We start from the raw sequence: 1,143,013 nt of genomic DNA on the forward strand, positions 1-1,143,013 counted from the left end.
CCGCTGAAATTGCGTGAACGTCGAACCTTTGTTTAAAAAAAAAAAAACACTCCAGAAAAATTATGTTATTGGGCAGTAGTCACATGTGGAAACGCAGCACGCAATAGCCACCACCATCCGTAACCTTCGTCCCCCTCACACCCCCCACAATGCATCACAACACCGGTGCTACAAACTGAGCTCGGGGAACATTACATTGCATTTGCGGCAGGAAGGGTGCTTCCCATTGCTGCACGCTGCAAGGCAAACGTTTTGGCTTCAAAAATACCACATTCCGCATCATGGAATGGGCGTTCTTTTAGCAAAGTTATTCCGCCTCGAAAGCAAAACGCAACCTACCAAACTGACGTTCATCTACTACGTTACTCGCCGCGTGACCGCGTGTGCCAACAGCGACGACTAAAAACTCGATATACGTGCAATTTAATCCTACGTACGAATCCATGATTATACCGTTCGTGTTATTGGCCTTGGAAGAAGAAGAAAAAAAAACCCGCAGCCACGATGCGGCGCTACATGCAACACGGTGCGGAGAAATGATGCGAAAAAAATCGATTCTGAACCGCATTAGGAGCAGCAAATTGTCATCCCGATCGACCCGCTTGGGTCGTGACCCGGGGCTATCCAACACGAGCTTTAGGCTTCTTCTTAAAGTTGCAAAAATGTAACTAAATATCAGTTAGCCGCTATGGCAAAGCTTTTGTAGCCTCCACGCACTGATACCATAATAAGCCGTATGGGTGTGATGTGTCAGTGACATCACCAGCGTGACACCAACTCGCTTGGCTTTATCTTAAAAAACAGCATTTTGTTTTCCTCTCATCAGCCTACAAAAAAAAACCACACCTACAAGAGAAGAGCCGTTCACTACTTTTGGGCTGCGTCTTCCCTCGGAGAGAAAGCCGGACGTTATAGCGACTTTACCGTGGCCGGCTCCGTGATGGCAAGCAGCCGACAACAAGATCGCTGGAGCAACACCCGGCGTCTTTTATGAAATGCGGCACCCATCTCTGTCGTCTTAGGTGACGACAACAAAATTTGCCACGCGCGATCCGAGTTCGCGTCCTACACGCTGGACTCCTCCGTGTCCGAAATCGCCAACCAGGGACGGTGGAGCGGGCGGGCGTTTCAATCCGGTGAGACGGAGCCCTTGAAGAAAACTTAAGCGTTTCGGCAAACAGGCGCAGTAACATGCACGGTTTTCATTTCCACCCCTACAACCACCGCCACCGCCACAATGCACGCGAGAGCCCGACGGACCCCTCCTCCACCGGATAAAAAAACTAAAACTGAAGACGTCTGTGACTAAAGTCGCCGTCATCGTGAACCGCAGTCGCCACGGCAAGAATGCTGCCACCACCGCTCCGTCGCCCTTCACAAAATAAAAAATACAAAAATCAAATCGCCCAAACAGCGTCGTCGTCGAGAATGGAAAAACAAATACGGTCAGGAGACGAAACAGCAAAAGACGGAAATGCTTAAAAAAAACAACAAACGTAACATGACTCGGCAAAACGGCAGTTTAAATGTAGTTCATTAGTAACACTGCTTGTAGCGCTGTAGGGTGGTTGCATTGATCAGTATTGCTTCAATAGTAACGCTACAGCTGACATCATGATGGTCCCATACAGACGCCTACGCAACCAAAACATTAAATACTAAATGCTTCAACGTAACACTTTTTAAATCGCACAAAAACACACAGACGGCTGAAATAAATACGGGTGAAAATTACAACGATTACCCCCCCCTCACCCCAAACCCCACCACCCCCCATCAGCATGCAACCCCCCCCCCCCCCCTTAGTTCCCTGTTAAACGCCATCGAGATTTTATTTTCAAATTGAAATCTTTCCTCCTCCCAGCACTGTGCTCCATGGGAGCAGTTTCATCAGAGATTCTCTATAAACACAACGGGGGGGGGGGGGGGGGGCGGGGGCAGGGGTTACAAACACGGCCTCTACCCCGTCACGCTCCCTCTCTCTCGTTGGCCTCCGTACGAGTCTCGCGGGGCGGAGAGTAACGTGCGGTGGCATAGCTGCTGCTGCTACTGGAGCTTGCACGGCTTCGGGTTTGAACGATGCGACAGGAAACGATGCCGCTCAACAACAACGGATGACAAACGGCACCCAAGCCAAATTGGTAGCCCTAACGTATTCGTAACCGCAACCCCTGGTCAATTATTCTTCTTTAGTGTCACCTGCCTCGTTCCCGATGCATCGCACGGTGGGTACCCGAGAGAGAGCCCATGGACCGGGTACGGCACGTGGCCACATCATGGGCCGTCCCCCCCTCTTCACCAACGCGGCCACACAAACGACGGTCATCCATCACCGCACGCATTTTCGTGGGCACTAGATCGCAATCAAGCGTGGGAATATTTCCGACCGGACACGCGCACGCCGCTCATGGGTTTTAGTGCGGCGCTCATGCCGCTCCCGTCACTGCGAGGGCCTCTTTATACGTCTGTCGACAGGCACACGATTCTTTGCGCTATCGTTGTTGGATAACGCCGCCACGCGTCTGTGTGTGTGTGGTTGCCTGCCTATTCAGCTCCCCCCCGGTGGAACGAAAGAGGTTCCACTCACCCACCCCATCTCTCCCGTAAATTATCACACCGCGCCAATTGTCCACTACAAAAGAAACTTGGCTTTAGGTTGGGCAGGAAAATTCGTCCACGCGGCGGTATTTCAACACCACCATGGCCAGCCGTGCGGGAGGCGGCAACGTCCACCACAAGGCCCCTCCTAGCAGAGGTCGCAAACGGGTTTTGATTCCTTACCTGTACCCGGCCGCACCAGGGTCGCAAACAGGTACCCGTACCCGGCCATACCCTACCCCCGTACCCGGCCATACCCTACCCCCGTACCCAGCCGGGTACGGGTATCGGGTACCTGATTGCGACCTCTGGGATGAAGCCATGTTGCAGGTGCGGGTGGGTTGATTCTAGGAACTTGAATTGTGAGAAGAGACAAGACGTTGGGAAATGAGTGACAAACGGTGACTCACCAGTGACTCACGGCCTACCCGTACCCGGCCGCACCAGGGTCGCAAACGGCTACCCGTACCCGGCTGGGAACGGGTAGCCGGTTGCGACCTCTGCGTCCTAGCCTCCCCCAACACCGGCTGGCAGACACTGGGACTGGGGCTTCTTCCCCCCCCCCCTGCCCCCCCCCACCCAGGTGGACGTCGCCCTCGACTCCCCCTCCTTATGTCGCGCCAAAAATGGCATTGGCAGTCGCGGCCACACACGATTTCGATTTGCGATCGACGCTCGGCTGAGTTGGGGGCCGCGGCTGCGATCGCTAACGACATGACGACGACGATCCCGATAATAATAATAATACAAAACACGCACAAAATATATTCGTGAGCTCAAAGTGCATTTCACTGGGCGGCTTTGAAGCAGCTGTGGAAGCATTTGGAATGCGGTGGAATAAACCTCGAAAGATAAGTCTGGGTGACCTGTAGCTTAAAAAAAACAACCCACAAACACGCAAAGTGATCCCTACATCGTTTAAGGAGTGGCCCCCCACCAATTTGCTCCATCTAACTAATCCGCAGCTTCTGTGGGCAATGACTGCAGGAAATGATTCCGAAAACACAGGCGAACAGATATCGGTTCCCATTTGTCATGCTTTTGAATGAGAGGGGGGCGGGTAGACGGATCCTGATTACACCCGTCCCACTCAACCCCGCAGAAAACCGATGACCCTTGCATCGATCAGTCCCAAAACACCGTGACAACTCCCCGCCCAAAAAAACAGCCAACGCCGATGGCTGAAACCCGTCCCAAACACCCTTCCCCTCGCAAGCAGCCGTGGATAACGGCCCTTCCAAACCATCGCCACAACACCAACCACCCCCCCCCCCCCCCAAAGCCACCGTTACAGCACCCTTTCCAACCAATCAACGTAAACACCCCGTCGCTAACAGCCATCCAAAACAACACCGCCACCACACTCTCCCCCCCCGCACCACACTCCCCCCCACCCCGCACGCGCAAAACCAAATCGATCATAACAAACGTTCGCAAACATTCATCATAACCCACACGCGCGCGCACGCACGCACGCACCAATCGCCAAAGCGCTACTGGACAAGCGCCGTCTCCAAACACAGTTCGGCCGCACAGCCACCACCAACCGCAAACGACCTTCACGACACCGCCCTTCACCTGCGTAGAACACCCGTTAAAAACACCCCCCCCCCCCCCCACACCGGACGATCACCGCACCACTCGTCCCCCTCCATCCCTCCCGCATCTTCAGCGGCACCATCAACGCCGATGGCCTGTGATGGTCACAGCCCCGTGCGCTGTCCGACCAATCCCAACACCCCCTGCTGAGCCCTTACCCCCCCCCCCCCACCTCTCATGAACACGCGATCATCATCGTGGCGACCACGACAATTTTGGCTCGAGAGAGCAGCCCAAACGGCTTATTAGAAAAATTACCTGGAAATAAATTAACGCCAAAGCATGTGCGCACCACTACACACTTTACCTCCCCCCCCCATCCCCCCAACGTGTGGTGGGGTGTTCCAATGCTAGCACATGGGGGGCGAGGCGAGAAGAGAGAGTTTAGTCGTCGCCGATGACCAAAACAGGAATGATCATCACCATCACCATGCCGGCGTTAATCGGCGGGCCCTCACTGTGCCATTTGTTTTGTAACGAGCGTTTGGGCTTCATGTGGGTGGGAGGACCAGAGCCACGTTAGGCCAACACGGGGGGGGGGGGGGGGGGGGAGGAGGGGGAATTTGAAAACAGAATTAAATCTAGGCCACGCACGTCACTCGCGGTGTCGCAAGGAGAAAAATGGAGATTCCCCGTCCAAGCGCTGCCGTGGGCGCACAAAATGAAAACGGCATCACCTTTGGTTTCTTCTTCTTCCGAAATGCGACTTCCTTAAGCCGTCGCATTTTTCGCACTCAGCGTCCGCCTCCGTGCGACGCGCCGAAAAAAAGGCAAACCCCCCCCCCCCCCCCCCCCAGTGCAGTGGAATTGAGCCGTGGGCGGTGGCTCAGAGCGAGCCGGCGGAATGATTCGGCGGAGGAATGAGTCACGAGGAATGAGTCACGGAGGAGAAAGGGCAGAGTGAATATCCAACCCGAACGAGGAGGTGCGGACGAGTGCGCGCCGGTGAAACGTTTGACCTTTTTTTTCCGAGACTAATTTTAGCTGCACAATTTTTTTAAAGGCAGAGAAGATCCCCCCCCCACACCCACCCACCCCCCACGCAACCCAAACAAGCAGCTCTTTACCCTGTAGCTTACACACCCGCGCACACCGCCGTGTGCCCTCGCGCAGTCAAAAAAACAAACGAGCTACCGAGAACACGGCCTTTCAAAGTGACGTTAAGAAGCACTCCCCCCCCCCCATCGCGCTCTGCAGCAGCTCGTATGAAAATCGGGGCAAGTCCACACTGCAGCGTGAACGTCAAATAATAAAAAAGTGTCTTTGTTATTTAACTAAACGGGGCCCCCCCCCCGCCTCGGAGCCCCCATGCGTCCACGCATGCAAGAGGCAAGCCGTGTGGAGCGTTTTTGACTTGGTTCTTCATTACAAAAGAAAATATAAAACACGGAGCGGGGAAAGAAAATAAGTTAAAGTAGAAAAGCGACCGCGAGACATGGGGGGGGAGGGGCGGTGGGGGGGTAGCTAACCGTCCAATCAGAGACTGGCACCCCAAAATGCGCCGCAGCATTCGTCCGTTTGCCTAGACGGCGACCTTCGCGTACAAGTTGCGCTCGCCAATCGTCAGCCACGATCAAATCCGCTGCTGGATGACGACCTCCCCTCGAGGCGTCGCAGTCTCTCGCACGATCCTGCGCAAACACGCACACAGTACTTCGTCTCCGTGGCAGACATCGACATCGCAGGACCACAGCAACAACAATAACTGGTGAAGGCATGGGGGAGGCCTTCATCCAGCAGTGGATCCATCAGGGCCTGACGATGTTGTATTTGGGGAGAGCTGCGGAGCGTTGCGTTTGCGGCCTTAACGATGCCAACAGCAGCTGCTGCGGCTCCGCGCGTCCCATTATAAACGCATTTGTCCTCAAAAGTAATCGATGGCGGATGATAACGTTACACCTTCCGAGCCGCGCAAGGCATCGTCACAGGGAGAGGAGGCGACTTCACGGTGTGACGTCGTCGCACGGGCCGAAAGGGCCTCAAGCCCTCCTAATGACGCTTTATCTGCACTCGTGCGCAAACGGTCTTTGGGCAAACCCCTTTGGGGAAAAAAGTGGTCGGTTTTCTCCAGAGCCAGTCCCGATAAATAGCAATCCAAAACTTGGGTCTAAATTTCCGGTTAAATTATATAAATCTTTCACGAGGGTTATCGTGACCGCATTTTTACACACGGAAAGAAGGCCAAAAATGCATTCGACCTTAAGAGTTGGAAAACACTAAAAGAGACTTTAGAGTTACGGTCGGGCGGGTCATTGGCACACGAGTGACATTCCTCCCAATCGTACTTCGGCTGCTTATCTACTGGCAGGAAAGTAGTCTCCATTCGGCATGATCTCCACGACACAAAGCCATCACTGTGGTCACAGCCCCGGGTCACGCAGCCTGGGGACACACGCAAACCCTCGCACGTAGCCGCTAACCTCGCGAGCGGAGCCGGCCTTTTGACGGTAATTAACGAAACCTACGGATGCCGCCACGGCGCGACGGTCATCACGCCGGGACAACCCAGAGGAGGATCGCTGGTGCACAATCCTGAATGGGAAGTTGAAACCTTGGGACACCGAGTCTTAAATCCGCCCAATGATGCGCCACACAGCTTCTCGCCGCCCGGCAGTATAAACGGGCACGCCGCAGCCGCCACTATCGGCAAGGGGTGCGCGGGCGGTGGGGGTTCGGCGTGGGCGCTCCGGTGTGAAAGAGTAGGCCAACGGACACCGCTTGAGGAGAGGAAGGGGATCACGCTTCTAGGGGCTCCATCGAGCTGCAGGTCCCCGACACGCCAGCAGTGGCTGCGGCAGAGTGGACTCTAGCCGCTGCTTTTTTAACCGAGACCTCTTTTTATACGAGACACATTCGAATCTCGCGACCCCGGCCGGAGGGGTCAACGGCGGCGGCAGCAACGGCCATCGTGACCGCCCCCACCAGCGCATCCCCCCCCCACCCCTACAGCAACTCATAAAAATAAGCTCCGAGCCACGGGCTGCATTTAGTGATATATATATACTGTATACAGATATAACTTTTGTATATTTATATAGTTACGCACGCAACGTCACAGATTAACTCTAATGTATAAAATTAGGATTTTTTTTTCGTGTTCTCCCGCCTCTTTTTTCTTTTGCTACGACAACTTGATGCGGCGAACGTCATCCGGTGGACGCGACCGTCAGAGCGCAGAGGCTCGGCCTTTCGAAGGCTCCGTGCACCGCCCCCGCCGTAGTGTTTACAAAAAAAACAAACAAAAAGTTCAACGCGCCGAACGGTGCCGACGTCGTAACGCGCGGCGTCGTTAACGGTAGTGTTCCCATGATGGCGGGGGGGGGGGGGGGGGGGGCGGGCGGGGGGGAAGACCGGGGGGGGCGGGGGGGCCGTTGCCAGTGGGGTTTCTACCAGGGGGCACCTGGCAGGGTACGGGACCCTTGAATTAACAGCAGTGCACCCCTGCCCCCCCGACTGTCCCCACCCCCCCCCCCCCTTCATCAAGTGCCCCTCAATTCAGAGACAACTTCTTGGGATGCTTGGGAGGCACTGGAGTTCAAGTTGACGAGGTGGCGGCGACTCGCAAACGCAAAACCTCTCCCACCCCCCACACCTCCTGTATGCCGCCATCTCTTCCTTCCTTCTGACAGATTCCACCAGCGGCTGCACGGTCGACACCGGAACCCCCCCCCCCCCCCCACCAAAGCCACCCACATCCCCCCCCCCCCAACCCAGGGACCGGACCTCTCAGTCAGATCCAACTCGCCACGGTTTGCATTGAGTGTGCGGAGGGGCGTGGGAAACCCCCACTACAGTGAGATAGTCGCGCTTGCCTGCTCGGTGGCCCCCCCCCCCACCACCCCCGGCCCCCCTCCCCCATGCAGACGACCGTGTGCTAGAATCGCCACTGTGGTTGTGCGAGCGGTGGCTGTGGAAGGAGCGCGGTCGCGTCAATGGGAAAGCACGGGGTGTCGTTTTTTCTTGTCGTCGTTTTTGGAAGAACTCTTGTTGTCGCGCACGCTGCCTACCCACACGGCACAAAACCACCGTCTGCTCTGCAATTTGTCCACGCGTCAAATCGTGCCACCACCGCCGCCGCCATTTCCACAACCCTGGGGGGGATGGGGGGGGCTCAATTTCCCAGTGCCCACCGACCAGTTAAAAAAAATAACACAAAAAACACAAGTGCCGTGTAAAAGTAAAAAAAACAAAAAAATAAAAAAAACGAAAACCGAACACAGCCTCGTGCGGACAACCGTTTTCCCCGACGGGCGCCTGGGACGAACCTCCGCGGCAAATGGTGCCACGATTGCCCCACCCCCCCATACCCACCGCGCCCACCTCACCCTCAACTGTCGTCATCCCCAGGTCACCCCCGCCCCCCCCCCCCCGCCAGCTGCCCCGTCCGGCACGGCGTGGGTATTTACGGCATTCCGTGGTGTCGACGACGGGGGCGTAGATGGCAGGGTGGGTCGGTGCGGTTTGGCCGAGTGGGGGCGGGAGGGTGGGGAGGTGTGGTCGCAGGCGAGGAGCCGGCAAGATCCCGGTGTGTGCCGTGCTGCCGGGCGCCGGCTCTACTGGTTGCCGCTGGCCGAGTAGGAGAACTGGGGGAAGTGGGGTCGCCGCTCGTTGTCGAGGGACTCCATGCTGTCGTCTGCGGAGGTGGGGAGAGGGCAGGGGGGTGGTGGTGGAGGGGTTTAGAGACACATACACGGGCACGGTGGCAGTGCTGGTGGTGGTAGATGTGGTGGTGTTGTCACTCATAACAGCTGGGCAGCGTAATGTTGACGATGGTGGTGGTGGAGAAAATGGCGCCGGTGACGACGACGACGACGACGATGCCACTCACGTCGGTCTGGCGGCATGCTGGCGGCGATGACGATAGTAAAGCCCGGTGGGAATTAAGTGGCGATAATGGTGGCAATGGTGGCAATGGTGGTGATGAAGGTGCTTACTCACATCGGTCTGGCGGCGTGATAGTGATGGTCTGTGCCGTGAACTCCTCGTCGAAATACCGCGTGTCCGTTTCCGACGTCACGTGCGGCTTGAAGGGGGGCGGCAGCTACACGGGGTGAGTGGGGGGGGGGGCGACAGAGCGACACGTGCACGTGCCTTAATACGTTGGCGTACGTGCGCCGTGTGCGCGCGAGTACAATACCAAACACGAGTGTGTGTTTATGTGTGGGGAGCGGTAGCGTCGGTGTAGCACTGCGAACCTGGCCCCCCAAGTTCAACTCCCGCCGATGGCCAACGTCAGTAACAATTGTGTGAACTGGTCCTGGGCCTCCCCTAGGTCGACTCGGCCTCAAATGAGTACCTGGTGCAGTGTGTAAATATCGCCACGACAAAGACAAAAGCAGCCGGGCGTGGTGCTGGCCACCCACTCCCGTGCGCCATGCCGGCCTTAATTCGATGCTCACTAACAAGCACTTGCCCCAGGTCGTCTGTTAAAGACAATAAAAAAAGAGGGATCTTACTCTTTAAAACACGTTCCTTCGGAGTGGGCAGGTACAGCACATTCGTGCACGACAGAAAGCTCGCGGTCACGTGACGCACTTCAACCAATCCGGGAAGCGTACTACATGTTTGGGAGGGGCTATGCACGACAGACAAATAATCCCTGGTGAGCAGTGTGGAACTGTTGTTCCTACCTATAAACGGGCAGTAACCGTAACCTCTACAATATTCATCGAAGCGTTATAGTTTTCCTCGCTTCTACCGATTTCTACGCAAGTTCCACCTCGTCCGTATGCGCCAGTCTCATCCGCTTCTACACCAGACAGGCTCCCGTGTGCAGCCAACCTCCATGCCTGGCGATCAACGTCAAGAGCCGCCCCCCCCCCCCTTGGGGTGCACGGCAAATTGGGGAAACCGCCCCGGGCCCCACGCTCTGGGGGGCCCAGGCTTTTGACGTCACGGTGTCAAGATGTAATACTTCCGCAGGGCCCACGCGGTGAGATTTGCCCCGGGCCCAGCACGCTCACCCCCCCCCCCCCCACCACCCACTGGCGAAAGTGACCACAACCTGCCCTCCAGAGACATGTTAGCGACTAAGACTATACCGTAAACTAGCAACGAGTGACCCCTGTTGCCAGTCCCGGCGGTGGATTCGTGGCCTTCCCTTTGGGCCGCTGCGGATGGAGCAGCTTTGTCGTCTGGCTCGGCAAGACGAACAGACCATAAAAATAGCAATAAATCTGTACCGTACGTCTCATTTGCTCCGTCCAGTTCTGTAGCAAGAGTTTCATTTGTCCGGTCTAGCTCGTTCGAGAGGAGCAATAGGAGCGATAGCAAGCCACGATCGATGCCGACGATGACCTAACGCCCGGCCCCGACGCGACCGCACGGTTCTGGCCGCCCGCACCGACCTTGCGCTCGTAAACATCCTGCCAGTTGGTGCCGGCAAAGAAGCTGTGCCTCATGATCTCCTTGGCGTCATCGGGTCCTCCTCCGAGCCTGCGCGGCACCGCACACACGCCACACCGAGGGGGTCACCGCACCGAAAAACACCGCGAGGTCACCGCACTGAACACGCGCCGCACCGCAAAATAAAATACCGGCTACTTGTTCGAATGGCATCTACCCCATAACTATCTGGGGGCAACGGCAAGTTGTTACAAACCACACCACCCGAGTACGATTCACAACCACTGCTGACAAGATAGAAGAGTGATACCTGAACGTAGATATTACGCGGCTAAATACCGCGTACATATACATATATGTACATATATGCGGTATTTGAGAACGATTCTTTAATGCCGCTCTAGAAATTATTATGATTAAATCGGCTCCATGCCGTCTGAATTCACTCGCACACGGTCAGACGCGGGATGTCGTCCGTGTAGCGATTCGTGCTACTCGGCAGGCGGCTGTGGTGCGATTTCGCTTTGTGTGCCCACTTTTTTTTGGGAAGACATCTACTCCCGCATGGAACCTGCACCAGGAGCACCGTGCAAACAGCAGCCGAGGGCGGAGACAACTGCTCAACCAGCCGCCAGGAGGCTACACGTGGGCATGTTCGTCTCGGGTGTCAGACTCGGAATCTTCAGCAGAACACTTAGCGATAACTGGAGCAATCCTACGAGCTGTAAAAGCTCTTTTCACAGATGTCCAGTAAGGGCCGGTACAGAACGTTACCACAACAAACAATTTTAAAAAACACGATCGAGTGTAAAGTATTAGGAAAGGTAAGCAAAGCACTCATTTTTTTTTACACTAGTTTATTTTAGAAGGTAAAGCTCACCGAACTATTTGCTTCTTTATTAGAAGAGAGCTGGACATGTAAACGACAGCTCAACAAAGCGGCTCAACAATCACGTGGAGATTCATACAGCAGCTGAATAAGTCAGCCCAGCCCCTGGACGGCCTCAAACGGTGGGCACCCCCCCCATCCATGCCCTCTATGCGGCGACGACGAGGTCAGGGCCCCCCTCCCGCCTCGGCGTGCCATGGGGCCACCTCTTTTTGGGGTCCTTGAGCAGCAGGCCGGAGAGCAGGGCCTTGGCGTCGTTGGAGAGCGTCCGCGGGAAGCGGATGTCCTCCATGAGGATGAGCTCAAACAGCTTCTCGTGGTCCTGGTTGTAGAAGGGCAGGCGGCCGCACATCATCTCGTACATGACCACGCCCAGGCCCCACCAGTCCACCGCTCGCCCGTAGTCATTGTCCTCCAGCACCTGGGGGGATGAAGCAAGGCGAGTTGGGGTGGTGGTGGTGGTGGGGATTGAGGGGGGGGGGGGGGGTAAGAGATAGGAACACACACACAGCAAGGCAAGAGTGTTGAGAGGGGGGGTTAGGAAGGAGAGTTGAGGATGCACACACACAGTAAGGGGGAGAGAGGGTTAGGACTGAGGTTATAATTGGGAATAGGGTTACATGACTGGAATTAGGGTTAGGAGGTAGAGTTAGGATTCGCATGCACACCCATAACACGAGAGATAATTAGGGTTAGGGGTAGGAGCAGGGATAGGGACAGATAAATCTGGACCGAAAGACACGGGGACAGATACAGGGGAAGATAGACGCGTGGATAAACAATGCCACGGATACATGGAAACATTAATGTACGGGGGAGACAATGCCAATAGAACACTGGGGGACACCGAGACAGACAGACCTTGGGGACATGGCGACACGGAAATAAGGAAGCCCAGAGACATGGGGATGAAGATTGCTCAAGAACACGGCAACCTGATGACACAAGAGACGCATGCGGACGTGAAAAACACGGGGACACTGAGACACGGTTGCATGGTCACACGGAGACACGAGACTTGCTGGCACAGGAACACAAGTGAGCGGTGACATGGAAACTCGGGGGCAAAAATAACTCGGACAAACAGGCTGTTGGCGGGGGGGGGGGGTCCAGTGACACACCTCTGGCGCCAGGTACTCGGGTGTGCCACAGAAGGTCTTCATGGTGGCGCCGTCCGTGATGCCCTCTTTGCACAGCCCAAAGTCGGTGATCTTAATGTGTCCGTCCTTGTCCAGCATCAGATTCTCAAGCTTCAGCATCGGGGGTTGGAGGGGGGGTGAAGCGGACAGAGGAGGAGATTGTGAGCAGGTGCCCAACCGAGAAAGGAATCAAAGTTTCAGCCCCCAAACTAAAATAAAAAAAATCAAGTGGGACCGTTTCGATTTAAAGCTTTCGTGACTGCAGGGATTCTTCTTCTTGGTTCTTTCGGTAAAGTCACGTAGAATGGAAATAATAAAATAATCATTTCTCGACAGACATGTTCTCCACCTGAGGACTGCTGCTTGCGATGTGGCTTACCGAAAGATCCAAGAAGAAGATCAAGTGGGACCGGTTTTATTTGATTTCGCTGTAAAAGTAGCGTGGACCCGCGGCACTGCATCCGGTTTTACTCCGCCTGCTGCTGTGAACCGGGAAAACCTGCCCCATCGTGTCCTGGAGACACCGAGCGAGCGGACCCAGCGGCGAACACTGACGCCGGTTCGGTCTTCAAATTCCCCGCCGGCGTGCCGACACGACCTCCCTCCGCTGGCTTAACGACGCCGGAAGCGCTTTAATAAAAACGTTGCACGTGTGAGGACACCAAGGCCCTCGTGCGAATCCACTGCTAGGCGGCAGCACGGCAAACTCCACCGCTGACGAGTGTGCCCCAAACAGAGCGGTGCGCGGAGATATCCGTCCAGGAAATCGTCACGGCCCAAAAGGCCGAGGGACGAGAATGAGGTAGGTCACCTTGAGGTCCCGATAGACGACGTTCTTCTCGGTGTGGAGGTAATCGAGCGCCGATACAATCTCGGCGCCGTAGAACCGTGTGCGCTCTTCCGAGAACACGCGCTCGCGTGACAGGTGGAAGAACAGCTGTGGGGTCGGGCGGCGCAGAGCACAAAAGGCACGTAGCACACACACACACACACTGCAGGATTAGCGCTCCCACACATCACTCGTGCACTACACTGCTGCTGGGGGAATTGCCGTTACCGAACTCCTATGAAGGACAGCACGGCACACAAGGGGGTGTGGACAGCACCATGCTCGGCCACATTAGTGTCTGCCCAGTGCCGATGATTTAATACGACACCATGAGATCGTTTAAGGCCGAACCAAATCGGGAAGAGGACACAGAACCGTTTCAGATTTTCATCGCCGATATTGGCCACGGGCACGAAACGAACGAGAGTCCCCGCGCGATCGTGGCGCAGTGTGGTGGTAGCCGTGCTGCCGCTCCCCAACGGCACTCGTACATCAAGCGCACGCACACCGCGCACACCACACACACCGCAGGAGCCTCACCTCCCCGCCGTTGACGTACTCCATGACAAAGCACAGGCGGTCGTGCGTCTGGAAGGAATACTTGAGCGACTGCATGGTGAAGGGGGGGGGGGGAACCAACACACAATGAGGGCACGGATACACCGAGGCCCAGGCGCCAGGCTTTAAAAGGAGGGGGAGGTGACATTGGACAAGGTGCTGCACAGCCACCTCACCTTACCGCAGGGGTGAGGCCAGCCATGCTGTTCCACAACAGCCACACGCACACTCCAGTGGACGTCACTACCTACAGCGCGGTATTAAACACATTCCTGCGGAGGGAGCTGGTAGGAACGTTGGGTTGCTCGGTCAATGGCCAGGGTCAACGGCGGCGTGGTGTATTCCGCAAATATGGCAGACTGTGAGGGCGGGCACAAGCCGGCGTGAGTAGGTTAAACGTTGAGTTTTATAAGGGCACCACGGGGTGACCAGCCCCTCCCCACGCAATCCCCTGTGGACCGGTGTAACCAGGAGGTTCCTACCAGTAAGAAAGCACTGCAGTCGTGCGGCAGTGATATCGCTGACGGTGTGCATGGAAGTCACGCGAGCCTTTTATTCTTATCGCCGAAGTGTCACAACAGTTGTGCGGAACAAAACAGGAAACGGCCAACGTGTGTAGCTACTGGAGGAAGAGCCGTGGACTATTTTTTTAAACACTTTGCAACTGTGGGTTGAAAGAGTTCACGCATCAGCTGTCCATCCTTGTTGTAAAAGGGGGCACAATGAACGATTACTGCGCGATTGTTCACAGCGTCGTACAGGCAGCTTTAGAGAATAAAAAAAAACACAACACACATTTTAATGTTGGACGAGCCCTCGGATTCGAAAGCTGCGAGCTCCATGGTGCCAAGATGTCAACAAGCTCGCCTAATATACAGGAGGTTTTGGGTTCTATCCTGACCCCGACACCTGCTGCGCGTCTCTCTCCCCTCCCGCCCCCGCCCTGGTGAACATGGATTTTTCTCTGGGTCCTCCAGTTTTTCCCTCCACATTTAAATCAATGTGCGTTCAGTGCATTTGGCTGCTATAAATTACCACGCGATAAGCCACTTCGTTGAGCTAACAATTGTGGCCACGTCGCTTCCGAAAGAGCGCTGTATAGCTCAGCGGGCCTGATCTGGTAACAAAAAAGTTTTGCTGATCGTTTAAATGGTTTAAAGTTTCCATACCGTGAGAAATGGGTGTCGGCAGCTTTGAAGCACTCGGTTCTCCGTGAGAGTGTGCGCCACCTCGTCCTAACGAGCACCCGCACACAGGCGACACCCGTCAACCGCACGACACGGAAAACACGGAATCTACAACCGCACGACACGGAAAACATAAAGTCTACAACCGCACAACACAGAAAACACCGCGTCTACGAGGGGCCCACGCGCACCTTGGCCACGATGACTTCCTTCTTGAGGATCTTCATGGCGTAGTACTTCCCCGTCGCCTTCTCCCGCACCAGTATCACCTTGCCGAACGTGCCCTTCCCCAGCAGCTTCAGGTAGTCGAAGTCGTTCATCGTCTGCCCAACACCAACACAAGACACGCAGGAGGTCAGCATGCCAGCAGCGTGCTTCGAGCTGATGTACATTTCGGTGTGCTACCGATTGAGCTACTGAGCGAAAACGCTATAGATGGGACCATGTGCAGAAGCGTGTGTGTGTATGCGCACATGCATGTGTGTTCATGTATTTACGTGTGCCTAGGTGTGCATTCTTACGTGCGCACACTTGAGTGCGTATGAACGTGCGTGCATATTACGTCTATGTGCGCGTGCCTTCGGATACATATGCACTTGCGTGCGTGCGCTTGCGTAGGTACGTGCGTATGTATGTGTCTGCGCGCATGTGCAGTGTCGACATTCATTAAGCGCTCGTGCTGTTCCCCAATATAGTTTGCATGCACGTTGAACTTCTTTCGCACCTTACGAAGCCAACCGCGCTAAATCGGAGGTGCGAGGGAAGGACAACCAAACACAAAAAGCAGTTCTACAGAAATGAGTTTTCAATCTCGTGTATAGCTCCAGTCAGCAGATTCCTATCAATCCCCCGTAAAGGCTAAATAGGGGATCATCGTCTTTGTGCGTGTGTGCGTGTGTGCGTGTGTGCGTGTGTGCGTGTGTGCGTACCACGCGTGGCTTGGGCCGTGTGCTGCAGGTCTCCATGCCCTCGGTGCACGGGCCCTCGCTGGGTTGGCTTGCCGTCACGTCCATCCTCTCCTCCTCCTGCTGCGCCAGCCGGTCAGCCACCGTCTGTATCGCCCGCATCCACTCCTCCCTGGCGCAGCGGCGGTGGGCGGCGCGGGGTGCGGCACGCGCATGCGGAAAACGGGGCGACCGCCCACCCAGTTAGAAACACGGACCGCAAAAAAACCCCACAAATATCCGAATGCGCAAGCGAGTAAACGCGAGCGCGCGTTCGAGCCAACGAGTGAACGTTTGCGCGGGCAAGCCAACGGGCGTGCGGCCACGTGCGTCGCCTTCTCGGTGTTTCACCAAGCGAGCGACTGCGTGCGCGAGCACACACGCCACGCGACCAAGCGAGCGGGTCGCGACGCGAGGGAGTAGGCGAGCGCGTGTGCGAGTCGGCGCACATTTGGAGAGAATGAGCGGGCGGAGCGCCTACCGCTCATCTGGCGTGTCGACGTGGAACGTGCGCTCGATGACGGTCGTCCACTGCAGGCAGCGGATGATGAAGGTGTTCGGCCGCGGCCGCTCCGTCTTCATCAGCTGGCACTCTGCGAGCACACGAGCACACGGCCACACGCCGGTCAGAGGGCGCCTCTTTCCACCGGCACCACGTGCCACAACACCCGTTTCGACACACACGCCGCACCGGCAGATATCCTACGACAACTGTGAGGGAACCGATGGCCCCCCGCAACTTCGTTCAGTACAGGAACCACTCCCACACGGGAGAACCGATACTTCGAATGGCCCGTAGAAGATACCCGTCCGTCACGCGCTTCTACCTGGGACCTGCAACCCGACACGAACGCAGTAACAAAAGAAAACCCGGTGCGGGCATCGCATCGGCACGACGAAGGTGACCCCTGACGACGATTGCTCTCGTTGTCACTGCACTAAGCCCAAGTGCGTATTCGTGCACGATGCTGCAAAAGGGATTTGAAAGGGAAACCCGGATGAGGCAGTTGCCAGACACTCACGATGCACATGGGCAGGTAGGTAACCCAGGTCGCTGGCATCCAAAGTTTGCTTGGCAGTTAAAAATCAACCAATTTAATGAATCGTCACGACTTCGGGGTGTCCATTCGAGTAAGGATTTAATCTTCCGCTTCGTTTTGTCTGGACTCGCATTTGTACTCTGCGCCTCATATCAGAGGTCGCAAACGGGTACGGTCGCAATCGGGTACCCGTACCCGATTGCGACCTCTGGGATGAAGCCCTGTTGCAGGCGGGGGTGGGTTGATTCTAGGAACTTGAATTGTGAGAAGAGACAAGACGTTGGGAAATGAGTGACAAACGGCGACTCACCAGTGACTCACGGCCTACCCGTACCCGGCCACACCAGGGTCGCAAACAAGTACCCGATTGCGACCTCTGCCTCATATGCACATCTTCTCTGCGCTGGCCGTGCCGTTGCATCGATATTGCAAGGCTTCGTTTGCGCCGTGACGAATGTGTATTCACTCATCGGTGACATCTTGGGAGCAGGAGCCTCGCAGTGGTCAGGGCATTGCGCTAGGAACCTGGTGACCTGTGTTCGATTCCCGAACACGGCTGACATCCTGGGCTGTTATAAATTTCGATTTAAAGCTTTCGTGACTGCAGGGATTCATCTTCTTGGTTCTTTCGGTAAAGTCACGTGACTCATAAATTGAACGAATGTCTGGGCTGTGCAGGAGAAGGCCGATAGGGCAGCATTAACAGATAAGTTTAGAAGCAGGCAACAACCACCACCCCTTCCGTTGCGATTCCACAAATTGTCCCTATACGGTTCAAGAAAAAAGTAACTTTTTTTTAACCACACATCGCGGTGAATGAATGTCGCACCGCACTAGCGACAGCTGGAGGGGGGGCCCTGCCTGCAGTCAAGGGCACCGGCGGAAGCGATTTGGCATGTGGCGCAGTGCCGGCAACTCACTGGCCACGGAGAAGTTGTTCAAGGGGTCTTGCTGCTCCGCCACCTGAGGCTTCTCCTTGTAGCCGATGAAGGAGCCGTCTGCCTTCAGGAGGAAGTAGCGTGCGCGCCATGTCTTGATGTACTCTCCTGCACGGCGGACAGCGTGGGGAACATGCGCACGCGGCGAACACGTACACACACACACACGCGAGTCAAGCTCCAGGCTCATCCTCCCCGCATACGATATAATTTCACAATTTGATACAATATCAACTTTTGCAATATAAATGAAACTAAACTATAAAAAAAAAAATTATTTTACCAGGCGAGGCCCACTAAAGCCATGTAGCTCTTTTTCAGACGCGACCTGGCCACAAATGATACCTCATGGACAAATTTACAGAAGCCAAACACTCTAAACGTACGTTCATTGTAAAACGTGGGAGAGAAAAACCGGAGGACCCAGAAAAAAATCCACATGACCACAGGGTGGGGATCGAACCGAAGACCTTCTGTACACCAGGCGAGGTAGTTAACACCTTGCCACCACAATATCAGCTTCCAATACATTTTTAAAACACGTAGCCTTTCGTGACCGACATTACGATTTGTAACTTTTTTTGGTGCAACATCGGGTTTTGGACCCCACCTCGCCAACTCACCTCTCTTCTGCAGCCATCCCTCCTTCACGATGCCGACCTCAGTCATGGTTGGGAGGCGCCGGGCCGCGCGGCAACCGCCCCCGTCAACGCGCCGTACCGCCGATCACGCGCAAATCTACGGGTTGGTGGCGGCGCACAAGGAAACAAACGAATGCAGCTATACAACAACAACAAAAAAACAACAAAAACAACAACCGCCATTCGCCACCAAGTGGTGGGGATGTCACCACGGCGTCTGTGCACTTCAAGGCCACGTGAAGTGTCGAACGCCCGCTGGTAGGTCGTCACGGGGACAGACCCGGGCGCCGTAGATTGACCGAATGAGATAACTGGCCGATGCACCACCTGTGCCTCGCCTTCGTGCGCCTACTCGCTGCGTTTCAGCCACCCTGGGGCTCCGCTCATTGGTCGCAAGTGTCGCTCCTGTGCCCCCACACACAACCAACCATTGCATACGCACATACATGCATAGAGAGGCCATACATTTTTAAGAAGCTCACCCATGACACATGGTTATCTAGAGGCCCCTCCCATCAGCACTGCCCACTTAAAAAAACTGCACACCCACTAAACTCCCAGCCCCCACCACCCACAGTCATTGGCCTCACTGCTCGTCACAACGGTGTTCCCTAGCTGTTCAAAGGCCCCAACCCCCACTGCCCTGTATCACGCGTTCAAGCAAGAAGCCAGAAAATGTTAAATGTGGAAGAAAAAAAAATCGTGATTTTCACGATTGCTTCAGGAATAAAACGAGACAGACTTTCAAAAACTATACTGGCCAAACCAGGACCTTTGGTAGCTTTACATATATATGAATAAACACACACATAGTATATGCACACAAACATGTACATTAGGTGTGCAAAGGGGGCACAGCGGTTTGAAGGTTTTATCTTAAATCTAATATCAACCCCACTCAAGGGGGTATCACAAAATCGTACAAAAACTAAATCTAAGATAAAAATCGGGTAAAACATACAGTACAATGAAATGCACTTAAGGGAAAGCAACGAGGAAGCAAGCGAGTCTTTACATTCCCTCCGAAAACACACGGAGACACGGAGTGCACCAGCTTGTCACGGGCAAGGACAACCCGTTCAATTGCTGGCTACCACCATCACCAGTGGCAGATGATACCCAAACCTAAACCAAAGCTCAACTATTTTTATTTTACAAGGCAAGGTCTACCGAGCACTTTGAGAAGCAACCTGACCCTCACAAATTATAGCTCAACAAAGTGGCTCATCATCACGTGGAGATTGATCGGAGCAAAATAATCCAGAAACACGTTTTTAAAATGTGGATGGAAAAACCGGACCCAGAGAAAAATCCGTGTGACTACGGGGAGAGAGACACGCAAACTGCAAATATACAACGAGCATCAGGGTCTGGACTGAACCCATGACCTTTTGCATAATTAGGCGAGGAAGCTAACATCTTACCGCCGTGGCAACCGCGTTCATAGTTGGAGTTTGTGGTGTCTCTCTCCCCGTGGTCGCGTGGATTTTTCTCCGGGTCCTCCTGTTTTTCCCCTCCAAATTTAGAATCACCATCACGCGTTCTAGATTATTTAGCTGCTATACATTTTTCAGATAAGCCACTTGATTGAACTATCGTTTGTGGCCAGGTCGCTTCCGAAAAAAAAGATCATGCACCATCGGCGATGAAACACCACACCGTTAATTGAGAGCCCACGAGCAGCGCATACATCTCCCAACCTGCTGTTAATAACGATATAAATGATGGCATGTAGCTCCCAATCACTCCCAACGATCAAATATAGTTATGCACTCACCGACATTCAAGTCACCTAATAATATTACTTTCCTCGAGTGACCTTGGCCAACCTGTCAGAGAAGGCAACAGGAGACTCGGCCTTGCCCGTGTCCCTCCACGGATGTTCATTTTCTTAGTGGCAGCGTAGGAAAACCACCACCCATTCATTGCCCGCCGTTGCTCGGGATGTGTGCCCACAACAGCCTGGCAACGGTCTAAAAGGAGCAACAGCCGACCGCATAAAAAAAAACACCCGCAAACCCAACATAGGTCACATCAATGACACGGGCAAGGCTGGGTCCCCTACTGCTTTCTCTCGCAGATCTCACACCTGACGGTGAATGGAGAAGCGAGATACTCAGCAGGTGTCAACTAACATGCCGAAGATAATGGAAGGAAGACTTAGAAGGTGTGGGCTCTTGCTTTAGAACAGACAAAGAAGTAGATGCAAATAGAGGATATGGAGATCATAGAGACCCACAAACAAGAGATCCATAAACCAAAAAAAAAAATCACTGATAAACTCACACACACACAGAGACCCGTAGATTAGGACTGTGGAGATGCCACCAGGGCAGGGCAGGGAGCAGAGGGTGAGATGCAAGGATGCGGTGGAACGAGATGCGAGGGCAGTGGATGCGAGGCGGCGGCACAGAATACATGTGTGCGGAAATAAAATGTGAGCAGCTAGCCAAGAAGACGTGAAACTGGACAGCGTTCACTTTTTGTAAGGAGTGGGTTGCCAAGAAAAATGCATAAGCAAGCTAACAGCATCGCAATTGTTTTCAGTGCAAATACTGTACCGGTGACAGGACCGAGACCATCTCCTACGGCTTGAGAACCTTGTTTAAAAAAATTACTGGCAGATAAATTAAATAAAATAACACAGATTCCAACCGAGGATATCCCAGCGGTGCGAGCTCGGCGTCTCCGATGGAGACACTACGAGGACAGGAAGCCTGAGAGACACGAGAGGTGGGACTGCTGACAAGGCTCAGCTCTGGTGCAGAGTGCGTCACAGCCAACCAGTGGTCTGGCTACTGCACAACAATATATAATCATGTACGCGGTATAACATAAACTCCGGTATATTAAGGGTCCTCAGAATACCAGGCTAATTTCAGGATGCCCCGGTATACCCATATTCTTAAACGGAACTCCGTTATGATCAAATTAAGGCCAGTCACAACTTGGAATGTTACGCGTGTTCAACGATTCACATTACAACCATCAAAACAAATGGTGTAACATCATTCAAAAAAGGTATGAAGAAATATTTCGATTTAAAGCTTTCGTGACTGCAGGGATTCATCTTCTTGGTTCTTTCGGTAAAGTCACGTAGAAGGGAAATAATAAAAATAAAACATAATAAAATAATTCTCACGACGTTTCGGCCACAACGGCTGCTACTTGCGTTGTGGCCGAAACGTCGTGAGAATTATTTTATTATGTTTTATTTTTATTATTTCATTATTTCCCTTGTACGTGACTTTACCGAAAGAACCAAGAAGTATGAAGAAATGTTCTAAAAACCATAACCTAAAACTTTACCTGCAGTCGTTACGTACAGCGGTTGCAGTACTACGCTGGGGCTGCTGCCTCGGCACGCGCAGTTTCTGCGCAGTGTGGTAGCTACGAGCCAGCATCGTTCTGCAGCGTTCTGCAGCTTTGCGGGCGAGGAACTTTCAATGTTCAGGAGGGTCCCAAAAATACCTCGTTACATGCCGGGACACCACACATGTCGCGGCTATGCCGACTTAACGAGTGTCGTGGTCACACACCAACGATCTGTACCGCTGCTGTACCAATTGTCGCCAATGGCCTTTACTGATAAGGCACAACATTGCGCAATTAAAAATCGTGCACATTGGGGGGGGGGGGGGCAGAAGGATGGCGGTCATACTGTCACAAGAAAATAAACTGTTCCGATGATCATAGGAAACTAAATAATGGTCAATTTAGAGGCAAAACGATCGGAAGAACGAGCTGGTTTGAGCAAAGGGGGTTTCGACTATTCACGAAAATCGGCAAGATTATTTAAAATATAACCGAATATATATTCATGAGAGTTCTTTGTTGTTGGTAAGATCGCGTAAACATAAACGTGTCGTTAAACCCGCCGCCACACGACAACCATTTATATTTAGGCAATCTAACCCCAAAAAAACTATTATGGATACTATAGGTAGCGAAAGCCTCCTACAACATGTTAAACAGAATATAAATAATTACCATTATACTTGGCTTTAGCAGGCTACGAAAGGCATTCATTTCAGTGGAAACATGCAGTCATCCAAACTCTGGCAAACAAACCTTAAAAAATACAAGAGAATCTGAAAATCAATTCCTAAAAACCAGGATCAGCAACAGCGAAAAGGGACAGTGACACGAAAACAATGTGAGAAGATAAGTCCGACGAGGCTTTTCACTCACCAACGCTGTTTCACAGCAAAAACGGAAGACGTTTCCTTTGGAAACCGGATTGGATAAAAAGAAGGGTTTAAATGACATATGGTAACGGTATTAACCGCTGAAAATTCAAAGACAGGCATTAAAAGCGATAGTGAATGATCTTTAGAAAAAAACGATTGGAAGAACTTTAGAAGGCTTCAAAGTGAGACTTCAAATAAATCCGAGGAAAACAAAAGTCAAGTACAAGTAGATTGAACAAAAATATAATCATATTAGGGACAACTGCAAGACCTACCGGAATATTACGTATCTGGGTCGATCATCAAAGGCAGACCGTGATCAAAACGAGGAAATAACAAGGAGAGTAAGATCAGGATTGAGTATACTGGTCGCGTACGCTTTCAATAACGGACAAAGGTGCCTGACGAATAACTTTCGCAATGTGTGTGTATTGCCTATCAGGACATAGGGATCTTAAAAAACATGGACAATGACAAATGAGAAGATTTAAAAAGTGCGCCAAGCAAGCGTGGAGGGGAATGCTTGGAATTCCAAGAGAACGTTCAATGCCGAGACGGCCAAATAAAATTCCAAAAAACACAACACCGCATTTCGATTTAAAGCTTTCGTGACTGCAAGGGATTCATCTTCTTGGTTCTTTCGGTAAAGTCACGTAGAAGGGAAATAATAAAATAAAAAAAATTCAACATAATAAAATAATTCTCACGACGTTTCGGCCACAACGCAAGCAGCCGTCCTCAGGTGAAGAATGTTTAGGAAACGTAAATTGGGCAGGATACGTCGCCATAAAGGGGTTTTGTGGGCAGTAGATGCCAAGATCACCGTGCAAGTTAGTTGGTAGGGACGAGGATTGGCTCGTGTGCAGGTTGTGAGACGATGCGTCGAGGTCATCCAGCAGCAGATAAATCGTTGACGCAGCACGACCACGCAAAACGCACTCTTGCACGGCGCAGTAACAGTCGTCACACGCCACGCACGCTCACAAACAACGATTCTGATTGTAAATGGAGATTCTGTTTAACAAACCGCTACGATGGCAATGACACACAAGCACATCCTGTATACGTGCAACCGTTATAACGCACGCACGCACGCGCGCGCAGAAAAACAAGAATTAGGGTATTAGTGTTTAAGCAAGCAGAATAACCCCAACAATAACAATACAGATGACCAAACCCACCCCGGAATGTGCTCGATCTCGTCAGATACCAACAACCACATTTTTCAAAATCTTACCAGGTCCACAGAGCTATGCAGCTCTTTTTTCAGAAGTGACCTGGCCACAGATGATAGCTCAGCCAAGTGGCTTATCATGTGGAAACTTAGAGCAGGAGCCAAGTACTCTTGACGAGTCTCAATGTACTTGGAAAAAACCGGAGGAACCCGGAGAAAACTCCACGCGACCACGGGGAGAAAGACACACGCAAACTCCAAATATATACAGCAGCAGGCGTCATGGTCGGACCCACGACCTCTTGTATACCTGGCGAGGTAGTCAACATCTCGCCACAGCTTGGAAGCAAAGCAGAGGACTGCGCCTGCAAATTTCTGGGAGGGGCGACTACCACCATACACACACACAGGTTGTTATCTACAGCCTGCTGGGAGGACTAACGTTATCAACAGAGGGTAGAAAACAATCCCATTATTGTACTGCACTTACATATATGCTCCCGGCGTCTATTGCACCCCCCGGCTCCACCAGGCCCGGCTAACATCAGTGATACATGAGAACCGGTGATATGGGGTTCCTCCCTTCACTACTATACACAAACACCACTTGTATACAATACACACTAGTATACACCACATGCACTTCCATATAAACTAAACTATACACTGCTATACGCTACGCGCACTGACCAGCGTGGTGAAGTATGGTCGAAACGCCCCCCACAGGCAAGGCGGGTGGGGTGTGCCGGGAGAAGGCCTTAGTGCAGTGGATTTTGACAACACAAAGTGCCGTTCTAGAGGGTAAACAAAACGATCAATAACAACAACACCACCATCATCACAAGCGTTTAGGGTTTAGCAAAGCACAGAGGACCCCACCCACCACATCGCTCTCTCACCACCACCACACCACCCACGCCGTGGCGTGAGCCCCTCGACAGATTAGCGAGCAATTTAGAAGAAGTCACGCAGGGAGGCGAGGCTCAACGTCCCTCGCGATGTGGATATTATAAACTCCCTCTAAGCCAGAGGGCCCGGCACAAGTAGGCCTCAGGCTTATTTTGTACCGCGGGCAGTGGGAGGCTGTTTAGAGGCGAGGCCTACCGCGTCCGTCTTTGTGTCTCTCTCTCCGCTCTCTCTCTCTCTCCCCCGCAAGCTCCTAGTCGACCCGCACCGAGCGACGCAGGAGCCGAGGACGCGGGCACAGGACGACGACGACGAGAAGGTGGACGAGGTGGATGAGGTTGAGTCGGAGGTGTAACAGGAGGGCCGCCTCCGCGCCCTCGCGGAGCCGAGATCTCGCGAGACTTCGCGCCTCCTCTCGCGAGATTTATACCCCTCCCCCCTTCCCCAACGCCCGCCGTGACGGACTTATGCTAATGTTAATATTCATGCGAGCGCGTCACGCGGGCTCATTTGAATATGCTAATGATGTGCGATGATGGCGTTTGCCATGCCCGATAACTAGATTTGAAGCTTTCGTGACTGCAAGGATTCATACTCTTAAGTTTTTTTCGGTAAAGTCACGTAGGTAAAAAATAAACAAAAATAAAAACGAAAAAAAATATTCTTTTATATAAATAATAAAATTATGCATAAATAATTAAGAATTATTTGATTTCTATTTTTATTTTATTTTTTGCCTACGTGACTTTACCGAAAAAAACCTAAAAGTATTTGCCATATCGTGTTGTTCTATGTTAATGAGGAAGCAGGCTGCGTATGTTGATGTGCCTGGCTTACGTTGGATGCAAATGTGGTTAATAATGATTACTTTGAGCGATGCAGACCCTGACTCCTGCGGTATATTCAAGATATTCAAAATCAAGATTGTATATTTGGAGTTTGCGTATATCCCTCATCATCATCACGGTGGCTATGAGATATTAATTACCTCGCTTGGTATGCAAGAGGTCGTGGGTTCGATCCTGACCCAGACGTCTGCTGCTGTATATTTGGAGTTTGCGTGTCTCTCTCATCACGGTGGCTATGAGATGTTAACTACCTCGCCTGGTGTACAGGAGGTCGTAGGTTCTATCCCGACCCTGATGGCCTGCTGCTGTATATTTGGAGTTTGCGTGTCTCTCTCTCCTCGTCGCGTGGAGTATTTGGCAGCTGCAAAACATTTACACGTGATGATGATGATGACAAGCCACTTCGTTGAGCTATCATTTGTGATAGCCAGGGTCGCTTATGAAAAAGAGCTAAATAGTAGCTCTGTGGGGCCTAGACCTGGTAAAAATTTGAAAACATGTTTTAGTTAATTTGGTGACCCTGCTGTTACCGCTGCGTTGGCAGTGGTGCACAAGTGATGCTCACAAAATAAATCTATTAACCCAGCCGTCAATGCACATTTTTTTAATGTGTACTATTTTCGTTCAACTGAGCGATCCTCCGCGAGATGTAACCGAGTCATCCTGGTGCTGGGAGTGAGTTTTCGTGCGTGTGGGCATTTAAATGCGGTACGGGAGGACGTGGGGCTGAGTGGACTTGCCAATGACCGGTACCAGTGGTGTCAAGATTGGCCTCTGTGGAGGAGGAGGTTCGTGAAGGACGCTGCTGCTGCTGCTACTGGGCAGTTGGAAGCAGTCGCCCTCCAGCAACAACAGAGGGCAGAGAGGTGCGACACTCACAACAACGAGAGGAATGGCAGGCGGATAAAATACTGCAAGTTAGCAGAATAGGACGTACAGCTGGTGGTGTATCTACCGGTCATCTCAGCCAACCCGTGGCAGCTGCTGGGTCTATCTCGAAACCTTCTACACCTAGCCTGGCACAGTAGGGTGGTACAGCTGGTGGTGCATCTACCATTCATCTCAGCCAGCCCATGGCATCTGCTGGGTCTGTCCCGAGACCTCCTGCACCTAGCCTGGCACAGTAGGGGGGTACAGCTGGTGGTGCATCTACCGGTCATCTCAGCCAACCCGTGGCACCTGCTGGGTCTGTCCCGAGACCTCCTCCTGTCAGCAGCGAGCCTTCGACACTTCACGTGGCCTCAAAGTGCACCTAGCCTGGCACAGGCGCCGTGGTGACGTCACTTAGTGGCGAATGGTCGGGTATCGGTATTGTGCATTTAAATATCCAGCAGATTTCTCTGTTCCGACTTGCGAACGGGTCTCCAAGGAACGAATTGCGTTTGTAAGTCGACGACTGTGCGTACTCCACCTTACCGTCACCTGCACACAAACTGACTTTAAACAAACTCCATCTCCCAGCGTTTCCCCCCCCTCCTCCCCCCATTGGCTGTCGCTCCGTTGTTAGTCTCAACCACAGGCCACCGGCCCTTGGTAAATGCCGCGTCCCAAGGGGCCGTCTATAAATGACGTCACGCGATTTTGGACAATTTTTGACCCCCCCCCCTCGTCACACGGCGTCACAAAAAGTCAGACCCCCCCCCTCCTCAAATATGACGTCACAAAGCTCTGCCCCCCCCCCAAAAATATGCTTCAAATCGCTTTAAACTATTGTCATTGCAGTGTGTAATTAATGTGCCGCTGCACTCTGATGTTGTAGGAGGAAACATTTATTAAAAAGTCTATTTAATTAAGTAGAACGTATTGTCTATATTCATTTAAAGTTGCGCATTTTTATGTGACGTCACATTTCTCAACCCCCCCACCTCGTCACACATCGTCACAAATGTCTGACCCCCCCCCCAAAAAATATAAACATGCTTCAAATCGCTTTCAACTATTGTCATTGTAGTGCGTATTTAATGTGCCGCTGCACTCTGATGTTATAGGAGAAAGCATTTATTAAAAAGTCTATTTAATTAAGTAGAACGTGTTGTCTATATTTGTTTAAAGTTGCGCATTTTGATGTGACGTCACATTTCTGAAACCCCCCCTCTTTTTTTTCGTCACAAATGTCTGATCCCCCCCCCCTCGGTGCGTGACGTCATTTATGGACGGGCCCCCAAGCGTGCAATGCCCCCCCCCCAATCCACTCGTTCTTCTTCCCCGTCTCTCATATCAGCGCAATCGCACCACGCATTTTTTCGCTCAACTGTTCGATTTTTTTTCTTCCGATAACCAATATTGCGTTTCTGAACGCACGCCCAAATGGGATAGGAGTCATTGATACGCCAAAAAAACCCCGTCTTCTTCTGTAAGATATTAATGTCAAAATAAAGTTCCATACCGACAGTGCTGAGCAAACGTGTTACTTTGTTGAGGCACAACTGCTGTGTGGCGTTATCTTGGCGTGTTCTGGGCACCGTTTGGTTGATATCTTTGCCGCCTCGCCCAATCTTGATAAAACTCCGACTTATAACACATTCCTGCGGAGGGAGCTGGTAGGAACGTTGGGTTGCTCGGTCAATGGCCAGGGTCAACGGCGGCGTGGTGTATTCCGCAAATATGGCCGACTGTGAGGGCGGGCACAAGCCGGCGTGAGTAGGTTAAACGTTGAGTTTTATAAGGGCACCACGGGGTGACCAGCCCCTCCCCATCCAGCCCCACCCCTCCCACCCCCCAGCCCCTCCCCACCCTCCCCACCCAGCCCCTCCCCACACAGCCCCTCCCCTCCTCAACCAGCAAGCCTCACCCCACCCTCCCCTCCCCACCCAGCCCCTCCCTCCCCACCCAGCCCTTCCCTGCACGACGGACGGACACAATAATCCCTTGTGGGCTGGTGTAACCAGGAGGTTCCTACCAGTATAATTTGTCTACATTGGCCTTCAAACGAGTTAGATAGTCCGGCGGAGGACTATCTGTTTGCTTAAAACACGTTAATATTATTAATCCTTGATCGTTTCTGCGTTGATTAAATATCGGCCGTTCTATATGATTCGGGGGGGGGGGTGCGTCAGGCGTACGTACGTACGTACGCATGTGGGGGGGGCGGTGTAAAAAGTTCGTGTGCGTACAGAGGCAGGGGGGTCAAGTTTTGACAGATTTTTGCGTAACGACTAAATGGATGGCCCCAAACGCTGCCAGCGTGGTGCTGATCGACCGATTAACGAATCGCGCTTCACCCACCGGGCCCGGCTTCCGTACCTCGCCTCTATAAAGCGTGGGGTGATGGCCGCCATCATGGCGGCGCCCACCCCCCCCCCCACGCGCACGTGGCGAGCACGTGGCGTTCCGTAATAGCAGAAACCAAGACTCGAACACGGACGCCCGCCGACCTGAGTTGCACAAATAAATAAATAACAACACACCGAGGGGGGGTGGTTCCGATTGAGGGGGAAAGAGCCAGGGACATCGTCTGGATATGCCATTGGGCCTGTGAAACGCGTTCACGCGCACTCGGGGTCATGGACGCCGTGAATTTCAACGCGGAGTGGTCAAGCGAGCAGACTTATTACAAGGACGGAAAGGTGTGGTGTTGGCCGCGTGTTTGCCCCATGTGCGTTGTGTGTGTGTGTGGACATAGCCTGGCACAAGCGTGACGTCACTGCCACTTAGTGGCGAATGGCGGTTGTTGTTGTGGTTGGTTATCGCGCTGTACTCTACAATTTCCGATTACCGATCGCGGGCCAGGATCGGTGACGATTATCTGAACCGGTTCAGGGGCCTCCCCTAAGTCGATTGGACTTAAACGAGATTCCTGGTGCGGTGTGTAAAAATCGCCGCTTAGGGAGACAAAGGCGGCCGGGCGTGGACTTGAGAGAGGTGTTACTCGCGAACAGCACTTGCCCCAACACACCGGTGTTGCTGTACTAGTAATTAATTGGCACGGTTACGTGATAAACCCGTACTGATTGGCTGTGTCGGGTGGTGGCAGGTCGAACGACACACCTAACCCCCAAAAAAACCTCGTATTATGATGACACGTTCTGTTTAAGTGACAAACTTTACTGATTGGCTGTGTCGGGTGGTACCGGGTTGAACGACGCATTTACGAGATGTAACCCCTAAACAAACCTATATTATGGATGATATTCGTCGCGAAAGTCTACTACGCGTTAAACAGTTGAAGGCGATACGGGGGGAAGGGGGTCTTGGGTGGTTACGCGAGCGGTGGCGCAGTGGTTAGCGCGTGGCAGCGTGGGCGACAAATCCGAGTTCGATTCCCGCTGGCGAGGCCGACGCCGTTGTGTCGACGGTCCGGGCCCTCCCCCCTCTTCAAGGCCGACCCTCGGGCGGTAGATCTCAAGCCTGAGATGAGTTCCTGTACCTGGTCGCGATGTGTGTGGCGTTAACGGATACCACTGGGCAGACGGAGGGGCAGCACCCACCTCCCCTCCACGCGAGATGCCGTCCTCAAAGGTAGCCGCTCAACACGGATTCGTGGTGGTGGCGATGGGGGGAGAGGGATGTTTGTTTTTGTGTGCGCGTGACAGGTCGCGCGCGTGCGTGCGTTACCACGTGGGGGAGCGGTGGTGTAGCGGTTAGCGCGCTGCGTTAAGAACTTGGCGACGCGGGTTCGATTCACGCTCACGGCCAACACCGGTGGCGATTATCTGAACTGGTCGTGGGCCTCCCCTAGGTCGACTCGGCCTCAAATGAGTACCTGGTGCGGTGTGTAGTAAACATTGCCACTGGGGAGACAAAGGCGGCCGGGCGTGGTGCTGGCCACCCACACTCCTCGTGTGCCGTGCCGGCCTTCATAGGTGCTCGCTAACAGCACTTGCCCCTACAGTCTGTTACAGGCTACACGGGGGCATCTTTGATCTTTGTTACCGCGTGTGCACGAGTGGTGCACGTGCTGCAGGACTGCGGGTTCTGTGACCCCCGGTGCCCCTGACTGGACATGTGTGGGGTGGGGGGAAGAAGAGCTTTATTGCTCATCGGATTCCTCCGGTATAAATACATAATTATGAGTGTGTGTGTGCACGTCCGCGTGAATTGGCTTGCGGTCTGTGTGCAGATATGCGAGAGAAGGAAAAAAAAAACCTCCGGCGTCGTTCTACCGATGTCAAAAAATGTTACGCTTTTATTTTACTCAGTCTGTTGTCGTTGTATCTTCAAATCTTGTAACTCAATTTTAACCCACTTGTGTTGGTGACGACCACCCACCCTGACGACAGTGGTGGTGGTGGTGCTGTGATGACCGCACGCCAGCGCGCGAAGGGTCCGCCCCCCCCGTCTTGGCCACGGGAGGCAAACAAAAGAGCCCAACAAGGCAGCAGCAAGGATTGCATTGTTGCCAGCGGCAGCCAAATGCCTTCGAAAAAGGAGCTCATCGTGCCCCAAAACTCACCCCGGTGGTGGTCGGGGTCTTGCCAGCGACTACGAGAGAGAAGGAGGGAGAGAGCTCGTGGGGTGGGGGGGGGGGTCTGGTGGGAACCCTGAGAGCCGCATGCGGTTGGGGCTCTTTTAAGGGCAGAGCGGTGAGGGCACTTGAATTGCCAAGAAAAACACAACATGCTCTCTTCATGTTACTTGGGTTGCGGAACACCAGACCGTGGGAGTCCAGTTTACTATGGAAGTCCAGTTCACCGTGGGAGTCCAGTTCACCATGGGAGTCTAGTTCACCGTGGAAGTCAAGTTCACTGTGGATGTCCAGTTCACCGTGGGAGTCCAGTTCACCGTGGGAGTCTAGTTCACCGTGGAAGTCAAGTTCACTGTGGATGTCCAGTTCACCGTGGGAGTCCAGTTTACTATGGAAGTCCAGTTCACCGTGGGAGTCCAGTTCACCGTGGGAGTCCAGTTCACCGTGGGAGTCCAGTTCACCGTGGATGTCCAGTTTACCATCTAAATCCAGTTCGCCGTGGGAGTCCAGTTCACCGTGGGAGTCCAGTTCACTATGGAAGTCAAGTTTACAATGGGAGCCTAGTTCACCATGGAAGTCCAGTTCACCGTGGATGTCCAGTTTACCATGTAAATACAGTTCGCTGTGGGAATCCAGTTCATTATGGAAGTCAAGTTCACCATGGATGTCCAATTTACCATGGAAGTCCAGTTCACGATGGAAGTCAAGTTTACTATGGAAGTCCCTATTGGGCATCTGTGGAAAAAGAGGTTCATAGCAGGCACATCATACCCTACCCGGCCAGGTACGGGTAGGGTACGGGTATCGGGTACCTGATTGCGACCTCTGGGATGAAGCCATGCTGCAGGCGCGGGTGGGTTGATTCTAGGAACTTGAATTGTGAGAAGAGACAAGACGTTGGGAAATGAGTGACAAACGGTGACTCACAAGTGACTCACGGCCTACCCGTACCCGGCCGCACCAGGGTATCGGGTACCCGTTGCGACCTCTGATGTGCACGCGCGTGTGTCGTGGGTAACGGTGCGTTGTGTGCGCAGGGTCAGCGGCGCGTGGCCTTGAGGAGCGTCAGCAACGTCAGCGGCGTCGCAGCGAGGCGACGATGCCAGGACCGGAGACGGCGTCCCAAGAAGACGCAGGCACGACACTCGAACCCCCCCCCCCACACACACACACACACTAACCCTTTCCCGTTCCGATGACGTACACGGGTACGTCATAAAAACGAAACCGGAAGAAATTTTTTTTATCCGTACCGAGGCTCCCACAAGGCCATGCGCGGGAGGCCATGTTGGCACAGTTTGTGGTCGTGTAAATATTGGATCTCTGCGGTGAGTAAAATGTACTCTTTGGTTCTTTCGGCAAAGTCACGTAGATGAAAAATAAAAATAATAAAAATAATAAAATGAAAATAACTAAATTACATCATTATTTTTATTATTATTTTTATTTTTCACCTACGTGACTTTACTGAAAGAACCCAAAGAGTATGGATCCTTGCAGTCACGAAAACTTCAAGTCTTGAGTAAAATGTCTTTAGAAAAACAATGGCGCTACGCCTCCCTAATTAAAATTTTCGCCGAGCCGCTCCCGCGTTCCGAGATTCCGCGGTGAACGGGACACCCCACCCTGCAGCGTGCAGCCTCGGAACGGGAAAGGGTTAACGGCACTCGCCCCAGCAACCTTCTATCCGACTACACAGATTCAAGAGCCGAATGGCTCACAGGGCTATACCTAATAAATGAACTTGAACTTGAACCGAGGATCTTTCACGGTTTTTCCACTGCACAACCGACCCATGCCGGGGGGGCTGGGCCCAACCACCCTGGCATGGGTCAGGAGCCTCCAGGTTTTAGATTCCACTATGGAAGCCAATGAATGTGTCTTATATAGCCCCGCCCCCAGCCTGGCCCTGCTTGGCCCCCCCCCTACCGAGCCAAAGTCAGAAGTGCTACGAGGCGGACGTATTGCGGTTTGGTTTCGACTCGGCGTGGACAACGACCAACGGGATGACCCCCCCCCCCCCACCTGTTTGCCCCCCCCCCCCACCCCGGACCTTTTTTTTTCTCCATCGGCAGCTCTGCACCCCCATGGTGGGGCCTCCGTTGCAGGCCGCCAGCAGTAGCGGCGCCGGCAGCGGCGGCGGCAGCGGCGCCGCCTGCGCCTTGGACGCGGGGGCCCCGCCGGCGCCGGCACGCAAATGCAGCCGCCGCGTGTCGTCCAGCGACGCCCACTCGGCCGTGTCGCGCGACCTCCGACCCCTGCTGCCGCTGCCTACCCCTGCCGCCTCCGCGTCGTCGTCGCAAGGTGGGCGGGTGTCCGCCGCTCGCCGCTGATGAACGGCGACACCTCTCGGTGACCTCGTCGACGAGCGTGCACCGTCATCGTCCCTGTGTGTCCGTCTGCGTGTCCGTCTGTGTGTCTGTCTGTGTACGTGCGCGTGTAGGCGGTGGGAGCGACCCGCTGTCTCTCCTCGCGTGTGTGTGTGTGCGTGTGTCTGTGTGTGTGTGTGTGCGTGTGTGTGTGTCCGTCTATGTCCCAGTGTGTGGAGGCAGTGTGAGCCACCCGCTGTCTTACCGTGTGTCCGTGTGCATGTGTCCCCTTGTGTGTCTGTCCGTGTGTGCGTGTCCGTGTGTGCGCGTGTAGGTAGTGGGAGCCACCCGCTGTCTTACTGTGTGTCCGTGTGCATGTGTCCCCTTGTGTGTCTGTCCATGCGTGTGTCCGATGTGTGTGTCTGTGTGTTGTAAGGCGCTGTAAGGATGGGTGATGGTCGCGGGTTGCTGAGGAGATGGAGTCTGCCTCAGTGGCCCGCGATCACAAATCACTATTTAACTCCATCAAAAAAGTAACCTGCAGCGCCACACCTATTACCATCATTAGAGGAAAAAACGGTGATCCAATCTCCGACCCCCAGGAACAGGTTTGCAGATTTGCTGAGCATTTCTGTGAGGTCCTGGGGGAGGGAAAATCTCTCAGCCAGGAAAACATCATGGCACAAAGTGGGGATAACCCTGCTGAGGCTGCGGTGCCTCAAATATTGGAAGAGGTCACCCCCTGTGAGTGGCTGGCTGAGGTGCCAGCTGTTGAGGAAGTACTGAGGGCGATCCGGAGTCTGAGACCAGGGAAGGCACCGGGCAGAGATGATCTCCCAAGCGAAATGCTGAGGGAGGGTGGCGTTTGTGCACAGACTGCCCTATATGACATCATAACAACAGTCTGGACCACTGGACGGGTTCCGCAGGACTGGAAGGATGCCCTGGTGGTCCCCCTCTTTAAGAAGGGGGACCGTACCGACTGTTACAACTACAGGGGTATCTCACTCCTCAGTGTGCCGGGTAAGGTCCTGGCAAGGATTATTCAACATCGCCTTGCTAGGCACGCTGAGGAGAGGCTTGCGGAGCCCCAATGCGGTTTCAGGAAAGGGCGGTCCTGCACAGATGCCATATTTTCTGTCCGTCTGCTACAGCAGAGGTGTAGGGAATTCCAAAAAGACCTACATCTCTGCTTTATTGACCTGGTCAAGGCCTATGATACCATCAGTAGGACTGGGCTCTGGGTTGTTCTTCGTGCTTTCGGAGTCCCTGACCCTCTGCTCACGATCATTAAGGACCTTCATGATGGTGAGCGGGCCCGGGTAAAACTACGTGGCCGGGAGTCGGAGCCTTTCCCTGTACACCTTGGGGTGCGACAGGGATGTCCTCTGGCTCCCACATTATTTAACATCTATTTCGACTGCGTAGTTCGTGAAGCCTTCAATAGCTGTACCGGGGGAATTTCCATTTGGTACAGATATAATGGGAGGCTGATCGACGCCCGGGTGCGATCAAGGGATGGCTCCCTATTGGTCAACCACGTTATGTATGCCGATGATTTGGTAATAGCTGCTCATTCAGAAGAGGAGTTGGAGACGCTGCTGCTGAGACTGGAGCATGCCACTAAGAGGTGGGGCCTTACCATCAGCCCCACCAAAACTAAGCACCTGCCTGGGTATTTTGTACCATCGGACACTCCACCCCCACAACTCCCAATTGGTGATGGGGCAGTTGTGGAGAGAGTGGAGAGTTTCCCATACCTGGGCAGTGTGCTTATGACCGGCTCCAGTTTATCAGCAGAGGTCTCACTCCGAATCAGTCGAGCGGCAATATCTTTTCATCGGTTGCGTAACGCTTTGTGGAAGCTACCTGGTCTGTCGCTCCGCACGAAGCTTCAGGTCTTCTCGGCCACGGTCATTCCCTCCCTTCTCTACGCTTGCGAAACGTGGACCCCCCTAGTGGAGCATCTTCGCCGGTTGGAAACATTTAGGCTGGCCTGCCTACGATCCATCCTGGGTTTAACCAGGCTGGATTGTGTGAGGAGCTCACAAGTCCTTGAAAGATCTGGGCAAAGTCCCATCGGTGAGCTCTTCCGGCAGGCAAGGCTGCGTTGGCTGGGTCATGTAGCCCGCATGCCCAGCCACCGCATGCCTAAACAGCTTTTGTTCGGCCGGATCGAGGGGGCTAAACGGGCGCGGCACGGGCTAGAGAAGAGATGGAGTGATGTGGTACAGGAGGATGTGGAGCTGAGTGGACTTGCCGATGACTGATACCAGCGGTGTCAAGATCGGCCTCAGTGGAGGAGGCTCGTGGAGGACGCTACTGGGCAGTTGGAGGCAGTCGCCCTCCAACAACAACGGAGGGCGGAGGAGCGACGCTCACAACAACGAGCGGAGCGCCGGGTGGCTAAAGCACAGCAAGTTGGTACAGTAGGGGGCACAGGTGGTGCATCAGCCAGTCATCTCGGTCATCTCGGTCAGTCGACCCGTGGCACCTGGGTCTGCCCCGTGACCTCCTGCCAGCGGGCGTTCGACACTTCACGTGGCCTCAAGGTGCACTTGGCCTGGCACAAGCGTCGTGGTGACGTCACCGCCACTTAGTGGCGAATGGCGGTTGTTGTTGTCTGTGTGTCTGTGTGTGTGTGTCCGTCTGTGTCCCTGTGTGTGGAGGCAGTGTGAGCCACCCGCTGTCTTGCCGTGTGTCCGTGTGCATGTGTCCCCTTGTGTGTCTGTCCATGTGTCTGTGCGTGTGTGCGTGTGTGCGTGTGCGTGTGTGCGTGCGCGTGTGCGTGTGCGTGCGCGTGCAGGCGGTGGGAGCGACCCGCTGGCGCGCATGCAGCTGCTGACGCTCAACGACGCTCGCACGTCGCCGGGCGGGCGGCCCCAGGAGCGCGACCGGCAGCGCGAGCTGGCGCTCACGTTGCAGCAGCTGGGCATGTGCTCCGAGGCCAACTACGCCAACGATCTCTACCTCTACATGATGGTGCGCCGCGCCACCCTCGCCACGCTATCCTCAAAAAATACATCTTGTAACTCAATTTGTACACACTTCCCAATGTGCTATCGACTGCAAACTTGAAAATAGCGATGTCATACTGATGACAACACGATATTCTATCGTAAAAAAAAATCCAAAAACATTTTTTTTACTTTTTACACGCTTTTATTTAACTTACTCTGTGTGTTGTCGTATCCAAAAATGTTGTAACTCAATTCCAACCGTATCCCCAATGTCGTATCGACTGCAAACTTCGTATACGTATGTCATACTGCTGATAATACTATATTCTATCATTAAAATTTTTATATATATTTTTAAGCAATCTTTTTTATATGTTATGTTTCGGCTTGGATCTAATTGTTCACGCTCAACTCGCGTTGGCTGTAAATCACCACGGTCAACTTACGTTATGGCAAGCTTCGGGGCCACTTCCTGGAGTCGTGGAGTTCTGCCATTACTCGTACGGTGCATTTCATTAAAGCGTGTTTTTAAAAAAGTATTTTTAAATATTACTTATTTCAGAAGTGCGACCTGGCTATCGCAAACGATCATTCACCCAGGTGGCTCGTCCACGCGACCACGGGGATAGAGAGAGAGAGACATACAGACCTGGCTGTCGTCTGATGCCGGTTGTAATTACTGGTGAAACGTCGTACTTAGATTGTAAATGTTGTGGATTTGCTCTCCAACACACCGGTTAGTGCTGTACTAGTATACTACACACTACACTATACACTACACTATACACTACACACTAGTGCTGTACTAGTGACGAATTGCCACGTTCTGTTTACGTGACAAACCTTACTACAGTGGTACCCCGGAGATCGGACTTAATTCGTTCCAGAAGGCCATTCGAACACCGATTTGTTCGAACACCGAATTAATTTTCCCCATAAGAATTAATGTAAATGACATGAATTGGTTCCAGACACACGAAATCTCTCATTATAAAGCATTTTTACGCGAAGTTTACAGTAATTACATGCATAAAATCATACAAAAAAACAAGAAACAATAAATAAATGGAATAAATGAATAATTAAATAGAATAAATGAAATAAATGAACATTGAACTTCACTTTACCTGTAGTAAGGAGAGTTGATAGCTTGAGTGGAAGGTGGTGGGGAGGAGGAGGAGGTGGTAAAACCTTTGTCTGGGCAAGCATCATGCACGCTGGCCATACGCGTCTCAGCCGTACAGGTTCTTTCAAGTCGCGATTTCCCCATTCGACCTCCAAATTTCGTTCGGTTTCCGGGGCAAATTTTTTTCTAAAATATCGTTCGAACACCGATTTGTTCGAGTTCTGGTGCGTTCGATCTCCGAGGTTCTACTCTAGTTGGCTGTGTTGGGTGGTGGCGGGTTTTAACGACACATTTATATTTTTAAGCGACCTAACCCAAGAGCCACCTCACCACCATCAACACCCCCCACCCCCTCCCCCGCCAACCCCACAGCGGCGCCATCAGCACCAGCAGTTCCGCGTCTCCGACGTCCCCCAGGCGCTGACTCAGCGCATGCGAGGCCTGCTCGTCGACTGGCTCGTGCAGGTGCAGGTGAGCGCACGCGTGACGGGGGCCGGCTGACCGCTGGCGCCCTGCACAGCCGGCGCCCGTGCTGACGGCTTTTCCCGGTGGTTCACGACGCATTTGACAGCTTGCGTCCTTTGCGGGCTGGCGCACGGGGCAGGTTGTTGCGCGCGACGGCATGGCGACGCGCGAAGGCTGCCCGACCGTGTAACCGCGTGGCTGCGTGCGTGCGTGTGTAACGGTGAGCGCAGGTGTACTTTGAGATGTCGGAGGAGACACTGTACCTGGCCGTGTACCTGCTCAACGCGTACCTGCGCGTCGCAGAGCTGCATGTCCCCACGCTGCAGCTGCTGGGCATGACGTGCCTCTACGTGGCCTGCAAGGTGGAGGAGAGCTCCGTGCCAGAGGCAAGGCAAAGACCCCCCCCCCCCCCCCCCCGTGTAGCTTGCGACAGACTGTCGGGGCAAGTGCTGTTAGCGAGCAGCACTTGTGAAGGCCGGCACGGCACAAGAGGGTGGCCAACGCCACGCCCGGCCGCCTTTGTCTCCCCAGTGGCGATGTTTACACACCGCACCAGGTACTCAATTGAGGCTGAGTCGACCTAGGGGAGGCCCATGACCGTTTCAGATAATCGTCACCGGTGTTGGCCGTGAGCGGGAATCGAACCCGGGTCGCCGGGTTCGTAGCGGCTCGCGGCATGGACCCTGCGAGCTGCGACGAATCCTGCGGATAGGCGCGTCACCACTGCGGAACGCGCCGCTGACCCCCTCGGCTGACCCCTGACCCCCTCGGCTGAGCCCCCCACCGCTCCCCGTGTTGACCCCTGGCAGGTGCACATGCTGTGCTACCTGATGGAGCACACCTACCGCAAGGAGCAGCTGCTGCGCATGGAGCGCCTGCTGCTGGAGCGGCTCAAGTTCAGCCTCTACTACGTCCAGCCGCTGCACCTGCTGCAGGTGCTGCTGCATCTGTCGGACGCCTGCCAAGAGGTACGTGCTCAGGCCCAAACCCACGGACACAACGACCCCCCCGAACCCCGACGACCCCGCCTCCCCCCCCCCCCCCATCCGTCCGTCCGTCCGATCTCACGGCCAACAACCGTTGACACCACGATAATTTCCAAAACCGGTCCTGGCGCCCTCCCCTGGATCGACTCGGTGCGGTGTGTAAAAAATTAACCCGTAAAAACAAAGTTTTTCACTATAAATCCTTTATATGCGTGGCGGCTAGAGTCCTCTCGTCCTCTGGCTTGAGATGGCTGCCACCTATGGGTCAGATGATTGCCTGCCACCATTAAGCAATTGGTAATTAAATATAATTTATTTTTTCCTAAAAAGTGTAAAATTTTGGAAAAAAAATTTTCACGAAAATAAATTGTCACGCACAACGAGTCTGTGTGCAAAATGTCAGCTCGATTGGATCACGGGAAGTGGGTTAAAAAACGACTGAAAGATTTGCACGCTCGTAAGCGCGCAAGCAAGCAAGTGAACTTAATATAAAGGATTTAAAAACATCGCCTACCGGGGAGACAAAGGCGACCGGGCGCGTAGTGCTGGTCACCCACCCCCCCCCCCCCTCACGTTCCGTGCTGGCCTTCATAAGTGCTACTCGCTAACATAATCGGAATCTGTAGTTATACTGAAGGAGGAATCCCATGTCCAGTAGGGGCACGGGGTCACAACGCAAAAACAGTACAAAAACACGATAGGAGTGCAAAGTACAAGGTGAACAAACATACAGATACAACTAAACCATCCCCATCCTGCCAGGCAAAGCCCACCGAGGTGTTAACTTATTTTTCAGAAGCTGCCTGGCCACCACAAATGATAAGCTCAACAAAGTGGCCCCTATCATTTGGACATTTCTAGTGACAAAATATATCTAAATAATCTCAACAACAGCACTTGCCCCCACAGTCTGCTGAGGCTACACGGCGCCGGCTAGCAAACCGTTGTTTGTTTTCTGACGCTTGAGTGTCGGGAGTCATTTTTTTTTTCAGGAGGGGTCCTGCCAAAATGTATCTTCACGCGGCGCAGTTGCTGCTCCGTACGATCCCCCAATCGCGTCGCGCGTCGCTTTCAGATGCACTTCTGCGGCCGTCTGAAACGCTCTTTCCTTACTGTAGATGTAGATGCCACACTGGTTCTTCACGTTCTGCAAATATAGATACCACTGGTTCTTCACTACACTATACACTACTATACACTACTATACACTACACTATACACTACTATACACTACACTATACACTACGCTGTACACTACATTATACACTACTATACGCTACGCTACACACTATACACTACGCTGTACACTACGCTGTACACTACACTATACACTACTATACACTACACTATACACTACTATACACTACACATTGTGCTCTGTGGAGGCCCGTCGTTAAGCGATTAGTCGTTAACGAGGTCGTCGTCAGGAGGGTCTTATAACTGCCGACCTCTGTGACCTTGCGATTCCCACCCCTCCCGCACCCCCCACCCACTTCTGACCCCTGACCCCTGACCCCACGAGCCAGATCACCTTCCTGTCCACGTACCTGATGGAGCTGTCGCTGAGCGACGTCGACTCGGTGACGTTTGGCGCCATGCAGCTGGCGGCCGGTGCACTGTGCCTGGCGCGGCACGTGACGCTGGAGTACCGGCACGGCGTGATGGGCATCGTCGACGGGGAGACGGCGTGGAACGACACGCTCGGCTACTACTCCTCGTACAGGTGAGGGGAGAGAGAGGAACACTCGTAGAGGTGACGGGGGGGAGAGAAACACTCGTACAGGTGACGGGGGGGAGAGAAACACTCGTACAGGTGAGAGGGGAGAGAGAGAAACACTCGTAGAGGTGACGGGGAGAGAGAGAAACACTTGTAGAGGTGAGGGGAGAGAAACACTCGTAGAGGTGAGAGAGAGAGAAACACTCGTACAGGTGAGGGGGGAGAGAAACACTCGTAGAGGTGACGGGGAGAGAGAGAAACACTCGTAGAGGTGACGGGGAGAGAGAGAAACACTCGTAGAGGTGACGGGGAGAGTGAATCACTCATAGAGGCGAGGGGAGAGAAACACTCGTAGATGAGAGAGAGTGAAACACTCGTAGAGGTGAGAGAGAGAGAAACACTCGTAGATGAGCGAATGAAACACTCGTAGAGGTTTGAGACGTATATATCTGTGTGCTTGTCTATGGACACGTGTTTCTATGGCCGCGTTTACAGACGTGTCTCCGAGCGTCTTTGTGAAGCCGTGTTTATCGACCCAAGTTTACCTGTGTTCATCACCTGCGTGTGTGTGTTTATGAACACGTGTTTATATACTGTGTGTGTGTATATATATAATATATATATGTGTGTGTGTGTGTGTGCCAGTGTTTATGGATGTGTCTCCGATTGTCTCATGTCTGCGTGTGCCAGAGAGCACGTGCTGTGCTTGCTGTACCTGCTGTGCCTGCTGTGCCTGCTGTGCCTGCTGTGCCTGCTGTGCTTGCTATGCCTGCTGTGCCTGCTGTGCCTGCTGTACCTGCTGTGCCTGCTGTGCCTGCTGTGCCTGCTGTGCCTGCTGTGCCTGCTGTGCCTGCTGTGCCTGCTGTGCTTGCTGTGCCTGCTGTACCTGCTGTGCCTGCTGTGCCTGCTGTGCCTGCTGTGCCTGCTGTGCTTGCTGTGCCTGCTGTGCCTGCTGTGCCTGCTGTGCTTGCTGTGCCTGCTGTGCCTGCTGTACCTGGGTGTCGTGGACACGTCTCCAGAGAACGCCTCTATGTTTCTGTGGCCACTCGGTGACCGTGCATCATGTGACCTTCTGTGTCTCTTGCCGTGTCAGTGGTCACTATGGCCACGCCCCCGTGCATCACGTGACCTGCTGTGTCTCTCGCTGTGTCAGTGGTCACTATGGCCACGCCCCCGTGCATCACGTGACCTGCTGTGCCTGTGTCTCTCGCTGTGTCAGTGGTCACTATGGCCACGCCCCCGTGCATCACGTGACCTGCTGTGCTTGTGTCTCTCGCTGTGTCAATGGTCACTCTGGCCACGCCCCCGTGCATCACGTGACCTGCTGTGTCTCTCGCTGTGTCAGTGGTCACTATGGCCACGCCCCCGTGCATCACGTGACCTGCTGTGTCTCGCTGTGTCAATGGTCACTGGCCACGCCCCCGTGCATCATGTGACCTGTTGTACCTACTGTACCTACTGTGCCTGTCTTTCATGGACACCCCTCTGCGGAGAGTCTCTCTGCCTCCATCTCTCTCCGTCTCTCCCTCTCCGTGTGTCCGCCGTAACTCCGCCGACCCCGTGCCCCCCGCGTGACCCTGCCCCCCCCCCGCCCCCCACCCCCGTGACCAGCGAGCGCCTGCTGTACCGCTGCATGCACCGCATGTCGAGTCTCGTGCTGGGGGCGCAGTCGTCGCGCCTGCGCTCCTCCTACACCAAGTTCTCGGCGCCGGCGTGGCTCGGCGTGAGCCAGTGCCCCGCCCTGGACGCCTCGCGCTTCCTCAAGTTCTGCGCCGTCGACGTCTGCGACGGCGCCCCGCCGTGACGGGGCGGCGTGCGAGGTCTTTGCAAGCGGCGCCGGCGTTAAATGACGGACGTGGGGGGGGGGCGCAACGACGAGCGGCGGCGCAGCGGTTAGCGCGCTGCGCCACGACCCCCAGAATTTGTTTCCCCGCTCACGACCCCGACAGTAGCGGCGGCGAAACATCTAAACCTCGTCCTGGGCCCCCCCACTAGGTCGACTCGGCCTCAATTGGGTGCAGTGTGTTGGCAGCGGCGTTGGGGCGTGGTGTTGGCCACCCACTCTCGCAACCCGCTCTTGTGCCTTTCCGACTTTTGATGCTTGCCCCGACAATCTGTTAAAGGTTATATGGGGGATATTTATATTTGTGTGCGTGCGGTGTTTGCTGTGGGGTTTGCACTGTCGTATTTTTACACGCGTGGAGATGCAGTGACGATGTCTGTAGAACAGACACGTCACGCACGCACACGCGCACACATCCCAACAGACGTGCACACGTTTGTCAACACAGATCCACAAACGTAACCAACACATCGCCACCATCAAACCATCACAACATCATCGCGGTCACACCACCGTTGCCATCATCACACCATTGCAACACCATCATCATCGTCGCCATCATCACCACCAGCACCATCATTTTTGTTGCATCACCATTACACCATTGTTACGCTATTCACGAACATGCATATCGTCATCATAACACAACCACCAGGTAAGCGTTTCTTTGAAAGCGTTCTAAAGAAGGATAGAGTTGCTTGAGGAAGGCCGCTTGGCAAAACAAACGTTTGCTTTCTTTCGCAAGGTCAGCCTCCGTGCAAGAAAACAGATGCCAGCTGAAATGTCAAGGTCTTGAAGAGCAGTCTGCTAAAGAATTGTCGCACTTTCTACAAACGCAAAGTTGACGAGAATTTGCTTGACCTGGGAGAGACCTCTCGGCCCGAGGCAAGTCGGGGCGAATGTTGAGCACTTTCTCTTGGCGACGGCAAAACAAAATAACAACCCCTGGCTCTTATTTTGGTGAAGCCGGTATTTATTGTGGTTAAAGACCACAGTGGTGGTGGTGGTGGTGTCGTTGGGCCTTCCGAAGGATCTCGTCATTCGCGTCTTGAGAACGTTTTGTCCGCTTACTTGTACGCTTGGCTAATTGCCTTTATTTTGAGCGTCCCGTCGCAGTGAAAATGCTGCGTACGAGCGAAAATACGCGCACGGTGCCGCGTTTTTAATATCTGAAATGCAGCTGGGCGAGGTCACGAAGTTCAAATCGTGCCCCCCCAACCCCCCGGGGGTAAATTCGCGTGTTTCGTTGACTCGCACCGGACTGGCGATCCGCCTGCCAGCAATTGTTGCTAGAATTGACATGGCGGTGGTTCGTTTGAGGACAGACACAGGGAGGGGGTGGGGGGTGCCCACGTCACAAAGGATGTGGAATTTACAAAATAGTTTGGAGACCTGCCTAGCCCAGTTGAGGGCGAGGGTTAATGTCTTTGAAATGAGGAGGGGAAGCTTGATCCCCCCCCCCCCCCGACGAAAGTAAACGTGTGCGGAGACTTGACGAGGCTGGCCCCGTGTCTCCGACACTGCAGGGGGTGCAATAGAGAGGTAGAGATTTAAAAAAAAAAAGGACATTAACTTTATGGTAAAAAAAAACGTACGCGGTCGTCGTCCACTCCTTTGTCAGCGGGTCACATCGGTGCATCTTCTTGGTTCTTTCGGTAAAGTTACGTAGAAGGGAAGTAATCAAATTGTAAAAATAAAACATAAAATAATTCTCACGACCAGGTCTGTCGGGGAGACGGACCTGGTCCATTCAGACGCTGTCTCCCCGACAGACCTGATCTTCACCTGAGGACGACTGCTTGCGTTGTGGCCGAAACGTCGTGATAATTATTTTATTATGTTCTATTTGTATTATTTTATTACTTCCCTTCTACGTGACTTTACCGAAAGAACCAAGAAGATGACCTCTACATTTGATGGCTATGACATGTGTGTCGCCTTTAACAAAAAAATATTCCACGAGACGATGTTATTTTTGTTTTGTGTGGAGCGTCGTGGGGGTGCGCGTTGGTCAGCCACGGCTAAGATGATCAGTGACCTGGGCTTGCCTACCCCCCCCCGCCCGCCCATCCTTCATCAACCTTCACTGGCCAGCAATGGTGAAGTATGGTCAAGCAACCCCCCCCTACAACGCCAAAAGACTGCATCATTAGAAGACCGATCCAGCAGTGAATTGACAGGAGGGCTGAAAATGGATATAAAAATGAATTGTTCAAATAATTGTACTTATGATGTGAATTATGTAAAGAAAGGGGACGAGTTTTAACTGTATGTCTAAGGCACTTCTATTTAAGACTTTGGAAACTTTAGTCGAGTTCGCGTGACGTTCTGTTTATGTGCGTGTGAAGATGGGAGCGGTGGTGCAGCGGTTAGCGCCAAGCAGCGGTTAGCGCCAAGCAGCGGTTAGCGCCAAGCAGCGGTTAGCGCTACGCCGCGCTACGAACCCAGCGAGCCGAGTTAGATTCCCGCTCACGGCCAACACCGGCGACGATTCTATCTGAACCGGTCCTGGGCCTCCCCTAGGGTCGACTCGGCCTCAAACGAGTACCTGGTGCGGTGTGTAAACATCCCCACTGGGGAGACAAAGGCGGTCGGGCGTGGTTGCTGGCCACCCATCCCGCTCGTGTGCCGTGCCGGCCTTCATAGGTGCTCGCTAACAGCACTTGCCCCAACAGTCTGTAAAGGCTATACGGGGGGAGGGGGGGGATCTTTGTCTATAAAAAATGGGTAACTTTGTTTATGATGCTAATATTTTCCACGTGTTTGCTGCTCTGTCGTGGCCCACATCTCGCGTGTGTCCGTGCTGCCTTGTGTTCGTTTGTTTTGTTACGTGGTGCTGTTTAACACACAATGCGTTTAGTTGTCTTGAGATTATTTTTTTTTGAGAACGGCGAAATAAAGTGTCAACAATAGTGTCGATTTTTAATCCACCACCCACCACCACCACCACACAGTCTTCACTCGCTCGCAGAATCATAATATTTACACTGCAGGAGAAATCTGATGAGCTTTTTTTTCACAAATGTCCAGTAAGGGCACAGGGTAAGAACGTTTCCAACAACGAACAATACAATAACACGATAAATTTTGATTTAAAGCTTTCGTGACTGCAGGGATTCATATTCTTGGTTCTTTCGGTAAAGTCACGTAGAGGGGAAATAATAAAATAATAAAATGAAAAATAATACAATTTAGTTTCTTTAATTATTTTCCTTCGGCGTGACTTTACCGAAAGAACCAAGAATATAAAAACACGATATTAGTGCAAAGTACAATAAAAGGTAAACAAATCACCCAAATACAAACAAATACAATACTAAACCACCCCCATCCTACCAAGCAAAACCCACTCGGGTATTAACCTATTTTTTAGAAGCGACTTGTCTACCACAAATTATGAGCTCAACAAAGTGGCTCCCATCATTTGGACATTTATAGCGGAAAAATACTCTCAATGCATCTATTTTTTTTTAAAGCCCGGCGTTACGTTTGTCCGTCAAACTAAATTACGAGTGCCTTTCAGAAGGGCCTGGATCTAAAAGTTATAGAAAGTGGACCCCCCCCCCGACCAGATGTGAGGGTAAAAGTTGATCCAACAGGATTCCAAAATGTTGTAGGCATGTAATGGGTGCTTCAAAAAATTGTTAACACTTATATGGGACTATCGTTTTTAATGGAACGGATAATACACTGTATCAGGATCACATTCCTGCGGAGGGAGCTGGTAGGAACTTGGGTTGCTCGGTCAATGGCCAGGGTCAATGGCCAGGGTCAACGGCGGCGTGGTGTATTCCGCAAATATGCCCGACTGTGAGTGCGGGCACAAGCTTTTGTGACCAGGACTTTATGTGAAGGAATGACACGTGCACATGTTTTCTCAATAATAGGTAAACCCACTGGCTATCGACAAATATTCGTTACTGAAGCCATCCATATATATACAGACGTAGATACAATTTCAACCGAGAAGATGGGTACAAACTCGGCCATCACTGGAAGGACATTATCAACCAGTTAGTCATAACTGGCTGTAATGTTTCCATTTTAGACCTGGCAACCCTTTAATTGGTGGAAGCCCACCACCAGAACCATCACTGCCCACTACTACCATCACCACGCGCAGTAGCCCTTTAATTGGTGGAAACCCACCACCAGTACCATCACTACCCACGACTACCATCACCACTAACAGCAAACTCCACCATCAACAGCGAGTGGCAGCCCTTTAATTGGTGGAAACCCACCACGAGCTCAGTCGTGGCCCGCTACCAGTACTATCACATCAACATCAGCTGCCCCGCCCATGCTTACGTCATGGCAAGCAAAGGACAACAAAATGAACAAATGTAACCAAATTTCGATTTAAAGCTTTCGTGACTACAGGGATTCATATTCTTGGTTCTTTCGGTAAAGTCACGTAGAAGGGAAATAATAAAAATATTAAACAATCAAATTCTCACGACGTTTCGACTTTACCAAAAGAACCAAGAAATTTAACCAAGCTTTTAATTCTTGGTTCTTTTGGTAAAGTCACGTAGAAGGGAAATAATAAAATAAAAATAAAACATTAAATTCCTCTTCATATGCTAATTATTTTGTCAAGGCGCTCTTCCCCCTCCAACCCAGCTTAAATATACGCTCCAAGCCTGAGGTGTTTCATTCAGATGCTGTCTTCCCGACAGACCTGTTCTTCACCTGAGGACGGCTGCTTGCGTTGTGGCCGAAACGTCATGAGAATTATTTGATTGTTTTATTTTACTATTTCCCTTCTACGTGACTTTACCGAAAGAACCAAGAAGATGAATCCCTGCAGTCACGAAAGCTTTAAATCGAAATTTAAGCTTTTAATTGATCAGGTAATTTGCCAACAGCCCCCGCCCCAAAGCTCTGCGATCCTCGCTATACGAAGGTGTTAAAGAGTTATCAATGCGTGAGCGTTAAGAGGGTGGCGGATGGTAGTCCACGTTGATCCGATGTCTCGCATTTAAAACGTTTACGTCGTTTTAATTACAGAAATGTACAACAACGTAGTTTACGTTCGTCCGCCAGTCAACTTTGAGAATATTAAGGGCAGTTTAACACGTAAGGGCAGTTTAACACAAATGAATATTAAGGGCGCGAAGCGAATGTCGCGTAATGGGCATAGAAACGCACTTTATAATGTTGCAACAGAATTAAAGAGACTTTCAAAAGGTGAATGTATACGGTTAATGAAGTTCGTAATATAGTAATGTAATATATAGCAATACGATTTACTAGAGGCGTGAGGTGACGGGGCTTTATCGTTTCGCGCAAATTTACGAGGTCACATTTGTTCACTAATCACGAAATTAAGTTACATGAAGGAGGTTTTTTTAATAATATAGTAAAACTGTAGTCCTAATGTTCAATAAAGTGTTACTGATGACAACCTTTGCAGGGGTATGCGGCGCGCCATTAGGTACGTTATTCAAATCGTAAATAATTTATCCACGTAATTAAATATAACCTTAAAGTTGTAAATTAGAAATATACCAAATTTAAGATAAACTTGAGGATGACGGTGCAGTTTACAATCGAATATAAACGCGTTGAGTCACGTTACTGGAGCTTGCTCAGTAATTTAATAATTGCACTCGATGTACTAATTTAATAAATGGTTAATTATATAAGTTAACATTTTATCATTGTAGTCGAGTGTCGTAGTAATCTTACACCAGGTCCGTGAAGCGGTGTCGCTTCTGGATGCGCGTCGTGTTGACCTTGAATAAATGTTTTAATTGTCAAAACACGAAATACATAAAGGTAAAACGTAAAGAATTAAATCAATGTATTAATAACGAATTGGTAATAATAATTGTATTGATAACGGGTGGTAAATGTGATTTGATGATAAAGCGGCCTGCACCGTTAAAACAAATACGTAAAATACTTACTTTTAATTAATAATACAAACTAGTTTTAATTTATGTTATTTTAACAAATGTACCTAACAATGCTGTTGGTGATAGATTAAATCTGCGAGGCGTTTGTCGGTTTCTACGACGCCAGCTACTAACGTAATATAAAATATTCAGTGTGGCTTTTATATATTCCTGTACTTTAGTTTTATTAGCAATATATCGTACTATATTTTAAAACGCATAAACAACGTTTTACTTTTATCGTCAAATAAGAATAATTGTACGGCAATGAATGTTAATGTTCAGCGCGCGTTAAACAATTAGATCAATATTACACCTAGATGTATAATTATTGTACCGTGTTAAAAACTTTATATAACGTGTGTTTAAAAAAATCAAATCACAGTATACGCAATAATATTGATGTATTTTGTTTTATATATATACTGTAAGTGCTTAACGCCAAGATACAGCCTGGCGCCAACGGTAAATACATTAGTATAACAATGTTAGATTTAAGCGTGAAATTATATAGTATTAAAACACCCGTTGCAATAATCACATTTGAACGAACGTAATGATTATAGTAACACGGTGGTGGTGATGTGTCAATGCGAAGCGAAATGTCACGCGCAGTGAACGTTCAACCACACTTTAAAGTAACTTAGGCTAAGCGTTAAGTGGTTGCCAATGTTATTGTTAAACTAAGCATTAAAACAGTAATGTTTATTTAGCGTGGATCGAACCGTGTTCGATCCACTGCTGCACTAAGGCCCTCCACCAAAGTCGACCCCGCCAACTCTGACAATTCCTGCGAGATATTAAAGTCGTATGCTAGTATTTAATTTATAATTTTCTCTTTATACGTGACTTTACCGAAAGAACCAAAGAGAGATATTAAAGGGTCACTTTCTGTACATAATATAGGTTGTTTTTTTGGGTGTTAGATCGCTTAATTATAAATAAACATTACTATAAAACATTAAGTTTTTAGAGATTAAAATGTCCGGGGGGGGGGGGGGGTCACAAGACATCCGGACCATGGCGACAATATTCTTGTTTTTTTTGGTAAAGTCACGTAGGTAAAACATTTAAATAAAAATAAAATAAAAAACAAAATAAAAAATCACGACGTTTATTTACATTTTTTACCTACGTGACTTTACCGAAAAACCCCAAGAATATGAATCCTTGCAGTCACGAAAGCTTCAAATCTAGAACTCATGGCGACAATCACAGTACAGTACTTTGACTTGTGCATCTCTATGGGTCTCGAGAGATGTGCGCTTTTAAATCCAGATTTAAAACTCAACTTTACAAGTGCTTTTTATGTGTAGTTGTCCTTCCATGTTGACTACGTACGGTGCGAAACGTATCCATCTCCGAGGCTTAGTCTCTCAATGTATCTCTTTATGTGTGTCTAAAGATTTATGTCTGTCTATAGGGATGTAACTATGTGGCCCAAAGTGTGGGTTATGTGACCACTCTCGCACGCGATTGTGGCTGGCGTCTTTTATTTTCCACTCATCAAGGGAGATGTGCACATTGGCCTGGTTGATGTTGATGATGACAACGATGTTCTGATGGGGTTGGTGGTTAAAACCACCACTTCGAGATGGAGGAGGCATTGCCGGATAATTGTCGTAGCACAAGTAGCTACATATGTAGCTACGGGCCCGGCATTTGCTAAATGCTGTCAAGCTATAAATTCCGCATATTCTTAGGTTTTTTCGGTGAAGTCACGTAGGTAAAAAATTAAAATTAATACAAGTAAAATAAAATCACGACGTTTCGGAGGCAACACAAGCTTCCGTCTTCAGGTGGAACCGTCACAGCATGATAGCTGTATCAAGTAAGAGACATTCCAAGAACACAGTATTTGTATATATACTGGTTGAGGGTGGGAGGAGCCAAGGTAGGCCCTGCATATTATTTTTGTGAGGTTCGGTGCGGCTGAAGCACGCTTTTATTAATTTAATTTTTTACCTACGTGACTTTACCGAAAAAAACCTAAGAATATGAATCCTTGCAGTCACGAAAGCTTCAAATCTATAAATTCCGCTTCAGTGATTCTGCACTTGCTCTATTACTATAGTACTATACCGCCTTCAACTTTTATGAACGACCGCGTGTTTAAGGTTAGTGATTTGTCGTATTATCTGGCTGTATAGCAAACGAAAACACGCAATTACTTTACCATGCAAGTTAAACATTGGTGTTGTAATGTTTTTTTAGGGCCCCACATTAGCTTAATCCGGCACTGGGACGAGGATTGTGGGTCTCGAATGTGGGTGTTTATATCTGGACGGTCGATACGCGTTGGTTCCACCGTTTGCGAGCGATCTCCGGGCTCTGTGTGACCTTTGAGTGATGGTGACAACATGAGCGGGAGAATCGCGGTCACGAGATTTCTAGATTTGAAGCTTTCGTAACTGCAAGGATTCATACTCGTAGGTGTTTTCGGTAAAGTCACGTAGGTAAAAATAAAAGAAAATATTTTTTATAATATAATTTTTTTTATTATATATATTTTTCTATTATCATTTTTATTATTTTTGTTATTTAGTTTTATTTTTACCTACGTGACTTTACCGAAAAAACCTAAGAGTACAAGATTTGTAACTTGGGTACCGGCTTATCGGGGGTCTGGCCCGCTTTCTATTCGCTCTGGCGTCACACTCAACCCGAGGCGAATTACTGTGTATAGGGTAAGCGTACTCGCTTCACCGATGACGAGCCCAAGCGTTGTATAAAGATTTGAAGAAATGTAGAACTCTATGTGTGTGTAAATAAACAAAAAAGAGGGCATTGTTCAATGGGTCGCAATGATTGGAAATATTTGGCAGGAATCGCGTGACGTCACGTGATGACGTCACATACTATTTAAGGAAGGAAGTGACGTTTATATAATTGGTTCTTTCGGTAAAGTCACGTAGAAGGGAAATAATAAAATAATACAAATATCAAACAATCAAAATTCTCACGACGTTTCGACTGCAACACAAGCAATCGTCATCAGGTGTGAAATCCACAGCAAGAAAATGGATTTCACATCTGATGACGATTGCTTGTGTTGCAATCGAAACGTCGAGAGAATTTTGTTTAATTTTTATTATTTCCCTTCGACGTGACTTTACCTTAAGAACCAAGAATATGAATCCCTGCAGTCACGAAAGCTTTAAGCAGAAGTGAGGTTTGTCACGTAAACGAAACGTGCCCATTAGGTAATACTTCTGCACACTGGTGTGTTGGAGAGTAAATCCACACCATTTACAATTCGAATACCGTGGTGATTACAACAACAAGCTTCATCAGGCGATTAGGCAGAACTGTGAAGAAATCCTATTTCGGTCTTAAGTTTCAGTTTTCATTGATTTGGTATAACCCTGTGAGACATGCGGCTCTTGACTCGGGTGCAACCGCAACCAAAACAAAAAACATGAACAAGAAAACATCTTAAAGTGATCGCAAAAGCCGATACGTGTTAAACCGAGGCATTAGATCATGCACAAATGTCGTCGTTTTCCATTGCATCTTTAAAAGGCGTTCATTTCATACTAATAGCAGTTACAGATAATACAATATTAAGCAAGTCCATGGGAGGTCAGCTTTGACCCTTGGCCGCCAGCATTTTTATCTCACCCAGATCCGGAAGAACGCTGCTTGGCGATCAGTGGGATCAACAGGTACGTCCAGAATGAACCTAAAACCTGATTTTATTCTACCAGCGAGGACCCACTGAGCAATGTTGCTTTTTTCAGAAGCGACCTGGTTATCACAAATGATAGCTCAACGAAGTGGCTTATCATCATCACGTGGAAATGTATAGCTACCAAATACTCTAAACGCGTGATATTTATTCAAAATTTTGAGGCAGAAACTGAAGGACCCGGAGAAAAATCCACGTGACCACAGGGAGAGAGAGAGACACAAACTACAAATGTACAGCAGCAGGCGTCAGGGTCGGGATCGAATCCACGACCTCCTGCATACCAGGCGAGGTAGTTAACATCTCCTAGCCACTGCGGCAACCATGCATTTGCAGAATAAACACCTCGTTGGAGCCCCAAACAAACGTGGCACATCGCCTGCCCTTGACATTCCAAGATTCCCCACATCCACTGCGTGAATGGAAAATGAGTACGCATTGCGATTTCGGCTATGAAAACCAACTATGGGCCGCATATCAAGCCCATAGTGACAAAAACATAATACTCATCAAGAGATACAGAGACACCTGGAGATTCATAGAGACACAGAGAGCCATAGAGATACATTAAAGACAAGCCACAGTCGTGTGGTTGTGGACATGCAACCCAAACTATGGACCGCATACATATAGTAAACCTAAATGGCATTTAGTGCCTGAAAATATTGTCATAACTAAAAAATATGTGTTGTTAAAACCTTGCAATGTGCGTTCATTTTACACTGGTAGTGATGGTAACACGGCAGGAGTTGTGGTAGTTAGTGGTGGTGGTGGTAACTAATACAAACGTACTGTGTTGAAAGTGCATGGTGCCAACGTGGGTTCATGGCACATTGCAGTTGGTAGTACAGGACTGGAGTTTTCACTACAAGATTGTAGTATTCAATACATTACTGCGGTATTTAATACATTACTGTGGTATTCAGTGCAGGACTGCAGTATTCAATACATTGATGTAGTATTCAATACAGGACTGCAGTATTCAATACGTTGATGTAGTATTCAATGCATGACTGCAGTATTCAAATACATTGATGTAGTATTCAATACAGGACTGCAGTATTCAATACATTGTTGTAGTATTCAATACAGGACTGCGGTATTCAATACATGACTGTGGTATTCAATACATGACTGTGGTATTCAATACAGGACTCTGGTATTCAATACCAGACTGTGAGATTTAATACAAGACTGGAGTATTAAATACAGTATTGTATTCAATACCAGACTGGTATTCAATCCAGGACCGTAGCATTCAATACAAGACTAGTATTCAATACAGGGCCGTATTCAATACAAGATTGTGGTATTCAAAACAGGGCCGTAGTATTCAATACAGGACCGTGTTATTAAATACAGGACCGTAGGATTCGATACGGGACCGTAATATTCAATGCACAAGCATGCTCGTTTGATATTAAATCTCTTTATATTAACACGGTATTTGTTATACACATACGCTACATAAAAAAAAAACACAAGATGCGTGCAACTTCAAAGCGTTGGTGGCCACAGTAATAACACTGCAGGAGCAAGTTTTAATAGTTGTAAGTAGTAGTAAGTAGTTGTAAGCAGCAGTAGTAGTTGCAAGTAGTAGTTGGAGCAGCAGGAGTACGTAAATGTGAATAATATAACAAATATATAAACAGAGAGAGAGAAGAGGAGCTCTCGGCGTGCCAGTTAAGGATGAAGCAGCAGCAGGAGCAGCAGCAGAAGGAGGAGAAGCAGCAGCAGCAGCAGCAGCAGGAGCAGCAGCAGCAGCAGGAGAAGCAGCAGCAGCAGCAGCAGGAGAAGCAGCAGCAGCAGGAGAAGCAGCAGCAGCAGCAGCAGCAGAAGCAGCAGCAGAAGCAGCAGAAGCAGCAGCAGCAGCAGAAGCAGCAGCAGAAGCAGCAGCAGAAGCAGCAGCAGCAGGAGAAGCAGCAGCAGCAGAAGCAGCAGCAGCAGCAGAAGCAGCAGCAGAAGCAGAAGCAGCAGCAGAAGCAGCAGCAGCAGGAGAAGCAGCAGCAGCAGCAGAAGCAGCAGCAGCAGAAGCAGCAGCAGCAGAAGCAGCAGCAGCAGCAGCAGAAGCAGCAGCAGCAGCAGAAGCAGCAGCAGCAGGAGAAGCAGCAGCAGCAGCAGAAGCAGCAGCAGCAGAAGCAGCAGCAGCAGAAGCAGCAGCAGCAGAAGCAGCAGCAGCAGAAGCAGCAGCAGCAATAGGAGCAGCAGGACGAGAGGAAGCAGCAGCAGGAGAAGTGTAAGAAGGAGGAGCACAATGAGAGGAAGCAGAAGCAGCAGCAGCAGGAGAGGGAACAGCAGCAGAAGTAGGAGCAGCAGCAAGAGCAGCAGCAGAAGTGTAAGAAGAAGAAGGAGCAGCCTTAGCAGCAGCGTGGACTTTTCCAAGGCGTCGTAAGCCCGCTCTCATCACCACCAGCACCATCACCACCATCACCATCAGCACCATCACCACCACCATCAGCACCATCACCACCAGCACCATCACCACCATCATCACCATCATCATCACCATCACCACCATCAGCACCATCACCACCACCATCACCACCACCATCACCACCATCATCACCACCACCATCACCACCACCATCAGCACCATCACCACCACCACCATCACCACCACCATCAGCACCATCACCACCATCATCACCACCATCAGGATCACCACCCCAAGTAGGTGGTGAACCTCGCACACCGCGTGGCGGCGGTGCGATTCGAGAATTGTGTCATGGCCAAGTGTTGGTGATGTGTAGGTGTCACGGCATTAGCGAGTTAGCGGCGGTAATCGGAAGACTAAGAAGACTAAGAAGAATAAAACTAAATAAAGATGTGTGCATTATATAATTATTATTGTTATTATATAAGGGCGGAGCGGGCCAGTGGTCCCGCGTGACGCCACTGTACGCGACACAACATGGCGGGCGGGCGGCAGCTCTGAGCGATGAGGTGGGGGGGTAACATCATCATCGTCGTCGTCGTGATGGTCGTCGTGGTTGTCTAACACATCGTTAACATCGTCGTCTTCTTCTTCTTCGTCAGCAGCGGTTGCTTCGGCTTGGTTAGCAGCAGGAGGTGTTGTTGCGATGATGATGATGGTGGTGGTGGGTGGTTGGTGATGATCGCGGCCGAGAGGGGGGCGGGAGACACGGGGCTGGTGGCGTGGTGGTGATGTGGGGGGGTGGTGGTGGCGTGGTGGTGATGTGGGGGGGTGGTGGTGTGGGGGGGGGGTGGTGTGGGGGGGGGGTGGTGTGGTGGTGTGGGGGGGGGTGGTGTGGGGGGGGGTGGTGGTGTGGGGGGGGGTGGTGGTGGGGGGGTGGTGGTGTGGGGGGGTGGTGTGGGGGGGGGGTGGTGTGGGGGGGGGGTGGTGTGGGGGGGGGTGGTGTGGGGGGGGGTGGTGTGGGGGGGGGTGGTGGTGTGGGGGGGGGTGGTGGTGTGGGGGGGGGTGGTGGTGTGGGGGGGGGGGTGGTGGTGTGGGGGGGGGTGGTGTGGGGGGGGTGGTGGGGGGGGGTGGTGGTGGGGGGGTGGGTGGGGGGGGTGGTGGTGGGGGGGGGTGGTGGTGGTGGGGGGGGGTGGTGGTGTAGGGGGGTGGTGAGGGGTGGTGGTGTAGGGGGGGTGGTGAGGGGTGGTGGTGTAGGGGGGTGGTGAGGGGTGGTGGTGTAGGGGGGGTGTGGGGGGATGGAGGGGGACGGTGGTGACGGCTCTGCCCCAGGGCCCGGGACGAAGGCGGCTTCACCGTGACACGGGAGTCGCTCGTGGCACATGGTGTGAGTGTGGCACATGGTGTGAGTGTGGCACATGGTGTGAGTGTGGCATGGTGGTAGTGGCACATTGTGACGGCGTTGCAGCGTGTGGCACTTGTGACGCAAGATTTTGTGGACTGTCAGTCCGACAAAACGGAAAACGGCTCGCGTGAGAAGTGCCAAGGGCGTCGTCACTGACGGTGTTAGCGGCACACAGAGTGATGCCACAGTGTTGCCTGTCGATGCCACAGTGTTGCCTGTCGATGCCACAGTGTTGCCTGTCGATACCACAGTGTTGTCTGTCGATGCCACAGTGTTGCCTGTCGATGCCACAGTGTTGCCTGTCGATACCACAGTGTTGCCTGTCGATACCACAGTGTTGCCTGTCGATACCACAGTGTTGCCTGTCGATGCCACAGTGTTGCCTGTCGATACCACAGTGTTGCCTGTCGATGCCACAGTGTTGCCTGTCGATACCACAGTGTTGCCTGTCGATGCCACAGTGTTGTCTGTCGATACCACAGTGTTGCCTGTCGATACCACAGTGTTGCCTGTCGATGCCACAGTGTTGCCTGTCGATGCCACAGTGTTGCCTGTCGACACCACAGTGTTGTCTGTCGATACCACAGTGTTGCCTGTCGATACCACAGTGTTGCCTGTCGATACCACAGTGTTGCCTGTCGATGCCACAGTGTTGCCTGTCGATGCCACAGTGTTGCCTGTCGATACCACAGTGTTGCCTGTCGATACCACAGTGTTGCCTGTCGATACCACAGTGTTGCCTGTCGATACCACAGTGTTGCCTGTCGATACCACAGTGTTGCCTGTCGATGCCACAGTGTTGCCTGTCGATACCACAGTGTTGCCTGTCGATACCACAGTGTTGCCTGTCGATACCACAGTGTTGCCTGTCGATACCACAGTGTTGCCTGTCGATGCCACAGTGTTGCCTGTCGATACCACAGTGTTGCCTGTCGATGCCACAGTGTTGCCTGTCGATACCACAGTGTTGCCTGTCGATGCCACAGTGTTGTCTGTCGATACCACAGTGTTGCCTGTCGACACCACAGTGTTGCCTGTCGATGCCACAGTGTTGCCTGTCGATGCCACAGTGTTGCCTGTCGATACCACAGTGTTGCCTGTCGACACCACAGTGTTGCCTGTCGATACCACAGTGTTGCCTGTCGATACCACAGTGTTGCCTGTCGATACCACAGTGTTGCCTGTCGATGCCACAGTGTTGCCTGTCGACACCACAGTGTTGCCTGTCGATACCACAGTGTTGCCTGTCGATGCCACAGTGTTGCCTGTCGATGCCACAGTGTTGCCTGTCGATACCACAGTGTTGCCTGTCGACACCACAGTGTTGCCTGTCGACACCACAGTGTTGCCTGTCGATACCACAGTGTTGTCTGTCGATGCCACAGTGTTGCCTGTCGATGCCACAGTGTTGCCTGTCGATGCCACAGTGTTGCCTGTCGATGCCACAGTGTTGTCTGTCGATACCACAGTGTTGTCTGTCGATACCACAGTGTTGTCTGTCGATGCCACAGTGTTGTCTGTCGATGCCACAGTGTTGCCTGTCGATGCCACAGTGTTGCCTGTCGATGCCACAGTGTTGTCTGTCGATACCACAGTGTTGTCTGTCGATACCACAGTGTTGTCTGTCGATACCACAGTGTTGTCTGTCGATGCCACAGTGTTGCCTGTCGATGCCACAGTGTTGTCTGTCGATACCACAGTGTTGTCTGTCGATACCACAGTGTTGTCTGTCGATGCCACAGTGTTGTCTGTCGATGCCACAGTGTTGTCTGTCGATGCCACAGTGTTGTCTGTCGATACCACAGTGTTGCCTGTCGATGCCACAGTGTTGCCTGTCGATGCCACAGTGTTGCCTGTCGATGCCACAGTGTTGCCTGTCGATGCCACAGTGTTGCCTGTCGATGCCACAGTGTTGCCTGTCGATGCCACAAATCGTGTGTGGAGGAGAGGTAAGAGCGTGTTCCAGTGACACGGCACGTGTGGCAAGAGTATGGGGAGCGGTGGTGGTGTGGTGGTGTAAGCGGCGTTGCGAGATACGAACCCGAGATCGATACTCAGCTCGCGGTCAACATCGGCGTGGGAATATCTGAACCGGTCCTGGGCCTCCCCCCCCCCCCAGGTCTACTCGGCCTAAAGTGTGTACCCGGTGCGGTGGGTAGTTAACATCGCCACTGGGGAGACGAAGGCGGTCAGGCGTGGTGCTTGCCACCCACCCCCCCCTCGTGTGCCGTGTCGGTCTTCGTAGGTGCTGCCACTCGCTAACAGCACTTGCCCCTACAGTCTGTTGAGGCTACACGGTGGAGGAGGGGGGGTGTCTTTGTCTTTGTGGCAGAATAGTGCGAAGTGAACGAAGGCAAGCCACGTGCCGGCAGTGTTAGTGGCACAGATTGTGGGTGACACCGTTAGCCAAGCTAGAGGGGTGTGTGTGTGTGTTGTGTGTCTATCGGTGTTAGTGGCGCGGAGTTGTGGCCGGTCGTGTTGGTGACAGATAGAAATGCGGCAGAGGGTGACACTGCCAGGATCAGGAGTGTAGAGAGGGTTAGGGTGACACTCAGAGGGTGACACTCAGAGGGTGACACTCAGAGGGTGACACACAGAGGGTGACACTCAGAAGGTGACACGATACAGTCCTTGGAGGGTGACAGTTTTCAGGAGCACAGCGTTTGACGCCGTGTGTTTAATCAGAATCGTTCGAATCGGAATATTTATTCATCCTGTCGGAATCCGATGAGCTGTTAAATAGATTTTTTCACCCACACACATACACCCGTCCAGTCGTCGCACATTAGTGGCACAGAGTGTGATGCAGAGAGGGTGTCGCAGTGAGTTGGGAAAAGATCAATTGTGACACTTCCAGGATCAGGAGTGTAGAGAGGATTAGGGTGACACTCAGAGGGTGATGCTCAGAGCGTGACACTCAAGAGGGTGACACACAGAAGGTGACACGATACAGTCCTTAGAGGTTGACAGTTTTCAGGAGCACAGCGTTTGACGCCGTGTGTTAAATCAGAATTGTTCGAATCGGAATATTTATTCATCCTGTCGGAATCCGATGAGCTGTAAAATATATTTTTCACCCACACACATACACACGTCCAGTCGTCGCACATTAGTGGCACAGAGTGTGATGCAGAGAGGGTGTCGCAGTGAGTTGAGAAAAGATAAATTGTGACACCACCGATGCAAGTCGAGACGGGTTCGTTTTCGCTCAACGTGTGTGCGTGTGCGTAAATTGTGTGCGTGTGGGGAGCGTTTGTCGTGAAATAGCTGCCCGGCCGAAATTGCTGTGCCGCTAAATGATTGTTGACACGTCCCATGGCAATGCTGGGTTTGAAATTAGTTCCGATGCCTCGGTGTTAGCGGGGGGTGGGTGGTGGTTAGGGTTAGTGTCACTGGGTTTGTCAAGTTTTAGGGGTTTTATTTACCAAAGAGCGGTTGTGGTTCCTCAACTCACGCTGGCGCGAGAGAGGTCAGCCTTTCAGGATGGGTGCAGACTGCCACGGTCAGTGGGGTCTTTATTGGCACTCGGTGTTGGTGGCGGTGTTGCCACCGTCATCTGCCACTGCTGGGTGCCTCTGTGACACTTGTCGGCACCAGCAGGTTCTGCGTACTGGGTCGGTACCGGTTGAAGATCAAGCGCGGAGTGTTTTAAGGTGAAATACAGGGTGCTTTTTCCGCGTGGTAGCTGAGGCTGATTTGAGTTATGAGTACAAGGGAAATGTAAAAAGATCAGTCGTGTTGGTTCAAGCTTCAGGTGTGGGATGACTTAGGAGGCAAGTGGCCGGGTGGTAAGAAACGATTGCATGGTGTTGTAAGGTTAATGTGCATGGCGGGTTAATGGTAAGAGGCTGCAGAGTTAGTTGTGCAGGGTGTTGTAAGGTTAAAGCGCATGGTGGGTTAATGGTAAGGTGCTGCAGAGCTAGTTGTGCAGGGTGTTGTAAGGTTAAAGCGCATGGCGGGTTAATGGTAAGGTGCTGCAGAGTTAGTTGTGCAGGGTGTTTTAAGGTTAAAGTGCATGGCGGGTTAAGGGTAAGGTAATGCAGAGTTAGTTATGCAGGGTGTTGTAAGGTTAATGTGCATGGCGGGTTAATGGTAAGGTAATGCAGAGTTAGTTGTGCAGGGTGTTTTAAGGTTAAAGCGCATGGCGGGTTAATGGTAAGGTAATGCAGAGTTAGTTGTGCAGGGTGTTGTAAGGTTAAAGCGCATGGCGGGTTAATGGTAAGGTGCTGCAGAGTTAGTTGTGCAGGGTGTTTTAAGGTTAAAGTGCATGGCGGGTTAATGGTAAGGTGCTGCAGAGTTAGTTGTGCAGGGTGTTTTAAGGTTAAAGTGCATGGTGGGTTAATGGTAAGGTGCTGCAGAGTTAGTTGTGCAGGGTGTTGTAAGGTTAAAGCGCATGGTGGGTTAATGGTAAGGTGCTGCAGAGTTAGTTGTGCAGGGTGTTTTAAGGTTAAAGTGCATGGTGGGTTAATGGTAAGGTAATGCAGAGTTAGTTGTGCAGGGTGTTGTAAGGTTAAAGCGCATGGCGGGTTAATGGTAAGGTGCTGCAGAGTTAGTTGTGCAGGGTGTTTAATGATAAAATGTGAGGTGCTCAAGGTTAGAGTGCAGCGTGGTTATTTGTAAGGGTGCACTCGAAGCAAATACTGAATACTTTCAATAACGATCTGGTCGCATTTGACCCCCAAGACGAAATACGGGCACGGCCAGGTGAGAGGTGAAAACAAGAGAATCGAGAGATGTGATGGTCACGAGGCGCACCGGATGAGAGATGCGGTAATATCTTCGAGAGGTGCGAAAAGCGGGTGGATGTAGCGATACGAGAGATGCGGCATACATCTGCAAGAGACGTGGACAACGGATGGATGCAGAGAGATGCAAAAATAAGAGATGTGGACGCACGGCAAGAGGAATGGTAAAACGCCGGGTGTAGGCGAGTCATTGAGATGTAGTGATGTAGTGAGATGAGAGTAGTTGTAGGCAACAGCGTTTTCATGCGACGCGGGAGATCATAATGATCCGTTTTGATCTCGTGTCATATTCGCAGGGATGTCAAGGCGATTTACAGACGAAGGCAATAGACCGATGTGTGTGTGTGTGAAGCGGGAGAATATACAGGTGGGTTAGAGAGGTGGGATCAAAGAAGGGTCAACGTGATTTAACGATGTGACAAATTTATTTTGATGGCGTTGAAAATAGTGAGCTTATTGGAGAGTTAACCAGAAAAAAAGAATATGTTAAAAGTTGTATCCGGGTGCGATAGAAGAGAGGAACCGCTAATTATTGATGGATCTGTTGAAACAAGATTGAGTTGATGGTTGGAGATGTATCAGGATTGGAGTTTAATAGTTTATAGTTGAGTAATAGTAGATGAGATACAAGAGGAAGGTGATGGGAGATTTTCAGACAATTTTGAAGACGTTTGAATATTGATACATTAATATGAAATAAAATGTATTAGAATAGATGTATTCATATAAGAGATAGGAGAGAGATGTATTCAGAAGCAGTAGAAGATAGATGTGTTATATAAGTTGTCAAGGAGAGGAATATATTCACAATAGATCCAAAAGATGTAGGAGATAGATCTAACCAGATGAGGTAGAAGAGAATAGATATTTTAAAAAGATATGAGAGTGATGTTATCAGAGATGAGAGGTGTGTTGAGGAAAGACGGGAGAGATAGCAGATGCACAAGGAGTGAGGTGCAGAGCTAGAACCACGTGGTTACAGCACTTGCCAAATAAGAAGAATAGGTGTTTACCCTTTCTGGCAATAAAGCAGGAATTGTGTTAATATGTTCAAATACAAAGTAGTTACCTATGGCAAGCCATCAAGTCTGCATTAACCACACATGCTTGTGGCAAAAATATCCAAACAACCAGAGGTTACTCTTTGGTTCTTTCGGTAAACCCGAGGTTATTAATGCTTTGATATTTGCATTACCTTTTGGCGTTCCCTGGTCTAACACCGGTGGTGAGACAAGCCCATAAACAAGGCTGTCCCGGGTGTAGGGCAATCAATTCCAAAGACAATGCATGTATTACACTGGTCAACAACAAAAATAAAATTCTGGCCTGGACTTTTGCAGCTGTTTTAGACTTATTTCAGGGTGCTGATTCCAAATCTGATCTCAGATTTGCTCAATCACATCTCATTTTTATGCTATCGGCATACCCCATTTTCATTGCTTTTACCCGAAATTAACTCTGTCACTTATGATTGCAAGTTGTTGCGAGTCAGTGACTGCTTTAGTGTTAAAATATGGTGCTGTATTTTTAGGATAGTGTGTTTATAATATCATCATTTTATGTAGATATCCACATTTATTTAATATTTTTCTTCTGCAGTTTTTATTGAAAATGCAATATTTGATATCTCAAAAACCTGATGTGATAGACAAAAACTGATGCCAGATTTGTAATCAGCACCCCAAAATTACCTTATGCCAGAAAAAGTGTGTTGACCAGTGATATCAGATCGTGTTTGTTTGCATGTTTTGCTATGTGTGTTTAATGCAGACTTGATGCCTTACAATAGGTATCGATCGGTTGTTCGAACATCTTAACACCTATTTCATGTGCCAGAAAGGCAAAAGCCTACTCTTCTAATGTCAACATTTTGATACTGCCAAAAAACAAATGTCCCTTAGACTTGCCAGATGCTGTGCTGCTTCTAGTGAAGACGTCATCTCGAAGGCACCCTCCACTCACCTTGGAGATGACGTCAACCCGTTTGACTACAAAGACCAAAGTACTGGTCACGCAATATAACTAAGTACGCAGTATAGGTTTACATACCTGGCAAGCCATGCGGTTTACCCGTATTCGTTTACGGGGAAATTTAGTTTGCAGGTCCATACGGCGTACAGACGTTTTAATACGGGCAAAACATTCATATGTCCGTTTGTTTGATGTGACTTTGTAGAATGAACGTTGAGATTTGTAAGGGCACGGGGTGACCAATAAGGTCTGAATTGGTCTATAGTATGATAGGGCACTGATGAAGGGGTTGACTGGTATGTAGTGGTAAGTACTTGTGGTGAGTGTAGTGTTGAGTGTACTAGTGGTGAGTGTAGTAGTGGTGATTGTCTATTTGTTTGTGTTTCTCCCTTGTGATGGGGCTTTTTAGGATGAACGTTGAGATTTATAAGGGCACGGGGTGACCAATACGGTCTGAATTGGTCTGTAGTAAGGTAGGGCACTGATAAGGGGTTGACAGGTATGGGTTTGTCGCAGTAAAACATAAACAAAAACACATCCAGAATCTAATTTTGTTAGCATTCACCGTTCGGTCTTTTCCTCCCCATACATTTTGGGCCCTACCAGTGGTGGTCAACACGTGAATCTCGGGGCAAATTAGAACAAACAACAGAAGAAGAACGAACAAAGCAAGCGGTATTGAACACATTGCTGCGGAGGGAGCTGGTAGGAACGTTGGGTTGCTCGGTCATTGGCCAGGGTCAATATCCGTACCCGGCCGCACCAGGGTCGCAAACGGCTACCCGTACCCGGCCGGGTACGGGTAGCCAGGTATCGGGTAGGGTACGGGTATCGGGTACCTGGTTGCGACCTCTGATACATGGTGGCCGCCCGACACGTTCCAGTCCATCGCAAGTAGATCTGTGGCCGAGCACCTATGGGGTGTCAACGGTGGCTAGGAGATGTTAACTACCTTGCCTGGTATGCAGGTGGTCGTGGGTTCGATCCCAACCCCTGACGCCTGCTGTTGTATATTTGGAGTTTGCGTGTGTCTCTCCCCGTGGTGGTCGCGTGGGTTTTTCTCCGGGTCCTCCAGTTTTTCCCTCCACGTTTAGAATCGACGTCGCGCGTTTAGAGTAGTTGGCTGGCTGTAAATGTCCACGTGTTGATGAGCCACTTCGTTGAGCTACCATTTGTGACAGCCAGGTCACTTCTGAAAAAGAGCTACATAGCTCAGCGGGGCCTTACCGAGTAAAATAAAAAATAGTTTAATAGCATCCATGCTAGTTATTTAATTGTTCAAGTTACGATGCACCACCTCCACATGACTTGGCTCTTCCACTATTGTCCCCGGCGTTTTAGTGTTTTTTAAGCGAGGTGCACAGAAGATGTGTGGCTTGTAGAAGCTTTCTGAAGCTTCTAAGAACCAGCGCCACAAGGGACGTAACAAAAATTGTCACCGCTACGGAAGCACCATCGACCGCTCTCAGTGCACTGCTGGCACAGCCTAATCGAAAGCTTGGAACAGCGCTGACGAAACAGCGTCAGCACGAGCCCCGGTGTGCTCCAATTGACTCGCCGTATGGCAACGTACGTGCAGGGAGGCGCGTGGAGCGAGCATCCTGAGAAGTGAGCGATCCGCGTGCTCCCTTCTGTTTGGCGGGGAGGGGAAGAGTGGGTGCGGCGTTGTTTCTGCCAGCAGCAACCGTGCTCTGAAGGGCCAAAGGACAGCGCAGCCGGAGGTCCCCGGCTGGGGTAGTAGCTGCTCCCTGGGGGGGGGGGGAGTCAGTGGCTGCTCCCCGAGGGGGCAGCCGTATAATACCAAGTCGCCGTTATCACACGTTCGCGCGAACGCCCTTCACCTGTGTCCGCAAACCCCCTTGCCGGTCCTTTCAGATTCCTATGAGGCATGGCATCGCTGCAGCACTGCCCGGTCTCCATGACAACCGGCGAGACAGGCTGGGGGGGCGAGGGGCCCCCCCCTCCCCAAGGCGACGAGAGGAGCGGCGCGGCCCCGGCGGCCGCCACCTCCGTCGGCGACTACGCCCCCGGCCTGGAGTTCGCCGAGAGCTTGGCGGGGAGCGCCGCCGGCGCCGCCGCCGAGCGCGCGCACGACGCGATGCTGGGACTGGAGGCCCCGCCGTGCCGCGCGGCGCCGGCGGCCCGGCGCGCCGCGCCGCCTCGCCGCGCCCCCGCCGCCGCTACGGCCGCCTCCACGGCCTCGCCCGCGCCGGCCGCCGTTGCCGCCGCCGCCACGGCCGCCGCCGCGAGCGGGCGCGGCGCGCGGAACGCGTCCTGGCGGCCCGGGAAGACGACGGCCGTGGCCTCCACGGGCGCAGGAGGGCCTCCGAGCGAGGCGGCCCCGGAGGGCGCGGCAGCGGAACCGGGTGGCGGACGATCGGCAGGCGGCGGCGGTGGCGCCGAGGGCGACGTCCTCGTTCTCAAGCAGGGCTCCTGGGACCTCTTTCCGTGCCACTTCTACTTCGAGCCGCGCAAGCGCCGTCTGGCGAGTCTTAACGCCGAGGCGCTCGTCACCGCCCTCCTGGAGCGCGACCTGCCCAACCTGGCGGCGGCGTCGGCGTCGTCGTCGGTGAAACCGCCGGCCAAGCGCAGCCGCCGCCAGTGCAGCCTGGACGGCGCCGGCGCGGCGGGGGGCTGCGACCGCGGGGGGATGGCGCCGAAGCGGCGCGGCGCCGGCGCGGCGGGGGGCTGCGGCAACAGAACAGCTAAGAACGCCGGCGCCGCGAGTCGGCGCAAGCGCCCGCGCCGTGCCGGCGGCGCCGGCGGCCGCGAGCTCGTGCGCTCCCGCTCCGATCCGGGCCCCTCGGTCGTCGCCCCGGCGAAGCCGTGCAGGCCGGCCGGGCGGGGCGGGCGGGCGACGCGCGCCAACCCGGGTTCCGCCGGCGCCGGCAGGGCGGGCGCCGGCCACGCCGGAGAGCGGCGGCAGTCGCCGGTGCGGTTCCCGCGTCCGTCAGCGAGCGCCGCTCCGTCGTACGCGCCGTGCGAGCCCTGCCGCGAGTGGGGCTGCGGCTGCGGGTGCCGCGTCGGGGAGGAGGCCGGCGCTGGCGCGGGGCCGGTGGGGAAGGCGGCGGTCGGCAGCGCCGTGGACCCGCGGGCGGCGAGGGTCTGCCTGGTGAAGCTGCCGCATGCCGAGTCCGTCGTGTACGGCACGCGCGCCAACGGCAGCTCCGACGGCAGGCGGACGAACCACCAGCACCACCACCGCCACCGTCGGCACCAGCAGCACCACCGGCACCACCACCAGCAGCATCACCACCACCAACACAAACAGCAGCACTCGCACCCCGAGGACACCGAGGACAACGAGGAGGAGCACGGCGGCTACGGCTGCCGTGCGGCGCAAGCGCGGCACCCCAGTGCCCGCCCGGCGTCGGGTTTGCCGCGGCCGCTGGCCCTGTACCCGGCACGCTCGATCCCTGCCAGCCCCTACCCGGAGCTGCCGTCACCGGGCTGCCGGGACCACCCGGGCACCGGGCTGTTGCTCGTACCGGCCGTCGGCGGTAGTAGGGCGGGCGCCGGCCGGGGTGCGGACAAGCGGGGCTCGCACGGGGGCATGCGGGGAGCGAGGGGCGCGGCGGCGTCGGCGGCGTCGCTGGTGTGCGAGGTGGCGCTGAGCTACACGGCACGGAGGCAGACCAACGGCTGGGTGCCAGTCGGGGAGGCCTACGAGAAGGCCGTCTACGTGGCGGTACGCCTACTCGCACCTCGCACGCACCCACACGCACCCACACGCACCCACACGCACCCACACGTACCCACACGCACCCACTCGCACCTCGCACGCACCCACACGCACCCACACGCACCCACACGTACCCACGCGTACCCCACAAAACACCTCGCGCGCAACCCACACACACAACAAGAACCGCCATTCACGACTGGTGACGCCATGACAGTGTTTGTGCCATACCAGGTGCACTTTGAGGCCACATCAAGACAAGGATCCCCCAGGCCTATAACAAGTGCTATTAGCGAGTGCCGTGCCGGCCTTCATGAGGAGTTGCGTGGCCAGCACCCGCCTGGCCACCAGGTAGCGTAGCGGTTAGTGCACTCCGCTACGAACCCGGTGTCCCGAATTCGATTCCCCCTCCAGTGACGAATATTTGAACCGGTCTTGGGGCCTCCCCTAGGTCGACTCGGCCTCAAATGCGTACCTGGTGCGATGTGTAGTGAACATTGCCACTGGGGAGACAAAGGCGGCCGGGCGTGTTGCTGGCCACCCACCCCCCCTCGTGTGCCGTGCCAGCCTTCATAGGTGCTCGCTAACGGGCCTTGCCCAAACAGTCTGTTAAGGCTATACGGGGGAGCTTTGTCTATGCATCATTTACTTGCACACATGCACATTGACTGGGCTTCCGCTATGAAGAAATAACAACTCTTTCCATTAAAGTCAGTTGAGTAATTTCACATTTTTGCAAAAACAGAATTCTTTCTTGTGATCAAGCAATTAGATATTTTTTTTTGCCGAGTGCAGTGCCATCTACTCAATTACAGCATAACTAAATGCAATATCGCATACCTGTCAACCCCTTATCAGTGCCTACCTTATTACAGACCAATTCGGACCTTATTGGTCACCCCGTGCCCTTACAAATCTCAACGTTCATCCTACAAAGTCCGTATGGACATGAAAACTCAATTTCCCTGTATAAGAATACAGGGTAAAACCGTATGCGTTGGCAGCTTTCGATTTGAATAAACTTAAAAATTTCCAGCGCGTGCACGGTTCGATGCGATTCATGATCATGATCTTGGTTCACTTATAATTACGATTGGAGCAACAGATGTATTGGTCTAAATTACAATAATGTTGAAATTGCGATATGTTACGAAGGACAGCATTGTAATTGAATTCAGAACTGTTACCCACCCTCCTAGATCTTGCTTGCCTTTTAAACGCTTGGCACACCGACGGTCTGTTCTCCCATAACGCGGTATTAGTTGCACTCCTGGAGAACACCGCGCTGTGGGAAAATCTCGTTATAATAGGTGACATATAATATAGGGTAAAGCGCACGTTCCGCCATAACACGTGAGATGTGTACGCAGGCTGAACAAACACCGAGGCGCGTGGGTAGCATCTAGAAGCATCCAGCAGCATCCCACGGCCTCCCACTGCCTCGTGTGATGATGCTTCGCCGAGGCAGCCGCACAAACGCTTATTGCTACTCGTGCGACGTAGTTCCATTCACTCAATCGCGTTAGATCCAATTTGCCTCCGCGTCATAACAAAAATGCGTTCCCAAGTACATTAGTTGCGACGTTATAGGAGAACGATCTGTACTCTGCATTTCCTGAAAGTTGCCACGTCCTGCCCCTGCAAGAATATGTATGTTGAACTTCTGTCACACCGTACGTAGACGACGGTGCTAATCGGAGGTACGGGGGAAAGGACAATAAACTAAACAGAATAAGCGGTTCGTAGGAAGTGAGCTTGGCAATCTCGACGATGATTTAAAAGTGCACAGCTCCAGTGGCTCGGAAGGAAGAGCGTTCCAGATGGCCGCGGAAGCAGCGCATCTTGTTGGCGCGCGACGCGGCGACCGTCTCTGTTCGACTGCTTCGCCAAAAGCCGCCGCTGCTGCTGCTGCAGTGATGACGCGGCGTGGTCATCGGTGATGACGCGGCGTGGTCATCAGTGATGACGCGGCGTGGTCCGTGCCTCCGTTGGGGAGCAGGGCGAGCTGGAGCTGGTGCCGAGGCGCTGCTACGGCGCCGTCCGACGCGGCGGTGACGTCATCGCGGTGCGCGACTGCGTGCTGCTGAGGTCGGGGCCTCGTCGCAAGTGCCTGCCGTACGTCGCCAAGATCTCGGCGCTGTGGGACGACCCCAAAACAGGTGCGGTAGCCGTGGCTAATGGGAGTAATCCGGTGAAATAACCACGGCTTAACAGGTACTAAAGTGACTGCTAAACTGGCGCTATAGCCACGGCAAAACAACCAGGTGAGTCACAAATAAACCCACACACCATTATGTGCTTTTCTGCCCTTGAGGATTGCTCGTACGTATGGTGTGCATGTTGAAGGTCTTTCCCACCCCGACATCCGCACCCGTGCCGATCGCATCGTGCGAGGCTTTAGTGGGGGAACTGTGGTGCTGTGTGTGCAGGGGAGCTCACCATGAGCCTGCTGTGGTACTACCGCCCCGAGCACACGCAGGGTGGCAGGGTTCCTGGCCAGCACTGTGAGGTACGGCCGCCCCCCCCCCCCGCACCACCCCTACCCACCTCCCCCCACCACCTCTTCCTGTCTATGCTCTCCCTTATCTACCCTGTCTCTCTCCCTTGCACCCTCTCCTTACCTGACACTTTGTCCCACTCTCTCTTCTCTCTCTCCCTGCCTTCTGTGTCCCCCCCCCCTTGTTGGTCCTCTCTCCTCCTATCGCCGCGGTGGCTAGGAGATGTTCACTGCCTCGCCTGATGTGCAGGATGTCGTGGGTTCGATTCCGACCCTGACGACTGCTGTATATTTTGAGTTTGCGTGTCTCTCTCATCGTCACAGTGGCTAGGAGATGTTCACTGCCTCGCCTGATGTGCAGGACGTCGTGGGTTCGATTCCGACCCTGACGCCTGCTGTATATTTTGAGTTTGCGTGTCTCTCTCATCGTCACAGTGGCAAGGAGATGTTCACTGCCTCGCCTGATGTGCAGGACGTCGTGGGTTCGATTCCGACCCCTGACGCCTGCTGTATATTTTGAGTTTGCGTCTCTCTCTCTCATCATCATCACGGTGGCTAGCAGATGTTAACTACCTCGCCTGGTATACAGGAAGTCGTGGGTTCGATCGCGGCCCTGACGCCTGCTGTATATTTTGAGTTTGCGTGTCTCTCTCCCTGTGGTGGTCGCGTGGATTTTTCTCCGGGTCCTCTGGTTTTTCCCTCCACATTTAAAATGAACATCATGCGTTTCGAGTATTTTGTCTTCTATACATTGAGCTATCGTTTGTGATGACCAGGTCGCTTCTGAAAAGTAGCTACGTAGCTCAGTGGGCTTTGCCTGGTAAAATAAAAATGAAAACAATTTAGTAAATAGTTTAGTTTTCTCTCGACTTTACTTTCCCTATGTATCTTCCTCCTCTCTCCTTCCTTTCTCTCTCCACCTTCGCTCTCCCTTCCTCGCCACTCTCCCTCCACGCACTCTCCCTCCACGCACTCTCCCTCCACACCACTCTCCCTCCACGCACTCTCCCTCCACGCACTCTCCCTCCACGCACTCTCCCTCCACGCACTCTCCCTCCACGCACTCTCCCTCCACGCACTCTCCCTCCACGCACTCTCCCTCCACGCACTCTCCCTCCACGCACTCTCCCTCCACGCACTCTCCCTCCACGCACTCTCCCTCCACGCACTCTCCCTCCACGCACTCTCCCTCCACGCACTCTCCCTCCACGCACTCTCCCTCCACGCACTCTCCCTCCACGCACTCTCCCTCCACGCACTCTCCCTCCACGCACTCTCCCTCCACGCACTCTCCCTCCACGCACTCTCCCTCCACGCACTCTCCCTCCACGCACTCTCCCTCCACGCACTCTCCCTCCACGCACTCTCCCTCCACGCACTCTCCCTCCACGCACTCTCCCTCCACGCACTCTCCCTCCACGCCACTCTCCCTCCACGCACTCTCCCTCCACGCACTCTCCCTCCACGCCACTCTCCCTCCACGCCACTCTCCCTCCACGCCACTCTCCCTCCACGCCACTCTCCCTCCTCGCCACTCTCCCTCCACGCACTCTCCCTCCACGCCACTCTCCCTCCACGCCACTCTCCCTCCACGCACTCTCCCTCCACGCACTCTCCCTCCACGCACTCTCCCTCCACGCACTCTCCCTCCACGCACTCTCCCTCCACGCCACTCTCCCTCCACGCCACTCTCCCTCCACGCACTCTCCCTCCACGCACTCTCCCTCCACGCACTCTCCCTCCACGCACTCTCCCTCCACGCCACTCTCCCTCCACGCCACTCTCCCTCCACGCCACTCTCCCTCCACGCCACTCTCCCTCCTCGCCACTCTCCCTCCACGCACTCTCCCTCCACGCACTCTCCCTCCACGCCACTCTCCCTCCACGCACTCTCCCTCCACGCACTCTCCCTCCACGCACTCTCCCTCCACGCACTCTCCCTCCACGCACTCTCCCTCCACGCACTCTCCCTCCACGCACTCTCCCTCCACGCACTCTCCCTCCACGCCACTCTCCCTCCACGCACTCTCCCTCCACGCACTCTCCCTCCACGCCACTCTCCCTCCACGCCACTCTCCCTCCACGCCACTCTCCCTCCACGCACTCTCCCTCCACGCACTCTCCCTCCACGCACTCTCCCTCCACGCCACTCTCCCTCCACGCCACTCTCCCTCCTCGCCACTCTCCCTCCACGCCACTCTCCCTCCACGCACTCTCCCTCCACGCACTCTCCCTCCACGCACTCTCCCTCCACGCCACTCTCCCTCCACGCACTCTCCCTCCACGCACTCTCCCTCCACGCACTCTCCCTCCACGCCACTCTCCCTCCACGCACTCTCCCTCCACGCACTCTCCCTCCACGCACTCTCCCTCCACGCACTCTCCCTCCACGCCACTCTCCCTCCACGCCACTCTCCCTCCACGCACTCTCCCTCCACGCACTCTCCCTCCACGCACTCTCCCTCCACGCACTCTCCCTCCACGCACTCTCCCTCCACGCACTCTCCCTCCACGCCACTCTCCCTCCACGCCACTCTCCCTCCACGCCACTCTCCCTCCACGCACTCTCCCTCCACGCACTCTCCCTCCACGCACTCTCCCTCCACGCACTCTCCCTCCACGCCACTCTCCCTCCTCGCCACTCTCCCTCCACGCACTCTCCCTCCACGCACTCTCCCTCCACGCACTCTCCCTCCACGCACTCTCCCTCCACGCCACTCTCCCTCCACGCACTCTCCCTCCACGCACTCTCCCTCCACGCACTCTCCCTCCACGCACTCTCCCTCCACGCACTCTCCCTCCACGCACTCTCCCTCCACGCCACTCTCCCTCCACGCACTCTCCCTCCACGCACTCTCCCTCCTCGCCACTCTCCCTCCACGCACTCTCCCTCCACGCACTCTCCCTCCACGCACTCTCCCTCCACGCCACTCTCCCTCCACGCACTCTCCCTCCACGCACTCTCCCTCCTCGCACTCTCCCTCCACGCACTCTCCCTCCTCGCACTCTCCCTCCACGCACTCTCCCTCCACGCACTCTCCCTCCACGCACTCTCCCTCCACGCACTCTCCCTCCACGCCACTCTCCCTCCACGCACTCTCCCTCCTCGCACTCTCCCTCCACGCACTCTCCCTCCACGCACTCTCCCTCCACGCCACTCTCCCTCCACGCACTCTCCCTCCACGCACTCTCCCTCCACGCACTCTCCCTCCACGCCACTCTCCCTCCACGCACTCTCCCTCCACGCACTCTCCCTCCTCGCCACTCTCCCTCCTCGCCACTCTCCCTCCACGCACTCTCCCTCCACGCACTCTCCCTCCACGCACTCTCCCTCCACGCACTCTCCCTCCACGCACTCTCCCTCCACGCACTCGACCTTGTGCCGTTCCTCCTCCTCGCCTGCGACTTGTACAGCCGCCTTCACCGTCATGCCCCCAGTATCGCTGCCACTCCTTCCATTGTGCGCTGAGCGCGCCCAGAGACTCTCTCTCTCCCCGGGGCCCAAGTGCGGTGGAGATTGCGACGGAAGGGCCTTGTAGCGTTTCACGGCGCTGCCGTACCTACGTCTCTCTCCGTCGCGTTTTCGCGCCGCGCGGTTGTTTTGCCGTCGTCGTGACATCCCGCCCCACCCACACCGCCGCCACCACGCGCCGGGAGCTTCTCGTCACCGATCCCACCCCAGAATTCTCTTCAGTTCCCCCGAAGAAAAATCGGCCCCGGCGTGCGCGCTGTAACAACAACCCCGGGGGAAAGTTGCTCGCTCGTACGCCGCAGCCGACGCCGTGCTGTCCCCACCCACCCCCTTCCGCTTGGCCGCCCACAGAACGAGGTGTTTGCGTCGCGACACCAGGACGAGAACAGCGTGGCCTGCATCGAGGACAAGTGCTACGTGCTCACCTACCTCGAGTACTGCAGGTGGCTCTCCGCACGCCCACACAACCCTTGCCCCCACCTCGCCTGACCGTCTGGACAACGTCTGTCCCGTTTTTATCTCTCTCCCTCTCTCTCCCTCGCTCTGCGTTCCCTTCTAAGTCGGCCACGGTCGTCCATTCACTAAGTTCGGGGTACGTGTGTCGAACTTTTTTCGCGCCGTACATAATCGACCCCGTGCTAATGGGAGGTGCGGCAGAGTGCAGTGTGGTGCCGTGTGCCATATGGTGTGTTGTGTAGGGCAATACGATGTGTAGACTAGTGCGTTGTGCGGTGGAGTGCAATGCGATGTGTGGACCGGTGCGGTGCAATGAGGACAACAAACTAAACACAAAAACAAAACGTCCCACTCCTGTCGCTCAGCCCACCGACCTTCCATCCTCTCCCTTCCCCGCCACGTCTAACCACACTCGCCGTTCTCTCTCCCCCGCTCCCCAACCCCCGCTCCCTGACCCCCGCTCCCTGACCCCCGCTCCCCGACCCCCGCTCGCAGGTTCCAGGCCGAGGTTCGCCAGCGCGAGGAGTCGGGGCGGCGGGCGAGCCCGTTGGCGAGACCCTCGGCGGGCGTGGTGCCGGCGCTGCCGGCACGCGTGGCCCCCCCCCACCGCTGTTTGCCGGACCGAGCCAACCCCGGCCTCGTCTACCTGTGCCGTCGCGTCTACGACTTCCGTCTCGGACGCATCCTCAAGAACCCCATCTAGCGCCCACACCATCGCCCCGGGCACTGGCTGCCGGGCTGTAGGCCGTACTGCCGCGTTATACGCCAGGCTATACGCCGTACTGCCGGGCTGTACGCCGTACTGCCGCGTTATAGGCCGTACTGCCGGGTTATACGCCAGGCTATACGCCGTACTGCCGGGCTGTAGGCCGTACTGCCGCGTTATAGGCCGTACTGCCGGGTTATACGCCAGGCTATACGCCGTACTGCCGGGCTGTAGGCCGTACTGCCGCGTTATAGGCCGTACTGCCGCGTTATACGCCGTACTGCCAGGCTGTAGGCCGTACTGCCTTGTTATACGCCAGGCTATACACCGTACTGCCGCGTTATACGCCGTACTGCCGTGTTATACGCCGGGCTTTACACCGGGCTGTAGGCCGTACTGCCGGGGCTGTGCACCATACTTAGCGGGGCTGGGGGGGGGGTGCGGCACAGCCGCGCACCAACACGAGACCGAGAGCCGCCGACGCGGCAACGCGCGGTCGGTCGGGCGAACTCCAGGACGCTGCGTCCTGGAAGCGGCCAGAGCCGTTCCACCGATTGAGCAAAAATCCCCGCAAAGATGTATTCCGATTGCCGTCGCTCTCGCGTATTTTGTATTTTTCGATTGAACCTATTCGGTTTTGTGTTTATTATACATAGCTATTATATATATATTTTTGCGGAACTCCTTTTAGAGTCGATTGGGGGCGGGGGGGGGCAGGGGGGGGAATGCGCAGTCTGGAATGTGTTGGGTGGGGGGGGGGGCGCCTGTTAGTGCTGCGCTGACGGATTACTACGGTCCCTCGCAACCCCCCCCCCCTCCCACCCCCTACTCGCCAACCTTTAGTCCCTGCCATGGTGAAGAGAAATCAAAATTGGTATATTCGCCAAAATTCCTGCCTCAGTCCTACTTTGGCGTGGTGTGGGTGCGTGTGTGCGCGTAACTGTTGGCGTGTGTGCGTGCGTGCGGGTATGTCTGGGCGTGTGTATGTGTGTGATGCCCTAACAGTCTTGTGTGGGATGCCACCGATGGGATTTCTATGCAGTTTGCGAAAGACGCTCTTAACGTTGGCACTTAGGGGAGGGGGGGGGTGGGGCAGACAGCGGTTGGGGGAAAGTAGAAATTCGAGCACAGGCCGCGACCCAGAGAGCAGGTCGGGTGCGGTGGGGTGAGACGGAACGTTGACCGTGGCTCTGATCTTTACCTTTACTGGACCAGTACCCTACCTCTCTAAGCCAAGTGCACGCCTTGACCACAGCCCACACACTTTTGAACAATAATCTTAATTCGAACTGTAACTTTAAACCTCCCCAGCTGTTCGTTATAATACTGACCTCATCCCGAGTCATTACTTTTGTAGCCCTAACGTTTGCCCTCTATCCGACTGTAACCAAAACTGTTACTCTGACCATAACCCTGACCTTAACGCGTGACCCTTACCCCTAACCCCAACTCTAATCATAGCTCTAATGACCAATCGTAACCTGAGCTCCTAGCCCCCACAGCGCCAGCCATAACATCCCGTCTGTCCAACTGCATCCCCTCGTCCACACGTGCGTCGTCGCTTATTTGAACCCCCCCCCCCGCCCCCCCTAACGAGCATACTATTTATGACGTTTCTCACCGCTTTCGCTTTCACGTTAACTAACCGTCGGGACAGCGTTTTTTATTTTTTTTGCTGCCGCCTTTTCCGACATAGTAGGCCGCGTTAAATTTGAGAAACACATTCCTCGTTTTGAGAATTCGTCCCCCCACCCGACCACAGTCCGGCTTAACCCCCCCCCCCCCCCGCTAGCCCTGGAAGACCTCAAGTGATGCCATATTTATCCCTACAATTCTCGCCGATGCCAGTTTTCCGCCGAGCACTGTCGTGCGCAAGGAGCCAGGGGTTTTGAGGAAGGAGCGGGGGGGGGGGAGGTAGCGGACAGGTGGAGAGATCAAGGGCACAGTAGAACAGCACCATCTTCCTCAAGCGAGGCTCTTGGAGGAAGCATGGCGCCACAGTGGCGAGATGTTGACCGCCTCGCCTGGTGTACAGGAGGTCGCGGGTTCTATCCCGACCCCTGACGCCTGCTGCTGTATATTTGGAGTTTGCGTGTCTCTGTCCGTGGTCGCGTGGATTTTTCTCCGGGTCCTCCGGTTTTTCCCTCCCACATTTCGAATCAACGTGCGTTTTGGCGTATCTGGCTGCTATAAAGTTCGACACAATGATGAGCCACTTTGTTGAGCTGTCATTTGTGGCCAGGTCGCTTCTGAAAAAGAGCCGTGTCGCTCAGTGGGGCTTTACTTGGTAAAAGAGAAAAAAAAAGAGAAATGTTTTTATATATTTTTTCCACTGCACAACTGAGCCGTGCCAGGGCGACCCCGAGCCCAGCCCGGCGGCGCGGCTCAGGGAGGCGCCAGTTCGTTTTTCCACCGCAAAAGCCGAGCCGAGCCATGCCACAAAGGTCACACCGCAGTTGTGAAAATGATTAGACGACAAACCCCCCCTGGCTCCGTTTTGGCCAGGAGCCAAAATCAGACGTCCGGCCTCGGCCAGAATTTCAACGGCTTGGCTTTGTCTGTGCTGCGGCAAATAGCCAGAAGTGGATTCTGCAGTTCGTCAAATTCCTCCCAGTGCGTGGACCGATATTTGAGGCATGCCGAACTACTTGGGGTTGAACCCTGAGAACGCTCCGGAGAGCTATACTCGCGACAACGAGCAGACGCCTACGCGGCAGTCGAAGACGTGTCCGTACCGCGAGTGGCCGCACGCTGGCGTGGCTCTGATCTGATGTGCCAGTGGAAAAGGGGTTAGAAGGGACCGATGAACCGGGGGGGGGGGGGGGGGGTGAGGAAGTTTGACGGTAAAGGGGATGGGGTTTCAGACAGTGGGGGGCAGCAGAGGAGAAGGAGCAGAAACCTCCGCAGTGGTTGATGTTAACTTAGCCATAATTGTCCCCGTGCAGTGGGCAGGGCACAACAAGCAGTGGAGTAAACAATTACTGCCAGTCTTAAAAAATCCCGTTTAGCGCCAGAGGTGGCAATGGGTGTTCAAGGAGAAAAGGCAAATAACAACCCCATCAATTTATTCAAATGGATGTTTATGTTTACTATAGCTGCGTTTGAATTGATGGGGGAATTAATGTTATTTGCAGTTGACGCAAAATTCTACTGCTACGTTTTGGGGGGGGGGGGGCGGCGCGGCGTTGCGGATGCGGTCAGGACCACCGATTTACCGCTTCGCTAAATTGTCGGCAGCGGTTTTCTACGCCGTAGCAAGTGACGGAGAGAGACGGGGCGCGTGAATTCCGTTCGCCGATTCCTTTGGTTGTTCCCACGTGAGTGCTGGGTCGAGCATGAATGAATGGAGCAAGGTGGGACAGTTCAGTGAGTAGAGATGTAATGCTTTGGCGATTGAGGTGATCCGGTGTGTGGATGATAAACTGGCTGCCTGCCACTGCGGGTGTTTTTTCGGCAGATCTGATATTTTGCTAGGGCGTTTTGACCATTATTTAGACCCCTGAAACACAATACACTAACTCAAGGTTTCACAGCGCCACTGCTGAGTGATCGCACACATGACAGTGTTGCGTCTGTCCTGTGTTGCGCCGCGGTGGTGAGATGTTAACTCCCTCGCCTGGTACGCAGGAGGTCGTGGGTTCGATCTTGATCCTGACGCCTGCTGCTGCTGTATATTTGGAGTTTGCAATGTCTCTCTCACCGTGGTCACGTGGGATTTTTCCCCGGATCCGCCGGTTTTTCCCTGCACATTTAGAATCGACATCACCACGCGTTTTAGAGTATATGGCTGCTGTACATTTCCACGTGATGATAAGCCATTTCGTTGAGCTATCATTTGTGATGAGGCAGGTCGCTTCTGACAACTATATAGCCTTACCTGATAAAATAAAAAAAATTGTTTAGTTTAGTTGTAAAACCTTGGCTCTTGAAAGCTTGGGGGTGGGTGGGGGGGGCATGCCTTCACCTTGCCGATTTTTTCCCTTTCTCTCCAAAAAATAATGTCGGGACGACATGAACTTCACGTTGGCGACGCGTCGTCAAAGAGTTAATTTGCTGTACATCCACCGTCGTGCAGGAGATGGGCATTTGTATGCATCCGTATAGTACAATGGTAATCGTAACAAAACAAAAAACTTAAATAATCACAATCTTAACCACACGTTTTTATAAAATACACTTCTTTGAAAGGGGACTTTTATTTTAGGAGGGGTTGGGATGGGGTCCTTTGGTTGTTCCCGCCGGCTAAGCAAGAATGTATTACCGTATTTATCCTATTATAAGGGAGGTAGATGCCAGGTGTGTAATGTTTACACAGGGAGGACAGCCCTCGCCTCTCGACGAACCGTATTCCTTGTTATAATCTGCCGTATTGAAAAATTAATTGTTGAGGTGGCACCGTCGCGACGTTCCCACTCCTGCACTTGTGTCTCGTGCGTAAAATAGATTCTTGAAGATTTGATTTGATTCTTGAAGGCAAATTTTGGAACGAGTCGTGGACAATCGCCTCGCCGTGGCTGCGAGTCGGAATCGTCACGTGCCTGCTATAAATACATCCCCAAACGCTTCAAACTGTTTGTGAGCTTTCAATTAAAAGTCAGCTGCGTTGACAGCCGTATACGAAACTTAATGGATGTAAAAAAAAAACAACCCCCACCATCGGCCCCTTACAACGGGAAAAAAAACTAAAAATTATATTTTTCTCTTGCAAATGTGATTCCTTTTGTAAGGCAGTGTCAGTGACAGGTGGCGAGAGCTTGTTGTTGTCGTCTGCATCCTGGATGTTTCCACAACCCTAAGAATCCTAAATATGCCTTAGTTTGGCGCAGGCTGATGTTATGGATCGGGCGAGGATGGGGGGGGGGCGAGTTTGCAATGAGGGAGGAGAGGAAGAGAAAGGAGGAGGAGGAGTGGGGGAGTAGAAATGTTGGCAGCCCAATGGCTGGGTCGCGGAAGATTCACGGATGGTGGTTGGGGACGGGGGCAGGGGGTGGAGGTGGCCGCGATGTTTTCTGTCTGCGAACACCGAAACTTGAAAAGGGAACAAAACGTGAAAGAGAGGAGACTTGGCATCGCGTCAGGGGGTGGTGGGGTTTCGGGGTGGGTGGCAGAGGTCGCAAACGGATTTTGATTCCTTACCCGTACCCGGCCGCACCAGGGCCGGGTACGGGTACCCGTCCCCTACCCGTACCCTACCCGAAATGAGTGACAAACGGTTACTCACCAGTGACTCACGTCGTACCCGTACCCGGCCCCACCAGGGTCGCAAACGGCTACCCGTACCCGGCCGGGTATCGGGTAGGGTACGGGTATCGGGTACCCGATTGCGACCTCTGGCGGGTGGTTGAGAGAGGGACGCGGCTTGTCCTGCTGTGTTCGTTCGGCCTGCTCGTTTGGGCGGCGCCTCCGTTTGGTTAAGTCGCGCGCAACCTCCGACTTGGCACGGTCAGCTCCGCACGGCGCGGACCAAGTTCAGCGTACGGACGGTCCAACCCGTGTGCTCTCCCCCCCCCCCCCACCAAACCGCTCGTCGCCCCCCCCCCACCTCTCCCTGTTGATTACAACGCACGCGGCCGTTTCACTTTGATGTTGTTGGTGGCCACTTTTCGATGGAGTGGGGGGTGTTGACGGCGCTGCCGGCGCGTACCGAATGCACCGTCCCGACGGCGTCGTTGGCTTCACTTGTCGTGAAGGGGATGGGGGGGGGGGGCCTCAGCTTTGCCAGTGGGGGGGAGCCTTCTGGGTGTCCCGTTGCTTGCAGGCAGTTTAGCATTTAAACGATCCTTGCGAAGAAAATAAAATTTTCGTCAAATGAGTCGGCAGCCCAGAGGGCATCGGGCAAAGGAGCTGAGATTCGGTCGCCTAAACGTTGCGTCAGCGGCAGCGGCGTGTCTTGGGCGGACGCTAATAATGAGACGTCCGGTCCAGGCAGCGCCCTCTCTTGAGAGCGAGTCTTGAGACTCGGGCGTTTCCCAAAACACAGGGTGATCCGTGTATAAATGAATCACACGGCAGATGTGGCCGAGAAAACGTTTTGCATCAAGGGGCCTCTGAGCGTCCCGCCGATCTCGGTTCTCGGTCAAGTCGTTTTCACTCTCTCGACCGATACCACCTTTTTTGGCCCCCAACCCTCGCCAGTGTGATCTGCTTGCAAACGCGTAAGCCGAGCGGGCCGTCGATTTGTCGTGTAACTCTGTCCATTTCGATTTCACCGCCCGGCACGAGAAATAAACCGGTCGGGGTTACGTTGGGGGGAGGAGGGGAGGGGGTAATTTCGTCGGCAAACCAAAATAACAACAAGATGAGCCATTTTTGTTTCGAATTCAGTACAAAAAAAAACAACTCAATATTTCAAGAGCCGCAATTGCAACGCGAGGAACACGAGACGGGGCGGGGTCCTTTAATGAACAGCGTCACGAAGCCAAAGCACTCGCTTTAAAGAGCCCCACGCGGGCTGGGAGATCGCAGGTTGTTGACGCCCCTCTGTTCGGGAAACTCTGTAGGGGGCGGGGGGGGGTACGACCACACCAGCGTTCCACCTCTGTCCATTCATCCGTGTCTCTGGTAAGAAACCTCACGTACTGCCCGAGACCAGGGGGCGTCTTGCACGGGGATTTGCCCTGTTGATGATAGTGGCATTGTTTTTTAGCATTTGATTAAATGAGCCTTGTGGCGCCTGGTCTCGTTCATTAAGCTCATTGGCAATCCACATTGCCCTCTGGCCTTCCCACCTGATTAGCTCACAAGGGATGACGTCGCGTTTATCCCCAGCCCGTGTCTGTTTAAGACCGACACAGCAGGAGGATTTATCCACAACTCTCTCTGGCTGTAGTCTGATGAAGCTGGTTGTAATTACTGGAGAAACGTCGTACGCCGATTGTAAATGTCGTGGCTTGGCTCTCCAACACACCGGTTAGTGCTGTACTAGTAACGAATTGGCCACGTACTGTTTACATCGAAAACCTTAATTGGCTGTGTCGGGTGGTGGCGGGTTTAACGACACATTTCTATATTTACCCGATCTAACCCAAAAAAAACCTGCATTATGGATTCATGAATCTCATTGGCAATGTAGGATCGACTAAACCCCAACTCCAGACCTCCCCCCCCCCCCCCTCGTCGGTGCCACCTTTCTGAAAAGATTGCCAGAGCGACAGAAGAGTAAGCAGCTGAAACGGCCTTGAAAACAAAACGCTCCAGTAGACGGCGTGTCTAGGCGTGTGTCCCGGGCTGTGTGACGTGGATCTTACGCTTTGTTTAGTGAGAGAAAGGCCTCAAAGTTTACGGTCGTGCGTATTGGTCTCGGTACTTGCACGCGGCATTGATGCGTTCAAATGTGCGGGTGGGGGGGGGACATTGCTACAGGGCGAGCGTGAACCGTCGTACCTTGACTCTAAAAGTCCTCCCCTCGTTAACGAAGCTTCGGTCTCACGTCGGGCAACCCCGGAGGGGAACACTGCCGCGGTGTCGTTATCTACGGGACAATTGGCATTGTCATTCTGTCCGGTGGTAGTTTCGCTGCGTGCCGCCTTCCAATTCGGTTCGTCTCCTGCAACGGAAATCGTTCCCCTCCCCGCCACGTGGAATGACCACCACGGTTCTTTTCGAGAGCCGTCGTTTGTATTTGCGACGTGGGATCTCTCCACATGGACTCGTTGCACTTGAGATTGACGTTATTCTCCGGCCAAAACCCCCCTTACTAGTTACCCCACCACCACCACCCTGGTCAGACGAAATTGCTGGCGTCGGAGTTGGGGGAGGGGGGGGAGAGTGTTGGTGTGAAGCGGCCTCACGTTTCCATCGTTTTCACTACTTTCGTCGGCGCGTCACTGACCCAGTCGATGTCGGCACGGTACACGTTCACCGGATGCGGCCACATTTCAGCCATGATGTTAACGACGGTAATTTGGCGTTCTGCAATTATCGCCGCAGTTCTGTGTAAGTTATCTCCAAAGTTACAAGTGCGCTTCTGCCTTTTTAAAGATGAGTGAAATGAGGTGGGATGGTTGGTGGGACGTGGTGGGGGGGAGCGGGCGGGCGGCTATCAAGAGCAAGCAACTCACAAGGTGCGAGTTGGACCCAATGTTCCGCTCGGACGCAGACATTGACCGAGGCCACTGGCGTCGCCTCTAGCATAAAACAAAAATGCACAATCGGTGGCGGCGATGATGGTGATGATAATGTCGCAAACCTATGAGCCAGCGCCTTGGGTTGCGAGGGTTTGGTGGATTGCATTGGTTTGTAAAACTCCGCTGGGCTGCAAATGTGGCCAGGGTGGCAGTACAGAAAGTCGGTCCGTGAACCCATCTGTATGAACCTTCTGTTGAGCGTTATCCCTTTTCGATGTGCTTCGTGGGTGTTTGCCAGATACTTTGGGCTTCCTCCCACACTAAATCAAAAACGATCACAGTGATCTTTTTTTACCCAGTGAAGCTGCATCGAGTGTGAACAACTTTTGACGAGGAGGAGGAGGGGTAGGCTCCTGCGTTTGGGATATTCGGCCGACACGAATTATATTTAGTGTCGGCCTCAAAAGTACAGAAAATGGTTGTTATTATTCCCCCAAAATGTGCTTTTGTGACCAGGACACAAGCAGAGTTAATAATCCACTCCATTAATAATAACACTGTAACAAGAAAATATATGTTTTGTTCCTGGGCCGTAAAAGTGTTATTTCCTAATTGCTTATGCCTCAAAGGTACAGGAAGTGGCTATTATTCCCCACAAACTTTGCTTTTGTGACCAGGACAGTGATATTCTGAAATTTACCTATTTTCAATGACAACACGTGGTATGCATTTGCGTCTTTCCTTCACGTAAAAGTCCTGGTCACAAAAGCAAAGTTTGTGGGGAATAATATCCATTTTCTATTCTTTATAGGAATAAGCAATTAAAAAATAACGCTTTGTACCCAGGAACAAAAATTGTGTTTTACATCGTGTTATGCAAGTACGCGTTCAGCTGTGGGAGGAAACCCATGGGGGGGGGGGGTGTGAAGAACGTGTGGACGCCACGCGACAAAGGCTATCTTGCTCGAGTCCCGAATCGAACCCCCGAGGTGCTTGCTATTGGGACCCAAAGTATCACCGCTGCACCACCCAATGCTGGACATCCCGATGCAGAATCCCCCCCCTCCCCCCTTTGAAAAGAGAGAAAAAAACACACACACACATGGGAGTCTTGAGACTCGGTGATGCTTTCCATAGATAAACAAATGGCATCATTTTTCGATTTAAAGCTTTCGTGACTGCAGGGATTCATCTTCTTGGTTCTTTCGGTAAAGTCACGTAGAAGGGAAATAATAAAATAATAAGAATAAAACATAATAAAATAATTCTCACGACGTTTCGGCCACAACGCAAGCAGCCGTCCTCAGGTGAAGAACAGGTCTGTCGGGAAGACAGCGTCTGAATGAAACGTCGTGAGAATAATTTGATTTTTTATTCTTTTTATTATTTCCCTTCTACGTGACTTTACCGAAAGAACCAAGAAGAGAAATGGCATCATGATGATGATCGTCCATTGGTCCTCCCACCATCCCACCCCCATCCATCCCCATTCCTCCAGTTGGCTTTTTGCACTCAATTTGGTGGCACGGTGGCTTTAAGATGATAAACGTGTCCCAAAGTAGGGCGCACACTCACACTCACAGCCAAGAGCCCAGTTGTATACTCCCCCCCCCCCCACACACCACCACCACAATCCCCACGTGTGCTTTGTAAGCAAGCCTTTAGCCCACAGGAGGTCACCTACAGTATTTAAAACCGTATCGTCTCGGGCCAATGTGGAACGCCACTCCCGTCAAACAAGGGGTGGTCGTTCTACACTCCACATTTCCATTTTATAATAATAATAAGTCTTGTTTATGGGAGTTTGGATGACGTTTTTTTTTGTTTGCCTCGTCTTTTGAGAGTACGTGATATATGTGTCGGTAGAGGCTCCATTCTAAAATAAAATGTAATTATATTTATTAGGCGTTAAGTTAATGCGCGCGCTTGTGCGTTAATATTAAGAAAAGACAATAAATCATTACTGGCAAATGATAATGGGGGAAAAAAAACATTTAAAGTACATGTTAAGTTATAATTGAAATCTACTGTATTGTGCTCATGATACATAACCATATATAATTTTGTTTTTTTAAGAACATGATCTAAAGCAATTGTCAGTTGATGTCACGTTTTTTAGTGTAAGCAACACTTCACGCGAACACAATGACCACACTGGCACGCACACGCACACTCATTCTCAAAGACAAAGATCCCCCGTATAGCCTCAACAGACTGTTGGGGCAAGTGCTGTTAGCGACTAGCACCTATACAGGCCGGTACACGAGGGGGTGGGTGGCCAGCACCACGCCCGACCGCCTTGGTCTTCCCAGTGGTGATGTTTTTACAGGTACTTATTTAAGGCTGACTCGACCTAGGAGAGGCCCACGACCGGTTCGGATAATCGTCACCGGTGTTGGCCGTGAGCGAGAATCGAACTCGCGTCGCTGGGTTCGTAGCGCTATATTCTTAGGTTTTTTCGGTAAAAGTCACGTAGGTAAAAAAAATGTAAATTAATAAAATTAAAATAAAAAGAAATTTTTATTTTACTTTTATTATTTTACATTTTTTACCTACGTGACTTTACCGAAAAAACCTAAGCATATAAAAAGACATTTTTTTTTTACTTTTATTAATTAAAATTTTTTTACCTACGTGACTTTACCGAAAAAACCTAAGAATATGAATCCTTGCAGTCACGAAAGCTTCAAATCTGCGTAGCGCTAACCGCTGCACTACCAAAACAAAGACCCCCCGTGTAGCCTCACCAGACTGTTGGGGCAAGTGCTGTTAGCGAGCAGCACACGAGAGAGAGGGGGGGGGCAGCACCACGCCCTCCAGCACACGACCACTGATCGGGCACACTCACACGCGCGCTCGTTACACACTCATCCACGTCCACTCATCAGCGGTGTCGAGAAACTGTGTATCTACATGGGAACTCGCCGTCTAATACCCGCAGTCGGCCCACATGCCGTCATTCACACACACACACACGCGTGATCTCGTACGTGACACATGAATCAGAAGAAGACCGAGGTTCCGTGTGTGGCCTTTGAACATAATTTTTGGGGAGGGGAGAGAAAGATTATGTTGGCGAGCACACACAACGATCCCCCGTATAGCCTTAGCAGGCTGTTGGGGCAAGTGGTGTTAGCGAGCACCTATGAAGGCTAGAACGGTACACGAGGGGGTGGGTGGTCAGCACCACGCCCGACCGCCTTTGTCCTCAATGGCAATGTTCACACCGCAACAGGTACTCATTTGAGGCTGAGTCGACCTAGGGGAGGCCCAGGGGCGGTTCAAATCGTCACTGGTATTGGCCGTGAGCGGGAATCGAACTCGGGTCTCTGGGTTCATAGCGCAGCGTAGCGCTAACCGCTACACTACCGCTCCCCACGCACACACAGCCACACACCACACACACAGTCACACACATTCACACACACACACAGTCACACACCACACACACAGTCACACACATTCACACACACACAGTCACACACAGTCACACACCACACACACAGTCACACACATTCACACACGCTCATTACGCCACTACTACAGCAGTTAGCCCGGGCATTTCGCGTCTCGCCTTGCACCAATCCCCTCCCCCCCCAAGCGAGAGACCGGTGCCCCTCCAAACCGACGATGACACACGCGCAAGTTGACCCCAACGTGACCCCCCCCCCCCAAATCCCTCGACTCCACCCACCCGTGCCCAGGGCTCGGCAAACGAAATTTACAAGAATTATTTTTTTTTTTCGAATTCAGAAAAACGCGCCTGGAAACTAGACGGGCGGGATCCTTCAACGAAGAATGGTCTGAGAAGCATTTTTCGCTGAGCCGAGTGCAGTTTGCCGACCCCTGCGCGTGGCGGCACGACAACTCGTCTCGTCTCGGGGTGTCCCGCATCAGTCCACGTCGCACTAGGCCGTGTCAACATTTCGTGGTGCCAAGTTCGAGAAAGCCACCAACTCCACCCTGTCTTGTTGGCGGTTCCCAGAGGCGACGCGTTGCAGCAAGATGCATTGAGCGGGCTTGCTCAATATGGGATTATACGGAGCAATAATTATAATCACCCACCCCCCACCCCCCACCACCACGTACTGGAAGATCGATAATCTCGGTCACACTTATGGAAATGAGGCTATTCTGGGGTCTCGAGCGATTCCCCTGGTTACAACAAAATGTAAGTTTTTTCGGTAAAAGTCACGTAGGTAAAAATAATAAAATTAATAAAAGTTAAATAAAAATAAAATAAAAATCACGACGTTTCGGAGGCAACACAAGCTTCCGTCTTCAGGTGGAACCGTCACAGCACGATAGCTGTATCAAGTGAGAGAAATTCCAAGAAACAGTATTTGTATATATACTGGTTGAGGGTGGGAGGGCGGAAGCTTGTGTTGCCTCCGAAACGTCGTGATTTTTATTTTATGAAATTTTTTTTACCGAAAAAAAACCTAAGAATATTAATCCTTGCAGTCACGAAAGCTTCAAATCTAGAACAAAATTTAACTTTAAAGCGCTTTTGTAGTGGCGGTCCAAAATTCGCGTGTTCGCTACGAGACCACCACCCCGCTGCGGTCTTGCGAAGCTCCTGTCGTTCATCGGTTCGAGCCCCCATCCTCGCAGCCTACGCCTCGTCATTTGGAGTTTGAAATGAATCTATGAGCCATCATCCGAAGACAGCGCGGACATGCGCGTTGCCAAGCTGCGGGGGAGCACGTGAGCTGTTCTTGGCAATGTTTTATCGGTCGGTGGAAAGCGCACGACGCTGAACACCGCCGGGGCTGTCTCGCGCCATTGGCGAGTGATGTCTGCAAATCGACCTTGGGCAAACACCTTTCAGCCCGCATTGACCACCGTGGTGAAGTATGGTCGAGCAGCTTCCGTAGCCTACGCTGGATACAAGCGGAGGATGGTTGTCGCGCAACTTACGAAACGAAACTAAAAATACCAAATTCGCTTCTTTTGAGCAAACGCCTGGGAAACACAATTTTCATTTGCAGACTCAAAACACGTGGACTGGGCAAGGCATTTGCGATATGGAGTGGCGCCTTCCCAACCTTAGTTTCGGCGGCGTGCTGGCTGTAACAGCTTGGCACATAACCCCAGGGGGTGAAAGGACGGCAGGTATGTTTCCGTTGTGGGGGGGGGGAGGAAATACAAACATGTTGCACTACCACCTAGCTTGTTCTTGTTTTGAGTTATTTTACTGGTAGGAACCACCTGGTTCCACCAGCCCACAGGGGATTATTGTGTCCGTCGTGTATCCAAAAATGGGAGGGGTGGGGCTGGGTGGAGAGGGGAGGGTGGGGAGGGGCTGGGTTGGGGGGTGGGAGGGGTGGGACTGGGTGGGGAGGGGCTGGTCACCCCGTGGTGCCCGCCCTCACAGTCGGGCATATTTGCGGAATACACCACGCCGCCGTTGACCCTGGCCATTGACCGCGCAACCCAACGTTCCTACCAGCTCCCTCTGGATATCGGTCGCGAAAGTCTACGTGTTAAACTAATAGAATATCGTAAAGTCCACTAGCCAGCGAAGAGATACGACAACTTGGGAACACATTCCTGCGGAGGGAGCTGGTAGGAACGTTGGGTTGCTCGGTCAATGGCCAGGGTCAACGGCGGCGTGGTGTATTCCGCAAATATGGCCGACTGTGAGGGTGGGCACAAGCCGGCGTGAGTAGGTTGAACGTTGAGTTTTATAAGGGCACCACGGGGTGACCAGCCCCTCCCCACCCAGCCCCACCCCTACCACCCCCCACCCAGCCCCACCCTCCCCACCCAGCCCCTCCCCACCCTCCCCTTTCCACCCAGCACCACCCCTCCCATTTTTGGATGCACGACGGACGGACGGACACAATAATCCCCTGTGGGCTGGAGGAACCAGGTGGTTCCTACCAGTAAAAGTGTTCTCACTCCAGCAGCTGCATTACTGAGAAGACGTGGGGTCGGTTTTAAGAAGGTGTACATACACGTCTCAACAATGTCGCGTTCGCATGCCAACAGCTGTTTTCAAATCTGCACTCGGTATTAGGACCACTCGGACCTGTTCAGGAGTGGGTCCCGAGGCTACGGGAGTTTCACTTTCCACCCGAAATTTATTCCTGCCAGTCGGCTTATTCAATCCAGCTTCAATACACTCGTTATTAAAAGCCTTTCTCACTTCCTTGATACGCCTACTTTTTCTACCCTTGCGTTTTCATGCTATTTTATTTGGCGGTGTTTTCTTATCACCAGCCTGCATGTTTCTTTTTGTAATTCATTTGTTTCCTTAAATGTATTGTTTTTAGCTCTTGTCAACATTTTGTGACCTCCGGATGAAAGGCGCTTTGCGGTGTCAATGATTATTTTTCGGAATTTGAAAGAGAATATCGACTTTTTATTTATCAATAATCGTTTACCGAATCGATTCCAGAAGTCATAGAATCCATCACCCAGCAAACTCCTCTTGGGTTCGTTCCCACGTCTCCTGCTTGTCGATACCACCAAGATGTTGACTCGCTCAAGAGAATGTTCCCATTAAGGCCGTAGCCATGGAGTCAAAATTGGGGGGGGGGGCAAATGTGTTAGGGGGTCTGGGGGTCCCCCCCCCAGAAATTTTTTTAAATTTGAAAACTAATTTCCTGCCATTTCCTGCCTAAAATATTAACAAATTCACTAACACGTGAGATGGACTTTTTATTTATTGTTTACAATAATGTCTAATAGTTTATTGTATTACATTGCTGTTTTTTTATTTTTTACCTTTTCTTGTTTCATTGCATGTAATGGCAGAGATTAGGGATTCATAAAGTACAACCATAATTACAATCATATGAACAGAAATCGATGCATTGTTATATGAAGACAGGTCCTGGCCAAGGTTTAGCAATTTTTTTTGTTTTGTTTTACATAGCATCGCAATTATTATTTAAAAATATATTTTTATAGCAATAAATTGGGGGGGATATTTTGAATATAAATTATAATTACGGTCTTGGTTCCATTATCTCCGGGACTTGCATTCGCCTGTGTGGTTTTGAGCTGATCTCAGAATAACGCACCACGACAAGGACGGTTTATGGTGATGAAAAATGTCTCCTTACGCTCAAGATGCGGACAATCGTTGTTGTGTTTTTACGTTGCTTTTATGTTTAAATGAGGGGGCCACCGACTACAGATATGGGTGCTCCCAAACCTCTCCCCAACCACCACCTTCCCCCCCCACCACCACCTTCCCCCCACCACCACCACCAAAACCTTCCCCCCACCATCTCACCACGGAGAGAGAGACACACAAACTCCAAATATACAGCAGCAGGTGTCAAGGTCGGGATCGAACCCACGATCTCCTGTATACCAGGCGAGGTAGTTAACATCTCGCCACGGAGAGACACGCAAACTCCAAATATACAGCAGCAGCAGGCGTCAGAGTCGGGATCGAACCCACGACCTCCTGCATACCAGGCGAGGTAGTTAACATCTCGCCAGGGAGAGAGAGAGACACGCAAACTCCATACATACAGCAGACGTCTGGGTCGGGATCGAACCCACCACCTTGTGTTTACCACACAGGAAGGCTGCCATTTAAAGCTTTACACACAACGGCGAGGGAATCGATCCGATATGGATTTCGCGTCCAAATTAAATCGATTCCTTCACGTGAGCGAGCCGGTTCATCGCGCGTCACAATCGATTCACCTTCGCGGTTCCAGAGCATCGTATCGAATGCGGCCAGCTGGTTACCGTATTGATGCTAAACGAGGGCGCATAAAAAAAATATATAAAACATGCTTCAAATCGCTTTAAAACTATTGTCATTGAGTGGGGGGGGGGGTGAGTGGGGGGGTTGGTGGCGGGGTGGTTGGTGGCGGGGTGTGATTGGGGGGTGAGTGGGGGTGAGTGGGGGGGGGTGAGTGGGGGGGGGGTGAGTGGGGGGGGGTGAGTGGGGGGGGGGTGAGTGGGGGGGGGGGTGAGTGGGAGGGGGGTGAGTGGGAGGGGGGTGAGTGGGGGGGGTGAGTGGGGGGGGTGAGTGGGGGGTGGGTGGGGGGGGGTGAGTGGGGGGTGAGTGGGGGGGGGTGAGTGGGGGGGTGAGTGGGAGGGGGTGAGTGGGGGGGGGGTGAGTGGGAGGGGGGTGAGTGGGGGGGGGGTGAGTGGGAGGGGGGTGAGTGGGGGGGTGAGTGGGGGGGGGTGGGTGGGGGGGGTGAGTGGGGGGGTGGGTGGGGGGGGTGAGTGGGGGGTGGGTGGGGGGGGTGAGTGGGGGGTGGGTGGGGGGGGGTGAGTGGGGGGGTGGGTGGGGGGGGTGAGTGGGGGGTGGGTGGGGGGGGTGAGTGGGGGGTGGGTGGGGGGGGGTGAGTGGGGGGTGAGTGGGGGGTGAGTGGGGGGTGAGTGGGGGGTGGGGTGGGGGGGGGGTGGGGGGGGGGGTGAGTGGGGGGTGGGTGGGGGGGGGTGAGTGGGGGGGTGAGTGGGAGGGGGTGAGTGGGGGGGGGGTGAGTGGGAGGGGGGTGAGTGGGGGGGGGTGAGTGGGGGGGGTGAGTGGGAGGGGGGTGAGTGGGGGGGTGAGTGGGGGGGGTGAGTGGGGGGTGGGTGGGGGGGGTGGGTGGGGGGGGTGAGTGGGGGGTGGGGGGGGGTGAGTGGGGGGTGGGGGGGGTGAGTGGGGGGTGGGGGGGGTGAGTGGGGGGTGGGGGGGGTGAGTGGGGGGTGGGGGGGGGTGGGGGGGGTGAGTGGGGGGTGAGTGGGGGGTGAGTGGGGGGGTGAGTGGGGGGTGAGTGGGGGGTGAGTGGGGGGGTGAGTGGGGGGTGAGTGGGGGGTGAGTGGGGGGTGAGTGGGGGGGTGAGTGGGGGGTGAGTGGGGGGTGAGTGGGGGGTGAGTGGGGGGGGCAGGACGTGACCGTGAGAGAGTCTGAAACCTGGTGAACGGAAGACGTCTGAGCACCGTGAGGAAGTAGACGCGACGAGAGGGAGAGAGAGAGGCAGGAGGAGAGGCAGGAGGAGAGGGGTGAGAGAGGCAGGGAGAGAGAGAGGCAGGGAGAGAGGCAGGAGGAGAAGCACCAGAAGTCGTCGTCGTCGATTCCAGTGAAGGCGGAGTCGCTCCAGGCGACGGAGGTTGGAGGCGCAGCGCGCCCACCCCGCGCCCGCCATGGAGCACGACCAGAGCGGAGCCACCAGCAGCAGCCTGGAGCACTGCGCAGCAGGTACACACACACACACACAGGTACACACACACAGGTACACACACACAGGCACACACACACACAGGTACACACACACAGGTACACACACACAGGCACACACACACACACAGGTACACACAAACAGGCACACACACACACAGGTACACACACACACAGGTACACACACACACAGGTACACACACACACAGGTACACACACACAGGTACACACACACAGGTACACACACAGGTACACACACACAGGTACACACACACAGGTACACACACACAGATACACACACAGGTCCACACACACACGTATACACACACAGGTACACACACACACAGGTACACACACACAGGTACACACACACAGGTACACACACAACAACAACAACAACCGCCATTCGCCACTAAGTGGCGGTGACGTCACCACGACGCTTGTGCCAGGCCATGTGCACCCTGAGGCCACGTGAAGTGTCGAACGCCCGCTGGCAGGAGGTCACGGGGCAGACCCAGGTGCCACGGGTCGACTGACCGAGATGACCGAGATGACTGGCTGATGCACCACCTGTGCCCCCTACTGTGCCAACTTGCTGTGCTTTAGCCACCCGGCGCTCCGCTCGTTGTTGTGAGCGTCGCTCCTCCGCCCTCCGTTGTTGTTGGAGGGCGACTGCCTCCAACTGCCCAGTAGCGTCCTTCACGAGCCTCCTCCACTGAGGCCGATCTTGACACCGCTGGTACCAGTCATCGGCAAGTCCACTCAGCTCCACGTCCTCCTGTGCCACATCACTCCATCTCTTCTCTAGCCCGTGCCGCGCCCGTTTAGCCCCCTCGATCCGGCCGAACAAAAGCTGTTTAGGCATGCGGTGGCTGGGCATGCGGGCTACATGACCCAGCCAACGCAGCCTTGCCTGCCGGAGGAGCTCACTGATGGGACTTTGCCCAGATCTTTCAAGGACTTGTGAGCTCCTCACACAATCCAGCCTGGTTAAACCCAGGATGGATCGTAGGCAGGCCAGCCTAAATGTTTCCAACCGGCGAAGATGCTCCACTAGGGGGGTCCACGTTTCGCAAGCGTAGAGAAGGGAGGGAATGACCGTGGCCGAGAAGACCTGAAGCTTCGTGCGGAGCGACAGACCAGGTAGCTTCCACACAGCGTTACGCAACCGATGAAAAGATATTGCCGCTCGACTGATTCGGAGTGAGACCTCTGCTGATAAACTGGAGCCGGTCATAAGCACACTGCCCAGGTATGGGAAACTCTCCACTCTCTCCACAACTGCCCCATCACCGATTGAGAGTTGTGGGGGTGGAGTGCCCGATGGTACAAAATACCCAGGCAGGTGCTTAGTTTTGGTGGGGCTGATGGTAAGGCCCCACCTCTTAGTGGCACGCTCCAGTCTCAGCAGCAGCGTCTCCAACTCCTCTTCTGAATGAGCAGCTATTACCAAATTATCGGCATACATAACGTGGTTGACCAATAGGGAGCCATCCCTTGATCGCACCCGGGCGTCGATCAGCCTCCCATTATATCTGTACCAAATGGTAATTCCCCCGGTACAGCTATTGAAGGCTTCACGAACTATGCAGTCGAAATAGATGTTAAATAATGTGGGAGCCAGAGGACATCCCTGTCGCACCCCAAGGTGTACAGGGAAAGGCTCCGACTCCCGGCCACGTAGTTTTACCCGGGCCCGCTCACCATCATGAACTGGACGGGCCCACGGGGTCGCATCTCGCAGTGCCCGTCGCGCCACGTAGCCAGGGAGAGAACGTTGTATAGGGACTCTTCTACTTGCGAACTTTCAGAGATACGAACAAACCTGGTCCGTACGTCCAGTTGCCTGTTCAGACCGAGAGTCGTAAGTTCAACCCACGCGCAATAGATGGTGGTGGTGGCATCTACATCTGCAGAACGTGAAGAACCAGTGGCATCTACATCTACACAACGTGAAGAACCAGTGGCATCTACATCTGCGGAACGTGAAGAACCAGTGGCATCTACATCTGCAGAACGTGAAGAACCAGTGGCATCTACATCTGTAGAACCTGAAGAACCAATGGCATTTACATCTGCGGAACGTGAAGAACCAGTGGCATCTACATCTGCGGAACGTGAAGAACCAGTGGCATCTACATCTGTAGAACGTGAAGAACCAGTGGCATCTACATCTGTAGAACCTGAAGAACCAATGGCATTTACATCTGTAGAATGTGAAAAACCAGTGGCATCTACAACTACGGAACGTGAAGAACCAGTGGCATCTACATCTGTAGAATGTGAAAAACCAGTGGCATCTACATCTGCAGAACGCAAAGAACCAGTGGCATCTACATCTACAGGAGATTATCCAACTGTTACAGCCATTCCCCGTGTTTAGTGTACACGCCATACAACGTGTTTGGAATCGACAGGAGTGAACTTGGACTTGCGAACAAATCGACTTACGAACACACCTCTGAAACATAACTCCTTCGTAAGTACGTGCGCTCTGCGGCCTCCGCTAATCGACTCGTGAATAAGAGGTTTACTCGGAATCCCGTGGGCGTGGATCACACCGCCCGCCGCCCTCTCTGGAAATGTGACTCGAGCCGGTCACGGAGAGAGGCGGAGGTGGAGACGCTGCGAGCCGATTGCGAGCGGCGGCGGAGATGATGAGTCACGGGGCCCCAAGGAGGTTGTGGGTTTTCAGGCTTAGCACTCGGGTCAAGCTCAGAGGTCGCAACCGGGTACCCGATACCCGTACCCTACCCGATACCCGGCTACCCGTACCCGGCCGGGTGCGGGTACCCGTTTGCGACCCTGGTGCGGCCGGGTACGGGTAGGCCGTGAGTCACAGGTGAGTAACCGTTTGTCACTCATTTCGGGTAGGGTACGGGTACTGGTAGCGTACGGGTCCCAATACCCGGCCGGGTACCCATACCCGGCCGGGTACGGATACGGGTAAGGAATCAAAAGCCGTTTGCGACCTCTGGTCAAGCTCCAGCGGGGAAGGATTGGGGGGAGAGGGGGGGAGTGGTTATAGGGTTTAGTGCTATGGGTTCCACGCTTTTTTTTGGGCTAAGTGAGGTTTAGGCATCGTGTTTTAGGGGTTGTAGGTTACGGATAAGACGAAGCTTCGTCGGGGAAATGGGTGAGGCGTTGAGGCTAGCTTTGTGGTCTCGGGTTAAGGTGAGGGGGGTACCATTATGGGTTCTTAGCTCGGACATCAGGTGAGGGTTATGGCAAGCCGTCGGACTGCGAGAAGGGCTGCGTGCAGAACGAGAGAGAGCGAGAGAGAGAGCGAGAGAGTGAGCGAGAGGTGGGGGTTTAATTTCGATTTAAAGCTTTCGTGACTGCAGGGATTCATCTTCTTGGTTCTTTCGGTAAAGTCACGTAGAAGGAAAATAATAAAATAATAAAAATAAAACATAATAAAATAATTCTCACGACGTTTCGGCCACAACGCAAGCAGCCGTCTTCAGGTGGAGAACAGGTCTGTCGAGAAGACTCTGCCTTCTCTGCCTTCTCGACAGACCTGTTCTCCACCTGAAGACGGCTGCTTGCGTTGTGGCCGAAACGTCGTGAGAATTATTTTATTATGTAAAAATTTTCATTATTTTATTATTTTCCTTCTACGTGACTTTACCGAAAGAACCAAGAAGGTGGGGGTTTACATAAAGCAAAGTTTAAAAAAAATTACGAAATGATGAACGAAGCAAAGTGCCGACTATAGCGAGCATCTTCTTGTTTCCACTGATCGTAAAAAAAGAATAAAAAAAATACAAAATTAAAGAGTGATGTAGGACTTTCCTTAATGCGCCAGGTCTAAGTGCTGTGGCTACTGGCTAGAGTAATGGGCTCAGAGTATGGGTAATAGCCTGCAGCAGTAAGTGGGCTATTATTAGGAAGCGACCGTGAGCTTTGCAATGTTAAATCTACATTGAAAACTCATTTCTTTAGAACTGCTTTTGCGTGTTTAGTTTATTGTCCTTCCCCCCCCCTCCTCCCCCCGGCACCTCCGATTCGCATGGTTGGCTACGTACCGTGTGAAAGAAGTTCAACTTCCACGCGCGCATTACATTCGGGCTGGCCATGGCTATGGTGGTGGTGGTGGAAGCAGCAGAAGCAGCAGTGGAAATCGTGTGTGGTCTCTGCTGCGGGTTTCTGGTTTCTTGGAAAAAAAGGCGGTTAGAGAACCAGGAAGAGGGAGAGAGAAAGACATGCGTGCCCACACTTGCACGTGTGTGTACACGTGTGTGTGTGTGTGCGCGCGTGTGTGTGTGCGTGTGTGTGTACACGTGTGTGTGTGTACACGTGTGTGTGTGTGCAGGTGTGTGTGTGCACGTGTGTGTGTGTGTGTGCGCGCGTGTGTGTGTGCGTGTGTGTGTACACGTGTGTGTGTGTACACGTGTGTGTGTGTGCAGGTGTGTGTGTGCTAACGCGGCACGTGTACGTACGCGATGCAAAGGCAGAGCGTCTCTTTCTCGAAATCTGTAATGGCCATGTCACACACGAAGCCAGCGCCACCGGTCTATGGGTCTCTGTGTGTAAGTCTTTGGGTCTCAGTGGCCACTTTGTCTATGATGACCTGTGTATGATGACCTGTGTATGATGCCCTGTGTATGATGACCTGTGTATGATGACCTGTGTACGATGACCTGTGTACGATGACCTCTCTGTGTATGATGACCTGTGTACGATGACCTGTGTACGATGACCTGTGTACGATGACCTCTCTGTGTATGATGATGACCTCTCTGTGTATGATGACCTGTGTATGATGACCTGTGTACGGTGACCTGTGTACGATGACCTGTGTACGATGACCTCTCTGTGTATGATGATGACCTCTCTGTGTATGATGACCTGTGTACGATGACCTGTGTACGATGACCACTCTGTGTACGATGACCTCTCTGCGTGCAGTGCCGGCCAAGGCCGCGGCTCCGGCCGGGAACGGCTGCTCGTCCCCACGTCGCCCGGTGGAGTCGGACTACCGGAGCGACGCGGCCGCCACTCTGGTGAGTCCGCGCGTCACGGCGCTCCGCTGCGCCGCGCCTGGCCGGCCGGGCGGTGCAGCGGTGACGACCGCTCTCGCCTCCCGGCAACGAGGGGCCCGGGTTCGATTCCCGACCTCGGGCGCCTTTCCCCGCGGAGTATTGTCCGCTCTCTCCCGGCCTGTGCCGATAGGGCGTATGGCCCCCGGGTTCGCTGGTTTCCTACCGTGGATCAGAGGTCGCAAACGGGTTTTGATTCCTTACCCGTACCCGGCCGCACCAGGGTCGCAAATGAGTGACAAACGGTTACTCACCAGTGACTCGCGGCCTACCCGTACCCGTACCCAGCCGCACCAGGGTCGCAAACGGCTACCTGTACCCGTACCCGGCCGATACCCGTACCCTACCTGATACCCGGCCGGGTATGGGTAGCCGGGTATCGGGTAGGGTACGGGTATCGGGTACCCGGTTGCGACCTCTGGTCTGTGTGTGTGGATTGTTGCTCGCTCTGGGGGAGCGGTGGTGTAGCGGTTAGCGCTACGCTGCGCTGTGTTACCCGGCGGTCCCCGAGTTAGATTCCCGCTCACGGTCAACATCGGTGACGATTATTTGAACCGGTCCTGGGCATCCCCTAAGGTCGACGCTGGTGCGGTGTGTAAACATCGCCACTGGGGAGACAAAGTCGGCCGGGTGTGGCACTGGCCACCCACCCCCTCGTGTGCCGTTCCGGCCTTCATAGATGCTACTCGCTAACAGCACTTGCCCCAATAGAATGTAAAGGCTACGCGAGGGATCTTTGTCTTTGTTTGTATGTGTAGCAGGTGGTGACCCCCGTGCAGGAGACGGACCCAGTGCAGGGAGAGCTGGGTACGGTGACTCCGCACGGCACCACACCGCACTGCACCACACTGCACCACACCACACCACACCGCATCACACTACACCACGCCACACTGCACCACACTGCACGACACTGCATCACACTGCACCACACTGCTCCACCCCGCATCACACTGCACCACACACCACCCCACACTGCACCACACCACCCTGCACCACAGCACCCACACTGCACCACACCCCACAACACTGCACCACACTGCACCACACACCACCCCACCCCACATTGCACCACACCACACTGCACCACACTGCACCACACCACCCCGCACCGCATCACACCGCACCCCACTGCACTGCACCAAACTGCACCACACCACCCCACACTGCATCACACTGCACCACACTACACTGCACTGCACCACACCACACCAGCCCAAACAACTCTGCACTACACCGCCCCACACCGCACCACACTGCACCACCCCACCCAACCCCACATCAAATGACTCCACACTGCACTACACCACCTGTACCACCCCACACCACCCCATACCACACCAAAGCGCACCACCCCACGCCACACCACACCGCACCATGTGGCTACAGAACCGTGGCGTGCGAGAATGTGTGCTCACTGATGTTAGTCTGTAGGGAGCAGTGGGGCAGTGGTTAGCACACTGCTCTCTGAAACCATCAACCTGATTTCCATTTCCGCACCTGGCCACCTTCAGTGATGAATACCTGAACCGGTCCTGGGCCTCCCCTAGCCTTAAATTAGTACCCGGCATGGTGTAAACTTCAGAATTGGGGAGACAAAGGCGGCCGGGCATGGTGCTGGCCACCCAGTTCCACGTGTGGCGAACTGACCTTCATAGGTGCTCGCTAACAGCACTTGCTCCTCCAGTCTGTTAAGGCTACACGGGGAACCTTTTGCTTTGGAGCGGCGGAGTGTTAACGCACTGCGCTACGAACCCGGCGACATCTGAACCGGTCATGGGCCTTACCTAGGTTGCCTCGGCCTTAAACGACTTCCTTAAGTGGTGTGTAAATCATCAGCACTGGGGGAACAAAGGTGGCTGGGCGTGGTGCTGGCAACACCAGCCCCTGGCGCATCGTACCTGCCTTAATAGGTGCTCGCTAACAACAGCACTTGCCAAGACGGTCTGCGAATGCTGTATGGGCATCTTTGTCTTGTGCATGTGTGCGCTCACAGCCGCGTGTGTGCATGCGTGTACCTGGGTGTGCCCCCCTGTGTGTCGCAGTGACTGCGAATGAGAAGCTGCAGAGTCCCGGCCTGACGAAGGAGGAGACGGCCCCGTTTGTGGGTCACGCACAAACGACCTCTGACCCCTCCTCGCCTCTCCAACATGAGCACCGCTTATTGACCTACCACGCGTCACTTACCGATGAACTCATTCAACCACACACCCACCCACCCACTCACCCACTCCCTCACCCTCCCACTCACCCACCCACTCCCTCACCCACTCCCTCATTCACCCACACACCCACCCACTCACCCACTCCCTCGCCCTCCCACTCACTCACCCACTCCCTCAGCCACCCACTCATCCACTCCCTCACCCTCCCACTCACTCATTCACCCACACGCCCACCCACTCACCCACTCACCCACTCCCTCACCCTCCCACTCACTCATTCACCCACACGCCCACCCACTCATCCACTCCCTCACCCTCCCACTCACTCATTCACCCACACACCCACCCACTCATCCACTCCCTCACCCTCCCACTCACTTATTAATTCACCCACCCACTCCCACACCCACCCCCTCACCCTCCCACTCACTCATTCACCCACAAACCCACCCACTCACCCACTCCCTCGCCCTCCCACTCACTCACCCACTCCCTCAGCCACCCACTCATCCACTCCCTCACCCTCCCACTCACTCATTCACCCACATGCCCACCCATTCACCCACTTCCTCGCCCTCCCACTCACTCACCCACTCCCTCAGCCACCCACTCATTCACTCCCTCACCCTCCCACCCACTCAATCTCCCACGTGTCACTCACTCGCAAAGCCACCGAGTCACTCGCTCACGCTCCCACTCACTCACAAAGCCAACATCCACCACTGTCACCGAGTGAGCACGAAGCCAGTAGCCTCGACCTTCGTGCCTACTCAATCTCTCGCAGCGTCCTCCCCACCCCCGGCCATGTGAATGTGTAATTTCCACCGTTGCCTAAGCAGCGTAACAACTGGGAGATAACCACCGCCCCAATTTCGATTTAAAGCTTTCGTGACTGCAGGGATTCATCTTCTTGGTTCTTTTGGTAAAGTCACGTAGAAGGGAAATAATAAAATAATATAAATAAAACATAATAAAATACAATTCTCACGACGTTTCGGCTACAACGCAAGCAGCCGTCCTCAGGTGAAGAACAGGTCTGTCGGAAAGACAGCGTCTGAATGACAGCGTCTGAATGACAGCGTCTGAATGACGCTGTTTTTCCGACAGACCTGTTCTTCACCTGAGGACGGCTGCTTGCGTTGTGGCCGAAACGTCGTGAGAATTGTATTTTATAATATTTTTTTATTTTATTTTATTATTTCCCTTCTACGTGACTTTCCCGAAAGAACCAAGAAGACACCGCCCCAATGCTGCTTGAGCAGCAGGACATCGCTTTGAGAATGCTGCGCGACGAACACTCCTGGCAGGGCACAGAACATCAGGCGTGCCACAAATTTTGCTAACTGGGGTCGTGTCTGCGATTCGCACAGAAGGAGACTGGGGCCAGCATCCCCATCGCGATCCCTGGCAAACCTCCGACGGAAACCCCCACTGGAAAGGCCGCTGGAAGTCCCAACGGCAGTAGCGGCGGTGAGTCTCGGGCGCAGGAGGCAAATGTGTAGAGGTGTTACGGAGGGCAAACAACCACACTGGGCGTGGTTATGCCCGTACGCCAAGAGGTGCTTACATCCACGTCCGCACCGTTGAGCCTGGGGGGCTAACACGGCGCTGTGATCCCCCACGGCTCCACCCCTCAGTGGGGGAGTTGCTATACAAGGCGGTGAGCCGGAGGGCTCGGGGTTCAGTGTTCAGCTTTAACCAGCGAAGCAAGAAGACCGGCTAGATAGGCCCTGGGACTCCCCTGGATCGCTGTCCTTCTCAGGACCGACCAGGGAAAGCCAGTAGCGTGGCCCCAAGAGCCCAGAGCCGATGCTCTTGTAAGAGCCGGTCTGGGGACTCAGGGTGCCGTAATCCCAGCTTAACCAGAGCTGGGTTAGCTAGCCTCCCCTAGCCCTGTAGTGGAGGACCTAGGAGTAGGCTAGCCATGACATAGATGGTGTGATCTCCCTGTTAGACGGGTGAAGGGGCCGATACCCCTTCGAGTGTTGTACATCTCGGCCTGTTATGTACATTGTGGTTAATAAATAAGTGTGCCTCCAACTACGTCGTCCAAGTCTCCTGGAACCTACTACAAATGGGTAACGAGTCGAGACTTGATTTAGAATCGATTCGTGAGTTACCTGTGCGCGTGTCCATAGCCCCGTGCTGGCCTCCAAAGGTGCCGCTCGCTCAGAGAACTTGGCCCGAAAGTCGGTTAACGCTGTAGGTTAACGCTGTAGGTTAACGCTGTAGGTTAATGCTGTAAGGGTAATAATTGTCTTGTGGTGGGAAGCGACAGTGCAGTGGTTAGCGGACTGCGCTACGAACCCAGCGACCCGAGTTCAATTCCCACTCACGACCATTAACAGTGGAGAATGTTTTCATCGATCCTGGGTCTCCCTTACGTCAACTTAGCCTTAAACAAGTACCACCTGCAATGTGTAAATTCCAGTACCTGGGGAGACGTAAGTTGGCAGGCGTGGTGCTCGTCAACCAACCCCCTCATGTGCCGTGCCGCCCTCCATACATCCTCGCTAAAGACACTTGCCCCAACAGTCTGTTAAGGCTATACGGGCAATATTTGTCTTTGTGTGTCTCCGTGGCGAAATGTTAACTACCTCGCCTGGTATACACGGGGTCCTGGGTTTGATCCCGACCCTGACGCCTGCTGTATATTTGGAGTTTGCGTGTTCTTCCTGTGCTCCAGTTTTTCCCTCCACGTTTAGAAACAATGCGTTGAGAGTATTAAACTGCTATACATTATCCACGTGATAAGCCACTTCGGTGAGCTATCATTTCTGATAACCAGGTCGCTTTTGAAAAAGAGTTACATAGCTCAGTGGGCCTTACCAGGTAAAATAAAAACAGTAGTTAATTTTCTTGGTTCTTTCGGTAAAGTCACGTAGAAGGGAAATAATAAAATAATAAAAATAAAACATAATAAAATAATTCTCAAGACGTTTCGGCCACAACGCAAGCAGCCGTCTTCAGGTAGAGAACAGGTCTGTAAAGGAGACAGTCTGAATATCTCCTCGACAGACCTGTTCTCTACCTGAAGACGGCTGCTTGCGTTGTGGCCGAAACGTCGTGAGAATTATTTTATTATGTTTTATTTTTATTATTTTATTATTTCCCTTCTACGTGACTTTACCGAAAGAACCAAGAAGATGAATCCCTGCAGTCACGAAAGCTTTAAATCGAAATTTAACAGTAGTTAAGTTTAGTCAAGTGTGCCCCGTACATGTGTGTGTGTGTGTGTGTATGCAGGTCAGCCATGTCCCAACCTGCCCCTCCCCCCCGCCGTTGACCCCCTGACCTCTGCCCCCGTCTCGCTGTGCTCGAGCACCGAGCGCCCCCAGCCCACGGTGCTGGACTTCATGGACGACGCCGAGGCCTTCTACAGACTGAAGGCCAAGTTGGACCCCAGCCACAGCATCATCAAGGTGCGACGCAGTGCCACGGCGACCAATCGACTCGCGTCGTCCTTACCCCCTCCCGCCCCCGCACCTCCGATACGCACGGTTGGCTACGTATGGTGCGAAAGAAGTTCAACATACATACATAGACTAGCATCAGACCGATAGACTCGCACAGAACCTAGAGACTTACGTACACCCATAGACTAACATAGGACCCCATTGGAACCTCATTTGCCAGTAAAAAATATGATAATTGGTTTTTTACCCTTCTATCTGGCAACAAAACTGACACCTATTTTTTTACTGGCAAATGAGGTTCCAATGGTGTAAATGCTTACCCCGAGCTCTCATACTCTGATGGTGCATTGTCTTTGAGTTGTGCGCCTTTTGGCGTCATCTGGTCCAACCCATGTGAGACTAGGCTCTAAGGAAAGCTGTCTCGGGTGTGGACCAATCAACTTCAAGGACAGTGCACATTATCAGAGTTATGTTTTTTGTTTGCATTATGACTGCAGGTATTGTGGTCTATGTAAACATGACTCCTTGTAAAAAAAAGGTGTCAGTTTTGTTGCCAGATAGAAGGGTAAAAAACCAATTAACATAGGACCCGTAGACTATTATAGGATCTGCGAACTCTGGCATAGGACCCATAGACTAATGTAGACCCAGCGATGTTGCTATCGAGGTTGGCCACTGTTCAGTGCACAGTAGATAAGATCAGTCGAAAAAATCGGCACGTTTGCTTTTGCAATGCCACACGAGAGGAGAGATGGCCATCGTGTTACCCACCGACACGGCCACTGTGAAACCTATTCTTAGGTTTTTTCGGTAAAGTCACGTAGGTAAAAAAGAAAAATTAATAAAAGTAAAAAAAATTCTATTTAATTTTTATTTTACTTTTATTAATTTTAATTTTTTACCTACCTGACTTTACCGAAAAAAACAACCTAAGAATATGAATCCTTGCAGTCACGAACGCTTCAAATCACTGTGAAACCCGCTGCCGCCCGCAGAACTGGCGCCACGTGGGCTCACGCTGGGGCCTAAGCTACGACGAGCTGAGCCTGCTGGAGGAGCGGGGGAGGGGCGGCCGCAGCCCCACCGAGGAGGTGCTCCTGCGCAACGGGCACCGCCCGCTGGCGCAGCTGGTGCAGCAGTGCCGAGACCTCAACCGGATCGACGCCGTCTTGCTGCTGCAGGACTGGGTGGCGCAAACGTGGCGCCGGGGGCCACGGCAGCAGCAGGAGGAGCTCGGTCACTCGTGGCGCTAGCGGCGCCGGCGGCGAGGGCCGCGGGAGAAGCGCCCGGGCGCGGGAGATGTCGGGACGTTGTGCCGAACGACGCGTCGGCGGCGGCGGCGCCATCGCCACCGTGAAGCTTTGAGATATGGGTAGAATGGAAATGACGTGTGAATTAGAACGGGGACAATTAGTCGTTGAGGCCCGATCGATCGACGGATAATTGCGATCGACTACTTCTTACTCTTGCGACGGCGTGTGTCGCGAGAGAATTGATTGTTTTGATGCTTGTAAGTGGAATGCGGATGATGCGCTACAGATACGTTGAGGCGAAGAGAACAAACGAAACCGTACAAACACGAACTTGAGCCATAAAAATAAAAAAAATACAAAGGGCACGGTGAAAATTATACAGGAAAAAAAATTGAGCCTTAAATCGAATCGCGATACTGAACGGTGACGATTTATAGAATTTTGTTTGGTTAATGGAGCTCATGGGATCGCATGCGGTTAAGGGCGATTGGTTTGTGGTTGTACAGATGATGTGAGGACAAATCCTACGCTTTTTGGCACATTGATCAAACGTTTACACAAGTGCCCACGTGCAAATGTTTTAAGCAGACCGGCTGTGCTGGGTTCACGTTACGGTTATGTGGATGGACGCAGCGGTAGTTACGGGAAGACGCAGCCCAAACAAGTTAAGAAAAAAAAGCATACGCATGGATTCTTCAACGTTTCCAACGGGCGTTCGTCCTCGGAAGTATTTAATCAGCGGCGTGGAAACCGGGGATATATTTGGGGCATATTTGCAAATACTGTGATCCTTTTGTCTCTTGTGTTTTGTCTCCCAAGTTTCAGGCAGCACTTTGACTAACCTGGCTAGTTTTCTAGATATACTAATAGGGGTTTTCCCCTTTTTTCTGGCAACAAAACTGACACCTTTTGCAAGGAATCATGCTTACATTAACCACAATACTTGCAGTCAAATGCAAACAAAAAACAATACTCTGATAATTTATGCATTGTCCTTGAAAACTGATTGGTCCCCACCAGAGACAGCTTTCTTTAGAGCCTAGTATCATATGGTGTTCGACCAGATGACGCCAAAAGGCGCAAAGGAGGTCCCATGATGTAGTTTTCTAGAGTTCTAGAGGGCAAGTCCCTGATAATGGTAACACAACCTTAGGCCCATGCCTTCAAGTGATACAACCTGCAGCAACACGTGGCCTCCTCTCACTTCAAAACAGGTCCCCAAACAAGCATTGTTTCTTCACGACGAGCATCTTGGCCGCACTAATCGGAGGGGAATGTGTTTGACCTGGCGGGCACTAATTTAAGCACGTGCCCAGTCACTCCTGTCACTGCGAGGGCCTCGCAGAACCTTGTATAAATAGGACCCAGCATCTCGGTAGCACTAATGGGGTCCCGGAGGGCAATTTTTTCAACCTGGCGACAATAAATGCGTTTCTGATTTCGGCATGCTCGGTCGAATTCTGTCACTGCTTCTTCTTGCCCGGTCAAACACGCGCGTTTTATTTTGAAGTTTGTTATTTGGGTAGCGATAAGGGGTGTGAATGTAGTGAGGTGGCTTGCTACATGTGTGTGAGCGTCCTGTTGGGCCCTTTGTAAGGAAAAGAGGTTCCCCACTCTGGTTCTGCTCGAGTTGTTGTTCAGGATCTTTTTCTGCGTGTAATTATTCCTAGTATAATAATAGGGGTTTGCCCCCTTTTTTATGGAAACAAAACTGAAACCTTTTTACAAGGAATCATGTGTGCATTAACCACAATACTTGTGGTCAAAATGCAAAAAAGCCACACTGATAATATATGCATTGTCCTTGAAACTGATTGGTCCACACCAAAGACAGCTTTCTTTTGAGCCTCGTCTCAATTGGTGCTAGACCAGAGGACGCCAAAAGGCGTACAGCTCAAAGACAATGCACTATCAAAGTAATGAGGGCTCGGGGTGAGCATCTACATTATTAGACCTCCTTTGCCAGTACCAAAATAGAATAATAGGGTTTTTTCCCATTTTTTCTGGCAACAAAACTGAAACCTTTTTACAAGGAATCATGTCTGCATTAACCACAATACTTGTGGTCAAAATGCAAACAAAATTTACACTCTAATAAGAAATGCATTGTCCTTGAAACTGATTGGTCCACACCAGAGACGGCTTTCTTTTGAGCCTCGTCTCAATTGGTGGACCAGATGACGTAGGGTGGGTTTTAATGTGGACTGTGTAAAAGGTGTGTTTTGATGTATCTATGTTTAACACAGAGTTAACTAAGCTTGGAAAACAAAAAAACCCTACTTGGTATGCTGGCTCATACTGATGGAAAGTACAGACTTTGCACTCCGTGGTAAATGTTACGTAGATAAGAGTTTTGTTTTGGATGTTTTTTAATACGTAAATGGTGGAGCTTTATATATAAAATGTTCTGAAGTGACCTCTGCTGTATGTGTTTGTGTTATGGGATTAGACTTGCATCGCGTTTATATTCTATTGCATTATAGTGAACTTCTTTCGCACTGTACGTAACCAACCATGCTAATCGGAAGTGCATTGTTGAGTCTATGGGCAATGCTGAATCTATGGTCAGTGTTGAGTCTATGGGTAGTGCTGAATCTATGGTCAGTGTTGAGTCTATGGGTAGTGTTGAGTATATGGGTAGTGCTGAGTCAATGGGCAGTGCTGAGTCTATGGGCAGTGTTGAGTCTATGGGCAGTGTTGAGTCTATGGGCAGTGTTGAGTCTATGGGCAGTGTTGAGTCTATGGGTCGTGTTGATTCTATGGGCAGTGTTGAGTCTATGGGCAGTGTTGAGTCTATGGGCAGTGTTGAGTCTATGGGCAGTGATGGTGATGAGTCTATGGGCAGTGTTGAGTCTATGGGCAGTGATGGTGATGAGTCTATGGGCAGTGTTGAGTCTATGGGTCGTGTTGATTCTATGGGCAGTGTTGAGTCTATGGGTCGTGTTGATTCTATGGGCAGTGTTGAGTCTATGGACAGTGTTGAGTCTTTGGGTAGTGTTGAGTCTATGGGCAGTGTTGAGTCTTTGGGTAGTGTTGAGTCTTTGGGTAGTGTTGAGTCTATGGGCAGTGTTGAGTCTTTGGGTAGTGTTGAGTCTATGGGCAGTGTTGAGTCTATGGACAGTGTTGAGTCTTTGGGTAGTGTTGAGTCTATGGGCAGTGATGGTGATGAGTCTATGGGCAGTGTTGAGTCTTTGGGTAGTGTTGAGTCTATGGGCAGTGTTGAGTCTATGGACAGTGTTGAGTCTATGGGCAGTGTTGAGTCTATGGGCAGTGTTGAGTCTATGGACAGTGTTGAGTCTATGGGCAGTGTTGAGTCTATGGGCAGTGTTGAGTCTATGGACAGTGTTGAGTCTATGGACAGTGTTGAGTCTATGGACAGTGTTGAGTCTATGGACAGTGTTGAGTCTATGGGCAGTGTTGAGTCTATGGACAGTGTTGAGTGTATGGGCAGTGTTGAGTCTATGGGCAGTGATGGTGATGAGTCTATGGGCAGTGTTGAGTCTATGGGTCGTGTTGATTCTATGGGCAGTGTTGAGTCTATGGGTCGTGTTGATTCTATGGGCAGTGTTGAGTCTATGGACAGTGTTGAGTCTTTGGGTAGTGTTGAGTCTATGGGCAGTGTTGAGTCTTTGGGTAGTGTTGAGTCTTTGGGTAGTGTTGAGTCTATGGGCAGTGTTGAGTCTTTGGGTAGTGTTGAGTCTATGGGCAGTGTTGAGTCTATGGACAGTGTTGAGTCTTTGGGTAGTGTTGAGTCTATGGGCAGTGATGGTGATGAGTCTATGGGCAGTGTTGAGTCTTTGGGTAGTGTTGAGTCTATGGGCAGTGTTGAGTCTATGGACAGTGTTGAGTCTATGGGCAGTGTTGAGTCTATGGGCAGTGTTGAGTCTATGGACAGTGTTGAGTCTATGGGCAGTGTTGAGTCTATGGGCAGTGTTGAGTCTATGGACAGTGTTGAGTCTATGGACAGTGTTGAGTCTATGGACAGTGTTGAGTCTATGGACAGTGTTGAGTCTATGGGCAGTGTTGAGTCTATGGACAGTGTTGAGTGTATGGGCAGTGTTGAGTCTATGGGCAGTGTGAATACAGATTCTGACTTCTGATCTGCGCATCTCAACAGTTTAAAGTCAATGGGCAGGTGACGTGCGCAGGGGTAAAGTGTGGCCACACCGGGGTTATGAGAGTTGGAGAGTGCACGAAATGCAAACAGTGGGGCCTGATAAGAATTAAATTTGAACTCTCCACATCGATATAAATAAAGGCCTTCATCTGTACGTCTCAATAACCTCCAGGGGTACTTCCCGACAAGGTAGAAAGTTTAAATTTGGTACCCAGGTAGCTTTTAAGGCACAAACAGCAGAGGAAAAAACAAATCTGAAAATACGAAATTTTTCATTTTAAGGGCCCCAAAATCTCGATTTTGAGTTTCACATAAACATGTTTGTGCGTGGTGTCATGCAGAAACCGTTCAATTCCGTTTTTTTTTCGTTCGATAGAGCGTTACATAGCAAATACAATTAAAGCGAGAACCATTCTATCTTTTATTGTTTTTCACATATTTTGGATTCAAGCGGTTTTGAACGAAGAAAATCCGCATTTTTGATGTTCAAATCTGCATAATTCGAAAACTGTAAAAGATAGAAGCTTCCGCCTCATTGAGTATTAAGTTCATAAATGTTCTTTCTAATAAAAATAAAAACATAAACTTTAAATTGAGCGGTTTCCGATGAGTACGCCTTTAAATACAAGAAGTTGTTAAATCAAGTCGTCAACAATGTGTTTTTTTCTCAGAAAAATATTTTTTTTGGAGTAGTTGTTCGTGTCTGATCGTAGACAAAAATTTGTTAAAACATATCAAGTTCATTATTATATCTATTGGAAAACTTTGCCTGGCGAATGACCTTTATGAACCAGTAATTCAAATACACGTGTCCGTGTGTCATTTCTTAGGACACTAATTGCTCACTACGACCCCTAGTGGCGGTCGCCTCTCTCGCAGTGCATCCTCTTCCTCGTTCCTCTGTGCTTCCAATTCAACAGCAACAGCAGAAGAAGAAGCAGCAACAACAACAGCAGATTAAACAACAACAAGAACCGAAAGTAATTCCCCGTAACTTAGGCCCCGATTACCATGGAAACGATCCAGGCCCTGGAGCCTCACCGCCTGCTCAACGTGAGTAGGCCCAGACACCGAAGAGCCACCGTACCCCGAAGCCTCGGACTCGCCTGGATCGGCTGCCGGGAAAGGCGCGTGGGGACCCGGGCGTGGGGACCCGGGCGGGGGGGGGGGTGATAACGATAATTGAATACGCCACTTAAACCTGGTTGGGCTTTCAGACTGATACGGGAGCCGCTGTGATACTCGCCAATGTTACGCTTCGTGTAACAACGTAGTCTCCACGTTTTTGCCGATTCAAATGCTGGATGAAATTACATCTTCACATATCCATAATAGAGGGCTTTATCGCGTAAAATATGAATGTGTCGTTAAACCCGCCACCACCCGACACGGCCAAATAGTAAGGTTTGTCACGTAAAAAGACGTGCCCATTCGTTACTTGTAACAGTACTAACCGGTCGTGTGTTGGAGAGTAAACCCACAACAACATTTTACAATTGGAGTACGACGTTTCGCCAGTAATCACAACCAGCATCATGAGGCGGACAGCCAGAGAGAGTTGTGGTGAAATCCTGCTGCTGTGTCGGTCTTAAATAGACACGGGATGGGGAACACATTCCTGCGGAGGGAGCTGGTAGGAACGTTGGGTTGCTTGGTGAATGGCCAGGGTCAACGGCGGCGTGGTGTATTCCGCAAATATGCCCGACTGTGAGGGCGGGCACAAGCCGGCGTGAGTAGGTTAAACGTTGAGTTTTATAAGGGCACCACGGGGTGACCAGCCCCTCCCCACCCAGCCCCACCCCTCCCACCCCCCACCCAGCCCCACCCTCCCCACCCAGCAGCACCCTCCCCACCCAGCCCCACCCTCCCCACCCAGCCCCACCCTCCCCACCCAGCCCCTCCCCTCCTCACCCAGCCGATTCGCTATGAAGCTCTTTTCACAGGTGTCCAGTATGTGACCAGAGGTCGCTTGAAGAGACCTTAATAGGTAGCGCTGTGATATCCGCTTTTGCGGGCCGTTCTCTAATACGAAGACGGGTCACACTGCTAGTCCAGTATGGACGCCTGTGAAAATGAATTATCGGGAGCAGGAATGTACCAAACGTAAAACGCAGGAATACATTTTAAAGTGATGGGTTATTTTTGTGCAGTCAATGGATGGTGAGACAATACACTATCAACTTATGTACACCATTGGAACCTCATTTGCCAGGAAAAATATGATTTGTTTTTTACCCTTTTATCTGGCAAAAAAACTGACACCTTTTTACTGGCAAATGAGGTTCCAATGGTGTAAATCCTTACCCCGAGCTCTCATACTCTGATGGTGCATTGTCTTTGAGCTGTGCGCCTTTTGGCGTCATCTGGTCCAACTCCATGTGAGACTAGGCTCTAAGGAAAGCTGTCTCGGGTGTGGACCAATCAACTTCAAGGACAGTGCATACATTATCAGAGTTATGTTTTTTGTTTGCATTATGTGGTCTATGCAAACATGACTCCTCGTAAAAAAAGGTGTCAGTTTTGTTGCCAGATAAAAGGGTAAAAAAACAATTATCAGCTTATGTACAATTGTGTAATTGTTGCAAAGCGCCTTGGAATTATATTAGCTACACCTTGCAAACCCAGTTCACACTCTGGCTCTCGGCGGTGCGAGCTCCACGCTCTTACTTCAGAGGCCCCACGCGGCCACTTCTCAGACTCGTGTTCTTCGTGTGTTTGTTTCAAGGTGCCACCAACAATCTACTACGTGCCGGACTTCTTGTCGCACGGCGAGGAGGAGATGCTGCTGAGAGAGGTGACAGACACGGGGCGGCGAACGAAACTCACCTCAACTATAACTAAACTATTTTTTATTTTACAAGGTTAGGCTCAATGAGCTAGGTAGCTTTTTTTTTTACAAGCGTCCTGGCCACAAATTATAGCTCAACGAAGTGGGTTATTACGTGTAAATTTATAGCAGCCAAATAATCTTAATGCACGTTTCTAAATGTGGAGGAAAAAACCGGCGGACCCGGAGAAAAATCCACGCGACCACGGGGAGAGACACGCAAACTCCAAAAATAAAGGCATCAGGGTCGGGATCGAACCCGTAACCTCCTGTATACCAGGCGAGGTAGTTAACATCTCACCAACGTTTTGCCATTACCATCGTCACAGCTTCGTCGCAACCTCATCACTATTCCTGTTGTCGGGAAATGGCTGCGTGATTTGCAGTCCTCACTGTATGCTCTGCCTCGTCTGCAATGGATCACATCTTCATCACATCATCACAACCTCATCGGAGGCGGGTCGCGACCTCATCACGAACGGATCATAACCCTCTTCACAACCTCACTATAAATCATCGCCACCACCCTCATCACAGCCTCATTGCAATCCTCATCACAACCGCATCGTACACTCTGTACGACCCTCATTGCAATCATCATCACGACTTCATGAGCCTCGTCACAACTCGTTGTACGAGGTCATCAGAAATGGACCGCAGCCTCTGCTCGTGTTGCAGGTGTACAAAGCGCCCAAGACCAAATGGACGCAGCTGTCTGGACGTCGACTGCAGAATTGGGGTGAGCACCCTTGTCATCATCGTCGTCATCGTCACCAACATCAACATCATCAATGTTTTTTCTACTGCTGGATGGCTTCATCACCATCAGCAGCAGAACTAGTCAATCCACAATGGATGAAAGCATCTCCAAGCACTTCTCCATTCGTCCTTCCTGGTCTGGCAGGGCCACAAAATCGATCTCACTCCTGCACACAAATGATCTTTATCACCGAATAATACGTGTATGCACACGTACACACGATTATATGTGTCAGCATACAATCTGAAAATTGATCGAAAAAAATCAAGCTTCAATCTGAAACTCCTCCGCTTGTAAATACGCTTAATGCTGCTGATGATGACTACGATACTTATAATGTAGATGATGCGAATAAAAATGGTGGTGTTAATGAGTACGATGATTTTTAAAATGACAGTGTTGATGATGATGATTATTTTGATGATGCTGATATTAATATGAAGTTGATGATGTGCATAATGTTGACAACGATATTGACAATGATGCTGTAAGTGATGCTGTAAGTGATGATTATATAATAATGTTAGTGATGGTGGTTGTGACGACGATGACGATGTTGATGATGTTGATGGGGTGCAGGGGGCCTGCCGGACCCACGGGGGATGCTCGCGTCCCCTCTGCCTCCCTGGCTCGCCCGCCCGGCCTCGCGCCTCTCTTCCCTCGGCCTCTTTGATGGTCGCCAGGCCAACCACGTGCTGGTTAACGAGTACCGCCCGGGCGAGGGCATCATGGTGAGAGCCCTTTCTCTCGCGTGGGTATGTGCGCGTGTGTATGGGGAGCGGTGGCGCAACAGTTAGCGAATTGCGCTACTAAACCGGCGACCCATGTTCGATTCCCGCTCACGGCCAACACCGCGGACGATTATCTGAACTGGTCCTGGGCGTCCCCTAGATCGACTCAGCCTCAAATGAGTACCTGGTGCAGTGTGTACACATCAGCACTGGGAAGACCAAGGCGGCCGAGCGTGGTGTGCCATGCCAGCAATCGTAGGTGCTCACGAACAGCACTTGCCACAACATTCTGTTAAACGCTCCACGGGGGATCTTTTTGTCTTGTCTTTTCGCAGCCTCATGAGGACGGGCCGCTCTACTACCCCACCGTGACGACGCTCAGCCTGGGCTCCCATTCCGTGCTTGACTTTTACCCCGCCGTGCGCTCCACTCAGGTCCCCACGCACCCTAAGCAGAGGTCGCAATCGGATACCCGATACCCGTACCCTACCCGATACCCGTACCCTACCCGATACCCGGCTACCCGTACCCTGGTGCGGCCGGGTACGGGTAGGCCGTGAGTCACTGGTGAGTCACCGTTTGTCACTCATTTCGGGTAGGGTACGGGTAGGGAACGGGTACCCGTACCCGGCTGGGTACGGGTACGGGTACCCATTGGCGACCCTGGTGCGGCCGGGTACGGGTACGGGTAAGGAATCAAAACCCGTTTGCGACCTCTGACCCTAAGCCACTGCCTCCCTCCCACACCCCGCTAACTGCAGGCTGCAACATAACCTACAGCTGGGGCTGACAGCCCATTGCTTGCCCAGTCGATTACAGTATTCCCTCGTTCTTCACGAACTTGATATCTGCGATTTTGGCTGTCCGTGAATTGCATTTGGGTCTCTACACGACTGCTCCGAGAGAGGGAGAGAGAGAGAGAGAGAAAGACAATGATGAGATAAAGTGGTGAGAGAGAATGTGATGAGATAAAGTGGTGAGAGAGAATGTGATGAGATAAAGTGGTGAGAGAGAATGTGATGAGATAAAGTGGTGAGAGAGAATGTGATGAGATAAAGTGATGAGAGAGAATGTGATGAGATAAAGTGGTGAGAGAGAATGTGATGAGATAAAGTGGTGAGAGAGAATGTGATGAGATAAAGTGGTGAGAGAGAATGTGATGAGATAAAGTGGTGAGAGAGAATGTGATGAGATAAAGTGGTGAGAGAGAATGTGATGAGATAAAGTGATGAGAGAGAATGTGATCACCAGAACGTATCCCTTGCAAATAGCGAGGCAATACTGTACTAAATTGTTGCAGGCCAGGATCATGATTTAACTGAAGTATTCCCGTTTGTATTAGTATTGACTTGTAATGCTTGTCATGTTTGTGCCGTCTCATGTGTATTGTTTTGTTGTCTCGATCCGATCATCGGACTAAAGGAGACATTTGAATTTAATGTATGGCAAATGTAAACAATCGATTGTCAACACACAGCGTGATACATTTTCTTGAGCTTAAGAACTGACGTTAATCCACGAATCGATTCGTGACTCGTAACAATCGACTTAATTCAATGAAGTCATGGCTTGATTTCAGCCCGCCCAACGACATGGAAACCTTTCCACGCCTAGCACGCCACATCCAGTATACGGCTCACTATGAGTGTGCCTACTAATCACGTACCCATTCTAGCTTACTTGCCTATTAGTGACGAGTCTGATCAAGCCAACTGCCACCCGCAAAATATTCCGTGAGATAACGAACCCTGGTTCAACTGATGCATCTTCATCGCACACCTTCTTGAACCCCCATTTCTCCATTCTCACCGCCAGCCCGTCCTCCAGGAGCCCGACGGTGACCCCGACTGCCCGGCCGCTCGCTCGCCCGTGTTCAGTCTGCTGCTGGACCGCCGCAGCCTGCTGGTGCTGCGCAACTCGGCCTACACGGAACTGCTGCACGGGATTAAACCTGTCATGGCCGACGACGTCGCCACCACCGCCGCCGGCGCGGCCAACCTCGCACTGGTGCCGTGGGCAAGCGCCGGGGCCGGTGGGGAGGCGGCGGTGTGGCCGGCCCCGCGCGGCACGCGGGTATCGCTCACTATCCGTCACGTGCCTCGCACCGTGCGCGCACCCGTCGTGCTGACGGGGAGGAGGTGACGGAGGAGGCAATGGAGGAGCTGACAGAGGAGGATATGGAGGCGACGGAGCTCCACATCCTCCTGTATTGCATCTGCCCATCTCTTCTCCAGCCCGTGCCGCTCCCGTTTAGCCCCTTCTATCCGGCCAAACAGAATTCTGCTTGGCCATGCGGTGGCTGGGCATGCGGGCTACATGACCCAGCCGACGCAACCTCACCTGCCGGAGAAGTTAACCGATGGGACTGTGTCGAGGTCTTTCGAGGATCTGTGAGCTCCTGATATAATCCAACCTGGTTAAACCCAAGATGGATCGTGAGTTGGCCAGCCTGAATGTTTCAAGCTGGCACAGACGTTCCTGTAAAATTGTCCAAGCTTCTCAAGCATACAGAAGGGAGGGCATAACTGTGACAGTGAAGACCTGGACCTTCGCATAAAGCAGTAGGCCAGACAGCCTCCATGCAGCGTTATGCAGTTGATGAAAATATAATTCTGCTAAACTGATTCGAAGTTAAACATCTTGCTGAACTATCGCTGGTCATACGCATAATGCCCAGGGTGGGGCACTCCTGCACTCTGTACAACTGCCCAATCACCCATGGAGAGTTGAGGGGGGTGGAGTGTTTGACGATTTCAAATACCCAGGCCGGTGGCTTGTTTTAGTCGGGCCCGATTTTAAGGCTGGTGAACAATTTAATTAGATATCACTTTTTGCTTTTTGACAGAAGTGTTGAGATTTTGTATGGTTGGAACCACACGGAGAGTCAGAGGAACACATGGGTCAGGGAACACGCGCGCATCCTCTTGTGAAGTGGGCTTTGTCAGGACACAAGTTGGCTATGGGGGCTGACGCCCGACCGATGGGCCTGCTGACAGAGCGCCAACCAGAGGAGAGAACGCAGACCCTGGATACGGAGCGCTGAGAGCAGCTCTCATGCAAATTGGATTGCGACAATGCGGGGGGGAGTCCCTTCATCCAGCAGTGGATCAAACAGGGCTGATACGAGACTCACTTCTGCCACTGGAGAAACAGCTCGCGTGTGCAAGACTTGATCGGGAGGTTGTCTGACCGTACTTCACCATGCCGCTCGGTGTGGTTTCATGAAGTGGAGGGGTGGTGGCGGTGTCCAGGACCGGTTGAGGCATTGCTCGCCACCGACGCTCACCGTGGCCCAGAGGTCGCAACCGGGTACCCGATACCCGTACCCTACCAGATACCCGGCTACCCGTACCCGGCCGGGTACGGGTACGGGTAGCCGTTTGCGACCCTGGTGCGGCCGGGTACGGGTAGGCCGTGAGTCACTGGTGAGTAGCCGTTTGTCACTCATTTCGGGTAGGGTACGGGTACAGGTAGGGAACGGGTACCCGTACCCAGCCGGGTACGGGTACGGGTACCCATTTGCGACCCTGGTGCGGCCGGGTACGGGTACGGGTAAGGAATCAAAACCCGTTTGCGACCTCTGCCGTGGCCGGGAATCTTAACTCGGGTTGTTGAGTTCGTCGCTCGGCACACACAATCTACGCGGCGCCACTGCTCCACTCCTGTATTCTGCCAGAATAAAAGCAGCTCACCATTGTATTTTCTCCGTGTGTGCATTTCAATCGCTTGTGGCCGCGTTATGTGTGCTGTGTCGCCACTGGGACGCCCACGTGAATGGCCGGCTACGAGAACTACAGAAGTCACGCGGTTGGTTGCTCATTGTGAAATGTGTTCGCGCGAAGAGACCGACGCGGCCCATGTGACCCGGCCCTCGTCGGGTCTCGAAAGCTCAGCGGGAAATGAGCCTGGGTAGCTCTTGAGATGTAGCGATCGCCGTGAATATTGGGAAGCCACTGGAGCTATGCACTTTTAAATCTAGATTAAAAGCTAATTTCTTTACAACTGCTTTTTGTAGTGACCTCGTGGAGCCTGACCCCCCAGGTGAGATGGCCACCTGGTGCAGCAGTTCTGTGTTTGGGCATTAGGCGGTGACCATCTTACCCGGGGGTACAAGTTCAATCGGTGGAAGGCAGGGGTCGTCAACATGCGGCGTTATTTAGAAACACCGTCGGTCTCGTATTCTATTCACATATTGAGTTTCTTACCGAATTTCGAGAAAAATTGCCTCCTTTCGTAATTTGTATTGCCAGCCCCTGGTGTAAGGCCAACAGATTGGAGTCGAGATGGAGACAAAGATCCCCCGTATAGCCTTAACAGACTGTTGGGGCAAGTGCTGTTAGCGAGCAGCACCTATGAAGGCCGGAAGGGTACACGAGCTGGTGGGTGGCCAGCACCACGCCCGGCCGCCTTTGTCTTCCCAGTGGCGATGTTTACACACCGCACCAGGTACGCATTTGAGGCTGAGTCGATCTAGGGGAGGCCCAGGACCGGTTCAAATAATCGCCACTGGTGTTGTCGGGTTCGTAGCGCAGCGTAGCGCTCACCGCTACTCCACTACCGCTCCCGACAGATGGAGACGAGATGGAGACGAGTTCTTATCATCAACACACAAAGGCATTGTTAATTAACACCGAGCGCCAGGCATCCCAGAGGTGCTGGTGGTCAGACTCTACAAGGCTTAGTTATATACAATGAATCACAAGGGGTCCCAAAAGAGCATTTCCCCGGCTTGATGAGCGTCGTATTTAACGATGTGATCCCAAAGGTTTGGCAAACGATCGCCCAAGGAGCCCGGCATCGATGAGCCTGTCATTTAGAATGACCGCCGCCTTTGATCAACCCACGGTGAGCATCGTGGTGAAATATGGTCAAATAACCCCCCCGCACGGCGTGGTGAGGCCCTCATCCAGCAGTGGATTGACAAAAGGGCTGTGCCACGCACTCTGGTGTTCTCTCATACGAAGCCACAACACCAAACTCTTTGGTTCTTTCGGTAAAGTCACGTAGGTAGAAATAAAACAAAACAAATAACGACGTTTCGATCGCAACACAAGCAATCCTCACCAGGTGGGACAACCACAGCAAGAAAATGCTGAAGTCTTATTTTATTTCTACCTACGTGACTTTACCGAAAGAATCAAAGAGTATGGATTCCTGCAGTCACGAAAGCTTCAAACCACAACACCAAGTTGTGGAATTGGCCAAACATCCAAATGTAAGCAGGGCCCTCTTGAAAAAGAGGGGTTTTGAGACTCAATTACATAGCTGTCAACCCTTTATGAGTGCCCCCTACCTTGTTACCGACCAATTAAGACCCTATTGGTCACCCCGTGGCCCTTATACATCTCAACGTTCATCCTACAAAGCCCCATCACAAGACAGAAACGCAAACAAAGAGAAAAAAGTAATATTTTGCCCGTATTGGACCTGAAAACTCAATTTGCCTGTACAAGAATAAGGGACAACCCGTGTGGGTTGACACGGTATGCAATGAGGACTTGCGCTAGGCCAGAGGTTGGAAACCAAAAATAACAAGACGATTCCTTTCGATTTAAAGCTTTCGTGACTGCAGGGATTCATATTCTTGGTTCTTTCGGTAAAGTCACGTAGAAGGGAAATAATAAAATAATATGAATATAAAACAATAACAATTCTCACGACGTTTCGACTGCAACACAAGCAATCATCATCAGGTGTGAAATCCACAGAAAGAAAATTGTCTTCATCATCAGGTGTACAAATCCACAGAAAGAAAATTTTCTTTCTCTGGATTTCACACCTGATGATTGCTTGTGTTGCAGTCGAAACGTCGTGAGAATTGTTATTGTTTTATATTAATATTATTTTATTATTTCCCTTCTACGTGACTTTACCGAAAGAACCAAGAATAAGATTCCTTTCATTACAATTCGGTAAAAAAAAATCCTCAATATTACAACAGCCGAAAAGGCAATGTGGTGAATAGGAGAAGGTGGGTGCTTAATAAATACCGTCACTAAAGAGCCGACTGGCCGGCGTAGAAGAGTAGGCCAAGTATCTGACCACTGTGGAAGAGTAGGCCAAATACCCCCGTTGGAGCTTCGAATGCCCTTCCGGCGGCAGTGGTGAGAGCAAGCAATTGCAGGGCTGCGCTTACAGCGTTTTACCGTTTTGATATTAAAGGGCATCATCAACTGTTGACTTTACATGAAGTGGTGGAAATTCCACATTCCCATGACCGGATCTAGTCTCATGCAATAACAATTGGCAGCTGTTGCCTCTCCAGCGGTTCCAGGGTTGCATTCTCACAAACTGGTACTAATTTTATCCACCCTGATGATGATGATTATTGACTAAGAGATAGCGCTTTATAACGTGGGCGGCGGAGAGGGGGGTTGCGAGTGAATCCTACTCTTAAATACCACGGTGAATGTTCAACAATTTACTTAGAGAGCTGCAATTTAACTTAATTATGATGAAGTATACATTTACGTGCAATGCCGAGTGGGGACGCAGCTGACACGGCATCGCCGGCCGTCATAGGAAGGTGGCCGCGATTTTACACCAAACATTCAACAAACAATATCATAAAGAGCATCAAAACATCGGCATTATAATGTTAACATTATTATTTCGCTGTCTATAGCGAGATAATATATTTGTTTTAATTTTACGACGTTTTTTTTTTAAATGAGTCCGTTGAGTAAGAAGCCGCGGCGAGGGTGGCTCTGCCCGGCAACGAGCGCAGGGCTCCGGTAGGGCTCGCTAGGCCAGGCCGGGGACTCGGCCTACTTCTACGGACTCTCAACACATTGGATTTACGAGCTCCCGAGGTAAACAACAACAACACATTTTTTTTTAAATAACGTGTACAACTTGCGTTTCACACTCTGCGGAGTTCATTTATAATCCGTGGTTAATTGAGTTTGATTGACAGAAATGGGCTATGCCTTTTGCAATGTGTCTGTCTTGATTGCGTTATTAATATTGCAATCTGTATGTTACTCCGAATCAAAACGTTTTATATTTGACATTGCCTGTGAAAGACCATAAAGTTTTAAAAAATTATAAAATAGTACAGCTAAGGTGTTTGCGATAGGCAGTTAACTGCCTCAGATAATATTAATAGTAATGAACGCTGTGATTAATTGACTATTGCAGTATTTTGAGTGACAAAACAATGCAGTAACGTCTTGGTCATATTCTATAAACGTTGTATTTTTTGTTGTTATAACATATTTTTGTTGTTGTTGTTGTACCGCCGTGTTGCTGCTATATCACAGTTGCGCAATGGAAGTCAACAGGGACGTGGATTGTCAATTTTGATGGGTTCAAAGTCGTTGGACAAACATAATCCATCGCATCAACGAAGGCAACGGGAACGAGAAGATGATGATTAACCCCAGGAATAGTTCAGTCACGGTGGCCCTCTCTCAACAACAACAACAAGAGACATCTCCTCCTTCACGCCGTCCAAATATTGAGTTGTTTGCCACTTGTCGGCCACCCGATACACTTACACATTTGGCCTAAAGAAATCTCTATAGTAGAGTCCAGCTACCGTGATGGTTAGGAGGTGGCTAGGAGATGTTAACTACCTCGTCTGGATGCAGGAGGTCGTGGGTTCGAGGTGGCTAGGAGATGTTAACTACCTCGTCTGGATGCAGGAGGTCGTGGTTCGTTCCCGACCCTGATGCCTGCTGTATATTTGGAGTTTGCGTGTCTCTCTCTCATCATCACGGTGGCTAGGAGATGTTAACTACCTCGTCTGGTATGAAGGAGGTCGTGGGTTCGAGGTGGCTAGGAGATGTTAACTACCTCGGCTGGTGTGCAGGAGGTAGTGGGTTCGAGGTGGCTAGGAGATGTTAACTACCTCGCCTGGTATGCAGGAGGTCGTGGGTTCGAGCTGGCTAGGAGATGTTAACTACCTCGCCTGGTATGGAGGAGGTCGTGGGTTCGAGGTGGCTCGGAGATGTTAACTACTTCACCTGGTATGCAGGTGATTGTGGGTTCGATCCCGACCCTGACGCCTGGTGTATATTTGGAGTTTGCGTGTCTCTCTCTCATCATCATCATCACAATGTCTAGGAGATGTTAACTACCTCGCCTGGTATGAAGGAGCTCGTGGGTTCGATCCCTACCTTGACGCCTGCTGCTGTATATTTGGAGTTTGTGTGTCTCTCTCGCTCCCCGTGGTCGTTTGGATTGTTCTCCAGGTCCTCCGGGTTTCCCCTCCACATTTAGAATCAACGTACGTTCATAGTATTTGGCTGCTATAATTATAACTCGATAATAATAACTCAACTTCGTTGCGATATGGACAACAAATGACAACTCAACTTCCTTAAGTTATCATTTGTAGCCAGGTTGCTTCTTTAAAAGAGCTATATAGCTCAGTGGTCAAAAAAAGTAGTTTTAGTTTAAATAGTTTAAAGATTGAGTGGTTTGCCACTTGTCGGCCACATAATATCCTTTATACATTTGGCCTAAAGAAATATAGTTGAGTCGAGCTATCCGATTATATAAGTAGTGTAATTTATTACACCCATCGGTTTGATTATTATTTGACTAATCGGACAGGGGCGGTTTCTTCATTAGGGCGATTGGGCGACGCACCACCAATGTCATTCAACCACAGAGTCACGCTAGCCGTCACTGTGCCTCTGGATATAGTCCAATCAGCGTCATGCTACGTTCTGTGGAGTACCGCCTCTTTTTGGGCGATTTCCCTCCAGCTGAGAATCGCCCCGAGTGGTCCCATAGACTTACATTCAAAGATGTTTTTTTTCGAACGGGGGCGCTGCAATGCATTCTCTATGGCTTCCGGGAGGGCTCGCCCTAACGTGCTTACGTCATCATACGTGCTTACGTCATCATACGTAAGCACGTTTCATCCAACAATATAATTTGTCGCCACCTAGTGGAATCTTTAATAAAAGAAACTTGAGTGGTTTGTTTTAATAGTGAGTATAGAAACAAACAAGATGTATTGTAAGAGTCACTTTATTTTTCATTAATATTAAAGAAGTGAAGTTGCCTTTACATGCTTAAGCTGTTAATTTATCCATTGCATGGGTGGACCTTAACCTTATCAATCATCCAGACATTTGCCCCCCCTGAGAGATTTTGCATGAGCCGCCACTGTAATCGGATAACGTTAAAATAGTAGAGGGGGGGGAAGTCTGACCCCTGCTCCAACGCGTGCCACTTTCCGGGAGGTGATGGGCAGTGATGGGCATCAGAGGGCAATTCAACATTATTGATTGTTTTACTGTACTTCTGTGCTCCCCCACCAAACTGCACTGACCAGCATGGTGAGGTGTGGTCATATAACCCCCTGAACCCACACGATATGGGATGGCCCTCATCCAGCAGTGGATTGGCAAAAATGGATGTACATGTTCTGGGTGTATGTATCTATGTTGAACTTCTTTCGCACCGTACGTTGCCCATATCTCACTGTTCTATGGGGCATTTGGACAGGTGGTGTGGCATTTAAACTCTATGAATCCTCACTGTATTGTATGTTATCCCTGTATGATTTTTTTAAGAAGCCAAATTATATTATGTTTTTGTTCAGTCGTTGGTGACCAGTCCAAAACCATCAGCTCCGTTACACTTGAGTAATCACAGGTGACTGGATTCAGTGCTCGGACACAGCCATCATCAACTTCCATCCATTGAAGTCATTCGGTGACTTCCCGTTAATTTAAACATCTTTAAGAACACTCTGAGAATTTTACGTTCACAAGGGGAGGGTTATGCACCCCCCTCTCAAGGCTTTTATCACTCAAAAATACAAACCTTGACTTCCTTCCCCACATTTCCAGGAAAAGGTCCTGAGGCTCATTGACCCACAATAATGGACCCTTCAGAAATCCGCCAGGCTGAGAGTGGTAGCGTGAGAGCCTTCCGAATTTCACTGAGCCGCAATAATGGACCCTTTCATAAACAAAAAAAATAAGCTTGCTGATAACTGCAGGCCGACTCTTGCGTGTTTGTCACAGCCGCGAGTTCCATGTGGGTGTATTTTTTCACAACTGATGAATTATTAAGCTATCTGCAGTGTTAGATTTTTTTTGGGGGGGGGAGAAATTCAGTCGGTGATAAAAGCGCGATGATGCTCAGCTCAAGCCGCTGTTATCATCTCGTATTCAATTGAACTCGTTCTCTTAGAAATTCAAATGTGTCCGTGAATCGTACACATACACTCTCGACAGACATGTACAACAGCTTGTATATGAGAATCGCAACTGGAAATCATCGACGGACCGAAGAGGCAGAGGTAAGATAGCATTTCTACACCTATGGTCTTAAACCAATGTTATATGTATTTGTACATGTACATCCTCTGATGTCACTCCACTGCTGGATCACGCCGTGCGGGTTGTGGGCTTTATTGACCGTGCTTCGCCGTGCTGGTGAGCGCAGTTTGGAACATTGGGGAGCACATTGCGACAATCGCTTTTGCTACTCTGCCCTCTGCCGCTCACAACGTAGCCTCTGACAAAATCACCCTGAATGTGCCTGATCTCGTCGGATCTGTTTTAAACTAAGCAGAGTTGAGCCTGTATAGGTCTTGGATGGGTGACTGGCATGCACAACAGATGTGTCGGCTTTGGGGGTACGTGGTTGTCACTGGTATGTGTATTTGTTGCCAGCCTGTTTGCACCGGGGCTGAGAATCTGGCTATCACTTTCTGGCGAATTCATATTGAGGTTGAGATGTCAATTGAACCATCATATCTACATTGTCGATAGTATAAGTGTTGAGGTCTTTGGGTGGCTTATGATCAGGGCACTGATCCAGCACCACCGTGATTCTGGGATTGATTCCAAGTTTCTCAATTGCAGTGAGCTGATGGTCTCAGCCTGGTCTCCAGTGATTGCACACACACACACAAAAAAACCCTATAACTAAATTTGGAGTTAAATTCATGTTGCTATATTCCAGCTCTGAAAAATAAAATATCAGTTTGACTCTCATGGGCAAAGATTTCTCTGTGTGGCAGGTTATGTCCAACAGAGCGCCGCCCTGTGAATAAAACATTGGGAACTGGAGATATCACGAACAACTTCTTGTTCTGTGAGATATCACAGTTCGGTGATGTGATGTCTTCTTCCGTGGCCCGTTTTCCAACACGCCGGGTTGCACTGCTCTGTGACGGTTCCAAATAGAAACCTCATCTCGTTAACAATGCCAATTGCACAATTTTGAAAAATTAATTGGACAAGGACAAAACATACATAAGTGGTTAGTCAACAGTGATTGTCCGATGAATATACTGGTCCTTGACGTAGGAATGTGGAAAATAAGTGTTCGCTCTGGACCACCAACCGGTGGCGCAGTAGTGCGGTCTGCATGGGCTCTGATGCAAGAAGTTAAATTGGGCCCTCTATCCAATTTTTCTCCCCTTGGTAGCCTAGAGCACGTGCCCCTCCGACATTCATTGGGTTCTAGATTTGAAGCTTTCATGACTGAAAAGATTCATACTCTTTGTTTTTTTCGGTGAAGTCACGTAAGTGATTTTGGCTGTAACGGTTCCACCTGAAGACGGAAGAAGCTTGTGTTGCCTCCGAAACGTCGTGATTTAATTGAGTTGTTTTCGATTTAAAGCTTTCGTGACTGCAGGGATTCATCTTCTTGGTTCTTTCGGTAAAGTCACGTAGAAGGGAAATAGTAAAAAAGTAATAAAAATAATGTATTATATTATTATAATTTTGCATTATATTATTTTATTATATTATATTATTTTATTATGTTTTTTCCCCCCCTTCTACGTGACTTTACTGAAAGAACCAAGAAGATGAGTTGTTTTCATTTATTTTATTTTATTATATCTTTTACCTATGTGACTTTACCAAAAAAAAACAAAGAGTGTTCATTGGGTTACACCACTGTCGCTAAAGGAGAGGAATACGCACAATGTCCTGCATTTCGTTGTCATTCCAGGGCTTCTCCGTTCGCTGAACCCCTTTACAAGGAAGCATTTGTCGATCTGCAACTGAGTCGCAACAAACCGGACCTCCGATTGTCTACCACCACCGCTGCCACAATGGACATGGCGTCGTCGCCAGCAGCCACATTCCCCGTCTCCTTACAGCCGCATTCCCTGGTGGCAAAGCAGCAGCAGCAGCAGCAACAGCAGCAGCAGCAGCAGGACAGTCCCAACTCCCCTTCGGATTCATCCCCTGACCTGGGCGTGATCCTGGTGGGTGCCGACGGCGTTGGCGGCGATGGTGGCGGCGGTGGTGGCCTCGTCACGACGCCCGAGGGGCCGTGGGCCCGTCCGGCCGAGCGACGGCCCCTGCCGCGCTTCCTGAGCACGGACTCGGGCGTCGAGTCGCCGTCGTCTGACGCCGAGTCTCCCTCGCAGGTAGGGTCGCGGTGATGTCGTGACGCTCGGATACGTCGCACAATATGAGATCCACTGGTAATTGCGTCGTCCGTTTTTGCGTGATATCCTCATATGGTGATTCACGTGGCGAATTAAATGTTTGTTGTTGTTGTATGTATGGGTTTATTTTTATTTTTAAATCCTTTATACTAAGTTCACTTGCTTGCTTGCGCGCTTACGACCGTGCAAATCTTTCGGTCGTTTTTTAACCCACTTCCCGTGATCCAATCGAGCTGACATTTTGCACACAGACTCGTTGTGCGTCACAATTTATTTTCGTGAAAATTTTTTTCCAAAATTTTACACTTTTTAGGAAAAAAAAAATGAGATTTAATTACCAATTGCTTAATGGTGGCAGGCAATCATCTGACCCATAGGTGGCAGCCATCTCAAGCCAGAGGACGAGAGGACTCTAGCCGCCACGCATATAAAGGATTTATAGTGAAAAACATTGTTTTTACGGGTTAATTTATTTTACGATTTACGTATATGTTGTGCTGTACGTGCCGAGTTCATGGAAACCCTGCAGCCACAAGAGATGCAACACGCTCTGCAATGGCAAACCAATTATTGATTCTTGGATTGAATCGTGAGCTGGAATAGTGACGGTTTATGGATTAGATTTTGTGGGGCAGCGAGGTGCTTTTGAGTGGTCACCGCGACGTTTCTCTCTTGTTATAGAGGTTCGCGGTTTGGACCCCGTGGCCGCCCTGGTTAATAGGGGGGCCGCGGTCACGAGATGTTTAACTACCTCGCCCAGTTTGCAGGAGGTCGTGGTTTTCATCCCGACCCTGACGCCTGCTGCTGTATATTTGGAGTTTGCGTGTCTCTCTCTCTGTCATTATCATCACGGTGGCTAGGAGATGTTGACTACCTCGCCTGGTGTACAGGAGGTCGTGGTTTCCATCCCAACCCTGACGCCTGCTGCTGTATATTTGGAGTTTGCGTGTCTCTCTCTCTCTCATCATCATCACGGTGGCTAGGAGATGTTGACTACCTCTCCTGGTGTACAGGAGGTCGTGGTTTCCATCCCGACCCTGGCGCCTGCTGCTGTATATTTGGAGTTTGCGTGTCTCTCTGCCCATGGTCGCGTGGATTTTTTTTATCCGGGTCCTCCGCCTTTTCTATAAACGTGTGTTGAGCGTATTTGGTGACTGTTCATTTCCACTTGATAAGCCACTTAGTTGAGTTATCGTTTGTGGCCAGGTCGCATCTGAAAAAGAGCTACATAGTGCAGTGGGGCCTTACCTGGTAAAATAAAACTTAAATTGTTTTAATACTGCTGTTGATGTATTAAGGGGCCGTCCATAAATGACGTCACGCACCTGGGGGGGGGGGTTCAGACATTTGTGACGATGTGTGACGAGGGGGGGGGGGGTTGAGAAATGTGACGTCACATCAAAATGCGCAACTTTAAATAAATATAGACAACACGTTCTACTTAATTAAATAGACTTTTTTAACAAATGTTTTCTCCTACAACATCAGAGCGCAGCGCCACATTAAATACGCACTACAATGACAATAGTTTAAAGCGATTTGAAGCATGTTTTATTTTGGTAGGGGGGGGGGCAGATCTTTGTGACGTCATTTTTGGGGGGGGGGTCTGACTCTTTCTGACGCCGTGTGACGAGGGGGGGGAGGGGTCAAAAACCGTCCAAAATCGCGTGACGTCATTTTTGGACGGCCCCTAAGCATAGAAATCAAAACACACCGTCTGCTTCGCAGTGGACGTTAAAGATGCCGTGACGGTTTTTTTGGGAGAAAAGAGCCCATAAGCTACGGGCCCCGCACTCGCTTCATCTGGCACCAATGAGGAGGAGGAGGGAGGGGCATCGCTATTGGCTTCGTGGCTGTGTGCGTGCCAGTGCGCCCGCGTGCGAGCGTGTGTGTCTGGCGGTGTCTGTGCAGGAGGTGGGTGAGCGATGGCTCTTGTTGTGTAACGCGGCAGTGCCTAGCCCTAGAGGATCGTACGCATTGCAGTGGGGTTCAAAGCCATGGGGGGGCGGGGGTGGCATGGGGGGGGGGGTGTGGCATGGGGGCGGGTGGCATGAGGGGGTTCGGGGTGGCATGGGGGGGGGGGCCGGGTGGCATGGGGGGGGGGGGTGGCATGGGGGGGGGGGGCGCGGGGTGGAATGGGGGGGCGCGAGGTGGCAGCGGGCAGTTTTTTTTCGTAGCTGGCTGAGCACAGACGCAGAGGCCCCCAAGCGCCATGCGGCCAGACACAAAATAATAAAATAATTCTCACGACGTTTCGGCCACAACGCAAGCAGGACGGCTGCTTGCGTTGTGGCCGAAACGTGAGAATTATTTTATTATGTTTAATTTTTATTATTTTATTACTTCCCTTCTACGTGACTTTACCGAAAGAACCAAGAAGATGAAAATGTTTCTCGTTGCTGGGCGGGGGTGCAGAGATGATGGGAGCGGGATTCCAAATGTTGAGCAGAGCGAGGGAATGAGCGCGGCAGGGAGAAGTGCTGTGGCCTGCGGGTGTTTGGTGGTGGTTGAACACCGTGTGGATGAGACGAATCGTTCAGTCTGGTAAGGCGGTGGAGGTATGAATGAGTGAAGTTCAAGGGTAAATATCCATGGGTAGGAGCATGGGCGGGGGTTGCAGCGGGGGCATGCGGGGGGGAGGGCGGGGCGACACTCCTCCCAAACAGGAGGCATTTATTAATTTATTTTCAGTAGTTTACTATTAATATAATTATTCTTTAACTGCACCCGCGATTCATAGCGAGAGGGACAAAGCGAACCCATGTCTCCCACCCCCCCCCCCCCCAAATATCGAAGTCAAACTCCGCCGATGGGTGGTAGCAACATGAAATGAAAAGGCAAACTCGACTGAATCACTGAGTGCTGGATCATCAGTTCACGTGGCTGTTTTTCAGTGGCATTCTTGCCTGTCCTGCTTGGGTCTGCCTGCCAAAATCTATGTTGCCCTGACATTACCCCCTATTTTAGTATTGCCTATTTCCAGCCTGCACTCACCCTTTGCGTCTGATAAAGAGTTTCTCAACATTTTGCTGAAAGTGCTAGAAGTGGTTCGCAAAACCACGGCATGAATTGTTTATTTAAAAAAAAAAATTTAGGAATCGGTCAACAGTTTAGAATTGCTGTTATGAACATTCACGCTGCGAAAATTTCAAAATCAAAGTTCACGGGACCGAGTTTGGATCGCGATCCAGGTCCTCGAAGGCTTCGGAACGAGGCAACATCCTTCCAGGCCAAGGTCACCAACGAAAGCTGAGAGGATGTCCCTGGAGCCTCGAGATCTTATCTCGTATCCAAGATCAAAGGGGGGCAAAGGTTCCCAGAGGCAGATGGAAGCGGCGAGCATTGATGACTGCACCGCGCTTACTGATGCGTCCTCACGATGATGAAACCGGTCCGCAGTTGTCGTCTCTGTTTCATCGCTGCCCGTTACTGGGACGGCCACATTTTCTCAACCCTCTGGGTTGGTGGTTCCGAACGATAAAACGCATTCAGTTATTTTTGAGCTGGTGGTCTGGATGAGTCTGAGAGCGTTCGAACATGCAATGCAGACCTCTCTGTGTTGTTAAGTTGACTGGATGTACCCTGGCCTGCTTCGCCCTGCCCTGTCCACCCTCTCTATCTGCCCTGTCCACCCCCCTCCACTCTGCCCTGTCCACCCCCTCCACTCTGCCCTGTCCACCCTCTTCACGCTGTCCACCCTCTCTACCTGCCCTGTCCACCCCCTCCACCCTGCCCTGTCCACCCCCTCCACCCTGTCCACCCTCTCTACCCTGCCCTGTCCACCCTCTCCACCCTGCCATGCCCACCCTCTCCACCCTGTCCACCCTCTCTACCCTGCCCTGTCCACCCTCTCCACCCTGCCATGCCCACCCTCTCCACCCTTGCCTGCCTGTCCTGGCCCGGCCACCCCAACCCGCCCTTGCCCCCGGTGCGCTGTGTTCGGACTCGTACCGCGCGTGTCGTTTTGCGCGATGTTCGGCGTTTCGCTCCGCGTGCTGGGAGCTGGATTTCGAAACATCCCGAAACGGTCGAATTATTTGCCGATTAAATCTCCCCAGCACGTGGAGCGAAACGTCGGACGGCGTCGTGCCAAGAAGACAAGCGACGGTACGCTCCCCCCCACATCGGAGATACCGTAACAGCACAACCGCGAAAACCCACGTGGCTGCCCGCCCCTAACTCTTGTCTCGGCGTGCCCCCTTTGCCTCCCTTGCCCCTTCTCTTCCCTGCCCCTTGCTTCCCCCTATCGTGCCGCATTTCCCTGCCCTGCCCAGTTTTACCCTGCAGTCCGCGCAATCCATACTCTTGCCTTTTTTGTTGCTGGCACAGCCAGTGTCGTGCAGGGACCGAGATATAAATAGCATCGTTATTAATTGCGCCACTGTGGGCACGGTTTGTGATTTTCAATGCGTTACAGCTGTAGCACGGCGGCTTGCGCAGAGACCCCGAGTCACAACAGCAGCCACGGCCACCACACAGATGCGTCACGCAGACACAGATGCGTCACGCAGACACAGACAGGCACGCAGACGCATGCAGATACACAGAGCACGCACAACACGGACACATGCAGACAGACGGTTGATGCTCATGCGGACACATGAGCCTTGGTTACATCTCGCATGCATGCAGACAGGCATACATAGCCACACTGATACATGCAGACATGCAGACTAGCACAACCACACAGATACATGCAGACAGGCATACAGATGCATGCAGATACACAGAGCATGCACACACAAAGGCAAAAAAAACCCGTATAGCCCAACAGACTGTTGGGGCAAGTGGTGTTAGAGATCACCTATGAAGGCCAGAACGGCACACGAGGGGGTGGGTGGCCAGCACCACGCCCGGCCGCCTTTGTCTCCCCAGTGGCGATGTTTTTACGCACAGCACCAGGTTCTCATTTGAGGCCGAGTCGACCTAGGGGAGGCCCAGGACCGATTCAGATAATCGTCACACTGGTGTTGGCCGTGTGTGGGAATCGAACTCGGGTAGCGCAGACAGACAGTTGAGGCGCGTGCGGACACACAAACATAGGTACATCATGCAAACAGACATACATCATGCATGATAGACATACATAGCCACACAGATACATGCAGACAGACGTACAGACGCATGCAGACACTCAGATGCATCACGCAGACAAAGACATAGACGCAACGCACAGGCATATGATGCATGCAGAGACATGCAGACACACACACATTCATCATGCAGACAGTCACAGAAGTGTATGTACATAATCCAAGAAACACATTGCTAATCAGACACATACATCCGTGGTGGTGCTCGCTACCTGGTGGTATGTTTGTGTCCGCGCTGAACAAAAGGTACCACACATGCGACACCGTACTGGGCATACACCACAGACGGAGACACTCAACCATAGCCACATGCACACACAACAACAACCGCCATTCGCCACTAAGTGGCGGTGACGTCACCACGACGCTTGTGCCAGGCCATGTGCACCTTGAGGCCACGTGAAATGTCGAACGCCCGCTGGCAGGAGGTCACGGGGCAGACCCAGCAGGTGCCACGGGTCGACTGACCGAGATGACCGAGATGACTGGCTGATGCACCACCTGTGCCCCCTACTGTGTCAACTTGCTGTGCTTTAGCCACTCGGCGCTCCGCTCGTTGTACACACACACACGTGGACACAGCCACCCACACAGACAGTACAGTCTCGTTGGGGGTGCTGTGCGGGAGAGTGAGTGGTAGGTAACGCACCTTGGACAGGCTGATGGAGCTGAACACGTGGGGCGCGTGAGAGCGTCCTTAGTGGTTCAGGTAGCGGTGGGGGGGGGGGGTACAACGTGAACTAAACCCATTCAACTTTAGGCAAAAATGTTGCCCATCAAGTGGGCTGTATCGCACTGCATTGCCTGCCAGTTATCGTTGCATTGACGCAATATATGCGCAGACAAAAGTGGCGTGCGCTTTCACTCGCAGATGTTCCCTGTGAATAGTCAAACCAAGGGCGTTATTATAATATATATTGGGGGAGACCCCAATATTCAAATATGTTCAAAATGTCCCCCCCAAATATATTGCTATAAAATAGATTTCTGTTTATATGCTTGTGGTTATGGTTGTACTTTATGAATCCCTAATCTCTGCCATTACATACAATGAAACGAGAAAATGTAAAAAAGAATAAAACAGAGCAGTGTAATACTATTAGACATTATTGTAAAACATAAATAAAAAGTCCATCCTATGTGTTAGTGGATTTTTTTTATATTTTAGGCAGGAAATTCGTTTTTAAATTTAGATTTTTTTTTTCTGGGGGGGGGGGGGGGAGACCCCCAGACCTCCTGGAAGATGTTATCCCCCCCAATGTTGACTCCATGGCTACGGCCTTGCGTCAAACGGGTACACTTGTGGGTGGTGAGCACCTATTAAGGATGACCCCAGAGCAACGAGGCGGATGGAGCGGGCAGAACTCCATCCGGATGCATTCCCAGCCGCCTTTGTCTCTCCCAGCGCTGCTATTCACACTCTGGTACCAGGTGCTCGTGTGCGCGAGCATTGCAGCCCGAGACGTAGAAGGGAAGTAATAAATAATAAAATAATAAAAATAAAACAATAAAATAATTCTCACGACGTTTCGGCCACAACGCAAGCAGCCGTCCTCAGGTGAAGACCAGGTCTGTCGGGGAGACAGGCCCACATTAATATTACACACTCGCCTCTTGCCCGTCCAAGGACGGGTGTATTGCCGTAAATCTGAAACTTGCAAGCGAAAGGCAGACCGCCACGTGATATATTCATTGCATCAATTCGTGTGCAATTTGTAAGGCCGCGGTGATACAGACCTATTTCATTTTAAGGTTATAATCCCTTGTTCATCACGACGTCCTTTTTACTTCGATGTCTCAGCAGCGTTACGGAGACCACGTGACGTGAGGGTTCTGCCTTTGTAGTGAGGGTTGGGAGTTGACGCCGAGGAGGGGGGAGGAGGCGCCTCGCCCCCCCCCCATGTGGAGTGACGTCAGCCACTAATTATTATTAATGGAGGGGGGGTGTCCATTTGGAAGACGTCACTTCTTCATGATTATTAATGAGGGGGGCTGTTCGACGTGGAGTGACGTCACCTGCTCATGATTATTAATTAGGGGGTCTGGCCGCCGTGAAGTGACGTCACGCGCGGGACACACAGACATGTTTGGCTCAATTTAGTCGTAAATATGCAGTACCACTCGACATTTGTGTTTGCCAAATGAATTTTCTTGCCGCGCCCACACCATGGTAACGTGGAATTGCCAACATTGACGGAGGGCCACCGACGGTGATGAGCACTGCCCATTTGCTCGACTGTGCAGATATTGTATGTTGTTGACATGTGTATTGTCCGTGTGCACGAAGAGCCAGAGTTGATACTTTAGTTTGCAAGCATTGGCACCGGTTCATATTGGCCTATCCGAGGCTTAATGAACAAAGGCAGAGAGACAGGCGGGCAGCCGTGCAGAGCGGACACGCGTGGACTTGAAATTCGATCGAAGAATAAATTAGATTTTCGAATGGAACCCTTGTCAATTGGGGCTGCCCAAAGGACTCTTACGGAGGTGGACCGAAGTTGGCTTTTATTGTGAAGGGCGGGTTGCCCGCAGTGTGCAAAGCAAACAGCGGCACCCTGTTCTGCTGCATTGAAGGCCGTCGTTGCAATGCCTCCCCCGCCTCCCCACCTTGCACCCTGCAAGCCTCCCCTCCTCCATCCATCCCATCCTGCCAGCACCACTCCAATTCAAATTGCACCCCACCCCCCACCCATTCACACCACCACCACCACGCCCTGCGTCTCACTCGCTCCCTGCATCAACCCTCCCCACCACAAGGTCCATACCTCCCCACCCATCCAGCATCCTTCATTTCCATATTGCAGCCTATTTCGTGCCAGTCACATTGTGCCACACCCTGCCACACTCACTCTCTCTCTCTGCATCGCTGTCTCGATCCTCCTGGACCAGGGGGGGGGGGGGGTCATCAACCTGCTCCCCCGGAGGCCGCATGCGGTGGCTGTTTAAGGGCATCGCATGCGGCGCTCGGAAATTTTGCGTTTATTACAGAATTTAAAACAAAACAAAAATGGCTCTTCTTGTTATTTCGTTTGCCGCTCCCTGTTCTAGACCCTCCCATTCTTTCCCGCGTCTCCCACGAATCTCCCTCCATCCCTCCCATCGTGCCCCATCCCTCCAATCCACATTGCATCCCACTCCCTTCCATTGACATTGTACCACACCCTGTATCAGCATCTCCCCCCCCCCATCTCCCGAGATCCCTCCCATACCCCCCTCCCTCTCGTCTCCTTGCCTCCCAACCTGCCTGCATTCCTCCCAATTCATATTTAATGATTTTTATTTCAGCATTGTACCACACTGTCTGCCACCCTCTCTATCCCTGTACCAGTGTCTCCCCCCCCCCATCTCCCGAGATCCCTCCCATACCCCCCTCCCTCTCGTCTCCCTGCCTCCCATCCTGCCTGCATTCCTCCCAATTCATATTTAATGATTTTTATTTCAGCATTGTACCACACTCTGTCTGCGACCCTCTCTATCCCTGTACCAGTGTCTCCCTCCCCTCCTCCATCTCACGACATCCCTCCAATATTCCCTCCCTGCCTCCCTCCCACCATGTCTCCCCTCCTCTTACAACCCCTCCCCTCTCTGCATCGCTCCCTCTAAACCCTTACACCCATATTAATTTGCCTACATACATCATTTCCCTTCCCTCATACCCTGCCTACTGGTGCTAATAATGCGGGTCTTGGATTGTAACCGAACTCGGCGCAACTGGTTTCACGGCACAGTGAAGCCAGCCGCTACGCCACTACTCCCCGTAATTATTGTCCAGCAAAGTCTGGCTGAGTTTCAACATTCTTTGCGCAGGAGGAGGAGGGCCCTGCAATGGGATGTTTTTGGCCAGTGTTTTATAATGTGCACGTACAGCCCTTTGTCCACTGCTGGATAAAGGTCTCGCCACGCCGTGCGGGTCATGGGAATGTTTGTTTTGAGCCATACTTCACCGCGCTGGTCCGTGCCCAGAATCGGTTCGGATGTGACTTTGAAACTGATATGTAGCCGTGGCTGGGAATCGAACTCCGCTTTGTATGGTTCTCATAGCGCAGTACGCTCACCGCTGCGCCACCACTCTCTTACTGAGCGTTATACATCTACCACGAACGTAAAAGCCTCCTCTGATTTAAACACATTCCTGCGGAGGGAGCTGGTAGGAACGTTGGGTTGCTCGGTCAATGGCCAGGGTCAACGGCGGCGTGGTGTATTCCGCAAATATGGCCGACTGTGAGGGCGGGCACAAGCCGGCGTGAGTAGGTTAAACGTTGAGTTTTATAAGGGCACCACGGGGTGACCAGCCCCTCCCCACCCAGCCCCACCCCTCCTACCCCCTCCCCAGCCCCTCCCTCCCCACTCAGCCCCTCCCCACCAGCCCCTCCCCACCCTCCCCTCTCCACCCAGCCCCACCCTTCCCATTTTTGGATGCACGACGGACGGACGGACATAATAATCCCCTGTGGGCTGGTGTAACCAGGAGGTTACTACCAGTACCAGACAGTTTTCCTCCCACCCTCACATATTGCTTCCTGATGTCTCCCTTCCTAAGCCCCGCACCATATAGATTTTATTACTGCATCTCTCCCATCCGGGTCACCCAACTTTCACCCCACGCAATAAACCAAACCGCAATTTTGTTGTTGTAAATAATAATAATGATAATCGAAACAACGTTCAACTTGAAATACTAAACCACCGCCCTCGTAGAGAGAGAGAGAAAGACCCAGAGGTGCGGGGAGGAGGAGCCGCTGCCAAATCAACCCCTACCACCCCAAAGCTCTGTGGTCCTCTATGTATTAAGATGTTTTCATCTAATGAATTCAGTGTTTCCACTTGGGGGGGGGGGGGGTGGGGAAGTGGATCACCCGGAGAAACCCCCACGCATTCGAGGGGAGACAACACGATCCCGTACAGATGGAGGGAAAATCAGTCCACACTTTTGCCGTTCCGCCTCCCGGCAAGCCAGGCAGGGTGTTATGCAGAGGTCGCAAACGGGTTTTGATTCCTTACCCGTACCCGTACCCGGCCGCACCAGGGACGGGTACGGGTACCCGTTCCCTACCCGTACCCGTACCCTACCCGAAATGAGTGACAAACAGTTACTCACCAGTGACTCACGGCCTACCCGTACCCGTACCCGGCCGCACCAGGGTCGCAAACGGGTACCCGTACTCGTACCTGGCCGGGTACGGGTAGCCAGGTATCGGGTACGGGTATCGGGTACCCGGTTGCGACCTCTGGTGTTATGGCACCTGGCGACGCCCGTTTCGCAGCATTTGTGTGTAACCCAGCAAGCCCTCGCTGCTACCTCCACGTTGCTGGATTGCAGACGGGCCACGTGCATAGCCACCGCAGCGCGATGAGGAGTGCAGTACAACAGTGGATTGTTTCTGCGCTGCCCTCTGCCGCCCACAATGAATTGCCACAGACGCCACTGACGGTGCGTGGTGGTTATCCACCCACCCACCCGTCTGTCTGTCTATCCAGGCTTAGTCCGGCTGAGCTTGAGAGATCTGATGAGGCCATAAGCCACGTCTCTCCTCTCGCCTTGCAGCCCAGATTCCCACTCAGCCTTCTGCTCTCTCACCCTCCATGCATCCCTTTCGTCTCTAACAGCTACCCACCATCCACATATCCATCACTAAACCTCTCACTCACCCACCCTCCTTCTCTCTCACCCACCCCCTCTCTCACCCACCCACCCTCTCACCCACCCACCCTCTCACCCACCCACCCTCTCACCCACCCACCCTCTCACCCACCCACCCTATCACCCACCCACCCTCTCACCCACCCACCCTCTCACCCACCCCCTCTCTCACCCACCCACCCTCTCTCTCTCACCCTCTCTCTCTCACCCTCTCTCTCTCTCACCCACCCACCCTCTCACCCACCCACCCTCTCTCTCTCTCACCCTCTCTCTCTCTCACCCACCCACCCACCCTCTCACTCACCCACCCACCCACCCTCTCACTCACCCACCCACCCTCTCTCCCACCCACCCACCCTCTCTCCCACCCACCCACCCACCCTCCCACCCACCCACCCTCTCTCCCACCCACCCACCCACCCTCTCTCCCACCCACCCACCCACCCTCTCTCCCACCCACCCACCCTCTCTCCCACCCACCCACCCTCTCACTCACCCACCCACCCTCTCTCTCACCCACCCTCTCTTTCACCCACCCTCTCTCTCCCACCCACCCACCCTCTCTCTCACCCATCCTCTCTCCCAACCCACCCCTCTCACAATTCAACCACTCATTCTCCCTCCCCTCCCTCCCTCTCTCGTCCCTTCTCTCCCCTCCCACTTCTCCCCCCCACCTACCCAGCTCTCCCTTGCTGGGCCAGCCCTGCCTCCCCACCACCGTTCTTCCTCTGCTTTAAACGCTCCAAAGCTCTCTCTCTCTCTCCTCCCTCCGCCCACACTCTCCTTCCCACTCCCCCCCCACGCTTTTCGGGCGTCATTAGCAGCGTGGAGCCAGCGGCGGTGGCGTGCGACGACACACACGGACTGTTCGGTCGCACATTCACAGCAGCATCATCAGCAGCAGCATCATCCTCGGCTTCTCTCGCTCTGTCGCGCTGTTCCAGCTTCGCCTGCCCACTGCTGCTTGCCCGCTGCTGTTGCTGCTACTCTTAACAGCTGCAGACGCTTGTGACTTTCACGCACGCACACACGCGCATATATATAATAGCAACGCCTTTTGTCTGCTGGTTGGGCAAAGCCTTTATTAGGGCGCTACTCGGTTCTCGTTTTTTTTGTTTTCCCATCGTCTGGTCACCCGAGCCACAATGGAGAAGAAGCAGTGGTGTGGATTGAAGGGCCGTGGTACGTCATCGCCGTTGTTATTGTTGTTGTTTTTCAATGCCACCACCACCAACACCACCAACATCATCGTCGTTGTTATCGTTGTTATTGTTGTTGTCTTGCAATGCCACCACCAACATAATCCTCGTTGTTATTGTTGTTGTTGTCTTTCAATGCCACCACCACCAACAACATCATCGTCGTCGTCGTGATGGTTCAGCGATAACACCCGTGACCTTAAAAGGAGAGAAATGAATAAAATATCTAGGAGGCGACGTTTCGGGCGACAGCCCTCCACGGCTCATAGGTTTCTCTCTCTCTGTGTGTGTTTGTGCCGTGACGAAGGTCATTCGCCCAAAACGTCGCCTGTTTTTTTAAATCTTGTTTTCTCCTTTTAAGGCAACCGATGTTGTGCTTGACTAACGCGTTGAGTTGTTGTTGTTGTTTGTGCTGGTACACAACTGCCAATGCAGCAGCAGCAGCATAATCGCTGTCACCAGATGATTCCTTTAAATCGTTCCGTGATTGTTGCTGTTGTTGGCGTCTGTGTTTGTGTTAGCTCCGACGCGTATAAGGTTGTTACAATCTGTCAAAAAAAACAGGACCGTAACGGGGACGATTTTCGTCTTTGTTTCTATATTGGCAGATCGCTGTGGTCTTGTACGGTCCATTGTTTTGTTGGTAACAATGCTATTGTGTGTGTCGGTGTGTGTGTGTGATTTAGATTGTCTCTCGTCATAGTTTGTGTGTGCGTGTGTGTTTAAGGGGGGTTTGTATTTGTGTGTGTGTGCCACCAGCATGGTGTGTTTGCAAATTGTAGCGCCCACGGCCGGGCCTCCCCTAGGTCGACTCGGCCTCAAATGAGAACCTGGTGTTGTGCGTAAAAGCATCGCCACTGGGGGAGACAAAGGCGGCCGGGCGTGGTTTTGGCCACCCCACGGTTGCCGCCCTTCAAAGGCGCTGCTACTCGCTAACAGCACTTGCCCCAAACAGTCTGTGCAGGCTATAGGGGGGATCTTTGTCTTTGTATGTTTGTATTTGTGTGCACGAAGCGTGGGGCGTTGTATGCAAATTCCTGTGTGTGCGCGCAATATTTGTGATGTTGATGGTTGTGTGGGATTGATATATATATTGTTTATGCCTCGTCATGTGTGTGTGTGGCTACGTGTTCACGTGTGTGTGTACGTGTTCACGTGTGTGTGTGTACGTGTTCACGTGTGTATCGTCCGGTAGGTGTGTGTTTGTGCGTAAAAAGCTTGGGGCGTACGTCCTTCTGCAGGTTGCTTTGCGTTGTGTGCTTCTGTGATGTCGTGTTGCCTGCGTTGTGTGTTTGATTTCGTTGTGTTAGTGTCAATTGGGGTTGCGTGTGTCTGTGGGGGCGGCATGGGGGTGTGTGTGTAGCATGGGGTGTGTGTGTGTCTGTGTGTGTAGCATGGGGTGTGTGTGTGTGTCTGTGTGTGTAGCATGGGGTGTGTGTGTGTGTGTGTCTGTGTGTGTAGCATGGGGTGTGTGTGTGTGTCTGTGTGTGTAGCATGGGGTGTGTGTGTGTGTCTGTGTGTGTAGCATGGGGGGTGTGTGTGTCTGTGTGTCTGTAGCATGGGGGGTGTGTGTGTCTGTGGGTGCGGCATGGGGTGTGTGTCTGTGTGTGTAGCATGGGGGGTGTGTGTGTCTGTGGGTGCGGCATGGGGTGTGTGTCTGTGTGTGTAGCATGGGGTGTGTGTGTCTGTGTGTGTGTCTGTGGGTGCGGCATGGGGTGTGTGTGTCTGTGTGTGTGGCTGTGTGTGCAGCATGGGGTGTGTGTCTGTGTGTGTGTGTAGCATGGGTTGTGTGTGTCTGTGTGTGCAGCATGGGGTGTGTGTGTGTAGCATGGGTTGTGTGTGTCTGTGTGTGCAGCATGGGGTGTGTGTGTGTAGCATGGGGTGTGTGTGTGTCAGTGTGTGTAGCATGGTGTGTGTGTGTCTGTGTGTGTGTGTCTGGGTGCGGCATGGGGTGTGTGTGTGGCTGTGTGTGTAGCATGGGGAGTGTGTGTGTCTGGGTGCGGCATGGGGTGTGTGTGTGTCTGTGTGTGTAGCAGGGTGTGTGTGTGCGTCTGTGTGCGTGTCTGTGTGTGTAGCAAGGTGTGTGTGTCTGTGTGTGTGTCTGTGGGTGCGACATGGGTGTGTCTGTGTGTGTAGCATGGTGTGTGTGTGTCTGTGTGTGTAGCATGGGGGTGTGTGTGTGTCTGTGTGTGCAGCATGGAGTGTGTGTGTCTGTGTGTGTAGCAGGGTGTGTGTGTGTCATGGTGTGTGTGTCTGTGTGTGTAGCAGGGTGTGTGTATGTCATGGTGTGTGTGTGTCTGTGTGTGTGTCTGTGTGTGTGTCTGTGGGTGCGGCATGGGGTGTGTGTGTCTGTGTGTGTCTGTGGGTGCGGCATGGGGTGTATGTGTGTGTCTGTGTGTGTAGCATGGTGTGTGTGTCTGTGTGTGTAGCATGGGGGTGTGTGTGTGTCTGTGTGTGTGTCTGTGGGTGCGGCATGGGGTGTATGTGTGTGTCTGTGTGTGTAGCATGGGTTGTGTGTGTGTGTGTCATGGTGTGTGTGTGTCTGTGTGTGTAGCAGGGTGTGTGTATGTCATGGTGTGTGTGTCTGTGTGTGTGTCTGTGTGTGTGTCTGTGTGTGTGTGTGTCTGTGTGTGTGTCTGTGGGTGCGGCATGGGGTGTGTGTGTCTGTGTGTGTAGCATGGGGTGTGTGTGTCTGTGTGTGTCTGTGGGTGCGGCATGGGGTGTGTGTGTCTGTGTGTGTAGCATGGGGTGTGTGTGTCTGTGTGTGTCTGTGGGTGCGGCATGGGGTGTATGTGTGTGTCTGTGTGTGTAGCATGGGTTGTGTATGTCTGTGTGTGTGTGTGTGTCTGTGTGTGTAGCATGGGTTGTGTATGTCTGTCTGCAGGACGGGTTTGTGTCTGAGTAGTGCTTTGTGTGAAATGTAATCACGCTGCTGTTGTGTGTTTTATGTATCAGCCGGAGCTGTCACGTAATGTTTTTACAGTGCGTGTGTTGTGTATTTAGGGTTGTGCTTTTCGTATCTATAAGCTGTGGACTGTTGAAATCATCCTCGTGTGTGTGTGTGGCGTGTGTGTTGATGATGTTAATTATTTGGGACGATTGCAAAAATGTGTGACGTCATGTTTTCCTTTGGCTTGTGCCTTTCCATTGTTACCTGTTTTTATGTGTTTGCAATTGTGTGTGTATGTCATCCAGATTAGTTTTTTGCACAATAATTTTATATACCATATTCTCCTTTGCTTTGTGTGCATGATTTATTCTGGGTTTGAAGTTGTGGGTGATATCATCTTTTGTGCCTTGTGGCGTGCAAATCGATGAGTGCAGTCGTGTGGGTCCTTCTGTGTTGGCGTTGTGGTAATCATCCGTTTGTATTACATTATCACCTGGAGCTGTGTGTGTGCGCGTCCCTGTCAACCCCTTATCAGTGCCCCCTACCTTGTTACAGACCAACTCAGACCCTATTGGTCACCCCGTGGCCCCTTGTACATCTCAACGTTCATCCTACAAAGTTCCCATCACAAGGGAGAAACACAAACAAATAGACACAATATGTTTGTTTTGCCCGTATTGAAACGGCTGTACGCCGTATGGACCTGGAAACTCAATTCCCCTGTACGGGGTAGACCGTACGGGTTGACAGCCATGTGTGGTGTGTGTGTGGTGTGTGTATAGTGTGTGTGGTGTGGGTGTGTGTGTGTAATGTGTGTGGGGGTGTGTGTGTAATGTGTGTGGGGTGTGTGTGTGGTGTGTGTGTGCTGTGTGTGGTGTGTGTGGTGTGTGTGTGCTGTGTGTGGTGTGTGTGTGCTGTGTGTGGTGTGTGTGTGTAATGTGTGTGCTGTGTGTGGTGTGTGTGTGTAATGTGTGTGTGTGGTGTGTGTGGGGTGTGTGGGGTGTGTGTGTAATGTGTGGGGTGTGTGTGTGTGTGGTGTGGGGTGTGTGTGGTGTGTGTGTGGTGTGTGTGTGGTGTGTGTGGTGTGTGTGTGGTGTGTGTGTAATGTGTGGGGTGTGTGTGTAATGTGTGGGGTGTGTGTGGGGTGTGTGTGTAATGTGTGGGGTGTGTGTGTAATGTGTGGGGTGTGTGTGTAATGTGTGGGGTGTGTGTGTAATGTGTGGGGTGTGTGTGTAATGTGTATAGCATTGTCTCTGACATGCAGTCTGTGCGCGCTTGGCGTGTGTGTTTGTGCATGGCGTTGTGTAACACATTCCTGCGGAGGGAGCTGGTAGGAACGTTGGGTTGCTCGGTCAATGTCCAGGATCAACGGCGGCGTGGTGTATTCCGCAAAATTTGGCCGACTGAGAGGGCGGGCACAAGCCGGCGTGAGTAGGTTAAACGTTGAGTTTAATAAGGCCACCACGGGGTGACCAGCCCCTCCTACCACCCACCCAGCCCCACCCTCCCCACCCAGCCCCACCCCTCCCATTTTTGGATGCACGACGGACGGACACAATAATCCCCTGTGGGCTGATGGAAGCAGGTGGTTCCTACCAGTAATATCTTGAGTGTGTTGTGGATTACGTGATCATCTTTGTGTTTCTGTACGCTTTGGAATATTGCGTGATGTGCTACGTCATTTGATGGCGTGTTAGCGTGCGGATACTTGTGGTTCTCATGACGTTGATATTGTGTGTTCCACCTGGCGATATGTTGCCATGGTTACGTATAGGTTTTGTGTGTTTGTTCATAAACGTACGCGCGGTGTTGAGTATTTTGTGTGTTTTTTTACGAGCATATGAAGTGCTTAATATTGTCTCGTACGTACGATACAGACAGGCACGACAGCCTGATGTACATTCTAGTGATGTTCTAGAAGGGCGAGGAAACTGACATTTGACACGATGATAGTCGAGTCTACGGCTGATAATTATAACAATTTTGCGCCCTTAAATATTATCGTTCCGAGGTTGATTGGTTTCACTCTTAGGGGCTGGCTCACCATAAATTTCATATTTGCTCCACGCCGCGGCAGAGTCACTCTCATTAGTGTCCGCGATTTACTGCACACGTTATAAATTGCGCGATTACAAGGACTAAACATGCGATCTCCCATCGCTGCACCTAATACATCGCCTTCTGGGTCGTCAATCCGCCTATCTGGTCCTGGAGGTGAGCAATTGGATTGTGTATTCACGTGGTATTGATACATCGATTGTATATCATTTGAAATTGAGGCAAGGGGAGGGAGGAGGTTACGTGGGGCAGTGATGTGGTGGAGGTGATGAGGTGATGTGAGATAGGGAGGTACTGGGTTTGGGCCTTGTACCACCAGAAAACTGGTACCGCAGTGGTGATATGTTAACTACCTTGCCTGGTGTACAGGAGGTCGTGGCTTCAACCCCGACTCTGATGCCTGCTGCTGTATATTTTGAGTTGCGTGTCTCTCATCATCATCATCACGGTGCGTGCGGGTGACGTCACCGAGCTTCCTCCCGTCACCTCCCGTCCAGCGGCACGCTTGGGAACAGGGGCGAGGTCGCTTTTTGTCTGCCCCAAATATCCGATTTGAGTCGTGTAATCAATTGCGAGCATCGATCGGCTAAGTAGCCGGAGATTCCCAGCTCTCGCTCTGTCCCTGGGATTGCACTTTCCATTTCTCATCCCCCCGGAGTCGATAAATGTGTCCCCCCCCCCCCACCCCCCGGTCGATAAGAGATACTGAATTTACACTGCCAGGGTAAGTACGGCGGTCTGCTGCTTCTTTCGTACGGCTGATGTAGATGCAGAGCAACGACTAATTTTACATTCAGGCGGCCAGGCCAGACAACCGCGTAAGGAGCAGCGGAGTATCATCATTGTGATGTCTTCTTCGTATTTGTGGCACGGGGCATTGCGTCGTTACACGTCGTGTTCTGGATGGCCAGTCGCACACCGCTGCTACTGGAGAGTTCTTAATTTCTCCACTTGTGCGTCAGGTATCATCCGCATCAACTGCTATATGGTTCGTGCGGCGGATGCGGTTTAGGGTGGACCATGAGCTTCTGCGTGGGGTCTTTCACAACAAGGTGGTGTTTTTTTGGAGTTCTTTTGAACTCCACTCAGCTCTCCGAGCATCATTGGCGTTGAAATCGCACTGCTTGGGGATGGAAGGTGTTGTGGGGTTGATGTTTTGTGGGCTGCGAGGTGGCCAGGAGACGGCAACATGGGGGGGGGGAGCTTTCACTCAGCCCATCATCCTTGCGGGGGTCGATAACGTGAGTACAGTACCACTAGGCAGGGGAAGTTATCAGTGGTTGTCTTTTGATAATAATACTCTCCCCCCTCGCCATAGGAATGTGGAATTTCTACCTATGGCTCAGGGCTGTGAGCAGTGGAATTTGAGCCCAATGCTCATTGGAGCCTGGACATTGCTTTGACCCGCCGGGTTTATTTTACAGCAGCATTCTTCACCAAATTTCAGAGATGTGGGGGCGCTTTTGTTGATAAGACACATGGGTGGAAAAAACCCGATTTTCCCAGCGGCAGGCATCGGGTTTTTTCTTTAATACAATTAAACCCGATTTCGGGGAATTAAAACCTGGTTTAATGAATACGAAACTCTGATCCAAGGCTTAGGCTGCTTCCTCGTCGGTGCTGCTATCGTACTCGGGGCCGTCGGGCACGGGGTAGTCGTAGAATGCGGCGGGCAGGTTGGTCTTGATGAACACGAGCTTCTCCTCCACAATCGTGGGCGCCAGTGAGTTCCTTCGCTTGGAATGGATGAAGCCCATCGTTGAGAAGTTGGCAAAGTGCGGTTCTGCAATTAGAGCCAATTAAACCGGATTTCTCCCAATCTCAGATGATCCGGTTTAATATAAAAAGACAATAAAACCCGATTGTAAAAAACCCGACTGTGTGCCACCCTTGATAAGACATCGTGGGTTGTGAGTTCCGCCACACATTTGAAACAACATTGGGGTTTGGACAGTGGCACGACGATGATGATGATGATGAGGGGGAGGGGGGTCTGTTTTCACCATTTGTGTATTGACGAGGGAAGGCCGCACGTCAAAGGGGCCTCGCTAAAGGCCACCGGGGGCCCCGCGGGGCCTTGCAGTTGAAGAGCACTGTCCTTCCGCGGTGCTTGGGCAAGGGGGGTTCGTCTGAGAGTTGGTGGTGATTCTATATTTGAAGCTTTCGTGACTGCAAGGATTCATATTCTTAGGTTTTTTTAGGTAAAGTCACGTAGGTAAAAAATTAAAATTAATAAAAGTAAAATAAAATACAAATCACGACTTTTCGGAGGCAACACAAGCTTCCGTCTTCAGGTGGAACCGTCACAGCACGATAGCTGTATCAAGTAAATGAGAGATTCCAAGAGATACTACCCCGTATATATACTGGTTGAGGGGGGGGGATGAACCATGACAGGCCCCCTTTTTATTATTATGGTAAGGTTGGTGCGGCTTAAGACTACGGCTAGTCTACATAACAAAGGACTGAGCCTTTGTTATGTAGGCTGGCTGAGAGAGGGGGGGGTGCCAGAGTTGTTAAAGTGAAACTGCTGCTAATGAGACCATCAGCACCAGGGCACGTGGCGTCGTCCGATTCAGCTCATGAATGTGTACCTACCTGCCAAGCTGCTGCTGTGTTTTGTTTTTTAAATAACGCTCGGGTGTGTGTTTTCAGCTTCGGGTCTCGCAAATTGTGGTCGTTTACCCCTTTTTAAATGCGGGTCACGTGGTGGGAGTTGTTGTCATTGACATCTCAAATTAGGTGTTTATAACTGGTGCATGTTAAGCGATTTGCGTTGGTTCGCGCGTACGCGAACACGTGACCGCAGCCCGTCCACCACCGAAGTATGTATTTGTATTACACACTTTCATTTAACTCACTCTGTTGCCAAGTTGCTGTGTTTTATTTGTTGTCGTTGTTGTATCCTCAAATCTTGTAACTAAATTTTAACCCACTTTCCAATGTGGTATCGACTGCAAACTTGGTATACTTATGTCATACTGATGACAACACTATATTCTATCATAAAAACTATATTTTTAAACACCACGCCCGGCCGCTTTTGTCTCCCCACAGGCGATGTTTACACACCGGGCACTTATTTGAGGCCGAGTCGGCCTAGGGGATTCCCAGGATCGGGGATCGAACTCGGGTCGGCGGTTCTCGTACGAGCGCAGCGTAGCGCTAACCATTACAACCATGACAACCATGACAACTGTTTAACTGTCGCCCATCCAATCACACTGAGCAGGCTCTTAACCTGCTTAGCTTCCAAGATCTGATGAGATTGGGAGCATTGTGGGCGGACGTACTCATGCTGGATTACAATTATCACTTGCACCGCCCACACACACTCACTCTGAGCTGCTAACCTCAGCATAGCCAGATAAAGACAAAGATCCCCCGTATAGCCTTTAACAGACTTTTGGGGCAAGTGCTGTTTGCGAGCACCTCTGAAGGCCGGCACTGCACACGAGGGGGTGGGTGGTCAGCACCACGCCCGGCCGCCTTTGTCTCCCTAGTGCCGATGTTTACTACACGCCGCACCAGGTACTAATTTGAGGCTGAGTCTACCTAGGGGAGGCCCAGGACCGGTTCAGACAATCGTCACCGGTGTTGGCCGTGAGCGGGAATCGAACTCGGGACGCCGGGTTCGTAGCGCAGCGCGCTGACCACTACACTACCGCTCCCCAGACACACACACAGACACACATCCCACTTTCACCACTCGCTTCATTCGCCCTTTCACCCATATACCCAACCATTACTCACACACACGTAATTACACACGCGCGCTTTATAATCTGTGAGCACCTGTGAAGGCTAGCACAGCGCACCATGATGGGGGGTGGGTGGTGTTGGTCAGCACACACAACACACACACACACCTGTTCATACAAGACAAATACATTTTACGCATATACATAGTTACTAAGACAAAGATCCCCTGTAGGGTCTAAACAGACATTTGGGGCAGGTGCTGTTAGCGAGCGTCTATTAAGGCGGGCACAACACACAAGGGGGTGGGTGGCCAGCACCACGCCCGACCGCCTTTGTCTCCCCCACTGGCGATGTTCATTTGAGGCTGAGTCGACCTAGGGGAGGCCCATGACCGGTTCAGATAATTGTCACTGGTATTGACCGTGAGCGGGAATCGAACTCGGGTCACCAGGCTCGTAGCCGTACACGACCGCTTCCCATGCACACCACACCACCACCCACCACCCACGGACGGACACACACACACCACCCACGGACACACACACGCACACACAATCATAACCATGAACCAGCTACACACGACACGTACTTACACGAGCACACTCGCGCCCTTGTGCAGATTCTCTCATGCAAACACGCGCACTTAGCGCGCACTTAGCGCGCACACGCGCGCACCCTCCACACTCCCACCGCGAATATACTACAAAGCAGAGGTCGCAAACGGGTTTTGATTCCTTACCCGTACCCGGCCGCACCAGGGTCGCAAACGGGTACCCGAACCCGGCCGTACCCGTACCCTACCCGTACCCGGCCGGGTACGGGTAGGGTCACCGCTGTTGTATGTGTGTACGTTTAACTTCTTTCGCACCGTACGTAGCCAACCGTGCTAATCGGAGGCCGGCCTTGCGCGGGAAGCGAGGCCGGAACGTCGGGCTCGTCGCTCGGTGCCTAACCACTGCACCACCACTCGCCACTCGAACACTATCTAAAGTGGTGTCGACACACAACACGACCGACGCTTGCAAGCACTGCTGCTACGCGCATTCCTACGCGCGGTGCATGAGCATACTCACTCATGCTCACTCGTGCGCACACAGTATGATGTACAGCTCTTTGTAAATCCACTCTCTCCTGGCTGTGTTGATCGTCGGGGTTGTTTGACCATACTTCACCATGGGTTGTTGGTGACCTCTGGACCGGTTTCAGATCTGCCCCGCCACTGATGTTGGTGGCCGTGGCCGGGTATGGAACTCGGTCCGCCGGGTTCGCAGAGCACTGCGCTAACCACTGCGCCACCGCGTCACCAACGCTGGGTTTATAAATCATTGAATGGCCATGTGGCTTAGCGGGAGAGAGAATGACCTCCCACATTGAGTGAAGGTTGACTTGAGGATTTTGACAGAGGGCATTATAGTCTGTATAGTAGAGAGTGCGTGGAGGGGAGTGGAGTGAGATGGGAGGGGAGAGGCAGGAGAGTGCGTGGAGGGGAGTAGAGTGAGATGAGAGGGGAGAGGCAGGAGAGTGCGTGGAGGGGAGTAGAGTGAGATGAGAGGGGAGAGGCAGAAGAGTGCGTGGAGGGGAGTAGAGTGAGATGGGAGAGGTAGGAGAGTGCGTGGAGGGGAGTAGAGTGAGATGAGAGGCAGGAGAGTGCGTGGAGGGGAGTAGAGTGAGATGAGAGGGGAGAGGCAGGAGAGTGCGTGGAGGGGAGTAGAGTGCGATGAGAGGGGAGAGGCAGGAGAGTGCGTGGAGGGGAGTAGAGTGAGATGAGAGGGGAGAGGCAGAAGAGTGCGTGGAGGGGAGTAGAGTGAGATGGGAGAGGTAGGAGAGTGCGTGGAGGGGAGTAGAGTGAGATGAGAGGCAGGAGAGTGCGTGGAGGGGAGTAGAGTGAGATGAGAGGCAGGAGAGTGCGTGGAGGGGAGTAGAGTGAGATGAGAGGGGAGAGGCAGGAGAGTGCGTGGAGGGGAGTAGAGTGAGATGAGAGGGGAGAGGCAGGAGAGTGCGTGGAGGGGAGTAGAGTGAGATGAGAGGGGAGAGGCAGGGGAGTGCGTGGAGGGGAGTGGAGTGAGGTGAGATGGGAGAGGCAGGAGAGTGCGTGGAGGGGATTAGAGTGAGATGAGAGGGGAGAGGCAGGATAATTTGTGGAGGGGAGTAGAGTGAGGTGAGAGGGAATCGAACTCGGGTCGCCGGGTTCGGCGTGCTGTGTGCTAACCGCTATGCTACCGCTCCGCACACACACGTGCACGCACACACACACATGCATCGTGCACACACACACACATGCATCGTGCACGCACACACACACATGCATCGTGCACACACACACACACATGCATCGTGCACGCACACACACACACATGCATCGTGCACACACACACACATGCATCGTGCACGCACACACACACACATGCATCGTGCACACACACACATTCATCGTGCACGCACGCACATTGTGCACCCACGCTGTTTCTCTCGAAGCAGCGAAGCAGCTGTGAGCGTGGAGTGCGCGTCGGGGCACATTCCCACGCCACCGAAACTCCTGGGAATCCCCAAATCTCGCAGGAAATCAGAGGCCGGACTTTAAATCGTACAACTTGAACGGGTTATTTTTGGGATTTTGTGCCGAGGTTTGGACGATGACTCTTGAGGCGAGATCGGGACTTGGTCTGTCGGGGTCAAGTGATGGAGCGTTTGGTTTTATTCTGAATTTGTTTTGGTTGTGCTGAGTTGGCGAGATGTTAACTACCTCGCCTGGTATACAGGAGGCCGTGGGATCGTCCCCGACCATGATGCCTGCTGTATATTGTGAGTTTGCGTGTCTCTCTCTGTGTAGGTCACGTTGGGGTTTCTCCTGGTTCTCCGGGTTTTCCCTCCACATTTATATATAATCAACAACATCGTGCATTTAGAGTGTACGGCTGCTGTACATTTCTACGTGATAAGCCACTTCGTTGAGCTATCATTTGTGGCCAGGTCGCATCTTAAAAAGAGCCGCATAGCTCATTGGGCCTTACCTGGTAAAATAAAAAAACACATTCCTGCGGAGGGAGCTGGTAGGAACGTTGGGTTGCTCGGTCAAGGGCCAGGGTCAACGGCAGCGTGGTGTATTCCGCAAATATGCCCGACTGTGAGGGCGGGCAGAAGCCGGCGTGAGTAGGTTAAACGTTGAGTTTTATAAGGGCACCACGGGGTGACCAGCCGCTCCCCACCCAGCCCCACCCCTCCCACCCCCCCACCCTCCCCACCCAGCCCCTCCCCTCCCTCCCCACCCAGCCCCTCACTGCACGACGGACGGACACAATAATCCCCTGTGGGCTGGTGGAACCAGGAGGTTCCTACCAGTATTAACTTTATGTTTAGTTTTAGCCAATTGCTCGATGACCTCCCCATGTCTCATTCTCTCCATCCATCTGATTTCCCTATTGCTGCACTCCATTACCCACACATGAAAACCTTCATGTCTTCCTTTCTCAATTCCCAGGTTTCTGAACCCGGCCACCTGAGTTCAATTCCCGACCATGGCTATCTCGAGCCTGTCTTGCCCCCCCCCACCCGCCCCCCGGCATTCCTTGACCAGCGGGGTGAGGTATGGTCAAACAACCCCAGTGTCTGACACAGCATTTATTGGTTGACAAATGGCTGTAAAAAGATAACAATGGGTAAAGTGTTCTCGTGAAGAAATGTGAATGCCTGTGCTTGTGCAGGCTTGTGCCTGTGTTTGCACGTGGTATGCCCTCCAGCAACAACGGAGGGCAGAGGAGCGACGCTCACAACAACGAGCGGAACGCTGGGTGGCTAAAACACTGCAAGTTGGCACAATAAGGGGGCACAGCTGGTGCATCTGCCAGCCATCTGGGTCTGTCCCGTGACCTCCTGCAAGTGGGTGTTCGACACTGCACGTGGCCTTAAAGTGCACATAGCCTGGCACAAGTGCCGTGGTGACATCACCCACCATGGCGGTTGTTGCTGTATGCAGATGGAGCGTTAGTGTAGCGGTTAGCGCGCTGCGCTGTACGGAGCCGGCGACTCTGGTTTGATTCCTACTCACGGCCAACACCAGTGACGATTATCTGAACCGGCCCTAGGCCTCCCCTAGGTCGACTCAACCTCAAATGAGTACCCAGTGCGGTGTGTAAACATCGCCACTGGGGAGACAAAGGCGGCCCGGCGTGGTGCTTGCTACCCACCCCCTCGTGTGCCGTGCCGGCCTTCATAGTTGCTCGCTAACAGCACTTGCTCCAACAGTCTGTCAAAGGCTGTGCGGGTGGTGGTGAGATTGTTGTCTTTGTCTGCAGACGTGCTGTGACGTGGTACATGATTATCATGTTTGCACTGGGCTCCCAGGCGTGATCAGCGGCTCGTGAGTGAACCATCTGCCCTGTGGGAAGGTCTCTGGGAGGAAGATGTGCCAATGTTCAGGGTTTTTTGTTAAATATTCCGCCGCTCTGCAATGTCCTTGTTTCACTCGTTGAGGTAGGGGGGGTGGGGGTGTCGGCCTAAGCTTCAAGTTTATTTTGTTAAAGCCACAGGGTGAGAATTCAAAGAGACCAGGGGAGGGGGTAGGAGTCTCATTTGCTAGAGCGACCTGGGTCCCCAAAAATGACAAAAGAAGAACAATGGCAAAGGAAAACATGGCATTGCATATGTGCGTGCGTGTGCATATGTAGCCCGCATGCCCAGCCACCGCATGCCTAAACAGCTTTTGTTCGGCCGGATCGAGGGGGCTAAACGGGCACGGCACGGGCTAGAGAAGAGATGGAGTGATGTGGTACTAGGAGGACGTGGAGCTGAGTGGACTTGCCGATGACTGGTACCAGCGGTGTCAAGATCGGCCTCAGTGGAGGAGGCTCGTGAAGGACGCTACTGGGCAGTTGGAGGCAGTCGCCCTCCAACAACAACGGAGGGCGGAGGAGCGACGCTCACAATAACGAGCGGAGTGCCGGGTGGCTAAAGCACAGCAAGTTGACAGTAGGGGGCACAGGTGGTGCATCAGCCAGTCATCTCGGTCATCTTAGTCAGTCGACCCGTGGCACCTGGGTCTGCCCCGTGACCTCCTGCTAGCGGGCGTTCGACACATCACGTGGCCTCAAGGTGCACATGGCCTGGCACAAGTGTCGTGGTGACGTCACCGCCACTTAGTGGCGAATGGCGGTTGTTGTTGTTGCATATGTGAATGCGTGTCGTGACTTGTGTATACGGGCCTGGTGCTGGTCACCCCCCTCGTGTGCCGTGCCGTCCTGCATAGGTGCTCGCGAACAGCACTTGCACCTACAATCCGTTATGGCTATACGGCGGGGGATCTTTGTAGTACAGTGGTGTAGCGGTTAGCAATAAAACAAAGTTCAGCGAATAGAAATCGGAACAAATGTAGAACCTGTATCCTAACGATCTCCATCGCTTTTACAATCCCCACCCCCCATCGTCGTTAAAACAAAATGATGTTTTGACTTTGTCGGAGTGTAGAAAGTCCGTTGTTTGCCCCACATCAATCCCCGCCGATGGATTGCAGAGGTCCAGGACCGGTTTGGGTATCACTCGCCACTGATGATAGCCTTGCATGGGAATCGACCTCTGTTCTCCGGGTCCGTCGTCAACGTGCGCAAACCACTGCACCACACCGCTCCACCTGCTCCCGGTTTCCAGTATGAATGCACAGCGCGGCGTGTGTGCTGTGTTACGTATCGACATACAACGGAGCGCCGATGCTCCTCTTCAACGATGTGGCTTATCATCATGTGTACATTTATAGCAGCCGAATACTCTAAACGCATGTTGATTCTAAATGCGGAGGGAAAAACCGGAGGATCCGGAGAAAAATCGACATGACCATGGTGAGAGAGAACACGCAAACTCCAAATATACAGCAGCAGGCGGCGTCAGGCTCGGGATCGAACCCACGACCTCCTGTACACCAGGCGAGGTAGTTAACATCTCACCACCACAGCACATGGTAAATCTGCCCGCTGTGGATTGGTCTCGGCACCTCCGATTAGCACGGTTGGCTACGTACGGTGCGAAAGAAGTTCAACGATGCATACGCGTAGTGAACGTTGTGCTGCCGCGTGCGGCTTCAACCTTTCCCCGCTTGACGGACGGGAATGTTCCGCTGACTTTGTGACACTCCTGGGAGACGCCAGCGTCGTGTTCAGGCATGCCATACCAGGCCGGGCACTGTCTGCGCACACTCGTGTATGCGTGCGCACACGCGTGTATGCGTGCGCACACGCGTGTATGCGTGCGCACACGCGTGTATGCGTGCGCACACAGGTGCACAAAGATTAAAGAGGTCCCCGTTGTATTTCCACGCGACAAGCCACTTCGTTGAGCTATCATCAGTGGCCAGGTCGCTTCTGAGAAGCAGTCTTGTAGCTCTGTGGGTCTTACCTGGTCACAGTTTTAGTTTTACATTCTTGGTTCTTTCGGTAAAGTCACGTAGAAGGGAAATAGTAAAATAATAAAAATATGAAACAATTAAATTCTCACGACGTTTCGACTGCAACACAAGCAATCATCATCAGGTGTGCAATCCACAGCAAGAAAATTTGAACAAAGTTGCTGTGGATTTCACACCTGATGACGATTGCTTGTGTTGCAGTCGAAACTTCGTGAGAATTTAATTGTTTAATATTTTTATTATTTTATTATTTCCCTTCGAAATTGGGATGCGTTTTAATCGTGGACATAAACGAGCGTTTAATGTGGGTCATGCGCCTGGAGGTGTATCGGCACCGTGGCGGCAACGTCGCTGGTGCAATTCCGTTCTCGCGTGCTGTGGAAACGTGTTCGGGAGCCGAATGACAAACGTCGAGGTCTGTCGTTCGCCACCGCGAGAGGCCTTCGGGAGAGACTGCGCCAAGTTTTTTGCCGTTCCTCCCTCCCCTTCGGTGAAGGAGCCGTCGAACAAAGATGGTCGACCGCCATCGCGCTTCCGCGGCCGTCTGGAACGCTCTTCCTTCCCACGTTAGGAAGCCGCTGGGAGATTTGCACTTTTAAATGGTTTAGATTTAAAACTCATTTATTTTTTGTGTCTAGTTTGTTGTCTTTCCCCTCTGATTAGCACGGTTGGCTACGCACGATGGGAAAGACATTGAACGTACATACATGTGGGTGTGGGTCTCTGTGGGTCGCTGTGGGTCTCTGTGGGTCTCTGTGGGTCTCTGTGGGTCTCTGTGGTTCTCTGTGGGTCGCTGTGGGTCGCTGTGGGTCGCTGTGGGTCTCTGTGGGTCTCTGTGAGTCTCTCTGGGTCTAGGGTCTATGTGGGTCTCTGTGTGTCTCTGTGGGTCTCTGTGGGTCTCTCTGGGTCTCTGTGGGTCTCTCTGGGTCTCTGTGGGTCTCTATGGGAAGCCACTGGAGCTATGCACATTTAAATCATCACCCAGATTGAAAATCTCGTTTTGTGTTCAGTTTGTTTTCCTTGCCCCGCACCTCCGATTAGCACGGTTGGCTACGCACGGTGCGCAAGAACCGCACGCGACCTGCGCTGTACCCATCTTCATAGACCGCTGGCTGGACAAGAGGCGGCAGCAGTGTGGGGATTGAAGGAACTTGCGCCGTTGTTTAAAAACTGCCTCCCCTGGAGATAGAATGGAGCCGGCGATCGCTGGGTTGCTGCAGGGTCCATTGTGCTAACGATCGCACCGCAGGCACGCGTCCCATGACCCTATCTGTCATTGCAAAACTTTTTGTTGCAGGCGATGACATTGGCACTGTCACTGACATTGATGTCATCTCCACCGATGTCCTCCCCCCCCCTCCTCTCCCCCCCTCCTCTCCCCCCCTCCTCTCCCCCTCCAATCCCCCCCTCCTCTCCCCCCACTCCTCTCTCTCCTCTCCCCCCCCCCCTCCTCTCCCCCTCCTCTCCCCCCACTCCTCTCCCCCCCTCCTCCCCCCACCCCCCCCCTCTCCCTGCGTGCTCTTCCCGCCGCACAGCCGTGGAGCTCGTGTACTGGCGCGACGTGCGCAGCTCGGCCGGCGTGTTCGGCGCCACCACGGTGCTGCTGCTGGCGCTCACGCAGTTCAGCGTCGTGAGCGTCGCGTGCTACGTCTGCCTCGCCGTGCTCTCCGTCACCGTCAGCTTCCGCGTCTACAAGTCGGTGCTGCAGGCCGTGCAGAAGAGCGACAGCGGCCACCCCTTCCGGTGAGCGGTGGAGGCCGCGTGACGCACAGCAGTGAGGGTCGGTCCAAGAGCTGCTCGCTAACAGAACTTTCCCCCAACGGGCTATGCCAGGGACACATCTTCTTGGTTCTTTCGGTAAAGTCACGTAGAATGGAAATAATAAAATAATAAAAATAAAACATAAAATAATTCTCACGACGTTTCGGCCACAACGCAAGCAGCCGTCCTCAGGTGAAGAACAGGTCTGTCGAGAAGACAGCGTCTGAATGAAACAACCCCAGGCTTGGAGCATCTATTTAAGCTGGGTTGGAGGGGGGAAGAGCGCCTTGACAAAATAATTTGCATATCAAGAGGAATTTAGCATATTTATGGGAAATGCAGATATGGGATTAGTACTACTTGTGAAATGCGTAGGAGGTGGGCGGGGGGTTTAAAGTCATGCCCGTGCATTATGCAGGATTAGCAGCATCAAAGGGAGGGGATAGGGGTATCATTAATAAAGGGAACCAAGAAGATGAATCCCTGCAGTCACAAAAGCTTTAAATCGAAATATGCCAGGGAACTTTGTCTGTGGACGTGAGTGTGTGTGCAGGGCTGCCTACCTGTGTGTGTGTGTGTGGGGTAGTGGTAGTGTAGCGGCTAGCGCGCTGCGGTACGAACCCGGCGACCCGAGTTCGATTGCCGGTGATGATTATTTGAACCGGTCCTGGGCCTCCCCTAGGTCGGCTACGCCTCGAATGAGAACCTGGTGTGATGCGTAAACATCGCCACTTAGGGAGACAAAGGCGGCCGGGCGTGGTGTTGGCTACCCACCCCCTCGTGTGACGTGCCGGCCTTCATAGGTGCTCGCTAACAGCACTTGCCCCAACAGTCCGCTAAGGCTACACGGGGGATCTTTGTCTTTGCTGTGCGTGCAGGGCGTGTCTGGAGTGCGACCTGGGCGTGTCGCAGGCCACCGTAGAGACGCACCTGGACATCGCTCTGGCGCGCTTCAACGCGGTCGTGCGGGAGCTCCGGCGCCTCTTCCTGGTGGAGGACCTCGTCGACTCGCTCAAGGTGCCACACCGCACCGCACGTCACACCACACGTCACACTAGTCCACACGTCACACTACACCACACGTCACACCGCACTACACGCCACACTAGTCCACACGTCACACCACACGTCACACCACACGCCGCACTAGTCCACACGTCACACTACACCGCACGTCACACCACACGTCACACCGCACTAGACGCCACACTAGTCCACACGTCACACTAGTCCACACGTCACACTACACGCCACATTAGTCCACACGTCACACTAGTCCACACGTCACACCGCACGTCACACCACACGCCGCACTAGTCCACACGTCACACTACACCACACATCACACCAAACGTCACACCGCACTGCAGAACACACCGTATGGCACGGCACGGCATGGCACTGCACGGCACACATAGCCTGGCACAACGGCTGTGGTGACGTCAGCATCACTTAGTGGCGAATGACGGATGTTGTTGTGGTGCTTGGGGTGCAATCGTTATGTCATCTGGCCCCTACACTATTTAATATCTTGGCTGGGTCATGTAGCTCGCATATCTATGCCAGACAGCTTCTGCTTGGCCGGATAGAGGGGGCTAAATGGCAAAGGCATGTGTTAGAGAAGCGATGGAGCTGATGCAGTATGGGAGGATTTGGAGTTGTGGAGGAGGCTTGTGAAGGACGCTGCTGGGCAGTTGGGGACAGTCGCCTTCCAACAACAGCGGAGGGCAGATCGGCGACATTCACAACAACGAGCGGAGCGCCGGGCGGATAAACCGCTGTGAGGTGGCACAGTGGGGAGCACAGGTGGTTTATCCGCCAGTCATCTCGGTCAGTCAACCTATCGCGCCTGGGTCTGTCCCGTGACCTACTGCCAGCGATCCTTTGGCACTTCACGTGGCCTCGGAGTGCACCTGGCCTGGCACAAACAGCCCTGGTGATGTCAACACCGCTTAGTGGTCGAATGGCGGCTGTAGTTGTTGTTCGTAATAGTTTTTTTGGGATTAGATCGTGTAAATATATAGATGTGTCGTTAAAACCCGCCACCACCTGACACAGCCAACTAGTAAGGGTTGCCACGTAAACAGAACGTGGCCAATCCGTCACTAGTACAGCACTAACCGGTGTGTTCGAGAGCCAGGCCACAACATTTACAATCTGAGTACGACGTTTCGCCAGTAATTACAACCAGCTTCATCAGGCCTCGGCTTTGAACGACTTCCTTAAGTGGTGTATAAATCATCAGCACTGGGGGAACAATGGTGGCTGGGCATGGTGCTGGCAACACCAGCCCCTGGCGCATCGTACCTGCCTTCATAGGTGCTCGCAAACAGCATTTGCCCCAAACAGTCCGAGGCTAAATGGGGATCGTTGTCTGTGTGTGTGTGTGTGGGGAGCGATAGTGTAGCGGTTAGCGCGCTGCGCTATGAACCCGGCGACACGAGTTCGATTCCCGCTCACGGCCAACACCAGTGACGATTATCTGAACCGGTCCAGGGCCTCCCCTAGGTCGACTCGGCCTCAAATGAGTACCTGGTGCGGTGTGTAAACATTGCCACTAGGGAGACAAAGGCGGTCGGGCGTGGTGCTGGCCACCCACCCCCTCGTGTACCGTTCCAGCCTTCATAGGTGCTCGCTAACAGCACTTGCCCCTACAGTCTGTTAAAGCTATATGGGGGATCTTTGTCTTTATCTGTGTGCGCGTGCGTGCAGTTCGCTGTTCTCATGTGGCTTCTCACTTACATCGGAGCGATCTTCAACGGCCTCACCCTTCTCATCCTCGGTACGATTGCCATCTCGCCGTGGGACGTTTTCTCTCGCAGTCTGTCCAATATTCTGTCAAACTATGAACTTAGCAATTGTTTTTATTTCACCAGGAACTGTAAAGCAGCAGCCAAATACACTAAAAACATCTTTATTGAAAATGTGGCGGGAAAAACCGGGGGACCTGGAGAAAAATCCACGCAACCACGGGGAGAACACGCAAACTCTAAATATAGAGCAGGCGTCAGGGTCGGGATCGAATCCACGACCTCCTGTACACCAGGAGAGGTAGTGAACATCTCCTAGCCACCGTAGTGCCCCACATTAACTCGAGCCAGGGTGGTGTAACGGTGAGCTGGAGCTTGAGAGCATGGACGTGGGGCCATAGAAGTACATTACAACAATAGTTTTCGCTACGCCGCTATCGAAGGGAGCTCTAGACAAGCTCTCAAGAGAAGCTCGCTAGAGGATACTTGGCCTATTCTTCCACAGTGGCCAGTCTTGGAAGTGGAGTTACTCCCATTTCCCCCGCAAAGTCGTGCTCATTTTAATCGATCCCACGGGGGACGATGGGCTGAGTCAACCCCTAACAAGGAGTTGACCTGTGCATAATCAACGTTTTTGGGTTTAGATCACGTTATTTATAAATGTGTCGTAACCCTCCACCACCCGACACGGCCAATCAGTAAAAAAGTGTCACGTTGACAAAAGACAAATAGTTCACTGCTATTTGTCTTTTGTCAACGTGACACTTTTTTACTGATTGGCCGTGTCGGGTGGTGGAGGGTTACGACACATTTATAAATAACGCGATCTAAACCCAAAAACGTTGATTATGAATAACATTGGTCGCGAAAGCCTACGTGTTAAGTTGACCTGTGAACCGCTCGCTCTACCGCTGGAAGGGCACGCGACAAGTCTGCAGGCCCGACAGCCTCCAGGCCCAACCGTGTGCGGAGTGTAAACAGAGCATCTCCCTCCGTGCACTTGGAAATATCGCACGGGCGCGCCCCACCGTAATGATATCTCGCCCCATCGCACCTTAATTTAGCCAAAGCAGATGGTCTATTTAAGTAAGTGCCGTGGCATTTATAGCCATTGGCTGTGCTAGATTGCTGCCGATTTAATGTGAATCTTTTCAAATGTTGTTTTGTTAGGTGAGTGCGGCATCCTTGGTTTTTGTAGTGTATGTATGTTGAACTTCTTCTGCACCGTACCTAGGCAACCATGCTAATCGGGGGAAGGACAGAAAACGAAACACAAAAAAGCCCATTGTAGTAAAATGAGTTTTCAATTTGGGTGTAAAATTGGGTAGCTCCAGTGGCTTCCTAATATCGGAAGGAAGAACGTTCCAGACGGCCACAGAAGCGCGTCTGAAAGCGCGAGACGCAGTGACCGTCTTTGTTCGATGGTCAGCCAGAAGCCGCTGAGAGGATGACCAGAGTTGCTTTCGATCACCGGCCATGGCTAACATTGGAGGCTTAAGGGTGATATCCGAAACCGGTCCTGCCTTGCCTCCTCCACCAACGCACACTGACCAGTGTGGTGAAGTATGGTCGAACGACCCCCGTGACCGACACAGCAGTGGATTTACGAGGTTTACGATTGAACATAAAACCAAATTTTTTTTGGAATGTAACAGCTTGGGTATGTGGACAAACTTAGCAGTGGGATATTGTTAATTTCTATCAGGGTTCGGCAATTTCTCTTGCCGGCTCTGTAACTGCCGCATGGTTTCACCTGTACACGTGAAGCTGTCGCCATTCCACTGCTGAATGAAGGTCATCCCAAATGTCGTGCGGGTCTTGCGGATCCTCCTTTACCCGTACGTCACCACGCTGGTCTCGGTGTGGGTCGGTGATGAGGGCTGGGAGCCATAGCATTGCACAACGGCGGATTTTTCTGCACCGCCCTCGGACGCCCACAATGTAGCCCCCGCAGGCTATGGCACCTGCTGTATACACCGTGGTCAAGCATTAGCCGGGCGAATAACCTGCTGAGCTTCTGAGACGTTAATGTTGCTAGTTCAGCGCTCATTGGGTGCTGCGGTGGCTAGGAGATGTTAACTCCCTCGCCTGGTATACAGGAGGTCGTGGGTTCGATCCCGACCCTGACGCCTTCTGCTGCTGTATATTTGGCGTTTGCGTGTCTCTCTCCGGGTCCTCCGGGTTTTCCCTCCACATTTAGAATCAACATCACGCTTTTTGGCTGGTACATATTTCTGCGTGATAAGCTACTTTGTGGAGCTATCACTTGTGAGCGGGTTGCTTCTGACAAGTGTAGCTCAGTGGGACTTGTCTGCTGCTAAAAAAAAGAGTAGTTATTTTTTTTTGTTAAGACACGCACGTGACGAGTCATTTGAGCCACCTGTTGTCGTTTCGTGTGGATGTTCAAGTGTTTATTTGCTCCCCCTTGTGTCGCTGCAGGTGTCCTGACCCTGTTCACAGCTCCCGTCGTTTACGAGAAGTATCAGGTGACGCACGCACGCACACACACACAGATCCCCCCATAGAGCCTTAACAGGCTGTAGGGGCAAGTGCTGTTAGCGAGCACCTTTGAAGGCCGGCACTGCACTCGCGCGGGTGGGTGGCCAACACCACGCCCGGGAGCCTTTGTCTCCCCAGTGACGATGTTTACACACCTCACCAGGTACTAATTTGAGGCTGAGTCGACCTAGGGGAGGCCCAGGACCGGTGCACGTAAGCATCACTGGTGTTGACCGTGAGCGGGAATCGTAGCGCAGCGTGCTTACCGTTACACAACCGCTCCCCTACAATGTAATATATACAACAACAACCGCCATTCGTCACTAAGTGGCAGTGACGTCACCACGACGCTTGTGCCAGGCCATGTGCACCTTGAGGCCACGTGAAGTGTCGAACGCCCGCTGGCAGGAGGTCACGGGGCAGACCCAGCAGGTGCCACGGGTCGACTGACTGAGATGACCGAGATGACTGGCTGATGCACCATCTGTGCCCCCTACTGTGCCAACTTGCTGTGCTTTAGCCACACGCGTGCACACACACACACACAGATCTCTCAGTGGAGCTGTGCAGGAGGAAGACGGCGACACCGAATGGCTGAACGCTCATTGCCGCGCGTTCCGTGTTCCCTGCCTTGCCGCCCCCACTCCCCGCAGACGCAGATCGATCACTACCTGGCCCTGGCTCGCAGCAATCTCAACGGCGTCATCGCCAAGTAAGCCAACGGCCACAAAACACTTAAAAAAAAAAACTCTCTCGCACCCCCGCACTGTGACGTGGAATTTTACGCGACGTTGGAAGCGGATCGCGATATTGCACGGCCCTGCAGTATGCTTGCTCACTCCACCGCCGGCGGAATACTTTCCTTTAGAGAGAGGGTATTTGGCCTACTCTTCCACGCTGGCCAGATGTGTTTGAAGAGGTCGGAGGACCCACACGTTGCGTCACCGTACACGACCTGCCAATCCGACTGTGGTGTTTGCGAAGTCCTGCTGGCATGACGGTCAGAGATCTGGGCTTAAATTTCTCACCGAATTTTCCGGGTCGCTGGCTGACTGGAATACGGGTGGCATGGGACTAAGTAGCCACATCCATAGCGGAGAGGTATGATCGATGTGGTGTGCCAGGTAGGTACGCAAGGCTCTCGCGGAGACCCACTGGCTCGCACGGCGCTTCACTCGTAACTCGGTTGTTGGCGCTCACTTCGGATCGCTCTGTCCTTCCCTCACCCCCATCAGGGTCCAGGCCAAGATCCCCGGTGCCAAGCGCAAGGCGGAGTAGACACGGAGGCGGAAGAGAGTCCCGGGGTCCTTCCCCAACTTCCCCAAACCCCCTCGCGTCGTCCCGTCGTCACCATTGCCCTCATCATCGTTCTTATTATTATTATGACCACTTCTACTACTACGGTGGTGGTGTCTCGACGTGGTTTTCTCCAGCCCAATCTTGATTTTGGAGCTTTCGCGACTGCAGGAGTTACTCTTTGGTTCTTTCGGTAAAGTCACGTATAAAGATAAAATAATAAATTAAATAATAGCATACGACGTTTTGATTGAAACACAAGCAATCGTCATCAGGTATAAATGAAATAGCAACAAAAATCTAACCAGAAAACTATAGACAGACATATATATCTTGGTGATATCTGTCTGCTTATATGTCTGTCTATAGTTTTCTGGTTAGATTTTTGTTGCGATTTCATTTATACCTGATGATGATTGCTTGTGTTGCAATCGAAACGTCGCATGCTATTATTTAACTTATTATTTTATCTTTATACGTGACTTTACCGAAAGAACCAAAGAGTTTCTACAGCCCGTCACTTTCCTTCCCGTCCCCTATGCTCGCTGCCTCATCCCCAACCACACGGCCCCCCACCCACCCACCCCTCACCCCCCCCCCCACCGCCCTGCACAGACCGATTCCGATCGTCGGGGTGACCCCGATGACTACGCGCGTCCCAGGAGGTGTTGAGCGAAGCCGAGAGGCGGGATGTCGTGGGCATGCTGTGAGAGTATTCCCCGTGAGCAGAGATTACTGCTTCCAATTTATTTACGTGGCCAATGACCGTGAATTGTGTGATAACATTTTGACACGTTTGAGCTGTTGAACAATTGACTCGTTAGCCATGTAAATGCATTCCTATTCCTAAAGCTTTTTTCCCCCCCCCTACCTTACGCGGTACCAATGCTACTCTGGGCCCCATGGACTGCAGTATTTGTACATTCAGAGATGCGGGAGCGATGGCAACCCGTATCACCTGTTACTGAATAACACCACGGGCCGGCCGGATGTTCAGCTGCCTTCACGACGGTGTTGCCAACACAAGAGATTTTGTCACGAGATTTGAGCAACTCCCTCGCCACAAGATTTCGTCAAAGCCACTTTACGGGGATGCGAGGATATTTGTTATTGCGTTTAACGCTCGGTAAATTATCTCATAATATTTTTTGACGACTTGCGAAAGGTCGATCTCGCGACACCCGAGCGACTTTTTGTCAGATCGTTTTGGCGACTTTCTGTTTTCAGGAGTTGGCACAACCGTTTCACAATCGCCCCCCCCCCTCCATCTCGCTCGCCCCTCCTTCACACCTCTAACGATGGCGCACCCCGACATCGATTCCCTCCCCCCCCCCCCGGGTACGCCCCACAGACAAAACTATTGTCGTTACGGATTTCTTGGCATTGTGAGATCTAATTTTGGGGGTTTCATTGTGTGAAGTAAGTTAGGCTCCAGCGACTTGTAGTCCCCCCCCCCCCCCCATTATCCAGAAGACCTTTCCCCGCTACCGTTCACTGTGGGCCGTACCACTCGCGCTACTGGTCACCACCCCTCCCTCGCCCGCCTTGACCCCCCTCTGCCCCGCTGCCGTGCCAGTCCGGTCTGGATGGGCCCCCGTGTACAGCGATGGACAGGCACGGCTCTGCTTGTGCTGTTGTGTTTCTACCGCCGGCTGGCTTGGTTCCGTGTTATGGGGGCAGTGGGGGGCAGGCTTCGTTGGGATGGGAGGGTGTCCTGCGGTTTGCCGTGCCGGGTTAGGATAGCGTTAAAAGTCGCGCGAACCCGCTGTCTTGAGAAAAGGTCGTGGAGTGGTGGGCGATGGCGGCAGCGGGTTAAATAAAAATGGTAATTAAACATTTCGACGAGAGCGGTAAACACGGCCCGCGTAGGTTTTTCGCGGTTGCGTTTCGCTGCCCTCCCGTGCGGTTTTTCCCCGTTTGTACCGCGCGGCGTTCGCCATGACGTCTCGAGGTTTCGCTCCACCCGCCGGGAAACGTCCTGCCGATGTTCAGTTCCTGAAGAAGCGGACCCCAGCACCACGTTTGGCCAGTCCGGCACGGTCCGTCACCGTGGCGCCCGTTTAATTTGTGCGTTTAAGCCGCCAAAATTGGAGGACACTCCCCCATGTAATCTCAGTCTTTGGGAGATTAGAGTTCAACTGCCACTTGTGTAATTGACTGACATCTCGCTCCACGTGCTAGGGGGGGGGGGGGGCATCTTTCGTAGAACGAATTACGCTTGCCAAACAATACGCCGGTACAACGCCAAATCGTATCGGGGGGGGGGGAACGGCTAAAGCCGTGATTTTTTTTTTTCTCCGCATGAGAGATGGGGTGGGAGATAGGCAGCTGGGTTTTTGAGCGGGAGCGTTTGCGGAGGCCGGGCTGGCGTGGCGGCGGTGTCTGCCTCCGCTTGTGATCGCCGTCCGCGAGCGAGAACGTCGGCAGGGATTCAGCCCCTTCCTGCCTCGCTCCCGCCTGCACGGGGGGAACGTTCAGGTCACATCGCGCAGTATGAGAGACATATTCTTGGTTCTTTCGGTAAAGTCACGTAGAAGGGAAACAATAAAATATTAAAAATATTAAACAATAAAATTCTCACGACGTTTCGACTGCAACGCAAGCAATGATCATCAGGTGTGCAACACAAGCAATCATCATCAGGTGTGGATTTCACACCTGATGACGATTGCTTGTGTTGCAGTCGAAACGTCGTGTGAGAAATTTATTGTTTTATATTTTTATTATTTTATTGTTTCCCTTCTACGTGACTTCACCGAAAGAACCAAGAATATGAATCCCTGCAGTCACGAAAAGCTTTAAATCGAAATATGAGAGACGGTTCGCCGGTCTCGCCTTGCTCATCAAAATACACTAAAACATGAAACTCAAACAACTGGTGGCAGCGGTGGGGTTCGGGTTTCCGTTACCCGTGGTCGATGACGCTGACCCATTGGCGTCAAGAGTCCTCATGGTCGGGGGTTGCGGGGTGGCTCTATCATCGGAGTTTGGCCAAATATTGGGTTTTAATTTGGAACGGTTAAACTAATAAGGCTAGTTTGGCTGGTGTGGTAAGATTACAGCACTTGTGAATGCGCTATAAAAATTAAGGGGAGGCTTTTACGCTGCTTGAGATGGGGTTAAACTCTGGACTGGTTAGGCTTTGGGGCTGCCCGCTCACCGGATTCCCCGGTTGAGCCTCCCAGAACCGCGGTGGCCTTGCTGACGCTCTCGGCCCAAGGTAGGCACCGTACCCTGTCGGGCTGGGGTTAAGCTGCAGGTTTAACGGTGCAGATGGGTAGGGTCCTCGGGGTTGAGGAGTTAGGGTCTCCGCCCCCCCCCCCCCCCCCCGTCTCTTTTCCGGCCTCGATTCCTTGAGGCCGACACGGCACGGCTGTGACCTCGCCACGGCACGGCTGTGACCCCGCCTCACCCGCATGCGGCGTTGTCGACGAGCGTACCGGTGTCCTCGCCACTTTACACGCCCGTGGCTTCCACGACAAGCCACCCGTCCCTCCTGTGCCACCCGCGCCACCCGCGCGCCACCTGTGCCGCCTTGTGCGAGCACGAGACGCCAGTGCCTGCGCGCGCCCGGCGCAACATTGCGAGCGCTTGCGAGCACGTGGCAAAGGTTTCTCCGTTCTTCGCAACGAACAATCACAACGAACGATCCGGGGGGGCTTTGATTTTTCACTGAACGTTTGCCAGAGGTCGCAACCGGGTACCCGATACCCGTACCCTACCTGATACCCGGCTACCCGTTTGCGACCCTGGTGCGGCCGGGTACGGGTACGGGTAAGGAATCAAAACCCGTTTGCGACCTCTGACGTTTGCCGGGTCGCTGGTAGACCAGAGTAGGGTGGCACCTGGCACGGTGATAGGCCATAGCTGGCGGCATATACATAGAAACACACACATGTATACGGGATGTATGTGTACTGGATGTGGTGTGCCGGGTCGCTGACCACACGCAATACCCGGCTGAAACTAAGCCCGGAGTGTACAAAGAAAAGTGCGTTCGTCTTAACAACCCCCCCGCAAAGCAAAACGACTTCCGACTAGATTATCTTGTCATTACTACTACTACTATACGGAGCAGTGTTAAGTTATTACGGCTATCTATTCTAAATGTGTAATATATATTATTATTGTTGTTATCTACACGTGTGCGTGTTTGTATGTTCGGCGGTTTTTTCGTGGGGCGGCGTAGAGACTCGCGCGTAGTTAGCTCGCTCGCTGTTCTTCACTTTCTCGGGCGTGACACAACAACAACAATAACAACAACAACAACAACAAATCGTCGTCGTCACTCGTCAGCCAGTGGGTAGGGGGGTGGGGGACCAACATGGCAAGGAGAAAATGCGGTCGTTGCTCACATGCACGTGTCGGATAAATGGATTGAAACGTAAATACTCGTAGGTTTTTTCGGTAAAGTCACGTAGGTAAAAAATAAAAATACAAATTAATAAAAGTAATAATAGAAATAAAAGAAATTGTTTATGATAGAAAAATTTAATCTTTTATTATTTTATTTCTGTTATTACGTTTCATATTTTTGTTTATTTTTTTTCTATTATAACTTCTAGTAATTTTTTATTTACATTTTTTTACCTACGTGACTTTACCGAAAAAAACCTAAGAGTGTGAATCCTTGAAGTCACGAAAGCTTCACATCTAGAATGGATTGAAACGGTTGGGTATAATGCACGTAAAAGTTTCGTGGGTGATCAATGTGTTAACGGTAATGCGCTGAGTAACGCGTTGTCGTAATCGGATTGCAAAAGGCAGGTACGGGACATTGCCGATACACTCGTTTTACAATAAGCAATAATCGGCGATTGCTACTTCTTCACGTTCGTCGGTTGAGTTGAGATTTGTCCGTTTTTATGAATGCTTTTCATCAGCTTCATCAACATCAGCTGTGGTCAATCCACTGCTGGATGAAGGCCTGCACCAGGCCACTGTCACCACCCCCCCCCACACACACGTGCTCATTTCTTCCATAGCTCCATCTCCCCGAAATGTTCCATCCCTTGGCCATTTATTGACATGGAAAATGAACCCCCGAAATAAAATGATCTCGGAATCGATGTAAATGTGGGAAATGATAATGCCAGGAGTTGGGATTTAAGTACAGCAGAAGTAGCCAATGCATATGGAGCACATGCCTCCATAGTTAGCAATCGTGATGAACTGGACTCATTAGAGCGTGCATTGTCAAATGTTATTACTTACAGCTATAGGTATAGCATGAGCTGAAAAATCTACGTGTTGTGTTTCAATTTGCCATGATTAATCAAAAATAGAATCGCCTAAATTACATCACGATACTTTGAAAAATACCAATTTGTGTGAGTATGTTACGCATAAACATTGTGGGGGCGATCTTTGCTGTGTGTGTGATCCCACTTATTGAGTCATTTGCGGGGGGTGATGTTTCAGCATTGGGATGTTTTTTTGGCCAATGCCAGTTACACGTTGTGTTTATTTTTGTCTTCTGGGAGGGGAAACCGGGGAAGCCGGAGAAAACTCGTGCAGAATAGGGGAAGAAAATGCAAACTCCACGGCAGAAAGGCACCCGAGTCGGAAATTGGAATCCTTGTTGCTGTGATCGAATGACCTCACTGCACCGCCCCTCCACGTGTGTATGGGTGCACGTCAGGCCAGATCGGCTCGGCCTCAAGCGAGTACCCGGTGCGGTGCGTAAAAACGTCGCCACTGGGGAGACAAAGGCGGCTGGGCGTGGTGCTGGTCACCCACCACCTCGTGTGCCGTTCTGGCCTTCATAGGTGCTCGCTAACAGCACTTGCCCCAACAGTCTGTGTAGGCTATATGGGGGATCTTTGTCTTTGCACGTCAGGCCACATGGTCGCCCAGGCTTAAGACGGTCAGCGCAGTGCTCTAACCGCTGCGCCACCGCTCCACCAAAAGCCTAACGTGCAAAAGCTAGATCAAAATAACGGGACAGACGAGTTAAAATTGCACGGCAGTGAAAACTAAGTGTTGTTAAGCGCACACAACCCACAACTGCGCAGTGCCAATGTAAAAGATGCACCAAACAGAATGCAAGGTCATAGAATCTAATGCAACACGTGGATACGATCCTATCTGCTTCTGTCCGCGAACAGAAGAAGACGAAACCCACGTGGCGACGAGGGGCATGGCAGCCGGAGGGATTGAACCTTGCGTCTCGGAAAGAGAGAAGTGCGCGTGGGTGGTGTTGGCGCGCTGTGTCTGGATGACGGTTTTCCGCAATGACTGCAATCGCTGCGAATCTGTGTGATCAAACTCCGAAACCTTCCAGCCGACGTATCCAGTTCTTTGCGACAACAACAACAAAAATAACCCCCCCCACTCCCCCGCGCATGCACCTATCGCCGAACGCGGCCGCTGTCGGGAGGCACGGCTGTGAATGTTGGCCGAAGTTTGTGAAGAGCGAGAGTTGATTTGGGGGGGGGGGGGGGCGGAGAAAAAAACCGATCCGTTTTGTTTGATCCCCGATGCCGCGTTACCGAAACCATTTTCGATTGCGCCAAAAGTTTTGGCGTTAAAAAAAAAAATCGGGCTTGCTTAATACGGCAAGACGTGAGTCGCGGTGCTGTGAGTCTGCAGCCTTCTCTCTGCACCAAGGGAGCGGCACCATCACCGCTGGGCATCGCCCCCCCCCCCCTTCGTGACCGCGCCAATTTCTCTCTCCGCACTTGTCACCTGCTCACGTTAGAACCTCTCCACAGCGGCGGTGGCAGGATGGTAACTACCTCGCCTGGTGTACCGAGGAGAGCGTGGGTTCGATCCCGACCCCCAGACGCCGGTATATTTGGAGTTTGCGTGTCTCTCTCTCCCCGCGGTCGTGTGAATTATTCACATTTAGAATCGACCAACACGCGTTCAGAGTATTTGGCTGCGAAATACATTTCCGCACGGTGAGCCACTTTGTTGAGAAATAATTTGCGGTGGCCTGGTCGCTTCTGAAAGAAAAAAAATAGCTCTATAGCTCCATGTGGGGTCCTTACCTGGTCAAATCAATCAGCAGGAGTAGTCTTACTCGGTCGGTCACTCGCAACATTCTCTCTGCACCTAACAGTCAGGGCCGTGGTCTCTACCAGGACGGGTGGTGCCCCCCCCCCCACCGCTGCACATTTTATATCTGCAGCCTTCAGTCTACACCGACGTTTAGGAGGTACTTCAATGCCCCCCCCCCCCCCACGTCTTTCTAAAAGGCCCCCCAGCCTGCTCTGCCCCGGCTTTAGAGCGACACTCAGCCGTGACGCTCCAGCCACGGTCGTTTGTGTCCGTGAGAAATCGCGCGCGTTATTAATCGCATTACCACGATTATTATTAAATGAGGCGATGTCGTTTATCCTTGAAATAGCCCGGTAGGTATGTCGTGTTCTGCATGTGAGTGTCTGTTTGGCAGGGGCGGGTGGAGAGGCGTTTAAACAATTGCCGATTATGTTGTTCAATGGTTCGATAGTGCCGTTTGTGTGAGCAGATCACTCCATATTCTTGGTTCTTTCGGTAAAGTCACGTAGAAGGGAAATAAGAAAATAATATTTATATAAAACAATACATTCTCACGACGTTTCGACTGCAACACAAGCAATTATCATCAGGTGTGAAATCCACAGCAAGAAAATGTTCTAATTTTGATGATTGCTTGTGTTGCAGTCGAAACGTCGTGAGAATTTTTATTGTTTTATATTTATATTATTTTATTATTTCCCTTCTACGTGACTTTACCGAAAACCAAGAATATGAATCCCTGCAGTCACGAAAGCTTTAAATCAGATCACTCCACTTAGGATTTAACTCGGGGGGGGGAGCTCATCTTCTCTCGTGTGTGTATAAAAACGAGTTCTGCTTTGTGAGAAGTCCTCTCTGTGTTGGTTGTTCCATGGGGGGGGGGGGGGGAAAGAGAAAAACAATTAACCCGTAAAAACAAAGTTTTTCACTATAAATCCTTTATATGCGTGGCATCGGTTTTATTTTATTATTCATTTCTGTTTTTCTTGAGTAAGAGTTTCATTTTTATCACATTGGTATTTTAAATTAAATATGAAATTTTTTTTCCTAAAAAGTGGAAAATTTAGAATTGTCACGCACAACGAGTCTGTGTGCAAAATGTCAGCTCGATTGGATCACGGGAAGTGGGTTAAAAAACGACCGAAAGATTTGCACGGTCGTAAGCGCGCAAGCAAGTGAACTTAATATAAAGGATTTAAAAACTGGCATCTCTCACGAGAATGTGGAATTCTCCCCACCGGTTTAGCAGAGCCTTTAATGGAGATGAGCAACACTGGCAAGCGTGGGAGGGACGGTTTGACGTTTGGCTTTGTGTATGTAATCACGTCTCGATTGTACAAACAATGTGAACCTTGTTAACACAACCCTCACCTTCTTGTCAGTTCGGGGCACATGTGTGGTAGGTAGGCGCAAGATGTTTGAATCGACACCGGGGCTGTCCCCTGCATTCACGTCGCGCGCTCGATTTCAAACCTTTAACCGCCGTATGGCAGATCAATTAAAATCGGCGTGATGTACAAAATGGAAAGACGTTCCCCCACCCTGGCTTTAATGCTGGTCTGGTTTTACAGCGCGTCCATCCGTAATATAGATTTTTCTTTTGGGGGGGGGCGGGAGGGGTTAGATCGCGTAATTGTATAAATGTGTCGTTAAACACCGCCACCACCCGACATGGCCAATTGGCAATGTGTGTGTGTCACGTGAACAGAACGTGGCCAATTCGTTGCGAGTACAGCACGCCGGTTGGTGTGCTGGAGAGCAAATCCACAACATCTTCTTGGTTCTTTCGGTAAAGTCACGTAGAAGGGAAATAATAAAATAAAAATAAAACATAATAAAATACAATTCTCACGACGTTTCGGCCACAACGTAAGCAGCCGTCCTCAGGTGAAGAACAGGTCTGTCAGACGCTGTCTTTCCGACAGCCCTGTTCTTCACCTGAGGACGGCTGCTTGCGTTGTGGCCGAAACGTCGTGAGAATTGTATTTTATTATGTTTTATATTTTTATTATTTTATTATTTCCCTTCTACGTGACTTTACCGAAAGAACCAAGAAGATGAATCCCTGCAGTCACGAAAGCTTTAAATCAAAACCCACAACATTTGCAATCTTGAGTACGACGAGGTGGGCACTTGGTCGACTCGTTCACGGCCATTGGCTGCTACGTAAATTGATTTTGAAATTCGCGCCACCGAACGACACAACAATCATAATAAGGGGCCGTCCATAAATGACGTCACGCACCTAGGGGTGGGGGGGGGTGTCAGACATTTGTGACGATGTGTGACGAGGGGGGGGGGGTGGAGAAATGTGACGTCACATCAAAATGCGCAACTTTAAATAAATATAGACAACACGTTCTACTTAATTAAATAGACTTTTGAATACATGTTTTCTCCTACAACATCAGAGTGCAGCGCCACATTAAATACGCACTGCAATGACAATAGTTTAATGCGATTTAAGGAATGTTTTATGGGGGGGGGGTTTTGGGGGGGGGCAGAGCTTTGTGACGTCATATTTGAGGCGGGGGGGTCTGACTTTTGTGACGCCGTATGACAAGGGGGGGGGGGGAGGGTCAAAAATCGTCCAAAATCGCGTGACGTCATTTATGAACGGCCCCGAACTGCAAATACCCGAGATTACGCACAACGCACAGCACAGCGGCGGTCTTCGTTATTTTCGGCTGTAATTATCGCGATTGATTCGTGAGGGCGGTAGGAGGATAGGGGCGGTGGTGGTCGTGGTGGTCGTGTGTTGTGTAAGAGATGCGGTCGTTTTCAATGGTGTCACGTTTCGGCGTGCGTGTGTGCGTGCGCGCGCTATACCACGTGCGCTGTACCACGTGTGCACCTTGACCGACTCGTGTAAACTCACCACTCGGCGTGTAACCTGTCACGTGATTCGTGCGATTGTTGTTGATCATCACCATAGGTTGGACAATTAAACAGACGCTTCTTCGACGACACGGCAAAAGCCAAACTCGGAGCGTGTTGTGTTGTCACTCACTCTGTGTGTGTGTGGGTGCGTGGTGGGTAGCGGTAGTGTAGTGGTTAGCGCTAAGCTGCGAACCCAGCGAGCCGAGTTCGATTCACGCTTACGACAAACATCGATTACGAATATCTGAACCGGTCCTGGGCCTCCCCTAGGTCGACTCGACCTCAAAGGAGTACCTGGTGCGGTGTGTAGTAAACATCGCCACTCGGGAGACAAAGGCGGCCGGGCGTGGTGCTGGCCACCCACCCCCTCGTGTGCCACGGTGCCGGCCTTCATCGGTGCTGCTCGCTAACAGCACTTGCCCAAACAGCCTGTTAAGGCTATACGGGGGATCTTTGTCTTTGTTGCCGTCAACGTTGCCCGCCCGTTCGTCGCTTGTTGTCGACTGCAGCGGTGACCAGCCGGCGTCTCCCGAGCTCCAATGCGGCTCTTTAATCCACCGCACGCGGCTCTACGGAAGGGGGCATCACGCCGAACGCAGCACTACGAACACAATCGTGGCAAAATAAAAAATAATGATGAATGTCTCCCGTACTGTGCAAAACACATTCCTGCGGAGGGAGCTGGTAGGAGCGTTGGGTTGCTCGGTCAACGGCCAGGGTCAACGGCGGCGTGGTGAATTCCGCAAATATGGCCGACTGTGAGGGCGGGCACAAGCCGGCGTGAGTAGGTTAAACGTTGAGTTTTATAAGGGCACCACGGGGTGACCAGCCCCTGCCCACCCAGCCCCACCCTCCCCACCCAGCCCCTCTCCACCCTCCCCTCCCCACCCAGCCCCTCCCCACCCTCCCCTCCCCACCCAGCCCTACCCTCCCCACCCAGCCCCTCCCTCCCCACCCAGCCCCTCCCTGCACGACGGACGGACGGACACAATAATCCCCTGTGGGCTGGTGTAACTAGGAGGTTCCTACCAGTAAAATCTCTATATACACATTTATATGTGCACTTGACTCTTTGCAGAACTCATGGGTACGTTTTTTGGCTGTCGGTCTGTTAGAGGTTGACCACCCCTGTTGCAGAGGTTCTCGGTTCTAATCCAGCGGCCGCCCTGATCATTACTGTGCATGACGACAATACACACACGAGTTGGACGTCAAAGATCCCGTGACATCATTCGCAAGAAGCATGCCATGCAGAGTCGGAGTCAGAAAAATGTTCCAAATTCGAAACGAATGACACAATTTAGATTGTACATCGTGAATTGTAATCATTACCCCCCTCGACTGGCAGACTAATGCCCCAGGTCACTCCGTGGAAAATGAGACGCATCCTGGTATCTTGAGAAGGTACCTGCACCTGGTCAAACAAAATAAAGGAAAAACCCATTTCCATACACCTCTGCTGCCCATTGGTGACGCTTGTACTTGGACTACGGTTTCCACAAGTCCAACCTTTTCCACAAATATACCGGGTGCTTCAAAAACATGTTAACACTTATATGGGAAAATCTTGATTTGAAGCTTTCGTGACTGCAGGAATCCATACTCTTTGGTTCTTACGGTAAAGTCACGTAGGTAGAAAAATGCAATAAATCACGACGTTTTGGGCGCAACCCAAGCATCCGTCATCAGACTGTTTTAACCTTTTACAACAGTCTGCCTCAGCAGCAGACCATGCTGTCCCACCTGATGACGGACGCTTGTGTTGCGCCCGAAATCGTCGTGATTTATTTTATTTTATACCTACGTGACTTTACCGAAAGAACCAAATAGTACTCATATGGGACTATCGTTTTTAATGAAAAAATAACTGATAATACACGGTAACGTGATAACAAATGTATGTTAATAACGTCAAAAAGTCAAAGAGTCTCCACTTGGGTCGCCATCATTGTCAACACGTGTCTGGAATCTTCTCCAGGTGGTCTCCAGAGCGCGGAGGCAGCACATTTCTTGTGTTGATGGAAATTCTTAGAAGTACAACGTTTTTTTGAAGAACCCTGTATTCATAATTCAGCCGAGGTCTATTATCTGTTATTAAAAATAGCAGTAATCTATCACGAAGTTCAACACGAGACCGGAAACAGATCTGGGTACAAATCCATTCCTTCCACCCGAACATATAGAAGCCAATTCCATGGGTTAAACCCGGACAGGTGGCGATGCAAACATGGGCAACAGCTATTAAGATTAAATTTCGATTTAAAGCTTTCGTGACTGCAGGGATTCATCTTCTTGGTTCTTTCGGTAAAGTCACGTAGAAGGGCAATAATAAAATAATACATAAATAGAGCTATTAAGATTGTCTGGGATCAGATCGAGCAGACTGGTGTGTGGCTATGGGCGTCTTGGTTTGCTGATTTGGCATCATCTCGGGTTTGTGTAGCATCCTCACTGCAAATTACCGTGGAACTGCCCCATAAAACAGTGGTTCCCTCCACATTGCTGAGGGCTGCCCCCTGCCACGGTGGAGTGAGAAGGTTGATTCAACAAGATGAAGAGGCTGAGTTGATGGTCAATTGATTTGAGTGGCTTGGATACTCAAGGCGCTTTAATTCTATTGAAATGATAATTGCTCATGGGATTGAGTGACCAAGAGGATTATGCTAATGCGGTGATGACCCTGGATTACGTCGGGGGTGCGTTCCTGAAACGTGGAGACGACCGAATACCGAATCGACGCAAATCAAAGCGATTTACAGCTGGAGGTGGTGGTGCAGGCGAAGGCTGAGAGGCGACGGATACCAGAATGGACGGACGATGCCATCAGCGACGTAAGTGTGGGGTTGAGACGACGCAAATCGGGTGGTGGTGGTGTTAATAAAGTACCGACGTATTTGCGAAATGATGTTAAAGGGGGAAGAGACGTAAATCGGAGGTATTTCTGGAACTGATTTGTTGACCACACGGCAACAGGACTACCCATAATGCATTCTGCCGGCAACGTTGAATAATTTTACTTTGAATACAAAATAGTTTATGGAGTAAAACATGTGTGCAATATCGAAGGGTATGTCTGTACTTTTACTCACAGTGTAACGATTAATATGCCAATGAAATAAAACATGTTATCAGGAAAATGTTTCGAATTTAATGGTTATCAGACCCCATGGTGTAAAGCAAGTACAATCTCCAACTCTTATTAGCCACTCAATTTGTCCACAGGCCTCTCTATGGCCCATGAAGAAGGGCCATTTCCCGAAACGTCGCCTATTACAGGGACTCCTTTACTTCGGACCGAGAGTCGTAAGTTCAACCGCCATGCAGTAGATGGCAGTGGTGGCATCTACATCTGCCGAACGTGAAGAACCAGTGGCATCTACATCTGCAGAACGTGAAGAACCAGTGGCATCTACATCTGCAGAACGTGAAGAACCAGTGGCATCTACATCTGCAGAACGTGAAGAACCAGTGGCATCTACATCTGCAGAACGTGAAGAACCAGTGGCATCTACATCTGCCGAACGTGAAGAACCAGTGGCATCTACATCTGCAGAACGTGAAGAACCAGTGGCATCTACATCTGCAGAACGTGAAGAACCAGTGGCATCTACATCTGCAGAACGTGAAGAACCAGTGGCATCTACATCTGCAGAACGTGAAGAACCAGTGGCATCTACATCTGCAGAACGTGAAGAACCAGTGGCATCTACATCTGCAGAACGTGAAGAACCAGTGGCATCTACATCTGCAGAACGTGAGGAACCAGTGGCATCTACATCTACAGGAGATAATACAACTTTTGTAATCTCTAACTCATTCTTAAGGAGAGGAGTCCCTTTATATATTTATCGCATACCGTATCTTATATATTTTATGAGATATTATATCATACCTGTCAACTCCTTATCAGTGCCTACCTTATTATATACCAATTCAGACCTTATTGGTCACCACGTGCCCTTATAAATCTCAACGTTCATCCTACAAAGTCCCATCACAAGGGAGAAACACAAACAAATAGACAAAATATATGTGTTGTGTGCCCGTATTGAAACGGCTGTACGCCGTATGGACCTCAAAACTCAATTTCCCCAGTACAAGAATACGGGGTAAACCGTACTGGTTGAGGGCTATGATATTTTAGATGTTATAAAATTTTGTTATAAATTTCTCACAGTATAGGAAATAAATAAATAATAGATACGGCGCGGGGCGGGGCTGGGGCTGGGGCACGCAATCATCGGCATTGTCGACGCGCTGACGTCACCGGCACGCCGCCTTCAAGATTTGGGGAGGACGTCATCGCGTAAGTTCACGCCCGTGACGTCATCGCGCAAGTTCACGCCCCTGACGCCATCGCGCAAGTTCACGCGCGTGACGTCATCGCGTAAGTTCACGCCCGTGACGTCATCGCGTAAGTTCACGCCCGTGACGTCATCGCGCAGGGCCCGTCCAGCGCGATGACGTCACGCGGCAGCGTCACCGAAGGCGGCCTCCGCCACACAAGCCAGCAGACATGGACGTCGGAGTGGAGCTCGGCACGGAGATCAGCCGCAAGATTCGGGTAACGCGACTCCTCGCAATGGCCTCTGCCCCCCTCCTCTCTCTCTCGCTTCCCCTTCTCCTCCAGCCGTGCTGGGCCCAGGGAACTCGGGGGTACAACGGAGCGGCGCTTTGGGGGGAGACCGGCTTGCGACGGCTACGCGCGTAGCATGCCGCCGTGCGGCCTAGCGGGTTAGGATGAGGCTTCGTGGAGTCCGCGATGATCGGGGGCCTCGGTACCCCGAAACCGCGAGATTCATAAACCCCGAGACCTCTAAACCCAGAGACTTTGAGGTTTATAAACCCCAAGACCTCTAGAACTAGAGACTGTGAGATTCATAAACCCCGAGACTTCTAGAACTAGAGACTCTGAGGTTCATAAACCCCGAGACTTCTAGAACTAGAGACTGTGAGATTCATAAACCCTGAGACCTCTAAACCCAGAGACTCTGAGATTTATAAACCCCGAGACTTTTAAACCCAGAGACTCTGAGATTTATAAACCCCGAGACTTCTAGAACTAGAAACTTTGAGATTCATAAACCCCGAGACTTCTAAACCCAGAGACTCTGAGATTTATAAACCCCGAGACTTCTAGAACTAGAGACTTTGAGATTCATAAACCCCGAGACTTCTAAACCCAGAGACTCTGAGATTTATAAACCCCGAGACTTCTAGAACTAGAAACTTTGAGATTCATAAACCCCGAGACTTCTAGAACTAGAGACTGTGAGATTCATAAACCCCGAGACATCTAGAACTAGAAACTTTGAGATTCATAAACCCCGAGACTTCTAAACCCAGAGACTCTGAGATTCATAAACCCCGAAACTTCTAGAACTAGAGACTTTGAGATTCATAAACCCCGAGACTTCTAAACCCAGAGACTCTTAGATTTATAAACCCCGAGACTTCTAGAACTAGAAACTTTGAGATTCATAAACCCCGAGACTTCTAGAACTAGAGACTGAGATTCATAAACCCCGAGACTTATAAACCCAGAGACTCTGAGATTCATAAACCCCGAAACTTCTAAAACTAGAGACTCTGAGATTCATAAACCGCGAAACCTCTAAACCCAGAGACTTTGAGATTCATAAACCCCGAGACTTCTAGAACTAGAGACTTTGAGATTCATAAACCCCGAGACTTCTAGAACTAGAAACTCTGAGATTAATAAACCCCGAAACCTCTAAACCCAGAGACTTTGAGATTCATAAACCCCGAGACTTCTAGAACTAGAAACTTTTAGATTCATAAACCCCGAGACTTCTAGAACTAGAGACTCTGAGATTCATAAACCCCGAAACCTCTAAACCCAGAGACTTTGAGATTCATAAACCCCGAGACTTCTAGAACTAGAGACTTTGAGATTCATAAACCCCGAGACTTCTAGAACTAGAAACTCTGAGATTAATAAACCCCGAAACCTCTAAACCCAGAGACTTTGAGATTCATAAACCCCGAGACTTCTAGAACTAGAGACTTTTAGATTCATAAACCCCGAGACTTCTAGAACTAGAGACTCTGAGATTCATAAACCCCGAAACCTCTAAACCCAGAGACTTTGAGATTCATAAACCCAGAGACTTCTAGAACTAGAAACTCTGAGATTCATAAACCCCGATACTTCTAAACCCAGAGACTCTGAGATTTATAAACCCAGAGACTTCTAGAACTAGAAACTTTGAGATTCATAAACCCCGAGACTTCCAGAACTAGAGACTCTGAGATTCATAAACCGTGAAACCTCTAAACCCTATGACCCCTCAATCCCGAGTCTCCTAAACCCATAAGCCCAGAGACAGACCCCTAAACCCAGAAGTTCCTAAATACCAGAAACCCCTAAAAAGTATGTGTTTAGAAGGCGTGGGGGTAGGAATGATAATGGGGTTGTGTTTGATATTGTGCCCTACGTCTCGTCTTAAGGGGAGTATGGCACTGGTATTGTTAGGCTGTATGGCCAGTGTCGTGCATGGTGTATTCACCTTCACCAACCAGTACTGACCAGCGCAGTGAAGTATGGTCAACAACCCCCACGATCCGCACGGCTTGAGGAGCCCCCCCCCCCCATCTATCAATGCATTGACAAAAGGGCTGTAGATATGCATGGGGTAGTTATGGAGTGTATAACTGGCATGTTGTGTATGTAGTGTATGACACGTGATACACACAGGACAGTCTATTGCCAGTATAGCAGCTAGATTTGAAGCTTTCGTGACTGCAAGGATTCATATTCTTAGGTTTTTTCGGTAAAGTCACGTAGGTAAAAAAATTTAAATTAATAAAAGTAAAATAAAAATAAAATAAAAATCACAACGTTTCGGAGGCAACACAAGCTTCCGTCTTCAGGTGGAACCGTCACAGCACGATAGCTGTATCAAATGAGAGAGATTCCAAGAAAACAGTCCTTGTATATATACTGGTTGAGGGTGGGAGGAGCCAAGGTAGGCCCTGGATATTATTTTTGTGAGGTTCGGTGCGGCTGAAGCACCGAAAAAACCTAAGAATATAGTATAGCAGCTCTCGCTTAAAATGTAGGCGTTCGATCCGGGATTAATTTCCCACTGAACTATTGTGTGGGTCGCTGGTAGATTGTAGTAGGCACATTACTAGTAGCCGTAGCCATGGGAGGGAGGTACATTATACTGGATGCAATGTGTCGGGTGCTGACACACGCGGCTAAAATTAATCCCTGGGTGTTATTATATATTTTATTTTCGCAGGTAAGGCCCACTGAGCTATGTAGCTCCTTTTCAGAAGCGACCTGGTCATTAATGATTGCTCAACGAATTGGCTTTTGTGGAAATTTAGAGCAAGAACCAAATACTAAATGCGGAGGAGAAAACCAGAGTACCCGAAGAAAAATGTACGCGACCACAGAGAGAGAGTATGCAAACTCCAAATATATAGGTGTCAGGGTCCGAGATCGAACCTACGCACTCCCGAATATACCTAGCTACGGAATTCACATCTCGCCACCACTGCACGTGTTATCATTGGTACAGGAATACAAATATCTGCTGTGTGGGTGTTAACGTGTAATCAATTGTTCATCGTCCTGTGTTTGTGTTGTGTGTTCTTTTTCAGTCCGCTATTAAAACCAAGCTCACAGAGCTGGGGGTTTATGTTGGTAAGAAGACACCTTCAATCGCAAACACATTTGCACCATTTCATAAAACACCTTGCTGCAATCTGTAATTGCATGTAATAATTGATCTAAACGCTACGTGAACATACATTTTGATTTAAAGCTTTCGTGATTGCAGGGATTCATATTCTTGGTTATTTTGGTAAAGGCACGTAGAAGGGAAATAATAAAATAATAATAAAATAAAACTAAAAAACCAATACAAATTCTCACGACGTTTCAACTGCAACACAAGCAATCATCATCAAGTGTGAAACCCACAGCACCTGATGATGATTGCTTGTGTTGTAGTCGAGATGCGAGAATTTGTATTTAGTATTTTTATTATTTTATTATTTCCCTTCTACATGACTTTACCGAAATAACCAAGAATATGAACATACATACATGTTAATTATTGTGATTTATATTGTCATAGGGGTGGGTTATCTGATTACTTAAGTAATTGATTACTCTGCTGATTATCGGGTGACATTGCTCGACTAATGGGATCACACGAAGGTAGTTGAGGAAAAGTCTCACCGCTTCCCACGTGTGCCACTGGACGGGAGGTGATGGGCGCGGATTGGTAGTGTCATCTGAAAAACAAACAAATGAATTTCTTCGTTTAATCATTGGCTGCCCCTCGATCATTGAGTTCTTGAGTAGGTGCCCACATGACTGAAACATCGGCACGTAAACCCTTTTAAGAATAAAAGAAGCCTTCCGTCTACGTAGGCGAATAATAAACACGTTTTATAGACTAATTTCATACGTCATTGGTACCTCATTTGCCAGTAAAAAAAATATGATAATTGTTATTTTTTACTGGCAAATGAGGTACCAATGGTGTAAATGCTGGTCCCAAGCTCTCATACTCTGATGGTGCATTGTCTTTGAGTTGTGTGCCTTTTGGCGTAATCTGGTCCAACACCATGTGAGACTAGGCTCTAAGGAAAGCTGTCTCGGGTGTGGACCAATCAACTTCAAGGACAGTGCATACATTATCAGAGTTATGTTTTTTGTTTGCATTATGACTGCAGGTATTGTGGTCTATGCAAACATGACTCCTCGTAAAAAAGGTGTCAATTTTGTTGCCAGATAAAAGGGTAAAAAAACAATTATAATTTCATACGTGTTTTGCATCACCTTTGTTTCGGATTTATCCGGGCCACCCTTTCCACCCCCTTACCCCAGGCAATTGGGAGTTGACTGTCATTCATATTTCACCGGCGAATTGTCACACGGTTCTGAACTTTGAGCCCCTTGCGTTGTGCTGCTCAGACAATGAATTGCCGGACTACATCATGGTGATGGTGGCCAACAAGAAGAGCCGCGATCAGATGACTCGCGATCTGATGCTCTTTCTGGGAGACAACACCAGCAAGTTCACTGCGTGGTACGCTTTGCGCATGCACGGACATTGTGCGCTGCTCCGCGCACAACTGCGTGCGTTATTCCACTTTGCCGTTGTCAACATCACCGTTATCTTTGCCATTTTCAACGTAGTAATCACCGGGTTTTCCCTCCACGTTTAAAAACGTGTGTTTAGGGTATAAGTGGCTGTTATGAATTTGCATGTGAAAAGCCACTTCTTTGAGCTGTCATTTGTGGCCAGGTCGCTTCTGATGAAGCTATAAAGCTCTGGGCCTTACCTGGGAAAATACAAAAATTGTAATAAATTTAATCATGATAATGATAATCGTAATTCTTTGTGCGTGTTGATTTGTGTGTATGCGTATGTATGTGTATCAATGGTCACTTGTTTTAATGCTTGTGTGCGCATGCATGTTGTATGTATGTATGTTGACTTGCGTTTGCAACTTGTGTGTGCTTGCATGTGTGCTTCTCCCATTACCCTCACCCCATCGCAGGCTGCATGGCGTCCTGGACAAGCTGCGTTCCATCACTGTGGGTGAGTGCCTCTGCCCGACACACTGCGATGTACCAGCCACTGTCTTCCCGTGATAATGCAGCGTATAATTGTCCCTTGCTTTCGTCACGATCACGAAAAATGACGTTGCTGAACTGCGCATTGCAGGTCTCTCTTGAAATCATATATTTTTAAGGCTTTACTGGATAAACAAACGAACAACGTTACGTCCGCTGTGTGGCTCCCGCAGACCAGGCTCAGACGCGAGCGGACGCCCCGGTGTCCGAGAGCCGCGAAAAGAAAGACTCGAGCCACTCCATCTCCCACTCGACCGTGCCCGCTGGTCGTGCCGCCCATGAGGGGGTGCCGACGGCGGTGGCAGCGCCACCACGCGACACCAAGGGCTCCACCGGCAGCGGCGCCACGGGTGGCGGCGGTAGCGTCAGTACACGCCGCGACCGCACCTCCTCCTCCAGTAGCCGGTAAGCAGGTGACACCGACTGGGACAGGACTGCTGCGACAGCTGGTGGTGCAAAGATCAATGTTTCGTCTGGTGCCTCGTGAGGTGTATTTATATAGCACCTTCAAGTCGCTTACAAAACGGCAACAGAATAAAATGATTTATGTGGCAGGGGCGTACAGGGATTGAGGGGTGAGTGAGAGGGGTAGAGTTTATTTGGGGATCACGAAAGGGCTATAGGCGAGGGACGGGAAGGAGTGGAGGGGCGAGGGGAGGGAAAATGAAGAGAATGGGTGATAGAGAAGAGGTGAGGCTTTGAGAGAGGAACGGAAGGAGGTTAAGGAGGGAGACTACCTTAATGTACAAGGGAATGCAGTTTTGCGTCATTATTCATCTAATAGCTCACTATGCCCATCATCTCTCTCAATTCACCTGCTGTTCTATGCTGAGGCGCTTCAGCTGATGTATTTTCTGTTTTTGTTATCAGATGCTTTAATTGGTGTTTCACACGGAGCTTTGCCCTGCATTTCATCTGACGATGCACGTCTATGCATGCGTGTCCACTTGTTCCCCCATCGGACAGACACAGTGGGGAGCACCGCTCCTCGCGCACCGCGTTCAAGCACTCCCTGTCGTCGAGCGCCGACCTCCCCATGCCCTCTGACCCCATCATCGACATCACCCCGACCTTGGACGACCTCTCATACGACCTGAGCAGCGGCGCAGGGGGGTCCCGCTCGCCGCCCCCCCACCGTCCCGTTGCCGTGACGACCTCAACCTCCCCGTCCAGGAAGCGGCCCGTCTCCATGGGGAATGTGGATTCGCCTCCCAGGAAGAGGCCGATCGCCGTGGTGATGGGCTCCGGGTCCCCGCCCATCGCTGCTGCTGCCGCTTCTAGGAAGCGACCGGTCGTCGTGGAGACGATTCCATCGCCACCCAAGAGGCGTTCGGTCACCGTAGATACAGTCCCATCGCCCCCCAGGAAAAGACCTCTTCCCATAGGGACTGATTTGTTGTCCCTCAGGAGGAGGCCTGTTGCTGTGGAGACGGTACCTTCCCCTCCCAGGGGGCGTCCGGTTGCCGTGGATATTATGCCCTCTAGTCTCAGGAAACGTCCAGTCGCCGTCGCCCTGGATACCCTGCCATTGCCCGTCAGGAAGAGGCCCGGTGCCTTAGAGATGGATTCTTTGCCTCCCAAGAAGCGTTCCGTTGCCGTGGATACGGTGCCATCGCCCCCCAGGAGGAGGCCCGTTCCCGTGGTTTCGACACGGAGCAGCCACGACGGGGGCCACCAGCGCGGGGGCGAGCGACACGCGCGGGAGGTGAGGTTACGGGGGTCACAGGTCACACGGTGTCACGCAAATTTCCAGGATTTGGCGGATGTGAAAGGACCGTGCCAAATACTCGGCCGAAAACACTGTTCTGCTGAATGGTTTCTGTTCCTTAATAACTTAGGAATGGTTATACTGCTCTCCAAACTGCCTGTGTGAGCCCTGGCCATTAACGCTCAACGTTAGAATCCTGAAAGTGTTCTAAATCGCCGTCATTGGGCCTTGCTCTGCAGTTGGTATGCAGATTTTCCTCTTTTATTGTGACGCGTTCCACCCGTCCAAGTCGAGAGTTTCTCTCCACCTGTCTGAAATGGGCACCAGAAGCTTTGCCTTCTTTAGTGCCTCATCGTTCTGACCCTCACGTTCATGTCGTCACCCTAATTAAAATCAACTCTGCATTGCAGTGTAGAAAATTCACCCCATCTCTCGGGCGGCCTGACTCTGTCGACTTGTCAGAGACACAAACGGCCCTCAGCGTGCACGGGGAAGCGAGCTGGGGGTTTGAGTTTGCGAGCAGGTGAAAGAGATGATGAGAGAGAGCGCGACAGAGAGCAAGAGCGGGCGAGGCAGAGTGAGAGCAGGAGAGTGAAAGTTAGCGAGAGGCTGCTTGTAATCACCAGCGAAACGTCATGCTACTCAAATTGTAAATGTTGTGGGTTTGCTCTCCAACACACCGATGTGCTGAAGTATTCACTGATTGGCACGTTTTGTTTACGTGACAAACCTTATTAATTGGCTGTGTGGGTGGTGGTGGTGGGTTTAACGGCACATTTATATTCACGCGATCTTACCCAAAATAACCCCCTTCATTATGGAGTGCGGGCGATTGAGAGAGAACAGGTGATTGATGATAGAGAGAGAGAGAGGGGAGTGAGAGAGTGCGTGAGTGAGCGAGAGTGGGGCGATCTAGCGAATGGGCGCTTCCGACGATGACGACGATGGCGACAATGTCGTGCATGACGCGTGCAGGAGGGCGAGGGCTGGCGCAGTGGGCGGCGTGTGGGCGCCTCCAGCTCGGTGCTGCGCGTCTTCCCGCTGGAGGGCGACGACCACGATGAAGACGACGACCGAGGAGAGTGGGAGGAGGAGGGGGAGGAGGAGGAGGAGGAGGACGAGGTGGACGTCTGGCGGCGCGGGGGCGGCCCTGCCAGCAGCGTGCAGCTCCCTCCAAAACCCGAGCGCAAGTGCGTGCAGTGAGGGGCACTTGGGGATGAGGGCAGGGGGGGTAGGAGGATCCATGGAGACACATTCTTGGGAATATGGAGGGGAGAGGGGAGGTGAGGGGATGCATTGGAAGCCTTGCGGGCACGCAGGAATGTTAAGGGATACGCTGGAGTGCGCGGGGATGCACAGGGATATTGTGGAGATGAAGGGGCGTCCGCAGGGAAGTGACGGGTCAATGCAATGGGACGTGAGGGAACTAATGGGGACGTGGGGTGATGCGTTGGAAAATACTGGGGACGTACAGGAATGTACTGGCAAACGTGGGAAGGCACGAATATGCGTAGGGACATCGTGGAGATGCGGGGTTCTGCGGTGAAGCTCGGGGTTTCAGGGGGGCACATGGGAGTACACGGGTAAGCCGTAAGGGAGGGATGTACTGGAATGCAATTGGACGTGCGCCATCGCGTCCGCGTGCCCCGTGTTCATGCGTCTTCCTGTCCGCTTCTTGTGCGCGCGCACCCACGGCTGTCCGCTGACCCCCCCCCCCACCCTCCCGCCTGCCCGTCCACTAGGCCAACGCTGCCTCCCTCGAAGCAAGCGAACAAGAGCCTGCTGATGAAGGCCATCTCCGAGGCGCAGGAGTCGGTGTCCCGCACCACGAGCCGCATGCAGCGTAAGCGACGCACAACACCCTCACTGCTTCCCCTGCCGGCCATCCCATTCAAGTCCCAGCCCCGCTGAACCCCGACTATTGATTGTGAATGCTTAGCACACAACGCACTGATACGCAACGTGAAGCGAATACCTTACCACCACGTGCACTTACTAACGCCCTGTTGACTGGAGGTGCGGACTTGCGATCTCTCTGTTTCAAGGTTGAGAACAATTGCCGTAGCCCCTGATCCGCCCCCCCCCCCCCGTAGCCACTGCAACCCGCTGTGCTGCCCCTGGAATATGATGTCTAGATGAATATATTGTTATGGTTATATATTGTTATGATGTGATTAGACTCGTGCGTGATTATTCGCGTGCTGTAAATGAGGGAGAAGTGAAGGGTGTGGTGCCCTCGTCTCAGACAAGCTGGGAGATAGTCAACTCCGGTGGTTAGGGTGGGACACGTTGTGAAGAAGAGAAAAAACCTCCACTAGAAGAAGAATAAAGGCGATGAAGGGTGGGAGCATCGGAGCGGAGACCGAGAGGCAGGGCCTAGGGAAAAAAGAGGTGGTTTGAGGTGGTGAGCTAGGACATATGAAGGACTGTGGAGTGGACGTGCAGATGATGGCTCAAGACAGGAATGAGGACCAGGAAGGCAGACCCTACACGAGTTTCCAGGAATAATACGAATAGTTTATTTATCCATGGTTAGGCCGCACCTCCGATTAGCACGGTTGGCAAAAGAAGTTCAGCATACATACACAATGTCAGGGTTGATCAAAAAACTATGGTCTGGGTGTTAACGTCCTCTGCTCCTGTCCTTTGTTGCTGCCCCTCTGTTGCTACGACCTCCTCCCCTCACCTCTGTCTGGCTCCCTTGGGGGGTTTCCCCGCTCTTCTCCCACACAGCCATCCAGCAGCGGCAGACTGCCCCCGTGGCCCCCAGGGCTCGCCCTCGGGAGGACAGGGAGGGCGAGTGGGAGCCCAGGAAGTGGACGCGCGGGTCCGGGACGGTCCAGGCCGACGAGGCGGGTCGGCTGACCTACAGGGCCTCCTCCGGTCCGCGCCAGAGTGTCACCCGCTGGCCCGAGGCCCGGCCTGGCACGGCACGGCCTCTGGAGCCAAAGCACGGCCTCCTGCCACATTCGGAGCAGCGGCAGCCGGAGCAGCAGCAGCAGCGGCAGCCGGAGCAGCAGCAGCAGCGGCAGTTGGAGCAGCAGCGGCGGCAGCAGCAGCAGCAGCTACACCAGCAGCAGCAGGCAATGGAACCACAGGAAGTGGAACCGCGTGAAGTAGAGTCGAAGCGCTCCACTGTGCCACAACCACGCCGGGCCATGATCAGGAGGAACCTGGAATTGGGTCAGGGTGGTGCTCAGCCGGAACGGGAGAGCTGGCGCCCCAAGCAGACACGCACGCAACCTCAGCTGCGACCTCAGCCGCAACCGCAGCCACAACTGCAGCCGCAACCTCAGCCGGAACCTCAGCCGGAACCTCAGCCGCAATCGCAGCCGCAATCGCAGCCGCAATCGCAGCTGCAACCGCAACCGCAGCCGCAACCGCAGCTGCAGCCGCAGATAAAACCGCAAGTGCAGACGCTGCTTGTGGACTCGCGGCACGTGGAGGCGCTCGGAAATGACGCGAGGCCGCACGAGGCCAGCAGTGCTCGGCCCGGTGAGTGGCGGTCGCGGCCTAATCGGCGGAGGAATGAGGAGGGATACGAGAGTTGGATTAAAGAGTGGCGGAGAGTTTCTTACGCCTGGCACCGTTGGTTGTGTTGCCTTTTGTTCGTCATCAGTTCCGTTGTCATCAGCAGTAGTAGCAGCCGTAGCATTTTTCGATTTAAAGCTTTCGTGACTGCAGGGATTCATCTTCTTGGTTATTTCGGTAAAGTCACGTAGAAGGGAAATAATAAAATAATAAAAATAAAACATTATAAAATAATTATCAACGACGTTTCGGCCACAACGCAAGCAGCCGTCTTCAGGTGAAGAACAGGTCTGTCGGAAAGACAGCGTCTGAATGACGCTGTCTTATCTGTCAGTGCCAGCAGCAGCATCGGTGTAATAATGATCGCCAGCACCAGCAGCACTCGTGTATCACGAACTTAGCACTGTTGGCTACTTACGGTGCGAAAGAAGTTCAACGTACATACCCTTGTTATCATGAATCGGTCGATTATTGATCAGCAGCCGAGGTCTCCCCATGCTAGCCACTGCTGATGTTAGCCGCGACTGAGAATTTAACTCTGGTTGCTCGCTTTCAGGTGCCGATAATTGTGGTTTAAATTTAGTTTAATGAAAGCAAGAAAATGACATTTGCTCGCGTGTATCTCTGGTGTGCGCGTCCGTGCGTGTGGATGACAGAAACGGTCACTAATACGTCTGCGCTCGTGTGTGTGTATGTCTGCGCGCGTGCAGTGGTGGTGTTTGCCGACACGCGCTCCTTCGTGCTGACGGACGAGGAGAGGAGCCAGACGCGAGACCCCCCCAGGGAGACTGTTACGATGGCGGCAGTGGCGGCAGTGGCGAAGCCGGTGATGCCCGCCGCTCCGACCAGCAACTCGCTGGCGCATCGTCTGGGCGCTACGCCACCAGCCGTCATCGCGCCGCCACGGCTCATACGGAACCGGTAACGGCACGCCAAGGGCCAGAGGTCGCAAACGGGTTTTGATTCCTTACCCTACCCGTACCCGGCCGCACCAGGGTCGCAAACGGGTACCCGTACCCGTACCCGGCCGTACCCGTACCCTACCCGTACCCGGCCGGGTACGGGTAGGGTACGGGTATCGGGTACCTGATTGCGACCTCTGGGATGAAGCCATGTTGCAGGCGCGGGTGGGTTGATTCTAGGAACTTGAATTGTGAGAAGAGACAAGACGTTGGGAAATGAGTGACAAACGGTTACTCACCAGTGACTCACGGCCTACCCGTACCCGGCCGCACCAGGGTCGCAAACGGCTACCCGTACACGTACCCGGCTGGGTACGGGTAGCCGGGTATCGGGTAGGGTACGGGTATCGGGTAGGGTACGGGTATCGGGTACGGGTATCGGGTAGGGTACGGGTATCGGGTACCCGGTTGCGACCTCTGCCAAGGGCTCATCGGGGTTCAGGCTCTCTCCAAAGGGAGGAGGCCAAACGGGCAGCGATGGGTGGCGCCCAATGAATGGACTTTACTGCAACAGTTTATAGATCCAATCTGTCACTGCACTTCATAGAGTAAAGCCTCTGGAAGCCGGATAAGGCCTCCTGAAATAAATTAGGAACATTAACAACATACCGCTGTTGGCATGTTAATGAATCTGCGCGCTGTAGTAGGCGGCGTACGCTTGTGCGCTAGGAATTCTAATGAGATCTACATACCTATTCTTAGGTTTTTTCAGTAAAGTCACGTAGGTAAAAAATTAAAATTAATAAAATAAAAATAAAATAAAAATTACGACGTTTCGGAGGCAACACAAGCTTACTTTTATTAATTTACATTTTTTACTTACGTGACTACCGAAAAAACCTAAGAATATGAATCCTTGCAGTCACGAAAGCTTCAAATCTAGAATCTACATACCTGTTGTATGAAATCGGGTAAACCCGTGCACTTAGATGGGGCCTCTGCTCATGCGGTCTCTTCATCAGAAATACCTCCACGTGTGGCGCCGTCTCGTTATGCGTTTTTCAAAGTTGTTTGCAAATTCAATCTTTCCGGGGACAAACGCTTGTTGGAAAGCGTTACAGGGTCTGTGCATTCGCATGACATTTTCTTGTTTTCTGATTCGTATCAGTGCACAACCGCCCCACTCTAGCCCAGGGGTCGACGACCATTTTTGTTATTCTGTAAACAAAAACACTGGGTACTTGAGCCGCAATACAGTTGTGAATAACGTCACGAAGCAGTCTTCAAATAGCCGCACGCGGCTCTGGAGCCACAGGTTTGCCTACCCCTGCTGGAGCCATCGACGTTCACGCTCACGCTCATGCTTGCGCGCACGCGCCCTTTTGCAGGAACCCCGAACCGCCGCGCCGGCCCGTGAGCCCCAAATTCATCGTGACGCTGGACGGCGTCACGACGCCTCCGGCGGGGGCGGCCTCATTTGCCGGCGACGCGGACGACGATGACGTGACGATGACCGCCGTGGCGTTGGCGGTGTCGGGTGCCGAGGTGGAGGAGATGGAGCCGTGCTACTCCGAGTCCGAGGCCATGGGCGGCGGCGTCGTCGACATGGAGGAGATGGAGCTGTCGGTGCCGCTCGGGAGGCCCCACGTCTTCGTGCAGGCGCAGGACGGCAAGCTGATGCAGATCCCCAAGCTCAAGCCCGTGGCCGTGTCGCTGGGAGAGTCGGACGGTAAGACCCGGGGGGTGGGAGGGCCGTCAGATGTTGGGGGTGGGCGTCAGCTGATGAGGTGGGCGTCACTGATGGGGGTGGGCGTCAGCTGATGGGGTGGGCGTCACGTGATGGGGTGGGCGTCAGCTGATGGACGGCACTGGGAGGAGTCCGCTTACAATGTGTTGTGGAGGAAGCGTCGTTCACCGAGCTGAAATTAAAATGTCTCTCACCCGTGTCTCCCCCACATGTCCTCTTGCCCCGTGGCTGTGTCTCCATCTCCCCCCCTCCCTGCGTCTCCCCCCGCGTCTCGACGTTATCTCCTCCCGACGTCTCCCCACTTCTCATCGTCTCCCCCCCGTGCCTCCCTGCGTCTCCTCGCCTCTCCCTCCTCCCACCACCACCCCCCGCAAACCTCCGCATTTCCCCTCGGTTTCTCCTCCCCACGTGCGACCTCCGCACCCAGACGACTCGGACGAGGGCTACGTCCCCGAGGCTCAAGCGAAAGGGCGTGAGCGCTGCCGCTTCTGGCCCGGCTGCAGCAACGGGGAAGCGTGCCCCTTCCACCACCCGACGCAGTGTTGCAAGTAAGCGTTGCCCCCCCCCCCCTCCCCCAGCCCTGCCCCCCCACCTTACCCCCCTTTTCAAAAAGTTTTCATCTTTCACGTGGAGAGATGGGTGGAGCTGAGAAGGCTTTTGCTTGGCCTTCGTGTGTGTGTATGCACGTGTGCGTTGAGCTTCTTTAGCACCGTACGTACGTAGCCAACCGCGGTGATCGGAAGGTGCGGGGGGCAGGACAAACACACTGAACACAAAAAGCAGGTCTAAAGAAATACGTTTTTTTAATCTAGATTTAATAGTGCAAATCTCCGGTGACTTCCTTATATCGGAAGGAAGAGTGTTCCAGACGGCCGCAGAAACGCTTCTGAGAGCGCGCGATGCGACGGCCACCGTCTTTGTTCGACGGTTAGCCAAAAGCCGCCACTACTGCTGCTGGGAGGATGACCGGAGTACGCTTGATGGTTTATTGCTCCTTGACGAGATAACATAGCTATATAAGCAGAAGTGGGCTGTGAGCGAATCACCTCATAGGGCTTGGATGGTTGACCACCATGCGCTAACTGGTGCTCTGCACTTTCAGCAGAGGGCAGTTTCGCAAAAATCCTATGCGCTGCACTGCGCTTCCAACGTCTGTGCTCGCCGCCTTTACCATCTCCGCGCTGACCAGCGTGGTGAAGTATGCTCACGTAACCCCCCTTCGTCTAGCAGTGGGTAGACATAAGTGCCGTACATGTGCACATTCAGCGGAGACGCGGATGCTGAGAGAGGAAGACAATTGGCAACTGGAGAGTGTTGGGAGGTGGTTGTGCCATCGGATGGAGAAATTAGTTGGATGGGCCCCACGTTGGCGAGATGCTCGCTACCTCGCCTCGAACACAGGAGGCCGTGGGTTCGATGCCGACCCTAACTCCTGCTGTATATTTGGAGGTTTGCATGTTCTCCCCGTGGTCGCGTGGATTTTTCCCTCCACATTTAGAGCCATACGTTTAGAGTATTTGACAGGGGATGTGCAAGGTATTGAGGTATGAGTGACAGCGATAGAGGGGTACTTAGGGATAACGAAAAGGGTTGGGGAGGGACGGGAAGCAGTGGAGGGGTGAGGGGAGCGAAGAGGATGGAGTAGAGAGATGAGGTGAGACTTTAAGAGAGGAATGGGAGGAGGTTCAGGAGGTGAACTGCTTAATGTACAAGTGGAGGGTCGCTGTATATTTGGAGTTGCACGTTCTCCCTCTGGTCGTGTCTATATTTCTCCTAGTCCTCCGCTTTTCCCCTCCACATTTCGAATCAACGTGGTTTAGATTATTTGGTCACCATAAATTTCCACGTGATAAGCCACGTCGTTGAGCTATCATTTGTGGCCAGGTTGCTTCTGAAAGCGGGCTTTGTAGCCCAGTAGGCCTCGCCCGGTAAAGTAACGATCTGTTAGACGCACAAATGCCTATTTGCCCAGAATATGAAACCCGCATTCAAAATGTTTGTTTCCACGTCTTGGTAATGCTCTTGTTTCCGCACACACAGGACGTTCCCCAACTGCAAGTTCGGCGATCGGTGCCTTTACATCCACCCGGTGTGCCGCTTTGACGGCAAGTGCAGCAAGGTGGAGTGCCCCTTCACGCACACGGAGAAACGCCGCCCTGCGCAGCCTGCCAAGCCAGGTGAGCCGGGCTCGAGTGAGCACGCGGTGGTGTCGTGCGTACGCGTGTCTGTAAGCAACAAAGGCGGCCGGGCGTGGTGTTTGTTGGCCACCCACCCCCTCGTATGCCGTGCCGGCCTTCATAGGTGCTCGCAAACGGCACTTGCCCCAAAAGTCTGTAAAGGCTATGCGGGGGATCTTTGTTTTTGTGTATGCGTAGTGGGGAGCGGCAGTGTAGCGTTTCGCGCACTGCACTTTGAACCCGACGACCCGAGTTAGATTCCCTCTCACGGCCAACATCAGCGACGATGATCTCAACCGGTCTTGGGCGTCCCCTAGGTTGACACACTCTCAAACGAGTACCTAGTGCGATGTGTAAATATCGGCATTAGGAGAGACAAAGGCGGCCGGGCGTGGTGCTGGCCAACCCATCGCCTCGTGCGCCGTGTACGTGTGCAATGATGTTCAATGGTCACATTGGTGTCTGGCCGTGGTGCTGGCCACACCACTCCCTCGTGCAGTGGGAGGTGATCAAGGATTAGACAAATCCTTCTGATTGTCATTCTCATGTTATTGAGACACTACCCTTGTCAGTGTTTGCTCATTTCTATGGTAAGATTTGAAGCTTGCGCGTGCGCGCACACACATATAACTACGTAGTTTCTATTCTGTATATTGTGATTGATCTATTACATTTTAACTTGTCGCACACGGGCCTATCCCATGGCCTATTGGTGTGTCTTTACCAATCCACGTAGCTTTAAAAGTGTTAAAGTGTCCCCCACATTAGTACAGATACCGTGGTGACACTCGCCCAACTTGGCACTAAAATGACGGTTTGTTTTTAACTTAACACGTTGGTTTTCACAGCCAGTATTATTTCACAGCCGCAACCTTGGCCAGATCATTACGTGGCCTCAAACAAAAATTAATTATGAATGCGTCATTGTTGTCGTTGGATAGGACCGCGTCTGACCCACGCATGTGTGTGCCTGTAAGCGTGTTCAATTGGGAGCGATTGTGTAGCGGTTAGCGTGCTGCGCTACGAACCCGGCGACCCGAGTTCGATTCCTGCTCACGGCCATCACCAATGACGATTATCTCAACTCTGGTGTGGTGTGTAAACATCTACACTGGGGAGACAAAGGTGGTCGGGCATGGTGCTGGCCACCCACCCCTCGCATGCCGTGCCGGCCTTCGTCGGTGCTCGCGAACAGCACTTGCCCCAACAGTCTGTTAAGGCTTTAACGGGGGATCTTTGTCTCGTTTTAGTGGCAGCTCCGGTCGTCTCTTCTTCCGCTCAATGCCGCTTCTTCCCCGAGTGCAAGAACCTGGAATGTCCCTTCGAGCATCCAAAGGTAACAACTTCTTTAACCCGCTCCTAATGTTCATTTCTTTTCAAGCGTTTTGTCCTCAGGGGTTAAGAGATGTTGAAACGTCTTGAGATATTGTTTCGTGAGATGTCTTCTTCCTTTGGTCATCCCCCCAATAGAGGGGGGGGTCTCTGTTCACGAGCGACCGCTGGAAAATAATAAATGGGAACAAAAAGCAAAAGAATGAAATGGCATGTGACCGGATGGCTCGGGCGATGAAGAGCGCTCTAAAAAGGCAAATCATGTGACGTTAAATTTGGCGCTGCACTTAATTTGACTGAAATCGGCCTCCTTGAGAATTACAAATATTTCTTTGGCTATCGCGTGGCGAATATTACGGTGTCGGTAGGGTGGATAGGAATGAGCTTGCGCCCCAGCTGTGTGGACCGAAGGTCACTTGCGGTGATATCAGAGGTGGCTCTGTGATGTCCGCTTCCGTGGGCCAGTTGTCTAACATTGAGGTTTGCACTGCTGTGCGTGAGATCTTCACCCAAAGATTTTTGGCACCGGTCGTGTGGATTGGATAACATTGGTAAAAGATTGTTTGCATTACTAGGAAATAAGTTGTTTGCAACTCTGTATTGTTCACAATCGCATGTTTTCCGTTGATACTTTTTAGGATTAGTGTATTCAGGCAGTCATTTTACGTCTTAATTTATATTGTTTCAAGGTGAATTGATGTAAAAAAAACTCAACACATTTCTCAATAGCACTTGCCTAAGCACTGTGAAGAAGACTCATTGCCCAAAACGTCAATATTTTGGTCTTCTCTTGAAGGCCGCAACGTTATTGACGAACGCGAGTTTCTTTATCAACGAAAGTAAAAATTGTCAACGAATTTTCGTGTTTTTGTCCCCCCCCCCACCTCCGCGCCGCGTTTGTAGCCGTGCCGCTACGGGGTACGCTGCAAGCGGACCGGCTGCGTCTTCTACCACCCCTCGCCGCCCTCTCTGCCTCCCCGGCAGGCGCTCAAGTGGACCAAACCCCAGGAGGTCAAGGTGAGCAACATTTGTGTACCTGTGTGTGTGTGTGTTCTCGCTGAAAGCACTGACCCTAACAGCCTATGTAGCCTCTACCAGCGATGTTTGTGTTTGTGTGTACTTGTGTGCGGTAGTGCGGTGGTTAGTGCGCTATGCTACGAACCCGTTAAACCAGGGGTGTCCAAACTTTTTGCAAAGAGGGCCACATTTGATAAAGTGAAGATGCCCGGGGGCCAATAGTTCCTTTTGACATTGTTTTAACCATAAAAGTTACGTGGAAATACACACTGTTATAAAACAATTTTCATTGTCACAATTACCTTTATTTTTCAAATGACAATGTAACGAAATATAAGCCACTCAGGCAGACGGGAACAACTCTAAAAACGCAATTCTGCCTTTCATTCAGTCAGATAACATTGAACAAACTGTATAGAATACCTTAAATTTCCATGAGTTTTATGATATATTTATTCTGACAGAGCTGGCGAGCCATAAATAACACATTATAAGACCGAAGCTGCGGGCCGTATGAAATCTGCCCGCGGGCCGTGATTGGCCCGCCGGCCGGACTTTGGACATGCCTGCGTTAAACAGAGTTGAATTTCCGCTCACGTTCAACATCATTGACGATTTTCTGAATCGGGTCCTGGGCCTTCCTTTGGTTGACTCGGCCTCAAATGAGTACCTGGTGCGATGTGTTAAACATCATCACTCGGGAGACAAAGGCGACCGGGCGTGGTGCTGGCCACCCACCCCCTCGTGTGCCGTGCCAGCCTTCATAGGTGCTCGATAACAGAAATTGCCCCAACAGTCCGTGAAAGGCTTCACAGGGTAGAGGTTTTTTTTGGTCGCGAAAGCCTACGTGTTAAGCTTCACAGGTTGTACATCACTGATGGTCTTTTAACGATTGGAATTGTAGACTCTAATCTTTTTTTAATGTTTTTTTTTTCTTGCAGTGAGGATTCTTTATGTTGAAGAGAGGAATATACGCAAGACTTGCCCCGTCTGGCAACCTTTCATCAACACACACAAACATTTAGAAACTCATTGACACTTCACCACGAGACTGGGTGAAATCCTGTGATGGGTTATGTCTCGCCGCCGATTGTGAGCTGGAAACGTATGACAAAGTCACGATTGTAAAAATGAATACAATTTTAAATAAAAAAATATTCGAAAATATCATTATTTTTTACCCTTAATGCATCAGATCTCAGAGTTGAGATGTTTAATTGTTCCATGGGAAATCCCGTTCAGCCAGTTAACCCAGCTAGTTTTCTCGGGAGATTCATGCTGCATCGGCACGAAACAACATCAAAGGGATCCTTACGCAGGAACAGGCAACATTGGAGCAGAATGCGTCGGGAGGTGCAGGGAAAATAAAATCCATCAAGAACCAAAAAATAACAACATTAATTTAACCATGCATATTGCACCAAAAATTTAAGACCAAGTGACTAATGGTTGGAGAGGCGATAATCGCCAGGCGCAGCGAACACAATCGAGGGGATAGAACAGCCAGTCAATCCTGAGAACGCAAAAAGTAGCAGCAAGCGGGTCAGGTACGGGTGGAGCTGATCTTGCTGCTGCGCTTTCTGAGCTGGGAGTGATTTGTCAACGGTGGAGGGATCGAGAGGTAGCAGAGGGAGCCTGATCCGAAGCTTCAGAGGCGCATGGGCGTTCCGGTAACGTGGGGCAGCAACGTGGAAGGACGTGTCGCCCAACCCTACTTTTAACAGCTGGTATTTTTAGTAGAAATGGGGGGGGGGGGGCAGGCACTTCTGAGGTTGCAGCTGGGAATTTGTGAAGATAGTAGGTCCTTTTTAGATGTTTGGCAGGTTTATTTCAAAATAACTTTTAAGGATGAAGACGGCCCAGTGGCTATCTCACATTCGGATGTCCATGGGGGGACTAATTTGAGGTAATATAGAGGTTGTAATGATCTTTTGTAAAGCGGACATCAAGGGCAAAGCGGACGGCTGAGTGGTAAAATGGAACAATCCGTTTTAGATTGGTTTCGGAGGCTAGGCGGTTGATAATATCGCAATGGTCAAAGATGGGGTGGATGGCACCTTTATATCAAGACAGCCGAGGAGCCCAGATGGGTGACCGTCGTTGACACTAAGCAGGTTCCCATAGGGCTACGTGGCGAACGGCAGAGAATGGTGCAATCGAAATCAATTGTACCGTATTATACGACCACGTCTATGTTCCACACATTTACCAACGCACCACAAACCAACGTGAAGTACGGTCAAACAACCCTCACCGGCCCGCATGGCGTGAGGAGGCCCTGATCCAGCGGTGGATTGTACACGTGCCGAAAAGGCCAGTGGTATATCGCCCCGAGCCCATCGCATTCAACCCAAATGTGATCCAACACACTAGTGGCCATTGCTACAGTCATTGCCCCTCTCACTAATGCACACTGTGCTCGCACGAAGTCGCGCACCGCTCTTCACCCGTGCACACGTGTGGACACGTGCACAGGGCCCATACGGGCCAACCAACGACAGCGGCTTACACTTGTGAATGCTGTTGTGTGGCCGTCGAAGCCATTATATTTGTGAAGAACCCACCTTATTGTTTATTTTACACGCGTCTTCAGGATGCTGCCGTGGTGTGATGGTGAGCACACTGGGCCTTGCGACACAGAGGTCGCCGGTTGCGATCTCCGGGCGCGACAGTTGAAAACAATCGTGGAGTTTTATTTTAAACAAAAAAATAACCTGGCCTTGATCCGCTCGGCAGTATAAATGTGTCCACCACAGTAAATCTCGGTAGATTGCGTGCAGCGGGTTTAAAATGTGGGCAACTTCAATACATCTGGTCAGCGTGGAAGAGTAGGCCATAGACCCTCTCGAACGTCTGCTAACGGAGGCAACAGTGATGTAAATGTGTAATGCTGCACACCTGTTACCCATGTTTTCAGCCACGGTCCTGTTGGCCTTGCTTCAGGTTGGTTCGCACTCGCGTAACTCGTATCGTCGATGGGTTTGCTCGCGAATGGCTTGTTTTGTTCATCCCTCGTTTTTAAATTGAACCCCCCCCCCCTTCAGCCACTTCCCTCCCTCTCACATATGAAGTCTGCTGCTGCCGTTCACACTTGAGCAATTGGCCGATGAGACTTTTACGGAAAATGCAACGTAATCCATAAAGTGCGTCCGGCCACTTCTTCCGCCTGTCGTTTCGGAGTAGAACGTGACTGCGTTCTCTCCCTTTTTTTTTTAAATCGCGTGGGTCATAAAAACATTGGTCATCGTTTCCTTCTCATCGCGCAAGGCTATTCGTAAAGCTACTACGTTTCCCAGCCAGGTTTAGTCTGCCAGGCGCGGTGTTGGGGCGAAGTTTGCTTTGTGGTTTTACCTAATGCCTAAAGTTGGCAATGTGCAAATGATACGCAGCAGGGAGTGTTTATCATCACCGGCTGCTTGAGTGGGTAGAACGAGCGTCTCATAATAGGTCGGGGCTGTCAGTTGTTGGATGCAGAAACATTACTATGAAGCTGGCAACAGATTAAATCTTTGCCACCCCAGTGAAGCAATTTGTTAATTTACCGTTCATCGTTACGAAACCTGTGCGGTCCGGCGGCAAGTCCATCGTTCAACAAGTCGCATGAGTATGCAACCAGCCTTCACAGGTGGTTACGTCCGAAGCAAAGTGTTTGGGAAGGGAGTTTTTTTTCTCCTTGACTCTTAGCCTTCGATGATGTCTCGGACCCCCACCTGAATTTGTTTTTGCGGTTTTGTCTTCTTGCAGTAGAATCGCTGAACTTCGCGTGAACGTCACGAGCAAAACAAGAAAAATCAGCGACGACTCTTTTTACTGTTCATTTATTTTATTGTAACTTTTTTTACATTAGGGGAAGCAGCACTGTGTTGAAATTAACATGGGTCGCATGCAAGAGATGGAGATAACGCTCCTAAAATGCCGAATAATGTCACGGGAGGCCACGTCGTGAGAGACCGCTGTTGATTTCCGTTTGTAGATTTGACGTCTGTACATGGCTCTTCACTACCTTTGTCATCGTGCTTTGAAATTCGTTTTCAACAACATTCAAGGCAGTTTGACGGCCCAATAAACTTCCTAAAAGCTTGCTGTGTTGAGGATGTTCGGTCTGTCGATAATGTTGTTGAGTGGGGGCGAGTAGAATGTTATACTGGTAGGAACCTCCTGGTTACACCAGCCCACATGGGATTATTGTGTCCGTCCGTCGTGCATCAAAAAATGGGAGGGGTGGGGAGGGTGGGGATGGGTTGGATAAGGAGGGGCTGGGTGGGGAGCGTGGGGCTGGGTGGGGGGTGGGAGGGATGGGGCTGGGTGGGGAGGGGCTGGTCACCCCGTGGTGCCCTTATAAAACTCAACGTTTAACCTACTCACGCCGGCTTGTGCCTGCCCTCACAGTCGGCCATATTTGCGGAATACACCACGCCGCCGTTGACCCTGGCCATTGACCGAGCAACCCAACGTTCCTACCAGCTCCCTCCGCAGGAGGAATGTGTTACATTCACTTGTTGAGGTTGCTGGGTGGCTCCGTAGAGCTAAGAACATCTTCCAATACAGGTGTAGCGATATTCTTTGGGTCTTTCGGTAAAGTCAAGTAGGTGCCATGAAAAAAGGGCCGTTGCTTTAAACGTCCCTCGAAAGGCCCACGGTTTGTTTTCATGACAAATGAAGTTGAATTTGAATTTATAAAGCGCGTGGTGGGGGTGGAGTCACTTCTTAACCAATCACCTTCTTTGTTGCCAATTATGGGCGGACCAAGGTGTAAAGTTATTAACCAATCGCTACGAACCTTTGGCTGGGGAACAGCCAATCAGCGCCTTCCCCGTCGATTTCTGATGGGGCGGCGGGGGGGGGGCGCTCAAGCCTCGACCAATTGCGCTCGTTGGATTGCGGGTGAAGGAGGCGGGATTTCGACGGAAAATAGGGGGGGGGGGGCATTAAAGGGGCGGAGTTAAGTGTTTAACCAATCACGAGGCGTTTAGGGATCGTAGTGGTGTGGGGGGGGGGTGGCGATTCGCTCTTCGGCAAGGCCATTGGTTTAAAAGTTGGGCGTGGCCAATGTATCGACCAACCACCACAGCCTTCGGTTTGGTCGCGGGGCGTGGTTAACAGGAGACGAGGCAATGAACTGTGAAGAAGGGCCATTGCTCGAAACGTTGCTTTTGATCTGCTTTTACTATTCGGGGTTATTGGCGAATGTGTTTTTATTTATTTAATGTGCTTGTGGCACCACTGTCTGTGGGGTTTATGTAGAAATACCAAGTTTCATTCAGATTATTGTTGGGTTTGTATTGCTAAACATAGCGACTAGTAATAGTGCTTCACGATTTATATGCCAATACAAATAAAATGTTCATCGGAAAGTTTTGCATAAATTATATAATTATCATCCACCAAGGAGTAAACAAGTGCAAGGCTGGGGGGGAGGGGGTGAGTGGGCGTCTGCTCCCCAACATCCTTAATAACCAATCGCGGCCCCGCTCCGCGTTTGGGGGGGGAAGTTGGATGAGTGGGCGTGTTTACCTTCCCCCCACCCTCCCCCGACATTCTCAACCAATCGTGGCCCTGCTCGGCGTTCGGTGGGGGGGGGGTGCATGAGTGGGCGTGTTTACACCTCCCCCCCTAACATCCTCAACCAATCACGGCTTCGCTCGGCGTTCGGGGGCGGGGGGATGTGCATGAGTGGGGGTTGTCTTCCCTCCCACCCCTCCCCCCCAACATCTTCAACCAATCACGGCTTCGCTCGGTGTTCGGGGGCGGGGGGGATGTGCATAAGTGGGCGTTGTCTACCCCCACTTCTCCCCTCCAACATCTTCAACCTTATCACGGCTCCGCTCGGTTGTTCGGGGGCGGGGGGAATGTGCATGAGTGGGCGTTGTCTTCCGCCCCACCCCTCCCCCCCCCCAAGATCTTCAACCAATCGCGGCTTCGCTCGGCGTTCGGGGACGGGGGGGGAGTTGCATGAGTGGGCGTTGTCTTCCCCCTTACCCCTCCCCCCCAACATCCTCAACCAATCACGGCTTCGCTCGGCGTTCGGGGGCGGGGGGGGTGTGCATGGGGTGGCGTTGTCTTCCGCCCCCACCCCTCCCCCCCCAACATCCTCAACCAATCACGGCTTCGCTCAGCGTTCGGGGGCGGGGGAGATCTGCATGAGTGGGCGTTGTCTTCCTCCCCACCCCTCCCTTCCAACATCTTCAACCAATCACGGCTTCGCTCGGCGTTCGGGGACGGGGGGGGGGATGTGCATGAGTGGGCGTGTCTACCCCTACCCCTCCCGCCCCCCCCCCCAACCAACCAATGGCTGCGTCGCTCCCGGGCGCCTCGGCTATCTCCGTCAATTTCCGTCGATTTCCGGCGGCGGCTCCCAGAGTTCCGCGCGCTCTTTGAAAAAGAGCGGTGCGTCCGGAGCAACATGGCGGCGGCGGCCGCCGAACATCTCCTGGACGAGAGTGAGTGGAGCTCACCACCCTCTTCACCACCCTCCTCACCACCCTCACCACTCACCACCACCCTCACCACCACCCTCACCACCACCCTCACCACTCTCGCGCTCACGAGTTAGTAGCGCCCCCCCCCCAACTCCTTTTGAGGCGCTTCTCACCACCGCCTAGCAACGTTTCGTCGTCGGCACCGTCGTCTTGACGGAGAGGATGGGGAGCTGGGGGGAAGGTGGGTGTGGAGACCTTCATCTAGCAGTGGATTGACCAAGGCTCATGGTGTTGTTGATGAGTGGGGGTTGTGAGGCGAGGCGTGTGGTGGTAGCGACCCCTCGCCGTCAGCGTCGCCCCCTTTAGGTCTTTGCGGTCACGTCCGTCCCCCACCCCCCCATCACATTCAGCCCTGGGCAACTCATTTTTTGTATTTGTTTTGGTAAAACGAATCAGCGTGGAGTCAAAACGACTGCGATGAGGTATATCGGATGCGCTTGCCAAGGTCTGCTTTGCGGCGCAAGAGTTTTGAGGTTCCTGTAAATGGGCGAAATAAATTTCTTAAAAGTCACTCTGGGGCGTGACGTCACGGCCTGAAGGTTTTAATCTCGCGTTGCGTTATTTGATGATTTTTAAATGGGCCTTGGTCGGGGTTTTTTCCTTATTCTTCTTCCTCGCGAAGGAAGGATTCTCACTCGCGTGGGACGGCCTTGTGTACATATACAACACCCCTCCCCTGTTTTGTTTTTGTTAATCCCCACGACTGGATGATGGCCTCGCCACGCCGTGACGGGCGAGGTGTTGGTGTCGCCCGAATTTAACTTCACGAGGCCGGTCGGTAGGATCGGGTGAAGGCGGTTAAGCGTCGAGGTATGGTCAAGGTGCAGCCCTGCAACTGATTGCTCACGTCACTGCTAGTGGAAGGGCCTCCGATAGAGGGAGCTCTGGGGAGCCATTCTAGAGGTTAAATTTCGATTTAAAGCTTTCGTGACTGCAGGGATTCATCTTCTTGGTTTTTTCGGTAAAGTCACGTAGAAGGGAAAATTTTATTACTTCCCTTCTACGTGACTTTACCGAAAAAACCAAGAAGATTCTAGAGGTTGTTTCCAACAACAGTGTTTTACTGCGCTACCGATTGCTGGTCATCATGTTGCCCCCGCAGCCTGTAATAATCTCTCGCATGCACGGCGATCACACATCAGAGCAACCCTGCTGAGCTGATATCTTGAAGTCGGGACGCGTTCCGCGTGATTTAGTCATAGGCGCCTACAAGTTTACAGCTCGTTTTCTAGGTTACTTATGACCTGGCCGCCTGCAGCTCCGTGTCCCTGAGCCCCTAAACTCTTGAACCTAAACCGCATCTGCTCCTCACTGCCCCCGACTTGCACGCTCACCCTCCTCCCCCCCCACCAGTGACGTACGACCGGGGTTCACTCACCACCCCCTCGGCAGCTGCGAAGCCAGAGGTCACTCTCATCCCGGGCACGGCACCCGTGAGTCAATCTCCTTGAGTTTCCAACCTCCCAGTGCTCTTCTCAGTTGACCGGTTCTTGAGTCGGGAGGGGGGGGGGGGTCACTGGGTACGTGTCTGGAAAGGGACAACCCATATCCCCTTCGGTGCGATTCATAATCCTCATCAGTATCATGTTGTATCTGTGTCGCTCTTATGCGGTGGAGGCCACTGTGAGACCCACGGTCTTGATGTCTGCTTGTTCGGCTGAGAGCTCGGTGGTTGGGGCTCCATTTTCGCATGGCCCGTAACTTCATGTCACACAATCTGTGCCACTTAATATCATGCGGCCAATGGCATTATTTCATCTGTGGCCTGTGACTTCATATCATTCGTCCCGCGGTACTGGAGGGGAATTATTTTCATTGTGGGTGTAATTGTTTCTTGCTCAGTCACATATAAAGGTGAGGCCTAATTATTTGCAGCATTGGATCACAGTGTGTGTAAACAACCGAAAGTATTTGTAAGTCCTGTTTGACCCTCGGTAATTAAATTACAGTAATGAAACCTCACATCTGGCTCGGAGTAATTTCCTAAACCTGTTACAGTAGTTACAGAAATGTCACTTTAAGACTGATAAATATTATGACCTTGCAGAAGTCAAAACGACTTGCTTATTGAATAAAATGCTGATGTGCTCTGAATTTTAATTAATGTTTCCAACTGCCCTGTATGTATTTATTAATGATGTGTTACCTACACTCTCCTGCTGTGAAGCAGCGAGTCTCTTACTATACATTCACATGTTCATATTTAAGTACTATAGTAGCTAACGTGAATCCTAACTCCTGCGTTTGATTCCTGACTACGGCTAACATCATTGACAAGTGACATCTGAACTGCTGCTGGATTTCCCCTTCATCCCACACTGTGTGGTGAAGTATGGTCAAACTATTCCTATGACCAACATGATGTGAGCGAAGCCTTCATACAGCAGTGGATTGGCAAAGGGTTTCCAATATTTTAGTAACTGGCAGTGGGGTTTGCTTACTCTTGGGGTTAGTGTCACTGCAGGAGGCAGATTACTTTGTTAATTTCTGATGTAGCTCATAAGTGTTTTGCACGTAAGCAACTTTGAATTTTACACTGACCCTCCCGTTTCAGTGAAACCAATCAACTTCCGGATCAAAATATTTGAGGGCCCAGATTCATACATTGTGGTTTTTGAGCATCTATCTGTTCCACATTCTCAGCTTTATAGCTCTTGTAGAACATCATATAAGATTTTAATTTTTCACTCGCGGCATGTGCAGCCGTGTGTATTAAATGCAATTTTTTTTAAAATCTCAACCATGTTGGACAAGGGTTATTGCCCAGATTATTATCCCGCCTTATACTCTTCTACTGTAAAAATGTCAGTGACAGATGTGATGAATTTTTTATAATTAGTATCTGGCACTGCTGTTAAAAGCACCCGGTGCATGATTTATACATTTGAATTACATTTATAATTTAGATGTATGAATCGTATCTCTCCAAATACCAATAATGGCTTGGTAATAGGATTCGTATTTACAAGCAGAGGTGTAAGACATTTTACTATTGGTATCGTTTACGCTGCCGTTCCACAGATGTGGTGTTTTTTAATGCTGTGGTAGGCCAAGGCTTTTTGTAACTTGACCTTTAGCACACAGAGTATTTCAGGGAGAAGCATAATAAAGGTGAAAGGCAGGGGTAGTATTTAAATAGTGAAAACGGTTTACAGACCATGTGAGTTCTACATGTACACGGTAAATAGGATGAAAGCAAAATGAGTCGCGTTCGTGTACAGCTCATTTTGTCATACTACTGTTGGATGAGGGCCTCTCCGCGCTCTGCGGGTCATGAGTGTTATTTGATCATACTTCACTTTGCTGGTCAGTGCGGGTATGGATGTAGGTTGAACTTCTTTCACACTGTACGTAGCCTACCGTGCTAATCCGCCACGCTGGTCAGTGCGGGTTTGTATGTTAAGCTTCTTTCGCACCGTACGTAGCCAACCGTGGTAATCTACTATGCTGGTCAGTGCGGGGTATGTATGTTGATATTACGAATTTGTAAATTTGCCGACATTTGAAAAGATTTGATTCCGAAGCGCATGATTCAATGTCCGTATCAAAAGCATAACGTTTTATTGAAATCTATGTAATTATCACTAATTGTATTTTCCTTGAGCATACTACTAAACTTCTTTCTCAAAGCAGTGCTTTTTTGCAGCCCACATTATCTTGTATGGTGCCAAATTCTGTGTACCCAGACTACCAGAGTTATATGTGGTCGCTGTGCACACGTGTAATCCAGCACTGTGGAGGCAGCGAGGGTTGGCGGATCACACGCATGTTGTGAAACGCTCAGTGGGCGTCGAGGAGGTGCCGTTCCAGGAAAAGGCGATACAGCAAAACGTGGACGAATCTTCATGTGTGATGGGATAGTGTGTTTCCCCCTCGCATGTGCTTTTTTCTCCGGGTGCGCTGCTTCCCTCCAACGCGTAAACAAACACTAATTGTCTGAAAACAAATTTAATATATAGAGGACCGTAGAGCGTGGGAAATTGTTGGCACCAGCTCACCGCTTGGCTGTCTTCTCGCTTGTCTGTGGTTCCTCCTCGTGCTGCAGGCTCATTCTGCAGCATGTTACAAGTATAAATTATTATATTCTTGCAGCGGTTGTGTTTTCGGATTGTGCTGCCATCACATGGAGTGAAATGTCAGACACGGAAACAGCACGTGGTACAACCCGAAAAATACACCGGAGAGGAATTGTTAATCAAATAAAAGAACCAGAAAAAGTTATTTCTAATCCTCGTAAATTATATATTCGCTCAGTGCTGCAGGGGGTGTGTACAATATTCACAGCAGAAGCAGCTGCCTCGGTTCCTCGTGATGGCAGTAAAGCGTAAACATGAGTCATGGTAATGGAGAAATGCGCGTGGTTCTTCTTGTTTCAGGCTCTTCGGCTGAAGCATTGGTTAGCCTGAAAGGTAAGACGCACGCTCAACCTGACGGCTCTCACCACGCGGGCAATACAAAATAAGAAACGCCCCTCCCAAGATAATGATAACATGTAAGAGATGAATGGTGCACTGCTCGGATTTTTGTTTTGTTGTGGTTCACTGAGCGCAAACCAGTGGACCCGATCTGGGCATCTGTGGAATCTGTGCCGTCTTGTCTGGAGTGTGTCGTGTGTGTGTTTGTGCCCCGGGTAGGTGGGGAGTGGTATTGTCGCGGTTAGCACACTGCGCTACGAACCCGGCGACCCGTGTTCGATTCCCGCTCACGGCAAACACCAATGACGAGTATCTGAACCGGTTCTGGGGCTCCTCCCCTAGGTCGACTCAGCCTCAAATGAGTACCTGGCGCAGTGTGTAAGCATTGCCACGAGGGAGACAAAGGCCACCCACCCCCTCGTGTGCTGTGTTGGCCTTCATAGGTGCTCACTAACAGCACTTGCCCCAAAAGTCTGTTAAAGGCTACATAGGCAGATTTTTGTGTGTTTGTGCCGCATGTAGTAAGTGACGTGTGAGTGACAATGGGATTCGTGTTGTCTTGTGCGTGTGTGTGCTTGTGGATTTGTACAATACAATGAGTACTTTAAGAGCATCTAAATTTGACTGCTGTCTAAAGATGCTGTACGGGAAAGGCGTTCATATCTATTTAATGGAGAAGAAAATCTTAGCCAGTCATAAGGTCCTCTATATATAAAGGAAGTTCTTGAAACTGGACTTGAAAAATCCGTGCAAGATTTCAACAGCACAGATGTTTGGGGGAAGGGAGAGTTAGTTCCTGCACACGTTGTTTGTCGAATGGTCTTGTCAGGATTTGAGTACCGGTCAGTTTGGTGGTTTGAGTGTGGGTTGTGGAATTGAGTGGTTTATTGAAGAAACGTGTGGGTTTGGTTTTGTCGAATATTACCGAGAGCTTCTGCCGTGTCATTCCTATCCCTTAAGTTTGTGGAATGAGCTGTTGCTTTGCATTTGTGGAGTGTTTGCTCGTGACTGGATTATTGGAAGTCAGTGGCTGTGTTACATGTTTGGAGTGGCTTTGGATTTGAGACAAGTGCGGTTGTGGCTCTGTGGATGTGTCACTGCGTTTGTTAAGTGTGCAGCTGTAGGGGTGTGGAGTGTTTGTGGCGGTGTGTTTTTTGGTTAGTGGTTTCCACGTGTGCGTTTGTGTGTGTGTTTTTGTGTATGAATATACTTTGCGCTTGTGTCTACGAGTTCTAAAAAAATACATGTAAATGATATGATTATGCTACATTTAGGTGAATGAGGGAATGCTTCTTCATGAACAAAACAAATGTGAAACAAATCAGACAGTAGAAGGAAGCAATTTTTTTTACATTTGTGTGTGTGGGAGCGGTAGTGTCGTGGTTATCGCGACTGCGTGACGAATCCGGTAGTTTAAATCTTGACCACGGCTACCATCGTTGGTATTTATCTGGCTAGGTCCTAACCTAACCGTAAACAATTTTTATTTTACCATGGAAAGCCCAATGAGCTACGTAACTCTTTTTCAGAAGCGACCTGGCCACAAATGATAGCTCAACGAAGTGGCTTGTCGCGTGGAAATGTAAAGCAGCAGCCAAATACTCTAAAATCATCTTGATTCAAAATGTGGCGGGAAAACCCGGGGGGCATGGAGAAAAATCCACACAGGTGTCAGGGTCGAGATTGAATCCAAGACCTCTTGTATACCAGTCGAGAGAGTTAACATCTCGGCCATCGCGGCACCCTGGGCCTCCCTTAAGTTGGTTTGGCCTTAATTGATTATTACCCAGTGCGGTGTATTAACATCGGTTCTGGGGAGGTAAAACTGTCTGGGCCTGGTGCTGGCTACACTACCCCACTCGTGCACCATGCCATCCTTCATAGGTGTTTTTAACAGCACTTGCTCTAACAGGCTGCGTAGGCTAAAGGAGGATCTTTGCCTTATGTAGATGTATGTGTGCACATGTATTTGCGTATGTGTAAGTTGACACAGTGGGGCAGAACAGGTGGTGCATCTGCCAGTCATCTCACAAGGCAAGTTGGTTAACCCATAAGACTTGGCCCTGTCCAGGGACCTGTCAGATGAAAGGTTGCGAGTTTTCACGTGGCCCCAAAGTGCACCTAGCCTGGCACAAGCACAGGTGACTTCACCATAACCTCGTGGCGATTCGTGGCAGCAGTTGTATACATATATAGTTTTTGTTGTGTTGTTTTTGTTATGTATTTGTGTTTGCACAGAGGGTGGTCTATCAAGCCCATGGAGCCGTCGAACTCCCCCCCGCAAGGGCGCCGCGCAGCGAGACAGCGTGAGTCGTCCCACTTTCAAACAACATAAACACGACATTCGTGCAATGCTGAATAACCGGTGAACTTTCACGGTTAAGAGTCCCGCTGTGTTGGCTTCGCTTGCAATGCAGGTCAATGGTTCGATTCCCGCTCACGGCGAACACCGGTGACGATTATCTGAACCGGTCCTGGGCCTCCCTTAGGCTGACTCTGCCTCAAATGAGTACCCGGTGCGATGTGTAAACATCGCCACAGGGGAGACAAAGGCGGCCGGGCGTGGTGTTGGCCAACCACCCCCTCATGTGCCGGCCTTCATAGGTACGGCTCGCTAACAGCACTTGCAGCAACAGGCTATACGGGGAGGATCTCTGCATAACATACGGGGAGCGGTAGTGTTGTAGTGGTTAGCCCACTATGCTACTAACCGACACGAGTTCGATTCCCGACTCGTCCTTAAATAAGAACCAGCTGTAGTTTATAAACATCAACCGTAATAGGTACTCGCTAGTTCGCGAGTACCTATTATGGAAAACAACACTTGCCCCCAACGGTGTTCAAGTCCACACGGGGGGTCTTTGTCTGTGTGTGTGGGCAGCCCTCCAAGGTACGCAAGAAGACGCGACTGCACTTCAGCGAAGATGAGGATTTCCTCCCGAGCACAAAGTCTCCGCGGAAGAACGCGCGCGTTGTCATGATCCCACAGGTGAGGGCTCCCTCCCTTCCTCCCTCCTTCTTTTTCAGAAGCGACCTGGCCACAAATAATAGCTCAACGACGTGGCTTATCACGTGGAAATTTATGGTGACCAAATAATCTAAACCACGTTGATTCTAAATGTGGAGGGGAAAAGCGGAGGACTCGGAGAAATATAGACACGACCAGCGGGAGAACGTGCAACTCCAAATATACAGGGACCCTCCACTTGTACATTAAGCAGTTCACCTCCTGAACCTCCTCCCATTCCTCTCTTAAAGTCTCACCTCATCTCTCTTATGCATCCTCTTCGCTCCCCTCACCCCTCCCCTGCTTCCCGTCCCTCCCCTACCCTTTTTGTTATCCCTAAGTACCCCTCTATCGCTGTCACTCATTCCTCAATACCTCGCACATCCCCTGTCAACTACATCGTTCCATTCTGTCATCGCTTTTGGTGTTGGCCCTCTACAAATATAAATCAGTTTAGATCACCACGCGAGTTTTGTTGTGAAATCTCCCTTCCCGTGGGCGAGTGAACTGATGGCCATCTGTTTCCATCTGTACGAGGATAGAGCGTTGCCCCCCCCCCCACCTCTCGTGCGTGTCGGTTTTCTCCAGGTGCTCTGGTTTCCTGCTACACGTATAAACACACTCATCGTTAATCGGCTATAAACATCTTAAAATAAAAACCCAATGTAAGCAGGACCCTCCTGAAATAGCCCTGTCACTCAGTGTGACTTTCCTGGATACTTAAGTAATTTAAATGTGGGTTTGAGAAGGCATGGAGCATAGTTTATGAGATTTGATGATACCAGGGACTTTGTTTGGAGGTAAAAATAGATTTTAAAACGTTCTGTCTAAAAAAATATATATTTTTCCTCTTATAAATTTTTTTTGAAAACTAATTTCTTTAGAATGCTTTTTGTGTTCAGTTTTCTTATCCTTCCCCACACCTCCGATTAGCACGGTTGGCTACGTAACGGTGCAAAAGAAGCTCAACGTATATACATACAAGGCTCAATTTCAGCTTTTTTCCAGTCTCTCGGTGTTTTCCAGGCACGACATTCTAAAACACATTATCCAACTGCATGGCATTCAAAGCCTTCCGACGGCTCTCTATTTCTGCCCTGAAAAGTAGGTCCATCGCGTGGCGTTACGATGAGCCTGCCACGTGTTTCCATGCTTAGGCAGTGGTAATGGAGATGGTGGTGAAGGGAGTTTCAAACCTTTGTGCACTCCCCTCCACCCCACCCCCTTGCTCTGTTGCAGAAGTTGTCCGCGGGTCTCACCACTCCAGACAAACGCAGCGCGCAGAAGGTCGGCATCCGTCTCCGTAACCTCCTCAAGCTGCCCAAGGCCCACAAGTGGTGTATCTACGAGTGGTTTTACTCCAACATAGACAAGTAAGTGTGGCACTCTCTCTTGGACACACACACACGCCGCGCACCCTTGCAGGCGTGCACGCGTTCGAATAACGTGCGCAGGGGCGCAGTCACATAGGCTCACGTGTTAATTAATGCACGTGCTAATGCACCACGCGCATGCGTATTAATTCACATATTTTAATTATGCTGGTACACAAAGTTGCGTTGTTTACAAACAAAAGCATTACCAGATATCAGAGGTGGGACAAAGTCATTGTTATGCAAGTCCAAGTCGAGTCGCAAGTCATCAAATTCATGACTCGAGTCTGACTCGAGTCCAAGTCACATGACTCGAGTCCACATCTCATAGGTGGGACAAAGTCATTGTTATGCAAGTCCAAGTCGAGTCGCAAGTCATCAAATTCATGACTCGAGTCTGACTCGAGTCCAAGTCACATGACTCGAGTCCACACCTCTGCCAGATATTATCAGAGGATGTTTGTTTGCATGTTCGCCACAAGTACGTGTGGTTAATGCACACTTGCTTTTTTGCAAGAGGTTTTTTTTGGGGGTTTGAACATCTTAACACACCTGTTTTATTGGCAGAAAGGGTAAAACCTATTCCTATTTTTCATAGAATTAACAAATGCTCGCAAGTGTTGCATTGACAAACGTGCCGAAAAGCTATTTTAGTGGGCCTTACCTGGTAAAAAAAAAAAAAAGTGACTTATTGCTTGAAGACTTGTGTTATGGATTCTGGGCGTTGCATTTGTAGAATGCATGGCAAGTTTTGTCGCGATTGGTTTATGGGATGTGTAGTTTTTGGCCCAAACCAGTGTCCTCAAGTGGATGGGCAGACGGTCAATCCTAATATTTTCTCAGCATAGCCACAAGTGGCCTCTTGGTTCCCCTAAAATGTGACGTGAGCGCATTTAACCGTTATTGTTGCAGTATTTTTCAATTAAGTAGCACTGCCTGGAAGTTGACAGTGATTTGGCTTATCGAGATACTGACCCCTGCTGTGGCATTGTAGGATTTTCTCCACCGGCTCAGAATTGCCAATGGAGTATATAAGCAAATTATTTGGCGATGCTGTTGCATTGACAGCGGTGCTCAAGTACAAAAAAAAACCCTCCAACATTCATGAATTGCAATGTGGCCTTTAAAGGAAAAGTATATAATAGGCGATATTTTGGGAAATGGCCTTTCATTATAGCATATGAAGATGGGACATTACCCAAAATGTCAACTATTATAGACATTTTTATCCTGACTTAAAGCTTTCGTGACTGCAGGAATTCATATTCTATGGGTCTTTCGGTAAAGTCACGTAGATAGGTTGAAAGAAAATAACAAAAAAACAAAAAACGATTTTCTTTGAACCTATCTACGTGACTTTACCGAAAAACCCATAGAATGTATTTTTATCCTTTTTAGGCTTCAGAGTTATTGACGAATATGATTTTTTTCCCACAAACTGAATTGCTCACTTGCGTTCTTGACGGGGCGACTCTGTGGCGAGGTGTTAACTACCTTGCTTGGTATACAGGAGGTCGTGGGTTCGATCCCAACTCTGACGCCAGATTTCGAGTTTGCATGTTCTCTGTGTGTTCGCATTGTTTTTTCTCCGGTCCTCTGGTTAAAGTATTTGGTTGCTATACATTTCCACGTGATAAGCCACTTTGTTGAGCTATCATTTGTGATAGTCAGGTCGCTTATGAAAAAGAGCTGTTGAGCTCAGTGGGCCTTACCTGGTAAAATGGAAACTAGATTTAAAGAAAAAAATAATTAGTTACTGTTGTTGCTGGTGAAGACTTGTGTCTGAGGGTGGTGTGTGTGTCTGCCGTTTTCTCGCGGTCCTCCTTGACGCCACGCAGGCCTCTCTTCGAGGGCGACAATGACTTCTGCGTGTGCCTCAAGGAGTCGTTCCCTCAGCTGCGGACGAGACGCCTCTCCCGCGTCGAGTGGGGGAAGGTGCGGCGGCTCATGGGCAAGCCACGGCGGTACGCTCAAACGCACACCGCTAGCGCTCGCCAGCTCGTGCACACGCCAGTTCACGCATACCCCCTCGTGCGCACGCCGGCTTGTGCACACTCCTAGTGCACGCTAGCTCGTGCTGGCTCGCGCGAACGCTAGCTCACAGTCACGGTTAACGCACACAGCTAGCACACGCGAGCTCGCAGACACGGCTAGCGCACACTCGCATGTGCACACGTTAGCTTGCACACACGGTTAGTCCGCACACTCACATGTGGACGTACACTGCTTTTGCACCCTGTTGCATGCGCTGGCATTTTTGGGCCTAGCTCACAATAGCATAAACACAGACAAGAGGTTATCACACATGCTAGCACACGCGACTAGCACGCGCACGCGACTCGCACGTGGCTGGTGCACATGCGACCGCATCTTAAAATTCTGCGTGAAGAATAGTAGACGTAATTATTTTCGAAAGAGATTTCGGTCCGAGGCGAGAGGTGAGAGAGTGTAATGAGAGGGTAGAGGTAGGAGATTACATGGATGAGGGAAGTGGAGTGAGATGAGAGAGAGGGGGGAGGGGTAGGAGCGTACGCCGATGGGCGTAGAGTGAGATGAGAGGCAGAGATTCGGGAATGAGCTTGCATGGGGCAGGGAAGTCAACGGCACGGATGGCCAGGGGAGAAGGGAGGTTGTTGCAGACAATTGCGGGGGGGGCGAAGGTTGTGACTGGGTGCTTTGACCATGTGTGCCAGGTGTTCGGAGGCTTTCTTTGCGGAGGAGCGAACGGCCCTCCTCCAGAAGAGGCACAAGATCCGGCAGCTGCAGCAGCAGAAGGTGACCGACCTGAGCGCCTTCAAGGAGCTGCCCGAAGAAATCCCGCTCCCGCTTGTCATCGGCACCAAAGTCACAGGTAACACGTCGCCTCGTGCGTAGCTTGAATTAATAATGGATGATTGCGTGTTTGCGTGTGCGCAATTTGATGCATCTGTCGTGATCGTAAGAATCGATTTTAATGGAGCCGTTCTCACATGCCTACTGTATATGTGGGACGGGGTCATAGTGACTGAGAGAAAACAATTTGCTTTTGATGTTGTGCGCCAAGTGGTCTCTGAACCGAACCATGGGGTCCTCTGCTAGGTCAACTCAAAACTGACGTGATAATCTGGCATTTGTGTGGTGCAAGCGCTACGGAGACCGGTAGCGTAGTGGTTAGTGCACTGCGCTACGAACTCCAGTGAGCTGAGTTCGATTCCAGCATCACGATCAATAACAGTGTCAAATATTTGAACCTGTCCTGGGCCACTTCTAGGTCGACTCAGCTTTAAATGAGTACTCGGTGCGTTGTGCAAAACATTGTGACTGGGGAGACAAAGGCGGTCGGGCGTGGTGCTGGCCACCCACCCCCTTGTGTGCCGTTCCAGCCTGCATAGGTGCTCGCTAACAGCACTTGCACCAACAGTTTATTTTAGGCTATATGGGGGATGTTTGTCTTTGGTATCTATGTTGAAATTCTTTTGCACAGTGCGTAGCCAACCGTGCTAATCAGAGGTGCGTGGGAACAACAAACTGAACACAAAGTAGCTCTACAGAAATTACTTTTCAATCTAGATGATTTAAAAGTGCATATTTCCAGTCTCTTCCTAATATCGGAAGGAAGAGCGTTCCAGACGGCCACGAAAAAGAGCTGTATAGCTCAGTGGGGCCTTTACCTGGTAAAATAAGAAATAGTTTAATAGTTTGAGTTGTTGCATTGCGTGTGAGCAGCGCGCCTGCGGGGCCAGCACGACGGGCTCTTCACGGGGCAGATCGACGCGGTCGACACCATCAAAGCCACCTACCGCGTCACCTTCGACCGCCCGGGCCTCGGCACGCACACCATCCCCGACATCGAAGTCGTCGTACGTACAGAGCGGGGGGGTGGGTGGGTGGGTACACCGGTGGCTGACGGATGAGCAGTCGCAGACCAGCGCACAACCCTCCGTGTTAGAGAACGGTCCATTGAAGCAGATGTCGCAAAGCTACTTCTGAGATCCCTTCAAATGACCTCTGTTCAACACAGTAGGGGCAGCACTTTCCCACCAGCTCTGTCACTGAGAGTGACACGTTGATCCCACGACAGTCAAGCCGATATTTATAATTATTCGAGCTGGAATTGAATCAAATTAAGTGGCAGGTCCAACTTCAATTGGGATGGTATTTTGTTGTGTCGTCGAGCTGAGACCATCAACACTTCTGCTGCACCTTGAACCTGGTTTTTAATCATACGCGTCTGCCACGATTCAAACCCAAGATATCTGAGCAATGCCAGCTCGGCATTCTGACGTCTTAAGCAACCCGGCTCCCTCCCTCCTTTTTTTTAACTTTTTTTTAAACGATCAGACGAGAAAGATGCTCGGTCTTTCGGCACTTTACTTCGTTCATCATGTCGTTTGTTTGTATTTTTTTTGCTTATGTGCTCCCTTTTTTAATCAAAGATATAACGCGGGTTTCCCGTGTAACATTAGTCCCATTGTGTGTTACTGTGTTCATAGACACCAACAAGAAAACAAATCACCCTCAAAAACCCATCACCAGATCCCCTGCTGCTGCGCTACCAGCACCATAGCGGCGAAGGCACCTGCCTCCCCTCCCTCCCTCCCTCCCTCCCTCCCTCCCTCCCTCCCTCCCTCCCTCCCTCCCTCCCTCCCTCCCTCCCTCCCTCCCTCCCTCCCTCCCTCTTCCCAATATAGAAGAAGTAAAAAAAAATCGGTTATTCGGCACCTTGCTTCGTTCACCATGTCATTTATTTTTTGTTTTAAACATTTACCCTCCTCCCTCCCGCAGAGCAACGAGCCGCAGGACAGCATGCCCATCTCATCGTTTGCGCAAAAGCAGCGTCCCGTGAAAACCTTCAACAGCCCGCCACGCGTGCACTACAGCTCCATGGTGTTGGCCTCCCCACTCGCAGTACGATCCGCGCTTACGCACGTTTACACGCACAAGTACAAAGTTCCCTCCCGCGCCACGTAACCTGCGTAGATTATTGGGACGAGTGCTGTTTGCAAGCACCTATGAAGGCCGGCTCGGCGCTCGGGGGGGCTTCCCCACGGTGCTGAAATCGTTGACCACATCAGACCTGGAACAGAACCTTCGTCGCATAACAACAACCACCATTCGCCACTAAGTGGCGGTGACGTCACCACGGCGCTTGTCCCAGGCTTTGTGCACGTTAAGGCCATGTGAAGTGTCGAACGCCCGCTGGCAGGAGGTCACGGGGCAGACCCAGGTGCCAAGGGTCGACTGATTGAGCTGACTGGCCGATGCACCACCACCTGTGCCCTCTACTGTTCCAAATGCGTCGCATGCACACACACACACACATGCAAATGCGCACTCAGCCAAACAGACTTGAGAAGTGCTGAGGCAAGCATGGCACTTCACACTTGATATTAATTGACCACACTGGATGCTCATTTTAAGGCTGAGCAGACCTTGGGAAGGCTGCAGGACTGTTTCAAATATTTGCCACATATGTTAGCTCTGCCGGGAGTCGAACGGAGAGGTTGCGTTCGTAGCAGTGAGCTAACCACGATGCCACCTTTACACTGCTTGTGTGTATAAACAGGTTCACGTACGCACGCACTCCAATGCAGTTGCATGCGCACTGCTCTTTGAACCCTGGCTACCCAAGTTCAATTCCCGCTCACGGCCAACACCAGTGACGATTATCTGAACCGGTCGACTCGGCCTAAAATGAGGTGTGTGGTAAACATCGTGACTGGGGAGACAAAGGCGGCCAGGCATGGTGCTTGCCACCCACCCCCCTCGTGTGCCGTGCCGGCTTTCACAGGTGCTCGCTAACAGCACTTGCCCCAACAGTCTGTTAAGGCTACACAGGAGATATTTGTCTTTGTTGTGTCACCCAGGACCCGCTGCTGGGCCAAGTAGAGTGGAAATCTCGCCTCGGGGCACCCGGGCCGGACAGCAATATCCTCGGCGGCTTCCCCATCAACTTTCTCGTTCAAGTCGTGAGTTCACACACGCACGGGCGCGTGAGCGGGAGGCGGTGCTTAACGATGCCCATTTGGGCACGCAACAACAATAACCTCGACCGGCAGCTACAGCAGCAGCACAGCTTACTACTCCAGATGCCTGTTTGGAAATGATAATAATTTGATTACACGTGGGCTTTGCCCAATTTTTATAGTGGAAGGCTGTCACGAAGGCGCTGTGTTTCACAGTCAGTCGGGGACAGTGTTGCTTTGCCCAGTTCCAGTTGAGTAATTTGCGGGTACATTTTTCGAATTTTGGGCCACTGCGCCAGCACACAATGTCCCACTCCTTTTTCGAGTGACGTCAGGTGACCCCTGTATTCTCTACTCTACAACTTGCGGCGTATACTCTACGGTTGTTACACCTGCGGTAATAACAAGTGCCTACCGCTCGGGGCCACATCACTCTGAGGAACAGGAAGAGGAGGAGGAGTGCATTTATTTGCCAACAAGTGTACTTTGGGTAAATCAAATTGTTTGGGAAGAAAAGTAGTTGGGCTTGGCCAGGACACGTTATGGCTGAGATGATTGACGGAGTGGCAGCCCAAAGGAAGGAAAAGGCGCCCAAGAGTACGGTCGCAGGAGATGTATGCTCTTTGGTTTTTTCGGTAAAGTCACGTAGTTAAAACATTTAAATAAATTAAATCACGACGTTTCGGGCGCAACACAAGCGTCCTTCTTAAGCGGTTGTACTTTCGCTAAGTTGTCCCCACCTGAAGAAGGATGCTTGTGTTGCGCCAGAAACGTCGTGATTTAATTTATTTATATTTTTTACCTACGTGACTTTACCGAAAAAACCAAATAGTATGAATCTTTGCAGTCACGAAACTTCAAATCTAGGAGGAGATGTATGGTTTGGAATTATTGCACCATGCCCTGTTCCCGTCGTGACCCCTCTCCCTCTGTCCCTACCTCCGTCCCTGCTGTGCAGACACGGCTGTCCAAAATCCTGATGACGAAAAAAGATTACATCAAACAGCTCAAGGAGATGAACACGGAGGGTGAGAAGCTGGTAAGAGACCGTCGCACTAAACTATAAACTTTTATTTATTTAACTACACTTTTTATTTTACCAGGTAAGGCTCACTGAGCTATATATCTGTTTTTCAGAAGGGAGCTGGCCACTAATGATAGCTCAAACAAGTGGCTTATCAAGTGGAAATTTATAGTAGCCAAATACTCTAAATACATGTTCTAAATGTGGAAGGAAAAACCGGAGGCCCCGGATAAAAATCCGTTATCATGACCACAAGGGAGAACATGCAAACTCCAAATATACAGCAGGCGTCAGGGTTCGGATCGAACCCACGACCTCCTGCATACCAGGCGAGGTAGTTAACAACTCACCACTGGCGCCCCCCACACGACATACCGCTGTGTGTGACGTCGTTTCTGCATGAGGCCTCGTAGTCGGTTGCATTGTTGATCAGAGTCTTTATTTAGACTAGAGGATGGTTTGTGTGCAAGCGATCACGTGATCGTGTGTTGGAGCAGTTGTGTAGCTGAGGGTTTGTGTGCGCGTGTGATCATGCAGTAGAGCGAATTCGGGGTTGCGTGGATGTTAAGGATTTGTGTTTGACCGATGAGCGTGTGGTTGTTGCGAATGCACGCTCGAATGTTTATTCGAGTGCAGTCGTGCGTCAGGTTTCGTGACTGCGCGGTGAAGAGTTTGTGAGCGGTCACGTGATTGAGCGGTTGTGCGGTTGTGTTGCAGCGGTCGTATTCGGAGCCATTTGGGATCGACTTCCAGAAGCGGTACGCTACCATCGTGCTGGGCCTGGAGAACCTCAACAAGGACCTCAATCACATCCTGCTCAACGTGCAGCAGTACTGCTACCAGGTGCAGCAACTCACAGCTGTAACTCCGCGGAAATTTAGTCTCACGGTCCGGTGCATTTCCGGGATGTGTCGTTTGCCGTTCGACGCGATGTGTGACATTTCCATAATGGGGGGGGGGCGGTGTTCTTTGTGTTTGCACATGCGCTCGTACAGCTGGCCCCCCAGCAGGGCCTGCAGCCCATGGACCAGCCGACGGAGATGCGGCGCCAGTGCCTGGAGGAGGCGCAGGAGATGGTGAGAGATGTCGGCAGGTCGGGGGTGGGACGCGGCGTTGCCACGCCGACGATTGCGACGGGAGGGGGAGGAGCAGGGGAGCGAGTGGCATCCGGGGACGACACGGAGGGACTCAGGGAGCTGGTGGCACGGCTCTCGGCGCTTCTCCTGCAGATCAAGGTGCGAGGAAGCGCGCGTGCGTGCTTTGCGTAATTGACACGTTTTGTTTACGTGACTAATCTTGTGTCGGGTGGTGGCGGGTTTAACGACACATTTATATTTACGCGATTAAACCGAAAAAAATCCTCTTGTAGATAATATTGCTCTCGAAAGCCCACGTGTTAAACCCATTATTGATTCAAGTTATACGCGAAAGACGAAATGTGGTTACAGAGCAAAGCGGGTCTGAATGTCGATTTAAAGCTTTCGTGACTGCAGGGATTCATCTTCTGGGTTCTTTCGGTAAAGTCACGTAGAAGGGAAATAATAAAATAATACAAATTTAACATAATAAAATAATTCTCACGACGCTTCGGCCACAACGCAAGCAGCCGTCCTCAGGTGAAGAACAGGTCTGTCCGGAAGACAGCGTCTGAATGAATATACGCTCCAAGCCTGGGGTGTTTCATTCAGACGCTGTCTTTCCGACAGACCTGTTCTTCACCTGAGGACGGCTGCTTGCGTTGTGGCCGAAACGTCGTGAGAATTATTCTATTATGTTTTATTTTTATTATTTTATTATTTCCCTTCTACGTGACTTTACCGAAAGAACCAAGAAGACAAAGCGGTCTGATCGCTTTTCTTCCCGCCTGCCCGCTCCCCCACACAGAGGCTGGCAGAGAGTGACCTCAACTCGTTTGAGTTCAAGTCTTTGACGGACTCGCTGGACGAAATCCGCAGCTCGCTGGACCCTACCAACATCAGGTGATTCTCTCGGGCACGTGCGGGGAGGTAGTGAACTTCAGGCTGGGCCAAGTATTGATTTCAAGAGATAATTTGTCGTCGTTGTGTTTCGTCTGGTTGTCCAGAATCCGAATTAAGATTTCTACTGGGGGAATCCGATGAGCTATAAAGCTCTTTTTCAGATGTTCAGTAGGGGCAGGTAAGAACATTACAACAACAACAAAAGTACAAAAACACGATAATAGTGCAAAGTACAAGAAAGGTAAACACATCACCCAAACACAAAAAATACAACACTAAACCAAAGCCCACTGAGGTATTAATTTATTTTTCATAAGCCACCTGGCCACACATAATAGCTCAACAAAGTGGCCTTTAATTTGGACGTTTATGGCAACAAAATAATCAAAATAATCTCAATGGATGTTTCTGAATGTGGAGGGAAAAACCGGAGGACCCGGATAAAAAAAGTCCACGCGACCACAGGGAGAACACGCAAACTCCAAATATACAGCAGGTGTCGGGGTCGGGATTGAACCCACGAACTCCTGTATACCAGGCGGGGAAGATCACATCACAACATATGATGTGGCCGAGCAGTATTGCGTTTGCCCGCCCATTGCGTCTGTGAAAAGGTCTGTGTAGCTCATTGGCTTCATCCAGTATAAATAAATATTCTGATCCTGAGATGTTCACGGTTCAGAGCCCAGAGGCCACCTCTTGCCTGCGATCTAGCACAGTTGGATCCTAGCGAGCGTTGGTGGATCACACGAATCTTGTTAAAATTCCTTACCCATCGGTGTTGAGAGTGGCCTAACGTTGGCTTGCCAGGAGAATGCGATACAGCAAGTGGACTCATCTTCATCGGTTCCGGCTCCCTCCCAGTGGGCGTCGAGAAGATGCCGTAACTGTAGTTCTGCCGGGGGATGGCAGTACAGAAAAGTCCGGACTAAGCTCTGTCAGTACGGGGCAGAGGTCGCAAACGGGTTTTGATTCCTTACCCGTACCCGGCCGCACCAGGGTCGCAAATGGGTACCCGTACCCGGCCGGGTACGGGTACCCGTTCCCTACCCGTACCCTACCCGAAATGAGTGACAAACGGTGACTCACTAGTGACTCACGGCCTACCCGTACCCGGCCGCACCAGGGTCGCAAACGGGTACCCGTACCCGTACCTGGCCGGGTACGGGTAGCCGGGTATCGGGTAGGGTACGGGTATCGGGTACCCGGTTGCGACCTCTGGTACGGGAGGCAGGGGGGGGATAGAGTGCTCGAGGTGTTCTGGTTTCCTCCCGCATCTAAAGTGCATGTTAACCAAAAATGATTGCCAGTCTGCGTCACAGTTTAAACGTTAAAGGATCCTGTTACGTTATTTGAATTGGCGTAGGCAACGTGTGTGTCCGTCGTCACGGTTCCACATTTGCTGAATGTGAACCTTGTCTGCAACATCACCCTGCATCGCAAGACTACATCAGTCTATAGAACATAGCGTGTTTGTGATATAAGAATGGCGAGAAAACACAAATTGTGCTTGTTTTTATTATTAACGGACTTGCGGCACAGAATCGCATAGCATAAGGTCTTTAACATAGGCGTTATTTGGGCTGTTATAGTTTCTAAATGTTCTTACACGGCTTGTTGGTGCGATATATAAATCTAGAGCTCGTGTGACGAATCATCCTGCCGTTATTCTTGTAATTCAGCGCATCCACCCATGCTATTGTGGAAATTTCACCACTTCGTCTAGCCGACCACCATAGTTGAGAATTCCCGCTCACTTAACCGTGGAGTGACAGGGACTTGACTTTTGTTGTCTACTTTATAGCAACGGTTGCCTTGAAGTTGACCGCTCTTGCATGTACATCTACAGCCCTTTGGTCAAATCCACAGCTGGATGAGGGCCCTCCCCACCCCTTCCCCCCACCCTCCTCACGTTGTGCAGGTCAGGGGGATAGTTCACCATACTTGACCACGTCGGTAAGTGTCACTTGGTGAAGGCTGGGGGAGCGTGGATGTTGGGTTGCTTGCACTGCCCTCTGCTGACAGCATAGCCCCTCAGCAGGCCGTAAAGGCCACCTTAACCAGGCACTATCCGGGCTCAACCCGAGGTCTGACGAGGTCGGGTGCATTCTGGGGGATTTTGAGCAGAGGCGCTGATGCTTATGACATTAAAATTGACACGGGCAGCGAGCGAATCGGTGCGCGTTTGCCTAATTGGTCTATGTTGCTGCGACCGGGGGGAGGTGGCGGCCTTTAACGGAGATTTTAACTCGCGTGCGATTTGTGCTGCTCCAGTTGCTTTCAGAACAACGTGGAGATCCACGTGGCGCACATCCAGAGTGGCCTGAGCCAGATGGGAAACCTGCACGCATTCTCCTCCAACCTCACCGAGGCAGAGTGGGAGAGGCCGTGACCACGGTCCTGCCCCGTGTCGCCATGTACAACAACAACGACATTGTCACGCACACGCACCCACGCAACCGTACTCGTCCACGTAATGTCATACACACGCATGTCCACCGTACACAACCACAGAGCGACAAAGACAAAGATATCCCCCGTATAGCCTTCACAGATTGTTGGGGCAAGTGCCGTTAGTGAGCAACTATGATGGCCAGCACGGCACATAAAAGGTGGGTGGCCACTGTCTCCCCAGTGGCGAGATTTACACACTGCACCAGGTACTAATTTAAGGCTGAGTCGACCTAGGAGAGGCCCAAAACAGGTTCAGATAATCGTCACTGGTGTTTGCCGTGAGCGGGAATCAAACTCGGGTCGCTGGGTTCGTAGCGCAGCGCGCCAACCGCTACACTACCGCTCCCCACTGAGTGACACACACACACAGCATTACACATCCATGCCACCACACACATCCACGTAGCTTTCACACACCAAGGCACACATCTGGATAGCGTCTGACAAGCACACACGCCACCGCACACAATCCACCACTGCTTTCTGCACAAAAAGCACACTGCACTAATAGTCCGCATCCACGCCACATCCGGTACTCACTGACCACATCTCGTAGAAACTGACAAAGCGCCACACTTCAAAATTACCAGGCGCCCACATTACGATGCCATACATCACCACCACAGAGATCCACACGACAGCACCGCACTCAAACACAATACACATGCCACACTATGACACTGCAGATGTCAACACTCGCACATCAGACACTGACAACACTACAACACTTCAACACCTCAGACATACATATCCTCCTTTATTTAACGATGATAATGAATAATCTAATTTTATATAGCGTCATTCATACTGTTGTATCTCAAAACGCCGTACTATATTTAAGTTTTACGTTAAAAGGTGCAAAGAAATCCTAAACAGAAAGACCACTGAACAGGATTTATTAAGTACATCATGCAAATTACAAGAACTCGGCTGGGAGAGAGTCTAAAAGGTGTCTAAAAAGTTGCTTGTAGTGCGAACCAAGCTCCTCAGGCAGGCCAGGGGTAAAATCCTTAGAAGAGTGGCAGTCAAACAACTACCCGTTAAGTCGTTTAAAGACGCACACTCTCCACGACCAAGACATTCGGAGGTGAATAAAATGGGTTTTTAACCGGGATTTACACTTTGGAGTGGAATCTGACGGGTATGAAGTGGGAGTGATGCCAATGCAGACTTGAGGGAGATGAAAATGTAAACGCTCGTCCACCTGTAGTAATTTTCTTGTTGGGTGTAGTTAGCAACTCCAGGTCAGATTAGCGAAGGTCACGGGCAGTGGCGGAGGCAGAGATTAGAGGGGGAAAGAGATGAGCTAGGGAGAGTCCGTGCAAGATTTAAAACACTAAGTGTGATCCTAAATTTAATTTCAGTGTGAATGGGGGGGGGGGGGGGGGAGCCAATGAAGTGAACATAAGCTGGCCGGTGTGGGTAATGTGATGACGTTCATGGGTATGATGAAGAGCTGTTGCAGTGGTATTTTGAACATATTTGATTCAATGAATGACAAAACTTGGGATGGCCATATAAGGAGGGGATTAGAGGAACGGTCATTTACGTCCATGGATCTTGTGCGTATTATAAACTACACTTTTTCAATACAGTCATCAAACCTGGGGATGAACGAAGACACAAATGATCAGTTCAGCAGCGGTGTGAGAGGCAATTTCGAATGCAGGGGATATCTTGCGAAGATGTAAATTGGTAGTCTGACGGATGATAAATGTGTGGCGAGAATAGGTCAGCTCAGAGCCCAGGATGACCCCCGGATTGTGTGCCTGTTTTCTAAATTTCAGCTCGAGTTGAGTCGATGAACAGTAGGTGGCTGTTTGCTTATTTTATGTGGCCTATGAAGTGGGACTACTCTATTCGCTCAGGTGATTTGCCCATTTTCTTGCTTTGAGAGTTGTTCAATTGCAGATACGCTGCCAAAAGTTTATTTTGGGCAGTGTGACGTTATGTTAGTCGCACACAGGAGTGTTTTATTTTATTTTACACGTGCGGATATGGCTAAACTTACTCGACAGTCGTGACCTTTAAAATCTCTCTAGTTTTGCCATGAAGTGCTAGGAGCTTCTTGAAGAAGCTCCCAGAATGTGGTGCGAAACGTCGGACATCATGCTGAACAACAACACAAACATCTCAAAAATACATCGTAGGGCTTATCCAAACAAAAAGATTGCAACGGACCTCAAAGAATATTTGCTGTTATAAGTTGGCAGAGAGCCGTCTTTTAAAGACCCGCACACCGGTGCTGAATTGAAAAGAGATGACACCATGAACCTGAAACATGTGCTCGGATGGATAGGTTAATTACTGTGAAAGGCGCTATATAAAAAATATTGTTATGCGTGCGAGTGTGTTATGTGTGTGTGTGTACAATCCTTTGTGTTCTGAGGGTGGTGGTGTTGATAATTCTCAACACTTAGAGAGGTCTGTGCGTTATAGTATAATACTCCAGGAAGCGCTCTAAAGAATGAGTTATCTTTTTTTGTTTTGCAAACAGATTATATATAAAAAAACTAATATTGAGTATGTATTTTTAAAACAAAACAGATCAATTTTAAATGCCCTTTCGGAACGCTGTAATTTTTATTGTATTGTCAATTTCTTCTGTAGAAAGTTGTAGTGCTATACTGTCTAATGTCCCTCTAAAATGTATCTTCATGACAGCATATATATATTTAAATGTGTAAATAAAGCATCAACTTGCTGTGGGTGTGTACGTGTATTCCAAATATTCCTAGCACGATCGGCACCTCGGATTAGCACGATTGGTTATCTACGGTCAGGGGCCGTATTATTCGGTCGGGAACGCCGAAAACTAAAGGGGCCTACGAAAAAAAATGTTGACCATGTATTTTTTTGCTTGTATGATCACAAATGTAACCAAGATATCATCTTTGATAAGTCTGCGTGAAACAAGTGAGTGGCAGCGGCGGTATCAGCTGGAGAAAGTTATCACTGAAGGCCGACGAAACAAGTGCTTAGGGCCTACAAGAACCTTAATCCGGCCCTGCGTATGGTGCAAAAGAAGTTCAACATACATTGAGCCTGTGCGTGCCTTAATTTATACGACTAGGTTGCACTGTTTTTGGACGAATTCGTCTGTATCAGACGCGGCTCCAACACTGCTCACAATCTGGGTTACAGTTCGGGATTTGAATTTCAATTTTTTGCGTTTTTGATTAGTCCTATCAGTTTTCCAAAACTTTTATTGCAAATAAACGGATTCATGGGACCTCCTTTGCCAGTAAAACATATATGATAATGGATTTTTCCCCTTTTTCTGGAAAAAAAACAGGTGTTAAGATGTTAACTCCAAACTGAAACATTTTTCAATGAATCATGTCTGCAATAACCACAATGCTTGTGGTCAGAATGCAAGCAAAAACATACTCTGATATTAGAATAATGCATATATTATCAATGTTTTTTTTTTGCATAACCCGTTAGTAGACAACCCAGAAATCTCGGCTGAGTCTCCAGTATCTCGACTCCAAATATCGTTTTTTTGTTCGTTGAAGCTACAAGTCATCTCATTGACTAGGCTTCCAACGAGACGCTCAGTGTCCCCTTTTGTGGCCCACGGGGTGAAATATGAGCCCAACCCCAAATACCGGGGGGCTGTGAGCTTTGACAGGAACATGACCTTTTAAAAGTGGCTGAATATACGCGTGAAAAAGGTCAAAGCCAGGATCGGCCTCTTTCGAACGAGCAGCCACAACCAGCGGCTGAAATTCTCCTTGCAGCAGCGACGCTGGGCAACTGAATGCTGTGGGGTTTTTTTTTACCATCAGCTAAAGCTGTCGACACGAAACACGATTGCATCGTTTCGAATGCATTTGTTCACGTTAGTTATATATTTCAAATATTTTTGGTCATATACTCGACATGTGTTTTTAGCCATTTTTTTATCCACGTATTTATTTTTATTTCTAATTTTCTTGCGACTTGTTACGTATGCTATGATTGCCAGGGAACCGATGTTTTTGTTGATAAAACACGATTCAAGAGCTTTTTAGTTCACAGGGTAAAATAAACTGAACTGAAACTGTTTATCCAGATGAGAACAAAGAGTCCACGATAGTCCCATTTGCAAGAGTGACATGGGTTCCGTAAAATTACAAAGTAAAAACGTGGAAGCGAATAGAATATTGGGAGGGTAAAAAAAATACCGCGTGACAGGGATGTATCGATAATTACACTGGTCAACACACTTTTTCTGGCATAAGGTATTCCAACGTTTTGAAGGTAATTTTGGGGTGCTGATTCCAAATCTGGCATCAGTTTTCGTCTCTCATATCAGGTTTTTGAGATATCAAATATTGCATTTTCAATAAAAACTGCAGAATAAAAATATTAAATAAATGTAAAATGATATTATAAACACACTATCCTAAAAATACAGCACCATATTTTAACACTAAAGCAGTCACTGACTCGCAACAACTTGCAATCACAAGTGACAGAGTTAATTTCGGGTAAAAGCAATGAAAATGGGGTATGCCAATAGCATAAAAATGAGATGTGATAGAGCAAATCTGAGATCAGATTTGGAATCAGTACCCTGAAATTAGTCTAAAACAGCTGCAAAAGTCCAGGCCAGAAAAACATGTGTTTTTTTTTGTTGGCCAGTGTAATGGTGGGTAAAAAACATGAATCCATATTAAATGTTCTCAAATGAAAGTTGACTTTGACGTTCCTTTTAAAAATCGTTTATAGTAAGGTGCAGAAACATTCCGCCTCGGGTGGCACGTGCGAAGTTGTTTAAGCAAATCCCAAGTGGTGCCTCAACACTCAACAGTGTGGATTGGCCCTTGAGAACCTGCTAGATTTAGGCTTCAACTGGCTTGCATGAATCACAGCAATCTTTGAAAGCAACAATCACAAAAATCGCTGAACTTGCACCGCCCAGATGCTGCGTTCAAATCCAAACGGCAACTGCAGTATATTAACTAGGGCGGCCTTCCGGATGGAAAAGAAACCAACCGTGCATCTTTGCAACAAGTGGCGAATGTAATCATCGTCAGTGCCATTTAAGAGTTGAATATTGTTAAGTATTTGTTTGATTTTGTACCGTACTTAATGTTTAACGGCAACTTTGGCAGCACATTTTTACACGTGCATTGCACGTGATGTTTATACGGCGCCTGATGTAAAGGACAATTACGGCGCAGCACAAATATTGCTTTTAAAATACTTTAAATTGTTTGTGTACATCGATTGTACGAGGCAATTATTGTTGTTGTGATGCTGCATTGGCAGCGGTGCACAAGTACAACAACCAAAAACATCCCTAATTGTATATGCTGTAAAGGGCCATTGCCCGAAACGTCGCCCATTATATATTTTTTTCATTTTAAGGTAACAAAAGTGTTATTGACCAACGTGTTTCATTGTACAGACTCGTCAAATTGGTCTGCCATCTTACTACGGGAAAGCGAACTGCACTCAACAGGCGCATCATTGCGCTAAGAACCATTGCCCCCCTCCCTCCCCTAAACGTCACCCATTAATATTGTATTCCTTTCAAAGCCCCGGTGTACTTTAATTGACAATTGCGTTGAGTTTGTTTAATTGTGTGTAGGATTAAGCTCGTTATAGAATAATGTGCAACTTTGGTCCCTGAGTAAGATGGCTGCCGTGGTTACCAAGACAACGCCGAACCGGAAGTCGACACATCATGAATATTAATTATGGAAGATGACATTTAAGTCGGTCGATGAAAGTCACTGCTGTGTATCAAGAACCGTGTTGTGCGTGCGTGTGCATCTTCCCATCTCATTGCATACACACCGCTCACGCGAACCAACCCCTTGATATCCCTCATGAATATTAATTAGGCACCCACCCCCACCCCTCCCCACGCCCACCCCTCCCCACGCCCCTCCCCACGCCCACCCCCACGCCTCCCCACGCCCACCCCCACCCCTCCCCACGCCCACCCCTCCCCACGCCCACCCCCACCCCTCCCCACGCCCCTCCCCACGCCCACCCCTCCCCACGCCCCTCCCCACGCCCACCCCCACGCCTCCCCACGCCCCTCCCCACGCCCACCCCTCCCCACGCCCCTCCCCACGCCCACCCCCTCCCCACGCCCACTCCCACGCCTCCCCACGCCCCTCCCCACGCCCACCCCCCACCCCTCCCCACGCCCACCCCCACCCCTCCCCACGCCCACCCCTCCCCACACCCACCCCCACCCCCTCCCCACGCCCCTCCCCACGCCCACCCCTCCCCACGCCCCTCCCCACGCCCACCCCCACGCCTCCCCACGCCCCTCCCCACGCCCACCCCTCCCCACGTTCCTCCCCACGCCCACCCCTCCCCACGCCCACTCCCACGCCTCCCCACGCCCCTCCCCACGCCCACCCCCACCCCTCCCCACGCCCACCCCCAACCCTCCCCACGCCCACCCCTCCCCACGCCCACCCCCACCCCTCCCCACGCCCCTCCCCACGCCCACCCCCACCCCTCCCCACGCCCACCGCCCACCCCCACCCCCTCCCCACGCCCCTCCCCACGCCCACCCCCACCCCTCCCCACGCCCCTCCCCACGCCCACTCCCACGCCTCCCCACGCCCCTCCCCACGCCCACCCCCACCCCTCCCCACGCCCACCCCCAACCCTCCCCACGCCCACCCCTCCCCACGCCCACCCCCACCCCTCCCCACGCCCCTCCCCACGCCCACCCCCACCCCTCCCCACGCCCACCGCCCACCCCCACCCCTCCCCACGCCCCTCCCCACGCCCACCCCCACCCCTCCCCACGCCCACCGCCCACCCCCACCCCTCCCCACGCCCCTCCCCACGCCCACCCCCACCCCTCCCCACGCCCCTCCCCACGCCCACCCCCACCCCTCCCCACGCCCACCGCCCACCCCCCTCCCCCCCGGAAGTGGCGAACCGGAAGTGAGGTGCCCTGTACCGACGTGGCGGCTGCATGGCGGACGCGGCCGTGTCTCAGCTGGAGGTGGCCGTGGTCGGCATGGCGCTGTCTCCGAGCGAGCCCGGCCCGCGAGCCCACGACCACAACCACGACCACGACGACGACAATGCCGCCGCCGACTCGGTAGCGGCGTTGCCCGGTGCAGCCGAGGCGGCTGGAGACGGCGAGGGGACGGCCGAGACGCCGGAGGGTGCCGAGCAGAAGGGAATCGGTGATGGTGGTGATGGTGATGGTGGTGCCGCCGCGCTTGAGGAGGCTTGGGGCTTCCCTGTCGCTGAGCTCTACAGACTCGCGCTCAAGTTCTACCGCGGTGAGATGGAGGGTAGAGGAGGGGTGGTTGGTGGTGGTGGGTGACCCTTAGGCGCTTGGCTCGTAGGCCCAGTCAGGGGTGTTCACTCACCCGTTCACCTACGTACTCAGCTGACCCACCCACCCACACACCTACTCACTCACTCACACACTACTCAGCCACACACACACTACTCACCCACACACACACCTACTCACCCACACACACTACTCACACACACACCCACTCACCCACATACACACTACTCACACACACACACCCACTCACCCACACACACCTACTAACCCACACACACCTACTCACACACACTACTCACACACACCTACTAACCCACACACACACTACTCACACATCTACTCATCCATTCACACACACACTACTCCCCAACACACACCGACTCACCCATTCACCCACCTACTCACTTTCACCACTCGCCCACCTACTCAGACGCTCACCTACAGGCTCACCTACCTACTTAATTAGTAATGTTCTCACCTACCCAACCACACAACCTCATCTGACCACACTGCCGTGTCTGGGTTGATTTGGTTACTGTCACCTATCCGGGAACTAGCAAACTCTTCGTGTCTGGAGTATCATCATCATCATTGTCCGTATAGTCTTACGTCACCTATCTGGGTACCATCAATGCCTTGTCACCATTAATTATTGACACCAACTCAGGCAACGTCAACTTGGAGTTTGGGGATGTCATTAACTGAAGTCATCCAACCTGGAAAAGGACACTAGCTTTACGTTTGGGAATGAACTCACGTCACCTACTCAGACACCAACAAACTTGTGTATTGGCAGGATTAGCCTCACTCATTTGTTCAGGGACCATCATCGAAATGTCATCAGCTTCGGACACCTTCGATCCTGAATTTTCCGTCATCTTTTGTCATATACCTAGGCACCGTCAATACACTCACGATTAGCCCCATCAACTCCTATTACCAAATTGGGCATCTTAAAATACATGTCTAAATTTTGATTTGAAGCTTTCGTGACTGCAGGGATTCATATTCTTGGTTCTTTCGATACAGTCACGTAGAAGTGAAATAAAAAAAGAAGAAAAAAGATTGTTTTATATTTTTATTATTTTATTATTTCCCTTCTACGTGACTTTACCGAAAGAACCAAGAATATACATCTCCTGTTTTGTTCGACGCTAGAGTTTCTTTGGTTAACCAAGGGAGAGAACTCAACAGACCAGCATAGTCTCTAGATTTGAAGCTTTCGTGACTGCAATGATTCATACTCTTAGTTCTTTCGGTAAAGTCACGTAGGTAAAATTAATAAAAATAAAACAATAAAAATCACGACGTTTTGGAGGCAACACAAGCTTCCGTCTTCAGGATGGAAGCTTGTGTTGAAGACGGAAGCTTGTGTTGCCTCAGAAACGTCGTGATTTTTATTGTTTTATTTGTATTAATTTTACCTACGTGACTTTACCGAAAGATCTAAGAGTATAACAGCATAGTCTCATTTACAATTGTGGCCTGGAGCATTAATCGTCAGTTTGCCCAGTAGGGGGTGAGTATTGCCATGTGTGGGTAATTCGTTGTACCTCGGTGATTTAAGCTGGGCCAGGCGTGTGGTTTAGCCAACACCACGAACTGCTGACGAGCCACATTCCAGCTCGTCCGGTGGCCCAATCCAGCGATGGTTGACACCAAGTTCTGAAGGGCCCACTGGGAAAATCAAACATTGTCCTGGTGAGCTAAATCCAGGTGGTTCACTTGGGTTGGGATTCAGTTTCTAGTGTACTTTGCTTAACCAGGTTAGAACTCAAAATAACAGGATTATCTGGGCTCGATCCACACTGCATTAGGGTGCCATCATTTATATTTTCACCCCCCCCGCCTCTCAGCCCTATGACAACCAGTTTGCATGGTGGTCATCCATCCAATGCTGAACAGTGCAGGAAAATCCATTGCTGTACTTTGCTTCTAAGCGGCCACATCTATGGTTCCCACCTCCACGAACCTGCACTGACCAGCATAGTGAAGTATGGTCAAATAACCCCCTCTATCTACCCCGTACGGCCGTGGATCGACAAATGTGCTGCACATTTAGTGGTACACCGCTGTTGCGTACCACTTAGCACCATCACATTTTAGCACGGTTGGCTAACTATGGTGCGCAAAGAAGTTCAACGTACGTGCATGCAATGTACAAAAACCTTTATTGTGAATAATATTGGTGGCGAAAGCCTACGTGTGCAAACTAACATACAGTGTCACTATTCACATTCTTAGGTTTTTTTCGGTAAAGTCACGTAGGTAAAAAATTAAGATTAAAATTAATAAAAGTAAAATAAAATAAAAATCACGACGTTTCGGAGGCAACACAAGCCTCCGTCTTCAGGTGGAACTGTCACAGCACGATTGCTGTATAAAGTAAAGAGAAATTCCACCTGAAGACGGAGGCTTGTGTTGCCTCCGAAACGTCGTGATTTTTAATTTTACTTTTATTGATTTAATTTTTTTACCTACGTGACTTTACCGAAAAAACCTAAGACTATGAATCCTTGCAGTCACGAAAGCTTCAAATCTAGAATTAATACAGTGTCACTGTTAACCCCCTTCTGTCTATCCAGGCACCATCATATTTCTCTATCGACTTGAACACCACAAGTCCCTCTGCATTCACGGGCACCATCATCCCTGTGCGCCGGAATCATCAACACGTGTTCCGCCATCAGCGTTTGCTCCACCCACCATATTCTCACACCTGACTGCCTTGAACTCCTGTCACATACCTGGGGAAACATCTGTTCTTCTCCTCTTCCAAGCCTGGGCACCTTCAACATGTCATTGCTGTACCTAAGCAGCAACCCCTAATCTCATATTTAAGCCTCATTAGCTTCGGCCCTGACCGCTGGAATCCTTCTCGCACACCCAAACAGCCTTCATTTCGACCCCTTTACACTGCAGCTGCCTTTGACCGAATCGCTCAATGTGCACCTGATCTTGTCAGATGCTTCGATGAGTGACAAGCAGGGACAGCAGCTTCAGATTATTATCGACTGGTGCAGGGTTACATGGTGAACAGCACAGGGTCGTTCACAGTGACATCCATTGTACTGTACTTCCTGCTCCAATGTCTATGCTCCCTGCCTTCACCAACCCACACTGATCAGCGTGGTGAAGTATTGCCAAACAATCGGAAGGCCCAACATGGAGTGGAGAGGCCATTGTCCACTCATGGATTGGCAAATGGCTTTGACGTAAAACTTAAAACATTAAATATTAATGTCTGAATCGTGACAATTCATAGAAGTGTGCGTGGGTGATTTTAACGGTTATTAACTTTAATTTTTTACCAGGTAAGGCCCACTGCACTATATAGTAATTTTTCATAAGCGACCTGGCCATAAAAGATCACTCAAGGGAAGTGGCTTATCATGTGGACTTGTATTGCAGCGAAATACCCTTAAACGCATGTTTCTAAATACCCAGGAAAAAAATCCACATGACCACGGGGAGAACTGCAGCAAAATCCAAATATACAGGCTTCAGGGTTGGGATAAAACCCACGGCCTTCTGTATACCAAGCAAAGTAGTTAACATCTTGCTACACGCGTACCATCGACTTTGCACTGGCAAAGCAAATAACCACCATGTATGGCTGCTGTTCAGCCCCCTCATGAACTGCAGAAATAGTGACTTGACTTCCCAGTTCACACCTGCGTTCACTTACGATTATAATTGTTTAATGCGTAAGCAATTTCAACCCCATTGTAACTGTGATTGTAAGCTCAGCCACCTACGATGCTGTAATCGTAGTCTGTAACCCGTCACCAACTAAGTGTATTCTTTTCCTGGTGTCCCTTGTGCCCGGTGCTATCAGCTGTTGGGCTATAATTAAGGCAGCTTTTGCCTGAATGCCTCTGCTGTTTTTTTTTTCTTCTGAGCTGCGCCATCCTGTTCACTCACCATGGTTGAACTTATTTTTTAAATCTAAGAATAACGCTCTCCAGGCCTACGACCAGATCACCCGCGACATGTCCCACCTCGTCAGATTTCTCAAGCTAAGCAGGGTTTTTTGAGGATGGATAGTGCTTTGATGTACGGCCATTAATGCATTAAATAAATACTATCAGGCGCTGCGGGGGCTGCATTGGCAGCAGAGGGCATTGCACAAAAATCAGTTGTTGTACTCTTACTAAGCTCCCCAGCTTCTAACCTTTGCCATGCCTGAGCACCACGCACACCTGGCTTTTATACCCAAGCATCAACCTCTATCTTATACTCAAACATTGTACTCCATCCCTGTAGATTTGAGCTGCCTGTGACCAAATCACTCGGATTGCACCCAGCCTCTGCGAGATCTCAGAAGCTAGGCATGGCTGAGTCTGGACAGTTGCTTTAGCGGAGGCCTGTGTGAAAAAAATATATATATTTTCGTGTTATGATTCTATGTTCCCATGTCTATGCCCCCGGGGGCAACTGCATCACTCTGAGCTGACCAGCGTGGCGAAGTATATGGACCAATACCTGCCAAAACCCACACTGCGTGGGGAGACCCTCACCCAGCAGTGGATTGACAATTGGGCTGTACGTGCAGTGTTGAGGCTACTTAACGTGCATAGTCTATAAGAGGAATCTGGAGCAGTAAAGCAAACAATAAACACAACGAAACCCATTGTTAAAACACGAAGCGTCTATTTACCCGTAAAAGACTGAACATAAACCTTCAACGCTCGCTGTAATGCAGCTGCGATAAGGACGAGCACGATAAGGTTCGTGGAAAATACGAAATAGTGTCTTGTAACAATTTGCCCTCCACCCACTCATGATGGCATGAATTGTGATTCTGCGTTGAGAATTGATTCCGTAATTAATTATTTTGTACACGAATTCATAAACACCCATCTGTCCGTCTGAGGCGGGCGGTCACGGTAACTCTCGTGCAGATGATCTCATGTAAATAAGGCGTTATAACGATGTATTATAAAGTTAATGAGGGTTGGCCAAAATTTGGAAAAATAACTCGCCGCCGCCGATTAACACAGGCCTCTTCTTCGTCACACACCGTGACTGATGACACCACGCGCTGATGAGTCACGGGGTCATGTGAAAGGAGCAAATGTATACTCTGCTGCATAGATTAAAGGGGTGCGTTCATGGCCAGAGCTTTTTTTTTATCAAACGGCCTGTTAGCGGCTCCGCAACACGGACTTAGCGGTCAGAGGAGCGCCCTCGGTGAGCTTTAGGTCGGCATGTCAAATCAGAGGCATGCCGTAACTTCCTGCGAACTCTCACTTCATGGTTCATGGACGCAGTGCTCATTGGCTGAGCGGGTGCGTGACGTCGTGAGCTTCTCGTCCTAACAACCCCGTTCAATAAGAGCTCACGTCCGCCTTGCAGCGCCACGGCAGGGCGCTCTGCCCATTCACCCTTTCCGAGACGTCTGAAAGTTGCAGGCTGGGTGTCCCGTTCGCCGCTGAATCTCGGAACGCGCAAGTGATTCAGCGTAAATTTTATTTAGAGAGGTGTAGTAGCGCCGTTGTTTTTAAAGACGTTGTACTCACCGCAGCGAACTTTAGCGACATGACCGCCACTCTATGATGGCTTGCCCAAAACTGTGCCACACGCCCTCACGCATGGCCTTGTGGGAGACTTGGTATGTCTTCCTGTTTCACGACATACCGATGAAGTTATTTCATTTTAGTTTTTCGTCTGATTCCGTTCCGATGACGCGCACGTACGCATCATTTTTTATTTATTGTTTTATATTTATATTATTTTATTATTTCACTTCTACGTGACTTTACCGAAAGAACCAAGAATAAAACAATCTTTAGTCGATGAATGGACTTGATTGGCCATTCGTCCCAGCTCTATAATTTTCTTAGTAAGTACTTGCTCAAGAATCACAAGCAAGGACCCCTCCTAATAAATAAATTGAACCCTTGGTGAGAAGTTTGGCAGCAAAATAAATCAAATTATCTTATGTGTTGCTGTCAGAGCCTCAATTTTAAATGTAAATAAATCTCCTGCAAATCAATTTGCTAATTTAATAATCTAACTCCTTCGCCAATATGAGAACCCGGTCTTGCATTACAATGGAGATCACGAATCCTCCTGTGGCTCTCAGCCGATTGAATGTAGGCCATCGTCAGTTTGTATGCTGCACACACTGTAAATCTGAATTGTCTTTACATAGCGATAACATTCATTTGATAATAATTTTGGCCTTTTTGACCGTTCGTGAATAATCGTGGCCGTGCATCATCACAGGATCTCGTGACTTTTGCAGGGGGGGGGGGGGGTCCCCCACATTGGGGTGTTTGGCTAATTCCATGAATGTTCATCCTGGAGGAAGAAAACGCCACGGACTAAATAAAGCCCACACTTAAACGACGGATAACACTAACAGATCCACACTTACTCAGTCTACAAATACTTGAATTCTGTTGAATAATGTAGACTGAACTCAATGCGTCACTGCCATCCGCTGCCCCCCATAACTACAACATCTGACCAGCACTGGTGGTCACCCATCCTAGTACAGTACCAACTTATGGCAAACAAAAACGATTGCGTCGCATGAGAAATCGATGATATTTGCACAAACGTAAATCGGTGTCGAGTGATAAATGACCTGCAGCGCAAGCCGGCCTGGGCATAATATTTTTAGGCTGATCAAAGCGCAATTACAAAATTTTGTTCGAATAAACGTGAAACAGATACAGGGCGATGACTGGTACACAAATATGTACACTAAACAGCCCAGGATATGAGTCGAAACACAATTGCAAATTAATTTCTAAAGAATCTGCAGTTTAAAGAATCGACAGTTTGGTGTCAAAATGAGCATCAAGAGTGAATTAATGTGCGTTGTTGTTGTTGTTGTGTGTCCGCTCGAGCTCGCTAAGCGAGTCGGAGCTGCGTGTGCGGGGGGGGGGAGTGACACTCGGCTGTGGTGGAATGTGAACTCTTCGCTCAGCTTTCATCCCAGTGATTGATCCCGGCAATACAAGATCAAATACAGCCGTCAGGACCACGCTGGCAGGAGTACATACGTACAACGACCACAAACCCCGACACAACTCTTCCGCCCTGCTAGTGCTGTCATTAGCAAAACCCTGGCTCGCTTTGCGCTGTGTAGAGGCCTGTTACCCAAGATTCCAGTTCATGTCATGCGACATTTTTTTTCTCAATTTCAAACAAGGCCGTGTTTGTTCAGAGCGAGGCGGTGGTGGTTGCGAGGCTGTGTGTGCGATTGCTGCGTTGGCCGGGCAAACTTGGACAACCGACAGTGCTGCCACTTGAAGGCAGAGTGAGTGGAGCACGCAGATTAAGCCACTCAACACATTCATCAATAGCGGTGTCCTCGGTGAGGAAAACACAATCGGTGACGTTTCTCTCTGATGAAGGGGTCATTGGCCGAAATGTGACCTTTCATATGTTTCTAGATTTGAAGCTTTCGTGACTGCAAGGATTCATACTCTTAGGTTTTTTTCGGTAAAGTCACGTAGGTAAAAAATGAAATTAAATTTAAAAAAATAAAATAAAAATCACGACGTTTCGGAGGCAACACAAGTCTCCGTCATCAGGTGGGACCGTCACAGCCAGATTTGCTGCATCAAGTGAGGCAGGGATTCAAGATGCAAGTTCTTAAATACAAGTTAAGGGGGAGGAGAGGGGGGGAGGAGCTTATCAGAATGTGGTAGCCAATGAATGGAACGTATCGGGTGGGGGGGGGGGCGGGGCTAAAAGAGAGCACGAGGTGTAAGTAGGTGTCGACATGTAAGTGTTTGTGCGCAAGTCACTGTTGTTGCACATGATACGCTTATTTCCTGTTTCAAGAATAATTATTAACGAATGTGTTGGGTTGATTTTGTTGCTCATGAACCGCTGCCGACAAGGTGTGTTTTTATTTGCGCGCGAGACTCGTCACGGTTATTATTTGAACACTGACGATTTCGGCACGCCTGTTATTTGCTTGGTCACGTTTCTTAATCCGGAGGCGTAATAACTTGCTCCGTGGTGTCATTGGTTTTCCTTCTGGGATTGCTCCTCCAGTGTGAAGATGTCTCTGGTGCCAGTTCGAGTGGCATCTTGAATGGATGCCAATGTCATGTGATCAGACACGAGAAAAGCATAACCGGGGGCTAACTGGCGATAAACAATCGAACTTAGAGCGTTGCCGGGTTGGTGATGGTATGTGTGTGCGCGTGCGCGCGTGCCTGGGTGGAGTGATGGTGTAGTGGTCTGCACACTGTGCTACAAAGCTCAGTCTGGTTCGCGCTCACGGCTAACATCACTCGTGAATATCTAAACAGGCGATGGTCCTGCTCGGTTGACCCGGCTTCAAATGAGCACCTTGCGGGGTCGTGTCGACATTACACCCCTTCCTTTGTGCGCCGTGCCGGCTTCAATGGTGCTCACCAAAGAGCAACTTTCCCCAACAGTCTGTAATCGTTGCATGGGGGGCGGGGTGGAATCTTTATTTTTGTGTGCGCGCGACTGCAGAAAAGGATGGCAAGGCATTTCACCTGAGCTACGCGGACAAGCTGAAGCTTGTGGCTCTGTCGCGCCAGGTCTCCGCTGGGCCCTTCAGCCCCGACTCCAGTCCTGACGTGGGATACCTGGACGTGTTGGGGAATGACCGCAGGTACTCGCCTATCACCCCGTCCACTCACTCGCTCACTCACTCTCTCGCTCGCTGACTCACTCACTCACTTGCTCACTCACTCACTCGCTCGCTCACTCACTCACTCGCTCACTCAAGTACTCGCTCGCTCGCTTGCTCACTCGCTCGCTCACTCACTCACTCACTCGCTCGTTCGCTCGCTCGCTCACTCGCTCACTCAAGTACTCACCAACTCGCACACCCACGCTTCCACCTACCTATGCACAATACATCCACTGATAGTTACACACCCGCGTACTCGCCAAAGCACGCGCACACGTACCTACATACCCACTCACTCTGCAACACACGCACCCACGCACGTACTCACCTACTCGCTCGCTCACAAATGCACCTATTGACTTACTCTTGCACCCACTTGCCCACTTACTCGTGCGCACACCTGCTCACCCACTCATACATCCATTCGTGTAGCCGCTCACCCGCACAAGCACCGACTCACCACATCTACCACATGCATGTGCGTGTGTACATTTGCACCACGGCCTGTGCTCTCCCTCTCTCTCCCTGTCTCTCTCGCGAGCAGGCGTGAGTGGGCGGCGCTGGGCGACATGTCCAAGGAAGACGCTATGGTCGGCTTCGTGAACCTCCTCAACGGCTGCTGCCAGCTCTTCGCCCCCTACACCACCTCGCACCGCATCCAGAAGCAGGAGCAGGAGCGCATACGGTGCGTGTGTGGTGCCGCGCTCTGTGCGACGCATGCACGCGATGTGGCTTGGCTCCCCGGTCTCGTGGTTGAGTTTCGGTGGGCAGCTTGTGGTGAGCATGAGGTCAGCCTGTGGGCAGCTTGTGGGAAGCTTGTGCATCCCCGAGCCAGCTTGCCTGGGATTTTTTTATCCGCGAGTAACTTGCTGACCCTGCTCGTACCGGACATGTGCGGAAAAAAGAGCTTCACGGCTCATCGGATTCCTCCTGCAGTCGAAACAAACATTCCGACTCCTGACGAGTGCCGTACGCGTCTCTCGTGGCGGTGCAGGCGCGAGCAGGAGGAGTTGCGCCGTCAGCAAGAGGAGGAGCGGGAGCGAGCACGGCAGGAAGAGGAGAGGAGGCGCCTTGAGGAGGAGGAGCGGGAGAGGAGGGAGGAGGAGTTGCGACAGCGTGTTGACGAGGAGCGCCTGCGGCAGGAGCAGCAGAAGTGAGCGGCGCGGTGGTGGTGGTGGTGGTGGTGGTAGTGATGGTGGTGATGGTGGTGGCGGTGGTGGTGGCGGCGGTGGTGGCGGTGGTGGCGGTGGTGGTGGGGGGGGTGGTGGTGGTGGTGGTGGCGGTGGTGGTGGTGGTGGCGGTGGTGGTGGGCCACAGCTCGGCAGTCGAAACACAGCGGGAGAAACTTGTGGTGTGCGGGCTAATAAACTGACAATTTGGTGATTCTGCGAAGGCAGTGGTGGCCAAATCCAAAGAACAAAAAAACTCACTTTCATCGATAACGCTGTGGACTTAAAAACATCGCTACTGGAGAGACAAAGGTGGTTGGGCGTGGTGTTGGCCACCTACCCCATTGTGTACCTTGCCGGCTTTCATCGGTGCTACTTACTCACAGCACTTGCCCCAACAGTCTGTTGAAAGGTTATACGGGGGGGCCTTTATCTTTTTTATACGTTCACTTGTGTGTGTGCGTGTGCGCATGTATGTGTGTGTTCACTTGTGTGTGTCCGTGTGCGCGTGTGCAGGCAGCAGATAATGGCGGCACTGAACGCGCAGACCGCTGCACAGTTCCAGCATTACGCGGCGCAGCAGTACCCGGGCAGCTACGAGCAGCAGCAGGCGCTCATTGCCCAGCTGCAGGAACAGCACTACCAGCAGTACATGGCCCAACTCTACCAGATACAGATGCAGCAGCAACAGGTTATTGTTGTTGTTATTATTTATTATGATTCTACTTGTGTAACCCACGAAAGCCTCAAGACTCTTTGTCATGAAGGTCCTGTCAGGGTTTTGTGGGGGGGGGGGGGGGGGTAACAGTGCCACAAGCGATACCGAGTGAGGGATTTGCAGGAACTTTTTCCAATATTGGGATGTTTGGCCAATACCAGTTTATGTTGAATGTGTTTTTAGTTGTGGGAGGAGACCCGAGCAGAACAGGGGGAGAACGTGCTAAGTGCGTGCTCATGATGCTCGGTCGGCTACGTACGGTGCGGAAGAAGTTCAACATACATTGGAATTGTGATACGGAGGTCGCTGATTCTATTTCTCTTTGGAGCAGTTTCTTAATCACCCAGCTTCTGTCCACACGTTTGTGCTGCCTGCCGTCACCAATCCACACTGACCATTGTGGTGAAGTGTGATCAGATAACCCCCATGACCTACAGCATGGGGAGGCCTTCATCCAGCAGTGGATTAACACAAGGCCTATACATCTATATGTTTGCTAATACCCTGTATTTAAATGTGTGTGGGTGTGTGGAAAGGGCGCTATATAGATTCTAAATAGAAATAGAATCAAGTCGGGAGCGGTAGTGCAACGGTTTAGCGTGCTGCACCACAAACCTTGCAGCCCGAGTTTGATTCCTGCTCATGGCCAACACCACTGACGATTATCTGAACTGGTCCTGGGCCTCCCTTAGGTTGACTCAACCTAACCTGGTGCGGTGTGTAAACATCGCTACTGGGGAGACAAAGGCGGGCGTGCGTGGTGCTGGCCACCTACCCCCCCTCCCCGTGTGCCCTGTTGGCCTTCATAGGTGCTTGCTAACGGCACTTAATCTAAGTTGTCTTGTGGTTGTTGTTGGTTGTTTGACTTGCATCCCACTGGGATTTTTGCACAGCGTTGGTGTACGGTGATTTTTTTCTGCAATATTTTGCTGTCTTTTCTTGGATTTTCGGTTTGCACTTAGTCACATATTCACTTTAAGATGTTTTTTCGTTCATGTTTTTGTTTTTTGTTTGTTGTGGTTGCACCCGATTCAAGAGCCGAATGGCTCACAGGGCTATACCTAATAAATTAACTTGAACTTGCCCCAACAGTCTGTTTTTGTCGCTCTGCGATTGCCGTCCTTGCTGTGCCAGGCGGCGTTGCTCAGGCAGCAGCAGCACCAGCAGCAGAACGGCGACGGCGTGGCGGGGGGGGCACCCCCCCAAGAAGGCTGGGCCGGTACGGGCGACGGGGCCACCCAGCTGGAGGACGCGACGATCGGGCCCACGGATCCTGCGGCGGCGGGACTCGGGGGCCCACCGGGCGAGGCGGGGGACACGGAGACGGCCGAGGAAGGGATGGAGAACGGACCCAGCGGTAGGAATGTGCCCCCTGGGGTCACGTGTGGCACGGATGGCGTCGAGGGAGCAGTGACACCCTGAGCTTTGGAGGTGCACGGCATCCTGATGTGGGGGCTGGGGAACGTTTTCCTTACTCATGGACCAAATAACAACACTTGCCCCAACGTTTTATGTAAGCCATATGTAGAGTTTTTTGTGGTCATCGTGCATACCTGTGTGCTTACATGCCCACCAATGGATGAAGACCTCCACGTGCCATTTAAGTGTTTTTTTTAACCATATTTCACCACACCGGTTTTTGATGGTTGGTGAAGGGGTGGTCGGCTTGGGGCAGGACCGGTTATAATATCCCTGGCCACTGATCGAATTTAGACCTCCAGATTTATTGCACAGCGCGTCGACCGCCCCGCACGTGCGTACGGGGGGTGCCTTCCTCGGGTGTACGCGGACGCGTTGGCTCGTTCACAGCCGCGTTTTTTGTTGTTGCCGCGCACTTAGACCTGCGGCGGAGCATCGCGGCGCCATCCATGTGGACGCGGCCCCAGATCGCCGACTTCAAGATGAAGGTGCGGCAGGACGCGGACTCTGTGCTGACGGTGGGGCGCGGCGAGGTGCTGACGGTGCGCGTGCCCACGCACCGCGACGGCGCGTACCTCTTCTGGGAGTTTGCCACCGACCACTACGACATCGGCTTCGGGGTGCTGTTCGAGTGGAACGCCGAGCCGCCCAGCGGCGTGAGCGTGCACGTGAGCGAGTCGAGCGAGGACGACGAGGAGGAGGAGGCCGGTACGTGGGGCGACGTGCGATTGCGATTGTGGCCCTCGCCAGGCAGATGTCTGCGCGCTGCTCGTGTTCACCCTTTGCCGTTCCGATGACGTACATGTACGCCATCGCTAAAATCTAATAACTTGATTGGTGCCGAGGCTCCCACAATGCCCTGCGGGGAGGGCGTGTGGCGCAGTTTGGCGCCAGTTTTCTTAGAGCGTGGTCGTGTCGCTACGGTTCTCTGCGGTGAGTGCAGTGTCTTTACAAACAACGGCGCTACTACGTCTCTCTAAATAACATTAACGCTGGTTGCGCTTGCGCGTTCCGAGATTCAGCGGTGAACGGGACGAACCCTGCATCTTGCAGATGTCTCGGAATGGGAAAGGGTTAAAAGCCCCGCATGTACAAGTACACGGCCATCTTTGTTCATACACTATTGGATGTAAGGGTTGTGGCAGAAGAATACTTAATCAGATTGTTACTTGACCACGTGAAAAGTGGTCAAACTACCCTCGCGACTGACACGGCGGGGCGATGCCTTCATCCAGCAATGGCTTAACAAAGGGGTTTAAAACGAATGGATAGATTTGTCTTATTAGTTCAAATGTAGATAGTTGCAGCTATAACCACAGGTATTTGTCGGCGGTGGTAACTCCTGCGTTTGAATGCTGTATTTAACCGCTACCTCCCCCCCGCCCCACCTCCTCCACACTGCAGCGGAAGGCGGAAGCGTGGCTGGGTCTGGCAAAGCTGCAGGGGCCAAGGCTGGCACCCCCAAGCCCGTGCTAGGCGAGGTGGTCCCCGTGTATAGGAGGGACTGCTACACCGAGGTGTACGCCGGCAGCCACCAGTACCCGGGCACCGGCACCTACCTGCTCAAGTTCGACAACTCGTACTCGTTGTGGCGGGCCAAGACAGTCTACTACCGCGTCTACTACACCAGATAGAGCCAGCCCCCACCCCCAGAGCGCCTTGCCCTGCCTCTCTTTTACCTCTCCCAACTAGCGCCGTTCTTTCGTGGCTGTCTGTCCTCACTCTCTCCCTTTCTCTCTTTTTGTCTTGCACTGAAACGAGCACTGAGGCGTGGCAAGGAGGGGGCTACGTTGTGAATGGAAATGGCGTTGTTTGATCTACACGGCGGCAAGGCTCTGGCGTATGCTGCTCACTCTCACCAACTCGTGCTAGCTCTCCCTTGCTAGCTCTTTCTCTCAGACAGTTCACTAGTGGAGATAGTTACTTGTGGAGATGGTTTACTTGTGGAGATAGTTACGTGTGGCATGGGGGAATGATGGATGCTTCTCAGTTCTCATCTAGTGCTTTGCCCTCCGAACCAGAAATTTTCTCCGTTCGTCACCAGAGGTGTTAACTGGGAGCCTTGAGGTATCTTGGGCAACATTAATGCAAAGTGACATGATAAATCACTTCCTTTGGTGTATGTGGGAGGCACGGTTTTGAGTGGTACATCACGCGTTAATGAACAGCCTGCTAAAAAGGCCGCACCTTTATTGCGGCGTTAATGGCAGGAATGGGCCACGCATGACACGACACTATTCTAGGGTGTGACGATGCATTCTTCCATCAGCTCTAACAATCACCACGTTTTCCAACCGATTTTTTGTTGTTAGCAGCTGATTCACAAAACCAAGCACCCCCCCCCCCCCACCCCGCTTTAATTGGGCTGCTTTCTAATCAGTCCTGGTTCATTTCACATATGGAAAGCTTCCTGAAAATAATTTGCGGAGCCTGCTGTGTTTGCACCACCTAATTGATTTGACTTATCTGCCTCCCCGTCCATGCACATGTACCCACCCCGCTTGTACACGTTTGTCATCCTGTATAATACAATCTACGCCCTATGCTTAGTCCAACACCCCTCAAGCTTTTGAGTTTCGGGCTGCTTGCGTAATTTCACACCCGATTGCATCTTGTTGCACTCTTTCTTCTCTCCCCCTCACTCCCCTCCCTCTTCCCGTCCTCACTCTGCAGGGCACACACTTTTTCACGCTATTTTGTTGCGGCGAAGTTGGAGGGTCAACTTTCAGAAAACGCATTGCGTGCAGTTTTCTTTGTTATCGATTCAATCCGATAATTTTTGTGGAGTCCCCGTTTTGTTTAAATTTTGTATGATATTTGTTTGGGGGTTACCGGGCAGGGGAGGGGGGGGTAATGGAGAATGAGTTGGTGGTTCCTGTTGTGGGGAGAAGGCACTACTTTGATTTGTGCGCGTGCCTACTATGGATTTGTTTGCTTGCGGTGTATAGATAGGTTTGAGAAGCCTCGATGTTGGGACGAGGACTGGGGGAGTGGCTGAATGCAGGTGCAAGTACGGTGATGGAGCAGGGAAGGGGGGTGGGGAGTTGAGGTTTTGTATTGGTTTGGTCTTGTCTCCTTCATTACCGACCTCTTTACTTGTAAAATGCATTATAATTTAATTCGTTCTTCTCATCGCACTGATTGCTTCTTGAGTGCTAGTCGTGTGCTGGAGTGTCTGAGCCTCAATAAGGTTACCTTGGGGTTAGAGCTGGACGGCATTAAAGTGATTAAGACATGCGTCACGACGTATAGCGTTACAGCAGTGTGGTGGTGCCTATTGGTGTCGTGTATTGTGCCGATAACAGTATACGATTCTATGCTAAGATCAATCGCAAGTAGGGCTTAACGTTGCATCGATTTGGATTAACATTTTATCGCAGCGTTCTCAAAACACGAATCGCGTTGTGCCCGCGAGCATCAATTACACACCTCGTTTTCCCCCTTTAATGTAAAATGGTTCACGCGATGCCTGCTGCCACTGGAGGGCACTACATTCACCACAATCCAAAATAATGGCAGAATTGGGAACCTTGAAATCTGACAATTCATAGAATCGGGGTGGGTGGGGAAAACCATCACATGCCTAATGTACATTACGCATTCCTATTTATCTCTACCAGTACATTATGCATTCCTATTGTCTAAACCAGTGCAGTGGTCTGTAAATAAATTCGGTGATACCAGAGCAGTATTGTGATTCGTTTGAATAAAGTTAAAAGTCGTCTCCCATTATATTAAAATACAAATGTGCATTTTAGAAAGCACCTGCATCCGACTGGGAGGGGTGGTGTTGCAGTGTTTCGTGCACTGTGCCATCAACCTGTAAGCCGAATTAGATTCCCCACCACTACTATGTTCTGCCCCCCCCCACTCCTTTGCCAATCTGCACTGACCCAGCGAGTTGAAGTCGCCAGCTATGATAAAGCCACTGCTGAATGGCCTCAAGCCATCGACATATTTCACAATCCTCATGTTCAAACAGCCACCCGGAAAGATGAATTGATATTTTGTTTGCGTTCACATCAAGACAATGTACAGGAAGACTGCATTGTGAGGTAATGGTGAAGGAGGGATTTTGTTTTACAGGTGAAGACTTGACACGCAAAGATGCTTGTACACTTGAATGAGGCAGAGGGTCGAGAAACTAGATTGACAGGGACGGAGGTATCAGCAGCATACTAGGCATGGTCAGCCACCCAGTTGGTTGACTGGGCATTTTTGATCGAAGGCCTTGGTTGCTGGAGCAGCAGGCAAGTGTCAGGGATGGAGCAATAGACAACGAGCAGAGGTAATCCATAGCATTTTGGAGATGGCGTTCCTAAGGGCCGTGGCACTCTGGTTGACCCCAGAGGACACGTGCCAGGTTAAGTCTACACGGGGGCCCCAAGTAGGGGCTAGGGGTGGTCACGTGTCAGGGTCGAGATCCTGCTCGAGGCTTCTGGAAGATGGTCGTGGCGAAGGGCGGAGCCAGCCACGCCACGGAGGATATAAGCCGGGTCCCCCAGGAGGGACCGACTGCCGTTCATCCTGAAGAAACCTTCGTCTACGTTCTACATCCTACAGAGTTGTCCAACACGTGGACCGAGACCCAAGCTTGTGGTCCGGTCCGTTGTCGTTAGTTACGGTGTAATTAGTGTCGTTAGCCTGGTGGTCACCACCATAGGTTGTTATTCTGTTAAGGGGCAGTTACCCCGTGTGTTGGTTTTAAGTAATGTGTTGCCTCCAAAGAGTACGTCTGCGACTCAGTTGAACTCACTACACAATTGAGTAATTTAAATGACCACCATTTTAAAAATCAAAACAAATCTAATGGATTAATTTCATACAGCACCGTTCATTCAAATTGTAAATTGCACAATCGCCGAGGGACCACAGACTAGCTAGAAGGCTGCTAGGTGGCGATCTGGCACTAGTTGCTCTGCAGTTATCTTTAAAGAAATTCAGCCAATTAGTATTTTCTCCATGTAGGAGGAACCCAGAGCACCTGGAGAAAACCCAGCCATGCAAGGGGGCAACACTATCCCATACAGAAGGGACGTGATATATCAGTTCACACTTTGCTGTACTAAATTATGCTGGCATGTCAGGATATTGCACCTCCATACATAACGTAAGAATTCGAGCAGAGGAGTTACATTTGACTTTTTATTGCCAGACAAACCCCATGATATGGTGTGCTTATTTAAATACTGTACAATTTAATTTTAGGGTTCGTCCGCATGGTGCATTTGCAGCTTTCATTCTTTACAGTTTAACCTTTAAACTCTTGAAGACTTTTAATATATTATTCCTATTTTTAAAGTGCAACAAAATATTTTAAATACAAGGCTCGCAATCGTGCAGTTACTTAACCTTTAGTGCATTTATATTTGCACACTACAGTCACTCTTCAGCTTTCAGTTGTCCGAAAGGATATCTGCAACAATATAAAATGCGACATTGGTACAACGGTCCAACTATAGCATAAAAATACTATTAATACTGCGCTTATCCATAGACATTTTAAAATTGCATGTTAGTCGGAGGGCACGTGGTTGATAATGGCAGACGTGGGAAATGTACCGATTCGTGGTGGTTTTCGCTCGCAAGTTTGTACACTCGCATTGTTACTCATACACGCGGTAATTTGACAATATTAAAATCACGAGACTCAAAAATGTTGGGATCAGTTCAGACCATCATCCTCGGGTAGATAAAACAAGTACCACTTTATTGGGAATCAGCAGTGGTGTCCAAATGGAGGTTGACCCTGCCATAAGAATGAGGAACCTCCACCACTGGCTAATGGTCAACAAAAAAGAGGAACAATCCAAAATTGTCGTAACTGCAGACATTAACCATTACTCTGTAGTCAAATGGTGGTGTTAAGCCCATCGAGGCACCAGGCATACTTTTTTGTGGGCTCCCCTTTCAAATGTTGACATCCGAGTGAGATGACACAAGAGATATAGTGAGACCAGAGAAGAGACAAAATTTTCAGATCGAGTAAGATAAGATAAATGTAAACAAAATTAAGAGCTATATAGAGGAGAGATACAGACAAGATAGACGTCAGAGCAATCAACTTGCTTTATGTTAAATAGCTTGTTATGTATAATATGATTTAAATTTGAGCCGTGTTTCCTGGGGCCACTTGAGATTCAAGTTCATTTATTAGGTATAGTCCTGCGAGCCATTCGGCTCTTGAATCGGGTGCAACCGCAACAAACAAAAAACAAAAACATGAACAAGAAAACATCTTAATGTGACTGTGCAAACTGAAAATCCAGGAAAAAAAACCAGCAAAAATTCCAGAAAAAAAGCATCGTACACCAACGCTGTGTGTAAAAATCTCAGTGGGATGCAAGTCAAACAACAACAACAACAACCACAACAACAACCACAAGACAACTTAGATTAAGGCCATCAGTCTAACTCCATACTACAACAAACATGGCCAAACCAAAAAAACTTTTCGAAATCACCAAAATAAAACCATAAAAGCAATGTAACAGTGATCACAGGAACTGTGACCTAATTTTCACAATAAACAACATGTACCACCAAACCCTGCAGCCATAGCTGGCTGCACGAGTCAAGATACTTATGGCCCCTGGAGCTTTTGAGTTGCTTATGCCTCGCACCGCCACTTGGTGTGTGTGCACATGTCACAATCTTAAGGGTATTTTGAAGGCCTGTGCACAAGATTATTCACCCACCTCGGGGTATGCTACGTGTATCACGTGGACCACCATGTGCATGGAAACGCTTGAGTTGGCCCATCTTCTTTGTTACAAACGTCTGGCTCACGATGCAGCACAGCTCTTGAGAGCTCGGAGCCTGCATGACAAGCTGAAAAAGGCATAGCCAACAATCGTTTGCTCATCATAAATGCGGAGGGAGCTCTAGAAAGCCCTTTGCCTACTCTTCCATGCTGTCAAATATCTTGGAAGAGGTGGAAGTACCCACTTGCGGTGACCCAGTGGCTCAGTGGTATGTAATGTCGTTTCCAATTGTTACTTACCCTCTGGCCTGCCCCTGTCTGCTATGAAAGAAGGACCATTGCCTAAAACGTCACCTATTGTACAGTTTTCCTCTTTTAGGGCAGCGCGTTATGCAGTTCAGTTCATTTTGAATTACCCTGTGAGCCAAGCAGCTCTTAAAATCGTGTTTCATCAACAACAAAATAACACCGCTTCTCCGACATGCAACAAGTCACGGCAAAATAAATCGATAAATATGAATAACAGATAAGCAAAATAAAATATGGCAAATAATAATTATAATATAAAAATTGTCTTTTTTCATGAACACTCAACAAGTTGGTCTATGCTTTTCCGGTGCTATAAAATGCATGCGGGCGTGGTGTAAGGATGCAATGGGATAATAGGGTTTTTCCCCTTTTCTCTGGCAACAAAACTGAAACCTTTTTACAAGGATTCATGTCTGCATTAACCACAATACTTGCAGTCAAATGCAAACAAAAAAACACTGATAATATATGCATTGTCCTTGAAACTGATTGGTCCACACCAAGGGACGGCTTTCTTTTGAGCCTCGATCCAATTGGTGCTCGACCAGAGGACGCCAAAAGGCGTACAGCTCAAAGGGGGGGGGGGGGGGGGGGGAGAAGGGGAAAAACCCTATTATTATATTTTGGTACTGGCAAAGGAGGTCCAATGATGTAGATGCTCACCCCGAGTCCTCATTACTTTGATAGTGCCGCTGTCTTTGAGCTGTACGCCTTTTGGCGTCCTCTGGTCGAGTACCAATTGAGTCGAGGCTCAAAAGAAAGCCGTCCATTGGTGTGGACCAATCAGTTTCAAGGACAATGCTTATATTATCATAGTGTGTTTTATGTTTGCATTTGACTGCAAGTATTGTGGTTAATGCACACATGAATCCTTGTAAAAAGGTTTCAGTTTTGTTGCCAGAAAAAAAGGTGAAAAACCCTATTTTTATATTTTGGTATTGGCAAAGGAGGCCCAATGATGTAGATGCAATGGGAGTTTCAGCACCTCCTGCTCGATACCGCTCGAGCTGGAGGAGAGCGAGTCAGGCGCAATTTCTTGCGAGTTGACAGTGCCCCAAGTCTGATTAGGCTCCAGTTCACTCAAGCTCTCCTGGGCCACAGGCGACAAGTCCAGCTGCAGCCACACACACACACAATGCAGAGATATCATGAAGTGCACGGCACTCGACTCGAGTCTTCAAATCATTCTAGTTGGCGGCACTTGGCAAAAGCAAAATCTTAGAGTTGCAAGTAATTCAAGATGCCCCAGATTCAGGAAAAGAGATATATATTAATTATAATTAAACACTCGTTAGAGAACCCATTGCTATGATATGGAAAAGACAGCTGCCGTTTCCACTTCTTGTTGGGGTGGAGAAATGCCCAGCTAACAGCCAGTCAGGAAGAATTTAACCCGTAAAAACAAAGTTTTTCACTATAAATCCTTTATATGTGTGGCAGCTAGAGTCCTCTCGTCCTCTGGCTTGAGATGGCTGCCACCTATGGGTCAGATGATTGCCTGCCACCATTAAGCAATTGGTAATTAAATATATATATATTTTCCTAATAAGTGTAAAATTTTGGAAAAAAATTTCACGAAAATAAATTGTGACGCACAACGAGTCTGTGTGCAAAATGTCAGCTCGATTGGATCACGGGAAGTGGGTTAAAAAACGACCGAAATATTTGCACGGTCGTAAGCGCGCAAGCAAGCAAGTGAACTTAATATAAAGGATTTAAAAACACGGGAGCATCGATTAATCTCATTATATCGACATCAGTTATCAATATCCACATTGGCCAACCCCCCCCCCCCCCCACTGGTCGTCTCTGAACTTTACAATGTCTTAAATGTTCTACTTACAGCTAAATTGTTGATCATCTTTTGAGGTGTGCTGGTCTTTGTCTGAAAATATTTGATTGTGTGCGATACCTGCACATCAACATTTACACAAAAAGGGGAAAACGAATAATAAAAATGTTGTTAGCGACCATTGATATATGAACAAACAGTGAATATCATTGTTTATATGTTGCAGGAGTACAGCATTTTGCGGATTATTGTTTTTATTAAATGGAAAGTTAAATGTAATAACAAAGATTTAGTGCAGTTTTACTTTACTGATTTGTATGCTACAGTGCCTTGTTAGTCAGTACCGAGCATTTTCATTTTTTTTTGGTGGTGGAGTGATTTATTTATAGCGAATTACTCCCTCTGAAACTATATTTCGATTCTCAGACAAATCTTAGAATGTCAGAGGTCTCTAGTCTAAAAAAAACCAGGAAGTTAGAGGCTCTTAATTCAAGTTACACTTTAAAAAAAAGTGTCAAAAGACAGCTAAATATGCCAAACAAGTCCGTTTGTAATCAACATTAATCTTAGGAGGAAGAATTTAGAGGTCTTCAAAGCAAATCGATTCAGTCTTCTGAAGCAGAGTGACTAGATGCATGTCACCTATAAAGTAAGTAACCATTGTTATCGACAGTCTGCTAATAAGTGTCAGTGATTAAGCGGGTTGCTCATCTCCTTTTTAGCACTGAGCTAGTGGTGGAATTGACACGTTGCCTTCGTGGGATTAAGTCCATCCATTAGGAAAACCATTGATGACCTTCTTGGATCTTTCGGTAAAGTCACGTAGAAGGGAAATAATAATAAAAAATTAAACAATACAATTCTCACGACGTTTTGGCCACAACACAAGGAGCCGTCCTCAGGTGAAGAACAGAGCTGTGGGAAAGACCGCGTCCTAATGAAACACTGCTAAGCTTGGCAGCGTATTTTAAGCTGGGTGGGAAGAGCAGAGCGAACTACATATCAGAGGAAATTCATCTGTTGATATGTAAACTCCTGGCCGAAACTTCGTGAGAATTTCAGGTTTTATTTTTATTATTTTATTATTTCCCTTCTACGTGACTTTACCGACTGATCCAAGAACATTGATGACCTCTCCAAAAAGTGGTACTCATCGTCCCCGAAGGAATGATGGGTCAAGTCGACCACAACTTTACGTCTGATTGAGAACCGCTCCTTGTAGTGCAGAGCCACCATGCCAACATCCCACGTTAGTGTTGACAGCAGGGAGAATTCAAAACAGAACGATCCATATGAAAGCACAAAAGCAAGATAAGAAGACTTAAGGAGAAAAAGGGATGAAAACATACGTGTGGATAGGAACGAGCATTAAATACCTGCAAGGACTGGGATGTGACCTCGTTAGTCGGAAAGGTGCAGGCTATGGGCTGTTTGAACGAAACGTGCTTGGCGACGACAACAGAAGAGTTGGAGTTGCTCATCTCTCCTAGCGCTTCACTGCATGTTGGCTAGTAATACACCACAACCACCACGTTATTTGTTTTAGGACCATAACATTAATTCATCATCCTAGATCACGGGTTAAATTAGATGATCTGGAGAGCCACAAAGTGAAATTGGCATGTGATGACAGGTCAAGTAACATCATAGCATTCTATATAATCGGACCATGAATCTGTACCACTCATCCTCTGGTCTCTTATTGTCTCACTTTCATTTCAATAAATTGGTTTATCTTCATGTCCTGGCAAAGTGCTCTCCACAAGCCATTCCAAGGGATTTTCTGGGCTAAGTTTGGCCTGTAGGCCACCTGTTCTAGAGTAACACGACATTTTAAGCTGGGAAAGACTCACTGGATTTTATGAATGCTTGGATATTTCTTGTTTTGGGAATTTTCGTATTGTTTGGTAGATCATAGGGAGCATTTAACCTATAATGTGCACGGGTAGAACATTTAATATGCACAGGTAAAGACCGATTTGCTATTCCAAACTTAGCATGGCACCTTGTTAATTATCTGTTGGATGTTTTACAAATGCTTTATATATAACAATAAAATCGGCAATCCCACCTCAGTTGAGGACAACTATGCACGAACAAACAGCCCCATGGTCGAGCATTACTTGTATATATCTATATAATCTCCTCAGTACATCAAGCCATGGTTTTATCTGCCATTGTCATTTAACTTAAATTAATTCAATAATTCATTGGTAAAACATGAAGGCGATTGCTCAGTCTATACAAATATTGGATTGAGCGTCATTGTGCCATGAATGCATATTTTTTATTTATAGTAATTAAACTTCTAAATATAGCTGTTTTACAGTGCCTTTAATAGCAAATAATAATTTACAGCCCTTGCTCAATCCACTGATGAAGCCCTCAATGTCGTGGCTATCATGGGGGTTGTGTTTAAGACCGGTATTGGAGTGACACCCAGGGAGGTCAAACGCAACAATTGTAAGGATAGGGTGTCGACTTTGCAACTAAGATCCAAAAAGGATGAAGATATTGCGGGATCAACATAATAAACCATGGTGACCTGATCTTGAGTCAAGTATGCATGTGTTTTGCCCGCAATGGAACAGGGACAAATGTTAAAATGACTTGTATTATTATGGAAACGTAATCACAAGATGTTGTCCGAGAGTACATAAGCACCTTAGGTGTGTGTAGAGTGGCTTCGTTGTTGGTTAGATTTGTCAGAGCAGATTTCGGAGTTTTTTTCACCAAGACACTCGACGACACGTTCGGGTTTCCCAGTCTGTAAACTTTTTTCCCTGTAACAAATTTTAAATGAAATATATTTTTTGTTATTTTTCCTAACAGGTGAGGAATTTGCAAGCGCCATCTTGTGGCTTAACATAACATTTCAGAGACTGCATTGGCAAGTTGTTTTTAGCAACTTTTCAAAACGTCTTCCTTGTGATACTGCGTTGGCAGTAGTGCATTAGCACAGATAACAAAAACTGCACATTTGTCAAAACTGCCACGAAACGCTATAAAATGGTATAAGTAGGGGACTTTGAGCAATTGCCCTAATGCATACCAGGAGATGAAGATTGTAGACAGAGGCGCTTGACACAATTGCTCTTTTTCATTAGAGATTAAAAATTAAGTTGTTGAAAAAGCTACGGATGTATAGAGTGAAACATTGGGGTTCATGCCAAAACACACAGACAACCCGAAAACAAAGATGTACATGACACAACGATGCAAACCAGTGCATAATCGTTGAACTAAATCAACTCAAGCCTCCCATAAAAAAAACTGGACGTGTGGCCACCCTCACTCTTAATCTCCCCCCTCTGCTTGCGAAAACAGAAACTACGATACTCCGTGCAGCGTTGAGGCCTTTGTGTAGCGTCTTACTCCCGATCCTCATCTTTCCTGATACTTTAGTCCAATCCTTTTTTTATTTATTTTCCAATCTCGCCCGTTGTTCTTTTTCCATACATTACATGCTTTATTATATTCCCCTTTCAGTGGTTAATCGTTCTAATAATTACATGTTGTCTCGTTTAAACAAATATGCATTCTTGGTTCTTTCGGTAAAGTCGCGTAGAAGGGAAATAATAAAATACAAATAAAACATAATAAAATAAAATTCTCACGATGTTTCGGCCACAAAGACAGTGTCCTAATGTCTTTCCGACAGTTCTGTTTCTTCACCTGAGGACAGCTGCTTGCGTTGTGGCCGAAACGTCGTGAGAATTTTATTTTATGAGGTTTTATTTGTATTATTTTATTATTTCCCTTCTACGTGACTTTACCGAAAGAACCAATAATATGAATCCCTGCAGTCACGAAAGCTTTAAATCGAAATTTAACAAATATGTACCGCACAAATTATTAACCTTGCAGATCATTATGGCAATTAATGGAATGCTATGTCAATGAATAACTCCCTGACCTAGCTTTTCGAAGTAATTACACATTATTCCTCGTTTCTTCACGACTTGGTGACATTTGGACAAATTGGTCGTTTGAATAAAATGTGTAACTTGGTCAAATGTGGATTACAAATCTGGGTTGTAGTGGGGTGGGGTTAGTGGAAACTACATCACACAGTGCTGAAAAGTTAATGTTTGAATTCTCAAGTAATATTTAAAGGACATACCTGAAAAAGATGTTGAAATATGTGCAGACGATTCATTCAGCGTTGGCTTGGTCCTAATCAAAGATCTTCCCTTGCTAAAAGAAACATTCTACGATTACTGCACACCCATTGCACCAAACTTTAAAGTAAAACTACATTTTTCTTTTAAAATGACAATGGATGTTCCTGATTTACTTGACGTATATACTGTACATGGTTATTTTATAGGCAAATAGCAAAAAGAAGTGCATCGTCATTACCAATCACGATTGCACTTGACATTTTTAATCAGAATATAATTCAGTATATTCTCCCCAGATAATTTTAATTAAGAAAAATGTACACCAAGGCAGATTTAATATCACATTTATTAAAACCAAACCGACAAAGTATTGCATAATGCATTTACCCTGTGCAATCTTCGTGCACATGCTAGGTGAACTCTCCATACCTGAGACTCGTCCTTTTCACGCAAGAGGAGCGTTTTTTCTTTCTGGTCCTAGAATCTGTAATAGGCACATTTTATAACAGGCTTCATACATGTATATATTTCACGTAAGCAATCGTACGTGACACAATTATATATATATTGATTCAAATGTGCAGTCAACGATACCCTGCTCAAAAGAGCATAGTTGGTGACTATTTACTGCCCTGAGCCCGTGGTAGAAAACTCAAAAAAAGGTTTACAGCAGGATCTGCTATGAGATTGTTTCTGTATTTTAAGTTAATCAAAATCAACGAACGTTTTAAATTATATTTTGTGTTTAGTTCCTGGTTATCAGACTGCAACCATAAACTCCCAACACTTGAGAACCCACCTAGTTAAAGTGCAGGCGATTCAAACAAAAATTCGAACACTCAGCAGCACAAACTCAGCCCTGAGCCACAAGCTACCTAAGAATATAGATTTTTTTAAAATGGCAAGATAGCGTTGTTACATTTGAAAAACCGTTGAACACAGAAAAATGTATCCAGACTTGACACCAACCATATATTTCTGAAATATCCTCAGGCAGGTCCATGTTGATGGTGCCCAGTGGACAGCTGCTGTTGATCATTGTAGACTGTGCAAAGTCGAAGTCTGCTGTGTTTACACCAATTTGGTCTGCTTCAGGTTCGCCTAGGACCTCCGTCTCTGCAATGCCCTCCACATCCGCGTCATCTGTCCAAAGACAAAAATGTGTGTTTTCACCAATTTACATTGTCACGTTATCGTACAACCACAAGTTAACTTTAATACAGGGAGGAACAATGTTCCACACTGCCCACCAGGGATTATTTAGCTGTCTGTCTGTCGCGCATAAATAAATATATAATACACACAGCTCTTTGATTGGTGGAGACCTTACAAACAGCTCTTTGATTGGCGGAGACCTACTTCCGGGTACGGAGAGGGGAGGTGCCTAAGGGAGGAGGGTCAGGGGAGGGGCCTAAGGAAGGGGGGTCAGGGGAGGGGCCTGAGGATATGGGGGGGGTGGTCAGGGGAGGGACCTAAGGGAAAGGGGGTCAGGGGAGGGGCCTAAGGGGGGAGGGGCCTAAGGGAGGGGGGGGGGGCGATAGTTAAGGGGGCTGTCTGCCTGGCTACCTAAAGTCAAGTTATCTTTTATACATACAGGTAGGAACAACAGGTTCCACACTGCCCACCAGGGATTATTTGTCTGTCTGTCGTGCACGAATGCTCTGTCCAACCAAGTTCCTACCTGCCCACTCCGAAGGAACGTGTTAATATTAACCGTGTCTTTGCCGATCGTGTATTTACAAAGAAGCTCAAAATACATACATCAGTACCTGGATTGGCAAGAAAATCACTATTTTGTGGGACTGAAATTCCCCCTCCCCCACAGAGTAAAATAATGGCATTATTAAAATCAACTGGAAAGAGCTGTGTGCCACTTACGAAATATGCACTAAAGCACAAGCCCACACATACACCAGAATTATACAAGTTATTGCAACAAAGTGCAAAGCATAGTCGAGGCAACATGTTCATTCAAATAATGTAACGAAGGCAAACTAAAAACTAAAGTGGAGTGCAATGACAAGAGTGCTAATGAATGTGACAATAATCTCACGTGTGGCATGCTCTTCTTTGCGCATTGTTTCTGTGGTGGTGCAGTCTAAATCTGAGGTGTTATCCTCCCTTTGCAGTGTATCGTCCGTGGCCAGGGAGGAGCTCATCATCATGTCGCTTTGCAGCTGGTTTAAGAAGGGGGAGACCCCAGACGGCAGCGTCATATACGAGCTTAGGTACGTTTCCTCTGGTGGGGGAAAAAAACACCACAATGTACATCAAGCCACGCAGGCGCACAAGACACTTTGGAGGTTTGAGGGTTCTTGTTAAAAAACATTGCTCCCAATGGTAAATTAGGGGACTTACAGATGATTCACAAAGTTTGCTTCCTACTTTGGTGTCATGACTAAGACAAGTTTTATATTAAATTCTAGGCAACCACTGTTTGCCGACTCATTTACGTTTTGTCAAGCCGAGTTTGTGCACTCCTCCGTATTTAAAAAGGTTCCCATCATCAGCATGTCACCTTGTTGAAGGGAGAACGAATGCAAACACCATGAATTTTCAAAAAACAAAGCTCTGCACCTACACTCAAGCTGCTATATAAAAAGAGGTAGTCTAAAAAAACAAGATTAGAATAATGTAAGAGCAGCCTTAAAAAGGATAAAGAAATTAGCATAGACGTACCCATACCTATGACAGTAACTAATTCACACGATTTCCACCTTTGTTATTGTTCTAAAGGATGCCGAGTCACTCTTCATATTGTGTGTATACACTTTAAATGTCACCTTAATAACACACAAGACCCCCATTTCCTTTACTCTTTACCCACTCACACGATCGCCCCTAACACCGTCACTTGAACGTTAACGAGTCGCCATATTAGGCGTCTGTCTTAACGTCCTCAAACTGGACTGCTAGATGCATGCGGGAATGTGAACATTTGCGTTGTGCGTGTTAAGTGTGTTACAGTACATAAATACATAATTCTCAATTGGATTTAGGTCACACCTTCCAACAGACGGAGCACTCTCACGTTACTATTTTGACGTGGAGATGAGAATCTTAGAAGCGTCAAAACCACCAGACCATTAGGTAAACCGTTTGCACTGTGCAGTACTGTATAGCCAAAACACGTCTTCGATAACGTCACGTTGGGCAAGGGTTTTACCGATGTAAGGGATGTCAGGGGAAGGGTTCCCACCAAGAAGAGGTGGAGTGGGATGGTCACAGGGGAAGGGGGAAGAGCAAGCGAGGAGCTATAAGAGGGAGAACGGGAGGGAATAGGAGAGATACCAGATTTGAAGCTTTCGTGACTGCGAGGATTCATATTCTTAGGTTTTTTCGGTAAAGTCACGTAGGTACGTGACTTTACCGAAAAAACCTAAACCTAAGAAGAGATCTTGGCGGAAACGAGATTGAGAAGGCTGGGGACGAGTGTGGACTGAAGGATGGAATAAAAGACGAACCCTCTGCAACCTTGTGTTGGCTCTCCTTTACACCTGTATAAAGAGTTTTTGTATTACATATAGCAACATCAAAATGTATTTGTGAAAATAGCATGTTCGCACCATTTTAATACCCTTTCTTTATTATTAGCCCACATTTTTTTTAATTTAAAAAATATTAATCTGAGCAATTGTATTTGTCAATAGCTAAGAAGGTACCTGGCTTTGGACGGGTCTCAGTAATGAAATATTAAGAGTAATGACTTGGTATGCCATCTCTTAGAACAATTGTATTCTGCAAATTAAGTCCGTAAATGTCTATATTTTGTTTGTGTGATATTTACATGGCTTGATTGTTTAATGAGGACATCTTTTAAATGTGTTATCATTGGAGAGATTTGAGATATACAATATTGGATATCGTCATCTGGTGCCAATGTGAAAAGGTTTTTGGAATTGCCAACTCTGGAGTAACGAATAGAGTTGACCATGAGAGAAGCATGGGCTTAGCAGGTTGAGGCCAACAACTATGAATGCTTGACCCTGTGCCTTGTTGATGCTCTTTGCAAAACTGAGGTGGAAAGGGAATTGAAAGTGTTTAAATAGAAAGGACAGGTCAGAAGAAATGACTGGAATTGGCAGAATGAAGACATTGTGCCCTGCTGCATGGTCAGTCATGATGGTGGCTTCACCTACATGGGGCATTAAGTCTTCACAGCAAAATCATGTAGTATTGAAAAGTGTTGGTGGGTCTAGATTCCTGAGAAGCATGATGGGTGCGCCAATCTTGAGGTTGAGTTTGTGTGCAACCACCTGGTGTGCTTCCAGAGTTGAGAAATTATGTAGGGTAGTTGACTGCCTCAGTCAACTACCCTACAACGGCAGAAGTACAAATTCTGATGGAAGTTGTAAATCTTCGGGTGTTGTGACGATGCAGTGTGTATCCATCTGGTGCAGTCTGTCTTTCAGAAGTTGTCGTCGGAAGTGTTTAGTGCATTTGTTGTCTTTAATGCATGGTGATTTGGGATTGATGGCTCTACAGGGACCATTCATCATGTGTGTTTCGAAAGTTTTGTACAGAAGAGGATGAATGTGTGCGTCTTAGTTATGTAAACAAAGTTACATATTTTGTATTAACATAACAAACACAACTCTTATGACAATGCATATAGGGGGGTACACGTATTACCCTCTGTATTATAAGCTGGTCTCCATTCGTCAGGAGGGATAGAATTAAAGACATAACCTGTGACATTATCTATAACACTAACATGATGATCAGTCAAATCAGAGACCTCACATTTTTACAAGACAGCTAATAATAAATCCAGCCAACTGTTTTTTAAAACTATTAAAAAGGCTGATGCATGGTCTTACTTTAGTCAGTAAATTGATCAAACCACTTGCCTAACAGATAACACTATTTTTGTATGGTTGGAAGCAATTATATTTATTTTGTGTAGGTGATAAATGGATGATACAATAATTAACTATATTCTCACCGCTTTCCACAGTCTCCACGGAGCTGGCCGAATCCTTTGGGGAAAAAAAAATTATGCATAACTTTTAAAAAAGTAAACCAAAAGGTGTCAGGAGCAAAAGACAAAATGCATACAACATACATTTTATAAAGTGACACAACCGGGGCGGAACATGACAGCAATTACCTCAGGGGAGGATTGAAAACATTGCATGGTAAAAAGTGTACTTTCATACACACAGCAAAACCAGTGGAACCCACTTTTGTCAGTACTTTGTTCACTGACAATCTTCTCGTAACATAGAAAATGTTGCACTTCTGCTGTATATAGTAAAATTTAAATGTTTTGAAGTTTCATTTTTTGTGTGGAAAATATGGACACATGCATCTTCAGTGTTACCACAGTTGGGGTTTTGAAATGTCATTTGAAGGAGGTACATCCCAATATTTTGGGCAGAATGCACGTTTAAGATAGTGCTGCAACATGTCATGTCAGACCCGTGATGCTCTCCAAAGGCTATTGTAAGTTGCATTGATGAAGTGAAGTCTCCCACGAGGGAATTACACGAGTTTTGACAAGAGGCTGACAAAATATAAAAACATACAGTTGTCTTTGTTTTGGGTTCTTGCAGTGAAGACCTGCTCCTGTAAGAGAGGAGACGTTGGCTTAGAATAATACATGGAGCTTAAAAAAGATGCTTGTAACGATTCGGAATAGTTGCGGGGTTTATGGGGAGTGCGATTCCTTGGTGAATGTCGTTTTGCCACACTTTTATATATGCTACCTTTCATGCACACTTATAGGCAGAACCCCAACAAGTATTTTTTGACTAGTGTGCTCAGTATGGAGCTTAATCAAGAAAAATAAACCGTTTGTACATGTGTAATGTAGCACTCCGAGACGGTGTCTTCTTAAGTTATATATTATAAAAGTCCACCCGATTTGATGTCTCTTAAGAGAGACAGGTTGACTATATTACACTGGGCAACTAAGTAGCGGCTACATGATGTTCTCTACACAGCTGGCTGACTATATTAGGAACTGTCGATGTAGCAGCTACTGCGTAAATATATAATTAACATAAAGCAGTCAATGATTACCGTGAATTCAGCTAGGCCTAGACGTCACATACAAAGATCCCCCGTATAGCCTCAGACTGCTGGGACAAGTGTTGTTAGCGAGCACCTATTAAGGCTAGAATGGCATACGAGGGGGTGGGTGACCAGCACCATGCGCGGCCGCTTTTCTCTCCCCAGTGGCGATGTTTTTACGTACCGCACCGGGCACTCGTTTGAGGCCGAGTCGATCAAGGGGAGCCCAGGACCGATTCAGAATATCGTAACTGATGTTGGCCGTGAGCGGGAATCGAATGCTTCACATACACCAAATACCAACACCCGCCATTCGCAACTAAGTGACGGCCACGTGCACTTTAACAGAAAACAACCAATTACGTAATTACACAAAAGGAAAATAATTACGTAACGCTACAATTCTATTTACTTTAATCCTGGTGAAGCCTGCGTAAGGTCGGGTCTTACGCAAGTCGGCTGGCCGCCTTAGCGCTTGCTCCGCGGTATTCATCCGCAACCTCTCCGTGCTGCACTATTTGCACTCGCGTAACTAAACGCAAACATTTAAGTTAAGGAATATTGTGAAACGGTCAATTTAAAAGCGCACTCAAAGCACGCATCGTGCAATGTTTAGCTTACCTTACAGAGGTGCTTGTATGTGGAGCGGGTTTAAATGACTGAAGGGTTTGGTCCTCATGTATCGGTGTGAGGCTCCTATTATTTTTCCACGTGGCAAACACTGCATCACAAGACAAAAATACATTGTTCGTTAACTTTCATGGGCATTCATAAAAGCAGCGATACAAGCAGCATTTATACATTTATTTATATAGCTCAATTAGTTGAGCACACGGACTGCCTGATGGTAATCGATCCGATAGTCGGTAAAAGGAGCGTGTTACACTTGTAAAGAATGGGGCTGTAACCTGTGTGTTAGGAATTTTAGCAACAGCTGCCATCTGGTAGCATCTTAGAAGCCGATGCTACGGTCGGGGCGGGGGGGACTTGTTTGTGCCATCAGCATCATGGTCAAGAGACGGACGTAGCCAAATCGGATTTCTCGCAGAGCAGTGCAAAAAGAAATCCGAACGGATTACTCAATCCAAGCGGCAATTATAAAAATACCACAGCAGAGGGCAGCAGCATACGAGCGCAACATATACTTGCATGACAAGCAGATTCATCTTCTTGGTTCTTTCGGTAAAGTCACGTAGAAGGGAAATAATAAAATAATAAAAATAAAACAAAATAAAATAATTCTCACGACGTTTCAGCCACAACGCAAGCAGCCGTCCTCAGGTGAAGAACAGGTCTGTCGGGAAGACAGCGCTGTCGTGAGAATTATTTTATTATGTTTTATTTTTATTATTTTATTATTTCCCTTCTACGTGACTTTACCGAAAGAACCTGCAGTCACGAAAGCTTTAAATCGAAAGACAAGCAGATTATTAATACAAATCTTAAAGCTGGAATTTAGCCAATACAGCACATACAAGGTTATCTTTAAATTAACGAAGAGTAGGGGTGGGGGGTAACATTTCTGTTTAGTTCACCGAAAGGTTTGTTGAAGGAAGCGCCCAACCAATCTCGATTTGAAGTTTTCGTGACTGCAGGGATCCATACTCTTTGGTTCTTTCGGTAAAGTCACGTAGGTAGAAAATAAAATAAAACCCACACACCGTTTGCACCTTCATCTGCAGGCACAGGGGAAGTGTTGAAGATCCCCGTGTCGTCGTTGTTGGGCACAGAGAGTCGGATTTTTTTCCTCCCGTACGTGCGGCATGATTTGAGAGCGTTCATCCCAAACATCTCTAAGTTTACTGGAAATACAACAAACAACATAGTCGTCAACCCATACGGTTAACCCGTATTCTTGTACAGGGGGAAGCGAGTTCTCAGGTCAATATAGTGTACAGCGGGCAAAATATTTGTTTGTCTATTTGTTTGTGTTTCTCCCTTGTGATGGGAATTTGTAGGATTAACGTTAAGATGTTTTAAGGGGCACGGCGTGACTAAATGTCTGAATTGGTCTGTAATAAGGTAGAGCACTGATAAGGGGTTGACAAGTATTAAACAAGGCATCATCTGAAAAAAAAATCAGCACTTCAACAACTTTAAAGAGCCATTTCAGAGATGCGATTGTTTGGGGGTTATTTGAACATAATTCAGGATGAATTTCGATTTAAAGCTTTCGTGACTGCAGGGATTCATATTCTTGGTTCCTTCGGTAAAGTCACGTAGAAGAGAAATAAAAAAAATATAAACCAATAAAAATTCTCACGACGTTTCGACTGCAACACAAGCAATCATCATCAGGTGTGAAATCCACAGCAATAAAATGTGAAATAAAAATAAAAAAGTGCTGTGGATTTCACACCTGATGATGATTGCTTGTGTTGCAGTCGAAACGTCGTGAGAAATGTTTTTGTTTTATATTTTTAGTAATTTATTATTTCCCTTCTACGTGACTTTACCGAAAGAACCAAGAAAATAACTTAAAGAGCCGTTTCAGAGATGCCTCTTTAAAAAAAAAAGGCATTTGTGGTTTGAAATCGACCCCACACACACTGGCGATTACTTGGGGGTTATTTGAACACAATTCAGGATGGTTTGGTGGTGCTGGTGGTGGGGTAGTAGCATAGACATGGAAGCATTACTACAATACAACGTATCTTTCTGCACCACTCTCTGTTGCTCGCAACATAGCCCTATACAACAAAGCGAAGTGCATGGTGGCATGTTATGAAAGTGGTAGCCAGACACAAGAACTGCTTAGCTCTCTAGATCTAAAAAATACATTCTGGTCGATTTCAGCCTGGGCTATAATTATTATTATTATTTAAAAAATGAAACGAGAAACTGAAACCAATAGCTTCGTGCTAGGATGAACGTTGAGATTTAAGGGGCATGGGGTGACTAAATGTGTCTGAATTGGTCTGTAATAAGGTAGGCCACTGATAAGGGGTTTTTTACAGGTATGTAGTGGTGAGTATAGTGGCGAGTATAGTCGTGGTGATTGTCTTTGTTTTATTTTTATTATTTTATTATTTCCCTTCTACGTGACTTTACCGAAAGAACCAAGAAGATGAATCCCTGCAGTCACGAAAGCTTTAAATCGAAAGATTGCCTATTTGTTTGTGTTTTTCCCTTGTGATGGGACTTTGCAGGATGAACGTTGAGATTTATAAAGGGGCATGGGGTCACTAAATGTCTAAATTGGTCTGTAATAAGGGCACTGATAAGGGATTGACAAGTATGAAACAAGGCACCATCTGAAAAATAAATCAGCTTTACAGGAGTACCCTGAATGCACTTCAACAACTTAAAGAGACGTATTCGTGGTTACACAACCGCTTAACATTAACAAATCAACGCCAGATGCAATGATTATTTGGCAGTATTATTCGCAAGTACAAGACAAACCATATTTGTAAAGAATTTAACAGACCGTGACGTTTTGAAACGTTGGTATTTACACTCATATTTATAGCCACTAGAGTTTCATTAGGTTTTACATATTAGTGCTTACATTACAATAACTACGGCTACAAATGTAATAGTTTGTGGCAAAATAAAATTATATAATTTTCACCCGCAGAAGATTTCTCCTTAATGTTGTTAATCTCTTTAAAGGAGAATCCCATTTGGGTCAATACTTTCTCAATGGCTTTCTTCATTACATTTTATTTACAATACTGCCTTGAGGTTGTTGTTATATAAACTTGGTGTCCGTACCCTCTAGTTATTTATGGACTTAATATTTGTATACATGGAAAAAACAATAGGAATAACAACCCCTTCATGTCTTATAAAATGTTGTACCAAAAATGATACTTGCAACTTGATTTAACGCCGTAGAAAAATAGAATCGTTGCAATTTACTGTAATAACAAAACAAAAACGTTACAAATACCGTGTAATTAAATAGCAATTTTGATTTAAAGCTTTCGTGACTGCAGCGATTCATATTCTTGGTTATTTCGGTAAAGTCACGTAGAAGGTAAATAATAATATAATAAAAATATAAAACAATAAAAAACAATATTATTTTTCTTCTACGTGACTTTACCGAAAGAACCAATAATATAAATAGCAATTGTGATATGTATTTTACCCGTCTTGGTTTAACTTGCGTATATGCTCGTATCTTACCTTTTAACCGATAAAACCCATTTGCACCGTAACGTTGTTAATTTCCTCATAGTAGCGAAGGAATGAGGAAAGTTTCTAATTTATAGGGACGGTAGGGGGCGACAAATGAATGATAAATAATCTTTATAATCACGCGATTGCTTACCGCACCTGTGGTTTATCCTACCACTCACTAATCAAATGATCAAAATTATAATTATCTATGCTTGGGTCTTTCGGTAAAGCCACGTAGATAGATAAAATAATAAAAAAGAACAATATCATGATAATTACCTGGTGATAGCTTAATGAGATTATACGGTAGTCGTCACTTAAGCGTTTTAACAAAATGTATTATTCACCTGTTTCCCCCACCCCCGGCTTTATTTATAGCTCATTATTGTGAAGAGAGAAGAAAAATCACTTGCACGTGTTCACACAAAGCATGTACATTCAATCAATAGCGAAATTAAATTAAATCAATAAAATTAAATGTTAATTGGAGCCACGAAAATTTCCGAGTCGGGATATTTTTTGTGTGTTTTGTGGAAATTACGCGTTCTTTTTGTTCAACATCTTGCGCATATATAAGTTAAGTTTGCGAATGTTGTCAACGATGTATGCGCGTGTTTAGTTTGTTATAAAATGTACGGAGTTTACTACGGTTATGCACGACATGTAAAGTTACTGCATCATTAAAGTGTTCGGTTTGTGGGTGGGTATTTAGTGCTGTTTGCTGAGCATCCCCCAACACGTTAATGTAACGCTTGCGATTATGATAAAATAAAAATTAACAGCACGTGCCGGTTATTAATATTATTTTTTATTGTTTTTGAGATCGCCTCAGAGTCAGCGAAACGAGCCTCACCCGCAAGCCCAAACGTCTCTCGGTCTCTGGCGCGCGCTCGCGAATTTTCCCGCCAAAATCTCGGGCGCGCGCTCACGACTTTTCCCGCCAAAATCCCGGACACGCGCTGCTTGCCGCCAAGGCAGGCTGTCTCCCTGACAGACCTGGTCTTCACCTGAGGACGGCTGCTTGCGTTGTGGCCGAAACGTCGTGATAATTATTTTATTATGTTTTATTTTTATTATTTTATTACTTCCCTTCTACGTGACTTTACCGAAAGAACCAAGAAGATAGTGGATACAGATTGAAATAGTTTTCAAACGCTGAACCTTTTTTTTAAAAAACCAAGATTTGTCACGTAAAGTCGTGGCTTCTATATAACACTATTACCCCTCCTGTATTTTAATCCATCACGGTTTGGTGACCAAGAAACAACCTCCATTCCAAAGAGCCAATAGTCCTGCGTGTGAATCCAATAAGTGGCACAGATGGCTCCGAGGAGCATCCAATTATGGAATAGTCTCCACGTTAATGCAGTATTACTCGCTTGGCTAATTACCTAGCGCAGTTTAATTAGGTGGGCAGAGCCGAGAGATTTAGTGGGGAGAGGCAGCTCTGGCCTGTGGGAGGCAATGTTGCACCATGAGACACCAAGGCCCTTTTCAACGACGCCATTTACCACCCACCACCACCAGCACAACCAACAATCTGAACTTTATATTCCTATGTGCCTGTTAATTGTAGTATGATCCGTTTAATGTTGCGGCATTTGTCGAATGCGTAATGCAAGTTTGGTCCGATTACCACGGGTGGCTAGGTAACGGTGCGAAAGGTCAACATTAGGTCAACATTATACACGTTTAGTGTACACGGTGGTCCAGATGTTTTGTGACCCCGCCAATTAATTTACCCCTATAACCGAATATTTTTTTTCTTTGCATATTCATTGCTGTTTTAAATACACATTACTTACAAAAAAAAATATTAAGTTGTAGAGAAATAAATGGGGACAACAAGACATCTGGACCTCCCTGTACATTAATTAACCTCAGATAGAACATTTGAAAAATATGCCACATCACACAGTTATAATATTTGGTTGATATGAAAACATCGTCGAATGTTGTGTACGGTAATATCTACTTACAAAAACTATAATTGCCATGTACTGTATTTTATTATAATTAGAGCAATACAATACAAATTGTGATATGTCCCTGAACTGTATTGAGTATTTGCAAATGTAATGAATTCTTTATTAATCACATTCTCTACTCATGTAATATTGCACTCTTAAATACTGTCTCATTTACATCTTAACCAATTTCATGGCTTAGAATTATTTCCAGTACAGTATATACTACAATGATACCAGTATTGGCAATGTGCATGGTGGTCCAAATGTCTAACATTAGTTTCCTTTACATATTAATTTCTGTTTTAAATAAACCTTAATGTTTCAGATAATTTAATGGGGGTGGGGGGTCACAAGAAATCTGGACCTACACGTGCCTTGCGACTGGGCAAGAGCTCGTTGAGATTTAATATTCTTTGTCCAAGGGTCAAGTCAAAGGTCAAAGTGCCTCCGTTCTCAACTCGGCATGGGGTCGTTGCTCATCGATGTTGAGTCAGTGGTGTAAATTCAACCTTCCCATCACTTTTCACAGCACTTTACCTATTTTGTCACCCCAGATATAGTAGTTGGGATTTGGACTCGCAGTATGTACTGTATAGAGTGCTCGAGGGAGTCGTGTAAAGATGAATTGCTTTATACATTTAAAATCGGATACGTTAATTTAGGCGAATAGAGTGAGCACACCTGTACAAACTTGACATCAAATGGGAAATAATACAAGATGGTAAAAATTAGACTTTTTAATTCTTGAAATCACAGCACCACTTTAACTAACGATATATACGTAAGGAGGAGATACAGTGATTAAATCAGTTTGTGTGCGGTTTATAAGCGAATTGTTACATCGCATAAACAAGAGATGGTGACGATTTGGGGAGGCCTTATTCCAGCAGTGGTTTGATCATGGTCGATGATGATGATATCGTGTACATAAGTGAAAACCTCACCGAAACTGTACTCTCTTGAAAATTTAACATTGGAAAATGATATCTCAATTTTTTTTGCAAACATTCACAATGTAGCAGATGGCCTGCTTTGGCAATTCACCACGCAAATAATGAGGCAGCTACAGAGATCAAACTACTAAACTACAAGCAACCTGGTCGAGTGTGCTCTTGAAGCCTTATTGCTGCTTAAACACTCACTACATGAAAAAGTCAAAACTTAAAAATGCTTCACCATTGGAATCTCATTTGTCAGTAAAAAAATGATAATTGGTTTTTTACCCTTCTATCTGGCAACAAAACTGACACCTTTTTTTTACAAGGAGTCATGTTTGCATAGACCACAATACCTGCAGTCATAATGCAAACAAGAAACATAACTCTGATAATGTATGCACTGTTCTTGAAGTTGATTGGTCCACACCCGAGACAGCTTTCCTTAGAGTCTAGTCTCACATAGGTTGGATCAGATGAGGTTCCAATGGTGTAAATGCTTACCCCGAGCTCTCATACTCTGATGGTGCTTTGTCATTGAGTTGTGCGCCTTTTGGCGTCATCTGGTCGAACCCATGTGAGACTAGGCTCTAAGGAAAGCTGTCTCGGGTGTGGACCAATCAACTTCAAGGACAGTGCATACATTATCAGAGTTATGTTTTTTGTTTGCATTATGACTGCAGGTATTGTGGTCTATGCAAACATGACTCCTTGTAAAAAAAAGGTGTCAGTTTTGTTGCCAGATAGAAGGGTAAAAAAACAATTAAAAATGCTTGTTCTTTTTTTGGTTGCCCAGTGGGTTTGTTTTGTTTTACGTGGGAGATGGGGATGTTAGGTAAGGCACGATTTTGGGACGGGGTAATTCGTGGTGCATTGGAACATTCAGACCAAGAGTTGTTTTCCATTTGGCAGAAGATGTCTATTTACGACTGCATTGCCCACGAGAGCCGATGCGTTCAACCTCCATGATAAATGACCACGTCGCTGTGAGTTCATGTTGTTGGTCACGTGGACATCAATGGCTATTGAACATTGACAGCCAACCACGTTTTTGCTATACAGGAATCAAGCGTTTATCTTTAGCGTCATCATTATCGGCCATGGCAATTCCACTGCTGGATGAAGGCCTCACTATTCATCGGTACAGTACTGAAAGTCATACTATAGTGCGCTAAAAAATGATGTTGGTTTCATATATACCTCATGTGACCTCCCTTGCCAGTATAAAAATATAAGAATAAGTTTTACCGTTTTTGGTAATAAAACAGTTGTGTTAAGATGTTAAAACACCAAACTGAAACATTTTGCAAGGAATCATGTCTGCATTAATCACATATTCTTGTGGTGAGCAAAGGGTGAAACCTTCTTGTATTTTGATACTGGCAAGGGAGGTCACATGATGTGGCTGCTCACCCCCAGCTCTCAAAGTCCTCACGGTGGCATTGTCTTTGTGCTGTTTGCCTTTTGGCATCCTCTGGTCTAACACTGTTTTAGACTCGGCTCTAACGAACACATTCCTGCGGAGGGAGCTGGTAGGAACGTTGGGATGCTCGGTCAATGGCCAGGGTCAACGGCGGCGTGGTGTATTCCGCAAATATGCCCGACTGTGAGGGCGGGCACAAGCCGGCGTGAGTAGGTTAAACGTTGAGTTTTATAAGGGCACCACGGGGTGACCAGCCCCTCCCCCTCCCCACCCTTCCCCACCTCTCCCACCCCCCACCTAGCCCCACCCTCCCCACCCAGCCCTTCCCCACCATCCTCACCCAGTCCCTACCCATACCTCCACTCCATCCCCAGCCCCCACTCTCCCCACCCAGCCCCACCCTCTCCACCCAGCTTCTCCCCACCCTCCCCTCCCCACCCAGCCCTTCCCTGCACGATGGACACAATAATCCCCTGTGGGCTGGTGTAACCAGGAGGTTCCTACCAGTAAAAGTGTCTGGTGTGGACCAATCAGTTTCAAAGACGATGCATATGCTATCAGAGCATTTATTTTGTTTGCATGCTCGCCACAAGTATATGTGCTTAATGCAAACATGATTCCTTGCAAAAGGTTTCAGTTTGGTGTTTTAACATCTTAACACCTGTTTTATTGACAGAAGGGGTAAAACCTATTCTTATATTCATATATACCATTGACAAATATACAAAAAAACTTATTTTTGCACCAGTTAAGACACGTTGACATTGTTTTCCCAAATTTGAGGACCAAAATTTGGATTTATGTGCCAGACTGTGAACACGTTTCATGCTTGGCACAGTCAGTTTTCTCAATTGTGATCATTATAATTCCTGGGCTTTGTGATCTACCCTGTAATTTGTGGAAAAAACTCTAATTTCATGGAAACATACAATTATACATCGTTACAAACAAATTAGCACAATATCGCATGTGAGCATTTATCTGTAAATTCAATTACTATTTGTAACCGCAATCTGCTACTTGCTACGGAGTAGTATTGCACAAGATACATTTATTTTACTGATACTTTAATTATCAAAACGTGTGACTACAGTTTTACTGTTTCCTGTTGAAATAAATGTGTTATGAAAAAAAAAAACCCTTATGTTAGTGTTGAGAAATTAATAATGTTCTGTAATATGCACCAATGGGGTTTTTTGTTTAACAAAAATGAGCTGGTTTGGATTATTTGGTGTCATAATTGGGTGTTTCCAAGTATAATTACAGGAACGTGATGTATATACAAATTAGAACTTTATACACAACATCTGTACGCAGTTGGTAAACATATAATTCCATGTCTGCAGCGTGTACATACATGCACAATTTTCGACTAAATTTATCATTGTAAAGGTCATTATATAATCAGTTATAGGTCATCAATCAAACATTCTGCCTCATTGTCCTTAATATTTTTGTCTAGAAAATGAATCATCTTCAGAGTGCACCATTACTGATTTCGTGGCTTCTTTGAACAAAAAAAAAACACGTGCAGCTCTGAAGGAAAAAAAAATCCCATTTATTTTTTTGGTTCAAAACAGATGTCCAAAACTCAACACAATGGATACATTGTTACGTTATTGTCGATCACAGTCGGTCGACGGTAACCTACAAAATCACTTTGACCTGCACCAATACAGATCCATAATTACATTTGTGCATTTTTTTTGGGTTGCGAGACGATGGCTGAGCATCGTCAATTATAAATAACGAGACGGCTGTGTTGTTCCTGCTCGTCCGGTTTAGGAAGGTAAGATGCAGACGCAGGGAGAAGGCGAAATAAGGAACGGCTGCTAAATTAAAATGTGTGCGCCACACATCCCTGGCGTTTTGTGGAGACACGCTGCCAGGTGTGCACGTGTGAGTGTGTGACTGTGTGTGTGACTGTGTGTGTGTGACTGTGTGTGATTGTGTGTGTGTGACTGTGTGTGTGTGAGCGTGTGTAAGTGTGTGAGTGAGAGTCAGTGTGTGAGTGTGTGTGCGCGCGTGAGTGAGTGTGTGTGAGTGTGTGACTGTGTTAGTGTGTGAGTGTTTGAGTGTGAGAGTGAGTGTGTGTGTGACAGTGTGTGTGAGTGAGTGTGTGACTGTGTGAGTGTGTGTGCGCGTGTGAGTGAGTGTGTGAGTGCGTGGTGTTGGCCACCCACCCCCTCGTGTGCCGTGCTGGCCTTCATAGGTGCTGCTACTCGCTAACAGCACTTGCCCCAACAATCTGTTAAGGCTAGACGGGGGATCTTTGTCTTTGTGTCGCTAAACAGATGTTAAAAAATAGGTTGGCCATCAGCCTTGTAAATAGTAGACGCATTCCTTGAATTGTTTGTGTAACAAGGCCAGGCATGTTCTGCAATCACCTTATTATTGTTGTTTGATTTATTACAATACAGGACAGTTATGTATTTTACATTGCAATTCTATGTCAACGTGCGCAGCCTGTCAGAAAGATGGAAACTGTAGTCTGCAGCTTGCAGTATTCGCATTGCATTATGAGGCATTCATTTTAACCGATTTGCTTCAATAATTATCAGCGAAGCCGAGAAATCAGCTAAATATTGTCATCGAATACCTTGTTTGCAGTCGATTACTCCGTCGTGCAGGGAGGGGCTGGGTGGGGAGGGGGAGTGGGTGGGGAGGGGAGGGTGGGGGATGGAGGGGAGGGGGAGGGTGGGGAGGGAGGGGAGGGTGGGGAAGGGCTGGGTGGGGAGGGTGGGGAGGGTGAGGAGGGGAGGGTGAGGATGGGGGAGGGGGGAGGGGAGGGAGAGGGGAGGGAGGGGAGGGAGGTGGGGAGGGGTGGGGAGGGAGGGTGGAGGGTGGGGAGGGAGGGGAGGGAGGGGAGGGTGGGGAGGGTGGGGAAAGGCTGGGTGGGGAAGGTGGGGAGGGAGGGGAGGGTGAGGTGGTGAGGCGGAGGGGCTGGGTGGAGGGGCGGTGGTGGGAGGGGAGGTGGGGAGGGGCTGGGTGGGTCGGGGGTGGGGAGGTGTGGTGGGGAGGGGAGGGAGGCATGGGAGGGGCGGGGTGAGGAGGGGGAGGGTGGGCAAGGGAGGGTGGGGAGGGGCTGGGTGGGGAGGGTGGAGCTGGGTGGGGGGTGGGAGGGGTCGGGGCTTGGTGGGGAGGGGCTGGTCACCCCGTGGTGCCCTTATAAAACTCAACGTTTAACCTACTCACGCCGGCTTGTGCCCGCCCTCACAGTCGGGCCATATTTGCGGAATACATCACGCCGCCCTTGACCCTGGCCATTGAACGAGCAACCCAACGTTTCCTACCAGCTACCTCCACAGGATATGTTATCACAAAGCCTCACCCGTCACCTTCCAGTAAGCTGCACTTGTTGGAACAAATGTAAGACTTTTTAAGTATATTTTTTCGTGTTATCCGATTAGTATAACCACGTCAGGAGTGTATCGCTGCAATGTCTCTTGTGTGTTTTTGGATCGGGCATTGCCTCGTTTATATCGACGCAATTGTCTGCTGGCTTGACCACCTGAATGTGAAATTGTAGTTGTAGCTCTGCGTCTACATGAACTAGAGGAGATGAGTTGAACACATTCCTGCGGAGGGAGCTGGTAGGAACGTTGGGTTTGCTCGGTCAATGGCCAGGGTCAACGGCGGCGTGGTGTATTCCGCAAATATGGCCGACTGTGAGGGCGGGCACAAGCCGGCGTGAGTAGGTTAAACGTTGAGTTTTACAAGGGCACAATGGGGTGACCAGCCCCTCCCCACCTAGCTCCACCCCTCCCACCCCCCACCCTCCCCCACCCAGCCCCTCCCCACCCTCCCCTCCCCACCCCAGCCCCTCCCCACCCTCCCCACCCAGCCCCTCCCTCCCCTCCCCACCCAGCCCTTCCCCACCCTCCCCTCCCCACCCAACCCCTCCCTCCCCACCCAGCCCCTTCCTGCACGACGGACGGACGTACACAATAATTCCCTGTGGGCTGGTGTAACCAGGAGGTTCCTACCAGTAATAACGGGTTACTTCATTGCTCATTTCATCCGTGAAAATGTTACCCCTAGCGTTCGTGCCAAGTGCTTGGCTGTGGACGGTGCCAGTTGAAGGCTTGGGTACATGCAGGAGACGTTTTCTCCAGAAGTTCATTAGCCTCGGAGGGCCTTAAGAAAGGTTGAGTTAGTTAGTCGAATAGAGCTTCCAAAGGCGAGGTTGGTCTCAGCCGGATACCCTCAGAAAGTTCACTCGAGGGGTGTGGGAGCCACCAATATCCCCCAGGATGGTCTCGCTCGCAGATGGTTGCTACAATACAGAACATGGTCACCATTCCCCATCACTAGTTATGGCTCAATATCTAACTCGATATTTGCTGGAACGCTGCTGGGTACTTACGTGGCGTGATTTGATGTCACGGATATTTTGTGCGCCCTTATTAAAGACAGTTTGTCTTACGGAGAAGGATGTTAAGTGAGGCACTGTCCTCAAGGAGATCATTTAACCTTACGTGCTATTCACACATTTTTTTGGACATCACTGCACGCAAACCACACCACCGCATGAAACACCGCACCACCGCATGAACACCACACCACCGCATGAACACCACACCACCGCATGAACACCGCACCACTGCATGAACACCACACCACCGCATGAACACCGCACCACCACATGCACACCGCACACTGCTCAACCCACTGCAGTATCATGAGGACAAAATAAGGCAGTTTTCGGCTGACATGACCCACCGTGTGTGGTACTCTTTTTTGCCAGTAGTGGTTGGGCGGGTGGAAAGGTTGTTTGTGCGGTGGCTAAATTTTACACGACATGTGGTCATTAATGCGACCAATGTTGCCATTTTTGCCAAAGGATTGCACGCATAGGTCCTGTATTTTTGACTCTCCGATTTCAATTAAGATGTGTCTGCCTTTATGAGAATAAACCAAGCCACGTAGCAGTTGGTGAATACACTTATGACAGCTTAAAATAGTTTCAATATCCACTTGTCCTTTACTAATTTTAATGAATCTGCAAAACAATGTGATCGATGCAACGACTCAACGGGTCTTACTTCCTGACTAAAATGAAGCGCTTGATTTTGGAGGACCGAAAAATGGCATTCCACCAAATACATGCCCTTTCAAAATTCTGAAATGTCATCCGTGTGATATTGAAAACATTTGGGATCTTAACTATGCACAGTTGTTGCAAAACCCCCCAAAAAAACATCGTGCATACAAATGGACTCGGAAACACTCCCCGTGAGACTCGGCCTGGATTGGCAGGAACAGTGAAGGTGCTGAGAGTACGTGCCTCACTCATCTGCCCTCGATCCTTCATCCGTCGGCCCTAATAATCATGCACAAGTAAACACATTCCTGCGGAGGGAGCTGGTAGGAACGTTGGGTTGCTCGGTCAATGGCCAGGATCAACGGCGGCGTGGTGTATTCCGCAAATATGGCCGACTGTGAGGGCGGGCACAAGCCGGCGTGAGTAGGTTAAACGTTGAGGTTTATAAGGGCACCACGGGGTGACCAGCCCCTCCCCACCCAGCCCCACCCCTCCCACCACGCACCCAGCCCCACCCTCCCCACCCAGCCCCTCCCCACCCTCCCCACCCAGCCCCTCCTCACCCTCCCCTCCCCACCCTCCCCACCCAGCCCCTCCCTGCACGACGGACACAATAATCCCCTGTGGGCTGGTGTAACTAGGAGGTTCCTACCAGTATAATTGTTTTTATTATTATGATCAAGGTTGTGCATTCGTTGCTTACTCTGCGTGAGAAATACATTTTGCAGAAGAAGAAAAAAAAACATGTCGCCGATAAAATAACGGGGGCTGCCGCACGCTTTTTTGCGAGCAAATAAGCAAAGTGCATTCAGATGATCGGAGCCACCGCAGTACAAAGACATTCAATAAAATAGCTCTGTTTTGTGGTCGGCTGTGTTTTCTTGACCGTAATACATTCTTGACCGTAATACAATCTCCCCAAATGCAAAATGATGAGCACGGTGATGCCTCTGTCACTCCTTGTGTTGTCCCATTGATTTTTATTCGTCATTTGCTTATAGCCATCTGGGCTTTTCTTTTTGGCTGCCTCGAAATGGTGCTTGGGGATTAATGTTTTGCTGGTACGCTCGATACACAGACTCCTACATTCACAGTAAAATGCAATTTCCCTACCCATTTCACATTTATTTTACAACTTTTGTGTTTTTCTTTACCATTTATGTGTGTGTCTGTGTATTTATACTTTATATTCTTATAGATTAGGGCAGCGGGTTCCAATTAAGGCCGCTTTGAATATTTTAGCTGCATTTCACATGTTAGTATGCGGAGTTAAACACAACGTAAAGCTGTTTATGATCTATCGTTACGTGGCTAGCTGTAATAATAACGACAGCATTGCTACAGGCGAACATCAGTTATGTGAATATGCATACCAACCGTTCGCAAATACAACTTGAGTATTTCACTTTTTACAAAACTCATGAGATAATGTTGTGGAGCATTGTGGGCAAGCAACCAAAGGAATAGATCCACGCTCGGAGATGCGTGCATGGAATTAATTGGAGAAACCAAAAGAAGAACACATGGTTAGAGACCATACGGAGATTTAATAACATAATTAAAACTTATGAAAAGCACACAAAATTATTTTGTGATGCTGCTGCATTGGCAGTGCCATCACCGAAAACAACAACAAAACTCAACATATTCGCAATAACGCTGTGGCCTTAAAAAAAAACATAGGCTACGGGTCTTCTTCATAGCACATGGATAGAGAGGTCAGAGAGATAGAGTGGATGATAAAAACAATTTGAGTGAATAATAATTATGAAAAGTAAGCGGGCTTGGTCAGGACATGTAACTCCAAGTGCTCTCTAAAGCTGTCTCGAGCAGAGGTCCTCCACAGAGGTCGCAATCGGGTACCCGATACCCGTACCATACCCGGCTACCCGGCTACCCGTACCCGGCCGGGTACGGGTACCCGTTTGCGACTCTGGTGCGGCCGGGTACGGGTACGGGTAGGCCATTAGTCACTGGTGAGTAACCGTTTGTCACTCATTTTGGGTAGGGTACGGGTACGGGTAGGGTACGGGTACCTGTATCCGGCCGGGTACGGGTACGGGTACCCATTTGCGACCCTGGTGCGGCCGGGTATGGGTACGGGTAAGGAATCAAAACCCGTTTGCGACCTCTGGCACTCTTCCACCTGCAAGGGCAGAAGCAAAGGAATTGCAGAGCTTCACCTCGAACTGACCATTCGCACAATTAAAAATAGTTTTTTTGCCTTTATTTAAACAATGTCTCTGCGTCTCCTTGTGGTAAAATTTCAGCAAATTTGGTCTCGTTCCAACAGATAACTTTCCAGGGAGTCATTACGAACCCCATTTTCTGTGCAAAGTTCTGGGAAAAGAAACCACACAAAAAACCCCATGACCTATCCACCTTAAATATCCCTCTCAGATCTCTTGAACTTAATTACTTTTACAGGCTTTAAGTCTCCGGACTATTTAAATCAAACTCCAAATATGGATTATTCCTTTTTTAAATGTGCACTGTTAAAGATATTAGTCCTCGTACTGCACTGATAGGAGAAGTTTTACTTTCAAGTTTGGCAAAAAAAAAAACATTCGTGTATAACTATATTATACGCAAATTAATCATTCAAAAGGTCTCGTTTTAATTAGAAAGACATGCATGCACTAACACATTTGACCTGTCTTGACTCCGCAAACATCTGAACATTTTTGCATAACACTTGAATGAGTACTTTGGTCAGAGGAGCCCTGATGGGTTCTGGCAATGCCTTTTTATCGGTCCGGCAGCCACTTTTGTTGCGGTACCCTTTTCAGGCTGATAATAATTGTCGTTGATTCAGTGCGGCAATTATTTGATAAAACATTTTTGTTACAATTAAAGCTTAATGGAGCGCCAGGAACTTTTTTTTTAGGAGGGACCTGCTTCGATTTATTTCAAGTGTGAAGACACGAGAGAGTGTTTGGCAAAACGTAAGAGCCACACGGAGAATTCCACGCAGATCAGTCGTGTAATCAGCGCCACTTGTTCTTACCGTGTGCTTCAATCAGACCATGCGTTTCTTATCTCGGCATGATCCTCGAATTCTGGATTAAAGTGTTCGGTTTATTAAAAGCTTGGTTGGTGTCACTGGGTTTGTAACGATTAGCTAACTGGTGGGGGGTGGGGGGCAGGAGGGGCATAGGAGTGTCAATAAAAACATTCTGAAAGCAGCATATTTCAATGAATTTAAGATTTTAAATGGCAAAACGTATTTAAGAAAATTACTTACATTTCACACTTGGTTTAACATTTTGTAAACTTTTTAATGGTTAGTTTAAACTGTTACGGGGTTTTTTTAACAAAGAAAAATGGAAGAAAATATTCTTTTGGAACAAAGACCCAACTCAGTCCTTGACCTCTTCATAAAAAAATAGTTTTTTTTTCCCCTCCACACCTTTTGGCCATGATATTCAATGAGCAATTACCGTGTGAAACTCGTAACCTTCACCACGAACGACAATCAAATGCCAGTGTACAGCAACAACAACAACAACAACCGCCATTCGCCACTAAGTGGCGGTGACGTCACCACGACGCTTGTGCCAGGCCATGTGCACCCTGAGGCCACGTGAAGTGTCGAACGCCCGCTGGCAGGAGGTCACGGGGCAGACCCAGGTGCCACGGGTCGACTGACTGAGATGACTGCAACACGCACACACGCACGCGCTTGTCAAAGGTCCCTACCAATGATTGCTTTATTTTTGACTGACCAGTGCAAAAAAAAATAACAATCGGACCCCTAAGGGCATAACTTAACATTCTCACCCTGGCTCAGCGGCGAGCTCCTTACTGGCCTCAAACACAACATTTGTTCATTTGTTCGTTTATCAGTCCACTTGTCCTTGTGAGGGTCGAGGCGGCAGCGTGTTGAGTAGCGGCGGTCATCACCTCCCTTTCCCTGGCGACGGACTCTAGCATTACATTACTATACACTACACTATATACTACACTATACACTACTATACATTAATATACACTACACTATACACTACACTATACACTACTATACATTACTACACTTTACACTACACTATACACTACAGCAGCATGTTGAGTAGCGGCGGTCATCACCTCCCTTTCCCTGGCGACGGACTCTAGCATTACATTACTATACACTACACTGTATACTACACTATACACTACTATACATTAATATACACTACTACACTATACACTACACTATACACTACAGCAGCATGTTGAGTAGTGGCGGTCCTCACCTCCCTTTCCCTGGCGACACTCTAGCATTACATTACACTACACTATATACTACACTATACACTACTATACATTAATATACACTACTACACTATACACTACTACACTATACACTTTCCACTACTACCCATTAATATACACTACTACAATATACACTACTACACTATACACTACTATACATTATTATACACTACTACACTATACACTACTACACTATACACTTTCCACTACTACCAATTAATATACACTACTACACTATACACTATTGCACTATACACTACTATACACTACACTACTATAAACTACACTCTACACTACTACACACAGACTCCAGCTCTTCCTGGGGCAATTCCCAGGCGTTCCCAGGCCAGCCGAGCGACATCGTCCCACCGCCAGCAGCGTGTCCTGGACCCCGTAAAGTTCCAGGAGAAGTCGACTGGGGGGCATCCTTACCAGGTGCCCGAACCACACGACATTTGGCGGATGGATAATGCATTTTGATTCAATTCATTGTGCGTCGATTCAATGCATTGTGAACCAACTCGATATTTAACCACCGGTTGCAATCATCAATTGCGGCTGACATCCTCCCTCCACGCACGCGTGTTCTCGTCGGCAATGCATGTTGCATTTATACTTGTAGGAACAATGTTCCACACTGCCCACCAGGGATTATTTGTCTGTCTGACTGTCTGTCGTGCATAAATATATATATAATATAAACAGCCCTTTGATTGGTGGAGACCTACTGCCGGGTACGGAGAGGGGAGGTTCCTAAGGGAGGGGGGGTCAGCGGAGGGGCCTGAGGGAGGGGGGGGGGGGGATAAGGGGAGGGGCCTAACCAAGGGGGAGGGGCCGATAGTTAAGGGGGCTGGCTACCTGTCTGGCTGCCTGGCTACCTCAAGTCAAGTTATCTTGTATACAGGTAGGAACAACAGGTTCCACACTGCCCACCAGGGATTATTTGTCTGTCGTGCATATTTGTCTGTCGTGCACGAATGTGCTGTCCAACCAAGTTCCTACCTGCCCACTCCGAAGGAACGTGTTTTGTTGAGGTGCGAGGGGAGTTTGCGATCGTTACAATTCGTACGCCGCGGTTTTTCCCATTTCCAAGCCAACGCAGGACGTGAGCTGGTGCAAAAACAAAACTGAGTTGGATCAGCAAGGGTGAAACATGACAATGATTCGTCAATGTTAACATCGATACGTCCAATCGCGTGCGTGAATATCGATGGGTGTTTGTTTTATTTACGTTTCTAGTAGAGCAGTGGGTTCACCAATTCACCACCGCAATTTTCAAAATAATTGAATGGCAGCAAATTCAGTGAATGTCTGCGCAGGGAAGAAATTGTTCCACCTCTATGGGTTCGTCGTAAAAAATGTAACAAAATCGCATTCTCTATCATCGCCATTTTATGGGGGGAATCGGGCCACTCAACATTGCGATGCATGCCAGTGCACGCGAAGCTTAATGGACATTTTAAGATGAGATTACGATTTAAGTACAGTTGTTCGATCATTAAGCTGTGTTTAAAATGCAAGTAAAAACAAACCAGCGGTTCATTATCTTTATTGAGCACGGATATAGTAGTTATTGCACATTTTGATGTAACCAGGCAGTAGCAACAGCAATAAAATGGTTTGTGCAAAATGTTAATTCTGTGCTTTGAAATTGTGGGTGCCACCTTAGTTAGCAATGTAATTTAAACGTGATGGCAGTACAGTGCAATGGTGATAACGGGGAAATAATATCATTGCCTCATTTATTTCCTTCATTAGACTGATGCATTCATGTGGTGGGGTTTTTTTTTTAACTTAATGGTGAAATGAGTAATCAATTTCGATTTAAAGCTTTCGTGACTGCAGGGATTTATCTTCTTGGTTCTTTCGGTAAAGTCACGTAGAATGGAAATAATAAAATAATAAAAATAAAACAATAAAATAATTCTCACGACGTTTCGGCCACAACGCAAGCAGCCGTCCTCAGGTGAGAGACAGACCTGCTCAGACAGACCTGCTCTCCACCTGAGGACGGCTGCTTGCGTTGTGGCCGAAACGTCGTGAGAATTTTATTATGTTAAATTTTTATTATTTTATTATTTCCCTTCTACGTGATTTTACCGAAAGAACCAAGAAGATGAGTAATCAAGGAATAGATTTGGGTTTTAGGCTTGTCACAATCTCTCTCGTTTTGTCCTCTCCCTCGGGATTCATGGTGTGAAGATGCGAATTTGTCGAGCCATCATTGGCAAAGAATAGGTGAAAATTGTCACGGCCGCTTTTTATTTACACGTTCTGTAACAATTTTTTTTTAATTATGACACCCACCCCCCTCTCTGCTAAAATGCTGGCTTACAGAAGCGGTGGTTTAGAGGCGGGGGACACGTAGCCATCATAACAGGTAGACAAAACGCACGACATATATTTTAAACGGTTATGATTGATGTCAAATCACATCTCGCAACACGTGCGGCAAAAACAAAAAAAAATCCAATGAAGCGGAATTAACTTCGTCGAGGAATTCCACACCTACAGCACCGGAGCCTACATGACGCACGCGTGAAGGTGCTGGCCGCGATGTTGGCCATACTACGGTATGAAGACCCACGATAACATACTCCTTGGTTCTCTCGGTAAAGTCACGTAGATAGGAAATTAATAGACCATCACGACGTTTCGATCGCAATACAAGCAACCGTCATCAGGTGAAACGAACACAGCAGGAGAACTGCTGACGTAAGAGAGAGAGAGAGTTTATAGAAATTTCGATGTAAAGCTTTCGTGACTGCAGTCGGCCATATTTGCGGAATACACCACGCCGCAGTTGACCCTGGCCATTGACCGAGCAACCCAACGTTCCTACCAGCTCCCTCCGCAGGACAATGTGTTCCACAACTGGCTCAGAGTTTGTTTAAACAAGGAACGAGGGCCGGCCTCGGACCTTCATCGAGCGTGAAATGGCTTTCTAAAAATGTCACCAAAGTGACTACCGCTCCGCATTTTATTCCTTTTTAAAGTGTTCTAAAGAGCAAGCACGATCATTAAAGTGTTATAAACGAACGCTTGTTCGTTGTAGGAACGCGAATACGCGATAATTGTCATAGCATGAGTATTTATAGCGTATCGTACAAAGCGATGTTGCGTCAACAATGCTGTACACGAATGTAACGTAAATCAGATATTAGTGGTGTGCCTTTTAGATGTTGTCATTCTGCACGTGTCAGCTGTTGCGAGTTCTTGGCACTTCTACAGTGGAGGGGTAGCTTCTTGGCTCCGTAGTGCTCCTTGGATATCGTAATACAGCGTTGCTTTCAATTAAAGATTATTCTATCGTGTGCTCCCTTAAAAATCAATTGTTATCATAAAATGCGTCTCCTTCCCATACACCCCTTTTTGCTCAACGTAAAAAAACACATTAATTTTATTCTCAGAAGGCTGTGTAGCAGATGGAATGTGTAAAAAATGTATAGTTTTATTGTTTGATGCGTAGGATGAGATATGGGAAGGCAGTGTTTCATCTGCTTTTTAAAATATTTAACTATAACGACGCTAATGATTGTATCTTGTGACTCATTTTCACCTCTCCCCTCTCATCCCACTCTACTCCCCTCCACGCACCCTCCTGCCCCTCCCCTCTCATCTCACTCTACTCCCCTCCACGCTCTCTCCTGCCTCTCCCCTCTCATCTCACTCTACTCCCCTCCACGCACTCTCCTACCTCTCCCCTCTCATCTCACTCTACTCCCCTCCACGCTCTCTCCTGCCTCTCCCCTCTCATCTCACTCTACTCCCCTCCACGCACTCTCCTACCTCTCCCCTCTCATCTCACTCTACTCCCCTCCACGCTCTCTCCTGCCTTTCTCCTCTCATCTCACTCCACTCCCCTCACGCACTCTCCTGCCTCGCCCCTCTCATCTCACTCCACTCCCCTCCACGCACTCTCCTGCCTCTCCCCTCTCATCTCACTCTACTCCCCTCCACGCTCTCTCCTGCCTTTCTCCTCTCATCTCACTCCACTCCCCTCCACGCACTCTCCTGCCTCTCCCCTCTCATCTCACTCCACTCCCCTCCACGCTCTCTCCTGCCTTTCTCCTCTCATCTCACTCCACTCCCCTCCACGTACTTCTCCTACCTCTCTCATCTCACTCTATCAGCGAGAGAAGATCAAGGGTAATAGTAACCAGGGTAGCAGCGACAGAAGAGTGATCGGGAGACGACTGACCGCCGTTGAGAGCGAGTGACCGGAGCGAATTTTTTTGAAATTTGTCAGCGCACATTAATCACACAGTAGCAGTAGTGAGCGAGCGACTGGAGCCACTCGGTGAGTGAGCGATTCGGTGAGTGGGCGAGCGATTCGGTGAGTGGGCGAGCGATTCGGTGAGTGGGCGAGCGAATTGGTGAGTGGGCGAGCGATTCGGTGAGTGGGCGAGCGATTCGGTGAGTGGGCGAGCGAATCGGTGAGTGGGCGAGCGATTCGGTGGGCGAGCGAATCGGTGAGCGAGCGAATCGGTGAGCGAGTGAGCCCGGGCCCAGACTAACCGTGCTCACACCCCCATCACACTTAGGAGCAGTATTGGGGCCAATTGCAGCAGCAGTGCACTTGATTCTGAGCTCCGCAAATGCATTTTCACATCCATAATTATGGCCATCAGCTGGAAGGAAGCTCTATTTGCTCCGGGCAAACCTTTCATTTTTACCTTTATCATAAAAAAGGAAACATGAAAAAGAAAGGTCATTAAATTGCGTTAAGCCTCGAGACTAAACTGTAATATACGTGCGCATTTTTTTCGTTCTGAATTTATGCAACTCTAAATCGGCGGATCTCAGCCCGTGGGAGCACGCGAAAGCCTTTCAAGGGGGTGGTGGTGGAGGGTGGGTGCAGACGGCGGCATTGATACCGTGCCGGATAATTTCTTTCGTGAAGGCTCACGGGAGATAATAACATCGTCACGTTGCGGCGGCAAAGCACAATAATACACAACCTTGGGTGGGGGGGGGTCGAGGGGGGGAGGGGCTGTGGGGGTGGGGGGGCTATGGGGGAGGGGGAGGGGGCCACCACTGTCCTGTTGACCTGATGACTATAAATCACGAGGTTTTAAATTTTGACTCCTCGTTTCACCAACAACTTCGCCGCGCACCGATAAGTTGGTGAAACATTTCCGTCATCGGCCACGATCTATCCACTGCTCGATGAAGGCCTGCCCAAGCCGTCGCCGCCGCTCGCGATTGTCCAATGCAACGAATGTCCGAGCACGTGCACGCGAGATGATTCCATCGCTCCATCGCCCCCGGTGGACAAATTCTCGGAACGCCTTCTCTGTAGCTTGTTGTACGCCGCCAAGTCACTGGCAATATATTTTTTTATAACGTTTATTTTTTGTTGATAATTATAAAAACACCAGTTGGGGCAGTTGTGGCCCCGCAATAAACATAATGTGTCCTCCCCCCACCCACCCCGCTGCCACAATGCAAATGGCCAGCGCGCTGGACTTGCGATCCAAGGCTGGCGGCATCGGGTTTAATTCCATCGGGTTTTTCACGGTTTTAATAAAAAAACACCCGATCGTCTCAGATGGCCAAAAATCCGTTTTTATTGCCTGTTAATCCCGATAATTATAGCCCCCCGCCAAAGAAAAGACACACAACACGTTCCGCTACAAGATGATGGTGGGACGCCGATGGAGTCTCGGCTGTCCGATGGCAGCGAGTGGCCCGAAGCTGCAAAAAAATCGCCGTGGAGCTGTCGAGCGTCGCCACGTCCAGCGGCGCATCCGAGAGGAACTTCTTCTCCACCACGGCCTTCGTTCACTCCGAGCTGAGCAGGAGGATCAGCCGCCCGAGCGTGGAGTCGGCAGAGAAGGTCGTCGTCTTTAAATCATAGTTTTTTTCCGACAAAATCGGAGTTTACAAAAAATATAAAACCAATAAGCCGATAAAATTTGCACGAAAAAAAATCGGGTTTTTTCCACCCTTGTTGCGATCCCAATGGTCGTCGATTTATATTCTTGGTTCTTTCGGTAAAGTCACGTAGAAGGGAAATAATGAAATAATAAAAATATAAAACAATAAAAATTGTCACGACGTTTCGACTGCAACGCAAGCAATCATCATCAGGTGTGAAATCCACAGCAAGAAAATGTATTGTTTTATTATTTCCCTTCTACGTGACTTCAGAATCAGAAATTGTTTTATTCGCCATGAAAGTTCGCACAGACAAGGAATTTACTATGGCAGGAAGGTGCATACATTCAACATGTAGGAATCTTAAAACCTAAATAAGTGGTATACAGTCTAACTATACTAAAGTTACAAAGTCTAACTAATTCTAAGGGGCTAAAGTGTGTTTAATTTTGAATAAGTAAACAAAATAAAATGTAAATTAGCCGTAATATACAATCTTAAAATACAAAAAGGGTAACATGTTGTAAACATGGCAAGGTGTAAGAAAGAACCAAGAATGTGAATCCCTGCAGTCACGAAAGCTTTAAATCAAAATTTGGTCGTCGGTTTGATTTGATCTCCCGGTGTGGCAGTTCCCACCGATGTGGCCAGCCTCTGTCCACCCAGCAGTACAAAGGTGTAAGACCAGTCGGGCGAAATCGGCAGGTCGCGTGCAGTGGGCCAAAGCGTGGCACGTCAATTAACACGGTTGGCTACGTACGGTGCGAAAGAAGTTCAACGTACATCTCCGGCTGGTGTGGAGGCTTTGGCCAAATGGAGCTCCCTCAGGCGGAGGTCCTTTCACGAACAGCGGTGTGAGAAAGTCACATTAAAAAAAAAACTTTTATGGGTAGTGCTTTCAGGGCAAACATTCCTTTATTTGATAAATTAGTCAAGCGGAAGGGAATCGGGCCGTCTTGCTAATGAGCTGATGAATCTCTTCGGGTGATCCCTTATGCTGTTGTTGGTTACATTTTTAATAAGTATCTTTATTGCAATCACCTACGTATGCATGTGTGTGTGTGCACTCAGCGGTTAGGGCACTCTTCCACGAACCTGGAGACCCGGTTTCAATTTACCACGTAGGTAAAAAAATTGAAATTAAAATTAATTAAATAATAAAAATCACTAATTTTAATTTCATTTTTTTACCTACGTGACTTTACCGAAAAAACCTAAGAGTATGAATCCTTGCAGTCACGAAAGCTTCAAATCTGGAATGTGGTGCACAACTCGAAAACACAGCAAAAAAATAAAAAAGAATGTATTTAAAAACTAAAAGTTAAACTTATGTTTTGTTTTTGAAATAAATTTCAAATCACTGCCTTTTGCCAATATTCTCTTCACGGGACTAATTAGCGATGATGTGGATTCTGGTGCTAGTCAATTTCTATTTTCCAAGAGAGCAGATGGAGGCTTATGCAATCACTGCCTGGGTCTTGCTGGTTCTGTAAAAAAATAAAAGTCCACTCTGTGTTGCGTAACGGCTGAAATTCTCACTTGATGCCCTTTCTAGAGAATTTCATCCCCCGCCGGGCAGTGGAGGCAGTGTGGATGTTTACACAGAGGCAGTCGTGTTACAGGGCAAAAACATTTCTAGGGGCATTTTAAGTGCAGGTAATTTGGCCTTAAAAATGCCTCTTTCGTTTGCCAGCGGTCGGTTCTTTATTGAGGTGGTGCGTTTCACATGTATGGTGGTGGGGTTATCGCGTGGTTGGCAAGGGGCCCCGGTTAAACAAATGAAATGTAATAATATCACGTTCATAATAACAACGACAAACTATAATAATTTCAACTTGGAACGCGCCGCCCAGCGCACAGCTTCCACTCGCTGCCGGAGAGAGAGGGGTTGAGAGGGGGAGTGCATACTCTTTGGTTCTTTCGGTAAAGTCACGTGGGTGAAAATAAAAAAATAAAATTAAAATAAAAATAAAAATGAAAAATAAAAATAACTAAATTAAATCACGACGTTTCGGAGGCAACACAAGCTTCCGTCATCAGGTGGGACAACCACAGCAAAAAAACAGAATTACCCTAAAAAAAAACCTTTATTAATAATATTGGTCGCGACAGCCTACGTGTTAAACTACGTGACGGGACTCAAGGGATAGTGAACCATTATTATCGCTGGTTTGTTATTCTGTCCTCCCTGTTATTTTTTTAAATATTTAAATAAACGAGGCTGAATTTAACCACTGGCTCCTGCATTGTGAGCACGAATGGGAGAGGGTGGGGGGGAGAGCCTCATTACGTGATCACATTTGTTTACATGTAAATAAAACGATCATATGAAAAAAGTATCATTGACGTTGAAATGTTTATGTTATTTCTACCTACGTGACTTTACCGAAAGAACCAAAGAGTATGGATTCCTGCAGTCACGAAAGCTTCAAATCAAGGTTGAAATGCTGCTTTGTGAAATAATTGAATTTTTCTGTTGTGCCATGCCTGTACGCCTTTCTCCGTGACACAAAAAAACAATGAATTGGCGATATTTCACCGTACAGTTCTGTTTTTGTGCCTAACATCTCGAATGAAATAAATGTCCCGAACTTTCCACGCCACCATATTCCGTCTCTTTTCTTTCTTGGCTCGAGGAAAGGGCCTCTTTCCCTGCCCAATCAATTAACTGATGGCTTCCATAATTAAGGAAATGCAATACATATTAACCATAACCCTAGGCCCGTATGTCACCCAACCCCAGCACCCATCCCGTGTGTGACCGCCCCGTCACCCCCCTTTTTACACCAGAGGCGTGGGGGGTGATACTGTGAGCGACACTCACAACAACGAGCGGAGCGACGGGCGGGTAAAATACAGCGAGTTGGCACAATTTGGGGTACAGCTGGTGGTGCATCTACCGGTCATCTCAGTCAGCCGACCCATGGCACCTGCTGGATCTGTCTCGAGACCTCCTGCACCTAGCCTGGCACACACTCCCCTACACAAAGATAAAGATCCCCCATATAGCCTTAACAGACTGTAGGGGCAAGTGCTGTTAGCGAGCACCTATGAAGGCCGCAACGGTACACGAGGGGGTGGGTGACCAGCACCACGCCCGACCGCCTTTGTCTCCCTAGTGGTGATGTTTACACACCGCACCAGGTACTCATTTGAGGCTGAGTCGACCTAGGGGAGGCCCAAGACCGGTTCAGATAATCGCCACTGGTGTTGGCCGTGAGCGGGAATCGAACTCGGGTCGCCGGGTTCATAGCGCAGCGCGCTAACCGCTACACTACCGCTCCACACACACACATCCCCCTACACACACACACTCCCCTACACACTCCCCTACACACACTCCCCTACACACACACACTCCCCCCCACACACACACTCCCCTACACACACACACACACTCCCCCACACACACTCCCCTCCACACACACACCCCAACACACACACGCACGTGTTCACACCAGCCGCCAGTGATGCGAGCCGACGGCTGCGAGGGGGCATTTGCCGGTCACGCCGTTTCAAGTCGCCGCCCCTGCCCGTCTCACTGCTGCTGCGTGTGTGTGCACCCCGTGCCGAGGCACGGGTTTAAGGCGGCGAATCTTCGGTACAAAGTTTACCCCGAGGTCAGCGAAGTGGGGGAGCCAGAGACACACCCGACCGAGCCTGGGTGGGTTCGAAGCGGACAGTTCTTGATGAGCTGGTGACCTCGATAAGGCTGAGAGTTTCGTTGTTGTTGTTGTTGTACATTTACAGGCGAGGTGTTAACTACCTCGCCTGGTATACATGGGGGGACGTGGGTCCGATCTCGACCCTGACGCCTGCTGCTGTATATTTGGAGTTTGCGTGTCTCTCTCTCTCTCATCATCATAATGGCTAGGAGATGTTAACTCCCTCACCTGGTGTACAGGAGGTCGTGGGTTCGATCCCGACCCTGACGCCTGCTGCTGTATATTTGGAGTTTGCGTGTCTCTCTCTCTCCCCGTGGTCGTGTGGATTTTCCCCCTCCACATTTAGAATCAGCATCACACGTTTACGAGTATTTGGCTGCGATACATTTTGCTCCCTCCCCCTCGTGCCCAACGCGCATACGAAGGGGACAATAACACTCACTACCACCATCACCTCATCACTACCACCACCATCACCACCATCACCTCATCACTACCACCACCATCACCACCATCACCTCATCACTGCCACCACCATCACCACCGTCACCTCATCACTACCACCACCATCACCACCATCACCTCATCACTACCACCACCATCACCACCGTCATCTCATCACTACCACCACCATCACCACCGTCACCTCATCACTACCACCACCACCTCATCACTATCACCACCTCATCACTACCACCACCATCATCTCATCACTACCACCTCATCACAACCACCACCACCAGCATTACCACCACCAGCATCACCACCTTACCACCACCATCACCACCTCATCCCTCATCACCACCACCATCACCTCACGGCCTAAGCAAGCCGACAGCACCTCCACGCCCAGGCACCTGCGGCACTCCCAGGCAGTCTCTCGTCCGAGTAGGGCGACTTCACCAGGCTGAGCCACGACGAGATTGCAATCATAGTTTCCCCCCCCACTTTTTTTCTGGCAACAAAACTGAAACCTTTTTACGAGGACTCATGTTTACATTAACCACAATACCTGCGTTCAGAATGCAAACAAAAAACACGCTCTGATAATGTATGCATTGTCCTTGAAACTGATTGGTCCACACCAGAGAGAGCTTTTCTTAGAGCCAAGTCTCACATGGTGTTCGACCAGATGACGCCAAAAGGCGCACAACTCAAAGACAATGCACTCTCAGAGTATTGAGGGCTCGGGGTAAGCATTTACATCACGACAAAAATGGGCAAAACCTATTAGTACATTTTGGTACTGGCAACGGAGGCTTCATGATGTAAACGACGAGATTGGTTTAGCACGGGGCGATTTGCTCGCGTTTGAGAGTTGATGTGATCGCGAGCTCATATTGACGACGCGTCTCTCTCACGGCTCATCTCCTGCTTTTATTCCAGGACAATTTATTTTTCTCGTGCGTGCGTGTGTCTGTCAAGGTTTGTTCTCCTTGCATTGAAATCGCAATTTGCTTTCGATGGCTTTAGTGGGGGAGCGGTTAGCGCGCTACAAACCCGGCCACCCGAGTTCGATTACCGCTCGCGGCCAACAACACCGGTGACAATTATCAGAATCGGTCCTGGGCCTCCCCTAGGTCGACTCGGTCTTAAAATTAGTACGTGATGTGGTGTGTAAACATTGCCACTGGGGAGACAAAGGCGGCCGGGCGTGGTGTTGGCCACCCACCCCCTCGTGTGTCGTGCCAACCTTCGTAGGTGCTCGCTAACAGCACTTGCCCCAACAATCTGTTAAGGCTACACGGGGGTTCTTTGCCTTGTGTCTGTCATGTTTGTCCTCTTTCATTAAAATTGCAATTTGCTTTCGGTGTCTTTTTGCTGGAGAGATTTTTTCTTGTTCGTTGCAAACGTCCGAACGGGTTTGCAAAAGCAAAATGGGACAAAAAAAAATGCGGTGGCATTTGAAAAATGTTTAAGTTAATACCTCGGTGGGCTTTGCCTGGTAGGATCGGGATATAAAAAAAATTTAAATTAATAAAAGTAAAATAAAAATAAAATAAAAATCACGACGTTTCGGAGACGGTTCCACCTGAAGACGGAAGCTTGTGTTGCCTCCGAAACGTCGTGATTTTTATTTTATTTTACTTTATTAATTTAAATTTTTTTTTACCTACGTAACTTTACCGAAAAAACCCAAGAATATGAATCCTTGCAGTCACGAAAGCTTCAAATCTAGGATCGGGATGGTTTAGTGTTGACTTTGCATGTGTTTGGGTGATTTGGTTACCTTTCTTGTACTTTGCACTGTTAGAGTGTTTTTGTGATGTTTGTTGTGTATAGCGTTAATTTACCCCGTGGCCCCTCCTGTAAGTCTGTGAAAAAGAGCTTTATAGCTGATCGGATTCCTCATGCAGTATATATATATAAATATTCTGATTTTGATTCTGTTACGCGGCGTTTGCTGCGGGAGCCGTACACGATTGTAATTTTCCCAGAATCTTCCCGAACCACCCACGGAGATTATTACCCATCCTGAATAGCGGTCGACAGTCCCTCCTCTTCCCTCTCTCTCTCCTTTATGCACCCCAATCCCACGGCAGAAATTGCTCCGTAAAAAAACCCCCAGCAAGAATGCTTAAAATTGTTTCATTAAGTCATCATATTGCGTTAGTTCAAGAGGGCGTACTGGACGCATTTAGCCAGCGCACTGCAATGAGCTCCCCCACCCCACCCCCCCAATGCCTTGCCACGTGCATTCCCAGTGCGTGCCGCGCTCGTGACAATTTTGGTAATTACTGGTGACCTCTGACCCCGCGGGGGAAGATTGCCTTTCGCGATGGGCGCCACTTCATTGTTTATCTGACACAATGAGGGTAGAGGCGACGCCTCGCCGCTTGGTGCTCCCATCTCCGCTCTCCCACGTGGCGTCTGTCCGTGGGAGACGTTAAATGCCGCCCCCAGATTATAAAGCGGCGAAACTTCCCACGACGTGTGTTGTTAGGGGTCGTACTGACGACGTAGAGGTGTCGTTCGGCACGACCAGCTGACGTTTTGCTTCCACGTGCCCGCGGGGAGAGCTTCTACGGGAACCGAATTGAATGGAACGTCTTCGGAACGGTGCCCCGCCGTTTCAGCTCCGCGGGGACTGGGAGCTTCTTTCACGAATTGAATATCCAATTCCCGTTGCGGTTTCTGAAGTTGTTCCCCGGGCGCGCGTGGGGCAAAAAACGTCGGACATCGGCGCCCAAAAAATAAAAAACACGCAACGTGACAACCGTCGAACCCACGTCACTGTGGCACAACCGCGGAAACCATCGCGGCAGCGAAAACTCCGCTCATCGGCGCTTATGTAGCGGTGGGGATGGTGGGGGGGGGGCGCTTTATTGGTGGATCTCATAATTTGCAAAAAAAATAACCACAGTTTTCCTATCTTCTATGCAGACCTAAAACACGGAAGGACCAACACCTCGGCCGTGGCAGATCACTGTTATAATTCAGTGGGCTCACATGACATTGATTTCTCCAAGACAGAGGTTCTTTGCAAGCCATCTGGCTACCATGAGAGGTTCGTTCATGAGGCTATTCACATATACAAAAACAGAGACAATTTCAACCGAGAAGATGGATTCTGGCTTAGCAATCATTGGAAGGATTTGATAAACCATTTCAGGTTTTAATTGATTGTGTTCACGCTTACGGTGACTTTCAGACCGCATTCCATTTTCTGCTCCCCCCTCTTTTTTCCGAACTTAGATGGACTCGTCCATCTGGCAAACTGCCAAATCGCTGTCCGTGGTGCTGACGTCATGACAAACCGCCACTTTTTTCAAATTTTCTTGCCGTGGATTTCACACCTGATGATGATTGCTTGTGTTGCAGTCGAAACGTCGTGAGAATTTTTATTGTTTTATATTATTTTATTATTTCCCTTCTACGTGAATTTACCGAAAGAACCAAGAATATGCTTCTATGCTGTTAGGTCAGATCTCAGAGGTCGACATGTGCCTGCTGTGTAGCAGCTGTAGGGTCCGGTAGATGGCAGGAAGGATTGGCGGTGGTGGTAGCGTCGATGGCCTTGGCGCTGATGACATCTCGAGCTTCATCTACTGACACTAAGACAAAAGACTAACATCCGTGGAGGCATCGTATCGTGTGCTCATGCTGATGATATATTGTCCTTGCTGGATGCCTGTAAAATAAGAGCTTCATTGCTTATCGGATTCCTCCAGGATTAATGAAGATTCTGATTATGCCGCAGTGGTAAGACAGTCGATGGCTTTTATTCGGGCAGTGATGGATAGAGTAAGAGGCTGACTGGGGGGTAAATTTGTTTGAAATTGAATATAGGAAAGTCGAGCATTTGCAATTTTTTGGTATGACATTTCAGCTTCGAATTGTGGCTCTTGTTAAGCTGAATATTGATTATGTTTGCTGCAGATCAATGTACTGTTCATCTAAAGTTTTGCACAGTATTTGATTTGCGCTGCAGCCTTTCTCGGTGGTTAGATGTAATTAATAGAGATGTAGTGACGCATCAATTCATTGAGTAATATCGATTTTCGGCTCGAAAGATGTGCATAGAATTGCGTTCGTAAGAATCAAGGTTTTTTTGTTGCATTTAACTCGTTCACAAGAACTCTGCAGTCACCAGTTGCCGCTACACTCACCGTAATAATGACAATAAAACAATTCATTCTTGAGTTGAATCGTGGAGTGGAAGACAAAGTAGAGCGCAAGCCTGAGAGCACGTGCACATAGAGACCCATAGATTCGCACAGGGACCCATGGACTTGCACAGGGACTCATAGACACACACAGATATGCATAAACTCACACAGAGATCCATAGACACACACAGAAACCCATAGACACACACATATATCCATAGACTCACACAGAGACCCATAGACACACACAGATATGCATAAACTCACACAGAGATTCATAGACACACACAGAAACCCATAGACACACACATATATCCATAGACTCACACAGAGACCCATAGACACACACAGATATGCATAAACTCACACAGAGACCCATAGACACACACAGAGACCCATAGACACACATATATCCATAGGCTCACACAGACCCATACACTCGCACAGAGACCCATCAGCTAATGTATGTATGTTGGATTCTTAACCCCTCGTACGTAGCCAACCGTGCTAATCGGAGGTGCGGGGAAAGGAAAACAAACTCGACACAAAAAGCAGTTCTCAAGAAATGTGTTTTCAATCGAGATGATTGTTTAAAAGTGCACAGCTCCAGTGGCTTCCTAATATCGGAGGGAAGAGCGTTCCAGACGACCGCGGAAGCGCATCTGAAAGCGTCGCAACGATGCAGTGGACCAGTCTTCGTTCGATGGCTTAGCCAATAGCCACTGCGAGGATGACCGGAGTGTCACGTGATGATGGTTCACATTTCGGTCACAGTTCCTATGACCTGCACTGTTTCATTGCATTTATGGCTTTATTTTGGTGATTTTTGAAAAGTTTTTCGGTTTGCCCATGTTTGTTTGTTGTAGTACAGAGTTAGACTGATGGCCTTAATCTAAGTTGTCTTGTGGTTGTTGTTGTTTGACTTGCATCCCACTGGGATTTTTGCACACAGTGTTGGTGTACGGTGCTTTTTCTGCAATATTTAGCTGTCTTTTCTTGGATTTTCTGTTTGCATATAGTCACTTTAAGATGTTTTCTTGTTCATGTTTTTGTTTTTTTGTTTGTTGCGGTTGCACCCGATCCAAGAGCCGAATGGCTCACAGGGCTATACCTAATAAATGAAACTTGAAACTTGAAACGCTGCCTTGACGAGATCAGCGAGGCAGCGTGGTGGTTCATTTGTGACACACGCTTCGTTTGTGCGACGAGTGTGACCTCGACGGATTCGTTCTGCAACCGGGAGCCAACGCGGCTTGGCGAGCGCTGGGACTGGACACGCTTCGGATTTTGCAGGAGCCCGTCACGGCGTGATCCAGAAAGTTTTGTGCACGCACATGGCCTGGTATTGTTGTTGCCAGACGTACCGGAGAGCAAAGTGAGTTGCACTATTGGAGGTTTGTCGATACTACGCTACTCGTCCGTGCTAAAATACGCGGGCAATATGCGTTCCTTTAGCTCGGAGCGGTGCCTAAAGCACCGGACGTATTACAGGTGCCAGTTGCATTGTTACAACGCAGGGCGCAGAGAGATATAGGCGGGCTGGGCGAGACCTTCGTCCTACCACAGTGGATTGATCGTGGCTGATGGATGGCGTCTGTATTTAATTCTAGATTTGAAGCTTTCGTGACTGCAAGGATTCATACTCTTAGTTTTTTCGGTAAAGTCACGTAGGTAAAAAAGATGAAATTAAAATTGATAAAAATAAAATAATAAAAAATCACGACGTTTCGGAGGCAACACAAGTCTCCGTCATCAGGTGGGACCGTCACAGCCAGATTTGCTGTAAGTCTGGCTGTGACGGTCCCACCTGATGACGGAGACTTGTGTTGCCTCCGAAACGTCGTGATTTTTTATTATTTTATTTTTATTAATTTTAATTTCATTTTCTTACCTACGTGACTTTACCGAAAAAACTAAGAGTAAGAGGATGGCGTCCGGTCAAAGAGCGTGGAGAACTGGCGCTCATATCCTGTTGATTTCCCGCAAAGCTGTCAAGCGGTGATTATGCAATGTCGTGATTAATCTGTTGATTTAATAAACATCGGTAAACGCGGGCGCACTGCTCAAGTAGCCGGGGTCTGTGTGCGCAAATTGTTCAGCGTGTTCACTTTCCTGAACGTTAAAGACTCCGGGACCGAGGCTAATCAATGTGCGTTTGCTTGCAGGCTGTATTGTTTGCAAAACTTTAAATCCCAAGAACACATACATACTTTATGTGGTCAATATTGCAGTGGTTCCCGCGGGTGTATCCTTGAACAAGCCAAATCCTTTGCTGCTCAAACGCCCGATTTTGTTGTTTTTGTTGTTGTATATGCAGTGTAATGTTTGCACTGCTGCTGCTGTTGGTGGTGGTGTGGAATTATTCAAGGTTAGGGCTGCAGCGAGACTTTGCCCGACACCTTCACAGCGGCTTGGGGGAATCGCAGCAAACTTGCCCGAATAATCCCTGTGGCATGTTGAGAGAGAGAGGGGGGGGGGGTCTCACTTTATTTATGTATGGTACGTATGTTGAAATTATATTGCACCCGTACGTAGCCAACGGTGCTAATCGGAGGAATGTATGTGCGTTGGACTTCTTTCACACCTTACGTAGTCAACCGTGCTAATCGGAGGGATGTTGAAGATACCCTGCTAATCCCTCACGCATGTGGCTGCATGAAGGGCAACTTACAAGTCTTATGTCTTGATTAGTTATTTAGAATCAGAATATGTATTCATGCTGGAGGAATCCGAAGGGCTATGACGCTAACTCTTTTTTACACAGATGCCCAGGAAGGAAATTGCTTCCGTTGATTCGGGGTGGATTGTTTGCACCCAGTCATGTGGACGATTGCTAGACCATATTCTTAGGTTTTTTCGGTAAAGTCACGTAGGTAAAAAATTAAAATTACAATTAATAAAAGTAAAATAAAAATAAAATAAAAATCACGACGTTTCGGAGGCAACACAAGCCTCCGTCTTCAGGTGGAACCGTCACAGCACGATAGCTGTATCACGTAAGAGAAATTCCAAGAAAACAGTATTTGTACATATACTGGTTGAGGGTGGGAGGAGCCCAGGTAGGCCCTGAATATTATTATTGTGAGGTTCGGTGCGGCTGAAGCACGCTGTTAGGAATGAGCCTTTGTTGTGTAGACTGGTTGAAAAGAGTTGTTAAGGTGAGGCTGATGTAAATGTGAGTGTAAATGGGACTGAGCCTTTTGTTATGTAGAGGTGGTGAGGCTGAAACCGCTGCCAGGAATGAGTCTTTGTTGTGTAGACCATTTCACGGACAGATGAGGGTCGGCAGCTTGGCAGTTTAATGACGAAACTTGTAACGCAAGATGTTTTGTGTAGATGTAATCGGGGGGAAAGATTCTGCGATGATCGGAACACGCGTCCGGGATGGAGCAGAGTCAGGCTACCGAAACGGGCATTGGAGTAACGACCAGGGGTTTGGGGTTCGTGACCTAACGGCAAGACTTGAAGTCACCGGTGACCAGCATCTTTGTTCGATGGTCAGCCAGAAGCCGCCGCTGCTGCTACTGCGAGGATGGTCCTCTGCTAAAGGGAGCTCTAGAGAAAGAGCCACTTGGGGTACTCGGAAGAGGTGGGGGGACACACGCTTTGACCCATCACACAGGACATGTAAATGGTGCATCAATGCTTCAACTGCCACGCCAGGAGATCGAACCGGCGGCCTCTGGATGCGAGGCCAGGGTGCTGACCGTGACCCCACGACAGCATGGACGTGACATACGGAACTCGAGAGTAAATAAATCACGATGCTAATTTACAGCTCTTTGCCATATTCTTAGGTTTTTTCGGTAAAGTCACGTAGGTAAAAAATTAAAATTAATAAAAGTAAAATACAAATATTTTATTTTATTATATTATTTTATTTTTATTTTACTTTTATTAATTTTAAATTTTTACCTACGTGACTTTACCGAAAAAACCTAAGAATATGAATCCTTGCAGTCACGAAAGCTTCAAATCTAGCTCTTTGCCAATCGACTGTTGGATGGCAACCTCCCCATGCAGTGTCGGATAACGGGGAAGAGTTTGACCCGTCCTCCACTGTGCTGCTCAGCGTGTGGGTTGGTAAAGTGAGTAGAGTCGCTGTTGGCTGGGAGTTGAACCCGGGTGTTGTTATCTTCTTTTATTTTTCTTCTTGGTTCTTTCGGTAAAGTCACGTAGAAGGGAAATAATAAAATAATAAAAATAAAACATAATAAAATAATTCTCACGACGTTTCGGCCACAACGCAAGCAGCCGCTCTCAGGTGAGGAATGGCCGAAACGTCGTGAGAATTATTTTATTATGTTTAATATTTGTATTATTTTATTATTTTCCTTCTACGTGACTTTACCGAAAGAACCAAGAAGATGAATCCCTGCAGTCACGAAAGCTTTACATCGAAATTATTTTATTTTATTATACCATGTAATGGCCCCACTTAGCTATGTAACTCTCTTTCAGAAGTGGCCTGGCCACACATAATACCTCGACGAAAGTTGCCGATCGTCGTCGCGTGGAAATTTATATAGCGGCCAAAAATACTCGAAACGCGTGATGTTCATTCTAAATGTGGGGGGGGGGAAAACCGGGGACCACGGGGAGAGAGAGAGAAAGACACGCAAACTCCGAATATACAGCAGTCGTCGCCAGGGTCGGGATCGAACGCACGACCTCCTGTATACCAGGCGAGGTAGTTAACATCTCCTAGCCACCGTGATGATGATGAGAGACACGCAAACTCCAAATATACAGCAGCAGGCGTCAGGGTCGGGATCGAACCCACGACCTCCTGTACACCAGGCGAGGTAGTTAACATCTCATAGCCACCGTGGCTCCCTGGGTTCACAGTGCCACGCACGTATCCGCCGTGCCACGCTCCGGTGCTACGATAACAATGCGCACATTGGGAGGCACGTGCGCGGGCTGGCTTCGATGGGACCGTAACACTTTTTGCTTTTGGCATTCACGGGCGAATAACTTGGTAGCGTCGGTGTTTGGGTGACCCCCATGGGGGTGAGGAGTGGGGATCGGATGGGGGAGGGGGGCTCATAATGGCCACATCAGGGACATGAGCCGGCTCCACTGGATTTCTGGGTCCAAATTTGGGGCCTTCCACCAATAAATGAAGCATAACAAGTAGGATGGGTTTTTTTTTCTTGAGCCACGAAGACAAAAAATATATAAATATTCTTTTTAGATTTGAAGCTTTTGTGACTGCAAGGATTAATATTCTTAGGTTTTATCGGTAAAGTCACGTAGGTAAAAAATTTAAATTTATAAAAGTAAAATAAAAAAAAATGAAAATCACGATGTTGCCTCCGAAACGTCGTGATTTTAATTTTTTTATTTAACTTTTATTAATTTTAATTTGAAATTTTTACCTACGTGACTTTACCGGAAAAATCTAAGAATATATAAATATTCCAAAACACCGTTGTAAAAACGTGACGTTGAGAGTTGTGCGTGTAATGCTAAAGAGTCGAAGTGATTTTCCTGCTCGAATGAGCGTTCAGGCAGTTCCCGTTTGCCGTCTTTTTTTTTGTTTAACTGCCCTCGAGCCGGTGTTGGACAGAGGAAGCCGTCGGGAGCAAAGCGCTTTTAAAAAAGAAATCTACGTCGAAAAGTAATTTCGTTTAGGACTGCTTTTTGTGTTTTGTTTGTTGCCCCACCACCACCTGCACCTCCGATTAGCACGGTTGGCTACGTACCGGTGCGAAAGAAGTTCAACGTACCGGTGCGAAAAGAATATTCTTGGGAAATATTAAAATAAAAAAAATAAAAAATATAAAACAATAAAATTCTCACGGCGTTTCGACAGCAACGTACCTGTGCGAAATAATATTATTGGCTATTTCGGTAAAGTCACGTAGAAGGGAAATAATAAAATAATAAAAAATCTAAATATAAAAGAATAAAATTCTCACGACGTTTCGACTGCAACGTACCGGTGCGAAATAAGTTCAACGTGTGTGCATGTTCGCGCTGCCCTTATTGTCCGATCTCTTTTCTCTGTTGCCTTTTACCTTCCTCTTCCGTCACCCCGACCAGCACCACCGACCCCCCCCCCCCCTAAGCCCTCCCCGGCCACAGCCTCCAACCTCGCTGCCTCCACCCGAGTCACTACTCCCTCCCCACCCCTCATTTTTCCATTTTGTACCGTGGTCGGTAAGCATTGTCAAGCGCCTTGGTGACAGCCGCTTAATAAATCCTAGATATAATATAATATACATTCCACATTCATTCACATGGCGGTGGTTAAGTTCATCTCCAAAGGACAACCGTTGTCGACTTCCCAAACAAAGTTGATCAAATTATATGTTTGCAAGTGTCGCTGCCCACTGCAAGTGTGGTGCGCCGTGGCCTGGGGCCAAGCCAGAGCTCGTGGCTGGAGCAGTTGCCTCGAACTCTCTCCCCACGCTCTCCATACAGTCTTTCCCCACACTCTCCCCAAGCTCTCTCTCCCTACGCCCTCTCCATGCTATCTCTCCCCACGCTCTCCACCCTCTCTCTCCCCGCGCTCTCCCCGCGCTCTCCCCACGCTCTCCCCACGCTCTCTCCACGCTCTCTCTCCGCCCTCTCCCCACCCTCTCCCCACGCTCTCCCCACCCTCTCCCCACCCTCTCCCCACCCTCTCCCCACGCTCTCCCCACCCTCTCCCCACGCTCTCCCCACGCTCTCCCCGCCCTCTCCCCGCGCTCTCCTCACCATCTCCCCACGCTCTCCCCACCCTCTCCTCGCCCTCTCCCCGCGCTCTCCCCACCCTCTCCCCACGCTCTCCCCGCCCTCTCCCCGCCCTCTCCCCGCGCTCTCCCCACCCTCTCCCCACGCTCTCCCCACCCTCTCCCCACCCTCTCCCCGCCCTCTCCCCGCGCTCTCCCCAACCTCTCCTCACGCTCTCCCCACGCTCTCCCCACCCTCTCCCCACCCTCTCCCCACGCTCTCCCCACGCTCTCCCCACCCTCTCCCCACCCTCTCCCCACGCTCTCCCCACGCTCTCCCCACCATCTCCCCACGCTCTCCCCACCCTCTCCCCGCCCTCTCCCCGCGCTCTCCCCACCCTCTCCCCACGCTCTCCCCACGCTCTCCCCACCCTCTCCCCACCCTCTCCCCACGCTCTCCCCACCCTCTCCCCACCCTCTCCCCGCCCTCTCCCCGCGCTCTTCCCACCCTCTCCCCACGCTCTCCCCACCCTCTCCCCGCCCTCTCCCCGCGCTCTCCCCACCCTCTCCCCACGCTTTCCCCACCCTCTCCCCACCCTCTCCCCACGCTCTCCCCACCCTCTCCCCACGCTCTCCCCACGCTCTCCCCGCCCTCTCCCCGCGCTCTCCTCACCATCTCCCCACGCTCTCCCCACCCTCTCCTCGCCCTCTCCCCGCCCTCTCCCCACCCTCTCCCCACGCTCTCCCCACCATCTCCCCACGCTCTCCCCACCCTCTCCCCACGCTCTCCCCACGCTCTCCCCGCCCTCTCCCCGCGCTCTCCTCACCATCTCCCCACGCTCTCCCCACCCTCTCCTCGCCCTCTCCCCGCGCTCTCCCCACCCTCTCCCCACGCTCTCCCCACCCTCTCCCCGCCATCTCCCCGCGCTCTCCCCACCCTCTCCCCACGCTCTCCCCACCCTCTCCCCACCCTCTCCCCGCCCTCTCCCCGCGCTCTCCCCAACCTCTCCTCACGCTCTCCCCACGCTCTCCCCACCCTCTCCCCACGCTCTCCCCACCATCTCCCCACGCTCTCCCCGCCCTCTCCCCGCCCTCTCCCCGCGCTCTCCCCACCCTCTCCCCACGCTCTCCCCACGCTCTCCCCACCCTCACCCCACCCTCTCCCCACGCTCTTCCCACCCTCTCCCCGCGCTCTCCCCGCGCTCTCCCCACCCTCTCCCCACGCTCTCCCCACCCTCTCCCCACCCTCTCCCCGCCCTCTCCCCGCGCTCTCCCCAACCTCTCCTCACGCTCTCCCCACGCTCTCCCCACCCTCTCCCCGCCCTCTCCCCGAGCTCTCCCCACCCTCTCTCCACGCTCTCTCCACCCTCTCCCCGCCCTCTCCCCGCGCTCTCCCCACCCTCTCCCCACGCTCTCCCCGCCCTCTCCCCGCGCTCTCCCCACCCTCTCCCCACGCTTTCCCCACCCTCTCCCCACCCTCTCCCCGCCCTCTCCCCGCGCTCTCCCCAACCTCTCCTCACGCTCTCCCCACCCTCTCCCCGCCCTCTCCCCGAGCTCTCCCCACCCTCTCTCCACGCTCTCTCCACCCTCTCCCCGCCCTCTCCCCGCGCTCTCCCCACCATCTCCCCACGCTCTCCCCACCCTCTCCCCGCCCTCTCCCCGCGCTCTCCCCACCCTCTCCCCACGCTCTCCCCACCCTCTCCCCGCCCTCTCCCCGCGCTCTCCCCACCCTCTCCCCACGCTCTCCCCACGCTCTCCCCACCCTCTCCCCCCCCTCTCCCCGCGCTCTCCCCACCCTCTCTCCACGCTCTCTCCACCCTCTCCCCGCCCTCTCCCCGCGCTCTTCCCACCCTCTCCCCGCGCTCTCCCCACCCTCTCCCCACGCTCTCTCTTCATTCGCACTGATTCCTCGCCCGGACTCCTAATTAAGTGCTCCTGAGACATGTGTGAGCAATTTAAAAAATATATATCGAGGAACATTCGGACGCGTAGCTGTTTCATACCCATTAGCAATGTTCCGCGGACCACGAAGACAAAATTGTAACGCTAATGATGAGATTCACATCTCTGTAGTATTGCTTTGTGCAACTGTGCACACCCATTCGTCTTAACAACATAATTCAGCGATCAGGTATCGGTGGGTTAGTGGGTACGATTTCCATTACGATGAATGTACTTGTGATGCGGTATTGGTGCTTGCGAATATTGTTCAGCTCATTACTCAGGCTGCGAGAGAGACCTGGCGACATGGGAGTGCCACGGTCCGCACACACACGCGGTCGCACGGACCCACGTACGCGCTGAGCAATGCACTGATGGAACGTCCTCCCTATAATAGTGCAGACCGTTGTAGAAGCATGGGAAATGTATGCAGACTTTCAAAATTATCATTAATTTTTCGGTAAATGTGGATTGCGTAATGGGTAAAGGAACGTGCCCTAATGCTTAAAGCATACGAGAGCTCATGTTAAATGTTTTTGATAATTAGTTGTGAAATGGTATTATATATTACTTGATACAGTAAATTTAACTGTGACGGTCCCACCTGATGACGGAGACTTGTGTTGCCTCCGAAACGTCGTGATTTATTATTTTATTTCTATTATTATTTCTATTATTTTTATGATTTATTTTTACCCACGTGACTTTATTGAAAAAAACCTAAGAGTAGGTACTGAGAAGCTTTACATTCAACAACAGACACGTCATCAGAATCATAGGTTTATTTCCCACTAAGTAAAGCCCATTGGGCTAAGCTCCATTTCAAGGGCGACTTGGCCGACGGGAAACATCAAAGCATTCCACGATTACAGATTTAATAAACAAAACATATAGCAATTACGTAGTAAAATTACATTCGCAACTTAAACTTTAGTGATTTTGACGCAGTCGGTTTAAACGAGGACAGAGATGGGCCAACAACGACGAAACGAGGTGGTTCATGAAACACTTCGTGGCAGCTAGCTAACCATTAAACGCTTTTGATCCAAAAATTGCGCGTTGCGAAATCTGTGAAACCATTAATAGGCAATCGGACGCACATCGCGTATTTTTAAATCCTTTATATTAAGTTCACTTGCTTGCGCGCTTACGACCGTGCAAATCTTTCGGTCGTTTTTTAACCCACTTCCCGTGATCCAATCGAGCTGACATTTTGCACACAGACTCGTTGTGCGTGACAATTTATTTTCGTGAAAAAAATGTTTTCAAAATTTTTCCACTTTTTAGGATTTTTTTTTTCATATTTAATTTAAAATACCAATGTGATAAAAATGAAACTCTTGCTCAAGAAAAACAGAAATGAATAATAAAATAAAACCGATGCCACGCATATAAAGGATTTATATTGAAAAACTTTGTTTTTACGGGTTAATTTTTTTAGGATTGCCCATTGGTAATAACGACCACGTCGGGCAAATGGAGAGCGGCTCTTAGGACTATTGCCGTGCACACGGAGAGGGCCCTGCGGTGAGCAGAACGACAGAGGAAGCACGGAGGGTGAAAGCACTCAGCTGACTCCACCCAGCTCACGGATTTCCACCGCCCGAGTTAATAATGATAATTATAAAGCTTCTTGGTTTTTTCGGTAAAGTCAGGTAGAAGGGAAATAATAAAATAATGAAAATGTTAAACAATAAAATTATCACGACGTTTCGACTGCAACACAAGCAATCATCATCAGGTGTGAAATCCACAGCAATACATTTTGAAAAAAAAATGAAGAAAAACATAGTTCTACAATCTATGGGAATGGAAATAATAAAATAATAAAAATAAAACATAATAAAATAATTCTCACGACGTTTCGGCCACAACGCAAGCAGCCGTCCTCAGGTGAAGACCAGGTCTGTCGGGGAGACAGCGCCTGAGTAAAAACATTTGATTTTACACAGTCCTGCGGAGGGAGCTGGTAGGAACGTTGGGTTGCTCGGTCAATGGCCAGGGTCAACGGCGGCGTGGTGTATTCCGCAAATATGCCCGACTGTGAGGGCGGGCACAAGCCGGCGTGAGTAGGTTAAACGTTGCGTTTTATAAGGGCATCACGGGGTGACCAGCCCCTCCCCACCCAGCCCCACCCCTCCCACCTCCCACCCAGCCCCACCCTCCCCACCCAGCCTCTCCCCACCCTCCCCTCCTCACCCAGCCCCTCCCCACCCAGCCCCTCCCTGCACGACGAACGGACACAATAATCCCCCGTGGGCTGGTGCAACCAGGAGGTTCCTACCAGTATACATATTCTGATTCTGACTTTGGTGATGGGAGCCTTCGCGCCGCTACACCACCGCGCGGACGTTTTAATCGCGTGGCCGCCACGTGCAACCCGGACTATCTCGGGAGGTCGGGTTTCAAGCGCAAAGATGAAAGCGTTAACATGGAAGTGTTTAGTAGGTTACGTTAATCGATGGCAGCGGAACAAATCGGGCGAGGCAAATACGCGAGAAGCGGAGATGAGCGATAGAGCAGTGCCTGGATTGATACCCGTGCATCAGGCAGTGATATGCTTTTAGCGATTTACAGCAGCGCGGAGGGCTTTGCGTTCCCCGAGGACTCGCGGAAACACGAGCGGACATCACGGCGCCCATCTCGACTGGGCGGTGCGCGTGTGGCACAGAGGTCAGAGGCCCGATATGGCGCCGCTGAGATTCGGAAGTTGGTGTCCAGACAGCCACCTGTGGATAAAGCATTGTCGGGGTTTCGATTTAAAGCTTTCGTGACTGCAGGGATTCATCTTCTTGGTTCTTTCGGTAAAGTCACGTAGAATGGAAACAATAGATATAATAATTTATTATGTTTTATTTTATTATTTTTTATTGTTTCCATTCTACGTGACTTTACCGAAAGAACCCAGAAGATTTTAAATTTCGATTTAAAGCTTTCGTGACTGCAGGGATTCATCTTCTTGCCTTCTCGACAGACCTGTTCTCCACCTGAAGACGGCTGCTTGCGTTGTGGCCGAAACGTCGTGAGAATTATTTTATTACGTTTTATTTTTATTATTTTATTATTTTCCTTCTACGTGACTTTACCGAAATAACCAAGAAGAACCAAGAAGATTGTCGGAGTTGTCCAGCGTGGCTCAGAAGTCAGCGTTCACGGGTGGTTCAGTAGCGCCGTGATGTCTCCCGTCCGCAGATACGAAGGAGGCATTGCAGCGATACGCTCCTGACACGGTTGCCTGGGCTTGCCCACCTGAATGTGAAATTGTAGTTGTCGTTGCTCTGGGTCTACATCAGCCGTGCGGAACGAGAACAGGTCAGGGTCGTGAGACTGCCACCACTTGGAACCTGCGTTTCAGTCCTGGATGCTGCCTGTGATTAAACCGGGTTCTCAGGTGGCAGTGACGACACACAAACAAATCCCGGCTCCATTAAATTTGGCTCTGCACTTATCAGTTTAACACGCAGTCGGCTTTCGCGACCGATATTATCCATAATTGAGTTTTTTTGTGTGGGGTTGATCGCGTAATTATGAATGTGTCGGTAAACCTACTACCACGCAACACAGCCAATTATTAAAATTTGTCACGTCAACAAAACGTGCCCGTTCATTGCTAGTTTGGTGCACCGGTGTGTTGGAGAGTAAATGGTGAATGTTGCACGTTTACTCTCCAACACACCGGTGTGCTGAACTAGTCACTAATTGGCATGCTTCGTTGACGTGTCACAAATCTTACTCATTGGCTGTGTTGGGTGGTGGCGGGTTGAACGACGCATTTATATTTACGCGATCTAACCCAAAGAAAAACCTCTCATGATTAAATTAAATGATCAGTTTGACCGTCATAGAATGAACGTTTCGCTGATATAAAAAGTGAGTGGGAGAGTGTTGCCCTCTGCTGTATGGCCCAGAAGTCACCGTATGAGTCGTCTCAGAGGTAACTCTGTGAGATCCACTTCTGCGGACATGTTCTCGAAGTGGAAGGCTCGCAAATTGTTCTGCGAGAGAGAGAGCCGATGAGCACAATCAGGATAAAAGGAAAAAGGTGGGGTAGGGGGGAGGGGAGAAAAATGATGAAACGGCAAAACATGAAACAAATATCCACCACCGTCTGCGCGGTGTCTTAAGATGCGGTTGCGTTTAGACATCCGAGGGAACGTCTACCGGAAGAGACGGAGTGATAAAATACGCTCGGAGTGCGGTCGCTGGGCGGATTATTTCCATCGCAGGATAGCGATAGATGGCTTTGGGATGCCTTCGTCCAGGAGTGGATCGATAGTGGACGATGATTTTGAGATGGATATCTCTATATGAAGTGTATTGGTTTTGCACTCTTTGCATACTGTAACGAGTTTTGTAAAGGATATTATTACTGCGACTCTTCTTCCGCCTAATGTCGTCTGACAGTGTCATTTGACCACTTTGCTCGCTCGCACACGCGCACACACACACTCACTCCGATGGCACTTTGAACAATTATCTAACGTGCTAATTACGCTCGAACTTTCTGTGTTTGTCCTTGCGTTACGCGATGTCCTTCACTTCTTCTTTCTTGTAAAAATAAAATTCCTTCCTCCTCTACCCGTTCGCTTTCTCGTTGTGTCCCCAGTAACGTTGAACTTCTTTCGCACGGTACGTAGCCGATCATGCGAATCGGAGGTGCATTGTACCTTTTCACACCGCACAGTGCTGTGAGATGCTTTGGAATTTCAGCGCTGAACGCATGCAATTTTTTTTTATCATTAATCCAGACGCGATTAGTGTGACTAAATAAGTAGAAAATAAATTGTCTTTCCAAATAGTTTTTTTTAATCCTGATTTGCGCTATCGGCATCGCGTCACGAGACCAACAAAAACTCTTACAAATCTCTGTCAGTGCAGTGCAACCCTTTGTGTTAAATAATGGCCCACGGAAGAGGATATCGCTGAGCTACTGCTGAGATCCCGTCACGTGACCTGTGACCCACACAGTCGAGGGCAAACCGTTCCCTGCTTGCTCTGAACACGAGAGTAATGTTCGTCGTATGACGGGAAAACAACTTTCACTTCTCGGCAACTGGAGTTCAGCCAAATTAAGTGCAGAACCAACCTACATTGGAGTTCTCGATTTGAAGCTTTCTTGACTGCAAGGATTTATACTCTTAGGTTTTTCGGTAAAGTCACGTAGTTAAAAAATAAGAAATAATGTAAATAATAGAAATAAAATAATAAATCACGACGTTTCGGAGGCAACACAAGTCTCCGTCATCAGGTGGGACCGTGACAGCTAGATTTGCTGTATCAAGTGAATCTAGCTGTGACGGTCCCACCTGATGACGGAGACTTGTGTTGCCTCCGAAACGTCGTGATTTATTATTTTATTTCTATTACTTCTATTATTTATTATTATTTATTTTTTACCTACGTGACTTTACCGAAAAACCTAAGAGTACTACATTGGAGTGTATAGATCTCTCTCTGGGTCTATTGTTTTTTTTAAATGTGAATCATTGGTGTCCAGGGCTGAGATCACCATTCCGTGAGAGTCTCAAACCAAGGGCTGGGATTTGGAATCTTCGGTGGAGTTCGCCGGGACTTTTGACACCTGCAATGAAATCCCATTAAACCCTGAAATAAATAAATAAATATACCTGTCAGTGGGTAATGGCTGTTTAAAGTACGCATTAATACTCGCAGCCCATGGGCAAAGTCTGCGCACTTGCACGCGTCTCCGTCTTTGTGTGTGCATCTGCCAGTCCTCCCATTCAGTTGACCCCCTTCACATCCGCGTCTGTCCCGTGACCGCCCGCCAGCGAGCCTTCGACACTTCACGTGGTAGCCCCAAAGTGCACCTAGCCTGGCACAAGCGCTGCGGTGACGCTCAGTTGCGAATGGTCGCTGCTGCCGCTGTTGTTGTTGTTGTTGATGTGGGGGAGCGGTGGTGTTCGTGGCGAGCGCACTGCCCTAAGGATCCGGTGACCTAATCTCGACTCCCGGTCACAGCCAGGATCGGTAGCAAAACATGTCAGCCGGTCTTGGGTGATCCCTTGGTTGAGTTTGTTGACAGCCTCAAATGACTACCTGGTACAAGGAGGGTAAACATTAGCACTGGGAAGACAAAGGCGGCCGCGTGTGATGCCGTCTTTCCCCGTGTCGATGCTGTAACAGCCACTCATCTTGAGGCTGTTTTTAAGCAGCATTGCCTCGTGCGCTACGCTGGCCTTAATGGGAACTCGCGCGCCTCCGATTAGCACGCGTTGGCTACGTACGGTGCGAAAGAAGTTCAACGGAGTGCATGTCGTGCAAACGCTGCTCCGACGGCCCGTGTGAGCTAGAGAACCTGTTTCTTTAAAAAAAATCTATATAATTGCGTACAGTTTACTGATAGACAGCCAGTTTTGTTTTTATCATGTTTAGCTTCTTATTTCACACACTGGTTTCCTGCTTTAAGTTTTATCCACCCAGCAACATAGCAAGGGGATGTTTCTTCCTGACCCCTTTTTCTGCTTCTACCATCTACATAACAAAGGCTCAGTCCCATTTGCAGCAGCCGCACCTTAACAACTCTGGCACATCCCAGTTCAACCAGTCTACACAACAAAGGCTCATTCCTAGCAGCAGCCTCAGCCGCACCAAGCTCACAATAATAATACAAAACTCCGATCCAGGTGCCTACCTTGGCTCCTCCCTCCCTCAACCAGTATATATACAAGGACTGTTTTCTTGGAATTTCTCTTACTTGATACAGCTATCGTGCTGTGACGGTTCCACCTGAAGATGGAAGCCTGTGTTGCCTCCGAAACGTCGTGATTTTTATTTTACTTTTATTAATTTTAATTTTATTTTTTACCTACGTGACTTTACCGAAAAAAACCTAAGAGTATGAATCCTTGCAGTCACGAAAGCTTCAAATCTAGAAATAATTGTGGCAACACGTACGGACCCATTACACCACGTCACGTCACGTGTTCGAACTCGTCCGGTCGTAAGAAAGCGGGGACTGGGGGGGGGGGGGGGTGGCGCGGTGGGGGGGGGGGGGTAAAGAGAAGAGGGGGGGTCCCACTGGCCCCCCAAACAAGCCGAAGTGCCACTGGAATGGGTGGGAGAATGTGGTTCGATCGCAGATTGCCACCGAAGTTCGATCCAAAGTGGTGGCACCATACTCTTAGTTTTTTTAAATCCTTTATATTAAGTTCACTTGCTTGCTTGCGCACTTACGACCGTGCAAATCTTTCAGTCGTTTTTTAACCCATTTCCCGTGATCCAATCGAGCTGACATTTTGCACACAGACTCGTTGTGCGTGACAATTTCTTTTCGTGAATTTTTTTTTCTCTAAATTTTACACTTTTTAGGAAAATTTCTATTTATTTAATTACCAATTGCTTAATGGTGGCAGGCAATCATCTGACCCATAGGTGGCAGCCATCTCAAGCCAGAGGACGAGAGGACTCTAGCCGCCACGCATATAAAAGATTTATAGTGAAAAACTTTGTTTTTAAGGGTTAATTTTTTTTACGGTAAAGTCACGTCGGTAAAAAAAATGAAATTAAAAGTGCTTTGACGTCGCTTGGGGCCAGCTCGCTCGTGCACTTTGGCACCGTTGTTGTTGTTGTTGACATTTATATATGTAACAAAAATTGCCTCGAACATGAAATTCACTGTAGATTAACTATTGATGGTGTTGGGGGGGGGGGGGGAAATCAATATTATGCAATATACGATGGAATAAAGAGGCAAGCAGGAGCGTTTGGATGGAATGCTTTTTGAAAGAAAAAAAAATCTAATTTAATTGAATTTGATTGTGAAAAAGTTACGTGCCCGTGGAAAAACAAGTTGTCAATCAGTGCATATGTAAAAAAATAAAAAAAATACCCGCTATGACATATAGATCGGAAACACGGGACATTGACAACATAAAATTAAACGGGGAAAAAAATCATGATCTGAAAAGTGTGAAAAGGAGCTGGGAATTTACACTCAAGAGACAGGAAAAGCGACGCTCGGAGTAAGAGAGACCCAATGAAGTGAAATCCGTCGCACTGACTGTAAACAATGAAGTGGCTTTGCACGGAACACACCGCGAGAAGGGATGGTGGTGGATGGACTGCCGGCGATGGAATTACGTGCAAAGGAGCAGACAAGGGCCATGGTTTTCTTTCTCCTGTGCAGGAGCAGACAAGAGCCATGGTCTTCTTGCCCCTGTGCAGGAGCAGGCAAGAGCCATGGTCTTGTGGCTTCTGTGCAGGAGCAGACAAGAGCCATAGTTTTCTTGCTCCTGTGCAGGAGCAGACAGGAGCCATGGTCTTGTGGCTCCTGTGCAGGAACAGACAAGAGCCATGGTCTTGTGGCTCCGGTGCAGGAACAGACAAGAGACATGGTTTTTATGCTCCTGTGCAGGAGCAGACAAGGGCCATGGTCTTGTGGCTCCTGTGCAGGAGCAGACAAGAGCCATGGTCTTGTGGCTCCTGTGCAGGAACAGACAAGAGCCTTGGTCTTGTGGCTCCTGTGCAGGAGCAGACAAGAGCGATGGTTTTATTTTCCCTGTGCAGCAGCAGACATGAGCGATGGTCTTGTTGAAACCGCGATTGGTGGCAATGGCAGTGAAGGCCGTCATCCAGCAGTGAGTAAAACACGGCTGCTGACGATGAAATCAATTAAGGCCCTTCGTTTGCTGCCTTCCGCTAATTGTTGTTGTTAATGCACTCGCAGTAGTAGTAGGAAGTGTTTGTTATTCATGTACAACACTGCCAACGCCACGTTCGGTACGTCATTTGAATGGAACACGCGCGCTCATCAACGCTAATTACAATCGCAAGCCCTCAACACGGTTATTCGCGAATTTTCGGTTCGTTCAGCTCGTACGGTAAGTAAAAAATAAAATTAAAATTAATAAAAATAAAACAATAAAATCACGACGTTTCGGAGGCAACACAAGCTTCCGTCTTCAGGTGAAACCGTCACAGCAAAACATCTGATACAGATGTTTTACGTGACTTTACCGAAATAACTAAGAGTATGAATCCTTGCAGTCACGAAAGCTTCAAATCTAGAATTCGTACGTTAAGCTCGTAACCAACCACTCGCCAAATTTATAAATTACACGCGGGAATTCTGGAAACTGCTTTTTATTTTTAAAATAGCAGAACGGAAATTGCCAAATGCGGACGCAGTGATTTCAACGCGAAGCTGATATAACAAATGAAGGAGTTTGTGGATCGTCCGTGGCTCCCCGCGCCGTCAGCGGCAAGATTCATCACGCGGTCCCCGTTCCTCTGTGTGATCGTCCGTTTATTTGTTTCTTCTGGACGTAACCCAATTAAAAGCCTCACTTTCGTTTGTGTTAATTCCTTTAACGAGAAATTCAGCGGCGGTGCTTTCGCCTCTGTTGTGATATCGGATTTTGCATTTCCGTTAAAGCTTTTGGGGGTTTGTTTTTGTGTTGTGTGTGTGTGTCTCCCTTCGTGAGCTGACTTGGCGGAGCTTCGGCGAGGATGTTGATTTGTCGAGGTTACAGCCGGGTGGCGAGCGAGCGAGCGAGCGACCGTCGTTCTGAGTAAGCAATCCCAGCGAGAGAGACCGCCATGGCAATAATTGCTGATGTGGATGTCAGCCAGGACAGCTGAGTGGCTGTAGTTGGAGATGGGGGGGGGTCAGAGGTCGAGAAAATTCATGATGCAAGCTACTACTGGGGGGGGGGGGGGAAGATGAGGTCTGGGTTTTGTCGGAGGGAGGGAGTTGAGTTTGTGTTGTTTTACGAAGTGTGAACTCAGGAGGCCAGGATTCATCTCATTCACAAGAGTGACCTGGGGCATGTCTGGGCGATGATTGCTGCTTTCTGTGTAATCCCGAATGGGTAAATTTGCGGCGACATTTTGAGAGCCTTTTTGCAAGTTTGGACTTATTTGCGCCATGCCAGCGCACGACTGCCTCCTCTTGCGAATGACGCCAGAGGCTTCGTTGCCGTTACACCGTGACGCAGTGTAACGTCGTGGTCGATGCACACGTCGCAGCATTAACCAGGGCGGCCGCTGGAACTCGAACCGCGAACGTCTGCGACCAGCGGCGAACGCGTTGTCGCTGGGCCGTGTCACCGCCCCGAGCAAAGAGGAAGAGGGGAGGGTGAGGAGTCGGCATGTTGTGATTCACCCCCACCCCACCCCCTCCCCATGATGTGATGGAGTGTCAAGGTTTGGGGTTGCAACCCGATTAGAGTTTATTTTATTTTCGTGCGGCTAGATTTTGACTGTCACGTTAAAAATGTCAGTTCTGTCAAAAAGACACGGAATTGGTTTTTATTTTTCGACGAACAAAAAAAAGCGGGGGTTTTTTGTTTGTTTTGTTTGGTGGGTCAGGTACGTGGGCAAGTGGGTGGATCGGTGGGGATTGGTTTGGTTGGTGGGCAGTTAGGTATATTGGTAGGTTGGTGCGTGGGTAGGTCGGTCTCTGGGTAGATGGGTGATTAAGGTAGTATTGACATCTGGCCACCTTAGAACCGAGCAAGCTTGGGAGTTTCTTAAATCTGTATACAATCCACCAACTCTTGCCTCCAAAGCGCTGCACAATCAGACAACAAATACACAATGCGACGTAGCTACGTGTATAAATACATGAAGAATAAGTTACGGCAAAACAAAACGGGTACAACTAAATCACTCTACTGTGACCTGACAGGCGCACACTGCCCGAGTGTTCGTGTGGCTGGTTGTATGTAGTTCACAGCGGGTGTCCCATGCGTCTTTATACGTGTGTGTATGTGTGTCTGTGCGCGCACATGCTGTGTTTATTTCTTCCACGCAAGCATGCACGGCGCATCCATGCGTGTGCATCTGTACTTGCGTGTGCACGCGCCTGTCCATCTCAGCGCCGGCTTGAGTTCAGCCAAAGTGCACGCGGACACCAGAACCAGCATCACCAGCACCAACGACGACAATTTGTGTTTGTTTAAGGTTGCTTTCTTTACCCCGCGGGCCGAGTCGGTGTTTCTGACGCCGCTCGCCAGAGCCGCCTTGTAATTACGTCCGTCGTGTGCCCAACGTTTGCTGGCACACTTTTAACGAGTCCGTGCCACACACGCACTCACACAAACAAAATACAAAGAATCCCCCGTGTAGCCTAAACAGACTGGCGAATTGCCCGATGATGCTGGATGCAATTACCAGCGAAACGTCGTACTCAAATTGTAAATGTTGTGATTTCACGCTTCAACACACCGGTGGGCTAAAGCAGTGAACTATTTGTCTTTTGTCAACGTGACACTTTGTTACTGATTGGCCGTGTCGGGTGGTGGAGGGTTACGACACATTTATAAATAACGCGATCTAAACCCAAAAACGTTGATTATGAATAATATTGGTCGCGAAAGCCTGCCACGTGTTAAACCTAAACAGACTGTTGGGGCAAGCGATGTGAGCGATACGCATATGCAATCTGCGCACTCGAGTCACCAAACGAGGCCCTTGAGCCGAGCCGGGCAGCGCCGTGAGTAGCAGGAAGGGATTGGTGCCACGTGGTTTCAAAATTGCGAATGTGGGCACGAGGCGCAATGGTGGCGAGATGTTAACTACCTCGCCTGGTATGCAGGAGGTTGTGGGTCCGATCCCGACCCTGACGCCTGCTGCTGTATATTCGGAGTTTGCGGTGTCTCTCTCCCCGTGTTCGCGTGGATTTCTCTCCGGGTCCTCCGGTTTTCCCCTGAGAATCAACATCACACGTTTAAAGTATTTGGCTGCTTCTTCTTGGTTCTTTCGGTAAAGTCACGTAGAAGAGAAATAATAAAATAATAAAAATAAAACATAATAAAATAATTATCACGACGTTTCGGCCACAACGCAAGCAGCCGTCCTCAGGTACCGAAAGAACCAAGAAGATGAATCCCTGCAGTCACGAAAGCTTTAAATCGAAATGTATTTGGCTGCTATACATTTGCACGTGATGAGTCACTTCGTTGAGCCCTCATTGGTGGCCAGGTCAATTCTGAAGAAGAGTTACATAGTTGCTAATTGGGCCTTCCCTGGTCGTAAAAAATTACCAAACTTAGTCCTTTAAAAAAATTCTCAACTCGGGTATGAAATTTTTGCCATTTCGGTGAAAATACACCATAAATAAATGGGTAAAGTAAAAAAAAATGAACTTTCGTAATTTTCCTTGTCACTGACACAAAACCGAAGTCTTCACCGTTTAAATTTTAACAGAATAATCTTTGCAATGGACAGTTAGCCAGTCGGCCAAATAGCAATCTGCAATGATGCAGGCCAGGCAGTTGGAATAAGGATGTCCTTGTTTACTTTCCACTGATAGAAAAAGTTTTCCTATTTTACAACTTAGCCTTTCGCTATTCGTTCTCAATAAGACCATTCTTAAGTTAACATTTCCATATACAAAAAAAAACACCCGATGCAAGCTAACGGCAACAAAAAAAAGAGAGAAACATCTGGAACTTTCGCAAAGGTTTTGAGTTATACCGTTCAACGCCTGCGTGCGACGTTTGCCCGACGCTTGTTTCGAATGTGACAATCCCACTGAACGTTTTTTTTACTCTGCTAAAGCTATCCTCATTTGTTCGCTCGTGCGAACGTGTGTTGCTGCACGGACATTTCCTCGGCATAACCCCTCGTGCCGTGCCCTTTTGTAACAATGTTATGACTCTTGCCCGTGCAAAAGCGGAGACCTGAAACCGTGAGACGCGCACAATCGTCGTAAGTGCCGTCAATGGGCCGCCAAATTAATTGGATCATTAGGGGTGGGAATTGCGTGTCTGATCCCTTGACCTTGTTTCATAATTGGCTGCTCATTTCAACTACAGGAAGCGTCATCTTTTTCTATCTTTTCCCCCGACAATCCGAGCAACGCCCCGCAAAAAGACACAGATTTCGGCCGAGGCTTTTCGTGCTTTTAACGAGACTCCCACAACTCTACGCTGCTTCGCGACACGCGCTATTCCACCCCGTGTACGCAATGTCCGATGGCGGTGTTGTACGTGCACGTGTCTCCGGTCGCATCTCGATTGTGCTATCGGTGTCATGTTGCGTTTCGTCTGCATTCGGAAATGGGTCCACTGATGCAGATACCACAGTGTTACGTAATCTCGGGGCGTCGCGGTGGCGAGATGTCAACTACTTCGCCTGGTACGCAGGACGTCGTGGGTTCAAACCCGATCACCGACGCCGGTATATTCGGAGTTTGCATGCTCTCTCCGCGGTCGCGTGGATGTTTCTCCAGGTCTTCCGGTTTTCCCCTCTACAATTAGAATTAAAAAAAAAGTATTTGGCCGCTATAAATGTCCACGTGATGATAAGCCACTTCGTTGAGCTATCATTTGTGGCCAGGTACTCTTCTGAAAAAAACCTTGGCGGAACTCCACGGCGTCCGTCAGCGGTCTCCAGCTGTATGTATGTATGTATGTTGAACTTCTTTTGCACTCTACGCAGCCAACCGCGCTCATCGGTGGTGCGGAAAGCAGTTGACCCCCCTCCCCCCCCGCTTCATCGAATTCTCTCGCGCGGCGATCCCAGATTGCTTTCTGGGATCTCGGACGAGCTCGTGGAGGGTCGTGCAGGTGTTGGTGAAAGGTGGGAATCTCTGAGCAACTCCTCTGAGATCCCATCACGTGACCCCCGGTTTCGCACAACAGAGGGCATCACTTTCCTAGCCGCTCTGCATATGAGAGTAATGCTCATCACATGACACTTTAAACCAATATTTGAATTCACGTAACTGGAGTATAGCCAGATTAAGTGCATAAACACATTTTATGTCATGGGTTTTCTTTTTTTTGCGTTTGCGGTCATTGGTGACCAGGCTGAAACTATCAACTCACTGCATTTGAGAGCACGGCTTGTATGTATGTTGAACTTCTTTCGCACCGTACGTAGCAAACCGCGCTAATCGGAGGTGCGAGGGTCGAACAAACAAAACACAAAACTCAGTTCTCAAGAACTGCGTTTTTAATCTAGATGACGATTTAAAAGTGCATCGCAACCGGCGGCTTCCTAATATCAGGAGGAAGAGCGTTCCAGACGGCTGCAGCCAAAAAGCCACAGCCGGAGTTCGCGTGATGGTTTCATCACAGACAGCTGTCTGGATTCGAACCCAGGTGTGCTTAGCAGGGAGATGGCTCAGCGCTCCTGGCCACCTTGGCGCCCCCGTGCTTTTTGTTTGAATGGGGAACCGTTCGTTATTTCTCTAACGAGTCGACTGGTGGGAAATAAAAACGGCGCGGCGGGTGAAGAGGGGTTAAATGGCCGTTTAGCTCTCTGCACGTGCGCTCGGGCGCGCGCCTCGGTAACAAGCGCTGATTGGCACGTGTACTGCTTAATTAAGTGTTGGCCGTAGCCGGCAGTGGGGGCGTAATTAGTAAGTCGGAGCCACGCGCACAAATTATGCGCCTGCGTAAGCGTTTGTCGCTGTGGAATTGTTCACTTTCTCGCCGAGGTTATTTTATCGCTTCTCCGTCGACGCGTTGTCGGGGTTGTGCCGCCCAGTGTCGTTCGGCACGGCGGGAGCTGGAATTTCTTGAATAGGTTCCTGAGAAAAGGGGCTCCCTGCACGCGGAGCGAAACATCGGAACATCGTGTCTAGCTTTTACACCGTTGGACAGATACGCAGCGCGCCGGCGGAAAGAGCTACCCGCACGCCAGTCGTTGTGTTTGAAGGTATTTGCCAATCGGACGCTGTGGTGCTGTGGTTCCCATTGAGGCTTGAAGCTTGCGGCTCGGTGAGACGCGGCGAACAGTTGTTCCAAACGTGTTGAGCGCACCGTCGGGGGCTTTTGAATTTGTATGTCCTATTTGTCATCATCATCATCAACACCACCCTCACCGCTCCCCATCATCATCATCATCATCCATATGCCGAGCTTTGACCCGTGCCAGTTTTGGCCCCCCGGAGGGATTTTCTCCGGTTCAGTGCAGGGTTATGTTGAGCCAGCTGGCGTTCAGAATGTTTTACAAATAAAATACGTCCAATTATTAATCGTAATAAAAAGAATGACAACAAAAACACTCGTGAAGGTCTCGGGGGAGTCTCGAAACTTTTTTTTTTATCCCCGGAGGGAATCGTGGTCGGCCTGTTTTGGTCTTGTTACCCATGCATCGGCTGCCCCCCCCTCCCTCCCACTCCGCACAGATACATTCATCGTCCGACTTGCTGTACTGCCCCTGCAGGTCGTGGTGGTGAAGGGGGGGGGGCGGTGGTTTTTCGTGCAAATGCCCCGAGCACCATTCACGCTCCTGCTTGGAAAGTGGTGTGGTCACAGGCGTGTGCCAACACACCCAGCACAGCGAAACCCCTGTCATGCGTACCCCGATTATCCCACCCCACCTTTTATCCGCGCACAACGTGATCGATGCACGCAAACTCACGCAGATCGATGCTCCCTACTAACCGTGCTTTTTGCACAGAGGATGTGATGCGGCAGCGAGATGCGAGTGACCCAAATCTCGCGGAATGCGCTGATCTCAGATCTGCGAATCTATTATATTTTCTATTATTATTTAAAGTATTATGGTATTATTTAATTAATTTATATTACTATTAAATGTTCTATTATGCCCCATTTTATAATTATTTTATATTACTATTATATTTCCTATTATGCCCCATTATTTAATTAGTTTATAATACTATTATATTTTCTATTACCCACGTGCATTCATTTGCGCAGATAATAGCAGATCATAGCATCTGCCCCACCACCTGCCCACATCAAATGAGCTAGGATGGATGTATTATTATGATTGTTATCGTAATTATTGTGCTTGCTTACACAGGAAAGTCTAATCGAATCTCACGACTATTTTTCAGGAGGTTCCATAGTGGCTTGGAGATGTTCACTACCTCGCCGGGTGTGCAGGAGCTCGTGGGTTCGATACCGACCCTGACGCCTGCTGCTGTATATTTGGAGTTTGCGTGTCTGTCTCTCTCATCATCATCACGGTGGCTAGGAGATGTTCACTACATCGCCTGGTGTGCAGGAGCTCGTGGGTTCGATACCGACCCTGACGCCTGCTGCTGTGTATATTTGGGGCCAGGTCGCTTTTGAATAAGAGCCGCATAGCTCAGTGGACCTTACCTGGTAAAATATATTTTTATATGTGGCCGAAACGTCGTGAGAATTATTTTATTATGTTTTATTTTTATTATTTTATTATTTCCATTCTACGTGACTTTACCGAAAGAACCAAGAAGATGAATCCCTGCAGTCACGGAAGCTTTTAATAGTTAATACACAACGAAAATAGTAACTCTTTCTTGTGTATAGTGTGTTGTACTTCCCCCGCACCTCCAATTAGCACGGTTGGCTACGTACGGTGCGAAAGAAGTTCAACACACATACAAAACCAGCACCGCCACCACTGAATTCGAACCCATAAGCCTCCGCAACACGAGGTGAACATGCTGCCGATAAATCAGCACTATCCGTATACGCTACACATAAATATATTTTTACACATCACATCACCCATTTCACCAAATCGCAGGGTTATGACCTTCCCTCACATAGGCTTCCACCACCAATTTTATATATATATATATATTTTTTACCAGCGCACAGCGGTTAAAGGTAAAATTTAGGGGTAGCATTTGTGCTTTTTGAGATCTCCTAAATTGAAAGCAATTTGTTGTCTCCCTGGTTTTATTGCGAACAAGGCTCTGCCGTTCACTGTTGTGGCACGAAGTGCACAAAAACGCCGTTTGTGAAATCTCCCTAAAGCGGAAAGCTGCAATACAAAGCTCAAACTTTTTAGGAGTCGCTAGTCAGACCCTATGAATTAATCAAAATGTCACCGGTAAACAATAATAATAACAATAATGTATTCAACTCGTAACGCACCGTCGCACAACACGCGCTCACCCTCGGAGAAAGAGAGTGAGCCATAGGCACGAGGAACCACAGCTACACGATGAGCTGACGCCAGCAATTGCCCAAGCTCTGTGGCCCTCTTTTTATTAAGGTGTTCTTGGCCAAATTAATGAGTCTACACGTGGGAAAAAACCATAGAACACCCATGCATGCGAGGGGGAAACACTGTATCCCATATTTACCGTTCTGCCAGGGTACGGCAACTCCTCAATGCTTAAGGTAAGGGAGCTTCGCAACATTTGTGCGGTGTTCTACCAACCCTGGCTGCCTCCACAGGTCTGGATTACAGGCCACACGCGTGGCCACCACGGCCCGGGTAAATTGACCAAACACTAAACATAATAAACTGATTACAGGATCCTCAATACACACCTAAAACCCACAAAGTCTCGAAATCTAGCGACACGATCGCGTGAGTTGGCAACGCTGCGCCGAAAGTAGGCAATTGAGAGTCGTTGCCGTGAAGAGTTGAACATCTCACACGGAATATTCCTGGGACACGCCTGAGAGGTGCCATAATTGAGCTGTGAAAACCTAACACGCAGCACAATGCGGGTTCAATCGCGGTTCAAGGCGGCTGCTGCTGGTGGTGGTGCAGGAACTCAGGATGGAAATCCATGCCCCTCCAAAAACAATACAAATAAAGTACACATCTTCACCGCCTAATTTGCCCCCCTAAAAATGCCACGGTGTTTTTGACCTCCCATTTGAGCACGGGGTAAGTGCTCATCTTTTTTGAAAATCTATATATATAAAAGGGAAATTTGTGAATGTGTGTCTGTTCAAAATGTTTAGCGTACTTCCCGACATGCAACAAACTGGAAATTTGCCATGTGGGTACTTTCCAGACTGTACACCATGCAAACATTATGAAAATACACTTTTTTGGGGGGGGGGGGGGGAGCTCAATAATGCATTTATTTTTTGCACGGCATGTGTACTGTGACGTCAAATCCCGTCACGTGACCCACGCACGTGGAAGCGTAACGCATTGTCGTGTCGATTCCCGCTCACGGCCACCACCGCTGACGATTATTTTAACCGGTCCTGGGCCTCCCCTAGGTCGACTCAGCCTCAAACAATTAACTCGTGTGGTGTGTGAACATCGCCACTGGGGAGACAAAGGCAGCCGGGCGTGGTGCTGGCCACCTACCCCCCTCGTATTATATATAACTCTGAAGGCACTGGGTGGAAAATACCCTATCCCGAAAGCAGGGGTGAGCCTTTTCACACTTCCCCACAAAATGGAACGAGTTTTATCGACGCGGGAGGGATGATGATGACGATGATTGGAAGAGCCAAGCCCCAACCGGGATTTGAACTCGTAACCTTCCAATTGCGAGCTTCCACTCGAACCATCATTATATTAATGGGAGGGGGGGGGGAGCTGAATGACGCAAAACCACTCCTGTCTCCTCTTATCCATGTATGATCACAGACAACAGGAAGCACCAATCCATGGTTAACATAATGAATTGTACCGCGTTGTGCCAATCACCCCGCGGGTACAACCCGAAATCCCACCAGAGAGATATGCAGCAAAACCGCAACAATCTACACGCAGTTTTCGAATAAATTATAATACTAGTGATTCATTTTGACATGAGAGCCAGAAAAAGAGTCTAAGGACACACGGGGAAGGGAGCCTCCAAGGACTCTGTTTCAGGAGGGCAGTGCTACATTGTATTTGTTGTTGTTGACTTTAACATGTTTTAGTTCAACATGTTTTCAGACAAGTTGTGACGAGTGGCTTTGAATGCCGGAGGCTAGTGAAAGCAGACCACGCAATGGTTGAGGCCTTCTACAATGGATGTCTCAGAAATATCTGTGCCGTATATTGTGACCAGATTATTTTTTTACAATCGTGAATCGTACTGGAGGACCCGAAGTCCCGGGAAAATCACAAAAGGAGATACAACAAGTAAGACTGCGATGGCAAGGCCATGTGCTAAGAATGGGAACAGAAGCCACGTTCCTAATATTGCCCCGATGTGGACGCCTCTGGGCAAAGAACAAGTATAACCCGTAAAAACAAAGTTTTTCACTATAAATCCTTTATACGCGTGGCGGCTAGAGTCCTCTCGTCCTCTGGTTTGAGATGGCTGCCGCCTATGGGTCAGATGATTGCATGGCAGCATTAAGCAATTGGTAATTAAATATTCTATTTTTGTCCTAAAAAGTGTAAAATTTTGGAATTTTTTTTCACGAACATTAATTGTCACGCACAACGAGTCTGTGTGGAAAATGTCAGCTCGATTGGATCACGGAAAGTGGGTTAAAAAACGACCGAAAGATTTGCACGGTCCTAAGCAAGCAAGCAAGTGAACTTAATATAAAGGATTTAAAAACCGTTGGAGGCCAAAAACCACCTGGCGAAGAACCGACACCGAAGAACTTGGTCAGATGAACCTCTCTGGGGGGAGAGGAGGCACAGCGTGCAAGCCCAGGACAGGCAAATATGAAGAGAGCTCCTTGTAGCCTTACGTCCCATAGGGGATGAAGAGAAGTAAGTACATTCATACTGGTAGGAACCTCCTGGTTTCACCAGCCCACAGGGGATTATTCTGTCCGTCCGTCGTGCATACGAAAATGGGAGGGGTGGGGCTGGGTGGAGAGGGGAGGGTGGGGAGGGGCTGGGTGGGGAGGGTGGGGAGGGGCTGGGTGGGGAGGGTGGGGAGGGGCTGGGTGGGGAGGGTGGGGAGGGGCTGGGTGGGGAGGGGAGGGTGGGGAGGGGTTGGGTGGGGAGGGTGGGGCTGGGTGGGGGGTGGAAGGAGTGGGGCTGAGTGGGGAGTGGCTGGTCACCCCGTGGTGCCCTTATCAACATTTAACCTACTCATGCCGGCTTGTGCCCGCCCTCACAGTCGGCCATATTTAAGGAATACACCACGCCGCCGTTGACCCTGGCCATTGACCGAGCAACCCAACGTTCCTACCAGCTCCCTCCGCAGGAATGTGTTTACGCGTTGGAGGAAAGTGGCGCATCCGGAAAAATCCCCCACGTGAATTTGAAAGGCAGTTTTCGTTCAACACAATTGCTAATTATATATGCATATATATTTCCAGAATGCCACAGTAAAATTTGGATTTATGAAACTTCTGAGCACAATAGTATTCAACGATTTGTATGTTGAACTTATTTCGCACCATACATAGCCAAGCGTGCTAATCGGAGGTGTGGGGGAAGGACAACAGATTGAGACACCAAAAGCAGCTCCAAAGAAATGAGTTTTCAATCTAGATGATGATTTAAAATTACGTAACTCTCAGTGGCTTCCGAATATCGAGAGGCAGAACGTCCCAGACGGCCGCGGAAGCGCATCCGAAAGCGCCGCGTGATGCGGTGGACCACCGCCTTTGTTCGAGGTTTAGCCAAAAGCCGCTGCTGCAAGAATGACCGATGCTGAATCATTCCCAACGATAACACTGGTCAACACACTTATTCTGGCATAAGGTATTCCAACGGTTATAAGGTAATTTTTAGGGTGCCGATTCCAAATCTGGCATCAGTTTTTGTCTACCACATCAGGTTTTTGAGATATCAAATATTGCATTTTCAATAAAAACTGGAGAAGAAAATGATTAAATAAATGTGGATATCTACATAAAATTATATTATAAACACACTATCCTAAAAATACAGCACCATATTTTAACACTAAAGCAGTCACTGACTCGCAACAACTTGCAATCATAAGTGACAGAGTTAATTTCGCGTAAAATCAATGAAAATGGGGTATGCCGATAGCATAAAAATTAGACGTGATAGAGCAAATCTGAGATCAGATTTGGAATCAGCACCCTGAAATTAGTCTAAAACAGCTGCAAAGGTCCAGGCCAGAATTTATTAAAAAATTTTTGTTGACCAGTGTAATGAAACAAGGTCTTGGCGGGCAGGCAGGCGTTGTTGTAAAGCAGAGGCATTTTACAACGAGATCGGTTGACGTTGCTATTACTATGCCGGGGTGGTGTGAGTCTGTACGAGGGAGAATGACATGGGGGAGGGGGGAGGAGAGAAACAAATACGAGGCAGTAAAGCCACGTCAGGTGCAAAGCAGGGAGAGAAGTCGATCGTAAGAGGAGAAAGGGGAAGTATAGTTTTACATGAAAATAAACATCTGTGTGCACGCGTGGCACGACTGAAGGTGAGCTGTCAGATATCCTGCATGATAGGCATGTTTTATTTCGATAGATGCTTGTGTTACCATTCAGTGGTTTGTCCACTCAGTTCGCTGGCATGTTTTGAATTGTATTTTCGCTTGATGTAAAATACATTTACTTTTTTGGCAACATCTTCAAATATATATTTATCTTTCTCAAATGTTCTTCCAATGCGCTGTGCCGCGCGCCACGCCACCAGATCGAAGGGCCCGTTCGGGCTACTCTGATCAGAGCGGTGTTTCACACTGCGTTGAGAGAACGCCACCCGCGGAAGGGGATTTCACAGAGCTACTACGGAGATCCTTTCAAGCGACAATTTTACAAAAAAATCCACTCAATCGTATGAAAGAAAACTTTCCCAACCGGTTTGTTATCCACGCTGCACAAACAGGCGAACCACGCTCATTAAAAACGAGAAACCAAGCAGGTCCAAAACCACGGCGCAGTAAATAACACCGCGAGTATAAACACACCGCAGTGTTTACGCCAACTCCGGCCAGTAGCCCAGGCGGAGTTGAACAGGAGCCGGCTTTTAAGCGGCGGGGCAGAATGACAACTGGCGAAGGAGAAAGCACAAGTTAGCAACGCGAGACGACACCACGGACGGTGATCGCGACGTCGAGCGGGCAACGGCTTGCACCGCTGTGAATAATGGTGGGTCGGGTGCGGGTGTGATGTTAACTCCGTTGCCTGATGTGCGGGAGGTCGGGGGTCAGCTCCCGACCCTGACGCCTGTATTATTTGAAGTTTGCGTGTCTCTCTCCCCCGTGGTTGCGTGGATTTTTTTTTTCTCCGGCTCCTGTGGGGTTTCCTCCCCCACATTTAAAATCGACGTCGCGCGTTTAAATTTGGCGGCTGGACATTTCGACGTGATAAGCCACTTCGTTGTAGCTACCATTTGCGATGGACAGGTTTCTTTTGAAAAAGAGCTATACAGATTATTTGGGTCTTTCGGTAAAGTCACGTAGAATGGAAATAATAAAGGAATAAAAATAAAACATAATAAAAGAAGTATGTTTTATATTTATTATTTTATTATTTCCATTCTACGTGACTTTATCGAAAGAACCAAGAAGATCTTAAAGTGACTATGTGCAAACAGAAAATCCAAGAAAAAGCCACCGTACACCAACGCTGTGTGCAAAAATCCCAGTGGGATGCAAGTCAAACAACAACAACAAGAACCACAAGACAACTTAGATTAAGAAGGCGCGCACCGACGGGCAGTGTCGTCGTTTGTCCCACCCCCCCCCAGTGATCTATTTGTCGAGGACGTTCTTGGTCATGGAGGGTTTTCATTCATTCATGTCGCGGCTCACGTGGGAGGGAGTCCTCCCGTGGGCATCGACGCGACTCGTTTAATCCTGATGAAGAGATTTCGCACCTCGGGCAGGTTACTCGCCCGCCTTTAAATGATAACACATACACACGGCAACGTGTGGATTTGATTGAATTTTGATGGGATACACCCTACAGAACGAGTCACCACAGGCCGTTCCTCAATGCCTTTTTCAGTCCGCTTTTATTTTGCCCACCGTCTCTCTCCCGACACCCTTTTAATGGCGCAAGTCAAGGCACAGGCTCGGTCCTGCCAATGCCCTTTGGGGCCGTCCATAAATGACGTCACGTACCTGGGGGGGGGGGGGGTCAGACATTTGTGACGATGTGTGACGGGGGGGGGGGTAGAAATGTGACGTCACATCAAAATGCGCAACTTTAAATAATTATAGACAACACGTTCTAATTAATGAAATTAACTTTATGATAAATGTTTTCTCCTACAACACTACAATGACAATAGTTTAAAGCGATTTGAAGCATGTTTTATTTTTTTTGGGGGGGGGGGGGGGCAGAGCTTTGTGACGTCATATTTGAGGGGGGGTCTTACTTTTTATGACGCCGGACACAATAATCTCCTGTGGGCTGGTGGAACCAGGTGGTTCCTACCAGTAACAGAGCAATGTAATACAATACACTATTAGACATTATTGTAAAACATAAATAAAAAGTCCATCCTGTGTGTTAGTGAATTTTTGAATATTTTAGGCAGGAAATGAGTTTTCAAATTTAGATATTTTTCTGGGTTGGGACCCCCACACACCCTGGAAGATTTGCCCCCCCCCCCCCCCCCCAATGTTGACCCCATGGCTACGGCCTTGTCATAACAATTAAAGTGGCTGTAATGTGTTTGAGCCCTGATGGTTTAAAACAAGGCTGTGTGCGTCGTACGTGACATCACCACGAGGCTTGTTTGCCAAGGAAGGCCTCGCCGAGTCTCGTGACTTTATTTTCAGGAGGGTGCTGCCAAGAGTTCGCGGTAGGAGGCGATGGTTGAGATGCATAATGCCTATGGAGTACATTTCGGGTTGATTTTTCAAGATTGACATGCAAGGAAACTGGGGGGGGGGGGGGACTGATAATATGGTCACAATAAAGCTCACTTGATACAGCTATCGTGCTGTGACTGTTCCACCTGAAGACGGAGGCTTGTGTTGCTTCCGAAACGTCGTGATTTTTATTTTATTTGTTATTTTACTTTTATTAATTTAAATTTTTTACCTACGTGACTTTACCGAAAAAACCTAAGAATATGAATCCTTGCAGTCACGAAAGCTTCAAATCTAGAATTAACACAATAAAGCCTTTTGTCGTCTAGAAATCACAATTTGTGCATTAGTATTACCACTACTATACGTTGCCAGTATCACATATGATGAAAACTAAGAATAGGGGTTTACCCTTTCTGGCGATAAATTAGGTGTGAAGATGTTCAAACACCAAAGAGATACATTTTGCAAGGCATCGACTATACATGAACCACACATACGTGTGGCACAACATGCAAACAAACATGGCTCTGATCATTTGTGAATTGTCTTTGAAACTGATTGGCCTACACCAGAGATAGCCTGTGTAGGCCAATCAGTGAAACCTATTCTTACTTTTTAAAAATAATTTTACCATATGCTGCTTTTTCATAGGTTAATAGCTGCCAGGGCCTCTCTTCTCATGTAGACCAGGTGCTAGCATTGGCGAGACCACGGTGTTAATGTATTACCTCTTCTTGATTCTTTCGGTAAAGTCACGTAGAATGGAAATAATAAAATAATAAAAATAAAACATAATAAAATAATACAATTATTTGATGTTTTATTTTTATTATTTTATTATTTCCATTCTACGTGACTTTACCGAAAGAACCAAGAAGATGAATCCCTGCAGTCACGAAAGCTTTAAATCGAAATGTATTACTTGTTTGTATTCTAATTCTATTAATTTTTGACTAAATCACACTGAATGCGCCCAATCTCGTCTATTGGAAGCTAAGCAACGGTTGAGCCTGGCTAGTGCGTGGATGGGAGACCTCCTGGGAATGGCAGCTATCGTAGCCTTGGGCTGTGAGATGACAAAATAGAATCAATTATTTTCTTCATTTATTTGTGTGAATATTTGGAGTGTTTTTTTTTCTGTTGCCACGTATTTATTTGTGGCAGTGCCTACTCCGGTTTTCTCGCACATTAAGCCAAAGACAAATTAATGTCACTGGCCAATTATCCAAATTTAGCAGGAAACCTAAACCAAATCTTGAGGTTCAGTGGCGCTATCCTAGATAGCGAGCACAATTGTTATGATTAGAACAATTTTTTGGGCGGGAAATTATGAAATATGGGATGAAATTGAGAGAGATGGAGTCCTGGTGATAATAAAAAAAACGTTAGTCCTGGGCTCTAGGTTTGCTATTTCTAAGGTACAAAAAAACCCTGAACATATCATGGGAAGAAGAATATTTGACAATAGCAGTAGAAGGGCTGAGCTACATGTGAATGCAATTTCCTTGAGTGGGTGCCCAGTTACAAATGACGCTTAACCACGACCTTTAAATGCCCCGGAAAGGTGGCATGCCGATGTCCCAGGACAACAGCAGCAGCAGCTGGCCCCTTTGACAAGAGGACAAACGGGTACTCGTACCCGGCCGGGTACGGGTACCCGTTTGCGACCCTGGTGCGGCCGGGTACGGGTACGGGTAGGCCGTGAGTCACTGGTGAGTAACCGTTTGTCACTCATTTCCCAACGTCTTGTCTCTTCTCACAATTCAAGTTCCTAGAATCAACCCACCCGCGCCTGCAGCATGGCTTCATCCCAGAGGTGGCAATCAGGTACCCGATACCCGTACCCTACCCTTACCCGGCCGGCCGGGTACGGGTAGGGTACGGGTAGGGCCGGGTACGGGTACCCGTTTGCGACCCTGGTGCGGCCGAGTACGGGTAAGGAATCAAAACCCGTTTGCGACCTCTGCGCCTCGCCACGGCACCACGCAGCTCGCCCAGGCCTCTGTTGTTATTATGTCATTTGCTTTGTGGATGGCCGTGCCCCCCTTCCCTGCAGCAGCAGCGCTCACCTTGCCACGGTGGCTCACGGTTAATGGAGCGTGAGGCCAAGTCGCAGGCGCTGTTTATCCGTCTCCGTGCTCACGACGCCGTTTCTCTTCCTCTTCCCCCCACCCACCCACCACCTTTTGCCGTTCCGATTCACTTTACCCCGTGGAGTGTGCGGCCCGAGGATTGTTCATCTCACTATGAGACATCTCCTTTACCAGTGGCAAAATATAGTGGTATCTGGTCCAACAGCGTCATCTGGTCCAACACCAATAGAGACTAGGCTCTAAGAAAAGCTGTCTCGGGTGTGGACCAATCAACTTCAAGGACAGTGCATAGCATTATCATCATTAGAGTTGTTTATTTTTGTTTGGTTATTGCAAACATGATGCCTTGTATAAAGGTGTCAGTTTTTGTACCAGTTGAAAGGGTAAAAACCTACTACTATTGTTCATCTCGTTGGAGTGTAACTTTACAATGCTCATACACCTCGCGTTTTGTCCTCTACGCAACCTTCTTCTTGGTCAGTTCAACGACGTGGCAGGCTTTCGCGACCAATATTATTCATAAAGGTTTTTGGATTTCGATTTAAAGCTTTCGTGACTGCAGGGATTCATCTTCTTGGTTCTTTCAGTAAAGTCACGTAGAATGGAAGTAATAAAATAAGAAAAATAAAACATAATAAAATAATGTATTATTTTATTATTTCCATTCTACGTGACTTTACCGAAAGAGCCAAGAAGAAAAAAGGTTTTTGGGTTCGATCCCGTAAGTGTAAATGCGTCGTAACCCTCCACCACCCGACACAGCCAATTAGTAAGGGGTTTGTCACGTAAACAAAACGCGCAAATTAGTTACTACTTCAGCCCACCGGTGTGTTGGAGAGTAAATTCACAACATTTACAATTTGAGTAGTACGACGTTTAGCTGGTAATTACATGCAGCGTCATCGCGCGATTTGCCAGAATAGTGAAGCAATCTTCTTGGGTTTTGCTTGAGATTGCTTTTGCCAGGTGCTGTAGCTTAGCCACTAGTCCTAGAAAAATGTGTAAGTCTTCCCGGGACATCAATATTCCCCCTTTTTAAATCCTTTATATTAAGTTCACTTGCTTGCTTGCTTGCGCGCTTACGACCGTGCAAATCTTTCGGTCGTTTTTTAACCCACTTCCCGTGATCCAATCGAGCTGACATTTTGCACACAGCCTCGTTGTGCGTGACAATTTATTTTCGTGAACATTTTTTTCCAAAATGTTACACTTTTTAGGTAAATTTTTTATATATTTATTTACCAATTGCTTAATGGTGGCAGGCAATCATCTGACCCATAGGTGGCAGCCATCTCAAGCCAGAGGACGAGAGGACTCTAGCCGCCCGTTTCAAAGACCAATGTGGGCTGGGTTGTGGCCCATTGAACACGCATATAAAGGATTTATAGTGAAAAACTTTGTTTTTACGGGTAAATTTTGTTGTTGTTCAGCTCTGCACATTCATACACCAATCAAAGCGCGTAACTCGCTCGACGTCACCTCTTGTGATCTTGTTGTTGTTTGAGAGATTTATTTTTCTCAGTTTTTGTGCTACAAGAGGTTGGCAAACCGATCGGATTGGAGGCACCGGCGGCCACTGTTTGCTTTGTGTGTGACCGGAAGTTGATTTTCGTTACCAAGACCTCCGATGCTGTGGAGTCCGCTTGTATTAAAATGTTGTACTTCAGGAAAAGTATTAGACCTCTGGTTTTGAAACAATAAAAATAACACGTTCATATTATTAAAAAAAACTGTGTAGGAAGGCCCTCATCCAGCAGTGGATTGACAAAACGGCCTACACCATCCAAGTATACGACTGCAACCTCCTAAAGCAACAATGCTTTTTTGTTATAAAGTTCAATTATATTCTAGATTTGAAGCTTTCGTGACTGCAATGATTCATATTCTTAGGTTTTTTCGGTAAAGTCACGTAGGTAAAAACATTAAATAGTAAAATAAAATAAAAATCACGACGTTTCCACCTGAAGACGGAAGCTTGTGTTGCCTCCGAAACGTCGTGATTTTTATTTTTATTTTATTTTACTTTTTAATGTTTTTACCTACGTGACTTTACCGAAAAAACCGAAGAATAGTTCAGTTATAGTTCAGCGAACATTCATCACAACATTTCTCGTTACAGCACTCATTTCAGGGAACACAACTGTGAGGGAAATTGAAGATAACAGTCCCCAATTGACGAGGTCTCGACGGGAAACCCGAGTAAATGCTAATGTCTTCGCCGTGGTTAGCACAGTCTTGCTCCAGCCGCGTAAACGGCACAGCAGTTGACAGCGCGCCGTGTTCGCTCTGCATCTTAAACAGTGATTTTCACGGTGACAATGCCAGCTAATCTCACCGAGATCCCATTACAACCCACGCATACACATCTCTACCGAATCCCCAACCCTCTCGTTCTCTCTCTCTCTTTGGCTATATTCCAGACTTGTTTGTCCAACTGCTGGTCGCGAAGGCCCCAATTTAGATACAAATAACAACAACAAAACGTCTCCCCTGTAACCTCTTCGCTTTAAGATAAATTTGAAATAAGAATAGTGGCTTACGCGAGCCGCGGTTGTGGCCATGTGCAGTGAAATCCCGCTGTAGTCCGCGCTTCTTCAACGGAGGAGGAAAATCAAAACTACGCAAACTCGCTCCTGAAGCCCTCTCTCTCTCGTTGTGGCTATCAGAACCTCGAACATTATTTGGCATTTAGCTCCCGGCCATATATTCCTGCCATCATGTGCACGTTTACATCAGCCGCACCTTAACAACTCTTGGAACCTCCCAGTTCAACCAGTCTACACAACAAAGGCTCATTCCTAGCAGCGTGCTTCAGCCGAACCGTACCTCACAATAATAATATCCAGGGCCCACCTTGGCTCCTCCCACCCTCAACCAGTATATATACAAGGACTGTTTTCTTGGAATTTCTCTTACTTGATACAGCTATCGTGCTGTGACGGTTCCACCTGAAGACGGAAGCTTGTGTTGCCTCCGAAACGTCGTGATTTTTATTTTATTTTTATTTAACTTTAATTAGAAAACAGTCCTTTCTTGGAATTTCTCTTACTTGACACAGCTATCGTGCTGTGACGGTTCCACGTGAAGACGGAAGCTTGTGTTGCCTCCGAAACGTCGTGATTTTTATTTTATTTTTATTTAACTTTTATAAAATTTAATTTAAAAATTTTACCTACGTGACTTTACCGAAAAAACCCAAGAATATGAATCCTTGCAGTCACGAAAGCTTCAAATCTAGAATAGAAAACAGATAAATGGGTTGTTTAAAAAAAAATGCATATCATTTTTTGTTGGTATTTTTTGGAGTAGAGGGTTAAACGGGCCCCAAAATGTATTCCTCCTCCATCTCCGCCTCGGCGTTTGCCGGTTCACGCGGCGGCTTGATTTGCCGCCGCTGGGATAGGTCGGCTAATTCCACCGACACCGCCATGGGAAAGTTACGGCCTTGTTAGCTCTCGGTAAATTAGGTTTGGCCGGCACTGACCAGCGGCTGAACTTTCGCCTGTTTTTTCCCCCCCTTGTTGTTGTTGTTGTTAAATCCCTGGCCGCTGGCTTCCCCACCCGCGTCACCCCCACTCCCCTAATTCGATTCCCCTCCCTGCTGTGGAAGTACCGAGTCGTAAAATGCGTGGGGTGTCGGCGGTGAGGTCACACGCTATTTCTGTTCGCCCACCCTCCGAACTCCCCATCCCCTCCTCGCCGTGCCGACCGAGGCCATCGCCACGCATCGCGTTTTTCACCGACCGCCCCCACCCTCTCCCTGCAATTCTCATGCAAACCCGAGACCGCCCCCTTTCTCAGATGCTCTTAACCCCCACCCCTCCCCCCCCGTGACCTTTGGGCTGCTTTGACCCCCGTTGACCGTGACTTACCCCCCCCCCACCACCCACCCCGAGTCGCGCTACCAGTGTCTTACAGTCGGTGCTCTTTGGTGCGTGCCAACCACCGACCGACCGACCGACTCGGGCGTGTTACCCCGTGCATTTATATAATGAACTTTACCGAAAGAACCAAGAATATAAACATATTCTGCTTGTCTTCTTGGTTCTTTCGGTAAAGTCACGTAGAAGGGAAATAATAAAATAATAAAAATAAAACATAATAAAATAATTCTCACGACGTTTCGGCCACAACGCAAGCGGCCGTCCTCAGGTGAAGAACAGGTCTGTCGGAAAGACAGCGTCTGAATGAAACACCCCAGGCTTGGAGCGTATATTCATTCAGACGCTGTCTTCCCGACAGACATGTTCTTCACCTGAGGACGGCTGCTTGCGTTGTGGCCAAAACGTCGTGAGAATTATTTTATTATGTTTTATTTTTATTATTTTATTATTTCCCTTCTACGTGACTTTACCGAAAGAACCAAGAAGATGAATCCCTGCAGTCACGAAAGCTTTAAATCGAAATTTTCTGCTTGTGTTTTCCAGATGTCTCCCTTCAACAGTCGTACCCTTTTGTTCAGAGGGCGCCACGGTGGCGAGATGTTGACTACCTCGCCTGGTTTACAGAAGGTTGTGGGGTTCGATCCAGACCCTGACGCCTACTGCTGTATACTTGGAGTTTGCACGTTCTCCCCGTGGTCGTGTGGATTTTCCTTTCGAGTTTTACGGGTTTTCCCGTCCACATTTAGAATCAATATCACGCGTTCAGAGTATTTGGCTGCTATAGAGTTCGACGTGAAAAGCCACTTAGTTGAGCTATAATTTGTGGCCAGGTCGCTTATCAAAAAGAGCTACATAGCTCGGTGGGCCTTACCTGGTAAAACAAGAATACGTAGAATGGAAATAATAAAATAATAAAAATAAAACATAATAAAAGAATTCTCACGATGTTTCGGCCACAACGCAAGCAGCCGTCCTCAGGTGAAGAACAGGTCTGTCTGACGCCTACTGTTGTATATTTGGAGTTTCCGACAGACCTGTTCTTCACCTGAGGACGGCTGCTTGCGTTGTGGCCGAAACGTCGCGAGAATTATTTTATTATGTTTTATTTTTATTATTATTTTATTATTTCCCTTCTACGTGACTTTACCGAAAGAACCAAGGAGATGAATCCCTGCAGTCACGAAAGCTTTAAATCGAAAAATAAAACAAGAATAGTTTATAGTTTTAGTTCGAGAGAACTTGATGCATAGCCTCAATTTGCAAGTTCCTTAATCATTTCCTGTCGTGGTACTGCGAACTGCGCACTCCGGAAATAATAATTCTGAGCTAGATATTTTTGTTTTAATATCAATCCCCTCAAGAACTCCTCAGCACAAGTTGTAATTGTCCTAACCCGTCGGGGACATGGCAGAGATGCAGTTGAACAGTTATTTCGAGAGATGACCGCCGGATGTCACCTTGTATTTGGCGCTGCAGATGACGTCTGATTATTATTTTTAGTTTTTTTACATCAACAAAACCTGGCTCGTGTTTGCACGGTGGTGGGAATCTCCCTGCGGAGGGATAATTTAAATTTCGAATTTGCAGCATGGCGACACGGAGATCCGCTGTCACTCGTCCGTTTTTATTCAAAACGAGAGAGTGATGGCGATAGGTGTCTGTGATCTGTGCCATAGCAACTGGCCTTGCTGCGTCTCTAGTATAAATACATTTTGTGATACTTTATACATTCTGGGTAACGAGTAACATATGCAGCCATGCAGTGTTTCAGTAGGGGAGGTGGGTGGGTGAAAGACTATCAGCAGAGTTAGAGATGTGCCTGAGAGTTTTCGATTAGTCCGAAAATCAGGCCTGGATGTGGCATATCGGTTGATTTCGATTTAAAGCTTTCGTGACTGCAGGGATTCATCTTCTTGGTTCTTTCGGTAACGTCACGTAGAAGGGAAATAATAAAAATTAAACTATTGTGTTTTATAATGTTTTATTTTTATTATTTTATTATTTCCCTTCTACGTGACTTTACCGAAAGAACCAAGAAGATATCGGTTGATGCGAACTTTTGTTTGGTTGGGATTGATCGGCATACCGGAAGTGACGTCCCTTCTACGACTTCACTCCCGCGCTGTTCCCGACAAAAGTGGAGTAACGTTGCCATCCGGCGATGCCACTTTTGTTCGCACGAATCTGAATAATTAATATTTATATTTGAGGAATCCGATGAGCTACAAGGCTCTTTTTTCACAGATGTCCAAGTAGCGGTAGGTCAGAACGTCACAACAATAAATTGAACAAAAACACGATAGGAGTGCAAAGTATAGAAAAGCCAAAGCGAATCACAAAAAAACATCTACAAATAAAACTGATCATGTTGCTAATTAGGGCTGAGCTGCAGCAGGGCTGGTAATTCAGCCCCTCAGCGAATCAATGAATTGTCAACATTTTGGGGTCAACATTCAATTCGTGAATCAATTATTATTGGTCCTGTTATTTCCATATCTGGTTTTCGTGCACGTGTGTTTTTTTTAACGTGCGGTTTGTACATAGATTGTTCACCCTATTAGCATAAACGTAAACAACACGATCAAATTAGGAGAGTGAGATGAGAGGGGAGAGGCAGGAGAGTGCATGGAGGGTAGTAGAGTGAAATGAGAGGGGAGAGGCAGGAGAGTGCGTGGAGGGGAGTAGAGTGAGATGAGAGGGATGGGCAGGAGAGTGCGTGGAGGGGAGTAGAGTGAGATGAGAGAGGAGAGGCAGGAGAGTGCGTGGAGGGGAGTAGAGTGAGATGAGAGGGATGGGCAGGAGAGTGCATGGAGGGTAGTAGAGTGAAATGAGAGGGGAGAGGCAGGAGAGTGCGTGGAGGGGAGTAGAGTGAGATGAGAAGGGAGAGGCAGGGGAGTGCGTGGAGGGGGAGTAGAGTGAGATGAGAGGCGATAGGTAGGAGAGCACGGCGAGGTTGTACATTATTGGAACACCTGCCTGAAACAATTGTGGGTTCATGAACTTTTTCTGGGTTTTTGACACGGCCAACTATCCTTTCTGGGTTGATGAATCGAGTACCGCTTTCCGGGGAAGCCAACAGCGGATGCCCCGTGGAACAGACCCGCCCCCACCATAGCAATGTGGAATTTCCACCACTGGCTCTGCTTGGATGTACACAGGAGGTGAGCACCGCCGTCGTGATTTAGCCTCTGAATAACAACAGCTATTTGACTATATATTATTGTTTTTTTCGGTAAAGTCCTATAGAAAGAAAATAATAAAATAATACAGATATTAAACAATACAAATGTTCACGACGTTTCGACTGCAAAACAAGCAATCATCATCAGGTGTGAAATCCACAGGAAAAAAATTGACTCTTTTATTATATTTCTTCTTCTTCTGAACTCCGCCAGAAGTGTGTTTCTACCTGTCCCAAGCCAGAATTAAAGGAGGATGGTCGGCCTTCGGTGGCAACCGGCCGGTAAAGCCCTCAAGCCAAAACAGGGAAAGTCATTGGCAACAAATAGCCCTCAGTCCCCCGCGGCCCTTAATTGGGCAGAGCGTGCAAAGAATCCCGGGACCCGATAACTTTGCCGCTGCAGGGAGTGCAGACCCGGGCGGTGGCAGCTCCATTGTCTGCACATATCATGATGAAGGCAAGAGGAACGGCAGCAGTGGAGGTGGGGCGATGTGGTGTGATCGGACACGGCGGCCCGAGAAAGGGGGAAAGAGAGAATGGCGCAGGATGGTTTGCAAGGTCAGCGGACCCCGTGTGAGTGGGACAAACGCGTGGAAGAAAAGTCGCCTTCTTTTTCGTCGTCGTCGTCGTACCCACGAGGTGACACGCGTGGGTCCGGGGCTGCGACGCTCACACGCGGACTCGACCCCGCGCACAGACATCCTCCCTGCCCCACGCCTCCCCTCCACGAGGCACCACAGCGCTCAGCCTCGTAGCGCACTCGCTTTGCAAGCGCGCTGCAGACGCAGCGGCGCAAATTAATATCCGAGCAGCGTGAGGGCTCCATTATGGGGGGAGAGGGGGGGGTGCGCAGGATTGTGTCTGCGGGGACCAGAATTCTCAATTCCCATCTCTGGCAGAAAAGCTGTGGTACAGCCTGACATGCCTGTCAATTAATCTCATTAATAAGCCGCTTATTGGAGATGCTTTTGTGTGTGTGTGTGTTTTCTGCGAACTGCTCGTTACGAACATCCGAAGAAAACCCTCGCTGGGATTCAGCTCTCCCGGTATGCGGAGAGATAACCCCGTGAATGCAGCTGCGTCTTCAATTATTCAAACATGCTTAATTTTAGCTCTCAAATGATAGCTCTGATGGTGTGTAAACACAGTTTTATTTTTTTTAGAGCAATTTCAATTTTTCTCCTAGCCCTCTCTTTCTCCCAAAAGGTCATGCCTTCAGGTCAAAGTGTAACCCATACGAAATAGAGCGATGGTTGGTCGACTTAACCCTTTCCCGTTCCCGTGATGTATCTGTACATCATCCGTTTTTCATTCGGATTCCGTTCTGATGACGTACGTGAACGGAATCGGAATTGAATCGGACGGTAAAAAGGCCACGCGGGAGGGCGTGTGGCACAGTTTTGGCGCCAGCAATCGCAGAGTGCGGTCGTGTCGCTACAGTTATCTGCGGTGAGTACAATGTCTTTTGAAAACAGCCGCGCTACGCCTCTCTGAATGAAATGAACGCTGAGCCGCTCACGCGTTCCGAGATTCAGCGGTGAACGGGAAACCACCCACCCTGCAACTTGCAGACGTCTCGTAACGGGAAAGGGTTAAGTGGTTACAAATAAAGTGTATGAATGCATGGATGATTGGTCATCACACAGAAATCGCCGACGTGCAATGAAAAGGCCCCCCAATTAATGTGATGGTGATTGTTCATTTTTTTTGCCTGATTTTGGCCATAGAGGGTCCCAATGTATCAGTCCGTCAACCAACAATGCGCAAAATTGCCAGGGCTTCATTGCGTTTTCGACAATTCCCCCCCCCCCCCCAAAATGTAAATCTGACAACAGACATGTGGCTCTAGAGTGCTGCGCGTGTTGAGATACGCGTGTGTTGAGCAACACGTGTGTTGAGCAACACAGGGGGAAAGGTAAAGGTGCAGCTCTGCAATGTCTTGCTCATGCCATGGCCGGTGGAAAACGTCCGCCCCTGTAGAGGTTTTTGGCCCAAAAAAAATTAACCCGTAAAAAAAGTTTTTCACTATAAATCCTTTATATGCGTGGCGGCTAGAGTCCTCTCGTTCTCTGGCTTGAGATGGCTGCCACCTATGGGTCAGATGATTGCATGGCAGCATTAAGCAATTGGTAATTAAATATAATATTTTCGTCCTAAAAAGTGTAACATTTTGGATTTTTTTTTCATGAACATGCATTGTCACCCACAACGAGTCTGTGTGCAAAATGTCAGCTCGATTGGATCACGGGAAGTGGGTTAAAATACGACCGAAAGATTTGCACGGTCGTAAGCGCGCAAGCAAGCATGCAAGTGAACTTAATATAAAGGATTTAAAAAAACATCCCGATGCTGAAACATTCCCTGCAGATTACTTGGTATAGCCCTGTGAGCCATTCGGCTCTTGAATCAGGTGCAACCGCAACAAAGACCTAAAGTTAAAATACTTGGCAGGACCCTTCCTTAAAATGAGTCTTGGGACTCAGTAAAGCTTTCGTACATATGTACGTTCAACTTCTTTCGCACCGTACGTAGCCAACCGTGCTAATCGGAGGCGCAGTGTTGAGTCTATGGGCAGTGTTGAGTCTATGGGCAGTGTGTAGTCTATGGGCGGTGTTGAGTCTATGGGCAGTGTTCAGTCTATGGTGCAGTGTTGAGTCTATGGGCAGTGTTGAGTCTATGGGCAGTGTTGAGTCTATGGTGCAGTGTTGAGTCTATGGGCAGTGTTGAGTCTATGGTGCAGTGTTGAATCTATGGTGCAGTGTTGAGTCTATGGGCAGTGTTGAGTCTATGTACGTCCAACTTCTTTCGCACCGTACGTAGCCAACCTTGCTAATCGCAGCTGCGGGTTAAGCAAGCACAATGAACATAATAATATAATTTTAAAAAAAAATAATAATTCGAATGCATTCGTTGTTGGGTCAAATCGTGATTACGCTGGCATGCTCTTGGCTGAGGCGCTCATCTTAATTATCGCGACGGAGCGGTGTCAACGAAGGGAGACGTGACACACGGGCGACACTTTAGTCGATCACGGTAGCAGGCAGCGCTAACGGGAGGAGGATGAGGAGGAAGGATGCTCTGAAGAATTGATTGGTGGCTGTCAATGAATAGAGTTACCTCTGTGAGTGGCCTCTGTCAACACGTACGTGACCTCGGGGCCACTGCACCCAATTCTGGGGGCGGGTGCTAGGGAGGGTGGAGGGGTAACACTTCGGCACCGCTTGATCTTTAACTCGCTTGTTAGCTATCTTAGGGTCAGTGTTAGCTATCATAGGGTCGGTGTTTTCGTTGGGTCAGTATTGGTTATCATAGGATCAGTGTTAGTGATCATTGGGTCAGTGTGAGCTATGATTGGGTGGGTATTAGTGATCATTGGGTCAGTGTTAGTTCCAATAGGTGGGTTCAGTGGTTTGCTCCCTGCATTACGAACCCCGATGAGCTGACTTCGATTTCTACCCATGGCTGACATGAATATCTGAGCCGGCCCGGGGCTCCCCTCTTTCAGCACGGTTCATGAACAGAGCCTGGGTGAGTGAAGATATGTTCTCTCAGGAACTCATATTCTCTCCCCCGACGAGCCAAGAATCAGAGATACGGATGCATCTTTGCCGATATTTTGCGGCTTTAGTTTTTCCATACCCTCAGGTTTGGCCCTAAACTTTGTCCCAGCTAAAGAAGCGCCGAAACTGAAACCCCTAACCCCTAACCTGTGTGGGAGGAGGGGAATGTTGGATGGTGGCAGCGAATCTTTGGGGGGGGGGGGAACCAATATTCATTTACGCTCGGTCCACGTTGTTCGTGGAAGCACCTACATTTTCCCAACCCTGTCTCTTTACAAATGCAAGTCTGTTTTCCCGCAACGCGTTGTTTTTCACGGCGCCAATGGTATACAACGCGATGAGCGTATTTGGGAACGCATTTTTTTCCCCTCGTCCTAACGCGGACGCGAATTAGGTAGAACGTGATCGAGCGAACGGAACTACGTCACAGCGCGAGTAGGAACAAGCGGTCATGTGGCTGCCTCGGCATGGCATCCAACGACAAGGCGGGATGCTGCTGGATGCTTCCAGATGCTACCCCCACGCGCCTTGGTCTTTGTTCGGCCTGCGTATGCATCTCGTGCGTCATCGCGGACTGCTGCGCTTTACCCTATATAATGACATTCTCTTTTGTAACGCGATTTTCCCAGAATGCTGTGTTCTTCAGGAACGCAACTAACCACCGCATTATAGGAGAACACGACTGCAGGCTTTTCGGCCCGGTCGGAGTGGTCCCCATTTTTGCCGAGCGGTCGCGAGCCGTCGCGAGCGTTCCCGGGCGATGGCGCAAAGCGACGCAACGATCGGGGGCGAGACAGCGGGCGAGGGCCATCCCCCTTTAGTTTTGCTCTATTGTGTCATCGCAGGAGGACGTGTTGCTAAACGGGGCGCGCCTGTCTGCGCGCGACGATGTTCAGAAAGCGTGACCGATTGAGGCAGGCAGAGCGGCGCTCTTGTGTGAGCGTAAGTGGAATGAACGGAGTAAGGAGCAGTGGCTAATGAAGCTTTAAATAGAAAAATGGTTCAGAGTGCAATGCGGTGATGGGATAAATGCATTGTTTTGTTATGTAGATTAATCCTGGCGTCGGCTAATTTATTTAGAACGGCCTCAACGGTTGAGCATTAGCGGGCGCCCATACATCAGAGCGAACGCGCTGAGCAAACACGTCAGGTTTACTTTTTCAAACGTACTATTATCATAATTATTAACGATCCAATGAATTCTTTATTCGCTGCGCCGGCGGAGGAATGTTTGTATTGATCTATGGGTTGGCGGAAAGGGTGAAAGGCATCCTCGTTCTTTTTTGCCACCCGCTGCCGCTGCTGCTCCTGCTGTGCTCGTGTATTTTGCTCTCATGAGGCTGCCCGACTGGGCCCATGGTGCGTCCAAAGGAGTTAACAACAACACGAGGCCCAAACACATACGCGTGTCACCGCCGCCCTTCAGCACTGAGTCATGCTGGCTAGCAGGGCATGCGACGATGCATCAATGCATTCATTCATCGTCTTCATCATTGTCGTCGTCAGCTGTCCTCAATCTACCGCTGGATCAAGGCTTGACCAAAGCTGCTTTCGCTCCACTGCGATCCGGCGTGACGAATCCGCAGGTCATCTGCGCACGTGAACCGAATTCATAGCTGCATCGCCTCGGTCGATGGCTTCTCAGACGCGTTCCGCTACTCGACCATCAGCCACGTATGCCCCCTCCAGAGATTTGTTCCGCCCAAGGATTTAATGACTTTTCATCACAGTTATAATGGTCAGTTTAACAGGCTAGGCTTTCGCCACCAATATTATCGATAATAAAGGATTTATTTTTGGGTTAGATCGCATGAATATAACTGTGTCGTTAAACCCGCAACCACCTGCAAGCCAATTAGTAAGATTAGCATGATGTCCATTGTAATTTATATGACTACAATAATCCCCTTCTGGTCTCCGCACCTGATAGGCCCACAGTGATGACATCACCTTTAACCCCTTCTATTTAAGATCGAAATAGGATTTCTCCACAATTCTGGCTATCGCCTGATGAAGCTGGTTGTAATCACCATCGAAACGTCGTACTCGAATTGTAAATGTGGGTTTACTCGCCAACACACCCGTGTGTTGAATTTTCTTGGTTCTTTCGGTAAAGTCACGTAGAATGGAAATAATAAAATAAGAAAAATAAAACATAATAAAATAACTATCATGGCGTTTCACTGTCTTCCCGACACACCTGTTCTTCACCTGAGGACGGCTGCTTGCATTGTGGCCGAAACGTCGTGAGAATTATTTTATTATGTTTTATTTTTATTATTTTATTATTTCCCTTCTACGTGACTTTACCTAAAAAACCAAGAAGATGAATCCCTGCAGTCACGAAAGCTTTAAATCGAAATTTAGTAATTAATTGGCATGTTTTGTTTACGTGACAAACCTTACTCATTGGCTGTGTCGGGTGGTGGCGGGTTTAACGACGCATTCATATCTACGCAATCTCAACCAAGAAACCTTCATTATGGGGTTATAATGATGTTGTAAACCGGCGAGTGTTCACTAATCCGTGCGTTTCTATCAATGCACACGACAAAAGTCATTAAAACGCGATCGAGTTGTAGAGCAGAGGCTCAGAGGCCCAACTTCGCCCTCCCCTCTTGCCTGGACGACCCGGGCCATGGAGCCCGGCGGAGAATGAAGGCAAAGGAAAGGCATCTGCTTGGAATATTTTTGTAAAGTAACTCGAATTTGGCCGGAATTGTTAAGTAGGTAAATAATGTGTTACTAAAATATTATAGAATTCATGGGTCTTTCGGTAAAGTCACGGAGATAGATATTTTTTGTTTTTTTCTTTGAACCTATCTACGTGACTTTCCCGAAAGACCCAAGAATGTGAATTCCTGCAGTCACGAAAGCTTTAAGGAAAGATTTAAAATATTATAGGCCTAAGGAAAATAATAATAACAATAGTCTTTTATTATAACCCTCCCCTGCCACCCCTAAAAAAACCGAGTTCAGTTCATCTTCTTGGTTCTTTCGGTAAAGTCACGTAGAAGGGAAATAATAAAATAATAAAAATTAAACATAATAAAATAATTCTCACGACGTTTCGGCCACAACGCAAGCAGCCGTCCTCAGGTGAAGAACAGGTCTGTCGGAAAGACAGCGTCTGAAAATTATTTTATTATGTTTTATTTAATTATTTTATTATTTCCCTTCTACGTGACTTTACCGAAATAACCAGGAAGATGAATCCCTGTAGTCACGAAAGCTTTAAATCGAGTTCAGTTCAGTTTATTTTGAAGTACCCCGTGAGGTTATGAAATATCTCCATGCCATCATTTGAACGAAAAAATAACGTGTGCGATTTGGTGTTGCCATGACCACCATGTGACCACTTTGGGTCGGTGTTAGTTATCATTGGGTCACTGTTTTCGTTGGGTCAGTATTGGTCATCATCGGCTCAGTGTTAGTTGAAATTGGGTCATTGTTAGTCGTCATTGGGTCAGTGTTTTCGTTGGGTCAGTATTGGTCATCATCGGCTCAATGTTAGTTGAAATTGGGTCACTGTTAGTTCGTCATTGGGTCAGCGTTAGCTTGAGCGATACAAGCAACACGTTGCCAAATGTGCTTGCACCCAGTTTGCTTCGATTGGCAGAGCCACGCGCGACTTTCTTCCCAGCTCACGTTGAGCGGAGCAAGTTCAAGTTCATTTATTAGGTATAGCCATGTGAGCCATTCGGCTCTTGAATCGGGTGCAACCGCAACAAACAAAAAACAAAAACATGAACAAGAAAACATCTTAAAGTGAATATGTCACTTAAGTGCAAAAAGAAATCCAAGAAAAGACAGCAAAACATTGCAGGAAAAAAAATCACCGTACACCAAGCAAGGCGTGATGGCAACGTGGTGTGGTTTTTTAAAAAAATCCTTTATATTAAGTTCGCTTGCTTGCTTAGGACCGTGCAAATCTTTCGGTCGTTTTTTAACCCACTTCCCGTGATCCAATCGAGCTGACATTTTCCACACAGACTCGTTGTGCGTGACAATTAATGCTCGTGAAATTTTTTTTCTCCAAAATTTTACACTTTTTAGGACAAAAATATTATATTTAATTACCAATTGCTTAATGGTGCAATGCAATCATCTGACCCATAGGTGGCAGCCATCTCAAGCAAGAGGACGAGAGGACTCTCGCCGCCACGCATATAAAGGATTTATAGTGAAAAACTTAGTTTTTACTGGTTATTCTTATTTCAAGCAACGATGGTGCAACGGCAATTATGTCCGTTTAACTCCAACTCGAGTCGCGCTGGCAATAATGTCAAGAGTCTTGGGAGGTGATTTTTCGCAATCGGCCGTAACCGCTGCCCCCTTGTTTTTCAGGGACCCTTTTCCGACGCTCACACCGGCGTAGTGAAATGTACGAGGGGGCACAGTATAGGGGATGCATCGTTAAAAATGAAAGCGCATCTCGTAAAATAAAAAAAACCCTCGCAAGGGGGAGAGGAGAGGTATTCCCAAGTTGAATATCAGCGCGGCAAAACAATGCCGCGGCGCATAGGTAATTGACCCAATTGGTAATGTTAAGTTATGATTGATGTGTACAGTTTCGCTTGCCGCGATTGTTTTTTCACAGTCGCTCCGCATTGATATTCTTGCTGAGCTTCGCTGGCACGATCTCTCGGGGCTCGACTTTGTTGCTCGACTATTTGTTTTTATTTCGTTGCTGCTTCTGCCATGCAGCAGCTTAATTAAGGGAAACGAACACGAATTTGCTGCTGCTTCTAGGCAACACCGAGTGTTTGTTTAACTCAGGGGTTGGTTGTTAAGTCCCTGAGAGCATTGAATGTTTGGCATAATGGCCAGGTCAACCTTGGAATAAAAAAAACAACTAGATTTAACATGTTTGTTTTCATGTATAACTCCTGTAGAAGATAAAAAAAAATCAGTTAATCAGTCTTTTTTAAATACAATTATTGGAATATATATATATGAGCAGATGAACACGGGCTTGGTTTGGGTTATGCTTTTTGCATTTTTTTAATTGTTATGATGACTTGTCACGATTTGAGTTGACAATGGCTTTGTCTTCACTGAGCTTACACAGCTCTCTTTTTCCAGAAGCGACCTGGCCACAAATGATAGCTCAACGAAGTGGCTTATCACGTAGAGAAGCAGCAGCAATCATCCAAATCATTGGTTTACCTAAAAAAACCAAGATATCTTGGGGAAAACCAGGAGAGGTGACAAACCACAGCGGTTTGCGAAGCATTGAAGTGGCCCACGTATGTACACACGTGTATGTGCGTACCTATGTCCTTACGTATGTTGAACTTATTTCGCACCGTACGTAGCCGACCGCGCGGACTCCACGTATGAGTCACGTGCCCGAGGCCCTGCCGTACGCCCACCGTTAATTTGGTTTTCTGTTCCCATTGTTTTGCGCCTTTAAGACCAATAACCGTCGTGGCGGCTTTGCGCCATCGGTGTCTGAGGACCAGATGTTGTAGGCGTTTTTTTTTGTGTGTGCGTGAGTCAGTGCTTGACCGCGATTGATTTTTGTAAACTTACTTAACGTCTCGTCCACTCCTAATGAAGACCGAGGCATTGAGAAGTTGGATAATTTTGCCCCGTGTTGTCATAACCTGCATTATTTTTAATTTCCTGCTTATTTTTGTTGTAATTTCTATTGATTATTTCTTTGGCAGTGATTCCCATGAATGTTGCTGGAATCATTTTGTCACAATGCAGAACCACAAACACGTTGGGTCCTTCAATCTTCTAAAAAAAATCCAAAGGGGCTGTCTTCTGAAGTACACATTTCTATGTTTGTAATATTCTGGGATCAATTAATCAGGCAACGCAGTTCCAGAGGACCTTTTTTATATATATATAAAGTAACTTCAAAATGACTCTTCTCATTTTCCAACTATTGAGTACTAATGTTGCAATAGTGGTCATCATGATCATCGCTGTCGTCGTCATCATCATCAGCCATCTGCTGCTGGACGGAGGCCTCGCCAAATACCGTCACCACCTTCCACAATCCTGAGATGCAACAATCGACCTAGTACCTGCACAGAAACTTACTTAATTGTACCGTGCAAAATTACCATTTTTGTATAGGATACACTCCCAGAAGGCCATGTAGCCAATAGGTTGTGTAAAAAAAAAACCCCGTCATTTTGTATGTGGAGAGACATGTATGGTAAGGATGCATTCTTTATTTTGTAATTAACATTCTCGAAAACAATGCTTAAATTATGTTTGTTATTTAGTCTACAATTTCGCATTGAACTGGAACCAATTTCTTACGTGAGGGCTCCTTGCCCATTAACATCGGACAGTTCACCAGCAGTGATTGAGGCGGTGCCTGACTGCTCACGATAAGCCTCAATGTCCAGAGAACGAAAGTGCGCGGTTTGCGTTCGTCACCGAACGATGATGCCGCACAGCCATTAAGATTCGCGGAGCTCACCACCACCACCGCCACCATCACCACCACCATCACCATCACCACCACCACCACCATCACCACCACCGCCACCACCACCACCGCCACCATCACCACCACCATCACCACCACCGCCACCATCACCACCACCATCACCACCACCATCACCACCACCACCACCATCACCACCACCACCACCACCACCACCGCCACCATCACCATCACCACCAACACCACCACCACCATCACCACCACCACCACCATCACCATCACCACCATCGTCACCATCACCACCACCATTACCACCATTACCACCACCATCATCACCACCACCACCATCACCACCACCATCATCACCACCACCACCACCATCACCACCACCACCATCACCACCACCACCAGCAGTGGCACGAGCAAGTGACCGCAGGGCCGCGCCGTCACCTCGTGCTGGAGCACGCGGATGGCCACTTGATGATTACGAAGACGCCGCTGCCAAACGATAGCCTCACCTTCGTCTTGGGTGTCGTAGCCCCCCCGACAACGTGATGCGCTGCGCTGCGCCGTGCGCATTGCAGAATGACGTCGGTGTCTTTGTCTCGCGACACGACTGTGATAGCATAATTGCGGTGTAATTGGTGATGTAAAAAAAGTGAAGAAATATCTATTTATAGCTAAACCGCTATGCCCCAAATTGCAATGTCACTCGTCTGATATTGATGCATGCGTCCTGGCACTCACCACTACGTACGGACGGTGGGGGTGTTGCTTTTGGAGAAACTTTAAGACGTAAATAAACTACTGTTGTGTAGTAAAATAATATAAAATACATAAAGGTGAACACGAGAGAGACGTGGCCAAAAACCGTCGCCGTATGGATTGGTCTGGGGGCGTGATAATTATCAAGAAAGCAAATTAAACTAACACATTTCTGCGGAGGGAGCTGGTAGGAACGTTGGGTTGCTTGGTCAATGGCCAGGGTCAACGGCGGCGTGGTGTATTCCGCAAATAGGCCCGACTGTGAGGGCGGGCACAAGCCGGCGTGAGTAGGTTAAACGTTGAGTTTTATAAGGGCACCACGGGGTGCCCAGCCCCTCCCCACCCCCCACCCAGCCCACCCTCCCCACCCAGCCCCTCCCCACCTTCCCCACCCAGCCCCTCCCCACCCTCCCCTCCCCACCCAGCCCCACCCTCCCCACCCAGCCCCTCCCCACCTTCCCCACCCAGCCCCTCCCCACCCTCCCCTCCCCACCCAGCCCCACCCTCCCCACCCAGCCCTTCCCCACCCTCCCCTCCCCACCCAGCCCCTCCCTGCACGACGGATGGACGGACACAATAATCCCCTGTGGGCTGGTGTAACCAGGAGGTTCCTATAAAGGAGTAAAATACTCCTTTGTCAATCGGCTGCTGGAAGAAGGCCTGCCCATTGCCACGTCGGTGATGGAAGTCACGTGAGTTGTTTGACCAGACTTCACCAAGCAGCTTGGTGAAGACTGCATGCAGGGCCACGTTGTCTTTGTCCTGAGGGGAGCGGTGGCGCCGGTGGTTAGCACACTGTACTAATAACCCGGTGACCCGAGTTCGATTCCCGCTCACGACCAATAACACTGGTTGGGGGAATCCGAACCGGTCCTGGGCCTCCGCTAGGTCGACTCAGCCTGAAATGCATATCTGGTGCGGTGCGTAGTAAACATTGGCACCATATTTCGATGTAAAGCTTTCGTCACTGCAGGGATTCATCTTCTTGGTTCTTTCGGTAAAGTCACGTAGAAGGGAAATAATAAAATAATAAAAATAAAACATAATAAAATACAATTCTCGCGACGTTTCGGCCACAACGCAAGCAGCCGTCTTTCCGACAGGCCTGTTCTTCACCTGAGGACGGCTGCTTGCGTTGTGGCCGAAACGTCGTGAGAATTGTATTTTATTATGTTTATTTTTATTATTTTATTATTTCCCTTCTTCGTGACTTCACCGAAAGAACCAAGAAGATTGGCACCATAGCAAACACGAGTGTGCCGTGCCGGCCTTCTTCAGAATCAGAATATTTATTTATACTGTCGGAATCCGACGAGCTACAAAGCTCTTTCTTCATAGGTGCTTGCTAACAGCACTTGCCCCAACAGTCTTCAACGGCTATTGGGGGTGGGAGATCTTTGTCTTTGCCCCTATAAATGGTTAATGGCTCTTCGCTGATTCCCTTTGGGGCGTAACACGCGTGACTGAAGATTCCAGGACCGTCCTCATTAGCGGCGGAGACACGAGAGGGAGGAGGAGCAGGAGGAGGATGAGCGGCGCTCCCTCCGCCCGGGTGTCTCTTGATTCTGGAGAGGTTTTGAGGAAGCCACATCGGAGAAGACTTGAGAACTCGGCTATTCATTAAGCAACACATCAAGCAAGTGTCTCTGGGTCCCAAGATGCTCAAAGAGCCCCCCCACGTTCGTGCCAATATTAGGGCGGCATCGAACATCAACTCAATTTGAGATCGATATGAGCATAATGAGATAATGGGCATTACTGCGGATTAACCTTGTGGTCGTCTCGTGCAAATCGCGTCTCTTCTCTGGTCATCTCATTGCATTTTGGGCTCTCATCCGCAGATCGCTCTCATTTCACTGCACCTCCATCTCTTCCCTTCTTCTCTTATCCCATCGCATCTCCGTGTGTTTGTCTCGTTATCGCACCACACCTCTCCCTCGTGTCGACGCCTCTTCTGTCATCTCACGAGGCGTTTTTAATTTGAAGCGGATGCAGTGGGTGGCGTGGCCCAAAAGCATTGTTTGCTTAGGGCCCCCCCTGAATTGGCCAGCACGACCACGGGAGGGAGTTGGTGGCAGTGAGTGTGAAGAGTGCCCGCGTCCCTATCTATGTGGGGGGGGGGGGGGTGACGTGGGCTTGCGGCAGTGCAGCGGCTGCACGATGCAGACGGGGCGGCGGGATGATTGATGACTCTAGATTCGGAGGGGGGAGGGAGGGGAGAAGGGGGAGGTGCATGGGTAGCAAAGCGCCCCCCTGAATTATTCAGTGTGTACTCGGGACACGTGAAGCGGTTCCGCGGCTCGTATATCAGCGGGCAAACATGCACGGCGCTTCCAAGCCCCCCCCCCTATCACCACCACCCCCCCCCCCCCCACGTCGTCTCCAGCCTCCTCGCCTCCGCCCCCCGTCCCCATTCCTGCGTGTTGGGCTTGAGCTGCTGGCGGAACGTTGCGAGCGCACATTTGTCTCCGTTCCCAAACAGAGCCCCCCCCTCTGCTGGGCGCGCCCCGTGTTCGCTGTCACTGAGGGCTGATCGCATGAAATATTCAGCAACGTGCCCGTGGGCCTGTGATGGATTGGCATCCAGGCGGTGTCTCCATATCGCACGTGCGCGCGTGCGCGCGCGAGACTGTTGGCCCGTGGGTGACGGCTGAGAGGGGGTGAGGGGTGCTGTTTGCAGAGTGAGCGCGTCGATGGAAAGCCCTCATTGCCGGTGGCGGAGCTATCGAGGGGTGCGCTGGCGGTGCAATTGCAACCGGCACTGGTGTGCCAGAGAGGGGGGAGGTCTAGGTGTCGACTAACAAAGAGAGAGAGAGAGGGGGGGGTAATGGGACAGGGGCTCCCGTTTCATTGCTCGCATCAGGGTCCTAGAACACACACGGAAGAGGTGCACGCTTGAAATCACGGCGGGAGGCAATGAGATGACCAGAGAAGAGACGCGATATGCACACGCGTGGATTCCAAAACTTAGGCAGGTTCACGACATCGTGCGCCTTTTGGCGTCATCTGGTCCAACCCATGTGAGACTAGGCTTTAAGGAAAGCTGTCTCGGGTGTGGACCAATCAGCTTCAAGGACAGTGCACATTATCATTGTTATGTTCTTTTGTTTGTATTATGACTGCAGGTATTGCGGTCTATTCAAACATGACTCCTTGTAAAAGGTGTCAGTTTTGTTGCCAGATAGAAGGGTAAAGAACCAATTATCATATTTTTACTGGCAAATGAGGTTCCCATAGTGTAGATGCTTGCCCCGAGCTCTCATACTCTGATGGTGCATTGTCGTTGAGTTGTGCGCCTTTTGGCGTCATCTGGTCCAACCCATGTGAGACTAGGCTCTAAGGAAAGCTGTCTCGGGTGTGGACCAATCAGCTTCAAGGACAGTGCATACATCATCAGAGTTATGTTTTTTGTTTGCATTATGAATGCAGGTATTGTGGTATATGCAAACATGACTCCTTGTAAAAAAAGGTGTCAGTTTTGTTGCCAGATGGAAGGGTAAAAAACCAATTATCATCGTTCAAACTGTTAAGAGAATTAAGTGGGGCTTGGGCAGGAGGCGTCACGGCCAGAAGGAGCGATGGGGCTCGTGGTCGAGGGGACAACAACAAAGTGGTAACCGAGCAATGGAACTCGTCCGAGAGGATGAACGCAGAGGCATGAAATCGGCTCGTGTGCAGTTGCTCGTCATTTTATTATTAAACCGCAGGGAGGATCGTGAGAGGAGGTGGCGGCTTGGGAAGGTCTTTAGCGAACAGTAGATTGATCATTGGCTGAATGACGATGAGCAAATTAGTTTAACACGTAGGCTTTCGCGACCAATTACCAGCGAAACGTCGTACTCAAATTGTAAATGTTGTGGTTTCACGCTTCAACACACCGGTGGGCTAAAGCAGTGAACTATTTGTCTTTTGTCAACGTGACACTTTTTTACTGATTGGCCGTGTCGGGTGGTGGAGGGTTACGACACATTTATAAATAACGCGATCTAACACCCAAAAATCGTTGATTATGAACGATGAGCAAAGCCCATGCCAAACTTGCTTCGTTACTGCACCACGCCACCATGCCCACTGTGGTCTGACCACGTGTCTGAGAGAAGTTGATGGGGCGCGGTGCAGGGCGGGAGTGAGGGACAATGGAATGTGTAATTGCCGTAATGAATCAAGTACATTATTCAATTGGAAAAGTGAGACTGGCCTTTTGGTTGACCACCATGTAGACGCGCTGCATTTGATTATAAATATCACGCATTTAAAATTATATTTTAGGAGTTCAGCCAGCGCTCATACAAATTACCCAATAACACAGTTTTACGCACGTACAAATGTGTAATTTGACCCGTTCAGGAACTGTTTTTTTTAACCATAAAGGTGAGATTTGTTTTTTAATAAAAGTCTTTTTTAAAATATATTTGATGGACAAAAAAAATATTGCGGTATGCAAGTCCGAAGCTCCTAGCCCATCTGGAAACGTGATTAGCAACTTACTCATCCACTGGCACGCATGTAAAATATACGTAACAGTTCAAGGAGTGAGCGTGTATTTTTCAGTCTGTGTTTTTATTGAATATAACAGGGGGTTTGTCAACAAATGATATGAACTGCAAGTCATCAGCTCATGGACTTACCATATTAATATTCCAAACAAGTTTGATTTGGAATGGTCTCAACTCATCTGAATCCTATCATGAGCCTTCCATATCAATGATTCAAAAGATGTAAATTGAACTGGTCTCAAATGATCTTAAGCCTAGCATGGGCCATCCATATTAATGATTAAAATAGTTAAAATTGTAATGGTATAAGCTCATCTCATTCCTATCATGAGCCTTCCATATTAATGATTCAAGCTAGGTAACAGGGCCTGGTCTTAAGTCATCTGAATTCGATCAAAGGCCTTCCATATTAACGATTTGAACAAGTTCAACTTCGCCTGGTCTCAACTTATCCGAAACCTATCCTAGACCTCCCATGTTCATATTTGACAAAAACAAACTCGGACAAGGCACAAATGATTGGAATCCTATGGAGGTGTCGCCACTATCTGGGTGTAGCTCAAAATTTTGAAGAAGACGAAAAAAAAAGAACCCGTAAAAACAAAGTCTTTCACTATAAATCCTTTATATGCGTGGCATCGGTTTTATTTTATTATTCATTTATGTTTTTCTTGAGTAAGAGTTTCATTTTTATCACATTGGTATTTTAAATAAAATATGAAAAAAAAATTTTTCCTAAAAAGTGTCAAATTTTGGAAAACTTTTTTTCACGAAAATAAATTGTCACGCACAACGAGTCTGTGTGCAAAATGTCAGCTCGATTGGATCACTGGAAGTGGGTTGAAAAACGACCGAAAGATGTGCACCGTCGTAAGCGCGCAAGCAAGCAAGCAAGTGAACTTAATATAAAGGATTTAAAAAGCACCCGAAGTTTATGCGGAGCCCAAAATTCCTGGAGTTGCCCAAAAAAAAAAATTCGTCAAAAATGCCGCTCAAAGTTGTTCGCCCCAACTCTGCGGATGATGGTGAATATTTATCATTTGCGTTTACATTTATTCGCCAGAAGCGGCGGCGAATCGCGTATTTATTTATTTATTTATTGACACGGGTCCGCTTCATTAGGAAGCATGCAGCATCAACACCCCCCCACCGTTTCTGTGTGTTTACAAGGATAGCCCCACGCCTCCCCGCCCCCCTCCCCCCCATTTGTTGTATTGAACTCCAAGGTTAAAAAAAAAATAACCCAGGGGTGGCCTCATTAGGGCGGGCGCACGTTTGTTATGAAGATTGTCATTCCCCCCCCCCTCCGTTTTTCTTTGTTGGTGGGCGGGAGGGGGGGGGGCAGTGGGGGGGCTACTGTGACTAATAGACGTTGTGGGTGGCAGGAGTTGTTTATGGCGGCTGCAACCCGCACAATGGCCTATTTATCGGGGGCCACAAAATTATGGGGGCAATTATATATTTATATAAAAAGGTATAAATATATAAAATGCATTTAAAGCCAGCGGTGAGGATTTGGTCACGTTACTATTGCTGCAGACGTCGCGGAGTTGATGGTCAACGGCACGCCGGAACTGCAGAGTCAAAGGTCGCTGGTCAACAAAATAAAAACGTTTTTTTCCGGCCTGGATTTTTGGAGCTGTTTTAGACTAATTTCAGGGTGCTGATTCCAAATCTGATCTTAGATTTGCTCTATCACATCTCATTTTATGCTATCGGCATTCCCCATTTTCATTGATTTTACCCGAAATTAACTCTGGCACTTATGATTGCAAGTTGTTACGAGTCAGTGACTGCTTTAGTGTTAAAATATGGTGCTGTATTTTTAGGATAATGTGTTTATAATATAATTTTATGTAGATATCCACATTTATTTAATCATTTTCTTCTGCAGTTTTTATTGAAAATGCAATATTTGATATCTCAAAAACCTGATGTGATAGACAAGAACTGATGCCAGATTTGAAATCAGCACCCCAAAATTACCTTAAAACCTTTGGAATACCTTATGCCAGAAAAAGTGTGTTGACCAGTGATATCATTGTGCAAGTTTTTTATTTATTAAAATCACCCTCCCCACCACCACCACCCCCACCCCCGCTCCCAGACCACCTCCTGCCCGTCTAGAAATATAAAACTAAAAACTACGAACGAATTTTATTTTACCAGGTAAGGCCCACTGAGCTACGTAGCTCTTTTTCAGAAGCGACCTGGCCACAAATGAGAGCTCAACGAAGTGGCTTATCACGTGGACATTTATAGCAGCCAAATACTTTCTTAACGCACGTTAACAAATGTGAAGAGGACGCGGAGAAAAATCAACACGACCACGGGGACAACATGCAAACTCCAAATATACAGCAGGTGTCAGGGTCGGGATCGAACCCACGACCTCCTGCAATCCTGCATAGCAGGCGAGGGAGTTAACATCTCATAGCCACCCTGGTGCCCGATAAGATCGTCCGCTCTAGTGTCGGAGGCCCTTTCGCCGACATTGGCGTGAGGAAATAAGTGGAGGCCTGCACCTCTGTGTGCGCGCGTAATCAGCTGAGGGGGATACGGTTTTGAAGTGGCACCGCTGAAATCCTCGATTCCGATCGCGAGTTGCGGTCCATGGTGAAAATGGGGTTTTCTTTTTGTTATTCGTCGCGAGTTTATGGCTGCAGGCTGGTCCCCGTTGATTGCATGGATACAAATCTCATTAAAATGTGTGTGTGTTTCACTTTCGATTTCGTTTGGTGCAGATCAGAGAACTGAAACTTTTAAATACCTTTAAAAAAAAAGGAATTTGGATGAATGTCAGGCAACGAGCTATACAGAACTAAATAAATCACCGATTTGTGATCTCCACTTAAGTATTCGTCTTAGAGATCTTATCGCCATTAAAATTTTTAAGTCTAGGGTACAGAGAGAGGGGCGGGGGTAAGGAGAACAAAGCAAAAAAAAATTGTTACATTTTTCATTTAAAAGGGGCATTAAAAAGCATCAAAAAAACAACGAAACGATGAACGAAGCAAAGTGCCGTCTACAACGAGCATCTCATTGTTTCATCCGATCGTTACAAAACAAAAGAAAGAGCGAGAGAGAGAGTGAGCGAGAGAGTGAGTGAGCGAGAGAGTGAGAGAGTGAGCGAGAGAGTGAGCGAGAGGTGGGGGTTTTACATGAAGCAAAGTTTAAAAATTTTAATAAATAAAAATATTACGAAATGAACGAAAAAAAAAGAGAGGGGAGCGAGAGGTTTTTCGTCCTCCGCGGAGATGAAGCGATGAAAATCAGCTCGTGCGCAGGCTCCGCGCGGATCATTGCACAGCGGCGGTGTGAGCGAGATCACGATGGATTTCAGCGAGGCCTTCCTTCGGCAGTGGACTGACTACGGGTTGACGATGATGGATTCGGGTGCGACTCAGTAATCTGGCTCGGAGGCGGCTTGCGAACATCAAAGGGAGCGTATGCAATTGATGTAAAAGAATTATAATTATTTCTATGAGCAAAGTTAGAAGACAACCTTAACCTTCATTCCCGTTACCTGCTGCACAATTACTCTGTCGACGCCGCGTGCTTAATAACGTCCTTAAGAGAGTGCATCATTGTAAATGTTTTATTCACGCTGCTGCAATGCTCCGTACATTTTTCATCCGTATGAATCATTTAGCATTACAGCGATGTAAATATGCAATAGACCTTGAGAGCAGCGTTTGACCCGTGCATGCGGCAGCATTTCAATTTTATCAACTGCTCGAGTTCGCGCAATTCCTTAATACTCATTAGCGTGAACGAAATAACAAAACATACATCTGTTTGTCTCTCCAATAAAGTAATATATACGGATATTCTCCCCCCACCACCACCCATCTCTCAGCCTATAAGCCTTTTGGACGGTTGCACACCTGTGATCCAGCAGTGTGCAGGGGAGGGTTTGTGGATCATACAAATGTAATGGGTTCGAATTTAGGCGCACACAACTTCTTGGGAGGCAACACAATGTATTACTGAACACCAACAGTTAACTCTTACATTACGCGTAGGGCGGTGACCACCGACCTACTCTAGCTAACACACACTTCTCTAACTCTCAGCTACTCCAGCGTGACCCAGCCAGGTGGGCTACTGGCAGGTCCGCTCACTGGATGCTTGACTCTTCTTGGCGTCTTCACGATGCATCTTCATTCTCGGCACGGGCAGCCTCGAACCTCGTGAGGACGCTGCTTATATGGGCCTCGGCGTGCCCGGGCCCCACACCGGCCACGCCTCCCTTCGAGAACCCTCTCGAAGCCCCCCCCCTGCTGTCCACGTGCCCCCCCCCAAGGTGCCCCCTGGGCCCCCGGCCCCCACTGGGATCCGGTCACGTGTCCAGCCGGGATCATAGAGAGTGCCACGACCTCACACCACCCCCGTGGCCTCCCGAGTCCAGAACCGGCCCTGACGTCATTCCCGCCTCCAGCCGGGATGACGTCATGTGGGTGTGTGTAGACCCACGTGGTAGTGACGCTCCCCCGCATAGTGACGTCACACGTGTGCGTGTGTACACAGTAGTGATGCTACAAACATTACACAAATGTTGTGTTACCTCCCTAACTCTACCCATGCACCTCGATGTTGCCATCACTTGGCCTGACAAAATACGGCAGTACAGCAAGTGGGATGGCACTAGTTTCCATATGGATGCCATCTGTACGGGGATTTAATGTTACCCGCGTAGCCTGCGTGAAGGTTCTCCTGGTGGTCCACTTTGGTTCTATACGTACGAGTCGTTATGGAGTTGGCCAAACATTCCAATATAGGATCGCAGATCTTGGGCAACTCTTGGCATCAGTTCCGGTCTGTGGTTTCCTACGTCTCTGAATGCATTCTTTCTCCCTGAGAGTGAACTAAAAACTATAAGCGCTACTTATTCTTAATTTGTGAATCATCATCATCATCATAGGTCACGATTGATTCACTGCCGGACGAAGGCCTCCCCAATCCGTCACCATCGCTCGCGATTCTGCGGCGTGACAATCAACCGAGGCGCCTGCGCGACCGGGACGACGCGAGACCACACGCGATTCTCAGCACATCACACGGGCGAACGACGCGTTTGTATCTTGACTTGAAGCTTTCGTGACTGCGGGAATTCATATTCTCTGGGTCTTTCGATAAAGTCACGTAGATAATCTACAACGGCCGACAGCTTCGGTCCAAAGAGCGACGTCCCCAATGATGAATGTCTCGTTGCCGACGCGACCGTCGTAACCCCACCGCCACCACCCCTGGGTTTAGACCGGCCTCGAACGCAACGGGCGTGAGGGCGAGCCGTGATGACCTGTAGCACCCGCGACAAACGCGGCCACCACCACCACCAGCACCTCGCGACTGTGGGAAATCCCGAGCAGGGCCGTGAACTTCGACGGAGGCATCGAAGGCATCCGCTCAGCTGTGCAGCGAGGTTCTGCTTGAGCTATCAAATACCTGTCAAGGGACTTAGGTGTTCGCGGTTCTGTCCAAAGTGCGCAGGGGATGTGCTTCCAGGTTCCACGTGACAATGAGCGGCGCACCGGACTTGCAGTTCAGGGGTCGCCCGTTTTGAGTCGATTTACCTGGAGGAGGGGGGGGGGGGGGCGACAGTTCGTACGACGGCGCGGGTTTGTCAGATGCCACCACCGCACCCTCTCCATCATCCACGCCGCGGTGTAAACGGGTGCCGCCACAATCGGCAGGTCGCGTGCGGCGGGGTGATGAGAATCGGGGTCTTGATTTAGACTGGGGGAATTCCGAGGAGGTTGCAAGCTCTTTTTCACAAGCGTTCAGTCGGGGGAACCAGATGCTCGCGCTTCTGCGGCCGTCTGGAACGCTCTTCCTTCCGATGTTAGGAAGCACCGCTGAGGCTATGCACTTTTGAACCATCTAGATTGAACGCTCATTTCTTTAGAACTGCTTTTTGTGTTTTAGTTTGTTGGCCTTTTACCGCGCCACCGATTAGCACGGTTGGCTACGTATGTTGCGAAAGAAGTTCAATGTACCCACACGTACATAAGCACGTCTGCGTGTTATTTGACTGTAAAAGCTGTCTGGCATTTTTAAGTGTCTCGTTATGGCATAACTGGTGGCTGAATCACCCTGTACGGGGGGGCTGCCTTGAATGCTGGCAGGGTCTCGATCTTGCCAGCTGTTGCGATGGAGTTTTTGTTGTTGTTGTTGTAATTTACCCATCACACAGAGTCTGTGCAATACAATGTTCTGGAAGGGTCTGGAGGGGGGGGGGGCATCACCAGTTTCCTTGCGCGTCGCTCGTCGGCCTGCGACAACGCAGCCCCGAAAACCACGACGGAAATTCGACGAATTGCCACGGTGTGTTTGGCGGAGGGTCGACACAACGATGACACAGCGATGACACAACGACACTACGACACAACGACAAAACAAATAACAAAAACCCAACGTCGTTTTTGTCTCTCATCGACAATAATTGCGCCGTGGAATCGCAGCCCAGCGACGGTGGAAAGACAGCGGGGGCACTGGAATGTCAAGGGGGCCTCTGGTGGCTACAAAGGGGGGCGGTGGGGGGAGTGATGCGACCCCAGTGCCGTGCATACAACGATATACGAAAAGTGAAGAGTTTGTTCACAATCATGGCAAGTCGCCTGACGAAGCTGGTCGTTGCAATCGCCGGCGAAACGTCACGGTCGTCGAATCGTAAATGTTGCGGGTTTACTCTCCAACAGACACACACAGCGGTGTGCCCAAGTGGTAACTCATTGGCACGCTTTGTTTAGGTGCCAAATCTTGCGATTTGGCTGTGTCGGGTGGCGGTGGTGGCGGGTTAAGCGGTCCGTCGCCATCGCTCACGTGACAATCGTCGCTCACGTGATAATCATCGCTCACGTCACAATCATCGCTCACGTGACAATCGTCGCTCACGTGATAATCATCGCTCACGTCACAATCATCGCTCACGTCACAATCATCGCTCACGTGACAATCGTCGCTCACGTGACAATCGTCGCTCACGTGATAATCATCGCTCACGTCACAATCGTCGCTCACGTGACAATCATCGCTCACGTGACAATCATCGCTAACGCAGTTGCGTGCCGTGTATGTTACACCGAAGCCTTCAGTGCTCTCCACCCGCAATTAAACCGCCTTCAAATAACCTCACCGTGACACGAGGGCTAGAGGCTGTTGTCATTGGATGTAACCACCCCATATTCACAGTGACAGTCACCTGTATCGAGTGGAATAAAGGGATTTAACACGAGGCTCAACACCTATGAGAGTTGCAATACACTAATTGCAGAGGCATGAATACATGGTGACTGAAACCATCAAGGATGTACCGCTATTACGCAGCATGACAGGATGCTGCATCACAAATAATCAATGCCATTACCAAATATACAAGAACAAACTCACAACAACCAGTCACATTTACTCATACGACTACCAAGCAAGCAAAAATGCCGTAAAACACAAATAACACAATCAGGCTTCCCCACAGAAGAAAAAAAACAAAAAATGTGAAGCGCTACATCTAAAAGTCACGAAAGAAACTTGAAAACACATTCCTGCGGAGGGAGCTGGTAGGAACGTTGGGTTGCTCGGTCAATGGCCAGGGTCAACGGCGGCGTGGTGTACTCCGCAAATATGCCCGACTGTGAGGGCGGGCACAAGCCGGCGTGAGTAGGTTAAACGTTGAGTTGTATAAGGGCACCACGGGGTGACCAGCCCCTTCCCACCCAGACCCTGATGACGCCTGTTGTATATTTGGAGTTTGCATGTCTCTCTCTCTCCCCGTGGTCGCGTGGATTTTTCTCCAGGATCCTCCGGTTTTTCCTTCCGCATTACAAATCAACACGTGTTCAAGAGTTTTTGGTTGCTAGACATTTCCACGTAAACAAGCCGCCACTTTGTAGAAGCTATGATTTGTGGCCAGGTCGCTTCTGAAAAGAGAGAGCTACACTGTTCAGTGGGCCTTACTTTGTAAAAAAAAATAGTTAGCTTTATTAATAGTATCCATCTGCACACAAACTTCAACGCCACCCCCACCTTTTTAATTTAAATCTCACATTCAGCCCGCAGTTCACTATCAAGGCAAACGCAACGCGGCGGTCATATGATTAGATTTGGACCGAATTACCTCATGCAATTGCCCAGGGGAAACGAATTTGTCACCCCCCGCTGTCAATTATGGTGACTCCAATAAATACTTTCGGTCGTTTTTGGCACGAGTTATTTTTTTTTTTGCACGGGTCAGAGATGCCTGTGGGGTTTGTACCAGAGATTATATAACTTCGCTCGGAAGTGGTGTAATGATTGTGATCTATTCAAGGCCCTCTCGGTCCCATCGACGTGGAGCACTGGAGTGATAACCCCCGTGGGGACGGAGCGGTGACAAGATGGTATTTTGCCTCCTTCCCCCCCCCCCACTACGCAACTCAGCGCCGTGCCGGGTTTGAGTCGAGCCAGTCTGGCACAGCTCCGGGGAGGTGTCAGACGTGGACATCCCTTCATCCAGATTGAGCTCATGGCAGATTGCGGTGATTATGCTTACTTTAATACAGGTGATACTTTGGTTTGCACGAACAGGATAATGTCGTTCAGAGAAACTAAATATTATATTGAGAGACTGAGCCCAGCCATAGGAATGTGGAATTTCCACCAATAGCTCAGGCCCTCAACGTTCATCTGAGTAGGAAGATCCCTGCGACTAAACTCTCCGATGCCTTATCGTTCTATACCGCACATTGTTCGGCATGATGTCCGACGTTTCGGCTCCAATGTCCGGCAGATTTTTCAGGAACAAAAACAACAAATACAAAACACGTCTTACCACCCTGACAAAAAAAATACATCGAAGAGCTCTGGCAGCACACAGCAGGTGAAACGCTTTGACTTTTCAGAACCTCTGCTTTTCCGAGTGCAGTACTACAATGCCTGCGACACTGGCGAGATGTTAACTACCTCGCCAGGTATACAGAAGTTGTGTGCTCGAATCCGGATCCTGACGACAGGCTGTATATTTGTAGTTTGCATGTTTTCTCTCCCCGTGGTCGCGTGGATTTTTCTCCCGGTCTTCCTTGTTTCCCTCTCCACATTTAGAATCAACACGCGTTCAAGAGTATTTGGCTGCTGTACATTTTATCCACGTGACAAGCCGCAACTTGGTTGACGCTATCAATTGTGGCCAGGTCACTTCTGAGAAAGAGCTATGCGGCTGAGTGGGCCTCATCTGTTAAAGAGTATTTGGTGGCAATGCATTTCCACGTGGCAAGCTGCCACTTCGTTGAAGCTATCATCTGTGCGAGCCAGATCGCCTCCGAATAGAAAAACCCCAGGGAACTATGTAGATAATAAAATAAAAAAACTGATACCCCAAACAGAGGTGCGATGTGGAAGCCGCGCTCTAATTAAGTGCCGCTGAAATGGCGCGCCTGCTCGAGAGAGGAGTCCCACTCGAATATTATGCACGGTGCGAACGGAACGAACGGTGGAGGGCGGGCAGGGCTGTTGAGAGAGGTGGGTGGGTGGGTGGTGGGATAAGGGAGACAAGCCACACGCTGTGCGAAATGACAGCCTGCCGGATTCTCACAAAGTGATTAGTTGCAATTAGGCAGCCGCTTGTCTCTGCTCGCAATTCAGACACTAATTCTACAATGCACTTGCACAATCGTTTTTTGGTTGTCGGGGAGATTCTGAGAAAAGCTATATATATATTTTGAATGCCTTTGTCGGGGGACGCGATTAGCGTTGGTTGTGGTGGTTGTTGTGGTTGTTGGTGTATCCACCGTGGTGCTTGGGAGTTGGAGGCAGTCGCCCTCCAGCAACAACGGAGGGCGGAGGAGCGACGCTCACAACAACGAGCGGAGCACCGGGTGGGTAAAATCCAGCAAGTTGGCACAGTAGGGGGGTACAGCCGGTGGTGCATCTACCGGTCATCTCAGTCAGTCAACCCATTGGCACCTGGCTCTGTCCCGAGACCTGCTGTCAGCAAGCCTTCGACACTTCACGTGGCCTCAAAGTGCACCTGGCCTGGCACAGGCGCCGTGGTGACGCTACCGTCACTTCGTGGCGAATGGCGGGGGTTGTGGTAGTGGCATTTGTTGGTGGTAGCAGCAGCAGTTGCGCTAGACCAGCGTTAATTGTCTCTTTATAATGATGCCGCTGCTGCTGAATAATTTACGTGAATGCTCGGCCGTGAATATTGCCGGGGATATTTTTTCATGGTCACGTATCAGGTTAGCCGACCGATACCCACGTGAATGGTACGCGTTTCCTCGCAGTACCTCCTGCGCGTTCAACGCACGGCAAAAAACATCGGGCGTACGAGTTAATGAATTTGGGATACGTAATTCGACGAGTCAATATGTAATTATGCTAGATTGGTATGATTTATTCAGCCGTTGCCAACAATCATTTAATTTAGCGCACGACGCATCCTAACTCCGCGAGACTGTCCCTGATTTGTTTTCAATTTAGGAAGGGCCAGGTATTTTTTTGCTACGCGAATGTTGAGCGTGGCATAACAACGTCCAATTTGCAATTCTTGGACAGCACTGACGAATGTTGGGAATTGCAGTTCGCTAAACAGTTCAGCCACCCCCGTTACATTAAAAAGTAAAAAAAACCCTGCGGTAGATATTCACATACAGTGTATAGAACATGAATATTTAATCCCACGGTGCTTTATTCAGAAAATACATTTTCCGCTATTGTCTGCATCATTAGCTCACGTTACAAATGACGTCAGTTTAAACATCCAGGGAATGAGCTCTGAGCTACGCGCGTTATTTGGTGATGATGCTACTGCTGCCCCATTGGCAGTGAACAAACTAAACACATTCGTCAATAACGCACTGGCCTTAGAAGGGGGAAAAAACATGCTATGGGTGGAATTTTTCGTGCAATTGCCATACTCCGTGAATGTGCTACGAAGAAGGTCCATTGCCTAAAACGTCGCCTCTTGCATCTTCTTTTGCTTCTTGATCGAGTCGAAGGATTAATTGTCTTGAGGGTCTTGCAATGGAGTGTTGAGGCAGTCCCACTCACGAGTGATTACATGTTCTTCCCATGGTCGTGTGGATGTGTTTTCCCCTCCACATTCTAGAAACATGCGTTAACTACCTTGCCGCTATAAATTTCGACGCGACAAGCCACTTCGTTGCGCTATCATTTGTGGCCAGGTCGCTTCTGAAAAATAACTAAATAACTCAGTGGGCCTTACCTGGTAAAATAACATGCTCACAGTTAATTAAGACGTGGGAATACATTTGAGTCGGTAAAGGTGCAGCCCTGCAATTGCTCGCGCACGCCACTGCCGTTAGATGGGCCTCCACTATAGTGAGATCTAGAGGGCTCCTCTCGAGGGTGTTTTGGCCTACTCTTCCACGTTGGCCAGACAACTTGGAAGAGGTGGGAAGCCCATCACTTGAAACACACCGCACAAGAGTTACCAATCGACGAGCCGTACTGCACCCACGTTTATATTGCTGGGTGGACAGAGTCCGAGTGGAATTAAGAAAACAAACCCTGCCACGCCGGGAGATCGAATGGAAACCGCCGACTGCTGGATTGGCAACCCAGGAAAAAAAATTCCCCTACGTAGGAGGGGCAGCAAAGCCTCAACGCCACACCGCAGCCTCACACCTACGACACCCGGCCAGCCCTGGTGGATACCCATCCACGTAATACCCCAAATTTTGGCCCCCTGTACCGAAATTTCGTCCGGCGCCTGCTGCTGCTTCCCGCATTAGGGCTCCTCGGTATGTATGTGTCGAACTTCTTTCGCACCGTACGTAGCTCAACCGTGCTAATCGGAGGTGCGGGGGTGAGGTGGGGGGTAAGGACACACAAACTAACCACAAAAAGCAATTCTCAAGAAATGCGATTCTCTGCAATGTCGGGGTGTTCGCTGTCGGTGGGGCTGTTGTGATCATGCTGCGTCACGGATCTCCCGTGCAAAATAGCCGGGCGGCTGGACAAAACTGGACCGTCGTCACCCGAGCAACAGATCAAGTAAGCTCAACGCTCGATTTACTCTCCAGCTTCCGGCCTCTGACGAGTTTCGGGTACATTCAGGGCGATTAGATATGGTCACAAGAGTCAAGCGCGGACATTTATTTTGTGGCGATGCTGCTGCTGCTGCTGCCACTGCTACATTGGGGGAGCGTGCGTGTGCGTCATTGACCTCATTCGGACCGTACGTAGCCCCAACCGTGATAATCGTAGGCGTTTAGCCAACCATGCTAATCGGAGGCAGTTGTGCGCGAGCACACATAACAACAACAACAACAACACAATTTGACGCATTCGTCAATGATAAAACTGTGGCCTTAACGGCGACAACGGTAAAGCGTTTTCGCCCTTTAATTGCTCCGTAACAGCTGCTGCGGTGGTACAACTATTTACGCGCACGCAGCGCCCCAGTGCAATGGCAAAGTTAGAAATTAGAAATTTGTAAAATTTGAAATTTAAAGATTTGAAATTTTTAAAATGTGAAATTTAGAGATTTTAAATGTTGAAATATGAAATTCTCCCATTGCATTTGAAATTTTTAAAATGTGAAATTTAGAGATTTGAAATGTTGAAATATGAAATTTTCCCATTGCATTAATTACTGCCGAGACCTCGCCCCAAATAACGGCTGAGCCGCGGCGTAATAAAGGTTAAACGAAGCCACCCCAGGACGCGCATGCAAATGTGGAAGCAAATTGGAGTCAGTTGGTCGTGAATAAGAGGTCTGCGGGCAGTGTCGTTCGATCAAAACGGTGGCGCGCCAATCAGCCAGCGACACGTCAACACAAAGACAAAGATCCCCCGTATAGCCTGAACAGACTGTAGGGGCATGTGCTGTTAGCGAGCAGCACCTATGACGACCGGCACGGCACACGAAGGGGGTGGGTGACCAGCACCACGCCCGGCCGCCTTTGTCTCCCCTTGGCGATGTTTTACTGCACCAGGTACTCATTTGAGACTAAGTCGACCTAGGGGAGGCCCAGGACCGGCTACGAATAATTGTCACTCGTGTTGGCCGTGAGCTGGAATCGAACTGGGGTCGCCAGATTCGTAGCGCAGTGCGTTAACCGCTGCACCACCGCTCGCCATAACGTCCCCACATGTCAACACAATCGCACAAACACACGGGGGGCCGCTGCTGCTGTCACATTGCTGAGGACGGCTGCTTGCGTTGTGGCCGAAACGTCGTGAGAATTATTTTATAATGTTTTATTTGTATTATTTTATTATTTCCCTTCTACGTGACTTTACCGAAAGAACCAAGAAGATGAATCCCTGCAGTCACGAAAGCTTTACATCGAAATTTTCAGACGTGTATTACCCCGACAAATCCCAGCTGGTGTACGAGCAGAAGCAAACGCGTCACAAACTACCAGTTCCCCACGCTTTAAATACATTTTTTTTTCCACGACGTTTTCTTAAACACAATTACGTACGTTCACACTTTGCACGGTGTGATCTCGATCGTGTCCTTTTCAGTGAGTACGGAGGAGATGAAAAAAAAGTAAAATGCCCAAAGGAGACCAGGACCCACAACATGCTGAGCACCGCTTACTGCTGACCTTGAAGAACTGTCTACAAGTCACAATTACTCGATTTGTCAGCAAAGTAAAAAAAACAATCGGTCATTTGATCTCGTCACCTTCTTTATGAAAGCAGTATTGATTTCTTGAAAGGGTGTCCCGTCATTCTGCTTATACGTTAAGAACCCAAAGCAGTGCGAAAGATTCGACCGATATACAAGCGGGCGCTATTGCACCTCGTGTGAATGGTTCAGGGGTTGAATGCCAACCCTGAGGATTCAGGTCAATGATCCTGTGCGGTTCGGTCAATATATTTATTTCTTGAGCAGTTTTTCCTGAGCACAGGATCAAAGCACCGGGGGGGGGGGGGGGGGGGGGGGCAGCGACAAGATGATGGGAGGTGGGTTCCAAAGTCGAGCAGAGCTAGTAAAGAAACAGAACGTGGTGTCGTGTGTGCACGTGTGTATACGTGTCACGTGTATACGTGTGTCATGTACGTTGCGGGGAGCGGTGGTGTGGCGGTTAGCACGCTACACTACGAACCCCTTCAACTCGAGTTCGATTCTCGCTCGCGGCCAACACCGGTGACGATTATGTGAACCGGTCCTGGTCCTCCCCTAGGTTGACTCAGCCTCAAATGAGTACCTGGGTGGGGTGTGGAAACGTCGCCACTGGGAAGACAAAGGCGACTGGGCGTGGTGCTGGCCACCCACCCCCTCGTACACCGTGTCGGCCTTCATAGGTGCTCGCTAACAGCACTTGCCCCGACGGTCTGTTAAGGCTACACGGGGGGTCTTTGTCTTTGTAATGTGCGTTGAACTTCTTTCGCACCCTACATAGCCAGACGTGGCTGAACACCGTGCGGGTGAGACGAAGGGGCCGGTCGTGAATAGACGAGAGTCCTCCCTACGATGGGTGGAGGAATCAATAAGTAAAGTTTATGAGAACACAGACTGTGGTAGTAGCGATCGAAGAGTGATATAGGGAGGAGTGTAGTGGTTTTTTTCTTCATCGCTTGTATTTAGAATGAGCTGGTACTAGCTTGAATATATATTTAAATGATGCTCTTCATCATCAATGTCATAATCAGCGCTGTAGTTAACCCTAATTATCACGTTCCTGTCCTGGGGTAAGCGCAATATGCGGGTTAACATAGCTTGGCCAATTCTTCCTGGAAGACATCCAGAAGTAGACAATCTGCTAATTTCATGGCTTCTTGGCAAATTCGAAATTTTGGCCACAACACGAGCATTGGCTTACTTGCGCTGTGACAAAAATCTATTTATAAAAAAAAATACACGTGTAAAAAAATAAATTATTACCCCGAGATATTTCATGCCATCGTTACGCTCATCGCACGATCTAACGAACGCGCGCGGACGAGAACACCGCGTGGGCATTTCGCGTAACTACGAAGAGGGCGGCGATCTCATCACGTTCCTGGTCCAAATTTCGATGTAAAGCTTTCGTGACTGCAGGGATTCATCTTCTTGGTTCTTTCGGTAAAGTCACGTAGAAGGGAAACAAAAATAATAGTAAAATTAAACATAATAAAATAATTCTCACGACGTTTCGGCTACAACGCAAGCAGCCGTCTTCAGGTGAAGAATGAAACACTGACAAGCTTGGAGCGTATATATAAGCTGGGTTGGAGGTGGAAGAAGAGCGCCTTGACAAAAGAATTTGCATATCAAGAATAATTTAGCATATTTATGGAAAATGCGTAGGAGGTGGGCGGGGTAGTTTCAGAGTCATATTATGCCCATGCATTATGCAGGATTAGCAGCATCAAAGGGAGGGGGTAGGGGGTAGCATTCATTCTTCACCTGAAGACGTCTGCTTGCGTTGTAGCCGAAACGTCGTAAGAATTATTTTATTATGTTTTATTTTATTATTTTTATTGCTTCCATTCTACGTGACTTTACCGAAAGAACCAAGAAGATGAGTTCCTGGTCCAGTTTGAAATGCAGCATAGTCGCAGTGCAGCCGCTAAGAGGGAGCCGTCCCCCCCTGCGAACGCCGAACAACGCAATTGCGTTACGTTTCAGGGACACAATGTTGCCTCTCGGCGACCAGAGCAGTTGCGGTAAGGGGGAAATATTTTTTAAAAATGAAAAAAGTGACAGAAGAAAAAGGAGTCGTTTTGGCGTGCGCGTTGGAACCGCCGTAGCTTTGAAGCGAGGGGTTATGAAACTCCGCTTTAATATTTACGGACATGGTTCAAGCTTCTTCTTCTTGGTTCTTTCGGTAAAGTCACGTAGAATGGAAATAATAGAATAATAAAAATAAAACATAATAAAATAATTCTCACGACGTTTCGGCCACAACGCGAGCAGCCGTCCTCAGGTGAAGAACAGGTCTGTCGATAAGACAGAGTCTGATGAACAGGTCTGTCGATAAGACAGAGTCTGAAGTCGACAGACCTGTTCTTCACCTGAGGACGACTGCTTGCGTTGTGGCCGAAACGTCGTGAGAATTATTTTATTATGTTTTATTTGTATTATTTTATTATTTCCATTCTACGTGACTTTACCGAAAGAACCAAGAAGATGAATCCCTGCAGTCACGAAAGCTTTAAATCGAAATGGTTCAAGCTTCTTTTGTGAAGACGCTGCTGTTTGCACACAGCCGTGTCGGCCACGGGGATTTGTTTGATCGTGCCCCACCGCGCCGGTCAGCACGTGACTGGTGGACAACCCAGGAATCGGTTCATCTGTCGCTCGCCAATTACATCAGCCGTGACCGGGAATCGAACTCAGGACTTCGGTTTAATGTACGCGTAGTGCAGTGCGCGAAATTGCCGCCGACACATTTGCACAATTTTTTTTTTACCACCGGTGATATTCACTACTGATGTCCGTGTGACGTCTCGAACAAAAAAAAAATTCTTTTTGAAAATCTCGAACGTCAGCAGAGCATCACAACATGTCAGGGAGCAGCCCCCGTGGAAGATGACACTACAGAGCCACGCGTGGTGTCAGCCCACGAGGTTGCTTTACCCAATGCTAGAGACACCCTTTTCCCCGTGCCCCGTAAGGAGTGATTACCCATGCATCAATCATCCGATATTCTTTTACAAGTACATTTTAACCTTTAGACTTTTTTGTTAATTATATATCACGTGCTGTTGTGTGTGTTGTGTGTGTGGCGAGGTGCAGTCATTGACTGAGGCCATCAGCTCGCCAAACGCGAGAACGCGGTTACATTTGAGCGAACACGCTCGCACCTGAACGTGGAATCTCGTTTGCACCTCTGACGCAGGTGGCACGCCATCACAGGCGGGGATGCGAGTGGAAAAGCCGTCGCTACGGACAGAGAGAGAGAGCGGGACTCGATAGCTGGGTGCCGCTGAGCCTAAACCAACCAACATTTGCTGGGGAGACATAGCGGCAGCCCGAAACATATTGACAAGTCAGTTTCACAGTTATGTGTTTTTTTTTCTCTTCTCCACAATAATTTAGCCTCCCCCCACCCCGCTCCCCAGAAAATAATAAAAAATTACAATTTACATTTACAAGGCGCAATTCATCCAGGGATCTCAGTGCGCCGCGCACGAAGTTGGGAAATAGAAAAACTACAACTGGTCATTCGTGGGGAGTGTGGGCCTTCAAGCGGAACAGGCGTGGGTGTTTAGAGGACCTACACAGGGCGAGTGACGCCTCGCCTGTCTAACCGCCGGTGGCAGGGAATTTCGTAGTCTTGGCGCAATACACTGCGAAGGCTAGGCCAGGTAAGGCCCGCTGAGCTTATGCATCCCCTTGTCAGAAACGACCTGGCCACAAATGATATCCCAGCGGAGTGGCTTGTCGCGTGGAAATGTACAGCAGCCAAATACTCCAAACGCGCGATGTCGATTCGAAATGCGGCGGGAAAAACCGGAGGACCCCGAGAAGAATCCACGCGACCACGGGGAGAGAGAAAGAACACGCAAACTCGAAATATACAGCAGTAGGCGTCAGTATCGGGATCGAACCCACGACCTCCTGTATACCAGGCGAGGTAGTTAACATCTCGCCACGGAGAGAGAGAGACACGCAAACTCGAAATACACAGCAGTAGGCGTCAGGGTTGGGATTGAATCCACGACCTCCTGTATACCAGGCGAGGTTGTTAACATCTCCTAGCCACCGTGGCGACCCTCCTCATCCTCTCCCCATCGTGTTTATTTGTTTGAGTTGTTGGGGACGCTGCCGTGGCGTAACTACGCTCGCAATCCACAGGTCAGCCTGGTTCGGTTCGCTCCACCGCCCCCCCCCCCGCGCCACCAACTGCCTCTGTCCACCCGGCAGAATAAATGGATTCGCCGCGGCTGTTAGTCGATCGGCAGGTCGGTCATGTGTGGTTGGGTAAAGTGACGGTACTCCTACCTCTTCCAAGAGTAGGCCAAATACTCTCTCGAGGTGCCCTCTAGAGCGACCTCTAATGGAGACTCACACAGGGACCCATAGACTTACTCAGAGACCCACAGACTCACACAGAGACCCACAGACTCACACAGAGACCCACAGACTTACACAGAGACCCACATACTCACACAGAGCCCCACAGACTCACACAGAGACCCACAGACTCACACAGAGACCCACAGACTCACACAGAGACCCACAGACTCACACAGATACCCACAGACTCACACAGATACCCACAGACTCACGCAGAGACCCACAGACTCACGCAGAAACCCATGGACTCACACAGCGACCCCGAGACTCACACAGACACCCATAGACTCACACAGACACCCATATATTCACACAGAGACCCATAGACTCATACAGAGACCTACAGACTCACACAGAGACCCACAGACTCACAGAGACGCGAAGACTCACATAGAGACCCATAGACGCACATAGAGACCCATAGAATCACAGCGACCCACAGATTCACACATAGGCCGTAATACTCATATGGTTGTTGTCAGCCAGTAACATTCCACTGCCGGGCAAAGGCCCCCCTCGTTTTCTTCCATTCATTCCTTTCCACAACTGTTCAGTGGTGTCCTCCGAACCACCGCTGGCTTTTGTTGTTGCTGTTGTTGCTGTTGTTGTTGTTGTTGCTGTTGTTGTCGCATTGTCCGCAGGCTCACACAGGCATTGTGGTGGCCCTCGCCTTTCGCGCGGTGGCCACGGCGCGGGAAATGTTGTTTGGTTTGCGGTGGGTTCCATGTCAACACCCCAGTGATAGGCTGTCGATGTGCCCTGGGACGGTGTGAATTTTGAAAGGCTCTTGTAAATAAACCCGGTGCCGCTGATGGTTGCTGCTGCTGATGCTGATGATGTTCATTTTGAACTCATCCTCTCTTGTGTAAACCATGGTTTTCCAGGCATGCGCACACCAATTTCTGACACCGCATTGACTTTGAGAGAGAAAGAAAACACACACACACACAGAAAAAAAACGCACATGCCGAGTCTCGACAATAACCCTCCTTTTCCCATCGACTTGCAGAGCTAAACAAACAACAACCCCCCAAAAAAACCCCCACCCCCTCTGCTATTGATTTCCAATGGAAGACCGTAGCACGATGCTAAATATAAACGGAACGAAATTCTCACCGACACAGCCTGGCGCGCCCACGCTGGAACCCTGTGCCAAGTCCCGAGCGAGACCCAATGAATCACACGTCCGCGTGATTGCCGCTACGCAGAAGAAAAAAAACTAATAAACACTACCGGGCGCTGTAAACGACATCATTAAAGTAAATGGCATTTTTCATTATTAATCAAAACAAAGGGCCCCTTGCTTGAATGTTGTCAAACGGCGCGGTTAACCTGCGATTGATGCCGCGCTGCGCAGCGCAGCGCGTCCGTGCGCGCCGCGCGCATCGGTGGACACGCGGAGTGCCATGTGGGCGGCCTGATGGTTGTGCCGATGGTTGTGCTGATGGTTGTAGTGATGGTTGTGCCGATGGTTGTGCCGATGGCTGTATTGATGGCTGTATTGATGGTTGTACTGATGGTTGTAGTGATGGTTGTACTGATGGTTGTACTGATGGTTGTACTGATGGCTGTATTGATGGTTGTAGTGATGGCTGCACTGATGGCTGTATTGATGGCTGTACTGATGGTTGTTTCGATGGCTGTACTGATGGCTGTATTGATGGTTGTAGTGATGGCTGTATTGATGGCTGTATTGATGGCTGTACTGATGGCTGTACTGATGGCTGTATTGATGGCTGTATTGATGGCTGCACTGATGGTTGTACTTACTGATGGTTGTGCTGATGACTGTACTGATGGTTGCAGATGGCAGTATTGATGGCTGTATTGATGGCTGTACTGATGGCTGTATTAATGGCTGCACTGATGGCTGTACTGATGGCTGTATTGATAGTTGTACTGATGGTTGTACTGATGGCTGTATTGATGGCTGTACTGATGGCTGTATTGATGGTTGTCCCTGTCTGTGTTTGGCCCGGCCGATTACTTGACACCCAATCACAAAGTTTGAAAATCATATCTTCGCAAGTGCCGGTTTCACAATCCGAGTGGTTAAAGCGATTGCTTACTCGCCTAGGTATATATTTTTAAATCCTTCATATTAAGTTCGCTTGCTTGCTTACGACCGTGCAAATCTTTCGGTCGTTTTTTAACCCACTTCCCGTGATCCAATCGAGCTGACATTTTCCACACAGACTCGTTGTGCGTGACAATTAATGTTCGTGAAAAATATTTTCCAAAATGATACACTTTTTAGGATAAAAATATTATATTTAATTACCAATTGTTTAATGGTGCAATGCAATCATCTGACCCATAGGTGGCAGCCATCTCAAGCCAGAGGACGAGAGGACTCTAGCCACCACGCATATAAAGGATTTATAGTGAAAAATTTTGTTTTTACGGGTTATACTTGTTCGATGGTGTACTCTCAGGCACACCGATGGGTACGTGTACCGCCGTGCGCCGTTCGACGCGACCGACGATTCTTCGGGAACCTTCGCCGGGAACAACTGAGCTCAGTTCCTGAAGGAAGACCGTCGTTCCGAACGGCACGCGGGGTGCAACCCGTCAACACGCCGCGGAGTCTCGGCGATTCGCGGCATCGAGTTTCATTCACGAACCTCAGACGCGTCTTTTGGGGCCTCCGTAAAACGGGGACCGAAACATCGCGGCGAAATCCTGTCACGTGGGACGAGATCGATGCTGGACGATGATGGAACGCTTCCTTGAATGAAAGGGAGCGCCTGCCCGCTCGCATGAAGATACTCCTCGTGGGTCTCCACTCGCTTGCGAGCTCTGCCAAAGTGTGATGAAGGCGCTGCGTTAAAGTGCCCAAGGCAAACCCCTCCCCCTCCCCTCCCCGAAAGGTTGTTGTTTATTTTTCTCAGTTCAGCGATTCGATGGCTTACATTTTTTGGAACGGTTAAAATGCCGCGTCTCTTTGCGAGCGAGATCCGCGATGAATCGGTGTGGACACCACAACGGCGACGATAGGAACTAATTGCTGTCGTGTTCTCCCACAACGCGGTGGTTCGGTGCGTTCCTGAAGAACACCGCGTTATGGAAAAATCGCGTTGTAACAAATGTTGTGTAATGTAGTGGTGAAGCGCAGACCACGATAACACGTGATATGCGTACGCAGACTGAACAAAGACCGATGCGCGTGCGGAGCATCTAGAACAGTGGTTCTCAACCTTTCCTGCAGTATTGCACGCCTTTGATTCTGAATTGTAATGTTTTTTTTTTTAATAAACACATAGGTTTGATGAAACAAAGTAATTGCACTTACGTGACCGAACTTATTTTTGTTCGATTATTTTCCTTCGAAAAAAATCTGGCCATGTCTCGCAACCGCAAGGGGTGCGTAATCACCCCAGGTTAAGAACCACCGATCTAGAAGCATCCAGCAGCATCCCACCTTGGGCGATGCTACGCCGAGGCAGCCATGCAACCGATTATTCTCACTCACGCGGCTCCGTTCCTTTCACTCATTCGCGTTATATCCAATCGGCGTCATGGAACGAACTCTACCGTTCAAAAATCTACGGACTCGGGACGTGCTCATAATTTTCGGTGTAACCCTACAAAAATCCGACATGATCCAGCCGAGATATGAAACATTTTCGGCGATCCGGAGGTTTTTTTTGCGTGTGTTCGATTCGGATTTAACCAAAAACGCCGCTGTTGTGACGTCACTCCCACGCGGTCTTCCCTCGTCCGAAAGCTGTGGCAGTTGTCATCACGTGATTGTCACCATTGGTCACCGCTGGGGCGTTTTATATCAGCGTGCGATGCAAATGATCCTCGATTCTGAAAAAATATAAACGAATTCCCAGCGCAAACCAGCATAGTCCTCAAACAGCACTGAAAATTTGCGTATTAATGTAATTGGTCAAACATCCAAAAGGAGGATTCTCTTGTTATAAGAATTGTTCGTATAATAATAGTATGAATAACACTAATGGGGCATCATGGTGGCGAGATGTTATTTTCCTTGCCAGGTCATGGGTTCAGTCCTGACGCTTGCTGTATATTTGGAGTTAGCGTGTCTCTTTCTCTCTCATCATCATCACGGTGGCTAGGAGATGTTAACTACCTCGCCTGATATGCAGGAGGTCGTGGGTTAAATCCCGACCCTGGCACCTGCTGTATAAATTAAATGACGACGTTTCTGGCGCAAAACAAGCGTCCTTCTTCAGATGGGGACAACTTAGCGAAAGCACACCGCTTAAGCTGAAGAAGGACGCTTGTGTTGCGCCCGAAACGTCGTGATTTAATTTATTTACTTTTTTTACCTACGTGACTTTACCGAAAAAAGCAAAGAATATGAATCTTTGCAGTCACGAAAACTTCAAATCTAGAATTCAAACTCAGGTTTGCTCATTTGCAAAGTGTGAACGCGGCCGCTGGTTCACCACCGTGGCCACCTCGAATATTTTCATCGTCGTTTAGTCTTGAATTGTAATTTGTTGTTCAAGTGTCAAAATAAGTACATGTCGTTAAAATGTGCGCAGGCTAAAAAAAAAGATAATCATCGTTTTACATCAGCCGCTAAAATCGTTGCAATAATTTACGCGAAATTAAAGTTTCGTAGCTGTTGTAACGCTGCACTTGTCAGCGTTAATATTATTATTACGGCGTATTAATAATCCCCTCGTTTGGTGTGTAATAGAAACCAATTAAATTATTTTTTTTACAGATTTTCATTTTGAATTGTGGTTATTGCCCGGCGGCATATTAGAGGCACGGCATAAAAGCAAAACAAACAACCAAACCCTCCGAATCTTCTCCATGACACGAAAGGTCAAGTTTGTGAGCTGAATGTGTTTGACTTCCGCAGGTCAATTCCCGTGTTTAAAGTCCCGAGACGGCTCCTCCGTGCTTTAGAGTTCACGAACCATGTGAAGGCTTGTGAAGTCAACAATGCATGCACAACTAAAAACTCAAATAAACATTTTTATTTTATTTTACCAGGTTTGGCCCCATATTTTTCAGACGCGACCTGGTGGCTTCTTGTTCAGCGAAGTGGCTTATCGCGTGGAAACGTATAGCAGCCAAATACTATTGAACGCCTGTTGATTCTAAATGTGGAGGGGGGGGGGGGCAGGAAAACCGGGAGAAAAATCCACGCGACCACGGGGAGAGAAAACATGCAAACTCCAAATATACATTTTTCGATTTAAAGCTTTCGTGACTGCAGGGATTCATCTTCTTGGTTCTTTCGGTAAAGTCACGTAGAAGGGGAAAAATAAAATAATAAAAATAAAACATAATAAAATGAAATTCTCACGACGTTTCGGCCACAACGCAAGCAGCCGTCTTCAGGTGAAGAAAGAGGTCTGTCGGCAGTGTTCATTAAGACGCTGTCTTTCCGACAGCTCTGTTTCTTCACCTGAGGACGGCTGCTTGCGTTTTGGCCGAAACGTCGTGATAATTTCATTTTATTATGTTTTATTTTAATTATTTCCCTTCTACGTGACTTTACAAAAAGAACCAAGAATATAAGTACAAAATGTCATACACCCGGTTGGCTACGCACAGCGCGAAAGAAGCCCAACGCACACACATAGACACCACGCAGACGAAAACCCGACTACTACCCAGCAAAAATGAAAACATGAAGGAACAAGTTAAGGAATGGCAACCACAACAAAAAAGCCGGGAATTTTGTCACGGTGCGCTAAGCGCTTATGATCCCACGGCTACCAAAGATTCCTCGTGTGGCCATGAAGCACCTGTGAAGGTTAGCCAGGCGCATTAGGGGGTTACGTGGCCGGAACCACGACTGGCAATTTGGTGCCGTGGTCCAAATTATTTTGAATAACAAAAAAATGACCTGCCAATTATGAAAAAGGAATGACACAGAGCGGCAACATCGCCCCGCGAATGTGAAACTACCACAGACTATATCGTGATAGCCTTGAGTTATAAGAAAGCCGCAAATAACAAAGAGGTTTTTGGGTTAGGTCACGTAAATATAAATGTGTCGTCAAACCTGCCACCACCCGACACAGCCAACTAGTAAGGTTTGTCACGTAAACAGAACGCGCCAATTCGTTACTAGTACAGCACGCCGGTGTGTTGGAGTGTAAACCCACAACATTTACGATTCTAATGGTTTACGTTACGCAGCCTTACACATTGGCTGTGTTGGGTGGTGGCGGGTTCAACGACACATTTATATTTACGCGATCTAACCCAGAAACCTCGATTATGGATAACGTTGGTCGTGAAATCCCGCACGTTACAAATGATCATTGCTATTCATATAATTCTAATAAAAAAAGAGACCGTCGTCAATAATTCAATGTATCCACTCCCTAAAATTAAAGGAAATTGAAGTCGTAGCCCCCTTTTCGCACCGAACCTTTTTCGCTCGCTACGTACACAGCAAACCCCTATCACGGGCAACAGGTTCCATTCACGCAGCCGCATTTAGGGCCCAGTTGTTTGTACAGGGCCGAGAAACCCCCCCCCCCCCCATCATCCTACCCCGGTGCGCTCTCTCTCCCCCGCGCCCACAAACTCCAAGGCAGTCTAATGTAAATTCCACCGGCCCTTGTTAACATTCACGGCGTCCCACCGCGGTTGAAATTCGTTGCCGAGGCTTCGAGTGCATCCGTCGATTGTCTCAGCCCACCCCGTCTCAGTTCAGCTCTCTCGTGCGTGCTAGAGAAGCGCCTAACCGTTGCATGCCATCAGCCCGCGCGCACGCGGAAGCGAGTGGCATCTTGACAGCGGTTTTTAAATCCTTTATATTAAGTTCGCTTGCTTGCTTGCTTACGACTGTGCAAATCTTTCGGTCGTTTTTTAACCCACTTCCCGTGATCCAATCGAGCTGACATTTTCCACACAGACTCGTTGTGCGTGACAATTAATTTTCGTGAATTTTTTTTTCCAAACTTTTACATCGTTTAGGGAAAAATGTTTTAATATATAATTACTAATTGCTTAATGCTGGCAGACAATCATCTGACCCGTAGGTGGCAGCCATCTCAAGCCAGAGGACGAGAGGACTCTAGCCGCCACGCATATAAAGGATTTAGAGTGAAAAACTTTGTTTTTACGGGTTAATTTTATTATTCCGATTGTTCTTCTAACCCCCCCCGCCGTTTTTCCAAAGGAAAACAAAGTTTGAGGTTTACGCCACGTGCCACTTGCCCACAGCAGCGTGACGTTGAGCAGCGCGCCCGTTGGACTTGTGATCCCAGAGGGCACCGGTTGGACTCCCTGCTCCTGTCGTGGCAGTTGAAATAATGGGGTGGGGGGCAGTTTATTAGATTTCCTGCCCCCCCCCTCCCCCCCCATCTACCTCCACTGCACCGTCTCTGTCCACCCCGCAGTATCAATGGGTTGCGCTACGGTGAGGCTATTGGTGTGGCGCGGTAAAGCGTGGGTACTGCAGGTTAATTCTCGACGTCTGGCCATGAGCGATTAGCACGGTTGGCTACGTCAAGCAATCGATCATTCGAACGTTATAGTAGTAGGTTTTTACCCTTTTAAACTGGTACAAAACTGACACCTTTATACAAAGCATCATGTTTGCAATAACCACAACACAAGTAGTCAAAAAGCAAACAAAAAGAAGCAACTCTGATAATGATAATAATATGCACTGTCCTTGAAGTTGATTGGTCCACACCCGAGACGGCTTTCTTTAGAGCCTAGTCCCCATTGGTGTTGGACCAGATGACACCAGAAGGCGTACAACTCAAGCACAGTGCAATATCAGAGTATTGAGAGCTCGGGGTAAGCATTTACACTATGAGACCTCTTTTACCAGTGGCAAAATATAGTAGTAGGTTTTTACCCTTTTAAACTGGTACAAAACTGATACCTTTATGCAAGGCATCATGTTTGCAATAACCACAACACAAGTAGTCAAAAAAGCAAACAAAAAGAAGCAACTCTGACAATGATAATAATATTTTGTACCAGTTTAAAAGGGTAAAAACCTACTACTATATTTTGCCACTGGTAAAAGAGGTCTCATAGTGTAAACATTCGAACGTTATTTTACGCGCCAATATCGCCCTCGGTAGAGTAGGCATCGGTGAGTGCACATACGTACGGCGCGAAAGAAGTTCGGCATACGTACAACGTACATGCTTTGCACACGGGGTTAATCGGAATGCGTAACTGCGATGCGCTAGAAATAGTTTAAAGTGATTTCAAAATATAACAACCGTTGGATGGAACGCGTCGAAGTCCACAACGTTTCACGTGTGTCCCGGTGGGTTTGTGACGGGTGTTACGGCGTTGAATTTCCAACGTGACGTTAATACATGTCAAAGTGACATGAAATTATAAATTCAACGTATCATCAAATGCGGCTGTGTTGCTGTACGTTCAGTCAACAGGTGTCCCATCGATTTAAGCAAGCGATGCGGTTCTTCAAAATAATGGGTGTACATTTCGATTTAAAGCTTTTGTGACTGCAGGGATTCATCTTCTTGGTTCTTTCGGTAAAGTCACGTAGAATGGAAATAATAAAATAATAAAACATAACAAAATAATTCTCACGACGTTTCGGCCACAGCGTAAGCAGCCGTCCTCAGGTGAAGACCAGGTCTGTCGGGGAGACAGAGTCTGTCGGGGAGACACCTGAGGACGGCTGCTTGCGTTGTGGCCGAAACGTCGTGAGAATTATTTTATTATGTTTTATTTTATTATTTTATTATTTCCATTCTACGTGACTTTACCGAAAGAACCAAGAAAATGGGCGTACAACTCATTTTTGGAAGTCGGAATGGCTTTTCTCATTAATCTAATGCAAACAATTACGGATGTGTTTCGGGTAATCATTCCTACCCTGAGCATACAATTCACCTGTATCCCTTTTCAGAATACAAAAAACAATGTTAAAAAACGTAAATGTTCAAACGATTTCATCATAATTAATTTCAAACAAATTACAATGAACCCTTTATGGGAACTCGCCAGAAGACGTGCTTGCTGCACGTGGGACTGAGGAGTGTGAAGGCGATTGGTGGGAGGCGTTACTGCTGCACTGCAGGGGCACCGAGGCTCTGTCATGGATCGGATGATGACGCAGCCCTGCCGGGTGACTTCTTTGTTTGATTATCTCGTGGCGTGTGGCCGTCGTGAAATTTCGATCCCCCGGAAATTCGAAACGCGTCCATATATATATATTTTTATATCAATTGCGTTAACGCGAAATCGAGGGATACCTGTGATAGTTGTTTCGTCTTTACCCAGGAAGACCTCCTGAAGTCTTTACTGGTTTTATTTTATATTTTGTTGCCAGTCTTGGATTCACGGCTGGGAGCCACATGGTCAAACTGAGGCCAAAGCCTTTTAGTTCACGGCCGGTATCAAAGCCAGTGGTGAAGAATCAGTCGAGCGCCATTGTCTTTTCCTCGGCTGCCTAACGCTGTGTAGAAGCTACCTGGTCTGTCGGTCCACACGAAGCTTCGGGTCTTCTCGGCCACAGCCACGTCCTCCCTTCTCTACGCTTGTGAAACGTGGACCCCCATTGGATTGAACATCATCGCCGGTTAGAAACATTCAGGCTGGCCTGCCTACCACGCTGGATTGTGAGGAGCTCACAGATCATTGAAAGATCTAGATCAAGTCCCATCGGTGAGCTCCTTCGGCGGGCAAGGCTGCGTTGGCTGGGTCATGTAGCCCGCATGCCCGGCCACCGCATGCCTAAACAGCTTTTGTTCGGCCGGATAGAGGGGGCTAAACGGACGCGGCACGGGCTAGTGAAGAGATGGAGTGATGTGGTACAGGAGGACGTGGAGCTGAGTGGACTTGCCGATGACTGGTACCAGCGGTGTCAAGATCGGCCTCAGTGGAGGAGGCTCGTGAAGGACGCTGCTTGGGCAGTTGGAGGCAGTCGCCCTCCAACAACAACGGACCGAGACCTGGGCCTAGTCTTGAGGACTCAAGACTGCTTTTAGGAGACTGTGTATGTTGAACTTCTTTTGCACCCTACGTAGCCAACCGTGCAAGGGGAGGGGGGGTAAGGACAAAGAAACTGAACACAAAGAGCAGTTGTTAAAGAAATTAGTTTTCAATCTGGGCAGAGGGATGGCAAGGAAGGGTGGTGGTGGGGAGACAGAGAGACAGGGGCAACTCGAGGAGCAGACAGTGGCGACTCGTGACGTTTCCACTCGGCGTGGTTGTTGTGAGTGACCTCTGACAAGACGGTGTTCTAATTAAGAAAAACCGCCTCGTCTTATTGACCTTCGGGTGAAAGTGATATAACTGTAAATTTCGATTTAAAGCTTTCGTGACTGCAGGGATTCATCTTCTTGGTTCTTTCGGTAAAGGTACGTGGAAGGGAAATAATAAAATAAAAATAATAAAATACAATTTTCACGACGTTTCGGCCACAACGCATGCAGGCGTCCTCAGGTGAAGAACAGGTCTGTCGGAAAGACAATGTGTACCCATCTTCTCGGTTGAAGTTGTGTCTGTGTTTATATATCTGGATGGCTTCATGGATAAATCTTTGATGATAGCCAGTGGGTTTGCAGATTACCTCCGTCTTGAAAAAAATCTATTTCGTGTGAGCCCACTGCGTTAAAACAATGATCAGCCACGGCCGAGGTATTGGTCCTTCCGTGTTTCAGATCTGCCTTCTGTTCACGAACACGGTCCGAGACATGTCGTTTAGTTTCCCCAATGTATCTACTGCCGCAGACACAGCTTATATTTTTAACACAATAAAACAATTGATAGAAAAGTATTTTTTTTTGTATAAAAATAATTTTTAATCAACAGCTGCTTTGTGGTGAACGAACCGCGTCTGGGAGCAGAGTCAGGCACAAGTTATGCCGTTTCTGATTTTTGTTGTTATTAAACATCGAAATAATCTTTTAGATCTTAGAACAGAGACATATTTTAAATATGTAAAGGTGTAGTTCAAAGGAACGTAACGTGCACTTTGATATTTTGCGATGGGTTTCCCTTGTCACATTAAAAACCGCATCAGTGTGCAATATAATTGTTGTAAGCCACACATTGCAGGAGTAATTCCATTTCTCATCAAATTTGGTTTGCCAGATTGAACTGATTAGTGCCAATTATGTGTTAGCTTTATTTTCACAATAATTATAATTTTCGCTTATTTATTTACAGGCAAATATCCGCGGGCATTGTTCTGCAACGATATTGCCCAATATATATACACACACGCGGGCACGGTGAGCATACTTTAATTACGTTTTAAATAAAAGAATTTATTTGCATTAATCTTCCAGAATTTGCATATGAAAATCAAATGCAGTAATTGCATTAGTCCGTTGCGTGTGTGTGCCTCTTTGTTGATTTTATTCCTGAAATATTTGTGAAGATTTATGATAAATCGTGCTTGCAAATGGAGATATGCGTCGTATAAAAGGGCATCAATTAGCAGTAATTGGACCCCCCGATTTGCATATTTCAAACGGATGAACATGTTTTTATCGCCCTCCCCGCACCCCCCCCCACCACAATAACTAATTAACCGGTGATGTTTTTATTTAAGGCTTGCGCTTCAAACGAAATCTGACACGGCCATCAGTGAAGGTGACATGAAAATAATAGTACACGTTTACAATCACTGCTGATTTGTACCCACCGCTCGTTAGTCCGTATAATTTTATCCCCATTCGCAAATCAGAGGCGAGTAACACAGCCTCGACGGAAAGCCGCATCCGAAGCGACCGAGTGATCGGTCTCGCGGCCGCCAATCGCCGTTGCAGCAGCGTGAGCAGAGGTCGCAACCGGGTACCCGATATCCGTACCCTACCCGATACCCGGCTACCCGTACCCGGCCAGGTACGGGTACGGGTACCCGTTTGCGACTCTGAGCGTGTCCCGGCTTTCTGTGCGCATCTCTGCAAGTAACGAAATGGTGAATGTTTTTGTGTTGTTGCCAGATGCAAAGTATGAAAAATAAGAAGAGCTTTTAGCCTTTCTGGCAATAAAACAGAGAGGCGTAAAGATGTTCAAATACCAAGTAGAAACCTTTTTTCAAGGAACCATGTCTGCATTAACCACACGTGATTGTGGCGAACATGCTAACAAAACGTGCTCTGATCATATAAGCATTGTCCTCGAAACTCATTGTTTGTTAACTACAACTTGTGTCACGCATCGTTAAATCAACCCTGGAGAAGAGAAGTCGTGGGGGGTGGTGGGAGAGACGTCGCGTATGTATGTTGTATGTATATATGTTGTATGTATGTATGTTGAACTTCTTTCGCACAGTGCGTAGCCAACCGTGCTAATCGGGATCACGAAAGGGCTATAGGGGAGGGACGGGAAGGAGTGGAGGAACGAGGGGAGGGAGGAGGAAAGGAATGGGCGATAGAGAAGAGGCGATGCCTTGAGAGAGGAACGGAGGAAGGCTAAGGAAGGAGGACTGCTTCATGTACAGAGGCGATTGTGAGTCTATGGGCAGTGTTGAGTTTATGGGCAGTGTTGAGTCTATGGGCAGTGTTGAGTCTATGGGCAGTGTTGAGTCTATGGGTAGTGTTGAGTGTATGGGCAGTGTTGAGTCTGTGGGTAGTGTTGAGTCTATGGGCAGTGTTGAGTCTGTGGGCAGTGTTGAGTCTGTGGGCAGTGTTGAGTCTGTGGGCAGTGTTGAGTCTGTGGGCAGTGTTGAGTCTGTGGGCAGTGTTGAGTCTGTGGGCAGTGTTGAGTCTGTGGGCAGTGTTGAGTCTGTGGGCAGTGTTGAGTCTGTGGGCAGTGTTGAGTCTGTGGGCAGTGTTGAGTCTGTGGGCAGTGTTGAGTCTGTGGGCAGTGCTGAGTCTGTGGGCAGTGTTGAGTCTGTGGGCAGTGTTGAGTCTGTGGGCAGTGTTGAGTTTGTGGGCAGTGTTGAGTCTATGGGCAGTGTTGAGTTTATGGGTAGTGTTGAGTCTATGGGTAGTGTTGAGTCTATGGGTAGTGTTGAGTCTATGGGCAGTGTTGAGTCTGTGGGCAGTGTTGAGTCTGTGGGCAGTGTTGAGTCTGTGGGCAGTGTTGAGTCTGTGGGCAGTGTTGAGTCTGTGGGCAGTGTTGAGTCTGTGGGCAGTGTTGAGTCTGTGGGCAGTGTTGAGTCTGTGGGCAGTGCTGCTTTATGTAACACATTCTAAGTAGCTGCGGTGGCTTCGTTTACACGTCAACACTTTAGCTGTAGGCTGCAGAAGTTTTGTTGTTGTTGTTGTTCTAGATGTGGCAGGTCGTAAATTATTATTCTCACGAAGCTTTAGCACTGCGTAGGTGTTTTGTTGTTGTTGTTTTTGTTGTTGTTGTGTACGGCTCTCCCGAGATTTCGGTCCGGGCGTTCTACAGAAAGCCCGCTGCCCCTGCAAGCGGAGCGAAACGTCGGACATCGTGCCATGGCAGCACAAACACGCAGCAGTTGTTGTTGTTGCACCCCCCCCCCACTTCCGTTTTACGGGGTGGTCCAGATATCTTGTGACCCCCCCTATTTTATTATCTAAAGTCTAACACGTGTTCAAGTACGGTTTATTTAAAACAGAAAAGAAGATGCAAAGAAGAGAACAAAAAATTAGAGGTCAATTAATTGGGAGCACACACAAGCCTCCTTCATCAGGTGCAAAAAGGCACAGCAAAATAACTGTAGTGGGAGTTTTTTGTGATGGGACATTATTAAACAGTTATTTTGCTGTGCCTTTTCACACCTGATGAAGGAAGCTTGTGTTGCCTCTGAAACGTCGTGATTTATTGTTAAATGTAAATAGTTATTCATATATTTCTTTATTTGCATTATTTATTCATTTTTACGTACGTGACTTTACCGAAAATACCAAGAATATGAATCCTTGCAGTCACGAAAGCTTCAAATCTAGACACTAACCTGGTTGACCACGTAGTTCAAAAGACTGCTAAATCTCTCGTGTTCATCATCCGGGCTGAACATGCCAACGTAAAACAGAGGACAATGACTCGTGAATAAACACGAGGTACAATATACAGAGGAGACACACAGGGAAAGATGAGGGTTCATTGCCCATCATCCACCTGTTCAACACGCGTGTTGTGGCAGCGCTCGCCTGCGCGTCCCGGCTAACACACGAAGGTGGTGGGTATCATCACTCGCGTTAGTGGACACGCCTGGCCTCCAGCTCCCCTCCTCACAAGCACACGTGGGCCACGGTGCAAGGAAGTCTGTCTGTGTCTCCCTGTCAAACACAAGGGAAGCCCTTTGCCCTCGTACAGCCATGCGCGTCGCGTGCTGGGAAGATATTTTTTTATGCCCAGAGCGCTACGAAGTGACAGCTGTTTCCTTGTTGTTGTTGATGCAAACATGACTCCTTGTAAAAAAGGTGTCAGTTTTGTTGCCAGATAGAAGGGTAAAAAAAACAATTATCATATTTTTTACTAGCAAATGAGGTTCCAATGGTGTAAATGCTTACCCCGAGCTCTCATACTCTGATAGTGCATTGTCTTTGAGTTGTGCGCCTTTTGGCGTCATCTGGTCCAACTCCATGTGAGACTAGGCTCTAAGGAAAGCTGTCTCGGGTGTGGACCAATCAACTTCAAGGACCGTGCATACATTATCAGAGTTATGTTTTTTTTTGCATTATGGCTGCAGGTATTGTGGTCTATGCAAACATGACTCCTTGTAAAAAAGGTGTCAGTTTTGTTGCCAGATAGAAGGGTAAAATTTGTTTTATCGTTGTTGATGTTGTCGGAGGTTAGGGGCTGCCGTGATGCTTGCATGGATGGCAACCACGCACACGTTACGATGGGTGTCAGCGCAGTCTGCTCTGGTAGCGCAGGGCAGTGCGGCGAAATCCATTGTTGTACTGCACTATAGTCCAAAATCTATGCTCCCGACCTCCGCTGAGGTATGGTGGTTAGGCAGCACGTGAGGCAGTTCACTTGCATGGCGTTTCTTTTCATTCAGAGGCGTTATCGGTGCTGGATTTTGGCCTTAATCTAAGTTGTCTTGTGGTTGTTGTTGTTGTTTGACTTGCATCCACACTGGGATTTTTGCACACAGTGTTGGTGTACGGTGCTTTTTCTGCAATATTTTGCCGTCTTTTCTTGGATTTTCTGTTTGCACATAGTCACTTTGGGATGTTTTCTTGTTCATGTTTTTTGTTTGTTGCGGTTGCACCCGATTCAAGAGCCGAATGGCTCACAGGGCTATACCTAATACATGAACTTGAACTTGAACTAACATAAAAATCGCCCTAGGTGCGCTGAGCCTTGGCAGGTTTATTTTGGAAGCTAAGCAGGTTTTGGTTTTGCCTCCTCCTCCTGGTTAGCGCCTGGTAGGGTGTGGACAGCGGTGCTGGCTTTTGGCGTTGCGGGCGCGGGGATTGTCGAGGCTACCAGGAGATGGTCGACTTTGCTCAAGCCTGGCGTGCGTCGGGTTCCTCTCGCACGAAGCCGCGCACTCGTGAATGGATTTGGCCCAAACATGACAATGCTGCAATGCCCGCTGCTGGGGGAGTATTGAGACTCGGCGTGTTTTTACTGGGTGAATATCATCATTATCACGACTATACTATTACGACGACTACCCTATTTTTCGATTTTTCGATTTAAAGCTTTCGTGACTGCAGGGATTCATCTTCTTGGTTCTTTCGGTAAAGTCACGTAGAATGGAAATAAAAAAAGAAATTAAATACATTTTTATTTTATTTTATTATGTTTTATTTTTATTATTTTCAATTATTTTATTATGTTTTATTTGTATTATTAAAAATAATAAAGCATAATAAAATAATAATTTTATTTTGCTTTATTTTTATTATTTTATTATTTCCATTCTACGTGACTTTACCGAAAGAACCAAGAAGATGACTTACCCGATTGTTACGGAGATTATCGTGGGATGGGCTCTGTAAAGAACGCGATCACGGAGTGGTCGGAGAAGGTTGGCAAGCCCAGGCCTCGTCACGCCGATAATCTGCGGGCAACTGGGGCAGCAGCGCGCGCTTTTACATTCAAGCGCCCGATAACGATTAAGAGTTGGAAAACGAGAAAAAGTTGAACCCCCTTTGGAGAGCCATTCACCGTCGCCTGCGAGCGGATGGGAAGTTCCGTCGAGGTGTGAGCGCTCTGGGGCTTACTGGTGGCGCCTGCGATTTTTTTTTGTTTGCCAAAGACAGCCTGAGCCGTGATGATAAAAAAAAAACAATCCTCGTTGCAGATGCCGAGTCTCGGTTTCTTTTTTTTTCTTCCTTCTGCGGAATCGTCCGAAGCCTCCCCTCCCCACCCAAAAAAGCCTCCTTAAGTGCCTGCTAACGGGTTATGAAATTGTCAACGACACCGTCAAGGAAAGGCTTGGAGAGGAAATGTGATCTTTCTCAATCCGCCCGCAATCTATATTGATGTCCCAGTTGATTTAAGCTAATATGCCTTGCCGCTCTTCTAATTAGCGCTAATGAACTTGCAATGACCTTATTAAACATCAAAGGCAATCAATGCCTCGTTCTATATTACATTTGCCAAGACCTGACCTACTTCCGATGCAATCCTCCCGTGCACTGAGGCACGGCCCCCCCCCGCCCCTTTGTTATGAAAAGGCGCAGGCCCTGAAAGTGCTTCGCTCGTGCCACTGCTGCCAAGAGATGGCCTCCAATTCGAGGGAGCTCTGGAGAGGGGTTTTTTTTGGCCTACTCTTCCACGCGGGCCGGACATCCTGGTTAGAGATGGGAGTACATTCTGGGGAGCTCATTCACGCTGCTGGGTGGGCAGAGGCGTTGTGGGGTGGAGGAGGTGTGGGATTTAAGACCATTGGCCGTTGTTTCAATTGCCATGCCGGAAGATCTGAACCCGGTGATCTTTGGATTGCAAGTTCAGCGTTGTTGACCTTTACGCCACAGGAGCGTCAGTTGGTGGTGTGTTTACTCTTGGAACCCCATTGTAGTTTTTGTTGTTGTTAAACATGCAGCTTCTATTACGTCTTGGTCAAATACAGTTCAGAATGAGAATATTTATTTATACTGGAGGAATCCGATGAGCTATCAAGCTCTTTTTCACAAGTGTCCAGTCGGGGTGGGTAAGAACGCTACAACAACAAACAGTACACAAACACGATAGTGGTGCAAAGTACAAGAAAGGTAAACAATATTCTTGGTTCTTTCGGTAATGTCACGTAGAAGGGAAATAATAAAATAATAAACATAAAACATGATAAAAATTCTCACGACGTTTCGTGACTTTACCGAAAGAACCAAGAATATTAATTCCTGCAGTCACAAAAGCTTTAAATCGAAAGGTAAACAAATCACCCAGACACAAACAAATACAACACTAATCCATCCCCATCCTACCAGGCAAAGCCCTCCGAGGTATTAACTTATTTTTCAAAAGCGAGCTGGCCGCAAATAATAGCTCAACAAAGTGGCCCCTGATTTGGACATTTATAGCAGCAAATCATCTAAACAGTCTAAATTCATAGGCGGCGTTTGACTTATATATTTGGGGGGAGGGTAGGGGTTCGCTTTGTCTCTCACATTAGAAACCGCGGCTTCATGTAATTAATTCTTTTCAAATCTTAATTGTAAACTACTGAAAATAAATTAATAACTGTGCCCAGTTTTTTTGGGGGGGGAGGCAATGCCCCCCAAACGCTGCCCCATGGTTCTTCCCTCTTGAAGCTACGAAGAAGAGACGCGTTTAATAAATCCGCTTTGATTTTATCGGAAATACGGTCTCGTGTTGTGCGAGTAACGAATTGGCTCGGAGCTCATCAGCTGTGGTCAATTATATTAATTTAACGACTGATGGTTTTTCGTTAATTGTGCTCTCAATTGTGTTACAGGTCACGTCTAAAATTGACTTGTTTTGAAATGCCTGTGACACCAAACCGGTGATTAGCTTAATAATAATGTCAATGGTTTTTTTTGCCGTAATTTTTTGTTATTATTGTTATTATCCAGGAGCTACATTGAATTCTACGAGTCTTTTTTACGAATTTTGTTTGGCTAAATACCAAGAATGAGCATGTTAAATGGTCACTGCATCGCGCGCTTTTTCAGATGTGCTTCTGCGGCCGTCTGGAACGCTCTTCCTTCCGATATTAAGAACAACTTTTTGTGTTTAGTTTGTTGTCCTTCCTCTGCACCACCGATGTGCACGGTATACTACGTACGGTGCGAAAGAAGTTCAACATACATCAAGGCCGTAGCTATGGAGTCAACATTGGGGGGACCAAATCTTCCAGGGGGTCTGGGGGTCCCCCCCCCCCCCAGAAAAAATAGAAATTTGAAAACGAATTTCCTGCCATTTCCTGCCTAAAATATTAAAAAATCACTAACGCATCGGATAGACATTTTATTTATTTTTTAACAATAATGTCTAATAGTGTATTGTATTACATTGCTCTGTTTTTTATTTTTTACCTTTTCTTGTTTCATTGTATATAATGGCAGAGATTAGGGATTCATAAAGTACAACCATAACCACGATCATATAACAGAAATCTATTTTATAGCAATATATTGGGGGGGGGGGCATTTTGAGCATATTTGAATATTGGGAGGGATGTGTGTCCCCCCAATATATATTATAATTACGGCCTTGACATACACACATTTGGTAAGTGGGAGGAAGCTGGAGAGACTGGTGAAAACTCACAAATATGAGGAGTGAGACTCGACCCTGCCACCATAGTCACCTCGCAGCCCCAAACCTACAACACCTGGCAAGCCTTAATCTTCGTCCACTAAGCAGGCTCAAGATCTGCTCAGCTCGATGATAAATGCTACTCCTGGACTCCTCACTTGAAACTGCAGTCGAGTATAAACCACACACTCAGAGTCATTGACTTGCCCAGGTCCAATCCAATTGTTATTTACGACACATTCCACTTTCATGTTTTCAATGTCGTGCAATTTACCTCTTCAACTTTCAACTGTCCTGCAACCTACCCAGCGTCTCCCTTTAAAAAAGAAAATTACGGAAGCGAAAATGCGCGAATGGATAATTCATGTATCTCCAGTTCGCATTTAAGCCAGTGAAGCGATTACACGCATTAATTCTAGATTTGAAGCTTTCGTGACTGCAAGGATTCATACTCTTAGTTCTTTCGGTAAAGTCACGTAGGTAAAAAAAAAAGAAATTAAAATTAATAAAAAATAAAACAATAAAAATCACGTGATTTTTATTGTTTTATTTTTATTAATTTTTTATTTCATTTTTTACCTACGTGACTTTACCGAAAGAACTAAGATTACACGCATGTGTTCGCGTGCCACGTGAATATCATCTGCATTGCATTGCTGTGGCTTTGTTGCAGCATTTGGGGTCGGGGAGGTACGGGCGAGAGCTATAGTCCGGACGCCAGTCAGTCGTGGAGGCATTCTATTTAAAAATCATCGACTCCCCCCCGCCCCGTGCCTCCTGCCCCCTCGGGAGAGATTTTGTTGGAAAATCCGAGGGACGTTCCCACGACTCCCAAAACCTCCCGCGCGCGCTCTCTCTCTCCCTTGCCGAAGCGCCCGGGGCTCATATCTGCATACCGCGAGCGTCACCTTTGCAATTTCCCAAGATATTAAACCTATTTCTCTGCTCGGAAATCCATGCGCTCTGTTTGCCCGTGCGAGTGAATAAAATGTTTTCTTTCGGCTACGCCGAAATGCACTTTGTTTTTTTTGTTTTTGCCCAAGTGTGAATCTGGGGCCGTGGGGACTGAAGACGAGAGGCCGGGTCAGTGTCGGCGTTCTCTTTGCGCGCCGCGAACCTGTCACGTGCGTGCTCAGGCAAGTTGTTCGGAAAGCGTGGCTTTAGACCGCGTTCGTGAAGTTTCACAGCTCTGCGTTTGACGGCAAAGAGAGAGAGAGATTTTTACGCGGTTATGCGAGTTCGACTTCAAAGTAGACAAACTCAATGAGCGGCGGTGTTTCGGATGCGAAATGCCCTGCCAGCTATGGGGGTACAAACGATGCACCGACCGGCGGATTAATGTTGATCCCTGCAAAGTCACGTAGTAAAGGATTAAAATAAATAAAATCACGACGTTTCGGTGGGGACACTTTAGCGAAAGCACACCGCTTAAGGACTGCTTGTGTTGCGCCTGAAACGTCCTGATTTAATTTATTTAATTTTTTTACCTACGTGAATTTACCGACAAAACCAAGAGTATGAATCCTTGCAGTCACAAAAACTTATAATTTAGAATTGACCCCTGCAATCCAGAGGTCGCGAGGTTCTGATCTCACGGAGCGGCAGTTTAAACAACGGGCTCTTGAAGCATCCCACGCCTCTGTCCACCCAGCAGCAGAAATCGTTTCACAGTTCGTACGTGGGTGGGGTAATTTGGGGTTACTCTCATGTCTTCCGGGATGTCTGGCTCGCATGGAAGAGTAGGCCAAAAATATCTGCTCTCTAGATTGGCTCTCTGGGACTCTCTCGAGTGCAAGCCACCTTTTCGGCAGCAGTGGTGTGAGCGAGCAATTGCAGGGCTGCACCTTTAACCTTTTTACAGTGAAGCGTGGCGCCTTGAAAAGTGTGGAATATTAGGGACAGGGAAAAATAACCCCAGAATGAATACACTTTGGTTCCTTCGGTAAAGTCACGTAGGTATAAAATATTTTTTTATTTTAAAATAAAATAAATTAAAATTTTTATTTAAAAATGTATTTTATTTTAAAATAAAATTATTTTATTTTATTTTAAAATAAAATATTTTTTTTATTTTATTCCTACGTGACTTTTCCGAAAGAATGGATCCCTGCAGTCACGAAAACTTCAAACCCAGAGTTAATGGTAGTCGTTTTCCCCCATAACCAAATAGCTAACAAAGCCTACGTGTTTATACAACGTGTCCAGCTGTAAGTCACAATGTTATGGCGTCCGACTCCCCGTGATCAAGAATGAGATTGCTTGAAAGAAAAGCTTCAATATTTTTAGGCTGCAAGGCTTTGTTAATGACGGCGGTGACGCAGTGTTTGTCAGGCTGTGTGTTCGGTCCTCTTGCGTGAGCTCGCTATTAATGTATTTTTATTATCTGCCCTTTATCGGCGGTGATGAATTCCTTTCGAGAGTGCAAAACAATTAAGGCCGGAATGGGCAAGGATGATTGAAGGTCATTTGATGCAAATTTCACCGCAGTGCACAAATGTCGTGTTTTCACGTGACCGACGACAAATGACGGGATCATTATCACAGTCGTGTCGTGCTCTGTCATCATGATCGCTGACGATCATTCAAATTTACAGCACATCGTCAATCCACGGCTGCATGAGACGCGCGCGACTCCCAACAACATGATGATAATTGAAGGTATTTTGTTAATCTACTGCTGGATGAGAGCATCCTTGCGGGTAGTAGCGAGAGGGGACGTTAGAACGCACATCACCGCATTGATCAGTGCGGATTTGCCAAGGGGAGGCATCCATAACCGCGCTTCACCACCGATGTTAACTGCAGCTTGGGAGATGGCGACTCGAAGCCCCGCGATCATCGCTCTTGAAGAATACTTCAACACGAGGTGGCCGAGTGGCTTAGGGGCCGTCCATAAATGACGTCACGCGATTTTGGACGATTTTTGACCCCCCCCCCCCACTCCCTCTCGTCACACGGCGTCACAAAAAGTCAGACCCCCCCTAAAATATGACGTCACAAAGCTCTGCCCCCCCCCCCCGCCAAAAAACATATTTCTATTTTGAAAAAAAAACATGCTTCAAATCGCTTTGAGCTATTGTCATTGTAGTGCGTATTTAATGTGGCGCTGCACTCTGATGTTGTAGGAGAAAACATTTAATAAAAGTCTATTTAATTAAGTAGAATGTGTTGTCTGTATTTAATTAAAGTTGCGCATTTTACGTGACGTCACATTTCTCAACCCTCCCCCCCTCGTCACACATCGTCACAAATGTCTGACCCCCCCCCCAGGTGCGTGACGTCATTTATGGACGCCCCTATGCGCCAGTGTGTGCCGAGGCTTGCGACGCTCCAGGGTCTGGGTTTGAAACCAGGCAGCCGCGCCTGTGGTTGAAACTGGGTACGGCATATTCTTAGGTTTTTTCGGTAAAGTCACGTAGGTAAAAAATATAAAATTAATAAAAGTAAAATAAAAATAAAATAAAAATCACGACGTTTCGGAGGCAACACAAGCTTCCGTCTTCGAAAGCTGTATCACTTGATACAGCTATCGTGCTGTGACGGTTCCACCTGAAGACGGAAGCTTGTGTTGCCTCCGAAACGTCGTGATTTTTATTTTATTTTTTATTTTACTTTTATTAATTTAAAATTTTTACCTACGTGACTTTACCGAAAAAACCTAAGAATATGAATCCTTGCAGTCACGAAAGCTTCAAATCTGGAATTAATGGGTACGGCACTCAAGTGTGGCGATTTTATGAGCACGATGACAGCACGCCGACGGGTGACTCACACATACACCCATAGACCCACAATGAGACCCATACACCCACATAGAGGCGGATTGGTGATTAAACCAGGTTCCAAAGTGGAGTGAGTTGGTGATCTCAGCCCAGTCACCAATGAGTGATTTTTTTCTGCAATACTTTGCTGTATTTTCTTGGATTTTCTGTTTGCACTTAGTCACATATTCACTTTAAGATGTTTTTTGTTCATGTTTTTGTTTTTTGTTTGTTGCGGTTGCACCCGATTCAAGAGCCGAATGGCTCACTGGGCTATACCTAATAAATGAACTTGAACTTGGGTCACAGTAAATGTGGTTCTGTACCTAATTTGGCTAAAGTCCAGTTTCGTAGAATACATACATCGGGTTTGCCATGTGATGAGCATTATTGTCAACATGTAGGGCAGGTGAGAAAGCGGCTGCTGGCTACTCTGTGGATCAGAGGTCACTTGAGTGGAACTTAACGGTAGCTCTGTAATATCGACTTCTGTGGGCTGCTCGAACACAAAAGGGTTGCACTGCTATGTGACAGATCTGAATGGATTCTTCGTCTGAGCACACAACGACGATAACACAATTGTGATAATATTGAAGAGGGGAGGAAACCCCCCTTCCCCCACATTAAATTAACATACTTCAACACCAGTGTGTGTGGGTCAAAGTCAGTGCTGTGGTGGTTGTAAACTCAGGATTATGGAGGTGTGCAGTGAGTCCAGCTTGAACTCTGGTGATGTGAGTTTAAAAATATCTCGTTGTAGGTGACTGCCACAAAAATCTATGGTGGGTATAGATTTTATGCGTCACGGGACCAAGCATGTCCCTGTGATTCACTCCGGAATGTTTCAGTCTCGTAGCACAGAGCAATCCCAGCAGATGCCTTGAAGTAAAAAAATATTTCTGCGTGTTAGATTGGGCAAAAACAGAAATCAATCTCTTCTTTAAAAAAAAAAGACAACGCAGTTTAAATATTTATACTTATTTCAACCTTTTGAATAATTCAGGGAAAATCTTTCTCCTCGTGGAACAGCTGACGTGGGCGCTATGAAAATTAATCCTTCCCAGGTTTTGTGCCAATTGTCATTTGGATGTCAATTCAAATGACAGGGCAGGCGCGTCATTAGATTTTTGCCGTGGGGTCAGGTACCAGCCGAGGAAAGGCCTGCGCGTGAATTGACCGAACACAATCCCAGCGGTGCCTTTCCCATGGCAGGGATATTCGCTACGATGTTTGATCCTCAAGGTATATTTAATTTTCACAAATATATCACATTTAGTAATTTAACATGCACGTTTAAGTACAGGCATCCCTCGATTTATGAACTTTCGGTTTAGGAAATTGACAAATTACGGACACTTTCGACTCACGAAATCGAAAGTACGCATTCAAGAAAGTTTCACCAGGGCCATGCGCCGTGAGATCATCAAACAAGAGGGACCCAGGAGGCTGCTTCGTCATCCACCCGTGACAGCGTCACAGTGTCCCTGCAGTGCTGTGAAAAGAGCTTTATAGCTCATCGGATTGCACCAGTATAAATCCATTCTGATTCTGTGCTACAGCAGCAACACCTCCACACAACATTGCAATCATTCTAAAGTGCGTCAGATCTTTTTGGTGAGTTGCCTGACAAAAGTTAAATTATTTGTGTTTGAAATTAATTATATTTCAATCTTTTTCGATTTAAAACTTTCGTGACTGCAGGGATTCGTCTTCTTGGTTCTTTCGGTAAAGTCACGTAGAAGGGGGAATAATAAAATAATAATAAAACATAATAAAATAATTCTCACGACGTTTCGGCCACAACGCAAGCAGCCGTCCTCAGGTGAAAAACAGGTCTGTCGGAGAGACAGCGTCTTCGACAGACCTGTTCTAGGGTTATTTTGGCATTTCTTTGATTTATTTGACTGCTGGATCTCGGTGTGCGTGACTTTTTACATCAAAACAGTTCATTGTATATGTTTCTATAAATTAATCATTCCCGGGCATATGCTACTACTGTTCTTGTTTTTGAAAAAAACAAAGATATGCTGCGTTTGATAATTATCACGTGGTTTTTTTATTTTCAGAAGTTTTATAACTAATATTGTCGTTAGTTTACCACGTAGGCTTTCGCGACCAATATTTTCCAGAATAGAGTTTTTTTGGGCTAATTAGTAAGGTTTATCACGTGACCAACACGTGCCAATTCGTTACTAGAACAGCACACCGCGCTTCCAAACGTGGCCTCGTCCATTTTTTTTTTATTTTGCTTTACAAAAAAAAAACATTCACGGAGTTGGCGGCTGGACGGGGGTTCTGCTCACGTTCAACCCGTGAGGGGTGACGGGCGCGTGCATTTTAAGGTCAACAACTCACCACCCACCCACCCCGCAGTGTTAACCCGGGGCGGCCACTCGGGGCCTCCAACCGCCAATCTTTTGCAACGGGCGGCAAAAACTCGCAAACGGCTGGGGAAGGGGGAGGAGGGGGTCCGTATTGCATCGCTGCGTAATGCGGTCGCCGTTTTGATTTCTCACCGAAGGTGGTGAGAAATCAACCCTACACGGTTGCCAGAGCTGCGCGTGGCTTTAACGTAGAAATGTTAAAGGCTGCAGACGAAAGCAAAGGGTGCTTTTGCCACAAATGGCATGCTGCATGCATGATTATTTTGTATAAAAAAAAAATATTATTTATTAATGGTCCCGGCTAATGCTGTAACATTTATACCGCGCTAAAAAAAAAGACACAAGGTCCCCGCGAGGAATCGTGCAATTCCGTAGCCAGTCGTGTAGTGTCAGTAGGTAGCCGTGTAATGCCAAATGGATTCTTACAGCTGGGATTCAAGAAGTCATTTGACCCAAAAATGTCACATTTTGACACGGTAATTCACAATCGGAAGCGCATGAGTTCAAATCCCAGTGAGGATTGGGCCCCGGACCATCATCCCTCCAGGTTTGGTCAAATTTGCATTTGAATGCAGGTCACAGCTTAGTTTGCTCATTGGTCGTTGCAACACAAAATGCAGTTTGGACTTTTACTGCGTCTAAGCATCGTAACGAGTGAACACGATTTGTAATGCGCGCATATTTCTGGAATCGGACGGAATGGGGATTGATAATTGTTTTTTTACGCTTTTATCTGGCAACAAAACTGACACTTTTTTTTACAAAGAGTCATGTTTGCATTGACCACAAAACCTGCAGTCGAAATACAAACAAAAAACACAACTCTGATAATGTATGCATTGTCCTTGAAGTTGATTGGTCCACACCCGAGACAGCTTTCTTTAGAGCCTAGTCTCACATGTTGTTGGACCAGATGATGCCAAAAGGCGCACAAGTCAAGGACAATGCACCCACAGAGTATGAGAGCTCGGGGTAAGCATTTACACCATTGGAACCTCATTTTCCAGTAGCAAAATATGATAATTGTTTTTTTTACCCTTTTATCTGGGCTCTAAAGAAAGCTCTCTCGAGTGTGGACCAATCAATTTCAAGGACAGTGCATAACATTATCAGAGTTATGTTTTTTGTTTGTATTTCGACTGCAGGTATTGTGGCCAATGCAAACATGACTCCTTGTAAAAAAAGGTGTCAGTTTTGTTGCCAGATAAAAGGGTAAAAAAACAATTATCATATTTTGCTACTGGCAAATGAGGTTCCAATGGTGGAATGGGGATTGTTCTGCGGTTTAAACTCGTCCCTGCCGTAGGAATGTAGACATCCCTCACCTCCCCCCCCCATTGCACACGGGACCATGAGAGGAGATGAACGCAATCCAAAGCTTGTTCGTCGGGACGTAACGACGAATCGAATCGCCGACGAATATCGATACTTAACCTCACGGTGCGTGCGTCTAATTGCGCGTGTACGGCGGTCGATGCTTTTGTTTTTTGCCAATCGTGTACGTTGTGTGCATGTCCTGGGCCATGTGTGTGTCACCCCCTGCAGTCAACTCACTCGTGGCTGCTACGTCCACTCGGGTGTTCGAAAAGAAAATGGATTATTGGATTGGGGTTTGGAATCCCGAATGGCGACAATCCATCACGTAAAATAATCTATAATTTGTAGAGTGACGACTACAATTCAGATTCCTGGCCGCGACTGAAAAGTCAGCGGCGAGGGCATCCCACCGGACTTTTCACCGACCTGTATCGGAGGTGTTTAGTCACACCTCCGATTAGCACGGTTGGCTACGTACGGTGCGAAAGAAGTTCAACATGCAACCAAAAACAAAGATTCCAGACTGTTGGGGCAAGTGCTGTTAGCGAGCATCTATGAAGGTCGACACGGCACACGAGGGGGTTTGGTGGCAAGCACCACGCCCGGCCGCCTTTGTCTCCCTAGCGGCGATGATTTTTACACAGCGCACAAGGTAAGGCTGAGTCGACCTAGGGGGAGGCGCAGGACCGGTTCAGATAATCGTCACCGGTGTTGGCCATGAGCGGGAATCGAACTCGGGTCGCCGGGTTCGTAGCGCAGCATAACGCTAACCGCTACACCACCGCTCCCCACAACATGCATACATGCACATGGAGTCCAACAGCCATCCAGCAGCGGTAGATCGGCAAAAGATTGGAAGGCATTTTTATTGGCATACCAAGCAGACGCCAGCAGGCATAGCTCTCCCCTCGTCCTTTAGATTAACTTGTTGGCGTTCGGGATGGTTAGAGCGAGCGCCCTTCATTGATCAACGGAGCGCCCACGGAATTGCGTTCATCGTCACCGCAGTAAAATCGGCGGCGTGGTTTTTTGCACCGGCAACGCAAAATTTCCTTAACGGAAGTCCCTCCACCTGTGCGTTGCTTACTGCCCGGGCCGCTCACGAAGAGAGGCAGACGCGGTTATTTGCTCGAACGCTGATCGCACTCACTGGGCATGCGCGTGTGTCTTCTCGGTCCACACACGATGTTGTCTTCTTTGGCGTGTGGCGGTCCATTTCTATGTTATTTTCGCGCTCTTTTGGACACTGCATGAGAATTCAATCAAGATGAGATGGCTGTGTTATTGATTGATGTCGCTGTACACTCAATAAGTATTTGATTATGTGTGCAATAGATGTATTAGCGCGTGACCTAATCGCCTGCAATTGAGTCTACACACTGCTTGTATGAGCTGCAGGGTGATCAATATAGGACGGCACGGCACACTCCATCGTTGTAGTGTACCTCTATGCTCTCATATCTTATGACCCCACCCCCCACCAACCTTCACTGACCTGTATTGACCAGCGTGGGTGGTCAAATGACTCGTTGAGCCCGCATGGTCGGGTGGTGGTGGCTGTGCACATGGCGGATTAAGATAGTGCGGGGCCTGTAGCATAAGCTATTAAAGGGGCCCTAAATACAAAACAAAACCACATAAATATTAAAACACGCATTTTTTACTTGCACAGTAAAGTAATTTTATTTTTTCATTTGCTATACAGCCAGATAATACGACAAATCGCTAACCTTAAACACCCAGTCGTTCATAAAAGTTGAAGGCGGTATAGTACTATAGTAATAGAGCAAGTGCAGAATCACTGAATTGATAGCATTTGTAGCTGCTTTTGCTACTAGAATAATCCGGCACTGGTCTAATCAAGCACTGTGGAACCAGCAGCGAGGGTTGGTGAATCACCTGACAAACGACAGAATGTCGCGAGACGCCCTTTGCCGTGGCCATCGAGGAGTTTGCAATACGCGGGGCTCGCTAACCAGAATGCAGTGCAGCAAAGTGTGGACGGATATCATCTGTCACTTCCGTACGGGGATAGCGTGTTGCCCCCTCGCATGCGTGTGGTTTTCTCCGGGTGCTCCGGTTTCCTCGCACGCGTATGAATAAACACTCACTCATTGTGAAAAGCAACAGTTTGTCTTTTTTTCTTAACGATACTCATGAATTTATACAAAGGTTCATCATCCAGTCCAATGAGGTGGTTGACGCAATGCGGATTTCAGCGACACCGCCAGGATGTGCATCGATGGAGCATTCCTCGTCGACGTGCTTGGATGGTTTGGACTTCTCCACAGTCGCAGTTGGGCGATTCTTTGATCTTCCATTTACGGAACGCGTACGTGCATCCGCCGTCCGGTGTTCGAGCGCGGTTCAGCGTGGTCCAAGGTCGTCGAGGAAGAGAGAAGCCACCAATTGGCCGAAAACAACTTGATAGATATAGAACTGCAGAGCAACTGTTGGCTCCGGTTCACCACCTGATAGCCTTCCAGCTTGGTCTGTGGTTTCTCGGCGACTGAAATTTGCGTGAAAGACGCAGAATCACATACATCTTAGGTTTTTTTTAAAATACAATTTTATTACAGGGAATGGGGAGGTCTTCATCCAGCAGTGCGTTCATGAAAGGGGCTGTGCATGCACACATGTATGTATATGGAGAGATGTTACATATTGCGTAAGCAATGTCGGATGGCAAGAATGTGTCACAGTGTCAAGGTGAGCTATTGACACTGATCAATTGCAAACGTGTACAATTTACTTTTCGCTGGTTTATTAAAAATCTAATTGCGAAGGAAAGAATACAAAAATAGCATAACGCACACCCGTGAACACTTCACAAATAGCAACAAAAAAGGAAATTCGGTGCAGCAATGCGGCCGATACGCTCGACAATTCGCTTAAATCATCATCATCGTCGTCAGCGTCGTCACGAGTACCTTCGGTATTCGTGCTGTTCTCACAGCGCAAGGCTATCACAAAGGTGCTACTGTATGTCTGACAGACGAGTATAGTCTGCCAGTAGGTGGCGATGTTATCATGCGGTTTTACCCAATTCAATGATCATTAGATGCGAGTCATTTTTCGAATGCGGCAATTTTTTTTACCGTGACGCTGGCCGCGCGAGGCCTACTCTTTTCGAGTAACACCACCACCACCGGTTCGTTTAACGTCGCAACGTGAAGCAGATGGGCGCGCGGTAGAGTCGCATGGCTAACGCACCGGGGGAGTATTAACCGGGGCGGCCGCCCGAATCGAACCACGAGCATCTGCAGCGAGCGGCGAACGCGCTTGCCGCTCGGCCGCTCCGGCACAGCGCTGGGTTGCAGGTTCGTGGAGCGAAACGTCCAACAACGTGCTGAACTCCAAACAAGAAAAAACAAACACCACACGAACGCAGCTCCGGGCAGCATCGGAGTGAAGCGGTGCCGTAGACTTGCGGTGAGGGCTCTCTGCCTGGTCCTTTTCTTTCGTGAGGAGGGGGGTCTCGTTCCTAACACGCCAGGCTCAATGGGAATTCTGGAGCTATTATTTTTTGCCAGCTTTGCCCTCCCCCTGCTGCGGTCAGCGATTCCTCGCGCAGGGCACCCCGCCCCCTCCAACCCCCCCCTCCCCCCTTGAGATCTTGGAGATCAAAGAGAATTCCCAAATCCCAATGGTCATGTTTTCCCATTACCTACGGAAGCCGGTTCCTTACTGCCACGCGTACTTGTCGCGATTTGCATATACATTAGTGGCCGCTTCACATGGAAATCTGGACCGTGCAAGTTATCTCGAGGTAGGGAATCTCTCGGGGGGCAGAGATCGCCTCCCCCCACGATCCTCCCTCCCTCCCCCACCATCCTCCCCCCTCTGCCCCTGATGAGTCGTCTTGATTCTGCGGCGCCATGGTTCGATTCGATAATCGCGTCCAATGTACTTTACGTACAATCCATCCATGTACAGGTGCACGGAGGGACGAGGCCATGCTGCTCACGTGTGAATAGCTGACGCACACAGGGAGTGAAGACTCGTATACGTCGGCGAACGGACACGGGGCGGATCTTATCGTCCCCCCCCCCCCCCAAAAAAAAACCATGCTCATTTTACAGAAGATAATAATAATAGTTCAATTTATAACGCGCGCAAATTTACAGACGTAGTGGCCGCAACTCAGAGGCGCGGAGCCGAGCTCAGAGTCGCTCGAAAGCATGATTGTAGAGGTGGGTTTTTTTAAGTCTCTCTTGAAGGAGGCGATTGAGGTGATGCTGCGAATGTGCAGAGGGATGATGGCGTTCCAGACTGTTGGGGCTGCTACCGAGAAGCGGCGCGTAGACACGATGACCATCCTGGATCTTGGTATCAAGAGGAGGTCGTGAGTCGCGCTGCGCAGGCATCTGCCGTGCGCTGAGCTGCGAGTTGTCAATAATGAAGAGAGCTACGGCGGGCAGGCGGATATGAAGGCATTGTGGCAGAGGCAGGCGATCTTGTATGTGACCCTACTGGCGATGGGTAGCCAGTTGAGAATACGGAGACAAGCTAGTGAGTCGAGACGGGGATGAGTGTAGGCAATGCGGATCATAGCATGAATTGCCTGATCAACTCCACTTATCTGTAAAAAATGCGCGGATAATGAGAAGCTGATCTGCAATGCCCGAGTGGAAAACCCATATTAATCACAAATAATAAGAATAGGGGCTCGGTTAATGGGAGATTTTGCGGACCCTACAGATCCCGCAGATATTAGGATTCGCCGGTAATAGGGTTGATGATGAGAGGAGTTATCTTGTACATTCGTTTCACGTTAAGCTCAAAGACAAAGATCCCCCGTATAGCCTGAACAGACTGTTGGGGCAAGTGCTCTTCGCGAGCACCTGTGAAGGCCGGCATGGCAGACGAGGCCAGCACAGCGCCAAAACGCCTTTGTCTCCCCACATCACACCAGGGACTCATTTGAGGCCGAGTCGACCTAGGGGAGGCCCAGGACCGGTTCAGGTAATCGTCACCGGTGTTGGCCGTGAGCGAGAATCGAGCTCGGGCCGCCGGGTTCGTAGCTCACCGCTACACTGCCACGTGGAAGCGGTGATTTCAGACCCTGGCTGGACATTTATCTCGCGGCGATGAACATTTCAAGTGCTGCGACTCTCCATCTGAACTGCGTCCCTGGCCGATGATTCACGCGCCACGTCGCGCGTATATTGCGTGCAACGCCATGAAGACGTTATTGAGCGGCTTCCCATTTACCAGTTCAAAGAAACAGCTTGACTAAGAAGGGACCTCGGAACAAGGTGATGTACAACGTTACAAGCAGGTCTCGACACCTGCATCGGTATCACACACCCTCCCACCCGCTTTAGCTCGTCTCATTTGATGGGGGAGTTCATTAACAGGAGAAAGAGAAATTTCGATTTAAAGCTTTCGTGACTGCAGGGATTCATATTCTTGGTTCTTTCGGTAAAGTCACGTAGAAGGGAAATAAAAAAATAAAAAATATATAAAACAATAAAATTCTCACGACGTTTCGACTGCAACACAAGCAATCATCATCAAGTGTGAAATCCACAGCAAGAACATTTGAAAAAAATTTTCCCCAAAATTTCTTGCTGTGGATTTCACACCTGATGATGATTGCTTGTGTTGCAGTCGAAACGTCGTGCGAATTTTATTGTTTAACATTTTTCTTATTTTATTATTTCCCTTCTACGTGACTTTTTCCGAAAGAACCAATAATAGGAGAAAGATACTTGGTGATTTACGTTGCATTTTTGTTTTACCCCGCTGAAGAGGAAATTAAAATCATAAAGGCGGTCAAAGCGATGTCCTGCTCGGATGAGCATCGCGGGTGGTTTGTTCATCTGCTGCTTGCAGCCGCGAGACATTGGTGGGAATTCTACATTCCTACGGTGGAGGCGAGTACATCCACACTGTTGGCATCCCCGCAGCGTGATACTCGTTTGATCGTTTGATCAGTCCCACAGGGACGATGAGCTTAGTCAACCCCACCCCCCATCCCCCCACCCACATCCCCATCCCAACAACCCCACCCCCCACCCACATCCCCATACCCCCATCCCCCCACATCCCCCCCCACCCCATCCCCCCACCCACATCCCTCACATCCCCCCATCCCCCCCATCCCACACCCCCATCCCCCCACCCCCATCCTCCCACCCCCCATCCCCCACCCCCCATCCTCCCATTCCCCCACCCCCATCCCCCACCTAATTAAAACACAAAGCTGATTATCATTTAAAAAAAGGTTAAATTCATCTCATGCTCGTCTGCAATTCTTGTCCCATCGTCACTTTCTGACCCGTCCCGACTTGATATCCGTGAAAAAAGCTTTATAGCTCATCGGATTCCTCCAGTCGAAATAAAGATTCTGATTCTGAACTCAACATCTCCGTCTCATCTATTGCTCTCGTCTAGCATCTGTCTACATTTCTCTTTTATTACTACATCTCAATGTCTCGTGTGTACATCTCTCTTTGCTGTCATCTCACAACGATCTTGTCTGTATCTCTCATCTCATGTCACTCCATCCCTTGCCTTGCGTCTCTTCCATCATGATTCCCACTCACGGCCAACACCAGTGACGATTATCTGAACCGGTTCTGGGCCTCCCCTAGGTCGACTCGGCCTCAAATGAGTACCTGGTGCGGTGTGTAAACATCGCCACTCGGGAGACAAAGGTGGTTAGGTGTGGGGCTGGCCACCCATCCCCTCGTGTGCCGTGCCGGCCTTAATAGGTGCTCGCTAACAGCACTTGCCTCAACAGCCTGTGAGAGCCTATCCTTTTTGCCTGCCAAAAGTATTTTTTAAATGTTTTTGTTTTTAAATCCTATTCAGCCCTGCTCAAGGAAAAGGTCGCCCCATCCCTGGTCTATGAACTTTCCAGACCAATATTATTGATTAGACCATTATTACTGCAGGAGGAGTGCTCTTGCCAATAACGCTTAGGCAATGCAGCAGTGTTTGTTTCACAAGCCTGACTGCTGACGAGGACCACGAGGATCAGAACTGGTCCCAGAGTTTTCTTGTTTAAAAATAAAACAAAACGCAGTTGGATAATATCGGCGTGGAATTCCCATAGATTAAATTTCGATTTAAAGCTTTCGTGACTGCAGGGATTCATCTTTTTGGTTCTTTCGGTAAAGTCACGTAGAAGGGAAATAATAAAATAATAAAAATAAAACATGATAAAATAATTCTCACAACGTTTTGGCCACAACGCAAGCAGCCGTCCATGATCAACTATAAACGATAAATTTCGATTTAAAGCTTTCGTAACTGCAGGGATTCATCTTTTTGGTTCTTTCGGTAAAGTCACGTAGAAGGGAAATAATAAAATAATAAAAATATAACATGATAAAATAATTCTCACAACGTTTTGGCCACAACGCAAGCAGCCGTCCATGATCAACTATAAACGATAAATTTCGATTTAAAGCTTTCGTAACTGCAGGGATTCATCTTTTTGGTTCTTTCGGTAAAGTCACGTAGAAGGGAAATAATAAAATAATAAAAATAAAATATAATAAAATAATTCTCACGACGTTTCGGCCACAACGCAAGCAGCCGTCCTCAGGTCAAGAAGACAGAGCATTCAGACTCTGTCTTCTCGACAGACCTGTTCTCCACCTGAGGACGGCTGCTTGCGTTGTGGCCGAAACGTCGTGAGAATTATTTTATTATGTTTTATTTTTATTATTTTATTATTTCCATTCCCATAGATTGTTGAACTATGTTTTTCTTCTTCTTAATTTGGCATGTGGAGAGCCTATCGATAGGTTTGTTTTTGAGCTGCAACATTGCACAGGGGAGGATCTTTTTTCCCAGTGGTTCTTAACCTTGACTTCAGCCTTGCACCCATTTGTTTCTCAATAGTTACAACAATATTAATAAACACATCGGATTTGATGAAACAAAGTAAGTTATACTTACGTGCCCGTGTTTAATTTTTTATTTCGATGATTTACCCCCTAAAAAAATCTGGCCGCGTCGTTCCGTTCACCACTTCCGAGCCAGTGATGTGGAAATTCCACATTACTACGGCGGGATCGAGTCTCCCCACATGACGTAACGTGTGGATATGAAAATCGGGAACTCATCCCGAGTATCTGCCTTCCGATTGTTCCGACATCATCATGTGAGCGAGGCACTCACAAGGAAGTTACCGAGTAGGCAAGAGTACAGCAAGTAGGCCGCTGTTACTACAGTAAGTATGAATTTTTTTGGAACGCCATTCAATTGTGCAATGTGTGGATTTTTTAGTTTCCTCCTGCAGAGAAAACACAATCGATAAGGAATTGGCGAGACTTCGCGGCAAGGACACTTCTGAAAAAAAGATCTTGAGATGAACTTGAGCCTAGCCTGGGTAAATAAAGAACTATTACTGTCTCATGATACACAGGCTCACGTGGGCGTGTGCTCGTGTGCGCGCGCGCGCGCGTGTGTGCGTGAAGCTCCGACAGTGTTTATTGTGAGTAGTTCAGGGCAGCAGCACCGCATTACCTGCAAGGAACAATAAACCATCATCATGTGAACTACGCTCATCCTCGCAGCAGCAACGGCAGCAGCAGCAGCGGCTTTTGGCTGCTGCCATCGAGCAAATACGGCGGTCACCGCCATCGCGCGGCGCTTTCAGACGCGCGTCCGAGCCCGTCTGGAACGTACTCCCTTCCGATGTTAGGAAGCCACCGGAGCTATGCCACTTTTAAATCATCTAGATTTAAAATAATTTTTTTTAGAACTGCGTTTTGTGTGTTTCGTTTGTTGACCTTCCCCCCGCACCGCAGATTCGCACGGTTGGTTACGCACGGTGCAAAAGAAGTTCAACATACATACATACACACACTCATACCAGCGTCTTCATCCCAGCAATACTTAAGGATCGCAATACCTTGTGAATACCTGTAAAGGCAAGAGCAAATCCATTGCCAAACACTAATGCGGTACAATTTATACACTTTCGATTTGTCATCAACATCAGCCACGGTCAAGCCACTGCTGCAATGAGGGCATCTCAAAGCCACCACCACCACCGCCATCTCTCACGATGCGATGATGTAATGATCCACCTTGCACCCGCACGCAAAACCGTCGGCCAATCGTCGCCCCACCTGAGCGAGGTGCCCTGCAACCAGCCGAAACATTATTTTACCGTTGGCCCAGAGAGTCACTAAGCGCGTGAAGGCAATGGCTGAGATTAAGTGTGTCCTCCCACACTCAACCAGTATATATACAAGGACTGTTTTCTTCGAATTTCTCTTACTTGATGCATCAGTCGTGCTGTGGTGACGATTCCACCTGAAGACAGAAGCTTGTGTTGCCTCCGAGCCGTCGTGATTTTTATTTTATTTTTATTTTACTTTTATTAATTGTAATTTAAAATTTTTACCTACGTGACTTTACCGAAAAAACCTAAGAATATGTCCTTACATTGTATGTACGTTGAACTTCTTTCGCACCGTACGTAGCCAGACAGTCCTAGTCGGAGGTGGTTGTTGGTAGTCAGTCTTTAGTGGGGTGGGGTGGGGTGGGGGGAGGGGAATCTCTCGCAACGAGGTATCAGGATTTGGGGAGATCTCCTCTCTCTCCAAGACGTGGCCTTCAGTTGAGCTCTGCCCACGATGTTTGCTCCAATAACTTTGCGTCAGCAACTCCCCGCTTGCGTCCACTGGTTTCACATTGCTCATCTACTTCATTCGCCGTCTCCCCGCCTTCGAATACCTCCACAATCTTGACAGTCAAAACGTTACACCCAGTCGCTTGTTTTCTCACGACATTGTCAAACAACTGTAACTTGCCTTTCTCTCGTAACTCTTGTTAAGTGTATTTTTGTACCGGTTGTCTGCCCGTATTTTTTAAACATTATTCCCCCTAAAAAAAGCACCCACACATTTCTGCTGCTTCCAGTTTGCTTTGTAGGCCCCTTTGTAATTGATCGTGGCGATACCCAAGATATCGATAGGCATCGCATCGCTCCACCGCGATGTGGATTTTGATAATCCTGCATCTCCTTCACAGTTGCAGCCACGAGAGGGTTCATCCTCTCCATAGCCGGCTTGGTTACTTCCCTCTGACCTGTCCAATGTCACCCATTGAGGAATGCCGATGCGAGCCCAACATTTTAATTCAACGTCGCGCTTAATGACATGTTCGTGAAACAAAGGCAAACGGTTTAACACGTGGCAGGCTTTCGCGACCAATACCATCCAAAATACAGGTTTTTTTGGGGTAGAATCGCGTAAATATATAATTGTGTCGTTAAATAATCTGTCTGTCGCCTGATGAAGCTGGTTGTAGTTACTGGCGAAACGTCGTACTCAGATTGTAAATGTTGTGGCTTGGCTCTCCAACACACCGGTGTGCTGTTCCGGTGACGAATTGGCACGCTCTGTTTACGTGACAACCCTTACTAGTTGGCTGTGTCGGGTGGTGGCGGGTTTTAACGACACATTTATACATTTACGCGATCTAACCAACAAACCCCCCCCCAGTATTATGGAAAATCAAACGGCTCCAAACGTGTCACGTGGCGTTGGTTTGGATGTCCGTTGAGTTTGGCGGGCAGCCTTTTGCCGGAGCGGGCAATTAAAAATGGATAATTATTTTTCACACACTCTTTGGGTCACGTAGAAAAAAAAATAATGATGAAAATGTTTTCATTATTTTATCCATCGCACCCGCTCGGGGTATCTCTGCACGCTGCAATCCACAACACAACGGGGCCCGCTTGAATCTTGCGCACGATGAATCCGACAGGAGTCAACAGTCCCGAATGCATAAATAACAAAAACACGCCACAAACACAAGAGGGGGAGGGAGGGGGGGCTTGCGAATAAATATATAAAAAACACATTTGACAAAGGCAAACCTAATACTCGCGAGATGCAGTTATAGAAACCAACGCCATTTTTTGTTACGTTTACAAATTGATAAGTGAATAAATAAATGCACGGGGTTATTTATTTGTTTCAAGTTACCAGACAACAACAACAACAACTCACTTCCCCCATTGACTAATTACAGTATGTACATTAACAAAAAACAATGCGCAAAGGGTAAAATTAGCAGCAAAATAACACCGCAGTTACAAAACAATGCAAAGTGTCGCAGTTACATACGTCCTCGACTTAGGTTGATTGATGTTATGGAAGAAATGCCACGAAATATAACAATAGAATCCAGGAGGAATTTCTCATTGATACATCATCCCCCAAACCCATAACACCACCCCACTCCCCCCCCACAAATACCCACACCACCTCCCACAACTTTAAATAACCAACAAACAATCTGGGAATCAAACACCGTGGTGTAGTGGCGAGAGGGAGAGCCTTCACATGCGCACAAGCAAGCTTTGCTGCACTACGAACCCGGCCCAATCCGACTTCGATTCCCATAATATCTGACCCGCTGCTCGGCCTCCCCTAGGTCGACTCAGCCTTAAAACATCAGCGCCAGGGAGACAAAGGCGGCCGGCCCGTGGTGTTGTCCACCCACCTCCTCCTGTGCCGTGCCGGCCTTCATAGGAGCTCGCTAACAGCACTTGCCCCAACAGCCCGTTAAGGCTACACGGGAGATGTTAATATTTGCAGGCAGTGAACCCACAACACGTGGGTCTGTCCCGTAACCTGCTGCCAGCAGCGAGCTTCCCGGCACTCAACGCGACCGCCTCAACGTGCACTTAGCCTGGCACAAGCGCTGTGGCAGCGTGACCGCCACTTGGTGGCGAATTCGCGGCTGCTGCTGTTGTTGTTTTTGCCGCCGTGGTCAGTTTCACCACGAGTAGTCAACCGTGCGAGTGAGAAACGCAAGTGCGTGTCGCCTGCTAATTAGCTTTTACGCAGGCGCGGCCAAACTGAGGACTGCTATGCAGTGCCGGATTATCCGAGCAGCAAAAGCAGCTACACGTGTAGTAGCTACACATGGAGTAGCTATGGGCCCCGCACTCTCAAGGGGCCCCGCGCTCAATGCTTTCAAGATATCAATTCCGGTTCAGTGATTCTGCACTTGCTCTATTACTATAGTACTATACCGCCTTCAACTTGTATGGACGACTGGGTGTTTAAGGTTAGCGATTTGTCGTATTATCCGGCTGTATAGCAAATGAAAAAATACAATTACTTTACTATGCAAGTAAAACATCTGTATTTTAATATTGATGTGTTTAAAAAAAATGTAGGGCCCCTTTATAACATATGCTGCAGGCACCCACACTAGCTTAATTCGGCACTGCTGCCATGCCACAGAGAGAGAGAGCGAGTGTTGGGTCTTGGAGATTTGGGCCGTGTGGCTTTCTCGGATGTTTCGATTTAAAGCTTTCGTGACTGCAGGGATTCATCTTCTTGGTTCTTTCGGTAAAGTCACGTAGAAGGGAAATAATAAAATAATACAAATAAAACATAATACAATATTAAAAATAAAACATAATAAAATAATTCTCACGACGTTTCGGCCACAACGCAAGCAGCCGTTCTCAGGTGAATTATTTTATTATGTTTTATTTTTATTATTTTATTATTTCCCTTCTTCGGATGTGTTTTCGGGTTGGACTTCCTACTACCTACCGCGAGTTATTTCACCAGGAAAAGGCCCCACTGAGCTGTCTAGCTCTTCTTTGCAGAAGCCAATCTGGCCATCAAAAATTATAGGTCAACGAAGTGGCTTACATTATCGTGTGGAAATTTATAGCAGCAGATGTGTACCCTAAACACGTGATGTTGGTTCTAAATGTGCAGGGAAAAACCGGAGAAAGCGGAGAAAAATCCACGCAACCACGGGAGAGAGAGAGAGACACGCAAACTCCAAATATACAGCAGGCGTCGGGGTCTGGATCGAACCCATGACCTGTCTACCAGGCGAGGGAGTTAACATCTCCTCGCCACCGTGATAATGATTGAGAGAGACACTCAAACTCCAAATATACCGCAGGCGACAGCTTCGGGTTCGAACCCCGTGACCTCCTGTATACCAGGCGAGGTAGTTGTCCGACAACATGCGTTGCAACCCAAAAGCGACAAGCACAGCCGAGAGCAAATTGAACACCCCGCTGATTCTCTTTGTAAACGAAACAAAAAAAAACACGTTTCCAGTCAAACAATCAGAATCTGTATTTATACCGGAGGAATCCGATGAGCTATATAAGCTAATTGTTGTTGATAATTGTTTTTTTACCCTTCTATCTGGCAACAAAACTGACACCTTTTTTACAAGGAGTCATGTTTACATAGACCACAATACCTGCAGTCATAATGCAAACAAAAAACACAACTATGATAATGTGCACTGTCCTTGAAGTTGATTGGTCCACACCCGAGACAGCTTTCCTTAGAGCCTAGTCTCACATGGGTTGGAACAGATGACGCCAAAAGGCGCACAACTCAAAGGCAAAGGAGGTTCCAATGGTGTAAATGCTTACCCCGAGCTCTCATACTCTGATGGTGCATTGTTCTTGAGTTGTGCGCCTTTTGGCGTCATCTGGTCCAACCCATGTGAGACTAGGCTCTAAGGAAAGCTGTCTCGGGTGTGGACCAATCAACTTCAAGGACAGTGCACATTATCAGAGTTATGTTTTTTGTTTGCATTATGACTGCAGGTATTGTGGTCTATGCAAACATGACTCCTTGTAAAAAAGGTGTCAGTTTTGTTGCCAGATAGAAGGGTAAAAGACCAATTATCATATTTTTTACTGGCAAATGAGGTTCCAATGGTGTAAAAGATTCGTTACATGTTCACAGCTCTCAGCCAGCGGTGGAACCATGGGTCATGTGTTTGTCAGTTGCGGAATAATCGTCCACTCAAGACAATGATGTAGTTACGTGTAGTCCTCCCCGATTCTGGTGCTGTGAGATTTTATTTCTTTCCATGAAATGTCACGTTTTGTGTGTGTGGTGGTTGCAAGTCATTGTAATGTACAAGTGTTGTCCGTTTACAGACGCCCCACTAAAATAAGAGAAGATATATTATTATAGAGACAACCGCCAATCGCAAGGCACGAGCTAAATCTGTTAACGCTCTCCTCTGCAAGATACGGAGCCATCGCTTTGATAACAATCAATTCGCCTGGTGATGTCAATGGGGTATCTATAATTGGACAATCACGATTTTTTTATTTTGTCGCGGTAAAAACGGGATACGCAGAGCATTTTGGAGTTCTGCATGTGTCAGTTTTTACAAAAGTTCAATGTACATCATCCACTGATCAATGTCTGGTGTATGCGCCAGTCATCTCGGTCATCTCGGTCAGTCGACCCGTGGCACCTGGGTCTGCCCGTGACCTCCTGCCAGCGGGCGTTCGACACTTCACGTGGCCTCAAGGTGCACATGGCCTGGCACAAGTGTCGTGGTGACGTCACCGCCACTTAGTGGCGAATGGCGGTTGTTGCTGTGAGTGGGGAGCGGTAGTGTAGTGGTTAGCGCGCTGCGTAGTGAACCCGGCCATCCGAGGTCAATTCCCGCTCACGGCCAATACCAGTTACGATTATTTGAACCGGTCCTGGGCCTCCCCTAGGTCGACTCAGCACTCAAATGAGTGTATGATGCGGTGTGTAAACGTCGCCACTAGGGAGACAAAGGCGGTCGGGCGTAGTGCTGGCCACCCACCCCCTCGTGTACTGTTCCGGCCTTCATAGGTGCTCGCTAACAGCACTTGCCCCAAGTCTGTTAAGCCTATGCGGGCGATCTTTGTCTGTGATACTAGGTTTGTGTAACTTTATTGCTTCTTATTATAATCTGGAGAATATGGTAATATGTATAATCGTAGACGTACGTGCAACTGCATGCTCTGATAAACACAAATTTGAACAGCTTTTATGAATGTGATGATGCCATTCAGTTTTTTAACCACTTGTATTCGGGGCAAGATTACTTCAATGATTGACGTGGTAAAATAGTGCACAATAAACGCCACCTTATAGTCGGAAGGATGATATCACGACCGTTTGCCGCAGTACCCACAACACATTCTCGATTCTGATTTGATCACGGGCTTCTCCGATTTTCTTTGTATTCATTTATTTTGTTTGTTCCACGGTCACCGTCGCATTCCAGCACAGAACCCACGACACGCCACACACGCCGGAGCATATAATTTTAAAGAACGTAATGTGGGTAACAAATTTACGTTATCTAACTTATTTCCCCCCAATATGAACACTTTTTTTTTTGCACTGCCCCATGTACATTGACCCTCCCGCACACACTTCAAAAACAAAAACTTTTTATATTTGTATTTTATTCATGAAAAAGTTTCACTTTTAAACAGATCCTATAAAACAAACTACCCTGACTTTAGGGGGATAAGGTGGGGGGGGCTCAGCAAATATGGTGACGTCACAGCATCTTATGGAGGAGACCTCAAGACTGTTGTTGTTGTTGTTTTTTCTCTCCGCCTGATGAAGACCGCTTATGTTGCGATCGAAACGTCGTGGGTTTTTTGCTTTGATTATTTTCAATTTATTTTAATTTAAAATTGTAACTTTTTTTCTTTCTATTTTGTGGTTGAATTATTTATTTCTTTTATTACATATTTTTTTTTTATTTCTTCTATCTACGTGACTTTACCGAAAGAACCAATCACATCTTGTTGCTGCTGCTGCATTCTTACACCGCGCACGTTTCCAGATGTCCAAATGCTCACGCCGATTACACCAATAAAATGTCCCTTTCCAGAACAGCCACTCCGAGTAGCGGCCTAAAACAAAGCCAAGAAATAAGTCTAATGAAAGTGACTTCAAGAGGAGCCAGGTTGAGGTGGTAGGGACTCCCGGTAAAGGATGCCCCCAGTAGATTCCCCATTGAACTCTACTTGGCAGCAGCAACGTCCCACTGGGCGAAGACCCCGAGGTCGGCCCAGGGCACGATGCTGCTGCTGCTGCCTGTGGGGCGATGTCGCTCGGCTGGCCTGGGAACGCCTGGGAATTACCCCAGGAAGAGCTAGCGTCTGTGTGTAGTAGTGTATAGTGTGGAGTAATGTAGTGTTGTAGGGTATAATGTAGTCGTGCATAGTAGTGTGTATTGTATAGTAGTGTATAGTGTAGTGAAAATTAGTGTAGTGTGTAGCGGTGTATAGTGTAGTGTATAGTAGTGTATAGTGTCGTGTGTAGTGTATAGTAGTATATAGTATAGTGGATAGTGTAGTGTATAGTGTAGTAGTGTGTAGTAGTGTATAGTGTAGTGTATAGTGTAGTGTGTAGTGTAGTGTAGTAGTGTAGTGTATAGTGTAGTGTATAGTGTAGTAGTGTATAGTGTAGTAGTGTATAGTGTAGTAGTGTATAGTGTAGTAGTGTATAGTGTAGTGTAGTAGTGTATAGTGTAGTGTATAGTGTAGTGATTAGTAGTGTAGTGAATAGTGTAGTCTATAGTGTAGTAGTGTATAGTGAAGTGTATAGTGTAGTGTATAGTGTAGTGTGTAGCGGTGTATAGTGTAGTGTATAGTAGTGTATAGTGTCGTGTGTAGTGTATAGTAGTATATAGTATAGTGGATAGTGTAGTGTATAGTGTAGTAGTGTGTAGTAGTGTATAGTGTAGTGTATAGTGTAGTGTGTAGTGTAGTGTAGTAGTGTAGTGTATAGTGTAGTGTATAGTGTAGTAGTGTATAGTGTAGTAGTGTATAGTGTAGTAGTGTATAGTGTAGTAGTGTATAGTGTAGTGTAGTAGTGTATAGTGTAGTGTATAGTGTAGTGATTAGTAGTGTAGTGAATAGTGTAGTCTATAGTGTAGTAGTGTATAGTGAAGTGTATAGTGTAGTGTATAGTGTAGTGTATAGTAGTGTATAGTGTAGTGTATAGTGTAGTGTATAGTGTAGTGTATAGTGTAGTGTATAGTAGTGCATAGTGTAGTGTATAGTGTAGTGTATAGTGTAGTGTATAGTGTAGCAGTCCTAGAGTCTGTCGCGAGGGAACAGGAGGTGTGGACCACCACTACTCAAGCTGCTGCCACCGCGACCTTCACCAGGACACGCGCACTGAGAAACGGACGAACGAGAGCGACTTGAACGATATCAGAAGCTGCTCTTGCGATGACATCTTCAGCGGTTATTCTTTGACACTGGGTGGTGCACTGCCTGCTGCCACGAATGCCTTCGTTTCGCGGCACGGTGCTGATGGTGTCAGTGGAACTGCAGGAGATTGAAAAAATAAATGCAGTCGAAATGTAGAACAAATATCGCATTTCTTGATCAGACTAACAACAAAAAACTCACTGCATTTGATAACCCGGTATAACCGGCAGGTACTGCCCAATTTTAAATTGAACCGATGTATCTTGCACAGTCAAAGCACAGTTGTGTGACTGATGATTAGAGGAAAGCAAGCAACATTATTTAAAAAGTCGAGAGCACAAACCGTTTTGTCGCCTTGGATATATTGATTCTAACAATAATTAAATATGTACAACTATACCGTCATATCAATTCTCTTCATAGTGTCTCGTTTAAACAAACCACGTGTGAATTACAGTCGTGTGTTGCTGTTGTTGCTATCGTTGCTTAAACATTTTCGTGATCGAGGGTTAACTTATTTCTTCATTAGTTCTTTTCGCTCTCTCTTTCTCTCTCTCCCTACAAACATTCATTATCTTATATTGCCGATCGCTATTGTTACTACGACATCCACCGCTACACGGATTCGCAACCTCCCCCCACCACCCAAACACCGTTGCGAGGATAGACAAACGTGGTAATAGCACCAATTTGTTTTGCACCGCAAAAAATAAATAAAAACGGAGGTGTGTGTGGAGAAGGGGCTGTAAGTGGGCCGCATTCATCACGGGCAAATGAGCTCCAAGCAAATGAGGAACGGGTTTAATATTTTGCTCCGCGTTGAGCCCACGCACCCAGAACAACGCCCTTCGCATTTGTGGCGCCCGGGTGGCTAGGAGATGTTGACTCCCTCGCCTCGTATACAGGAGGTCGTAGGTTCGATCCCGAAACCCCTGCTGTATATTTGGAGTATGCGCGCATCTCTCTCTCTGTTATCATCACGGTGACTGGGACATGTTGACTCCCTCGCCTCGTATACAGGAGGTCGTAGGTTCGATCCCGAAACCCCTGCTGTATATTTGGAGTATGCGCGCATCTCTCTCTGTTATCATCACGGTGACTGGGACATGTTGACTCCCTCGCCTCGTATACAGGAGGTCGTAGGTTCGATCCCGAAACCCCTGCTGTATATTTGGAGTATGCGCGTATCTCTCTCTGTCTCACTATCACGGTGGCTAGGAGATGTTAACTACCTCGACTGGTATACAGGAGGTCGTAGGTTCGATCCCGAAACCCCTGCTGTATATTTGGAGTATGCGCGTATCTCTCTCTGTCTCACTATCACGGTGGCTAGGAGATGTTAACTACCTCGACTGGTATACAGGAGGTCGTAGGTTCGATCCCGAAACCCCTGCTGTATATTTGGAGTATGCGCGTATCTCTCTCTGTCTCACTATCACGGTGGCTAGGAGATGTTAACTACCTCGACTGGTATACAGGAGGTCGTAGGTTCGATCCCGAAACCCCTGCTGTATATTTGGAGTATGCGCGTATCTCTCTCTGTCTCACTATCACGGTGGCTAGGAGATGTTAACTACCTCGACTGGTATACAGGAGGTCGTAGGTTCGATCCCGAAACCCCTGCTGTATATTTGGAGTATGCGCGTATCTCTCTCTGTCTCACTATCACGGTGGCTAGGAGATGTTAACTACCTCGACTGGTATACAGGAGGTCGTAGGTTCGATCCCGAAACCCCTGCTGTATATTTGGAGTATGCGCGTATCTCTCTCTGTCTCACTATCACGGTGGCTAGGAGATGTTAACTACCTCGACTGGTATACAGGAGGTCGTAGGTTCGATCCCGAAACCCCTGCTGTATATTTGGAGTATGCGCGTATCTCTCTCTGTTATCATCACGGTGACTGGGAGATGTTAACTACCTCGACTGGTATACAGGAGGTCGTAGGTTCGATCCCGAAACCCCTGCTGTATATTTGGAGTATGCGCGTATCTCTCTCTGTCTCACTATCACGGTGGCTAGGAGATGTTAACTACCTCGACTGGTATACAGGAGGTCGTAGGTTCGATCCCGAAACCCCTGCTGTATATTTGGAGTATGCGCGTATCTCTCTCTGTCTCACTATCACGGTGGCTAGGAGATGTTAACTACCTCGACTGGTATACAGGAGGTCGTAGGTTCGATCCCGAAACCCCTGCTGTATATTTGGAGTATGCGCGTATCTCTCTCTGTCTCACTATCACGGTGGCTAGGAGATGTTAACTACCTCGACTGGTATACAGGAGGTCGTAGGTTCGATCCCGAAACCCCTGCTGTATATTTGGAGTATGCGCGTATCTCTCTCTGTTATCATCACGGTGACTGGGAGATGTTAACTACCTCGACTGGTATACAGGAGGTCGTAGGTTCGATCCCGAAACCCCTGCTTTATATTTGGAGTATGCGCGTATCTCTCTCTGTTATCATCACGGTGGCTAGGAGATGTTAACTACCTCGACTGGTATACAGGAGGTCGTAGGTTCGATCCCGAAACCCCTGCTTTATATTTGGAGTATGCGCGTATCTCTCTCTGTCTCATCGTCACGGTGACTGGGAGATGTTAACTACCTCGACTGGAATTTTTTTTTTCTCATTCAGACGCTGTCGCCTCGACAGACCTGGTTTCCACCTGAGGACGGCTGCTTGCGTTGTGGCCGAAACGTCGTGAGAATTATTTTATTATGTTTAATTTTAATTATTTTATTACTTCCCTTCTACGTGACTTTACCGAAAGAACCAAGAAGATACCTCGACTGGTATACAGGATGCCGTGGGTTCAATCCCGACCCTGAGTCCTGCTGTGTATTTGGAGTTTGCGTGTCTCTGTCATCATCACGGTGGCTAGATGTTAACTACCTCGACTGGTATACAGGAGGTCGTGGGTTCGATCCCGACCCTGACGCCTGCTGCTGTATATTTGGAGTTTGCGTGTCTCTCTCTCTCTCTCTCCCTGTAATCGCTTGGATTTTTCTCCAGGTCCTCCGGGTTTCCCCCTCCATATTTAGAATCAACCATCACGCTTTGGGAGTATTTGGTCGCTATCAATTTGCACGCGATCATGAGCCACTTCGTGGAGCTATCACTTGTGGCTGGGTCGCTTCTGAAAATGGAGCTATATAGCTCAGTAGGCCTTTAACTGGTAAAAAAAATGAAATCGTCGTCATTTTCATCTCAATGCCCCCCCCCCACACACCCACCCCACGTTATGGCGTTTGAATGAACGGGCCGTGCTAAATCCGACCAGCAGGCGTCATAACGGCATTCCATGCCAACCACCACGGTCTTAATTCTAGATTTGAAGCTTTCGTGACTGCAAGGATTCATATTCTTAGGTTTTTTCGGTAAAGTCACGTAGGTAAAAAATTAAAATTAATAAAAGTAAAATAAAATAAAAAAATCACGACGTTTCGATTGCAACACAAGCAATCATCATCAGGTATAAATGAAATAGCAACAAAAAATTATAACCAGAAAAAACTATAGACAGACATATAAGCAGACAGATATCACCAAGATACATAGAGAGAGAAGTAACACAGGTACAGAGAGGGAGATCGTCTCTGTGGAGTGGCCTTAAATAGGCAGAGGGGGCGGTGGCAGAGAGATTATTAATTTAAATTTAAATTTTTTACCTACGTGACTTTACCGAAAAAACCTAAGAATACACCACGGTTTTGTAATCAGCAGTGGATACCAGATGAGAGATAAAAAAAAATGTTAACTCCAGATTCTAGAGCTTTTGTTTCGTTTCTGTTATTATTTTTAAATCCAAGGGAAATGGCACTGTAATCCGTCATGTTGTTTGTGCTGGTGTAAACCTCCTTTCATATCCTTTCGTGTGTGTACCTGAGTCGTCTCGTTAGCAATACACTTTTTGAAAAAAATACAGCAAGGTGGGGGGCGGGGGGGAGAAATCTGAGAGCCCCGGGGTTTATTTCACGCACCACGGATCTCTCTTTGTAAAAGAGCCGGGCAAAACGTGGCTAAAAGGGAGGCCCGGTCACACGTGACGCCAATCGAATCAACCCAAACTCCCCAAAACGCGCCTGGCCGACTGCTTCCAACCAGCTCGAGGACGATACTCAAATCCCTCACTTGCGTGTTCGCAGCGCGATATCGCGCACCCGGACACGGATTTTTCTTTGCCTGCCAACAACCACCGTCTATGATAAAAAAAAAACATCATTTTTTTTGTTCCCCCTTCATTTTTTTTCTCAGACGTGTTAAGAGGGCCGGAGTTTGCTCGGCTCACCCGGCACCTCCCCATTGAATCGCTCCCACGTGGGTTCACACTGGCTCCCCCGTCCGCGGTGCTCACCACAAATCTGTTCACCATTGGAACCTCATTTGCCAGTAAAAAATATGATATTTTTTTTTACCCTTCTATCTGGCAACAAAACTGACACCGTTTTTTTACGAGGAGTCATGTTTGCATAGACCACAATACCTGCAGTCATACTTCAAACAAAAAACACAACTCTGATAATGTATGCACTGTCCTTGAAGTTGATTGGTCCACACCCGAGACAGCTTTCCATTGTCTTTGAGTTGTGCGCCTTGTGGCGTCATCTGGTCCAACCCATGTGAGACTAGGCTCTAAGGAAAGCTGTCTCGGGTGTGGACCAATCAACTTCAAGGACAGCGCATACATTATCAGAGTTATGTTTTTTGTTTGCATTATGACTGCAGGTATTGTGGTCTATGCAAACATGACTCCTTGTAAAAAGGTGTCAGTTTTGTTGCCAGATAGAAGGGTTAAAAAACAATTATCAAGTCTATTCACGTTTGCAAATGTGTCGAGTCTCCTACCCCGCTACGTAAACGAGTGCAACGGCAATAATAACGATACTTTGCAATAAAGCGTTTTGGGTTAGATCGCGTAGATATAAATGTGTCGTCGTTAACCCACCACCATCCAACGCAGCCAACGAGTAAGGTTTGTCGCGTAAACAGAACGTGCGGATTCGTTACTAGAACAGCACACCGGTGTGTTGGAGAGTAAATTTACAGCATTTACAATTCGAGTACGACGTTTCGCTGGTGATTACAACCAGCTTCATCGGGCCAATTTTGCCAGAATTGTGAAGACGTCTTCCAAAGCCTATGCGTTAAACTAATGTACCTGCCAACCCCTTATCAGTGCTGCCTACCTTATTACAGACCAATTCAGATCTTATTGGTCACCCCGTGCCCTGACAAATCTCAACGTTCATCCTACAAAGTCCCATCACAAGGGAGAAACACAAACAAATACACAATTTGTTGCCCGTATTGAAACGGCTGTACGCCGTATGGACCTGAAAACTCAATTTCCCTGTACAAGAATGCGGGTAAATCGTATGGGTTGACAGCTATGAACTAACCGCGGTGTAATTTCAACGTCGGGTTCAGTCACTTCTGTCACTGGCAATGGACCAATGCAGCAACCAATACGCGTGGCTGCCCTCTAAGTGAATGTTGTAGTTGCTTGCCCAAGGCATTTTAAAGTCAAATTCAGCCCTCGGTGAGGATAACGCTTCACAATTCCTCACTGATTTAGAGGTAAATGTAAGTTTCGAAATGTTACAGTTGTTGTGGTATATACAGGATGTTCTTAAGATTGCTGTGTGTTTGAGAAGCAAGGTGGTTCGCGGAAGAATACACCATTTTTAGGATTTCCCCTGCGCAAGTGAGCATTGTGGCAGCACTAAGTAGTGGCAATTCCACGATTACATGGCGGGGCCAGTTTATCCATAGGACAATTGCTATAGACTTAGAAAAGTGGTACAGTACAGTATATACAATAACTGAAAGTAGCATTTGTCTTACCAAAGGCTATATTTCAAAAGTTGTAGTCTGAAAAGCGATTGAGTAGCGTATATTTTGAAAGTGTTTTTTTTCAAAACACAACTTAAAGTTTACCACGTTGTTAAATATATACACACACATCCAAATTTTACAAGAACAATTGGACTTTTTCTTTTGTCTTCCTATCTAGAGATTGTTATTCCTCGCATCTAACAACACTCGCGCCCCCTTCCTCTCTCTCTCTGTCTGTGCGCGCAAGGTGGGAGTCCAACCTGCGTGGGAAACACTCCGTAAGGGATCACTGCCAAACCGAGGTCCTTACGCTGTGACCCACAGGGCAGGCCGTTACAACAACAACAACCAAAATAATCATCCGGTTGTAAAATGTCCACAAAGTCTATCAAGGAGCGCTCCGTGTGGTTTTGACCGTCGAGTTGCCACCTGCTCTGCTTTGTTTGTTGTTGTTGTTGTTTTTCTCTCTCTCCCAGGATCGTCTCCTCGCTGAGGTATCTCTCCCCGGGGGAACACCTCGTGAGGTCGTCTCCCCGCGGCATTCTGCGTGAAGTCCCGGTTCTCTGTCAGCGATGTGAAGTCCTCCTCCTCCCTACTCCTCTTCCTCCCTCCTGCTTGACCTCCCTCCGCACGATACCGTCCAGTTTGTGTGTGTGTGTGTTTGCGTGACCTCAGACGCTTGAGAGACGAGAGCCGTTGAGCAGCGTGCGGCTCCGCGTGGTGCTCAGGTAGTGGTATCATTTGCCCCCGGGCTTTCAAAAATACAAATACAACACAAACTGGGCATTGCTCGGACAAATGTGCATTCAAACATCGGTGTGACGTGTTGCATTAGCGCCACGCGCGTCACTAACTCGAGTCCGTGGCTCCGCACGCTTCTTTGCGTACTTTTGAGCCATCGTTCCATTTTTTTCCCCCTCCCCTTTCCTTTGCCGGCGTCCCGACGTTTCGGAGCCACCCGCCGGAGCGGCGCGAGGGGACGGCGTCGTTGGCGTGCGGGCTCCATCCAGCAGTGGGTAGATCACGGCTGACGATGATGAAGATGGCGACGACGACGAACTCAAGTCCTTTGTGTTTGGAGGCGGAGCATAATGACAACAACAACGACATCGCAAGGGACGCAGCGACTTGCCGTGAAGCGAGAGACGTGAGCGGGCAAGCCCCGCGCGCGTGTTTATGCCCAGCTGGGTTCGCTGAACCTTTTCCGCCAACTCAGAAGGTGCGGGGTCCAAGTGCGGGCAAGCTCGTGTCCAGTTTTGAGACTTGCCGCTCGAATCCCGGCACGGCGTGAGATCGCGCGGACCGCGTTCTGTACGGAGTCGGTCCTCGCGAGCCGCGAACGCGACAGAATAAAAAAAGAGAAATCCGCGCGGGACAAAGTTACATTCGGAATCCCGCGCTCGGGGCGACGCGCACTCTTTTGCGCCGTTAGAACGAACAGCGGCACGTTTTACTCCTGAAGCCGTTTCGTTCTCACGTGACGCAGCGAGCCCCCCACCTCCAATTCCACCCGACCCCCAACTCCCCACCACCCCCAACTCCCCACCACCCCCAAATCCCACCACCTCCAACTGCCCCCCACCCTCAACTACCCCCCACCCCAACTCCCCCCCCCACCTCCAACTCCCCCCACCCCGAACTACCCCCCACCCCCAACTCCCCGCCACCCCAACTCCCCCCCACCCCAACTCCCCGCCACCCCCAACTCCCCCCCACCCCGAACTACCCCCCCACCCCCAACTCCCCGTCACCCCCAACTCCCACCCACCCGGAACTACCCCCCACCCCCAACTCCCCCCCACCCCGAACTACCCCCCCACCCCCAACTCCCCGCCACCCCCAACTCCCCCCCACCCCGAACTACCCCCCACCCCCAACTCCCCGCCACCCCCAACTCCCCCCCACCCCCAACTCCCCCCACCCCCAACTCCCCCCCAACCAAACTCCCCACCACCCCAACTCCCCCCCACCCCCAACTCCCCCCCACCCCCAACTCCCCCCCACCTCCAACTCCCCCCCCACCCCCAACTCCCCCCCACCCCAACTCCCCCCCACCCCCAGCTCCCCCTCACCCCCAACTCCCCCCCACTCCAACTCCCCCCCACCCCCAACTCCCCCCACCCCCAACTCCCCCCCACCCCCAAATCCCACTACCTCCAACTCCCCCCCAACCAAACTCCCCACCACCCCAACTCCCCCCCACCCCCAACTCCCCCCCACCCCCAACTCCCCCCCACCTCCAACTCCCCCCCCACCCCCAACTCCCCCCCACCCCAACTCCCCCCCCACCCCCACCCCCAACTCCCCCTCACCCCCAACTCCCCCCCCACCCCAACTCCCCACCACCCCAACTCCCCCCCACCACCACCCCCAACTCCCCCTCACCCCCAACTCCCCCCCACCCGCAACTCTCCCCCCCACCCCCCTTCGTTCGATTCGGTTTCTCACCCTCTCGCTCGCTCTCTTTCCACCACCTCGCGCTCGCAGGAGACGAACGAGGATGCGGAATGAGGCATGCGCACACGACCAAGACGACGCGAGCACCCGCGGGGGGCTTTCTCACGACGGCAAGTCCCATTTATGAATTTCCCAATAGGACAAAAGATTTAAACGCCACACGTTTAACTGAAACTTGCTCAAGGTGTACGTGAAGCGGACCCCCCCCCCCCCCACCACGGGGAACGTCTCGCGAAGAAGCAATGTTTTTGGTGACTTTCCTTTCAGAGAGGTTCGATTTTTATATTCTTGGTTCTTTTTGGGAAAAGTCACGTAGAAGGGAAATAATAAAATAATAAAAATATAAAACAGTAAAAATTATCACGACGTTTCCACTGCAACACAAGCAATCATCATCAGGTGTGAAATCCACAGCAAAATTTTTTGAAAAAAGTGGCAGGAAAAACCGCCACTTTTTTCAAATTTTAAATAAAAATTTAGGTTCGATTTTGTTTTCTTTTTGCTTTGCGTCGCGCGACGGCAAACAGACGCCCTGCCTCCCACGATGGAGCCATCTCCGTCGCGACTTCGTGGACCCCAAGCAATCCCGTCCGCTGGGATGCGCAATGCCACGCGCGGTCTGTCGCTGAGAATGATCTCAAGCCTACGGAGACACGTGCACCTCTTCCAGAACCTCCTCATCCCCCATGGCGCACAAACACCGTACGTTAGCAACAACGTCATCACTGTCATCGGTCGTGATCTCAAGCAAACAGAACTCTTGTTAGGAAAGTAAAAAAAAAATTTCAATCGTTATTTAGAACTCATCCCTCCAAATAAGAAGGTCAGATTATACGTAAGCCTCCTCGATCCATATTGCGAACAGAGTCAGCTTGTGCGGAGCCGCATCTCGGGACGCAGTTGCATTTAGTTGCAATGTAAATCCAAATTGCATACCACGGCGTTCATACTTTGGGTAAGCCAACGAGGGTTGTCTTGTGCGTAAACCGGTCGCTATTGTGCACGATTGGAAATTCCACCACTGTCCTCGGAACTGCTGACGAAGATGAGGTATGGAGACACGTCAAAAAAAAGATCATACCAACAACCGATTCACTCTTAATGCGTCCGATCGCATTAAGCGGCATTGAGCATGGTTAATAGTTATATGGGAGGGTGACCTGGGATTGCCAGGTGTTGCAGGCTTGGGCTGGGAGGTGGCCAGAAGATTGCGGTACAGCAAGGGATTATTGAATGTATCTGTGCGGAGCTCTGCATGGTCGTGCGTTTTCTCCCCGGGAAATGCGGTTTAGCCAAGGCCATCGTTAGTGGCCAATAATTAATTTAATTGCAAAAAAAGTTATTAAGTGTTTATAGCATTAAATGGTAAGTTACAAAGGCTGGGAACACATCCTCATACTACTAACGTTATAGGTGATTCAATGTACGAAGTTTGAATACACAAACGAAGCTCCAGGCAGAATCTACAATCAGTATAGTGCTGGGACATTAGGTCAATTAATGTGGCGGTGATTAATTGGACGTGGTCTTTATGATCATCCTTTTGGTTGGGAGTTAGCAGCTGGTGAAAGTTGTACGTGTGTCCATTTAACTTCTTTCGCGCCGTACGTAGCCAACCCGTGCTAATCGGAGGTATGCATGTAGTTTTGTTGAACTTCTTTCGCGCCGTACGTATCCAACCGTGCTAATCGGAGGTACACGGCTGGCTACCGTGAGCCATCCCCTAACGCACCCAGCTTTCCTTGGGTAAAGATGACCCAAATCCCGTCCTCTATTGTCAGTAAAGCTGTCACGGATGTGACACATCTGAATATATATAGGCAATATATAATGACATGTGTTTTCGTTGCTTGGGGCTATTGGTACAACAATGACTGCACAGCGAATTAAAAAAAGCAATCGCGTTCAAATTGTTTCTGCACTTAATTTTGGCTAAATTCCAGCTCTGCGAATGAAATTATCGGTTTGGCCGTCACGTGACAAATCTCACTGTCACGTGCAGAGGCGAGTGGGAAAGTGATGCCCCCATCTGAGTGTTGTGTGCCGCAGAGGTCACTTGGAAGAAATTGAAATCTACAGGGTGGCCCAAAGAGTCAGAACACACACGGTTATATTTATTTTAACACATCAAATAGGGTTATGTCATTTAATTTAACAACCGTTCTAAAACTGGCTTCCATTAACACGAATGCACGCATGAGTTCCCTTTTGAAATTAATTTAACACTTAAAAAAATATATATTACAGCTTCCTTCTTTAGCACACGTAGAAACGAATTGAACTCGTTCGTCTTTGGTCAATTTTCTTTCCATTTTAAAATTTTTATCTGAAAATTGAAGAAAAAAACCCCGTGATATTAATAACGATAAAGGTTCAATATTAACTTAAATAATAACATGGCCGAGGTTTTTTGTTGCGCTATATCGCGTAAAAAGATAATGTGCCGTTAAACCCGCCACTATTATGAGCTGTAAGCACACTCTAAGCAAGCGATAAGCAGTGTCGGGTTTAACGACACATTTATAGTAACGCGATATCACCTAAAACACCTCTATTATGGATTAATTGGTCGTGAAAGCCTACTTCGTGTTAAAACATAACAATTCAAATGCTTTAATGCCAGTGTTAAAATAAATGAAACAACCATTCGTGTTCTCACTTTTGGGCCACCCTGTAAGAAGCATCATTGCCACACAACTTTGAAAACTCCTGAAGAAAGAGAAAGAAATTGCCACGAGCCTCAGCGACGCTTTTCAGAACATTGACAACGAAACGATACAGGGTTGTCACGTGAACAGAACATGCCAATTCGTTACCAGGACAGCACACCGGTTGTGTTGGAGAGCAAAGCCACAACATTTAAAATCTGGCTGTCGCCTGATGATGCTAATTGTAATTACTGGCGAAACGTCGTACTCCGATTGTAAATGTTGTGGCTTTGCTTTCCAACACACCGGTGTTGCTGTACTAGTAACAAATTGGCCACGTTCTGTTCACGTGACAAACATTACTGATTGGCCGTGTCAGGTGGTGGAGGGTTTAATGACACATTGATATATTTACACGATCTAAGCCCAGAAAAAAACGATACTATGGATGATATCGGTCGCGAAAGCCGACATGTTAAACTATCAAAAACAAATCTCAGAGATTTCCCTTTGATATGCCACTTCCATGGGATTGATCTCCAAACACGAAGAAAGGGTCTTGACTACGCTAAATATCCAAAGGCGATAATACTTTGTCTTGTGACGACGGAGAGCGCAGTCTGCTGCGTAGAATTGAGGATTTAAAAAAAAATTATTTTGTTGCAAAAATAATGAAAAGATGACCTAAATAGTGTGCTCCAGAATGTTCGGAATTACTGTCAAGGATTGTGTCGCACATCTGAAAATAGCCACACACACAAAGAAAAAGATACCCCGTATAGCCTGTAACTGACTGTTGGGGCAAGTGCTGTTAGCGAGCACTTATGAAGGTCGGCACTGCACACGAGGAGGTGGGTGGCCAGCACCACGCCCGGCCGCCTTTGTCTCCCCAGTGGCGATGCTTACTCATTCGAGGTTGAGTCGACCTAAGGGGAGGCCCAGGACCGGTTCAGATAATCGTCACCGGCGTAGGCCGTGAGCGGGAATCGAACCCGAGTTTGCTGGGTTCGTAGCGCAGCGTGGTGCTAACCGCTACACCACCGCTCCCCACCTACACACAGACACGCGCGCACACACAACGCGCACAAACGCGCGCGCGTTATTATTATTTTACTTTTTTTTTGTGCAAAATATATTTTGATCTATGGCCGAGGCCTTGTAGGAGCGATTTGACTGGCTCGGTGGGATTGCCTAAATTGGCGGGAGTGCTGTTGCCGCAATGCGAAGTTGTCTGATGAGGTAATCAATCAGTGCCCACGGGCAAGCGCGTGGCAATTTGTGTTTGCATCCCCTCGACAGCTCAAGTCTTCCAGAGGACGGGGTCAAAGGGTCATACGCGCAAAACCTCGCAGTCGATGGCGGGCGCTATTGCTGGAGAAAAAAAAAAACCGCAAGCAAAAAGCGCGGGGTCCCCAAGAGGCTCAGGGTGGACCCCAGATTCAGGAGAAGACCAAATAAAGCCCCCAGGCGTTCGCCAAATATCAGCACAGAATTCACATCCACTTGCATACAAAATCCAACCAACACTACATCTCTGCCTTGTCTGTCTTTTCTGCGTCTCTCTCGTTTCTCTACATCTCTATCTTGTTACTATCTCTGTCATCTCACTACATCTCTGCCTTGTCTGCATCTCTCTCATCTCACTACATCTCTGCCTTGTCTGCATCTCTCTCTCATCTCACTACATCTCTGCTTTGTCTGCATCTCTCTCTCATCTCTCTACATCTCTATCTTGTTACTATCTCTCTCATCTCTCTACATCTCTGCCTTGTCTGCATCTCTCTCATCTCTCTACATCTCTGCCTTGTCTGCATCTCTCATCTCACTACATCTCTGCCTTGTCTGCATCTCTGTCATCTCTCTACATCTCTGCCTTGTCTGCATCCATCTCTCATCTCTCTACATCTCTGCCTTGTCTGCATCCATCTCTCATCTCTCTACATCTCTGCCTTGTCTGCATCTCTCATCTCACTACATCTCTGCCTTGTCTGCATCTCTCTCTCATCTCACTACATCTCTGTCTTGTTTGTATCTCTCTCATCTCTCTACATCTCTGCCTTGTCTGCATCTCTCATCTCTCTACATCTCTGCCTTGTCTGCATCTCTCTCTCATCTCACTACATCTCTGCCTTGTCTGCATCTCTCTCTCATCTCTCTACATCTCTGCCTTGTCTGCATCTCTCTCATCTCACTACATCTCTGCCTTGTCTGCATCTTTCTCATCTCACTACATCTCTGCCTTGTCTCTATCTCTCATCTCTCTACATCTCTGCCTTGTCTGCGTCTCTCTCATCTCTCTACATCTCTGCCTTGTCTGCGTATCTCTCATCTCTCTACGTCTCTGCCTTGTCTGCATCTCTCTCTCATCTCTCTACATCTCTGCCTTGTCTGCGTCTCTCATCTCTCTACATCTCTGCCTTGTCTGCATCTCTCTCTCATCTCTCTACATCTCTGCCTTGTCTGCATCTCTCTCTCATCTCTCTACATCTCTGCCTTGTCTGCGTCTCTCTCATCTCTCTACATCTCTGCCTTGTCTGTATCTCTCTCTCATCTCTCTACATCTCTGTCTTGTTTGTATCTCTCTCTCATCTCTCTACATCTCTGCCTTGTCTGCATCTCTCATCTCTCTACATCTCTGTCTTGTTTGCATCTCTCTCTCATCTCTCTACGTCTCTGTCTCTTGTCTGTACATTATCTCTTCTGCCTCACTCGGGAATTTACTAATTGAAAGGGGGGAGGGGTAAAACATAATTTCTGATGAGGGAGGGGGGGGGCCCAATTGGCCAGCACCGCCTATCATTTATAGGCACGGATGTGTGTACGCAACACACACCAGCCGTATGTATGTGTGTATGTTGATCTTCTTCCGCGCCGTACGTAGCCAACCGTGATAATCGGAGCCGTGTGAGCAAAAAGCACACGTGGTTTACCCGCGCACAATCGCAACACCGGGTAGCGGTCTGGTATGCGAATCACGCACACACCTGCTCAGGTACGGGCACGCACAAGCACGCCCTCTGTATCTCTAGCACTTAAAACTAAACTATAAATATTTTTATTGTATTATACCAGGTAAAGGCCCACTAAGCGACGTGGCACTTTTTCAGAAGCGACTTGGCCACAAGTGATAGCTCAGCGAAGTGGCTCGTCGTCATCGTCGTATGGAAATTTTATCGCAGCGAAACACTCGAAACGCGTGATGTCGATACGAAATGTGTGGAGGGAACAACCGGTGGACCTGGAGAAAAATCCACGCAACCACAGGGAGAGAGAGAGAGAGAGACCATGCAAACTCCAAATAAATACAGCAGGGTCGAAGTCGAACCCACGACCACCTGCATACCAGGCGAGGTAGTCAACATATCGTCACCTACGGCCTTGCTAGTGCATTGCCAAAGAAAGGGACGTGGGGGGAGAGAGGCCGGACGATGAACGACGTTGAATGATGCACCACGTTTGGCTTTGAGAGGTGAGAACGACAGAGCAAGAATAAAGTGATTTCATCCGTGCAAAATAAAAAAAACCAAATTGCCTTCATGAACCACGCCGATTTGGTGGTTGCGCAAGAATGGTGCAGAAGCATCGTGAAACACGCCGAGACAAATATGGTGGGAAAATAAATAAATACAGCACTTTGTGTTTCTTGAGATTGTGCCGTTAGGCGCAATAACAACAAAAAACAACAATAAAAAAAGATGCCAATTCCTCCCGACCGACCACCCATCCACCACCCCAGAGAGAGAAAAAGAAAGAAAATCCCGGCTCAAGTTATTGGGTGCTTGCAGCGCGTATTATCAGTGGCGGCGTATAACAACAACAGCAGCAGCAGCAGCAGCAAACAACAGCGACGGCGATAAAGAACCAGCCTCTAATTCTTCATCCGGCGGTGAAGGATGAGAGAACAGGGTTCAGGCTTTTGACGTCTGCGGCGACACCTGACGCTTTGGTATTTCCCGGTGCCCTGCCGCCCTTCATGCGGTCGCACAAATCGGGCCCCAAAAAGTTTGTCGTCGTTCAAAATGTTCACGCCCAACTCTGCCCATCAGACAAAGCCGCACACGTCGCCCGCATGTGTCCATGCCCCACCCCCCCCCCCCTTTTGTATCATCTCCCCCCAGCTCCGCCACCCAGACAACATCGATCGCACTCCCGCTCCCTTCACCGCTTTCGTGCCATTTTAATAATCCCTCGATGGGTGACAGCTTCCCTACCCCACCACCGTCGCGCTCACACGCCTGGTTTAACCTCTTGACCCATCTCAGGCCCGCGCCACCCAGCCGCCACTTCGCTCAGCGTGCCGCACACCACCGACCCACGTCAGGGCCATCTCCAGCACCACGGACAGTTTCGGTGGGGGCGGGGGAGTGGGGCGATGCGTGGCACCCCCTGCTAGTGCGCACAACTGCCCTCCCTCCCTCCCTCCCTCCCTCCCTCCCACTCTTCCTAACATTCCCTGGATATTCCACAGCGAGCCGATGGTGGGAAGGGAGAGGGAGGGTAGTGGAGGAAGAAGAAGAACAAGAAGGCAGTAGGAGGAGCAGGAGTGACGGGCAGGCGGGCTTCCATCCTCAGACAAAATACTCCTTGTCCTTCCCGCACGGGCTGCTGGCGCCAGTGTGTGCGGGCGACGTCTTGGCTCCCTTAGCCGGGGAACCGCCGCCGGCGGTGGCCGCTGCGGCGCCGTCACGAGCCCCCCCGCCGCTGGCCGTGCCGCCGGGCGTGCCGTCGCGGCTCTGGTACTTGTACATGGCGTAGAGCAAGATGAGGATGCACAGGGCGGCGGCGGCCACGATGCCGGCCACCATCCCCGTGGTGCTGCCCGACTCTGGCACGGCCTCGGCGACGCCCGGAATTCCCATGGGGTCCTCGGCCTGCGAGCGGCAACGGGCACAGGGTGGGGAAGTGGGGGGGGGGTGGGGGTGTTCGCTTCCGTGAAGGGCTGGTACGCACCGTTCAGCCGCACGGTCAAAGCATCGCGGTGGGTCCCGTCCACCGCCGGACGGCGCAAGTGGTTAAGTTTATTTCGAGAGGTGCAGCGCCGCTGTTTGTAAACAGACATTGTTTGTGTTACTCACCGCAGAGAACTGTAGCGACACGATAGTAACTCTTTCTAGATTTGAAGTTTTCGAGACTGCAAGGATTCATAGTCTTTGGTTTTTTCGGTAAAGTCACGTAGGTAAAAAATTCTAAATAAATTAAATCATGTTTCGGAAGCAACACAAGCCTCCGTCGTCAAGGAGGCTTGTGTTGCTTCGGAAACGTCGTGATTTAATTTATTTTAATGTTTTACCCATGTGACTTCACCGAAAAAAACAGACAGTAACTCTATGATAGCTGGCCCCAAAACGTGCCACAAGCCCTCCCGCGTGGCCGTTTGCTTCCGATTCCGTTTGGAATCGATTAAATTCCGTTCATAGTCGATTTCGTTCCGATGACGTACACGTGAGTAATCGTAAACGAAATTTGGAAGAAAAACTGATGACGTACACGTACATAGACGCACGTCATCGAGAACGGGAAAGGGTTAATCGCCACCTGCAACCGCTTTGTCCACATCTGAGTGAGGAGTTGTGCAACAGTGACGTGTCTGTGCGTGCCCAAAGTGTCTAGCCATGCCCTCAACAGCAGAGATCCACCCCATTCCTGGTAAGCTCACCTACTAAAAAAAAAAATATTGGTAAAGATTGATGAAATCCTGCATGTGAGAAGAAAACGCAACATTTTCAGCGACAAACGATGACACTGCAGCGAGAGAAGGTCGTTTTGCAGTGACAATACTGACTCCTCCGTGTGTGTGCGGATGTTGAACTTGTTTCGCCACCGTACGTAACAAACCGTGCTAATCGGAGGTGCGGGGGAAGAGGACATCGACCTAAACACGCAAAACAGCAGCTAGGCTGCTCAAGCACGGTGATTTTTGTGAACGCGTTTTAAATGGGGACGATTGCATTTCTTCTTGAGCAAAACAACTTTCCTGGGGGATGTGAAACAGCGGCACGTGACCGGTAAATTGAGGGCAATGAATTGACAATCTGGGCGAAATTCTATGGGGGGGGGGGGTGGGTGGGGGATACTTTTCTTAACGAATCACGTGGACTTCTCCACAAATCTGGCTGTCGCCTGATGAAGCTGGTTGTAATTCCTGGCGAAACGTCGTACTCAGATTGTAAATACTGTGGCTTGGCTCTCCAACACACCGGTGTTGATGTACTCGTGACGAATTGGCACGTTCTGTTTACGTGGCAACCCTTACTAGTTGGCTGTGTCGGGTGGTGGCGGGTTTAACGACACATTTATATATTTACCCCAAAAAAACCCTTTATTATGGATGATACTGGTCGCAAAAGCCTACGTGTTAAACTAATTTCCCTTGTTAGCAAAAGACACTTTTGTCCCCCGGCAGAAAATAACGACAGAATTTAAGCTTCTGCCTAATTTAAAGGCATGCCTGTTGAATAATTACACGAAGCTCTACATATAATCTTGATGGTAACTTTATATCAACAGATATAATTAGTTATATTGCGAGCGCAGCTGTTGCGATGATTATTTTGATATCGAGAAGTAAAATAGTTTGAACGTGGGTCAATTATTTGAAAATGTGCACTCGGGGTTATTCCAATTAATTAATTCTCGCTGTGCAATATGATTGCCTTGCACTATATATGTACTTTTAAAAAAATTAATGGTTAAATCACCATTTCTTCGTGTTGTAAAACACTGTGTAACAACTTTTTTTTGTTCCTGGGCAATGAGTGTTAAATCCTAATTGCTATACTTTTGAGGCATATGCAATTAGAAAACGCCACTTACTACCCAGGAACAAAAAACGTGTTATATAGTGAAATCAATCCTAAATATTAGTTGATAATAATGGAAATGTCAATTTCATTTATGTTTTCTTCCACGTTGGCTACACTATTTTAACAATCTGTTGGCTGTACCTTCTAGCGCCCCTTAATTTTAACGAGCTTTGTCACATTTGGAAGTTTGCTAATTCAAATTCTCGTCAAAGACCAACTGGGCACATTATCACCACCACCACCACCACCATTATCATCATCCCCTCATCAATAAAGTAAGAACCAATTTGTAGAATGTTAACACTGCCAAGTTCTGAACCAATAGATTTGAAAATGCCGTACGACCATTGCCTGGCCACATTGCACGCCTAAGCCTGCAACACTCTGACTATTACTACACAGTCTCCCGTTGAAGTACTAACCAGGCCCACGACCGCTTAGCTTTGAAGATCTCAGAAGGTCAGGGACACGAAGAGCGTTTCGCTCATAGGCGTTTAGAATTCTCTGCTATCGTGAAATGAAGCACTTTAGAGAAGATGGGATTAAAAATAAACATCCTTGTGGATAAATACATACGTGACCTTGCGCTGCATTTGCAATCACAGTTGCGTGTGTTGTGCACGCCACACAAGTGTATAGGGGCAAAAAAACACAACACCATTAAATTTCGATTTAAAGCTTTCGTGACTGCAGGGATTCATCTTCTTGGTTCTTTCGGTAAAGTCACGTAGAATGGAAATAATAAAATAATAAAAATAAAACATAATAAAATAATTCTCACGATGTTTCGGCCACAACGCAAGCAGCCATCCTCAGGTGAAGAACAGGTCTGTCGAGAAGACATAGTCTGAAAGTTCTTCACCTGAGGACGGCTGCTTGCGTTGTGGCCGAAACGTCGTGAGAATTATTTTATTATGTTTTATTTTTATTATTGTATTATTTCTATTCGTACACAGTCTCCCGTTGAAGTACTAACCAGGCCCACGACCGCTTAGCTTTGAACATCTCACGAGGTCAGGGACACGAAGAGCGTTTCGCTCATCGGTGTTTAGAATTCTCTGCTATCGTGAAATGAAGCACTTTAGAGAAGATGGGATTTAAAAAAAAACATCCTTGTGGATAAATACATACGTGACCTTGCACTGCATTTGCAATCACAGTACGTGTGTTGTGCACGCCACACAAGTGTATAGGGGCAAAAAAAAAACCAACACCATTAGTTGTCACTTCACCGTTGTAATGTGTGAAAAATACTAGGCCCTGAAGCCAGCGGGGGAAATTCCACATTCCTATGGAAGGGGCAAGCGTATTCATACAAAAACCACTGTTGACACCCCCCACAAAGTTAAACTCTTTTTTCATCGACCTCTGAGGGATGATGGGCTGAGTGAACCCCCAACCAGCACTTGAACTCACAACCTTTCCATTTTCTTCTTCTTGGTTCTTTCGGTAAAGTCACGTAGAAGGGAAATAATAAAATAATAAAAATAAAACATCATAAAATAATTCTCACGACGTTTCGGCCACAATGCAAAGCAGCCGTCCTCAGGCGAAGAACAGGTCTGTCGGAAAGACAGCGTCTGAATGAATCCCTGCAGTCACGAAAGCTTTAAATCGAAATTTTACCTTTTTCATTGTGAGCCGTTTCACCGTTACCCACTGAGCCACCAGGCCATCATAAAAATTATTTAGATGCATTGGGGTGCCGTGGTTGCGAGGCGTTACCTCCCTCGCCTGGTACGCAGGAGGTCGTTGGTTCGACCCTGACCTTGACGCCTGCTGCTGTATATTTGGAGTTTGCATGTTCTCATGTTCTCCCCGTGGTCGCGTGGATTTTTCTCCAGGTCCTCTGGTTTTTTCCCTCCATATTTAGATACATGCGTTTAGATTATTCGGCTGCTATAAATGTCCGAGTGATAAGCCACTTCGTTGAGCTATCATTTGTGATAGTCAGTTCGCTTCTGAAAAATAACTATATAGCTCAGTGGACTTCATCCGGAAAAAAAGGTTGGAAATGTTGGAAAATCATGTAATGTTATTTCGAATTATCAGAATAGTAGGATAATTTTTTCCCAAAACACCTTTGCCTGCTCGGCTGCCTTGTTTGGGCAACTGGCACAGTTTATTATGTATGGCATTTCAGTTTTATATTGTACAATGACTGGGCAGCAGACCTGAAAATCGATTGTCTAAGGAAGGCAGGCTTGTCGGAGTCAAAGAGCCTGCCTCTTAATCCCAAGGTCCACTGGTTTGAGCCCTGTGCCACCTAAATTATTTCTCTGAGACGTTCTCAAAAAAATGCTGGCCAGGACCCCTCAACGTCACACACACACAACAACAACAACAAAGTGTTTGTGAGTCTGGCCCAATTGTGTTCCTTGCACAAATAGCTAAAGCTCGGCAAATACCCCCCCCCACACACCTGCCATTGTATAAGCATTCACAAGACTAGATTTATTTTGTTAAAACTTCATTCTGACCTAACCTGCCACCACCTTCCTCCTCGCGTTGTTTATAAGCTGTCATCGGCTATTTTTATTTACGCGGTATTTTCAGACCCTTGCTTGTGAAGTTACACAATTCACTTCTCCATTCCAAGACTCCCAATCTGCCTCTCCGCTACAGCTTTCACCCTGGTGAAGCCCTAAACAGCCATCATTATTCAATCCACATCGCGCGTGGTGACTGAGACCATTTTACTTATCTGAGCTTTGACATGCTGAGACATGTAATTTGTACGATATCATAATCACTAGATCACATGATGTACGGTGTACTGCATTGTTCTAACAAAGAACAAAAGAAAGAAACGCCAAGTGTGTTTAAAGAGATCGCCAGTAGTTTCATCAGAACCTGGTCAACGGCATTGCCATAGGATGCATTATATATTCTTATAATGTCATTCTATTTGACTTGTTTTTGTGTTTCTAATAACTGCCTTTATAAGTATTAAACAACCATATTCTTGCGTACAATGGACAACTCAAATACACACGGCATATAACGGTGCACATTCAATTGAATTGCAATTAAAACTGGACTTCCCAATTATTGAAATAATCGATTACGCTGCCGATTACCGATTCGATTGTTCGACGAATCAGATGACTGGAAAATATTTGGTGGGGGGAAAAATAAATCTCGCATTTGTCGTCAACCATGCCGCTGGACGGGAGGTGATGGGCATGGATTGATGATGTCATCAGCATCATCAACGACGTCATCGGCATCATCGATGACATCAGCGGCATCATCAACGATATCATCGGCATCGTCAACGACGTCATCGGCATCATCAACGACGTCATCGGCATCATCAACGATGTCATCAGTATCATCAATGATGGCAGTGACATCATCAACGATGTCAGCGACATCATCAACGACGTCATCGGCATCATCAACGACGTCAGCGGCATCATCAACGACGTCATCAGCATCATCAACCGCGTCACCCTTGTAGGGGGTTTCCCACCTTGTTTGTTTTCTATTTCATTTATACCTGATGATGATTGCTTGTGTTGCAATCGAAACGTCGTATGCTATTATTTAATTTATTATTTTCTCTTTATACGTGACTTTACCGATAGAACCAAAGAGTAATTCCTGCAGTCACGAAAGCTCCAAATTAAGTTTGAGCTGTCTCTTTCCTCTGTATTATTATTCGTTAACACATAGGCTTTCGTGACCAATAATATTCATAGTAAAGTTCCACTGGTGATTTACAACCGTAAGGCTGGTCGCAGTCACCAACGCAACGTCAGGGTATCTCATGTTGTAAATGTTGTGGGTTTTCTGTCCAACACACCACCGGTCAGTGTTGAAGCAGTAACTAATTGGCACGATTTGTTCACGTGACACGCCTTACCCGATTGGCTGTGTCGGGGTGGTGGCGGGTTTAATGGCACATTTACATTTACGCGATCCGACCGAAAAAACTTCATTATAAATCATTGTTGTTGTTGTTGTTGCATTTGTTTATGGTGGTGGGGAGGCGACTTCAACATTTGTAAACGTGAACAGACTTGTGGTGAACGACCGAGGAGGGTCTATGGGAGGTGCCATGTGTGAGCATTGCGAACTCTGCCCTCTAATGTGTCTGGAAATCGCTTGGGACAGAGCGAAAACAAACTTCCCTCAAGTCATCGAACTATAGTATGATTCATCTTAACGACCACGACTGTAAACGATGCATTGCTTAACGATGGGCCTCCATGGAGCCCAATGTGTAGTATATTGTAGTGTATAATGTAGTGTATAGTAGTGTATTGTATAGTAGTGTATAATGTATTTTATTTTATACCTACGTGACTTTACCGAAATAACCAAAGAGTATAGTGTATAGTAGTGTAGTGTATAGGAGTGTTGTGTGTAGTGTATAGTAGTCTAGTGTATAGTGTAGTGTATAGTAGTCTAGTGTATAGTGTAGTGTATAGTAGTGTCGAGTAGAACCCCTCTTAACGACCACCCCTGTTAACAACAAATCGCTTAACGACGGGCCTCTATAGATCCCAATGTGTTCGCTTACTGATCATTCTGCTGTTAACGGCTGGCTGTTGCAGGTGTAGTGACGTAAATGGAGTGACTAGGGCGCTTAGCGCCAGCTGTCACAAGAGTGGAACTGTGGGTGAGAGAGAGGGCAAGTGAGGAAGTGGCAGTCTGGGTGAACCCGAGAGGACACGTGACCAGGACAGGGTAGCGAGGGGGCCCAAAGGGTGGCTTGAGGGACACGTGATGCTCGGTCGAGAACCTTCTGGTGAGATCCAGAAGGGGGGCGTGGCCGAAGGCGGAGCGAGGCCACGCCTCTAGGGAGCATAAAAGGGATGTCCCGAGAGCAATCGCGGCTGTCTGCTGAAATGGAACCCGTCGGTGCTACATATCTTCGATCTTCGATCTTTGGTCTTTACGGTCGTCATCGTGGGTCAGGCAGTGTGTTAGCTGACTGACCCGGTTATGTAGTTACCCCGTTGTGGTCTAGTTAACCAGTGTACATTTATGTAGTTATCCTGTTGGGGTCGTGTAATAAACATGTTGCCTCTAAGTTCAAGTGTGTGCCTCCATAGAACCCACTACGCAGGTATTGTAAATATTAATTAATGCATTGATTAACCATGTTTCTTTTAATAATATGTGTTTTATAATGGTGTTAGTATCGTTATGTATTAATATGCATTGCTTAAATATTATAAAGTACGTTTTTTGGGTGAAAAAGGGTAACTTTCGATGCTATCCGAACGAATAAAGCCTTTAACGTGTATTTCCTATACTCGCTTAACGACCAAATCACTTAACGACGGGTTTTGTGGAACCAATTGCCATCGTCAAGAGGGGTTCTACTGTGTGTCGCTTGCCAATTTATCGCGCGTTACACGCGGCAAAGCGGCACGGGATGATTATCGCCGCACGCGGACACGCCTGTCAATCGAGCCACTCAACAATTTGCGACATGCTACACGCGGTACACTGACGCGCAATTCTTCACGCCTCGGGGGAACGTAGGAAGTGACGACAAGGCACCGGTAGCATCATCTGCAGTGGCCGTGGTCGACCTCTTGACCTTGGCCTGTATATATCAGAGCTCACATTCCCGACAGCTGGAGGTGGTTGATGAGCCATCAGGGAGCAGATGAGCTGTGGCAAAGTGTGCCGCAGCTCAATCAATCGATCAATCGATTGACATCTCTTTGCTGGTCCCGCAGCGATCAGTTCACCAGTTTCTGAGCAATAACCACCACCCCAGGACCCCAGGATTGGCAATACCTACACAAATATTGCTATGCTATCGTCAAGATCCTTTAAAAAATACCTTTATTTTGATATTTCATGGTGACTCTGGGATCAATGGCAACCCAATATTTTCAATCCGGTGACAAAATTACCCAGAATGCACCAGCAGCACTCTACAACACCTGTTTTATGCATGGTGCTGAGTATATATAAACACTCAATAATTGGCTGAAAACATCTTCATCACATAGACGACTGCAGAGCTTGAGAAATTGTTGGTAGTGGTGGCTCACTGCCTGGCTGATGCTGCCTTCCAGCTCGTTGTGGTTCCTCGGAAATCATGAGCGATGCAATTTGCATCTCGCAATCGACTACACTGCGTAAAACTACCATTATTTAAACAAATTTTTTATTTTACCAGGAAAGGCTCACTGAGCTATACATAGCTCTCTTTCAGAAGTGACCTGGCTATCACAAATAAAAGCTCAACCAAGTGGCTTGTCATCACCGTGTGGAAATTTACAGCAGCCGAATACTCTAAACGCGTGATGCTGATTCTCAATGCGGAGGGAAAACCCCGCAGGAGCCGGAGAAAAATCCATGCGACCAAGGGGAGAGAGAGAGAGAGACACGCAAACTCCAAATATGCACAAGGCTTCAGGATCGGGATATGCATGTATGTTGAACTTCTTTCGCACCGTACGTAGCCAACCGTGCAAACCGTACGGACTGACGAAGAACAACTCCGAGCGATTCAGCCGTTCGCTCACTGTGCGTGCGTGCGTGCGTGAGCGTGTCCGTGTGTGTGTGTGAGAGTGGGGAGCGGTAGTGTAGTGCTTAGCGCGCTGCACGACAGACCTGGCGACCCGGGTTCGATTCCCGCTCATGGCCAACACTAGTGACGATTATCTGAACCGGTCCTGGGCCTCCCCTAGGTCGACTCAGCCTCAAATTAGTACCTGGTGCGGTGTGTAAACATCGCCACTAGGGAGACAAAGGCGGTCGGGCGTGGTGCTGGCCACCCACCCTCTCGTGTACCGTTCCGGCCTCCATAGGTGCTCGCTAACAGCACTTTCCCCTACAGTCTGTTAAGGCTACACGGGGGATCTTTGTGAGAGTGGGTAGGGGGGCCACCCCCCCACAGCTCACCTCAACGCCCGCACGCCGCACCGTCGGGAAGGTGGCGTTCAGCTCCCCGTAGCCACGGCCCTCTTCCCCGTCTTCCGCCGCACCGTGCGGTGGCTGCTGCTGCTGCGGGTGCTTCACCTCGTGCGGCTTCACCTCGTGCGTGTTCATGTTGCCCACGTGCGGCCGCAGCGCCACGGGCGTCAGCGTGGGCGCGCCGTGGCCAGCAGTGGAGCTGACGGGGGCGCCTGTTGACCGCTGGGGATCTCCGTCGCCGCCGCCCCGACCTCCTCCACCTCTTCCCGCATCGCCGCCGCCACCGCCTCCTCGTCGACCGCCGCCGTCCCATCGAGGAACGTGGGTTCTGTAGCTCCCCTCGTACGTGGCCAGGGACATCGTCTTGCCTGCGCACAAGTGACGCAGAGCGCCGGACGTTGAACGATCGCGCCGAGGGCGAGGAGGATTTTGCGGTGTCTTTGACGTTTCGCTCCACGTGCCGTCAAGAAGTTAACGTGGTTCGTGAAGAACCTCCCGAGCTCGCGGAGCAATAAGCCGGAACATCGTGTGCCGAACGACGCGCGGCACGAACCCCAAAGACACATCGGAGAGAGCGATATTACTCAACAAGTTCAGAAAAATGGGATTACGCAATGCTCTCGAACATGCGCTTGTATCTGGAAATATTCAAGTGTTAGTACGAAGGGCGACAGATAGCTATCGGTGCCAAGTGCAGTTTGTATATTTGCAAATAGCCCATTGGGATGTTTGGGTAATGCCACGAATGCGTGTTTGGTTTCACGTGGGAGCACACCAGAGTACCTGGAGAAAAACCAATCACACACAACAAAGGGGAGGAGGTGAATTGCAAAGTTTCCGGACAGACGACAATTCAACCCATTTGCTGTGCTTGCCATCTTCTGCTCACTTCTCAGCCCGCGACTAAAACAACCGGTGTTCCCAGGACGTCTACCGCTGCACGTACCAAGCCAGGATCTTATCTGCTGAGCTTCTGAGGACCAACGGGATCAGACGTACTCGGGGTGATTTGCTCCGAGGCTTGATGATGATGATGGTCATGAGGCCTCCTTTGCCAGTACCAAAATATAATAAAGAGTTTTTTCCCCTTTTTTTCTGGCAACAAAACTGAAACCTTTTTTTGCGAGGAATTATGCTTACATTAACCACAATACTTGCGGTCAGAATGCAAACAAATAATGTATGCATTGTCCTTGAAATTGATTGGTCCACACCTGAGACAGCTTTCCTTAAAGCCTAGTCTCATACGGTGTTCGACCAGATGACGCCAAAAGGCGCACAACTCAAAGACAATGATGATGTTTGATGACGTTGCAATGATCTGGAGCAGGAAAGGGGATCCATTCCTTGACATTACACGGGCATCCGGAGTACCGTGCGGGCAATCTAAGCTGTGTTGGGTGATGATAATGATTACGATGATTGGTAATGATGATTATGATTTATGATGATGGGCAAAGCGATAGGAATATAATAGTCGTCAATTTTCACAGGAGCTCGCACTCACTCCCTGTAAGTCGCAATCACGTCAGAAAGGTTTTAGCTCGTTAAGGGCTTCACTTGCACACGTGTGTATGTGTGTGTATGTGTGTGTGTATGTATGTGTGAATTGGCACAGTAGGGGGGCACAGGTGGTGCATCGGCCAGCCACCTCAGTCAGCCAACCCATGGCACCTGCTGGTTCTGTCCCGTGGCCTCATTGCCAGCAGGCGGGCGACACTTCACGTGGCCTTAACGTGCACGTAGCCTGGCACAGGCGCCGTAGTGACGCCACCGCCACTGAGTGGCGAATGGCGTTGTTGTTGTGAGAAGTTATGGGCAGCCGTAGGACAGTGGGCGTGTAGCGGTTAGCGTGCTGCGCTTCGAACCCGGAGACCCGAGTTCGATTCCTGCTCACGGCCAACACCAGTGACGACGTTTATTTGAACCGGTCTTGGGCCTCCCCTAGGTCGACTCAGCCTCAAATGAGTACCCGGTGCGTTGTGTAAAACATCGACACACGGGAGACAAAGGCGGCCGGGCGTGGTGCTGGCCCGCCCACCCTCTCGTGCGCCGTGTCGGCCTTCATTGGTGCTCGCAAACAGCGTTTGCCTCGACAGCCTGCTCAAGGCTACACGTGCGAATCGTTGTCTGTTGTTGTTGTTGTTGCACGCGAGGAATTACGCGCAGTGGCAGTTGAGCGGTGAGCGCGTGGCGCTCCGAACCCGGCGACCCGCATTCGATTTGCCGCTCATGACCAATAACAGCGTTGAGTGTCTGAGCCCCGGTCCTGGGCCTCTGCCCTCGAGGTCGACACTGCCTGGAACGAGCGCTGTGCCTGGCGCCTCGTGTGCAAACATCGAACAGAGTGGCACTCGCGAACAGCGCTTACCCCCCAAGAACCCCTGTTCAATCTTCTTGGTTCTTTGGTTCTTTCGGTAAAGTCACGGGCATATTATTTCGGTAAAGTGCACGGGCATATTGTGACTTTGAAACCCCCCGCCCACCTCCTACGCATTTCACAAGTAATGACTAATCCCATATCTGCATTTCCCATAAATGTGCAAAATTCCTCTTGATATGCAAACTATTTTGTCAAGGCGCTCTTCCCCCTACAACCCAGCTTAAATACACGCTCCAAGCCTGGTGGTGTTTCATTCAGGCGCTGTCTTTCCGACAGACCTGTTCTTCACCTGAGGACGGCTGCTTGCGTTGTGGCCGAAACGTCGTGAGAATTATTGTATAATGTAATATTTTTATTATTTTATTATTTCCCTTCTACGTGACTTTACCGAAAGAAGCAAGAAGATGAATGCCTGCAGTCACGAAAGCTTTAAATCGAAAAAAGCCCTGTTAAAGTCTACAGGAAAGGCTGGGAGGGGCCTTTTTGCCGTTGTCTTTGCGTGAGATAAAGCATCAAAGGCAGGTAGCGACCTGCTCGCACGAAGCAACGTTTATCTTGAGTAAAAAAATGAAATTAAAATTAATAAAAAATAAAATAATAAAAATCACGACGTTTCGGAGGCAACACAAGTCTCCATCCCACCTGATGACGGAGATTTGTGTTGCCTCCGAAACGTCGTGATTTTTATTATTTTATTTTTTATTAATTTTTATTTCGTTTTTTTACCTACGTGACTTTACCGAAAAAACTAAGAGTATGAATCCTTACAGTTACGAAAGCTTCAAATCTAGAAGTTTATCTTGGGTTTTCTTGTAAACGACAACTTTTTAATCCGCAATAGCCTTGGCATTAAACCAACGGGACCGGTGTCTTCAGACTTCACTCTGGTCTCAGCAAAGCCGATAAGCGGTGGGGGGGGGGGATCTTGACGCGCGCGAGGGTGCCCTAGAAAGGTAGCCCATTGTTGTGCCCTCTGCTGTTGCCCATTGTTGTGCCCTCTACTGTGCCCTCTGCTGTTGCCCATTGTTGTGCCCTCTGCTGTGCCCTCTGCTGTTACCCTCTGCTGTGCCCTCTGCTGTTCCCTCTGCTGTTGCCCTCTGCTGTTCCCTCTGCTGTGCCCTACGCTGTTGCCCTCTGCTGTGCCTTCTGCTGTTGCCCTCTGCTGTTGCCCTCTGCTGTACCCTCTGCTGTTCCCTCTGCTGTGCCCTACGCTGTTACCCTCTGCTGTGCCCTCTGCTGTTGCCCTCTGCTGTTGCCCTCTGCTGTTGCCCTCTGCTGTACCCTCTGCTGTTCCCTCTGCTGTGCCCTACGCTGTTACCCTCTGCTGTGCCCTCTGCTGTTGCCCTCTGCTGTTGCCCTCTGCTGTTGCCCTCTGCTGTGCCCTACGCTGTTGCCCTCTGCCCTTGCCCTCCTTTGCCTTTGTGCCCTCCGTTGTACCCTCCGTGTGAAATCACCACAGCGCTTACGTGCGCCCCCTCTGTCCACCACCCGCACCCAACCGTATTCCGGATGAGTCTCAACCGAATCGAGTCTCGGCCCGCTGAGCACTCGGACATCAAAACGTGGAAGCGCGGCCATTCGAGGCTCGGTGGTACATGTTCCATACGAGCTTGAGAGGAGGAGGGTACAGCGCCGATCAGATTTCGGTTTAAACGTCTCTCATCCGACCGCCGTGGAACGGGCGGAAGGTGGGAGGGGAGTCCTCGGGACGGATCCCATAATCTGGGTTCATCCCAGAAAGTGACTCGTTTTTTTTTCTGCGCAGCAAAAAAAAACATGCGGATGAAATTGGAGTTTATGGGCCGTTGGAGGGCATGACCGTTTCCTTCACCGAAATCTCCGTGCCGTGGTCTGTCCACTTCTCACTGCGCCGTCGCTGCGTCTTTCACGATGGGTCACTTTGTTGGGCTATCATTTGTGAGAGCCAGGTCGCTTCTGAAAAAAAAGTTCACACCGCAGTGGGCTTTGCCTGGTAGGATGGGGGCTGGTTCAGTTTAATTTGTGTGCGTTTGGGTGATTTGTTTACCTTTCTTGTACTTTGCACTGCTATCGTGTTTTTTTTTTATATTGCGTGTTGTTGTAACGTTCTTAGCCCGTGCCCCGACTGGACATATGTGAAAAAGAGCTTCATAGCTCATCGGATTCTGAACTGAGGTGCCTTCCGTCTCGACGTGAATTTGATGTTGGACGCTCGGTTGGATCATGCAACGGGTGTCTATTTGGTGTTTGAACATCTTAACACCCGTTTTATTGCCAGCAAGGCTAAAGCGTATTCTCATTGTTTCCCCCCAATCATTTTGTACTTGACAAAAAGGGTCCCTTCGATATGAATCATGGATCCCACCAGCGCCTTGCCGTGTTCCCTCCATCGCCACCATCCTTCTACTCCTCTCATTTTCTTTGTCTGGATAAGCGTGAGTAACAGGATGAATATTCTGTCACTCCTGGGTCACAATCACCCCTTCTTCGCGGCAGCGACGGAAGAAGCGCGGCCCTAAATGTGAAGAACGTGCCATTGGAACACGCGTTAGACAGCCCGCGTTAAACACGCCTGAGTTTTTTGTTTTTTAGGAACGAAGCCAGCGCTCGTGAACGAATGACAAGACCGCAAAATTCTAGATTTGAAGCTTTCGTGACTGCAATGATTAATTTTCTTAGGGTTTTCCGGTAAAGTCACGTAGGTATAAAATTAAAATTTATAATATCCAGGGCCTACCTTGGCTCCTCCCACCCTCAACCAGTATATATCAGAGGTGTGGACTCGAGTCATGTGACTTGGACTCGAGTCAGACTCGAGTCATGAATTTGATGACTTGCGACTCGACTTGGACTTGCATAACAATGACTTTGTCCCACCTCTGGTATATATACAAGGACTGTTTTCTTGGAATTTCTCTCACTTGATACAGCTATCGTGCTGTGACGGTTCCACCTGAAGACGGAAGCTTGTGTTGCCTCCGAAACGTCGTGATTTTTATTTTTATTTTACTTTTATTAATTTTAATTACAATTTTTTACCTACGTGACTTTACCGAAAAAACCCAAGACCGCAAAAAGTTTTCGAGGCGTCAGTTTCAGCGGCGCTGCGAACGCCGTTTGCGCGAAGTGGCATTCGCTTAAGACAACCAACGTGCATACAGAAACAACATTGCCGTAGCATGAAATCAGATTCGTGGAAATAAAAAAGAAAACCCGATCCTTTTGTCGTTGCGCCACCACCGCAGGAGGGTCTCCGCTCCGTCGCACCGCGTCAGCTCCGTTTGACCATACTTCACCAGTGGGGGGTGGGAGGGTGGCGGTATCGGACACGACTAGGGTTGCCACCCCCCGAGGCACGACAACAACAACAACAACAAAAAAACGGGGCATCATGGGGACAAGAAGAATAATGATGATGACATTCATAGCGCGCCACATTTTTGCAGACAAGTCAACAACTCAGAGGCGCGGAGCCAAGCTTCGGGCTGCTCGAAAGCCCTGAGCCAAACACAGATGGGGGAGGCCTTTAGATGTTTCTTGAAAGCTGTCAGAGTGCATTTCATGTTGTGGACAAGCAAAGGGATAGAGAGCTCCACACCGAGGGGGCGACAGCAGAGAACAGACGTGAGGCTCTAACAGCATAGTGTAATGTATAGTGCAATGTATAGTGTAGTGTATAGTGTAGTGTATAGTGTAGTGTATAGTGTAGTGTATAGTGTAGTGTAGTAGTGTATAGTGTAGTGTATAGTGTAGTGTATAGTGTAGTGTATAGTGTAGTGTAGTAGTGTATAGTGTAGTGTATAGTGTAGTCTGTAGTGTATAGTGTAGTGTATAGTGTAGTGTAGTAGTGTATAGTGTAGTGTATAGTGTAGTGTATAGTGTAGTGTATAGTGTAGTGTAGTAGTGTATAGTGTAGTGTATAGTGTAGTGTATAGTGTAGTGTATAGTGTAGTGTAGTAGTGTATAGTGTAGTGTATAGTGTAGTGTATAGTGTAGTGTAGTAGTGTATAGTGTAGTGTATAGTGTAGTGTATAGTGTAGTGTAGTAGTGTATAGTGTAGTGTATAGTGTAGTGTATAGTGTAGTGTATAGTGTAGTGTAGTAGTGTATAGTGTAGTGTATAGTGTAATGTATAGTGTAATGTATAGTGTAGTGTATAGTGTAGTGTAGTAGTGTATAGTGTAGTGTATAGTGTAGTGTATAGTGTAGTGTATAGTGTAGTGTAGTAGTGTATAGTGTAGTGTATAGTGTAGTGTATAGTGTAGTGTATAGTGTAGTGTAGTAGTGTATAGTGTAGTGTATAGTGTAGTCTGTAGTGTATAGTGTAGTGTATAGTGTAGTGTAGTAGTGTATAGTGTAGTGTATAGTGTAGTGTATAGTGTAATGTATAGTGCAATGTATAGTGTAGTGTATAGTGTAATGTATAGTGCAATGTATAGTGTAGTGTATAGTGTAGTGTATAGTGTAGTGTATAGTGTAGTGTAGTAGTGTATAGTGTAGTGTATAGTGCAATGTATAGTGTAGTGTATAGTGTAGTGTATAGTGTAGTGTATAGTGTAGTGTAGTAGTGTATAGTGTAGTGTATAGTGTCGTGTATAATGTAGTGTATAGTGTATAGTGTAGTGTATAGTGTAGTGTATAGTGTAGTGTATAGTGTAGTGTAGTAGTTTATAGTGTAGTGTGTAGTGTAGTGTATAGTGTAGTGTATAGTGTATAGTGTAGTGTATAGTGTAGTGTATAGTGTAGCGTATAGTGTAGTCTGTAGTGTATAGTGTAGTGTATAGTGTAGTGTATAGTGTAGTGTATACTGTAGTGTATAGTGTATAGTGTAGTGTATAGTGTAGTGTACAGTGTAGTGTATAGTGTAGTGTAGTAGTGTATAGTGTAGTGTATAGTGTAGTGTATAGTGTATAGTATAGTGTAGTGTATAGTGTAGTGTATAGTGTAGTAATGTATAGTGTATAGTGTAGTGTATAGTGTAGTGTATAGTGTAGCGTATAGTGTAGTCTGTAGTGTATAGTGTAGTGTATAGTGTAGTGTATAGTGTAGTGTATAGTGTAGTCTATAGTGTAGCGTATAGTGTAGTCTGTAGTGTATAGTGTAGTGTATAGTGTAGCGTATAGTGCAGTCTGTAGTGTATAGTGTAGTGTATAGTGTAGTGTATAGTGTAGTCTGTAGTGTATAGTGTAGTCTGTAGTGTATAGTAGTGTATAGTGTAGCGTGTAGTGTATAGTAGTGTATAGTGTAGCGTATAGTGTAGTCTGTAGTGTATAGTAGTGTTTTGTATAGTATAGTAGTGTAGTTTATAGTAGTGTGTAATAGTGTAGTGTATAGTGTAGCGTATAGTGTAGTCTGCAGTGTATAGTAGTGTTGTGTATAGTGTAGTGTATAGTAGTGTAGTGTATAGTGTAGTGTATAGTAGTGTTGTGTATAGTAGTGTAGTGTAGTGTATAGTAGTGTGGTGTATAGTAGTGTATAGTGTAGTGTATAGTAGTGTAGTTTATAGTAGTGTAGTGTATCGTGATGTGAGGCTGTAACAGTTTGAGACCCTGGTGTCCGAAGCAGATTTCGAGTGACGCTGTGTAGGATTCCAGAATGTAAAAAAATCTGGGACTTTTAATCCCCCCGGGAAGAGTTGCATATTTTCGGAGAAAAATCAACCTCAAAGGGGGGAGGAAAATCCTCGGGGGAATAAAAGATAATCAGGAAAGGTGGCAACCGTGTGCATGCTCGTTACTGACATGTTAGCCGTGGCCGGGAATCGAGACTGAGATTCCCAGGCTCGTCGCGACGCTCAGCACTACTCCGTCGCTCGACCCACTTGGGATTATGCTCATCGATTGAGTTGTGAAATGGGAGTGAGAAAAGCCCTGGGACGTTTAAGTTAGAGAGAGAGCGATTTTTTGTTTGAAAGTGTTCACTTTGGAAGGTGGAGTTTTTTTTCTTCTTTTTCTTGCGCAAGTTCCGGTGTCTGCCGAGTTCCAATTCACACTCGGGGCATCTGGAGATTTAAAATTTAAATGACACAGGCGTACGGGGGGGGGGGCGGGGGGGATTGTATAAGCCTACCCGCCTAACACATATTAAAAGCCCTATCTGTTAGTGTGAGTCCCAATACTCTTAGGCGCAATTGACTTGAGATTTGTGCGGGGAGAAAAGTTTTGACATTCGCCCAATGAGTAAACGGCCGGCGTAGTGTGCAGCCGACGACGACGACGACTTCTCGCACGAGCCCGTACGTCACAATCGTGAAGGACGCTGCCGCGGTACTGACGGTCAGCAGCTCGCTGGACTTGAGATCTAGGGGTCGCCGGTTTCGACTCGATCTCCCGGCGTGGCAGTTTGAAGCGTCGGGGCGAATTTCTTAACCCATTCCACCCCCGCCCCACCTCCCCACGGCCTGGGTCCATGCGGCGGTACAAATATGGAGATCAGCTAGTCGATCGGAAGGTCCGTAAGGTCCGTACATTGCGGGGTAAAGTGCGCACACTCCCAGCACTTCCAAGATTTCTGGCAAGTATGTATGTATGTTGAATTTATTTCGCACTGTGCGTGGCCAACTGTGCTAATCGGAGATGCGGGGGAAGGATAACGAACTAAACGCGAAAATCAGTTCTAAATTAATTAGTTTTCAATCTTGATTTGTCTGGCAAGTATGGAAGAGCAGGCCAAATAGGCTCAGTAGGAGTTCTCTAATGCTGACTTTAGTCGAGGTCCTACCTCTAGCAGTGGCACGAGCGAGTAAATGCATGGCTGCACCTTTGCCTTCTCACAGCCCTCTATGTCAGTCTACTGCTGGATGAAGGTATCCCTATGTCGGGTCAGTCATGGGGGCTACGTGACCATATTTCACCTCTCTGCGTCAATGCGAGTTGGCGGCAGGGGGCGGGTGCCCAGGAGCGGATCAGAATCACTCAAAGTTCAAAGTTCATGTATTAGGTATAGCCCTGTGAGCCATTCGGCTCTTGAATCGGGTGCAACCGCAACAAACAAAAAACAAACACATGAACAAGAAAACATCTTAAAGTGACTATGTGCAAGCAGAAAATCCAAGAAAAGACAGCAAAATATTGCAGAAAAAATCACCGTACACCAACCCTGTGCACTGACGTTAGCCGAGCCCGGGAATCGATCCGAGGTCATTGGGTTCATTGCGTGGGTCTGCTAGTCCACCCTAACACAGCTTCCCCCCAACCACTGCAACGGGATGTATGTTTTCAATTGATTTTACAGAGTTCGGAATTATTTCCCTAAGACTGTCGGAGAGCATTATTTCCGGTCGAATGCCGTCGGCTGTAATCCGCTCGCAAATGATCGGTATCCACTCCCAGGCAGAAATGATGGTCGCGTGCGTTTTACGCAATTAGAGTCCTACGTTTCAATTGCTCTACCTGCAAAATGATGCTCGCTGACAGCGTCGCTAATTGTTAGCGACCGAGATTGTTTTCCTGTTGTAATATGAGCGTCCGTGCTGTGTGATCTGCGGTCGATAACCATTTACATCTAATGCACGCTTTCCGCAGAGACACTCGAAACGGTGCCGTGAAAGGTTGAAAGCTCGGACTCAAAATGATTCAACGCGACGGGAAATATCGCAGTCAGACGATGGCGCGGCTTCATCGCCACAATCAGCATCCCTCTTCAAGCACTATAATAATGGTAATTATGATTAAAATGCATCTATAATAAGAATGATTATAAGGCATATTATTAAAGATGCCTCACCATAATAGTAATAATTATAGATGCCTTATAATAATCATTATATTGCATCTATAACAATAAGTATATATGCCTTATAATAATCATTATATTGCATCTATAACAATAAGTATATATGCCTTATAATAATCATATTGCATGTATAATACTAATTCTATATGCCTTGTAAAAATTACACTGGTCAACAAAAAAAAAACATTTTATTCTGGCCTGGACTTTTGCAGCTGTTTTAGACTAATTTCAGGGTGCTGATTCCAAATCTGATCTCAGATTTGCTCAATCACATCTCATTTTATGCTATCGGCATACCCCATTTTCATTGATTTTACCCGAAATTAACTCTGTCACTTATGATTGCAAGTTGTTGCGAGTCAGTGACTGCTTTAGTGTTAAAATATGGTGCTGTATTTTTAAGATAGTGTGTTTATAATATCGTTTTATGTAGATATCCACATTTATTTAATATTTTTCTTCTGCAGTTTTTATAAAAAATGCAATATTTGATATCTCAAAAACCTGATGTGATAGACAAAAACTGATGCCAGATTTGGAATCAGCACCCCAAAATTACCTTATAACAGTTGGAATACCTTATGCCAGAAAAAGTGTGTTGACCAGTGTTATTATATCGCTCTAAGAGGAATGCTGGTCGTTTTGGTGAATCCGAAACCACTCCGAACGCGACCTCTACTGCTGCCCACTCACACACTCCCCCGCGCCCCCACCTTCCACCCCCCCCACTACCCAATCCAGCCCCCCCCCCGCCATGTGTGGAGGAAAAGGCGGGGCCAGCACAGGAAGAGGCGTGGCCTAGAGGCGAAGGGGTGGGGCCTATAAAAGGAAAGGCGCAGAGAGCCCAAGGAGGGGGAAGAGACAATGGGGGTCCAATCGGGCAGGGGTGCAGATGCGACGAGTCCCACTGATACAAAACTGACACCTTTATACAAGGCATCATGTTTGCAATAACCACAACACAAGCAGTCAAATGCAAACAAAAAGAAACAACTCTGATGATGATAATGATATGCACTGTCCTTGACGTTGATTGGTCCACACCCGAGACAGCTTTTCTCAGAGCCTAGTCTCCATTGGTGTTGGATCAGAAGACGCCAAAAGGCGTACAACTCAAAAACAGCGCACTATCAGAGTATTGAGAGCTCGGGGTAAGCATTTACACTATGAGACCTCCTTTACCAGTGGCAAAATATAGTAGTAGGTTTTTACCCTTTAAACTGGTACATAACTGACACCTTTATACAAGGCATCATGTTTGCAATAACCACTGGTAAAGGAGGTCTCATAGAGTCCCACTGAATTGTGAGAATGGTTGGATGAACCCCCCTGCCCCCCCCACCATGCCAGCAAGTGGGTCTGTGTGGCCTGCCTCGTTTGTATGTTCGTTGAGTTTTCCGTTGGGTACTTCTCCACGTGGTGAGAAAACCGGAGTTATTGAAGACGCGTACTGTATGTACGTACGTACGTCTTTCGCACCGTACGTAGCCAACCGTGCGAATCGGAGGTGCGGGGGAAGGACAATAAACTAAAGATGAAAAGTAGTTCTCAAGAAATGCGTTTTCAATCTCGATTTAAAAGTGCATACCTCCAGTGGCATCCTAACATCAGAAGGAAGAGCGTTCCAGACGACCGCAGAAGCGCATATGAAAACACGCGATGCGGTGACCGTCTTTGTTCGATAGCTTAGTCAAAAGCCGCTGCCAACTGCTGCGAGGGTAGCCACAGTTCACGTCATGATGGTTTATGCTTATTGACGAGATCGCCAAGGTATGGTGGTTCATTTGTGGAAAGCACTTTTCTGTGTATGTAATGCTTTAAGTTTCAAGTTTGTTTCGTTTATCTGGGTGAGAACTCGAGCCTTGTTTATTTTTGCCTTTCTCCTTTGCGTGAGGCCCCTTGATAAATGGCATCTCATATGCAAGGGCTCTGAAAATGAGAATAATTTAAGAGACTAATTAATAAGACAGAAATAGATTTATAGTGTTCTCTGTTTATTGCCTAGGCGTTAATTTAATGCAGATATAAAAAAAAAGTATTAAGCATGCTGAGAAAGAAATAAGAGTTTTTAATCAAAATCAGTTTTAAATATGAACCCACGTTGGTTGAACTATTAGGTAATACATCTTCAAGAGTTTTGAGTAAATGCTCCCGTAATTTTAGAATGAAAATTACACAAATTTTCGTATGGGAACACTCCAAAGCATTGGACGCACCCACAGAGTGATGATATAGTACAATGAAATGTACACGATCAAAGATAGTACCCAATATAGACATTTTTTACAGGCTATTGGGGCAAGTCCCGTTAGCGAGCACCTACGAAGGGTGCATGAAGGGGACGGTGTTCCCAGCACCACAATCGGCCACCTTTGTCTCCCCAGAACTGATGATTACACACCGCACCAGGTACGCATGTGTGGCTGAGTGGACCTAGGAGAGGTTTGTACATTCATCACGCTACGTGGGCCGTCAGCGGGGGGGGGGGAATCGAACTCGAGTAGCCGGGTTCGCTGTGCTATGCACTGACCGCGACACGACCGCCCCACCACATATGCACACAAGAACACACACACACATACACACACGGAAATTCCAACACAAAGATGCCGTTTAACCTTACGTCAAGGCCGACATGACACACAAAGGGAGTGTGGGGTGTGGCCAGCAACGAAGATAAAGATCCCCCGTATAGCCTTAACAGACTGTAGGGGCAAGTGCTGTTAGCGAGCACCTATGAAGGCCGGAACGGTACACGAGGGGGTGGGTGGCCAGCACCACGCCCGACCGCCTTTGTTTCCCCAGTGGCGATGTTTACACACCGCACCAGGTACTCATTTAAGGCTGAGTCGACCTAGGGGAGGCCCAGGACCGGTTCAGATAATCGTCACTGGTGTTAGCCGTGAGCGGGAATCGAACCCGGGTCGCCAGGTTCATAGCGTAGCGCGCTAACCGCTACACTACCAGCAACACACACACGCACACGTGCGCGCGCGTGCCTCGGCTGCCTTTGTCTTCTGAGTTCTGATGGCCTTCCTATTGACACTCCACTGACCTGTGTACTCCTATTATTCTCAGTTGACACACCAAGGTCCCAGGTCAGCTAAAGATACCAATTGCCACTGGCGTTGTCTATGGACCAGTACTCCAAGCTGATAGCACGCTGGCTGAACGACACCGCTCGCCATACTTATTGTGTTGAGTTTAATGTCCTTCCCCCCCGCATGGTTGGCTACATACGCTGCGAAAGAAATTCAACATACATACGTGCACACATTTGATTTCTTTTACCAGGTATGGTCCACTGAGCTACGTAGTTCTTTTTCAGAAGCGACCTGGCCACACGTGACAGCTCAACGAAAGTGGCTTATCACGTGGAAGTTTATAGCAGCTGAATACTCTAAACGCGTGTTTCTAAATGTGGAGGGGGAAAACCGGAGGACCTGGAGAAAAATCCACGCAATCACGGGAACAGCATGCAAACTCAAAATATACAGCAGCAGGCGTCAGGTCCGAGATCGAACCCACGACCTCCTCCATACCAGGCGAGGCAGTTAACATCTCCTGGCCACCGTGGCCACTGAGGTGGTGTTCATCTCCTGGTTTCGAGCCCTGAGCCCAGTGGTGGATGCTCCACATGCCTACGGCAGGGGTGGCGAGTCGCTCCACAGAACAGCCACTCGTGATTGCTGACAAAGTGACACTCATTTGTTTTTCTATCAATCACAGAGCGATGATTGGCTGAACCACCTGGCCAGACCTCGACCAATCAGACCTCATCCATCGTCCTATCAAACCTCGTCCATTCAGACCTCATCCATCATCCATTCAGACCTCGTCCAATCAGACCTCATCTATTCCACGCCTCGGGCCCTCCCCAGCAGAGCTCGCCATAAATTGTCTTCGTGAATACCGGGCCCCGTCATAAGCAAATCTGCTCAATACTCACTCACTCACTCGAGCGCTGCTAATACATTTAGACCAATCAATTGCAGTTGCTTTTCGCAGATTTTTTTGAGATTGCCCAGAGGGGTCCACGAATGGCACACTTTTGTAAACCCCTCCCTGAAGGTGGCAGCAGGGCAAAGCCTCTACCATTTGGTTGGACCGCGGCCGCACTAACTTTCTACCCGCATCAAATTTGTTCAGGCGGCTAACAACAACAACAATCTACGCTAAATCAGACACGGGCCGAGCGTCTCAGGGATTGAGAATAATTAAGCTGACACTCCTGAGGATCTGGGCTTAAGTGTGTACGGCCACCCGTGCAAAAACTGGGCTCTCAAGTGTGGCGAGTTGATAAGATGCCGTTGATGTTCTCAGTCCAGTCACCAATGACTGCACAACCCCCCACCCCTTCTCCCCCCCCGCCCCCCATCACATTAAATGAGATTTTTCAATTAAATTGGCCGATTTCCAAGCTCTGAGACTTAAAAAAATAATGGCAGGGAAATGAAGATGTCCTCTCCCTTGTGTGGATAAAGACATCTTTAGAAGTGACTTCCAGAAGCAGTTCTACTTAGCCACCTCGAAGCATGGCCATTCGACAAACAGCGAGGTGATGCACTGCTCGCGCCGGAGTTCCCGGCATCAATATCTCCATCTCCGTGACACCGATGCCACCAGCACAGTCGGAATGTCAACGAAAAGCTGCAGGAGCAGCCCTGCAATGGCTTGCTCACACCCCCTGCTGGCGGAACGACTTCCCCAATTAGAGGGAGCAAACGGAGAGAATCCTGCACCCTCCATCTAGCGGGTGTTTTGGCCTCCTCTACTTCCACGCTGGATGTCTAGGAAGAGGTAGGAGGACACCCCAATGCACGCGACCCTGCTGATTGGCTAACAGCTGCTCGTTGGACAAAAACAACGTTGCACCATCGTTACAGCTGCCGTGCCAATCCATAACAAAGTTTTTTTTGGGTTAAATCGCGTAAATATAAATGTGTGTCGATGAACCCGCCACCACCCGATGCAGCCAATTGGTAAGCGTTGTCACGTGAACAAAACGTGCTTATTAGTTACTACTTCGGCACACCGGTCTGTGTTGGAGAGTAAACCCACAGCATTTACAACTCGGGTGTTGTGACGTTCCGCTGGTGACTACAACAACCAGCTGCATCAGGCGATGGCCAGAATTGTGGAGAATTCCTCCCGTTTCGGTCTTAAGTAATAGACGAGCAAAGGTGATGTCATCACTGTGAGGCTATCAGTTGCGAAGACCAGAGGGGGGCCGAGGGGGGGCGGCAGTTATTGTAGCCATATGAAAACAAAAAAACAAGCATTGTCAACACACCAGGTACAAGAAAGTTGCTTGATAAAAAATGACCTCTCAAAAATTAATAACAACGTGGTCGTCAGCTTCAGCTGTTGACTTACGGCGGTTAGCATTGTGCGCTCGTTTATTTTCGAACGGTGTGGTAAGGCGGAGGCGGGGGCGAGGGGGGGGTGTATACGAATCATACAAACATGTTTATTTGCACCATTGGAACTTCATTTGCCAGCAAAAAATATGATAATTGTTTTTTTACCCTTCTATCTGGCAACAAAACTGACACCTTTTTTTTTACAAGGAGTCATGTTTGCATAGACCACAATACCTGCAGTCATAATGCAAACAAAAAACATAACTCTGTATGCACTGTCCTTGAAGTTGATTGGTCTGTCTCGGGTGTGGACCAATCAACTTCAAGGACAGTGCATACAGAGTTATGTTTTTTTGTTTGCATTATGACTGCAGGTATTGTGGTCTATGCAAACATGACTCCTTGTAAAAAAGGTTTCAGTTTTATTGCCAGATAGAAGGGTAAAAAGCCAATTATCATGTTTATTTGCATCTATTATCACCTAAGAATGTTGTTGTTGTTATTGAAAAGTGCCTCCGCATATGCCGAGTACAGCTTGGGGCGACGTGCCGTCGTGATTGTAAGCGGTTGCATAATTCATTCAAACATAGCCTCCTTTTCCTGTGCATAAATTAGACAGTGGTTATGCCCTTCATCTTAAGAACATGCGTGCCCAGTACAGCTTTGTACTGCCTGCGAGACTTGGACGTTAAAAAACGGCTTAATAGAGACCAGATATTGGCACTTGAAATGTATTGCTACAGAAGGACACTGCTGCGTCTCAGCTGGAACCAAAGGGTGACGGACGCAGACTTAAGAAAGACAAAGAAGAAGACCTCATGCAGGCAGGCGGTGATGAGAAGCGAACCGGCACTATTTGGACACGTTTGTAGGATGGACAAGAACAGGAAACCATACTCTCTGGTTCTTTCGGCAAAGTCACGTAGGTTTAAAATGAAACAAATTAAATCACGACGTTTCTGGCGCAACACAAGCGTCCGTCATCAGGTGTGACAACCACAGCAAGAAACAACTGATGAAGTGGGCAAAAGGGCTGCTGTAACAAGAGGCTATATAGGCAAGAGAGGGGGGGGGGGAGCCAGGAAGGAGAGACAGAAAGGGGGGGAGGAGCCAGGGAGGAGAGACAGAGAGGGGGGGAGGAGCCAGGGAGGAGAGACAGAAAGGGGGGAGGAGCCAGGGAGGAGAGACAGAGAGGGGGGGAGGAGCCAGGGAGGAGAGACAGAAAGGGGGGAGGAGCCAGGGAGGAGAGACAGAGAGGGGGGGAGGAGCCAGGGAGGAGAGACAGAAAGGGGGGAGGAGCCAGGGAGGAGAGACAGAGAGGGGGGGAGGAGCCAGGGAGGAGAGACAGAAAGGGGGGAGGAGCCAGGGAGGAGAGACAGAGAGGGGGGAGGAGCCAGGGAGGAGAGACAGAAAGGGGGGAGGAGCCAGGGAGGAGAGACAGAGAGGGGGGGAGGAGCCAGGGAGGAGAGACAGCGAGGGGGAGTGGAAAATTAAAATTCAAAGTGTGTTGTGTCGGACAAATGGCAGCGATCGGAAAGAGAGGAAGACCCAAGAGAGAATGTCTTGACAACGACATCGTAGGAGATTAGGTGCCAGAAAGATGTGGCCACTAAAAACATAATAAAATAATATAATAAAAGATTGTATAATGTTTTATTTTATTTATTTTATTATTTCCATTCTACGTGACTTTACCGAAAGAACCAAGAAGATGTGGCCACTACTTGAGCGTGTTGGCACAGTAGACGGAGGAAAGTGGAAACGAGTGATGAGATGAGCAAGTGACACCTACGGGCTCTCTGCCCATGGATCGTGACGATGATGACGATGACGACGACGATGATGACGATGATGCTCTTTATCCGCCGCGTGCTGTAGATCGTGCCGAGCACTAAATTTGGGCCATCGCAGTGATTAAAAAATATAACGTTGGGAATTTTTGTCGGAATCCGAATCTTTATTTGTCCGGGAGAAATCCGACGATCTGCGAAGCTCTTTCGTTAGCCGTGGTTATCTCACGATGCACGTCCGCGATCCACACAAACTCCAACACGGCGACGATTTGCGAAGACGTGCGGTCGGCAGTTGCCTTCGACTCTGAATGAGCAGCACCACCGTCGGTCGACCGGTAGAGGTCGTGTGCGTGGTGGGTCACGTGTGTGTACTTCCTCTTTTTTCCAAGACGTCTGGCCAGCTTGGAAGAAAGAGTAGGCCAAAAACACCCTCTAGAGGGGCTGTGTTATGCTCCCGAGATTCGGAAATGTTATATTTACGGCTGCTTGTGTTGTGACCGAAACATCGTGAGAATTGTATTTTATTAAGTTTTATTTTTTATTATTTTAGTATTTCTCTTCTACGCGACTTTACCGAAAGAACCAAGAATATGAATCCCTGCAGTCACGAAAGAAGCTATAAATCGAAATTTACCTATCAGTATAAGAATGCATTATGTTGTCTCATTTTTACCATATTGTTTGTATTGTTTATTCAATTCCCGTGCTGTTTGCGCAACTTGGCCTGATGAATTAACCTACGTTTCACATAAGCTTATAATTTGAATATAATTTTGGAACTCCGGTCATCCATACAAAAGCGGCTTTTGGCTAGCCATCGAATACAGATGAGCACAGCATCACGCGCTTTCAGATACACTTCTGCGGCCGTCTGGAACGCTCTTCCTTCCGATATTAAGAAGCCAATGGAGCTATGCACTTTGAAATAATCTAAATTTAAAACTAATTTCTTTATAACTGCGTTTTGTGTTTAGTTTGTTGTCCTTTCCCCGCACCTCCGATTAGCACGATTGGCTACGTACGGTGTGAAACAAGTTCAACGTGCGTACGTACATACGCGTCTTCAGAAACTCCGGTTTTCCCACCACGTGGATAAAATACTAAACGGAGACCTCAACGAATATTTCAAGCAGGACATTCCCCCTGAAAAATTCTTTAAGGCTCACCAAAGCCCTCCCGGGTAAAGGAATTAATCAAAAGCATTATTAGTGTCAAGTTACTCTATCTCAGTTTAGTTTTTTTACAACCCTAAAACACACCGACCTCCCTTTATCCACTGCTGGATATGACGTCTTCCCTGCGCTACGTTGCTCGCGAGGGTTGTTTGACGGGACAGGACAATCACGGTGGTCACTCTGGGTTTGGTACAGGGAGGTACGGGGGTAGCTAGGGCTGGTGCAGACACTTGCTCACCGCTGATGCTGGCCGTCGCCGGGAAATTGAACTCAGCTTAGCCGGGTTGGTACTGGTAGGAACCACCTGGTTCCACCAGCCCACAGGGGATTATTGTGTCCGTCCGTCCGTCCGTCGTGCATTCAAAAATGGGAGGGGTGGGGCTGGGTGGAGAGGGGAGGGTGGGGAGGTTCTGGGTGGGGAGGGGAGGGTGGGGTGGGGCTGGGTGGGGAGGGTGGGGCTGGGTGGGGAGGGTGGGGGTGGGAGGGGCTGGGTGGTGGTGGGGAGGGGCTACGGTGGGGAGGGTGGGGCTGGGTGGGGAGAGGCTGGTCACCCCGTGGTGCCCTTATAAAACTCAACGTTTAACCTACTCACGCCGGCTTGTGCCCGCCCTCACAGTCGGGCATATTTGCGGAATACACCACGCCGCCGTTGACCCTGGCCATTGACCGAGCAACCCAACGTTCCTACCAGCTCCCTCCGCAGGAATGTGTTTATCTCGTAGCTACATCTCTTCACCACATTCTGGTCCCCACAAACACCCCTACAAGAACCAATAACCAACCTATCATGAAGTATGTTAGAGCAGCTCCCATAACTGCCATGGCCGACACGGCGAGGGGAGGTCTTCATCCGAGCAGTGGATGGATAAAGGGTTGTGATGATCATTAACACACTCATCATCTCTATCATAAATGCCCACTGTAATCCGGCAGCTGTTGAGCCAGAGACCAACACGAGCTCGTGTGATTACGGTGCTAAACAGATGTGTGCGTGATTTTGTGCTAAATGTGTACTTGGCATATTCTCTTGACTGCCAAGTAGAGAAAAAAACAGAAGGAGGCATTAGCCGACGACGGAGGGATATCCAGCAGTAGCTGTGCTCTCATTAAGTGACGCGTGATTATTCGCGTGAACTTCACTCATTGACTCTTACTCCCATGCGATGGACCCACCCCTCCGGTTGACCAAACTTGATCGCGTCGTCTCATCGACACCTCGCACTCTGTCCAGACACTTTTGCACGTTGCAATTCTATTGGGGGATTTTGCGTTGTCCTGCCGTGGTCTGGGACTGTTGTTTTTGTTGAATTGCTGCCTTTCCCAAGCTTTGCATTTATTGTTGAAACATAGGCAGGAAATTGGATGCTTTTGCAAATTTGTCCGTATATGTTTTATTTATATGTCACTTAGTGACTTAATTCTAGATTTGAAGTTTTCGTGACTGCAAGGATCCATACTCTTTGTTTCTTTTTTCGGTAAAGTCACGTAGGTAAAAATAAAATAAAATGAAAACAACTCAATTAAATCACGACCTTTTCGGGCACAACCCAAGCGCCCGTCCTCAGGTGGGGACAAACAGCGAAAAAACAATCGCTGAATTATGCCTAAGAAATGGCTGTGACGAGGGATTATATAGCTGCGAGGTGGGGGGGCAGGGTGAGTGTGGGGGCGGGGCATGGGCTAGGAGGTGGTCATGGAGTTCAAAGTGAAGCTGTTGGCTCGAAACAATGGGCTGGGCGCGAGCCTAGAGTTCAAACTAAAGCTATTGGAGAGTGATGGAGGTGAGCAGGGTTGGGAGTAAAAAGATGCGGACGATTCTGGGCCTTGTTTGGGGTCTGTGATCAGCAACGGTGTTACACAACTACAGGAGATCATCGATTATCCGGCGCCTACGGAGTGGGCAAGCCGAATTTTCGAAAACGCCGGATAATCACCAATCATCATGATTTAAAAGAGATTATTTTTGCGCATTCTTGGATGACATTATGTTTTTTTGCGTGTTTTCAATTTAGTTTAATTGGCACACATAATCATACAAATAGACATTAAATAGCCTTTTAAAAGTGACTGTATTTACTGTACTTACCACTCCAATCTCGAAGATTCTGCATGGGGCAATGTGCATATAGTGCGGTATTTTCATTGTTTAAGTTATATGTAGTGTATAATGTACTCTATATAATATTTGACGTTAAATCAAGCGCTGCTATTTTTTTTTGTCAAGCATACGGTGCCAAAAGCCGGACTGGGTACAGCCTTAGGAGCGGTTTTGCCGGTCCGGGAACGCCGGATAATCGATTATATTATCCGGCATCGCCGGATAATATAATCGATGATCAACTATATACCCCTTCCATAAAAGAAATACGAAAAATTTCACTGCCAATAGCCACAACTGATTTATATTTCGCTCCGACGTGTGCATTTACTCCTACTGCCCGCCATTAACATATATACGGCACGAACATTCAAAGCGATTCCGTAAAGGGCATATCTCTCAGATGCTGTGCGTTTAGCAGATGCTGCACAGTTTGGGAGTGGAGCGTGCATTGGCAGCCTTGCGGCAGAAAGCCTCTGCGCTCCCATCGCAGACGCGCCAGCTAAGGGTACAGCAGGAACACACACACACACGGGGGATGCTCGCTCTCTGTCTGTCTTCCCTATAAATCGCTTGTTCTTCTCTTTTTTTTACAGAGAGAGAGATGATTTTACTTTTGTTTGAAGAACAATAAATGTCTCAAGTGGCAGGAATCAGTGAGGATTGTATGTCACGTCAAAAAACTTACCCCTCCCACCCTCCAAAATAAATATATTTTTGCTCGTTGAATAATATTTGCACTGCCGCTCAAGGCGGGGAAAGTTACCGCGGGTCACATGAAACAATGAAGCATCGCGAGCCCACCCCAGGACATCTTATTGTGCCTTTTTCGCCTGCGAAATAGAGGATGACATAAAGGGCCTGCGGATCAATCCCTTCAAATACGGCGGCGGATGTTATCTTCTTTGCGAAAAACATTTCCTTTCGAGGAATAATGAGAGAGAGAGAGAGAGAAAAAAAAATACCGTGGCAAACGAAGAAAGAGAAATATTTTTTGGTTTACTTTACAACAACAACAAAAAACCCACCACCCCTCTTGCCATTTTATCAATAAGCATTCATTACTTTTTCGCGAGGCAACGCTGGGGATTCGAACGTTACGTACCGGGGGGGGGGGGGGGGGTGGCGACGTTGCTCCAAGCGGGGGCATCGTCGTGGGGGGTTTCGAGGCTTGAAACCCCCCACGGTCGTCATGGTTCGGACAAATCTCGCAAAATTTGTATCGACCGTAAACGCGCGCCACCGTCTGCTCCACAGCGCGCGTTCAAACACCAAGTTGATGCAATTCGAGAACTTAACAAACACACAAACCAAAAAAAAGATTGGCCACGTGGTTTTTGCCGACGTCACGATACAAATTTGCCGAACCGAACTTGAGGAAATATGAAAGCAAACATCGCCCACCTATGGCTAAACTACCGCAGATCGAACCATGTGCTATAGGATAATTGATAATTGGTTTTTTACCCTTTTATCTGGCAACAAAACTGACACCTTTTTTTGCAAGGAGTGATGTTTGCATAGACCACAATACCTGCAGTCATAATGCAAACAAAAAATATAACTCTGATAATGTACTGAAGTTGGTCCACACCCGAGACAGCTTTCCTTAGAGCCTAGTCTCACATGGTGTTGGACCAGATGACGCCATGTGCCCTTGCGTTGCAATACATGGCACAGTAACAAAATGCACTCATGATTTGATTTGTTCGTCAGTAACTGCGTGCGTTCCGTGGGTTTTTGTCTTGGCGTATAATTATGATATTGGCCCAGTCTGACTGCTGATTGTTGTACGGTGTGCGTTGCGCTAAATCGCAAATCTGCAGAATGGATATAACCGCACGCTATGGTTGGAAAGATTCACCCTTCTACCGCCTCCCGCAAAATATCTCCCCGTCCGGCACAACACATCGCGACGGCCGTGGGGACTAGTCTCACATGATTTTTCGATTTAAAGCTTTCGTGACTGCAGGGATTCATCTTCTTGGTTCTTTCGGTAAAGTCACGTAGAAGGGAAGTATTACAATAATAAAACTAAAACATAACAAAATAATTCTCACGACGTTTCGGCCACAACGCAAGCAGCCGTCTTCAGGTGGAGAACAGGTCTGCAGAGTCTGCCTACTCGACAGACCTGTTCTCCACCTGAAGACGGCAGCTTGCGTTGTGTTTTATTTTTTAAATCCTTTATATTAAGTTCACTTGCTTGCTTAGGACCGTGCAAATCTTTCGGTCGTTTTTTAACCCATTTCCCGTGATCCAATCGAGCTGACATTTTCCACACAGACTCGTTGTGCGTGACAATTAATGTTCGTGAAAATTTTTTCCCAAAATTTTACACTTTTTAGGACAATTTTTTTGTATTTAATGACCAATTGCTTAATGGTGCAATGCAATCATCTGACGCATAGGTGGCAGCCATCTCAAGCCAGAGGACGAGAGGACTCTAGCCGCCACGCATATAAAGGATTTATAGTGAAAAACTTTGTTTTTACGGGTTATACTTGTTATTATTTTATTACTTCCCTTCTACGTGACTTTACCGAAAGAACCAAGAAGATACTCTCACATGCCTTACTCAAGCCTACGAACCACCGAGAAGACGTTCGCTGAGATATTACGCCCTCGGACCGTGCGTGCGTGAGCTGAAGAACCCTCCTTTCAATCAGCGGGCTGATGCCTCGTTCGCGAACGCAATGCTCTCAACGCGATCGATGCCACGGCATCGGAATCAGGAAAACGCGGCGCAGATATTGACACTCGCAACGTTTTCACACGCGAGCACCATTTGAGATTTCAAAGCGTTTTTCCAAACGTTCTTGCATCGCAGTTATTTGGCGCTGTTACACACCCCCCCTCCGCCCCCCCGACATTTCACCGCCCGTTTCTAATACGCCTGGCGTCGTTCTCGTAGTCACGTTAACGTGGAATCGCCCGTATGTTCGCAAGCTTCCAGAGGGCTTGCAACACATGGCGCGCCAGGTGTGTTCGGTGTGACGGCACGCTCCTCCTCCTTGTGATTGTAGCGGCCACGTGACTTTCGAGATTTACCCGCCGCGCATCGAACATAGCAAGCTGCGCGCACAAAGGCAAAGATCACCCGGGTAGCCTACACAAGACTGCTGACGCACGTGCTGTCAGGCAACACATATAGAACTATTGAAAAATAAATCGTGTTTATTTGACCGGTTAAGGCTCACTGAGCTGCGTAGTTCTTTTTCAGATGCGACCTGGCCACAAATGATAGCTCAGCTAAGTGGCTTATCACGTGGACATGTCTAGCAACCGAATGAATACTGTCGATTCTAAATGTGGAGGGATAAAAACCGGGGCACCCGGAGAAAAATCCACGCGACCACGGGGAGAGAGAAACGCGGGGAGAGAGACACCGCAAACTTCAAATATACAGCAGCATGCGTCAGGGTCGGGATCGAACCCACGACCTCCTGCATACCAGTGGAGGTCGTTTTTTTTTAAAGTGTAAAACTTTGACAAGAACGCGGTGCAAGTCACAAACCGTAACAAAGTTGTGGTGGTGGTGGGGGGGGGGAGTACAGAAATGTCGCAGAACAAAGACGGAACTCAGTGCTCCTGGGTTCTGGGAAGGTGGGGGGGATTGCCCTCTCTGCCCCACTCACGCAGGGACCGTGAGTGAGAGCGTAGTTGTGTTTTTTTTCTTTAACATGGGGAAGGGGAAGCCAAGGGAGAGGAGCGAAAATGAAGGGAACAAAAGCGGTGGCGGGGTAGAAAGGGAAACCAGGCGAGGTAGTTCACGTCTCACCTGAGCTGGGCTGACACTCTTCAAGGTCCTCGTCGTCAGAGGGACACTCGGCTGAAGAGACCACCACGTCGTCTGTGATCTGGGATTGTGGGAGGTGACAAGAGACAGTGGCCATGAGCGGATGAGTCAACGCGGAGTCATATTCTTACTTGATACAGCTATCGTGCTGTGACGGTTTCACCTGAAGACGGAAGCTTGTGTTGCTTCCGAAACGTCGTGATTTTTATTTTATTTTTATTTTACTTTTATTAATTTTAATAAAACATTTTACCTACGTGACTTTACCGAAAACAACCTAAGAATATGAATCCTTGCAGTCATGAAAGCTTCAAATATAGAATTAAAGCGGTGTGTTCACGCGTGAATTATTGTGTGCGCTGCACAGACGAAAATTACGACAAGCCCTTTTAGACGTAGGATGTCGCAGCTGCGCTGGACGGCACTCCGGCGTGTTGTCCGACGTTTCGCTCCAGGTTCCGGAAGCTTCTTCAGGAAATACATTCAGGAAAGCCTCGCTGAATTTTAAGCACTATTTTTTTTTTGTAGGAGTGCAATTATGAATGTACGTCTCGTAGGAAGAAAGCAGATTATCCGGAGAAAGCCAGTGCGTATGAGGGAGTAACACCTAAAGCCACGCACGGATACGTTGAAGAATTCCATTACTGTGCTTCCATCTGCTTGCCACATTAGCGGGGGGGGGGGGGGGGCTCATGGGAGGTGAGGAGATAGCCACGTGGAGTCATTGGCGGGATGGAGCCGCTACGTTTCACGAACAACGGTGCGGCGGTATGACCGCACGGCGCCTCTCCACGGGTGCGTTTCTGCCCGTCTCGTGCCGCGCGTTGCTCGGGCACAACGCCCGAGGATTCCCCTCCGCTGCGTGTTGGGCACCTTCCTTCAGGAGCCGAGAGGAATGCTCGGCGCGAAACGTCGGGCGCGGTGCTGGACAACACGAGGCACGGACCGAGAATCGGGTTTTTTTTTTGCTGTTCCCCCCCCCCCCAACATAGTTGGTGATCCAGCTTTGGGGTAAGAGGTGGTTGGAGGGTTTTTTTTTTGGTCAATGGGTAATGAGTTGGAAACTTTCTTTGAGACTATTGAGATTATTTTGGTGGTTTAATGTCCGAATGATGGTGCCACTTTGTTGAGCTATCATTTGTGGTCGCTTCTGAAAAATAAGTTGATACCTCAGTGGGCTTTGCCTGGCAGGATGGGGATGGTTTAGTTTTATCTATATGTGTGTTTTGGATGATTTGTTTACCTTTCTTGTACTTTGCACCACTATCGTGTTTTTCTATTGTTTGTTCTCGTGACGTTCTTACCCCGTGCCCCTATTGGACATCTTTAAAAAAAGAGCATTATAGCTCATTGGATTCCTGCAGTATAAATGCATATTCTGATTCTGGGTTATGATCTCGCCCTGCCTCCTGTGTGTCTCCAGTAGCAGCACAGCAGCAGCAGCAAGCGTAGCTTTCGATTGCCTGTTGCATGCCCACAGGAGGCATTTATTAGAAAAAAAATTAATCGGGCAATAAAAACAAATCTCTCGCGTGGCTGCCCCTTTTAATTGCGTGGATGTGGTGGGGCAATCGCGCATCTTCGTGGCTGATTTGCGAGTTTCAATAAAAAAATACTCTTACAACCTACAGCGCACACACGCACTCGATCTAAACACACACACACACAAAATCGCCGTTGGTGCACACCAACTTAAATTTAGTTACAACAAATGAAGATACAACTAGCCTCTTCAATTATATCCGATTTGCACTGCTGGGGATCACCTAGAACGACGCAAGGCTGTGTTGCAAGCCCCAACGCACTTCAACACACCCCACTTTGCTAATCCACTGCACTCAGAGCCAGACTTAAGACTTTCTCTCCAACGTCTAGTGCTGTTGGAGCGGTTTCGCTGCGTCCTTTCTCAAGAAATTCGCGTTTTATTCCTGGCTGAATTGTGCGAAATAGTTTTAATTGGATCTTACCGGGTTTCCATTGAACGATTTAGTTCAAAAGAGTGCCGCTTTACACAATATATATTTGTTGGTAAAATCAACAGGTTTGATAACGTCCTTCCGACTATCGCATCCATTGCACGATTTGTGATAAAAACAAACTGTTGAGGCTTTTACGAACAAATTAGGACAGCGAATGAGAGAAAGACACACGGTTAAGATATACCCATTATGGATTCCGTTCAATCGCCGCTAACTCGACATCAGCAGGCTACTGTAAACAAAAATAACAACACAAATCAAAGAACACGACTCGTTCGATCGAATCAACAGCAGGCGAGGAGGCGAATTCGCACGCTGCTCCGAACATGACGCACAAAGCGCACAGAGCGTGTGATGGATTCCATCCAATCACAGGCAACTCTGAAAATCGAGCAGAGCACGTGACTAATGTCATCCAATCACATGCAGAGCTTATCAGCACGCTGCTGCGAACAACAATGGCGTAACATCACAGTACACCGATGCCAGGCGTGGCAGTTAGAACAAAATATTGGGGTTTGGAAGATCGAATATGAATTACACTTACTCCCCTTGGACAAATGAAAAGATGTAAATTTAAGTGAACTTCACGGTAACCCCCCGTTGTCTGAGAGTCATTGGTGACCATGCTGAGACCATAGAACCGCCACTGCAATTCCGCCTTTTAGAAGTATAAAAAGTCACAACCGCCCAGATATCCGATGAATTTGTTACGAATTCTGGACCGTGACCGGATGTGTAAACGAGATTTAAGACGTTTTTTTATGACGTCTCGTGGTTTTCCCCATCTCTCGTCCCCTGTAAGTTTCGTTCGCTCCATGAAACCTCGCGCACGGTCAACAACAACAACAACTTCCCTTCCACGAGACGTGCAGAACCACCACCAACACCGGATTAGGATGCTCGCGCACGCAATCCAACGTTGCGCAACGTCAACACTGGAATGGATTTTAGTCGGCGATTCGACGCGTCGTTTCCATGCGTACTTGCCGGACATGGGGTTCCGTGATAATTTTTTTTTAATTTGTACAGCGGTGGCCAGCATTTGCGGGCTCCAATTACAGTCACAATTGTTGCGACGCTGCAGAAAGAATCGTGAGAGATGGCAGCGGCGTGGAGAGGGCCTTCATCCAGCAGTGGATTGACCACGGCTGATGACGACGATGACGGTGACTGCAATTTATAACAAATGCAACTATTACGAGTGTATTCTTAGGGAATTATTACGAGTGTAATTAACCCCCAAGTTTGCAAACTACAACACAGCCTGGTTTAATCAAGGACATCTGCGTGGATTCCATCCTGACTTTTCAGTGTTGCTGGCTCATTGCTCCGAATCCAGTAAGGCGAACCTCCTGAGAGACCAACAGAGAGTGGGACAGAGCGAGAGAGCGAGCGAGACAGAGATAGCGAGCAAGAGCAAAAGACACAGCAGAAAAGCGAGGGCCAGAGAGAGAGAGCGAGCGAGAGATAGGCAATGCAGAAACCTGAACTTGAACTCATAAAATCCAGCTTGACAGCTCATTGCTCTGACACCTGCACCCTGGACCTCACCGAGCCACCCACTCAGATTCTCCAGTACGAGCTGCAATTCTGTTGCCGTGTTCACAGCGCCAGGCCCTCACCGCTGAACTCCCTTGCTCTGTGCGTGTGTGTGCGTGTGCGCCGTGGGGAGCGGTAGCATAGCGGAACGCGGTCACGCGAGTTCGATTCCCGCTCAATGGCCAACATCGGTGACGAAAATCTGAGTACCTGGGTGTAAACATCGCCACTGGGGAGACAAAGGCGGCCGGGTGTGATGTGCCGTGCTGGCCTTGCCCCAACAGTCTGTCAAGGCTATACGGGGGATCTTTGTCTTTGTTTTGGCGCGCGCGTGTGTGTGCTGGAGCGAGCGCTTTCTCTTGCAATTGTGATTGCACTCTGTGTGTATGTGCACGGCAGTGGGCGAGAAGGGTCCAGGTCTAACAGTCCAGAGATCAATGGGTGCACCAGGTCGTGGAAATTAATAGTTTCATTGTCTCCGTGTTTGTTATATATATATTTTGGGTCTGAACCTCACTCCGAAGGTTAGTTTTTTTTTTATTACTTTCAAGGTCTTGAGCAGACGTGTGATCGATCGTGGCTTAAAAACTCGGGAACGGTTAGCCATTCGAAAAAGAATGTCATCCCCGGTGACGAGGAAGACGGCGAGAGGATTTTTGGTTGAACAGGAACTCGGAACGGTTGGGTCCTGTTTCAGAAAAGGGTCTCTTCAATGCGCTGTGAAATCACATCCCCCACGACCCGCACGGCGTGGGGAGGCCCTCATTTAGCAGTTGATTGACTAAAGGGCTGGACGTGTACACGTATTAGTATTGTTATACATGTGTTATTTTTAATGTACTCTACCACCGATTAGCATGGTTGGCTTTGTACGGCGCGAAAAAAGTTCAACATTTATTATTTTACTTGGATACGCACCGAATTTCGGATAAATCCGAATAAAAAAAGTGTATGAAAATCAGGCCTAGAAATTACATTTTGGATTATCCGGAGCGAATGTTTTTTTCGGATTTATACGAAAACGTGGCATCGCTTGATTTTGTCACGCGCCCTCCTTCCCTGACCTTCGTTGGCATGGCACGTAGACTATGCTGCATTAGCACATCAAAATAAATCCGAACAATCCGAAAAAAAGTTTCCAAATTGCCTTTTAAAATTTCATAACCCCCCCCCCCGCGTGAAAGCCATCCCTGTCATCATCGCGAGTCACGGTCAATCCAACGTCGCTGCCCGATAAATCAACGGTAGCTTCCCGGAGAATCGCAGACGTGGCGCGCGCGTGTGCACCAGCGTGTGTACGTACCGCGGGCGCTCGTGAAACTGCATCGCTGGAAATGTGCAGAGCAAAACACCTGCGGGCAAAGAATAAGGCGCGGTTTGCCAGACACGCGTCTGTATGACTTGCGGGGGCCTGCATGCATGGAAACACGCACCTATGGGGATGGCTTGTTTACCAGACCAGGCCATCCATACCTAATGCACGGTTCATTTTGCATGCAGCCTGTGTTTGGTGCACCTCAAGTGTTTTGGGTAACATAAAAGGGGCATTTCTTTCAGACGCCGTTCGCATTCATTTTATATGCAGAGTGGTGCCTTGGCGCAACGCGTCACAAAGAACAGGAATTATTTGGCTGAAGGTCAACAACATTGGTGAGGCTGACAGCCCAGGAATGGAACGTATTGGAGAGAGATCGTCCTACGAGGAGATGTACCTGGGTGGATCATGGCTTCGCAAGATTGTGACACATGGGAAATGCCTTGCGGTGACCTTAATCCAGCAGTAAATGCAACCATGGCTGACGATGATAAATACATTAGATTTTACCAATGCAGTAATGATATGATGAATCGCAAGGGAGAGACATGCGCATATCAGTAATCGATGATATTCAGGAACACAATTTTGTTTGTTCCAGTGGTTTCAGGGGCATTGCCGATGTTGGTGATACATCATCAAAGTGCTGGGAGTTACCCACACCTCACCCCACCACGCGCGGCTCACTGATCGACTAGCTGCAGCGTGCACCCAATGCCACCGCTGCGTGGACTCGGGGCGGTGCGGTGGATTTACGCAGACATTGCCCATTCACAGGGGATTATTGTGTCCGTCCGTCGTGCAGGGAGGGGCTGGGTGGGGAGGGAGGGGCTGGGTGGGGAGGGGAGGGTGGGGAGGGGCTGGGTGGGGCTGGGTGGGGAGGGTGGGGGGTGGGAGGGGTGGGGCTGGGTGGGGAGGGGAGGGGCTGGTCACCCCGTGGTGCCCTTATAAAACTCAACGTTTAACCTACTCACGCCGGCTTGTGCCCGCCCTCACAGTCGGCCATATTTGCGGAATACACCACGCCGCCGTTGATCCTGGCCATTGACCGAGCAACCCAACGTTCCTACCAGCTCCCTCGGCAGGAATGTGATTTTTTGCAACCGTTGCTTCAGAAGATCGAATTGAACGGGCGAAACTCTGGGGTCGTGCCCAAGCGCGGCACCACCGTACTTCTAGCCACCCCGAATCGTGTGGCCGCGATTGTGATCGTAACCCTAAACGCTAGCCCTGAACCTCACGAACGCTGTCACTGGACTGCACAGCCTGTGGGAGTCTTCCGATCATTCAAAACAATGTCGTGATGGCTCTTTGGACGATTCAGACTCCGCGCTTCTTTTTCACGGTTGGGGGGGGGGAAAGAAAAACCCAACAGACAGACAGAAAGCTCAACACAAACTAAACAACGGAATAGACTGTGACGCAACTTCACTTAGCTTCGCTCCGGCTAAACCGTAGCAGCGACACTTGAACTGTGCCAGTGTAACAGGCTAAAATAACCCCTGCCCCGATTAAACCCGGGTATAGTTTGGCCCAGGACAGAGTATACCCGGGGGGGATAAAGTGTCCTAGGCTAAACTCTACCTCCCGGGGGTTTAAACTAGACTGGGCCAGACCATACCCCTCCAGGCCAAAATATGCCCCATGTGAAAGTTCAAAGGCAATTATCCATACAGAGAACAGCCGACAACGAACTTCAATCGATATCTAAAAAGCGTATCAATGGAAGTAAGAATCTCAATTTGCTCATCTTCTTTGTTCTTTCGGTAAAGTCACGTAGAAGGGAAATAAAGAAATCTATTTTTATTTATTTATTAAAGTCACGTAGAAGGGAAATAATAAAATAAAAGTTTAATTTATATTATTTTATTATTTCCCTTCTACGTGACTTTACCGAAAGAACCAAGAAGATGAATCTCTGCAGTCACGAAAGCTTTAAATCGAAATTCAATTCGATCAATTGAAGCATTTTTAGGGTTAGGGTTATTTTAAAAGTTTTTTCTGGTTGAAGCAAAGTCTATGTGTTTACAGTTTTAAATAAAATGTTGGAAAATTTTAGTAATTCATGTGTATATCGCTCAACACTGTTACTATCATGGGGGTATGATTTGGCCTAGGTCATAATATACCCGGGTATAATCTAGCCTAGGCCGTTTTAACCCCGGGTATACCACGGCCTGTGGGTATACTCTGGCCTGTTACACCGGCATGTTGGCAAGCCAAGTTGAAACGTGGCAATTATAGCATGAGAAGGACGGTTGCAGTCATTGAACATCGCGGTCACTTCACCTCCACGAGGCATTATCTCTTTCCATTTGATCGCGGTTCATAATTTGAATATTCCCCCCCCCCCCCGCTCGTCCACCGCCCACACCCTTTATGTAATGTTCTATTTAATGCAGTGCTAAAAGTAAAAAACACCCGACGTGTACATTTTGATATTTTTTCTCCCCCTCAAAGTGTAGCTTGTTTTGTCCGTTACAATTTTTTGGGTGTTGTTGCAAATACTGCACGGTGTCTTTCGGTGATAACAATAGGCGCCTTAACAACCACGCTTATAGCCACTCAGACGAACCGCTTCCATTACCTCATATGTTAGCATAATAATTATATCGCTTGCCCCCGCGTGAGATATTAACCGCTGAAAATGCATTAAAATTCAAGAGCGTAACGCTTGCTGCTGAGTTTTTTTTCTCTTTTCTGCTACGAAATCTGCAACGGGACGAGATAGCGCCTATGCTCGGAGGAATATGGGGGCTGCGCGCGCGCGCGAGGGTTTCCACCCGCCAGTCCGTGATGAATGCGCGGCCCCACTTTGTTATTAAAAGTCCCCAACCCCCCCGCTCGCAGCAGACGCTTAATTTAATTTGCGCTCGCCGCGTCGAAAGTGACTTTCAATTGGCCCGCGCGGCGATTTCGCACGCCGTCGTCGGCGCAACGCTCGATCTGCCGCTGGATGAAGACCTGCCCGCACGTGTGCGTGCGTGCGTACGTGCGTTGAACTTCTTCTGCACCGTACGTAGCCAAACGTGCTCGTCGGAGGTGCGAGTGAAGGACAACACAACTAAAGACGACACCTCATCTTCTTGGTTCTTTCGGTAAAGTCACGTAGAAGGGAAGTAATAAAATAAAAAAAATAAAACACAATAAAATTATTCTCACGACGTTTCGGCCACAACGCAAGCAGCCGTCCGTTGTGGCCGAAACGTCGTGAGAATTATTCTATTGTGTTTTATTTTTCTTATTTTATTACTTCCCTTCTACGTGACTTTACCGAAAGAACCAAGAAGATGAATCCCTGGAGTCACGAAAGCTTTAAATCGAAAATTAAAGACGACACTTCAAAAAAGTCCACCAAGCACCGCCACTGCACACGTTGCTGAGCTCAGCGCGCCGTCTCCCCGGCGGGCGAACCATCGGATGCGTTCCACTCCTCGGCTGCCACTCGTTATTCTTGACCACTGGTCAACGCATCTCCTAGCCGTCACGTGTCCTGCCCAAGCCCACATTTAAGGGGCGCCACGGTGGCTAAGAGATGTTAACTACCTCGCCTGGTATGCAGGAGCGCGTGGGTTCGATCCCGACCCTGACGCCTGCTGTATATTTGGAGTTTGCGTGTCTCTCTCATCATCATCACGGTGGCTAGGAGATGTTAACTACCTCACCTGATATGCAGGAGTCTGTGGGTTCGATCCCGACCCTGACACCTGCTGCTGCATATTTGAAGTTTGCGGTGTCTCTCTCCCCGTGGTCGCGTGGATTTTTTTCCGGGTCCTCCGGTTTTTCCCTCCACATTTAGAAACGTGCGTTTCGAGTATTTGGCTGCTATTCATTTCTACGTGATAAGCCACTTCGTTGGACTATCATTTGTGGCCAGGTCGCTCCTGAAAAAAGATCTGCATAACTCAGTGGGCCTTACCTGGTAAAACACTCCCCATAGACTCAACACTGTCCATAGACTAACACTGCCCATAGACTCAACAGTGTCCATAGACTCAACACTGTCCATAGACTCAACACTGTCCAGAGACTAACACTACCCATAGACTCAACACTGCCCAGACTAACAATACTCATAGACTCAACACTACCCATAGACTAACACTATCCATAGACTCAACACTGTCCATAGATTAACACTGCCCATAGACTCAACACTGTCCATAGACTAACACTACCCATAGACTCAACACTGTCCATAGACTCAACACTGCCCATAGACTCAACACTACCCATGGACTCAACACTACCCATGGACTCAACACTACCCATAGACTCAACACTGGCCATAGACTCAACACTATCCACAGACTCAACACTGCCTATAGACTCAACACTACCCACAGACTCAATACTGCCCATAGAATCAGCACTGCCCATAGACTAACACTACCCACAAACTCAACACTGCCCATAGACTCAACACTACCCATAGACTCAGCACTGCCTATAGACTCAACACTACCCATAGACTAACACTACCCATAGACTCAACACTACCAATAGACTCAGCACTGCCCATAGACTCAACACTGCCCACAGACTCAACACTGGCCATAGACTCAACTCTACCCATAGACTCAACTCTACCCACAGACTCAACACTGCCCATAGACTCAACACTACCCATAGACTCAACTCTACCCACAGACTCAACACTGCCCATAGACTCAACACTACCCATAGACTCAGCACTGCCCATAGACTCAACACTACCCATAGACTAACACTACCCATAGACTCAACACTGCCCATAGACTCAACACTACCCACAGACTCAACACTGCCCATAGACTCAAGACTACCCACAGACTCAACACTACCCATAGACTCAACACTGCCCATAGACCCTGAATCACGGATAATGGCTTCGCATGTCCCTGGGGTAGACGGATCATCACTTAATTAACAGAATTGCACCAAGACGCGGTGCCTCCACGTGCCTCCGTCACGGCAGCCCTCCTCACCAAGCCAACAACACTTGCAGGCACAGCAACTGCATCCGCTAAGCGCAAAGCAGCAACGCGTTTTCACTTTGGGGGGGGGGGGGGGTGGTCACGTCGTGAAGGCTAGACCATCGCGCCGTCGCCTTGGCAACACCGTCGTTCACGTCAGAGGCGCAACCAAAAACTCGTCCTCGTTGTCACAACAACATCATCGTTACAACAAAGCCAATGTGTCGGCATACCTGTCGTGAAAAAACCCAAACCGTTCGTCCCCATAGAGTCGTCGTCCTCGTCAACGTCTCTCCCAGGAAACCGTCACGTGACCCCCCCCCTCCAAACTCGCGTTGCACGTGAGCTGCCTCCATTGGGAGCATCCGCACCTCCGATGAGCACGGATGGCGACGTGCGGAGAGGCCACCAGTCCGTGCAGACATCCGCACCGACACACCGCTTCGTACTCCGCGGGCGGTCACCGTCTCACGCACGCTCCCTCCTTTTGGCTGCCGTTCTGTCACCAGTCTCGTCCATTGGGCCATCGTCTCTTGGGTTTATGCGCCCCCCACCTCCATCCCCGTCCGGCGATGCACGTGTGTGCGTGCGCACGCTGAACTTCTTTCGCACCGTACGTAGCCCACCGCGGCGGGAGGGGCAGGCTCCCGACCGCCTCGGGCTGGCGCGGCCGTGTCCGCCAGGCCGCGGAAACGCTTCGAGAGCCAAAGTCCATCGACGCCAAACGAGAAAGGAAAGGGGAGCCAAACCTGGCACTGCGGATCCTAATTCTGGAGCCTGAGACACCACATGTGGTGTCCCGGGCGGAATGCCCAAAAGATGCGCGGATCCAGGAAAGGACTCATCGGCCACCTCAAGAGCTACGACCAAACGATGACAACTGCCGACGACGGTTGACGATGAGCCAACCATGCTTATCGGAAGGTGTGGATTCTGTGCCTTTTCCTGTCACTGTGATGTCTTCGATTTGCGTCGAATCTCCGATCCGTGCGTTCCTTTTGCCGCCTCGAAGCGTAATCCCAGGGGGCGCATCTCCCCAACGCTTCGTTGCTGCCCTTTTTAGATAGTTTTTTTTTGCGTCTCAGTTTCTCGCTCCGAGCGTCCACGTTTCTGAGGATCACGGCTGGCAGTGCGCAGCGATTGACAACTTTCTTCGTCCGACACATTGCCACGTGCTTTCCCGGGAAGCTCTGGAGATCCCAGCTACCCCCATGCGCCCTCTGGGAGCAAAATAACACATCGCTGGCCTCGGATGAGAGAGACAGTGGAAGAAATCTGGAGCTGAAATAATCAACCCAGACCTGGGAGACACATGGAGGCGTATACATTAGCCTGGCAAGGCCCAAATCAAACGTCCGTTTCTTCTCATGGCCACTACGCTCGTTGACCCAGGAAAGCCTCATTGAGTCTCAGCACTCTTTTTGCAGGAGGGTTCTGCCACGTTTTCGCAGTAGGAGGCGATGATGTTGCTGCTGCTGCGTGTAATCCCAAGCGAATAATTTGCCGTACATTTTTCAGCATTGGGATATTTTAGCCACTACCAGTTACATTGTGCGGTTTTCAATGTGTTTAACCTGTGGGAGGGAGCCAGCTAAACCAGTAGGAGAACGAACACACAAACCTCCACAAAAGGATGGCACACGAGTGAGGAATCGAACACAGGCCCCCTTCTTGTCGTGAGGCACGAGTGTTTCCACCGTGCCACCCCACCTGACTCCCCAACGGATCCTACGAATCCCTAAATCCGGGGTGTCGGCAACCGAGATAACGCGGAAAGCCATTTTTTTCGAATGCGGTTGTAAAAAAACAACAAAACCAACTCAATATTTCAAGAGCAGCAATGCCACGGCGGTGAATACGAGACCGGTGGTGGGTCCTTCATAGCGAGCAGTTCCTTAAAGAGCCACCGCATGATGCGGCTACGGAGGCGACAGGTTTTGCCGAACCCCCCTTCCCCCCTCCCCTCCTTTGCCCTAAATCTTCTTGGGGGCTTCTGTCCATTCCCTGCCGTGTCCCCAAAACCCATTCGTGAGAACGCACCCGAGCAGACGTCCATCGCGGAGACGGAGCGACGAGATGAGCTCGTGAGACGGAGTAAGGTCGATCGTGGAGTCGCGAGGACAAGGGGAGACGGCGACGACTTGGGGAGGCCTTCGTCCAGCAGTGGATTGATCATGGCCGATGATATATACTTTCAATCGTGCGCACACTGAATGGGTGCTTCATAAATACTTAACGTTCGAACTGTAATAAATGCCTGTCCTGGCACCACGAGAGTGCACTTGTCGTGTTTATTTGTTTCAAGTTTTTTTTATTTGCGCATTCAATTAACGAGCTTGCACAAGACAGCTCCATTTATTAGCTCCTCCAAATCTATTAGAATTCCCAGACAGTGTAAACCATTCTTTTGTCTCTAAGCTTGCGAGAATTTGGCTTGGCCAGAGTGGCTGGGAGGGAGTCCACGATTTTTGCCTGCTGTTGTTTATTAGCCTCCAGCCAATTAACGCAAAAGCCCGTTCCAATCTTTAGAATTTCCTGCGGAGAATCACTGCTGCTAGTCATCTCGCGTAATCTTTGACTGGCTTAGCTAATCATAGCTAAGCTGTTTAAATTTTTTTTTAAAACAGTCACCCTTAACCTGCCCAGCGCTCTCCATCCCCATTGTGTGAGTTACCTTTCCTCCCCTCCCTCATCCTCCCCTTCCCCATATAAAAGCTTTCACGTTCACACTCACGGTGCCCACTGCACTGTGACAAGAATGCAATAACAAAAATACAATAACAATGCAATAACAATACACTAACAACAATGCAATAACAACAATGCAATAACAACAATACAATAACAACAATGCCATAACAACAATGAAATAACAACAATGAAATAACAATCATACAATATCAATAATTCAATAACAACAATATAATAACAAAAATACAATAACAACAATGCAATAACAATAATACAATAACAACAATGCAAGAACAACAATGCAATAACAACAATGCAATATTTCGATTTAAAGCTTTCGTGACTGCAGGGATTCATCTTCTTGGTTCTTTCGGTAAAGTCACGTAGAAGAGAAATAATAAAGTAATAAAAATAAAACATGAAATAATTATCACGACGTTTCGGCCACAACGCAAGCAGCCGTCCTCAGGTGAAGACGCTGTCTTTCCGACAGCCCTGTTCTTCACCTGAGGACGGCTGCTTGCGTTTTTGCCATGAAGAAGGGAAAATTGCACGAATTAGCACCTATTTTCCCCCCTTTTAAGGGCTGACACGTTGTTATTATTTACGGGCGTGTTGTTATTTACGAGATTCATCTTCTTGGTTCTTTCGGTAAAGTCACGTAGAAGAGAAATAATAAAATGAAACGTTATAAAATACAATTCTCACGACGTTTCGGCCACAACGCAAGCAGCCGTCCTCGGGTGAAGACGCTGTCTTTCCGACAGCCCTGTTCTTCACCTGAGGACGGCTGCTTGCGTTGTGGCCGAAACGTCGTGAGAATTGTATTTTATAACGTTTCATTTTATTATTTCTCTTCTACGTGACTTTACCGAAAGAACCAAGAAGATGAATCTCGTAAATAACAACACGCCCGTAAATAATAACAACGTGTCAGCCCTTAAAAGGGGCGAAAATAGGTGCTAATTCGTGCAATTTTCCCTTCTTCATGGCAAAAACAGAACAAACAAAACATTATCGTAATTAAAACGTAAAATCGCGATTGCAAATGCAAAACGTGCGAGCTACGGGTACGCGGGAGGAACGTACAATTCCCGTATCACGGTTTGTGCTGTGGCAGAGGCTTGCCTCCGCTCGTTACACTACGGTGGGAATTTGCCCTCAAGAAATGTTCGGAAGAGAAGAGCCAGGATTTTTAATGAATAGGGCGATGCGTGAGATTGTTCGGGGGCAGTGCTGGTGTGTGGTTGAGGGGGGGGGGGTGCTCGCTAACAGCACTTGCCCCAACGGTCTGTTAAGGCTATGTGGGGGATCTTTGTCTTTGCAATTGGGGGGTAATAAATTCAGTCTACTTTTCGAGCGCCACTAAATTCTAAGACCCCCTGCGTGTGAAATTATGATTGTGTCAATTTGTTTACGTGAGCGAGGCGCCCGAAATGAAACAACTAATTTACAATGGGATACACAGTACTCAACAGCAACAACAACCACCGCGGTAAGCCCCTGTAGTAATACTATTAATAACGACGATCATGTACAGCGACCATTGCCTATAAAGGTCCATTGTCCTTTGTGTACCTAGGAAAAGCCTCCGCTTTTACTTAGAGTTCAAAGGCAACCCATTAGAAGGGTTTTGCATTGTGATGTTTAGGTTTTCACAATTTTTAGTTTTTCTTGGTTCTTTCGGTCAAGTCACGTAGAAGGGAAAAAATAAAATAAAAAACATTATAAAATACAATTCTCACGACGTTTCGGCCACAACGCAAGAAGCCGTCCTCAGGTGAAGAACAGGTCTGTCGGAAAGACAGCATTGTGGCCGAAACGTCGTGAGAATTGTATTTTAATGTTTTAGTTTTATTATTTTATTATTTCCCTTCTACGTGACTTTACCGAAAGAACCAAGAAGATGAATCCCTGCAGTCACGAAAGCTTTAAATCTAAATATTTTGTTTGTTTAACAAGCTCTTTTATCGGCCAGACAAAACTCCACCACACAATGCCCTTGCCATCCCTAGTTGCCATAGTGATGTTTTTATTCACCACCACGCTGTGTTTAACCAGGAAAGCCTCAACCCACGAGACCCAAGACTCTTTTTCAGGAGGGTCCTGCCAAAGATATTTTTGTTACGCATAGTAGCGGGTGACATTGCCGCTGTGCGTAATCCCAACGGAGTAAATGTGCGGGCAATCTTTCATCCATCGGGATGATTTTGCCAAGAGCGGTTACATTGTGCAGTCTATTTCCTCATTAACTTGCTGCCGTCAAAGGTGATCATCCTCGGGATGGTCTGGCAACGATCAAACTCGCTGATAATAATGAAAAACGGCAACAACCCCAAAACTCAGCTGCAGTGTTCTTCATTGCAAGGCCCGCGGGCCACTCCCGCCCCCTCGTGGCCTTTAGTGCGGCCCCTAACGTGTGCCCCCCACCCCCCCCCCCCCGAAAATACACCAACAGTGAAAACAGCCCCCATCATCATCATCATCGTGCTGCTGTCACAAACCCCCCGATGTCGTGGCAGCCCCTCACACACACCGGCGATGTCTTATCGGCGAAAGTGGCACCCCCCCCCGCCCTCTGAAAAGTAGTGAAGAACACCGCACCGCGCTGACTGCAACTCACTGTCACCCCCCCCCCCCAAAAAAAAAATGGCGGTTAGAAAACGTGGCGCTTGCCTCTTTTACCACGACGAATAACGTGTAAAGTCGTCTGCACGTGCCACGCTTCATTTACTTGGCTGCGTGGATTAAGCCGGAGAAGCTCACGCCGAGGAAACTCATCCAGAACAAGGGGGGGGGGGGGGGTGGGGGGGGGGGTGACGGACAAACTCCACGCAGAGAGCGAGCAGGGAATGAAACCTCGGTGCGAGGCACGCGAGCTGACCACTAAGTAACAACCCTGCTGCCCCCGTAATCAATGAGCGCACACGTTCCTAGAAAACCGCGTTGAGCGCACCGTTGGCCTTCGGGAGGCGCCCAAAGCGTGAGTCGAATTCGAAAGGAATTTGCGTGCTAGCGAAAACTCGCATCGGATCGCGAGTGCCGCGTCACGATCGATCGTTCAAAAGCTCGCGCAAGATTGTTGCCCAGACCGTACGCTTTTCGGCGAACGTAGCGAATGAAATTGAGCCATCGAAAAGAATGAGAGATACTAAGAATGAGGGTGAAACGAAACTAGAAACGATACGAACGGGACAGTAAAACCTTGAGACGAAACTAAATAAATATTGAAACAAAAAATTCTTGAATTGAATCGCGATGGAGAAATTGCGTCAATTAATCGAACCGCAGGGCGGTTGGTCTTGTAGAATTTCCCCTTGCCAGCTCGGGACACCGGGAGGAGATGAGGCGTTTATTTTTCTACGGAGGAGACTGAAAGTGGAAAATAAATAGTAATACGTGCGAGGCGGTGTATAATTTTATATTCCCATTCTCAAAAAATGTTGACCGGCCTTGTAATGTATATATGCATACAATATACGGCATACATAAATACATGCAAATGACTACAGAGATGACACGTCATTCCGAATTCAGGCTTCCGCAGATTGTGTTCGGTTGCATTTGCTTATGGAGTACGGCATATCGCTGAAAATGCATGCATTGAATGTATAACCTGCTTTAAATGCTTCCAAAGCAATCCTAGATGTCTGTGCAACAACGAGCTGGCTATAAATACACAGCAGTCTGTTTTCTTTAGCCGTGCTAATGTCCTTCCAGAGTCATAGATCATTTCTCCGCTTTACTGGATCGCATTTTATTTTTTTGTTGCCATCCCAAAGGCAATTTGTCGAGTGGGATGCACTCTTATTGTTGCAAGGCCACTACGCGTTTGCCCAAATGCCAATTATTGCTCTCGATTTCGGCGAAAGCATTCGAAGCTGGAGACGACGCCGCCGTTGCGCAATGGAACAGCACTCGCTGTACTCGAGGTGACCGCTTCGGTTCCGACCTCGTGCACGGGGCGGCTGTCGGAGACAATGGGGGAAAGTCTTCTTGGTTCTTTCAGTAAATATATTCTTAGTTCTTTCGGTAAAGTCGCGTAGGTAAAAAAATGAAAAAAAATTAATAAAAATAAAATAAAAATCACGACGTTTCGGAGGCAACACAAGTCTCCGTCATCAGGTGGGACCTGTCACAGCCAGATTTGCTGTATCAAGTCGCACCTGATGACGGAGACTTGTGTTGCCTCCGAAAGGTCGTGATTTTTATTTTATTTTTATTAATTTTTATTTCATTTTTTACCAACGTGACCTTACCGAAAGAGCTAAGAATATGAATCCTGGCAGTCACGAAAGCTTCTAATCTAGAATCTTTCGGTAAAGTCACGTAGAAGGGAAATAATAAAATAAACATTATTACTTCCCTTCTACGTGACTTACCGAAAGAACCAAGAAGGTGAATCCCTGCAGTCACGAAAGCTTTAAATCTAAATTTAATATTTTATTATGCTTTATTTTTTATTATTTTATTACTTACCTTCTACGTGATGACTTTACCGAAAGAACCAAGAAGATGAATCCCTGCAGTCACGAAAGCTTTAAATCGAAATTTAATATTTTATTATGCTTTATTTTTTTATAATTTTATTATTTCCCTTCTACGTAACTTTACCGAAAGAACGAAGAAGATGAATCCCTGCAGTCACGAAAGCTTTAAATCGAAATTTAATGGGGGGAAGGTTTTAATCACGGGGTCCCTTTCACCGCTTGCCCACCCAGCGGTGTAAATGGGTCCGCGCTGCCACAGTCCATGTGTGGCGGGGTCAAGTGTGGATGCCGCATCTACCTCTTCCGAGACGACTGGCCATCATGGAGATAAGAGGAGGCCAAAATAACCCGGCATGAGCAATTAATAGCAGGGCTGCACCGTTATCTTGGGGGGACGAGGAATGGTCCAACCATCTCAGCGACGATTCGATGAATTGTCACGATTCAGGAACAATAATTTGCTCTTAAGAATCGATGCACTTTCGTCAAGATTTCGCCGTCACTTTTCTCTTGTTTCTCGTTGGCTCTGTTTCTCTCACTCTCTCTCTCTCTCTCGTTTGTATAGTTTTGTTCACTTCGAAGGTAAAGCCTGTGGTGACACTCCCAGATGCTGGCTGTAGTAGGCAGTACAGCAAGTAGGTGGCTGTCAAAACCCCGTGCAACTGTTGAATATCATTCCCACCGTAGGCAGATCGATTATTCTCCACGCTTTCTAGTTTCCCCTACCAGAAAGTAAAAATATATAATAATAATGATGCAAATAATTTGGCAAGCATTTCAAGCCGATGGCTTTTCCAGTAACCTGAGGAAACAATTATAACTGTTGAACTTCTTGAGTGTCCTTCATGAGTGTGTGAATTAACTCAAGCCCTGCAGAGGTAGCCTCTCTGGAGGAATTAAAACGCGATGTTGCTGAACACCGCACTGGGCACCGTAAGTCCATTTTTGATCACTTTCAGCCGTAAAAAGTTTGGCACGCTTTTAAAATGTCATGGGCCCAACGCCTGTCAAATGTACAGCGTTACAAAAGATAAGTGGTGCAGCCCTGAAATGCTTTTCTGCACACCGCCGATGGAGAAAGGGCCTCCCCACTGGAGAGCAGGTCTAGAAGACGGATCTAGAGAGTGCTTGGCCTACTCTTCCACGCTCGCCCCAGGAGGCCTTGGAAGAAGACGTGGGAGCACTCACAATCTACCCCACCGGGACGTCTGCAAGGAACATGCTACGAGAACGCCACCGCCTGTCAGCCAACAAAGCAAAAGACTTCAAAAGCCATCTGAAATCCCGCAGCCCCTACTGGAATGCACTCCAAACCCTACAAAACCGATGACAGCCCTGCTACCTCTCAACGGCGCAACTTCCCGGTTGACTGAAAAGGTCGCCGATTGCAACCCGGTCGGTAGCCGAACCCGAGCGGTCAAACCCCCCAGGGTTCCGGCCTTCTACGGAAAACCTATGGGCAACCCTCGATGGTGCATTGTCTTTGAGTTGTGCGCCTTTTGGCGTCATCTGGTCCAACCCATGTGAGACTAGGCTCTAAGGAAAGCTGCCTCGGGTGTGGACCAATCAACTTCAAGGACAGTGCATACATTATCAGAGTTATGTTTTTTGTTTGCATTATGGCTGCGGGGATTGTGGTCTATGCAAACATGACTCCTCGTAAAAAGAAGGTGTCAGTTTTGTTGCCAGATAGAAGGGTAAAAAAACAATTATCAAACCCTCGCGGGCTTGAGGTCAAGGGCCATGGGAGGGGGATGCCGGCCGCCTCGCTCCCCCACAGGTGGAGCGTGGGGGAGCAGCCCCAGGCTGTGACAGTGGACACCATCCAAGTCACACGGCGATCGCCCCACGTGACCCATCTCCCGGCATCGCCGCCCCCCCCCCCCACTCACACGTTCAATGGATCGTCAAACCTCGACATCAAAACCATAACTGCCTCCCCAGCCACGCGAACAAGAAGAAGAAGACCAGGAACCCCCACCACACACGTGGACCTGCCAATCGACTAATAGTTGACCGTAACCATTTGCACTGCAGGGTGGACAGAGGCCGGTGGCGTTGCTTCTACTGCCGCAAGGGGCAGATCGAAATGAATCGACGACCTCTGGATTGCGAGTCCAAGTCGTGCTGACTGTGACACAACGGCAGTATCCCATCAAAGTACAGGAGAACTCATCTTAGCCGTTACGAAGTTACCAAGTGGGGAGGGGGGGGGGAGGGGAAATTTCACAGATCCCATCTGTAATCGCGGTGGTGAGAATGTTAACTACCTCGCCTGGTATACAGGAGGTCGTGGGTTCGATCCCGATCCTGACGCCGGCTGTATATTTGGGGTTTGAGTGTGTCTCTCTCACCGTGGTTCCATGGATTTTTCTCCGGGTCCTCCGGGTTTTCCACTCTACATTTAGAATCAACGTGCGTTTAGAGTATTTGGCCATGATCAATTTTCACGTGATGAGACGCTGCGTTGAGCTATCGTCTGTGGCCAGGTCACTTCTAAAAAAGAGCTATATAACTCAGTGGGCCTTACCTGGCAAAATAAAAAGTTTAGTTTATTTTTAGCTCGACTGAGAATTAAATGAGCACCTGGTTCGGTGTGTAAACGTCAGCACTGGGAAGAGACAAAGGCGGACGGGTTTTGTGTTGGCAGCCCACCTCCTCGTGTGCCTTGCCAGCTTGAATAGGTGCTAATCGCGAACAGCATTTGCCCCGACAGTCTCTTCCAAGGCGACCCGGGGGGGATCTGTGTCTTTGTTTTATGGATGGGCATCAGCATGCACAAGGAAGGGTTCATACTCTTAGTTTTTTCGGTAAAGTCACGTAGGTAAAAAATGAAATTAAAATTAATAAAAAATAAAATAATATTAATTTTAATTTCATTTTTTTACCTACGTGAAAAAAACTAAGAGTATGAATCCTTGCAGTCACGAAAGCTTCAAATCTAGAAGGAAGGGTTCCTTACAGGCTGAACAGGTGCAGCCGGGCAGCAATTTGTCCCAAAAGTCCAACTGGTAAGCGTAAAAAAAGACCAAAAAAACCTACGAATTATTCATGGATTTTGCGCAAATATGCCACGCACTGTATATATGCGTGTGTGTGTGTGTGGTGGCGCAGCGGTAATCGACGCTGCTGGTGCTTCGAACCCAACCACGTGAGTTCGATTCCCGACAATGGCGAACGTCGATGGCGAGTGGCCACCCACCATCAATCCACTCATCTCATTTCCATCTTCGTTTATTCCACGGATCATCATCACCACCGCCGCCGCCACCACCACCTAAATTCCCATCCACTCATCTCCTTTCATTTCGCCGAGTGGACCTGAAACGATTGCACAAATATCCAACAACCGTGAGAAGTTCAACATCTGCCAAGGGCCTTTCTTCCGTGGCATCGAATCCACTCCGAACATTTACTCGCGACAAAAAAAAAGAAGAGGCCACCAACCCACCCACCCACAGCCCCCCCGCCCACCTCCCCCCAAGATGATTATCGTATCGGCGTAGACGCCGCTGCTTGTTGCACCCATTAGGAGGCAAAAGGTGAGATTGGATGGGGAATTAGCTGCCGGTTAACAAATGGGGCATCGCTTTTGACGGCGCCGCACCGCGAACCGGCTTGCTCGGATCGTGTAAACTCATTAGTCACCGCTGGCAGGGCGTGTGGGCCGCAATAATCGTCCATCATCCCAGATTGTTCGTATTAATCCCATCCCCCCCTCGGTTTAATCCGCCGTGTAAATCAAAGCACGGTGGTACAACCACCTCCCCACTCACTTCCCCATGTCGCCTCCCTCCGGCTTGTCCCCCCACCACCGCCGCCACCACACCACCACGTGGCAGCGAAACCTTTCTTACTCGGAGCGGTTCGCGTTGGGGTGGGAGAGCGGCGGTCTCAATAATTGTGGGGGCGATTACAAAGGTGCAGGTTTTTTTTTCATATTGGGCAGCGGCACGGGGCAATTGCTCCCCCCCCCACACCCCATTGCGTCCGGAGTTCAGGGTCATCCAAGTGACAAGAGCAAAGGGAAATCATCGTGGGGGAGAGCAATGAAGCAAATATAAATCTGGAGCAGACAACAACAAAAAAACAGCTGCGTCGTAACATGAAAAATCCCTAAATATTGCACTGACAAACAAAAATGAATGCTGGGTTCGGGATGGGCAGGGTTCGTATCGCCGGGAGTGGTTATTCGGTGGGACGTCCCAATTTTTGACAATCTGAAAACGGTAATGGCCAAAGGACTATTTTTTTTTTACCTGCGTGACTTTACCGAAGAAACCTAAGAGTATGAGTCCTTGCAGTCACGAAAGCTTCAAATCTAGAATTCATAAGCACAGCGGCGCTTCGAGGCCACCGCGCCAGCACTACCCCCGGGCAAAAGCGTGAAGGGCAGTTTCCGCCGCGTTTAAGCGGCGGAAACTGGTGAGCACCGTTACGTCGCAGCAGCAAGCGCCGTCCCGTTCTTGGTGATCACCGTAAATATGAATGAAATGGAGCTGCTCCGCCAGCTAACGGTCACACGTAGCCATAATTGTAATAGACGCGAGAAAGACGCCAAAGCAGGCGCAGATGCTAAATTGGCTTTTTTTTCTTCCATGTGAATCGAGGCCCACAGGCGCCGGTCATCTCATACGCACTCAAAGGAAAAATGGCCGTGTTTTTTTTTTCATTAAATCCAAAGTACAACTTGACAAGACATGCCAATGGGATATAAAGCTCGTCAGCCGCGGCAATTTTGGCGCGTGACGCATTGTTGGTGATCGTTGCAAAGTTGCGCACGAGTTGCGCTGCTTATTTTTAACGTTCGTCGCTCGGTAATGATCATTAAGTGACAAAAAAAAAGAGGTTACGGGCACTTGAATAGCAAAGCATCTCTCTTTTTGGAAAGCCAACGGCGCTAATACACAGCGGCACGTTGGAATGTCGTCGTTTATATTTTTTTTGGCCGACGTGTCCAAAAAAGCTATCAAAATACCATCATTACAAGGTAATATCCATCATTACAAGGTAATTTCCATCACGCGCAAGACTGGAATAAATTGTTATATTTATGCCTATCCATCTGCCCGTTGCTCGACTCTCTGATTGGCTGAACAGAGGGCTTGTGGTGATTGCAATGTGTTGCCATGGTCACATGACCTCATTTTCCCCATAATGGGAAATGCATTGTCAACACCAAGGCCCGCGTCCTGAATGCAATGGCAGCAAAGGGCTTTGCTCTGCTGCATAGGCAGCCGTTTTAACATGCAGCTGCGATCCATGTATAGATACCCCACTGATTTCCTAACGAGTCTCTTACTTTCGTCTCAACAGGGGATTGAATGTTGTGAAAGCGATGGTTCCCGTATCTGACCGAGGAGAGAAAGAGAGCGTTAAAAGATGTAACACGTTTATTGAGATTGGTGGGAGATTGTGTGGAGGCTTTTAATTAAAATATTGCAGCACCGATCATTTCTCCCCCATCGTTTTCATTTTTAAATCCTTTATATTAAGTTCACTTGCTTGCGTGCTTGCTTGCTTAGGACCATGCAAATCTTTCGGTCGTTTTTTAACCCACTTCCCGTGATCCAATCGAGCTGATATTTTGCACACATACTCGTTTTGCTTGACAATTAATTTTCATGAAATTTTTTTTCCAAAATTTTACACTGTTTAGGGAATTTTTTTTAAAATATTTAATTACCAATTGCTTAATTGTGGCAGACAATCATCTGACCCATAGGTGGCAGCCATCTCAAGCCAGAGGACGAGAGGACTCGAGCCGCCACGCATATAAAGGATTTAGAGTGCCAAACTTTGTTTTTACGGGTTAAATTTTTTTTTCTCTAAACAGACATCTGAATGGGTTGCGGTGTAATGGCGCGGACCAGATTGTCGATTAAATGACTACGCATTCCTCGGTTTCCGATGTTATAAACCACACGTCAAGTCACGCGCGTGGGCGAATTCGATGTGTGTGTGTGTGCTTTTGATCGGTGCGTGTTGCACGTGCCAAGTTAATTTTTTTGGAACCGCGGGGTGAGACCTGGGGAGACCCAGGAGGAGTCTCATTTACGAGGAAGTGACCAGGGTCATCCAAGTGACAAAAGCAAAGGAAAATCATCGTGGGGGAGAGCAACGAAGCAAATATAAATCTGGAGCAGACAAAAAAAAAACAGCTGCGTCGTAACATGAAAAATCCCAAAATATTGCACGGACAAACAAAAATTAATGCTAAATAATAAATTACACCTTGTGGCGTTAAGTCGGCTTGGGCCGATTATTTTTGTTTTATACCGATCATCGCACAATAAAAATGGTTTTAAGTTACAGGCACATTAAACAGATATATCGGGGTAACTATCGTACTACTACGTACCGAGTCAAGGACCCATGGACGTGAAATGCGCGTGCGACGTTTCCATCGTGTGTCCGCGTTGATGCTCAGAGGGGTACGACTGAAATGTGAAATTTCACGGACAAGTCCGGCAACACCGCACCAGCTCCTTTCAACAACTGCACCCCCAACTACGACGTGCCCACGACGTTTCCCGTGGTACTCCACTTCGCCCGTCAACACGCTTTGTGACCACACTGCTCGCGCGCAAATGTCATCAGATGTCCGCTACCGCCGCTGGTTTAAGTTGCGCGCGCGTGTGTGTGTGTGTGCGAGAGTGCGCACACGTGGTTTTTTTTTAGATTGTCTGTTTTACCGGGGGGGAGGGGAACAGATGCCGATTTACAAAGGGCCAGTTAATTCTGCTGTGACAGCCCACCGCGCGGTGACCCACTCTCGAAAGAGAGTATCAGGGGATCTTTGGTAAACAAGAGGCAGAGGAGACCTCAAACGTCGTGTCCTCTCAGAGGACAGGGATTATTCGTGACATTGCCACCGCTCCGCAGACGCTTACGTTGGGCGTATGGATTTCCGACCCTCCTAGTTTAACACCATGGTGGTGCTGTTGTAGTGCTGTAAGGACGGACTTCTAAACGTCTTTTATGGCACACACCGTTTATTATCTTAATAACACGGTCCCTATCACACTAAGGGGTATATGGTCCCCTCACCCGTTTCCCTGAGAAGGTACAAGCCTCCGGACCTTGCAGGCTACCTAATCTCCCTGCTCTCCCAGCGTCCTCTGGCTGGACCTAGGGGATCTCTCCCCGACCACTGGTTACTCTGAGCCCGAGCCCTGATAAGGGCTGGAGGGCTTTGTCCAGGGTCCTAGACGTCTTCGGCCGACTTGGGTATTCGTGTAGCAGAACTCCTCCAGAGCTCTCAGCGCTCTGGCTTTTATACCTGTTCGTGGCCGGGTTGTCCAATCCCCGGCCACCTTGTGGGACCCTCTGATTGGTCCTTCCCAATCTGGGTTTGGATCCTACCTCACCCCATTTGACCCTGACCGTTTGATTGAGCGGGACAACCTTGTTTACGATCTGCTCTCACAGTTTGCGAACAGCGAGTAGTCAACACCACTACACTGTTACTATTTACGATGCTAATTATCTAAATGTGCCCCCCCAACCAGTCCCCACCCGAGCTGTGTGGAATAAGAGGGCATCTTAGAAGTGGCTCTTTCATATCTGCTTCTGTGGGCCGTTCTCTCAACGCGAGTGGCAAGATGTTTTCTCCCTCGCCTGGTACGCAAGAGGTCGTTGGTTCGATCAAGGACCCTAACGATGCCTTGTTCTTGTATATTTGGAGTTGGCGTGTTTTCTCTCTCTCTCTCTCCCGTGGGGGTCACGTGGATCGTTGTTTGGGTTCCTCCGGGTTTTGCCCTCCACGTTTATAAACAACACGTGTTACATTATTCGGCCACATTTTGAAAGCCACCTTGTTGAGCGAACGCGTGTGGCCAGGTCTGCTCTGAAAACATACTCCCATAGCCAAAGTGGCTTTACGCGCTCAATAAAAGAGCCCGCATGGACACTTCGTCTCACGATCTGACACAGAAAGCAGAATCAGGATACATTTGGGGGAAAATGTATACGCATTAAAAAAATATACACTGTCTCTTTGACTTTTCTGACCATCAGGAAGTGTTCAGCTTCATTGGTGGTTATCAGTCATTTGCGGCCATTACACATTTCTATGACGTGGTTTTGTTTTCTCCGGGTCCTCTTGTTTTCTCCCACACATTTAGTATCAACATGCGTTAAGAGTATTTGCCTCTTATTAATGTTCACATGATCAGCCACTTCACTGAGTTATCATTTGTGGCCTGGTCGCGCACTGAAGCTATGTGGCTCAGTGGGCCTTACCTGGTAAAAATAAGTTCGTTAAAAGTAATAAAAAGAAATCTGTGAACAAAAACATACTGCACAATTTATAAGTGTCATGCCTCATTCGCTACACAATTGTTCTCCCGAAATCATTCTGACGTAGGTTACATAATTATGAAGCACATTTACTCAATGGACCATTCTTCGGAATTATTTATGTTGTATGCACGTACAGATGTTTTGTTGTTGTTATTTTGGTTCCGACAGCCATTTAGGAGAATTACAAAAAAACGATTGGAGGCAAGGCAGGGGGTGGAGATGGGAGCTCGTATTTAAATTCCACGTTCTAGTTTCTCCTCGTCAATTTGTGTACGCGACAAAACCACACACGCACACACTGCAGACGTAAAGAAATACACGGAAGGTCATTTGAGCAATGTCATTTTTCTCTGACCCTGTGTCCTGGTTTAATGGTCTCATGGTTTTGCATTTAACCGCTGTTAGAATCAAAGTGCGTTGCTGCAATGTGGGAATTTTTCACTCGGAACTAATTCCCTTTCATCCTTGCCTCAGCAGCGGCTTTTTGGCGAACCAACGAACAAAGACGGTCACCGTTTAGATTCGCTTCCGTGGCCGTCTGGAACGTTCTACCTTCCGATATTAGGAAGCCGCGGGAGCTATGCACGTTTAAACACGAATTGAAAACTCATTCCTTTAATAACTGCTTTTTGTGTTTAGTCTGTTGTCCTTCCATACGCACCTTCGATTAGCACGGTTGGTTACGTACGGAGCCAAATACGTCCAACGTACATTCTGCAGAATTTACAATCATCGCCATCGTGTTTTGCGTGTTGCGCTAATTTAGTTTGTTCAGGTCTTCACTTTGTGCACACATTTGTTATAGCGATAACGGAAGCCGCCGTGATGTCGTCGTTATGAATCCATATTTAGAGCCGGCGATGAGCTCAGAGAGAATGTCGGGGATACGGATTTTTTCTAGTTGATATACAGTGGTGGCTTTCAGACGCTGTCTCCCCGACAGACCTGGTCTTCACCTGAGGACGGCTGCTTGCGTTGTGGCCGAAACGTCGTGAGAATTAATTTATTATGTTCTATTTTTATTATTTTATTACTTCCCTTCTACGTGACTTTACCGAAAGAACCAAGAATATGAATCCCTGCAGTCACGAAAGCTTTAAATCGAAATTTAGTGGTGGCTTTGCTGAGTTCATAGCAGGGGAGTAATGAAACCGATTATTCAAACCACTGCCCTCCACTTGGCAAATACATCCGATCAATTGTTACGATTCATGGGCACGATTTGATTCAAACTATTATTATATTTCTTCTCATTTTTACTGCCAACTTCGTATTGTTTGTTCTTCCCCATTTACCTGCGTCTCTTGTGCGGGTTTTGTTGAGTCCGTTATCAGTATAGGCAGTGGTCATCTTGTCCTTGTACACATTGATTTAACAACAGCAACGTCCTGTGCAGCATTCTGTTAATTCACCACTGAATGAAGTTCCCCACTACACCCCCCCCCAGCCCCCCACCCTCGATTGTACTGGGGGGGGGCGGGGGGTCCGTGGTGGGAAGTGGTCACCTTGGCATCAGTTGCATAACCTCGAACACGATTCGACGCGCGTATTACAATATGTAACACGATTTTTGTTCCTGGGTACTAAGTGTTTTTTTCGAATTGCTTATGCCGAAACAGTATAGCAAATGGCTATTATTCCCAACAAACTTTGCTTTTGTGACCCAAATGCACACCGCGTTTTCTCATTGAAAATTGGTACATTTCAAAATATCATTGTTCTGGTCACAAAAGCAAAGTTTGTGTGGAATAATAACCATTTTATGTACTTTTGAGGCATAAGCAATTAGGAAATAACACTTACTACCCAGGAACAAAAATATATTTTATCTTGTTACACAGTGCCGGGGAGTTGGGTTTATTATTTCTCTCTTTGTGGTGGGAAGGTTTCTTTAAAAAGCGCTGCGATTTATGGCGAGCGGGCAGGTGCGGCGGGGAAACCCCCCCCTCCCCCCAAAAAAAAAAACGCACCCACAATATTATGACAGCGTAAAGCGACGGTCACATCGTACGGGACGAATGTATAAACGTAATGGAAAAAAAAGAGGTTTAGCAAAAAAACATTTTTTTTGTCACGTGTTGGCCGTGCGCGAGCTGAGCGAGTGCATTAGAATCTGCGCGGCGTGCCGTCGAGCGTAAATGTAATGCCACGGCGCCACTGATTAATGGTCGGTCCTCCTGATTAATTGTCCACAAATCAGCCGCTTTAGCCGGGAGAGAAATGTCGCGGATGAAATATCTCCGGGCGAGGAGAGATGAGATTGTTGTCACGGGAGGGGCGGCGGGGGGGGGTAGATGTGGGAGTTCATTTGCTGAGAGAGAGAGGCCATTGGTTGGGTCACGCAGCGGGGGGTAGGAGGGGGGGGGGGATCATAATAGCTCGGTCTGGGTGACTTAACGCGGCTCAAAATCAACGAAAACTCGACCGCGAACGATTGTAACGAATTAGTCCACCAACTTGATTGTTCCACGCAACTGTGATATACGGAAGTTGCGTGTCTTGTCCAGCATGTTCGCAAGTGATGTGATTCACCAATTAATAATTGCTGCTTCTGGCCCCCCAAACCTAGCCCCCCCCTCCTCCCACCATGCATTGGCATCGCTAGCAGCTGTCGTCTCTAAGATCATTATTCGAAATTCGACGACGATGCCGCTCTGCCGATTGAGAAAGTTTTGGCAGGACGTATATCCGCCTCGTGACACGATTACAAAAGTCCAATGTTTCCAATACGTAAGTTGTTTCCTTTTAATCTCGATTTGAAGCTTTCGTGACTGCAGGAATCCATACTGGTGGATTATATTTTTTCCCGCCTGAGGACGACCTGCTTGTGTTGCGATTTTAACGTCGTGATTTATTTTATTTATACCTACGTGACTTTACCGAAAGAACCAAAGAGTATGATTTCGTTTGGCTTACGATCGGTGAAGGTTTAATGTCAACGATTAATACCCCACATAGCCGTCCGCCACCCGACAGAGCCCATGACTTAAAGTGGTTACGTGGGCGAAAAGTGCCAATATGTGTTCCCACCTTTGATAAATCTTACGCACGACGTTTCACTGGAGATTACATCCGGCATTAGGCAGGCGTTAACAAAACAAAAGAAAAGCCAAGTTTGCTTCCCCAAACAACGCTCTTTCGGATTGTCCGAAGAAATCCCCCCCCCCCCACAAAACCGAATCAGTTGGCGTATTTGGACAACGGCGTGACACACTCCGTTTGGTAATAGTAGTAGTTTTTTACCCTTTCAACTCGTACAAAAACTGACACCTTTATACAAGGGATCATGTTTGCAATAACCACAACACAAGCAGTCAAAATGCAAACAAAAAGAAACAACTCTGATAATGATATGCACTGTCCTTGAAGTTGATTGGTCCACACCCGAGACAGCTTTTCTTAGAGCCTAGTCTCCATTGGTGTTGGACCAGATGACGCCAAAAGGCGCAAACATGATCCCTTGTATAAAGGTGTCAGTTTCTGTCCCAGTTGAAAGGGTAAAACCCTACTACTATATTTTGCCACTGGTAAAGGAGATGTCTCATAGTGTAAACACTCCATTTGTTTGTCCGTGTCGGCTGAGGCTTATAATTACAACAACAAAAATAAAGAAATGCGGCGTCGTACCCGATTGCGTGACGCCTACACGCCGATCCCCGCCCCACTACGAGAGCGGTTGCCACATCGCAGGCGTTGTCGCGACGAGGCACCGACAACTTAACGGGTGACGGATCGGCGGTGACAATCGCCGATATAATTGGCCGTTCGCGCAAGACGAGGGAGGGAACACAACATCGGATGCACGGTGCCCCTTTCGTGCGATAATAGCGGATGCGGTCTTGCAGCAGTTTTTGCTAACTTTAGTTTTTTTGTTTTTTGTTTTTCCCCTCCCCTGGGACCCTATTAAGCCTTGTAAACATGCATTGCTTAGCGGCGGCTTTAATAAGGTGTGCTATAACAAAGCCTGACTCTTCCCCCCCCCCCCCATATTCGTGTCGCGTGGATGCTGCGGGAAGGGCGAATGTTCTAGCTGGCATCGTTCAAATAAGGAGGCTTCAAACGGCACCGGGAGATACGCTACCATCATCTCGTTTACATTGACTTGTTTTGGTCTCGGGCTTTTTTCGGTTTATTCACCCTCCTCCATCCACCCGGGGATTTGATGAATTATCATGATCCAGGACCGTGATTAGATTCAAGAATCAATGCATCCTTTTGCATCGCGAACCATTTATTTTCCAGTCTCATTCGTACGGTCGTATTTAGGCCATTCATCTGAACAGAACGTCTCTCTGTTATTTGCATACGTTCTGCAATAGCCCACTCTCAGCGAGCACGTTATGTGCATTGCGACATTTTCAAATGGATTGTTCTCTACTTGTTTTCCCCCCGTCAGCCAGCGCCCTGTGGTTCAGACGGGGAGCGTTCTCGCCAAAGTCGTCTTGGAGCCCCAGCAGTATTTTGTTGAACCAACCCGTGTCAGATGGGCCTCCTTAATAATTCCACCCCCGCTAACGATGTGAGCCCACGACACTTTGTGCAGCTCAACAGGGTAATATTTGTCTTTGTGTGCATAGGGGTTTCCCCCCCTCCCTTTTAAATAACTCTACGCTCCGAATATACATGCGGTCGTAAGTTAGTCGTGCAAATACTGTGACTAATGCAGCACTACCAAAGCGTTGAGTGTCATAGATTTGTCATTGCTCGCTGCTGTGAGTAGCGCCGCGCAGAGATGACCTTGCGCTAATAGTTTCTCTCCAGAAAATGGGACCTTTTATGAACGACAAACAACATACCTCATCATGCACAATAGAGCAACATGATTGCGCGTTGTAGTAATAATGATGATAAAAAAAAGTTAAAGCGTGTGTATGTATACATATACGCGTGCTTGTGGTTTGTACGGGAAGGGGGGGGGGTGATGGCTCATACAAATACATAATTTTTTTTATAACACACGGAGACATTTCATGCGCGGCCGTGTTTTCCGTACCTCTTTACATTTCCACATGTTTTTGCTGTCTCCACGCGCCGCGCAGGTAATGCCTTCTGAAAACGGCTGCCTGCCCGTTTTAATATAAATAACAAAAGAAATAATTTCGTCCGAGTTGAGATATCTGTGCCGCGCATCTTTCCGTCCGAAGCGCTCACTTTTTGTTTCCGACAGAGGCTCGGAGCAAGGGCTGTAAGAGCCATTTACGAAATTACTTTCGGGACGTGGTGAGACAGCGCGCACGTGCGTGTGTGTGTGAGGATGTGTTGGGAGCGGTGGCACAGCGGTTAGCGCGCTGCTCTATGAACCCGACCCACCCGAGTTCGATTCCCGCTCGCGGCCAACACCAGTGATGAATATCTGAACCGGTCCGGGGCATCCCCCTAGGTCGACTCGGCCTCAAATGAGTACCTGGTGCGGCGTGTAAACATCGCCACTGGGGAAACAAAGGCGGCCGGGTATGGTGCTGGCCACCCACCCTCTCGTGTGCCGTTCTGGCCTTCATAGGCGCTCGCTAACAGCACTTGCCCCTACAGTCTGTTAAGGCTATACGGGTTTTTTTGTCTTTGTACGAGTGGATGCACGTACGCGAGCGAATGTGGATAATACCTTTCATTGGAGCGTCCGCCTCTCCTTTTTGTAATTTACATGACATCATATCGTACGACTAAATGGAAGCAATGTTCCAACAATGTTTTGTCTGCACATAAACCACTTTATCTTGCCGAAGCCTAATTTAATTTTGGAGCTCCCACTGCTATAGATTAGACCCAATAGTTGCAAGTACATGGCTGTTTGGCTGCTGGGTGCCCGCAAACCATCGACCGGTCTCCTTTTCCCAACTTCTCAAAAACCTTTGCTCAATTCAAGAAATGGATCGCAGCCGCCTCTTGCTAAGCCATCGAACAAAGGCGGTCACTACCGCATCGCGCGGCGCTTTCAAATGCGCTTCTGCGGCCGTCTGGAACGCTCTTCCTTCCGGTGTTAGGAAACCACTGGAAAGCCATGCACTTTTAAATAATCGAGATTGACAAACTCATTGTTTAAAAACTGCTTTTTGTGTGTTAGTTTGTTGTCGTTCCCCCCCCCCCCGCGCACCTCCGATTAGCACGGTTGGCTACGTACGGTGCGAAAGAAGTTCGTGGTCAGAAAGCGGTTGACAAACATTGCTGCCGGGTTCCCGAGACCTCTCGGTGTGCGTTCCACGGTGTCGTCCCGACGTCGTTCGGAAGGACCGCCGGCAGAGCCTCGCGCAGAACTCCACGCGAACAATTTCCGCTAATTGTTCGCACGTCGAGACATGCGACATCAAGGGTCTGTGACGCTTTTTATTTCGTAGCTCGTTCATATTCCTCCCCCCCCCCACCCCCACCCCGACCTCAACCCCGTCAGTGCCGTTTCCAGTCGGGGGTGGCAACTGCTCTGCAGTGGCGCCTTACACGCGCGCCTAACGACGCGCTGTCACGATAACCAGCGCGCGATGAATTGGGTTGCGCCACCGCTGCTTCGCAAATTGACACGGCCTGCGGGGGGAGTGGCGGGAGCTTGATCGTCCAGCGGTGCCGCGGTCCCCCGAAGCCACAGCCAGCGCCGCCGGCTGAGCAAGCGGGCTCCGTACGGACACCGCAGACGCGTGGCCGGGTGGCTCGGAGCTGAGCCGGCGCCGCTGAGGTCCTCGGGTTAAGCTCGAGGACCTCCAAGTGTCGGTGAGTCGATGGTCTCGGCCGTCGCATTGAAATTTAGTTCAGCGCTTACTTTTTTGGCGACGCTACCGCTCCGAGAATTGAAATGTCGCCGTCTGAATCTCGCGCTCTCGCACGCAGAGCGGGTGGGCAAGCGCTGATCGTAGGTCACTTGAAGGGATCTCAGCGACGTCGCCGCGATATCCAATTCCGTGGGCCGTTCTGCGACGCAACGGGTCGCACTGCTCTGCGTGTCATAGCAGAAACGGGAGAGAATGTTCTTTAATCCGCGTGTCACATTTGTTGCGTCTCTCAGTGTAACGCCGAGCACCATTGTAACACGCACTGTCCACCAATTGACATTAAAGAAACAAGGGTGCAGCCCTGCAGTGGTTTTGCTCGTGCAAATGCTGGCAGATGGATGTCGACTCGAGGAGAGGGCCCCTCCATCGGCCTCCCCTTGCACGCTGGCGAGACGTCATCAAACACGTGGTGGCACTCACACTTTACCCCCCCATCACACACGACTTTTCGACGACGGAACGACAGCGGAGTTACCCGTTTATGCTGCTGGGCGGACAGAGTTGGCGGCGTGGGATTTAAGAAACGTGCACCCATCCTTGTTTCAACTGCCGGGAGATTGAGTCGAGCCAATGCAGTGTGTTCATCATTACCCCAGAGCAGCAACGTACTACTGATATGCATAGGGGCGCCACGGTGGCTAGGAGATGTTAACTACCTCGCCTGGTATACAGCAGGTCGTGGGTACGATCCCGACCCTGACGCCTGCTGCTGTATATTTGGAGTCTCCGTGTGTCTCTCTCATCATCATCATCACGGTGGCTAGGAGATGTTAACTCCCTCGCCTGGTGTACAGGAAGTCGTGGGTACGATCCCGACCCTGACGCCTGCTGCTGTATATTTGGAGTCTCCGTGTGTCTCTCTCATCATCATCATCACGGTGGCTATGAGATGTTAACTCCCTCGCCTGGTGTACAGGAAGTCGTGGGTACGATCCCGACCCTGACGCCTGCTGCTGTATATTTGGAGTCTCCGTGTGTCTCTCTCATCATCATCATCATCACGGTGGCTAGGAGATGTTAACTCCCTCGCCTGGTGTACAGGAAGTCGTGGGTACGATCCCGACCCTGACGCCTGCTGCTGTATATTTGGAGTATCCGTGTGTCTCTCTCATCATCATCATTACGGTGGCTAGGAGATGTTAACTCCCTCGCCTGGTGTACAGGAAGTCGTGGGTACGATCCCGACCCTGACGCCTGCTGCTGTATATTTGGAGTCTCCGTGTGTCTCTCTCATCATCATCATCACGGTGGCTAGGAGATGTTAACTCCCTCGCCTGGTATACAGCAGGTCGTGGGTACGATCCCGACCCTGACGCCTGCTGCTGTATATTTGGAGTCTCCGTGTGTCTCTCTCATCATCATCATCACGGTGGCTAGGAGATGTTAACTCCCTCGCCTGGTGTACAGGAAGTCGTGGGTACGATCCCGACCCTGACGCCTGCTGCTGTATATTTGGAGTCTGCGTGTCTCTCTCCCTTTCCCCGAGGACCACGTGGAGTGTTCTCCAGGTCCTCCGGCTTTTCTCCTCCACATTTAGAATCATCGGGCGTTCAAGTGTATTTGGCTGCTATAAATTTGCACGCGATAAGCCACTTCGTTGAGCGAATCATTTGTGATAGCCCCTGTCGATTCTGAAAAAGAGAAATATAGCCCAGTGGGCCATAACGTGCTAAAATAAAATGTAACATTTTAGTTTAGTTTTACGTGATAAGCCACTTCGTTGAGCTAATCATTTGCGATGGCCATTTCGCTTCTCAAAAAGACATATATAGCTTAGTGGGCCTTACTTGGTAAAATTAAAAAATTGTAGTTTTATTTAATAAAAAATATTTTAGGTTGACGTAGCTAGAAAAAAAATTGCTCAACACAGGCTATGATCAGTATTTGCATTCGCACATAATTTGCTGATCATCCACGACGGATAAACGTGTGCGTGGCAGCGGGCGGAGGCATTCCGTCCTTGCGGTGAGCAAACCACGTTTTCAAATCCGGTGACCCATACAAAGTGACTGTATAGGAAACCAGCATCGTGATGATCGTCTCATCGTGAAGATTGATGTTGTATTGTGTCATGAAAAATGACATCGCGGCTACCCCCATAATGCACACAATGTGCTTTTGTTTGTGTCTGGGTGTCCATCATTTTTTCACCCGTGCGTGCGTGCGCGCGTCTTTTGGGAGTGTTGGTGCTGCAGATGGCTAGCTCGCTGTTCCACGAACACCGCGAACTGAATTCGATTCCCGCTCGCGGCCGATAACAGTGGCAATGATAATTGTTTTTTTTACCCTTTTATCTGGCAACAAAACTGACACCTTTTTTTACAAGGAGTCATGTTTGCATAGACCACAATACCTGCAGTCATAATGCAAAAAAAAACATAACCCTGATAATGTATGCACTGTCCTTGAAGTTGATTAGTCCACACCCGAGACAGCTTTCCTTAGTTTTCCATTGTCTTTGAGTTGTGCGCCTTTTGGCGTCATCTGGTCCAACACCATGTGAGACTATGCTCTAAGGAAAGCTGTCTCGGGTGTGGACCAATCAACTTCAAGGACAGTGCATACATTATCAAAGTTATGTTTTTTGTTTGCATTATGACTGCAAGTATTGTGCTCTATGCAAACATGACTCCTTGTAAAAAAGGTGTCAGTTTTGTTGCCAGATAAAAGGGTAAAAAAAACTATTATCATATTTTTCTATTGGTAAATGAGGTTCCAATGGTGTAAATGCCTACCCTGAGCTCTCATACTCTGATGGTGCATTGTCTTTGAGTTGTGCGCCTTTTGGCGTCATCTGGTCCAACACCATGTGAGACTCGGCTCTAAGGAAAGCTGTCTCGGGTGTGGACCAATCAACTTCAAGGACTGTGCATACATTATCAGAGTTATGTTTTTTGTTTGCATTATGACTGCAGGTATTGTGGTCTATGCAAACATGACTCTTTGTAAAAAAAGGTGTCAGTTTTGTTGCCAGATAAAAGGGTAAAAAAACAATTATCATATTTTTCTACTGGCAAATGAGGTTCCAATGGTGTAAACAGTGGCAATCATCTGAACGGGTCCCGGGCCTCCCCGAGGTCGACTCAGCGTCAAATGAGTGCGATGTGCAGTAAGGCGACAGGGCGCGATGCTTAACCACCCACACCCCTCGCGTGCCGTGCCGGCCTTCATCGGTGCTACTCGCTAACAGCACTTGCCCCAGAAGTCTGTTGAAGGCTATACGGGGAGACTCTTTGCCTTTATTACGTGCGTGCACGTGTGCATTCATATTTATGCGTGAGCATCGATGTGCCAATCTCTCGACGCGGACGTGCAGGCTACTTTTTTTTGTTGCTTCTGGCAGAGAAAGATTTTCATAGCTCACGCAAAGATTTCCAGTCGAAGGTAAAAAAAAACAGACCGCATACGTGGAATAATTACGATGTTTCTACGATAAAAGCTAAGCTGCGGCGTATTAGGCATTTAATTCGAGTGTATGTTATTTTCTACCCAGCGAAGCGTTCGTTAATTTACGGCATGATCGCCACCGGAAAATCCTGACACAGAAACGTCACATTTCTCATTATTCCCATTTTAATTAAAAATACAAATATATATATTTTTTGACCACTTTCACAATACGCCGAGAATAATTGCGAAGCTCACTGCAATCGCCGCTCACGTATTGCACTCTTGAAAATGAGTCCTTTGTGGGCAGCTTTCTCCGCGGTCTTTCACACGTAGCTTTTGTAAAAAAAAAATCCTGCCACCCCCCCTCCCCACTCCACCCTCGTCCATGCCAGCGTCTGACCCACTGAAGCAAAAACAGTAAACTAAAATAATTATAGAACAACTTTGTTACGTAAACAATTATATAAGAGGTGGCATATTGCGTGAAATTATAACCGGGCCAAATGTAGGTCGTCGTGGTGTTGAATACCTCAAATGAAAGTGTGTATATATTTTATAATTGACAATCCTTTATCATCTTCTTGGTTCTTTCGGTAAAGTCACGTAGAAGGGAAATAATAAAATAATAAAAATAAAACATAATAAAATACATACAATGTTTTATTTTATTTTATTGTTTCCCTTCTACGTGACTTTACCTAAAGAACCAAGAAGATGAATCCCTGCAGTCACGAAAGCTTAAAATCGAAATTTAAATCCTCTATCAATACACTACTGGATGAAGGCCTCCAAATGCAGTGCCGATTATGGATATTGTTTAACCATACTTCACCGCGCTGGTCAATGCGTGATAGCAAAAGCGGTGGCGGTGGGGAAGAGGTAGGGGCCCAATTTGGATATTCGCTTGCCATCGACATCAGCCGTGGCCTGGAATTGAACTCGGGTCACCGGGTTCACAGCGCAGTGCGCAAATAACCGCGCCACCGCTCCCCCAAAGGTGTAATAGCGTACAGAGTTTAAGTGCACGACAAAACAGAGCAAACCCGTGTCACTGCAGTACTTTGTCAGTCCCCAGACCCTGGAAAAGTAATCCATCTGAGAGTGCTTGAGATGAGATAGATCTATTTTTTTTCCTTCCCTGCTGCTCAATGTAATCGCCTCTCGTCCCAACACACCTCTCCCACTTGGAATTCATTGAGGCCGCGTGGCGATAAAATATACAATCCTCTCCGTCCCGAAGCCTCGAATCCTGCCCACCGCTTGGCAATTGACAACCGAGCCGAAGGTGTTTCTGCTTCTTCATCATCATCATCAGCAGCAGCAGCCACGGCCAATCCACTGCTAGATGAAGGCTTCCCCAAGCCGCCACCGTCTCTCACGATCCTGCGATGTAGCAAATCGTCCGGATTGAAAACTCATTTCTTTAAAACTGCTTTTTGTGTTGAATTTGTAGTCCTTCCCCAGCACCTCCAATTAGCCACGGGTGGCTACGTACGGCGCGAAAGAAGTTCGACGTACATGCGGTACATACTTAACAGACGTGGAGCAGTCTCTCGTGAGTGTGGAAGGGAAAAGGGGGAATGTGTTGTTTTTTTCCATAACTACACGTGTTGGGACACGTGGGAGACCTCATTGCATGCCGTCTGTTGTCGGGCTCTACATTATTTAATCTGCAATGCGGCAGAGTCAGCCCGCCGTGTTCCTGTCTCATTAAACAGGCAACCGAGTTTAACGGGCGGAAAAAAAAGAAAAAAACCTACGAAACGAATGAAACCGAGTCGGGTGCAGTCATTCCTAGTCGTATACTAACACTGAGGTGCGCTTATCCGCCATTCGGCGTAGAATGACACCGGTTTCCCACGCGGTGGCTGCATGTCATCATCACGATGACCATTCCACCTTTGCCGTCTCTCACGAAGCTGCGATATCTCGGAAGAGGCGGTCGGCTTTTCAATGATTTCTAGATTTGAAGTTTTAGTGACTGCAAGGAATCATACTCTTTGTTTTTTTTGGTAAAGTCACGTAGGTAAAAAAAGAAATTAATGAAAAACAACTAAATGAAATCACGACGTTTCGGAGGCCACACAAGCCTCCGTCTTCAGGTGGAACCGTTACAGCCAAACTCTTCAATGATTGTCAGATATCTTGGAAGAGGTGATTTGATTTTTTTGATTGTTGAGTGGATGACTCCACTTTTTAATCCAGGCAACAGCACACTAAGTGTTTCTCACCGAACATTCGAGCTAACAATAACATGTTTAGGAATCATCGTCAAGATACCAACAGCACAGAGTGTGTACTCTTACATAATTGAAACACAATCATAAAACTAACCACACTTCAAAATGAGCAAAACTGCCGATCGACTTTGGTGATAACTGTGGTGAACCCATTTATACTGCTGGGGGGGGGGGGGGGGCAGTGGTTGGGGGCGGTGGTCAGTGGGGGGGGGGGGCGATTTAAGAAACTTGTCCCATTGCTTCAACTGCCGCACCACGTGATGGATTTGAAGCGGCGTCCTCCCGATTGCAAGTCGGGTGTGCCAGCAAGTTACACCGCGGCCGCATTTCCCAAGATGCAACACGGGATTGGTGTATACGTATATAGATATATGAGAAACAAGCTCGTGGTGTATACGTGATGCTAACAAGCCCGAGGTTTGCTCCACGTGCATTCTGTGTACAAGGGAGAGCAGAGCATCCCACAAAGTGCACACAGGATGAAATACAATGTCGTAGAGCGGATTCAGAAATTCCTCATTTTTTGTAATGCGGAAACCCCACGGAGCTAATTCAGACAGCCCCAAATTGCGGCACCACGATTTCCCTTTAATACCAAAATTGCAATCATCCATTTCGAAGTAGCAGCCGTGCACCGAATGATAGGGCACACCTTTACATGTAGAAATTGCCAAAAAAGGCGGCGAGTGTTTGATCATCTGAATCCCTGGTAATTCTTGTAATATTATCCTCACAAATGGATTTAGTGGATCACACGCAAATCATGGGTATAGATTCACACTCATTGCAAAGCTAAGCTAGCTAAGCTATTTTTTTATTTTTTTACCAGGTAATGCCTCCTGAGCTATATCTAGCGCTTTTTCAGAAGCGAACTGGTCATCGCAAACGATAGCTTAATGAAGCGGCTTATCGTCACGTGTAAATTGATAGCAGTCAAATACTCTGAACGCGTGATGTTGATTCTAAATGTGGAGGGAAAAACCGGAGGACCCAGAGAAAAATCCACGCGACCACGAGGAGAGAGCCGCGGAAACTCCAAATATACAGGCATCAGTTTAACACGTAGGCTATCGCGACCAATATTTTTCCTAACAGAGGTTTTGGGTTAGATCGTGTAAATATAAATGCGTCGTTAAACACGCCACCACCCGACAAAGCCAATTAGTAAGCTTTGTGATGTAAACAAAACATGCCAATTTGTTACTAGTTCAGCACACCGGTATGTTGGAGAGTAAACTCACAACATTGTAAATGGGTTTACCGGTGTGTTGAAATAGTAACGAATTGGCACATTTTGTTTACGTGACAAATCTTACTAATTGGCTGGTGGCGGGTTTAACGACACATTTATTTTCACGCGATCTAACCCAAAAACATCTCATTATGGATGTAAAAGCATTGTCAGGGTCGGGATTAAACCCACGACCTCCTGTAGACTTGGCGAGGTAGTTCACATCTCGTCACCGTGGCACCCCACGGTACAATCTTTGCCACAAAATGAACCAGAAGGAATCCTCGCTGACACGCGAGTGAGGGGGGCCCACTGTGCGTGTGACGTACTTCCCCTCTTTCTGATTCTTCACTCGCACTGCTCTATAAGGCATTGTACCTCTGCCACAATGCCTTCATATCCGCCTGCCCGCCGTACCTTTCTTCATTACTGACAACTTGCAGCTCAGCGCACGGCAGATGCCTGCGCAGCGCGACTCACGACCTCCTCTTGATACCAAGATCCAGGATGGTCATCGTGTCTACGCGCCGCTTCTCGGTGGCAGCCCCAACAGTCTGGAACGCCGTCCCTCTGCACATTCGCAGCATCACCTCAATCGCCTCTTTCAAGAGAGACTTAAAAACTCACCTCTACAACCATGCTTTCGAGCGACTCTGAGCTTGGCTCCGCGCCTCTGAGTTGCGGCCACTACGTCTGCAAATTCGCGCGCGTTACAAATTGAACTATTATTATTATTATTAATTCCCTCCCATCATCTCGATTTCCACGCGCTCTTACAATAAAAATTAACCTTCGCTCAGTTCAACAAACGTGTTCACTCCCGTGCATTGCACGTGCGCTCCTGCGGCCGTCTGGAACGCTCTTCCCTCCGATATATTAGGAAGCCGCTGGGAGCTATTCCACTTTCAAATGTGGTTTGAAAAAAAAATATTTCTTGCGCACTGCTTTTCGTGTTTGGTATGTTGTCCTTCTTGCGCACCTCCGATTGGCACGGTTGGCTATGCACGGCGCGAAAGAAGTCCAGCGTACGTACGCGCACTTTCAATCGTGCTGCTTGTTGCTGGCGGCTTGGGGTTTCGGCCCTTGGGGGGCCTGTGCTCAGCAACTGTAAGATGACAAACGCGTAACTAAATGACGTGCGCAAAGCAACAAGGCATCCGTAAGGGATGACGGCAACGAGGTTGCTGACCTGGCTGCTTTGCGTGCTATGATGATGGTCCTCTCCTCGTAAGTATCGTGGAGAGATTGTATCCCTGCCATAGGAATGTGGAATTTCCACTTCGGGGCTGCTGAACGGGAGATGAAGCGCAGTCCCGGTGCTCACTCGAGCAGGAAATTACTTGAAGCTCTTTTTGCTTTTATTAATTTACTATGTCGGGGAAGGGTTCTAGTTCTATTGCAATGTTTATATTTATCAAGACAGCCGAGCCGAATGCAAAGGCTAAACGCTGGGAGAGGGGGGCACGGCTACATACAAGGTAAACCATGTTCAGTGCAGAAACTAAACAGGTGATACAAAACGAAAGCGTGAAGCTTGCAGAATATCTGCGCTAACATACACATTAAAGAATCTAACTCTGTGCAACAAAAAAAAAAACATAAAAAAACATAATGTGCCTCGGAGCACTGAGATATTGTACGGTCAGATGCGTCTCACTTTTGTAAGGTCAATGAACGCATTGATTTTATTTATTAAGCAATTAGCATGCTCCGGTATCTTATTGCGGTTATTGCAATGGTGGTGTCGTCATTACGAGATGAAGTTACCAATGTTAACTTCGGCAGAGCAGTGGATCACCTCCGTGGGTGTTACGGAACGGTCCACAGAATGAGATGAAATTCGCTCCAGGTGACCCGTTTCCATCCACACTTTCTCACATGCCCTCGGTAGAGAGAAATGTGTTGCATGACCGTCAAACAAGTAAAGTTGTTTTTATTCTCAGAGCTGAAATTCAGTGAATTTAAGCAAAAAAAACTAATTCAACAATGTTTTGTGTGTGTGTGTAGTTATTGGAAATAATAATTTCAACTTGTAGCGTGCAGCTGTGCGGCATTCGCCCGCTCTCAAGGACATGGAACGACGGAGAGAAACCACAGACGAACGGGCGTCAAATCCCCCCAAGCTCTGCGGTCCTCTACGTAGTAGTAGGTTTTAACCCTTTAAACTGGTACAAAACTGACACCTGTATAAAGGTGTCAGCTTTGTACCAGTTTAAAGGGTAAAAATCTATTACTATATTTTGCCACTGGTAAAGGAGGTCTCATAGTGTAAATGCTTACCCCGTGCTCTCAATACTCTGATAGTGCGCTGTCTTTGAGTTGTACGCCTTTTGGCGTCATCTGGTCCAACACCAATGGAGACTAGGCTCTAAGGAAAGCTGTCTCGGGTGTGGACCAATCAACTTCAAGGACAGTGCATATCATTACCATTATCAGAGTTGTTTCTTTTTGTTTGCATTTTGACTGCTTGTGTTGCGGTTATTGCAAACATGATGCCTTGTATAAAGGTGTCAGTTTTGTACCAGTTTAAAGGGTAAAAACCTACCACTATATTTTTCCACTGGTAAAGGAGGTCTCATAGTGGTCCTCTACGTATTAAGATGTTTCAATCTAACGAATGAGTGCATCCCATGGACAAATCATATTTCTTACTGGTCAAGCGTCCGACGACTCACCACCATGAGCGTGTCCTGCTGAACTGGCGGTCTGACTGGGACGTGGGGTCCAGACGGTGCCAATGCTGCTTCTCCCTCCTCATCCTCTCCCTCCTCATCCTCCTCCTCCTCTGCGGAGGCGGCCTTCCTTCCTTGTTCCGTCGTCGTGGTCACGGTTATCGTGGTGGTGGTCTCCACGAGCGTTGCGGTGGAGGTGCGTGGGCCGGCGGCGGCGGCGGGCCCGGTGGGCTCAGCGGTCGCTGTGGCGGTGGCCGTGGCGATCAGCGTCGCCAGGTGGGGCGACATCCCGCGGACCACCCGCAGGGCGCCCTCGGTCCGCGTGTGCGCGTCGCTCGCGGCCGCCAAGTTCAGAACCTGGTGGGAGGAGTCGAAAAATAACGACGACGACCGACGGCCACGTCACAGTTGCCACCCCTGATAATTGGGTTTTTTTTACCCTTCTATCCGGCAACAAAACTGACACCTTTTTTACAAGGAGTCATGTTTGCAAAGAACACAACACCTGCAGTCATAATACAAAAACATGACTCTGTATGCACTGTCCTTGAAGTTGATTGCGATCATTTGACAACCATGTTCTTTCTTTACCCATAAACCCTTCCTGCCTCCCCCTCCCCCCTCACTTAATCTCAAGACTCTCGCAGGAGCGCCCTGATTTTGGATATTTGACCAATCCCTAATTAGCATCTCTTTTTAAATCCTTTATATTAAGTTCGCTGGCTTGCTTAGGACCGTGCAAATCTTTCGGTCGTTTTTTAACCCACTTCCCGTGATCCAATCGAGCTGACATTTTCCACACAGACTCGTTGTGCGTGACAATTAATGTTCGTGAATTTTTTTTTTTCAAAACTTTACACTTTTTAGGACAAAAATATTATATTTAATTACCAATTGCTTAATGGTGGTAGGCAATCATCTGACCCATAGGTGGCAGACATCTCAAGCCAGAGGACGAGAGGACTCTAGCCGCCACGCATATAAAGGATTTATAGTGAAAAACTTTGTTTTTACGGGTTAATTTTTTACCTTGAAGGAAACCAGAGTGCATGGAGTACACCCTAAGCACACCAGGGGAAAATACTCAAATGGCATATTTTCGGGTCGGCAGAAACCAACCCACTCCAAGATGCCTCCTACAAGCGCACCATCGTACTACAGGTTTGGAGTCATCGGCCGCATCTCTTTGCGATCGAGTCGAGGCTCGGGGTGGCCGCGTTCCCACGACAATCCCGTGGTAGGCCGTCACGGCATATCAGGGAACAGCCATGGAAGATAATGTCGCAGAACTCTTTCGTTTTTATTATCGTTATTCCGGTCATTGGCGAGCAGAGGCAAACATAAAAAATCGCACAGCAACAAAGAGCACTACAGAAGATGGACCAGATAACAGGTAATGCCCTTTCTGAATAGAGCAAGATTATAAGAACTCGGGGGGGGGGGGGAAGAAAGAGATGGGAGACAATTCCAAGTGTCGGCGAGCAGTGCGAGGAAAATGAAGCAGAAAGACAACGTGTGGTGAGCTGCGGTGTGTCGGTTCAACAGGGTGCATGGGAGAGATGAAGGAGGGGGTGTCTGCGTATGGCACAGAAGGGAGTACAGCTGGTGGTGCATCTGCCGGTAATCTCAGTCAGCCAACGCATGGCACCTGCTGGGTCTGTCCCGAGACATCCTGCACCTAGCCTGGCACAGTAGGGGGGTACAGCTGGTGGTGCATCTACCGGTCATCTCAGTCAGCCGACCCATGGCACCTGCTGGCTCAGTCCCGAGACCTCCTGCACCTAGCCTGGCAAGTAGGGGGGTACAGCTGGTGGTGCATCTACCGGTCATCTCAGTCAGCCGACCCATGGCACCTGCTGGGTCTGTCCCGTGACCTCCTGCACCTAGCCTGACACAGTAGGGGGGTACAGCTGGTGGTGTATCTACCGGTCATCTCAGTCAGCCGACCCATGGCACCTGCTGGCTCTGTCCTGAGACCTCCTGCACCTAGCCTGGCACAGTAGGGGGGCACGGCTGGTGGTGCATCTACCGGTCATCTCAGTCAGCCGACCCATGGCACCTGCTGGCTCTGTCCCGAGACCTCCTGCACCTAGCCTGGCAAGTAGGGGGGCACAGCTGGTGGTGCATCTACCGGTCATCTCAGTCAGCCGACCCATGGCACCTGCTGGGTCTGTCCCGTGACCTCCTGCACCTAGCCTCACACAGTAGGGGGGTACAGCTGTTGGTGCATCTACCGGTCATCTCAGTCAGCCGACCCATGGCACCTGCTGGCTCTGTCCCGAGACCTCCTGCACCTAGCCTGGCACAGTAGGGGGTACAGCTGGTGGTGCATCTACCGGTCATCTCAGTCAGCCGACCCATGGCACCTGTTGGCTCTGTCCCGAGACCTCCTCCTGTCAGCGAGCCTTCGACACTTCACGTGGCCCCAAAGTGCACCTAGCCTGGCACAGGCGCCCTGGTCACGTCACCGTCACTTAGTGGCGAATGGCGGTGGTAGTGGTGTTGGTGCGCGGTCGACTGAGTCGTCGACGTGGGTGGAGGAAGCATGGAGTGAAGCTCACGGGAGCAGTGACCGTGGTTAGTAGCGGGAGAAGAGTGATAGGGAGGGAACTGACCACCGGTGAGATAAGTAAAATATAAATTCGTCTTTGTCTTGGGCCAGATATACCTTGCCAAAGAGCATTTACAGTCGTCTGGATGGGTTGTACGTATGTTGAACTTCTTTCGCACCGTACATATCCAACCGTGCTCATCGGAGGTGCGACAAATTCTCACCTGTGCTGCGAGTACAGGTAATCTCCACAGGTATCTCACTACCAGGGCTCCTGGCCACGTGCTCATCCCGTCGGGTGGCTACGTCACAGGCAATTCACGCCTGCCAGCCGTTCGACGAATTGTCACGAATCGGAGTTGCGATTCGGTTCAATTCAAACATCGTCAACTCTTTTTTGTTGTTTTCTCGTGTTTGCCATTTCGTTGACGTCGCCTTCTCGTGTTTGTCTTGTGTGTACAGTCAGCTTCGTTCACTCAGTCTGAGCGAAATGCAACATTCCCGTGAATGCGTGCGTCTGCGGGGGAGTGGTGCTGCAGCGGTTAGCGCGCTGCGCTTACGAATCCGATGATCCGAGTTCAGGTCCCGCTCACGACCAATAACGGTGGCGAACGTTTGAACGGGTTCTGGGCCTCCTCTAGGTCGACTCAGACATAAATGAGTACCTGATGCGGCGTGCAAATTTCAGCAAGGGGAAGACAAAGGCGGCCGGGCGTGGTGCTGGCCACCCACCCCCTTGTGTGCCGTATGTGCTCGCTAACAGCACTTGCCCGAGCAGTGTGCTAAGGCTACACGGGGGGATCTTTGTCTTTGGCATTGACCAACTGACCTTGAGGCCATTGTAGTATAGGCCAGACAGGAGGCCTTGGAACGGATGGGGCCGGTCACGTCCTCCGATACGGATCCACGCTTGGCTGTTGAAAATGGTCAGCTGTCGCACTGTGGACAATAGGTGGAAACATACAAGCAGGCAAGCAAGACGCGGCTGTTAATGCCCTTCGTCGTCGTCATCACCATTAGTCCCAGTGACGTAGGTAGCCATTGAGTACACAGGGGATGGAAATCCAAGATGGCAAAAATTGAACAGGGGTCCCACAGTGTCATTCCTTGCACTGGGTTCAGTTTAGTGCAGTTAAGTGATTAGGTATTGCCCTGTGAGCCATTCGGCTCTTGAATCGGGTTGCAACCGCAACAAACAAAAACATGAACAAGAAACATCTTAAAGAAATGGCAACCACTTTACACACCACTTATCACCCCTGATATTATCCACTGCTGGATGAAGCTCCCCCTCCCCCCCTCTCCAACCCCTGCACATCAGCTGACATCATCCCTCCCATCTAGACGGTGGGGAAATTCTCCTGGGCTCGCTGCCCGACTTTCGCTGCCGTTCACGGTCACCCGTATCGTCCGTATCGTCCGCGAGTCGTCGTGAAGTTTACACGCACCCTGACCAGGCGCGCGCGCGCCTTCCGCTCTCTCGGTGCAAGTTGCACCGAGCTGCCGGGGAGCACGACATTACTTGGGCACGTGTCGCGAAAGGTTCCCGCAAGAGCCCACCGTGCCCGTGCAGTGCTCGCCGCGCTACGCTGTTGGTCTTCAGGTTGTACGAACGACGACGTCGTTACTAAAGGTCGCCCTCGTTACACACGAACGTGACCACGATACCTCGCTGATCTCGTCGAGGATCATAAATCATCACGTGACACTCCGGTTATCCTCGCAGCAGCAGCAGCAGCGGCTTTTTGGCTGCTGCCATCATACACAAGGATTGAATAGAACTTTTGTATTCTCTGCCATAAGCCTGGGGGGTGGGGGGAGGTGAAGGTGGGGGGAGGAGATGGGGGGGGAGGTTGGTTGGGGGGGGGCATCCAGCCCAGCCCAGAGACGTTATTGACCTGTATCAGATTGTTATCCAGGAACGCTCGCCCTGTAATGCATTACATTATGATAGCATATCGCATTGTGCTTTGAAATGTGCGCGTGACAGACGGCACCTTTGTGGAGCAATGCGACCCCCGTGCTCTGCCAAACGAGAGTGTCTCGGACACTCTCGTTTGGCAGCCGTTGCTAAGCGCGCGATTTCGGCGTGGCCAGGGTCATCGGTGGCACGTCGTGCCGGGGAGGCGTTCGCGGGGTGATACAACTTTACTGGCAGGTGGCAACGGTGGGTGGGTGGGCACACAGGTGGGTGGGTACACAGGTGGGTGGGCACACAGGTGGGTGATCACACAGGTGGGCGGGTGGGCACACAGGTGGGTGGGTGATCACACAGGTGGGTGGGTGATCACACCGGTGGGTGGGCACACAGGTGTGTGGGCACGCAGGTGGGCGGGTGGGCACACAGGTGGGTGGGTGGGCACACAGACGGGTGGGTGGGCGGGCGCGTAGGTGAGCGGGTGGGCACACAGGTGGGTGGGTGGGCACACAGACGGGTGGGTGGGCGGGCGCGTAGGTGAGCGGGTGGGCACACAGGTGGACGGGTGGGCACACAGGTGGGTGGGTGGGCACACAGGTGGGTGGGTGGGCACACAGACGGGTGGGTGGGCACACAGGTGGGTGATCACACAGTTGGGTGGGTGGGCTCACAGGTGGGCGGGTGGGCACATAGGCAATGCCACGGTGGGGCCAGAGGGATATGTGCTGTTGACAGGTAGTAATCCTGGAATCCGCGTGACTTCACGTTGATGTGGCACAGCAGCGAGGTCAATGTTGGGATTTGGATTTCGTTCGTTGCGAATGGGAAACGGTGCTACAAACGAGACGGGGCCGAATTTGAGATCGCAATCATACCAAGAAGGATGGTAAAAGCGTGAAGAAAAACGAAGCAATTTGCAAATCTAACCGTCGTTTATAACCTGAACAAACGAATCGGTGACCAGGGACTGCATAGCGTTCATCTCCCATCACGTTCGGTTATCAAACGCGACGCCGAATTGTCGTTACCGAGAACGATCGTCATCATCGTCGCACGCCGTAGAGAAGCGTTGTGGCTAATAATGAAAAACAATCTACAACGCATTAAATAGTCGATGCGTGTGTATATCACCGCGATGATTGAAACCCGTGGGTACGAGGGCGCTGGTCACATCTTGAACGTGCGGCGATGCCACTAAAAAGGCGGCGCGAGGTGATTGATGTGGGCGGCGAAATATCGCGACGTGAAAATGACGACGCTCCCAGGCACGTCCACATCCCTGGCCCCGCTGTTAATAATGTCGGGAAAAATGTGAACCGAGTCCATCGTTCCGTTTGACCTTGACGGAAACCTGTGTTCGATCTCGTTTTTCTTTGTTTACACACACAACGTTAAATGGCCTTGTGAATACGATGGGCGGGTGGGCTTCGTGGTCAGTTGATTGAATGGTCTCCCACACAAAAACTAAATTTATTTTATTTACCGGCTAAATTCCACCGTCGAGCGATTTTTTTCAGAGGCGACCTCGTCACACGTGGTAGCCCATCGAAGTGGCTTGTATCATGGTCGTCATCATCATCATCATCGTCATTACAACTCGTGGGAATTTATAGTAGCAGAAAAATCATCTTAAGCGCGTGTTGTTTCTTAATGTGGAGTAGGCGGGGGGGGGGATGGGCAAAACCGGAGGACCCCGGAGAAAAATCCACGGCCCATTTTTGCTTTGTTGTTTCGTGGCATACGTGAGCACACAGGTGGGGGGGGGGCACATTTCATCACTTGTTGTGTGCGGGACATCGGCTGGTTTCTCATTGGGTGAGTGCAGCTGCTGCAATTCGCCGCATGACACCCATTAGACTTGGAAGTGCACTTCGCCGTACCGTTCCCACTTTGCATTCCGTGCGAGTGTGAATAGAAATTAATCATGGGTGGCCCACTCTTTTGTGCTGCACCACGATGATGAAGATGATGATCGCTATGAGCAGTATTAACTGCCTCGTTTTGCTCGCTTGTGTGTTTCCACCTATCATTGCCCGAAGTGCGCGACAGCCGTGTGTTCGCGTAGCCAACCGTCGCGCTGATCGGAGGTGCGCGTGGTTAGGACAGCAAACTAAAACACAAAAAGCAACTAAAACAAAAAAAACAGCTGACCGCTTTCAATAGCCGAGCGTGGATCCGTATCGGAGGACGTGGCCGACCCCATCCATCCCAAGGCCTCCTGTCTGGTGTTTACTACAATGGCCTGAAGGTCAGTGGTCAATGCCAAAGACAAAGATTCCCCGTACATCCTTAATAGCCTGTTAGGGCAAGTGCTGTTAGCGAGCAGCGACGGAGACCGACACGGCACGCGAGGGGGTGGTGTTGGCCAGCACCACGCCCGGCCGCCTTTGTCTCCCCCTTGCTGATATTTACGCACCGCACCAGGTACTCATTTGAGGCCGAGTCCACCCAGAGGGAGGCCCCAAACCGGTGCAAACATTCGCCACCGTGATTGGCCGTGAGAGCGGGAATCCAACTCGGATTCGGCGGATTCATAGCGCAGCGCGCTGACTGCTGCGCCACCGCTCCGCGCTGTCGCGTGCAGGCACGCACCCGCTCAGAGCGTTCACGCGCACTCACGCGCACTCACGATGACGTACGTGCACGCGCGCGCGCACGCGCACTCACGATGACGTACGTACACTTCAACGATTTCTGCGATGGCAAAGATACACTGCTGGATGAAGGCCTCCCCATGCCACGTGTCGATTCACTGGTTTGTTATTATCGACCCTCCTCGTCATAGGAATGTGGAATTCCAGCCGTTTGGCTGAGAGATGAGGGCAAATGCCTCAATGGTCGTGTGAGTAGGACATCACTTTCATATCGATACCTTCAATTGCCCACCCCCTCTACCGCCCCCCCCCACCACACTTCTGTAACCAGCACTGACCAGCGCGGTGAAGTATAGTCAAATACCGTAACCCCCACAACACATCACGCACCCCAAGGGGCGACTCTCATCCAGCAGTGGAATGACAAACGGCCTGTACGCGCGAGCTCCTGTTAAGGCCGGACACTGCACACAAGGTGAGTGTGTTGTGTTGGTGAGGCCGGAACACTGAGATCTGGTTGTGTTGGTGAGGCCGGAACACTGAGATCTGGTTGTGTTGGTGAGGCTGACACTGCACACAAGGTGAGTGTGTTGTGTTGGTGAGGCCGGACAACTGAGATCTGGTTGTGTTGGTGAGGCCGGAACACAGAGATCGGGTTGTGTTGGTGAGGCTGACACTGCACACAAGGTGAGTGTGTTGTGTTGGTGAGGCCGCCTACTGCACGCTTGGACAGCCACACGTGGCCACATGAACGCAGGGAGTTCGTGGGAGCAAGGAGCCAGCGAGGCCGCCCGTGACTCACCACATCCATAAATGAAGATCTTAGCTTTTAAAAGTGTCAGGCGGTTTTCGCATGGATGGCGCATGAAATATACACAAACAGGGGTCGCGTGGGCTAATGGTTTATGTAATGGTTATCTGGATGTTTCCTGATGAAATATTAACCCTTGCCACTCCGCCGGCGTTGCGAGCGCAATTGAAATGAAGCAATTGTTCCCCCACCCCCGCCTCCCCAAAACTTCGTGTCTTTTAATTCCCCGCTGAAAACTTGTCTCAACGCTAACGATATTTAGTTATTTATACACGATCGCAGCGGGGGAGGGGGGGGAAGTGGGGGTTGGGGGGGTTAGCCAGTTCGAATCCACCTCCCGCCGCCTCCGTTCCTCCCAGCAACCCCTCTGAGTCCACCGGCAGGCTTTGCGTGCTCGTCCGTCCGTGGTTGTCTGGGCAGCGTGGAAGAGTAGGCCAAGTCATCCTCTCCGGATAGCCCCACCTCCCCTCCCCCCCGCCGCCACTAGTGAAGTATAGCAGTGTCATGTGCACGACGCTGTCGTGTTCCTGCTGCACCTTTGCCTTTACCTGGGCGGGCTCACATCGCTGTCGGAGCCCGAACGAATTTGCGAATTAAAATCCGCTGCTGGCGGCGGCGAACCGTCGAGTCGAGTCGTGGGTTAAGCCCTCGGCGCGCGCAAGCGGCCGATACAAAATCTGAATCTCGTACGCACGTGGGAACACGTGGGAGCGCAGGACGGCAGGCGTACTCAGCGAAGAATACCGCTGGTATATATATATATTTTATTAGTGAAATATTCAATTGCCGTTCTGTTGGGGGTGGGGGGGGGGGGAATTGAAAGTAAGACCTTCCACGGAAATACGGCACCTAATCATTCACTCTGACAGATTATGTCCACGGCTAGCCCATAATACCGGCCCACAGTTAACTGGAGGACATTTCCTTTAATGTTTTTTTGTATCGTCATCTCCAGAGAGAGGTTCCATCACCATCGGTTCTCGAGTTTGCAGTCGACGCTCCGCGCGTGTCGATAGGCCGATTTAGCGGCGAAGAATTTACGGCCGCGTGCAATTTCTCGATATGGACCCCGCGAAAATACCGCGTCGTTCCCGACACGAGCGCGCCGCGTTTCTTCTTTCACCGCCAGCGCGGTCGTCGTTTAAACGTGAGCCGCGATTGCCTTTGATAAAAAGCGAGCGCTCGATTTATCACTGAATATTTTTAGGGCGTCGCTAGGAAGGAAACGCGCCTAAGTAGCCCGCACAGCAAGATGTATTCTGGATGCGGTGTGCCGGATGCTTATCGTCTTTTTCGTATTTATAGAGCGGGACACCGACCCGGATTGAAATGAATCCCTGTTGATGCCTCCAACCATGTCCAGGGTTCGTTCTACCTGATTGTGTCTTTGTTTGTACGTTGAACCTCCGGCCAGCCGAGTTCGATTTCCCGCTCACGGTCAACACCAGCGACAATTATCTGTACCGGTTCTGGGCCTCCCCTAGGTGGACTCGGCCTCAAATGAGTACCTGGTGCCGTGTGTAAACATCGCCACTGGGGAGACAATGGCAGTCGGGCGTGGGGTGATGGCCACCCACCCCTTCGTGTGCCGTGCCGGCCTTCGTAGGCGCTCGCTGACAGCACTTGCCCCGACAGTCTGTTACAGGCTAGACAGGGGGGGGGGGGGGATCTTTGTCGTCTTTGAATTTCTTTTGCACCCTACGTAGCCAACCGTGCTAACCGGAGGAGACGCGTACTGCGTTCAACCGCCGCAGTGCGAGGGAGTGAAAACCCCAAACATTCTGGACCTCTCTATTTACTTCCACCAATCACGGCTCATGACTCGCTCAATTCAATAAACAGATGAACTCAACAAGATTCGTCAATAACGCCGTGGCTTTAAAATAAATAAAAACACCTAATATAACAAGTGACGTTTCAGGCAATGATCCTTCTTTACAGCACATAAATGGACCGGCTCGGGAGACGGAGGAGACAATTGGAGGCTGCGTTAGCCACCATGGGGCCTTTACTTGATGATAATTCAATTTTTAACAAGTGTCTTCTGATGACCCGTTTATTTAAATTTTTAAATGACCAGTAAACAATTTAACAATTCAACAAATGTCGCGATGCTCATCCGAGCTACTGCATTCGGAACTTCCTCCCAAGCACCTATTCCCAAGGTCCTATAACCTTTCTCAATTCAACAAAAGTGTTGTGTGCTGCTCTTGTATGCTGTACCGGACTATCATTGGTGTGCCAAGTTGCTGGCTGGTTTGTATTTATCGGCCTTTCGAGGGGGAGGGGGGGTGGTGGAGCTATTACATGCCAAATAATTACCAGGACAAAATATCTTCGCAAGTGTGTTTAAAATCAATGACACATTCCGCGCACCGATTCGCACTCTTGACTACGTACGGTGCGAAAAGAAATTCAATATACGTATGTACGAACCCTACTGAATATTGAATCCCGTACGTAACGTAACGTACGGGATTCTTAGAATTGGTCGGAAATACAGTACCCAAGGTAGGAGCTTATTTCCTCACTGACAAGTATTCCCGGTCGCTGGTAGACTGGATTAGGTGCCACGTTGCTATCAGAATCCGAACCATACTATTCATTTGTACTGTGGGGAATCCGATGAGCTACACAGCTCTTTTTCACAGATGTCCAGTCGTAGCCACGGCCGTAGCGAGAGGCATTCTGGATGCGGTGTACCGGGTGGGGAAATATTTTCCGGGTTGCCTACCCAGACAGACCCAGCTGAAACGTAGCCCTGACCCAAGACGTGTAATAAAGCCACGGCAGCTGATTAAGAATCTTAAGAGCGGTGGGAGGAACACCCCAGGGATGGCTCTTGGTGTCCGTCTTGTTTGGGTTTCTTCTTCAAATTGCGTTGTTGTTGTTCAGTGCAAGATTATCCCCCGCCACGTTATATTATACCCGACTGTGATGATGCCGGTGAGAATGATGGTGGCACGATAATGATGACAATGGTGACAAAGACAACGACCAGAGATCTTCTGCGTTGGGTCTGACGATGATGACAATGATGACGATCACGACGACGATGACGACCACGACGATGACGACGACGATGATGACGACGACGATGACGACGACGACGACGATGATGACGACAATGATGACGATGATGACGACGATGACAACAACGATGACGACGATGATGACGACGACGATGATGACGACAACGATGATGACGACGATGAAGGCAAAGGGCAACGACGCGTGTCGATGGCGACACCAAGCTCCGCTCTGCCCTACTGACCCCACGTGAAGCCCCCTCTTGCCACGCTCTTCGACTCCACGTACATTGTCCGTGTACCCTCAACTCGCTTGCCCGTTTGAGGGCACCCTCACCGAAGTGAGTTGGCAGTATGCACTCGGCGGGCTGGACGTGTGCGTGTTGAACTTGTGTCGCACTGTACGCAGCCAACCGCGCTATTCGGAGGTGCGGGCGTGGGGGGGGGGCAGGACAACAAACTAAACACAAAAGTTAGTTGTGAAGAAATGAGTTGTCAATCTCGATTATGTAAAAGTGCATAGCTCCAGTGGCTTCCTGATATCGAAAGGAAGAGCGTTCCAGACGGCCGCAGAAGCGCATCTGAAAGCGCCGCGCGCTGCGGTGATCGTCTGTGTTAGATGGCTAGCGTCAAGACGACGCTGCGAGTTTGACCCGAGGTTTTTTTTTGCCCACTTCAGCGATTGTTTCTTGCCGTGTTGTCCCACCTGATGACGGGCGCTTGTGTTGCGCCCGAAACGTCGTGATTTAATTTATTTTATTTTCTACCCACGTGACTTTACCGAAAGATCCAAAGAGGATGGATCCCTGCAGTCACGAACAAACTTCCGCAAGGCGATTGTGAATGCATTTATGGAAGGCGTTTGCGTTAAGAAGGCTGCAAATTGAGGCCAGCAAGTAGCCTTGGCGGTATTTGGGAACTACTCCCATTCCAAGCCTGGCTCTTTTTGGCTGCAGGCAATTATTCTTGTGGGATGCGTAGAGGAGGCCGGTTGTTGCGAGCGCATTTTTTCCCTTTAAGACGGATGTTTTTTATTCTTCCAAGTGCTGTGTTTATAGATGTACTTTTAATAGAAAAAACGTACAAACGTTAGCTTTGATACTTACAAAAGGAACATCTGGCTAAAATCTACGGTGAACTTAGACTCCATTTGCCGTCGCGTTGTGTCGTAGAAATGGTCCCGCTGAGTGCTTTTCGGGCAGGAGGAATCGCATTCAACGCCTACCATTCCAGCGTGCACAAACAACACGAAACTCAACACGTATTCAGCAATAACACCCACCGTTATGTCGGTTGTGTGGGCTTCAATGGGAAAAAAAGTACAGTAGAAGCCCTCTTAACGACGGTAATTGGTTCCATGAAACCGGTCGTTAATTGATTTGGTCGTTAAGCGAGTACGGGAAATACACGTTAAAGGTTTAATTTGTTCCGGTAGCATCGAAAGTGATTCCCTTTGACCCAAAATAAACGCTATTTATAATATTTAAAAAAAATGAATATGAATACATAAAGATACTAACGACATTATAAATACATAATATTAAAATAAACACGGTCAATCAATTCATTCATTAATTTGTACTGTATCCATAACTGCCTGTCGTTAACAGGGGAATGGTCGGTAAGCGAACACATTGGGCTGTATGGAGGCTCGTCGCTAAGCGATTAGTCGTTAAGCGATTAGTTGAGGGGTTCTACTCCACACTACTATACACTACACTATACACTACACTATACACTACACTATACACTACACTATACACTATACACTACACTATACACTACACACTACACTATACACTACACTATACACTACACACTACACTATACACTACTATACACTACACTATACACTACACACTACACTATACACTACACTATACACTACACACTACACTATACACTACTATACACTACACTATACACTACACTACTATACAGTGTATAGTAGTGTAGTGTGTAGTGTATAGTGTAGTGTATAGTATACACTACTATACACTACACTATACACTACTATACACTACACTATACACTACACTATACACTACTATACACTACACTATACACTACTATACACTACACTATACACTACACTACTATACACTACTATACACTACACTATACACTACACTATACACTGCACTACTATACACTACTATACACTACACTATACACTACACTATACACTACTATACACTACACTATACACCACTATACACTACACTATACACTGCACTCTACACTACACTACTATACACTACACTACTATACACTACACTATACACTACACTATACACTACACTATACACTACACTATAGACTACACATTGGCTTTTATGGAGGCCCATCGTTAAGCGATCAGTCGTTAACAGCGGTGGTCATTAAGAGGGGTTCTACTGTATATAATAGGCGACATTTCTGTACTAAAAACACGTAAACAGATAGACCATAGCAGTAGAGTGGATAACAAGAGGAGGAGCACCCACCTGTGTACACCATAGGGGAGGAGGGAGGGGGGGCTGATGAGAATTATATTAAAATTCATAATAGAGGTTGTTTGGGTTAGATCGCGTAAATATATAAATGTGTCAATATTGATTTGAAACTTTCGTGACTGCAGGAATCAATGCTCTCTGGTTCTTGTGTTGCGACCGCATCGTCGTGTTTTTTTTGACTATTTGTTCTATCAACGTGACTTTACCGAAAGAACCAGAGAATATAAATATAAATGTGTCATCATGGGACCTCCTTTGCCAGTACCAAAATATACTAATAGGGGTTTTCCCTCTTTTTTTGGCAACAAAACTGACACCTTTTGCAAGTATTGAGGTTAATGTAAGCATGATTCCTTGCAAAAGGTGTCAGTTTTGTTGCCAGAAAAAAAGGGGAAAACCCCTATTAGTATAAATGTGTCGTTAAACCCGCCACCACCCGACACAGCAAATTAGTGAGGTTTGTCACGTAACGTTACAGAACGTGGCCAATTCGTTACTAGTGCAGCACACCGATGTGTTGGAGAGCCAAGCCAGTATTGTTTATTTTTTTACATGTGGATGGAGTCCCATAGTTGAATTGAAGCACTCTTGACACGATAACATGTTAATAAAAAGTGTGCCGTTCCGGGCGCTTCCCCCCTCAACCATTATATATACGGAGTGGTATCTCTTGTAATCTCTCATTTACTTGATACAGCTGTCGTGGCTGTGACGGTTCCACCTGAAGACAGAAGCTTGTGTTGCCTCCGAAACGTCGTGATTTTTTATTTTTATTTTATTTTACTTTTATTAATTTAAATTTAAAATTTTTACCTACGTGACTTTACCAAAAAAACATAAGAATACGATAATATCTGGCAACCTAGCAGCATTTGTTTAAGAAGCCTAACTGTGCTGATGAGACCCAGAAAGTCAACATCTGTTCAGAGTTTTCTGACTTAGACAAATGCTGCCTGATAAATTGGCTCTCCAACACGGACCGGTGTTGCTGTACTCGTAACAAATTGGCACGTTCTGTTTACTTGACAAACCTTACTAATTGGCTGTGTCGGGTGGTGGCGGGTTTAACGACACATTTATATATTTACGCGATCTAACCTAAAAAGAAAACCTGTGTTATGGATGATATTGGTCGCGAAAACCTCCTACGTGTTAATACATTAACATTACAACATTTTGATCGCCATTTCTTTTCAAATAGGCATACGAATAGCCACAGGAATGGTAGCTATTAAGTAAACTTACAAAGCACTTCAAACATGCCATCTCGGATGATCCCTGTAGGGAAGCGGGTATCGTATTACATTGTATAAACCGTACGACTCGAGCAATTCCTGCAGGAATAACATTCGAATTTCTACTCTTCCAACCGGCGAGATGTCTGCAGGAATCTAGCGACTGTCATGTCCTCTACGGGCAATTGCCACGTTAAATCTCCTTTCATTTGAAAGCAATTCTAAGTGGGATTTTGCCATGGAAAATTCGTGCAATAGACCGGGCTTCTATCGCGGTCTCTATTATGAATATAGCTTGGTGCGCCATTGGTAATTCCAGCCGTCCAGAATGGCAAATTCAGGCCAATTTCACGCAGCCATAAACTAAAGCTACCTAATTTCCGGAGGGCTCAACCGGGACACATGTTGAGCTGATTAGAGCACTGAAAAAAGAAGCTATATTCGAATGAGTAACAAACAACGATCCGCACAGATAGATTCAATAATCCTTTGTTATACTTCCATATCCTGGCCATCCTGTAGTCAGTAAGCATTGCCGGTGAGTATTATGGGAAAAAAGTATACCCACAATGCTCCACTGCAACGGATGGTGAGTTTATGTCCAGTATTGTGTTTTTTTAACATGTGGATGGAGTCCCATCGTCGAATTGGAGCACTCTTGACACATGAACATCTGGCAACCTAGCAGCATCTGTTTAACAAGCCTAACTCTGTCGATGAGACCCAGAATGTCAACATCTGTTCAGAGTTTTCTGACTTAAACAAATGCTGCTTGATAATTTAGGCCTGGAAAGCCAACAGACCAGAGTTTCCCTTGTTACGGTATATGATTTTTATTTATTTGTCCTAATCATATTATACAACTCTTACAAGCCATGCCCTCTACGGGATGTCTGCCGCTGCTGTGTGCGGGCATCAACGTAATAATCTCTCTGTAAAATATCCGCTAAAGACGCCACGTCAAGAGGCGAATCTTTTGTTGTTGTTGTCTCCCTCGATAAAATGTTTGCAACAACAACAACGAAACAATATAGACATGTCATGAAAAAAAATAACAATGTGCTTATCGCAAGTGGGAAAGATAGATATACAACTACTTTTGCATCGTCTCCGCCATCCTCTGCACTCGCGATGCAGACAGATTGATGGGAACTAAAACCACCGCTCATTCTCGCTCGTAATCTGTGACGGCCGCGCTAATGCACTGTCACCTCCGCCGCTCGCTATTTCCATTTGCCAGTCGTAGTAGTATTATTATCGTCATTATCACAGACAATAAAAAAAACAAACACACACACACTACCACCGTTTCCTTGCTACTGGCTCGGCAGAGATTATAGCAAATATTTCAGACACTTGCCTCGCAGTAATAATAATATAGGCAGCGTTTCGCCAAGCGTGTATAAACGATGTTTACTTCTCACCCTCCTGTCGGGGGGGGGGGGGGGGGGACTATTGCAGGCTATTCAAGGTTTTCGAGAGGTCACCGAATGGCAGGTCAAAGATTAATGAAAAAAAATTGGGGCCCGGTGTTAATCCAAAAAATATTTTTTTTTCTCTCTCTTTTTCTTTTCTTTTCTTCTAAACGAGAAACTATTGTGTGCACGACATCTCCTTGCACACACAGCCACCCATTAGTGTGTGCGAATTGACTCCAAGAGGGTCCAATGGTTAGCCCATCAGCATGCGCATGTAAGTATTGTACGCGAAACGACACGAAAAGGTCCACCACTCGTGTGGCCGAGTCGGCTGATGGTGGGCGAAGTGCTGTTCACGTTGGCATGGGGATACCGGACGAAGTTGTGGTGTGGCCACAACCACGCTCGGCCACCTTTGTCTCCCCGGGTGATGGTGTCGTATCACACCGCACCAGGTCCTCGTATCAGACCGAGGGAAAGGCTCAGAAGCAGTTCAGCCACTGATGTTGCGCTGGGAGCGAGAATCAAAATTCGGGTCGCCGCGTTCGCAGCACAACGAGCTAACCGCTGCACCACCGATCACCTCTTCCTACTTACACAACAAAGACGGTGGTCCCCTGCATAGCCTGCACGGACTTTTGGGGCAAGTGCTGCTAGCGACCGCCTATGAAGGCCGGCACGACACACGAGGGGGTGGGTGGCCAACATCACGCCCGGCCGCCTTTGTCTCCCCAGTGACGATGTTTACACACCGCACCAGTCGCTCATTTGAGGCTGAGTCGAGCTAGGGGAGACCCAGGACCGGTTCAGATAATCGTCACTGGTGCTGGCCGTGAGCGGGAATTGAACTCGGGTCGCCGGGTTCATGGCGCAGCGTAGCGCTAACCGCTGCACCACCGCTCCCCACATACGCACCTTAAATGTGTGATCTCTTGATTTGAAACATGACACGATTAATATGCTTCCTAGGTTCATCAAGACATCAAGTATCACACATTGCCTGTGAAGCAACTGTTCACACGATCCAAAAGGACGGTGTTGCAAGAACGCCCTTCGTATTAATAACTTCCATGTATACGACAGGCAACTCTATTAAAGATTTTATGACCTCGCGAAATTTAACTTGAGCGAACAAATATTCTCCGTTGCGGCATTATTGCATTTTATCGTTGTATATATTTTTTAAGGTGGCGCTTTTTACTGTTATTATTGTAGCTATTGTGCTGCATCACTGGCAGAGTTCTTTAAAAAAAAAGAATCCCTCATTGCGTTATTTTGCGATCCGCGCGACAGACACCAGGGGAGGTCCGTCCCAATTAGCCTCGATGACCACCACGTGCCTGCCACACCGAAGACAAAGATCCCCCTATAGCCTTCACAGACTGCGAGGGGCAAGTGCCGTAAGCGAGCACCTCTGAAGAGCCGAACGGCACACGAGGTGGTGGCGTGGCCGCCTTTGTCTCCCCGAGTGGCGGACGTTCACTCATCGAACGAGGCACTCATTTGAGGCTGAGTCGACCTAGGGGAGGCCCATAACTGGTTAAGGTAATCGTCACCGGTGTTGGTGGCCATGAGCGGGAATCGAACTCGGGTCGCCGTAGCTCAGAGCGTGAACCGATATAAGACCGCTCCTCACTGCCACGAAACAAAGACAAAGATTGCCCGTATAGCCTGAGCAGACTGTTGGGGCAAGTGCTGTTAGCAAGCACCTTTGAAGGCCGGCACGGCACACGAGTAGGTGGGGTGGCCAACACAACGTCCGGCCGGCTGCCCTCGTCTGGCACCAGGTACTCATTTGAGGCTGAGTCGACCTAGGAGAGGCCCAGGGCCGGTTCAGATAATCGTCACTGGTGCCGGCCGCGAGCAGCAATCGATCTCGCGTCGTCGGGTTCGTGGCGCAGTGCGCTAACCGCGACGCCACCGCTCCCCACTGCCACACGTGCACGCACATGAGCAAAAATCATGCAATGGATATGCGTTGTGCGTACGTGCGATCGTTACGCTGACATTTGCGCTCCTGCACACCGCTCAACGCAATGAGCACGCGTGGCAGGTTATGCGCTGGGGCCATGCGCGCCTGGAGGCAGGGGCTGGTGGATCACGATGAGATTTGCGAAAGTTCCTGCGCGTCCCTTTCTGCTATCTCGCTGCCGATCAGCCTTACGAGCATCCGAATCACCCCGAACGTAACCTACCCCCCCCCCTCCCTCCTCCTCGGCGGAGCTCAGAAGCTAAGCTGGGCTTGAGCCTGATCAGTTCCGCTGAAGGGAGACTGCCTGGCAATACCAAGTGTCGAACGCTTAGGGGTGCAGATGGCCAGAGATGGCAGCACGGCAAGTGGATTGTTGACATCCATCTGTGCGGAGTGTGGGGGAGGGATTTCTCTAGGTCACCCATCCGCTCACCTACATTGATTAAAAAAAAAACACTCAAAACGGTCATTACGGATTCTTGAATCTACCTGTGCTGAGTTGTAAGCATTATCCCCGCACATGCAATGGGGTTTCTCTGGGTACTGTACTTAACAGCCAAACAGCCATGAAGCAGACCCGGCCAAAACATCGCAATGCACGACCCTCCTGAAAATACTTTTTTTTGCCAAGACTCATCGATAATTTAACAACAACAACAACAATCTAAATGTATAAAGTGCCCTTAAACAATCGTTCTCAGGGCGCTATGCATGGAAAGGCCGAACATAGTTAACAACAATCAAGTAAAGCAGAGGAAGGAGTGAGAAAGACGGTTTGAAAATAACTAAAGAGATGAAAGCCTCTTCTTGGTTTTTTCGGTAAAGCCACGTAGAAGGGAAATAATAAAATAATAAAAATAAAACATAATAAAATAATTCTCACGACGTTTCGGCCACAACGCAAGCAGTCGTCATCTGGTGAAAAGGACGGCTGCTTGCGTTGTAGCCGAAACGTCGTCAGAATTATTTTATTATGTTTTATTTTTATTATTTTATTATTTCCCTTCTACGTGACTTTACCGAAAAAAACAAGAAGATGAATCCCTGCAGTCACGAAAGCTTTAAATCGAGATGAAAGCCATTTAAAAAAATATATGTTTCGAGATTTTACGATTCGTAAGTGTCTCGGAATTCCTGACCCCAATGGCCAGGGCGTTCCAGAGGTGAGGTGCCTCAAACGCAGAGGTACCCCGCTCGCTCCCTCGAGTGCGAAGGGCCCAGACCGCGGTGAGACACTCCGGGGTGACAATTTGCATTGTTATGAATATTGATGTTATCATTTAACACGTGCGCACACTCGGCTAATTGCGTCGTTAAGCACTCCCGGCACCGCATCTCCAACGGCTGAAATCATCCCTGTCATTGAGCTCATCGGGTTACGACGAACATTTTGACATGAGCAAAAAGGCCGCTGACGACAATCGTCGATCCTCGGCCTCTGCCTAAGAAGCCTGCACCGTGATGCGGATGCCAATGAAATGAATACGACGAGGGCGATTTACGCGGTAGGTCAGCGAATGAATAGAAATCTATCTATCTATATATTCTTAACATTTTAATTCCGCTAATGTTCTGCCAGCCGATCATCCCGCGGTCGTTTGAAATAGCTGCGTTGAAAAGCATCTCATTAAAGCCGTCTCCTGTTAATTATAACGAAGCCAATGTATGACATTATAGTTATTTAAAAAAAATATCTATATATATACACCGATTACCAGGGCCATACTACTTGTCATCCCTGGAGAGGAATGTGATCGATTCGCGGAACGAGAGGGTGAGTGATGGCTCTTTTGTCATGGGCAGTCATTCTCTTGCTATGACGTCCTTACATTTCTGCTACGACAGAGCAATGAGGCCATTAAAAAAAAAAGTAAGCATGTTGACAAGGAACGAGAGAGGTCGATGTCGTGTGCGCGCGCGTCGCTGCGTGTTGCGTGGGGAGCGGTGGTGCAGTAGTGGCGAGCGCGCTGCGCCACGAACCTCGGCCACCCGGGTTCGATTCCCGCTCATGGCCAACCCCGGTGACAATGATCTGAACCGGCCCTGGGCCTCGCCCTAGGTCGACTCAGCCTCAAACGAGTCCCTGGTGCCACTCGGAAGACAAAGGCAGCCGGGCGTGTTGAGCCACGCCCGAGAATCGAACTTGTGCCGCTGAGTTCGTAGGGGGTGCATTCACTCACTCACATAGGCCACTACTCATTGTATGCATATGGAGCAGTAGCGTGGTGGTTTGCGCACTGCCCTACGAACTGGGCCACCCAAGTTCGACTCGTGCTCACGGCCAACTCCAGTGACGATTATCTGAACCGGTCGTGGGCCTCCCCTAGGTTTACTCGGCCTCATATGAGCTCGCTAACAGCAGAACTTGTCCTTTCACAGTCTATGTAGGCTGCGCGGGGCGCATTTTTGTCTCTTTCATCGTCATAGAATCGACGATATTTGAGATCGCTGTAATTGCTATTGTTAATCTTTACATGTCCATAATTTGTGTGGACTACTCTGCAATATGAGAAGTATTTAGAGTAAAAAAAGACAATAAAAAAATGCAGACATCGGATTTTCTTTCAATAACAATAACAACATGTTGCGACCACAACAACGACCAAAAAAAGAATACGATTATTATAAAAAATATATATATATATACCGCAGTTGCAAGAATCATATGTTGACGATCCGGGGTTGCGAGAGGCAATAACAGTTTTTTTTTACTCGTTAATTGCTCGCATTGTTCAGCTCGGCACGGCGATTGCGCGCGTGTGTGTGTGTGTCGCCCCCGAGTAGAAATGAAAATGGCACTCGATGTCAGACGCTCTCTTGGCTTGATTGATGTTAAATTGGAGGTGATAGTTAGCAAAGAGGCAGGCGGCCCTTTGTGTACAGACGGAGCTTTGCACAAATGCCACTCGCAAGGAGGAATTGAACCACGTGGCACTTCCGCGAGTAATGGTCCACTTGCACGCATCTAATTTGCGAGATGAAGATGATTTAAAAGTCAAAAGTGAGTGCTTGTTTTCAGTGCCGGATTAAGCTAGTGCGGGCCCGTAGCATATGTTATAAAGGGGCCCTAAATAAAAAAACGTAAATATTAAAACACACATTTTTTACTTGCATAGAAAAGTAATTGTCTCTTTTTTATTTGCTATACAGCCAGATGATACATTTAGCGCGGGGCCCTTGAAAGTGCGGGGCCCGTAGCATTTGCTGCTACTTGTGCTACGAGAATAATCCGACAAAGGCTGTTTCTCCCCCCCCCGACTTAGCCGCTGCGTTAACAACGCGGGCGACGTCGAAAGTGATCAAGTAACAATAATGATCATAATGACGAACTGTAAGTGTGCCAACGACATCTGCCTCTCTGCGTAAGATTTCCCACGTTATCACGCACGACGGGAATGACGTCTTGGGCGTGCGGAGGAGCGCCACGAATTATAGAACAATGCACGCGTGGCTTTGCTGGCGTCCTTCAAACCGCGAATACGAAGAGTAAGCGGTCTTCATTTTGAAATCTACTTTGTATCGTGGCCATAACATATTTATTTATGTATAAAATAAATGTTTGACTTAAAACTTTCGTGACTGCAGGAATTCATATTTCTCGGTTCTTTCGGTAAAGTCACGTAGATAGAAAATAAAAATCATAAAATAAATAAAACATTTAAATAAAATGAAAATAAAAGCAAAAACGTGACTTTACCGAAAGAAAATAATATATCGCGACGTTTCGATCGCAACACAAGCGGTCGTCCTCAGGCGGGAAAAAAATATCCAGCAGTTAGACTGCTGGATTTTAAAAATTTATATTATATATAATTTTTATTATTTTCTACCTACGTGACTTTACCGAAAGAACCAAAGAGTATGCATTCCTGGAGTCACGAAAGCTTCAAATCAAGATTTTACCGAAATACTTTACCGAAAGAACCAAGAATATGAATATAAAAAAATTACTAAAATAGTAAGTGGTCTTGGGCTGGCACGCGTCGTTGGTAGAAATTGGTGACGGCCGAGGGAGCGTCCGATGAACGGAACGCATCCGAGAGAGAACGGACGACCGCAGGCAGATGGAGCGACAGAATCGGGCTTATTGATACCTGTGTCCGATTCAGACCAGTGATCCTTGATACCCATGAACTTTGATATCTGGCCTCCTTCGCATCCGGGCACTTTGATACCAGTGCTCTATGAAACTGGAGTGTAAGGTTACCAAGCTTGTCTTTCACCGAGAGCAGTAACATAAATATTTTTTTACGACATCAGATGTATTTATTCATGACAGAAATTGCCTTTGTAGACGCTGTTAAAATAAATATAAATATTGCCCCCATGATTGCACATTATTGTGTCACAATTCATTCGGCATGAAATGATAAATCATCGATTGAAGTTGATTCTCGCCGGAACCCTGCCTCCGCGTTGAATCGCCCTCGTGGGATTTGATAATTAACAATTCATGCAAATTGCATGCAAATAATATGTAAACGTGACATTTGGGCTAAAGGAGCCAACCTGAACACACGAGAAGGTAAATCGGAATCGCTGTCCAGCCATGAGCAATCCGCTGTTGGATGAAGACTCCCCAATCCGTCACCAAATTTCCCCACGGCCGTGCTTTGAAGTAACAATGCACCCGGTGAGCACCCGCACAATGAAATTATCTCATCGGTCCGTCATCATAAACGATCACAACATTATTGTGATGCTTTATGCTAATTGTATGCACATTATATGCGAACGTTACCTTTGGTATAATGTTGCAAACAAAACTACACCGACGACAAGGTGAATTGTTATAATTATGATATGAGTTATGCAAATGATGTGCCTGTGTTACAGTTGGGCTAACGGGGAAAACAGGCGTGAGCAAAACGAGAATGCGAATTGTAATAATTCTAATATGATTCAAATGTGTGAAAATTATATGCAAATCATATGATAATGTGTCGAATAGGTTAATGAGGCAAACAGAACTGTCCAAATGAGACGGTAAATATGAGACGAAACAGCATTCATATTGCCATTGATTCGCGAATCCAAATTGTGGCAACTTATTGAATCACTTACGGGGGTGGGGAAGGCGAGGAGGGAGACGTAGCGAGATGTTAACTACCTCGCCTGGTATACAGGAGGTCATGGATAATACAGGTTTTTGGGTAGGATCGCGTAAATATATAAATGTGTCGTTAAACCCACCACCACCGGACACAGCCAATTAGTAAGGTTTGTCACGTAAACAGAACGTGCCAATTCGTCACTAGTACAGCACACCGGTGTGTTGGAGAGCCAAGCCACAACATTGACAATCTGCTTAAGACGTTTCGCCAGTAATTACAACTAGCTTCATCAGGCGGCAGCCAAATTTGTGGATAAGTCCTCCTGTTTCAGGTCATGGGTTCGATCCCGACCCTGACGCCTTTTGCCTGCTGTATATTTGGGGGTTGCCTGTCTCTCTCATCCGTGGTCGCGTGGATTTTGTCTCCGGGTCCTCCGGTTTTTCCCTCCACATTGAGAATCAACAATCACACGTTTGGAGTATTTGGCTGCTATAAACGTCCATGCGATAAGCCACTCCATTGAGCTATCATTTTTGATAGCCAGGTCGCTTCTGAAAAAGAGCTGTACAGCTCAGTGGGGCCTTACCTGGGAAAAAATGGCGGCAATGATGATGTCATTGATGATGTCATTGCCGCCATTTACAAATTGATGTCGAGATTTGACATCCATTCGACCGCTTCAGGAGTATTTGCTTGCATTTGTTTCAGATCGCCGTTGAATGCTTTGATTGGGGAAGTCGTCCACGATATGTTGCATGGTCTGAGAAAAGGAGAGAATCACAGATCTGGCCATCGCCAGGGAAAAAAAAATCACTTTGTCGCTTTGGACGACTGGAAGCTGGCACTCAGCTGAGTGACCTCCGCCACTTTCCTCATTCAGCGAACCGGCAATTAAATCCCTAAGTGCACCGCGGGCATCGTGATAGGTGTCACACGATAGAATTCAATGACGGGTCGCTTCTCCTTTTGAGCAGAGGATGAAATGACGCCGCGGAGGTACGTGAATTAACCTAACCTTAAATTTCTATTTAAAGCTTTCCTCACTGCAGGGATTCATCTTCTTGGTTTCGGTAAAGTCACGTAGAAGGGAAATAATAAAATAATAAAAATAAAACATAATAAAATACAATTCTCACGACGTTTCGGCCACAACGCAAGTCTGAATGAACTCATTCAGACGCTGTCTTTCCGACAGACCTGTTCTTCACCTGAGAACGGCTGCTTGCTTTGTGGCCGAAATGTCGTGAGAATTGTATTTTATTATGTTTATTTTTATTATTTTATTATTTCCCTTCTACGTGACTTTTACCGAAAGAACCAAGAAGATTAACCTAACCTCTTTTGCAAGGGCGACCAATTTTTAGCCCCCACCCCCCCCCCCCCCTTGTCAACACACAGCGGGGCGAAGGCTTCCCTGCGCCGTGCCGGGGCCGTTGGACCGTACTTCACCGCACTCGTCTCTGCGGCTCGACGCAGGGGGTGGGATTGGGGGGGGGGGCAGAGAACCGGTTTCGGACATCGCTCGCAGATCGATTGTATAGCCGTGGCCACGAATCAAACTCTGGTTGACAAGTCCACGGTGATCGTCGACTGCGACTTGCATTCCGGAGGTCGTTGATTTGGTTCAATCTCCCGGCGTGGCAGCTGAGACGATCGGTAGATTTCTTATCCGCACCCCCCCCCCGCCACCATCACCTCGATACCCACAGCACCTCCGATTAGCACGGTTGGGCACGTATGGTGCGAAAGATATTCAACATACATACGTAGAGACCCACAGACTCACATGGACCCTAAGACTCACACATAGATCCATAGCCTCCTCGCACAGACACCCACAGACTCACGTAAATTGAAAACCCTAGATTGAAAACGAATTTGTTTAGAAGTAAATTTTGTGTGTCTGATTGGCAGGGTTGTCTGCGTATGGTGCAAAATAAGCTCAACACGCATATAAATGCATATGTACAGGCTCGAGACGGAAACTCTAGAGCTTTGTCTAATGGAGGCCATTCCACCAGCAGCAGCAGCATGAGTGAGGGATTTGCAGGGCTGCCCCTTTAACTTGCATCGAGGTCATGTGATGCAAATCGCGATGCGTCTCTTTGATTCGCTCTCCGCGCGCCTTTTGGAAAACCTTTACATGTTTTTTTTCTTTTTGGAAACCAGTTTCAAGTCACAAAGTGACTGCGCAAAGCCCTTAAGACGCGTCTGTTGTTGCAAACGCCGATTAAATGAGCCCTCTCGTGTCCACAGCCCAAGCTGTGGCACGCCGCTCGTATACGAACCAGAGCAAGCGGCAGTCTTAAAAAAAATAAAATCGTACGCGCGCAACACACACACACACACATTCATTGCCTTGAAATCTGTACGGGGGCATTTCGTATTATCTGTCACATCTCTGCACCTTCGTCACTCCCGGGAGGAATAGCGCGTGTAACATGTTTCTGTTTAAGGAATAATATATCAATACCCTTCGCTCTCCTACCCGCAGGTAATCCAATAGTTCACCGCCTTAATAATATGTAAATGGTATGTATGCCACTTAAGTGACTGAGTGTGTGACAGGTATTGGAGATCACCTTGTAGGGAGTGTGTTTTTCTTTATTCCCTCGATTATTAAATTTAAATGATATTTGTCCCCCGCAGAGAAATGAAATTCCTGTATATTCACGTGATCTGCATGCTTAATCCTGTGATATTACTGCCAATTTGCGTTGATTCTATTCAAATTTCACATTCTGCATCGCCAATACGATGTAATGCTCCCCTTTGCTCGTCCAGAATAAAAAAAAGTGAAGCATTGCAGAGTCTCAAGACTCCTATTCAGGTGAGTCCTGATCAGCCCAATCCCATCATTCATAGCAGTTAAACTCTACTGGATCTCAGAAGCTATGCAGGACGTTGAGCTGGCTTGGTATTAGAATGACGGACTGCTTGAGAAGACCAGGTGTTGTCGACTTGGGATTGTGGGACGGCCAGAATATTGGAGTGCAGCAATGGGATATTGAATCGATCTGCATTGGGCTTTGAGTGTTATATCCTCGCCACGGGGGCGAGATGTTAACTACCTCGCCTGGTATGAAGGAGGTCGTGAGTTCGATCCCGACTCTTATGCCTGTTTTATATTTGACAGTTTGCGTGTCTCTCTCCCTGTGGTCGCGTGTATTTGGCTACTGCTATACATTCCCACGTGATAAGCCACTTCGTTGAGCTATCATTTGTGAGAAAGAGCCTTATTGCTCAGTGAGGCCTTACTTGGTAACATCAAAATAGTCCATTGCGGAGGTATATTCCCTCCACAATCAGAGACATGCGTTTGAAGGTCGCTTCTTAAAAATATCCCTTGAGCTCAGTGGGCCTTACCTTGCGAAAATTAGATTTTTGTTTAGTTTCGAGTGGTCGCCTATCTCTGGGAACTCCACTTTCTTTCCAAACTCCGTCCCCCTCCCCGCGGCTTGAAATTGACCAAACATCCCAACAACGCAGGGCCCTCCTAAAAAAAACGAGAGTCATCAGACTCTTGAGTGACACTTTCCCCGAGTTAATAAAGGCGCTTGGCCGTTGTTATCTGGTCTGCACGAAGGCTGCTTGCCGACACTGTGCTGTGGATTGCCTCGGGAAGTTGTGCGGCAACGCTTCGAGCTCAGTGCCCAGTGTGTGCGTGTAGAGTTGAAGGATGAAGTTGCCTGGGAGTACAACAAAAAGACAAAGTTCCCCCGTATAGCCTTGACAGACCATTGGGGTAAGTGCTATTAGCACCTATGAAGGCCGGCGTGGCACATGAGCGATTGGGTGGCCAGCACCACGCCCGGTCGCTTTTGTCTCCGCAGTGGCGAAGATTACTACACACCACACACCACACAAGGAACTCATTTGAAGCTGAGTCTACCTAGGGGAGGCCCAGGATCGGTTCAGATAATCGGCCGTGAGCGGGAATCGAAGGCGGGTCGTCAGGTTCGTAGCACAGCGCGCTAACCATTACACTACCGCTCCACTTCCTCCTACACTCAGACACACACGTGTGCGTGGAACGCGCTGGCAATGAATCCACAGCGAGGTGTGTGTGCGTGTGTGCAGGCCGCCGAAGCATTATTAGGCACCGAAGACGCGAGCTTCGCTCTGCCAACAAGCGCCAATCTGAAAGGCGCCACGTGTCCGTTCGGCACCATGTCCGACGTTTCGCCGCACACACGTCGCCTTGCGAGCTACTCGAGGAAGTGCATTGTTCAACGCGCTGAACAACGCACGTACCACAACCCGAAAGCACACAATGAGCTGATGGCATATAATTGAGTCACTGGGCAGAGCCACCCTCCGTGTGTCAATGCTGATTACAAGGATCCGCAAGGATGCGTTTCGTAATTTTCTTTGAATAGCCTTTCGCGCGGGAATTTGGCACGTGCATTATTACTCCTACCCGGCATATTTGATGAATATTCTCACGAATAAAAAAATTGGCCCCATAAAAAAATTGTAACAAATTTAAAGCGATAAACCGCGTGCAATGCGATCAGCACTCGTGAATCAAATGTCTGTTCATCTGATTCGAGGGCTGGGAACCCATCAACGAACTTAACTTAGTTTTAATCAGGAGGGGTTTGAAACCCAGATTCGAACCCCGCAGACTCGGTAAGCAGTGGGGAGGGGGTGTGGGGGGGGAATTGGGGGGGGGGGGAGGGAATTGTCAGTGGCTCTGTCTTCCGAACACCCGGCCCATCTGACCACCTCGAGAACAAATTCGTGAACTCAAAACAAATTAATCTAACGGCGAGGGGGACGGATTAGGCCGCACCTCAGGTGAGTGAAAAGGGTGAGGGGGGGCACACAGACGACGACACACCACGCGCAAGCGTTCTGCTGTCTCTAGCAGATCACCTCCCGCCTGCCCCCGACAACAAACGCCCCCCCCCCCATCCAACCTCCCACTCGCGCCGATCCTCGCGAGCGACAGCAGCTCCGGCAGTCGCCTCTTGCAAGACGCGCAGCCCCGCGGACAAGGGCGAGCGCTCACAAGCCCGGCGCGCGGACGCGCGATGCGACCACAAGAAAGAAAACCCACCACGTTTTGCCGGCGGAAGTCTTTGTCGCGCGAGGTGCGCTCGCTGTTTATTCGAAAGGAAATTCCCCACCCACGTCTCGGTTCGTGCTCGTTTCGCGCGCCGTCTCTTCGAGGCTCGTCGCAAACTTTCGCCGAGCGCTGTTCAAGGAGTCCGCGACGTTTTCCCTCGAGGGGGGAAAAAGAGAAACCTCGTTTCTGCCGTCTCCGTGTCCTCCAAGCCACTCGTTATCTGACCATTGTTCGCGATTCCCACCACCGTTCCAGGTTAGCGTTTTGTACGTGCTAGGCAACAGGTAACAAGGAGAAAAGACAAAGATCCCCCGCATAGCCTTCACAGACTGTTGGGGCAAGTGCTGTTCACGAGTAGCACCTGTGAAGGCCAGCACGGCACACGAGGGAGCGGGGTGGCCAGCACCACGCCCCCTGCCACCTTTTAGAGTACTCCCACCCACCGCGCCAGGTACTCATCTGAGGCTGAGTCAACCTAGGCGAGGTCCAGGACCGGTTCAGACAATCGTTACTTGATACAGCAATCGTGCTGCGACGGTTCCACCTGAAGACGGAAGCTTGTGTTGCCTCCGAAACGTCGTGATTTTTTATTTTACTTTTATTATTTTTGTACCCACGTGACTTTACCGAAAAAACCTAAGGGTCTAATCCTGTCTCACTATATGGATACACTTGGTCCCAAACATTACAAGTGGGATGCAGCCGGAGCCCAGAACTCTCCGATGCGTTTTCGGGTTCGTGCCGCGTGTCATTCGCCACGATGTCCGACGTTTCGCTCCACCCGCCGGGAGACGACAGCCCATCCGCGAACACGCAGGCAGGGGGCTGAAAAACCGCCCAACACTCGTTTAATCGACGGAACGCTCGATCTTTACGAAGACCCGCTCGTTTTAAAAGCTTTCACGACACGGAAGATTTTGCCACTCGAACCGCTTTGCAGTGTTAGGGCTTAGACCACGGCCGAGGGGAAGAAAGGTGACATCACCAGCCGGGGCTGGGCAAGTGTGGCACGCTGCCACACCCCCTTTCAGCGCTGGCACTCTTGACAATCTTTCACTGCGGCGTCATGAAAACCACTCTCTCCGCCGACATATTTTTAACGCGTGGCGCCACTTTGAAGGGGTCGGCTTGCCACGAAGGGGGGGGGGGCTAATGTCCTCTCAAGCCGCTGGGGTCCCTTTCAACCACAGCCAGCAAATCGGCTCCTTCACCTTGCATTTGCTAAACGCATTCTCACGAAGTCTCGGGTCAAATGTTTGGCCATCGTTGCCGCTGCTTGTGTGGTGTGTGTACTTTACGTTACTATTATTATCATGGGAACGGACGAGGGAGGGGTTGCTTGTTTAGACAGCCGCGCATCGAATTGATTATTTTCATGAATTCATCAGATTTTTTTAAAATCTGAATTGCAAGTTCATTGCGCTAACCATATCACTCATGGCAGCATCCCTCCCGATAATAATGCTAATAATTGATATTTTGCAACCACGTTGCATTGATTTTAAGAGAATTGGGCAGGCCTCCATCCAGCAGTGGCTTGAGCAGATGGCTGACAAGGATGGTGAATGTTCAGACGAGGTGTTCACAGTATGATGATGCGATGCCGAATTCTTGATGAATAGAAGTTAGGGTTAAACTTCGATCAGCGTTTTCTTCAACACAACCGCCGTACGCCCCAGAAATGGGAGACGCAACCCCAAACTTATTATTTGGGACATTTCGTAAACAAAAACAACCCAAAACAACAAAAAGCATTTCCACGTACGGGTAAATACGCCGCAAAAATTCACGGACAAGGGTATGAAAAACAGCGCCGGACGCCGCACTGCCCGATAACGTGGGGATACACAACGCCGCGGGTCTCGGCGCTAATCACAGCGGCAGTGAAAGCAAATGTCATCGGGAATCCGCTCCGTGACTCGGTGCGCAACACTGAGTTCGCGTTCGGCACCGGTTGACCGATTTTTCTCCGGTCGCGTGCTGAACTCCGTTCGGCAAACTGAGTGGCAAGTAGACTGGCCATGGGGGGTGGGGGGCTGAGGCACGTAAGCCGAGTGGCATGTAGCATATGTTGCTAAATATAGACTGAGTGCCAAGCAGACTGAGCGTCACATAGAATGAGGGGAACGTGGACTGAGCGGAGCCACGGCAGCGAGATGTTAACTCCCTCGCCTCGTATACAGGAGGTCGGAGGTTTCATCCAGACCCTGACGCCTGCTGTATATTTGGAGTTTGCGTGTCCCTCTCTTGCCCAGTGGTCGTGTGGATTTCTCTGCGGGTCCTCCGGGGTTTCCCCATCCGCATTTAGAGTCAACATCGTTTAGAGTGCTTGGCTGCTCTGATTGTGCACGTGATGATGAGCCATTTTCTTTGTGCTGCCATTTGTGGCCAGGTCGCTACATAGCTCGGTGGGCCTTACCTGCTAACATGTTATGCCACTGAGTGGCGTAACATGGCTTTGACACTGAACGTACTTGTGCAGTGACGTGGATGTCGAGGTTGCCAGGTTTCGGGTCAGGCTCGTGGATTACAAAGATGCGCCCCCCTACGTGTTCTTGAAAACGCGGCGAGTGAAACAAAAACGTTAATGCGGCGATTTAAACCAAAAAAAGCAATCCGCCAAAGAGATGCTTCATGCGTTACAAAACACACACACACGCGACAAATTTTGTATTTTTTTTACAAACAACTATACCGCCAAGTATATTAGGTGAGCGATAATACGGCGCGCGCGGGAAAAGCGGTGTGTGTGTGTGTGTGCTCTCGCCGGACAAGCCGGAGATGGATGTACGGCCCCAGTAATTGGGTATCACTCACGATTGGCGGGCAGCGAGCGCGATGATTTAATGGGCAAAGTGGTGGGGGGGGGGCAGCACGTGGGGAACTGGCGCTCGCCAATTTAACATCTAAAACGATGAATAAAGGTTAAGACAGCCCGGGTGTGCCTTGGATTGGTGGAGGTGGGGGGTTAATGGTTCCTCCCATCAGGCACTGCGCGGCAGTGTTGGGAGAGGGGGGCGACAGTGGTTCTTCCCATCAGGCACTGCGAGGCAGTGTTGAGAGAGGGGGGCGACAGTGGTTCTTCCCATCAGGCACTGCGAGGCAGTGTTGGGAGAGGGGGCGGCAGTGGTTCTTCCCATCAGGCACTGCGAGGCAGTGTTTGGGGAGGGGGGCTGCAGTGGTTCTTCCCATCAGGCACTGCGAGGCAGTGTTTGGGGAGGGGGGCTGCAGTGGTTCTTCCCATCAGGCACTGCTAGGCAGTGTTGGGAGAGGGGGCGGCAGTGGTTCTTCCCATCAGGCACTGCGAGGCAGTGTTGGGAGAGGGAGAAAGCAGTGGTTCTTCCCATCAGGCACTGCGGGGCAGTGTTGGAAGAGGGGGGCAGCAGTGGTTCTTCCCATCAGGCACTGCGAGGCAGTGTTGGGAGAGGGGGCAGCAGTGGTTCTTACCATCAGGCACTGCGAGGCAGTGTTGGGAGAGGGGGGCGGCAGTGGTTCTTCCCATCAGGCACTGCGAGGCAGTGTTGGGAGAGGGGGGCAGCAGTGGTTCTTACCATCAGGCACTGCGAGGCAGTGTTGGGAGAGGGGGGCGGCAGTGGTTCTTCCCATCAGGCACTGCGAGGCAGTGTTGGGGGGGGGGGCAGCATTCATTCGCGTTGTACGCGCAGTCCGGCTTGCGCGCGTGCGCTGTGCTGCAGATCTACGTATCTAGCACGACTCGGCAAATTAAACTGAACTATGTTTTCATTTTATTTTACCAGGTAAGGCCCCACAGAGCTGTTTCGCTCTTTTTCAGAAGCGACCTCGCCACGACAAATGATAGCTCAACGAAAGTGGCTCATCGTGTGGAAATATTGAGCAGCCGAATACTCTAAATTCGTGTTCTTTGTAAAAACTGTTCCTCAATTCACCGATGAGTGAGCTTCAATAATAAACGATCGGTGCGTTCAACGCTTGTGCAGGTGACACTTTCATATGGTTGGTTAAGTTGGGTGGTGGAGGGTCACACGACAAAAATTTATCCAGATCATTACTCGGCCGAACTCGAAAGTCAACGGCGAATTATCGAGAATATGGGCTGCGAAAATTGTACGTTCTCAGATCGTAATGATGACAGTGGTGAATAAAAAAAAAAGATAATTCCATGCCATCGCAGCACCGATTTAACCGGGTGACTTTGAGATTCCGTTTGTATACGAGGCACCTTTCGAATACTGGAAATCAAAGAACGATTAGCCTGCAATCAACTATAAGAACTAAATCACGATAATACAACTGGGCGGAGGGAGGGGGGGCAGAGTCTTGTAAGGGAGGGGGGGATGGACTTCTGTATAATAATTTCACAGGTTTGGTCAGTGCACGTATACACGCATGCATAAGCTAGTGGGTTCTAGCCCGGAGAGGCACATGGGGGGGGGGGGGGTTAAGCAGCAGACACGGCCAACACTGTGTATATGTGCATTTATAGTGGCTCATTGAAAGCGCTCTCTATGCATTGGCAATATGGCCCTTGGGGGAGGGCGGGGATCTATGGCGGGGTGGAGTTGGGGCCGTGCACTCGGCGTGGTGGCGGAGGGGGGCCCACTGATGGCCTCCTCTGCAGAACCAAACCCTAAATCACTCCACCCTAATGAGTAGTGGCCTATGTGGGTGCGTGGATGTGGTGGTGGGTTGGGGGATATGTATGTAGGCCTTCATAGGTGCTCGCTAACAGCACTTGCCCCAGCAGTCTGTTAAAGGCTATGCAGAGGGATCTTTGTCTCTGTTACCTCTTTAAAGGTCACGTTAGGAAGATGTGGGGAGGAAAGATGGAAAGGGGAAGGAGGGATGGAAGGACGCGGGGGTCAGAATGTGCATTGCTCCTGAAGAAGCTCCCAGCACGAGGGGCGAAACGTCGGACAACCATAAAAACGCATCCAAGAGCTTCGATTAGAGTTGGGGGGGGGGGGGAGGCGGGGTGGAAAGCTGAAATAATGGCACCCAATTAAATTTTACGTCACCCAATCGATTCTTGATTGATACCAAATGATTCCCATCACTTCAGGGCAACAAGTGAAATATTTAAATTGCTCACAGTTAATTTCAAACAATTATAGCGTAATCTGATTGATGGGAAGTAGTTTAACTCTACACATGCTCATACGAATAAGAGCATGGATTTGGAATTGATTGTAATGGATATATATAGAGAGAAAGACTGTCATGTTTGTATTATTCAAATGTTTATAAAAATCAAATCCGCACTTCCGATTCGCACGGTTGGACACGTACGGTGCGAAAGAAGTTAAACATATGTACGCACATATACAAAGTCACCAACGTGTGACCGCCCCGGTTACTTTAAATGCTCTCCCAGGGCACGACAAAAACATTCATCTGAAATGAGATCAGAAAAAGAAATATATCTCAATTAATTCCACTGGATGAATTGGGTTCGTTAAGATATTTCACTCTGATTTCATTTCTCTCTCCCCCCCCCCCCCGACATTTCTCGCCACTTGCTGCCTCGTCTGGGGAGCACCCCCACCCCAGCCCCCCCCCCCTCTGCCCCCCCCCGCCCCCCAAAGGAGACGAAAAAAAACGTAGCGCAGCTCAGCAAGGAAGGACCCGCAGAGCGCCGCTAATGCGCAAGCCTCGGCGGAGATTCACGAACCCCTCTCGAGAGGGTCACAACCCGCGAGCGGGCAGGCGAGCAAGGGGCAGTGTCGTGCTGAGACCCACCGCGCTGCAGAGTTTGACGCCTCGCTAGGCACGCGCGACACTCTACCCCCCACCCCCCCCCACCCAAAGGCGAGCGTCGTGAAAGATGCCAAAAGCGTGGAGTGCGCGCTCCTGCACAATCGCCCGCTCGCGCCCGCTACCCGCCGGACGGTGCCCTCCCGCCAGCGGCAGATCGAGAGAGCCCCGCTCCTCAAAGGGTGTTTAGGCCTACTCTTACAATCGAAACGTCGGATTCTATTATTATTATTTGATTTAATTTTCTACGTGACTTTACCGAAAGAACCAAAGAGTATCTCAATAAGGTTCACAGATTGACTCACTTCTTCCTGTTGGGAAGTAAACTCGTTATTTGGTGATACCGCGTTACCAGGAAGAAGGATTATTGCCCGAAACATCGCCAATTTTACACCAATAATAGTTTTGTTCCCTTCGAGGCGGTGGTTGTTATTGACGAATGTGTTAATTTTTGTTCGTTTGTTAGAAATATAATAGTAATAATGGGGGGATGTGTGACTGCTGTAGTTGAGCGGATCGACAGAATGACTGAATGAAATCCACATGCAGGAACGTGACTCAAATGTCAGAGGGTGTTGCCGACTAGGCTTAAGACTCCATAACTGTACGCCTCTTGGCGTCCTCTGGTCAAGCACCAATTGGGTCGAGGCTCAAAAGAAAGCCGTCCCTTGGTGTGGACCAATCAGTTTCAAGGACAATGCATATATTATCATAGTGTGTTTTTTGTTTGCATCTGACTGCAAATATTGTGGTTAATGTAGACATGACTTCTTGTTAAAAGGTTTCAGTTTTGTTGCCAGAAAAAATGGGAAAAACCCTATTGTTATAGGTTTGTGTGGGTTAGATCGCGTAAATATGAATGTGTCGTTAAACCCGCCACCACCCGACACAGCCAAATAGTAAAAGATTTGTCACGTGAACAAAAGCGTCAATTCGTTACTAGTACAGCACACCGGTGTGTTGGAGAGTAAAAACCCACAGCATTTACAATTGTGGATGATATTGGTTGCGAAAGCCTACGTCTTCTTGGTTCTTTCGGTAAAGTCACGTAGAATTGAAATAATAAAATAATAAAAATTTAACATAATAAAATAAAATAATTCTCACGACGTTTCGGCCACAACGCAAGTAGCCGTCCTCAGGTGGAGAACAGGTCTGTCGAGGAGACAGTGTCTGAACATTCAGACGCTGTCTTTCCGACAGACCTGAGGACGGATAAATAATAAAATAATTCTCACGACGTTTCGGCCACAACGCAAGTAGCCGTCCTCAGGTGGAGAACAGGTCTGTCGGAAAGACAGCGTCTGAATGTTCAGACTCTGTCTCCTCGACAGACCTGTTCTCCACCTGAGGACGGCTACTTGCGTTGTGGCCGAAACGTCGTGAGAATTATTTTATTTTATTATGTTAAATTTTTATTATTTTATTATTTCAATTCTACGTGACTTTACCGAAAGAACCAAGAAGATGAATCCCTGCAGTCACGAAAGCTTTAAATCGAAAAGAAAGCCTACGTGTTAAAGAGACTTCAGACTATGGCTGAAATATACAATGCGACTAAATAAAAAATCGGTTCCGTCACGTGCGCCATCAGATTGACTCGCTGCTGCAGGTGCATACAGCATGCTTCCAAACAATGTTAACACTTCTATGGTCCTATCGGTTTTTAATAGAAAAAGAACGGATGATACGCAGTGACGTGATAACAAATGTAAATGTTAACAATTCTAGATTTGAAGCTTTCGTGACTGCAAGGATTCATACTCGTAGGTTTTTTCCGTAAAGTCACGTAGGTAAAACAATTTAAATTAAAAGTTAATAAAAAATAATAATGGAAATAAAATAAAATATTGTTTGTGATTTATACGTGATATTATATGTGATTTATTATTTTATTTTATTTCCATTATTATTTTTTATTAACTTTTAATTTTATTTTTTTACCTAAGTGACTTTACGGAAAAAACCTAAGAGTATGTAATGTTAACAGCTTCAAAAAGTCTCCCCACTTGTTCGCCATCGTTGTCAACGCGTGCCTGCAATCTTCTCCAGGTGGTCTCTAGAGCCCGGAGGCGGCACATTTAACGTGGTTATTGTTGAAAATTCTCAGAAGTGTTCACATTTTTTTGAAGCGCCTTGTATATGCGTGCGTGCGTGCGTACGCGCGGTCATTCAGAATGTGTTGGTGGACTGCGTTCGTTCCCCGATGGGTGTCTCGTTTGCTTGACTCCACGCCATGCTCTCCTTCCACGCGCGTGAGTTGCACGTGTTTGTCTTTTTTACCCCCCAACATTGTTTACATTTTTGCATTTGTTTTTGTTTGTTTCATAGTCGTAGATCAAAGCGACTTTCAAAACAAAATGATCTTAGACTCGTGCGCAAGGACGCACGCGCACGTGTCGTCCCGTTTGTTTTCCCCGAGATGAAAAGGGTTGCGTCGTCGGCGATTTTTTTGACTTCGTTTGAAAAACAATAATGGAGCGGTTTTCTCACATTTGAAATGCAAATCGCGTGATCACAAATAAAACCAAAAACATTACACAAACGGCATTTTTTTGACAGTGAAGTTCTTTGTCCGAACTATTATCGCTAATTGCAAATTGGCCCAATATGTGTGTGCAACCGATAGACCTATTAGGATCCGCACAGCCCATCACGACGGACGTGCAATAGCTCGAAGCTCAAAGGCACTTTGATGAAACGGGAGGCTCGATTATTCTTCGCTTTGCGTTCGCAGACCGCCAGCCAAACAACAAGGGCGCAGACGCTCGCGGCAAGCGCAAGCAAAACTTAATTTGGAGCTTTCGTGACTGCAGGAATTACTCTTCGGTTATTTCGGTAAAGTCACGTATGAAGATAAAATAATAAATCAAATACTAGCAATTTTTGAAAAAACTTAATCAACCAGGCTATGCGTTAATTGTGTGTTGACCGACTCTCTGTCTTGCATTACATTACATTTCGAAATTTTGCTAGGTTATTTAATTCAGTGTGTCTCTCTCCCTGTCTCCTAATTTTTTCAAGCTTTTGCACCGAACCACTCACCGTGCCACTCATTGACATGCTAATTTCTCTAACCCCTCCCTCTCTCTCCACCCCCGCCCCCCTCTCTCTATTTAAGGCCTCGACACAGAGGCGTGGTTTCTCTGTGTGCCTATGTTTGTCTCTCTCTATGTATCTCTGTGATATCGGTCTGCTTATATGTCTGTCTATATGTCTCTGGTTCTGTGTTTATTCTCTCTCTAAAATTTAGCATTCTCAGGAAGAACGTAATCAACCAGGTAGGGTGTTGACTGTTATGTTATCCGACTCTCTGTTGTATTACATTACATTTCTAAGTATACTAGATTTGTGTTTCTATTTCATTTATACCTGATGACGATTGCTTGTGTTGCAATCGAAACGTCGTATGCTAGTATTTAATTTATTATTTTATCTTTATACGTGACTTTACTTGTGTTGCAATCGAAACGTCGCATGCTAGTATTTAATTTATTATGTTATCTTTATACGTGACTTTACCGAAAGAACCAAAGAGTGAGCGCAAGCAACTTTCATTGAAACACGTGCTCCCAAACATCTCACGGTGCTCTATTCTTCACACACTTTTACCTACTTTGCCGGCAGCAACACGCGGCGCTCCTGTTTCGACGAACACGTGGTGCCGCGATTATCGGTGACATCATCGTCGGCGTTGGTTCCCTCGCCAGACAGAAAACAGTGAACAATCCGTGCCAGCTTTCCAGAGTAACCGGATTGGCAATAGATCAGGACGGCACTGGCTCATCGCCTGTCACCTTCTCATGCCATAGGTTCAATTGCACGTCCTGCACGTGTCACTTGTAATTGGAAAAACCCACGATGGCATTCGTGACCCTACCAAACAAGCTACGAACTGCCACTGCATTTTGATCACTCTCCCCTGTCATCTTACTCTGCTGTCCTCCACGCACTCTCCTGCCTCTCCCCTCTCATCTCGCTCTTCTCCCCTCCACGCATTCTCCTACCTCTCCCCTCTCATTTCACTCTACTACCCTCCATGCACTCTCCTGTCCATCCCTCTCATCTCACTCTACTCCCCTCCATGCACTCTCCTGCCTCTCCTCTCTCATCTCACTCTACTCCCATCCACGCACTCTCCTGCCTCTCCCCTCTCATCTCACTCTACTCCCCTCCACGCACTCTCCTGCCTCTCCCCTCTCACCTCACTCTACTCCCCTCCACGCACTCTCCTGCCTCTCCCCTCTCATCTCACTCTACTCCCCCCCACGCACTCTCCTGCATCTCCTCTCTCACCTCACTCTACTCTCCTCCCCGCACTCTCCTGCCTCTCACCTCACTCTACTCCCCTCCACGCATTCTCCTACCTCTCCCCTCTCATTTCACTCTACTACCCTCCATGCACTCTCCTGTCCATCCCTCTCATCTCACTCTACTCCCCTCCATGCACTCTCCTGCCTCTCCCCTCTCATCTCACTCTACTCCCCTCCACGCACTCTCCTGCCTCTCCCCTCTCATCTCACTCTACTCCCCCCCACGCACTCTCCTGCCTCTCCCCTCTCACCTCACTCTACTCCCCTCCACGCACTCTCCTGCCTCTCCCCTCTCATCTCACTCTACTCCCCCCCACGCACTCTCCTGCATCTCCTCTCTCACCTCACTCTACTCTCCTCCCCGCACTCTCCTGCCTCTCACCTCACTCTACTCCCCTCCCCGCACTCTCCTGCCTCTCCCCTCTCACCTCACTATACTCCCCTCCCCGCACTCTCCTGCCTCTCCCTTCTCATCTCACTCTACTCCCCTCCATGCACTCTCCTGCCTCTCCCCTCTCATCTCACTCTACTCCCCTCCCCGCACTCTCCTGCCTCTCCCCTCTCACCTCACTATACTCCCCTCCCCGCACTCTCCTGCCTCTCCCCTCTCACCTCACTATACTCCCCTCCCCGCACTCTCCTGCCTCTCCCCTCTCACCTCACTCTACTCCCCTCCCCGCACTCTCCTGCCTCTCCCAACTCTGCCACTGCCCGCAGTCAACAGAGCGTTCGCATCATGGCAGAGAATAACCTTGGAAGATTTCACAAAATGAATGTTCCCAAAGTAAGTTCTTACCGGCTGCCATTACTAAACACGCGACGGTATTCACAATCAATGACGCTTAAGCATTCCCAAAAACGATGTATAGGCTCGGAAGAGACAGGTCTGAATTAGTGATGAACCAAACGCGTACTCTGCTCTTGGTGTGTTGGCTGCACCGTGGTGGTGGTGGTGGTGGTGGCGGATCCGTTCACTGCGCAAAGAAACCTCGGTGACCTGAGTTTGTACTTAGATGTCACTTTTTTTTTGTTCCCTCCCAAATATTTTCAGTGAACATTGTGTTTTTAATCTCAAGTCTTTTAAGTGATGCTCACACTTTCTTAACGTTAAGTTGTAAATTAATTTACAATTTGAGGGCGTGCAAAAAAAAACGCTCGAATATGCCCTTGGGCATGAAGGACACTCCGTCAAAATACAATAATAATAATAATGATGATGAACACGATTCATAACAGGCACGTATATCGTGAATTGGACGCAATGTTCGATTGAGAACCTGGAAGCGCAGAGCCACAGTTCAGAGTTCCTCGTATGCCAGGTGAGAGTCTGGGCCAGGTGAGAGCCTGGGCTGGGCTAAAGCTTGAACCGGGCAGGAGCCTGAACCGATCGAGAGCCTGAATCGATCGATAGCCTGAACCGATCGAGAGCCTGAATTGATAGGGAGGGTGGGGAGGAGCTGGGTAGGGAGGGTGGGGAGGAGCTGGGTAGGGAGGGTGGGAAGGGGCCGGGTGGGAGGGGGGCTGGATGGGGAAGGTGGGGGATGGGGAGGGTGGGGCTGGGTGGGGGAGGGGAGCGTGGGGAGGGGCTGGGTGGGGAGGGTGGGGCTGGGTGGGGGGTGGGAGGGGTGGGGCTGGGTGGGGAGGGGCTGGTCACCCCGTGGTGCCCTTATAAAACTCAACGTTTAACCTACTCACGCCGGCTTGTGCTCGCCCTCACAGTCGGGCATATTTGCGGAATACACCACGCCGCCGTTGACCCTGGCCATTGACCAAGCAACCCAACGTTCCTACCAGCTCCCTCTGCAGGAATGTGTTCACGCGCGAGCATCTCTCTGCCAACGCTATCCATTCTCATCAGAGGTGTGGACTCGAGTCATGTGACTTGGACTCGAGTCAGACTCGAGTCATGAATTTGATGACTTGCGACTCGACTTGGACTTGCATAACAATGACTTTGTCCCACCTATGAGATGTGGACTCGAGTCATGTGACTTGGACTCGAGTCAGACTCGAGTCATGAATTTGATGACTTGCGACTCGACTTGGACTTGCATAACAATGACTTTGTCCCACCTATGAGATGTGGACTCGAGTCATGTGACTTGGACTCGAGTCAGACTCGAGTCATGAATTTGATGACTTGCGACTCGACTTGGACTTGCATAACAATGACTTTGTCCCACCTCTGATTCTCATCATCCCCGGCTGTCGCAAGCAACAACTCTGGGGCGACGTGATTCCTGGTGTACGTCTCACCTGCGGATCAAAGCGCTAAAGAAGTTGTGTCACCCCTTTCGTGCGGGTGGAAGTTACTGAGGGGAGCAGCGCCGGAAGAAAGACCCGTCCGTTTGCTCTCTCGTCACTCGAGAACAGCGCTGACAATTTGGCACTACCGTGACCGAGCCCTCGTTTCATGGGGGGGGGGCGGGGGCGGGCGGGGTGGCAGGGTGCAGGTGTTGATCGTTCTCTTTTTTTTTGGTATTCTCGTCTCGGAACACGAGAGCCTTGCGATCGGGCAATGCTGGCAACCTTTAACCGAACTCATCAAAAAGTTCAAAACAACTGGTCCACAGTCTGCTTGTTTGAACAAACACCGCTGCTGCTGCTGCTGCTGCCGCTCGACAACACGAGCCGGCAAAGGCTGAACCTGCCAGAGCCCTGCGGTTTTTTTTTCATGCGCAGATACAGAGCAGGAGAGAGTGGGGGGGGGGCTATGCTTATTTCATCAAAGCAACCTGGGGAAAGAAAGAAAGAAAATATATAAAAGCACTCGAAACATTTCGTCAATGACACTGTTGTTGCCTTCAAAGGAAAATATAATAGTCGACGTTTCCGGCTGTGGCCCTTCTTGATAACTTGGCCGTTTTCTGCACAGCGAACCAAGTAATTAGTTTAACTCGAAAAATATAATTCTCTACTTTTGATCTCTCGGTCATCTTCGCATGACCGGGCTGGGTCACCCCTGAGGACCCGGAGGAAATCCACGTGGCCACAAGAAGAGAGGGCACGCAAACTACAAATATACAGGCATTAGGGTCAGGATCGAACCCACGACCTCCTGTATACCAGGCGAGGTAATTAACAGCTCACCACCGCGGCAAGATATTACTCACGCTACACACCACCACACACGATTCATACTGCTGGGTTGGCCGAGGCACGCCGGGAGATTTAACCGTCAATCTTTGAATTGCAAGTCCAGTGCGCTAACAAAATGGCTTATCACGTGGAAATTTATAGCAGCACCCAAAAACTCTAAACGTACGTTGATTCCTAAATGCAGAGGGAAAGAAAACGGAGGACCCGGAGAAAAATCCACGCGACCACGGGGGAGATAACATGCAATCTCCAAATTTACAGCAGGTGTCAGGGCCAGGATCGAACCCACAACCTCCTGCTTACCAGGAGAGGTAGTTAACATCTCACCACGGGGAGAGAGAGCGAGACATGCTAACTCCAAATATGCAGCAGGCGTCAAGGGCCAGGATCGAACCCATAACCTCCTGCGTACCAGGAGAGGTAGTTAACATCTCACCACGTGGGAAGAGAGAGCGAAACACGCAAACTCCGAATATGCAGCAGGTGTCAGGGCCGGGATCGAACCCGCGAGTTCCTGCGTGCCAGGCGAAAAAGTCTCAGCGTCGCGCACACGCAAGGTTCAAAGGAGCTCCGGAATTTGTAAAAAAAAAAACCCGCCGTTGTCTCCCAAATGTCACCCAGTGACACTGAGTGCCGACTGACATTCGCGTTCACCTGATTGTGCTTGGCGACCTCCTCGGGCCTTACCTGTTGATCAGTGGCTTTGAATCAGCGCGCTTCCCTCCCAGCTATTGTGTGCCCGACGGTGATTAAGCTCTAGCTTATCGTCCACCGGCAATTTGCTTCGAGTTCGCCGTCAAGGACACGCGACCAAACACGAGCAGCACTCGGCAGTAATTTTCTTTTGTCCGATATATTTTCTTTCATTGCGCGCGGTTTTTGTCACCGGTTTTGTTGTTGTTGTTGTTGTTTTTTGAGAATCGCTTTTGTCAGACCTCGACCGCCCCGCAACAAAGCCTTTAATTTGGACTATTGTGGAAATTGTAAAATAGCGGGCAACAATAGCTCACAATTTACCCAGAGGACGTGCACGCATGCCGCGGTGTGCGTGTGATGGTCCCCGTCTGTCGCCAAGGCACGATCTCTCGTGGCGGCAGACGGACCAGACCCATGGTGCGGGTTTCCCCAAAAGCCCCGCCGTATGGCAGCGCCACAGCGAAAGACCTGGGCCGCGGTACGTGAAAACAATTGACGAATGTACCGCGATGCCTCATTAACTCTCTCTCCCTATTACTATTCGGAAGGGAATAATATCCTATATTGTGCAGTACGGTATGTTTTATTCATTGTAAACCCCCCCCACCCCCCAACAAAAATATGGATGGAAAGTCCATTCACTTTGCAACCACAGTTTTTTTGAGAATTGATGGGATTTGAAGTCATGCATCGATCTGTACGACGACAACAAAAAGAAGGAAAAAAAAGAGACCAAAAAACAGTTGTGTTTACTTTTACACCGCAATGATTCCAGCCAAGATCCCCGGCTTTTTACACAAAACAACCGCCGACTCAGAAACCAGGGCCACCTTGGATTATGAACAGCGAAGCGAAATGGCCGCGTTTGGCACGCAAAGATTTCGTCACATGTTGGTGACATTCTAAAGAATCATGAAACCCCTTTTTTATCCGGAATATCTGTGACTCCTATCGCCGTCGCTCGCGCTGTGTACAGAGGAGAGGGGGGATGCACAATTATCAGATCCCATGATTCTTTGATCTCTTTGAGAAAATAACACACGATATTCGCAGGGTTATCAGTGGATAAACGTGCATAATGGGAACATATTCTTAGGTTTTTTCGGTAAAGTCACGTAGGTAAAACATTAAAATTAATAAAAGTAAAATAAAATAAAAATCACGACGTTTCAGAGGTAACACAAGCCTCCGTCTTCAGGTGGAACCGTCACAGCCACGACAGCTGTATCAAGTAAATGAGAGATTGCAGGAGCTACCACTCCGTTTATATAATGGTTGGAGAGGGGGGAAGGGGCAAGTGCAGCACACTTTTTATTCATATGGTAAGGTGAGGCTTAAGAGGGTGAGCCTTTGTTATGGCGAGGTAATTTTAATGTTTTACCTACGTGACTTTACCGAAAAAACCTAAGAATATGAATCCTTGCAGTCACGAAAGCTTCAAATCTATAAATAATGGGAACAATTTGCCATTATCGTTCAGATGACGAGTCACTTTGAGCAACGGGTACCTGGGGTGAATCCAAGGCGATAAACACAGCTACGAAGAAACACCGTAACAAACTACTCAGGCAAGACTGAATAAGCGCAACAACACACGAACAAACAAACCCCGTTAACAACTGACACGTGACACTCATTGTCCCTTATGCAGGTAACTAGAGTATAATTAACAAGCACTGCATTGAAATGCCCTCTTCACCAGCAGGGTAGATATCCCATTTAAGGCTGAAGCTGTTGTTTGTAAGCCCGGGGCCTCGGCTGATGGCTTTGAAAAGTCGTAAATGCCACCTCGGGCAGGGCTACAGTTAATGCGGGAGTCGTGATGATGGTAGTGGAATATTAAGTTTGTCTATCACCCTGCGTTATGATGTCAATGTTAAGGAGGGGGACTGCTTAATGTTCAGGGGCAGTGTTAAGTCTGTGGGTAGTGTTGAATCTGTGGCCAGTGTCGAGTCTATGGGCAGTGTTGAATCTGTGGGCAGTGTCGAGTCTATGGGCAGTGTTGAATCTGTGGGCAGTGTTGAGTCTATGGGCAGTGTTGAATCTGTGGGCAGTGTTGAGTCTACGGGCAGTGTTGAATCTATGGGCAGTGTTGAATCTATGGGCAGTGTTGAATCTGTGGGCAGTGTTGAGTCTATGGGCAGTGTTGAATCTGTGGGCAGTGTTGAGTCTACGGGCAGTGTTTAGTCTATGGGCATTGTTGAGTCTATAGATAGTGTTGAGTCTATGGGCAGTGCTGCGTCTATGGACAATGTTGAGTCTACGGGCAGTGTTGAGTCTACGGGCAGTGTTGAGTCTGCGGGCAGTGTTGAGTCTGTGGGCAGTGTTGAGTGTATGGGCAGTGTTGAATCTATGGGCCGTGTTGAGTCTGTGTGCAGTGTTGAATCTATGGGCAGTGTTGAGTTTGTGGTCAGTTTCGATTTTAAGCTTTCGTGACTGCAGGGATTCATCTTCTTGGTTCTTTCGGTAAAGTCACGTAGAATGGATATAATACAATAATAAAAATTAAACATATAAAATATTTCCATTCTACGTGACTTTACCGAAAGAACCAAGAAGATGAATATGTGGGCAGTGTTGAGTCTGTGGGCAGTGTTGAGTCTGTGGGCAGTGTTAGTCTATGGGCAGTGTTGAATCTGTGGGCAGTGCTGCTTAATATACAGGGGAAGTTGATTCTAGTGGAGAAGGGAGAAGGGTCGCACAGGGGATTGCGCACAGGGAGATGGATGGACAAAGAAAGAGAGAGAAAAGACTGCGAACGAAGAACACGAAAGGAGACGTGAAAAGTGCTCCACTCGTGCGATGTCACGCACCGCAGACCACGTGACCCGCAGCGAACACCGAGTCACACCTTTCACCGACCGCTTGTCGTCAATTCAAATGTCTTTGCTTACCTTTGCTTTTCCAATTTAGAGATGTTTGCAAGTTGCAGGGTGGGTGGGTGTCCCGTTCACCGCTGAATCTCGGAATATGGGAAGCCTCGGGACCGATGACGTTATTTAATTTTAGTTCTACTTCCGTTTCCGTTCCAATGACGTACATGTATGACATCGGAACAGAATCGGAAGAAAATCCGATGACGTACACATACGTACACGTACGTCATCGGAATGGTAAAGGGTTGGGTAAAAACCACGGAGCAACATTGCCACCCCGACCGGCAGACTACACTGGTCTGTGAGAGGTGAAGGATAAGCCGGAGCAAGACCGTGCAACATTTTTGAAGACAAAGAGTGCACAATGTGAAACGGCTCTGCTTAGAGTTCTGATTAGGATATTCTATCACGGAATGACGTAATGGCGATAGCACAATTAAAATACAGTTGAGGGGAAAATTTTATTAGACAAAGCCAACATATAAAATATAAAATAATAAAAGTCTACAACAAAGCATGCTGTATTGATCTGCTAGCTCTGGCTTCTGTGGCCACGGATTCTTTGGTGACATTTCCAATTTTGGAAGCGATGATTCCTCTGGTGGCAGAGCCTAAAACAAAGTGCAGCCATCTGTTCAATCAAGAAAAACCCGCTTTTGGCTTCGTAAGAATTGACTCGTGCACAGATATGAATTTGCGGTCGTGATTGTTCTGACGACAAACGGCAGAACGCATGTATTTTGTCGTGAGGGGAAAAACATTTTTTCACGATAATTTGCCGTAAAAAATGGCCAAACTGCTTCAAGTTTTCCACCAAAATTGTCTGTTTAAAAAAAAATGTAAATAGCATCTCTGGCCATCCTCGCAACGGCTTTTGGCTAACCATAAAAACAAATACGGTCACTGCATCCTCGCTGACACACGAGAGAGGGGGCCCGCTGTGCGTGTGACGTACTTCCCCTCTTCATGCTTATTCCCTCGCACTGCTCTACCTTGGAATTACCTCCCATCATCTCAAATCCCGCAACTCTTACAATACAAAAAACAGCTTGCTCAGTTCGACAAACGCGTTCACTCTCGTGCTATTCACTTGCGCTTCTTACGGCCGTCTGGTAACATTATTAGGAAGCCACTAGAGCCATGCAGTTTGAATTAATCCAGATTGACAAATTCATTTCTTCATAACCGCTTTTTATATTTAGTTTGTTGTCCTTTCCCTGCACCTCCAATGAGCGCGGTTGGCTACGTACGGTGCGAAAAAAGAAGTTCAACAAACGTAACTTATCACTTCTAGATTTGAAGCTTTCGTGACTGCAAGGATTCATACTCTTAGGTTTTTTCGGTAAAGTCAAGCGTGCTGTGACGGTTCCACCTGAAGACGGAAGCCTGTGTTGTCTCCGAAACGTCGCGATTTTTTTTATTTTACTTTATTTTAAATTTTTAAATTTTTTTTACTTACGTGACTTTACCGAAAAAACCTAAGAGTATGTAACTTATCACGTTGGTCAGGTGCCTTTGGAAGAGGTTTTGGAGCACCCACAGTTTAACCCACCATGCAAGACCTGCTGATTGCTTCTCTGTGGCGTGCACATTTATACTGGCTGGGTAAAGACATTTAGGACCAGCGGGAATCAGTTGTTTCGTCCAAGCGCACGTGAGGTTGATAGCTGCTTCATTAGCTTGCAAGTGAAGTGCCAGCCAGCTGAAGGCCTCGCTGCTGAAGACCTCACAGTAGAAGTACTCACACCTGAAGTCCTCACAGTTGAAGGCCTCATAGTTGAAGGCCTCACAGCTGAAGTCCTCACAGCTGAAGGCCTCACAGTAGAAGTACTCACACCTGAAGTCCTCACAGTTGAAGGCCTCATAGTTGAAGGCCTCACAGCTGAAGTCCTCACAGCTGAAGGCCTCACAGCTGAAGGCCTCACAGTTGAAGGCCTCAGAAGTGAAGATCTCACAGTTGAAGTCATCCCAGTTGAAGTCCTCACAGTTGAAGGCCTCACAGCCGAAGGCCTCACAGCCGAAGGCCTCACAGTTGAAGGCCTCAGAACTGAAGGCCTCACAGTTGAAGGCCTCACAGCCGAAGGCCTCACAGTTGAAGGCCTCAGAACTGAAGGTCTCACAATTGAAGGCCTCACAGCTGAAGCCCTCGCAGCCATCTCGTTTTGGGCCTCGACAAACCCCCAACTTCGTCATGGAGGCAAATTAAAATGTGCTTTTGTGGCGGATCAAATATGAATTTCCGTACTCTCGCAGAGGGGCCTCATCGTGCAGCAGAGGCAATGAATTAGCCCCGCACATTCATCTGGTCGTCGTTAAGCGCGGCCCGTGGCCAGGTACAGCGCATGCATGCGCTCACGAAAATTCCTCCGCGGTGTAAACAGGCCCCCTATCCCTGCCTCCCCTGCCCTCCACCCCTTGCCCATCCACCACCCAGCCCCCCCAACCCCCCAATGCCCCCCATCGCAGCGTCGCGTCTCATGCCATAACCAGCTTGCAAGAGTGTCCGACGAATGGCACCACACTAAACATCGTCGCAGGGATTCTCTACGCCCGTGAAAAAATCCGCCGTCGCTTTGAAGCCACGCGCAAGCCCAGCGGGTCGCGAGTTCCTCTACGGCTTTTGCTGTTGTGTTGTTCTTTCGAGGTTTGCTTTTAAAATCGACTCGACAAGCGATGCCTCCCAAGATCAAGTGCTTAATAGAGCCGAACAAAAACAACAAAAAACACCCAATGACACCGCCGCTTTAAAAGGAATGGGACGTGCCTAACGAGCGACGTGCCGGGCAAGTTGTTGGCTGAGCACGAGTGAATTGAAGAGCTTCGTGGCTAAGAGCCCAAAGGCCACCCTGGTCAAGACTGCGCGTGTTAAGTATGAAAACATAAGAATAGCTTTGACCCTTTGGCAAAGGAATCAAGTCTGCATTAACCACGAGTACAAGTACGTGCGCAAGTACGTGTGGTTCATGCAGACTCGATTTGGTGTTTGATTTTGTGTTTGAACATCTTAACACCTGTTTTATTGCCAGAAAGGGTAAAACTATCGTTGTTTTTTTTATACTTTGCTACTGGCAAAAAGGTCTCCTACTTTGGTGTCGTTGGCCGTTAAGTTAAAGACCCCGTGACGTTAATACTAATCATACATGAGTAGGCCTCTGCGTGACGGGGTCACGGTAAGATTTAAAAAAAAATCATGTTTATCCACAAATTGCTTCATTGGATAAAACCACACATCAACATTGATTTTACATGCCCGGTGAAGTGCAAAGATAATAGTTCAATGCCTTTTGTCAATCCCAGCTGCTGGATAAAGGCCTCCCTACTCCTCGCTGGCCGCGGGGGTTGTTTTTAACCATACTTCACCGTGTTGGTCAGTGTTGGTGAAAGATGATGTTGGGGGGAGGGGGGGGGGCAGGTCCGGTGTTGGCTGTGGCCAGGAATCGAACCGAGGTGGCCCGGGTTCGTGGGGCAGTGTGCGCTGACAATTAGTGTTGTTAGAAAATTATTTATTTATTTAAAGGTGCGCATTTTTACGTGACGTCACATTTCTTAAACCCCCTCCCCTCGTCACACATCGTCACAAATGTCTGACCCCCCCCCCTAGGTGCGTGACGTCATTTATGGACGGCCCCTTAACCTTTACTGTGGCCTTGCAACCCCGTTTGGTCCTTAATCGTAATTAATGTTTTAAATAGAGAAGTACAACATGCACACTACGTACATATATGGAATGTCGTGGTGCATGAGAATCGATTATTTTTGGTGAACACATCCGCTGGGTTTACAAGCACAGTGAGATAACCACAGTGCATATCGCTATGAATAAGGTAACTTTTTAAAACATTTACATACTTAGCACGTGTTTGCCACGCAGAATGTAATCGGGGGGGGGGGGGGCATGTAACGTCGTCCAACTAACGTTGGGATGGATCACCGGGACGGGAATATTTTAATATCAAATGCAACCTTTTCATCTGGATCAGCCGTGGACTTGGGGGCAAAGGCTGATGCAAAGCAGGAGAAAATTACTTGGCAAAAAATGTAAATGGATGACAGAGCGGCCAGGCGATTTTTCGGCAGCAATTACCGCACCGAGGGCTCCGTCGCATTGTTCCTCTTAGTGCTCTTGCTTCAAATGCCCCGGGCTCACGAAGTCAATCTGGGGCACGGAGATGAGATCAGCCACGTGTTTATTCTAGATTTGAAGCTTTCGTGACTGCAAGGATTCATATTTTTAGGTTTTTTCGGTAAAGTCACGTAGGTAAAAAATTAAAATTAATAAAAGTAAAATGAAATAAAATTAACGTCGTGATTTTTATTTAATTTAATTTTACTTTTATTAATTTTTATTTTAATTTTTTATCTACGTGACTTTACCGAAAAAAACCTAAGAATATGAATATCAGCGACGTGGCCGCGATATCGCTGGGTTCGAGGCGCATTTCTCTTCGACTCCGAGGCTACGGTGGGTCAGCGTGCACAATTCAATTTGTCCTCGGTGGCAGGAGTAGTTTCGTTTTTTTCTTCCATCTTCATACCGCGCTGAACACGCGAGTGGCAGTCATCGTTAACTAGGAGGACACGGGCTCTGCTAGCGCTGCTCCAACCCCCCCATCCTTTCGCAGGGTAACATTATTTATTCATTTCATTTGAAGATTTATCGAGTTTTCTTTTCTTTTAGTGGCTTAAGGGGTTGAAGCGGCGTTAGCGAGCACAGCTACAAACAACCCTGGGTGCAGAGCCGATGTTCAGTCGACCGTGATTGATTCATCAGGGTTCTCAATTGTATACGCAGGATTTCACGACCGATATTACGCTTTCAATATCGGGGTTTCTACATTATTTTTTTTTAGCGATTGACGGCCTCAGTTCGGTCACCACTGGCCACGCAACAAAACCCGTCACGTGACATTCGTTTTTTTTCCCCGCCTCTCGTCTGAAATTGCATGTAATTACAGCTGTGAAAATTAAGCGTAGAAAAAAAAATCATCTGGACTCCGATTAACATTTCCCTTGGGTAAGTGTGTGCCTCCTTGGTATGTTAATAAACTAAAATAGGTCGCTTCAAGGGAATCTAAGATTTTTTTTTCTTTCAATAAAATCTGCTTCCACGGCCCATGCCCTTGCACACCGCGGGTTCCACTGCCCTGCAAGTGTCTCGACAACATGAGCACGGCAGAGATTTGTCGGGACGTCAGCCGAACGTTGCCGTGCAGAGAGGCGGGCGGGCTCTCGCCGTAGGAACGTGGAATTTCCACCACTGGATCAGGGCTATGAATAGAATACGAGGGACATCCCACTCCCGTTTGAACAGGAAAGAAAAAAAACGTTGACATTTGACCTTTTGTTCGGCGAAAATGAGCGGCGAGTGCGGCTCGTAGCAGAGCCTCCAAGGATCTCCGTGTGCAGAGTTGCCGCTTCGAGAAAACTTACCCAACAAATAACGGTTCATTAAAATGAAAACGAGTTTTTTTTTTTTACCGCCACAAAGCCTGTTATCCCTTTTAATTAATCTTCAGCCATTTACAGTTGACCAGTAAAGGCCCTACTTGTGACTCCTGATGGAGTTTCTGCGAAGCAATCAGTGAGGGCTGTAAGCACGCTCTGCCATTTGAAGGAGTTCTGCAAGGGCGTTGCACTTCTTGGTGATGCTGACTGAGAGCGCGAATTGAATCGTCGTCAACAGCATCATCATCATTCGCCATGTTCTAATTATTGAGCTCTTGCTTACTGCTGGGATGGGCAGCCACCACGCATTTCAACAGGAAGTCGTAGGCTGCTGTGTGCCTACTTGGGCAGCAGAGGGCAGCGCAGCAACATCCCTTGTTGTACCATACATCTATGCTCCCCGCCTACACCGACCCATGGTGACGAGCGGGGTAAAGAAGGCTCCGCACGCCATGGGGAGGCCCTCATTCAGCAGCGGATTGACGAAAGGGCTGTACGTGAGCCACCAACCATCACCTACAAAACAGAAGGCAGTAGAGCAGAAATGGGCTCTGCCTATTCTGCCTGTATGGGGAGAGAGTGTGTGTGTTTTCTCCCACATGTAAGCACTCATGAATCGGCCGATGACACCTTAATATAGAGAGGACTGCAGAGCTTGGGCTATTGTTGGGGCCTGTCTGTGGGGTTTGTTCTTTCGCTTCGAGAGCGAGTTAACACTGTTCGCATCACAAGTTGAAATTATATTTTTCTTAATTATCTTCATTATTACCCTTGCTTGCCCACGAAAATCTCACTGATTCTCACGAGTCTTTCTTTTAGGAGGATCCTGCCAAGTAGAAATGAAATGTGGGAGGGTGGAAGGGTCGGGGGGGGGGGGGGTGCATGATTGCTATGTATAATCTCAATCGAATCATTCGCAGAGAGTGTCATTTTTCAAATGTGGCAAATGTCGCGAGAAAGCCCGCACGTCTGCCACGGCACGCGCGATCCACGGCTGCCAATCGACGCAACGACGTCTCGACATTTAGCGCTCGTGCCCCCTTTCACGGCCGTCTAGATTTACAGCAGCGTACTCTGGTAATTACAAGACTTGACAGAGAACAGCTATTCTGTGGGGGGGGTGGGGGGTGGGGGGGAATACATCCACCCAATACTATTACATCATGTACTTGCAGTCTCAGCTCACTACAACTTTGCAAAGAGGCAATTCTTCGAAGTGCTTTTAAAAATTGAATGTTTATTTTTTTATTTTTTGCCGTCCCGATCCTATCTTGTGGGTAAGCAAAACGTGCAAACGACTCACGGAGTGGATTAGAACGTTTGCATATTTTTTTCATATCTTGGCGTGCGTACTTTATTTCCGTAATCATCGTGGTTCTCACCCACGAGCGTGTGACGACGCAGGAATTCAAATTAAGTTTTGGAATTGTCTGTTTTTGCACCTTAAAGCAGAGGAAATTATCGAAAAAAAAAACCGAGACAATTCCCATTTGTCTTGTGGCGAACACCTGTGCGCCCCCGTTAATTGTGTCTTCTGCTGTCCTGCTTGAGGACAGCGGTCGGAAGGAGGGTTTGGGCTTCCGCGTCTGTGCGTTGGGCACTCAACGACACCGTCGCCCTGTCCACGAAGAAGTATTCATACGCCCGTGAAAGGCACACGTGAAGTCAAGTGTACTCGTTTACCCAGGTGAGATCTCAATGCGAGCAGGGATAGTCTCATTTGAAAGAGCAACTTGGGTAAAAACCCCCGAAAAAATCCATACAAAAGCGGGAGTGTATGATATGACTGTACACTGTTTTATATATATGAATACGCAGCTAATTGCCAATCCACCGTGGGCTGAAGGCCTCAAACACACAGTGTCAGTCACAAAGGTTGCCTGACCATACTTCACCACACCGGTCATTGCGGGTTTGCGAAGGTGGCTGGGTTGTCGGATCGGCTGAGATACCGCCTCGTCACTGATGTCAGCCGTGGCCGGGAAAGTTGCGATTCAATAGCAATGGCAAATACGTAATATATAAAAACAACTTTTTATTAAAACACGCTTCAATGAAATGCACCGTACGAGTAATGGAAGAACTCCACGACTCCAGGAAGTGGCCCCGAAGTTTGCCATCACGTGGTTTATTACAACGAACGTTAGCTTACCGTGGAGAATTTGACCCAGGCCGAAACATAACATATAAAAAATAATGTTTAAAAAATATATATTTTTATGACAGAATATAGTATTGTCATCAGTATGACGTAAGTATACCAAGTTTGCAGTCGATACCACATTGGGAAGTGGGTTAAAATTGAGTTACATGATTTGAAGATACAACAACGACAACAACAGACAGTGAGTTAAATAAAAGCAATGGTAAAAAATGGAGATGATCGATGGAATTAGCATCAGACGCCTCGTGTGATTCGAAATCAACACGACGATTGAACCAAATTACACCGCATTACAGCTCTTAATCAGGATGGTATCACAGTGAAAAATCCACGCGCCTAAAATGGACCGCTATAGCAGAAATGCCTCATTGCTAAACGGAAGAGTTAATTTCAAGATAGCCCTTTTAAAGTAGAGCTTGGATATATTTACACATTTAATTAAATGTGTTGAATTTGGCAGCGAGCCCACGCTTTCCTCCGCCCTGCCCTTCAAACAGACGGAGCGTGCGGAACCAGAGCCCGACTGTTCCATGATTACAAGTATTCCGTGCGCTTCAACATGCCCCGTTAAAATAGCGGCTCCTTTTTGAAGGCTGGTTTTCAAAAGTTCCTTTTGATGAGTTTTTTTGTTGTTGTTGCTGTTGTCCTGTTACAATGGGTTCGTCGTTCACGTTCGCAGTAAACTCGCGGGCCTTGAAGCGTTGTCGCTCCGTCGCCCACGCAGGACGGGAAAATCGTCGTTTGAGAAAACAGCGTCCGCAACTGGGCAATTGGTTGCACGATTGAATCTCGCTCTCTCGCTTTCTTTCTCTCTCTCTCAAACTCCTTTCTCGACATACTCTTATGTTTTTTCGGTAAAGTCACGTATGTAAAAAAATTAAAATTAATAAAAGAAATAATAAAAAAAGAAATCACGACGTTTCGGAGGCAACACAAGTCTCCGTCATCAGGTGGGACCGTCCCAGCTAGATTTACTGTATCAAGTGAGGCAAAACAATTCCAAGATACAAGTTATTAAATACAAGTTAAGGGGGGGGGGGGGAGGAGAGGGGGAGGAGCTTATCTGAGTGTGGTAGCCAATGAATGGAACGTATTGGGGGGGGGGGGGGCTTTTTTTACCTACGTCACTTTACCGAAAAAACCTAAGAGTGTGAATCCTTGCAGTCACGAAAGCTTTAAATCTAGAATCCTTTCTCGACATCCGAACGAGCAGTGGTGTGCAGTGAGGAAATCGAAGAGCGTGTAATGCAGCGTTGTAACGACCGACAGCGGCTCGCAAATGTGCAAAGTGTGATGATGTACGTCGCTAACATCGTTCAGCAGATCGAAGTTTGAAAGTAGCGTTTGTGTCTACTCTTATGCAACCGGTTGTGCGATTGCTCGCAACTGGTTGCGTGCAGCCAAGTTGCGCGACTGATTTGCTCAGCTTGTGAGCCTGGCTTCAGGAAAAAAAAACAGGATGCACTCACACTTCCAAAAGCTTCTACGCGAGAGAATCCGTTCTGAATAGATCTGTTTGGAACAAAGTATAATCATCTTGAGCTATGATCAATCCGCTGCTGGATTAAGGCCACCCAAAGCTGTCACCAACTCGCCCAATGCTGCGATGTAATCATACACCGAGCACCTGCCCATCTCTCTGTTTAAATCAACTCAGGCCTCCCGTAAACGACGTGGCTTTCGTGTGGCCACTGCCCCGCCCCCCACTGTGAAACCCCTCCCCTCTTCCCGCCCCCACTGTGAAACCCCTCCCCTCTTCCCGCCCACTGTGAAAACAGACTCCGCTTCTCCTAGATTTGAAGCTTTCGTGACTGCAAGGATTCATATTCTTAGGTTTTTTCGGTAAAGTCACGTAGGTAATTTTTAATTTTTAATTAATAAAAGTAAAATACATTTTTTATTTTACTTTTATTTAAAATTAATAAAAGTAAAATATTTTTTTTTATTTTTATTTTACTTTTATTAATTAATTTGTTTTTTACCTACGTGACTTTACCGAAAAAACCTAAGAATATGAATCCGCTTCTCCACTTCTGTGCAGCAGCGGCAGCAGCAGCAGCAACGTCAAGGCCCTCATGGAGCCTCTTCCAATCCCCATCTTTCCTAACCCTTTGCTCCCGTCTCTTCGGTTTTCCTCTCCCATGCTGTTCCTCATATTTCCCATTCCTTCTCTTCTCTCGTGCCTTTCAAGTTCCTCTTGCTTCTTCCACGCGGTACATCCTTGACTCCCCCCCCCCCGCCGTGTGCCCGCGGGCATAACCGTTGCTAATCAATTCAACACAAACAGCGCACGTGGTCTTATCTTGTAAGCACGCAACGTACGTATGTTGTAGCCAAACCGTGCTCTTCCGAGTTGCTCACGACGTACGCCGTCGGTGCATCGAATCATTGATTAGGATCGAAAAGGGGCGTTGTTAGGTACACCCCCATGGCCGACACGGCGTGGTGAGCCTTCATCCAGCAGTGGATCCGGTAGAGGTTTGAATGGTGGTGGTGATAATGATGCCGGTGATGATGGTGAGGATGATTGTGTTTGTGGTGATAATGATGTTGATTTTGAGGATGACAGTCGTAGTAATGATGATGATGATGACGGTTGTGCTACTGCTCCCAATGAGAACGATGATGGTGATGATAGTGATGATGGTGGAGGTATATTTAGGCTAATGCGGCCAAACAAAACTCTACAAATTAGATTTACAAAAATCGAAACAAAAGGGATCAAGCGTCATGAAGCTAAAATAAATAACACTATTTATATATTTTTAAGAACCGTCGTCCTTAATCATCTGGATGGGGGAGCGGGCGGGGGTTAGAGAGAATGTTACATGCTCATTTGCCTACTTAACAAAATACATAATCATACAATACGGCACCTTTCCCTTATCTCTCCTTCCGTTTTTGCACAAACAAATAAAAGTAGAAATATATTTAACGTGAACGCATCCTCTTGCCTGGTTGTATGCGTACACATCGCTGTAGGTTAATCGAGTGTATAAACCGCACTACGCGCGTGCATGTGTCTTTGAAGACGTTCGACAAAAATAAAAAAACGCCGTTCAAGGCTCCGTCCACCGGCTCCAGTCAAACGCCGTTTGGGAATTTGTTCAACTTTGCTCAACAATCGCTCCACCAAGAGGCGGGGGGGAGTGGTTGTGGTGGGGGGGGGCAACCTTGACTTTGCATTACGCACACTTTTGGCTCGGCTGCGTTGACTTGCGTGTCATAGTGAAATGAAAAGCAAATAAAAAACCAAAAACGCTACAAGCCCCACACTGCTCCGCTGGCGGACGGACAGAAGTTTACCAGCGAGGAGTGCGAACGATGCACGGGAACTCCTTGAGGCTTTGCAATGCCTTGGCGAAAGTCTGAGCGCTCCATCCTTGGTACATAATTGAAGAGCGTGTCGGTTGAGACGGACGGAATGGAGTAATTTAGCAGCGAAGATCAACTGGCTGTGTCCCATATATCATTGCTTTTGTTGGGGAGGGGGGAATGTTTTTCTTCTTCTTCTATGAAAAGCCCACAGGCTGATGTACTCAGCGTTAACCGTTTTATTTCCCGCAGCCTCACGGCGTTGTGGAGTTGTGAAAGTGCGGCCCTGCGATTGTTGCTTGCTCCTACCGCCACTGCTGGCAGAAGGGATCCCATGACTACAGGGAGCTCCCGAGAGAGAGCGCCTTCTCGAATTGTGTTTGGCCTACTCTTCCACGCTGGGCCAAGACGTTTTTGAAGATGCGGGGATAACAACATTTTACCCCCCCCCAAACCCCACCCCACCATCTCACGTGACCCGCCACCGATCGACCGAACAACCTTGTGGGCTCCACCAAATTTATCCGGAACAAAGACGAACAAACAAACACACATCTGGCATAACACAGGTTTGTTTTGGGTTAGATCGTGTAAATATATAAATGTGCCGTTAAACCCGCCACCAGCCGACACAGCCAACTAGTAAGGGTTGTCACGTAAACAGAACACGCAAATTCGTCACTAGTCCAGCACACCGGTGCGTTGGAGAGCAAATGTAAAACAACCATTTACAATCTGGGTACGACGGCTCGCCAGTAATTACAACCGGCATCATCGGGCGGCAGCCAGATCTTTTTGTTTACACACAGTATCTGGTCGGGTGACGCCGTGGCAAAAGTGTTTGACTCATGCTTACAGGTTTCCCTCGCTTCATGCGGTAGTAGTAGATGCCTTGCAATAAAAAAGGGGCAACACGAATCGAAATAGCGTGTCGTGGACCGCACACTAACCCGACCCACAATGCACCGCACGAGCAGACAGCTGCCTGCCGAGTAGCGCACGCAAAGATCCCCCGTCTAGCCTTAACAGACTGTTGGGGCAAGTGCATTTAGCGAGCACTTATTAAGGCCGGCACGGCACACGAGGGAGTGGGTGGCCAGCACCATGCCCGGCCGCCTTAGTCTCCTGAGTGGCGATGTTTACACACCGCAACAGGTACTTATTTGAGGCTGAGTCAACCTAGGGGAGGCCCAGGATTGGTTCAAATAATCGCCACTGGTGTTGGCCGTGAGCGGGAATCGAACACGGGTCTCCAGGTTTGTAGCGCAGTGCGCTAACCGCTACACTATTGCTCCCGACAGTACACACACACACACAATGTAAAACAAAAGTTAATTATATTATTTGTACCAGGTGGAGCCCACTGAGCTATTAGCTCTTTTTCAGAAGCGACCTGGCCATGAATGACGAAGTGGCTTATCATTTTGACATTTATAACAGTATGCAAACATTCGAAACGCGTGATGTTGATTCTAAATGTGGAGGAAACAACCGGAGGACCCGGAGAAAAATCCACGCGACCACGGGGAAAACACGCAAACTCGAAACATACACTCGTCAGGGTTGGGATCGAACCTACTATCTCCTGCACGCCAGGCGAGGGAGTGAACATCTCCTCGCCACCGTGCAGCCTTGCTTGTTGTCCCCACGGCTGACCGCACAGTCGCGTGTCGAGTGAATTAACGCCGCCCACGAGGAATTTTGCGTAGAAACAGGTGAGCCGCGTGTGCGCTAAATCGCACAAACCGAACGCGCACAAAGCGTGGGACGACCTGCACGGTGACTTGGAAAGTCAACATGTCAACATAGCCCATCATCCCTCCGGAGTGGATAAAACGAATTTACGATTCGTTTTATCCACTTCATCGGCAGGGCCAGGTGAGAAGGGGCGATGCAGGCAGGAGCCATCGGCTGACGGGAGATGTTCATTAATGTAATCTTTACCTCGATTAACAATCCTGTTGCACGACGTTTCGCTGGTAATTACATCCAGCATCATCGGGAAATTCGCCAGAATGGTGAATTGCCCGATTAATAATATTGGTCGCGAAAGCCTACGTGTTAAACTGAATCCTGTTGTCTTAATTAAAGGGGGTTGGGAGATGGGGCAGAGGGATCCGTTCCCCATCTTTCCAACCCCCTGCTTTTCATAGCCGGTTGCAGTTCAAGTCGACGGTGTGTGTACGTGAAGTAACGGTGTGCCTACGTGAAGTAACGGTGTGCGTACGTGAAGTAACGGTGTGCGTACGTGAAGTAACGGCGTGCGTACGTGAAGTAACGGCGTGCGTACGTGAAGTAACGGCGTGCGTACGTGAAGTAACGGCGTGCGTACGTGAAGTAACGGCGTGCGTACGTGAAGTAACGGCGTGCGTACGTGAAGTAACGGTGTGCGTACGTGAAGTAACGGCGTGCGTACGTGAAGTAACGGTGTGCGTACGTGAAGTAACGGCATGCGTACGTGAAGTAACGGTGTGCGTACGTGAAGTAACGGCGTGCGTACGTGAAGTAACGGTGTGCGTACATGAAGTAACGGCGTGCGTACGTGAAGTAACGGGCCCCCGCGCATTGCCTCTCAATAAGTACAAAAATAAAAATAAAAGTTGGTTGGGTGGGTGGAGGTGGGCGGTGGTGGGTGGACATGGGTGGAGGTGTGTGGAGGAGGGTGGACGTGGGTGGAGGTGGGTGGAGGTGGGCGTAGGTGGGCGGAGGTGGGCGGAGGTGGGCGGAGGTGGGTGGAGGTGGGTGGAGGTGGGTGGAGGAGGGTGGAGGAGGGTGGAGGAGGGTGGATGTGATTGGAGGTGGGTGGAGGTGCGTGGACGTGGGTGGAGGTGTGCGGAGGTGGGTGGAGGTGGGTGGAGGAGGGTGGAGGTGGGTGGAGGTGGGCGGAGGTGGGTGGAGGTGGGTGGAGGAGGGTGGAGGTGGGTGGAGGTGCGTGGACGTGGGTGGAGGTGGGTGGAGGTGGGTGGAGGTGGGTGGAGGAGGGTGGAGGTGGGTGGAGGTGGGCGGAGGTGGGTGGAGGTGGGTGGAGGAGGGTGGAGGTGGGTGGAGGTGCGTGGACGTGGGTGGAGGTGGGTGGAGGTGGGTGGAGGTGGGTGGAGGAGGGTGGAGGTGGGTGGAGGTGTGCGGAGGAGGGTGGACGTGGGTGGAGGTGGGTGGAGGTGGGCGGAGGTGTGCGGAGGTGTGCGGAGGTGTGTGCGTCGCGCGGACTCACGCGACGGGTAGTGTTCGTTGGGCGGGTAGTGGTCGAGCTGCAGGGTGGCGTTGGCGCCGCTGCGCATGAACTTCACCAAGTGGTAGCGCCCGTCGTTGACCGGCGCGCGCTCCTCACGCAGCACCACGTCGCCCGTGCCCACGTTGAAGATCACCGCGATCCGCCCGTCCTCCTGCACGCGAGGCGAGCGTGGGTGGTAGGGTGCAGGGCGGGGGGGGGGAGGTAGGGCAATGGACATCGGTTAAAAAGAGCTTCATAGCTCATCGGATTCCTCCAGTATATATAGATGTTCTGAATCGTCAGCGATGTCGTTGGCATCATCATCATCATCATCGCGATCCATGGACAGATAGCCCGTAAGTTGCCACTGCACATTTTGTCATTGATTTCCACTTCCCTCTGTCTTGTGCCGGCATGCTCAAGTAGCGGCCACGTCTTCCTGCCACCGATCTCGTGTGATGTCGTCAATGGCTCGGCCACATCGGCCACCGTCATCAACATCGTCACCATCGTCGTCGTAGTCATTCTCACCACGCAGTGGCGTCTCTAAACAAGGACCACATTGCAGACCTCACGAAGGTAACAGTCCTGGTGTCTCCTTCGTGTCTATATGGTGTCTTTCTGCTACCTCGTCAATGGTGAGGCCCGTTCTCAAACCACGACAACAACAGCAGCATCATCATCAACAATAGCAGCAGCAGCATCATCATCAACAACAACAACAGCAGCAGCAGCAGCATCATCATAATCAACAACAATAGCAGCAGCAGCAGCATCAACAACAGCAGCAGCAGTAGCAGCATCAACAACACCACACGGTAAAAGAAGGTGCGGGGATATTCCCTCCAGAAATGTAACGATCATCAGGGACTCCACCAGACAGCAAATGCGGTGATTTCAGCTCCCCCCCCCCCCCCGCCGAAAACCAGGAACACCTCGTCTGCCTGTCGCCGGACTCAAGACTCGCCTTCCCATAAAATACATAAAAAAGAAAAACTGACTCTTGACTTTTAATTTATTTTCACCTCCGACTTAACTCTCTTACGCAATTCGTTGCGCGCGCGGGGCGCATTTTATTTTGCGCGCGTTTGCAATTTTACTTCTGCTCGGTCGATGTTCGCCGCTGAGGGCGCGTGACGGGTTTGTTTCGTCTCATTCCTGTCTTTCCGTACGCAGCCCATGATCCTCTCCCACCCCCACCCCATCGGCGTAGCGTCCCCGTTCCGTTGCGATGCACACCGGTGCACTACTTTATTGATGGAGATATTGGCACGTGAAAAAAAGGAATATTGATCGATTGATTGACGTGCAAATCATCAGGCGCGCATCACCGATGCCAGCCCCGATACACCACGCGTGCTCCGATGGAACAGGTGGAATCCACTCAGCTACCACCGTGGATGCCATGGAATGGTTTACGACAAAAATAAATATAGAATTTGTGCATGTTGCTATTTTATTAAACGCCATACGAAAGAAGAAGATAATCATCACCATTATCACCGTGATCGTGGTGATACCATCATCCTTCTCCTTGAGTGTTCTCAAGGAGAAGATGTTTGGGTCGATTCTTCCCATAACTAAATCTCTATCAAAGTGCCTCCGTTTTAATTTTTCCATTATTATCATCATCACCACCACTGTTGTCATCAGCATCATTATCATCATCGACATCACCATAATCATAACTCTCATCATTAACATCATACGCCTCATCATTGCCATCGTTATCTGAATCGTAATTTCTACAAGGTATATTTACGATCTCTCACCTAGGCCAAAGACTCTCTGCAGGAGCCCCATAAAGCTCCCTTTAGTGGAGGCCCTTCTGCCAGCAGTGCGGCGAGCGAATAATTGCAGGGCTGAACCTTTTACAAACTGCCCCTCCAACTAAACTCGCCGAGCAGACGCGAGAACGAACGAACGCCCGACCACCGGCACCGCAGACGATCAAACAAAGCTCTAGGTGAGCATCACGGTAGCGATGCGGTCGTGATGAATCACGGCCGTGAGCTCACCTCGAGCCAACGGACGCCCACATGCCCCCACGCCCGTGCGACTGATAAGCGAGGAAGGTTGCGGATTAAACCCCGCGGGGGGGGGGGGGGTCACTGCCGAGTTCACGCCGGTGACCTGAACGCCTGCCCCCTACCCCCCCACCGCCACCCACCCACGCCTACAGCCCCCCCCCCGCCCCGCCCTCTAAACCACCGCAACATCGCAGGGCGCTCCTCCGGCCACAAATCACGTGGGCTATTTCTGGGGTTTAATCACAGGGCATCTCCATTTACGTAGCACAAACTCGCCCCGCCCCCCCCACACACATCCATCCACCCACCACCCCACTGGGCTGCCCCCTCCCACCGCCATCACCGCCCCCACCCAACCCCCGCCCCCCAGCATTTCCATTTTCATGCAATTGTAATGTTATTCATTCAAAAGGATAATTGAATAGTACTATGCTCGGTGAAATGGGGTGGGTTTGTATCTGTGTCTCTCTTCCGTCGCTATCTCTTTTCATGCAGCCAGGCCACCCCCCGCCTCCACCACCACCACCACCACCCCCACCGCTCCAAGCAGCGATGATGAGGCGCGGATACAAATGCTGGCACATCGTTCGGGGCACGTGCGCGGAGACATAGCGCGTGCGTGCGCGTGCGTTGAACTTCTTTCGCACCGTACGTAGCCAGCCGCGATAATCGGAGGTGCAGTGTTGAGTCTATGGGCAGTGTTGAGTCTATGGGCAGTGTTAGTCTGTGGGCAGTGTTAGTCTATGGGTAGTGTTGAGTCTATGGGTAGTGTTGAGTCTATGGGTAGTGTTAGTCTATGGGTAGTGTTAGTCGATGGGTAGTGTTGAGTCTATGGGCAGTGTTAGTCTGTGGGCAGTGTTAGTCTATGGGTAGTGTTAGTCTATGGGTAGTGTTAGTCTATGGGTAGTGTTAGTCTATGGGTAGTGTTAGTCTATGGGCAGTGTTAGTCTGTGGGCAGTGTTAGGCTATGGGCAGTGTTGAGTCTATGGGCAGTGTTAGTCTGTGGGTAGTGTTGAGTCTATGGGCAGTTTTGAGTCTATGGGTAGTTAGTCTATGGGTAGTGTTAGTCGATGGGCAGTGTTAGTCTATGGGTAGTATGTATGTTGAACTTCTTTCGCACCATACGTAGCCAGCCGCGATAAAACGGGAGAAGTACAGCAAGCTAGACGACACGAAAAGCAGTTCAAAAGAAATGTGTTTTCAAACTAGACGATTTAAAAGTTTGCTCAGCTTCAGAGCGTTCCAGACGGCCCGCAGAAGCGTATCCCAGAGTGCGCGACGCGGTGGCCGCTATCGCTGTTCGATGGCTCAGCCAAAAGCCGCTTGCGAGGATGACGAGATCGGCGAGGTGTTGTTGCTCATTTGCGGCAAGCACTTTGTTGTGCAAACAGTGCCACCTTATATCACGTGCGCGTGCGTGCGTGCGTGCACACGCACGAAGATGCAGGTCGCCGTGTAGCTTCGAGCCGCCCGTTGCGGGGCAAGTGCTGCGAACGAGAGGTGCTCATTGAACACTGAGACGACCTCGGGAACAAGAGACAGAGGACTGAACCGGTTCAGATATCACTCGCCACGAAGGGGCCGTCCATAAATGACGTCGCGCGATTTTGGACGATTTTTGACTTTTCCCCCTCCCCCTCTCGCCACACGGCGTCATTAAAGTCCGACTCCCCCCCCCCCCCTCACATATGACGTCACAAAGCTCTGCCCCCCCCCCAAATAAAACATGCTTCAAACCGCTTTAAACTATTGTCATTGTAGTGCGTATTTAATGTGGCGCTGCACTCTGATGTTGTAGGAGAAAACATTTATTAAAAAGTCTATTTCATTAAGAGTAGAACGTGTTGTCTATATTTTTTTAAAGTTGCGCATGTTGATGTGACGTCACATTTCTCAACCCCCCCCCCTCGTCACACATCGTCACAAATGTCTACCCCCCCCCCCCCCCAGGTGCGTGACGTCATTTATGGACGGCCCCTAATATATGAACTCTTGGGCCAGGAATCATACTCAAGGTTTTGCTGGGTTCATTGCGTAGCGGACTCCACCACTCCGTCAATGATGGTGCATCCCCGTCACAAGCAGGCAAAGGCATAGCCGCTGCTGGATGAACAAAACCAAAACACAAAGTCGCAATTGAACGTTGGCCGTGAGCGACAACTGAACTCGGTTCGCCCGGGGCTCGTGAGCGCGTGGTGCTCACCACACCACGGCACTACCGCCGCGCGTAGCCACACACACACACACAACTCACACGCTCGCTCCCACCCCCTCTCCGTCCTCCTCATCAAGGGGAGCAGCGCCCAGGTCAGGCTGCTGTCAGACCCTCGCCTTTGTTAAGGCCACGCGCAACAATAAAGGTTGGTGAGTCGGGCAGACTGCAGTGCCCCGGGCCACCCCAACCCACACCCCCGTTGGCCCGAGGCGGCAAATGCCAATTAAGGCGGCGACTCGAACGATCGCACTCGGGCGAAGGTGGTTTCCAATGGAAGGGAATTGTAACGTCTGGGTCACGGCGCAAATGAGGCAAAGCTGGCGACCGGCGTGGGAACGATGCTAGCGTCTGGCCACGCTGCCGAAATGGATTCCGAATTGGTACGCGGCCGACGAAGTGTCAGATACAAGATGAACCAGACGGCGGTCGAGCTTGCCAGCGTGTAGCGCATCCATCGCGAGCATTTCACGATTTGGAGCGTCTGAAAGTAGCAGCCACGTGGTCACGTGGGCACCTCCGGGGTGTGTGGGGGCTACGGGCGAATGAGCCGCGCGCACAGACTCGCACGCGTTACGCTGGTTCAATTCTCTAACCCCAACAGCAGGCAGCAACACTCTCGTTCACTGCACAGCCAGTGCAAGAGGATAGATGAGGTACATCTTAACCTTTCTTTCACACGACTACAGAATCAGAATACGTATTTATACTGGAGGAATCCGATGAGTTATAAAGATATTTTTCACAGATGCCCAGTAGCAGTGCACAGTACAAGAAAGGTAAACACATCATCCAGACGCAGACAAATTAAACCAAACCATCTCCATCCTAGCAGGCAAAGCCGACCCAGGAATTAACTTATTTTCCATAAGCGACCTGGCCACCGCAAATCATAGCCCAACAAAGTGGCCCATCAAACAAAAAAAGACTCCATATGTGTCAAAACACATATTTTCTCATTTTCACGTTTATAAAAAAATTCGGACCGATAATTAATTTTTTAATACCATATAGCACCGTACTTGATGAATGAAAAAAAAAGAAAGCCCACGTGTGTTGAGTCTTTTTTTTTGCGACGATACACAACGTGAGAAGACGGCGCGTGAAAGTCTGCGCCAATAATGTCACCACGGCTTCACGCGTGTCTTCGCCAGCCAATTAGCGCGACACCGCGAGGAAAGTAAGAGCCAAAAGAGCATTTCGCGACACCGCATGTCGATACGGCAACATCGACACGTAACAGATTATTTATAATTCATCTCACCCATCTCAAGCGCAGCGTAACAACGCGATTGAAGGTATGATAGTAAAAGAGAGCGATTATTTATTCATTTTCTTGGTTCTTTCGGTAAAATTTCAGACGCTGTCTTTCCGACAGACCTGTTCTTCACCTGAGGACGGCTGCTTGCGTTGTGGCCGAAAGGTCGTGAGAATTATTTTATTATGTTTTATTTTTTATTATTTCCCTTCTACGTGACTTTACCGAAAGAACCAAGAATATACATTCACACCTGTATTCTTGTCGGAAAGGGTAAAGCCTATTCATTGTTGTTCATCATCTTGATACTCGCAAAAAATGGGGGTCCCGGAGATGCAATTAATGTGGTAAATAAATATCTATTACCCATTAAATGTAGCGCTTTGCAAAGTGGTTTTGTGAGTAACGGATGGCGTCCTCAGTTTTGTAGTTCATTCAATGGCTTTAATATTTCCTCGTGTAAACTGACAACGCGTGCATTACGATCGTTACAGATTGCAGGGTCGTTCTAGATTGATGGCGCATTCATATTATATATTAAAGCAAATTATTGGAGATTTATATTTCGTGTATTTTGGGAAACGGTGTGTTTTTCCCACTGCTACTTTTTGTGCCCGAATCTTGCATTTGTTTGATCTCTCAATTGGCTAAAACTTAAAAAATATACATTTTGTATTTTAAATTCTATTATTTCTTACCTTTTTTGTAAAAAAAAATGCATTCATTTTTATTGTTAATTTATTTTTTTTATCTGATGTGTTACGACTTTCTTAGCTCACGGGGTACTTAAAAAATCAACTGAAACTGAACTGAGAGTCGCAACGATTCGGCTTACACGCATGGACGTTTGTTGAACCCTTTTTCACGCGTCACGTGAGCCTCGAGAATCGATCTTCACCAGTGCGTCGTTGGTGCGTCGTTGCTGCGTCGTTGGTGCGTCATTGGTGCTTCATTGGTGAATCGTTGGTGCTGCTGCTGCGGCGCCATCTGTCAACGTCGCCCTCTGAAACGTGACCTGAGAATCACTTTCCACCGGTCACCAAAAACTTTTCTGACTCGCTCACTAATCGTGGACGCCAATTCCGCGGGGCGCGGTTTAATGTAGACACTTTGAACGCATCCTCCGCCGGTGCTCTCTCCGTCACGCGACTTTTCGGCGCCTTGACAAAAGAATTTGCATATCAAGAGTAATTTAGCATATTTATGGGAAATGCAGATATATGATTAGTACTACTTGTGAAATGCGTAGGAGGTGGGCGGGGGGTTTCAAAGTCATATTATGCCCGTGCATTATGCAGGATTAGCAGCATCAAGGAACGTACACATCGGGACGTTGGGCCGATGTCGCGAACGTTCGGCGCGCGGAGGCAAACCAAATGCGCTTGATGAAGAAGGCAATCCACCACGCGTGCAGTGCGAGAGGATTGCACGGGGTGCAGACACAACTGCACGCGGATGGATTCACGGATCCGTTTTGGCGTACTGACAATCTGCAATCTGCTGGTCACCCTGCAGGTCAGGTCCGCGTCACAGTCACCCGGGTGCTAACCAGGTTCAAGCCATAATTCTAGATTTGAAGCTTTCGTGACTGCAAGGATTCATATTCTTAGGTTTTTTTCGGTAAAGTCACGTAGGTAAAACATCAAAATTAATACAAATAAAATAAAATAAAAAATCACGACGTTTCGGAGGCAACACAAGTCTCCGTCATCAGGTGGGACCGTCCGGCTGTGACGGTCCGGCTGTGACGGTCCCACCTGATGACGGAGACTTGTGTTGCCTCCGAAACGTCGTGATTTTTTATTTTATTTTTTATTAATTTTGATGTTTTACCTACGTGACTTTACCGAAAAAAACCTAAGAATATGAATAACAGGTTCAAGCCGGCTGAGGCTTCCGCGAGCTAACGTCAATAACAACAACAACAGCAGCTAACAATGCAATTCGTAACGTGAGCAATACATCGCAAGGGAAACGGGCAATTTCATGGTGATTTTGTCATTTTACAACTCTTGATGGATTGGTGTCGTTTTGTCTCTTTCTTTTCTTTTCTTTGGGCCATTCTCGGCAATTGGCAGCTCCAATGGGACGACCGTGCAGGCGTTTCGTCTGAATTTTAATCGCATCCCAGCACTCACGCTGGAGCGAAATAATGAGATCCGAGTCAAAAAATTAAAGGGCGCCACGGTGGCGAGGCGTTAACTAGTGTACAAGAGGTCATGGGTTCGATCCCGACCCTGACGCCTGCTGCATTTGTAGTTTGTGTGTCTCTCTCTCTCCCTCCCCCGTGGTCACGTGGGTTTTTCTCCGGTTCCTCCGCTTATTGCTTCGATATTTAGAAACATGCGCTTAGAGTATTTGGCTGCTTATACATTTCCACTGGAAAAGCCACTTCGTTGAGCTATCATTTGCGATCGCCAGGTTGCTTCTGAATTTTTTTTTACGCAGCTCAGTGAGCCTTACCTAGCAAAATAAAAATAGTTACGTTCGTAAGATCAAGTTCGTAATTTTCATTATGATTCTTCTCCCTCCCCCCCCCTCTCCTCGCCCTCCCTTTTTTTAAAAAGAGCTTCACGTTAATCTATTGTAGTTGAGTTTGTTGTGCTGCACAAATTGAGGATGGACGACTGATACACGACGGATCATGGGTCACCATTGGTGATGATGCATGGTGATGAAGATTATGATGATTTGATGATTATTCATTCATTTGATGGTGATCTTCATGAGAATAATGATGAAAACAGAGCTAAACTGATCTTGGCCACAGTGTGACTGAGTGGCCCAACCCTCCTGCTCATGCAGCAGGAGCAAGTGATTTAATTAACTAAGCCGGTAATTGCAGCGGTGCATTTTCACCTTTTTTTTCTCTTTAACCTTTTCCACGAAGAGCAAATCTTGGCACCCTCGGTGGTTGTCGAATTGAACGGCGTGCCATCCCCACTCTCTCTCTGTTCCTTGTGCAGACATATGGACTGTTGGATTCTCTCTGGTATTTGCACAATATCGAAGCACTGCGTCACTCGCAGATGGCAGTGAGGTGGCGGCCAACAAGCTGTCAATTTACGCCCATGCAATGTTTTTGCCCCCTCGCCAGATGAGAGGTGTAAAGTATTTTGCTCAATATCGAAGCATTGCGTCACTCGCAGATGGCGGCGAGGTGGCGGTCAACGAGCTGTCAATTTACGCCCATGCAATGTTTTTGCCTCCTCGCCAGATGAGAGGCGTACAGGTAATTGCTCATCCTCAAAACGACGTTGCTTGTTCGAGTTACACGCAGCATGACACACGCAAGCATCATCCGATGCAATTTACAGCGGTTGGGTGGTGTCTGTGACACCTGAACAGACTGTAAACGATGGATATTGAAACAAAATTTGACCCTTTAGTTTCCACCCTTCTTCTAATGTCTGGCGCGTAGTTGTTACGCTTCCGCCAGTGGAACGCGACGTTTCGTTCTCGCGGCGTGCACAGGCGGAAGGACGTACGGACAAGCAAGCGGGGCACCGTTGCCATTTCCCCTGCGCGAAACAAACGAACGGGACGAGGCAGCACGAGACGCGGACCGAGGGAGCGCGATTCAAAAAAGGAAATGATGCTTAGCAGAACGGGAGAAACCATCACCATCAGCTGCATCACAGACACACTTGCCTCCACTACCCTCCCCCATCTCCCCCCCCCCCCCCACCCTTAGCGCCCACTCACATAGCCACTTCGCCTGTACGTACACATCATTCATTTTTAATGCTTTTGGACGGAGCACTAAAGGCTGCAGGTCGCACGAACCCGGGCAATTAGGGCTTCGGAAACTCGGCTAATTGCAGCCGGAACTTGTCGGCCAGGTCATCCAAATATTGTGGCAGATGATTGTGTACGAGCCGTTTTCGCGCACGCCCAATTAAATGGATCTCGTGTGAGGCATGAGAATCCGTCGTTTTTAACAATGCTGCCCCTCGCTGTGTGGACCAGAAGTAGCTTTGTAAGGGAGCTCAAGAGGTGGCTCTGTGATATCCACTTACACGCGCCGCTGCGCTGAGATTTCAGCGCGGATTCTTCGTCGTCGGAAAACGCGGACAGCGATCTCGCGATGGGTGGCACAAATGTGCAAGCGGGTAGAACAATGAAACGACAACTTTCAATTTTAATTTATGAGTCGATGTCAGCGATTTGTCCCCGCGACGTGGCCTAGCGTTGGCATTGCGAGTGTCATCGAGAAATCGGCAATTGTCCCAGAAATCTAGATTTGAAGTTTTCGTGACTGCAAGGATCCATACTCTTTGGTTCTTTCGGTAAAATCACGTAGGTAGAAAAATAAAATAAATCACGACCGACATTTCGGGCGCAACACAGGCGTCCGTCATCAGGTGGGACAACCACAGCAACAAACAACTTCAGCAATTGTTTATACCTACGTGACTTTGCCAAAAGAACCAAAAAGTACGTCCCAGAAATTACAATTTCAAGATGCGACGAGGGCTATTGGTGAATTTGTCTGTTTGTCATTTGGCTACATTTCCTTTCGTCGGCTGTGCTGTTGGCATCACGTGGCCATTAGCAAGAAGCATCAATTTGGATCGCTCACAGGGCAGTGTAACTCCCTTGGTGTTGGGGGAATGGCCCACGGAACGAGACATCACAGAGCTACTTCCTAGGAGACACCTTCAAGTGACATCTGATCCGCAAGCGTAGTTGTTTTCTTTTTTAAACAAAGATGTTTGCTAGCGTAGAGGGCTTTAAGAAAAGAAGACAGCTCGCAGCGTTCCCAGCTGGTGTGTCTTCATCCTGCTCTCTTTGGGAACAATTAAACTATGAAACGAAACACATTTTTTTTAATTGTACCGGGTAAGGCCCACTGAGCTATGCAAATATTTTTCACAAGCGACCCGGCCACAAATGATAACTCAACGAAGTGGCTCATCACGCGGATATTTATAGCAGTCAAACACTCTGAACGCACGTTGGCCATTCATCATCACCAATAATGATGCACGGACAGTCGTGAATCATTCATCAACCCTCCAGTTGTGCAGCACAACAAACTAAATTACAATTAAACCACGTGAAAGTCTTTTTAACAAAAAAGGGAGGAGGAAGGGGGGAGAGAAAAATCATTGCAGAATGAAAATGACAAACTTGATCAAATAAACGAAACGATTTCTATCTTAGCAGGTAAGGCCCACTGAGCAATGTCGTCATTTTTTCACAAGCGACCTGGGCATCACAAATGACAGCACAATGAAGTGGCCTTTCATCGTGTGGAAATGTATCGCAGCCAAATACTCCCTTCACATTCTAAATGTGGAGGAGAAAAACCGGAGGACCCGGAGACAAAAACACACGACCACAGGGAGAGAGACACCGCAAACTCCAAATAAACAACAGGCGTCGGGGTCAGGATCAAAACCCACGACCTCCTGCATACCAGGCGAGGTAGTTAACACCTCCTAGCCACCATGGCATTGACTACGCTTAGAATGACTACGGCTGACGCGCCGTATGCTCAGCTTCTCCCCCTCGCACTCTCTTGCCTCTCTCTCTCGACTCTCCTCGTTACATCTGTCTGGCCGTCTGTCACGTCGACTTCACCACCCCCCCCCCCTGCCCCTCTCTCTCTCTCTCAGGCCATTTCCGATTACTGCCGTGCTTCACTTTAACCACCAGGTCTTCACCTCCTCTCTTGGCACCTCCTCTTGCCAAATCGAAATATTCTTTTCCCCATCCATCGCCTCCGCCGGCTGCACGCGCGGCTGTCGAAGACGCGCGGTGCGTGCGCGCGCGCAAACCCGGGCGCCTTTCGTTCCTAACGTTCAACTGGTGGGCAACGTTCGCGTTCGTGCGGCGTCACGTGTGCGGACGTCACGGAGTGAAGACGACGGCGGCAACGTCGGCAGGGCATTGCTATTTTTCGTGTTTGTTTGTCGACCAACACTGCGGTACGACGGCCTCTGGCGCAGCTCGCTTGCCGAGCACCGCTGTGGCTCGACGGCCGACCGCTCGCCGCACGTTTGCCAGGGCGAGCTCCTTCAGCAAAGTCGCGGACGAAAGTTTCCCAGCGGAGAGGAGAAAAACGTCGGACATCGTGCCGAACAACGTGCGTCCGAGAGCCGTGCTGGAGCACGGCGACGGAAGGCCTACGCAGGGAATCTCTTTCGAATCAGAATATTAAAAACAACAGCTATCCTGGAGAAATCCGATGAGCTGTGAAGTTCTTTTGCACAGGTGTCCAGTAGGGTGGGGGGGGGGGGGGTCACAGAGTTATTGACTTGCTGCGGCTACTTTCGATGTTACAACCGAGTTAGCGGCACGTTAATAAGCCTCAGCCACGCTCACCACACACAGGGCTCGGGCAGGTCAGAGGTCAGAACGCAAAGCCGGCACAAAACGGGGTTTCAGCCAAGGAAGATTAATCCGGGTTCTCAAGTGTAACGAATTGACGATCGCTGCTTAGTAGCTAATCACGTTATTTGTTTAACTTAAATTGGCTCCATTTCAGTTCTGAGAATATCGTTTTTTTGGGCAAGATTGGCAAATTAAGCAGTTTCGAAACAGCGCTTGTAAGTTTTAAACTAATGTCAAGCTGCATCCGGGCGTGACCAGCATGCACGCCGTCGCTGTGAGTGTCGGCACTGCCCGTAGACTCAACAATGCCCGTAGACTCAGCACAGCATGTAGATTCAGCACTGCATGTAGATTCAGCACTGCCTGTAGACTCAGCACTGCCCATAGATTCAACACTTGCCATCGGCTCAAAACTGACCATAGACTCAACACTACCCCATAGATTGAACACTGGTCATAGACTGAACACTGCGCATCGACTCAACACTGCCCATATATTTCACACGACTCATAGATTTAACACTTGCCCATAGATTCAGCACTGCCCATTAGATTCAACACTGCCCATAGATTCAACACTGCCCATAGACTCAACACTGCCCACAGACACAACACTACCCATAGACTCAACACTGCCCATAGATTCAACACTACCCATAGACTCACCATTAACCACAGACTCAACACTGCCCATAGACTCAACACTGCCCATAGACCCAACACAGCCTCTGTACATGAAGCGGTCTCCTTCCTTAACCTTCTTCCGTTCCTCTCTCAAATCCTCGTCTCCTCTCTATCGCACATTCCCTTCCTCTTCACTCCCCTCGCCCCTCCACTCCGTCCCGTCCCTCCCCTATAGCCCTTTCGTGATCTCCCCCGTGCCCATCTGTCAACGGTCACTCGTTCTTCGGTCCCTGCACTGCCCCTGTCATCTAAATCACTCGATTTTTATCACCGCTTTTAATCTCCATTACAGAGCACCTTGAGCTAAGGAGCTCTATATAAATATAAAAAAATTTACCCGTAAAAACAAAGTTTTTCACTTTAAATCCTTTATATGCGTGGCATCGGTTTCATTTTATTATTCATTTCTGTTTTTCTTGAGTAAGAGTTTCATTTTTATCACATTGGTATTTTAAATTAAATATGAAAAAAAAAATTCCCTAAAAAGTGGAACATTTAGGAATTTTCTTTTCACGAAAATAAATTGTCACGCACAACGAGTCTGTGTGCAAAATGTCAGCTCGATTGGATCACGGGAAGTGGGTTAAAAAACGACCGAAAGATTTGCACGGTCGTAAGCGCGCAAGCAAGCAAGCAAGTGAACTTAATATAAAGGATTTAATAAGACAACACTGGCAGATGAACGCCCACCTCGGTTAGCTTATCGGCAGGTGGTGTTTTGGTCGGGTTCAGTTATATGCGCTCCCACATCATGCAAGACGTCTTGCGAGCTCGGAAGAGTCGGCCAAAAAAACATTCTATCAATAGGGGGCTCTCTCCAATTGCCTCTTGCGGTGGCCCCTCAGAAATCAGTCGCACAGTCGGCAAATTGCAAGGGCTCCGTCTTTACCTTTGACCTCTACCCCGAACAGAACCAGAGGCTCCGTTAACGTACCGGCTCGACAGCTTGTTTTGCTACTCTACCCCATTGTTTCACGGCTTCGGTATGTCTTCACACATCATCCCACCGCAGGCGAGACAGCGCTCTGGGTGGTACATTCATAATTGTGTGGCACGGGCAATCTCTCCCCTCCATCCTCCCTCATCCCCGTCACGGGGCACCACTCGCTCCGGTCTAGTTGTGCACGCACACACAGTCGCGGTACAGGTGGGTGCGCGCGTGTGTGAGAGAGAGAGAGCGGGTGCGAGGCACGCGTGTGATCAGTGGCATTTTCAAATTCCCTGCCGAGAGAGAGTCAACATAGCGGGGTTGTTGCGCGTCATCGTCGCTGCCGCTGCTACCCGAACGTCCCGGTTTGGTCAGGAATAGTGCCCGTGGTTTGCCATAAAGGCTGCACCCCCACCCCATCCCCACCTGTCCCAAATCGTTTTGCAAACATTGGGATTTTGTTCGCGGTTTAAAATGTTCTGGCCTTCACACTGGGACTGTGAGCAAAGGAGGTGGCCGGTAAAAATGGTACGGGAAATAAAATGGCACGGGTAAAAATGGCATGAGACAATATGGCACGTGAAAAATGGCACGGTAAAAATGGCACGGGAAAATGTCACACGAAAAAATGGCACAGGGAAAAATATCATGAGAAAATGGCATGGGAAACGCCATGGGAAAAATGTCATGGAAAAAATGGCACGGAAAAATGTCTTGGAAAAGGTCATGGGAAAAATGGCACGGGAAAAATGGCACGGGAGAAAATGGCACGTAAAAAAATGGCATGGGAGAAAATGGCACGTAAAAAATGGCATGGGAGAAAATGGCATGGGAGAAAATGGCACAATAAAAATGTGACAATAAAAATGGTACGGGGAAATGCCATTTTCGTTGGATTTTATATTAAAATAGCAGGAAATACCCGGCATTGCCCGGGTACTTTTGTGAAAGTAGAGTGTATTCAGAAGAGGGTCAATGACGTGACAGCAACTGTTAAGATTGTGCTGTGCCATGGGGCCTGTAATAAATGTAATATCACGTGCCACAATGGGGTACAACATGAAATAGCGAATCTTTTTTTGAGGCGTGAATGATGCCGTTTGTTTGTCTCGCCACGGAAAGACGGCGGGCGTGTTCACGGAGGTTTAACCCTTAATTGGAATCACCAACCGGTTTATTTGGTGATGCAATCAACGGGAATTGTTAGATTACCTTGATGAAGAGGGGGTCATGGGTCATTATGCAACTGTTAGATGTGCGGGGCCAGGTTAATGTGCTGGGTTAGGGATGGCGACGTCACTTGGAGTGTGAGGGGTTGCCGTTTTGGTTGGCTACGGGCCCCCCTATATCAAACGTCGGCTCGCCATGTAGCGAAGGTTTTCCGCGGGGTTCTAAAAAGGTGGCGATAGCTTTAATCGCGTGGATTTTTATTCGGAACAGACAGACAGACTTTCATTTTTATATCTATAGATTTCCTTTCCAAAAATGTATTCTGGTAGTTGTAAACATCTGCAGACTTGCTAGTCGGGAAACTGGCATCATTTTCACACTGTCAAATCATGGGTAAATATTAAATTTGATGTTACACTGATTGAATCATTCTTCCCAATGTGTATGCCCACTCGCCAAAATTTCATTTAAAAACATAATCTCCAGATTGTTGGAGCATGAACAGTGCCCACTTTCTTACGTCCAATGTTTTACGCTGTTGAATTCACATTCAGTCCGCTGTCCAAGTTGTTTAACGCATTTTTTCTTGTTGGCGGCGGTAAAAATAACCTTACCGTTGAGCACCGACCGGCGAGCGCATTCGATGTGCTGCTAGTCGTCATGGAGCTAAAGGTGCTTCCCTGAAACGTCTTGCTCACTCCACTGTTTGGCGAAAAGGCCCTCCACTTAAGAGAGAGCTCCCAGAGACACCTCTCCGAAGGGAATTTCGGCCTACTCTTCCACGCCGGCTCTTCGAGGGGGCGAGTACCCACGCTTTACCCCACCACACTCGAACTGACTGCGGGGTGGATAATTCGCGAACTTGACACCGTTGTGACCAACGGAACTGGTGGTGGCTCTGGGTATTGCGAGACCACTGACATCGTGGCCACGTAACACTATTTAACACGATTTTTGTTCCTGGGTACTGAACGTTATTTTTTAATTGCTTGTGCCTCAAAAGTGTAGAAAATGGCTATTATTCCCCACAAACTTTGCTTTTGTGAGCAGGACTTTACGTGAAGGAATGACACAAATGCACACCGCGTTTTCTGATTGAAAATAGGTAAATCACTCTCCTGGTCACAAAAGCAAAGTTTGTGGGGGAATTATAGCCATTTTGTGTACTTTTGAGGCATAAGCAATGAGAAAATAACACTTACTACCCAGGAACAATTTTTTTTTTGTTACACAGTGTATAAGTCATTGGCGAAAAGCCATCATTGACGGGCGCCTGCAACTTCGCTTGATGCGACGATTACCACAAAAGATTTCGCTGAATTTTTTTTTATAATAACAAAATAATATCCCACGACATGTAAATGTTGTGGCTTTACTCTCCGACACACCGGGTGTGCTGGACTAGTAACGAATTGCCATGTTTGGTTTACGTGACAAACCTTACTAATTGGTCGGGTGGCGGCGGGTTTAACGACAGAAACATTCATCATGGGACCTCCTTTGCCAGTACCAAAATATACCAAAATATACTAATAGGGTTTTTCCCCTTTTTTCTGGCAACAAAACTGACACCTTTTGCAAGGAATCATGCTTACATTAACCACAATACTTGCAGTCAAATGCAAACAAAAAACAATACTCTGATAATGTATGCATAATTTATGCATTGTCTTTGTTTCAAAGACAATGCATAAATTATCAGAGTATTGTCTTTGAAGCAAAGACAATGCATAAATTATCAGAGTATTGTTCGCCAGAAAAAAGGGAAAAAAAACCCTATTAGTTGACAGAAACCTTTATTATCGATGATATTGGTTCGCGATTGCCTGCGTGTTAAACTTCTTCTGTCCCTCTTGAACATCTCGGTGCTTTGGCATGTCCAGATCCCCTCTGTCCCTCCTCCTCCCCGTACTGCTGACCACTGAGCCCCGTTCGTGGACCCGCTAAATGGTCCTGATGGCCCCCTTAATGGAGCAGAGGACAAGGCGTGTTAACGATACATTGATCAAAATCAGTTCCAACACTTTCGATGCATGCGATTGGATGGCCGCCCCCGCGAGAACCAATTATTTTCAATTCGTACGACGCGTTGGAGGCAGAGGCGCAGCCCTGCAACTGCTTGGCTCACGCCACTGCTGGCTCTGTAGAGGGTAATATTGATCCTACTCTTCGACGCTGGTTAGATACCTTGCGAAAAGCTTGAGAGCACTCACACTTCACCCAACCGGACGCGACCTGCCGATTGACTGCGGTGTTACCCATCTGTTTCATTGGTTTCGTGGCTTTATTTTGGTGATTTCGAAAAGTGTATTGGTTTAGCCATGTTTGTTTGTTGTAGTACAGAGTTAGACTGATGGCCTTAATCTAAGTTGTCTTGTGGTTGTTGTTGGTTGTTTGACTTGCATCCCACTGGGATTTTTGCACACAGCGTTGGTGTACGGTGTTTTTTTCTGCAATATTTTGCTGTCTTTTCTTGGATTTTCTGTTTGCACTCAGTCACATATTCCCTTTAAGATGTTTTTTTGTTCATGTCTTTGTTTTTTGTTTGTTGCGGTTGCACCCGATTCAAGAGCCGAATGGCTCACAGGGCTACACCTAATAAATGAACTTGAACTTGTACTGCTGGAAGGACAGAGTGGGGTGGTGGTGGTGGGGTAGTGGGGGTGGGGATTTAACTAACTCGCCCCACTATGCTTCAGCTCGTACGGACGGCAGATTGGACCGGTCACCCCTGAGGTTGCAGGTCCAGCGCGCCCCCTCACCGTTCGACCGTTTCCGAATTCGTACGGTGAACGTCGCAATGCAATTCGTTTACGGAAATCCCGCAGCCGCTGAAGGAGACTCCATTTACGGGCAAAGCAAAACACGTGTGATGACTGAAAATAATTGTAACCCCCCCCTGCACGCCACCCCCACCCCCTGCAATCTCGACAATTCATTGAATTGCAAGGTCAAGAGGGGAGGGTGGAAGGGGATATCTCTTACATCGCTACCACACGGCCCATCGCTTAGAATGCCACGGTAACATCGCCGTATCTGCCGTCTACATTACAGCGCCCTTCACGCGCTCGAGTGGTCGCGGTGCCCTCTCTGTCCGTCGCTGCATCGCCAATCTTACGGTCCTAGTTGCGGCTTTTCCATCTTCTTCTGCTGTTTTTCCACCTGAAAACGGCTGCTTGTGTTGCGATCGAAACGTCGTGGTTTTTTGTTCATTAAAAAAAAGAATTTGAATCAATCTACGTGACTTTACCGTAAAGACCCAAAGAATATTAATTCCTGCAGTCACGAAAGCTTTAAGTCAAGACTCTTCTTCTTTTTCTTCTCTCTCCTGATGTCATCTCATTCCATCGCTCTCCCCACTCTCTCTCTCTCGCTCGCTCTCTCGCTCGCTCGCTCTCTCAAAGCGTTCTGGAACCCGGGTCGTTATATTTCCCTCTTCGGCAGAATTACCTCGGAAAATCCCGTTTTTTTGAATGGGTCGCATTTGGTACGTTAATAGCGCGGTTCTTGTCATTCTTGGAGCACAGATTTGTATTTGCGGCGACGTCGTTTTTGTAAGCGATTGCCGCATTTAGTTTTTGTGTTTTGTATTATCGTAGCGGGCTTGGACCGGGAAAAATAGAACGCTGGCTCTTGGACGCAGTACATTTCTTTTATTGCATCTCTCTCTCTCTCGCCCCTGTGCGGAGAGGCCACACCTAGTGGTCGCTCCTGCTCCACCAGGTGAGCGGACAGAGGCCTGGGCTCAGGTGAGAGCCTGTGCCTGGCCTGAAAGGGAGAGTCATCGTTCTTTTCGTTTCCCTTTCTCGCTAAGACCTGCGGTTACTGCTGCCTTTCCACCATGGCGCAATATCCAAGGCTCGAGTGTCTTTCGCGAAGGAACGGTTTAATCTGCTATCCACCGCCCGAGATCACAGCCGACATCGTCGCTGCTGCTGTGGCCACGTGTGTGGGCCATGCGGGCATCCTCACCGCCCAAAGGCAAGATCGAGGTGTGGTGGTGTACGTGACCCAGGAGAGTATGGTGGCGCGCCTGGTAGAGACGGGGCTCGACGTCGGGGGGGAAGGGCTGTTTGTGCAGTGCACCCCGCTCGCGTCGCCCGCCATCAGGGTGATGCTCTCAGGTGCGCCGCCATTTCTCAAGGGCACCGAACTGCGCCGAGATCTACAGCGCTTCGGCACAGTGATCTCGAATATAATTATGCTGCCTTTGAGGTCGAAAGACCCAAAGCTAGCACACGTTTATGATCTTAAAGGAAGGCAACACGGAATTGGATGTGAACTTCAAGTACACCATTGATGGTCACGTCTATACCGTGTATGCCTCCACGGCCGCGCCGAAGTGCTACGGGTGTGGTGGTGTCGGACACACCCGAAAACACTGCACGGCAAACAAACAGGAAAGGGGAAAAGCAGCTCCGCCTGCGCAGACAGCAGCAGCAGAAGTGCGGGAGCAGCAGAAGCAGCAGCAGGCGTCGCCGCCGCTGCAGCAGCAGCAGCAGGCGCCGCCACCGCGGCAGCAGCAGCTGCAGCAGCAGCAGCAGACCTCCACCGACTCTGCTGATGGTCACGCGCAGCCAAGGACTGACGGCGGGGAAAAGGGTTTCACCGTCGTTGAGTCGAGAAAGCGGAAGGCGAGAGGAGGCAATGCGGGGGGGGGGGCGCGGTGGCACCTTTCCAAAACGCGTGGCCGCCGCCGCCGCCGAGAAAGACAACAGCGACAGTGACGAACGGGACAACCGCCCGAACGCAACAGCAGGGCGCGGCGGTGAGGCCGAGCCACAGGGTGAGGTGATCGTCATTGACGAGGCCCACCGGCCGGTTGATGCCGAGGCAGAGGGGCGACCACCAGACCTGGACTCAGCTGCCCCGGAAGGGGGGGGGGTGCTGGAAGCCACCAATGAGCCTGCCGATGACACGGCGCTCGGGGGTGACGACCAGCTCACCTCCTCACCCGACCAGGTGAGGGAGGCAGAGGCCGCAGAGGGGAGCCGGCCCGAGTTGGAAGACACCTCCGATCGGCACGGTGCGTTGGAAGAGGTAACCACCGAGCCTCACACAAGCGTGCCGGGAGACTCAGACGACGGAGGGTCGGAGTTAGAGATAGAAGACAACTTGAGTGAGGGGAGCTACTCACATGTTAAGAAGAAACGAGAGTACACACCCGGCAAGATTGTCGAATTCCTCCGAACTAGTTACAAGAAGCGGGGGGTCGACATCGGAGATTCTTTCCCCGATGCGCAGGCCTTCTTGAAGGTCGCGCAGACAATCATCAGCGACATGGAAAAGCACAAATGCAGCCCGCAGGAAGGCAATCGGCTGAGGGGTTTCATGCAGAAAGCAAGAAAGGGGAGCATGTCCCAACCGGAGTGCCCCCCCGCTGATGCCGTTGCTGAAGCCGACGCCTAAAGCCATGGCTTCCTCAGGTGTAAGGATCGCGAGTTTAAACTGCAACGGAGCTCGAAGCGATCAGAGGTGGCACCGCATCTGCAGCTTCATTAGCGAGCAGAAAGCGGATGTGACGTTTCTGCAAGAAACGCACCTTGACGCAACTCTGCAGGCCCAGCGCCAGCACCTCTTGGGCAGTCAGACCTTTTTCAGTCATGGAGAAGACAACCGCGCTGGTGTTGCAATTGTGTTTAGTCCAAAGTTTCTCCCGGAAGGCGTGGCCTTCAGAGAGATCCAAAAAGGCCATCTGATATCTGTAGACTTCGTGTTAAACAACACGAGGCTACGGTGTTTCAACGTTTATGCGCCGAGTAAGACCAGTGAGAGAAAACGCTTTTTCTCCGGCACACTGCGGAATGCCTTGGAGGCAGGCAGTGCGGACGGGGTGCTCACGGTCGTGGGGGGAGATATGAACTGCACCCTCGACCCGGCTCTCGACCGCAATAGTGCTGAGCCCCACCCGGAATCCGCACGGCCATTAGCCGACATGGTGCAGCAACTGGGTTTGCTCGACACGTGGCGACTGCAACACCCAGGCCAGAGGCAATACACTTGGTGCCGCGCGGGCCTGCAGGGGAGGATGAGCCTCGCCAGGCTGGACCGGCTGTACATCAGTGCGGACAGCGCTAACCGGCTCGGGGGCAGCAACATCACCCCATCCGGTTTCTCTGACCACCACCTGGTCTCAGCACTGCTGCGAGTCCCCAGGGAGAGGCGTCGCTGCCCCTACTGGAAACTCGACGTGCAGCTGCTTGAGGACGAAAATTTCACGGAGGCATTCAGGGCCTGTTGGTCACACTGGGCAGCAACTAGGAGCAGTTTCAGCTCTGGTCAGCGATGGTGGGAACACACTAAAGCGCAAATTAGGGCCCTCTGTCTACAGCTTTCGAGCCAGCACGCCGCCGCCAAGGAGGAGACGGTGAAACACCTGGCGAGCGAGCTGCTGCTGCTCGAGGCTGAGATGGGCTCGGCCCAGGACGCGGACAACAACGAGGGCGAGGTGCTGCTGGAGAAGCGGCGACTTTTTAGGGCCGTCACGGACCAACAGGCACATAGTTCGTTTGTGCACAAAAAGGTGCAACACCTGGCACAGACGGACTCTCCCTCAAAGTATTTCTTTAGGCTAGGCAATAGACCCTCGAGCAATGAGAACAACATTTCAGGGTTGCTTACCCCAGAGGGGAAGACAGCAACTGCCGAGGGGGAAATTGCTAGGATCGCGAAGGACTTCTATTCACACCTGTTCAAGGCTGAGCACGTACAGGACGAGGCGGTTGAAGAACTACTAGCTGCGGGCCCTACTCTGGGGGACGCGGAGAGAGACAAACTGGAAAGCCCCGTCACCCTGGAGGAGCTGCACACTGCCATGAAAGGTCTGGCAGCTGGCAAATCCCCAGGGATCGATGGGCTGCCAGTTGAGTTCTACGAGACCTTCTGGGATGTACTCGGCCCTTGCCTGCTGGGGCTGCTGGAGGAGAGCCTGCGGGACGGGGAACTCCCGCAGAGCTGCAGGAGGGCGGTGGTCACCCTGTTGCCTAAGAAGGGGGACCTGCGTCGCATAGAAAACTGGCGGCCCGTCTCCCTCCTGTGCGCCGACTATAAAATATTCGCCAAGGCGCTGGCAAACCGCCTCAAAGAGGTGGTGGGTCAGCTCGTGCAACCCGAGCAGGCGTATTGCATCCCCGGCCGCTGCATCTATGACAACATCGGCACGGTCAGGGATGTGATCTCCCTCGCGGATATGCACGACATGGATGCAGGTCTCCTATTCATGGACCAGGAGAAGGCGTTCGACAGGGTAAGCCACGAGTACCTGAGAAGACTGCTCCTCTCCTTAGGGTTCGGCCAGAACTTCACGGCACACGTGCACCTCCTATATACGGGGATATCCAGCCTCATAAAAATCAATCAAAGGCTGGGCTGCCCTGTTCCCGTGACAAGAGGAGTCAGGCAGGGGTGCCCTCTCTCGGGGCTCCTCTACACCCTGTCCCTTGAGCCGCTCTTGCGACGCCTGAGAAACACCTTGTCCGGGTTCGTGGTCCCGGGGCCGGAGAATGCAGTCATAAAGCTCTCCGCATATGCGGACGACGTATGCGCCGTGATCAACGACGCGCAGGACGTCGCTGCACTCGGCCGGGCGGTGGAGGTCTATGAAAAGGCCTCCTGCGCCAAAGTCAACTGGCGGAAGTGTGAGGCGTTATGGATGGGGTCACAAGGTGCAGTGAGTTCCGTGCTCCTCCCAGGCGGAGTCACCTGGCAGGGTGAGGGCGTGAAGTATCTCGGAGTGTACCTAGGGAAGCCCCAAGTCGTTCACAAAAACTGGACCGAGATGAGCGACGTATTTGATGCTAAACTGAGAGCGTGGGCACATCTTGCCCCACAAATGTCCTTCAGGGGGAGAGTGCTCATAGGGAATAACCTGGCAGCCTCGGTGCTGTGGCACAGAGCCAAGGCCCTCCAACCCCCGGGCTGGTTACTCACGAGGGCGAACAGGTCGCTTGCCCACTTTGTCTGGAACGGCAAGCACTGGATGAGGCCAGGGGTCCTCTGCCTGCCGGTGGGTGAGGGCGGCCAGGGCCTGGTAGACGTCACTGCTCGAGTGATGAGCTTCAGGCTCCAGGCCGTGAGAAACTTGCTATATGAACAAGAAGAGCTGCCCCGGACGTCGCTGGCCCTCGCCCTGCTGAGAAATGCGGGCGGGCGGCTGGGATATGGGAGGGAGCTCTTCCTTATGGACCTGTCCCTAGTCGATTGCACCGGACTGCCGGGCTATTACCAGAGCCTGTTGGAGGCGTGGCGGAGCCTGGAATGGAGCAGGGCGAGCCCGCACCACGGCCTTAACGGCTTCATGACCGAACCCCTGTTCCACAATAGCCTCCTCGATGGAATCAGGGAGGAGGGAACGCTGGCCCTCCGTTTCGCCTCGGCAGGAGTGCGAACGGTTAGGGATCTTGTGAAGAGCCAGGACGGCCGCTCCAAATGGAAGAACGCAGCTGAGGTGAGCGGCGCCGCTGGGCTCCGCTCCATGATGGCCGGAGAAAAGTTGTTGCGAGAGGCGATCGCGGCGATGCGGAAGCTGCGTTTGCAGCTAGAAACGCCAGGAGACAGCGGTGCCGCACGGCCGCCGCCCTCCTCCTCCCCCCCCCCCCTCCCCTCCCCCCGCTTTCCAGGAGTTGCGCGTCTCCTGCATCCAGCCCCCCGGGCGCTGTGAGGCAGGGAGGTTGCTCAAGCTCGCGAACTGCAGAGACGTGGCCCTCAAGGGTGCCTCCAAGCGGGTGCTGTACGACTGCTGCGTCAAAACACTGCGGTGTCGAGAGCTGGAAAACCTACCGGACACGAAGTGGAGGGAGTTCTTCTCTCCCTTGATCGACACCACCCCCCAGTGGAAACAGCTCTACAAGGCCCCCGTGGCAAAGCGCAGCGGGGACCTCCAGTGGAGGCTGGCGCATTGGACGCTGCTCTCGGCGGCGTGGATCAGCAAGGTCACCCCGGGGGCATCAGACCTGTGCGTGTTCTGTGGCGCGAGGGAGGACCTCGCCCACCAGTACGTGGGGTGCTCGCGGCTGGACCCGCTGTTCAGACTCCTGGGAGCCGTGTTTAAGAAATTGGGGGTGCCCTTCTACAAGAGCGTCTTTATATGCGGGGTACCGTACCGGGCGGACAAGCGCCACATCCTGGCAAACTTTGTCTGCGCGCAAGCCAAGATGGCAGTATACAAAACGCGAAAAAAGAAACTGCGAGGTGACACGGACGATAGTTGTTCAGCGGAGGCAACGCTGAAAGGTCTGCTGAAAGCGAGGCTCCGGCTGGAGCACGCGTACTTTTCCCAGGTTGGAGATGCGCACGCCGTGTTCCAGGAGCGGTGGGGGGCCGGTCAGGCCCTCTGCACCAACACGAATGGTGAACTGACCTTCACTTTTTAATGATCGAGTCGAAACGGGCGTTAGACGCGGCGACGCGGGCAGGACGTATGCGGCGGTACAGCACGCGTGGTGGAGCGGAGCGCGTGACAGTCCGGCCGTGCGGCGCACGCGCCTGGCAGTGCGGCACATGTGCTGAGGTGTGGCGCACGCGGCGGTCTGAATAATGTGGTGTGTGCGCGGCGGTGTGGCGCGCTTGGCGGCGCGGGACACGCGCCGCGGTGTGTCACGCGGAGTGAGGCGGCGTGACGCACGTGGCATGGTGTAGCGCGCGCGGTGGTGCAGAACTCACTCAGCGGTGTGACGCACTTGGCGGCGCGGCACATGTGCTGAGGTGTGGCGCACGCGGCGGACCAAAAATGTGCGCACGTGCGCGGCGGTGGGTCGCACCAGGCGGTGCGGCGCACGTGCCGCGGTGTGGCGCAGGGCGTTGTGGCACGCGTACCTGTGGCGTGACGTGCGCGTCGCAGTATGGTGCATGCGGTGGTGTGACACATGTGTCGCGGAAATCTCGCGGGGTGGTGGTGCGTGCGCAGCGGTGTGGCACATGTGACGTGGATGAATGTGCACGTGGCGGTGTGGCTCGCGCGGTGGCGTGGCGCACGGGCCGCGTTGTCTAGCGGTGGTGATGTTACCGATGACTGTGACCTCGAACCATCAGGGGAGGAAGTGTGGAATAAGCGGGGGGGCCCTGCCAAGCAAAGAGGTGCCAAAGCTAGAAATGACACAGCGCGTCGGATGCTGTTGCGCGGCCGGTGCGTGGGGATTGTAGTGCCGGCGTTGCGTGTCGCGGGGCGGCGGTGGGATGGTGAGCTGTGCTTTTTGGTGTGGCCATTAAGGCTTGAATATTGCAAAATTCCAGGGCATTTTGCCGCTGGTGAATAAACTTATAAAAGTCTCTCTCTCTCTCTCTCGACTCTTACCTTCGCTCGCTCATCCATTCATCTCTCCGCAGCTCTACTCTTCTCTCGTTTGTCTTGCATGCACGCTCCTTTCGACATCTCTTACGCTCAGATTTTTGAGGCGGTCTTGACAACCTTTTTTCAATGTTTTTTGTTTCTTTCTCCCTCCCTCTCACAGCGACAATCGACGTTCATGCCGATCGAGTGGTTTTTATTTTTTTAACGAAGGCGACGTCGTAGAAGCGTCGTTGGAATTTACCTCAACGTAACGATGGCGTAATTCGGTATCTCCTCTTCAGGGATGTACGTGTGTAAGTTGAACTTCTTTCACACCGTACGTAGCTAGCCGGGCTAATCGGACGTGCGTATGTGTGTATGTGTGTTGAACTTCTTTTGCACCGTACGTAGCCAGCCGTGCGAATCGGAGATCGAGGCTGCAAACGGAGGGATTGACGCATTACAAAAAATAACCCCTGGTATTTTCCGCTATCCCAATGAAATTTTCGAAGGTAAAAACTACTTTTTTGCCCACGGCACACACCACACGAAGGGGAGTGGAGTCAAGGCGGTGATGCATGGAAGAAGCACGAGGAACAAGTAGATAAATCATGGGAAACTTTAAAACGAAACTATTCGATGTTCTTTAACCACGTGGCCACAAATGACAGTTCGACAAAGGGGGATTAGCGCGTGGATATTTATAGAAGCCAAACACTCTAAACGCGTGATGTCGATTCTTAATGTTGGAGGGAACAACTGGAAGACCCGGAGAAAAAAATCCACGCGACCACGGGGAGAGAGAGAAAGAGAGACACGCAAACTCCAAATATACAGCAGCAGGCATCGGGGTCGGGATCGAACCCAACGACCTGTGGATGCAAACACGACGGAGAAACGCGAGCAAAGGGTCAGGAAAGATGACGAATTGTAATAAGCTGCATCAGGGACTCGAGGCCGCTGCACGTGGTAGGAGGAGCAGTGGAGTCTGTTTTCACAGTGGGCGGTGACGAGAGAGAGGGGGGCGGGTTAGAGTGGGGGCCGTGGTCACATGGAAACCCCGTCGTCAACGGGAGGTTTCATCCGATTTAGAGAAGAGAGATGTGTAGGTGCTCGGTGCATTGTTACATCACAGGATCGGGCGAGTTGGTGACGGCTTGCGGAGGCCTTCATCCAGCAGTGGATTGATCATGGCCGATGATGATGCTTTGTTCCAAACAGATCTATTCAGAACGGATTTTCTCGTGTGGAAACCGTTGGAAGTGTCAGAGCATCCTGGATGTGTCCTGCATCCGGACTCACACCTGAGCAGATCAGTTGCGCCTAACTTCGGCTGCGTGCAACCAAATCGCTCGTGTGGGGACTTTTCTGCAACCAGTTGTGAGCAGTTGCACAACCGGTTGCTTCGAGTAAATGTTGTGGATTTACTCTCCAACACACCGGTGGGCTGAAGTAGTAGCTAATTGGCGTTTGGTTTACGTGACAATTCCCTTACTAATTGGTTGAATCGGTTAGCGGAGGGTTATGACACATTAATATTTGCGTGATCTAACCCAAAAACCTTTATTATGAATGATATTTGTCGCGAATGCCCACGTTTTAAACTGAGTAAAGACAGCCTCAGCTGTATATCTGCCAAGTCCCTTTATTTATTTTTTCCCCTCTCTCTCCAAGTCACTAAAACACATTTTAAAAAAATGTGCCATCAAAGGGTCTCGGCGAGAGACAAAGAAATCTCAGACAGCGGAGCTCTCCGTACATCACGTCAGTGAGCAGCAGCAGCTGCTTTCAGAAAGGTGGCCCCAGCAAGCAACGATCTCTGAAGGAACTTCCATCGATCTTCCCCACCCACCCCTCACTCGCTCGCCCGCCACTAAATTACTCCCCGCTACGCTTCATAAAGGCTGACCGTCACATGTCAAGGAACCAACAATTTTTGGCCGTGAGAGCTCGGCTAAGTCGCACGAAGGCAGCAGTCGGCAAACCAGCAGCGCAGGAGCCACGTGGCGAGGTCTTTCAAGCGTCTGCTGGCTTCGCAACGTTATTCAGAGTCAGAATATTTATTTGTACCGCAGGAGGAATCCGATGAGCTATGAAGCTCTCTTTCATAGATGCCCGCTAGGGGCGCGAGGTAAGAACGTGACACGCAATAAACAGAACAAAAACAGGATAGTGGTGCAAAGTACAAGAAAGGTAAACAAATCACCCAGACATTAAAAAAATATAAAATAAAATAAAAATCACGACGTTTCGGAGGCAACACAAGCTTCCGTCTTGCCTCCGAAACGTCGTGATTTTTATTTTATTTTACTTTTATTAATTTAATTTTTTTACCTACGTGACTTTACCGAAAAAACCTAAGAATATGAATCCTTGCAGTCACGAAAGCTTCAAATCTAGAATTAAAAAAATACACCAATGGAACCTCCTTTGCCAGTAGCAAAATATGATAATTTGCGTCACCTGGTCCAACACCATGTGAGACTAGGCTCTAAGGAAAGCTGTCTCGGGTGTGGACCAATCAATTTCAAGGACAGTGCATACATTATCACAGTTGTGTTTTTTGTTTGCATTATGACTGCAGGTATTGTGGTCTATGCAAACATGACTCCTTGTAAAAAAGGTGTCAGTTTTGTTGCCAGATAAAAGGGTAAAAAAACTATTATCATTAAAAACATACAACACTAATGCATCCCCATCCTACCAGGCAAAGCCCACTGAGGCATTAACTTATTTTTCAGAAGCGACCTGGCCACAAATGATAGCTACACAAAGTGGCACCATCATTTGTACATTTCTAGCATCTGAATAATCGCCTTTAGTACGGGAGCACCGTTTCGTATTCGTCGCATTTGCATTGCGGATCTTAAAATATTGAACTTTTTATTCAAAAGAAATACCGAATTCTAACAAAAATGCCTCTCTTTGTTGTTTTGGTTGCACTAAAGAGAAGGAAAAACAACCTCTCCTGTACTTCATATGAAGGGCTTCTTGTTTTTTGTTGAAATATGTGAAGTCAGACTCAATCTAAATTAGTATTTATCCTGGAGGAATCTGATGAGCTACAATGCTTCTTTTTTCACAGATGTCCAAGTAATAATATATATATAACAGTATATCCACGACATGAGCAGGTTACATATCATTCTCTCGCTATGCTTGAGAACTTGATTTAATCATGGGTGGATGAAACCTAGATTCCAACCTCGGACCTGACTTATACTGCATTACATTATTACCTCCAACTCCGCCTTATGTACGGATGAACCAGTTAAACAAAAAACAATTTCAATCTAAAGTTCGTCTCGGAATTCTTGGAATTCACAGATCAGTTAACGACCTCACGCTGTCCCGACCGCCAATGAAAACACAGTCGACAGCTGTGCTTCTGGACGCTGTGCACATCCATCTCACTCTTCACGACCTTCCACGTGCCACCGTCGGTTGAAAAAGTCCACAGCCGAACGTGGCGTTCCAACCTCCAAGGTGTCATCGTAGGCGAGCGCTGCTGCCCGCGACGCCGCGTGGAAAATCCTCGAATAAGATCCGACTCCGTGAGCCTCCCCACGTCGCGAATCGTATTGCGCTGGACGAGACACCCACAAGCAGAGGTCGCAACCGGGTACCCGATACCCGTACCCTACCCGATACCCGGTGCGGCCGGGTACGGGTACGGGTAGGCCGTGAGTCACTGGCGAGTCACCGTTTGTCACTCATTTCACAACGTCTTGTCTCTTCTCACAATTCAAGTTCCTAGAATCAACCCACCCGCGCCTGCAACATGGCTTCATCCCAGAGGTCACAATTGTGTACCCGATACCCGTACCCTACCCGATAACCCGGCCGGGTACGGGTAGCCGGGTATCGGGTAGGGTACGGGTACGGATACCCGTTTGCGACCCTGGTGCGGCCGGGTACGGGTACGGGTAAGGAATCAAAACCCGTTTGCGACCTCTGCCCACAAGCCTCGCCACTCACACCCGTTCGTGTGCGGTCGACGCGAGCGATGGCGAGCGACGACTTGATAACGATGGCGTTTTCCACTCGATCGCGTTACTTTCCGGGTTGACGCGGGGAACACACGGACCACCCCCCCCCCCCCACGTGCTCGCGAAGCAATTAAAAACAACAAGAAACACATTCAAATGCGATGGTTAAAGCGAGATATTAAATCGAGTCAACAGTGGAAGCGTGACAATAAAGCCGCAGTGGAGGGGTGGGATGGTGCGAGAGGGGTGAATAACGCCCCCACCCTGTGATGAAAAATAAGAAGAGGGTTTTTTTACCCTTTCCGGCAATAAAACAGGAGTTGTGTGAAGATGATCAAACACCACATCGGTAACTTCTTTTTAGGCAAGACATCGAGTCTGCATTAATTACACACACTTGCGGCAAAACACGCAAACATGATCTGATGACGATGTCTGCATAGTCCTTGAAACTGATTGGCCGACACCAAAGACAGCCTTCTCGACCCGCCTGCTTTGTATTTACTCTAAATTAAATGTTTTTTTATTTATTTTACCAGGTAAGACCCACTGAACTGTATTACGGTAAAACCTTGTATTGTGAGTAACTTGGTCTGCGAGTGTTTTGCAAGACGAGCAAAATTTTTTAATAAATTTTAATTTGATAAACGAGCGAGGTCTTGCAATACGAGTAGTACGTGTATACACTTTGTCTGCAGAGCGTCACGTGATCACAACTGATATACGAGTGCTTTGATATACGAGTGCTTTGGATTACAAACACGTTTCCGGAACGAATTATGCTCGCAATCCAAGGTTTTACTGTAACTATTTTTTAAAAGCGACCTGCTTCATCACAAATGATAGCTCAACGAAGTGGCTTATCACGTGGAATTCCACAGCGGTAGCCACATATTTTCCAGGAGTGATGTAGATTCTAAATGTGGAGGGGAAAACCCGGAGGACCCGGAGAAAAATCCACGCGACCACGGGAAGAGAGACACCGCAAACTCCAAATGTACAGCGGGCGTCAGGGTCGGGATTGAACCCACGACTTCCTGTTTACCAGGCGAGGTAGTTAACATCTCCTAGCCACCGTGATGATGATGATGATGAAAGAGAGACACGCAAACTCCAAATATACAGCAGCAGGGGTCAGAGTCGGGATTGAACCCACGACCTCCTGTACACCAGGCGAGGTAGTTAACATCTCCTAGCCACCGTGATGATGATGATGATGAAAGAGAGACACGCAAACTCCAAATATATAGCAGCAGGGGTCAGAGTCGGGATCGAACCCACGACCTCCTGTATACCAGGCGAGGTAGTTAACATCTCATAGCCACCGTGGTGATGATGATGATGAAAGAGAAACACGCAAACTCCAAATATCTCGCTACAGTTTGAGCCTTCAAGGCCTCCATCCATGAGACGGCGTCCTCCTCCTCCTCTCCCCCAGCTATCTCCCCAGTACCTTTCGATCTTTCCTCGCCCAACACTTCCCCCCACCCCACCCGGCTGTCATCCACTGTCACTGCCCGTGACTCGCTCTCCGCACCGCGCGTCCGTCCGTCTGTTGCCATCTCATCTCCGTCCGCTGGCCTCTCCCAAGCCGCCGTCTCTGCCGTGAGTCATGCACGAGGCACGTCCCTGCCACGCCGAGCGCACGGAGCGAGGGCCCCTTGGGGACGTCGCGGCCACGTGGCTCCGTGGCAGTTGCCACGCGTCTTCTCCACCGCGCCGTGCGACATGAGCCCGGGCAGCACTGCCCCCCATTGTGAAAATAACAAAATAAGGGAAAAAAACCCTTTAATTTGGGAAAATGTTCAACTCTGATAACGTTACATATTCAGTTTGACTGAAACTAAATTGGAGGGGAGGACCCCCAAAATAATAATAATGTTGGGAGCCTGGTAACCCCCATCTGAAGTGTATATAACAACTTCACTGGAAGGGATCTCAGTAGTAGCTCTGCAGTATCACCTTCAGCGTGCCCTTCAACGAACACCGCTCACAGCGCAGCGATGCACTGTTCCGCGAGAGCATTACCTTCATTTCTTTGCCGACAGAGCAATTGGAATAAAATTGCGTGTGGGGGGAGGGGGGGGGGGAGACGGAGGGGGGGGGGGATGCTGGCGAGGAAAGGAGTCCCACAAACAGATTGTGTGAGCTCGCAGGTAGCCCTGCTGTGTTGTTACGAGGACACGATCCGTGGGGGTTAATGCATGACTCCGTCACGGACCTCCGAGCGCAGCGACCTGGCTTAATATCCGTCGGGCGTCACTTTCCAGGCAGTCAGCCGTGCGCAGCATGATTGAGGTGTCTCCTTCCAGCGGTGGTGCTGCGCCTATTGGGGGGGGACGACGACAACTCTGAGCCGAATACATTTTTGGGTGACCCCTTCATCCCCAACCCACCGGCCAAACCCACCATCCCCCCCTCCACCACCCTTTCAATGTCTGAAATCCTCGGGAGATGACAGAAGAGATGCCGAGGATAGTGATGCGAGATGAATTCGTCGACAGAACGGAGGTGTGGGTGGTGGCTTGTACAGAAAAGAGGGACGCAGATGAGCAAGGGATGACGGAGATTTCCTGTCATTGTGTTTCGTTCACGTTCATCAAGATTTGATTTTGACCAGATTATATTTGATGCGCCGTTACGATGTGTTTTATTGCAAATCCGAGGTCCCCTTGAGTTGCTTGGTTATGTTCGCTTTTTTGCTTGGTTTATTTTTTTATCAGAAAAAAATAATGAGAAAAGGCTTTACCCTTTCTTGGCAATAAAAAATTAGGTGTTAAGACGTTCAAACACCAAATAAACAGACCTATTGCAAGGCATAAAAAGTCTGCATTTACCGCACGTAATTGTGGCAAAACATGCGAACAAACATGTTCTGATTATATATGCATTGTCTTTGAAAATGATTGTCCTACACCAGAGACAGCTTTGGTGTATTTTTGCCAAGCGCTGCCACCACTGGCTCTCCCTCCCCTCCCTTACACCCCCCCCTCCCTCCTCCCCACCACCTGCAACCTTTCATGGTTGCTTTCCTGCGATGGAGGACAAAGTCTCCTTTTCCCGGGGGGGGGGGGGGGGGGTGGGGGTGGAAGGGGGAAATGCTGCCGTGTTGCCCGGCGACTGCGAATTCCGAGGGCGGCTGAGTTTCGACTCAACGCAAGAAACCTGGGCCCTTCATCATTCGACGTGCAACGGTGCTCTTGAGTCTTGGATTCGAATCGATGGCGGATCGTCATTAGGTGCCGGTGGGGTCGGTGGGGGCCAGTGGGGCCCAATGGGGCCGCTGAATTCGGTAGAATCAGTGGGGCCGGTGAATTCAGTGGGGCCAGCGGGGCTGGTGCATTCTGTAGGGTCAGTGGGGCCGGTGAATTCTGTAGCGTCAGTGGGGCCGGTGAATTTTGTAGGATCAGTGGGGCCGGTGAATTCTGCAGGGTCAGTGGGGCCGGTGATTTCTGTAGGGTCAGTGAAGCTGGTGAATTCTGTAGGGTCAGTGGGACCGGTGAATTTTGTAGGGTCAGCGGGGCCGGTGAATTCAGTAGGGCCAGTGGGGCTGGTGAATTCTGTAGGATAAGTGGGACCGTTGATTTCTGTAGGGCCAGCGGGGTTGGTGAATTTTGTAGGGTCAGTGGGGCCGGTGAATTTTGTAGGGTCAGCGGGACTGGTGAATTTTGTAGGGTCAGTGGGACCGTTGATTTCTGTAGGGTCAGTGGGGCCGGTGAATTCGGTGGGGCCAGCGGGGCTGGTGAATTCTGTAGGGTTAGTGGGACCGTTGATTTCTGTAGGGCCAGCGGGGCTGGTGAATTCTGTAGGGTCCGTGAGGCTGGTGAATTTTATAGGGTCAGCGGGACCGGTGCATTCTGTAGGATCAGTGGGGCCGGTGAATTCTGTAGGGTCAGTGGGCCCGTTGATTTTTGTAGGGTCAGTGGGGCCGGTGAATTTGGTGGGGCCAATGGGGCCAGTGAGTTCGGTAGTGGATTCGGAGCTCACGATGCATGAATTGAATCGAGTCCGTCAGCAATGGATTTGTTTTGTTTTGGGAATGAATTGAACGTACATGAACTCTGCAGCCACCACAGGCGCTAAACGTTCACAACAATGAAATCATAATTATTATAATGAATCGACCGTTCGTGTGGAATCGCGAAAGGTGCGAATTCTCACGACGCTAACGCACATCGCATGCCTGGCCGGTGCGTAAGAGGCTTTCAAAAATCTGTCGATTCACGGATGGAGGCCGTTCGTTAAGCTCAAGTCAACGCGCACTGCTCAAAGGAGCCGTGTAACGTTCAATTATATACAATACAGTACATGCAAACAATGGGATGTTAAATATTTGCTTAAGCTACGTTTGGGCTAACCTAGCGAGCGAAATGTGTGCAAATGAGATGTTAAACAGACAAACAAAAAACCCAATGACGTAGAGACGGAAAAAAATAATCCAGATATAAAAAAAACTGCTTTTCTGCTATTCTTATGTTCACGCACATTTCTCGTATTTTTTTGTAAGACAAGCATCTTGAGACGCTGTCACATTTAGACGCTTTGTGAACGAACACGTGCGTTTTACAGAAAAAAACTGAAGTAAAAATAAATCTTATTTTAGGCCAAAAAAAAACCTTAATTGTGATCCCGAATCATAATTATGCATATCACTGGTGGAGGCAGATGGGGGGAGAGGGGTTGGCGAAGCGAGTTGTTGGTGGGATACACCTAAATAATTACATGCCCAATTTCTCTCACTTTGTGCGGGGCTCCTATGTAGTCACCGGAGCGGAGGAGACGTCTCCGATACGAATAAATAAACGCTCACAATGCTACATCCTCCCCTGGGCAACTTCTTTCTATACAATTCAAGGAAACCCGCTTCCTCGGAGTTACGAATTGCGCCGATAGAACCAGAGCAAAGGGGACCGCATTTACAATTCAAATGTGGCCACATTTGTTTGTTATTTCCCAATTTCGAATGTTGTTGTTATATCGTTCTCTTACCATTGCTGAACAAAAAAATTCCTCACAAATACCCCTCCTCCCCCCCACGTTTCCTACCTCCCCCCCCACCCCTATACACCCACCTCCCCCCAAAAATAAATAAATGACCACATCATCATGAACGCCTCCGAGTCGCTTTGTCAAATGTCACAAACTAAGCCTGAAGTTCAGCCTGGATAATGCGCGCGTGTGTGTGGTGTGTATGTGTGGTGTGTGTGGTGTGTGTGTGTGTGGGCAGGAGGGGATAGGTGGTGTAGTGATTAGCGCTACGAACTCGGCGCCCCGAGTTCGATTCTCGCTCACGGCCAACACCGGCGACGATTATCTGAACCGGTCCTGGGCCTCCCCTAGGTCTACTCACTCTCAAGTGGGTAAATGGTGCGGTGTGTAGTAAACATCGCCACTGGGGAGACAAAGGCGGCTGGGCGTGGTGCTGGCCACCCACCCCATCGTGTGCCGTGCCGGCCTTCATAGGTGCTGATCGCGAACAGCACTTGCCCCAATAGACTGTTAAGGCTACACGGTGGATCTTTGTTTTTGTCTTTCTGGGCGGGAGGGGACAGCTTTGGGACGCTACGGGGTCGACTTGTACATGCGTACGTATGGTTTAAACTTCTTTCGTACCGTACACGCAGCCAACCGTACCAATCGGAGGTGTGCGTGGGGGGTGGGGGGTGGAAGAACAACAAACTAAACACACAAAAAGCCGTTCTAGAGACGTGACTTTGTCAATCGAGATTTAAAAGGAGGAGGAGGAGGAGGGGGAGCTGAGACTGAGCATATGAGACGTGAGTGATCATCCCCGTGTGTGGAACACAGGCATTGCCACACCACAAGGAATTAGAAGGTTGGGAACGGGGGGATGGTTTGGAACGGGGGGGGGGTAGGGGGGGGGGGGTCTCGGGTTCCTCCAGCCAGCCTATCGCTATGGGAGGGGGAGGGTCTGGGGAGAGCCACCCTCACTCTCCGTGGGCTCCACAACCCCTAATTTTGCAGCATGCCTCCTAATTGGCAGTGGCCGTCCTTCCTTGCCGCAGACACAAACACTCCTCGGAGTATCCCTGCGTCTTGATAAGGGCCCAATAAAGCCAGGAACACTCACTTATTTATATTCCTGCCTGCCTCCCACCCTCCCGCCCGCTTCCACGGAGTCGCTTTCAATTCCCCGATTCACATATTCCCAGCGAGGCTCTCTCCTCTCTCCCGTGCTGTCCATGCCGAGACCGCATGCCTAGCGCGCGCGCTCTCTCTCTCTCGCGCCGCGAAGCAATCTCATTTTTTTAACACTTGCTTTATTTGACAACCGCCGAAGATCTGAAATACGCCTCTGCGAGCCCTTAATTGAATACGATATTTTTCATTATCAAGGAATTAAATATAATCGTCGTCATTTGCAACAGCAGGAGTTTATCCACTGCTGGATGAAGGCAATCTGCACGCGAGCTGATCTTATCGTTTCATTTGCTGCCGAGGTCATCCTCGCTCGAGATCCCTCCCGCCTTCAACTGTCAGTCAATCGCAAGTCTCACTCATTCAGTGGCCATGGTTCCCAATATGTATGTATGTCGAACTTACTTTGCACCGTACGTAGCCAACCGTGCTAATTAGAGGTGCTAATCAGAGGTGCTAATCAGAGGTGCGGGGAGAAAGACAACAAACTAAACACAAAAACAGTTTTAAAAAGTGAGTTTTCAATCTAGATGCAAAAGTGTAAAGCTCCAGTGGCTTTCTTAATATCGGAAGAGCGTTCCAGACGGCCGCAGAAGCGCATCTAATAGCATGCTATGCGTTTGGCCGTCTTTGTGATGCGTCCTGTCTAATCGAAAGACAATCCATTATGAGCCGCGCTTATTCGAGTCATACGTCGTTAGCACGAGAATCGATATTGAATGGATGACGCAATGCTTCATCACGGGATAAACAGCACGGTTAAGTTTGCCCATACGGAGGTGAAGGAAGAGGACTGCAGAGGTCGTGTTCCGTCTCATACCGCTGGCGCGGTGTTTCGGAGTAATCGACCTCCTGTGAGCGCATATTTTCGTGGGCAACTCCAGGCATGAAAAAGCACTCCAAGAGTCTTAATAATCATTACATTTTCTGACCGCCATTTTTTATTGGCCTTATAGTAGCTGTTGAGTAACAAAACCTTTCAATGTTCACAAAATATCATTACTCAGTAAACTCACGATATCATTTAAACCAGGGGTAGGGAACCTTTTTTCTGCCAAGGGCCATTTGGATATTTATAACATCGATCGCGGGCCATACAAAATTACCAACTTAAAAATTTGCCTTTTATATTCGGTCAAACATTTAATTAACTCACCCCTAATGTGGTGGCTGGAACTGCTTCTCTTTGGTGAGGCGTGTGTGATGTTAGCTGGTATTGACGATGTTGCTACTTGCAACTGCTTTTCCAGGTTTGCTCCTAGATTTATTGAATTTTGAGTCCCGCCTGCGGTTGCCTTGGCAGGGCCAGACCAAATGATCTTGTAGGCCTTATACGGCTCGCGGGCCGGACGTTCCCCACCCCTGATTTAAACCATCGAACATAGACGGTCACTGCATCGCGTGCTTTCAGATACGCTTCTGCGACCGTCTGGAACGTTCTTCCTTTCGATATTAGGAAGCGACTTGGAGCAATGCACTTTAAAATCGAGATTGAAAACTCATTTCTCATAATAAAGTGTTTTGGGTCAGATCGCGTGAGTATGAATGTGTCGTAACCCTCCACCACCCGACACGGCCAGTAAGGTTTGTCACGTAAACAACACACCAATTAGTTACTATTTCGATTTAAAGCTTTCGTGACTGCAGGGATTCATCTTCTTGATTCTTTCAGTAAAGTCACGTAGAAGGAAAATATAAAAATAAAAACAAACACAATAAAATAATTCTCACGACGTTTCGGCCACAACGCAAGCAGCCTCTGCCTTCTCGACAGACCTGTTCTCCACCTGAAGACGGCTGCTTGCGTTGTGGCCGAAACGTCGTGAGAATTATTTTATTATGTTTTTTTATTTTATTATTTTCCTTCTACGTGACTTTACCGAAAGAACCAAGAAGATGAATTAGTTACTACTTCAGCCCACCGGTGTGTTGGAGAGTAAACCCACAACATTTACCATTTGAGTAGTACGACGTTTCGCTGGTAATAACATCAACCAGCATCATCGGGCGATTTGCCAGAATAGTGAAGCAATCCACCTGTTTCCGGTCTTAAATAGAGCAAGATGACGTCATCACTGAAACCATCAGGTGCAAAAATCAGAGGCGGAGGGGGGTATTGTAATTATGTAATAGTTTAGGAATCAGTTAATTAGCATGTGTTTCCTCTATAAGGAATTGTAGTTGTAAGATATATTACTTAATAATACGCTTACAGGCCGCACTAAGCCTGGAGCTGTCAGAGCGCTTAAAATGATTTGCATTTCTCTCAATTTCAATGGATTCTCGAATTAGTCTCGGCCAGTAATAATTCGTTTTACACAACACTTCAGCGTTATCAACATAAATTGAGTGTCCTTGTTGGCAAAACATGTTCTGCAACTGCCGACAAGTTGTGTTTGAGAGAATTTAATATATCTTTGATGTTCTTTTAATATTACGCTAATGTTACGTGTATTGACATTAGTGTAATTACAAGCGACACACCATATTCAAATTGTAAATGTTGTGGATTTACTCTCCAACACACTGGTAGGCTGGAGTAGTACACTAATTGGCGCGTTGTTTACATGATAAACCTTACTGGCTGTTCTAGATTTGAAGTTACTGGCTGTGTTGGGTGGTGGAGGGTTACACCACATATACACTTACGCGATCTCACCCAAAAACCTTTATTATTAATAATATTGGTCGCAAAAGCCTGCGTGTTATACAAACTCATTTCTGTAGAACTTCTCTTTGCGTTTAGTGTTGTTGTCCTTACTCCCGCACCCCCGATTAGTGCAGTTGGCTATGTACGGTGCGAAAGAAGTTCAACATACATACTCCCCATGGACTAACACTGCCCATAGACTCAACACTCCCCATAGACTCAACACTGCCCATAGACTCAACACTGCCCATAGACTCAACACTGCCCATAGACTCAACACTGCCCATAGACTTAACACTGCCCATATACTCAACACTGCCCATAGACTCAACACTACCCATAGACTCAACACTGCCCATAGACTCAACACTGCCCATAGACTCAACACTGCCCATAGACTCAACACTGCCCATAGACTCAACACTGCCCATAGACTCAACACTGCCCATAGACTCAACACTACCCATAGACTCAACACTGCCCATAGACTCAACACTGCCCATAGACTCAACACTGCCCATAGACTCAACACTGCCCATATACTCAACACTGCCCATAGACTCAACACTGCCCATAGACTCAACACTACCCATAGACTCAACACTACCCATAGACTCAACACTGCCCATAGACTCAACACTGCCCATAGACTCAACACTACCCATAGACTCAACACTGCCCATAGACTTAACACTGCCCATATACTCAACACTGCCCATAGACTCAACACTACCCATAGACTCAACACTACCCATAGACTCAACACTGCCCATAGACTCAACACTGCCCATAGACTCAACACTGCCCATAGACTCAACACTACCCATAGACTTAACACTGCCCATATACTCAACACTGCCCATAGACTCAACACTGCCCATAGACTCAACACTACCCATAGACCCAACACTACCCACAGACTCAACACTACCCATAGACTCAACACTGCACCTCCGATGACCTCGGTTGGCTACGTACGGTGCCAACCAAGTGCAACATTCATACGAAATCATCGAAACGTTGCTTGCACATTGCATTGTGGGGAAGATTACTTTCTCGTGAGTGCAAGGCACAATCCACTTAGAGAGGGAGTGCAGAGGCAAGGGGCAGTGTACGGGGGGGGGGGGGGGGCTGGTGGGGAGTGAGCCGGGCAGAGGTTATGGGATTACGTTGGAAATTGTGGCGCATCACGAGCCACAGACGAACTAAAAAGCGTTTTCGTTCACCGGGTTTGCGGTTGATCAATTTCGCTCGACTCAATTTCAGCTGCTCGTTTGTCTCACGCAATTATCTTCGCCGTGTTTTTTTTCTTCCTCCTGACACGACTTAATTGTGCTGCTTACCCCCCCACCCCACCCCCATTGCCGAGGCACAGAAATGAACGTGGAGCAAATTAAACTCACGGGTATGAGACGCAAAACAGCAGCAGCAGCAGCCGCAACATCGTCTGCTGCAGCAAAGACGAGAGCACACAAGTTTCTTCCGTAATCTATTTAAAAAAAAGTATTTTTTCCCCCAGTTATCCGCAATTGTATCCCGATAGTGCCACCGGTGACTGCACGTCACGAGATGGAGGATCCATTACGGGAAATCTCACGGTGCAGTGCAGCCGAACTACCACGTTAGAGAACGGCTCACGGAAGTGGACATCACCGATCTACCCTCTGAGACCCCTTCAGATGACCTCTGAACCGCACAGTAAAAGGACGCCGGAGTGATGCAACACGAGAGTAGCGTTCATCGCAAGACAGTCGGACGCGTTACGTGTTTTCTCAGAGCTGGAATATTAGCCGAATTTAAGTGCAGTGCCACATTTTACGTGACGGCTGTTTTTAATGTTGTGACCTACGGCTTGAGAGCTCACTTTTAATCACGGGTGGCGAAACCTGAATTCGAACCCAGGTCCTCAACGGTGGCAGCTCAGCTCGCCGACCTCTGTGCTGCTCACTCGGCCTTCTTAAAAAAAAAAGTTGTTTAAAAAAAAATTTTGTTTAAAGAAAAATCTTCTTTTAAAAAAAAATCTCGTTTAAAATTTTTATTTAAAAAACAAAATTGTAAAAAAAACCCCCCAGAGAAACAACATCGTTTATTAATCGTAGCAGCGTGTTTCTTCAACAACCAGTACTGCCCGATTAATCACCCTGGGCATTTTTCCAAATCGGTGACTGAAAATGGGAAAGTCCTTGCACACTTGCACGCGTGCATTCGTGTGTGTGCGTGACGGTAGTGCGACACATAGCTCGCTGCGCTACGAACACAGCGACCCGAGTTCGATTCCTGCTCACGGCTAACACCGGCGACGATTGTCTGAACCGGTCCTGGGCCTCCCTAAGGTCAAACTCAGCCTCGAATGAGTACACGGTGCAGTGTGCAAACATCGCCACTCGGGAGACAAAGACGACCGGGCGTGGTGCTGGCCACCCACCCGCTCATCTGTCGTTTCGGCCTTCATAGGTGCTACTCGCAAACATCACCTATTGCCCCAACAGGCTATACGGGGGATCTTTGTGTTTGCATGCGCGCGTGAGTGTGTGCATGTACGTGCATACGATTCGCACATGCGAGCATGTAACTCGGAAAGAGCGAGCCCTTTTGTAGCCGTCCTTGGCACGGAGTGTTTCCGTGTCTGTCAGGGCCCTCTAACTCGGTAGCTACTTGCGAACGAGCGAGCGAGAGAGCGGTGGGGGTGGAAGGCGCGCGTTTAAAAATTCGAGACACGGTGCCAACAACGCGTCCTAATAGTACGCGCAGAAAGCTGTCTGCTGCTAATTGGCAAAATAGATTAGTTTTTTTGAGCAGTTGACGAAGTTCAGCGCATCTCTTTGGATTGCGATAAGTGAGCTAGTTTCATTAGTCATTCTTGGACTGCCAGAAGAATCTTCGCCTTTGGCCGAGTCAAATTTTTTTTAGATTTTTTTTTGAAAGGCCAATACTGGCGGAACCCTGGGCCACTTAATGTTGCGTAAAAAAATTGACAAGCACTTTGGGTGCTTCTTCGAGCGCCAAATCGCAAAGTGCACAAACACTGCGATAACGACTGCCTCTCACGTAAACTATTGGTCTTCACAAAGATACTCCGCGTAGCCGTTACATACCTCGACAGGCCGGCACGGCAGACGAGGTGGTGGTGTGGCCAGAACCACGCTCGGCCGCCTTTGTCCCCTGAGTAGCGATGTTTACACACAGCGCCAGGTACTAATTTGAGGGCTGAGTCGTGTTTGTAGCGCAGCGCGCTAACCACTGCGCTGCTGCTCCTCGACAGCCGACAGTTGCATACACAGTCGATTTAAGAAGCACATGACCACAACTCTTTACGGTGCCACTTTGCATTTTGGGGCCCTCGGGCCTGTGATCCACAACCGTGATGCTGCCAGCAGCCATCATTTCATTTCAGTTTTTTTCCAGTTTAATTTATTTGGTATAGCCCTGTGAGCTATTCGGCTCTTGAATCGGGTGCAACCGCAACAAACAAAAACATGAACAAGAAAACATCTTAAAGTGACTAAGCGCAAACAGAAAAATCCAGGGAAAAACTGTCTTCCAGAAAAAAAGCACCGTACACCAACGCTGTGCAAAAATCCCAGTGGGATGCAAGTCAAACAACAACAACCACAAGACAACTTAGATTAAAGCCATCATTCTAATTCCGTACTACAACAAACAAACATGGCCAAACCAAAAAACTTTTCGAAATCACCAAAATAAAGCCATAAGCAATGTAACAGTGATCATAGGAACTGTGACCGAAATTTCACAATAAACGACATAAACAACATGTACTACCACCAAACCCTGTAGCCATAGCTGGCTGCATGAGTCACTCCACAACAGCAGGAGCATCAGTAGGAGTATGCATTTTTTTCAATACACTACTGTATTCTTTCATACTATACATCGTGGAAGTATATTACGAGACATTCATATTTACGTGATCTAAGCCAATAAAACCCCCCCTTTGTCATGGATAATATTGGTCGCGAAAGCCTCAATATTTTGGTAAATTGGACTTCCATGGTAAACTGGACTTCCAGGGTAAACTGGACTTCCATGGTGAACTGGAAAGACTTTCATGGTAAACTGGACTCCCGTTGTAAACTGGACTTTCATGGTAAACTGGACGCCCCTTGTAAACTGGACTTCCAAGGTGAACTGTACAGACTTTCATGGTAAACTGGACTTCCATGGTGAATTGGACGGACTTCTACGGTAAACTGGACTCCCATTGTAAACTGGACTTCCATGGTGAACTGGACTTCCATGGTCAGGTGGGTCGGCAACCAAAATAACACAAAGAGCCATTTTTTTGGTTTTACGGATTTCAAGAGCCGCACTGAACTTCTGTCGCAACCAGTACGAAGCCAACCATGCTCATGGGAGGGGCAGGGAGAAGGACAACATCCTAAACACGAAGATCTGGGTGGGTACTCCGAGACACAATCCTGCGCGCTCGCCTCTGAGTTGCAGTCGTATTTCCGCAGCACCGAGATTCAGAGAAAGCTGATGTTCACAAATAGAGAATCTACACGCAAAAAAACCCAACACATGCCAGTGCAGCCCCTTTTTGCATCAATCCACTGCCCCATGAGGGCCTCGCCATGCCTTGTGGATTCCTGAGAGATATTTGACCATACTTCACCACGCTGGTCAGTGTGGGCTGGTGAAAGTGCCCCCCTCTACAGCCCCGTGGTGCCTACAACAACCGTATAAATATTTTTTGGCCCGGTCATTTCCAGCCAGGATCACACACATGTTGGTGATGTGCACGTCTTCTTCGAACGCTGGGGAGCCGGAAAGGCCCTCTGCACCAGCGTGGACGGCACCCTCGTGTTCACCTTCTGAAGCGCTCGCTCGTCACCGTGGCGTGCGCGATGACACCACAACCACGTGACTTTTCTGTATTGTGCGCGGTGCTTTCAGCGCCACAGCGCGTCGATTTGTAGCGTTTGTTTTCTTTTGTTTGCTGGTGACTTTGTGTATTTCATATTGAAATTGCCCCCAGTGCTTTTGCTGCTGGCGGCAATAAAAGTTGTTTAAAAGTCAAAAAGTCTGCTTAGCTTCCAAGATCTGAAAGAATCACGGAGGGGGTGGGTGGGTGGGGGGTAGACACATTCCAGGCAGTTTGACAGGAGGGCAAAAAAAAAAACCCTCCCAAAAACAACAACAATCCCTTCTTATATCGCCAAACAAACGAGTGAAATGTTTGCGATGGGACATCGCGACTTCACGGATTTATTTTGGGTCAACCTTCCTCCAGTGATTAATGGCGGTGGCAAGCGGGGCCACAGCGCAGAGACCCGTCGACTGGTGTGGAGGAGAGAATACTGAAATCGATTACAATTCTTGGAAGGCAGCGCATCGCTCCTTTATTAGGAAACACACTGCCGCAGACGACAGGCGGATAGGCAGACAGATAGACGTGCGGCATCTCAGGGTTGCCGTAAGATGGCAAATACCCCCGGCGTACTCGTACGGGATTAGGTCCACAGTAACCATCAAAGAAAGATGGTGGTCACCGCACCGCGCGCTCTCAGATGCGCTTCTGCGTCCGTCTGGAACGTTCCCTCCTTCCAATGTTCGGAAGCCCACTGCAGCTATGCACTTTCAAATCATCATATAGATTTAAAATTCATCAAAACTGCTTTTTGTACGTTAGTTTGTTGTCCTTCCCCCGCACCTCCGATTAGCGCGGTTGGCTACGTACGGCTTGGAAAGTATTCCAACGGACGCACGCACTTTGACCCCACCACACCGACTAACTGTGGCGTTACCAAATTGTACTTCTGGCTCGACAGAGGTGGCAGGCGGTGGGGAGGCGGGGCGGGGGGGGGGGAGGGTGAATTAAGAAACTTGTCCATTATCTCAACAGCCGTCTGCAGAGTGCAGCACCGCTCACCGTCACCCCCCTACGACGGGCAATATGCACTTTCCGAGCAGTGTGAATGACATCGCCCTCCCCGCGGCCGAGTGCAATTTGAGCGTGACCCCGGCACGCCTCTCTGTACACCCAAACTGCTCTTTCTTTCCACGGCAAGTCTGTCTTCTACGCTGTCACCAAGTCCATTTCGAGAGTGCGTGCGTGCCTCCTCACGCACGCAATAGAGCGGCTTTTAAGTGACGAGAGGTGTGACGTTCTGGACACAGGGGGGGGGGGGGGGGAATGTTTCTTTTTTAAAAATCCTTTATATTAAGTTCACTTGCTTGCTTGCTTGCGCGCTTACGACCGTGCAAATCTGCACACAGACTCGTTGTGCGTGACAATGTATTTTCGTGAAAATGAATTTTCCAAAATTTTCCACTTTTTAGGAAAAAAAATATTATATTTAATTACCAATTGCTTAATGGTGGCAGGCAATCATCTGACCCATAGGTGGCAGCCATCTCAAGCCAGAGGACGAGAGGACTCTAGCCGCCCGTTTCAAAGACCAATGTGGGCTGGGTCGTGGCCCATTGAACACGCATACAAAGGATTTATAGTGAAAAACTTTGTTTTTACGGGTTAATTTTTAATTCTCAAATAGCGCGGTAATAATATTTCAGCGCAGGCCAGCGTCGGCGTGCCTAGCGATTAATTCCGTTACAACGCCACGAAAGGCTGAGCGTTGCGCGAGACACGCCGCTTTGACAACGCGAGGAGGAGGAGGAGGGGTGACGCGGGGCCTCGAAAAGGAAGATGGCACGTGAAGATGTTTGCAAGGGGCCCGCAGGACGCAATGGCAGCACTGATGCGGAGACAAGGCTCTTTGTCGACGCACGAGGGCGGTGCGTCGGCCACGTGCTTTTGTCCGGTTCCGTCGCCCGCCACTCGAGTCCGCCATAGAGCCTGGCGAACATCGGGGTGGTCGATTTCAGCTGCCTGTACTCCGCTGCTACCCTGCAGCATCGGGTGGGGGAGATGGCGTTGGGGCGGGGGGAGGAGCTGGAGGGGGGGCAACACCCCCCCCCCCTCTGCTGAAGGCTCTTCATTCCCACCCACAAGCCCCCTCAACCCCCCCCCAGCCCGACTCCCTTCTAAATTCTTTATCATGAAGTCAAAAAACGTTGGCACAATATGCGCGTACATGAGAGCTCGAGGCGCAGAGTGCATGAGACAAACGTGCAGATTGTATCGTTACTCATGCTGTCGAGCGGTTTCACATTTGTTTAAAGTTTGTTTACCATCGATTTGTGCCATGCCCCCCCCGCTACACAGCTTCTCAGTTGCCTTTGTCTCCTCGTGCTCATGGTGAACCACAATGCACCAGGCGCTTTATGTTTGCAGAGGGTTCAAGGGTTTCGGAACCCAAGGGCCGCCCTGGTCAATACTGCGAGGGGCTGCTTCCGGTGTAAACGTTTAAATGACTTGTGCACTTTCAGATTCGCAGTGGCGACGTTAAGAATCCCCGCGGTGTCATTTGCACGAGTTAGGGCCTCTGTGTGCCGGCGTTACGATGGTCCAAATTTGAAAATAAATCACCCGCAAATGACTGAATTGGGATTATACACAACAGTGGCCCGTCGCCTCCCCACCATGACTGCCAAAAAACGTGGCAGAACCCTCCAGACAAAGAATTGTCAGACTCAGTGAGGCTCTTCCTGGGTTAGGCCCACTGAGCTACAGCATATAGCTATTTTTCAGAAGTGATCTGACTAGCACCAATGATAGCTCAACGTAATGGGCCTATCATCATGACTTGGAAATGCATAGCAGCCGAATACTCTAAAACGCGTGTTTCTAAATGTGGAGGGGGGGAAATAAACCGCAGGAACCGGAGAAAAATCCACGCGACCACGGCAAGAGAGACATGCAAACTTCAAATATACAGCAGGCGTCATCGGTCGGGGGCGAACCCACGTCCTTGTGCACGGCAGGCGAGGTAGTTTAGCATCACCCCACCATGTAAGACTCCCTCGCAACTCTGATGTGTTGTCAGAAAGCCTTCTTTCACCGGCGATACGTCCCATTTCTGGCCGCATCTCGCAAGAGGTGGCGGAGCTCAACGGACGCGACGCTCAACAACGTTGGCCACGACTTTTTTCTGATCTCAGGGGGGCTCTGCTCGAGCCATTTAGCAGTGGGACTGGCTGACCCCCCCCCCCCACTCCTCCCCCCATTGTTCTGCTGACACAATCACCCCTCCGCCGTTTGTTTAACCCCGCTCGCCCCCCCTACAAACGCAACATCCCCCTAGTAAGAAAAAAATCTTTCGTGTGCTGTCGTTTAGGCTCAGAGATGGACAGCCAGCGGCGAGGGGTAGCATCCTTGGCACTTTTGCGTTCGAGATCAACTGTGCCGCTCCAAGGGCAGAGTGAGGGGGGGGGGGGCAGTCGCGGGGGGGGGGGGGGGAGATGCCTGGATCGCCGTCGGCCCTCTGTGCTAAAAAACAAGCTTTGATATATTTTTTTCATTCTAAGTTGGCAACATTTTTCAACGTTGCAGTCGTGTTCAGACGGCCGCGATGGCACGCGGTGGATTGTAATTTTGAGAACCACGATTTGTTTGTGCGTGTGTGTGTGCGCATGGCTAAAACGAGTGTATGATCTTGATAACCACTCAATTCAAATGGGAATCGCATAATTCACGGTCATTGGCCACGTCAAGAAATTGGACCAGTTAAGGTGACGGCACCTCAGGTGGTACAGATCAGTGAGATATCTGGCCAGAGCTCATGGCTTATGAAGGATGCACTGCTATTTGAGATTTACGAATAGAATCATCTTATCATGACATATATCCCGACTTGACCATCACGTGACACTCCGGTCATCCTCGCAGTGTCTTTTGGCTGGCCATCGAACAAAGACGGTCACTGCATCGCGCGGCGTTTTCAGATGCGCTTCGGCGGCCGTCTGGAACGCTCTTCATTCCGATATCATGAAGCCACTGAAGCGATGCACCTTTAAATCATCATCTAGATTGAAGACTAATTTCTTTGAAACATCTTTTTGTGTTGAGGTTTGATGCCCTTACCCAACACCTCCGATTAGAACTGTTGGCTACATACGGTGCGAATTAAGTTGTACGTACATAATATTACTACTATAATGAGCAAAGAATGTCTGTTTGTGTGTAACGTGCGTGACGTCACTCCACATTCCGCACCGCCCCCATCATTAATATTCATGAGCGGGTGGATTTTACACTCACGCAGAAGGTCGAGCGGAAATACATTTTTGTTCGCAAATTCGCTTTAAGTTTCACGTTTCTTTATTGAAAGTGAATCTAATAAATAATTCTACGCAGCAACAAAGTGGATTTGGTGTCTTTATTTATTTATTCAGGTAAGTATAATTTAAGCTTCTACATTATGGTAAAATTGACATTTCTCGGTGTTTTTCCATATATTGTATCGATTTACAATTAATTTCAAACCCATTACAAAAGCAGAAGAGAATAAAGTATCAGAGCAGTGAATTTGAACAAATTGGAGGTCAGCTATATACAGTGCTACAGTGAAATGCAGTGATGTTGTTGATGACTTACTTTCGTCCAAGAATTTCTGCCATTAAATTTACACAAGATGTAATTATACTCTGCTAATTTTTTTTCGTAAATATTACAGCTTCAGTTCTAGAACGGGCAAAAGGTGAGTAATTGTAACAAATATAGATTAAAAAAACCCATTAAAAAACAAACTGTCCAATATATGCCACGTAGGACCTTTCTGGACAAAAAAAAAACAGCTGGAAGCCTCTGACAGACTTTCCTTCGAAACGATTTAACAGTAAAAAAAGATAAGGAAATTAAAAATTAACATAGCCGCGTGTCTAAGAGAGGCGAACGTCTCAAGATCGCTGACGCAGCCCCACGGCCGGACGTCCGCTCCGCGCCTGTGCAGGGGAAAACAAGCCAGAGGAGAGTCCCACCACTCACCACATCCACCCACCACCACCACCACATCCACTCACCACACCCACTCAACACCACCACACCCACTCACCACCACCGCCACCACCACATCCACTCACCAACCCCACTCAACACCACCACACCCACTCACCACCACCGCCACCACCACATCCACTCACCAACCCAACTCAACACCACCACACCCACTCACCACCGTCACCACCACATCCACTCACCACACCCACTCAACACCACCACACTCACTCACCACCACCACCACCACATCCACTCACCAACCCCACTCAACACCACCACACTCACTCACCACCACCACCACCACCACATCCACTCACCACACCCACTCAACACCACCACACTCACTCACCACCACCACCACCACCACCACCACATCCACTCACCAACCCCACTCAACACCACCACACCCACTCACCACCGCCACCACCACATCCACTCACCACACCCACTCAACACCACCACACTCACTCACCACCACCACCACCACATCCACTCACCACATCCACCCACCACCACCACCACATCCACTCACCACACCCACTCAACACCACCACACTCACTCACCACCACCACATCCACTCACCAACCCAACTCAACACCACCAAACCCACTCACCACCGTCACCACCACCACCCCGAATCACCACCACTACACCCACCACACCCACTTACCAACACCACACCCAACCACTCACCACCACCACCACCCACCACACACACTCACCACCACACCCACTCACCACCACAACATCCACTCACAACACCCACTCACCACCGCTACACCCACCCACCACCGCCACCACCACACCCACCCACCACCACCACCCACCACAACCACTACCACCACCACCCACCACACCCACTTACCAACACCACACCCACCCACTCACCACCACCACCCACCACACCCACTCACCACCACACCAACTCACCACCACGATCACCACCACAACAACAACCACCAACCACAGCCACCACCACCACACCTATCCACCATCACCGCTACTACACCCACCATCACTGCCACCAACACTACACCCTCTAAGCCTGCGTACTTCTCTACGCGTCTCCTCGTACTCATTGACATGTCAATGTTGTCTCTAACCCCTCCCTCTCGCTGCCTCCGCCCCCCTCTGTCTATTTAAGGCCACCCCACAGAGACGATCACCCCTCTCTGTACCTGTGTTGCTCGCTCTATGTATCTTGGTGATATCTGTCTGCTTATATGTCTGTCTATAGTTTTCTGGTTAGATTTTATGTCGCTATTTCATTATACCTGATGATGATTGCTTGTGTTGCAATCGAAACGTCGTATGCTATTATTTAATTTATTATTTTATACTATGGGAACCTCATTTGCCAGTAAAAATATGATAATTGGTTCTTTACCCTTCTATCTGGCAACAAAACTGACACCTTTTTTACAAGGAGTCATGTTTGCATAGACCACAATACCTGCAGTCATAATGCAAACAAAAAAACATAACTCTGATAATGTATGCACTGTCCTTGAAGTTGATTGGTCCACACCCGAGACAGCTTTCCTTAGAGCCTAGTCTCACATGGGTTGGACCAGATGACGCCAAAAGGCGCACAACTCAAAGACAATGCACCATCAGAGTATGAGAGCTCGGGGCAAGCATCTACACTATCAGAGTTATGTTTTTGTTTGTTTGTATTATGACTGCAGGTATTGCGGTCTATGCAAACATGACTCCTTGTAAAAAGGTGTCAGTTTTGTTGCCAGATAGAAGGGTAAAGAACCAATTATCTTATTATTTTATCTTTATACGTGACTTTACCGAAAGAACCAAAGAATAATTCCTGCAGTCACGAAAGCTCCAAAATTAAGACTACACCCACCCACCACCACCACCACTGCCTCCGTTCAGCCACTCACTCCCGATTCGCCCACGGACACATTTCTGAGTGCTTCGGAGAGCACTCTCGCTGGAATGTAAACCCACCCCGGGTGGTGGTGGTGGTGGCGAGCGTCAACGCAGGGAGGTGGTGGCTCTCGCCATTGCGCACTCCGGGTGACAAAGGCCATTCCGAGCTGTCAGCAAAATTAGGGGTCTCCAACTGCCGCCATTCGTCAAGTCACTGTTCGCTGAGCTCAATTCCAGACGCGGGCGTGGGGGGCGAGGGGGTGGGGGGGGGGCTCTCGGCTGATGGTGGACGAGGCCCCCCCCCCCAACACCCCCCACACCCTCCACACCGTGGATTCTTTTCTTCCCCCCCCCCTTCTCTTGTCGCGTCGAGTGGCTCAATCGTTGACGCTTGCGCTCTTGTAGATTGGCACGGACGGACAAATACAAAAAGAGAGGTACGATTTCTGAGACGCGTCTCAGAGCGGTTTCTGAGACGCGGCCTGCGCACGAGGACACTCTCCCAAGGGCTGGCGTCTGATTAAAAAAAATAACAACAACCGAAGAATTTGACCGAGATATTCCCGATAGACGCCGGCGAAGCCTCGCACGAGGGGGCCAAACCTCGCGATCGTCACCGCGGAGACCACCAAAGACCGTTTTTTTCGGTTTGAAGTGAGAGCGGCGTGCCATGTGGCAAGAGAGTTGGGGAGGGGGGTTCATATTCTTAGGTTTTTTCGGTAAAGTCACGTAGGTAAAAAATTAAAATTAATAAAAGTAAAATAAAAATAAAATAAAAATCACGACGTTTCGGAGGCAACACAAGCTTCCGTCTTCTGAAGACGGAAGCTTGTGTTGCCTCCGAAACGTCTTCTGAAGACGGAAGCTTGTGTTGCCTCCGAAACGTCGTGATTTTTATTTTATTTTTATTTTACTTTTATTGAAGACGGAAGCTTGTGTTGCCTCCGAAACGTCGTGATTTTTATTTTATTTTTTATTTTACTTTTATTAATTTAAATTTTTTACCTACGTAACTTTACCGAAAAAACCTAAGAATATGAATCCTTGCAGTCACGAAAGCTTCAAATCTGGAGGGGGGGGGGGGGGTTGTTGCAGGGAAGAGGAGTGAGAGGAGTGGGCATTAGCGCAGCGCTGCTGCGGCTAGGTGCGGGGCATGGGAGTAGGGGGTGGCGTCGTCTTCTTCGCAGCGTGCTCACAACATCCATCACGCCTGCGCCACTTGGGGAACACGTGCGCGCACACACACGTGCAGGTACACATGCACACACATGCGCGTGTAGGTATACAAACACACGTGGAGTTTTGTTTCCCGCGTGCCTTGACCCAGAGACTATTGAGGACATCTTGAATTTTCTCCATCCCTTTCGACTCTTCCATCTCCTCTCCCCTGTGCCCGGTCTCCGTGTTTCTCGGTGTCTCTTACCCTGCCCCCTACGTCTTACTCCATTCACTCTCCCCTGTCCGGGTTTATTCTCTCGCTCACTCTCTCAATCATTCCACCCACCCACTCTCCATGCCCTTCCCTTCCACACGACTCTCTTCACGCACTCACGAAAATATATTCTCTCATTTTTGGAAAGTTGTAATCTTAAAAAATAAGTCACGCTCTGTAAGTAAAATTTTTTTTTTATCCCCAGCTATATCTTCACCATCTCAGCCTAACCAGGATGTTCAATTTTCAGCGACATGTCCAATACTTTCTAGAATCCGTTTTATGCGCCGCACCCTTAATCACACGTAGCTGAATAATTTAATACTTAGAGCGAGACTTCGATTTGCTTCCGGAATGAATATCTAAACCTCGCTAAACTTCCCTTAACCCCTTTTCACAACCATTTAACATTCTTTATGCTACTGCGACTGTAGACTTGTTTTTTTTCACAAGATTGACCGCACATGTGGGCTAGAACAGATTACGATCGATGGGTCGAATATTATAAACTAAACTAAAACTAAACTATTTTTTATTCGATCAGGTAAGGCCCACTGAGCTGTATAGCTCTTTTTCAGAAGCGACCTGGCCACAAATCATAGCTCAACGAAGTGGACATTTATAGCAGCCAAATACTCTGAACGCGTGATGTTGATTTTAAACACATTCCTGCGGAGGGAGCTGGTAGGAACGTTAGATTGCTCGGTCAATGGCCAGGGTCAACGGCGGCGTGGTGTATTCCGCAAATATGGCCGACTGTGAGAGCGTGCACACGCCGGCGTGAGTAGGTTAAACGTTGAGTTTTATAAGGGCACCACGGGGTGACCAGCCCCTGCCCACCCAGCCCCACCCCTCCCACTCCCACCCAGCCCCACCCACCCCACCCAGCCACTCCCCACCCTCCCCTCTCCACCCAGCCCCTCCCCTCCCCACCCAGCCCCTCCCCTCCCCACCCAGCCCCTCCCCACCCTCTCCTCCCCACCCAGCCCCTCCCCACCCTCCTCACCCAGCCCCTCCCCACCCTCCCCTCTCCACCCAGCCCCACCCCTCCCATTTTTGGATGCACGACGGACCGACGGACAGACACAATAATCCCCTGTGGGCTGTTGTAACCAAGAGGTTCCTACCAGTAATATGGAGGGAATAAACGGAGTACCCATAGAAAAATCCACGCGACCACAGGGAGAGACACGCAAACTCCAGATATACAGGCGATCGAACCCACGACCTCCTTCATATCAGGTGAGGTAGTGAACACATCACCACCACAGTTGTCTAATCATGATGGAGTGGCAGCCGAGGTTGATGGTATGCATCCGAGAGGTACGTCCACCGAGGAGACGGAACGATGAAATCCGCTTGGGTGCAGGCCCTGGGTGGATCGTTACATCTCAGGATCACGAGATACGGTGCCTTCATCAAGTGGTGGATTCGATCATTGCTGGTTGCCAGCATGTCAATACCTGAGCACAACATTCTCGACAGAGCTGTAACCATCAATTGTGTCGTCTTGCCAACGACAATCCTATACACCTGGATAAGAAAGGTCACGCGAAGGGATGTTCGAAGTAGTTCTACGACATCTCCTTCAGCGGGCCATTGTCGCACACGGGGATGATGCTTTGCTCTGATGTTTTGTTTCTTCAAACGGATGCTCCGTCTCATGTCGTGAGGGCTGGGGGTATGAATGAATTGAAATTGCAAAACAACAAAAATTCCCTGCTAAAATGGTTTAGCTGTTTTGAAACAATTGTGTTGCCACTTGGCAGTGGTTGCATAACCACAAATAATAATCAACAAAATCGTCACTAACAGTGCCCTAAAATGAAAAACACATATATAATAGGTTCCATTTTCAGCCAATAGCCCTTCTTCATAGCAGATATTTCTCTGCTAGAAAGAATGGCTATTGCTATATCTATCTATCTATACACTGTCTATTTTATTTTTATTTTTAGGCAAGCTTTATTGATCTCTTGAAAAAAGACGTAAGTAAATGCATTTTTGTAGGACAGAACACAAAACAACAAAGACAAAGATCCCCCGTGCAGGCTTAACAGACTGTTGGGTCAAGTGCTGTCAGCGAGTAGCAGCACCTATAAAGGCCGGCATGGCACACGAGAGGGTTCGTGGGCAGCACCACACCCGACCGCTTTTGTCTCCCCAGTGCTGATGTTTACACACCACACCAGGTACTCATTTGAGGCTGAGTCGACCTAGCGGAGGCCCAGTACAGGTTTAGATAAGCGTCACTGTGAACGCGAATCGAGCCCTGTTTTTCGGGTTCGCAGTGCAGGGCGCCAAACGCGCCTCCGATTTCCCGCCACCTCCGATTAGCACGGATGGCTACGTACGGTGTGAAACAAGTCCAACGTACGTACCACAACCGCTTGCAACGCGGCTTCCCACGTGCGCGCGCGCACACGCCGCGAAAAAGTTTAGCGGTTCTCGGTGCTAGGAGGGACAGCGAAAGACCCCTGACCGTACCAGCCGCAGTGACCGGCTGCTAATTGTGCCAGCGTCGCAGCGCCCCGTCATTAATCACGGTGCATCTGAAGGGCACCACGCGCTGTCACTCTGGATCGGTGGCATCCTGCCCCCGTGGCGGGATGCTGGTTAGTTTTTTTACAAGCGCCACATGGCGGGCACACACACACACATGGCAGGGCTCTTGAAAAAGTATGGGGTGGCAGGTGCTGCCAGGGCCAATATCCTTGGGCGCATAATTGTCATCTGGCACGCGGTGGAGAGAGCTGTATTTAAGGCTGTTCTGGTGGAGACCGATAAATAATTTAGTTAATGGATTATTTAATCGCGGCAGCCATGCGTGTGTTTTTATATAAATAAAAAAAGCGGCATACGCCGGATGCGCTGCTGAGAAGTTGAGTGTGGTGATACTCACGACGAATGACACGGGGGGAACGAGTGGGCCTCAACTTGATAATGAAATGTAACGCAGCAGTGTGCGCGAAGACGAGCGTGGTTAATCCTCCCACCCTTTTGAACCCGCAAGCCAGAGGTGGCCTGTTCAATCTCCCAGCCACGAAGTTTTAAACGAAAGTTTTTTTTCTAGTTATTTATTTTTAGCAGGTAAGGGCCACTGAGCCGTATATCTCGTTTTTCAAAAGCGACCTGGCCACAAATAATAGTTCAACAAAGTGGCCTATCACGTGGAAATGTATAGCAGCAAAATACTCTAAACGCGTGGTGTTGATTTTAAATGTGGAGGGAAAACCCGGAGGAGAAGAATCCACAAGACCACGGGTAGAGAGACAGGCAAACTCCAAATATACAGCAGGCGGCAGGGTCGGGATCAAATCCACGACCTCCTGCATACCAGGCGAGGAAGTTCGCATCTCGCCACCGTGGCGAGATGTTATGTTTCTTAAATAACCCCAACCCTACTGCCAGAAATGTCAAATGGGTATACACCGTAAATTTAAGTCGATCGGTGGGTCGCGCGTGTTGGGGAAAAGTGTGGGTAGCTAGCCCCTCTTCCTAAGACGTCCAGCCAGCATGGATGGGCCCCTCCGGTGGAGGTCATTCTGCCAGCAGTGGCGTCATCGACCTTTACCCACGTGTGTGTATGTATGTTGAACTTCTTTCACACCTTGCGTAGCCAACCGTGCAAACTAAACACACACACACACGCAGTCAAAAAAACTTTCGCCCGCTTTGACGTATGGTTCCTAAACGTGGTCGGTAATGAAAACAAATATTGCACTGCGAGACGAAGAGAGGAGAGCACGTTTTATTTTATTTCATTTCTAACTACGTGACTTTACCGAAAGAACCAAAGAGTACGGATTCCTGCAGTCACGAAAGCTTCAAATGAAGATTAGGAGAGCACGCGATGACGACACGAAAGTGTGGCCTTGGGCAGGACACGTTACCAGAAGCAATGATGGCCTCACGGTCCAGACCAATAACAGAGTTGCAGTCAAAGGATGGAGCACGTCTAAGAACATGCGCGCAAGGGGAGATGGAGTGACGAGATCGGCTCGTGCCCAGCAGCTGCACCGCTTGAATCGTTACGCCGCTGGGATCGCTTGCGGCAGCTCGAGGGATGGCCTTAAATCCAGCAGTGGATTTGTCCACGGCTGATTGATTATGATGGTGACGACGGCAATGATCGATATTGGCGACCGAGTTGACCTTCAAACGACGGCAATTCCGTGCGTCCGCTGAACTTGAGCCGCGAAACTTTCTCAGCGGTGTCGGCGCAAACGAAGAGGTCAACCGTTGAATTTGTCACGAAAAATTAGCGACAGAGAGAGAGGGAGAGATAAAACTTTGTCCTTGGGTGAGGGGGGCGGAGGGGGATGGATGATTTTTTTTTTAGGTCGTTCAGTCAAAAAGGCACCCGATTGAAAAATGATTCCATCTTCAGGGTCAGGCACAGGTTGGTATGAAAAAGGATCGACCGTATACTTGACCGTGCCATCTCCATAGCCGAGCCAAGCAAAGGAATGGAACGTGCGACAATTTGCCATCGAACGATTCATCCCCACAGCGATTCGATGAATCGGCACGTTTCAGACTTTAAAAAAAATCGGATTTGCAGTTTCGTTTGTATTGTTTTTTAAGTTAGATAAAATTTTGTTACCAGATTTTTAAACATTCTTTTTAAATTCACTACACTCCTACCCTTCCCACCGATTCGATGAATTGCCAATATTCGTCTGGGGTCACGGTTCGATTCTCGGTGACTCTCATATATATGTGAATCTCTTTCCATCTCATTTTGTCAAGCAATTTCTCAGTTAAATTTCGATTTAAAGCTTTCGTGACTGCAGGGATTCATATTCTTGGTTCTTTCGGTAAAGTCACGTAGAAAGGAAAAAAAAAGCAAAATAAAAAAGTAAAAATAAAATACTCACTATTATGTTTAATTTTTATTATTTTATTATATCCCTTTCTACGTGACTTTACGTTTGAGGCTGAGTCGACCTAGGGGATCCCTGGGCTTGCGACGGCCACGCTACCGCTCCCCACTCCCCCTTTGCCGTGCGTTTAACGTTCACACAAACACACACACACAAACACACACAAACAGACAAACACACACACAAACACAAACACACACACAAACAAACAAACACACACACAAGCACACACACACAAACACACACACGTAAACACACGCACACACAAACAAACACACAAACAAACACACACACAAACACACACACACACACACACATACAAACACACACACGAAAAAAGCACACATAAACACACACACACATAAACACATACACACACACACAAACACACACGAAAAAGACACACACACACACATAAACACACACACACATAAACACACACAAAAACACACACACACACATAAACACATACACACACAAACACACACAAACACACACACAAACACACAAACAAACAAATAAACACACACAAACACAAACACACACCCACAAAAACACACGCACAAACAGACACACACGCAAAAACGCAAACACACGCGCGAGATATATTTATGTATTCGAATCGACGCTCCCTACGTCATGTGGAACGTTTGGAACAATTACGAGTCACGGAGCGACTCAATTTGTGTTTCAACGACTGAGGCGGGTCAACAGGAAAACGTGCACCTTGGAGAGTGGGAGAGACTGCAGGTGAGAAAACCCTGCGGTAAGAAAACACTTTGAATGTGTGGATTAATATGGGGGGGGGGGGGGGATAAAAACTAATTATAATTCTGTACACAACAGTAACACGCACGCAGGCGCAGCAAACAGCGTGACCAGATGCTTGCTAATTAATTTGAACAAACAAAATCCCCGACTTATAGAGATATCAAACTTCCTTCAGGAAATCCCAGTCGCCCGCGGCTGAAATGGCACAATGTCCAAATGTCAACAAGTGCAGAGGAAAAATAACAACAACAACAACCGCCATTCGCCACTAAGTGGCGGTGACGTCACCACGACGCTAAACACACACACACACACAAACACACGGGCACAACCACCAATACCACCGTCATTCACCACGAAGTGACGACGGTGGTATCACGACGGCGCCTGTGCCAGGCTAGGTGCACTTTGAGGCCACGTGAAAGTGTCTAAGGCTCGCTGACAGGAGGTCTCGGGATAGACCCAGCAGGTGCCATGAGTTGGCTGACTGAGATGACAATTCGATGCACCAGCTGTACCTCCTACTAGCACACAATCACAATACCTTACGCACCCGCATGTTTAATCACAAAAAAACGCGCCCAATCTCTTCAAGCCGGTATGAGCCTGGTTTATCTTTACTGGGAACACCACGCTGGCGAGATGTTAACTACCTCGCCTGGTATGCAGGAGGTCGTGGGTTTGATCGTGACCCCGACGCCTGCTGCTGTATATTTGGAGTTTGCGGTGTCTCTCTCTCTCCACGTGGTCGCGTGGATTTATCTCCGGGTCTTCCGGTTTTCCCCTCCACATTTAGAATCAACATCACGCGTTTAGAGCATTTGGTTGCTATACATTTACAAAGGGATAAGCCACTTAGTTGAGCTATCATTTGTGGCCAGGTCGCTTCTGATAAAGAGCTACCTAGCTCAGTGGGCCTGGTCCGGTAAAAATAAAAAAAAATTGTTTCGAGTTTTCCAGTTAATAGTTTACTCCTGGGGAGATGTTCATTTGTCTCGGTTGTCCTGTATAGCCGTCTGTATATTTCCCCCCATGCTGATGGTTACACAACTCACCCCGGTTACTTAGCCATGGTCAGGAATCAAACGCAGTGCACGAACAACAAAGCTACAGCTCTCCACCTACAAAGATTGCCCTAAAGGCCCAACAGACTGTCGGGGCAAGTGCTGTTAGCGAGCAGCACCTATGAAGGTCTACACGGCACACGAGGGGGTTAGTGGCCAACACCACGCCCGGCCGCCTTTGTCTCCCGAGTGGCGCCAGGTACTAATTTGAGACTGAGTCGACCTAGAGGAGGCCCAGGACCGGTTCACATAATCGTCGCTGATGTTGGCCTCGAGCGGGAATCGAACTCTGTTTGCCTGGTTAGTGGCACAGTGCGCTGACCTCACCTCCGATGACCCGCACCTCCCTTGAGCACGGTTGGCTACGTACGGTGCGAAAGAAGTTCAACGTACATAACCGCTGCACTATCGCTCCCCACACGCGCTCGCGCGCACACACACACACACACGCGCACACAAAGATAGACAAAGATCCCCCGTATAGCCTTAACAGACTGTAGGGGCAAGTGCTGTTAGCGAGCACCTGTGAAGGCCGGAACGGTACACGAGGGGGTGGGTGGCCAGCACCACGCCCGACCGCCTTTGTCTCCCCAGTCGCGATGTTTACACACCGCACCAGGTACTCATTTGAGGCCGAGTCGACCTAGGGGAGGCCCGGGACCGGTTCAGATAATCGTCACTGGTGTTAGCCGTGAGCGGGAATCGAACTCGGGTCGCCGCGTTCATAGCGCAGCGCGCTAACCGCTACACCACCGCGCACACACACGCGCGCACACGCGCACACACACACGCGCGCGCACGCGCACACACACACGCGCGCACACATACACGCGCGCGCACGCGCACACACACACGCGCGCGCACGCGCACACACACACGCGCGCACACATACACGCGCGCACACACACACGCGCGCGCACGCGCACACACACACGCGCGCACACATACACGCGCGCACACGCGCACACACACACACGCACGCGCGTATGTACGCATTGTAACCCAGCAAACATTTGCCAAGTGCCTCTGTGCAAGCAAATACAAAAACCCGAAGCGTGTGTCTCTGGCCAGAGAGTACATTTCTGATGATGTTTGATGCTGGTTCACTCGAAGTTTGTTCGTTGAAAGCTGCTTAGTTCTAGGAGCTCAAAGAGCAACACATTGAAATGTAGAGAGTCAAGTGGAGAGGGGTGAAGGGGAGGGGGGTGGAGGGGGGTAGGCTGCATGAAAAGGAATCGGGAACAATGGCATGAGAGGCACAGATACACACAAAACCAATGACACATATCCCACAGTATAGCCTTCAATACTGTCGGGCAAGTGCTGTTAGCGAGCAGCTATGAAGGCTGGAACGGCACACGAGGTGGTGGGTGGCCGGAACTTCGCCTGGCCGCCTTTGTCTCCCTAGTAGCGATATTTTTACACATCGCACCAGGTACTCAATTGAGGCTGAGTCGAGCTAGTGGAGGCCCGGGACCGGTTCAGATAATCGTCGCCAGTGTTGGCCGTGAACGGGAAATCGAACTCATGTTGCCAGGTACGTGGCGCAGTGCAGCGCTAACCGCTAGACTACCGCTCCCCACAAGTACATAGACATACACACACCCTTTCACCGGCTAAGAGTGCTTTAAAACACATTCCTGCGGAGGGAGCTGGTAGGAACGTTGGGTTGCTCGGTCAATGGCCAGGGTCAACGGCGGCGTGGTGTATTCCGCAAATATGCCCGACTGTGAGGGCGGGCACAAGCCGGCGTGAGTAGGTTAAACGTTGAGTTTTATAAGGGCACCACGGGGTGACCAGCCCCTCCCCACCCAGCCCCACCCCTTCCACCCCCACCCAGCCCCACCCTCCCCTCCCCGCCCAGCCCCACCCTCCCCACCCAGCCCCTCTCCACCCTCCCCTCCCCATCCAGCCCCTCCCTCCCCACCAAGCCCCTCCCTCCACGACGGACGGACGGACACAATAATCCCCTGTGGGCTGGTGTAACCAGGAGGTTCCTACCAGTATGATCCTTTTGTATGAATACCGTTATAAATACTGGCAAAATATAATAGCCTGCGTGTGTTAATTTCCACGACGCTTCCCTTCAAGTAACTTGAAAAGTGTTGAAAAGAGGCAGCAGTGGATTTTGAAAGCTACATTTTTTAAAACGCGAGCGACAGAAAAGTCGCACAGAGAGAGAGAGAGGGGGGAGAAGCTAATACACTTCTCAGATGGGAGAAAGTAAAAACAAACACACACGCACTTGTTCAGACGCAGACCGCAAATGTAAAAGACCACTCATTTACGCACACAAGAGAACACCATTGTGTCGCACGTGGCCTATTAAAGCCGGTCGTGTCACTCGATGGTGCGGTGGGAGCGACCGCAGGGATTGACACAGGGTTCACCTTGGGACTCGCCGAACACATTTCGGGTGGCAATTGCCAATGCTCAGTTCAACGACGTGGCAGGCTTTCGCGAGCAATATTATTCATAATAAAGGTTTTCGGGTAAGATCGCGTTATTAATAAATGCGTCGAAACCCTCCACCAGACGACACGGCCAATCAGTAAGGGATTTGTCGCGTAAACAAAATAGTTACTACTTCAGCCAACCGGTGTGTTGAAGAGTGAATACACAACATTTGACAATGTGAGTACGCAATTGCTCGATGATTCTGGATTGTAAATGTTGTGAATTCACTCTTCAACACACCGGTGGGCTGAAGTAGTAACTATTTGGCGTTCAGTTTACGTGACAAATCCCTTACTAATTGGCCGTGTCGGCTGGTGGAGGGTTTCGACACATTTATACTTTCGCGATCTCACCCAAAAACCTTTATTATGACTTGCCAACGCTGCTCACGCTGGACATCTGTAAAAACAAAAAAGAGCTTCATAGCTCATCGGATTCCTCCAGTCTAAATGAAGCTTCGAATGCCGGCACTCGGGAATGGAGCCTGGATCACTCGATGCCGAGATTCCGTGGCCGTTATAAAGCCAAAGACAAGCCGCGCCTGGAACATTTCAGGGCGGGCCTGGCACGGCTCCCTCGTTCCTCGCCCCAAACACTCGATGAGCCACAGGGCTCTCTTAACAAGCGCCATGACCTCGCCATCTTCGCCTGTGCTCAGGCGAAGTTGGCGGTGTACAAAACGAGAACAAATATGCTGGAAGGTGACACTGACGGCTGCTCTGCGCTTCCAGTGTTCAGAGGCCTGCTTAAGGCGCGGCTCCGGCTGGAGCACGCGTACCACACACTTGTCGGTGATGTGCACGTCTTATTCGAACGCTGGGGAGCCGGACAAGCCCTCTGTACCAGCGTGGACGGCACCCTCGTGTTCACCTTCTGAAGCGCTCGCTCATCACCGTGGCGTGCGCGATGACCACCACCACGTGACTTTTATTTCGTGTTGTGCGCGGTGCATTTAGCGCCACAGCGCGTGGATTTGTAGCGTTAATTTTCATTTGTTTGCTGGTGACTGTATTACATATCGAAATCGCCTCCAGCGCTGTTGCGGCTGGCGGCAATAAAAGTTGTTTAAAAGTCTAAAGTCTTAGCCTTCATTGGCCTCAGTATCTCTCCGTTACCTTCATGGTTAGATAGGAAGGGGGCAGGCGGTGGGGGGGGGGGGCGTTAAATGTAAAATATAAACAAAATATATAAAAAAATTTAAGCAAATGTTCAATGCACAATCGGGGAAGCTTACATTATCAAAAGCTGGCAAGATGACCATTGGAATTTTTTTTGTACAACAAATCCCCCCCCCCGCCACACCGTTAATGAAATGAAAAAAAAAATGCGATATCTCCGAAGAAAATCAGCAGGAAGGAGGATGAGTGCGCGGACTACAAACGCAGAGGCATATCATATCCATCCTCACACACACGCAAAGCGACGTTGTAATCTTTGCCTGAGTCACACACGCAGACCGCCGGGTGAATTTTGATTAACAGCCAAAGCCCACGACTGCGCGCCGTGATGTCAAAGGATTTTTCGTCTAATGAGGGATACACTTGTTCATTCCCACACTTGTGACATGTACCCTTGACCCCCCGAAAAAAGGCTACACATTTGCGCATTACAGGGTTTCCAATTAACTTCAAGTCGCCGTTTAGGGCCTCCACTAGAGGGGGTTCCAGAGAGCTCCATCTGGCCAAGGCCGTTCTGCCAGCAGTGACGTTGAGCGGGGAATTGCAGGGCTGCACCTTTAACCTCCGTGAACTGCAGCACAATGACTGATTGAAAATAAGTTATTTTTCGGAAAACAGCGAGTTGCTCAACAGAGTAAGCTGACTTTTTTCTCCCTCTTATCAATGTAAACCCAGTCGTGGGTTCGATCCCAACTCTGACGCCTGCTGTACATTTGGAGTTTGCGTGACTCTCTTCCCATGGTCGTGTGGATTTTTGTCCAGGTCCTCCGGTTTTTCTCTCCATATTTATAATAATCAATGTGCGTTCATTGTATTTGGCTGCTGTACATGTCCAAGTGATAAGGCACTTCGTTGAGCGATCTTTTGTGGTCGTTCCTGAAAAAGATAGACATATCTCAGTGGGCCTTCCCTGGCAAAATAAAAAAAAATAGTTCAGTTTGAAATAGTTTCATAAACCCAGTGGACGTTCCTTCTAAAAACTCGTAGTGCCTATCAAAGCGCAGATTCTTACTCCAGTGCCGAACCAACATTAGATGAAGGGTCGGATTATTATTATTGTTGTTACACTCGTGTACGCAGAAAAGCCCCACGGAGTCTCATGCTTCTTTTTCAGGAGGATCCTGCCAAATTTGTCACAGTAGGGGGGGGGGGGTGACTGATCTATATAATCCCATCCGAGTGATTTTGTGGGTAACTTTTCCAAATTTGGCTAAATTTGGACCGTGATGATGACGCTGGCCCACAAAGGGCCCGCTCTTGCGCACGACGTCGCGGGGGCTTTCCGCGTCCTCGGTTTTAAAGTTTTTATTTCATTAATTACGGTTAAACATACACAGACACCGCAGTATTAACCAGGGCTGCCTGCCGGAATTCTATAACGGCGAAATCCCTCTGGGCCGCGGCGTCAGAGCCCAGCGATTAATGAACCGACCCCCCCCCATGATTTATAGCGACCAATCCATCGTGAGCGTGCGCGCAGACGACGCTCTGCGCTCAGCGTTGCCTTGTGCTCGCAATGAAGAATGGGCATGCGGGGGGGCAAACGTGAAGCCAATGTTGCTCGTGCTCGAGTCGACGACGGGTTCCAGGGGCAGCGGCGTGTATCACGCCGAAGCCGTCGGTTTCAAACGCGCAACGCAAAATGCATTGCATCGCGAATCGCTTCGGGACTCTTGCGACCACCGGTTCTGACTTTGGAATGCGACTACAAGGGGGTGGGGTGGTGGGGGGCTGCCGCTGAGGTCAACACAACACGAAGCTCACAGCTGAGCTGACAACGATCGTTCATCCTGGCCTTCACGATATATCCTACGGAGAGACTCTCGGCGCGCCGTAGGAATGTGGAATCTCCACCAGTGGCTCGGGGCTGTTAAACGGGAGGCGCGCACCCCGTCTCGGTGTTCATTCGAGCCGTGGGAAATCACGCTGGGCGCTTGCAGACGCGGCGTCGTGCATCCATCGGCGATGTGCAGTAATTGGCGAGGTGCAGTACCAAATATGCCCCGCGACAATCCGTGAACGGAAGTGGTGAAAACAACGGCGGGAATTTGTTTTATCGCTCCCATCGCGAGGCATCCGTCTCGTTCACGCCTCTGCCGGTGACTTGTGCAGTTTTACCGATCGTAACTCAACAGGCATCGCCGCGTGAAGTAATGACAATTTATTGGCAGCGTCTTATGTCCGCATGTCACATGCCAGCCTTCTAATGAGCTCGTGCGGGCTCGCTCCGCTACCTACGTGCAAGCTCACATTTCAGAAGGGGGGTGGAGGGGAGGGGAGTAACCCACACATAACGTTACGTCGAATAGCGAACTGTCGCTTTGCTTGTGCGTTCAACTTCTTTCGCACGGCACGGAGGTGCGCGGGGGGGAGCACAAAAAACAAGAATCACAAAAAAGCAGTTCGGAGTTTGCGTGACTTTGTATGCTGCATGGCGAAAACAGCAATGTGCCGTGAATGTCCTTTACAAATGATAGTGGATCATTTAATTAATTTTTAAATGCTTCGAAAGAGATTTGCCCGGCTACTCAAATTTTCGTCTTCCCTGTTGTGTGGGAAACCCACAACAGGGAAAATGCGAGCGGGATGAAACCAAACGTGAACAAAACCCAGAGGCATTCTGGGAGGCCGTGCCTGCCTGCCTGTCGTTTGTGAGTGCTCCTCTGTGCGTTGTTATCACGTGACTGAATAGCACAAGTTAATATGACTTCTCTCAACAATGGGGCGTATTGTCACGGAGTGCTGTTATTGTGGACACAAACCACCTGTACAATCACAGCAATCTTTCTCGCCCCCACTAAACTCACATTTCAATGGGTGGATGCGGTGGTGTAGTGGTTAGCGCACCAATCAACCCGGGGTTGATCCTCCCCCACGGGTTATCATCGGATGCAGGTGATGCTCACACACTTGGCCAGTGTGAACGAAGCTTGATCAAACAATCCTCATGACCAACATGGCATAGAACCGCAATCTGAATCTGTATTCACACTGCAGATAGTCCGATGAGCTGTGAAGATATGTTTTCGTCCAGTATGCGCGGGTCAGCAATTTACACGGGCGAAGCAAGTGACATCAGGAAGGCCTTCAGCCAGCAGTTGATGAACTAATTATTGTTTTTACTACAATCGATGTACACCGGAGAAATGCCTCGCTGTGCCAAATAGATTTCAAAGCATTGTAGTCTCGAGTAGCTTTGCTGGACAGGGACACCATATAGCAGTCGGGTACTAGAAGTGGTGAAGTATGGTCAACTGCCCCCCCCTCCCTCCCCCAATCCCTTACCGCGAACGAGGCACCTAACCCAGAAGCATGCATCTCTCTGCTGGGGCCCCAAGGTTTACACAGAGCACGACACGCACCGACCCCTTCAAGACGTTAAGGTCGACGTATGGATCCATTGGCATTCCCCGATGCAATTAAAAAAGGGTTTTGCTAAGTGCATTTCGAGTGAGTCTCGTAATTGGCTTCCCCGCGAGTGAGGGGGGGGGGCGCGTGGCCACTTTATTGAGGTTACGAGGGTGGTGGTGGGGTGTGTGTGAGAAAAGCTTTTGAAGACTTCAGCGGCTCGGTACGGGATATCCACGATCTCTCATCGCCATCGCTTCAAATGAGGTCCCCATTGCTCTTGAGGCTGTGAGAGCAATTTCATGCGGTGGCGTTTTGCATCTCCTTCAACGTCAGACAGCATTGCCACCGGGGCAAGTTTTTAACAGATTGTTGCTGTGTCCTGTGTTGGTGCAAACAAGACAGCAGCGTCTTTGACGACGTACACAGTTAGGCGAGATGTTAACTTCATCGCCCGGCATGCAGGAGGTCGTGGGTTCGATTCCGACTCTGACGCCTGCCTGCTGTATATTTGGAGTTTGCGTGTCTCTCTTTCATCATCATCATCATCATCACCACCACGGTGATTAGGATATGTTAACTACCTCGCCCGGTATGCAGGAGGTCGTGGGTTTGATCCCGACTCTGAACCCTGCTGCTGTATATTTGGAGTTTGCGTGTCTCTCTTTCATCATCATCATCATCACGGTGGCTAGGAGATGTTAACTACCTCGCCTGGTATGCAGGAGGTCGTGGGTTCGATCCCGACTCTGACCCCTGCTGCTGTATATTTGGAGTTTGCGTGTCGCTCTTTCATCATCATCATCATCACGGTGGCTAGGTGATGTTAACTACCTCGCCTGGTATGCAGGAGGTCGTGGGTTCGATCCCGACTCTGACCCCTGCTGCTGTATATTTGGAGTTTGCGTGTCGCTCTTTCATCATCATCATCATCATCATCACGGTGGCTAGGTGATGTTAACTACCTCGCCTGGTATGCAGGAGGTCGTGGGTTCGATCCCGACTCTGACCCCTGCTGCTGTATATTTGGAGTTTGCGTGTCGCTCTTTCATCATCATCATCATCATCATCACGGTGGCTAGGTGATGTTAACTACCTCGCCTGGTATGCAGGAGGTCGTGGGTTCGATCCCGAATCTGACCCCTGCTGCTCTATATTTGTAGTTTGCGTGTTTCTCTCCCCAGTGGTCGAGTTGATTTTTCTCCGGGGGTCTTCCGGTTTTTCCTTGCACGTGAATAATCGACTCCACGCGTTCATCGTATTTTGTCTGCTGTACATTTCCACGCGATGGGCCACTTCGTTGAGCTATCATTTGTGTTAGCCGGGTCGCTTCTGTGAAAAATAAAAAATAGCCACGCAGATCAGCGAGCCAACACCAGCCGAGGTGCGGGGAACGACGTAGAAATGCGTCGTCTTGAACCTTGCGGTATCATTCAACAGACAACAGCTGGTAGTCTTCACATCCCAGGGACGAAGACTTGCAGATTCCCTAGGACAGCAGCCGCCTCAACAAGAGGGCGATCCTGGTGGGGGAGGCGGTGGGGGAGGCGCCGGGGGTGGGTGGGGGGGTGGAATCTTCGGGCAGGTGGGTGACCTTATCCGCAGCTAATAAATGAGCCGTTGGCAGGCCACAGCGCCACGTGTCTCAGAGACAATGAAGCCGGCTCGAGGAGAGCGCTGGGAGCAATGCGTGTGGCAGAGCGTTGCAACGCGACACCTGGGTCATTGGCACCAGTAACTTTTGCCCTACACCAAAGGCGATCTCATTTCCTGGTGAAAATAATCTGCCCCGGTGGGTTAAGGAGATCTTGGGTGAGGCCCTGGCAAGCGGCGCGCGAGAGCGCACTCTCTCGCTCCCTCCCTGACTCCCGCACGCTGTGTAATTGTGTCTGTGTTGGACTTCCTTTGCGCCGTACGTAGCCAACCGTGCTATGCGTTCATCCATGCACGTGCATATTGCACGCATGCATATGATGTTTGTTGAACTTCTTTCACACCGTACATAGACAACCGTGCAATATATTCAACCACGCACTTGTGTATTGTACGCATGTTTGTTGAACTTCTTTCGCACCGTACGTAGCCAACCGTGCTAATCGGAGGGGAGGGACAACATACCAAACACAAAAAGCAGTCCTTAAGAAATGAGTTTGTCAATCTAGACGATCATTAAGAAGTGCATAGCTCCAGTGGCTTCCTAATATCGGAAGGAAGAGAGAGCGTTCCAGACGGCCGCTGAAGCGCATCCGAAAGCGCCGCGCGATGCGGTGACCGCCACCGCCTTTGTTCGATGGCAGCAGCCAAAAGCCGCTGCCGCCGCTGCTGCTGCCGCTGCGAAGATGAGCGGAGTGTCGCGTGATGGTGGTCTATGCTCCTCGATGGAATCAGCGAGGTATCGTGGTTCATTTGTGGCGAGCGCTTTCGTGTGTAACGAGCGAGTTGCGATCTCGTAACAACGATTTCGCTCTCCAACGGGAAGCCAACGCAGCTCCGGCGAGCAACGGATGGACTCACGGCCGCGCCTTGCAGTGCCCGTAACGACGCGTGGCCAACGAATCGTGTACACGCTGCAGCTTGCTCATGTGTTTTTGAAATGCATTTTTTGCCAGACGTCCCGTAGAGTAGTGAGTTGCAATGATCGATCCTTGTTGTTGATGTACTACGCCGCTTGATACACGCCACCCGTGTTGGCTCCGGCGAGCCCGCGACGGATTGTGAGCGGGCGGCTCGGGCACGCGTTTTTTTTGACGAGTTAATTATGTTTGTTTGAGAAAAATAGATATATTTGGTGACTTGTTTGGTGGTGATTTGTTTGGTGGCGATGTGTTTAGTCGCCGGAGCGTGAACGACATTCGCCGGTAGATCGAGAGCCGTGCGCATTTGTCGCTTTTTTCGCTGAACAATTAGCGAGTGTTTGGGGAGGGAGGGGCGGAGGGGGAGGGGGAAGGGAGGGGCGGAGGGAGAGGCGGGGAGGGGAGGGAGGGGCGTAGGGGCGGAGGGAGGGGCGGAGGGGGAAGGGAGGGGCGGAGGGAGATGCGGGGAGGGGAGGGAGGGGCGTAGGGGCGGAGGGAGGGGCGGAGGGGGAAGGGAGGGGCGGAGGGAGAGGCGGGGAGGGGAGGGGGTGGCGGAGGGGTGGAGGGAGGGGTGGAGGGAGGAGCGGAGGGGGTGGGAGGGAGGGGCGGAGGGGGAGGCGGGGAGGGGAGGGAGGGGAGGGAGGGGCGGAGAGGAGAGGGAGGGAGGGGCGGAGGGGGAAGGGGAGGCGGGGAGGGGAGGGAGGGGCGGAGGGGGGAGGGATGAAGGGGCGGAGGCAGGAGGGAGGGGCGGTGGGGGGGCGGAGGGGGGAGGGAAGGGTGGAAGGGGTGGCGGAGGTGGAGGGGTGGAGAGGAGAGGGGAGGGGAGGGGGGAGGCGAACGGGGGAGGAGGCGGGGAGGAGGTCGCGGAGGGGAGGGGGAGGCAGAGAGGAGAGAGATGGGAGGTGGGGAGAGGGGGGCGGGAGGGGTAGAGAGGGGAGGGGGAGGGGTAGAGAGGGGAGGGGGAGGCGAAGGGGGGAGGCGGGAGGGGGAAGCTGAGAGGGAAGAGAAGGGGAGTCGGAGTGGAGAGGAGGGGGAGGCGGAGGGGTGAGTGGCAGGGGGGGGGGATGCGGCTACAGTATTCACTTCGAGTGAGTGTTAAATTGCCGGAGCGAACTTCTCCCCCTCTCTCTCTCTCGACAATAATTACGGTCGTCGAATGTTGTTGTTGCCGTGTTCACTGCGGAGTGAAGCTGCATGCGGCGCGTCAATAAATCTTCGAGCAAAAGAGCAAAGCTGCCACGGGGAGCTACGAAGGAGAGGGGTGGTGCCCCACGCCGAGAGATGAACTACGAAACGTTGCCCGTGTTTCCCGTCGTTGTTGTGCGCCTCTAACCATAATGCGCTATTCTCGCCGCGCGTAAATAATACATAGAAATGCACATGTCATGAACATCCCACTGCGTGCTAATGAAAACGTCGGCATCTTCATCCACTGCTGTTGAACACACACGTTTAAAATTTTAAATGAAACTATTTTTATTTTAACAGGTAAGGCGCCCACTGAGCTATGGCAGCACTCTTTCCCAATCGTTTTGGCCGCAAATGATATCTCAATGAATAAGCTTATCGTGCCGCAATGGGTAGCAGAAAAACACTCTGAACACGACCCGAGTAATCCACGACCTCCTGTACACCAGGCGAAGGAGATTTGAGGCGCCCATCAATGCTTGGTGAGAAGCAAACACGAGGTAATGGGAGCGGACCTAATGAACGACACTTCGAAGGATCTTCCTGTGGGCTGCAGAGATGACGCTCGTCAACTCGATTCAGGGCGCCACGGTGGGGAGATGTTAACTACCTTGCTTGGTATACAGGAGGTTGTGGGTTTGATCCCGACCCTGACGGCTGCTGTATATTTGGAGTTTGCATATCTCTCTCGCCCAGTGGTGTCATGGATTTGTATCCGTGTCCTCCGGGTTTTTCCCTCCGCATTTAGAATCAATGTACGTTCAGGGTATTTGTCTGATGTAAATGTCCACATGAGGATAACCCACTTTGCTGACCTATCACTTATGATAGCCAGGTCGCTTCTGAAAAATTAACCCGTAAAAACAAAGTTTTTCACTATAAATCCTTTATATGCGTGACATTGGTTTTATTTTATTATTCATTTCTGTTTTTCTTGAGTAAGAATTTCATTTTTATCACATTGGTATTTTAAATTAAATATGAATTTTTTTTTCCTACAAAGTGGAACATTTTGGAAAAAAATTTTCACGAAAATAAATTGTCACGCAAAACGTAAGCGCGCAAGCAAGCAAGCAAGTGAACTTAATATAAAGGATTTAAAAAGAGCTATAGAGGCTAGCGGTGCCTTACCTGGTAAAAAAAAAAATAATAGTTTTAGTTAAATTCTGGCTCGTTCCACGTTTCAGCTTCGCCAATTCGAGACCGAGACTTGCTGAAAGAAATTTAAAAAAAGTGTCACCTCTGCGGGTGGTGATGGCTTTTAGCGCTGTTCGTTGAAATGTACAGCCTTAAAATGTGTTACAATTTTTATAATAAATGTACAACCTTAAAATGTGTTACAATTTTTATAATAAATGTACAGCCTTAAAATGTGTTACAATTTTTATAATAAATGTACAGCCTTAAAATGTGTTACAAATGTAATAATAATAACAACAATAATGACGCAACTCTATTATTTTCTATCTACGTGACTTTACCGACAGGACCAAGAATGTGAACTCTATGGGGTTTAACGGCGAATGTTATTTCTTCATAATTAATGGACTTTTTGCGCGGAATAATTTCACTTGCGATGCCAGCGCGTTTAATAATTTAAACTCGGCTCGTGACATTGCGTTCTCTGCGTCCGCTCGGCGTTTGAAATGCGCGGTGATTATCTGTCGACAGCGCTGCTTTTGATTGCCCTGCAGACAAACCACGTGCAAACCCGCTTTACGACAGCATTTAAGACAAAAAACGTGTCACGTGATCCAAATACAATATTCATTGTTTTCATACGTCGTTGCACTTACGTTTGGCCTGCAGTTCCAGTGCAGTATTATTATTATTGCACACATTACCAGAGACAGTTCTCATATAAGCGGGTGTTTTCATAGCGTGATGAATGCATTAGGGAACACATTGTTTTTTTAATAACGCGCATGCGAATTGGATATAACGCGAACAGAACCGCGTCGCGCGAGTCGTGATAAGAGGTCGTACGGCTGCCTAGGCGTATCATCGCACGAGGCAGTGGGATGCTGCTGGATGCTTCGAGATGCTTCCCACGTCTTAATTGGTCCCGGCCAAACAGCCGCTCCCCCTCCCCTCCATCGCCCCAACAAGCAACACGTCTTGTAGCTCATCCACATAGACCTTCTTCACCCATCGCGGGAGAGGGGGGTATTTCACAAGCGTTGTTCGCGTGTTTTCTGTACCACGGCTCCAACGTGCAGGTTTCAATTGCCTCGCTCCAACCATCACCATTTGTGCCCTGACCCAAGCGTGGTGAAGTATGGTCAAACAACCACCCCCATCCCTCCCCCCGTCCCGTGACTTGCACGGCGTCGGAAAGTGTTCATCCAGTAGTGGTTGTTATTGATGTTGTTTTTGTTGTTGTAGTTGTTGCTGTGCACGCAGTGGCGGGGCGGGGTGGAAAGGCAAATCATGAGATTGCAGCGATATTTAATTATTTATTCGGGACTATCAAACACACGGCGAAAAGTCATCACGCTGCGGCGAGAGTGCCAGCTCCAATCGAACTGACGAATTGGCCCTGGGACATGGATGGCGCGGCGCTCCAACTACGGCAGATGGCTCGTTCATTAATTCATGTTCAGGGCTGACCTAGTATGCTAATCACCATCAGAAGATTTTTTTTCTCAAATATTCCCAGCAAAAAAAAAGTGGGGGGGGGCACTCAACGGAAATGGGGGGGGGGGGAGCTCTCACTCAACGGAAGTGACAGCTACACAACTGGCACGGCACCGTCCCCCTCGCCAAGACGGCGCTCACGCGTTCCGAGTCGACTGACTGCTGCTGTCACCGCTTCGCAGTCGCGAGAGCCGAACCGAGTCACTCGGACGAGTCAAATTAACCGCGACAACGTGAGCCAGGCATGCCAAGCAATCATCTCCCCCCCTGCCCTTCCCTCACTGTCCCCCTCCCCCATCTCCTCCCCCCTGATATCGGAAGGAAGAGCGTTCCAGACGGCCGCAGAAGCACCACCTGAAAGCGCCGCGCGATGCGGTGACCGCCACCGTCTTTGTTCGATGGCTTAGCCAAAAGCCGCCGCCGCCGCTGCGAGGATGACCGGAGTGTCGCGTGATGGTTTATTATCCCGGCGATCAGCAAGGCATTGTGGTTCATTTTGTGGCGAGCGCGTTGAGTGAAATGAGTGCGACCTTAGAAGGTATTCGTTCGATAACCGGAAGCCAATGCAGCTCAGCGAGCACCGGGCGGATATGTTCGGATCTTGTAGTGCACCTGCCACGAGACGTGCAAAATAATGTTGTGTACGCCGCAGCTTGTTAAAGTTGTTTTGTTGTTGACAAACGTTCTGTAGAGTAGGGAATCTGCCCATTGACTCGCCGTGGCTGAACCCATGGGGGCTTCTGGAGGGACCGAGGCGGTGATGCCGGTTTAAGAAACTCAGCCCATTGCTTCGATTGCCGCGCCGGGAAATCGAATCGAACCGGCGACCTCTGGAGGTTTTAGTGCGAACCAGTAACCACCACGGCAGGTTTCTGGGCCGACAAGTAACACGAACAAGTCGTCTGCATATCGTTAGCAAATATATGATTCCCAAACGGGTGATGCCATGAACGTATCTTGATCGTAAGAATCGATTTTAAGTCATCAAGTGATGCATATGTGCACGTCCACCGATAAGCACTGAGACTACAAAGTGACTATTATTTATTTAGCTCGGATTTTTTTGACGTAAAACACATTCCTGCGGAGGGAGCTGGTAGGAACGTTGGGTTGTTCGGTCAATGGCCAGGGTCAACGGCGGCGTCGTGTATTCCGCAAATATGCCCGACTGTGAGGGCGGGCACAAGCCGGCATGAGTAGGTTAAACGTTGAGTTGTATAAGGGCACCACGGGGTGACCAGCCCCTCCCCACCCAGCCCTACCCCTCCCACCCACCACCCAGCCCCACCCTCCCCACCCAGCCCCTCCCCATTCTCCCCACCCAGCCCCTCCCCACCAAGCCCCTCCCCACCCTCCCCTCCCCTCCCCACCCAACCCCACACTCCCCACCCAGCCCCTCCCCACCCTCCCCTCCCCCACCCCACCCAGCCCCTCCATCCCCACCCAGCCTCTCCCTGCACGACGGACGGACGGACACAATAATCCCCTGTGGGCTGGTGTAACCAGGAGGTTCCTACCAGTAAAATGAAAAGCTCAATCTCGAATCGTGGAATCGTCAACGGAATCGCAATTCGAATTCCCCATGAGGATCCTGCTTTGAGATATTTGATCATCAGCGAATTTGCTCGTGTAAATATATACAGGTGCGTAATTAACCGGGCCATCATCAAACACCCACACACTCTGCCAGCAAGGACTGACAAAACGCTCACGTGGACGACAGCCTTAAAAATTGAGCCTCAGTAACCAAATCCATTGGTAATTACCAATTTATAATTAGTAATTACGCTAATGGTAGAAAGATCGTTCTGGTGTCGAGAAATTTAAACGGATGCCGAGGAGGGTAGGAGGAGGAGGGTAGGGTGGTACCGGGGGGGGAGGGTGGTACAGGGGGGGGGGGTGGTACAGGGGGGGGGGGGGGTACAGGGGGGGGGGGGGGGTACAGGGGGGGGGGGTACAAGGGGGGGGGGGAAAGAAGAGCTGAGTGAGTGGAGCGTCGTACATTATCCGACTCTCCCTCCATCCGTGCTCGCCGAGCAGAGCGGGAGAGAGAGAGAGAAAGTAAGAAGGGAGTGAGAGCGAGGCTGCAATGCATGCCTCCGCTTTCTCCCGTTCCATTAGGCTAATTGGACGCTGTTAGCAATTTCCCATAAACCAAAAAAAAAGATTTAGCTCAGAGAGAGAGAGAGGGCCCGGCCACGGGGAGCCTGAAATTACCCACAACGCCGGCAGCCGTTTTGGCTAAACTGCGTTCATGGCTCTTAGATCCCCGACTAACGGGGACCGCGGCTCCGAGACAAAGAGGTGACCTGATTGGAAGCGTCCTTGCCGCAGCCCTTGTAACACACGGGACATCGTTAGCTGACAATTAAGCCAATTATTGGGGGGGAGGGGGGGGAGGGGGAGGGGGGGGTTGCTTACCAACAACAAGAACGCACTAATTACGCCTCCCTTTCATTAAACGACACGAGGCCAGCGGCCGGGAGGCGCTTTCGTTTCGGGGACCGTGAGTTCATCTTCGGTGGGGGGCCCTCTCTCTCGGTGGCTTGCTTTGATTTTTGTTCTGCCGCAGGACCGCCACTGCGGCGGCGCTGGTCGTTTTTTCCTGCGTATTTGATGCAATTTCCCGTGCAATTACGCGCTCTGGAAGCCCGTCGTGTTATATATCTATATATTTATATATTTTATTTTCTCTTTTTTTATTTTCCCACCGTCAAACCAATGCGACGCCGGAGGGTTGTGTGGTTTACCAGCCGTGGAGCCGTGACTCTGCGTCTCGGTGGTGCTGACAAAGTAATTGTTGTTTGCGAAGCCTCTAAATCATTTTGTTTGTTGTTGTATATCGTTTTTTTCGGCCTTGCGGTTTCGCGTAATCGGACTACGTGGTGGTGGTGGTGGTGGCGGTGGCGGAGCAGCGGCTAATGTGCCGAGTTGACACCGCGCGTGTGCCAGCCAGCGAGACGCGGTGAAAATTTCGCTCCCCCGGGAGGCCGAAACTTTTCTCGACGATTTCATCGCGGCCTCTGCCTGCCAAGGGTCTACCCCAAGGACGACTGACTCGGTGTGAAATGAGTCGCCGAGCTGCGTTTCGTGCCATTACGCACGGAGGCGACAACGGGCAGCTTAGTGGCGTTACAAAAAATAAACAGAAGGTCAAGGTGCAGCCCTGAAAGTGCTTGCTCACAAGCCACTGCTGGTGGAAGGGCCTCTACTATACAGTGGGCTCTAGAGAAACCCTCTTAGCTCGATGGTATTTTGGTCTACTCTTCCACGTTGGCCAGAGGTGGTGAATACCGACAATTGACACCCGCCACACTCAGCCTGTCGATCGACTGTGGTGAAACCATCTATGCTGATAAGTGGACAGAGGTGTGTGTGTGTCTGGGGAGGGGATTTAATCAGTGTGCCCGTTGTTTCAGCTGCCGCTCCAGGAGATCGAACTCGTGACCAATGGATTGCAAGTCCAGTGTGCCAACCGTTACCCCCACGGCAGCATTCTGGCAATGTAGAGTAGAGGACACACGTAATAATCATCATCATCATCATCATAATAATATTAGCACCTTCAAACGAACAGGGGAGCAATGTGATACCAAACGGGATTCGAACTCACAATCGTTGTGATCGAGAGTCGAGCGCCATCGCGTCGTGCACAAGCACACGGCGAAAGGAGAATTGTATCATTTCACCCCTTTAACCCTGGGGGGGGAAAAAAAATCACGTAAACGACTTAACACATCGCCTTGATTCATACACACCGAGCCATGCTTTCACATTCGTCTGAAAACCCAATCCCGCTGAAACTGATGGGCAGGATTTGATGAACAAGCCGTCCATTTGAAAGGTTCTGCTGACCTTATCTGATCCATAAACGATTACACTATCGATTGGTCCTTGACCCTAAAAACCTCTGAAATATTGTTTATTGTTTGCGCGACGTCAAAGATAAGCACCGCGGTATGGGGGGCGGTCAGAACGGGTGAAGGGTTATGACGACAATAGCAATGGATAATGCTTCGTGGATTTAAAACCCGAACATAAACACGCAAGTTAAAGGCGCAGGACTGCAATTGCTTGCTCACTCTGAAAGACAGAGATCCCGTAGAGAAAGTGGTTCTTAACCTGGGGTGGACGCACACCCTCTGGCGGTGCGAGACACGGCCAGATATTCTTTAGAAGGTAAATCATCGAATACACGCATGAAGCGCGGGCACGTAAGTACAACTTACTTTGTTTCACCAAACCTACGTAATGTATTAACATTATACATGTTTAACCATTGAGAATCAAAGGGGTGCAAGGCTGTAGTAAAGGTTGAGAACCACTGCGCGAGAGGGCATTTCGTCTACGGTTCCACGGTGGCCACACATCTTGCAAGAAGTGAGATCACCGCACACTTTACCCCACCAGACGATCGACTTCACAGTGGTGAATCGATGTTTTTTTAAATCCTTTATATTAAGTTCACTTGCTTGCTTGCTAGCACGCTTACGACCGTGCAAATCTTTCGGTCGTTTTTTAACCCACTTCCCGTGATCCAATCGAGCTGACATTTTCCACACAGACTCGTTGTGCGTGACAATTAATGTTCGTGAAAAAAATTTCCCTAAATTTTACACTTTTTAGGATTTTTTTAAATATTTAATTACCAATTGCTTAATGGTGCCAGGCAATCATCTGACGCATAGGTGGCAGCCATCTCAAGCCAGAGGACGAGAAGACTCTAGCCGCTACGCATATAAAGGATTTATAGTGAAAAACTTTGTTTTTACGGGTTATATTTTTTATTGCTGGGTGGGCAAAAGGTGGCAGGGAAGGATGTTTAAATAATTTTACCCCTCCCCCCCATTGTTTCAACTTGCACGCTGGGAGATCGAATCGAAACCTGCGCTGATCGTGAACACCAGCGGCAGCACCTGGTTAACACGATTCCATTAAACACATCCAGCCTCTTACCTGTGAACCAAATGATTCCACGATCAGATCGCGTAAATATAAATGTGTCATCATGGGACCTCCTTTGCCAGTACCAAAATTTACTAATAGGGTTTTCCCCCTTTTTTCTGGCAACAAAACTGACACCTTTTGCAAGGAATCATGCTTACATTAACCACAATACTTGCAGTCAAATGCAAACAAAAAACAATACTCTGATAATGACGCCAAAAGGCGTCATCTGGTCGAACACCATATGAGACTAGGCTCAAAGAAAGCTGTCCCTGGTGTGGACCAATCAGTTTCAAAGACAATGCATAAATTATCAGAGTATTGTTTTTGTTTGCATTTGACTGCAAGTGTTGTGGTTAATGTAAGCATGATTCCTTGCAAAAGGTGTCAGTTTTGTTGCCAGAAAAAAGGGGAAAAACCCTATTAGTATAAATGTGTCGTTAAACATGCCACCACCACCCGACACAGCCAGTTTGTCACGTGAACAAATTATGCCGATAATTCGTTACTGGTTCGGCACACCGGTTGTGTGTTGGAGAGTAAAACCCACCGCAACATTTACAATTCGAGTGCCCTGACGTCCCGCCGGCAATTACAACGACAAAGAGCAGCATCATCAGGCGACAGCCAAAGAATTGTGGAGAAATCCCCCCTCCTGTTTCGGTCTTGAATAGACGGGGGATAAATGTGACGTCGTCACTTTGCGAGCCGATCAAGTGCCAATCACATTCTTCCAAGAATCTGCAATTGCAACAATAATTGCAGAAATAAATGGATGACGGACCAGACGGCGCACATTTTCACAGGGGGCCTCTAAACGTGGGCCACTACTTTGAAATTAAAAAAAAAGAAAAAAAAATCCCCTTTCTACAATAACCTATTGAAGGCTTCAATTTAAGGGTTCAAAACCCATCTTATCCATCACCTCCTTATCCGTGAATCTCGTTATCCGCGGTGCCCTGGGTGATCCGCGCTTCTTTACGCTGCCTGCGATAAACGACCGATTTTGTCAGCCTTAAGTCCTCTTATTGTCTTTAGAGAGGAGAGGCTCTACGATTTAAGAGTTCCGAATGAACCCCCCCTCCCATTCCATTACACGATGCTCACAATACAATTGGAATGATATCGAGAAAAAACACAACCGAACGTATATATTTTTAATCATTATTATTATATATAAACAAACTGCATTTTAACTATGAGACCTCCTTTACCAGTGGCAAAATATAGTAGTAGTTTTTTACCCTTTCAACTGGTACAAAAACTGACACCTTTATACAAGGCATCATGTTTGCAATAACCGCAACACAAGCAGTCAAAATGCAAACAAAAAGAAACAACTCTGATGATGATAATGATAAGGACAGTGCATATCATTATCATCATCAGAGTTAAATTTCGATTTAAAGCTTTCGTGACTGCAGGGATTCATCTTCTTGGTTCTTTCGGTAAAGTCACGTAGAAGGAAAATAATAAAATAATAAAAATAAAACATAATAAAATAATAAAGTAAAATAATAATATTATGTTTCATTTTTTTATTTTTTTATTTTCCTTCTACGTGACTTTACCGAAAGAACCAAGAAGATCATCAGAGTTGTTTCTTTTTGTTTGCATTTTGACTGCTTGTATTGCGGTTATTGCAAACATGATGCCTTGTATAAAGGTGTCAGTTTTTGTACCAGTTGAAAGGGTAAAAAACTACTACTAAACAAACTGAATGTTGCAAACAAATTCAGCGTAGCTAAATAAGCGATCTTACAACGATTCACGTTGCGAATTGGTATTAGTATTACTTAAAAAAAACACACAGCACTAAGAGAGACAACATCATCCTTGACCTATCCACTGCTGGATGAAGGCCTTCCCAGCATCACCAGCATCTGTCACGGTTTTCCAAAGGAACAGCACGCGCGAGCTAATCCCCAACGCTCCGTCTACGCCACAAACATCGTCCTGGGTAAGCGCCCTCCTTTGTCTGCGATTCTGTCACCGATCTCTCCCATCGCTCACCACCATCCCATCTAATCAGTGGCGTAGTAACGACATCGTCAGCTCAGGGAGTGGCGCGCGATGGGTCAGGTGGTGTGTCCACCCTCTCCACCCCCCCCCCCCAATATTTGATTAGTCTCGCACGGTCGCACCCAGGCTATGATACTACAGGATGCTTAAAAAAACAAATGTTAACACTTCTGAGAATTTTCAACAATTCCACGTGAAATGTGCCGCCTGCGGGCTCTGGAGACCACCTGGAGAAGATTCCAGGCCACGTGTTGGCAATGATGGCGAACAAGTGGAGACTCTGTGACTTTTTGGAAGCTAACACATTCCTGTGGACGGAGCTGGTAGGAACGTTCGCTTGCTCGGTCAATGGCCAGGGTCAACAGTGGCGTGGTGTATTCCGCAAATATGCCCGACTGTAAGGGCGGGCACAAGCCTCCCTGAGTAGGTTAAACGTTGAGTTGTATAAGGGCACCACGGGGTGACCAGCCCCTCCCCACCCAGCCCCACCCCTCCCACCCCCAACCCAGCCTCTCCCCACCCTCCCCTCCCCGTCCAGCCCCTCTCTCCCCACCCAGCCCCTCCCTGCACGACGGACACAATAATCCCCTGTGGGCTGGTGTAACCAGGAGGTCCCTACCAGTATTAACATTACATTTGTTATCACGCTTCAGTGTATTATCCGTTTTTTCCCATTAAAAACGATAGTCCCATTTTAGTGTTATACAAAATTTTAAGCACCCCGTATATCGCGGGTCATCTTTCCTTAATCACAGCATCATTCCGCTCACGGTCTCGAACATTTAGCGCTGTAGGGCGCGCTCCCTTCTTCACAAAACGCAGCCCAACTCCGGCTCCGTGGTTACCCTCTTTGCAATATCACGTTACTTCTCTAATTCTAATCAAATTAAAACGTGGAACGTACACGAAATCGCTTTCACTATAAAACAAAATAAATTTAAACCGCGTTTTAAATCAGCGGTCTTGTTCTTTTACGCTGTTTGTTGAAGAAATATTTCATGGTGGTTGTCAAGGGGCAGGGGCAACTCGTAGCTTTGGCCACCAGGGGGAGGGGGGGTCTTGCCCCAACCCCCCACCCTGCCCGCACGCTCGTTACGCAACTGCGACTCTAATCTTTACCGCCAACAACGCGACTCCTCTACATTGCCATTCATCATCCGAAGCACTCCCCCCCTTCATCTCTCTAACGTCTCTCGGTGTAATTCCATTGCGTGCATGACTCCTCCCCCCCCCCACCTCTCCCCCCCCCCCAAAAAAAAAACCCATCGGACGGCAAATAACCAAAATAGATCTCGCCGACTTATTTCATTCGGCTGAGCATTTGTTTAAAAACAATAATCCGCAAAGGTTCGGCGGCCAAAAGAAGTGCTTTTGAGATTTGCTGGCAGCGTTGCGCGAGTGTTAAAAGATTAAACGCGTTGTTAAAAAATGCATTGCGAGCGTTGGAGCCCCCGTCCACGCATGCCAGAGGGGAGATGTGCATGCGCATTCACTCGTTCATTCGCGCGCGTGCACGTGTGTGTGTGCGTGTGTGTGTGTATGCGTGCGCGTGCGTGTGTCCGTGTGCGTGTGTGCGCGTGCGTGTGTGTATGCGTGTGTGTGTGTATGCGTGCGTGTGGCGGTTAGCGTGTTGCGCTACGAACCCGGCGACTCGAGTTCGATTCCCGCTCACGGCAAACACCAGTGACGATTCTCTGAACCGGTCCTGGGCCTCCCCTAGGTCGACTCAGCCTCAAATGAGTACCTGGTGAGGTGTGTAAATATCGCCGCTAGGGAGACAAAGGCGGTCGGGCGTGGTGCTGGCCACCCAGCCCCTCGTGTACCGTTCCGGTCTTCATAGGTGCTAGCTAACAGCACTTGCCCCTACAGTCTGTTAAGGCTATACGGGGGGTCTTTGTCTTTGTAGCGGTTAGCGTGTTGCGCTACGAACCTGACAACCCAAATTCGATTCCGGCTCACGGCCAACACCAGTGACGATTATCTGAACCGGTCCTGGGCATCCTCTAGGTCGACTCAGCCTCAAATGAGTACCTGGTGCGGTGTGTAAACATCGCCACTAGGGAGACAAAGGCGGTCGGGCGTGGTGCTGTCCACCCACCCCGTCGTGTGTTGTGCCGGCTTTCATAGGTGCTCGCTAACAGCACTTGCCCCTACAGTCTGTTAAGGCGATACGGGGGATCTTTGTCTTTGTGTGTGCTCGCTAACAGCCCTGGCTCCGAGAGTCTGTTGAGGCTATACCGAACCGGGCATGAAGCGAGGGAAACCTCTGAATGGATAAGCGATGGAGGAGACGAGTTGGCCACTTCGAGTTCCTAACAAAGGCTCCCGGCACGCGGGGCGAAACGTCGGACATCGTGCCGACGGCGCACCCGGAGAGCTGCACGCACGGCACAACAGCGACGAAAAACGTCGAGCAGTAAAATTTGCGAATATTCGACGGCACGAGACTCTCCAGCCGGCCGTGGAAGTTTAAAAATGAATTTCGTTTTGTTTTTTAGCGCGCACGAATTAAATTTTAGAACCGCGACCTTTCGCCGTCCGCGGCCTCTGCAACTTTGTGTCTCTCCCCCCCCCGCTTCGGCCGCCGCCCTCTGCCAGCGGGGGCTGCCCATTTCCCCCACCCGAGCGGTCTTTGTAAACGTAAAAAAATGTGTGTGTTTTAAACGTTCCATTACCTGTCGGCGGAGCAAACAAATAAGAATAGCGTACATTTTACCGAAAGACACAAATAATATAAAATAAGTTTAACACGTAGGCTCACGCGTTATTTATAAATGTGTAGCAACCCTCTACCACCCGACACGGCCAATCAGTAAAACATGTGTCACGTTGACAAAAGACAAATAGTTCACTACTTTAGCCCACCGGTGTGTTGAACAGTGAATTTTTTTGTTGTAAATATTGTGGATTCACTCTTCAACACACCGGTGGGCTAAAGTAGTGAACGGTTTGTCTTTTGTCAACGTGACACATTTATTACCGATTGGCCGTGTCGGGTGGTGGAGGGTTGCGACACATTTATAAATAACGCCATCTGACCCAAACACCTTTATTATGAATATAAAATAACATAGACGCAGACATCAACACGAAGGGCACGGCAGCGCTGAACGTTGACACCTCTCAAGGACAATTTGGAGCGCGCGTGCCACAACGCAAGAACAGAAATTCTAATCAGCCCGCGAATGGGAACTGTGGCAGAAGCCCCCTCGATGGGGGCGGTGGTGGGGAGGGGGGAGGTGGACGCGGCCCCAATTTACGTGGCCCGGGAGGCGACAATCACAGCTCGTCGCTGGGCAATTAACAAGAGCTACGAGCAATGCGCGTGACGCGTGCATGCGACACGTGGAGGGAGTGGGGGGCTAGGGGGTGGGACGCGCACAAAAGCGCGCACGTTACAATATTGTACGTAATTATTTTAGTTTCATCCTCCATTATTCATCATAACCGTTAACGACACGGCAATAATCGTAACTGTCACATTTTTTTTTGTTTAGCTGCGCTGACGCATCTTTGGCACGCACGCTCCGTGGATAGGTGGTGGAGGAGTCCGAGGCGTGCTTAAAAAAAAAAAATGCGACGCTTTGCGACCTGTTTGTCGGCGTGTGCATCGCCGGATAGCAGGGCGATGGACAGCAGCATGACCACGCGGTCCTTGAGAACGCGGGTCCCGAACCATTGTCGCCGCAATGACGACATGTTGGCTAACCGCCTCGCCTGGTGTACAGGAGGAGGTCGCGGTGGGTGGGGTGGGGGGTTCGGGATCAAACCCTGGCGCTTGCCGTATATTTGGAGTGTCCGCGTTCTCTCCCCGTGGTCGCGTGGATCTTTTCTCCTTGTTTTCCACTCCACCTTTGGATTCAACGTCACGCGTTTGCTGTACATTTCCACGCGACGAGCCACTTCGTCGAGCAATAATTTGTAGTCGAATCGCTTCTGAAGAAGAGCTACATCGCTCAGTGGGCCTTACCTGGTATAGTAAAAAAATATTGTCAATAGTTCAATCGGGTTATGGGTACCAGCGATGGTTGCAAACCACAATTTATTTTGGGCACGTTTTCTTTTTAAATCTCTAGATCGCACCAATATATTTGCAATGATAGCGAAATCACCGTGGCAGCTGTTCATGAGCAGAACCTGCATTTTTTTTTGGGGGGGGGGGGGGTGGGGGGAACACCCCGTTAATGAGATGCTAAGTATTTACAGAATATGGGAGCACATATGACGAGCGTCCATAAATCTGGTGGCGTTCACGCGAAAGCTATCCGCCCATTTGGTGCGCGCTGCTCATTGGTGGACCGTTCCCATTGGTGGGCCACCGGTAAGCATCTGCTACCCCAGGTGGCACCGACCAACTCGCTTGGCACGTGGGCGACTGCGTGGTTTGCATCGTAACGGCGGCAATAGGGATTAGTGATGGTGGGGGGGTGGAAATGGCAAAGCTTCTATTCACAAGCCAGCGTAACCCCGCTGTTCAATCCGACAGCTTACGGTTGTGTTTCTCGCACCTGTCTCTCAGCTAATATGCTTCCTTGCCCTATCCATAATTCACAAACGCATTCCCCGAGCCATCCGTCAGCTGACTAATTTGCTCCCTGCGCTACTCACCGGCTCAAACACGCACATTTTTTCCCCTTCTTCTTCTTCTGGCTATACCGACATGTGAGTTACGTTTCTTGAGCCATCAGCTCGTTCGTGCGCTCTCACCAGCTGTTGGGGGGTGGGGGTGCGGGTGGGGGCTGCCTCACCTGCATATCCGAATGCTCGATTATTTTTCATCGAGATGGTTCGCGCGCCGTGACATGCAATGCAGAGGTCGCCGGTTCAAACCAACAATGGCATGAGGAGGGGGGGGGGGGGTCATCCAGCAGTGGATTGACAAAGTGAATGTACGTGTGCGTGCAACTGTGCGGTTTCTTAATCATGATAATGATTTGTACAATGGTATCGCGCTATTCTAAGAGCATAAAGGCCAGCGTGAAGGGGCATTCATACACAGACAGGCATGGTTTGCCAGTAGGGGTGTGATGTTGTCACATGGTATTAATCGATTAATTAAGGTCGTGTTAATTAAATTTTTTAAAATCTGACATTTGGATCGTGACGCCGTCACTCACTGCCCACTTGCCGACCCGCACCCATGTTGGTCATCAGCCCTAAAGAAAATGAGGTTGTCAATCTATATTCTTGGTTCTTTCGGTAAAGTCACGTAGAAGGGAAATAATAAAATAAAATAAAAAATTCTAATTTTCTTGCTGTGGATTCACACCTGATGATGATTGCTTGTGTTGCAGTCGAAACGTCGTGATAATTTTTATTGTTTAATATTATTTATTATTTATTATTTCCCTTCTACGTGACTTTAACGAAAGAACCAAGAATATGAATCCCTGCAGTCACGAAAGCTTGAAATCAAAATGTGTGTCAATCGAGATGATTTAAAAGTGGCATAGCTTCCAGTGGCTTCCTAACATCGGAAAGGAAAGAGCGTTCCAGACGGCCGCGGAAGCGCATCTGAAAGCTTGCTAGATGGTGAGCCAAAAGTCACCGTTGCTGCTGCTGCAAGGATGACCGCGTGTCGCGTGATGATGGTTTATGATTCCATCTCCTTCCCCGGACCCTCGCCACTGAACGTTTGAGGTTCAGTTTTTTACCAGCTTGAAAAAAAAATGTTGAAACCTCCCTCCCCCTGCCCGCACCCCCCCCCCCGCCCCCCATAACATGAGTCACGTCTGCTCCGACCCCCCAGACAGAATGTATTCTCTGGGCGCGCGAGAACGCAGGGTAGATCGAGTGAGTTGTTACTTCTCATTTTCGTGGATGTCTAACCTCCGCTGGGGGAAGAGATTTAATTTCCGAATTAGCTGTTGTGGGGGTAATTTTAAAATTAAGTTAATTTTCAAATGGAGGTTTTGTGGTGGTGTTGGTGGTGGGGTGGGTGGTTAAAATATAAAAAGCTCCTACATGTGGCAAGTGAGGTCTTTTCACCTGTCAATCCACACGTGCGTGCTCGAACCTGACACTTGCTCTCAGCCCATTACCGCCGTCGCAGTAAGAATACGAGAACGAAAAACTAAAATATTTGATGGATCCCATAATTATCAAAGACGCCACCCCCTTCCTCCCCTGAAAACCACGGAATAAAAGCGTGCGTATCGTTTAATAACGGTACATCAAAAGGCAACACGCACAGCAAAACGATAAGCAGCAACGGGGAATGAGAGTTCTTCTTTTGAATGAAAGGTCACAACATTCTGTACGGCTCCGGATCGCTATCTCCGTCACACTTTGTCCAAACGATGAAAAGTGTCTGAATCTTGGCCCAAAGCCGTGCAATTGTGACGAATATAATACGTCTCAAAAAAAATAAAATAAAGGAATTCCTCGAAAAACACGAGGCATACAACATCCCCGAGGATTTGCTAAAATCCTCGGCTACTCGTTTACTGGAAATGAGACGTTAAAAACATCACGGGCCGTGGATTTCGTGGCAAGATCGGGAGCCAGTGATCGGTGGGGCCGATGGCCAACAACAACAAAAGGAATGCCACAAATTTCTCCAAAACTATACTCTTTGGTTCTTTCGGTAAAGTCACGTAGGTATAAAATAAAATAAATTAGATCACGACGTTTCGATTGCAATACAAGCAATCATCATCAGGTGGGACAACCACAGCAAGATTTTTTTTTGCTGAAGTTGGAGAGAGTTGTCCTTTCTTGCCTGTATAACATCTTACCACTGCAACTCTCTCTCCCACTGTGATGGTGGCATTTTGCATTGCCTACCACGTATATTGTACCAAACGTGCAATGGAATGTAAAATAAGCAAATACATACTTTTTCTATTTCGTATTCTTTAAATCACCATAAATGTGTCTGATCTAATCATACCTTTGAAGGTAGGTAGTCTTGAACCTGGCTAGTACCTTAGGATGGGTGATCCTCAGGCATTGCATGTCTGTGTATGTATGTGGGGAGCGGTGGCGCAGTGGTTAACGCAATTCCGCTCCGAACTCGGCCACCCGAGTTCGATTCACGCTCACAGCCAATAACAGTGGCGAATCGCAGAATCGCTCCTTGGCCTCCCCTAGATCGACTCAGCCTCAAATGAGTACCTGGGTGCGGTGTGTAAACATTGCCACTTAGGGAGACAAAGGCGGCCGGGCGTGGTGCTGGCCACCCACCACGTTCGTGTGCCGTACCGGCCCTTCACAGGTGCTGCTGCTCGCTAACAGCACTTGACCCAATAATGTGCGAAGGCGATACGGGTGGATCTTTGTCTTTGTTTGTATGTACGTATGTTGAACTTCTTTCGCACCGTACGTAGCCATCCGTGCTAATCGGAGGCGAGAGTGGGGGGGGAGGGGCTGCGTGGTGCCCAGGATATGGCAGTGCTGAGTGTTCCCCGCGGTTACGAAGCGGCCGGTTTATCTCCGTGTTCTCCGCTTTCCTCCCCCACGTATGAAGCCAAGCGACTGATGAATTGGAATCGGCCAGGCGACTCAATGCGGGGGACACGCCACGAATGTTCGAGGCGCAGCGTGACGCTTTTCTGGGTAAACAATTGGCGTGAATGTCACCTATAAGAAACAAAAGCGCGCGTGTGTGTGTGTGTGTGCGCGCGGACTGTTGAGGCAAGCGCTGTTAGCGAGCGCCTATGAAGGCCGGCACGACACACTAAGGGGGTGGGGTGGCCAACACCACGCCCGGCCGCCTTTGTCTCCCGAGTGGCAATGTTTTTTTTTTTACACATAGCACCAGGTACTCAGTTGAGGCTGAGTCGATCTAGGGGATGCCCAGGACCGATAATCGTCACTTGGTTTTGGCCGTGAGCGGTAGTCGAACTCGCGTCGCCGGGTTCGTAGCGCTAACCGCTACGCCACCGCTCCCCCACTCAACAGTCCGCTAAGGCGATACGGGGGATGTTTGTGTGTGAGCGCGCTCGTGTCGTGTCGCGCTGTCATCTGAGTTATAATTCCACGAGAGGCCAGGCGCGGTGGCCAAGCAACGCTTGCCGCGTCTAATTGTCTCATTAAAGCGACAAACCTCGGGGCTTATTCCCGCACTCAGCACACCGAAAATGGATGTCGAAGAGCCGAGGAAGGACCGCGGCGTGGCACCCCGTACGACAACAACGTCGTGATGTATTACTTTTATTTCGTTTTATTTTTCTACCTCCGTGACTTTACCGAAAGCACCAAAGAGTATGGATTCCTGCAGTCACGAACGCTTCAAATCAAGATTGAAACAACAACAACAACAAACAACGACAAGAAGATTCCCCCTGCCGCAATAAAACGACGGGCACACACAAAACAAATACCGGGGCGATGTTCCACCTTGTGGCGGGCACGTACTTGATGAGGGAGGGGGGTGGCTGGGGGTCGGAGGGTTTGGGGACGCATTGATCAGAACAATTCTGGCGAGCGGTCTTTGTTGAATGTCACGCGCTTGCTCGTCGAACAGTGTGTGTGTGGGTGTGTGTGTGGGTGTGTGAGCTCCTCCGGCAGGCAAGGCTGCGTTGGCTGGGTCATGTGGCCCGCATGCCCAGCCACTGCATGCCTAAACAGCTTTTGTTCGGCCGGATCGAGGGGGCTAAACGGGCGCTGCACGGGCTAGAGAAGAGATGGAGTGATGTGGTAGAGGAGGACGTGGAGCTGAGTGGATTTGCCGATGACTGGTACCAGCGGTGTCAAGATCGGCCTCTATGGAGGAGGCTCGTGAAGGACGCGACTGGGCAGTTGGAGGCAGCCGCCTTCCAACAACAACGGAGGGCGGAGGAGCGACACTCACAACAACGAGCGGAGCGACGGGTGGCTAAATCACAGCAAGTTGGCCTATTCTTCCACGTGACGTTACCCACACGTTTTTTTCCCCTGGATTTTTCTGTTGCGTGTAGTCACTTTAAGATGTTTCTTGTTCATGTTTTTGTTTGTTGCGGTTGCACCCGAGTCAAGAACCGCATGGCTCAAAGGGTTAAACCTAATAAATGCAACTGAAATGAAAACTGAAACCCACCCCGGCGGGCGATCTGCCGATGGACTCATAGTTTGCGGTGCGGGCAAAGGCGTGGAAGCGATTGAACCGACTACCCCCGGGGTTTGCAAGTCAACTGAGGCTGACCGTTGCTCCACAGCGGCGGATTGAAGGCCCGCTTTAATTGGAACCGTTCGGTGTTTGCGTCGACCGCCTTGCGCTCTTCCTCCCTGTCGTTCTCGTCTCCCTGGATTTCCCGTCCACCTCCACCCGCTCCCCCTACCTCCTCACCCCTACCACCCCGGGGGGGGGGGGCGGGGGGGGGGCAGCTTGGTGTCGCACGAGGCGGCTCCCGGAGGTCACGGCGTGCCGAGCTCAGCAAAGATCGCGAGCTTTGGATGTTTGTCGACATCGGCGATCACTTGGCTCTGGAGGTGTCGTTTGTCCCGCCGTGACGTGGCCTCATTATGTTTTCGAGGGGGGGCGGGAGGTGGCGGGGGGGGGGGGTTTGGAGATCACGCAGCGGGTGATGTCACTGCAGATGTTAACTACCTCGCCTGGTATACAGGAGGTTGTGGGTTCGATCCCGACCCTGGCTGCCTGTATATTTGGATATTTGCGGTGTCTCTCTCCCCGTGGTCGCGTGGATTTTTTTTTCCCGGGACCTCCGGTTTTTCCCGCAACATTTCGAATCAACATCGCGAGTTTAGAGCGTTTGGCTGCAATCAATTTCCGCGCAATGAGCCCACTTCGTTGGTGGAGTTATCAATGATGGCCAGGTCGCTTCTGAAAAAGAGCTCTGTAAAAAACAGCTTTAGTTTAGAGTGTGAAATCAAGCGGTAGCGACAAAACCTGGACATTGATTCCACGCAGTGGAGAAGAAATACGTGAATTAACAATAATCCAGATTTGAAGTTTTCATGACTGCCAGGATTCATACTTTTAGTTCTTTCGGTAAAGTCACGTAGGTAAAAAATGCAGCAAATCTGGGTGTGACGGTCCCACATGATGACGGAGACTTGTGTTGCCTCCGAAACGTCGTGATTTTTATTGTTTTATTTATTAATTTTAATTTAATTTTTTACCTACGTGACTTTACCGAAAGAACTAAGAGTAACAATAATCTGTATTCATTCACTGTTTAAATGTTCGCAGCGCCCCGCTAGCGAATCGCCCCGCGACGCGCAGCCGTGAGTGATTATGTTGTTGCTGCTGCTGCTGCTGCTGCGGATGTTTGTCTGATCCAACGGCACAACAGAACGCCTCCTTCACGCGTCGCTTGCACCGCGGTCAGCCCATTATAGAAATGCACTTTGGTGACGCGTTCGATGAACGCCAGGCACCCTTTAAAACCGTTACAAATTGCGCAAATGTTCATTTCCATGTCTGTACGTATTGTGTTGAGCATCTTTCGCACCGTACGTAGCCAACCGTGCTACATTTATTCAGATATGGATTGTACGTATGCATTTGCTGTTTGTTGAACTTCTTTCGCACCGTACGTAGCAAACCGCGCTAATCGGAGGTGCAGGTGAAAGAACAACACACTAGACACAAAAAGCAGTTCTGAAAAAATTAGTTTTTAATCGAGATTTAAATGTGCAGAGCTCCAGTGCCTTCCTAATATCGGAAGAACGTTCCAGACGGCCACGGAAGTGTATTTTACCCCCCCCCCTCCCGCTTCTATCGGTACGTCCTCCCCAAGCACCCCCTTTGCTTTCCCTAACAATCATTAAGTTGCGTTTGATTTGCGTTCATTTTACGATCAATGTTGTTCCGCGTTCTGTCCCCGCGTGTGAATGCCCAACGTGCGGAATCTCAAGTGGCCCCTCTGCACTCACCTCTCAGCAATCGTTCCATTTGCTTTGTCAACGTCAGTGCCTCGTAAGGCGTGTGTCAGAGCGGGTAATATTCTCCGATTGAAGGGCTCTCTTCATGGCGCATTGCTCTGTTGCATTTCATTATCAAATCCAGTGTTCCACCAGCACAACGCAATTTGGATTTTAGAAAATATCTGAAGCCAGCCGCATCCCCACCGGATGCCCAAGAGAATGCGGGAAATTATATCTTGGGAAATCACCACAATACACGGAGACACGTATAAATATATATATACGTCCATATATATTTTTTTCACGAGATATTATTAAATACGTACCGTATATATATTATTTTATACCGTGTGACCAAATCACCTGGAATGCACCCCCATCTCGCCGTTTGTCACACACGAACCAGTGTCTGAGCGAGGAGAGTGCCCAGGCTAGAATGGAAAGCACCATATTTGTACACACAAGTTGCCATCGGCTCGTGACATCTGCACTTGCAACCTGGGTCCCCCACCCCTGCCCATGATCCACGCACCAACCCAGCGTAGTGGGGAGACCGCACAATCGAGAAGATAGACACGGTGTGATGTGCTGCGTCATCCGCCCCATGTCATACAAAGACAACGATCACCCGTATAGCCTTAACAGACTGTTGGGGCAAGTGCTGTTAGCGAGCACCTATGAAGGCCGGCTGTCACGGCACACGAGTGGGTGGGTTGCCAGTACCACGCCCAGCCGCCTCTGTCTCCCCAGTGGCGATGTTCACACATCGCACCGTGTACTCATTTGAGGCTGAGTCGACCTACGGGAGGCCCATGACCGGTTCAGATAATCGTCACTGGTGTGGGCCATGAGCGGCAAATGAACTCGGGTCGCCGGGTTCGTAACGCAGCGCGCTACACTACCGCCACACTCACGCACATACGGACGAAACAAAGATCCACCGTATAGCCTTAACAGACTGTCGGGGCAAGTACTGTCAAATATACATCAGACGTCAGGGTCGGTATCGAACCCACGACCTCCTGTATACCAGGCGAGGAAGTTAACATCTCCTCGCCACCGTGATGATGATGAAAGAGAGAGAGAGAGACACACGCAGACTCCAAATATACAGCAGCCGTCAGGGTCGGGATCGAACCCACGACCTCCTGTATACCAGGCGAGGTAGTTAACATCTCCTAGCCACCGTGTTGCGAGCAATGCGAATGCGGCAGGAGGAGAATTTCTCTTCCACGTGATATTCAAGTGGGTGAGACTGCCCTTGTTCAAGTCACGACTTCTAAAAAACCACACGCACATTTGTTTTTCACCTTCAATTGTGCGTTGTATTTATTTCGTCGTTCGTGTGTGTGTGTATATTACCCTGTTAATATCCGACTTGTGTTAATGCACTTGTGTTGCCCACACATCGTCTAGAGAGCAGGTTGCATTTAGAAGCTATATAAATGTAAATTGTACTGTGTTAAGCGCAGACCTGCAATTGCTTGTGCACGTCACTGCTGACGGAAGGGTCCCCCACTCGAGGGAGCTCTAGAGAGCCCCTCTAGATGGGTATTTGGCCTACTCTTCGACACTGACCAGGCGTCCTGGACGATGTGGGGGTACCCCACACTTTACCCCACCACACGGAACCTACCCATCGCAATGACTCCACTAGAGGGAGCTCTAGAGAGCCCTTCGGCCTACTCTTCCACGCTGATCAGGCGTCTAGGAAGAGGTGGGAATACCGACACTTTACCCTACCACACGGAACCTACCTATCGACGAACTGTGGTAGTGAATCGATTTATATTGCTGGGTGAACAGAGGGGGGGGGGGACGGGGTGGGGGGGACCGGCGGGGAGCCGCGGGGTGGGGGGGGAGGAGGTGTCACGGGTGGGGGGGGGGAGCCGCGGGGTGGGGGAGGGGGGGAAGCCGCGGGTTAGGGGGGAGCTGTGGATTAGGTGGGTGGGTGGTGTCGCGGGTTGGAGGGGAGCAGCGGGTTGTGTGGGGGGGGGGGCGTGGGGTGGGTGGGGGGGAGCAGCGGGTTGGGTGGGGGGGCGTGGGGTGGGTGGGGGGGAGCCGCGGGGAGGTGGGGGGGGTGTGGAGGGAGGGGCCGCGGAAACGGGGGGGGGGGGGGATTTAACAAACTCGCCGCTCCGGTAGCTCGAACCGAGCCGGCGACGTCTCCGCGTTGCAAGTCGCGGTGCGCTGAAAGTCGCCCCACGGCAGCAGCGTTGCTGCTGCTGGACAACGAGCGGTGGCGTGTCAATGTGGGTAGCCTCCTCCACTCGACCGGCCGTGCAAGCGCGGTCGTGAACATCTTTTACCCTGGCGATACAGCCACACCGCACGGGTTCCTGCACAGTGCAGTGTATCCCTCGGCTCACGTTTGAACTTACTTTGTTTGACGAAATCACAATGCGTTCTCAAATAATGTACTGCAGCTGCCAGTCTACGAACGGGTTTGAAATTCACATTGTCAAATAATAACTATTGTCATTTGCAATACAACTACACCTTCCATCTAAGTGTTGACGTCTCTCAAGGCACTGTGCCGTGCAATAATGATCATTCGGTAGCAGGAGATAAAACGGCATTTGTTTAAATCGATAGCAAGGACGATGTCCTATGGTCCGGGATAGCGATGGAGTTGCAGCCAAGGGATGGAACTCATTCCAAAAGAGGACATCCATTTGGGGAGATGGAGTGATGCAATCTGCTCATGCGCAGTAGCCGCCAAGTGAAACGTTCGCACAGCAAAGATTGTGAGGGATGGCGATGGGTTTTTTGTTTAAAGGCCTTCATCCAGTAGTTGATTGTGGCTGTAAATACAAATTCATGTGCCCGATGTATATCGTGTAAAAAAAGAGGAAATCGTGGATAAAAACATGCTCTGTTTGGCCGATGATAAACGATGATGAACCAGAAGCTATTCAATAATAATAATAATTTGCACTTAGAAGGCGCCTTTTACAAAACGTCTCTGGGCGCCGTGAATGAGAAGATGAAACCTAATGAAGAGAGAGTCGGGTGACGGAATATGAGCGAGAGAGGCACGCGGCTAATTAGGAAAAGAAACAGTTTTGTTGAGACTATTTGTTTTCGTCGGGATGGGATTTAAATGTGTCTACACTGTCCGAGAACCTCCCTCCAAGGCTGGCTATGAGATGTTAACTACCTCTCATGGTATACAGGAGGTTGTGGGTTCGATCGTGACTCTGACGCCTGCTGTATATTTGGAGTCTGCGCGTCTCTCTCACATCATCATCATCACGATGGCTAGGAGATGTTAACTACCTCGCCTGGTATACAGGGAGGTCGTGGGTTCGGTCCCGACCCTGACGTTTGCATATTTGGAGTTTGCGTGTCTCTCTCTCTCCCCGTGGTCGTGTGGATTTTTCTTCAGGTCCTCCGGTTTTTCCCTCCACATTTAGAATCGACATCACGCGTTTCGAGTGTTGACTGCTATACATTTCCACGCGATGAGCCAGTTCGTGGAGCTATCATTTGTGATAGCCAGATCGCGTCTGACAAAGAGCTATGTAGCTCGGTGGACCTTACCTGGTCAAATACAAATGTTTTGTTAAGTTTCATAGTTTCAACGGGAGGAAGGGGAGTTCCACAATCGGGGAGAGCGGTCGCAACGTTGAACGAACGGCGACCACCAAAACCGATGATCACCAAACGACGATTTGCCAACAGATCACTTATCGATGATCACCAACTGATTGCCAACCGACGATTGCCAACCGATCACCAAGCAACGATCACCAAGCAACGATCACCAAGCAACGATCACCAAGCAACGATCACTAACCAATCACCAACCGACGATTGCCAACCGATCACTTTTCGCCAATCACCAACCGACCATCACCAACCGTTGATCACCAACCGTCGATCACCAACCGTCGATCACCAATCGGTCACTTCTCGGCTGAAACCTCGGCGTGATTCGCGAATCGCTGCTGCTGCTGCTGCGTGCGATCGCGTCTCCGTCGAGCTCCGGCGATACTCTGGCGAATTTTGAACAGCTCGACCTCTAAGTGACAAGTCAGCAGTCCAATATTTTGCCAAATTTAATTGATGATGTTCTTCCGTAGTATTTTTTTGTTTTAATGATAGATAGATAAAAAAACGCGTGGGCACGCATCGCAAATACTTTGCTCGTGAAAATTGCTCACGAACATTGCGCGGGACACAAATTGCCTCGCGCCTGATTGGCACTTGCAGCGGAAAGATTTTTGCAGCCTCGCAAAGTGCAAATTGGATTTATTTTAATACGAAAAATTCTTAATTCAATAAATTGCGCATCGCTCATTTATTTCGCTGTAACACAAAAAAAATTAGCGCACGGCAGAGGCAATCGATAACAAACTCTTGAACATGAATATATATACACCACCCTGGAAGTAGCTGGTGGTCTATACATATCAAGCACTGCACAACACAGGCCAAACCGCGTGCAAAGAAAAGACCCCCACAATTCACCCCAGTTGGAGGAGTATGTGTGCGTGTGTGTGCTTGTGTGTTGAACTTCTTTCGCAACGTACGTGGCCCAAACGTGCGTTAAGGCTTTCCGTGGGGGGTTGTGTGCGTCTGCATGTTGCCCAACGTTTCGCTCAACCTAGTTGGGATCTTCTCCAGGAATTGAAATAAAGATTTACGATGTGAATACCGGTTCCTGAAGAACAGCAGCTACCCTGAAAAATAGGATGATCCTGGGAAAACCACGCCAGGTGGCAACCTTAAGTCTACCAAGTACTTATTTTAGGCCGTGTTGGAATCAGAATCTTTAGTTCAGACAGGAGGAATCCGATCAGCTATGAAGCTCTTTATCAGAGATGCCCAGAGTCAACAGAGGTGAGGCTCAGACTTACCTCCGATTACAATTCACCTGGCCACGTGTTTTATTTCGCGGCCAACGTGATTCTCACACCAACGAGTCACCACTTAGCTCTAAGCAGCCTCGTGGAATAGTGCTCATGGCAACAAACGGCTGATTATAGTGAACGCAGGTGCGTCCTTTGGGGCCGCCCATAAATGACGTCACGCGATTTTGGACGATTTTTGACCCCCCTCGCCCCCCCCCCCATCGTCACACGGCGTCGCAAAAAGTTAGACCCCCCCTCAAATATGACGTCACAAAGCTCTGCCCCCCCCCCAAATAAAACATGCTTCAAATCGCTTTAAACTATTGTCATTGTAGTGCGTATTTAATGTTCCGCTGCACTCTGATGTTGTAGGAGAAAACATTTATTAAAAAGTCTATTTAATGAAGTAGAACGTGTTGTCTATATTCATGCCACTGGGATTTTTGCACACAGCATTGATATACGGTGCTTTTTTCTGGAAGACTTTGCTGTTTTTTCCTGGATTTTTCTGTTGCGTGCAGTCACTTTAAGATGTTTCTTGTTCATGTTTTTGTTTGTTGCGGTTCCACCCGATTCAGGAGCCGAATGGCTCACAGGGCTATACCTAATAAATGAAACTGAAATTAAAAGTTGCGCATTTTGATGTGACGTAACATTTATCAACCCCCCCCGCTCGACACACATCGTCACAAATGTCTGACCCCCCCCCCCCCCCCAGGTGCGTAACGTCATATATGGACGGCCCCTTTGCCTAGGATTTGACAAAGGCAATGTGACTGACACGGGTTCCCGACAGGAAATGTCGTCACCGCTCGACGTACCTTTCGTGGGACGATTGTGATGGACAGTAATTGTCTACGGAATCTCTAAAAATATATATACACACGCGTCTACGGTTAGAGGTAAGTAAACAAAACCGGTGATTGTTGGGTCTCACGGATAACTGCCACATTCTGTACCATCCTAGCCAACCTGGCATGCCACTCAGCTGACAATGCCCCAAGCCATCATCACCCTGCATAGAATACCCTCCATATGAGTCAAACAATAATGATCCTTCCGTGTCAAGCTAGATACTGGCGCTGGCAACAGATGCGATGGCATTGCTAGCCATGTAAGCGTGTCCCGAAACTGCCTAGTGCCAAATTGCCGCTGGCAAGTAAGCTTGTGGGCACAGAAATAGTTTCGTTGCCCGTTCCAATTGCAAACTGGTTTCTGAGTTCGTTTCCTACCTGAGTCCCTTGTGAGCCATGCCGGGCCTTGACAGTGCCTCTAACAGCCCCCACCCCCCCAGCCGATCAGCTATGAAGTCGTGTAGAGTTCCGCATATGCGATACGCAAAAAGCCAAAATTGCGGGTAGCGAGTTCGTGAATGACGAGGGGACCCTGTATTTCTTTTCTCTTTCGGGGGAATGTTTTATTTTATTTCTAACTACGTGACTTTACCGAAAGAACCAAAGAGTATGGATTCCTGCAGTCACGAAAGCTTCAAATCAAGATTGGCTAATGTGTTGAGATTTTTGTTGTTTGCGCTTTTGCACCACTTCCGACGGTGGTATCACACACACACAAACAAAGACAAAGATCCCCCGTATAGCCTTAACAGACTGTAGGGGCAAGTGCTGTTAGCGAGCACCTATGAAGGCCGGAACGGTACACGAGGGGGTGGGTGGCCAGCACCACGCCCGACCGCCTTTGTCTCCCCAGTGGCAATGTTTACACACCGCACCAGATACTCATTTCAGGCTCAGTCGACTAAGGGGAGGCACAGGACCGGTGCAGATAATCGTCACTGGTGTTGGCCGTGAGCGGGAATCGAACCCGGGTCGCCAGGTTCATAGCCCAGCGCGCTAACCGCTACACTACCGCTCCCCACACACACAAACACACACACAAACACACACAAACACACACAAACACACAAACACACACACAAAGTGAGATTTTGCGTGAGGCTGGGCTATCCCAAGCTAACATTAATCTGCTTGGATAATTATTCTGCCATTTTTTAAAGTGAAGCTTACATCTGAAAGTCACGAAAAAACAACCCCGCATGGAGACACATCCACAGGATACACAACCACTGCACGCGCGACGTACTGGGTAGTGGTCAGCGCTACGAACCCGGCGACCCGAGTTCGATTCCCGCTCACGGCCACCAACACCGGTGACGATTATCTGAACTCGTTCTGGGCTTCCCCTAAGGGTCGACTCAGCCTCAAATGAGTACCTGGTGTGGTGTGTAAACTTCGCCACTGGGGAGACAAAGGCGGCCGGGCGCGGTGCTGGCCACCCACCACCTCGTGTGCCCTCCCGGTCTTAATAGGTGCTCGCTAACTGCACGTGCCCCAACAGTGTGTTAAGGTTATAGAGGAGGATCTTTGTCTTTGTCGGCGTGCGTTTGCATGGTTGTACGTGCAGGGAGCGGTGGCGCCGCGGTCAGCACACCGCACGACGGGCCCGGTGACCCGAGCTCGACTCCTCGCCACGGTCAACACGAGTGGGGAAGGTGGGGAATGTTGATACTCGTTTTTTTGTTGTTTGGGGATTAATTTGCAAAAAAAATAAAAAAAAATAGAAAAAAAAAGTTTGACCGAGATAACACTTTTATTTTTAAAACCACAAACGCAACCCCTGAGGTTGACCTATGCCAGGGGAGGCCACTGACCCCATGACCTCACACGACTGTTTTTGTGAAGTCAAACAGGGAGGGGGAGTTTGGGGTGGGTGCCATTGGTAAAAGAGTGTTAGCCCAACGCTCCACGTTTACTGGGCAGCAACGTTTCACGAATCCAGCTGAGTTACCGTGCAAACGCGGGGAGGCGGGATATACAACAGCCTTCGAGGGCAGCATTTCACCTTTAGATCAACCCGTTCGGCTCAATGTTCAACGCAACAAATAATCCATCGACAGAAGTGGTGTGCATGCGGCAATTATGCAATGCACGTGTCGTGATTCGGCATGCTTCGCTTGCGTTTGCGATGGGGCGTTTGTGTGTTCTGTGTGATTGCATACAACAAACATTTGTGTTGTTGTTGCAGTTGCCTTAAACGATTGGTTTTAGCCGCGTTGCTAATCATCTGAAATATTTACACACAATCGAGCCTTCGGATCTGAGCCGGCATGAGTGAACTCGGTGAAATCTCACATGCATCATTGCACAGCGAATGTGGTTGTGAGCGCGCATTGGCGGTGATCTCCTTCTCGTCGTACGGCTGCTGGATGCAGATGCAGAGCCACAACTACAGTCTCACATTCAGGTGGTAAAGCCAGCAGACAACCGCGTCAAGAGCAGCGGAGTGTATCATCATCATCATCATCATCGCTGTGATGTCTCATTCGTATTTGTGGATCGGACATTGTGTCGTTGTACGTTGTACGGTCTGTTCTGAGTCTACGGATTGCAGTGTTCAGTGTATTGGCAGTGTTGAGTCTATGGGCAGTGTTGAGTCATTCGGCAGTGCTGAGTCTATGGGTAGTGTTGAGTCTATGAGCAGTTTTGAGTCTATGGGCAGTGTTGAATCTATGGGCAGTGCTGAGTCTATGGGCAGTGTTGAGTCTATGTGCAGTGTTCAGTCTATGGGCAGTGCTGAGTTTATGAGCAGTGTTGAGTCTATGGGCAGTGCTGAGTCTATGGGAAGTGTTGAGTCTATGGAGTTCAGTGCTGAGTCCATGGGCAGTGCTGAGTCTATGGGCAGTGTTGAGTCTATGGGCAGTTTTGAGTCTATGGGCAGTGCTGAGTCTATGGGCAGTGTTGAGTCTATGGACTTCAGTGTTGAGTCTATGAACTTCAGTGCTGAGTCTATGGACTTCATTGCTGAGTCTTTGGACTTCAGTGCTGAGTCTATGCACTTCAGTGCTGAGTCTATCTTCTTCCACACGGCTGATGTAGATGCAGAGCAAGGACTACAATCTCACATTCAGCTGGTCAAGCCAGCAGACAACCGGTTCAGGAGTAGCGGAGTGTATCATCATCATCGCTGTGATGTCTCCTTCGTATTTGTGGATCGGGGCATTGTGTCGTCATACGTGGCACGGTCCTGTTCTGGTTGGTGTCGAACGTGTTGAAGCCATCGACTCGTTGCTCCTTGAGACCCTGACGTTAATCACGAGTGTCTGTACATTTCCCCAGATTCGGACGCGTCTCTTCCGCGGCGCTGGCAATGCGCCCTGGATCGGGCATTGCGTCGTTGTACGTTGTACGGTCTGTTCTGAGTCTACGGATTGCAGTGTTTAGTGTATTGGCAGTGTTGAGTTTATGGGTAGTGTTGAGTCTATGGGCAGTGCTGAGTCTATGGGCAGTGTTGAGTCTATGGGCAGTGTTGAGTCTATGGACAGTGCTGAGTCTATGGGCAGTGTAGTGTTGAGTCTATGGGCAGTGCTGAGTTTATGAGCAGTGTTGAGTCTATGGGCAGTGCTGAGTCTATGGGCAGTGTAGTGTTGAGTCTATGGGCAGTGCTGAGTCTATGGGCAGTGTAGTGTTGAGTCTATGGGCAGTGTAGTGTTGAGTCTATGGGCAGTGCTGAGTCTATGGGCAGTGTAGTGTTGAGTCTATGGGCAGTGTTGAGTCTATGGGCAGTGCTGAGTCTATGGGAAGTGTTGAGTCTATGGAGTTCGCCAGCCGCCTGGTCACTTCGCGCCGACGGCAGCTCTCAATGCGGGGTGCCGCGTTCTCCGCAGCCAAGTAGCCGCTTGACGCGACACGGGGATTGACCTGAGTGCCAGCGACGTCGAGGCTAAGCGTATGTTACGTACGTTGAGCTTCAATTCGCACCGTGCGTAGCAGCCAATCCTGCTCATCCGAGGCGCGTGCGAAGTATTGTCTGTCAACGTCCGTGTTTTCTGTCAGCGTCCAAAGATTTAAGCGCGGTTAGTGCACCACATGCATGGGAGGGAGCACTGCCGGTGGATACCAGGTGTTGGGAGGATGGAGGTCATGAGATCGCCAGGAGATGACAGCACGCAAATCTATCTGTGCGGAGTCTTCGAGTTATTTCCCACGTTTGAATGGTTGATTGTCGTCCGGGAACTCGGATTTTCCGACCACGCGATGCGAACAGACACTCCCTCGTGGTCGTGGCCAGAAATTCCCATTGCAGGTTCCAGCTGCTTAACAAAAAAGCACGAGATTTCAGGCCGGGTGAGGCTTTGCCCAGCGTATTAAAAACATTCCTGCGGAGGGAGCTGATAGGAACGTTGGGTTGCTCGGTCAATGGTCAGGGTCAACGGCAGCGTGGTGTATTCCGCAAATATGGCCGACTGTGAGGGCGGGCACAAGCCGACGTGAGTAGGTTAAACGTTCAGTTTTATAAGGGCACCACGGGGTGACCAGCTCCTCCCCACCCAGCCCCACCCCTCCCGCCCCCCACCCAGCCCCACCCTCCCCACCCAGCCCCTCCCCACCCAGCCCCTCCCTGCACGGACACAATAATCCCCTGTGGGCTGGTGTAACCATGAGGTTCCTATCAGTACTAATTACATTTTCACCATCGTTACGCTTGTGATAATTATTCAACACGGAGATGGCCGCATATCGAGAGAGACCCCAAAGTCTTCCCTATTTTACACGACGATGAACACGTGTATCCCCCCCCCCCTCCCTCCTTTTGCCAATCCACTGCTGGATGAACGCCACCTGACGCCATGCCGGTTAGTGCGGGTTATTTGGCCACACTTTACTCGGAGCGGGATCCTAGCTGTTTCATGATAACAACAAAAAAACGGACTTTGCCCTTTCTGGCATAAATAAAGGCACGAAGATGTTCAAACACCAAATAGACACCTGCTACGTGCGTTGGACTTCTTTCGGACCGTACGTAGCAAACCGTCTGCATTAACCTCACACACCTGTGGTGAAAGATCCAAACGAGTATGTGTGGTTCGTGCAGGCTTGATGCCTTGTCATCGGTGTCTATTTAGCGTTTTGACATCTTAACACCTCCTGTATTTATGCCAGAAAGGACAAATGCTTATATTATTATTCAATACATTGATTCTGGCAAAAGGGTCCCGTAGGTAAGTAGCATAGATGTTGGAGCATGGCACAGTATAACAGTATAACAGCAGTGAACAGCGCGTGCAGACATCTCCCGATGGCTGTTGAGCCATGGATGGGGGCAAGACAAGGCAAACTAAAACTAAACACATTTTTATTTTACGAAACTATTTTTACATAGCTATTTTTCAGAAACGACCTGGCCACTAATGATAGCTCAACAAAGCGGCTTATCTGGTGGAAATTTATAACAGACAAACAATCGAAAAGCACGTTGTTTCTAAATGTGGAGGGAAAAACCGGAGGACACGGAGGAAAATCCATGCGACCGCGAGGAGAGAGATACGCAAACTCAAAATATGCAAGCGTCAGGGTTGGGATCGAACCCACGATCCTCCTGTATACTCGGCGAGATTGTTAACATCTCGCCCCCGTGGCGCCCCGAGTTGTTAAGCGAGGACACTGCAGCCCAGTTCTGAGCGTGCCCCTCTGTGGCATGTACTGAATTGCATTAACTTGAGCTTGAAACCCACACATGTCGTATATTAAATCTAAACTCATCCATCTGGCTCTCTGCGTGTGTGTGTGTGCGTCGGTGTTGGCTCGCGAGTTGCCGAAACGAGCCGGGAACCTGCAATGGAATTTCGCGGACAAAATCCATTTGCTTGCAATGGTACAACCTACGTTAGGGACATATTGATTCGCCCTCCTGGCGATGGGACGGTTTGTCAACAATTCTTAAAATTGATTAATGTTTTTTTTTCTCTTCTGAATCTTGGTTGTACCCTCTCGTTTGCCTCGTACATAATTGTTGGTTTCGTCCGGTTTGTTCCATTAACCTGAAAGTTTAATGATCATGAAAGCTGCAAAAAGTCGTAAATAATCAATTTCTCTAGAGGCACATTTTACTGCTTGCATCATGTGCATGCTAATGAAGTCTAATTGATGAATCGTTACATTCTCAAATTTTTGTGAGAATAATTTCCAGCCCTTTTTGTCAACACACCGCCGGATGAAGACCTCCACATACCGTGTCAGTTTTGGGGGTCGTTTGACCATACTTCGCCACGCCGGTCAGCGAGGGTTGCAGTTGAAGGGGGAGAGACTCAGTACCGGTTCGGATATCGCTCGCCGCTAACGTCAGCGATGGCCGGGAATCAAACTCAGCCGGCCAGCTTCACATCAACAGTGCGCTTTAACGTGCCGTGCACATACGCACCGGTAGCGTGCGTGCATTTCGTGGAAGGCCGCAGGATGCCTTTGAGCAGTCACGCTCATCGCGCGAAGGGTACTGCTGGCTCATGTTTCGTGAGACCCGTTGCGCACGTGCCGTGTATCACCGGCGCCGAGCAAGAGGCCCAAGGGGACAAGAATGTGCCCACTTGAAAATAAATAAATAAATATATAAAGCGTGTAAAACCTCCCTTCGCCGTTAAATCGACACGCGGCTCACAGATGGCCTCTTGAATCCGTACCAGCGTGAAAACTGTTTTGTTTTACTTCCGCTTTCTATGAACATTTTTAATAGAAACTTTTTTTTATTTCACCAGGTAAGGCCCACTGAGCTACGTAGTTATTTTTTCAGAAGGGACCGGGCCACAAGTGGTAGCTGAACGAAGCGGCTTATCATTGGCACATTTATAGCATCCAAATACTCTGAACGCACGTTAATTCTAAATGTGGAGGGAAAAACTGGAGGACCCGGAGAAAAACCCACGCGAATACGGGGAGAGAGACACGCAAACTCCAAATACACAGCAGGTGTCAGGGCCGGGATCGAACCCACGACCTCCTGTATAGCAGACGAGGCCACCGTGGCACCCTAAATGTAGAGTGAGTGATCGTTGCAAGGCTAATATGAACACCATCTAAAGGCGCATCACCTGCAATGACCAGGGCACTCCACTGCTGGAGCATTGGCCTCCGATTACATTCCACTTGAGAGTTCGAATCGGAGCCACGGCTATCATCAGCACGTGTAGCAGCTACACGTGTAGTAGCTACATGTGTAGTAGCTACGTGCCCCGCACTTTTAATGGCCCCGCGCTAAATGCTTTCAACCTATAAATTCCGGTTCAGTGATTCTGCACTTGCTCTATTATTATAGTACTATACCGCCTTCAACTTTTATGAACGGCTGGGTGTTTAAGGTTTCGTGATTTGTCGTATTATCCGGCTGCATAGCAAATGAAAAAATACAATTACTTTACTATGCAAGTAAAACAATTTTTGTTTTAATATTTACTTTTTTGTAATTTAGGGCCCCTTTATAACATATGCTACAGGCCCCGCACTAACTTAATCCGGCACTGACTGGTGTTCTAGATTTGAAGAATATAGACAGCATGCCTTGTGCCTGAGATCGGCAATGTGACTTCCTTAACAACCGGCAGGAGGCAAAGGAGGGAGCTGATAGAAGGCCTCTGATCTTTTCAATCTTCGGCGCCTCTTTACCAAGAAGTCCACAACCACTGGGCGACATGTTTCAGAAGCTTCTCCTTGCAGATGACTGCGCACTTCTTGCAAGCGAAGAAGCGGCCGACGTTGCACCGAGAGCGCCTTGAATCACTGGGCTCGGATTTGGCTGCGCGATGCTTCGAGGCCTATGGCCATCTCGGGCATCGGATGCCGTTTGCCACCCCCTCCTAAACTCTGAAACGAATCTGAGCATCCCACCCCTGTTGTCTCTTGCGCACCGATGGACCTCGCCACCGATGGAGTGGCGGTGGCTGCAGTGGGTAAGAGGCTGCGTCTTCGGTGGTTAAAAACCAAACAACTAAAATCGAGATTAATAACGGGCCTGAGTGCCACTTAGGGCCCATTCGAGGCATGGCATGCGACTGGCCGGGCACAAGCGTCTGTGGGTCCTCATGCAGCGATGCACTTCGTCGTCGCGAGTACTTACACATCGACACTTCTGCGCTCGGCTCCCGGTAATTCGCTTTGTAAGCTGCGGCAGTATTTTGCGCGGTGTGACTGCCCACAGAGCAACCCTTTGGAAAACAGATGTGATAACTCTCAAGTGAGAAAATAAATGATAATAACTAAGCGCCGGTGTTAAACGAGCGTCGCCTCAATGTGCGTCGACTCACGTCGTGTTTCTTTGGAACTGTTTGATGATGCAGCCCCTATTGGACCTCTGTGAAAAAAGAGCTTTATAGTGCATCGGATTCCTCCAGTATCAATAAATATTCTGATCAGTTCAACACGTAGGTATGAAATATTTTGATTCCGAATGTTGAACACGTATTGGACACTTTGCCCTCTGGTGAGCAATGACTAAGCAGCGACGAGGAATAGAACGGCACACAGTCGGTGAAAAGGCCTGCTGCTGTTGTGAGCTAACAAGTTTTTTTGTTTCAATTTCAATTGCTAATTAAAATGTACAACGAAATGTACATTTCAGCCCTCCGCCGTCAGCCCCCGCTGTTGGATGAAGGCCCACACATGGCCACGTGAGTCATGGGGCCTCTTTGAACGCCCCGCGGCGAGATGGCTGCTGGCTGTGTGGCTACGTCATCATGTGCACCAACAGGGGCTTGCGCACAAACACGTCCACGTCTACGTACACATCGTGCTCTTTTAGCCCCGCCCCCCCTCCCAATACGTTCCATTCATTGGCTACCACATTCTGATAAGCTCCTCCCCCCTCCTCCCCCTTAACTTGTATTTAAGAACTTGCATCTTGGAATCACTGCCTCACTTGATACAGCAAATTCAGCTGTGACGGTCCCACCTGATGACGGAGACTTGTGTTGCCTCCGAAACGTCGTGATTTTTATTATTTTATTTTTTATTAATTTTAATTTCATTTTTTACCTACGTGACTTTACCGAAAAAACTAAGAGTATGAATCCTTGCAGTCACGAAAGCTTCAAATCTAGAATTAAATTAAGGTGGTCGGGGGTTTGTGGACAAGGTCAACTCGGATGTCACTGGCCATTGATGTTGTCCATCGTCTGGGTATTGAACTCCGTTACTACGACCAGAACACACTTGAGAGATAGAGAGAGATTTAACGACTTGAATCTGCATTTCATCGCAACTTAGAGGAGTTGCGAGCGAATCTTCAAATTTGCTTACCGACGCCAGCCACGGCGGTCTATGCTCACGAACATTGCCAAGCGGAATTTCACATCCGCCGTGGACTCAACCAACAAGCCTTTACATTTTTCTTCTTGGTTCTTTCGGTAAAGTCACGTAGAAGGGAAATAATAAAATAATAAAAATAAAACATAATCAAATAATAAAAATAAAACATAATAAAATAATTCTCACGACGTTTCGAGGAAACAGCGTCTGTCTCCCCGACAGACCTGGTCTTCACCTGAGGACAGCTGCTTGCGTTGTGGCCGAAACGTCGTGAGAATTCTTTTATTATGTTTTATTTTTATTATTTTATTATTTCAATTCTACGTGACTTTACCGAAAGACCCAAGAAGACATGAATGATTTCTCAGCGAAGTGGCTTATCACGTGGAAACTTATAGCAGTAGCCAAATACTCTGAACGCGCGTTGATTCTCGATGTGGAGGGAAAAACCCGGAGAAAATCCACACGACCACGGGGAGAGAAACATGCAAACTCCAAATATACAGCAGGCATCAGGGTCGGGATCGAACCCACGACCTCTTGCATACCAGGCGAGGTAGTTAACTTCTCCATAATCTTGATTTAAAGCTTTCGTGACTGCAGGGATTCATATTCTTGGTTCATTCGGTACAGTCACGTAGAAGAAAAATAATAAAATAATAAAAATATGAAAAAAAACAATTCTCACGACGTTTCGACTGCAACACAAGCAATCGTCATCAGGTGTGAAATCCACAGCAAGAACATTTTCACACCTGATGATTGCTTGTGTTGCAGTCGAAACGTCGTGAGAATTTTTATGGTTTAATATTTTTATTATTTTATTATTTCCCTTCTACGTGACTTTACCGAAAGAATCAATCAATAATATATCTCCATAATCGTAAAAAAGAGGGGGAGGGGGTAGAGAGAGTGGGTAGAGAGAGAGGGAAAGGGTAAGACGGAGGAGAGCAGAGCGTCAAATATTTCGTGAAATCTTTCATTTAAACAGGGGGGGGGGGGGGTGGCACATAAAGCAAAGCATAAAAAACGAAATGATGAATGAAGCAAAGTGCCGACTACACCGAGCATCTTCTTGTTTCCTCTGATCGTAAAAAAAGAGGAGAGATGGAGGGAGGGGAGAGGTAGAGAGGGTCAGAGATATGAGCTACCCGTTGGAGGCCGTCGGACTGCGAGAAGGGCTGCGTGCAGAGCGAGAGAGAGCTAGAGAGAGCGAGAGAGTGAGCGAGAGAGCGACCGAGATGGCGAGCGAGAGGGCGACCGAGAGGGCGAGCGAGAGGGCGAGCGAGAGGGCGAGCGAGAGAGCGAGCGAGAGGGCGAGCGAGAGGGCGACCGAGAGGGCGAGCGAGAGGGCGAGCGAGAGGGCGAGCGAGAGGGCGAGCGAGAGGGCGAGCGAGAGGGCGAGCGAGAGGGCGACCGAGAGGGCGAGCGAGAGGGCGAGCGAGAGGGCGAGCGAGAGGGCGAGCGAGAGAGCGAGCGAGAGGGCGACCGAGAGGGCGAGCGAGAGGGCGAGCGAGAGGGCGACCGAGAGGGCGAGCGAGAGGGCGAGCGAGAGGGCGACCGAGAGGGCGAGCGAGAGGGCGACCGAGAGGGCGAGCGAGAGGGCGAGCGAGAGGGCGAGCGAGAGGGCGAGCGAGAGGAAAGACCGAGAGGGCGAGCGAGAGGGCGAGCGAGAGGGCGAGCGAGAGGGCGACCGAGAGGGCGAGCGAGAGGGCGAGCGAGATGGCGAGCGAGAAAGTGAGCGAGAGGTGGGGGTTTACATAAAGCAAAGTAAAAAAAAAATTACGAAATGATGAACGAAGCAAAGTGCCGACTACACCGAGCATCGTCTTGTTTCCACTGATCGTAAAACAAAAAAAAAGAGATAGGGAGAGAGGGGAGACGGAGAGAGGGAAAGGAGAGAGGAGAGACGGAGGGAGGGTAGAGGGAGGGAGCAGTTGGCGAATGAGATTTGGCGCGGTAGTGCAAGTGCGGCAGGATGCAGTCAGTCCATCCCTGATGGCGTTGCCGCGCGGTATTACCGAGTTCCAGACACTAAATGGAGTGCGTCCATTAATCGCGCGGGGAACGCGATGCCGATACGGTGCCATTTGCCGTGGAGTGCTGTCGGTGTTACGGGAGGCCGTCAACGCAGCTCGGAAGCGCCGAAGGGGTCTTTCCGGCGCCCTGGCGCAATAAATAAAAGCCCGGAGTCCGCTCGCCATCCGCCACCCATCCCTAATGCGTTTTGAAAACTGCCGAAAATGCACCGCTTGTTGGGGAGAGATGGCCATTGATTTTTCAATTTAAATTCTAACGCGGACTCAAGCCAAGCAAAGAAATTCCATCAGATCCCCCCCCCCACCCCTTAGAAAAAAATAAAAATTGAGGTTCTCCCCCCCTTATTTTTGTCGTCGAACAGAAAATGTATTTTGTGGCGTGCCCGTGGCTACGTTTAAAACTGGGGAGCGGCGGGTGAAAGGCGCTCGCTCCCGCAAGGAAAAATACACCTACAAAGTCGGTGATGTTCTGTGGCAGCAGTCTTCGCAGAAGCCGTGAGCAACAACAACAACAATTATAACAACAACAATAATAATAACGACAACATAACAACAACAATAACAACAACAATAACAACAACAATTATAACAACAATAATAACAACGACGAACCCGGAGGCAGGGCGTGAACATAGCCTGCATTTCGGTCACATCACACCTCTCTAACAATTTTTTTTTGCATTTTTGTAAGTGCGCATGTTGAATTTATTTCCCATCGTACGTAGCCAACCGCGTTAACCGGAGGTGCGGGATAAGGACGTCAAACTAAACACAAGAATAAGTTCAAAAAAAATTAGTTTTCAATTTAGATTTTAAAAGTGCATAGCTCCAGTGGCTTCCTAACGGCGGAAGAAACAGCGTTCCAGACGGTTGCAGAAGTGCATACAATTGTGTGGATTTCACGGGAACAGGGATTATTCTTTGGTTCTTTTCGGTTAAGTCACGTCTAAAAATAAAATAATAAATCAAAATAAAACAACACATTACGACGTTTCGATTGCAACACAAGCAATCATCATCAGGCATAAAAGAAAATAGCAACAAAAATCTAACTAGAAAACTATAGACCGACATACAAGCAGACAGACATCACAACGGCACACATATAGAGGATGTAATACAACACAGAGAGTCGGTTAACACACAATTAAATTAATTGTGTGTTAACCGACTCTCTGTGTTGTATTACATCACATTTCAATATTTTACTAGGTTATTTAATTTTCGTTTGCCTGTATACTCCTCTCTATGTGTGCCGTTGTGATGTCTGTCTGCTTGTATGTCGGTCTATAGTTTTCTAGTTAGATTTTTGTTGCTATTTTCTTTTATGCCTGATGATGATTGCTTGTGTTGCAATCGAAACGTCGTAATGTGTTGTTTTATTTTGATTTATTATTTTATTTTTAGACGTGACTTAACCGAAAAGAACCAAAGAATAATTCCTGCAGTCACGAAAGCTCCCAAATTAAGAGGGAACAGGGATCCTATACCGAAAACGGTCCGGTCACATTAAAAACTGGTGACTAGAAAATAACATTTCTGCCCACGATAGTTAATCGTACTTTCAAATGTGTACTCGTCTCATTTAAAAATGTAATATTATATTCTTGGTTCTTTCGGTGAAGTCACGTAGAAGGGAAATAATAAAATAATAAAAATAAAACATGATGAAATTAAATTCTCACGACGTTTCGGCCACAACGCAAGCAGCCGTCCTCAGGTGAAGAAACAGAGCTGACGACGGCTGCTTGCGTTGTGGCCGAAAAACGTCGTGAGAATTGTATTTTATAATGTTTGATTTTTATTATTTTATTATTCCCTTCTACGTGACTTTACCGAAAGAACCAAGAATATGAATCCCTGCAGTCACGAAAGCTTTAAATCGAAATGTAATATTATATGGCTGGATTAACTCACCACTGTGGTTAATCGGCTTGGAGAAAGTCATCCCAATTCAAGGCTGCGGTTAGCTATACTGCCTCTCGCGTCATAAACTAATAATTTACATTGCAGTATCGAGTGCAGACATGAACACCTTGAAAATAACGTGACTCTCACACGTGCGATTTGATGCACATGTTAATGACATATTAAATCAATTTTATTGAAAGGAATCGATGGATCGCTATACAACCCATAATGGTAAGAAAAAAACCGTAGCGAACATTTCACAAATGCACATTCCAGCCACCACTTACACCCTGAATGTAAAACACCAATATATATTTTTTTATGTACTTATAAGAAGAGCCTTACTCTGTCTCAAGGCTCTCTGTAGAGTCATTGTCACGATATATGGCCAATTTCATCATTGAATAATTTGCAGCTCACCGTCGTCAACGATTGGTCAATCAACTCCCGGACGAAGGCCTTCCCAATCGCCTGGAACACATCCCACGCCTGCAATGGAACGGGCATTCAAAGGCTGCACGTCTACGATTATCCACCGCCTACTTATTCTGCAGAGCCCACAATGCATTTATTCCAGATTTGAAGCTTTCGTGACTGCAAGGATTCATATTCTAAGGTTTTCGGTAAAGTCACGTAGGTAAACAATTCAAATTAATAAAATAAAAATAAAATAAAAATCACGACGTTTCGGAGGCAACACAAGCTTCCGTCTTTCAGGTGGAACTGTCACAGCACGATAGCCGTATCAAGTAAGAGAAATTTCAAGAAAACAGTGGGAGGAGCCAAGGTAGGCCCTGGATAATATTATTGTGAGGTTCGGTGCGGCTGAAACACACATTTTAATTTAAAATTTTTACCTACGTGATTTTACCGAAAACCTTAGAATATGAACACAATGCATTTATTGTCGCACACAGGGACGGGAGCTCGTCTTGTCTACGCCGCTAAAACACGACTCCCCGCGGGCAGAGCACGCGGAGAGTTCGCGAGAATTCCCCCGCGCGGCCAAACTTCGAGGGCGCGATTCGCGCGCGCGCTCGGGAAGAATTTCGCGGGTGAAATCGCCGGGAATGTGTCAGGAATATTGGCAGAAGAATTGATTACGTGCACGGATTCGTCGCCATGGTAACGTGGCGTAACGCGTCCACTGTGAACGATTTCAACATTCTTTCGCGTCTCCCCGAATGATTTTTGTTGGTGTCAGGAACACATACGTGTCAACCCATTCTCAATGCCCGACCTTATGACAGACCAATTCAGACCTTATTGGTCACCCCGTGCCCTTATAAATCTCAAAGTTCATCCTACAAAGTCCCATCTCAAGGGAGAAACACAAACAAATAGGCACTTTTTTTCCCCCCGTATTGAAACGGCTGTACTCCGTATGGACCTGAAAACTCAATATCCCTCTACAAGAATGCGGGGTAAACCGTGTGGGTTGACAGCCATGAAAACATCATGCCTGGCACAGGAACAAAAAAATGTAAGCCACATTCTTAAATTAAAAGCAACCATTGATTAATTCTTCTGATGAACCAACTGCAACTCTCGCCCATCCACTTAGCTGGGCAAACAGAAGTGCACTTGCGACTCGGAAGCACCGTCTGGGTCAGATGCCACACTCACTCACACCCCCCCCCCCACCCACTTGCCTCCCCGCCCAGCAATTCTGCTGTCCAACGGAGCAGCAAAGCGAAGTGTTCAGTCGTCTGGGGAATCCAAGGTCGTTTGGGACAGTGTCGAATCTTTTTACACCGGGATTGTCCCTTCTTATTTGAGACGCCTCTCCAGGGGGGGATATCTGTTACGTCGTCCGCGTGGCATTCACGAGTCAAGCGGCAGTTTTTTGTTTTCTCTCTCAGTTGCATAATCGTAGCAAGACTTTACGCCAGTACAAGTCACTGCATACCTACCCATACAGGCTCCCACTCCCCCCTCCTCCTACGACTCAGTGACAGTGTGGGGAAGGAAGAAAGGGCGGAGACAACTCCACCTCATCGCCTCCCCCCTCCCCCACTTGATATTTAGCAGAGAAAATACGCTGTGTGTTAAGAAAAAATGTTTTTATGAATGTGATGCCCTGGGCCGCTAAGGTGGTAAGATGTTAACTCTCTCGCCTGGGATACAGGAGGTCGTATATTTGGAGTTTGCGTTGTCTCTCTCCCCGTGGTCGCGTGGATTTTTCTCCGGATCCTCCGGTTTTTTCCCTCTACTGGTTCTGGGTTTCCCCAAGGCCCACTCAGCCTTAAATAAGAACCCGGTGCAGTGTGTGAACATCGTCACTTGGAAGACAAAAATATGGTCGGGCGTGGTACTGGCCACCCACCCCCTCGTATGCCGTGCCGACCTACGTAGCAGCTAGCGAACAGAACCTGCCTCAAAAGTCTGGTAAGGCTGTACGGGGGATCTTTGTCTTTGTTTTGACACTCTACCAGTGGGTGGCCACGGGACACAATGAATGTGTGGAACGTCGCAGACCATGGCTCTCCATGAATGCCACTGCAATAGAAGATTTAACAACAACAACAAAAAAACATCAACACCCACCTGATTTATAATGCCGGTCACAATGCCCAATTAAAGATGTAAAGTAACCATCGCACCACTGTTGAAGGTGAAAGGACAGCTCATTAACCTTTCATGGCAGGAGAATTATTCCATTAATTTCTCTGCCACCTGTATGAAAAGGATATATATACAAATTAAAAGGAAGCGCCGATACTACAATGTGTAAACCCTAAGATATGTTTTTCTGTCGTGCCGCGTGTTGTTTGGCACGATGTCCGACGTTTCGTTCCACGTGCCTGGAACCTCTTCAGGAATGTGTGCTGCGAACGAGCGTCAGGAACTCTGCCTGGAGCAGCACAGCTACCAGTCTCAGAAGAAGCTCCTGGCACGCGGTCTGAAACGTCGGACATCGTGCCAAACATAACATCGCTTGGCACAACCATAAAACACGTCGAAAGAAGTAGGAATTTAATTTAAAAAAATAAATAAACGTAAACAACAAGGCAAGCACATCGCCCAGTGTTGTACATCTTTAATGAGGCTTTTAGAATCAGCCGTAGGTCACGTTAGTTTGACTTGTTGAGTCTTAGATGTTGCCGATGGCCCCTAAGAATGTAAAATAAGCTGTGGTCTGACTCTTTAATTCTTAAAATGTGCCCAAAGAAAGTGAAATGTTCACCCACTGATTGACAAAATGTGGATACCACGGGGTGCAGACGTGCTTTGAAGTTATGTATTCCCACTGATGTCCCATTAATCTTTTATTCCTCAAAGATAAAAGTAGATTAACCAATGTCATTGCTGTGTAACTTTCCAACGGTCAAGCTCGCTCCATCGAGACCATGGTTGTCAATACTTGGCCAATTCTGATACACAAAAAACGTGTACAGAGACACATACAAAAACATATATATCAATAATAATGAATGAGTATAAAAAATAAAAAACCTAACGTTCACGTTGCAATCATTCAGCTCAAAAAGGATGAGTAACTCTATAGCTCTTTTTCAGAGCGACCAGGCTCCAAATGATATCAGCGGCTCAACAAAGTGGCTCCTCACGTGGACATTTACAGAAGCCACAATACTCTAAAGCGGTGGTGCTTAACCTTGACTGTAGCCTGCACCCGTTTGGTTGGCAATCGTGAAAACGTTTAGAATGCAAATAAACACGTAGGTTTGATGAAACAAAGTCGTAATTACGTGCCCGTACTGAATTTGTGTTTGTCGATTATTTGCCTTCTAAAAAAATATGGGCGTGTCTCGCACCCCCAGAAAGGGCATCTCGCACCCCCAGAGGGTGCGTGCGTGCACCCCAGATTAAGAAGAAGAAAAAATTAACCCGTAAAAAAAAGTTTTTCACTATAAATCCTTTATATGCGTGTTCAATGGGCCACAACCCAGCCGACATTGGTCTTTGAAATGGGCGGCTAGAGTCCTCTCGTCCTCTGGCTTGAGATGGCTGCCACCTATGGGTCAGATGATTGCCTGCCACCATTAAGCAATTGGTAATTAAATACAATTTTTTTTTACCTAAAAAGTGCAAAATTTTGGAAAAAAAATTTCACGAAAATAAATTGTCACGCACAACGAGTCTGTGTGCAAAATATCAGCTCGATTGGATCACGGGAAGTGGGTTAAAAACCACCGAAAGATTTGCACGGTCGTAAGCGCGAAAGCAAGCAAGCAAGTGAACTTAATATAAAGGATTTAAAAATAATCACTGCTCTAAACCCACGTTGATTCTAAATGTGGAGGGAAAACCCGAGGGACCCGGAGAAAAAAATCCACGCGACCACGGGGAGAGAGAGACACGCAAACTCCAAATATACAACAGGCGTCTGGGTCGAGATCAAACCCACGACCTCCTGTATACCAGGCGATGTAGTTAACGTCTCGTCACGGGGACTCGGGGTGAGAGAGAGCACCGTATGGGGGGTGAGGCGGATGATGAGTTCCTGGCTCGGCTCCCCGCCAGGCACTGCAATTAGCCCGTGGCTACCGTCGAATTTGGTCAAGAGGATCCCCATAATGCGGGAATTTCCAGCTCCCGTGTCCCCTTAAAAATTCATGACTACAACAAATGACGCTGTTATCTCCTGCTGCTGCTCTCCTTGCTTCGGCTCGGCTCTACTGTGAGAAGGATTTTTGCTCGGGGCACCCCTACCCCCTTGGAAGCATGATTGGAGGAGTGGGAGGTGTAGGGGCAGAATCGGGGGGGGGGGGGGGGGGTGTTAACATTTGTTGGGAAAAGGAGGCTGCAGGAAAAAGTAAAAGGTTGGACGATAAGCCAATTGCATTGCATCGATTGAGGCACCGGTAAAATGTGCGGCCTTGCAATGTCATGCTCATGCTACTGCTGGCTGTGGAGAAGGGCCTCCGTGAGACGGGGGGGGGGGGGCTTTTAGAGGTCCCCACCTCCTAGGGACATTCGGCCGACCTCTTCCACCTCTCTCCACTGTTCTGAGCTTTGCCACACCGACGCGCGAGCTGACGATCGACCGTGGTGCACTCATTTAATTCATACGGCTGGGTGTACAGATGCGCGGAGGGGATTTTTTTTTTTTAAACAACTTTCCCCATCGCATCGACCGCAACGCCGGGAGACAACTTGCGATCTTCGGAGGGTCATCCCTTGCATTCGGATGGTTTGCCACGACTTCCTCTCAATCGCTCATGGAATTGTCCAGAACAATCCCGAGGTAAGATCCCCCTCCTTGAGCAAAAAAAAATGTCCTGAGACCCAGCGAGTGAAGATTTTTTATTTTTTTATTTAAAGCTTTCGTGGCTGCAGGGATTCATCTTCTTGGTTCTTTCGGTAAAGTCACGTAGAAGGAAAATAAAAGAATAATTTTTTTTTATTATGTTTTATTTTTATTATTTATTTATTTCCCTTCTACGTGACTTTACATTTTATTATGTTTTATTTTTATTATTTTATTATTTCCCTTCTACGTGACTTTACCGAAAAAACCAAGAAGATTTTTTTTTACTCTGAAACGCCTCGCACCCCAGTCCGTTAGGGACGCTCCGTCAGTCGACATTTTTCTAGGAGTCGTCTAAAATTCACATTATTATAATTTTTTTACTTGCGTATCCGTCTGTAAACGGTTGTTTTCTTCATCTTCGTTTTAACATTAAAGGTGTATTTTATTAAATTGGGATTGTGTTGTAAATCGGCTGTGAGGCCTTGTGTGAATGGAGCTTTATATAGAAACAAAACTGAGTTTTACTTGCTTAAATAAAGGGCATTGTCGGTAAGAGGTTGTAGGGTAAGTGTGACCCGTCTACCCTTGTGACGGTAGGCCCGTGCTCGCTGCTCTCGATCAAAACCCACCGCAATTCTTTTAAAGCTTAAAACGCTTTGCGTGGTCGAGCGAGGGGCCAAGACTGACCTTTTTTTTGTCAGCTCATTAAATATACATTCACAAAAGAGCCGGCGGTGACGGGAGAGGTAATGGTTTCGGTGAATTTGCCAAAGCTCACCTGATTTTGTTTCGTTTTAAATCTAAGACAAAGGTATTTACAGTCACGTGTCGACATTAGGGCTGCTTGATTCCTGAAAATGAAAAATATATATGAAATATTATATCATCGCAGTTGACGCTTATTTCAGTCGATCCGTGCAAACAGACGCAGCGACAGATCTTATCTGTCTTCTTGGTTCTTTCGGTAAAGTCACGTAGAAGGGAAATAATAAAATTATAAAAACAAAACATTATAATTCTCACGACGTTTCGGCCACAACGCAAGCAGCCGCCCTCAGGTGAAGAACAGGTCTGTCGGGAAGACAGCGTCTGATGATATTATCTGACTCTCTCACAATCCTGCGGACACTGGACTGCACTTATTTCCCTGCGAGATGAGCACGTGGGCAGGGGTGGCTAATTGTGGCTGTGTGTGAAGTGCAAATCCATCACGTGCAAAACGCATCGCGTTGAATAGCATTTAGTCTCTGTGTCAGTCGATGGGTCTTTGTGGTTGTTTGGGTCTCGTTGTGACTGTAGTGTCTGGGTCTCTGTGTCAGTCGATGGGTCTTTGTGGTTGTTTGGGTCTCGTTGTGACTGTAGTGTCTGGGTCTCTGTGTCAGTCGATGGGTGTTTGTGTACAGTTACACCTCGTGCTCTCTTTTAGCCCCGCCCCCTTCCAATACGTCATCATGTGCACCAACAGGGGCTTGCGCACAAACACGTCCACGCCTACTTACACCTCGTGCTCTCTTTTAGCCCCGCCCCCCCTGCCGATACGTTCCATTCATTGGCTACCACATTCTGATAAGCTCCCCCCCTCTCCTCCCCCCTTAACTTGTATTTAAGAACTTGTATCTTGAATCCCTGCCTCAGTTTATACAGCAAATCTGGCTGTGACGGTCCCACCTGATGACGGAGACTTGTGTTGTCTCCGAAACGTCGTGGTTTTTATTATTTTATTTTTGTATTAATTTTAATTTCATTTTTTACCTACGTGACTTTACCGAAAAAACTAAGAGTATGTTTGTGGGTGTTTGGGTCTCGTTGTGATCGCTGTATCTGGGTCTCTGTGTCAGTCGATGGGTCTTTGTGAGTATATGAGTATATGGTTATATGGGCGCTGAGGTGGTGAGGTGTTAACTACCTCGCCTGGTATGCAGGAGGTCGTGAGTTCAATCCAGACCCTGCTGCCTGCTGTATATTTGGAGTTTGCACGTTCTCCCCTGTGGTCGCGCGGATTATTACCTGGGTCCTCCGGTTTTTCTCTCCACATTTAGAATATACATGCGTTTAGAGTAATTGGCTGCTAAAAATGTCCACACTATAAGCTACTTTATTCAGCTTTAATGTATGGCCAGGGCACTTCTGAAAAAGTGTTAATAGCTCAGCGGGCTTTACTTAGTCAAATAATTAGTTAGATACTGTATGTGGGTCTCTGTGAGTATTTGGATCTCTTTGTGAGTCTATGGGACTCTGTGTGAGTCTGTAGGTGTCATGTTTTGGGTCTCTATGCGCGTCTATGAGTCTCTTTGTGAGTCTGGGTTTCTGCTGTATTTGGATCTCTTTGTGAGTCTATGGGTCTCTGTGTGAGTCTGTAGGTGTCATGTTTTTGGTCTCAATGCGCGTCTATGGGTCTCTTTGTGAGTCTGTGTTTCTGCTGTATTTGGATTTCTTCGTGAGTCTATGGGTCTTTGTGTGAGCCTATATTAATATTTAGCTTTCTACCGCGTTTTGTTCGGCATAATGTCCAACGTTTGTCACCGTGTATGTAAGTTGAACATCTTTCCCACTGTACGTAGCCAACCGTGCCAGTCGGCGGTGTGGGGCAAGGACAATAAACTAAGCACAGAGAGCAGTTGGCATGGTTCGAGCCGTGTCACATTTAATCACAAAGTTGTTTCCGTTTATTAACATCTCGATATTTTCAATTGTAACTGCATGATGACTCCCTATTTTTAATCTGGCACATCGGCTGAATATTTCATTCAAATAATCTAACGGCTTCAGTTCTGCTCAAGCTCTGCGAAAGAAGTGCAAGCCTTTCATGAAATGTTCACAAAATGTATTTGGGTGTACGTTATTTATGTATCTCAGATGCAATAATGGGCGATGTCGGGGAATACACTTCGGATTTCTGTGCATTCATAAGAATGCAATGGCCGTATTTTATTTAATATCGCGCATTTAATGTTTAATACCACAATTAGTGTTTGGCTTATTTGTTTGCATTTTTGTACGGGATTATTGAAGGCGCACACATTATTTAGATGCCTCACATTGCGCGAATGTTCCAAACCCAATAATTAAAATGCATGCGGGTTCCAACGTAATTACGATCAAACTGATGATTTTACCACTCACGCGTTCATTTTGTTCGTCAAAATCCATTCCAACTGCACGCGGAGTGGCATCGTGCCACGAGGTGATGAAGAATCCACTTTTGAGATCTTGCACAGAGGTGTGTGGCCACGTGCGTGCGTTTGAGATCGGGCCAATGGAGAGATCGTCAACGGGGACTTCTCCCCCAAAGGAAAGAGAAAAAGACGAATCGTCCACGCGGCCTGACAAAGTAGGGGGGGGGGGGGGTCGTACTTCGCCGTGCGTTTGACCATGAGATCGTGTATCGCTTCATAGGCAAACCGATCTGAATCAATTCTCAGAGCCGGAAATCGTATCCAAATTAAGATAAGATATAATTTTAATGCAATGGTTGTCGTTTGTGTGCGTGCACATAAATCAGTGACCAGGTTGAGACCACCAACTCACAACAGTTGAGGATCTCATTTTTTCTTTTGGTAAATCACGGGCCAGCTGAAACCCGGACTCAAACCCAGAATCTCAATCGTGTCGCCTCGGCTATCTGCGCACATCAGCCACGCGGCTGTCTCCCATCTACCGATTTTTTTTATTCACGCTGCAATCATGAAATCTCGACTCTCCAAAGCGCCTCGCAAAAAAATCCATTCGACGAAAAGAATTGCCGTCACACTCGCATTTCCGCCTTTGCATATTTCCATTAGCTCCCTCGTCGCACTTTGTGCGCGTGTGTGGCGCCCGCTAGCACGCTCGCAAAAACGCGACCCTGACGTTCCTATCATGCGCGAGCGTGTTTTGTGTCTGAGAACAAAAAAAAAAGGGATGGGAAATAAAAATTGAGTGACGATTTTCTTTATATTTTTCCCTTTCCGTACGAGGTCAATTTGTAACGCCTCCGCCACCGCTAAATCACGGCGGTGGCTCGCTCTCAAAGAGGCACGATGACTCGGAGTCGCGATGAACCGACCGTGCCGCGCGGCGCTTTCACGCGCGCTTTTGCGGCCATCTGGAACGCTCTTCCTCCCGATATTTGGGAAACCGTTGAATCGTCCACATTTGGAAACTCATTTCCTCAGGAATTATTTTTGTGCTCAGTTTGTTGTCCTTCCCCAAACCCCCCCCAACCCAAACTAGCACGGTCGGCTAAGTACGGTGCGAAAGAAGTTTAACACACATACATATACAGACGATCGGGATGGAAGCAACCGGGCTGTGAGCCAGCACTGCGAACAATCACCCAGGCTCTGCGGGGCCATTATATATGAATATATTATCGTCTGTGCGGTACATGTGGCAGAAAACCGGTGCTCTCGGAGAAATTCCACACGTGTGATCGGTGAAATATTCCATCCGACACAGGTGGGAACAGGTGGAGTCCACACTTGCTCTCCCGCCTTTTCCTAGAATTCCAGGGTTATGGAACCAGCAGGCGACAGGGTCGGGATCGAACCCACGACCTCCTGTATACCAGGCGAGGAAATTAACAGATTGTTAGGTTTTATCGGTAAAGTCACGTAGGTAAAAAATAAAAATAAAAATTAATTAAAGTAAAATAAAAAATAAAATCTAAATCACGTCGTTTCGGAGGCAACACAAGCTTCCGTCTTCAGGTGGAAACCGTCACAGCAGTCTACACAACAAAGGCTCATTCCTAGCAGCATGCTTTAGCCGCACCGAACCTCACAATAATAATATCCAGGGCCTACCTTGGCTCCTCCCACCCTCAACCAGTATATATACAAGGACTGTTTTCTTGGAATTTCTCTTACTTGATACAGCTATCGTGCTGTGACGGTTCCATCTGAAGACGGAAGCTTGTGTTGCCTCCGAAACGTCGTGATTTTTATTTTATTTTTTTATTTTACTTTTATTAATTTTTAATTTTTTACCTACGTGACTTTATCTAAAAAAACCTAAGAATATGTTAATTACCTCGCCTGGTATCCAGGAGGTCGTGGGTTCGGTCCCGACCCTGTCGCCTGCTGTATATTTGGAGTTTGCATGTTCTCCCCGTAGTCGCGTGAATTTTTCTCCAGGTCCCTCCGGGTTTTCCCTCCACATTTAGAAACGTACCATTAGAGTATTTGGCTGCTATAAATGTCCACACGACGATACGCCACTTCGTTGAGCTATCATTTGTGATAGCCAGACCGCTGCTGAAAATAAGAGCTATACATAGCTCAATGGGCCTTACCTGGTGAAATTTAAACACGTTTTAAATGTACAATACGTGAAAGTGACATGGCCATTGGAGCGATGCAGCCACCAGAGGGTGTTAATTTTATAAACGCCAGAGCGATGATGATGATGAAGATGACGATTATTATAATGGGAGCCGAGGTTACGCTGGCTGGCTGGCTGGCTGGGAGCTGAACCGATCTCGCAATTAGATGCCTGCTGCTCCTCCTACGGAGCGACATGATGCACCATATGGGCATTGATTATTATTATTATTGTTACGAGTCTCAGAGCGTGGACGTTGCCATAACGAGTGTATGCCACGGTAGCGAGATGTTAACTACCTCGCCGGGTACACAGGAGATCGTGGGTTCAATACCGACCGTGACGCCTGCTGCATATATGGAGTTTGCGGTGTCTCTCTCCCCGTGGTCGTGTGGATTTTTCTCATTTAGATTCAAAATGACGCATTGAGAATGTTCGGCTGTGACGCATTGAGAGTGTTGAGAGTGTTTACTTGATACAGCAAGCGTGCTGTGACGGTTCAACCTGAAAACGGAAGCTTGTGTTGCCTCCGAAACGTCGTGATTTTTAATTTTTTTTATTTTACTTTTATTAATTTTAATTTTATTTTTTTACCTACGTGACTTTACCGAAAAAAAACCTAAGAGTATAGTGTTCGGCTGCTATAAAAAATGTCCACACGAGTCATTTTGTTTAGCTATCATCTGTGATAGCCAGTTCGCTTCTGAAAATAAAAGTTATACAGCTCAGTGGGCCTTACCTGGTAAAATAGAAAGAGTTTTTGTTAGTTTTGTTTTATATCGCTCTCCGCTTTGCTTTATGGTTTTTAGAGCTCGTTGTCTTGGCGTGATATCCGGCGTTACGCTCTACGTGCCACGTGCCGGCGAGCTCTTTTAGGGGGGTAGGAGGGGAAGCTTCTTGCAGGAAGCTCCCAGAACGCGCAGCGAAACGTCGGAACATCACTCGGCTCACACCCTGAACGCGCACCGGAGATGAATGATCACAATTTGGGGTTGCAGTTAAATTGAAAAAAATATATATAAACAGTAAAAGTATTTTTTTTTTTCATCTGTTAAAAAAAATTCACAGTTGCGTTAGCTCCGTTCATCTGATTGTAACATTGCCGGGCAATTTGTATATCATTTGAACACATCACCAACAATTAAGTCCTTACACGCACGATTCAATCGGTATGCTCTGCCCGCCTGCATAACACAGATCCAAGGGCATTCTGGATTACGCCAATAATTGACTCTCTCTCTCTCTTCGCTAACGTTCGCGTTCACGGTGGAATTTTCCAAATTGTGGAATAAAAAAAATCCTCTTTATTGAATGTACGTACAGGTAGGGTATATATTATATTATTTTATTATGTTTTATTTTTATTATTTCCATTCTACGTGACTTTACCGAAAGAACCAAGAAGAGATAGGGTATATATATACACACACACACACAGCGTGCTTCAAAAAAATGTTAACACTTCCGAGAATTTGCAACAACGCCACAAGAAATGTGCTGCCTCCGTGCTCTGGAGACCACCTGGAGAAGATTCCAGGCACGCGTTGACAATGATGGCGAAACAATTGGTAGACTCTTTGACTTTTTGAAGCCATCAACATACATTTGTTTTAATGTCACAGTGGTTTATTATTATCTGTTTCTTTTTGCATTCAAAACGAAAGTCCCATGTGAGTGTTAACATTTTTTTAAAGCACCCTGTATACATTTTCCCTTCATATGCAGCTCTGCTCAATGGGCTCTTAGCCTTCAGCCTCCTCCGTGGATTGCGGTTTTCCCCAGTGTCAGGCAGTCATTTCCATTCATATGTAAATTATGGAGTCATTCATAAGCAAATTGCCTCATTTATGTTTTACATGCATCTGTCCACTGGCACAGGAGGCGCGCTTGTGCTGTCCTCTGAGGAATTGAGGTTGAGGGCCTCACACTCAATGCAATTTTCATTCCAATACCGACTTCGGCACATCTGCTCCCTCCTCAACGTGTAGGAGAGAGAGACATGTCCTGCTCTTTCTCCTCTGCTGCCCATTGTCGTTCCGAGCATTCACCTCCCCACCCATCCACCCACCCAACCATCCACACATCCACCCATCCACCCATCCACCCATCTACCCATCTAGCCATCCACCCATCCACACATCCACCCACCCGCCCATCTACCCACCCACCCGCACATCTACCCACCCACCCGCCCATCTATCCACCCAACCGCCCATCTACCCACCCGCCCATCTATCCACCCACCCGCCCATCCTCCCACCCATCCACCCACCCATCTACCCACCCGCCGCTGCCATCCGTGCTGTAGACTCCCCGCCACTTTTCAAGAAACGCTGACCGTGTGCCCAAAGGCTCATCGCAAACGTTTGCTTTCGTATTGAGGAAATGCTCGGGGGCCCGTTACGTCCCGTTGCGGCGCACGTACACGCGTCGTCAGCGTAAACTAGGCCGGCTATGTTGATTCTATGGGCAGTGTTGAGTCTATGGGTAGAGTTAGTCTATGGGTAGTGTTGAGTCTATGGCAGTATGTATGTTGATCTTCGCTCGCACCATACGTAGGCAACCGTGTGAATCGGAGGTGCGGGGGAAGAACAACAACACTAAACACTAAAAGAAGTTCTAAAGTGCAAAGCTCCCGTGGCTTCCTAATAGCGGAAGGAAGAACGTTCCAGACGGCCGCAGAAGAGCATGTGAACGCGCGCGATGCTGCTGCTGCTGCTGCTGCGAGGATGACCGCAGTGTCCCGTGATGATGGTTCACGCTCCTTGACGACGTTTAGACACCCCACGAGGCACACATTTAAGGCTGTATCAACCAAAGAGAGACCCCAGGACCGGTTTCAAATATTCGCCACCGCGATTGGTGGCGAGTTGAGCAATGAACTCGCGCCGCCGGGTTCGCAGCGCAGTGCGCTAACCACGACGCCACCGCCCCCCTCCCCCCTACCACTGCAAGAAATTGCGCAACGCGAAGCCACACCGCGCACGCCACTGCAGTATCACGATGACTCAATTAGGCGAGATGGATGTGGGAGTGCCAAAATAAAATAAGTGCTCCGGACTGTTCCAGCTGACATTAAACACCGCTCACCGCTGCACTCGTTTCTCGGTTTTAATGGCAGAATTACGGAGATGAATCTTTCACCACAAGCGGTTAAGCAGCACGACAATTTTGAAATTGACGCATTTAGCCGTCTGTGAAAGGCGTGCGTCAAGGCGACGTCGAACGCTCCCATTTAAAATCCCGTTGATGCGCGTGCGCTCGCTATCTTCAGGTCAGACCACGTTCTCGGAAGGAGAAAAAAACAGGCCCAGCGCGTGTTGTAACGGGTAAAATCCATTTGCAGAATTCCCTGTAGAAATGGAGCTTGCTTGCATCCGGCATCCCTTGCTATCATTTATATATTTGCGCTTAAAAAAACTAAAACATCGTCTGCGTTTTGTTTACGACCGCTAACTAACTCATCATCTTGGTTCTTTCGGTAAAGTCACGTAGAAGGGAAATAATAAAATAATAAAAATGCAACATAATTTTTTTATTACGTTTGTTATGTTTTATTTTTATTATTTTATTATTTCCCTTCTACGTGACTTTACCGAAAGAACCAAGATGATGAATCCCTGCAGTCACGAAAGCTTTAAATCGAAACGCTAACTAACTCGTTTGTTAGTTTGCGCGATATTGATGGGATTTAAAAAATATATATTTTTTGTTGTCATTATGCTCACGCACCACGGACCTACCGTTGTGAAATCGCCGAGATAAACGACGTAACAAGTCGAATCAACTCAAACATCCGTTTGCTATTTTTAGTTCTCCAGTTAAAAGTGGAACCATGAACAAACACGTTTCAATAAACCAAGAGGACGATTGTGCACATGGGATATTGAACGGATATTTGTGTTACTCCACTGCTGGATGAGTGCCCTCTCCGTGCCGTGGAGGTCTCGGGGGTTATTTGACCATACTTCACCACGCTGACCAGTGCTTGCTGGTGAAGGTGGGGAGAATAACCAGGGTAGCATAGAAGAACAGGGCAGTACTGTACAACACATTTATTTTGCTTGTTTGCATTGCCCTCTCCTACCAACCACATAGCAATCGTAGCATCATCCACAAAACGTTGCCCTTCGATCTTGGCAAAGATAAAGCTAAAGGTGCAGCGCCCCTGACGGCACTTGCCGGCAGACGCGCCTCGACGGGAGGGGGCTCTGGGCAGTCGCTCTGGGGGGGGGGGGGGGGTTATTTGGCCTTCTCTTCCACTCTGGCCCAGACGTCTCGGAAGAGGTGGGAGGACCCGCACGTGTCGTTTTATATTCGAGGAAACCGGTACCGTGCCGGGCGACGGAAGGAACTCCGGCGAGTTGTGACTTGCGAGTCCAGTGCGCGAATGACCTTGGGGGCAAATTATGTTTTTGGTTTGTTGGTCAAATGAATGAACGTGCAACAATACGGAGGGCTTATTTAGTGTTTTTTGTGTTGTTGCAGCGTGCAAGACATTAGTGACTAAACGGTGGCCGTCAAACGGCACCGCGCTAGAGAACACCTGGGCCTCCCGATGCGCGGGTGGCTAACAGCGGTGCTCGCACACGGAGACGCGAATAGACGAATTCGCACATCCAAACGCGGATGAAATGTAATTACGGCCGCATCCGTTCTATTTAATTACGCAACAGGCGGGGGTAAATTAAGAGCGGCGGGGAATATATACTGTTCTTGAAGCGTTTGCCTCTTTGTTTTTGGTTTAAAATGCCTGGAATTTGTAATGAAGGCAAATGCTCATGATGCAGCGGAGCTTCCAAGCGACACTCATGCTGGCACATTGACACGGATAAGTGACTGCTTTTGAGCGTTTTAGGGGGGTGGCTGGGACGGGGTTGGGGGGGCGGTGACGTAGCTGTTAGGGCACTGCGCTACGAACGTCAGCCATCACTAGTGACGATTATCTGAACCGGTCCTGGGCCTCCCCCCTAGCGAGGTCGATTCACCGTCAAATGAGTACCTGGTGCGGTGTGTAACCATCACAATTGGGGAGACAAAGGTGGCCCGGCGTGGTGTTTGTTGGCCACCCACCCCCTCGTGTATCCTTGCCACCCTTAATAGGTGCTCGCTTACAGCACTTTCCCCAACAGTCTGTGTAGGCTATACAGGGTATCTTTATCTTTGTACAGATGTAGTGTAATAGCGCCGACTGTTGTCCAGCAACGGCAGCTGCGGTGGATGAACAGTACACAAAAACAAAGACAAAGATCCCCCATATAGCCTTAGCAGACCGTAGGGGCAAGTGCTGTTAGCGAGCACCTATGAAGGCCGCAACGGTACACGAGGGGGTGGGTGGCCAGCACCACGCCCGACCGCCTTTGTCTCCCTAGTGGCGATGTTTACACACCGCACCAGGTACTCATTTGAGGCTGAGTCGACCTAGGGGAGGCCCAGGACCGGTTCAGAAAATCGTCACTGGTGTTGGCCGTGAGCGGGAATCGAACCCGTGTTGCTGGGTTCATAGCGCAGCGCGCTAACCGCTACACTACCGCTCCCCCAGTACACACGCCGGTGTGTGTGTGTCGGCAGGGCGGAGGAACTGGGGCAAGGGTCATGGAAGACCCCTTCTGGAAGCCCCTGGAGCCTGCTCGTGGGTTCGACAAGGGAGGCGTGGGAAGTGGACTCGTCTCGTCTTCGCTGGATATTTGTTGGCCGGAAAGTTGTTGGCTGTCTCGGCCGGCGCCATCGGTGTTACACGGTCAGGGTTGTGTTAAGGCGAGGCTGGATGAATAGAGAGAGAGAGTGCGAGGGCGAACCTGTGAACCTGTGAAGGTGTTAATAAAGAAGGGGCTCCTGAAAAACCTTGTCTCCCGCTCCGCTGCTGACACTACACATGCATGTGCACCGGTTCATGGACCATCCCCTAGGTTAACTCAGCCTTATACAACGAGTACCTGGTGCGATGTGTGAACATCGGCGCTGTTGCCGGCATTGATAGGCGCTCGCGCGAGCACCACTTGCCCCTACAGCCTGTTGAGGCTATACACGTGTGATCTTTTAGTCTGCGTGTGCGTGTCTCATTTCCTTGTCATCTCTTCCTCTCCCGCTGACACCGTCCCCACCCACCACCTCGTGCACCGTGCCAGCCTTCTCACCGGCACTCGCTTGCACCACTTGACCCCAACACGGTGGCAAGGGCGAGGGCGCAGAACGTGGCACCTTTTCATCTTTGTCTGACGGGAGTTTGTCGAGAAGGCAGCACAGTTACGACCTAAGGGCGGCGGTTTTCGTGGCAGAGCTGTGCACGTCGGAAGGGGAAGGGGGCACTTGAGAGACAGCTTCAATAAGATGGCATCAGTGGCGGCGGGGGCTTTTTGTGGTGAGCCACTTCGCTTTTTTGCATTCCGCGCGAGCCACACGGCCGCCCGCTAACCATCGCTCGGATTAATCACTCCGCGGCGTGGTCGTGGTCGTGTAGAATACAAATTGCTGAAATAAATACGGCAGAGGTCTGTTGTGTTTCACGTTATCCATCTTTCCACGTAAAAACTAAAACAATATGGAGACAAAATTTTAAACTACGCAATTTTTACACAACCCATCATCAGTCGCACGGGGGACTTTTGAGAGGGCGGAATGAAATGTCAGGTTGGAAGCTCATTTCTTTAGAACTGCTTGTCGTGTGTTAATTTGTTGTCCCTCCGATTAGCGCGGTTGGCTACGTACGGCGCGAAAGAAGTTCAACGTGCCTACATTCACGACAAGCTCAGTGCCGGACTAAGCTAGTGCGGGGCCTGTAGCATACGTTATAAAGGGGCTCTAAATTAAAAAAAACATAAATATTAAAGCACAAATGTTTAATTTGCATGGTAAAGTAATTGTATTTTTTTTTCATTTGCTACACAGCCAGATAATACGACAAATCGCTAACCTTAAACACCCAGTCGTTCATAAAAAGTGAAGGCGGTATAGTACTATAGTAATAGAGCAAGTGCAGAATAACTGACCCGGAATTGATAGCTTGAAAGCATGATAATTGGTTTTTTACCCTTCTATCTGGCAACAAAACTGACACCTTTTTTGAAAGGAGTCATGTTTGCATAGACCACAATACCTGCAGCCATAATGCAAACAAAAAACATAACTCTGATAATATATGCGCCTTTTGGCGTCATCTGGTCCAACCCATGTGAGGCTAGGCTCTAAGGAAAGCTATCTCGGGTGTGGACCAATCAACTTCAAGGACAGTGCATATATTATCAGAGTTATGTTTTTTGTTTGCATTATGGCTGCAGGTATTGTGGTCTATGCAAACATGACTCCTTGTAAAAAAGGTGTCAGTTTTGTTGCCATATTTTTTACTGGCAAATGAGGTTCCAATGGTGTAAATGCTTACCCCGAGCTCTCATACTCTGATGGTGCATTGTCCTTGAGTTGTGCGCCTTTTGGCGTCATCTGGTCCAACCCATGTGAAACTAGGCTCTAAGGAAAGCATTTAGCGCGGCGCCCTTGAAAGTGCGGGTCCCGTAGCATATGCAGCTAATTTTGCTACTACGATAATCCGGCACTTGAGGAGCATCCTCTGGACCGGTTTCGACACACAGTGCCCTCATCGGCAGCAGAGTCGGGCCCCGCTTGCACCAGTGCTGGTCACACTGTCGATCTTACTGGCAGGTTCCCCACCCTCCATTAACGAGATGGGGGCCCAAGTGGTGCGGCGATTGTAAAACACTAAATAAATAAGCAGACAATAGATCGAACTCTCCTTGTGTATCTGTCCACTCTCGTACATTCCCAATCGCATCTACAGGGTTTCAGTTTTCACTTTCATTTATTAGGTATAACCCTGTGAGCCATACGGCTCTTGACTCTGGTGCAACCGCAACAAACAAAAAAACATGAACAAGAAACATCTTAAAGTGACTACACGCAACAGAAAAATACTGGAAAAATCAGCAAAGTCTTCCAGAAAAAAATGGATGTCTCTGTGACCCACAATTAATTTGACCCCGGACATTTTATTTTGGTTTGTTTTCCTTTAGGACCAATTCATTTCCGTCTTCACACCCGGTGGTATTTGCACGCGCAGACAAAAAAAGTCAAGTTTTGGAGAACGAAATGGGGGTCACAAGCACATCTGGACCATCCCCGTGCAATCGTGACATTTGTCTTCACGGCTTATGCGATCACCGTATCAGGGACTCGTTGCGTGAGGCTGTGTGTTTATCATTAGATCACTTACAAGCGCGCGCGTGTGTGTATAGCGGTGGGTTGGGGAGTATTGTTTAATCACGGAGAGCAAATAACATCGAATCCATTGGCCTCCGGGCCTTCCCAATTAACATTTCACATTGGAATTTACATATGCGATCGTTGTTTACACACGCGTTGACGTCACAGTATCTAGGCCACGAGGTGTAGGCCGCCATCGCGGGTTGCCACCCGTCCCAGGTTTCCAAGGAATGTCCCTATCTTTTTAAATCCTTTATATTAAGTTCACTTGCTTGCTTGCTTGCGCGCTTTCGACCGTGCAAATCTTTCGGTCGTTTTTTAACCCACTTCCCGTGATCCAATCGAGCTGACATTTTGCACACAGACTCGTTGTGCGTGACAATTTATTTTCGTGAAATTTTTTTCTCCAAAATTTTACACTTTTTAGGTAAAAAAAAAATTATATTTAATTACCAATTGCTTAATGGTGGCAGCCAATCATCTGACCCATAGGTGGCAGCCATCTCAAGCCAGAGGACGAGAGGACTCTAGCCGCCACGCATATAAAGGATTTATAGTGAAAAACTTTGTTTTTACAGGTTAATTTTTTTTATTCGAGGTAGCTGTCCCGATACTTTTTTCTACCCTCTTAACGACCACCCCTGTTAAAGACTAATCGCTTAACAACGGACCTCCATAGAGCCTAATGTGTAGTGTATAGTAGTGTAATGTATAGTAGTGTATAGTAGTGTAGTGTATAGTGTAGTGTATAGTGTAGTATGGTAGTGTCGAGTGTATAGTGTAGTGTATAGTGTAGTGTATAGTAGTGTAGTGTAGAGTGGATAGTGTAGTGTATCGTAGTGTATAGTAGTGTAGTGTAGAGTTGTGTAGTGTAGAGTGGATAGTGTAGTGTATAGTTGTGTAGAGTAGAACGCCGCTTATTGACCACCCCTATTAACGACTAATCGCTTAATGACTAATCGCTTAGCGACGAGCCTCCATACAGCCCAATGTTTCACCTACCGACCATTCCCCTGTTAACAACAGGCTGTTGTGGGTACAGTAAATATTAATTAATGTATTTATTTACCTTGTTTCTTTTAATGGTATGTGTTTATAATGTAGCTAGCATCTTTATGTATTCATATCCATTGTTTAAATATTATAAAACTTATTTTTTGGGGGTCAAAACGGGCAACTTTCGATGCTACCGCAACAAATTAAGCCTTTAACGTGTATTTCCTACACTCGCTTGTCGACAAAATCACTCAACGACCGATTTCGTGGAAGCAATTGTTGTGGTTAAGAAGGACTCCACTGTCGCGATGATACGACGACTACTGCTACGTACGATGGGGTCAGAATTTCTCAGCCGATGGAGAAAAACGTACGACGAACGGCGAAATATTCAACAGCCTCCGCAAGCGTAGGCACGGCGAGGCTTGCAAACCCGCTACGTGTGCGCAAGCCGGCACAAATATTCCAACAGGAGCGTCGCCTCGCGAATGAATGCACGACAGCTCCGTATTCAATTCGCACGCCATGAATATAATCCTTCGCGGCGTTTTAGTTTGGCTTCAGCGGCCGAGGGCCGATGCTATTCCTAGATACGATGCTACTGGAAATCTGTAGAGAAGAGCTTTATAGCTCATCGGATTCCTCCGATATGAATTAAATATTCTGATTCTGTAATGCGAGGATTATCATATGGGTAGCAGCACAAGGGAGTTTGCGATGATGAACATTTTTTTATTTTCCGCCTGATGAAGACCGCTTGTGTTGCGATCGGAACGTCGTGGGGGTTTTTTTTTGCTTTTATTTTAGATTTTTTTTGTTTTCTATTCACGTGACTTTACCGAAAGAACCAAGAATATGAATTCGTGCAGTCACGAAAGTTTTAAGTCTAAATTCGGCATGAATGGGTTATACACCCTAGCTGGTTCACTGGCCGGTCGCCTGTGGCAGGGTAAAGTGTGGGTACTTGAGCTCCTCCAAAGTTGTCTCTCGCCAGCGTGGAAGAGTAGGCCAAATACTGTGCAGGGGTGGCTGGCAAGCCTATGCGACCACTGTCCCTAGGGATAATGCATATTGAAAATTAAAAGTTCGTGGTGTTTTTTTGCGTCGAGTTAATTTACTTTTCACAAAGAGTTATGCTTTATGATCTTACCCGTGACTAGCGACATCGGGCAAGTTACGGTCATGCTGTGTTCAAGTCAGAGTTATTGACGCGTGGTTGCTCGTTCGTTCAGTTGATGAGGGTCAAGGCAGCAGCTTGTTGAGTAGGGTGGTCCAGACCTCACTCTCCCTGGCGACAGACTCTAGCACTACTACACTATACACTACACGATATACCACTATACACTATACACTACACGATATACTACTATACACTACACTATATACTACTATACACTACTACACTATACACTACTATACACTTCTACACTATACACTACTATACATTACACTGCTATACACTACTACACTGCTATACACTACTACACTATACACTGCTATACACTACTACACTACACTATATACTACAGCTGTGTGTTGAGTAGGGTGGTCCAGACCTCACTTTCCCTGGCGGCAGACTCTAGCACTACTACACTATACACTACACTATACACTACACTATACTATATACTACTATACACTACTACACTATACACTACTACACTATACACTACACTATATACTACTATACACTATACACTACTACACTATACACTACTATACATTACTACACTATACACTGCTATACACTACTACACTCTACTACTACACTATACACGACTACACTATACACTACTACACTATACACGACTACACTACACACGACTACATTATACACTACATTACCACACACTATACACTACTCCACACAGACCCTAGCTCTTCCTGGGGTAATTCCCAGGCGTTCCCAGGCCAGCCGAGCGACATCGCCCCGCCGCCAAGTAGCGTGGCCCTGGGCCGAACGCGGAGGGCTTCGCCCAATGTGTTGCGCATTGATTTATTTTTCACGTGAAGTTGGTCAAGATGTTTGGCAGCCCTACAATCGCTCGCTCAAGCCACTGCTGGTGTGAGGGGCAGTCCCACGGGAAGGAAGCCGTCGACGGTTGCTCTCCCAGAGGGCATCTCCATTCAGTCGAGGGAAATCCGCCGTGGCCAAATTTGTTAAAATCATTCCGCGGGACATTTGATTGAGACGCAAACGCTGCATTAAAACAACAACACCTGCTACTGCGACTACTGCGACAGCTGCTTTAGCACCAGCATGGTTCTTTGTAATAAATATTCGAGTGTCAAGAATAAAACATTGTGCTATACTTGGAAAACATTATAATAATATAGCATAAAGTCTATTCTCCTATAACGTGGTAGTTGCGTTCCTGAAGAACAGCGCGTTATGGAAAAATCACGTTGTAATAAATGATGTATAATGTAGGAGTAAAGCAAAGTCCGCGATGACACGTGAGTTGCGTACGCAGGCTGAACAAAAATAGAGGTGCATGGGTAGTGTCTAGAAGCATCCAGCAGCATCCCAATGCCTTGTGTGATGCCACGCAGAGGCAACCGTACAGCCGCTTATCCCTACTCGTGTTCACTCAATTGCGTTATATCCATTTCGCATCTGCGTTCGAAAAAAAAGAATGTGTTCCCTAATGCGTCCATTGCGCTATATCCAATTTGCGTCGTGAAAACGCGCAGCATTATAGGAGAGCGGACTGTACTGGTTCATTCTAGATTTGAAGCTTTCGTGACTGCATGGATTCATATTCTTAGGTTTTTTCGGTAAAGTCACGTAGGTAAAAAAAAATTAAAATTAATAAAAGTAAAATAAAAATAAAATAAAAAACGTCGTGATTTTTATTTTCTTTTTATTTTACATTTATTAATTATAATTTTTTTTTTACCTACGTGACTTTACCGAAAAAAACCTAAGAATATGTACTGGTTCAAGTTTAACTCGTGAAACGAGTGCTAAATGCGGTGTGAAGCTAAAGGTGCAGCCCTGCAGTTTCTTGCTCACCGTCACTGCGAGCAGAAGGGCATCCCCACTAGAGGCAGAGCTCTGGAGAGCCCCTCTAGAAGCGTCTTTGGTCAACTCGTCCACGCTGGGCTTGACAGCGGTGAGAATGCCCACACTTTACCCCACCGCTCTCGACATGCCATTCAGGGGTTTTCTTGGTCGAGTTTTGTAAACGGTAGATTTGAGGTGACCCTCACAGGAAGAAGAGGGCACATAGATATTAATAATGATACGAGTTTTGTTATTAACTTAAAGAATAAACAATTACAATGTTTTCATGCCAGGGTTGAAATAAATATAACAACCCTATGTGAATGTTGCGTAACACTGTATAACAACCCTACGTGTCCTGGCTTTTTGGGCCACCATGTATAACAACACCACGTGTCCTCTTCTTGGTTCTTTCGGTAAAGTCACGTAGAATGGAAATAATAAAATAATAAAAATAAAACATTAAATAATTCTCACGACGTTTCGGCCACAACGCAAGCAGCCGTCTTCAGGTGAAGAACAGGTCTGTCGATAAGACAGAGCCTGAATGACACGTCCTGGGCTTGGAGCGTCTATTTAAGCTGGGAGGGAGGAGGAAGAGCGCCTTGACAAAATAATGTGTGTCCTGTTTCGTGCTATTGTTGCAATGGTGGCAGCTTGCGTGTTTTTGCTGGTGGAATGTAGCTGCTGATTTCAGATTTTAGCCGAGTGGTTCTTCTTCTTAACCTGGGGTGCACACACCTCCTGGGGATGCGAGATGCCCTTTACGGGGATGCGAGACACGGCCAGATTTTTTTTTCGAAGTTAAATCATCAAAAAGACAAATTAAGCACGGACACGTACAGTAAGTACAACTACTTTGTTTCATCAAACCCTGTGTGTTTATTAACATTGTACACTTGTTTAGCGATTGTGAACCAAAGGGGTGAAGGTTGCAGCAAAAGGTTGATTTGTTTACCTTTTATATATATTGCTCTTCCATCTTGTTCTTGTATTGTTTGTTGAAACGTTCTTACTCGCCCTTCGTGGACATCTGTGTTAAAGAGCTTCATAGCTCATCGGATTCCTCCGGTATATTTTGATTAAAACCATCAATGTTTCGGAACCAAAATCATCGATGCTCCCATGTCATCGGAGAGATCGATATCAAAACCATCAATGCATCAGATAAAAAAAAATCATTGGCGCTCCCGATGTATCGATGTCTTTGTTGTCATTGTTGCCCATAGCTATGTCTCAGAGAGTCATCGCATGCTGTCACACACGTGTGAATTCCTCCAGATGAGAGCAGACTGCACTACTGCTCGGAGGTAAATTGGGCCACTTTGCATTAACACTCTGAGATGAATAAATTAATAATGAACACATTCGGCCCAAGAAATCCCTCTCTGGGGCGCTCAAAATAGACTCCTGTTGGTGAGGATACGCATTAGGTGTTTTCGCTCTCCCTCTCTCTCACTCCATGTGACCATATTCCCAATGAGCCCCGAACGGTACCGCGAAAGACATTTTGTTTTGCTTAAAAAGGCAACAAAAATACAGAAAAAACTGAATCAGAACATTTGCACTGCCCGTGTTTTGTAAAAAAAATAAAGGTCATATGGCAATGGTGCAGGCCTCTATGAAAGGCTGACGCAGCACATGAGGGGATGGGTGGGCATAACCTTGCTCAGACATATTTGTCTTCCCAGTGATGATGTTTAACACAGCACTGCACCAGGTACTCATTGAAATACAATGACAGAAATTACCAAAACAAATTAATTTGGTAAAAAAAATGGTTTTCCAATGCACACACTTTTATTTGCACACAAAAGTAGAAAGTACATTTTTTTGACCCCAGAATTAATCAAACTTGATGTGCTGAATGAAAGTGGGTGACGTGCATAAATTAAATTAAACATACCAGAAAGGAAGCCGCCCACTTTTATTCATCACATCAAATATGTATTAATTCTGGGGTCAAAAAAATTAGTTTTCTACTTTTGAATACAAATAAAAGTGTGTGCATTGAAAAACTACTTTTTTACCTATTTTTTTAAAAGTTGCTTCTGAAAAAATACATATTCTAAGATCTCAATCCAGATAATTCTAATAGATTTGAAACAGTGCAATAATTTTTTTAGTAAAAAAACACGAAGAGGCCCAGGATCAGAGGGACTTGGACCGGATCTTTAAATTAAATATTGAATCATCACGCGAGACGAAAACGATGAGTCTGTGTGTACGACATTCCAGCTCTTCATGCTTCGTAGATCCGAAGATGTTAAGCGTCAAAGATTTTAAATAATATAAACAGACGGGGCAAGTTAAATAGTAGTGCGTCAAAAGGCACGGTTATACGCATTTCCACGTTGTTACACCCGTTAAATTACACTGGTCAACAAAAAAAAATCCTTTTTTTCTGGCCTGGACTTTTGCAGCTGTTTTAGACTAATTTCAGGGTTCTGATTCCAAATCTGATCTCAGATTTGCTCTATCACATCTCATTTTATGCTATCGGCATACCCCATTTTCATTGATTTTTCCCGAAATTAACTCTGTCACTTATGATTGCAAGTTGCTGCGAATCAGTGACTGATTTAGTGTTAAAATATGGTGCTGTATTTTTAGAATAGTGTGTTTATAATATCATTTTATGTAGATATCCATATTTATTTAATATTTTTCTTCTGCAGTTTTTATTGAAAATGCAATATTTGATATCTCAAAAACCTGATGTGATAGACAAAAACTGATGCCAGATTTGGAATCAGCACGCCAAAATTACATTAAAACCCTTGGAATACCTTATGCCAGAAAAAGTGTGTTGACCAGTGTAATTTTTGTTCCCCAGTGTGGGGTCACGTGGACGCGGCATACTGCGATCAGAATACCATCGTAAAGAGGCCGCTGCTGCTGATGCTGCTGGCGTTTGCCCTGCCACAGCTTTGCAATGGAAATTATTGTAAGGACACTGGCGGCAGCTTCGTTATTCGAACGGCATTGTTGAATATATTAATTTAAATTACAGCCATGGGTCGGGGTGGTGCGGGGAGGGGGGTGTTCTACATAAAGCAGTCCTTGTTCCTGTTTCCTATAGAAGGCGATCAGTCAGTGATGGTGGCTGACTCATTTTGGAATCCCGAAGGAGACATTCTATTTTTTTCGTCGGGAAAGTCCCAATTAAAAAAATATTTAAAAAATCCTAACTAAAATCACGGAAGGGATAGAGTCAGGAGATATAGATGTTTGCGAGATGAGAGAATGTAGATACAAAAAAAACAGACATGCAAGCAACATGAGAGGCGCAGGCAAGATGGAAATGAGCGAGATTAATGAGATTTATTTTGTTAATCAGCATGTCATGAACTAAACAATTTCTAGGTAAGGCCCACTGAGCTATGCGGCTCTTTTTCAGAAGCGGCCCGGCTATCACAAATGACAGCTCAACGAAGTGGCTTGTCATCACGTGGACATTTTTATAGTAGCCAAATACTCTGAACACACAATGTTGATTCTAAATGTGGAGGGATAAAGAAAAACGGAGGATCCGGAAAAAAATCCACACGACCACGTGGGGAGAGAAAGAGAGAGAGAGAGAGACACGCAAACTCCAAATATACAGCAGGCATCAGGGTCGGGATCGAACCCACGAATTCCGAATACCAGGCGAGGTCGCTGGCACAAGAGATTTGAGTCAGCTCCTATCCACGTTGGCGTGAACCCCACGGGGAATCCTTGAGCTGCTTGGCGGCACTTTCGCTTTTCGCTTGCTTTGCTTTCTCAGAAGGAAGCACAGCAACACTGCGCCCCAATGACCTCCTTGGAGCTCAATAAAATCAACTCGACGAATGACAGGTGCCCTGGATCGTCCGCTGTTTTTTTTATGCCCCCCCCCCTACCCACCAGCCCCACTATCTTCCACCCCCCACATATTTCAACTAAGCGGGTAAAGCTGCAGAGCCCCAAAAAAAAAACAGGTCATAAAAATTAGGCTTAGGCGATTAGTGTTGTGTGAAAATGGAAATTGATTATTTGAAGCTGAAATATCAGATTATGCGTATTTAATTATTAGGCCGAGAACCGTAGCGTTATGCTATATTTGTTTTATTTTTATCAAGATGCTCGCTTATTCGAAAACTGCATTCGACGAAAGCCATCGCTAAGGCTCATGAGATGGAATACTTAAATTGACAAAGCATCATTTGTGTTTGACGCTATTCATTAGCAATTCCATATTTTTTCCGACCTCTAAATGCAATGGAAATGTTGAATTTCATGGTCTAGATTAGATTTCCAGATTTACTTTTACATTGCAGTGAATACTGTAGCCTCTGGTGCAGTGGTTCTAACCTTTACTGCAGCATTGCACAACTTTGGTTCCCAATTGTAAAAATGTTTATAATGTTAACAAATGCAAAAGTTTGATTCAACAAAGTAAGTTGTACTTACGTGCCAGTGCTTAATTTGTCCTTCGATGATTTACCTTCTAAAAAAGAAACCTGGCCATGTCTCGCAGCTCCAGAGAGGGCATCTCTCGCATTTCCAGGAGGTGTGTGCACCCCAGGTTAAGAAGAACTACTGCTCACTGGCTTTATGTGGTTCGCATAAAGAGCCTATTTGCCAGATTTGAAGCTTTCGTGACTGCAAGGATTCATACTCTTAAGTTTTTCCGGTAAAGTCACGTAGGTAAATTTTATTATTATTTTATTTTTTAATAATTTTAATTTCAATTTTTTACCTACGTGACTTTACCGGAAAAACTTAGAGTATGAGCCCATTTGCCAGTCCACTGGCTGTGTAGGCAGTGGTCATACTTCACCATGCCGGTCAGGGTGGGTTGATGAAGATAGGGGGGGGGGAGAAAGCACATCAATGGATTTGTCACGCTTCCCTCCGCTGCCCACGACGCATACCGCGCCGGTCTTTTGTGCACAGCGGTCTCCCACACCGAGGACCATACAGCCCCATACCCCGCTGACGCTTTCGAGGTCTCACAAAAAGTCGGGCGTCGGAGGTGCGTACAACGGGATAGAAAAATATATAAACACGCAGGTTCTTCCACGCGTGATGAGGCGCGTGCATTACGAGTGGCTGTTATCAACATCAACATTAATGGACGAATCGATGCATCGTTAGACAGCCGTTATTCAAGCTGTGTACTGTATACAAACAACACAAATAAGTCGCGTTTAGCCTTTAGGAATTGCCAGTTTGGTCAAACATATAAAATGATACTGCTTACCACAAAGAGCAGCAGTAAGGTAGGAGAACATTTTCAACATGTATTGATTTTGATGAAAATAAAAATGTACCCCCCCCCTTTTTGCCAATCCGCTGCCTGATGAAGGCCTCCTCATGCCGTGTCGGTTGGTCTTGGGCGTTGTTTGGCCACACTTTGCCGTGCTCGCCACGGTGGTGAGATGTTAACTACCTCGCCTGGTATGCACGAGGTCGTAGGGTTGATCCCGACCCTGACGCCTGCTGTATATTTGGAGTTTGCGGTGTCTCTCTCCCCGTGGTCGCGTGGATTTTTCTACGGGTCCTCCGATTTCTCCCTCCATATTTAGGATGAACATCACGCGTTCAGAGTATTTGGCTGCTATAAATTTCCCGAGTGATACGCCACTTGAGCTATTGAGCTATTATACGTGGCCAGGTCGCTTCTGAAAAGAGTTGTATTGCATAGTGGGCCTTACCTGGTGAAATACAAGTATAACCCGTAAAAACAAAGTTTTTCACTATAAATCCTTTATATGCGTGGCGGCTAGAGTCCTCTGGCTTGAGATGGCTGCCACCTATGGGTCAGATGATTGCATTGCACCATTAAGCAATTGGTAATTAAATATACTATTTTTGTCCTAAAAAGTGTAAAATTTAGGAAAAAAATTTTTCACGAGCATTAATTGTCACGCACAACGAGTCTGTGTGGAAAATGTCAGCTCGATTGGATCACGGGAAGTGGGTTAAAAAACAACCGAAAGATTTGCACGGTCCTAAGCAAGCAAGCGAACTTAATATAAAGGATTTAAAAAAATAGTTTTATTGTTTAATTCAGGGTCAGCGAAAGGTGGCCCAGGACTGGGTTTGAAATCACTCCCCACTGGTGTAAGTGTGCAATCCTCTGCATCACTGTTCCCACTAATTATCTTATATTTATTGGTGTACGGTGTTTGTATGCACGGTTGCTAATGATTAGTACTGTATATAAGGTGGTGCAGCGTGGGTTTATAGTGTAGTAGTTCACAATGAACCCAGCAAAAAATTAGTTCAAATCGCTGGCCATGGCTAACATTAATGAGTGACACCTGAACCCGTCCTAGGTCCACCCAGCTTCATAAACCCGTGCTGATCGGTGTGGTGAAGTACGGTCAATCCACTCCTGGCCACATTAAACCTCAGCTAGTAGTGGATACGAAAAAAAAAAGAAAAACGGCTGTGACATTACACGCCAATTTAAACCAAACGCTTCTTGGTTTCAATTGCACGTGTTAGAATGAATGAAATACATTTGCACAAAATGTCAAGACACTATTATGTGGGGAAAAAACCCCATTAGTCACAATCTTGTGTCATTGCCCCAAAAACATGAAATAACGACAACGCGTTTTTCTTAAAAACGCGGTTATAAAGCTCGCCTTTGTTAATGAGACAAAACTAACCACAGTGCCACCACTCCGCCCCAATCACAATTCTTCACTCAAAGACGATGTGTATACATATAATTAAATGAGCGCTGCAAGGACCTTCCTTTGGCAATATATTAAAGGGGGCTCCTATTCACTTTTCCCAAGCGATTTGAATCACAAACGCCACTCCATTCCATAGAAATCCACGAAAAGGGACGCTATTAATGTCCGTGAAGATCAATTAAGGCCGCCCGACGCATCTTCCATTGTGCATTCTTCAAACGATACCACTAACCTTGACCTTTCGTGTCATTGAAAAATATAAAGGAATGCATTAGAAATGCTGATAATGCGACGAAGCTCCCCATAGAATGCCGCGCAAGTCGCTTTATCAGACCTTAATTAAGGTGAATGACGCTCGCTTAAATATAACTCCATGCGAGTGGACACATATAGACTAATGGGAGCTTGTCTGCAAGTTAAAGGTCATTACTTCTGCACACCACTGGTGGCAGAAGACAATCCACTCGAGGGGAATCATGAGGTCCTCTCTCCAAATCGTATTTCTGGGCCGACTTTTTCATGCTCGCCAGACATCGCATTTTACTGGTAGGAACCTCCTGGTTACACCAGCCCACAAGGGATTATTGAGTCCGTCCGTCCGTCGTGCAGGGAGGGGCTGGGTGGGGAGGGGCTGGGTGGGGAGGGGAGGGTGGGGAAGGGCTGGGTGGGGAGGGTGGGGCTGGGTGGGGAGGGGAGGGTGGGGAGGGGCTGGGTGGGGAGGGTGGGGCTGGGTGGGGGGTGGGAGGGGTGGGGCTGGGTGGGGAGGGGCTGGTCACCCCGTGGTGCCCTTATAAAACTCAACGTTTAACCTACTCACGCCGGCTTGTGCCCGCCCTCACAGTCGGCCATATTTGCGGAATACACCACGCCGCCGTTGACCCTGGCCATTGACCGAGCAACCCAACGTTCCTACCAGCTCCCTCCGCAGGAATGCGTTACCCCACCACACGGCCTGCAGATTGACTAACTCTAGTGGACCCATTCATGCTGCTGAGCGAACAGAAGCCCTATCGGGGGTGGGGGTGGAGGCGGGCGGGGGTGGTGGCGTTGTCGGGGCTTAAGAAACCTGCACCGTGGTTTGAACTGTCGTGCCCGGGAGATTGAATCGAACGGGCGACCTCTGGATTGCAAAAATGCGATGCGCTGTTAAATCATTACGCCACTGCAACGATGCCTTTTGTGTCGGCCGTGCCTGTACTTTGGTTCGAATGTAGAAGTTTTACGGAAGCAATGGCCTGATGTTATAGAAAGAGCAAAAACTAATTTTTTGAATGAAAATGCATTGCGCGTGAACAAAACATATATCCTGGCTTAGAGAGGGGTGCGTATTGCACGTCTGTAAATGTATTCGGATGTAATGGAAGAATTGGAGCTGCAAAGACGTGGTTGTTTTGTCTACCTGTTAAATGTTCGCGTAAACAGCGGATGCACTTAGCGAGAAATGGATTGGAATCTGAACAAGGATTCATATTAATGAAGTTTCTATTTTCACGATGACGTTTTACAAGAACGACATTCTCGGCCGCAGCCAGGAGCACAGCGTTGGGTGTTGGTGGCACTTTTTTTTTTATTTTTCTTCGTACGCAAACCAACAACACGAAAGTCACTTATTTTGCTCAATTTTTTTTTCATAGCGACTTGGGCAACCGTTCGATTTGAATTAAAAATGAATAACTACGTATACATGATCAGAAAAATATCCTGAAGCAGAAGATCAGTACTGGACGCCACCACATTTGCACATGTGATTTGTAACTTTGATCCTTACCCAATTTATTTGTGCTATTTTATTGAGCGACTGTGTGTCGCCTTGCCCAGGCCTGCAGTTATTTCTCGCACCGCAGTCGATGAAATGAAGGTGCAAGTTTCTGAAATGCCTCTCGCTTCTGTCCAACCAGGAGGATATACTTTTTGGTTAGTCGATCGACACGTCGCATATAGTGGGGTAAAGTGAAGGTTACTTACACCTGGGTTGCCACGGTGGTGAGATGTTAACTACCTCGCCTGGTATACAGAAGGTCGTGGGTTCAATTCCAACCTTGGCGCCTGTATATTTGGAGTTTGCATGTTCTCTCTCTCCCTGGTCGTGGTGCATTTTTCTCCGGGTCCTCCGATTTTTACCCGCCACATTCAGAATCAACATCACGCCTTTAGAGTTTTTGGCTGATATAAATTTCCACGTGATGATAAGCCACTTTCGTTGAGCTATCATTTGTGATAGCCAGTTCGCTTTTGAAAAAGAGCTAAATGGCTCAGTGGGCCTAAACGTATATTTCTAAATGTGGAGAGGAAAACTCGGAGAAAAATCCACGTGACCATGGGGAGAACTCGCAAACTTCAAATATACAGCAGGCGTTAGGGTCGGGATTTAACCCACGACCTCCTGCATACCAGGCGAGGTTGTTAACATCTTGCCAGCGTGGTGCCAACCAAGCCAGGCAGATGGGAAAAAACACGAAATAGAGTACATTCACATTATTTTGCACTGAATGCACACAAATATGGATTGTTACGCAGAACAAAATACAAAAGTAGACAATAAGTGTCTTTCACATATTGATCTCCAGATAAAAAAATAATACATTCTTATACAACCCATCAGCCGCACAGCCTTCTGGGCATGCATCATTTAAACAGCTTCGTTTCAAGACAAGCAAACTCTGGACTGGTTTTAACACACAGTGCCCTCATCAGCAGTAGAGTCAAGCTCGCTCGATTCAGTGTTGGTGAACTGCCCGATCTTACTGGCAATCGTGCCACTCTCGAGTTACGCTATGGGGGTCCCGGTCACAACGCGAAATTATTTCGTTCGCAACTCAAAGAAATCGTATGCGTCTTTGTGGAGAATATAGCTTTACGAAATAAATAAGCGGACAATACGTCTCCTTCACAAAACTGGTCTCTCCACGTAATTTCATTTTTTTCTTAACCCAGAAGCATGGATTCCAGGTCACCTTTCGGAACTACCTTTGGCGTTTCAATGAGTTCTCGCCTGGTGAAATAGGCTCATTGTTGTTTTTGTTGTGAGACACAAGGTGCCCTATCGACAAACACTGTTGTCAGCATCAACGTCCCGTCTTGGTAAGCTGAGCTCCACCTTCCCCGCGCACCGTGTCCCACCCATCCCAAGCCGCTCTTTTCTGGCTACGTCTCTCGCGACGCTTCAATTCCGTGCCGATTTCTCAAGTCATATTTCCGTGAAATTTCTGCAAACCTCCCCAGGCACCCTCTATTCAAAATGCCAGAATCTTCCTTTTTACGGTTTCCTCTTTCGGGACAAAGAATTGGCCATTACTCTGATGGGGGCGTCACAGCATTAAAACAGGGGGCCATTGCACACCGCATTAGCATATTGTGTGCAAAGTATCCGCACATTTAAATCACAGAGCCGCGTTAGTCATCCGTGACAAGAGAGGCGACGGAATTTTGGGCCTCCGCTCTTACAACCGCCGTCTGACCCAGGCACTTGCGGGTTTTTTCTTCCACTTGGAAGTCGGGGACTTGGGTTTATTTGGGGGGGGGGCTGGGCTTGTCACTCACTCGCGTTAAGATGTTCAAACACCAAATAGAAACCTTTTGCAAGGAATAAAGTCTGCATTGACCGCAGGTGCGTGTGGTGGACATGCAAATAAACATGCTCTGGATGATATATGCATTCATAATGTAGGTTTTTGGGTCAGATCGCGTTATTTATAAATGTGTCGTAACCCTCCACCACCCGACACGGCCAAACAGTAAAAAATGTGTCACGTTTTTCAAAGGACAAAATAATTCACTTCTTTAGCCCACCGGTGTGCTGAAGAGATAATCAACAGCATTTTAAAATGACGTTTTGCCCGATTGGCCCGATGAAGCTGATTGTAATTATCAGCGAAACGTCATTTTAAAATGCTGTTGATTCTCTCTGTGTGCCGTTCCGGCCTTCATAGGTGCTAACTAACAGCAATTGCGCCAACACTCTGTTAAGGCTATACGGGGGATCTTCGTCTTTGTCTTTGTTGGGCTGCTTTCGTGCTGTCCGTAGCCAACCGCGTATATGGGATTTGGTCCTTGCATATATACTTAATGCACAGCGTTGTGGTATGCTGTTGGCGTAAATGACGCTATGTAAAGTGAAATTATCAATGATTAAAATGTCAACATTGTTAGCGTGAACAGAAGTTGACAACACCACGGCTGAAAGTAACGTTTTTTCAAGATCGATGTCATCTCCATCGCCGTCGTTATCACTGTTATTATGGGCCGTGGTGATTCCACTGCTGGGTGAATGCCACTCTCGCGAACCTGAGATGTCATACTTCCACCCCGACCGCCGGCCACACCAACTGACTGCGTCGCTCCACCTCTTCGGCGGACGTGACCTCTCTCTCCGACGCCGTTCCGTTCCTTGGCTTCCGCTCCGCTATTAACATTGTGACCGTTGGCCACCGTCACCCCATCTAGCCGTGACGATGGCGTCCTGCCCCCCCCCGCCTGCCCCGTCACTTTTCTCAACGGAACGAATTGGTGCCATTCTCCGGCGTACTTTTGCCAATAATAGAACTATCGATGTGAAAAACACAGCACGTATAAATTTGCAATTAAATGTCCAGAGCCCGAAAAAAAAATTAAAAAAAGAACAATGAAAAACCATTCAAATGTTACGTTGATGGGTCAATTTGATTTTTGTTGTGTGCCTTGAGAGCTGAAATCGTTCCTTGACATTTACGCGTTCTCTCGGAATGGGTTAACCGCTGATGCGATTAGCGCGGGCATTTATGAATACGCTCTGGGGTGTTGCCGTGCAGGGGCACCAACACACTCTCCGCAATTTATCACCATTATGCTTATTAAACACGGCTAACGTTACGCCAGTGAACGGAGAGGGCATTAATTTCTGAACTTGGCCCCTGCCGCCTTTTCGTAGATTGGGCTCATTGGAGGGTGCAAGCAGCCCCCAACTTATTCGAAGGAGGCACCGATAGATTGAAGCGTTGCAAGGGACTTGAGCAACCGTCGCGATCGTTTGGGCAGTGTTTAATGTGGCGGATGATTCGATTGAGAGCGGAGAGTGGTGTGGAATTGCTCGGATTTGACGGAATGAAAGGGTGCCGTTCGCGTCAACATCGTCGGGTTTTTTCTCTTATTTTGTTACGCCCGCTCCGCAAATGGACGGGCCTTTCGAAAAAAAACATTTATTTCAAGGGTGACCGTGCCTAAAGATGTCTGGCGAGGTACTTTGATAAAAAAAATAATTAGTTTGTGCTTGTTGGGGGAAATCCTAGCACAGATAGATAGGTGTCTTACAAGGCTCCCCATCTCTATGCAATCCACCAACCCAGCCTTTGAAGTCGCTGTATTACACTGGTCAAAAAATAAAACAATTCTGGCCTGGACTTTTGCAGCTGTTTTAGACTAATTTCAGGGTGCTGATTCCAAATCTGATCTCAGATTTGCTCTATCACATCATTTTTATGCTATCGGCATACCCCATTTTCATTGATTTTACCCGAAATTAACTCTGTCACTTATGATTGCAAGTTGTTGCGAGTCAGTGACTGCTTTAGTGTTAAAATATGGTGCTGTATTTTTAGGATAGTGTGTTTATAATATCATTTTATGTAGATATCCACATTTATTTAATATTTTTCTTCTGCAGTTTTTATTGAAAATGCAATATTTCATATCTCAAAAACCTGATGTGATAGACAAAAACTGAGGCCAGATTTGGAATCAGCACCCCAAAATGACCTTAAAACCCGTTGGAATACCTTATGCCAGATAAAGTGTGTTGACCAGTGTGAGAGGCACACATCAACCGACATCTCACAGCGACGGCGAACGGTGGTAGCCGCGGTCGTCATCGGCGGGACGCGGTCGTGCAGTGGTTGGGGCACTGCCCTACGACTCCGAAAAGCAGAGTTACATTTCCCGCTCATGGCCAATATCACCGTTGAATGTCTGAGCAGGTTCCTGGTGCCTCTCTTAGGTCGGCTCAGCCTTTAATGATTACCTGGTGTGGGGTGTAAACGTCGGCAATGGGGAGACAAAGGTGGCGGGACGTGGGGCTAGCCACACCACCGATTCGAGCACTGGGTAGGTCTTAATAGTTGTTTATTGATAGCTGGCCAGCCACCGCATGCCTAAACAGCTTTTGTTCGGCCGGATCGAGGGGGCTAAACGAGCGCGGCACGGGTTAGAGAAGCGATGGAGTGATGTGGTACAGGAGGACGTGGAGCTGAGTGGACTTGCCGATGACTGGTAACAGCGGTGTCAAGATCGGTCTCTGTGGAGGAGGCTCGTGAAGGACGCTACTGGGCAGTTGGAGGCAGTCGCCCTCCAACAACAACAGAGGGCGGAGGAGCGACGCTCACAACAACGAGCGGAGCGCCGGGTGGCTAAAGCACAGCAAGTTGGTACAGTAGGGGGCACAGGTGGTGCATCAGCCAGTCATCTCGGTCATCTCGGTCAGTCGATCCGTGGCACCTGGGTCTGCCCCGTAACCTCCTGCCAGCGGGCGTTCGACACTTCACGTGGCCTCAAGGTGCACATGGCCTGGCACAAGCGTCGTGGTGACGTCACCGCCACTTAGTTGCGAATGGCGGTTGTTGTTATTGTTATTGATAGCACTCGCCCCACCAGTCTTTTAAAGGCCACACAGGGGAATCTGTGTCTTTCGTCGTTGGTTATGATAGTAATGATGCGTGCTAGTGGTAAGGACTCTCCAGTAAAGGTAAATTTCCTGGGGTGATCGGGCTTTTGCCAGTGGAGCTCCAAGGTTTTTGAACGGCTCTGCCTTTCCGAATCAGGAGTGTCCTGAAAACCCATCTCTTTTCACCAGCCTTTAGCGCATAGACCTGGTCGTTTGCCCCTGCAAGGTTCTGTTCATCTTCTGCTTTCCATGCACGGTGGCGCATTTGCTTCTACAGATTAAACGCACTCCATGAATGTAAATTATGATGATTGTTAAGTGTGGTTGTGATAGTTAGTGTGCTGATAGTGATTATGGTAATGGTGGTGGTGGTGGTGCAAGTGACAATGTTGGTAAAAAGTGTTGCAAAGGGTGGCAGTAGGCAGAGGTGTGGACTCGAGTCATGTGACTTGGACTCGAGTCAGACTCGAGTCATGAATTTGATGACTTGCGACTCGACTTGGACTTGCATAACAATGACTTTGTCCCACCTATGAGATGTGGACTCGAGTCATGTGACTTGGACTCGAGTCAGACTCGAGTCATGAATTTGATGACTTGCGACTCGACTTGGACTTGCATAACAATGACTTTGTCCCACCTCTGGCAGTAGGCACGTGGCATCGATGGATATTGCCATAGATGGCGATGGCGGCAATAAACGGTCGGAAATTGTATGAAGAGTGAATCTTATAGAGCGTGAAGTACAAACAGTGAAAATCAGATACAGTAATGGTTTTTAAACATTGAAATAGCTTCGCTTCATGTGTTGCGAGCATATTCAGATTACACAGCATGCTACATCCCAAGTTATTTCCCACAGCAGCTCATCTCCGTGATAATAATGAAACGATTAAACATACTTCCTTTCACTGCTTCACGTGAAAAATATATTTATTGTGTCGATCGGCCTACCGAATTTCCTGACCAGGTAGTACAGCAGTACCCCGATTCACATCACCCCCTTTGATGTCGTTTCGCAAATGCATCGTCACCACCTCCACCACCACCACACCCTAGAAATCGAGTTGATTTAGCTACGTCGCTTCGATATTCGTCGTCGGACCTTTCAGGTACGCATCCACGACGTAAACCAGGGTATTACCGCACTTATAGGTATCATCATCAGGTATTCATCTTCTTGGTTCTTTCGGTAAAGTCACGTAGAAGGGAAATAATAAAATAATAAAAATAAAACATAATAATATGTTACTTTATAATATTATATTATTTTATTATGTTTTATTTTATTATGTTGAATTTTTATTATTTCATTATTTCCCTTCTACGTGACTTTACCGAAAGAACCAAGAAGATGAATCCCTGCAGTCACGAAAGCTTTAAATCGAAACATCATCAGGTATATAAAAAATATTTTAAACAAAAAATGTCCCAGGTAATGGCCCAATGAGCCATGTAGCTCTTTTTCAGAAGTGACGTGGCCACAAATGATAGCTCAACGAAGTGGCTTATCACGTGGGAATTTATAGCAGACACATACTCAAAAAACCGGAGGACTCGGAGAAAAGTCCACGCTACCACGGTTAGAACATGCAAACTCCAAATATACAGCAGGAGTAACGGTCGGGGTCGAACTCACAAACCTCCTGTATACCAGGCGAGGCAGTTAACATATCATAGCCACAGTGGCGCCCAAGTACGGGACACATACGAGTTTCCAGACGATTTTGTTTTGATGGAGCCCAGTACAGGGAGGAAATCCAGTAGTGTTTGACTGCGGCCCGCACTTAAAATCACTCGGGTCTCCAAGGAAATAAAGCTTGTTCGTCCAAAGTTGGGAACGATGGCAAGAATATGTTTTTAATGAGGTAGGCGGCACGAGTCTACATTACAGGTACGCTGGCACGAGCAAAAAAAAAATATACAGCCAAATAATAAATCGTTTTTCAGGACAAACACGGCCCGTGAATCTCAAGGATTGCTGCATTACTGCAGCGCTCCACATTTCATTTTAAATTAACACTGCGAGCCTAATATATGATAGATTCTTCCTGACACTGACGCAGTACCATAAGGGTTGTTGTACAGCACACGGGAAACTCTGCGTGTATCGGGATTTTATATGTATATTTAATCTGCGTCAGTTGAATTAATAAAGACAGAAATTGCAGGCTGCTTCGTGCGTTGACGGAGTTGGCTCCGGCCCTCCCGTTGGCTGAATACGATTACCAGTCTGGGGAACAACGCGGGATTTGTCAAGTACGACACGAAATGCCGTGACTGACTGCGATCCAGGGCTTAATTTCTCACTCGGGATTTGTTTTAACCCTCCCCGACCCGGAACGGCTGCTCAGGCTGGCTGACTCAGGAGTGGGGGTTATTGGCGTAAGGCACTACCACTAGATTCAGTTCAAGACATGGGCTTTTGCGACCGATATTATCCATGGTGTAAGGTGTTTTTTGTTGGGTGAAATCGCATTCATATAAATTTGTTGTTAAACCCGCAACCAACCAACATAACTTATTAGTAAAATTTTGTTACGTAAACAACACGTGCCAATTCGTTATTGCTACTTTAGCACACCGGTGTGTTGGAGAGTACATTCACAACATTTGCAAGCTATAGTTATCCGCTGTAATCCTATATTATTCTATTCCCTATATTCCTATAATCCTATGAACTGATTTACACACATATACTGCAAAAATATTTATATAAATCCATAAGGACAAAATAAGGCACGAAATGGATGTGGCGTGCCAAAATAAGGTCCCGGAACACCATTCTGGATCGTATGTCACCGCGACCCTCCGACAGCTGCGATTTTTGCCTCCACTAGCCCGTACTGACCAAGGGCGCTGCAGCAACGGTGACGCCATCTCGTTCTATAGCTCGAAACTCAGCGCTCCTCTCAATCTCCTGCTCCTCCTCCACCTTCCTACGTACATCCCAACGGCCGGTGTTCCCACTCGGACGTGTTCCATTCCTCCATCGATTCCTCTTTAGCCATCAGCCAGAATTAACGTTAATCAAAAAATCAATGTGTCCTTCAGCACGTGCGCATTTAAACATGGGCGTGAGCGTCGGGGAGGTTTGCTCCGTGACCTCCGCTGTAACTGCTACCTAGTGGCCACCCGCACCATATTTCTAGATTTGAAGCTTTCGTGACTGCAAGGATTCATATTCTTAGGTTTTTCGGTAAAGTCACGTAGGTAAAATTTTTTTAAATTAATAAAAGTAAAATAAAAATAAAATAAAAATCACGACGTTTCGGAGGCAACACAAGCTTCCGTCTTCAGGTGGAACCGGTCCTACGTGACCTGCACCATAACCGAGCTGGCCCGTGACTTTCCCGTGCAGCGCGCGACCTCTTACTGCCCGCGCACAACGTTAAGCACATCGCGAGAGGTGGCAGCGGCTTGGGGAGGCTTTTCATCCAGCAGTGGATTGACCATGGCTGATAATGTACGTACGTATGCTGAACTTCTTTCGCACCGTACGTAGCCAACCGTGCTAATCGGAGGTGCGGGATGAGGACATCAAACTACACACAAGAAGCAGTGCTAAATTAATGCGGTTTTCAATTTAGATTTGAAAGTGCATAGCTTCCAGTGGCTTCCTAATATTGGAAGGAAGAGCATTCCAGACGGCCGCAGAAGCGCATCTAATGATGGCTACGATGATCACTGCTACATTGCTTTTATTGCTTTTATGGCTTTATTTTGGTGATTTCGAAAACGTTTTTTGGTTTGGCCATGTTTGTTTGTTTGTTGTAGTACGGAGTTAGACTGATGGCTTTAATATAAGTTCATATTCTCAGGTTTTTTCGGTAACGTCACGTAGGTAAAAACATTAAAATTAATGAAAGTAAAATAAAACAAAACAAAATAAAATTCACGACGTTTCGGAGGCAACACATTTTATTTTGTTTTGTTTTATTTTACTTTCATTAATTTTAATGTTTTTACCTACGTGACTTTACCGAAAAAACCTGAGAATATGAATCATTGCAGTCACGAAAGCTTCAAATCTAGAATTAATATAAGTTGTCTTGACTTGCATCCCAGTGGGATTTTTGCACACAGCGTTGGTGTACGGTGATTTTTTCTGGAATTTTTGCAGTTTTTTCCCCCTGGATTTTCAGTTTGCACATAGTCACATAGTCACTTTAAGATGTTTTCTTGTTCATGCTTTTCCTTTTTGTTTGTTGCGGTTGCACCCGATTCAAGAGCCCAATGGCTCACAGGGCTATACCTAATAAATGAACTTGAACTTGAAGCTACGATGATGATGATCCAATGCAGTAATTGAGCATGGCGTGACTGTCCGTTTCTATAGATGTTCACACATCCGCCCAGTTGGTCAGGTAGGATACGTGACGTGCACCGTTCGGATGTGCGACGTTATACCACATTTAAATTCTACAGCAACATTCATTCGCGTGAGTACACGCACGGTGTAATATTATCGGTGTAACGCTCGTTGGATTGGCATCGCGTGGACCTTAGTCTATCGAGGGACCTCCTCCACCCGTCCGCGTATAAATAAATGCACCCACAGAGGTTTTACCTTCAATCAAAATTGCTTCGGTCAACTCTACTCTACTGACACTCTGGGGCACTGGTGTAGCGGAGTGTGGCCATCGCAGATGATCCCATCTGGATGGGTCATGCAATTTGTGCAAATCCACTTGGATTTTTTAGGGGCTGCAGATGAAAGTGTGGTTTGCAGTGCTTGCACACCCAACAAAGGCGAAGATCCCCCGTATAGCCTTAACAGGCTGTTGGGGCAAGTGCAGTTAGCAAGCGCCTATGAAGGCCGGCAAGGCACACGAGGGGATGGTTTGGCCAGCACTACGCCCGGCCGCCTTTGTCTCCCTCGTGGTGATGTTTACACACGGCACCAGGTACTCATTTGAGGCGGAGTTAACCTAGGGGAGTCCCAGAACTGGTTCAGATAATCGTCAACTGGTAGTGGCCGTGAACGGGAATCGTAGTGCTTGCACACAACAACAACCGCCATTCGCCACTAAGTGGCGGTGACGTCACCAAGACGCTTGTGCCAGACCATGTGCACCTTGAGGCCACGTGAAGTGTCGAACGCCCGCGCGTGTGTGTGCGCGTGTGTGTGAGATGGGCAAGCGATCGCACAGCGCTTCGCGTGCTGTGAGCCTGGCGACCCGAGTTCGACAAACATAAAGTGGCGAATGTCTTGAACCGTTCCTGGGCCTTCCCTCGGTCGAGTCAGCCTACCCCAGCGGGTGCCATGCCGGCCTTCACGGGTGCTCGCCAACAACACTTTACCCAAGATGCAATTGAGACCACACACACACAGAAGGGGATCGCAGTCCACAAGTCAAACACTTCGCGAATAGAAATGGACAAGCATACTCGTGCAGGAGTCTCTTGAAAGGTGGGCTTGAGACTCAGTGAGGCTTTGCTCGACAAATCACTGCTGTTGTGATTATCAACCCATTGCTTGTTCCTTTTCAATTTCCTCTCTCGTCACACTCCTCCCTTCCTCTCCGTCTCTCTCTATCTCTCTGCGTTGCCATCTCCTCATACGTACATCCATCCGCCATTCCTCTTTTTAAAAAAAAATTCTTCTTCACATTTGCGTCTATCGATCACCCTGTGTCTCTCTCTCTCGCCATATCTCATTGCCCCCCCCCAATCTCTCCTTGTCGCACACTCCCACTTTAGCATTCTCTTTCTCTTTGCTATCGTGCCCGCGTCAGTTAGCGTGTCAATTTGCCATCCACCTGTCACTTTGCCTGCCCATCACACTGTGTGTAAGTCGACGCGTCTGCTGTGAGCGGGGAGCGCAGTGGGTGAAAGCGCCATGAGCTCCGGACACAGAAACCCGAGTTCGATTCCTGCTCGCTCACGGCCAACATCAGCGACGAATGTCTGAGCCGGTACTGGTCCTCCTCGAGGTTGACTTGACGTACATAAGCAGTTGTGGCAGTGTGTGAACAGGCGTACTGGAGAGACAAAGGCGGCCGGGCGTGGTGCTGTCCACGTGACCCTCTCGCGCGCCGTACCAACCTCTCATAGGTGCTACTCGCCAACGGCGCTTGCCCCATCAGTCTGTTAAGGGGGCTGCCATGGCAGATGTCTGTGCGTTTTAATCACGCAGTAACAACCCCAGATTACAAGATCTGAGAGCTGTACAGCACAGCCGTGAAAAGCTCTCGGTCGTACTCGTGAGTGGTATTTGACAAACGATGGCAAGTGTGGGGTGAGCATCATGATAAAAAAAAACAGGATGATTGAGTCAAGGTGAGCGGGGTTTTTTTTTCTGGGTGAGTAATTGTCATCATTCTCATCATCGTTTTATTGTCGCGGGTTATCCCACAGACACGTTCCTGGGAAGTTGACCGTAAAGCAAAATTCCGCACTTCGCGCCCCCTATTTTCCCGTTGGCTTCCAGAAGGTGATTTTGAGATGCGTTCCGACTGAACAACGTGGAGTAAAAACACATCATGGTTTACGTTTTGGGGCCGTGTTAAACATCTGACAAAAATCACACTTAGGAATGGATAAACCCCTGCACATATTTACTGTAAAAAAAACTATAATTTTACGATAAATTTGTATTCGTAATAATACTCTACTCAAAAAAAGTCACGATATATATAAAAATACTGTATCGTACTTAACCAGAATCTGTGGCGAAATTCATGCGAGGACTTGAGCGACCGTGCAACGGTCTATCCCACCCCCCTCACTTTTTTTACAAATTAGACATCCAAAATTCCGTTAAACACGTGGGCTTTGTGTCGGGGTGGTAGCGGCTTTAACGACACATTTATATATTTATGTGATCTAACCCAAAAAAAACTCCTATTATGGATCCAAAACTCAGCAAACGCGAATTTTTTGGTGAAACGCGCGTGGAAACGCATTTCCCCGATTTACAAGTTCAGCATTCTAGATTTGAAGTTTTCGTGACTGCAAGGATCCATACTCTTTGGTTCTTTCGGTAAAGTCACGTAGGTGAAAAAATAGAATTTATTTTTTTTATTTTATTTTTTTCACCTACGTGACTTTACCGAAAAAAAACAAAGAGTAAAGTTCAGCATTCATCGCGAAATTCTGAAAACACCGACTGATGCGCGTAACGAGGAATGACCACACGAGTGTTGTGCCTGAAGCGAGGCCGATTTTTAGGTTGTTGTCTTTCCTGGGTAAGTAATTAGCATCATCATCATTATGACGATTACGATGGCTGTCTGCGATGTTAATGCTCGTATCGCCTATTTCGAGTTAGCGGCGAGCAAACCCCCACACCCCCCCCATCACCCTCTGTGATGTGGCGAGGTCACGTTGCTGACCCGACACACGCGGACGGGGTCAACACAAATGCGATTTTTTGTGTTATTGCGTCTTCCACGCCCTACAGCGAATGCACACTCCCCCCCCCCCGAGTAAATAAGAGTGACCTTGAAATGAGTGCCACATTTGCAGCTGTTCCGATAATTCGGATAATTATTTCTGCCGAGAATACCGCGACACACACGCGCGTGCATGTGTGTGTGCGGCTTTGGAGGGGTTTGTCCTCGGCAATTAATTACGGTTTTTATTACACAGACAGATATGCAGGCTGGCTTAAGCTTCGTGTGTTTGTCCCCCCCCACTACCACCAAAGCGGAGAATTAGAATTCTTTACGTATTGCTAAACTTTGGTCATTTGAGACGTGCGTGCTGCTACCAATTTGTGACTTCGCATCCATCCACCCACCTGGTCCAAACAAAATAAAAACCTGACCTCAGTTGGGCTCGGGCAGCTCACGGCGTATATGTCCGTCACGTGCGTTGGCATGACAAAAGTTCGTAATGTGGCCCCGGGATGGGACCGTTGTTCTGTCACAAAGCCTCATTGGGGGTCAGAGGCATTGACCTTTGCACAGCTGAGGTCCCAAAGTGGAATTTGGGTTTCGTTTCATTTGGATAAATTCTGGCTCTGAGAATTAAATCAATGCAATTCTTCAGTTTGACCGCGATGCAGAGGACTATTTCAACGCAGCAGGGCGTTTGGTAAAGTTGCAACGTGCCCTCGTGTGCGGAAACAGAAGATCAAGCGTAGGAATCTCAGAAGTAGTTCTGCTGTATCTCCTTCTCCACACCATTCTCAATCGAAAACGAATTTCTTTAGAACTTCTTTTTGTGTTGAGTTTGTTGTCGATTGGCTACGTCCTGTGCGAAAGAAGTTCAATGTACGCTACCAAAAAGACAAGGCTCCCCCAATAGGCTTAACAGAGTGTCAGCGAGTATCACCTATGAAGGTATGCACGGCACACGGAGGGGATGCCTGTGCCCATCACCACGCCCGGCCGCCTTTGTCTTCCCAGTGGCGATGTTTACACACAGCACCGGGTACCCACTTGAGGCTGAATCGTTCACAAACACACACAGAACGTTCCAAATGGACGTTTCTTCTCACGGCACGACGCCGATTTGGTTGTTGCCCTCTATTTTGATAACCTTCAATCAATTAAAAACTTACATTTTTACATGGGCACTTTTCTTCAAGCCAAGGCCCCTGCACATAAAATATTAAAACCGCCTATTAAAACTAAAAAAAAACATTAAATTAAACTAGTAATTAGGTTAATTTACAACCTTACTTTTTGCACAAAATTATTTAGTTTTCATCCGTGAAAGCTTAGCTTCTTCAGATCTGATGAGACTGGGCACATTCTGGATTATTACGTCGCAGCCTTACAGGAACAAATGGAAATTCTAAACTACAAGGACCACTGATACAAATGCCAAACAAGAACGCGGACTGTATTGGGACCTATGGAGACATAAATACAGAAGTGCATTAATGCAACCAGCGGCTGCAGGAGTTTCTTCCTTGCAGAATGTATAAAAATTTTAAAGCACTGTATTAAATTTGAAGTGTATGACCTAGATTGTTCGAAGTCCGCGATGCAGGTGGATGATAGAAGCCAGGGCACATCGATGGCAATCTGTCACGGAGAATTTTTGGGGAAAAAATTTGCAATTAAAAAAAAACACGCGCGTGGTCACAGCCGTCCCTAGGGGCACACGACGAATCGGGGCGACCGCCCCGGGCCCCGCGTTTTGGGGGGCCCCGCGCTTCGACGGGGGGGGGGACACGGTGGGATTTGCTCCGTGCCCCGCATCACCCCCCTCTCCCCCCTATGGATTTTGGACTGTGGAGACCTAACTCATGGTACCAGTGGCATGGCTATCGAGTAGCCAGGTGTGTAGGCGGTGAAACTGCACCGGGACCTTACAGGCCAGAGGGGGCCCAGTTACCGGTCTATGAAGAGGGGGAGAATTTGGACGGGGGTGGGGGGTGGGAAGGGGGAATTTCATTCCTTGCAGTAAGGTCCATGCTAAGCATGCTCAGCCCCTGCACAATACCGAACGTCATCTGTTAATATGAAGGACTCCACGTGCAGTGTCAGACAAGGGTTGTTGTTTCCACCATACTTCACCACGCCGGTCAGTACGAGTTGGTGAAGAAGGAGGCGGGAGCAAGGATCAGTACGGATGATGACTCGCCACTGATGTCGTTAACTTTGACCGGGAATTAAATTCAGGTCGACCGGGTTCACGGTGCAAGGTGCTAACCGCTGACATCGCCGCTCCACTGAAAACATGATCGATTTTAATCGATGAATCGATGCATTATTGAGCCCCTGGTTGCTGCAGAGCTTATGAAAGCCACCAACACATGATACAAAAATGTTCACTTCTTGTGTGTACCGCTCGACGCATTCATCGTGAATGTAAAAAAGTAAAAATCTATTTAATCCATCAGCCCATTGTAGCTTTGCAGATCAATATTATCCAGGCAGAGTTTTTCATCAAACACGCAAAATTCCAGACCCGATTTCACATTCTGGGTCTCATCGGCAGATTCAGGCGTGAAAATAAATAAACGCCGCTTGGTTGCCAAAAGATATTTGCAAGATCGTTCCATTACGTCATTTTTTTTGTTACCGTTGCAGATTTTGGCTCATTTGTTCGCTCGCTTTGAAGTTGTAATCTGCTTTCCATCCCCATCTGCAGGGAGGCCAAATTGTGGCTCGCGCGCGCCCGTGGAGGAAACGCGGCATGCAGGAGCACCGTCAACTAGATTGACAAAAGAGCTGTCAGTACAATGAGCTCGCTCCCAGGCGAGAGCCACAGAACTTCTTGGTCCTTCCAGCCGAAGGGTGCCACAAAGGCACAAACCAATATTTAAACTGTCTGGGTACAAACCAAAAAAGCTTTATTAATTTCCCCCCGCCCCTCCCCCCCCCGCAAAACTGGAGGCATAGCCACTCGTGAGCGAGGTGAGTGAATCACGATTGAAGCGCTCTATGGGGTGGATTGTTCCACTGGCTCACAGTCGATGACGTATTCAAAATATATTCCTCCTAAGAATGCCTCCACTCGTTAAATATTTTATAATTGTGCCCCCAGAGATGTCTCATTCAACTCAGAGTGGTAACAAAAAGCAATGAAGCCCTATGAATGCTAGTCTCTAGCTTCCAAGTTTTTTTTTTCTCAACATTTTTTCTGTTATCATATTTCTTCGGATTTTTCATTCAGCCATAAAAATGGGCTTCACCTCGTTGAGTTATTACCTGGGGTTCCCCCGCGCCCCGCCCCTCCGTCCCATCGAACCTGAGCTCATCGCGTATTCTCTTTGTTCCACGTTATTTTTTGTTCACGAGTCAATGCCGTTCCACGTAAATTTTTGCCGACCGCAAAGTGCAGATCATGCAACAAACTTGGACGACACTCCACGCCCCGACAGCCAAAGCCCACAGCCACCTTGCTCCACGTTCCATAGGCAGCACTTATTGCTTTCAAAATATAACGCAACGCATGGGATAATACTGGTAGGAACCCACTGGTTCCACCAGCCCACAGGGGATTATTGTGTCCGTCTGTCCGTCGTGCAGAGAGGGGCTGGGTGGGGAGGGAGGGGCTGGGTGGGGAGGGGAGGGTGGGGAGGGGCTGGGTGGGGAGGTAGGGGCTGGGTGGTGAGGGGAGGCTGGGGAGGGGCTGGGTGGGGAGGGTGGGGAAGGGCTGGGTGAGGAGGGTGGGGAGGGGCTGGGTGCGGAGGATGGGGCTGGGTGGGGGGTGGGAGGGGTGGGGCTGGGTGGGGAGGGGCTGGTCACCCCGTGGTGCCCTTATACAACTCATCGTTTAACCTACTCACGCCGGCTTGTGCCCGCCCTCACAGTCGGGCATATTTGCGGAATACATCACGCCGCCCTTGACCCTGGCCATTGACCGAGCAACCCAACGTTCCTACCAGCTCCCTCCGCAGGAATGTGTTCTAATGCAAATTACTGCATCCTCGTGAAAATTATTTGCTTGAGGATGCTTCTGCTGCTAAAGTAAAAATTAAACTATTTTCTTTATTATACCGGGTAAATGCTCACTGAGCTGTATAATATTGCTTTTCTCAGAAGTGACCTCGCCACAAATAATAGCTCAGCGAAAGTGGCTCATCATTTGGAAATCTATTGCAGCCAAAAGCTCTAAACGCATGGTTTTACACGTGGAAGGGAAAAAAAACGGAGGACCCGGAGACAAATCCACGCGACCACGGGGAGAGAGACACCGCCAAAGTTCAAATATACAGCAGCTGGCGTCAGGGTCGGGATCGGGATCGAACCCACGACCTCCTGTGTACCAGGTGAGGTAGTTAACATCTCGCCACCGTGCTGCTACTGCTGCGGCTGTGAGGGTAATGGTCCACACACTGCGACTTGCAACCCAGAGGTCACGAGGGGTTGGTTCAATCTCCCGTCGCAGCCGTTAAAACAATGGGGCGAGTTTCTTCAAACCCCACCACCTCCCTTCCACCACCCCTCCACCTCTGTCCACCCAGCAGGAATAGACGGCAAAACCACAGTGAGTCTATTGGCAGGGTCAAGTGTGTGTGGTGGGGGTAAACCGTGGGCACTGCTGTCTCTACGGGTCTCTTCCAAGTGGTGTGGACAGCGTGGAAGAGTAGGCCGAATGGCCCTTTAGAGAGGTTCCCGAGAGCTCTTTCGAGTGCAGGCTCCTTCTGCCAACGGTGGTGTGAGCAGGAAATTGCAGGGCTGCACCTTTACCATTTACGTGATTCATAAAATAACACCGCGGGGACATGATGAATTGTTAAGTGATGCACCAACATCTTTGTTCTACTCTCCACTGACCAAAAGTTATCTCTCTTTATGTCAATACGAAAGTTTCAATCTGGCTGTTGGAGCTCTGCAATGTTTTCTTTCATTGATATAAACATTTAATTTACATTTCAACGACTTGACTCGTGGCTCGGCCCACAAACACCTCACCCTCCACACACACACACCTCACCCTCCACACACACACATCTCACCCCCACACTGGCACCTCACTCCACACACACACCTCACCCTCCACACTGACACCTCACCCTCCACACACACACACACACCTCACACTCCACACACACACACCTCACCCTCCACACACACACACACACCTCACCCTCTACACACACACCTCACCCTCTACACACACACCTCACCCTCTACACACACACCTCACCCTCCACACACACACACACACCTCACCCTCCACACACACACACACCTCACCCTCTACACACACACCTCACCCTCTACACACACACACATCTCACCCTCCACACACACACACACACAAACCTCACCCTCCACACACACACACACAAACCTCACCCTCCACACACAGACCTCACCCTCCACCATGACGCCAGCTGTATATTTGGAGTTTGAGGTGTCTCTCACCCCGTGATCGCGTGCATTTTCCTCCGGGTCCTCCAGGTTTACCCTCCACATTTAGAATCGTCACGCGTTTAGATTATTTGGCTACGATACATTTCCACGCGATAAGCCACTTAATTTGGCTCTCATTTGTGGCCAGATCGCTTCTGAAAATGAGTTCCATAGCTCAGTGGGTCTTACCATGGTAAAAAAAAAGTAGTTTAGATAGAAAAAGCTGCTGTCCTTGGTACCACCACAGCCACCGGTGAATGTTTGAACTTCACACACTTCACTCGACACCGTGTTGGCCCTCAGTCCATTTAAAATCGTATTTTGCTTGCTTAGCCCTTCGTTCAATCATTGTTTGTGTGTTTACCTAAAGAAACTTAAAACATGCTTTGCTAGATAGTTTTTTTTACGTGTAATGGTCTTGTGCTTTGTGATGTTTGGCCTATTCCATTGATTTTTTTTCGAGTGAAAATTAACTCGGGAGTGCCGGGGCTGGGGTGGGGACCCCATAAATACCAAACGGGAAAAATGGATGAATGTCTAAATTGTAAAGGTTGGCTATCCCGACTAATAGCACGATTCCGAATTGGTTCCTTCTGGGTGAGGTCGTCTCGCGAACGAAAATGTGCGCGTGTCGTAGGCCCTCCTCCACCCGACACAGTCAGCCGAGAGATCAGGAATGAAACCTGCCGCGCTCATCTCTGCTTCAGCAGCAGCACCACCAGCGCTGTGTCGGCTGTGTCGGCTCGAGGAGCGTTCACAACACACATTTCTTAAGAGACCTAACCCAAAGGCAAAACGGTTATGGACACATCTCCGCACAGATAACAAGGGGCGCCGCTGTAGCGAGATGTTAACTACCTCGCCTGGTATACAGGAGGTCGTGGGTTCGATCCTGACCCTGACGCCTGCTGTATATTTGGAGTCTGCGTATGTCTCTCTCTCTCATCATCATCACGGTGGCTAGGAGATGTTAACTCCCTCGCCTGGTATACAGGAAGTCGTGGGTTCGATTCCGACCGAGACGCCTACTGCTGTATATTTGGTGTTTGCATGCCTCTGTCCCTTTATATTATTTGGCTGCTATAAATGTCCACATTATAAGCCACTTCGTTGAGCTATCATTTGTGGCCAGGCCGCTTCTGCAAAATAGCTCAGTGGGCTTTACCAGGTGAAATAATAAATAGTTTCTAGTTTTAGAGTTTAGTTTAGGGTCAGTGAATGGTGGCCCTAGACTGGGTTTGACATCACTCGCCGCTGGTTTTAGCTGTGACCCGAAAATCGAACTTAGGTCACTGAATTCGCAGAATAGGTGTGCAATCCGCTACGTTTCGTTTAAATCGTTTTAAAACGTAGGCTTTCGCTACCAATATTATCCATACACGTCGTACTCGAATTGTGAATGTTGTGGGTTTGCTCTCCAACACACCGGTGTGCTGTACTAGTGACGAATTGGCACGTTTTGTTCACGTGACACAACCCTTACGAGTTGGTTAAATAGTTTTAGTTAATAGTTGAGTTATTTTTTTAGTTTCAGGTAAAGTTATGAACCTACTTGCTGTACTGCCACGCACTGCCATGGACGCGTGGGTGTACGACGGGGCGAGCATCGTGTGCAGAATTCACCGCTGCGTGACTCACCCGCACGAACCTCTGCGCTGTTTGATTGCAGAAGCATGCAAACACACACACAGCTTACTGACATTTGCTTTATCTTTAAGCCTTTTATAGAGCGCCTTATCGAACACTTCCTTTCTTTAATTAAATATAAATAAAGCAGTCAATACACAACGCCTCCCATCTTGCCTTGAAGTTGGTATACGTTGCACTGCCTCTCTCATTTTGCTAACAGAAAGTTCACCGGGGAGATGAAAAATAAATAAAAACTGCCTTTGAACATCTTAGTTTAAAAGTCTCGGCAATGTCACTATCAGACGCGAGTCCGTGAATGGGCCTGATTGAGGCGCACTTAGTGTGCAATTAGTTTTGCTTGTTCGGAAAACGGTTTGCAGCGTGCGTTTTTATTCTTATGTATTTTCTTTACTCCGAAACCCAAAGAACATGAGTTACAGAAGTGGGGGGGACACCTTGCGCTCTGCTTCGCGCGCCAAAAACCTCACGAACCGAGTTCAATTCTCAGCCGCGCTTAACATTGGCGTCTGATATCCGGTGCTGGGCCTCCCCCTAGGTCGACTCGAACGTAAAAACGAGCACCCGGTGCAGTGTGTAGTGAACACCAGCGCTGGAAAGGGCGTGATTTCCGGCCACACCACGCCATCCTGAACCTCTCGAACCTTAATAGGTGCTCACTAACGTCACTAGAAGCACCTTGCCAAACGCTGCAAGGGAAGAGCCCTCTGTGTTTTGTTTAAGTGTTTACATTTTAGAATCGGAATCAGAATCTTGATTTTTTTTACTGGAGGAATCCGATGAGCTATGAAGCTCTTTTTCACAGATGTGCAGTCGGGGCAGAACAGAACCTTAAAACAACAAACAATACGGAAACACCATAGGAAATGACCAAAAAAATTGCACTAATAAAATCTAAATCTTTTATTTTACCAAGTAAAAGCCCACTGAGCTATTCGTTTCATTTTCAGAAGCGACCTTGCCATGGATGATAACTCAACGAAGCGGCTCATAATGTGTAAATGTATAGCAGCCAAATAATCTAAACTCTCTAAACGCATGTTTTTAAATGTGGAAAGAAAAATTGGAGGACCCGGTGAAAAAAAAAATTCCACGCGACCACGGGGAGAGAGACACGCAAACTCCAAATGTACAACAGGCGTCAGGGTCGGGATCAAACGAGATCATGCAGAATGACCCCCGTGCCTACAGCCGGATAATTTATACTAAATTCCCGGATGTGTCCCCACCATTGAAATCCACGAGCCCTAAAATAACTGCCACATTAGTCACACGTATTGCAATCAGGTCACTCGAGTCCTCATTACCTGCCTTCCTCTGAAGCGGGGGTGTCTTCAAGCGAGCGTGTCGTCCCGGGGCTACGCACGGCGGGCTACCACTACCCCAAGCCGCCATGCCGAGCTTGCCGTTGTCACCACCACTGCGGTTATTCGTTCGAGGCGGCCGGGGGGAGGCGGCGGGGGGGGGCTCCTCCTCCTGCCCGAGATCGAGCGTCGCCGGTTCGGGCACGGGGCAGGCTAAACCGCACTACATTTTTTATTTAAAGCTTTCGTGACTGCAGGGAATCATATTCTTGGTTCTTTCGGTAAAGTCATGTAGAAGGGAAATAATAAAATAATATAAATATAAAACAATAAAAATTCTCACGACGTTTCGACTGCAACACAAGCAATCATCATCAGGTGTGAAATTTTCTTGCTGTGGATCCTCAGGTGAAGAACAGACCTGTTCTTCACCTGAGGACGGCTGCTTGTGTTGTGGCCGAAACGTCGTGAGAATTGTATTTTATTATGTTTAATATTTTTATTATTTTATTATTTCCCTTCTACGTGACTTTACCGAAAGAACCAACAAGATGAATCCCTGCAGTCACGAAAGCATTAAATCGAAAAAAAACCTACTCTGATAAAGACAATGCATATATTATCAGAGTATGTTTTTGTTCGCGTTCTGACCACAAGTATTGTGGCTAATTCAGACATGCTTCCTTGTAAAAGGTTTCAGTTTGGTGTTTTAACACCTGTTTTGTTGGCAGAAAAAAGGGGAAAACCTATTATCAGGCTTGACTCCTCCAGTATTTGTATGCAATTAACTAGAAAACGCTTGGACTATTAGGCTGCAGTGAAACACACCATGCGGACACAGACTGCCTCGGATTTAGGGAGATTTGTTTTGGTTGATTTTATAAGGACCCCCCCCTTCCCTCTCCCCCCCCCCCCCCCCGTCTTATTAAGTCAGTGGGGAGTTTGGATGATTGCGGGGTGCAATTGCATTGGTAGATTTTGTCTTGACAAGGCGACGTAATGGCCAATCCGAGTGATGAATGTGGCGGGGGTTTGTTTTTGTTACGAACAGTATTTATTTCAAATCTGCCTGTCTAGTGCCACCCCCCCCCGCCCCTTCATATCCAAACACGTCTCGGTATTCTGACGCCCGATTTTTCATCCGGGTAATTGCAAGCTCCGATAACTTGTAGTAAACCAAAGAGAAAAATAACTAAACTCGCAAGGCAGCGGATTTCAGTGTCGTCGCTGACGTGTTTGTATGTCTCAGTATAATGCTTCTGGAAAACAGATGCAAACAATTTCATTCTTTGCTAATATCGGCAACCGTTCTTGCAACTGATTGGGCGACACAGAGGCAGCCTCTCTCGTCTCAACCAGTGCTGGACGGAAGGGCGAACGGTACAAGGGCAATGCAACCACCAACGCAATCATAGCCCGGGTTGTTTGCGTAATAGGTGTCTATTTGGAGTGTGAACATCTTACCACCTTGACTAAAAGCTTTCGTGACTGCAGGAATACATATTCTACGGCTCGTTCGGTAAAGCCACGTGGATAGAAGTAAAATACTAAAAATATCACGACGTTTCGATCGCAACACAAGCGATCGCTCATCTGCGTGGCTTTACCGAAAGACCCGTAGAATATCTTAACTCCTCCTGTATTCATTTAACATCCTGATGCAGTACTTGCAAAAGGGTCCCGTGTATATTCAAGAGCCGAATGGCCCACAGGGCTATACCTAATAAATGAACTTGAACTTGAAATATTGTCCCATATGTCAGCCGTCTGGTGCTGTGCGAGCGTGCGTGTCGTGTGCGTGCATGCGGATGCCTTGATGCAACGTTCCGGTGTCAGAATCAGAATCTTTATTTATCCCGGAGGAGGAATCCGATGAGCTATGAAGCTCTTTTTCACAGATTTACAGTCGGGGTCGGTCAGCAGTGCCCATTATTGCACCGCTTTTTTTTTTCAATAACGAAATATAAATTACCGACCAGAATTCTCAGTTCACAACGTATCGCTCACGTAACAAAGCAGGTTATTTTTAAAATAGATATATTTTTTCACTTAATTTTTATTTTTATTTTATCCAAACTTCACCACGCCGTTCAGCGTGTGCCGGTTAATGGGCGCTACCCAGGAAGATCAGCTCAGACGTCAAATTGCAACCGATGTTAAGCCGTGGCTGAGGATCTAGGCCGCGTTTGGTTGTCTCACGGCGCTAACCGCTGCACAAACCCAGATCCACCGCTCGTTCAGATATCGACCGCCTACCACGCGAGCCGTTAGCCGGGAGTCAAACTCGGGATGCCAGGTTCACCACCCGTGCCACTGCAGCCGCTACCTTCCTCTGATGCGCGCGACAGGCAACGCGCGATTCGCGCAATCGGGACGCACTCCCCGAAGGTCGCGCTCATTCATAAGGTGGCACTCTTATCTTTTCACGTGGCTCACGTAGATGCAGAGGAACAACGATTGCGTCGCATTCGGGCGGTCAAGCCAGGTCGCACTCGTTGTGCGCACGCACGCACAGAGCTCGCCACAAATGAACCACAACGCCCTGCCCATTTCATCAAGGAGCATAAACCATCATCACGCGAACTCCGGTCGTCCTCACAGCGGCGGCAGCTTTCGGATAGATGCCGAGCAAAGACGGTTGACCGCATCGAGCGCTGTCAGGCGCGCATCTGTGGCCGTTTGGAACGCTCTGCGTTCTGATATTAGGAAGCCACTGGAGCAGTGCACTTTTAAAATCTCAACTGAAAACGAATTCCTTTCAAACGGATTTTTGTGCTCAGTGTGTTGTCCTTCCACCCCCGCCTCCCGCAACCTCCGATGAGCACGGTTGGCTGGCTACGTGCGACGGTGTGAAAGAAGTTCAACGTACACACGCGCATACAAATACCTGCGACCCACGACACAGCACCAGGGCGAACCGCTCCAACCCCCACCCACCCACTCACCTGGCATTTATTCAACTGTGTCAAGTAAATAAACAAATCTTGCACACCCCAACATGCAACGGACCAGGCTCACTCCACAACCACCAAGCCACCCTCCCCCCCAACCACAAAAGCCTGCTCGTGCAATGCTGGGCGGCGTTAGCTCCGAGCAACTTGTGTGCCGGGAATGTATCGCTTGGCGTAAATCAGCCTCTCTCGTAAAAACAAAAAAAGGCCAAGTCGCACGGCTCCTGCGAGCACAGCCTCTTGCGTGGTGAGCGGCGATCACAACACATTTGTTCGTGGGTTTTACGGCACGCCTATTGGCAACCTACTGCTCCTCGCGCTCGTTGTGGCGGCCTTGCGCTGGCAGCGTATGAAGAAAAGTGATCGCGCGTGTGCGTGCGTAAGTGTGCGCGTGCGTAAGTGTGCGTGTGCGTAAGTGTGCGTGTGCGTAAGTGTGGGTAAGTGTGCGTAAGTGTGCGTGTAGTGTAGCGCTAGTGCAGCGGGTTCGTGCACTGTGCTACAAACCTGCGACAATTATCTGAACCGGTCCTGGGCCTCCCCTAGGTCGACTCAGCCTCAAATGTGTACCCGGTGTAGTGTGTAAACTTCATCACGAGAGAAACAAAGGCGGCCGAGCGTGGTGCTGACCACCCATCCCCTCGTGGTGCCGTGCCGGCCTTTATTAGGTGCTCGCGAACAGCACTTGCCCCTACAGTCTGTTAAGGCTATACGGGGGATCTTTGTCTTCGTGGTAATACAACATGCCCACGTTTTACTAATCCGAAAGCCGTATTCCATTTTTTTTGGGGGTGGGGAACGCAGCCAAAAAAGAGGAAGCATGACGGGCATGTCAGAAGGGAAGAAAAAAAAACACAATCCACGCGACCGAGTGGATTACTTTTACACGGCAAAACTAAAATAGACGTGGGAAATAAACCCAACGAAAATATAAATATATAGCGATGGGATTGGCCTCCTCGCGTTGACAGGAGGACAGGCACAGGCGTGGTGGGGGGAGAAAGGAGGCGGCGTCCGATGCACAGCGGCTCGTCCGTGGCCAATTGATATTATCCAAGGTCTCAGATGAAGCACGTGCCATCTCAGGCTCCGCAATCCTCCGTTGACTCCATTGGCATTCCGTTCGCGCGACGCGATCGTGAGGTTACGGGTGCGCGACAATTCAGGGCCCCACGGTTCGCTTGAAATAATCTTCTTCGTTTGTGTTGTTTAACGCCAGAGTACGACACCGCACAACCGCCCTGAGCAGTCAACCGTCTGCACCCGCTCGCGGTATTTGTCAGTTTCGCAACTGATATTATCCGCAATAGTGTTTTTTTGGGTTAGATCGCGTAAGTGTAAATGTGTCGATAAACCCGCCACCACCCGACACAGCCAATTAGTAAGGTTTGTCGCGTGAACAAAACATGGCATTTACAATGGTAAATCTTGTGGGTTTACCCTCCAACACACCGGTGTGCTGTACTAGTAACGAAGATTTAAGCGACCCGACCCAAAAAAAACTCTGTTATGGGCAGTATTTTGTGCGTCGCGCAACCGTCACATTTTTCAGAGATGTTCACCGATTCGCACATACTCACACACCCGCCGAAAACTCTCAGTGGCCTGTTGAGTTGGGATACGTGACGATGTACCTCGTCGGTGGGTACGGCGGCCGGCGGCGGCCGTGGTAGCGGGCTCCGTGAAGTCGATTCACACAAACGCGTATTTCCGCCCGCGTTTCCAGGGATTGATTTGGACCGATGCTCGTTGATTTGTAAGTACACAGCGTTGCCGGCGAGCTCTTTCGGGATGTGTGGCTGGCACAGAAAAAAACTTGGCCAAAATTACCTCCACAGGGGTCTCTCCAGAGCGTCCTTCTAGTCGAGGCCATTATCTTGATCAGCAACTCGATTTAGAATCCGATGAGCCATGAAGCTCTTTTCTCACAGGTATCCAGTCGGGGCGGGTAAGAACGTCACAACAACAAACGATACAATAACACGATAGTAGTGCAAAGAACAAGAAAGGTAAACAAATCACCCATCCCTATCCTACCAGGCAAAGCCCACTGAGGTATTAACTTATTTTTCAGAAGCGACCTGGCCACAAATGATAGCTCAACAAAGTGGCCCATCATTTGGACATTTATTGCAGCAAAATAAACTCAATCTTAGAACACTGCTAGCCCTGGCGACTAATCCTCACTTGGCACGTTCAAAAAAGGGCTCACAATAAATGTGCATGTTACACCAACGCACATGTACACAGTAGAGCCCTTCTATCAATCCACCGCTGGATGAAGGGTTACATACGCTGAACATATACGACTCTATTCACCGAGGAAGGTGTTCAGTGGACACGCAACGCTGGTATCAAATTGTGGTAATTTATTGTTGTCTATGCGAATTACCTTCAAATTATGGTGCTATATTTAGGCTCGCGGAGCGAAGAAAACTACAAACGGGACTGGAACCCCAAAACAATTTCGTGAAAAACACAAACGATGCAAATGACCGGTTAAAAACAAGACGAAAGGAATCGTGCCATGCTCTTGCGTTCCGTCGGAACGAGATGGTAGCAAAACAACGACTTCAGGAAATGAGCATTGGGGCTCAGTGAGATGAGTCAATTCATCTGTGTGCATGGACAACATGAAGACACTACAATGTGGCTTTCTTATGTCGGCTGTGCAATGAATATCGTGCGTTTAATTTCACGACCGCGTCATTTAATAATAGGCACGTGGTGTCTGTACATAAACATGACACTCTTGCTTTATAACTCTGCCCAATGATGTGTCAACTGCTTCCTTGCTGGCTGGGGCTTACGACGTAAATCAACGGCAACGGCAGGTATAAATGTAAGTGCTTTAGAGGCTGACATGCAGCCTTCAATCGCATCAGCAGTGGTGAATGGGGGAGGTCTGGTTGTAGGTGTGGAGAGAGAGTGGGCATGACACAACGTATTAATCTAACGATTCAAATCAGTCCTTATGCTGCTCGCGATACACGCAACTGATCGCGCACGTGAAAGGAGATTATTCACAGGAATTCATTCTTCACAGGATATTTTCTGGGTAACCCTTGACCCCCTGAACTCTGCCCCCTGCTCCCTCCCCCCCCCTGGGTGAGGGGGGTTGGGGAACGAGGAAATATTTTCTGGAGCTGAGCCTCGGGGGCTGCTCCGGCATAAAATTAAGCCCTGAAGAGATTCATAATTTGTGCATACGATGATATGCTAATGTTACATGTGGGATCATGGAGCTAACGAGAAAGCATAAACGTAACAGATGAAAAACGATAAACAATAATAATGGGACAGTCGCAACGAGCCAACGTGCACTGTGGAGGGACATGCCTGGGGTTGGTGGATCAGAAAGAGATCATGTACATTGTACATCCCGTTTGTCAATGTGGGTCGTGGGAGTCATTCGACCATATTTCACCATGCTGGTCAGTGTGAGTTGATGAGTGCGGGGCGTTGATTTTGCTTGGCTGCCTCCTGCTTGCTATGCACGTATGTACAATACGTATTATTTACAATTGAAAGGCGCATTTCATCCCAAGGATCCCGATGCGCCGTGTATGGAAAGAAGGGCATATAAGACAGAGCCAGCAGCGGTAAGCGACCAAAACTATTTTTAAGGAGGTGCGTTTTCAGTGGCAGATTTAAATAGTTCTAAATATTTGGATTCCCTTATTGCCAGAGGTGAAGCCTTCCATAATCTTGGAGCTGCACTGGCAAAAATCCCGGTCACTCCAGGAATGGAGCTTTGAACTTCTTTCGTACCATACAAATCAGAGGTGCGGGGGAAGGACAACAATCTACACACAAAAATCAGTTGCAAAGAAATACGTTTTTCAATCTAGATTGTGCCATCGCCCACAACGTTGGCTCATCATGCAATCTATATATATAAAATCGCAAATCTGTCTGTCTGTCTGTGTGTGTGTCTGTCTGTCTGTGTGTCGCCGGACCATACGCTGTTTCATTGGACGAAATGTGAGGGATTTGCGAGACACGATTGGTCTGTTTGGTTTTCCACGGCGGTTGCCCCTGGCAACGGGTAGCGACGCATTCGCTGCGGGGTGGACGCCATTTTTTATTCCGTTAAAAATATGCGCACGCATTAACACGCGACTCTGAGGTAAATTCATCAAAGTTTCACGTCCTCTTCACTCCCCCCCCACCCCAATGTGTGCAATTACTATTATAGGGTCGGTAGATAATAAAATTATAGCGATTACACAGTATTATTGTAGCGCGGGGGGGGGGGGGGGGAACGGCCCCAGTACCCAGCCTCAGCCAGGTGGGCAATTTAGGCGAGGCCGGAGGCTCTGCACGGTACTAGGCCTCGACACCCCACCACACTATAGGCCGTACATATTACTGCACAGCGGCCGAGGAGATCGTGGCTGGGGGGGGGCAGGGGTAGCAGCCCATCTGTGTATATATGTAAGGTTATTAAGAAATATATTTTTCACCCGGGCAACGCCGGGTACTTCTGCTAGTTTATATATATATATTTTAATACAGAGATTATTTAAGTGATCGATGAATCTATTAGTGTTCTGTTCGATGACTCGACTTGACCGGAAAACACGAAGATACTCTAGTGGTGAGAACGAGACGCCCGTCTGGACGGGAGATTGACGGGCGGGGCTTGTGTGACGTCATCGGCAACGTCACCCTGATCACGCTGGGAGTGGCTTGTTGGGGGGGATGTGCAGGAGGCCATTTTTAAATGGACCTGAGTGATAGACCACAAACAAAAGTACCGAAGTATAATTTCCTTTCGTCGAATAATTAAATAAATAATTCGCCTTAACTATTTTGCTTCTTTTCATGAGACAATGCAAAGGTTTTCACAGCCTGCTGCCACACCAACGTGCCATCCACAGGTCTAAATAAATAGTTATTGCCACGCGGAAATAAAAACTACTCAAATATGTTTGGCGCATTAAGCGGAGATGAACATCAATTAATTCCCAGCCTTAGTGGTCTCCAGACTCGGCCTGTCAACAACAACTTCTACACATCAACGGAACACGAGGGCACATTCCTGTATGCATTTTTAAACGCGTGAAATGCAACGAATGAATCCGTGCTCGCAAACATAAATGATATATATACATATAGGAATTGCATGCATCCCATGGCGCACGATTTCGGATTCAAGCTCTGGCCTCCGTCACACACCTATGTCAAGTCATAAGGGAGGCAGTTGTGACCTGACACTTCTTACACGCAAGCCAAGAGAGTTGAACATGCACAGATCTATTTAATATTCGGCCCTTTGTCAATCCACTGCTGGATGTATGCCTCCCCCCCCCCCCCATGCTGTCAGACATAGCGGCTATTTGACCCCAATCTTCACTGTTTAAGATATTAACTAAACTATTTATTTTTACCAGGTAAGACGCACTTAGCTCGAAAGCTCTTTGCCAAAAGCGGCCTGGTTATCACAAATGATGAGCCCATTGAAGTGGCCCATCGGGTGGAAATTTATTGCAGCCAAATACTCTGAACGCACGTTGATTCTAAATGTGGAGGGAAAAACCGGAGGAAAATCCACGCGGCCATGGGCAGAGAGACACGCAAACTACAAATGTACAGCAGGTGTCATGGTCGGGATCGAACCCACGACCTCCTGTATACCAGGTGAGATAGTTAACACCTCGCTACCATGGCCCTTCTCCACTGAGGCTAGCCACGGGTTGACGGCGCAGTGCGCTAATCACTGTGCCACCACTCCAACTGATTAGAACCTCGGGATTACCACAAACGATGGGAAATTCCCGAGCGCCGTGCGGGAGATGGGCAGCTCATCGGAAATGTGTTGGGCAGCGTTGGGGCCTGGGGAGCAGTTGCGCCGATGAAAGTTGTGGGGTTGGAGCGGTTCCAACCAACGAATGGTTCCTGGTGGTTACCGATTAGAATGATAAGCCACTTCTTTGAGCCATCATTTGTGGCCAGGTCACTTCTGAAAAAGAGCTACATAGCTCAGTGGGCTTTAGCTGGGACATTTTTTGTTTAAAATAGTTTTGATATACCTGATGATGATACCTATAAGTACGGTAACACCCTGGTTTACGTCGGGGATGCATGCCTGAAAGGTGCGACGACGAATATCGAAGCGACGTACTAAATCAACACGATTTATAGGGTGTGGTGGTGGTGGAGGTGGTGACGACGCATTTGCGAAACGACATCAAAGGGGGTGATGTGAATCGGGGTACTGCTGTACTACCTGGTCAAGAAATTCGGTAGGCTGATCGACGCAATAAATATATTTTTCAAGTGAAGCAGTGAAAGTAAGTCTGTTTAATCGTTTTATTATTATCACGGAGAAGGGCTGCTATGGGAAATAGCTTGGCATGTAGTATGTCGTGTAACATAGCTATGTAACTCGGTGGACCTTGCCTGGTAAAAAAAAATACAAATAATTTAGTTTCAGATCAGAATCTTTTATTTTTGCTGGAGAAATTCCAATAAGCTATGAAGCTATTTTTAAATCCTTTATATTAAGTTCACTTGCTTGCTTGCTAGCGCGCTTACGACCGTGCAAATCTTTCGGTCGTTTTTTAACCCACTTTCCGTGATCCAATCGAGCTGACATTTTGCACACAGACTCGTTGTGCGTGACAATTTATTTTCGTGAAAATTTTTTTCAAAAATTTTACACTTTTTAGGAAAAAATAAATTATATTTAATTACCAATTGCTTAATGGTGGCAGGCAATCATCTGACCCATAGGTGGCAGCCATCTCAAGCCAGAGGACGAGAGGACTCTAGCCGCCACGCAAATAAAGGATTTATAGTGAAAAACTTTGTTTTTACGGGTTAATTTTTTCACAGATATCCTGTAGGAGCACAAATACGGTCTGCGAAGTTTCTCCCTCCGCTCACTCTGTCACTGATGAGAGGAGTACTACTGGCCTACGATTGATAATGATTTCACAAAAACTGGGGGTCGGCATTTTTTTCGAATCCGGTATGAAAAAATATCTCACTCAATACTTCAAGAGGCTGCAATGCAATGTGATGAATACGAGACGGTGGGTCCTTTAATAAATAACGTCAGGATGGAGTCACTTAAAGAGCCGCACGCGGGGCTCCGGTAGAGGCAGGTTGCCGACCCCTGCGACGAAATCAGAATCACCATTGGAACATCATTTGCCAGTAAAAAATATGATTAATGGTTTTTTACCCTTCTATCTGGCAACAAAACTGACACCTTTTTTACAAGGAGTCATGTGTGCATAGACCACAATGCCTGCAGTCATAATGCAAACAAAAAAACATGACTGATAATGTATGCACTGTCCTTGTGTGGACCAATCAACTTCAAGGACAGTGCATACATTATCAGAGTTATGTTTTTTTTGCATTATGACAGCAGGCATTGTGGTCTATGCAAACATGACTCCTTGTAAAAAAGGTGTCAGTTTTTTTGCCAGATAGAAGGGTGAAAAAACAATTATCGAAATCAGAATCGTTATCGGAATCAAAATCTCGACTTAGACTGGGTGAATGCGATGAGCTATGAAGCTATTTTTTTGACAGATATCCCCGTTAAAAAACAAAAATACTCGCGGCCACTGGCTAATGACTCGACCCCAGCTACCGAGCCGACCACGTGACCGATCCGACCATTCGTGTGGCACAATTGCGCGTTATTTCAAAAGATCCCTTCGTCGCCGCGAGTCAGCATTTACGTCGCCTTGTTGGAGAGAAGAAAACAACGAGCGTGATCTTTTCAACGTCTGTGGGGGGGGTACGTGGGGGGGGGGTGTCCAGACACCCCCGACGCCCAAAGTGTCTGGCACCTCTGGTTCAGTTTGGGTGGTTGAAGGGTGGGTGTTGGGAATTGATGAATTGTCAGGAACCGTCATCCCACTTTGCCCCCCGGGCACAAACTACTCCACAGCTTCTCGCCACCATTGCTGGTAATTGTGGCAGTAATTGTTGTAATTGCTTCTAATTACCGGGGAACGGGCGAGCAGCCCCGCTAACTTGTGGAGAGCTCACGCTGAGAACAAGGTGCACGTTTGCCACTCGATTTATATTTTTCCCCGGCGTTTTAATGGGAAGCATTAACCCGCCCGTGTCGTCCATGGAGCATTGCATAACCAGTGTGTACTTGAGGGCCATGGATATTCTAGATTTGAAGTTTTCGTGACTGCAAGGGTCCATACTCTTTGGTTTTGTCGGTAAAGTCACGTAGGTGAAAAATTAATAAAAATACATTAAATCACGACGTTTCGGAGGCAACACAAGCTTCCGTCTTGCCTCCCAAACGTCGTGATTTAATTTACTTTTATCTTCTTTTTTACCTACGTGACTTTACCGAAAACATCAAAGAGTATGGGCTAAGGATATGTGTGAGTGACACGGACCAAGAGACGAAAAGGTGGCTGATCTGGTACGGGAGTATTTTTTGAGCTATGCCATTGATCGCTAGCAGCACTTGCCCCAACATTCTGGATATCTATCGGGGGAACCTTTACCGTTGCGTGTGCGCGCATGTCTCGTTATAGGTTAAACAGCCATGGGTAAGGGGGAGCCATAGGTGATACGTGTATTACTCACCTCAGCCAAACCCGTAATAATTACCATTAGAATCTTAGAACAAGCGCTTGCAATTCCAATTTCAAAGCAGGGGGCGGCCTGAATTCCGTTGGGCGATTGCACAAGCGAGGCAACACTCCATCAAGACTGCTGCTGCTGTTTGGGCTGAGGAAAAGAGTCCGCTTGCGATCGTAAACAATTCAAGGGCGAGTGTAAAGCGCTTGAAAGGGGTTGAGTATTTTACAACAGTAAATGAAAACGACGCGCGGTTTTACATTTCAAAACGCATGCGAAGTCGCGCAAATCTGATCCAAAAATCTATGATGAATTCAAACTGTCGGTCTAATGTGTTTCCGCGTTTAATGCTTTAAGCTCGCTCCGTAGCCTTGCTCAGTAATGCACCCGCGACGTTACCTCTTTGATGCAATGTACACACGTCAATCCAATGTGCTCTCGCCAAAACCACGTTGCAACCAGATCGGCACGTCTTACACAAGCCTGGCGCTGCTCACGAGACCCAGGTGCTCAAAAAACATTGACAAATATGCCGATGGCTAAAACATTTTTTATTTATTTGCCAATCGCACCTCCGATTGACGCGGTTGACTACGTACGGCGCAAAAAAGGTTCAACGTAAAGTCACGTAGAAGGGAAATAATAAAATAATAAAAATAAAACATTATAAAATAATTCTCACGACGTTTCGGCCACAACGCAAGCAGCCGTCCTCAGGTGAAGAACAGGGCTGTCGGGTAGACAGCGTCTTATTATTTCCCTTCTACGTGACTTTACCGAAAGAACCAAGATGATGAATCCCTGCAGTCACGAAAGCTTTAACTCGACATTTAGGTTCAACGTACACGTACGGGGGGCAGACACAGGACAGGGGGTGTTGCCCGTCTGTTCATCGACGTCATTTTCCAGCCTTCGGTGAGCATGACACACAAATCCACGAGACAATGACATTGGGGGGGGGGGGTGTGGGGTAGGTGGATCATATCAAGATTTACGCAAGCAATATGGCACACGAGGCGAGGAAAATAAAGGTACCGGCCAAAATATTCCAAGAGCAAAACCCCTGCAGAATACGTTCTGGGACTTGTTGACCATTTTTCTGCTTTCCTTTCACTCCATTGTTGTCAGTTTTCGCCATTCTTACCATGATTGTGCGATCAGCGTCATGTACGTTGAACTTCTTTCGCACTCGCACGTAGCCTACCGTGCTCACCGACTCGGAAACAAAGGGGAGGAGAGTTCACGGGCCATCAACTCGAAGTCAAAGTTTGCAAAACGGAGACGTCGTAAAAAAAAAATGAACCAAAATCAGGGGCAAGAAATATGGAGGTCGTGTAACAAAACAAAATAAAGAGCCCAAGGCACGCATCGGTACCCCTCTCCAATCATGAACGATCATTTCGGGACACGGGGACGCGGGTAGGAGCACTGCGCCAGGCTCCGTGCGGGGAAGGGCAATTAACTGCAATTTTTTTTATTTTCCCAGATAAGGCCCCGCTGAGCTATATAGCCCGTTTCCAGAAACGACCTGGCCGTCGCAAACGACAGCTTCAACGAAGTGGGCTTATAATTTATAGCGCCAGCCCCAGCCAGATACTCTGAGCGCCCGTCGATTCTAAATGCGGAGGGAAAAACCCGGAGGAACCGGAGAAGAATCCGCGCGGCCACGGGGAGGCAGGCACCGCAAACTCAAAATATCGAGCAGGCAGGCGTCAGGGTCGAGATCAGGATCGAACCCACGACCTCCTGTATGCCAAGCGAGGGAGTTAACATCTCCTAGCCACCGAGACGCCTCCAAAACGTTTGTCTTAAAATAACTTCTTTAAAAAAGTGAGTCATAATCCAGAGAGGGCCGTAAAATAATTGCATTTTCGTTTCCATTGTGTGGCGCGCGAAGGGTGATTTACACTGTCTTATCTACGTTTAGGTATTTAATTTGCCCGTCCTGTAAGAATAATAATCACCGTCGCTTTTCTTGCATTGCTTTTTTTGTATTTGCCCATAATGATAATGATAGTCGCTATCACTATCATTCAAATTAACAGACCGATGCTTGTGCCAAAGGAGGGTTGTGACAGTCTTTTCAAATCCCCCAACATTTTTAACCTTACACCACCCTCACTCTCTCACCTTGTCCTCACTCTGTCCCGCATCATTTATTCTGCGCCTCATTTCATGCAAAAAAAAAAGCCACTCTGAGCATCCCCGTGATTCTAATTCAGAATCTCTCATTCTCTTCAAATCACTTTCACTTCCTTTAATTAACGAGAGAGCTATTCACTTTTTTTCTCTCTCTCTCTCTCTCTTTCTCCCTATGCTAACGATGCCCCCCTTCCCCCTCCTCTAAGCAAATGAGCTTCATTCTTCGCAGAATAAATATCACGTTAAAATGAAGACACACATGCGTAGATATAGTATGGCACTGTATATGTATAAAACAAAATGAAACAGATATTCTAGTAGCTTGAGGTCTTGGACTGATCACATGTAGCCGGTTTCTAAGCTAAAACTAAACAATTTTTATGTTAGCAGGCAAGGCCCAGTGAGCATATTTAGCTAGTTTTCAGAAGCCACCTGGTCACAAATGATAGCTCAACGAAGTGGCTTATCATGGAGAAATTTATAGCAGCCAACTACTCTCAACGCGTGCTTCTAAACATGGAGAGAACAACTGAAGGACCTGGAGAAGAATGTGCAAACTGCAAATATACAGGTCGGTATCAAACCCACGGACCTCCTGTACACGGGGAGAGATAGTTAACATGGGGAAGGCTGGGTTGGATTTGTTTGTGCATTGAAACATTTCACGGAGTGTGTGGCAATGTCTCAGCAGCACGTATTCGACAGACAACGCGCTCTGAATACCACGCAGAGATCCCCGCGTGTAGCCTTTACCAGCCTGTACTCGGCAAGTGCTGTTAGCGGGCAGCACCTGTGAAGGCCGACACAGCGCTCAAGGTGGGACGGGTGTGGGCCAACTCCTAGCCAGGCCAACTTTTGGGCCCGTCCATAAATGACGTCACGCGATTTTAGACGATTTTTTACCACCCCCCCCCCCTTGTCACACGGCGTCACTAAAAAGTCAGACCCCTCCTCAAATATGACGTCACAAAGCTCTGCCCCCCCGAAAAAAATATAAAATATGCTTCAAATCGCTTTAAACTATTGCCATTGAAGTGCGTATTTAATGTGGCGCTGCACTCTGATGTTGTAGGAGAAACATTTATTAAAACGTCTATTTAATTAAGTAGAACGTGTTGTCTATATTTAAAGTTGCGCATTTTGATGTGACGTCACATATTCTAAAATAAAAAGAATATTGTATCATTTTTAAATAAAAATGTTTTTTAATAATGTTTCTATCTACGTGACTGTACCGAAAGACCCAAAGAGTATGAATTCCTGCAGTCACGAAAGCTTTAAGTCAAGACTTCCATGGTATTCATCAGTGTGGGAAGCCGCGGCATAGCGGTTGGTTACTTTACTACGTACGTGACTTCACCGAAAGACCCAAAGAGTACCATGGAAGTGGCGCCCAGCAGCGATTGAGTAAACAAGACGAACAAACACATCCTGTCCGTCATCATCGTCGTGATACGGTACGTCGCCCGCGCGGGCCACAGCGAATGAATGCTAAACACGTGGCCTGCCACCTCCCCCCACGAGCAAACGATGTAACCCTCTCGGCACCAGCGCCGAGCTAATTCGGTTTGCGAAATTGAATTTCTTTTCCCGCAGTCCCGAAGCCGGGGTCAGCGAGCTCCTGCTGGAGTTGGATTTTCGGTGTAAGTGCTCAGGGTTATGTGGGTGGTGGTGGGGGGGGGGGGGCATGAGGCTAAATAGCGTTGGCTTTAACAATTATTATTTCGCACGAAGCCACGCCAGATGCTTGCCGCGATGTTAACACGAATGAAAACGCAGCCGAAACACCGCTGCACGCGTCTCCTTATCCTCGTGCAGCTGACGCTCGATAGGGGGGGGGGGGGTCCGGCATTACACCGCTTGTCGCTGTGAAGGGATCGTGGTAGGTACTGGTGGATCCAGTGCCTCATAATTATCCTGGTAGCACAAGTAGCTACCACGCATGCAGCTACGGGCCCCGCACTCTCAAGGGCCCCGCGCTAAACGCTTTCAAGCTATCAATTCCGGTTCAGTGATTCTGCACTTGCTCTATTGCTATAGTACTATACCGCCTTCAACTTTCATGAACGACTGGGTGTTTAAGGTTAGCGATTTGTCGTATTATCTGGCTGCATAGCAAATGGAAAAATAGAATTACTTTACTATGCAAGTTAAACATTCGTGTTTTAATATTTACGTGTATTTAAACATTTAGGGCCCATTTATAACATATGCTACAGGCCCCGTACTAGCTTAATCCGGCACTGGGTGGTTCCCAGCGGCCGCCCTGATTAATACTGCCGGGTTGTGTTCGAGTGCATTAATCGGCATCCGTCTGCTGCGCTGCGGACGTTTTGGCGTCCCCTGGTTGATGGAACACTGTTTGAGACTAAGCCCTAAAGAAGGTTGTCTCTGTTGTGGACCAATCCGTTTCAAAGACAATGCATATGTTACCAGAGCATGTTTTTGTTTGCATGTTCACCGCAAGTACGTGTGGTCAATGCAGACATGATTCCTTGCGAAAGGTTTCTGTTTGGTGTTTGAACATCTTAACGCCTGCTTCATTGCCAGAAAGGGTAAAACCTCTATCCTTATAACGGTGCACGATGTGATCGTATGACAACCCCGCTCCGACCGTGACCCTCCACCCTAGCCCGGACCACATCACCTCGCGACAACCCACGCCTCTCAGATCCGCGCTCAATTTAACGCCGCTCACGAAGCGCCCCCCCCCCCCCCCCGCTTCTGGGAGCGGCGTTCCGACAGGGTCTCCTGGTGGCTTGCATTGCCCATTCTACATCTCACCCCTCACGTGCCACTCGACACAGGCTTACATCAGAGGACGCGCGGAGCGCGGGGATTCGAATGCGTATCGCGTGCTCGAAAAAATTACCCGTGTTGGAAATTTGGACCCTCTGGCCAATGTCAGGTTCAACCAAGTGACCGGTGGGGGGGGGGGGGGGGTGGCTGGTGGGGGGTGGTGGCGGTGGGGTGGGGTGGGAGCCGCACACTTTTCGTTTTCGCCCGTTCCCCTTTAATGCGGATCCCACGAAGAAAAATAATCGAGTTCATCGCTCCGGCGACATGTTAATGGGCGGCAGCGAGGATGGCACAACCGCTTGAGCCAACCAAAACAAAAGCAACAAAATAATAATAATCCGTTTGTGGTTGCTTAGGATTCGAGGGGGAAACAAATTTGGCCGTGAAAACAAAAAAAAGGTTCTGCTGGGCGCACTTGTGGAACGGAATGTAACAAAAAAATGAGAGAAGGAGGGAGAGCTCCGAAAAAAAAAAGAAATGTGGTCAGATTCCCGCGGTTGACTGTGCGAGATGGAATGATTGGATATAACACCGAAATTGCATGTCATTTCAAAGCTGCAAATTGACTGAAAATGCAGCCGTGGTGATGCTATTAGGCACAGCTTCTTTAGCATTTCAACGTGGTTGGGGGGGGGGGATAACCAACCCTGTCCTGGTTTTACACGCAATTCACGAGCAGCGTGTGTTATGCAGATGCGAGTGGCGGTACCGTGGACCAACACTGTAATAATTATGATTATTACCGGTGTGGAAATGAATACATTTGTCGATTTGAAAACAATCCGGCCGGAAAAGTGCGCGAATGGCACGCGACGGTAGGGATGTAACGGCGCACCGATTACCAAGATTATTATTGTGGGGCTGATGGACGCGCTTGCGCGACCTGATATCCTTCTGCATTGAAGCATATTGTACGAAACGATACACCGCTGTATCGCCTCGGTGGCGAGATGTTAACTCCTTTGCCTGGCATACAGGAGGTCGTGGGTTCGATCCCGATCCCGATCCCGATCCCGACCCTGACGCCTGCTCTATATTTGGAGTTTGCGGTGATTCCCTCCCCGTGGCCGCGTGGATTTTTCTCCGGTTCCTCCGGGTTTTTCCCTCCGCATTTAGAATCTACGGGCGTGCAGAGTATCTGGCGACGGCTACTGCTGCTATAAATGTACAAATGAGATGGAAATCGTGAGAGACCATGCAAATGAAATGGTATGAAAAAAATAAAATGACAAAAATGTAATCCATGCGTACATCAAATTACTACAGCCTAGCACCCTCGTAATGATACATCGATTCATCGATCCACTTTGATTCTGGAACTTACCATCACACATTGAGCCGGAAGCTCAATGATGGATGTTGTTCAATTCATATATGTTTTATGTAATTGGTTAATGTCATCTCAAGAGTCACTGGAGATGCCACACTCACTACGACAGCATGTTAACATTACGCGAACTAGCATTCATACAAATTGACTGGAAAAAAACACGAATTTATATCTTTGTGTTCTTGTGCAGTCATTGGTTAACCGAGTCAGTCCACCAAACTCACCACACTTGAGAACCCGCAGTAATCGCTGCTTCATGAAATTTGGTTTCAAAGCCAGGATTTCAGTCGTGGCAGCTCTAACCTCTGACCTTTGCGATAATTGGCCACCTCCAGTTCTCTAGATAGAGTAAGGTTTTCAAAACATTTGTGGCGCTTACACAAACTAAAATTTTGGAGATAAAAAAAAAAGATTGTAGCGTAAATACAATGTTCAGCTAAAATCAGTATGACAGTAAACTGTTGCTATGGCATATCAAATTCGCTATCGTGGGTGTTCTTTAGCTGGTGATTCAGTGCTCGGGAACATACCAGTGATAGGTCAATGAGCTTCCCACGTCGTCCCGGGCTGTTGTGTCATCAGCGTTCATGCGCGGAGTGGATTTCACACGATTCACGCGAAGGAGATGCCTGGCCTCGACAGCGCGGTGACATTGAACGCCCCTCGATTCTCATCAGCCTGAGCGATGAATTTGAATGCTCCAACGATAGCGCCGTCACTTTGCCCCTCCCCCCCCAGTTCGCGAGCCATCACATTTCACCGATGGAAACAAGCCGCCGTTGAACCTTATTTTTCCCATTTTTTGTAGTTTTTTTTTGCTATCGTACTTATAATTTTTTTCAGCGTAATTGCTTTTCAATAAGCTTAATACCGTTGCAGTTATCACTGATTTATGTGACGACGCATGCTGCCGCCGTGTGACAGTTATCAGACGGAACCTGCGATCGGGAGGGTCGCCATTTCAATTTGATCTCCCGGCGTGGCAGTTTAAACTATTTCTTAAATTCCCCCCCACGCCGCTGTCAAGTCGGTCAGCAGGGCACGTGTGATGGGGTAATGTGGGTAGTCCCATCGATCCCAAGCAGTCTGGCCAAACAGATTGGGCGCATTCACGGGGTCAAAGGGTGAATCGCACAAATAAATAAATAATGATTTATGAGCGCCGATACGTCTGGCCTTTCAAAGGTTGCGAGCCATTGTGTCATCTCATCTGTGCCCGTGTGAATATGGGGAGTGGTGGGGCAGCGGATTTGCGTGTTGCAGCTACGAACCCGGAGATCTGGGTTCGATTCCCGCTCACGGCCAAGACCAGTGACGATTATCTGACCTGGTCCTGGGCCTCCCCTAGGTTGACTCAACCTAAAATGAGTACCTGGTGCGATGTGTAAATATCGACACTGGGGAGACAAAGGTGGCAGGGCGTGGTACCGACCATCCACCGCCTCGTATGCGGTGCCGGCCTTCAAAGGTGCTCGCTAACAGCATTTGCCCCAAAAGTCTGTTAAGGATACACGGGGGAGGGGGGAGGGGTATGTCTTTGTGTGAATATGACCAGAGGCTCACGCTAAATTCGACTGATATTCAGCAGTATCTGCAGCATATCTCTTTTTCCTTTCCGCCTTTTGGTTTATGTATGTATAAACTTTATTTCGAACATCTGCTTCCCACCCCAGAGGGACGATTTTACGCCAATCCACATAGAGATCCACATATTTACGAGTTCCGGCTCACTTCGGGGTGAAGTAAACTTTCATGAATGACCGAGCGCGTGTGTGCGTATCATGTCAGGGCGAGCGTACACAAACCCTGCGGTTGAGGACTCGTCTAAAGGTTATCGTTATTTATTCACGATACCGAAGGAAACCTTTTGATAACGCCCTGTTCGGTCGACTGATTCATGAGGACGCAGCCTTTGCCCACAGACACAAACACACACACAAAAGAAACCTCGCCAGGAAAATTTGCATCCGAGTACGATTCGCTTTCATCATGTCTCTCCGAAAGGACAAAATGGTGGGGAAGGGTGGGCTGGGGGCGCGGGGGGGGAGTCGATGGGGAGCGAGGTCCCAATTGAGAATCACGACGAACAACGATGAACGTGGCGACCGAACATCGATCATCAATCTGCCGGTCTCCAGAGCAACAACAGCACTAAGCCACGCCAAAGGGCCCTCTGCAGGTCCCAACAACGCGCCAGATAGTCCCTGGGTCACAAGGATCCCCCCAACCGGCAAATGAGACACTCTCCCCGGCAAAGTGCGAGTACGATCGCGAACATAGCGAAAACCCGTAACATCGATGTCCTGACGCTCCAAGAGACACACGTCGTGGGATGCCCTCCATGCCAGTCGCTACCACCACCAGCGGCCCCAACTCAACCCAAACCGACTGGGTAAAACAAAACAAAAAAACGCAGGCACCAAATCTCCAGCCGGGGAGAGAGAGAGGGGGGGGAGAAAGATCTCCGAGACAAAAAGCGTGCCACAGAACCTCCACACCGCGAGCCACTCGCTCGTTCGCCACGTGGGGGCTCGGACAACGTCGGGCGGCGGTGGGGGAAGACGGTGCTAGCGGGGCGAGCGAGCAGGCGGCGAGAGCATCTAAATAATGTATTTGTTTATTTATTCGCTCGTGCATCGCTGCCACGGGAAGAAGAGTTTGCCCGTGATGAAGAGCTCATCACGCATTCACCGCTAACCCCACCCCTCACCCCCCCCTCCCACGTGGGCCAGGAGACTCGTGAATGAGCGCCAGAGGCCGAGTTTGTGAGCTCTGCAACGTGCACCCCCCCCACCCAACCAGGGATACGCGTGCAGGTGCTGAAGACAAATCGTCCTTGTCTAAATATTTATTTGCGCGGCAACAGGAGGGGAGGGTGGTGGGGTTGGGGGGGGGCCTTAAGTTGTACGGCCCAGGGAACGCAGCCACCACCAAGTATTTGACTGCTGCTATAAATTGCCACGTGATAAGCCACTTCGTTGAGCTTTCACTTGCGTGGCCGGATCGCTTCTGAAAAAAAGAGCTGTATAACTCAGTCGGCCTTTCGCGGTAAAATAAAAAATAGTTTATAGTTTTAAGTGGGTGAACGGGACGAAACAGCGGAGTAAAAATGCCGAGTATTTTATGGTATGAGAAAAATATATAGTCGCTTTGCCTCGGTGTGATGGTCAGCGCAAACGCGGTTTGCAACCTGGCAGTCGCCGGTCCGATTGTATCTCCCGGCGTAGCAGTTTAAACAACGGGGGCAAGGAAGTTTCGTAAATCCTTCCTGCCTCTGTCCACCCAACAGTATAAATGTATGCGTGCCAAGGCCGAATTTCTCACTCGCTATTTTCCGTAACGCTGCTATAGACCGATTTCAAAAATAAATTGTTGACAGAGAGGCACGGCTAGTAGAGTACAAGCTACCTATAATAATCCTATATTATTATACCCTATATTCTTATAATCCTACAAATAGGTTCCTAAAAACCTGTACACCCATGCCTTCCCCTTTACCCCCATTTATGTTTACCATGTGTAGCCGATATGGGCGTAATGTCAATGAACCGCAAGTATAATTGTGAATTAAAGCAGTAATAACCATGGATTGGGTCCATATGGTCACGTGAGTGCACAGAAGGCCACGCCCACCAGTTGAGTCATCAATTTAAGGTACAGGGCACCTACATTTCGATTTAAAGCTTTCGTGACTGCAGGGATTTATCTTATTGGTGACTTTACCGAAAGAACCAAGAAGATACAGGGCACCTATTGAGATTCGGGTGGACGCTGTACAGTACTGGGGTTGAACAGTGAGACGGTGTGCATTGGGGTTGATTGCTCTGCATCTGGTCGTAATGATGCACGAATGCTCCTCTGAAGAACACTTTGAAATGAAGAGTTGCAGTAACACAATCCTTGGTAGTGGAGTCATCCGATTCTCAGAAGGAGGGCAGAACAATTCAGAGTATCCACTCATCTCCTCCGAGCTCATCTACTATTGTTGTTGTTTTTTTGTACTTATTAGCCGGCCTGTCCCCTCGTAATGAACACGGCAGGAGGAGAGGGATATGGCGGGCCGATTACACATGCATGCCAGGTTGTCATAGGTCACTGAGGGGCTGTGTTATATTGTGGGGCACAAATGGTCTCGAGGATACGACAACAGAGGGAGTGAGTAAAATAAAAGCGTGAAAAAAATTACTTGAAAGCTCGTCAGATTCCCTCCTGCAGTATCAACACGGATTCTGATCATGATTTGTTTGCTCTTAGGTTTTTTTCGGTAAAGTTACGTAACAAAGGCACAGTCCCATTAGCAGCAGCCGCACACTAACAACTCTGGCACCTCCCCCTCTCAACCAGTCTACATAACAAAGGCTCAGTCCTTTGTTATGTAGGCTAGCCGTAGCTTCAGCCGCACCAACCTTATCATAATAATAAAAAAAACGCCTATCCAGGGGCCTATGCTGGCTCCTCCCCCTTCAACCAGTATATATACAAGGTCGGGTCTCTTTGAATTTCTCATTCACGTGATACAGCAAGCGTGCTGTGACGGTTCCACCTGAAGACGGAAGCTTGCGTTGCCTCCGAAACGTCGTGATTTTTATTTTACTTTGATAAAAAAAAAAATTCTTTTCTTTTATGCCTACGTGACTTTACCGAAAAAAACCTAAGAGTATGAATCCTTGCAGTCACGAAAGCTTCAAATCTAGAAATGATTTGTCTGGCCAGTTAAAGGGAGGCAAACATTGGCGCTGCGGAGGCTACAGTGAAGATGGGTTGACGCGGCGCGGCAAGAACGTGGTTGCCGCACAGTGAAAATGCCCATCGCTGATGCCAGAAGTGGCTTTGTGTGTGCGGAGAGGGATGTGACTCGTGAGCGATGCTGTTGGTCAGTCAATAATTCTCGCCCTGCTGCGATAACACGAGATGGAGGAAACACTGAATGCAAGGGTAGAGGGGCAGGCCTGCAACTGCTTGCTCACAACGCCTCCCACTGGGCAGAGCTGTACGGAGCCCCCGCTAGAGGGTGATTGGCCTACTCTTCCGCGTGGCAGGAGACTCAAAACAACGGAGCGATTGGCGGATAAAACGCGAAATGCTCGTCTGTTCTGTGGGCAATTTTTACAACTGCATGCAGCATCAAAGTACACCTGGCTTGGCACGACTGCTTGTGTTGCGATCGAAACGTCGTGAGTTTTTATATAGTTTATTATTATTTATTATTATTTTTATTGTGCCATCCCACGTTGTTTTTTTATTGAGTCGGAGAGGAACCAATCCCAGTTGTAGCCCCTGCCCGAAACAACCACTTCACGTTTAACCGAAAGGGATGCTGTTGAAATGACCGATAATTGAGGGGGGAGCCGCGGGGGGGGGGGGGAAGAGACGAGAGGCAGGGTAGCCATGCAGGGGGAGTGCGGGCAGGACGTGTGGCGTGGAGAGGTGGTAGGGGAGCGGGGAGTGGAAGAGTGGTTGGTAACAACAGACGCTCGCCACAAACTGAGAGAGAGGTATTTTGTTATTTTATCAATATAAGTTAGTTGTTGTTGTTGACACAGACGCGCGCGCGCGAGAGAGAGAGAAAAAGAAGAATCCGTGGCTTCATTTGGTCGTTTTATCGAGAGCAGTTGGGATGACCGTCTGTGTGATCCGTGATATTCCCGACGAGCAAGACGGACGATTACACCTTAATGGTCGGCACATCGGATCGAACCGGCCAACCGGAAGTTGCCGGTTCGATCTCCCTGCGTGGCAGCCAAAGCAAAAAAACCGGCGCCAATTCGTTGAGCGATCATCTGTGGCCAGGTCGCTTATGAAAAAAAAAGCTACATCCCAAAGTGGCCCTTACCTGGCAAAATAAAAAAGTAAATAGTTTTAGTTGATCGTGAAGAGCATATCATGTAATCGGTTTTATGCAACCGCCTATGACCAAATAGGCCCCTTCGTTGAGCTATCATTTGAGGCCAGGTCGCTACTGAAAAAAATAGCTACATAGCTTAGTGGGCCTTACCTGGTCAAATTTAAATATATATAGTTTCGTTATCGCAGCAGCAGGAGCAGAGAGAGAGGAGAGAGTATTGCTCATGTGCAGATGTCGCCATATAATCTGCAAATATCTTTGTTAAAATTACCCTGCCAAAACTTAATTTGCTCGAATTAGGCCCAAAGGCCGTTCTTCGCTTCCTTTAGTTTTAGACGTGGCAACAAAGTTAAAATAACGCCCGGAGTGCAAGAGGTTGAAGAGGTTTTTTTTCTTTTTTTTTAAGCAGCCGCCGTGCCAGCGTTTTCAATTGGCTGGAAAGAAGAAGGAGAGGAGGCGAACAAAAAAAACTGAGCAAAGTAATTAAACACACTCGACGAGTTAGGGCCCTGATGTCTCGGAGTGTCCGGGTTTGCCAACGTATGTACATTTTACGGACTGCTCTATAAAAAGAACAAAATAGCTGGCAGTGTCTGTAAAAATAGCATATTTTATAACCGAACTGTGCATTTTTATGAGAAATTCCACGTTGAAAAATAAAGAGGACACACAACGCACAGGCACACACAAATCGACGATCCTTGCAACAGGCTTATAATTGGCACCCGACTCTATGGTTCAGACTCTCACCTACCCCCCCTCCTTCTTCCCCTATCCCTTTAAAATATTCCTCTTGGCGAGAAGAGCTGAGCAAAAGCAGGCGTGGTGGGGTAAATCGTCCCTGCTCACCATCTCTTCGGTGATATCTTCACGCGAATTCCGGTCCAACCTCCCAGTGGCGGCTTTTGGCTGCTACCATCGAACAAAAGCGGCCACCGCATCGCGTGGCGCTTTCAGAAGCGCTGCTGCGGCCGTTTGGAACGCTCCTCCCTCCGATATTAGGACGCCACTGGAGCTGTGCACTTTTAAATGATTTAGATTGAAAAAAAACACCGTTTCTGTTCAACTGTTTTCTTGAGTTTAGTTCGTTGTCCTTCTCCCTGCAACCTCTGATCAGCACGGTTGGCTACGTTCGGTGCGAAAAGAATTCAACATACGTACATATGATCTAACCCTGGAGAGAGGCTTTTTAGGGGCGCCCTCTAGCGGAGGCCCTTCTTCTAGCAGTGGCGTGAGCCGGCAATTGCAGGGCCGCACCTTTACCTTGCTCTCTTACCCACCTGTAAAAGTAGATACATATTTATGAAAGTATATATAAAATAAAAGCCGGCAGCGTTGGCTTCACGAAAACCTGATCCCGTAGATCAGGCAACAATGGGTGGCATTTGTGCCACCGCTCTGATGTTAAAGTATATTTGGATAACAGCTGCCCTCATTACGAGACGTGTAGCCTCGAGAGGGGCTGCGGTGGTTCAACCACTCACCCTGAGACAACGCTCACGCGTAAAGCTCGCCTGTAACACTCACCTGTGTCACTCCTAACCTGTAACACTCACATGCAAAGCTCACCTGTAACACTCCTCACCTGCAACGCTCACCTGTAATACATCGACCTTGCATCGGGCGCAGTGCTGCTGCTGAGAACGATGGGGTTCTTGTTTTTTGGGATTTTCAGAAAAAAATATATCCTGAAGCAGAGGATTAGTGCTGGATACAGAAGTCACATTGGCAAAATGTGATTCGGAAGTTTGATCCTTATCTGTGTATTGATAGTTCAATGTTAATGTGGCCATGTTATTGAGGGACTACTTTCGTGACTTGCTAACCATTTTCTCTGTTTTGCACTCCTATCGGTTTGTGTTTTGCTGTTGTAACTTGCTGACCCCGTGCCCCATACTGGAGACGTGAGCAAAGAGCTTCATAGCTCATCGGATTCCTCCTCCTGCAGTCTCAATCAAGATTCTGAAGCTACCTGCTAGAGCTGTCTCGAGTGAAGGCCCTTCATCCAGCAGTGGCACAAGTGGCCTCAATAAACAATTGCTCGGGCTGCACCTTCATCATTGCTATATATAAGAGACAAAGATCCCCCGTACAGCCTTAACATACTGTAGGGGCAAGTGCTGTTAGCGAGCACCTATGAAGGCCGGAACGGTACACGAGGGTTGTGGGTGGCCAGCACCACGCCCGACCTCCTTTGTCTGACCAGTGGCGATGTTAACACACCGCACCAGGTACCCATTTGAGGCTGAGTAGACCTAGGGGAGGCCCAGGAGCGGTTCAGATAATCGTCACCGGTGTTAACCGTGAGCGAGAATCGAACCCGGGTGGCCAGGTTCGTAGCACAGCGCGCTAACTGCTGCACTACACTACACACAACAACAACCGCCATTCGTCACTAAGTGGCGGTGACGTCACCACGACGCTTGTGCCAGGCCATGTGCACCTTGAGGCCACGTGAAGTGTCGAACGCCCGCTGGCAGGAGGTCACGGGGTAGACCCAGGTGCCACGGGTCGACTGACCGAGATGACCGCACACACACACCCACACACACCTACACAGACACACACGCACGCACACACACACATCGCCATGAATGTATTGCGAGGTACGTTTCTCGTCTGGTGGCAGTCGCTTTCACAGCCCAATTAACCAGCGACGTTGCGGCAGGTAAGCACCACCGCCACCACCACCCCCCACCGCCGGGCTACAGCGCGCGGATGGCGAGAGCCCCCGCTGAGCGGTGGCGGGCCCACCACGGAAAATGTCACGGCGGAACACGAACAATTAATCACGGCGGTGTTTTTAAAACGCACGTTAAGGAAACCCGCGCCGTACAGAATGTTAAAAAAGTAAAAAAAAAAATTAAAAAAATTCGTCTGCTGCTGAAAATTAAGCGTTAATCGACGGTTCCCCGCATCCACCCACCCACCGTCCTCGGATGGAAGGGAAAAAAAAACAATCACGGCTCGTCTCGTTATCGGCGAGATGTCTCCCCTAACTGCGCCGTGTGTTTAATCATTCTGTCTCTTTGGCTTGTGCCTGGATTTCGCCACGGTACTGTGACGCCGACCAAGTAGCTACCCGCATCATGGCCATCATCCATCCAAGCACTATCCAGGTCTAAAACCCCTGCTTAGCTTGAGATGTCTGACAAGATTCCGAGAGATTTTGTTGTATAACAACGTCACTTGGCCCAGGCCAAATACATGATATGCTTTTCACGATAAACTAAAACTATTTACTTTTTTTTTTATTTTACCAGATAATGCCCATCTGAACTATGTGGAAATGTATGGCAGCCAAATCCTATTAACGCACATTGATTCTAAACCTGGAGGGAAAAACCGGAGAAACAAGAGAAAAATCTACGTGACTACGGGGAGAGAGACATGAAAATTCCAAATCTACAGGCGTCAGGACTGGGATCATACCCACGACCTCCTGCATACTAAGCGAGGGAGTTGAAATCTCGCCGCTTCAGCACCCGTACACAACAGGGGGAGAACATACACACGCAGAAAGGCACCCGAGTCAGGAGTGGAACCCAGGTCCTTCTTGCTGTAAGTCATCCCTGAAGTCGTTCTCGTTGCTGAGTGTGTCGGTTGAAGGTTTCCACGGCGTTGAATCACCCACGTTTCACTTGGATGCGTTGCGCCAACACGAAGCCTTCTGGATTTGTTCTTCAAATGCATTGAGATTTGAGGCCACAAAGATGCCGCGTGGGGGGTAATATGCCCAAGCAAACTAAGCAGATAAATGCGGCCCCAGATTATTAGCAAAAAAATAGCGGTACACCAAAAACCAGCTCGAATTTTTTTACTCTTGATATTTGTCTCTCTCCCCGTGGTGGTCGCGTGGATTTTTCTCCGGGTCCTCCGGTTTTTCCCTCCACGTTCAGAATCAACATCGCGCGTTCAGAGTGTTTGTCTGCTGCTAAGAATATCCACATGACAAGCCACTTCGTTGAGCTATCATTTGTGGCCAGGTCACTTCTGCAAAAGAGTTATATACAGCTCAGTGGGCCTAACCTGGTGGAAAAAAAAAGTTTCACGTGAATTAATCTCTCTCCTTGTCTGCATCGCGAGGTGGCTCTTGCGTGTGAAGGGTGACCGAGGAGGCTTACTTCGATGTGACAGTGCGGCACGAAAAAGGGATGCAATTCTGGCCACGGGGAAACGTCTGAAACGTTCAATGCCCCTCGTGGTCACGGTCGTCGTAAAGTGCTCGAGTTGAACGTGAAAGCAAGCGCTTCGTACGCCCACGATGGATGACGCATCGAATTTCTGGCGTGAGAAAAGATGTTTCATTTTATTATTTTTATCTCCGTAAACCGCTCGCAAATTTTTGTGCAGCCGTTTCATGAAGGTGGGGGGGGGGGGTGGTGGGAAAGTAACCGGCACACTGCGCTGTGGGGCGTGAGCCCGGCTACCCTAGTTCGATCCCTGGCCAAGGGTCAGTGGCGAGTGACATCGTAAGAAGTCGAGGGCCACCTCCCATCTCACCGACCCGCAACGAGCGGGCTGCGTGGTGAAATACGGTCAAACAACCCCCCAGTGGACTGTGAATCCACTGCATTCATCCAGCAGTGGATTGACAAGTGGCTGAGCATGATTGTACGATTACATCCAGGTTAATGGAGCGAACGGCGACGTGTAAGCGAGTCGTTTGGGAAAAATAAGAGGAGCATTACAAATGAAAGGATAACTAGACACTAGCAAAAAAAAAACACGAAAGGATTGTCACAAAGAATAACTTCCCTGAATTGCAACAATCTATCAACTTGCTGTGGGTGTGTGAATTATTACACCCCGAGGTGATAGTGAGGCAATTTGAGCTCATTCCTATGAATACAGAGTCGCAGAACATAATGAGGTTTATGTTGCAATTTTGGTAATACATTTACCAATAAAACCAATTGCATTATCACACGCCAAACGTGTAAAGTTCTCTCCGGGATTTTGCGCACATTAAGCCTTTGGTCGTGTGGGAGTTCACCAATGATTCTACTCTGCCACCTCCGTAGTTTTAGAGCCCTTTCCTCCCCAGCCATCCGTGCTGTCGACTCCCCCTGCCACCCTATTCAAGCCCAAGCTCAAGACATAATTTCTCGTGTCGCGCTGTCCGCTCACCGATTGCCTCTCCCCATCAGTAAAACAAACACGACCCTCCTGTTTCTGTACGCCGTCTTGGGATGCGGCTGTGTTTTTAAGACGCGGCGATGGAAAATCTTCGATGGCATTCTATTGGGGCACGTGCAATAAACTAAATAAAATGGGCAGAATCACCCATTTGCCTTTGAGGAAATAATGACCCTCACGCTGCGATTGTAATTGTACAGTACGTAGTAACGTTATTTATTTATTCTTCACAGATGACCAAGTGATGTCCAAATGATAATTTGGTAAACAAACAAAAAAACAGATATTATTTCAACAAAGTTAACTTTTTGTTGCGACAAAAAATAGACACTTTGCATATTTTTTTAGTACCTATTTGCAGAGACACTGCAAAAGAGAGATTTATTCTGCCGTTGGGTAATAATGGTCGGCATTCTGGACTTGCAATACAGAGGTCGCCGGATTGAAACAGCGTCTCTAGTTTAGTAAATCCCCAACACCGCATCTGTCCACGCAAGAGAATAAGTGCGTAAGAAGAGGTCTTGCCCCTTTCTGGCAATAAAATAGGCGGTAAAATGTCCAAACACCAAGGCATCAAATCTGCATTCACCACACATACTTGTGGCAAAAACATGCTCGGGTAATATATGCATTGTATTTGAAATGTATTGACCTACACCAGAGCCAGCCTTCTTTATGGTCTTGTCTCAGCAGTGTTAGGCCAGATAATGCACTTATGAAAGCATTTAAAGCTCGGGATGAGCAGTCATATCTAACATCTTAACACCTTTCGATTCAAAGCTTTCGTGACTGCTGTGGTTTTCACACCTGATGATGATTGCTTGTCATGCAATCGAAACGTGGTGAGAATTTTTTATTTTTATTTTTTATTATTATTATTTTATTTCCCTTCTATGTGACTTTACTGAAAGAACCAAGACTATCTTAACACCTTTTTTATTGCCAGAAAGGGGCAAAACCTATTCTTATTTTTGAAACTGGAAAAAGAAGGTCCCAGTTTGCCTATAGGTAGGTCACGTGTGCTGTGGTAAAGTGTCGCCATTCGAACCTCTTCTGAGAAGTCTGCAAGAGTTGCCTCAACTACTCGAGAGTGGGTCTCCAGAGCTCCCTCTAGTGGATATCGTTTTGCCAGCAGGGTCGCGAGCCAAGGAATGGGCAGGGCTGCGCCTTGACCTTTCACTTTGCAGAGATGAGTGGGCTTGAGTTGCACGCTGCACGTATGCACGCAGTCAATTTGCCGGTAGAGGAATGACAGCATGGGACGCGAAACGGGATCATAATAACAACATTAAACAAGAGCATCATTGTGGCCTTGCAGAGGGTAGGAATGTTCTCGCACAGCGGGGCTGTTGATCCACCTAATGTGATCACTGTGTCCAATATGCTTGCACTGTGCTTGGAATTATTATTATTATTTTCATTGGGGTTGCTGAAATGTTATCGTTCAAACACGACATTAATTTTTGCGCTATTATGCTAATCGCGATATGATTTTTCCCGTGAAATTTCAAATGGTATTTTAGAACTTTAATGGGTAGCGCCTATTTATTTATTTATTTTATGATATATTATTAGCAGTGCAAATAAAGGTTGCTAAATTGCGAGGGAAAAAAAAAACGTTCCATTGCACCTTTATAATCTGTCACGCGTGCATAAACGCGCACACGCAGCCCGTTACGCAATACATTACTGAATTATTAATTTCGCCCGCGAAAATGATGTCACATAACCATCACGCTGTCAATTACTCTGCGAAACCAAGCCTTCAATTGAATGGGCAATAGCTATTCATTTAGATCGTTTCATTATTATTGCGCAACCACACCCTGTCACGTGGAGAACCACTACGGATAAACGACGGGGGCTCGGAAAAGCCGAATTGAGCTTTGAAGAAGTCACGCACAACAACTCCTCCTCGTGAAAGACCTAACGATGTAGACGATCCCTGGCGTTGATCTTCCGCCAAGAAGAAGCTTCTGGGCCACAATCTCTAAACCGCATCCACTGCACAAACCATGGCAGCAACAGCAACAGATGATGATGATGATGATCCAGACACTCGCTGATGATGATGTTGATGGACAAATGGGAAATACAAATTCTCCGGCGGTGTACAAAGACTGTGGTCCACCACCCAGAAGGGAACCATGGAACTCGTAACAGCGACTCAATGCCCAATTCGCAAATACGAAAGGAGCAGGCATCGTCACAGCAGCGATGATTCACCACTCCGCTAACTCCTGACCGGCAATCATCTGGCACGACCGCCTGAACGTAAAATTACGGCTGTTATTTTCTACAACTGCATCAGCCATACGGAAACAAAAGTTGAGATACGTAAACACATTTTTTCATTTTATTTTTTTGAGGTCTGACCCTCTTCGTCCATTAGTCCCCAGATGTCATCTCTTGGCCTCCTCGTTCGTGGCAACAACAGCTGATGCCTCGCACTCACGGGGCACTAAAACTATTTTTTTTTATTTCACAAGGTAAGGCCCACTGAGCTATACAGCCTCTTTATTCAGGAACGACCTGGCTATCACAAACGATAGCGGCTCGGCGAAGTGGGCTTATCATCATCATCGTGTGGAAATTTACAGCAGCCAAATACTCTGAACGCGCGATGTTGATTCTAAATGTGGAGAAGGAAAAAACCAGGAGGACCCGGGGAAAAATCCACGCCACCACGGGGAGAGAGAGATGCCAACTACAAATATACAGCAGGCGTCAAGGTCGGGATCGAACCCACGACATCCTATATACCAGGCGAGGCAGTTAACATCTAGCCACATTGCACAGCCTTGCATATATATATATATAAAAATACATAAATAAAAATCAACCACCACCCACAAAGCAGCAGATCGCACTGCTCAATAATGGCCTCCTGTTCCATTAGTGCCTGCCCGGGTGCAAATGTGCGTCAGAGGTAGAGGGTTCACAATCTTCTTTCATGAAAATCACTGGGGTATTTTCCATTACGATGTACAAGTGTGAGATGTGACTTTAAGCCTATCCGTATAAAACGGGGGTTTCTGTGCAGGTTGGGCAACTAATCCCTCCTCGCAACGTCGAGTTGCTCCTCTTTAACGACCTCGTACTAGCGGAGATCGCCACCTTGTCGTGGTGGCGAGCTTTTATTTGCGCGTTCAAATGATCCCTAGAGCGAAGCCGCCGGGAGCCTCGTGCTCCTGGTGGGTTCACCCACCCACGGCGGGCAAGGTCAAAGGGGGAGCTTCCAGGACTAAACGCGATCCGAGAAGTCCTCATCAGCAGAACGGGCGAGAGAGGCCGTGGGTCTTGACGGTGGCAAAGGCGGGTGAAGGCGGCAGCGTGAAAAGTGGCTCCAGTCGTCTCGGCTCGCCTTGGCCACTAGGCCCAGCCACTAGCCCGTCGAGATCGTGTGGATCCGAGCCCCAGCGCACCGGGGTCCCCACGTAAATCAACTACATCTCGCAGGCTTTAGTCAGGAAAATTGACTCCTGAGCCAACTAAAGAGCCACCACTAAACCTGATGGACGTCATCCTCGAACCCCGAGGGACTGCCGACGACGCTCGGCAGCGTGCGTGTCGTCGTTTAACCTGTCCGTCATCGCCTTCATCATCATCGTCATCATCATCATCGACGCTGATTCCATCATGATTACTGCGTTCTTATGAAAGACCCAACGAAGAAGATCCCTGGTTTTGATCTTCCACGAAGCTCATGGTCCACCCGAAACCACATCCTGTGCACAAACCATGACAGTAGATGCGGATACCTGATGAGTAAATGGAAAATGGAAAACTCTCCAGCGTCCGAATGTGGTCATCCAGAACAGACCGTACAACATATAACGATGCAATGTTCCAAATCCACAAATACAAGGGGAGACATTACAGCGATTCACTCTGCTGCTTCTGATGCCGTTATAAGGCTTGACCTCCTGAATGTGAAATCGTTTTTGCCCTGCATCCACATCATCCGCCAAACGAAAGTAGAATTACTCTTTGGTTCTTTCGGTAAAGTCGCGTTGAAAATAAAATAATAATAGAATACGACCATCATCAGGTAAGAATGAATGAGAAAAAACAAACATCGTAAACTAAGAAATATGATGCAATACAACACAGAGAGTCGGCTAACACAACAGTCAACATCCCACATGGTTGATTACGTTCTTCCAAAGAGTGACAAACAGAAAGACAGCGCCACTGTGTTGAGGCCTTAAATAGAGAGATGGAGGAGGGGTTGGGGTAGAGGACAATGAGAGAGTTGTGTGCAATTCCGGACCATATCTATCGTATGAGAGACAATGGACTTGAAACAAACCAGCACGGTAATATTAGAGCAAGATAATCGGAAGTTTGAGAAAGCAAATTTAGGAGAATTGTCGCTCTTCCGGGTTCCCTTAATTGTAAAAAGCATGAACAAGACCGCAGCTCAGACGTTTCTCGCGGGCGAAAATGTACAGTTGTAGACAACAAATCAATCCGCTCATTCTCAGTTGATGTCACAGCCACGATCATTTTATCCCTCTCCTGGGCTTTACTGCTCGTGTCAGAGCTATTGCACGTTTCAATATTTATCTCTCAAGCTTCATGCTTACGAACCCCGACCACAAACCTCCAGATGGTCACGTGGCAAAATATGTGCTTGCAAATAATATACAAAAGGCAAAGATCCCCCCCCCCCCGTGTAGCCTTCAGCAGACTGTTTGGGCAAGTGCTGTTAGGATGGAAATGTCTCGATGATGACGATGACCGTGATTGCCTGGCGATTGTCAAAATGTTTCACAAAATTACGAAAATTAGCAGTGCCCCAGATTATTGGTGTGTATCTTGAATATGCAAACACTGGGGGTGGCATAATTCATACATTCATTGATTGATAACGCATATTAAACTCACGATACACGAATTTTATGACTTGTTAAAACATTATTTCCGTTATCTAAAAAACAATAACAAAAAAATCAACCAATCTAGAATCAGAGTTTTGACACTGCCTCGGGATAATTCATCAAATTGCCAGCGGGTGATCGTGCTGGAATCACGAACAATCATTCCACGCCGAGCAAAAAACTTTCACCCAACGGCAAATCTTCAGCTCTTGCCACCACCGATGTCATTTGTGAGATTTTGCGCCTGAGCTCTTAAGCCAGACGTGCTGCGGTAACACGGAGATTTTGTGCTTTTGCTTTTAGGCCACACGCCCTGCGGCAGCACTGAGATTGTGTGCCTTTGCTTCGAGGCCACACGCCCTGCGGTAACACTGAGATTGTGTGCCTTTGCTTCGAGGCCACACGCCCTGCGGTAGCACTGAGATTGTGTGCCTTTGCTTCGAGGCCACACGCCCTGCGGTAGCACTGAGATTGTGTGCCTTTGCTTCGAGGCCACACGCCCTGCGGTAGCACTGAGATTGTGTGCCTTTGCTTCGAGGCCACACGCCCTGCGGTAGCACTGAGATTGTGTGCCTTTGCTTCGAGGCCACACGCCCTACGGTAGCACTGAGATTGTGTGCCTTTGCTTCGAGGCCACACGCCCTGCGGTAGCACTGAGATTGTGTGCCTTTGCTTCGAGGCCACACGCCCTGCGGTAGCACTGAGATTGTGTGCCTTTGCTTCGAGGCCACACGCCCTGCGGTAACACTGAGATTGTGTGCCTTTGCTTCGAGGCCACACGCCCTGCGGTAGCACTGAGATTGTGTGCCTTTGCTTCGAGGCCACACGCCCTGCGGTAGCACTGAGATTGTGTGCCTTTGCTTCGAGGCCACACGCCCTGCGGTAACACTGAGATTGTGTGCCTTTGCTTCGAGGCCACACGCCCTGCGGTAGCACTGAGATTGTGTGCCTTTGCTTCGAGGCCACACGCCCTGCGGTAGCACTGAGATTGTGTGCCTTTGCTTCGAGGCCACACGCCCTGCGGTAGCACTGAGATTGTGTGCCTTTGCTTCGAGGCCACACGCCCTGCGGTAACACTGAGATTGTGTGCCTTTGCTTCGAGGCCACACGCCCTGCGGTAGCACTGAGATTGTGTGCCTTTGCTTCGAGGCCACACGCCCTGCGGTAGCACTGAGATTGTGTGCCTTTGCTTCGAGGCCACACGCCCTGCGGTAGCACTGAGATTGTGTGCCTTTGCTTCGAGGCCACACGCCCTGCGGTAACACTGAGATTGTGTGCCTTTGCTTCGAGGCCACACGCCCTGCGGTAACACTGAGATTGTGTGCCTTTGCTTCGAGGCCACACGCCCTGCGGTAACACTGAGATTGTGTGCCTTTGCTTCGAGGCCACACGCCCTGCGGTAACACTGAGATTGTGTGCCTTTGCTTCGAGGCCACACGCCCTGCGGTAACACTGAGATTGTGTGCCTTTGCTTCGAGGCCACACGCCTTGCGGTAGCACTGAGATTGTGTGCCTTTGCTTCGAGGCCACACGCCCTGCGGTAACACTGAGATTGTGTGCCTTTGCTTCGAGGCCACACGCCCTGCTGTAACACTGAGATTGTGTGCCTTTGCTTCGAGGCCACACGCCCTGCGGTAGCACTGAGATTGTGTGCCTTTGCTTCGAGGCCACACGCCCTGCGGTAACACTGAGATTGTGTGCCTTTGCTTCGAGGCCACACGCCCTGCGGTAACACTGAGATTGTGTGCCTTTGCTTCGAGGCCACACGCCCTGCGGTAACACTGAGATTGTGTGCCTTTGCTTCGAGGCCACACGCCCTGCGGTAACACTGAGATTGTGTGCCTTTGCTTCGAGGCCACACGCCCTGCGGTAACACTGAGATTGTGTGCCTTTGCTTCGAGGCCACACGCCCTGCGGTAACACTGAGATTGTGTGCCTTTGCTTCGAGGCCACACGCCCTGCGGTAACACTGAGATTGTGTGCCTTTGCTTCGAGGCCACATGTGCTGCGGCGGCAATGCGGGCCAGGCCAAACTCTTTTAACGTTTCTCCCTCCTCCTCATTCGCACGCTCCCCGTGTAGCGCTTGACGCGCGCACAGCAGAAAAACCATCCATCATTCAATTAGCGGCGTCGGACGCATTAGGTGTCGGCTCCCTGGAGGATCGTCGGGCTTGGCTCGTTTCCACCCCCCCTACCCCCCGCCCCCATCCCCCCCCCCCCATTCCCCACACTGCCCACATGTGCAAGGACTATTTTATTCTACTAGGCAAGTCCCACTGAGCTGTATAGCTCTTTTTTTGCAGAAGCAACAACCTGGCTATCACGAGTGATAGCTCAATGGAAGTGGCTTATCGTAGTGTGGAATTATATATCAGCCAAGTACTCTAAATGCACGTTCATTCTAATTATACAGGCATCGTCAGGGTCAGGATCAAACCCATGACCTCCTGCATACCGACGAGAGAGATACCATCTTCCCACCGTGGCATCCTTCCCACCCCCCAGCGACCGCCAGCATCCGTTCCGATCCTCCCACGCAGCACTGGCACCACCCTTCACGCCCCAACCCAGCCGTTTCCGCTGCCTCGGTCTTCCTTTGCAAAAAATAAATGACACCAGCGGACGTTTGGGGCATCTTACCGCGAAGGAGACGTTACGCACGAGCGCTGCGATTCGCTCGCTAAAATTAAAGGGGGGGAGGGGGGGGGAGAGAAATCCTACCTCCACCATGCCCCCTCCCCCCCGCCTGCCACCGTTCAAAAAGAAAAGTGTGACGTTTAACTAAACGGGTCTAGCGCACCGAGCGTGTTTGTGGATACCAACTAAGGGGCGACGCTACCCGATGAGTCCAGAGGTCGCAATCGGGTACCCGATACCCAGCTACCCGTACCCGGCCGGGTACGGGTATGGGTACCCGTTTGCGACCCTGGTGTGGCCGGGTACGGGTACGTGTAGCCGCACGTGACTCACCCCAACCAATGAGTGAGAAGGCCGTGAGTCACTGGTGAGTGACCGTTTGTCACTCATTTCCCAACGTCTTGTCTCTTCTCACAATTCAAGTTCCTAGAATCAACCCACCCGCGCCTGCAACATGGCTTCATCCCAGAGGTCGCAATCGGGTACCCGTACCCTGCCCGGCCGGGTACGGGTAGCCGGGTATCGGGTAGGGTACGGGTACCCGTTTGCGACCCTGGTGCGGCCGGGTACGGGTAAGGAATCAAAACCCGTTTGCAACCTCTGCCGATAACCGTGCCCACCGGCCAGTGGCGCGTGGATGGATGCAGAGTTTGTGAAGGCGGCTCAAACATGCCCCGAGCGAGCAGTTGTGCGCGGCGGGGTGGTGAGACAGCACCGAATCAGGATGCGTGACGACCACACGTATATATCCAGACTCACACAGAGGACCCCTCAAACTCATACGGAGAATCCACAGGATTACGCAGAGATCCTTACGCTCGTACAGAGACCCACACAAGTTCGTACTAGTTTCGTGTGGATCAGAACATGTGCTTTCTGCATTAACATCATATGCAAACCGGTTATTTCCGACTTACCTTTGAGCGCGAAACCCGTTAACAGTGTTTCGAGTTAAATATGTTTAAGTTATGTATTTTGATATTTCATTAGACCTCCTTTGCCAGTATCAAAATATAATAATAGGGTTTTCCCCCTTTTGGCGTCCTCTGGTCTAGCATCAATTGAGACGAGGCTCAAAAGAAAGCCGTCTCTGGTGTGGACCAATCAGTTTCATGGACAATGCATATATTATCAGAGTGTATTTTTTGTTTGCATTTTGACCACAAGTATTGTGGCTAATGCACACATGATTCCTTGTAAAAAGGTTTCAGTTTTGTTGCCAGAAAAAAGGGCAAAAACCCTATTATTATTATTTTGATATTGTCTCCGCTTTGTGTGTGTGTGCGTGGATTCATCCGTCACCCACGTGTGAGGTTTTAATGTCGAAATCCTTACGGCGTCTCGACACCTGCCACGCATGTGTGACACACAATATAAATGATAAACGATCGTGATAATGAGGACGTGCGGGTACGCATGCAGCTTACAAGAGTGGGGGACATGTGTGGGAATGTGTGCGAGGACATCTGGTGCATCAAAGGGTACACATCATAGCAGATGTGTAGATGCACGTTTTTTGTTGTTGTTGTTGAACGCATTGGGCAATATTTGAGCGCATGAAATATAAAGGTACACACTTTAGCAAATAATATGAGTGGTACACATGTGAGTGTGTGTGTTGTATGCATTTTATAAGTACGCACCATCATTAACTTTAAAGGCGTGCCTGTAGGTACGTAAATACAATAAGTCTGGATACAAGTTCAGGAGCTTATATTTTTAGGTTTTTTCGGTAAAGTCACGTAGGTAAAAAAAATTAATGAAAGTAAAATATTTATTTTTATTTTACTTTTATTAATTAAACATGTTTAATTAATAAAAGTAAAATAAAAGTAAAATAAAAATAAATATTTTACTTTTATTAATAAAACATTTTTACCTACGTGACTTTACCGAAAAAACCTAAGAATATGAATCCTTGCAGTCACGAAAACTTCAAATCTAGTTCAGGAGCTCCCTGATTGGCTGTCAGCCCCTCCCTCCACTGGCTCCGCCCACTGCTAATGTAGCCCCGCCTACTGCTCAAGTAAACCCCGCCCACTGCTCGGTTAGCCCCACCCACTATGTGTGTATCTGAGTAGCAGTCGGGGTCTATGAGCGGGTAGCCTTGGGGCTACTCAGGTAGTAGGTGGAGCGACTCAGGTAACCTCACCAAGAAAATATAAAATGAGGACAAAACCCATTATTTTTGGGAGGGTGGGGGGTGGGGGGTGGGGGGTGGGGGGTGGGGTCACCAGAACAGCCTTCTGAAACCATAAATCACCTGGACAAACATGGACATTTCGTAGCTGCAGTGTGTGCACACGTTGGTGCAAAAGTGCAATCGTAACGCCACTGCCCGCTACCAAAGCTCGTCGACAGCGTTCAGAGATTCACAACACGAGGTCTACTCCCGAAGCCATCTTCTGGCCCACTGGCCAACCGCGACACCACACGAATCAAACAAAAATAGTAGCAGCACAAATGTCTATCATTGTATGTATGTATATAATCGGAGGTGATGGGGAAGGACGACAAACTAAACACTAAAATCTGTAAAAAATAAAATAGTTTTAAATCCAGGGTTTTCAATCTATGTGAGTCTGTAGGTCTTTATGTGATTCTATGGGTCTCTGTGTGAGTCTTTGGGTCTATGCGAGTCTGTGGGTCTCGATGCATGTATGTTGAACTTCTTTCGCACCGCACGTAGCCAACTGTGCTAGTTGGAGGTGTGGGGGAAATAAAACAACACAGACATCAGTTCTAAAGAAGGATCGTTTTCAATTAATTTGAGTCTTTATGTAAATCCATGGGTCTCTCTGAGTCTGTGGGTGTATGATTGAGTCTATGGGTCTCTATGTGAGTTTTTGGGTCTCTATGTATGCATGTTGAACTTCTTTCACACCGCACGTAGCCAACCGGGAGAACAACAAAAAAAGCTAAACACAAAAACCAGCACGGCAGTAGACCAACTTAGCACGCGCGTACATGCGTGTGCGTGCACGCGGGCAATGTACGTACGATGTACAGCTCCAGGAAGTCGCCCAGACCGTCCTGGCTGTCGACGCGCAGGATGGCGGCGCTGGGTGCCAGGGTGCTGAACCCCAGTGTGAGCCGATCGGCGCGCGTGCTCGGCCTCCCGTTGCTCGGCCACGAGTACGTCACCATGCCCCCGCCGGCGCCAAAGACGTAGCTCAGTCCTTCTGGCAGTAAATTGGTGGTGGTGGGGAGGTGGGGGGGTAAGGGGAGAGTAAGGTGTGGGAAGGGGGCAGAGAGGTGGGGAGGCAGAAAGGTAAGGGGGACAGGTGGGGAAAGAACAACCATGGTTCTTGGTTAGTTGACGGCAACGTTGAGTTTGGCCGGAAAGTGAGGAGGATGATCGCGGCTTTTGTTACAGCAGTGCGCGATGTTGCTGTGGTGCAGTGGTTAGCGCCAAGACTGGACAAATCTGTAAATCGAACTCAGCTCAAGCCTCCCGCGAACTGCGTGACTTCTGTGTGTGACCACGCCCACTCCGAACCACTCCCCTGTGTTACCGGTGAAAACAGACTCCGCTCCGTGAAGCAGCAGCAACAGCAGCGTCGAGGCCCTCATGCAACCTTTTCCAATCCTCATTTTTGCTGACACCTTTGCTGCCATTTTTACATTCATTGTCCATAATTTTCCTCCTGTTTCCCATTCGTTCTCTTCCCTTTTGTCAGTCATTTTTCTTTTCCCGCGCATCACATTCCTGACTCTCGTCCGCTTTCCGTGCCAAACAAGTGGCCACGGTTAGTTGAATTCAATTGACATGCGTGCAATTGACGTCCTAATGGGACATTGAGGCTATTGGAGCAAAACTAAATTGTACAAATGAATGAGAACACGAACAACCACGGGACACAAAGAGACAGGCACGAAACATGTTTTACTCTCTTCTTTCTTGAGGCAGGCGCTAAATGCTAGCCACGAGAGGGGTCTTCAGGCGAGAGGTTGTTTGTTTGTTATAGTTTTACTATTCCACCTCATCCTCATCCTCCCCCGTTGGTTGAAAGCCGGTCGCTTTCTCGAAGCGTGAAGTGTCTTCAGGTCACCTTAAGCACAACGGAAACCATCATCTAAGCAAAGTGGACGTCATTAATTTGAATCGAGATGTGATCAGTCGAGCTAAACCCCAACAAGAGCTCCCCACTAAGGGCCGTAAACCGATCGAACGAGGTTTTTGAGTGGACCAACTAATTATAATTGGAAGGAATAGCGAGCACTAAATGTGACAACCCTGGGCAGAAGTCAAAGGTAAAATAAATAACCAGAATCAATTCTTGAATCAAATTAAGGACCCGATTCCAAATCGCAACAATCCATCGAATCGCATCACGCGAGTGTGTGCGTGCGGTTGTGGGGGGTGAGATGGAAGAGGGGAGCGCTGGTCGGAGGATGTCGTGGTGGTGGTGGTGGGGGGTGGTGGGGTTGAATCGATGGAGCCTCCCATGAAATCCTGGCAAAAAAAAAAACGTGAAGGAAAAGAAATAACAAACATCCATCGAACTTTGTTGCCACCGTCTGCTAATGCTACATTTACGCGCATCCACTTTACGAACGGGCCGCGCGAAACATTTCGCAGCATTTCACGCTCGCGAAAAACAGAAAGGTCTATTTTTTTCAGCCGAGCTGGACGTGACGACAACCAAAAAACACAAACCGCAACGCTCTTTCTTGTTTTGCTCTCTCACCGAGACAAATCTCAAGGCTTTCGTTCCGCGCACACCGCAAAGGATTATTGGCACAACCGGCGCATGGCAAATCTGCGGCTGATGTGTTCCCAGGTAGGTCGCAAATGCGGTACGCGCGAGTGCATAAATATTGCCGCGCATACAAATGGCCCGTAATTCGCGATATAAATAACGCCTAAATATGTAGCGGGGGGCAGGGTTGGATCTTTAAGGCACGCGTGTAAATTCTGCGGAATAATTGGCCAAAATCTGGAGGTAATTTGCGCGCTTTGTGTAAAGCATCGTGTCAATATTCTGCCAACAAGTCTCCCCGTAAATTGTGAGGTCTTCATCATTTCACGCGGAGTGGTACATGTTTATTTATTCGTGTTATTGTCGCACACCACCAGTGGCGCTCGCTAAAGCATCAGGCCAGCGAGCCGGGGTGGGGGCAGGCATTTCTCGCGAGTGGGACCTTGTCGGTGCTGATTATGGACAATGGGATTTTTTTTTTTTACCCGGACGCTCGCACGAGCTTCGCATCATGTTCTAGATTTGAAGCTTTCGTGACTGCAAGGAATCATATTCGTAGGTTTTTTTTTGTTAGGTTTTTTTTTACGTGACTTTACCGAAAAAACCTTAGAATATAATACTTCGCATCATGCTTTTGGACAGACGCACGGGCGGTCCTGATTGGGTTCTGGAGAAAAGTCATTGTTGCATCGTCGGGTATAATTTTTGTCAGCAAAACAATATATGCACTAGAAATCTAAAACCATTTTTCATTTTACCAGGTAAGGTCCACTTGCGCTATATCGGTATTTTTCAGAAGCGACCTGGCTATCACAAATTATATCTCAACAAAGTGGCTTATCACGTAAAAATGTATTGCAGCCAAATATTCTCAACGCACATTGATTCTAAATATGGAGAGAAAAACCGGAGGACCCGGAGAAAAAATCCACGCAACCGAGAGAGGGACACGCAAACTCCAAATATACAACAGGTGTCAGGGTTGACATCGAACCCAAGACCTCCTGTATACCAGGCGAGATAATAAACATCTCGCCACAAACCGGGTGAGACCTGCGTAGAAATTATGACTTTTATGATATGCAGGGGATGGGGGAGTGGGGGGACAGGCAGGAGAGAAGGGGGGTGAGGGCGGGCAAAATCCTGTTCTCTTCTTCTTGGTTCTTTCGGTAAAGTCACGTAGAAGGGAAATAATAAAATAATAACAATAAAACATTATAAAATAATTCTCACGACGTTTCGGCCACAACGCAAGCAGTCGTCCTCAGGTGAAGAACAGGTCTGTCGGAAAGACAGCGTCATTCAGACGCTGTCTTTCCGACAGACCTGTCATTCAGACGTTGTTTCAGACACTGTCTTTCCTACAGACCTGTTCTTCACCTGAGGACGGCTGCTTGCGTTGTGGCCGAAACGTCGTGATAATTATTTTATTATGTTTTATCATTATTTTATTATTTCCCTTCTACGTGACTTTACCGAAAGAACCAAGAAGATGAATCCTTGCAGTCACGAAAGCTTTAAATCCTGTTCTCTTGTTCCCCAAAATTTGTTTTCATCCGGCAACGTCTACCTGGCAGGAGCGACGTTGATGTGGCCGCCGGTGCCAAAACGTTAGTCTCAACCGCTCCGGCTTAGTTTCCCAAAATGTATCACATTAGGCTCAAAGCAGGAAGCCATCCTGGAGAGTGCAGCAACACGGGGTGGGCCAATCCAGCCAGATGAAGTACTCCCTCCTCCCGAGAACCCACGGCTGCGGAGCTTCCAGATGAAGCGTTATCTCTCTATTTGAGAGTGAGCAAGCCCAGAGGTCAGCCAGTTTGACACCCTCCCCCACCACCCCCGCAGTGGCGTGGCCATTGGAGCGATCGGAAAGTGTCGAAAAATCCACCCAGTTCTTGTCCACTCGGCGGTAGTAATGATTAAACCACGTGCAGTCGTTTCGGCAGGTTTGCGTGTGGTGGGGCAAAGTGTGGGTCCTACCACCTCTTCCAAGACAACTTGCCGTGTGCACTCGAGAGGGCGTTTCTAGAGCTCCGAGTGGATGCTCTTCAAACCAGCAATCTGCCACTTGTTATGATATTCCAGTAATGGCTCAAGCCACTGCTGGAATATCATAACACGTGATGCCGGCAGGCTTTTACAAAAGCACCGGGGCAAAGCTGGAGCCTGGCCAAGGCTTTATTTGACGATGCCGTAATTTGATGCCACCATGCTCTGCCAACTGAAATGATAATAATCATATAAATAATAATCCACTGCTTCGACATCATGGGGTTGTAAGGCAGTCATCGACTTACGAACACCCGGCTTACAAACACCCGTACTTCCACGAAGCAGCTTCCATGAAATGAAAAAAAAATTGACTTAAAACGTTTTAAATCCCAATTTACAATATTTCTTCTTTATTATGAGTTGAACAATGGTTTCCTTTTTGTTGAACCGTAACACGTTTAATTGCACTGACCGTATGGGCATTTAAATGCAGTGCATCGCTGTGTTCCGATTTACGAACCGTTCGACGTACTTACTCGTTCTCAGGAACGAATTATATTCGTAAGCCGAGGACTGCCCGTGTAGCCATACTTCACCATTCTGGTTAACACTTGTACGTGTGGTGAAGTGATGGGGAGGCGGGGGGGGGGGGCGGTGTGCCTAGGGCCGGTTGAGAGATCACTTGTCACCGATGTTAGGTGTGGTAGGGAATCGAATTCAGGCCGCTGGGTTCAACGTGCGGTGCGCAAACTCCTGTGCCACCACCTGCCCCAAAACTCTTGCAAAAAACCCTTTCCAATACCCAGCACTGCCGCGGGTAGTGGTCGTACCAGCCCTTTGACCGCCCGAAGCAGAAATGACGTTTGGTTGAATCACCTGTCTACAAACATTACATGAATGGATAAGCTCCATCACTTAATTATATCACAGCCGTGTGAAATCATTAAGGTAATAAACGAATTACACTTAACATGATGTTAACGACGTTATTAGAATCATGGGCGTTTTCATGTTTTTTTGGGGGGAGAGAGCTTCAGCGGATATTTGAAGCACTCGTTATTTGTGATTGCAGGGCCCCTGGCAGTTGATTGAGGCCCTAGAATCTCGCGTAGTTTGCCAATACCCCAGCGCCACAGGCGTCCACAGAGACACTTTATTTCCCTGCGCTGTTTGGACCTGTGGCAAACGCGAAACGAGGATGGAAACCCTCGATCGGTCTGCCGAAGGACGAGGCGACTCGAGACGTTTGAGCCTCAGGGACCGACAATTGGATGGGATTATCTTTAAAAAGGTGGGGAAAACACAACAACAGGGCCCAGACCTCAAGGACTCGGGGAACCATCTCCCAGACTCCCCTGCGGCTGGCCAAGCCCACGACGAAGTTGAAGAGAACGGTTCCAACAAGCAGTGCCCTGGACGATTTGCAGTCGCGTGCGAACGCACAAAACGTGGTGCAGAATTTCAGCTTCGCACAGGCCGTTCGTGCAACGGAGTAAGACCGGGGCGGGGAGGGTGGGGGAAACTTATTGGGGCATTTTTGTGCGGAGTAATGTTTTACTATTTACGTCGCTGTGACGGACAGCAAAGAAAGAAGAAAAGAAAACGCACTCACGCCCGAGCGCTGATGTTTTTTTTAGTTTTGCCGAATTTGCTGCCTCGTAATTATTTGCAATTGTTATCGGCACTTTACTCCGAGAGCAGCGGGCCGAATGAATGCTCCGTGCGATAATCGCGTGCCTCCGGATTTATAAAAAAAAAACGCGTCTGTGAATGCGTCGCGTGTGTACACTGGGTGGTCTCGGCTTGCTTGGAATCGCGACAGAGAGAGAGAGAAAAAGAAGTCACTCGGCTTCGATTCAGATCTCCCAGCGCGGCAATCGAAGCGGTGGTCGCAAGCTTCTCGAAGCTCCCTGAAGCGGAACATTCAGTGCTGGGGACAGCGGTCGCAAATTTTGCGATTGTGATTTGTAACTTTGGTCCATCGTTCACTGTTAATGGGCCATTGCATTGAGGAGCTACCACTGTGTGGTGGTGCTAATTTTGATGTGGAACTGTTGTGGTGTTGTGGTTGCTGCCTCGCCCAAGCTTGCTAAATCGGACTTACATAATTAATACGTCAGCATTATTTATTTATATATTAGTGACGTGCTCGCCTTATTTTCACTACTTTGCACTCCTATTGTTTATTTGGTGTTTTTTTTTTAATCGTTTGCTGAAAGCAGCTTAATAGCCCCCCGTATTCCTCCGGTCGAAATAATAATTCTGATTCTTAAACTCACACCCCCCCCCCCCGTCTCCGTTTGCCCAGCAGTACAAATGTGTCCACACCACAGTTCGTTCGATCGGCAGGTCGCGTGTGTTCTCCCAAAGCCTCCAGCCAGCATGGAAGAGTAGGCCAAATATCCCTGTAGAGGGGCTATCCAAGGCTCCCTCTAGCGGGGGCCCGTCCACCAGCGGTATCGTGAGCAAACTATTGGAGGGCCGAACTTCTATTTTTACCTCCCCCTGTATTTCGTACCTTCACCGATTTAAACCGATAAATGCATCGCAATTTGATGAACTGTCACGGTCGAGGCTGCGATTCAATCCGTCTGAGAACGAGTTTCTCTTTTCTGGCGCCGTGGTGCATTGTTGCGCCTCCGGTGGCTGCTGTGGGCTACGTGAATACAATTCATAAAAACGTGCGTGTAATCAATTGCCATTTGATACATCATTTACCGTGATCGTAAAAGGAAAAAAAAAAGATTTTACTCCTATCAACCGACATGTCATTTTCACTCCCCAAGCAGCAGCTTTGTGTCCGCTTGGTTTGCATCACAAACTGAGCAAATACTCAGCGAGATTAGGGGCCAGACTTCCTTCGGCAAAAAAAAAAACGTGTTCAGAAGTTTAAGGCCAGACAGCTGCATTGTGCCAAAGTGGGTTCCTTTTCTTAAAAAAGAAAAGGCGTGAAGTCAAAAGACCAACCTTTAAACGTCTTCAAGCACACACGCCAGTGCTGGGAAAAAAATCACAGGCGCTGTTCATGCCAATAAATTCATACAGGGCCTTGGTTTTGAGAGCCAGCCAGGTTAATTCGCTCTCTCTCTTTTGCATTCGGCCACTTGTCACATCACGGCACAGAGCATGTTCATAAAAGTATCATCCATCGCGAAAGAATGATTGTGATGACGGCTACAACCATTAAAGCCCACCCAAGGTACGCCCGTGAACGGATGAAACGTAATTTGCTCACCGCTCTGCGGGACGAGACTCTGATGCTGTGTCAGTGAAAGGCACGACGCAGCGTAAATTGTGACAAACGCAACGCTATTTACATTATGTCCACACCACTAGCCAAACAGATTTCCCAAACCTTCCTCCCCCCACCCCCCAAGGTTTTATTCTAATCGCGCTACTGGCATCATGTCACGACATGAAGCATCCATCGCAAAGCTCAAGGGGCAGTGCGTTATAACGCGTCAATGAACAGCCTCTGGAAGTGGACATCAGAGAACTTCTTCTGAGAACCCTTGCGGTGAGTTTATTTCACCCACACGCTCGCGGGCACACTTTCTCGCGCAGCTTGCTACAGACGAGCCTTTGACTAGTGGAAGTCCAACCCCGATAGTTGTTTTATTGGCAGGGCTGGAATTTGGCCACATTACGTGACGGAACAAAAATTAATACTCGATTTAAAGCTTTCGTGACTGCAGGGATTCATCTTCTTGGTTCTTTTTTCCTGGATGAAATGTTCAGTTCAGCCCGGTCACCAATGACTGCAAATAAAAATGCAATCCAACGTGTTAATTTTTCTTCTTATTATTGGTTCTTTCGGTAAAGTCACGTAGAATGGAAATCATAAAATAATAAAAAATAAAAAATAAAACATAATAAAATAATTCTCACATATTATTTTATTATATTATTATATTATTATATTATTTTATTATGTTAAATTTTTTTATTATTTTATGATTTCCATTCTACGTGACTTTACCGTAAGAACCAATAATAAGAAGAAAAATTAACACGTTGGATTGCATTTTTATTTGCAGTCATTGGTGACCGGGCTGAACTGAACATTTCATCCAGGAAAAGAGAAGTGGCTAAATGAACGGAGACGGCCGCTGATGTGAAAAAAAAAAACAAGAGACTCATAGCAGAGCCCGATGATCATTCCTCCTGGCTTGGCAGTGACTAATCATTCGCCGCATTAGTTCATCACACGGGACGCTGCGGATAGCTCACGCACAGACGGACACTCGGGGACACCCCACAGAGGGAATGTGGTGAACGACTTCAAACGACAGTACGCAGAGCGAACAGCTGTGCACACTGTTACTCATTTCTCCCGGAAACGTCTCTGACATCCAAACAAACATTTTACTTTAGTTTTACCTGGGAAGGGCCCACTGAGCTATGTAGCTCTTTTTCAGAAGCGACCTGGCCACAAATGATAGCTCAACGAAGTGGCTTATGATGTGGAAATTAATAGCAGCCAAATACTCTAAACGCGTGTTGATTCTAAGGAGGGAACAACTCGAGGATCGGAAGAAAAATTCACACGACCACGGGGAAAACACGCAAACTCCAAATATACAGGCGTCAGGGTCGGGACCAAACCAATGACCTCCTATAGAGCAGGCGAGGTAGTTAACATCTCACCACCGTGGCGCTAACCCCATCTACCCGAGTTGGTGAGTGGATATCGCCCAATTCGGACCGACCCTCGAACTTGAAAAAAAGAGCATCATACCTAATCGGATTCCTCCAAGCTAAACGAAAATTCTGATTCTCAAATGTCAAAACGATGGACTGACCCTCAGACAGACCTTCCAGTGAATGGATGAACCCACGGACTGACCTTCTGATGCGACCCTCTAACTCACCAATCGAGTTTCGTACGTAACAATGTCGCCATTCCTCCACGAAATATCACCAGCATCGTCATCGCTTGAGGAGCCAGCTTAATCACGGCTGGCTGTGACTATGCTGCACCCTTGATTGGAGAAGAGATGATTTCCTTGCATTATTGAAAATGATCCAAGGTCTGCGTTTACCTGTACGGCACTGTCCGCGTGACATTCGTAAAAAATATGCAAAGGTAAAGCTGAAGGCGCAGGACTGAAATAGCCTGCTCGCGCCAACGCTGGAAGAAGGGCGGCCAATTAAAGCTCTCGAGAGCCCCATCGAGAGGGTATTTTGGCCTACTCTTCCACGTTCATTGAACCGGTGCCCTCGGGATTGCAAAACCCAGCAATACCAGCACGTGACCCCACCACACACATCGACCAACTGTGTCTGGTAAACTCGTTCATTGAACCGGGGAACTCTGGATTGTAAAACCCAGCGTGTTGACCGTTGCACCGCTTAGCCGCACCGCATAGGGTGGCCCCGTGAATACGTCACTGTTGCAAGGCCTTTGATGAGAACAGATGAAATTGCGCAAACGTTGGCCATTTCCTCCCCCTCGTGCACACCCGATTGGGGGGGGGGGAGAAAAGAGGTGAGTCGGCGAGACCTTTGGGCTCCACTGCGTTGCAGCATCGTGGCCTTCTTAGTGGGGTCGGCAGTCCCTGACGTGACATCAACGCAGGCAAAGCTGGGCTGATTCTGCCAACTTTAGCAATACCGCAAACGCCAGAATTGAATTCATCAAGTTCGCTTCGTGCGTAGGGGTCTCCCACGGACACCAATGTGGAAACCATGAGACGAGGGTGAAAGGAGAGGTTGCTCGACTGGTCAGAGTGATGCAGTCGGTCCGTGAATGCGCGTGCCAGGTGCACGACCACATCGCAGCGTCGTGAGAGATTCGTCAGTTGAATGCGTACGCGTTTCGCCAGGATAATATTATCGGCGAGATGATTTTTTTGCCGATGTAAGATTTGGCACGTGAACAAAGCATTCCAATTAGTTGCTTGTTGAGCAGCACACCCGTGCGTTGGAGAGTAAACCCAATTGTCGATGTTGTGGGTTTATTCTCCGACACACCCGTGCGTTGGAGAGTAAACCCAATTGTCGATGTTGTGGGTTTACTCTCCAACACACCCGTGCGTTGGAGAGTAAACCCAATTGTCGATGTTGTGGGTTTACTCTCCAATGCACCCGTGCGTTGGAGAGTAAACCCAATTGTCGATGTTGTGGGTTTACTCTCCAACGCACCGCGGTGTGTGCAGAACGATAAACTAATTGGCACATTTTGTTTACGTGACAAACCTTACTAAATAGCTGAGACGTATGGTGGCGGGTTTAACGAGACATTTATATAATGCGTTCTAGCCCCCCCAAAAAAAGCTCTATTATGGATCGTGAGAGATGGTGGTGGTATTGGGGAGGCATTCATCCAGCAGCAGATTGACCCATGGCTAATGATGGTAATTCATTCTGTTCTGCAATGCTGCATTCTCCACGCTGGCATCTGTTCACCTATTTTGTATTCAACTTACTGGTCAATCCCGTACCCCTGTGAACCAATCTTACTCATTACCGGTTTTTTTTTGTTGAGAGGTCTGTACAAAAAGATAAATATCCTCCGTATAGCCTTAACAGGCTTTTGGGTCAAGTGCTGTTAGCGAGCACCTATGAAGGCCGGCACGGTACACAAAGGGATGGGTGGCCAGCACAATGCCCCAGCACCTTTGTCTCCATTGCAGCGATGTTACACACCGCACCAGGTACTCATTTGAGGCTGAGTAGACCTACGAGATACCCAGGACCGGTTCAGATAATCGTCACTGGTGTTTGCCGTGAGCAGGAATCGAATTCGGGTCGCCAGGTTCGATGCACAGCGCGCTAACTGCTACACTACCGCCACATTCTGTTGTCATCTCGCTGTTTGCCTACGCTGTATTATGCCATCAAATTCTAAGTGTACTCTGCGAGCTGATGCTGATGTGACATCCCTCCCTTGGCATCCATGCCGTGCTTCTCCCCACCAGAGGTGACGTCTTCGCGTGACGTCATTTTAAAGACAAGTCACGTCACTGTTGCTTGAATTATTAAAACATTAAAATGTAGGCATTGAAATTATTGCTCTACTGAAGGAACTTTTTGAGTGATATCTATTTTAAAACAAATCTAATGCCTATATTTAGAGCATTAATAATGAAAGTTATTAACATTTCATAACTTTAAGTTCAAACGTACAAAAACAGGAACGAAAGCCTAAACAGGGCCCAAAAATTCCAAATCTGAAAAAAACCTAATCCAAAACTCATCCCTACTATATGCAGAACACCAATTGCTCCTGGATACATGCAGAGTAACGTCCCTGCGTTGTTGTATTCTTGTGGCATCTCAGAGACAATGACAGAGCACCCAAAAGTATCTAAACTGACATGGGCTGACAAAACTGCTGATGTAACTCATAATGAAACGAAAATGGAAATAGTTTTCATCTCTCGAAACGATGATAACAATCTCCGGCTCTAAGAGGGAATTCCATCCTCGTTGGCCTGCTGGGAGATTTATTGAAAGGCTTATCTGCTATGCGCCTTATCTAATGGCAAATCTACACTATACGAAATTTCATTTTTCTGAGTCAATCGAGCACAGTACGGCGAACATTGAATAATGTTACATTGAATAATTCAGAACAATAAACAATGCTTCTAACAACAATACACATTGAATGATGCTCGTCATACAGAGTTGAATTTGAGATCATGCTTACCGGAAGGAACCGAGGACCCCTGGTAAGTATGGGCGCCACGGTGGAGAGATGTTAACTACCTCGCCTGGTATACAGGAGGTCGATCCCGACCCCGATGCTTCTATATTTGTAGTTTGAATGTTCTCGCGTGGATTTTTTTCCGGATCCTCCGGTTTTTCCCTCCACATTTAGAATCAACATGCATTGAGAGAATTTGGTTGTTATACATTTCCACGTGATACGCCACTTCGTTGAGCTATCGTTTGTGATAGCGAGGTCGCTTCCGAAAAGAGCATTACAGCTCAGTGGGCCTCACCTGGTAAAACGTATTTTTGTACATAAATAGTTAAATGATCACCTATGTGACCTCATGGACAAATATTTTTGTTGTGATGACTTTGCTGTTGTTTGTGTCTTTGTTTTGGTGCCATTTCTTAATTTGTTTATTTATTTTTTATGGTAGCAGTAGGGTTTTTATCCGCTTGGGAGTGGCTGTAATGGGATTTGGTCCGTATGGGATGCTATTGGCATTAATGACGCTATATAAAATGAAAGTATTATTATTTATGACTTTTTGGCATGTGACCTAGGCAAAAAAAAACCTGATTGATGAATTTCATCCACACCTTTCGGAAGAGTTTTGTAAAAGTCGGAAACTTTTGCTAACACGTGACGGAAACAAATTGAGTCTTCGGGGCAGAAGGCGCTCAAACGATGAAATTTCGCAGAAATTTTCTAATTTTCTATGCAAAAATGAGACGTTGCCCTGGCGAAACGTTTGTCATGCTGGACTCGCACTCCAGAGGTCACCAGCTCTACTGTGTTTACTGGCACGGCAAGTTAAGACGACGGGGAAAGTTTCTTCAATTCTGCTGCCTCTGTCCACCCAGGGGCGATACGGTGACAAGACGTCAACTCCCTGGTGTGGTATGCATGAGGCCATGGGTGTTCCATCCTCACCCTGACGCCTGCTGACCACTAATGTGAATCTTCAAAAAAAAAAACCCGTCGCGAACCACGATGCTCCAAACCTTCACGGAGCGATAATAGTTTTTTTACCCTTCTATCTGGCAACAAAACTGATACCGTTTTTTACAAGGAGTCATGTTTGCATAGACCACAATACCTACAACCATAATGCAAACAATAAACATTACTCTGATAATATATGCACTGTCCTTGAAGTTGATTGGTCCACACCCGAGACAGCTTTCCTTAGAGCCTAGTCTCACATGGGTTGGACCAGATGACGCCAAAAGGCGCACAACTCAAAGACAATGCACCATCAGAGTATGAGAGCTCGGGATAAGCATTTAAACCATTGGAACTTCATATGGCAAATGAGGTTCCAATGATGTAAATCTTCACGGAGCGCTCGGAGGTCGGCGGACCACAGGATGAGAGCCGCCCTGCTCCAGTGTGGAAGCGCTTCCAGCCAGCAGTATCGCGAGACAAGCAACTGCTGGCATCCGCCCTGTGCCTTGACCGAATATACACGAAGTCACAGACTCGGCCTGCGGCAGCGGTGTCTCGCTGTGGGTGAAACCTCAATAAATAAAAACTCTGTACCTGGTTACGAATAACGGGACGGTGAGGGCGCGAGGCGGCCGTGAGTTGTTGCCCGTCTGGTTGGCGGCGTTGGAGGGGAGGAGGATCGAGGCTGGAGACCCCAAATACACCAAGTGCGAGCGAGATTAGATTTGTTTCGACATAAAACGTAAGCCGGGCTGTAAAATATACGAGCGGTATTTTATTTTATTTCTTAGTCTTCTTCTTTGCCGGTTGCGGAGGCTACAGGAATGGATGGACAAGCAAAGAGAAGCTCACATTTCGTTGGCTTTATGGAGTTACAATTTGCTCGACAACTGTAAACATTATACGGCACAAAAGTCGTTGCGCGGAATCGGCTGTGCAATTGTTTTGTCACGGCGCTGATGGTGGAAAGCACCTCCACTACAGGGAGCTGGAGAGCAGCTACACTGGAGGGTAATTTGGCCTACTCTTCCGTGATGGCCAGACGACTAAACTATTTAAACTAAACTATTTATATTATACCAGGTAAGACACAGAGCTACATAGCTCTTTATGAAAAGCGACCTAGCCACAGTTGATAGCTCAATTAATTGGACCGTTTGAGACGAGGCTCCAAAGAAAGCTGTCTCCTGTGTGGACCAATCAGTTTCAAAGACAATACATATATTATATTCTTGGTTCTTTCGGTAAAGTCACGTAGAAGGGAAATAATAAAATAATAAAAATATAAAAAATAAAAATTATCACGACGTTTCGACTGCAACACAAGCAATCGTCATCAGGTGTGAAATCCACAGCAAGAACATTTTAAAATAAAATTTTAAAATAAAATTTCTTTGCTGTGGATTTCGCACCTGATGATGATTGCTTGTGTTGCAGTCGAAACGTCGAGAGAATGTTTTATGTTTAATATTTTTATTATTTTATTATTCCCTTCTACGTGACTTTACCGAAAAAAACAAGAATATGAATCCCTGCAGTCACGAAAGCTTTAAATCTAAATTTAATGCATATATTATCAGAGTATGCTTTTTGTTTGCATTTTGACCACAAGTATTGTGGTTAATGCAGACATGATTCCTTGTAAAAGGTTTCAGTTTGGTGGTTTAACATCTTAACACAACTGTTTTGTTGTCAGAAAAAGGGGAAAAACTTATTCTCATATGTTGGTACTGGCAAAGGAGGTCCCATGATGTAGTTACTCAAATCGCATGTTTCTAAATTTGAAGAAAAAAACCGGTGGACCCGCAGAAAAATCCACGCGACCACGGGGAGAACATGCAACCTCCAAACGTACAGGCGTCAGCGTCGGGATTGAACCCACGACGTCCTGGTAAATTAAAAAATTAAAACCCAGTTTAGTTTAGCTTTGTAGTTTAACGTCACTGTGTGCGCGCAATGCAGACACGCCTTGTATAGACCACCAATTCAATAAGAGTCCAAAATTGGACAGCGGGAGGAACGTTGAGTTTAGTGAGGACCAGTCTCCTCCAAGTGAGGAAGCGCTCACCGCGAAGGTGGATGGATGAATCGAAATTAAACCGGCTCGTGCGATGCGCTAGACGGATCGTGGCATGACGGTACTGCGGTGAGAGGGGGGGGGGAGGCTTCATCCAGCAGTGGATAGAGACCGTCTCGTAATTTTAAATGCAAAGAACAAGTTGCGTGCCAGTCGAGCAAAACTTCGGGGCCTTTTATGATTCGCAGGAGCGGTCCTTTGAGAATCGTAACCACGGGTAGCATAGGGACACACTGAAGCGTGCTACCATTGCCTTGGATAAATTGGACGCACGCACACACACATGCACACCTGGTGGTGTTGGACCAAAGCCTCACGCGAAAGCTCTGGCAGGCCGCCACTTCATGAATTCGCAACACCTGGTAAAGCGGACAGCAAGAGGACGATGCCGGGCCGCTGGAGGAGGAGGAGGAGGAGGTGGAGGAGGGAGAAGGAAAAAAAATCCCTGGCAGGGTTCGGCAATTAACCGGACTCCGCTTAATTGGCGCAACCTGGCGCGGCGTTGACTGCAACTGGGTCAAAGTTGCACCGGCTAAGCAACGGTCGCAGACGAGCATGAAGAGGGCATCATTGCTATGGCGGCAACAGCACACGTGCTCTAGCGAAGACGGGGAGGCAGGGGGGGTGGATGCGATTAGTGCCCCGCGCTGTCAACCCACCGTCCCCGAGTTCGATTGTCGACCGCGGTGGTGAAGTATGGTCAAACAAGCACCGCCCCCCTCTCCCCCAACCCTCCCGTCATGGCCGACACACGTCAGGACGCCTTCACACAGCAGTGGAATTGACAAAGGGGGGGTGGGGGGGGTTGGGAGGTTGTTATTCACCGCGTGTTCAGTCGTTATAATCCGGGAGACAAATCTCAACGTGAAGTGCTCTCAAGTGCACAGATTCACTCGCAGTGGATTGGAGCACATGGGAGCTGAGACTGATGAAATCGTGTCACGAGATGGCTCCCATCACTAAAAGATGCAAAAAAAATGTGCAGCCCTGCAATATGGGGGCTAGAGCCTCCACGAGATGAAGTGCTCGAGGGCCCCCTCTAGAGGACATTTGGCCTACTCTTCCACCACACACACACACGGGACAGACGTCTTGGGAGACGTTGGAGTACCCCACACACTGTATACCCACACCGCATGCAACCCGCCGATCAACTGACTGCTGGGAACGCAGTTACACCGCTGGGAACGCAGTTATACTGCTGGGAACGCAGTTATACCGCTGGGAACGCAGTTATACCGCTGGGAACGCAGTTACACTGCTGGGCGGACTGAGGCAGTGTTTCCACTGCCGCGACGAGAGATCGAATCGAACACCGGCGCGGCTCTGCGAGTGCTGACGCTGAACCTGCAATCCGGCGTCACAAGACGTCGCGAGCCGCCCCTAAACACGCAGCCGCAGCGTTCCGGCTTGAGCGCGACGGACGGAGGCACGGAAGCGAAGAAGCACGTGGCGGATTCATCCCACGTGGTCGTTGACGCGTTGAAGGCGAACCTGCATCGACGGCGGTGGCGTCCGTCTCGCCGAGGCTGACTCTCGCCCAATCCCCCCGATGCTAGGCGGCGTCAAATGATAGCCACACTATACTACACTGAACTTTCGTTTTTGTTTCAAGCAGGTAAAGCCGCACTGAGCTTTAGTAGCGCTTTTTCGGAAAAGCGACCCGGCTATCAAATGATAGCTCAACGAAGTGGGCATTTAAAGCAGTCAAATACTCTGCAAGTGCACGTTGGTTCGAAATGTGCAGGGGAAACCCGAAGGACCCAGGGAAAATCCACGCGATCACGGGTGGAAGAGAGACGCGCAAACTTCAAATATACAGCAGGCGTCAGAGTCGGGATTGAATCAACGACCTCCTGTATATCAAGCGAGGTAGTTAACATATCCTAGCCACCGTGATGATGATGAGAGAGAGACACGCAAACTCCAAATATACAGCATGCGTCAGAGTCGGGAATTAATCAACGACCTTATGTATACAAGGCGAGGTAGTTAACATCTCCTAGCCACCGTGATGATGATGAGAGAGAGACACGCAAACTCCAAATATACAGCAGCATGCGTCAGAGTCGGGAATTAATCAACGACCTCATGTATACCAGGCGAGGTAATTAACATCTCCTAGCCACCGTGATGATGATGAGAGAGAGACACGCAAACTCCAAATATACAGTAGGCGTTAGAGTCGGGATTGAATCAACGACCTCATGAATACCAGGCGAGGTAGTTAACATCTCCTAGCCACCGTGATGATGATGAGAGAGAGACACGCAAACTCCAAATATACAGTAGGCGTTAGAGTCGGGATTGAATCAACGACCTCATGAATACCAGGCGAGGTAGTTAACATCTCCTAGCCACCGTGATGATGATGAGAGAGAGACACGCAAACTCCAAATATACAGTAGGCGTTAGAGTCGGGATTGAATCAACGACCTCATGAATACCAGGCGAGGTAATTAACATCTCCTAGCCACCGTGATGATGATGAGAGAGAGACACGCAAACTCCAAATATACAGTAGGCGTTAGAGTCGGGATTGAATCAACGACCTCATGAATACCAGGCGAGGTAGTTAACATCTCCTAGCCACCGTGATGATGATGAGAGAGAAACACGCAAACTCCAAATATACAGTAGGCGTTAGAGTCGGGATTGAATCAACGACCTCATGAATACCAGGCGAGGTAGTTAACATCTCCTAGCCACCGTGGCGCTCCCAGTAGAGATGAACCAGGCTCATCCCGGCTTAGCTTCGAGATCTGAAGAGATTGGGCGCGTTTTGTGATTAAACATGCGGGTGCGTAAGGTATTGTGATTGTGTGCCAGTAGGAGGTAAAGCTGGTGCATCGACTGGTCCTCTCAGTCAGCCAACTCATGGCACCTGCTGGGTCTGTCCCGAGACCTCCTGTCAGCGAGCCATCGACACTTTCACGTGGCCTCAAAGTGCACCTGGCCTGGCACAGGCGCCGGCGTCTGAATAATCATAACAATCATGATGATGATGATGGTGGTGATGCGCAAATGTTTTATCGAAAGAACCAAATAATTTGCATTATTAATGTTAAACCATCACGCGAACTGCGGTCATCCTCGCAGCAGCAGAAGCAGCTTTGGGCTAAGCCATCGAACAAAGTCGGTGGTCACCGCATCGCGCGGTGCTTTCAGATGCGCTTCTGTGGCCGTCTCGAACTCTCTTCCCCTCCTATATTCGGAAGCCAACTGGGAGCGACGCACTTTTAAATCAAACTCATTTCTTTAGAACTGCTCTTTTGTTTTTAGTTCGCCGTTCTTCCTCCAGCCCCGCCACCTCCAATTAGCGCGGTTGGCTACATGCGGCGCGAAACAAGTTCACCGGTAAAGTCACGTATGAAAAAAAAGAAAAAATAATAAAATCACGACGTTTCGGAGGCAAGACGGAAGCTTGTGTTGCCTCCGAAACGTCGTGATTTAATTTAATTAAACATTTTTTTAGCTACGTTACTTTACCGAAAAAACCAAAGAGTATGGACCCTTGCAGTCACGAAAACTTCAAATCTAGAATATCTATGGCCCTCAAGTACACACTGGTTATGCAAAGCTCCATGGACGACACGGGCGGGTTAATGCTTTCCAATAAAACGCCGGGGGAAAATAAAAAAAAATATTTTAATGTCATTTTATTTTTATTTTCTATCTACATGACTTCACCGAAAGAACCAAAATATGTTTTTGAAAAATATATTTCATAATTTTAAATGAAATTTGATTCCTGCAGTCACGAAAGTTTTAAGTCAAAATTTAAGTTCATCGTGCACATGCACGCACAGCGCTGGACCGCAGGCCGCGAGCAGCAGAGTTTCGCAGCTGCCGCGTGCCAGCGATCCACATGCTCTCCGTGCTAGTCGTTGCTCCGAGTCCCCGCGAGCTCTGGCGAGCTTGCGCGCAAGCTCGGAGTGCCCCCGGGGTAACGATGTCAGATGCGCTCATTTGATCGCACGCGCGCGTGTGTGCCCCTCCTAGGCCACCTTTAGTTTCGTGCACACGACGCGAATAATAGAGAGGGAAAACTTGCGTGCACCTCGTTTACTTGGGTCTACGCGTGCGTGCGCGCGTTTGTCGTACGTACGTGGGAAGCACTCGCGTAGACGATTATTTGAAGCGGTCCTGGGCCTCCCCTAGGTCGACTCAGCCTCACAATGAGTACCTGGTGTGATGTGTAAACATCGCCACTAGAGAGACAAAGGCGGTCGGGCGTGGTGCTCGCCACCCACCCCCTCGTGTGCCGTCCTGGCCTTCATAGGTGCTCGTTAAAGGCACTTTTCACAAACAGTCTGGTAAGGCTACACAGGGGATCTTTGTCTTTGTTTGCCATTGCTTTGTGACCGTAATGGCCGTGATGGATTGCACAATTAGGCGTTCGTCTTTACGCCCATCTTGCCTGTCATTTTACTTTCTATGAAGAAGGGCCACTGCCCGAAACGTCGTCCATTACATGTTTTTTCATTTTAAGGCCACAGTGTTGTTATTGACGAACGCGTTGAGTCTGGTTCCTGTTGCGGCGATGATGGTGATGATGATGATTTTGAGTGAACAGCAACAGCATTCAATGCTTTGACATCACGATTTGAGATCCAGTCAAGAGCTGCAGGAGACGTGCAGTGAATTTCGGAGATGAGTTCGAGATACGAATAGAAGTCGACCGCTGTTCACTGGATGATGACTGTAATAATATCACCACTGGCATATTGGCGCCACGGTGGCGAGATGTTCGCTACCTCGCCTGGTATACAGGAGGTCGTCGGTTCGATTCCGACCCTGACGCCTGCTGTATACTTGGAGTTTGCGTGTTTCTCTCCGTGTGGTCTTTTGGATTTTTCTATGGGTCCTCCACATTCAGAAACATGCGTTTAGAGTATTAAAAATCAATGCGGGCTCAGCGTTTATAGATGTATATACCAGCGTCTCGTCTCTCTTGATAGGTGTCACCAGTCACTGGTGGCTAGTTTGGCTGCATCGCGAGCGTACAATTGCCAACATCCACACCCAGACGGTGAGATTAGCACTGTTGGCAACGTACGGTGCGAAATAAGTTCAGCATACATACGTAATCCTTTCATTAAAATCACGTCTTCACTCCTGTTTATATATGCGTAGTGACATAGCGCCAACTGCTGTCCAGTAGCGGCAACTACGGTGGACAGTTCGCGCACTCAAGCCGTCGAGCATGTACACGGCGTGTGTGTGTGCCGGCACAGCGGAGGAACTGGGGCAAGGGTCACGGAAGACCTCGTGGAGAGGCCCCTGGAACTGGCTGGTGGGTTCGAGAAGTGAGGCGGAGCCAGGGCGGAGCCAGGCCGTGCCGAGGGGAATAAAAGAAGCGGAGAGCGGGAGCTCTGGGCTGCCGGTGCTCGTCGTCGCTGTCGTCTTCGCCGCTTTCGTCGCTGCCGCCTTCACGCGATAATTGCGCGGAACGAAGAGTTGTTGGCTGTCTCGGTCGACTCTGTTGGTGCAACGCGATTAGCGTTGTGGCTAGGCTGGGCTGTACGGCAACGGCAGCGAGAAAAAGGCGATCCTGTGTGTGAACGGCCGGAAAAGTGTAAGAATAAAAGAAGGTGCCTCCTGCAACTACCTCGTCTCCGACTTGTGCTACACTACATATGTCTGCATGTTGAACTTATTTCACTCCATACGTAGCTAACCGTGCTAATTGGCGGGGATGGGGGGGGGGTAGGAGAACAAACTAAACACAAAAAGCAGTTCTAAATAAATGAGTTTTCAATCTAGATTCGAAAGTACATAGCTCTCAGTGGCTTCCCAATTGGCTTCCATGTTCAAGCACAGCAATGGAAATAGATGTGCAGGCAGTGTACTTCTTGTTGCGGGTCACAAGCTGTCCAGAGAAGCTAAGCCCTGACGTGTCTAGGATTTTTGCCGAACCAATTGCGGCGATTGCATCGTGTGCATCGTGATTTTTTTTTTCAAGCAGCGGAAGAGGCGTCGCTGCCTCCTTTCCTGCGGTGCGTTTTATTTATTTTTGGGGGGGGTGGGTGCAAGCTTTTACGAATCTGAAGGTTCAAAAGTGTCTCAAAACCGGACATCACAGAGCGTGCGGACAAGATCTCCAAAAGCGTGGCCTGCCTTCCTCCAAAATCAGTGATTTTTCGCCTCCGCCAAGGTCGCCCCACCTCCAGACCACGAGGTGACCTCTCTCTCCTGCCACTTCAAACAGTGAGTGGCACCGCTATCGGCAAAGCACTTTCCATGAGGGCCCCCCCCCCACCTCCCCCGTCCCCCCCCCCCCGCCCCCTAACCAACAAAACCTTGTAGGAGCCGCTGCTCAAAGAGGCCATCGCTCACATTTTCCGTGACAAGTCCAGAAAGAAAAATTTCGTACGAATTTCAGGCAAAATAAATAAATAAAACACTGCTCGCAAAAAAAACACGATGCTGCCCGCCCCCCCCCCGCGCGCCCCCCCCCCCTCCCCACGAGGGTCAGCGTTCGATACGACGTATACGTTCTTTTTTTTTACTGAATTCGAGAAGAGTCCAGCGCGTTAAGTGGGGAGCGGCCGTCACACATTGTGCACAGGAAGGGCGAGTGGTACGACCCATTGGTAGAGCCGTGCAGTGCATGACCGCAGAAGCCCTACGTGGCCCCGCGTGTTAGACTCCATAGTGGGACGTCACGAACGTAAGCACTGTAAGTAGACAACGGAGAGTATAAAAATCACACAGAGTTTGTTTGATTGAATTGCAAACATTTCTAATCGAAGGTAATGTTGAGATTTTTATCGTTAAAATCTGCGTTGCAGATTGTTTTTTAGTGATTTCTAAGATTGTGTGTCGTTTCTGCGTTCGAGCACAGAGCGTGGCTATGATTGTGTTCGCTTTGGTTTTTTTGCGATGCTGATTTGACCCGGTTCAACCCCTGAAAAATATATTTTTCGTCTCAATTTTCTGTGCCATGTCCCAATTGGTTATAGGGGTCATCTATCGATATGCTTCGCTTGGCCAAAGAGCCCACCCTGCCAAGCACAAATCTCACAACGAATTCAACCTTCTCTTCAATTTACTACCTTGTAATAGCCAATCTATTTAATGTAGCAAATAAAAAAAGACTCGAAGAAATATTATTTTATATAATATTCCACACTCATTATTATCAGACTATGGGTGTGACATATCGTGAAAATACCAGTATGGTAAAATGCAACATCTATCCGACTCACTGGGGATGGAGGTCGAAATGTTAGCTACCTCGCCTGGTATGGAGGAGGTCGTGGGTTCGATCCTGGCTCTGACATATTTGGAGTTTGCGTGTCTCTCTCTCTCTCCCCGTGGTCGCGTGAATTTTTCTCCGGGTCCTCCGGATTTTCCCTCCACATGTAGAAACGACATCACGCGTTTAGTGTATTTGGCTGCTATATATTTCCGCGTGATAATAAGTCACTTCGTTGAGTTATCATTTGTGGCCAGGTCACATCTGAAAAAATAGCTATAGAGCTCAATGGGCCATACTTGGTAAAAGAAAAAAATATTGAATAGTTAGTAATAGTCTCAAGTGGATATGTGGATAACTGTCATTTTATATGACAGTCATTTTATATGACAGTTGTGCCACGTGCTCTCGATTCAAAGAATAACAAATACGTCACCGGGCAATAATAAAAGACAATCAGTTTTAAACCCCGGGGGAATGCTTGACTGTGCTTCCTGAAGTGAGCAAATGTACGCGAGACGAAGGATAATATTGGGTGAACGCGACGAGATCAGATTTGTGAACGTCTGTAGAATCTGACGGCTTCGTAACGTGTCCAAGCACGTGAGGCATTGGCTGTGGTCGGTTCATCGGTCACGGTGGAGACGTGACGGTCGCATGTGCGACGCTGCACTAACATGTTTTGTACGTGTTGTGTTGGTTGAATTTCTTTCGCACCGTACGTCGGATCACCCTGCGGCTAATCGGAGGTGCTATTGAGAATGAGACGTAAAAAGGTTTTTGGGTTAGATCGCGTAAATGTAAATGCGTCTTCTTGGTACTTTCGGTAAAGTCACGTAGAAGGGAAATAATAAAATAATAAAAATAAAACATAATAAAATAATTCTCACGACGTTTCGGCCACAACGCAAGCAGCCGTCCTCAGGTGAAGAACAGGTATGTCGGAAAGAACCAAGAAGATGAATCCTTGCAGTCACGAAAGCTTTAAATCGAAATATAAATGCGTCGTTAAACCCAGCACTACCCGACACAGCCAATTAGTAAGGTTTGTCACGCAAAGAAAATGTGCAAATTCGTTACTAGTACAGCAACGCCGGTGTGTTGGAAAGTTAATGTTGTAGTAACGAATTTGCACGTTCTGTTTACATGGCAAACCTCTTACTAATTGGCTGTGTCGGGTGGTGGCGGCTTTAACGACACATTTATATTTACGCGACCGAACCCAAAAAACCTCTTTCATGGATAATATTAGTCGCGAAAGTTTGCGTTGTTAAAGCGAATGAGACTATCGTCACCGTACGTAGGCACAACCGCGCGGCTAATGCTCTAGCGAACGAGATGATAGTTTACGGCTGTGATGGCCAAACGCTTCGCTACATTTCACGGCAGCCTCAGGTTTATGCGGGTAGAAAATGCGCAAGCAATGCCCGCATTGCAACGGCAATGCGTCGCCTCGGGCAAGTTTGCCCAACGCACTCGGGCAGCTTGCTGCTTGATGTTTACATTGTTGGTGTGGTTTTACAGAAATCGTTTGCAAAGTTGGCTACGTCTAAAAAATTAACGTCGGCAAAAAAAAAAATCCACACTAAACCCACGGAGAAAAGCAACGTCATTATTTTAGGTTACGTTCGCGACCAATCGGTGGTGCGCGCGTTGGAGCTAAACATCTCTTTATTTTTGTTAAAATATTTTTTTACGCGAGAGGGTCTTGCTTGGAGTTCGAGTTTCACCAACCCCTAGAGTCGCTCCGCCTTCTGCCGTGACCCCCCGCAAATTGAGTTTGACCCCGTTTTGTAATACAACTGCATCTCGTTTGCTCGCTGTCCTTTAGACGAGCCTTGCGCTCATGATGTTGGGTCATTTATGAGGAGGCCACTGGTGCTACGCACTTTTAAATCATCGAGATTGAAAACTAATTTCGGAAACTGCTTCTTGTGTTTGATTTGTTGTCCTGCCCCCGCACCTCTGATGAGCATGGTTGGCTATCTGCGGTGCGAACAAAATGAAACATACATACATACATTTAGAATGGGAACAGCAAATTGTTGTTTTGATAAAAATACACTAAAATAGATCACGCTGGCCTTTATTCTTACAAAATGTGACATTTATGAAACTTAAAGATTTTTTTTAAGTAAGGCCCACTGAGCTACATCGCTCTATTTTCTGAAGCGATCTGGTCACAAATGATAGCTGAACGAAGTGGCTTTTCGCGTGGAAATTTATAAACGTATTTTGATTCTAAATGTGGAGAGAAAAACCAGCGGACCCGGAGAAAAACCCACGCGACCACGGGGAGAACGCGCAAACTACAAATATACAACAGATGCCAGGGTCGGGATCGAACTCACGACTTCCTGCATATTAGGCGAAGGCGTTAACATTTCGCCACTGCAATAATCTCATTTAGGTTTCTCAACACTCAAGGGTTATTTTACTAATTCATTATATTTTTTGGACCCTTTTGAGTTAATCACTGTTGGTTGCAGGCTTTCCGCTGCAATTCTGGTCACGGGGGGTTGTTTGACCATACTTCACCACGCTTGTTGTTGAAGGTGTGGGGGGGGGCTCGGGGTGGGGGGGGGGGTGAAGGAACCGGTTTAAATATCACTCGCCACCGACGTATTTGCCACGCCTTAGAATCGAACTTGGGTCGCCGGGTTTAACAGCGCGGGTGTGACAACCACCGAGCCGCTACTCAAACCGGTTCAAATGCACGAGCGACTGGAGAACACTTCCACAAATCCGCCTTAGCAATTGCATAGGGTGATTTAAAACCTCCAATTTTCACGGGTTGATTACCGGGTTTGAAAACACCAGATCCGCACGTTACTCACGATGCAGCGAGTGGTTAATCGCTGTCGCCTGTTTGGTTACCACAACATAAGCATGCAGCGATTCGTAACCTCGCCCATGCGATGGCTTGCCACAAGTCAGTGTCGCCATTCAATTCCAAAACGTACATTTATTTATTTATTGTCTCACTCGTGCCGTCTGACTCGTGCGTTCTGCCTTGTGCGATCTCCATGAACGCTAAGGTAAAACTATCGTAGACTTTTTTTAATGGACTGGGAGTCACACTTTCCTTCGACGCAACGAAGGCGAGAATCCGCGGTGTGGATCAACATCGGTCCACGGATCATCACGTGTGCGGTAAGCAGGGGGCAGAGGAAATGTGAGAAACGAGAAACGTCTCCAAGGCTTAAACTCTGCTGGCAGGAAATAACCCAAGTCCATATTGCTCACGGTGTACACCACAGCCGCTCCATGCATCAACTCTGTGCGTGCGCGCGTGCACGCATGCGCGCTGGCGTGTGTGTCTGTGTCGATAGCTTTATCTGCCAGTTTTCTAGCTGCATCAAATCGAATCTAGTCGTGACCGGCTATCTCACACATCGCACACACACACACACCTTGCCCCCAAGCAGATGTTGATCACGATAGGTGCATAAAGGCCCGCGCGCATCATCTTAAATATACAATATTTAGATAAATCCCACATGTGCACACACACACACACGGTACAAATATCCGCCATAGCCTGTATAGACTACTGGGGCAAAGGCTGTTAGAGGGCACATTGTAAGGTAGTAACGGTGCGTACACGAAGGGGCTTTGTTGCCAGGTCCACGCCAGGTGCTGATGTCCATACACCGCACCAGGTAGTCATTTAAGGCTGAGTCGATCTAGGGGAGGTTCAGAGACTGGCTCTGATTTTTATTCCACCTGAAGACGGAAGCTTGTGTTGCCTCCGAAACGTCGTGATTTTTTATTTTATTTTTATTTAACTTTTATTAATTTTAATTTTTTACCTACGTGACTTTACCGAAAAAAAAACCTAAGAATATGAATCCTTGCGGTCACGAAAGCTTCAAATCTAGAACTGGCTCTGATATCGCTCGAAGCTGACGTTTAACTGCGGCTTGTTCTGTAATTCAGCCCGTCGGGTTTGTGGCACCGCGCGCCAAATCTGCTGTACCGGTGGCTCCCCTCTCTCTCTCTCGAGTTCCTACCTCGTTAAACAAATACATTTGGCTTTGCTTCACACACGCACACACACACACATAGATCCCTGTGCATACTCTGGCAATGTACTTAATTCACATTCATGCATACAAAGATCTGCTTGCAATATCAACTCTTGAAACGATTTATTTGACCAGGTAAAGGTCCACTGGGCTCTACAGCTCTATTTCAGAAGGAACCTGGCCACAAATGATAGCTCAACGAAGTGGCTTCTCACGTGGAAATTTATAGCAGCAGCCAAATGCTTTAAATGTTTCTAAATGTGGAGGTAAAAACCGAAGGACCTGGAGAAAAATCCAGGCGACCACGGGAAGGACACGCAAACTCCAAATATACAGCAGCAGGAGTCAAGGTCGGGATCGAACCCACGACCTCCTGTACACCAGGAGAGGTAGTAAGTGGTCAAACATTCCAATGCAGCACCCTCCTATGAAAAAATACACTTATGATTGAGTAAAACTCTCTCTTGGCCAAAGCAGGGCATGATTGTCAGAGTATTATTATTATTAAGGCCAGCAATCACTCATGGCTAGACTCGGCTCGTGTGCCCAGGGCAATGTTTGGCCTCCGTTGTCCCTGCACAGTGGTTGTAGTCCAATGGTCGGGAAGGGCCTTGGTGCAACGAATTAAATGGAGAGGGGGGGGGCGATAAAATATCTCCTTTTTAGATAGTCCGGTTCATGGGCCTCCTCCAGCCCATGCACCCACGGGTAGTTATAATAATAATAATGATGAATACTACTTTAGTTGTAAACTGCGTCATTCATGCTAATGGACATCTCATTATATTCTTAGGTTTTTTCGGTAAAGTCACGTAGGTAAAATTTATAAAAAATAATTATAATTTTTTTACCTACGTGACTTTACCGAAAAAAACCTAAGAATATGAATCCTTGCAGTCACGAAAGCTTCAAATCTAGACATCTCATTACTCCGCCTGTTAACGAATTCGAAAGCCTTCGCTGGGAGGAAACCAGAAGTCCTCGGAGGAAACCCGTGTGCCGAACAGGGAGGAGGGGGTCACACAAAACTCCGACGCAGCAATGTCGCCCGAGCGAGGGAATCGAACCCAGGGGCTTGCTGCTGCGAGGCGCTCGTGTGATCATCCCAGCCCGCTACACCACGCGATGTCTTTTTGTTGTTTGTTTGTGCTACGTTGAACTTCCTTGGCACCGTCCGTAGGACCGCACGGTGCGCGTCGCGGTCTTCCAACCCGGGGAGGCCAAAGGGGAGAGTCTCGAAGGGACGTCCCCCCCCCCCCTTCGAACGCGCGGCGATGTGCGGCGCACGGAACGAGACGCAGATCGATGAGAACATAACCTCGCGCACAAAACACCACGACAATGCTTCCCTCTCAACCCTGCTCCCTGACCCCCCCACCCACCCCCGCCCCCCCATCCCCCCCCCCCCCCCCCCACCACAGCCCCCCAAGCAGCAGTGATGGCCATTAGAAGATGTTGCTGGATGCGAGCACGTGTTGTAGTCAAATAAATAAATAAGTCGCCCTTATTTACTCGGGAAGACCTCACAGAGGACGGCAGAGCTACGATGGAATACTCCGGCAATTCCATTAATGAGTGTTTGCTAGCTTGCACTGCAATTCCTGGGCAATTGCTGAGCTTCAATTGGTGTCCACATCCTTTGATGTGAACCAGGTATTGACGTTCAAACCTGGCCTAGACCTTGCCCGGGTCAGCGAATCCCTTAAATGAATACGCGTTGCGGTGCGGTCAACATCCAGCCCGACGAGGGAGACAAAGGCGGCCAGGCGCCGTAATTTGCACACAAAAGACAAAATTCCACCCGATAGGCAGACTTTTGGGGCAAGTGCTGTTAGCGAGCACCTATGCAGTCCGGCACAGTGCACAAAGTGCACAAACACACACACACACACAATCTTCTTGGTTCTTTCGGTAAAGTCACGTAGAATGGAAATAATAAAATAAAAAAATTAAAACATAATGGTGAGAATTATTTTATTATGTTTTATTTATTTTTATTTTATTATTTCCATTCTACGTGACTTTACCGACAGAACCAAAAAGATGAATCCCTGCAGTCACGAAAGCTTTAAATCTAAACACACACACAAGACAAAGATCCCCCAGCACACAAAGTGCACACACACACACAAAAGACAAAGATCCTCCCGATAGCCTGAACAGACTTTTGGGGCAAGTGCTGTTAGCGAGCACCGACACGGCTCACGAGGGGGTAGTTGTTCAGCACCACGCCCGGCCGCCTTTGTCTCTCCAGTGGCGATGTTTACACACCGCACCAGGTACTCATTCGAGGCTGATTCGACCTAGGGGAAGCCCAAGACCTGTTCAGACAATCGTCACCGGTGTTGGCCGCGAGCGGGGATCGACCTCGGGTCGCCGAGCTCGTAGCGCAGCGCGCTAACCGCTGCACCACCACTCCCCGCAGACTCTGTGATTAACCTGCGTGCCAACGTGTGTCAAACGCATGCGATGCAGCGGCGCGTGTATGTGCGTGCGTGCGTGCGAGCGAGCGAGCGTCTTACGAGAGACACCGCCGCGCACACACACCCACAGTAATCAGATAAGATCCGGTTGATCACGAGACAACAGTTGGGGAGATTAGATCACGAGAGCACTGCACATTTACAAGATAACGGTCGGTCACAGAATGCTCGCAGCACGCACTTAAAAAAAAATCAGCGGAGAGCCTTGACTTTCAAGCTCTGCGCATCAGCCAGATGGTCCGCGCTATATTTACCGTTGCTCTAACTCGCGAACACGTACACACACACATACATACGCGATGGGTGCACTCTTGGCATTTCGCCTTCTTGCGCCTGTGAATTTTTACCACCAATTATAAGCCGATGGCGCTGTCAGAGTCAATTGTTGCTGCGACAGCGACGAGGCAAAACAACAACAAAGATCCCCCACACAGCCTTCACATGCTGTAGGGGCAAGTGCTGTTAGCGAGCACCTATGACGGCCGGAACGGTACACGAGGGGGTGGGTGGCCAGCCACCACACCCAACCGCCTTTGTCTCCCCAGTGGCGATATTTACACACCGCACCAGGTACTCATTTGAGGCTGAGTCGACCTAGGGGAGGCCCGGGACCGGTTCAAATAATCGTCACTGGTGTTGACCGTGAGCGGGAATCGAACCCGGCTTGCCGGGTTTATAGCGCAGCACGCTTACCGCTACACTACCGCTCCCCACTAGCAAAACAACGCGCACACACAGACACAGAGCCCCCCGTACTTCATCTTGCCATAAGCTGGCAGCGTCATCGTATTAGGAAGTGGCCCGAGAAGGAGACGTCCCATTAAACAATTAGACGGATGCTTTTATTCGCTAATCCTGCCTCGTATCGACGCGAGAAGGTGCTCAGCCTTTGGCGAATATTTAAAATGTCCATCGGCGTTTGCTGAAGAGGCGCGTGGTTACTACTCTTGTCTTCGGCCCACCATCGCAAAAATGAAATGTGAGAAAAATGTGACCGATTGAAGCTTAACTAAAAAGACAAAAAAAAATTGTTTTACCATGCAAGGCCCACTGAGCTGTGTAGTTCTTTTTCAGAAACGACCTGGCCACAAATGATGCTAATCGCGTGGAGTATTTATAGCAGCCACATACTCTCGACCACGGGGAGAGACACGCACAAACTCCAAATAGTTAGCAGGCGCCAGGGTCGGGAACGAACCCACGACCTCCTGTATACCAGGAGAGGTAGTTAACATCTCCTAGCCACCGTGATGATGATGAGAGAGAGAGAGAGAGACACGCAAACTCCAAATATACAGCAGGCGTCACGGTCGGGAGTGAACCCACGACCCCCTGTATACCAGGAGAGGTAGTTAACATCTCCTAGCCACCATGATGATGATGAGAGAGAGAGAGACACGCAAACTCCAAATATACAGCAGGCGTCACGGTCGGGATTGAACCCACGACCTCCTGTATACCAGGAGAGGTAGTTAACATCTCCTAGCCACCGTGATGATGATGAGAGAGAGAGAGAGAGACACGCAACCTCCAAATATACAGCGGGCGTCACGGTCGGGATTGAACCCACGACCTCCTGTATACCAGGAGAGGTAGTTAACATCTCCTAGCCACCGTGATGATGATGAGAGAGAGAGAGACACGCAACCTCCAAATATACAGCGGGCGTCACGGTCGGGATTGAACCCACGACCTCCTGTATACCGGGAGAGGTAGTTAACATCTCCTAGCTATCGTGATGATGATAATGAGAGAGAGAGAGAGACACGCAACCTCCAAATATACAGCGGGCGTCACGGTCGGGATTGAACCCACGACCTCCTGTATACCAGGAGAGGTAGTTAACATCTCCTAGCTATCGTGATGTTGATAATGAGAGAGAGACACGCAACCTCCAAATATACAGCAGGCGTCACGGTCGGGATTGAACCCACGACCTCCTGTATACCAGGAGAGGTAACTAACATCTTCGCCACCGTGCGCTGTTAATCGCGACTCGCCAGTACCGTTTCGTTTCCCGACGCCGGCCCACTTCTTCATCACAACCCAGCCACGCTTTCCTAACTCAACGCTGTCTCCCTCTATATCTACGTTATATATACACATTTTTTTTCGTACAGCCCCCCGCGAGAATTAGTACGAAAATTTCCCCCCCTCCCGCCACTGCGCGCTGCGACATTCGTCTTCGAGAACAACCTCGGGGGAGAGGAAGGCAACGCGAGCGTCGAATCATCGCGCCGTGAACGGCACCTCTCTCGCGCTGAGCACGCGACGCGAAGAGGCGTTGTCAGCCCGGGTGGCACCGTGAATCTGTGCGCGAGTTTCCTCTGATGCCAGCCGGTGGTTTGAATCCACGCGACTGTCCGTCCGTCACCGTGGCCGCTGCATGCGCTCGGAGGGGTGGCCCCGGCGTTCCTGCAGCCGTCTTGCAGTGCCGATTTGGCGTCAAATACGCGGGGGGGTGGGTGGGGGCACGGGTTGTTTTTTCAGCACCAACATCACCACTACCACTACATCCACGTAGGACTACCGCCACCAACACCATAACTCCTAGCACCACCACCACATCACCACTATCACCAATGTCACTGCTCTTCGCAACCACAACCACGTCACCAACACCACCATCAACGCCGACATCGCCAGCAGCCACCACCGGTATCACGGAAACGGCAATTGCCGCACCCATAATCACCATCGCCACCACCGTCACTAACACGCACAGCAGCATCGCCACCGGCTTCTCCATTAACCACGGCACCGCTGCACGACAGCATAGTTTAACAGCGCGATAAAAACAAGAATAATGTACGGCTGATGTAGATGCAGAGCAGCAGCAGCAGCAACAGCAGCAGCAGCAGCAACCACAATTTAGCATGCAAGTGGTTAAGCCAGACAAGCGGGTCATGTGCAGCGGAGTGGTGTCACTGCAGTGCCGATGTCTCCTTCGCGGTTGTGGATCGGGAACATTGCGTCGTTACACCACCTTGTACGGTCTCCGTTCTGGATGGCCACGGTCGCACACTGCTGTTGGAGAGTTTGTATTTTATTTTAAAAACAATAAAATTTGCATCGGGTATCTTCCGCGTACGCAGCCACGGTTTGTTGCCGTGGATGCGGTTTAGGGGTGGGCCATGAGCTTCGTGGAGAGATCAAAACCAGGGATCTTTCACGGAGCTGATCGTGGTCTCCAGCTACAGCTGTCAAAACAACACGATCAATGTGATCAATGTGGTTAATACCGTCGATGCCACAACGACCAACGTGATCAACACCGTCGATACAACACGATCAATGTGATCAACATCCTCAAGCAAAGATGTCCCTGTCGATGTTACGACTGATAATTTTAGCCTTCTTTGTTCCCATCCCTCTCTGATCCCAATTCTCTCCTTCCATGTCTCTCTCCGGCACCTGCGAATTTCGAACAGCCAATCACGTGGGTGGCAGTCAAGTGTCATCCCACAATGCGCACCCCTCTATAACGGCTCGCCGATCGATCTCCACGCGATTTAGGGGCAGCGAGGACTCTTTTAGGGCCATTGCGTCGTGAGCCTCGATCCGTGAACGCAGTGGGAAAGCCGACTCACGCTCGCTCGACAGAAGCTCTCATTGCATCCCTTCACTCGCCGTGAACCTCACCCCGCATGCAACGGCCCCCGACAATCCACAGGCCACGTTCGTTTTTAGTTTTGTTTTGCCAACTCGCTTCTTCCACCTCCCCCCCTCCCCCTCCGCGCATGAAGCGAGCCTTTGCGCGGCGTTCGTTTAATTAAGGCGGCTTGAATTGATGGTTTCTCCAAAAGGCCGGAGTGCCTTTACGGCTCCTTGCTCGACGCCCAGGGAAGAGCCGGAGGACGGTCGACGGAGCCAGATTCTGAGAGGGTGGTTCCGCTTGCTTGATGGATGATCGATTGAGCGTGGAGGGTCGGGTGGAGGGGGTGGGGGTGGAGGGGGTGAGGGGTCCGTCACGTAAAAACCCACCCGACTCTTCCATGCTGCGTTTCAACGATCGCCGGGTTTGTCGACTGGGGGCAAAGTCGACCCGGCTCAAACGACCCAGTGCGGTAGCCTTGACCAGGCAGAGGCAGCGCCAGTTTTGGTGTTGTTGTTTTTGTTGTGGTGGTGGTGGGGGTGGAGGGGGTGGGGCGGCTATGATGGGAACTCTGCAGGGGCGTTAACGAATGTGGGAGCACGTGGCTGTCGGGGCAGAATGAATGAAATAAGCGAAAATGCAGTAACGGCGGCATCAAAAATAAATAAATAAGCGTTAGCGTTGGTATAAAAGAACAAACGAAAAAACACATATATATACGGATAAATAAATATATCCGAGTGCGCGTTCATTAGTCCTCTCCTTAACACCCTCGGCCGTTCCTCGTTACGAGAATCGTTCGGGCAAATTGACGGTGGAACGACGCGGGCGCTGGTGATGTTGATGCCTTGAATTAAACATATGCGCGATGAGACAGAAGAGGGAATCGAGAGAGCTGGCATATATCGCGAATAATGAGAATGCGTCCAGGCAGCATAACAAATTTTGAGCTGTTTAAAGAGGATCCCAAACTTTGGGCTTACATAAAACATGCGGACACTTATTAGGGCGCGAAGATAATTTCCGCAATGATGAAAGTATGTGTTGCGCGCGTGTGCGCGCGTCTGTGTATGGGGAGTGGTGGTGGAGCGGTTAGCGCGCTGTGCTATGAACTCGGATTCCAGAGTTCGATTCCGGCCAACACCAGTGGCGATTATCTGAACCGGTCATGGGCCTTCCCTAAGTCGACTCAGCCTCAAATGAATACCTGGTACGATGTGTAAACATCGCTACTCGGGGAGGGGGGAGGGGGGACTAAAGTGGCCATGGTTGGTGTTGGCCACCAACCCCCGAACAGCCTGGCATGGCTGAACGGGGGATCTTATTTATTGTGTCTGTGTGTGTGTACAGGAGCAACCCGTGTGCCAATCCACTGCTGGATGCGAGTCTGCCAACGCCGTGAGAGTCATTTGATCGTACTTCAGCACCCTGATCAAGTGCGGCTTGGGTAAAGGCGGTGAGCGTAGACATGGGAGTGAAAATCCACTACAGCACGGCCAAACCACGGTCCCCGGCTAGAAAGTTTACATGCCCTGACCTGCCCATATGCTTCACGTCAGGGTATAAACGATCAACGCTCTTGCTTCTGTTTGATGGCAGCAGCGATATGTCCAGGAGCCCAATGCCGAGCTCCTGCTAGCCACGAGAGGGCTTCAGGGGGACAAAAAGTTCGTGGGAGTCTTTGCCATCCCTCCTCCTCCTCCTCCGTTGAAGGAGCGCAAACTGCAGTGGGTTTACTTTACGTTCCATAGTTTGGGTTGCGTGGTTTCAATCGCACGACTGTGGCTTAACTGTTACGCATTTCTATTGATCTCGATGGGTCTCTACGGGATCTCTATTCGTCTCGATGTGTCCCTGTGCGTCTCGATGGCTTCACTGTATGACCTATAGTTTGGCAGGCATGGCCACAATCGCACGACTGTGACCCGTGTGCAGACGGTAGCCACCATCGCGGTGGATTCACCATTCAATAATAATAACAACTCCAGATTTGAAGTTTAATAACAACTCCATTTTACACAGCGTCATTCATGCAATCGCATCCCACAACGCTGCACATCGATTATGCACTTTTGTGCACAGATAATACAAAAAAAACCCCCCACCGCTTAGAAATCAAATAAAAAGAATACAAAAATAACGAGAGAGAGAGAGAAAAAAAACAGAGTTTTTCAAAGCGGATCCAATCTACGCAGTGCAATTATATATTAACACGCCCCACTTGCTTGGTTAGTCGCCGGGAGTTGTTTTTGTTGATGTTGTTGTTGTTGTTGTTTTAAATGCGACGCGAGCAGTCGGAGCGATGGAATCTCGATCCACGGTAACCCCGGGCGCTCGGATGCGATTTCGCCGGCTGGCACGGCGGAGTGTAGTGGGGCAAGCCAGCGGCTAACGAGGGGGTGGGGGCTGTTGGATATTTGGTTGCCCACTGTGCCACCCGTGCCACCCCTGCTGTGCTAAGAAGCCAATGACCTCCTCCTCCAGCAGCGCCTACGAAATGAGATACGGAGCCGGGCACAGGGCACAGCCGGGCTAATAAGGTTCTGTGTATCTCATTGAGTTTTCAAAGGGGAAATGATATTTGCGCAGGCACTGCAATTTGCTAGCTCGCGCCAATTGCTGCCGGAATGTGTCTCGTCTAGAGAGAGCTTCAGACATACTCCCCCTCCATCGGGTATTGGGCCTACTCTTCCATGTTGGCTAGACGTCTGGGAAGAAGTGGGAAAAGAGTTACCCTCAGTTTGACCTACCCACGCGTGGCCTGCCGGTCAACTGCGGCATTTCTATTCGTGATACTGCCGGGTTGGTGGATTTAAGAAGATTTCCCATTGCAATGAAACTGCCATCCTCTGGATTAGATTGTTGTTCTTCCCCCGCACCTACGATTAGCACCGTTGGCTATGTACGGTGCGAAAGAAGTTCAACATACGTAGCTGCATACATGCGTACATTCTGCACACATCCTCGCGAACGCTCTGCGAGCATCTACCCGTCTGGCTGTAAATGCAATGGCCGCGTACACAACATTTTTTTGATTTGCCGTGACTGGCTGGACTGCCCGTTTTCCCCACGTCCAGACACACCGGCGGTTGGGCTGTGATGATTGTGGTGGGGCTTTAGAGGCCCCGGGGGCTGATTGTTTCCCGTGCAGCAATGCAGGTTCACGGCTTCCTTGTACCGCAAAATATTTATTTGAATTTTTTTCTGATGATTGTTATTATTTAGATTATGACAGCGATAGCCACATGGCCAACAACCTAAAGAGACATCGTGAGAAATTATAGTCCTTCCAAGTTCCATAAAAAATAAAAAGGAAAATAATTTCACGTAGTCGTGCATGTTATCAATCTGCTATGAAATAATTATTTTCAAAAATATATCCATTTTATACTGGACACGGATACCCTTTAATGGTTAGTTCAAGTTCTGCGTTAGAGAAAATGAGCCACTAAGGAGATTGTTCGCAACCACCTGTTGTGGAAAATGCTTCCAATATCCACCATGAGCATTGTCCACCGTGAGTATTGTCCACCATGGGCATTGTCCACCGTAAGTATTGTCCACCATGGGCATTGTCCACCGGGAGTATTGTCCACCCATGGGCATTGTCCACCGTGAGTATTGTCCGCCCATGGGCATTGTCCACCGTGAGTATTGTCCACCCATGGGCATTGTCCACCGTGAGTATTGTCCACCATGGGCATTGTCCACCGTGAGTATTGTCCACCCATGGGCATTGTCCACCGGGAGTATTGTCCACCCATGGGCATTGTCCACCGTGAGTATTGTCCACCATGGGCATTGTCCACCGTAAGTATTGTCCACCATGGGCATTGTCCACCGGGAGTATTGTCCACCCATGGGCATTGTCCATCGTGAGTATTGTCCGCCCATGGGCATTGTCCACCGTGAGTATTGTCCACCATGGGCAGTGTCCACCACGCGCATTGGCTACCATGGTCAGAAAGCTGAGCATACGTACCCTGTGTGTCATTGCCATCGTGCGTTATTTTTTCATTTTTGACCGAGAGATAAGATTCTCGAAAGAAACGTCATTGTCAGGCTGTGCCACCCTTAGGTGGTGCCGATAAATCAGCGTGCGGGCCAATGGATCAAAAGTGCCATTGCCGCGGGCTTATGGCAAACTCAACAGCACTCCGATTTTTGTTATCGGCAGGAAGCCAACACGGGAAGGGTGCATTTACTTATCAAATTAATTGAAGATAAAAAAAACATTCGTTCTTGGTTACGTGAACAAGAAGACTGCCAGCGGCCTTGAACAAAATATGTGATTCTGTACGCATGCTCCGTCAACATAACATTGCACGCTAAAACCCAGAATTGTAAGAGGAAGACAAAGGCAATGACCCCCCCGCCCCCCCCCGTGTAGCCTTAACAGACTGTTGGGGCAAGTGCTGTTAGCAAGCAGCACACATCAAGTTTAAAGTTTAATTTATAAGATATAGCCCTGTGAGCCATGCGGCTCTTGAGTCGGGTGCAACCGCAACAAACAAAATTTGAACAGAGAACATCTTAAAGCGACGACGCGCAACAGAAACATCCTGGACAAACCAGCAAATCTTCTACATGAAGGCCGGCACTGTGGCACACGAGGGGATGGGTGGCCAGCACCACGTCCGACCGCCTTTGTCTCCCCAGTGGCGATGTTTTTACACACTGCACCAGGTACTCATTTGAGGCTGAGTCGACCTAGAGGAGGCCCAGGACGCACACACACACACACATGCGGTATATTCTCATTTTCAACGTTACCGATTTTAATCGGCATTCGTGAAAAAAGTAACAAAGGTAAAGGTGCAGCCCTGAAATTTGCTTGCTCTCTGACACTTGCTGGTGGAATATTAGAATCAGAATTTCGATTTAAAGCTTCTTTCGTGACTGCAGGGATTCATATTCTTGGTTCTTTAGGTAAAGTCACGTAGAATGGAAATAATAAAATAATAATAAAAATAATAAAAAAACATAATAAAATAATTCTCACGACGTTTCGGCTACAACGAAAGCAGCCGTCCTCAGTTGGAGAACAGGTCTGTCGAGGAGAATTATTTCATTGGTTTATTTTTTTTTATTTTATTATTTCCATTCTACGTGACTTTACCGAAAGAACCAAGAATATGAGAATGAGAATATTTATTTATACTGCTGGAGGAATCCGATGAGCTATGAAGCTCTTTTTTCACAGATGCCCAGGAGGGGCGGATAAGTACGTTACAGCAGCAAACAGGACAGACACGTGACAGCATTGCAAAGAACAAGAAAGGTAAACGAATCACCCAAAACACAAACAAATACAACACGAAGCCATCGCCATCCCACTCCGGTCTCCCTCTCGCAGCCAAAAACACGCAAATGTCTCTGATATTGGGCCCAACCATCCCAATGCAGACACCCCCCCCTTCAACTCCCCCCCCTTCAACCCCCCTCCTCAACCCCCCCCCCTTCAACTCCCCCCCCCTTCAACTCCCCCCCCCTTCAACTCCCCTCCTCAACCCCCCCCCCTTCAACTCCCCCCCCCCCTTCAACTCCCCCCCCCTTCAACTCCCCTCCTCAACCCCCCCCCCTTCAACTCCCCCCCCCTTCAACTCCCCTCCTCAACCCCCCCCCCTTCAACTCCCCCCCCCCCCTTCAACTCCCCCCCCCTTCAACTCCCCTCCTCAACCCCCCCCCTTCAACTCCCCCCCCCTTCAACTCCCCCCCCCTTCAACTCCCCTCCTCAACCCCCCCCCCCCTTCAACTCCCCCCCCCCTTCAACTCCCCTCCTCAACCCCCCCCCCCCCTTCAACTCCCCCCCCCCTTCAACTCCCCCCCCCCTTCAACCCCCCTCCTCAACCCCCCCCCCTTCAACTCCCCCCCCTTCAACTCCCCCCCCCCCCTTTAACTCCCTCCCCCTTCAACTCCCCCCCCCTTCAACTCCCCCCCCCTTCAACTCCCCCCCCCCCCTTCAACACCCCCCCCCTTCAACTCCCCCCCCCCACCTTCAACTCCCCCCCCCCTTCAACTCCCCCCCCCCCTTTAACTCCCTCCCCCTTCAACTCCCCCCCCCCTTCAACTCCCCCCCCCTTCAACTCCCCCCCCCCTTCAACACCCCCCCCCCTTCAACTCCCCCCCCCCCACCTTCAACTCCCCCCCCCTTCAACTCCCCCCCCCCCTTCAACTCCCCCCCCCCTTCAACACCCCCCCCCTTCAACTCCCCCCCCCTTCAACTCCCCCCCCCCTTCAACTCCCCCCCCCCTTCAACTCCCCCCCCCCCCACCTTCAACTCCCCCCCCCCCCTTCAACTTCATGCTGGTGAGAGAAGGGAGGACATGGCGGTGGCTGACTGGTGCGTGCGGGGGGCATTTGTGTGAACGTCCGATTAGCACGGCTGGCTACGTGCGGTGCGAAAGAAGTTCAACGTACATACACATATCGTGCGCCACAATGTGTCAACTGCCGCGCCGGGGAATTTGTAGTCCAAGCGGTGACCTCTGGCTTGTGTGAGTATCCTGAAGCGAGAAGATCAGTGCTGCATACTGCAGCCACAAATTGTGACCTGTGTGTCGATAGTTCAATGTTGATGTGCCATTTTAATGAGGGACTACGACCGCTGTGTGGCGTTATCTTGGCGTGGTCTGGCACTGTGTTGTTGTTGTTGTTGCTGCTGTTGTTGCTGTTGCTGCCTTGCCCGATCTTGAAAAATAGAACATGAAAACATGTATTATTTATCTAGTTACAATTCACCTCTATTTTTACACTCCTATCCGTGTGTTTTTGTTTGTAAGTCTTGTTTTGCCGTTGGAACTTGCCCAGCTTCATAGCTCGTCGGATTCCTCCGGCCTCGAGAAACGTTTCGATCCTGAAGTCATGCGAGCTCAACCAATACACCAGGGCAGCTTGGCGCGCCATATCATCGACGCGGAATCCTGCCCACAGATAGCGAAGGCGAGTGTCCTAGTTTAAACTTTTTTATTTATTTTATTTTACCAGGTTTAGACCCACTGAGCTACGTAGCCCATTTTTTTTCAGAAGCGACCTGGCTATTACAAATGATAGCCCAACACAGTGCCTTATCCTCGTGGAAATGTATAGCAGACACACACTCAAAAAGCGCAATGTCGATTATAAATGTGTGGGGAAAAACCGGAGGACCCGGAGGAAAAATCCACACGACCACGGGGAGAGAGAGAGAGATGCAAACTCCAAATATACAGCAGCAGCAGGCGTCAGGGTCGGGATAGAACCCACGACCTCCTGCATACCAGGCGAGGTAGTTAACATCTCCTAGCCACCGTGATGATGATGATGAGAGAGAGAGAGAGATGCAAACTCCAAATATACAGCAGCAGCAGGCGTCAGGGTCGGGATAGAACCCACGACCTCCTGCATACCAGGCGAGGTAGTTAACATCTCCTAGCCACCGTGACGCCACGTGGTTTGTCCGTGCGTGTGTGTTCCTCTTCGCTTGAGCTGACCCACTGACTGGTTTGGCCAACGCGGCTGGCCTAGACTGCCTCTTGTGTCCGAATCGTTTCTTCCCTATACTCTACATCTCCTATCGTGTTTTGTATCGTTTTGTTGCTGGAACGGTCTGACCCCGTGCCCCGACAGGACATCTGTGAATAAAGAGCGTTATAGCTCATCAGATTCCTCCTGCAGTCTGGATACATATTCTAATTGTGATTCTGCAACGCTGGTTGCAGGGTGCCCAATGACTTTCAATGTGGACGGCGTTTAAACCTTGACCTTTTACACACAGCTGGCACATTTGCCGCACCGCGGATGCACCGGCCGGGGGAAATATAATCTGTTCGAGCAGCATGTAGCAGCGGCGAGCTCCGTCTATCGCGAAAACTCCCGTGTCGTTACGGAGTCGGTCGCCGAACGGACACGTTGTTATAGGGCCGCGCTCGTTACACACAAAGTGCTCGCCACAAAAGAACCACAATACCTTGCTGATCTCGTGAAGGAGCAAAAACCATCACGCGAATTCCGGTCATCCTCGCAACAGCGGTGGCTTTTGGCGGACCAAAGATGGTCACCGCATCGCGTGCTTTCTGATGCGCTGCTGCGGCCGTCTGGAATGCTCTTCGTTTCGATAGTAGGAAGTCACTGGGATCTGTGGACTTTCAAATCATCATCTAGATTCACAAACTCATCTCTTTAGAACTAATTTTCGTGTTTAGTTTTGTTGTCCTTCCCCCCCAACCTCCGAGTAGCACGGTTGGCTACGTACGACGTGAAAGAAGTTCAACATTTACACAGACGGTGGTAACAATCTTTTTTTTGTAGAGCATCTACTGGGGGTTGCCACCGGGACATGTTGCGCGAAGAAGAAAACTGATCTACGCGTGAGAGAACTCACACGTGTGAATGCATTGTTCTCTGCGGTGTATTATTGTTACCATTGTTGTTGTTATTATTATGCAACTGGCAACCACTGGGACTTAAATGTCCCAGGAAGAGTTGCAGATTCCCTACAACAACAGCTGCCTTATTAACAAAAAAAGCACAATCTTGGGTAGATCAGGGCAGATGGCAGCCTCACCACCTACAAATAAAAAAAAACCCTGTGACCTTATTAAGGGATCTAGAGACCCTTGAATGATACACGGATTGCTCTATTGGACAAAGACAAAGATCCCCCGTATAGCCTTAACATAGGGCAAGTGTCCCCCCGCCATTGCAGGACATCCGCTTTCATTATTTAAAACGCGTTTATTGTTGTTTTTGTTGCTGTGGTTGTTACCAAAACTCTCACCCGTGTTAAAAAAAAAAACTCTTGCAGGACTCCCAACTCACGCCCACGTGGAAGGCATAAACAACAAAAACAAAAGAAAAACTAAGACTGTTGGGGCAAGCGCTGTTAGCGAGCAGCACCTATGAAGGCTGGAACGGCACACGAGGGGGTGGGTGGCTAACACCAACCCCCTGACATGCACACATCGCACCAGGAACCAATTTGATGCTTAGTCGACCTAGGAGAGGCCCAGGACCGGTTCAGATAATCGTCACCTGGTGATTGCCGTGAGCGGGAATCGAACTCGGTTGGCACAGGTTCGACCGCTCCCCACATACCTACAGTACATAAACACAAACAGATTAAAGAGAATAGTTGAAATCATTAAAATGCTTTAAAAAAATGTGTAATATCTTACGTTGGCTTATAATAGATGGAGGCTTGAAACTGCTGTTGCAAACTGCAAGCACGCATGCATACGTGTGCATTGGCGTTTACCCGTGCCAATGGGAAACAATACCATTCCCCAGCAGGGAAATGTGCCTTGCCATAATAATGCCACATTGTTCGGTTCGCGGTGAGGGCCTCATCAAAAAGACAGAGAGAGAGAGAGGGAGGGAGGGAAAGGGCGGAGTACTCCACAGGGTGACAATCAGGCTCAACGCGCTCTTGGCTTCAAAATAAAAACGCACGAACGAATCAATGAATGCACTGGGCTTTGAGTGAGCGAATAAGCAGATTACAGGGTGGAGGTTGGGGGGGTCTGGTCTTATATTTTAAATATATGGATGCTATACATTTTTACATGATAAGCCACTAAGTTTAGCCATCATTTATTGCCAGGTCGCTTCTGAAAAAGAGCTACACACCTCAGTTGGCCTTACCTGGTAAAATAAAAAAATATCTTAAATAAATATAGTTTAGCTTCGCTTATATTTAGAGTTTTCGGCTGCTATAAATGGCCTCATGATAAGCCACTTCGCTGAGCCATCATATATGGCCAGGTCACTTCTGAAAAAAGCTATATATTAAAAAAGAAAAACTCAGTGGGCCTTACCTGGTCAACAAAAATAGTTTTCTTATTAGTTCACATTCCGATCGGCGGCGGAATTGTTGGGAGAAATCCGAAGGGCCGACGGTGGAATCGGGCTGCGTTCGTGACGGATACCATGGAAGATGCATTCGAGACACCAGCGTCCAATCGGATCACGGCCCTTGGAACGTGATTTTTTTACCACGTGTTCACGTGCTGCTCTCTTCGCGAACGGCCTCGTGTCTCGCCAAATTTTGGGCGCCGTTGAAAAAATTGTTTCGAGGAGCGGAAAGCTGGGATCGTCCTTTGCTCCTCTCTTGCCTCCGATTACTCTGGAGAAGGGCCAACATTGCCCTGGGAGGGCCTTCTCATTGGCTCTGCTTGGAGGCAACATCGTGGCAAGTAAAGCCAATAAATTGTCACCCTCACAAAAACATTACCTTTCAGACCATGATACACGAGGGCAATTTTCGAGCAATTTTTGGGGCAATCCGTGCCAGTAACTGTCACCAGCGGTGCTTCGATGTGCAGTGAATAGTTCGGAAAAATAAACTCGGTGTCAAAAACGACACAGAGTGGCAGAGTTGAGTATAGTTAATACAAAAAAAAACAGAATTCCCTTAAAAGTGTCTTTGATGTGCAATGATTTGCAACTACGGAGCGTGCAATCTCGAGAAGTCACGTGACCTCAGTCTGTGATTACGGTTGCAAGTTTGCCATCCCAGTTTCCACGAGGTGGAGGTGGGAGGGAGGGAAGGAGCAGCAGCGACGATCTTAGTCGTTCCAGATTTGGACATCCAATTCCCAGCGACTTTGTGCCAGCAATGGGTCTTCGACAACATTTCCCGAGTGCGTTGTGTCCACTAGCGCCGTGCCTTTTTTGCAGCGAGGTCTGTAGCGTGGGAGGTCAATGGCCAGCTGGTTGGGAAGCACAGAGGCACTAGGCAGCGCATGTTGCCCAATTAGATATGCTGGCTGCCTTAAATGCTGGCACTCGAGTACGGGCCATCAAACACTGTGACAAGCATCTGCTTGTATTGTCATTGATCAATCACTGTGAACCCAATGCTACGTTTAATTTCATGGTCGATCGTCACCGGCTTGAGACCGTGTTCATTACTTAAGCGTGAAGAAAAAATAATAACAAGTAAGATAACCACAATGTTTGCATTGCCGAGAATATCAAAGCGCGATGTTGACGGTTTTAGCTCTGCGAGCATTTCCCTGCCTCTGTGTGGGCACACAGGGAGCAAATTAAAGGGGGTCTCCCCGTGATTCGTTCTCGACAGGGCCTGCCCAGTACGGCAGTGACAAGGGCAAAAAAGTGGCATGGCGCTGAGCGTTAAATTGCATCCATTGACGGGGCTCCACGATCGTGGAAATTCCATAGGACAAGCACTGTTGACTTCCCCACAAATTGGTAGTCGTTTTATCGACCCCGATGAGACGATGATGGGCCAGCCACCCTTGATCATTCCCATCCAGTCAGGATGTAGTCTTCTGCAGGAGTTAATTTCTAACTCGATATTTTCACCGAACGCTGCTGCTAGGCTGTCTAGCAGGGGAGATTATTGGCATAAGACACTACCACCAGAGCACAAACTACACTGAATCATAATTAGTCACTGATTTTTGTTTTATTCAAATAAGCATTGAGGCAGTGATTATCTCCTGTGCACCAAACCTGAAAGCGTCGTGGAAATTCCTTAGGAGAACCACTCTTGACTTCCCTACAAATTGGTCGTAATTTGTATTGGCCCAATGAGATGATTTATGGGTTGATTCCAACCACCAAACAGAATTTGAACTGTGAGAATACACTTTTCTCTTGGGGGGGGGGGGGGGGGGGTTGGCATTCGCACACGTGACGATAATTATATATTATTATTATTATCGTACACTACATTATTGTACCCTATAATCATACTATACTGCGGTATCGTGAGCTCAGAATTAGGTGAGACTGATGTTGCTTGTCGTTCAAATAATTCCCGGAATAGCGTTGACATCTTGAAATCATCCAGCATGGTGCAGCTCCTAATTACTGCCACTGTTGCACGCTTGCATCATCGGGTCAAACATTTTCAACCTGGAGTGAAGTGTTGAAATGTTATCAACCTCGCCTGGTATGCAAGAGGTCAGGGTTTCAATCCGGACTCTGACTCAATGAAGCCTCTTATGAATAAACGGATACATTCCTGTATTATTACCCGCCCCTCCCTACAATTATATTTAAGTTGTGATATCGAATTCACCTCATGAGACGGATACACTTCAAACTGGTACAACTAGCAGTGCATCGCCCTTGAATCTGATGTAACAGAACTACTCCTGAAGCCACTTCAGTAGACGTCTTTATCCACAGTAGTGGCACAGACTCCCATGCTCGTGTGCTGCAAGGATTGTTCATCAGATGTCACTCAAACTGGGAAAAAAATAACCACTCAAGACCTGGTATGAACCAAATCAAATGGAAGAAATTTAATATGGGCTGAGACCAACACTTCAGATGCTGGTTTCATCACCAGTGGCTGAAAAACAAATTTGAATCAGACTGGTATAAAAAATGCAGCTGGCAAGGTATTCATCTACAGAGCATTTGCTTACTCATTCCCCAGTCTCGTCTCTATAGTCCTAATGGTCCCTCTATCGTTCCAAAGTACAGTCCCTATAGTTCCGATATAATTCCAGAGTATAGCCCCTATAGTTCCGATATAATTCCAGAGTATAGACCCCATAGTCCCTATATTTTTCCACAGTACATTCCTGATATGGTGGAATAAGCTGCCAAACCTACCACATTAGCGCTCTGATCCCTGGGCCACCCAATATCCTCTGAACATATTAATGGCATTGTCACCGACAAAAAAAATACTTGACTTCATATCGAAGTGACAATCCTCTGCTTGTAAATGCTCCTCTCGTAAAGGAGTCATCTCGGGGGTTGGCTTTCAGCCGACATCGCTGCGACGCAGGCTCCTCCCGTTGCGCTAAGGGCTACGGCACTTCACGAGGCAACATGACCCGACTCGCGAATAATAAAAACGCGAGGCGCTTAATTATCACGCCGTAACATACCTTTCGTGCCATTATTGTGCACGCGCGGACACCGCGCGCATTGTGCTAATTAAGGCATTTCGGTAAAGGTGAGCTGTGTCTTGGGGAATTACTCTGATAGGGTACGAGACCCTTGCTGGGCGCACGCTGCCTCCTCTGTCTGAGGCGTGTCGAGGTGGAACTCTGAAGAGCAAAATGAAAAGATCAGTGACCGCCTCCCCCGCTCGTGTAACACACGCGGGCTGATGGAGCCCACCAGGGCTGATGGAGCCCACCAGGGCTGATAGAGCCCACCAGGGCTGATGGTGCCCACCAGGGCTGATGGTGCCCACCAGGGCTGATGGTGCCCACCAGGGCTGATGGTGCCCACCAGGGCTGATAGAGCCCACCAGGGCTGATGGTGCCCACCAGGGCTGATGGTGCCCACCAGGGCTGATGGAGCCAACCAGAGCTGATGGTGCCCACCAGAGCTGATGGAGCCCACCAGGGCTGATGGAGCCCACCAGGGCTGATGGAGCCCACCAGGGCTGATGGTGCCAACCAGGGCTGATGGAGCCCACCAGGGCTGATGGTGCCAACTAGAGCTGATGGAGCCCACCAGGGCTGATAGAGCCCACCAGGGCTGATGGTGCCAACTAGAGCTGATGGAGCCCACCAGGGCTGATGGAGCCCACCAGAGCTGATGGAGCCCACCAGAGCTGATGGAGCCCACCAGGGCTGATGGAGCCCACCAGGGCTGATGGAGCCCACCAGGGCTGATGGTGCCAACTAGAGCTGATGGAGCCCACCAGGGCTGATGGTGCCCACCAGAGCTGATGGAGCCCACCAGGGCTGATGGTGCCCACCAGGGCTGATGGAGCCCACCAGAGCTGATGGAGCCCACCAGAGCTGATGGAGCCCACCAGGGCTGATGGAGCCCACCAGAGCTGATGGAGCCCACCAGGGCTGATGGAGCCCACCAGGGCTGATGGAGCCCACCAGAGCTGATGGAGCCCACCAGAGCTGATGGAGCCCACCAGGGCTGATGGAGCCCACCAGAGCTGATGGAGCCCACCAGGGCTGATGGAGCCCACCAGAGCTGATGGTGCCCACCAGAGCTGATGGAGCCCACCAGAGCTGATGGAGCCCACCAGGGCTGATGGAGCCCACCAGGGCTGATGGAGCCCACCAGAGCTGATGGAGCCCACCAGGGCTGATGGAGCCCACCAGGGCTGATGGAGCCCACCAGGGCTGATGGAGCCCACCAGGGCTGATGGTGCCAACCAGGGCTGATGGAGCTCACCAGGGCTGATGGAGCCCACCAGAGCTGATGGAGCCCACCAGGGCTGATGGTGCCCACCAGAGCTGATGGAGCCCACCAGGGCTGATGGAGCCCACCAGGGCTGATGGAGCCCACCAGGGCTGATGGTGCCAACCAGGGCTGATGGAGCCCACCAGGGCTGATGGTGCCCACCAGAGCTGATGGAGCCCACCAGAGCTGATGGAGCCCACCAGGGCTGATGGTGCCCACCAGAGCTGATGGAGCCCACCAGGGCTGATAGAGCCCACCAGGGCTGATGGAGCCCACCAGGGCTGATGGTGCCAACCAGGGCTGATGGAGCCCACCAGGGCTGATGGAGCCCACCAGGGCTGATGGAGCCCACCAGAGCTGATGGAGCCCACCAGGGCTGATGGAGCCCACCAGGGCTGATGGAGCCCACCAGGGCTGATGGAGCCCACCAGGGCTGATGGTGCCAACCAGGGCTGATGGTGCCAACTAGAGCTGATGGAGCCCACCAGGGCTGATAGAGCCCACCAGGGCTGATGGTGCCAACCAGGGCTGATGGTGTCAACCAAGGCTCTTGGAGCGAGTGCTATCAGTGAGCACCTATGAAGGACGGCACAGGCGCACGAGAGGGTCGTGCGGTGAAGTGCCATGCACACCCGGCTGCCTTTGTTTCCCCAGTGCTGACGTTTGCACACCGGAGCTGCTAATCTCTTCAGGTTGAGTCGACCTAGGGGAGGCCCAGGGCCAGTTGAGATGTACATCACTGATGTCAGCCGTGAGTCGTATGGGCGGAGGGGTTGGGCGGGGGTTGATGTAAGCTAGGTCCGTAGCGCGGTGCGCTCAACACGACACTCCTTTCCCGGAGGCATGGACACTAACACACACGCGGCGTTGTGCCATGCTGTCCGTTAGCACATTCATTCCTCTGTGTTGGATGTGGCTTACGATTGATCAGATCCGGTTGTTATCAGTGGGGAATAACGGATTAGTTGAAAGCCAGCCTGGTGTAGTTCCCAGATTCTGGTTTAATACATTGCACCATTTAATTCGAATACGTGCCATTTATTTTAATACACGTTATTTAGGCTATCTATAATAATAACAACTCAGTCCTCTGTCAATCATCTGCTGGATGAAGGTGTCCCCATGTCAAGTTAATAATGGGTCTTATTTGATCATACTTCACCATGCCGGTCAGTGTGGAATGGTGAAAAGGTACTCAGGAACGGGTTCGGATATTATCACTCAGCACGAATGCTGAGCCATGGCCAGGAATCTTACTCAGGTTGTTGGGCTCATAGCGCAGTGCGGCACTGGCCACTGCATCCACCGCTCGCACCAGCATCGATGGGATGAATATGAATGCTGGATTAAGGCCTCTCCAAGCTATTGCTGCCATTCACTGTCAAGAGAAATAAAAAAAAATTCTCGTATAAATACATTCGGCGTGCAGAAAATATGCCTGAATTCGGAATTAGCTGCCCCTGATCGATTTCATCCAATCAGTTATAATCAGTAGGCGACTGTAAAGGAATAAAAAAAAACAATGCATAAATCACCAACACGTTACGCCTATAGTTGCCGTTTACGATAAAAAAAAACACATTTGTTTTGGAAAACAATAAAAGCTAACCCACTTATTTCGGATAGAAACAGGGCAATTTTGCTTCAATTAAGTTAAACCATTTCTCCTACTTGCTAATTGTGTGTTCTTCATTGAACACACAATTAGCCAGAGAATTCAATTAATTAGGAGCACTGACGGTGTTCCCATTTTTTTCCTCTAATCAATAATGACGTAAAAACAACATCGTCGAGCGGAGAGCGTGCACGCGCGCGTGTCGTCATCGGGGGGCTCGGAATTGAGTGCCACGTGACTCAGAGTCGAGAGAGAGAGAGAGACACACACACAGCTAGTTGTTGTGTTGTTACAACAAATACTTCGCTGTAAGTTGATTAAACAAAGACGTATCTATTGTGCAATCACCTTCATCTGCATAATTGGCGAGGCTCCGTAATTCTTCAACTAGCCTCGCGATTACATTCTGATTTAAAGCTTTCGTGACTGCACGGATTCATATTCATGGTTATTTCGGTAAAGTCACGTAGAAGGCAAACAATAAAATGTAAATATATATATATATATAAAACAATAAAATGATCACGACGTTTCGATTGCAACACAAGCATTCATCATCAGGTGTGAAAACAACAGCAATAAAATTTGAAACGTCATGAAAACTTTGTTGTTTTATATTTTTATTTTTATTGTATTGTTTCCCTTCTACGTGACTTTACCGAAAGAACCAAGAATATTGCCTCGCGATATTCACTTTCAGAAGGGGGAGGCGATACTGCTCCAGACGATTGGCCAATGGTCTGCTTTTTTCTCTTGTCGAGGACTGCACACGATACCATGCGAGTTTACGGAGCGAGGCGCGCGCGCCACGTGGAGAAAGGGCATGCGTACGGAGTAGGCGGGGGAGGGGGGGGGAAGCGTTGGTGGGGTTGGTGATTGAGTGTGTGGATAGAGACTGGTCAAACAGCGCGCAGTGTGTGCAGCGCATTGCGTCCACCTGTGTCGCGTGTGCGTGACTTGATGGTTGTGTTGATAGAAGGGGGGAGGGGGGGGGGTAGTGCGGCGGTTAGCGCTACGCTACGCCACAACCCCCAGCCACCCCAGTTCGATCCCCGCACGCGGCCAACACCAGTGACGATTATCTGAACCAGTCCTGAGCCTCCCGTTGGTCGACTGAGTCTCAAATATGTACCTGATGCGATATGTAAACATAGTCCACGAGAGAGATAAAAGCGGCCGGGCGTGGTGTTGGCAACCCACACCCTCGTGCACCATGCCGGGCTTCATAGTTGCTTCTAGATTTGAAGCTTTCGTGACTGCAAGGATTCATACTGTTAGGTTTTTTCGGTAAAGTCACGTAGGTAAAAAATAAAATTATAAGTTAATAAAAGTACTGAGTAGGCGGGGGGGGGGGGGGGGGGGAAGCGTTGGTGGGGTTGGTGATTGAGTGTGCGGATAGAGACTGGTCAAACAGCGCGACTTTACCGAAAAAACCTAACAGTATTCATAGTTGCTACTCGCTAACAGCACTTGCCCCAACAGTCTGTTAAGGCTACACGGAGGATCTTTATCTTGTTGTGTGCAACCCCCCCCAACACCCCCACCTCTGTGCTCTGTCTTTACAAGCGCGCTCTCGCAATCTTGAACTCTTTAATTGTTTGCGATGCACGGGTGAGTGGTGACCGAGACACCGTGGCCTCTCTGGCGCTGTCCGTGGTGCTGAATATCTCCCTCTGTTTAAATCCGGGATGCACAGTCGCATTGCTTTATTCCTTTCCTCCGATGATTGATTCTGTGTAGGCCTCCCGTTAGTGTGTCTGTTTATTTTTCATGTGTGTGGATGTTATGTTGATGCCTCCTTGTTCCTTACCTCGCTGTCAGTATGCATTACCCTGTCATTGCTTGTAAACAATCTTGCGGATGTCTCTGTAGTGTGACGACTATCGCCGTGTTTGTCTCGGCAATGTCTCATTTTGAGGATGAGCGATATCAGGAATTAGCGTCACTCAAGTTCCAGTGGTCGTGCTAAATATTTATAGGCAGGGGAGCCCGTGGAGATCAAAGACGAGCTACGTCGTGAGAGCAAACGCAACAACACAGAACGGTACGATACCGAACACTTTCAGTGAAATATCAAGGACAACGGCGTACAGGGATATAAGATCGAGTAAAAAATAAAAAAAAAACCTTATTTACCACGAAGCACACGCACACACACACACACACATTACGCAGCCGACCGTGCTACTGCAAGTTATCTGTCTTAATTAATTTGTCTCGACATTTGTTTCTGGTTCGTGTTCATCGATCATCAGACACGTGGGAGCGTGCAACAATGGAACGCTGCGTTTGCACGTAGTAGATTGTAAACGTCGAGAGCCGTTCCGTGGCGCACTGCGATAAACCTACTGTTGCACACGCTGCCTTAAGAAATCTCTTAGTCACGCGAGCTCGATAATTGTTTTTTTACCCTTTTTTTCTGGCAACAAAACTGACACCTTTTTTACAAGGAGTCATGTTTGCATAGACCACAATACTTGCAGTCATGATGCAAACAAAAAACATAACTGTGATCATGTATGTGTAGAGGAGTAGAGGAGAGTGGTGGCGTCGCGTGCGCTGTCCGGTGCTGTGACATCACGGGACGTGGGGTCGCACGCGCCGGGCAGTGCACGTGACGTCTCGCCTCAGAGGGTATTTAAGGGAGACCCCGTGACGTAAGCGGGGTCACTGGAGGAACGGGGATAGTGGAAGGGGTGAAGAGGGAACCCTTATAGTGATACCTGTTAATAAACCCTGGCGGAAGCCCCTAACTCACCTCCGTCTCCGAGTACCTCCGTCTACAACAGCAACAACTACTTAACATATGCACTGTCCTTGAAGTTGATTGGTCCACACCCGAGACAGCTTTCCTTAGAGCCTAGTCTCACATGGTGTTGGATCAGATGACACCAAAAGGCGCACTAGCTCGTTTAGATGTCTCCCCAACTTATATAAATATCTCCCCAACTTATATAAATATTTTTTTTTACGACAACGGCACTGCACGTCAAATAGTGCTTCAGCTCACGGCCAACTTAAATGCGGCCACCTGTTCCAAAAAAAACCCCGCTTCCTTTGAGAGCCAAATGTGAGCGCTTTCTCCGTGCGCGTGTCTCTACTCTCGCAGAGCTTGATTCGAGCAAGTAACGCGCGCGCGCACGAGCGAGGGAGGGAGGAAGCGAGCGAGCGAGCGAGCGACACCACGTAACGTCTACATTAGGCCTGACCTACTTTCTTTTTCACACAGCCACGCAACAAATTAGCAAAATTACAAAAAAAGTGCCTCACGTGATATTTGCAGCTTTAATCGTTTTTTGTTATTGTTGTTGTTTGCGGAGATGCAATGGTGCCATGTGTCACCGTGCCCGTGCGACGAGCACGATTGCTGCCTTTCTGATCCGTCTAATTTAACGCGGCAGCGCGATGGGAGAATCGCTACTTGGGTGTGTTAACTGAGCTCCAGAGCCGCGGTGATGGCAGTGACATCCCCGAGGAAGAGGGCCTGGTATACAAGAGGTTGTGAGTTCGATGCCGACCCTCACGCCTGCTGAATATTTGGAGTTTTGCGCGTCTTTTTCTCATCATCATCACGGTGGCTAGGAGATGTTAACTACCTCGCCTGGTATACAGGAGGCCGTGGGTTCGCTCCCGACCCTGACGCCTGCTGTATTATTTGAGTTTGCGTGTCTCCCTCCCCATGGTCGGGTGATTTTATCTCCGGATCCTCCGGTTTTTCCCTCCACAACTAGAAACATGCGTTTATAGTATTTGGCTGTTATAAATTTCCACCTGATAAGTCAATTCGTTGAGCTATTATTTGTGGCCAGGTTGCTTCTGGCAAAAAAAAGAGCTGTATCGCTCAGTTGGCCTTACCTGTAAAATAAACAAAAATGTTTGGTTGCATAGTTTAAGAGCGTTACAAATCAATCTGAAAAATAACCCCCGCGACGTTTTCCCAGGGTTTACACGCTTCTCGCACAAGAGAGGTTCCTTCCCGTCTGTCTCCCCGCACGTCCATCAACAACCATTATCAATCTGCCTCTGGATGGTCGGCCTCCCCTAGTCATCCACCATCTGTCGTTATTCTGCGATGCAATCATCGACCGAGCAGCACCTCTGCACAAGAGGCGATCACATCGCTCCCTTCTCTGCCGTGGATGTAACTCTAGGACGCATCACAGCGTTTGGTCACGCGCTCCGCAATGATCTTTGGCCATGCGTTTATTGACACTTGGAGGGGGGTAGAAGATTTTGTTACTGTGCATGAGGGAAACAGAAGCGTAGACGGAACTCGGTTTGGCCAAAATGTGCCAGCGAGCGTGTGTGTGCGTGTGTGTGCGTGTGTGTTCGTGTGTGTGCGTGTGTGTGCATGTGTGTTCGTGTGTGTGCGTGTGTGTGCGTGTGTGTGCGTGTGTGTGTGTTCGTGTGTGTTCGTGTGTGTGCGTGCGTGTGTGTGCGTGTGTGTGCGTGTGTGTTCGTGTGTGTGCGTGTGTGTTCGTGTGTGTGCGTGTGTGTGCGTGTGTGTGCGTGTGTGTTCGTGTGTGTGCGTGTGTGTGCGTGTGTGTGCGTGTGTGTGCGTGTGTGTTCGTGTGTGTGCGTGTGTGTGCGTGTGTGTGCGTGTGTGTGCGTGTGTGTTCGTGTGCGTGCGTGTGCGTGCGTGTGCGTGCGTGTGCGTGCGTGTGCGTGCGTGTGTGTGCGTGTGTGTGCGTGTGTGTTCGTGTGTGTGCGTGTGTGTGCGTGTGTGTGCGTGTGCGTGTGTGTGCGTGTGTGTGCGTGTGTGTGCGTGTGCGTTCGTGTGTGTGCGTGTGTGTGGGGAGCGGTAGTGCAGCGGTTAGTGCACTGAGCTACACATCCGGCGACCCGACTTCTATTTCCACTCACATACAATGCCAGTGACGACTATCTGATCCGCTCCTGAGTCTCCCCTAGGTCGACTCTGCCTCAAATGAGTACACGACACTGTGTGCAAACATCGGAAATTTTATAGGTGCTCGCTAACAGCACTTGCCCCAACAGTCTGTTAAGGCTATACGGGAGATGTTTGTCTTTATGTGGAGCGGTGGCACAGTGGTTAGCAGACCGCACTACTAACCCGGCGACCCGAGTTCAAATCCCGGCCCTGGTCAACATCAGTGGCGGGTGGTGTCTGAACGAGTAACGTCGACGCAACCTTCATCGAGTGACTCGGTGCGGTGTGTAAATATCATCACCACCACCACCACCATCATCATCATCGTGCTGAGAAGACAAAGGCGGCAAGGCATGGTTTTGACCACACCAACCCGACAGCGCAGCACGTGTCCACAACAATCTATACGGATATACGAAGGGGTGGGAGATAGGGGGTTGGTGTGGAGAGACTGTAGGCGTAGAAATAAGATGTGAATGGAGAGACTCTCAATGTCAGGAGATAGAGAGAGAGTGATAGCGAGAGGAGGAGGGGGGGGGGGGCGAGGAGGAGGGGGAGGGAAGGGGGGGCTATGAATTGCGAATGTTTGGGGAGTTCTCCACGACAGTTGAATTGGGAGGCCCGATTTTGATAGCCACAAGTGATCGCTCCATCGCACGAAGTTGTAAGGGCGCTCTTGAATTGCCACCGGGGTGTGAAGCCCCATTGTTAACCAAAACATTAAAATGTCCATCGCGAGAGAGGTGACGGATGGGTGTTGTTAGAGCGATGGGGAAGCTATTGTCAGTGGGGTTAAGAGACCCACACGTACCACACACAGAGCGCAGGTGCGGGATCTTTGATGTTCGTGTGATGGACAGCAACATCATACTCCTTCGGCAGCGATGCTCCTCTCATTTGGAACAACGTCGCGTCTATGGCGACATTTCTCACACGAGAATCGGTGTGCCTGGGGTCGCTGGTTGACTGGTGCAGGTAGGTGGTGACTGCTCGCCACAGCCACAGCGAGGGAGTATACTGGACGTGGTGTACCGGGCAGGGAATTCACTTCTGAGTCGCTGACCAGGGTAGACCCAGCGGCAAGTAAGCGCTGGTTTCCGGGTCAATTACTTGTGACAATCACCTCTAACAATCACCTCTAACAATCACCTCTAACAATCACCTGTAAAAGTTACCTATAACAATCGTCCCCCCCCCCCCAGTCGAGTTTTGAACGAGCAAATTGACTCGCCACTTGAACAAGATGTCGAATGATTCCGTGAGTTGAGATCGATCAGTATCCCCTTCGGGGGAATTCAGTTCCTCAAGAAGCTGGCCAGCACGCGGAGCGCAAAAACGTCGGACATCGTGTCGAACAATAACGCGTGAGGCAGCCCCCCACCGCTCTCCCCACCGTCCCCACCGCCCCCCGCCGAATTCTAACCGAAAATGCATTTTCTTCTTCTTGCTGTTTGAATCTAGATTGAAAACTCATTTCTTTAGAACAGCTTTTTAGCGTTTAGTTTGTTGTCCTTCCCCCCGCACCTCCGATTAGCACGGTTAACTACGTACGGTGCGAAAAAAAGTTAAATATACGATACGCACAGACAGCAGTATATCTTGCATCTGCAGTGGGAGCCCAATGCCTGGCCAACAGGGGTGTTTAGCGGATATAGGGCGCGTATTAAAGAAACGCAATAAGTAATTGATCAAATTCTAATTTGTAAAGGCGCTGAAGCTGCAAGGTATTACATTAAATTAAAATACACGGAAGGTTTGCATGCGCGTACATTATGCAATGCGATTACAATATTCCCTCGTTATTCACGACCTTGATGTCCGCGATTTTGGCTATTGGAGAATCGCATCTGGAACTGTATACGACGACTGCATTGAGAGCGAGAGAGTGATGAGATAAAGTGATGAGAGATAACTCGCTGAGAGATAACTCTATGAAAAATAAAGTGATGGGAGATAAAGCGATGAAAGATAAAGTGTTTAGACGTAAAGTTAGAGACTGTAAGGTGATGAGATGAAGCTACGAAAGATAAGGCGATGAGAGATAAAGTGATGAGATAAAAGATAGGTTTTCTTCAGAGCTAATATCATCATCCGCGAAATTTGCAATTCATGAGCATCTCTGGAACGTATATCCCTCGCGAATAACCACGGAATACGATTACATTTCTGGGAGGCTCGTACTGGCAGCGGGGTACGTGTTGCTAGCTCACTGTCTCCAAATAATTAGCCGGGAAACCCAATTAACGCCACCGTTTCATTTGCAAACAGGGAAAATATTAATTAAGTTGCCATTAATGGTAAAAGCACACAACCTTCTGCCTTCTACTTACCTCTATCTTAAAAAGAAAAAAACGCTGTCCGCAATGTTCATTCGTTTATTGTTTACAGTTATAGAAGATCGTGGCGTTACATTGCAGAAACTGTGAGAGATGGCTACGACTCGGAGAGGTGCTGTATTTTTAGGATAGTGTGTTTATAATATCATTTTATGTAGATATCCACATTTATTTAATATTTTCTTCTGCAGTTTTTATTGAAAATTCAATATTTGATATCTCAAAAACCTGATGTGATAGACAAAAACTGATGCCAGATTTGTAATCAGCACCCCAAAATTACCTTAGAACCGTTGGAATACCTTATGCCAGAAAAAGTGTGTTGACCGATAGTTATCGAAACGACGTAATACATCGAAGCGATTTACAGGATTCGGTGGTGGAGGAGAAGGCTGAGAGACGACGGATAACGGGACAGGACGGACGATGATATCAGCGACGTAAGCGTGTGGGGGTTGAGGTGATGCAAATCGGGTAGCGGGTGTTAATTAAACATCAGGGAGTGGGTGTTAAATATACAGTGACGACGGGAATTGCGAAACGACTTTAAAGGGGAGACGTAAATCTGGGTATTGCTGTACTTGGAATCATCACGAGGTGCTCTAGGCTTGGGCTGCGAGGTGGCCAGGAGTTTTCGACGCAGCAATGAATTATTTAACCTTTTTATAGATTTGAAGCTTTCGTGACTGCAAGGATTCATATTCTTAGGTTTTTTTCGTTAAAGTCACGTAGGTAAATTTTTTAAATAAAAATTAATGAAAGAAAAATAAAAAAAAATGAAATAAAAATCACGACGTTTCGGAGGCAACACAAGCCTCCGTCTTCAGGTGGAACGGTCACAGCACGCTGTTGCACTTTAACAACTCTGGCACCCCCCCCCCTCTCAGCCAGTCTACAGACTAGCCGTAGTCTCAAGCCGCACCAACCTTACCATGATAATAAAAAGGGGGCCTGTCATGGCTCATCCCCCCCCCCTCAACCAGTATATATACGGGGTAGTATCTCTTGGAATTTCTCATTTACTTGATACAGCAAGCGTGCTGTGACTTTTCCACCTGAAGACGTAAGCTTGTGTTGCCTCCGAAACGTCGTGATTTTTATTTTATTTTTATTTTATTTAACTTTTATTAATTTTAATTTTAAATTTTTACCTACGTGACTTTACCGAAAAAAACCTAAGAATATGATTTAACCTCTCCGCGTGACGTTTCATTGGGCATTACCACCTCTGCTAATACAACACCGAGTAAATGGAAATTGGTTCAAACGACCCGCAATGCAGGACCCTGCTGAAGAAACAGAAAATAGTCTTGAGGCTCAGTGAGTCTTTCCTGTCTAAATGAAAGGCCCCCTAATTATCCAGTGCTAATGACTGCTGCGAAAACAGAAGAAGAAACAAATACTTTCAGACAGCCAATGGGCACTTCGTGGGTGGTCAAAACCGTTTAAGAGGCTGAAATGTTGAAACGCGTCCAATGAACAACAACAAAAAAAGCTGCAAGATGCATCCCCGTGTGTAATTATTTATTTTGCTCTTATTTATTTTCATGCAATATTTTAAATTGGAACAAAAAAAACTGCAGTGGCATATGGTCCAATGTCATCATTGGCACGACGCTGTGAGAAAGATGGTGCATCTCAGCCTGGGCAACATTAATTGAGTGGGTTATTAAATAATTAAGGGATCAACATTATTATTGAATGAAGACGTGCACAAGGCTGTCCCGTTCATAATAAAGGTTTTCGGTTGAGATCGCAAGATTATAAATGCGTCGTAAGCCTCCACCACCCAACACAGCCAGTAAGGTTTGTCACGTAAACAACGCGCCAATTAGTTTACTACTTCAGCCCACCGGTGTGTTGGAGAGTAAATCCACAACATTTACAATCTGAGTAGTACGACGTTTCGCTGGTAATTAGATCAAGCATCATCGGGCGATTTGCCAGAATAGTGAAGCAATCCACCTGCTTCCGGTCTTAAATAGAGCCAAATGACGTCTTCTTGGTTCTTTCGGCAAAGTCACGTAGAAGGGAAGTAATAAAATAATAAAAATAAAACATACTAAAATAATTCTCACGACGTTTCGGCCACAACGCAAGCAGCCGTCCTTGCGTTGTGGCCGAAACGATGCGAGTCAGTGTGTGAGTGTGACGAGGTATAGGTTCAGACGTCACTCGCCACTCATGTTAGCCGTGGACGGGATTCAAACGCACGCAGCTGGGTTCAGGGCGCAGTGTGCCAATCCGCTTGCTCTACTGCCATGAAACAGCACGAGGAACCATCTTCTTGATTCTTTCGGTAAAGTCACGTAGAATGGAAATAATAAAATAATAAACATAAATAAAATAATTCTCACGACGTTTCGGCCACAACGCAAGCAGCCGTCCTCAGGTGGAGAACAGGTCTGTCGAGAAGACAGAGTCTGAATGACACACCCCAGGCTCGGAGCGACTATTTAAGCTGGGATGGAGGGGGGAAGAGCGCCTTGACAAAATAATTTGCACATCAAGAGGAATTTAGCATTTTTATGGGAAATGCAGATATGCGATTAGTACTACTTGTGAAATGCGTAGGAGGTTTGGCGGGGGCTTTAAAGTCATTATGCCCGTGCATTATGCAGGATTAGCAGCATCAAAGGGAGGGGATATGGGTAACATTAATAACAAATCACTGTTACAATTCAGTGGGCTCACATGATATTGACTTCTCCAAGACAAAAGTTCTCTCTTATTATTTTATTATTTCCATTCTACGTGACTTTACCGAAAGAACCAAGAAGATGAATCCCTGCAGTCACGAAAGCTTTAAATCGAAATTTAGCACGAGGATCGATTACCGTTTTTATTTTGTATATGCCGCATGTCATGGGCTCACGTGACTTTTGCAGCCTACGACGTTGGTCGTCACGTTGAGAAGTTAAACAACGGAACGACACCTTGAATAGGACTTTGACAAATATTTAACAACATTTGCGGGAGAGGGTCGTGGGTAATGGGGAGTCGTGCTACACCAACGATGGGAACAGATGTGAGATCATGTTCATAGTCGGCGCCTCCTGGAAATTAAAATCGCTTACCGTGAATAGCTGACGAGAAACGCCCTTTTTAAACGTCGATAAAAAATAACATTTTACAATACGACCGTGTAAAAAAAAACAACTCACGGTTCAACCCCCTCCATCTCTCTGCCTCCGCCCCCTCTGCCTATTTAAGGCCACTCAACAGAGACGATCTCCCTCTCTGTACCTGTGTTACTCCCTCTATATGTATCCTGGTGATATCTGTCTGCTTATATGTCTGTCTATAGTTTATCTGGTTCGAATGTTTTGTTGCTATTTCATTTATACCTGATGATGATTGCTTGTGTTGCAATCGAAACGTCGTGATTTTAATTTTAATTTTATTTTACTTTAATTAATTTTAATTTCAAATTTTTACCTACGTGACTTTACCGAAAAAACCTAAGAATATAACTCACGGTTCGTTATCACCCGATCATCGTGCACGGTTATTCTACACGATTGCCACGCGAACTCAGACACAGTGACACGGATGTTAATAAACCGTGATTTTTTTACGATGAAATATTTACATGAACTCATCCTACGAGCTCCCTGAGATCTTCGAATCATCTTCTTCCGTGGACTCCGAGGTCAAGGTTCTTTCCACGCCGTGGTGGGTCGGGCACTTGTTCACTGTGCGGCTCCCAAACTTCGGAACTTTTTTTTGCCCTTGCTAATAAGACAATTAAAATCGTTCGCTCTTGATACAGCTATCGTGCTGTGACCGTTCCACCTGAAGACGGAAGCTTGTGTTGCCTCCGAAACGTCGTGATTTTTATTTTTATTTTACTTTTATTAATTTTAATTTCTTTACCTACGTGACTTTACCGAAAACACCTAAGAATATCGTTCGCTCTATTTAAGTGGCGTCTTGTAAACTCACCACTTTCAACGGTGGCCTTTACCCCCCCCCCCCCTAGTTCTGCTCGTTTTTCCCTATGCAGGTTTTTTTAATGTACTTCCTGGTTTTCCATACACGACAGCGGCGCATTGGTGGGAACTCCGGGTGAAATGTGCGACTTTAAAAATGTAAATGATTATTGTTAAATACCTTCACGACTGGTGGGCAGTCGTGAGCATCGATGCACCACATTTATTGCAAGATTCACCGGGCTATAGAAGACGGCGAGAAGTACTGAAAACGAGAATTGTCAGGGCCCTAGTAGGACGAACGGTGCCTGTGCCCCTACCTGGCATCACCGCCGGCCTTTTATTTATTCGCTGTTCTTGCGGAAACATTCGCACGCAGTGCCTAATATGCCGAGCGACGCGTCGAGACATCTGTATTGATTGAGCTTTATTAACGCGCATATTAAAATAATGAGCTGACAGTGAGAGGTGGGAGGAGGAGGGGGGGGGGGTAACGGGGGGTGGTGGGGGCAGGAGACGGCTGCGTTATGGGGGGAATGAGTGTGCGCGATAAATGAAAGAGGCCGTTGTGATGTGAATTACTGCATTGTGAAAACATTACATTGATTCGCATATAAAAAAAAAAATTGTCTGCAGCTCCTTAGCCATTCGTCTCTGTCGGCTCGCAAAACGCGGTAATGTATAATTCAGCGAGACTGATTGTGCACCTAATGCGCCGCCGTGCGTCGTGCTAAGTATGAAGCGAGGCAGTGGAGCTGCGCGCAATCTTAGTATTGATAAAGTATGAGGTCATCTTGGTTGGACGGAGCAGCGCCGGTGAACGCTTCTGTTGCCAGACAGAGGGCTGTCTCCTCTCCGTTATGGCGTTGTTTTGTTTTAACACTTGCCCCAGCGACGGTTGAAAGCGGCAATGCATTATAGCTCTGACGTCCGCCCGTCTGTCTGTAACGGCAGAGGTCGAAATGAATCCTGTCAAGATGATCCATTATGAATGAACCTTTAGTGTAAAGTTATGTTGCTATTAGGGACGCAGCCTTGACAAAACCCGGCCACGCTTCACAAAGGATTTTCTCAAAGCTTGCAGACACGAAGGAGATAAAAATATAGGCCTACATTATTTTCAAATATGCAAAAAAAAACTCCCCCCCCCCTTACAGCCAATCATCTGCTTGCGTGTCGCTAATTAAATTCAACCAGGACAGGCGCAATAATTGCAGAGCGTTACAGAATCCAGGCGCGTTCCTGATTCTTCTTCCTCGTTTTTAATAATAGTAACTGGGCTCTGACTAAGGCGATGTTTAAATGCATAAATACACAGAACTCCGGAAGTTTTTATTTATTGTTTGTTTGAGTGCTCGTGTCGGAGTTCCCTAGCACCACGGACAGCCCCCCCTACATCCCCCCCCACCACCACCCAGACGAAAAATCTCAACGGGCAGTGGGAGCGGGTGAAATGAAGGACGTTCGCAACAGATGCCGTCTATAAATCACGACCATCGATAATCTGGCATTTCCCGGTAAGGCGAACTAAAAATAGTCGGACGTTTAGCGTCAGACCCGTACGCGGCTCGCCCCAAGCGCGGCTGTCAGTGATGTGCCGTGCTCCGGCTAAAAGCCTCGCGGCTCTTCGGTCGCGAGCCCGCGGTCAGTGCCAAATGAGAGGCGGTGCAGGGTGGGGGGGGTTGTGTTTGTTGAACTTTTTGTCGCACCGTACGTAGCCAACCGTGGCTAATCGGAGGTGCGGGCGGCAGCAAACTAAAGACAAAAAAATCAGTGCGAAAGAGGGAAGTTTTCCATCTGATGAAACGATAATAATTAGTTCTAGATTTGAAGTTTTCGTGACTGCAAGGATCCATACCATTTGGTTCTTTCGGTAAAGTCACGTAGGTGAAAAATAAAAGTAATAAAATGAAAACAACTAAATTAACTCACGACGTTTCGGAGGCAACACAAGCTTCCGTCATCAGGTGGAACAGCCACAGCAAAATTACTGTAGTGAATGATAATAATTAGGTTTTACACTTTCTAGCAATCAAACGGGAGGGTGTTAAGATGTCCAAAGACCAAAAATATGCCTTTTTCGCAAGGGGTCAAGTCTGCGTTAAACACACGCGCTTGTGGCAAAAACTAAAAACCATGCAAACGAACAAAAAAGTTCGCCAGAGTTTGAAAAGTGCAGAGCACCAAGCGGCTTAATATCGGAAGGAAGAGCGTTCCAGACGGCCGCAGAAGCGCATCTGAAAGCGCGCGGCGATGGCGACGACCCAACGTCTTCGTTGGATGGTTAAACTCCGATCAAACGGCTGGCGCAAACCTCGAAAACAACAACAACAACCACCACCACCACCACCACCATCATCATCACAACGCTCGGTGCACCACGCCAAATTACCCGTGTGCTCCACAGCTTTGCCGATCGCCTCGCGCCGCTGTTAATTGAACGAGCCCATCGAATTCGCTTCATTCGCTGCGTCGGTGGCGTCGTGCGTTTGCGCGTAAAGTCGCCCGGTCGTCGGAGTGGACACGCGCCGAATGCGTGTGGCCAATGGCGGGGGAGGGTTTCGCGTGCTGGGGCAGTGCGTTTCGCGAGCGATGCAAGACCCCAACATTCGGCCACTAGGTACCCATTGAATGTTTGGCAAAACAAAATCAATGAGTAAGCGTCACGGTTGTGTGTATTGGTTAAAGGGGGTTAAAGGTGCTGCCCTGCAGTTGCTTGCTCGCGTTGCTGCTAGCAGAAGGTCCTGTTAAGCGAGAGGAGCACGAGAGAGCAACTCTACGGGGTATTTTGGCCTACCCTTTCACCCTAACCATTGCACTGGAGAGTATTTGGCCTACTCTTCCACCCTAACCATTACACCGGATAATGATTGGCCTACTCTTCCATTGCACTGAATAGTATTTGGCAGCAGCAGTAACAGTAGTAGTAGCAGCAACAATAGTTGCAGCAGCAGTAGCAGTAATAGCAGCAGTAGTAGCAGCAGCAGTAGCAGCAGTAGTAGCAGCAGTAACAGTAGTAGTAGCAGCAGTAGCAGCAGTAGTAGCAGCAGTAACAGTAGTAGTAGCAGCAGTAACAGTAGTAGTAGCAGCAACAATAGTTGTAGCAGCAGTAGCAGTAGTAGCAGCAGTAGTAGCAGCAGCAGTAGCAGCAGTAGTAGCAGCAGTAACAGTAGTAGTAGCAGCAGTAGCAGCAGTAGTAGCAGCAGTAACAGTAGTAGTAGCAGCAGTAACAGTAGTAGTAGCAGCAACAATAGTTGTAGCAGCAGTAGCAGTAGTAGCAGCAGTAGTAGCAGCAGCAGTAGCAGCAGTAGTAGCAGCAGTAACAGTAGTAGTAGCAGCAGTAGTAGCAGCAGCAGTAGTAGCAGCAGTAACAATTGTAGCAGCAGTACCATCAGTAGCAGCAGTAGTAGCAGTAGTAGTAGCAACAGCAGTAGCAGCAGTAGCAGCAGCAGTAGTAGCAGCAGTAACAGTAGTAGTAGCAGCAGCAGTAGTAGCAGCAGCAGTAGTAGCAGCAGTAACAGTAGTAGTAGCAGCAGCAGTAGTAGCAGCAGTAGTAGCAGCAGTAACAGTAGTAGTAGCAGCAGCAGTAGTAGCAGCAGCAGTAGTAGCAGCAGTAGTAGCAACAGTAGCAGCAGTAACAGAGTTAGTAGCAGCAGTAGTAGCAGCAGTAACAGTAGTAGTAGCAGCAGCAGTAGTAGCAGCAGCAGCATCCCCACCCACCCCCGCTCTGTATTTTAGATGCTATATATATACTCACACATTCAAAATGATTACGAGCATCACCATAAACGCAACGCGGAGTGCAAAGCATCCCAATGAAACTGGGTTAGACGTCCAAGACAGATCCACTTTCTCCTTTCCTGCCCCAGGTGCGGTCTGAACGTGCCACGCTAGTTGCAAAACAACAACAACAACACGCGGCTAAATAACGACGTTTTCACTGATGAGGGAGAAAGAAAAACAACACAACACAAAAACACAATAGTCAATGTGTACGCCCAGGGCTAATTTCGGTATCATTAGGGGGGGGAGGGCATATGGCCCAATTAAGGCCGATTGGGTTAAAAGCTGTTTCCCCAGAGCTCATTTTTCCTCGAATTTGTCTTCACGGTGCAGTCTGTACCTTTCCTTTGTTCGGTACTTTTAGCCTACCCGGGCTCGAGAAACGACAGCCAAAACGATCGGCCCCAGAATTATTCAAGAGAGGCTGTCGCGTTCGCGGTGGTTAGCACTCCCCCTCCCCTTCCCCAGCACATTGGTCTTAACAATCCAGAGGTCGCCGCTTCAATCTTCTGGCCCAGCAGTTGAAACAAACAATGGTGCAAGCTTCTTAAACCCTCAAAACCCCACCGCCTCCCTCTACCCAGCAGCTACGGCACTGGATGTACGTTGAACTTCCTTCGGCCGTACGTAGCCGCACGTGCGAATCGAAGGCGCGGCGGAGGGACAACGCGCTGAACACACGAAAAATGAGCGTCCTAGGGGCCGTCCATAAATGACGTCACGCACCTGGGGGGGGGGGGGTCAGACATTTGTGACGATGTGTGACGAGGGGAGGGGGGGTTTGAGAAATGTGACGTCACATCAAAATGCGCAACTTTAAATAAATATAGACAACACGTTTAATAAATATTTTCTCCTACAAGATCAGAGTGCAGCGGCACATTGAATACGCACTACAATGAAACTAGTTTCAAGCGATTTGAAGCATGTTTTATTTTCAAAATGGAAATATGGTTTGGGGGGCGGTGGCAGAGTTTTGTGACGTCATATTTTAGGGGGGGGGGTCTGACTTTTTGTGACGCCGTGTGACGAGGAGGGGGGGGGGGTCAAAATCGTCCAAAATCGCGTGACGTCATTTATGGACGACCCCTTAGCTGCTGCGAGGATGAAGCGGAGTTCGCGCGACGGTTTAGTTGACCGGCACGTCACGGACGCGCGGGTGGGCTAGGAAACTTTTCTTCTGAGTAGTCTGGTCAGCGTGGAAGAGTAGGCCAAACGCCGTCTAGGTGGGGGGGGGGGGCTGTCATAAACGCCGTGAGCAAGGAATATCAGGGACGCACCTTCACCCCTAACATTATGATTCTGGCAAAAATCCAGAACGGCACACGAGGGGGTGGGTGGCCAGCAACCACGCCCGGCCGCCTTTGTCTCCCCAGTGGCGATGTTTACTACACCGCACCAGGTACTCATTTGTGGCCGAGTCGACCTAGGGGAGGCCCAGGACCGGTTCAGATAATCGTCACCGGTGTTGGCCGCGAGCGGGAATCGAATTCGGGTCGCCGGGTTCGCAACGCAGCGTAGCGCTAACCGCTACACCACCGCTCCGCACACACGCACACGCACGCGTGCGCTCACTCGCTCGCTCGCTCAGACTGCATCCTAATTAAGAACGGAGACAGCTCCGCCCAACGTTGAACGATCACAAAGCGATGAGTTCGAACAACGAGAGGCATCGCACACCAATTAATGTGACCTCACGTGCTCACTCGTGAGAGCTCGCGGAGCGCAGCGAAACTTAATACTGTAATCTTAATTTTAGAACTTTCGTGACTGCAGGAATTATTATTTGTTTCTTTCGGTTAAGTCACGTCTAAAGATAAAATAATAAATTAAATTAAATAATAGAATAGACGTTTCGATTGCAACACAAGCAATCATCATCAGGTATAATGAAATAGCGACATAAAATCTAACCAGAAAACTATAGACAGACATATTAGCAGACAGATATCACCAAGATACATAGCGAGAGCAACACAGGTAACTTAATACTGACGTCGCCAGAGACATACCCTTTGGACCATCGCCACGAGCACTCTGCGGCGGAGAGTTGATCAAATGACGGTGCAGTCATCGACCGTGCTCTATTGACGCAATTTGCACGGGAAGAAGCACGGACGCCACACGCGCATGGCAAGACGTGGATTTTTGAATCGGTCTCATTTGAATTGAAAACAATCTGACTTTCTGGGTGAAGAAATGAGGTTAGGAAGTAACTCGTTTCTTTATAACTGCTTTTTGTGTCTTCCACCCCCCCCCCCACATGCACTTCCGATTAACACGGTTGGCTACGTACGGTGCGAAAAAAGTTCAATATAATACATTGTTAAGTTGAGATAATACGTGCAATAATTAATTGACAGTTTTTTTTATTTTTTACAATCACACACACGGTGTCGGATGGTCACCGCAGTTGCTTGACCATGCCTCACCGTGCTGGTCAGTGTGGGTTGTTGAATTGGCGGGGGTCCAGGACCAGTTGACATGCAATTCGCCCACTCACGCTATAGCGATGGGCCTGTGTGCCCCCCCCCCCTCGAACACCCCCCTTCCCCCCACACTCTTTGACCAACCTGCACATACCCGCGGAGTGAAGTATGGTCAGTGGACGAACAAGACCCCATGACTGATACAGCATGGGGAGGCCTTCATACTGCAGCGGATTGCCAATGGCCTGAAAATTAAATGTAAATAAATGATCAGAATTATTACGTAACGGAAACAATCGTTTTTTTCTTCTTCTACCAACACTTCAAAGCATTGGCCACCACTATCAAGCCGCTTTGAAGCGTTTGTTTTGAAAAGTGAGTCATGAAAATACAATTACGCTGATGGTTACGACGGAGAAACGATACATGTGACGATAACAGCCGTCACACGCACGCACCCACACGCACCCACACACACACACAGAGACTCTCTCCCCACTTTAGTGTCATGCGCACAAAGTATCCCTGGCGAACATTTGCAGTCCCTGGGACAAATTAAAACGAATCCATAAAAAAAAGATCCAGCGGCACCGGAATTAACGCAGAGATGCCGTAATAAAAACGAGGAAGAGTTAAAGTGACAATAAATACCCTAATGTTTAGCGACAGAAGGTGTGACTGCGGCTGGAGGGTAAGGGAGACGGGGAGATGAAGAGAGAGAGAGAGCGCGAAAGGGGGCCGTTGAAACGCCAGGGAAGACCGCTAATCGTCTTTAAAGCGCGCGGAAGAAAATATACTAAAACGAAACTATTCGAGAGGTGATTGCGAATGAGGCCATTCGCTCGGAGTAAAACAATGAAAACAAGCAAATCTCGCGCGCTATTACGCCGAAAAGAAACTCGCGGCTCCGCGTCTCGGCGTCGCGAACGTTCTCAAGCGACGCTCGCAAAGAGTTCCGACTCACACGACACCAAAAAAGAAGAGAAAATCCGTGGAGAAGCGGGAGCTGAACGCGAACGGGTCTGGCCGGAGATCTGTCCTCGACAAGACAGCCCCTGGCGGTTCGGGGTCGAGGCCGACCGAAAATTGACTTTCGGCCGAAATCGAAGCCGAAATTTTAACTTCACTTTCGGCCGAAACCAAAGCCGAAACCGAAAGTTTAACTTCACTTTCGACCAAGACCGAAAGTATGCCGAAAGTTGTCATTTGCCAACTTTCGGCGCCGAAACCGAAACCCGTGTCCCCTCTGTCGGGTGGAGCGGACACCGCAGGAGCCACCGCGCACACAGCCCGTGCCTGCAGCCGAGAACACAACACGTGTGGACCTGCAGGCACGGGCGAGGCCTACGTTGCCCGCAGATTTAAAACGGATTTCTTGGATTGAAAACGGATTTTTTTAGATTGAAAACTCATTTCGTGAGAACTGATTTCTGTGTTTAGTTTATTGTCTTTGCACCAAACCCCTCACGCACCTCCGATTAGCACGGGAGGCTACGTACGGTGCGAAAGAAGTTCAACATATATAAATACATACACATAATCTGCGGATATCTGGAACATTCTTCCTTTCGATACTAGGCAGTCACTGGAGCTATGCACTTAAAAATTATCTAGATTGAAAACTAATTTCTTGAGAACTGATTTTTGTGTTTAGTTTGTTATCCTTCCCCCCCCCCCCCACCTATGTTTAGCAAGGTTGTGCTAGGTAAGGTGCGAAAGAAGTTAAACATACATATACACAAAACCCGTGTTTACAAAATCCCCAAAGCGCACCTTCCCATCATAGTTTTCCCTCGTGTATTTAATCGGCGTGTTATATTTTCTTCCGCTAATATACACAGCGTCGTTTTCTGATGGGCACTTCCCTGTGAAGTTAATTATCTGGCGGCGTTATTGTTTTCTTTACGTGAATAATCTTCCGTTGTTAAATCCTTTATATTAAGTTCACTTGCTTGCTTGCTTGTGCGCTTACGACCGTGCAAATCTTTCGGTCGTTTTTTAACCCACTTCCCGTGATCCAATCGAGCTGACATTTTCCACACAGACTCGTTGTGCGTGACAATTAATTTTCGTGAAATTTTTTCCCCACAATTTTACACTTTTTAGGAAAAAAAATGATATTTAATTACCAATTGCTTAATGGTGGCAGGCAATCATCTGACCCATAGGTGGCAGCCATCTCAAGCCAGAGGACGAGAGGACTCTAGCCGCCACGCATATAAAGGATTTATAGTGAAAAACTTTGTTTTTACGGGTACATTTTTAGAGACATTTACTTTGTAGAGACATTTACACTCCCCCACCCACCACCCACTCCACATCGCCTCCCCTTGCGTTCAGGATGGGAACGGAATGCTCGCTTCACCCTGTGGTAGTGTTGGTGGTGGTGATGGGCTTTGCGTCAATGCCCCCTCTGAAATGTCATTGGCAATGTGCACTCACTATGAACATTAAACAAGTAAAAAGGGGAAAATAAAAAAACACTGCAAAGCTCCAGTGTGTTCCTCAAATCGGAAGGAACAGCGATCCGAATGTTGAAGTCCTGAGCAAATGTTGAAGTTTAGTGAAAGGAAACTTAGCCACCTTTTTAAAGTCAAAATTTCACCTTTTTCACAGTTATACCCCCTTCGACAACACTCGCATGCATTCTGTCTCGCCCGGGTTAGAACAGTCTTCCCCGCCAGAAGCGTAGACTTCTTTAGGGCATTACGGGATATCCGCTTTCATTATTTAAAACTAGGTTGTTGTTGTTAGCAAAATTCTCACCCGTCTTTAAAACAAAAATCTCATGCAGCACTCCTAACTAACGCCCACATGGGAGGCGAAAACAACAACAAAAACAAGTAAAGAACCCCCGTATAGCCTGTACCAGACTGGTGGGTCAAGTGCTGTTAGCGAGTAGCACCTATGAAGGCCGGCAACGGCACACGAGGGGGGTGGGTGGCCAGCAACCACGGCCGACCGCCTTTGTCTCCCCAGTGGCGATGTTTACACACCGCACGGCGTACTCATTCGAGGCTGAGTCTACCTAGAGAAGGCTCAAGGATCGGTTCAAATAATCGTCACCGGTGTTGGCCGTGAGCGGGAATCCAACTCGGGTTTGCCGGCTTCGGAGCGCAACGCGCTAACCGCTGCACCACCGCTCCCCGCAGACACACGCACGCGCACATCACTGAAGTGCACAAGCCAAGCCCGGCTGTAAAATCCCAGCCACTTTGGAAATTCCCCTTCACCGGGAAACTTGGCTGACACAAAAACGACGGTGTACTTCTTGCACATCGTAACCTCCGCACCAAAACTTTGGAAGCACCGCAGAGACAGAGAGAGAGATGCTTTCTGTGCGCAGCTGTATTGTCACTTCACACAGGCGTTGCCGGATGTTTCTTTGCACTGCCAAATGTTTCGTTAATTATCTGCGTGTAACAAGACAACAACAAGAACAACAACAAAAAGTCACCGGAAAGTAACGGAAACTTATTCATATTCTCCACGGATAAGGGAGACACTGACAGCGCTAAATTTGTCCTATTCACGATTTTCCATGGATACGAACATGCGTCAATATATAATTGTCCGATCATTCACCCACAAATATGTGCAGCGTACAAATTGGCAATTTGCACATATAACACGATCCACCAATAGCACCAAAGACAAAGACCCCCCCCCCCCCCCGTACAGCCTCAACAGAAAGTTGGGGCAAGTGCTGTTCGCGAGCACCTATCAATGCCGGCACGACACACGGTGGGGTGGGCGGCCAGCACCACGCCTGGCCGCCTCGTGGCGATTGCTTACGCACCTCAACCAGGTATTTATTTTTAGGCTGAGGCCACCTAGGGGAGGCCCAGGACCGTTTCAAATAATCGTCACCGGTGTATTTATATCTATTCCATTTCCTGTTGCTTCGTCATTATTCTTGACCGTCACCCATCGTGACATTGGTCACCTAAGTCACCCTCTACTGGTCATCTGTGAAAAAGAGCTTTATAGTTCATGGGATTCCTCAAGTATAAATAAATATTCTGATTCTGATCAATCACTTGGAGCCATCACGTGTCCTTCCCAAGGACAACAGTTTGAATGATGTCCGTGTACATAAGTATGGTGAACCTCTTTTTTACCGTACGTAGCCAACCGTGCAAATCGGTGGGGAGGGGTAAAGACAACAAACTAAACACAAAAAGCACTTCTTAACAACAAAAAATTTCACTCTTCATGATCTAAAAGTGCATAGCTCCAGTGGCTCTACTAATATTTGAAGGAAGAGCGTTCCAGACGACCGCAGAAGTGCCTCTGACAGCGCGCGGTGCAGTGACGTCACTTTTATTTACACGAAGGCGCATTCAACGCTTACGTCAATATTAATGATCGAATAAAAATCCACGAAGACATCCAAGACGTTCCTCAAAAAATCCCAAACTCGCCCCCCACTCTACACACACAGGAATCACGTGAGGCCACAATTGGCAATTATTGCGATGGGATTTGTGCTGTATGTAATCGGTTCACATCACCGCTGCTGCCACTCGTGGCCGCTTAATATTCACCACGAAGTGAACACAAGAATTGGTTTCTTGAATCAAACCGCGAACCCTGACTTGTGACCATCCATCCAAATTGAAAACTAGGAAGGGGGTGATATGAAGACCACCTCCGAGTTGTTTTTTTACTTCACATTACGGTTTGACTGCAAGCTTGTAAATGTTACATGTCTAAATGACTCCGCCTTGACACACAGATGCTAAGATATACTGGCTCTGCAAACTCTTCACCACCATTGCAACAAATGTATAAATGTTTAAAATATACTATCTGGACACGGCGATATAAAGTAGTCAAGGTGTCAAGTAAAACCTTCACTTTTTAAAGGGGGTGGTCAAATGTTTTACCACTAACCCCCACCGCCTTTGGCCGAGTGTTATATTTTTTTCATCACGATCGTTATTAAATAATAAACCGCACGGTGTATAAATCTTTTCAGTTTCACAAGGCAGAGCTCAGAGTTGATTGGAAGCTGGTGCATCTTGTATGCATCGTGTTCCCTTGTTACAGGCCTGCGTGTTTGTACGTTGCGTTGAACTCCTTTTCGCACCGCAAGTCGTCAGCCGTGCTCATCGGAGGTGCGGGGGAAGGACAACAAACTCGACGCAAAAAGCAGTTCTCAAAAAAAGAAGTTTTCAATTTAAATAATTTCAAAGTGCATAGCTCCCAGTGGCTTACTAACATCGGAAGGAAGAGCGTTCCAGACGGCCACAGAAGCGCAATCTGAGAGCGCGCGATGCATTGACCGTCTTTATTCGATGGCCAGCCAACAGCTGTTGCTGCGAGGATGACCTTAACCTGTAAATGTTCTGTAATCCACGTGTTCTCTCATTTCAATGTAATTCCAAGCGCTTGTCTTTCCACCGCGCTCCCATCCCGTGCTCCCTTGTCGTACGCGTAAAGACTTGTGCCCTACAATTAGACATTGTCTTGCAGTGTAAAGATGTAATACATTTTATTCATTCAAGTGAAGTCAGAGTTCTACTTCCTTACACGATCACTGGTTGCAAAGTTAGAAAAGTTCTGAAGTGGCCGGATGGATCAAGGGTCAGAGCAATGCCAGGGCCCTTGGTTCAAATATGGGTTTCAGCCGTCTGTGATTAAACTGGATTTTTCAAGTGAAGCAAGTTGATGATCTCAGCCCGGTCACCAAAATGACTGCACGAATAAATATACCGTACTAAATTCGGTTCATCGCTTCATTTGATCGAAAAAAAGTAAAAACTCAAGCTCCGACAATTGGAAATTAAAATGTCGGCTCAATTGCTGCATTTCAAACATCTCTAGAAGAAGGGCAAAAATGGGGAAGTGCAGTGACCCCTCGTGTGGCTATCGAGGTCACTTGGACGGGTCTCTGAAGTAGTTCTGTGGCATCCGCTTCCGTGGGCTGTGCCCTGTGAAAGTTCCGAACGGGCGTCTCGTGACTGTGACACCGATCGCACAACCGGAATAAAATTGAGAAAAAAAGCACAATTTTTTTTCTATTTTTCAAAGTTACAAACGAATTATGATTTAGATAGTCCGTTTCCATAAAAGCCTTGGGTGAGTCTCAGGGCCCGGTTTTCAGGATGTAGCAACATTGGGACGTTTCTCCAATTCCCCGTTCTGAATTTCACACGCGCGACAGAGCCAGAGTTGTCCAGGGGAAGCCCCACGCGTACAAGTTTTCGGCAACCTACTTGCTGTACCATACCTGGCTGGCACTTCACTGCCCCTGCAATGCGAGTGTTGCACTGATATGACCTCATCACGATCCGTCAATAACGCATCATTAACTGCTTCACTAGCTGTGTGTGGGTTAATCACAGCAACCCGTCAAGTTGAAACTACGTGATCAAATGCAACGTCGGGTCAACGTTGCATGCTGTTGGGGAGGCACTCCGTCCAGCAGTGAATGGCTGTAAACACACACGAAAAAAACAAAGGCAAAGATCCCCCGTGTAGCCTTAACATACTGTTGGGGCAAGTGCTCTTAGCGAGCACCTTTGAAGGCCGGAACGGTACACGAGGGTGTGGGTGGCCAGCACCACGCCCGACCGCCTTTGTCTCCCCAGTGGTGATGTTTCTACACACCACCAGGTACTCATTTGAGGCTGAGTCGACCTAGGGGAGGCCCAGGACCAGGTTCAGATAATCGCTATTACAGGTGTTGGTCCGTGAGCGGGAATCAGACTCGGTTTCGCTGGATTCGTACTAACCGCTAGACGACCGCTCCCCACAAACACACAGATGCGCCCAATCATAGACCCGACTATATTTTTTGTGCCAAATGTTTAGCTTCCTATTCCCCTACAGGATACCATTAGAGGTTGCATCAGTCACCGGACTCACTCGCTCACGATGGGATACGCGCACGGAGCAATGCATCACCCGGGCACATCCCGGGAACAACGTGAGCATCTAACCCCCCCCGAAACACTGCATCGATCGAAATTAAATTCCACAGCCTCTGTTGGTGGTGGGGGGTGCAGAGTTATAGGGGACGGGGGGGGGGGGTTATGTGAAGAGGGGAGGGGGTCTGGAGGGAGCAGCTCTCCCACCACCCCCCTCCCCCTTCTAGATTCTTATAGTCAGTCGAAAAATGTTGGAAGTGATGATGCTGATAGTAACAGTGATGATGATTGGAATAATGATGTATGCACGTTGCGTTTCTTTCGCGCCGTAGGTAGCCAACGGTGCTGATCGGAGGCGCGTGGTGTACCGTCTCGCTCAGCTGTTACTTCTGTAGGGGTGTTAGAGAGAGAGCCGTTATGCATGGCAGCTTATGGGAAACAAACACAGTGGGCGGGGCTACGTGAGTGCACGGGGGGGGGTGCTCTCAACGACGTCCGCACCAGGCAGCCCGGGGCCCCACCCCTCAGCGGGGTGGAGTATAAAGGGGGATGTGTCAGAGGGCTCGGGGCAGAATGTTAAAGCTAAACGAGTGAAGAGCGAAGATCGTCCAGCTAGAGCCCTGGACTCCCCTGGGACGCCGCCCTTGTCAGGGCCGCGCAGGACCGAGCCAGCGGCGTGGTCCCGAGAACCAGAGCTAGTGCTCTGGGACTCCGGGTACCGTAGCACGACTTACCAGTGTCGGGTCAGACAGCCTCCCCTAGCCCGTTAGTGGAGGACTAGGAGGTAGGTCAGAGATAGCTAGCAGTGTATTCCCAGCTAGCCGGGTGAAGGGGCCGATACCCCCTCTAGTATTGTATGTCCACAGTTGTGACTACTTGTACGGAATAAATACGTGTGCCTCACCAACGGTGTCCAAGAGTCATCAACGGTACTTCACTTCTACACCGAGGAATGGGAGGACCTGCAAATATGTGCGGGCCTAAGGCTATATTATCCCCGAAGCAAACCCACGGTTTAATTCGGCCTTGGCTACAACGAGGGCTACCCCCTCTGCTCGTACACGCGATGGCCATGTCACAATACAGGGGGGGGGGGGGGGATGTGGAGAGGGATCGTTGGGGAGGGGGTCGGTGGGTCTCGCTCCTGGCTCACGATTCCGTGGCTATTCTACACCGGGGGAGGTGGAGGAGGTGGGGGGGGGGGGGGTCTCGATCGTGACATACGTGGCCGTGATGAATTTTTCGCCCCGCGTCTTCCCAAGCTCCGGCCGCACCCCCGCCTACCACCACCACCACCGGCTCAACCCCGTGGGTCGCCTCGGATCAATTAATTATCGGCGCACGGATCGATTGGGGGATCGCCGCTGGCGGGCGGGCGGGCGGGCGTAGCGGGGACACAAAGGAAGTGTTTGCCGGCAGCCGGCAGCGCTCGGCTTCCCAAAGTGGCCGTCATCTCGCGTTAAAATTTTCTATCATTTATTTCCATCAACAACAACTGAAAAAAGTTTCGTCGTTGAAAAGAGTGGGAGGGGGGGTGTCTGCCCCCCTTTCTTCCCCGCCCACCCCTCCCCACCTCTGCGCCTCCTCCCTGCCGGGTTTTAAATGATAAATGCTTGAGAGTCAAATGAAACGAGATGAGATTATTGTGGTGGTGGGGTGTTGTTGTTGTTAAATCCAGAATGATGGACAATTGCCAACAAGCGATGCTTTGATGGCAGTCGCGTGGAGCGTGACCGGACGGACGCGTGGTCTCCATGCGATGCGTTGTGCACGGCAGCTTCTTAGCCACGGCAACGTTTAACCTACTCACGCCGGCTTGTGCCCGCTGTGAGGCCGGCTTGTGCCCGCCTCACAGTCGGAATACACCACGCCGCCGTTGACCCTGGCCATTGACCGAGCAACCCAACGTTCCTAACAGCTCCCTCCGCAGGAATGTGTAATATCCCTGCGACATCAGCTCTATTCCCAGCCCCTTGCCCTCCATCCATTCCATCGCCTTCCTCACTGAACGCCGTCGAATTTCATCTTTAAGCTCCCTGAAAAGGGCGCTATATGAATGCGAAATAGAATCGAATAGAATCCTACGACACTCGTTTTTGAAACGCACAAAGACCAAAGATTTCCCCCCGTCTATTACCTATACGGGCTGTTGGGCCAGCACCCACGAGGGACAACACGGTGCACATGCGGCGTGGGTGGACAGCACCACGCCCGGCCGCCTTTGTCTTCTTCCCGCTGATGCGTGCAAGGCATGACGATAAAACGGCTTGGCACAAATGTGATGGCAGCATTAATTCTTCTATCCCAAATAACACGTGCTCATCGTTGCGTTGAAATTAATTTAAATTAAAAGCATGCAATTTTTTTTAGACTTGGTTTAACAAAGCCTATTTGTAGTTTGTATAAAGCGTGCGGCGGTGGCGATTGCAATGATTTGACTTGGCCACGAGTGTGATTTTAAATAATTGTTTTCATGAACAACATCTGAAACTCCACTTCGTATCATCATTTTGAAATAAAATAAAAACTTTCCCGCGGCGGGCTACCTTGTAACCATCAAAGCTCCCTGAATAGTTTTTTTTTACCTAAACAGGAAAGCCGGTAATAAAAACCACTATCGCGTACCGCGCTATCATTGCGTCCATCAATCACCATTACACTCAATGGCGATTTCATCACGGAGCTGGAGGCACGGATGCCACAGCAATGCAGCCCGCGAATCAAAGAGCGCAACGGCACTTTCCTACTTGCTGGCAAGAGCTCAGCTTAATGAGTGCTTTCGGGGAATTTTGTCCGGCGAACGCGCTCACGATCGGGGAGGGGTGGGGAGCCCTGGGCGTCTCTACCATTCGCGGTCGAGATGGGATCTCTCTCCCATACTCTTAGTTCTTTCGGTAAAGTCACGTAGGTAAAAAATGAAATAAAAATTAATGAAAATAAAACAATACAAAATAAAAAATCACTGCTGCAGCAAATCTGGCTGTGACGGTCCCACCTGATGACGTAGACTTGTGTTGCCTCCGAAACGTCGTGATTTTTATTTTTTATTGTTTTATTTTTTATTAATTTTAATTTCATTTTTTACCTACGTGACTTTACCGAAAGAACTAAGAGTATGAATCCTTGCAGTCACGAAAGCTTCAAATCTAGAATCTCTCTTCCCACTCAAGGCAGGTTCCTCCTTCCCGTCTCTCTCCTCCCCTGCGGGTCTCCCCCACACCAAAGGCCGCGCTTCTGTTTCTGGAAAGTCACAGTTTGCGTCGGCGAACATTCATGCACGCGTGCGTGTATGTTGGACTTTTTTTGGGCAGAATCAGAATATCTATTTGCACGGGATGAATTCAATGAGCTCTAAACGTTTATTTTTTTCAAAATTCTCCAGTAGGGGCACGGGGTAAGAACTATAGAAAAACAAAATTATCGTGGTGCAAAGTACATTAAAGGTAAACAAATCACCCAAACACATAAAAAATAAAACACTAAACCATCCCCCATCATAGCAGGCGAAGCCCAATGCGGCTCGTAGCCGACCGTGCTCATCGGAGGTGCGGAGAGAGGGCAGCGAACACTAAATTCATAATCGCGAGGCCGTGAGCAGGGCTGGGTTTTACAACGCAGGGGGCAGCATTAGAGGATGCGGAACGACACCAGGCATGCCGAGAGCAAACCCCCCACCCCCGCCCCTCCTCCCCCTAAAATATACCCGACTGCGTTAACACATTCCTGCGGAGGGAGCTGGTAGGAACGTTGGGTTGCTCGGTCAATGGCCAGGATCAACGGCGGCGTGGTGTATTCCGCAAATATGCCCGACTGTAAGGGCAGGCACAAGCCGGCGTGAGTAGGTTAAACGTTGAGTTTTATAAGGGCACCACGGGGTGACCAGCCCCTCCCCACCCAGCCCCTCTTTCCCCGGACAAAATAATCCCCTGTGGGCTGGTGTAACCAGGAGGTTCCTACCAGGATAATGCTTGTATGTACGTATGTTGAACTTTTTTCGCATCTGTACGTTACCAAACGTGACAATCGGAGGGTGCGGGTTTAAATGCGACACTAACACTGCGATGGAGGCCGTAGTGTGACCCGGTCCTTCAAGCCATGGCCTCGCTGTGCAAAAAGGCACAGCAAAATAAATGTAGTTATTTTGCTGTGCCTTTTTACACCTGATGAAGGAAGCTTGTGTTACCTCCGAAACGTCGTGATTTAATTGATTTATTTTCATTTATTATTATTTTATTATTTTATTATTTTTACCTTCGTGACTTTACCGAAAAAAACCTAAGAGTAGAATTAAGATAGTTTTGTTTGGTTTTAACTTGGATTTAGCTTTAAAAAATCGTATATCGCATTAGGGTTGGGGAGGGGAAGGATAATAAGCTAGAACCGATTTGGCCAAGTTGAGATGCCAATGGAGAGTGATTGACATAAGGGTGGTGGTAAAACTGAAACTATGCAACTATTAAACTTTTTTTTTTAGTAAGGCCCCACTGAGCTATTTAGTTCTTTTTCAGAAGCGACCTGGCGATCATAAATGATAGCTCAACGAAGTGGCTTCTCATCGCGTGGAAATGTACAGCAGTCAAATGCTCTTAGATCATGTTTCTAAATGTGGACGGGGAATAAACCGGAGGACCCGGAGAAAAATGCACGCGACCACGCGGAGAGGGAGACACGCAATCTCCAAATATACAGCAGCAGGGGTCAGGTTCGGGATCGAACCCACGATCCCCTGTGTACCAGGCGAGGTAGTTAACATCTCCCAGCCACCATGGCACAACAGTCAAGGGAATGAACTTCATATACTAAGAAGTGCCCCTTAAAGCGATAGTATCCCCATCAAACGTAACCTGACCCTGACAGTGACGGATTGCGACACGATTTAGGGTTGCCTACATTCAGCAGTGGGTAGATAACGTCAGATTGTAATCACAATGACGAGCACGAACAACCGGCCCCTGTTGCCCCACTGAGCTCATGTATATGGGCGTGTGACTGGCACAGGCGTTTCAGTCACGTCAGTGGGTCCGGTCCCTTCAGCCAACAGAGCTGTCCGTACTTTAATCGGCGGTGACCCAAATTGTAAAACACATTCCTCCTGCGGAGGGAGCTGGTAGGAACGTTGGGTTGCTTGGTCAATGGCCAGGGTCAACGGCGGCGTGGTGTATTCCGCAAATATGGCCGACTGTGAGGGCGGGCACAAGCCGGCGTGAGTAGGTTAAACGTTGAGTTTTATAAGGGTACCACGGGGTGACCAGCCCCTCCACACCCAGCCCCACCCCTCCCACCCCTCACCCAGCCCCACCCTCCCCACCCAGCCCCTCCCCACCCTCCCCTCCCCACCCATGCCCCTCCCCACTCTCCCCTCTCCACCCAGCCCCACCCCTCCCATTTTTGGATGCACGACGGACGGACGGACAATAATCCTCTGTGGGCTGGTGTAACCAGGAGGTTCCTACCAGTATAAACATCCACGCATATATGTACTTACCTACGTGTATGTACTCTTTGGTTCTTTCGGTAAATATGGTTCAGCAGTTCCACTGCTGGATATCTTTTTTCCCGCCTGAGGACGACCGCTTGTGTTGCGATCGAAACGTCGTGATGTATTATTTTCTGTTTTGATTTTCTACCTACGTGACTTTAAGAGTATAGATTCCTGCAGTCACGAAAGCTTCAAATTAAGAACGTACGTGTATGTATGTACGTACGTTCAACTGTACAGGTGCGTGGCCTATGTAAGTTGCGAAGTAAATTGCCATAGGCTATCTTATTCCCTGGAATCATATTTACCTGTTTTTAGCATTAAGGAGGCATTCCTGATGTAAGTGCCAACGGTGATAGCACACCATTGGAACCTCATTTGCCAGTAAAAAATATGATAACAGTTTTTTTACCCTTCTATCTGGCAACAAAACTGACACCTTTTTTACAAGGAGTCATGTTGGCATAGACCACAATACCTGCAGCCATAATTCAAACAAAAAACATAACTCTGATAATGTATGCACTGTCCTTGAAGTTGATTGGTCCACACCCGAGACAGCTTTCCTTAGAGCCTAGTCTCACATGGTGTTGGACCAGATGACGCCAAAAGGCACACACATCGGTGGTAGCACATTAGACGACCAGGACAGAGAGGGAAAGTATTTCCCTGATCGCGTTGATTCAAGTAAATCGCGTATAACCTTCGGCAAATGTATGTATCACATTGCGGTGGGAAAATACACATTTGTGCGAACGGGTGTTCGTGCAAATGTGGAAAGCACACAGCTGACGTCTCTACCACTCATCCCCCTCCTTCCCCCGCCTCTCAGGATTTAGGGGTCATTGGTTATAGGCCAAGGGTCAAGGTCATATACAATTCATACACCGCTGTTACATCTCAGCCGGGTTTCTGCAGGTCATGCAACTTCAAATAATGTCACGTTATCATCCCGGTACACGATTATGAAGGAAAACACACCGCTGCAGTGTCATTATTGAGGTCCCAGCAGTATCCCGAGACCCATTAAATGTGGTCCCAGAAGCCAGTGGGTATCTTGTTATGGAGCTGCTCTATCTATGTTGGGTCATGACCAGCCAGATGCCTCTCCTCTGTTGAGATATAAAACTGTACGTGGTGATCCGTTTATAGATACCCCACTGGTTTGCTGATGAGCCACATAACCTCATCCTCAACAGGTGATTACATATATTGATTTAAGTAATGACGAGGTGCATCGGGAAAGTGGTAATATGTTTTACTAATGGGATTGTTGTGAGTAAAAAACGTCATTTGCATCCACGTTATATTAGTTGAATATCTTTACATTGATCACCTTTCCTACCCTGTAAGTTTTGCAGGGTGCTCCAGATGTCTTGTGACCCCCCCTCCCCCCCCAAAAAAAAAAATGAACCCCAAAAAACCCCGTTGGATATACATTTTTGCTTTCAATTGAGAGAATTAAATTGGGGTCACAAGACATCTGGACCATCCTGTACGTTAGCCACCCCACCCACAAACACGCCAATGACAAAGACCCCCCTCCCCACCGTATAGCCTGCACAGGCTCTTGGTTCAAGTGCCGATAGCGCGCACCCATGAAGGAGGACGGCACAGCACACGAGGGTGGTGGCGTCGCCAGCACCACACATTTGTCTCGACATCGCTGATGTTTACAACACCCGGCACCAGCTACTCATTTAAGGCTGAGTCAATCCGGGGGGGGGAGTCCCAAAACCGGTTCAGATAGTCCCCACCGATATTAGCCGTGGCTGAGAATCAGATTCGGATCCGACGGGTTCGTAGTGCAGTACGCTGACCATCATCAAAGCTCCCCCGTGTAGCCTTAACAGACTGTAGGGGCAAGTGCTGTTAGTGAGCACCTATGAAGGCCGGAACGGCACACGAAGGGGGTCGGTGGCCAGCACCACGCCCGACCGCCTTTGTCTCCCCAGTGGCGATGTTTACACACCTCACCAGGTACTCATTTGAGGCTGGGTCGACCTAGGGGAGGCCCAGGACCGGTTCAGATAATCGCCACTGGTGTTGGCCGTGAGCGGGAATCGAATCCGGGTTGCCGGGTTTTTAGTGCAGCGCGCTAACCGCTACACTACCGCTCCCACTACACACACATAATCAGAGACTTCTTTGCGCTGCGCGGTGCACGATCTCACGGTCGCATGCCATTACTGCGCACGTGTCAACGCAAACCCCAACACGCATTATTTTTGGTAGAGGTGGGGGAAAAAAATGTCGAGCAAAAAAAATTACAGCCTCTTAATTACGTTAGCCTTGTCCTAACCGATAATAAATCATTGTTTTGGGCTTATTTGTGCGAGCGTTTGTTAAATCGTATTGATGCCCTGTCACACAAAGATGGATAATGCATCATAATTACCGTGTTTATAATAGACCTGTCTGGCCGTGCCTGAAATGCCAGGTATTAAAGGCGCCTCTATCACGGAGGGCCAAGACTGTGTCACCGCGCTCCCGACGAATCCCAAGACGTGCGTTCGGGTCCCCGTGCATTGCCACGTGCGAACCTTACGATAAGCACGCCTGTCCGACACACCAGTTGTGTTCATTGCAAGGCCCATGGGGCCACTGGAGGGCCCCTGATGGCCTTGAGTGCAGTCTCCCCCGACAATACACAAACGGTGAAAACACCCCCCATCATCATCATCATCACCGTGCTGCTGTCAATGGTTTAGAAGTGTGGCGGCCCTCCTCACACACACACACTGATGATGTCTTATCGGCGAAAGTGGCCACCCCTTCTGGATATGAGTGAAGAACACTGCACTGGATGAGAGTGTGGCCACGTGGACTGCAGGACAACTCACTGCGTAAGCGCGTTGGTCGATGGACAATGGGCCCCACGGATATATTTGCGAAAGTGCCAACCCCCCCCACCCCCCTCTTAAAATTTGTTACGAATACTGCACCACACTGACGTGCATCGACTGAGAGGTGTGGGGTAAATTGAAAAATATTTTTTTTACAACTGCTTTCTCAAAATACGGTGCAAAAGAAATGCGACATATCTTCTGCGGCCATCTGGAACGTTCTTCCTTCTCGATATTAGGAAGCCACCGGGAGATACGCACTTTTAAATCATCGAGATGGAAAACTAATTTCTTCAGTTTAGTATCTTGTCCTATCAACCCCGCACCTCCGATCCGCACGGTTGGCTACGTACGATGCGCGAAATAAGTCCGACAAACAGTCCACGCAATACGTTTTCAGTTGAAACAAGCTACACATTCGTCGCTAAATCTGCGTTGCCTTAAACACATTCCTGCGGAGGAGGGAGCTGGTAGGAACGTTGGGTTGCTCGGTCAATGGCCAGGGTCAACGGCGGCGTGGTGTATTCCGCAAATATGGCCGACTGTGAGGGCGGGCACAAGCCGGCGTGAGTAGGTTAAACGTTGAGTTTTATAAGGGCACCACGGGGTGACCAGCCCCTCCCCACCCAGCCCCACCCCTCCCACCCCCCACCCAGCCCCACCCTCCCCACCCAGCCCCTCCCCACCCTCTCTTCTCCACCCAGCCCCTCCCCACCCTCCCCACCCAGCCCCTCCCCACCCTCCCCTCTCCACCCAGCCCCACCCCTCCCATTTTTGGATGCACGACGGACGGACGGACACAATAATCCCCTGTCGGCTGGTGTAACCAGGAGGTTCCTACCATGTACCAAAATATAAAACAGGCAACGTTCCGTGCAATGGTCCTTCTTCGTGGCACGCAACTCATGTATCTGCGATGAAGAAGAACCATTGTCACAAGTTTATGTTCCCGTTTAAGTCCACGGGGTTATTCACAAGCGTGTCGAGTTTATTTGTCGTTTACTTATTTGTGATTGTGCACCACCACTGCCAACGCAGCCACAGCTTCATCAAAATAATTTTGTCGAAAAGCTACACGCGGAACCGATCGATTCCATCCAATTACAGGCCAGCTGCTAATCAGCGACAACACGCTGCATCAACGCCCGTCAGGGGTGCTTCCCACTCACCTCGCACCCTCGTCACGGATCGTGATGCACGCGTCGGGTGAATCTCGTGTCTCAACCAAATGGTGTATCATCATCGATGGACAAGGCTGCACGTGCGGGGCCTTTCTTGTCTATCCACTGCTGGATGAGGGCATCGCAAGTCCTGTCGGGTCGTGAGGCTGTGTAACTGGTTGTTGTTGTTGTTGTGTTTTGATGTCCTTCCCCCCCCCCCCGCCGCACCTCCGATTAGAACGATCGGCTACTTACGGTGTGAAAGATCTTCTTGGTTCTTTCGGTAAAGTCACGTAGAAGGGAAATAATAAAAGAATAAAAATAAAACATAATACAACAATTCTCACGACGTTTCGGCCACAACGCTGCTTGCGTTGTGTGAGAATTATTTTATGATGTTTTATTTTTATTTTTTTAATTATTTCCCTTCTACATGACTTTACCGAAAGAACCAAGAAGATGAATCCCTGCAGTCACGAAAGCTTTAAATCGAAATCATATTTCACCTCAACCATTTGAATGACCTGCTGCGGTACGTCCAAGGGGACCCCCCAGTGGAAATTGTCCCTGTGATGGCACATGTAAATGCAACGGTGGCCTGCAGGTTTGTGTATTTACGTATTGATTTATTTTTGTTCTTCAAAATAGTTATTTTAAAAGATATTTAAGGATTTGGCATCATCATTTGCATTTATATAGCGCTTTAAATGCTCCAGTATCCTGAAGTGCTTATTTATAATGTATTTGTGAGAAATTTCTAATTAATAGGCATATACTTTGCATCTTTTAATTAATTAATCGCTAGCTTATTAAATTTAAATTGGAGCTTTTCGCGATGGGTTTTCCACCAATTTTATAATGAAAAAGCACACACTTTGCCATTTTAATTGAGTAATAAGTTCCCGGATTGTTGAATTTAAGGATTTAAGTCACGCGGACTTCATGAGCTCTAGCTGGAAGCCCTATTAAGCACTCGTATTCTCCTCTCTGCGATGCTAATAACAAAAAAGTAGACGTTTAATTTTATTCAAAAATCACACATTGCTTTTTCTGTTTATTGTTACTGGCGTGTCTCGCTTAACGGGCGTTCTTTCTGCGAGAAATTCACTATCCCGAACAATTTAAAATCAAAACAATTTGTTCGCAGAACGAGCAAAACATTCCCTTAGCGAGCGGAGACCAATCGATGAAATGCATCCCGTGGTGTGAAGGATGTGGGGGGGAAGGGGGTGGCGTCTTTTGCCAAGGGCTTTGCAATGTTAAGAGTCGATCGCACGCACTCAAGGTACACAAACTAATTCCTTTATAACCGCTTGCTGTTCGTGTTCAGTTTGGTGTCCTTCTCCCGCATGGTTGGCTGCATACGGTGCAAAAGAAGTTCAACATACACACGTGCAAATTCGGACCGTATCGCGTGGCGTGCGCAAGTCTGCCTCTCTGTCTTACGCCCCGTCGTGAAACAGCGGCCGTCTGGTATTACCAGAAAAAATTAACCCGTAAAAACAAAGTTTTTCACTATAAATCCTTTATATGCGTGGCGGCTAGAGTCCTCTCGTCCTCTGGCTTGAGATGGCTGCCACCTATGGGTCAGATGATTGCATTGCACCATTAAGCAATTGGTAATTAAATATCATGTTTTTTTTCCTAAAAAGTGTAAAATTGTGGGGAAAAAATTTCACGAAAATTAATTGTCACGCACAACGAGTTTGTGTGGAAAATGTCAGCTCGATTGGATCACGGGAAGTGGGTTAAAAAACGACCGAAAGATTTGCACGGTCCTAAGCAAGCAAGCGAACTTAATATAAAGGATTTACAAATTGTCGTCAACCCGCACCTTCCGATACATTGGGACGTAAACCCAGGGCCGCCTCTTCGCGTCAAATCACGCCACCACTACCTGGATCACAGCAGCCTCACTCCACGCCACAAATAAACATGAAAGCGAGAGATTGAAGCGAGAGTCTGGACTGCGGCCGACATCAACAATAAACCTCTCATACAGCGACCCTACCATCGAACCTCCCCGGTTTCCACCTTCCACGCCGCCGATGGTGGACCATCAACGGAATCAGGACCGGGCCATGTGGCCGATGCGGCCACCTGATGCCACACATTTCAGTTTCATTTAATGTATTAGGTATAACCCTGTGACCCATGCGGCTCTTGACTCGGGTGAAACCGCAACAAACAAAAACATGAACAAGAAACATCTTAAAGTGACAACACGCAACAAAAAAAATCAAAAAAACCCAGCAAAGTCTTCCAGAAAAAAACACCGTATTTCAACGCTGTGTGCAAAAATCCCAGTGGGATGCAAGTCAAACATTAACAACCATAAGACAATTTAGATTAAGTTATCAGGCTAACTCTGTACTACAACAAACAAACATGGCTAAACCAAAACGTTTTCAAAATCAACAAAATATAGCGCTAAAAACAATGTAACAGTGATCATAGGAACTGTCATTCAAATGGCACCCGTCAAATAATTCGGCGGCCTGCGCGTGTTGGCATGGCCACGAATTCCAAAACCATCGACCCTGCTGCTGTCCATTGACTCCTTTAAATGAGTGAATGGACGAGCTCCACTCTGCTTCCAGAACAGACACTTGAGTGGATAACAGCATCTAAAATTACATCTTTAACCTGCTCATATTAATCCATGCGAAAGGGGAAGACGCCCTGGTAATCGACAAGGGCGCTGACAATCTCCACGCATAAACTCTTGCGGGGAGCTCCCACGCGATCGCTTTGAAATGTTCGCCGTGTAATTAATTGTCAAAGCGCCGCGTCTCAGATGTACGCGCGCGAGCTTTGGGAGTTTAACTCGAGTAGGTCTTTGACAACCCCACTGGCAGGATTTGTGAGAAGAATTACCACCCCCCACCCCCATCCATCCTACACGGTTTATCTTCCGAGGTGAAGCTGTGTAGGCTGTGTTCCCCTAATACCCCCACTGGCAACCCCCACCCCCCTCCATCCCGCCCCCCTTCCCCCCGCCAACCCTTTCCATCTCCTTGCAGGATTGCTCCCTCATCCCATCGTCGGAAGCTCAGAAGGGGGGGGGGCGGTGTGGTAGGCAAAGGCTGTCAAAGCGCTCCGCAACAAAACAGAAATGAGGCGCGCGCGACAATGGATTAGGACCCCCCGCCCCAGGGCACTTAATTTCACCTTGGCCGTACATCCGTGCGCCGAGTTACGAGCGCGCTCCACGATCAGCTACAGAGACGGAGACTCCCCGCTCGGACCCGTAGACTGTTGGGGCGAGCGCCGTTATTGAGCGCCTATTAAGGGCGCGAGAAGGATATTCTCCGTTTAGCCTTTGAAGTGCTGGACACCAAGTGCCTACTATGGCGGGCACTCACTAAGACCGATGTATCTGCGTCTCTGTGTGTATCTGCGTCTCTGTGTGTCTCTGCTTATCCCTGCGTGTGTCTGCGTGCGTCTACGTGTCTCTGCGTGTCTGCGTGTCTGTGTGTCTCTGCGTCTCTGTGTGTGTCTACGTGTCTCTGTGTGTCTGCGTGCATCTACGTGTCTCTGTGTGTCTGCGTGTCTGTGTGTGTCTACGTGTCTCTGCGTGTCTGTGTCTCGCTGCGTCTCTGTGCGTATCTGCTTGTCCCTGCGTGTCTGTGTGTGTCTACGTGTCTCTGCGTGTCTGTGTCTCGCTGCGTCTCTGTGCGTATCTGCTTGTCCCTGCGTGTCTGTGTGTGTCTACGTGTCTCTGTGTGTGTCTGCGTGTGTCTGCGTGTCTGCGTCTCTGTGTGTCTCTGCGTCTCTGTGTGTATCTGCTTGTCCCTGCGTGTCTGTGTGTGTCTACGTGTTTCTGCGTGTCTGCATCTCTGTGTGTCTCTGCGTCTCTGTGTGTATCTGCGTGTGCCTGCGTGTCTGTATGTGTCTACGTGTCTCTGCGTGTCTGTGTCTCGCTGCGTCTCGGTGTGTATCTGCTTGTCCCTGCGTGTCTGTGTGTGTCTACGTGTCTCTGCGTGTCTGTGTGTCTCTGCGTCTCTGTGTGTATCTGCTTGTCCCTGCGTGTCTGTGTGTGTCTACGTGTCTCTGCGTGTCTGTGTCTCGCTGCGTCTCTGTGTGTATCTGCTTGTCCCTGCGTGTCTGTGTGTGTCTACGTGTCTCTGTGTGTCTGCGTGTCTGTGTGTCTCTGCGTCTCTGTGTGTATCTGCTTGTCCCTGCGTGTGTCTGCGTGCGTCTACGTGTCTCTGCGTGTCTGTGTCTCGCTGCGTCTCTGTGTGTATCTGCTTGTCCCTGCGTGTCTGTGTGTGTCTACGTGTCTCTGCGTGTCTGTGTGTCTCTGTGTGTCTCTGCGTCTCTGTGTGTATCTGCTTGTCCCTGCGTGTGTCTGCGTGCGTCTACGTGTCTCTGCGTGTCTGCGTGTCTCTGTGTGTGTGGGTTTGCGTCTCTGTGTCTGATAACCACAGCCACCCTGCCGGCAGGGTGGCTGTGGTTTGCACCATGCATGGCTGAATTTCTCTTCCCGGTGATGATGTTTACAATGACTGAACGATCTATTCGCGCTGTACATTGTATTTGCATGTAGAGGGATGCAGTCCTGATTATACACGCTCTATGAACGCACGACGCGTGTTAGGCAATATTTCAGCATCAAAATAATATTTATGGGACCCTTTTGCCAGTATCAAGATGATGAAAAAGAAAGCTTTACAATTTCTGGTAATAATACATGTATTGGGATGTCAAAATGCATAATGGTCACTTATTACAAAGCATCAGGTCTGTATTAATCACACATAACTGTGGTAAACACATGCAAACGGATATTGCTAAAAACATTGAAGAATCAGAATAAGTTTCGATTTAAAGCTTTCGTGACTGCAGGGATTCATCTTCTTGGTTCTTTCAGTAAAGTCACGTAGAATGGAAATAATAAAATAATAAAAATTAAACATTATAAAATAATTCTCACGACGTATCGGCCACAACGCAAGCAGCCGTCCTCAGGTGTAGAACAGGTCTGTGGAGTCTTCTCGTCGTGAGAATTATTTTATTATGTTTTATTTTTATTATTTTATCATTTCCATTCTACGTGACTTTACCGAAAGAACCAAGAAGAATCAGAATAAGGTTAATTTCACGAGTTGAAGCCCAGTGAGCGATGTAGCCCTGGTGCCGTGACACACACCCCAATGCGTGTGCTACAATTGCCGATCCTTCATAGGTGCTACACGCCAAAGTTACTGCCCCAACAGTCTGTTACAGGCTGTATGGGGGTGGCGGGGGGGTGCTTTGTGATGACTGACGGGGCAAGTGCTGTTAGCGCGTAGGGGAAAATGTTTACCACACCGCACAAGGTACTCATTTGATGCTGAGTCGACCTAGGGGAGGCCCAGGATCGGTTCAGATAATCGCCACTGGTGTTGGCTGTGGGCGGGAATCGAACCCGGGTCGCCAGGTTCATAGCGCAGCGCGCTAATCGCAACACTACCTCTCCCCACAAGAAGTCCAACTTACACACATATACACACATGCACAAGCGTCGTCACCATGACGCTTGTGCCAGGCTATGTGCACCTTGAGGCCATGTGAAGTGTCGAGCGCCCGCTGGCAGGAGGTCACGGTTCAGGTAATTGTCACTGGTGTTGGCCGCGCAGTAGCACAATCTGTTACGGACTCCCGGGGGTGGAGGATCGTCGTCTTGAGTACACACGTATGTGTGTACACGTGCGTGTGTGTGTGTACAAGTGTGTGTGTGTACACGTGCGTGTGTGTACACGTGCGTGTGTGTGTGTACAAGTGTGTGTGTGTACACGTGCGTGTGTGTGTACAAGTGTGTGTGTGTGTACACGTGCGTGTGTGTGTACAAGTGTGTGTGTGTGTACACGTGCGTGTGTGTGTACAAGTGTGTGTGTGTGTGTACAAGTGTGTGCGTGTACAAGTGTGTGTGTGCGTGTACAAGTGTGTGTGTGTGTGTACACGTGCGTGTGTACAAGTGTGTGTGTGTACAAGTGTGTGTGTGTACACGCGCGCGTGTGTGTGTGTACACGCGCGTGTGTGTGTGTACACACACGTGTGTGTGTACACGTGCGTGTGTGCGTGTGTACACGTGCGTGTGTGTGTGTACAAGTGTGTGTGTGTACAAGTGTGTGTGTGTGTACACGTGCGTGTGTGTGTGTACAAGTGTGTGTGTGTACAAGTGTGTGTGTGTGTACACGCGCGCGTGTGTCTACACACGTGTGTGTGTGTACAAGTGTGTGTGTGTACACGTGCGTGTGTGTGTGTACAAGTGTGTGTGTGTACAAGTGTGTGTGTGTGTGTGTGTACACGCGCGCGTGTGTGTGTGTGTGTACAAGTGTGTGTGTGTACAAGTGTGTGTGTGTGTGTACACGCGCGCGTGTGTGTGTGTGTACACGCGCGTGTGTCTGTGTACACACGGGTGTGTGTGTGTACAAGTGTGTGTGTACACGTGCGTGTGTGTGTACAAGTGTGTGTGTGTACACGTGCGTGTGTGTGTACAAGTGTGTGTGTGCGTGTACAAGTGTGTGTGTGTGTGCAAGTGTGTGTGTGTACAAGTGTGTGTGTGTGTACAATTGTGTGTGTGTACACGCGCGCGTGTGTGTGTGTACACGCACGCGTGTGTGTGTACACGCGCGTGTGTGTACACGCGCGTGTACACACACACGCGCGTGTGTGTGTACACGCGCGTGTGTGTACAGTCTGTTAAGGCTATACGGGGGATCTTTGTGTGTACACGTGTGTCTGTGTACACGTGCGTGTGTGTGTGTACACGCGCGCGTGTGTGCGTGTGTACACACGCACACACGGGCGAGTGCGCCTTGACACTTGTGTGCAAGTGTTTTTTTGCCCGAGACTTGCTCCCCCATCCCCCGCCGCGCGCCTGTGTTATCGGCGCCTCCTGCGGCGTGATGCCGTATGGCGTGGCGCAGGCTCATCCCGCATATAACGACGTTAATTTTTAAACACAAGCGCAGCAAGCTCATGCAAGGGGGGCTCAACGCGGCGCGCACGGATGCACGAGCACAAAGACAAAGATCCCCCGTATAGCCTTAACATACTGTAGGGACAAGTGCTGTTCGCGAGCACCTGTGAAGACCGGCACGGCACACACGAGGGGGGTGGGTTGCCAGCACCACGCCCGGTCGCCTTTGTCTCCCCAGTGACGATGCTTATACACCGCTCCAGGTACTCCTTTGAGGCTGAGTCGACCTAGGGGAGGCCCAGTAACCATTCACATAATCGTCACTGGGTGTTGGCCGTGAGCGGGAATCGAACTCGGGACGCCGGGTTCGCAACGCGGCGTAGCGCGCTCACCGCTGCACCGCCACTCCCCACTCACGCCCCAACACGCAGCTCCACACGTGAATCACAGAGGCGCGTAGAGGTGAAATGTTTTGAATGTCTCCGAGCGTACCCGCGCGAGATTGAAGCGTCTGGCAATGCTCTGCCTTCCTGCTGGCACTGGGCAGGCTCGTGTCAAGGGTACGAGTTTAAATTGCAGCCCCGGACAAAGGAGAGAGTGGGGGGGGGAAATTCTAGATTTGAAGCTTTCGTGACTGCAAGGATTCATACTCTTAGGTTTGTTTTCGGTAAAGGCACGTAGGTAAAAAAAATTAAAAGTAATACAAGTAATAATAAAAATTAAATAATAAATCACGACGTTTACTGTATCAAGTGAATCTAGCTGTGACGGTCCCACCTGATGACGGAGACTTGTGTTGCCTCCGAAACGTCGTGATTTATTATTTTATTTTTATTATAACTTTTATACATTTTTATTTTATTATTTTATTTTTACCTACGTGACTTTACCGAAAAAACCTAAGAGTAGGGGGGGGAAACCCTACACCCCCCCCCCCCCACCTCTTAAAGCCGCTTGCCAGCCTGCCTGACCTGGGCCGGCCACCGCACACTGCACCTGGAAGCAATCGGTCCTGGAAATTTCGCCTATCACTTGACTTTGCACCGAAGTCATCGATAAAGACATTGATTATATGGCTGTCGACGGTTCTTACATGGCCCTCGCCTCCAAACTTGCTCCCCCCACCCAACCTTATCAACCCCCATACTGCCGCTGCTTTCCCATCCAGCTAATCACGACTGGATTCTTGCCTCGCAACGTAAAATAAGTATAACCCGTAAAAACAAAGTTTTTCACTATAAATCCTTAATATGCGTGGCGGCTAGAGTCCTCTCGTCCTCTGACTTGAGATGGCTGCCACCTATGGGTCAGATGATTGCATTGCACCATTAAGCAATTGGTAATTAAATATAATATTTTTGTCCTAAAAAGTGTAACATTTTGGAAAAATGTTTTCACAAACATTAATTGTCACGCACAACGAGTCTGTGTGCAAAATGTCAGCTCGATTGGATCACGGGAAGTGGGTTAAAAAACGACCGAAAGATTTGCACGGTCGTAAGCAAGCAAGCAAGCAAGTGAACTTAATATAAAGGATTTTTTAAAAAAGAGGGAATTGGCTTTGTTCCGATACAAATAAGGGGGGGATGGGGGGCGGCGATGTCTGAGATGCGCAATTTAGTTCTTTGACTGCTCCGTTGACTGCTGCGACAGACGGATAACCTTCAAGCGCCTTTCACGCGCTCCTCGTTTTGGAGGATGCCCTCTCCCGCCCGGGGCTCCGACTCTCGCTGCTCCGATTGTGGAAATCGTGGAAGGGAGACTGACATTGACCGAGCGTGCTGGCGCGTCTTGGTCGAGACGATTTTGCCTGGGTCACGCGTGCAAATGCCATAGCGGTGGTGAAATCAAAGTAAACTTAAAAAAAACTAAACTCTCTCTATTTTAATATTACCAGGTAAGGCCACACTGAGCTCTATAGCTCTCGATTTAAAGCTTTCGTGACTGCAGGGATTCATCTTCTTGGTTCTTTCGGTAAAGTCACGTAGAAGGGAAATAATGAAATAATAAAAATACAACATAATAAGACCTGGTCTTCACCTGAGGACGGCTGCTTGCGTTGTGGCCGAAACGTCGTGAGAATTATTTTATTATGTTTTATTTTTATTATTTTATTATTTCCATTCTACGTGACTTTACCGAAAGAACCAAGAAGACTCTATTGCTCTTTTTTTCTTTTCAGAAGCGACCTGGCTATCACAAATGATAGCGCAATGAAGTGGCTTGTCGGAGTGTAGAAATGTAGAGCAAGCCAAATAATCTTAAGTGCACGTTGATTCTAAATGCGGAGTGGAAAAAACGGAGGACCCGGAGAAAAATCCACGCGACCACGGGGAGAGAGAAAGAGACACCGCAAACTCTAAATATGCAGCAGGCATCGTCATGGTCGGGGTCGAACCCACGACCTCCTGCATACCGGGTGAGAGAGTTAACATCTCGACAGACTTGGATATTGTCACCAAATGAGAGGAGGAGGAGATGGTGACTTGCTACGGCGCGTCATGGGGGAGGAACGAAAGGGAGGGGGGAGGAAGGAAGAGGTGGGGGAGGATAGGGGGTGGGGAGGAGAGGGGAAGGAGGGGGGAAGGAGAAGGAGGGGGTAGAACGAGGGTGGAGGGAGGAGAGGGAGGTGAGGAGGAGGCAGAGGAAAGGGAGTGAAGGAGGAGAAGTGGGGGGGGGAGATGATTGTGGGAATCGGCGGGCGTAACGCTCGCGCCGTGCGTGGCATTGCGATCGCCTCCTCGCCGCCAACCCCGGCGCTACTGCAGCCACCACCGCCAAAACCTCCAAGAGCCTGAACCTTTTAGCGGCACCCCCGACGGAGCCATTTCACGCAAAAAAAAAAAATCCTGATGGCAGCCGCGTGAGAGAGATGGGGAGGGGGGGAGGGGGAGCGGGCCGGTGGAACCCAGTGTTGCTAATTTAATGCTGCGTTATTAACCCTTGGAACCAGCTGCCCGCCGACTGTCTTCATTTCAAGGCCCGCGGGCCATTGGCGGCCCCTGTTGGCTTTTCGTGCGGCCCCTGACAATACAGAAATGTTAAGGAGGTCTCATAGTGTAAATGCTTACCCTCGAGCTCTCAATACTCTGATAGTGCGCTGTCTTTGAGTTGTACGCCTTTTAGCGTCATCTGGTCCAACACCAACGGAGACTACTCTCTAAAAAAAGCTGTCTCGGGTGTGGACCAATCAACTTCAAGGACAGTGCATATCATTATCATCATCAGGGTTGTTTCCTTTTGTTTGCATTTTGACTGCTTGTGTTGTGGTTATTGCAAACATGATGCCTTGTATAAAGGTGTCAGTTTTTGTACCAGTTGAAAGGGTAAAAACCTATTACAATACAGAAATGGTGAACACACCCGCCCATCATCATCATCATCATCGTAGTTTCAATTGGTGTGGCGGCCCCTCACACACACTGACGATGTCTTATCTTCGACAATGCCCCCCTACCCCCCACGGCAAAGTAGTGAAGAACACTGCACTGGATGAGTGTGCGGTCACGTGGTCTGCAGGACAACTCACTGCGCACGGGCATTGGTCGAGGGACAATGAGCCCCACGAATGTGTCAGCGAAAGTGACAAGGATGATGATGATGACTTTGTGTTTCTAATCGATAACGAAGCGTTTGGAGGATGTTCTCTGCATGCTCTTTTAGTTCATCATACGGACATGAACTGCACGTCCCGCGTTGTCAATCCACTGCTGGATGAGGCCCACCCCCCCCCCTACGCCGCGTGAGGGCTCAATTTGGGTCGTTGGAGCGCAACAATCTTGAGAGCGCGCACGTGGAAGCGTAGAGACACAGGGCGGATGTGAGGCTTTTAATCCAGCAGTGGATTGACAAGCTTGCTCGGCCCATGTAGCTATAGCGTACGCATGGAAATGTCAGAGGTTGGGTAAAGATAAAGGGTTAATCCCGAGGCATCCAACGGCGCTCTCTGGAATGGTATCGCTGGACTAATGCTTAAATGCCCGTGATGGAGAAATGTGAATCGTATAGATTTACAAAAGGTTGCGTACGCGAACCATTTACAACAAATGCCTCCTTCTCGCTCGCTCGCTCGCTCTCTCATTTCGAACAAACATGTCGTTACTGGCGCTGGCCCGGCGTTTGGGCGTTCAGACATCGCTCACGGCCTTCTCGAGCGAAATGAAAGGTTGTTTTGACTTGAAAGGGAGTCTCGGATGGCTTTGCCCGGATTTGAATGCCATGCTCGCGACTCCGTGTCCTGACGTGTCCATTGACAGGTCCCCCGTTAAGGTTTTACGATGAGCGTGCTACCCTGCGCTGGTGCGCGTGCGTTCCTCTGCAGCCCTAGCATAGACTCGCCAAAGCAGGACGTTTTAACGATGATTAGTAATTAAATAGGCATTTCTCAAAGAGAGTCAAGTCTGAGAGAGAATTGCGCAGTGTGAGAGGATTCAATGGTTTTGAAGCACACTGGGACACGCGATCTGGAGGTCGCCGATTCGAGTCCAGTTGACACATTGGGGAGAGGTTATTGAATAACGAAACCCCCCCTTCCTCCTCCCCTGCCTCTGTCCACTCAGCAGAATGAAGGCCAAGGTGGAAGATTAGGCCGAATACTCTCTCTCTCTCTCTCAACAGGGCTCCCGACGAGTCGAGGTCTTTCCACCAGCAATTGTATGAGCGAGTAAGTAGAATGTGCGTCGGAAAAAAAGGCCTCCTCCACCCGACACGGGAAATTAATTAGCGCAGCGTGATGTACAAACGTGGCCAATTTATGACTGCTTCAACAGCACCCCTGGGCGCGTTGTTTGTGGAAAGTTCTACCACGCAACGTTGAACAATTGGTCACGGACGTTTCGCAGGTAGTTCGAACCACCAGCATCATTCATTCATTCATCAGCATCATCAGGCAGATGTCAGAGTTGTATTCACGCGATATGACCCAAACATCGATTATACACTGGTCAACAACAACAACAAAAAACATTTTTTTCTGGCCTGGACTTTTGCAGCTGTTTTAGACTAATTTCAGGGTGCTGATTCCAAATCTGATCTCAGATTTGCTCTATCACATCTCATTTTTATGCTATCGGCATACCCCATTTTCATTGATTTTACCCGAAATTAACTCTGTCACTTATGATTGCAAGTTGTTGCGAGTCAGTGACTGCATTAGTGTTAAAATATGGTGCTGTATTTTTAGGATAGTGTGTTTATAATATCATTTTATGCAGATATCCACATTTACTTCATATTTTTCTTCCGCAGTTTTTATTGCAAATGCAATATTTGATATCTCAAAAACCTGATGTGATAGACAAAAACTGATGCCAGATTTGGAATCAGTACCTTAAAACCCTTGGAATACCTTATGCCAGAAAATGTGTGTTGACCAGTGTTATGAATCATCATCATCATCACGTCGGTCGCGACAAAAGCCCACGCGTTGAATTTGTCGCAGGGTCGGGGGAGGCCTCGTGAGCATTTCTCTTGCCGACCATCGCGCATCAAACGAGACATTTGAGAGGCCAGCGGATGGATGATGAAGCGGTGCCCGGCTCCCGGCTGCCAGTACGCTCCGTGTCTTGTCGTGACCCCTTAGACCATCGGTACTTCACCTTTACTGCAGCCCTTCGGTTCCCAATCGTTCACAAAGGTAGCATGTTAATACACGCATAGGGGGGTTAAATTTCGATTTAAAGTTTTCGTGACTTCAGGGATTCATCTTCTTGGTTTTTTTGGTAAAGTCACGTAGAAGGGAAGTAATACAATTATAAAAAATAAAACATAATAAAATAATTCTCACGGCGTTTCGGCCACAACGCAAGCAGCCGTCCTCAGGTGAAGACCAGGTCTGTCGGGGAGACAGCGAATACGTCTCACGAAACGTCGTGAAAATTATTTTATTATGTTTCATTTTTATTATTTTATTACTCCCCCTTCTACGTGACTTTACTGAAAGAACCAAGAAGATGCATAGGGGTTTGATGAAACAAACTAATTGTGCTTACCTGCCCGTGCTCAATTTGTGTTTCCGATTATTTACCTTCTAAACAAAATTCCGGCCACGTCTCGCACCCCCAGAAAGGGCATCTCGCACCCCCAGGGGGGGGGGGTACGTGCACCCCAGGTTCAGGAGAACCACTGGCTTAGACCAAGCACAGAAATTAAAGTGCCCATCACGGCTCGCGTGAGGATTCCACGTCGCGCGAGGGATTTTTTTTTTTATCTCCACGCTGCCCCCGCTCGAATCACCTGGATTAACTTGGCCACGAGGACAAGGTTACACGGGATAAACGTCACGAACGTTGCTGCCACCCCCTCCCCCCTTGAGATTTGAAAATTGGTGAGATTTAACGTTATTTTTCACTTCTAAATTTAACAATTTTTTAGTCCACACTGAGCTTTGTTGCTATTTTTTTTTTCAGAAGTGACCCGGCTGTCACAAATGATAGCGCAACGAAGTGGCTTTGTCGGAGTGTAGAAATGTAGAGCAAGCCAAATAATCTTGAGTGCACGTTGCTTCTAAATGCGGAGGGGGGAAAAACCGGAGGACCCGGAGGAAAATCCACGCCACCAAGGGGGGGGGGGAGACATGCAAACTCGAATTATATAGGCGTCAGGGTCAAGATCGAACCCACGACCTCCTACATCTGAAGCGAGGCTAATAACATCTCACCATTTCACCCCAGGTTGACAATTTTCGACCCGATGATGCAAGCGTGCACCACTGGTGGCTTTTAGGAGCTGCACCATGCTTGATGATGTCAAGGCGCCAATGCTGTTTCCCGAATTATTTTAGAGCCAAGCAACATCCGTCTCGCCTGATTTTGAGCTCACGATACCTCAGTATCGTTGGATTATAGGGTACAATAATTGAGTGTACTTTCATAAAACATTATTATCATCAGGGGGGCGGATTCCAACCCCCGGATGAGAAAAGTGTATTTTTATAGTTCAAATTTTGTTTGGCGGTTCAACTCAGCCCATCATCATCTCATTTGGGTCGATAAAATTAATACCACTTTGTGGGGAAGTCAAGAGTGGTTCTCCTATGGAATGTCCACGAGCGGTTCAGGGTTGTCCACAGGAGATGATCACTGCCTTAATGCTCATTTGAGTAAACCAAATTAGTGTTTAAGAGTAGTGTATGCTCTAGTGGTAGTGTAATAACAGCCATGTATGGCTCACGTGGCGATTGGCTTGCCGGTCCCGCTTTGTAGCCAATAAGGGGAGAGCCAGGGAGCATGGCCTCGGCGTGATCACGGCATGTTAGCTAGGGTCATTGGCTTGGCCAAGTTGAGCCTCAGCTAATGGGAAGCCGGGTCAGAGGCGTGGTCCCGGGATTGACGGGGAATGATCTGGAACGGACTGGGCGGACTACGGAGGATTGGCTGGGGGGTACCACGTGACCGAGGGATGAAGAGGGAGAGAGACGAAGGGAGTCGGGAGCAGACCTGGGAACGAAGGGAGCAGGAGCCACGCGCGTACGGGGCTCTGAGTGCCACGTGCGGGGGTGACTGAGCGGAGTGTCTGCCCACTTCCCGTTGCCTGTCAGCAACGGGGAGTGCGTGTACTGTGCCATACACAGAACACTGGAAGGGGTACGATCAAGGGCGGCTGTCTGGTTTGTTTAACCCTCTTGTATTCCCGTCACATTCTCCCTTCCATTCAAACCTCCGACTCGCGAGACTCACAAATCCACGATGACCTCTGTCGCTCGCGACCAACGTTTCGCTTCCACGCAGCTGGTTGCTTCTCAAAGAGCCGAAGCAATCAAACTCGAATTCAGCGTCCGGGACGTGGAACGAAACGACGACGGACGTCGCGCCGAGCAACATCGGAAAGCCACGCAGGAACACAACCGCGGCAATCCCACGCAGGGCCACTTCCTCCTCGTCTACCAGCACAGTCGTCGCGAGTCAATGTCTATCCACTGCTGGATGAAAGCTTCCTTCCCATCGCCAGCGGTCGTGCTCTTGCGATGCCGCAGTACCGTCTCGTTCCCAATTACGACATCACCGCTCCGTCTCCAAGGGTATTCCAGAAACGTGGGAGCAGAAACACGGATTTTTTTTTTTAAACAAATGAGGTTGATTTGCTTCCTTGCAGACTGCCTGAATGGGAAGTGTATTGACAATGGGGTCTGTATCGGAGACTTTCTCATGGCCATTCTCTTGGCATATTCCTTCCTTTGACTGCCATTCCATCAGCAATCTTGTCCGTTGGCCATCGTTCCTTCTCATGATGTTTCATGCCCAAAGCCCACTTAACATCAAGGTGGCGAGATGTTAACTACCTCGCCTGGTATACAAGAGGTTGTGCGTTCGATCCCGACCGTGACGCCTGCTGCTATATATATTTGAAGTTTGCGTGTCTCTCTCTCTCTCCCCGTGGTCGTGCAAATTTTTCTGCGGGTCCTCCGGTTTTCCCCCTCCACGTTTAGAATCGACATCGCGCGTTTGAGAATATTTGGCTCGCTGTACATTTCCACGCGATAAGCCACCACTTCGCCAAGCTCTCATTTGTGAAAGCCAGGTCGCTTCTGAAAAGAAAGATAGATACCTCGGTGGGCCTTTACTGGTACAATAAAAAGAAATAGCTTAGTTTAACAGTCGCGACGATGCCGCTCATGTGCATTTGTTCTCCGAGTGCCATGTTTCTCTCCGCAAGCGATGTCTACGGTGACGTATAGCTGCCGTTTTGAAACGTTTACCACTGTTAGCCTAGCCGATGGGGGGGAAAATATGTAATAATAACAAAAAGGTTTTTGTTACAATTGTGCTTTCGGAGTTATGTCAGGAGAAATAAAACTAAATTACTTTGGGAACTTGCAGTCAACAGAGCGTCACGTCATTCGCCGGATAGCAGAGCTGAATAGATGGCACAGACGTATTTAATTACATTCTCACTCAACGCTCGGTGGCATGCCTCCACACTTTGTATGGAGCCTTCACTGCATGATAATCATGCCTTCATTGATTTATTGAAAGACATTTGTATGTTTTTTTGCTCATCACTCGAGGGCTAAAAAGTATTACAAAAGTGGAAAAAATGTAGCCATAAGAACTCAGCGGAAAATCGCATTTTCCGAAACGCGAGTTTTATTTGTGAGAATTCGTCACCTGACCTGGAGAGCGTGAGAAGCATGTACAACTAATAGCTTGGAGATCACTGCCTCACTGTCATCTGCGAGCCACAGAGCAATCAATGTCGAGTGAATAGCAGGGAGTGCACAACAGCGCCTGGTTGGATAAGATTAAGTGAAAGTATGGGTTTTTGCAGGCCACTCCTGATTACGTTAAATGGAGAGGACTAACAGCTCGAAGATTGCCACCTCACTGCCATCTGCGAGCCAAAGAAGCTCAGCCATTACCACCTCACTGCCATCTGCGAGTCACAGAAGCTCAGCGATTACCACCTCAATGATCGAGATTGAAAACTAATTTATTTACAACTGATTTTTGCGTTTGTTTTTTTGTCCTTCTCTCCGATTAGCACGGTTGGCCACGTACGGCGAAGACGTTCGAATCGTGTAACGTTCAAACCACGACTCCCGTTGCTCCGACGCGAAAGTCTGCCGAGCGACGGAAGCAACCTCCGCTGTGCTTGCGCGCGCGTTTAGACCGCTGGCTCTCATTCCACGGGGTTGCATGGTGGGGGGAGATTGCAGGTGACAGAATCGTGTGGTGTTGGTGATAGAAGCGGGGTCGGGGGTGGGGGGAAGGCAACTAGGATCGTGTGCTGGTGAACCCAGAATCCTTTGCTGGTGAACCTAGAATCCTTTGCTGGTGAACCCAGAATCCTTTGCTGGTGAACCCAGAATCCTTTGCTGGTGAACCCAGAATCCTTTGCTGGTGAACCGGTTCATGTGCTAGTGAACCTGGTTCATGTGCTGGTGAACCGGGTTCATGTGCTGGTGAACCGGGTTCATGTGTTGGTGAACCTGGTTCATGTGCTGGTGAATCGGGTTCATGTGCTGGTGAACCGGGTTCACGTGTTGGTGAACCGGGTTCATATGCGGGTGAACCGGGTTCATGTGCTGGTGAATCGGGTTCATGTGCTGGTGAACCGGGTTCATGTGCTGGTGAACCGGGTTCATGTGCTGGTGAACCGGGTTCATGTGCTGATGAACCGGGATCCCGACAAGGTGAAGGGAAACACAAACAAAAGGGTTCACGTTGACGTCTCAAAAACGGTCACCGCCGCTGTTCACGGCCGGGTCCTTGCCCACACCTCAACGTGTTCCGACGTGAAAATAAAAAAAAAATGTCCTTTATGGTCGGGGACTCTCATCTGTGGCCGAATTAGTTTTTCTTAGTGATGGATCGGACGGCTGGTCACAGCCGAGTCATAAATCCCGGGCTTTTTATGTGCGCTATTGCTTTTTTTTTTGTACCTTTACTCCGAGATGAAGGCCGGAGAGAGGGGGATGGTAAGGACGGGGTGGGGGGAGAAAGGAAGGGGGGGGGGGTAGGCGAACCAGGTGGTAGACATCCCCAGGTGGTGGCAGAGCGAGCAGATCGCAACATTCGGAAGGTTGCGAGTTAAAACAAAAAAACACAGTATTCTTCCTGGCGGCGTGTCGTGAACTCAGCCCATCATTCTCTGCGCGGGGAAGTACGTGGGGGCAATTCAGCGGCGGTTTGGATGGACTCGCCCCCCGCCACCATAGGAATGTGGAATTCCCACGAATTGCTGAAGGCAGTAGGTGCGCATCGCATATGGGCAGGAAATCGCTTTATCTCAGAAAAATAATGGATGTGGGGCGTGTAAGGAGAAAGAAGGCACCTTTTTAATCATTCATAACAAGAATATTTTTTTTATACTCGAAGAAATCCGCTGAGCTGGAAAGCTCTTTACCCCCCCCCGCCCGCCGCCGCACCCCCCACCCACCCAATACCCTAGCAACCGTTGCCAGCCCCCAGCCTGCTCGCCGCCTTTTGCTCTGCGCGTCCTTCGTAGCAGCGTTGCGTGCCCCCCGTTTAACGCGGGGGGGGGGGGGCTGGCGGTCGCGGGCAAGAGCAGCTGCATGCAAATCGGCGCCCTCCCCCCCTCCCCCCCACCCCCCACCTTGAAGGTGCAAGATCCTCCCGAAGCGTTGTTCAGCCACGCGCGTGCACCCGCAAGCCCCGGACGATTTGCGATGATTGTCAGACGTCGGCTGGGCCACGTAATTTTGAACGTCGCTAGAGACCGCCTTCGACTACCGGATGGAGCTGGCGCCGCTTGACCTACCCCCCCCTCCCCCCCAGGTCGGAGTGTGTGCTGGGGTGGTGGTCTCTCGCCTCTCAACAAAGCCGAGCGCTCCGAGGCTGTACAAAGTAGAAGGAGGAGGGAGAGGGTGAAGGAGGGGGGGGGAACGGCACTGCGCTAATGGACAGCGTTGCCCGCGTGTTGCGCCCATCATTGTGCACGACGCTGCGGGCAGCAAGCGACGAGGCCTTAGCACGATGGGCGTCGATCACACCATCAAACCACTCGCTGGATGGTTGAGTTCTGAGTCTTGTGCAAGATTGCGATGCGACTCAGCTGTCAAAAAGCCGTGGCTTGGGTAACAGGGTGTGGTCCAGTTGTCTTGTGACACCCCCCCACGCTGTCTCTCCGACAGACCTGTTTTTCACCTGAGGACGGCTGCTTGCGTTGTGGCTGAAACGTCGTGAGAATTATTTTATTATGTTTTATTTTTATTATTTTATTATTTCCATTCTACGTGACTTTACCGAAAGAACCAAGAAGATGAATCCCTGCAGTCACGAAAGCTTTAAATCGAGGTTCTGGGACTCTCCCCCGGATTGACTCAGCCTTAAATGAGTGGCTGGTGCCGGGTGTTTAAACATCAACGATGTCGAGACAAAGGCGGCCGGGGGTGGCGCTGGCCACGCCACCCCTCGTGTGCTGTGCCGTTCTCCTTCATGGGTGCGCGCTATCGGCACTTGACCCAACCGCCTGTGCAGGCTATACGGGTGGTCTTTGTCATTGGCGTGTTTGTGGGTGGGATGGCTTACTGATAGGGTGGTCCAGATGTCTTGTGCGCCTCGTTTAACATTCTCTAATACTTTATATTGTTTTAAAAGTAAGGTTTATTTAAAACGGAAATTAATATTCAAAGGAAATCAATATGAGGGGTCAATTAATTGGGTGGGAGGGGGTCACAAGACATCTGGACCACGCTGTCCATTTAATGTTGATTAAAATCTCACTTCTGTAGAACTGCTTTTGGGTGTAGTTTGTTGTCCTGTAGGAGGAGGGGGAGGAGGAGCTTCGCTCCGTGTGCAGGTATCTTCATGTGTCTGTGGGTCTCTGAGCGTGTCTGTGGGTTTCTGTGGGTTTCTGTGAGTACCTATGGGTCTATATTCGTGTCTGTGCGTCTCTGAGCGTGTCTGTGGTATTTTATTTTACTTTCATTAATTTTAATGTTTTACCTACGTGACTTTACCGAAAAAAACTAAGAATATGAATCCTTGCAGTCACGAAAGCTTCAAATCTAGAATTTCTGTGAGTGCCTATGGGCCTATATTCGTGTCTGTGGGTATCTGAGGGAGTCTGTGGGTTTCTGTACGTGTCTGTGGGTCTCTAAGTGTGTCTGTGGGTTTCTGTGAGTGCCTGTGGATTTCTGAGCGTGTCTGTGGGTATCTCCGTTAGTCTCGGGATCTATCGATGAGTCAAACAAAATAAGCAGAGAACGATGATTCTTTGATTCCTTCAAATTTTGACTCCCACCATGACGTCCCTGTGTGTTCTGGCCCATGTCCACCACCGGGTGTAACTCATTCATACCGCTGGTTACATTTAACAAACTGGCCCTATTGTTTAAACCTCCGCGTCGGGAACTAGGCTTGAACTGAATTACTATGGTTTAGGGGAATTCCTCACGTCTCAAAGAAAGTAGCGAAATCATTAATCACAAGGGTCGTGGAAGAAACGTTCAAGCCGACTCTGCGTAGCAAACCTTGTGTGTATGTGTTTTGTTTGTATCATCATCATCATCATTCGGAAATAGGTGCGAGCGCATTACGCTAAAAACGCCGACGTCTCCCAACGAAATTTTTTTTTTTAAAACTTCCACTTTCACAAAACTTCCAAATAAAATAAAAATTTGCCCCCCACCCCCCCATCCATCGTCGCGCGCCGTCGATCCGCTCGATCACCCCTCGGCGGTCGCCACGAACGCGGCGAATGAGCGGTGGCAACTTCCATTCCTCGCGTGCGGTAGGGGCACGCGCGCACGCACGCGCACGCACGGGATGAAAGCGGCGCGTGACAAATTATCGGGAGGTTAATGCCCCCCCCCCCCCGCGACCCCCCCTCCCCCCGCTCCCGGGCCCCCTCTCTCCGCCCCCCTTCAACCCGCGCGCCACGCGCCGCGCCACGTTTCCGCGCGCCGGAGGCCCAAACTTGTGTTGGTCACGGTGATTAATGAACTATTAACAAACAATATGTTGGTCGAAATGTCACGGTATTGCACGTCGCCGACGACATTAACAGACGGCCCTTTCGCAATGAACGATCGGGCCCGTGTGCTTAGTTGAACGACTGAATGTCGCAATTTATTTTTTGAATATTTCCTCTACACAACCCTCCCCGCGCCCATCACGTTGCTCGCCGGTCATGTAACGGTGCACCGATCCGAGATGAATGCCAGCAATGCTGCACACATACAGCCCGCTTCATAAATCCGCTGCTGGATGAGGGCCTGCCCGTGCCTGACGGCCCCCGTGAGGGATATCTTGACCAGACTTCACCGTGCAGAGAAAATTAACGACGACTAAACTTCGATTTAAAGCTTTCGTGACTGCAGGGATTCATCTTCTTGGTTTTTTTGGTAAAGTCACGTAGATGGAAAACAATAAAATAAAATAAATAAAACATAAGAGCCATATTAAATAATTATTTGATTATGCTTTTATTTTATTATTTTATTATTTTCCTTCTACGTGACTTTACCGAAAGAACCAAGAAGACAACTAATAAATTAATAAATATGAAACATAATAATAATAATTTATTATTTTATTATGTTTTATTCTTTTTATTTGTTTATTTTCCTTCTACGTGACTTTACCGAAAGATATAATAAAAAGAAAGCATAATAATAGTAATTAATTATTTTATTATGTTTTATTTTAATTATTTTATTAGTTTCCTTCTACGTGACTTTACCGAAAGAACCAAGAAGACGACTAAACTGTTTATTTTGTATTTTACCAGGTAAGGCCCACTGAGCTATGCAGCGATTTTTCAGAAGCGACCTGGCCCCAGACGAGAGATCTCGACAAAGCGGTTCATCGCGTCGAAATTTATAGCAGCCAGATAATCTCAAAGGGTGATAATGATTTTAAATGTGGATAGAAAAACCAGAGGAACCAGAGAAAAGATCCACACGACCACGGGGAGAGAGAGAGAACATGAAAACTTCAAACTATACAGGCGTCAGGGTCGGTATAGAACCCACGACCCCCTGCAGTTAACATCTCTGCATCGTGGTGCCCTGCATGGATATTCATATCGTGTCAACCCATAGTTTACCTGTATTCTTGTACAGGGAAATTGCGTTTTCAGGTCCATACGGCGTACATCCGTTTCAATGCGGGCATACAAAAAAGTGTCTATTTGTCTGTGTTTCTCCCTTGTGATGGGACTTTGTATGATGAACGTTGAGATTTATAAGGGCCACGGGGTGACCAATAAGGTCTGAATTTGTCTGTAGTAAGGTAGGGCACTGATAAGGGGGTTGACAGGTATGTACATTTCCGCAATGCCCTCCACTGCTCACGATTCCTACCGCAGCTGCATTCAGTCCACGACTGTCTCTCCAGGCTCAACCCCGCTTAGCATCCGAGATTTGACGCAGAATGGACGTCGGCTGATTTGTCCACGGTAGCGCTGTCCATAATGCGGCGCCCGGCCACTTGCTTGAAGGTCTATCATTTACAATTAAGGCAAACGATGTGCCGATATCACATTGAGGCTAATGGAGTGAACAAAGCCCATACACACGTGACAGTACGTTTGAAATGGGGAAAATATGTTTTTTTACATCGAGTGTTGAGTCGAACCACAACCTGGAAGTTGGGACAAATCATCGTCGAGACCCCGAGGAAAGCGTCACGTGGCATCGGCGAGTGGTTTGCATGGCCGCCCACCTCTTCCTGCCCATCTCTTCGCAACGGTCATCTGTCTGTTGGTGGCAACGACCTGGGGGATGCATGTACCTTGCCATTAGCACGGTTGGCGACGTACGGTGCAAACGAAGTTCAACACACGTACATAGACACACGCACGCATGTCGTGCACATTATTTGCAAGCGACGAGAGTTGAGAGCCAGTGGACAGACCAAGGGCAGAATGATGTTTTACCCTCTTGAGGGCAGCCGCCGCTGCGACAGCACCAGACGTATCGAATGCCCGAGTGAAGCTGTACAGGCGGCAACCTCCTAATACCCCCCCGATCAATGCACCCTTTTAGTTAACATCGTGCTGTCCCGAGTACGCGAGCCGCTGCGGTTGTCCCCAAGTACGTGAGCCACCGCTGTCCCCAAGTAATCTGTCCACAAGTACGTGAGCCACCGCTGTTCCCAAGTACGCTGTCCACAAGTACGTGAGCCACCTCTGTTCCCAAGTACGCTGTCCACAAGTACGAGAGCCACCGCTGTTCCCAAGTAAGCTGTCCACAAGTACGAGAGCCACCTCTGTTCCCAAGTAAGCTGTCCACAAGTACGAGAGCCACCTCTGTTCCCAAGTAAGCTGTCCACAAGTACGAGAGCCACCTCTGTTCCCAAGTAAGCTGTCCACAAGTACGTGAGCCACCGCTGTTCCCAAGTACGCTGTCCACAAGTACGAGAGCCACCTCTGTCCCCAAGTAAGCTGTCCACAAGTACGTGAGCCACCGCTGTTCCCAAGTAAGCTGTCCACAAGTACGAGAGCCACCTCTGTCCCCAAGTAAGCTGTCCACAAGTACGAGAGCCACCGCTGTTCCCAAGTAAGCTGTCCACAAGTACGTGAGCCACCGCTGTTCCCAAGTAAGCTGTCCACAAGTACGAGAGCCACCTCTGTCCCCAAGTAAGCTGTCCACAAGTACGTGAGCCACCGCTGTTCCCAAGTAAGCTGTCCACAAGTACGAGAGCCACCTCTGTCCCCAAGTAAGCTGTCCACAAGTACGTGAGCCACCGCTGTTCCCAAGTAAGCTGTCCACAAGTACGAGAGCCACCTCTGTCCCCAAGTAAGCTGTCCACAAGTACGTGAGCCACCGCTGTTCCCAAGTAAGCTGTCCACAAGTACGAGAGCCACCTCTGTCCCCAAGTAAGCTGTCCACAAGTACGTGAGCCACCGCTGTTCCCAAGTAAGCTGTCCACAAGTACGAGAGCCACCTCTGTCCCCAAGTACGCTGTCCACAAGTACGAGAGCCACCGCCGTTGGCGCGGTGAGCAGCGCGCCGCAACTGGCGACCCACACAGGTTCGCCGGTTCGACTCCCCCTCTCTGCCTGTTGTAGCGGTCAGGGCGCTGCGCTACGAACCCGGCGACCCGAGTTCGAATCTCGCTCACGGCCAACACCAGTGACGGTTTTTTGAACCCGGTCCTGGGGTCTCTCCAAGGTCGCGACTCAGCCTCAAATGAGTACCTAGTGTGGTGTGTAAACATCGCCACTAGGAAGACAAAGGCGGTCGGACGTGGTGATGGACACCCACCCCCTCGTGTGCCGTTCCGGCCTTCATAGGTGCTCGCTAACAGCACTTGCCCCTACAGTCTGTTAAGGCGATAAGGGTGGAAGGACAGGCCAGATCTTTGTTTGTTGTTGTTGTTCCTGTCACGGCATTTTAAACAGTGGGGCAAGTTTCATAAAATCCCCTAGCCCCCACCTCCCCTCTCCCACTCCTGGGCCTCCTCTGTCCACCCAGCAGATTTGTTGATGGGCAGGGTCCCTTGTGGTGGGGAAAAGTCTGGCTACTCTCACCTCTTCCAACAACGTCTGTTGAGCGTGGAAGGACAGGCCAAATGCCCTCTACAGCTATCTCTCTCTCTCCCAAGTGGAGGCCTTTCCAACAGTAGTGGATTTAGCAAGAAATTGCGTGCAGGGCTGCACCTTTAACCTTGCACCTCTGAAGGGGCAGGGGCTACCCGTGCCAGACACGCACAAAGACCCACAGACACACTCAGAGACGCACAGACACACACAGAGACCTCATGCCATTGCAACGGCAGGCAGTGGGCCTGCCCTTGTTTGAGATGCAATTATCGGACGCCCGCCCCACCCCTCCCTCCGCACTGCCTCCACGGTGTTCAAGGAGTACGCAGTCCTCGCTTTACCCAACCGCAAACAATCTCCACTAATTGATGGATTCAAGGGAAGCAATGGGTTTTTTTGCCTCTGGGTCTGGCCTTTCCAAATGGTGTCACGACCTCCACAGGGTTTGGGGAAGAGCTTTCGTGGTGGGGAGGCAGCTTTAAAAAAAAAGGGCCTGAAATTTCCCTAAAATAAATACCCTAAATTCAAAGAATATTCTAACGAGGTAGGATAATCTCCGAATAGGTAATGCCATTGGAAGCCAATGGGTTTCGGGAAACTACAATTATCATATCGCAAACCTGGTTATCTTAGGCAGCCAGGATTACAAAAAAAATAATAATCAGCTCTGTACTTTCCCACATCTATTTCTCGCTGAAAGGTAAATTTTAAATGAAGGGATTGTGCTGAGAGTGGTAAGACAAGCACAAATCTAAACAAAAATCACCACGCTTGTCATTAGCACATTATATATATACAATGTGCATGCGTTTCAGGAAGGCACTCAATGGGTGAGCCCACCAATATATCTGCAGGAAGCGATCCATCTTTATACCCCAACGAGCTCCCCGAGATCTTGGTATCCTCCTCTGCTAAGTACTCCCGAGGTCAAGGCACTGTTCCTGCAGGGCTGATCGGGCTTTTTGCCACTGTGCAGCTGCCAAGCTTTGGAACGCTTTTAACCTCTGCTAATAGAACGACAATCAGAGTCGTTAGCAATTTTTTTTAAGTCCAGTCTTGAAAAGTCACCTCTTTAAACTGGCCTTCTAGATGGGGCCTTTTACCCTGCAGGTTCTGTTTTTATCTACTTTCCGTACAACGGTGGTGGGACATTGGTTGGATCTGACGGAGAGAATGCGCCACTTTACAAATGTTAACTATTGTTATTCTCATCATCATTATTATTACGTGGCCTTCTCTGGAGCAGAGGATAGCAATCCTCCGAATGACCAGCCTATTCTATGAGCAGGGGCGCCACGGTGGCGAGATGTTAACTACCTCGCCTGGTATACAAGAGGTCGTGGGTTCGATGCCGGCCCTGACGTGAGTTGCGTGGATTTTTCTCGTGGTCCTCCGATTCCCCCCCCCCCCACATTTAGAATCAACATCAAGCGTTTAGAGTATTTGGCTCATAAATGTCCACGTGATAATAAGTCCACTTCCGTTGAATGACCATTTGGTACCAGGTCGCTTCTAAAAAAAGGGCTACATAGCAGCTCAGTGCACCTTACCTGCTAAAATAAAAAAAAACATAGTTTAAATGAGTCTACGTGGAGACCAGGTGGGATTCCTCACTGCAGCTCCTGAATATCCCCCCTGCCGCTGAGCGAGATGGCCATCTGTCTATACCGGACATCTGCAAAAACAACAGCTTCATAGCTCATCGGATTCCTCCAGTCTAAGTAAAGATTCTGATTCTGGCCGACACTCGACTAGAAGCCCAACGGGCGGCCGAATCCGGACGGACGAACGACCGCGCGCCGCCGCGACTCGCTGCGGATGAACACCGCCGTATTCAGGTGAAGCCTTCACCTGAAGACGGCTGCTTGCATTGTAGCCGAAACGTCGTGAGAATAATTTTATTGTATTATGTTTTATTTTTATTATTTTATTACTTCCCTTCTACGTGACTTTACCGAAAGAACCAAGAAGATGAATCCCTGCAGTCACGAAAGCTTTAAATCGAAATTTAACCGCCGTATTCGTCGTGCGCTAAATACGCCGATCGCCGGAAGAAAAATACCTTTTCACCGGCTCGGCTATACTCCCGGCCAAATCAATCCGAAATCATTTCATCCAACTCAGGGCTCGCTAAAGATATTTTGGAGCTGTCTACAAAAACAATTTTTTTTTTTTGCAGAGACGCACGCCCACCTGATCGATGGCGTCAGAGCCGTTAGCATTCCCTCCATCAATAAAGGACCCTGACATTTTATCCGTCGATTTGTGTCGAACTCCGCGATGCTTAAACTTTCCGTGATAAATACCGCATCACCGTCGCTGCCGGGGCTCCACCTTGCGGGTCAAATCAATAATTAATTGTATCGACGCTAATTACCGCCTCGTTAGATTAGCGTTTCAGGAAAGCCCTCACCATCTCCTTTCACACGTTGGGCTGCGAAGGTAATCTTAGCGGTCTGGTCCATCAGCCCCCTACCCCCCCACCGCTCACCCCCCCACCACAAACCCCCACCGTTTGGCTAACCCTAACCCACCTCCAGGAGATATTTCAGGAGCTGACTATAAGCTTGATGTCATCGCTCGATAGATGGATGTTACGGACAGTCGTACGCCCGGGCAGAGACAGATTGATGGCTCAATGATTGGGTGGATGAATATAAGTGGAGAGGTGCACGGATGGGATAGATGGGTTTTTGCCGCTCGCAGGATGAGGATGAATAGGTCCCGTGCTCGGTAGAAATTTAATAAGAAGAAGTGGAGAGAGAGAGAGAGAGAGAGAAAAAAAAATTAAAGGCAGGATATATGAAAATATACTTCGTGTGACAAGTGCAGAGACCCCTGTGATTTGTGACAGGTCTGGGTATCAGCCATGGGAACAATATCGATAGTATATCTAAAGGAAATTCTCAGCGTGCTTAAATAATACCCACACACCTTTGCAAGCCTGTTATTGGAACCTGTGTGGCACGGGAGGACGGGGGGGGGATCACCCCAAACCATTTCCACTTAAATTCTGCGAAGAAAATCGATTCAGCAGTCGCATTCCGACACTCACTCTCGCCTCAACTATTCCACTCCTGCCCCCCCCCACCTCGATACCACCTTGAACCGTAAGAGACAGTGGGCGAACGGCTTAGCAGTTTATTCTGAAATGAGCTGGAAAATGTTTTAAATATAAATGTCCCCAACATTATTTTCCCACCACCACCACCACCACCAGTCTTGAGCGGGGGGTTCGAGCGAACAGGAGAAAGGGGATAATTTCCAGTGGCACACTGCCTCGCCTCATAGGTGGGGCCATAACATTGGAATGGGCTATCAGCTTGCGCGGCGAAGCACGGAAGAGTTTCTCCAAGGGACTGATGGGAAAACTGCCGCCGTAGTTTTCCGACTCATTCTTTGTGCCTCCTGTCAGCGTGCCACCGACGCTGGATTAAGAACGGGCCCGCGACACTTGGATGATTGGAGGCCACATCCACAGCAGCAATGGGGGGGGGGGTGGAGGTGGTGGTGGTGTGCCACAATTTTACATCTCGGCGAGGCAAGGAGGTGTTCGGGGTGTGTGGCGTGAGGGTCTGATGCATTGGTTCTTGTGGGAATGCCGCTGGGGGGGAGGGAGGAGGAGAGGGGGGGGTGAGAGCCAGGGGCGAAGCTGCAAGCTGCTTCGGTGAGGGGAGGTGAAGCTAAAGCCGCAACGTTGCGGTCGCATGCAGGCACCACGGCTGCTGTGTACGTGCGTTGAACTTCTTTCGCACCGTACGTAGCCAACCGTGCTAATCGGAGGTGCGGGGGAATGACAAGAATCTAAACACAAACAGCATTTCGAAAGAAGGAGTTTTCAATCTAGACTTAAAAGTGCATCGCTCCAGTGACTTCATAATATCCGAAGGAAGAGCGTTCCAGACGGCTGCGGAAGCGCTTCTGAATGCGACCACGCGACGCGGTGACCGCCGTCTTTGTTGGGTGGCAGCAGCCAAAGCCGCTGCTGCTGCTGCTGCGATGATTGGAGTGTTGCGTGATGATGGTTTTTATTGCCCCTTGACGAGACCAGCAAAGGCCCCGTGGTCCATCGGTGGCAAGCGCTTTGTGTGCACAATGAGTTCGACCTCATGACGTTCACAAGAGAGCCCCCCCCCCCCCGCCTTAGGAGGGGTCGTTGATTGGCCTACTCTTCCACACGCCGTGCCCATGTGTAGGCCCTTACAGCTGAGGGGACAGGCCGTTGAGGCGACGATGTTAAATCACGCGTCCAGAGCATGTGACCACGGGCCGCAGCTCAGGTTTACATGACTCGTGAGTTGCCCATCTCCTCGGCAACAAAGCCTCTCCCTCCACTGTAACGCTGATGACAAATATGTCTTGTAACACACGTAACCCGGAGTATATTATACCTCTAGGATACCGTAGATTTATTTCGGCAATAAAAAAGAAAATGCGGCGATGTTTACACAATATATTTATTGTTTAAATAACGTCAATTGGCTCCTCGACCCCTTATTCCCAGCGATTTTTTAACGGGGGGAATAAATTATATTGTTTTATTGTTCATCCTCCCCCCCTCCCCCCACAGTGTGCCAATGTGGAAAGGGGATAGCCCCCCCCATCTCCCCTCTGCGTCACCAGCTATGGTTGTAACCTCCCAGATAACAACCAGGGCCAAGACACTGAATATTTTGACAAAAGGAAAAAATAAAACGGCGTGACATTGCATGGACCAGCACCTAAATAATTGTAATCAAGATCGAGACGTGATCGTCATCATCATCATCATCATTGACAAAGCCGTCGATGGCCCTTCCACACCACATGGACACCTCCTCCTCACCTTCGGCAAGGATCAGCAACCAAAATAACCAGAAGAGCAAACAAAAAATTCGAATTCGGTAACAAACAAATAAAAAACCGCATATTTCAAGAGCCGCATTGCACTGTGGGTAATACGAGTCGCAGATTGTCGACCGCTGCTCTGGCCTCACAGAAACACACTCCCTTTGCGTACATAAGAGGTTTTTTTGCGGATAGATCACGTAAATATCTATGCGTCGTTAAACCCGCCACCAACCCGACGCGGCAGAGTAGTCAAGGTTTGTCACATTTAGAACTGTACTCGAATTGTAAATGTTGTGGGTTTACTCTCCAACACACCGATGTGCTGAAGTAGTAACGAATTGGCATGTTTTGTTTATTTGACAAACCTTACTAATTGGCTGTGTCGGGTGGTGGTGGGTTTAACGACACATTGAGATGTACGCGACCTAACCCAATAAAAACCTCTATTATGAATAATATTGCTCACGAAAGGCCACGTGTTAAACTTCTTTACGTAGGTATGGATGTTGAACTTATTTCGCACCGTACATAACCAACGGTGCTAATCAGAGTCTTACCGTATCTACATTTATATATCGCCTTCATGCAAGGGGCTTAATTAGAGCAATGATACACTTGTGCATAGGATGATAATGGTTGTGATCATAAAGAGTAGGGTTGTTATTATTAAAAGTGGTGGTGGCGTTGTTATCGTGACAGGAGAACAGACGGGAGTGGTTAAGGAGGGGTAGTTTTAGGGCTAATGTTAGGGGTGGTGATAGGGGGTTGGGTGGAGTGATAGGTTAAGTTATAGGGCATGGGGGAGTGAAAGGGATAGTGATTGGGCTTGGAGTAGTGATAGGGGTAGCGATAGGGGATGGGGGAGTGATAGGGGTTGTGATAGGGGTTGGAGTAGTGATAGGGCTTGGAGTAGTGATAGGGGTAGTGATAGGGGTAGTGATAGGGGTAGTGATAGGGGTTGGAGTAGTGATGAGGGGTAGTGATAGGGGTAGTGATAGGGGTAGTGATAGGGGTTGGAGTAGTGATAGGGGTTGGAGTAGTGATAGGGGTAGTGATAGGGGTAGTGATAGGGGTTGGGGTAGTGATAGGGGTTGGAGTAGTGATAGGGGTAGTGATAGGGCTTGGAGTAGTGATAGGGGTAGTGATAGGGGTAGTGATAGGGGTTGGAGTAGTGATGAGGGGTAGTGATAGGGGTAGTGATAGGGGTTGGAGTAGTGATGAGGGGTAGTGATAGGGGTAGGAGTAGTGATAGGGGTTGGAGTAGTGATAGGGGTAGTGATAGGGGTTGGGGTAGTGATAGGGGTAGTGATAGGGGTTGGAGTAGTGATAGGGGTAGTGATAGGGCTTGGAGTAGTGATAGGGGTAGTGATAGGGGTAGTGATAGGGGTTGGAGTAGTGATGAGGGGTAGTGATAGGGGTAGTGATAGGGGTTGGAGTAGTGATGAGGGGTAGTGATAGGGGTAGTGATAGGGGTAGTGAAAGGGGTAGTGATAGGGGTTGGAGTAGTGATGAGGGGTAGTGATAGGGGTAGTGATAGGGGTTGGAGAAGTGATAGGGGTAGTGATAGGGGTTGGAGTAGTGATGAGGGGTAGTGATAGGGGTAGTGATAGGGGTTGGAGTAGTGATGAGGGGTAGTGATAGGGGTAGTGATAGCGGTAGTGATAGGGGTTGTAGTAGTGATGAGGGGTAGTGATAGGGGTAGTGATAGGGGTTGGAGTAGTGATGAGGGGTAGTGATAGGGGTCATCCTCGCAGCAGCTTTTGGCTGGCCATCAAACGAAGACGGTCAATGCATCGCACGCTCTCAGATTGCGCTTCTGTGGCCGTCTGGAACGCTCTTCCTTCCGATATGAGTAAGCCACTGGGAGCTATGCACTTTGAAATGATTTAAATTGAAAACTCATTTTTTTGAGAACTGCTTTTTGTGTCGAGTTTGTTGTCCTTCCCACGCACCTCCGATGAGCACGGCTGACCACGTGCGGTGCGAAAAGGAGTTCAACGCAACGTACAAACACGCAGGCCTGTAACAAGGGAACACGACGCATACAAGATGCACCAGCTGCTTCCAATCAACTCTGAGCTCTGCCTTGTGAAACTGAAAAGATTTATACACCGTGCGGTTTATTATTTAATAACGATCGTGATGAAAAAAATATAACACTCGGCCAAAGGCGGTGGGGGTTAGTGGTAAAACATTTGACCACCCCCTTTAAAAAGTGAAGGTTTTACTTGACACCTTGACTACTTTATATCGCCGTGTCCAGATAGTACATTTTAAACATTTATACATTTGTTGCAATGGTGGTGAAGAGTTTGCAGAGCCAGTATATCTTAGCATCTGTGTGTCAAGGCGGAGTCATTTAGACATGTAACATTTACAAGCGTGCAGTTAAACCGTAACGTGAAGCTAAAAAAAAACACAGAGGTGGTCTTCATATCACCCCCTTCCTAGTCCTCAATTTGGATGGATGGTCACAAGTCAGGGTTCGCGGTTTGATTCAAGAAACTAATTCTTGTGTTCACTTCGTGGTGAATATTAAGCGGCCACGAGTGGCAGCAGCGGTGATGTGAATCGATTACATACAGCACAAATCCCATCGCAATAATTGCCAATTGTGGCCTCACGTGATTCCTGTGTGTGTAGAGTGGGGGGTGAGTTTGGGATTTTTTGTGGAACGTCTTGGAAACCTTTGTGGATTTTTTTTTGGATCGTTAAAACTGACGTAAGAGTTTAATGAGCCTTCGTGTGAACAAAAGTGACGTCACCAACGTCATCGTTACGTGACAGTTTGGCGAACAAAGTACGGAAGTTACGTCATGTCCCGTGACATCATAATCTCTGATTCATCCAAAACAAAAACATTTCTTGATTATCCTTACTTTCTTATCTGAAGCCACATTTTTTTTTTAAATAGTTTTTTTATTAATCCAAGAATCGGGAACACGTCCCTATTGTATTGCGAGCTGAAGAATCAACATTACTCACTGACTGGTCAGGTGGCTCAGATGAGAAGAGAGTAAGGGGGGGGGAATAACCCAGCACATTATGCCTTATGGGGTCGATAAAATGATTACCATTTTATAGGGACGTCAACAGTGCTCGTACCACGAACAGACTCGCCCCTGCCATGGGGATGTGGATATCCACCACTGGCTCAGGGTGGCTGTACACAGGAGATGAACGTTACTGGACATCTGTGAAGAAGAGCTTCATAGCTCATCGGATTCCTCCAGCATAACTAAATATTATGATTCTAGATTTGAAGCTTTCGTGTCTGCAAGGATTCATACTCTTAGTTCTTTTGGTAAAGTCACGTAGATAAAAAATGAAATTAAAATTAATAAAAATAATAAAAAATAATATGAAAAAGAAAAAAGTAATGGGAATTTTAATTTATTTATTTTTGTTATTTTTCTTAATTTTAATTTCATTTTTTACCTACGTGAGTTTACCGAAAGAACTAAGACTATAAATATTATGATTATTCATTGCCTCAATGCTGACTTGAGCGAGAACTCTCTCAGACTAGACAACGGACCGGTGAACCGATGATGAACTGATGGGCCACAAATTGCATCCCGCTTCACAGTGGGCGATTCCAGCAGTTGCCCAGCCACGTGACCCCCACACCCTTTTAATCAGGAGCGTCCACCCCCTGCCCCCCTTCCCCTGCCCTCCACCCCCACCCCCCAGGGCTGCCATCCCTCTCCTATTTTTGGCTTCACCCGAGGTTTCAGTTTCAGTTTCATTTATTAGGCATAACCCTGTGAGCCATGCGGCTATTGACTCGGGTGCAACCGCAACACGCAAAAACACGATGAACAAGAAACATCTTAAAGTGACCACACGCAACAACAAAAATCCAGGAAAAAACAGCAAAGTCTTCCAGAAAAAAACACCGCATTTCAACGCTTTGTGCAAAAATCCCAGTGGGATGCAGGTCAAACAATAGCAACCATAAGACAATGTAGATTAAAGTTATCAGGCCGACTCTGTACTACAACAAACAAACATGGCCAAACCAAACAACGTTTTCAAAATCACCAAAATAAAGCGATAAACACAATGAGACGGAGGTGACGGCAGCGGTGGCGCTGGCCTGGAAGTGGTCGCAACTTCGTGCGCCGTGCCGATTCATCACCGCCACGATCTACGCGGTCGTTATTGATGAATAATTTCCGGGGGAAACGCCCCCCCCCCGTCCCGCAAACACCTGTCCTGCCTGAACCGTGACCACCGCACACCTGCTTGGGCTAAGATGCCACCAAGATGGTGATAGGCCGATGCCCCTGTTCTGGTGAACTGTTACTTCCTTTAAATTCGGCTTTGGAAGACGTGACAAAAAAAGAGTCACCTCTTGGCACGGTGTCTTTGCCATCGGTTCATCTGTGAAAGCCCTACGATGACAGCTGCCCCCCGTGTGGCGGAGATGCTCATAGCAGCGGCCTGCAAGTGGGTGTGTAGCAGAGGTCGCAACCGGGTACCGATACCCGTACCCTACCCGATACCCGGCTACCCGTCCCCGGCTACCCGTTCCCGGCCAGGTACGGGGTACCCGGCCAGGTACGGGTACGGGTACCCGTTTGCGACCCTGGTGCGGCCGGGTACGGGTACGGGTAGGCCGTGAGTCACTAGTGAGTAACCGTTTGTCACTCATTTCGGGTAGGGTAGGGTACGGGTACGGAACGGGTACCCGTATCCGGCCGGGTACGGGTACCCGTTCCGTACCCGTACCCTACCCTACCCGACCCCGGGTAAGGAATCAAAACCCATGTTCGACCTCTGGTGTGTAGTCTGTGGGCAAGCGAGGGACGTGAGTTCTTGGTTGCTTTCACCGAGGTACTCGGGAGTGGAATACGGCAGCATCCTTCACGCGGCCCGCTCTTCCGTCGAGTGAGACGATAACGAGGAATGCCATCAACGCGGCCACCGAAACCATCGAGCGTCAGTCTCCTGAGCAAACAACACACAACTAAGTACAATTCTTTTTTTTTTGAGTCCATCGGCCTCTCGGTTTTCTGCACTCGGACACTTCACAGGCAACCGGCGCAGACGATGTAAACTGCAAACACGTGTTCAAGTCTAAGAGCTGCCCAAAGGGTTGCGTTTGAATCGTACTTGAAGCGATATAAGATTTACTGCATGTTGTTATGGAAAGGTAACAACGACGATTTGAAATAAATTGCCTCATTTCCACGGAAATTAATATTGACGCCTTCATATTTACTTGAACGAATGTGCTTTAATGGAAAAGTTTTGAGTGGGTGTCAGTGGGAGTATATTCCCATGTTCCTAAAATTAGCCAAATAGTTATTTAATCTTGATTATTTTGTTTAAAACTTTTGCAATTTAATTCCAATTTGCTAGTGGAATCGCATCACAAGATGAAGTGTTCATTCAGAACTTTCGTAGGCCAGTGAAAGCGCACGAGCTGGAAAACGGCCTGCAGAAGGCGATATCACAAAACCACTTCTTAGATAATTTCAAGCAATATTTTGTTCGCTCATGGCCACACACACAATTCGGTGCATTTTCCAGATTAATGTTCGGCACGTGCCGTCACTCTGATGTATATATTGTTTATATTATGAATGGAAAATTTAGCCATTTATTTAAAGGATTAATGCTGGTGCATAGTGGTTGTAATGTTTTTGCGTTGCGCTATTAACCCGATGATCACAGTTTGATTCCTAGCCACGGCTAACACCAGTGGCTAAGTATGGTGAAGTATGGTTGATACTACTGCTCTTGCTACTACATGGTGTGGTTGGAGGCCTTCATCCATTGGTGGATTGAGAATGACTGATTATTTTTTTACATTGTGTTATTTTTTCGGATTTTTTTTTTAATGAACGTGATGAGTTAATTTTTTTTCCCCTTTCATTGAGACGATCATCTGGCGATAGTGGAGAACTCGGTTGAATCACGGATGACTGACACCCGGATTCCATCCCATGCTTCTAGCGACATCAGCTTCAATGCTCTGATCCCATGGGCCATCTGGCTACATCACACAAGTGTGGTATTGTTTACATTGAAATGGGAAAAATAGCTTGGGAATGTTGTTGTTGTTGCTGCTCTACACACCCTCGCTCACGCCTGATTGGCAACAGAGCAGTAGAGTGATGGAGAGAGGCAGCAGTAGTTTCAATTGACGTTAATAATGAAAAAAAAGCACTTTGAGTTTCAAATGTAAAACAGAAAAAAAAAAATCACACAGAACAGAATGTTTGCATATTGATACATTGCATTTGTAAGGTGCGCCGAATTCACCTGCAGTGATGTATGTACTGTATGTTGAACTTCTTTCGCACCGTACATAGCCAAATCGTGCTAATCGGAGGTCACAAAGACACATACAAAGATCCCCCATATAACCTGTAACAGACTGTTGGGGCAAGTGCTGTTAGCGAGCACCTATGAAGCCCGGCACTGTGGCACACGAGGGGGTGGGTGGCCAACACCACGCCCGGCCGCCTTTGTCTCTCTAGCGGCGATGTTTTACACACCGCACCAGGTACAGTGCGTAAAACATTGGAGGTAAACACACACACACACTGACAACCCCCCAGCAGAGATGCACACACTCCCCGCACACACTACTTCCCCCGCGCGCCGGCTGCACGCTCACTGCTCGGCAATGCTCAGCGATTTCCGTTCTGATGATATTCCCACAGCAAGAAAGGCCAATTGAGCTGAGAGGAACCTCTACACTCGAGCAATCAATTAAGCATGCTCTCGGCAGATATCAATTACTCTGTCAATTGCGATATAGATGCACTTTCATGGAATTAATGTGCAGTGCTCTAAGACAATTTTGTTGTTGTCGTTGCGAAATATACAAAATGGATTAGGGGGTGAAACTCGTGTGGATGGCAAAGGAGCCAGGAGTCACTCTCGCCAACATCGCCAACATCCCAGGTCCCAGGCGTGATTCTCAGCAGTCGCCACCGTCATCTCAACGTGCGGCGAGCAGACTGCTTCTCTGGCGCGCGCGCGTATCTATATCGGAGAACAACATCCCGGCACGTGGGGCGAAACGTCGGACAACACGCCCCCCCCCCCGTTGTGGAACATCGACGCGGCACGATCCCAAAAAACTCATCGGGGGAGCTACTCAGCGTCACAGACGCGGGGAGAAAACAAAATCGACGCAGTTGTGGCTAGTTGATTTCATCAGTTGATTTCATCATTTGATTTCATCAATTGATTTCATCAGTTGATTTCATCAATTGATTTCATCAGTTGATTTGATCAGTGGATTTGATCAGTGGATTTGATCAGTTGATTTGATCAGTTGATTTGATCAGTTGATTTGATCAGTGGATTTCATCAGTTGATTTTATCAGCTGATTTTATCAGTTGATTTCATCAGTTGATTTCATCAATTGATTTAATCAGTTGATTTCATCAGTGGATTTTATCGGTTGATTTTATCAATTGATTTCATGAGTTGATATCATCAATCGATTTCATCAGTTGATTTCATAAATTGATTTTATCAATGGATTTCATCAGGCCGAGAAAATGTAGTTGTCGAGGACGGGGGAGGGGAGAGGGCATTAAAATGTTTGCGCCCCGATATGGTGAATGACGGGGGGGGGGGGGGGGGTCAGAAGTAGTTTTGTGACGTATTCTGCCCGGGCCGTTCTCCAACACAGCAAATTAATAGTTAAGTAGTTTTTGTTGTTCTACAATTTTATTAACAAGATGGTGCACTTATTGCTACATGAATTTCGATTTCGGTTTTCCATCCGCGGTGTTTAGAAGCAATAATTTTGTATCGGGTGAAATGCTTCTCATGAGGATCATTCATTATTAAAATCCGGGATCTTTCAGAAGTACCACTTATTCCCACGTGGAATTCTGCCCCTTCCCCTCCATCACCACCACCCACTTGGCGATTCCCACGTGGAATTCTGTCTCTCTCCCTTCCACCAACATCCCCACCCACCACAACCTCGCGCACTTCACGTGGCCTCTGACAGGGACAGAGTTAATCTGCCAGGATGAGTGCCCGAGCGCACAGCCACCAGCTGCTCGCACGATCGATCCGCTCTCACACGCACCGCTCACCTTGCTAATTAGGCTTTATTTGCTGTTTTCCCTCCGACACGGCTGCAACCCCCCCCCCCCACCTGCGTTCTTTACGCAGCAGCTTACGCAGGCGCCAAGCTGCTGATTCTTACAAATGCTACTACTGGCCACTGCTGCCGCTGATGATGATACTACTGCTGTTGCTACAACAACTTACCGCTGATGATACGGCTGCTACGGCTGCTAGTGTTACCACTGCTACTACTGCTCTTACTATTACCGATGTTGCTATTGCTGCTGCTTCTACTACAATTGCTGGCGTTGCTACTAATTCTGCTGCTACCACTGCAGCTACTACTGTTGACACCGCTGCTGCTGCTATTACTACTGCTGCTGCTGGTCTTGCTGTTGCTGCTACTACTACTGCTTCAACTGATGCTGCAGCTACTAATGTTGCTGCTACCACTGCTGCCGCTACTGCTATTACCGATGTTGCTATTGCAGCTGCTGCGTCGACTATTGCTGGTGCTGATACTAATTCTGCTGCTACCACTGCAGCTACTACTGTTGACACCGCTGCTGCTGCTGCTGCTGCTATTACTACTACTGCTGTCACGTGCTGTGCTGCTCCGCCCTTACGATCTCGTAACGGCCACGTGCAAATGGAGAGTTGAGCAGTAGTAGGTTTTTACCCTTTTAAACTGGTACAAAACTGACACCTTTATTTTGTACCAGTTTAAAAAGGGTAAAAACCTACTACTATATTTTGCCACTGGTATAAGAGATCTCATAGTGAGTTGAGCAGTGTTCCATCTCTGACGAGAAGCGGAGTCTTGGGCTAGATCTGAATCAGCAAAGGTGGACACTTTTTGCAACTGATTTACCCCTTAATTAGCATTAATGCCCTCATTCGTCCGTGCATGTATCTGGCTGGTCACTAATTCATGGGTTAGTCAATTCACTAGCGTGTTCATTTCGACAGTTTTTTTTTCCGTGGGAAAGGTTTTTTTTTTCTCGCGTGAAATGAATCAATTCTTTACTCGCTGGACAAGGCGTTTTTAAGGTTGTGTTGGAATTAATGAGGCCCGACTGCTTAATTGCATTTATAAGGCGCGTGAAATATCGAGAGAGAGAGAGAGCGATAGAGCACAGAGAGAGAGGGTGGGGAGTGGGGGAGAGTCGATCAACCGAAGGCGAAGATGAAGAGATATGAGAAGGGACGAGAAGACACGTGCGTACGGCAATACCCCGAATTGCGTATCCCCATTACACGTCGTTTTGCAACGCCGTGGTCACGTGAGCAACACCAAGAGCCCGTGCGAGTCGACTCATCCTGCACTTAACGTCGCTGACACCATCGTCCGTCAATTCTCGTTATCAATCGCCTCTCAGCTTTCGCCCCCCACCCACCAACCTACCGCTGGAAATCGCTTTGATTTACCCTCCAGGAAATCATCCCCGACGCAAATCGGGGCATCCCCTGCGCGTACGTTGCCCGCGTGTACGTCGAAATTCAACCGCACCCGACGTAGCCTAGCGCGCTAATGATCGCGGGCAGGCTGCAAGAGCGCACCGTGAACGCAGCGATTCGTCGCGCTCGTTTGAGCGGAGCGCTGAAACGAGCCGTGAGTATGAAGCCTGCCAGCCGTGTCGTCACGGGCGGCAGTGCCTCTGTGCGCTCCCCCCACAACGCCCGGGACTTTGCCTCGCTGCACCGCGAGGGTTTTCCAGGTCCTTCCCCCCCCTCTCTCTCTCTTTTTTAAATCCTTTATATTAAGTTCACTTGCTTGCTTGCTTGCGCGCTTACGACCGTGCAAATCTTTCGGTCGTTTTTTAACCCACTTCCCGTGATCCAATCGAGCTGACATTTTGCACACAGACTCGTTGTGCGTGACAATTTATTTTCGTGAAATTTTTTTTCCAAAATGTTCCACTTTTTAGGAAAAAAAATTCATATTTAATTTAAAATACCAATGTGATAAAAATGAAACTCTTACTCAAGAAAAACAGAAATGAATAATAAAATAAAACCAATGCCACGCATATAAAGGATTTATAGTGAAAAACTTTGTTTTTACGGGTTAATTTTTTTTACGCTCAGTGGAAACAAGAAGATGCTCGGTGTAGTCGGCACTTCGCTTCGTTCATCATTTCGTAATTTTTTTTTACACATTTTTAAACTTTGCTTTATGTTAAACCCCCACCTCTCGCTCACTCTCTCGCTCTCTCTCTCTCGCTCTCTCTCGTTCTGCACGCAGCCCTTCTCGCAGTCCGACGGCCTCCGACGGGTAGTTCATATCAGCATGCAGAGCTCCTCTCCCCCTCTCTCAAAAAGCCCTCTGTACCAGCGTCGACGGCACCCTCGTGTTCACCTTCTGAAGTGCTCGCTCGTCACCGTGACGTGCGCGATGAATGCCGCCACCACCACCACGTGACTTTTCTTTCGTGTTGTGCGCGGTGCATTTATCGCCACAGCGCGTGGATTTATATCGTTTTTTGTGTTGCTGGTGACTTTGTGTATTTCATATCGAAATCGCCTCCAGTGCTGTTGCTGCTGGCGGCAATAAAAGTTGTTTAAAAGTCAAAAGTCTCTCCTCTCTCTCTCTTCCTCTCTCTCTCCTCTATCGCATGGCTGTCCCGTTTAAACGCTATAAACGGCGCGGGGTACTGTAATGGCATTGCGTTTCAGTCCGGGAAGCTCAAAGTAAGCGGCGTTCTACGTCCGTGTGAACCCTCCGTGCAGACCAGGGGGTCGGATAAACCCGCGGCTCGGCGCGCGGCCCTTTTGATCACCGCTTCAAAGACAAAGACCCCCCGTATAGCCTGTACCAGACTGGTGGGGCAAGTGCTGTTAGCGAGTAGCAGCGCCTATGAAGGCCGGCAACGGCACATGAGTGGTTGTGTGGCCAGCACCACGCCCGGCCGCCTTTGTCTCCCCAGTGGCGATGTTTACACACCGCACCAGGTACTCATTTGAGGCTGAGTCTACCTATGGGGAGGCCCAGGACCGGTTGAGATAATCGTCACTGGTTGTGGCCGCGAGCGGGAATCGAACTCGCGTGGTCGTGTTCGTAGCGCAGCGTAGCGCTAACCGCTGCACCACCGCTCCACACTGCTTCGTGACGTTATTCACACGCATTGCGGCTCTTGAAGTATGAAAGGGGTTTTTTTTTGTTTACCGAATTCGAAAAACAATCATTGGCTCTTGTTGTTATTTTGGTTGCTGACCCCTGGCGTAGATCATCACGCTCTTCTATTAAAGTGATTTGTTGTTGTTGTTGTTACGATTGTTTAAAATTCGCTCCGGGCGCGATTTCGCGTGCGGCCCTTTGAACTTTAAGCAGTAACAGCAGCAGTAACGGCAGTAGCCAGAGCAGCAGTAGTCAGAGCAGCAGTAGCAGCCGCAGCACTTCTTCTGCAGCCGTCGAAGTCGTACTGGCGCGCAGCGGCAGTTGTAGTATCAACAGCAGTAGCGTCAACAGCAGCAGCAGCGTCAGCAGCTGTAGCAGCAGTAGCGTCAGCAGCAGCAGTAGTAGCATCAGCAGCAGCAGTAGCGTCAGCAGCAGCAGTAGCAGCAGTAGCGTGAGCAGCAGTAGCAGCAGTAGCGTCAGCAGCAGCAGTAGCAGCAGTAGCATCAGCAGCAGTAGCAGCAGTTAGCGTCAGCAGCAGCAGTAGCGTCAGCAGCAGTAGCAGCAGTAGCGTCAGCAGCAGCAGTAGTAGCATCAGCAGCAGTAGCAGCAGTTAGCGTCAGCAGCAGCAGTAGTAGCATCAGCAGCAGTAGCAGCAGTAGCGTCAGCAGCAGCAGTAGTAGCATCAGCAGCAGTAGCAGCAGTAGCGTGAGCAGCAGCAGTAGTAGCATCAGCAATCCTCCGGGATTCGGTCTCCGTGCAGGATGAGCGGTGGACGGAGTCGTCTTGTGTGTGCGATGTCCCCCACCTGCTATCAACCCCGGGTGCGCGTTACCGGGGCAGCACAGCAAGTAGTCGGCTACAGCGGCTCCTGCCGTCCGGTTTCATCCTGGTGCCGGCAGTCTTCCTTCCGCACTCAAATTGTTAATGTCGTGGATTTACTCTCAAAACACACCGGTGGGGCTGAAGTAGTTACGATTTGGCGCTTTCGTTTACGTGACAAATCCATTAATCGTTGGCCGTGTCGGGTGGTGGAGGGTTACGACACGTTTTCGCTTACGCGATCTGACCCAAACACCTTTATTACGCCGCAAGCCGAGTTGGCCAATCGTGCCAAGAAGAACCACGTGGGGGGGGGGGGGGGGAAGAAAAAAGAACAATCACGGCATTGAAGGGGTGGGGGGAGTCCTTTCATCCAGCAGCAGATTGTCACGAAACATCTCTTAAACAAAAAAAGTTGTCACCAAATTTATTATTGGAACCGTGAGCGGTTAGCGAGAATTTCCAATTCACCGAAAGAAAAAAAACACCCAGCGCTGACAGAATTCGGTTTCGCCGCCCCCACCCCCTTCGAACTCGCCTCCGCACAACAACCGCGTTCGACCTCCGACCTCGCTGCGATCAAGCCACCGCAGTCGTCGTTTGCCCTTCCGATTGGGGGGGGGGGGTCAGAGCGAGGTGAGCGACGTTCATTAGCGGCTCGAGTCATCGTGAACTCTGGAACCCCCCCGGTGAGGCTCTCTCTCTCACCCACTTCCCCGGGTTGAGATCTCACGTGGGACCGCGACATCCCAAGGCGGCCGTGGTTATATCTGGCGCTCGCGTAATAGACCCCTTGTGAACGCGATGCAAATCGCTGTCCAGGTTTTGGGCCCTCGGAGTGATCTGCTGCGCGACTCACTCGTGGACGTCGCGGGCCCGGGGTGAACGCTCCACTCGGGGATGGGCCTCAAACTGACGCATTCATCACTTTAAAATGGTAAAAAAATTAACCCGTAAAAACAAAGTTTTTCACTATAAATCCTTTATATGCGTAGCATCGGTTTTATTTTATTATTCATTTCTGTTTTTCTTGAGTAATAGTTTCATTTTTATCACATTGGTATTTTAAATTAAATATGAAACACAATTTTCCTAAAAAGTGGAAAATTTTGGAAAAATTGTTTCACGAAAATACATTGTCACGCACAACGAGTCTGTGTGCAACATGTCAGCTCGATTGGATCACGGTAAGTGGGTTAAAAAACGACCGAAAAATTTGCACGGTCGTAAGCGCGCAAGCAAGCAAGCAAGTGAACTTAATATAAAGGATTTAAAAAGGTGCGGCCCCGGCAAATTCGCGCTTGCGTCACCGCTGGCGGAAGGGTCTACACCAGTGTTAGTCACTCATTTTCAGGGGAGTTGGGGGTGGGGGGTGAGGGTGGAGGGGTCGGGGTGGTGGCCACTTTCGCCGATAAGGCATCACCACCAGTGTGAGAGCTGCCACACATTTGAAACCATTGGGGGTTTGTGACAGCAGCGCAATGATGATGATGGGGGGGGTGGGGGGTGTTGTCACGTGCCGTGTACTGTCGGGGGGCTGCACGTCAAGGGCCGCACTAGAGGCCACCAGGAGCCGCCAGTGGCCTCGTGGGGCCTTGCAATGAAGAGCGCTGCTCTACAATGTAGCAGAAAGTATCCTGGTCGACGACTCTCTCACGCTGGCCAGACGTCTTGGCAGAGGTGGGAGAATCCACACTCTACCCCACCACTCGTGACCTGCCGATCGACTCACCAGCCGACTGTTACTCATTTGTACTGCTGGGTTGATAGAGGCGGGCAGATTTAAGAAACATGTCCCATTGGTTCAGCTGCCACACCGGGAGATCAAATCGATCGGATAGCCTCTGGATGGCAGGTTTCCGCGTACTAACCATCCATTACACCACACGGAAACATCCCGAGAATGTTCCTTGAGGCCACTTTATAATTGACCTTCAGATGGGCACGGGGTGGCCTGCATTCTGTGAACAATACCCTGCGAGCAGAGCTAATGGGGATATATAAATGGCTCGGCACTGGGAGTTTAACTGCAACGGACACGGAATGCACACGGCCTTCCGATCGTCCTGTGACACAGCTCTGCACTGTGAATGTGGGACGGCGATTCTCTCCATCCGAAATTTGCGATCGACAAAGCAAAAGTTAGCCGAGAGGTTCAGAGGTCAGAGCACTTATCTGGCACCGGTGAGATCCTAGGTTCGAATTCAGGCAACCCACCTGTGATTAAATCAGATTTCATCTGCAGAGAGATGGTGGTCTCGACCTGCCAAACAACGATTGAACATTGAAGAAAAAGAAAAAAGAAACACATTTGATTAAAATTGAGTCTGCACTTTTTTGGGATAAATTCCAGTTCTGAGAATGTAACAATAAATTATTCCGTCTGTAAAGTAAACTTACTATCAAACTAAACTGAACATGTTTCATTTATTTCACGAGGCAAAGTCCCACTGAGCTATATAGCTATGTTTTCAGAAGCGACCTGCCCAGAAATGACAGCTCAACGAAGTGGCTTCTCATCACGTGGACATTTAAAGCAGCCAAATACTCTAAACGCGTGTTGTTGTTTCTAAATGTGGAGGGAAAACCGGAGGACCCGGAGAAAAATTCACGCGACCACGGGTTAGAGAGAAAGAATATGCAAACTCCACCTGTACAGGCATCATCAGGCTTGGGATCGAACCCACGACCTCCTGCATGCCAGGCGAGGTAGTTAACATCTACGCCACGGAAGCGCCCCGATTAATTTCCCGCTGATTCCACAGAGGCAACCCGATCTCCGGCTTAAACTATGCTGCCCTCTTTTAAGCCCACGTGATATGCAAAGATAATTCAGATGGGGGGAGGGGGGGCGGTGGCGTTACGAACGGTGGCAGGGCACGCGTGGAGTCTCTGCCGTGGCAGCCTCCTGCGGGCCGATGTTTTATTTATTTACATATTTTTCGGTACGATCGCGTTGGGAATAGCCGCACCGGCTATTGGGCATCGAAGCGTTTTAGGAGCTCGCGTTTATTTCATTTCTTGGGGGGGGGGGGGGAGCGGGGAGCGGGGAGCGGTTGGCAGTTGGGGGGGGGGGAGGGGGGAGAGACCTTTGGGGACAGCGCGCAACGCAATTGCAGTTTCAGCGACAGCGCAACTCCACTCGAAACACTTTGTTGGTGTCCTGCGTGCACGTCAGCAAACGCGCGTAATTGAACACGAGCACGACCACGCTTGTACAAGCGCGCGTGCCAAGCGACCCAGGCCCACGACGCTTTTTAGATTTCATAACCAGTGGGAGACGATGACCCACCGGGCTGCGGGGCCCAAAGCATGCAGATATAAACTACTAAACTAGTTCATATTCCTGGTACTCGTTTTTAGGCTGAGTCGACCTAGGGGAGGCCCATGACCGGTTCAGTAAAACGTCAGTGGTGTTGGCCGTGAGCGGGAATTGAACTCGGGTCTCCGTGGCACAGCGTAGTGCTAACCTCTACGCCACCGCTCCCCACAACATACACCCACATACGAAAGCATTGCCACCATACTAAAGAGTATAACAGTTGTGGTAGGCAGAGGTGGGACAAAGTCATTGTTATGCAAGTCCAAGTCGAGTCGCAAGTCATCAAATTCATGACTCGAGTCTGACTCGAGTCCAAGTCACATGACTCGAGTCCACATCTCAGAGGTGGGACAAAGTCATTGTTATGCAAGTCCAAGTCGAGTCGCAAGTCATCAAATTCATGACTCGAGTCTGACTCGAGTCCAAGTCACATGACTCGAGTCCACACCTCTGGTGGTAGGTGGGTGTGAGGGTGGCACACTTTGGCACAAAGGTGGATAATGGTTCCCAGCACGTGCTGGGTGTGGCACAAACGAAGTTCCTCCTTGGCCAACAAACATACTTCATATTCTTTGGTTCTTTAGGCAAAGTCGCGTAGGTATCAAATAAAATGTGATTTGTTTTATTTAAAACCTAAGTAATTTCAGTGATTTATTAAATGTTATACCTACGTGACTTTACCGAAAGAATCAAGAGAGTATGAAGTATGTTTGTTGGCCAAGGAGGTACTTCAATCAAACCACACTTCAGTTTAACACGTAGAAGGCTTTTCAACCAGTATCATCCATAATACAGATCTTTGTTGGGTTAGATCGCTTCAATGGAAACGTGTCGTGGTGGCGGGTGTAACAACGCATTTATATTTACATGTTTACTTTTGTTGCTGTTTATGCCTTTAGTGCACCGCTGCTAAAGCGGCAAAAGCGTCGCCAAAGAATAATTTGTTCAAGAGATGTGAGGCCTCCTTTTGTGTCTTTTAAAGAGTTCAAAGAAAAACGTGAATAAAAAAGAGTCCGGCAGCGATGGACTTCATTTGGGCATCTTAACGAGGCGTGACTTAATATTGATTCTCAAGGCTCGGTGAGCACACGCACTCGGATCGTTATGGCAATGTAAGAATTCATGACGTTGGAATTCGCGCAAAGTTATATGTCCAGCTCACATTTGTTTTAGTCTAACGCAGCAAACAAAACGCGGGAACACAAAAGAAAATAACAAGACAAACGAGTTGGTAAAGTGGCCGGCAAACTGCCGTACGAACCCAGTGCCCTGAGTGTGAGGCCCACGGCTGACATCAGTGAAGAGTAAAGTCTGAAACTCCCCTGGGGCTTACCCCCCAACGCCTCCCTTCACCGGGCCCACAACGGCGAGTGTGCGCCAAGTTTGCTCCGACAAACCCTCACGGTGTCGAGGTTGTGGCTCCATCCAGCAGTGGATCGACACTAATGTCTGTGCAGAAAGCGATTCTGACCGAGCTTGGTGGCATGCTCGCTCGGCATACAATGATGCGCTGATAATAATAATGATTATAACGAAAAACCATTTGTCAATCAACTGCTGGGTGAAGGCCTCCCTATGACATGGCATGGCAGCTGTTTGACCATTCTTCACCACGCTGGTCAACGCGGTTAACACGAGCATCGATTTTTTGACGATTCGTGTGAATTCAGAATTGGAATGAATGTATTAATACCGGTGAAATCCGATGAGCTATGAAGCTCATTTTGTTTCACACGTGTCCAGCAGGTGCATGCCACGGAACAATCGTGGCATCGCGGACGATGAGATGGAAAATTGAGATTTGAATGCACACAGGAGGTGGACAAAGCCAGAGAAACACGACACAGACGATACGGACGAGTCGGACAACACGGACGGATAAAAGCCACGAACAAGAGGCACGTAACGGACAACACAACGAATGAGACACGAAAGCGACTAAAAAAAAAGTTTGAAGAGCAAAACAAAAAATGCGTTCTCGAATCAAATCACGATTCCCAGATTGCAGCAATTTATCAACTCTCTAAGTTGGGGCTGGGGGGGGTAGTGGAAGTGAGTCATTACACGCCAGATGTAAGTACATTCTCTCCCGGAGCTGCGCTGGTAACACCCTGTTCCAAGACGTGACGTTTCGTGGCGGGCGACAATGGCTCATTCGCTAATAACGCGGCAGCTCGCAGAGGGGTTCATTGCCCAACTCCGTCATTTCCCTCCCCATTTAGAAGAGCGCGAGGGGTCATTGGCGACCGCGGGCACGCGCGCGCGTGTCGCGGGTGGGGGGGGGCGGGTGCGGAAATGAGAAAACTTCCGTCACTCGATCACACCGCTCGCTAAAGTGGGGCCAAGTCGCGCGCCGAAGAAAAACGGTGGAAGAGAACATCCAAATTGAGTCAGCTTTTGTAAATTACCCCACTTAAATTTGTACTTGATTCAATGGGGGGGCCCATCGAGATATACAATTGCGGCATTGAATGGTTCCTTTAAAAAAATATCAAAAGTGCCAGATAGAATGGCGTCAAAGCGTTTAAGCTCGCTGCACTATGAACCCGGCAAGCAGACTTCCATTTCCAGCCACAACAACCAGGCATCCTTCCCCGTTACCAACTTGCACTGACCAGTGTGGTGAAGTATGGTCGAACTAACTCCAATAGCCGGCGGCATTCGTTTAGGCACGCGAACTCTGTTCAACCACTCAAAGCACCAGTTTCAAGCGTCCAAATCTCATCAGCGGCAAGGTTCGTTGTACCACTTTCTTGCCGATCCACTGCTGAAGCAAAGCTTCCATCACCACCACCATTCAATTAATACGATCACATTATGAACGGTCATTTATCCAAATAATATTTTGAACTTCTTCTGCACCCTACGTAGCCAACCGTGCTAATCAAAGGTGCGGGGAAGGACAACAAACTAAAAACTAACAAAAAAAGCAGTTCTAAAGAAATTAGTTTTCAATCGACATTTAATTGTGCGCAGCTTTATAACATTGGAAAGAAGAACCTTCCAGACGGCTGCAGAAGCGCTTCACAAAGCGCGTGATTCGGTGGCCGTCTTTGTTCGATGGCTCAGCCAACAGCCTCTGCTACGACGATGATCCTGCACACGTGACCTATGAAGGCCGGCACGGCAGCCTTTGTCTCCCCAACTGGCAATGTTTACACACCGCACCAGGTACTCATTTGAGGCTGAGTCGACCTAGCGGAGGCCCAGGGCAGCTTCAGATAATTGTCACCGGTATTGGTAGACGTGAGCGAGAATCGGACTCGGGTCGCCGGGTTCCTAGCGCAGCGTTGCCAATCGCCACACCACCGCTCCTCACAAAGCAAAAACCGTGAAAACCTCTCCGCAGCACTTGGGCAACTCTTTAAGCGTTTAAATCGGTCTTAAATAGATGCTATTGCTCCCAACGATAACCTTAACAAATGGTTTCAAACAGCCCTGAGATGCAATTATCACCTTTGGGGTTCGTCTGTGAAAAGGTTATTGTAAATTCTTACAATAAAAAAAAAACCAAAGTATGAATATGAATTGGCAGCTAACGTGATTTTAAAAAAAAATTGTGTTTTGTTTTTTTCCTCAGGCGGCGAGAGGAGGACATCTGTGGAATCTACATTTTGCCTTCGAGTCGTGGGTTGATTTCAACACGTAGGCTTTTCGCGACCCAATATGATTCATAAAAAAAAAGGTTTTATGGGTTAGATCGCGTAAATATAAATGTGTCGTTAACCCGCGACTACCCAACACAGCCAATTAGTAAGGTGTGTGACGTTAACAAAACGTGCCAATAAGTTGCTATTTCAGCACACCGGTGCGCTGGAGAGTAAATCCACAGCATTTATAATTCTGAGTAACAAAATCGTGGGTTATAGGGTCACAAGTTCGCGTGAAGTTTGACGCCCAACTGTGAAGCAGCATTCGAAAGTAAACTGCTGCGGTCAGCGCTACGCTGCGCTACGAACCTGGTTCACGGCTAACACCGGTGACGATTATCTGAACCGGTCCTGGGCCTCCCCTAGGTTGACTCAGCCTCAAATCAGTACCTGTTGCGATGTGTAAACATCGCCACGAGGGAGACAAAGGCGGCCGGGCGTGGTGCTGGCTACCAGAGGTGTGGACTCGAGTCATGTGACTTGGACTCGAGTCAGACTCGAGTCATGAATTTGATGACTTGCGACTCGACTTGGACTTGCATAACAATGACTTTGTCCCACCTATGAGATGTGGACTCGAGTCATGTGACTTGGACTCGAGTCAGACTCGAGTCATGAATTTGATGACTTGCGACTCGACTTGGACTTGCATAACAATGACTTTGTCCCACCTCTGCTGGCTACCCACTCACTCGTGTGCCGTGCCGGCCTTCATAGGTGCTCGCTAACAGCGCTTGCCCCTACAGACTGTCAAGGCTATACGGGGGATCTTTGTCTTTGTATTCACCGCGAGCGTTCCGCGACCTTCGGTTGCTTCTGCTTGTGATCTTAGCAGAGCTCGGTGTGGTGAAGGAATAAAAAAGAAAAGAACGGAAAAGCATTCCCAAACATGTTTTCCTCCCTCCAATGTGTTTTTTTCGCCTTCACCCCAATCCGCGCGTATCCGCCAAGAGCCTTGACTTGATTTGATTTCGTTGCACGGAATGATGGTCCCGCGCAGCCAGTTGCCCGGCTGCGTGAGCCTCAACAGCCGCAGCAGCGGCAGCAACATAAAACAACAACAAACGTCAATATTGCAGGGGACGAGCACTGTGCAGGCTCCGTCAGGAATATTGCACAGAGGACTGCACGCTGCGTTTCTCATCGGTCGAGTGAAACGTAAAAAGTAGAATTTTTTTCCTCCTCTTTTTTATTTTATATTTTTTACCAGGTAAGGCCCACTGTGCTTTCTAGCTTTTTTTCCAGAAGCAACCTGACCACAGTGGATTTTCGTTACCGCGTGATGTCGATTCTAAGTGTGGAGGGAAAATCCGGAGGACCGGGAAAAAAACCCACGCGACCACGGAGAGAGAGACACGAAAACTCCAAATATACAGCAGGCGTCAGGGTTGGAATCGAACTCACGACCTCCTGTATACCAGGCGAGGGAGTTAACATCTCCTAGCCACCGTGATGATGACAGAGAGACACGCAAACTCCAAATATACAGCAGCAGGCGTCAGGGTCGGGATCGAACCCACGACCTCCTGTATACCAGGCGAGGTAGTTAACATCTCCTAGCCACCGTGATGATGATGAGAGAGAGAGACACGCAAACTCAAAATATACAGCAGGCGTCAGGGTCGGAATCGAACCCACGACCTCCTGTATACCAGGCGAGGGAGTTAACATCTCGCTACCCGGGGTGAGGGGGTGATGGGCTAGGAGTATCTCCATAGGATAACCACGAATCATTTGGGTCTTTCGGGGAAGTCATGTAGCTAGAAAAATAATAAAAAAAAATCACGACGTTTCGATCACAAGCAATCGTCTTCAAGTGAAAAAAAAAACACAGCAGGCGAACTGCTGAGGCAGGAGAAGCACCGTTAGACATCTCTACAAAATGCTACATATTTTATCACCACCCAGTAAGGGATGTTGCGCCGAGTCAAACCCTCCCCTCAACCAGGGTTTGAACTCGAATCTATACGGTCGTGAGTCTTTCGCTCTGCCACGTGGTCCACCGAGGATTGCTCGTTGTCCTCCCTCCCCTCTCTCTCTATCTCGAGCCCCGGAGGGCATCGTACGGGCGAGCACCTCTCGCGGAAGGTGCTGGGTGCAGCCCATGGTGACACACACATTGCTTAGCCCCTCCCCTCGCCACGGTCACCCCCTCACATCACCCCCCCCCACTCTCAGCACCCCCCCCCCCTCTCAGCACCCCCCCCCCCCCTCTCAGCACCCCCCCCCCCCTCTCAGCACCCCCCAACCACCACCACCACACCGCAACCGCCGCCTTGCCGAGCCAGTCGACAGCTGGGAGGGAATAAAAAAAAGCCCCATTCCGAGGCGTGCAATGTGTTGCCGTAATTGGGCTGCATCTCAACTTGACGGACAACGGCGCGTGAGATTGAGAGACGCTACACGAGCCCTTGTACGTGACCTGTCGCTCCTCCTTGTCACCCCGCTGCTGCCTTACCCCACCGCACACACACATCCCTCACCCCCAGCCTCACACATCGCTCACCCCCATCCCTCACCCCCATCCTCACCCATCCCTCACCTCCATTCCTCACCCATCCCTCACCCCCATCCTCACCCATCCCTCACCTCCATCCTGACCCACCCCCCACCCCCATCCTCACCCATCCCCCACCCCCATCCTCACCCATCCCCCACCCCCATCCTCACCCATCCCCCACCCCCATCCTCACACATCTCTCACCCCCATCCTTACACATCCCTCACCCCCATCCCCACCCATCCCCCACCCCCATCCTCACCCATCCCCCACCCACACCCCCATCCCTCACACACCCCCCACCCCCATCCTCACACATCCCCCACCCCCAGCCTCACCCATCCCCCACCCCCAGCCTCACCCATCCCCCACCCACACCCCCATCCCTCACACATCCCCCACCCCCATCCTCACCCATCCCCCACCCCCAGCCTCACCCATCCCCCACCCACACCCCCATCCCTCACACATCCCCCACCCCCAGCCTCACCCATCCCCCACCCCCATCCCTCACACATCCCTCACCTCCATCCTCACCCATCCCTCACCCCCATCTTCACCCATCCCCCACCCCCATCCTCACACATCCCCCACCCCCATCCTCACCCATCCCCCAGCCTCACCCATCCCCCACCCACACCCCCATCCCTCACACATCCCCCACCCCCATCCTCACACATCCCCCACCCCCATCCTCACCCATCCCCCACCCCCAGCCTCACCCATCCCCCACCCACACCCCCATCCCTCACACATCCCCCACCCCCAGCCTCACCCATCCCCCACCCCCATCCCTCACACATCCCTCACCTCCATCCTCACCCATCCCTCACCCCCATCTTCACCCATCCCCCACCCCCATCCTCACCCATCCTGCACCCCCATCCTCACCCATCCCTCACCTCCATCCTCACCCATCCCCCACCCCCAGCCTCACCCCAGCCTCACCCTAATCAGCCGCCAATCCGTAGGCTGTGAGTGGATCCCTACTTGACTTTGGGGGTGGTGGTGGAATGTACACGCGCACAAGAGTATCCGCTGACCGCGGTGATCCAGACGCGCCCAGCGTTTTAATCGGCACGTACTCTTAACCCCTGCCGCTGTGACACACGGATTCATTAACACGATCACTACCGTCACAAAAAAATAAACAATAAGTACAGACAGGTAGATAGGCCTTGCCCAAACAACTGTTGTTTACGCTTTTTTTCCGGTGTCATTTCTTCATTTCTTAATTCGCGTCTTTTATTTTGCTCGGTAGCTTGAGGGTCCTTCGTCGGCCTGGCACGCGCGTGCGTATGTTAGTGGCTTCTTTCGCGCCGTGCGTAGCCAAACGCCGTGTACGGGATTAGGACCCTGTATTTAATTAACGCACAGCGTTGTGGGATTGCTGTTGGCATGAATGACGCGATATGAAATGAAAGTGGTAGCATTATTATTATTGGTAAGCGTGGAGAGTTGCATCTTCGGGGATTGACATGAAGAGACAGAAAGGGGAACACACACTATATCTCTCTCTCTCTCTCACCCCGTGTCCAATATTGCAGGTTGAGAGAAGATACATGGTGAAAGGTGCATGATCGGAATTGCTGTCGAGAGAGAAAACAGAGGACCGCGTGGATTCAAGGAAACGCGCGCCTAAGATTTAGCACGCTTGGCTACGTACGGTGCGAAAGAAGTCCAACACGCACACATACACAAATGATAAAGATCCCCCGTATAGCCTTAACAGACTGTAGGGGCAAGTGCTGTTAGCGAGCACCTATGAAGGCCAAAACGGTACACGAGGGGCAACACACCGCCCGACCGCCTTTGTCTCCCCAGTGGTGATGTTTACTCACCGCACCAGGTACTCATTTGAGGCTGAGTCGACCTAGAGGGAGGCCCAGAACCGGTTCAGATAATCGCCACTGGAGTTGGCCGTGAGCGGGAATCCAACCCGGGTCGCCAGGTTCATATTGCAGCACGCTAACTGCAACACTACCTCTCCCCACAAGAAGTCCAACATACACACACACACCCACACACACAACAACAACCGCCATTCGCCACTAAGTGGCGGTGACGTCACCACGACGATTGTGCCAGGCCATGTGCACCTTGAGGCCACGTGAAGTGTCGAACTCCCGCTGGCAAGGAGGTCATGGGGCAGACCCAGGTGCCACGGGTCGACTGACTGAGATGACCGAGATGACTGGCTGATGCACCACCTGTGCCCCCTACTGTACCAACTTGCTGTGCTTTAGCCACCTGGCGCTCCGCTCGTTGTTGTGAGCGTCGTTCCTCCGTCCTCCGTTGTTGTAGGAGGGCGACTGCCTCCAACTGCCCAGTAGCGTCCTTCACGAGCCTTCTCCACAGAGGCCGATCTTGACACCGCTGGTACCAGTCATCGGCAAGTCCACTCAGCTCCACGTCCTCCTGTACCACATCACTCCATCTCTTCTCTAGCCCGTGCCGCGCCCGTTTAGCCCCCTCGATCCGGCCGAACAAAAGCTGTTTAGGCATGCGGTGGCTGGGCATGCGGGCTACATGACCCAGCCAACGCAGCCTTGCCTGCCGGAGGAGCTCACCGATGGGACTTTGCCCAGATCTTTCAAGGATTTGTGAGCTCCTCACACAATCCAGCCTGGTTAAACCCAGGATGGATCGTAGGCAGGCCAGCCTAAATGTGTCTAACCGGCGAAGATTCTCCATTAGGGTGGTGCACGTTTCGCAAGCGTAGAGAAGGGAGGGAATGACCGTGGCCGAGAAGACCCGAAGCTTCGTGCGCAGAGAGAGACCAGGTGGCTTCCACACAGCGTTACGCAACCGATGAAAATATATTGCCGCTCGACTGATTCGGAGTGATACCTCTGCTGCCCACAATCGCAAACCCCATGGGCGAGTGACGCGTTCATTGCACGTGACGTCGGGGTCACCGCGGCGCCCACCGAGCATCTCGGCGTCAGAAGCAGGATCTGTATTTCGACTGCAGGAGGAATCCGATGAGCTATGAAGCTCTTTTTCACAGATGTCCAGTATGGGCCGGGGTAAAAATCAAGTGACAATAACAAGACAACAACGGATAGGAGCGCAAAGTGTAGGGAAGGTAACCGAGTCACTAAACCTGAATACTTTAAAAAAAAATAGAAAGTTTTCGAGTACAAATTTGCTAAAATTAATACATTCCTGCCGATTTTTCAACAATAATGCAAGCTTGGGTATAGCAGCAAAACAACAGCAACCACGTCACACATCACATGGCGACGTCAGCAGCACGGCTCGACTTCAAGCAGTCGAAAACAACAACAACCGGGCACTTCCTGCCCCGGAGTGGGGCCTGGCTGGCACGGCACGGCACGGTCGGTGGCATCGTAAAAAAAAAAATGCGTTGGTGATAGTTTTCAAAACCAGCTTCTTCTAACTTACATATCTGAGCATTTCATCTTAAAAGGTCGCAATCATCGTGGTCAATCGTTTCGACGGCCGCCGCATCGAATCGAATCTGCGACCACACCGGATCGCGAGGAGAGAGAGACAGAGAGACATAGTCCCCACGGTGGAGAGTGGCGCTAACCCCTCTTCACAGCATCACGTGGGCAGCGTCCCGCACCAACGGCGCATCCCTCCGCGTTAATATTCCGAGCGCCTCTCTCGGGCGACGTTCCCACAGCGGTGTTCTCGCGTGCAGCAGGCAGCTCTCATCCCTGCACCACCCCCCCCTCCCCCCTTTCTCACCTCCCCAACCCGTCTCTCCACCACCCCCCTAGGTCCGTTCTCTGCGGGCCCGGAGAGTGAGTGGTGGAACGGCGATACGACACAAACAAAAGTGGGAGGCAGATGTCACGCGTCGAATGTTGGGGCTACCCTTCCCTTCACCCGTCCCCAACCGTCTCGCCCGGCACCACCGCTCCCGTCTCTCGCGCTTGCGATAAGGACCGAGGCTTGAGCCCTGGGGATCGGGCGATGGGGGTGTGTGGGGAAGGGGTGGTGGGTGGAGGAGGGTGTGGTGGCGGTCGCTGTTAAAGAATGCGAATCCGGAGAACGGTTCCACGATAAGCTCCCTATGCGGGAACGCGCGCCCTCGGCCTTTATGCTTTCAACTTGTTTACTGCATAAAAAAAAAAAGTTTATATTCTTGGTTCTTTCGGTAAAGCCACGTAGATATAAAATAAACAAATAAATATAAACTAAAGATAATAAAATTACATTTAATAAAAATTTTAAAAATATGAATAATAAATTGAAAATAAAAGCAAATAACCTACGACGTTTCGATCGCAACACAAGCGGTCTTCATCAGGCGGAGAGAAAATAGGTAGTTTAGTCTATTTTTGGGGGTGCTTTGACGTGGTGTTTTTTTTTATATCCACACAGCTGCCACCCAACCCATAATTCAGGCGGACTGGATTGTGGGACTGAACGTAAAGAAGCACCCCCCCCCCGCCCCCCTTCATCGTCACCCAGCATGATCCATTGCCCCCGGGCTCTGTCGGATTATCCTAGTAGCATAAGTAGCTACACATGTAGTAGCTACACATGCAGTAGCTACTACATATGTAGTAGCTACACATGTAGTAGCTACGCGGGCCCCGCACTTTCAAGGGCCCCGCGCAAAATGCTTTCAAGCTATCAATTCCGGTTCAGAGATTCTGCACTTGCTCCATTACTATAGTACTATACCGCCTTCGACTTTTATGAACGACTGGGTGTTTAAGGTTAGATATTTGTCGTATTATCTGGCTGTATATCAAATGAAAACTACAATTACTTTACGATGCAAGTAAAAAAAATTGTGTTTTAATATTTTTATTCTTTAAGGCCCCCTTTATAACATATGCTACAGGCCTCGCACTAGCTTAATCTGGCACTGCCCCCGGCTTTATTCCCAGAGATTGTTTATTGAAGCGGACGCCGCTCGCCCACTGAAGCTCTCGACGGTTATGTCCGACTTTGCCGGGGCTAAATAAGCGCGGCGAGAGAAACGCACTCGGCGAGTGCGATCGATGCCCCTGACACCATGCCACGTTAAGTAAAACAACAACAACAACAACAACAAACAGCAGCACCAGTAGCAACAACAGCAAAACAAAATGCCGTTTTTGTTCACGAACATTCTTTTTAATTGGGCCACTTGGCAGCCTCGTAACGGGCATGTGCCAGTTACAACAGAGGCCAATTGGGGGCTTTGTTTTTTGTGTATTTGTCCCAAACCCACCCACACCCCTCCACCAGCCCTATTGAAGCTGACAACGCGCCCGCGCGTCATGGCAATTAATGCGTCCAAGCAGCACCGACCGATCGGACATTTCATCAAACGTCACCCCACATGGCCCCCCACCGAACCCCCCCGCCCCACCTCTCGGCTCGTCTCCAGCATGCCCTTCAACACGTGGGGAGTAGCGCCTGCTGTCCGTTGGACGCTGCACGTGTCCCACTACCCCACCCCACCGCCCCGTGTCCTCACGGCTTCCAATTTCTCGGAATTAAGTGAACGTGCGAACGTGTAAGACAGAATTCATATCTCCAAGCAGCTTGCCTTTGTAATTACGCGTCGAATGACCCCAGCCGGACACCACTTACGTACGACTATTCCCGCTCTCCCAATCAGCACCCCCCCCCCCCTTCCCACCACAGTAATTCGCCTCTTGTGGAATGCAACCGCGCAAAGTCCCGCTACAGGTTACGATTCTGTGCCGTGCTTTCGAACATTCCAGACGCCTCCATGGTGGTGCAATGGGATAGCCACGCGGGCTTGTGATCCAGAGGTTGACCGGGTCCGATTTGGTCTTCCGGTGCGGCAGTTAAAACGATGGCTTCAAGTTCTTGGTTCTTTCGGTAAAGTCACGTAGAAGGGAAATAATAAAATAATAAAGTAAGACGTAACATTTTTTAAAAATTCTTATGTTTACTTTTTATTATTTCATTATTTCCCGTCTACGTGACTTTACCGAAAGAACCAAGAAGATGAATCCCTGCAGTCACGAAAGCTTTAAATCGAAATTTAATGTTAATATCTTCAAAAAGTCACAGAGTCTCCCACTTGTTCGCCATCATTGTCAACGCGTGCCTGGAATCTTCTCCAGGTGGTCTCCAGAGCCCGGACGCAGCACATTTCTCGTGGTATTGTTGCAAATTCTCAGAAGTGTTAACATTGTTTTGTTTGTTTGAAGCACCCTGTATATATAGTTGTCCTTTAAAGTTTCTTAAAATCCCACTTCTCCGCTTCTGCCCACAAAAAAGCAATGATATGTGCACCACAGTTAGTCAATCGACAGGTCGCACATGGTGGTGTCAAGTGTGTGTAATTCCCGCCTGTTCCAGGACGTATAGGAGGCGCTGCTTGCGACAGGAGGCGTGAGCAAGCGATTGCAGGGATGCACCTTTACCTATAAATGCTTTATTTTTAATTATTAAATCGTTCAAGTCGAATTTTATTTTTATACAGGGTGGCCCACAAGTCAGGACGGATCGGGTTATTTAATTAATTTTCACAATGGCATGAAAACATTTGAATTGCTTATATATTTTTATCTATTATCTTTATCAAGATCTCTTTGTCTCCTTCCTGTGGAGATCACCTTGAATCCATTGTTTACACAACTCGACCTGAATGAATTGAGGCAACAAAACACAACTGATGATTGTTCAGATTACACACCTGCAATCTTTTTAAAATAAAAGTCTCACATTCTTTTTAAAATATCATTCATGCACCACGCAAAAGTGTTCATGGAAGTCAATTTGAACATTTGCTCAAATAAAAAAAATAACCCAATGTGATCTGTTAAAATACACGTAAACACATTCCTGCGGAGGGAGCTGGTAGGAACGTTGGGTTGCTCGGTCAATGGCCAGGGTCAACGGCGGCGTGGTGTATTCCGCAAATATGCCCGACTGTGAGGACGGGCACAAGCCGGCGTGAGTAGGTTAAACGTTGAGTTTTATAAGGGCACCACGGGGTGACCAGCCCCTCCCCACCCAGCCCCACCCCTCCCCTCCCCACCCAGCCCCTCCCTCCCCACCCAGCCCCTCCCTGCACGACGGACAGACACAATAATCCCCTGTTGGCTGGTGTAACCAGGAGGTTCCTACCAGTATAATTCTATGTGTCCAGACGTTGTTGGGCCACCCTGTGTGTATACACGTAGTATATAGGGTGGCTTTTAATTTGACAGGGTTGCTCAGTTGCTAGGATCACAGCGGCGAGGATTGGCTGCTTTCAAAAGCGTAAATGTTATCCGATAACACGTGGGGGAATGTGTCGAGTTTAAATGGCACGTTTTAATGGTTGCGGGATTTTAACGGTACGGCGTGCCGTGGATGTGTGATGTGCCAATAGTCCATCATTTGGGAGCTGCTCTTTTTGAAGTGATAAAATCAAAGCTTAATTCTCTACGCAGGGAGGGGTGGGGTGGGAGAAAGGCCACGGTGTTGTCACGGAACTTGGCCAAGGAGCGGCACTTTGCATCTGGGATGTTGCCTGCCTCGGGCGCTCACGTGCAATGAAATAGTTTTTTGGGTCTTGTGTGTGAAACAAATATTGTTTTTTTTTATAAAAAAAATTACAGTTTTAAATATTCAATGAAATCAACTGCCAGTTGTTGTTGGGGCTTTTTTTTTACACGTAGGCTTTCGCGACGAATATTATCCATTAGAGGTTTTTGGGTTAGATCGTGTAAATATAAATGTGTCGTTAAACCCGCTACCACCCGACAGCCAATAAGTAAGGTTTGTCACGCAAACAAAACGTGCCAATTCGTTAAGAGTACAACACACATCGGTGTGTTGGAGTAAAATTGCTCGAATAGTAGATACTCTAAACGCGTAATGTTAAATCGAAACGTGGAGGGAAAAACCGGAAGACCCGGAGAAAAATCCACGCGACCAGGTGGAGAGAGAGAGAGAGACACGAACATTAACAAATATACAACAGACGTCAGCGTCTGGATCGGGATCGAATCCACGATCTCCTGTATACCAGGCCAAAGTAGTTAACGCCTCGCCACCGTGATGCCTTAGGCCCTCATATTTTGTCGGCCCTCCTTTCGGCCCTCCATTCCATATCGAATGAAGCAGCTGGGCAACGCTACCGCGGCCAATTTGTACATTTTGCAGAGGTAAATTAATATTCTTGGCGACTTCATTATATTTGCTGCAAATTGTCATACAAAACCCTTGCCTCCTATTAGCCGCAGGGCCCTCATAATCTTAACCCAACCATGCCTCGGACCAGTTAGTATTCCACTCGCCACCAATATCAGCCAAGGGCCTGGACTTGAACTCAGGTGCGGTGGATTCATAGTGTAGTAACATTGCGCCCATCACCTGCACTCCTAATTGTTAAATTATAACAATAATAACATTGATGCAATTAAATGGCCAATCGTGCTTTCGACACCAGTTTTTTTTTCGCTTCAAAATTCCACAGGGTATCATTGTCTACGGGAAAGAAAGAAAGAAAACCCCATGCAGTGACAACGGGGGAGGCTTTGAGCCAGCAAAATATTGATTCCCGCAGAATGCAGCCTAATTGGGGGACTGCTCACGCTGCGGTCGCTCTGTCTCCTGCGCGCATTGTGGTTGTGCCCGCACGTCGCTCGGCGTGGTGTCAACGTGCTGATAACATCTTCCAGAAGCTGACAGGAGAAGCGACAAGAAGCTTCCCCACCCCGCCACCACCACCACACCCTCCCCGGCACGTGGAGCAGAAACGCCGGATATGGTGCCAAACAACAACAGCAGCAGCAGCAGCAACAACAACAACAGCGCGCGTGGCACGCAACGCGAAAAAGACCGACCCGGGGAGAGCTCGAGAAACGGCCGTTTTGCAACCCAGGCTGCGGCGTGGATACCGTGCAGGGAGACATTCGAACTGCAGTGCCAAGGTTGCGAGCGAGAACGACAGCTGCGAAACGCGCAGAGCCATGCCGCGAAAGCCACCATCGACTCGAGAGTGACTGGAGGCGCGGACGTATTACCTCTCTCTTGCGTTGTGTCCTCAGTAACCTTAATTGTACGTGGGACTTGTGGGTGGCTAGCACAGGACCAGTGGGCTTGAGACCTTCATACCGCTACGGTTGAGAACCACCGCTGTTTAAACTGAAACTAAACACATGTTTCATTTTACCAGGTAAGGCCCACTGAGCTATACAGCTCTTCTTCAAAAGCGACCAGGCACTTGCAAGAGCTTTCCTAGGGGTGGGATCCCTGGTATTGTGTGTGTGTGTGTCCGTGTGTGTGTGTGTCCGTGTGTGTGGGTGTGTGTCCGTGTGTGTGGGTGTGTGTCCGTGAGTGGGGAGCGGTAGTGTAGCGGTTAGCGCACTACGCTACGAGCCCGGCGACACGGGTTCGACTCCCGCTCACGGCCACCAACACCAGTGACGATTATCTGAAATGGTCCTGGGCCTCCCCTAGGTCGACTCAGCCTCAAATGAGTACCTGGTGCGGTGTGTAAACATCGCCACTGGGGAGACAAAGGGGGCCGGGCGTGGTGCTGGCTACCCACTCACTCGTGTGCTGTGCCGGCCTTTATAAGGTGCTCGCTAACAGCACTTGCCCCAACAGTCAGTTCAGGCTATACGGTGGATCTTTGTCTGTGTGCGTGTGTGTGCCCATTGATTCTCTGTGCGATCCGAGATTGCGTCTGCCTCGTGCGTTCACAGCAATCGCCATCCCGACTGTCGCTGTTGCGTGTCCAGATCGCCACTGGCGATTTACAGACATTTATCTACAAAAAGTATGAATCTACAAAGAGTATGAATCTACCAAGGGGATGAATTTACCAAGAGAATGAATCTACCAAGAGGGTAAATCTATCAATGGGGTAAATTTTACGAAAAAATGTTAATGTACTATGGGGCACTGAGATCACTTAATGAATTGCGCTCAATAAATGTAAAAAAAAAAATTCCCATAATTAGAGGGTTTTTTTGGGTTAAATTGCGTAAATATATAAATGTGTCGTTAAAACCCGCCACCACCCGACACAGCCAACTAGTAAGGGTTGTCACGTAAACAGAACGTGGCCAATTCGTCATTAGTACAGCACGCCGGTGTGTTGGAGAGCCAAGCCACAACATTTACAAACTGAGTACGACGTTTCGCCAGTAATTACAACCAGCTTCATCAGGCGACAGCCAGATTTGTGGAGAAGTCCACTTGTTTTGTTCCTTATATAGAGGCGTAGATGTGGGGACCACGCTTCTGCGCTCTTGCACAATGATGGGGGGGGGAGGGATTACTAAGGCAACGTACATTATGCATGTGCATTATGCGAACCAAAAACCTCTATTATGGATGATATTGATCGCGAAAGCCTACGTGTTAAACTAAATAAGTATTTCTAAGGTGACAAAAAACGATAACATCAACATCACATCGGGTCACAGTACTGGGCTGTGCAAGGTGGCCCAGCGCTAAGCAGATTTACATAAGCAGTGTCCATAAAATAATAGATAACAAAAATCTGGTATAATACAGAACGATACAATGCACTTAGAGCAAAGCAATGGGAGAGTTGTGAATATTGCACTCACCCCTAACCACTGAGACTCGGAGCGCATTGGAGCACAAGGTTGTAAAGACGTTGGATGGCATGCGGTCGGAGCCGTTGGGCCAACACGTGTTTACTGGTATCAACTACCAACCCTGCCGTGCACCGTCAGGGTGCGGAGGGTGGGGCAGGGTGGGGCAAGGTGGGAAGGGTGGGGCAGAATGGGGAGGGGTACGGAGGGTGGGGAGGGTGTGGAGAGTGGGGCAGGGTAGGGCAAGGTGGGAAGGGTGGGGCAGAATGGGGAAGGGGGGGTGCAGTGGGTGGGGAGGGTGTGGAGAGTGGGGCAGGGTGGGGCAAGGTGGGAAGGGTGGGACAGAATGGGGAAGGGGGGGTGCAGTGGGTGGGGAGGGTGTGGAGAGTGGGGCAGGGTGGGGCAAGGTAGGAAGGGTGGGACAGAATGGGGAAGGGGGGGTGCAGTGGGTGGGGAGGGTGTGGAGAGTGGGGCAGGGTGGGACAAGGTAGGAAGGGTGGGGCAGAATGGGGAGGGGAGGGGTGCGGAGGGTGGGGAGGGTGTGGAGAGTGGGGCAGGGTGGGGCAAGGTGGGAAGGGTGAGGAAGGATGGGGAGGGTGGGGAGGGTGGGCAGCGTGGGAAGGGTGGACAGGGTTTTTTTCCCTTCTACTTTTGTTAGTTTTCTTTTTTTCATTGGGTCAGGCAGTGGAGTTTATGCCAATCCTTGGGCTGAGCGTCCAGAGGAAATGGCAAGGCAGTGGCAGCTTGTCTTCGTTTCCCTCCAACTCATCTCTCTCTCTCTCCACACACTCGTTCTGCCTCTCTTCTTTCTCTCTCTCTCTCGCTCTCCCTTCTTGGTGTCGATCAATGAGAGAGAATTTTCAAAGCCACCCACGCATCTTTTATTCACTTTCAAGTTGGGTGTGAATGTGCCACGCGCGCGCACGCACGCACCCACCACGAGGCACATAGACAAAGATCACCCCTATAGCCTTAATAGACGGTTGGGGCAAGTGTTGTTCGAGCACTTATGAAGGCCGGCACAGCACACGAGGGGGTGGGTGGCCAGCACCACGCCCGGCCGCCTTTGTCTCCCCACTAGCGATATTTACACACCGCACCAGGCACTCATTTGAGGCTGCGTCGACGTAGAGGAGGCCCAGGACCGGTTCAGATAATCGTCACTGGTGTTGGTAGCCGTGAGCGGGAATGGAACTCGGGTCGTCGCACTTCCGAGCGCGAATGAAACCCGCGCAACCTTCGCACACAAGAGGTGGAACGAAGTAACGAATCGTCACGATTGATTTAAGACCATTATTATTAAAATAGATGGGGGAGTTTTGTGTACGCACGCGATGAATGGTAGCTAATCCATGTGTCACGAAGAAGGACATTTCCTGAAACAACGCCTGTTATACAGGGTGCTTAAAAATATAAACGCTGATATGGGTCTATCGTTTTTAATGTGAACAATACGGATAGTAACACACTGCAACGTGATAACAAATGTAATGTTAACATCTTCTTGGTTCTTTCGGTAAAGTCACGTAGAAGGGAAATAATAAAATAATAAAAATAAAACATAATAAAATAATTCTCACGACGTTTCGGCCACAACGCAATTATTGTATTATTTCCCTTCTACGTGACTTTACCGAAAGAACCAATAAGATGAATCCCTGCAGTTCCGAAAGCTTTAAATCGAAATTTAATGTTAATATCTTCAAAAAGTCACAGAGTCTCCCACTTGTTTCGCCATCATTGTCAACGCGTGCCTGGAATCTTCTCCAGGTGGTCTCCAGAGCCCGGACGCAGCACATTTCTGATGGTATTGTTGCAAATTCTCAGAAGTGTTAACATGTTTTTGTTGTTTGAAGCACCCAGTATATATAGTTGTCCTTTAAAGGCCACACACACGCACGTGGTGGCAGTGGTGGTCGTGCTACTGGCGAACGACCTGTTGTGTTTCTCGTTTGCCTTTGCACGACTGCCAACGCATAATCGGCAGCAGAATCGTCACCGAATACAGTAATCAATGAGCCGGTCGTTTGTATGGGCGTTGAACTTCTTTCGCACCGTACGTAGCCAACCGGAGGTGCGGGGGGGGGGGACAACAAATTGCACGCAAAAAGTTTAACAATGTAGGCTTTCGCGACCACTATCATTCAGAATAAATGTTATTTTTTGGGGGTGGGTTAGATCGCGTTATTATCATCACCAAATAAATAACAATCCTCCACCCATCATTCTCTAACCAGCGCTGGATGACGGCCTCTCTACGCCACGTCAGTCATAGGTTGTTGTTGTTGTTGTTGTTTTTCTTAACCATGCTAAGAGAAACATGCGGTGCAAATATCCACACTTCACCCCCACCGCACGACACTCGCCAATCGACCGACCAACTGCGGTGATGCCGTTCATGTGGCTCCGAAGGACGTGGAGGGTGAGGTGGGAATGTAGAAACTTGCTCCATTGTTTCAACTAACGGCAAAGTTGGTAATCGACCCGGTCGGTGACCTTCGGGATGTTCCGTCGCAATGAGCGCGGGGCAGCGTCCCCGTCATTTTTTTCACGATCAGTAGTCGGCACTTTGCTTCGTTCATCATTTCGTAATTTTTTTCAATTTTAAATAATAACTTTGCTTTATGTAAACCCACACCTCTCGCTCACTCTCTCGCTCACTTTCTCGCCCACTCTCTCGGTCACTCTATCGCTCTCTCGCTCACTCTCTCGCTCACTCTCTCGCTCTCTCTCTCGCTCACTCTCTCGGTCACTCTCTCGCTCTCTCTCTCGCTCACTCTCTCGCTCACTCTCTCGCTCACTCTCTCGGTCACTCTCTCGGTCACTCTCTCACTCTCTTGGTCACTCTCTCGGTCACTCTCTCGCTCACTCTCTCGCTCACTCTCTCGGTCACTCTCTCGCTCTCTCTCTCGCTCACTCTCTCGGTCACTCTCTCGGTCACTCTCTCGCTCTCTCTTTCGCTCACTCTCTCGGTCACTCACTCGGTCACTCTCTCGCTCACTCTCTCTCGTTCTGCACGCAGCCCTTCTCGCAGTCCGACGGCCTCCTCCGTCCTTGAGTCGCGGACTGCTAACGCATGCAAACTTAAAAAAATAACAAAGCCTTGAGGTTGCGGGAACGGGCCTCCGTTGAAAAACACACGTGCGGCTGGGAGTCGCATGTCCTTTATTGCTTGCATGGGAAGACTCAATAGAGCAGATAGCGTCTGCCAGACGGAGAGAGGGCCTCAAGGAATAGGTGTTAACCTTTCTGTCAATATAATAGGTGTTAAGATGGTTAAAACACCAAACTGATACCAATCCGTGAGAGATAACGCAGACACACAGAGAGATAGAGAGACACACAACACAGACACACAGAGACCCAATGCCGATGTGTCGAGGCCTTGAATATAGAAAAAGAGGGGGGGGGGGGGGGCAGAAAGAGAGGTGGGTCTGTGTTTTGTCTCTCTCTCAAATTTAGTGCTACCTGATGACGGTTGCTTGTGTTGCAATCGAAACGTCGTACTCTATTATTTTATTTATTTTCTCTCTACGTGACTTTACCGAAAGAACCCAAAGAGTAATTCCTGCAGTCATGAAAGCTTCAAATCAAGTTTGATACCAATCAGTTTCAAACACAATACATATAATATCAGAGCATGTTTTTTTTGCATGTTCACTACAAGTATATGTGATCAATGCAGATATTATTCCTCGCAAACGGTTTCAGTTTGGTGTTTTAACATCTTAACACAACTGTTTTATTGCGTTGTTGCCGAAACGTCGTGAGAATTATTTTATTATGTTTAAATTTAATTATTTTATTATTTCCATTCTACGTGACTTTACCGAAATAACCAAGAAGATGAATCCCTGCAGTCACGAAAGCTTTAAATCGAAACATATTATTATACTTTGATACTGACAAGGCAAAACACAGGTCCCATGACGGACAAGAGGGCCTTCAAGCGAGCGGCGGGGATATCATCAGAATCAGAATATTTATTTGAACTGGAGCGTAATCCGAAGACCTATTAAGCTCTTTTTCGCACGTGTCCAAATACCCCCCCCCCCGCTCGCCCCAGAGTGCCGGGACTCGTTCATCAGATCAGCCTCGTGACTGCGGGGATGGCCGCCGGGGGAGGGGAGAGATTAAAACACAACCGCCCGTCTATCACTTTCTCTCGCTCTCTCTCTCTCTCCTCCTCCTCTGCTACTGCTGCTGCTGCTCGGATGGGGTTCTTCAATCATTGCGAGAAGCAAACACCGCAGGATTGTTAAAAAAAAGCGTTACGATGGCCCCAACCTCCACCACCCCCCCCTCCCCCCACACCGTTTGCACGCTCCTGCAGCAGAGCTGTCGAATGCTATGCCGCGATATGGCGTTACTACAGGGTGCTTCAAACAAACATGTGAACACTTCAGAGAATTTGCAACAATAACACAAGAAATGGGCTGTCTCCGGGCTCTGGAGACCATCTGGAGAAGATTCCAGGCAACGTGTTGACGACGATGGCGAACGGGTGGAGACTCTTTGACTTTTTGAAGCTATTAACGTGACATTTGGTATCTTGTTACGGTGTTAGTATCCGCTCCTTTTACATTAAAAACGAAAGTCCCACGGAAGTGTTAACATTTATTTGAAGCACCCAGTATATCAGGATCATTATCATCATCAGTAGCAGCCGTGGTCAATGCACTGCTGGATCAAGAGCTCCCACAGACGGCCAATTCACTTGCCACGATCCCAGTCAGAAGAATTTTCAGTCGACGTCCATTCGCGCTTGAAGCACAGCGAAGGACACAGACGATACGGCGAAGTAGAACTTGCCTTAAAGTGCTCGGGGACACTTCTACAGCGATAATCGTCACGTCGTGACATTTAATATCGAATTGGAAACATTCCATTGCCGCGTCACCGATGACTCCGCTGCTACAATGAGAACAGCTGATAAGGAGTTACGTTTCAGACTCCACACCGACGCGCGAGACGCAAGGCAACGGAGAGTGCGAGCGATTCGTCAGACGCTTTGAAATTACGCAATTTTTGCACAATTTGGAGTGTTGCACGATTTACCCGCTGAGTTAACCCGCCGCATCTTCGAGAGCGCCGAAAGAGCGTCGTTCAAGCATCGCCGACCAGCCGAAGGGAACGTTTCCGTCATGCGATTAGAGAAGCAGTGGCAGAGATTCATCTTCTTGGTTCTTTCGGTAAAGTCACGTAGAAGGAAAATAATAAAATAATAAAAATAAAACATAATAAAATAATTCTCACGACGTTTCGGCCACAACGCAAGCAGCCGTCCTCAGGTGAAGACCAGGTCTGTCGGGGAGACAGCGTCTCACAGCGTCTCCCCGACAGACCTGTCGTGAGAATTATTTTATTATGTTTTATTTTTATTATTTTATTATTTTCCTTCTACGTGATTTTACCGAAAGAACCAAGAAGATGAATCCCTGCAGTCACGAAAGCTTTAAATCGAAATTCAGTGGCAGAGAGTTAGGGGAAGTGGTGTGAATATTCGGCGCTACAGATATTTCGCCACAGGAAATGAACCCATAATGAATAAACCAAAAGAGTGCCGTGGGTATATAAATAATTCTGTATTACTTGTCCACCCCTCGTATGATCCAGATGTCCATTAAGGATATGGGACATTATGCCAGTCAGGGATAGAGATACACAGAATCAGAATCTTGATGTAGATTGCAGGAGGAATCCGATGAGCTATGAAGCTATTTTTAACAGATGCCTCCAGTACGAGAGGGAGGGGGGGGCGAGCAAGTTACGAAATATAAATACGGAATAAATGCGTTCATTATATAAGTCCGATTTAGCTAAATTGGACAAGGCAGAAGAACAGCATGAACAACAACAGCCCCAGACGACACGAAGATAACGCAGCAGCAGCAGCAGCAGTAGTTGCATGTACACGACCAGCAAACAGTGCCCGATGGTTGCCGGGGTAGAATCATCGCAGACGGCAACCTTAAAGTTCACCCCACGAACGGCGTCACGGGTAAAGAGGAGTTCCACTGTACTGAGCTTCTACGAAAATAATCTACACATCCGCTGCCTGCTGACTCAAACTAAACTATGCTTTTACTAAAGCCATGTTTTTATTTTTATTTGAAGCTTTCGTGACTGCACGAATCCATACTCTTTGGTTCTTTCGGTAAAATCACGTAGGTAAAAAAAATAGATCACAACGTTTCGATCGCAACGCAAGCAATCGTCATCAGGTGGGACAACCACAGCAAGAAAAAACTGGATATTTTTGGAAAAAGAGCTTCATAGCTCTTTGGATTCTTCCAGTCTAAATCAAGATTCTGATCTCAATAAAGATTCTCATCTGGACTCAAATGAGCCAAATGTTGCCTTGCGACGATTTGGCTTGTACCGGGTCCGCACAGAAGTTCAGCACGAATAGCGCACACGCGGTTTCAGCCGGCGAGTCCATGACCTCTTGGCGTCCAAGGGAAAGCCTCGGTCCAATGATAAATCATATTACAGAATATCATGAAAGTGAAGCATGTGTGGGAGTGTTTTATTTATCCCAAGACCCATGATGTAAAGGTCCGAATCGGTGCAACAGCTCCAGGCTACGCAACGGCTATAGGGCAACTCTTTCATGATTTAAGTTTCCTGGACGTTGTATCATACGTTTCTTTAAGAAATGATACTTATAATAATAGAAAGGTAAAGGCGCGGCACTGCGATGTCTTGCTCACGTCACTGCTGGCGGAAAGACCCCTCTGGGAGGGTACTTTGGCCTACTCTTCGCAGCACGCTGGCGACCTCTGCGCTACAATTCCGGTGCGATGACCATTACTCGAGGCGCAGTGTTCAAAGAAACTCACGAAGCCGTGTACGAATAAAACGTATAAACCAGTGGCTTTCAGCAAATACACTCGCTCCAGAGCTGTATCAATTCCCCCACTAATGTCATCTACTAACGAGCGCGAGACACTCGCTTCGATAGCCCCGGGAGACGTCACGGACACGTCCTCTGCCGAGCTAAATCACCGTCCTATATTTCGATATCTGCCCGCGCGTGACCAGAAGTGAAAACCCCCACACTCGCGCAAATTTACTGCCACGCGGCCGAGTTAAGACAAAGCATGAGGTGTGGTTATATATATAGATGTTCTTTTAGGTCAACATGTGAACTCACTGGGTGGCCCAACAACACAATCTGAAATGTCCGTTTGCTCTCTCTCTCTCTTTCTCTCCCCGCTGTCGCGGCTGCCACATCGAGGGGGTTTTCTCAAAGGCTTGTCGCCCGATGGGGCTTCGAGTGGAAACTAAAATAAAAATATTAAACTATTGTTATTTTACAAGGAAAGGCCCCCCACTGGTGCTATGTAGTTCTTTAAAAAAAGCGACCTGGCGATCGCAAATGATAGCTCAACGAAGTGGCGTCTCATGATCTCGTGGTAATTTAGAGCTGCGAAAAAAAATCTAAATAATCGAATGGAGCGGGCAACATCTTGACAAGGGGGTTATTTGTCCGTTGTCACGAGTGTGACTATTGATGAGTCGTCACCGCCACGCACGCCCTCTCCAAAATAGAAGGTGACCACCAAGATCTGTCAAAAGAACCGCTTTTAAATATCGCACATTATTTGGAAAATACCATTGTAACTCGTGCAAAATGTTCGATTTGTCACGCTGTCGAATTCACCGAACGCCGGCGTGTGAACTCTAGAGGAAAGTGTGAAAGTGGTGAGTGGGTGGGGGGGAGTCGGGGGCGGAGATGCTTAACTCAAGAGTTGGTCGACATCGTTATATTTTTTGACAAGTAATTGCTCTGCATTGGAATTTATTAATTTACACCGGCGCAACTTCGCTCGGAACAACCACACACACACATATATATATTTGTTTTGAAATCAATCCACCCCACCGATACGTTATTGAACAATTTCGCATGCCACGTAATTGTTATCGGTATTGTCTGCCGAGCAAAGTAATGCCGCGCGCTATCGGACCAGCGGCTCGCTCTCTCCGAAGTCACGTGGGTTGTTTGTATTGGCGTTTCGTCCGATGCTTCGGCGCAGATGGATGCTGATTAGCGTGCGGGCGGGGGTTCATGGAGAAGAGACCAGGGTGGAGGTAGCGCCTGCGTAGTGGCGGCGGGCGGGCGGATGTGTGAACGAATTATGAGAGAGAAGAAAGGCTGAAAGTCGAGAGGAATATGAAGACGGACAAGAGACACGAGCGCAGTCAGATACAGAGACGGGAAGCAAATACACAAGTGGAAAAAGTGTTACGGCTCGATGAAAACACGGCTCGATGATAACACTTTTTTTTACATTCCACTGGAGAAGTGCTCTCACGCTGCCAAGTTAACGTTTTGCACGGGACGCGCGCGGTGTTTTATCGAGCTCCCAAAAAGGATCGAGTGTCGGTCGTTGCGCGCTGAATGAGGAAGCCCGATACGCGCAAAACATCCTGGCGTAGACTTTCACGAGCGACAAGACGGGATCGGATGGATGGAACACGAGCGCCGTCTCAGTGAATAGCTAGCTGCCCGCGACGAGGAGAGCAAAACCGGGCGATTGAGCGGCTGGGGTCGGGTCTGGAAGTGAGGGCGGGCGCGGGTTTGATTTGAGACGTGTCACGGGTTTTTTTTTGTATTTTCGTTTGCCTAATGCATCCGACCAAATACACCGCGCCGATTTGACCCAACATTAACTTGCGGGCCTTCTCTCACTGCGGCGTGACGTGCCCCAAATTGGCCGGAAAAGGTTTGAAAAATTCCTGCCAGTCACCCGCCTCCCACGACGTTCCCAGCCCGCCTCTCACCATTCACTCGGAAGCCATTTGCCGCCCTGGCATTTTAAACCGAGGGCTGCCTCATTTCACCTCTTTTCACCTCTCCATCCCCACCCCGCCCCCCGCCGATCGAGTTACGCCGTTCAAATGACGCGGTGCTACTGCCGGACACAGCAATCGAGACGTCGCCCCATCGGATTCGATCTCCCGACGCGGCAACCTGAAACAATGGCGCGGGTTTATTTCACTCACAAGGAGGGGGAGGGGGGGGCTATGCTTTGAGCGTATCTTGGGTCACTCTCAGACATATATATATATGGGTTCGTGGTTACCACCGTGACGGCCAGAGGCGTGGCGATGCATTGATTCATTAACGTAAAGTTTTTATCTATGTATGCTGTACTTCTTTCGCGCCGTACGTAGCCAACCGTGATAATCCGAGGTGATATGTGCATCATTGTGTGCGTAAGAATGAACTTGGGGGGGGAGGCAGTGGTGGTGGTGTGGGGAGTGGTGGTGGTGGTGATGGTGGTCCAGTAGCGGTGATGCAGGGCCGATCACATCGTGACCCCGAATTATTGCAAGCCATCGAATCGTCGCTTAACGCTTTCACTATCGCTCCCCGACTCCCCAAGCACGCAACACACAACAAAACCCTTACCCCTTCGAACTCCAACCGTGACGCTTCAGGGAGTATCTCCACCGCCCCACACGCCTCGACACCGCGTCATCCTTTGCCACGCATCCATCGCAACCAGCTGCTTTACATTTAAAATCCTGGGATCCACCGCTGTTAGGAGGTAATTACATTTCGCCTTCGGGCGAGGTGCGGAGAGGGGTTGCGGGGGGAGTCGCAGGCAGGTGGCCGTCATCACCGTAGCCAAAGCACGCTCTCATCTCGTCTCCAGGTCGGAGTGGGGGGCGAGGGGCGGGGCAAGGGGCAAGGGGATTGGTGTGTGGGTGAGTAAACGATGAGAGCAGGGTTATTGCTTGTCAGGCATCACCGCTCCGCTGTGCAGCGCCACGCATTGGAGCGGTGGCGGCGACGGCGGAACGAAGACGAGACATGACCGGCGCAGTCACCACCGTCGTTGTTGGGGGGGTGGGGGAGGTGTGGGGGGAGGTGGGGGGGAGGTGTGGGGGAGGTGGGGGAGGAGGTGTGGGGGGAGGTGGGGGAGTAGGTGGGGGGAGAAGTGGGGGGAGGTGAGGGGAGAGGTGGGGGGAGGTAGGGAGAGAGGTGAGGGGGGAGGTGGGGGGGGGGAGAGGTGTGGGGGTAGGTGTGGGGGGAGAGGTGGGGGAGAGGTGGGGAGAGGTGTGGGGGTAGGTATGGGGGGAGGTGGGGGGGAGGTGTCGGTGGAGGTGTGGGTGGAGGTGGTGGGGGAGAGGTGGGGGGAGGTGGGGGGGGGAGGTGGGGGGAGGTGGGTGGAGAGGTGGGGGGAGGTGGGGGGGGGAGGTGGGTGGGGAGGTGGTGGGGAGGTGGGGGAGAGAGGTGGGGGGTTATATTGATACCCCTCCTCCCGCACCTTTGCACTTCGGCGAGCGGCGGGGAGGTCACGTGCCGACAGACGATCCGTCCGCGTGCCACTGACCCGCTGCGTCGTCGGCTCGGCGTGAACCCGCACAGTGGGAGCGCCAAATGGGGGGATGAGAAACGGGGAACGAAGCGAGGCTTTTCTGCAAAGTGTAATTATTGCGTGGGGGGGGAGGGGGGGTTGTTGTTGTTATTTCTCTCGGATCGTTCTGTCAACCCCGGTAAGTAAAAAAAAACATTCGGCTATGTCACAATAATGCGCCCACCGCAATTGCGGCTGAATTTAATTCAGACGCGGGCCCACCGTTGCTGTCCAAAGACAAAGATCCCCCAGTAAAGCCTTCAACTGACTATTTGTGGGGCAAGTGCTGTTAGCAAGTAGCACCTACATAGGCCGGCACGGCACACGAAGGTGGTGGGTGGATGGCCAGCATCACACCCGGCCGGGCAGCCCTTGGCTTTGCTTCTAGATTTGAAGCTTTCGTGACTGCAAGGATTCATATTCTTGGGTTTTTTCGGTAAAGTCACGTAGGTAAAAAATTAAAACTTAAATTAATAAAAGTTAAATAAAAAATTTATAAAAATCACGACGTTTCGGAGGCAACACAAGCCTCCGTCTTCAGGTGGAACCGTCACAGCACGATAGCTGTATCAAGTAAATGGCTTTGCTGTTCAATGTGCTCTCTCTCTCGACGACGAACTAACGAACGGAACACGCCCCACTGCTCCGAAAGTGATGGAGGTATCGGGATGGGATGCGGCGGCGGTGGGGGTGGAAGGGAGTAGGGAGAAGGAGTGAAATTCGTTACCGACGAGTTTACTGACATTGCAATGATCCAGATGCAGATTTCAGTGGCACGCATCATTTTCGTCGCTACGAAATCTGCCCAGGCTCCGGTGTAGCCTCGGCTTCGCTTTAAACGCGTGCTCTGCTACGCTTCATTAACGCGATGGGTTCGCTGCCGCATGTTAACTCTTGCGCGGTGCACGATCATTAAGTAAAGTAACAACAACAAAGATGTATACGTATTGAACATCAGAGTTGCGAAGCGCCGGCCCAAAGACTCGAAACGCCGAGTGGCCAGGCAACAAACAGCGGCTATTAAAGTCGCAACGGGTACAGGAAGAGTCGTTCATGCGCTTCATGCATTGAGCAAGGTTTGTGAGAGCTTTGGGGGGGAGGGGGAATGGTAGAGATGGTGGGAGCGAATTCCAAAAAACGGGGGATGCAGTGGCGATGGAAGAAGCAGGGAAGTTGTTAGACGTCGATCTTCCTCGTTAGGAAGGTCACGGGGAGCTGTGCGCTTCCAAATCTCAATTGAAAACGCATTTCTTTAGAACTGCTTTTTAAATCCTTTTTATTAAGTTCACTTGCTTGCTTAGGACCGTGCAAATCTTTCGGTCGTTTTTTAACCCACTTCCCGTGATCCAATCGAGCTGACATTTTGCACACAGACTCGTTGTGCGTGACAATTTATTTTCTTGAAAAAAAATTCCAAAATTTTACACTGTTTAGGGATTTTTTTATATTTAATTATCAATTGTTTAATGCTGCCAGACAATCATCTGACCCATAGGTGGCAGCCATCTCAAGCCAGAGGACGAGAGGACTCTAGCCGCCCCGATGCCACGCATATAAAGGATTTATAGTGAAAAACTTTGTTTTTACGGGTTAATTTTTTTGTGTTCAGTTTGTTGACCTTCCGACGAGCACGGTTGGCTGCGTGTCTGTGCGAAAGGAGTGCAGCACACACACACACATGCGACAAACTACAAGCTGATAAATCGATGATAATCGCGCCCAAAATAAACTTGGAGAGACGCCTTAATGGAATTGCACAGGACGGGGAACACGTGAATTAGATATATGGCATCAATAATGAATACAATTAAGTAAGTTGGAATAATGGACAATGGTCAAGATGAATAATGGAGTGGGCAGCCAATGAACAAACCCGTCCGAGAAGACATCCATTATGGGAGATGGAGCAATGAAACCGATACATATGCAGGTGCAATAACACAGCCGATCACTGGCCAGTCGTCTCAGTCAGTCGACCCATGTCACCTGGGTCTGTCCCGTGACCTCCTGCCAGCGGGCTTTCGACACTTCACGTGGCCCTAAAATTGCACATAGCCTGGCACCAGCGCCGTGCCGACGTCACCGCCTCTTAGTGGCGAATGGCGGTTGTTGTTATTGGTGCGATGTGGAAACATCGCCGCTGGGGAGACAAAGGCGGCCGGGCGCGGTTGTTGGCCACCCACCCCCTCGTGTGCAATTGTCGGCCTTCATTCGCGCTGCTCGCTCACAACACTTGCCCCAACAGTCTGTTAAGGCTATACGGGGGATCTTTGTCTTTTGTGTGGTGAATTACCGTGCAACGGTTAGCGCGCTGCGCTACGAACCCGGCCACGCGAGTTCGATTCCCGCTCCCGGCCAACACCGGTGACGATTATCTGTGACTGTTCCTGGGCCTTCCCCTAGGTCGACTCAGCCTCAAATGAGTACCTGGTGCGGTGCATAGTAAACATCGCTAGCACTGGGGGGCTGGCGCTGGTCATCCACCCGTCTGGCGTGCCGTGCCGAGCACTTTCAGAGGTGCTCAAACGACGCGACTGCGCTTCGATTTAAAGCTTTCGTGACTGCAGGGATTCATCTTCTTGGTTCTTTCGGTAAAGTCACGTAGAAGGGAAATAATAAAATAATAAAAATAAAACATAATAAAATTATTCTCACGACGTTTCGGCAACAACGCAGGCGCTGTCTCCCCGACAGACCTGGTCTTCACCTGAGGACGGCTGCTTGCGTTGTGGCCGAAACGTCGTGATTATTATTTTATGATGTTTTATTTTTATTATTTTATTATTTCCCTTCTACGTGACGTTACCGAAAGAACCAAGAAGACATTGCCTTGCTCGCACTTTTGCAACGTGGGCTTCGTAAATTTCTGGCAGGGGCGGTATGGAGGGGTATGACGAGAGAGAAAGAGAGAGAACGGATATGCAGATGGGGGGCTTGACATCCAGAGTTTGCCAATTCGTTTCGATCTCCCTGGCGCGACACTTGAAACAATCGTGGGAGTTTCTTGAATCCCCACATAACCCCCCCCCCCTCCCCCGGGCGCGCTATCGACCCAGCAGCAGTGCGAGTACAATCACAGCCGGTATGTTACATGCATGTGTCGGGGTAAAATGTGAGTGCCAAGGCATCTGGCCAGTGTGGAAGGGTAGGCCAAAAACACTCTGTATGTGAGCGGTATGGGGCTGGGGGGTGTGGCTTGAAAAAATGCCTCCAGTGGGAAGTCCTTCCCACAGCGGTCGGTATCAGCGAGCAATTGCAGGGCCGCGCCTTTAACTTTTCAAAGACCGCAGCAATACGGAGCTAGCGTCGTTTCAATGCAGCTCGATTGCACGCTCGCCTCTTAATGGGGACAACTGCATTCGTACAAACTGTGCTCTTTTTTGGTTATCAATTTGAGATTGCAGAGAAAGAACATTCCATTCGTAGATTCATAAAATAAATCGAAGCGCCGCATTTTTGTTTCGTGGTTGCGTGAATTATTCACTTCCCGTTGCCAACGTCGCTGTCACCGCGTAATGGTTTAGCGCTGCTGAACTTGCAATCCAATCTTGAAGAATCGTTGAATTGTCTGGTTTGGGGGATGGGGAGGATGTGTGGGTAGGGGATGAATTATTGCACCTAAAGAAATAATGTGAAGTTCACATTTAACAAGAGCAAAATAATCTACTGGAATAGAAACGAAACGTGGAATTGAGCAATAAAATTCGAAATGTAGGCTCAGAAACCAACAAAAATATATATATTTGATAGTTCAAGACTCAAGCCGATTGTTCAAATCAACGCCTCGTTTTTCACGACGGTCAGTCGATGGGTAGGTCACGTGTGGTGGGGTAAAGCGGAGGCACACACCCGCATTACTCCAATAAGTAAACTCAAAGATTGTTTTCATTTTTATTTCACCGGGTAAAGGCCTCCACCGAGCGGCTACATAGCCCCTTGTTCAGAAGCGACCTGGCCACACATGATAACAACGCTCGCTTTACAACACGCAAATACAGCGAAGAAGCAACACATTCCCTAACAGAAATATAAAAAAAAACTCTTAAGCCGCGGAAGGAAATATACATTCATGGACAAAATGGAACGTGGCCATTAAAATTCATGGGTTGATAATCTCGCGACTGCCCCAGTTTCTCCCCGCCCTGTCTGTCACTCGCAGTCTGCAGACCGGGCCGGATTATCTTTGAGGCACCAGGGCCAGTAGCCCAGGGCCTGTAGCCCAGGGTCTTGAAATTTGGACATCTGTGACAAAAAAAATAGCTTCATAGCTCATCGGATTCCTCCGGTGTCAAGAAAAGATTCTGATTTGAGGTCCCCCCCCCTCTCAAATAATATAAACCGCTTGTATTGAAACGCAAAACTGTCGCGCTACGACTAATCCTCCAGGTAATTAAAACCGTAGCGTCACCGTGTGTTATCTACCCACTCATATGTCCAACATAATAATATGGGTGCTCTGAGCCAAATCTAAACATGTTGGGGGGGGGGGGTGTCCGTGCCCCCACGACCCTCAGTGGCTGCCCCCCCCCCCCAAATAAACCTGTGCACAGAACTGGCCGGGAAGGTGCATGAACGATCTAAAGTCGATTGTATAGAGAAAAGCGAATTTTATTTCTCTCAGCCCTTCAAGGTAATTATCGGCATTCCACAACCGTTTCTGACTGGATTTCGGCTCGTACGCGGCGTGCGTGGCTTCTCGTGTGAGTCGGAGCATCTGTTGGACCGCTGGGCACATCATTATTCGCGACGCCCCATTAGGTTGCGTGGCTTGGCATCTGGTCACCGCCCAGCTGCCGGATGAACCCTTCCAGGGGATAACGTCAGACATCACTATCAGGGGCCCTGCGGTGGCTCGGAGATGATAACTCCCTCGCCTGGTATGCAGGAAGTCGTGGGTTTGATCTCAACCCAGACGCCTCTTGTATATTTAGAGTTTGCGTGTTCTCTCTCTCTCTCCCCGTGGTCGTGTGGAATTCTCTCCGGGTCCTCCGTTTATTTTCCCCTCCACATTGAGAATCAACGTGCGTCTTGTCTAGAGTATTTGGCTGCTGTGAATTTCGACATAATTATGAGCCGATCCGCGTGTTCGCAGCTTCTCCAGCGACAGGAATCGTAGTTCCTGGAGAAGCCTCCCAGCTCGTGGAGTGAAACGTCGGACATCGTTGCCGGGCAACGCGCGGTACGACCCTAGAGAGCGATCGGAGAGCCGTGCAGCGCAGCCACGAACACCAACACAAGGAGTGAATATTTTTTTGACACAACGTTCATCCCACTTCACGGCAAACACGAAAATATAAAGATGACCAAATGCTGAACAGTAAACCCACGTGTGCACCTCCGATTAGCACGGTTGGCTACGTACGGCGCGAAAAAAGTTCAACGTACATACTTATACGTGCGAGGTGAGAACAGGTCAATTCAATTCCTGTATCTACTTGCTGTACTGCCATCTTCTGATCACCCCACTGCAGCGTGCGTATGTCATTGTCCGCGGCATTGTCCATGCGATCCATGAACGGTCTCTCCCAGTCACTTAATTACAAGTGAGCATTGTTGGAGCCCTACTGCAATAGGGTGGTGATTATATTTCAATGGAACTCAGCTCAAGTCTACTTCTGGGGACACTTAAACGCAACATGTGCCGCTCGCTCAAGATGCCCCAATGCCGAGCGCTTAATTCAAAAGTAATTGTAGGGATGGAGATCAAATAATATAATTCTAATCGTTGAATTTTTGTTGAGTTACGTAGCGGTGAATAGTAGCGCCTCCAATGGCTGCACTGGTCAAGTGAACCAATGACCCAAAATATCTACCGTATATGAATTTTAGAAAGATGTTAATTCTTGCGCATAGCCCTTTGATGGACGAGCTTGAAAATCAATTGTTGCATTATTGAGCACTTGTCCCCTCGTGCTGTATTGAACAACTCACTTCCTGAAGAAGCTTCCATGACGTGGAGACGAAACGTCGGACATCATTCGAGGCGTTGCGAGCGGCCCGCCGTTCACCAACTGCGCTCGACCTCGCGTGCACGTGACATCCCCCAAAATGCATTGCGCACGACCGCAATTCACAAAAGCCGCAATCGATATCGCCGAACAGTAAGTCCTCGTTTAACGCGGTAGTAGATGCGTTCCTGAAAGAAATAAAAAAACGCGGCGAGTGGAAACAATTTCTTAGGTGTTTTCGGTAAAGTCACGTAGGTAAAATATTTAAATTAATAAAAGTAAAATAAAAATCACGATGTTTCGGAGGCAACACAAGCTTCCGTCTTCAGGTGGAACAGTCACAGCACGATAGCTGTATCAAGTGAGAGAAATTCCAAGAAAACCGTATTTTTATATATATGGGTATTTACCTTGTTAACGTCGTGATTTTTATTTTATTTTTATTTTACTTTTATTAATTAAAATTTTTTACCTACGTTACTTTACCGTAAAAACCTAAGAATATGAATCCTTGCAGTCACGAACGCTTCAAATCTAGAATTAAATGGAAACAATTTACCCACAAATAATGTGAGGCTAAAGGGTGCGGCGATACGATGTGTCCCTAAGCACGCGCAGTGAGACGACGCGACACATAGCTGAGGGTACGCCGCCGCGTCACCGTATCATTCCGGGTACAGTATCACTCCGCTCAGTCGCGACGCTCGAGAAAGTAGTTCGTCGTCGAGCGCTCAGAAACCGCGTTCTAACAGCGGTGCGCGTTCCGCGTTGTGCAGACAGTGTTCACAAAAAGGAAAAACCGCGTTATCGCGAAAGCGTGTTACAATGTGAACGCCACGCGTTAAGCGAGGACTGACCACATGAAAACCACGGGCTGCTATTACGTTTGAGCAATGCACTTGATTTCGCACTTTGGATATTTATACATCCGGAGGGTCACTCGGATTGAGACTGCCGCTAAACAGTCAATTAATCCGAGCGTTTGTGAGCGTATTATTTAGCATGTTGTTAATTGTAATTAGTGCCTGTTAACGGTCTTCTAGTTGCTAATTAAGTTTGTTACCTGTTAAACATTTTTACGAGCTTTTGTATAAAAATGCGGCTTGACAGCACCCCGCACAACAAAGAGAAGGCAAGGGAAAGCCTTAATCGGTTTGTTACAGCCTGCGGCGAAACCGCCATCACTCGACTTTAAATGGCCTGGGCAGATTCGTGACCAGAATTATTACTTGAGTCATTGATATTATTATTATTATTATACCAATGACAATACATGGTAATTAATAATAATCCCCAGCCCATCTCTCTCTTATCTACAGTTGGATGCAGGCCTCCCGCATGACATGTTGAGACGCCGGTCGTGAGGGTTGTTTCCGCCATACTTCACCACGCCTGGTCAGTGCGGGTTGGTGAACGGGCAGGCCCCATCACCGGTTCGAATATCACAGGCCACTGGCAAAAGCCGTGGCTGGGAATCTAACTCAGGTAGTGAGGTAAATTCCGTAGCGCTGGGACTACTTCCACCCCGCCTCCTCGCACTCATGCCCACCCCCCCCCCCCACTATTTCAAATAATGATTTTCAATTAACCTTGAGCGGACGTGCACCGATGTTTTCATCAATTTCCTATTTTGTAAAGGGACGTCGAAAAAGTAATCTCGTGCACCGTTTGTCAATCCAAATGACCAACAGGTAAGGCCCACAGAGCTTTATAATTCTTTCATTTCAGAAGCGACCTGGCCATCACAAACGATGGCTTAAGTTCGTGGTTTATCTTGTGGAAATGTATTGCAGCCAAATACTCTTAAAATCGTGTTTAAAATATGTGGAAGGAAAAAAACATCCGCATGATCCGACGAAAAATCCACGCGACCACGGGGAGAGAAACATTCAAACTCCAAATATTACAGCAGGCGTCAGGGTCGGGATCGAACCCACGACCTCCTGTATACCAGGCGAGGTAGTTAACATATCCTAGCCACCGTGATGTTTAATGATGATGAGAGAGAGACGCAAACTCCAAATATACAGCAGGCATCAGGGTCGGTCTCGAACCCACGACCTCCTGTATACCAGGCGAAGTAGTTAACATCTCATAGCCACAGTGATGATGATGATGAGAGAGAGACGCAAACTCCAAATATACAGCATGCGTCAGGGTTGGAATCGAACTCAATACCTTCTGTATACCAAGCGAAGTAGTTTACATCTCCTAGCCACCGTGGTGATGATGATGAGAGAGACGCAAACTCCAAGCATACAGCAGGCGTCAGGGTCGGGCTCGAACCCGCACCTCCTGTGACGATGAGAGAGACACTCAAACTCCAAGCATACAGCAGGCATCAGGGTCGGGCTCGAACCCACGACCTTCTGTGTACCAGGCGAGGCAGTTGACATCTCCTAGCCATCGTGGCGCCGCCTCAGCCCTCTTGGGGCCCCACGTGTGTCGCTTCATTCGCTCACGAATGAGAAACTCCCAGGCTGGGGGAAGATAGAGTCGTCGGGTCGTCTTCATCCGCCGTCCAGCTTGAATCGAGACCCTATTAGAGCTCTTGCCTCAATAATCACGGCTGCGGGATTTGTGGCTTTAAGAGAGTAATGGACATTTAACCAGGATTTAACGGCACAATGCTCATTTGAGCAGAATATAATGATACAATGGGACATTTCAACCGAGTCTTAATAGTTTTATGGACTGATAGCTGGGATTTATTCATATCACGGGCACTTAACATGGGTTTATGCATCATGGCTATTAAGCCCAGGATTAAATGGTACAGACATTTCCAGTAAGTGGATTTAATTACACCGTGGAAGTTGAATGGCGTCATCGTTCCTGTTACGGATATAAATAACCGATTGTTGTGCTATTGACTACGTACGGTGCGAAAGAAATTCAATATACGTACGGTATATACATTTCTAGGACAATTTTTTTTTTATTACCAGGTAAGGCGCACTGAGCTATGTAGCTCATTTTGAGAAGCCACCTGGCCACAAATGATAGCCAAACGAAGTGGCTTATCACGTGGAAATATAAAGCAGCCAAATACCGTAAATGCGCGATCGTGATTCTAAATGTGGAGGGGGGAAAAACCAGAAGGACCCGAAGAAAAATCCACACGACCACGGAGAGAGAAAGACGCAAAATTACAATTATAACAGGCATAGTCAAGGTCGGGCTCGAATCCACGACCTCCTGTTTACCTGGCGAGGTAGTTAACGTCTCCTAGCCACCGTGATGATGACGATGAGAAAGAGAGATACACGCAGACTCCAAATATAGAGCAGGCATTAGAGTCGGGCTCGAACCCACGACATCCTGTATACCAGGCGAGGTAGTTAACATCTCCCAGCCACCGTGATGATGATGAGAGAGAGAGAGAGACGCACACTCCAAATATACAGCAGGCATCAGGGTCGGGATTAAACCCACGACCGCCTGTATACCGGGCGAGGGAGTTAACATCTCCTAGCCATCTGAATGATGATAGAGAGAGAGACGCAGACTCCAAATATACAGCAGCCATCAGGGTCGGGCTCGAACCCACGACCGCCTGTATACCAGGCGAGGGAGTTAACATCTCCCAGCCATCTGAATGATGATGATAGAGAGAGAGAGAGACACGCAGACTCCAAATATACAGCAAGCATCACGGTCGTGCTCAAACCTACCACCTCCTGTATATCAGGCGAGGTAGTTAACATCTCCCTAAGCCACCCGTGGCGCCGTTCAACATTTGGCGGCGCACAGAAGTAACAGCGCGACGGCGGATTGCTTCCAACGGCGCCACCAACTCGCTGCGCGTGGGAGTTTCACATCCGCGGGGCAAGCTCCACTCACGACGGTTCGGAGGCGGTGAGCGCCGCCTTTCTCCGCGCGCAGCCCTTTGTCACGCGACTGCTCGCAGAGGGCCTTAATTAAATGATTTGATATCGAGGATGCAATTAAAAAAAACGGAGCTCCCCCTCCCCCCATCCCCATCCCCACCCACACCACCACCTCCTCCCACCCACCGTTCGTCCCCGTCAAATGCTTCTGGAGGGGCCCTTCGCTAACCCTTTTAAAATCCTATTAGCGCGACGCGGGCGCGATGATCGAAGCTGGGTAATTGAATCGGCGACAAAAGTAAAACGCAATTGTTCATGTCGGTGGAGGGGTTGGTGTGTGGGGGTGGTGGTGGTGGTGACAAATACAACATTTCCCGCGCAAATTAAAAATCGACGGCTGCGATTAACGTGCCCCCCCCCCCCCGCTACACTACCCCCCCCCTCCCCCCCATCCGCCACCCCCTCGCCACTAAAAGCAATTGTAGATACCGGCGGGAGGAGTGGGGATTTTTTTTTTACCCGCGCAAATTTAATCGACGGCTGTGATTTGCATGTCCCCCCACACACACCCGCCCCCCTAAAAAAAACTAAATTGTAAACGTCGGGGGTTGAGGAAAAAAAAATTCCCGCGCAAATTACATATCTACTGCTTTCCCACCAAATAACTACTGCTTTCCCACCTGATGACGGACGCTTGTGTTGCGCCTGAAACGTCGTGATTTATTTTATTTTATACCCACGTGACTTTACCAAAAAAAACAAAGAATATTGATTCCTGCAGTCACGAACGCTTCAAATCAACAGTAAATATCTACCGTTGCGATCAGCGTGCCCCCCTCCCCCGCTGCACCCCCCCCCCCCCCCGTGCAAAATTACCTTGCTCTTGCAACAACTTGTAAGTTCACATAGAGACACACGCGGGCGTGTTTAATACTGCGGGTAAGATTATAAGGGCCGGATCATGATCCCATGAGGCCCCTCGGGCACACGTCTTTTGCAGCCCCCCCACCCCTTCCCACCACTTTCCTATATCGGTGTCTTTCTTGCCTTCCTCGTCGCAAAACCATCCAATAGATCGTCAAAATCTAGCTGTCTGACAAGGTCTGACTCCATTGACATGAGTGACAATCAGCTGAGACGTGTTAGGCACACGCTACTCCGCAACAAAAAAATTTTATTCTGCCTAAAAGGGAAAATGTCCGCTCACCCTGGCAGTTTGTCACTGGAAAAGTTAGAAACATCCGAAGTGCCACGAAAACATTGGGGAACATTGGTAGTATTTGATAGTCTACTTGTACCTAAATGCAGCTTTGAGTAAATAAAAGAGAAAAATAAAAAAGCACATGAAAGAAAATAAAAAGGCTGTTAGAAAATATTCCTTAGGAGGGATTGTTGAAATAGCCTTTTAAAAAGGCTGTTGTTTTAGAAAAAGATGAAAAAAGTGTCTGAATATATTACTGTAGTGTACCAAGCAAGAACACAGGCATCTATCTGTGGCTTTTTCTATTAAGAAATGTCTTATATACCTGCCTGACACAAAGAGAATTGTGTTGCTTGAAATTCAAAAGATAACTTTTTTTCATTGGCTGAACAACCAACAAAGGTTTCTGATCAATTTGCATGTCAACGTTAGCATTATCTACTTACGTGGATCTAAAAACAGACGGTCTATGGAAGAAATTAATGGGGTTTTCCTTAATCTTTAAGCATGGATTGTGTCTTTTATATAAGCGTTAGTGTATGTAAAAATATATCTTTTGGCATATTTTTTTTATATTTCACAAAACCGCGGTGTATTTTTAATAATTGATTTGTCAACGGGAAAGATCATTTGGTTGTAAGGGCAGCTAGCTGGTAAAAATTGCAGCTAGCTAACTAATTTTTAAGTCAACAAGCTGAATCATATGGGCAACCAGCTATAAAAAATGGTCAGCTAGCTAAAATAAAGTGATAGCTAGTTACGGTAAGTCAAATAACGAACGGCTTGCCATAATATGACGCCCTTCAAACTGTCCTGTTATGCAGAATGAACTGACTTGTTGGTGAATATTGTATCACGTCACAGCATAGTGCAGCGTGCCAGCCAGTGGCTTAGTTGTACAGAAGCGCCGTACTCTCCGAGAGGCTCTCGTTTTAAGCATGCACTTTATGTACCAAGGGGCCCCCAGGTGTTACGCTCGATGTGTGCACCGAGGGGCATGGGGGCCCTAGTAGTCAGCTCATGCTTTAAGCACCGAGGGGCCTCACATTGTAAGCGCTGCAGGGCCCGGGTGCCCTTGTGGTCAGCTCATGCTTTAAGCCCCAGGGGCCTAAAGGGCCGTAGTGGTCAGCTCAGGTTTTAAACATCAAGGGGTCTGGGGGGCCCTCACATTGTAAGCGCTGAGGGTCTAGGGTGCCCGAGTGGTCAGCTCACGCTATAAGCACCTAGGGGCCTAGTGGTCAAGCTCACGTTTTAAACATCAAGGGGTCTGGGAGGCCCTCACATTGTAAGCGCTGAGGGTCTAGGGTGCCCGAGTGGTCAGCTCACGCTATAAGCACCCAGGGGCCGTAGTGGTCAGCTCAGGTTTTAAACACCAAGGGGTCTGGGGGGCTCTCACATTGTAGGCGCTGAGGGTCTATGGTGCCCTAGTGGTCAGCTCACGCTACAAGCACCTAGGAGCCAAGTGGTCAGCTGTGCGCACTGGGGGCCCTGGCGTTCAACTTCTTTGGGAAGTCTTGGGCCACGCACCGTGTGCGGCCTGAGGCTTGGAGGGCCCCTGGCAGTCCGAAGCCCCGTGGCACTGGCCCCACTTGCCCAGTCCATAATCCAGCCTCGATTCTAGCCTAGGGCATTGAGGTGGTTATACCAGGGGGGGGGGGGGGGTGGTCAGGTAACTTTGACTCCCTACTGTTTCAATCCTGCAGTAGCACGCACTTTATTTCTAGGTTTTTGATGTCGCTATATTTTTTTGTAGGCTCAGGTATACATTTAAACTGAGGCAATTACTTATTTATACATATACTCGCTTAATTATTTAATCTGTATAAAAAACACATCTCGAACTTATTCCTAATGTTTTTTGGTATTCGTAGCATGACAACTCGCGTTCACGGGGAAAGAGCCCCCTCCCAAACCCCCACCCGGTTCCTCAACGCGTCCACTATTTCCAAAGAAAATGCAATGCATTGCAAAAGCTTTCAATTTTAAATGCGTGCGTTCCACGTTTCGTACCGTAGCAGCCTTTTTGACGTGTAGTTCATGGGTGGTGCCAATCAACAACGCTCAGCGTTCGCCAATAACACGACTGGGGCTTTCATGAGAAAAATGTATATGATTGAACAATAGGCAACGTTTCGGGAAATGGTCCTTCTTCATAGAACTAGGTCAATTTCCCGCAAATGTCGCCATTTTTTTTTCTCTCATTTTAAAATCACGGTGTTGTTACTGACGAACGCGTTGAGTGTTTTGTTTTGTTTGTGTTGATGTGAATGGTGCTTGTCGCAACACAGTCAACGCAGCAGCAGCGGTGGCGGGATAGTCAGGTTAATTCCTTTCTCAAAGCGATAATCCGTCACACAATTGGGATTTCGCACGGCAGTCACTGCCCCCACCCCCCCACCCAGTCGCGGGTCTGTGCCGAGCCGTACAGGGCGAGTGGTCCATCGGCAAAAGGCAGAAATTGGTACCAGCTTAAGGCACGCGGTGGGTAAGACGTTCAGTGGCACGGATTGATTTCTCTGGCTGACCAACAGCGGATTTTTTTGATGACTGAATCACGTTTCGCACACGGTTATCGCACCATTAATTCGCTGTTTTTGGCCATGTGATGAATTTGGATCTGGTCAAGGTGATGATGCCACATCACTATTATTTCAACACTACTTTCTCATACGCTGCCAAATCTTGGCAGCGTACCTCCGGCACACAACAGTAACGCTGCGGCAACAACAACAATAACAACAACAATAACAACAACAACCGGCTTTCACCACGAAACGAAGTTCAAAGTTAATTTATTAGGTAAAGCCCTGTGAGCCATTCGGCTCTTGAATCGGGTGCAACCGCAACAAACAAAAAACAAAAACATGAACAAGAAAACATCTTAAAGGGAATATTTGACTGAGTGCAAACAGAAAATCCAAGAAAAGCCAGCAAAATATTGCAGAAAAATCACCGTACACCAACCCTGTGCAAAAATCCCAGTGGGATGCAAGTCAAACAACAACAACAACAACCACAAGACAACTTAGATTAAGGCCATCAGTCTAACTCTGCACTACAACAAACAAACATGGCCAACGGCGGTCACCACGGCGCTTGTGCCATGCTAGGTGCACTTTGAGGGCACGTGAAGTGTCGAAACCTCGCTGGCCTGGATTCCAACCTGGGCTCTCTCCAGAGGTGCCAGACCTGAAGCACTCGGGTCAGGTAAATTAATTTATTTCTATTTTACCCAATGACCCTCGGCCGTTGGTGACACGTGACCAATTCAATTGTAGCTTATTATATACAATGCCGCTTCGGTTGTGTTCAAATTCTTGGGTCTTTCGGTAAAGTAACGTAGATAGGTTGAAAAATATTTTACAAAAAAAACTACGACGTTTCGATCGCAACACAAGCGGTCGTCTTCCGGAAGAGCCAAAAATATGAATTCCCGCTTTGGTTGTGTTCAGCACCCAAAATAAATAACAACACATTCCGGCATCGCTACCAAACGCCTGGGAACGTTACGAAGGTGGCGGATTTCGTTTTTAATTTGCCGGAAATCCTCCAAGCTTGTTGTTAACAACAACAAAAACAACCCCAGAAACACCGCCGTCATCACCGCCAAGCGTGTGACATTTCCGCGGGCGTGAGCTCCCCACCCACCGCACACTTTTTTTTGCCTCTCGCCACGAGACAGAGTCAACATTTGCTCGTCCTTAATCAGAGCGCGACTTACGCGTCCGCCAAATGAAATAATGAGAATGAAATAAGGCAGCAGTTTTGTAAGTGGTGGTGAGTGGTGGTGTGTGGGGATTATATCCAAACCAATTTATTTCGGGGTGGTGGAGCGGTGGATCGTGGCCCCCCGCGCAATGAATCCCACGGTGACCTCGGTTCGATTCTCGGTCACGGTTAATATCATCAGCGGGCGAGCAATATATCCAAGGGGGCTTAATTTCTCACTCAATATTTTCTGGAATATCGCGCTCGAGGGAAAGCCTTGGAGTATGCGGGATTAGGGTGGCTGAGAATCTCCCACTGTAAACCAAAACCCGGAAGAATTTCTCAGTCCGGTCTGTCACTAAAACTGTGTGCGGTCGACTGTGATTCAAAGGTCAACAGGATATCAGTACCATTTCTTGGTCTCTCTCTCCTCTCTCTCCCCTCTCTCCCTCCCCTCTCTCTTCTATTTTTTTACGATCAGAGAAAACAAGAAGATGCTCGGCGTAGTTAACACTTTGCTTCGTTCATAATTTCATTTTTTTATGCTTTGCTTTATGTAAACCCCCCCCCCCCTCCCGTTTTTAAATGAAAGATTTCACGAAAGATTTCACGTTCTGCTCTCCTCCTTACCCCTTCCCCTCTCTCTCTCTCTGCATCGACGGGCGACGAACGGTGCGCGGTGCCGCAGGAGGCGCGTCACGTGCACGGGCTGAGCGCGAGCGATCGGTTTGAGTGGACAACCCGACCCGGTTCTTCACAGAGGCGACAAACACGACGCGTGTGTTGGAGTGCACTTGGACAGGCCTCCTGTGGATTGAGTACGGGGCAAACGTCTCTTCACTTCAGACAGGGAGTGGGGGTGGTGGTGCTTACATTGTCTGTGGTGAAGAGTTTGTCCGTTTCCCAACAAAGGGAACAATAATGACAAATATTGGCATAGTAGAGACTCACCATTGGAAACTCATTTGCCAGTAAAAAATATGATAATTGTTTTTTACCCTTCTATCTGGCAACAAAACTGACACCTTTTTTTTGTTGCCAGATAGAAGGGTAAAAAAAACAATTATCATATTTTTTACTGGCAAATAAGGTTCCAATGGTGTAAATGCTTACCCCGAGCTCTCATACTCTGATGGTGCATCGTCTTTGATCTGTGCGCCATTGGCGTCATTTGGTCCAACCCATGTGAGACTCGGCTCTAAGGAAAGCTGTCTCGGGTGTGGACCAATCAACTTCAAGGACAGTGCATCCATTATCAGAGTTATGTTTTTTGTTTGCATTATGACTGCAGGTATTGTGGTCTATGCAAACATGACTCCTTGTAAAAAAGGTGTCAGTTTTGTTGCCAGATAAAAGGGTAAAAAACAATTATCATAATAGAGACTCGTTTACTGTGTTGGTGGTGGTGGTGCAATCCCACATCGGAGGATGTCACCACCTACGAAATGACGTCATCGCAGCGAACGCATTTGAAGTGCGCACTACCTCGCTTGGTATGGAGGTGGTGGGTTCGATCCCGACCCCGACACCTGCTGTATATTTGGACTTTGCGTGTCCCTCTCCATCTCTATGTGTTCGCGTGGATTTTTCTCCAGGTCCTCCGGTTTTCCCCTCCACATTTAGAATCTACATCGCGCCTTCAGCGTATTTGGCTACCGCTAAACATCCCCACGTGATGAGAGCCCGCTTCGTTGAGCTATCATTTTTGAAAGCCAGGTCGCTTCTGCAATTTGAGGCTGAGTCGACCTGTGGGAGGCCCAGAACCGGTTCAGATAATCGTCACTGGTGTTGACCGTGAGCGGGAATCGAACTCGAGTCGCCGGGTTCGTAGCGCAGTGCGGTAACAGCTACACTAGACACGCACACAGACACACACACACAGACACACAAACACACAGACACACACAGACACACACGCAGATACACAGACACACAAACACACACAGACACACACGCAGATACACACACACACAGACACACAGACACGCACACACACACAGACACACAGACACACACACAGACACACACGCAGATACACAGACACACAGACACACACACAGACACACACGCACACAGATACACAGACACACACAGACACACATACACACACACAGACACACACACACACAGATACACACAGACACAGACACACACACAGACACACACACAGATACACAGACACACACACAGACACACACGGACACCACACCCCCCCAGCCAGCGCACATCCCTTGCCCTCGTCTGTCCGAGCGCTCTCCCTGCCCAACTCCCGTTGGGCACTGACACCTAATTATGGGAAGATTAAGCAAGAATCTCTTTCATTTTAAGGAGATTTTCTGAGCGAGCCTTTTACCCACCAAGACGCTTCGATGACAGCACACTGGCGTACCCCCCCCCCCCAGTCACCCCCCACTTTTCCCGCCCCCCCCCCCCCCGTTTACGCTGAACCCAAGGCACGGAACCGGGCAATTAACTAGCAAAGCGCGCCTCTGTCTTGAGCTCTTGACTGCACCATTCGGTTATAATTCCCCGAAAGTGGGAAAGCAAGTTCGCTCTGCTGGGGCGAAGCGCGCAGGTCAGACGCGCTATACAAAAATAAAAGCCGCGTTATAACGTGTGTGCGTATATCACGTGATGAAGTGTGTGTGTTGAAACGCGTTGTGCGAAAAGTGTCGCCACGTGAAAGAACCGCTTCGCCGTGTGCGTTAAGCGAGGACTGACCCTGCTCGTGTGGGGTCAGCCGCAATGGCAGTGCAGCAAACCAAATTACCCCTAGCGCGCCCCCCCCCTACCTACCCCCCCCCCCCCGTACATAGTCCCCCATCTACCCCCCATTCGGCAGTTAATGTTAAATCCATTGTACCCACACACACACACACAGCGCGACGGGCGCTCTTTAATCAGTAAATGGCTTTTTTTTTCTAATTAAACCTCGGTTTACATTCATCGCCGCCCGAGCATTGCATTGCATCGCATTAACCCCTTCGCTTTAAGCGGGTACAGGCGGGACGACCCCAATGCTGCTGCGGTTGCACATCGCATTCCGCGAGCGGCGTCATCGCTATTGACGGGAGGGCCAGCACATGCGAATTTTGTTTTTTTTTTCTCCGCGAGAGATTTTTGTTTTTAAAATCGCGTCTTTATTAATTTCATCAGACGCGTCACGCGAGCGGGTGTTGCTCTGTTGCTCGCAGCGTCTCCATGTACACAGGTTGTATAGAGACGTCGCCGTGGCTAGGAGATGTTAACTACCTCGCCTGGTTTACAGGATGTTCCTGGGTTCGATCCCGACCCTGACGCCTGCTGTATATTTGGAGTTTGCGTGTCTCTCTCTCTCTCTCTCATCATCATCACGGTGGCTGGGAGATGTTAACTACCTCACCTGGTATACAGGAGGTTCCTGGGTTCGATCCCGACCCTGACGCCTACTCCTGTATATTTGGAGTTAGCGTGTCTCTCTCTCATCATCATCACGGTGGCTAGGAGATGTTAACTCCTCGCCTGGTTTACAGGATGTTCCTGGGTTCTATCCCGACCCTGACGCCTGCTGTTTATTTGGCGTGTGCGTGTCTCTTTCCCCGTGTTCGCGTGGATTGTTTTTTTTTCTCCGGATCCTCCGATTTTTTTCCCCCCGCATTTTGAATCGACATCACGCGTTTCGAGTATTTGGTTGCTGACCATTTCCACGCGATGAGCCACTTCATTGACATTTCATTTGTGATAGCCAGCTCGCTTCTGAAAATGTTTTTTTCATACTTTAATAGTTTATTGGTTGCAGAACTCCCTCATCCTGTCCACGTGAAGCTAAAGCTGTTAACAACTTTCAACTTTCCCAAAAAGAAAATGGATACAATCTATGTTTTGGAGCAGAGACAAAACGTACACCATGAGTTCTACAAAAGAGCCAAGTGAATGCATAGAATATTATATCGTGCAACTTTCATGAAGTATTATTTCCTCCTACTGTGATAGTGGCTGAGTTCTGCGTAATGCCCCCTTCTATAGAGACACGTGGTGGGTTAAAGAGCCGCATGTGGCTTGGGAGACAGATTTGGATCGTGGGTAATACGAATGTTTAAAACTGATCAAAACAGATGTGTTTATTTACAAAATCGTGAAAAAAATCCGTGAACTCCATGCGTGAAAATAAACTACGTGTTCGGTCTATCACTTATAAAATAACGAATGGGTTAGATATGTACTCTTGGGTTTTTTCGGTAAAGTCACGTAGGTAAAATAAAAAAATTGTAAAAATTTTAAATTAATAAAAGTTTTTTTTTACCTACGTGACTTTACCGAAAATAACTAAGAGTATGAATCATTGCAGTCACGAAAGCTTCAAATCTGGGTTAGATATGGCCCAAGACTTCGTTGCGTAAGGCCCAACACTAAATTTAACCTGCGTATCGGCCACACGAGGTCCGTTACTGTGAAGTGGACGGCAACCCAATAACCACGTCCATCACGTCAGCATCTTAGCCGCACTAATCCGGCACCGTCAGCGAATTATGTTTCGTTTTCATACCCACTGTTTGGTCATAAGTTTCTTATCACGACTTAAAAATTCCCAACTCCTAAACCGGGAGTACAAATCAGCAGGGATGAGCAGATGTTGGCTGGCGGGAACAGATTTTCCTTCCTGTGGAAAATATTATAATTGTTAACTGGCACGCAGATAATCGGGGACACCATCATCATTTCCGCGAGGATTTTAAACAAACGACCTTCCAACGTAGAATCATGTTTCTCTGACCACACCGCCACCGCTAGTTAGACCTTGGGCTATGACGTTGCCACAATGGCATAGATTTGCAAATGATGTCGCGTGACCTACGACAATGATAATGCCCACAGTGATTAGGGTCTGGTTTATGTTGTGTCGTTCATGGATATGGCGTCTCAGGATCGCCGAGGGACCTCTGATAATTCGTGGGAAAGCATCAGACAGGCAGTGAGCCGGCGCAAAACTGCCAATGCTCTGCGGTCCTCTATATATTAAGATGTTGTCAGCCCATTACCGGGCGTGTATACATGTGGGGAGGAAACTGGAGCAGATCGAAAACGAATTACTTTGTTGTGTTTCCACTGTAGGCTACGTACGGTGCAAAAGAAGTTCAACATTCATACATACATACATACAAAACCCACAACGTGCGAGGGGGCAACACCCTATCCCCGAACAAAACGGACAGATCACATTCGCCGGCACTTTTGCCGTATTCGCCTGCTCCTGGGAAACCAGGTGTAACGGGGGCTTCTCTCCGACACCCGCGGGCTAGGGACACCATTCGCAACATTCGAACCGACGACCCATCAACCCCGCGCAGCGTGCACGTGTTGCGTGCGAGTGGTACCGCCGTCGCCACGCGCCCAAGCGCTTCGTTGATTGACAGGCGCAATGCATCGCTCCGCGGATTTGTCGAGGCAAGTATTGCCCGCGTTCGGCTCGCGTGGCTTCAGGCGTCTACGGCAGCGGCCCTGTTGAGGTTCAGGTGCGCGCTCCATTCCTCGCAATTGTTTGTTACGCTGATTATGCACGGGGTTACGAAGAAGGTTAATTGTCTTTTATGTCAACATAATAGCGCCTGCATGCGTATGTATAGAAATGGGCTCTAGAATTAGCATGAGCGGGGGAATAATATCGCGTAAACAAAGACGATGAGGGATTTTTGCCGAAATGTTCAAACAAAAATAAATGCTTAATAAGCCATAAAATGTATAAGTTCTGCAGAAATTGCCATGAGACGTATATTAATAATGCACGTTTATTTACAGCCCCGATGTTAATTCCCTGCTGGACGAAGACCGCCCCAACACCTTGTGCGCTATACAAGTTGCGTGACCATACTTCACCGCGCTGGTCAATGCAGGTTAGCGAATCAGAGGACCGCAACAAAATATCACTCACCAGCTAACCCCCCCCCCCCATCCCGAACAATCACGAAGTAAGAGGAACGCTTGGGCAGGTCGCCAGTTATATTAAAACTAATAAATTAGCGGTGTCACTTTGAGAAGTCGCAACAGCGGAGTCACAGTGGCGAGCTTGTTAACTACCTCGCCTGGTATACAGGAGGTCGTGGGTTCATGCGTTACATCCTGACCCCGACGCCTGCTGTATAGTTGGAGATTTGCGTGTCTCTCCCCGTGATCGCGTGGATTTTTTTCCCTCCACATTTAGAATCAACATGCGTTCATCGAGTATTTTGTCTGCTATACATATCCACGCGAGCTCTCAGTTGTGATAGCCATAGTCGTTTCTGAGAAATATCCATATAGAGTTCAGTTGGCCTTACCTGGTAAAATAAAAAAAAATTGCTTAATCACTTGGCACGCAGAGGTGGTAGCAGCGGCGGCTGTAACACAAATAAAGGGCCCACTTAGCCGCCTCGACTCTCAACCCAACCGCAGTGGCCCCACGGATCGCCGATCGCGAGCCGAGGGTGCACGCGGGGACGACCGCATCCTCGCGAACGCTGCGCCCGTCACTGCACGGATCCATCGCCTTTTAATGCGCCGCGCGAGGCATTGACCGAGCGCTAAGTCACGGGGCTAATGACGCGTCGCCCCCTTACGAGTCACGGCCGACGTGAGCCGACCCGCTGGGCGGAGTGGGGCGGGATGAGTCGGTGGTAGGGGGGGAGGTGGGGGTGGAGGTTGGGGGAGGTGACTCGTTCCTAAAGAGCGGCTCGGAGCAATGACCATCAAGCGGCTACAATTATCAATCACATCCCACCCCCATCCCCTCCACTCCCCCCCCCTCAACCAAAAAGACAAAGACAACGATCCCCCGTATCGCCAAAACAGCCTGTGTTGGGGCACCCATGAAGGCGGGCACGGCACGCGAGGGGGTGGGTGGCCAGCACCACGCCCGGCCGCCTTCGTCTCCCCGCGACGATGTTTACAAAGCGCACCAGTCGACCTCGCCGAGACCCAGGATCGGATCAGACACTCGTCACTGGCGGTGAATCGAACTCGGCTTCGTAGCGCAGCGAGTTGACCGCTACACTGCCGGCTCCCCTCCACCTCAACCTCACGCTCACCACAAAAGACAAAGATCCCCCGTATAGCCTTAACAGACTGTAGGGGCAAGTGCTGTTTGCGAGCACCTTTAAAAACCGACAGGGCACACGAGGGGGTGGGTGGCTAACACCACGACCGGCCGCCTTTGTCTCCCGAGTGGCGATGTTTACACATCGCACCGGGTACTCATTTGAGGCTGAGTCGACCTAGGGGAGGCCCATGGCCGTTTCAGATAACCGTGACGGATGTTGGCCGTGAGCAGGAATCGAACCCGGTTCGCTAGGTTCGTAGCGCAGCGCGCTGACCGTTACACTACCGGCTCCCCCCCCCCACCTCAACCTCACGCTCACCACACACGCACACACACGGAGACAGCATAGCCCATGGCCGGTCAGGATTAACGAATCGGGCCCCCCCCCCACAGCCCCCGGCAAAGAGTCACTGGGCGACCACTTAACTGCTGACGAGCGGCACGACTAAGAAGGATGAGGAGGATGAGGAGGAGGGGAGTGGGAAGCGGAACGCGCACGGCAGGAGCCCGTGGCGGCTCAGCAACGACGACAATTTCACATCCTGGTGGTCACGCCCAGCAGAGAACCGCTTCAGGAGGAGCGGAACCCCGAGGCGTTGGCAAGCCTCGAGGTGTCCCCCACCTCCCCCTCTCCCTCCCCGCTTGATTGCAGCAAACCGCGATGGCGAGATCCCTCGGGGCTGCTGCTGCTGCAAAAAAAAATGTCAGGGTTGAGCCCCTGCCTAGAGACTGGGAAATGGTGGGGGTGGGGAGCTGCCAGAGGTGCGAGATGGCCTGGAAGAGGCAGTGCAGCAAGTAGAGTTCGGCAAAGCCGTCTGTGGAAGCGTAGGTAAGGGGTGGGGGGGTAAATGTCCCCATCACCGAAATTCGCAGATGGCCACCGTGTATCAAAGACCGTTTATGAATATGTTTTCCATACATGCAAGATTGTAAAAAGTGCATCATTACATACGTATGTACGTTGAACTTCTTTCGCACCGTACCTAGCCAACCGTGCTAGTCGGAGGTGTTCTCAAGAGATAGTGTTTTAATGGCAATCAATTACGACTCCCGACGAAAGTGTTACGACTTAACACATTCCTGCGGAGAGAGCTGGTAGGAACGTTGGGTTGCTCGGTCAATGGCCAGGGTCAACGGCGGCGTGGTGTATTCCGCAAATATGCCCGACTGTGAGGGCGGGCACAAGCCGGCGTGAGTAGGTTAAGCGTTGAGTTTTATAAGGACACCACGGGGTGACCAGCCCCTCCCCATCCAGCCCCACCCCTCCTACCCCCCACCCAGCCCCACCCTCCCCACCCGGCCCCTCCCCACCCTCCCCACCCTGCCCCTCCCCACCCTCCCCTCCCCACCCAGCCCCACCCCCCCCACCCAGCCCCTCCCCACCCTCCCCTCTCCACCCAGCCCCACCCCTCCCATTTTTGGATGCACGACGGACGGACGCACACAATAATCCCCTGTGGGCTGGTGTAACCAGGAGGTTCCTACCAGTAAAGACCTCTGCAATTCCTAGCTGGGTGCACACCACTGATATCCCAGCGCAGGGCTACGAGTGTTTTTGAGTCCACACCTCGGTGGCGAGCTGCGAAATCGAGACTCGACCCCGCTCTCGAAATCGCACAACTCAATTTACAACTTAATGAGAACGTCCCCTCTGGTCGCAAGGGACGTCCGCCACGTAAGCGAAGCAGTTGGGGGCAACTGATCGTCGCGGCTATGGACGCGCCTCAAGGCCACCGGATCGTGGATGAGTTGTTGAACGAGGACCCCATTTAGAATTGTTGTCGTACAGTTCAGTGGAAATACCCGAGACTTCAAAATCCAATTGTAGGCAATCTCGTGAAATATATAATCAGAATATTTTTGCTGGAGGAATCCGATGAGCTGTAAAGCTCTTTTTTTCACTGATGTCCCGTAGATGTACAATACAATTCGTGGCAGAACGGTTGAAGGCAGTACTGCATGGCTGTAAAATAATATATTTTTATATTTTGCTTTGTCAGATGCAATGCAAGTTTTTAAAAAGCAGGACGTATCCCTCGATAATTCACGTCTAATTCTCAGGGATAGTCAGCCGCCCGCGGGAGAGAAGTCATTAGTTTCAAATTCATTAAGTGTGGATAATTTTAAAATTTGGAAAATTTAAATAAAACCCCGACCTAATTTGGAATGCACGGAAATTCGACAATCTTTTTTCATTCCCGGTGGCTCATTAAGTTTTAGTCCACGAGTCGATGCAGCTCTCTATTACTCTTGTGATGTCCTCGGAGGCATGATAAGCCAAGGGGTGCAGAGGTGGCCCGCTGGCTCTGGGTCACAGCACGGAGATGACCTTCATTAAGGGCATCCGTGATTAAGCGGGGGTTCTCAAGGCCAGCGAGTTGATGGTTTTATCAGCCCGGGCCAACACTGACTGCACACACTCACCCCATCACGTTCAAATTGGTGTTCCACTTAACATTTGCTTAATACCGGCTCCAAGCATTCATTTAAAAATAGATTTTAAAAAAATCACTGCCGTGCAGCAAACGTCATTACGTGGAAGGGTACCGCGTGAGAAACGGCAGCGAACCCACGAGATTATTTGAAGCGAGGTCACGTAAACGACGTCGGGAAGCAGTTCACGGGGAGACAGACGTGCAAACTCCACATTTACGGCAGGCGTCAGGATCGGGATCTAACCTTCTAACCCACGACCTCCTGAATACCAGGCGAGGTAGTTCACATCTCGCCGCCGTGGCGGTCATTTTAGCCTCAAGGTGGAGGGGGTGGAGGGTGTCGATAGGTGGCTGATAAGCTGGCGAATGCCTCGCGACCACCTCGGAATGCACTCGATTTCGTCAGGACCTGTGAAGCCAAGCAGGCGTTGAGAGCCTGCTTGAAAGTCGTTGCATGGGGCACTGCCGAAGGGGAAACCAGGTGTTGTAGGTGTAATAAGGCCCTTCTCTCTCTTCGTTCCTCGTCTGACCCCGTGTCCCTCGGCTCTTTCCTTATTTAATGCCTGGGTCACGTGGTACACTCCAGCCAATCCTTAATAGCCTTCGCTGAATGTTCCAGATTCCCCATCAACTCCCGGGACCACGCCCCTGACTTGTCTTCCCATTGGCTGAGGCCAAGACCAGCAGAACCAATCACCCTAGCTGACATCCCTCGATCACGCCAGGGCCATGCTCCCAGGCTCTCCCCCCATTGGCTGTAGAGCAGGACCGGCAGAGCCGATCACCACGTGAACCGGACATAGGCTCTCATTACATAGGTATGGGCCGCGATGGGTGGAGGCAGCAGATGGCCGGTACACCTGTGGCTTCGAACCTCTTAATCTAGATTTGGCTCATGAATCTCAGTCACACCTCGTCGCGTGCGTGGTGGGGTTTTTATTTTTTTATTTTCGGGGATTCCCGCTTGCCACTCACGTGGCCAAACATCCCAACGCAGGACGCCCCTTGCCAAGGAGCCTCGAGACTCAGTCAGCGGGCTGTTCCGCGTGCGAATAATCGGCATGGTCGTGAGTATTTACCGGCACGCCGTGCGCGCGGCAGTCGATGCCAGAGATCTCTACGACAAAGCCAGCGGGCAGCGGATGAGGCCCAAGGTGAGTTTGAGAGGTGGCCTGGGGGGTGAGGGGGGGGTGTCCTTCTTTGAAAATTATCTCTTTGGAGAGGAAGAAAAAAGAATAACCCCACGCTCATCGGAACCCCCACAGTGCAACAGCTTCCTGAAAGTGCAGCTGCCCTTGCCTGCCCTCCTCCTCCTGCTGCTCCTGCTGCTGCTCCCCTTGCCCCAAGAGCTCCCCCTAAGGGCTCACCGTTGTTACTATGGCAATGACCCCCCCCCCCCCATGGGGGGGGCGGTGACGGTGGCAGATTGGAGAGGGTGGGGGGTCAGAGATCTGAACAATAGGCTCACGGGCAGGTCCTCTCAGCCAACGACATCATCATAGCCCCCCCTTACAGTTCCCCTGTAGCTGTAAGGGGGGCTACACTGCGGGGGGGGGGTATTACCCCCCCTCCCTTTCCTCAACACTTAGTAGATAACAAGATGACTATATCTCCCACTAAAAAAAATCTGTGAATATTGTTTTTAACTTGCCTCCGGCAACCAACCGACTCAATTGAGCAGCACAAAGCAACCCCCCCGTCGCTTTGAGGGCCTCCCCAGGCCGTGTAGGTCACGGGGGCGATTCGGACCATAGTCCACGCTGCTTACGTGGCTCTCTGAACCGCCCTGCAGTGGACGCCTTTCCGATAGCAGTGGTGTGAGCAAGCAATTGCAGGGCTGCACCTTTATCTTTGACGTGTTTAACTCTGTTAGCATTGAGTGTCATTCACTTGAATGTAAATGAGGCTCCGATGCAATGTGCAGCTTTCACCGCGAAACTTTATGGCAAAAGTCAATTTGCCTAACCAGAGAAATTTTGGAAGAAAAAATAAATTGCGAGAATGTGATTACCCCAAATGAATTGAGTAATTGTTGTTGTCATTGTTGTTGTTGCTTAACAACATCAGAGACGACTCACATTATTGCCGCGTTATTGGTCCATCGCAGCATTGTGTAGCTGTAGATCCGATGAATGAAGCGTCTGCCCCTTACAAGGACACGTCTTTGCCGATTTTCCATCGGCCGTGGTGCATGTGTTGTGTGTCTAACTAACCACACGGGTGTAACGTCAAACACCTCCCTCTTCGATGTACGCTGCTGTAAAACTTCTTTCGCACCGTACGTAGCCAACCGTGCCAATCTGAACACAAAAATCAGTTTCTAAAAAAATTAGTTTTCAAATTCGATTTAAAAGTGGCATATCTCCCCGTGGCTCCCTAACATCGGAAGGGAGAGCGTTCCAGACGGCCGCGGAAGCGCGTCTGAAAGCGCCGCGCGATGACGGTGACCGCCATCGTCTTTGTTCGATGGCAGCAGCCAAAAGCCGCCGCCGCTGCTGCCGTGAGCGAACTTGCATCTTGGAATCCCTGCCTCACTTGATGCAGCAAATCTGGCTGTGACGGTCCCACCTGATGACGGAGGCTTGTGTTGCCTCCGAAACGTCGTGATTTTTTTTTATTTTAATCAAATTTTTTACCTACGTGACTTTACCGAAAAAACGAAGAGTGTGAGTGAGGATGCCCGGAGTGTCGCGTGATGATGGTTTATGCTCCTTCGCAAGATCGGCGAGGTGTCGGGGCTCACTTCGAACGGGCTCGTCACGGCGGGGAACATCGAGGTCGTCGCATAGCAGCGATGGATTTTACCTGCACTGCCTATAACACCTGTTACACGCGGCGGTCGCCCATCCAAGCAATATGCAGGCTCGAGCTTGCTTAGCTTCCCATATCTGACGAGGGCGGGCATATGCCGGGCGACGTGGACAGAGGCAGCGTCAAGTTATGCATGTGGTCTTGTATTTACGCATAATTTATGCGGTTGATATGTGGCATGTTAATCAATATATTTTTGCATCCCCCACCCCACCCACCTCCCGGCCACCTCCCCCCTCCTCTATCGGCAGACAAGAACCAGAACCACGGAGACGGAGCGGTGAAATTGGTTCGCGTGCAGGTGTGCTCTGTGTATTCTTATTTCGAGCATCGCGAGAGGCGGCAGCGGCTTGGGATTGACTTTCATCCAGCAGTGGAGTGACCCTGGGCTGATTATGATCATCATCATCATCGTAATGATAAGGACGATGATCACCATCACCATTCGTCGGCAGACTCGTTCCACCCATCGCTGGCTGCACTAACTCCCAACACGAGCCCCCCCCACTACCCCCCTCCTCAGCACCCCCCGCCCCCCCAGTTCCCCCCCCCCCCCCCCCAACAATGTCCGCACGCGCCACCCAGTCAGGAAATGTATCACGCGGTCCGGGACCTCTCTGCGACATGATTTATTTATCCTCCCCATTTCTCTTCCCCATCGCTTTCTCCCCCCTCCCCCCCTTTGTATTTTCAAATCCGCATTCGGAAATCGTCCGGGGCATTGGCATTTACTGAGGAATTGCACGGGGGAGCTCGCGGAGACAATGGACTCGCGTGGGAGCCACAGTTCCCCACGAAGTCAAGGGGACGAGCGGCCAGAAAGAGACCCTTGCTAGACGGTTCATTTTTGTTTTGTTTTGATATTTTGTTGACCACCACCACGCAATGTTCTCGTGACATTTCGTCTCGTTTGGGTGTTCGCTTGCGCACATCGAACCTCTTTTGCGCCGTACGTAGCCAACCGCGCTCAACCGGAGGTGCGGGGAAATCGCTGCTTCAGCTAGTTACCCGTGGAGTTTCAACTCGGGCTGAACGATTTGGGGAAAATGTCTAATTGCGATTTTTCTGACAGATATTGCGATTGCGATTTGATTTGCGATTACAAGCTTCAGTTCAATATTCACCGTGTAATAGGTTTAAAACATGTGATGGGGCATTACCACATGATACCATCAAAATATGAACTGCTCTAGATATTCCAATGCACGGATGATAACTTATAAGATATGAATCGCTTCCAACATGGATTTATTTAAAGGTTTTAATTGAAATATAACAATCAAACATGGAACAATTGTTAGGTCAAATAAAGTTATAATAGTAACAAAAAATTCCAATTAGAAAGTAATAGGACTTTTCAAATCGCAAAAAATCACATCCTTTGCGATTTAAAATCGATTAATCGTTTAGCCCTCGTTTCAACTGCCTGTGTTGTTGAGTGGAAAGGATCAGGAACAGGTTGGACTTGCAAATCCCTCCACCCACTCGCTCCCGCCTCTGTCCACCCGACAGCATCAATGGGTTCCCACCACAGTGAAGTTGTCCATCGGCAGGGCGCGTGTAGTCGTGGTCTAAAAAGTGAGGGCACTTCCCGCCTCTTCAAAGACAACGGGCCAGTGTGGAAGAGTAGGCCGAATACTGCGCCACCCCCTACCCCACTCCCTGCCACACCCACGACCTCATCTCCAACCGCACCCCCACCCCCTACCCCACCCCCGACCTCCTACCCCACTCCATACCCCACCCCCTGCCACACCCCACCCTCAAGCCCACCACCTAACCTCACCACCACCCCCTTTCCCACCCCCTACCCCACCCCTGCCACACCCTTACCCCCCACCCCCTACCCCACCCCCTACCCCACCCCCTACCCCACCCTTCTACCCCCACCCCCTACCCCACCCTTCTACCCCACCCCCTACCCCAACCCCTACCCCACCCTTCTACCCCACCCTTCTACCCCACCCTTCTACCCCACCCTTCTACCCCACCCCCTACCCTACCCCCTACCCCACCCTTCTACCCCACCCCCTACCCCACCCCCTACCCCACCCTTCTACCCCACCCCCTACCCCACCCTTCTACCCCACCCCCTACCCCACCCTTCTACCCCACCCCCTACCCCACCCTTCTACCCCACCCCCTACCCCACCCTTCTACCCCACCCCCTACCCCACCCCCTACCCTACCCCCTACCCCAGCCTTCTACCCCACCCCCTACCCCACCCCCTACCCCACCCCCTACCCCACCCTTCTACCCCCACCCCCTACCCCACCCCCTACCCCACCCTTCTACCCCACCCCCTACCCCAACCCCTACCCCACCCTTCTACCCCACCCCCTACCCCAACCCCTACCCCACCCTTCTACCCCACACCCCTACCCCACCCTTCTACCCCACCCTTCTACCCCACCCCTACCCCACCCCCTACCCCACCCCCTACCCCACCCCCTACCCTACCCCCCTACCCCACCCTTCTACCCCACCCCCTACCCCACCCCCTACCCTACCCCCTACCCCACCCTTCTACCCCACCCCCTACCCCACCCCCTACCCCACCCTTCTACCCCACCCCCTACCCCACCCTTCTACCCCACCCCCTACCCCACCCTTCTACCCCACCCCCTACCCCACCCCCTACCCCACCCTTCTACCCCACCCCCTACCCCAACCCCTACCCCACCCTTCTACCCCACCCCCTACCCCACCCTTCTACCCCACCCCCTACCCCACCCTTCTACCCCACCCCCTACCCCACCCTTCTACCCCACCCCCTACCCCACCCTTCTACCCCACCCCCTACCCCACCCCCTACCCTACCCCCTACCCCAGCCTTCTACCCCACCCCCTACCCCACCCCCTACCCCACCCCCTACCCCACCCTTCTACCCCCACCCCCTACCCCACCCCCTACCCCACCCTTCTACCCCTACCCCAACCCCTACCCCACCCTTCTACCCCACCCCCTACCCCAACCCCTACCCCACCCTTCTACCCCACACCCCTACCCCACCCTTCTACCCCACCCTTCTACCCCACCCCTACCCCACCCCCTACCCCACCCCCTACCCCACCCCCTACCCTACCCCCTACCCCACCCTTCTACCCCACCCCCTACCCCACCCCCTACCCTACCCCCTACCCCACCCTTCTACCCCACCCCCTACCCCACCCCCTACCCCACCCTTCTACCCCCACCCCCTACCCCACCCCCTACCCCACCCTTCTACCCCACCCCCTACCCCAACCCCTACCCCACCCTTCTACCCCACCCCCTACCCCAACCCCTACCCCACCCTTCTACCCCACACCCCTACCCCACCCTTCTACCCCACCCTTCTACCCCACCCCTACCCCACCCCCTACCCCACCCCCTACCCCACCCCCTACCCTACCCCCTACCCCACCCTTCTACCCCACCCCCTACCCCACCCCCTACCCTACCCCCTACCCCACCCTTCTACCCCACCCCCTACCCCACCCCCTACCCCACCCTTCTACCCCACCCCCTACCCCACCCTTCTACCCCACCCCCTACCCCACCCTTCTACCCCACCCCCTACCCCACCCCCTACCCCACCCTTCTACCCCACCCCCTACCCCAACCCCTACCCCACCCTTCTACCCCACCCCCTACCCCAACCCCTACCCCACCCTTCTACCCCACCCCCTACCCCACCCTTCTACCCCACCCCCTACCCCACCCTTCTACCCCACCCCCTACCCCACCCTTCTACCCCACCCCCTACCCCACCCCCTACCCTACCCCCTACCCCAGCCTTCTACCCCACCCCCTACCCCACCCCCTACCCCACCCTTCTACCCCACCCCCTACACCACCCTTCTACCCCACACCCCTACCCCACCCTTCTACCCCACCCCCTACCCCACCCTTCTACCCCACCCCCTACCCCACCCCCTACCCCACCCCCTACCCTACCCCCACCCCCAAAGTTTAGTTTTGGAGCAGCCATCACTCCCCCCCCCCCTTATTATCCAATTCTCATTACCTGCAACATTGCTTCACGTGGATTTCGAAGACAAAAAAAAATCCCCCTTTTCCCCCAGGACTCCAGAAAATGCTCTGCGTCTACATTTCGCGTGAGAATGGAGCCGGGGTTTTTATTGCAATTTGTACTTTGAAGTCAACGGGGTATGAACAATTTGCTCGTCGTCCGCATGTTTGGACCCCGCGCTGAGAATCATTCCGGTGTGGCCACAGCGAAGCGGTGAGCGAGTGAGAGAGGAGGCAGCAGAAGCAACAAGAAGAAGAATCATTAAAGACAAACGTCGCATTTCGTTTGCCTTAATGACACACTCACACTCGGGGGCTCCGTGAGAATATTTGATTGTATCACCATCGGGAGTCATTCTCTGTCCACTTCTGGATGTGGGCCTTCACACCCTCCCCCCCCCCCCCACAGTCGTCTCTCTCCGGCACGTGAATTGATCACGCGTCATTCATACAAATCGTCGTCGCCATAATCGTCATAATCGTCGTCATAATCATCGTTATCGGCATCATTATCGTCGTCGTTATCATCATCAACCTTCGTTGTCGTCATAATCGTCGTTATCGGCCATAATCAAATTGTGACGTGCATAATCATGATTGTATGCATAGTAAGTCCTCGCTTAACGCGTGTTCACCCAAAGCGTGTTCGCTGCAAAGCGTTTCTTCTATTGGTGAACACGTTTCGCGCAACGCAGGAACGCGCCCGTTACGATACAGAATGCGCACCGTTCAAAATGTGAGCCGAGACACCTGAGTTTGATTCCTGGCCATGGCTGACATCGGTGACGTGGGGTTGTTGAACGGCTCCACTCCGGCATCGTCACTTACGGTCAAACAACCCCCCACGAATGGTTCACAAGGCACGGGGAGGTCTTCATCCAGCAGTGGATTGACAAAGGGCTGAAATGTTTGCGCGTATTCATGGAGTCCAAAAGGCCAACCGTTGCAGCTATGCTTTCAATCACTTGTTTATTTGAAATAAATGTAGAAACTTTCCCATAAACTCGTTCTCGTTTTTATTCACTCACAAGGGCTCCCAGTTGGCATCGCTGAGTGCTGAAATTGCAATAAAAGTCGATAAGCTTTGCAAAAAAATAAAACTTTTAACAGCAGCCCTGCGTATGGCCTACTTTCCTTCTTTGATCACCACCTGAGGATTATTTCTATAATGCGGTAACGTTTATTTATATATATATATTTTTTATCTTATTTTGTAATTTTCCTACCCCAAAGCTGCACTGCGCCATTGGCATCGGGCCGCATACATTTTTGGGAATATCCCCGTTCGGAATTCTCTTGCAAAAGGAGCGGCGGATCGCAGAGCCCGCTTCTGACATCTCTTCGTGAGCGACCTTTTTAAAAAGCAAACGCCTCCCCCCGTTCCTCGTGAAAGAGCCGACGACGCAGAAGATACCCCCCTCCTACTGGCTTCAAATCTCTCCACCACGAACACTCTGGGCCACAACCCCTGCACCGCATCATCCACAGTGCACACACCGTGGCAGCAGCAGCTGATGATGACGATACGGATACTCTGATGATGATGATGATGATGCACAAATGTGACATTAAAAAACAAACTCCCTGGCAGTGTGTGTGCGTGTGTGTGGCGTCTGTGGTCGACACCCGTGCCCTATATAAAGCCACAACAGCTGATCATTATTTCTCACCTGATGACGGACACTTGTGTTGCGACCAAAACGTCGTGTTCAATTATTATGTTTTCTACCCACGTGACTTTACCGACAGAAACAGAGAGTATGGATTCCTGCAGTCACGAAAGCTTCAAATCAAGATTGTAACAACGATTCATTGTCCGAGGAGGAGGAGGAGCGGGAGGAGGAGACATCCATCGCCACCGCAGCGATGATTCACCACTCTGCTGACGCCTGACCAGCAATCATCGAGCTCAACCACCTCATTCTTGTTGCTCTGCATCTCCAGCAGCTGCACGGCGAAGAGGTGATGACATTTGGTGTGCGCAGCGGATGGAGGAACTTTCTCACCCGCTTTGCACGTGCGAGTGGTTGTCCGTGGCGTGGCAGCCAACTCGACATTTGAACTCTTGTAGCTGGGAAACGTCGGCAAATTAAGGGCAGAACGCAAACTTAATGTGATTGGGTTTGTGTGTGCGCAGTCACTGGCACCCTGCACTGCCTTTGAATGGCTCGCTACGTCGCCAGCCAGCCAGCCAAACTTTTCAGAAAATAATACAAATGAATTGATGACCAAGGAGAGACCATAAATTCTCTGCACATGAGATCTCAGCTCCGAGTGTAATTTATTACGTGGGGATTGATATTTTACACACATTTTGTATCTATAATTATTTTTAAAACATCACTTTAACTTTTTCTTTTACCAACCTCTGCCAGACATTGTCTACACATTTTTTTTGTCCGCATTCCGTTTCATATCCTCCTCCTAAAAAAAAAAGCCGGAAAAAATCTATTACAGTTGATTGATGAAATCCTTTAAAGCTCATTAATTTAACCGCAGGTATTTCCCCCATAATTGACGTGCTAACGCATCACATTTTTGTTCATATTATCAGACGCTGTGCAGTGAGTGGGTCATTTTATGTTTCCACGTACCGTATAACCACCCGTATATACACGTATTTTTAATATTCATTAAAAAAAACATATTTCTCTTCTTGGTTCTTTCGGTAAAGTCACGTAGAAGGAAAATAATAAAATAATAAAAATAAAACATAATAAAATAATTCTCACGACGTTTCGGCTACAACGCAAGCAGCCGTCTTCAGGTGGAAAACAGGTCTGTCAAGGTCTGTCACGTAGACAGGTCTGTCAAGTATCTGTCTACTTGACAGACCTGTTCTCCACCTGAAGACGGCTGCTTGCGTTGTGGCCGAAACGTCGTGAGAATTATTTTATTATGTTTTATTTTTATTATTTCATTATTTTCCTTCTACGTGACTTTACCGAAAGAACCAAGAAGATGAATCCCTGCAGTCACGAAAGCTTTAAATGGAAATTAAAACATATTTGTCCATCTACGAATGAGTTTTCCAGTGCCTTCATCAAGTCAGTCTGTCCGCAGTAGCTGAGTACCTTTGAAAGTCCAGAGTTGAGCAAAGGCGCTTTACGAACGGAAGGATCAAGCGGAACATCCGGCATCGATCGTGAGAAACGTACAACCTTTGACCTCGATCCAATACCGCTCAGCATAAAAAAACTGCCACCGAGATATTCTCAGGGGGGCTTAATAAATATACAAACCATCTTCCGATACGTCTAAATTTAAAATAATATTTCGTTACAAAAAAATCTCACTTGACAGTTGTTGCACAGGGGGTGGCACGAGTGCGGGGGGGGGTGTCGCGCTGGGGGGGGGGGGGTATGGGTTATTTTGGGTGGAGGATGGTGAAGGGTAGCGACCTATGTCCTCTTTGCTTGCCGTGGCTCATCTTGCCTTCAGAGCCAGTGATGGTGGGAAGCCCTCTTCTCGAAGCCTCCACGCGCCAGCAAATGTCAATTCGAGCAATACCAACCCCCCATTAAAGGTTCCTCCAATCCTTTTTGTACGGCGTTTCACAAATGCGTCGTCGCTTCAATTCAATGCCCGGATGTCGCTGACAGCAACATCCGGGCCCTTCTCGTTATCCATAGCCTCTCTCAGCCACCGCCTCCGCCTGCCCTGCACACGAACCACTTTGCGCCGCGCATCAAGAAATGTGAACTCTACCGTAGAGTAGAATGTATTATTTACGGACGATATTTTGGTGACTTGGGGGAGAGCGGGCGGGGGGAGGGGGAATGTGCTTCGATTTCCGTCGTTTTGATGTTCGTCACACATTTCAGGAACGCATCCACGTAAGCCAGGGGTATTACAGCACCTGTGAAGGGCGGTGGCTAGGAGATGTTAACTCCCTCGCCTGGTATGCAGGAGGTCGTGGGTTCGATCCGGACCCTGACTGACCGCCTGCTGTATATATCGAGTGTGCGTCTCTCTCTCTCTCTCCCCGTGGTAGCGTGTTTTTTTTTCTCCGGGTCCTCCGGATTTCCCCTCCACATTTCGAATCGATATGTGCTTAAGAGAATTTGGCTGCTATACATTTCCACGTGATAAGCCACTTCTCATTGTGCTATCATTTGCGGGCAGGTCGATGCTGAAAAAGAGCGAAGTAGCTCAGTGGGCCTTACCCACTAAAATCATCGTCATCATCACGACGATCCATGGGCAGATAGCATCCGTCGGTGTCCACTGCACTTAGTCATTTGTTTCCACTCCCCTCTGTCTTGTGCCAATATATATTCAAGTAGTGGACATCTTTCTGGCACCGATCTATTATGTCGTCGTCGTCGTCAACCTATTCCCCTTGCTAGGCCTTAAAGAGTAAAACGTGTTTTTAAATCCTTTATTAAATCCTTTATATTAAGTTCGCTTGCTTGCTTGCGTGCTTGCGTGCTTGCTTGCTTGCTTACGACCGTGCAAATCTTCCGGTCATTTTTTAACCCACTTCCCGTGATCCAATCGAGCTGACATTTTGCACACAGACTCGTTGTGCGTGACAATTTATTTTCGTGAAATTATTTTTTTCCAAAATTTTACACTGTTTAGATAAAAATAAATAAATATTTAATTACCAATTGCTTAATGCTGCCAGACAATCATCTGACCCATAGGTGGCAGCCATCTCAAGCCAGAGGACGAGAGGACTCTAGCGGCCACGCATATAAAGGATTTATAGTGAAAAACTTTGTTTTTACGGGTTATTTTTATTAAGTTCACTTGCTTGCGTGCTTGCGTGCTTGCTTGCTTACGACCGTGCAAATCTTTCGGTCGTTTTTTAACCCACTTCCCGTCATCCAATCGAGCTGACATTTTGCACACAGACTCGTTGTGCGTGACAATTAATTTTCGTGAAAAAACTTTTCCCAAATTTTACACTGTTTAGGGAAAAATAATTAAATATTTAATTACCAATTGCTTAATGGTGGCAGACAATCATCTGACCCATAGGTGGCAGCCATCTCAAGCCAGAGGACGAGAGGACTCTAGCCGCCCCGATGCCACGCATATAAAGGATTTATAGTGAAAAACTTTGTTTTAACGGGTTAATTTTTGAGTAAATTCGCTGTCACCGGGCAAATCGCTCCCCGAGGCCTTCGTCTGAGCACGTGGCTCCTCCACGTCTCGTGGACATCCATCCGTTGGCGACCGTCGTCCAGACACGCCGAACACATTCCCGCCGATCACAGCTCCCAATCCCCGGGCCTCCCTCCTCCCGCGGCAGTCCAGCGTCCAATTATTCATCGTGACATAATTACTGAATAATTAATGGCGTAATTTGAAGGGGATGATGACATTTTAGTGCGCCGAGTGCTCCGTTAAGCGGCTGCTACGGCAAGGGGAGGCCCCGTTTGCGTGCGTTCCACTGCGTCACGAGCTTGGAGTTTCGGTGTTTGCCCAGCGAGTGTTACGCGAGGATGTGCACCCTAAAGAATGAACGCCTTAGGGTTCTATTTTGTATTTTTACAAAAGGTAATGTCCAACTGAGCTGTATAGACATTTTTCAGAAGCGACCCGGCTGGGAACAAATGATAGCTCAACGAAGTGAACAATCACGTAGAATTTTCTAGCAGTCAAATACTCACATCGCGTGTTTCTAAATGTGGAAGGAAAATCATGCGGACCCGGAAAAAAAATTCACGCGACCACGGGGAGAGAGAGAAAACGTGCAAACTCCAAATGTACAGCAAGCATCGTGGTCAAGATCGAACGCACGACCTCCTGTATACCACGCGAAGTAGTTAACATCTCCTAGCCACCGTGATGATGATGAGAGAGAGACACGCAAACTCCAAATTTACAGCAGGCATCGTGGTCGCGATCGAACCCACGACATCCTATAGGGAGTTAACATCCCGCTAACGCGCCGCCTTCAAAGCCGACCGAATCTGCTTTTGTCAAATTCTCAAAGCCATTTTCCTTCTCGTATGACGAGCACTGGAGCAGCCGTGCTCATCCCCTATTGACAGCCCGGAGTCGGTGGTGGAAATTACACCTTCCTCTGGCAGGGCTGAGTTTGTTTACTTGATAACTACTGTTTACTAGCCGTCCAGCATTCCCAAAAAAAGTGGTGCTAATTTCATCAACCCCGGAGGAATGATGGGATGAGTCAGCAAACCCACCAACCAGGATTTGGAAACGCAACCTTTGGACTGAAAGCAGCTTTGTCTCGACGGCTGAGCCGGACGACCGGCGTCAGCTTTACCCAGCACCCCTCTCGTTACGGCTGCACTATTTGTGTGGCGAACCAAAAACAACATCCTTCGCACGGTGACCTTCACAGCTACGTTGTAGACACAGGCTCAAGTCGGGCGGCGTTTGCGCAGTAATTTTGATTTCGAAGAGAGACTGGTGACCGTTTGCTGCATAGTGCGTGTGTTGGCGCAACGTGTCTTCTTCCAGCCGAAGCCCGCATATGCCCACAGTGTCAACTATTTGAACGCGACTTCTTGGTTCTTTCGGTAAAGTCACGAAGAAGGGAAATAATAAAATAATAAATATAAAACATAATAAAATAATTCAGTGAGAATTATTCAGTGAGAATTATTTTATTATGTTTTATTTTTATTATTTTATTATTTCCCTTCTACGTGACTTTCCCGAAAGAACCAAGAAGATAAATCCCTGCAGTCACGAAAGCTTTAAATCGAAATATTTGAACGCGGTTTAACATTACGGTACGCGTTGATACACACACACAGTGGTGAGCGCACCGCGCCACGCTACTTACCTGGAGAGCCCAGTTTGAGTCATGATCGTGGCCAACATTCTGCACTGACAAGCGTTGCCAAGTGTGGTCAAAGAATGTGCAGGGCTTACACAGCATGGAGAGAGGTCTATATCTAGAAGTGGTTTGACAACGTATAAGAGATACAGCAATATAGTATCTGTACTATCATAATTAGCAGCAGTAGCCACGATTAAAATGCACGTTGATTCTAAATGTGGAGGGAAAAACCGGAGGACCCGGAGAAAAATGCACACGCCCACGGAAAGAGCGACACGCAAACTCCAAATATACAGCAGGCGTCAGGGTCTGGATCGAACCCACGTCCTCCTGCATATCGAGCGAGAGAGTTAACATCTCCTAGCCACCGTGATGATGATGAGAGAGAGAGACACGCAAACTCCAAATATACAGCAGGCGTCAGGGTCAGGATCGAACCCACGACTCCTGTATATCAGGCAATGGAGTTAACATCTCCTAGCCACCGTGATGATGATGAGAGAGAGAGACACGCAAACTCCAAATACACAGCAGGCGTCAGGGTCGGGATCGAACCCACGACCTCCTGTATATCAGGCGATGGAGTTAACATCTCCTAGCCACCGCAGCTTCCGAGCTCCGACGAGAGAGGACGCATTCAAGGTGATTAGGTCATCGTAATTGCCATTTCTCAGCATTCATGGGATATTAAAGGCACATCTTGGTAAATATTTAATTACACTCAATCAATCCTAATGCTAATTGCATTCATGGGAGCGGTGGCAGGCGAGGAGTGGAAACGCATCCGAGGAGAAGAACAGCCGCGGAGATGGAGCGATGGAATCGGAGGATTGTCACATATCGCAGAATCGGGAGAGGCAGCTGTCAGCGGGCTGGGAGAGGCCCTCATCCAGCAGTGGATTGACCACGGCTGACGGAGACAATGATAATGACGATGTATGCGTGCATCCGATTGCATTATTCACACCGAAAAAAATACAAACACGGACCAATTTTAGTATCATTCTTGAAGCCGAATTAACCACGTTTGAAGTGCAAAAGTAAATAGGAATATGCAAAGTGGCTGCTTTTTAGTTTTATTTGCATTATTATTATTCATAGACCAATTTCCATTGCCGCGCAAACAAGCAAAATGCCAGCTAAAATAAAAATAAAATTAGCCACGGGCTTACGGGCCTTACATTTTAATATTGGATTTCCTTCCTCCAACTCGTTCGTGCGTGCCAAGTGTCACGGGCCAGTTATTGACAACCCAATGTAATAAACACCGGACCGTCGCTTAAATCCACTGTCACCATTGTGCCTCTCTCGTCTGGAGCAACAAAATCGCCGAGCCACGGAACAGAGAGAGAGAGAGGAAGGGAGAGAGGCGGTGGCACTCGTTCACGGATGCCGCAGCGCACACGGCGAAATAAGTTTGATTCCCGACCACGGCGAAACAGCTCGTGGTGCAGTCATACGTACAGATGTTAACTACCTCGCCTGGTATACAGGAGGTCGTGGGTTAGACCCCCCTGCTCTATATTTGGAGTCGGCGTATCTCTCATCATCAGCACGGTGGCTAGGAGATGTTAACTCCCTCGCCTGGTATACATGAGGTCGTGGGTTAGACCCCCCGACCCTGACGCCTGCTGTATATTTAGAGTCTGCGTCTCTCTGATCATCATTATCATCACGGTGGCTAGGAGATGTTAACTCCCTCGCCTGTTATACAGGAGGTCGTGGGTTAGACCCCCCGACCCTGACGCCTGCTGTATATTTGGAGTCTGCGTCTCTCTGATCATCATTATCATCACGGTGGCTAGGAGATGTTAACTCCCTCGCCTGTTATACAGGAGGTCGTGGGTTCGATCCCAAACCCTGATGCCTGCTATATATTTGGAGTTTGTGTGTCTCTCTCTCATCATCATCACCGTGGCTAGGATATGTTAACTCCCTCGCCTGGTATACAGGGGGTCGTGGGTTCGATCCCAAACCCTGATGCCTGCTATATATTTGGAGTTTGTGTCTCTCTCTCTCTCATCCTCATCACCGTGGCTAGGAGATGTTAACTCCCTTGCCTGGCATACAGGAGGTCGTGGGTTAGACCCCCTGACCCTGACGCCTGCTGTATATTTGGAATTTGCGTGGCTCTCTCTCTCTCTCACCGTGGTCCGCGTGGATTTTTCTCCGGCTCCTCCGGTGTTTTCCTCCACATTTAGAGACGTGCGATTCGAGTATTTGGGTTGCCGTAGATAATTATCCACGTGATAAGCCACTTCGTTGAGCGATCGTCTGCGATAGCCAGGTCGCTTTTGAAAATAACAGCTGTACAGCAGCTCAGTCGGCCTTACTTGGACAAATTAAAATTAAATGTTTAAAACAGTATCAGACGATACTCTTGATCCGCTCCCTTAGGTGCACACAACAAAGGTGGCCGGGCGTAGTGCTGAGCCACGCACCACACTCGTTTGTCGTGCTGACCTCTATTCAGTGTTCGCTGACAGCACTTGCCCCGACAGCCTCGGGATTTTTGTCTTTGTCCCAAATGGCGTAGAAGGCCGCCGATTTCACAATTATGTACAGCGTTGCGTTGCGTGCGTTGCGTGCGTTGCATCGTGCATCTCGAATCGAGCCCGGGCTTTATTCGCCGGAGTCAAATCACTCGCCGTATCTACGGCACGTTGGGGAGGGGGGGGAGGGGTGTAACAATCATCTGGCGCGTGCAGCGTGCGACGACTTAAACGCGCGCACTTGAAGCGAGATGATCGGTACGCTTGCCACGGCATTGCGGGCCGCAAGCAATCTGACCGCATGAGTTCCCTCTAGTGGAGGCTCTTCCGCCCAGCAGTGGCGTGAGCGAGCTATTGCAGGGCTGCGCCTTTGCCATTTTTTTTTACCTTTTGTCCGTTGCCTTTGCAAATCGCACCGCTAAGCCAAGACGCAAGCGGCAAGAGGTATCCCCGTAAGCAGCGCTGAGGCAGCGATGGGCTCTGCACTGCAAGCGTGCGTGCCGATGCAATTTGTGCGGAACTGGGGGAGAACAGTGCACCTCCAACCCCAGCGAGCAGGCGGCATTTTGCATCGCTCAGACCTTTTGCCGTCCACGGTTCGAATCCTACCCTCGGTGCACGGAGCAAACAAAAAAACAAACAAATTTAAACCGGCGCGGGGTCTCCGTCTAGGTCGACTCAGCCTGAAATAAACGCGTGATGAAATGCGTGCGGCATCGGCAAAAATGGGGAGACAAAGACGGACGTCGCCGCGTCCATTGCTTTGACCACACTGCCCCCTCGTGTACGAATGCGGCTTTAATAGGTGCTCGCTAATCGCGTTTGTCCAGTCCGTTGATGGTTCTACGTGGGGACACGGCGTTTTGGTTTTGTTTTTTGTGAGCGGTGGCTGAGCGACACGCGCGCAATGGACACGGCCACCCCCCACCCCCACCCCCCAAGTGCGATTCTCGACCACGGCTATGACGATCAGTGGGTGAGTGGTGTCAGACGCGCTCTTCAATCGGACCTCTCCCCTAGGTCCACTCAGCCTTAAAATTCGCACCTTGCACGGTAGGTAAAGCAAAAGCAAATCGGGGAGTGGGGAGACAAAGGCGTGTCTGACCTTAATAATAATAGGTGCTCGCTAACAGTACTTGCTCCCTTGCTCTGTAACGAACGAGCGATGCAGTGCTCGCGATGAAGACGGTGAGCTGTGAAGGACGGAGGGGGAATCCCCAAACTGCCGGATTGGATGTCTCAAGGAGAGAATTCGCAAGCGCGCGTGTGCGTGTGTGCGTGTGTGTGTGTATGCGTGCGTGTATGCGTGTGTGTGTATGCGTGCGTGCGTGTGTATGCCTGCGTGTATGCGTGCGTGTATGTGTGCGTGTGCGTGCGTGTGTGCATGCGTGTGTGCGTGCGTGCGTGCGTGTGTGTGTGCGTGTGTGTGAGTGCAGTGTAGCGGTTAGCGCGCTGCGCTATGAACCTGGCGACCCGGGTTCGATACCCGCTCACGGCCAACACCAGTGACGATTATCTGAACCGGTCCTGGGCCTCCCCTAGGTCGACTCAGCCTGAAATGAGTACCTGATGCGATGTGTAAACATCGCCACTGGGGAGACAAAGGCGGTCGGGCGTGGTGCTGGCCACTGACCCCCTCGTGTACCGTTCCGGCCTTCATAGGTGCTCGCTAACATAACTTGCCTCTACAGTCTGTTAAGGCTATACGGGGGATCTTTGTCTTTGTGTGCGCGTGCGATTGTGAAGCGATGACGAGAATGATTTAACGCAATGCACTAAACACGCCCGGGTTCGATTCCCCGTTTGCGCGGCCAACGTTAGTGGAGCACATTCGTATCCGAACCGGCCACAGTAATGGAACCCTTCCCCCTCCCCTAGGTCGATTCAGCCTGAAACCATCACCTTGCGCGGTGATAAGAGAGAGAGAGAGAAAATAAAATCAGCGCTGGCTCAAACAAATGCCATTGGGCCCACACCTCTCGAGCCGCTGCTGGCATTTAACAATAGGTGCTCGCTAACAGCACTGGCCCCGAGCCTACACGGGTCATCTGTATCTTTGCATGCGCGTGCGTTCTGTGCGTGCACGCGCTAAGTCGACTCAGCATCAAATCAGTCCCGAGTCCCATTTGTAAGCAAGGGAGGCTGACCATGGAGGTAACCACCCACCCCCTCTCGTGTGCCCACATCGCTTTTGCTACTCGCTACCCACAGCACTTGCCCCAACAGTCTGGTTTACACGGGGGGAGGGGGGGGCATCTTCGTCTTTGCTCAATCATCCGTCTTTCCCGCCCCCATTGATGCGATTCAGCGCGGCATTAATCACACCGGCCACGGGAATCGATGTCTAACTTTACACGAGGTCCGAGTTTACACGTTCTCCCTTGCACCGTGCATCTCAGCTGTTGCTATAATCATAATTACGGTGGTGGTGGTGGTGGCAACTGTGCATTTGCCTCCGCGCGCGCGCGCGTGCGTGTGTGCACGCCGAAGTGACCGTGTGTGAACAGGCGTACGCGCGGGTGTGCAAACGTGCCGCATGCCGATTGTGTTGGCGTGCGCGCGGACGCGTACGCGAATCGGCACGCGTGCGCGCGGGGCGTACACGTGGCGATTGTGGTGGCGTGCGCGCGCGCGTGCGGGGAGCGGTGGTGCAACGGTTGGCGCCGCCGCGCGACAAATCTTGGCGACTCCAGAGTTATCGCTCGCGGCCAAAACCGGTGACGATTATCTGAACTGGAACTGGATATCCTCCCCCCCCCCTTAGGTCGACTCAGCCTCAAATGAGTAGCCGGTGCGATGTGTAATCATCCTCACTGGGGGAGGCAAAGGCGGCCGGGCGTGGTGCTGGCCATCCACCCCCTCGTGTGCCGTACCAGACTTCACAGGTGCTCGCTAATGGCACTTGCCCCAACAGTCTGTTAAGGCTATACGGGCGATATCTGTGTGTATCTTTGTTTACAGCATAACCCGCTGTGCTACGAAACCCAACGGACCCGTGTTCGATTCCCATTCACGGCCAACACCACTGACGATGATGTGAACCGGACCTGGGACTCCCCCTAGGTCGATTCAGCCTTAAATGAATACCTGCTATTGGTGCGTACGATATCCACAATCGCCACCGTGATCATTGGCGAAGACAAAGGCGGTCACGCGCGGCTCTGGATCAACCACAACCTCGTGCCCTTAGAAATAGCTACTCGCTCTGAGATCTTTCGCCCACCGTTCCCGTATTCAGGGTAATCCTAAACCGAGATCGTCCTCGTAGTGCATTAACCAACCACGTGCATTGATCGTGCACAACATCGCATGGCGGCGTGCCAGACAATCGTCTTCCGCACGACACTCCTGGCCGAGTTCTCGAGACGCGTTTGCCAGGAGGGTCCTGCCCCACACGTGGATGTTCGACCCATCATCTACCGAGCAGGGAATCCAAGACACGAGGAGGGAAGCACTCGACACCAGCCCGTGCGGCAGGGTGAACCGACACTCAAAAGCTCCGCGCAGATCCGATGAAGAATCCCCATTGCCGCGTTGTCACGCACTGCCCTTGGCTGCGTCGCATCCCAGATACGACGATGCGCGGTAATTCCCGCATCGCCTGCCATCCAAGTCATAACCGGGCTCCACAATTCCCGATTAGCTTCCGAGATCCAGCGACGAGTTGCGCGCGGGGCGGTGCGGTCGTAGAGGCACTGCGTGTGTAGTGAATGTACTGTCAGTAGGATGTACTGTCAGTGGGATGTACTGTCAGTAGGATGTACTGTCAGTGGGATGTCCTGTCAGTGGGATGTACTGTCAATAGGATGTACTGTCTGTGGGATGTACTGTCAGTAGCCTGTCATCCTTTGCGTAATAATCTGTGCGCGTGCTCCGAGCGTGGCCCGCTTTAGGTTCGATTCCAGACCGCGGCTGTACGATTCAGTTTGGCAGGCGGTATCAGACACGGGGTTTCTCTTTCTTCTTTCCCGAGCCTCCCCCGCCAGGTGTCACGGATTCCCAAAATAAAGCGAAGACCCTGGTGGTGGAGAGGTGGTGGAGAGGTGGCGTGCGCGTTTCATCAGCGGCGGGGTCGGTGAGAGAACAGAGGTAGAGGTGGGCGGTCGTGGCGCGTGCCGTAGCCAACACCGTTTGGGGGGGGGGGCGCGAATCCCAAACGGATCGAGGAGCCCCCCATGCTGAACAATTGTTCGGCGCGTGCTCAATCTGTCGCGCTGGAGGTGATCATTGTGCGCGGCACGTGTTGTTGTGGTTGTTGTTGGTGGTTGTGGGTATGTTTTTGATGTGTGTGTGTGTGTGTCCGTGCGGTGAACCGAGTTCCATTCCGCCAGCCCACGGCCAATAGCAAGTGACGTTTATCCGAACTCGGTCCTAGGTCGACTCAGCCTCAATTGAGTACCTGGTGCGATGTGCAATGACAATTGTCACTCGGGGAGACAAAGGCGGCCGGGCGTGGTGTTGGCCACCCAAACCCTTCGCGGTTCCGTGGCGGCCTTAAATAGATGCTCGCTAACAGCATTCGCCCAAACGGCACGTTAAATGCTATGCGGGAGGATAGGCAATTGCTTTTATCCGTGTGTGTGTGTGTCTGCGCATTGCCTGGATCAGGCGCGTCGTGCCAGTACTCGAATGCGCGCGCACACACACACACAGACTGTCGGGACAAGTTCTGTCAGCGAGTAGCACCTATGAAGGCCGGCACGGCGCACGAGGGGGTGGGTGGCCAGCACCACGCCCGGCCGCCTTTGTCTCCCCCGTGGCGATGTTTACTACACACCGCACCCAGGTACTCATTTGAGGCTGAGCCGACCTAGGGGAGGCCCATGACCTGTTCAAATAATCGTCACCGGTGTTGGCCGTGAGCGGAGAATCGAACTCGGTTCGTAGCGCCAATATCAGTGTATGAACCGCTCGCTCGCTCCACTCAGCTCACTCACGTTTACGCAGCGATGCACTTTTGCCGATCCTGACGCCGTCATCTGGGCTTGACCACCTGCATGTGAAATTACAACCGTTGCCCTGCCATCTATCTACATGAAGCCGTACGGACAAGAGGAAGAACGTCTCACTCGCACCGCTCACTCACTCGGGAGCCGCACTCACCACGAGAGCGCAGGGAGGAGGGCGAATGAGCCGCGGTGAGCGGCCCGCGGTGCTTGCCCCCGACGATGATTTTGTGGATCGACACTGCCCCGTACAGCTCGCACTCGGCTGCCCCCAGAGCCAGACACAGCACGGCAAGGGGCAGCAGCAGCAGCCGCAGCAGTGGTGGCGGCGGCGTCGAGGAAGTGGAGGGCAGCTGCCGGGGCAGCACGGTCCATGGAGACGTGGGAGGCATGTTGACGTAACGGTATTATTATTATTATCGAGGCTGTGTGAGCCGTGGGACCCTGTCACCATGATCTGCAAGGGGGCATCACCAACACCCCCCGCGCCTGCCCACCATCTCTCTTCCCGCGGGAAGAAGGGGGACAACGCAACTCCGAGCGACTGGGATGACGGCGGCGAGCGAGCGAGCGAGCGACGATCTGTCAATTCGATCTCGGAGTATCCCTCGGATCTTGCTTGCTTGCCGTCCGCGAGCGGGTCACCCACGATGGATGTTGGTTGGTCGCCCGTTGATTTAGGGGCTCGCGGCTGGAGGATGAGACGCAAACTTGCGTTGCACGCGCCGGTTCGCAGCGTGCAGAGTGGACGGGTGCCTCGCGCTTTCAGCTGCGAGCACGGGAATTGAATTTCAAGTCGACGCGGAAAAAAAGTTGATCGTGACAAAAATCGCCAAGAAGTGGCGACGCCTCGCCCCGCTGTTGCGCCGAGTTGATCTCGGGCCGGAGGAACCGGGTGACGGCGGCGGCGGCTGCGGCGATGATGATGATGATGATGGTCGTGGTGGTGTTAGCAGGTGGACTGCGAAGCGCTGTGATGTCCGCTGCCTCTGCTACTGCGTCTCGCTCGCGGGGATATCGAGCGCATTGCCTTGCGTAGGGGCAGCAGCAGTAACAGCAGCAGTAACAGCAGCAGTAGCAGCAGTAGCAGCAGCAGCCCACGCGAAAACCCAGCCAGCAAACGCCGTCTCCGCTGCAGCCACCACCACCACCACGACCAAACAGTGGCGGCTCTCGCAGTTATTACTCGACACAAATCCGCGACCAGAGGAGTGCTTGTGCTGGATGGGGGGGAAGGGGTGGGCTGGGTGGCTGGGCAGGTTTGCGTGTCGAGGCGTGGGTTGTGTGGGTGGGGGGGGGTAGAGAGGGAGTGGAGGGGAGGTAGCGGGGTGGGTGGGTGGGAGGTGAGATGCTTGGGAGGGAATTGGTGGGCAGGAGGGAGGGAGGGAGAGAGAGAGAGGGGAGGGGAGTGGCAGATCGAGAGAAAGAGAGAGAGGCGAGCGGCTCAATTCAACGCAGCGCTCGCTCGTCCTTCTCTCTCTCTCTCCCACACTCCGTCGCCCCCCCCCCACTCGCCTCGCTCATGCAAATGCGACGCAGCTTGCCAAGGGGATAGGCGGTGAAGCGCCCGGTCCGTTCGCCGAGAGGTTTCCCCCCATACCCCCGGCACAAACGGGGGGTGGTGGGGTGCACGTTGTGGTGGTAGGGGGGGGGGAGAGAGAAACGAGAAAAATAAATAACTAAAAAGGTAAAGATAAAAAGAGAAAACAAAAATAAACAAAAGAAAAAAATATGATAAAAAAAGAGAGAGTGGGGTGGGTGGTGGGGGGCACGTTGTGGTGGTGGGGGGGGGGGTAGGTGGGGGGAAGGGTAGGTGGGGGGAGAGTGGGGGTGGTGGGGGGCACGTTGTGGTGGTGGTGGGGGGGGGGGTAGGTGGGGGGAGAGAGAAAGGCAGTGGGGGTGGTGGGGGTGGTGGGCAGATTTGGACAGCCAGGAATGATCGTGAAATGCGGCTTCGCTACTATCCGTGCGGGGCCGAGCAATGACATGCATATTAGGGGGCTGTTAAAATATTAATGCCGTAACTCACGAAATAATCTGCCGTGAAAATCGCCCCGAGTCCCCCGCTTCCCTTCCTCCACTGCCGAATATTCCCCGCCAGTGTTTTACGAGCCAGACATCTCCCCCCCCCACCATCCACCACCACTACCCACCAACCAACCAACCACCCACCGCCACCACAAGGAAACAACAACAACAACACAACAACAACAACTAGCGCTTACTCTCAACTGCTGTCCCCCACAGCCCCCGCCCCACACCCCCAATTATATTCTTAGTCTCTTACAAGACGTCCGGCTAGCGTGGAAGAGTAGGCCAAATACCCCTCTTCTGTGGAGGGAGCTCTCAAGAGCCGTGTGCCGGCCTTAATAATAGGGCTCGCTAACAGCACTTGGCCCAACGGTCTAAGGCTGCGAGAGGTGTCTATAGGGCATAATGATGATGATGGTATCGGTGAGAGCTGATATCGCCTGCGTGCACTCGAGTGCACTCACGGTACCCGCTTGCTCGCGTCCGACTGTCCGTCCGTCTGTGCATCCCTCCGTCCAATCTCTCCGTCCGACTGCCTCGTCTGTCTGTCCCTTCTGTCCGTTCTTACGTACGTTCTTACGCACGTCCGCCAATCTGTCTGTCCTTCCATTCGTTCGTCTCGCCGTCCGTCTGTCCATCTCCCCATCCGTCCGTCCGTCCGTCTCTCCGCCTGCTGCGCCACTGACCCAGCCACCCCCCTTTCCACCGGAATTCGCGCGCGGCCAAGTCGATCACTTCTGAGCCCATTGCCATGAAATAACGACATTACACACGCGAATGAGGAGCGCTCCCTCGCATTCATCATCATCAGGCCGGGGAGACGGCGCTCCGCTGAGTTACCCTTCTCCTATCCCTGCCTTTTTACCCCCCCCACCCCCCAGGACCCCCCCCCCCCCCGCTACACCCCCAGACGCACGAAAACGGGGATACTCATTACTATAATTAAGCCATTCACCCAAAGTCCCGCATCGCTGGCAACGAATCGTGGGCCTGGTGTGAGTGCGAAGGGGGCCTGGGTTTTGTTTTTGGCTTTCATTCACGGATTTAACCCCCTTCTTGTTTGGGCGGGGGTAGGCGTGCATAGAGACCTCGTGGTGTAACACATGCGTCCCTCTTTCCCCGCGTCCACGCGGTGTGGCTTCTGGAAATGATGGCCAAGTAGTTAGGGCCATTCGCCAGTTAAAGGGAGCCCGCTGCGGTAGATTTAAGACTTAATTTCGAATTGTACGTGTATATATGTTGGGTTTTTTTTGTATTTATTTCGTGTTTTTATTTCGAAATTCTGTGCAGGAATACTTAACGCCATTATAGATGTGTCTTTTGGGAGAACGCAAAAAAATAAAAATGCTCGTTGCAAACATTTCACAATAATTTATCTTTCGAAGGTACGCCGCCCTAATTTCGAAAGGTAATAGCACCAACGGATGCGTAATTGTGTGTCCCTGGAAATCATCTGACGTGTTATCATAATAGCCTTAAAGGAGCGCCAATTAAACTCTCAATATATGTTTTAATATGACCGGATTATCTATATTATAAGACGCACTGCCCCCCCCCACGTTCCCACCTTCTGTACCGGTGTATATGTGTGTTTGCGTGCGTGTGGAACCACGATTGCACGACTTTATTTGACTACCGGGCATCTTACAATCCAGAAAGTGTCGAACTTATAGACGCAACAACAACAAAAATGCGTAACAAACAAAAGAAGGACCGCAGACATTTGTGGCATTTGCAAAAAAAATTTAACCATCAACATTTATATCACCGTCAAAATAAATTTGAGCAAATGTTGAACCGGTGTCATCTTCATTAGGGCTCATCAGCACAATTTGAAGCTTTCGTGACTGCAAGGATTCATATTCTTAGGTTTTTTTGGTAAAGTCACGTAGGTAAAAAATTAAAATTAATAAAAGTAAAATAAAAATAAAATAAAAATCACGACGTTTCGGAGGCAACACAAGCTTCCGTCTTCAGGTGGAACCGTCACAGCACGATAGCTGTATCCTCTCACTTGACACAGCTATCGTGCTGTGACGGTTCCACCTGAAGACGGAAGCTTGTGTTGCCTCCGAAACGTCGTAATTTTTATTTTACTTTACTTTTATTAATTTACATTTTTTACCTACGTGACTTTACCGAAAAAAACCTAAGAATACTCATCAGCACGGTACGGTCACCACCGCTCACTGCTCTCACAGTCTGTCTCAGACCTTGTCGGTGATATCTTCTCAAATTTATTTTGACGATGATCCCAAGACCAGAGGGTAGCGCAATTTACTTATTTAGGAAATTATGGGGGGGGGGGGGGGGTTGCAGATGTCATAAACGGTGGTAATGAGTTTCACACGATTCCCATGTCTTTTTTTGCAATATCTTTTTTCCCCCAGCCTACTCTATCATTCCGTGGTGATGATGATGATGGTGGTGATGATGATGAGATTTTCCCATCATTTACAAATATGGCATTCAAAACGTAATGTAAACCTGAAAAACTCAGAATTAAGTTAGTTATGGCTGACATTATATGCATGCCTTGAATAGAAAATGTGTTGATAAGTATTTAAAGATTTTTGCATCGGAGCGTGGTGGGGGTGGGCTTAATTAGCTCAACAACTAAAAAGTGGGTCAGCTCATCATATCTCCTGGGACTAATTTGTCAGCAAGTTAACGATGGTGGAGGTGTTTTTCTATAATCATTAAAGACGGCGAGCGCAAACAATCTATACGGGTATGTCCGCACACCTGTCCAGCTCGCTTAATTATAACACAACAAAGCCCCCAGCCCACGTTTTTGCTGACTCAATCACAAGTTACTTTGCGGAGTGAAGCTAGAAGCGCGGCCCTGCATGTAGCGAGCGAACCTTGACTGCCGACAGAAGGGATTTCATCATGAGAGCGAGCTCGAGATGCGGTCCAAGTCACGTCTGTCAGTCATCGTAAGGGCACCAGAGCAGTGACAGACGCGATTGAGGTGTACATGTGTGTGTGTCTGTGTGTGAGTGTCAGTGTGTGTGTGTGTCTGTGTGTCTGTGTGTGAGTGTCTGTGTGTGTGTGTGAGTGTGTGTGTCTGTGTGTGTGTCTGTGTGTGAGTGTCTGTGTGTGTGTATGTGTGAGCGTGTGTCTGTGTCAGTCGACCCGTGGCACCTGGGTCTGCCCCGTGACCTCCTGCCAGCGGGCGTTCGACACTTCACGTGGCCTCAGGGTGCACATGGCCTGGCACAAGCGTCGTGGTGACGACACTGCGACTTAGTGGCGAATGGCGGTTGTTGTTGTGTGTGTGTCTGTGTGTGTGTGAGTGTCTGTGTGTGCGTGTGAGTGTCTGTGTGTGTGTGCGTGTCTCTGTGTGTGTGTGAGTGTCTGTGTGTGTGTGTCTGTGTGTGCGTGTGAGTGTCTGTGTGTGTGTATGTGGGGGAGCGGTAGTGTAGCGGTTAGCGCGCTGCGCTATGAACCCGGCGACCCAGGTTCGATTCCTGCTCACGGCCAACACCCAGTGACGATTATCTGAACCGGCCCTGGGCCTCCCCTAGGTCGACTCAGCCTCAAATGAGTACGGTGTGTAAACATAACCACTGGGGAGACAAAGGCGGTCGGGCGTGGTGTTGGCTACCGACCCCCTCGTGTACAGTCCCGGCCTTTATAGGTGCTCGCTAACAGCACTTGCCCCCAACAGTCTGTTCAGGCTATAACGAGGGGACCTTTGTCTTTATCTTTGTGTGCGTATTCGCGGTTGACTCAGCCTCAAGTGAGTACCTCGTGCTGTGTGTGAATACCACCACTGGGGAGACAAAGGCGGTCGGGCGTGGCGCTGCCCCCCCCCCCCCTCGTATACCGTCCCTGCCTTCATAGGTCCTCGATTTCCAGCACTTGCGAAGCCTTTCCGGGTTATATTTGTCGTTGTATTCGTTCTTGCTCGGCACGATGTCCGACGTTTCGCGCCACGTGCTGCTGAGAATTTCATCGACACCAACAGCGGCCGAAGAGGAAACGAGGACTCAATTCAATCTCCCGAATAGCCGTGGAGCGAAACGTCGGACATTAATGCCCGAACAGCAGCGTTGCTCGAACGCGAAAACAACATCGACTCTCCGCGCGGTCAAGACCGACGCAGGGGCAATGCGAATGCGAGTCGAGCGCCAAGCTCACACGCCTCGAACGGAGAATGGCGCCCTCGACTGGCCGCTAGAGTATCCGTGCTTTGGACTCGCGATGTTTATTGCCCGTGTGTGTGTGAGTGTGTGCGTGTGTGTGAGTGCGTGCGAGTGTGAGCGTGTGTGTGAGCGTGTGTGCGTGTGTGAGCGTGTGTGCGAGCGTGTGTGCGTGTGTGAGCGTGTGTGTGAGCGTGAATGTGCGTGCGTGCGTGTACGTGCGTGTACGTGCGTGTGTGTGAGCGTGAGCGTGTGTGTGCGTGTGTGTGTGCGTGAGTGTGCGTGAGTGTGCGTGAGTGTGCGTGTGCGTGCCTGTGCGCGTGTGCGTGCCTGTGCGCGTGTGCGTGCGCGCGTGCCTGTGCGCGTGTGCGTGCGCGCGCATTTACTTGTGTCGCTAACGCCACTTGCCCCAAGTGGGTCTTCGTCACTTGCGTTTGCCTGCGTACCGTCCACAATCAACGTGGGTTCACGTCTGAGTGATCTTAGTTAACGTCTGGGTTAACGTCTGATTTAACATCTGCGTTAAACTCTGAGTTCCCGTCTGAGTTCACGTCTGAGTTTCCATTCCCGCTCAATGGATTAACTTGCTGACCCGCCAATCATCGCAGTCGAAATAAAGATCGCGATTCTGGTTCTGATAACATCAGTGGAAAAATATCTGGAACCGGTCCCGGGCCTCCCCTAGGTCTACTCAACCCTTAAACGAGTACCCCCGTTGCTATGTCAAAACATTATCAGCACTGGGGAGACAAAGGCGGCCGGGCGTGTTTGCTAGCGACAACACTCCCTCCTACTCACCTTCACTTCACGACGGGTGCCGCGGTAGCGAGATGTTAACTACCTCGCCAAGTATACACGAGGTCGTGGGTCCTATCCCGACCCCTGACTCCTGTATATTTGGAGTGTGTGTGCCTCTCTCCCCGTGGTTCCGTGGATTTTTCTCCGGGACGTCCGTTTTTTCCCCTCCAACATTTAGACTCGACGTCGCGAGTTTCGAGTGTTTGGCGACTGCTAAACATGTCCACGTGAACACATTCCTGCGGAGGGAGCTGGTAGGAACGTTGGGTTGCTCGGTTAATGGCCAGGGTCAACGGCGGCGTGGTGTATTCCGCAAATATGCCTGACTGTGAGGGCGGGCACAAGCCGGCGTGAGTAGGTTAAACGTTGAGTTTCATAAGGGCACCACGGGGTGACCAGCCCCTCCCCACCCAGCCCCACCCCTCCCACCCCCCACCCAGCCCCACCCTCCCCACCCAGCCCCTCCCCACCCTCCCTTCCCCACCCAGCCCCTCCCCACCCTCCCCAACCCAGCCCCCCCCCCACCCTCCCCTCTCCACCCATCCCCAACCCTCCCATTTTTGGATGCACGACGGACGGACGGACACAATAATCTCCTGTGGGCTGGTGGAACCACGTGGTTCCTACCAGTATAAGTCACTTCGTTGAGCTGTCAATTGTGAAAGCCAGATCGCTTCTGATAGAAAGCTTGACAGCTCAGTGGGTTTTTCGTGGTAAAATAATAAGTTTTAATCGTTTTTAATAGATACTCCATTCCCCCCCACCCCCTATTGAAATATGATATTGTTTATTTAAATATGAGCTAATTTGTTCTGAACAAATGGCTGAGTGTAAATTAAATTTTCCAGATTTGATTGCGCAGAGCTCTGCTTAAGATCAACAACATTTATTGCGACATGCCGGGATTTTTGTTTTAATAAAGGTGCACTCAAATAATTGTGCGTATAATCCGATGTAATCTGAACGCGCTTTTTCGTGTTTAAAACATATTGTTTTCAAACATTAGAAGGATTGCCTTTTATGCATGTTAAACAAATTGGACTCAAGTCGTTGCGTTTAATTGTCACGGCCGTAACATTTTCGCACAAAATAGAGCATCGGTTTAACTTTAAAATGAGAAAAAAACACACACAAATCTTCCGGCCACAAATCTTTTCCTCCAAACAATTCACTTCGCAAGCAACCGTGTGCACGCGTGTACGGTAATGCAGCGGTCAGTGCCACGAACCCGGCGACCCGAGTTCGATTCCCGCTCACGGCCAACACCAGTGACGATTATTTGAACCGGTCCTGGGCCTCCCCTAGGTCGACTCAGCCTCAAATGAGATATCTGTTGTGGTGTGTAAACATCGCCACTGGGGAGACAAAAGCGGTCGGGTGTGGTGCTGGCCACCCATCACCCTCTCGTGTACCGTTCCGACCTTCATAGGTGCTCGCTAAAAGCACTTGCCCCTACAGTCTGTTAAGGCTATGCTGGGGATCTTTGTCTTTGTTCTCCCCAGTGGTTTAATCTGAATGTAGAGATCTCCCTCTCATCAGCAGAACGACTGGGGTTCGAAGGGAAGATGTATTTTTCAGCAGGGAGTGGATATTTAAGCACCGTCGAGAAAATAATGCATCTGTTGCACTCAGTGGAGCTCTGATTAAATTAAATATGATTTGTTTGGGCGATGGTAAATATCTAAATATAGTCACGTGTGTGTATGTACGCATGTGTTTGCCTTGGCACTGTAGTGTTGTTTGCCATTTGGCTAACACGCAAAATAATCTGCACAAAAGGAATCCGTACAAAATGACTCAGAAATGCAACGCATTGATCGCGTCTGATAATGGGTTGGCTGGTTTGACTCTGCCTCAAATGAGCACCTGGTACGGTGTTCAAAACATCGCCACTACAGGAGACAAAGGCGGCCGGGCGTGGTGCTGGCCACCCACCCCCTCGTGTGCCATGCCGGGCTGTATCGGTGCTGGTTCGCTCACAGCACTTGCCCCAACAGTCTGTCAAGGCTATAGGGGGGATCTTCGTCTTTACGGTGGTGCACAAGCACAAACAACAAAAACAACACCTTTGTAAATAACACCGGGATTAGATATATATAACAGGGGACATATCAGACAATGGTCTTTTCTCAAGGGCAGCAAGCCCGCGCGTTGTCTAAGAGTGAGGCTTTGACACTGGCTCTGTGAGAATCCTGGATGGATCGTTCATCTCGCGACGTGATGCTGTTAGTATAAATCTGAAAGAAAGAAAAAAAAAACAGAGAAAAAACTCAGCTCATTTGAAAAGTAACACGGAGAAATGGTTGCCAGTTGGCAAAAATGGGACCTCTAATAACCTTGCAAGGAAGTTGAAGCAGCACTGCTGATTCCCAGTATTAAACCAGATTGTCAATTGTATTAGCAATGTACGATATGCAGTGCCCTTGCCAATAGCGTTCGTAAATCCAGCAGCATTTGTTTAACAAGTTGATGGGATCCAGGAGGTCAACACGGGTCCAGTCTTTTAGCTTTGCTTAAACAAATGCTGCTTGGTAATATTGGTCCCGAAAGCCAAATAGGCCGATAGACAAGAAACAGAATGAGAATATGTGTTCATGCGGGAGTCAATCAGATGTGCCGTGAGGCTCTTTTCTCACAGATGTGCAGTAGTTTTCACAGATGTCCAGTAGACGCACATTTTGCTTATACGAGCAACTTGTGCCCGTAGCAGACACCACGTGAAGGAGAGTCAAGGATGTGATGCAGGGGGAAATAAAAATGAATGGGGGATGGCAGGGGGGGGGCGGAGCGGAGTGAAGGAAGAGAGCAGAGAATGGGAAGTCGGAGTAAAAGGATGCGAAGTGAACGGAGGAGCTGGAATAACGGGGGTCAGGAGACATGAGGATGAGAGAAGAAGAGGCTGTTCCATCAGTCTCGTCACTCATGCAACTGCTGCTGCTGCTGCACGGATGAGCAGCGTCTGTTTTTGCAGCGGGTGGGGACAGAGGGGAGGGGTTCAGAGTGGGGGTGGGGACCGCACAGAAGTCACGTGTTCATCCCGTAGAATGGAAATAATAAATAACAAAAATAAAACATAATAAAATAATTCTCACGACGTTTCGGCCACAACGCAAGCAGCCGTCCTCAGGTGAAGAACAGGTCTGTCGAGAAGACAGGACGGCTGCTTGCGTTGTGGCCGAAACGTCGTGAGAATTATTTTATTATGTTTTATTTTTATTATTTTATTATTTCCATTCTACGTGACTTTGCCGAAAGAACCAAGAAGATGAATCCCTGCAGCCACGAAAGCTTTAAATCTAAAAATAGAAGTCACGTGGTTTGCGGGAGGCTTGAGCTGATTTATAAACGCATTCACGTGGAGATACGATCCAGAGTTATGCTTGTGCTTTTAGTGCTTTTAGACAAAATATTGGGTAAGCACTGATTCACTCCCCCTCCCCGCACTCCCCACAAAAAGTCGACGAATCATCACAACTTTTTGGGATCGCGATTACGTCCAGGAATCGGTGATTTTGTTTGACTCGTTTGTTCGCCCCCTTTACGTCTCGTTTGTGTCTTTTGTTAACGTTGGAATCACATCGGCGAATCGATTGCGTCCGTTATCAAAGATGTCGTCCAACACACTTCATTCCCAGTCCACTGTGTGTTGCACCATGGCTATCAAAATCGTTTCTGGTGTTTTTTTTTCTTTTAATCGACGAATCGATGCACAGTTATGCGCCTATTAAAAATAAGCCACGATGTCAAAACGTGGCCCTCTCACGGCTGCATTTATTACACTGGTAAAAAAAAAAACATTTTTTCTGGCCTGGACTTTTGCAGCTGTTTTGGACTAACTGCAGGGTGCCGATTCCAAATCTGATCTCAGATTTGCTCTATCACATCTCATTTTATGTTATCGGCATACCCCATTTTAATTGATTTTACCCGAAATTAACTCTGTCACTTATGATTGCAAGTTGTTGCGAGTTAGTGACTGCTTTAGTGTTAAAATATGGTGCTGTATTTTTAGGATAGTATGTTTATAATATAATTTTAATGTAGATATCCACATTTATTTAATATATTTCATCTGCAGTTTTTATTGAAAATGCAATATTTGATATCTCAAAAACCTGATGTGATAGACAAAAACTGATGCCAGATTTGGAATCAGCACCCCAAAATTGCATTAAAACCCGTTCGAATACCTTATGCCAGAAAAAGTGTGTTGACCAGTGTTATTCGAGATACCAGCACATATGTTTCTTTCTTACAAAAACCGTACGTTGGGTAACGAACGTGGAAGGCGGACACGAATTTGCACAAACCCCTCCACGGCAAGACGACGCTCACAGTCAGATAAGGACACGGAGACAACCGGAGCATCCACTGACAAAGCAATGCTTCACCGTTATCTCCGCGGGCTGGTCCTTAACACGATGCGATATCTGCTGAGTGAAGGAGTTTCGTAAGGGTGGGGGAGGTGGGGGGGGTATTCATTCATTCCATGACATGACCGATGATCTATCCGCTGCTGGATGATTCGCGCGCCCCCCCCCCCCACAGTCTCTCGAGGCTTCGAGATGACACACGATCCATCTCGCGCCTGCGCTACGAACTCATCTCGTCGTTCCATCTTTTCATGAGTGTCTTTCAGGGTTGGTCCCATTGTTTTTAGCCGGGGGGGGGGGGGCATTGCGTTCCTGGTCTCTCTGGTCCATTGTTCCGTTGTTCCGTCAGCCCTCTCCTTGTGACGTGTTCCGTTCACGGAGGGGGGGGGTCTAGTTCGTGTTTGACTCTCGGTAAATTGGCATCGCGCTGCTTTTTGTGTACTTTTCAGTGTGTGTGTGTTTCTTTAGTCATCGTCCCATAATCTTCATCAAAAGTCCGCGTTGCTGAGCCCCGTACATCGACGCTGGAAACATGCAACGATTGAAAACGTCCCCCTAGAGCGTAGTATAGTGGGGGGGTTTTGTTGTTGTGTAAAATCGCGTGAATATAAATGTGTCGTTAAACCTACCACCACCACCCAGAACAGGCAATTCGTAACGTTTGTGTCACGTGCACAAAGCATGCAAATTCGTTACTAGCACGGCACAGCGGTTGGCGTGTTGGAGAGTAAAACCCGCGACATTTACAAACCTCTATTATGGACATTATTGTTCTCGAAAGCTCACGTTTTGAACTCCTCTGGAGCAGCTGCTTATCAAACGTAGTTTTGTCCCGCGGACGACCCAAGCCGATGCAAACATTTCCCGCGGATCACCCAGCCCCACTCTTCCTCACCCCTGGAGAGAAATCCCATTCACTTCCTACTCACCAAATAGCACTCACACAACACGATTAATATTACCGGAACATACAAAGGTTTTTATTTTTTAAACGCAAATATAAGTGTGTGTGGGGGGGGGGGGGGTTTGTAGGCGGGGGCCGGCATTTAGATGTTATGGTTATGGGGTAGTTTATCTAACGTCTATTCTACATTGAATATCGCGAGTAAAAAAAGATGAATTTCCGAAACAAACACTGTCATTATTGTCATTGGCATCACCGTTGCGGACCACTGCCTCTGTGAAATCACGTGCCCTTGCAGGCACACTAGCGTGGTTGCTCTTCATTATTAAGCTCAGATATTGGGGGGGGGGGGGGCACGCAAAAGCCACGTGATTTGCTGGAGGCTTGAAACTGATTTGAGTACAGATGGATTTCCTCCAAGCAGTTTAGTCTCATCTTCCTGCACGTGTAACAAGAATACGCACCCACATTCATCCAGCAAGAGCGTTGACAAAGGTGCTGCTAATTAATTTTTATTTGATAGTAAATATGCAGTAAACACTTTGGATAAATTCGTTGAAGCAACGAAGATATATATATATTTTTAAATAATTATAATCAGAATCTTCATGCATCCTGGAGAAATCCGATTACCTACGAAGCTCTTCTTCACAAATGCCCAGTGAAAGGCGCACGATATTTGACGAACGTAAACGACCGTGAAGGCCCGGAGGAAGGAGAGGGTGGTGGGGGGTGGTGGTGGGTGGTGGTGGGTGGTGGTGAGTGGTGGTGGGGGGGGGTGAGTGGTGGATCTGCAGTAGTGGGGGTGTGCGCACTGCAGCAGTCTTGCCTCTGCGTTTCTTCATTTGTTTACCCAGATGATGAGCGAGCTAGTGAGCGAGCGTGCGTCTCAGCTAATCACGGCGCTGCACGGGCGTGAGTGTTTAATGAAAAGTAAACGTGAAATTTTTAGAGTTGCTTTTCATTAACGCAATTACCGTTCCCTTGCATTGAGCGTTGAGAGCACGACGCCGCTGCTTTGAGTCACTGTCATTTATGGCTGAGAAATATTATTAAACATCGCTCTGGTTTAAACATCGTTTTTTTAAATTTATGTTTCACTTCGAACGTTTTCGCAATTACCGTTCCGTCTGTCTTGCTCTGTTGCTACCGTTCGCGACTTGCCCATCATCAACCTCCTGCTTGCTGTTTTACAATTATTAACTGAACCGGTCCTGTGCCTCCCCTAGGTCGACTAAGCCTCAAATGAGTACCTGGTGCGGTGTGTAAACATCGCCACTGGCGAGACAAAGGCGGCCGGGCGTGGTGCTGGCCACCAACTTCCTCCTGTGCCACAGTGCCGGCCCTTCATAGATGCTCGCTAACACCCCTTGCCCCAACAGGCTGTCAAGGCTATACGGGGGAACTTTGCCTGATTTGCAGTGTAAGCATTGCGACTAGATTTGAAGTGTTCGTGACTGCAAGGATCCATACTCTTTGTTTTTTTGGTGAAAACAAAATAAAATACAAATAAAACAACGAAATTAAATCGCGACGTTTCGGAAGCAACACAAGCATCCGTCATCAGGTGTGACTGCTCCAGCAAAATTACTGTAGCGTATGAAGAGAGCTATTTAGAGACACGCGTTTATATAAATACATATTATATTTAAATAAACACGTGTTTATATAATACTGTAGCGTATGAAGAGAGCTATTTAGAGACACGTGTTTATATTATATAATACATTTATATAAATATATACGCTTCAGTAATTTTGCTAGAGCAGTCACACCTGATGACGGATGCTTGTGTTGCTTCCGAAACGTCGTGATTTAATTTAGTTGTTTTATTTTTTATTTTACTTTGTTTTCACCTACGTGACTTTACCGAAAAAACCAAAGAGTAAGCATTGCGACGTTTGACCAACACCGGTTACATTGTATGTGGGGGGGGGGGGGGGGGGTTGCGATGAGAGTAAATCTGTAGAACCCGGAGGAAACCCACGCAGAACAGAGGGAGAACCATGAAAATTCCACAGAGAACGGCGCCTGAGTCGGGATATGAACCCAGACTTTCCTGCTGTCAGGCACGAATGACACCGCTACGCCACCGGCCCATCCCCCGTTGCTTGCTCTGACGTCTTCTATCATTTATGTTGTGTTCTCAGATTTCTCTCTCCAATCGTTATCCGTGCAAATCGTTATCTGCGCGTATCCAAAGGTAGAAGGGAGTGACCTACACGTGGAGGAATATTCATCTTAATTAAAGTCCACTGTTGCATCTTACCAGGTAAAGCCCACCGAGCCACAAGCTCGTTTTCAGAGGTGACCTGGCCACACGCGATGGTAGCTCATCGCCGAAGTGGCTTACATCATCGGCACACGTGGGGATTTCTAGTAGCAAGCCACATCGTCTGAGCACGTGTTTTTTTTTTCATGGACGGGGAGGAGGAGGGCGAAAACCGGAGAACATACTCGTAGGTTTTTTCGATAAAGTCACGTAGGTAAAAAAATAAAAATAAAAAATAATAAAAATAGAAATAGAAATAATAATAGAAATAAAATAATAATGTATTATTATATTATTTTACTTATTTTATTGTTTCTATTATTTGCATAATTTATTTTTATTTTTTACCTACGTGACTTTACCGAAAAAACCTAAGAGTATGAATCCTTGCAGTCACAAAGCTTCAAATCTAGAACCAGGAGAACAATCCACGCGAACCACCTCGGGTAGAGAGAGAGAGAGAGGGAGAGACCACGGGGACTTCAAATATACAACAACGGGGCATCGTCAGGGTGCAGGATCGAAGCCACGACCTCCTGTGTACCAGGCGAGGGAGTTCATTGAGTGTCGCGGATAACCACACGGATAATATGAATGAATTTACACGAATACATGAGGATGAACGGAGTCGCCGAGTTGCACTCCTGGAAATGTCCGGATAACAGGAGCCCCACGGTAGCGAGATGTTAACTCCCTCGCCTGGTGTGCAGGTGGTCGTGGATTCGATGCCGACCCTGACGCCTGCATATTTGAATTTTCTTAGGTTTTTTCGGTAAAGTCACGGAGGTAAAAATTTAAAATTAAAATTAATAAAAGTAAAATAAAATAAATAAAATAAAATGAAGACGTCGTGATTTTTATTTTATTTTTTTATTTTACTTTTATTAATTTTTATTTTTATTTTTTACCTACGTGACTTTACCGAAAAAACCTAAGAATATGAATCCTTGCAGTCACGAAAGCTTCAAATCTAGAATGTATATTTGAAGTTTGCGTGTTCTCCCCGTGGTCAAGTTAATTTTTCTCTGGGTTCTCCGGTCTTTCCCTCCACGTGACGGCCTTAACTGGTAAAAAAGAAAATTGTTCAGCAGATTCATATCTTTTTTTGTAGAGACAAATTGACTCACGTTGACGCCAACAGATCCAAACATACACCAAAAGATGTACATAGACACCCATAGACTCAGATAGAGATCAATAGACCTACCATAGGCACGTCTTCTTCTGTATGGCAGGAAATCGATTGGCAACGTTTCTTTTCTCATCTCAAGGTTGGCGAGCGAGCAGATGGACGGTTTCAGGAGTAGACTCATGGTGAATATTTAGAACGTGGGTCGTGAATGATTGAAACAAGCAGCGTGTAAGAACATTTGTTATTGCGCACATTGATGAGTCCAATCCATCACGAGTGCGCATTGATCACACATTGATCACGCATTGATCATACATTGAAGAAGGCTCTCTGAAACAACAACAACGATTTGAGTATGTTGTAGAGCTGGCTCAGACTCGGAGATGGATCTCGAACATGATGAGCTGGTAACGGCGTTGCAACTCTTTGGGCCCGGAGACCCCGAAACTGCGCTGGCCATATCGTGCACGAGGTCTAGACGTGGCGGGTATAGCAGCGGGTCACCGCGAACCACGCATCATAACACTGGTCAACAAAAAAAAACATTTTTTTCTGGCCTGGACTTTTGCAGCTGTTTTAGACTAATTTCAGGGTGCTGATTCCAAATCTGATCTCAGATTTGCTCTATCACATCTCATTTTATGCTATCGGCATACCCCATTTTCATTGATTGTACCCGAAATTAACTGTCACTTATGATTGCAAGTTGTTGCGAGTCAGTGACTGCTTTAGTGTTAAAATATGGTGCTGTATTTTTAGGATAGTGTGTTTATAATATCATTTTATGTAGATATCCACATTTATTTAACATTTTTCTTTTGCAGTTTTTATTGAAAATGCAATATTTGATATCTCAAAAACCTGATGTGATAGACAAAAACTGATTGCCAGATTTGGAATCAGCACCCCAAAATTACATTAAAAACCGTTGGAATACCTTATGCCAGAAAAAGTGTGTTGACCAGTGTAGTCGGAGTCGATTTGGTTCTGTTAGTAGCTGGGTACTACTGATCAGCGAGATGGGATGGAGTAGATTGATGGCGACTCTTGAAGACGAGTAGACATAGTAGCCAATGCAGCTCATAACGTATCAAACTCGTAATCGGATCAACGTGGTGTTGCTGTGTGGTCCATGGTAGTTTGAAATATCAGCTTCATAGTTCTTTAATCGAAACCCGTAGACTCACAGACATACCCATAGACTCAAATAGGCATTGCTTCAATAGTATCGCAGGGAATATTTGAAATGCTTCCGGTGAATTATCGGAGCGGGCAGTTGTGTTACTATGTGTATCTACCAGAGGTGTGGACTCGAGTCATGTGACTTGGACTCGAGTCAGACTCAAGTCATGAATTTGATGACTTGCGACTCGACTTGGACTTGCATAACAATGACTTTGTCCCACCTATGAGATGTGGACTCGAGTCATGTGACTTGGACTCGAGTCAGACTCGAGTCATGAATTTGATGACTTGCGACTCGACTTGGACTTGCATAACAATGACTTTGTCCCACCTATGAGATGTGGACTCGAGTCATGTGACTTGGACTCGAGTCAGACTCGAGTCATGAATTTGATGACTTGCAACTCGACTTGGACTTGCATAACAATGACTTTGTCCCACCTATGAGATGTGGACTCGAGTCATGTGACTTGGACTCGAGTCAGACTCGAGTCATGAATTTGATGACTTGCGACTCGACTTGGACTTGCATAACAATGACTTTGTCCCACCTATGAGATGTGGACTCGAGTCATGTGACTTGGACTCGAGTCAGACTCGAGTCATGAATTTGATGACTTGCGACTCGACTTGGACTTGCATAACAATGACTTTGTCCCACCTATGAGATGTGGACTCGAGTCATGTGACTTGGACTCGAGTCAGACTCGAGTCATGAATTTGATGACTTGCGACTCGACTTGGACTTGCATAACAATGACTTTGTCCCACCTATGAGATGTGGACTCGAGTCATGTGACTTGGACTCGAGTCAGACTCGAGTCATGAATTTGATGACTTGCGACTCGACTTGGACTTGCATAACAATGACTTTGTCCCACCTATGAGATGTGGACTCGAGTCATGTGACTTGGACTCGAGTCAGACTCGAGTCATGAATTTGATGACTTGCGACTCGACTTGGACTTGCATAACAATGACTTTGTCCCACCTATGAGATGTGGACTCGAGTCATGTGACTTGGACTCGAGTCAGACTCGAGTCATGAATTTGATGACTTGCGACTCGACTTGGACTTGCATAACAATGACTTTGTCCCACCTATGAGATGTGGACTCGAGTCATGTGACTTGGACTCGAGTCAGACTCGAGTCATGAATTTGATGACTTGCGACTCGACTTGGACTTGCATAACAATGACTTTGTCCCACCTATGAGATGTGGACTCGAGTCATGTGACTTGGACTCGAGTCAGACTCGAGTCATGAATTTGATGACTTGCGACTCGACTTGGACTTGCATAACAATGACTTTGTCCCACCTATGAGATGTGGACTCGAGTCATGTGACTTGGACTCGAGTCAGACTCGAGTCATGAATTTGATGACTTGCGACTCGACTTGGACTTGCATAACAATGACTTTGTCCCACCTATGAGATGTGGACTCGAGTCATGTGACTTGGACTCGAGTCAGACTCGAGTCATGAATTTGATGACTTGCGACTCGACTTGGACTTGCATAACAATGACTTTGTCCCACCTATGAGATGTGGACTCGAGTCATGTGACTTGGACTCGAGTCAGACTCGAGTCATGAATTTGATGACTTGCGACTCGACTTGGACTTGCATAACAATGACTTTGTCCCACCTATGAGATGTGGACTCGAGTCATGTGACTTGGACTCGAGTCAGACTCGAGTCATGAATTTGATGACTTGCGACTCGACTTGGACTTGCATAACAATGACTTTGTCCCACCTATGAGATGTGGACTCGAGTCATGTGACTTGGACTCGAGTCAGACTCGAGTCATGAATTTGATGACTTGCGACTCGACTTGGACTTGCATAACAATGACTTTGTCCCACCTATGAGATGTGGACTCGAGTCATGAATTTGATGACTTGCGACTCGACTTGGACTTGCATAACAATGACTTTGTCCCACCTATGAGATGTGGACTCGAGTCATGAATTTGATGACTTGCGACTCGACTTGGACTTGCATAACAATGACTTTGTCCCACCTATGAGATGTGGACTCGAGTCATGAATTTGATGACTTGCGACTCGACTTGGACTTGCATAACAATGACTTTGTCCCACCTCTGGTATCTACTGTTCGAGATTGACAACAAGTAATACAAGGCACCTGTAAAGGAATCGTTCATTCTTCAATAAATATAATTGGACATCAGTTGAATTGCACGGTTGGTCTATCTGCATATATTCTTATATGCAGATAGTCCAACTGTTGCCTCCGAAACGTCGTGAATTTTATTTTTATTTTACTTTTATTAATTAAAAAATTTTACCTACATGACTTTACCGAAAAAACCTAAGAATATGAATCCTTGCAGTCACGAAAACTTCAAATCTAGAATTAATGCCCTCTACGGGGAGGAATTCCACCTATCTGTTAGAGTTTTTTTAACAGACAACGAGACAAGAAGTCACAGCTTCTAGAGACGCTGGCCTTCCTCAAGAGATGACAGCTGTCGGGCTGTGACGGTTCCACCTGAAGACGGAAGCTTGTGTTGCCTCCGAAACATCGTGCATTTTATTTTTATTTTACTTTAATTCATTTTAATTTTTTACCTACGTGACTTTCCCGAAAAAAACCTAAGAATATTCTTTAAACACTCAATTTTTTCAAGCGAAAAAACAACTCCTGGGTGATCACGTTTCAAGTGGTGTTCTCTTTAACCAGGTGAGAACGCCAGATACCAGGATGAGTCTCATTTGCAAAAGTCACCAGTCGAACAAACTGGAGTCACGAGTCAAACGCGCGGGTTTCCAGTTCCTGGACGTCTTTCGTGCGGGCGATTTTTGTAAAGGTAAACCTCGGAAACCTTGGCCATTGACACTATGAAACTATAATAAAACGACAAACTGTTTTTACTCTTAGGTGTTTTCGGTAAAGTCACGTAGGTAACAAAATAAATAAGAAAAATAATATAAATAATAATATAAATAAAATTATAAATGACGACGTTTCGGAGGCAACACAAGTCTCCGTCATCAGGTGTGGGGCTGGGTGGGGAGGGGCTGCTCACCCCGTGGTGCCCTTATAAAACTCAACGTTTAACCTCCTCACGCCGGCTTGTGCCCGCCCTCACAGTCGCCCATATTTGCGGAATACACCACGCCGCCGTTGACCCTGGCCATTGACCGAGCAACCCAACGTTCCTAGCAGCTCCCTCCGCAGGAATGTGTTTAACATTGCGAAAACATGGACAAAAAAAAATCCGGACTGGCCTTTTACTTTAAAACGATCCACTTATTTTAGAACCTTTTTAGGCGGGGGGGGGAGGGACTGGTGGCTGTTGCACGTGGATTACAAATTAAACCTTTCAGCAATGCCGCTGTCACGTGTTGTAATGTGACATGGAGGCTCTTCAGTGGCGGCTGACAGCAAGGCTTTCCTTAGCAACGGCTGCCACCTTTTGACATCGATGAGCACGGCACATCCATTGAGAGACGGCGACACGACGCCTGTGATGTACAGGTCTCCCTCGCTCCACGTGGTAGTAGTAGTAGATGCTGTCCAAAAAAGAGGGCGCAACAAAGCGAAATCGGACGAGGAGACAGCTGCCTGCCGAGTAGCGCACACACAGTACACAAATAGTACACACACAGTACACACAAAGTACGCACACAGCACAAACACAGCACACAGGGCACACCAGTGCACACACAGTACACACACAGTACACACATATACACACACAGTACACACACCGCACACACAGTACACACACAGTACACACACAGAGAGCACACATACATCATGGGACCTCCCTTGCCAGTATCAAAATATAAGAATAGGTTTTACCCTTTCTTGTCAGAAAGGGTACAATCTATGCTTAAAGCACACACACAATACACAGCACACACAAAGTACACACAAACAGCACACACACAGTACATAACATTGCCCCACGTCCAACCGCATAGCTGCATAAACGTGAATTCAAACCGCATCATATCGCCAACGCTGGGTAGAAAAGGTTATGTCCCAGTAATCTTCACACATTTTAAAGAGGGGGGGGGGGGCTCTTTTGCCGATAAGACACCATCAGTGTGTGTGAGAGGGGCTGCCACACGTTTGAAAGCATTGCGGGTTTGACAGCAGCACAATTCTCATGATGATGGGGGGTGTTGTTACCATCTGTGTATTGTCGGGGGGGGGGGGCGGAAGGAGGAGCGATTCGTACCTGTTCCTGAACCTCATGGACGTCGATTCTAAATGTGGAGGAGGGTTTCAAACGGGAGGACTCGGAGAAAAATCCACAAGAGAGAGAGAGAGACATGCAAACTTCAAATATGCAGCAGCAGGAGTCAGGGTCGGGATCGAACCCACGACCTCCTACATACCAGGCGAGGCAGTTAACATCTCCTAGCCACCGTGATGATTAGAGAGAGAGAGACACGCAAACTCCAAATATACAGCAGCAGGCGTCAGGGTCGGGATCGAACCCACGACGTCCTGTATACCAGGCGAGGTAGTTAACATCTCCCAGCCACTGTGCCGCCCCATTCCGTCTACCAGCTACGGTGAAATCCCCAGGGATTTAAAATCAGTAAAACGGCGCCGGAGAAAGCTGTGTGCGCATTAACGAGCCGTGTTCAGCATACAATTATTAATAATTTACAGCGCTTTTGATAATTTACAAAGTGTACAATTCAAATCATTTTTTTGTGCGCTAAATCTACTGCTGGATTGGAGCTGTGTCTGTCACAGCGGTTGTTTGACCCGTATACTTTGCCGTACCGGTGGTGGGTGCGGATTGTTCAGTTCGCCTATTCGACGTAAATAATGAACACATCGTTTGCAACCGTTTGTCAATCCACTGCTGGATGAAGGCCCCCTCCCCCCCCCCCACTCTCGTGTCAGCCACGAAAGTTGGTTTGAGCGTAACTTCACCATGTCGGTCAGGTTGACCCGGTTCATTGCAGTGCGCTAACCACTGCGCCACCACTCCACCCCTGTAGTATGGACGTAGAGCGGGTGAGTTTTGTCATTTTATAGTTTTAAGGAAACATTTTCCGTATTTTTTCCGCATTGTTAGATCGTTTATATGTCGTTCAATGAGTACGACGCTTCCACGTGCTAACAAAATTGACGTCACCAGGTGTCACGCGGCACCAATTTTGGAGAGAGATAGACTAAACGTGGCGTCATTTCCGGTGACATCACAGTTTCGGATCGATTCGACCGTGTGATGTTACAGGAAGTGACGTCGCATATTTTGTTCTGCTGATCCTCAAATTCACATCGAGGCTCAATTTTGGGACATTTCTGATTCGTCTGAAAATGGGGAATACGTTCGGGAAAAGAGAGAGATATATAATGATTCAGAGGCACAGGAAACCACACACGAGCGGGAAGGCAGCCAGGACCGGGGAACAACATTCGCCCAAGCTCTGTTGTCCTACATTGAGATGCTTGGCCAAATCCACTTCTATACGTGATCGCGGGAGAGAATTGTAGGAGTGTATGAAAACATCCTTTGTTAAAATCCATTTGACAACTTCAGCAATGCCCCCCACCCCACCCCACTCTGCCAATGCCATCCCACAGAAATTGTATCACTCTTCCTGCCCTCCCCACCTCTTCTTCCCAGGTCGACTGCCCCTTTGCCCGGAGCCACCACGCGGCGGATAATTTTCCGCTTGCTCAGCGCTCCCCACGCTTGTTTAGCCGGAGTCACACAATCCGTAGGCTGTGGGCTCTACTCCTACTACTCCGATCCCCAGGCATCAGCCGCGTTATTAACTCGTGTGCTCGCTCGGATGCGTGTGCCTGCGATCCCCGTGCCGATTTCCAGGCAAGCCCGACTTGCCACGGTCCCGGCCTTGTGCACGTGGCAAATTAACCTTCAGCTCGTAAAAAAAAGGGGTAAAGAAAGCCGCTCGGGCGTCTCGTCGTGGGGTGGGGGGGGGTCCGGAGAACACCCCCGCCCCTTCCCCCCCTTCTCTCCCCTTCAATATATTTAGGGCAAAGCAATGGCTAGGAGATGTCAACTCTCTAGCCTGGTCTACAGGACGTCCTGGGTTCGATCCCAACTCTGACGCCTGCTGCTGTATATTTGGAGTTTGCGTGCCTGTCTCTCTCTCTCTCTCCGTGGTCGCGTGGATTTTTCTCCGGGTCCTCTGGGTTTTGCCCTCCGTATTTAGAATCAACGGCCCGCGTTTAGAGTATTTGGCTGCTTCTCACGTGATGAGCCACTGAGTTGAGCTATCATTTGTTGCCGGGTCGCTTCTGAAAAAAGCTATACAGCTCAGTGGACCTTACCTGCTAATTTTTTTTTAAAAATTACTGTTTAGTTTATGGATGCTCATTGTAATTTTAAAGCATTAATCCCCCCCTTTACACTTGAAGGGCTCACAAGTTACATCATCACATCTACCGCTCTATTTAACGAACGAAACAGGAGGATTTCTCCACAAATCTAACTGCTGCCTGATGATGCTGGTTGTAATTACTGGCGAAACGTCGTACTCAGATGGTAATTGGTGTGGCTTTGCTCTCCAACACACCGGTGTGCTGTCCTGGTAACGATTTGAAATGTTCTGTTTACGTGACAACCCTTACCAATTGGCTGTGTCGGGTGGTGGCGGGTTTAATGACACATTTATATTTACGTGATCTAACCCCCAAAAAAACCTATATTATGGAGTTCATTTTATAGTTTGGATATCGCTAAGAGACACTTTCCAAGAGGTTACGTCGAATGTCTTTAGCCTGGCAGAGGCAGGTAGTCTCCGATCCTCTGTGCGAGTGTCTTTGCCTCTTGCTGAGCCTGTGGGTCTCTGTGCGAGCCTAATGGTTATCTGCGTGCATATATTCAATGCCGTACAATTCGTATTCATTTAACACGTGATGAAGGTGACTGCTCGCGTCTCAAGATGCTGTGCAGAATCAGTGGGCCTATGTGTGTGATAGAGAAGAGGCAGTCTTGCCATTGACAAAGGGAGCATGGACTTAAACAGTGGCAGCACGGATGACTCGAGGGAGTGAGTTGCAGACTATGGCAGTAGTAGCAGCAACGGTTCAAGCTCACATTGGCCAAAGTAATGCTCTATCATAGTCCGTAAAGTGTGCACGCTGAACTTCTTTTGCACCGTACGTAGCCAACCGCAGCAATTCATGAGGCTCATAGAGCCAGACCTAGTGCTCCCTTGTGGCCCATATAATAAATGATTTCGCGTTAATGCACCACACTCAAACATCCGCAACAAAAGCACCCCCTAATTTTGCTTGAGGTTCATTCTAAATATCTGAGTGTCATCGCACCACGCTGAACACACACGCACGCACGTGCGCGCATTATTCTCATTGTTCCGCTGTGAAAAATCCCAATGCTCGTAGGAGCTAAACTAAAGCACGGCCATAATTCATGAGCCGTCGTGTTAATTTCACGAGGCTCTAAACCCGGAGAAAAGTGCCCCTTGTTATTTTTATTCTTAAACTTGAAGATAATTTTAAGTGGTGGAATTTCACCGGGCCACACCGTAGTACCATTCTTAATGTTCGTTGTAAATACCTGAGATTAGAGGCACGTTTACGATGTTTAAGGATGTCTGTCCATCACTGACCGAGCTTAATTTTCTAGCTGACTACTCTCCTGTTTTGCTGGTCAACAGTAACCACAGCCATGGATGTGGTGTGCCGGGTGCATAATAATTACACTGGTCAATAAAAAAACATTTTTTTCTGGCCTGGACTTTTGCAGCTGTTTTAGACTAATTTCAGAGTGCTGATTCCAAATCTGATCTCATGTTTGCTCTATCACATCTCATTTTTATGCTATCGGCATACCCCATTTTCATTGATTTTACCCGAAATTAACTCTGTCACTTATGATTGCAAGTTGTTGCGAGTCAGTGACTGCTTTAGTGTTAAAATATGGTGCTGTATTTTGAGGATAGTGTGTTTATAATATCATTTTATGTAGATATCCACATTTATTTAAAAATTTTCTTCTGCAGTTTTTATTAAAAATGCTATATTTGATATCTAAAAAAACCCGATGTGATAGACAAAAACTGATGCCAGATTTGGAATCGGCACCCCAAAATTACCTTAAAACCGTTGTAATACCTTATGCCAGAAAAAGTGTGTTGACCAGTGTTATTCAGGCTGTCGACGCAGACACACGCGTACAGAGAACCCTGGAGGCTCAGGAACCCAGATTATTAAAGCGACCGTGCCATCACCAAAGTTAGACGTTCAGTGCCCCGAGGCTCGGAGAGCCAAATGCTCATTCATTATTCCGCTGAGAGGGTCAAGGGTCAATGCCCGAGGCTGCGATGTAAACGAGTGTCTGAGGCCAATGTGAAATTAGGGCCGCGTAAACGCGCCGAGTGCAAACACCTCTGAGCGGTGGTTTCCTTGAAAGGCGGTTTAAGGCCAACCGTAACATTGTTATACTCTCATTAATTACTATCAACGCGAGGAACGCACGCGATTAGATCACAGGATTACCGTTTAAACAACTGCAGGTAAACATAAGGTGCCGCGCCGAGAGACGATGGGATGGGGGAATTTCAAAGGCAAGCAGTGAGAAATGTTTTGAGCTGCCAGTGTGATGAGTATGATGAGTAGAGTGAGTGGGTCTGCTTGTGGGCTGGTGAGTGAGCGGGTGGGTGAGCGGGTGGGTGAGCGGGTGGGTGGTGAGCGGGTGGGTGAGCGGGTGGGTGGTGAGCGGGTGGGTGAGCGGGTGGGTGAGCGGGTGGGTGAGCGGGTGGGTGGTGAGCGGGTGGGTGAGCGGGTGGGTGAGCGGGTGGGTGAGCGGGGGTGTGGTGAGCGGGTGGGTGAGCGGGTGGGTGAGCGCGTGGGTGAGCGGGTGGGTGAGCGGGTGGGTGGTGAGCGGGGTGGGTGGTGAGCGGGTGGGTGAGCGGGTGGGTGAGCGCGTGGGTGAGCGGGTGGGTGAGCGGGTGGGTGAGCGGGTGGGTGGTGAGCGGGTGGGTGAGCGGGTGGGTGAGCGGGTGGGTGAGCGGGAGGGTGAGCGGGTGGGTGAGCGGGGGTGTGGTGAGCGGCAGTGCAACGGTTAGCGCGCTGCGCTGCGATCCCCGGCCACAAGAGTTCGATTCCCGCTCACGTCCAACACCGGTAACGATGATCTGGACCGGTCTTGGGCATCCCCTAGATCGACTCAGCCTTAAATGAGTAACTGGTGCGATGTGTAAACATCGCCACTGGGGGGACAAAGGCGGCGCGGGCGTGGTGTTGGCAACCCACCTCCTCGTGTGCCGTGCCGGACTTCATAGGTACTCGCTCATAGCACTTTTCCCAAAAGTCTGCTGAAGGCTATACGTGGGATCTTGGTCTTTTGCGTGACTAAATGAGTGGGTGAGTGGATGAGTGCGTGGTGATGAGCTGCAGTGTTGGTGGTGGTGGTGGTAAGTTGAGGGCGGGATGAGACCACACAGTGGAGGACTTTACCGTAGGTGCTGCTCGCTAACAGCACTTGCCCCAACAGTCTGTTAAAGGCTGTGCGGGGGGTCTTTGTCTTTGTATTACCCAGTCGTTAAAATACTGTGGAGGAGGTTCGTGAAGGACGCTACTGGGCAGTTGGAGGCAACGAGCGGTCGTTTATCTCGTTGTTGTGTCGACACAACTACGAGAGAAGCACCGGGCGGCTAAAACATAGCAAAGTTGGCACAGTAGGGGGCACAGGTGGTGCATCGGCCATTCATCTGTCAGTCAACCCATGGCACCTGGGTCTGTCCCGTAACCTCCTACCAAACGGACGTTCGACATTTCACGTGGCCTTAAAGGGCACAAGCCTGGCACAAGCGCCGTGGTGACATCACCGCCACTTAGTGGCGAATGGCGGTTGTTGTTGTTGTTTAACCAGTCGTGTTAAACCGTACAGCATTTGACAGCTCTGCACACAGAGCCTCGTCACTGTTCAACCCCGTGCTGTGACATCTCACACTCAAGGGGCATCGCTCTCTGGAGTCGGAAACAGCTGTCTTCCCTGTGAGACTCCAGATGGTATCATAGTCACGTATGAATATTTGTTTTTTCCAAAGTGCGCAAGACTGTGAACAAAAACAAACAATTCGCCCGTACAGACGAGACGCACGTGCTGTAAGCGAGCGCCTATTGACTGCTTTTTTGTGTAACAAACACTCGTCGCCATTCTAACACGTAGTAGTAGTAGTATTAGTCGGGGCTTTCGCGACCAATATTATCAGTAATAATCAAGGTTTTTTTGGGGGGGTCTTTATCGCGTAAATATAAATGTGGTGTCGTTAAAGCCGCCACACCACCCGACACAGCCAATCAGTAAGGTTTGTCACGCAAACGGACAGCCAGATTTGGCCAGATTTGGCCAGATTTGGCTGTGGCCTGATGGAGCTAGTTGTAATTACTGGCGAAACTTCGTACTCAGATTGTAAACGCTGTAGTTTGGGTTACTAATTGGCTGTGTCGGGTGGTAGCGGGTTTAACGACGCATTTATATCGACGCGATCTAACGCAAACACCTCTGTTATGGACCCATGGCCAAATTGAGCCGAATACCAATTTGCCTGTACGCGCCTGTGTGAATTGCATATTACGCAGGCGACGGTACAATGCGGTTACACAAAAAAAATAACAATTATAAACTATTTTTTATTTTGCAAAGTTAAGGCTCACTGAGCTATACAGCTCTTTTTTGCAGAAGCGACCTGGTCACAAATGATAGCCCCGATCACGTGGAAACGTATAGCAGCAGCGACATACTCTGAAACGCACGTTTTCTCAATGTGGAGGTGGAGAGTCCAGAGGGCCGGAGAAAAATATACTCGTCCACAGGGAGGACAACTCCCCAACAAATAGAACAGGCGCCAGTCAGGACCCACGACTTCGCCTGCGCACGAGGCGAGGAAGTCAACAATCGCCACGGTGCATCAGCGACGCTGCGGTGTCATCACTCGGCTGTGTCGTTCTCAATCTTTGTGTTTATTTATTTTAGCGACATTGTGCAAAAACTCGCCGTGGCCAAAGCGTCGTAAATGGGGGGTGGGGGGGAGGGGATGAAGGGGGGGGCGTGGGGGGAATGAAGGGGGAGGCGTGGGGAGGGGCGCGCGGGGGATGAGGGGGGGATGAGGGGGGGGGGCGCGGGGGGATGAGGGGAGGGGCGCGGGGGGATGAGGGGGGGGGGCGCGGGGGGATGAGGGGAGGGGCGCGGGGGGGACGTTGACAGTTTGACGCGCGTTCGCCGAACTTTTTTAATTCATCTCGAACCTTTATTACACTCGCCGCCAAAAATCGTTCAACGAGGGGCACGCGAGCCAGAGGCAGACGTGACTTTGTCGCGTCGACACGACCCGGCAGGTCACAGGCAACGCTCAGCGCGCCCGCGTCCATCTGGCCGATGCGATCTCGCGGCGTCCGGGGCGACGAACATTATCAAGCAATAACGCGAGGCCATTAGGCGCAGATTTAGCGTCTGTTTTGACGTGACGGGCCGGTGCGTAAAACGCTGTCATTTCTGCGCGCGTGGCCCATCAAATCACGCACACGTTGAGCTCGCCGACGGCAGAAATGGAACATCGTAGGGTGTCCGGGAACGGGAGGAAACGCTGTTCATGTCGAATCGATCTTTGTAGGGGGCGATCACACGCCACCGAGTCATCGGTTAACGCGGTAGATCCGTTTCTGAAAAGTGCCGCCGTTGAACGAAAACAATTGTCCCCGTGATCGAGGTGACGGTGAAGTTTGTCGAGACGCGATTGTACCACTGCGCATACGCAGTGAGATGGCGAGCTAAATCACTGAGGGGTACGCAGCCGCCGTCACTGTATCATTCTGCGGACGGCATCACTGCACCGCTCAGCAGCGCAGCTCAAGAAAGTAGTTCGCGTTATCCACGTTGCGCGAAAAGCGTCCCCCCTCGCGGAAGAAACCGCGCCGTGGCGAACACGCGAAACCACGAGCGTGAACACCGCCACGCGTTAAGCGCGGACTTGCCGTGCAACCCCCTTTGCCTTGCCCCCCCACCCTCCACACGCGCGCCTCCCGTGCCCGGCCCGTGACGGTGACACCCGCCACTCTCACACGTGCCACCTCCTCCTCCTCAAATCCCTCGCTTCAGAAAACGGAGAAGATGATCTCCGCCTTCGTCGCATCCCACCTCGAGCATAGCAGCTCGTCTGCACGTCTTCTTCAAACGCTGGGGAGCTGGACAAGCCCCCCTCTGTACCAGCGAATTCAATCCAGACCCTGGCGCCTGCTGTATATTTGGAGTTTGCGTGTCCCTCTCTCTCTCCCATCATTATCACGGTGGCTAGGAGATGTTAACTACCTCGCCTGGTATGCATGAGGTCGTGAATTTGATCCCGACCCTGGCGCCTGCTTTATATTTGGAGTTTGCGTGTCTCTCTCTCTCACCATCACGGTGGCTAGGAGATGTTAACTACCTCGCCTGGTATGCATGAGGTCGTGAATTTGATGCCGACCCTGGCGCCTGCTGTATATTTGGAGTTTGCGTGTCTCTCTCTCTCATCATCACGGTGGCTAGGAGATGTTAACTACCTCGCCCGGTATACAGGAGGTCGTGAATTCGATCCCGACCCTGACGCCGGCTGTATATTTGGAGTGTGCGTGTTCTCCCTGTAGTCGCGTGAATTTTTCTCCGGGTCTTCCGTTTTTTTCCTCTCCACATTTAAAAAGAAAGTTAATTCAGAGTATTTGCGCTGCAATACATTTCCACGCGACAAGCCAACTTTGTTGAGCTATCGTTTGTGTGGGCCATGTCGCTTCTGTAACAAGTATAACCCGTAAAAACGAAATTTTTCACTATAAATCCTTTATATGCGTGGCGGCGAGAGTCCTCTCGTCCTCTTGCTTGAGATGGCTGCCACCTATGGGTCAGATGATTGCATTGCACCATTAAGCAATTGGTAATTAAATATAATATTTTGTCCTAAAAAGTGTAAAACTTTGGAAAAAATGTTTTCACGATTTGTGAAAACGAAATTTCACAAATCTTTTTGGTCGTTAAAAAACGACCAAAAAGATTTGCACGGTCCTAAGCAAGCAAGTGAACTTAATATAAAGGATTTAAAAAAAGAGCCACATTGCTCAGTGAGCCTTGCCTGGACCGTAGTCTCTTCTCGCGGTGACGCGTCCTGCCAAAGCCTTGACACGACCTGGCCTAGCAGTTAGAATGATAAACCATGGAACCATTTGTTTTAATGATGACGCCAGCCCACGTGCGCTCTGTACTCCGCGCGTCTACCTTTCTCGCCTCTCAACGGAATTCCAGGCACGCGCGTTTCTCTCCACGCTTCTGTGCGCAAGATTTTGTTTTCGGCTGTCGCCCCGTATTTGTTTTGTTTGTCAATAACCGCGCGTCTCGCGCACACGTAACGGGAGATGTGTGTGTGGTGTGGGGGGGAGTGGGGTTTGTGCCCTGATTCAAAACGTTCTTCAAAATTGATTCTTATTCTTTATTTTGTTTACCCCAGCGCGTGACGCAGTGGGGCGAAGCCAACGTTGGACGTGGGTCTTGGCTTCAATTTCACTCATTTTTCCCGAAACAAATAAAAAGCAAGCACAGAGGCTGACACTTGTCAGTGATGGAGGGGACGGAGAGGGTGTGGCAATGGGCAAACTGAGATGCGACTTAAAAAACCCGCTGACCAGAGGCCGCAACCGGGTACCCGATACCCATACCCTACCCGATACCCGGCTACCCGTACCCAGCCGGGTACGGGTACGGGTACCCGTTTGCGACCCTGGTGCGGCCGGGTACGGGTAGCCGTTTGCGACCCTGGTGCGGTCGGGTACGGGTAGACCGTGAGTCACTGGTGAGTAACCGTTTGTCACTCATTTCCCAACGTCTTGTCTCTTCTCACAATTCAAGTTCCTAGAATCAACCCACCCGCGCCTGCAACATGGCTTCATCCCAGAGGTCGCAATCAGGTACCCGATACCCGTACCCTACCCGTACCCGGCCGGGTACGGGCAGCCGGGTATCGGGTAGGGTACGGGTACCCGTTTGCGACCCTGGTGCGGCCGGGTACGGGTACGGGTAAGGAATCAGAACCCGTTTGCGACCTCTGACCCGCTCCCATTGCTCCCCCTGCCACCCCGGGTGGTCGCGTCTAACCGGCCTCCTCCTTCGATCAGATCGACACCGGTTAACCATTAACACCGCAGTGGCAGCATGTCGGCAATAACAACAACAACAGCAGCAACAGCAACAACAACAAACCCGACAACCATTCGATATAGCCATCAGCAACAATCTGGGGGCAGAGGAATATATTCGTCCTGTTCGTCAAGACGGGGAGTGTGAAACCGCTGGGGGCTAGCCGACAGGCTGCCCGTATCGCCGTGCGAGCCCGTGACGTTGGGGCCCCTTGGCACCCCCGGCACTGCCGCCCGTACATCGAGATTTATTCATGAGCCGTCGGTCATTTTAATGGGCGCGTCGTTCGTTTTAATAGCCCTGGGATGTTTCTAGCTGCTTTTTTTTGCGTAAGTCTAAGAAAACTCAAATTTCAATTTGTTTATATTTTTAAAATTATTTTTTTGTTAAATATTCTTATATTTTAATTTATTATTTTTGTTATATATTTTTTATATTTTTTTCTTATTTTTTGTTACATTTTATTATTCTTTTTTTGTCATATTTTTTTCTTATATGATTTTATTATATCTTTTTGTTATATTTTTTGCTATTATTTTCGTGTCATATTATTTTGTTATAATTTTTTTTTACGAGCCGGCCCGCCGTGTACGCGCGAGTGAATGACGCTCACTTTGTGACCCCGGTGTCGATGTCGCCTACTATCGACGCACCTGTGATAGCCGCCAGCCACCAACATGGGTTGAACCGCATTTGGTCGACCGCCAGGTTGCGTGTGGTGCGGTAAAGTGTGGGTCCTCCACGCCTCTTCCCTCCGCATTTAGGACATCCCTCCACACGGAGAAACGTGCACCTAGATTAATTATTGACATTATACATACATACATATAATACATGATACACACATTACGTACATACATACACACATTACGTACATACGTACACATAATACATACATACACACACATTACGTACATTCCCGCATTACGTACGGACATACATACACACAGTACGTACCAGAGGTGGGACAAAGTCATTGTTATGCAAGTCCAAGTCGAGTCGCAAGTCATCAAATTCATGACTCGAGTCTGACTCGAGTCCAAGTCACATGACTCGAGTCCACATCTCATAGGTGGGACAAAGTCATTGTTATGCAAGTCCAAGTCGAGTCGCAAGTCATCAAATTCATGACTCGAGTCTGACTCGAGTCCAAGTCACATGACTCGAGTCCACATCTCATAGGTGGGACAAAGTCATTGTTATGCAAGTCCAAGTCGAGTCGCAAGTCATCAAATTCATGACTCGAGTCTGACTCGAGTCCAAGTCACATGACTCGAGTCCACACCTCTGGTACGTACATACATACACACATTACGTACATACGTACACACATTACGTACATACGTACACATAATACATACACACATTACGTAATGAAGCCGTCCGTAAAGATACACTTGGTCTAGATTGAAAGTCGATTTCTTTAGAACTGCTTGTTGTTGTTTAGTTTGTTGCCCCCCTCCCCCCGGACCTCCGATTAGCTACGTACGGTGCGAAAGAAATTCAATCACCGGGTAAAAGGACGGCGGGGGGGGGAGGGTGTATGGGGGGGGGAGGAATGCGGGGGGCTGAATTGTACCGCCCCCTACTTTGCAAGCTCCGTTTAACGATTCGTAATTCAAGTGGCGACGACTCCCAACCTGCCACGAACGGCGCCTAATTACTAGTTCTCATCGTCAAACCAATTTCCCCTTCATTATTCCGCTAAGTGACTGACAGTCGGAAACGGCGGCTCCGCTCGTTCTGCGAGAAGGGCAATGAGCGAAGAGGGGGGAGGAGGGAGGGGGGCGCTACCTCTCAGCGTCATTACCAAGGCGAGAGCGGCTCTCTGTAAATAATTGAGGTTTCACGCGGGTTAATTAGGTTAGAAATTAGCGATTTGGAAATTAAATCTCCAAAGGTCGTATTCCGAAGCGGACTTTGAGTGAGCGGCATGGGCGGGAAATGGGCTTCGTTCGCTATGATTGCAGCAGCGGCTGAACGTCGTGCAAGCTCATGTGGGTACCGCCTTCAGGGATCCCTCATTCAATTGTTCATTCAATCGCTCATTGAATTTATCATTTGATTGCTCATTCAATTGCGCGTTCAATTGCCCATTCAATGTCTAATGCCATTGCTCATTCAATTGTTCATTAAAAGCCTCCCCCCCCCACCACACACACAATTAAATCAAACTGTAAGTCGTCGTTTGGTAAGGCATAAATTATGCAGTGCCCACAATTTTTCATTTCCAGACACTTGAAACTGGCGAAGTGCCCTCGTTGTTATCTTGGTTAGATTATGGGACCGGTTTTTTTGCCAGGTTCAAAATATGAAAAAAAAAAATGTTTTACCATTTCTGGCAATAAAACAGGCGGCGTAAAGATGTCCAAACACCAAATAGAAATATTTTGCAAGGAATCAAGTCTGCCTTAACCGCACGTGTTTGTGTTGAACATGCAAACAAAAAACATGACCTCATAATGTTTGCGTTGTCTCTGAAACTGATTGGCCTACACCTGAGGCAGTCTTCTTCATGGCCTTGTCTCACCAGTGTCAGAATGATGGCTTTAATCTAAGTTGTCTTGTGGTTGTTGTTGTTGTTGCTTGACTTGCATCCCACTGGGATTTTGCACACAGCGTTGGTGTACGATGCTTTTTTTCTGGAAGACTTTGCAGTTTTTTCCTGGATTTTTCTGTTTGCGCCTAGTCACTTTAAGATGTTTCTTGTTGATGTTTTTTGTTTGTTGCGGTTGCAGCCGATTCAAGAGCCGAATGGCTCACAGGGCTATACCGAATAAATGAAACTGAAAACTGAGATCAGCGAACGCCAAAACGCGAACAGTACAAAGAGAATTCCATTATCAGACCACGTCGAGCTCGGGGTGAGCAGCTATGCCGTGTGGTATCGTGGTTGCAGTTTATTTTTCAGAAGAAGTTAATTAAAAAAATTAAAAATAAAATAAATTATCGTCGTCGTTAGCGTTCAGAGTCCCCGTTGAAGATCACCTTTGAGTACATCGATGGAGATTCTGAAGGCGCAGCCCCTGCAATGCCCTGCTTATGTCACCGCTGGCGGAAGGACCTCCACTAGAGGGAGCTTAAGACAAGCTCTAGATAGACGGTATTTTGGCCGACTCCTTTCACGCTGGCCACACAGAATATTGATTTATACTGCTGGAGGAATCCGATGAGCTATGAAGATTTTTTTTCACAGATGTCCATTAGGGCCGGGTAAAAACGTTACAACAACAGACGATACTAAAAACACAAAAGGGGCCGTCCATAAATGACGTCACGCACCTGGGGGGCGGGTCAGATATTTGTGACAATGTGTGACGACGGGGGGGGGGGGGGTGAGAAATGTGACGTCACATCAAAATGTGCAACTTCAAATAAATATAAACACGTTCTACTTAATTAAATAGGCTTTTTAATAAATGTTTTCTCCTACAACATCAGAGTGCAGCGCCACATTAAATACGCACTACAATGACAAATAGTTTAAAGCGATTTGAAGCATGTTTTATATTTTTTCTGGGGGGGGGGGCAGAGCTTTGTGACGTCATATTTGAGGGGGGGTCTGACTTTTTGTGACGCCGTGTGACTGGGGGGGGGTCAAAAATCGTCCAAAATCGCGTGACGTCATTTATGGGCGGTCCCAAAGGAGTGCAATGGTATAGGAAAGGTAAGCTAATAATGTAAAAATATATACACATATAAAACGCCAATAATGTTTTTTTTTCCAGGTAAAGCCCACTGCCCTATCAGCTTCTTTTTTAGTAAACGACCTGGCCACAAATAACAGCTCAAGCAAGTGGCTCGTCGCGCAGACAGTTAAAGCGGCGAAATTATCTCAATAATATCTAAGCGCGTTTCTTTACACGTGGAGAGATTTTTATTATTATTTTAATGTGGAGGGAAGAGGCCGGGGGGGGTTACCCACACTGTACCCCACCAACACACACAACCTGCCGATCGACTGGCTGTGGTTGAAGCCATGTTTGTTTGTTGTAATACGGTGTTAAACTGATGGCTTTAATCTAAGTTGTCCCGTGGTTATTGTTGTTTGACTTGCATCCCACTGAGATTGTTGCACACAGCGTTGGTGTACGGTGCTTTTTCTGGAAGATTTTGCAGTTTTTTCCTGGATTTTTCTGTATGCGCATAGTCACTTTAAGATGTTTTCTTGTTCATGTTTTAGTTTTTTGTTTGTTGTGGTTGCACCCGATTCAAGAGCCGAATGGCTCACAGGGCTATACCAAATAAATGCAAATGAAACTGAAACGTTCGCGTCTGCGTGGACAGGAGGCGTGAAGTGGGATCAAAGTGCCGTTCGCTGTGTTTTGACAGCCGTTAAAGGGGAGTTTCAAACCGATCGCAAGTAAAGGGTGAGTATTATTATTATAGATGCAGAACACCCCAGAAAACCGTCTCTTGATGGATATGAGAGATCACAAATGTGTTTAACGAAAGGCCACGCAGGTAATGAGCACACGTGGACATTAATTACCACCGTCCTTGGTGGGCTCGTGGGAGTTGTTCGCGCACACACGCACGCACTGGCGATTAGCCCAGCCGCATGAGTTTAACTCCTGGCGATGATAATTGGTTTTTTACCCTTTTCTCTGGCAACAAAAATTACATCTTTTGTTACGAGGAGTCATATTTGCATTTATCACAATACCTGCGGTCAGAATGCAAACAAAAACACAACTCTGATCATGTATGCAGTGTCCTTGAAATTGATTGGTTCACACCCGAGACAGCTTTCCTTAGAGCCTAGTCTCACATGGTGTTGGACCAGATGACGCCAAAAGGCGCACAACTCAAAGACAATGAACCATCAGAGTATGAGAGCTCGGGGTAAGCATTTACACCATTGGAACTTCCTTTGCCAGAAGCAAAATATTTTGCTACTGGCAAAGGAGGTTCCAATGGTGTAAATGCTTACTCCTGGCGATGGTTAAGCATGTTCGTGAGTCGAGCATGTGTCGAACACACGAGTCGAGAACACGTGTTGAGAACATGAGTGGAACATACGTCGATAACACGAGTCGAACATGTGACGAGAACGTGAGTCGGACGTGTGCCGTCGAACAAGTGAGTCGAGAACACGTGACCGTCCCAACGGGCAGCAGTTGACACCACGTGGTCGCAACGGCAGACCGGTTTCGACTGCTGCGGGATTCCTCATTGCAAGGCTCGCTCCTGCCATGTGGCTCTGTGAGCCCCTGTATAGATTCTAGATTTGAAGCTTTCGTGACTGCAATGATTCATATTCTTAGTTTTTTTCGGTAAAGTCACGTAGGTAAAACATTAAAATTAATAAAAGTAAAATAAACTAAAAATCACGACGTTTCGGAGGCAACACAAGCTTCCGTCTTCAGGTGGAACCGTCACAGCCACGACAGCTGTATCAAGTACTTGAAAAATTAATAAAAGCACCTTTACATCATCCGCACCTAGTTTACACAACAAAGGCTCATTCCTAACAGCGTGCTTCAGCCGCACCGAACCTCACAAAAATAATATCCAGGGCCTACCTTGGCTCCTCCCACCCTCAACCAGTATATATACAAGGACTGTTTTCTTCGAATTTCTCTCACTTGATACAGCAAGCGTGCTGTGACGGTTACACCTGAAAACGGAAACTTGTGTTGCCTCCGAAACGTCGTGATTTTTATTTTATTTTTATTTTACTGTTAATAATTTAAAAATTTTAACCCCTGTATAGAGTAAGACGAGGGCTTTACCTTGACACCGCAGGGACTCAGCACCTTGCCTCGTGGCAACGAGAACTCTCCACGCCAATTCTAGATTTGAAGCTTTCGTGACTGCAAGGATTCATACTCTTTGGATTGTTCGGTAAAGTCACGAAGGTAAAAAAATAAAATAAATGAAAACAACTTAATTAAATCACGACGTTTCGGGCGCAACACAAGCGTCCTTCTGCAGGTGGGGACAACGTAGCGAAAGCACCACCTGAAGAAGGACGCTTGTGTTGCGCCCGAAACGTCGTGATTTAATTTAGTTGTTTTCATTAATTTTATTTTTTACCGACGTGACTTTACCGATAGACCCAAAGAATATGAATGACTGCAGTCACGAAAGCTTTGAGTCAAGATTTAACCTCCTTACCGCCAAACATGTAACCCCTTTCTCTACCTCTCCTCCAGTGGGGCATTGTTTCTGAAGGGGATCGTGAGGGCGTTAAGGTACACCCCCCCCACCCGCCTCTTTCCCCCCTCCTACCCTTTTGTATCCTTCTCCTACAGGGCTATCAGAGCTTAGGCAGACACCAGGGAGTTGCAAGAGTTTATTAAAATATTTTCTTGTAAGCATGCGATTTAAGACAGGTTTCCATTGCACTGTTAATCCGTAATGTGTGTGTGTTGTGTTGGTGACGACCCCCTTTCAACACCCTCTGTGTTGCGTGCCTGAACCGTCTTGTTCACAAAATACTTAAAAATAAAAAATAAAACAAAACCCAGTGGCGCAGCTGAGTGGGCACGTGCCCTGGTGCGACAAATTAAATCGAGGCTCCTTACAACCTCCTCCCCAAACCCCAGTGCAGTCGCACCGCCTGCACTCCGCCTGCACGCCGCCGACTCGATAGGCCCCGTGCCGGATGAAGCTCTTCCCCGTCTCCGCACCGAGGAGCGGGAGGAGCGTGGCCACTGATCGGGCGTCTGTAACGCGGCCATCATCGTCACCGTCATCATCATCACCATCCTACTCATCATCATCCTATTCATTATCATCACCATCATCAACATCATCAACATCCTCATCATCACCATCCTACTCATCATCATCCTATTCATTATCATCACCATCATCAACATCCTCATCATCATCATCACCATCCTACTCATCATCATCCTATTCATTATCATCACCATCATCAACATCCTCATCATCATCATCACCATCCTACTCATTACCATCATCATCACCATCCAATTCATTATCATCACCAACATCATCCTCATCATCGCCATCATCATCATCCTCATCATCACCATCATCATCCTCATCATCACCATCCTCCTGCTGCTGCTGCAGCAACAGAAGCGTTGAGTCTATACGACTTTTAGGAGACACTTCTTCCTAATCAGAATCTTTATTTAAACTGCAGCAGGAATCCGATGAGCTATAAAGCTCTTTTTCACAGACGCCCAGTAGGGGCGGGTCAGAAAGTCACAACAACAAAAAACATTACAAAAACAATACATGCTTGTTAAAGGCCTCACCTCTTTGTTAAAAACCACAACTCATTGATAAAGGACTCACCATATTTGTGAAAGGCCACACCGAATTGGTAAAGTCTCATCTCAATGTTAAAGGACTCGCCTCATTGTTAAAGGCCACACCTCTTTGTTGAAGGCCACACCTAATTAGTAAAGCCTCATCTCATTGTTAAAGGCCACACCTCTTTATTAAAGGCCACAGCTAGTTGGTAACGCCTCATCTCATTGTTAAAGGACTCGCCTCATTGTTAAAGGTCCCACCTAATTGGTAAAGCCTCATCTCATTGTTAAAGGCCACACCTCTTTATTAAAGGCCACAGCTAGTTGGTAAAGCCTCATCTCATTGTTAAAGGACTAGCCTCATTGTTAAAGGCCACACCTCTTTGCTGAAGGCCACACCTAATTGGTAAAGCCTCATCTCATTGTTAAAGGCCACACCTCTTTGTTAAAGGCCACAGCTAGTTGGTAATGCCTCATCTCATTGTTAAAGGACTCGCCTCATTGTTAAAGGTCCCACCTAATTGGCAAAGCCTCATCTCATTGTTAAAGGACTCACCGTCTTTGTTAAAGGTCCCACCTCTTTCGCCTGGCTTTCTCGCAGCACCGAGCTTGGCCCACGACCTCAGAGTCCACTTATTTTTGTAACGCTGAAATATTGTTGCACGCTACAAATTGCATTCGTTGTATCATTACATCATTATCATCATCATCATCATCCAAACGTGTATAAGTTAAATTCTTTAAATAATAAATCAGTTACGTGTCAATGCGTGTTCTGCTCCGTACGTGTCAATCGACACCCCCTTGGACATCATCGCAAAATGAGGCGTTCAATCTCAAGGGATTGTCCGGGTGAAATATAAAAAAATATATAAAAAATATCTGTAACGTCATTACGAACCCTGGGCACCTCCAGACGGAGCGTTCGCAGCCGTGACCTTTGACCCGCGGACCAAACGAGCCACGCTCGGTTTGGTTACTTTTTGCTGTTGTGTTGAATCCAATGGCGGTAAAATACAAATTAAGTCTATCCGGCGTTGTTAAAACCCGAAGCGCTTCCCTGTAGTTACACCCAATTAAATTTGGTGGCCGCGCTACTGTCCAATTTCATTATTCTTGAGGGAGCGAATTAAGCGGCATATCCACGAATGAAGCGATGGGTTTTTTTATTATCCATAATAGAGGTTTTTTATTTTGTTGGGTTAGATCGCGCGAATATAAATGTGTCGTAAAACCGGCCACCACTGTGTTTTTCACACCTGATGATTGCTTGTGTTGCAATCGAAACGTCGTGAGAATTTTATTGTTTCATATTTTTATTATTGTATTATTTCCCTTCTACGTGACTTTACCGACAGAACCAATAATATAGTTCACACACCGGTGTGTTGGAGAGTAAACCCACGACATTTACAATTCGAGTATTGCGACATTTCGTCGATAATTGCAACCAGCTTCGTCGTCAGGCGACAACCAGAGAGTTGTGGAGAAATCATCCTCCTATCTCAGTCCTTCACAGCTCGTCCCCTCGTTCCGGCACGAGGTCCGACGTTTCGCGCCCACGTGCCGCAAGCTTCTTCGTGAGCTGAAGCGTTGGCGTGTTGACCCGGTCGCACCGCGTGTCGTTTCCGGAACGTTGTCCGACGTTTCGCTCCATGGTGTGGGTGCCAAGCTGTGAGAGTGCCAAGTTGGCACACGCTAAGAAACTGGGTTCAACCCCATGCAGCGGCGTGTGAGTAACGGCACACGAGGGGGTGGGTGGCCAGACGCCACTCCCGGCCGCCTTTGTCTCCCTAGTGGCGATGTTTACGCACCGCACGAGGTACTCATTCGAGGTTGATTCGACCTAGGGGAGGCCCAGGACCGGTTCAGATAATCGTAACTGGTGTTGACCGTGAGCGGGAATCGAACTCGGGTCGCCAGGTTCATAGCGCAGCGCGCTAACCGCTACACTACCGCTCCCCATAAACACACGCGCACAACAATAAATATCCCACGGCGTTCCATTTCAAACTGCACTTACATCAGATACGTTCCGGATCTTTACGAATGAAAAATCAGTTCGATTGTCATGCAACGCGCATTTCTCTCGCGTGCGGAGCGAGCGCGAATGTTCTGCCCCACTCCTGCAGAGCGAGGGGAGGGGTGGACGGGAGGGTAGCTCTGTGGATATCCACCTCCACGGCGAGATTTCCGATTGAGTTCTTCACGTCGTAACGGAACGGCTGGTTTACTGGAGAAAGGAAAAGTAGATCGGGTTTTTATTGAATCCTTTATATTAAGTTCACTTGCTTGCTTGCTTGCGCGCTTACGACCGTGCAAATCTTTCGGTCGTTTTTAACCCACTTCCCGTGATCCAATCGAGCTGGCATTTTGCACACAGACTCGTTGTGCGTGACAATTTCTTTTCGTGAAAAACAATTTCCAAAATTTTACACTTTTTAGGTAAAATTTTTTTATATTTAATTACCAATTGCTTAATGGTGGCAGGCAATCATCTGACCCATAGGTGGCAGCCATCTCAAGCCAGAGGACGAGAGGACTCTAGCCGCCCGTTTCAAAGACCAATGTGGGCTGGGTTGTGGCCCATTGAACACGCATATAAAGGATTTATAGTGAAAAACTTTGTTTTTACGGGTTAATTTTTTTTTATATATATATTTGAAGGCAAAAAAAAGCCGGACTTTGCTGACATTCAGCATTTTGTAGTGCCCGAAGCCGAAGAGGTCTACCAATTTGCTGATGTGATCTGCACATCCCGGGCAGACAGCCGCTGCATCCCGATATTTGAATTCGCGGCTCCTGCTGCTGCTGATGCTGTTACTGCTGATGCTGTTACTACTGCTGATGCTGCTACTGCTGCTACTTCTGCTGCTGCTGCTTCTACTGCTGATGCTGCGACTGCTGCTGCTACTGCTGCTGCTGCTACTACTTCTACTACTGTTGCTGCTGATACTGATGCTACTACTACTGCTGCTACTTCTGCTGCTGCTGCTGCTGCTTCTACTGCTGCTGCTTCTACTGCTGATGCTGCGACTGCTGCTGCTGCTGCTACTGCTGCTGCTGCTACTACTTCTACTACTGTTGCTGCTGGTACTGATGCTACTACTACTGCTGCTACTTCTGCTACTGCTGCTGCTGCTACTGCTGCTGCTGCTACTACTGATGCTACTACTGATGCTGCGACTGCTGCTACTTCTGCTACTGCTGCTGCTACTTCTGCTATTGCTGCTGCTGCTACTTCTGCCACTGCTGCTGCTACTACTGCTATTGCTGCTACTGCTGCTGCTGCTACTGCTGCTGCTGCAGGCGACAAGGCAGGTGTAATCCTCACCTTGTCACAGCTTCATTTGTCGGCCCGTTTGCATCCACGGACCCCGCGGGCCCCGAGATGAATCCGTCTCCCGCTGCGGTGACCTGGGCATAATCGATCTAGCCGCAATGGATTGGTCCATTTAAAAAGTGCTTTGTTTATATTAAAAAGGAGTTAAGCGTACCCTCGGTAAATAAGCGGTGCTCCTAGTTCCGCAGGAGGGCCATCTGTGTGCAAGGAATTGTGAGTGGTGAATTATTATTATTATTGCTGTGTTGTTCATCTCTCTCTCTCTAAAGGGGAGTGCCGTGGTCTGTACGGTGGCGTGTCGTGGGTGGCACGCAAGAGATAAAAAATTAACCCGTAAAAACAAAGTTTTTCACAATAAATCCTTTATATGCGTGACGGCTAGAGTCCTCTCGTCCTCTGGCTTGAGATGGCTGCCACCTATGGGTCAGATGAATGCCTGCCACCATTAAGCAATTGGTAATTAAATATAATTTATTTTTTCCTAAAAAGTGTAAAAATTTTGAAAAAAAATTTCAAGAAAATTAATTGTCACATACAATGAGTCTGTGTGCAAAATGTCAGCTCGATTGGATTACGGGTAGTGGGTAAAAAAACGACCGAAAGATTTGCACGGTCGTAAGCGCGCAAGCAAGTGAACTTAATATAAAGGATTTAAAAATGGGGCCCAAACCTTTTGCCATTTTTCTCCCCTCTCCCTGGTCCCCAATTTCATTCCCACTGCCTGCGACACTCGACAGCTCTGCCGCTGGCTGGACCCTGGAGTGAAAAGCGCAGTCTGCCCCTACCCCCCCCCCCCCCCCCCCCGTGATTTAACGCTGAACACTTTGGTAGCCTTAGTCTGGTTCGAAGAGCCACCGCGATTAAAACCGAAGCCAAGGCCATCTAAGCAGTGCCGGAGTAAGCTAGTGCGGGGCCTGTAGCATATGTTATTAAGGGGCCCTAAATAACAAAAAAACAAACGTGAATATGAAAACGCAAATGTTTACTTGCATGTTAAAGTAATTGTATTTTTTAATTTGCTACGCAGCCAAATAATACGACAAATCGCTAACCTTAAACACCCAGTCGTTAATAAAAATTGAAGGCGGTATAGTACTATACTGATAGAGCAAGTGCAGAATCACTGAACCGGAAATTGATAGCTTCAACGCATTGAGCGCGGGGCCCTTGAAAGTGCGGAGCTCCCGTAGCTACGTACAGGCCGGCCATAAATGACGTCACGAGATTTTGGACGATTTTTCACCACCCCCCCCCCTCGTCACACGGCGTCACAAAAAATCAGACCCCCCCTCAAACATGACGTTACAAAGCTCTGCCTCCCCAAAAAATATATATGCTTCAAATCGCTTTAAGCTATTGTCATTGTAGTGCGTATTTAATGTGGCGCTGCACTCTGATGTTGTAGGAGAAAACGTTTATTAAAAAGTCGATTTAATTCAGCAGAACGTGTTGTCTATATTTATTTAAAGTTGCTCATTTTGACGTGACGTCACATTTCTCAACCCCCCCCCCCACCCCCGCTCTTCACACATCGTCACAAATGTCTGACCCCCCCCCTCACCCCCACCTAGGTGCGTGACGTCATTTACGGACGAGCCCACACGCAGCTACTTTTGCTACGAGTATAATCCGGCACCGGATGGTCCCCTCCGCTTGGGTTGCATGCCGCGCGCCTCCGGCTCTCGTCTCCTCCACAGCGCGCTAATTGCCTTCCGCCAAAGAGCCGCGCTTCGTCGAACTCTCGCAAAATGCCGCGGTACCTTCCGCCTGCCGTCCGTCTCCCCGCACGCCGTGGCAAGTCGGAGCCCCCCCCCCACCGCCCCACCGCCCCACCGCCCCACGCCCCCTCCTCCCCACGGCCGGCGCTGCGTAACGAGCTAATTACGAATGCACGCCGCTCACTACTCACCGATAACCTCCCACCCCCAGCCCCGTTATAAACGACTTGGCACACACGCGCTCTCAGCTCAGCTTCTTGACAAGAGAGGGGAATATATAACTCTTAGTTCTTTCGGTAAAGTCACGTAGGTAAAAAAATGAAATGAAAATTAATAAAAATAAAACAATAAAATCAGTTATTTTTTTGTTTTATTTTTATCAATTTTTGTTTCATTTTTTTACCTACGTGACTTTACCGAAAGAACTAAGAGTATGAATCCTTGCAGTCACGAAAGCTTCAAATCTAGAAGAGAGGGGAAAGCAATCATTAATGAATTAATGATACGTGATGAGCTGCATTGGCTACCTATTGAAAACAGGATTGTGTATAAACTATGTCTACTCGTCTTCAAGAGTCGCCATCAATCTACTCCATCCCATCTCGCCGATCAGTACGTACCCAGCTACTAACAGAACCAAATCGACTCCGACTACACTGGTCAACACTTTTTCTGGCATAAGGTATTCCAACGGTTTTTAATGTAATTTTGGGGTGCTGATTCCAAATTTTCTGGCATCAGTTTTTGTCTATCACATCAGGTTTTCGAGATATCAAATATTGCATTTTCAATGAAAAACTGCGGAAGAAAAATATTTAAAAAATGTGGATATCTACATAAGATTATATTATAAACACACTATCCTAAAAATACAGCACCATATTTTAACACCAAAGCAGTCACTGACTCGCAACAACTTGCAATCATAAGTGACAGAGTTAATTTCGGGTAAAATCAATGAAAATGGGGTATGCCGATAGCACAAAAATGAGATGTGATAGAGCAAATCTACGATCAGATTTGGAATCAGCACCCTGAAATTAGTCTAAAACAGCTGCAAAAGTCCAGGGCAGAAAAAGAAAAAAAAATTGTTGACCAGTGTTATTCGTATTCTCGGCCACGGCGCTCGAAACGTCGAGAGCTTTGCCTGAAGGCGCCCGCGTCGGTAACCGAGGCCGGATCAGCGTCGAGCGACAATGCAGCCGCAACGCACCCCCAGTCTGCCTGAACGATGCCATCCTCCCGTAGGCAACATCGCGAAACCCACGCGAGATTGAATATTCGTTTCGCATTTCTTTAGAACTGGTTTGTTGTCGTGTGTGTGTGTTCAGTTTGCTGTCCTTCCCCCAACACCTCGGATTTAGCGCGGTTGGCTATGTACATCGCAAAAGAAGTTGAACACGCATACATACATACACAAAGAAGTTCAACATACCTACAAGTACATACACATGAGCGCTAATTTGCGGGGAAATCATCAGTGCTTGTGTCCTATGGATAGACTCGGTCTCGCCATAGCAGCGTGGCATTCCCACCGTTGGCTCGGAGCAGTATAGGAGTGATGAACACCGGTGCACCAATGGGTGGACATCTGTGAAAAAAACAGCTTTATAGCTCGTCACATTCCTCCAGTATGAATAAAAATTCTGATGATGTGCAGGAAAGCGTCACACGCAGCTGAGACGAAAAAAATTAACCCGTAAAAACAAAGTTTTTCACTATAAATCCTTTATATGCGTGGCGGCTAGAGTCCTCTCGTCCTCTGGCTTGAGATGGCTGCCACCTATGGGTCAGATGATTGTCTGCCAGCATTAAGCAATTGGTAATTAAATATTTAAAAAGTTTTCCATAAACAGTGTCAAATTTTGGAAAAAACATTTCACGAAAATTAATTGTCACGCACAACGAGTCTGTGTGGAAAATGTCAGCTCAATTGGATCACGGGAAGTGGGTTAAAAAACGACCGAAAGATTTGCCAAAAAATTCCCTAAATTTTACACTTTTTAGGCAAATTTTTTTTATTTTACATATATTCAAATAGAACGCATTCATGGCTTTGGCTGAACGTCAGAGTCTAAGAGCCCAGAGCGTAACCCCTCCACAGGCCGTGGCGGAGTAGCGCAGTTGGTAGCGCCCTTGCTTCCCATGCCAAAGGTCGCGGGATCGATCCCCGCGTCCTCCACAGGCGAATATATTTTTTAAATACTTTATATTAAGTTCGCTTGCTTGCTTGCTTGCGTGCTTGCTTGCTTGCTTACGACCGTGCAAATCTTTCGGTCGTTTTTTAACCCACTTCCCGTGATCCAATCGAGCTGACATTTTGCACACAGACTCGTTGTGCGAGACAATTAATGTTCGTGACATTTTTTTTCCAAAGTTTTACACTGTTTAGGGAAAACAAATTAAATATTTAATTACCAATTGCTTAATACTGGCCGACAATCATCTGACCCATAGGTGGCAGCCATCTCAAGCCAGAGGACGAGAGGACTCTCACCGCCACGCATATAAAGGATTTATAGTGAAAAACTTTGTTTTTACTGGTTATACTTATATTAAGTTCACTTGCGCACTTGCTTGCTTGCATACGACCGTGCAAATCTTTCGGTCGTTTTTTAACCCACTTCCCGTGATCCAATCGAGCTGACATTTTCCACACAGACTCGTTGTGCGTGACAATTAATGTTCGTGAAAAAAAATCCAAAATTTTACACTTTTTAGGACAAAGATATTATATTTAATTACCAATTGCTTAATGGTGCCATGCATTCATCTGAGCCATAGGTGGCAGCCATCTCAAGCCAGAGGACGAGAGGACTCTAGCCGCCACGCATATAAAGGATTTATTGTGAAAAACTTTGTTTTTACGGGTTATACTTGTTTTGGTAATTTTTGTTGTTTTTTTTATTTTCTTTGAACCTATCTCCGTGACTTTACCGACAGACCCAAAGAAGATTACTGGTAGTAACCTGCTGGTTACACCAGCCCACAGGGGAGTATTGTGTCCGTCCGGCGTGCATCCAAAAATGGGAGGGGTGGGGCTGGGTGGAGAGGGGAGGGTGGGGAGGGGCTGGGTGGGGAGGGTGGGGTTGGGTGGGGAGGGGAGCGTGGGGAGGGGCTGGGTGGGGGGGTGTGGCTGTGTGGGGAGGGGAGGGTGGGGAGGGTCTGGGTGTGGAGGGTGGGGAGGGGCTGGGTGGGGAGGGTGGAAGGTGGGATAGTGGGGCTGGGTGGGGAGGAGCTGGTCACCCCGTGGTGCCCTTATAAAACTCAACGTTTAACCTACTCACGCCGGCTTGTGCCCGCCCTCACAGTCGGGCATATTTGCGGAATACACCACGCCGCCGTTGACCCTGGCCATTGACCGAGCAACCCAATGTTCCTACCAGCTCCCTCCGCAGGACAATGTGTTAGTCCATCTAATCGGCATGATCATTGGTTCGCATGTGTTGTGGAGCTTGGCATTTGCAGGACTCGAAGACGAGAACCGGTGATGTCGCCGACGATGTGTTGATCAGGGAGGCAGTTCCAAATGCGGACAGCAGAGTGATGACGGGAGCTTCTGACAACTCTGTAGGGGGGGGAGGCTGTGGTTTGGCAGGGGTTGTGCATAATCACGCGGGCAAGCTGCTCTGCCTTGAGAACCATACGACAACAACAATGCGTGTGTGTTCGAATAGCTTGCTTTGTGTTTAAATGAGGCACAATTGTGCGTTCCTTCAAGAGCGCAAACATCTCCCGAAAAGCCTCAACAGCCTTGCAAGCGCTGTTAGCGAGCAGCACATATGGAGGCTGGCACGGCGCACGAGGGGGTGGGTGGCCAGCGCCACTCCCGGCCGCCTTTGTCTCCCCAGTGGCGATGTTCGCACGAGGTACTCACCTGAGACTGAGTCGACCTACAGGCCCGGGGACCGGTTCAGGTAGCCTCTGTCGATGCTGTTGGTGGTGGCCGTGAGCTGCAGGGAGATCAACAACAACAACAACAACAAGAGAGATCGACAACAACAGCGAGATCAACAACAACAGAGAGAACAACAACAACAGAGAGAACAACAACACAGAGAACAACAACAGAAAGATCAACAACAACAATAACAACAGAGATATCAACAACAACAGAGAGATCAACAACAACCGCCATCAACAATAGGGATTTGAGGGGTGGACAAAATACCCAGGCAGGTGTGTCGTTTTGATGGGGTTTGATGGTAAGGCCCCACCTTCTTTCATTCATTCAATTAAAATTTTCGAGTAAGAACTCGCCCCCGCTGAAGAGGGCATCGCAATACTTTACAGTATGAATTAAACGAAGGTAGCCCTACCTATAACACCAATACACGTACTATTAGGGTTTTTCCCCCTTTTTCTGGCAACAAAACTGACACCTTTTGCAAGGGATCATGTTTACATTAACCACAATACTTGCAGTCAAATGCAAACAATACTCTAATAATGTATGCATTGTCCTTGAAACTGATTGGTCCACACCAGAGACAGATTTTCTTAGAGCCTAGTCTCACATGGTGTTCGACCAGGTGACGCCTTTTGGCCTTAATGTTTTTGTTTGCATTTGACTGCAAGTGTTGTGGTCAATGTTAACATGATTCCTTGCTAAAGGTGTCAGATTTGTTGCCAGAAAAAAGGGGGAAAAACCCTACTAGTATATTTTGGTACTGGCAAAGGAGGCCTCATGAGCAAGACACGTATTTAAAAATATACACAGTCTTGCAGACTTTACCGAACTTAGCGGCGCGCTCCAGGTTGTGCTCTCCAACTCCCTTGTGCGAGTGAGCAGCGATCACCACCAGATCATCAGCGCACGTCAATCACGCTGCGGCCCAACACGGAGCAGGCAGAGAGAGAGAGACAGAGAGGACGCACGCGTGTTTCATTCTGACGACGACACACTGACAAAGCGTTAATTTCGCAACAATTGTGTTTATATTTCATCCGCGATGTCCCGATGAGCGGCGTCGTTTATCCTCGCGCGATTTTGCGAAGCCGCGCATCGATCCCGCCTCTGATTTACGCCGCGTGCCGGGGAGACACACACACACACAGGTGACACACACACACAGGGGTGACACACACACACAGGGGTGACACACACACACACGTGACACACACACAGAGGTGACACACACACACACACAGGGTGACACACACACAGGGTGACACACACACAGGGGTGACACACACACAGAGGTGACAGACACACACACAGAGGGGTGACACACATACACAGGTGACACACACACAGAGGTGACACACACACAGAGATGACACACACACACAGAGGTGACAGACACACACACACGCAGGGGTGACACACACACACAGGGGTGACACACACACGTGACACACACACACAGAGGTGACACACACACACAGGGTGACACACACACAGGAGTGACACACACACACAGGAGTGACACACACACAGGGGTGACACACACACAGGGTGACACACACACACACACACTGGGGTGACACATACACATGGGTGACACACACAGGGGTAACACACTCAGAGGTGACACACACACAGGGGTGACACACACACAGGGTGACACACACACACAGGGGTGACACACACACACAGGGGTGACACACACACAGGGGTGACACACACAGGGTGACACACACACACAGGGTGACACACACACAGGAGTCACACACACACACAGGGGTGACACACACACACACAGGGTGACACACACACAGGAGTGACACACACACACACAGGAGTCACACACACACAGGGGTGACACACACACAGGGGTGACACACACACAGGGTGACACACACACACAGGGTGACACACACACACAGGAGTGACACACACACACACAGGAGTGACACACACACACACAGAGGGGTGACACACACACAGGGTGACACACACACAGGGGTGACACACACACAGGGTGACACACACACAGGGTGACACACACACAGGAGTGACACACACACACACACAGGAGTGACACACACACACAGAGGGGTGACACACACACAGGGTGACACACACACAGGGGTGACACACACACAGGGGTGACACACACACACAGGGTGACACACACACACAGGGTGACACACACACAGGAGTCAGACACACACACAGGGGTGACACACACACACAGGAGTGACACACACACACAGGGTGACACACACACAGGAGTCAGACACACACACAGGGGTGACACACACACACAGGAGTGACACACACACACAGGGTGACACACACACAGGGGTGACACACACACACAGGGGTGACACACACACACACAGAGTAGTGACACACACAGGGTGACACACACACAGGGGTGACACACACACAGGGGTGACACACACACACATGGGGGGGGGGGGGCAGGGTGACACACACACAGAGGGCTGGGCGGTAGGGGTTGCTGGTGGTGTCGACAGAGCTCCGAGCGAGCTCAAGGGCGGTGGGAACGAGAGAGAGGAGAGGGGGGGTAGAGAGAGAGAGGGGGGGTAGAGAGAGGGGGTAGAGAGAGAGAGGGGGGTAGAGAGAGGGGGGTAGAGAGAGAGAGGGGGGGTAGAGATAGGGGGTAGAGAGAGAGAGGGGGGTAGAGAGGGGGGGTAGAGAGAGAGAAGGGGGGTAGAGAGAGGGGGTAGAGAGAGAGAGGAGGGGTAGAGAGAGGGGGTAGAGAGGGGGGGGTAGAGAGAGAGAGGGGGGGTAGAGAGAGGGGGGTAGAGAGAGAGAGGGAAAGGGGTAAGGAGAGCAGAGCGTGAAATCTTTCATTTAAAAAGAGGGGGGGGGGGGTTACATAAAGCAAAGCATAAAAAAACGAAATAATGAACGAAGCAAAGTGCCGACTACACCGAGCATCTTCTTGTTTCCTCTGATCCTAAAACAAAGAGAGAGAGAGGCAGAGAGGGGAATGCAGACGAGACTGAGATGCGAGAGAGATTGATTTCGGCGGCGCATGTTAATTGGGTGTGCGCATGTAATTATGGGGATAAATTCCAGATTATAATTTTTTTTTCTCGTGAATCTTTGCCCCCCACCCTCCCCCTCCCCCCTTTAGCTCCCTGTTATTAGTTTGCTTGTGCCTGGTGCCACCAATTGGATCGAGCGCTGCCTGCACGGCGTAAATAAGTGGCACCGACGTAGCGAAAGTCGTAGCCACAGAGGCACCACAAGCGATGAATGGGGGGGTCAAGAGACATCTGGACCTCCGCAGTAGATCAGCGGCACCCGTGTGGCGAGGACAACCTTGGGTCCTACCACCTCTTCCGTGACGTCTGTCCAACGTGAAAGAGGTTCTCTGTGGGGCCGTCCATAAATGACGTCACGCGATTTTGGACGATTTTTGACCACCCCCCTCCCCCTTCGTCACACTGCGTCACAAAAAGTCAGACCCCCCCCCCCCAAAAAAAAAATATAAAACATGCTTCAAATAGCTTTAAACTATTGTCATTGTAGTGCGTATTTAATGTGGCGCTGCACTCTGATGTTGTAGGAGAAAACATTTATTAAAAAGTCGATTTAATTAAGCAGAACGTGTTGTCTATATTTATTTAAAGTTGCGCATTTTGACGTGACGTCACATTTCGAAACCCCCACGGCGCTCGAAACGTCGAGAGGAACGATTGCACAATTGTGCTCCGTTTAAAAAAACAGAGCAGTTATTCGAACGGGCATTTGTTGTTGTTGTTGTTGTAAGAATCAGAAAATGTCGACTGCAGGAGGAATCCGATGAGCTGTGAAGCTCTTTCACTGATGTCCAGTGAGGGCGGGTAAGGACGTCACAACCACAACCAGCAGTATTACAAACACGCTGTCTTTCCGACAGACCTGTTCTTCACCTGAGGACGGCTGCTTGCGTTGTGGCCGAAACGTCGTGAGAATTATTTTATTGTTTTATTTATTTTATTTTATTATTTCCCTTCTACGTGACTTTACCGAAAAAACCAAGAAGATACAAACACGTTGTTGCATGCTTTTCAATACATAGCAGCTGCCCCGCATGAAGCAAGGATATCCGCCGTTGTATGTCGTGTGCAGGTAGTGCAATTACACTGGGGAGAGAGAGGAGGAGGGGGTGAGATATTTTACAGGAGAGCCCCATTTCATGTTTCGCACCACGGCACCAAATCACCACTGTTGACATTAATCCCGCCGTACTCGCAGATAGAAAATAAAAAATATATTTAATCGCCTAATGTGCTGGGCAATGATCCTCTCTTCAAAAGAGGCGTGCAGAGTGACGCATTAACGCACGCATCGATGAATGCATTGATTCATGCATTCACATCTGAATTAATGAATGCGTCCAAGTGTTAATGCGGACTATATCTAAACATTGAGTGAGTTTCGCCCCAGAGCCGAGGGATTTGCTATTAGGTTCCCATTGGGTAAGAAATCTGTCGTTCCATGCCGTGCCTGTTTCAGTCCAAACCTGGCCGGGATGCCCTTTCAAATGTCAGCGCTACCTTCCGTGCGTTTTATACGTTTAAGTTATATATTTTTTCTCTCTCTCTCTATTTTTTTAGCACGCCGCGCGTTCCCCACTTCTTCTAACCTTTGCGCAGAGGCTTCCATGAGGCGGGCTTATTGCCACCCCTGGGAAATATCCCCGGTATGTCAGTCGTGTGTTGGAGGACACCCGTCCAGTATTTTTCACAAAGAACTACAACACGAACAAAATAAAAAAAAACACAACACCGCCTCGTTGTGGCAAATTTCAGCAAAGCTTTACAGCAGCTCCTGTGCCCATATATGTTTTTAAGCTTTGTTGTTGCAATGAAGGCAATTAAATTATTATTTCAAAGCACGCACACATATTTATATATATATGCGTACAAAATGTTGCCGCGGTGTGTGTTATGTGTGAATGAACTTCTTTCGCGCCGTACGTTGTCAAACTGTGCTCATCGGAGGTGGCGGGGGAGCGGGGGCGTGGGGAAAGACAAAAAACAAAGATCCCCCGTATAGCCTTCACAGACTGTAGGGGCAAGTGCTGTTAGCGAGCACCTATAAAGGCCGGCACGGCACACGAGGGGATGGGTGACCAACACAACGCCCGGCCGCCTTTGTCTCCCTAGTGGCGATTTTACGCACCGCACCAGGTACTCATTTGAGGCTGAGTCGATCTAGAGGAGTCCCAGGGCCGGTTCAGATAATCGTCACCAGTGTTGGCCGTGAGCGGGAATCGAACCCGGGTCGCCAGGTTCGTAGCGCAGCGCGCTAACCGCTACACCACCGCTCCCCACAGGGAGAGACAACACACTAACACACACACACACACGCAAAAAAAAGTGCAGTTGTAAAGAAATGAGTTTTCAATCTGCAATGGGTCTGGGCACACCGTGACTTGCCATCCAGAAGTAGCGGGTTCAATCCCATCTTTCTGCGCGGCAGTTGAAGGAACGGGGTCAACTTTTTTATTATTTTCATTGTTTCCATTCTACGTGACTTTACCGAAAGAACCAAGAAGATGAATCCCTGCAGTCACGAAAGCTTTAAATCGAAATTGAACGGGGTCAAGTTTATTGAAGGGCTCACACCGCCTCTGTCCTACCCGGCAGTAATGAGCACACCAGAGTTCAGGGTGGTCCAGATGTCTTGTGACACCCCCCACCCCCACCCTTCCAATTAATTGACCACATTGCATATTCAATTCTGCTTTAAATAAATCTTACTTAACAAAAAAAAAATGTTGAGTTCTAGATTTGAAGCTTTCGTGACTGCAAGGATTCATATTCTTAGGTTTTTTCGGTAAAGTCACGTAGGTAAAAAATTAAAATTAAAATTAATAAAAGTAAAATAAAAATAAAATAAAAATAAAAATCACGACGTTTCGATTGCAACACAAGCAATCATCATCAGGTATAAATGAGTTTTAACGAATTGAATGGGGGGGGGGGGGGGTCACGAGACATCTGGACCACCGCTGTAGATCAGCAGCACCCGTGTGGTAAACCGTGGGTTCTCCCACCTCTTCCGTGACGTCTGTCCAACGTGAAAGAGGTTCTCTCTAGGGCCGTCCATAAATGACGTCACGCGATTTTGGACGATTTTTGACCTCCCCCCCCCCCTCGTCATACGGCGTCACAAAAAGTCAGACCCCCCCCCCTAAAATATGACGTCACAAGGCTGTGCCCCCCCCCCAAAAAAAAAAAAACATGCTTCAAATAGCTTTAAACTGTTGTCATTGTCATGCGTATTTAATGTGGCGCTGCACTCTGATGTTGTAGGAAAAAACATTTATTAAAAAGTTAATTTCATTAAATATAACGTGCTGTCTATATTCATTTAAAGTTGCGCATTTCGATGTGACATCACATTTCTCAACCCCCCCCCCTCGTCACACATCGTCACAAATGTCTGACCCACCCCCCCCCCCCCCCTAGGTGCGTGACGTCATTTATGGACGGCCCCTCTACAGCCCCTTTTATAGTGGGTAAGCCCCTTCTGCAAGCAGTGGCGTGAGCAGGCAATTGCAGGGCTGCGGCGTTACCTGTTTTGTGTTTTTGATACAGAGGATTCCACGGCTATTTTCCCACCGGCTTACAGAGGGCGTCGCGGTCACGAGATGTGAACTACCTCGCCTGGTCCACGGGAGGTCGTGGGTTCAAATCCCGACCCTGACGCCTGCTGCTGTTATATTTGGAGTTTGCGTGTCTCTCTCTCTCTGTCATCACGGTGGCTAGGAGATGTTAACTACCTCGCCTTGTATACAGAAGGTCGTGAATTCGATTTCGACCCTGACGCCTGCGGCTGTATATTTTGAGTTTGCGTGTCTCTCTCTCTCTCATCATCACGGTGGCTAGGAGATGTTAACTTCCTCGCCTGGTATACAGGAGGTCGTGGGTTCAAATCCCGACCCTGACGCCTGCTGCTGTATATTTGGAGTTTGTGTGTTCTCGCCGTGGCCGTGTGGATTCGCCTCCGGGTCTTCCGGTTTTTAAATCCTTTATATTAAGTTCACTTGCTTGCTTACGACCGTGCAAATCTTTCGGTCGTTTTTTAACCCACTTCCCGTGATCCAATCGAGCTGACATTTTGCACACAGACTCGTTGTGCGTGACAAAGAATTTTCGTGAAAAAATGTTTCCAAAATTTTGCATTGTTTAGGGAAAGAAAAAAAATATATTTACCAATTGGTTAATGCTGGCACACAATCATCTGACCCATAGATGGCAGCAATCTCAAGCCAGAGGACGAGAGGACTCTAGCCGCCCCGATGCCACGCATATAAAGGATTTATAGTGAAAAACTTTGTTTTTACGAGTTAATTTTTTTTCCCCTCCACATTTAGAAACGACACGCGCTCCGGAGTATTTTGCTGCTCTAAATCTCCACGTGAATAATAATCCGCGTCGCTGGTTCATCATTTGTGAGCGGCAGGTCGCTTCCAACAAAAAAAGAAAGAGCTGCATTGCTCAGTGGGCTTCACCTTGCCAAATACAACATCGTATTAATTCTAGATTTGAAGCTTTCGTGACTGCAAGGATTCGTATTCTTAGGTTTTTTCGGTAAAGTCACGTAGGTAAAACATTAAAATGAATAAAAGTAAAATAAACTAAAAATCACGACGTTTCGGAGGCAACACAAACTTCCGTCTTCAGGTGGAACCGTCACAGCCACGACAGCTGTATCAAGTACTTGATACCGAAAAAACTTAAGAATACAACATCGTAGTTTCGAAAGATATTCTGGCTTTTTGGGAACCACAAAGCGATGCCCTCTCTACTCTGATTTTCTCCCCCCCCTTCCCAGGACCCCCCCGCCCCTCCCTCCACCCCCCCACCCCCCACCGCGCCCCCTTTACGGTGACTGCACACAGATCGCGACACGTGGTAAAGGTGCGTGTGGGTAGCGAGGTGGTCGGGGTTTGGTGGCGGCTCTCTGTTGCGTGAGAGTGAAAACAGCGCCGTCTCACCGCCAGGCAGAGAGCTGGGGGGTGGGTGGGTGGGTGAGGTCACCTCCGGCTCGGGTCGTCTTTTGAGCTGCGCCAATCGTCACCACGAGGCTTCCCCCGGCTGTAACCCGACGTTTCTCTCCGGCTGTTGTTCCTTTAGAGCGGACGCGCTTTGCTAATTTTCAGAGCGAGGGTGGTGGTGGTGGAGGGGGCGGTGTGGTTGGTGAGTGGGGCACTTTCGCCGATGAGACATCATCGGCGTGTGCGTGAGTAGGGGCCCGGCTCGAGTCGTCTTTAGAGCCGCGCCAATCGTCACCACGAGGCGCCCCCCGGCTGTAGCCCGACGTTTCTCTCCGGCTGTTGTTCCTTTAGAGCGGACGCGCTTCGCTAATTTTCAGAGCGAAGGTGGTGGTGGTGGAGGGGGCGGTGCGGTTGGTGAGTGGGCCACTTTCGCCGATGAGACATCATCGGCGTGTGCGTGAGTAGGGGCCCGACGCGCCATTTGAAACAATTGGGGGTTTACACCATTGGAACCTCATTTGCCAGTAAAAAATATGATAATTGTTTTTTTACCCTTCTATCTGGCAACAAAACTGACACCTTTTTTACAAGGAGTCATGTTTGCATAGACCACAATACCTGCAGTCATAATGCAAACAAAAAACATAACTCTGATAATGTGCACTGTCGTTGAAGTTGATTGGTCCACACCCGAGACAGCTTTCCTTAGAGCCTAGTCTCACATGGGTTGTGCCTTTTGGCGTCATCTGGTCCAACCCATGTGAGACTAGGCTCTAAGGAAAGCTGTCTCGGGTGTGGACCAATCAACTTCAAGGACAGTGCACATTATCAGAGTTATGTTTTTTGTTGGCATTATGACTGCAGGTATTGTGGTCTATGCAAACATGACTCCTTGTAAAAAAGGTGTCAGTTTTGTTGACAGATAGAAGGGTATAAAACCAATTATCAATTGGGGGTTTGTGATGATGATGGGGAGGTGTTGTCACCATTTGTGGATTGTCGGGGGCCACACGTCATGGACGGAACTTAAGGCCACCAGGGCTCTCCAATGAAGGACACAGCCTGATTTAGACTCGCCCATCCACCCCCCACCCCTCAAAACCTCTCCCGCAGCTAACATGAGTTGGTGGTAAAAGTGACATCTGAATATTATCTTCAGTTCCAGCCCTTCACCAACCGACATTGACCAATGTAGTGAAGTATGGTCAACTGAATCCACCCCTTACTCCCCCCCCCATCCCCTCCCAATGGAGAGGCATTGATCTATCGATGGATCGATACCGGGCTATTTAATCATCATCATCGCCGTATTATAAATAGTGTTAACTTGCAATGCCTCTTACGCGTCACGTGACCGTGTATCAGCGTAGGGACGAATTGCCACCGTCTGTATCGCGAAAAATGTCATGAACCTTTACCCAACACTCATTACGTTTCTAGATCCGTTTCATATCCAGGGCTAAACCCAGGGAGTCCTCAGAGCTAATTCCTTTCTCTATAGGTCATTCCATTGACAAACTACACATGCAATCATGGCTTTGACTTTGCCTTTCTCTCTCTATATATATGCCTTAACATAATGGGGTTTGCTGATATAAAGTATATAGATAACCATTATAACTGCATAGTCACGTCAATCCATGTGCAGTAATTACATATTACGCTGGGTGTAATATATATATGGTGATCCATGTATATAGATACCACACTGACTTCACAGCCATTGTTTGAATGTTATGAAGTAGAATTTTTTGTTCTTAAAAAAATCACAGTTGATGAGCACAGGGCCCAGAGGCCCTAAATTCCGAGCGGCCAGCAACAAGCAGCACCGATGAAGGTGTAGCAGACATAGGACGTTGCGTTTATTGAATTGAGCAAGGTGGTTCATAATTACTTGGGAAGAGAGGCGATGGGAGTGGCTTCCAAAGTGGAACGGTGCGGAGGGAAGAAGCGGACAGCGAAGAGTTGTGAGCTGCAGTGGGTGACTGAGTGGGTGACTGAGTGGGTGAGTTAGTCGGTGAGTGAGTGGGTGAGTGAGCGAGTGAGTGGATGAGCGAATGAGTGAGTGGGTGTGTGAGCGAATGAGTGGGTGAGTGAGTGGACGAGTGAGTGAGCGGGTGTGTGAACAAATGAGTGGGTAAGTGGATGAGTGAGTGAGTGGGTGTGTGAGTGAGTGAGTGTGTGAGCGAATGAGTGGGTGAGTGAGTGAGTGGGTGTCTGACCGAATGAGTGGGTGAGTGAATGAGTGGGTGGGTGTGTGAGCGAATGAGTGGGTGAGTGAGTGAGTGAGTGTGGATGTGAGCGAATGAGTGGGTGAGTGAATGAGTGAGAGAGTGGGTGGGTGTGTGAGCGAATGAGTGGGTGAGTGAGTGGATGAGTGAGTGAGTGGGTGTGTGAGCGAATGAGTGTGAGTGAGTGAGTGGGTGTGTGAGCGAATGAGTGGGTGAGTGAGTGAGAGGGTGAGTAAGCGAATGAGTGGGTGAGTGAATGAGTGAGTGGGTGGGTGGGCGTGTGAGCGAATGAGTGGGTGAGTGAGTGGATGAGTGAGTGAGTGAGCGAATGAGTGGGTGAGTGGATGAGTGAGTGTGTGAGCGCATGAGTGGGTGAGTGAGTGGATGAGTGAGGAGCGTGGTTGCGACCTGCAGTGTGGTGGTTGAACACAGTCTGTGTCTAGTAGACTCAACACGGGTGGAGGAACCAATGAGTGAAGTTTGTGGGAACAGTAACCATAGTCGTAGCGACAGAGGAGTGATACTGGTAGGAACCTCCTGATTACACCAGCCCACAGGGGATTATTGTGTCCGTCCGTCGTGCATGGAGGGGCTGGGTGGGGGAGGGGGGGCGGAGGGGCTGGGTGGGGAGGGGAGGGGCTGGGTGGGGAGGGTGGGGAGGGGCTGGGTGGGGAAGGTGGGGCTGGGTGGGGGGTGGGAGGGGTGGGGCTGGGTGGGGCTGGGTGGGGCTGGGTGGGGCTGGGTGGGGAGGGGCTGATCACCCCGTGGTGCCCTTATAAAACTCAACGTTTAACCTACTCACGCCGGCTTGTGCCCGCCCTCACAGTCGGCCATTTTTGCGGAATACACCACGCCGCCGTTGACCCTGGCCATTGACCGAGCAACCCAACGTTCCTACCAGCTCCCTCCGCAGGAATGTGTTCAAAAGGTGACTGGTCATCATTGAACAAGTGACGAGTGGCTCAGTGAGTGCTGGATCATTAGTCAGCCTGACTGATTTACGTTGATTTATGGCTCCGTATTTCGACAAAAGTTAATCAGGACAAGGTTTTGATGGGAGAGACAAGTCGAGGCTATAAATTAAATGTATCTTTATTTATTTATATTATTATTATTTCAGTGGGGTATCTATACGTGGATCAACCTGTAGCGTGAGGAAGTCGGATTTCTTTTTTTATCAGGCATTTGGTGAGCGGTTGTTTGGGCCGAAAATGCCAATTTGTATCAGAACACCAGACAAATCCCGCAATAACTTTTGCAATAATGAAAGTCTTAGTTGAGCTAACAAAATGCAACCCCGATGTAATTTCAGCAAAGTGCCCAAATGCAATTTCGCGCAAGACAGTGGATTGGGCCGTCGCGGTGTGCATTAAACAACGGTGTTCGCTTCAGTGGGGGGGGCATGTGGGAGGCAGATGCCCACCGATTTGCTGACAACCCTCGCGTTAATTCACGGCAATCATCACGGTATCGTGCACGCGTGTATACGTCTGTTGGACTTCTTTCGCACCGTACGTAGCCAGCGTGCGTCTCGTTCCGTTCTGGTATTAAAAAAATACAATTAAAATGTAGATAAATAACTTTCGGCCCTCTGCTCTTCTGAAATCAAGGCCTCCCACGTGACATGTCGGGGAGCGGTGGTGCGGCGGTTTCGCTCGCTGCGCTACGAACCCGGCGGCGCGAGTTCGATTCCCGCTCACGGCCAACAACGGTGACGATTAATTATCTGAACCGGTCCTGCGCCTCCTCGAGGTCGACTCAGCCTCAAATGAGTGCCTCGTGCGGTGTGTAGATATCGCCACTGAGGCTGTCGACCTCGTGTGGCGTTACCGGCATTCATAGGTGCTCGCTAATAGCGCTTGCCCCAGCAGCCTGTTAAGGCTATACGGGGGATCTTTGTCTTTGTCTTGACTATACTTCACCACGTTGGTGCATGTGAGTTGGTGATAAAAGAAACATCGGTGGAGGAGGCTCAGGATCGTCTTCAAATTAACGAGACTCTTCCAGATTCGTCAGTGCCAGACCCAAAATGCTGCCCTGTAATGCTGGCCGTTGAGTGCCCTGTGCCAACATTGGCACCGCGGTAAGGTATTCCCCTGGCACTCGTTAAACAAAGTCAACATGGGAAACGAGCTTACCTTTACTTTACCGTGCCCCCCCCCCCCCCCCCACTTTTCATGGGATATCACGCTTCCATAGCTGTCAACCCTCACGGTTTACCCCGTATTCTTTTACAGCTGGGAAATTGAGTTTTCAGGTCCATACGGCGTACAGCCGTTTCAATACGGGCAACGCACATTTTTTTGTCTGTTTGTTTGTAGGTTTATCCCCTTGTGATGGGACTTTGTAGGATGAACGTTGAGATGTATTAGGGCAACGGGGTGACCAATAAGGTCCGTATTGGTGTGTAACAATGTAGGGCACTGATAAGGGATTTACAGGAATGTAGTGGTAGTAGTGTACTAGTGGTGCTTGTCTATTTGTTTGTGCATCTCCCTTGTGATGGGACTTTGTAGGATGAACGTTGAGATTCATGAGGGACCACGTGGGGTGACCAGTACGGTCCGAATTGTTCTGTAACAAAGGTAGGGGGCACTGATAAGGGGATTGGCAGGTTTCACGCTTCAGCTAAAAACAATCCCCCAGCTCTCGCGTGTTGCATTGGCAGCCGCTGCACGATGACCGTGGGCGGGTGGGGGGCGGGGTGGGGGGAGGAGTGGGGGGTGGGGGGAGGGGTGGGGGGGGTAATGTAACTAATCATCATCATCATCGTAAGCCGCACGCGTCGAGCGCGAGGCGCATGCGCGATGAGCCGCGTGGCGGAGAGCGCCGTTGAGTGGCGCAAACGGAGCGAGGCTCTTGGCAGGAGAAGAATCTTCTCCCTCGTGTCGCGGTGAATCTCACGGCGTTCACCCTCCGCCTGATCCCCTCCTCCCCGTTCTGATTAGCATCGTGTTCCCTCGCCAGCTGCCCCCCCCCCCCCAGTCATCACCCCCCCCCACCGCCCCGCCATCGCCCGTTCACGCCACAGCCGTTGAGCTAATTAATGCGAATAGGTGACGCTCAGCCATCACGGATGCACGGAGCGTTGCGAGGGTGAGCGAGTGCGGGCCCCGAAGGTCGCTCCCTCGTGCCACCCCCGGCGGACGAGCCGCTTGCCAGAGGGGGGGGGGGGCTCTGACGGTGGCTCGCTTTTCGTGAGGATATTCTTGGCCAGGTGTTGTTTCTATTTTTGTTTTGTTTTGGACGGGTTTGGGGGGATACCCACACTCTTTACCCACACCCCCTACCGCACGCGACGCACTTGATCGACTTGGGGGCCGTCCATAAATGACGTCACGCGATTTTGTACGATTTTGACCGCCCCCCCCCCTTCCATCGTCACACGGCGTCACGATTGCAAATGGCTTAGCCGAAATTCCCAGCCTACCGCGCACGGCAACCTGCTGCTGTTGTTACCGATTTCGTGACGAGCAGGGAGGGGAGCGAGAGACCTGCTGGGTTTTTTTTGTGTAACAGGGAAAAAGCCACCGACAATCAGCCTGGCCGCGCGTAAATTCACCGCGTTTCTGGTGGTGCCGGAGAAGACAATCCGACAACGCTGGCTCGTGGTGGGATAGAAACTGGCACCATTTGGACGCACACGCGTGTAGGGGTGGACAACAGCAGGATGATTAATAGCGTGTCGTCGTTCGGGCAAAAATGGAAGGATCCGGAAATAGAGCTCACAGAGAGTGGCTTAACGACGACATCACAAGAGATTGTTGGGAGACAGATGTGGCCAACTAGGAAAGTGGAAACAAATGACTCAAATGTGCAGTGGACACCTACGGGGGCGATCTGCCCATGGACCTTGATGATGATGATTATTAAATATCGTAAGGGCAACCATCGCCCCCTGCTGGTAGAACAATGCGATTGCAGGCCAGGGTGGCTTGGTCATTATCTCGTTGCCGCACAGGGACAGCTGACGCTGATGGCGTGACCCCTTTCAAACTGTTTGAGATTGAGGTTTCATGTAAAGTGTCCTGAGACGGCTCTCTATATATAAATAAATAATAATCGGCACATGCATCTGCCCTGGACTCGAACCTGTGAGCCACCTGAGTAGCCCAGCCATCCGTCTCCGTGCGGGGTGGGAGCCGGAGTGACGGAAATCTGAAGCTCCGAAGATGCGGAGGGAAACGTCGGATATCGTGCCGAACAACACGCTCTCCAAACCGTGTCGTCAAAGCAGTTTTACTAATGCAGTATTCATATAATTATTATTATTAGACTGGTAGGAACCACCTGGTTCCACCAGCGCACAGGGGATTATTGTGTCCGTCCGTCCGTCGTGCATCCAAAAATGGGAGGGGTCGGGCTGGGTGGAGAAGGGAGGGTGGGGAGGGGCTGGGTGGGGAGGGTGGAGAGGGGCTGGGTGGGGAGGGTGGGGAGGGGCTGGGTGGGGAGGGGAGGGTGGGGAGGAGCTGGGTGAGGAGGGTGGGGCTGGGTGGGGGGTGGGAGGGGTGGGGCTGGGTGGGGAGGGGCTGGTCACCCCGTGGTGCCCTTATAAAACTCAACGTTTAACCTACTCACGCCGGCTTGTGCCCGCCCTCACAGTCGGCCATATTTTCGGAATACATCACGCCGCCGTTTACCCTGGTCCTTGATCGAGCAACCCAACGTTCCTACCAGCTCCCTCCGCAGGAATGTGTTTACTGCTAATACGGTAAGTCCTCGCTTAACGCATTGTGTTCACACGATAACGCGTTTTCGTTATAACGCGGTTCTTCCATTTGGGAGCGTGTGCCGTTATATCACGGAGCGTGCGCCCGCCATTATAACACCCCCCCCCCCCAAACGTTATAACGCAGTTTCTGAGCCGTCGGCGACAAACTACTTTTTCTTGAGCTGCACAGCTGAGCAATGATGGGGTACGCGGAGTGATACAGTAACGCAGCGTCGTACCCGCAGTAATTCGTCCCGCCGTCTCACTGCGTTGTGTGCGCAGTAGTCGCAGGACATCGTATCTGGCCAAACTTCATCACGATTACACCAATCTTGATTTGAAGCTTTCGTGACTGCAGAAATCCCCATACTCTTTGGTTCTTTCGGTAAAGTCACGTAGGTAAAAAATACAAAATAAAATAAAAATAATGAAAACAACTCAATTAAATCACTGTGATTTAATTCAGTTGTTTTCATTTCTTTACCGAAAAAACACCAAAGAGTACGTCGTGATTTATTTTATTTTATACCTACGTGACTTTACCGAAAGAAATCAAAGAGTATGATTACACCATTCGCTGGGAAATGTGTTTCGCTTAACACCGTTATTCGCCTAACTGCGACACTTTCCAGGTACGCGTCGACCACTAGCGCGTTAAGCGAGGACTTGCCGTTGCCGGCACTCATCGAGCCGTGCACCGCCTGCACCACGCTCCACCAAAGTGGATGGCTGGCTCGGATTTGAAATAAATAAAAAGGATGAAACGGCTCTGATGATTAAATCCCCGTCAAGCTTGGTTTTCTGTGGAGCCAGCATCGGTCAATGTCAGACGCGACAGCTGCGGTCAACGCCCCATGTGAGCCTATCTCGGTGGCTAGGAGATGTGAACTACCTCGCCTGGTATACAGGAAGTCGTGGGTTCAATCCCGACCCTGACGCCTGCTGTTGTATATTTGGAGTATGTGTGTCTCTCTCTCTCATCATCATCACGGTGGATAGCAGATGTTAACTACCTCGCCTGATATACAGGAGGTCGTGGGTTCGATCCCGACCCTGACGTCTGCTGCTGTATATTTGGAGTCTGTGTCTCTCTCTCTCTCTCATCATCATCATCACGGTGGCTAGGATATGTTAACTACCTCGCCTGGTATACAGGAGGTCGTGGGTTCGATCCCGACCATGACGTCTGCTGCTGTATATTTGGAGTCTGGGTGTCTCTCTCTCTCATCATCATCATCACGGTGGCTAGGATATGTTAACTACCTCGCCTGGTATACAGGAGGTCGTGGGTTCGATCCCGACCATGACGTCTGCTGCTGTATATTTGGAGTCTGGGTGTCTCTCTCTCTCATCATCATCATCACGGTGGCTAGGAGATGTGAACTACCTCGCCTGGTATGCAGGAGGTCGTGGGTTCGATCCCGACCCTGACGCCTGCTGTATATTTGGAGTTTGCGCGTCTCTCCCGCCGGTCGCGTGGATTTTATCCCCACTTTAAGCCATGGGTTCCATGAAGCTTTCTCTCTCTGAAGAAGGACCATTGCCTGACACGTCGCCTCTTATATAAATGTACATTCTCCTTTGAAGTCCGCGGCGTTATTGATTCGTTGCGTCACTCTTGCGAATGGGAATATTTGCCCGCGTCTTGCGCAGCTGCTCACCTGCTCTCGACTAAATCAACTTGAAGAAGTCTCTCTTCCCACCCAGCCCATTTACGGAGGCTGCCGGGCACACGAGCCTCAGGCAACAGCAATGGTCCTTCTCCACACTGCTGTTGCCTTCATCATCACCATCATCACCGTCGTCGTACACCATATGTTGGCGATGCCTTCTACACTGAGCGCACACTTATGCGATGAGGCGTTGCGTTGTCAAGGTCAATGTGGCCAGGCACGCGATCTCGTCGCATCTCCGAAAGCCTAAGCAGCGTCGGGACTGGATCGTGCTCTGGTGACACGACAGATGAACGCGAACGGCTTCACTGCGACCACGTTCACCCACCACCCTCCCTCTGCCCGGTTCATGTGAAGCTTTGTAGATAGAGGTGGGCCCAGCTATGTTGGAGGCTTGAGACAGTTGTGGTCAATCAAAGGCAACATCTCCCACGCTGGTGTTCACTTCCATTACTTACTCCCCCCTCCCCCGGCTCGGTTAGCTCCCTCGCAAACTCTCCCCATAACTCACACGGGATAAATAAATAAACAAGCGGCGATGTCCTGTGGCTTCGGGGGTGGGGGCGGGGGCTGGGGGGCCCACATCATTAAACGTGACCCAATCACCGCACGTGCATCCAATTTGGGATCACAGACCCCTTTTGCTTGTGTTTGCGGGTTAAGGGATCATTAAGATAGAAATAAACACAAACGAATAATGGGTACGATGGAAGAAAAAAAACCGGCCGCGGCTTTTCCAGAGGAGGTGATTCAGACTCGAGGGAAAGTCGTAACATTGATGACCATTGATGTGGTTTTTTGTGTTTTGTTTTACCCGACTGGTAAATGTTGAATGTTCTCGCATGTGTGTCCTGTCCAAATTTAAGTTCTCATTCAAGAGTTACAAACCGTCCGTCGCGCACAACGGAGCGTGCTCTTGCTTTGCCGCCGTTCACGTTCATTCCGAACTCCTGAATCGATGCATTCGACCTCCCGGTGTGTGAGTGCTCTAGCTAAGAACCAATGCCCGACACGCGGCTTAACCAGGAAGACCACGCTTGAAAAATCCCACGTCCTGAATATATCAGCCCTTCGATTCCTCCCATCATCCCGCACTCGTCCACCACAGAGAATGGAAGCGATTGGTCTCTCGCCTGTCTCCCGTCTGTGGGGGAAAATAAAAAATTGCTTCATAGTTCATCTGATTCCTCCAGTATAAATACATATTCTGATTGTGATGCACTCAACCTCGTGGCATCTCGACAGCTGAGCAGGTTCCAGACTGGATAGTGCCACACGTTGTACAGCAGTCGATTGCGCATGGCTCATGATGACGATGAGATTTTTTTTTTTACCCATCGAGGATGGATGGAGCGAAAGGAATACGTGTTTGGACCAGCAATCCGTTTGTTTGTTTTTCATTAAAAAAATCCATCTTGAGCCGAACGGTTACCACGACGATAGTTTATTGGTGGACACCGGACGCTAGCGTTCATGTGCGGCGCGAGTGGTGGAAGCGGAGAGCCCAGTGGCTTTGGCACCGCACTAGGCACCCAGCGGTCCTGAGGTTGATTCCCAGCCACGGCTAAGCTGAGTGGTTCGTGATATTTGAACCGGTCCTAGGCCTCGCCTAGGCTGACTAAGCCTTAAATGATTATCTGTAGCATTGGGGCACGTGTTGCTTCTCAATATTTGCTTCTCCGATGCACTTCAACATTCTCTACTTCCGTACGTATTTCATCAATTTGATCTCGCCCCTCCCCCCCCCCCCCCCCTTCAATATCTGTCCTAGGTATACTTACTCTGCTGTGTAGTCTAGTTTAGTCCATCCGATAGACAGCTCCAATTGCTTTGCAGACCCGTTTGTTGAGCTACGTGCGTGCGGATAACGAAATTAATTTTGCCATAGCACTCCTGGGCGCCTCCTGTTATGCGTGACAAAAATGCCGATGACAAGGAGAACCTACGTGTAGATGACCTCAGTCAACGTGAATTCGTTGTGCCAATGTTGGCCCATCGGTTCGTGTCACATGCCGACATTGGCCCAACGATGGCCCAACGTTGGTCCAACGTTGACCCAAACTTGACCCAACGTTGACCCAACGTAGGCCAACGTTGACCCAAACTTGACCCAACGGTCCTAATCCCGTGCTATCATTGGTCCAACGGTCTCAATCACATGCCAACGTTGGCCCAGCGTTGGCCCAATCTTGACCCAACGTCGACCCAACGTTGATCCAACGTTGACCCAACCTTGACCCAAACTTGACCCAACGTCGACCAACGTTGATCCAACGTTGATCCAACCTTTACCCAACCTTTACCCAACGTTGACGCATCTTGACCCAACCTTGACCCAACGTTGGCCCAACGTTGGTCCAACCTTGACCAACCTTGACCCAACCTTTACCCAACGTTGACCCATCTTGACCCAACCTTGACCCAACGTTGACCCTACGTTGGCCCAACGTCGGTATGTTCACACGGATAACGGGAGTGGTAACTCCAAAAAGAGGTCGTCTCCCCGTGCGGCGGATCGAAGACTTGCACCGCACTCCCCGTTTTCGTGCCTTTTTTTTTCTGGTCGTTGCTTTAATTGCCGATTTGCAGCCGTCGCGCGCCATCGTGGATCATTTCCTTTTTAAATCATTTATATTAAGTTCACTTGCTTACTTGCTTGCGTGCTTACGACCGTGCAAATATTTTGCTCGTTTTTTAACCCACTTCCCGTGATCCAATCGAGCTGACATTTTCCACACAGACTCGTTGTGCGTGACAATTTCTTTTCGTGAAAATTTTTTTTCAAAATTTTACACTTTTTATGAAAAAATAAATTGTATTTAATTACCAATTGCTTAATGGTGGCAGGCAATCATCTGACCCTTAGGTGGCAGCCATCTCAAGCCAGATGACGAGAGGACTCTAGCCGCCACGCATATAAAGGATTTAAAAACTTTGTTTTTAAATCCTTTGTTTTTAAATCCTTTATATTAAGTTCGCTTGCTTGCTTGCTTGGGTGCTTGCTTGCGTGCTTGCTTGCTTGCTTAGGACCGTGCAAATATTTTGCTCGTTTTTTAACCCACTTCCCGTGATCCAATCGAGCTGACATTTTCCACACAGACTCTTTGTGCGTGACAATTAATGTTCGTGAAAAAATTTTTGAAAAATTTTACACTTTTTAGGCAAAAAAAATGTATTTTACATTTATTCAAATACAACTCATTCATGGCTTTGGCTGAACGTCATAGTGTAGGAGCCCAGAGCGTAACCCCTCCACAGGCCGTGGCGGAGTAGCGCAGTTGGTAGCGCCCTCGCTTCCCATGCCAAAGGTCGCGGGATCGATCCCCGCCTCCTCCACAGGCGAATATATTTTTAAATCCTTTATATTAAGTTCGCTTGCTTGCTTAGGACCGTGCAAATCTTTCGCTCGTTTTTTAACCCACTTCCCGTGATCCAATCGAGCTGACATTTTCCACACAGACTCGTTGTGCGAGACAATTAATGTTCGTGAAAAAAAATTCCAAAATTTTACACGGTTTAGGGAAAACAAAATAAATATTTAATTACCAATTGCTTAATACTGGCAGACAATCATCTGACCCATAGGTGGCAGCCATCTCAAGCCAGAGGACGAGAAGACTCTAGCCGCCACGCATATAAAGGATTTATAGTGAAAAACTTTGTTTTTACGGGTTTACTTGTTACGGGTTAATTTTTTCTTGAAACGACTGTAGCGAGATTTATTTTTAAACGCGCGCGCGAGCCGATCGCTTGGGCGCGCCCAGATGCGGTAGCGTGACAGCGGCTGCGTAATATGGCTTTGCTTTTGTTGTTGTGGTTGTTGTTGTTGCTGCTGCTGCTGCTTCCCGCAGAAGGAATGTTGGGCAGCAGTCAATTAAACGCCCCCCTTTGAACGCGTGCACATGAAAGGCGAGCGGGGTTTTTTTGGGGGGTTCTTTTTGTATCATCGATTGAAAGCAATCGTGTCCGTTCGCCGATGTCGTTTTGAAATACAGATGCGCATCGCGTGGGTACAAAGATCCGTTTTGTAGCCCTGACCGCAGCCCTGGCCTACATGGAGTCATCACTGCCATAGGCTAACCACAACGCCGGGGCCACGCACCCATCATGCCGTGGCTTGAGTCAGGAATGGCCCAAAAAACACCCGACCAGGTTCGGATGTTAAACGTCCCGCAATTAAACCCGGGTCACGCAAGATCAAAGGAGCCCTCTCGTTCGTCTCAATGAGCCTTTTGTTTTTCTTTCAATCCCGATGTGGACGGCGTCATTGGCGTGATCATTGATCACGGCACGCGGTTAATCTCCCAGACATAGAATGCCAGCTTTTTGTAACCCGAGTCAGAGTTGGGTTGGCCCTTCGCGAACACTCCGCCTCGCTAGCCATGACTCCCGAACAAATTCCCTGCGCGTGCCCGGAGCTTGTAGTTGGTCCTCGAAGAGGCTTCCGGCGCACGCAACGGAACGTCGGACACCGTGCCGAAACGCGCGGTGCGCCACTCGAGACACGAAGCCAGAGAGTCGCGCAGCAACAGGCGAAGAGGCGGATAGACTAACGGGTTTCTTGTGTGTGTGTGTTTGTGTGCGTGTGTGTGTGTGTTTGTGTGTGTGTGTGTGTTTTGTTTGTTCTGTGGAGGTGTGACACGGACGATGAAGTGATGTGTAACCCTAAACGAAGAGTTGCGCATTTGGCCAGCCAACAAATGTAGTTTGTTCCCCCCCCCCCCACTCCAGTTTATAATAAGCGTTGACAGATTTAAAAGAGAAACACAGATTTGTTTTAGGGCAGGGTACCGCATCAATTGAAACGGCGAGATCATTGACAATAGACCACATTACGCGCGCGGTCACAAAACGTACTCGCGTGATACCTACGAACAAACTCAATAGAACCCTGGCGTATCTGACGGGTCACCGACATTAGAAGTAAACCGTAACAACGCACACACGCACTTACACACTGGGCTTGACGGCTCTACGGGTTGACGGTGGGGGCGAGGTAGAGGATGGAAACGAGCAAAAGAAGAAAAAAAACGTCGACCGCGTTGCATCGTAAAGTCGTTTCCCTGTTTCATCTTCTTGGTTCTTTCGGTAAAGTCACGTAGAATGAAAATAATAAAATAATAAAAATAAAAAATAATAAAATAATTCTCACGACGTTTCGGCCACAAAGAATCATTCAGACTCTGTCTTCTCGACAGACCTGTTCTTCACCTGACTTTACCGAAAGAACCAAGAAGATGAATCCCTGCAGTCACGAAAGCTTTAAATCCCTGTTTCTTGTTTAACTATTTTGCTCCCAAGGGGGCGTCACGTAGTGGCAGCGAATTTCGTGGCAGCTCCCGGCGACACAAAGCTGCACGCCATCGTCGTCAAGAACCGACAACTGCACACTGCACCCGCGCTCGCTCGCACGCACGCGGAGCGCCGCGGCAGAGGCGATCCGCGTGGGAGCTCCGTTGGAAGTCGTCGGCGGGCGAATGAGGCCGCGCTGCCTACGAACGTGGCCTCATTCCGACATCATCATCATTCCGACATCATCATTATCATCATCATTAGCATTATCATCATTATCATCATCATTAGCATTATCATCATTATCATCATCATTATCATCATCATTAGCATCATCATTAGCATCATCATCATTATCATTATTACCATCATCACCATTATCATCATCATTAGCATCATTATCATTATCATCATCATCATTATCATCATCATTATCATCATCATTAGCATCATCTTTAGCATCATCATTAGCATCATCATCATTATCATTATTACCATCATCATCATCATTATCATCATCATTAGCATTATCATCATTATCATCATCATTAGCATCATTATCATCATCATTACCATCATCATTAGCATCATCATTAGCATCATCATTAGCATCATCATCATTAGCATTATTACCATCATCATCATTGTCATCATCATCATTAGCATCATTATCATTATCATCATCATTATCATCACAGTGGCTAGGAGATGTTAACTACCTCGCCTCGTCTACAGGAGGTGCTGATTTCAATCCCGACGCCGAGTTGTATGTTTGGAGTTTGCGTGGTGCCTCTCTCTCTCTCTCTCCCCCGTGGTCGCGTGGATTTGTCTCCGGATCCTCCGGTTATTGTTTTTCCCCCTCCACATCTAGAATCAACATCGCGCGTTTAGAGTATTTGTCTGCTGCTGCTGCTGCTATAAATGTCCACACGGTGATGAGCCGCCTTCGTTGAGCGATCGTTTTGTGGCCAGCTCGCTGCTAAAAAAGAGCTCTGAAGCTCAGCGGACCTTCCACGGCAAACAATACTTTAGTTTGATAGTTGAACATCCAAACGAGATTCGAAGCTTTCGTGACTCCAGGAATTCCTCTTTGGTTCTTTCGGTAAAGTGACGTTGGAAAATAAAATCAAGCAATAATAGAATAGGACGTTTCGGTTGCAACACAAGCAACCATCGTCAGGTAAGAATGAACGATAAAACACAGACACGGGGACAGCACGGGCAGACACACATGCAGAGAGAGAGACACACACAAAGACACACAGAGCGAGACACACACCCAGACAAACTGTTTGTCTTGCTCGGTGTTGCTACCGAAACGTCGTATTCTATCATTATTTGTTTTATTTTCCCACGTGACTTTACCGAAAAAACAAAAGAGTGGAACATCCACCCGCGAAGAAGAAATTAAGTTCATCACCACCACCCCCCTCGTGCCCCCCATCCACCACACGTGCCCCCCCCTCCACCGCACGTACCCCCCGCACCCCGCAGCTGCCCGGCACGAGCTGTGACTCACCACACGTGCAACTTTGTTTACGCAGTCTCTCGAACATTCTCTTCTTTTACCCGTTACTTGTAAGGTAAGCGATTAGGAACGCGTTAGCGGAGAAGATGTTTTTTTGGTTGGGGCCGGAAGATATTTTACTCGGGAAGAAACTTCACCCCGAAGATTTTTGACCGAAAATAATTTGACCGGGAGCGTGGTTTACCCAGACGATGGTTTAACTGGAGGATATTTTACTCAGAAGATATTTTACTCAAACTCAAATCTATCCGGACGATATTGTACCCAGAATATATTTTTTCCCAGAACATGGTTGATCCGCAAGATGTTTTACCCAGAATATATATTTTACTCAGAAGTTGTTTTACCTAACCAAAAGGTTCCTAAAGCATCTACAATTAAGTAGGTCACTCGTTTGAATATTACATTTTGCTCTTACTCTTTATACCAATGAAAATATCGTAGAGAAAGGACTTATTACAGAATTCTGATACGCAATTATTTTGTTCCTTATTTTTTTTTTACTACAGAAGCTACCAGCAGCACGTGGCGTCAAACGTCCGAACATCTGGCCGGACAACACTTTGCGATACAACCTCGACATCACACCGAGAGAGCCGTACAGCGCTTCCGCGTGAGAAAAAAACCAAAACCAATGACATCACTGGCGGTTGACGTAAACGACGAAGGCGACATCTGGAACGTCATCCTCACCGGCAGTCACCGCTGCTGTAATTTCCGTGCCACCGTAAAAAAAAAACACGAGCACGCTTCTTGCGAACTCGCTCGGGTATAATGGGCCACGACGCAGCGCCTTTGTGACCTAAACTACATTTGCAGTCAGCCAGCGATGAATGCAGCCTAGTTGGGCCGTCGCATTGTCCGCTTTTTTTCACGGTGCTTGAGAACATAGGATCCCTGTAAGCGCTATCCCACCCGAGTGTGCGTGGCTGTTGAACACCATAGTGTGTGTAAAAATTTGAAATTAAAATTAATAAAAAAATAATAATCTTTTTTTTATTTGTATTAATTTTAATTTTTTACTAATAATAAAATTAATAAAAATAAAAAATATATCTTTTATTTTTATTTATTTTTATTTAAAAATTTTACCTACGTGACTTTACCGAAAAAACTAAGAGTATGAATCCTTGCAGTCACGAAAGCTTCAAATCTAGAACCATAATGTGGGTGACGGAATCTTGTGAACTCTTCACTGGTCCATGATGAGGATGGGTAGATGCTACTAGGCAATTGGAGGCAGTCGCCCTCCAGCAACAACGGAGGGCAGACGAGCGACGCTCACAACAACGAGCGAAGCGCCGGGTGGCTAAAGCACAGCAAGTTGGCACAACAGGGGGCACATGTGGTGCATCGGCCACTCGTCTCAGTCAGTCGACTCGTGGCACCTGCTGAGTCTGCCCCGTGACCTCCTGCCAGCGGGCGTTCAACACTTCACGTGGCGTTAACGTGCACATAGCCTGGCACAAGCGCCGTGGTGATGTCACCGCCACTTAGTGGCGAATGGCGGTTGTTGTTGGTGTGGTGGTGGTGATGGGTGGATGGGTAGGTGAGTGGTGGTGATGATGATGGGTGGATGGGTGGTGGTGATGATGATGATTTGTGGGTGGTGGTGGTGGCGATGATGATATCCGGCCATTCATTTGAACCCTAGCTTTACACGTACGATTCTCTCCCACCCCGGGTTCAAGGGGTCAAGGCTGCAGTGCTGACCGCATTGTGTTGCCATGAGGGTTTCGTGTTCTCGGTTCTCTTCATTCCTTGCGAAGAAGAAAAAAAACATTCATCCGATCACCCTTCCGCTATGTCATTTCCAAATTAAACAAGTTCGTTCATAAACCGTGTAATGTCAAACGTTTAAATAAGCCATTGTGTGCGCTTCACAGAGCCCTTCCTGTTTACCAGCCGCCTCTAAACAACCCTTTGTCATGTCGCCCATTGATACAAAAAAAACACTTTTCAGCGATGTTTGTCGCGGAAGCGAATCCGATGTCCGTGAGTCACCAAAACTTTCTGACTTCCCGTGTTGTCGCACGGAGCTCGGTGCGACAACGCGGAGCTCCGTGCGACAACGCGGAGCTCCGTGCGACAACGCGGAGCTCCGCCGGCCGTCTCGTCGCCGCGATAACGCGACGCTCTGGGAAGTTCCAGCAAATCGTGGAAAGGCTTCGTCTCCCCATCCTCCACCAGGACCTCAACAACCATGTCGCTCCCCACCACCACCACGACCACCACCACCACGACCACCACCACGACCACCACTACCACTATCACCACGACCACCACCACCACGACCACCACAACCACCACTACCACTATCACCACGACCACCACGACCACCACCACGACCACCACGACCACCACCACTTATCCAGCTGTGTGCGACGACTGTGGTTGCCACCCACAAGGGAACCATGGAACTCGTAACAACGACTCAATTCCCGAATCGCAAATACGAAAGGGGGAGGAGGAGACATCGTCACAGCAGCGACGATTCACCACTCCGCTACCTCCCGACTGGCAATCATCTGCCTCGAACACCTTCGCGTAAAATTACATCGTGGACCGACAAACACCGGGCAACACAAATGCACCGTGGCATGTGCAGCAGTAATGGGCACGTGCTGTGCTGTCCCTGGATATCGAGGCAGCCGCAACACCCGTTCACGATTTCGTCACGTCTCGAATTGACGATTGCAGTGCAGCTGCCGGATTGCTCACTGGCACGAGACGATACGATCATCGACTGCAGACGCTCATTCGCGAAGACCTTCATTGACTTTTGTTTCGGCAGCGTGTAAAGTCTTAGTTCTGTGTGTGCATGTACGTTAAGTTTATTCCGCACCGTGCGTAGCCAACCATGCTGATCGGAGGTTGCGGGGGGAGGGGGATGACAACAAACTGAATAGAAACGAGGAGTTCTCAAGAACTGAGCTTTCAATCTAGAACACGAACCCGGCCTATAGGCGCGTGGCGACGGCGCTTTTCAGAAGGCTGCCCCCCCCCCACCCGTGTAGCATGGCATCCTCTACCCTACAAACTCGAGATATAACAACCACAACAAAACCTTGAATTCAACCACTTCAAGAGAGGGAGTCCTTGAAACGAATTTAACGAACGCAGCGTGACGGAGACAACAACGCGCACGAGAGATGCCATTCGCGTGGTTTTAGCTCGTCTTCAATGACTATCTACATTGCGTTACACAGAACAGCCGCGTTGTGTGGTTGACATGGGGGGGGGGGGGAGGCTGCTGACATGAGGCCTCCCTGCTGCGATGATTCAAAAGCAGCTCCCCTGTCCGTAGCCCCTGTTCCCGGTTCCCCCATCACCTGCACATTCTCTGTCAGCTATTAAAAATTGTTCCACAATTTTTGACTTTTATTTTACCTTTCGATTTGAAGCTTTCGTGACTGCAGGGATTCATTTTCTTAGTTCTTTCGGTAAAGTCACACGTAGAAGGGAAATAAAAAAAAACATAATAAAATAATTCTCACGACGTTTCGGCCACAAAGCAAGCAGCCGTCCTCAGGTGAAGACCAGGTCTGTCGGGGAGACAGCGTCTGACGTGACTTTACCGAAAGAACTATGAAAAAAATATATATTTTACTTGTGAAGCTCTTTTTTCAGAAGCAAACCTGAGCTGTCACAAATGATAGCTCAACGAGGTGGCTTAACGTGTGGAAATGTATAGCAGTAGCAAAATGCTCTTAAAGGTGTGATGCTGATACGAAATGGGAGGACCTGGAGAAGAACTACGCGACCACGGGAAGAGAGAGACGCAAACTCAAAATATACAGCAGGCGACAGGGTCGGGATCGAACCCACGACCTCCTGTATACCAGGCGAGGTAGTTAACATTTCCTAGCCACCGTGATGGTGATGAGAGAGAGACACGCAAACTCCAGATAGACAGCAGGCGTCAAGGTCGGGATCGAACCCACGACCTCCTGTATACCAGGCGAGGTAGTTAACATGTCCTAGCTACCGTGATGGTGATGAGAGAGATGCAGACTCCAAATATACAGCAGGCGTCAGGGTCGGGGTCGATCCCACGACCTCCTGCAACCTGGCGAAGTAGTTCACATTTCCTAGCCACCGTGATGGTGATGAGAGAGAAACACGCAAACTCCAGATATACAGCAGGTGTCAGGGTCGGGATCGAACCCACGACCTCCTGTACACCAGGCGAGGTAGTTAGCATCTCCTAACCACCCTGATGGTGATGAGAGAGATGCAGACTCCAAATATACAGCAGGCGTCAGGGTCGGGATCGAACCCACGACCTCCTGTATACCAAGCGAGGTAGTTAACATCTCCTAGCCACCCTGATGGTGATGAGAGAGATGCAGACTCCAAATATACAGGTGTCAGGGTCGGGATCGAACCCACGACCTCCTGTATACCAGGCGAGGTAGTTAACATCTCCTAGCCACCGTGATGATGATGAGAAAGACGCAGACTCAAAATATACAGCAGGCGTCAGGGTCGGGATCGAACCCACGACCTCCTGTATACCAGGCGAGGTAGTTAACATCTCCTAACCACCGTGGCGTCTCCCACGTGACACCTACATCAGCCATGTTGCTCTCTGACGTACCAGTTGGTGTCCTATGGAGGGGGGGCATGTACCCCCCCCCCACAGACCCCCTGACCCCCCTCCCCTCCTCCACGTGACTCCTCCTCCGCCTGGCTAGAGGCACCAGCTGTGTTTGCATTTTGCTAATTACCTTGCTGCTCATTACATTTGCTATTAATAGCGTCAATTCGTCCGCAATCAATTTTAATGTGCTAATTTAAAATTTACGCCCGGCCTAATGAGTTCCACTGCAACAGCATACCACGTTCACGTGTGTGAGAGTGAGTGAGTGAGTGTTGTGGGAGCGGTGGCGCAGCGGTTAGCGCGTCGCCCCTTATGGAACCCGGCGGCCCGAGTTCGATTCGCGCGCTCACAATCAACAACAGCGGCGAATAATTGAACCGGGTCCTGCGCCTCCCCGAGGTCGACTCAGCCTCAAATGAGCATTTGCTGCTGTGCGCAGTGTAAGCATCGCCACGAGGGAGACAAAGGCGGTCGAGCGTGGTGCTGGCCAACCCTCGTGTGCCGTGCCGTGCCGGCCTTCACAGGTGCTAGTCGCTAACAGCACTTGCCCCAACAGTCTGTTAAAAGGCTATACGGGGGATCTTTGGCTTAGTTGTGTAGAATAACGCATGCCCCCTCCACCCCCCCTAGTGCGGTGGATGTATAATGCCAAAGCAAATTTGTGCATCGTTGCTGCATTATTGATGCTACATCATGTCGCTCGTGATTTATGCGGTAAAATGCGATGCATTATTAAATGCTAACGTTTCCTTTATTGGGCGAAGGGCGGGGGCTCATTGGAATTAGAAGTAAATGTGCACGCATGTATAACGAATTTTTAATATATTTGCAATGCATCAGTAATACAAATAATTACAATGTGTTGAATTATGAAGGGTTTTTTTTCATATACAATTACATACTTTCTTAGGATTAACACACTCTTCGATTCATATATTTTTTTAACAATATGAAAGCATTTCCTGAACGATGTCCCCGGCACTCGTTGCGGAACGTCAGACATCGCCACGCAACCCGGCAGCAACACGTGGTAACATCGCGTGCGTCACGTGGCAGGAGCACACGTGACGTGAAGATTGAGTGATGTGCTGGACACTGGCAGTGGGAATCAGCCGCTCTTCGTTGGATTTAGTGTCAAAAACAAATTTACCAAAAAACGTAACTTTTCATTTAAAGCTATCGAAAATAGTTCGCGTGTTCAGCGAGGACCTTTGAAAGCCGACCAGATTCAAACTTTTGTACGAATTAAAATTCATCAAACTCCTGGACACGAACTAAATTAATCGTTTGTTGAACTTCTTTCGCACCGTATGTAGTCAACCATGCTAATCGGAGGTGCGGGGGAAGGACAACAAACTAAACACAAAAAGCAATTCTAAAGGAATGCGTTTTCAATCGAGATTACATAAAAGTGCATAGCTCCAGTGGCTTCCTAATATCGGAAGGAAGAGCGTTCCAGACGGCCGTTTTTGTTAATTGATCCATCTCCGTGCAGGATGTCTCTCTCGGATAGCCCAACATTTGGAGGCCCTACATCATCAATAGTATTGTTGCGATTTAAAAAAATAATGTTGCATTTGTGCAATATTCTGCATCAATGGAAACTTCCACCTTAGATCTTGGTTACAAAGATAGGCAGCTCGAAACAAGTCCAACAAGAGGAGCTGACACAACGACAAAGATGTCCCTGTATAGGGTTCGCATACTTCTTGTTAGCGAGCACCTACGAAGGCCGGCACGGTACACGAGGGAGTGGGTCGCCAGCTCCAAGCGCGACCGCCTTTGTCTCCCCAGTCAGTAGCGATGTTTACACACCACACCAGGTATTCATTTGAGGCTGAGTCGACCTAGGAGAGGCCCAGGACCAGTTCAGATAATCGTCACTGGTATTGGCCGAGCTCGTAGCGCAGCGCGCTAAACACTGCACTACAACTACCAAAAAAAAGACAAAGATGCCCCATATAGCATTAACAGACTGTTGGGGCAAGTGCTGTTAGCGAGCACCTATGAAGGTCTGAACGGCACACGGGGGAGGGGTGGGTGGCCAACACCACGCCCGGCCGCCTTTGTCTCCCTAGTGGCGATGTCTACACATCGCACCAGGTACTCGTTTGAGACTGAGTCGACTTAGGGGAGGCCCAGGACCGGTTCAGATAATCGCCACTGGTATTGGCCGTGAGCGGGAATCGAACCCGGGTCGCCAAATTCATAGCGCAGCGCGCTAACCGCTACACTACCTCGATCACTCACACACAGACATTAGGCATCACTACTTCCCACCGGTCAAACAACAACAACAACAAAGTGGCACCGGCTGTCGCTTGCCACCTTCTGTGCCTGCGTGTCCACGGCTCATCCTGCAAGTAGGTCAGTGGGCTCATTGATCAGCCGTGTAAGCCGACGCTCGCCCGTTCAAACACGATGCTGTCAGATTACGGGACACAGAACTAAAAATACGCATGGAGGGGAGGAACAGCTGAACGAAGCCAGAATGTAAGGACATGTATGAGCGAACCGACCGGGCGACATGCGTTCGATTTATAGTCTTAGGTTTTTTCGGTAAAGTCACGTAGGTAAAAAAAATAAATTTAAATTAATAAAAGTAAAATAAAAAAATAAAAAAAATCACGACGTTTCGGAGGCAACACAAGCTTCCGTATTCAGGTGGAACCGTCACAGCCACGACAGCTGTATCAAGTAAATGAGAGATTACAAGAGATACCACTCCGTATATATAATGGTTGAGGGGGGGGGGAAGGGCCAGGAACGGCTCACTTTTCATTATTATGGTTCGATTGCCGGTCACGGCTGAATTCGCGTGAGCAGCGAGTGATGATTGAATACTTGAAGTTAGCATCGTCTTGTCAACTGCCGCACCGGAAAATCGAATGGGTCCGGTGACCTCTGAATTTTAATTCCAGTCTGCTGCTAACCATTGACACCGCGGTAGCATCGACAAATGAGTAGTGTTGTTCATTTATTGAGTGAGGGCGGTGAAGTGAACGTGAGTGTAGCCTAACACTGCCATGTGACCTAGAAACAGGCAATCTCGGTGGCCACATTTAATTTTGCACGTGATCTCAAATGATATCTATTTATCATTGTATATTTGGTAAAACCCAAAAAGAAAATCCCGTATTTTCTTTGCAATAATTTAATTCTAAACGTTTGAGATAATGGCCCGAATCCCTAATCTAGCGAAAATTAACATAGAAGACAAGCAGTAATAAAATGCGAATTAATAAAAAATGCATACCCACTCTCTCCCCAATTAAATTAAAAAGCGTCACCTCCACGCATTATTGTGACGATATCAGCACCCGCCTGAAAATCAAATATCGTAATATATATACAAATGCCATCGAGGATGATTAATATTTAAACACCTTATCAAGTTCAAGTGCATGTATTTAACCACGAGAGAACTCGAGAGAGGCTAGGAGGAGTCTCGTTTGCAATAATTGTCCCGCGTGATGGACCGTTGCGAAGACGTTCATCTCCGACAATGTTTACATCGGCCGTGATTGGACGTTAACTGCGGTGCCAGTGTAGAGATTGTCCGCTTTAAACAAACGCTGCCGTTTGAAGGGCAATGTCTACGTGGACAGAATGAACGCAATTGCGTTCGCATGTTTAGCTGCTGAAAGGAAGGTGATTTACGTAACGCATTAGCCCGGAATGCACCATCACAGAGTTTCGTACAGTATTTTTTAATTATGCTCGGATTGGTAATATACGTATGTATACCTTTCCCTGTTCAAATTGCAATTCAAGAGCATTTTTAGAATGCTTAGATTTTCATTAAACGTGGACGCAACTTTTTTCGCTATTACGCGTTTTTTTTTAATTGGTGAACACTTTTTGCGCAACGCTACCCGTCATAACGCAGTACGCGCCTCGTTATAACGCGGTACGCGCCCCGTTATAACGCGCATTTTGATCAGCCGACGACGACCTACTTTCTTGAGCTGCGCCGCTGAGCGGTGTGATACAGTCCGCGGAACGATACAAAAATGCGGCGGCATAGCCTCGCCTCAATTCTTCGCGTGGCTGCAGGGTTCTTTCACAGTGCAAATGTGATTAAAATATGCATTGTGTATTCATGTAGTCATAATCCCTGGAACGTACGCGCGAAACTGGACGGTACAAGCCATTGCTCGCTTAACGCGGAATGTGTTCATGGACGCATCTACGGCGTTAAACGAGGAATGACTGCAATTACAAACACGTGATCTCGTCCTGCGTGCCGTCTCTTGTTAACAAGGCAAGACAACTCGGGCAATAAGATTCCGTCTCGTGCTCGCTGCACGTGCATTCGTACGACGAGGTATTCTCAGTTAATAAGAGATGAGCTCTCTGTGTGTGTGTGTCATCGCATGTATCATCTATTATACATCACTAGCTCCGCTCGTAGTGTTCACACGCAACAAAGGCAAAGATGCCCCATGCAGCCTTTAATAAGACTGCTGGGGCAAGTGCTGTTCGCGAGTTGAAGCTATGAAGGACGGCACGGCACATGACCCAGCACCACGCTCGGCCGCCTTTGTTTTCTCCCCAGCGGCGATGTTTACCACCACCACACCAGATACTCATTTGAGGCTGAGTCGACCTACGGGAGGCCCAGAACCGGTTCAGATATTCGACCGTGAGTGGGAATCGAACTCGGATCGGCGGGTTCGGAGCGCAGAGCCGCTCAACCTCTGCGCCACCGCTCCCGCGAATGCTCAATTCAGAGTCAGCATCTTTATTAATCCTGGACCACAACAAAAAAAATCCGATGAGCTATGAAGCTCTTTGTCACCTGGCAATGCAGAAGCCTGCTTAGCTATCGAGATCGCGTCAGGTCTCGGAAGCGACGCACAAGGCGTTGCTGGAGCCTGGGCCGTGTGCTGCTACTGCTGGTGCGACTGCTGCTGCTGTTGCGGGTGCTGCTGCTACTGCTGCTCCTGCTGCTACTGCTGCTGCTGCGGCTGCTACTGCTGCTGCTACTGCTGCTACTGCGGCTGCTACTGCTGCTGCTGCTACTGCTGCTACTGCTGCTGCTACTGCTGCTACTGCTGCTGCTACTGCTGCTACTGCTGCTGCTACTGCTGCTGCTACTGCTGCTACTGCGGCTGCTACTGCTGCTACTGCTGCTGCTACTGCTGCTACTGCGGCTGCTACTGCGGCTGCTGCTGCTGCTGCTACTGCTGCTGCTGCGGCTGCTGCGGCTGCTGCTGCTGCTCCCTACTGCTGCTCCTGCTGCTGCTGCTACTGCTGCTGCTACTGCTGCTCCTGCGGCTGCTGCGGCTGCTGCGGCTGCTGCTGCTGCTGCGGCTGCTGCGGCTGCTGCTGCTGCTGCGGCTGCTGCTGCTGCTGCGGCTGCTGCGGCTGCTGCGGCTGCTGCGGCTGCTGCTGCTGCTGCGGCTGCTGCGGCTGCTGCTGCTGCTCCTGCTGCTGCTGCTGCTCCTGCTGCTGCTCCTGCGGCTGCTGCTGCTGCGGCTGCTGCTGCTTGTGCCGGGCTACATTGTCGGCAGGTGGCAGTGCAGAGAAAGGTGTCGTTATACCGCACCTATAATGTGCGCTCGCTGCCTTCACTCTGAACCACTGTGGATAACAAACTAAATAAGCACCCTTCATGACGTTACTACCGGAGCACCGTGTATTGCCCACCATACCCTGGTGCGTGTGCTTTGCACATTTTAGATACGTACTGTATTTATAATTGGTTGTCGTAGCTCGCTTCGCTGGCGTTGTGATGAACGGCGAGTAAATTATCGCTCGCCTGGGATTCGGCGCTTGGTAGGCACGGGGTTTGGGGCCGTCCATAAATGACGTCACGCGATTTTGGACGATTTTTGACCCCCCCCCCCCCTCCTCGTCAAACGGCGTCACAAAAAGTCAGACCCCCCCCCCCTGAAATATGACGTCACAAAGCTCTGACCCCCCCCCCCCCCCCCAAAATATATTTAAAAAAACATGCTTCAAATCGCTTTAAACTATTGTCATTGTAGTGCGTATTTAATGTTGCGCTGTATTCTGATGCTGTAGGAGAAAACATTTATTTAAAAAGTATATTTAATTAAGTAGAACGTGTTGTCTATATTCATTTAAAGTTGCGCGTTTTTTTGTGACGTCACATTTCTCGTCACACATCGTCACAAATGTCTGACCCCCCCCCCCCCCTAGGTGAATGACGTCATTTATGGACGGCCCCTTGGTGGATCACGCACGCAAGGATTTGTGTAAAACTCCCTAACCCGGGTGGCCAGGGGATGGCGTTGTATTGGGTCCACGTTGGCGGAGCTTTACTAGTTTGAGTGTTGTCACCCCCCCCCTCCCCTCGTGTGCGCGTGGTTTCACCGGTCGACTCTGATTTTCCTCCCACGTGGTAAAGCAATCACTGAATGATATTGGTCGAGAAAATAAAAAAAACATCCCAGTGGAGTGTAAGATGGCGGGGGGGGGGGGTCTATGGGAGGACTGAACAAGTGAAATGTCATTGGAACCTCATTTGCCAGTAAAAATATGATTATTGTTTTTTTACCCTTCTATCTGGCAACACAACTGACACCTTTTTACAAGGAGTCATGTTTGCATAGACCACAATACCTTGCAGTCATAATGCAAACAAAAAACATATCTCTGATAATGTATGCACTGTTCTTAAAGTTGGTTGGTCCACACCCGAGACTAGGCTCTAAGGAAAGCTGTCTCGGGTGTGGACCAATCAACTTCAAGGACAGTGCATATCATTATCATTATCAGAGTTGTTTTTTTTTTCTTTGCATTTTGATTGCTTGTGTTGTGGTTATTGCAAACATGATGCATTGTATAACGGTGTCAGTTTTTGTACCAGTTGAAAGGGTAAAAACCTATTGCTATATTTTGCCACTGGTAAAGGAGATGTCTCATAGTATGAACAGAGAACATCTTAAAGCGACGACGCGCAACAGGAACATCCCGGATAAACCAGCAGACTTTTTACTTCGGCAGGCAAGGTCCACTGAGCTACTCCTATACAGCTGTTTTTTTTTCTCAAAATCAACCTGGCGGCAAGCGGTAACTCAACGAAGTGAGCTTACCACGTGGACATTTAGAGCAGCCGAATCGAGTTGACCGATTGAGATGACTGGTAGATGCACCAAAGACAAAGAACCCCCGTGTAGCCTGTAACAGACTGTTGGGGCAAGTGCTGTTAGCGAGCACCTATGATGGCCGGTACAGCACACGAGGGGCTGGGTGGACAACAGCAGGCCTGGCCGCCTTTGTCTCCCCAGTGATGTTTACAAACCGCACCAGGTACTCATTTTGAGGCTGAGTCGACCTAGGGGAGGGCTCAGTACTGGTTCAGATAATCGTCACCGGTGCTGGCCGTGAGCGGGAATCGAACTCGGGTCGCCGGGATCGTAGCGCAACGCGCTAACCGCTACACCACCGCACACCCATCCACACACATCCACACACATACATACACACGTGCGCACAACATCATCAGACGAGCGAGGCAATGCGATTAGCTGCCCCACAGGGGCTGAGCTATTATAACTCAGTTGGTTTCATTTAGCTCTCGCGAGACGGGGTGTGGCGGCGAGAGAAAGGCATGTGGGGGGGTGATTTGGTCGTACACATGAAGGTGCAACGTGCTCCGGCAACGTCTCCTTCTCGGGTCACTTCAGGCCAAATCGCGTGCTTGTGCAATCTCTGATTCACCAACAACAACAACAAGGCGCTTGTGGCAGGCTATGGGCACGTTGAGGCCACGTGAAGTGTCGAGCGCCCGCCGGCAGGAGGTCACGGGGCAGACCCAGCAGGTGCCCACAGGTCGACTGACCGAGATGACTGGGCCGATGCACCACCTGTGCCCCCTACTGTGCCAACTTGCTGTGCTTTAGCCACCCGGCGCTTCGCTCGCTGTTGTGAGCGTCGTTCCTCTGCCCTCCGATGTTGCTGCACGGCGACTGATTCACCACCACCGCCGCCGCCGCTGCCGCCGCAACGCGAGTCGGTGTAAATTGTTGCGAGTGAATGAATGCAATGAATTGCATTCTTACATCAATTCGATATTTTTATTTTATTGGTGGGGTGTTTGCTTTGTGCACGGTGTGCGGGGGATTGTGGCGGCCTCTAATCGATGACATCGACGACTCGCTGTTACGACCCGCCGTCACCCTGCTACCGCTCGGGCCTCATTGTGTGCTGTGAAAAAGGGCCCTCGCCCGAAACGTCAACTTTAATGAATAGATATAGATTAAGGCGACAGTGTGAGTGATGGATGTTTCGAGTTTGATTTGAAGTCTAGACTGACCTTTAAGATCCACTGTTAACATAACCTTCTGGATTTTAGCTCTGTCTTTGAGTCACTGAAACTAACACAATTTGTATTTTACCAGGTAAGGCCCACTGAGCTAAGCAGCTCTTTTTTAGAAGAGACCTGGCCAAAATGATAACTCAACGAAGTGGCTTATCACCACGTGGAAATGTTCAGCTGCCAAATACTGTACTCTAAACGCACGTTTCTAAACGTGGAGGGGAAAACCGGAGGGCCCGGAGAAAAATCCACGCGACCACGGGGAGAGAGACACGCGAACTCCAAGCTAAATAGAGCAGGGCGTCAAGGTCGGGATCGAACGCACGACCTCCTGTATACCAAGCGAGGCAGTAAACATCTCAAGAAAAAGTGCTCCCCCATTATTCACACATGTCCCAACTCATTGCAAAATCCTACTCCTGAATGATATCATCGATGTTTTATTTCCACATTCTGTTCCAAACCTCCAAGTCGCTAACCCTATCCTGCCACGAGATCCCGAGCATGCATCTGTAGTCATTACGCAGTTACACAATGTTCATACATTTCACAAATTGTTCCATCTCGAAATTTCCTTGAACAACCTTTTGTTGATGAATAAATATTACTTGCGCAATTTGTCCTGCAGAGGCTCCGCAAACACGTGGAGCGAAACGTCGAACATCATTCCAAACGAACGCGCGGTAAAACCCTCAAACACATCAAAGAGCTTTGATCATAAGCTCTACGACTATTAGAGCCTTTTTTATTCTAATGTACAAATAAGCAGGGCATTCAAAAATGAAGATAACATACCGCATATTTCCCCTTCGAAGATTACACACCAAAAACAACCATATTACACTCGTGGCAATCACTTGTATTATCATAAAGAGATGATTATTTATAATTGGAAGTTTATTATTTCGGCGAGAACAAAAAATTGGTTGCGGATAACAAACACTCTCTCGCTCGCTCTGTCGCTCTCTGCTCGGGGCTATTTCCCCATAGAGCGCCGCGCTTTGCTGTGGTCGGGGACTAACGTTTCGGGGCAGTGCCTTGCTCGTGCGAGCCTCCGTAGTGTACGCAGGCAATACCTGGGAAGACACGTCGCCACCCCCACCCACCTCCCCCCCACCTCTTCCCCCCCCACCACCTCTCCACCTCCACCTCTACATCCATCCCACCTCTCCCGCCCCCACCGCCCCCCATCCTCTTCCCTCCACCTTTCACCCCCCCACCACTTCCCACCCCCCCCCAACTTCTCCACCCCCTCACCACTTCTCCACCACCTCGCCCCCTACACCACCCGCTTTGAAGCAGCCCAGACCTGTCCCGTGACCTCGCTCAAAGTGGTGGTGGTGGCTTGAGGATGAGCAGCAGACAAAAGCTCCAAACCGCCCACATTCGGTGGCAGGTTCAATCTGATGCTGGAACTGTGCGGAGGCTCTGTCACAGTGATCGCTGGTGACGCAACCAGATCTTCTCGTAGCGCACCAGACCCTCTGCCTGGGAATTACCCCAGGAAGAGCTAGGGTCTGTGTATAGTAGTGTATAGTGTGTAGTACTGTAGTGTATAGTGTTGTAGTGTATATTGTAGTAGTGTATAGAGTCGTGTATAGTTGTGTGTATTGTATAGTAGAGTATAGTGCAGTGAAAAGTAGTGTAGTGTTTCGCGGTGTATAGTGTAGTGTATAGTAGAGTATAGTGCAGTGCATAGTAGTGTATAGTGTAGTATATAGTGTATTGTATAGCGTATAGTAACCTAGTGCTGGAGTCCGTCACCAGGGAAAGGGAGGTATGGACCGCCACTACTCAATACGCTGCTGTAGTGTATAGTGTATATTAATGTATAGTAGTGTATAGTGTAGTGTATAGTGTAGTGTATAGTAGTGTATAGTTTCGTGTATGGTGTTGTAGTGTATAGTGTAGTAGTGTATATTAATGTATAGTAGTGTATAGTAGTATAAAGTGTAGTGTATAGTGTAGTAGTGTATATTAATGTATAGTAGTGTAGTGTATAGTGTAGTGTATAGTGTAGTGTATAGTGTAGTGTATAGTGCAGTAGTGCTAGAGTCTGTCGCCAGGGAACAGGAGGTGTGGACCGCCACTACTCAACATGCTGCTGTAGTGTATAGTGTATATTAATGTATAGTAGTGTGTAGTGTAGTGTATAGTGAAGTGTATAGTGTAGTGTATAGTGCAGTAGTGCTAGAGTCTGTCGCCAGGGAACAGGAGGTGTGGACCACCACTACTCAAGCTGCTGCCACGACCCTCACCAGGACACGGGGACTGAGAAACGGACGAACCAATCACCAGCTACTCAGCACCCACACTGACCAGCTGCTACTACTCATCGAGAAAAAATGCGTTCCCTTCGCCAACCCACGCAGACCGGCATGGTGAAGTATGGGAGCTGATCCTTCATCAGGGGGGGGGGGGGCGGAAGGAGGGGGTTAGGGGAGAGGGAGATAATTTCCCTCCAGCCCACCCCCCTCCCGCCCTCCCAAACGCTACTGGGACTGAAGCAGCTCAAATGAGCGTCCCATTTGCCCAGCAAGCCAGTAACCTCTGCCAGCGTTTTGCGAGGAACCCGCCCACCACGAACAAGCACTTTCATCACTGTCGGCGCTCTGTGTAGTCTGGCTGGCGAGCGAACGAGCGAGTGGGTGGCGAAGCTGGGGGAGCGGTGGTGGAGCGAACCCGAGTTCGATTCCAGCTCGCGGCCAACACCGGTGACGAATATCTGAGCCGGTCCTGGGCCTTCTCGAGATCGACCCGGCCTCAAATGAGTACCTGGTGCGGTGTGTCAAGATCGTCACTGGGGAGACAAAGGCGGTCGGGCATGGTGCTGACCACCCACCCAGTCGTGTGCCGTGCCCATGCCTTCATCGGTGCTATTCGCTAAGAGCTCTTGCCCCAACGGTCTGTTAAGGCTATATAGGGGATATTTGTATTTGCGTGGGGCTGACCACCCCGTCCCCTTGTGTGCCCTGCCCATGACTTCATCGGTGCTACCAGCAAAGAACACTTGCCCCAACAGTCGGTGAAGGCTATACGGGGGATATTTGCCTTTGTATTTGGTGGGAAGAATCTCACTCTTCACATAGCCCTCCCTGACCTCCCCCCCACTTCTCATCGTCTCTTTAAAGTCCCGATGCGTCGCGTTAATTGCCAGCGGAAGGGCTCTCTGATCGCCGTCCCTCCAGCACCCACCCACCCACTCCCACCCACCCCCGCATCCCTCACGAGCGTTTGAACCGCGACTCGGGAACGACTGCGGCTCCCCGACAGCGCCCACACACGCGAGCGATAAAAGCCCGTGGCGTTCACGAGGTGGTGGAGTAGAGGGGTGGGGGGGGTGGTGCAAAGGGGTCGGCTGGTCTATCTCTGCCTTGGGAAGTAAATTTGAGTCATGCCCCAATTTATGGCGTCTCTTTTCTGCCTCTCGCACATTTTTTTTTGAGACGTCGTTTCGCAAATATGTCGACACTCATCTTCTTGGTTCTTTCGGTAAAGTCACGTAGAAGGGAAATAATAAAATAATAAAAATAAATAAAACATAATAAAATAAGTATCCCCGACAGACCTGGTCTTCACCTGAGGACGGCTGCTTGCGTTGTGGCCGAAACGTCGTGAGAATTATTTTATTATGTTGTATTTTAATTATTTTATTATTTCCCTTCTACGTGACTTTACCGAAAGAACCAAGAAGATGAATCCCTGCAGTCACGAAAGCTTTAAATCGGAAAATGTCGACACTCAGTTTAACACGTAGGCTTTCGCAACCAATATTATCCAAAATAATGCAGGTTTCTTTTTTTTGTTTAAGAACGAAACAGAATGATTTCTCCACTAATCTGGCTGTCGCCTGATGATGCCGGTTGCAATTACTGGCACAACGTCGTACTCAGATTGTAAATGCTGTGGCTTTGCTCTCCAGCACACCGGTGTTGCTGTACTAGTGACGAATCGGCACGTTCTGTTTACGTGACACAAACCTTACTAATTGGCTGTGTCGGGTGGTGACGGGTTTAACGACACAATGTTTTTGTTGTTGTTGCTGCTGCTAATACGGCTACCTGACTTGCGTCGCCTCAACTCCCCCCACACACTTACAGACGCCCACAGCAATCATCCGTCCTGTTGTCTCGTATCCTTCGCCTACGTACGGTGCAGAAGAAGTTCAACGTGCATACATACGTGCGTACACCTACCCTGTACAATGCTTTGAATTGTGTCAATTCGATATTCGTCGTATCCTTTCAGGAACGTATCCCCATACGCATGTATGTGTGTATGTCCGTTGAACGTCTTTCGCAAACTAAAAAAAAATGCAGTTCTAAATAAGTGAGTTTTCAATCGAGAGTGTTGGGCCGTTGGGTCTACTGTGCTCAACAACTGAGGTTAGAAATTAATAATTAAATATGTGGACATCGTTGTCTTAATTCTAGATTTGAAGCTTTCGTGACTGCAAGGATTCATATTCTTAGGTTTTTTCGGTAAAGTCACGTAGGTAAAATTTTTTAATTAATAAAAGTGAAATAAAAAATAAAATAAAAATCACGACGTTTCGGAGGCAACACAAGCTGAAGACGGAAGCTTGTGTTGCCTCCGAAACGTCGTAATTTTTATTTTACTTTTATTAATTAAAATGTTTTACCTACGTGACTTTACCGAAAAAACCTAAGAATATGACATCGTTGTCGCAATTAAATCCGTAATTGATGGGGGGGGGTAGGACCCACAAAAATGCATTATGGTTGGAGTCGGCCCTCGGTGCCTAGAATTGAACTGTGGACCACCATCCTTTGCGTTCCATCCCCTCTCTCATTGCGTCTTCGACTTATCCCCAACGTTTGCCCGGTAACCTCTTCCTTCTCGCGAGCGATATCAGCCGAGCCTATAGCCGAGCTAAGGGGCAGTCGTTTTTTCAGAAAATTGCAGCGGCAAATGATTTGTGAATAATTGCGCGGATCGCATAATTGCAGGATGCTGAGTTTATCTCGCGATCAGTAGAGATTCGACATGGCAGGGAGGAGGAGGAGGAGGGGAAATTCCGTTCATTATAACCGCTGCTTAATATTAGTTTTATTATTTTTATTGCTGTTGCTATCGCTGCACTTTTGTCATAATCAGTTCTGAAAATAGCAAAACTTCGGTACTTCCAATGCGGACATTTGTCGAGGTGTTCATTGCTTCGACCAGCTTGTGCAACGCGATTCATTTTTTTATTTTTTACAGTATATCTTGCAAAAAAAGATAAAGGTGCACCCCTGCAATCGTCTGCTCACGCCACTGCTTGCAGAAATGCCCCCAACGAGGGGCGGCGCTAGAGAGGCCCCCTTAACAGGGCATTTGGCCTACTCTTCCACGATGGCGAGATGCCTTGGTGAAGGTCAAAGTTCCACCACGCTACCCCACCACACGCGGACCTGCCAATCCACCAACGGAGCTGGCACACATTTGAGTTTCAGTTTTTAGTTTCATGTATTAGGTATAGCCCCGTGAGCCATTCGGCTCTTGAATCGGGTGCAACCGCAACAAACAAAAAAACTAAAACATGAACAAGAAAACATCTTAAAGTGACTATGCGACTATGTGCAAACAGAAAATCCAAGAAAAGACAGCTAAATATTGCAGAAAAGGCACCGTACACCAACGCTGTGCGCAAAAATCCCATTTACACTTACATGTGTGCAGATCCTACTGACTCGATTGTATGTAGGGTGTGTAGGTTTCTATAGAGTTAGTAGATACTACTGACTTTATTGTATGTAGGGTGTGTAGGTTTCTATAGAGTTAGTAGACACTACTGACTCGATTGTATGTAGGGTGTGTAGGCATATATAGAGTTAGTAGACACTACTGACTCGATTGTATGTAGGGTGTCTAGGTTTCTATAGAGTTAGTAGACACTACTGACTCGATTGTATGTAGATTGTGTAGGCATATATAGAGTTAGTAGACACTACTGACTCTATTGTATGTAGATTGTGTAGGTATATATAGAGTTAGTAGATACTACTGACTCGATTGTATGTAGATTGTAGGCATATATAGAGTTAGTAGACACTACTGACTCGATTGTATGTAGGGTGTCTAGGTTTCTATAGAGTTAGTAGACACTACTGACTCGATTGTATGTAGATTGTGTAGGCATATATAGAGTTAGTAGACACTACTGACTCTATTGTATGTAGATTGTGTAGGTATATATAGAGTTAGTAGACACTACTGACTCGATTGTATGTAGGGGGCGGGGAGTGACAATTGTTGTAAGCCAGTTTGATCAACTTTTTACCCCCAAACATGGGGGAGAAAGAGTCCACTTTCTATAACTATATGTTCCGTGCCTTCTGAAAGGCTCTCATCATTTAGTTGACGGATTTACGGACGAATGGAACACCTGTCTTTGATAATAGATAGCAATGGAATTAAACTAAACTTGTTTTTATTTCACCAAGCAAGGCACCGACTGAGCCATATGTATAGCAATTTTTTTTCAGAAGCGACCGACCCATCGTAAATGATAGCTGAACAAATGTTGCCTATATAATCGCGTGGAAATGCACAGCAGCCAAATGTGTTGCCTATCATCGCGTGGAAATGCACAGCAGCCACATTTGCCCGACACGCGTCAAACCCCGAGCCAGATCGCGTCTGCCACATTCCCACTCGGACAAAAACCCTCCTGGTCGCTCCGTTCTCTACCCCGACATCCCCGTCACCACCCCCGCCACCGCCTCCACCACCACTCGACCGCCACGACTCCTCTCTCTCTCTCTCTCGCGTCCACAAAACTAATATCGTCGTTTCATCTCGCAGCTGCTTCTTAAAACTGAAACTCAACGGTACGCGTTCGCGTCGTCGGCGTCGTCGTCATAGCGCGAAGTTATCAGGAAGGCGCGCCACATCTCACAGACGACTGCAGCCTACGGTAAACTTTACTCTGGGGCGCCGGGGGGAGAAGCGATGTTGCCAAGTTAAATATATATAGCAAAATTTGTTTTTAAAAAAAATTGGGGTGGGGGGGGGGGGCGCTGAGACGACGAATAGTGGGTATACACCTTTTTGCAACAACTGTGCGAGGCCATTGCCTGAAACGTCGCCTTTGCTTTTCCATCTTAGAGAGCACAGTGTGTTATTCACCAATTTACCAATTGTGTGCGTGCGGCCATTTGTGACTCGGCTGAGTCGATCAATTCGCTACACTCGCGAACCCGGTTCAAATCGAGGGCGGCCGATATCCAGGTACGAACCCAGGGGTCTTTGCAGCCCCGAATCCCCCCCCCCCTTGCCCCAATCACAGGAGTTGGTATCGCCTCTTACTCAGCTGCCCCGCTGAGTAAACCGCGCAGTGGAATGTGCCCCCAAATGATAAACGGCGAGACGCAGTGGCATCAGACCCTTGGGATGAACAGAATTTGACCCGAAACGCGAGCGAGTCATTGCCACGCGGACTTCTCTATGAGACTCCACACGAGTCCACGTACAAACAGCAATTCATTAGGGTGGCTAGGAGATGTTAACTACCTCGCTCGGTATACAGGAGGGCGTGGGTTCGATCCCGACCCTGACGCCTGCTGTATATTTGGAGCTTGCGGTGTCTCTCTCCCCGTGGTCGCGTAGATTTTTTTCTCTCTGAGTCCTCGGGTTTTTCCCTCCACATTTAGAAACAACGTGTGTTTACAGTCTTTGACAGCTATACCCCGGCCACATGCTCAACGGCAGTGCAGCGGTCCGCCTCCACCTTGTAACTCATCTACAGCGACTACCATGGGCAATCTAGAACTGTGCCTTTAGATTATTTTAGATTATTTTGCTGCCATAATTTTCCACGCGATAAGCCACGTCGTTGGGCTATCGTTTGTGATAGCCAGGTCGCTTCTGATAAAGAGCCACTACACAGCTCAGTGAGCCTTACCTGGTAACAAAAAATTCGTAGTAGTCGGAGCAAAACTATTGATTATATCCATTCTGGTCCCAGTACCCCCAGCATGGGCTGTCCCTAGGGGGTGCGGGGCCCGGGGCAACCCACACTGACTGGGTTCCGCCGACGTCTTTAAATTAAACCGTAATTAATCTTGATTTGAAGCTTTCGTGACTGCAGGAATCCATACTCTTTGGTTCTTTCGGTAAAGTCACGTAGGTATAAAATAAAAAATGTTCTTGCTGTGGTTTTCCCATCTGATGATGATTGCTTGTGTTGCAATCGAAACGTCGTGATTTATTTCATTTTATACCTACGTGACTTTACCGAAAGAGCCAAAGAGTATAAAACCGTAAGTATTACATCTGACACCGTGACTTCGAAGCGTCCCCCCCCACCAAAGCGCGGGGCCCGGGGCGACCTCCCCAATTCGCCGTGTATGCTTGGTCATCACTAATTCACAGACAGAGATAAAGGTCCTTCCCGTATAGCCTAAACAGACGTGTTGGGACAAGTGCTGTTAGCGAGTAGCACCTATGCAGGCCCGCACTGTGGCACACGATTGGGTGGGTGGCCAGCAACCACGCCCGGCCGCCTTTGTCTCTCCCCCAGTGGCGATGTTTACCACCACCACCACCACACCAGGTACTCATTTGAGTCCGAGCCGACGTAGGGGAGGACCCAGGAATGGTTTCGGATAACACTGGTCAACAAAAAAAACACATTTTTTTCTGGCCTGGACTTTTGCAGCTGTTTTAGACTAATTTTGTGCTGATTCCAAATCTGATCTCAGATTTGCTCTATCACATCATTTTTATGCTATCGGCATACCCCATTTTCATTGATTTTACCCGAAATTAACTCTGTCACTTATGATTGCAAGTTGTTGCGAGTCAGTGACTGCTTTAGTGTTAAAATATGGTGCTGTATTTTTAGGATAGTGTGTTTATAATATCATTTTATGTAGATATCCACATTTATTTAATATTTTTCTTCTGCAGTTTTTATTGAAAATGCAATATTTGAGATCTCAAAAACCTGATGTGATAGATAAAAACTGATGCCAGATTTGGAATCGGCATCCCAAAATTACATTAGAACCGTTGGAATACCTTATGCCAGAAAAAGTATGTTGACCAGTGTCATCATCGCTTGGTGTTTACCGTCACGCGGGCATCGAACTTTGCAGAGCAAGGGATTGCGTGATGCCAGTCGGTGCACTGACAACGGAGGCCACCGTTCCATTCGTTTGCCCGTTGCCTCTCACATTCACTCTCCTCGGGAGCATTGCCACCGGGAGGATCTCATTGCCGGCAACAACAGAGGGCCCTTACGCCACGTGACTAGTACACGGCCGTAGGTAATTTAAAACAACAACAACTAAAATCAACTTTTAAGCGACTCTTAACAAAGCGGTGGCTGCAATGTAGGCAATCGCGTCACAGGGCATGGGAATTTAATGTAATAATAGCCAACGTTGCAATTTGAAACACGATTTTCACGTTCGTCTCCACGTCCCTAAAGTAAACATGAAATCGAGCCGAGGCTACGCTGCGATCAGCTCGCGGAACACGGCCTGGGAATTGCCTACAGACCGCGTGTGTGTGTGCGCGTGTATGTTTGAACTTCATTCGCACCGTACGAAGCCAAACAGACGAAACGCAAACGAGCAGTTCTAATAAAGAAGTGAGTTTTCAATCCAGATCTTTTTTTTTTTTGTAAATGCATAGCTCCAGTGACTTCCCAATATAGGAAGAGCGTTCCAGACGGCCGCAGAAGCTTCAACATACGTTCATAACTGTGCTGTTACTCATACTTCTGAGTGGAGAGTAACAGGATTTAATGAGCCTGCCCACTGATTTGGAATGCCGCGCCCGGAGATCTTAATTGAACCCGGTGACCTCCCCCCCTCTGGACGGCAAGCCCATGGGGGATGGCGGCGGCCGTTGGGGAGGCCTTCATCCAGCAGTGGATAAATCACTGCCGATGGAAATGATGACACAGGGGTGGGGGGGGGGGGCAGGGGGGGGGGGGCAACGTTAGGGCAAATGTCGCCAGAGATCTTCACCAGGCAATGTATTCACTTGTCAAACTATGGCAATGTATTCACTTGTGAAACTATGGCAATGTGTTCACTTGTGAAACTATGGCAATGTGTTCACTTGTGAAACTATGGCAATGTGTTCACTTGTGAAACTATGGCAATGTGTTCACTTGTGAAACTATGGCAATGTGTTCACTTGTGAAACTATGGCAATGTGTTCACTTGTGAAACTATGGCAATGTGTTCACTTGTGAAACTATGGCAATGTGTTCACTTGTGAAACTATGGCAATGTGTTCACTTGTGAAACTATGGCAATGTGTTCACTTGTGAAACTATGGCAATGTGTTCACTTGTGAAACTATGGCAATGTGTTCACTTGTGAAACTATGGCAATGTGTTCACTTGTGAAACTATGGCAATGTGTTCACTTGTGAAACTATGGCAATGTGTTCACTTGTGAAACTATGGCAATGTGTTCACTTGTGAAACTATGGCAATGTGTTCACTTGTGAAACTATGGCAATGTGTTCACTTGTGAAACTATGGCAATGTGTTCACTTGTGAAACTATGGCAATGTGTTCACTTGTGAAACTATGGCAATGTGTTCACTTGTGAAACTATGGCAATGTGTTCACTTGTGAAACTATGGCAATGTGTTCACTTGTGAAACTATGGCAATGTGTTCACTTGTGAAACTATGGCAATGTGTTCACTTGTGAAACTATGGCAATGTGTTCACTTGTGAAACTATGGCAATGTGTTCACTTGTGAAACTATGGCAATGTGTTCACTTGTGAAACTATGGCAATGTGTTCACTTGTGAAACTATGGCAATGTGTTCACTTGTGAAACTATGGCAATGTGTTCACTTGTGAAACTATGACAATTAATGCTCCGGCGATGCCACGGAGTGATAGTGTTCCCGTATCTGCAGTGACATCACCGGCATTCCTAAAAGTCATTAAAATCATTTTTTTTTCCTCTCGCTCATTAAGCTTCGAGCTGATGTTGGACAGCTCCAGACACAAATCGTACGCTAAGTGTCTACAAGATAAGAATTAATGTGTGGTGGGTTATTTTTTCCTCGGTTATTGCATCTTTGTAAACGCCGGAAATGAAATGTGGCCACAAATGGAAGGAAACAATAGACCTCAAGTTGTAATGTAGAAGAGAGACGTGAGGTTTGTGGGTGCCATCCAAGTACTCGCCCTACCCCGAACCAGCTAGCCAATCAGCGATGACTACGAGCTCTACCCCTACCCCTAACCAGCTAGCCAATCAGACGTGACTACTAGCTCTACCCCTAACCCTAACCAGCTAGCCAATCAGCGATGACTACTAACTCTACCCCTAACCAGCGAGCCAATCAGCCACGAGTAGTAGCTCTACCCATAACTTTAACTAACCAATCAACCACTAGTACTTCCCCTAGGCCTAACCAACTAGGCAATCAGACACGAGTACTTACCAATCAGCCACGAGTACTTACCAATCAGCTCCTCGTCTTAGCCGAACCTCTAGCAGGAGGTCACGGTGCAGATCCAGGCGATGTGACTTGACTGACTGAGCTAATAAGCAAGTGTAAAGACAAAGATCCCCCGTATAGCCTGAACAGACTGGTGGGGCAAGTGCTGTTAGCGAGCACCTACGAAGGCCGGCACGGCACACGAGGAGGTGGGTGGCCAGCACCACGCCCGACCGCCTTTGTCTCCCCAGTGTCGACGTTTACACACCGCACTAAGGACTCATTTGAGGCTAAGTCGACCTAGGCGAGGCCCAGCACACACCTTGGGGACACAGGCAGCCGTCATGTGTGGGCCCCTCTGAGTCTAAGTGTGTGGGGCACCCTAATCCTCGTGCTATGGTGCAGTCTCTGCGCGTTCTCCCACGCGCAGAAAGGCGACGCAAATTGCTCCGCACGCTCCTCCACGCGGAGACCACACACGCGCACAGCGAGCACGCGCCAAAGACAAAGATCCCCCCACCCCCCGTATAGCCTTTCACAGACCGTTGGGGCAAGTGCTGTTAGCGAGTGGCGCATGAGAAGACATGGGCACGCAACACGAGGGGGTGGGTGGTCAGCACAACGCAAAGACAAAGATCCCCCGTATAGCCGTTCACAAGCCGTTGGGGCAAGTGCTGTTAGCGAGAGGCACATGTGAAGGCATGGGCACGCAACACGAGGGGGTGGGTGGGTGGTCAGGATGACACAAAGGCAAAGATCCCCCGTATAGCCTTTCACAGACCGTTGGGGCAAGTGCTGTTAGCGAGTGGCACATGTGAAGGCATGGGCACGCAACACGAGAAGGTGGGTGGGTGGTCAGGACGACACAAAGACCAAGATCCCCCGTATAGCCTTTCACAGACCGTTGGGGCAAGTGCTGTTAGCGAGTGGCACATGTGAAGGCATGGGCACGCAACACGAGGGGGTGGGTGGGTGGTCAGGATGACACAAAGGCAAATATCCCCCGTATAGCCTTTAACAGACCGTTGGGGCAAGTGCTGTTAGCGAGTGGCACATGTGAAGGCATGGGCACGCAACACGAGGGGGTGGGTGGGTGGTCAGGACGACGCAAAGACAAAGATCCCCCGTATAGCCTTTAACAGACCGTTGGGGCAAGTGCTGTTAGCGAGTGGCACATGTGAAGGCATGGGCACGCAACACGAGGGGGTGGGTGGGTGGTCGGGACGACGCAAAGACAAAGATCCCCCGTATAGCCTTTAACAGACCGTTGGGGCAAGTGCTGTTAGCGAGTGGCACATGTGAGGGTCACACGAGGGGGTGGGTGGTCAGCACGACGCAGAGACTGGTAATACTGGACGTCTGTGAAAAGGAGCTTCATTGCTAATCGGAATCCTGCAAAATAAAAAATAAATATATTCTCATGATTCTCATCCACTTCAACAATGCTTTGTTTGCACGCAAAAAAAAATTCGAAAAAAAACTCTTTTTATTTTATCAGGCAAGGGCCACTGAGCTCTGTAGCTATTTTTTTCCCCGAAGCCAGCTGGCCACACACGATAGCTCACCGTGTGCACATTTAGAGGAGCCATACACTCCAAACGCGTGTCGATTTTAAATGTGGAGGGAAAACCGCAGGAGAAAAATCCACCCGACCACGGGGAGAAAGACACACAAACTCTAAATATGCAGGCATCGCCAGGGTCGGTGATCGACACCACGAGCTGCTGTATACCAAGCGAGGTAGTAAACATCTAGCTCTTGAGCTCAAAGTACAATATTGTCTCCCATCCGATTCCGTTGTGTTATTGTGGTTCATTCCATTTGGCTTTCCCGCCGTGTGCATGATGAATTGCAGCATTCAATTACCCCGGGGGAAATTGTCTTGATCAACAAAGGCTGACGATGTTCATCTGCGTGTGTGTGTGGCGTTGTGCTGGCCACACACCATATCGTGTGCCGTGCCGGCCTTCATAGGTGCTACTCGCTATCAGCACTTGCCCCAACAGTCTGTTCAGGTTATACGGGGGAGCTTTGTCTTGGGGGAGCCATAGCGGGGAGCGGTTGTGTAGCTTTGAACCCAACCGACCGAGTTCGATTCCCTCTCACGGTCAATATCAGTGACGAATATCTGAACCGGTCGTACGCCTCCCTTGGGTCGGCTTAGCCTCAAACGAGTACACTGGGCGATGTGTAAACATCGCCACTCGGGAGACAAAGGCGGCTGGGCATAGCTTTGGCCGCCCACCCCTTCCTCGTGCGCCGTGCCGGCCTTGATAGGTGCTGCTCGCTAACAGCACTTGCCCCAGAAGTCTGTTAAGGCTATACGGGGGATCTTCGCCTTTTGCATTGAGTGCGCCATTTAAACAAAAGCACGTGACGCTAAAGCAGCATTAGCCACGCGGATGCTGGCAATTGGCAATTATTCTCTCTGATTACTGAGACGTAAAAAAAAGAACGATTTTGTAATCATGAGCTTTACTCGGGGTTATTCGAGATGTTGATCTTCTTTTTTTACAGCAACAATTTAAAATAGTTCCCGTTAAAAACACTCGCTTATATCCCCAGCATCGTTCACATTGGTCATCGTAAAATAGCTCTTCAGAGTCGAGCAGCGGCTCTCAACCAGTACGCCCCTGGCAATGTCCCAGGGGGGTACGTGAGGTTATTTATAAACGTGTGAAATGATATCGTACGTGGGAGCCATAGGTGATTATCGCGTACGAATCTGACAATATAAAATCGCTATGTGTAAAAAAAAGTTCAATCCGCATGGTAACATGGAAGGATATGAAAGACCTTTCTAAACGCATTGATAGTAGCACGCCACCGGTGTGCTGAACTAGTAACGAATTGGCACGTTTTGTTTGCGTGACAAACCTTAGTGAGTGGCTGTGTCGGGTGGTGGTGGTGGTGGCGGGTTTAACGACACATTTAAAATGACGCGATCTAACCCAAAGAACCTCTAATATGGATAATATTCGTCGCGACGGCCTTCTACGTGTTAAACTAGCCAACAAATATGCGTTGGTTCTTTTGGTAAAGTTACGTAGATAGAAAAATTAAAATAAAGTGCATAAAAATAAAAATAATGAAAAATAATACTGTTATCTTCATTTTAGAACTTTCGTGACTGCAGGAATTATTATTTGTTTCTTTCGGTTAAGTCACGTCGAAAGATAAAATAATAAATTAAATAAAATAATAGAATACGACGTTTCGATTGCAACACAAGCAATCATCATCAGGTATAATGAAATAGCGACATAAAATCTAACCAGAAAACTATAGACATACATATTAGCAGTAATATATGTCTGCTAATATGTCTGTCTATAGTTTTCTGGTTAGATTTTATGTCGCTATTTCATTATACCTGATGATGATTGCTTGTGTTGCAATCGAAACGTCGTATTCTATTATTTAATTAAATTTATTATTTTATCTTTAGACGTGACTTAACCGAAAGAAACAAATAATAATACTGTAGCCCGGTTCTTAATCGGAGTGAGTGTACTGGCAGTGTATAATTTAGACTGTAGCCTGGTTATTGAGCTGGGTGAGCGTACTGGCAGTCTATAATGTAGACTGTGGTCTGGTTCTTAATCTCGGTGAGTGTATTGGCAGTCTATAAAGTAGACTGTAGCCTGAAAAAAAACAAGAACAAGGCTACAGTCTGCATTATAGACTGCCAATACGCTCACCCAGCTTAATAACCAGGCTCCAGACAACATTATAGACTGCCAATACGATCACCCAGCTTAGTAACCATTGCTACAGTCTACATTACAGACTGACAGTAGACTCACCAAACTTTATAACCAGGCTACAGTCTAAATTATAGACTGCCAGTACACTCACTTCGATTAAGAACCAGGCAACAGTATTATTTTTATTATTTTTATTTTTATTCACTTTATTTTTCTCATTCTTTTTCTATCTACGTGACTTTACCGAAAGAACCAAAGAATACGAATTCCTGCAGTCACGAAAGTTTTAAGTCAAAATCTAGCCATCGAAGGTTGAGAACCACTGAGCTCGATGGCATGGGATACGTTGCCTCTCAAATAACTTCATTGATGTTTTACTGTTCGCCTTTTGGCGTTCTCTGATCCAACACCGGTGAGACCAGGAGATACAGAGACGGTTTCTGGTTTCGGCAAATCAATTTCAAAGACAATGCATACATTATAATCAGACCATGTTCATTTACATCTTCACCACGAGTATGTGTGATTAATGCACACTTCATCCCTTGCAAAAGGGTATATATCTGACGTTTCAATATCTTAACAGCGATTTTATTGCCAAAAAGGGTACAACCAATTTTTATTTATCATACTTTGACACTGGCCAAAAAAAAGGTCCGATTAGATAGAACTTAGTTTGGTTCGTCATGAATTATTATAAAAACATTTACAAACTGGCACATTAGTCGTGGTTTCACAATGTGACATTCCTCCTCCCCCTGGCTGCTTACCAACCACTGACGGTGCCAATCTCAAAACACAGGGTGGGCCCAAAAGTCAGGACACGTGGGGTTAATTATATTCATCTTAAGAAATCACGCAGGGTAATTTAATTTTGTTTCAACGAATGTTCAAACTGACTTCATTTAACGTTCACTTCCGATGCATGAATTCCCTTTTCAAATGAATGCATAAATTTATTTATTAATTTTAATATTACAGCCGCCTTATTTAGCGTACGGAAAAACGAATAGAACTCGTTCGTCTGTCGGTAAAAAAAATATTTGCCATTTTTAAATGTCATCCGCAAAAGAACTAAGAAAAATGTATATTTACAGATGATAATAAATAAAATATGAACTTTAAGAATACACAATTAAAATGTTTTTAATGCCAGTGTCAACATAAATTAAATCACCATATGTGTCCTGACTTTTGGGGCCACCCTGTAAACTATATCCTCGGAGGAGTGGGACCGGTGTCAACTCCTCCGATGTAAACGCGGTTAAACGTCGTGACCACAAAAAAAAAGAAAAGCTGGTAACTCAGCCAGTGAAGGGAGTCTGGGGGGGGTGGATTCTGTTCCCTACAAACTTCCATTCGCAGGAGGCTAAGCACATACTCTTTGTTTTTTTTCGGTAAAGTCACGTAGGTAAAAAAGAAAATAAATGAAAATAAATTAAATCACGACGTTTCGGAGGCAACACAAGCTTCCGTCTTCAGGTGGATTTAATTTAGTTGTTTTAATTTATTGTATTTTTTACCTACGTGACTTTACCGAAAAAAACAAAGAGTATGAATCCTTGCAGTCACGAAAGCTTCAAATCTAGCATAGGCTACGTACACATTGTGCCACACAGAGACAGCTGCCACTCGAGCCCCCTTTGTCTGGACTGCAGGAGGCCATCGGAATGCTTGAGTTGAAACGCGAGGCGCTTTGAGTTGGCGGGGCATTTAAACATGAATTCAAACCAACGACCATGCGACGAGCTAATTTCGCGGTGAGTGGAGCGGTGGCATAGTGGTTAGCGTACCGAGCATGCAGAGGTCTTCATCTAGCAGCGGATTGAGCAAGGGTTGAAGATGTTTGTGCGGCGAGCTAATTTCGCGGTGGGTGGAGCGGTGGCATAGTGGTTAGCGTACCGAGCTACGGACGCGGCAAAGCACATGGGCTCGATTTCTTGGCACGGCTGACATTGGCGGCATTCAAGGGATGTCTGTTGCAGAGCTGCGCCTCCTTATCATCAACATGTACTGAGCAGCGACGATGACGTATGCTGAAAGCAACCCACATCACCCATACATGGCATGCAGAGGCCTTTATCTAGCGGCGGATTGTGAAAGGGTTGAATATGTTTGTATTTGTGTGCGGTACGGAACACTATTAATACTCGTTCCCGGCATGAATAAAATGTATACATTGGCATTTTTCTGAGTATGACGGCGTGTCAATAGATACGTATAAACAGGAAGTAATTATATATTTGATATTTGTAATAAAATACTATTTTAAAAATACGCACGAATTTTGAGGGCAGAATTGCTGGATTTGTGCCCAGTGTTATTTCACTCAAGGTTTCAAACATTTTCATCGACGTACGGGTACATTAGTTTAACTTTATAAAGAAGCGAAACATATCCCCCAAAACGGGAAGTCGTGGTGAGTACAGTTCACGCGTGCAGTGAGCCAACTTCCCATTGTGACATACAGTGTGTCCATAAAACTAGGGGGAAATCCACAAGCTTAGCCTCTCTTAACTTTCCACATTCGTCAATAACACGACCCTGAAATGAAATATAAATATATATACTAAGTGACTTGTTGGGTCAAATACTTCATTGTGTGTATATTCTCTTTGCCTTTTAGGGTCATGTTATTGACGATGTGCTTTAGGTTGTTTCACCATCATTAGTATTGTTACTTGTGCACCACCACTGCCAACGCAGTCATCAACTGTCATCGATGCGGATCTTTACCCTATTGCTGTGGACGCTTTTAGAGCCCTTGAAGCCCTCAATTCCCAGAGACCAGAAATCATCTTTTTGCCCACACTTTTCTCTGAGCCAGACACCCACACGCACGTTGTTAGTGATGTCTAAACAATGACCTTTTGCCACTCGCATAGCATGGTTTGGCATGGGCCCTAGAACGAGAAATTAAATGGGACTCGCCCACTCACCCACCCACCCCATTCCCCCATCAAAATTCCCTTTCCTCTTCCATAGCCCGACGTCTGGGCCTCTCCGGCCCAATAAGCACCGGTGCAGTTGCACCGCCTACACACTTTCCATATTTGGTAATTCAGTGTTTACTATCTGGGACATCATTTATATATTTTTTAAATGTAAACCCCCTTTCTGCATAATTACTGTGAAGCGGACGGTTCATTGTGCGATGCTTCTCATGCAAGAATCCAATGGGAAATGCCTTGGAGCTGTGCTCTTTGTGTTTTCCTATTTTGCAATTTGTATTTTTTTTTGTTAATCGGGGGGCTTCCACCGACGCGTTGTGGCGCCGTCTGGCCACCGTGGCCCTGAGCTCAGGAAAGCGGCCGGGGACTCATGGGGGGGGGGCATTGGGGCTCCTGTGCAACCATCGCGCTCTTGAGTTCGTAAGCTGAATAAAGTGCACGCGTTTTGTTTTTTGAAACCCATCGGCAATAAAAATGTGTTGATGATGTAACTACTGTTGAATAAAAAAAATATTTTTACGTTGTTTTTATTTTACCACGTAAAGCCCGGTTTTTTCAGAAGCGACCTGGCTTTCACAAATGATAGCCAACGAAATGGATTATACTCTTTGGTTCTTTCGGTAAAGTCACGTAAAAATAAAATGAATTAAATCACGACGTTTCGGGCGCAACACACGCGCCCTTCATCAGGTGGGACAACCACAGCAAGAAACAATTTGCTGAAGTGGGCAAAAGGTCAGCTGCAACAAGAGGCCATATAGGCAAGAGAGGGAGTGAGGAGCCAGGGAGGAGAGACAGGGAGGGTGGGGGTGTCGGGAAGGGGGAGTGGAGGCGACAAGTTAAGACACAAGCACGGTAAAAATGATGACGGACGCTTGTGTTGCGCCCGAAACGTCGTGATTTAATTTATTTTATTTTATACCTCCGTGACTTTACCGAACGAACCAAAGAGTATGGATCCCCGCAGTCACGAAAACTTCAAATCTAGAAATGGATGATCATCACGTGGACATTAATAGCTGCCAAATACTCTAAACGCATATTGATTCTAAATGTGGAGGGGACAAAACTAGAGGAGCTGGAGAAAAATCCACGCGACCATGGGGAGAACTTGTAAACCCCAAATATACAGGCATCATCGTTCGGATCTAACCCACAACCTCCTGTATACCAGGCGAGGTAGTTAACAACTCGCCACCGTCGCACCAGAAACTGCTACTGAACTCATCATTATTATTATTGTTGCGACCAATACCGATCAGCATTCCGTCACTGCCCAGGAAACATGGAACGTTGGGCGAACGTTGACCCAACGTTTCATGCAACGTACCAGCATGGGCCCCACTTTGGCCCATGTTGGGCATGTTTACCGGGCAGGCGTCTCTGGGAATGAACAATCTCAACCAAGCCATCGCTCAGGCTCGAAACGAGAATCAATTATTTTTCATAATAAAGAGTTTTAGGTTAGATCGCGTAAGTATAAATGTGTCGTAACCCTATTCTGGAAAATCGCCTGATGACGCTGGATGTAATTACCAGCGAAACGTCACGGGACTCAAATTGTAAACGTCGTGGATTTACTCTCCAACACACCGGTGGGCTGAAGGAGTAACGAATTGTCCTTAGTTACTCCTTCATGTCGTGTCGTAACCCTCCACCACCCGACACAGCCAATTAGTAAGGCGGATTTGTCACGTAAACAAAATGCCAATTAGTTACTACTTCAGCCCACCGGTGTGTTGGGGAGCAAATCCACAACATTTACAATTTGAGTAGTACGACGTTTCGCTGGTAATTACATCCAACATCATCGGGCGATTTGCCAGAATAGAACTCAAATTGTAAATGTTGTGGATTTATCCTAGTGAGCCTATCAAGTTCCAATATCAGAGGGGGTGGGGGGAGGGTTAATGTCATCGTATAAATTACAATGGATTATGTTAATCTGGGAACATGCAGTACCGATTCGGTTAGTCACAGTTAATCAACATACAATGCATTCACATGATACATTTTTCTTTATTATGAATGGAGTGATTCAACTTTTCTTTATTGTGTTTTTTTATGAGCTCTTTTTTTCAGAAGCGACTTGGCCACAAATGACAGCTCAACGAAGTGGCTTTCTTAAATGTGGATAGAAACCCTGTAAATAAAACCCACACGACCACGGAGAGAACATGCAAACTCCAAATATACAGCGGCAGTCGTCAGGGTCGGGATCGAACCGGCTACCTCCTGCATACCAGGTGAGGTTGTTAACATCTCCTAGCCACCGTGGCTACATGCATCAAGGGATTGTCGCAATTCGACTCAACAATTGTTTTTTGTTGAACACTGTGGGGGAACGTAGCAGTTACTAGTGGCGTAAGGGATCAAGTGGACCCATTTAAACGTGATGTATATGTAGTGGTGGTATTGACGTGCGCCGACTGTGACAGTGATGGATCACGGGGCGGCGCGGGGTGCGGGGTTGGGCACGCGTTGTGGGCGTGGTGTGGACGCGCGCGCCGGGAGTGACAGATGACGGGGCGGCGCGGAGTGAGTGGTGAGGCAGGATGAGATGTGGGAAAAGAGGATCGTAGCCAGCGCCCGGCGATTGGTCGAATAAGTGGGTGCTCGCAGCGACGTCCGCAGGTGGGGTATAAAGGGGGACGCGCGAGAGCACTCGGGGGGAGTTACCCAGTTGAAGACCCGAAGACGGAGCTGAAGACTTAGTCGCTAAGTGGATGTTAGTCATCCGAGTAGCTCAGCGGCGTTAGTCGCCGAGTAGCTAAGTGGATGTTAGTCATCCGAGTAGCTCAGTGGCGTTAGTCGCCGAGTAGCTAAGTGGATGTTGGTCATCCGAGTAGCTCAGTGGCGTTAGTCGCCGAGTAGCTAAGTAGATGTTGGTCATCCGAGTAGCTCAGTGGCGTTAGTCGCCGAGTAGCTAAGTGGATGTTGGTCATCCGAGTAGCTCAGTGGGCGTTAGTCGCCAAGTAGCTAAGTGGGTGGTTGTCACCCGAGTACTAAGTGGATGTTGGTCATCCGAGTAGCCCAGTGGCGTTAGTCGCCGAGTAGCTAAGTGGATGTTGGTCATCCGAGTAGCTCAGTGGGCGTTAGTCGCCAAGTAGCTAAGTGGGTGTTTGTCACCCGAGTACTAAGTGGATGTTGGTCATCCGAGTAGCTCAGTGGGCGTTAGTCGCCAAGGAGCTAAGTGGGTGTTTGTCACCCGAGATACAAAGTAGGTGTTAGTCACCTGTAACCAAGTTTGATAAAATAAAGAGTGTGTTACCCGTGAAGTCGTCTCCCGCCGAGTTACTACATTACAACTGGCGTCAGTAGTAAACCTGTCTTCAAGAAGTATGGACACAAGGAAGACTACCCGTACCCACGAGCGAGGTCGGGATGACGACGGCGTACCGGGGACACCAACCTCGGGAGGAGAGGACGAGGAGTGGCCGCCGATGCAGCACCTCGCGGTGATGGCCGACGCTCTGCTTGCCTCCGACACCAGCCTCCAAGACGCACACTCCCGGTTGGCGGAGTTGCTGCTCGCCGCCGCTGCAATCTTGGCCGAGATCTCCGTTCCAGCGGGCGGGAAAACGGCTGCGGGGTTGGAGGAAGGAGCGAGGCTGGCGGGATCCCGCCAAAAGGCGCTTCGCGCCAAAAGTCTGGAAGTTCCCGCCGTTTTTGAGGGGCCGCCATTGATTGGCGGGAAACACGGACGCCACGTGGCCGGACACCTCCGCGCAGCGCAGCCCACGTCATCAGCGCGCGCTGGAGCCCTCCATTTTGCGCCTGACAACCGAGCCGACATTTTACACAACTCCAGCGGAGCGCGGGAAAATCTCTCCGACGTCGACGACGATCGGGTCCTCCAGCAAAGATTGCCCGCGCTGTCGGCGTTCAAGGCGGATGGGGGCGACTGGGGAGCCTTCCAACGAAGGTTCCTCGCTCATCAGGAGATGTCGGGGTGGTCCGACACCACTGCCCTGCGTGCGTTGCCAGCGATGCTTGACGACGACGCGCTTGCAGCCTTCACATCTGCTGCAAGGTCGTCCCGCTCTACGCTCCAGGCCGCACTACACCTGATGGCGAAGGTGTTCGGGCCGCCCTCCACGTGTCGCCACCAGTTCTACGATCGGCGGAAGGTGGCTGGGGAAACGACGCTAGCCTACCGCACGGCACTACTCGCCTTGGCGGACGCAGCTTTTCCCCGCATGGATAAGGAGGGGAAGGACGCCATGGTGACGGAGCAGCTGCTGGTGTTGGCCCACGAGTTGGGGGTCCCCATCAACGTGGCAGACGAGATGGAGATCTGCTCCCTGGCGATCGCCACGAGCATTCACGCGTACGAGGTCCTCAAACGCAAGCCGGGGGTCGTCTGCAAATGGCCGGGGAACGCGGCACTGGCCGCCACGATCGCCGAACCTCAGCCAGCTGCGGTGCAGGAGCAGGCCTTCGCTGCATCGCGTCCGGGGGAGTGGAGAACGGGAGGTCGTTCGCCCACACGTTCGCCCCGCAAGCTGGAGCAACCGAAACCTACGACGTCCGTCGTCTGCTACAACTGCGGCCTTCGGGGTCACGTCGCAGCCGGGTGCCGGGCCCCGCGTCAGCGCGCCGCAGGACCACGTCGGGACGACGACCAGGGCCACAAGTCATCCCAACAAAACCCGGCAAGTCGCGGCACCTCACACGTTCGGTCCAAAAACACGGCACATTCGGGTCGCCGCTTCGCGGTGGGGGGTTCGCGGCTGGGTGCCGGGGGTTCAATTCAGCGAGGGGGGTCCGTACGCGGCCCGCAAGCAGTCGAGTGGTCCGAATTGGCCCACAGGATCGTGGCTGCGTCAGCCGGGTCGTCCGTGGTAACGGGGTTCATTGACGGGGTTGAGGTCCGGGTGCTTGTTGACACGGGTGCGTCGGCCACCATCATCTCGGACCTTATTTATAACATTCTTCCCGTCCAAAGTAGACCCCTTCTGCCAGTAGACGTGCCATTTTATGCGGCGAATGGGGGATCCCTGGGGATCATCGGCCAGATTCGGGCGACTATTTGCATTGGTGACATTAAATTAGCGGGCCCTATTTTTGTATCATCATCGCTGGCCGTTCCCTGTTTGCTAGGTACGGACTTTTTGTCAAAAATGCCCATCAAAATTCTTATAGATCAGGCCTGCATAGAGCTTCCGTCAGGTCGGCGGGTTGCCTTCTTGTCGAGCCCTACCAAAGTGCGCACGGTTTGTGCGACGGTGCAGGCGCTGGCGACTCACACTGTACGGGTGCCCCCGGGATCGCAAATGTTAGTACCCCTTCGGTTCAGGAAGCCACTCGAGGTGGGTGCGGAGGCACAGGGGGTGCTGTTGGGGCCGTCAAACAGAGCCAGTAAGGGCCTCGATTTAGCGGTTGCTCAAACCATGGTGAGAGGGGACAGTGAGCCGTTCGTAATGGTCCTGAATACGGGGTCGCGGCCGGCCGTAATTGCGCAGGGAACGGTGCTGGCTCACGCCGCGCCGCTACCCGTTGAGGAACGGCTCGTGGCTCAAGCAGATTTCACTGTCGAGTCGCATCCTCAAAGTGATGAGGGGACTGAGTGGTTGGACTCGCTGTGTGCGGGTTCTGCTAACTTGTCCGGGGTGCAATTGGGAGCATTGAGGGGTTTGCTCATCGAGTTTGCTGACGTGTTCAGCAAACATAAGTACGATATCGGCTGCACTGACCTGTTGCGCCACCACATAGCTACAGGGGACGCGGCCCCTATTCGTCAGAATCCCTTCCGGCTCAGCCCGGCCGAGAAGGAACATGTGCAATCGGCGGTTAATGATATGTTGGCGGCCGATATCATTTCGCCCTCTTCTAGTCCGTGGGGTGCTCCTATTGTCCTAGTAAAGAAACAGGACGGGTCCTTGCGGTTTTGTGTCGATTTCCGCCGCTTAAACAAAATCTCGATGGCGGATGCGTATCCGCTCCCCAGGATGGATGAGTCGCTGGATGCCTTGGCGGGAGCGCAGTTTTTTTCCACACTCGATCTGCTTTCTGGATTTTGGCAATTGCCACTCGATAACGAGTCAAAACCTAAAACTGCTTTCCGGACACCTGGGGGCCTATTTGAATTCAACCGTTTGCCCATGGGCTTACATTCCGCTCCCGCCACGTTCCAGAGACTCATGGAATTGGTTTTGTCGGGCCTCCAATGGGATACCTGTTTGATTTATCTTGACGATATTATCGTCTTTAGTCGGACTTTCGAGGAGCACCTCCAGCGACTGAGAGCGGTGTTCCTCAGGATGCGTTCCGCTAAGCTTAAATTTAAACCGGCTAAATGTTTTCTGCTTCGGGAATCGGTCAGGTATTTGGGCCATATCGTGAGTCGTTCAGGGATCTCGACGGACCCTGCTAAGACGCATTGCGTCAGCTCATGGCCAACGCCAACCTCGGTCACGGAGGTTCGTAGTTTCATTGGTTTTGCCTCCTATTACCGTCGTTTTGTCAAGCAATTTGCCACCATAGCCAAGCCCCTGCACGCTTTGACGGCTAAGGGTGTGAGGTTTCACTGGGGGGCGGAAGAGGAGGCTGCGTTCTGCTCCCTCCGTGACGCTTTGGTGCAGGCTCCCCCCTTGTGTTACCCCGATTTCACACAACCGTTTTTGCTTGACACGGACGCCAGCAATACGGGTATCGGGGGGGTGCTCTCACAGGTGGTCGGGGGGGTTGAACGGGTGGTCGCCTACGGTAGTAGGGTTCTTTCCCCCGCAGAACAACGCTATTGCGTAACTCGTCGTGAATTGTTAGCCATTGTGTTTTTTACACAGCAATTCAGGCCGTATCTTTACGGCCGTCATTTTACGGTCCGGACGGACCATGCGGCTCTACAATACGCTATGCGCGTGGCACAGCCATCGGGCCAATTGTCCCGATGGTTGGAGGTCCTTCAAGACTACCAATTCACGACGATTTACCGCAAGGGGTTGCGGCACTCAAACGCGGACGCCTTGTCGCGGTTGCCGCCGTGCACGGACTGCACATGTTTGTTGGGATCAGCGCGGTGCAAACCCCCGGTCGCCGGCACCCCGGGAGTTGCGCTCGCCGCCACTGACACCCTGGGAGATGACGCCCCCACGGGGAGGGATTCGCTGTTGTCGTTGCCCCTCATTGAGTGGGGCCGCCTCCAGATGTCCGACAGCTCCCTACTTACGCTGCGTCGGAAAGTTGGCGCTCCCGAAGAAGGGGAGGCGCGGGTCGGTTCCTGGGTGTGCAGACAGGGCCTTTTGATGAGGTGGGACAACATGTCCCGGCGTCACGTGCTCGTTGTGCCTGTTGCTATGCGGGGTAGGGTTGTTCTGGCAGCTCATGAACGGCTCATGCATCTGGGTTTTCACAAAACGCTCGCCCTAATCCAGCGAGACTATTATTGGCCGGGGATGGGTAACGACGTGGCGAATATTCTTAAGGGATGCGTAGGGTGCGCAAAAAGGAAACCGCCACCATTGGCAGCTAATCCACCGCTGCAATCCATTCAGGTTTCGCGTATAAACGAATTGGTAGCGTTGGACATCTTGGGGCCCTTTCCGGTTACACCAAGGGGAAATAGGTTCCTGCTGGTTGGCGTGGAATACTTCACCCGATGGCCTATGGCATGGCCGCTCGCCAACCAGTCGGCTGCGGCGGTGGCGGACGCCTTTGTCCAGGGTTATGTGTTGGACAAGGGCGCCCCCGAACGCTTGCTGACGGATCAAGGGAAGAATTTTTCGAGCGTTTTGTTGCGCGAGGTGTGCGACCTGTTGGGTACAAAGAAAGTGCGTACTTCCCCCTACCACCCGCAGACTGACGGGATGGTTGAGCGTCTGAACAGGACGATTACGTCTATGTTGTGCCAACAGGTCTGCGACGATCAGGTTGATTGGGACTTACAGGTGCCGGGGGTACTCGCGGCCTATCGAATGGCCCCTCATGCGGCGACGGGGTTTTCCCCATTTTTTCTTATGTATGGGCGGGAGGCCGATCCGGCCATGGACGTCCAACTGGGGATTTCCCAGCCACGTGCAAAATCTAAATTGGCAGACCACATCAAATTTAATATCGCCAAATTGACTGAAGCGCGGGAGGCGGCAAGGTTGAATTCGCGGTCGCGGCAAATTGCAAACGAGAAATTGCATGAGCGGAGGGTGCATACGCATGATTGGAAACCAGGCGATAAGGCCTGGCTGCATTGTCCACATGCACCATTGGCTACGTCCCCCAAGTTGTTGAGACCTTGGAGGGGACCGGTGGAAATTGTGCGGGTTGCACGACCCCAGAGTATACAGATTAAATGGGGGAAACGCCGTTGGTATGTGCACCCCTCCCGACTGAAGCCCTATGCGGCACCGTGTGACCCCGTTCTGTGCCGTGACGACCGGGCGTGTGATGTGACCGTCGACTCGGGGAGGGAGGTGTCGCAGGCTGCTCCTCACGTGTCTCCACCTGACCCACCCCCAGGTGCCTCGGGCTTGACGGCTGCTGACCGTCGAGAGCCTGAACCCCGGGGCACGCACGAGTCCTCGATGCCTGGCCGATGTCTTCCTGAACCGCCGGCACCACCGGACGTTCAACCGCGTCTGGTGCCGTACGACGGACCGGCAAGGCGGACTCGGGCTAGGTCTCAACAATTTTCATGAAGACGGTTTTTTTGCTCTACACCGAGCTCGCCCGGTGTTCCCCTCTGCCGGGGTAATGTCCCGTTGTAGGGACGCTCGGAAGAAAAGGGGACACTGCACGAGTCGAAAGAAAAAAAAAAAAAATTTCCATTTATTTTTTTTGCATACACATTGCTATTGTCACTCGCCGGTTTGTATATATTGTTCTATTGTCGCGGTGGCATTGGTTGAGGGTTGCGGATGTTAGTGTTCGCGTCGTGTTGTGTTGTTAGCTTAGTTGTTGTTCTTGTTGTTGTTTTGTGTTACGGGGCACACAGGGGGGGTTTGTATATTTTTATAGCAGCCGGGGCGGCTGCGAGCTATGTGGTAGGGGGTGATGTAGTGGTGGTATTGACGTGCGCCGACTGTGACAGTGATGGATCACGGGGCGGCGCGGGGTGCGGGGTTGGGCACGCGTTGTGGGCGTGGTGTGGACGCGCGCGCCGGGAGTGACAGATGACGGGGCGGCGCGGAGTGAGTGGTGAGGCAGGATGAGATGTGGGAAAAGAGGATCGTAGCCAGCGCCCGGCGATTGGTCGAATAAGTGGGTGCTCGCAGCGACGTCCGCAGGTGGGGTATAAAGGGGGACGCGCGAGAGCACTCGGGGGGAGTTACCCAGTTGAAGACCCGAAGACGGAGCTGAAGACTTAGTCGCTAAGTGGATGTTAGTCATCCGAGTAGCTCAGCGGCGTTAGTCGCCGAGTAGCTAAGTGGATGTTAGTCATCCGAGTAGCTCAGTGGCGTTAGTCGCCGAGTAGCTAAGTGGATGTTGGTCATCCGAGTAGCTCAGTGGCGTTAGTCGCCGAGTAGCTAAGTAGATGTTGGTCATCCGAGTAGCTCAGTGGCGTTAGTCGCCGAGTAGCTAAGTGGATGTTGGTCATCCGAGTAGCTCAGTGGGCGTTAGTCGCCAAGTAGCTAAGTGGGTGGTTGTCACCCGAGTACTAAGTGGATGTTGGTCATCCGAGTAGCCCAGTGGCGTTAGTCGCCGAGTAGCTAAGTGGATGTTGGTCATCCGAGTAGCTCAGTGGGCGTTAGTCGCCAAGTAGCTAAGTGGGTGTTTGTCACCCGAGTACTAAGTGGATGTTGGTCATCCGAGTAGCTCAGTGGGCGTTAGTCGCCAAGGAGCTAAGTGGGTGTTTGTCACCCGAGATACAAAGTAGGTGTTAGTCACCTGTAACCAAGTTTGATAAAATAAAGAGTGTGTTACCCGTGAAGTCGTCTCCCGCCGAGTTACTACATTACATATACAACACATTCATTGGCAAGGGGTTTTGACTCGCGCATTGCGGGCTTGAGAGTCGATTAATTACATTATTGGTTCTTTCGGTGAATAATTGTTTTTTTACCCTTTTATCTGGCAACAAAACGGACACCTTTTTTACGAGGTCATGTTTGCATAAACCACAATACCTGCATACTTTATCAGAGTTATGTTTTTTGTTTGCATTATGACTGCAGGTATTGTGGTCTATAAAAACATGACTCCTCATAAAAAAGGTGTCAGTTTTGTTGCCAGATAAAAGGGTAAGAAACCAATTATCATATTTTTTATTGGCAAATCAGGTACCAATGGTCTTTCGGTGAAGTCACGTAGAAGGGAAACAATAAAATAATACAAATATAAAAACAATGATGATCAGGGGACACCTGATGATGATTGCTTGTGTTGCAATCGAAACGTCGTGAGAATTTCATTGTTTTTATATTTGTATTATTGTATTGTTTCCCTTCTACTTGACTTTACCGAAAGAACCAAGAATATGAATCCCTGCAGTCACGAAAGCTTTAAATCAAAAGTCAGTGAATTGTCGCATAGCGAATGCTTTCACATTCGACGCTTCGCCCGACGGCACGCCTTCGCGCAGCATTTTATTTTTCTTTGCCTATTTATTTTTTTGCTGTTTAAAAAACAGTTTACAAGCGAACTTATTGGCAAGAGCGCGAGCCAAAAGAACTTTCTCTGAATTCCCACATTAATCTGCGAAATTACATCGCCGTGTTTACTCGTGTACTTTATAACGGGAAGTTTCGTGTTTATTCTAACCGTATCTCCGTCTAGCGCACATCACGGACACAATTTACTCACCGACCCAGTGCCAACCTGAAGTTACATGACTCTCAAAATTACTTCATTTGGATCACATTTACCGTTAATGTGCCGCTGGAACGAGGCCATCTGCTATTCACGTTGTCACGGGTTTTTGAAGGCGGAATGGCCATCGCCATTCATGACATGTGGGAGATTACATGATCAGGCTGCCGCCTTGCCACGGTGGCGAGATGTTAATTCCCTCGCCCGGTATACAGGAGGTCGTGCGTTCAATCCAGACCTAAACAACTGTACATTTGGAGTTTGCGATGTGGATTTTTCTCCGGGTCCTCCGGTGTTTCCCTGCACATTTGGAATCGACATCACGCGTTTGGAGTATTTGATTGCTCTAAATGTCCACACGATGATAAGCCACTTTGCTGAGCTATCATTTGTGGCCAGGTCACTTCTGAAAAAGAGCCACACAGCTCAGTGGGCATTACCTGGTAAAATAAACAAAGTCTTAAGTGAAGACTTAAACTAAGCATTGTTTACTCTTTGGTTCTTTCGGTAAAGTCACGTAGAAAGAAAATAAATTCAATAATAGAGTACGATATTCTTAGGTTTTTTCGGTAAAGTCACGTAGGTAAAAATTTTTTTATTAAAATTAATTTTACTTTTATTAATTTTAATTTTTTTACCTACGTGACTTTACCGAAAAACGGCTAAGAATATGAATCCTTGCAGTCACGAAAGCTTCAAATCTAGAAATAGAGAATAGAGTAGAATTGCAACACAAGCAGCCGTCATCAGGTAGAACTAAATCTGAGAGAGAGACAAAACGAAAGAACCAAAGAGTGATTCCTGCAGTCACGAAAGCTTCAAATCAAGTTTGAAGCATTGTTTAGTTTAATCTCTGACAATGTGGCTGACGTGCCATTGTTCTGCCAACGATCGCATGCGGTTGAAACCATTGGCCCAACATCGGTCCAACGTTCCAATATTAGCTGGGCCTACGACTCGGCATTGTTGTGTATTCCAGTACACTGACTACATTCTAAGAGCCTAAATTCCTCATCTGTCTTTGAGACGGTCTGCAACAGCAAACATTTGTTGTCATGAAATTAGTGGCAAAAGTATTCGTCGGTTTGATGACTACAACTTTTTAAGAAGAAGAATTATTAGTAGTAGTATTGTAGCTACAAATCCGACCGTAGACTAAAGTTAAACCGACTGTGATGTTCCGGGCAATGTCCCTTTTTCACAGGACATAGAGAGGCCGCAGATGAGTGGATAAGAGTTGGAGACGCCACTTTTTATGCAACGGGGCTTGATAAGAATTCAATTCCCCAAGTATTCATGAACGACGGAGGTTAAGACCATGACTACCATTTATTTGTTTAAACGCCGACTAAATTATAACACTGGCTCCTTAAGGCACAACGCTTGAGTCATATTCCTCGTACAGAGCTGAGTAAGGGGCCATGGAACAGAGTATTGGGGACATCGTGTTGACTCTTTAAAAGAGTAAAAGTCGGCTTGGGCAGGACACTTCCCCAGAAGGGAGAAACCAATGGCACGGGAGTTGCCAAAGACATCAGCCACAGAGATTGCCGCGATGACATCAGCTCGCGTGCTTGCAAACCACTGGAAGGGTCATCGCACCGCCGTGGCTACCTCATATCGGAAGGAAGAACATTCCAGACGGCCGCATCATCAACATCACACCACCATGAACAAATAATAAAATAAAACAAATATAAAACAATATTGTTTTATATGTTTATTATTTTATTACAAATACACCACCATGAACAAATAATAAAATAATACAAATATAAAACAATATTGTTTTATATTTTTATAATTTTATTACAAATATAAAACAATATTGTTTTATATTTTTATTATTTTATTATTTCCCTTCTACGTGACTTTACCGAAAGAAACAAGAATATGAATCCCTGCAGTCACGAAAGCTCTAAATCAAAATTTAACCACCATGAACGTCAACATTCCCTGACTTCCTTATCACGCAGGTACCTCCTCATCATCATCATCACCACCATCCACATCATCACCACCGCCATGTACGCCAAACTTCTTTCACACCGTACGTAGCCAACCGTGCTAACCGGAGGTAAGGGAGGGAGTAAAGGGCAAGAAGCTGAACACAAAAAAGCGGTTCGAAAGAAATGAGTCCCCTAATCTGAATATCAGAGCGCAAAGCTTCCAGTGGCTTCCGAATGTCGGAAGGAAGAGCTTTCCAGACGGTCGCAGAAGCGCATCTGAAACGTCGGTCTGATCCCCTCCGTGACGCACCCAGCATGCGGTGAACACCGCGACTCGTGGCGGGACGCGGGGGCTTAATCGTCGCCTAATCCCGGAGACATTCCGGGCGATTAGGGCGATGCTGTTGTGCCGCTGGGGGCAAACGGGCCCTCTGTTTACGCGTTCCACTTGCGACGCGTTTGAAATAAAAAGGCCCGAATCTCACCCCTTCTCCGCCATCCCCCACCGCCCCCAGGTTTTTTGGGTTTTTTTTTTAGAAAAGTGGTTTGTTTTATCGAACATTTTGCGTCTGAAGTCTGGAGGAAAAAAATGTTAAAACAACCGTTCGTGTAAGTGTTGTCATAGCTAATCGGATTTCTCCAGGATAAGTCAAGTTTACGATTCTGTACTGACTGACGGCACACGGCAAATAACCAAGTAATAAACAGCTGTACAGTGAGGGCTCCCGCACTGACTCGGCTCGGCTCGGATGTGCGAGTGGAAAAAGACACTCCCAAGACATGCATGCCACCACTGTGCAAACACAGCAGCATCTTCATAGGCGGAGTTTGACTTCTATATTTGGGGAATAGGGGGGGGTGTTGGGCAGGGTTCGCTTTGTCCCTCACATTAGGAATCGCGGGTGCATATCATTAATTCATTAATTTTACATATTTATTGTGAACTACTGAAAAATAAATAATGGTGTACAATTTGTGGCGAGCCGGGGGGCATTGCCCCGCAAACTTGGCCCATGGCAGCTTTGCAGTCCGTTGCCTGTGTGTGTGTATCAGACTCATCACTTACTGCCGCCCGTATCTCCTGTGTGTGTGTATCACTCATCACTTACTACCTACCGTATCTCCTGTGTGTGTGTATCACTCATCACTTACTACCTACCGTATCTCCTGTGTGTGTGTATCACTCATCACTTACTACCTACCGTATCTCCTGTGTGTGTGTATCACTCATCACTTACTACCTACCGTATCTCCTGTGTGTGTGTATCACTCATCACTTACTACCTACCGTATCTCCTGTGTGTGTGTATCACTCATCACTTACTACCTACCGTATCTCCTGTGTGTGTGTATCACTCATCACTTACTACCTACCGTATCTCCTGTGTGTGTGTATCACTCATCACTTACTACCTACCGTATCTCCTGTGTGTGTGTATCACTCATCACTTACTACCTACCGTATCTCCTGTGTGTGTGTATCACTCATCACTTACTGCCGCCCGTATCTCTCCAGAATGCCGGACATGAAGCTCACACATGCGACTTGGCACGTGCTGAGACCGCCTTTCAAGTCCAATTTAAATGTTGCTAACTTTATCTGCAGATCCCCCCCCCCATTCCCTCTCTTCCTGTGCTCCCCCCACCAACATTGTCGGATGATTTGTTTGGGGGGTGGGAAGTGGAATGCGACCACACAATCTGGATTCTTTTTTTCTTTCTACATTGACTTAAATTTTGTTTTGAGTCAACCCTCAATTACTCAATTTCCTAACCGGAAGAGCCATTATATATCAAACATTTTCTTTTCTAGTTTTGCCAAAGAATGCTTTTTAGCTGGGTTTTTTTTTTGGTTGTTTTTGCGGCCGGCAAAAATCCGCGCAGCGGAACAGATGAAGCAATTGAGGGTCAGGTCACAGGGTCGACCGTGTCAAGGCATCTCGCGAACGTCAAACAGGTCGACTGATGATCCAACATCCACTGATTCACTGCAGACCAAAGCTCACCAGCGGTCAGTCACCTCCCTACCACTCCTCTGCGGCTGCTGCTACTACGATAGTTACTGTGTCTGCGACCGTCACTCGTTCATTCCTGCACCCATGTTGAGGACTCGGTCTTCCAGACACTCACCCTTGTCTCATCCATCACACGGTGTTTAACCGCCACCACACTGCAGCTCACAAACATGCGCTCACTCACCCACTCAGCCACTCGATCACTCACCCACCCACTCACCTTCTCATTCGCTCACTCACCCGCTCAGCCACTCAGCACACTGCAGGTCACCACCACGCGCTCACTCACTCACCCACTCGATCACTCACCCACCCACTCACCTTCTCATCCGCTCACTCACCCGCTCAGCCACTCATCCACACTGCAGGTCACCACCACGCGCTCAATCACTCACTCGATCACTCAGCCACCCACTCACCTTCTCATCTGCTCACTCAACTGCTCAGCCACTCACCACACTGCATCTCACCACCACACGCTCACACACCCGCTCAGACACTCACCAGACTGCATCTCCCAACCACGCGCACTCACCCACTCAGCCACTCACCACACTGCATCTCACCACCACGTCTCTGCCTGCGACCCTGCTCCACTTTGGAATTTCCACTCCCATAGTCTCTTTTCCCAAACCTCTTCATAACCTCGCTCAATTGATGACGCTAAAGCACTTTACTCTTTCATCGCCCTCTTTGCCGACCGCCTCTCGGCGTTTTCGGGCGATTCGCTGCGTGTACGTCAACCGTGATGGACAGATAATAATATTTTTTTTTAAAACACAGTGGACACGCTTGGACCAACGTGGCTGCCAAACCGTTAGCGTGGGGGTGGCGCTTGGTGCAGGTCTCGGTGCAAGAGATCAAACGGTGCCACCGCTCCGTTGCTGTGCCCCAGTTGAACTTCTTTCGCACGGCTCACGTATAAGCCAATCGTTCTGCTCGGAGGCGCGCGTGGTGGGTGGGGGGGTGGAGATGGAAGAAACAAGAAACCGGCTCGAAAGAAATGAGCTGTCCAATCCACATTGTTCCGTCGCCTTCCGGCACGCGCGCGCCTCCCACGACGCAGTCACTACGCAGACCCCGTGGGGAACTCACCGGGCCAGCCAGGCAGCCGCAAGCGCGAATCGCTGCCGCCACCCCGGACTGCAGAAGCTGGCATAGCGGCCGCAACCCCTCCCACCCTCGGCAAATGCTCGCGTTGGCTCAGCTCAATAAGCGGGCACTGCCATGTATATTTTTAGGTTTTTTCGGTGAAGTCACGTAGGTAAAAACATTAAAATTAATAAAAGTAAAATAAAAATCACGACGTTTCGGAGGCAACACAAGCTTCCGTCTTCAGGTGGAACCGTCACAGCCACGACAGCTGTATCAAGTAAATGAGAGATTGCAGGAGCTACCACTGCAGGAGCTACCACTCCGCTTAAGAGGGTGAGCCTTTTGTATGGTTTGTGACAACTAAACATGGTTTAGTTGTCACAAACCATAACAAAGGCTCACCCTCTTAAGCCTCACCTTACCATATGAATAAAAAGTGTGCTGTACTTGGCCCTTCCCCCCTCTCCAACCATTATATAAACGGAGTGGTAGCTCCTGCAATCTCTCATTTACTTGATACAGCTGTCGTGGCTGTGACGGTTCCACCTGAAGACGGAAGCTTGTGTTGCCTCCGAAACGTCGTGATTTTTATTTTACTTTTATTCATTTTAATGTTTTTACCCACGTGACTTTACCGAAAAAACCTAAGAATATGAATCCTTGCAGTCACGAAAGCTTCAAATCTAGAATTACTGCCATGTATGATGTATTTATTTCGCACCGTACGACGACAAACTCAACACAAAAGCAGTTCTAAAGAAATGCGTCTTCAATATCGACGATTTGAACGTGCATAGCTCCCAGTGGTTTCCTAACATCGGAAGATAAGAGCGTTCCAGACGGCCGCAGAAGGGCGCTATGCGGTGATCGTCCTATTTCTTTTGGTGGCCAGCCAAAAGCGTCTGCGAGAATGACCGCAGTTCCCCCCCTCCTCCTCCCACCCCTCCTCCTCCCACCCCTGGTCTCTGGGCTCCGGTGCAGTTGCACCTGCCTGCACACCTATGTGTGTGTGTATGTATGGTAGTGGTGCTGGCCACCCACCCCTCGTGCGCCGTGTTGACCTTCATAGGTGCTCGCTAACAGCACTTGCCCCAACAGTCTGCTCAGGCTATACGGGGGGGATCTTTGTCTTTTGTATGGCAGTCAACTTAATTGGCTTCCTTTAGTTGTATTGACGTCATGTTTCTAATTCACGCGTTCCTCTTTGTCCCTCGCTACAACTCGCAGCTGCGTGCGCACGCTTGTCATAGTTTCACCGTTTGCAGGTGACGTACCTACGTTGAACTTCTTTCGCACCCTACATAGCCAACCGTGCTCGCTAATCTCGGGGAAGAGGGCAGCTGTACCACTGGTTGGCACCTGTGCGGTCTTTGATTCGAGGCGCTTCCCCGTTCACCGAAGCAGCTGCGGCGTTTGGCATTTATCCAGCAGAGCACTGATTGCCACTTAGGGGCCGTCCATAAATGACGTCACGCACCTAGGAGGGGGGGGGTCAGATTTCTGTGACGATGTGTGACGAGGGAGTGGGGGTTTGAGAAATGTGACGTCACATCAAAATGCGCAACTTTAAATAAATATAGAATTGTTATAACAAACTAATTGTTATAACAACACTCCTACAACATCAACGTGCAGCGCCACATTAAATACGCACTACAATGACAATAGTTTAAATCGATTTGAAGCATGTTTTATTTTCAAAATGGAAATATGGTTTTGGGAAGGGGGGGGGGCAGTGGTTTGTGACGTCATATTTGAGGGAGGGTCTGACTTTTTGTGACGCCGTGTGACGAGGGGGGGGGGTAAAAAATCGTCCAAAATCGCGTGACGTCATTTATGGACGGCCTCTTAGGGTGGCAGCAAAATGTTCATCCGCTTTACCTGGTTCATTTGAAAACGTGGGAGCAATTAAAACTTAACGACGACAACAACAAAATGAGTCGCGTGGCACGAATTGCATTTAGTATTTTATCACAAACACAAACACTGTTAAGCATATGTAGACAGAAAACAAATTTTGTAAAAAAAAACTGCTTAAAAAAATATTTACGCTCATACACAAATAAAATTAGGCGTGTACGCGTCTTGCACGCCGAACATTTAACAAAATAATTATAATACTGCCCGTGGGATTCAGAGTTTCACATTTAGTGCTGTTGACATGGGCCAAGCAGTGCCGGATTATCCTAGTAGCGCAAGTAGCTGCACGTGTAGTAGCTGCACGTGTAGTAGCTGCACGTGTAGTAGCTGCACGTGTAGTAGCTGCACGTGTAGTAGCTGCACGTGTAGTAGCTGCACGTGTAGTAGCTGCACGTGTAGTAGCTGCACGTGTAGTAGCTGCACGTGTAGTAGCTGCACGTGTAGTAGCTGCACGTGTAGTAGCTGCACGTGTAGTAGCTGCACGTGTAGTAGCTGCACGTGTAGTAGCTGCACGTGTAGTAGCTGCACGTGTAGTAGCTGCACGTGTAGTAGCTGCACGTGTAGTAGCTGCACGTGTAGTAGCTGCACGTGTAGTAGCTGCACGTGTAGTAGCTGCACGTGTAGTAGCTGCACGTGTAGTAGCTGCACGTGTAGTAGCTACGGGCACCGCACTTTCAAGGGCCCCCGCGCAAAATTCGTTCAAGCTATCAATTCCGGTTCAGTGATTCTGCACTTGCTCTATTGCTATAGTACTACACCGCCTTCAACTTTTACGAACGGCTGGGTGTTTAAGGTTAGCGATTTGTCGTATTATCTGGCTGTGTAGAAAATGAAAAAATACAATTACTTTACGATGCAAGTCAAACAATTGTGTTTTAATATTTGTGTGTTTTTTTTTATTCAGAGCGCCTTTATAACATGTGGTAGCTTCATCCGGCACTAGGGCCAGGTCCAAGTGGCATCCGTGGGGGTCACCTGTGACCCCGACTCTGGCAGGTCAAGGGAAGGTTTTGACTGAAGCGCAAACACTGAACGATGACTAACACCCCCTCGCCCCCCCCCAACCGATTCGATACATTTTAACGGATCTGGTTCATCACGAATCGATTCACGAATCGATTTTTTTTCACCCAGCCGTGTTCGACTTATCCGGTCGCACGTCGCTCCCCACGGAATCGTGAAGAACCGATCCCTACAATGTACAGAAACCAATCACTACAACGCATAGAATCGATTACTGCAACGTAATTGATCGATTCCTACAATGTAACAATTCACGCGACGTAAAGAAACGGTTCCAATAACTTAAAGAACCGATTCCGACAACGCAAAGAACCAATTCCGACAACGTAAAGCACCGATTCCTACAACGTAAAAAATCGATTCCTACAACGTAAAGAATCGATTGCTACAACGTAAAAAACTGATTCCTACAACGTAAAAAACAGATTAATACAAAGTAAATAATCAATTCATACAACTTAAAATTCCGACTCCGACAACATAAAAACGATTAATACAACGTAAAAAAAACGATTGCACTAACGTAAATAATCGAGCCCTACTACACCGTGTTGCAAGTCGTACGGCACGCGTGAGAAAGGCGTTTATGGATGCCTTTCATGAAGTCGCCGCATCGTCGAATGTCCACTTGGCCGCGCGTCACAGCGAGAAACGCATTTCGTCAACCTCCACCACAGCATCGCGAACAACGAGAGAGGGTTGCTTGCAGAAGTTTTGCCAACCAGGCGAAGCTCCCCATGAATGTTCCCCCATACGTGCCATTTGCACTCGAAGCTCTTTTGGCGATAACCAACAAGGACAGAGGCAGCCGCAGAGAGAGAGGGGAGCCCTGAGCTTTCGGGAGCTCCAGGCCCAGACCCCCCCCCCACGCGTTGTGTGGGGACTCCGCTACTTACGAACATTCGACTTACGCACTTTCAGAGATACGAACAAACCTCGTCCGTACATCCAATTTGCCTGTTCGCACTGAGAGTCGTAAGTTCAACCGCCGCGCAATAAATGGCGGCGGTTGCATCTACATCTGCAGAACGTGAAGAACCAGTGGCATCTACATCTGCAGAACGTGAAGAACCAGTGGCATCTACATCTGCAGAACGCGAAGAACCAATGGCATCTACATCTGCAGAACGTAAAGAACCAGTGGCATCTACATCTATAGAACATGAAGAACCAGTAGCATCTACATCTGCAGAACGTGAAGAACCAGTGGCATCTACATCTGCAGAACGTGAAGAACCAGTGGCATCTACATCTGCAGAACGTGAAGAACCAGTGGCATCTACATCTGCAGAACGTGAAGAACCAGTGGCATCTACATCTGCAGAACGTGACGGCGTGACTTGGCGTGGTGGGGTTATGTTATTCCTAAGTGGGGTTTTTCTGTGTGTGGATTTTGATCCCTTTTAACCCTGTTAAATGTGGCTCGTGAAAGGAAAAAACACATCTGCAAGTGATGTTTATACTGTTTCTATGGGGAAATGGGGTCCGATTTACGATGATCTGTAATTAAGTAAGTGCCTGTACATTCACTTATTTAAAATTACTTATGAAAGTGAAAGTTATTTCCTGCTCAAATGAGAATTAGGGAAATGCTCATCTTCTGCCGAGAACCCGTCGCCCCCCCCCCCCCCCCCACATTCGCATGGCAGGAGGCCAGTCTCTATACAGGACAAGCCACTATCGACTTCCCCGCAAAGTGGTACTGACTTTCGTCCACTCCGGAACGAACGACCGCCCCAGGCCCCGCACTTTGGGGGAAGGGGGGGCTGCGCTTCCATATCACGCTGTCAGATCTAATACTACTGCTTTAAATTGAAGGCGTCTTGGGGGGGCGGGGGGGTAGGGGGCCCCACACGGTGTGACTTGCCCTGGGCCCCCCGCACCCCCCCCCCCCCCATGCAAAGAGGACCGTAAACAGCCGACCCGCTTTTTAACCCGCACATCGCGCACGCAACGAGCAAACTGAACTGGAGCAAGTGGCACCATTATAGCCCCCACCACCCCCCCCCCCCCCCCCCCCCCACAATGAGATCAGCCTCTCGTCTCAACACTGCTGAGGGTAACTCGTCAATCCCATACGAGCCAGCGTGCGTTGGCAATAAGCGCCGTTCCCGCAAGCACCTCAGGCTACTGTCGCGGGGCCGCCGCGGCGTGCGTATTACACTTCACGCGACATCGCCGGCTCTCTCGAGCAGCCCTGCGGAGTTGAACCGACGGTGGCAAGTGGCGCGGCCGCGATCGGCAGGCGAGTCCCACGCAGATGGACCGGGGCGGGGTGCAAGCGCGATCGCTGCGAAGTTCCACGTGTCTCGGACGTTCGGGTCCCCCCCCCCCCCGCCCCCATGCTTCTCCCGTCCTCTCGTGGCAGAGAAGCCAGCGGAGGTTCTGTCGGCAGCGATTTTTTTGCCATTCGGCTGCGTCGTCCCGAGAGCTGCTGGTGGATTGCAGATGCAAAAGACAAAGACGCACGCACACGCGCGCACAAAGTCCGCCGCCCTCGCGCTCATTTACGTTTCAGGGGAAGTGCGTGGTGATTTTTGGAGTTGGTAGCCGCGGTCGGTCGAGTGGCATCCTCATCGCCCTTCCGTATCGCCGCTGCCGCCGCCGCGATGAGTCGTTGCCGTGAACGTCGACGTCGCCGCTGGTGCCTCCACCCAACGCGTCGCCTCATCCGCACGTCCCAGGTCACGACACTTCTTCTTGCCCTCGCGCCGCTCAAGATTTGCGATTCCTCCTCACCCAACCACCCCACCCCACCCCCCCAACCGCCATCGTCTCTTTTACACTATGGCCCTGAGATGTGGACTCGAGTCATGTGACTTGGACTCGAGTCAGACTCGAGTCATGAATTTGATGACTTGCGACTCGACTTGGACTTGCATAACAATGACTTTGTCCCACCTATGAGATGTGGACTCGAGTCATGTGACTTGGACTCGAGTCAGACTCGAGTCATGAATTTGATGACTTGCGACTCGACTTGGACTTGCATAACAATGACTTTGTCCCACCTCTGCTATGGCCTTGCTCATTTCAAGAAACGCGCGAATTATTTCCTACCACCGCTCCGACAGGGGGAGGGCCTGGACTCAACGACTGCATTTAACAAAAAACAACAGCAACGAAAAGTCGCAACGCAGGACAGTCCTTTGTGATTGTTCACATTTGTGCTTTAGCTATCCCCGCCGACCGGACGAGGTGGGCCACGACTGCCGTCGGTGGGAGTTTTTTGAGGGGCGACGCAGTCTGCCGCTAGGGCTGGACGGGGGGAGGGGTAGGGGGGATGGGGAGACACAGACAGCGCCCGCTGCCTTTGCCGTTTGTCGCTGCTGCTGCTGTTGTTGTCGATGGTGGCGGTGGCGTTAAGTGCTCGCTACTAACAGCGCTTGCCCTAACAGCCTGTTAAAGCCTCTACGGGGGGGCGGGCGGGCGGGGGAAGTGCGGGGGACGGGAAATCTTCGTGTGTCTTTGGCGTCGGTGCTGTTGGACAGCGCCGTTCAGCTGCACTTGCACGAGCGCACGATCATGTTGGAGAGCTGCTCGACGCGCGACTCGCGCCCCACGTAGTAGAGGATCGTGAGCGGCTCGAGCTCCTGAGGGACGCAGCAGGGGGAGGCCGATGCGTCGGGGTTGCGCAGGCTGTACAGGCCCAGCACCTGCGCGCGAAAACCGACGACGACAGGCGGCAGAATAAGGCGCACGCACACAGCGGCGTCTCTCACGTCGGCTCAAGGCCGCCCCCCCCCCCCCCGAGTCGAGCGATTTCCGCGTGGCAGCTCTTCTGCTCAGAATGCATCGCTATCCGTCTGCAAATTGCAGGGTGGTGGGTCCCGTTCACCGGCTCAGCGTTAATTTCATTGTTTTTAAAGACATTGTACTCACCGCAGATGACTGTAGTGACACGGCCGCCGCACCCTATGATAGCTGGTGCCAAACTGCGCCACACGTCCTCCTGTGGGAGCTTCGATGCCATTAACAAAAAAAAAATTTTACGAAGAAAAACTGATGACGTACACGTACGTCATGGGAAAGGGTTAACCCTGGATGTGGAAGGGTTTAACCCTGGATGTGGAAGGGTTTAATCCTGGATGTGAAAGGGTTAAGCCTGGATGTGAAAGAGTTAAGCCTGGATGTGAAAGAGTTAAGCCTGGATGTAAAAGGGTTTAATCATGGGTGTGAAAGGGTTTAACCCTGGACCTGAAAGGGTTTAACCCTGGACCTGAAAGGGTTTAACCCAGGATGTGAAAGGCTGAATGCTGTATGGGTTGGTGAGGGGGGTGGATCTTTGTTTTCGGTGAGCACTGCGGCTTGCCTTGGTGTACTGCGTGTTGTAGCTCCACAAGTAGGGGCAGGGCCCGGCACACATGTTGGCATGGTATCCCTTGGGCTCGTGAATCCACCTCCAGCCGAGGTCGCGCCGAAAGTCGATGTACAGCTTCCTCAGGCAGCAGTTGTCCTCCTGATTGCTGGTGCCAGGAGATCGCGCGCACGGGAGAGAGGTTTTTGTTTTTTTCCCCGACTCTTTAGCGTTATTGTTGTTGCGTTCACCGACTTCGCAAGCGGAATAATCGTGACCTTTAGATTTTTCCTCCTGGGGGAATCCGATGAGCTAGTAAGCTCTTTTTCTTAGGTTTTTTTGGTAACGTCACGTAGATAAAAAAAACTTATAATTGACTTTACCGAAAAAAATTAAGAATATGAATCCTTGCAGTCACGAAAGCTTAAAATCTAGAATAGGAAGCTCTTTTTTGTTCACAGATGTCCAGTTGAGGCACGGGGTCACCGATAGGAGTGCAAAATTTGGGAAAGGTGGGCAAGTCAGTAAAAATACACATAAAGTAAACAAATTGCAAAGGGATGTTGTTCAACACTCAATGCAAGTTAGCACAAGGCAGCAAGAACAAACAAAACAACAACAGTCCCAGACCACAGCGGGGCAACACACAGTCACTCAATAAAATTGCACGTTAAGATAAATTTGCAGGTGCCAAAAACAAAATTGCACAGATGCTACAGATAGTACTACTGGGAAAAGCACAGAGGGACGAGTCAATGGGGGCTCAAGCAGTGCCGGATTATCGTAGTAGCAAAAGTAACTACACATGCTACGGGCCCCGTACTTGCAAGGGCCCCACGCTAAATGCTTTCAAGCTATCAATTCCGGTTCAGTGATTCTGCACTTGCTCTATTATTATAGTACTATATTGCCTTCAACTTTTATGAACGACTGGGTTAGCGATTTGTCGTATTATCTGGCTGTATAGCAAATTTAAAAAATACATTTACTTTACTATGCAAGTTAAACATTTATGTGTTTAAATCCGACACTGGGCTCAAGCTGCGTGGCACCACAGCCATGCCCACATCCAACCTGGCCAAACGGCAGCACGGTTAGTCAACAAAACCCAAAGATCGCAGCGGCAGCAAGAGCAGCAGCAGCTCTACCTCGTAAATAATAAAACAGTTTAGAGTTATACTGGTAGGAACCACCTGGTTCCACCAGCCCACAGGGGATTATTGTGTCCGTCCGTCCATCGTGCATCCAAAAATGGGAGGGGTCGGGCTGGGTGGAGAGGGGAGGGTGGGGAGGGGCTGGGTGGGGAGGGTGAAGAGGGGCTGGGTGGGAAGGTTGGGCCTGGGTGGGGGTTGGGAAGGGTGGGCCTGGGTGGGGAGGGGCTGGTCACCCTGTGGTGCCCTTATAAAACTCAACGTTTAACCTACTCACGCCGGCTTGTGCCCGCCCTCACAGTCGGGCATATTTGCGGAATACACCACGCCGCCGTTGACCCTGGCCATTGACCGAGCAACCCAAAGTTCCTACCAGCTCCCTCCGCAGGCCAATGTGTTTTTACTTCAAAGTTTACTTTCTCTCGTGGAGTCCAGCGCCCTCCACCCCTGCTTCCACCCCCCGCTCACCTCATGCAGTACTTCTCATCGAGCGTGCGCTTCTTCCGAGCAGAGGTGGAGGTCCGCGCCTCGTCGGAGCCGTTCGGGCTCCCCGACTGCGTCATGATCAGCAGGTACGGGAGCCGTCCCTTTTCCTGCGCCGACTTGTACACCTCGATCACTTGCATGTCGTGCCGGACTGGGCCCACCACCCGCCCTTCTGTGCAAGGAAAACCAAAAAAAAAAGCAAAGTTCCACCGTATAGCTTTCGCGAGTGGTCGGAGCAAGTGCGGTCGGTGAGTAGCAACCGGGAAGGCTGCCACGGCGCAGGAAGGGGAGCGGAGTGGGGGGGGGGGCCCACACTCGGCTGTCTTTGTCTCCCCAGTGGCGATGTTTACACACCGCACCGGGCGAATCGATTCGAGGCCGAGTGGACCGAGGGGAGCCCCAGGACCGGTTCGGATAATCGCCGCTGGCGACGGTGTCCGTGATGGGGAATCGAACACCGGGTTGCCGAGCTTGTAGCGCGGCTACTATACCCGCTCCCCACGACAGGAACACACCCACGCACTCTTACTGTTCTTGTAAGCGTTTGGCTGGGAAGAGCAAAGCAGTGGAACATTTTGACATTTTTGAGTCTCGTGCGAGTTTAGCTCAGCTGTGGTCTGGCCAGACAGGGCATTCCTAGAGGCGTGCACGCGCTGCGAGTACTTCACCTTCGAAGTGAACTTGCATCCCCGGTTGCGGTACGGTTGAGTCGCTTGGCCAGTGCAAGGAGATCTTGAAACCTTTGTTCGTGGCTGGGGAGGAAGACATGAGACAGAGAGAACAAGAGAGAGAAAAGCAGGGAATTAAAAACATTACTTTGGTGATTTATTTTATGTTATACCTACGTGACTTTACCGAAAGAACCCAAGAGTATGGATTCCTGCTGCAAATCAAGAATTATAAACATTATTCAGTGGAGGTTGACCAACTGGCTCATTGTTCAGGAGCGCTAGACCGGGTATGCGTATGTAGTGAGTTGATGATAATCATAACTAATTCTGTAGAACCGTAATAACACGACTTTAAACTTTCGTGACTGCAGGAGATTCATAGTCTTGGTTCTTTCGGTAAAGTCACGTAGATCGAAAATAAAATTAAAATAAAAGATAATAATAAAAAATTATCTCCGCCTGATCAAGACCGCTTGTGTTGCGATCGAAACGTCGTGGATTTTTTGCTTTTATTATTTTCCATTGATTATTTTATTTAATTTTTTATTTTATTTTATTTCATTATCTTTTATTTTAATTTTATTTTCAAGCTACGTGACTTTACTGAAAGAACCAAGAATACGTAATAACATGGCCAGCCATTACAAGGCCCGCTGAACAAACGACACACACCAAGATAAAACACGAGCGAACGTGATTCCACCGGTCTGTCGACTCGGGCACCAATGACTCTGCTGAAGGGAAACATCGGCACAACGAATGTTGAACACGTAGCAGGCTTTCATATTCTTGGTTCTTTCGGTGAAGTCACGTAGAAGGGAAATAATAAAATAATTATAATTAAACAATACAATTATCACGACGTTTCGATTGCAACACAAGTAATCATCATCAGGTGTGAAAACAACAGCAATAATTGTTTTTAAAGGTGGCGTTTTTTAAAAAAATTATTGCTGTGGTTTTCACACCTGATGCTGATTGCTTGTGTTGCAATCGAAACTTCGTGAGAATTTTATGGTATTATTTTTATTATTTCCCTTCTACGTGACTTTACCGAAAGAACCAAGAATAGGAATCCCTGCAGCCACGAAAGCTTTAAATCGAAACGTAGCAGGCTTCCGCGACCAATATTATTCATAATAAAGGTTTTTGGGTTAAATCGTGTAAGTATAAATGTGTCGTAACCCTATTCTGGAAAATCGCCCGATGACGCTGGATGTAATCACCAGCGAAACGTCACGGGACTCAAATTGTAAATGTCATGGATTTACTCTCCGACACACCGGTGGGCTGAAGGAGTAACTCATTGTCCTTTTGTTTATGTGATAAATCCCTTACTAATTGGCCGTGTCGGGTGGTGGAGGGTTAGGACACATTAATACGTACGCGATCTAACCCAAAAGCGTTTATTATGGGCGCAATGAATGTTGTTCCCGCAGTAACAAAAAAACCGAGGCAGATACAGACGAGACCGGGTGAAGATCTGAGCCAAAAGCAACGAAGGGAGGGCAACCCCAATGTCTGTGGTTTGTGAATCCGATCGAAGACCCACTCGTGTACGCGCCCTGCCGTCGACTCTGTACCGTTACGACCCTGCATCGCATTCTAATTGACCTCTGCGTTGAGTCTTTTCATCGTTCATTGCGTCGCGCAGTTATTGACCGTTTCCGTCGCTTATCCATTCCTGTTTTGCTGTATGGTTATTTGTGAAGGGGCGCGACACCGAATGAAGATCGATCGATCGATCGATGGGGTCCATCTAAAGAAGCACGCTATGGGCGTTTACGACACAAAGCACGTAGACAATTGTGAGTGTACGTAAACTAACATTGGATTCGAAACTAAATTAAAAACTCAACTTAAGCAATATTTATTTTAGAAGGTAAAAGTGACCCGGCCACAAACGATAGCTCAACGAAGTACCGTTATCGTGTGAAAATGTATCGCAGCCAAATACTCTGAAACGCACGTCGATTCTAAACGTGGATGGGGAAAAAACACGCAAACTCCAAATATACAGCAGCAGGCATCGTCAGGTTCGGAATGGAACCCACAACCAGGCGAGGGAGATAATCTCACCACCCCAGCGCCTCTATGAACAAACGGAAACGTATGGTTGGCTACGTATGGTGCGAAAGAAGTTCAACACACACACACGTTTCCATGTATTCAAGGCACCACAGCGTGGTGTTATCGACAAGACGCGTGGAGTTGCCCTTGCCGGCGGTGAGGGCGTGCGAGCTGGCCTTACTTGAGTCCTGCAGCCAGGCCTGCACCGTGTCGGTCACGTTGAACGCGAGCAGCTCCTCCTCCCCTCCCGTCTGCACCACTTGGCTCGACACAAAGCGCTGAGTCAGGTTGTCTGGACCCGGGCCAGGCAGCAGCTGTCACGCGCAGAGGGGTGAATGTGAGCCAATGACACGCGACGTCGAGGTGAGTGTGAGCCAATGGCGCGCGACGTCATGGTGGCCAGGAGCCAATGGAACGCGACGTCGAGGTGAGTGTGAGCCAATGGCACGCGACGTCGAGGTGAGTGTGAGCCAATGGAAAGCGACGTCAAGGTGGCCGGGAGCCAATGGCACGCGACGTCGAGGTGAGTGTGAGCCAATGACGTGCGACGTCAAGGTGAGTGTGAGCCAATGGCACGCGACGTCGAGGTGAGTGAAAGCCAATGGCACGCGACGTCGAGGTGAGTGAAAGCCAATGACGTGCGACGTCGAGGTGAGTGTGAGCCAATGGCACGCGACGTCGAGGTGAGTGAAAGCCAATGGCACGCGACGTCGAGGTGAGTGAAAGCCAATGGCACGCGACGTCGAGGTGAGTGAAAGCCAATGATGCGCGACGTCGAGGTGAGTGAAAGCCAATGACGCGCGACGTCGAGGTGAGTGAAAGCCAATGGCACGCGACGTCGAGGTGAGTGAAAGCCAATGGCACGCGACGTCGAGGTGAGTGTGAGCCAATGGCACGCGACGTCGAGGTGAGTGAAAGCCAATGGCACGCGACGTCGAGGTGAGTGTGAGCCAATGGCACGCGACGTCGAGGTGAGTGTGAGCCAATGGCACGCGACGTCGAGGTGAGTGTGAGCCAATGGCACGCGACGTCGACGTGAGTGAAAGCCAATGGCACGCGACGTCGAGGTGAGTGTGAGCCAATGGCACGCGACGTCGACGTGAGTGAAAGCCAATGGCACGCGACGTCAAGGTGAGTGTGAGCCAATGGCACGCGACGTCGAGGTGAGTGTGAGCCAATGGCACGCAACGTCGAGGTGAGTGTGAGCCAATGGCACGCGACGTCGAGGTGAGTGTGAGCCAATGGCACGCGACGTCGAGGTGAGTGTGAGCCAATGGCACGCGACGTCGAGGTGAGTGTGAGCCAATGGCACGCAACGTCGAGGTGAGTGTGAGCCAATGGCACGCGACGTCGAGGTGAGTGTGAGCCAATGGCACGCGACGTCGAGGTGAGTGTGAGCCAATGGCACGCGACGTCGAGGTGAGTGTGAGCCAATGGCACGCGACGTCGACGTGAGTGAAAGCCAATGGCACGCGACGTCAAGGTGAGTGTGAGCCAATGACGTGCGACGTCGAGGTGAGTGAAAGCCAATGGCACGCGACGTCGAGGTGAGTGAAAGCCAATGGCACGCGACATCGAAGTGAGTGAAAGCCAATGACGTGCGACGTCGAGGTTAGTGAAAGCCAATGGCACGCGACGTCGAGGTGAGTGTGAGCCAATGGCACGCGATGTCGAGGTGAGTGTGAGCCAATGGCGCGCGACGTCGAGGTGAGTGTGAGCCAATGGCGCGCGACGTCGAGGTGAGTGTGAGCCAATGGCACGCGACGTCGAGGTGAGTGAAAGCCAATGGCACGCGACGTCGAGGTGAGTGAAAGCCAATGACGTGCGACGTCGAGGTGAGTGTGAGCCAATGGCGCGCGACGTCGAGGTGAGTGTGAGCCAATGGCACGCGACGTCGAGGTGAGTGAAAGCCAATGGCACGCGACGTCAAGGTGAGTGTGAGCCAATGGCACGCGACGTCAAGGTGAGTGTGAGCCAATGGCACGCGACGTCGAGGTGAGTGAAAGCCAATGGCACGCGACGTCAAGGTGAGTGTGAGCCAATGGCACGCGACGTCAAGGTGAGTGTGAGCCAATGGCACGCGACGTCGAGGTGAGCGCGCGCCGGTGCAGACGATCGGGACACCTCAGGCCCTCGCCCCCTGCCGAGGGATCGACCGACCGACCGGTCGTGGCGAGCCCGGCCGCCGCTCGCCGTCCCACCTGATAGAGCTCGATGCGCTGCTCGGGGAGCGTCGCTTCGGCGTTGGGCGTCCTCAGCAGGCGCAGCTCGGCCGACACGTAGCGCACGTCGAAGGACAGCGCGCCGACGTCGAACTCGAACGTCCCCCTCGAGTCTGAGCGGCAGGACGGGGCACGGACGGTGTTACGGTCACGATTCGTACCCTTCCCGATCGACAATGGTCAAGTCGGGAGAATCTGGAAATCGGAGGGCCCTGGGTGCTCTAAAGGCCAAATTCCGGCATCGATCCGGGGGGGGGGGGGTGACGTCAGCAGATGATGTCACACTCCTGGATCAGTCTGGACACGTGTACAGTATTGTACACTGCATCAAAAACATGTCATTCTATACATTTACCGTACGAGTGATTTTACAATCGAATACACGAATCACATTTTACACTGCAAATGCTTCCCAATGGCTGTTTGGGTTGATGTAGGGGAATGTCAAACAACACAACGAGGGCGGGGTGGGGCCTTGTATTACGCAAACCGTGAACCAAACCCCAAGTTTACCACATTTGCCTTCGAGTTTGCACATCGCGGATTTTCCGAATGCCGCTATTTTCAAGAACGTGACCCCAATCGCCCTGCCGCGACGGGCGAGTGTTCACCCAAGTCTCGGGATTTGGGGTGACGGTGCCAGGCGCTGTAAGCCCGGGCAGCGCCGTGGTGGCAAGAGTCACTTCAAGATGTTTCTTGTTTTTGTTTGTTGCGGTTGCACCCGAGTCTAGAGTGGGATGGGTGGGGCTGGGTGGGGAGGGGCTGGTCACCCCGTTGTTCCCTTATAAAACTCAACGTTTAACCTACTCACGCCGGCTTGTGCCCACCCTCACAGTCGGGCATATTTGCGGAATACACCACGCCGCCGTTGACCCTGGCCATTGACCGAGCAACCCAACGTTCCTACCAGCTCCCTCCGCAGGAATGTGTTAAAAGCGTGTAAAATCGAGATCGTTTTAGTCGTCGTTTAGTTTAGCGAGCGGCTCGCAAAGCATCGGATTCCTGAGGCTGCACGGAGCTCTCTCTCTCTGCGTTGTGCCCCGGCATGCCTCTGGGGTTTCTCCACTCCCCGACAGCCCCGTTTCCTCCCACTCTCTTACAATAACAAAAATGATCGAACTAAAGTCACACTCAACACATTTGTGAAGAACACCGTCTTAAAAAAAAAAAATGTTGTTGTTGTAATATATGACGTTTTAGGAAAAGGTCCTCAGCCCTCGTTGATAGCAACGTGACGTAAAGTGCGCTATGAAACTATGACTTAAAAAACTATTTTATGAAGGGGTCATTGCCCGAATGTGTTCGTTTTGCTGTTGTTGTTGTCGATACTTGCGCACCGCCGCTAATGCAGCAGCATCGCCAGATTCTTTGTTTACTGATTCATGTTGAAAGCGACCAAACATCCCAGCACAGGACCCCCCTGAAAAAAAACATCTTGAGACTCATCAAGGCTGGTCCTGGGGACGTAAAAGGCTTCGTTTTTTTACACCATGATGCTGCGAAGGCATCTTTTTAACGATATATTTACATCAACATTTTTTTTCTGTGCATCAGTGCTCCCAATACTCCCATCGAGTTAATATACCCTCCAATGGAGACACTCAATGAGCACAATACGATGTCAACATTTACACCCACGCCAAAAAAAAAATCACGTTAATTTCTAAACAAAATTTTAACCCATGCTGTATTGTACCATTTTTTCACAATAGAGTTTTTTTTGGAGGGGGGGTTACATCGCGTAAATATAAATGTGTCGTTAAACCCGCCACCACCCGGCACGTGAACAGAACATGCCAAATCGTTACCTGTACAGCACACCGGGTGTGTTGGGGAGTAAACCCACAACATTTACAAACGGAGTACGACGTTTCACCAGTAATTCCATCGAGCATCATCAGGCGACAGCCAGATTTGTGGCGACAGGAGGACAGAACAAATCTGGCTGTCACCTGATGATGCTGGTCGTGATCACTGGCGAAACGTCGTACTCTGATTGCAAATGTTGTGGATTTGCTCTCCAACACACCGGTTAGTGCTGTACTAGTAATGAATTGGCACGTTCTGTTTACGTGACAACCCTTACTAATTGGCTGTGTCGGGTGGTGTTGGGTTTAACGACAAATTTATATTCATGTGATCTAACGCAAACAAAAAACACTCTATTATTGATAATATTGGTCACGAAAGCCTAAATTGTACGATCTGTAATTGTAGCCAGATGGCTCGGTGGTCATAGCTCAATATACATGCAATGCGTTCCATTTCAACGGCGGTGGCACCTTGGTGGTAAACTGGTGGTCCTGGTCAAGAGAGCTGCTTTAGCTTCAAATGGGCCTCAGCAACTCAGTAATCAGAATATGAATGTATCCTGGAGGAATCCGATGAGCTATGAAGCTATTTTTCACAGATGCCCAGTCGGGGCTGGTCAGAACGTTACGACAATAACACGATAGTGGTGCAAAGTACAAGAAAGGTAAACAAATGACCCAGACACAAACAAATACAACACTAATTCATCCCCATCCTGCCAGGCAAAGCCCACCGAGGTATTAACTTATTTTTCAGAAGCGACCTGGCCACAAATGATAGCTCAACAAAGCAGCCCATCATTTGGACATTTATAGCGGCAACAATAATCTAAACAGCCTAAACGTATTTAATAAATTCTAGATTTGAAGCTTTCGTGACTGCAAGGATTCATATTCTTGGGTTTTGTCGGTAAAGTCACGTAGGAAAATTTTTTAAATTTAGATAAAATAAAAATCACGACGTTTCGGAGGCAACACAAGCCTCCGTCTTCAGGTGGAACCGTCACAGCACGCTCGCTGTATCAAGTAAATGAGAAATTCCAAGAGATCCGACCCCGTATATATACTGGTTGAGGGGGGAGGAGCCAGGGCAGGCACCTGGATAGGAGTTTTTTTTATTATTATGATAAGGTTGGTGCGGCTGAAGCTACGGCTAGTCTACATAACAAAGGACTGAGCCTTTGTTATGTAGACTACCGAAAAAACCCAAGAATATGTATTTCATAAAGTCTGAAGTCTCGGGTCCGGAGACTTTTGAGCTCAGAATCGGTGTTCTTTTATTTAGAACAGACCGAGGAATCCACGACTAGCCATCAAAGAAGCTCTTTTTGCACAGATGTCCGGTTGTGTGGGAGCAGAGGGTGGGGAGCTTGGGGTCAGGAAGTTACAAAGACACATTTTTTTTAACCGACAGAAGGAGTGCAAAGTCTAGGAAAGGTAAAACAGGCCTCTTTGGCAGGAGGTGAGTCTCTCCATGGGAATGACCGTTTGTCGATTCCCGCCGCGGTATGGGTACTCATTTTGTCGACACCGGGAGGAGGGAAAGATGACGGTCTGAGTCACTACCCCCCCCCCTACCAAAACAGGGTTTGAACTCGCTAACTCGCCCAATGCGAGCCCCTTGGGCCAGTTACGCGACGCATTATCTTCAATAGAAATGTATTGACGTTACGAACAAAAAAAACACTCGCTTTCAAGTCTGGATTTCTTCACCGTAACCCCTTTGCTCACGCCCACCTCCCGACGGGATTCGCGTGAATTCTCCGAGTTGGGTATCTATGCGAGCGAGGGACGGAGGCAGTGCTCATGCGTAGAGACTCTGGCTCTCGGTTCAATCCTAGCCAGACGCGGAATTGTCATCAGTGAGGGTGGCAGGATCGGGGTGGGGTGGGTGGGGGGGCCCCTATTTTTCCCACGTGATGTTTCTCGTAAAGCTGCTTGGGAGTCGGGACTATTGGGGTGAGGCGTTTAGCACTGGAGCACAACGTAGGCCCTTATCCGTGACGAGCCGAATTTATTGTCCATCCGTTGTTGCTATATTCCTGCAATGACTCCGGCACGACGGATGAATTGAAAAGGGTGCGAGATCTTCCACAAGCGTTCGTTCGCCACAACTTCCTCCGTCGACAGCGCCCAGAGCCACCTCGGCCCTTCCTCCTCATCTCGACTCTCCTCTCTCTCTCCTCCCAGCCCTCTCTCACTTTCCAGAAATCATCGCCGACCTCTCCCGTTTCCGCCCTCAGAAACCGAACCTCTTGTCACTCGCTCCTCGTTTATGCCCAGTCCCTTCAAATCCTCTCCTCCACCCCATCGCTTCTCTGGTGCGGCCTTCCCCACTCGCGAACCCCTAAACGTCCTCCCATCTGCCCCGCGTGCCTTGCGACCTATCTCGCCTTGCTCGCCGGGCGGTAACGTTGGGCGTCGATTTGTCTCCCTCCAGATTTGAAGCTTTCGTGACTGCAAGGATTCATACTCTTAGGTTTTTTCGGTAAAGTGACGTAGGTAAAAATTAAAATTAAAAGTAATAATGGAAATAAAATAAATAATAAATCACGACGTTTCGGAGGCAACACAAGTCTCCGTCATCAGGTGGGACCGTCACAGATAAAATTACTGCAGTAATGCAGTAATTTGTGATTTATAATTTTATTTTATTTCCATTATTACTTTTATTAACTTTTAAATTGTCATACCTAAGAGTATGAATCCTTGCAGTAATTTTAGCTGTGACGGTCCCACCTGATGACGGAGACTTGTGTTGCCTCCGAAACGTCGTGATTTATTATTTTATTTTATTTCCATTATTACTTTTATTAACTTTTAATTTTATTTTTTACCTTCGTGACTTTACACGTAGGCTTTCGCGACCAATATTATCCATGATAGAGGAGGGTTTTTTTTTTAGCGGTGAGATCGCATAAATGTATAAAGTCTTCTTCGCGGGTGCGCTCCTTCAGCCAATAGGGGGCCACGTTGCTCGTCGGCTCTGCGCTCCGCGCCATGCATCACGCGCGCAAATGTGTCTGGCCTCCTCACCGGCGGTGCAGGTCAATTTTCTGTTTTTCTTCCCATGAACGGCTTTGTGCCAATGAGACGCAGCACCGCAGGGCGAGCGAGGAGAGTTGATTGCGGCATAGACAAAAATAATTCGCCAAGCCAGCAGCGTTCCAGACAGTTCCGGCTGAAATTAGGCGGCTGATAAGAGAGCATTTGGAGAGAGCGTAGCTTCATATTGATTTTTAATGGAAAAAACTTCCTTGAGGTAAACATATATATATAAGGCAAAGATCCCCCGTATAGCCTTAACAGACTGTTGGGGCAAGTGCTGTTCGCGAGCACCTCATGAAGACCAGCACGGCACACGAGGGGGGTGGGTGGGTGGCCAGTGCTACACCGCACCAGGTACTCATTTGAGGCCGAGTCGACCTAGGGGGAGGCCCAGGACCAGTACAGATAATCGTCACCGGTGTTGGCCGTGAGAAGAAATTGAACCCGGGTTGCCGGGTTCGTCATGCAGCGTAGCGCAAACCGCAATGCCACCACTCCACCGCTGAATCATGTATACATGCACACATAGGGAATGGAAGGCGTTCGAGATGACGTGCTTTCGGGGAGATGGAGTGATGAAATCAATTCATCTTCAAAAGGCCGCATATGTGAACGTCGGTCAAATCTGCAAATGGCGATAAAAAAAATCCCATCGTCGTCACCATCATCATCGTCATCGCAATGGAAAACTGAAGAAGTTCATTGTAGTCCCTTTGGGCCTTGGATTGCCATCAAAATACATTTGAACAAATGTGACCCACCGACAAACCGCCTCCGAGGCAGACTGTTGCAGCAGTGAGCATTGGTGACTATACCACGCCGATGAGTCCCAATAAGGACGGAACCAGTCCACAGTTGTCTGTCACCTGCTGATTTTGGCCACGTTTTGTTCCGATTGAAATCGATGGCGATCTACGACAAGGAGGACCACAGTGCACCGATGGGATAACATTTTTTCCGCAGATGCCACAAATGGCTACGGTGCTTTTCACACATTTCGGCGCCACAGAAAATTAGCGGTCGGTCGCTCGAACCGACGTAATGCGCAATCGGGGTTTTGCCCAACCCTTAAACTACCAGTGCTGTTGGCGCACCGGGGCAAAGCCTCGCGCGCCTGTCCATGACAGAGCCTTTACGGCCGTTTAAATGTTCTTTTTTTGAAAAACGCTGCTGGAGCGCGCCCGCCACGAGTTTACGTCCCGAGACGTAAATATTTTAGCCCGGCCAAACACGCAACGCTCGAGGGACGACGCCTGCGCGTTATTGCATGCTTACTCTCCGCTCCCAGGTCACCGCCAAGTTCAGCTGCCTCCTCGGGCAAGCTCGGCGGGGCGCGGGCGGGGTGCGGAGGGCATCTGCCTTGAAACAACGAGCGCCGTTCGCTTCAAGACGCCGGCCCATATTTCCGCGGCGCTCAACTTTCAGCCGTTGATTCAAGCGCCAATGCAATCGGATCGCCTGCGATGAGATCGTGCGGGGATCGCGCCCCATCCCGCCGGAAGCCAAGCGGGTTTGGCGTCATCCCGGACAGCGCTTGAACTTGGCGAACGCCAGCCAGCGCCGCGTACAGGAAATATTTGCACGGGGTAGGCGATGGGCGGCGTCGGAAACGAGCGGAATACAGCAGCGTCGCAATCCCGCGCTCGCGTTGTAATGTTACAGGGCGGCGCTGCTCCGCTCCAATGCTTCGCGCTTTCCCCCTCTTCACCTCCATTCGCGAGCCTCCGATTAGCACGGTGGGCCACGTACGGTGGCGAGTGAAGTTTAGCATAGATTGGTGAATCGCTGGGCACGTTCGCGCGCACGCGGCTGTGCCGTAGCCCAAACCCAACGGAGCGCACACCGCTGATGAGGAGCCCGCCACCGTCCGCCGCGCCGTACACCGCGGCGGTATCGCTGCGATCCGTGCCAAGCGCCTTCACGCCGCCCTGCAACTGGGTCGAAGAACCTCCACATTCAAACTCTTAGTTGTTTCGGTACAGTCACGTAGGTAAAAAATGAAATAAAAATTAAAAAAAAATATTAATTTTTATTTCATTAATAAAAATATTAATTTTAATTTCATTTTTTAACTACGTGACTTTACCGAACGAACTAAGAGTATGAATCCTTGCAGTCACGAAAGCTTCAAATCTAGACTCTTTAAGGACACCGCTTCGCGACCGTTTTTAAGGCGCCACCAACCGCCTCGCATTCGCCGCAGCGCACTGCGACTCTTTGAACATCGATTTTAAAAAAATGTTACCGAAAAAAATGCCTTTTATTGTTATGTGAACGATGACATCTTTCACTAAACCGTTGCTCCTCCCCCCCACCCGCCCCACCAACCCCACCAGCCCCCCCCACCCCCCATGCCCGACCAAAGAAGAAGACTGCACAACGTCGCTGTGGTGGAGGCTGACAGTTTAGACATTGGGCAACTACCACAAAGCAGTACCTATTTTACTCACCGTGTACACGTATGGGTGATGATGGTGATGATAGGGGGGGAGTGAAATGAGGTGTCCATGGCTTAGGGGGGTCACCAGTCACCCCCCCCCCCCCCCGTTTCTGAGAAGCTGCGTGAACCCGTTTGGTCTTTTGAGTGCTTTCCCTTTTCGCATGGCGCAATAGTTTTTCAGGGGCAAATTTCAGAGGCTTTCCTCCTCTCACGTTCAAACAAAAAAAAACACACACACACCCACACACACACCCCGGGAGATTTAACCTCATAAACCCAGCAGAGGCCTCGACGGGCTGAGTGGCAGATCCGAAGTAAAAAATAATATTGGCGGTGATTTTGGGCTTACAAGGGGTTTTTTTTAATTTAAACAATGGGTTTCTCTGTAAAAGGATAGTTGTATTCCCCACGCAAGTTTGTGATTAATGCTCCTTAAAATTTTTGTAAAATACCCCTTCGCCGTACGATCTTTACAATTGTTTACCCGCGCAAGCCTCATTGAGTCTCAGGACTCATTTCTTAGGAGGATCCTGACAAGTTTTAGCAGCAGAAGGCTCGTACAGCACACGAGGGAGTGGGTGGCCAGCACCACGCCCGGCCGCCTTTGTCTCCCCAGTGGCGATGTTTACTACACACCGCACCAGGTACTCAATTGAGGCCGAGTAGATTTAGGGGAGGCCCAGGACCGGTTCAGATCATCGTCACCGCTGTTGGCCATGAGCGGGAATCGAACCCATGTCGCCGGGTTCGTAGCGCAGCGCGCTAACCGCTACACTACCGCTCCCATCCCCCACACGCACTCAACCACTCTCACCCCTCCATCCCCTCCATCCCCCCACACACACACACTCACCCACCCTCACCCCTCCATCCCCCACACACTCACCCTCACCCCTCCATCCCCTCCATCCCCCACACACACACACACTCACTCACCCACCCTCACCCCTCCATCCCCCACAAAGACAAAGATCCCCCGTATAGCCTTGACAGACTGTAGGGGCAAGTGCTGTTAGCGAGCACCTATAAAGGCCGGCACGGCACACGAGGGGGTGGGTGGCGAACACCACGCCCGGCCGCCTTTGTCTCCCTAGCGGCGATGTTTACACATCACACCAGCTACTCATTTGAGGCTGAGTTGACCTAGGGGAGGCCCAAGACCGGTTCAGATAATCGTCACTGGTGTTGGCCGTGAGCGGGAATCGAACCCTGGTCGCCAGGTTCGTAGCGCAGCGCGCTAACCGCTACACTACCGCTCCGCACACTCACCCACCCTCACCCCTCCATCACCCACACTCACCCACCCACCCTCACCTCTCCATCCCCCACACACACTCACCCACCCTCCCCCTCCATCCCCCACGCACACTCACCCACCCTCACCTCTCTATCGGTAATACCCCGCCTGCCCAGGCACCCATAACCACGACCACCACGACCACCACAACGACCACCACCGCCACCACCGCCGCCACCACCACTGCCACCACCGCCACCACCGCCACCACCGCCACCACTACCGCCACCAACACCGCCACCACCGCCGCCACCACCACTGCCACCGCCACTTCCTACGGTGTATTCGTGAAGGAGGAATGTCCGTTCAGATTTCCGAACAATCGCAGCCAGGGCCCCGGGGCACAAACACCGCGTTTCAATGCACAACATTTCCTCTCGTTGTTTCTTTATCAGTAAATTCCGGGGCCCCCAGTGTTGGTTGGTAGAGCGGTGGCACACGACGACGTTACAAAGTCGCGCATTTAGCATCAATTTAAAATGAGAAATAAAAAATAAAAAAAACCCAACACTAAGAGTAAGTCGTCATCTCATCAAGACTTCTTCGATTGTCCTTCTTGAGGGCGGTTCGTAAGCCTGGATAAATCATCGAGGTTCAGGATCTTACCGATAAAATGCCACCTTGTCAAAGTTTGCATCAGCTTTAACAAAATTCATCGTCGTTGTCTAAAATCAATCTGCTGCTGGATGAAGACGAGATAGGTTTACAGTTTTAAATGTGATTTTTTTTTTGCCAGTCCGTCTAGGTCAAGGGTCAGCCATTTTTGTTACATTTCTGTAAAAAAAAAATGTTTTATATATTTCAAGAGCAGCAACGCATGTGTATACGAGACGGAGGTCCTTAATGAAAAACGTTCACGAAGCAGCAGTCATTCAAGAGCCGTGCGCGGCTCCAGAGCCGCAGATTTCCAAACCGCTGGACTCGATGACCAGTGAGTCACTGAATATGCCAATAGACAGTAAATTTGCACAAATGATTTTAAAAATATGAAAAATAACTTATGGCCCTTTGTCAATCCACTGCTGAACGAAGGCCTCCCCACGCCTTGTTGATCACGTGGGTCGCCTGACCATACTTCACCACGCTGGTCGGTGCGGGTGAATGAAGGCGGAGCTGGAACCCCAGGACCCCCGTTCGGATATCCCTCACCACCGATGTGAGCGGCGGGCAGCGATCGAACGCAAGGTTCACGGGGGGTCACCGTGCGTGTGGTGGGTGCGCCCAGCAACTTCTCTGCCCCACGGGTGTTGTCTGCACGAGTCCGTTTTATGCGGCCAAGGATGAGTCCAACGCAGTGCCGGATCAAGCTAGCGCGGGGCCTGTAGCGTATGTTATAAAGGGGCTCGAAATGTAACAAAAAAAAGTGAAAATTTTAACACTAAATTTTCACTTTAAACACTAAATTTTCACTTGCATAGTAAAGTGATTTTATTTTTCCGTTTGCTATACAGCCAGATAATAGGACAGATCGCTAACCTTAAACACCCAGTCGTTCATAAAAGTTGAAGGCGGTACAGCACTATAGTAATAGAGCAAGTGCAGAATCACTGAACCGGAATTGATAGCTTGATCAGCATTTAATGCGGGGCCCTTGAAAGTGTGGGGCCCGTAGCTACTACATGTGTACTACTACATTATATGTAGTAGTACACATGTAGTATTAGCTACTACTAGTAGCTCCTACTACATATGCAGCTACTTTTGCTACGAGGATAATCCGGCACCGATCCAACGGGCAGCCAAACGAAGGCACTGCCCCTCTTAACGGGATCCTCTACAAGTGGAGCTCCCAGTTCAATAGCGAAATTGGGAGGCCGTGCACCCGGGCGGAGCATGAGTAACCGGCATTATTATTTGCTGGGCTTCCTTTCGGGAAGTAAGAAAAGTGGCTGGGCTTCTTCAAATCAAAATCGCTCCTATTTGTTGTTGTTGCTGCTGCTGCTGCTGCTTCGCTTCCTGTTTTCTGGACCCCGTTTCTTCGGTGCACCGCAACGAGCCGATGGCTTCCATGGGGCCTGATGAGATTGCGATAGGTGATGGGAGAGGCTTGCACGCAAGCTAAACAAAGAGTCAACTAGAAAAAAAAATTCTGATATCGACATATCAGGATCTCCGAGGCTGTGGACAGTTTTTTAAATGCGCTTTAAAACCTATTTATAGGCTTCCGCTTATTCAACTTTGAGTTCGATTTGTAAATGGATTCTTAAAAATGTATTTCTAATATCATTATTTATATGCTGAGTGTCTGCTGCTGCTGTCCCGTGCATCACTTTCAGATCCTTGATGAAAATTGCAAAATAAATGGAATAATCATTATTATTATTAAGGCCCACTCAGCCATATAACTATTTTTCAGAAGTGACCTGGCTATCACCAATGATAGCCCAACGAAGTGGCTTATCGTCTTCACGCGGATATGTACAGCAGTTGCCAAATACTCTAAACGCACATCAATGACCAAGCAATTGCAGGGCTGCACATTTAACTGTCAAGCACCAAACTGCAACTGAATCTTTTAAAGATGCTTTAACGGAGCTTGCGTGTGTTTGTGTGTATTGCTGGTGCAGCCTGCTTGCTACCCATATTACTAATCTATAAACTAAACAACAATTCTTATATTCTTAGGTTTTTTCGGTAAAGTCACGTAAGTGACTTTACCGAAAAAACATTAAAAAACATTAAAAAGTAAAATAAAATGAAATAAAAATCACGACGTTTCGGAGGCAACACAAGCTTCCGTCTTCAGGTGGTACCGTCACAGCCACGACAGCTGTATCAAGTAAATGAGAGATTGCAGGAGCTACCACTCCGTTTATATAATGGTTGGAGAAGGTGGTGGGGCAAGGGCCGCATACTTTTTATTAATATGGTAAGGTGAGGCTTAAGACTAAGAATAGACTGCATAACAAACTGAGCCTTTGTTTGGAGAGGCACGGCTTGTGACTCAACCTGTGACAGGGAGACACCACTAAACATGGTAAAACTGTAATAGTTGTCTGTTAAATAAGATTGGCAAAAAAGTGTAGTTAAATCTTTTTTGCATGGTTAATCACATCTTTCCAATGATTACTCAGTTTGTAACCGTCATCACGGTTGAAATTATGTCTGTGTTTGTATATTTGTATGGCTTCGTGTACAAACCTTTGATGGTAGCCAGGAGGTTTGCAGAGAACCTTGGTCTCGGAAAAGACAATTTCATGAGAGCCCACCGAGTTGTAGCAATGATCGGCAACGCCCGAAGAATCAATTCTTATTTTACAAGTCAAAGTCCACGAAGCTACGTCGCTTATCATCACGTGGAATTTATAGCAACCAAATACCCCAAACGCACGGTTCTCAATGTGAATGGGAAAAACCCGGAGGACCCAGAGAAAAACCCACGGGACCACGGGGAGAGAGAGACATCACAAACTCCAAATACACAGCAGCAGGCGTCACAGGGTCGGGATCAAATCCACGATCTCCTGTATACCGGGCGAGGGAGTTAACATCTCTGGTGAAGGCGGGGAGAATAACAGTAGAGCACAATGAGTACAATGCAACAATTGATGTTGCCGCACTGCCCGATCTATGATGCCTGCCACGTGGTTCCTATTTAAATAGAGTGTGTGAACATTTAACGTCGCTAAAACACATTGTCCTGCGGAGGGAGCTGGTAGGAACGTCGGGTTGCTCGGTCAATGGCCAGGGTCGACGGCGGCGTGGTGTATTCCGCAAATATGCCCGACTGTGAGGGCGGGCACAAGCCGGCGTGAGTAGGTTAAACGTTGAGTTTTATAAGGGCACCACGGGGTGACCAGCCCCTGACCATCCAGCCCCACTCCTCCCACCCCCCACCCAGTCACACCCTCCCCACCCAGCCCCTCCCCACCCTCCCCTCCCCACTCAGCCCCTCCCCACCCTCCCCACCCAGGCCCACCCTCCCCTCTCCACCCAGCCCCACCCCTCCCATTTTTGGATGCACGACGGACGGACGGACACAATAATCCCCTGTGGGCTGGTGTAACCAGGAGATTCCTACCAGTATAAGTTGACAACGATGGCAAGGGCAACGTCCCGCGTTCAGGAACGCCGCAACGAGTCTCGAGAAATTTGTTTCAAAGAGAACGTGCACTTTGGGGTCCCCTTGGCCAGGAGCTGAGAGTGTTGCAGTGAACCGATGTTCGGGGGTTTTCCATTGGCCGACTTTTAGACAAGCAGGGGTTGGTATTCCACTTCAACCGTGAGCTCTTAAACATCATTAGGATACACACACACACGCACGCTAGATTACAGAGTAAGAGACAGCCTCCTACACATGGCTCAAAGATTCGGAGTATATAGACACACCGCGTAAACTATATATATACACACGGGGCTTTCACACACACATAGCTTACAGACACACAGAGCATACACACACATAGGGTACAGACACACATGGGATACACACACATAGCATACAGACACACAGGGCATACACACACATAGCGTAAAGACACACGAGATACACACATAGCATACAGACACACACACACACATAGCGTACAGACACATATGGGACACACACACATAGCGTACAGACACACAGGAGATACACACACAGATCACACACACACGGGATACACCCAAATCTACATCATACACAGATGGCATCCATACACACGTAGCCTACACACACACGTGGTATACAGACGCACGTGGCCTCCACACACACACAACACATACAGATCACACGTGGATCACACGACAGTACACGATTAAAAGATCATCAATGCCCCGAGTTTCCTGGCTGGCTGCTGGCTGGGCTTCTCTCCAGCGCCCCAACAGGAACTCGTGATGTTGCTGTTGTTAGTGGCTGCTGCGGGCTGTGCCCACCGATAACTAACCGGGTAACTGGCTACACGCGATTTTTCCCGTGTAACAAATACAATTGTCAAAGTTTGTGTGTGGATGAAGTGGAAAACGAATTGGCGAGTTTTTGTTTAAGTGCCAAAGCTTGCTGGCCGTGTCGGGTGGTGGAGGGTCGCGACACACTTACACCTACGCGATCGAACACGACAACCTTTATGGTGAACGATATTGGTCGCGAAAGCCTGCGTGTTAATTATTCTTTGGTTCTTTCGGTAAAGTCACGTATAAAGATAAAATAATAAATTAAATAATAGCATACGACGTTTCGATCGCAACACAAGCAATCATCATCAGGTATAATGAAATAGCGACATAAAATCTAACCAGAAAACATAGACAGACATATAAGCAGACAGATATCACCAAGATACATAGAGAGAGCAACACAGGTTACCTGTGTTGCTCGCTCTATGTATCTTGGTGATATCTGTCTGCTAGATTTTATGTCGCTATTTCATTATACCTGATGATGATTGCTTGTGTTGCGATCGAAACGTCGTATGCTATTATTTAATTTATTATTTTATCTTTATACGTGACTTTACCGAAAGAACCAAAGAATAATTCCTGCAGTCACGAAAGCTCCAAAATTAAGATTCCTGCGTGTTAAAACAATGAACAAATAAAACATCGAATTTGGATTGAAACGGCGAAAGCGTTTTGGACGACGTGATAATAATGAAAGATATTCTTAGGGTTTTTTCGGTAAAGTCACGCAGGTAAAACATCAAAATTAATAAAAATAAAATAAAATAAAAATCACGACGTTTCGGAGGCAACACAACGTCGTGATTTTTATTTTATTTTATTTTTATTAATTTTGATGTTTTACCTACGTGACTTTACCGAAAAAACCTAAGAATATGAATCCTTGCAGTCACGAAAGCTTCAAATCTAGAAATAATGAAAGATATTTTACTGGTAGGAACCTCCCGGTTACACCAGCCCACAGGGGATTATTGTGTCCGTCCGTCGTGCAGGGAGGGGAGGGCGGGGAGGGGCTGGGTGGGGAGGGTGGGGCTGGGTGGGGGTGGGAGGGGTGGGGCTGGGTGGGGAAGGGCTGGTCACCCCGTGGTTCCCTTATAAAACTCAACGTTTAACCTACTCACGCCGGCTTGTGCCCGCCCTCACAATCGGGCAATTTGCGGAATACACCTTACTAATTGGCTGTGTCGGGTGGTGGCGGGTTTAACGACACATTTATATCTACGCGATCTAACCCACAAACAAACCTATATTATGGATGCTATTGGTCGCGAAAGCCTACGTGTTGAAGTGGACGATCTTTAACGGTAACCAGATGCCTCGGTGGTTACAGCGAACATTTTGGAAGTTTGACTCAGCCCATCATGCCTCCCTCCGGAAGGGGGGGGGCAATAAAAATGCGTTCAAATTTGTGGGAAAGTCAACAGTGACTGTCTTACGGCTAGAATCGCTCACCCTCCTGCCACGGTAATGTGGAATTGCCACCCAACGGCTCTGCAGTTGCTGCCAGTGCCTCGATGCTCATTTTGAGCAGGACGTCTCTTTGACTGCAACGCTAAAAAACCGTGTGCCGTGTGCGTCAACAAAAGTGGTGAGCTGTTGGGTGAGTGAGTGGGTGAGTAAGATGTTGGGTGAGTGAGTGGGTGAGTGAGTGGGTGAGTGGGTGGGTGAGTGGTTGAGTGAGTGAGTGAGTGGTGAGTGAGTGAGTGAGTGAGTGGATGAGTGGCTGGGTGAGTGGGTGAGTGGGTGAGTGAGTGGGTGAGTGGGTGAGTGAGTGGGTGAGTGGGTGAGTGGGTGAGTGAGTGGGTGAGTGAGTGAGTGGGTGAGTGAGTGAGTGGGTGAGTGGGTGAGTGAGTGAGTGGGTGAGTGAGTGAGTGAGTGAGTGGGTGAGTGAGTGGGTGGGTGAATGGGTGAGTGGGTGAGTGAGTGAGTGAGTGGGTGAGTAAGATGTTGGGTGAGTGATTGGTGAGTGGGTGAGTGAGTGGGTGAGTTAGTGGGTGAGTGAGTGGGTGGGTGAGTGAGTGGGTGAGTGGGCGAGTGAGTGAGCGAGTGAGATGTTGGGTGAGTGAGTGAGTGGGTGAGTGAGTGAGTGGGTGAGTGAGTGAGTGAGCGAGTGAGATGTTGGGTGAGTGAGTGGGTGAGTGAGTGAATGGGTGAGTGAGTGAGTGGGTGGGTGAGTGGTTGAGTGAGTGAGTGAGTGGGTGAGTGAGTGGGTGAGTGAGTGGGTGGGTGAGTGAGTGGGTGAGTGGGCGAGTGAGTGAGCGAGTGAGACGTTGGGTGAGTGAGTGAGCGAGTGCGCCCTTCACCGCTGTTGATCCTGCTGCAGTTGACGATGTGCGCTACTCGTGAGTAGTAGTGCTCCTCGCCGCGTGCCAACGCCTCTGCGCACCAGCCCTGCTCGATCGACAGTCGCCGCCGCTGCTGCTGCACCAGCATGTCCCTGGTGCTGTTGTAGAGGGCCATCACGGAGCCCGGCACCACCACCGGCTGGCTGCTGCCGCCGCCCGCGAAATGCTCAGGCGGCTCGGCCAGCCGCAACTTGCTCAGGATCTGACCGCGGATCGCCTCGATTCGCTTGCGCGTCAACTCGGTGAGGTCCAAGCTCCGGCAGGTGGACAATGCGAGCGACGTGTGGAGTTGAAGCAGTAGTAGCAGCAGCGGTGATAGCAGCAGCAGGGGCATCGTCAGCCTGCCAGCACCAGCCATCGGAGCCCGCGGGGATGATGTTGATGATGATGGAGAGAGGAGATTTGGTTAGGAGCGCTCCGGTCAATCCAGGTTAGACGCACGGTAGTGTAGCTGATGATGATGACGACGGTGGAACCTTCTACCCAGAGGTATCGATGTTGAGAAGTCCTGTTCGACAGATCTACTGACGAAACTTCCAGCTCCTCCGAGTCCAAGTTGGCCACACGTGGCGGCGTGGTGGTGTAAATGATGATGATGATGGTGGTAATGATGATGATTGGTTAAAATACTGTACTCGTTGAGAACTTCTGTACTCTAAATTAACTGCAGCTCTGTCAGTGGCTAGTCCAGTCTGTGTACAGACGAAACAAAGATCACCAGTAGAGCCTTAACAGACTATTGGGGCAAGCGCTGTTAGCGAGCACCGATGAAAGCCGGGTCGGCACACGAGGGGGTGTGGTGGCCAGCACCACGCCCGACCGCCCTTGTCTGCCGAGTGGCGATGACTACACGCCACACCAGCTACTCATTTGAGTCCGAGTCGACCTAGAGGAGGTACCCCAGGACGGTTTCAGATACTCGCCACCGGTGGTGTTGGCCGTGAACCGTGGAATCGAACTCGGGTCGCCGGGTTTCGTAACGCAGCGCGCTAAACCAACACGCGAAACGCACGCACACGCACGCAGGGTTACTTAAAACCCAACAGCTTTGATGAGAATAAACTCAACGCTCTCCCTCTCTCTCTCCCGTCCTCCGTGGTAATGTCCCCTGGTTAGCGTCTGGTAGTGTTTAGGAGAGTCCGCAGCAGGAGGAGGAGGCAGAGGAGGGAGGAGGAGGAAGGGTCTACGCGGCGCCAGTAAAGCGGAACACGTGTGGGCGAGGGGATGATAAACGGGGGGTGGGGTGGGAGGGGGTGGAACTTACTTTGGTGGGTGGTGTAGGGAGAGGGGGAGACGGGGGGGGGGCTGACACGGCGTAGGAAATGCTTCATTACGTGATGTGTCACTTTGACCATCCCCGCTCTGAGTATCTGTGACGACGAAAAAAAACACAAAGGCGATCATAGCACATCGGAGTCCGTCCGCGGTCGAATTATCCATTCTGGTTTATTATCCGTTACCACGTGTATCGATAGTTTTCATTTTAGCGTGCGATTGTATTGGCGCACTGTGTGTTCTTGTTTTCGCTGTGGTCTGAGACTGTTGTTGTTGTTTTGAAGCCTTGCCTAAGCTGGCATTTCTTGTTGCAAAAAATCATTAGGAATCGATATACTTTTGCAATTTGGATTTATATGTTTTTTTTTACATATTTATTATTCGTGCATTCCAGCCGATGTTTGTGTTGCCTCTTGGAACTTTCTCATCCCGCGCCCCTGCCGCACATCTGTGGAAAAAGAGCTTCATAGCTCATCGGATTGCTCCTGCAGTCCAAACGGTGCCGGATAATTACCCTCGGAGCACAAGTAGCTACTACATATGTAGTAGCTACATGTGTAGTAGCTACATATGCTCCGGGCCCCGCACTTTCAAAGGCCCCGCGCTAAATGCTTTCAAGCTATCAATTCCGGTTCAGTGATTCTGCACTTGCTCTATTACTATAGTACTATACCTCCTTCAACTTTTATGAACGACTGGGTGTTTAAGGTTACCAATTTGTCGTATTATCTGGCTGTATAGCAAATTAAAAATGCCATTACTTTACTGTTTAAATAAAAAAAATTGTGTTTTAATATCTACGTATTTTTTACACGCCTTTTATGAACTCACTCTGTTGTTGTTGTCGTTGTTGTCGTAGTTGTATCCTCAAATCTTGTAACTCAATTTTAACCCACTTCCCAATGTGGTATCGACTGTAAACTTGGTATACTTATGTCATACTGATGACAATACTATATTTTATCATTAAAAATAACAAATATATATTTTTAAACTTAAATTTTTCTATGTAATATTTCGGCTTGGGTCTAATTGTCCACGGTCATCTGACGTTGGCTGTAATTGACCACGGTCCCTTAGGTTATGGCAAGCTTCGGGGCCACTTCCTTGAGTCGTGGAGTTCTGCCATTACTAGTACATTTCATACTGGTAGGAATTTCCTGGTTACACCAGCCCACAGGGGATTATTGTGTCCGTCCGTCATGCAGGGAGGGGCTGGGTGGGGAGGGAGGGGCTGGGTGGGAAGGGGAGGGTGGGGAGGGGAGGGTGGGGAGGGGCTGGGTGGGGAGGGTGGGGAGGGGCTGGGTGGGGAGGGGCTGGGTGGGGGGGTGGGAGGGGTGGGGCTGGGTGGGGAGGGGCTGGTCACCCCGTGGTGCCCTTATAAAACTCAACGTTTAACCTACTCACGCCGGTTTGTGCCCGCCCTCACAGTCGGGCATATTTGCGGAATACACCACGCCGCCGTTGACCCTGGCCATTGACCGAGTAACCCAACGTTCCTTCCAGCTCCCTCCGCAGGAATGTGTTAAAAGCGTGTTTGAATTTTTTTTATATTACTTTTTTTTATTTAAGGGCCCCCTTTATAGCATATGCTACAGGCCCCACACTAGCTTAATCCGGCTCTAAGTCTAAATAAAGATCTGATTATCAGCAGTGTATTTGTAAATGGCTCTTAATTAATTCACCGAGGTCGTCAATCCTTGAAAAATAAATGCACAAAAAAAGTCTTAAACATCAGAAGCATTGTTATTCTCACCAAGTCCATCATCATTAGCGTCTTTATCATCATCATGATAATCTTAAAAAAACTGCATTTCCCTTGACTTCGTGAACTGTTTATCGTAAAACTTCTGAAAAGATTGATATTTTTTTCTCTCCGCATTCTCACGAGTTGAGAGAGCCCTTCCCGCATGCACACAACAATAACAACGACAACAACAAAACACAAAGAAAATTTACCAGGATTAAAATCTACAACTATTAGACAGAAGCTCCTGAAATGTGAGCAGAGAGGCGTGGAGAGGGTTGGCAAGATTGGAATTTCACTGGGAGGCAGGCATTGATGCACGTGGATGAGAGAACGCATGCTCGCTAGCACTCTCTTATTCTTTGGTTCTTTCGGTAAAGTCACGTAGTTAGACAAATAATAATAAAAAATGAAGTGAATAAAAATTCTAATAAAAACAAAAAACACTAATGTAGACTGTAGCCTGCTTCTTAATCGGAGTGAGTGTACTGGTTATTAATCTTGATTTGATTATTAAGTTTGGTGAGTGTGCTGGCAGTCTGTAATGTCGACTGTAGCCTGGTTCTTAACCTCGGTGAGCGTACTGGCAGTCTATAATGTAGATTGTAGCCTGGTTATTAAGCTGGGTGAGTGTACTGACAGTCTATAATGTAGACTGTAGCCTGGTTCTTAACCTCGTTGAGTGTACTGGCAGTCTATAATGTAGACTGTAGCCTGGTTCTTAACCTCGTTGAGCGTACTGGCAGTCTATAATGTAGACTGTAGCCTGGTTCTTAACCTCGGTGAGCGTACTGGCAGTCTATAATGTAGACTGTAGCCTGGTTCTTAACCTTGGTGAGTGTACTGGCAGTCTATAATGTAGACTGTAGCCTGGTTCTTAACCTTGGTGAGTGTACTGGCAGTCTATAATGAAGACTACATTGTAGTATTTGTTCAGTGGCCAGCCAAAATCCGCTGCTGCATCTGCTGCTGCTGCTGTTGCGAGGATTACCGGAGTTTGCGTGATGCCGCTGCCAGAGTTTGGCAGTGAGCGGTGTGCTCATAGCACAAGTAAAACAAACATTGACGAATCAGTGACTCATGGGAGAGGAATAATTTTTTTTTTCAAAAATAAAAGTGACATAGAGGTTCAGACAAGTCTCGCTGTAAACTGTCCCGGTGCCATAAAACGGTCAGTGCCCGTGCGTGAGCGGGAGTAATTCGAGGATAAAATCCCCGTGGGAGTTGGCCCGGGCTGGACTTGAGCGGCCGAGTGAGTGAGTGAGCGTAGCGCTCTTTCCTGTGTCTAGAACGCGTCCGTGGGGTGCGCGCGCGCGCGCGCGCTCTTCTGATGATTCGAGATGGGCGGTGGCGCAGCGGTTAACGCGCACTGCACCCCTCCCCACGAACCCCGTGGTGTGTAAACATCGTCACTAGGAAGACAAAGGCGGCCGCGCGTGATGTTGGCTACCCCATCGCCTCGTGTGCCGTGCCGGCCGGCGTTCAGAAGCGTTCGTTAACAGCACTCGCTCCGACAGTCCGTTACGTAGTCTACACGGGGTATCTTTATTTTATGATTAATATACAGGGGGAACAAGTTGTTAGTTTTCACGCTACGAGCTCAGCGACCCCAAAGTTCGATCCCGAACCGCGGCTGATATCTGAACAGCTCCTGGGCCTCCCTCTAAGTCAACTCAGCCTTATATGTGTACGTGCAAGTGCGTACCTATCAGCACTGGGGCGATAAAGGCGGTTGGACACATGGACTTACAACGCCCTTGCGTTGCGCGCTGACTTTCAAAGTTGGCTTGTTAACGGCACTTGCCACAACAGTCTACGTGGGCTACACGGGTGAGCTTTGGATTTATAAATAAAGTGGTGGGGGGGGGGGGACGGAAGGGAGCGGGGATCGGTGGTGCAATGGTTAGCGCACTGCGCTATGAACCCGGCAGAGGCGACCTGAGTTTGATTTCCAGCAGAAGCTAATATCAGTGGCGAGTTGATATAAATCGTGATTATGTACCAGTCGTTCTTCATTGCAAGGCTCGCGAGCCACTGGCTGACCCTGGTGACCTTTAGTACGGCCCCCCTGACGCACCCCATCAACGTACTGCCGTCAACCCCCCCCCCCCCCCCCAATGGTTTCAAATGCGTGGCAGTCCTCACAACTCTAGATTTGAAGCTTTCGTGACTGCAAGGATTCATACTCTTAGTTTTTTCGGTAAAGTCACGTAGGTAAAAAAAAGTGAAATTAAAATTAATTAAAATAAAATAATAATTAAAATCACGACGTTTCGGAGGCAACACAAGTCTCCGTCATCAGGTGGGACCGTCACAGCCAGATTTGCTGTATCAAGTGAGGCTCATTGCTGTATCAAGTGAGCCTCACTTGATACAGCAAATCTGAAACGTCGTGATTTTTATTACTATTTTATTTTTATTAATTTTTATCAATTTTTATTTCATATTTTTTACCTACGTGACTTTACCGAAAAAACTAAGAGTATGAGTCCTCACAACTGATGATGTCTCATCGGCGAAAGTGGGCCCTCTCTGAAGATTAGTAAAAAAAAAATGCACACTGCCTGTGCCGTAATTATCATCGCAAACCTCGACAGAAGCACGCACAGAGAGCGTCACTAAATCATCAGCGTGCAATACGTCATCGCAATCTCGTGCGAAAAGTATCTTAACGACGGGGTAAACAATGTTAAAATACCAAACGTCTCCAGTCAGGATGTACGTGTGGAATGTTAAATATTAATTTTGCCATGCCCTCTGCGGGTTACGTCTAGAAAATGATTGCTAAACAGGCGCATCATTGATTCTCGCGTGGTTTCCGCGAAAGCCAGATGCGTGTGAAACATGGCTGAGATTAAACTTTACAAATCATCATTAACAGCAGCAACCGTAGCAGCCATCCACTGCTAGATGAAAGTGATCTCAGCGCATGCATGCGGTCGACTCAAATACGGCCTGGCAATGACGTAGACAGGATCGTTTTATCGTGTTAACAATCGATTAATCGACACGCGTGCTATCGTGCGCGTGATAATTGATTACCGTGAGATTTGCACGACGATTCGCACGTTTAAGGGCGAGGGAGACAGTACAAACGCGGCATCGCGAGACACCTGTGTCAATACACTCGGTGTACATCTCCGCTCGTACAATCGAACACTGCCGCTCGCATTTGTGCCCTTCTTCACCGGCGGTGGAAATTCCACGTTCCTATGGCAGAAGTTAAAGTCAGCCACAGGACGCGCACTGCTTGGCAGCGGCATGAAGCTACAGCAGTTGGCCACGTGACCATTTAAAGGCACTTACAGGGACTCCTCTACTTACGAACTAGTTAGGTTCCAGAGGTTTGTTCGTAAGTCGATTTGTTCATAAGTCAAACTTCACTCCCGTCGATTCCAAACATGTTGCACGACCTGTACACTTAACACGGGGAATGACTTTAGAAGTTGTATAATCTCCTGTAGATGACACTGGCTCTTCGCGTTCTGCAGATATAGATGCCACTGGTTCTTCACGTTCTGCAGATGTAGATGCCACTGGTTCGTCACGTTCTGCAGATTTAGATGTCACGGGTTCTTCACGTTCTGCAGATGTAGATGCCACTGGTTCTTCACGTTCTGCAGATGTAGATGCCACTGGTTCGTCACGTTCTGCAGATGTAGATGCCACTGGTTCTTCACGTTTTGCAGATGTAGATGCCACTGGTTCTTCACGTTCTGCAGATGTAGATGCCACTGGTTCTTCACGTTCTGCAGATGTAGATGCCACTGGTTCTTCACGTTCTGCAGATGTAGATGCCACTGGTTCTTCACGTTCTGCAGATGTAGATGCCACTGGTTCTTCACGTTCTGCAGATGTAGATGCCACTGGTTCTTCACGTTCTGCAGATGTAGATGCCACTGGTTCTTCACGTTCTGCAGATGTAGATGCCACTGGTTCTTCACGTTCTGCAGATGTAGATGCCACTGGTTCTTCACGTTCTGCAGATGTAGATGCCACCACCGCGCGGCGGTTGAACTTACGACTCTCGTTCCGAACAGGCAACCGGACATACGGACCAGGTTTGTTCGTATCTCTGAAAGTTCGTAAGTCAAATGTGCGTAAGTAGAGGAGTCCCTGTATTCAATCGTCTGGACGAAAATCTGACGTTGGCGTGGATTTAGTTGGCACGGGCCATGGTGCACGGAAGGATATGGGACCCCCCTTCTCTACAAAGGTCACACACCCTAACCTCTCTGAGATCCATTCCGAATCACGGTCAACATCAGTGGCCAGTGACAGCCGAATCAGTCCTGAGAAGCACAGTATTCGCAAGCGTGGCGAAGTATGGTCAAAACAACGCCCGTGGTTGACCCGGCGTGCGGAGGCATTCATCCAGCAATGTATGAATTACTTGAACGCACACTCGCAGCACTGTGCTCTCCGTCAGCCGTTCGTGCTGCCAATGTTCCATGCGTTAACCCTGAATCCAGTGACATTTCCAACACGTGGAATCACACTCATGCTGACATAACAACCCCGATATAGACACGCAGCGTATTATCCGGGTTATACGACGCACCGGAAAATAAGACGCACCCCAAAAACCTGCTGCCCGGTGTCATTAAAGTTATACACAGCTAAACTCTCACACACCGCGGATTACAAGACGCGCTTAAAATCCGGTGTGTGTGAGTGCGAGTGATTCGATTCGGGGGGCGGGCGGGTGGGCGAGTGCGTTTTATAATCCTAGCAATGATAATTATTAACAATGTCGAGTCGGTTGTCATCATATGTCCTATGATCTGCCCAACGCCAAATCGGTCATTGGTGGTAGTGGGGGGGTGGGGCTATTTGACCATACTTCACCACGCTGGTCAGTACGGGTGAACGAAGCGGAAGAGGGGAGACCCAGGAGTTGGGAAGAGGGTGGTGGTGACCCAAGGCAGCTTCAATCATCATCCTGCCACTGATTGCAAATAGCCGACAACAACAACAACAACAAAAAACACGTGGCCGGCTTTCGTCGTGGGAGAATGCGCCTCCGATTAGCACGGTGGGATATACGCACGGTGCGAAAGAAGTTCCCAGCATACATCGTACATACACACACACGCACACGCATACGAATGCGTCTTAGAGGCTGTGCATAAATGACGTCACGCACCTGGGGGGGGGGTCAAACATTTGAGAAATGTGACGTCACATCAAAATGCGCAACTTTAAATAAATATAAACAACACGTTCTACTTAATTAAATGTACTTTTTGATAAATGTTTTCTCCTACAACATCAGAGTGCAGCGCCACATTAAATACGCACTACAATAACAATAGTTTAAAGCGATTTGAAGCATGTTTTATTTTCAAATTGGAAATATGGTTTTTGGGGATGGGGGCAGAGCTTTGTCACGTCATATTTGAAGGGGGATCTGATTTTTGTGACGCCGTGTGACGAGGGGGGGTGGTCAAAAATCGTCCCAAACCGCGTGACGTCATTTATGGACGGCCCCTTAGGGTTTCCGGAGCGTCTTATTATCCGGAGAATAGGGTGAGTCTCATTCCTGCCGGAGTTTCTTTCCAAGTGACAAACCCGGAAACTTGTCGGAGTGGAGTATAAGGAATGGCTCGAAGGGGGGGGGGCGGGGGGGGGGGAGTTTGTTTTGTTTGTCGGAAAAAGCTTACACAATGGTCTGCCTTTGACATGGAACCCTTCGCTCTTCCTCTCGACGCCTATCAACACAGCGACACAAAGACAAAGATCCCCCGTATAGCCTTCGACCGTTGGGGGCAAGTGCGTCCTCATGAAAGCCGCGACGGTTGGCCAGCAACCACGCCCGCCCGCCTTTGTCTCCCTCCCCAGGTGCCCACACATACTTACACACCCGCTCCGCGTGTGCATTTGAGGCCGAGTCGACCCAGGGGAGTCCCAGGACCGGTTCAGATAATCGTCACTGCGCACAGACGCACGTCTATTGATATATTGCGCAGCTGTTCTCGGCCATGAGATTTCCCCACGGATTCTTAGCTTCATGACATGATACTTTTACCCACGCCGGGTAAAACGTATAGGAATCACAAATATAATATATTTATGAATATATACATACAAAAACAAGGATACAATGGGACGAAATAATGGTTCTCAGCAGGGCTACCGGAGGACCCGGAGAAAAATCCGCATGACCACGGGCAGAGAGACACGCAAACTCCAAACATACAATCTTGATTTGAAGCTTTCGTGACTGCAGGAATCCATACTCTTTGGTTCTTTCGGCAAAGTCACGTAGGTAGAAATTTTTAATTAAATTAAAAAAAATTCGATTTAAAGCTTTCGTGACTGCAGGGATTCATGGTCTTGGTTCTTTCGGTAAAGTCACGTAGAAGGGAAATAATAAAATAATAAAAATAAAACACAGTGATAATTGTATTTTATTATGTTTCATTTCTATTATTTTATTATTTCCCTTCTACGTGACTTTACCGAAAGAACCAAGAAGATAAATAAAACAAATCACGACGTTTCGATTGCAACACAAGCAATCATCATCAGGTGGGGAAACCACAGTAAGAAAAAAATGCTGAAGTGGGAGAGAGAACTGCCGTGGCAAGAGGTGATATCGGTAGGAAAGGGGAGAGGGGCAAAGGGAGGAGAGAGAGAGGGGGAGGGTTGTGGTTCGGGTCCAGATCGGACCAACAACCTCCGATGTGCCAGGCGAGGTAGTCAACATTTTGCCACGGTGGTGGCGGCGTGAAACCGAACAGCATCCGGTGCGACTGGAACAAGCATCGGTGGAAGCTGCGAGTTTGAAAAGTGATCAAAACTTCAAATCTAAAAGTGATCAAAAGTTTGCTTGACTTTCAGAGGAGTGAAATCTCGACTTCACCCGGTACGAGAAGCAATATCGAGCACGTGTCAATATACCTCGCGGGGCAGAGTGACCCCGTGGCGGGTGACGTTCCAGACACCTTCAGACGAGGGCTGAACGATTAATCGATTTCAAATCGACATCGCAATTTTAAACATGCGATTAGCAAATCGCCAAGACAGCGATTTTTTTCCGATTTGAAAATTCCTAATACTTTCTTATTGGAATTGCTTAATTTTTTATTATAACTTTATTTATTTAACTTAACAATTGTTATATGTTTGATTGTTCTATTTTAATTAAAAATATATATATAAATACATGTTGGAAGCAATGAATATCTTTTAAGTTCTCATCCTTTCATTAGAACATATAGAGCAGTTCATATTTTGATGATATCATGTGGCAATGCTCCATCACATGTTTTAAATATATTACACAGTGAATATTGAACTGAAGCTTGACTTTAAAAAAAAAAATTTTTATCGCAAATCAAATCGCAATCGCAATATCTGTCAGAAAAATCTCAATTAGATATTTTCCCAAAATCGTTCAGCCCTACTTGAGACCCACTCCGCACACCCGGTCTCTTCCCCGCTCTCTCACCCAGGCGATCTGGGCGAGGATCTCTCTCAACCTGGGAGAGTCTCAGAGTCGAGCCGCTGATTCTCCTCCTCTTCCTCCGGATCGAGAGGAGCCAGCTTGAGGTGGTTCCTGTACCCTGGTAAGAATGCCCCCCACCCCTTCAACCCCCAGTAGACTCCACCCTGGAACTTTATCGGTTACCAGCAGGACCCACCACGGGGTCGGCCCAGGACACGCTGCTGGCGGTGGGGCGATGTCTCTCGGCTGGCCTGGGAACGCCTGGGAATTACCCCAGGAATGGCTAGGGTCTGTGTGTAGTAGTGTAGTGTATAGTCGTGTGTAGTGTATTAGTGTGTAATAGTGTATAGTGTCGTCGTGTAGTAGTGTGTCGTGTATAGTGTAGTAGTGTAAAGTTAGTGCTATAGTCTGTGTATAGTGCAGTAGTGTATATTAGTGTATAGTGTAGTGTATAGTGTATAGTAGTATATAGTGTAGTGTATAATGTAGTAGTGTATAGTGTAGTGTATAGTGTAGTGTATAGTGTAGTAATGTATAGTAGTATATAATGTAGTGTATAGTGTAGTGTATAGTGTAGTGTATAGTAGTGTATAGTGTAGTGTATAAGTAGTGTATAGTGTAGTAGTGTATAGTGTAGTGTATAGTGCAGTGTATAATGTAGTGTATAAGTAGTGTATAGTGTAGTAGTGCTAGAGTCTGTCGCCAGGGAACAGGTGTGGACCACCACTACTCAAGCTGCTGCCGCCGCGACCCTCACCAGGACACGCGGACTGAGAAACGGACGAACGAGCACGCGAGAAAACCTTTGTCTGCAATGATCGTGGGCCCAATGTTTGACGCCGTCAATGCCAGCCCCTTGCCACTGGAGAGCGACACGTCCTCGACGTTATTGCTACTGGCACGGTGGTTGTCACAGGGCTGCCTCGTGGCATCCGGCTGTTGTGAAACGGTCCTCTCCCACTAATTGTCTCGCGTATTCTCAACCATCGCGAGACGCCTCCGCAAAGTAAGACGCGCCGAACAACGACAACAACAACAACAACAACAAAAACCTGCGCCCCCTGTCAATAGAGTTGTTAAAAAAAAAAGTGGTCACAGAGACAAAGATCCCCCGTATAGCCTGAACGGACTGTTAGGACAAGCGGTGTTAGCGAGCACCTGTGAAGGCCTGAACGGCACACGAGGGGTGGGTGGACAGCACCACGCCCAGCCGCCTTTGTCTCCCCAATCGCAATGTTTACTACACACCGCACTAGGTACTAATTTGCACGTGCCCCCTCCCCCCCACACACACACACAATGTACATCTACCGTATCACAAGGTCCACCCCCTGCAGTGTTTGTTGCTTTAAATAAAACCCAAAAAATTGGTGTCAAAAAGTGCCTCCTGCAATCCCGAGAATACGGTAAATAATGACCCAACATCGATTGTGTGCAGACCAAAGCACCACGGCTAAGTTGGGCTCGTTGTGCTGGAGAGCCGTCACCGCGTGCGTGAGCCACGCAGATTCAAATGTCACGCGCCGCTTCAAAGTCAGACAAATGACCTTTGGAGAACAGGTGACCTTTGCGGCCACGTGACCTGTGGGTCGAAAATAACAACGGGAGTGGCAGCGAGAAAGGAGGGAACGCAACGGCGAGGGACGTCCGCCTGGGGAGATGGAATCACTAAATCGGTCCGTGCGCAGGTGCTGGATGGAGTGCTTGCATCGTGATAGGTGGGCCTTCATCCAGCAGTGGATTGATCCTGGTTTATAATGATGTTGCGCAAAGAGTGCACGTTACCGCGCAATTACAAATCAGCAGTGGATAGACCCTGGCTGATGATGATGCTGCTAATCTATTTTCCTATGGCTGATATAGACGCAGAGCGACATCAACGACCACAATTTCACATTCAGGTGGTCAAGCTCAGACGGCCACGTCAGTAGGAACAGCGTAGTGTTACATCGCTGCGATGATGTTTTCCTGCGTATTTGTGGATCGGGGCCATTGCGTCGTCACACTTTGTTATGGTCTCTGTTCTGGATGAGCCACAGTGCACACTGCTCTTGGAGAGGGTTATTTTTATTGATTCATTTTCCATTTGTGCATCGGGTCGCATCCGTTTGGTTGGGTGTTTGGCTGGGGGGTCCATAGCTTGGGCTTGCGAGGCCAATGTAGTCGTGGCTGCGTGGACTGTACGTTGCCACTTTAACACGTAAACAGGAGGAGGATTTACCCCACGAATCTGGCTGCCGCCTTAAGATGCCGGTTGTAGTTACTGGCGAAACGTCGTACTCGGATTGCAAATGTTGTGGATTTGCTCTCTAACACACCGGTGTTGCTGTACTAGTAACGAATTGACAAGTTCTGTTTACGTGACACAAACCTTACTAATTGGCTGTGTCGGGTGGTAGCGGGTTTAAATATACAGATTTAGCGATCTAACAACAAAACTCCTCTTTATCATCGGTGCACACTACCAGTTACTCCACGTGGAGGCGCTACCTCTCCACGTAAAACGTCGCTGCGAGGCGATGTTTTATTTATTTTAAATTATTTTTGTTCTGATCATTTTCTCGTTGTGTTTTTGTCTCTCTCTCTCGTTCATTACGTATTCGTTTTTTTGTTTTTATTTGCTAAGGTAAGTGGGGGGGGATTTGTTTTTTGTACCATCTGTGTAAGGGAACCGGCTAATTGATATGCAGCGTGGTGGGATGCAATCGCATGAATTACGCTCTGTAAAGTGACATTGTTATTAAAGTATTATCATTATTAAGGCCCTTGTGATTCGCCTTGTGGTGCCACTTCGCGGGCCCCATCGAGAAAGGGAGGGGGGGTTTTCTTTATTTACTTAACTCTTAATTGGGCCCCAGTGTTTTTCAACTCGTATACCACTCTGGGCCTCTCTATTTAAGCGCTATCGATAAGGGCCGTTGCCCAGAACGTCGCCCATTTTATATTTTTTCACCTTTCAAGGCCACACAATGTTATTGACTCATGTGTTGATTTTATTTATTTGGTGGGGGGCGGTGACCCCACGTTGCCCCCCACATTCACAAGTTTAAATCGTGATATCCCTGAGCTAAGTTTGTTTTTCCGGTCTTGGCGTGTGCATCGTTATGGCACGATGTCCGACGTTTCGCTCCAAGCGCTGCGAGCTTCTTCGGCAACCGAATCATTAAAACCGTCCAGATGCTGAAGGAGCTTGACGGAAACCGAGAGGGCGCAACCGCGAACACCTACACAGTAGAAAATCGGGTTTATTATGATTATTATTATTGTTACGCGTCAATCTCATTGCCCGACGCCCTCCAGCAGAATGTGTGTTTAACTTCTTTCGCACCGCACGTGGCCAACCGTGCTAATCGGAGGTGCGGGGGAAGGACAACAAACTAAACATGAAAAAGCAGTAGTTGTAAAGAAATTATGTCGACACAGCGTTTGTGCCAGGCTAGGTGCACTCCGAGGCCACGTGAAGTGTCGAAGGCTCGCTGTTGGCAGGAGGTCACGGGACAGACCCAGATGCCGTGGATTTACTAACTGAGATGACTGGCAGATGCACCACCACCCGTGCCCCCTATTGTGCCAAGTTGCTATATTTTAGCCGCCCGGCGCTCCGCTCGTTGTTGTGAGCGTTGCTCCTCTGCGCCAAGCATCTGGCAAAATCCAGAACGAGTTTGTGGTAAAATCCGACGAGATCCGGTGCGAGTGAGATCGTTCAAACTAGAACAACGTTGTTGTGTGGATGTATGTATGTTGAACTTATTTTGCACCGTACTTAGCCACGCGTGCTATTCGGAGATTGCAGGGGAAGGACAGCAAACTAAATACCAAAAGCAGTTCTAAAGAAATGAGGGTTCCAGATAGATGATTTAAAAGCGCATAAGCTCCCAGTGGATTCTGAATATCGTAAGGAAGAGCGTTCCAGACGGCCGCAGAAGCACAACGGACATCTCACGCAGCTGGCTCATCGCAGTCCACCAGTCACCACCCTCCAAATATTTAACCTCCCACCCCTCCCGCCTCCGTTCAATAACTTTGCATTGGCACTGACGAATCTGTTGCTCTTCAGACCAACTCCTCTCTCTGTCGATGCTGGAAGGTGACACTGACGGCTGCTCTGTGCTTCCAGTGTTTAGGGGCCTGCTTAATGCGCGGCTCCGGCTGGGGCACGCGTACCACACACATGTTGGTGATGTGCACGTCTTCTTCGAACGCTGGGGAGCCGGAAAAGCCCTCTGTATCAGCGTGGACGGCACCCTCGTGTTCACCTTCTGTGGCGCTCGCTCGTCACCGTGGCGTGCGCGATGACCACCACAACCACCACAACCACGTGACCTTTCTTTCGTGTTGTGCGCGCTGCATTTAGCGCCACAGCGCGTAGATTTATAGCGATTATTTATTTGCTGGTGACTGTATTTCATATCGGAATCGCCTCCAATGCTGTTGCTGCTGGTGGCAACAAAAGTTGTTTAAAAGTCAAAAGTCTGTATCTGCCCGTACACACATCCGTGCCAGATAACAGCCACATTTGCAAATGTGGCTTGTGACTGTGACCCTTGCCCACGTTATCTGTTGATAGTTAAATGTTGAAGTGCAATGTAATCAAGGGATTCTGTGTGTTGTCTTGGTGTGGTCTGCGAAAGTTTTTGTTGTTAATTTAATGTTGAAAGATCTGCAGGAAATTGAGTACTTGTGCGATTTGTACTTATTGGATATACTTTATTTATCTGAAAGCGAATAGGAGAGAAAATAAAAGTTGCAAAAACTTTTGTCCAGAAGCGTGCAAACATTGGCAGGCTGTCCCTCCAATCATCATCACGGTGGATGGATGTTAACTACCCCGCCTGGTATGCAGGAGGTCGTGGGTTCGATCCCGACCCTGACGCCTGCTGCTGTATATTTGGAGTTTGCGTGTCTCTCTCCCCGTGGTCGTGTGGATTTTTTTTCGGGTCCTCCGGTTTTCCCCTCCACATTTAGAAACGCGCATTTAGAGCATTTGGCTGTTATAAATTGCCACGTGATAAGCCACTTCGCTGACCTATCATTTGTGGCCAGGTCGCTTCTGAAAAAGAGCTACATAGCTCAGTGGGCCTTACCTGGTAAAATAAAATAAAAAATAGTTAACTTTTCTCGTAGGGCCAGCGCATCACGGTTTGGCTTCAGATATGCACGACAAATAGCCAGTGGAAAACCACCCGTACCGTGCTGGTGCTGCTTGGATGTGCCAGTGGGAAAAGGGACATGAGCTCGACAAAATCTGGATTTAAAAAAAAAGATGATCACAATGCGACTGCATCTCCCCTTCGCCCAAACTCACCCACGCCGATGTCACGTGACGCCACCAATGAACGCTGATAGACCACAACCGACGCGTCAAACCCAACACCTTAACAATGTCCGTTTAAATTTCGATTTAAAGCTTTCGTGACTGCATGGATTCACCTTCTTTGTTCTTTCGGTAAAGTCACGTAGAATGGAAATAATAAAATAATAAAAATAAAACATAATAAAATAATTCTCACGACGTTTCGGCCACAACGCAAGCAGCCGTCCTCAGGTGAAGAACAGGTCTGTCATTTAGACTCTGTCTTCTCGACAGACCTGAGCACGGCTGCTTGCGTTGTGGCCGAAACGTCGTGAGAATTATTTTATCATGTTTTATTTTTATTATTTTATTATTTCCATTCTACCTGACTTTACCGAAAGAACCAAGAAGAGAAATGTCCGTTTAGCACGGGTTGGCTACGTACGGCGCGGAAGAAGTTCAACACGCGTACGCACGTACAAAGTCCCGAGCCACCGATTCAAGTCCCGATTCCGTTCCTTCTGAGATTGCGCTGCTGCTGCTGCTGCTTGTTCTTCTGTCAACCACCGTCCTAGAAGCCCACCCCGATCCGTAAGAATGTTGCCGGCGAACAGAGTGTAACAACTCGCAGAATAAACACCTCGCGTGATTTCCGAACATGTACACCTCCTCCTGGCTTTCGTGCTCCTCCTCGAGCGACACCGGTGGTGCCATCAACCGCACCCGGGGGCATCGTGAGCACCCCCCCCCCCCCCCCCCCCGTTCTCCTGTCGTGAATTTTAAAATGAAAGACGCTAGCCAAAGTTGCGTAGCATCGCGATTGTGGCCACGTAACTCAATCTACGGACCGCGCAGCGAATTCGCAACTGTGTTCTGCGCTCCTTCAACGGAGGAGGACGAATTGCATAACTGCACAAACTCTCTCTCTCTCTCTCTGTCTGTATCTCTGCTGATGTCCTCTTGACGTGGCCAGCAGACCTCGACATCGGCACACGGCTCCCGGAACACATCGCCACGTTGCGCAAGAGCAGAATTAGGAGCGCGTTGAGAGAGAACGGCGGCAGGCGATAACCACCCCAGCACCAGCATCATCGCCCTCTGCAATCCAACCACCGCTGACGTTCACAGAGACCGGTCGTGCTCACTGCTACCCTGGAAAGGAGGCTAACGATCTGTCGCTTGCGTGCGTAGGCGCGGCTGTGTGTTGTCGCCGCACAGATGAACACGTAGAATAGCGTGAATAAAAATGTGTCGTTAAACCCGCCACCACCCGACACGGCCAAATTAGGAAGGTTTGTGTCTCGTAAACAGAGCGTACCGATCAGTTGCCAGCACAGCGACGCCGGCGTGTTGGAGAGCAAATCCACAACAATTTCACAATCTGAGTGCGACGTTTGGCCCGGTAATTACAACCGGCATCACCAGGCGGCAGCCAGATTTGTGGAGAAATCCTTCCTGCTTCGTTCCTGGAATCGAGGGGCAGATGTGTTGACTTTACTTGTGAGCCCTTCACGTGCGAAGGAGGGGGGGGGCGAGGGGCGATTACTGAATGTTTATAAATGATAATGGTTATTCATTGCCGATCGGGACTAATCATTTGGTGATCAACGTGCATTATGCATGTACATTGTTCTTGTACCCGTCGCTGTTGGGGCTCTCCGATTACGCGTTTTTGCGGGTTGTTCGGCACGATGTCCGACGTTTCGCACCCAGCGCTGGAACGTGAAAAGGGAGCAAGAAGTGACAAAACATATTTGTGGGGGGGTGGAAAACTCGCGTAGAGGTTTCCCTCTTTGGAGAGAGAGAGAGAGGGAGCGCGTGGATGAGAGCGCACAAAATCCGCATGGCGATGACATCATTCCGTTGCCGTGCGAAGCTCCGAGGCCGCGGAGCGAAACGTCGGACATCATGCGGAACAACACGGAGCCTGCAACAAACGGTGACAGCATATGACGCCTGAGATTTCAGGCTAGGCGCAAGGATTGAGGAACGAGTAGCCACGATTGAGGGGGGGGGGGGGCTTGGGGGTCACGAAAGGGCTCCAGGGGAGGGACGGGAAGGAGTGGAGGGGCGTGGGAAGAGGAAGGGAATGGGCGATGGAGGAGAGACGAGGCTTTGGGAAGATGAACGGAAGGAGGTTAAGGAAGGGGGACTGCTTCATGGACAGGGGCGGTGTTGGGTCGAAGGGTAGTGTTGAATCAATGGGTAGTGTTGAGTCTATGGGTAGTGTTGAGTCTATGGGCAGTGTTGAGTCTACGGGCAGTGTTGAGTCAATGGGCAGTGTTGAGTCTATGGGCAGTGTTGAGTCAACGGGCAGTGTTGAGTCTATGGGCAGTGTTGAGTCGAGGGGTGGTGTTGAGTCAATGGGAAGTGTTGAGTCTATGGGCAGTTTTGAGTCGATGGGCAGTGTTGAGTCGATGGGCAGTGTTGAGTCTATGGGCAGTGTTGAGTCTATGGGCAGTGTTGAGTGAATGGGCAGTGTTGAGTCTACGGGCAGTGTTGAGTGAATGGGCAGTGTTGAGTCTACGGGCAGTGTTGAGCCTATGGGTAGTGTTGAGTCTATGGGTAGTGTTGAGTCTATGGGTAGTGTTGAGTCTATGGGTAATGTTGAGTCTATGGGTAGTGTTGAGTCTATGGGTAGTGTTGAGTCAATGGGCAGTGTTGAGTCTATGGGCAGTGTTGAGTCAATGGGCAGGGTTGAGTCTATGGGCAGTGTTGAGTCTATGGGCAGTGTTGAGTCGAGGGGTAGTGTTGAGTCAATGGGCAATGTTGAGTCTATGGGTAGTGCTGAGTCTATGGGTAGTGTTGAGTCAATGGGCAGTGTTGAGTCAATGGGCAGTGTTGAGTCTACGGGTAGTGTTGAGTCTATGGGTAGTGTTGAGTCTATGGTGCAGTGTTGAGTCTATGGTGCAGTGTTGAGTCTATGGGCAGTGTTGAGTCGAGGGGTAGTGTTGAGTCAATGGGCAATGTTGAGTCTATGGGTAGTGCTGAGTCTATGGGTAGTGTTGAGTCTATGGGCAGTGTTGAGTCAATGGGCAGTGTTGAGTCGATGGTGCAGTGTTGAGTCTATGGGCAGTGTTGAGTCGAGGGGTAGTGTTGAATCAATGGGCAATGTTGAGTCTATGGGTAGTGCTGAGTCTATGGGTAGTGTTGAGTCTATGGGCAGTGTTGAGTCTATAGGCAGTGTTGAGTCTATGGGTAGTGTTGAGTCTATGGGTAGTGTTGAGTCTATGGGCAGTGTTGAGTCTATGGGCAGTGTTGAGTCTATGGGTAGTGTTGAGTCTATGGGTAGTGTTGAGTCAATGGGCAGTGTTGAGTCGCTGGGCAGTATTGAGTCTATGGGCAGTGTTGAGTCAATGGGCAGTGTTCAGTCTATGGGCAGTGTTGAGTCAATGGGCAGTGTTGAGTCTATGGGCAGTATTGAGTCTATGGGCAGTGTTGAGTCAATGGGCAGTGTTGAGTCTATGGGCAGTGTTGAGTCTATGGGCAGTGTTGAGTCGCTGAGCAGTATTGAGTCTATGGGCAGTGTTGAGTCAATGGGCAGTGTTGAGTCTATGGGCAGTGTTGAGTCAATGGGCAGTGTTGAGTCTATGGGCAGTGTTGAGTCTATGGGCAGTGTTGAGTCTACGGGCAGTATTGAGTCTATGGGCAGTGTTGAGTCTACGGGCAGTGTTGAGTCGCTGGGCAGTGTTGAGTCTACGGGCAGTATTGAGTCAATGGGCAGTGTTGAGTCTACGGGCAGTATTGAGTCAATGGGCAGTGTTGAGTCTATGGGCAGTGTTGAGTCTGTGGGTAGTGTTGAGTCTACGGGCAGTGTTGAGTCTATGGGTAGTGTTGAGTCTATGGGTAGTGTTGAGTCGATGGGTAGTGTTGAGTCTATGGGCAGTGTTGAGTCTGTGGGTAGTGTTGAGTCTACGGGCAGTGTTGAGTCTATGGGCAGTGTTGAGTCTGTGGGTAGTGTTGAGTCTACGGGCAGTGTTGAGTCTATGGGTAGTGTTGAGTCTATGGGTAGTGTTGAGTCTACGGGCAGTGTTGAGTCTACGGCCAGTGTTGAGTCTATGGGTAGTGTTGAGTCGATGGGCAGTGTTGAGTCGCTGGGCAGTGTTGAGTCTACGGGCAGTGTTGAGTCTATGGGCAGTGTTGAGTCTATGGGCAGTGTTGAGTCTGTGGGTAGTGTTGAGTCTACGGGCAGTGTTGAGTCTATGGGTAGTGTTGAGTCTATGGGCAGTGTTGAGTCTATGGGCAGTGTTGAGTCTATGGGCAGTGTTGAGTCTATGGGCAGTGTTGAGTCTATGGGCAGTGTTGAGTCTATGGGCAGTGTTGAGTCTATGGGTAGTGTTGAGTCTACGGCCAGTGTTGAGTCTATGGGCAGTGTTGAGTCTATGGGCAGTATTGAGTCGATGGGCAGTGTTGAGTCTACGGGCAGTGTTGAGTCTATGGGCAGTGTTGAGTCTATGGGCAATGTTGAGTCAAATGGCAGTGTTGAGTCTACGGGCAGTGTTGAGTCTATGGGCAGTGTTGAGTCTATGGGCAGTGTTGAGTCTACGGGCAGTATTGAGTCTATGGGCAGTGTTGAGTATATGGGCAATGTTGAGTCAAATGGCAGTGTTGAGTCAATGGGCAGTGTTGAGTCTACGGGCAGTATTGAGTCTATGGGCAGTGTTGAGTCTATGGGCAGTGTTGCTTAATACACGGGGGGAGTTGATTCCAGTGGGGAGGGGCTGCAAGGAGTGAGAGAGAGAGAGGTCAGAGACGGAGGCAATGAGAAACCCAAGTTACGGTCACTCTGCGTCGCCCTGCGATTCACAGTCACCTCCATTGCCTCGCTCCCCTCAAACTCCTGCCATCCACATCGGAAACCTCCGTGTCTTGCCTCTCTTCCTCTCTCTTCCTCTCTCTCCAGCCCTTTAATGTGCACCGCTCTCAAACACTCTCTCCCCCATCACCATCACCGCCCGAGCATCACTCCAGCTGCAGTTTCCCCGAGTCAGCAGTCGCGGACATTTCTGACTTCATTACAGCGTAATTTTATAATAAATCAATGAAATGAATTTAAAGGCATTAAGTTTCAGTGGTCTGTGTCGTTGATACAATCATAGACTAATTTAGGAGCTATTACCGCAGAACATTAAATCCCGACGAGAGGCGTGATGTATGAATACTGCCGGCGCCTGCCTCCTAAGTCAATAAATCCTAAAAAACTTACTCGAACGCTTACTCATCTGCTGCTCACGGCGGGAGAGCACCGCCTATCGTACTCATTCCAGGGGAAACACCAAAAATGACAGCGGTGGCTTTTAAAGTTCACAAACAGCAAAAAAAAAAATTCGTGAGCGACTTGTACAATTTACAGCGCGCTAAGTGCGCCCTGAAGTGACGACGCAAAATTTACACGTCGAGAGAGAGGAGAGAGAGAAGAGAGAGAGAGAGGTTGAGAATGCTCAGATGGATGTTGAGAATTATTACCTGTCGGGGAAAAGAGGAGGAATTAAAGAGTTGAGAGTCTTAGCAGGGGATGGGGGTGTAACTAATATTCTGGAGGTCAGGGAGGCGATACTCGGATGATCTGGGCACGTGCGTGTGTATGTTGAACTTCTTTCGCACCGTACGTAGCCAACCGGGGCGCGCGTTGAGAAGAGGCAAAGACGATGCCGTGACAAGGGCTCTGGAGGTTAGAGACCCCGTAGACTCACAGAGAGACACAGAGATTCACGCGGAGATCCATGTACTCGCAGAGATCCACAGACTCACACAGAGAGACACAGAGACTCACACAGAGATCCACAGACTCACACAGAGAGAGACACAAAGACTCACACGGAGATCCACAGACTCACACAGAGAGACACAGAAACTCACACAGGGATCCACAGACTCACACAGAGAGACACAGATACTCACACAGAGATCCATGGACTCGCAGAGATCCACAGACTCACACAGAGAGAGACACAGAGACTCACACGGAGATCCACAGACTCACACAGAGATCCACAGACTCACACAGAGAAACACAGAGACTCACACGGAGATCCACGGACTCACACAGAGAGAGACACAGAGACTCACACAGAGATCCACAGACTCACACAGAGAGAGAGAGACACAGAGACTCACAGAGATCCACATACTCACACAGAGAGAGATACATAAAGACTCACACAGATATCCACAGACTCGCACAGAGAGAGACACAAAGACTCACACGGAGATCCACAGACTCACACAGAGATCCACAGACTCGCACAGAAAGAGACACAGGGACTCACACAGGCACCCAAAGATTTACACAGAAACAGAGATTATATTCGTCTGTATATCTGAACCACAGTCCTGTGGCTTCCCTAGGTCGACTCAATCTCAAAATCTCAAGTGAGTACCTCGTGCGGTGTTCAGAAAGCATCGCCCCAATGGAGACAAAGGCGATGGGGCGTGGTGCTGGCCACCCATCCCCTCGTGTGCCGTGCCGGCCTTCACAGCTGCTCGCTAACAGCACTTGCCCATAATTCCGCGAAAGCTATAACGGGGGCCTTTGCGTAGGGTGAGCGGTGGCGCAGTAGTTAGCGCGCTGCGCAACTAACTTTACTTCCGGCGTTTGAGTCCCGCTCACGGCCGACGCTGGTGGCAAAGTGATGTGACAACTGGCTCTGGGCTTCCTCTGGGTCCACTCAACCTTAAGCGAGTAACCGTCAGTACTGCTCTTTTTTTTTTATCCAGCACCAATCATCGTCGTGTGCCGTGATGGCCTTCCATCGTGCGTGCTCGCTTAACGAGCACTTGCCCCTCCCTCCCCCCAACAACAACCTGGGCGAGATTGAAGAAAAAAGGTTTTGGGGGAACTTTGCCTTTATCTTTGTGCGTGAGTGGCCGTGGTTGGCCGAGGCTGTGTGGGTTCGCGAGGGACGGTGGTGGCCGAGTTTCGAGTGTCGGGGTTTTCATCGCCGGCTGCACACTCCAGATAAAGCATTTTCTTTTTCTGTCGTCGCCACTACTGAAGGACTCATTATAGCCGGCGGAACCGGCCCCGAAAAAACGATTATATTAACTTTTCGCCAAATGATATTACGTTCGAGTGTGGCCGCGTGAGGTGGACGAGGCCGAGCAGGGGATGTGAGGTGGGAGAAAGACAGGGGGGGACTTGGGGCTTTTGGAACAGCGTGAGCGCAACCGATAGGGCATTCGGAAACCTGCGGTTGTGCCGACGTAATTAGATTAAATTTCCATGTTTTTTTTTGCCGCTATTGCCAAGACAAGAACCGCCACACACAGCTGATTTTACATTCCGGCAGAAGCTTAGGGGGGAGTGGGGGGGGAGCAGAGATCTTGGAGAGATTTGCCGTCTTAATTCGGTCAATTTCTCGCGAAATACACCGCGTCAGACGATGTTTACACCGGCTGCGATTTCATTTTATCGGTTTGCACCGCTGAGCTCTTCACGATAGGTCCAACTGCTTCTTTTGTAAGACGTTTCAGCAAATCTGTAGCGTTGCCAGTCGATCGGCAAACCCTTCTTCCCTCGCCTTGCCTTCCCTTCAAAAAAAATGCCACCTTCCAAAATCGTTGCCCCTGGTTGGGTTTGAGCGGCCGGTGCCCGGTCACGTGTCCCGGTCCCAAGCGCACGTGGCCACGGGTTTGTCGCTCGCGAGATGTCTTAGTCACGGTCCTCCCAAGCTCCACGTCGCTCGCGCTCTTTACCGGACTTTCGTTCAATCTCCTCCTCCTCCTTCTTCTTCTTCTGCTTTTTCTTCTTCCTCTTTGCCATGGCTAATATGTAGAGGCAGAGCGACAACTCGAATTTCACGCTCATCTTGTTTAATAATCATAAATAAAAATTTACATAAAATGATTGTCATAAAAAAACTACGGTCGATCGGCAGACCGCGCGTGGTCGTGCAATGTGTGCCCGTCACTACCCCACCTCTTCCCCAAGACGATTTGGACAACGTTGAAGAGTAGGCCAAATACACCCTTACAGGGGGGCGGGGGGACGGGGGGACGGAGGTTCTCGCCGCTACAGCGTCGTCCCGCGGATGCCCTTCCACGGCGGCGGTGGCGACCAATAGCGGGGCTCCACCTTGACCCCTGTAAGTGATCGACTCGTGCGATATTTGGGGGCCCCCCTCCTGAACACGCGAAACTGAGGGGGGGGGGGTAGTAGTTTTCTGCAGAAAAAAAAAGTTTGCGCGCGTGCGGCTCACTCGCCCACGAAGGCATCGCCGACGTTGGCAAAAACGACGTTTCGCCGGCCGCGAACGGCGACGTTAAATGCGGGTGACGACGTTGTACGAGGAGGTCTGGAATAATTCGCCGATGCGCGCAGTCTTCCCATTTTTTTTGCCGCGATCGCACGCGGATGGGCGCCCCGCTGCCACGCTTCGTGCGACGAATTTGGGTCGCGGTTTGAAACATCACTTCCTGCTGTCCATCAGAATCGGTCCGGAGCCCCCATGAGCTGCGGTATGAACCGTGTGCGGCGGTGTGGGGGTGGGGGAGGGGCAGGAAATGAAACAGGTACGTATCGAGCGGGGGGTCATTTTTAAGGGGCCGTCCATAAATGACGTCACGCACCTGGGGGGGGGGGAGCGGTCAGACGTTTGTGACGATCTGTGACGAGGGGGGGGTTGAGAAATGTGACGTCACATCAAAATGCGCAACTTTAAATAAATACAGACAACACGTTCTACTTAATTAAATAGACGTTTTAATAAATGTTTTCTCCTACAACATCAGAGTGCAGCGCCGCATTAAATACGCACGACAATGACAATAGTTTAAAGCGATTTGAAGCATGTTTTATTTTTGGGGGGGGGGGGGGGCAGAGCTTTGTGACGTCATATTTGAGGGGGGTCTGACTTTTTGTGACGCCGTGTGACGACGGGGGGCGGGGGTCAAAATCGTCCAAAATCGCGTGACGTCATTTATGGACGACCCCTAACCTGGGGTGCATCACATGCCACCTGGGGGGGTGCGAGATGGCCTTTTTGGGGGTGCGAGACGTGGCCGGATTTTTTTCGAAGGTAAATGATCAAAAACACGGATTAAGTACGCGCAGGTAAGTACAACTACTTTAGTGATAGGTTTTTACCCTTTCAACTGGTACAAAAACTGACACCTTTATACAAGGCATCATGTTTGCAATAACCACAACACAAGCAGTCAAAATGCAAACAAAAAGAAACTCTGATAATGATAATGTTTGCACTGTCCTTGAAGTTGATTGGTCCACACCCGAGACAGCTTTTCTTAGAGCCTAGTCTCCATTGGTGTTGGACCAGATGACGCCAAAAGGCGTACAACTCAAAGACAGCGCACTATCGGAGTATTGAGAGCTCGGGGTAAGCATTTACACTATGAGACCCCCTTACTATATTTTGCCACTGGTAAAGGAGGTCTCATAGTACAACTACTTTTTATCATCAAACCTATGTATTTATTACCATTATAAAAAAAAAACGATTGATAAACAAATGGGTTGCAAGGCTGCAGTAAGTGTGAAGAACCACTTGTATAGAGCATGAAAAAACAATAATAGGCTTAACCCTCTATGCCAATAAAACGAGAGGTGTCAATATTCATAATCAACGTTTTTGGGTTAGATCGCGTTATTTATAAATGCGCCGTAACCCTCCACCACCGACACGGCCAATCAGCAAAAAAAGTGTCACGTTGACAAAAGACAAATAGTTCACTGATTTAGCCCACCGGTGTGTTGAAGCGTGAAACCACAACATTCACAAACAGGTGTTAATATGTCCAAACGCCAAATAAACACCTTTTGCAAGGTACCAAGTCTCTATTAACCACACGCGCTGGTGGTGGACATGCAAACCAACTCCGATAGTGTGTGCATTGTCTTTGAAACGGATTGGCCTACAACAGAAACAGCCTTCCCTTCATGGCAATACAATGTGCCACGTAGAAAGCAGTGTTCTTCACTGGCGGCCTTCCCGTGGCCTTTAATGCTGCCCCCAGACAATTACAAAAAGAGTAAAAACATCCCCCCCCGCCCGCCGCCCCCATCATCATCATCTTGCTGCTGTCAAAACCCCCAATGGTTTCAAATGTGTGGCGGCTTTCTCGCTGATGATGTCTTATCAACAGTGCCGGATTATCCTAGTAGCAAAAGTAGCTGCATATGCTACGGGCCCGGCACTTTCAAGGGCCCCGCGCTAAATGCTTTCAAGCTATCAATTCCGTTTCGGTGATTTTGCACTTGCTCTATTACTATAGTACTACACCGCCTTCGACGTTGATGAACGACTGGATGTTTAAGGGTTAGCGATTTGTCGTATTGTCTGGATGTTTAGCAAATGAAAAAATACAATAATTTTACTATGCAAGTAAAACATCTGTATTTTAATATTCGTGTTTTTTTAGGGCCCCTTTATAACTTATGCTACAGGCCTTGTACTAGCTTCATCCGGCACTGCTTATCAGCGAAAGTGCTCCCCCCACCCCCGTCTCTGAAAGTCTGTGAAGAACCCTGCTCTAGACATCCATGAATGCACTTGGCCAAAACATTCCAATGTAGGACCCCAGAGCTTGGGCAATTATTGGCAGTGCCGGTTCTGGCCGGCTGCCTTCTGACTGCTTGACAGTGATTCCAGTGCCTACTCTTAGGTTTGTTTCGGTAAAGTCACGTCGGTAAAAAAATATTAATAATAATAAAGATTTTAAAAATAATTATGAATGGAAATAAATCACGACGTTTCGAAGGCAACACAAGCCTCCGTCTTCAGGTGGCACCGTCACAGCCGAAACGTCGTGATTTTATTGATTTATTTTCATTTATTATTATTTTCATTATTATTTTATTATTTTTTAACTACGTGACTTTACCGAAAAAACCTAAGAGTTTGAATCATTGCAGTCACGAAAGCTTCAAATCTAGAATTCCAATGCCCCCATGCAAAATAATTCCAAGGCGTGTTGCTATGCGATTTTGCATGAATTATAGCAGTATGCAAAAAACATTATTATTGTAGTTCACATAAACATTGCACAAATTATTTGGTGATGCTGCTGCTGCTGATTCTGCATTGGCAGTGGTGCACAAGCGCAGTTAACAATAACAACTCAACACATGCATCACGTGTAACACTGTGGCCTTCAAACTATATATATAATGTCAAATACATAATAGGCGACGTTTCGGGCAATGGACCTTCTTCGTGGTACAAACGTTATACAGATGTGGGCAATGGCAGTGTTGAATAGAGGTTCAGGTCGATGTTTTGTTCAATTGTTTATTATTGCCGTGAAAACTCAAACAAAGCGATGGAAAGTCAAACATCAACAAACACGAACTCGGCCAATCACAATACGGAGCATACATCGCCCCGAAGCAAGCTAACGTTTCCCGACATATCAGTGCGCGTTTCTGGTGTTTGCGTGTGGGCAGTCGAATTCACCCGATTCCCAGACAGGACAGAGGCTCCCTTAATAGGCCAGCGCGCCCAGCTTGTTTGTATTGCGTCTCCCTCCAACTCTGCAGAGGCTCCCTTAATAGACTGGCAACGCCGGCTTGTTTTGCCTTGCGTCTCCCTCTAACCCTACAGGGCTGGCACACAGGAGGAGCTTCCCTTAATAATACATCGGTACGGCAACCTTAGCTTGTTTTGTGTCGCGTCTCCCTCCAAATCCACGGAGGCTCCCTTAATAGACTGGCAACACCGGCTTGTTTTTTTCTCTCTCTCTCTCTCTCTTTCTCGCCTCGCCGTCTCCCTTTTAAAGCCAATCGTTTGAAGATGAATGGGGAGTAGAGACATCCCCCCCCCAGCTCGCCCCCCCCCCTCCCTACCCACCGCTCTCCGTGCCACTGGACGACTTGCAGGCGAAGTGGACCCGGCGGTGCCGTCCCCTCTTCACGAGCCGAGGGTGGACTCCCCATGAGGTCGAAGGTCACGCAGCAGCCGACTGGATTAGCGCGCGAGAGACTCTTAGAGAAGGGGGGCGCGAGTGGGGAGTAGGGGGGGGGCAGTCCCATGTGTAATGGGTGGGCAGCGCTTGCGGCAACGAGATTGAGTGTCCTTACCCCCCCCCCTCCCCCCCCAAAATTCGGCGTTGACCGCGCGTTGAGATGTATGGGGCGGGCAGCCACTTTGACAGTGACTAATGGGCGCGCGCTCCACGCAGTTTTGTCGCGGGTCTCTGGGTTTTTATCCGCCTCGGTTTGCCGCTGTTGTTCTTTTTGTGTGTGGTGGTGGTGGGAGGGGGGGAGGGTCTCCCACGCCGTTGTTGGGTTCGCGTGACAATTTGTGGCACTCGTTCAAAGCGCCTCGCACCATCTGAGCGAGATTCGACGACGCGTGCCCGTCACGCCACGCGGTGGCGAGGATGTTAACTACCTCGCCTGGTATACGGGAGTTCGTGGTGTTGGATACCGGCCCTGACGCCTGCTACTGTATATTTGGAGGTTGCGTGTCTCTCTCTCTCTCTCTCCGTGGTCGCGTGGATTTTTCTCCGGCTCCTCCGGTTATTTTTCCCCTCCACGTTTAGAAATCGACATCGCGCCTTTTAGATGATTTGGCCGCTAGAAATGTCCACGCGATGAGAGGCAACTTCATGGAACTATCATTTGAGATAGCCAGGCCGCGTCTCAAAAAGTCCTAGATAGTTCTGTGGGCCTTACCTGGTAAAATAACATTTAAAAAATGTTTATTTCAGTAAATGTTATCTTTTTTTGTTCACAGAGTTAAGCTAATTATTAGTTGCTGCCCCGTTAATCCTTTCCAGAAAACCTCGTCTCCGATGTATTTCTTTGTTTAAATGTTTTAAAGGCCATAGCGTCGAGCGGCGAATGCGCCGAGCTGTGTTCGTTAATGCCGCTTGGGCTCGGCTCGTGCCACGTGGCCCCTGTATGTGGCCACGTGCGCACGAACGCGCGTCACAGCCACGGACCCGCGTCATCCCTACAGTTACCTCCGAGATTCAATTACGTACGCACGTGTGAGCTTCTTTCTCATCGTTCGTAGCCAACAGCGCTAATCGGAGGTGCGGTGGGAAGTAAAACAAACTAACTACTAAAAAAAAGCAGTTCCACTGAAGTTGCTTTTAAATCTAGAGATGATTTAAAAGTCCAAAACTCCAGCGGCTTCCTAATCTCGCAAGGAAGAGCGTTCCAGACTGCCCCAGAAGCGCAATCTGAAAGCGCGCGATGCCAATGACCGCCTTTGTTCGATGGCTTAGCCAAAAGCCTGGTCTATGCTCCTTAACGAGATCAGCGAGGTATTGTGGTCGCATTTGTGGCGAGCACTTTTGTGCTTTGCCCTAAATACGACCCCATACAACCATCGCCGTGCCTGAGATGGTTATTTGCGTTATGCGTCCTCGTTTGTACTGCAGTATTCTCGCCCAAGTACTGAAGTTTAACATTCTCCAAACAGCATGCGACACATCTTCTGCTTTCCTCTGAGATTCGATGGAGTGTCGCGATTCGGGTGTCGCTGTTCGACTCGACAACTGATCGTTTACCTGACTGCAAGTATTGTGGTTAATGTAAACATGATTCCTTGCAAAAGGTGTCAGTTTTGTTGCCAGAAAAAAGGGGAAAAACCCTATTAGTGATCGTTTACCTGTCATTGTATTCTCCTGTCTGTGCTGCCCGTTTCAGACGGAAATTATACAATTTCTACGGCTGTGTGTGTGTGCGTGTGTACCATCACGAGCACAAGTTTTCTATTGATCGTCTTATGCAAAGCGAAATGTACCATTATTGCAGAATATAATATTTGACTTCAATGTGAATAATTGTCACCATCGCTTAATTTCAGCCAGAACAGTCCAGAATGCTGTTCCGGGAATAATTTCGCCACCCAGCCACATCCATGGAACTGTATTTTGCCCTAATCTTGTTGATAGCATTATGGGAATATAAGGTACAATAATATGATTACTATGGATAGGCAAGTGGTGGTGCCTATTGTCAATCATCCCTATTGCAGATCAGCCTAGCAGCGTTTCGGCAAAATGGTGAAGTGTTAGATTAAGCCCCGATTGTGACGATTCAGCTTCACAATAGAAGATTAGATCTTGTCTTGAAGCTTTCCTGACTGCAGGAATCCATACCCTTTAGTTCTTTCAGTAAAGTCACGTAGGTAGTGATTTCTTTTATTTTATACCTACGTGACTTTACCGAAAGAACCAAAGAGTATAGAATATTATATGCTTAAATTTCGATTTAAAGCTTTCGTGACTGCAGGGATTCATCTTCTTGGTTCTTTCGGTAAAGTCACGTAGAATGGAAATAATTAAAATAATATTTTATTTTATTATATTATTATATTACTTTATATTATTTTATTTCATTATGTTTTATTTTATTATTATATGCTTGTTTTCTTTTTTTGTGTTGATCACCGCCCCTCTATTATGGATAATATCGGCTCGCGAAAGCCTACGACTACTGAACTTGACGAGGCAGTCCTCGAAGAGCCGCACGCGACATCGGAACCGCACGTTGCCCGACACCCCCCGGGTCTCGCGTTTGCACGAATCTCAAGAACAATCATCGAATCTCACGACTCGACGCGCGTCACGCGCCGTGATCGTTCGCAAGCCCCCTCCGCCACTCTCTCTCGCTCTCGCTTCGTTGCAATCGACGAATTTTGAAGAGGCGCGCCACGGGCACCGCTGCATCAGCCGCGCGAGCGGACTGCAGCTCATCAGCCTCCGTGTTATCTGGGAGCAGGAGGAGGACAGCGGGAGGTCAGGGGTCACTCGCCCCCCCCCCTTCCCCCCACACCTTAACTGCGCCGCTTTACACGGTAGATACAAACGCGCGCGTTATTGCCACATGCATCATCATCACGTTCACTTACTGCCTCCCCAGGCTTTAGGCTGGGCACTGTTTTTCCTGCGTCGCGTTTCGTGCGTGTCTCTGTTGCGCCGTGAGCGACCGAACTTTTGTTTTCATTTTAAACGACAGCAAAAACAAAACTAAACCAAAACCGCCCAGAGACACCGCGCGGTGGACGACGATCGAGATACCACCGAGAGAGGTTGGCGAACCTTCCAGCAGTGCCGATGTATTCTACGTGTTGAACTTCTTTCGCAACCTACGTAGCCAACCGCACAATTCATCGTTTTCTGGCCACGTAACGACATTGGGTGAAATATCTGACCTGGGCTCATGGACTGACCGAGAGAGAGCGAGGGGCCGAGAGAGAGAGAGCGAGCGAGAGGGAGGGAGAAGAGAGAGCGAGCGAGAGGGATAAGAGAGAGCGAGCGAGCGAGGCACTGGAGAAGGCCTGTGCTCGGTGGCAGATATGAGCTACACGTCGGAGGCCGTAGGACTGCGCGAAGGGCTGGGTGCAGATGCAGCACTTGTCGTAGTAAAACATTTTTTTTTTACAAATATTACATAGAAAACATAGGGGGAACATAGACATGGAGTAGGGGGAGAGGGGGGTAGAGAGAGAGGGGGGGGGGGGTAGAGAGAGAGGGAAAGGGGTAAGGAGAGCAGAGCGTGAAATCTTTCGTGAAATATTTCATTTAAAAAAGGGGGGGCACATAAAGCAAAGCATTAAAAAAAACGAAATGATGAACGAAGCAAAGTGCCGACCACACCGAGCATCTTCTTGCTTCCTCTGATCGTAAAAAAAAGAAGAGAGAGCGAGAGAGAGAGAGCGAGCGAGGGACAGCGAGCGCTGCCGTGTTTGCATTCCGTTCCGATCTGTGGCCACGTGGCTCGCTCGCCGTGACTCTCCTGGCCTCGTTATTGCACCCCGCTCGCTTGCGGGTGCCCTAAAGACGCGGGCGGCATTTCCACTTCACCCCCAGGAATCCCAGTCACGCCGCGCGATGCTCGAACCCAGAGAGTTTTGGCGAACGCCTCCCCCCCCACCACCCCACACCCCACCACCCCCTCGCCTGCAACCTCGCGTTTAAGGTACGGAAAACTCACGTAGCGGAGGGGCTGGGGAGATGGAGGGGGGGGGGGAGCACGATTGTGACAACCGCCGCTGGGGGTTGCCACCCGTCCTGGATTGTCCCGGTGTAACAGGCTAAAATAACCCCTGCCCCGATTAAACCCGGGTATAGTGTGGCCCAGGACAGAGTATACCCGGGTGGATAAAGTGTCCTAGGCTAAACTATACCCCCCGGGGGTTTAAACTAGACTGGGCCAGACCATACCCCTCCAGGCTAGAATATGCCCCATGTGAAAGTTCAAACCAACTTCAATCGATATCTAACAAGCGGTTACATGGAAGTAAGAATCTCAATTTGATCAATTGAAGCATTTTAGGGTTAGGGATAGGGATATGGTTAAGGTTAGGGTTAGGGATAGGGTTAAGTTTAGGTGATAGGGTTGAGTTTAGGTGATAGGGTTAGGGATATGGTTAGGGTTAGGGATAGGGTTAAGGTTAGATGATAGGGTTGAGTTTAGGTGATAGGGTTAGGGATAAGGTTAGGGTTAGGGATAGGGTTAAGGTTAGATGATAGGGTTGAGTTTAGGTGATAGGGCTAGGGATAAGGTTAGGGTTAGGGATATGGTTAAGGTTAGGGTTAGGGATAAGGTTAGGGTTAGGGATAGGGTTAAGGTTTGTATTAAAGTTGTTCTGGTTGAAGCAATCAAAGTCTATGTGTTTACAGTTTTAAATAAAATGTTGGACAAATGTAGTAATGCATGTGTATATCGCTCAACACTATCACTATCATGGGAGTATGATTTGGCCTAGAGGGGTATAATTTGGCCGAGGCCATAATATACCCCAGAGTATAAATTGGCCTAGGCCATAATATACCCGGGTATAATCTAGCCTAGGCCGTTTTAACCCCGGGTTTACTACGGCCTGTGGATATACTACGGCCTGTTACACCGAGACCGTTCTCTTGTTGAGGCGGCTTGCTGTCCCTGGGAGAGCCCTCGGTCTTCCCGGGGACATTCCAAGTCCCGGCTTCTTGTATTAGTTGCCTAACGAACAATAATAATAATGGTGATAATCATTTACCACTCAGGGCGATGGATTGACACGCTGGGTGATAAATGGTCGTGACATGCACGGGGCTGATGGGTTAACACATATTGTGTACTCTGTTTGTGCAGACAGAGAACGGAATTCAGCTTGTAAAGTTATACCCCGATATACGTCTTTGCCCCTTTCACGTCGTTTCGCGAATACGTCGTCACTTTACGAATACCGCCACCTGAGTTGCGTCGCCTCTTCACACACTTAACGTCGCTGACATCATCATTCGCTCTGTCTCGTTATCCGTCGCCTCTTAGCCACCGCCACCACCACCACCACCACCTACCCTGCACGTCGCTTTGTTTAACGTCGTTTCGATATTCGCCGTCGCGCGTTTCAGGAACGCATCTCCCGACGTTAACCGGGGTATTGCTGCATTTGCTTTCACCCATAATCCACCCACGCCAACGCATATTGAGTCTGCGCGCGCGATTCCTCATTGCGTTGAACCGGGCCCCACAGTTCATCGGCAGCGCTCTTGCCAATAACAATGTGGCAAGATTCAGCAGCAAGGTGTTTAACGAGGCGTGACTTTGCTGATGAGTCCCAAAATGTCAAAACAGCCCCGGAGTTTGTTCGCCTAAACAACTGCTGCCTGACGATGTTCAAAGTTCCAAGTTCATTTATTAGGTATGGCCCTGTGAGCCATTCGGCTCTTGAATCGGGTGCAACCGCAACAAACTAAAAACTAAAAAACATGAACAAGAACATATCTTAAAGTGACTATGTGCAAACAGAAAATCCAAGAAAAGACAGCAAAATATTGCAGAAAAATCATCGTACACCAACCCTGTGCAAATATCCCAGTGGGATGCAAGTCAAACAACAGCAACCACAAGACAACTTAGATTAAGGCCATCAGTCTAACTCTGTACTACAACAAACAAACATGGCCAAACCAAAAAACTTTTTGAAAATCACCAAAATAAAGCCATAAAAGCAATGAAACAGTGATCATAGGAACTGTGCCCGAATTTTCACAATAAACAACATGTACTACCAAACTCTGCAGCCATAGCTGGCTGCATGAGTCACTCCACAACAGTAGGAGCATCAGTCGGAGTATCAACATTTTTCAATGCACCTGTTGGTGCCGGACAACCGTTAGAGGCCCATGGACTAAAACGTTGTTTCCATTTGTGCGTGTAGACAAAACGCAGCTCTGCTTATCTCTATCGTGATGTGATAGGGTGCGCGTCCTTCTTCCGATGCTGTGTCCCGACAAAGATTTTTCAGTTTTTCTCAGTTTCGTTACATGCAGCTCAGAGGAGGTGGCAACCCTTACCCGCCTCTCTTTCCTCTTTCTCTCTCTCTCTCTCCGTGGGCATGCATCTCCGCGCCACTGGGAGAGCGAGAGAGAAAAGATAGAAAAGAGAGAGCCAGTGGGGGGTGGGGGAGTGGGTGGGGGGAGGGTGGCTGAACGAGCGGACAATGCAGCGTGGTCCACTCGGCCTGAGCCCACGGCCCTTCCCGCGGGGTCCGCCGTGATAATGCGAGCCCGATATAGTCACCACTAAAAGCCCCGAGCGCGCCCGCGGGGAACCGGGGCGGTTGGACAGCGTTGGTTTGGTGGCGCTAATGCAGCCGCTGGTCCCTCCACCGCCCCCCCCCCCCGCCCTAATGCAGCCGCTGGTCCCTTTACCCCCCCCCCGCCCGCCCGCCACCTCCACCCCTCATTGCCACACGCGCCCGTCGCACAGCGAACGAGTGCAGCTGCTTTTAGAGGGTTACGTCGCTACCCCTTGCGCCACTGTCAATGCCACATTTGGCCCGTCGTGGCCTTAGGGGGCCCACCGCTCCTACCTCCTCCTCACTCCCACTGCCCCTGGACGATTTCATTTTGCGGCAAATTTCTTGCCACAGAATGAACTTGCCACAAGTGAACCACGAATAGCTCGCCGATCTCGTCACGGGGAGGCACAAAACGCCATCAAGGCGAACTCCGGTTATCTTCGAAGCAGCGGCGTGTTTTTGGCCGGACATCGGACAAGGAAAGTCACCGCATCGCACGCGTTCAGATGCGCCTCTGCGGCCGTCTGGAACGCTCTTCCTTCCGATATTCGGAAGCAACTGGAGCTATGCACTTTGAAATCATCCAGATGGAAAACGTGTTTCTTGCGAGCTGCTTTTGGTGTTTAGTTTGTTGTCCTTTCGCCCCACCTCCGATTAGCACGGTTGGCTACGTATGGTGTGAAAGAAGTTCAGCATACATACATACATCCACACAACGACGTTGTTCTAGTGTGAAAGATCTCACTCGCACCGAATCTCGTCGGATCTTACCACAAACTCGTTCTGGGTTTTGCCAGATTTTGTCCTGAAGATGCTTGGCGCGGATGAGGAACGCTCACAACAACGAGCGTAGCGCCGGCAGATAAAGTACAGAAAGTTTACACAATAGAGGGCACAGCTGGTCCATCTTCCAGTCATCTCAGTCTGTCAATCAATAGCATCTGGGTCTGTCCCGTGGGTTTGATCCAAACCCTGACGCCTGCTGTATATTTGGAGTTTGCGTGTCTCTCTCTCTCTCTCCGTGGTCGCGTGGATTTTTCTCCGGGTCCTCCGGTTTTCCCTCCACATTTAGCATCAACATCGCACGTTTAGAGTATTTGGCTGCTATACATGTCCGCAGGATGATGATGATGAGCCAACTTCGTTGAGCTGTCATTTTGTGATAGCCAGTTCGCTTCTGAAAAAAACAGCTGTACAGCTCAGTGGGGCCTTGCCTGGTAAAACAAATAAAGAAAATAGTTCGTGGCGAATGGAGGCTGCTGCTGTTGTTGTTGTTGTGCACGTGCGTGTGTGCACGTGTGTGTGCATGTGTGTGTGGATGTGTGTGCGTGTCCGTGCGCTCTAAGGCGGTGGGCGCTGTTGACAGGAGGTTGGTTTTTAGGGAGGCCAGACAAATGAGTTAGGGAGCACGGGAGGCGGGAGAGGACAGGAGGTGGAGGGGACATTCATCAGCCGGCTGGGGGGGGGGGGCAAGGTGGAGTAGGGGGGGGGGGCAGAGAGGTGGGTTGGGGTTGGCGGGGCGGCGGGGGAGGGGAGGGGGCGATCAGTGGCAAGAGGACCGAGAAAGTGGTGGAGATGAGGCCATGGATGAGGTGCGATCGCCATGGGGATAGGACCTGGGGGTGGGGGGGGTGCGTGCTGCGTGACGGGCTCGGAGCGCACAGAAGCGGGCAGCAGTAATTGCTCCTTGGGTCCGGCTCAGACCTCCCGGCGAGCCCCAGTACATTGTGGGATTCGAGTGCGAGCTACTGGGCAGCGTGTGTGGTGAGTTTCTGTTGTTGTCGTTGTTGTTGTTGGATGAGACCTCGTCCTTTAGCGCGTCGTTAACAAACATCGCGCAAGCCAGACTCACGTTGCCCAAGTTCTTTGCTAAAGAGCGTGGTCCATGAATTCGCGTTCCATCCCTCCCATCCCGATCAATCCCCCCCCCCGCCCGCCACTTGATAGCAGTTATTCACTCACAGTGGACGTTAAAGATCCCGTGATGTCATTCGCAAGAGCAGGCCGTCGTGTGCCGGCGTCAGAGCCACAACATTTGCCAAATTCTCCCAAAAAATTTCCCCCGGAAATGACTCGATGTGGATTATACAAATACAAAGATCCCCCGCATAGCCTTAACAGACTGTTGGGGCAAGTGCTGTTAGCGAGCGCCTATGAAGACCGGACCCGTAGACGAGGGGGCGGGTGTCCAGCACCACGCCCGACCGCCTTTGTCTCCCTAGTGGAAATGCTCACACATCGCACCAGGTAACTCATTTGAGGCTGAGTCGACGTAGGGGAGGCCAAGGACCGGTTCAAACAATCGCCACTGGTGTTGGCCGTGAGCGGGAATCGAACTCGGGTCCCCTGGTTCATAGCGCAGCGTAGCGCTAACCGCTACACTACCGCTCCCCCATTACAACAACAACCGCCATTCGCCACTAAGTGGCGGTGACGTCACCACGACGCTTGTGCCAGGCCATGTGCACCTTGAGGCCATGTGAAGTGTCGAACGCCCGCTGGCAGGAGGTCACGGGGCAGACCCAGGTGCCACGGGTCGACTGACTGAGATGACCGAGATGACTGGCTGATGCACCACCTGTGCCCGCTACTGTACCAACTTGCTATGCTTTAGCCACCCGGCGCTCCGCTCGTTGTTGTGAGCGTCGCTCCTACGCCCTCCGTTGTTGTTGGAGGGCGACTGACTCCAACTGCCCAGCAGCGTCCTTCACGAGCCTCCTCCACAGAGGCCGATCTTGACACCGCTGGTACCAGTCATCGGCAAGTCCACTCAGCTCCACGTCCTCCTGTACCGCATCACTCCATCTCTTCTCTAGCCCGTGCCACGCCCGTTTAGCCCCCTCGATCCGGCCGAACAAAAGCTGTTTAGGCATGCGGTGGCTGGGCATGCGGGCTACATGACCAAGCCACCGCAGCCTTGCCTGCCGGAGGAGCTCACCGATGGGACTTTGCCCAAATTACACACACAGCAGCAGCAGCTAACATCGACGCTCCGACACTGGCAGACTAATGCGCCGTGAAGTGCCACTCCCTCTCACGCGAACACGCCTCTTCATCCCCGCTCCCTTGAGCTCTCCTCGCCGGCTAGAACGAAATCAACTTCAAACAAACAAACAGAAACAAACAAGGCGCATGTCCACATTTCTCTCCGCTGCGGTTCTGTTCGTGCCATGCGTGACAAAGGCAGGGCTCGCTGCTTGACGGACGGGGGGGGGTCTTCCTTTTAACTATTAACTATATGTTTTAATGGCCATCCACGAAATGATAGCTCAACGAAGTTGGCTCATCACTATCGCGTGGACATTTATAGCAGACAAAATACTCTACATTTAGAATAAACATCACTGTGCGTTTAGAGGGGAAAACCGGAGGACCAGGAGAAAAATCCACCCGACCACGGGTAGAGAGAGAGACGGGCAAATTCCAAATATACAGCAGCAGGCGTCAGGGTCGGGATCGAACCCATGACCTCCTCCATACCAGGCGAGGGAGTTAACATCTCCTAGCCACCGTGATGATGATGAAAGAGAGAACACGCAAACCCCAAATATACAGCAGGCAGGCGCCAGGGTCGGGATCGAACCCACGACCTTCTGCACACCAGGGGAGGGAGTTAACATCTCCTAGCCACCGTGACTGAGGACGGAGCGCGCGCGCGTGTCCCGCCACAGCCACCGTTGAATTATGAATATGTAACATGGCATTTTTATTCCGTTTAAAGTCTCTTCTCACGGGCTTTAGCCGTGCAACAACTCATTTGCGGAGCGGCTTCCCCTGGGGCGACGCGGAGGCTTCTCGCTCGCTCGCTCGGGTCTCTGCTCCTTCGCGTTCCGGCTGCAAAGAAGTGGAACACGGCTTTGTCAGCAGCGTGGGATGCCGAGCGCTTTGGATTGATCACACGTGTGTTTTTTCTCTCTCTCTCTCTCTCGCTCGCTCTCTGTCTCTCTCCTCTTGGTTTTTTTCGCTTTCTGTCTAAGCGTTGCGGTACCAGCAGCAAGCGGTGTTGCCCCCAGGGAGAACGGGGGCATTAAGAGCTAATGCAACCAAAATGACGAGAAGAGCAATTTATTTTCGAATTCGGTAAAACAACAACAACAACAACAACAAAACCGATACGTTTCAAGAGCCGCAATGCAAGTGGTGAATACGAGAAGGTGGTCCTTAACAATGAACACATAAATACACAAGTCACTAAGCAGTTCTTTAGCTAGCAAGCCGTGGCCCGATGATGCCATCCCTAAGGTACGGCGAATCGGAGCGACCGCCCCGGGCCCCTACCTCCCCCCCCCCATATGGACAGCCCTACCGCGAAAGATTCTTACGAGATGCGAGAACGAACCTGCGACCTCTGCACCGCGAGTCCAGTCGTGCTGGCCGTTACACCGCGGCTGGATCCTTGCTTGTCGAACGCTTTCCAGCTTGGGTGGAGAGTGGTCACGTGTCGGCTCTGACCGAGTGTCTGTCTGTCTGTCTGCCTGTAACATGGAGACGCGATGACCTGTCGTAAAAGATGGCTCAATATCCAATGGATTTGTTGTTGTTGTTGTTTTCAGTTGCGTTGGCAATGGACAATCGGTGACACTGATCGAAGGCTTTCTGAACACGTGGCGATAAAAAAAGAAACGGTGCTAAAAGGACCGTTCGTAAATATGTGGCATGGGATGCCGAGCGCTTTAAATTACAATAAATAAATACGTTGCGCTGTTAATTACCTCCCCCCGCCCCAACACACACACACACACAATTGTATACAATTTCTACTCTCGGCGTCACAAGATGAGGAATCTCTCCGTAACGCTCGCAGTGTCGCGCAAGTCACTGTGCTGGAGAACGGTGCACTGAAGCGGAACTTAAAGAGCTACCTCCGAGCTCCCAGCAAGGGAACCCCCTGGTCCGCACCGAGTAAGAGGGCAGCACTTCGGGTCCGCTCTGTCATACGAGAGCAAATGTTTCTTCGCAAACCGATGTTGTTAATTGTTCGAGGTAGAATTTAGCCAAAATTCGGTTCAGGGATTTTAAAACTATATATTCGATAGCCTTAATGTAGAGTGATTGATGGCCGAGCAGACGACGATCGACTCACCAACCTTGAGCAAACTGGATTATTTCCATGCGGCCGCCTGGATTCGAACCCAAGGTCTCATGGGTGCCTGGCTCAGCGCTCTAAACATCTGAGCCACCTCACCCATTGTGTTCTCATTCGCCGACACCGTTTTCGTTTCGAGACGATAAAAGTCGTCTGTTTTTGTTGTTTCGGATTGTGTCCGCCTCGTAAGCGAACGGGGTTTTTGTTTCCCGCTTGTCCGAGTTTCCATCAGCGGTGCGTAGCACACGAGAGAGAGTGAGGTTCGCTGCACGACAGCCGAACCGACGTGTTTGATTCTCTCTTTCATCCTCTATATCCTTCTCGTTTGCTCTCTCCCTCTCTCTTTCTACTCTTAGTTTTTTCGGTAAAGTCACGTAGGTAAAAAAATGAAATTAAAATTAATAAAAAATTAAATAATAAAAATCACGACGTTTCGGAGGCAACACAAGTCTCCGTCATCAGGTGGGACCGTCACAGCCAATTTTTTTCACTTGATACAGCAAATCTGGCTGTGACGGTCCCACCTGATGAAGGAGACTTGTGTTGCCTCCGAAACGTCGTGATTTGTATTATTTTATTTTTATTAATTTTAATTTATTTTTTTTTACCTACGTGACTTTACCGAAAAAACTAAGAGTATGAATCCTTGCAGTTACGAAAGCTTCAAATCTAGAATCTCTCTCTCTCCCTCTGTTTAAGCTTTGCGGCAAGCGGCTGAAGTATTTCCCAGGGAGAATGGGTCAGCGCCAGCCGGCGAGTTGAGCTCCGCTGATTCTTTACGAGATGCCGGAGACGTCGTCATCCCATCCTCGGATGAAATTCAGCTTGGGGGAAAAACAATGACTTGACCCCGCTTCCCCCTCCCCCGATGACCTGGGCTGGGGGTGGGGGGGCGGGGGAGGGGCGAGGGGGGGGGGGGTGACCATGTGATCTGGCGCGCCGAGTTTCCTAGTCACCGACAGTCCAGGGACCGTCCGGTTTTTTGACCTCCAACTCCGAGACGAGGGCCTTTCCCCCCGGGTCGGTCCGCCCTGATGTGCTGACCTGGATAGGAGCGTCTCACTTGGCCCCACTGTTTTGTTTTGTTGCATTGGGTGGCGAAATAAGTGAAGGTAACGGGCCCCTGCTATGTGCTTGGTCGCACCAGTGCTGATCGAAAGGGGCATCTGCCAGAGCGAGTTTCTAGAATTCTTGACTCGAGAGCTCGATTTGTTTGGCCATAACGAAATGAGTAAAAGGCATTTTGACTCATTCTACAGCCTGTGCCAGTGTGATTGCAGCAGAACGTGCTCAGCGAATGCGTTCACCAACGCGCACTGACCAGCTTGGTGAGGTGTGGTCAAAACCCTCCATCCCGAACCACCCAGGATTGCAAAAGGGCCGTGTGTGTGTACGTGGAGGGGACATGCTGCTGGTACTCTAGCGTGTAACATTTCTCTCTCTCTCTCCTTGCTTCTTTCGGTAAAGTCACATAGAAGGGAAATAATAAAATAATACACATAAAACATAATAAAATAATTCCCACGACGTTTCGGCCACAACGCAAGCAGCCGTCCTCAGGTGAAGAACAGGGGTGTCGGAAAGACATTCAGACGCTGTCTTTCCGACAGCCCTGTTCTTCATCTGAGGACGGCTGCTTGCGTTGTGGCCGAAACGTCGTGAGAATTATTTTATTATGTTTGATTTTTATTATTTTATTATTTCCCTTCTACGTGACTTTACCGAAAGAACCAAGAAGATGAATCCCTGCAGTCACGAAAGCTTTAAATCTAAATTTCTCTCTCTCTTTCTCCATAGTTCGCCTCTAGATGGCAGATGTATAGCACGATCAAGGATCGCGGCGCCCTTGCGCGACTGCACATCAGAAGAGCGGCGAGCTGTTGCTTGACTTGATCGCTAGACAGCACTGTGAATGCTGGACATCTGGATTTCTTCAGTACGTAGAAATACATATTCTGACTACTTCCCGCTTGTTCTCCGAGGATGAACAAAAGCCCTACGAAAAAAATGTCTCGGAAAGCAAAGCTGCGATGCGACACCAACCGCTAACGAATCGCGGCGAACTTTTACGCGAAGGGCGGAAGGTCAAAAAATCCGCACTCTGACCACGCCCCTTGCCGACCTCTCGACCTCTGCCTCGCGACCGCCGGAGCTGCCGAGCCAAATGTCCGCTCCGCGTGCTGAGAACCTCTTCCCCGACGAAAGCCGAAAAGGACTCCCTGGTCGCACGCGCGCGCGGGCGCGAGTGGAGCGAAACGTCGGACATCGGCGGCGAACGGACGAGACGAAGGGGGGGGGGGGGGGTGGGTGCGTGGGGGGGGGGGCGCAGGGAAGAAAAAATAACAACCCCGGGTGAAAAAGCCACCTTGTCATCGTTAAAGCCCCGTCTCACCTCGCGGGCAGCCGCGTCGGGGTGAGGGTGAGAGGGTCAGGGTCGTATCGGGAGGGCGATCGCTCCTCGTCAGGGCATCTCGCGATCACAACGATTTGTAAATATCGCGTTATAAGGGCAAGCGCGGTCGTGATAATTCGTACTTTTTTTCTCTATCGCCATTATTTCGCCGCCTTGCCGTCACACGTCTTAATTTAAAGGCGCTGTCCGATCGCTGCGGAGTGTGCAGAATTATTTTTAGCACTTTTATGAGGCCAAAATTGAAAGTCGTCCAGGGTTTAAATGTGTTTTTTTTGGGTGGTGTATTTGTTGTTGTTGTTGTTGTTTTGTCCACGTGATTACGTTTGAACGACTTAGTGCGGATTCTGCACGCCCATTTCTTGATTCGCCGCGATCTTCATCGCGAAAGACACGGATGTGTGGGGGGGGGCTTCAGACCGACGATTTATTCTCAATCTGGCCAATCGCCACTTCGATCTCACGGCGCGACCGTTGGCATCATTGGTTCCGGGGGGAGGGGGGGGGGTTGTGGTTCTTAAATCTCACGGCCGTCGCTGACCAACCAGCGGTGTGAGTGGCTACACCGGCGGTGAGTCGAGCCGTGTGTGGCGGGGGTAAAGTCTGCGTTATTCACGCCACGTCTGAGATATCTTTGCCAACGGCATGGAAGAGGAAGCCAAATTGTCTCGACAAGGAGTTCTCTTAAAACTCCCTCTTGAGTGGAACCCCTTCCACCAGCAGTGGAATGACCGAGCAGTTACAGGGCTGCACATCTAATTGTCAAGCACCAATCTGCAACTGAATCTTACTGGTAGGAACCGCCTGGTTACACCAGCCCACAGGGGATTATTGTGTCCGTCCGTCCATCCGTCGTGCATCCAAAAATGGGAGGGATGGGGCTGGGTGGAGAGGGGAGGGTGGGGAGGGGCTGGGTGGGGAGGGGCTGGGTGGGGAGGGGAGGGTGGGGAGGGGCTGGGTGGGGAGGGTGGGGCTGAGTGGGGGGTGGGAGGGGTGGGGCTGAGTGGGAAGGGGCTGGTCACCCCGTGGTGCCCTTATAAAACTCAACGTTTAACCTACTCACGCCGGCTTGTGCCCGCCCTCACAGTCGGGCATATTTTCAGAATACACCACGCCGCCGTTGACCCTGGCCATTGACCGAGCAACCCAACGTTCCTACCAGCTCCCTCCGCAGGAATGTATTTAAAGATGCTGTAACGGAGCTTGCGTGTGTTTGTGTGTATTGCTTGTGCAGCCAGCTTGCTACCCATATTACTAAATCTATAAACTAAACAACAATTGTTATTTTACAAGTCGAAGCCCACGAAGCTATGTAGCTCTTTGTCAGAAGCGACCTGGCCACAACGAAGTGATCACGTAGAATTTGTAGCAACCAAATACCCCAAACGCACGTTCCTCAATGTGATTGGGGAAACACCGGAGAACCCTGAAAAAAAATCCACCCGACCACGGGAAGAACACGCAAACTCCAAATATACAGCAGCAGGCGTCAGGATCGGGATCGAAACCACGAACCACCTGCATACCAGGCGAGGTAGTTAACATCTCGCCGAGCCTGGCAGCAGCCCCTTGAGAAGCATTCAAACAGAAATCTGCCACTCAACCTTAACTCAGTAGGCACAGGGAGAAAGTGTCCACGCGATATTGCCGGATAGTGGACTTCCCCGTGATGAATCGTTAAGCAATCGCGTGCGACTCCCATAGCCGGTTGCAATTACGGTGGAGCTGGCTCAGGGAGGTACGACTGCTGTTTGAGCAGCATAATCAGGACGTTACACTTACCCGGCTGTTACAGAGCTGATAGGAGGTGTGTGGGGGCTGAGAGAGCCCCCCCCCCCCCCCCATTACGTCCCTTCCCCTACCCTTCTCACTCACACAGGGTGAACGCGTCGTTCTAACGCTCGTACACACCCCGTGCCTTTAACGGACGATGTTACGATTCGTAATTATTAGCACGTTCTGCAGGAGTTAGATCACGTGGCTACGGAACAATGATTTTCTGTGTCGGGTAGTGGAGGGTTTAAGCTCAGTGGCGGAGTGACGGCATCGTCGGCTCAGCGGGTGCACCAATCGTTCATGTGGGGCCCCAATATTCCATTTGTCTCGCACGTTCGCACCCAGGCTGTTACATATCGCGGGTCATCTTGCCCTTGATCACATCGTCGTTACACTCACGGTCTCGAACGTTTTACGCTGCAGGGGCGCTCCGGTTTCACAAAAGGCAGCCCGCTGCAGCTGAAGGGGCAATTTAATTGACGCGTATCTCGTGAAATTAATATCCCAGAAATTGTAGTTCTACGCGAAAGCATGTTCGTGAAAATACATTTAAGCCACGTTTTAAGGAAGTTTTTGTTATTGTTCACTGTTGGCTGTGAACGTGTCTCATGGTAGTTGCCAGGAGGGGGGCCTAACTCGTAGCTTTGGCCACAGAGAAGGGGAGGGAGGACACCCTCCTGGTGCCCCCCACCGCTCACTACGCTGCTGTCTGGTAATAGTTGAGGGTTGGAATTGTTGCCTCCACGCTCTGACCCAGAGGTAAACTCATTTCGAATCGGTGTTCTGTGTTTTTTGTTTTGTTTGTGGGGCCTACTTGCTCGCCAGCTGTGCGATACAAAATCACCGCCCGATCTCAGCAAATCTCAGAAGCTTGACGAGCATTGTCCTCATCATCCTCCTCCTTCTTGTGTGTGGCGATTTCAAAACGTGAGGGTTCATCACAGGTCAATGGTGGGGTAGGGAGGGTAGGTGAAGACAGCTGGGAGTCATCGACTCCCAAGGTAGCAAGCAAGTTAGACTCATCGGCCACTGATTGGACGATGTGGCTCGTGGTCTGTGACGCGTGTACGGGTGAGATGCGTGCGTTGGTCACTGATTGGACGGTGTGGCTCGTGGTCTGTGACGCGTGTACGGGCGTGATGCGTGCGTTGGACACTGATTGGACGATGTGGCTCGTGGTCTGTGACGCGTGTACCGGTGAGAGGCGTGCGTCGGCCACTGATTGGACGATGTGGCTCGTGGACTGTGACGTGTGTACGGGTGAGATGCGTGCGTTGGCCACTGATTGGACGATGTGGCTCGTGGTCTGTGACGCATGTACGGGCGTGATGCGTGCGTTGGACACTGATTGGACGATGTGGCTCGTGGTCTGTGACGCGTGTACCGGTGAGAGGCGTGCGTCGGTCACTGATTGGACGATGTGGCTCGTGGTCTGTGACGTGTGTACGGGTGAGATGCGTGCGTCGGCCACTGATTGGACGATGTGGCTCGTGGTCTGTGACGCGTGTACCGGTGAGATGCGTGCGTCGGCCACTGATTGGACGATGTGGCTCGTGGTCTGTGACGTGTGTACGGGTGAGATGCGTGCGTCGGTCACTCATTGGACGGTGTGGCTCGTGGTCTGTGACGCGTGTACGGACGTGATGCGTGCGTTGGACACTCATTGGACGATGTGGCTCGTGGACTGTGACGCGTGTACCGGTGAGATGCGTGCGTCGGTCACTCATTGGACGGTGTGGCTCGTGGTCTGTGACGCGTGTACGGACGTGATGCGTGCGTTGGTCACTGATTGGACGATGTGGCTCGTGGTCTGTGACGCGTGTACGGGCGTGATGCGTGCGTTGGACACTCATTGGACGATGTGGCTCGTGGACTGTGACGCGTGTAGCGCTTGAACTTCTTTCGCACCGTACACAGCCAATCGTGCTCACCTCGCCACATGCGCAGATCGGTGGAGGCCCTTGATTCGCAAACCGGCTCGGCAAGTTTGAGCCTGGATAGTGGTTGAAGGTGCAACCAGAGTCCACAATAATATATATTTTGAAAACTTTTTTTTAAACACGCTTTTATGAAATGTTCTAAAAAGTAGATCGATCGTCACATGGTAAACATGAATGTACTGGAGTAATGGAAGAACTCCACGACTCCAGGAAGTGGCCCCGAAGCTTGCCATAACCTAAGGGACCGTGGGCAATTACAGCCAACATTAGTTGAC

At 49.1% G+C, this 1,143,013-nt stretch overlaps 12 protein-coding genes and 1 long non-coding RNA gene across 16 annotated transcripts; 8 read left to right on the top strand and 5 right to left on the bottom strand.

Annotated features, from left to right (window-relative positions):
* Nucleotides 1–8,569: 8,569 nt before the first annotated feature.
* On the bottom strand, nucleotides 8,570–25,386 carry LOC144734600 (RAC-alpha serine/threonine-protein kinase-like). 2 transcript variants are annotated; one of them, XM_078616863.1, is made up of 15 exons: nucleotides 25,176–25,386; nucleotides 24,762–24,865; nucleotides 18,690–18,804; nucleotides 18,049–18,174; nucleotides 16,570–16,681; nucleotides 16,074–16,221; nucleotides 15,336–15,467; nucleotides 15,127–15,192; nucleotides 13,940–14,008; nucleotides 13,382–13,507; nucleotides 12,553–12,681; nucleotides 11,638–11,852; nucleotides 10,545–10,632; nucleotides 9,136–9,238; nucleotides 8,570–8,830 (listed from the first exon to the last, which is right to left on the bottom strand). In XM_078616863.1, the coding sequence occupies exons 3-15, from the start codon at nucleotides 18,733–18,735 to the stop codon at nucleotides 8,751–8,753; spliced, it is 1,440 nt and encodes a 479-aa protein (XP_078472989.1). In that variant the 5' UTR covers nucleotides 18,736–18,804; nucleotides 24,762–24,865; nucleotides 25,176–25,386; the 3' UTR covers nucleotides 8,570–8,750. The 2 variants fall into 2 exon arrangements, with proteins under 2 accessions (XP_078472989.1, XP_078472988.1); XM_078616862.1 differs by lacking the exon at nucleotides 24,762–24,865.
* Nucleotides 25,387–33,316: 7,930 nt separating this feature from the next.
* Nucleotides 33,317–43,235, top strand: LOC144734621 (G2/mitotic-specific cyclin-B2-like). The gene is made up of 7 exons (XM_078616889.1): nucleotides 33,317–33,533; nucleotides 36,345–36,520; nucleotides 37,997–38,095; nucleotides 38,320–38,475; nucleotides 38,899–39,057; nucleotides 40,602–40,798; nucleotides 42,404–43,235. The coding sequence occupies exons 1-7, from the start codon at nucleotides 33,317–33,319 to the stop codon at nucleotides 42,594–42,596; spliced, it is 1,197 nt and encodes a 398-aa protein (XP_078473015.1). The 3' UTR covers nucleotides 42,597–43,235.
* Nucleotides 43,236–65,371: 22,136 nt separating this feature from the next.
* On the top strand, nucleotides 65,372–74,199 carry LOC144734622 (uncharacterized). Its single transcript, XM_078616890.1, has 5 exons — nucleotides 65,372–66,409; nucleotides 68,403–68,562; nucleotides 68,833–68,912; nucleotides 72,724–72,815; nucleotides 73,324–74,199. Exons 1-5 carry the CDS (start codon nucleotides 65,372–65,374, stop codon nucleotides 73,529–73,531), a joined length of 1,578 nt encoding a protein of 525 aa, XP_078473016.1. The 3' UTR covers nucleotides 73,532–74,199.
* A 16,295-nt stretch (nucleotides 74,200–90,494) lies between these two features.
* Nucleotides 90,495–105,031, top strand: EDARADD (EDAR associated via death domain). 3 transcript variants are annotated; one of them, XM_078616877.1, is made up of 7 exons: nucleotides 90,495–90,760; nucleotides 95,651–95,745; nucleotides 96,540–96,588; nucleotides 97,827–97,885; nucleotides 99,320–99,416; nucleotides 101,193–101,368; nucleotides 102,358–105,031. In XM_078616877.1, the coding sequence occupies exons 1-7, from the start codon at nucleotides 90,706–90,708 to the stop codon at nucleotides 102,613–102,615; spliced, it is 789 nt and encodes a 262-aa protein (XP_078473003.1). In that variant the 5' UTR covers nucleotides 90,495–90,705; the 3' UTR covers nucleotides 102,616–105,031. The 3 variants fall into 3 exon arrangements, with proteins under 3 accessions (XP_078473003.1, XP_078473002.1, XP_078473001.1); XM_078616876.1 differs by having other exon boundaries at nucleotides 90,529–90,760; nucleotides 96,543–96,588; nucleotides 99,317–99,416; XM_078616875.1 differs by having other exon boundaries at nucleotides 90,532–90,760; nucleotides 99,317–99,416.
* Nucleotides 105,032–107,561: 2,530 nt separating this feature from the next.
* ALKBH6 (alkB homolog 6, nucleotide demethylase) lies at nucleotides 107,562–114,747 on the top strand. The gene is made up of 6 exons (XM_078616895.1): nucleotides 107,562–107,785; nucleotides 109,458–109,526; nucleotides 110,238–110,298; nucleotides 110,899–111,050; nucleotides 111,386–111,484; nucleotides 112,866–114,747. The coding sequence occupies exons 1-6, from the start codon at nucleotides 107,744–107,746 to the stop codon at nucleotides 113,190–113,192; spliced, it is 750 nt and encodes a 249-aa protein (XP_078473021.1). The 5' UTR covers nucleotides 107,562–107,743; the 3' UTR covers nucleotides 113,193–114,747.
* Nucleotides 114,748–134,986: 20,239 nt separating this feature from the next.
* Nucleotides 134,987–158,842, top strand: LOC144734585 (reticulon-1-A-like). The gene is made up of 7 exons (XM_078616836.1): nucleotides 134,987–135,342; nucleotides 151,936–152,143; nucleotides 153,040–153,178; nucleotides 154,874–154,943; nucleotides 157,351–157,397; nucleotides 158,064–158,122; nucleotides 158,646–158,842. The coding sequence occupies exons 1-7, from the start codon at nucleotides 135,306–135,308 to the stop codon at nucleotides 158,686–158,688; spliced, it is 603 nt and encodes a 200-aa protein (XP_078472962.1). The 5' UTR covers nucleotides 134,987–135,305; the 3' UTR covers nucleotides 158,689–158,842.
* Nucleotides 158,843–173,023: 14,181 nt separating this feature from the next.
* ZC3H14 (zinc finger CCCH-type containing 14) lies at nucleotides 173,024–194,705 on the top strand. Its single transcript, XM_078616818.1, has 16 exons — nucleotides 173,024–173,152; nucleotides 176,221–176,263; nucleotides 177,545–177,659; nucleotides 178,135–178,175; nucleotides 178,384–178,615; nucleotides 179,177–179,915; nucleotides 180,894–181,108; nucleotides 181,661–181,761; nucleotides 182,652–183,413; nucleotides 184,160–184,370; nucleotides 185,740–186,080; nucleotides 186,526–186,646; nucleotides 188,139–188,275; nucleotides 189,526–189,611; nucleotides 190,511–190,624; nucleotides 191,566–194,705. The coding sequence occupies exons 1-16, from the start codon at nucleotides 173,105–173,107 to the stop codon at nucleotides 191,566–191,568; spliced, it is 3,309 nt and encodes a 1,102-aa protein (XP_078472944.1). The 5' UTR covers nucleotides 173,024–173,104; the 3' UTR covers nucleotides 191,569–194,705.
* Nucleotides 194,706–196,980: 2,275 nt separating this feature from the next.
* Nucleotides 196,981–217,375, top strand: LIN9 (lin-9 DREAM MuvB core complex component). The gene is made up of 15 exons (XM_078616861.1): nucleotides 196,981–197,064; nucleotides 201,480–201,512; nucleotides 203,757–203,824; nucleotides 204,400–204,507; nucleotides 205,765–205,898; nucleotides 207,737–207,862; nucleotides 208,592–208,749; nucleotides 209,604–209,737; nucleotides 210,663–210,785; nucleotides 211,745–211,846; nucleotides 212,802–212,882; nucleotides 213,585–213,710; nucleotides 213,863–214,102; nucleotides 214,752–214,846; nucleotides 217,121–217,375. The coding sequence occupies exons 1-15, from the start codon at nucleotides 197,028–197,030 to the stop codon at nucleotides 217,236–217,238; spliced, it is 1,683 nt and encodes a 560-aa protein (XP_078472987.1). The 5' UTR covers nucleotides 196,981–197,027; the 3' UTR covers nucleotides 217,239–217,375.
* Nucleotides 217,376–224,195: 6,820 nt separating this feature from the next.
* ACBD3 (acyl-CoA binding domain containing 3) lies at nucleotides 224,196–240,193 on the top strand. Its single transcript, XM_078617061.1, has 8 exons — nucleotides 224,196–224,553; nucleotides 233,040–233,181; nucleotides 233,747–233,887; nucleotides 234,197–234,355; nucleotides 234,888–235,062; nucleotides 236,224–236,446; nucleotides 236,929–237,216; nucleotides 237,913–240,193. Exons 1-8 carry the CDS (start codon nucleotides 224,238–224,240, stop codon nucleotides 238,140–238,142), a joined length of 1,674 nt encoding a protein of 557 aa, XP_078473187.1. The 5' UTR covers nucleotides 224,196–224,237; the 3' UTR covers nucleotides 238,143–240,193.
* A 1,446-nt stretch (nucleotides 240,194–241,639) lies between these two features.
* On the bottom strand, nucleotides 241,640–259,882 carry LOC144734725 (uncharacterized). The gene is made up of 15 exons (XM_078617062.1): nucleotides 259,859–259,882; nucleotides 257,113–257,253; nucleotides 256,073–256,172; nucleotides 254,965–255,004; nucleotides 254,382–254,415; nucleotides 251,490–251,675; nucleotides 250,406–250,579; nucleotides 249,866–249,920; nucleotides 249,436–249,509; nucleotides 247,977–248,095; nucleotides 246,689–246,820; nucleotides 245,364–245,432; nucleotides 244,506–244,634; nucleotides 243,207–243,339; nucleotides 241,640–241,924 (listed from the first exon to the last, which is right to left on the bottom strand). Exons 2-15 carry the CDS (start codon nucleotides 257,240–257,242, stop codon nucleotides 241,905–241,907), a joined length of 1,395 nt encoding a protein of 464 aa, XP_078473188.1. The 5' UTR covers nucleotides 257,243–257,253; nucleotides 259,859–259,882; the 3' UTR covers nucleotides 241,640–241,904.
* A 160,244-nt stretch (nucleotides 259,883–420,126) lies between these two features.
* On the bottom strand, nucleotides 420,127–950,591 carry LOC144734590 (neurexin-1-beta-like). The gene is made up of 8 exons (XM_078616842.1): nucleotides 950,357–950,591; nucleotides 752,827–753,005; nucleotides 554,140–554,311; nucleotides 498,520–498,629; nucleotides 495,143–495,496; nucleotides 453,555–453,633; nucleotides 429,238–429,617; nucleotides 420,127–420,429 (listed from the first exon to the last, which is right to left on the bottom strand). Exons 1-8 carry the CDS (start codon nucleotides 950,589–950,591, stop codon nucleotides 420,127–420,129), a joined length of 1,812 nt encoding a protein of 603 aa, XP_078472968.1.
* Nucleotides 950,592–993,905: 43,314 nt separating this feature from the next.
* LOC144734665 (uncharacterized) lies at nucleotides 993,906–1,045,697 on the bottom strand. Its single transcript, XR_013588532.1, has 5 exons — nucleotides 1,045,182–1,045,697; nucleotides 998,229–998,321; nucleotides 997,371–997,446; nucleotides 996,877–997,061; nucleotides 993,906–995,084 (listed from the first exon to the last, which is right to left on the bottom strand). It is a non-coding gene; the product is annotated as an uncharacterized LOC144734665 (long non-coding RNA).
* A 27,691-nt stretch (nucleotides 1,045,698–1,073,388) lies between these two features.
* LOC144734603 (transforming growth factor beta-2 proprotein-like) lies at nucleotides 1,073,389–1,098,488 on the bottom strand. Its single transcript, XM_078616865.1, has 7 exons — nucleotides 1,097,238–1,098,488; nucleotides 1,081,437–1,081,570; nucleotides 1,079,417–1,079,549; nucleotides 1,077,163–1,077,246; nucleotides 1,076,477–1,076,666; nucleotides 1,074,873–1,075,026; nucleotides 1,073,389–1,074,216 (listed from the first exon to the last, which is right to left on the bottom strand). Exons 1-7 carry the CDS (start codon nucleotides 1,097,635–1,097,637, stop codon nucleotides 1,074,058–1,074,060), a joined length of 1,254 nt encoding a protein of 417 aa, XP_078472991.1. The 5' UTR covers nucleotides 1,097,638–1,098,488; the 3' UTR covers nucleotides 1,073,389–1,074,057.
* Between the last annotated feature and the right edge of the window lie 44,525 nt (nucleotides 1,098,489–1,143,013).

This window comes from Lampetra planeri, chromosome 52 (genome assembly GCF_965212315.1).
Source record: "Lampetra planeri chromosome 52, kcLamPlan1.2.h2, whole genome shotgun sequence".
In the NCBI taxonomy this organism is placed as follows: domain Eukaryota; kingdom Metazoa; phylum Chordata; class Hyperoartia; order Petromyzontiformes; family Petromyzontidae; genus Lampetra; species Lampetra planeri.

Excerpts from the sequence above, each read along its gene's own strand:
- LOC144734590 (XM_078616842.1), bottom strand. The coding sequence starts at position 950,591 with ATGCCTCCCACGTCTCCATGGACCGTGCTGCCCCGGCAGCTGCCCTCC. Across the intron at positions 753,006-950,356 it reads CTCCTCCCTGCGCTCTCGTG|GACTGAGCTACGTCTTTGGC; the intron begins GTGAGTGCGGCT and ends TACTGCCAGAAG. Across the intron at positions 498,630-554,139 it reads CAACGAACACTACCCGTCGC|TGCGACAGCTGACCATTTTC; the intron begins GTGAGTCCGCGC and ends TATTGTCCACAG.
- LOC144734725 (XM_078617062.1), bottom strand. The coding sequence starts at position 257,242 with ATGTTTGGGATGAACGCTCTCAAATCATGCCGCACGTACGGGAGGAAA. Across the intron at positions 249,921-250,405 it reads GGATATTTCAGAAATATATG|ATTCTAGGACCAGAAAGAAA; the intron begins GTTGGTGTCAAG and ends TGCCTATTACAG. Across the intron at positions 244,635-245,363 it reads AGATGATCAACAATTTAGCT|CTGGACTTGTCGCCTGTGGC; the intron begins GTAAGTAGAACA and ends GTGTGGCTGCAG.
- LOC144734600 (XM_078616862.1), bottom strand. The coding sequence starts at position 18,735 with ATGACTGAGGTCGGCATCGTGAAGGAGGGATGGCTGCAGAAGAGAG. Across the intron at positions 15,193-15,335 it reads AGGAAGTCATCGTGGCCAAG|GACGAGGTGGCGCACACTCT; the intron begins GTGCGCGTGGGC and ends GGTGCTCGTTAG. Across the intron at positions 9,239-10,544 it reads AGGATGTTTACGAGCGCAAG|CTGCCGCCCCCCTTCAAGCC; the intron begins GTCGGTGCGGGC and ends CACCCCGTGTAG.
- EDARADD (XM_078616875.1), top strand. The coding sequence starts at position 90,706 with ATGGAGCACGACCAGAGCGGAGCCACCAGCAGCAGCCTGGAGCACTGC. Across the intron at positions 95,746-96,539 it reads GCGACGCGGCCGCCACTCTG|CAGGTGGTGACCCCCGTGCA; the intron begins GTGAGTCCGCGC and ends TTGTATGTGTAG. Across the intron at positions 97,886-99,316 it reads AGGAGGAGACGGCCCCGTTT|AAGGAGACTGGGGCCAGCAT; the intron begins GTGGGTCACGCA and ends CGATTCGCACAG.
- LOC144734603 (XM_078616865.1), bottom strand. The coding sequence starts at position 1,097,637 with ATGGCTGGTGCTGGCAGGCTGACGATGCCCCTGCTGCTGCTATCACCG. Across the intron at positions 1,077,247-1,079,416 it reads GGCCTGGCTGCAGGACTCAA|CCACGAACAAAGGTTTCAAG; the intron begins GTAAGGCCAGCT and ends CTTCCTCCCCAG. Across the intron at positions 1,076,667-1,077,162 it reads GATGCAAGTTCACTTCGAAG|AAGGGCGGGTGGTGGGCCCA; the intron begins GTGAAGTACTCG and ends TTCCTTGCACAG.
- LOC144734622 (XM_078616890.1), top strand. The coding sequence starts at position 65,372 with ATGGCGCCGAAGCGGCGCGGCGCCGGCGCGGCGGGGGGCTGCGGCAAC. Across the intron at positions 66,410-68,402 it reads AGAAGGCCGTCTACGTGGCG|GGCGAGCTGGAGCTGGTGCC; the intron begins GTACGCCTACTC and ends GTTGGGGAGCAG. Across the intron at positions 72,816-73,323 it reads ACCTACCTCGAGTACTGCAG|GTTCCAGGCCGAGGTTCGCC; the intron begins GTGGCTCTCCGC and ends CCCCGCTCGCAG.
- LOC144734585 (XM_078616836.1), top strand. The coding sequence starts at position 135,306 with ATGGAGAAGAAGCAGTGGTGTGGATTGAAGGGCCGTG. Across the intron at positions 153,179-154,873 it reads ACCTCGTCGACTCGCTCAAG|TTCGCTGTTCTCATGTGGCT; the intron begins GTGCCACACCGC and ends GCGTGCGTGCAG. Across the intron at positions 154,944-157,350 it reads CCTCACCCTTCTCATCCTCG|GTGTCCTGACCCTGTTCACA; the intron begins GTACGATTGCCA and ends GTGTCGCTGCAG.
- ACBD3 (XM_078617061.1), top strand. The coding sequence starts at position 224,238 with ATGGCGGACGCGGCCGTGTCTCAGCTGGAGGTGGCCGTGGTCGGCATG. Across the intron at positions 233,182-233,746 it reads GTGTTGGGGAATGACCGCAG|GCGTGAGTGGGCGGCGCTGG; the intron begins GTACTCGCCTAT and ends TCTCGCGAGCAG. Across the intron at positions 235,063-236,223 it reads TACAGATGCAGCAGCAACAG|GCGGCGTTGCTCAGGCAGCA; the intron begins GTTATTGTTGTT and ends TTGCTGTGCCAG.
- ALKBH6 (XM_078616895.1), top strand. The coding sequence starts at position 107,744 with ATGGAAACGATCCAGGCCCTGGAGCCTCACCGCCTGCTCAAC. Across the intron at positions 107,786-109,457 it reads AGCCTCACCGCCTGCTCAAC|GTGCCACCAACAATCTACTA; the intron begins GTGAGTAGGCCC and ends GTTTGTTTCAAG. Across the intron at positions 109,527-110,237 it reads AGGAGATGCTGCTGAGAGAG|GTGTACAAAGCGCCCAAGAC; the intron begins GTGACAGACACG and ends CTCGTGTTGCAG.
- LOC144734621 (XM_078616889.1), top strand. The coding sequence starts at position 33,317 with ATGGTGGGGCCTCCGTTGCAGGCCGCCAGCAGTAGCGGCGCCGGCAGC. Across the intron at positions 38,096-38,319 it reads ACTGGCTCGTGCAGGTGCAG|GTGTACTTTGAGATGTCGGA; the intron begins GTGAGCGCACGC and ends CGGTGAGCGCAG. Across the intron at positions 38,476-38,898 it reads AGGAGAGCTCCGTGCCAGAG|GTGCACATGCTGTGCTACCT; the intron begins GCAAGGCAAAGA and ends GACCCCTGGCAG.
- ZC3H14 (XM_078616818.1), top strand. The coding sequence starts at position 173,105 with ATGGACGTCGGAGTGGAGCTCGGCACGGAGATCAGCCGCAAGATTCGG. Across the intron at positions 178,616-179,176 it reads ACCTCCTCCTCCAGTAGCCG|ACACAGTGGGGAGCACCGCT; the intron begins GTAAGCAGGTGA and ends CCCATCGGACAG. Across the intron at positions 184,371-185,739 it reads CCACGGCTCATACGGAACCG|GAACCCCGAACCGCCGCGCC; the intron begins GTAACGGCACGC and ends GCCCTTTTGCAG.
- LIN9 (XM_078616861.1), top strand. The coding sequence starts at position 197,028 with ATGGCGGCGGCGGCCGCCGAACATCTCCTGGACGAGA. Across the intron at positions 207,863-208,591 it reads CTCATGGGCAAGCCACGGCG|GTGTTCGGAGGCTTTCTTTG; the intron begins GTACGCTCAAAC and ends CATGTGTGCCAG. Across the intron at positions 214,103-214,751 it reads CGCTTCTCCTGCAGATCAAG|AGGCTGGCAGAGAGTGACCT; the intron begins GTGCGAGGAAGC and ends TCCCCCACACAG.